The sequence below is a fragment of the Triturus cristatus genome, chromosome 3_1 (genome assembly GCF_964204655.1).
Source record: "Triturus cristatus chromosome 3_1, aTriCri1.1, whole genome shotgun sequence".
NCBI lineage: Eukaryota > Metazoa > Chordata > Amphibia > Caudata > Salamandridae > Triturus > Triturus cristatus.
The window spans coordinates 643,617,397-644,770,829 of record NC_140583.1 but is presented as its reverse complement, the minus strand read 5'-3'; the positions used below and the strand labels follow the sequence as shown (position 1 = coordinate 644,770,829).

The 1,153,433-nt window shown below is 45.8% G+C and overlaps 1 protein-coding gene across 2 annotated transcripts; it reads left to right on the top strand.

Annotated features, from left to right (window-relative positions):
- Positions 1-587,763: 587,763 nt before the first annotated feature.
- ITGA11 (integrin subunit alpha 11) lies at positions 587,764-1,095,871 on the top strand. Of its 2 annotated transcripts, XM_085644636.1 has the most exons (30): positions 587,764-587,903; positions 665,462-665,573; positions 757,996-758,105; positions 762,673-762,764; positions 769,064-769,178; positions 771,608-771,735; positions 827,629-827,777; positions 839,291-839,435; positions 870,070-870,238; positions 876,179-876,249; positions 886,287-886,431; positions 895,559-895,707; positions 898,161-898,301; positions 929,511-929,714; positions 943,416-943,546; positions 947,985-948,151; positions 950,396-950,538; positions 981,727-981,837; positions 986,094-986,179; positions 1,008,618-1,008,825; positions 1,014,611-1,014,709; positions 1,025,268-1,025,344; positions 1,026,589-1,026,678; positions 1,032,943-1,033,033; positions 1,036,789-1,036,902; positions 1,039,020-1,039,106; positions 1,048,677-1,048,787; positions 1,049,945-1,050,040; positions 1,083,994-1,084,107; positions 1,090,330-1,095,871. In XM_085644636.1, exons 1-30 carry the CDS (start codon positions 587,852-587,854, stop codon positions 1,090,399-1,090,401), a joined length of 3,579 nt encoding a protein of 1,192 aa, XP_085500762.1. In that variant the 5' UTR covers positions 587,764-587,851; the 3' UTR covers positions 1,090,402-1,095,871. The 2 variants fall into 2 exon arrangements, with proteins under 2 accessions (XP_085500762.1, XP_085500763.1); XM_085644637.1 differs by lacking the exons at positions 587,764-587,903; positions 665,462-665,573 and having other exon boundaries at positions 762,677-762,764.
- The last annotated feature ends 57,562 nt before the right edge of the window (positions 1,095,872-1,153,433 follow it).

Here is a 1,153,433-nt window from a genome sequence, read left to right as displayed (position 1 = left end):
CTCCCTTACTCCTTAGATGTTTCAAATGGGCTGTGGAATTGGCCCCGTCCGATAACCTGAGACCCAAATAGTTATAACTTCTGCATGTCCTGATTTGCAAGTCACCTGGGCGCCATTGTGCTGTCTTCTTTCGGTGGTACTTCCCAAAGATGATTATCCTGGTCTTCTCTTGGTTCACCAAGAGATTGTTCTTTTGGTTAAACCTATACAGAGCTTCTGAGGCTTTCTGTAGGCCTGTCCTGAGGTGATCATTATAACTATGTCGTCAGCGTATTGGAGAATTTGGAGACACTCATTCCCCAGCCTTGGTGTTAATAGATTTGCCCCCTCCAGGGCTTTGCCCAGGTCGGCTGTGTAGAGAATAAAAAGTAGAGGGGCGAGAACGCATCCTTGTTTAAGACCGTTATTAGTTGGAACCTTAGTTGTTGCAGACGATTGACTGGTTTTGATACAAACCCATGTCCCCTCATGAAGGGCGATTATTGCCCTTAACAGCTTTTGAGGAACGCCCCAGGAGTCCAGTTTTTCCCACAGCTTCCTGCGGTCAACTCGTTCGAAGGCTGCACTGTAGTCAACAAAACAGGGGTAATTGTGATGGCTGGGTCGCACGGAGTGACAGGTGTCCCAGTGCTAAGATGTTATCTAGGGTAGAACTTTGGGGTCTGAAATCGGATTGGAAGAAGGGGAGGATGTTATTATCCTTATTTTATTGAGCCAATGAATTACTTGAGAATTAGTGAGAAATTTGCTATTGTAGTGAATTTTAATTCTCATTGGTTGTAGGTTCAGTTTGTAAGGGTGTTAACAGAGAATTGTTTTTAAGGTAAAGGTGAAGATTGTAGGTGTAGCACATTTAGTGAGATAATGGTACTCAATTTACATGTGAGATTTGTATAGTTTATATTGCAACCTCAGTCCCTACTAGGTGTCTTGGGGAATTCAGTTCATGGGCAGAAGTAGGGTTGATAGCTCTGGAGTTATTATTATTGAATTTATAGAGTGCATGCCTGCACAGACAGGGCTTCCCAGCGCTAGCATGTCATCAATCAATCCATCAATCATTGAATTTGTAAAGAGCACTAATCGCTGGTAAGGTTATCCAGGCACTGTTTTGCTATGTCTGTCAGTCAAATAGCCATGTCTTAAGATCGCTTCTGAACTCCTGGATGCAGGGAGACGCCCTTAAATGAGAGGAGGCTGTTCCAGGCTTTTGCTGCATGGTATGTAAACGGACGACATTCGTAGGTGCTGCGTCAAACCCTTGGTTTAATAGCGAGGGTGAGCGGTGTGGAGGAAAGGAGTCAGGGTGAAAATTCATGCGATGGTTGAGGCAGGCAGAACCTAGGATGTGGAGGGATTTGTACGCGAGTGTCAGGAGCCTGAATTTAGAACGTTCGTGCATAGGAAGCCAGTGGAGGTTTCTTAGATGCGGGAGATGTGTGTTCTTTTCTGGAGGTATAGAATGAGTCTGGTGGCTGAGTTCTGAATGATTTATAGTTTTTTTGTTAGCGTGTTGGTGAGTCCGGCGCAGAGTGTGTTGCCATAGTCTAGCTGGCTGGTTGTGAGGATATGGGTGACGGTGCATATGGTTATATGTGGGAGCCATTTCAAAATCTTGCGAAGGGTGAGGAAGCAGGTAGAGGAGATCACGTTGACCTGGCACTTCATGATGAATTTTTTTACTATGATCATTCCTAGGTTCCTGCCATGGTTGGTGGGGGTGGGGAAGTGTCCCAGCTCTGCTGGCCACAAGGAGTTATCCCAGGGTGAGGTGGTGTTGCTGAACAGAAGTAGCACTGTCTCCGTCTTGTACAGACTAAGTGAGACAGACAAACTCTAAAATAGCCACGTCTTTAACTACTTCTGAAAGCTCTCCAGAGAAGTACATAATCTTAGCCTGAGAGGCTACGCATTCCACAATTTGGGCCCTAGGTATTTAATAGAATACCCTCCTTGTCTGATCAACCTTACCCGAGGTGTTGCAGCAAGACTCTGGCCACTAGAGGGCAAGGGGCATTTAGGAACATAAGGAGAAACAAGACTGTTGTGATATCGAGGAGAAGTGTGAGTTATGGCTTTATGCATGAAGCACAGCATTTTAAACTTAACATGCTTATCAATGGTCAGCCAGGGAAGCTTCCGCGAGTAGGTGGAGACCGAAACATACCACTGAACATTACACAGGAGTCTGGCAGCTGCATACGGAACTGTCTGTAGTCTCTTCAACAGTGACTTTAAGGCTCCTAAATAGAGAGCATCTCCATAGTCAAGACACAATATAATAAGGCCTTGAACAACAGCCCTATGTGGGAACTGGAAGAAGCCAAATAATGTTTCACAGACATTTCAGTAGCCGAAAACAACGTGCAGTCACCTTATTGATCTGAGAGTCATAAAGCCAGAATCCTAGCTCTCTAACCACCTGTTTAGGAGTGGGAACCAGACCTAATTCCTCCGGCCATCCTGAGGGTTCCCAGAGTTGAGGCTGATTGCCCACAACTAATACTTCCGTTTTGTTCCCGTTTAATTTCAAGCAGTCATTTTTCATCCAGTGAGCCACTGCAGCTAACGAAGGCCTTATCTTGATACTGGAGACTGCCATTGCCCTCCGAGTTAGATTAGAGAAAACAATTTGCAAGTCATCGGCATAGGAAAACAGTGTAATGCAGTAAGCCTCCCCTATGTCGGCTAACGGCCGGACTTACATGTTAAAAAGAGTGGGGCTCAGGGAAGATCCCTGAGGGACGCCAAGCAGATTTTTGTCAAACAGAAGATGAGGAAGAAATAGATGTAACCTGTAAGGTACAGTTTTGCAAAAAAGAACAGGACCATTGCAAGACAATGCCCTGAATGCTGCTTTCCGCAAGTCTTTTGAGTAGTATGGGATGAGAAACCAAATCAAAAACCACACTTAGGCCCAGAAAAATCAGGGATTGGACCCTCCATTATCAAGAATTGCTCCAATATGTTGAGTAACCCCCAAAAGGGCAGACTCAGTACTATGGCCGGGACAGAAGCCAGATTGAGAGCCATGAAGAACATTTTTGATTCTTGATGGGAAGATATTTGAGATTTGCTATGCTTTTCAAGCAATGTTTCCAAAGCGGGCACAAGCGAGATGGGGCGGTAGTTTTCAGACTTCAATATATTCAATGATAGCTTTTTAAGCAAAGGCAATCATAGTATGCTTCCATGTATCAAGAACAGTAGCTTGTGACATAGACATATTATGAAGTACAATCCAGACTCGAGAGAGAATTTTGCTGCCCTGTTTTAAAGTCCACAGAAGCGCAGGATCATACGGTGTTCAAGACTTAACAGGGGTCAAGAGATGCTGAAAGCTCTGATTGTCTAAAAGGCTGAGTGACATCACAGTGAACTCCAACCACTTGCTGTCACCAGGGGAGGACTTCTCTTCCCCTAAAATATCAAAGGAGGTGCAGATATCAGCTACCTTATTCAAAAAGAATTCAGCAAGTTCATTACACCTAGCTTGAGAGGGGGGCAAGCTGGGGGCCAATATGGGCTGGATCTGTCAAGGGTTTAATTATAAGGAACAATTCCTTAGAGAAGTGATTGGCATGCCTAAGTTTGGCCACACAGAAAGCTGCGCGAGCACCACAGCAAGACGTAAGATACAGTTTCACAGCTTCTTGGCACTTTACTTTCTCATTGACGTTATAATTTTCCCGCCATGAACGTTGAAAACGGTTACAGCTTTTATTTTGGATTAAAAGTTCCTGAGTAAGCTATGGGGTGGGTAGGAGGGCCTTGCCTTTACGAGCCACGTCCTTAGAAAGGAGAACATATAGCGTGGACTAGTTGGGCTAATACAAGCCCATTTAAATCACCCACTAAGTGGGAAGTCGCAATCAATTCAGATCGTCAAAATGAATATTAAGTTCGGATTGCCAAGAATATTAAAATTTGCAAACCTTAAAACATACCAAGATAGAACTTCTGTAAAAAGCGTTCTCCGCCTAGTAACTAAGCCAGGTGACCGATAAATAAGAGACCCTGAAAGAACAAAATTGTTCAAGACTCTAATCGAGAAAAGCATGGCTTCACAGTCAGGACTATCAGATTTTTCTGTGACATAACTAAACTGTGTTTCATAAATAATCGCTAGTTCACCTCCTGGTTTGTTTTAACAGTTGCATTTAACTATACTATAGCCATCTGGGAAGGCCATGGCAATATCAGACATAGAATAGTCATTGAGCCACGTCTCCGATTAAAAAGATGGCGTCTAGTTTATAATCAAGTATGAGGTGAAACTCCTCCAAATTATGTGTTGCCAAAGAGCGGCATTCTGGACTAAGCACAAATTCACAGTGTGAACAGTGACTCTCCAAACGAGGCAGACAAATGTATGCTGCCGTGGCTTACCTAGAGCTTTTGCAACCAGGTGCGCAATGCCCATTGTGCTCAAAGGGCGTCAGCCCCCCCCCCCCCTGCCGTCGTGTGTGGCAGCCCGGGCTGAGATAGCTTCCCGGGCACACACACAGCTGCTCCCGAGTACTTCACAGGTCTTTAAAAGACCATTTACTTGCTAACGAGGCTTTGTTGTGTTTCCACCCCTTCTTAGAGCCCCTGCATCTCAATTCTGCTTATTACTGGAAGAATCACCTCCCCCCCCCCCCGCCCCTAAATTTTTAGTAGCCCCCCTGAAATTTGGCTCTAGTTGCGCCTCTGTTTGCCACCCAGGGCGATCTCTGAGTTTGCTGCCCAGTGACGGCTGGGCAAGTAAGAGCGGGGGGAGGGGTGACAGATGAGTTGAAGAGTAGGGGGGAGGCGACAGACGATAATGAGGGAGAGAAAATGTACCTTGCACTCGCCGCCATTCCCAAAAGAGTGCCACCCAGGGTGGACGCCCCCCAGTAATGCCACTGGCCGCCACTCATTGAAAGCGATACCTTGCAGTCCCGCATCTCAGCCACGGTATAAAACAACTGAGTTTATGAACAAAAACATAAAAATATGGGCCAGGTCCCTGGCCTCTGGACCCATTCGGGTGCGGAGATGAGGTTGGAAGTAGTGTGAATTTCTGGCGGTCCCTGTCACTGTGCAGTAAAGATCTTTGAACTACATGATCATGCAACTCGCAACTCTCTGCACAGAGCGATGATCACATGCATCACTTGTATGTGTATTGTGAGTACGATTCTATTGGAAAGTGTGAAACGGAGGTGCACAGCTGTCGAAATATGACCAGAAACAAATGAGAAGAAAATTCTGCATTCTGTGTATGTGTGAGAGAAGGGATGGTAAAGTGGAGGAGGCATAAAGAGGCACATAGAGAAAGCAAAAACGTATCAAGAAAGATGAAATGAAAATGATATGAAATGAAAACAGATTTCTAAAGCGCATGGCTGCCCTTGAGCGTCCCAGCGCTGAGATGAAGATGAAGTGTGATATATACAGTTAGAGGGACATCAGAATTATATATGGAGAAAAAGGGTGTAAATAGTTATTGCAGAGAGAGAGGTTGCAGAGAAAGTGATAAGAATGGAAGAATGGGAGTTGTTACTCGTCTATCTGATATTGAATAATAGATCAGTGCTAACTCGGTCTGATGAAGTCAATCACTCTCACTTGTTTTAAGTGATTCTGTTCGTTGTTGTGTGACGTATTTGGATGAAAAACAGAAAACATAGAGGATAGGAAATAGAAAAATAAAAAATTGTACCTCAAGCCCGGTTCAAGCTTCTTCTCTGCTCCTGCTCTCCTGCCTCCGACAGGAAGCAGGCAGCCAGGCTCCCTCCCCTAAGCCAATCACAATGCAGCAATGCAGTGTTGTGATTGGCCTGAGCACTGTGACAGGGCGCTCAGCCAGGGCTGGAGGGGTGGGCATGTTCTCCATGTAGGCTGTAATGCAGCCTGCGTGGAGAACAGGGAAGTGTGCATGACTGATTTGGGCGGCCCGAGAGGGCCGACCAAACAGTCATGGCGCACCTAGGAGTGGGTAAACCACTACTCCCCTGCTCGGAGAGCCGAGCATCCCCGCCCACCTGCCCGCCGCAAAGCAGGAGGACACGAAACATAAAATGACAATAACTCTGTTATTGTCCTTTTATGTTTCTCACTGCTTAAAATCAGTGGGGCGAGGCTCCTCCATAGGAGCCGCCCCTGCACATGCGACCTTCAATCCTGCTTTTTACGGTCTAGATAGGTTAAAGTGTCCTGATAAATATCCGATCATTGGCCTAGAAATATATGAAAGTATTCTGCAACACAGCCCAGACTTCATCACCAAAACGTGGCTATGAGAGATTCGGCCCCAGAGCCCTTTGAGTCCAATGAGTGTTGCGGGCCTGGCTTTAAGTGGGCCGGATCCTGCCAGTGCTCAGCACCGGCAGTTCTAAAAAGCAGGTGATGAGACGGGTCTCTAGCTGGATTTCCATATTTGCCCTCGTAACTCTGCAGCAGGACCACCCTTCACTGCCTGTGATGTAACTTCAAAGAGACTCGTTATAGTTTTTGCACTGTCTCAACATTTCAGAACTGAAGCATTTTCAATATCATATACAACGAAGCCATAGTTGTTGCTTATTTATCTTATGCAACTAACAACCATTGACAAAGCCAATAGCCCTGGCTTGTTGTAGGTGTGTTACTTGTAGAATTATATATCTGGATACAATGACAGAAGAGGCAAAATACTAGTCGGGCGGCGCACTATGCTAGGTACAGATTTTTAGAGTACATATTTTTAAGCCACGCCCTTAATTACATCGACCACGCCCCTTTGAGAAACCCCCAGTTTTTTCATCCCACTTCATCCCCTGTCTGCCAGGAAAAGGCTGGTGCAATCTTCCATTACCGCTAAATTAAACTGATGTAGTTCTGTATTAGTTTGTCTTCCAAAATATCTACTGTACAGTACAAGTTGTTCAAAACGCAGATGCTCGTGCAGTTTTAGGACTAAACAGATGATCTTCCCTGTCCTCACACTTGCGCAGTTGAACTGGTTCCCTGAGGCCGAGAGGCCATTCAAGGCGCTATGCATCTGCCGCAGAGCGTTTTACACGACCGGGCCAAGAACTTAAGTGTCGTCCATATTTTCCTGCTGTATTCCTTCCCGTTATCTGCGCTCCAGTTCTCAGTGTTCGACAGCCATTCCCGAATTATATATAAAAAAGTAAGGATTGAAAGGCAAAAATTCTGGAACGCTTTATCAAAGTAATTCACGGCTTAACCGAAACTCAGTAAATTCAAGATCCAATTAAAAATTAATCTGTATGCTTGTACATTTTATAAAACTGCTTTGCCACCAAGTTGCAAGAATTGCCGTAGCAAGTCCATTCATTATGCACTATACATAATGCCCAGCAGGTGGCACTCTAAGCAAGCATTAGATTATTTATTTTATTTATTTTGCATCTTTTATATAGCGCGAACTCGACCCGAAGGTATTGGAGCGCTGTACATGAACACCGAATTTACATCACATATTCAGGCACGGGGAGATTAAGTGATTTGCCCAGAATCACAGGATGTGGACGCGACCTCGAGGCTCGAACCCTGGTTTCCTGCACCAAAGTCGGCAGTTTAAGCCGACGGACCACATCCTTTAAAAGTACAACACTCTTTATTACTTTAAAAGTACAACAATCATTAACACAGTGCACACACACACTGAACACACATTCATTTCAACTACAAACTCCCTGTTCCCTGTACTTGCTGTCCTCTGTCGACTCGACAGAATCTGTTGCTACTGCAACAACTGGGTGGCTGTAAAAATACAGAATGGGGCTCCCTGAGTGGCATCCATAGGATGTCCATCTCCAGGGTGCTTCGGGCGAATGGCACAGTCCAGGCCCATGAGGGATGATCATTGGCTAGTTTAGACCCAGGGGTGCGGGCTTGGTTGTCAGTTGGTAGTTTGGGGGTTGTTTGTCACACCTCAGCTTGCTGTGGTCCTGGTAGGTAAGGTAGGATTTGGTCTTTGTACAGTGGGCAAAATTATTTTAAATAATCAGATATATCCCTCCCAAATCCAGAAAAACAGTCACCCATGCACTCATCCGCAGCAGACTCGACTACGGCAACGCACTCTACGCCGGGTCACCCAGAAACTCCTCATGAATCTACAGAAAGTTCAAAATGCCGCAGCCAGACTGATCCTCGACATTACCCCCCGCAGCCATATCACCAAACACCTACGAGAACTCCACTGGCTCCTAGTCAACAAAAGAATCACTTTCAAGCTCTTCACTCACTCCTACAAAGCCCTCCATGACGTAGGACGAGTATACCTGAACCACTGCCTCTCATTCCACGTACCCACCAGATACCTCCGCTCCGTCCAGCTGGCCGTGGCCACCGTCCCTCGAATCCACAAAACTAGAACCGGACGAAGATCGTTCTGCTACCTCGCCACCAAGACCTGGAACACCCTGCCTCTCCACCTCAGACAATCCCCGTCGCTGACCCAATTCAGAAAGGATCTCAAGACCTGGCTGTTCGACTTAACCCTAGCGATCAGACGGTTCAGCACCCCCCTCCCCACCAGCACCTTGAGACCTTCACGGGTGAGTAGCTGCGCTTTACAAACTCTCATTGGTTGATTGATTGATTTTCAAGTTGATGCACACTTGTGAATGGCCTAAAAAGCTACAGCTGTGAGGGAAGCATTGAAGGTTTTATGAGATGCAGGTAGGGAGGATCTCATCAAACCAGGGGCTCTGTCACTGGCCTGGGTTGGCCTGATACACCTCTAAAGGTCAGCAGCGAGCGGCATTGCAGTGGTGGTTTTTGCATGTTCGCCGTGGCAAGCTAAAATTAAAAGTAGAGGCATTTTGCTTTTAAAAAGTGAGGGGGTGGCATGGAGCATGAGGGGAGGCAAGACATTATGGAAGACAGTTTACTGGCGGTGCCAGTCCATCAAGGGCTGGGAGAGGCCGCACTTGCTCTGGTGTAGTTAAGGGGAAGTGGCCAGCCAGTGAAGGAATGGCCCAAGGAGATGCAGCGTTTGAGCGGGTGAAAGCTCGTGCTTTATCTGCCCTGCCCGCGATTAGCGCAGTGACGGGGGAAAGCCGGCAGGGGACAGCAGAGTGCTTGTGTGCGTCTATCTGTGTGAGCACTCCGCAACATGGACAGGTGATGTGTGAGGGGCCCGAAAATAGTGAGAATATGGTGATCTGTAACAGAATGAAACACAGCGATACCAATTTAATGACGGTTGTAACAGCGTCAGGCTATGTAGGGGGTAAACAGGTACTCCAGACAGCCTGCATTAGCGCACATCATGCAATAACCAGTCCACGCTGTGTGTTAGCGTAAAAGGCCATTTTATTAGGACAAGGCTGATAACACAATATTAAACAAAAGCATCAATAACTGATAAACAATCCCTAAACCTTTTAACTTTCATCCACCATTCATTCCCACACTCCTGTTCCTCTCTCGTTTCACTCAGCAAACTCCTCCCTTATTCCATGAGTTCCTCACTTATCTGCCAACCTCCTCCAGCATCTCCATCCGTCGCACTCTTGCATCCCGCACCCCCATCATGCACCTGTATCTCCCTCCCCGGAGGGGTGAGTATGCCCGTCATAGACTCCCCACCCCTCCAAAATACTGCTAGCACCATAACTCAACTTGTCCTAAACGGGCACGCTATTACAGGGCAACGCCCGCTCCCTACTGTTTAAAATTGTAGGGTGGGAGGGTGGTTCAAGAAATGATCTAACCCTTCCCCACTAGCGCTGAGGGCAGGAAGAGGAAGAAACCTCCTACACTACCCCCATAAACCTGACCCTAAACCCCACCCCTAACGCCACCCCTTGACCCTAACTCCCCACCTTGTCCTTCCTGTGCGCGAAAACCCCGGGGGAAGACTGGTCTGCCGACCCTACTTCCCCTGGGGGCCGCATCGCTCAATAACCAGTCCACGCTGTGTGTTAGCGTAAAAGGCTGTTTTATTAGGACAAGGTTGATAACACAATATTAACCAAAAACATCAATAACTGATAAACAGTCCCCAAACCTTTTAACTTTCATCCACCATTCATTCCCACACTCCTGTTCCTCTCTCATTTCACTCAGCAAACTCCTCCCTTATTCCATTCGTTCCTCACTTATCTTCCAACCTCCTCCTGCATCTCCATCCGTCGCACTCTTGCATCCCGCACCCCCATCATGCACCTGTATCCCCCTCCCTGAAGGGGTGAGTATGCTAGTCATAGACTCCCCACCCCTCCAAAATACTGCTAGCACCATAACTCAACTTGTATACTGCCTACCAGGAAACCCCTGGAGGGCAGGTACCTGCCCCCCCCCCCCAACGCAATGTGCACCTTTCACCTTCAAACCCGCCGGCACCAAATGGACTCATTCCACAAATTACTAATGGCATCCCTCAATTCCATCATGTAGTAAGCGTTGCCTATCTGTGAAAGGTACACCCCATCCCATCCCGAAAAAGTAACGGCTCTTCCAGCTTCAATACCACATGCGCAACGACTTTGATCCCTTTCTCCCCGCAGAAAACTCTCATTGCTCTGTTCAATTTTCTCCTCACTTTCTCAACAGCAGTCGGTTTCAATGGCCCCCTCCAAATTCTCTGTGGCACAAATTCAGTCCAGACAATACATACGCCAGCAAGATTGCTCTTCATGCCTCCAAATCACGTTGCATAAGGTGCAACAGAGACACCACAGATTGCTTTATCAAGTCATTTTCTCCAAGATGTATAACCAACATATCCGGGCAACCTCTCTGGGCCACTTTCTTCGTTAGCCAGGGCAGTAAAGCACCCCAGCGCATCCCACTTTTTCTCCACCAATGCACCTCGTGGTGGCTGCTGCGCAGGCCCAGGCTCCGGCCGTAAACCTGCCTGTCTGCATATTTTGATGCCCAATGCACGAATGAGTGGCCGACTATCCAGGTCACCGTCTTGGCACCCTGACTCCCCACGCAACCTACGAAAAGAAACAGATGTTAGGACCGGAGCAAAACCAAACAACAACATCAACTGTCCTGTCAATTCCCCTGCTGACCACCCCGCACCCTCTACTCAACTCACTTGTGCACATAGCGTTCGCAACCGCGCGACCTCCACAGCCCAATCTGGCATATCCTGTCCCATGACCAACCCAAGCGCGCCGCTGCTGTCGCCACTTCTATGTGAAAGAATGTGTACCAAACCTTGCGCGATCCCTGCCCAAACTCTTCAACGCCATACTCAACACTGCCAACAATTGAAAAGCCATCAGCCGCTTCTTCGAAGCATGACAAAAAATCTCACTGGACGACTTCCGCACTTGAGCACAAAAGCTCTGCCATTCCTGCACTGGACATGCACCCATACATCCACTCTCACTCAGCCACACCCACTTGCCCCTGCCGGCCTGGTCCATCTTAGACTGTCCCAGCCAAATGCCCAACCGCGCTCCATCCAGACGCACCTCCTCAAACACTCTACCCGCTTTTCCCCTTGCCCCTAACAGCTCCGAAACCCGAAAAGCCCCAAAAAACATCCATATCATGCACAAGCGAAACACCGCAACCTCATATGTGTCATAACAACAATTAGGTAACTCAGCCAACAAGCCTTGTAACAGATCAAAAGTAATGGCGTCCCTAGTTGCCTCCCCCCATTTCACGCCCCCAACTTTTCAACATCCTGCTCAACAGCTCACTTTTTGTTGGATCAAAACCCATGTACAACATGCTATAAAAGGAAATCCCCGCCAGTTTCTCCGCAATCGTGGTAGGAGACAAGCCCTTGTCTTTGCAATACAGAACAAAACGAAGAACTCCCTGTTCGCTGTCGTGGCGGGACATGCGCCATGTCTCAGTCGTCCATCCCAGAAACGTGCCGAATTCCGACCACGCCAACCTGTAACTGCGCCTCGTAGAGTCAGCTATGGATCATTCGACCAGGCCCACTACTCTCACTCCTCCCAGGCCCAGATACTGTCCGGCACCTTGGTCTTGCAAGCCTCCGCTCCCGGCGCCAAACATCTGAAACGCTGCCACTGCAAATGAGACAATGCATCTGCAATGTCATTACTTGCACCTAGGACGTGTTGCGCGCGGAAGAGCACATTCAAACGCATGCACTGCAGCATAAAACTTTGCAACAAGCGCAGCACCCTCAAGTCTCTTGCCCTCTGCCTGTTCACCAAGTCCATTACCGTCATGTTGTCAATGTGAAAAAGAACTGACCTGTCTCTGAATTCCGGGCCCCATACCACCAGTGCCACCAACAACGGAAAAAACTCCAGGAACGCTATGCTTCTCCCTTGTGTCAGCCAGTGCTCCAGCCACTGCTCCGTGCACCACCTCCCATCCCAGAAGACCCCAAAACCTGAAGCCCCCACTGCATCAGAGAAGTTCTGCACCTGCCAAACCATCCAGTCATCCACAAAATCCAATGAGACGCCATTGAAATGCGACAGAAACATTTGCCACACTCGTAAGTCCGCCCTGACCCCCATGGAGATCCTGACTCTGTTATGCGGCAGCACCGCCCCTGATATGGCCATGCCGAGACGTCTGCAGAATGTCCTACCAGCTCGCACCACCCGACATGCAAAATTCAGGAAGCCCAGGAGTTGCTTCACCGTCCGCAAGTCAATCTTTCTCTCCCCTACCACTCGCTACAAAAAGGTCTGCATCTCATCCACTTTCCTCTCCGGTAGTCTAGCCAAATACTCCACAGAATCCAACTCAATGCCCAGGAAAGTGAGCCTGCAGCTGGGTCCAGCCGTTTTTTCAGGTGCCACTGGGACCCCAAACTCTTCTGCCATGACTTGAAACTGAGCCAGTGCCCTGCCACAACCTTCCGACCTAGCTGTCCCGACAAACAGAAAGTCGTCCAAATAGTGCGACACTTCACGATGTCCACTGCAGCTCGTAAAAGCCCACTGCAAGAAGGAGCTGAAAGTCTCAAACATCGCACAGGAAATCATGCAGTCCATCGGCAACACTTTGTCCACAAAAATGGCCCCTTCAATTTGCATCCCCAGAAGCGAGAAGTCTGCGGGGTGTATGGGGAGGAGGCGAAAAGCCGACTTTATGTCACACTTCGCCAATTCTGCCCCCCACCCACACGTTCGCACCAGACTGATCGCATCATCAACCGAAGCATATAACACTCTGTAGTCCTCCTCAGCAATGTAGTCATTAACAGAACTCCCTTCCGGCCAGGACAAATGGTGGATCAACCTGTATTCGCCTGCCTCCTTCTTCGGGACTACCCCCAGGGGCGAAATAATCAGATCCTCCACCGGCCAATGGTCAAAAGGGTCTACAACCCTGCCTTCCCCAACCTCTTTCCGCAACTTGGCTGCAACAACTCCTGGCAATTCCTTCGCAGATTTCGAATTCTCCACCCACCTCCGTAGCACACCCGGAAACCCTCCTTGAAACCCCAATGAATCCTCGGTGTGGCCTCCCTCTCAGGGTACGCAGAGAGCCACGGACCCATAGCCTCAATGTTAACTGGCGTAGGAGCCCTTGGGCCCAGCTTGCCCCTGCCCTTAGTGATTCTCCACTGTTCTGATTGTGTTTTTTCCAAGGTAAAGCAGTGCGTGAGAGGGTGGCGACCCCCACACTTGGAACACTCGTGTTTAAATTTGCAAGGGTGCCTGATGCAGAAACCCTTGTTGAAGTTACAGCAAGCCCCCGTGGTGTTCCCGGTGGGCTTGGGTGACTGGCCCGCTGTCCCTGTGTAAACACTCTGCCTGCCCACCCCACTCTGGACAGGACGCTGCTGAAAAGGCCGGTAAGTGACTGGCAGGCCACTGGCTGTGTGCGTTGATGCAGAGGACTGCGTGGAGGACATCCACTTCATCCACAGCTCTTCATCAACCTCACCCCACGGTTTATCCATATTGACACTAATCCTGGCCCTGAACTCCTCATCATAACTGATCCAAGTGAAACCACTGAAATGCATCTGAGCTTTACGGATGATGTCCATATACTTCAACAACGTTATCACCCAGTCCAAGTGTTTCTCACAATATATGCTCGCATATATCAAAAAGGGGGACGTCCAGATTTCCATATTAACTGGTACCCGCAGCCGCCTCGCCAACTCCCATTCCTCCTCTTTGGAACCCTCCTTGGCCTGTATTTCCTTAAGCAACAGCTTGAAAACTGCCACATACTCATGTTTTCAGATCCTAGTCCTGGTTTTCTCTGACAAATGCAACCCCAATGCCATAGCCAAACCCATATATGGCAGTTTCTTACGGTGTTTGTCATCTTTCCCCTCCTGCTCGTCAGTCTTGTCCATCTGGACTCCTGCGCCTACCAACCGCTTGCTCCCCCCAGCCTGATCCACTGCTGGCTTAGCAGCCGCTACCGTATCCCTCACAAACCCTTTTCTCACACCCACCGACTGGCAGGCCTTCTTCCGCCCCCTTTGGGGCCATCGTCCCAAGCCGCACACCAAGCACCTTCACCTAATAACTTCGTGGGCACCACCCGTTCCTTGCCTCTGGCGTTCACCATCTTCTGATGTGCCTCCTTGCCCCCGCCGGTGCTGGCCTGTGGAGCCTGTAACACCCCAAAGATTCTCGTTGCCCCTTTCGGCCTCCCCCAATCCGCAACGTCACGCACTTCACCCTCTTCCAGCTCATCGCTGTCATCATCATAATCCAGTTGCTCCTCATTCTCCACTTCAACAGGCGCCCCCAGCACCTCACGCACCGCTCTCTTCAAGCCCTTTCCTTTCACAGCAAACACAGCCTCACTCTCTGATGCCGCAGATGCCCGCTCCCTTGATGGAGGGAAGGCCGCCGTGGACCCCCCTACTTCTTCTGCCCGGCGTCTCGAGGCCGTCTTGCACCCCACTGACCCACCCACAACTGTACCAGACTCCACTGCTGGTTGGTGCCCCCCCCAGGTTGTTCGAACCTGAGGGGGCCGTAGAGCCTTCGGGTCTCGTAGCCATCATGGCCGTCCCTACACCTGACGTAGAGGGTCTCGCCTCTTCAACACAGATCCACTTGCCTCCGGGGCCTGTGGCCCCAAGGCCAGGCTCTGCCCTGACTTCCTCTGAGAAACCTTGGGTGCGGGGTCTCTCCGACCCGTGTGCACCACCTGCACCCCATTCCCTTGATGTGCACCCTGCCTGCCACCGCATCTCAGTCTCCTAAATTATGCAGCGCTGGTCCCTTATCTTCTCCTCCAGGGACATCCCTGACCACCTGGGCAACACTGCTGGATAGCCCTGCTTGCTAACCCCCAGCCCCCCAGGCTGTGAAGGCCCAGGCGCACCGCCCCCCACCCTCCCCTGTGGCACCTGATCGGAACTGGCTGCTTGAGGGATCGCCTCCCCACTTCCCCGTGGAGCAGACACCTTCCTGCCACTGCACGAGAGGTCGACAGGACCCACGTCCCATCGCCCCTCTTCCCCTTCAACTACTTTGCTGCCTGACAATACCAGGGCAAGACCCTCCCCCACAAGCTCCCCCTCCCCTTCTCCATCCTCCCCCTCCTCCTCACTATCTGACTGGAGCATTTCACCTGGGACCTCTGCAAAGTGGCCTCCCAGCTCCTGACTCTGCCGCAGCCCTGACACGCTCTCGCCCCGATCACCCACTGACACACGCTGCTTCAAGGCGGTCCCCCGCCCTTCCCACCTGCCTTCTTAGGTGCCGATGGTGCGGTCGCATCCACTTGCAGGCTCGGGGGCAGGCTCTTAAACCGGCCTGCGCTTCCCTGCCTCATTCAGGACTAGTCCCTGCCCCCACCCAGACGTGCCTTTATGTGACGGTGGTGGCTCTTTGAGGCACGCCACCACCGCAGCTGCGACCCTCGCGGAAGCGGACCTGGGGGTGCGGGTCATCCCGACCCAGGGCTGTTCCAGCATGCTGGGCCACAGGAATCCGCTCTCCCTCACCTAGCACCTACAAAGCGGCACGGACCGCCTCGGCGTCTGGCGTCTCCATTCCGGAATGGACGGTGAGTGGGGCCGCCTCCGACCGCTACGCTGACTCTGGGGGAATTAGGCAAATGGAGGGGGGGGGTGTGAAGAACGATCACGGGGGACTAAATGTTAATCAGCGCAAACCGGGTCACCAGCAGCACTGGACCAAAAACCAATCGACCGATTGGGCCTAACTAAACCTAACGCTAACTCCAAGAAATTATCTAACCCTTCCCCACTGGCGCTGGGGGCAGGAAGAGGAAGAAACCTCCTTCCCTGCCCCCTATAAACCTAACCCTTGACCCCACCCCTAACCCCATCCTTTGACCCTAAATCCCCACCTTGTCCTTCATGTGCACGCAAACCCAGGAGGGAAGATTGGTCTGCCGACCCTACTTCCCCTGGGGACCACAAAAGGAAACATAGAGCAAGTCAGAAGAAGCATACCACGCCCAAAACGCAGTTCGAGGGAAAGTAAAGAAAGAAATAGTTCAATGGTCAGTAAAAGAGAAGAAAGTTTGAGTGCAGCTAAGGGAAGCGGCAGAAAATGTCTGCAGGAGGTTTTGAAGGCCGATATGTATGGGTGACTGGGGACACAGGTGAGGGTCAGCACGAGTCTATGGAGGAGATGACAGTGCTCAGGACCATAGATGCATGTGGTTGGGCAACCTGTAGGGCATCATGGGGAAGACTCTGCAGGATGACACGAACTGCAGTGAACAGTTTCCGGCCAGGTTACCAGCGACCTGGGATGACAAGCCTGAAGAGAGGGAGAGGTTTTGGGCAACAGCGGGAGAAGAGAAACATCTTGGTACAGAACAAGTAAAAGGACAAGATTAATTGGAAGTCTTTTGATGCTGGAGTGAGTGATAATGAACGTCCAGGTGTGAGTAGGTATGCTGCAGAGATCAAGTCTGAACTGGATTATGAAGATGAGGACCGAAGAGTTTGAAGAAGGGGAAAGTCCACACTAGAAAGAAGTCAGGGCGCTGCCAGAGGTGACAAGGGAAGGTACTGGGGGGAAAACTACTGTATCTCGCAGCAGCACTGTGTTTCAGGTGGGAATAACAACATCCAAAACAGAGGATGAAGAAAGAAGTTGGATTTGTGCTAAAGAAAAAGGCGACCGGAGGAGAGCGTCTCCAGTGGCGACAAAAGAGCTCAGAGCAGGTGAGCAACAGTGGAGGAGTAGTTGGGAGTGGGGCAAAGGTAAGAAGACAGCTTTTGTGGACAAAAGGGTTGGGAGAAATACAGTAGAGATGGTTGTGGGTACCGACACAAATCCTCAACAGGAGAGTGGAACAGTTGTTATAGGCAAGGAAGACAGTAAGGAAGAAAGGAAGGGGAACAGTGGTAAAACGAGGGAGTCATCGGGGATAACGCAAGAAAAAGAAACAAAGTTGGGGGAGACTGAGAAAAAAAATAAGTCAGAGGGCTTGAAAAAATTGCCATACAAGGGGGTGTTGATGTCTCTGGTGGCACATTTATCTAATGTAACAAAAGAAAAAATGTGGAAAGGGGAATTTGTAGACGTTTATAAATTGTTGCACAGAGAGGTGCAATCCAAAGTAGGGTCAGAGGAAGAAGCGTGGGAAGGAGGCCTGGGGTTCCTACGACAATTAATACATGGGCGTCAGCAATTTTGATCAATCTTGTGAAAAATTTCCAGAGAGGTCAGTGTCGATATTTAAATATATGGACACTATTTGAAAAGCACACATGGATTTTGGTGGGTTTGCCTGGGTACATTACGATGAGGAGTTCAGGGCAAGGATAGTTCTGAAGCCAGAAAAACCATGGGGTGAGGTAGACAATAAGCTACGGCTACAGTGGATATATCAACAAATACCATCTCCAGCGTTACATACAGCAAGTGGTTTGGTGGTGCAATATTGGCCCTTTCTTGGACTACCCACCTCGGGAGGGGTGGGGGCCTGGAGATGGGGACAAGGATCAACTCCCTGAGCATGCTGGTGTATCTACAAGAGTTTTTGCCTGAGGAATCTACGCAAATGGAAGCACAAATGTGCAAAATGTGGAGAAAAACATGCTGCTTTGCATTGTTTTAGGGACCAAATGAATTTCAGTGGCAGTGGACAAGATAGGGGCGAGGGGTCCATACCAACCTGGGATCCAAGGCTTCTACTCCAGTTAAGATTGACATCTTGAGTCATTGGCTCTCATTTTACCCCAATAGAGAAGATGCATTGGTTTTCAAATGGGGGTTTGGAAAACATTTTTGTTTAGCGTATCTGAGGCCCAGGAGAAGGAGGTTTGCAGATAATTTGAAATCAGCCAGGGAACAGCCGGAAATATTGAAGTAAAATGTGAGCAAATAAGTGGCAGAAGGGAGAATGACAGGCCTGTTCACAATTTGGCCTGTGCCAGATTCGATGGTTTCCCCTCTGGGGGTGGTTCCTACGGAAAATGATTTACCATCTATCATGGCCTGAAGGGTCATCAGTGAAAGTCTTTATCACTAGAGAGGATGAAGCAGTTCAGTTTGCTTCAGAGGGTGTGGCTATGGCCTTGGTGCTGTATGTGGGTCCAGGTGCTGACTTTTTAACTACTCCCGGTTCATCCCAGCAATTTTTCCTTAGTGGGAATTCAGTTTGAGAATCAGTTGTATGTGGACAAAGTCCTGCTGATGGGCTGTGTGGTTTCTCATAAACCTTTTGAAACTTTCAGTACCTTTTTGCAGTGGTGTTTCACATTCAGGAGAGGTCATGAACTGGTCACTCATTATTTGGATGACTTCTTGTTTGTTGGTACAGGTGGTACAAATGCATGCCAAAACGCATATGGCAGAGGAGATGGGTGTTCCATTGGCACAGGAGAAGACAGAGGGCCCATGTACCTGCTTAGACTTTTTAGGTATAGAAATGGATACCATGACCATGGAAGCCAGGTTGCCTAGTCAGAAAGACCATGAAATAGTGGCTTTGCCAGCTGCAACAACTCCAGCAATTGCTGGGTCATCTCAATTTCGCATGCAGAGTTGTGAAGGCAGGTAGGGCGTTTTGTTGTTGACTTGTTTTTGCCACAGCAGGGGTGAAACTGTCACCTCACAGGATTAGGATTTCAGCAGCTTTGCAAGCAGATTTTGAAGTTTGGTTGATGTTCTGCAAAGGCTTTAATGGTGTGATGATGTGGTCAGTGGACGATGACTTCGTTTGGCTGGTACAAATCTACTCAGATGCAGCAAGATCAGATGATTTTGGTCTGTTTTGGGAGGGCAGATAGTGTGCAGAGAAGTGACCTCCAAAATGGGAGGAAGAAGGTGGGAGCATTGCCTTTTTTGAATTATTTTCCATTCCGGTGGCGCCTGCGGAGTGCGGACAGCAGTTAGCAAACAAAACAGTGACTTTTTATGTGAACAACAGAACAGCGGTGGATTTAGTAAATGGCTAAAAGACAAAAAATAGAAAGGCTGCTGAAACTACTGCAGAAGTTTATGCTAGGCTGTTTGATGTATAACGTATTTAGAGCCAAGCATGCTCCAGGCGTGGACAATAACATTGCAGACGCATTGTCTGATTCACAGCGGCAGAGATTCAGTGGTTTGGCACCCGGAGCAGATTTGCAGAAACCTCAGGTACCACAAGAGGTTTGGGATCTCATAGAATGAGAATTCTGGAGTTGGTGGAGTAAGCTATAGCAGTGACCATGAGAACATCGTACAGGCGAGCGTGGGTAGAATTCTTGGGCTGTGGTGCAGCATACAGAAGTCAGGATGCGAAGGGCTAGTAGCTCTACAGGAGGATGTTGTTAGGTTAAACATGTCTAACATTGACAGAAGCATTTCGGCTACCACGATTGCAGGAAACTTAATGGGAATATACTTTTATGGAAAACATTTCTGGGGTTACAAAGCCACAGCAGGTGAGATGGGAAAAATAATTTTGCAAGAGTGGGCTAAAGAATACAAGAGAGGGCAGTTTTGGAGCGAGACAGCGTCCATGGAGAAATTGGTGTTGTTGGTTAAAGGGATTTCAGGAGGTTGTTTTTCCATATTTGAAAGGCTATTGTTTAGGTTAAGCAAATCTTGGTTATTTTTTTGAGTTTTTGAGTATTTTGTATTTCTGAGTTGCTGTGTAGAGGCAAGGCAGGAGGCATAAGAGTAGATAACATTTGTATGTCTGGAAATCTACTGAAAGATTTTCTGGTAAGTTCCAAAACAGACCAAACAGATAAATGGGCACAGTGCTGTTCCACAAGATTTGCGGGTCAGTCTGCCCTGTGGAGGCTTGGCGGGACTTTAAAGAGGAAAGGGGGCACAGTCTGAGATAGTTTTCCTTCATGTGGCTGGGTCTAGGTTAATGGCATATCACGTCCTGGGTGTCATGAGGAAAGTACTAATAATTGGAGATGCCTCGGAGGTCACCAGGTTGGGGTTTTCCTTGTGGGAGGTGATGAAATTAGGCAGATATTCATCTGAGTGCTGCTTACGATACATCAGACAATTGAAAGAAATGTAAGGTTATGATATTGTTTTAATGCTTGTTCTTTTATTTTAAGGTTGTTTGGCGGGACCTTCCATGGCAATTTTTACTATTTGGACTGTGGGGCATTCATACAATTCTAATTGGGCAGCGGAGTAAGTGGACAGGAGGCCTTCTGGAAAGAATTTGGGTTTTCGATTCAATAAGATGAAAATTGAGTGGTGGGGCAGGGGCGCTATGAAATGGGGTCCATAGCTGCCTAGTTTGTCAAACCTTGTGTCAGTGAGAGCTTGTCCGGATGTCTAAGTGGTGCATTTAGGCAAGAATGACTTAGTGCAATTGTCAGGTTTAGGTAAATTGAAAGAGATGGGTTTAGGTAAATTGAAAGAGATGAAGAAATGATCGGTAGATTGTAGTTGGGCACTCATGTTTTGAACAACATTGGTACCAAGACGGGTCCGGCGTGGGGATGTGAGGTATACAGCGGTGGAAAAAGCAAGGAGGAAGGTGAACAAAGAAATGCAGCGTTTTTGTCAAGCAAGGGGGTTGGGTTGGTTGGAGCACAAAGATATCAAGAAAGAGGACTTCATGTTATATGGGCAAGATGGGGTGCCATCTGTCCTTCATGGGGAACTAATTGTACTTGTTGGAACTCAGGGAACGGTTAATGATGGTGTTGGCAATGAAGAGATGGTGTTATCAAGGCCGTTAGGGCGAAACCTAATTCTGCTTGCTTGTGCTAAGGGAGGGAGTGGGCTGTTGGGGTGACAGCCAATAATTTTTCTTCAAAACTGGTCAGACTGGAGAACAAAAGGAAGTGGCAGGAAAAACACCTTAACAGGGTTTTATCCTGGTGGCAGAAATGAAAAAGCTCGCAGCAGTCCAGAAGGTTTAGGGGCCTTCCAGGGTAGTCATGACAGAGGGAATATAGGGGAGCGATGATTGGGTCATGTGTGAAGGACAACGAATGAAAGGAATGGGGATGGTGAGGAATGAATGTTTGAATAATGGTTGGGGGCTGTTCTTGTAGGGGGAGGTTTAAAGGTGGGGGATCAGGGGAAAAGATTGTATTAGTGAGGAGGGGTTTTGATCAATTGCTGTCATTTTGTTTTTAAACAGATTGCATTGATTTTTGCATAGCAGCATTTAGTTGCCTCGTTGATAATGTCAACAATATTGGCATTACATTTATTCTGTATTAAACTGGTTGAGTACATTTCAACATTTGTAATATCCCCCATTATGCCCTCCCACCGCCCTCAGTCGCATCCATGTGTTTTTATTTTAAACAACTGTGTCCCATCGGAATCATCACTTTACCGCATTTAAAGCGTGGTTGACAGATGACAAACATATGCACAAATCACTCGGAGAGGGTGTTAACAGTGGAAAGCAGCTCCATAGGCGTCCCGTCCCGTTCAATCAGGGGTTTCGTCCTGGGGATTCCCAGGAGACGTCGCTAATGATGAGGGATCTTTCATACTGTCGACTAGCGTTTCCCAGGCCCTAGCCATATCCAAGAAACCAGTGCCACCTCTGCCCTCCCGGTGCAGCACTTCACCCTCGTACCCCACTCATCTTTCAAGCTCTCTGCTCCAGGCTTCCATCCGGGGCTCCCTAGCTGCCTTCCAAGTCCTGTTGATTTCCCTATGTCTTGAAACTTGCTTCTGGCCTTAGTCTTAGCAGTGTGCGGGAACCAGCCCAATAGACAGTGCTGCGGTGTGCAGGGTATCTCTTTCAAGATGATCTCAGCAGTTGTGCCCGTGACTCACACCCAGCAGTCCATGAGCAGTGGGCAGTTCCACAGCATGTGAAGAAGCTCCGTTCCCTTTCTCTATTCCACACGTTGGGCATGCCGCTCCTGTGGCGTGAAAGCGTCTCTTGATATTGCCGGGAGTAAGGAATGCCCTATGTAAGATAAAGAAGTTAATTAACTTGAAGATGGCGTCCCTTTGAGACTGTGGGGATCCCCTCTACTATAGTCACCCAGCCACCGTTCGGTATTTGATCAATTGTCGTAACGTTAATAAGTTCCCAGTCTGCATGCCTGTCCTAATAAAGCAATCCTTTGCTTGCACTTGGACTGGTTATTCTGCGCCGTTTCGCTCGATAGGAGCTCCTGAAAGTGGCCTTCATAGGATGCCCACCCCCTTGGTGTTTCGGGTGAATGGGGCCGTCCAGTTGCATGGGATCATTGGCTAGTTTAGGCCTGGGGCGGGGCTTGGTTGTCGGTAGGTGGTTTGGGGTTGTTTGGTCACACCCCAGCTCGCTGTGGTCCTGGTAGGTAGGTAGAATTTCATCTTTGCTGCTGCCCCCTCCCTCCCCCATGTTTCAGTTTTTGCGGGAGCATGGGGGTTCTTGGCCAGCTTTGTTTGGTATGTGCATGAAGGCTGGTTTGTAGTTAATTTTCGCTATTAGGGCAGGTGGAAGAAATGGAGGAGCTTGCGACAGCCCGGAAGGGTTGGGGGCTTTGCAGGGTAGTCATGACAGAGGGAATACAGGGGAGCGATGGTTGGGTCACGTGTGAAGGACAGTGAATTGAAGGAAAGGGGATGGCGACTGTCAGGTACAAAGCGTTCCCTTGTTTAACCCCTTGTGTGCCCCGCCCTTTCCCCGCCCTGTGCCGGGCGTTGAATTAGCGGGCGGGGTTCATGACGAGATAGTCTCGTCATGGGCACAGCGCAACCGCGGCCCATGACGAGACCATCTCGTCATGGGCACTCAAGGGGTTAATCTGAAAACAAAGGTCCAGGTTTGGCCCACCGGGTGAAAGTCCTCCCATCTGCCCGACTCTTCTTTTTAGCTCACTTCACTACACATCCCTTGAGTTTGACATGACGTGGAACACTGTGCGTCACAGGGAGCAGGGAGACGCACGCTGACAAACACCCAGACGGCGTGTCCAGTGCGCAAAAGAGGACGTCCAGATGGTGGGGGAGGCATATATACACCTCCCCCTGTCCTCGTGCACAGGTAGTGGCGCTCGCCTTGCGCGCCGCAACAAGGCTGGGTGGTGACTCCGCCCTGAGTCCCTGCCCAAAGGGGGGGTGTTGGGTGCCCCGATGGCACTAGAGAGCTGCCCTCTTAGTGGCCCCCTGTGGGGAGCGCGGGCAGCCGCCTACTCATTGGTTGGGCTTCTACCTATTGACAGAGGCCTTCAAGCAGGTCTTTAGCAGGATGCGGCGACCTCTGGCCCAATTTGTGTTGGGCAGGCCACCTCGATACCTCTGGCTTCTCATTACCTCCTCATCACTCTTCCTCATCCCAGTCCTCACATAATGAGCATATTGCGCACAGACATTCATCGAGTAAAAGACCCTTTCCCATCCTTCCAATATGTCTCCTCTTCCTGGCACTATTGTCTAGATTCATCATAAGGAGGAGGTTAATTATCCTCACTTTCTGTGTTTTGTTTCTTCACAGCACATTCACCAGGTAAGTGTGTTTATTTGTGTACGTATCATACAGTGCTTTAAATGGAAATACAGAAGTGCTCATACTTACTATTTAGCCTACCTGTTTGCTCCGGAGAAGTGCCGGTGCTCTACCATTAAATGTATGACAGAAGCGCTGAGTAGTTCAGGTACTCTCCCTTTCAAATTAAAGAAGTGCAGTTACTCCCTACTGAACAGTAACCGCCTATTTAAAGCACTGGTTATATATATATATTTTTCTGTGTTCCTGGTAATAATGAGAAGTTCTGCTTGAGCAACCTTAAAGCTTTAAAGGGTACAAGCTGGTCCGTGGGAGGTCCCACAGCAGCGGACTCTGCAGCGCACTCATTACATGTATAAAAACAGAGCATTCACAGTAGCAATGCTAGCAGCTTGAAGCTAACACATTTTTTTTTTACATTTTTTTTATTGAACAGGCTCACAAGATCTCGTACAATGCATTACATGTATACATAATTAACCATTTCAATACATTAGTGTATAAAGAATTTTTCAAAGCCAGTACCACATTTAAATCACATCCCAGTTTCTTCAGGATATCACCTCTTTAACCATAGTTAGGACAGACAGTCTGTACTCAGAATTGCTTTTATACAGAAGGATCACCTATTTCCCCTGGCTCATCCCAGGGTATGGTCCCCTCTGGGTTTCTAAACGTCACCCAGGGGGACCATATTTTATCAGATTTTTTCTTGCACCCCCTGCTATCATATATCACTTTTTGCGCTTGGTAGCACCAGTCAAGGTCTGCCTCCCATTCGGTTACAGTGGGGGATACGCAGGACCCCCATTTGCGTGCTATGTTGCGCTTGGCCACTTCCGCTGCAAGGGCAAGCCAAATTCTCGTGTGCCTAGGCCAGCCTTCCTCACCCTTGATCATCAGTAGGAGACCCCACCCTTGGCCTCCACCGGTACCTCTACTCCCATTACTCTTGACATTATTGCCGCCACTCCATGCCAATAGCGCGCGATCACTGGGCAGTCCCAAAGTATATGGAAGAATGACCCCTCCGCCTGGCACCTCCTTATGCAGTCCGTTGATTGTACCTTGCCCCATTTGTGCAATAGTGTACGAGGATAGTATGAGCGATGTAGGATTCTTAGTTGTATCAGCCTAAATCTAGTCCTGATCTCTATTTCTCTAGGCTCCTGTAACGCATCAGTCCACTCCTCATCCTCAAGAATACCCACATCGCACTCCCACGCTGTCCGCAGGAGTATCAGGAGGTCCGGCGTATTGTGAATTAATTTTTTATATATTGTCGAGGTCGCCTTGTCCGGTACGGGATCTTGGAACATAAGAGCACCGTAAGGTGCAAAAAACAGGCGACAAGACTAACAAGCCATTTTCTATAGGTAAACCATCGACCTGACGATTTCAGTTGGATTGTATTAGAGCAACCCTTCATTCCTGAACCTATCACTGACATTTCGAAATTCCTACTAGTTAAGGAGCAAAAATGGGTCTTTAAATTACAGAGTGACAGACTGGGCCTAAACGATGCCATACCATGGGTGCTGCTATGATCTCAACCCATGATGGAGATGCAGATTCTAAACTTTAATGTAACACTAGTGATTCTGAAAGACATAGAGAGAGTGAATGATAAACCATACTGTGCATTAAGATACACAGAGAGAGACAGACTCCCTATACATTTTGGAAATTAGTTATCCTGATAGTTGAGAGTCACTGGAATAACATTAGCGACCAACAAATCTTTATACATTAGCATGGTATGCAAATAAATATTCCGATAACAATTACTATATGGAATATTGATAGTTTGCTCTATAGATGGCCGAATGGACCTTACTGTGATCTGAACATTGCAGGAAGTGCAGACTAATTACGAGATATTTTGAACCCTCGGCATAAATGCGGGTTTCGCTGGTCACTACAGGCAATGTCCTTTCCCACGTCAAATTGACCGACTTGATACCAGTTGTAACTCCACTTTCTTTTCTCCTTTCTGATGAGAGGACAGTTGAGTCCTGGTGTACGGTCTGTATAATTTACACTGCACCGCTTGTTTGGATATAAGATAGTGGGATTAATATTTTTTGAATTACAATTCCCAGAATGCCTTTGGTGGCATGCATGAGGTGGAATATGTCAATTTATGTCGGCCAAGCGCGTCGACAATGACGTGAGTTTGACGCGGTCATCACGTGATCCTTTAAAAAACATGGCGCTTCCTCACGCCCGGCACCTCCCCAGACGGCTCGGTAGACCGCCAGAGGTACCGACGGAGAGGTAAGCGTTGGTGGGCTGCATAGCATAATACATATCATCTGTTGTTGATAGTTGTATCCGCTACGCTGTTGGGCTGTTTTACATCTTTGGTTTGCGGCTAAGTAAAATGCGCGCAGTGGGTCGCAGAAATGGGCAGTAACAACGTGAAATATGTAGAACCAAGTAATAACTCTCTGTGGCGATTTATGTCATCTTTGAAACTTTACTCGCATAACATCCTGCTAGGCACAATATTCCACGGTATTGTTTGAAAGTAGCGTGTCGCGTTAGGGTGCTCTTGTGTTACACATATACCCCATACGCATTAGATGCGAGTACACGCTCACTCTAAGGCAACGGAATTTGAATTAGACACAAAGGGTGCGATAGGATGAGGGCTCGCACTGCTTAAAAAGAGCTTTGCAAAACCCCGTTGTTTCTTGGCTTGCTGTATAATTTCTTGTTATATTTTTAACAATTCAAGATTTCATCAATACGCATAAGAGTGGAGGTCATCTTCTTTTTCTTTTTGCACATTTGCAGTAGCAATTCTTTAGTGGTCCTGAAGAAAGCATAGGACATTGTTTTCCTCTTTGCTGAAACATGTCGACCCTTTTTCACAACTAGACAGTTATTTGGTTAAAACTGTCCATTGCACTGTTTTCAGTTTGGGCTCTTAGAGATATTAATAAAGGTTTTGCGTCTCTCACAGCTCAATTTTAACCTACTTATTACTCATCATTTTGCACTGCACTTTTTATTCCCACACTACGCAACCGCTCATATCTGTAGGTCTAATATGAAAGCGCGCTATATCGAGCGCTACATTTTTAGCTCTTGATAAAAACATCCGCGAGCTGCTTTCCTTATGAAAGGGTTGTAGCCCCTATTGTCACTAGTGTGACACTGAGAGGAGACCCAGATGATGAAGCATGTCTCCACTGGTGAGTGATGGGAATCTGTCCTTTTAAATAGGACTCCTCTGTTGGTCATAATCCACAACCACCAGATAGATTGCTAGACACATGGCACCAGTACTCTCACTGTTAAAATTATTTGTCTTAGACCCGTAGGTATATTTGTTGTATATAAATATTTAAAAGCAATATAAACGTCTAAAGACACAAGAGCACTTAAAACTAATTACTGACACATATAGCCGCTGCGCATCCGCAGCATGGCTCCGTTTGAATGTAAAAATGGAGCAAGATTCCAGCCACTAGAGCGCAACTCAACTAAAATGGTGCTTCTGTGATGGTATTGGCAGAGAGTGCAACAAGCTAAAGATTCCCCCAGTTAAAAGTTATTTTTTTTAAATAGCCCTCCACACCCCTAATGCCACTTAGCAAGTCTAAAAATATGTATAAGCAAAACGTCTAAACAAACAAGACCACTTAAAACCAATTACCAGCGCATGTAGCCGCTAAGGAAGAATCCAAAGGCAGGTTCATCCAAAGGCCAGAATTTAAAAAGTTTTTGCTGCACCAATGAAAAAGCATAGCTTTTCCAGAATCTCCGATACAGAAAGAATGCAAATATTTCTTCTGCCTGTACCAGATGAAGGAGCCTGAAAATGTACCTTTAAATAGGCTATCAGGAAGGTACTGGGAGGCGAATGAAAGGAAGTGTGTAGGAAAGTAGGATCTGCTTTCATGGTCACCCCCACTTTTTGCTGGTGTCATTATGTTTTACTGACTAGTCTGACTGGGATCCTGCTAATCAGGACCCCAGTCTCTGTGCTTCTCCCCTAAATTTGATATGGTGAGTACTTAGGTTCACTCCAGATTGGCTACTGGTGTACCCTTGTAAGTCCCTAGTATATGGTACTAAGGCACCCAGGGCATAGGTACACCAGGGGACTCCCATGGGCTGAAGCATGTATTATGTCACCCATGGGGGACCGCTCAAATTGTGACCACAGGCCTGCCATTGCAAGCTGTGTAAGCTGATGCTAGCACCACTTACGACAGATATGAGTTTTCTTATATCTGAGGTCACTGTACTTAAAACCTATAAGTCACCACTAAGGCACGCCTTTCAATCCTGAAGGCAGGGTACTCGGTTCTAAGTGTGAGGGTGCCCCAGCATGAGCTGGACACCCCTACAACTCTTGGAGTCCATTCTCCTGGGTTGTAAGTGGACCAGCCACTGTGGTACATAGAGTGGCCTTGCATCATTATGCCATGACCATCTCTAAACAGGCTGTAACAAACCCTGTCGTGTTTGGTATCAAACATATTTGCACTGTAAAGCTTCTCCAGGAGGCCCTCAAGGCTCCCGGTACCAGTCTTCTAGACACAGACAGCAAACTATGGCTGCTGCAAACCAGAGACATGATTCTGCCCTCCTGCTGGTTAGCCAAGCTCGAGCTGGGGAAGGCAGGACAATAGGCATCCTGTCACAGGGAGGTTTGACCACCTCCCAGACAGGATTTAGTGTATTGGGACAGGGTGGGGGCGCTTGCCAGCACCACTAAGACTGCTTGAAGGGCCCATTTGGTGCCCTCCTTGCATACTCCAGTTCAGGGAGCCATTGGCTCCCACTCTGGCACGAAACTGGACAAAGGACAAAGGAGTATCCTCCTCACTGTCCAGCCCCTCCTCTGTGAGGGACCCCTGAACTGTTCCATCCCTTTCCTTAGAGTACTTAAGGGCTTACCCGTGGGTCGGTCCCTAGATTCGTCGTTGGACAAGATTCAGATCCAATACCACATCAACTTTGACCGTCTGGGCACTCTGGATATCGATGAACTTTGCTTTGCAAGACCTCAACTGGAAAGACTCCTGCTGCGCCTGGTCTAGTTTTTCTGCAAGTCCTCTGCAACTCTGTGCCTGTGCTCCATACAGGTTCTTCACAGGGCCTGTGGACATGCAAGCACTGCAACAAAGCTGACTGGTCTGCTGTTCCTGATCTCCTACAGATTCTGAAAGGTTCAGCCACACAGATGGTGATTCTGCAACTCACTCGAGGCCTGCCCTGTCTTTTTTTTTTTTTCTTGTATTCCTCATATGCCAAAATACAAAGGGCATTCTAGATGGGGAGTCCCTCCCCCTCTCCCCCTAGTTTGCATGTTCCAATTCCGATACCTAACGCCCAAGGGGAGAAAGAGAAGGGTCTAACCCCACTAGCATTATACTGTTTGCTCAGTCCACTCCAACTCAGTCTCACTGAAAGGCCCATTAGCGATATTGGAGATTGAGCCCCAACAGTACCCAGGTGAAATCATCGGAATACCTTCATCTGTTCCGCCAAGCCACCAGAGCTGCCCAGATCTTTACTCCACTCAGCGCATCACAGGCGTTATCGGACTCGCTTACAAAGATAACCTGTTTCAAACAATCTGAGAAAGTAGGTGCTTTCTCGTTCTTCCAAGCCCTGCATATTTCTCTCCTAGCCAATATCATCACATAAAAAATACATTTAGACGCCATGTCGCTAACCCGATATTCCTTAACTAGCCCAAACAAGATTGTCCTTGGAGTTATAGTAAATTGTATATTCAGTACTGTAGCGATAAACTCACCTATTCTATCCCAGTAGTTCACAAGCATTGGGCACCCTACAAACATGTGTAAATCATCAGCAGCGAGGAACCTACAACGGGGGCAGCGATGTTCTGAGTTGGTAATTCTTACTAATTTCTTGGGTGAAATATATACTCTATACAAGGTGAACAGATGATTCCTTTTGAGTGGAGCTGGCTTAACCACAGTGTGCAACATTGTAAAAGAATCCACCCACAGGTCCTGAAGATTGTTATGATCTAAATCAACCTCATCACCCCATATTTTTAAAAGTTCAACCTCTGCTACTCCTTCTACTTCCATCATGGCCCAATACCAAAAGGCTAACTCTCTTTTCCATGTGCCCTTCCGATTCACTAGGTCAAACTTTGGATTTGGTGGACAGGACAACAACGCCAGAGATGCCCACCAACCCAGTAATTGATAGTACTTAAACCTGGTAAGTGTTCCCCCTGTCAAACTAGAAAGAGAGTCCCAATCAATAAGCTGTGAATCCTTTAATAAATCTCCCCAGTGTGTTATACCCGCTAGCCTCAAGGGGCGAGCTAGTTGGTCCTTTAGACACTCAGGAGTCCCTGGGGAGTCCCAGATCGGGGCCTGGGGAGCATAGTAGGGAATTCCCAATTTTTTTCTGAAAAATACCCAATTTTTTTGAGCTGTTCTTAAGATCTTTAATCTCACTTTTTTATAAAACCTGGGGTCGCCGAATTTGAACTGAAAATATTCCTGACCTTGGGGTATACCATGTAACAATGCCTGAAACAGACAGCCTAAAACAGAAGTATCTGCCTTATCAGCCATTATTCTAAAGTTTTTTAATTGAAACGAATGACAATAGATGAGTATATCTGGCAGGGCAAGACCACCTAATTTTAATTTCCTCCTAAATTTCTTCCACGATATTCTCGATGACTTGGTATTCCATATAAATGAGCCTATTTTCCCCTGTATTTTAGCCATATCTTTAGGATTAAAAGTTAACGGAATAGAATTAAACAAATAAGTGATTTTAGGTAGAATGACCATTTTGACCAGGTTTACTCTCCCAAATATATTGAGCGAAAGACCAGACCAATGTTGTAAAAGGTGACAGACCTCCTTATAGACTCTATCCAGATTTATTTTAGATAACTGATTAATATCTTGGACTAAGTGGATTCCCAGGTACCTCATCTTTGGTTTGACACCCGAAAACTCCTTTACCTGATTCCACTGCATAAGCTCAGTCTTTTCTTTATTTATTTTGTAACCTGAGATCGCCCCAAAATCTTCTGCCCACTCAAAAAGTCTAGGGATAGCCTCTTCAGGATTTGAGGTGAACATTACAAGATCATCAGCATAAAGAGCGAATTTTAGTTCTAAGTATGCAAAATTAAAGGGTCTAAAAGAGGGATCCGCTCTCAACTGAATAACGAAAGGTTCAATGTATAAATGAAACAGAAGGGGGGAGAGGGGGCATCCCTGTCTAGTACCGCGAGATATTTGTATCCACTCTGTGAGATGGCCTTTAACAAGGATTTTAGCTTTAGGACAAACATATAAAGATCGAATCGATGCTATAAAGTTCATTGGCATACCAAATGCGGCTAATGCTTCCCACAAATAAAACCAATTCACTTGATCGAAAGCCTTTGCGGCATCTATAGCCACAATGGTCAAAGGGGATTTTTCATTAATAGCGACATCTATAGCAGCAATAGCCTGAAACGTAAGTTCATTCAGCTGCCTACCCGGCATAAAGCCCCTCTGATCACCGTGCACCACTGATTTAATAACTTTGGCCAATCTAGCTGCCAACACCCCCGCAAAGATCTTATAGTCAGTATTCAACAGCGAGATTGGCCGGTAAGACTCAACGATCTGAGGGTCTTTATTGGGTTTTAGTATTAAAGCTACTGTAGCTTCCGTCCAAGTTTGTGGAACAACCTCACCTAAAAGATGCATCTTGTTAAACAGGATTGTGAGGACCGGTACAATTAATTCTGGACTAATTTGATACAGATCTACTGGGAGCCCGTCCGGTCCCGCTGCCTTACCTTTCGCCATTCTTTTTAGTTGATTATAGACTTCTCCCTCTTTAATGGCCGAACTTAAGAAGACTCTGTCTGCTTCAGTAAGATGAGGTAGCTCTAATTGGTTTAGCCAAATTTCAGCTCTTTCAGGGGAGATATCACCACGCTCTGCATACATCTTTGACATGTATTTTTGGACTTCCTCCAATATCTGACCATTATCATATGTCAAAGCCCCTGTATCTTGTATAATTAAACTTACGATTTGATTTTTGGCTCTGTCAGTTCTGGCCTTCCAAGCTAGTAGACGCCCACATTTCTCCCCAGATGAGAAATTTTGTAGTCTACTCGCATCCCACCTATCTTTGATTGCTTTATCAAGATAGGCCTGGTATTCTGCCTTTAAAGAATTCAACTCGTATAGTATTATCTCAAGATTAAGGTGTTGCTTTAGAGATGCTAGTTGAAGTTGTTGTTCTTTCGTCTTTATCTTACCTGCCCTGTCTTCACAGCAAGATTAAAGTCAGTATCCCTCGTCGGAACCTCTGGAGCAGTACCCCTATGCACCGCGTTGACTTGTTGTTGCCAAGGCTTGTTGAAGACCAAGCCTCAAGCATCTCCTGCAAACAAGATCTTTGCCTGCACCACATCCTTTGCACCATGGGCTTTCATCCTTTGGTGAGCTACTCGAGGTCCTCTTGCGACTCCTGTGCCTCTGGCCTGTGGGTCCTCATGAGAGTCTTCTTTGGCTCCAGTGGGCTCCCCTGCATGCTTGGGGCCTGCTCTGACTTCCCTGCTCATAGTGAGTCACTTTGACCTTGCTGGTCCCGACACCGCACCTTTTTTGTCGACCACATTGTTTGCCGCTGCCAAAGCTTGTTGGTGCCCCTGCCGGACACTGACACCTTGACTCTCGACTTCCAAGGTAGGACAGCTCATGATCGGCTCCTGGTCTTCTATAGCATCACCTGGTCCACACAGCTGCAACTTCAAGGGCACCGTCAACTCTCCTGCATCTCCGACATCAGTGGGCATTCGTCTTCCGTGCCTCCTGGTCACTCCTGAGTGTCATAGACTCTGTTCCCTCTGCTTGCAGGTGCCTCTCATCTTGAATCCACCTTTGGGTTCCAGCGGACACTTTCACCTTCTTCGCCAGCGACATCTTTTCTAAAGTCCTCCGTTCTACGGCGGTTCCTGACGTCACTTCGCACCTATGCACCCGGCTTCCCTGGTGTAGGCATCCTGGTTCCTGGAGTATCCACGGGTGGGGTGACTCTTCAACCTTCTATCTTCCAAGGGATTTATTCAGGGTCCACTGGGAAGGGTCCTTCTTCATTAAAATTTCACCCGCGACTTACCCATAGACTTACATTGAGTACGCAGTCGTGTTCCCATTCTGAGCACGAAATCCATGGGGTTCCTAGATACTCACCTTGGGTGGTTCCTTTGGTCCCCCACTCTTCTACATCGTCTGGGTCGATTTTCGACTTAAGTCGTTGTTCGCATTCCACTATTTTGGTACATGGTTTGGTCTCCCCCTGAAGACCACTGTGTATTTGTGCTATTTATGCATTCTGTCAACAAAGTATTGTCTGTATTGTGTTTATATCTCTGGGTAGGAAATATTGCATCGTGTTAGTGGGTGTAAATAATAAATACATATTTTTTATAACAACACTGTGTGGTTCTTTTCACTTAACCTATACCATAAGATTAAGTACTGGTAAGACAAGCTGCTTTACACTCCTTCTGGACTAAGCCTGAAGGCTGCTCTCCAAAGCTACCACTTAGAGAGCTTTCGAAGGTTGTCTAAGACCACTAAAATCACCATAAGGGTTGTCTGGATTAGTTCATGGTGCTACACTTACATGAGTGAGCACCATATACTAAGCCTGCCTCCTACAACGTGGACAAACATTATTTTCCCCTCATTTTTAAAATAAGGTATCCTTGTTCAGGGTTTTGTGGAGAAGCTGGCAACTTCTGTCAATGCAGATTCCTTGATGGCAGGGTTAGCCTTTCAGGGGACTATAATTTCAGATGAGGTGGCTTCATCTGACTCCATTGGTAAAAGAGTAGAAATGGCAGTTAAATGGCATATGCAGCTTCTCATATTTCAATTGGGGCTTCGGCATAGGCAAACTATACAATCCTGTCATTATTAAAAGACTTCTAAACACTGGATGAGCAGTTAGAGCAAGGAGAAGAGATAGCAGCTATGCTGTTAATGATGGAGGAGCAAGTCTGCTTCCTACCAGACATTTCTATTGATGCCTCGGTGGTATCCTCTGCAGGGTCTACAATTGGGGCAAGAAGAAAAATATGGATGAGGTCATGGAAGGTGGACTTAACCCAAAACAATCTATTGATATTCATTCCCTCTTCAGGTCCTAAACTCTTTGTCAGTTTTAGACATTGTTAAATAAGTCTGTTGAGGACTGAAAACTGTTCTCCCTAGTTAAACGCCCATCAAAGGGGAAATTCTTTACAGTCCATAGGGCTTTTGGTCCAGCTTTCCTAGTATAGTCCACAGATAAGCCTTTTCAAGGGCAGGAACATGATCAGGGAGTCCCTCTGACAGACAGTACTGGGCGACAATCATCTGAACCAGCAGGTCAAAATAAACCCTTTGCAAAGCCATGGCTGTGCCTCAGAGAATTGTCATCACCCAGTAGGAAATAGTTTGATACATTTCCCAAGAAGGGAAGATATTCAATATCGGACTAATGGGGTTTGGACATTATAGAAAACTGTTACCACATAGAATTTCAAGAGATTCCACCTTTGTGTTTCTGCAGGAATCCATAAAAGAAGCAAATTTATTGAAGCAAGTTAGAGTATGCGGGACAATAATGACATACTTTGGTTGTCACAAACTAAAAAAGGGAAAGGTTTCTACTCCATGTCATTTCTAGTCCAAAAACTGTCAGGGGAATATAGAACAGTCCTGGATTTGAAGACAGTAAGGGGCATATGTATCAAACCCTTTTCCCGTTCGCAAACGGGCCGATTCTCAGAATCGGCCCGTTTGCGAACGGGAAAAGGCCTTTTGGGATGTACCATCCCAAAAGGACATCGCAAATTAGAGAATCGCTAAATTTGCGATTCTCTATTTTGCGATTGCATTTAAGGAATGTATGTGCGCCACATGTGCTTACATACATATTTCAGGGGTGCTACAGGGTGTCCTTTTGACACCCTAGCCCCCTTGAAATTGCATTCTCATTTTGCAATTCTCAAATTGCGAATCGCAAAATGAGAATGTCTTCCCATTCATACCTATGGGCCTCCTAGCCCATAGGAATGAATGGGAAGGTTTTCCTTAATTGCGATTAGCAATTTGCTAATCGCAATTAAGGAATGCCAAGGAATCGCAAAACATTTGCGAATTTTTTATTACATCCCGTTTTGCAATTCTCAAATAGCGATTCCCTAAAAATCGCTATTTGAGAATTGCAAAAACGGAACTTGATACATATGCCCCTAAATGGCTACATACCACGTGTAATATTCAAGATCATGTCACTATTGGCAATTCTGACATTTGTAAACCTAGCAGAATCTGTTGCATCTTTGCATCTTCTGTGACACTTATCTTCATATTCCAGTACATCATGCATCACAAAGGTTTCATGACCAGGGCAAACATTTCCAATTTCAAGTACTTCCTTTTAGACTGACAACATAGCCAAAACTGTTTATAAAAGTCTTCTCACCTCTCAAAGTTGTAATCCATTCTAGGAGAATTTAAGTTTTCACTTATCTGGATGTCATGGGTAATCTGCACTTCTTTTTTCAAAGACTTTCCAGGATGTGTGTAAATTGCGTCAAGGACATGGATTTTTGATTAACCAGTCGAAGTCCCACCTAATACCAATTCAAGACCTGCAATTTGTTGGAATACAATTGAGAATATACCTGAGCAGAATTTTTCTACACCAGTTCGGAAGCAGAAGATTCAGTATTACATTGTAATAAAGGTGAAGAGATCCAGATGAATAAACATTGTTTATCAAGTACAATCTGAATGACCTCAGCCATCGTTTTTCAGCTTCTCTTTCACCAATCACTAGCTTGGACTGAATCTAAACTTCCCATTTAGTTCCAACTCAATCAACATTCTGAGAATACCACACATCTTCCTCCTCTAAAAAAAATATTATGATTAGCATAAAAATGAATGTATGGTAAGTGGAAACATAAGGGAGATGTAATGAAAATATATTTACTATGGAATACCCGCATCCTGCAACAGAAACAATGTGACACATTATGATCACAAATGCCACACATAAAAGACTGGGATCCTAAAAGGTTATCTGGAGTTTCTTTGTACGCAATCTCTTAAATAGGCAAATCCTTTACAAATTCTTCCACTTCTCCTTACCATGCATCCGACACCATCTTGTGACAGATTCTTGTCAAGACCATCACCATTTTCACTCTCAGCATGACCACCAGCACCTCGTCCCTCAAACATAGGCGAGAGTTCTTAAACTCTGCTCAAGTTCCACACCATATGATCTTCTGTCTTAATGTTTGTCATAAATAATTTTATCAATTTTATGGGTTTAGTGAACTATGAAATGCTACCATATTACCTCGGGTTCTTGATCTGTCCCTACTGCTGTCTGTATTCCAGCAACTCTGAAAGCCCGATGCACATCATATAAAATTGGTCTTTTAGTTATTTTCCCCTTATCTATAGCCCAATTCTTTTTGTGCCCATCCTTCTCACTCTCACTTAACCTCTTTTCATGAACTCACACTGGCCATATTGTGGAGTTAGTCTATCTGTTTCTTATTAACTCAAATAGGATAATTCCAGTGGTAGAATGAGGTGTCAATCTATACCTCTTAATCTTTTGTATCTCCTCTTTCCAGCACATTCCACGTGCAACTGCAGCTGTATTGTTGCTTTTAAAAATGTGCAATGATTTAATTCACTTTGGGATGATAAAGAGCAGTTTTCTTATGTCTAACCCCTTTTCTTCAAAAACTCTTCCATCTACTTTGACTCCATTTTCCGTTAAAATAGTAAGAGGAAAACCCTCCCTCCAAATAATCTCATCTTGAAACCTCATTACATCCTGTGTTTCTGCAGAATTGATTACTGAAAACTTTGACCATTGCGAATACATGTCAATACAATTTATGTCATATTTATCCAAGCTGGATGTTCTTTTAAGTTCAAGAAAGTTTTATTGACAAATATAAAGGTGTCTATAAAAAATACATAGCAGTAACCTTATTCAGAAATATCCAGAAAAAGCATAGGTGCGAATATACAAATTGAACTTGTAAATGACAATAAATAAGATACAAATAGTCAATGTAAAATCTTATTATCAATAAATATAACAGAAATAAATTATAAAAGAAAATAGGAACCATTAGGGGATCAAGGGGGTTCAAAAACTTCCTGTTGTGATGGCAGTGGCTGAGAAAATCTTTTAGCACTTGCATCAAGAAATATTGTAACAGGTGACCATAAATCCAAACGTTTTGTTGCCAAGGTCATAGGGTAAATAAAAGCAGTATTTAACCTACGGTTGTAACAAACAGCGTACCACGAAGCTCTGTAAGACATTTTTGTAAAGTCTTTCCAGTTTATAGTAATTTGTTGAAAGGCGACAGCTAATAACAAATCAATAATTTTAACATTAAACATCATGTTTTCCCAAACAGGTGACAGACTTCCTAGGAAGATGTTGGCAAAGGAGAAGGGAAGTTTGGTGTCAAAAATGAAGTTAATTTGAGACCATACTTGTTTCCAGAAAAGACATACAGGTACACAGGAGAATAACATGTGGAGTAAATCAGCGTTTGGAGATGAGCAAGTTCAACAAGCATCCGACACAGTTAAAGAACGTTTGCTTAGAGCGTGCGGTGATAATAAAAGTCTATTATATACAAAAAACAATGTTTGCGTTGTGTTTGCTGCCCTAGAGGATTTACATATTTTAATCCATAGGTTCTTCCATAAAAGAAGTGGCCAAGAGGTCTCAAAACCATGTTCCCACGCCTCCTCTATTGTAGATTTCTGCCTTACAGTAACAGTATCTTGCAGAAAACTATATATGGTGGCAGCTTTGGGAGTGCTTTTTAACAGAGTGTGCAGTTGTGAGAGGGAATGAGGGCTATCAGAGATGATAGGTGTGTTAGATATTTGGGTATAAGTAGTCATCACAGCTTCCTTTAAGAGATTGTATTTAGTGGTGAATGAGGTAGGCAGGTTAAATAATTGGCCAAGGGAGGAAAAGGATATAAAAACTGTTTGAGAGAATAACTGGTGGACCCAAAGTAATCCTCTCTGTCTCCAAGTTTTCCATTAGAAAGGTTTATCATGAATAAGCAAACTTTTATTGTGCCAAATGGTTGAACTGAGAAATGAATCTGTAGTGTGTTGTGTGGGAGGAGATGGTGGCTGGAGAAGTTTGGAGGTCAATTTGATTATGGGTGTAGAGAGAGCCGGTGGTTTGCGTGAGCAGGAAAGGTACTCTTGAAAACAAAAGGGGGAAAGAAAGAGACATTCAATTGAGGTCCACAAAGGGCAATCATCTGTGGGCTCAAGTAACCAATAAGATGCCTGACGTTGAAGGAAAGCTTTCTGATACGAAAATCTGGGAAGTTGACTCCGCCTTCAGCCTTGGACTGAGTTAACCTCTTAAGAGACATTCTGGATTTCTTATTGTTCCATAGAAAAGAAGAGAGGAGTGAATTGACTTTATTAAATGACTTCACAGGGATTGGAACTGGTATATTAGATATAGTATATAAAACTATGGGCGACAGTATCATCCTAATGGTATCTAAGCGTCCCCACCAGCATAAATAGAGGGGATGCCATCTAGTGGTCAAGTCTGAGAGCTTTTGAATACATTTATTCATGCATAGTGCTACAGTATCTGGAATGTTATATGTAATAAATAGCCCAGGTACTTAATATGATTAGTGCTCCATGTAAAATTCGAAGCACAAAACTCCAATTTAAAAGTTTATTTGGTTAAGGGCAAGATTTCGCATTTGTCATTATTTAGCTTATATCCAGAAATAAGGGAATATGCTTTGACTTCAGCTAGAAAGACAGGAATTGATTCACTTGGATTGGAAATAAAAAGCAGGATATCGTCAGCATACGCTGCAAGTTTAATATGGCAATTAGTCATTTGGAAGCCTTGTATATTTGGGCTCTGTCGTAATTTGGAGAGGAAAGGTTCTAAAGCTAGGTTAAATAAAAAGGGAGATAATGGGCAACCTTGACGGACACCTCTTTCTAAATCAAAAAATTAAGAAACCAAACCATTGACACAGACCGCAGCATGAGGATTGGAGTAAAGAAAAGAAATCAAAGCTCTAAATTTAGGGCCAAAGCCAAACCATTGAAGAGTGCAAAACAAATATGTCGACTCAACCCTGTAAAACGCTTTCTCCGCGTCTAATGCAATTGCAGCAAGGGAGTGTGTTAAGCGAGATGACTTGGACAAAATGTTAAAAAGAAGTCGGGTATTATCTGTGATAAAACGCCCCTTAACAAAGCCGGATTGTTCTTTTCCCAACAAATTTGGTAGGTAGGAATCCAGCCTAATGGCTAATGCGTTTGAAAAGATTTTATAATCAATGTTAACCAGGGAGATAGGCCTGTAGTTCTTACAGAATTTAGAGTCTTTTCCTTCCTTTGGGATAAGACAGATAAGTGCCTCTGAGAAGGATCCAGAAGATTTGTTTAAAGAGCTAAAGAAGTTCATTAAGGAGTACAATTTTGGCAAAATTATCTTGGAAAAATGGAGATAAAATTCAACAGTAAAGCCATCCGGACCCAGTGCTTTGTCTTTTTTGAGGTGCTGAAGTGCGGATAGTAATTCTTGTTGAGTAATATCTGATTCCAAAGAAGATAAATCCAAAGAAGAGAGGTGAGGTTTTGGTATGGTGGAAAATAAATGTGATAAGGAATGTTGAGAGGGTAAAGTTTCAGACGAATATAAAGATTTGTAGAAGGAAGAGAACTCGCTTAGAATTTCAGCATCCTTAAATTTTATATTTAAATTAGTGTCATGTATCGCTTTTATGTTTAATTTGTTCTGCCTTATTTTTAAATAATTGGCCAATATTTTCCCCACTTTATTTTGACCTCCATAGAACTTTGCACTGGACTTCAATAAGTATAGTGAGGCATCTTCAGTCGATTTTCTGTTGAATTGCAATTTAGCGTTTATGAGAGCGGTCAAGCAACCTTGTGAGTGTGAAGTATAATAGGAATGTTCTAACTTCTTGATGTCTTGAAGAAGATTTAGTGTGCATACAAGCATTTCTACGTTGCTTGGCAACAAAGCCAATAATAAAATCACTTGCCGAAGCTTTATAAGCATCCCATATAGTTGAAAACAGCATGTGTTCAACTTGATTAAGTTCAAAATATTCATTGAAAAAATTAGTGAAAGAGGCGGTAAATTCTGGATTTAAAAGAAGAGCATTATTAAAACGCCATCTTTTAGGGATTGAGGATTTAGGTAAAATATCAATGCCAATCGAAACTGGAGCATGGTCTGAGAGTAAAATGGGGCCAATTTCTGCGTACATAAGCGTTTGTGAAATATTATGGGAGAGAAAAATATAGTCGATTCTAGATTGAGTGTGGTGAGTAGGGCAGTAAAAGGAGTATTCCCTGGTGGTTGGATTGCATAGGCGCCAAGCATCTATAAGTTTGTGTTGATTAATAGTGTGAACAAAGGATTTATGCGATTAATTGGGAACAAAGGGTTCCTGTCAACAAATGGGTCAAAAACTTGGTTACAATCGCCAGCTAATATAAAATTATCTTCTATACAGTGTGTGATATGCTTGGCCAGTTAGACCAAAATGCGGGTTCACCACATGTGGGGGCATAAACATTAAGCAAAGAAACTGAAACACCTTTTAACAGTAATTTAACACTCAGCCATCTGCCATCACCATCAGACTCTTGCGATACTAGTGAGATTGGAAGTGACTTGCGACAAAGTATCATTACTCCATTACGTTTCCCATCTCCTGGAGATGAGAATACATCCCCCACCCATCCTCGTTTCAATTTTAATGATTCAGTATCTGTTAAATGAGTTTCTTGTAAAAACACCAAATCAGCATTTAATTTAGCTAAATGAGTGAGGACTCTGTCGTTTGATAGGAGAGTTTAAACCCCTAACGTTCCATGAGATGATCTTCAGTGACATAGGTAATCAAAAACAGAATGATTCAAAACTTTAAAGCATAAAACCAATTCGTTATAACAATATTGTGTACTGATAGGAAAGAACTGGAATAAAGATAGAAACTTAGAAAAAAGAGAAATATGAAGTGTAAAAGATGTAAACCGTGGAAATGAGATAGAATTGACAAAAATACGAAAGACAAAGTTGAAAGTGAAATGAGAAAAAGAAAGGGAGCAGAAAAGAGTGAAAGTGAGAACTGTGAGTAACATCATGTAGAAGAGAGGATAAGATTGAATAGGAATGTAGAAGGCACCAAAAGCGAAAAAGGAGGGAGATTGCAAAACAAAATAAAAAATGATAAACAAAACAAAGGACATACCTACAATGAGGGAACAAGAAAAGGGGGAAGGTGGAGCCACATGGAGCAGACGAAACATCCAGTGAAGACCGGACCGGACCATGGAGGGAACACGCCATAACGGAAACAAGACTGTGAAAGCAAAGAGAGGTGAAATGATTAAATAAACTTTAACGTATAAACTGAGTGAAAACACAGAAGAAATATAATCTTGTAACATCAATTAACAAGAACAAGATTTAAGAGTAGAATTAATACAAACGGATAGCGACATAGATCCGTTAATCAACGAGGAAATGGCAACTCAGGTAAGAAACTCATGTAAATCAAGTTCCGTGTGAGGAAGATGGTCCTGAAGAATCCATGAGAACTGTCTTGTGTGCATTAATAAAGCTCTGCAGGCGTACTGGGTCATCGTATGTGGTGGTTTTGTTGTTAGAAGTAACTTTAAACATACATGGATGAAATAGGCCATATCTGGCACCCATAGAGCGAAGAGCTGGTCTCATGTCAAGGAAGGCTTTTCGTCTTGACACAGTAGCTTTAGAGTAATCTTGTGTAAAAAGCAAGGTAGCACCAGACCAGGAAATATTTTGAAGGGCTCTAGCTGCAGCCAGAACTTTTAACAAATCTGTGTGTTCCAGAAAGTATAGAATCACTCCTCTCTGTCTCTGTGGGGTTAAAGTATTGGTGGGAAGACGACCTAACCTGTGATCACGTTGTATGTTCAATGTAGTGTCCTCTGGTAGATGAAGGATCTTAGGAAGAAAGGACCTAAATAAAGCAATAGGATCTGTACCTTCCACTCCCTCTGCCAAATTAAAAATGTGCATGTTATTCCTCCCATTTCGATTTTCAAGGTGCTCAACCTGTTTTTTGTAATGTTGATACTTGAGAGTGTAAAGAGGTAATGCATTTGGTGGTATCTTGAAAGGAAGTAACATTCTGTTCCACAGATGTAAGCCTAGCATCAAGTTGCAGCCAATTGTCAGATAAGGTTTGCAGTTTGGTATTTGTTTCCTCCACAAACGGTCTGAGGGCCCTTATTTCTTGTAGTAATAATTCCATCGAAACTGGTGAAGTAGGTTTAGGTGGCGAGGGAGGATCTTTTTTAAGCGTTTTACATTTGTTTTCCCTGCTGGCAATTGCGTAGGCTCCATATCTGCGTTACGCTGGTCTGTTGGAAGGAGTCCCAAACTGTCCAATTTAGAAAATTCCGAAAAGACTCTAGAGTTTTTGGTGAAGACACGTTTGGGCTTTGAAATGGCAGAGAGGGAACCTTTTGTTCTTCCCATGAAACTGTTACAGCCAAAGTCTAGGAGGCAGTCGCAGACTACGAAGTGATGAGATTGACTGCAAGGCGAAAGATGCAGTTGGAAAAGTGCACACAATATCAGGATACTGCCTTAAAAATGATAGAAGCCTGTGTGTACTCAGAATCACCACAGCAAGATTAACAACTGAGATACTTGAGAGAGCACTGTGGAGCGTTCAGAGCAAATCGATATAACAAAGAGGTGTCTCACTGAGAGAAACAATATCCACAGAACCTCATAGGGTTATGGAATTAAACAGGTGCGCCTCTTGTTAATGCGAAAAAGCTATCAACACAAGATTTGAAAGGGAGGACAAAATGACAACTATAACCACATCACCTCAGCCCCCGTGTGGAGGAATAGCGAAACAGGGTTACTTAGCTGCCATGGGCCTCTGCAGAAAAATGATATATAGCTAAAGCAGAGAGGATCGATATACATTAAAAGGTGAGCTTCTCATATAGGCAAGTAGGCATTAATATTGCAAGTGAAGATGAAGGAGAAACAGGAACAGCAAAATGGCGGACGTCATACTGCTTCCTCACATAAGCGCTGTTGAAGTCGATAAAGATCAACTTGAGGGAGACCAAGGCACTTAATTGGGTGCGCAAAGAGCAAAAAAACAGTTGCGCCTCAAATAGAACTTCATGGTTGCAGCACGATAGAGGATAGATAATCCGCATGACGATGGCAATTCCTCAGTGCAGGACAAAATCAGAGAAACATTTTGATACTGCCACAGTAACATGGGAGGCTGTTATAAAGGCAGGCTTAAGGGCGTTTTATAATAGGGTCTTGAATTAAACGCCAAAATTTGCAGAGAAAGCCGGCACTCGCGGTAAAGTCTGGAAAAACGAAATGGCGGATATCTCTATGGAGCTCACACGGCTGCTTTTACCTCTAAATACTGTGAAAGACCGTTGCAGAAGATGGCGAAATGCCTCCCATTCGTGCGGGCTTCATGGAGCGTCACAGCCGAAAATATGCTTGCTGGAAGAATTAGAAGTGCGTTCCCGCCTCGCCGGATCGGGAGCCTCACGGAAGCGCTGCCATGCCTGTTGGCGCCAAGCCACGCCCCCCCCCCCCCCAAGATTGAAGTTCTAATAGGACCAATTATGTCTAGCGCTACATCTTCCCAGGGAGAATAGGATTGTTTCCATCTCACCATGAGTTAAACTCAACATTAAACAAAGTCCCTTACAGTTCTCTCAATCATTAAATCCATGCCTGGTCACCAATACCTTTCTCTGACTCTCTCCTTTGTTTTAGAAAACCTAAGTGACTTTCATGAGCACTATCAATTAGACACTTCCTTAAAGCAAATAATGGAACCAATCTTCATCCTCGCAATATCTGACCATCCTTCACTGAAAGTTGATCCAAAGGCACTGTGCTTCCTCACTGCACCATACTTTTACTATTCAAAACCCTCTGCTACCTTCATGCAGTACCTAATCAACTCCAAACTGCCTCCTCCACTCTTCATCCTGAATTGTTCTACCTGTATTCAAACACACTTTAATGGCTTATCACTTTCTCCTTCAAAGTTGCACTGGTTCCCCTCGTCACTTTCCAAGTCTATACTACATACCCTAGAAAAGCAAACAACCAGACAATGTTCATTCCCAGCACATATGTTACTGTAAAGTTGTTGGACTTGGCCCTCTCTGCAGTCGCACCTTAAACATTTTGCCTCTACCTCTCCTGTTTTCTTAGCCTGTTTTTGTTGGCTTTTAGGACTCCATGCACCTTACCACTGCTAACAAGTGCTAAAGTACTTGTGCTGTGCTACTAATACATGGTGCAATTGGCTTACACCTGATTGAAACATTTAATTTATTTGTAAGTCCCTCATTTATGGTAACACGGGTACCCAGGGCCTATAAATTAAATGCTACTACTGGCAGCAGCACTCATTGTGCCACCCACTAAAAGTAGCCTTTTAAAACTTCTCAGGCTTGCCATTGCAGCCTGTGTGCAGTTTAACACTGCCAATTTGGGGAGGAGGAGCCTAGCGCGCAACCAAGATGGCCGCGTAGGTGCGAGGCTCCCGAGGACCTCCGCAACCTCCCACGACTATCCTGAATTTATCCTGTCTCGGATGAGGGGAATGTGTTGGTGAGCCTGAGCTGAGGTGGCACCCGTTTCCCGTTGTCAAATCGGACCTCGGACACCGGAGTGAGCACCGATTGAAGTCTGCGGCCTTCTCCTCGCCAGACCCCGGATTTGCGCTGAGGGGTGACCCAGTGACAAAGTGAACAACAGCGGCGGGCCGGGCGAGTCGCGCACCCCGCGCTTTCGCTTTCGCACCCCCTTGCAATCACTGCAGGGTTGGGTCGCGGGGCTCTTTGTGTTGGTGTGGTCTCGCTGGGAGACTTGGCCTGCCCGCCGGCTGTGACCCACCCCGCCGATCGGGGGTGGCCCCCCCCGGAGCTTGTGGCCCTGATTGCCTGCCCTTCACGACGTGACTGGTGTGACCGGGAGACTAGTGGCCATGGCCACCAAACAAGATGGAGACCGGGCAAAGACCAAGCCGACCCGGCGTGGCACCACCCATCAGGCCAACAGTATGGACCGCTATACCCTCCAGAAGGGATCTCCCGGCGGACCGCACAAATCCCCTGAGGACCCTCCTGATGCCCTGGACCTGCCCACGGATCTGACTCTGCGGGATGTCATGGGCGCCATTGCCGAGATGAAGGCCTCGGTAGGCCAGCGGTTCGACACACTGGCACAGAAGATCGACTCGGTCCTCGTGGATGTTGGCCTGGTGAGGGCCGATCTTTCCAAGACCAACGACCGAGTTGATTCTTTGGCCCACACCGCATCGGGCCTTACTACTGATGTGGCGGCGCTACAAACAGAGGTGCGCCGGCTTAGTCAGGCGAGCGCGCTTATGGATCGGCGCCTGGAGGACTCCGAGAGTCGGGCCCGGAGAAACAACATCCGCATCATCGGAGTACCCGAGGGACGGGAGGAAGCGGCGGCCGACCTATTTGTGGAGGACCTGATCGCTACCCATCTCCAGCCACGGGGGCTGAGTAAATTCTTCGCGGTGGAGCGGGCCCACAGGCTCACGGGGGAAGGCCGAAGGTCGGAGCCCCTCCGCGGCCCCTCATTGCCCGGATTTTCAACTTTCGGGACAGAGACGCTATCCTGCAAGCCTCCAGACTGTTGGGGCCGGTTAAGCTTGACAACATGGAGGTGAACTTTTATCCGGATTTCACCCCAGCGGTCCAGAAGCAGAGACTGAGCTTCCAGGGCGTCAAGCGCCGTCTTCGGGACTTGAACCTTAAATACGCAATGCTCTTCCCAGCCAAGCTGCGAGTGGAGGTAGAGGGTCGCACGCACTTTTTTGATCGCCCCGAGGCGGCCGGAGACTGGCTGGACACTCTGTCTGGGGATCGTGATCTGGGGGGGGGGGGGCGGCGGGGGGAGACGGCACACTGGATCGGGACTGAGGGGGTGATGTTGGGCTTCACTCTGGACAAAAATGTTGCCACTCTCGATTAAGCATCTGTCTGTATAATTTCCCCTCCTCTGGAGGTTGTGTGGGGTCTCTTGGGGGTTCTCCCTCCTCCTCTAGGGGGCTTAGCTAGTTTTTATTATATATATGGGGCGACAGGCACACTGCACGTTGGGGGGGCTGTTCGGGCTCATGCAGGGGTGCTGGGAGGGGGGAGTTTTGTTGGGGTGGGTGGGTAGGGATGGGGGGATGTTGTTCGTTTTCACCACAAGGCAAAGGTATCATTGTGCTAGCTCTATAGTGCTCTCGGGGGGAAGAATGGTGGCTCTTGTCTATGATGGGGGGTAGGGAACTAACTCTTTTGTCCTGGAACGTGAATGGACTGGGGGACAGGATTAAACGTGGGGTGGTCCTGCAGTTCTTGAAGCGAATCTCGCCCGATGTCGTTTTTCTGCAGGAGACACACCTCATTGGCAACTCCTTCTGCGCCATGAATCGGCGTGGCTATCGCCTAGTGGCCCATTCGGGCTTTACGTCTTTCTCAAGGGGTGTGGGCATCATGGTTAAGAACTCGCTTCCGCTGGAGATTGATGAGGTGCTTCATGACGACAGGGGACGTTACGCGGTCTTGGTGGGAAGGATGGAGGGCAAAGTGGTGGTTTTTGTGTCAGTATACGTCCCACCGGGGCTGCAGTCGACTACCTTTGCGGACCTGGGGCGCCTCCTCCTTGGCCTTCCGGGGGGGGATTCTGGTGGTGGGGGGGGATTTCAATGCAGTGGTTTCCGGGACTGTGGATCGTCACCCCCCTAGGGACCTCCCCCGGCCCAAGCGTGGCTCTTTGGTCTATTGGACACTTTGGGATTGGTGGATTGCTGGCGTTTAAAACATCCCACGCAGTTACAGTATACCTTCCATTCGGGGGCCCATGGTAGTCTCTCACGACTAGATTATGTCCTGGTCCCGGCGGCCTATGTTGGGAGGGTGGGAGAGGTGCGCCATTTGGCACGGGGTATCTCGGACCATTCCCCGCTCCTGTTACACCTGGACCTTTTTCCGAGGGGTGAGGGTAGGGTGGTCCCGATCAATCCCTGGTACTTGCGCGACCCCACTATTCGCGCTGAATTGATTAAATCCCTCCAGCGCTACTTTGACGAGAATGTGGGGTCCGTGCCTTCGGCTGTCTCACTGTGGGAGGCATTCAAGACAGTACTACGAGAAGAGGCCCTGTCCCTCATTTCCCACACCCGGAGGCGCGAGGAGGTGACCCGGGTGGAAGCTGAGATAGCCGAGTTGGAGGGTAATCTAGAAAGCGGGGTGACGGATGCCGTATTGCATGTCCTCCAACTCAAGCAAGCGGCCTATAGGGCCCTCGTCACGGAGGCAGCCAGGGGCCTCAGTAGAGAGCAACAGGGGAGATTGTATGATGTGGGTGATAAGGCTGGTAAATTGATTGCGTGGCTGGACAAAAAGGAGAGAGCGAGTCGTGTAGTCCCGCTGATTGAGAAAACAGACGGTGTGTGTGTTACTGAGCCGGAAGAAATTGTCTCCAGCTTTGCGGACTATTTCCGTGGGGTGTATTCCCCGGTGTCTTCCTGCTCTGAAGAGGATTCCCGTACCCTGCTCAGGGATATCGCGCTGCCTTCCCTTTCGGAGGAGGACAGAGTGTCGTTGGACGCCGCTCCAACCTCCGACGAAATCACCCTCGCCATACGTTCGGTCGCTTCCGGCAAGGTCATGGGTCCGAATGGTCTCCCCATCGAGTTGTACAAATTGAGACCGGATACGCTGGCACCACATCTCCGATCGATGTTCCTGGAGGCCCATTCGGTGGGCTCCCTCCCGCTGGACCAGCGTCTGGCTACAATCGTGGTTATCCACAAGGAGGGGAGACCTCGGGACCGGGTTACATCCTATCGGCCCATTTCGCTACTGAACGCGGAGCCTAAAATTCTCGCCAAGGTCCTGGCCAATCGGCTGGTCGGCGTGGTGGGCGAACTGGTTCACCAGGATCAGTCCGGCTTTATTCCCCATCGTAACACAGCTCTTAACTTGCGGCGTTTGCATGGGGTGCTTGCACGTGTTCAGTACATACGGGAGCCGGCCATTTTGGCATCCCTGGACGCCACCATGGCGTTTGATACGCTTGAATGGCCATACATCTGGGCGATGCTTGCGAAGTTTGGCTTTGGCGCAGGGTTCATCAGTTGGGTCAAATTGCTGTATTCGGGCCCATTGGCGCAGGTGGTGGTGAACGGTAGAGTATCGGCTCCGTTCGAGCTGGGCCGGGGCACGCGGCAGGGCTGCCCCTTATCGCCGCTCCTTTTTGCGCTTGCCTTGGAGCCCCTGGCGGAGTGGCTGCGGTGGGAGCCTTCCATCCGTGGTCTCCGTTGGACCCCCGAGCATGAGGACCACGTATCCCTATACGCTGATGACATCCTCTTGTACCTAGCTTCCCCACGTAACTCACTTATAGTACTGGTTGATGTTTTGCATTCATTTGGTCGTAACTCCGGCCTTGTCATCAACTGGGCTAAATCGTGCGTGTATGTTCTCTCTGGGGAGGCGCCCATTCTCCCGCGGGGCTGTCCGATCCAGATCGCCCCGCAGGGATTCCGGTACCTGGGTGTCTTCATTACTCTGGACCCGGAGGCCCGGTATGATCGGAACTTGCTTCCCCCCCTCCAGCGCCTGAAGGAAGATGTCACGCGCTGGCGGCGCTTGCCGCTCTCGCCGCTCGGCCGGGCGGCATTGTTTAAGATGATGTCTCTGCCGCGCTTCCTCTACGCTTTGCAGAATACTATGGACCCCGTCCCAGCGCGCTACTTCCGTGAGGTGGAGAGTTTGCAGCGCCGCCTGTTCTGGGACGTGAGGCCGCGTATCGCCCTGGCGAAGCTGACGCTCCCATGGTATGACGGCGGGATTGCCCTCCCGGATATCAAACAATACTATTGGGCCTCCCAGCTGGCTGCGATTAATCACGGCCTGTATGGGCCCGCTTTAAACCCGGCATTCGAAATGGATAAGATGCAACTCCCGGGTGGGGACTATAATCGAGCGCTCTACTCCAGCACGCCCGACGCTCGGCTGACCGGCCCCACGCGTGTCATGGTGCGAGTGTGGCACGCGGCTAATGTGGCGATGGGGTGGAAGGATCGTCTGACCCGGGCGTCACCACTATACGCGTCCGAGCAGTTGGGCTCCCTGTGGACCTCAAAGGGCTTCGAGAAGTGGGATATGATAGGCATTAGCAAGGTGGGGGATCTCTGGACGAGGGGAGGATTTAAAACATTCGAGATGCTGCAGACGGAGTTCCACTTGCATGGCAGGGAGTACTTTCGGTATTTGCAGATCCGTCATGCACTGGGCTCCGTCTTCCCGGACGTTGCATCCATCCCGGAGTGTTCCCCCCTTGAGGATAGAGTGCTGGATGGACACGTTCCGGACAGCACGATCTCACTGATCTACAAAAAACTGATCAATGACCGCACGGGATTGCTGATTGCCCTTCGTGAGGCTTGGGTTGCCGATGGACTGGAGCTGGACGACGAGGACTGGACCCTTGCGGTGGCCTCCCCGAAAGAGGTGGCCATACCGGCCCGCCTTCGCTTCGTCCAGCTCAAGATACTCCACAGAGTCTACATGACGGGGCCGAGGCTTCTGCATATGGGCTATGCTGTGGACGGGTTGTGTAAGCGTGGGTGTGGCGCTTTGGGGACCTTTCTGCATATATTGTGGGAATGCCCGGAGGTGGAGCGATTCTGGCGTGGTGTGCATGAGGTCCTGCGTGTGGTTACGCATGTGGTGCTGCTACCCGAAGCGAGGAGATGCCTGTTGAATGTGTGGGAACCTACCGACTACTCGGCGCCACAGACGTGGTGGGTGACTCTGGGATATATGGTGGCCAAGCGTGATATTGCTCAACTGTGGGGATCTCAGAGGTCCCCGACTGTCTCGGCCTGGAAGGAACATATGGATTGGTGCATGTTTCGGGAAAAGGTGGTGTATGTTGCGAGAGGTAAGCCTGGGACATGGGTGAAAGTCTGGGGCCCCTGGAACGCCTACCGCGGGGGAATCTGTACTCCACCGTTATTGCCCGATCCGTCGCCTGCCCCATCCCCGTAGCCGACCCATCTTCCCTGTTCCGGGCATTGAGTTTTACCCAGCCCTAATCCTGATCTCTTCCCCTTCTTGATACTCCTATGGATTGGTAGGGTCCCCCTCTCAGGGGAGCACATGCTGCTATTTCTGATTGTAGATTGCCTTGTGGTTTTTGTTTTTTCTGGTTGTTATTTCAGTTTAAAATGAAACCGTACAGTGGGGTCCGGATGGTGTGGCTATCAACGCTACTAACTCCTGTGCATCTTCCTTAGCCGCAAGGCGTGCTCTACAATGTGTATCATATGCTCCTTTTGTTTACTAGCGGCCGGCCGGAAGGTTGTAGGCCCATCTTTGTATATTTTTTGAGTTTTGTAATAAACGGTTTCAAAAAAAATAAATAAATAAAAAAAAAAAAACACTGCCAATTTGCGCTGTGAAAAGGAACCTTTTGCCAGGCCTAAACCTCCCTTTTAAATACATAGAAGTCACCACTAGGGTAGGCGCTAAACAGCCCATTGGGCAGCGTGCATTTTAATTAAAAAGCTGGACATGTGATTTTAAGTTTTTCATGTCCTGGTAGTGAAAAACTCCTAAGCTCGTTTTTTACTACTGTAAGGCCTACCTCTGCCATAGTATAAACTTGGTTTGCCTTATTACATTCAATAACTAATCTTTGATTGGAACAGATGGAAATATCATGTTTGGAATTGAATTGTTATTTAAAATCCTCTGACGATAAAGTCTGATTTAAGATTACAATTTTGAAAAATGCTACTTTTAGAAAGTTGGCATTTTCCTGTCCTAAAGTTTCGGAGGCCTTCAATGAGTTTACAGCTGCCTGGGCCCTGCTAATTGCTCACTCATCATGAATGTGTATTGGACCCAGACAGTGAACTATAGGACCTGGTTGTATCTGGTGAAACCGGTCCCAGAATGATTGTCGAGACTGATTTGTATATGGCTGGGTCTGAACTGGAATGGCATGGAGAGCAAACAAAGAATGGATTTAGGCCCAGATCTCTGTACTGGGGTGAATGTTTAACATTGTGCAGCATTCTGTACATCAATTGTTCTTTTTGCATTTGTCACCCCGAGTTGGACGGGTATGCCCAGACGCGGGTCCCGTGCTCTCGATGCCACTGCAGTCAAGCAAGCCTGGCTGAAGAGGGGTGATACCCCGAAACCGGTCCCAGGATGCTTGTTTCCAGTCCAGGGAGGACCTGGCCTGGCAGTTCGGGCTGGACTGTTCCCATGGGGAACAGGGTCAAGACTGATTTGCATATGGCTGGGTCTCAACTGGAATTTCATGCGGGGCAAAAAAACGACAGATTTAGGCCCAGATCTCTGTCCTAGGGTGAATGTTTGACATTGTGCAGCATTCTGTCCATCAATTGTTCTTTATGCATGTATCTGAGAGAGGGCCATCTTGCCCGGATGGAAGTAGCAGAACTGTTTCCTGCCCTACTTACATTTCAAAGTGGCTGCCTCCAGCACACTCATAAAGAATGTGACACCAGCCTATTGTCAGACCCCTTGGAACCTGGGCAGGGGAAGGGGGTGATTTCCAGACCCAGATGTAGAAAGGCCAAGAAATTACCCCCACTTCAAAGGCTGGATCTGGATTTAAATATGGATCCTCACACCAACCCATCAGTACCCTCCTGGACCTCTGGAATTCTTCAGATGGACTGCCTTGTACAGCAGAGGGCTTCTATGCTGCTTGAGGCCTGTCTTGCTTGTCAGAGGACTATGCTGCTGCTCGCGTCTTGCTTTGTAGCTCAGTGGACTGTCCTGCTGCTAGCAGAGGACTGACCTGTTGCTTGAGGCCTGCCTTGTTCTTCAGAGGACTGCCCTGTTGCTTGAGGCCTGCCTTGTTCTTCAGAGGACTGCCCTGCTGCTTGAGGTCTACTTTCCTGCTTGAAGGAGAGACGACCATCTCCTTGAACTCAGGGCTACCGGAGTGACTCCAAGAGTCAGTTGGCTGACCTTCTGTTCTGATCTACAGGCACACAACGAGATTCAGAGGCCACCCTACAACTGCCCAGCTGACCAGCTGCAATTGACTCTGCTTGAACCTGCAAGTAGGCCTCCCTGGACCTGCAACTGGACCGGTCTGTGTCTTGCTGGCCTTTGCTGGAGTGAGTTCATGATCACCAAGACGTGTCTTCCCAGGACCTGGATACTTGGCTGGCATCAGTTGAACTCCACCTGTGAAATCCTTAAGTTTTGAACTCTGTGTGCCAGACTTTGAGAAGGTAACTTTTTCAGCTGGACTAACCTGGTCCCTGTATCCGGCCTGCTCACCATTGCGGTCGGCCCGGACTTGTGACTTTGTCCCAGTCTAGCAAGACCAGATACCCCCAGTTAGAGCTTTCTGCTTTTTGGCAATATTTTTACTTGAACCTTTTGCTAGACCTGGCATCCATTGGCTTGGTTTTCCCCTAACCTTTTGTCTTCAGACCTCTTGTTTCTCCTGACTCTGTTTTCGCTGGCCTTAGGACATAGTAACCTTGGCTTATACCTAATGGGCATATTACATTCACTTGTATGTCCCTAGTTAAGTGGCTCTCCATGTGCCCAGAGCCTGTAAATTAAATGCTACTAGTGGGTCTGCAGCACTGGTTGTGTCACCCACTTAAGTAACACTTAAACATATCTCAGGTCTGCCATTGCATAGCCTGTGTGTGCAGTCTAGACTGCCATTTCGACCTGGCCAAAATAAACATTTTGCTAGGCCCAAACCTTTCTTTTTAATGCATATGTCACTCCTAGGATAGACCGTAGACAACCCAGAGGGCAGCGTGCAATGTATTTAAAAAGCAGGGCATGCACTTTTAATTTTTGCATGTCCTGGTACCGCATCGACCATAAAAGGCACCCACTCAAGAGCCCCCACGGACCCCTGCCCCCGCTCATCTTCCACAGAGCCGTCGCCACCATCGCCCTGGAACTACGACACGCCATCAATGCCACCTTCGAAACTGGCATCTTCCTGGATGACCGGAAATGCGCAGAAGTCAGACCCCTACTAAAGAAGCCCTCAGCAGATCCCACGAACCTCAAGAACTACCGACCCATCTCCCTCCTCCCCTTCATGGCCAAGGTCACCGAGAAGACAGTCAACGTCCAACTAACAAAATTCATCTAAGAAACTCCATCCTCGACCCCTCCCCATCCGGATTCTGCAGCAACCACATCACCGAGACCACTCTACTCACTGCGACAGACGACATCCGCACCCTCCTCGACTAAGGACACACCGCGGCCCTGATCCTACTCGACCTCACTGCAGCCTTCGACATCATCTCCCAGCGCACACTCACCGCCAGACTCCATGACGCCTGCATACAGGGAACCACCCTCGACTGGCTCTGCTCCTTCCTCACCAGCAGAACCCATAGTATCTGACTGCCACCCTTTCTCTCGGAACCCATGGAAATCAATTGCGGACTACTACTCAAAGGATCATTGCTCAGCCCCATGCTCTTCAACATCTACATGGCCCCCGTGGCCGCCATCATCAGACTGTACGGACTCAGCATTGTATCCTACGCCGACAACACCCAGCTCATCCTCTCCCTCACCAAAGACCACATCACCATCCAGCTTCCAGGAAGGAATGAAGAACGTCGCATCTTGGATGAGCAGCAGCTGCCTGAAGCTCAACTCGGAGAAGACAGAGGTTCTTGTTCTCTGACCCTCCCCTCTGCATGGGACAACACCTAGTGGCCCACCACCCTTGGCAGCCCCCTTAACCCCCGGACCACGCACGAAACCTCGGCATCATACTCGACTCCTCCCTCTCCATGACCCGACAGGTCAACGCCGTTGCCTCGCCCTGCTTTAACACCCTCCGCATCCTCTGAAAGACCTTCAAATAGGCGCCCCCCCGAATCAAGGAAGACCGTCACCCACGCACTCATAACCAGCAGACTGGACTACAGAAACGCCCTCTACGCCGGGATCAACAAGCCTCTGCTCCGCAAACTTCATACCGTACAGAACACCATAGCCAGACTCGTCCTCGGCATCCCTTGACACAAACACATCACCCAACACCTGAGCAACCTCCACTGGCTTCCCTCTGAGAAGAGAGTAACTGTCAAGATACTCACCCATGCCTACAAATGCCTCCACAACACCGGACCCCAATATCTCAACAACAGAATCTCCTTCCACATACACAAGAGGAACCTCCGATTAGCCGACCTCGCCCTCACCGAACCCCCGATCATCCACAGAGCAAGAACGGGCAGCCGAACTTTCTCCTACATTGTGGCCAAGACCTGGAATGAGCTCCTGATCGACATCAGACGTGCCCCCACCCTGTACATCTTCAGGAAGACCCTCAAGACCTGACTCTTCGACTGACTGGAGCTGCCACCCTCCCCCAGCGCCTTGAGACCCTCACAGGTGAGTAGCGTGCTTAAAGAATCCCTGATTGATTGATTGATTGGTAGTGAAAAACATTTACATTTGTTTATCACTACTGCAAGGCCTACCTCTACCATAGGATAACATTGGAGCTGCGTTCTTAAATTTTACAAATCTAATTTCCTAATGCGAAGAGTTAATCAGTTCATGTATGGTGTCTCTGGAATACAATTTAAAATCCTAATTTATGGTGAAGTCGGATTTTAAATTGCAATTCTGGGAAAATAAATTTTTGGGAAATTTGCTATTTTCTTGCCTTATCCTTTTGGTGCCTGCAACCTGTCTCTGGGTCACGTGACTGGGTGTAGCTGACAGTTGGGCTTTGCGTATTCCTCCTAGACAGCCACACACAATGGGGAGCTTAGGTGTGACTGGATGGACTATCACTGGCAGGATGGGAGGTGGGAGCTGAGCATTGCCCTAGTTACACTTAAATAGATTGGGTCCTGCCTCCACACAAAAGGCTGCAGACCCCCTGTAGTTAGTCTGGAACTAGGGCAAGGGAGGCAGAGCACCTGTGCAGTTCAAAGCCATGCCTCTAGAAACTTCACCCCACTTCAAAGTGGACCTCATAAACCAACTCTTCAGTACACTTCTGGACCTGTGGGTACTCTGTAAGCAAGGACTGCTGTGCTGCTGAAAGGACTGCCACCCTGCCTGACTGAAACTCTGAAGGGAGCTACTGCCTTGCTGTGCTGACCTGCTGCCCTCTTGCCTGGGGAAGAAGGACCGGACCTGTAACTTGATCTTGAACCCAGGACCCCAGAGTGACTCCAATGACTTGTCTGCTGGCCTCCTGATCTGAACCTCACAGTCATAAAAGGCTCCCCAAACAGCACCTGTACCCAGCGGCATTGAGTTGCTGACCCCCACGTGGTGTCTCTCAGGACCTAGAACCTCTGTGTGGCTCATGGGCTCTTAAATCAAGCTTTTGGTCACTGTGTGACCTCATATGGGCCCGTTCACATTGAGACTGGGCCACTCGCACCGAAATCCAGGCAGAGCTGCCGCGACCATGTCTCTTCGCATAGCAGCGTTGACTGACCAAAGGGGACCGCCAACATGAAGCTTCATCTCGCCCATGCGCCACACTGACAGCCTCCTGCAACAACCTCATAGCTCCTCACAGCCCTCTCCAACATGAACAGCACTCTCGGCACAAAACCTGAGAAGGCAAATGTTCAGCAGGACTAATGTGGCACTGTATCAAGCCTGCGCTCCATAATGGTCGGCCAGAACCTTTGACTTTGAACCAGACCAGCGCGACTGGGTAGCTGCGGTTGGCACTTTATGTTTTTAGACGCTATTTTTCACTTTATTATTTAAAAATTCATAACTTCTGTTCTAGTAATTGGATTTTTGTTATTTTAATTTTAATTTTATTACATTTTGCTCTATTTTCCTAACTTGTTGTGGGATTCTTTATTTGTTGTGTGTTTTCTGTTTGAAGTGTTGCACAAATACTTTATACTTTACCTCTAACTTAAGCCTGACTACTATTGTGTCAAGCTACCAGAAGATTTAGCACATGTTAAGTTAGTGCCTTTGGTTGTTCATCCTGACAAAGATTGTGGTTGCTGCTTGAGTAATCAACCAATAGCCCAATTAGAATTAATACCTTTCTAAGTGAAAACCCCTTTTAGTGGTGTGTGGTCCGTTTTTGCCTCAAACTTACTTTCCTAAATCATTTCCCTTAACTTCCTCGCTGCCTCAGACAAAGCTAAAGCGTATTTCTCTATTAATGAGTAATTATGTAAATAAATAAAATTGCTTTCTCTTCATCACCAGATTTTTGCAACAGAATTATTATAGTTTCATCTCCTGGTTCAAAACTAAAATGATTGGGACCCTTCTCCTACTCCTCTTCACAATTTGGTTTCAAAACATTCTGAACTTTATTTTTTAATAACCTTCTCATATTTTTACTTTTCTTCACAAAGTTTGCAATGTAGTAGTCAGCCATTCCTAAAAATGTAATAAACTCATCCTTATTGTTGGCACTAGACATCTTGAGTATTGCATCAAGCAGTTCCTCCTTCGGTTGAATACCTGTTGACGTGATCTTGTGGTCAACTAAATTGAAACTGCACTTTTCAGCTTTTATAGTAAGCCCACTTATTTGCCTCCAATTTCTTAAATCCTTCACATAATCTCAAATCATGTTCTTTGGCACTTCTACTACATACTAGTGCACCATCCTAAACACCTTTCCTCTACTTACATGTCTTATTATCCTCTCCATGGATCTCTAAAAGACTGAAGCTGCGAAAATTAATTTGAAACGAAGCCTTACATACTCAACTGTTCCAAACGGTGTAATAAAAGATGTCAACTCTTGTGACTGGGGCTTTAGCCTAATCTGGTGGTATGCCAAAATCAAATCCAGCGAAGAGAACCACTTTGCATCACTCATCATGGACAGCGTCACTATGATGCTTAGCAGGGGATAAGGATCAACTACAGTACATTTAATTAGTTTCCTAAAAATCTATACGTAATCTCACCTCACCGTTGGATTGTGTACTGTCTCCATTGGTGCCAACCACTCCATGCCATCCGCCTCTTCAATTATGCCATTGTTGTTTAACTTCTCCAGTTCATCAGGCATTGCATCTCTTATTATGATAGGAACAGTTCTTACTTTTCCCACGTTATGTTGAGAATTATTCTCATCATCATCATAGAAGCTTTATTTTGATAAAAACAGATCATAAAAGAACAATACAAATTCCTTAAAAACAATTGTTGCACATTGTGATTTTATACATCCATACATCTTACAGTAATAAACCCGGGCCCGATTCACAGAACTAACTTAAGACAAAATCCTAAACTTACTACCATTTTGGTATTCCCTGAAGGCACTTACTCATTTTGGTATTCACACAAGGCACTTACTCGTTTTGGTATTCACAGAAGTTAGGAATCCTAACTTAAGGACTCCTAAATGCCTTCTGTGAATACTGAAAGTCTTAAAGTTAGGATTTTTCTCAGTTTAGGAGTAGTAAAGTTAGAACTCCTAACTTTACTACTCCTAAACTGAGAAAAATCCTAACTTTAAGACTTTCGGTATTCACAGAAGGCATTTGGGAGTCCTAAAGTTAGGACTCCTAACTTCTGTGAATACCGAAACGAGTAAGTGCCTTCTGTGAATACCAAGATGAGTAAGTGCCTTCTGTGAATACCAAAATAGTAGTAAGTTTAGGATTTTGTCTTAAGTTAGTTCTGTGAATCGGGCCCCCCCATTCCTCTCCAGTCGAACCAAGATACTGACCCATGGACTATGTACAACGATAAGGGTAATAACAGCATCTCTTATTCTCACAGTGTCATACATACTTTTTGAAGAGAAGAAGGAACAAATCATGATTCGTATAAAGTGTCAGTGCAAATAAATTTAAAACAGTGAACTTCATAAAAAGGTGGTGAGATTGCCAGCACAGAACGATGCATTAAAAAAGATAAAGAACAACTTTCAAAAAGTGGATATGAGTAAGTATCCTAACAAGCTGGGAGACATTCAAACATAGTTGTGTTACATCGGTACTTAAATAAGTCAGATAGCATTACCTCACATTTACACTCAATCTAGCGATCCATATCAACAGAGGCACGGACGCAACAGTGAAAATCACCAACCTTTTGGAATCAGCCCCTGGGGTCCTGAGGGCATCCAAGTGTCTCCTCATACCCCATGACCTGCATAAAGGCAATTACCATTTCCTTTGCTGAGGGCCGTACACAGGACAGAAAACAACACAAATGTGCTAGTTTCAGATGTACCCCATACACACTGGGCATTCTGTGCTGTTACATTTTTCATGATCCCATTTAGCACAGAATACCCTAGTTAGGAGAGTCTGGTATCTAAAATGTAAAAACTGTTTCCAGGCCAAGGGCTGTGTGATCTCATCAATTGCTTCCTCATATCTGGGGAACATTTTGAAATTCATAAAATCAAGGGTCAGAGTGACTCTGCTGTTGCACACGGTATTGACACCTACGTTCTGTCAATATTCGGCTTTAATAGGCATTTTTGTAGTGGAGGCAATACTCCCTGGGTCGACCCAAAACTCCTACAACCCCTCCCAAACACAACTTGTTAAGCATTTTTCTTACATGTGCGAACCACTGTAAATTTTGGGCTGTAGGCAAAGCTAGTCGATCTTTAAGGGGGTCTCTGTAGGCTTCAAGATGAAGGGATGACCATATCCTGTGCCAGTAGAGTAGGGGCTTAAGTGCAACTTTCCACTAAATTTTCTTGAGTGCCAAATCAAGCAACAACAGGATCTGAGGAGTACTTTTTGGATGGCCAAACAGTAACCTGATAAATCTGTTTTCCACAATTGATAAATTGTTGCAATTAACATGGACCCACAGCTCAGATCCATATAGGGTGGCTCCTAAAGCTTTTACATTATCTATTTTGAGCAGTTTTTGTTCAAAGTCATCAGCAGTCTTGGCGTATAGAAAGTCAATAAACATTCTGATTTATGGATCTGGATGGACCAGTCCAAAGAAGGATTTGCTCTAAATCCTAAATAATCAGAATTAGGAACCTACTTATTTGGGACTGTATCAGCAAACAGTTTGCATCGATACCTCTTGCTTCTTTCTGGGACAGTTTTAACCTCTGATCACTATAAAAAATAAATTAATCAGCCAACAACTGTTGGAGACCCTTTGAGTGAACTGGAGATTAAGAGAGTGTCGTCCACAAAAAGGAGAGCAGTCCCTCTTCTAAGCCCCACCCGGGGTGCATCACAACTATCCCTATCCAGGCGATTCACCACATCATTTATAAATAGGAAACAGCCCTGTTTAACCCCTTGTCGAATGCTTATTGGGGAAGTGAGCAAGATTGGATTGTTGAGAAAAGTATATTATCTGAGCTTCAGTCAGGTTTTGAAAGTCGAATGGGCACAGTCGATCAGGCCATCTGGTTCAATTGTCTCTACTGGAAGACTGCAGCAGTCAGCAGAGGTCGACTTTTTTTTGCCTTTATTGACTTGCATGCAGCCTCTGATCTTGTTCCTAAGACTTTGCTGTGGTCAACATTGGATAGGACGAGCATCCCCCCAACTTATTGGAGATTTTAGTATGTTTGCATGAAGTGAATCAGGCTAGGGTTCGGGTGGGGGAACAAGGTGGTCAGCAAGCCCATTCTCCCTCCCGTGTAGGAACACTGCCTCAAGTAAAAGGAGACTGCTCTCTTCCCAATAACCTGTTGGTCTAGAACCCATAAGGGCTGAACCCATGAAACCCCCGGTGATTGATGTAAGATTCAACAACCCGGTTGCCTGTTCTGATATGGACATCTTGATTCTTCAGTATTGGGGCAAAATGTAACAGAGCCAAATGCACCGCTTTGAGCGCCTTCCAATTGTAGGAAAAAACTTGCTTGCATTCTGACCATTTTCCCTGGACTGACTCCACCCCAAAGCAGCTCTCAAGCTCAACTTGCTGGCATCTGTGATTCCAATTCTTGTTGCAAGATGTCCATATCAGAACAGGCAACCGGGTTGTTGAATCTTACATCAATCACCGGGGGTTTCATGGGTTCAGCCCTTATGGGTTCTAGACCAACAGGTTATTGGGAAGAGAGCAGTCTCCTTTTACTTGAGGCAGTGTTCCTACACGGGAGGGAGAATGGGCTTGCTGACCACCTTAGCAGGTTCTTTCTCTTACACAGAATGTGCTCCAATAGATATTAGGGATGGTTGGGCTCCCTAAGGTGGATATGTTTGCAGGAGGGAGAATGTCCTCACTTTTGGCCACTCGTTCAGTACACAGAAGCTTAGAAAGTGAAGCCCTGTTCCTCCATCATGTCATTCCCCCAATTCTGATAATCCCAAGAGGCTATCAGAAGATCAAGGAGGAACTGACAGAGTTTCTGATGGTTCCTCTATACTGGAGCCGCTGCACATGGTTCCCCATTTAATGTTCAAGATTTGTTTTAGAGATGTATTCCTTTGGGACAGGTAGTCTACAGTTTAAGATCATAATGGACAGCCGTAGGAGGGTTTTGAAAGCCTGATCTTTAACCATTTGATTAATTGGAGATTAGATTGTCAAAAGAGTTACTTCCTTAAAAGAACAGTAATTCATTGTCCAGGGCCTTCTTGGGATTTACCAGTGTGTTTACAGGCTTTGCTAGAACTTTTATGTGTGTCCTTATATCAAATGGATGTGCAACTTCTCTCATATACTAGGGTGTCTTCCTTGCAGCTATTTCATTAAGGAGGAGGCTTTGGGAACTCAGTGCCCAAAGAAGTTCCTGGACAAGGTAACCCTTCCGAGCCCTCATTTTGTGCCTTAGGTATTTTTGGTTATGCATTATCAGAAGATTTGGTTCTGCCAGTGTATGTGCCTTTTCCTTCAAATCCAGATGAACAGCAATTATGGGCTCTAGATGTTCATAGAGTTCTTAGAACTCATTTAGAAGTCAATCATTCAGAAAAGTGGATTTTCTTTCTGTAACATTTGGCATTTCTTACCAGGTTTACGATTAGCAACAGCTGTATTAAGTAGATAGCTAATACAAGCCATTATTACTGCGTACAATAAGCAAAGCAGGACCCTGTGAGGACAGGAGGAATGGAGGTCAGTGAGGGGTTCAGTGGCCTCTTGGTTGGCAGTGAAGGGAGCTTCAATACAGTACATATGCAACACAGTCACCTGGTCTCCCTCTATACTTTCATGAGACCAGTAATCTTATGACTCTGAGTCCTGTTCTTCCTCGGCACAGTCCATGTTTCCCATCCTTACCGTTTCTATTTTATGGTAATCGGCTTTGTAAGCTATAGATGCTTAGTCATTCCAGAAGTGGGGATAGTGAGCTCTCTGTTCATGAGAAACCAATAGAAATGGTGGCAGAAAGATGAGACATATTGGAGGGATGGCCAACGATCTATTTAGTGTATGTGTGTGTGCAGGAGCATATACTCAATATGTGAGGACTCTGATGAGGAAGACCAGGATTCGCAGTAATGAAGATTACCAGGAAGTAATCTGGACATCCGTAAGCATTTAGTGGATCCAGCTTCCAGTTCTGGCTACAAAACAAAACCCCTAAAGTATTATGTATGTATGTATGTATGTGCGGTCTTATATAGCGCTCAAATTACCCTTGGGCATCTCGGCGCTTGCATTGGGAACCCGTCCTGGTTTTTCCCTGTGAGATAACCCGTACAGGGCATCCCCAAGGTGAAAGCCAGGCATCCCGCCGCGGGGGGCCGTTGTGGAGATTAAGCAAGCTAGTTGCCCAGAGCTGCATAGTGTGAACTCGTGCTTAGAGTAGGCACCGAAGCGAGAATTATCGAGTCCGTGGACAATTGGGCTCCAGACCCTGCCGCGTCGGGAATCGAACCCTGGTCCCGGGTCTGACCTCTGCTTCAGGGTATGCCTCCTCTAAACAGTGAGCTACACTTCTCAGTATTGTGACCTCTTTTCGCTTGTGGGAATTCACATTGTGGGAAGCTGCCAATCATCCCACCGGATTTTTCTTTGACAAAACCAGAACGTAGATATCAATAGTGCAGCAGGTGCAGTGACACTGGGACCCAGAGGAATGAGAAGCCCCCTGGACCCAATTATAGCTGTTATTATTATGTGACCAGGGAATGAAGGGGCAATGTTGCTTGCTTGCATTTTGTTCCATTGCATCTTTACTAAGCCACTGAACACAACTTTATTTTTATTGGTTCAATTACAAGTGAACTTAGACCACCAGTTCTAGGATGAATCTCCTGTTGCAGTTATGGTTCACATGTAACCTATGAATCTGGTCTGATGTAAACTGCTTGTTTACACGATTCCCAGGTGGAGCCCTTCGACACCCATTCAGTTTTTGCTCAATATAAAACAGCAAATAAATCAATAAAGCCCAGGACTTCAATAATAGTGCTGTTTTAAAGTGGAGTGTGCTTTCCAAACGATCGTTACTCCAAACGATAGTTATTCACTTCTGACACACCTGCAGACGCCTGGAGAAGAACTGGAGAAACACCAAGACAACCGAAAACCACACCACCTACAAGGACGCCATGACGGACTACTACAACCAGATCAGAACCACCAAGAGGAACTTCATCCACAACAAAATCCTGGCCAACTCCACCAGCTCCAAGGAACTTTCAATGTCATTCAAGAATTCACCAACCCACGCAGCGAAGCCACAGACATCACCCCATCCCACGACCTCTGCCACAAGCTTCAAACCTATTTCCACCTCAAGATCAAAAACCTCTACGACAACTTCATCGACCATCCACCAGGGGCCACAGATGGCACCCGCCCCCCACAAACACCAGCCAGCCCACCATCTCTAACTGGACACCAATCATGGCCAAAGACACCACCTCAACCTTGAAAAGCATCCACTCGGGGTCCCCCACCGACCCCTGCCCCCCTCACATCTACCACAGAGCTGGGGCCGCCATCGCACCCGAACTACAGTGCACAATCAACACCACCTTCAAAACAGGCACATTCCCAGACGACTGGAAGCGGGCAGAAGTCAGACCCATGCTCAAGAAGCTCACAGCTGACCCCACTGACCTCAAGAACTATCGGCCCATCTCGCTCCTCCCCTTCGGAGCCAAAGTTGCAGCGAAAACAGTCAACAGGAAACTGACACGATTCATTAAAGAGAACGCTGTCCTCGACCCGTCCCAATCCGGATTCCGAAGCAACGACAGCACAGAGACCGCCCTACTCACCGTCACAGACGACATCCGCACCCTCCTGGACCAAGGCCACTCCGCAGCCCTCATCCTACTCGACCTATCAGCGGTTTTCGACACCGTCTCCCACCGCACACTAGTCACCAGACTACATGACGCAGGCATACAAGGAACAGCCCTGGACTGGATCTGATCATTCCTTTCCGGAAGAAGCCAAAGGATCAAACTCCCACCCTTCCTTTCCGACCCCACGAAAATCACCTGGGGAGTCCCATGGGATTCATCCCTGAGCCCCACCCTCTTCAACATCTACATGGCCCCCCTCGCAGCCATTGTCCGACAACACGGCCTCAACATCGTATTCTACGCCAACGACACCCAGCTCATCCTCTCCCTCACCAAAGACCCCACCACTGCCAAACTCAACTTCCAGAAAGGAATGTAAAACGTCGCAGTCCTCATCCTCGGTACCACCCCTTCTGCATGGGACAGCACCTGGTGGCTGACTGCCCTCGGAAGCCCACCTACCCCCTCAGACCATGCCAAGAACCTCGGCATTGTACTCGACTCAACACTCACCGTGAACCGACAGGTCAACGCTGTCACCTCCAGCTGCTTCAACACCCTCCTCATTCTCCGCAAGACCTTCAAGTGGATTTCCCCTGAGTCAAGGAAGACAGTCACCCACGCACTCATAACCAGCAGACCAGCACTCTACGCCGGCATCAACAAGTCCCTACTCCGCAAACTCCAGACAATACAGAACACCGCCGCCAGACTCGTCCTCGGCATCCCCCGACATGAACACTTCAGCCAACACCTACGAAGTCTCCACTGGCTCCCCATGGAGAAAAGAGTCACTTTCAAAATCCTCACTCACGCCTACAAAACAACGGACCCGAATACCTCAACGACAGAATCAACTTCTAGGTACCCAAAAGAAACCTCCGATCTTCCAACCTCTCACTGGCCGAAACCCCGTGCATCCACAGAGCCACAGCAGGCAGAAGATCCTTCTCTCACATTACAGCCAAGACCTGGAACGAGCTACCGGCAGACATCAGACGTGCCCCCTCCCTGAACTCCTCCTGGAAGACGCTCAAGACCTGGCTCTTCGGCTAAACAGATCTGCGGCCCCCACCCCCTCCCCTTCAGTGCCTTGAGACCCTCATGGGTGAGTGGCGCGCTTACAATTCCCTGATTGATTGATTGATTGAAGATGTTTTGTTGAAGAGGCTTTGTTGGTTCCGCCTGATTCAAAATCAGGATTGTGTTAATCACTATAAGACCTGCTATTCTGCATCACAGAATGGCTGGGTTTGACTGTATGACAGGTTCTGGAGATTACGCACTACATTTTTCAAGTGTGGTTTTATGGATTCACAGTTGTGGTGCTGTCTGTGTGATGCTGTGTTGTATCTAGTTTGTCGCCAGGAGCGACTCGGGTTTATTGCAGTGGAAATTGGAAAATATTCCTCACCCTCCAAAATATTTCTGAACGGATTGCACGTGTTGGTGGTGTATGCATGCTGCACAGTAATACGAGACGGAAGCAAGCCTAAAAATACATTGAGTGGTTTAAAAAAAAATGTATTTACTTTTTGAAAGCTCTGCTTTCTCCAGTTGATACGTGCTGCCCGTGCCTCGTGGCTTCTTACGCATGGATAAAAGTGCACTTAGTCTTAGAGCAGTGTTTCCCAAACTGTGGTCCGCGACCCCCAGGGGTCTGTGACACATTTCCAGGGAGTCCGCAGGAGGCAGTTTCAAAAGCACTGCAAAGTTCCTGGTCTAATTAGCAGTTTTTGAGCAACAATAATAGTGTCAAAATCAGTGGCGGCTGGTGACATTTGAAAGTGGTGAGGCGTTGAGGATGAGTGGCCAGGCGTTGAGGATGAGTGGCCAGTGGCAAGCAAGCCTGACAGTCTTAAGAGGGGTTCTCTCCCACAAAAGGTTTGATATAAGAGTCGGCAAATGGGGCATTTTCAGGCACATTTGAGAAATCAAGAAGGTTAATAAAGTAATTTTGAAAGTGTAGTTATGACATCAATAAAGAGATTTCATATGATAATTTCGCAGCTGTTTATTCCGTATACCAAAATAACAGTGTTAGCAAACAAGGCCTCTTTTTCTATCATTTAAAAGTTTCAGCCAGGCGACTTTCAGCGCCTGTGAAAAGCGCAGATAATTGATTTCTAGATTCCTCCTGCTTGCCCCAGTGCTGTGTGTGTGCTAACTAACTTTAACGCAGCCATTACAGCCCCTTTTCATCGCTTAGTAACAATCCATGTAAGGCAATGCAGGTTTAACCTGGCGAATGTGAATTATCAAATTACCCAAACATGCACACAGGTCTGTTAATCCATAAAGATGAATTAGGTTGACAGAGTACTGTGTAATAAACAACAAATATGACTTGCCCATCGAACATTGGCTCCATAATGACTGGCGGAGGCCACGTACTAGCATCGGATAAAGACGACAAAAACATCACTTAGTGGCCCAGGTCATCTGCCTGTCACAATGCAAATAAGACGTGGCAATGCAAAAATGAATGCGCAAATACTAATGTAATGTCACATCACGTGGAATGTTTTTACAATAGCGCAACACCAGGCAAAAACCACAAAAGGAGATAGTTATGGTTTAGGGAGGCTTACACTAAGTATATACAGGCAAGCAAGGCATCTAGTGACAAAAATTGAAGATAACCTCGTACAGTGAATGAGAGATGCACCCCTAGTTTCTCACATTCAATCAATGTTTCTGCGCTCCTTTCTCTATCTTATATTCTCAGCTGGGTGCAAGGCTTCATCATCTCGGTTTTGGAAGCCCAAATCATAATGAACAAAAACTCATGATAGTCTATTTCCTTTTAGTGAGTAAATATCAGTCTTTTTCGGTGTTGAAAAATGCAGGCTCTTCCCTTATGGAAATACACCTCGTGGTGTAGGTTTGATTTTCTAGTCCTCTTTCAGGTATGTTTGATTTTCTAGACCTCTTTCAGACATTTACGATATCGGACCCATTGTCTACATCCAGAACTATTGTTGCAAGTATGCTTTCTCTCATCTAAGCTCTCGCACAGCACGAATAGATGAATGAATAGATGAAGCATTTCATTCTTTTCAGAGCAGGTAAGGGAAAATAAGAGGACTTGTCAGTGTCACGTGCACCAAATAGATACACTGCGTGTACTTTGTGGTGCAACAGTGATTGCTGGGTTGCTCGTCAGCTTAATTTAAACTGTTGCATTCTGGGAGCTGTGGTTGTTATTTACTTCAGTGAGCCATAGTACTGTTTATAGTTGTACAGATAGGGAAATAACTTTTAAACCAACTTGGGCATGTGCAATCTTGGTTATTATTTTGATGCCTGAAGTAGCGGGGATATTTACATTAACACGTGACATTAAACAACGAGATTAAGGGTAGAAGTCCGTAATGGGAATAAAAGCAACATGTCAAGAGCAGCACGGTACCGTGCAAATAAAGTACACAAAAACTGTGCTATCTGAACAAGCATGTAAGACAAAAGTAAATCAGTCACATACCATGACGTTTTCCCGCCGACTTGCTTCTCAGGGTAAAAGTGGCTGGCTGTTAGTGTCGATGTCAGGGGCGGCTATAAACAACAGTTAGAAAGCTAATGATGAGGTTTCTGACCTGATGCGTGCTACGGGCTGACACTTGAAGGCTGGTATCTCATCTGTCTGTCGCAGGCAGATTAAACCGATCAATGGGCCTTCCAGGTGATCAATGTGTGCCAATTTACATTTGTTATACTGTTCACAGTTGTGTTGTTTCCTGCTTTCAGGCCTCTGCTGTAGGAAACGAGATGAGGCCCCCTCCGAAGCGACAGGTTCGGGCTCAGTCATGCTGCTTTTCTCCTAACGTTTTCAAAAGCGAAACCACATGCAGTTTAACGCGTGATACAGCAAATTATTCAGGAGAGGCACCCCTCCTACACCCCGCCCCCTTTCGGGATGACCAATCCACTACCTCTTTGTCTCCTTCTGCCGCAGCCTGGCCCACCCCTACCCATTGAAATGAATGCCGCTGACCGCGGCCCCCGCAGGGGGCCAATCGGCGGTCGGCGCCTTAGTGGCCCCGGGGCCCCGGTCACCCCTCCCCACTCCCTACTTCGGGGGGGGGGGCGGGGGCAGGGATTCTGATCGTGCCCCCCTCCTTGTCAGGGGCCGGAAGTGACGCGAAAGGCGCGTCACTTCCGGGCCCAGGTGTGAGGGGAAGGCTATTTAGCCTTCCCCCACCCTCACTGGCGACCTCTTTGTCGCCCACCTCGCCTTTTGTGACGACGAATCGGACGCAGCGTCGTTTCGCGGGGGTCGTCGTCGTTGCCTTGCTGTGGAACTCCTAATATTTGCGGTGAGTTGCCGGATTGCCCCCTCGCCCCGGCCCTGTCCCTGGGCAGTACCAGGAGACGGGGCCCTGTGGTCGGAGTGCCACGGGCGGGGGGGGACCGTGCTCGGAGCAAGGCTCGTGTTTATTTACGTTGAACGGGGCGTGCGTTCGTTGGGGAAGCTGTGTTTTGTTTGTTTCCCGGCCACGATGGCTAGCGCGGATGGGCGCGAGGAGTCGATCGCGGGATGCTACTCGTGTTGATTTCCTTTAATGCGCGTGCAATCGTTGAGGAATACTGTATTTGGCGCGTTACCCGCTGCCACTGTTTGCTAGTGCAGGGGGGGACGCAACCGCGCCGGCTACCCGGCGTCCATCGGCATACTGGCCGCCATCTTGGGTGTGGGGCTGAGCGTTTCTCCTTCGGCGCGGGGGTCAGCGAGTGCCCCTGTCCGGCCCCTTTCCGTTCACTGAATAATCTCCCCTGGGCTTATATGTTTAATAATACAGTGTGATGCAATCTGATACCTTCGGGTCGAGCCTCGCTCTAGAAAAAGGTTTATGCGTAGGAGCAAAGTATATGGACCGGGGCACAGGTCCTCACCCCCAAAGGGTTTTGGTGTCTCCTGGGGGTTTCGTCAGCGAGTCTCGGGGCCGCGGTCGCTTTTGCGTCGCGGGGTATAGCACTTAATCACCCAGTGCCTATCGGTATGTAAAGGCGGTGCGCATTCGGGGTACATCACCTTGCGCATTATAAATGTGTAACACATGTAATCAGTACGAATTTAAAGCGCTCTAATAAGCTTCGCTAGACACATCCGCAGTTAATATGCGTAAGCCGTTATTGAACATAGCCTTGCAGGGTGTTACCGGGTCACAGGGGTTTGCGGTCCACCCCGGTTTTGGGCAGGGGTGCCGGGCTTGAGATCCGCCCATGGTTTCGGGGGTTTTGGTGCAGGCAGGTTTGCCGTCTAGGGACAGGAAATTATTACCTTTGACCCTCTGGGTCGTGTCTGCACCGGTAACTCTGGGCGAGCGTCTTATCTCCCGGGCCTTGAATGTGCGAGGGGTCGCGCCGGCCTCGGTGAATTGGGGCTAAACGTGGTTTCTTTAGCGGGGCTAGAACGTACAAGGTTTTGCGCCCGCTCGTGCCTGCACCGGCAACTCTGGGCAAGCGTCTTATCTCTTGGGCTTTGAAAGTGCGAGGGACGGCGCGGGACTCGGTGAATTGGGGCTAAACGAGGATTATTTAGCGGGGCTAGAACGTACAAGGTTTTGCGCCCGCTCCGGGGGTTTCGGGCTGAATTAATTATCTCACCGGGCCTGACTGTGCAGGGTATGGCATGTGCTCCCGGTTTTCCTGTCTAATCAGCGACTACCCTCCGTGCCTGACTGTGCTATGTAAATACGGTGCCCACACGTAAGCACCGAATATACACGGGGCGAATTCGCGCCACATGAAGGGGCAATGTATTCCTTTGTGGCCTGGCTCTGCCTTGTTTGGTGGTTTGTTGGGGTCGCGGTGGGGGGACGGCACCAGCAAGCATAGCGAAGGTCTGGTCCCACAGCAGGCCGGTTTCTGGTGTCCCAGTTGGGAGCGGGTAGCCGCCCTCCCTCCGCTTTGCCCGCGAGTGTGCGGGTAGTTAGTAGCAAGGGGCCGATCCTGGGGGCCAATGCATGGCGTCCGAGCAGCGCGGGTACTGTACAATTTAGAGTGAGGACAGTGTAGTGGCCCCGTGCCTGAATATGTAATGTAAAGTGCGTCAGTAATCTTGCGGGCACGCTACAATAAAGACAAATGAACGGGGATTTGGTTATGTTCGTTCACGCGAGTCTTTGATTTTGGGGCAAATGGCCCCAAGGAAGGTAGTGTGGGGGTGGGATGCTTGCCAGGTTCAAGGTGGGGATGAGGGCAGACGCGAGCAGGTTTTTACATGATTAACGTGATGTGTATGAGCACCTGTGTCCTCTCACCCCCCCACCCCCCCCTCTCTCCCCCCCCCCTTTTTTCGGGCGGTACAGCCACGCCTTTTTCGTGTATGCTTCTCTTGCGCTTATGCTGGTTTCTCTTGCAGTACATACGTCTGCTTTCACTGGCCGGAGGCTTGTCAATCGGTGACCGAGAGACGCGAGACACACACCATCCGCATTCGGGGCTCAGACGGGAGTAAGTACGGGCTGTTTGGGGGATGGGGGTACCTCTCGGAGTAGCATGTGCCACCCAGGAGCGAAGAACTAACCTCAAAAGGGGTGAATAGGCGGTTAACTTTCTCTCTTTCCCAATTGCAGATAAGAGAGAGCAACTGCTAAGTGATGGACAGCCAAGGATTATCCCCACCCCTGTTCACACCAGGGACACAGGTTGAGGAGTCCGTGCCGGACACTTCGGAGGAATCTCGGATTGCCGCTTTCTTGGAACTGACGAGGTCCAAGGGTTTAGCTTGGGCGACGGAACTATTGAAAGCCAGTACCCCCCCAGATTCTGGGATAGCGATGGACGGTCCGGCTACGGATAAGGATGTAGGGGAGGTTGCGGGCCCGTCACGGTCAAAAAGAATCCGCCGCCCCACGAGCAAAGACTTTCCGGTCGAACAACCACCGGCTCGGAATAGAGCGGCCCCTCCGCACAAAGCCCCAGCCCCCCCCCAGGCGACGGTTAGCTTGGGGACGGGGGCGCACAACGGACTGCCCGGCCCGCCCCAGGCGACATTTGCCTCGGCAGAGGATTTGGGTAAGCTTTCAGACACTCTAAAAGACTTCATGGCTGAGGTCAGATCCGGTCTGCTGCTTGCCAGGTCACCCCTAGGGTTTGGTCCGCCCGCCCCACCGCCGCCGACTGTCCTCCCGGCGCCGGGGGGCTTCACGCAGGTTTGGTGTCCGCCGCAGGCTGCGTTGGAACCTCCTCCGCGGCCCACACCCCCAGCTGCTGCGGTGGCCGAGAGCGCGGCAAGTGCGGTTGACTCTGCAGTAGTGGTTCCCCCAGTGGTACCGACGCCGGCACCAACGCCAGCAGTAGCACCTAAGCCTCTAGTTACCACGGCCCCGCTAGTATCGGGCCGCTGTTCTCTCGCTTGGATGGTCCCCCTAGTGGCCAAAGAAGGGATTTGGCGCAGGGAATTTATTGATATTTTCACCCTTCTGATGCATGGGGCGGAAGGGGTAGATACTAGGAGGATGGGCAACAAGGAAGAGGACAAGCGGGTGCGGTACCATGTGTATCCCACCAAAAATATTGTGACTTGGGGTCAGGCCTTTGCCATTTTTGCAGCAGTGATAGTGGAGAAATTCCCAGATGAAGGGCCGGGCCTCTTCCACTATGCAAGTGTGATTACTGAGGAGGCTGCTAAGGGTGGGGGCATGGGATGGTACCACTACGATTGTGACTTCCGCAGACAGAGAGCAATCTGCCCAGATCTTGAATGGGACCAGTTGGAGGTCCGCTTATGGGTAAAACACATGGGCAAGCATACTGAGGGGTCTACGACGAAGTCAGGTGCAGAGAGCGGTGTAAAGAGAAAGGAGAAAGAGGATAAAAAAGAGAAGAAATGGGAGAGCAGGAAGTCCTTTCGGGGTGGGCGTGGGGGGGGTCGCAGGCCTGGCTTTCGGGCACGGTCTCCTGGAACTTGCAGGCTCTTCAATGCAGGGTTCTGCTCCTGGGACAAATCATGCCGTTTTGCCCACAACTGCAGCGGGTGCGGGGCTCCCCACGCCGCTACCGCATGCTCCAAGCGCGACACCCCCGACAAGCCTTCATCGAGCAAGTAGCCCGGGGGTTTCCCCCCCCCTCCTGCGCTTTGGCCCCCTGCGTACTCAGCTGCCAGCGCGCATGACCTAGCCCCGCACGATCATGTGAAAGGCCCCTCTCCCATCTGCGTAAAGAACCTCCTCAGCGCACTCCGCGGTTACACTAGCAAGGAAGGGTCCCTCATTTCTGAGGGTTTCTTAGACGGTTTCCGCATTCCTTATCAAGGCCCCTTAGTGAGCAGGGATGCGGAGAATCAGAAATCAGCTAGGGAACACCCGGAGGTAGTGCTTGATAAAATAGCAAAGGAGGTGTCTTTGGGCAGGGTGGCGGGCCCATTTTCCTCACCCCCTATGCCCCATTTTGTGATTTCCCCACTGGGGGTGGTACCTAAAAAGGAGCCGGGGGCTTTCCGGCTTATCCACAACCTTTCACACCCAGAAGGGGACTCCGTGAATTCCTGGTTGGACGAAGGTAAATGCTCAGTGTCCTACTGCTCCCTAGACCTGGCAGTCGACATGATCAGGAGGGCAGGGAAGGGAGCCTGGTTGGCTAAGTCTGATATCGAATCTGCCTTCAGGCTCCTGCCAGTACACCCGGACAGCCAACACCTTCTGGGCTTCAGGTGGGGGGACCAGGTCTTTTATGATAGGTGTATGCCCATGGGATGCTCGGTGTCTTGTGCGTACTTTGAGGCGTTCAGCTCCTTCCTACAGTGGGCCTTAACAAACAGGTATGGCATTGAGGGAGTGACCCACTACCTGGATGATTTCCTGTTCATCGGGGGAGCTGACTCGCAAGATTGTGCACGGGCGCTGCAATGTTTCAAGGAATTGGCAGGACACTTGGGCGTACCTTTAGCTCCTGGTAAGACCGAGGGTCCGGCGCAGGTTTTGGTATTCTTGGGCATCGAGTTGGACACGGTAAACGGCGTGTCCCGACTCCCTGCGGATAAGGTACAGGCCCTGCGTCAGGAGATCTGCGATCTACTGGGTAGGGACAAGGCTACTCTAGGTGAAGTCCAATGCCTGCTAGGGACCCTGAATTTTGCGCTAAAGGTCATACCCATGGGGAGGGTCTTTGCACGCCGGCTGGCTAGGGCGACTGCTGGTGTAAAAAAGAAACATCACTGGGTCAAGCTGGGGACAGGGCTGAAGCAGGATCTGGTGGTATGGAGCGAATTCCTCGCCTGCTTTAACGGGACGGTTATTTGGAAGCAGCCCTGGATTGATAGTCAGGAACTTTGCCTTTTCACAGATGCCTCAGGCAGGGAAGGTTTTGGGGCTATCCTGGGCGAAGAATGGTGCGCGCAGGGATGGCCCAATGTTTGGCGCAGGCGTGGGATCACCAAAAACATTACTGTGTTGGAGCTTTACCCGATTGTTGTTGCATTACACCTCTGGCCGGCGGCATTGTCTGACAGAAAGGTGGTTTTCTGGTCCGACAACTTGGCGGTCGTTCAGGCAATTAACAACCAGTCCGCCAGGTGCCGGCTGGTGCTGTGCCTACTAAGGGAGTTGGTCCGGGCTTGCCTGCGCATCAATGTGGAGTTTAAAGCCAGGCACATTGAGGGGATTCAAAATGTGGCAGCTGACGCTCTTTCTCGTTTTCAGTGGCTCCGATTCAGGGAGGCCTGGCCGCGGGCGAGAGCGCAGATGACCCCATTCCCGGACCATCTATGGAGGATCCTGCAGTGGGACTAAGCCTGAAAGCGATGGGAGAAAGAGCTCTGGCCCCAGGTACCAGGAGGCGTTACAGCGCCCACATGGCAACATTCAGAGCGACTTCTGTAGCACTGGGTACTTCAGGGGCTGCGATGGTGTCCCAGGTCCGAGCATTTCTGGTGTGGGCGAGGGAACAAGGGAAGAGCCGTTCATGGGTGGGCAGTCACTTGGCAGCCGTAAGCCACGACACTAGGTTGTCTGGCGGGGCGGATCCCACTAACTCCTATCCCATCCGGGCCGCCTTGAAGGGTTGGGCTAGGGAGGAGCCCAGGGCCCCTGATAATCGAGCGCCCATTGATTTTGAAATCCTGAAAGGCATGCTAGGGGCCCTCGAGTCAGTCACCTACTCTCATTACGAAGCCACGCTGTTTTCAGCCACATTCTGCTTAGCGTTCTTCGGGGCTTTTCGAGTCAGTGAGTTAGTGGCTAGGTCCAAGGTCGACTGTTCAGGAGATGCGCTGGGAATTTCAGATGTGTCTATCTCCGGGTCACTGACCATTCTTTTACGCAAGTCCAAGACCGATCAGGCGGGGCGGGGGATCAGGGTGGTTCTCCAGCCTCTAGGTGACCCCAGGTTCTGCCCAGTACAATGGGTAAAGGCATTTTTGGAGCACAGACCGCCTGGCCCGGGTTATCTCCTGTTGCATTCAAATGGTACCCCTGTAACTAGATACCAGTTCGAGCAGGTAATCAGGGCTAGTTTGGCCAGGGCGGGGCTCGCACGGTCGGACAGAAGGTATTCCAGCCACTCCTTCCGCATTGGCGCTGCCACCGCCGCTCACCTGGCGGGATTAGAGGCCGCGCAGGTGAAGAAACTGGGGCGTTGGGAATCTGATTGCTATAAGTTATATGTTCGCCCGTGAGGCAGCCTTTGGTAAAATGTTTGTGATTTATGGTGTGTATCGTGGAAATCACCCTTTCTGATTAAATAACTTGTGTGCACACCATGTCTCTTCTTTTATTAGGACGAGTGGTGTGGGTGATCGGCCATTCATTTGTCGCCCGGGCGGCCCAATGGGCATTGCACCGACAGTGGATGCGACACTTCCCTCAGACCAAAGTGGAATGGATGGGGGTGCCGGGGATGAGATGGTTCGAACTCAGGAATAAGATCGAGCAGAGACTAAGAGCACACGGGTCCACCTTGCCCCACCTGTTGGTGATACACCTGGGCGGTAACGACCTTGTTACCCTGGGGAGACGATTGCTGTTATTAGCCATGAAAAGAGACTTAGGGGAAATATGCAAACGTCTGGGCGAGTGTGAGATCGTGTGGTCAGAGATCATCCCCCGCAGGTCTTGGCGGGGAGCTAAATCATTAGAGGCGGTAGAGCACTCCAGGAGGCGCATTAATGGAGCAATGCGTAAGTTCACAGCCCAAAGGGGTTTGGGCTTTATTCGCCATGAAATGATTCGGGGGAATGTGAAGGGGTACTTCGACATGGATGGAGTACACCTCTCCCAAATAGGCATGGACCTGTTGTTATTGGATTTAGGCGAAGCATTGGTGAATAGCGGGTGCAGGTAAAGATCTAGGTTGGTGGGGGGCCCTGGTTGCGACGGTTAGCCGCCTCCAGGGCTGTGGCGGAGTTACAGGGCGATCTGGAAGCAGGCCGGTACAAAGGGTACCTCTGCGCGGCACCACGTGGTGCCTGAGCCAAAACGAGGAGCCTCCAGAGAGGTCCCGGAAGCCGGTCGGCGCCCCGCTAGGCCTGCGGGCGGTTGTGGGCCTGAACAACCGGGGGCTTGCTATGCGACGCTCCGCCCCGAGAGGGGGGGCGTGAGTAGAATGACAACGGCACGTGATCGAAAAAAGAATCACTTGGGGGGCAGCGCTTGCGGGTCGTTCCCGTGCTGCCCGGCTCATCAGGCGGGGCAGGTGAAGTAGATGGCCGCCTGCCCTTGGATCGCCCGTAAGATAACCCACCTATTACATATCCTGGAATTATGTAATAAATCCTGCAGCATTTGTTACCCAACTACAACTGTTTCTTGTGTCTTCTTTGGGGTAACCTAATTTGGGGGAGGGGGGTAAGCGGGGTGCCCCTGGGGGTACTATGCCGCTGACCGCGGCCCCCGCAGGGGGCCAATCGGCGGTCGGCGCCTTAGTGGCCCCGGGGCCCCGGTCACCCCTCCCCACTCCCTACTTCGGGGGGGGGGGCGGGGGCAGGGATTCTGATCGTGCCCCCCTCCTTGTCAGGGGCCGGAAGTGACGCGAAAGGCGCGTCACTTCCGGGCCCAGGTGTGAGGGGAAGGCTATTTAGCCTTCCCCCACCCTCACTGGCGACCTCTTTGTCGCCCACCTCGCCTTTTCCCCCCCTTCCGCTTACCCGGCGTGGTGTGGTGGGGTGGGGTTTTTGGCTGAACGTTTTAATGTTTTCTTTTCGTTGCAGGCGGAGTTACAGGGCGATCTGGAAGCAGGCCGGTACAAAGGGTACCTCTGCGCGGCACCACGTGGTGCCTGAGCCAAAACGAGGAGCCTCCAGAGAGGTCCCGGAAGCCGGTCGGCGCCCCGCTAGGCCTGCGGGCGGTTGTGGGCCTGAACAACCGGGGGCTTGCTATGCGACGCTCCGCCCCGAGAGGGGGGGCGTGAGTAGAATGACAACGGCACGTGATCGAAAAAAGAATCACTTGGGGGGCAGCGCTTGCGGGTCGTTCCCGTGCTGCCCGGCTCATCAGGCGGGGCAGGTGAAGTAGATGGCCGCCTGCCCTTGGATCGCCCGTAAGATAACCCACCTATGACATATCCTGGAATTATGTAATAAATCCTGCAGCATTTGTTACCCAACTACAACTGTTTCTTGTGTCTTCTTTGGGGTAACCTAATTTGGGGGAGGGGGGTAAGCGGGGTGCCCCTGGGGGTACTATGGAGTTTTGTTAACTCATTCCCGGGCCACTGTAATGTGCGCCCGAAGGCCTCCTTGTAGATGGCATTCCAATTCACCACTCCGTCTAAAATGACGTCACTTGTGCAGCTTGTACCGGCAGGTCGAGCATTACCTCGCCCTTGGCACATGCGCAGCAGAACATGTCCACAATTATTGCCGATCAGCAAGTCATCATTTGTTTGAAGCTGGCACTGCTGGGCGTTTATGCTCATGGACATCTTGCTTCTCCCTCAGGGTGGTAGGGAGGGCAACACCCACTACGCCCATTAACACCAGCCGCCCCTGGTCAAAATAAAGCCAGTGATTAATGCACCTGCTGGAGTGATGAGAGTTTTGTCCAGTGGCACCTTTGAGTTATCTAATGTAGTACAGAGGGTTAATATGCCTACTGCAAAGAACGTGTACCATGCATTTTATAAAACATTATTTTATGTGCATAGGTGAGTGTGTTACTGCTTTTGTCACACAGGTTCTTTTGTTACTGTACAGTTCATAAGTGACAGCCGAAATCTAGCACAGTGACCTATAAACTGTCATCAAAGAGCTGCTTGCAAACTGCATTTTACAAGTTAGTAACTTAGGTTTTTTCCCTGTTTTTCCTTATCCTGATGCTACTAAAAAGGTTTATTTGGGCGGAAATACAATTTTATTGTTTAAGTTAATGCTAACCATTGGGTGATATTCTGAATCCCAAGCTTGTGCTTCTCCAGACCAAGCACTCTTTAAACATGCCTACCAGTATGAATGACATGTGAATCCTACACCTTGTAGTACCCTTTGCCTTATGTAAAATGTTATATACACTGATTTACACGTATGATTCATTGTCTCTATATGTGTGTGATGTAAAGTGCTCTGACATCCTACAATAGTATGAGAGAGGCTATAAAACAAATGAAATACATGTGATGGAGAGGCTATGGAGAGATGAGAGGCACTGTTGAAGGGCGATAATAAGGGAATCATTGAAGAACCCAAATAAAGATTGTCGTATCCTAGTGCATAATAAGGTCATCATTTACTATTCGTTAACAGCGAAAACAATTTATTATATAATGATAAATGTGTTTTAGAATGCACCACTGCCTCCTTGGCTTAACGATTGGCTCCACCACTTTAGAAACGCAGGGCTGCACCATATTTACAAGAATATGGTGCAGCCCTGCGTTTCCCCCAGTGCTGGTGCTACACTTAGCAGTGTAGCGCCAACGCAGGCACCCTTGCACAATGGCAAGGGTGTGTGCATGCAGGGGAAGATTCTTTATGTAGAGGAAGGTACCCCTTCCTGCACATAAACAATCTTGAAATGCTGTTTTGTCACTTCTATGTGTGCTGCTTATTGCAGTACACATGGAAGTTACAAAATGGCATTTTTTTTAAAGATTGTTTATGTGCAGGAAGGGTCACATTCCTGAACATAAACAATCCAAGGCGTTTTGCTTTTTTCATGTGTGCTTTACAAGGCAAGCCACATGGAAAAAGCAAAAATGAGGAGAAATAAAGGAATTCTCCTCGTTTTGCCAAGTTAAGAGCTGGTTTTCCCTTTTCTTAATTTTGGCACTGCCTCCTATTTATGCTGTCCTTGTAAATAGGGGGCAGTGTCAAAATCAATGGGTGTTGCGGTGGAACGCCCACTGCAACACCCACTGCCCACCCCTTTCACGCTAAACATTGCGTGACAAGGGGCCTTATTTAAAAGGCAGCATTAAGCCATGTTATGTGGCTTAACACTACCTTGTAAATAAGGTGAAGCCTCTATCGCCACGGTAACAAGTGTGCACATGTGTATTTATTTGTTAGGAATTACTGTTTTAATGTTTGAAATTTAAATCATACAAATTGCTTGGGGGTCCCCGGCTTCCAGTGGTGACTCAATGGGGGGCCTCAGGAGTCAAACGTTTTGGAGCCACTGGTCTAAATCAAGATAACCAGCATTGTGTGCTTAAGAAAATCATGAAGTCGCATCCAGCAAAGGATAATAAAATAGGCAAAAAGGTATATTTATTAAGTATAAGCCATAAAATACCAAACACTTTTAAAAACATGTAAAAATTATTTTGTTATGTGTTACTGTAAACGTTATTTATTAGGCGATCAGTGAACAGAAGCAGACAACTGGACGGACTAACACACAAAAGGGAATATAATGTAAATGAAACGACCCATGGATGGATAAACTGACTGATGGGTGAACGGTCGGTTGGTTAGAAATAGACATATGATTGAGAAAAAAGACGGGCAGGTATGTATCTAGAGAAATCAGACAGGTTTTTGAGGCATAGAGATGACGGGCCGACAGGGGCAGGGCTGCACTGGTAGTGGGCATGTTTGGGCAGTTAGTGCTGTATAAGGTAGCGTTTTTCTGTACTCGGTAACATGTGGTCTGTACACAGTGGATGCTCTTCAGCTGTTTACAATCATGTGGACAATTACTACAGCACAGAAACATTCATATATACGAGTAACAATTTTGTTGTACTTCTTTCTATACCCTGTATTGTGCCCCACCCTGCACACACCCAACAGCGGATCCTAATTAAACCCGAGCATTTGCTGGATGTGGCAGCATTGGGCTGTTTGTACTGAGCAGTGGCGTAATATAAAATATTGCCCCCCCCCGCAGAATGTGAAGAGGGGGCCCTTCGCCTAACAAGGGGACGGGAAGACCGCTTTCAGACGGCCCAGGCAGTGGGATAGCATGTGTTGTGGGCTCTAATGCAGGGAAGTAAATATGGTCCCCATATATCTGGTTTGATATTGAAAAACGGTCATAATTGGGGTGAAGTGAGGCCCATTAATCAGTACCCCTGGCCCCGGTGTTCCTGCAGTCACATCACGTTCAGTAGTTTCGCCCTTGGGCCCAGAGCTATTTTCAAATAAATAGTAACGCTAGAGCTTTACAGGAAGCTTCAATCAAAGTATACATGGCTCGTTGTTAAATATAAGCGACGTTCAATATAACCATCAATATAAAATGTACTAATATGCCATTACTAATATTGTAACCAATTACAAATGCACTGATATTATAGAACACAGGTACGGGTAATGCTGCAAGAAGGACGTAAAATACTTACATATACCACAATAAAATACAGCAGCAAATTATAGTGGCTCAGCGTCCTTTGAGTGCACACATACATTCTGCTGCATATACATTACTGCTGCGCACCTCACACCCTAACCCTGTAGAGGGCGCTTCTTTTTCACAATTGATATTTTCACCGAACGCAACACCACTGCCAACATCTACAGGGTCCTTTCATTTCCCTACCGTGCCCGGGCGTCGCTTGTAGTTGGTATTTAAAAGCAACCGCTCTTCTCATATCTGCTTATACCAGTTGTCTAGGGCCATTAAAATACTCACGTTGCAGGCTGGGAGGGCAAGTCTTGTGTGGCTTCAGAAGTATCCTGGCTGAGGCAGCTCAGATGCGGAGGCAGGGTCCCGACGGTGCTGGTAGGGTTGGGGAGGTGTCATGAAGGTAAGTTTCCTTTTCACTGCTGCTGGATTCTGTTGTAGACCCTAGTCCCTCGCTTGCTTTAAGGTAGAGCAGGGTCACACTGGTTGCTGGAGAAATCTTGCTGCTGGCCATAAAAGCAGGGCCGTGCCGGTTCTAACCAGCTGTTGTTTTGCTGATTGCTGGCACGATGACGTAGGTGGCGCTGTGTGTTCAAAGAGAAGGGAAATCCCGAGAGAAAGTGTCTCTCTTCAAAGGATTTCCCTTCCTGCTACAAGGACGTCACGCCTTAAGAAGTGCGCGCGCATGCTCACCCGAAACACCAAACAAAAACCGGGATGTCTGGTCAGCCTACCTTTGACCTTTGAGGCCCGAAAATAGAGCCCCCTAGAGACCCCTTTCGAGGCCTGCAAAAAAAAAACTGGGGGTGCTCGGACCCCCACAGACCCCCCCCCCCCCCACCACTTAAAGCCCTGCCCATTCCCTACCCCTTGAGTGGAATTTACTCCTGTGGGTAGCTCCTCACTATTGATGGAGAAAACCGCAGTAGTAAAAGCATTTTTGTTTGTGTACGAAAACAAATGCTTTGTGACTATACCACTTTGTGAGTAGATTTTTGTCGTTTTTGAGAATCGGGCACAATGGGAGGGGAGCATGTGGAAATTGAAACAAAATCACAGGGATTGAGGTGGTGAGGGCAATGAGAACACGCTCATTTATTTTTGACTAAATGTTAGAAAATTAAAGTGCACTGAGAAAACAAAGTGAAAGTCGCGCAACAAAGAAAACTAGAAACGAACTCTATTTTTATACATCTGAAAGCATTGTCAGGATCAAACAGAGCCAGCAAACCCAGGCATATAATTCGGTTTGGAAAAAGGGTGTTCCTAGCCTCTGAGCACATGAACATCTTAAGAGCTGATAGTTTGAGAGGGCGTTCGGCTTCACATGTATGATTACAAACTACCAAGAGATGTCGGCGGGAAACCTTTAAAGCTGATACAGAACAGAGAGAACATACAATTCACAACTGGTACCAGAACCACTTGATTAGTATCCCCTAAATTTTTCCATTCCAAGTCAATGTGATCAGGGCTACAAGTTCAATTGCATCAACGGAACAACAAAGTCCAAAACTCGAAATATAGGGCCAGCTTTACTAAAATAACATTTGCAAAAAACAGTCACAAAATGTGCATCGGCATTTTGCAAATCGAATAAGATTTTGCAAACCGATCTTTGAACTAATAGGTTGGATTACAAAATAAATGGAGTTCACAGGGGGTCACAGAACTGCATGCCTAATTGATTTTAAACCATCCCAGTGATTGGATGAAATTACAGGGATGATGGACTGCAAGGGATTGAAGACCACATCCCTGTGATTGAATTCCAAAAAGGAAACTATGTTTTAAAAGCAAATTGTGTTCCTTAAAGGACCAAAGACTGCTTTAAAAAAAAAAAAATTGGGAAAACTTCAAAAGAGGAGGCAGTGGTCACATGGAACACAACTTACTCCACCTGTTGCTGCCACCCCGATTCACAAAGAGGAAAGGTCCAAAGAGAACCTCCCCATCCCTTTGCAGATCAGTTATCACTCTTACTTGAGAGTCAGTATCTGATTAATGGTTTGCAATAAGAATTGCGATCGAAACTATTGATACATACCTTATCATAGTTTGGGAGGAATTTCTAAATAAATTGTGATTTAGTGTAGGTCACTAAACCCATTTTGCGATTCTGAAAAAGGTTTGCGAATCGAAAAATGGGGTAAGTACGTAGAGGATTTTGCAGTCACAGACCCTGGTTTTTTTTTAATCACCTGGCTTGCGACTGTAAAATCTCTTATTACGTCTGGCCTATGGTGTCCTGATGACATAGAGTGAAGGTGGCAATAATACATGCAATCAGCGTCAGTATCTCACTGACTGCCAGTTATCTTCGGGATTATCAAGTCGACGATTGTAGAATGGATATGCCCATTGCTGGTGGTGTCCTGTGATTTTAAATTTGGGTTTAGTCCTAATTGTAGAATGATGATGGACCATCATGGTAAACAACGAGCTGGGTTCAGAACAATGACCTGACTTTAAAACTCATTTGTAGGACAGAGAGGCCCGTCTTAAGATGGTGGATGAGTCCTCAGAATGGGTTTTAACCTAATTTCAGAATGGAGATAGCCCCTTTTTCTGTGGTGAACCATGCCCAGTGATTATTAATCAATTTTTAAGCCTTGTCATTGAATGAATGAGGCCCCTCTCCGAGGGAGAATAGTAGCCTGGAATTATTACATTTTTCTTGCTGCACAATGGAGATATCTCCTCTGCATATGGCGGATGATACAATACACTATGTCAAATGAAAAAGATCCCCTTGGGTTTCTGTATGAAGCATCCATTGAGTCACTCACATTCACATTCACTCAAATTGAACTAAATGCTCGCACCAAACAGAATCCGGAAATACAATATAGGGAAAATATATATTTTTTATTTATAAATGTCATAAAATCATTAAAAACATCTTATCCACCTAACAATAGGGAGAACCTTAAGATCCTTAAGGAAGTGAATATAAAACGATGTATTATATATCAAAGGCACTACACAGTACATGAACCTAGATGGTGATGTTCATAAGTAGCGGTAAAATTAGCGTTTGGTCTTCTTTTTCTGTTCAAGTCCAAAGTTGTACCAATGCCTTCATGAGCCCAAACTTCCTTTTTTTTTTTTTTTTTTTTTTTAAATTACATTTTTAGTAGAAAATTAACAAACATTACAAACAATAATAACAAAGCATAGACACAGTCCAAACGTAAGCAGCCTCCTACAGCAAATCATATACATACATTCAAAGCATATGTCAGAAAATAATTCAAGCAGTAATAGGTAAAGAGTATTTAGAATGGAAACAAAAGATTGGTCCCACCAACTAAACAAGCCGTAGCACTCTATCCTGCGTGTCGCCATTTAATGGAGAAAGAGAAAGTGGGCAAGGGCGAGCAATACATAACATAGGTTGTACCGACCTGTAGGATCCTCTGGGCAAGATATAGGGCCCAGAAGTTTTTAGGCCTGTTACGGGGCGACAACAACTCGCTGTAATTTTCGGTTTGGGTACAACAGTAGAGCATATCTCTAGTACACTGAGACAGCGTCGGTGTTGGACCTCGAAGCCAACAGACCGCTACACATCTCTTCGCAAAGAGGAACGCCATATCAACAAGGCGTCTATGTTTCTTGGGGAGTGGTTGTGAATAGCCCAGTAGGTCTAGGAGCGGGTCAGGGGACAGAGACATGTCCGTAATGCGATTAATTTCCAAGAATACATCACCCCAATAGTGTGCATTCCCGGGCAGGTCCAGGCCACATGCAGAAAATCAGCTGTAGACTCTCCGCATCTATCACACTTGGGGCTGCCACGTAGACCAAAGCGGTGTAAACGCTCCAGGGTGTGATAAACCAGGTTGAGGAATTTTAAGTGGACCAGTCTATGGCGCCCATTAAGTGAGATTCGTTTGGTGCTCAGGCAACAGTATCGCCACTTATCATCGGTCAGGTCTATCTGTAGAGCCCGTTGCCATGCCAACCGTGGTTTCGCATAGGCACCGTCTCTAGCAGGTAGCGTGGAGTGGTAAATTCTAGTAACCAATTTAGCCGATGACTGAGCTTTGATAATGGCGGTCAATATCGGGATCTCTGGAGGTTCCGCCATGTCCTCTCCCAATATTTCCCTAAGGGCGTGTCTGACTCTGTGAAATTGAAATAACGTCAGGGGAGTACAGACTGGGTCCCCCTCAGTGATATCCCTCAAGGAACGGGCAGTACCGTCCCCAAAGAGGTCCCCCATGGTATGTATATTGAGTGACTGCAGCGCAAGGAGAACCCCTCTGTCCCTGCATGGCGCCAGCCAGCTGCACCAGTCCAATCGGGCTAATGGGGCATACAGAATATTACCGGCATGAGCAGCCAATATATGGTGCCAAGCGCGTACGACCGAATTAAGAGAGTCCATTATGCCCGTACGCCTGTCTCGAGGTGAAAACAGCAAGGCGGGCAGAGGCCTGGGATCAGCGACGATAGTCTCAATCAACAAGTGGGGTATGTCCGAGGGTCCGTGTATCCAATAATGTGCATGTGAGGATTGGGCGGCTCTATAGTACAATTCCAAGTCTGGAGCACTAAGGCCTCCCATCGCATATGGTAGCGTCAATATCCTCCAGGCAACGCGTGGTTGCTTGCCCCTCCATGCCAGGCGCACCAATAGAGAGTGAAGACGATTAAAGAATGCTTTGGACAGAACCATGGGAATGTTCATGAATAGGAAAAGAAATCGCGGTAGAACTATCATTTTCAGGAGTGCCACACTGCCCATCAGAGAGAGCGGGAGGGCAATCCATCTGTCCACATCATCCTCCAGTTTGGAGATGGCAACTCCATAATTGTCCCGCAGCACAACCTCCGAGTCAGTGTGTAGCCGGATACCCAAACTTCCTTTATTATTGCAAATCGTTGTTTGAGTTTCTTCCTATAGGTCTAAAAAAGAGAAAGAGTGACGCGTTTCGGTGGTATCATATATTTCACCACCTTCTTCAGGCTAGCAAGATACTTATAATAAATCTCCCAAAAAGCTGAATCTGCTTTAGGGTAGATCGGAGGCTTTGATATCTCTCCTTTGACAGTCAAACTTCTAAACACAGAATATCTCTTGCTTGTATTTCTCTGTGTGGGGGGACACAGTCTCCTCCCTTTCAGAGGATCTTAGAAGGTGTCAATAATCTTTGAGTCACTCCATTAAAAATAATTAATGCAGGACCCAGCCTTGTCCGCTAAACTGGTATCCGGGTCCAACCTTATATGACCACAGAAGCTATGATCATTATAGAAGAACCTGAACAACCGCAATAATGTTTCATGAATTGTCTTGTTGGGGTTCTTCGAACGTTTTACCGGGACTAAAGAGTCTCACGGCCAGCTTCTATTCTCCGTCTAGAGCTCCGATGATACAATACGTCAGTCAATCTAGGTTTACACCTCTTATTAGACTGGAGACGGAGCCTCTTAAGATTTTGACTGTTGCCTTATGATTGTCACTCTGGATTTATACTTTGTTGCAGAAATGAGATGGCTCCTCTTCACGGGGCAGTCTATGCTTTTCGACTATCTATCTCGTTTAGACCTTTTTGGAAATTTGATTGATAATGGCTGCTGTCTAATGACTATCAATCTGCCCTGACAAAGAACATCAACCACAGCCCTCACTTCATAACCATTAATAACTATAGCACTACCATCTATCCCACAAGAAACACGCGCCAACCCGCCATAACTTACACTAACACCAATGCCACAACCAGGAAAAACCTGAGAGCAGACACCAACTAGATAATAGGTGCCAACTCTAACTTCACTAGTATCAATCACATAGAGTCAGAAATAAATCATCCTCATTCATGCTCAAATTAACCTGCTATTAAACCCGTTTTTTCCCTGTAACGTTGCCTTTTTCCTCTTGCATCCCACTTAGCTGTGTTCTTTCCAAAACCGCTTTGTGTTAATCCTCTTAACTGCCTTCTTTTTCCCAAAACTGCTTTGTGTTAATCCCCTTTTCTCCTCTTAACTGCCTTCTTTTCCCCAAAACCGCCTTGTGTTAATCCGGGCCAGACTGGGAACCAAAACCGGCCTTGGCAAAGAGCTCGGCTGGCCCCACTGGGAGTGGCCGAGCTCTTTGCCAGGGCCGGAAACGGCCCTGTAACAAAAACGGCCCCCAGGGGCACAAAATCGGCCCCCACCCTCGCGGACCACCGGGGAAACACCCGGTTCCCGCTACGGCCAGTACGGCCCTGGTGTTAATCCTCTTTCCTCCTCTTAACTGTCTCTTTTTCCCAATACCACCTTATGTTAATACTTTTTTCTCCTCTTAATGGCTTTCCTTTTCCCCAAACCGTTTCGTGTTAATCTCCTTTTCTTGTCTTAATTGCCTCTATGCCACAAAACTACCTTGTGTTAGTCCTTTGTTCTCCTCTTAACTGCCTTCTTTTTCCCAAAACCGCTTTGGGTTAATTCTCTTTTCTCCTCTTAGCTGCCTTCTTTTTCCTAAATCCGCTTTGTGTTAATCCTTTTTTGTCCACCTAACAGCCTTCTTCTGTCAGCCCTTTTTTCCACAATAATGTATCAACTTTCTCCTCGCTTAACCGCCTCTTTCTTTTCCTCAATGACATTTCTTGCCTCCTTCTTGCTCCCACTTAACCTATTCTGTGTTCAGGCTCCAAATTTTTTAAATGTTTTGATGTTTCACGCTCTCAGCCAAACCTCCTCCCACCTCGTGCCCTCTACCTCCTGCTTCCCGCTGACCCAGCCCAGTGCCCCTCCCACCACCCGGGAACCTACTTAATGGAAGCCATAGTGCAACCCCATTGACCCAGTGGCGTAACGAAACCTGAGTGGGCCCCCCTGCAAAGTACATGGAGGGGGGCCCGACCCTCGACTTACCACTTTGCCCCACTGCCAAAAAATCTGGTATATTTTTAAGTGAAACCTCCAACATTTAATGAAATGCCTTTATATTGCATAGTTCGAAGTTTGAATAAGAAAGTGAGAAAAACTCTTAACATATAAGCTACGCCATTTGTAACATTATTGTAAAGAGCAGATTAGTTTTCTGAGACAGCAATCAGAACAATGCCAGGGAGCTGGCCTATTGTCTCAGGAACTGCCTATAGCTGAAGAACAAAGAACTATTGCATAGGGTCTGGATTAGAATTGACATGGATGGAAAATAACTTGAAACTTTGAAAGACAATCCCAAACCTGCAATTTCACAGACTCAACTGACAATATACATGAGTAGTACACAAGATAAAACTCAGTGCCTGCCAGCTCCAAGAGAAATAAACTGGTGTGAATTATCTGCATGCCACACACTTGCGTCTGCCAGGGGGTGTGTATGATAATTACCACTCTATCGTATTTAAAATGAACTGAGGAAGCAATTTCAATTTCTGCCATGGCTTTATTAGTTAGCATGACAAAAGCAGGCAGGCAAACAAGGCTGAAGATGGAAACTGCTTGGATGCTTCAGAACATAGATGCAGATGTTTGTCTGTATTTAATATTTCTGCAGTGTAAACTAAGCTAATTACACGATTTGAGGTCCACATATTAGAGACAAGTGCAAACAACACCATAAATAACACCTCATGTAGGATAAAAACCAAATCGTATAAGCAAGTACCTAATGATAGAATCTATACTGTCTGTAACCGGTGAAGCAAAGGAAAAAGTGCAAATACTATCAAAGTGCATAATTAAACTATCAGCAATCCAGTAATATACTAGGCCCAAGTGTATTTTGTAAAACAATCCTTTCTTCTCGCATCAAGGTGAAAACACTTTCAAAGTGCATGATAAAAACAAGTCCAGCAATATACAGAAATGAAGCCAGGTTGGTCAAACAATTTCCCCTTTCGTTTGTGCATGAAGGCGCAAATATTTCAAAGTGACTGGTGAAACAATAACATGCACAGCAGCATACAAAAATGAGACCAGTTTAATCAAACTATGGCCCTTTGGCTTGTGCATGAAGGTGTAAATATGTCACTGTGACTTTTTAAACAATAACAAGTACAGCAAGCAGCTGCATACAAAGATCCATGTACTGTACCCTTCCCAGGCACATAGACATCTTGTGCAGAGTCACTACTCCTGCGCAACACTGCACATCTACCTGAAGTTGGCCAAGTGTGAGTCAAGCACACAGCAGCTGAGCTTTTAAAAAAGGGAGTGAGCCTGTAGGCCTCACTTCAGTGACACAGGGCAAAAAGTACCTGTGCTCTACTACTGATCACTACACAGTATGCTGCCACCACCTCCCTTGTGCTGCTTAGCTCCTGGTGAAGGCGGTAGCCTTCTACAACTATGAGGGTAACACTTTGGGTGCCCGTCCTGGTCCAACAAGATCGCATTCTGTTAGACAGGCTTATGTCATGGCCCACCCACATGATCTGTGCTCACCTATAACAAAAGAATCATCATTAGGGATCCAGATAACAGTACAGTAGAGCCCTCTGGGCAGGGGTACACATCTTTAAACATGCAGAGGACTTTTCCATATATATATATATATATATATATATATATATATACATACATACATACACACACACACACACACACGCACGCACGCGCACACACACACCCACACACACACTATTCATTTAAGGAGGAAAAATGCATTTGACTGCAATTATTAAGGCATTTCTTGCCATGATCAATATCATGATTGTAGGTTTTGAAAACCTCTCTCTGAAATCATAATAGTGTAGGCAAATTGCTTGTTACTCTCTTCTCTTCAAGCCTGAAGGTAAGCAGTTGAGGTAACACTTTGGTTTTCTATAACATCTCCTCTTACTTTATTGTCTATTTTGATTTTCTTCCTGCGAAGAAAGATCCACAGTAGGTGAGCACTAATAATTCTCTTCAAGATTAAAATATTTTGCAATCTCTTTTAAATGCTAAAGTGGTATTTCTCACTATGGTTATAAAAGCAGAACACGCAGCAGTCATGAGTCATTGAGGAAACACTCCGGGGAAGCCAATTCAAGGTGACACCAAAAATGGTGCAGAGAAAATGAACGGGCTTAAGTCAAAGGAAACAGGAGACCCCCAACATGCATCTAGTTCCAAGGTTACACTGGTATCATGTATGAAACCATGGACCTTCTATGTTCGTGCCAGAATAACCAGAGTCTGCCATGACAGGAGCATTTGTGGTGTTCACTCTGGTTTCCCTCTCCTTAAAAGAGACGTTTTAAGCCATGGGCACAGTGGGCTCTGGCCCAGGGCTTCAGTCTTTCAGGGGGCCCACGATACAGCTAGCTCTGTTCTGCAGAGAATCTCGCCCTGATGACCTTGAATAATTCAAAAACTGTTCTTTTAAATGCAGTTTTCCTTTAACATATTTTTTAGTAGGAAATGTATGAGAGTCTATTACTCACTTTTTGCATGGAATGTTTCATGCAAAATCCATAAAAAATAGTTTCTTTTAGATCACACTAGGTCCTCACAGTTACGAAATGGGAGGAGGTTACAGAGATTATTTACAGTAATATTAGTGAGCTGCTGGTGTGTATCAGTAGTGAAAACACACATCACAATCCCTGAATAACATTTAGAATTTGAACCGGTGTGCTTGTGCACTACCCGTGGCATGAAAGCCCTGATATTGAATCAAAAATTCAAAGCTGCTTCGAACAGGGGCCCCCCAAATCCTTCAGATGTGTCTGGTCCTTAATCATTGGTGCAGTGCTTGGCGTATATTTCTGCAAGCAAATGAGGGCAATGAATTAGCTGATGTCTAAGAGGAAGACCCTCTGAAGTAGCTAAATTTCACATGCACTACACTTTTGCATCAAGTACGAGTGCTTTATGCTGGATCGTACCTATTATTCTCACATACGTAGTTTAATTTAGCATTGCACCGCTCTAACTTTATTTCTTTGGTGCAGACAATTTAAAAGATAGGAGCACAGAGTTTATAAAAATAAATAAATACACCTGCATTGAGAAGTGGTTGAGAGGAAGACGGAAAATGCATAGCTTTAGAAACCAAGGTGATGCTGATTTTTCACAATGACCTGCAGACACACTGTCAAGGCTTGACTTCCAGCTGACCAGTTTTTGACTGTTGTTTTCAGTCCTGCAAGTACCACGTATCTGGCGTTAGACTAACGCATTTCACTGTGGTGCTCCGCATCACCACACTGAAATGCATTGTCACGCACATGCCTGAAGCGCTACCTAAATTTTTCATGGAGAGCGTGGCAGATGGCAGCGTGCAGCACGCGCTGTTCCGGGTGCAGGCTTGGTTCTTGCAGCTGAGTGAAGGCAGTGCTGGCAGGCTCACTGCGCAGTTCAACAATGTTTAATTGTGAATATTTTCCGTGGCGCAGCTCTCACAGCCTGACGTCACGGTACTACCCAGTGTGATTATACTTCCATTTGTTTGGCACCCCAGAGGGACGTCACATCCTGCTACCGAAGACGGGGAGTTTGTTTGGGGAGGAAGGGGCCCGGGCTGGCTACTGGTTTGGGGACACTGCCGCAATTATGGTTTGCAGCTACCAGGGCCACTATCGCCTGCTGTCAAAACTCTTGTGAGCCCACGGTGAATTCAATTATTCATTACTGAGCTCAGCTTACGTCATGGAGTCGGTGACTGGCGTTTACAGTGGCCACATAAGACAGTCTGTCACTGGACATCAGCAGACTCTGGCGACAGCCCTGACCTAAGGAGGCAGGCTGCAAACGACTCGTAAGTACCAGCCAACCGAGTTTTGATTGACACCATGTGGCTGCAGTGCTGAGAAATCTTTAAATCGTTTGCAGTTACAGTCGTTCCCCGTATCCGAGGTCTACAGAGTGGAGAGCAGTTAACAGTTTCTGTGTTTTGACACTTGTCTATGATATTCTTTGTTTTATCTGTTTTTGCACTTTTATACAGTGCGAACCTGAACCGAAGAAGCGATTTAACGTAGCACCAGTCACGTGGCACGGGTCACAATCAGTTTTTAGGCCTGGGCACGGCAGATTGGGCGATTTGGTCACAATAACAAAATGTTTGGCAGGTCCGTCCTCATGGCCATGCGTGCATTCCATAACATACTGGGTCATGCCAACGCCTGAAGATTTCCAAAGCTTAAGGTGCTTTGCTCTGGGCTGACTAGTAGAGTCGTTGTGCATCTACAGGTAAACAAAAAGAAAAGATGAAATTAGTCAAAAAGATGGTTGTGGAGGAGCATAAATGTAAGCTTCTACTAAGCAGAACTGAAGTGTTTTTAACAATGTCCTTGTTGTCGTGTTACACACAACGTCAAAAGCCGGTAATGTGCATGCTCTATGAGGCTTCAATCAGCCCGCGTTTCTGTTGTGCATGCCTTGCCACGCATTTGAGGTGACTAAAATATGCATAGAATGATGACAACAGGCCCTACTCAGGCCAGAAACCAAAAATGGCTTCATTGTAGCTGTCTCTTGCCTAAAATGCTTCAATATGGGAGTGCGGGCGCACAGGTATGTGTGTACGCATTTAGAGATAATCCTGTGCGTGTATTGTAGTACACGGGATGGCATGTGTGCAGGTGCACATTCACAAGGTAGAGAGAAAGGGCATGTGTTGTGGTAATCTAAAATGTGCGGCAACGACAGGAGTATGAGTGCACATTCGTGGACAATCTCAGGTGTGTAGAGGCCGATGCACAGATTTTTGTCTGTGAATACATATCAGAGTGTAAATTCAGTGCGTTGCAGGTGAATGAGCACAGATTATGAGTGCAGACAGTGAGTCCGCCGCTGCAAGTAGCATGCATGTCGACTTGACCGATAGTGACTCCTCCGCCAATACACTTTGGTTTGCACCATATCACACTTCGCCCCCTCGGCCAGCCAACAGTGAATGCCGCTTCGTGTGTGTCACCAGGTTGCTGCCTGTCCTCATGGTGACCGTTGGGAGAGCAGACACGCTCTTACAGCCATCTATGCTGAGGCAGGATCTCAAAAGATCTGGCTGCCTCCGGTGCCGTGCTAGCACACAGCACACTTTTCAGTGTTTGAAAATAGTCCCTCATGAATACTAAAGAAGGGGGGGAGTGGTGTAATTTCTGATATTTTAGTTTCCCCCATCTTCATTGCTTGATTTTGCTCGCTGAAAGGTGTCACTCATAGACAATGAATTGTCATTCATAAAAATACAGTGAAATTATTTCTTTACTGAAAGTGGTTCGTAAAGTGATAAACAGCTCCATCCCCACATTAAAAAACGTACCTAACTTTGGGGCATATTATCAAGGGGCGACGATAATATTATCGCACCTTTAGAGCCTGTTTTTGGGCGCAAAGCAGCGATAATATTATCGCATTATCATCAAGGGCACGCTAGCGTGTGATTCCTTGATGTATCGCCCCTTTTTCACACGCCTCGCCTCGCATCGATAATGAGATGCAAAAGAGGCGTGGCTGTGAAAAGCAACATGGGATAATATCGCGAAGGTAGCTTCGCGATATTATCAAGGAGGGTTAGTGATAAATAAAATCGCGTTAAGTATGCCTTAACTCAGGAATTTAACATCTGTTAAATTCCTGACTAAGTCATACCTAACATGGGTGGTGAGATTATGTGGCTAAGACCACAGGCCCTATTATCTAGGATATCGCCGTTTTCCACCATGGAAAACGGCGATATCCCACCTATCTCTGGAATTTTATCGCCTCGGCGATGCGCGTTGTTGATAACGCGCTAACCGGGCGATAAATTCCAGAGATAGCCGGCGATAAATATGCAAGCGCTAAGTGCGCTTTGCGATATTTATCGCCCGGCCCTTGTTAATATGCCCCTTAGTTGCTTGCAGGCTGCTTCTGTAGCGTCTATGGAGGCAGGTGCAGAATGCTGGTGCTATCTATCACACGTGCAGTTTTAGTTACACTGTACTCATGACCCACCCTACCCCACCCAGCGTGATGGCGCACCAAATGTTAATAACGTGCTGCCGTGCGGCTGCGTGATCCCAGCCTCTGTCTCTGAGGTCGAGGGCCTGTTTTACTAAGGGCCTGCCGTTCGTGCACAGAGCCAGCCTTTGTAGTGCACGGGTGGCAGGCCATTATCATTATTTAAATGCTCCTCCGCCTCAGAGACTGTGTCCAGTCCAGCCGATGCGTGCAGTGACACTGACTGGGCGCTGTTATTTCCAGCCAGTCTGCAATGTGCTGAGGGGGCCTCCTGGACCGCGGGGGCTGAGGGGGCCTTTGTTACGCCCCTGCATTGAGCAGGTTCCCCGGATCAGCTCTCCCAGCTGCTAGGTACATGACCCTCCTGCTCAATACCTTTGTCTCATGATACCCCTTGTATCGTCCACATTCTTGCTAAAATCAACCTGCTGTTAAAACCTATTTTTTCCCTATAACATTGCTTACCTCCTATTGCATCCCACCTAACTGCCTTCTTCTCCCAAAACCGCTTTGTGTTAATCCTCTTTTCTTGTCCTAACTGCCTTCTTTTTCCCAAAGCTGCTTTGTGTTAATCCTTTTTGTCTCCTCTTAACTGCCACCTTTTTCCCCAAACCGCTTTGCGTTAATCCTCTTTTCTCCCCTTAAGTGCCTCTTTTAACCCAAGAACACCTTGAGTTAATCCTTTTTTCTCCTCTTAACTGCCTTCTTTCTCCCAAATCCACTTTGTGTTAATCCTCTTTTCTCCTCTTAACTGCCTTCTTTTTCTCAAAACTGCTTTGTGTTTATCCTTTTTTCTCTGTCTAACCGCCTTCTTCTGTCAACCCTTTTTTCATAGCATCTCTTTTTCTCCTACTGCCTCTTTCTTTTCCCCTATAACATTTCTTGCCTCCTCCTTCTTCCCACTTAACCTATTCTGTTTTCAGGCTCCCAAGTTTTTTAATTTGTTCTATTTTTCCCACTCTCCACCAAACCTCCTCTTCCCTTGTGCCCTCTCACTCCCGCTGACTCCGCTCAGAGCCCTTTCCAGCACCTGGGAACCTACTGAATGGAGGCCTCAGGTGGCCGCACCGCTGGAGCGCTGAATGTGCGCTAAAGGCAGGCAAGTTTGCACCCGTCCATGCCTGGACCGCTCCCAGTGCCAGGACCCCTGGCCCCCCTAACACCTACAGCTACTCAAGAGTAGAACCTCAAGCCCTCAAAACCGGACCTCACCACAATCCACAGCAGGACCCGTCTGCCGCTACTGCCCCGTTCCACTGCACCATCGAATCACCCACACCCGGCCCGCTCCCACTTCCTCCAGCATAGGACAGCTTCACTTCCTGCTGATCAACTCCTGATCACTCCGCAAGCATGCAATCGAGATCTGGGACACCATCTTCTCCCTCACTCTGGATATCATCTTCCTCACAGAAACCTGGCTCAACCCAGCATCAGCATTCGACATTGTCACCGCCGCACCAGAAGGATCCAAGATAATCCACCAAGACTGAACCAACAAACAAGAAGGTGGATTAGCCTTCATCCACAATGAATCCTTCAACTGTACAGCCACCACAGACAGAACCACCCCCATCATAGAGCACCTAAACTTCCAAATCAACATCAATGGCAAAACCACAATCAGAGGCACTCTCGCCTACAGATCCCTTGGACCCCACCCTGTTTTCTGCAAGACCACCTCCATCTATATCACCCCCCCCCCCACCCCCCACTCATCAACTCGAAAGACTTCTTTCTAGGGGACCTCAGCTTTCACCTGGACGACCTTACCAGCACCAAAACATCCAACTTTCTTGAGTGCATGGGCATCATCTGCCTCTTGCAACTGGTCACTGACCCCACTCACATCACCGGGTACATGCTGGATCCCATATTCTCAGACAGAATCAGATACAGCCTGCCACCAAAATCACCTGGTCAGAACACTCGATCGTTTACTTCTACATCTCAAACACTGCCAACACCACCAACAACCCCTCCATCACCCCCTACGGGAGCTGGAGCAAGGTGCCAGATGACCTACGGACTCACACTCAACACCTCTCCACCAGGCCCCTCCTCCAGTTTCGAGGATGCCCTCAAAAACTTCAACACCTGGTTCACCAAATGCGCCCACAAAGTAACACCCCTCAAGCTCCCCAAACTGGGCAGATTCTCCAACTGCATCAGCTGGTTCACCCCTGAATTCAAATCTACAAAATGCAAATGCACACTGCTGGAAAGAATCTGGCGCACCAGCAGAGTACCCTCTGAAATAGAAAGTTTCAAACTATATCTCAACAATTACCACAAACAACTGAAAAACGGCAAGAAGAACGCCCTCACCACCCACTACGAAGCCAGCTCCACCCACAGCAAAGAACTCTTCTGCATCATAAAGAATTCTCCAACCCCAGAGCCACTGAGAAATTCCATCTCCCCTCCCAGGACTTCTGCGACTCGCCTGCAGAATTCTTCCACTGCAAAATCACCACCATCTATGAGCACTTCGACGCTCAACCATCCCTGGCTGACATTGATGGACTCTCCACCATCATCGATCGCATCCTAGACACGATCACTGCATGGGACCCTCTCTCCACACTGATCACTGCCACCATCATGAGCACTATAGGAAGCTGGGTTTTTGTTGCAGTAAGCCCCAACTTTTTTGTCATAGCAGCCTGCGTGTCTTGGTGCAGAGAAAACCAAAGAGTCTGACAGGACCCACATCCCTGTGTGCCATGCCTGCCAGCACTACATATGGTATAGGTAAGTCACCCCTACCGCAGGCCTCACAGACCTCAGGCAGGGTGCAATATAACCCATGTGAGTGCATATCTGCAAGAGTGGATATGTCCCAGTGATATCTAAGTTCATCCGTAGATATTAGCAGTGCACAGGCAAGCCAAGAAAAGTACATGGGCTAGCTACATGATGACTTCCCTGTACTCCAAGGTGTTTTAATAAGCTCACATTGATGCCATTGCCCCGTGAAGACCTACCAACTACTAGTGTGTTGAATGACTGGTCTCGACCAGCCAGCTACCATAGTTTCTGACCTGACGTGAGAGCCTTAGCTCTTGGAGGACAGGAACAAAGCCTGCTCTAGTCGGAGGTATTCACACCTTCTCCAAGCAGGATGGACATCCCAGGGTGGGAAGCTTCAAAGGCCCTGCCACTTTTGTTATGTGACCCCGGGCTTCTCCAGATAGTGGATGTGTCCACCCCCCTGTCCTGAGCCCACTTTTTGGTGGCAAGACAGGCAGGAAAACTATTATATTAGGAAGTGTGCCCACATTCAGCCAGCACCACCCCAGCTGATGTGGACCCTAATTTTCAGATCCCTCCATGTTGTTTTGGCAGGAATTAGCCTTCCAGGGTCAGGGTTATGCTTACTTCACACAGGAAGTGGTCATATAGAGGGTGTAATCCCCCTAATGTAGGTAGCCCGTTGGCTACCACCTGTCACTCCCTGTAAACGCCCCTAAATTGAATATTTAGGTGGCACCCCTGCACCCAAGGAATCAACAGAAGAAGGACGAAGAAGAGTCACTGTCTGGCAAGAACTGCAGAAGACCTTTGGCGCAAAACCCTGCCGTTCTCAGCCCTCACTCAAGAATCGTGACAGAGTGACTCATCCCGCAAGCTGGAGCACTACCAAAGCCTTTAGTAGCCTGCCAGCACTTCAACAAACACTGAAAGTCTCCCTTGGAGTAGAGGAGCTACTTCCCTGCTGTCCGCAGGCACCAACAAGTAGAGTCCAGTTGACCGTCATGCAGCTCCCCAGCCCGACCGACACCGCAGATGACTAGGAGAAGGTACTCGTGCTCTGAAAGGTCAGATTGGTCTCCCCAGCGAGTGTGAAGACACCTGGACCAACCGGAGCCATGCAGTACCAACCCCGGGGTACCAGATGCCCTGCACCAAACACCAACAGCGGGAGGCCAGTCTGGACTCTCACTGCACCAAAATCAAGCAGCCATCAAGGGATGTCAGCATCACTGAGACCCACTTCGAGAGTGGCCATGCTGCCTTAATTTCTCCTCTTCCAACGGTTTGTCCCTGATCGCGAGGTGCATCTTTGCTGCACCAGCCCAGCTGACCAAACAACTCTACACCTAAGCCCTCCGCCCTAGGTCCTGAATAACTGGCTGTGCCCCCATGCTCCAAGACCCCTTGCGGCCTGAGTTCCCATTTGGGAGCTCTAAGACTTGCCTGCAAGTCCCCCTCTGCAGCCTCTTTTCAGGTGGTCCCCCACTCCGTAGCACCAGCTACTAGCCTCAACAGCTCCCTGCTTCAGGTAGAACCTGGGCAGTTCCCTAAGAACTGCTGGTAGTAGTTTGAACCTTGGCCCACTACTATTCAGCTTACAGAAGGTGAACCCCTGAAACCGATTTTCACGACTTTTATGCATCTTTGACTTTTCCTCTCATATGATTGCTTTGTGTGTAAAAGCGCATAGTTTGACCGCGTTACTTAACTGTGCATATTTTTATCGAAAACTGTACTAAGTTTGATAGAAAGTTCTTGAGTTTGAAATATATATGAAAAGAAGTGTTGTTTTTCTAAACTGATCTCGGATTTATTCTTTGAGTGTGTGTCTCATTTGTTGCCTCTGTGAGTATAACAAATGCTTAGCACTACCCTCTGATAAGCCTAACTGCTAGCCCACACTTCCACAAAAGAGAGCGTTAGTATTATCTACTTTAGCCTTTGTAAACCAATTGGGGGACCCATTGGACTCTCTTCACAGATTCCTACAAGCACCATCCATGCAGGATCACCCAGAGATCCCTGCCCCCACCATATGTTCAAACTAGGGAACAACTCCATCAGCAAAGAACCCACCACCGTCCTCAACACTTCCATCACCTCTGCCATCTTCCTAGCAGTTTGGAAGCACGCAGGGGTCAAACCGCTCCTAAAGAAACCGTCCGCAGACCCAGCAGATCTCAAAATTAAATTACTGGCCAATCTCCCTGCTCCCCTTTCCAGTAAAAGTAGAGGAGAAAGCAATTAACATCCAACTCACTAATCACCTTGAAACCAACAAACTCCTAGACCCCACCAAATCAGGATTCCACTCAAATCACAGCACGGAAACTGCTTTGATCACAGCCACAGATGACATCATGGCTCTCCTAGACAAGGTAGAGAATACAGACCTGATCCTCCTCGACCTCTCTGCAGCCTTCGACACCATGTCCAACTACACCCTCCTACATGGTCTTCACTAGATGGGAATCGAAGGGAACGTCTTAAAGGGATTGAGTCCTTTCTCACTGGTAGAACCCAGAGCATCCACCTCCTATCTTTCTCCTCAGGCCCAAATTACATCATCTGTGGCGTCCCACAAGGGTCATCTCTGAGCCCCACCCTTTTCAAGACATAAATGGCCGAGCTGGTCACCCTTGTCAGAGCACATTAGATGAACATTGTATCTTACGCGGACGACACTCAGCACATCCTATCCCTGTTGTCGGACCCCACCACCACCAAATCAAACTGTCACCCTTGCATGACCAGTGTTGACAGCTGGATGCAGAACAACTGCCTCAAACTCAAAACTGAGGTACTCATCTTCAGGAGCAATACCTCCCCTTGGAATGACTCCTGGTAGCCAACCCAACTTGCCCCCACAACCACAAAATACGCAAGAAACCTAGACATCATACTCAATACCAAGCTCACGATGAGGAAGCAGATAAACACCGTCTCATCATCATTTTTCCTCAACCTACGTATGTTGAAGAAAATATTCAAATGGCTCCCCACCAACATCAGACGCACCATCCCCCAAGCACTCATTACCAGCTGCCTGGGCAAGGCAACGCCTCCTATGTGGGGATTGCCGCTCAACTTCTAAACAGACTTCAGACCATTCAGAATGCAACAACAAGGCTCATCCTCGACCTCCCAAGGCGAACCCACGTCACCCCCCACCTCAAAGCACTACACTGGCTCCCCATAAACAAATGGTGCCAGTTCAAACTACTCACCCACGCCTACAAGGTCCTCCACAACAAGGGTTTAGGCTAGCTTAACCAGAGAGTTAACTTTCACCAGCCCATCAGACAGCTGCGCTTCTCATCTCTCTCCGTGGCTCACACACCACACATCCACAGAAGCAGGAGAGGTGGCCACACTTTCTCCCACCTAGCCACAAAATCCTGGAACAACCTCCCACTCAAGCTCCAAACAGCTTTGACTCTGCAGGAGTTCAGGAAGGTCCTGAAGACGTGTTTGTTCGACGGATAGCCCTCAGCAACAGTTCTCCCCCTCCACAGCACCTGGATACCCACACAGGTGATAAACAGTGCTCTATAAATTCTGATCGATTGAGTATATACCCAGTAAAACAAGGCAAAACTGAAATATACTCACTAAGGTGGGACCTGGAGTAGAAATAAGGGATACTGCTATATCCTCCCTAACAATGTCAATGCGCAGGTAGATGGCAGATCTAGATTAAACTTAAAGGCCCTCCACACCTGTACTAATTATTCCTCAGTATGCAATATATGTCTAGTCGTTGGCCTCTAGTGGGTTTGTGACATTGCCAAACAGCATAGTTAAAAGAGATGTATTCAACACGCTCTTGGTCACATTCCTCAGGTACTCAAGATAAGCGAGGGATGAACATATCAATCAATCAGGTGTTTGTTAAGCGCGACAACTCACCCGTAAGGGTCTCAAGGTGCTGGGGGGTGGGGGGTTAGGGGGGTCGCAGGTTCCAGTCCATCAAGGAGTGGGTCTGTGGAAGAGCCAGGTTTTGAGGTTTCTTGCGAAGATGGGGAGCGATGTTGTCTGTCTGAGGTGGAGCGGAAGGTTGTTCCATCCTCTGGCCGAGTGGAAGGAGAAGGAGCGGCCTCCCGATCTGGTCTTTCTGGTGCGGGGGACCACAGCGTAGGAGACCTGGGCTGATCGTAGGGTCCTTTGGGGTGCGTGGAATTTGAGTCGGCTGTTCAGGTATGCCGGTCTGGTGTCGTGGAGGGCCTTGTGAGTGTGGGTTAGCATCTTGAAGGTGACTCTAGTTTCGATGGGGAGCCAGTGGAGTGTGTGAAGGTGCTGGCAGATGTGGCAGTGTCTTGGCAGGTTGAGGACCAGTCTTGCAGCGGCGTTTTGGATGTTCTGTAGCTTGCGGGTGAGGTTTTTGTTTATTCCGGCATAGAGTGCGTTGCCGTAGTCGAGCCTGCTGGTGACCAGGGCATGAGTGACAGTCTTTATGTGTTCGAGGGGGATCCATTTGAAGGTCTTACGTAGGAGGCGGAAGGGTGTGGAAGCAGGAAGACGAGACGGAGTTGAGCAGCAGTCCATTTTGAGCTCTGAGTCCAGGATGATTCCCAGGTTGCGTGTGTGGTCCGTGGGGGTGGGCAGGCTTCTGAGGGTGGGAGGCCACCAGGTGTCGTTCCAGGCATCGGGGTTTGGGCCCATGATGAGTACTTCCGTTTTGTTGGTGTTTAGTTGTAGGCAGCTATTTTTCATCCATTTGGCGACAGCTTCCATGCCTTCTCGAAAGTTGTGTCTGGCGGTGTTGGGTTCGTTGGATAAGGACAGGATGAGTTGGGTGTCGTCTGGGTATGACACAATGTTGAGTCCGTAGGTTCTGACAATGGGGGCGAGCGGAGCCATGCAGACGTTGAAGAGCGTAGGGCTGAGTCAGAACCCCTGGGGACTCCGCAGGCGGTAGGTGTAGGGATCCGAGAGGAAAGGGGGTAGTCTGACCCGCTGCATTCTGCCGGAGAGGAAGGAGCGGATCCAGTCGAGGGCCTTGTCTAGGATCCCTGCGTCATGGAGTCTGCGTATTAGGGTGCGGTGAGAGACTGTGTCAAACGCCGCTGAGAGGTCGAGGAGGATGAGGGCTGCTGTTTCTCCTTGGTCCAGTAAGGTACGGATGTCGTCTGTTGCGGCGAGGAGGTCGATTTCCATACTGTGTTTTTTTCTGGAGCCGGATTGGGAAGAGTCGAGGATGTTGTGCTCTTCGATGAATGTGGTGAGTTGGCTGTTGATGGCTTTCTCGATGACTTTCACTGCGAACGGCAGCAGGGAGATGGGTCTGTAGTTTTTGAGGTCGGTGGGGTCCGCCAAGGGTTTCTTCAGGAGGGGGTTGATCTCAGTGTGTTTCCAGTCATCAGGGAACGAGGCGGTTGCCAGGGAGCGGTTGATGGTGTGGCAGAGCATGGGTGCGATGGTGTCGGCGGCTCTGTTGAAAATATGGTGGTGGCAGGGGTCCGTGGGGGCCCCGGAGTGGATTGACTTCATCGTCTTCAGTATGTCTTCAGTGGTGAGGGCTGTCCAGTTGTCGATCGCTGGCTTCAGGGTGTCGGGGGTGGTTGATGAGGGTTCAGTGTGTTGATTGTCTTCGTCGAAGTTGTCATAGATGCTCTTGATTTTGTGGTGGAAAAATGTGCTGAGTTTGTCGCAGAGGTCTTGTGAGGGTGGGATGTCGGTGGACTCGCTGGTGGGTCGGGCGAACTCCTTGATGATGTTGAAGAGTTCTTTGCTGTTGTGTGCATGAGTGGAGATTCTGTCTTCAATCTTGTTTTTCCTAGTTTTTCTGATGAGTTGGTGGTGGTATATAGACAGGACTACCCTCAACAATGAAAGGCTTAGTAAATGTATTACCCATTATGTCATTGATTTTTATCATTGAGAGTAGTCCTTTTTGTCTACTTTTTATTAATTGTGCAATTCATCAGACAGGGACAAAGATTTTTTATTCACTTCATAGCAACATTTTTAGCACCTTCCCGTATGCTGGTATTGCTTCCTACCTACTAGCACTGTCCTATTTCTGTAGAAGGCTGTGCACCCAATACCAGTATATCAAATTTACAGTTTCAAAATGTTTAATGGTGAGTATTCAGAACACTTTTCACACCTCTTCTGACACACTTTAAACCACACATCTGGGGTGCTTATGGTCCCCTCACTAAGGAGAAGTATGTGACTGCATATCTCTACGCTTCAAACCGGTTCAGTGCAGTTACCAGGATCCTGTGTTACATTGCCAATGTCAGAGCATTGGTAACTTGTGTTACAATGTGGAGGGCTTTAAGTTGGCTTTAGGTTGGAGGACAGAATACTCCGGCACAAACTTGGCAGATGTCCCGCCCACCGTATTACAAGTGCATTGTAGCTTATGGGACGATGGTATCGGGTCCCCACAGATGTCTTTGGTGACGCTGGCAACCTTCAACCTCGAACGCACTAGAGACCCCTCGTCATGGCTGTATGTACGAATATCATATACAAGAATACTGTTTGATAGAACTCTCATGTCCTACATATCGTTTACAAAAATATTGTCCCCCTGGGTGTAGATTTTCTATCAACTCTAATAGTGTGATATTTCCTAGAAATATAAGATATTATATTTATATCAGAAGATTCTCTGACTGCGATATTCTTCATTTCAACCATGTCACAAGCATACATGGTAATAATCCCAAGAGCAGTGTATAAACATATGGTATGAACAATTTTTAGTCCGCCATCTATTTGTGCATTATTTGAAACCCCAACACAGCCAACAACATATCACGGTCACCAGCCCCTATTGTGACACAACCAGAATGACCTCTGCCACAGCCCAAACACTATCAGCAGCAACACACCACACTGACAATCACAGTTGACCCACCTTGACATTCCAGAATTATATGCTTATGCTCCTTTTCTTTCCTCTGAGTGAGTTATTAACTGTCTCTTTATTGCTTCACCCTCACTCGTCCCCTTCTAAGTGCCTTCAGAGTGTGCACCCTTTTCTTATGATGGCATTCTTCATTTTATGGTCATAATTTACCTTCGGCCTGACGGATTACTACCTCTCCAGTAAACCTTCGTATGATTAAGTGGGGACATTTGTAGAATTTAGGCACCAAGCAGATTAATGTATCAAGTTACACTGAAATTTCTACCATAAAGAAAAACGCTGAGGTATACAGTAGGAGCTGAGTTATTATGAGCAGCCGGAGCCTTCCAGATCTCCCAAATGAGAAACAGATGCCGCCGAGCCCTCCACAATCCAGGTCAGGCTGCCTGAGAGGCAGGGTTTAGAGGAGCAGGGGGTCCTTCTTGGAAGACCCGTGAGCCTGAAAGGCTGACAGGACTGGTGACGAGCCCAGTGTTGAGAGGCCGGTGGGGCTGGTACACCCAGTCACCTGCAGAGGAGCCTCTGCGAGGCCAGTTACAATGGAGTGTCAATCACTCCAGGGGGGCGCCGTCAGAGGGTAGCAGGGATGGTGCAGTAGCCTTATGTCAGGTAGAAGGCCTTTGAGGGTGATGCAGCCAACCAGATGTCAGAAATAACTTTGAAATGCCTTACGGGCCAATTCTGACAAACCACTGACTCTGCCCCACTTCAGGAACCTATCAGAGCCAACCAAGCATTCTGGGAAATATCGGATTTTCTCTGCCTATGTCTAAATAAGGGAAGGGGAATGGGCTTACCAGTAATAGGTCTTTGGTTTTTTTCTGATTGCTCGCACATCTTTCGTAAGACCTGAGGGTCTGACATAAGAATCCCATCATGCTGAAACGATATTTTTTTTAAATATCTGTAGTGTATGGAAGACGTGAGTAATTTTCCCTGGGGGCCTGGAGGTATTTCCTGATTGTAGTGACTGGAAGAATGCATTTTTTCCTCATGCTGGAGTGATGTCTTCATTTGCAGCAGCTGGGAGGTTGAAACAGAAGCTATTCAGAAAGTTCTGGAATCTCAGAGTCTCGCCAAAAAGAAGAAAATGAACACAAATCGAAATCACTACTTTTGTAAACCAGTAGTGCATATGAGTCTGTTATTGCACCTGTTGTGTAGGTCTACCACCAGTGCACTGGTTCTAATGCCTGTGTGTCTGCCTCAGCATTTCATCCCGAAATAGTAAATATGGTAGATCAGTCTATATTACTTATACTAGCACGAACTCCTGAACAACAGTGCTACGTAAGTACAATAGTATGACAGCAAAGCGTTATTAAAAACCTGTTGCAATCCTAACAAGCATTGGCATAGCCAATAGGTCTCGCTTTTGGGACCTTATAAGTATTTAGTTCTGCATCACAATATCCTTGGGGCAACAACATTAACTGGTGCATGGCTAAACACTTATAAGGCTCCAAAGGCGAGACCTATTGGCTATGCCAATGGTTTAAAAAAAAAAAAAAAGCAGTGCTATCAGGCTCCGGCTGCCACTTAGAGGTAGAGAGAAAGAGGTGTGTAGAAAGAGAGAGGTTTGTAGAGAGAGAGAGGTGTGTGTAGAGAGAGAGAGAGGTGTGTAGAGAGAGAGGGTATAGTGAGAGAGGGGGTAGTGAGAGAGGGTGTAGACAGGTAGAGAGAGAGCGGTAGAGAGAGAGACGTAGAGCGGTAGAGAGAGAGACGTAGAGCGGTAGAGAGAGGTAGAGGTAGAGCGGTAGAGAGAGAGAGGGGTAGAAAGAGAGCGGTAGAGAGAGAGAGAGAGAGAGGTAGAGAGAGAGCGGTAAAGAGAGAGGTAGAGAGCGGTGGAGAGAGGTAGAGAGCGGTGGAGAGAGGTAGAGCGGTAGAGAGAAGTAGAGCAGTAGAGAGAGAAAGGTAGAGAGAGAGCGGTAGAGAGAGGTAGAGTGGTAGAGAGAGAGGTAGAGACGTAGAGAGAGAGAGGTAGAGAGAGAGAGGGAGAGGTAGAGAGAGAGAGAGGTAGAGGTAGAGAGAGAGAGGTAGAGGGAGAGAGGTAGAGGTAGAGGGAGAAAGGTAGAGGGAGAGGGAGAGAGGTAGAGGGAGAGAGAGAGAGGTAGAGAGAGAGGTAGAGAGAGAGCGGTAGAGAGAGAGAGCTGTAGAGAGAGAGAACGGTAGAGAGAGGTAGGGAGGTAGAGCGGTAGAGAGAGAGAGGTAGAGAGACAGCGACTTGGCCTAGCTCCCATATATTTATGAAGCATTACAGGCTGCAGCTGGGAGAGAAATGATTTGCATGATTTGGATCGCTGGTGTTGGATGCAGGGACAGAATAAGGGGAAGTGAATAAACCTCAATTCTTGGTTTGACTACAAACCCAACGCACAGCTTTTTGGGATTAAACAAAAAAATCACTCCAAGTACTCTGAAAGTACGTCTATTGCGACGAGAGAAAAACATGCTCATTGTTTCGCTTAAATATTTTGCTAAATTCTAGACGGCTGCCCCTCAATGCTATTCAATAAAGAATGAGTGCATGGGCAACAGCGTTAGTTGTTCGAGCATCTAACGCGTCAGTCTTTTAATATAGAGGGTGAACGATACTGCCATCCTTTCTCAAAACTCAGTGTGAGGGACAGTACTAGGAGCACACCCTTAGATAATCCCCCGGTACAACGCTACCACCCGCAAGCAGAAGACAAATGAAACTAGGAGAATGCCAGATGGCAGACAGCTTCAACGAGTAGGACAAAACATGCTATGTTACCTCACCGTCAGCTGTTTCTTGCCCCACATGTTAATGTTAATTTCGCCTCGCGTAAGGCAAGAATCAAGACTGCTGTAGTTGTGTGAGCGAGTCAAAACAAGTCGACAAAAGTAAAAGTGAGGGGGGTGTGCAAGCCCGGGTGTTGTGCGCGTGCGCGTGCATGCTGAAAGTAAAAAACAAGGGAGAGTATAAAGGGAGTGGTGCATGCGCAGCCGTCGCTCGGCCGCTAAAGTGAAAGTGATTGCGATCAAGCGCGTTGCGAGCGATGTGCTTAGTGAGCATGAGGAATGCCATAAGGCGCCTCTGCTCATAAGCGTGCGCACACTGCAAGCTGTAGCCGGCGGTAGCATTTTTTGAAGCCCTTACTTAAAGTCACGCCAGGCCAGCGCAAGCGCTGGGTCAGGTGAGACCTAAACAAACCTGAAGAAAAATCATCAGCAAACATAATATTCCACAGCCCCTTGTTATTTCCAGTATAGTGTACCCTCAGTCTAGTTATTTATACTTTTTGGGACAGATTGAGACACATGGAACACATTCCCTCGTGTCGGTGTTGTGTTTCCTCTCGATCTGAGCCTTGAATATTCTTTAGCTGGTGCACATATAGCGCAGGCGCTAACACCAGAGGGTGTTCCCTCATTTATATGGGCGAGTGGCCTATGCAAATGAGGGAATCCCCTTATCTCTGTGCCAGCGCTGTATTGTAGAAGTGGGCGCAGAAGCAAAGAAGCTGCCAGGAGGCGCACTGATTCTTTTCACTTGAATACGCCGCCCCTTGGGCAATTGAATTTGAGGCTGACCTAGGGGCAGCACCTTCAAAGTAATAGGGTGCACTTTCCCTGTTTGCACCCAGCGCACCTGTTTTAAGGTTTGCCGTGGTGCAAACAGGGAAAGTGTGCCCTATGTGTAATAGTGCCCCAGAAGTTGAAAAAGCACTGTCCAGATTTGCCATTCTTACCGGGAATTACACTTATGGGTACAAGCTGTTGCATACTAGGAAGGGGTGGAAATAGCCCTCTGGCCCACTTGGGCTTAACATCAGACTCCGTCGGGTTAGCTTTACTAATTAAAAAAGCATTGCCAAAGCCAATATGCAACATCTATTGACTTTGTCATTGTTTGTTTACATGTTGCAAAGCAGCACAAGCTGCTGTGTAACATGTCATTAATTAAAAAGAAGTGCTATGACGCGGCCAACGTTGACCATGTCCTAGCGTTTTTTTGAAACTTAATGCCATGTTGCACAGCAGCCTGCACTGCAGTATGTCTCAAAACAGCGTAGGGAGTTGGGGAGCGGTCAAGCAACACGAGGAGGGAGGAAGGGGATTTGAGAAACGGTCAGTGGGATGGGGCGTGGGTGGCAAGAAACAGGCAGTGGCAGGAGGGGCCAGGAGTGGTGAGAACGAACGGCATGAGCAGGGGGCAAGGTACTGAGAATCAAACTGGGAGGAGGGGGAGGATTAAACAACAGACACAAGAGGAGGGTTGGTTGATTAAACAAGACACAGGAGGAGGGTGGAGAAACAACCACCTTGGCAGGAGGGTGGGAAGACAACAGACACCCACAGGAGTCTGTGGCGAGTGAAAGGACATTGGCTGCAGACAGGAAGCTGTACTAGGTCCATGCTTCATGGCACAGACACGGGAGGAAGCTGAGCTAAGGAGGAGGCTCTGACCAATGAGAAGCAAGGAAATAAAAGTGACATCGGACCCAACCAATCATGAGTAAGGGTAAGTAATGGTAAAGCCCCGGGAGGAAGCTGAGGTAAGGAGGAGGCTCTGACCAATGAGAAGCAAGGAAATAAAAGTGAAATCGGGCCCAACCAATCATGAGTAAGGGTAAGTAATGGGCTGTCTCTAAGCCGATTTTAATTATTTTTAAAGATATTTCGCAAGTGCAATGCAAGCGCTGTACAGGTGATACCTAAGAGTAAATTCCCCTGGTGGTCGAGCAGACCTGGCAGGTTCCCTGACAATAGCTATACTAATTAAAATATCCCCAGTGATGCTAAGCAGCACAGATGGGATGTGGAATGGAGAATACCTTGCCCTGTGCTCTCTGTACTTGCCTTCCAGATTTTACTTGAATGTTCTAGATGTGTTAGAGTCTTTGTTGAGGCGGTTACCAGAAGACCCTAAGTTGTGTAGTGCAGAGTTTAGAATGAGTACTTTTTTGTACCGGGGGCCAGTGGAGCTCCCGCAGGGCCAGACAGGCCGTAGCGGGCACCGGGCATTTCCTCGGTGGGTCACCATGTTGGGGGCTGGTTTTAGGCCACTGGGGGGGGGCGTTTTTGTTACCGGGGGCCAGCAATATCGCCCACTGAAACAAAATCGGCCGAAACCGCCCCAAGCACACAGCTCGGCCGCACCCCAGCTCCCCCCAGGGGGGCCGGCCGAGCAGTTTGCCAGGGCCGGTTTCAATTCCCGGTCTGGCCCTGAGCTCCCGAGTGGAATGATGTGAGTTCTGTGTGGGATGTTCAGGATAAGTCAGGCTGGTATATAGTCTCCTAGTGAGTTCCTTGGTGATCCCGGCATAGAGGGTGTTCCTGTAGTCCAATTTGTTGGTGACTAGGGCTTTAGTTACATTTTTTCCAGTGTTGCTTGGGAGACATTTGAAGATCTTCCTCAGCATCTTCAGGGTGTGGGAGCAGGATACAGTGACAACATTGACTTATGCAGTCAAGCTCAGTTTGCTGTCGATGATTATTCCAGGGTTCCTGGCATGGGTGTTGTGTGTGGGCCCGAGTATGGCAGGCCACTAGTTGGAGCTCCATTGTGAAGTGTTCATGTTGAAGATCACTACTTCTGTACTTTCGGTGTTGAGTTTGAGACAGTTGGCTTTCATTGGGGTTATCAAATTCAGGCATGCACACTGTGACCTTGTTTCTTGTGTTGAGGGTCTTGCCCGAGCGGGAGAGTATGAGTTGTGTGTGGTCACCATAGGGGAGGATATTTATGTCATGTGCGCAGGTGACATTGGCCAGAGGGATCATGTATGTGTTGAAGAGAGTAGAGCTGAGCAATGAATCTTGAAGCACTCCACAGCTACCAAGCTACCGAGGAGTAAGGTACCAGAATGACAGCTTGTGTGCTATTCATCAAAAAGGAGTAGATCCAGCAGAGAGGAGGTCCTTGTATGACAAACTCTTGAAGGCGCCTCATGAGAATGAGATGTGAGACTATCAAATGCTACAGAGAGGTCCAGGAAAAATGAGGTCTGCAGTGTCTCCTCTGTCAAGGATCATAGGTATGTCATCTGTGGTGGTAATGAAGGCTGTTTCTGTTCTGTGGTTGGGCTTGAATCCGGACTGTGTGGTGTCGAGGAGCTGGTGGTTGCTGGCGAGTGGTCAGTGAAGCTCGATTACTTTCTCTAAGACCATTGCTGGGTATGGTAGGTAGGAGATTGGTCTGTAGTTAGAAAGCGTGGCTGGGTCAGTGGATGGTTTGGTGAGTAAGGGTGCAATAGTAGCATTTTTCTAGGTGTCTGGGAATGTGGCAGAGTCAATGGAAGCATTGAGGATTGGTGTTACTGCTCTGCTGATCGGTAGCAATCATTTAATGAAGGAGGGGTGGGGGCAAGGGTCAGATGGGGCCTTGAGTGGAAGGTCTTCATGGTAGCAGTGATTCTGACAGTGGTTGGCAGGCGACCATGTCAGGGTTAATTTTTCGGCTGTGATAGGAAGATGAGTTGCGTCAGTGACGCAGGTTGATGGCCAAAGTTGCTGCATATGGTGTTGATTTTGTTACAAAACAATTCCGAGAGTTTGTTGCAAAGGTCTTGTTAGGGGGTGATGTTGCTGGAGGTGGGAGGAGGGATAGTGAAATCTCTCCCCACTGGCTGGAGGCTGAATAATTGAGTCCTACAGATGGTGATAGATATACTATGAATGGCCAATGAAAACTACTTCACAGAGACTAAAGATTTGGTTAAATCAGAATTCACTCTACGGGAGTCCTGTAGGGCCATGATCACAGGATGAACAATTTCCTGGTGACAAACAGGCAAACATGAAAAACAATACTTGCAAACAAACAACCCAGAAATAGATTGCTGCAGTGACCTAAAATGCCAAGAATACTACGCATTAACTAGAAATAATGCACATCATTGTTTTCTTGCTACCGACAGAAATGGTTAGGGGAAGAGGAATGAAAATAGTAGAAAGGTGGGAGACTGAGAGGTCTGGGTTGGTCCACAGCCCCTAGAAATGTAGATATTCCAAGGAATTTTGTCAATTACTTTTGATCCCTATAATCCTCCATGGTGTGGCTGAGTGACTCTGACATACAGGCTTTCCTGTCAGATTTGCCCCTGCCCAGACTCTCAGCAGAAAACAGAGAAAGTCCTAAGTTGGAAATTATTGGTAAGGCGCTCAGGGATGTCTAGCACAACTATAAACCAAAAGATCCATGGGGACCAATAGCCTGCCAGTAGAGCTCTACTAGAGATGGGCTAGCATATTGACAGTGCACCTCCTTGCAGTGTTTGCAGGAGCAAGGTTGAAGGTTTTCTTCCTTATCCTAATACTTCCATCAGGTCACAGTGATACTTATTCTCAAAAGAGGGAAACGATAAAACAAATGGTCATCGTATCAGCCCATATCCCTTCTAAACACAAAAATCAAGATACTAGCCATAATTTTGGCCAGCCATTGAGCGAGGTTGCAGACACACTTGATCAATTGGTCTTTATATCGTATAAAAACAAGAGATCAAACCTTACAGTGGCGGCTGGAATCTAAATGTAGGGTGGGAGGGTGCGCGCACAGAAAATATTATAAAGAAAATGAATAAAAATAAAGCTTACCTGACGCCACGTCCTCGCTCCGGACCTCTTCTTTTCTGATGCTCGAACTCCCTTGCCCAATCCGGGTGCTGCTCACATGCCGCATGTGAACAGCGCCAGGATTGGTGGGAGCTGCCTCACTCGGTGCTCCACAGTGCTCTGGAGGCCTGCACTTACTCTCAACCCAGCTGTCTTAAGAAAGCTGGGTTGAGAGGTTTAAAGTATGCATGTGTGGCTGGCTGTTGCGAGACGGCCAGCCACAAAGACATGCGCACTTTAAACAGTGCATCAGCCAGCCCACCCTCCTACCTGCTGCTGTCACTCAGCAGTGTCCCCGCCCCCCTCCTGATGCTCGACTTGGGGATGAAAAATAAAATATTAATACATTATCATTTTATTTTTCATCTCTGGGGCTTTGGGGGGGAATTTTATGTGGGGCTTTGCTCCTCCACTCCAAAAGTGGAGCCTCCCCTGAAGCCTTAGGCGTCCCTATGGTTTCATGAGGTACACTGAATGAGCCATGGATCCGGCATGGCCCTACCTTTAGGCGCAACCAAAGCTGTTGAATCAATTGAATGACCTTAACTGTTTAGATCCAAATATACGACATGGCTCAAACTACTACACAAAAAACATGCAGGGCCTAGGTGAATGTAATCATGTTCGCCCCTTTTCAGTTAGTGAGAGCCACAAAGCAAAGGAGTCCCTTATCCTAATGTTTTTCACTCTGGCACTGGAGCTTCGTGTGCTGAATCTGGGGTGATGCATTGGTGCAGGGACTGAGATGGGAGGACACAGGAGAAAAGCAAATCTTATTGTCTGCAGACAGTGTTCTCCTTTTGTTGTGAATCAGCATGCAACCTTAGTGAGAGAGCTGCAGAGTTTACGAGCACTTCACTGCCCAGTGGCTGGGGACCAGCTGGGCTTCAGGTACATATTCATTCACAATTACATGCGACCCAAAAAAGGTTTTCAGTCGAAATCTGTGTAGTGCACTTAGGGGCATATCAGCAACGAGGCGATATAAAATTATTGCCGCTTTTGCGTCCGTTTTCGGGCTAAAAGCAGCAATTTTATCGCCTAATTAGCAAGGTGATGCTTTCGCGTGAAACCTTGCATTAGCGCCCGGATTCTTAATGCCCAGCTTTGCATCTCTAATGAGATGCAAAGTGGGCGTTCCTGACCTGACATGACTGGAGAAATGTCGCTAAGCGCCATTTCTCCTATCATCAAGCCCCACGCAATGAAGCATAGTGGCAAGAAAAGTAGCGATAACCCCTGTTATCGCTACTTTCCTTACGCCTGCTTCCGGACTGACTTAGCCAGGATATCCTATGGAAGGTGGATATCATGGCTAAGTATGTGAGGCCCTATCATCAAGCTAACGCCAAACTTCGTGAGATTATCGCTGGGTTTCCAGCGATAATCTCACATTTGGTAGTTAGCGCTAGGATTTTTATCGCTTTTGAGATAAGCGTTGCTAATAGCACGCTATCTCAGCGATAAAAATGCACGTTAGCCGACGATAATTATCCTAGCGCTAAGTGCGCTTAGCGATAATTATCGCCGGTTGTTGCTGATGTGCCCCTTAATACCTTCGAAGAGGATGTAAGGAACTTGAAGAGGGTGTCCCTCTCGCCACTGGGACATGCAGAATGCACTGCTGACATTTTTGCGCATGCTCCAAAACACATCCTGCTGGGCTCTGGAAGACTTTCTCACTCGACTCGATTGCGGCCAAAAGTGTGCTTCCTGCTATCTAACAGGGAACTGAGGCAAATGTCATTGCAGAGGTTGAGTGTACAATGTTGAGTGTGGGTATAGAATGGGAACAAAGCCCTACCTGGCCTTCAAAAGTACTTCTCAGGCTCTGATTCCTCACCCATGAAGGGGGGAAGTCAGGCTGCAGGAATCTGGCTGCACTCAAGACTGCCCTCATCCCTAAGTGGCAGCATAGGTTGTCTGCAATAGCAGTTCACCTCCCATTCCCCACTTACCAGACTTTTTGTCTTAACCATGAAAGTTTTGTCCACTGTCTCACAGGGCCCTTCTTGTATTTTTAGGTCGAGCCTAGCGGCAGCGCGCATGCGCTGCTCGCTTTGTGAGGCATGCTGTAATAGAGTATGCTGTGGAAACCCCGCCCACTCTCCTTCCATATTTTTCATTGGCTGGTGTCATTCTCTTTGGTAAATGCTGGCTTCCGATTCATTATGAGGCTTGTTAGTCCCTCCTTGATACTGCCTTGTCGCCATTTGTTACCGCCTATAAGGACTGGATCTTTTACTTGGCACTTTACATGGACTGCTTTATCTATTGAAAGTTTTGATTTGTTCTGCATTCCGGCCATCAATTGTGTGTCTTTTGTTAACTAGTGAGTGAGCACTATTTTTGTTATTGACACTGATGGGGATAATGGCAGCTGCTTTATTTTGTTGTATTTGCATGTTGAGTGCGGCGCCCACTTCAGGGGCACCGCGCTCAGTTTATTTTATCATTTTTTTAAATTTAATACCGAGTGCGGTGGCCGCTCCAGGGACACTGCACTGGGTTTATTTTATTATTTTATTACATTTAATATTGAGCGTGGTGCCCGCTTCAGGGACACCATGCTCTTTCTTTTTTTTTTACTTTAATGAGTGCAGCGCCCACTTCACGGACACCGCGCTTTGCAATGCAATAGGTGTTGCTTTTGGTATTGTAAATGACAATGCCTTTTAATTTTTTATAAAAGGCATTGCCATTTACAATGTCAATAGCTCAAAAACTCGCAGTTGCGAGACCTATTGCATTGTAAATGCTTGTTTCAAAATGTTGCCTGATGTGCACTTTGCAAAGCTGGATAAAGTTTTTTTTTTAAAGTATGTGAAATTGGAAGCCTTTGACTTCGAAACTTCATATAGTCGTGAACTTCAATTCACCAAAATGCCAGCAGAAGTGACATCATCCAAATGTTCAGCCACTGAAGACATCCAGGAAGTGACATGACATGACCTTCTGACAGTGGCGGTGTTTTACATAATGGCCTACGGTGATGACCCTGCTGAACTAAAAAAACAAGCATTTGCAATGCAATAGGTCTCGCATTTGCTAGGGTTTAAGCTATTGGCATTTTAAATAACAATGCCTTTTATTTATCTGTTTTGATAATTAACACATAAATAAAAGGCATTGTCTTTTACAATACCAATAGCTTAAACTCTCGCAAATGCGAGAACTATGGAACAGGAGATATCAAGGGTTTTGGGCAAACCTCTGTGACATTTTATTTAAGTTCAGTGAAAACAATAATGCACTCAATTGGCGAATGTGCAGTCAGCATTTGTAGATTGATGCACAGTCGTTTTACTGTATTTTATTGTTTGGGAAGAGGATATATCCACAGTCACATGACAAATCACAAAGGTGTCTGATTATACTGAAAGTCCCACAGAGGTACTATTCGTGTGTTGTCAACTATGGAAACAGCCGACACGTGTTTCCGATGGTAACTCTTTCAAGGCTTAAATTTCCAGAGACGGGTAATATGATTTTAATTCCGGATTGTTCCAAGCGCACAAACATCCAGTAATTAGAATAGTAGACGTGTTGTACCATCAACTTGACGTTGATCACCAGCCAGTCGAATAACAGGTGCAAAGTAGAAAGTGGCAGGGTAGTTTCAGCAATTGTCCTTCCCAGAATGAGTATATGCCACCTGTCAATAGTATATGTGTCCTATTCCATATAGTTGGTATCGCATAATTCAATACTTAAATGATGGTCAGGTCTTCTCAGTCACGTATGTTCGCCAGGGCTGTAATATGCCCATTTAATCCTGGCGCAGATGTCGTATCCCGCGGTAGTGTCCCCAGTTCGACAACAGTTTTTTGTAAATATTTTTCTGTGGGACTATTTTTCCTGGAAGGAGCTATATTGGTGAACCATATCACTGACTACAGTTTGTAAAATTGTGTTTACAAAGAAGCATACAGAGTGCCGAGGTATACTGGTTTTGATACCGTAGGATAGGTAGATAGACAGGTATATGTGGACGGACGGAGGCGCCGACGGATGGAAAGGGTCCTTTTAACCACAGAGTGCGCATTTCAATAAAACAGCATTTTCCACATTGTGCAATCAGGGCCCGACTGGGAACCAAAACTGGCCCTGGCAAAGTGCTCGGCCAACCATTCCCCATCCCCCCCCCCCCCCCCCCGGGGCTTGGGGGTGCCGCCGTGCTCTTTCCCAGGGCCGGTTTTCGTCTGATTTTGTTACAGGGCCGGAAACGCCCCTGTAAGAAAAACGGCCCCCAGGGGCTCAAAACCGTCCCCCACCCGTGGGGCGCACCGGGGGATTGCCCGGTGCCCGCTACGGCCAGTCCGGCCCTGTGTGCAATCCATTTCTGTGCATGTACTATGCTAATCGCCACATGAAGTATTGGCATACAGTGCTGTGTTCTCACTGTAAGCAGAAAGGGCTTCTGGGCGCCCTGTGCTTCGCTGAGAGTTCTGGAGGGGAATGAAAGCGTGCAAGAGCAGCTGCAGATACAGGCAAAACTGTTGCTTTTTGCTGTTATCGCCCGGTAGATAACGACTCGACGGCATTGTCAGACACACAGTGCACACTGAAAGTTGGCAGCGTCGCCTCTGCTTCTAATGTGAAAATCTGAACACACGTGGTATTGACAGCTCAGTTTATAACTGTGACATATTCCCTATTTCAATATGCAAATAGTTTAAATAACCACTAAAAAGAGGCCATTGCCTACACAGCAGAACATAACAAAACGTCTGCCGTAAGCTACCGGTAACCTTTTTTATTTTTTTTTTATTTATTTACAGTTTTTATTTACAACAAACAGTCGGGCAATGAGCAGTGAAACAAACAAGCAAGCATGATATAAATGAATTTAGAAGAAGAAAAAAAAAAAAAAGGTACATAAAAGAAATGGAGTAGATCCCTCAGATCCATTTAGTGACTGGGTCCCAGATTTTCAGACCTTGTTTTTTTTTCCTTATCCCCTTAAGTTTATACATAGCCAATTCTAAATGATAAATAGAGATTAGCTTGCATTGCCAATGATGAAAGGTCGGAGGTTCCTTGTCAATCCATCGAGAAGTGATACAAAAACGGAAAACGGACATGCAGATGAACAAAAATGCATCTTCAGGGAAAGGTCTTTTCCCAAGTTGATCTACTTGAACACCAAAAATTACCAACTCAGGAGAAAGTTTTACGAGAATCCGTAGATTATTATTAATAAAAAATTCTATATCTGTGATATAACGAAGTAATTTTTCGCATTTGAAGAACATATGGATAGAGTCCGCATCCACCTCCTTACAGCGATTGCATCTAAAATCGCCGCTGACCTTCCACTTGGCGAGCTTAGCCGGGGAATAATAAAGATCGAAGACAGACATATAATGCTGGCTTTGAAGGGATCCATTGAAAAGTACCTTCATGGATATTTCGATGGATCTACCTATATCGACCTTTAGTATATCTAGCCTCCTTTGCCATTTACTCTCTACCGAGAGTAAATCATCTTCGGAGTGATTAATGATCTTTTGATAGATTGTGCCTATTTTTTTTGTTTTCTTAATAGTTTCTAAGATCTTATGACGATGCATAGATGAGTTAATGAGAAGTCCTTTTGAAAGCTACCGGTAACCTAACACTACATTGTATAACCTGTGTGGGCTATGGTATGCCACGCGTCACTCTCAGTGTCACAACCTCACACCCCGGGCTCAATGGAAGCAGACCAAAACTATGACTCCCAGAATGCACCCTTAGTACATATAAAGCCCAGGCTTGGGGACATAGTGCCGTGACGACATGTACGCCCAAACACATGCAGACTAAAATAGCATAGAATAACGTGGCATGGTATACCATGGCAAAACAGCACAGTACAACATAAACATAACACAGCAGCATAGCATAACATCGGTCAGAGTACTGCAAAACAGCCTAATGTAGCATAGGATAAACACCATAATACAGCAACGCATCACGTACCACAGCATGACCTAAAACATAGCGAAGTGTAACACAGAAAAACAGCATTACACAGCAAAGGAGAACCCAACAACACAGCATAATATAGGATAACATAGTACAAGGCAGCAGAACATATTGTAGGATAATTAACATAACTGCAAAACACAACACAGCACACTCTCTAAGATAACATCACAAAGCATAACAATTTAGCGTGGCGTAAGCGTAATACTACATACCAGTTTACCCACGTTCACCAGAGCATAGTTTAAAACGGCTCGCACAAAATCTCTCTGTATTGTCCATAAGGCACTACACAATAAAAGACCAAAACCCTTACAAAACAAACAAAAAAATATACTCCTGGCAGAAACCACCGATCAACCACAGGCAGCTATGTCCAAGAACTCAGATTTCAAAAAGTCAGACTAGGAGGACGTACCTTTACCGTCAATGCAGCTCGGATATGGAATAATTTACCAGCTCCCTCCCCTACGATCTCACTCTGACTTACTAAAATTCAGGAAATCACTGAAAACCTGGCTATTCCCTTACTAGCGACCCGCTCTTCAGTTTACCCATCAGCTGTTTTCTTACATAGTGGGTATAGCGCCAGAATATCATTTTTGGTCACAGTGCGCTTTATAAATTACCCTTACAATCAATTACAACAGAATACAACATAGTACAAAACGACAAGGGAGTAGCTGGTTTCTAGCAGTCCCAGCTGCTCCTGGTGAAAATGTGTTCACTTTCCTGCCTTTAACGGGTGCACTCGGAAGTGTAAAAGTGAAATGTGCGCCCAGAAGCCTTTACTTAAAAATATTTGTGTTTTGGGGACTTGTTGAGATAAACTGACTGGGACCCAATGGCAAACATTTGACCTTGTTATCAAGAAAGTACCGCTTCAGGTGACTTGGGGTACATCATGAAACGGGGTGCGCGTGTGCTTTCCCTTATACTCCAGTCCTAGTGCTTTGATCATTTCGTCACAGGTATAGCGCACACCCCTTAAAAAATGGGGTTTTGAAAAATACTGTACAGAGTGATACTTCTGGAAGGATGAAAGGCTGAGACGGACTAATCTGACTCACTCTTTCATCCGTCTCATTATTTCATGGTTTTCGTGCAGGGGCCACACATGTCGTCGCAGCGGTGGGAGCTCAGCCTACGAAGTGATCAATCGTGTTCCTCACAGAAAAACGAGTGGGCTATTTCGTAATTTCAATATTTTTGTTAAATGTTAATCTACTGCTGTCGCGCACCATATGGGATTCAAGCCGGTGGTCACAACTGCGCATGAGAGACCCTCCTGTCCTCCTGCAGTAAGAGAAACACATTCAAGAAAATAGTGCTCTCAGACTAAAGAAGATGCAGCGGCGTAGCTAGAGCTTGTGGTGCCCGGGGCTGTCCCTCAGATTGCCGCCCCCCCCCCCCCCAGAGGGGGGGAGAGGGCATGCACTTCAAAGAGGTCCGAGAGACACGTAGTATCACCGCTAGTAGTTACCTTGATCATGCAAGTTACATGCACATACATGACACAGTCCAAGGCTACACTGTTGAATACACCGGTGACAGGCAGTACAAAAGAGAACACACAGACTGCATGATCTATCTGGGAACTCAGAAAAACCGCATGTGACATCCATCAGAGAACTGCGTGAACAATTACCTGGTAATCCCCTCAACACAATGCAAACATGCACATACATGACACTGTTCATGTAACCTTCATCTACAGCTGACATTAAATGACCATACATTATGGTCCCCCCCATTAAAGCAGTGGGGACCTGCACAAACGTGATGTGCTCAGTGGACCCAAAACCAACTTAACAGTGTCGAAGCCTGTGATTCTTTATCTTTCAAAAACAGCAAATTAATTATTCACAGGGAATGACTCACTGTGTGCCCTTAAAACTAAACGCAGCACAAAGGGGTCAGTCAGCTCCACCTTGCCAACACAGACCGGATACAAAGCCCACTCTGGTGGCCCAAATGCAACAACCAGGGGTCGCTCCCTGTCATTACTTCCAAGCAGCAGCAACCAACTCCCTGGGAATGAAAAGACATGTGCTCTTGGTACCCAAAACCAGCTTGTAATAGTGCATCTCTCCTTCACAGCAGCCTCAGCACACACATGGTGCACAGCCTGCCTGGGGGCCCAAAGCTAAAATACAGGGAGGGGCGACACATTATGATCACAATCCTTAAACACAGTTGTGGGGGCCATGGGAACTTGTTCAACTCTATCCAAGACCCGGGACAAACTGTTCCGGCGCTGCGGCACTCCTTGAATATTCAGAAGAAACAAGAAAAACAGGACCAGTAAAACTCACTCTTTTCCAAATCTATTTCTAAATATTATCACTTTCCAGGTAATGTTCCTTTGATGGGAAGAGGAGGTTTCTGAGGTGGGAGTATCAGGCAAGTGATACTACTCAGGCTCCATCTGTTCGAGCCTTCATGGAGGATCCCTCCTCATTACTACATCCACCTGACCCTGGACTCTGCAACACACTCCCTTACAGGCTCCCTCTGTGCGAGCCTTCAGGGAGAATCCCTCTTCATTACTACCTCCACCTGACCCCGGACTCTGCAACGCACTCCCCTACAGGCTCCCTCTGTGCGAGCCTTCAGGGAGAATCCCTCTTCATTACTACCTCCACCTGACCCCGGACTCGGCAACGCACTCCCTTACAGGCTTGATTATCCACTACTCCTCTCGCCAATGCACCTTATCTCACAGCTGACCTTGGGCCCCAGCCCCATATCAGGCACCATCGGGCTCCACTTTGCTTTTTCCTGGTAAAAACATTAGTAAAATCACCTTCAAACTTAAAACATTGAATATAGCAGTAAATATAATTAGCATGCACTTTAAAGTATGTTCCACAGTAGCCCTTATGACCCGACTGCTAATTAAAAAAACAAAAACAGAAAGGCCATGACAGGGTTGGCTTTAGCGCTGATGCAAAAGTCTTTTTTGGCGCCACACTAATAACCTTTTTCTCCGTAAATACCTTTACTACCACCTTCCAACAGTGCCCCTCATCCCTCCATGGCCCCCCTAGTGACCTCCTCCTCAGATTCCCTCACTGTCTCACGCCACAACTGCCACTCATCTCCCCATAGCCCCTCCCCCTCATGACCTCCTCCTTGGACTCCCTCACTGCCACCATCCACCAGTGCCCCTTATCTCTGTGTAGCCTCTCCCCCTCATGACCTCTTCCTCCGACTCCCTCACTACCACCCTCCACCAGTGCTCCTCATCTCACCCTAGTTCCCCCTCCACACCATGACCTCTTCCTCGGATTCCCTCACTGTCACCCAGGGCACAAGTCCTAAAAAAAGAAGTGGGGGGACGCTGACGTCACAACAGCAAGTGATGTCACGAAAGGTGGCTTGCACCATCAGACTCATTGCCTCCCCTCGCTCATCCCTTAGATGCCATTGCATCAGAGAAGCCAGCGCATGAGCAGCGTTCTGAATGAGCTCCGATCTCGCCCCAGAGAGGCCAAAGAGTAAATGTGTGGCTCAATTTGCTCCAGTAATCGAGCTCCCATTAAAATAAGTGAGGGGACGCCGTCCACCTGCCTGGTACCCGACTCGAGCCCTGCAGTCACCCTCCACCAGTGCCCCTCATCGCTCCACAGCCCCTCCAACTACCTCCTCCTCAGATTCCCTCACTGCCACCCTCCACCAGTGCCCCTCATCGCTCCGTAGCCCCTCTCTCATATGCATTTGTTGTTTAGCGCTACTCATATCAGTGTAGTGTGTCAGCACTTTACACCACAAACACATTATACAGAGACAATGAATCATACAAGTATGTAAATCAGTCTACAGGGAATGTCACATAAGCCAATGAGGATTACAAGGTGTAGGAATCACATGTCATCCATACTGGTGGGCAGTATATTTTGAGAGGGTTTGGTCTGGGGAAACACAACCTTAGGATTTAAAGAGTATTCCATGGGGGTCAGCTTTACTGATAAAAATGTGTATCTGCCCAAACATACTCATTTTAGCAACATTAGAATTATGAAAGACTGAGGAAGTTCTAACTGTATCACAAAACAAAAAATCTATACCATTCATGTTTGTATGCAGCTCTTTGGTGACAGTTCATTGATCACTGTCCTATGTTAGGATTGTAACTTCTGAACTGCAAGTAACACAAGGATCTCTGTGGCAAAGGCAGCAACCCACTGAGCTTCCACACAAAATACAGTTCATCTGCATTTAAAAACTACTAACAGACAAATTATTGCTCTCCTGCGGATCATTAATCACCAGCGTTATTGGGACATTTGTTATTGTCTTCTTGTTGTTCTGCATCAGCCATGATAATGATAAAAACTGTTTAAATGAAGCGCACACGAAGTACGTGTCCTGCTGGGCCTGCGCATATTTTTAAAAAGAAAAGAAAATAGTCACACATTCTCTTACCTACTGCCCCATTACGTCAAACTTTGTGTCACAGCCTGATGTGATAAGCAGCTGCAGGGGTCAGGAAAGGTGCTTTTCTCCTGCGCTGCAGAGAAAACGAATTATCCACGCAGCAGACTGCCCCAGGCCACAAATTGGGTCCTCACGAGAGTGCGTAGTGGTAAAGCGCGTGACGCGTCACCGCTACGTTCTCATCGCGAGGGCCGGGCAAAAATGTAGCCCAGGGCCGTCATTGGTAGCGCTAGCGCGCGCTCTCCAAGATTGACGGCCCTGGAGCAGGCTGGGATGGGACCAGTCAACCTGCAAAGTATACGTGGGCGGCGGGCAGATTAAAGACGGTCATGGACCATGGTGGCAATTGCAGCAGGGCGCTGACGCACTGGCGCACTCAACCAAGTAGGTCAGTGCGCGCAGTGCGCAGCGCGCTGCTTGCACTTAAACTGGGCCGCCCGGCCGAGCGCGCCGTTGCGGCGGCGGCGGACTTTATAATTTATTTAGCGACACTCACTGTGTCCCTAAATAAATTATAAAGGCCGCCGCAGCCACAACGGCCCACCAGTGCCGAGCGGCCGCCCTAATATAGTGCCGCCTGGGGCAGTCCGCCCCCACCGCCCCCCCCCCCCTAGCTACGCGCCTGAGAAGATGTACCCTGTAACAACCGGAGTAAAAGGGCCAGTCCTCATGGGAGGTTACAAATGAAGACAAGGAGGGACTTACAAGCCTAATAAGGAATCAGAAGCCAGCATTTATGAAAGACAATGACACACGCCAATGATAAATATGGGCAGAGAGTGGCCGGGGCTTCAAAAACATACACCAATACAGCATGCCGCAGAACAGCGCTCGACCTATAAAACCAACACTATGTGAAAGAGTAAACATTACATGTAAGCTTAATAAAATAAAACAACAGGTTTCTCAAGCAGTTACAAATCTATTTTTGTACTCAACATATATGTTAATTGAGGTAGTTCCATGATATACTATGAGTGCAGACATTAAATGCCAGAAAGGCTCCATTAATACGTTTTCTTCTCACCTCTCTTGGAGGAAGAGGCCTTGGAAAGGCGAAGCTCAACTGCGGTTGAGAAAGTGAACAGAAGTCTGCTGCTGTGGTCACCCATAAACTGAAATGGTGCTTTTGTAATAAGCCAACAGGAAAGCAACACTTTAATTCATCGGAGTGTACATTGTACATACTTCAGAATGTTATCTATTTTCAAGTAATTAAGTAATTGCACGTAATTAAGGCAATGGAGGCAAAAATGGAGGTATTAACAGAGGGCCAAATGTACGGTCATTAAGTTTAACGAGTCGCAAATTGCGCAAAATTGCAACTTGCAATTTGCGACTCGCTAAACTTAATGTAATGTTTTACTTTACTTTAAAAAACTTTTTAAAGAGTTTATGATGTGCGGTGTAGTTTCCCGCCGCAACCACCTATTTCGGGAGAAGCTTGAGAGGACGCGCAGCGGGCGTGACACTGGCGAGCCGAAGGCGCGCCCAAGTCACGCCCATCTATGCCCGTCCGTGCCTAGGCCAGGCCCAGGGCCATAACCCCTGCCCGTTGCCCTCTAGAGGGTAGATCTGGCCTCAAATATTCCAGGGATGAATTGCTGGCATTTAACTTGGTAGACAATAAGTCTAACTTCCCCCTATTAGACTTACAGAGTGAGCCCAGGCAATGCAAACAGTGGAAACTACCCCTGAGCTTTGCTTGGATCAGAAACAGCTCGGCTACAATACCTCACAAACATTCCCATTCAGGAGGCACAAAGTTGTTCCAGGGCATGCTTATTCATGAGCGTTCATTTGCAAAACACAACATATAATTCGCAGAGATGGTGGGATCTCATGAGCTCGACCTAGCCTTTGTCACCAAAACTTGGGCTGACAAAACCTCTAACAGATTTGGGACCGGTCATCCCTGCAGGCTATGTGATTTTCTGAGCAGATCATGCTGACAAGAGGGGTGGAGGGCTAGCAATTATCTTTAGAGACCACCTGTTAGTCGCGGGGTCGACAGCAGGAAGCACCCTAGACTGTGAAGTTCTATCCTTCCGGATCACATTAAGTAAAACTTATACGTTCAAGGGACTTTTGTTATGCAGGCCCCCTGGGGCTAGAACCACCTTTGTAGACTCCTTTAGTCCCTTCATTGAATCTAGCTGCGACGCAGCCGACTTCTCAGTGATGGGGGATTTTAATTGCCATTTAGAAAAATGGGAGGATCACAACACAGCCCTATTGGTGGACACCATGGCTAGCATTTCTCTGAGACAGATTGTAGAGCATGCCACACACAACAAAGGACACACCTTAGATGGTATATTTACCTCAAACTCTTGTTTGAAGGTTTCAGAGGTGTTACCAGTCCCATGGTCAGACCAATAATGTACTCCGTAAGTAAGTAAGTTGGTGCTTGATCGACGACGTAGCTCCTCGGCTACCGGCGCATTGAGAGATCTACATTGGCTCCCGGTCAAGGAGAGGGTCTTTTTCAAGTCCCTATGTCTGACATTTAGAGCAGTGCATGGTCTGGGTCCTGCTCCCTTGCAGGATAAGCTCGCCCGATATCTTCCAACTAGGCAGCTCCGTTCTTCCACAGCTGGCCTACTGGTAGTCCCGAGATTTAAACGTTCCCGGGTAGGCGGTAGGACCTTCAGCATAGCAGCTCCCGGCATGTGGAACAAGCTTCCTTTGAATCTGAGACAATGCAAGTCCTTACTTGAATTCCGTAAGGGACTCAAAACCTGGCTCTACCCTAAAATCTAACCCAGATTCGCTTTCTTGTTCTCTATCTATTGTTCTGGTATGGTTTCCTCAGTCTAAAGCGCCAAGATACCCGTAGGGTGATAGCTGCGCTCTATAAGTATTCAATCAATCAATCAATCAATCAGAACTCCACAAAACCTTACAGCCCTCGGGTCACAGTCAAAGAGCGGGACTGAAGGAACATTGATTCCCCTCCTTACAAGCGTCCCTCTCTAGAACACAGCCTGACCTCACCACAGATGCCAATACTGCTGCGCACAGGTTCTCCTCCAGGATTAAAGCTGCAGTGGACCCCCAGAACCCAGTAAAGACCTTTTCCATCAGCTGGAAAAATCCCACAGAACTTTGTTTCTCCGACAAACTAAGAACCCAGAAACAAATTTGTAGAAGGAAGGAGACTGAATTGCGACCCAACAGAAAAAACACAATACGCGCAATCTTTGGCCGACTATAAGAAATTGATTTTGGGAGAGAAAAGCAAATACTTCACAGCTAAAATTTTGCAGGCAAATAACTTGAGTAAGGAGCTGTTTTCAATAGTTAAAAGCCTAACTAAACTACCAGAGCCCCTTAGGATGGAAAGTAGCGCAGAGTTTTGTAACTTATTGGCACAGTTTTTATGCGACAAAGTGGAGGCAGTGTACAAATCACTTAGGGATTATGGCAATACCATAATTGGGAAGCCTCCAGCAGGCACAGCACCCTCCCCACCAAATCTGCTGACTCCCCCCGACCCCGTTGAGCAGATCATCCAGGAGGTTAAGACCTCCAAATCTGCGGCTCCACTAGATCCTTGCCCTCAGAAAATACTGCACCTTATTCCTGAAATTGTCAGTGAACAACTGGGGGTTGTTTTCAAAGAGATCATTTGCTCAGGCATCTTCCCTGATGCTTGGAAAATAGCCTCATTTCTCCCAGCAGCTATAGACCTATCTCGAGAATACCCTTCCCGGCAAAGGTGCTGTGGAAAATACTAAATATGCAGCTTACTACATTTATCTCAACTTCTGGACCCATCACAATAGTTTCCGAGAGGAGCATAGCATGGAGACAGCGCTGGTCATGGCTGCCGAAGAACTGAGATAAAATTTGGACGCTGGGGGAAAGACCACCTTGATTTTATTAGATCTATCGGTGGCTTTTGACACGGTGAGCCGTGTAATCTTAGCCAACAGGCTCTCAGAATTTGGAATCAGAGGTACTGCCCTTAAGCTGCTGACCTCCTTCCTTTCTGATAGAGCTCAATCAGTGTGGGGTGCCGCGGGGCTCGGCCTTAAGCCCTACGGTGTTTAATCTATACGTTTCCCCTCTGGCTAAAATCATCAGGCAGTTTGGCTTCTCAGTGGTCTCTTACGCTGATGATACCCAGCTAGTAGTGTCAGTATCCAGCAACATTGAAGAGACAGCGGATCGTTTTAATCTCTGCATGACCCAGGTCAACCAGTGGGTGAGTTCTAACTGCCTGAAATTGAATGGTGGAAAAACGGAGGTTTGCCTGTTGGGTACAGATACCTCCTTTTGGTCACCTAGATGGTGGCCACCCAGCCTGGGAAACCTTACAGTCCCTGTGCACAAGGCAAACAATCTAGGTTTTTATCTTTGACGAAAAGTTGACCTTCAAAAACCAGATTAGTTTCCTCACTTCGTCCATATTCTTTATCGCAAAGATTATCAGGAATATTCGCCCCTTCATTCCACCGGACACCTTAAAAATCTTGGTGACAGCAAAGGCCTTGTCCAGATTGGACTACGGTAATGCGTTGTATGTAGGTATCCAAAGGCAGCACCTTCAAAAGCTGCAGCATCTTCAAAATGCGGCAGCCAGGCTGCTGCTGAGTATCCCGAACTTCCAGCCAGTATTTCACAAGTTGAGAACCTTGCACTGGTTCCCAGTGGACAAGAGGATCAAATTCAAATCCCAATGCCTAGCGTTGCACGGGTCTGGTCCTCACTACCTGAAGAACCAACTGAATTGGTACATACCGCCCAGAAAGCTAAGATCTGCTCACTGCAAACTTCTACAAACACCCAGGTTTAAGAAAGCACATTGGGGTGGAAGAATCTTCCTGGTAGGGACTGTTAAAACTTGGAACATGCTCCCAGCCGGCATAAAGAACAGCCTAACACTGGTAGCCTTCAGGAAAGCACTAAAAACCTGGCTTTTCATCAACTAACCTTTCATACTCAGTCTCATTGGCAACCTTGCTGAACTTCCTGGTATTAGCGCCTAGACGCCCATGGGCAGGTGTTCGTTTTATAAATGCTCAAATCAAATCAAATCAAACAGTGTTTCAGACAATGTTTGCGATTGCCAAGGGGGTCACAAATTGCATGCCTCATGAATATTAATGAGGCTGTCGCAATTTGCGACCCTATTGGGAATGGCTAGCACTCCCAGGGATTAACTAAATAAAACGAATTTCGTTGCGCGCCCTGCATCGCAAAATGCGATGCAGCGCGCGCTACGAAATTCGTTTTATTTATTTAATTGTTTACTTACCTCCAATTATCCATATTCCGGTCTTTAGTAACCCCCACCCTGCCCCTCCCCCGCCCCGCCTTTCCGCCCCACGGAACTCCCTCCACGGGCCGCGGCTGCAGATTACCCGCTGAGCCTGCCACAGTGAGATAAGCTAATAAGAGTACAGTGATGGTCCATCTAAAAACACTAGGAGTTAGTGTAAAAATCCTTAAAAAGAGGAGCAAGAAAAGGAAATTAAATATGGTGGTTTCTGATGTGTGCCCATCATCATTACAAAGGAAACATCTGTTCTTGTGAAAAGGGATTTACAAACATGGAGATACAAGCAATGAAGACTTACCTAGCAAGGCCTAAGGTGTTATACTTTCATGCTCTCCCAAAAGGAGCCCACACATTTTTATATAAATTTTCAAAAATGCCAGGCGCTGAGATGACTCTTCCCTTTTGTGAGGAATGGAGACATAACCCCTATTTTCTCTGAGTGTGGACCAGGTCCCATCAATGTCTACCTTACTGTGAGACTAATGTGGTGTCCTTAGAGTAAGGTGACAGGTAAGAGGGGCTGTTTTTGTTAAAGTGTTCATATGTTCATGCTGTTTGTCACTTTGTTACATGTATTCTTCTTAATCGCTCCTTTTATCTGAACATTTGGGTGACTAAATCTCACAGGAGTTATGCTCAATATGCCACAATCTCCTGGTGTTATGAACTGTGAGGCAACTATTATTGTTAATCAGACTGCAAAGAGGTTCAGCCATATTTAGCTTGGTGGGGTGGCTTACAATGTACTGTGTTGTGTTGAATAATGATAAAAAAAGATCCAAACATAAAGGGAATCTGTCTAGCTACCAATAACAGTCAAGTGATATACGGCATGGAATTATGCAAGCCGGCAGTGGTATGTTGAAAAGTTGCCTGGTAGCTGAAATCTGAATTCTTTGTAAATTTGTAGTGTTAAGAACTGCATTTTAAGGTATAACCGATTGGCATATTCAAGATGGGAGAGTATTATGACAATGGTAAATTGAATTGTTTGAGAAGCGAGTGTATGAGAACATTTGGTGAAAGCATTATTGGATCAGATGGTGAATTGCATTATGCCAAGGGCTGTGAGAATAGAGAGAAGTAGCTTCATATAGAAAAAGGCGAGTACACAGCAGTGCATACATGGAGAGAGGGACACACTTAAATGCAAACCAGGACTAGAGTCATGGCGGTACAGAAAATTGCTCAGAATCATATTTCCTTGTAGAGATTACTGGTCATGAAGTGGTGGCTGTTTGTTGTTCTTTGATCTGAGACTGTGCTATCGAGCAATGGTCTCTGTTACTGGGCATGCAATAGGTGCTGGGCTTCTGCCCCGTAAAACCAAGGAGTGGGGAGCGGTTACATGGCATTTTTGTTGAGGATCAGAGCAAGGGACAGGCCCTTGCAGGAAGAAGGGATGGGGCCCACCTAGATGGGACCCACCCAGGGACACATGAACTGGACAGGTCAGCACAATGCCGGTACTGAGCTGCTCACAGGTATAATCCCAGAGGCCCCCTCTGCAGTTGCAGGCATACTCAGCAGTGTTGGTACCCTATGGGTCAGTAAATGGCCAATGAGTGGCAGGTCACCATGTTAGGACTGCTAACCCAGTGGGTGAGGCAGGCAGCAGTGGGATTGGGCTCCATGTCCAGATGGTGGGCCAAGCCTCACATCTTGTATTCACCTATGATCTCTCGGTTAAAGATTTCAGCAATGCCCAATGGACCAGTGTACCCTAACGGGACAGAGTCAGTCAGACCTCACAACACCCTGTCACCTGCCCTATCATTAGCTGTCCTCACCTCTAGGGTGAGGTGATTGAGAACATCTAGAGAAGACTTCTGGGGAGGATAGAAGTTCCTAGTGGAAATTACCAGACACCTGGTGGTGCGGTATTTTAACTTTGTTTTCAGACAGTGCAAAAGGGGCCAGATGTCCTTGTGAACAAAAATGCTTTCAGCGAAGGAATAAGGCCTATCATTATGACCCAGTCATTCAGATAGGGACAGTGCCTTTAGGTTATCCTCCTGTAGTCAGTGAGGTTTCACTGAAGACCGTTGTCTGTCAAATTAGCACTTTATTAAGAAACATCTGAGTATAGCATGCAGACTATTATATTGTGTCTTTCTTTTAGGTCTCCCTTGACAGCACAGCAGGTGTCTATAGCAATTTTTATCAATTATTTAAAATATACTTTGAGTGGGCATTGGCTGCACCTTAAGGAGTATTACTCTCTTACTTCTTGCTATTGGATGTTGGTGTATCATTCCACCTCCCATTTTGGACCCTATTTTGATGTCGGTCGGATAGCCTCCAACCTGTGGTTGGAAGCTTTCCGACCGGCATCTTCAGTTTCACTTTCGACTGTTGTATTACAATGATGGCGGTTGGAAGTGAAACCGGCAAGTCGGAACTGGCATGTAATCCCTTGAGTAAGGTGTTTCCGCCATCGGGATTACAATGTTGGTTTCCCACAGATTTTTCATGTCAGGCTTTCTGACATGAAAAGCCTGTCTGGACGTGACTTTCGGTGCCCCTAGCAGGGCCCCCAAGTGGACTCCGGTTGGCGACTCGGGGGCACATATTATTATTATTATTATTAAAGTTTATATAGCTGCGTCCCTGCCAATCCCTGCACCGAGTGGCAGGCACTGTCTGGTGCCTGCCATGCGGTGCAGGGATTAGCAGAAACTCCCATTTCTATATGGGAGCTTGTGCTGCAGCCAGTTTACGGCTGCAGCCAAGCTCCTATATAGAAATGGGAGTATGCGACCGCACCATGTGCGGTCGAATTGTAATCAGCCGCGGCCCATGCAGGTAAGAGTGGAGGGGCCCGGTGGGGGGGGTTCGACAGACGTCGACGAAAGAAAATTAAATAAATAATTAATTATCTCTAGTTATCGTCTGTCGAAATCCCCCTCCACCGGGCCCCATTGCCCCATCGCTCTTACCTGCACGGGCTGCGGCTCATTGTAATATCGGTGTTGGGACCGCCGACCGGAAGTTGGTCATCATGAGATCAGTCGTCCGCCCGACATCGTAATGAGGCCTTTAGTGTTTGTATTGACAAACATGCAATACTATTTTACATCTAAAAATTATTTACATCTCACACGTACACTGAATCATCACACATTAAACTATTTGTCTCATATGTGCAATTTACACAGGAAGCAACAGTCTTTGATATTGTTTTTCATCGCTGCAGTCTTTTTAAAAAAAATTTTAGTCAGGGCTCAAAATGCATGCCGGGGCTTGTTCTGCAGGGTGTTTATTGTTACTGGACCAGGTAACGCCAGGCTGAGGACCATATGCATGCACCATGGGTATTATTGATGGATGCGAGAGTAAATGCATTTCGTAGTCTTAAACGAAAACAGGTTCTTGTATGTGGTACTTTAGTCCGTCACTTGAAATGTGTTAAAGTAGTTGTTGAAACATTGCACTTCGCCTTTATTTCTGGATTTTATAATTTGATATACAGTGCTTGGATATTTAGGCGTTATTGCTCCCACTTCATAATAAAATAAAATGTATTAATACCTTATAGTTTCTAGCATGAGAAAAGTCACACTGTGGTGTGTGACATACTAACAGGCAATGCTGATTTCACCGCGAACGCCACCTGCTTACTTTGTTGCTACTCTACTCAGGCTGGTTTGCACCTGTTGCTCGATCCCCAAAAATAGATACTAGCTTCCCTTTCTACTCCGATCAGGAGGAAGTCCAATAAATAGAGAAACCCTCCAGGTGGCTCTGCTGACAGTTTGCCAAAAGATCTATTTCTGGACCCTCTGTCTCATCATTTAAATGTGTCATACAGAAGCCAGGAAGTTACCAAACGCGCGTCTTAAAAAGCAATATTTCATTAAATAGAATTGTTTGACAAGAAAAGAATGTGTTTTCGTGGTTTTTCCATTTACTGACAGTGAAGTGCACACCAGAACTGTTCTTAATGAAAGTTGATTTTCTTCGGAGTTATTTATTGGAAGTTCATACGTGAGCGACATTACCTCATAGTCTGGAGTTTGCGCCACCTCTCTCTTCAGAGAGCTCAGCGCTGGAATGTTTAGATGTGTTGCTTCCAACTTGGCCACCGCAGTGTGGGGCCTATTCTCAACCTGCATTTTTGTACGTTTCCTTCAGTGTTACTTCTGACGTACTACAAAATGCTATTCACAAACCATGTGCGGAGGTCTACGCCTCCGCGTCTCCGATCTTTACTGCGGAGCTGTCACAGGGGTCAAGAGAGGACTAAGGAGAGGAGGTTAAGGGAGGGACAAACACCCACTAAAAAAAAGGGTAAGCCAGTTGCTGTTCCCAATCTGCACTTCTATCGTTACTGTAGACAAAAAGACCCAAAATAGTAGTATGTGCACTCCAGCTCAGAGCTCAGATGACCAACCACTGGTACTTCAACGCCCTCCCATAGACCATAATGGAGGTAGGGTCACCTCGTAGGAAATAATGTTAAAATAAATTAATTTAGTTCGACTTCCTTAAAATATACATAAATGTATTCAAATATTATATATATATGTGTGTGTATTACCTACTGGCGGTCGCCAGTAGGTAGTTATAGTTAGGACCGTGTTTCCATAGGAAATCTCAAAATTCTATTTTGAATAACTTTGGCGCCGGTTGACGAATCCTCGCGAAATTTTCAAAACTAATGGGGCGCTCCGCTCAGCTCCTACCCTGAAAGTCTCGGGGTGATTCGTCAAGCAGGGGCTGAGAAAAAAGGGGGGTCCCAAAACGTGTTTTCCCCATGTATTTTTCCATAGGGACTTTAGTCGCAGCTACAGCCCAAACGGCTGAACAGAATTATGTGAAATTTGGCAGAGAGGTAGCCATAAGGTCAATGAAGTGCCTTTTGCAGGTTTGGTGTAAATCTGTTCAGTATTTCCTGAGAAATTAGCATTTAAATCAATATATATATCTGTAAGCGCGCAGCGTGCGCGCACTGAGCAAGTACTGTGCGCGCACCTTGCCGTGTGCGTGCGCACTTCTGATTGGTTGTTAGATGTCAGTAAACATTCGAATCGGTGGAAATCAGGAAGCGGCGGCCGCCATTTTGTCTCTCGCATAAAGAGGGGGTGATAAACAAAGGGGGCAGAGTGGGGAGATATTGACCCACTAGGTATTGTAAGGGGGTCACAGTAGGACCTTGTAGGGCAAAAAAAAAGATTTATATTTTGAAAAAAAATATCGCCGAGTGCGCGCACCCAGCGCGCACTTAAGTGTTTAGATATAAGGTGGCTCTAAAAAGAGCCGTTGTGTTTGTTGTTTGTTTTTTGGTACCTACAAGTAAGTACCGATGCAGAGTCTAAAGTTCAAGAGGAAGACTCTGTTGCCTTCATCAGTGAAGTGTACACCGTCTCCTCTATAAATGTCTTGCATGTTGTAACGCAAGTTGTTGTGGTATATAGAACCCATACTATAGTCTCTGAGGAAAGCAGAAATAGATTTGTTGACGTGCTTCCTTGCTTTGTCAATCTGCGGACAAAATTGGTTGGACCAGTTCCACTTTTGCCTTTGGCATATGTTAAAATATACGAAGGCAGTTTGTGGAAAAAGTGACATCAATTGCACAAAGGTGTCCTTAATAAGCATTTCCAGACCTACCCCAGTTAAAGTGCCTAGGTCATTTCCACCACAGTGCACAATAATAAGGTTAGGCTGTGGGAGATGTAGAAAGGTTTTCACCAAAAGCATTAATTGGTGCCACTTTAACCCTCTCTGACCAATCCATTTGATGTCTACATTTGGCAAAGCAAGGTCTCTCACCATACCTCTTTTTTCTGCAAATTTTTCACTCCAGAAGACATAGCTCTGACCTACAATCCACACTGTGAACATCTTCAAAGGAGATCTGGATGCACTCAGGAGGTGTCTTTCAGTAGAAAGGCAAAAAGAAATGAAAGACAGTTGAAAAATGGGGGCACACATACTTTTTTTTATAAAAAGAACTCATTGGCTGTTTCAAACCATTCTACACTAAAAACTAGGCTGTATGTTTAAATTTTAAAAAGCATGTATTGTATTGGTTCAGAAAAATGTGTGAACAAAGAACATTAGTTTGGATTTGCTGTTAGGTTTGAAAAGTCAAGCACTCTTGCTCTTTGGAAATGAAACATTGTCTGCTGAACTTCTGACCTCTCTGCTCACACCTGTGTTCCATGACCTGTTGCTATGGTAGCAGGCAGAAGTCAAGTTGGGGGAAGGGTACATTTGGAAAGGGGTTGAAGTTTTCAACCAATAGAAATGTGTGATTTCATTTGAAAAAATGTGGGAAGCACTGAGATTTGAAATTAACATGTATATGTGTGAAAAAAGAGAGGGAAACTGTGCCATTAACTGGTTCTGCTGAGAGGAGAGAGGTGTTCAGCTCAGAGATTCTGGTCTGATAAACTGCTGTGTGACTGCCACATTTCTTTCACAACTAACTAATTTTAAAGGTGAGTTATGAGTTTGAAAGGGGGTGTTTGTGGTTAATTTTGATATAAAAAAAAGAATTATGATTATTTGTTTAAAGTTGTGATTTACATTTTCTGTTTTGCGAGATATTTAACTGTTTTGAATATGTAAAATATTATGGAGTATGTTTTCACCATAAGTTAATGTGTACTGGTAACAATGAGGAATACTGTTTTGTGCCTAGCATCAAACCATGAGTCTGTGTGCAGAGAAGAATTGTTGACAGAGATTTAATTTGTGTTGCTGTTGAAAAGTAAGACTTGCAGTTGAAAGAAAAGGACAGCTTCTTTTTAATTGTGATGGTTAGCATTTAGCAGAAATCACTTTGAAAGAAAAGAGAGGAAAATGGCAGCACATTTGAAAAAAGCATTAGTTCTGTAAGAATTGATAACTCAGGAAAGGGGCAGCCTGTGTTTTGTGCCTACCAACACAGCATGAGTCTGTGTGTATATAGGAATTGTTGTCTGAGATTTAATTTGTGAAGTTGTTGTTCAGTAAGAAATGCAGTCCTAGGAAAGGGGCAGCCTGTATTATGTGCTTAAAATGATGACATGAGTCTGTGTGCACACAGGAATTGTGGGCAGAGATTTAATTTGTGAAGATGTTGTTCAGTAAGAAATGCAGTTCCAGGAAAGGGGCAGCCTGTGTTATGTGCGTAAAAAGATGGCATGAGTCTGTGTGCACACAGGAATTGTGGGCAGAGATTTAATTTGTGAAGATGTTGTTCAGTAAGAAATGCAGTCCCAGGAAAGGGGCAGCCTGTTGTGTTTACACTAATTATCCCTTAGCACACATGCACTATTACATACATCCCTGCAGTCTTCATGCAGTTCTGGAAGTCTCTTTACTCATCTGTCTTGCACCAGACAATACACAGTGTTCAGAAACACACTCTTGGCACACACACAGCAGCTTCTCCAACACTCTCATGTGTAGTACTCAGCTCTGTGTGCTGTTTCAGATAGCACTGTGTAATGCAAACACATTCAACGTCAGCAAGGCCTCATTTAAATTGATCTAGTCTAATCACTCACCCTGTAACACATGGTCATTGTCTTAAGGAGCTGTTAGGACATGTGCTGTTTTCTGCTTCTGTAAATGATAAGGGAAATGTATCAGGCTGTAACAGTAATTTGGTACTATTCAGGGACACTGTTTTGTTCCAAAAAACATAGCATGAGTCTGTGTGCGCAGAGGAATTGTGGGCAGAGATTTAATTTGTGAAGATGTTGTTCAGTAAGAAATGCAGTCCCAGGAAAGGGGCAGCCTGTGTTATGTGTGTAAAAAGATGGCATGAGTCTGTGTGCACACAGGAATTGTGGGCAGAGATTTAATTTGTGAAGATGTTGTTCAGTAAGAAATGCAGTCCCTGGAAAGGGGCAGCCTGTTGTGTTTACACAAATTATCCCTTAGCACACATGCACTGTTACATACATCCCTGCAGTCTTCATGCAGTTCTGGAAGTCTCTTTGCTCATCTGTCTTGCACCAGACAATACACACTGTTCAGAAACACACTCTTGGGACACACGCAGCAGCTTCTCCAACACTCTCATGTGTAGTACTCAGCTCTGTGTGCTGTTTCAGATAGCACTGTGTAATGCAAACACATTCAACGTCAGCAAGGCCTCATTTAAATTGATCTAGTCTAATCACTCACCCTGTAACACATGGTCATTGTCTTAAGGAGCTGTTAGGACATGTGCTGTTTTCTGCTTCTGTAAATGATAAGGGAAATGTATCAGGCTGTAACAGTAATTTGGTACTATTCAGGGACACTGTTTTGTTCCAAAAAACATAGCATGAGTCTGTGTGCGCAGAGGAATTGTGGGCAGAGATTTAATTTGTGAAGATGTTGTTCAGTAAGAAATACAGTCCCAGGAAAGGGGCAGCCTGTGTTATGTGTGTAAAAAGATGGCATGAGTCTGTGTGCACACAGGAATTGTGGGCAGAGATTTAATTTGTGAAGATGTTGTTCAGTAAGAAATGCAGTCCCTGGAAAGGGGCAGCCTGTTGTGTTTACACAAATTATCCCTTAGCACACATGCACTGTTACATACATCCCTGCAGTCTTCATACAGTTCTGGAAGTCTCTTTGCTCATCTGTCTTGCACCAGACAATACACAGTGTTCAGAAACACACTCTTGGGACACACGCAGCAGCTTCTCCAACACTCTCATGTGTAGTACTCAGCTCTGTGTGCTGTTTCAGATAGCACTGTGTAATGCAAACACATTCAACGTCAGCAAGGCCTCATTTAAATTGATCTAGTCTAATCACTCACCCTGTAACACATGGTCATTGTCATAAGGAGCTGTTAGGACATGTGCTGTTTTCTGCTTCTGTAAATGATAAGGGAAATGTATCAGGCTGTAACAGTAATTTGGTACTATTCAGGGAAACTGTTTTGTTCCAAAAAACATAGCATGAGTCTGTGTGCGCACAGGAATTGTGGGCAGAGATTTAATTTGTGAAGATGTTGTTCAGTAAGAAATGCAGTCCCAGGAAAGGGGCAGCCTGTGTTATGTGCGTAAAAAGATGGCATGAGTCTGTGTGCACACAGGAATTGTGGGCAGAGATTTAATTTGTGAAGATGTTGTTTAGTAAGAAATGCAGTCCCTGGAAAGGGGCAGCCTGTTGTGTTTACAAAAATTATCCCTTAGCACACATGCACTGTTACATGCATCCCTGCAGTCTTCATGCAATTCTGGAAGTCTCTTTGCTCATCTGTCTTGCACCAGACAATACACAGTGTTCAGAAACACACTCTTGGCACACACGCAGCAGCTTCTCCAACACTCTCATGTGTAGTACTCAGCTCTGTGTGCTGTTTCAGATAGCACTGTGTAATGCAAACACATTCAACGTCAGCAAGGCCTCATTTAAATTGATCTAGTCTAATTACTCACCCTGTAACACATGGACATGGTCTTAAGGAGCTGTTAGGACATGTGCTGTTTTCTGCTTCTGTAAATGATAAGGGAAATGCATCAGGCTGTAACAGTAATTTGGTACTATTCAGGGACACTGTTGTGTTCCAAAAAACATAGCATGAGTCTGTGTGCGCACAGGAATTGTGGGCAGAGATTTAATTTGTGAAGATGTTGTTCAGTAAGAAATGCAGTCCCAGGAAAGGGGCAGCCTGTGTTATGTGCGTAAAAAGATGGCATGAGTCTGTGTGCACACAGGAATTGTGGGCAGAGATTTAATTTGTGTAGATGTTGTTCAGTAAGAAATGCAGTCCCTGGAAAGGGGCAGCCTGTTGTGTTTACACAAATTATCCCTTAGCACACATGCACTGTTACGTATATCCCTGTAGTCTTCATGCAGTTCTGGAAATCTCCTTGCTCATGTCTCTTGCAGCTGACAATACATAGTCTGCAGAAACACACTCTTGGGACACACGCAGCAGCTTCTCCAACACTCCCTTTTTTTTTTTTTTAGACCCAATCTTTATTGAGGAATTGTCTTAATACAACACAAAAACCCACCTGAAGACCCACCCCCCACCCCCAGCTCAGATTCTGTTGCATTGAAAAGAAAGAAAAAACAACATGAAAAACAACAGTTATGATCAATAAACAGCATACCATTTTACGGAACTAACAATAGTCTAAAGAAAAAAAAAACAAGTATGGCTTACGAATTACCCCGTTAACTCTGAGACCATTGCAACACGGGATCCCAAATTGCCAGCCCTAACTTACGCTTACGCAAGCCCTTTCTTCGGTAGATAGCTACTTCTAAACTACAGGTGGCCAACAGGCGTGATCTCCATTGTTGAAAACTTGGCGCATTTGTATCAAGCCAAGCTGACGCAATACATAATCTAAAAACAGCCATGGCCACAAAAACCAGACCTTGCATATATTTCGGTCTTGAGATATTAGCAACACCTAACATAATCTCTTCAACATAAATCTCTATTCTTGTATTAAAAACTTCCGAGAGAAATGTTGAAATATCGGCCACTAACGAAGTTAGTGCCGTACAGGTAGCAAAAATATGTATACTATCGGCTTCAGCTAGATCACATCTAGGACATGTAGTTCCCTTCCCGGTCCCCCATTTAGCGATCTTATAGGGAGTATTATATAAAAAGAAAAAAGTTTTGTAAAACTGAGCCTGCAGCTTGGTAGACATTAAAATAGACTGATATAGTAAGAGAGATTGATGAACAGTTTCCCCGGACACACCAAGCTTAAGCTGCCATTTACTTAAGTATTTATCAAGATCATCAGTTTGTCGCAGAAGCAGTTGTTCATAAATCTCTCCTATTTTGAGATTATTTCTCGAAGCCATATTCTCCATTAACTGCACCTTTTGAAACGACGTATCCCCTCCTCCTCTTTTTAATAAAAAATCCCGGATTTGCAAATATTTAAAAAAATCCCGTTGCTCTAAATTGTACTCCAGCTGTAAGTCGCCAAAAGATTTAATACCTAATGGAGTATAAAAACATCCAAGATGCGTAATCCCATTCAAAAACCATCTTTCCATGCATAAATCATTGAAGATCCCAGGGAGATGGCTATTTTTAAGGATTAGGGTGTAGAAAGATAGTTGTCCAATATTAGTAAGTTTTCTAACAGAATTCCAGGTCTTATAAATACCAAATATGGACTTAAATTTAACTTTTTTAAAATAGCTATCGTTAAGATGACGCCACAGGCAACCTCTGGATTCATTACCTAATAGCAGCTCTTGTGGAGTTGGAATATCCCTTTCGCTGCTAGATGCAAACGTGAATAAAAGCTTATTGCAGTATTTTAAGATAGTAGCCCAGTAATATAGCTTGAAGTTGGGCAATCCCATGCCCCCTCTATCTTTAGGGAAAGTAAAGGTTCGCAAGGCTCTACGGGATTTTTTGTACCCCCAGATAAAACTAGAAAACATACTATCCAAATCTTTAAATACTTGTGAAGGAAATTCTAGACAGATTGTTCTAAAAAAATAAAGAAATCTTGGAAGGAAAAGCATTTTAATCAAATTACACCGACCCACAATGGATAAGTGAAGATTGTTACTTCTAATCAAATCCTTTTTTGTACGTTGAATTAATGGATCAATATTATCGGAAACTAAATTCCCTATTTTGGCCGTAATACTCACTCCAAGATATATAGCTTTCTCGATGACCCGTGTATCCATCATCTCAATTTTACTGTTAAGGATAATCTGAGTTTTTGATTGGTTGAGTTTATAGCCCGATATTTGGCCAAAAATGTTAGCTTCCTCTTCAATCACCGCAGCCGAAATCGCTGGGTCACTGGTAACCAGCGCGATATCGTCCGCGTATGCCAATGTTTTGGTGGCCTGATCTCTTATCCAAATGGATGGTATCAATGCGTTGTTATCTAATCTTCGGATAAATGGGTCAATATATATAGCAAATAAGAGGGGTGAACAAGGACACCCCTGTCTTGTACCTCTAGTGATAGAGAATGGTGCTGTAACTGACCCATTCACCATAACACCGGCAGACGGGTTGCTGTACAACATTTTTACCGCTGTAATAAAGGGATCTCCAATGCCACATCTAGCCATCACAATCCAGAGATATTTCCAGGAGACCCTATCGAAGGCTTTTTCGGCATCTAAAAGTATAAGTGCCATAGGGTCTCCTGAAACTTCGCACCAATCAAACAATGAGATTACTCTCTGGATATGGTCTGTGGTATCTATACCCGGGATGAACCCGTGTTGTCGAGCCGATACGATTTTGTGTATATTGAGAGCTAATCGTGCAGCGAGTAACTTAGCGTATATTTTAGAATCACTGGTTATTAAAGTAATTGGGCGATACGACCCAAGTTCTGTAGGGTCTTTATGTTTTTTTTCTCCAACACTCCCATGCGTACTACTCAGGTCTGTGTGTAATGCAAACACATTCAACGTCACCAAGGCCTCTTTTTCTTTGCTCTACTCTAAACACTCAGCCAGGTTGCAGATACTTATGGTATGAAGTAGCTGTTAGGAAATGTGCTCTTTCTGCCTCTGTGATTTTCCAGGTAAAATGTGTAAGGCTGTAACAGCAATTATCACTTGATCTACCAGAGTAGTAAATGTGCTTTGAATTTGCAAATCAAATTCTGTTTTCTGCTTAGAAGCACAGTGTGTGCACAGAAATTGTGGCCACAGATATAATTTGTGTTGCAGTTGTTCTGTTAAAAAATGCACTTGCAGGAAAGGGGCAGCTTGTTTTTTTTCAACTGTGGTGGTTAGTACTGTGCACAAATTAGTAAATCACAAATGAGAGACAAATGGAAAAACATTTGAAATAAATGAAAAGTAAAAAAAAATATTTAAATGAATTATAATTACAAAAAGGATTTTTTTTTAGTTCCTTGCAGGTATTGCTGAGCAACAGTGAAAACAAATGCCTTTAAGGACAAGAAAAAGGAAAGAAAAGCAACAACAAGTATATCTGGACAAAACTGGGAAAAACAAAATAGCAGGAGAAGCTGGTGATGGCAAAAAGAAAAAGTCTACTGGTAAGCAGAGCAGAGATTTCTTAAAAAAGATTTTAAAAAAACAAAAAAATGGCAAAAATAACTGTAAAACAAAGAGAGTTTTATGTACAAAGCAACAACACAGTCAACAGCAAAAAAAAAGCTAATGTACAATCAGAAGTATGTCAAACAGATTTAACACGAAAATTAGATTTTAAACACATTCGTCGAAAAATGTTTCAGAGAAGAGTGATGTTAAATTTGCTAAAGGATGTGAAAAAATATAAGAAAAAATCAAAATTTATTAAGAATTTTTTTTTTATAGAAAATATTGTAAGTAAGGCTTTGGAAATAAAAAGAAAACTTTTTATTCTAATTTTGAATAGGATGCGTAGATTAGAAAAATTAGTGAATGCAATGAAGTCACAAAGCAAAAGGAAAAGAGAAGTGAAAAAAAGTAACTTTTGTAAAGTGTTCTTGGGAGAATGGAAACACAGTTCAAGTACTGAACCATTTTTTAATGAAGAGAGTTATCTTCAAAGTAATAGTTTGTTGCATGCAGTTGACACCAATGGTAGAGCATATGAAGTTAAGGATGGTTGTGTGATGCAAAAAGAGAAAATGGTCCCTAGAAATGAGGAAGAGGTAATGGCTGCTGAGGCTATGGGGAGACGTCCAAAAGCCCCAGTGTACACTTGGAACTGTAGTAGTATTTGTACTGTACGTCAGGGATCTATTGATAAATTACGTGACTTTCTAAGAGAATATAGTAAAAAGAGTGTAAAACAGAAGATGAAGGTGCTTCAAACACTAGATCCATGCAGAGTGAGAGAAAATACTGGTTTGCAGGGACATTCTCTGGCTTGTCTATCTAGAAAAGTGTGTAAAAGTGTTTTTCATCATTTTAGGATGCTGGCTGTTCATCATACTGAAATGAGAAAGTTTGTGAGAACATTGTATTTTGCTAAAAGTCCAGCAGTAAAGTTGAATGAGTTGAATAATGCTCTGTTCCGTGGATCTGTATTAGGCCTGGGCAAAAATTTCGTTCCGTTCGCGGAAATTGCGATAATTTGACATTTTTGCGTTCCGCGGAGAGCGCGAAAATGTAAAAAATTCCGGTTTCCGCAGCTTGGCGATAATTTGTTTCTTGCTCGCGCTGTAAAATGATACATTCTCGCGCGCGCGCGATCGCCTTACCTGAATCCCTGCGTTCGCCGACAAGTTTTCTTGATCCGGTCGCGTTCTCCATGAGATGTTGTATTGTTTTTAGCCATTTGCGCTGTCTCGCGACAGTTCGCGCCCGCAGTGACGTCATGCGTCGCGCGATCACGTCTTTCTTCTCGCGATCATGCACCGCGAGAACAACTCAAAACAAGATGGCCGCGCCCGCAAGCAACCACATGGGTAAGTTGGCGACCCGCAACCATGCAGAAAATCTCGCGAACATGCCGGAAAAAAACTTCCGCATCTTCGCGATATTTCTGCTTGTTTGCGATAATTTTAAACATTCTCGCGATAATTTGCGAAGGTTAATTCCGCAAATTCCGCCCACCCCTAATCTGTATCAGATGTAGTGAAGGTTACTGATGAGATTCAGTTTTGTTACTTTGGTCCAGAACAAGAAAGTGCAGAAAAGGACACAGTAAATGAGGAAAATGAGGAACAGAATGTAGAACTCATTATTACTAAAAATTTTGAGGATGAAATGACAAAATTTACTATCACCTCTAATGAAACACCAAATATTACTTGTATTTGTTGCCGCAGAAGTCATTATAAAATTCAAACAAGGAGTGTTGATCTGTATAAAAAAAGTGAAAATGAAGATAATTATAAGTGGAAGGATTTTGCAACATATATATTTCTTGAAAATTGTTTTGAATTGGGTGAAGATCAGCGTATTTGTAAATACTGTTATAATAAGTTAGAAGAAAATAGAATGCCGACCAGAGCTGTACATAATAATTTAGAATTGGATGCTATTCCTGCCGAACTTTCTGAATTAAATACATATGAGTCTATACTTATTCAATGTGTTCATCCGTTCCAGACCATAGTACGTATGGAGCCCAAAACTGGTAAATTACCTCCTTCTGATTTACTGAGAGGTTTAAAAGGAAGAGTGGTGTATTTGCCCTTGGATTTGAAAAAAAATATGGAAACTATTGATGCAGATACTTTGGAAACTGAACCATTAGTAATTCTGGTTAATGGTGTACCTACAAAGAATAAGAAGATTTGGCAAGAGCTGGTGGATGTACGAAAAGTACAAAGAGCAAATTTGTATTTGAAAAAAAATGATAAATGGTATGAATCAATTTATATAGAAGAGGAAGAAGAAGATTTACAAGAAGACACAGAAACACCAACTGGTCAAATTGAAAAAGTGGACAAGTCAAAGGAAGAAGAAATTTATGAACATTTTAGCATTCATCCTCTTCATTCAAAAGAAGTTATGGGAGACACTATTGATCTGTTTCAGATGAAGAAAGCAAAAGGAACTCCCGTGAGTGTATGGGAGGAGAGCTTGGAAGCTCGATGTTTTCCCCAGCTGTTTCCTACAGGAAAAGGAGGACGATACGATGAACGTCCAGAACAGATTCCAGCTTCTGAGTATCGGACTACAAGACTATATGCAGAAGATCCAAGATTTCGTCAAAGTATTCCTTATTTGTTCCATCTTTTATTTGAAAGCGACTTGTCTGCATTATCTTATGCAGTAAATCACATTTTAAAAAGTGGAGTACATTTACAAAATGTGTCTGCTAAGGATTTTATGGAGAAAGTGCAGCACCGAGATGATCATTTGGAAACACAACTGATCAATCTGATGGCTTGTCAGCGTGGGACAAATGAATATTGGTACCGACGCCATGGTGAATTAAAATGCATGTTACGGAATTTAGGAACTCCAACATGGTTCCTTACCCTAAGCTGTGCCGAGTACGCTTGGGATGATTTACTGGATTTTCTAAGAGAGGCAAATTCAAACATTAAAAACATTGAATACAAGACAGCTGGAGAATTGTGCTCTTTGGATCCAGTTAATGTTTGCAGATATTTCAATCATAGATTTGAGGCTATGATGTCCTTTATCTGCAATAAAAAAAATCCACCTCTTGGAGAAGTAGTGGATTTCTTTTGGAGAAAAGAGTACCAGGCAAGAGGTGCTCCTCATATTCATATGCTGTTGTGGATCAAGGATGCCCCAAAGTTTGGAACAGATACTGATGAAGCAGTGTTATCTTTCATTGAAGAATATGCAACATGTGCTATACCTAAAAGCACAGAAGAGAAAAAGTTAAAAGAGCAAGTTTTACGTTTCCAAAGTCATCGGTGTGGAAAATACTGTCGACGAAAGTACAAGACGAAAGATAAATTCTACACAAAGTGTCGATTTGGATTTCCTAGACCTGTTCTTTCAAAAGGAAGAGTCAACAGTTTTATGTCAGCTGTGCGACATACTATAACCAGAAAATCTCCCAAAAATACCTACAACCTAAAAAGAAATGAAGAGTAAAAATTTATAAATGACTTCAACCCAGTGATTTTATCCATGTGGAATGCTAACATGGATATTCAGTATGTGGCAGACAATTCTATTGCTGTTGCTCGGTATGTGACATCTTACATCACTAAATCTGAGAAAACAGAATTGAAGGAAATGTGGGAAGAGATTTCTCACGAGAAGACTGTCAGTAAAAGCTGTACAGTTTCAGTTTAAAGATGTTATCGCATCGAGAAATTGGATCCTACGAATGCTCAGATAGGTTATCATCTGCAAGTCTTTACTCGAAATCCAGAAGAATAATTTGGGTAAGCTTAGGCCTTGCAGGAATGAGAAATCGGGTACTGAAATCTGTTGGAGAAATTGAATATTTGGCCGAGAATGACCCAGAAAGTACAGATATTTTGAAATCAAACATGTTGGACACATATTACCCAAAGAGAAGTCATCATCTTGAGAACATGTGTCTCTATGAAGTGCTGCAGAACTACATTTATTCACGGAAAGCCACAGAAGACATCAACAATGGAAAATATAAAGTCATTGGTGAGGAAGGATGTTTGGTGAAGCAAACAAAAGGAAGTTTGATAAATCACAGGAAGCTCAGTTGCGAAACTACTGACAAAAAGGAATTTTACTACTTGGCTCTTTTACAGCTGTTTAAACCATGGCGTTCAGAGGACGAACTACTGGGAGAATTTCAAAACTATGAAGATTCTTTTAATGCTAGCAAAGACAGCATAGAATGCAGTATTTTCACAACTTATGTCCAAATGTTAAATGAAGAAAATGAACAGGAAGCAAAAATTGCAGCTGAAGTAGCTAGAGACAGTTCTCAAGACAGCCAAAGTTCAGTAACACTTAGTCAAGATCCCCTAGGACAACCGATCATAGAAAATGAAGCTGCAGTAGCCATGACTGAAGTAGAAACGGCTATGAATCAAGCACAGGAAGATTCAATCGACTTACTAAATCTGGAAGAACAACTGAATGAAGAACAAAAAGAAATTTATGAAGAAGTCATCAAAAAAATTGATCATGGATTACTACATGAAAAGAAAGAGTGCTCATGCACATCATTTGAACCAATCAGGATGCATGTGAGTGGACAAGCTGGAACTGGTAAAAGTTTCTTAATAAAAGTCATCAGAAGCTACCTACAGCAAAAACCAGCTTCAAATTTGTCTTGTGTGGTAACTGCTCCAACTGGGTTAGCAGCCTATAACATAAAAGGAATTACCTTACATCGCTTGCTAATGTTACCGGTAGAGCATGAGAACAAAATAGAATACCACAAGCTAACTGGAGAAGCATGCCTCGAAGTTTCAAGAGTGTTGAAGAAGATGCAAGTTCTCATTATTGATGAGGTGAGCATGGTTTCAAATTTAATGCTTGCCTTTGTGCATTTAAGAATGCAACAAATACTTAAGAGAGACTATGACGTGTTATTTGGAGGTAAACACGTCATAGTTTTTGGGGATCTTCTGCAGCTCACTCCAGTTAAAGGACAACCAGTGTTTAATACTGTGACACATGAAGACACGAAGAAGTCATTAGGAAGCATTGGTAATGCGAATATTTGGTCGTTCTTTGAGTACAAAGAACTCACTACCAATATGAGACAAGCAAACGACGAAGATTATGCAAGTATTCAGAATTGGACTACTCACAGAAGTTGGCAAAAAAGCATTACAGAGTCGGTTGCTACATAACTTATTTCCAAATGAAGAAATAGTTGCAGAGAAAATATACCAGAACATTGCAGAAAAAAATACTGTAATCTGCTTAATGCCAACACTACGTGAGTGCTCAATATTCAATGAGGAACTTTTGAAATTGGAAAACGAAGAGATTAAGAAAATGGAAGCAGAGGACAAAATTCAGCATGAAAGAATTACTTTTACATTAACAGGTAAACTGAAAAATAAATTGGATTCACTAGAGAAGAATATTTCCAAAACAGCTGGATTAGAAAAAAATCTATATGTTTGCATGAATTGTGGAGTGATTTTAAGGAGAAATTTGGATGTAGAAAAAGGTTTAGTGAATGGAGCTATGGGAAGAGTTGTGGGTTTTATTAATTACCAGAAAAAAGATGGAATTGAATGTTTAAAAATAAAATTTGATCAGATAGAAGAAGTTAAAGACATTTGTCGTTGTTCAGTTCGTTTCATGCTTGTGAAAGACTTATATGTACGTAGGAAGCAGTTTCCATTTTCTCTAGCATATGCTGTAACTATTCACAAGTCTCAAGGATTGACTGTAGATAGTGCTTTCGTAAACATTGGTTCTACTGTGTTCAAAGAAGGTATGGCATATGTTGCTTTGTCACGAGTGAAAACCTTATCTGGTTTATTTATGATAGACTTTGATGACTCAAAAGTTAGTGCTGATGCAAACTGTGTAAAGGAGTATAACAGATTAAGAAGAACCTATGCTCCTCATTTAGGTCAGTATCCTGTGATTGAAAAACATGTTGTTTGTCGGAAAAGGAGATTTGAGAATATCTGTAATGTGGATGAACAGAACAAAAAAAAAAAGGACAGTGATGTGATAGCAAGGAAAAAGAAAAAGGACAGTGTTGAAGAGGTTGTTGGTTGCCATTTTGAAAATAGCTCTGGTGTCAACTGCTATGCAAATGTAGTGCTGAATGTTGTATTTTATCTTGAAAAGTTGCTAGAACAGATAATAGTAAATCATGGAAAAAGATTGTGTTCTCTGCTGAGTCTCCTTTTTGTGAAGCTGAGTACTGATAAAACTGAAATAGAAAGTGCTACTGATTTTAGAAATCTTTTAGATGTATGTTGTGGTTCTACACAGTTTAAAGAAAATGTCCAGCAAGATGCTCAGGAATTCTTAATATATATTTTGAGTGTACTAGAAGATGAAGGAGTAGAAGTAGAAAACTTATTTGGTGTCTCTTACAAATGGGAACATTGCTGTGAAAACTGTATGAACACATGTAGTAGTAATGTTGATTCAGAAAGGTTCATATTTTTACCATTACCACAAAGTAAATCAGTGACTTTTAGTAAATTAGTTAAAGATGCCAATCACAACATGGAATGTTCTGAATGTAAATCTGACATGTTTTCCACGTTATTTTTACAGAAATATGGTCAGTATGTAATTTTAATGATGCAACGTTGTAGAGCTGATGGTTCAAAATTGGATACTTTAATAAAGAAGTTTACAGGACAGCAATTATCAATTTCTGGAAAAACTTTTGTTACAGTTGCAATAATTTTTCATGAAGGACCTACTGTAACTTCTGGACATTACACAGTTTATCTTAAATGTGAAAAAGGCTGGACACTGTGTAATGATTCCCAATTGATTTTCAAGCAACGTTTGCCTTATGATTTACCCAATTCTTACTTAATTTTTCTGAAACCTAAATTTTGAAAACTAAAAACTGCATCTGAAGGAAGCATTTTTTGTAATTTTAAAGGATTATAATTGAAGATATCACTTAAAAAGGATTTTGAAATTACTATTTGGCCTAAAGGAAAAGTAATAAAAACAATTGTGGACTCCTTTGACAGAAATTATTTTGGCATGTGTGCTTTTGCGACAAGGTTTAAAGACGGTTTGTCTAGAAAATTTTTATTCATCTAGAGAAGTAGTTGTAATATATATGTAATATTTCTAACAAGGTATATTTTAGTGAGGAAAGTTTAAGGGCTTTTTTTAAGCAATCTTTTAGATTGTTTTTTTTTGCCCGCTGTTAAATGATGAATACAATTGTTTTCACTATTTTAAGTGAAAAATAAAAAATTCTGAAAACAGCAAAAAAAGAGCAAAAAATTGCTTTGTAAAATATGTAAAAACATGTAATGCTTTTTGTAATGTATGATTGAATATTAATACTTATTTTCTTTTTTTGCAGAACTGGAAATAAAAAAAAATAAAAAAAATCTGTTCCCTTGCAAAATACTTTAAAAAATTTTTTTTTGAAACATTTTATTTTTTAAAAAAATAAGTGAAAAATATTAGTATTACTCAATCCTCCCTTTTCATGCTTCCATTTCTTCACCTCTTTTTGTACATTAAATTAAAAAAAAAAAAAAAAATTAAAAAAAATCCCTCCAAAAAATTTTTTGGGGTTAAGTTTATAAGTGGCTCTTAAAAGAGCCCTTGAGTTAATGGAGGGAAACAGGAAGAGAAAAACGAAGAAAAAGAAAAAAACATCTATGGCCTACTGCACTCAGGGGCATCAAATTTTCTCTGAATGAGATCAAGACTGGTCTCACACACAGAAATAAGTTTACCGCAATCAGTGCAGCGTGTGGACAACCTAGCAAAACAAGGTGGTCCAAAACGAGGTGTGGAAGAAGGCAAAGGCACCACTGCAGAAGAAGTGCTCGGCTGAGCTGCCGAAGATGTGCTCGGCTGAGCTGCTGCAGATGTCGTCGGTAGAGCAGGTGGAGGGTTTGCTCCAGAAGCTCGACGAAAAGTTACTGGATGCATTTTGTTAACATGTCTCAACATAGTGTGAATGCTAAAAGAATATTTCTTGTTAGGATTCCCACGTGATAAGACTTTATCACAAAGTACACATGTAACTTTAGGTGCATTTACGTTTTTTTGTCCCTCTGGAAAAGTGAAAAACTGCCATATAAAGCTGTCTTTCTGCTTCCTGTTCCTCTGCCTCTCAAGAGTGTCCTGGTCACTGTCTGAAGATGGTTGCTGTTCAGCCATTGTCTCTCAACAACAGAATAGCTCCTTCTCCAAAGGAATCAGAACTAATAATGAGGGGAGTAGGTGTGGTTTGGGAAGAATCTGGAACTGAAAGTACTTCAAACCAATCAAAAGTGATGATTCTTGATCACATGACTTGCCATGAGGGGATTGGGTGTGGTGTTGAAACAATTAGAAACTGAAAGTAATGATAACCAATAAGAAGTGCTGTTTTATTATGCATAAACCCGAGGTGCGCGCACAGCGCAAGCTCCGAGCGCGCACCTCGTGATTACGTATGCGCGAACGCGTAGGAGCACATGTGCATACGTCATATGCGCGTACCTAGCGCGCATACGTTGAACACGCGTATACGCGACCGTTATTGCGCGTAATTTTAGCGTATGCGGAACTAAACCGCTTGGAGCGCGTAGGACGCACGCACGCATGCGTACGTACGTATGCATACGTACTGGGTGCGCGCTCCCAGCGCGCACTATGACGTATATTTGCGTTCGTAAATAACGTACGACGGTATTCATAAGAAACGTACGAAATTGTACTAGGAGCGCGCTCAGAGCGCGCACCCCAAGAATTTATATATAAAAAAAAAAAGTGGAGAAAAATTAATTGCAAAAATTTAAAAAACTGTTCAACTTTATCCTAATTGAAATTTAAAAAAAAAAACAAAAACAAATAAAAAGATACAGATAATATATAAATGAATACATAGGAATTTTATTTTTAATAAAAAAATTTTTTTTTAATTAAATAATACAAAAATTAGCATTTAAAAAACCGTAAAAACTCACTGAAAAAACCAAAGGTTTCACACACGTTATAGTTAGGAATTAGCATTTAAACAACCTTGCAAATTCACTGAAAAAACCATAGGTTTCACACATGTTATAGTTAGCTGGACATTTCACTCGTGAAAAACCAATGAAATTCCCCCGTTATAGTTAGTTCAGCTAACTATAACTCGCGCCCCCGCAATGCACTGCTGATGACGTCACATATTACATCACTCATGACATGGTCAGTGACATCACTCATGACATCACTGATGACATCTCAAATGACATCACTGATCACATCACTGATGACATCATCCTTGTGATTGAGTGGCAGACCTCCTCTCACCCTAATATAACCTTTGATACACACATTCAAAAATAGAGACTAAAATTTTCAAAACAATGGACATACCAATACCAGTTACAACAACCTCTTCAGTAATTCTAAGATCCACATACACATCCACTCATTCACCAACAGTCCTATACAGTCACTCATACATGTACTCACTCATCATATGTACTCATACACCTATACATCCTGTTACACAATGCCACTCATCCATAAAGGTGCATGAATGAGTGACTCACTGTTTGTATGTGTTGAACACAGCATGTGTGCAAGACTGTATGGGTGGATGAGTGTGTGTATGGGTGTGTTAGTGAGTGAATGACTGTCTCAATAGTGTCTCTATGAGTAACTTCATATGTTTTAAACTAGTATATGTGACTATTGGTGTATATAAGTGAGTATATGTGAGAGTGAGAGATTGAAAGAGTTCATGTATGAATAAGTATGTGTTTCTATAAGTGATTGTTTAAAAGACTAAGTATGTGTAAGTTTCCGTAGAAGTAAGTGTGGTGGTGTGTGTATAACTGTATATGCAAGTAAATGTATGTTTGATTCTTTATTAGCATGAGTGACTATGTGTGTGAGTAACTCTATGGATGAGTGGCATTGTGTAACAGGATGTATAGGTGTATGAGTACATATGATGAGTGAGTACATGTATGAGTGACTGTATAGGACTGTTGGTGAATGAGTGGATGTGTATGTGGATCTTAGAATTACTGAAGAGGTTGTTGTAACTGGTATTGGTATGTCCATTGTTTTGAAAATTTTAGTCTCTATTTTTGAATGTGTGTATCAAAGGTTATATTAGGGTGAGAGGAGGTCTGCCACTCAATCACAAGGATGATGTCATCAGTGATGTGATCAGTGATGTCATTTGAGATGTCATCAGTGATGTCATGAGTGATGTCACTGACCATGTCATGAGTGATGTAATATGTGACGTCATCAGCAGTGCATTGCGGGGGCGCGAGTTATAGTTAGCTGAACTAACTATAACGGGGGAATTTCATTGGTTTTTCACGAGTGAAATGTCCAGCTAACAATAACGTGTGTGAAACCTTTGGTTTTTTCAGTGAATATATATATTCACTTAAAAAACCATAGGTTTCACATATGTTATAGTTAGCTGGACATTTCACTCGTAAAAAAACAATGAAATTCCCCCGTTATAGTTAGTGCAGGCAACTATAACTCACGCGACCGCAATCCTCTGCTGATGACATCAGATATTACATCACTGTATTTAGACACTTATTTACCCATGTCTTCTTCCATTAATCTTTAGCTATACATATATTACAAATATTTATTTTTCATAAAGACACATATGTCATCAGTGATGTAATATCTGACGTCATCAGCAGAGGATTGCGGTCGCGTGAGTTATAGTTGCCTGCACTAACTATAACGGGGGAATTTCATTGGTTTTTTACGAGTGAAATGTCCAGCTAACTATAACATGTGTGAAACCTATGGGTTTTTAAGTGAATTAGCAAGGTTTTTTAAATGCTAATTCGTAACTATAACGTGTGTGAAACCTATGGTTTTTTCAGTGAATTTGTACGGTCTTTTAAATGCTAAGTTATGTATTTATTAATTGTTTTTTCAGGGTTTTCACCGTGCGCGCACCGTGCGCGCACCGTGCGCACCGAGCACCCACGGTTCGCAGTGTGTGCCGTGCGCGTGCGGTGCGCGCACCTTGCGATTTAAAAAAAATATATATTGTTTTTTTCTCCCTTGGGGGTCCTTCTGTGACCCCCTGACCAAGGCTAGGGGGTCAGGAACTGTCCACTCTGCCCCCTTTTCACGTTCTCCACCTTTTTTTTTCACCCCCTCAGACTGCAAGAGACAAAATGGCGGCCGACACTTCCTGGTTTCGTCCGATTCGAATGTTTACCGACATCTAACAACCAATCAGAATTGCGCTCGCGCACGGCAGGGTGCGCGCACAGTGCGCGCACGGTGCGCTTGTATAGATATTGATATGCTTTTAAATGCTATTTTCTCAGGAAATACTGAACAGATTTACACCAGACCAGCAAAAGGCACTTCCTTGACCTTATGGCTACCTCTCTGCCAAATTTCACGTAATTCTGTTCAGCCGTTCGGGCTGTAGCTGAGACTAAAGGTCCTATGGGAAAATGCATGGGGAAAACGCGTTTTGGGACCCTCCCTTTATCTCGGCCCCCGCTTGACGAATCACCCCGAGACTTTCAGGGTAGGAGCTGAACGGAGCGCCCCATTAATTTTAAAAATTTCACGAGGATTCGTCAACCGGCGCCAAAGTTATTCAAAATAGAATTTTGAGATTTCCTATGGAAACTAGGTTGTAACTATAACTATCTACTGGCGACCGCCAGTAGATAATATATATATATATATATCCTTCCTCATACGGCCCGTTTTTTCAACACCTGGGCACTCTTGGTGGTGCCTCCACGGTACGACGGAGCCAGGTCGTTACAGTTTCCAAATACAACGTCTCCAGTTGGAGACAGGTCCGCTCGCACTCAGAAATAATCGAAGCAGATTCCAAGTTCCAATTAGCAAGGTTGTGATTTAATTCAGCATACCAGTAAAAAATCCTCTACGCGTTTCAATCTTTACAAAGATCTTTTTCACGAGGTTCAATCATTACACTTCTGCCATGTTTTTTTAATTCTTTAAACCCATTTCCTCATACGTCATTACATCACTTCCTGGTTATTGTTTGCAGTGCATTCTGCTTAATATAGTTCTTTCACTATCACTGCTCTTTATTTTATTTACATTATCACCCGTTAGTGGACTATTACTCATTCATTAATTATCTTACTATTGACTCCTTTCCGATCATGTTATTTTTTGTACCATTATCAAACCAATTTTTATTTCAAAGGAATTTAATTTATAGGCTATCCCCTGCCTATTCTTGGCTTTCTTAATATTGCAAATTAAATTTTATTGACTTCCCTTTTACGGATGTCAATATCAATTCATTTATATTAGGTCTCGTCGCTCTTTTTGTATATATAAACTAACTTTTGTATTGATTATACTCTTTCGTTAATTCCCTCCGGTGGGTAGCGACAACGACCTCATCCTTTTAGAAATTATCCACTTAGTTTTGCCCTCTATTTTTTAACTTTCCTTATTCTATATGTCGGATTAATTAGGAGTACTCATTTATTTTCCAGTGAATTTTTGCAATCGTGCTGCTGCAAACCCACCACCAATCTTAGTGTTTTTTACCTTATAAATCTAATTCTATTCAACTTTAAAATTAAAATTATTTGACAGTTTTTACAATTTGGAGGCAAGAAAGTTCAAACAGTTCATTGACTTCTTTTTGAATTTCACATATATATATATATTACCTACTGGCGGTCGCCAGTAGGTAGATATAGTTAGAACCTGTTTTCCATAGGAAATCCGCAACATTCTATTTGGAATAATGTTGGCGCCGATTGACGAATCTTCGTGAAATTTTCCAAACTTTTGGCCAGCTCCGGTCCGCTCCTATCCTGAAAATTTCACGGGGATTCGTCAAGCGGGAGCCGAGAAAAAAGGGGGGCCCCAAAACGCGTTTTCCCCATGCATTTTCCCATAGGACCTGTTGACGCAGCTACAGCCCGAACTGCTGAACGGAATTACACCAAATTTGGCAAAGAGGTAGTCCTCAATTCAGACTCATGCCTTTTTCTTAAATGGTGTAAATCCGTTCAGTAGTTCCTGAGAAAAAGTTATAAAGATAGATATATCTATGGCCTTGTGGATCCGCGCACCCTCCCCGCACAATGTCGTGCACGAGCTGTATTCTAATTGGCTGTCAACACTCCAGATCAGGAAGTGTTGGCAGCCATCTTGTGCCTCGGTAGAACCGAGGCACAAAAAAACTATAAAACAAACACGAAAAACGCGACAAGGGGGCAGGGTAGAAACACCCTCACCCCCTAGGCCTGCTCAGGGGGTCCCACAAGGACCCCCAGGGCCAAAGAAAGCATTTCGAAAAAAAAAAAAAAAAGAAGCACGGGTCTCCCGCGCTTCTTTGGTAATTGGCTCCCGGGGGGGGGGGGGGGGGGGCAAATCCTGGGGGCAGTAATAAAAAAAGTGTGCCACAGGGACCGCCACCCCCCGGAGCTCAGAGGTACTATATGAGGGGGAGCTCATGGCTCACAGCCCCCCCCAGCCCAGGGGACCGCCACCCCCCGGGGCTTAAAATTATTTGGGATGGGGGGGCTCTCAGGCCCCCCCCAGCCCCGGGGACCGCCACCCCCAGGGCAACTTGTCCGTGTGGGAGGGCGGCCGCGTGGCCCCCCTCCTGGAGCCTTGAATAGGCCCGGGGGACCGCCAACCCCCAGGGCAAGGCTACTGCAGTGTCCCGGGCTGCCCACCCCCGGGACACAGTAGTTTGCAATGACAGGGCGGGCCCCGGGGATGGGGTCCCCAGGGCCTTAAAGTGGCCAGAGGAGGGGGGCTACGCAGCCCCCCTCCATAAAAAAAAAAAATTATAAAAAGGGCCATGCCCCGGGGGATGGGGTCCCCAGGGCAAATTATGGCCTCGGGAGGGGGGCCACGCAGCTCCCTTCCCGATTTTTTTTTTTTATAATCAAAAATTGGGTACAGGCCCTGGGGGATGGGGTCCCCAGGTTAAAAAAATGGAAAAAGAAGGGGGGCTACACAGCCCCCCTTCTAAACAAAAAAGAAAAAAGAAAAGACCGGGATCGGGCCAGAGGCCACGCCCCCTCCTTACACCACTCTGCAAAAGCGCCCCCTTGAATACTGGCCTGAAACCTATGGTTTTTTCAGTGAATATATATATACATATATATATAGCATTTTAAAATATTTTAATATTTTTGTATTGTACATAAAAAATGATTACAATGCATTAAATTAGTTCTATACATAACATTTAGTCATTTTTAATACACCATAAATAAATATAAATATTTTACTTTAGGCTTTTCAAAATAAATGTTTAAAAAATGCAATTTCATTTAGCATATTTAAATTAATAACATATTTTATTCAAAATTAAGTGCTGTAGAACTGTTATTTTTTTGTAATCTAAAATAAATGTATACAATTAATTTACATTAATATTTAGCATAAAATATTTGTCATACTTTATAGTAAGGTTTTGTAAACCTTTCAACTTTTCCCTATGCTTTACCATAGGGCGATCTCCACTCCAGTAGCGGAGAACTGCGCCTAGTAGTAACCTTATACTCGTAAATTAGGTTCCACACCCTGAATTCAAGAGTTGGAGACTTGTAAGTAAACACTCTGTAGTAAATGTACTCTCATAAATGGTAAATAGCCAAAAGTGGTATATTTACCAATTCTGCTGCATGCTCTGGTTTCTATAGCAATGGGTATGTGCCCCTGTTTTAAAGAGAGCAATCCCTGCTTGCTTTGTGTTTCCTTGCTGCGCAGAGAGAAAAATGTACCTATTGTGCTGAGAGGAAATGACCTGGTGCTATCCTGACCTATACATCGCCAATATTTATTTCTTTATTTATTTTATTTATTCATTTGTAGAGCGCCTGGTTACACCAACGGTAGGTCCTCGTGCTGAGACATATCCAAATGAGTATACTGCTGTACCTAAATGGGTCTTGAGCTGTACTTTATTCAGTTTTTGTGAACAGCCATATCTTCAGCTGTCTGCGGAAGATACTTTCGCTGGGTTACGTTCTGATGGTGATTGGCAAGGTGTTCCAAATTTTAGCTGCTAGGTACCTGAAAGAGCCGGCCCTCATTCGGGCTCTAAATCTCTAAATATTCTAGGGATAGTCACCAATGCCATACCCATGGATCTCAGATTTCGTCCTGGAGTATATTTGGTCAGTAGTGGTTGAAGTTATCTAGGACCTTTGTGTGAAAGGATGCAATGACAGTAGCACATCGTCTTAAACACGACTCTCTTCTCCACTGGCAGCCAGTGTAAGGTAGTCAGGGTTTTCTTTGTATTGGTTCTCCTTGGAATGCTGAGACCCAAGCGCGCTGCTGCGTTTTGAACCCTTTTGCAATTTAGATAGGGCTTTTTTGGAAGCACCTAAATATAGTACATTTCCATAATCTAATTGTGAGGTGATTACTGCATGAACTATGGTTCTCCTGGCTTTAGATGGTAACAGATCTATAATTTACCTCAGGGTTTTCATGTCCCCATAGCACTTCCCCACTACCTTCCGGATCTGATTGTCAAATGACAGTTTGGAGTCGAACAAGATTCCGAGATTTTTCATCTGTGAGTTTGGGGGGGGTGGGGGGACTTGGTCCAGTACTTCTGGCCACCATGCAGATGACCATATGGTGGGTGTCTTGCCTACCACTAACACCTCCTCTCCGTCTTATGCCCGTTTAGCTTGAGGCAGTGGTTGGACATCCAGTCCGCCACCTCCTCTAGACATTTGGCGAAGCGGATCACTACCTGATCTTTGTTTTGGGATAACATTATGTTATATCCTGACTTTGTTGTTAAGCATGCAATCTCTTGCTCTGCCAGTGGAATGTTCATCCTATTATGTATTACAGAATGTTGGGAGCCAGAGATGTCATTTGAGAAGGCTGAGCACCATCCTGGCTGCTCCTGGTGGGGTCCTTGTATTGATCTTATACTGGATTGAACTGGATGACTTGTAACAATCTACAAATAAACATTTAAAGATCCTCTATACGTCTGGACCAAGTCACTACAATTTTTGGCGACGAGGATGGGATATCCTCGTCGCCATAAAATTGTAGTAATCAAGTCCAGGCTGATTGTGATGTTTCAAGAGGATTTATTCAGGTTGGTTACAAGATGAGTAATACTGTAGTATTCAGCCCCACCAGGAGCAGCAAGCAAGGCGCTCAGCCCTTCTCCAACTGTGTAATTCATACACCAACATTCTATCTTACATCATTTCTGGAGTGTTCCACTGGAGGAGCAGTGGATGACATGTAAAGCATAATAACCAAGATACTACACATTACAATTAGTTGCGTGGTGTCCGTATATGACACCATCGACACCTCATGTTTCTCTACACATTCTGCTAGTGGTCCCACATACATATCGAAGAGGGTGGGACGCAGAATTGATCCCTGTGGGACCCCTTGGGGCAGAGGGTAGCTATCAGACAAATGTGACAGTTGGGCAACTTGAAAGCTCCGTTCGGATAGAAATAATGTGCGCCTCATTCAGCTGCACTGCCCCTTACACCTAATGAAGATGTAACCCAATGAAGTAGGATTGACTAGGTTGCAACCATGTGTTCTTCTTACAAGTAAGCAAATTCCAAGTCTAATTATTAAAACGCTTGCAGTACAATTATTATGACTGAAAGGTATTACATATCAAACGAGGGGAGAAATACGTGAAACGGAACCACTGAAAGTCTAGATAACAGCCTGAAGATGTTTAAAGGCGCTTCAGCTTGGAAGGGGTTGCAGACCTCGATCTGTATTGGTCCGTTTATTTATCAATGGCCACTAGTGGCTTAACCTTTGGCCTCCAGATGAAGCGACTATAAAATGGCGCTCTCCTTAAAATCATTGGTACTTCCAGATGGAGGCAGGCGCTGCCAATCGCCTGCTCCTTCAGTGCGGTCAACACCCTGGCGGCCTCTGTACTAACTCTGTGGTATCACTGGATGAAAGCCATAACTCCAGTTTATACCACGTGCACTGCACACCAGGCGCGCAACACCCATTGGACTCAAAGGGCTTCAGCCCCCCCGTCGGGTGTGGCAGCCCGGGATGAGACCCCTTCCCGGCGCGCACACAGCCGCACCCGAGCACTTCACAGGTCTTTAAAAGACCATTTGCATGTTAATGAGGCCTCGCTGTTGTTTCACCCCTTCTAAGAGCCCCTGCAGTTCCACTTTGCCTATGGCTTAAAAGATTCAGCCCCCCCCCCCCCGAAATTTTTTCCAGAGACTCCCAATTCCCCTAAGCATGGCAAACTATGAATATAGGCTAAAAGCTTCTGTTGGTAGCTGAAAGGACATACTCATGGTATTTTAAACATCATGGGGCCTATGCATCAACAATGCCATTTGCGATTCCTTATTAGCGAAAAATAAGGAATCGCTAATAAGGAATAGCAAAAGGCTATGCATGTAGGAATCGCTATTCAAATAGCGATTCCTTAATATTCCTTATTACCGAATCGGTAATACCGAATCGGTAATAAGGAATACCTACCCATTCATTCCTATGGGCTTGGAGGCCCATAGGAATGAATGTAAAGCCAGTCTGTATTAGCGATTCGGTATTACCGAATCGCTAATAGCGGGAGCACTTTCAAGGGTGCCAGGGTGTCAAAAGGACACCCTGTTGCACCCCTGAAAATGATATGTGCACATATGTTGCACACACACATGCTCTAAGGGCATGTGTGTGCGCAACATGAAACTTTGAAAAATGCACAAAAGTGCATTTTTCAAAGTTTTTGCAAATTACCATGCAGTTCATCTTCATGGTAATTTGCTCCCCCTATTAGCGAAATCGCTAATTTTTTAACTTTGATGCATTGCATTTAAGGAATCTCACTTTGGGATTCCTTAAATGCAATCGCTATTTAAGGAATCGGTATTTAAGGAATCCCTATTTAAAGAATCGCTATTTAAGGATTCCTTAAATAGCGATTTCTGCTTTTGGGTTGATGCATTGGGATTGGGTATTTTTTACTTAATACCGGGAGCTATTACCGAATCGGTATTTTACCGACTGGATTTTGGGTTGATGCATGAGGCTGCATGTTGTCAAAGACTTGGATGGAGATTCCTTCTATTGTATATGGCACCACCTTTTTGGCCCTCCTCTATCCAACCGGTGCCTTACTAATCCTGAAACCCACTTAAACTTCATTCTTGTTTCCTGGCATTGGCCATAAATCTCAATAGTCTCAAACTGACCACAGCCCAATTAATTCAATCAGGTAGCCAAAACCCCTTACAACAAGGGTGCCATTTTCACAACTGATTCTGGTGCTATTCTGCTAAAAGATTTTGGGCCAGAGGTACTAACACATTGTTCACAAAAAGCGTTCACAAATTGCTAACTGACTTTTTGAGAACCGAATTTTATTTTGCAAACCACCTATGTAGGTCAGGTCTCGAAATAAGGAATCGCAAGGAGAACGATCTGCACAGTTAATATTCATTAGGCAGGTCACAATTTGTTATACACTGAAATTGGATACAATGTAGATTTTCCACAGCCTGGCCGGCAGAACATTTGGATGATAATAAAGACACAGAGGCTAATATTATGCAATGCCTCCTTTATATCACCACTCACAACAGCTCCTTTAAAGGCAATAGAACTCATCAACATTCCAGAGTTCAATGAAAAGACTGAGCACAAAGTCATCTTCCTTCTTATACCAGCTGCAAAGAAACAGAATAATGAACAGCAAAAGGGTTGCTTTTCCAAGACAACTCCTCTTGATTTCCCAGGGTGTTATTCTTGTTCTTAGACTCTCTGCAGATCCAACCAACGTAGGCTTGAACTGCAAGAAAAACAACCAGATAAATGTTTATAGGGCTCGGGACAAAAGGGCAGGATAATATTAGCCTCCTTGCCTTAAATAAAATCCAGGTTTTCTGCCCACCAGGCTGTGGAGAATCTACATTTTATGGCAAGACCCAGAGGCTGATATTACGCAAGTTCTAAACTTTGCAACCAAATAATCTCCAGCACTCTCCACAGGCTTAAAATAAAAATGCCTAAACCTGGAATCACTTGACCAATTTCCAGATCTTAGCATATCTTGAAATCCACTTCTCATTATAAAAAGGATTGGCAATGCAATTTCCAGCACTGAATGTGCTACAAACAAGCTGAAATCCACACTCTCTCTCATCATGACATCTTTAACTCATCTGGCTAAAGTAGGAAGTGAAACAGCTTTATAGATTTATTTAAAAGAAATTAGTGACTGTGTCACACTTAGGGGTCTATGAAACACACAAAAGGTGATAGGAGAAATTCTTTCAATTTGTCTAACCACTGGCAATTGCTCAGAGTAGCAGTCTAACCTATTGTTCTCTTTCTCATCATGCCACTGCAGTTTGGGCTCAGTCATATGCAAATCAGTCTTGACCTTGCTCCTCAGGGGACTAGTCCAGCCCGAACTGCCCGGCCATGTCCTCCCTGGACTGGAATTAAGCTTCCTGGGGTGAGTTTCGGAGTACTACCCCTCATCAGCCAAGCTAGCATGAATCCAGTGGCACAGATAGCAAGGGACCCACGTCTGGGCATTCCCTTGGCCACTTAGGGCGAACATAGCAAACACAACAAGATGATGGACAGAGTGCTGAAACTTTTCAGCCACTCACCCTCAGTCAAGAGCTCTGGGTTTAATTCATCGTTCTTTTGCTCACTATGCCCCCCCCCCCAGTTTTGACCTAGCCATATGCAAATCAGTCATGACCCTGTTCCTCATGGGAATAGTACAGTTGAACCACCAGGCCAGGTCCTCCATGTACCAGAACACAAGCAAGTCAGGACTGGTTTCGCCTTAGTTATAAGCTCATCAGCCGGGTACATCTTGGTTCCAGTGACACAGTGAGCATGGGACTCACGTCTGGGCATACCCATGCCAATTGGGGCGGTACATGAAACACACAAATGGTTATGGGAGGAATGCTTGCAGTTCATCTAACCACTGGCAATTGCTCAGGGTAGAATCCCATCACGGCGTTCTTTTGCTCACCATGCCACCTCACTTTAGCCCACACCACGTGCACATCAGCCTTGACCCTGCTCCTCATTGGAACAGTCCAGCTGGACTGCCAGGCCAGGTCCTCCCTGAACTGGAACACAAGCAACTCAGGACCGGTTTTGCCTTAGTTATGGGCTCATCAGTCGGGTACAGCTTGGTTCCAGTTACACAGTGAGCATGGGGCCCAAGTGTGGGCATACCCATGCCGCTTAGAGCGGTGCATGAAACACACAAAAGATGATGTGAGGAATGCTTGCAATTTGTCTAATCACACTGGCAATTGGTCAGAGTAGCATCCCAACCCATCATTCATTTGCTCACCATGCCACCTCAATATGGACCCAGCCATATACAAATCAGTTTTGACCCTGCTCCTCATGGTAACAATCCAACACGAACCTCAAGGGCAGGTTCTCCCTGTACTAGAGGAGCACAAGCAACCCAGGACTGGTTTTGCCCTAGATTTTGTTTTTTTTATGTATTTCTTTTTTAAAATAAGCTTTATTGGCATTTAAGTTTCATAAAGACAATGTTACAGTCAAATGTTGAAACAGCGTGGTCCCCTATTTCCCATTATTCCTCATCGCTCCAGGTTAATCCCAGCAATTTCGCTTTGCTCTACCTTTTCTATACAAGTCGTAAATGGTTTTGCCCTAGTTATTGGCTCATCAGATGTGTACAGCTTGGTTCCAGTGATAAAGTGAGCATGGGACCCTCGTCTGGGCATCCAGTGGTCTAACAGACTCAGTTTGGTCCTCATACATTCCAACACATTACACCACACACATAACTTCATATTTCCATTAAAATAGGGATAGAAAATAGTTGTAGAGTGTGTTTTTGTTCTCTTAGACAAGTCACATCCTGTTCCCTCTGGAGTAAATATTACATCTTACTTCCAACACCCTCTTTAAAGGACACCAAACATAACAAGATAGGCAATTTTAACATCAAATCCTTTAAAGATCGATTCTCCTTCAAACTCCAACTTTCCAAAAGATTCAGCACCTTATTAACATCACAAATTGAATTATACTTCAAAACAGGAGGGTCTGATACCCGAATACCTCTCTCCAAAATCCTTACTAATTCTCATAAATTTTTCTATTTTATTTATTTTTATTTAGCAAGTTTTATAAAGCGCGAACATGAGCCAACGGTATCCCAGTGCTGTACAGAGATAAGGCCATTTCAGTTACATACATAAGTGAAAAGGAAATAACATTATTATTTGGGTAGTACAGCAAAAATGCACTCCCCACTGACTGCAATGTATTATGATTATGATACAGAACTTTATCCTATCGTACGGTATAGGACGTCCATTGTATCAACTTTTCTCAACTCTTTCCCTGCAAACTCTGTACAGGGGTTGTCTGTGATGTCACTACTGTTTGTTGTGTCAGGAGAAAGTGCCATTTGTTGTTGTGTTGGAATGGTGCTGACCCAGGGTCTGGTCATTTAGGGAGGAATCTGTTAAATATAATTAGTTTGACCTCTAATTTGAAAGTAGTAGTTGATGGGTTCATCCAAACCCCTGGTGGGAGAGAATTAAAAACTGTGGGAGCTGAGCCGGAGAAATTACACGCCTGGGTCAGTGATTTCCTGAATCTCCCTTGCTCTAGCTTGCACATCTAAGAGAGCGACTAACACCTGATAGAGAAAGATTGGGGACTAGGTATTCAGGTGTACAGTAGTGCAGGTCTTTATGAGTCAAGCATGTTATCTTAAGGGGTATCCTTGCTTCGATCAGGATCCATTTTAGGGACTTGAATGAAGGTGTGATGCGGTGAAAACGCCTCAATCCTATAATCAGTCTAGCTGTGGCGTTGATGGTTGCGTTTAGTGTTGCCAATCGTGTTTTGGGAAGTCCTGTTAGAGATACATTTATGTAATCAAGACTGGAAATGACTAGTGATTGTACTGCTATTTAGAGGTCAGTTGTCAAAATGAATGGCTTTACATTCTTTATGAGTCTAAATTGGAGGAGTCCTCTGTATGTCGCTTTGCCAATGTGGTCTTGCATGTTGAGTTTTCTGTTCAGAGTTATGGCAAGTGATTTTGTTGATTTGGCAATTGTGGGTTTGAAGTCAAGAGCATACAGGTTGGTGGTAATTTGCAATTCCTTAAGGCCAAACATCAAATTTCTGGTGCTTCCAGAATTGTATTTAAGGAATCACAATTTGCAATTCCTTAATTGGATTCGCAAAATAGAGAATCGCAAATTTTGCAATTCTCTGTTTTGCGATGGCCTTTTTGGACGATACATCCCAAAAGGCTTTTTCCAATTCGCAAACGGGCCGATTCTGAGACGGGAAAAGGCTTGATACATATGGCCCTTAGTGAACTCCCAGTCAGACCGTAGACCAGTTGAAGAGCGAGTTTCCCAGTTTGATAAGTTGTGATTGGTTTTGTAGATAGGAAGTGGACCATTTTAGAACTTTTTTCTGACAGCCCATTCTACATTCAAGTACATCTGGGAGGCTGATGTGGTTGGCCACATCAAACGCTGAGGAAAGGTCTAGGAGGATGAGCAGGCATGAATTGTTTTGGTCCAGGAGTTTGAGGGCGCCATCCATGAAGTGTGTGATGGCTGTCTCTTTACTGCCTACTGGACTAGAACCAGATTGGAACTTGTCAAGCAAGTTAAAGTTATTAATGTGCTGGCATAGTTGATTGAGGACATATTTCTCCAGTAGTGTTGTTAGAAACAGGATATGTGAAACTGGACAAATGTTATTCAGATCAGTCTGGTCTGCATCTGTTTTTTCTGTTGGGGTGTTCCCTGTCCGATCTTAAGGCAGTCTGGGATAGTGCCTTCGATTAGTGATGAGTTTACGATTGTTGTCCCAAGAGGGTTGCACAGATGACTGAGATCATTTGTAATTGTTGACATTATGGGATAGTTGAAATGTGAAGTTTATTTCAATGTTGCTTTAACCTATAGGAACTTGTATTTGCTAAAGGTTATGAATTCACACCACTTGGCCTCATTTTTTGGTCATTTTTGGGTGGGTGTTCATTTGAGAACTGTCGAGAAGTGCAAGTTTTCATTGTAGGAGGTGCAAGTCTGATTCTTTTTCCTGACTTGTTGTTTAGTCGATAGTGATTGACGTTTTGATTTTTCTTATTTTCTCTCAAAAGAAAGGTTGTGTATACTTTGCAGTCCTCTACCGAGGACTAGCTGCTGGTTGTGCTATTATCACAGCCGGTCTGTTGCTTCATGATTTTAAAGTGTTTATCTTTTTTGTATCATCAGGTTGCAGTCTGAATTATGATGCTTTAGTGTTCTTATTATCTTCTTGTAATTGTTTATTCTCTGCTGTTGCTGTCTTAGATGTGTTATGGAAGGGTCTCATCTCTGTTAGTATAAGGTTTCTCCTTTCATCATTTAGGTTCCGATTGAACCAAGGGTGGGATAATTTGTTTCTGTATAAAATATCCTGACCAACAGAAACTCCATTTACCAAGTTGTGACCCACAGCTATCACAGACCTCGGCACATTAATTGTCCTATTTGACAAACCCCTTTCAAACAACTCAGACAATAATTTACCACTGACACTATTTCAGTTGAAAAAGGGTCCAAATCACTTTCCACCCACCAAGTAAAAAAACATTTTTGCCATGCCAATCTATATGCTTTAGAAGTACCTGGTACCCAGAGATCTTCAATGAGCTTTGAAGCTCCTTTCAAAAGGCCTGGTGTCTCCCGCACTCTCCTGAAACCTTTCAGGCTACAATTAACAGATGACTTTACCAGCACATGAATCTTCCCCAATGATCCTCTGAAAATCTCCTGAAAGGAAGGAAGTAGTATTGGAAAATCCTCTGACATTGCCAACATGACTGAATACCATGCCCATGATCTGCAGAAAAGAATCACCAACACCACTGACTCTTTCTATTTACATACCATCAACACCACTCTGGCTATCATAGCAAATGGAAGAAATGCTACAGATAAGTCCCCTCCAATCCTGTAGGAATATGTCTATGACCCGATCTGGATGCTACCTGAAAAATCTCATCACCTGCGCATTCAATGTGCTTGTAAAAGGTCCAATCCGAATGAACCTCATATCCTTTCCAGCCCTAGAAAGACTGACCTGTCCAGGTTTCAATCGGTTGTGGTGTTGAAATTCCTTGAAAACCAATTGCTACACTGTTGTTCAACACTACAATGTGTTCTGCTTGAACTGAAACATTCCACTTCAGACAATACTCCCAAACACCTTTGGGATATATGCCAATCCCTTTTACCATACACCAGCCCCATCCTGTTAATATATCGTGCTGTTGAGATGTTGTCCTTCCTTAGCAACAAAGAACATTTCACTATGTACTCTGTGAAACATTTTATCGCGAAAGTAATTTATGTGCATCTGTCTCTCCTACAAGGACCAATGTCCGTATATGTCCATATAGGCCAATAGACCTGATTCAGGTGGGAGATTCACGATTTTGTAAAACACAAATGGCTTTATTTTGCCTGTCTCCTACCTAAAATTACCTCTCATTCAACAGAAGTCAATGGGGGAAACACATTCTACTGATTATTTTTTTTAAAAATCTCCCACTTTAGTCTTTTAAAATGTTGGCATGTATTAATGTACCCCAGTTGAAAATGAACTACATCTCGCTCCCCAAACTAATAAGCTCACATCCAATTCAATAATGATATCCGGGTTCTCCCTAATGCAATCGACCGTTCCAAGCCTACATGTTTCTGAACCACCACTCCAAGTCATCCTGTGCTTCCAAAGTCAGATAAAACTTCTGAGAATATTTAAACCTCTCCACAAGAAAGTAGCTATTTACCAGCCCGAGGGCCAAATAGTACATAATCTCTGCTATTTACCCAGCGGCCGGCAAAATAGTATATCATCTCTGCTGCTTAGCCGGCCACAGGCTAAATAGTAGGGATGATGTACAATTTGAAAGGTGGCTAAATAAATAGTGTGAAGGAGGTCTTTATTTAGCCTGCCATGAAGAATAAAGGGACTCCAAGCAATGGTGGCCATCTTGTAATGGAGATGCAACAAGTATGAAGCATTTGAAAGTGAGCGCATAGACATATAAACCATATAAGTTTATTCTAAGGTAAGTGCATGGATTAAGCTAAACTGTTTATAGGTGAGAAAAAAGTCAAATCAATTTTGAATAAAAACATATATCTTATTTTTTGTGTTAAAAATGGCTTTATATGAGAACCAAACATTACATTGGGAAAAAAGTACATCTTATAATATTTCATCAATAACAGGGACGAAAAAGCAAATTAGTAAGTCATACATTGCAAGATAAATTAGCAAATGAATGAAGTGGAACTACCACAAAGCCATTTTTAAAACAGGAGTTAAATCTGGGAGTATGGGAAAGAAGCAGGAAAGAGGGAAAGATGGAGGAACTAACAAAGAATAATTATGAAAATATTCATAAGCTTAATAACACCCGAAAACATTAATACAGTACTAGATTGAGGACTATAAAGAAAGGATATTAAATATAAACAAATCATATATCAATATAGAATCTAATCAGAAAGGTATCTAATTTACCATCAGAGAGCTCAAGGTGGTAATACCAGGAAGACCAGGGCCAGTTGGACAAGGGTCAAAAAGTCTATGAGAGTCATACTCACAGGGATCCCAAACAAGGATGACAAGGACTACATGAATCAGAGTGACACACATCATGGGAACTAGGAGGACCAGTGCCACAGGGATGAGGAAGATTAGACCCAGGAGGACCATTCATAGGAGAACCATAATAGAAGGAACCATGGACAGATGGATAAGAACAAGGTAGAAAATCTAAACTATAGAGGGTGGACCTATCTCTCCTAAATCCCGTCTTTTCACAAGGCTAGATGCGTGGCCCTTATTATATCTCATATGAGTGTGCGATCTACACTTATAGCAGTCCTGACCCATTTTTATGTTTTACATTAAATCTATCCTGGTATATATTAAGACAGTTTTAATTTGCCTTCAATCATGCATACACAATCACTCCACCCCACACATTTAGGACACCCTCACACATACACCTCTCAGCATAACGCAAGATAGGAACAGTATCTCCCCTGCTGGTTGGACCAAGGGAATCAAGACCAGAAGGATTAGAAACAGACAAACCAGGGGAGCTGGAGCAGAAGGAGTGCTGGACGATAATTAGGGTGAAGAGGATGAAAATGCCTAGAACCAGGATCCTATGAAACAGGAAACCCAGAATCCAAAGGACTAGGGGGAGGAGTACATCGAAATGAAAATCAGACAGACCAGGACCAGGAAGTACAAAGCTAACAAATGCTTAGACTAGCTTGACACAGAAGTCAAAGAACATCAGAACTAGGAAAGGCTACATCTGTGACAGGATAAGTTATTGCAGAACCGTGCAGGCTAGGAGAAGCAGGACAAGGGCCAGGAAAATCAGGACCAGTTTGAAGAGGACTACGAAGATCAAGACCTGGAGGGCAATGGCCAGTATGTCCAGGGTACTAGGATAAGCAGGCCAGGGACTAGGATGTCCGGGGTGACAATACCAAGGGTACACAGAAGACCAGAGCAAAATGACAAACTGAAAGGATCATGACCAGGAGAACCGGAATCAGGGCTAAGAGAGTCATGAAGATCAGGACGTAGGGGATCAGGGCTTGGATTACCAAGTGGAAAACAACAGGGCTAGGTGAAAAAGGGCCCAGCATACCAGCAGGATCAGGCTGAGGGTCAGTAGTACTAGGATCAGGAAGCCCAAGAAGGGCTAATACAAGGATGACCCATGAGCAGAGACAGGTAGACCAGGGTCAGGAAGGACCACAACCAGGAGCACCAGATTCAGGAAACCACCAATAGGGTGACCAGAATCAGTTGGACCAGGGCGAGGATGAGGATTAGGATACACAAGAAGTCGGCAACAACCTCTCGGATTTCTTCAACAGAATTACCCTCAAGATCTACAGCAACTTCAGCCACCAGCCACCAGTGGCGTAGCAGAGGGGTCCGCCCCAGGCAGTACAAGTTTTGGGACTGGTGGCCTCCCCCCCACTCATACCTGTGCCCGTGTGGGGTGGTCATCGCATGAATCGCTAAAACCCCCCTCTAACATGCTGAAAACATTGACTAAAGACCGCCACCAACTGAGTGTATAAAAGATATGTAGTCTTGAAGTATAAAGATTGAAGCTAAAGTGACAGAAAAATGTATATTTTTACATGCCATGAGTGCTGAGTCCCTGTTACCGACATAAATCATTCCTCGGCACTGCGCGATGCCACACGGCGGCCTGCTGCCTTTCCGATCCACTCTCTAAACAGTAGTCTCTGACGCTTAAATCTCTTCAGAGCCCAGATTTCTAAGCAATGCCTTGAAACCCTGGATACATTCATTCACAGGATTCCTTTTAATTCAGCTTGCTCACCTATGTATGTCCTGAAGATGAACTCAAATAACTGAGTTCGAAACACCGTCGACCCCCTACAACATGAACTCCTTTTACTCTGTTAAAATTTCCTAAAGGAGCTTCTGTCATTGTTGTCAATGAGATGTCTTTATTTTAATTTCACCCTCATGTTTTTCTGATATGGGCAAAGCCACCAGCCAAACAGTGCAGAGGCTCTACCATTTATCCAGTGGCTGGATGAATATTGAAGTTTTTCTGCTATTTGAAAAGCTGCCGGCCTAAAAGTGCAGAATCTCTACTATTTAGCTAGCAGCTCGGAAAAATAGTGGCGTTTTTCTGCTTATTTCAATGTTGCTGCCAAATAGGAAACAATTTCTACTATTTAGCCTGTGGTCAAGTAAATACCAGAGAAAATTCACAATTTACCCTGCTGCCGAGTGAATAGTGACTACCTCTTCACAAATGTCTGAACTGTAACCTTTGTAAAGCAAGATAATTCAATGGTGCAGGAAAAATAGCTTCCGTCATTGAAGAAAGTTGACCCACTAGTCTTGCCATCCTCCTCAAAGAAACCTGATCTAAACACAATGTAGTTCGGATTTCCTTCCGAATCCTTTTCAGCTTGTTTCTTGGGAGCTTCAAACCCCTCCCTACTATATCCACCATAACACCCAAAAACTGAGGGGCATATTTACGAGCCCCTTTGCATCGCTCTTGCACCAAGCAATGTGGAGCAAGAGCGATGCAAAGTAAAAATGAGATTTAAGAAGCAACGCAAGGCCACCTTGCTTGGCCCTGAGTGTCTTCATTAATCTTGAGTAATGCGACACAGCGCAAATCACTGCATAGCATTACTCCACACTAAGGAGGCGTTTCCATCGGTGTTGCATGGGTGTTCCCATGCAACATCCATGGATTTTGACGCATTCCCAGATTTACCATCACCAAAAACATACGCTTCCCCAGGATAGGCGTGACAAGGAGAAATATGTTTATTTCTCCTCGTTGTTTCCACTTTCTATGTGTGCTGTATTATGCTGCACACATAGAAAAATGAAAAAGCTTCATAGGATTGTTTTTGTGCAGGAAGGTGCCCCTTCCTGCACAAAAACAATCCTCCTTAGAACACAGACACCCTGGCACCGTGGTGCAAGTGTGCCTGGGTTGGCCCTAGGCAGCCAAATGGGCGTCAGCATAAGGAAAAGGCAGGAATGCGCCATATTGACTTAAATATGGCTCATTCCTGCCCTTTCCTTGTCACTCAGTGCAGCACAGAAAGGTAACTTACTGCACTGCATGACTTGGCCATAAATATGGCCCTCAAGTCTCTTGACCTGGAATAAAACTCAATTTCTGCCTGCTTAGAATCCAGCAAACTCACTGCCATTTTTGTATAAAGTAACACAACTGACCTCTGGGAATCCATATCACTATGCCATCTAGATATATTATCAATCTTACTAATCTTTCTCTGAGCCAAGCCCCTGCCAAACACAAGACCTTTGGGAAGCACAATGACGGCAAAGAGAGGCCAAATGGCAGACTTCCAGCTTCCACACCATTCCACCCCATTGAAACTGCAAAAACCTCTAATGAGGTTTAAAAATCGGAATTGTCACAGATGCATCCTTCAAATCCACCAAACAGTCTTTAGTATGTGAAGAAAATAAGGGCACAGACTTTTCTGCGCATTTTATAATCTTGATTACTAATCATAAAGAAAGATTTACAATAAAATTGGAGTGAAGGCCTTAGTAGCAATACCCTCCAAAGCCTTAAGTGGTGAAGTTAGTTAGCCATGCTGATGTTGAGATCCTACACTGGGAAGTAATTGTCTGATTTGTCAGTAGCGAACCCCAAATTGGCCCTGCTATTAACGTAGGGAAAAATGTGAGAAATTAATTTTACGTCCCAAAGATCCCTCCATGAGTCACTTAGGCCACCTCACAGTGCATCACACCCTGACAGAACCTGCAACAATGCTTTCAGCTGCATCAGTGCACACTCTGGTTCAATGCTACCCCCTGATTTTGCCTCTTCACAAAGTAAATCCTAATTAAGGCCACTAGAAACTCATCATAAACCTGTAGCTCCTGTCTCACGCCCTTGAACAAGTGAGTAAGATGGGTATCTGCTTCATTCTCAATATGGCCTTAACTGAAAGCGTTTTGGTGTTGCTAGTTAGCTGCCATGGTGGGACAGGAGGGTGACTATAGTTGCATTAAAGTTGTTATGATATCCTCTGGCAACCACAGCACTTGCTTCGCGGTATCACTCTCTATTGCACAGAATCATAGCTGCATCCTGGGCTCTATGGACTTCTCTTCCACCCGTGGCCCCTCTGCCAAGATTCAAGTCTTCTTTCTCTTGTCTACCTCCTAAAAGAAAGTCATTCAGATAGTATGCCACCCCCACCATGTCACGTCTATCCTTATCCAGCCACTCTAGAAATGTACTGAAATGATCAGACTCTGAACGGTACACTGCTCTACACATTGGTACGCAGGAGGCTTCTCCCCGCCAATCAGCAGAGCAGAGCTGATTGGCAGGGAGGGGCCAGGGGTCACGAGAGGCATAAAACAGCATGCTGGAGCGGACGTGCAGTTAAAGAAAACACGGTAGCCCAGGCAGTGCATGTATTGATTTTAAAACTTTGTTTTAGCATAACATACCTGTTTTACCTTTTAACCATTTTTGAGTGTAATAACTACTTTGTTAATCGCCGCGCTACTCACCAGGCACACCGGAGCTTCTACTTGGCAGGTCTGGCCCTCCATTTTCCGCACGCTCTAACGCAGTCTAGCGACCTTGGGGGTGTCAGCTGCTGCACAGCAGGGCTGATTGGCGGGGAGGGGCCAGGGGTCACAAGAGGCTTAAAACAGCACGCTGGCGTGCCTAAGGCACACCTAAGGCAAGCTCGCCTGCACCCGTCTGCGCCCGTACGGGTACAGGGGCCAGGATCGCTGGCCAATTACGGGCATACTCTGGTGATGAACTAAGATCCCTTGATCTCAGACCCAGCCCCCTTAAACCAGAGACAATAAGTATACTCCAGAGAGAAGGACTCCTTATCTCACAGGGGAGGGAGACACCTATCTCTATTCCTACACACACCCCTGGCAATTACAGCCCTGGCGGTAGTAATTGTATGAAACTCTCTGTCCTTACTACGCGCTTACAGAATCATGCCCTTGAGATCCTCACCTTCCTACAAGAAGATACCCCTAACATCCTTGCCCTGACTGAAACATGGCTTGATGAGGTCCTACCATAACGGCATTACTTCCTGACGGTTATGACTCCATCTGGCATAACAGGTCAGCGGGAAAAAGAGGAGGTGGGGTGGCGCTTCTGTACAAAAATCATCTGACAATTGAGAAGTTGTCAGTAGAAAACCTGGAAGGGGCAGATATTTTAATAATTTAGGTCTGTCACAGCTCCTCTAGAATAGCAATCATGGTAGTATACCGCCCGCCTAAATGCCCCCCGCTCTTTGTGGATCTCCTCACCGAATGTGTCACCAATCTAAGCTCACGTTTCCAACAACTTCTGGTGGTAGGAGACTTCAACTACCACTGGGACCAACAACCTAGAGGGGCACAGGCCCAACAGCTAGAGGAGACGCTCACCACTCTTGGACTTGAACAGCTAGTAACGACCCCTACCCATGAGAAAGGACATACCCTAGATCTGGTTTGGACAACTCTCCCATCTGTGAACCTAGTGGATACCACTACCTGTGCGTGGTCAGACCACTATTTTATCAATCTTCTACTCCCCCTAGCTAGGCACGATTTACGCCCGTCTCCCAACTGGAAACTAGTTCGAAGTTGGACAAAAATCGAGGGTTCCAACCTACTGAGCACCCTTAGAGAAAACCCCGTCAGGAGGCCGGAGACAGCTGACATTGAAGAGTGGACTGAATCCATCTCCAGCCAGCTATCATCTGCCATTAATAAATTAGTCCCAGTCAAGAAAATAAAAATTAGAAGCAAGGGCGCACCTTGGTTCACGGAGGCACTCAGGGCTCTGAAACGTACGATTCGCCACCATGAAAGACAGTGGCGTAAAGCTTATGAGCCACAGGCTCTCGTAGAATACAGGGCAAAAGTCGCCACTCATGAAAAAGCGCTTCTTAGCAGGAAAGCTGAATACTATGAAAATAGGATCTTGGTGGCAACTAACAAACAAAAAGAAACATTTAAAATCCTCAAAGAACTGAGTTAAAAACAGTCACTAAATGCGCCGTCCAGCCAGGAACAATGCAATACATTCTTATCCTACTTCTCCGATAAAGTACTAGATATCCTGGCTGACATAGACAAATCCCCCTTTAAGGAATTCCTCAATGAAGAGGCGGTGACACAGGGAAATAGGGTAGAGCTGATCTCTTCCTTTCAAACTCTTGACCTAGAGACCCTGCGACGCATTGCAACCAAAATCAAATCAGGCTCACCCGCAGATACCTGCCCACCTAGGATCTTTAAACTTGCTCTTCCAGCGATTGAGGGAGAAATCCTCGCTATGCTGAACCTCTCGCTGGAAACCGGGAAGGTCCCCAGGTATTTTAAAGAAGCAAGAGTAATCCCTCTGCTCAGGAAGACAGAAGCTGACACTTCCAATATGAAAAATTACAGACCCATATCCCAACTCCTTTTCCTGGCCAAAATCCTGGAACAATTTGTCCTGCAAACTCTATCCAGGTTCATGGAGGACCACCACCTCCTTGGAGATAGGCAAGCTGGCTTCAGAGCTCATCATAGCACTGAATTGGTAAGGTTATCAGTACTTTATGATATCAGGATCGCAGCAGATAACAAGAAGCCTTGTGTCCTAGTCCTCCTAGACCTGTTGGCAGCGTTCGACACGGTCAACCAATCCCAACTCCTGAAAAGACTACAAGACGTTGGCATTGGTGGGCCAATCCTCCAATGGATTACTTCATTCCTGACCGACCGCACCCAAAAAATTTAGATGGGTGACTGGGTGTCAGAGAGGGGGTCCATTCCCTGCGGAGTCCCACAAGGGTCGGCACTCTCCCCCCTCCTGTTTAACATATACCTCAGACCTCTGATAAAGGACCTAGCCTTGATGGACTGCCAGGTATTTACCTATGCGGACGACACGCAAATCATTCTACAAATAGAAAACACCCCTCAGGCCCACACCCGGGTGAAAGACGTGCTGCGATTTGTGGTAAACTGGATGATGGCCAAATCACTCAAGATAAATCCGGACAAAATGGAGGTCCTGGCCGTCACCAATGATAGCTACCCTTGGAATTCCCACTACTGACTGCACGAGCCGGGTGATACTCCAGCCCCAGCTCCGGGGGTAAAAAGTCTGAGAATCAAAATAGATGCCAAACTTTCATTAACCAATCAAGTCTCCACGTGTTCAGAACTTGTGTGAGCCTACTCAGGCAGTTGAGGAGACTCTCCCCCATCCTCTCCTTCTCAACCATGAGGACAGTGGTGGCTGCCCTGATCTTGGCCCATCTTGACTATGGGAACTCGCTCTACATCGGACTACCAGACTCACTGTTGGGCAAACTCCAGGTGGTGTTGAATGATGCCACCAGGCTAATCTTCAAGCTACCTAGGCGCACTCGGGCATCACCCCTACTGCAACAACTACACTGGCTGTCCATCAAGCAGAGGGCCAAATTTAAAGGCCTCCGCATTACACATAAGGCCCTCTTTGGTCAGGCCCCCAATTACATCAAGGAACACCTGGAGATTTACTCCCCCTGCCAATGACTAAGGTCCTCCACAGAGGGCCTTCTGAAATGCCCACGATTTAATCACACCAATAAAGGCGGCCGAGCCTTCTCGGTCCTCATGCAGCAACTTTGGAACAGGCTGTCTGGTCAGCTTCGCTCTGAAAGCTGCCTTCTTCCATTCAGGAAAAAAACTTAAGACCCTTCTATTTACAGAAGCCTGGGCATAACACTCGCCTCTGTGATACAACTCTCCTTGGAACTTCTGCTGTTCTTCTTGAGTCGCTTAGAGACCTGCAGGTATTAAGCTCTCTGCAAGTCAAAATTAACATAACATAACATAACAAATGTAAAACTCAGGAGATGATAGCGGTCTCAGTGTACTAGCGTCAACTTGAGTGCAGACTTGATATCTGCCTTTGCATCCCTCTTCATCCTCACTGATTCATGAAACGATGTATGACACTGAGCAGTCCACCCTGTCCACTTTATTGTTCAGGATGAAACAAATGATGTACCATCCTACATTCAGATGGGACCGTTTCAGCTCTAAACACAATTGCTACTCTCTATAGTGCTAGAATGGGCTCCACTCTTGCTAAAATGTTGATACTGACGGAGCAGGTAAAGAAAAGAATTTGTATACCTTCTCTATTTGCATGACAAAATACTAATTACGTAACTATTCTAAATATTAACCTTTATTAACTGTTTGGAGTGTTAATACTAACCAACCTTTACACCTTCATAAACACAAATTACACGTGGGACTAAATTGCTAATAGCCTGGCTAATAATTCTGATGATTAACTGTGGTACGCATATTAACCGTAGGACGTATTTTGATAGAAAATTGCATGATTTATGTTGCTTTTGTAATGGTTTGCGTTCCTGGTATTGCGGAATGGTGAGTATTATTGCTTTAAATGTTGCTATAAGCTAGGAAACTACTAATATATATTGGGATTAGTGTGGGTTTAAACATTAGAATCTTCATTTCCGTATATTAATTACTTTTTATGTTTGTTTTGCTTAAGTTGACATTCGGGCATACTAGGCCACGATATTCAAAATGGAGTTCGGAAGTGGCCACCGTCGTGTGAGCGTGAGGTCTATTGTGCAGACTCGGATGGCTCTGAAGATCTCCAGGCGACCTCCAATTTGGGCACCGTGTTCCTCGTCAAGGATAGGAACGTGGAGGATTGCCAGAACTCAGCTAGTGTGAATGACAGAAAAGACAATAAGTGACCTGTACTCAGAGGTCTATATGTTGTTACTTCAGGACTTTTCGCATGAGAACTGTACAAACTAAAGGATGACATATTTGATTCCCTGGGAGCAAAGAGAACCTGGGAACTGCGTTCAATATTTCAAATTTTAAGAGTTTAGCCAATCAGGACGTTTCGATTCTTAGAGAATGTTGCCAATTATTTTAGAATTGACTATATAAGGGGAACTGTAGAAGAGGGTATAGACTAGTGCCTTCCAGAAGTGCGTTTCCGAGATTCCGTTGGTGACTGCTGATCGATTTGCCTGCACGATTGCTTGGTCCTTTGGATACCTTTGGGACTGTGGCGTACCGAGCGAAAGAACTTTTCCCGAACATACTTGGGTTTTAGCCTGAATTTGATTTCACCAGAGGGAGTTGATTTATGCAGGGCTGACAGGTTTTGGGAAATGGTCACCGATATCAGAATTTAGGTAAATATAATTGTCATACTAATTTGTGCCAAATACTCATTGAAAATACGCAGATTTGATTAAAATGCTGACTATGCCATCGAAAAGTGAATTAATTAGATAAACTAAACATTGATTAACAGAAAATGAGTTTGTGATTCTTTTAATAAGGTATTGATTAAAGGTTCCGAAGCTTTAAATGTGTTTTAGCTGGTTCTAAATCACCATCAACCAGTCCAACTAATTGGTCTGTCGACCAAGTGGTGGACTGCCTTGATGTTAAAGTTGATTCTATAGGTACTGATGTATATAATATATATAATGTAAAGATTTTTCTCCTATAGGTAATATGGTACCCCCACATGTCCAGCGCATCTGTCCTCCTGTGTGCAGATTCGGAGTGAGACGTATGAGTGTTGGTGCTATGGGCCCCACCAATGAATGAGTGTAAGAATGAATAAGCGTGATGACGGGTCTGTGACGCAGGGAGGATATGTAAATTTGCCCTTTCCGCTGGAGCAGTTTTTCTGGTAGCACAGTTATGGTGTTATTGCATTGGTTTGGTGATTATTGATTTTGATTATTGCTGATTGAAAATTGATTTATGTACTAACATTCTATGTTGAGTCGCGTCGCGTTTTATGTTGTTTTTGATGACTTCCTGGATGTAGGAAGTTGGATGCCCTGTAGGTACACGGGGAACACGTGTGGCAAGTGAAGTCGCACGGTGTATTGTCTGGTTGCCCTGTAGGTACACGGGGAAATGTGTGACGAGTGAAGTCGCACAACCCATTGTCTGGTTTCGAGTTGGTAACATCGTCGTGTGTTATCGTTAAACTCTGGCCTTAATTCTCAGGAGCAGTGTAGTCCCCACATGTGTTTTATCCCCAGAGAAATGGTTAGCCTTTTTGCTTGCTAGAAGGGTAAGGTAGAGGGAAGTGCTACTTTATCGGTGAAACTGAATAATTCTGTGGTAAGGTAAAGGTAAGCGCTGCCTTCGGGAAATACAGAATTCTTGTGTAAATGGACAAAACTATCTCTTTGGTTTAGCGAAAAAGGCAATTGTGGTGTTTTTATGTTGTTACTAACAGATTTTCAATTGAAGAAAACGTAAGAAAGGTTTGCCGATAAATATTTGTAAAGGAGGGGTCAGCAGAAGCAGGAGTAGCGAGACAAGCTGACGTCAGAAAAACCGCGCTGGGATTGGCCAGCCTTAGAGAAACAAAGCTTTCACGGATTGGTGCGCTGGTGCACGCCGCGCTGGGATTGGAGAATTACCAGTGTGAAGTAGACGCTCAGGATTGATGCGTTAGTGTGAGTCGCGCTGGGATTGGAGTATTACAGAGTGACGCAGACGCTCCGATTGGTGCGTTAGTGTGAGTCGCGCTGGGTTTGGACAGCAAACAGAATAGTCGTAGAGAAGTGATTCAAGAAATATAGCGATACAGGATAAGAAAAATTATGTATTACGATCCACCAGAGAAAGAGAAAAAGTCATGGTTTGGGAAAATCATGAACCTATTTAAAAAGGATAAGCAAATTGTGACTAGGGAAAGACAGCTACTTCCTCCACCGAAATCACCCGCATCTTTTCTGGTAGCAAAATATGGGTACCATGCATGTATTTGGCTAGATAATTGGGCAAAGTATACCAAAGAAGATGGAGTTCTAGCATTTCCAGAAAGTGGTTCGTTCAGTTTAGCTGTATTACGGAATTTAAGAGAAAGGATGATGAGGTTAGAACCGAGACCTAGACCTACTCAATTTGAAGCTTTAACGGAATGGGAAGACGAGATATATGAAAGAGAACGTCAGCGGAGTGGCAGAAGGTATAATTACATGTTTGGTAGACCATGTGGACAGGAAAGTCATGATGACAGAATGAGGAGATGGCGGAGTGCAAACATGACTGATGGGATGTTTCCATTAGGAAACGCTGAAGAGACTAGTGGTAGGAAGTGTACAGAGAAGAGAAACAATACAGGGGTAGAAGGTTACAAGTATGGTGTGAATGAGTCGGAGGATGATGTGCTAGAAGACATGTTTTATAAAAATCCTCCCCCTTATCAACCAAACTCCACGTTGCTGACGCCGAGTGTGCCAGTAAAAGACACACCAAGAAATAAAATATTTGAGCAAACGCCACCTGATTTAGGGAAGAATAATCCATTTAGAGACTTTGAAACTGCACAACCTGTTAGGATGGTAAATGAAAATTCAGCTGAACTGGCTAGAACTACCCTGGAATTAACTGAGAAGATTAGGGAATTAACCAAAAATATGGAAGCCGTAACTGTACCTGTAACTATAAGACCAGTGATGCCTGTCTTTGATAAACAGAAAGATAGTGAGCATTGTTTAACAGTTCCTTACAATAGTAATAAACAAATTGAGAGACGACAACAGAATCGGCACCAGAGGCCCCCAGAAAGAAGTATAGAGCGAATAAGAAATGAAAAAATTCCTGTAGGTCCCACTTCTGATGAATTAAGCGATTGGTTAAGAAGTTTACAGCGAAAAGATACAGAACCTCAACCTTTAGATGTCGCAAAATTAAAAATAACGTTGGAGAAATTAATAGTAGGAACTATTCTAACTGAAAAATTAAAAGCATATCAGGATGAAGAGCTAATGTTTCTTTGTTAAAGTATAACTTGGAGAGCGAGGAGTTTGCATGAGAAACTGGAAGAGACAGCAAGCGAAATGGGCATTGACTTTGAGGAAATAAGATCGCTACAGAAGCCATATAGAGTAGATTTTTCTGAGAAGGATATCGAAAATTTGAATACTACAGGAAAGTTGACTCAAATTAAAGAACTAATTGCGTTGCTAAGGAAATGGGGTGATGTGGATAGATGGAAAAGTAGGTGGTTTCAAAAGCGGGATGATGCAACAGATAAGACCTTTTCGGCATTCCTGGTAAGAGAAAAGGAGACGGTGGTAACAGAATGTCCCATGAGGGAGATCCCAGGAGGGGGTTAGGTGCATGTTCCCTGGACTAGACAGAACGTTTTGTCATTTACAAATGACTTCCCCAGGCTCTGGGAGAAGCCTGTGGAATGGTATCGACAAGTAGAAAGGTTTGTTAAATTATCAAAAGTATTGTGGATAGATTTGAATGGTCTGTTCGATATAATTGTGCTGGCAGATCTATGGGCAGAATGTAAAATTACAGTAGGTTGGCCCACTCAAGAGTATCCTAGGGATCCTAAAACGGGTGCCCCTGATCCAGAAGTAATGAGAAAGTATGAACAGGTAATTATCTTTTTGAAAAATAAAGTCCCTCCTAAAGAAACTGTAGTGAAGTAAATGAAGATCAGGTTCACGTAGGTTCTTGTAGAATAGGTATTTATTTATGTAGATGGTACAAGGTATCAAGATGAAGAAAGATGGAAATAAAAACCCCACCAGGAGCTGTCTCCTCATAGCTCAGCCCCAAGCTCCCAACTGAATTCACAGAGCTAGGAACCCAACATTCTAATGTGTCATCATGAATACCAACATTCCACATGGTGACAGCAGAGGATGAGCTATACAGGATGAGTAGCAATCACTACACATCTTCCCCTTTATACCTTTTTATAAAAACAACTAAAATGTACAACGTACACATAGCATCAGAAAGAGGATATACAGAGTACGATAGGGACATCACGAAAAAAGAGAAATTACAAGGCAGGAAGGAAGATGGAAAAGGGAAAACAAATATAATTAAAGAAGAGAAGATACTCTAATATAATAGAAGAATAGAGGATAAGCGAAGAAGAAAGAACATGAAGAAGGAGATAAGAGATGGAACATATAGTAGTTAGAAGGTAATAGAACACATACGAGATGGAACATATAGGAGATAGAAAGAGATAGAACACATCTTCTCCCTAAAAATGACACAAAAAGAAGAGGAAATCACACAGTAAAAAGGATAAAAGATAGCAAAAATAAGAAAACGACGCAAAGTTGAGAGTTACATCCACAACACAACTGTTGGCCATACAGGAGTGGAGATGAAAACCAACGAACGTCAGAAACAAGAGCAGAAATAACAACTATAATAATGGAAGAAAAAGTACTCCTAACAGAAGAATAAATGAAGCTCAGGAATAACACTGGAGTACGAACTTAATTAGAATAAAACCTCAATTGCCAGGAAAATTCATGAAGTAAAACCTTTGCGCAAAGTAGAAAACTGGCATACGAATAGAATAAAATCATAGAGCTCCTAAAAATCAGAAAAAGGTATTGTGCACAAAAACTGAGAACTGACGTCAGCAATTACCCTTAAAAACATGTACGTACTTTCATTAGAAATACAGAAATATGAAAAAAAAATCATTATAACTTGAACAGCAGAACTGCGAAATGAATCATAAAATTGAATTAGAATCAAACCTTAAAGCTTGTGATTACATTCTTAAAGAATATGAACATGTACAACAATCATTCACGAAATAGGGATCAAAGAAACTGAAGGTTCGCTCAAACATTTTGAATGCATAAAACATTGAACACTTGAAACCATTAAACATTATGGTGTGGAAAATAATTTATCAACATAAACGTTGAATACAACGAAAATGCAAGTGGAAATACATTTAAAATGAGTAGCCCAGTATGACAAAAAATGAAGTATGGGAAAAGCTTCTAACATGTAAAAATCTTTTGAGTAAAATCACAACTAAATCCCACAAGAAATAATATCACCGGTACTCGACCTAGTACCCGAGTATGCACTAGAATGAAAAAAACTTGTTAAGAAATGAAAATAAGCAATTCCAAATCAAAACACAAAAAAGTACACACTGTACTCAGATAAAAAATAATGTTCACTATGCCAAGAAAAACATCCTTGTAAACAAAACAACAAGGCAGAATATTTAGGAACCTGACCAAATTTCCAATTAAATAAAGGTCGTGAAATCAATGCAGCAATGATAAGCACAGAGATGTAATCACTTGCAGTTGTTACGAAGAACATGCCATGGAAAATGACACAATCGCTGAGTCACACATCCTTTTTGGACATCCTGGGTGAGATGATTGTTCTGACGAACTCACAGCGTGACAGAACTTGAATAATGTACCTTCGGTCTTATTGACGATGAAACTGCCTGACATCCGTTGAAAATAAAACTCGGTTGGCAATTGAAAGAAATATCTTCTAGATTTGAAATAAGAAGCGTAAAGTAATAAGTATGGTAGAAGGTGTCAACCACAAGATGGCGGCACGTAAAGCACGCCGTGCAGGATGGCTTCAGGCAGTCAAATGCACCAAACGTTGCTCCACTGACACGGAGGCAGCATCCAAAGCGGAGAAAAAGGTACGTCATTGAAGGCAGCATTGTTGCGGCTGAGTCTTGAACTACGAAGGTAAGAGCGCGCGCTAAGCTTGGCGCATGCTGTTTTTCAAAAATAAAGAGGGCGGTTGAACTGCTTACAGAAAATGATTAATCCAAGGCCCATTTTTAATATTATTAAAGATATCGAAAATGTTTCAAAAACTGCCGCACAATCAGATAAAGAGTCTAAGCGTGTACCCAAGGTCATGAAACAGGATCCCAACAAAAATAGTTCTTTTGAATGGCGCTTGTTGGAAGGATAGAAGGAAAATTTAATCACCATCACAGCCCCCACCTGCAAGCCTCTAATAAACTCAGACTGCGCTCGCTGAATGAAGAGCCAAACCTGCTACCAAAGTCCAGAAAAAACACAGCAGGGTGATCAGGCCAGCTGCATCTCTTTGAAAATTATATTTGGAGGTGTTGAATTTGGAATGGTAGAAAGTTGCTCAAAGCACACAGGTAAAATAGGGACGTCAGTGACGAAGAGATGGAAGGGAACTGGAAGTCAGGAACTTAGACTTGAACTAGCGTCTAAAATTAGCAGGAAGTTACAGCAGGACTGTTCAGCAGGGACTGGCTTGTTGGGATGAGGGCGACTGATTGAATGGTCACTGGTGGGGTTCAGTAGTTGGGTTGCCAGTATGCTAGGAAGTCACTTGAAGAAATTAAAACTTAAATGTTTACCTTGTTGAAGAAAGTCCAATTGTAGCTGCTTGAAATTTGAAGTAAGAATAAAGTTGAAATGCCCAGAACGTCGCCAAAATTGTAGTGAAGTAAATGAAGATCAGGTTCACGTAGGTTCTTGTAGAATAGGTATTTATTTATGTAGATGGTACAAGGTATCAAGATGAAGAAAGATGGAAATAAAAACCCCACCAGGAGCTGTCTCCTCATAGCTCAGCCCCAAGCTCCCAACTGAATTCACAGAGCTAGGAACCCAACATTCTAATGTGTCATCATGAATACCAACATTCCACATGGTGACAGCAGAGGATGAGCTATACAGGATGAGTAGCAATCACTACAGAAACGGATTGGGTAAAAAGTGATAGAACTCACCAGGAAGTTAAAGAATCTGTCCATGCCTATTATGAAAGATTGCTGTTAGCCTTTAAGCAATACAGTGGTGATGAGAAATTGAGTGAAAAGGATTTAAGTCATTTTGTATATCGATTTGTATATGGGTTGAGACCTGAAGTAAGCGAAATGATTAAACAGCATACGGTAGATTGGCAAAATAAAAAGATAGATGAAGTACTGAGACATGCAAAATATTTCTTTGATGAAATTGAAGCAAAACAACGCAAGCTAAAAGAGAAGGCCATGTGGGCACAGGTTAAGGTAGCGGAAAGGCAAGAAGCTCAGCTGATTGAACAAGCAAATGGCATGGGCCAAGTGAGATCAAAACCTAATATTGGAAAAGGAAAGGGACAGATTAGTTTAGACGAAGCGAAAAAGAAGTGGCCATGTCATAATTGCGGAAAATTAGGGCACTGGAAATCCGAGAGTAAATTGTCCCCGAGTGCTAATGGCGATAATGCATCATTGAATCCACAGGCACAGAATGAGGTGAGTTTTCAACCGCCGAGACAGCAGCAGGTTGTTGCCCAACAGTGTCAGGTGCCAAAGCGTAAACCCTCAGAGATACAGTAAGGAGACAGGATTCTACACCGAGCAACAGGTAACAAAGCTACCACGCGCTAGTGCTGTTTCGCAGTATTGGCCGCAGCGCGATGAGAGTGAGTAAGAAGAGAATTATTGACGGTGCCGAGGAGAGGAAGAAGGGTGCGTACTTGGCACAACTCTAGAGGTAGACCAGACAGGCCCTTTTGTGGATGGAAAGGTAAATGATGAAAATATTACTTTCCTAGTAGATACTGGTGCTACTCGTTCAACTGTTAGATCAGCTGACATCAAAAATCTTCCTCTCTCAGATGACACAATCCAAGTAGTTGGAGTCTCCAATCGACAGATAAAAACGTATCTTACTGAGCCTGTTAAAGTTAAAATAGGGAAATTCACCAATATGCATCGCTTTGTTGTTTGCAATACCAGCCCTGTAAATTTGTTAGGGAGGGACTTGTTGTGTAAAATGAACTGCACAATTTTCTGCACTCCTGATGGCATAGCTTTTGAAACTCCTGATGAGGATGTACTGTATAAAATGACCATGGCCAATATGGAACTCAAAGTTACTGAGGCATTTGTTGTATTTGACCCAGAGGAATTGCCGCAGGAATTGAAGAAAACAGTGAAACCCGAGGTATGGGATTTCAAGGGAGAAGACATGGGATTAATGAAAAGAGTAGACCCTATGAAAATAACTGTAAAAGAAGGAATAAGTTACCCGAATATTCCCCAATATAAATTGACCCCAGAAATAATTGCAGGAGTAACTGAAGGCTTATAAACAATTGAGAGACAGCTTGTGTGAAGCACCGGCTCTTGGAATGCCTGACTATGAAAAATAGTTTGAGCTCTATTGCAGTGAGAGAGATGGGTGTGCACCTTCTGTGTTGGTACAGAAGCATGGAAAAATTAAGACGACCAATTGCATATTTTTCAGCTGTACTAGATCCCGTAGCTGTAGCGTTGCCTGGTTGTTTGAAAGCAGTGGCTGCTACCTGTAAGAGTTTGGAACAGAGTGAAGGAATTGTGATGGGATACCCTGTGAGAGTGTTTGTACCCATGATGTTACGATCCTTTTAACAAGGAGCCGCACTTAGTTTATGACGCATAGTCGTCTAACTAAATATGAGAAAGTCATTTTGGGTGCTACAAACGTGTGCCTTGTGAGGTGTCTTAATGTAAACCCCTCAACATTGCTGCCTGATGCTGTAAATGTGGAAGTGAAGGATGACGTGGATCATGATTGTCTGGAAGTGCTTGACTTTTGCACCAAACCGCGTCCGAACATAAAAGATGTACAGCTGAAAGAAAGTGACTATGTGATGTTTGTGGATGGGTCATGTCTGAGAACTGAAGAAGGGATTTTGAGTGCAGCGTACGCAGCATGTACTGTAGCAGCTGTATTAGAAGCGTCTTCTCTGAAAGGAGTGAGATCAGCTCAAGTTGCTGAATTGTTTGCATTGACAAGAGCATGTAAATTGGGAAAGAATCTGAGAGTCACTGTATTTACTGATAGTCAGTATGGATTTGGAGTTGTGCATGATTTTGGGCAGATTTGGTCCCAAAGAGGGTTCTTGACATCGAGTGGAACTCCTATAAGAAATGCTGAAGTGGTTGGCAAGTTGCTTGAGGCGATACAGCTGCCTAAGTAATTGGTGGTGGTAAAATGCGCAGCCCATTCAAAAGGTGCTGACTACGTATCAGCGGGAAATGAATTCGCAAATGACATAGCGCAATATTGTGCGCGCAACCAGAATTCCGTGAATCGGAGTCGGGAAAAGGAAATGAACAAATTTCCCTTACTTCTTACTAACACTGTGAGTACTTGGGAGGAGGTGAGGCAGCTACAGGAAGAGGCAGGAGAAGAAGAAAAGAAACAGTGGATAAAATCAGGATGTGCACCACGAGAGGCAGACAGAGTTTGGGTTTATTGGGATGGAAGACCAATAATGCCTGATAGCATGATCTCTACCATGGCACGGATGTACCATGGACAGGCACATGTGGGCAGAGATGCTATGATCAGACTTTTCAAACAGACATGGTATAATACCAAGTTCTGGCTTGTAGTGGAGAGCCTTTGTCAAAGATGTCTCATGTGTCAGCAATACAATCCAGGAAGAAAGACAGTGGTGAGCTTGGGAACAATAGGACGAGAGGGAGGTCCTTTCACTAGAATGCAGATTGATTTCATTGAAATGCCCCCATGTAATTGACTAAGGTATGTTCTAGTAGTTGTTTGTCTGTTTTCACGATGTGTGGAAGCGTACCCAACCAGAAGGAGTGATGGGGTTACAGTAGCTAAACTCCTATTGAGAGAGTTCATTCCTAGGTTTGGTTTCCCAGTGACGATTGAATCAGATAGAGGAAAGCATTTTGAGAATGAAATCATAAAATTGATTTGAGAAGCATTGAATGTACAACAGAAACTACACTGTGCCTACCGTCCGGAGGCTTCTGGGGTAGTGGAACAGATGAATGGTACCATTAAGAACAGAGTGGGGAAAAATGTGTTTGGCCACAGGTTTAAAATGGCATGATGTCTTGCCTCTAGTACTCATGACTATTAGATCCATTCCTCATAGGAATACTGGATTGAGTCCCCATGAAATTGTTATGGGTAGAGCGATGAGACATGTTTTCATTCCTGTCAACAAACTACTGCCTATATCTGATGACTTTGTGTTGGATTATTGCAAGGGGTTGGCTGATTCCATTCATTCTGTGTTTCATCAGGTTGGATCGGATGCAACCACCCTTGAAAAGAAGCCAGCTCATGATTTGAGTTCAGGAGACTGGGTGAGGATCAAAGTGCATAGACGGAGAAATTGTCTGATCCCACGTTGGGGAAAACCACGTCAAGCGATTTTGACCAAGACGACGGCTGTGAAATGTGCCAGAGTAAAGAATTGGATTCATGCGAGTCATACTCTGTGTTCTGAGTCAGAATCAGAAGAAACCAGAACAAGACCAACTCCGAGAAGGGGAGAATTGGAATCAAGTCAAGTTCCAGAACAAGAGAATTTGCCATTAAGGAGACAACTGGAAATGTTGGATACTAGCTCCGAATCGGATAGTGAACAGGTGAGAGTACAGGAAAAGGTAAAGGAGAATATTGAGGAAACTGACAAGGAAATCCTTGATAAAGAAGCCACACATGCAAGTACGAGAGAAATTCCACCTTAGGTCATAGAACTAGAAGGTGAGGAATTAGATACAGAAAGTGAGGGTAAGATTGTTGCTGAAGACCCCCGAGGAGGTGTAGGGACTACACACATCCAGGTAGAAAAAGGGACAGTAAGTCAGCAGGAAGATTGCGTGGAAGAAACACGAGGAGGGACAAATGTAGATAGGGAACAGGAGGTCGTGAAAGAAAAATCCAAAGAAGGTAAAGGTCAAATCGAATCTGAAGAAAGTGAAGGAGAAGCACAAGAAGGAAGAGTCTTGAGGAAGAGAGCTTGGAAAACTGAGCGAGGTGAGAATGAGAACTAGGTTGAAAAGGCCAGCAAATGAGGAAATTTTGCCAACCAAAATAAAAAGACTGAGGTATCGATTGACTAGAGTGAAATCATCCAAAGCAGAACAAGTGAATGAAGTGTCTAGCCAAGAGAAATCGGACGACACTGATCAGACACACTTGAAGAAAGAGAAGCGAATTAAGAAACCCAACCAGAAGTATAAGTCACCAGAATGGACGTATGTGGCACTTCCTGAAGTACAAGAGGAAGCAGACAGCCAAGAAAGTCTAGGTGTGACTGTACCGGAAGTGGTTGAAGAGGAATAAGATTCGGAAATCCTGAGAGTTATCTTGTCTGATATCGGAGAAGAAACGGATGTTCAGGAAAATCTGAATCAAGATTGTGGAAACGAGGACAAAGACGATCAAATGCCAGACTGAAGTGGCAAAAGAAGATGCAGAGAGATTGAATTACGGGATAAGACATATAACCGAAAGAACCAAGTAGGCGCTTAGAACCTTGGGTTTAGACAAAAGTTAGTTGTGAATAAAAGAGGCTAAGTCAAAAGACACTGATCATTTCCGAAATGGCAAACACAGAAGGGAGAAAACCTACATGTGGGTTCCTTCGAAGATGGTGCAAAGTGTGTTGTTGTTGTACAGGATTACTAATGCTTCTGTGGAGTAAATTAGCTATAATAATTTTGTTTAAAGTAACATTTGAGAAATTAGAGAATCACACTGAAAACAAGACTAATATAGAAAAGGTTTATGATGCTCATGCAACTAGATTGGTAGATAGGACTGACTTACAGAAGGATAGGTCTATAACTGATTTTTCTAATAAAGTTTTTTTCAAAGCTATTGTATGAATATGTAAAAACTATGGACGTTACGGATTGTTATGTGTGCATGCAGTTACCTGCATCAGTGTCAGAAGGTGTTACTTGCCATCACCTTCCTGTGACATGTGGAATAACATGTAGCGTATTAGAGAGTTTGTTTTATAAAACAGGAAAATTAGTGTACTATTTTTCTGATGTAGATAATGTTTTCTCACAAGTAGCGATAGTTCCTGAACTGAATAAGATAAAACCTGATAAAACTTTAGGTGAATATTTTTTTGAAACTAGAGAATTAACTTTAGAAGAAGTGTTTAAGAATAATCTTACTTGTAGTCTGAGGAAGAAAGAAAAGATCTTTTTGAACATGGTAGAAGAGAGGAGAATTAAGATGCAAAGAAAGGTACCTGAGGATAAGAGAGAGACAACAGTTTGGGACGTAGAAAGAGAAAACCTTTTTAAGGGACAAATGAGTCCCGCAATGGCTTTGGATTGGCCTCAGAGAGGGAAATTGTGTATCAGAAGAAATGAAACTGTTTATGATAATTATTTTATAGGTGCGAGTGAATGCCATGATACATATAGAATCATGGGAGGATGGGGATTTAAAGGAGGAAATGTTCCGGTATTCCCTGGATTATATTTTATCTGCGGGAACAAAGCTTATTATCGGTTGCCGGACCATTGGTATGGCACATGTTACCTAGGCCTGGTCTTCTCGAAAATATTTCATGTGGGAAGGGTAAAAGATGGTGTGCACGAGATAGGTAGGCAACTAACACGTAGAAGGAGGGAAAGTAAGTCAGAAATTGTAGGGGATATTTTTGGAGCACTGATACCAGCCATTGGACTATCTCTGAATGCACACAAAATTCGAAAATTGTCTACAGTAGTGGATTGCTTATCGACAAGCACTGCTGGAGGGTTCTTACTGGTAAATACCGAAATGGTTACCATGAGGTCCATGGTGATGCAAAATCGACTTGCCCTTGATATTATTTTGGCAAAGGAGGGAGGATTCTGCGGAATGCTGAAGGTGCAACATTGTTGTACATACATTCTTAACGAAAGTACAAATTTAAAGAAATATATTAAGAATGTAACAGATTTGCATGAGGAAATTGTACCATTGGAGGTTGAAAGTGTTTGGGAAAGGATTGGTAAAGGGTTTTCTGCTATAAAAAGATTCTTAATCAAAATAGGTAGTTCATTTGTAGGTAAGATTCTAATGCCAATAACTTGTGTGGTAATACTAATATTGATTTTGAGATTAGGATGTGTGTGTGTAAAAAGAAGAAAGTTGCAAAATAAAATAAAAAGAGAAGTTGCAAAGAAAAGAGAGAAAGAAACAAGGGAAAGAGAAATGGGAGATATAGAGCTGGAGCAGTGGAAAGAAAATATGTATAAGAAAACAAGAGAAGATGAGATGGGGGAAACTATGATGTGACGTAACCAAAAGTAAGAGAACTGAGAAATTGTTTCCATAAACTTAAATTTTAACTGAAATTTAGTGGGATTTGTGGTGATATTAAAAATCACCAAAGGGGGGATTGGTGGAGAAGGTAAAGCAAATATTTTGTATACCTTCTCTATTTGCATGACAAAATACTAATTACGTAACTATTCTAAATATTAACCTTTATTAACTGTTTGGAGTGTTAATACTAACCAACCTTTACACCTTCCTAAACACGAATTATACGTGGGACTAAATTGCTAATTGCATGGCTAATAATTCTAATGATTAACTGTGGTACGCATATTAACCGTAGGACGTGTTTTGATAGAAAATTGCATGATTTATGTTGCTTTTGTAATGGTTTGCGTTCCTGGTATTGCGGAATGGTGAGTATTATTGCTTTAAATGTTGCTATAAGCTTGGAAACTACTAATATATATTGGGATTAGTGTGGGTTTAAACATTAGAATCTTCATTTCCGTATATTAATTACTTTTTATGTTTGTTTTGCTTAAGTTGGCATTCGGGCCTACTAGGCCGCGATATTCAAAATGGAGTTCGGAAGTGGCCACCGTCGTGTGAGCGCGAGGTTTACTGCGTAGACTCGGATGGCTCTGAAGATTTCCAGGCGACCTTCAATTTGGGCACCGTGTTCCTCATCAAGGATAGGAACGTGGAGGATTGCCAGAACTCAGCTAGTGTGAATGACAGAAAAGACAATAAGTGACCTGTACTCAGAGGTCTACATGTTGTTACTTCAGGACTTTTCGCATGATAACTGTACAAACTAAACAATGACATATTTGATTCCCTGGGAACAAAGAGAACCTGGGAACTGTGTTCAATATTTCACATTTTAAAAGTTTAGCCAATCAGGACGTTTCGATTCTTAGAGAATGTTGCCGATTATTTTAGAATTTACTATATAAGGGGAACTGTAGAAGAGGGTATAGACTAGTGCGTTCCAGAAGTGCGTTTCTGAGATTCCGTTGGTGACTGCTGATCGATTTGCTTGCTCGATTGCTTGGTCCTTTGGATACCTTTGGGACTGTGGTGTGCCGAGCAAAATAACTTTTCCTGGACATACTTGGGTTTTAGCCTGCATTTGATTGAAGGATTTCACCAGAGGGAATTTACTTATGCAGGGCTGACAGGTTTCGGGAAATGGTCACCGATATCAGAATTTAGGTAAATATAATTTTCATGTTAATTTGTGCCAAATACTCATTGAAAATATGCAGATTTGATTAAAATGCTGACTATGCCAACGAAAAGTGAATTAATTAGATTTTTTTTTTGTTGAAACATTTTTTATTAGTTTTCAAATCAACAACAACTGTACATTACATCACTAGCTCCCATGTGCCATAAAAGTAGCCCCCCTCCCACTCCCAACTCGTCCCCCCCCTCCTCCCCCTGTGTCAGTGCGCCCCTGTCCCCCATTTCACCCTTGTTGTGCCCCCCCGACCCTGGAGTTCAATTGCAGTCGCTCACCTCAGTGAATTAATTAGATAAGCTAAACATTGATTAACAGAAAATGAGTTTGTGATTATTTTAATAAGGTACTGATTAAAGGTTCTGAAGCTTTAAATGTGTTTTAGTTGGTTCTAAATCACCATCAACCAGTCCAACTAATTGGTCTGTCGACCAAGTGGTGGAGTGCCTTGATGTTAAAGTTAGGATTCTATAGGTACTGATGTATATAACATATATAATGTAAAGATTTTTCTCCTATAGGTAATAAGGTACCCCCACATGTCCAGCGCTTCTGTCCTCCTGTGTGCAGATTCGGAGTGAAATGTATGAGTGTTGGTGTTATGGGCCCCACCAATGAATGAGTGTATGAATGAATAAGCGTGATGACGGGTCTGTGACGCAGGGAGGATATGTAAATTTGCCCTTTGCACTGGAGCAATACCTTTGTGCAAATTTCTATTTTTGTGTAGTCTTGTGGACCCATTCAATCATGGGATACCTCTCCATTATGTCTCTTAACAGATAATGTTATTTCTCCTTGTCCTCAAATTCTTCCAATGTTTTCTTCAACTTCTTTGTCTGGATAGTAGTTGACAGGCCTCTGTCAGCACTACCTTAGCTTTGCTATTCTCTGTAATTTATTGGCTTCATGGCCTTTAAGTGCATATATTGTTTGGGACTTTTCCTTTTTGGAGAAACCAAACTAAAATACCAATAAATTGTGACTGTTGGCCACATCTTGTCACAGCTGCTACACTGGTGGAGAGACCTATATACTCCTCCGAGTCTGCATTGGTCAGTGATGACCTGCCAACCAAGTCCTTTCATCCCGTGGATTTGCCTTTCCTTCCCCGCCCTATCCTTCCCTTGGAAGGCCTTCTCTTTCCTGCTCTCCATATTTCTTGCAATTGCTTTCCTCTGCCCTGCCTTCTCCACCCTTCCCCACCCTTTTCCTCCATTCCATTCCATTCCCCTCACATCACCTCTCCTTTCCTCTCCTCTTTTAGGCTCCTTTCCTTTTCCTTTCTTTGGGCTTACTTTCACACAAAACTGCTTACCTTCTGGGGATCACTGTATTTGGATCCAATAGTCTAATGTGGCCTGCTGATTCAAGAAGCAGGTAGTGAGTGCTGCCAGCAGGTCATGCCTTCTAATGTACATATTCTGACCCGTACAACAGGTGTTTACTCATCATTCATGAGTTTTCTCCTTCATATTCCTGCAAGTTTAGATCTAGCACATCCAGACTGGCTTTTAGTGAATTAGTACTTGCAAGGGGTGAAGAACTCTGGCATCTTCAGACACAGGGCACCTGCACCAGCTAGAGTGGGCTCTGGATGATGATCCTCGACACTTGTAGAGACGCAATCATAGCACCCATGAAAATGTCTGTGTTCAATAACTAACATTCAGTGCATTCTAGAGGTGCTGGAACAATTTCCAGAGTGAGGGTGCTGCCATCAGTGTTACATCACTGACATCTTGGGGACTGTGAAAATTAGCATGATGTGCAGTTTTACTGATAAAACTGTTTAGCACACAAATGATAATGCCTGGAATTCTTTTTTCTGCAAATATTTATTAGTTGCACATCACTAAGCAAATGTCTTGATTTATTGTGATGCTATTAAAATCTTTTTTGCCATCACACTTCGGAATTACAAAAACTGTGCTTCATTTGTGCTTTGCTAACTGCTCATAGCCTATGAAATATTTGTATTAGTTATTTTACAGGTATTTAATTGTTGTTGTGTGTGAAAAAGCTGACCTCCTACAGCATTTCCTTTTACACTCCCTATACCCCAGCAAGTTTGTCAGATAGTTGATGTAACAAAATCCGCTAACTTTGCAGTCCAAGAAAGAAAAGTGAACACCAAGCTCCATGTTAAAAGAACAAAAAGCAATTTGTAAGAAAACCAGTGGCCTAACAAAACTTGAGCTGTCGCCTCGGTAAGGAACATGGAGGGGTTTGAAAACATGGAGGGTGCACCAGGAAGAAAGTCACACTCTGTTGAGTAAGTCCTTTTACATTTATTTTATTCTTCTTTGTAGAAAAAAGTGATAGGGCATCAGCCAACGCGTTTCGTTCCTATCAAAGGAACTTCATCGGGGCTAAATGTTTTAGGTGAAACAGTCCAATGTATCCAGTGAACATCCAAAATATTAAAAGAAGAAGCCCCAGCGGTTCAACATAATCAACTCCAGCTACAATGATCTAGAGATTCTCCTTCTTCTTTGAGATGGCAGGTGTGCCTGGCAATGGTGTACAAGGAACATGGAGGGCTCTGCTCCGAATTTAATCAGGAGCTCTCAGGCCCAAATACTGAGCTGAGGGGGCCCCCTGCAGCTCGGAGCCCCCTGCACCGCGGGAACTGCTGGGGCCTGTGTTACGACACTGCAGAAAACATAGCCTATTTGACCACCATCTTTGTACGCACATCAAATGTTACAAGATAAGAACAAAATTTAATGGCATCTTTATTGAACAATCACCTTCTGAACTCCAGCATGGTTATTTTGGGGGTGCAGCAGCACCCCTACTTCCAGCGCCTATGGGATTGTGAGTATATTTTAGAGCCTGGCAGTAGGAAACTGATACCATTTTGTTACAAATGAGGATTCTGATCACCCCATGACTCCCCCTAGCAACATTGTCGGGTTGAGGGAGATTTATTTCATTTGCAGGCGTGGGTCTATTCCCTCAGCACTGTCCTTATTCAGGATTTGTATTTCTGGTGCAGGGAGTCTCCAGTCTCAAGACTTAAAGTGGGCTAGTTCAAGAGTGCAGAGTTGGGTGTACAATAAATAACAATGGGTCCAGTTTATATTGGTCCCTCTTTCCTTCATTGTGCACATCCAATGCGTATGCACTGGACCCGTTCTCACAAAGCCTCAAGGACCCGGAGGAGACATGAGCCGATGCAAATGCAGTATGTGCTCAATACAGGGCATGTTTACCCAGCCCCCTTCCTGAAACAATCTTTCCCAGGTTTTGGAAACCGAGCCAGGTGAGCACACCCACGACTGTGCATTCACAGGCCCGTCTCTCCTGTGATGAGAGGAAGCCTCAGAGACTCACGGAAGTGAGGTACCGGGGAAAGTGATCATGGGCAACATGTATGTGTATCTGCTCAGCCAATGCTCCTCCTGAAGTCCTGGAAGGTAAGTACTTGCTGATACCCAGGTTTTGGAGACAGAGTCAGGCATTGGCAAAACCTTTTGTATTTGTAAATGCTTGTTCTGTTTATGCTTCTGTTTATGTCTCACTATCATCAAGAATCGCTAGCAATCAGTGAGAATGTCAGCCTCGGATTTGTGCTTATCAGGATTACAGACCTTCTCTCTGTAGTTTGTTTAGTAAATGTCAGTATTTTTGGCAATCTTGTCTTTTATGAAGGTACAAAAATATCAATATTACCAGTGCTGGAAATATTGAAATTATGGGGAGAGAGCATGTTCTGGGAGTGATGCTAGAGGCGAAAGTGATTGAATGAAAAATGTGAGTGAGGTAAGGCTAAATAAAGTGCTGTTCCCATAAGATGATTCCGGAAAGTTGGATGCGTTCTTTAGGTCCTTGTGATCTGCTCTGATTTATAAAGCATAAGCACTGGCAAAGCCGATAGGGTTGACACTAGCATACCTGCTATGCTTTTTAGCAAACATATGCAATGCGCATGAAAAGTTTATAAGTAAAAGAAGGAAAATTGCCGACATATAAAGAAGGAGTACATATATTTTCTAAAATCAAAATGTAAAAATTGACCCATCAAAAATACTAAATTTTAAAAGAACATAAAGCGAAAGAAGAAATTAAAGTAGACATTAGTCCATCAGCCCTAGCACTGACGCTGACAACTTTTTAGTAGGCATAGGCGGAATTTTAAATCTGCGGGGAAAATTGAAAAAGACGTTTTCGACCCTGCATTATTCTTGTAATGCAGAGTCCTGGCAAAATCCGACAATCACCGTGTGGTGGAATTTTTTCCCGTTCAAGCAAAGAGGTGACTATGGGAACAATGCAAAACTTCAGAATGCGAGCCTGTGACCGCGTGTGAGATTTGGTGTCCCTTAATGTGATTTCCAATGGTTTGGAGAGGACTTCTGTCGAGATTTTTGAGAACCCTGGCAGTCGCCGTCACCGTCAGAAGGCTGTATCCCTAGTAGATTTTCTAGTCGAGTGGCTGCAAAATCAACTTGAAAATTGTTTTTCGAGTAGTCAGGAGCAGGCTGAATAAAACAAAATGGCAGCGCACTTGTGTGGTGCTGAATGCACTAATTTTTTCGGCATGAAACGTGCTACTGGTGCTAAAATCGGAGCATGAGTGGCTTGATATGCATTTTTCACTCGTCGGCAGAACTCAGTGGAATCTTACAGAGTATTTATGCAACGTCGCATGATTACGCTGCATGATATTCCGGGAGTTCCGTACGCACATGCCTACTTTTTAGGTGGGTGTGTACAACTGCCTGAACAAAATACCAACAGTCACAGTGAAGAGAGCCGGAAGTGGACTGACCAAGTGGCTGAAGTGGGCTGACCATGGATGACCAATGGATGAAGATGGCTGACTGAAAGTCCCTGTTATGTGTATGTACATATACATATACATACACATATATATATATATATATATATATATATATATATATATATATATATATATATATATATATATGTGTATATATATATATATATATATATATATATATATTCACTTAAAAAACCATAGGTTTCACACATGTTATAGTTAGCTGGACATTTCACTCGTGAAAAACCATTGAAATTCCCCCGTTATAGTTAGTGCAGGCAACTATAACTCACGCGACCGCAATCCTCTGCTGATGACGTCAGATATTACATCACTGTATTTAGACACTTTTTTACCCAGGTCTTCTTCCATTAATTTTCAGCTATACATATATTACAAATATTTTTTTTTCAGACAGACACATATGTAATCAGTGATGTAATATCTGACGTCATTAGCAGAGGATTGCGGTCGCGTGAGTTATAGTTGCCTGCACTAACTATAACGGGGGAATTTCAATGGTTTTTCACGAGTGAAATGTCCAGCTAACTATAACATGTGTGAAACCTATGGTTTTGTAAGTGAATTTGCAAGGTTTTTTAAATGCTAATTCCTAACTATAACGTGTGTGAAACCTATGGTTTTTTCAGTGAATTTGTAAGTTTTTTTAAATGCTAAGTTATGTATTTTAAAAAAAAAGATTTGTAAGGTTTTTCACCGTGCGCGTACCGTACGCTCACCGCGCGCCCACGTTACGCAGTTTGCGGAATTTTTCCGTTTCTACCGTACGTGCATGCTACGCGTACTCGCCGATTTTTCGCAAAAAAATTAAAGGAAATTTTGGCCCTTGGGGGTCCTTCTGGGACCCCCTGACAAAGGCTAGGGGGTCAGGAACTGTCCACCCTGCCCCCTTTTCACGTTCTCCACCTTTGTTTTTCACCCCCTCAGACTGCGAGAGACAAAATGGCGGCCGACACTTCCTGGTTTCGACTGATTCGAATGTTTACTAAGATCTAACAACCAATCAGAATCGCGCTCGCGCACGGCGGCGTGCGCGTACGGTAAGTTTTACCGTACGCGCACGGAGCGCGCCTATAGATATATATATGCTTTTAAATGCTATTTTCTCAGGAAATACTGAACAGATTTACACCAGACCTGCAAAAGGCATATCCCTGACCTGAGGACTACCTCTCTACCAAATTTCAAGTAATTCTGTTCAGCCGTTCGGGCTGTAGCTTGGACAAAAGGTCCTATGGAAAAATGCATGGGGAAACGCGTTTTGGGACCCCCCCTTTTTCTCAGCCCCCGCTTGACGAATCCCCCCGAGACTTTCAGGGAAGGAGCGGAGCGGAGCGCCCCACCTATTTTGAAAATTTCGCCAGGATTCGTGAATCGGCGCCAAAGTTATTCCAAATAGAATGTTGCGGATTTCCTATGGAAACACGATCCTAACTATAACTATCTACTGGCGACCGCCAGTAGATAATATATATATATATATATATATATATATTCATTCACAAAGTGCCCAACCATATCCGGAGGCACACGCTGCTGTTGTAAACCAAGGTTTATTAAATTTAGCAACCAGCAAAAACAGTCCAGGATTACAGTTTCAGGCCGACGCGTTTCGAGGATTTGTCCTCTTCTTCCTGGGCCACTGCTTTAACGAAGTCAATTAGAGAGGACCAGCATGCTTTATAGTAAAGTTCCCGCCCACAGTGGGTTTGCTTAGTGCTTTTCAGGGGCATGCTGGAACATATTGTTAAACCGCTGAGTGCGGCTCCAATGGCTTCTTTGACAGAAGTATTCTTACCCTGGGTAGGGTTCTGGGCAGTTCGCTGGTCATTTTCGCTGACAACAGAAGCGCCGAATAGGTAAGGAAAAGGTTTCCACCACGGCCTCTCCATGTATACGAGACGGTGCTCTCCAGCGCGGCAGGCCTGCCGCGGTTTAATGTTCATTCACAAAGTGCCCAAGCATATCCGGAGGCACACGCTGCTGTTGTAAACCAAGGTTTATTAAATTTAGCAACCAGCAAAAACAGTCCAGGATTACAGTTTCAGGCCGACGCGTTTCGAGGATTTGTCCTCTTCTTCCTGGGCCACTGCTTTAACGAAGTCAATTAGAGAGGACCAGCATGCTTTATAGTAAAGTTCCCGCCCACAGTGGGTTTGCTTAGTGCTTTTCAGGGGCATGCTGGAACATATTGTTAAACCGCTGAGTGCGGCTCCAATGGCTTCTTTGACAGAAGTATTCTTACCCTGGGTAGGGTTCTGGGCAGTTCGCTGGTCATTTTCGCTGACAACAGAAGCGCCGAATAGGTAAGGAAAAGGTTTCCACCACGGCCTCTCCATGTATACGAGACGGTGCTCTCCAGCGCGGCAGGGCTGCCGCGGTTTAATGTTCATTCACAAAGTGCCCAAGCATATCCGGAGGCACACGCTGCTGTTGTAAACCAAGGTTTATTAAATTTAGCAACCAGCAAAAACAGTCCAGGATTACAGTTTCAGGCCGACGCGTTTCGAGGATTTGTCCTCTTCTTCCTGGGCCACTGCTTTAACGAAGTCAATTAGAGAGGACCAGCATGCTTTATAGTAAAGTTCCCGCCCACAGTGGGTTTGCTTAGTGCTTTTCAGGGGCATGCTGGAACATATTGTTAAACCGCTGAGTGCGGCTCCAATGGCTTCTTTGACAGAAGTATTCTTACCCTGGGTAGGGTTCTGGGCAGTTCGCTGGTCATTTTCGCTGACAACAGAAGCGCCGAATAGGTAAGGAAAAGGTTTCCACCACGGCCTCTCCATGTATACGAGACGGTGCTCTCCAGCGCGGCAGGGCTGCCGCGGTTTAATGTTCATTCAGAAAGTGCCCAAGCATATCCGGAGGCACACGCTGCTGTTGTAAACCAAGGTTTATTAAATTTAGCAACCAGCAAAAACAGTCCAGGATTACAGTTTCAGGCCGACGCGTTTCGAGGATTTGTCCTCTTCTTCCTGGGCCACTGCTTTAACGAAGTCAATTAGAGAGGACCAGCATGCTTTATAGTAAAGTTCCCGCCCACAGTGGGTTTGCTTAGTGCTTTTCAGGGGCATGCTGGAACATATTGTTAAACCGCTGAGTGCGGCTCCAATGGCTTCTTTGACAGAAGTATTCTTACCCTGGGTAGGGTTCTGGGCAGTTCGCTGGTCATTTTCGCTGACAACAGAAGCGCCGAATAGGTAAGGAAAAGGTTTCCACCACGGCCTCTCCATGTATACGAGACGGTGCTCTCCAGCGCGGCAGGGCTGCCGCGGTTTAATGTTCATTCACAAAGTGCCCAAGCATATCCGGAGGCACACGCTGCTGTTGTAAACCAAGGTTTATTAAATTTAGCAACCAGCAAAAACAGTCCAGGATTACAGTTTCAGGCCGACGCGTTTCGAGGATTTGTCCTCTTCTTCCTGGGCCACTGCTTTAACGAAGTCAATTAGAGAGGACCAGCATGCTTTATAGTAAAGTTCCCGCCCACAGTGGGTTTGCTTAGTGCTTTTCAGGGGCATGCTGGAACATATTGTTAAACCGCTGAGTGCGGCTCCAATGGCTTCTTTGACAGAAGTATTCTTACCCTGGGTAGGGTTCTGGGCAGTTCGCTGGTCATTTTCGCTGACAACAGAAGCGCTGAATAGGTAAGGAAAAGGTTTCCACCACGGCCTCTCCATGTATACGAGACGGTGCTCTCCAGCGCGGCAGGGCTGCCGCGGTTTAATGTTCATTCACAAAGTGCCCAAGCATATCCGGAGGCACACGCTGCTGTTGTAAACCAAGGTTTATTAAATTTAGCAACCAGCAAAAACAGTCCAGGATTACAGTTTCAGGCCGACGCGTTTCGAGGATTTGTCCTCTTCTTCCTGGGCCACTGCTTTAACGAAGTCAATTAGAGAGGACCAGCATGCTTTATAGTAAAGTTTGACTTCGTTAAAGCAGTGGCCCAGGAAGAAGAGGACAAATCCTCGAAATGCGTCGGCCTGAAACTGTAATCCTGGACTGTTTTTGCTGGTTGCTAAATTTAATAAACCTTGGTTTACAACAGCAGCGTGTGCCTCCGGATATGCTTGGGCACTTTGTGAATGAATATATATATATATATATATATTCACTGAAAAAACCATAGGTTTCACACATGTTATAGTTAGCGGAAATTTTACTGATAAAAAACCAATGAAATTCCCCCGTTATAGTTAGTGCAGGCAACTATAACTCACGCGACCGCAATCCTCTGCTGATGCTAATACTGTATTTAGACACTTATTTGCCCATGTCTTCTTCCATACATTTTTAGCTATACATATATTACAAATATTTTTTTTTCATAAAGACACATATGTCATCAGCAGAAGATTGCGGTCGCGTGAGTTATAGTTGCCTGCACTAACTATAACGGGGGAATTTCATTGGTTTTTTATCAGTAAAATTTCCGCTAACTATAACATGTGTGAAACCTATGGTTTTTTCAGTGAATTTGCAAGGTTTTTTAAATTTTAATTCCTAACTATAACGTGTGTGAAACCTATGGTTTTTTCAGTGAATTTGTACGGTTTTTTAAATGCTAAGTTACTTTACGCCATTCGTGGCGTGCGCGCCCACTTAACGCAGTTCGTTCCGTGCGCGCACGGTGCGCTTCGCGCACCGTGCGCGCACAGTGAGCACGCAGTGCGCTTTGCGCACCGCGCGCCCACTTTACGCAGTTAGTGCCGTGCACGCACGGTGGGCACGCGGTGCGCTACGCGCACCGCGTGCCCACGTTACACTAGATGGGCCATGTACGCACGATGCGCTTCGCGCACCGTGCGCACATGGAGGACATATGATGCACTTCGTTTTGAAAGGTAATATTTTAATTTTTCGTATATGTTATAAGCCATGCACAAATGGTGCCCTTCGGCCACCATTTGCACACGGGGTGGAGAGAGTGTGGATAATTTTTTTTTTTATTATTTTTTTTTAAAATATTTTAGTTTATCTCATCTCTAATAAGCCATGCACAATTGATGGCCTTCGGGCAACAATTGCACACGGGGTGGGGAGAGTGTGGATAATTTTATTTTTTTTAATAATTTTTTACCGTACGCGTACGGTAAGCGTAATCGGCGAAATTAGCGAAAAAATTAATATTCCGTTTTTGCCTTGGGGGATCTTTGGGGACTGCCTCAACATGGCTATGTGTGTGGGAGCTGTCTAAACAGCCCCTTTGCATGTTTTTGTGCTTTATATTTTAAACATCACTCTCAGTGCGAGAGAGAAAATGGCGGCCGTCGCTTCCTGGTTTCGGCCGATTCGAATGTTTACTAAGATCTAAGAGCCAATCAGAAACGCGCTCGCGCACGCCACCGTACGCGTACGGTAAGCGTACCGTAAGCGCACCGGAAGCTGGCTCAGATATATATATTGATTTAAAGGCTATTTTCTCAGAATCTACTGAACAGATTTACACCAAACCTACAAAAGGCACTTCCTTGACCTGAGGACTACCTCTCTGCCAAATTTCTAGTAATTCTGTTCAGCCGTTCGGGCTGTAGCCCTGTCAAAAGGTCCTATGGAAAAATGCATGGGAAAAACGCGTTTTGGGACCCCCCTTTTATCTCAGCCCCCGCTTAACGAATCCCCCCGAGACTTTCAGGGTAGGAGCGGAGCATAGCGCCCCACCTATTTTGAAAAATTCGCGGGGATTCGTCGACCGGCGCCAAAGTTATTCAAAATAGAATGTTGCGGATTTCCTATGGAAACGTGGTCCTAACTATAACTACCTACTGGCGACCGCCAGTAGGTAATATATATATATATATATATACATATATTTATATATATATATATAAATCATATATATAAGATATATATAAACCATATATATATATATATATACATCATCCTTTGGCTCCTTTCGCTGGCTGTGGCGATCTTAAGCTGTGCGTAACCCCGCGACCGAGCCGGGCTGCTGTAAATTTTCCAAACACTTCCCTTCCGTGGAAGAAAAGAAAGGGTTGCACTCTGGCTTCGGTTTCCAAAACCTTGGTGTTTTATTTTTACAGGTTACAATTTCTCTTGGGACACACAAACCAACGCGTTTCGGTCTCCACTGAAACCTTGCTCATGGTAACGCCTCATTGTTGGATCACATGTTTTTAGAGTCTAGATGACTTACATCATTTCCTTTAACAATGTTGCAGAGCATTATGGGATTTGGAGTTTTTGTTATATGTTTACCAAAACCATTTACTTTTAACATTTGAAATCAAATACAATAAAATAAAATAAAACCCACCCTCACACTAAATACATTCTTTGTGTTTGTAGGTACAGAATATGCCTTGATTTGCAATTAATAGTAAAATTAATTCTTCTTTACATACAATGTTTAATCTTTTTTATATATATAGTTTTTTTTTTTTTCGTTTTCTTTTATTTTATTTATCAGTGTATTCCTCTAGTGGAAAATAATCCCTCTATGTTTTAATTTTTTTTTATAATAGATTATAAAAACTATATGTCATGTGTGCATACAGGAAACCTTTTTGTATCTGCATTTCCTTAGAGGTCCATTGTATCATTCAGAGTCCGATATTATATGAAAAATTCTGCTATACATTTTATACTCCTCAAGTGGAGAGTGTTGATTTTTGAACCCATATTGGTAACATTCATTGCATAAATTATTGTATGATGATACATATACTCGTTTATGGGTGAGACTAACATAAATATGACAACAACAAAAAAGGAAAAAATAAGGAAAAATGTTTAAGAATTTTCTAAAATTATAGTTTATATCACTATAAATCGAGAGGCTCTAAGCATGAATATATTTGTGTCGCATTTCTTTTATAAGTGTACATAGAGTTCTTTGCTCTGGTTCAAGCCGTGTGGTGTAAAAGACCATATGTTCAGAATGTGACAGGATTCTTTTTGTCTCAATTTTTTCTCCCTGTCACCGCCTCTTTCCTGTTGTTTTACCGTTTCAATGCCACAGAAGTTCAACAATTTCCAATTGCTATTGTGATGGGTTTCAGTGGCGTCACTAGGGTTGGTGTAACCCGGTGCGGGTAACTCATGGTGTCACCCCCTCACGACTTACCGCATGGACCTCCTCCATTCCGAGTCCGCCAGTGGACACAGTTGGCAAATAACGGGACCATACAGAATCCTTATTAACGTTTGTAAATGTAGGTCCTATATTTACAAAATGTGCCTGTTAACAACAGTGTGATAATGAGTCATTAATCAGGTTGTACAGTGGGCTACCTGCTAGTCAACAGTTTATTGGAATTTATAATATCATAGGTATGGTACTTTTTACTGGTGTGGTGTTCCCACTATCCAGCAACACGATATAGCAGTGGTCGAAGTGAGGGAAAAAAAGTAGGGGAACTGTGGGCGGAGAATCAGAGGGCGGGAATAACCCAAGGATTGGATCAGTGGGCAGAGCCAGAGGCGTGGCCAGAATGTGGAAACATCCCAATTTTTTGTATTTGTTTGGTTTCACTGCCCAGTTTTATCAACCAATGGATACACATGATTATTTAAGGTTATAATGAGTTATTGACAGTAAAATGTATTCACAAAGTGGGATATGCTTCTAATCACAGAATGTCCCCAAATACGATAAAATGTGGAAGCACAAGCCATATGTCTCCGAGCCATGGAGTTTCTGTCATCAGCACTTCTCCCTTTTCCAAAACAGCGGTTCAATCATGAATGGCTAAAAATCCTAGTTTGCAAATGTTTTCTAAATAATAATGGCTCTGCCATATTTGACTCATTAAGCAAGATCTGCAGCATGATCTGACCATTTAAACTAATAAATTGTTTGTAGCTCAAACGTATCAAAACTTAATAAAAAATGTGACTTGTGTTGCTGTGGAGTAGATGACAGTTAATAGCTCACTGGTCTATGTTAGGATTTTAACTTATAAACTGCAAGTAACAAAAGGATCTCTCTGACAAAAGCAGTAGCCCACTGGCCTATTTACATTATGTGCACTTTGTGATCTGCATGGTACATGTTCTTTGCAGCAGGTACATTAACCCTCTGAGCTAACTTTCCATGAGGCAAATCTTCCATTAGACAAAATTTCGATTTCTCTCTAGGAAGAACATTAATCATCAGAGTCATCATGCCATTTTTATTGTTACCGAAAATTACTGGAGGCCAGGAAGGAGGCAGCAAGTGCTTTTAAAACCATAATATACTTGCAAAAATGATGCCTCCACCTAAAGTCAGCACCTGGTGCGGTCACACCGGTTGCACCGCCCTAGAGCTGGCCCTTCTCAAGGGCCCTGTGATCTCAGTGACAGGGTCACTGTTGTTCTAGGGTGTACTGTTTCATAGGCCTGCCCGCAAGACTGGAGGTGAACTTCAGTATGAATAGTGGTGGACAAGCCTTGAAGGTTAACCTACACTTGTCATGCTAGGGTCCACCTGCTGGTGCTACGACACCGGGGCTTCTAATGTCTTGCGAAGCCTTCTAAGGTCTAGCATGAGATAGTGCTCTCTCAGGAGAGTGGTCTGGCGGACTGGTTATTAAGGCTGAACCTGGTTCCCCAGTTCCAAATTCAGCAGCTCTGGCCATAGTGCCACATCCTCTCCCCCACTGAACACCATACTGCCCCACTGAGAAAAACTCAGACTGCCTTCAACTACAACCCAATTGTTGCTGGCTATAAACACCTGGATGCGGCTCAATTTAAATTACGCACTGGGCAAGAGCAATATGTGGCCTACAAAAAAAAGTGACAGCATCCTGGAAAAAGCAAACAATCATAGGGAATGCAAAATGTTGCAAACCATGTGAAATGTAAGCAGGAACAACATGGTTACCTTAATGCTTTTACACTCACTGTTCAGAAATCAGTGAGTGCTTTTGCCTGAAAAGTTAAGGACATGACAACAGGGCCCTGAATGGACCCATTTCAATGGCCATTGCTTATATCCTTACAAAACGTAAGCAGTATGGTAAAAAAAGACAACATCCCTAGATGCAGAGCAGCAGTACAAATTTTGTTTTTCAATCCTCACATTGCAGTACCTCCAGGATTGGTGCACTAGTTCCAAGCCCTGGGAAAACAAGGCCAAGACAACAAAAATAGCGCTTCACTGGCAAACTCTGTAAAAGTGGCGCTAATGTGTTTGGGTGTGAATAAAATCAATCTGGCCAGTTTGCTACCACTCTGTCTTACTTTATTTAGTTATTTATTTTTCATATTTTTAAACTTGTATTCCAGATGTTGCACTTTGGAATTAAATGTCAGAAAAATACGATATTGATTTCCGGCAAAAGTGATTTTCTTTTTTGGATCCATTTCACAGGGAAGCAAATAAAAGAAAGGAGAGGAGACAGTGCGCGCTGCGCACAGGCACCTCCTCCTCCTGGAAGGTTAGGTAGCTAGGCGCACACCGGCCCTGTTGGTGTCACCCTGTGTGAGGGTGTCACCCGGTGCGGTCCGCACCCCCCGCATCCCCATAGTGACGCCGCTGATGGGTTTCCATACGTTTAGCCACCGCGTTACTCTGATCTTTATGTATGGTCGCACTCACATGTTCGAGTATTCGCTTTTTTAGTTCACATATGGTGCTTCCTACATATCTTAGTAGGCACGGACATTCAATTACGTAAATAACGTATTGGCTTTTACACGTGATTAGTTCTTGTATGTTCCAAGTTTTTCCATCTGCCATTTGTATATGTTGAGTGCTTTTGGCAATTTGGCAAACTTTGCAGTTGTAGCAGTTCCTAAAACCTTTACTTTGAAGCCATGATTTATTTTTCTGTTTACGAAAATGGCTATGAGTTAGGCGATCCTTCAAGTTTGTAGCTCTTCCGTATGTTATGTTTGGAGCATTTCCCATAATTTTTCAAACTGTAGTATCTAATTGTAAGATCTTCCAATTTCTCTTTAAAATATCCTTCATTTGTTTTGATTCTTTAGAGAAAGTCGTGATAAATCTTATGGGTTCTGAATTTGATGTTTCCCTTTCGATTATTGGTTTTATTTGCAATAGTTCCTTTCTGTTTGCTTTGTTTGCCTTCTGCCAACCTTTTTTGATTTGTGTTCTTGGGTATCCTCTTTTTTGGAACCTTTTTGATATTGAGGCGCTGTGTTTTTGCCACTCTGTATTTCCGAGCAAATTCTTTGCAGCCTTAAAAATTCTCCATAAGGAATAATTTGGAACAGACATTTTTGGTGAAAACTGCTTGCATGTAAAGTAGCATTTGTTGCTGTTATTTTTCTGTGCAGCGTTGTTTGTATTTGATTTTCTGCAATGTAAATTTCAGTGTCCAGAAACGTAACTCTTGTTTTACTTATCTCATATGTGAACTTGAAATTTGCGGGTGTTTCAATGAGGATCGCAAAATATTCATTAAACTCTTGATCTGATCCATCCCAGATGATTAAAAGGTGATCAATAAAACGTAACTACATGATTATCTTATTTAGGAATTTGTCATTATCTGATTGCCATGCCCATTTGTGCTCCCACCAGCCCATTGTTAGGCAGGCGTAGCTTGGGCTGAAGGAAACGCCCATCGCTGTGCCTTTGGTTTGTCTAAAGATCTCCTCTCCAAAATAAAAGGCATTTTGTGTAAGGCACATCCTGATCATTTCCACTAGTATGGTGTTGTGTTGGGTGTAGTGGATATTCCTTTCTGTCAAAAAGAATTCACAAGCTGAAATTCCAATTTCATAGTCGATGTTTGTGTACAAAAACACAACGTCCATCATTATCAATTTATAGGATTCTTGCCATGGAGTGCCATTCAGGTTTCTCAACATGTCACTTGTATCCTTAATGTACGAGCTTAAGTTAGAAACAAAAGGTAAAAGAAAATGATCAATGTAATTAGCCATTGGTTCAAGTAATGATCCATGTGCAGATATTATAGTTCGCCCTGGTGGTCTACTGCGATTTATGTGAATCTTTGGGAGGAAGTACATGGTGGCTGTGACTGAGTGTTGAATAGTTAGATGTTTACATTCATCCTGATCTATAAGTCCCATGTTCAACCATTATTTTAGTTTTTTATCCAGTCTCCTTCATCTTTTGTGTAGGATTAGTTTGCACTTTTTCATAATAAACTGTGTCATTCAGTTGTTCATATGCCACATTCACATAATCTTATTTATCCTAAATGATAATATTTGCGCCTTTGTCGGTGATTTTTATCTCAATTTTCTCATCTTGGGTTATATTCATTAAGGCTTTCCATTCTTATCGATATCCGTTACCATTCTCCGCCAAAGCTGCTGCTCAAAGCGCCATGGGTGACGCGGCTTGCAAGGACAGTCTCGCGAACATGTCCCCAACGTACTCTCGAGCTGTATCCAAAAGATATTTTATTGCTTGCAACCAAAAACTGACAAACATATTTCAGCCTCCTGGCCTTCGTCAATGTCAGTGAACACCATTACAATCCCACATTTTATCATCATTGGGCAGCTGTATATTTTAGAACATAAATATTGGACAAAAGTGCATCTCTATACAAATAGCTAACTAATAAGGTGGCCATTTTGTAACATGTAAATGTCCACATCATGATTGCAATAGATAAGAGGGTGTGGCCAAGCAGCCAAGATGGCGGACACACTTTAGAGATGCTCCATGATCTACCCCTGTCATCCTGCCTATTACTTGGTCACAAGAAGCCATCCACGCACAAACAGATGGCGAAACAAAACCTAAGATACCAGTACATCAGGCGGTGAAGAGGAAACACACTGGAAGGAAGAGTCGTGAAGCGGCATACCCTGAGGGAAAATCGCTGACCCGCGCCATGCGGGAGACAGCCCAGAGGAGCCGACGGGGTGTTGGTTAACTGCTGCATCCAATAGGATCAAAGCCCACTTAACTGCAAGTGGTTGCGGACCAGTAGGAGCGGTGAGGACGATCCAACCCACAGCGTACTTCGCAGGTTACAGTGTGCCATCGGGCCTGGAGCCTGGCCACCGAAGACTTGGAAGAGGCGGGCCCGGCCTGCGATACTGTTCGCCGCCTGCACAGATTTGCTGCTCCCTGAGGGCCCGAAGGTTGTATTGGACCTGGGCTTCAGGGGCCCCCTGAGTTGGACGGCGACAGCGGACTACTGCCCACCCGCAATGAAGCTGCAGCCCGACATGAGGCAGCGGACACTGCAGCACCCTACACTGATGAGCGCATTATCCAGCTGTAACCGAGACAGTTTGGGCACCCGCGAGTGCCAGAGGTGAGGAGTGGGGGAACTCCGCGGGAGTCAGAGATGCCTGGGAGAGGCCCGGGGGCTGGCTCGGGCCCAGGCCTGAGGGAAGAGGCAAGGAGAGCGGACACACTTCCCCGGCCTTAGTAAGACCCTCGCACTAAAGCCACGTAGCAAGTCCAGAAAGAGGGAAGGAAAAGTCCCAACCAACTCTAACGCGGCAGTTCCGAATTGTATGATGGCGCATAAACAAAACAGAAAGCCGCCATGTTCTGCCTAACTACCGCGCTATAGCAACATCAAGCCAATTGCTGCTAGCAGCGGAGATCGGGCTCCCTTGGACCCATTGAGCAGTACCTCAGCGGCAGATAAGGGGAGCCCACAAGAAACTCAGGACTTGGGTAAGGCAACCGCATTAAGCGGCAAACCCAATACTGCTCTCCTCGTGTGAGCAAGAACACCACAGACACTATAAAACTCACCAGGAAGCAGAGAGGGAGCACTGTGATAAATCACAGAAAAGGAATCAGCCGCCTCGAACCAGAGACCCTAACCAGCACTAAAACCCCCCAGAGCAGCAGACACTAGGGCTAAGGGTAGAGACAGAACGCACTGAAGGTGCAAAGAAATCCCCAAACGCTGAGCAGAGGTACGACAGCAAGGTCAATTCAATCGCTGTGATTGGAGGACGGTCTATTGTAAGCATCAAATACACAATGCTGCAACATAAGCGAACCCAGGCAGCGTCTAATATACTCTGGAGGCCTGAGATTCACCATCCGTATGCCTACAGCCCACCAACTGGCTGTGGGTCGCCTACAATCGACCACGCCACAGCATGGCAACCCGACCCAGCTTGGACGGACCACTTCAAACTGAAATTGCCGTGGGCACTAACTCCCTGCACCAAACATTTACTGCAAAAATGGACACAGTACTAAGGGCCGGATGTACAACCCTTTTTGTGGCCGCAAACAGGAGATCCTCCTGTTTGCGCCCGCAAAAAAGGGTAATGGCATGTACAAATGCTTTTTTGCGAGTCACTTACTCGCAAAATAGCATTTGTGACTCCCACTCTTAGGAAGGGGCGTCCCATGCCATGTACAATTGTTTTGCGGCCGCAAAAGCACTCGCAGTTTACCACCTACTTCAAGTAGATGGTAAACAACTCGCAAATGGGAAGGAGTCCCCGGGGGGGGGGGAGAAAATATTTTTAAGAGCAGGCAGTGGTCCCAGGGACCACAGCCTGCCCTTAAAAAATGAAACTGAAAAGTTTCATTTTTCTTTTTTAAATGCATCCCGTTTTCCTTTAAGGAAAACTGGCTTCATTTAAAAATCAAAAAGACTGCTTTATTTAAAAGCAGTCCCAGAAATGGTGGTCTGCTGACCCCAGGGGGCCACCATCCCTGGGAGTGCTAGCCATTCCTAATGGAATCGCAAACAGAGTCTGAGACACTGTTATATATCTCAATTTGCGAGTCGCAAATGCGACGCAATTTGTGAGTCACAAATTGGTGGGTCATATATCTGGCCCTAACTGCAGTTGAAAAGCTCAGAGTCACACTTGACCACACGCACACGTCCTTGTAGGTCAAAATTGACAAAGTCACTACAGACTTCACGCTTTTGCACGCGGATCATCGCAAACTAGCAGAAAAGGTGTGAACCAATGAAACCACACTTATGGAACTACGGCCAATCACACACCCAAACACTGTCACACTACAAAGCCTGCTAGACAGAGTAAGCACCCTGGAAGAAAGGCTGGAGGATGCAGAAGGCCGATCACATCATAACAATGTATGCTTGGTGGGCCTACCAGTGGGCACGGAAGGACAAGGCGCAGTATCCTATGCAGAGAACTGGCTAAAGGACCAACTCCCCAAAAATGAGATGTTTCCTGTTCATAGTAGAACAAGGACACCGGGTGCCGCCTCGCAGACCGTCGCCCCCCGGGCACGAACGTTCCTGATTCGACTACTGAATTATAGAGACAGAGATGCCCTCCTAAGGGAAACCTGCAACCTGTCAGATATAACGGTACAAAATGCACATGTCATGCTGTTTCCTGACTATACAGCACAAGTGCAGAGATGCAGGGGCTCCTTCCAGTCAGTGAAAAGGCGCTTGCATGAGCTAGACATGCAATACTCCCTGTTGTTTCTGGCCCAACTCTGAGTGGTAGTGAAAGGCGCCACCCAATTCTTCAATTCCCCAGCGGATGCATGAGACTGGCTGGACGATCTGGGATTGGCAATTGGACGCACGTTGCCAGACATCCAGGTGAAAACATTTCAGGACAGATGTAGCCGCAGACGAGTCAAGAACAAAGGAGCGGTCCAGACAACCACACCGAAAACTGTCCCCGACCTGGAGTAAATAATATTAGAGCGACGAGAAGCTCTACAGGTAGCAGCTGCAAATAGGGACCGGATGCGTAGTTCAGAGCAAGAAAGAGAGTCAACCAACACAACGAATGAAGAGGACTTTGCTCGCTCATGGTCTGAGGGACCCGACTCATCGACTCTCCCAGTGGTGACACCACAAATCTCCGGCGACATAATATAGGCGTCAGCTGACCAAATGGAAATCAATAGACAAGGCTCCGTCCCAGTTAAGCTAGACACTCATGCCATGCCAGCAGAAATCAGTGCAAGCAACTGTCCTGCATACAGAGGTGACACCAAAATGGTGTTGTTGCACCGCACGAGATTTAGGAAATCCATCCATTATGCATGTGCAACCCGACACGCGACCCCCAACACATGCTGACACGTTCAGTAATCTCCATGCTACCACATCACAGTTTGGGAGGGTCCTCGGTTTGGGTCTGCTCTAATAAAGTTGCACATGTCACAGTGCTACACCCCATTTTTCTTTATGCATGCATCAAAGAAGCGATCATTACTCCAACCCCGGATACACAGCAGACCTCATCGGGCGCAGAAAGCCCAGGCTGGTTGCCACTCATGAACAACCCATATACTCATAAATCTCTCAAATGGCACACACTAATGTCATTACCTGGAACGTATGGGACATCCTCAAACCAGCAAGGAACTACTCAATATATTTATACCTACAACGTAGGGACACCAATAAGGAGTTACTACAGGAAAAGCACTTAACACAACTGGAAGCAACCCGACTTCGCTGACACTGGCGAGGGCAGGTGTTCAGCACTAATTTCTCTACGCAGGCAAGGGGGCGCTGATATGGGTCAAAGAGGGGACACACTTTGAGACAGAGGAGGTGCAGGCAGATCCGGACGGCAGATACATATTCCTAAAAGGCCGGTTATATGGCCAAACCATCCTAATAGGGTCCATATATGCTCCCAACGCCGAGAAAACAGCATTTCTCCATTAACTCACACATACACTTGCCTCCTGGAATGGGATTACCTGGCTTCTGGGAGGGGACTTTAATTCTGTGTTTGACATCACTCTAGACCGCTCATTTACCCCCCAGACATGCACCGCTGCCTCCTCAAATTCCCACGTGTTGAACACCTGGCTCACACACTGGTCTTTGATGCATGTATGGATGTATGGCACGCCTGCAAGCCAGGTACATGCATATGCTCTTTCTATTTCCATACCCACGACCTACATGTCAGGTTGGACCGTATAGTGAGTTCGCCTTCACTATTTCCCCTTATCAGACAAATAGGCTACTTGGGACGCACGCACTCCAACCATAACCCCCAACACATGCAACTTAGCTGGGACATAGGACCACCAGCTGTCCCCACCTAGCGCCTCCATCCGGCGGCAATGGAAGATCCAGCATTTCAGGCCTCCCTGGGGACAACCACTGCGGAATACCTTGACTTTAACATGGGCACCATCAATAACACACCATTAGAATGGGAGGCATTTAAAGTGGTCACCAGGGGACACAGCATGGGACTCATGTGGAACATATGTAAACAACTGATTATAAATATAGGAAAGGTGGAACGTGGGTTGTTGCAACACGAAACCAGGATGGCGTCAGGTGCAGGCGACCCGCAACGATTGAGTTCGATGCGCAATGAGCATATGGAACAACTGGAGCGGTTAAGGCGCCTAAATTACGCAGTGCACTCAGCACGCAAACATGCAGTATAGATAGACCTGGACGCTAGTAGCGGCCCGTGCAGGGAGTGCCGTGGGGCGGTGAGGTGGGGCGGGGGAGGGATACGGTGGGGGGGTAGCAATGAAATTTGTTTTATTTATTTATTTATTTACATGACTCCGGTCGGCCGTGAGCCAGAGTTTACTACCCCCACCCTGCCCCTCCCCCGCCCCGCCTCACCACCCCATGGCACTCACTGCACGAGCCGCTACTGCTGGACGCATAATGCCCAACAACAGGGCATACAGTAATCACGCAACATGAGATACATGCTGAGATGATGAAACACTACACACCTCTCTAGGTGATCACCACCCCATACGACCAGGAACGTGTGAATGCCTTTCTGGACTCCATACGATTACCCGGTATAACGCAAGAACAATGCAAAGTGCTGGACGCCCGATCGAACCAGACGAGATTCGAGAATCCATAACAGCATTGGCGACAGGTAAAACCTCTGGCCCCGATGACCTCCCCACAGAATATTATAAAAGATACGCAGCAACACTGACCCAACGCCTCCACGCTCTATATACCGCTGCCTTGGAGGAAGCTGCCCTTCCTGCGTCTTTGAATGAGGCTCATTTGGTATCACTCCCTAAACCTGACAGGGACCCAGCGGAACTAGGCTCATATCATCCCCTGGCCTTATTAAATACAGATTACAAAATATTAGCGAAGCTACTGATGGACTGGTTGGCACCTCTGGTCCCGTCCCATTTCACGCTGACCAAAATGGGTTTGTGTCAGCCCGCAGTACCTCATTGAACTTACGGCACTTCTTTAGGGTGGCCAGATACGCAGTGGACCGGTGACCCTGTTCGGGCTGTCTAATATTAGACTTGAAAAAAGCCTTTGACACCCTGGAGTGGAGCTATCTGTTCACTGTGTTACCACTTTACGGGCTAGAGGGCACTTGTCTTAACATGGTCAAGCTCTTATGTAAAGAACCAGCGATGAGAGTGCAGACAGGCCCATACATTTTGGCCCCAATCAAAGTGAAACGAGGGACCAGGCAATGATGCCCGTTATACTTGCTACTGTTCTTGCTAGCTATTGAGCCACTGGCGGCAGGCATTTAGATGCGGAGGGTGGAATGGGGAATCTCATTGGGTGATGGAATGCACACAGTCTCACTGTATGCAGAAGACCTCCTTTTATACATTAAAGATGTTCAGTCAATCCCGCTGTCACTAGCACACACTCTGGGAAAATTCCCCGCTCTATCAGGGTAGAAGGTAAATGCGTCAAAATCGTTTCTATACCTATTTGACAAAACATGCCTCAACCCAAGATACACACTCAGCAATGTTCACATAGAGTGGCAAACAGACACATTTCGGTACCTCAGGATCATAATCTTTCATCAACAAGAAGATCTATTTGACGGCAACCTGGGCAGAGCACTGACATCATTCCGCTCCCAGATGTTGTTCTGGGGCACACTCCCTCGGACAGTCACAAGCTGTGTGGTCCTAGATACAATGGTGGTTTTACCGCCACTTCTGTACTACTTTACCAATCTGCTCTTATATATACCACCAGCATTTTCCCGAACTCTTGAAGGAATGGTAAGGGGCTTCATCTGGGGAACCTCCCATAATAGAGTTGCCCTTCGAAAATCTACCTGCCGCCGAATCAAGGAGGACTCGCGTTGCCCAACCTAGAGCAATATTATCTTGCTGCGCAATTACAGTGGGTGGCCTGGTGGTTCTCTGAGCGTCAACTATCCGACACAGCAGCCACTTACCAACCCTAGTACCTCCACGCCCTTCTCATTTTGTTCCACCCATGTAGCAAGAAGAAAGCGCCAACTCCACTACTGCTTAACATAGCATATAAGTGTTACCATAGGTGCTTATACATGACACGAGGCACAAAACCATACGCCCCTGCCCTGCCACTGCTGTGTACCCCCAGAGGCTCCACAACCATCGTGACACATGAGCTACGAAGCTGGGGAGAAGAAGGGATCCAATACGTCAGAGACTTATATCACGAGCATACCCTGATACCGTTTGCATCAATGATAGAAGGAAATAGGCTTCAACCAGGGCAGTTTCTATTGCACAGCACAATCACAACAACACCGAACAAACACTGGTAAGACATGACTGAAGAACCCAGAACACATTTAATGGTTCAATACCTACATATTATGGGACAAGGGCGTCACCTCACAAAATGGTTCGCTGCCTCCCTCAGGCATGACACAGCAACAACACTGATCCCCCTGCGACTGAGCTGGGAGAGGGACCTTCAGCGTCCCTTTATGGACTCTGAGTGGACTACTGTATTAGAGGGCCCGAACAGCGTGCCGCACAACATGCGTTTCCGCCTCACACAATATTACATAACACAGAAAGCATATCTCACCCCAGCAAGGATCAATAAATACTTCCACCGTGCGGACGCTGGATGCCCGCCATGCCATAGACGCGGATTGGCTGCATGTGTTGTGGAGCTGTCCGCGTCTTGGGGAATATTGGAAAACAGTGGTCCAAGCCCTGAACCACTGCAGGAAGCGTACAATACCCCTGCAGTGGGAAGCATGTATCCTACACACCTATCATAGAGACAAGGAACAAAAAGTGACCTCTCGCTTTATTGCTCTGGGTTTAGTAGTAGCGAAACGATTGATTACTAAAAGATAGCAATCCTCTGGACCCCCTGTGACACTGGTTTGGAAACGCTCCTTACAGATATGGGCCAAAGGTGAAAGTGTCGCACTGCACAGGGAAGATGCGTTAGGCTTGCATAAAACACCAATCGCAAAAAACACACAATTGATAGACGGAATGCAGAACAAATCAAAACATTCTCCCCCAGTCAAGAGAGTCCAGGTTAAATCCATCATTCTTTTGCTCACCATGCCACCCCAGTTTAGACCTGGCCATATGCAAGTCAGTCTTGACCCTGTGCCTCATGGGCACAGTCCATCCCGATCTGCCAAGCCAGGTCCTCCCTGGACCGGAAACAAGCATCCTAGGACCGGTTTCGGGGTTTCACCCCTCTTCAGCCAGGATGGCTTGAATCCAGTGGCACAGTGAGCCCGGGACCTATGTCTAGGCATACCCGGCGCACTTAGGGCGAGAATGCAAAAGACACACAATTGAAGGACGGAATGCAGAACAAATCAAAACATTCTCCCCCAGTCAAGAGATCTGGGTTAAATCCATCATTCTTTTGCTCATCATGCCACCCCAGTTTAGACCTGGCCATATGCAAATCAGTCTTGACCCTGTGCCTCATGGGAACAGTCCAGCCCGAACTGCCAAGCCAGGTCCTCCCTGGACCGGAAACAAGCATCCTAGGACCGGTTTCGGGGTTTTACCCCTCTTCAGCCAGGATGGCTTGAATCCAGTGGCACTGTGAGCCCGGGACCTATGTCTAGGCATACCCGGTGCACTTAGGGCGAGAATGCAAAAGACACACAATTGAAGGACGGAATGCAGAACAAATCAAAACATTCTCCCCCAGTCAAGAGATCTGGGTTAAATCCATCATTCTTTTGTTCATCATGCCACCCCAGTTTAGACCTGGCCATATGCAAATCAGTCCTGACCCTGTGCCTCATGGGAACAGTCCAGCCCGAACTGCCAAGCCAGGTCCTCCCTGGACAGGGAACAAGCATCCTATGACCGGTTTCAGGGTTTCACCCCTCTTCAGCCAGGATAGCTTGAATCCAGTGGTACAGTGAGCCCGGGACCTACGTCTAGGCATACCCGGTGCACTTAGGACGAGAATGCAAAAGACACACAATTAATGGACGGAATGCAGAACAAATCAAAACATTCTCCCCCATTCAAGAGATCTGGGTTAAATCCACGCCCTTCTCATTTTGTTCCACCCTTGAAGCAAGAAGAAAGCGTCAACTCCACTGCTGCTTAACGTAGCATATCGGTGTTACCGTAGGTGCTTATACATGACACGAGGCACAAAACCATACGCCCCTGCCCTGCCACTGCTGGGGACCCCCAGAGGTTCCACAACCATTGTGACACATGAGCTACGAAGCTGGGGAGAAGAAGGGATCCAATACGTCGGAGACTTATATCACGAGCGTACCCTGATACCGTTTGCATCAATGATAAAAAGAAATAGGCTTCAGCCAGGGCAGTTTCTATTGCATCGCACAATCATAACAACACCGAACAAACACTGGAAAGACATGACTGAAGAACCCAGAACACATTTAATGGGCGTCACCTCACAAATATGGTTTGCTGACTCCATCAGGCATGACACAGCAACAACACTGATCCCCATGCGACTGAGCTGGGAGAGGGACCTTCAGCGTCCCTTTATGGACTCTGAGTGGACTACGTTATTAGAGGGCCCTAACAGCGTGCTGCACAACATGCGTTTCCGCCTCATATAATATTACATAACACAGAGAGCATATCTCACCCCAGCAAGGATCAATAAATACTTCAACCGTGCGGACGCTGGATGCCCGCCATGCCATAGACACGGATCTGCTTCACGTGTTGTGGAGCTGTCCGCGTCTTGGGGAATATTGGAAAACAGTGGTCCAAGCCCTGAACCAATGCAGGAAGCGTACAATACCCCTGCAGTGGGAAACATGTATCCTACACATCTATCATAGAAACAAGGAACAAAAAGTTACCTCTCGCTTTATTGCTCTGGGTTTAGTAGTAGCGAAACAATTGATTACTAAAAGATAGCGATCCCCTGTACCCCCTGTGACACTGGTTTGGAAACGCTCCTTACAGATATGGGCCAAAGCTGAAAGTGTTGCACTGCACAGGGAAGATGCGTTAGGCCTGCGTAAAACACCAATCGCAAAAGACACACAATTGATGGACGGAATACAGAACAAATCAAAACATTCTCCCCCAGTCAAGAGATCTGGGTTAAATCCATCATTCTTTTGCTCACCATGCCACCCCAGGTTAGACCTGGCCATATACAAGTCAGTCTTGACCCTGTGCCTCATGGGAACAGTCCAGCCTGAACTGCCAAGCCAGGTCCTCCCTGGACCGGAAACAAGCATCCTAGGACCCCGAGGTTTCAACCCTCTTCAGCCAGGATAGCTTGAATCCAGTGGCATAGTGAGCTCGGGACCTCCGTCTAGGCATACCCGGCACACTTAGGGCAAGAATGCAAAAGACACACAATTGATGGACGGAATGCAGAACAAATCAAAACATTCTCCCCCAGTCAGGAGATCGTTGTGAAATTCATCATTCTTTTGCTCACCATGCCACCCCAGTTTAGACCTGGCCATATGCAAATCAGTTTTGACCCTGTGCCTCATGGGAACAGTCCAGCCCGAACTGCCAAGCCAGGTCCTCCCTGGACCGGAAACAAGCATCCTAGGACCGGTTTCGGGGTTTCACCCCTCTTCAGCCAGGATAGCTTGATTCCAGTTGCACAGTGAGCCCGGGACCTACGTCTAGGCATACCCGGCGCACTTAGGGCGAGAATGTAAAAGACACCCAATTGATGGACGGAATGCAGAACAAATCAAAACATTCTCCCCCAGTCAAGAGATCTGGGTTAAATCCATCATTCTTTTGCTCACCATGCATCCCCAGTTTAGACCTGGCCATATGCAAATCAGTCTTGACCCTGTGCCTCATGGGAACAGTCCAGCCCGAACTGCCAAGCCAGGTCCTCCCAGGACCGGAAACAAGCATCCTAGGTCCGGTTTTGGGGTTTCACCCCTCTTCAGCCAGGATAGCTTGATTCCAGTGGCATGGAGAGCACGGGACCCACGTCTAAGCATACCCGGCGCACTAAGGGCGAGAATGCAAAAGACACACAATTGATGGACGGAATGCAGAAGAAATCAAAACATTCTCCCCCAGTCAAGAGATCCGGGTTAAATCCACGCCCTTCTCATTTTGTTCCACCCATGTAGCAAGAAGAAAGCGCCAACTCCACTGCTGCTTACTGTAGCATATCGCTGTTACCGTAGGTGCTTATACATGACACGAGGCACAAAACCATACCCCCCTGCCCTGCCACTGCTGGGTACCCCCAGAGGTTCCACAACCATTGTGACACATGAGCTACGAAGCTGGGGATAAGAAGAAAAAGGCGGGGCCGGTATCGGCCCTGCCGCAAGTATGGCAGGACGCCGACCACCTCCCCCCTCGCCTACTGTCCCTGGCGCAGCGCGCTCCTCCGCGTCATTATGGCGCGGCGCGGCGGGGATTGGCTAGTAGGGGCTCCACCTTGACCCAGAAGCGATTAAGGTGCTTCCGGGGCAAGGGGGATTAGGGGGCAGACTGGTTAGAACCGGCTTGCCCAGTAGTGCCTGATAAAAGACCGGGGAGCGCGGGAGTCTGTCTCTCTGCCCCGCGCTCCCAGGCCTGCCGCACCCAGCCTCTAGGAGGCTGTTAACCCCTTTTTGTTTTTCTCCTCTGCAGGTTTCGAGGATGCGTGGCCGGCGGTTGCTGTTCCTGTCGAAGCGTATCGACGTCGTTGGAGTCCGGAAGCGGGATCGCTGGTTTTTGAAGCTGTTCCTGTCGAAGCGTATCGACGTCGTTGGAGTCCGGAAGCAGGATCGCCGGGTTTTTTTGAAGCGGAAAGGAGAGCGGAAGCGGGAGCCGGCGGGATCGGGCGAGGACGGAGCTGGCATTTTGAAGGGAAGTCATGCGGCGCCCTGAGATTTAAAGTAAGGTGCGCGCACGTGCCACCAAGGTAGGGGGAAAGCGGGAGTTAGGGTCAGCATTGGAGACGAGAGCAGCCGCCCGTAAAGCCGGGGAGGGAGGTTCGAGCCGGGTGAGGTTAAGATCTGAGACACTTACTCTCAAGGTACAGGTTCAGTTCCCATTGATTCGGTTCAGTAGATTTGAGGCTTAAACATCGGGGGAATCTCTGATTATCCTCTGATTACAATAAAAGGGTTGTCCTGAACGCTCTGAGACTCTTACTCTGAAGATTAGGTGTGCAATACCTGGGCTTTCAATGTCACTGGGTGCTTAATCAAGAGTGCAGACAGTGGTATTTCCTTCAGTAAGTTTGGTAAATATTTACAAGTGGGGGTATTTTGGAGGCAGAGCTTTAAGTTTGCTATGCAGCAGGTCCAGAGTTTGATCCTCTAGTAGGGCTAAGAAATAATTCAGAGGCATTGTCGGCAGCCTTGTGGTGTTGCAGGTGCCTCAAAGGGCAAGGGTTCAATCCCCAGCGGGGGAGGCAAGTTTATCTATGACGGGCAAAGATTTATACTAATTGTTTTAAAAGGAGCTTGCAACATTAACAGAAACAGGGGGGCGAGGCCAATTCAATGTGGGTAAGGTATTTCCATGCGACATAGGCAATCTGTGGCGAGTCAGGGAAATTATCTGAGCGAAGGGTGTTGCTAGAGGCATAATATAACAAGAGTCTGTAGTGCATTGGATTAAAGATTATAGTTTACCTTTTTGCATATGCTAAACTGTTTCTCATCGTAGGAGTACATAGGGGGTTGCTCTTCGTACTAGAACGGAAGGAGGCGAGACAGAGGGCATCGCGGTAAGGGGACATAGATGGGCCTGCACTTCACTGTTTCTGTGGGTCACCGGGCTAGAGCTCACTCGCATACCGCCCAGACTAGCTGGTGTGGCGCGGTCCCAGTTGCATGGTGCTTTCGGCCTGCCTGTGTACCCCCAACATACAGGTAAGGACCTGGATAGGTCCCATTTAGGTGGCAAATAGCATTGTGTTTGCAGGTGTAATTGCTGATCAGTGTGTGGGTTACCTGGCAATGGCTAGTAAATGGGGTGCAAAGCGTTCCAGCATGGAACATATGTTGGAATCTATGATGCGCAGGATGGCGACAATGGATAGGAGATGGGGAAAGGTAGAGCAAATGGGGCATAGCCTGGCGGAGCTTAGGCAGAAAGTAGATGACCAGAGTGGCCCATCAAGCAGGCCCAAGCGAACAATAGTGCCCCCAAAACCCAGAGGGGAATTAGAATCACTCCCCAAGCGGGTTAGAAGCAGGAAGGGGAAGAATCAAGACCCCACACCAGGGCAACCTCTTGGGGAGATTCCTTCTGGGGAGGATCCTGCAGGGGTGCCAGTCACACCAGTGAACGCTATAGCGATACCAGACTTAGCGCCAAGTGTCCCATTGAATCCTGTGCCTTCCCTGCCTTCACCTGCACCAATTTCGGTGCCTCCAGCAGATACCCCGGTGGCACCAATGACAATTCCAGTGGTGCCCACACCATACCCAAGGGTTCCGGTCTTGATTCCAGTGCCCCTCACCCCGGTTTTAGCACCAGCAAAAGTAGGTCAGGTCCCGCCAGAGTTAGCAGCGCAGATAGCGGCAGTCCTCCCTTGGATAGGAATGGGGGGAATGTTACCACCTTCTGTGGGCGCAAAAGAAGTGGGGGATGACCCATTAGCAGAGGCGCAGAGGATGGTGGCAAGGATTATGGCTGCCCCGAGCGGGGGGCCGAGCCCAGGGCTGAGTACTGCCAGTCAACCCCAACCAGCACAACAAGAGAGCGACATTGGAAAAGACAAGATGGCGGAGCCAGCTGGAGTTGGGGCAATAGGTAAGGAGGTCGCATTGCCATTGCTGGGCGCGGGTGTGCTACCCTCAAGGAAGGAACATTTACCAAGGCATGTAACACGGGAAGTGAAGGAATTGATATGGTCTGGGGCTTATGTCAATATGTTTTCATTACTTGTGGATAACAGGGAAATGGAGTATGCAAAGAAGCAAAAGGATTGGATGCTTTCCAGTCAATGGCGGGTTGAAATGTCGAGATTCAGAGTGGAAGAGACCCTGACCAATTGGATAAGGGCTTTCTCAGTGTTTATGGCCATAATAGCTGAGCGGTCGCCCAATCTGCAAGCAGAAAGGGCGTGTTACCAGAGCAGGGTTACTATGACTCATGATAAATATGGGGGGGTAGGTTGGAAAGAATATGACATGAATTTCAGGAAGGCTAAGGAATTTGACCCATCACTTACATGGGACCGGGTTGACTCAATTTCATGGTTTGATCAGTTTGACCCAGGGCAGCCGGGCAATACAGGGCAAAATTGGAACAGGAGTCACACTTCTCAAGCACCTCAGCCCTTTCGGCCACCACAAACCGGGGGCACGGCCCCGGGGCAGGGAACAGGGGGGGTCGAAAAGGAGTATGCTGGGATTTTTATAGGAAGACATGCACCAGAGCCCAAGGCACTTATAAATTTAGACACGCATGCTCCATATGTAATCACCCCTCTCACCCAGAATCAAAATGCCTCAAGAAAGGGAATGCATTCTCAGGAAATAGAGGGAGAAAGAAACAAGAATAGGGAAAAGGAAAAAATGATAACGCATTCACCCATTGACGTAATGGCTATGACTCCTTGGTTAAACAGGTACCCAGATCATGCCAAGGCTAGGATGTTACAGGAAGGTTTTTTGTATGGCTTTAGGATTCCAGTTTTTGACTATACAGGGACACCAGAGTGTAAAAATCAGCTGTCGGTGAGGTCCAACCCAGGGGTAGCAGCAATAGAAATTGCAAAGGAACTGCCCCTGGGTAGAATAGCGGGTCCATTTGACCACATCCCCATGCCCAACTTTGTCTGCTCGCCCCTGGGGGTGGACCCAAAGAAAGATGAGGGGAGTTCAGGTTAATTCATAATCTATCAGCCCCGAGAGGCAATTCATTAAATGACGCCATCAATTAAGAAATCCGTAGCGTTAGATATGCTTCTTTTGACCAGGCTGTGGATATGCTAAGGGTTCTGGGACCAGGGACCTTGCTAGCCAAATCAGATGTTGAATCCACCTTCAGGCTGTTGCCTGTTCATCCTTTGGATCACCACCTGTTAGGCTTTTCATTTCAGGGGAAATTCTACATGGATATGTGCATGCCCATGGGTTGTTCTGTTTCCTGCGCTTACTATGAAAAATTCTGTTCATTTTTGTAATGGGTTTTCAGGCAGGCAATGGGGCACCAATTTGTCATGCATTATCTGGATGACTTTCTCTTTCTGGGGTCGGTGGCCTCCTGGGAATGCCAGGAATTTTGCGTGCTCATGTGTGCTTTTGGGGTCCCCCTGGCACCAGGGAAGACAGTGGGTCCAGCAACCACAATCAAATTTTTAGGTATTGAATTTGACTCTGTACAGGGATGTTTTAGGTTACCTAAAGAAAAAATAGTGAAATTTAGAGCTGTACTCCAAAAATGTTTGTCAAAAGATAAAGTGACACTACACCAGCTACAACAGGCAGCGGGCCAGTTGAACTTTGCGCTACGGGTAATACCTATGGCACGACCATTCTCCCGTTCCATCTCACAGGCCATGACAGGCCTGCAAGAAAAACATCATCACACAAGACTGTCGTCTGAGGTTCGCCAGGACATGCGGATTTGGATTGCATTTCTGGAGGGTTTCAACGGCAGGGTAGTGTGGCCCGGTCCCCCCACTACTTCCGCGGAGTTAGGTTTATGGACTGACGCTGCGGGCAGTGTGGGATTTGGTGCCATACTCGGGAACGAGTGGGTGGCGCAACATTGGCCGGTTTGGTGGGTTTTGAGTGGTCTGACAGCCAACATAGGTTTCCTTGAGCTTATTCCCATTTGGTTGGCATTGACTGTTTGGCCTCATCATCTGTGAAATCAATCGGTGATTTTTTGGTCAGACAACATGACAGTGGTGGAATGCATCAACCAACAGGCTGCACGGTGCAAAATGATTCTCCGCCTGTTGAAAGAGATAGTGCTGTTGTGTATGAAACTAAACATACAGTTTAAGGCTAAACATGTCCCGGGGGTGCTGAATAATGCTGCTGACACACTCTCTCGCTTCAAGATGCAGGTTTTCAGGGAACACCTGTCATCTGCAGAGGCAACGCCAACACACTTCCCGGAAATACTCTGGCAGATTGGTGCCCCCAGCTACAGAACCTCATGGCAGCTAGCCTAGCACCCAGGACCAGGAAAGCTTACGAAGGGGCGTTTTGGTCCTACTGCGCGTTTTTGGGGCAGGACTGGGCGGGTAGCTGGCATAAGACTGGGGCATTCCACATGTACTTAGACAAGTTGAATAAAGAGGGGCGCTGCCCGGCAACAGCCAGGCGACATGTAGCAGCGGTTTCTTTCTTTGCACAGATCAGGGACACAAAAGACCCCACGAATAGTTTCATTGTAAGAAAGGCATTGAAGGGGTGGCGGCGCCTCTAGGGGGCGGCTCCTGACACCAGGCAGCCGATTGGTTTGGAGCGGCTGACTGCACTGCTAACAGCCTTGGGTGCCATTTGCAGCTCCATAGGGGAGGCTTTACTATTCAGAGCTGCCTTTGCCTTAGCTTTCTATGGGGCATTTAGGGTGGGGGAACTGATAGCACGCAACAAGCAGGATGTACAAGGTGGCCTCCTACTGGAGCATGTGAGGATACAAGGAGACGCTTTGCTAATAACCATTAGAAAATCTACAACCGATCAGGAAGCTCGGGGCGAAGGGATGGTACTTCACCGGGCACAAAGCAATCCATGTTGCCCAGTGAGGCACCTAGAAGCCTACCTCCGACAGAGGAATAGTGCGGTAGGTGGGACATTGTTGATACATGCGGACAGTACCGCGCTTACCTTGTTCCAATTTAAAAGAGTATTGGCGATGGCGATCGACAGGACAGGTTTAAATCCAAAGGAATTTGGTACTCATTCATTCAGAAGGAGACTAAGTGGTCTGGCTGGAACTGAAAGATGCGTATTTGTCCATTCCCATCTTTCCCCCTCATTGCCGGTTTCTACAGTTATTGTCGAAAGGGGTTTGCTACGAGTACAAAGTTCTCCCGTTTGGCCTGTCGTCGGCACCATGGTGCTTTACGAAGCTTCTGAGACCGGTGGTAGAGTCGCTCAGGGCCCTGGGAGTCCGTCTCATAATATATCTAGACGACATTATCATTTTGACGACATACCCCCAACTTGTTCAAATACACCTCAATTGGGTGATCAGTCTGTTGCAAAATTTGGGGTTCATTGTGAATCCACAAAAATCAGTGCTGTCCCCGACTCAATCAATCGATTTTCTGGGTTTCCTAGTCAACTCCTTGACTTGCCAGCTCCTGCTCCGATGCCAAAGATCAGGGCTATCAAAAAACGGGAACTGAGGTCTACACTTCACAAGCAGACGATCCCCCTGAGCTCATTAGCCCGAATAGTGGGTTTATTGGCCTCTTCCATTCAGGCGATCTTCCCGGGACCCCTTCACTACCGGGCCCTTCAGCGGCTCAAGATCCGCCATCTCCAAAAAGGCCTCAATTACTCAGAACAGATTCCTCTCTCAGAGGAGACGAGGCTGGAGATAAACTGGTGGTTAAACCACATGGAGGCCTGGGAAGGCCGAGCGCTATTCGGATCAGCCCCGGATGTGAAAATCGAATCCGATGCCAATCGGTGGGGTTGGGGAGCCCGTTGCGGCCAATTGTCCACGGGTGGTCGTTGGTCACCGGAAGAACTACATTTACATATCAACTGCCTGGAACTGTTAGCTGGTTCCTTTGCGATCCGATGTCTATCTCCCCAGAAGACAGATTGTTGTATCCTTCTTCGGATGGACAACATATCGGCAGTTCGGTATGTCAACAAACTGGGCGGTACCAAGTCCCGGATGTTAGCAAAGATTGCCAAAGACTTTTGGCACTACTGTCTTCAGAACAAAATCTCGGTAGTAGCGGAATACCTTCCGGGCTACAACAACGAGGTGGCAGATTGGCACTCCCGCCACCTGCAGGACTTCAGCGACTATTTCAGAACCTGATCCATCTATGGGGTTCCTGTCAGATAGACTTGTTTGCATCCCGCCTCAACAGACAGGTTGCCCAGTTTTTCAGTTGGAGGCCGGACCCAGAAGCTATGGCCATGGATGCATTCCTGCAGGAATGGCCAACGTCCCTTTGTTATGCATTTCCCCTGTTTATGATGATCCTCAGGGTTCTAGCGTAAACCAGGGCTTATCGAGTGGAACTCATCTTAATCACTTCGTTATGGAGGGCACAGGCATGGTTTCCAGTCATCTTGGGAATGTGTTGTGCAGTCCCAGTTCTTCTCCCTTGGATAGAGAACCTACTGCTGGACCCTCTTCAGAATCCTCATCCATTGGTGATATCGGGCCCACTTCCTCTAGTGGCCTGGTGGGTTTCAGGGACAGATGGAAAGTCCCGGGCCTTTCACGCGAGGCTGACAGATTTATCAACAAGACCTGGTCGGCCAAAACCCATAAAAGATATGCTTCCTCTTGGAAGAGATGGCGTGATTGGTGCTCTCAACGCGACATGGATCCCTCTACAGCACATGTCTCTTTAGTTGTCAATTTTCTGGCCTCTATTGCATCCTCAGGTTTGGCATACAGAACAGTCAACAACTTTCGGTACGCCATATCGGCAGGTCATTTACCTTTAGATGGCAAACCCATAGGTGAACACCTGTTAGTGTGTAAACTGCTAAGAGGCGTACGGATGGTTAAACCTCCATGTCCTAAATATTCTCAGTTGTGGGATGTTTCCATTGTCCTTAAATTTCTGGAAGCTTGGCCTTCCAATAAGTATCTATCCCGTAAACAACTCTCTGCTAAATTAACAATGCTACTATGTCTAGTTTCTTGCAAACGAGTCTCCGACGTACGTGCATTGGACTTAGCGGGGCGTAGGTTTTCCCCAGAAGGAGTGACCTTTATCTTGTCTGGAAGAACTAAGTGTAACACTGCCTCTGTCACCTACCCAGCTTTTCCAAATAATCCCAAGCTGTGTGTGGTACAATGCGTTAAAGATTACGAGGTGAGTACTGCAGAATTTCGTACTGATATGCAAGGTCAACTGTTGATTGCTCTGCAGAAACCCTTTCGCCCGGTGGCTCCGGCTACCTTGTCTCGATGGATGCGTTGGCTCATGGGCGAAGCAGGAATTGATATTTCCAAGTTTGGGGCTCATTCAGCCCGTGGAAAGATGGCTTCGAAAGCATATTCATCAGGTGTCAGCCTGTCAGAAATCATGAACTCAGCTGACTGGTCTACTGAACATACCTTTAAAGCGTTTGTTGGAGAAGTCCTAGTCTGCCGGTGATCCTTCAGGAGCAGGTCGTGAATGGACTTAACTGTTATGTTTCCAAAGAAAGAGGACTCTATGTTGATGCAGGGACTTTATATACCCTGGGACTCTATGGTTCATCTCATGGTTTTCTATCTGTGTTTTCATTGGCTGCTGTGAGCTTCTAGTAAAGAAATGATAAGCATAATCCTCGCCTCCGTTGTCCTTAATAGAATTGAAAATTCTTGTCACGAATGTTCGCAAATTTTTAATTCATTGCATAAAATTCTCCTCCTCATGATTAAAGTAAATATAAAAATACATTTGAATAATACAGATACAAACACACAATCAAATTGGACCTTGTACAGTTGCACCTTCATTTTACTTGTTAACATATAGCCACATTCTTCTGTTGCCTATTTTCGATGTAATCCAATAAAAACAACAACATTGATTTCATTAAATACTTTGGTTGCGACGATTAAGGTGTCCCTGGATCACCTATTATCATAGTTGTGCCCTGAGTGTGCTTATTTACTATGTAAGGCACTTAAAAGAAAGCGACCTATGTTCATAATATTTGATAGTTACATTTGACGTATTCTGATCTAAAATAATTGTCCGGTCCCTAAGCATGCAGTGATTGAACATTCAATAAAAGGTTTCTCTAATATACAATAACCCATTAGACCCTATGTAATCCTATAACTAAGAGCCCCTCGATGTAGAACTAGTTAACTCTATTTAATACATCAATTTATGTCTATCAGTTTTACAGTGTTGAGTAGAAAGACCTGTAAAGAGAGAATGAGAAATGACCAGCTCTTGTAATTTTTCATCCAATGTGTGTCCACAGCTCCTCTTCACTATTAAGACCCCTATGGCGGGTGAGTCCTCAGCTCTACAATGTATCTAGATTCCAGTTGTCTAAGGGACCTGATCCTGTCTCCCCCCTCTCCTTTTGGGGCTCTTGATCAATGCAAAAGAAACATAGCATGTCACTCTTGCTGCTATGTGCCTTGGCGAAATGTCTTGCAACCGGGTATTTGTCATCTTTACTTGATATTGCCCGGGCATACTCCAGCACATGTTTTTTCACAGGGTTGTCAGTGCTGCCAATATATTTCTTGCCACAGGGACATAAAAAACAATATATAACAAAAATTGAATGGCTGTTTAGGAATTTTGTTATTTTCCACCATTCCTTTTTGCCCGGAATCTTAAAGTCCCTGACCTTAGCACTATTCCTACATACCTTACACCAGGCACATGGATAGAATCCCATTAACTCTGACCTTATCATAGGTTTCTCTGTGTAATGGCTATGCGTTAAGAGGTCTCTTAAAGATATCAAGTGCTCAAACAATTGCCTTAAACGAACGAGTATTGGGGTTGTTACTGAAAAGACCAATCGGATTGGCCCTCATCAGTCCTGTTTCTATGTCCGTTGATAGCTCTAATATAGCTGCTGCACGCTCGGCTCGCTGCCGGCTGCATGCAACAGACGGACTCCTTCTGACTGAAAGATTAATTCGGAAGACATCAGGTAGGAAGCAGACAAATTTGCTTTGCTGGAAGCATACAAATTCGCTCTGCTGGACACTTTTGTCGCTAGTAGAATAATCTCCTTGACAAGTGACGTCGGATCATTTAGTTTGGTTTTAGTCTTTGGACGTTAGCCTACTCGGTGCCTACCCGTTGCCTGATTGTTTACCTGCTTGTTACGATCTGGGGAGTACACTTAATTATTGTACACATTGACTCTTTAATAATCGTGACCACCCGGTACCTACCCGGTGCCTGATTGTTTAGTCGCTCGTTACGACCTGGGGAGTACAGTTATTTATCGTACACATCGACTCTTCAATAGTCTTGGCCACTTGGAGAGTGATTATCCATTGTGAGAAACATTGAAAATACTATATCTAAAATTGTTTTTTGCAAGTATTTACGGCATGTTTACATTTTTGGAACACTTGACCTAGATTTAACGTCTGAATAGACCAAGCAACTCCCGTGGTACTAAATTTGGGTTACTTCATGCTTTTTACAGTTGAACTTGTGTCCTGATGTCCACAGCACTATAAGCCAAATTTCCACCTTGAAGTCAGGTGAGCAATTACGGGGTTCACTAATTTATAAAGGCACCTGATCTTAGTCATATGAATAGAATTCGGATTATCCCCTTTTGGGTTTATATCTTCAACAGGTCCTGATAATCAGAGTATAAAGAGACCGGAAAAAGTTACAAATTAGACCAAGACTAATCAAGACTCTCCACGACTCTGGTAATTAACTTTTTATGTTCCCAATGCCGTAAATTAAATACCTTTCGCATTTAGTATATACGTATTAATGTGTACTCATGTCACCAGGTAGTCCCTTCAGAGTGAAATCGAGTGGCAATAACTGCAATTTGGGAAACATCTGTTTCGTCACCTGAACCTTTGGTGAGATGATGGAAAACTTTTTGTTTTCCTTGTCACAAAATCCTTAACACAGCTTAGATACTGATCTATCTATGTTTATCTTGTATAGGCTGTTATACAATTCCTGTGTCCTGAAGAAGACCCGATATGACTATGTACATCGACTGGTTACTATAGGGTCGAAACGTTGACGGTTCTACAGTCCCGTATCAATTGGAATTCCTTGTATATACCATAAAATAATTAGGACGTGTGCCTTACAAGGTTTATTCTTTATCCATAATTTAGCTGAGGACGTTTTTTGTGATTCTTTGCAAAAATTGTTTGTGTATTTTATTGACAACCACGTATATATATTGTAAATACCTGCATCTTCACTACTACACAGAGTCACCTTATTCACTTTGTCACTGCGTCGTTTTTTTGTAAATATTATTGTATATACAGCCTTCTTCATTTTTCGTCCATATTCCAAAGAATTGATAAATGAGTTGATATTCAAATGAATCTCAAAAAATAAACTATTGTGTTTTTTGCAAATATTATTCATCGTTTAATATTGATTAATCCTTTGATCTACTAATGCTGTGTTTTGTGAATTTTGATTTTTTTCAAATGTAAATAATTGCTTCCCTTTTGGAACCATTGTTCATATTTTGTTGTCAGAAATCATGAACTCAGCTGACTGGTCTACTGAACATACCTTTAAAGCGTTTTATTACAAACCTATTGTGGATGTAGCTTCTGTTGTGGTGGCTAAGCTTTGAACAACCATAATCGGAGCCTCCGGTCCTGACATAGAATAAAAAATTTGCAAACATTCGTGACAAGAATTTTCAATTCTATTAAGGACAACTGAGGCGAGGATTATCACACCCAGAGGACATTATGTATTTTATCACATATTATCTGCTTGATCATGCTAATTTATTGCAGAAGTTTTTAATGTTTTCCCATCCTTCTCTTGTACTGGTTATGTGCTGCTGACATTTACCAAACGGTTTTGAATGGCTTTTAAGGGGTGTTCTTCTTTTATTTCAGGTGCTGATAGCAAATGAAGATTGAATATGGTTCAGCTGTGGCCAGCTGGTATGCAGTTCTTTGTTCGACACAAGAGTGAGTTATCTGGAACGGGATCCAATTCGAGCATGCAGCCCCGTTGGGCCTTCAGTTCTTGGTTGGAGAAGTCCTAGTCTGCCGGTGATCCTTCAGGAGCAGGTCGTGAATGGACTTAACTGTTATGTTTCCAAAGAAAGAGGACTCTATGTTGATGCAGGGACTTTATATACCCTGGGACTCTATGGTTCATCTCATGGTTTTCTATCTGTGTTTTCATTGGCTGCTGTGAGCTTCTAGTAAAGAAATGATAAGCATAATCCTCGCCTCCGTTGTCCTTAATAGAATTGAAAATTCTTGTCACGAATGTTCGCAAATTTTTAATTCATTGCATAAAATTCTCCTCCTCATGATTAAAGTAAATATAAAAATACATTTGAATAATACAGATACAAACACACAATCAAATTGGACCTTGTACAGTTGCACCTTCATTTTACTTGTTAACATATAGCCACATTCTTCTGTTGCCTATTTTCGATGTAATCCAATAAAAACAACAACATTGATTTCATTAAATACTTTGGTTGCGACGATTAAGGTGTCCCTGGATCACCTATTATCATAGTTGTGCCCTGAGTGTGCTTATTTACTATGTAAGGCACTTAAAAGAAAGCGACCTATGTTCATAATATTTGATAGTTACATTTGACGTATTCTGATCTAAAATAATTGTCCGGTCCCTAAGCATGCAGTGATTGAACATTCAATAAAAGGTTTCTCTAATATACAATAACCCATTAGACCCTATGTAATCCTATAACTAAGAGCCCCTCGATGTAGAACTAGTTAACTCTATTTAATACATCAATTTATGTCTATCAGTTTTACAGTGTTGAGTAGAAAGACCTGTAAAGAGAGAATGAGAAATGACCAGCTCTTGTAATTTTTCATCCAATGTGTGTCCACAGCTCCTCTTCACTATTAAGACCCCTATGGCGGGTGAGTCCTCAGCTCTACAATGTATCTAGATTCCAGTTGTCTAAGGGACCTGATCCTGTCTCCCCCCTCTCCTTTTGGGGCTCTTGATCAATGCAAAAGAAACATAGCATGTCACTCTTGCTGCTATGTGCCTTGGCGAAATGTCTTGCAACCGGGTATTTGTCATCTTTACTTGATATTGCCCGGGCATACTCCAGCACATGTTTTTTCACAGGGTTGTCAGTGCTGCCAATATATTTCTTGCCACAGGGACATAAAAAACAATATATAACAAAAATTGAATGGCTGTTTAGGAATTTTGTTATTTTCCACCATTCCTTTTTGCCCGGAATCTTAAAGTCCCTGACCTTAGCACTATTCCTACATACCTTACACCAGGCACATGGATAGAATCCCATTAACTCTGACCTTATCATAGGTTTCTCTGTGTAATGGCTATGCGTTAAGAGGTCTCTTAAAGATATACTCTTTCCTTGAGTGATAACTGGTCTGACTGACAACACTGGTGCATCCTGAGCTTGCAGGATGCACCAATGTTTCTGAATGAGCCTGGGAATTTGACTGGACTTAGCAGAAAAATTCAATATCAATCTCATGGTAGTCTCCTCCCCTGTTGGTTTATGCTGGATCCTCTCTAGTCTTCATCTGGACCTTGCTAGCTGCTTCCTTCAAGATAGTCTTAGAGTATCCCCTGTCTCTAAACCATCTACATGCTTCCCTTTCCGCCTCTATGTAATCATTGGGCAGAGAGCAATTTTATTTTGACCACAGTAGCTCTCCATAGGGGATACTGTTGACTAAACTGAGCGGATGTTGACTCTACACATGCAAGATTGCATTCCCAGCAGTGGTTTTTCTATACAGTATGGTGCACAATTTGTTTTCTTTCACAAGCACCAATAAATCAAGGAATGGCACTTCTGATTTGCTGATATGGCTGGTGAATTTCAAATTTAGTTCATTGTCAATGAGGATCACAATGTAAGTTTAAGCTTCCTCCTGAGTGACCCACCAGACAATAAAAATATTGTCAATGTATCTAACCCATAGGGTCACCTTTTCCACCCACCACTCATTGGGCTCTGCCCAGGCCATTTGCTTCCCTCACCAGCCCCCGAAAAGAATGAATAATAATTTGCGGGGAAGCATGTGCCCATGCCTTTCCCATGTGTCTGCAGAAATAGCTGTCCAGAAAACAAAAAAATTTTGGTAGTGAGACAAAAAGAAATTGTGATGACATAACATTGTGTTCCTGGTACTGCAATGATCTGCTTTTCCAAAAGAACTCTAGTGCTGACAAGCTTTGTTGATGTACTATGCAGGTGTATAAACTGATAATGTCCAATGTAATTAGCATGAAATCATCCTCTCATTGTACATTCTGCACAGTTCTAATAAAATCTGCATTAAGCAGCACACATAAAAGTTACAAAATGGCATTTAAAGATTGTTTATGTGCATGAAGGCAGACATTCCTGCACATAAACAATTTTCCCCTCAACGCAAACACCATTGCACTATGGTGGAAGGATGCCTGCATTGGCGCTAGGCTGCTAAGTTTAGCGCCAGCGCAGGGGGAAACGCAGGTCTGCACCATATTGTTGTAAATATGGTGCAGCCCTGTATTTCTGAAGTGGCGGAGCGCTGCGTTAAGCCAAGAGGGCTAGCGCCACGCTTCGCCACTTTGTTGTAAATATGCCCCTAAATGAGGAAGTCAGATTTTCAGGTTATCACAAAGAATACTTTATCAGCGTTGTGACAGTGTATCCTTTCCGCCAACATGTAAATCAACCTCTGAATTCCAGAGAATACAGAAAACTTTTATCAATACATTGTCTCACCCAAAGGGCTCTAATTGTAGTTTCCAAAATTCACAGAGAGCTTCACTAATGATAAAAACTAGATTTGTTCACACAAAGTTAAATTTTTGACGGCCAATATATTCAATCATAGCTCTGCTATCGATTATAGACAAATTGAGACCTCTTTATCAGTTGATATATTATTTTCCAATTCATCACAGTGCAGCAGATGAAAATACTTAAAAACGTCCATTAAAACATTTTGCTACCAGTCGTAACCCAGGACGCTAAATTTCATAATGTTTGTGTAAGAAAAGAAGTGTTGCTAGTCCATCATAGATTGTGTTGATAAACCACCATACATAGTGCACAAGGAAAAATAATATTCCCCATGAATATTGCAAACTTTGCAAAAGAACAACCCATAGCAGAACTAACGAATGGCATACTTCAGACAGCTGTGCCATGACACAATGACTCTCACAATATCGGGCTCAAAATACCATAAATATATTGTGCTTTCGAATAGAGTCCTAGAATATTGTTAAATCAAATATATTAATCATCATAATTATTCACTATAAGAGACTTTTATCTGAGTATCTGCAGCATAAATCCCACAAAACCATATTTGTTTTTTATTTATAAGCACCCATTATAGTGGTCAAAATAGTTATCAACTCGTATATATCATAAAATCAACTATGAAATATCGACTTAGTAGAGTTAATAATAGTAAATTAACACTAATCTACCATCCCACAGGGTCAGCTGGCAGGCGGAGCTCTTTGGTGGTGGAGGCTGTATCTCCCTTTATTCTTACAAGTGCCAATTTTGATATGCTGGTCAATTTTAACATTTATTTTGATAATCCTAATTGCAGTGTTGCCTCCTCTCTTATTGGAGATTTTAAAGCTTTGGCGCTATATCTCCTAGTTAATGGATTAACTTATAGAGGAAGACATATTTTAGATACTGCTTTTGTAACCTATCAAGAGCCCTGTAGAGCCTCAGATACCTCTTATTTGGTCAGATCATTTTACCTTCCTTGTATTAATTCAGGGTTTTGATGCCAGAGAGCAGTCTCTGCCTTCTGTAGCCCTTTTTAGACGTTCGGTCAAATTCAACCCCACCATTTTCTGTACTTACCTACAAGGATCTATGCCTAACCTAGAAGGGACAGCGGATGCTCTTGCTAGTACCATGAACAATTGGATCTGATCCACTTTAAACTTGGTACTCCCCTTGAAACCAGGAATTAAAGTTAATTTGCATCTTCCGGCCCCCTCATTCAATGATTCTGTTTTGGACTTAAAGAAAACCTGCAAACTCTTGGTACAGGCTAGGCATTAGCGCTATTCTGTTGAAGACAAAGTAAAGCTGAAGGCAGCCACAGGGGACTATCACAGGGCCAGCCAGGCAGCATGTGCTGCTTATAGTTTTGATAAAATTGACACACCCCAAAACTCTCCTATGGAAATCTTTCAAATCGTTAAGTCTTTACTGGATCCTGCTACAGTCTTGCCCGACGCTCTCTCTCTCTCTCAAGCAGACTGACACGAACTTGCAGACTTTTCTGTAAAAAGGTGGCTAATATTCATGTCTCCCTTAATCCTACTTTGACTTCAGATAATTTGGTATCCTTCCAGGCCATGGATTTCCTGGCTCTTTCAGATGCCATTAAGTCAAGTTCTCTGTTAGACCTGCAGCCACTGAGAATTTTGAGAACAGTGAGTGCCACACTCATCTCAGTCTTTATAGATCTGCTTGATAGCTCTCTGTCAAATGGCTTGGTTGAGGTTCCTGAGGCTTGAAAACACTACTGCCCTTTCCGAACAAAACGAATTTGGAGCTCTCCGACTGGGCTAGTTATCGACCAATCTCACTTCTCTCTCTATGTGAAAAGATCCCTGCAAATTAATCGTTAACTTGGAGATTAACAATTACTCCATCCCTCGCAATCAGGATTTTGGCCCAAACATAGCACATATTATCTACGCTGCTAGGTGTTACTGAGCAGCTCAAGCTAGAGCTGGACAGAGGAGGAACCGCTGTTCTCATTCTTTTGGACTTGAGCACTACATTTAATGCTGTGTTCCATCATGTGCTCCTCTAGAGGTTATCTGAATGTGGCATTCGAGGGCTTGCCCTCTCTCGGTTCCAATCTTGTTTTGGAAGATGGCTCTTTCCAAGTGATCGCAAACCTTACGAATCTTCGGTGCATATGCTACCTTATGGAGTTCCCCAGGGCTCCTCCTTGAGTCCATTAATGGTCAACATTTATGTCCACTCATTGGCAGATCTAGTGGAAGCATATGGCCTGTCACTTTTCTTTTATGCGGATAAGATGCAAATAGTTGTATCATTCTCTGCTAAGAACGATTTCACTTCATCTCATTCTACTCCTTGCTTAGCGCAGGTTGCAAGTTGGATGAGGAACAACTGCTTGAAATTAAATTGAGGCAAAACTGAAGTTCTATTGGTGGGCAATCAACCTCAGTTCCGGCGCCCCCACTGCTGGCCGGATTAATTGGTCTTGTGTCCGACTACCAGTCAGACGATTAAAGATGTCTCCTTTTGGTTTGATGACAGACTGATTATAGACCAGCAAATTATCAAGGTGGTAGCCTGTTGTTTTTGGTATCATTAGATCTATCTGAGAAAGATTTTATGGGTTTTACCTTCTTCCACCCATAGAATGATTGTGCAGGCTTTGGTTATATCTTGGTCGAACTACGGCAATGTTCTTTATCTTGGTGATGCTAATTCTCTAACAAAGTGGCTTCAGATTGTTCCGAATGCAGCAGCCCATCTGTTATGTCATATTCCAAAATCTGCATCAGTTTCCCTTCATCTCTGAAAATTACAAACATATTCAATACAAGACGTTTGGCTTCATGCAAAAAGCTATGAATCATACAAGACCTTTATATCTACGGTTGCAGGTTCATCCTTACTCTCCCAGACGGGAGCTCTGGTCCAGCAAGCTCAATATCACAACTATTTTTAAAGTTAGATTGGCAATGCAGGAAGGGTGCTATTTTGTCTTCCTTGGACCCAAATTATGGAACTCCCTCCATTTAAAACTTTGCCTATTCAATTTCCCCATGATGTTTAGAAAGCTGTTGAAGACCGGCCTTTTTAAGCCATTCTATACTGGTGCTCCTTCTGTTTACGTCAACGTTGGGAAGCCTCATTGGGGTTGCCATACGCTCTATAATTATGAATAGATTAGAATAGAAAGGATATGGTATTCGTGTAGGTTGACTCTTCTGGGATTGATAACGTGACAAACAGCTGTAACCATGCAGCCCATGCAGAGTAAAGTGGCAAATGGTGTTCAATAAAGAATATTTGCACTTTTGTCATTTAAAAGAATGTCTTAGGCATGCCCATGATGCAGACACTGGCATAACATTGCCAGAGCCTCAAGAGGATTGACACAAAGATAGCATACGCCCCTAAATTCCACCGTGCTAGCTAATAGACAGGGCCGGCTTTAGGCCAGTGTGATTGGTGAGGCTGCACTGGGCTCTGATTTGGTGGGGGAGGGGCCCTGACCATCTCATGGGGGCGCTGTGTTTAGCAATAACTTACGATTTAAAAGCAGCTGATGCAGAGTTTCTTGTGCGTCCAGATTTCAGGCTGCAATTAAATTGTCAAGATAACAATTGTGATTAATGTTCCTGCTAGAGAGAGATGGGAGTTTTGTCTAGTGCCAGTTTTGAGTCTACACAAAGTAGCGCAGAGGGTTATTATGCCTGCTGAAAAAAACAGATCGTATTTAAAGTGGATAGCTGAGTGGATTAGTAAAGCCAGCCTTTACCAGCGCTTTAAAACAATTGAAATAAATGTGAGAGAGGGGCTATTGAGAGATGAGGGGCCTTTTTGCCTGGTGGTATTGAGGGAATCTGAGGAGGTGGTCATCGGGGGAAGGGCCCTAAAAACAATTGTCACACCAGGTGCCACCTTTGCTAAAGCCGGCTCTGCTAATGGACGAAGGTTCAGCCATGCACTTATACTTGAGAACTCTGGTTACAGGTAGGTTTAACGGTTGGAAACCTGTACATGGATGGTGTACTTAAATCCTCTTCAGACATTTTTGTAGAATGGGGGCTCCAGCTGGATATTTTTCTGCATTATGTGTCACTTATCAGATTGACCTGAGTTATGTGGAGGTACTTCGAAGTGGAACCCATAGTGCATGGAACACTGTGCACATTGCCAAGAATTAGCACTTGAAATGTCATGCTAACCCAGATCTACTCCCACAACCGGATGTATGACGGAACCACACATTCCATTGTAACACATGTCGTTACAAAGTGTATGTCATTACCCAGCATAACTTTTACCACACATGCTTTTAGAGCGCATATTCCTTTACTAGGCATGCCTTTACAATGAATTTCATTGTAAAAGCATGAATGATAACTGCATATGCATGGTAAAGGGTTCACAGTAAAAATAAGTAATTTACTGGTAAGTATAATCCCATATATAAATATAAACATAGGGTTTATATTTTCCTGGAAAATACTTACATTGTCGTGGTAAACACATGCATGGTAAAGGCATATGCTTGAGCACAGGTAAGTACAAAGACCTTTTTGTGAGTGTGCGTGTATATATATGTATTTTTTGTAATATATTTATACATGCATAAATACATAAGAATGTGTGTGTGTACATATATACATATATATTCACTGAAAAAACCATAGGTTTCACACACGTTATAGTTAGGAATTAGCATTTAAAAAACCTTGCAAATTCACTTAAAAAACCATAGGTTTCACACAAGTTATAGTTAGCTGTACATTTCACTCGTAAAAAACCAATGAAATTCCACGTTATAGTTAGATCAGGTAACTATAACTTGCGCGCCCACAATAAACTGCTGATGACGTCACATATTACATCACTCATGACATGGTCAGTGACATCACTCATGACATCAATGATGACATCTGAAATGACACATTGTGGATTGCGGTCGCGCAAGTTATAGTTACCTGATCTAACTATAACGTGGAATTTCATTGGTTTTTTACGAGTGAAATGTACAGCTAACTATAACTTGTGTGAAACCTATGGTTTTTTAAGTGAATTTGCAAGGTTTTTTAAATGCTAATTCCTAACTATAACGTGTGTGAAACCTATGGTTTTTTCAGTGAATTTGTACGGTTTTTTAAATGCTAAGTTATGTATTTATTTTTAATTTTTTTTTCTAGTTTTTCACCGCGCACACACCCTGCGTGCACCGTGCGCGCGCTGTGGGCACTCGGTGCGCTCCGCGCACCGAGCGCCCACGTTGCGCATTTCGTGCCGTGCACGCCTCGCCATTTTTTACAAAATATTAATTGTTTTTTTCTCCCTTGGGGGTCCTTACATTTATATATTAAATGTGATTCTTAATTCTTTTTATTTTTTTTTACCGTACGCGTACGGTAAGCTTACCGTACGCGCACTCCGCGATTTTTTTTAAAAATTATTACATTTATTTTTCGTACTTTTTGGTCCTTCGTGGACCCCCTGACAAACGCTAGGGGGTCTGCAACTCTCTTCGTTGCCCCCTTTTCACGTTATCCACCTTTGTTTTTCAGAGCGAGAGACAGAAAATGGCGGCCGACACTTTCTGATTTCGACCGATTCGAATGTTTACAGTCATGTAACCACCAATCAGAATTGAGCTCGCGCACGGCACCGTACGCGTACGGTAAGCTTACCGTAAGCGCACGGAGCGCGCTTACAGATATATATATTGATTTAAATGCTATTTTCTCAGGACCTACTGAACAGATTTACACCAGACCTGCAAAAGGCACATCCCTGACCTGAGGACTACCTCTCTGCCCAATTTCAAGTAATTCTGTTCAGCCGTTCGGGCTGTAGCTCGGACTAAAGGTCCTATGGGAAAATGCATGGGGAAAACGCGTTTTGGTACCCCCGTTTTTTCTCAGCCCCCGCTTGACGAATCCCCCCGAGACTTTCAGGGTAGGAGCGGAGCGTAGCGCCCCACCTATTTTGAAAAATTCGCGAGGATTCGTCAACCGGCGCCAAAGTTATTCCAAATAGAATGTTGCGGATTTCCTATGGAAACACGGTCCTAACTATAACTATCTACTGGCGACCGCCAGTAGATAATATATATATATATACATATATATATACATAAAACCCCACAACCCCTCAACCCATACCCACTCTAATTCCTAACATTACCTTTGCCACCTAAACGCCAATACCCACCCTAAACCCTAAAATTACCCTTGCCACTCAAAAGCCCACACCCACCCTAAACCCTAAATATTCCCTTACCACCCAAAAACACATACCCACCCTAAACCTTAAAATTCCCTTTGCCATCCAAAAACCCACACCCACCCTAAACCCTACATATTCCCTTACCACCCAAAAACCCATACCCACCCTAAACCTTAAAGTTACTCTCACCACCCAAAAACCCAAACCCACCCTAAACCACTAAAATTACCCTTATCACCCAAAAACCCATACCCACTATAAACCCTAAAATTACCCTTGTCATCCAAAACCCATACCCACCCTAAACCCTAAAATTACCCTTGTCACCCAAAAACCCATAACCACCCTAAACCCTTAAATTACCCTTGTCACCCAAAAACCCTTACTCACCCTAAACCCTAAAATTACAATTGTCACTAAAAACCCATACCCAACCTAAACCCTAAAATTGCCCTTGCCACCCAAAATCCCATACCCACCCTAAACACTAAATTTGCCCTTGCCACCCAAAAACCCATACATACCCTAAACCCTAAAGTTACCCTTGCCACACAAAACCCATACCCACCCTAAAGCCTAAAATTACCCTTGCCATCCAAGAACCCACACCCGCCCTAAACCCTAACATTACTCTTGGCCACCCAAACACCCATACCCACCCTAAAGCCTAAAATGTATCTTGCCAGCCAAAAACCCATACCCACCCATAACCCTAAATCTACCCTTGCCACACAAAACCCATACCCACCCTAAAGCCTAAAATTAACCTTGCCATTCAAAAACCCACGCCCGCCCTAAACCCTAAAATTACTCTTGCCACCCAAAAACCCATACCCACCCTAAAGCCTAAAATGTATCTTGCCAGCCAAAAACCCATACCCAACCTAAACCCTAAATCTACCCTTGCCACCCAAAAACCCATACCCACCCTGAACCCTAAAATTACCCTTGCTACCCAAAAACACATACACACCCTGAGCCCTAACATTACCATTTCCACCCAAAAACCCATACGCACCCTACACCTTAAAATTGCCCTTGCCACCAAAAAACCCATACCCACCTTAACCCCAAAAGTTACCCTTACCACCCAAAAACCCATAACCACCCTAAACCTTAAAATTACTCTCACCACCCAAAAACCCATACCCACCCTAAACCACTAAAATTACCCTTCTCACCCAAAAACCCATACCCACCATAAACCCTAAAATTACCCTTGTCATCCAAAACTCATACCCACCCTAAACCCTAAAATTACCCTTGTCACCCAAAAATCCATACCCACCCTAAACCCTAAAATTACCATTGCCACCCAAAATCCCATACCCACCCTAAACACTAAATTTGCCCTTGCCACCCAAAAACCCATACATACCCTAAACCCTAAAGTTACCCTTGCCACACAAAACCCATACCCACCCTAAAGCCTAAAATTACCCTTGCCATCCAAAAACCCACACCCACCCTAAACCCTAAAATTACTCTTGCCACCCAAATACCCATACCCACCCTAAAGCCTAAAATGTATCTTGCCAGCCAAAAACCCATACCCACCCTAAACCCTAAATCTACCCTTGCCACCCAAAAACCCATATGCACCCTGAACCCTAAAATTACCCTTGCTACCCAAAAACACATACCCACCCTGAACCCTAAAGTTACCCTTACCACTCAAAAGCCCATACCCACCCTAAATCCTAAAAATTTCCACCCTAAAATCTTTAAAAAATGCCCCATATATATTCAATAATTTAAACGATTAAATGTAAATTGTAAATTTGATACTTGTATAGCGCACTACTCACCCGCAAGGGTCTCAAGGCACTTGTACAAATACCGCTGTGGAACCCATCCTGGCTTTCCCTGTGAGGCGTCCACTCCTGGGCATCCCAAAGGTGGAGGCCAGGCATCCTTAGCGTTGTGGGGGCTGTTGTGGAGATTAAGCAAGCTATTGCCCAGAGTTGCAGAGTGGGACTCCATGATTGGAATAGGCACCAAGGCGAGAATTATCAGGTCCGTGGAATTTTTGAGCCCAAGACCCGCCGAGGCGGGGAATTGAACCCTGGTTCCGGGCTAGACCTCGGCATCAGGGTCTGCCGCTCTAATCATTGAGCCACACTTCTCCATTAATACTTACCTAATACCTACATGTAAAACGCATTCCATACCCACCCTAACCCCTAAACATGTCCACCCTAAACCCTTTATAAAAAAACATATTTCCCTAATACTTACATTTAAAACACATATGCCTTTACCATTCATATCTTTCCAACAAAATTGATTGTGAATGCATGCATGGTAAATTAGAAACATATGACGTACCTGACGACCAGAAAACTGGAAAGGATGCATTAGATAGCTCTGTTTTCCTGTCCAAAATCTGGCCTTTTTATCACATGGTGTGGGCATGTCCAGGGTGGACTGAATATTGAAAGTTGATTGCCAACATTCTGCTTTAAATCACTGGAAAAACAGGACTACTGCACCATAAGGCTTGTCTCTTTGGGCTAATTATTACTGGAATTAAAATCAGGCTTTATGTTTTTAAATGTGGCATGGCTACTGTGGGCGTGGAGTCCCCCACAATTCTGTGCATCAAACTTTTGCCTCGGCGATATTCCACAGATTGATGAATTTGAGATGGTGGTAAACCTCAATTTTATTAGGCAATGTGTCCCCAATGTATGGCACCTCCCAACACATCAAAAATACAAACAGATAAGTACGTTCCCAATCAATAGTTGAGGTCTAGGTCAGTGGAATAAATGTAAAAAATGTATTACAAAATTGTCTGCAAATAGAGCAATTCAGAGTATTGCAAAATAAGAAATGAATACAAGTCTCAAGTGGGCAGCAAAATCAGTACAGAAAAAAACAGCATCCCTAGTAGAACTGGAAAGGTTTCTGGGAAGTTCGTGCTAACCCACGAAATCGAGGGAACAGAATAGAAAGTGCAGATTCATCATGGTGTGAGCAAATCAGAACACAGTTTTATTAAAAGTCATATTGCCGTTGCACCTAAGTACTATCCCACTTCAAGAATATTGATTCTGCCCACTTTATGCTAATGTCATCTGGAGATGGCAGAACAAACTAGATACATGAACAACAGCCAACTGTTGTGAGTGAATATGGCACAGCGAGCTAGTGGTAGATCCTTGAAATGTTGCAATATTATGGTCTTGCTGGAAAGATTAATCGAGAGCGACCGGATCAACTTCTATGGAAATAAACAAACGTGGCACTGCTTAACCTCGTGCTGCAGAACTATTGAACAGTAAAACGTACAGGGTGAGGGCATTGATTTTAAAAGATATGGCTACCAGGCTCAAATTGAGGCCTAGTTAACATGGGTCAGTAAAAACACACTTCGATATGGCTGTGGTATTTAAAAAAATAAAAAAATAGCGCAATGTCAAAGTGAATATGTATAATCGAGAGTAAAACTACATTCTGCGCGTTATTGATGCACAAAAATATATAGGCACAACAATCTTTAACATTGCTGGTTAAACAACTAATTGCCACCCTCTGAAAATCGACTGTGCAACCTCCTCCCCACACACATGCGCTGGCTAACTGACAAAATGGACTGAAGCCGGCAATGGTTTATGAAAAATATTACAACTAAGCAACAACACTCAAACAAAGATTTTCTGATGATTGGCTGTAAGCAGTAGCAGCCACTACTAAACATGGGTGGTGGGGTGGGGGGCAGGGTCTGGGGGGGAGGGTCTGGGGGGGAAGCAGAGGGGTGAATGAAAATAATAAAAATAAACAAAAATGAACTCACTAACCTGAGTACCGCTGGGTGCTGCAGCCTCTGCTCCGTCTGCTCGCCACAACGGGAAGCTTCCAGCCTCACAGAAGCCCCTGTCCAGTCACAACGCTGCCTTGAGCAGCATTGTGATTAATCCACCGTGCTCAGACAAGATAAGATAAGATAATTGTTTATTTGTGCATGATTAATTAAAATCTTTACAAATATTGTAAAACATCAAAAGAGAGAAAAAATGTTTAAAAAGTCATTAATACATTACTTTAAAAGATTATCTAAGATCAGTTAGAAAGGTTTTTTAGTTGTCATCAAGTCTCTTGAGTCTTTTTCCCATTAGATCAAAGAACTTTATAACCTGGCAATTCAGTTTAATGTGCTTTGGGTTAAAACACAGTTTTACAGCTTGTCTGCAAGTCCGCACGCCATGCTGGTTGAAGAATGGACGTAGTAGATGACGCCTTAAATCATTTAGTTTGGTGCAGATGCAGATTCCGTGGACAATGTCCTCCTTGCCAGTTTTGCACAGTCGACACTGCTCTAAGGAGTTCTTCCTCTCCCAGGGTGGCAAGTGTGGGAGTATAGGAATTACTCCAAGACGTAGTTTCAGAAACCTTTCTTTAGCTTTTATTTTCATGCCAGTACTGAGGTATGCTTGTGGTTGTACTGGCCCATAATCACCCAGCGTTGTACAGCCATGGGCTCTTTTCGCTAGATCATTCTTGTCTTCAATTGCTGAAATGATTCGTGCCGATTTCTTTGCGATTTTTTTTAAAAGAAAGGTGATCAGTTGGAGTTTCCCATAAGTCAATCAAGCCCAAGACTTGAAGTGATTTGAGTAGATAGTCTCTGGCCAAAGATTTTTGATGTCTAAATAGCTCCCCCCATACATTGGAGCTTAAGGTGCCAGTCTCAGCAGTGCGAATCTTGTGCCAAGTCCCCACATACGCACTCCGCCTTCCTATTGTCTGTTTGATTATACCAAATTCCAACCGGATCTGAGCAGGAGAAACGTATTTGGGGAGATTGAAAATTGCCCTGTATGCTTTGGCCGTAACTATGTCCAATAGAGTGGCGTCCTTCCCATGTAGGGATTCGCTTCCGTAAGTGAGGGTCGGCTGTAATTTTGCGCGTAGTATTTGAAGGAGAGGTTGAAGGGTTAGGTGCGGAAGTTTGGCCTTTAATGATTTGATGGCCAGATGGATCATAGTCGCCTTCCCTCGTAGGGATTCAAGTTGTGGCTTAGACGTGTTTTTTGCGTCCAGGATTACTCCCAGATATTTGTAAGTATTTACCAGGTCTATTTTCTCTCCATTCAGGTACCAACGAACTTACCTTTTTTTTCTGTAATTCACAGCCATAGCCTTGGTCTTTTTAAAGTTTATTTGAAGGGCGTTTCTTTCAGAAAAAATATATGCGACGTCCAGGAGATGTTGAAGTCCCATTGGGGTTCGACTTATTAACACTAAATCGTCTGCATATAGTAAGTTGGAAAGGGTAATTGACCCCAGTTTGGGCGCATGGTTGGAAGATTTGTCTAGTTACCCCGGTAGGTCAGCTAGAAAGAGATTAAATAGGAAGGGGGCCAGTACACACCCTTGTTTTAATCCTTTCGTTGTCTTGATAAGCTTCGAAAGGTGTGTTCCTGTGCCAAGTTTAATTTTGATCCATGTATTGGAATGAAGTAATATTAGAACGTCTAAAAGATGTTTCGGTATTCCCCAATGGCTTAATTTCTGCCAAAGTTTGTTGCGATCTATATGGTCAAAAGCAGCTGTGTAGTCGATGAACGTGAGATATAAGGGTGACTTGGTCTCTTTGGGTTGTCCCATCAACAGGGACAATGCCATGATGTTAGTTGTGGTACCTTGGCCTCTGCAGAATCCTGTTTCAGTAATCGGGATAATAGATTTTTCAGCTGCCCATGTTGTTAACTCTTCCAAGATTATGCCTGAAAAGTATTTAGCCTCTACGTCTAGTAATGCAATTAGCCGGTAATTGTTTGGGTGCTTCTTGCTACCATGCTTATAAATTGGGCTAATTACTGACCGTGCTCAGACAAGGGCTTGGAGGGTTTGCAGGTTCCTCACCAGGCTGTGTAATGCAGCCTGGAGGAGAAGATGCAAAGTGCGCATGACTGTTTAACCGGCCCTCTTGGGCCAGTCAAACCGCCATGCGCATTTTAGAGAGTGCTTTGCACTCGTCCCCTGCCCTTTGCACTGGCCAGCCTGGCCCACCCACCCTGCCCCTCACCCGAGCAGGAAGGAAAAAAGAATGATAATAATGTTAGTTATTATCGCTTTCGTTTTCCTCTTTACAATTTACGTTGCTCGCAGAGCAGTGGGGCGATGCTCCTCTGACTTAGCGGAGGAGCCGCCACTGGCTGTAAGTCATGTCTAGAACGCGAGAGGATAGAAACCACCATTGACTGCAGATGACTAACTGAGTTGTGGAAAGCAGTCTAATACATTTGTAAAAAATACAATTCCATTCTAAAAGTATACTAAAACCTGTGCGATCAAACTCTGTCCTTTTGCTTCCCTTCTTAGCTTCTTCCATCTTCTACTATTTGCAATAAAAGGCATATCCCACAGTTGTATATGTGCATGAATAATCTGCAGAACTTTGACTAGAGTTGCAGCTGTTAAGTTGAGTTAAGATAGTTACTGTAAATTTCATTATTGACTGCTGTCCAATAATTGAAGTGCGATGATTTTGTGACGCTTTCACTGTAGTATTGATGTCTTAAGTGTTTTACCTGCAATATGTCTTATAATGTGTTTGCATGACAGTAAAAAGTGAAAGCATAATGGCTTCAGTTTGTACACACCTCTAGTATTTTAGAGTTTTAATCCTGATAATGTTTACAGATCCTGAGTATTTAGTTATCACCTGGGTAAAATGCTCATATACAGAAATGTGTACATACATTTTCAGACACGGAATAGGCACAGTTAAATGCATTATCACATTTACATTTTGTCTCAAGAATAGCATTTTTGACGATAAAGAAACCTTTTACTGCAACTCTTCTCTACTCTTACTCTAAACCAATAGTTTTGGAGGGTCTAAACAACCTTCTAATTGCCATCATGTGAATTGATTTTCTCCTACCCATGACTGGAGACAACAAAGGCTGTTTTCATCATGTGAAACATCCTGTAATATGTTTCTAAATACAACAGACTTGTAAGTTTCAGGGTGTTCATTACTCACCACGAAACACCTTCAAACCTTATGCTGAGCAGATTTGATCACACTGGAAATACTGGCTGAAGTTTCTATGCGACAAACTTCATTAACTTGATTAAGGTCCTCCATATCCCAGTCATTACAATATGAGGTTGCCCTGCCTCATCTATCTGCTAGTCTTTCTTCTATGTTTACAAAAATAATAAAAACTCCTCCCTCCCTTCTCAATACATGCTAGTAACAAAACCAGACAGGAATGAAAATCAGAAGGGGGGAGGGAGGGCCCATGACTGGGACGTGGAGGACCTTAATCGTGGTAATGAAGTTTACCTTAAGTAATGGATTAATTACCCCCTAATAGGACCTCCTCGTCCCAGTAATTACAGTATGAGGATCTCAGAAGCAAAAAAGGACTCAATTGACACCATCATCTGCAAAAAATGAACTTTATTAAACCATACTTACATCATTTAAAAAAACAAAATTTGTATAAGATATTTTATTCATTTTCCTCAAGTTACAGAGAGTTACATTTGTACAGCAGGACAATGCATAAGTACAGGCAAGTGGTATAAATTGGCATTTGTGTAACATTTTGTCCCTCATTAGTAGTTATAATCTTGAATTATCCAGCACAAGGCCTGTTCCATCACTTATCGTGTGGGCAATAGGTATCTTTCTTGCTGGTTACAATAAAATGATTACATTTTTTGATGAGAATGACATAGAAACATAACATTATAAACTACCCACCCTCCCCCCTAGCTGACGGGCACTGAGGGTAAAAAATAAGGGGAAAAAAGGGAAGGACTGGGTTATGAAGGCTGGTTTCAGCTTATCAGGTCCATTTTGGAAACACATGATATGTGAACTGCTATGAAGCTATTTAGAATTTGTCTGCTCTTCTTCAATATCTAGAGTATGGGGAAATAGTGAGTTCGGGGAGCTAGTCTATGACCAGCGAGATGTGTTCCCGGGGATAATAAGTGTTGTTTCCTGCATGGGAATATCTAGGTTTTGCATGTGAGAAGAGCTCGCAGTTGAGTGTTAGGCTAACCTCCTGGTTTGAAAATATCAGCGGATTTAAAGGATTCCAATATGGTGTCCCAGCTCATAGCAATAGGCCTCTTTCATAATCCTCTACGTTCTTCTCTGCGAATAGCTACACTTTCTGCCAATCCCCATTTTCCAACTTCTTCTTTCCAGCTGTGTATCTTAGGGGCTGCTGATGATTTCCATCTCCTTGAGCACCACGTTTTGCTAGTATAAGAGCCAGGTCTGCAAACCATACTTACATTATTACTGCTTTCACAACACAAAGAGCAAAATTACCTAAAGAAGAATGCAACACATCAAGACAACAGTGTTTAACAAAGGTGTGATGAGACTGCTGTGTAGCCGCCCTGCAAATCTCCTTAAACGACTACCCTACTGCCTCAGCCCTGTAGGCAGAAACTGATTGAGTAAAGTATCTCTGGACCTGCACTGGAGGGACTACACATGGGGATTTGTAAGCTTGACAGATTACCTGTCAAAACCATCTGCTGAGCATGGAGGTGGCCACTTTTTTACCCTGATTGACTCTACCAAAAGAAATTGCCAGTCAATTGACAAGGCGAAAGTCTTTCGTATCCTGAAGATAGTCAGAGTTTTCTTAACATCAAGGGGCGAAGACAACTGAAGATTGCCTTTATCCTGAAAGACTGGAAGAATTACCTCTTGATGTGATTGGAACCTATAAGAAACCTTAGGGACAAAGGTTGGATTCAACCGCAAGACCACCGTGTCAGGAAGGACCTGCAAATAGGGATATGACATCACCAGAGCACCCTATTCACCTAATCTTCAGAAAAGCATTTTAGGCGACACACACATCATGGCTGCCTCATGAAGAGGTTCAAATGGGAACATTTGCAATCCCTGAAGAACTGTAGGTAAGTCTTAGGAAGGAACTATAGGTGATATAACTGGTCTTCATAGCTGAAAACTCTTAGGTAAGCGTACAACAAAGGGATCAATCATCCAATACCCCCTTAGCCCCACACCACAACATGCTTTAACTACTGCTCACTTGGTGGCCAAAGTAAATGGAGCGAGATTCTTCAAAAAAAACCATCTCTCAGAAATTCAAGAATCTGAAAATATTGGAAGACAGACATTGTGGGGAGAAGCAAAAAGGTCTATCCGTGGTTTCCCAAAGAGATGGCAGATCTTGTGAAAGAAAGAACGAGAGAGATGACAGAGAACTGAGAAGGGCAAATTGTGGCTCAAGCTGTTAACATGGAAATTAAGCTGTCCCTGAATGTAAACTGCCCTCCTTGCAATGAGAGTGGTCTGTGCCCAAGAACAAGTGTGTTTGGCCAGGTGATTGAGAAGGGGACTTCATGTTCCCCCTTGGCAATTCAGGTAACACCGTGCCACCGGATTGTCAATACGGACCACCAGATTTGCCCCTTGTAACTGTGGTTGGAAAAACTGAACCACTTCCCAAACTGCTGCCAACTCCCTCCAATTGGACAAATAACCCTATCAGTGACCCTTGACCCTTTGCTTCAAAAGGCCGCACATTTCCCCCAACTGCACAGACTGGCATCTGTTGTCAACAAAATTGGAGCAGGGAGCTGAAATGAGACACCATTCTTTTGATTGGTGTTGTGCAACCACCAAGTCAACTCCTGAACAAGTGTTGAAGACAGTGAGACCTGGGAATCACAATTGGTGAGGGACGGATTCCAATGGGCCAATAAATGATTGATGAGAGGTTTGAGCTGTATTTGAGCCCAAGGGACCACTGTAGTTGTTGCTGCCATAAGTCCCTGAACTTTCAAACAACACCCTGCTGGAGCTGAAACCAGGAACATCAGTGTTCTCACGTTTCTTGTAGTGTCTTTATCCTGGAGGTTGGTCCCTTCAGCGTATTCAAAATCACTCCAATGAACTGCAGCCGTTGAACTAGGGTAAGGGAAGATTTCGAAAAATTTGAGTCTGAACCCCATTTGTTGAAGTAAAGCAATGGTAGCTTCTATTGCTGCTTGTGCCTTAGGTAGAGAGGAAGCACATATTACACAATCATCAAGGTATGGGAATATTAGAAGCCCTTGAAGTTGCAAAACCTCCACCACTGGTGCCGATACCTTGATCAAGGTAAGAAAAGCCATTGACAGACCGAATGGCAACACCTGGAACTGATAATGTGCAAATCTCAGGAATATTTGGCTGTCGGCGTGAACCTGAATGTGAAAATAGCCGTCTTCCAAATCAAAAGTTACCAAAAAATCACCTGTCTGGATGAGGACTATGATAGATTGCAGAGTTTAATTTCACAAACTTGTTCAGTGCCTTCAGATCTATTATTGGCTAAAGAGAACCATCTGGTTTGTGGACTAAGGCGAGAATAGTATAAAACCCTTCTTTCCACTCAGTTGCCTATACAGGCACAACTGCCCTCTTGAGGATTAGTTTCTCCACACCTGTCAACATCGTATTCATCTTCTGCATGTCTCTTGATTTTCGAGTAACTTGAAACACCCTTCTGAAGGGAAGTTGACAAAAGGAATCTGATATCCATGGTGAATGATGGAGAGGACGCCATGGTATAGTTGCAACAGCTGACCTACTCAGCGCCTATTCTACTTAATGTCAAGCACGAGTTTGGAGAGCTCGCTGGTCTCTGTGTTAACCTGGATAAATCTCAACTATATTCATTGGGGAACCTGGTGGAGACCCCTGTTGAAGGGCTTCCTAGGGTGGAGTTCCCCTGGGTGACTGCTGATGTTTGGTATTTGGGGGTCCGCTTGACCCACATGGCCCCTTCGTATCTGGCTTTCAATGTGGGGAGGGAGGGGGAGGGTTTTTGCGCCTTAATCTGATTCTGGAAAGATCCACCTTTGTCCCTGATGGGCAGGATAGCCTTTGTGAAAATGTACCCTCATCCACAACGTATTGTGGCATGCTTCATCATGGGGTTTCTGCGACACCTCAGCGCAGACCAACACTTGAGGCGGAGCAATAGGGTGGGGGAGACAATACAAACAAATAGAAAAGGAAAAAGAAGGGCCTCATAGGGCTATGTTGGAATGCCACAATACATTGTGGGTGAGAGCAGTTTTTACAAAGTAAATGGGCTCTTGTTACATCTTATTGTAGACTGACACTTGATAAAAAATTGCGACTTCAAGAAATCACACTTTTTTCTGTGTGTTGATTGTTATTTTGAGGAGGTTAAAGTAAGGTGCTATCCTTCTCCCCCTTCTTCTTTGTGTAAAAAGTATATCTAAAGACACAGATCCACCGTGGATCCACTGTGGAAGATCCGCGGATCCACATGCCAACATGCCAACAGCAATGTCATGATTGGCTAGACGCAAACTGAGAGGAAATTTTGTCAATCGGGAAAAGGAAAAAGGGCTGCAATTAAAAAAGAAAAATGCTTTATTAAAAAAGCAGTCACAGACATGAAGAGCGAATATGGGGTTCTTCCAGTTGCAGTTCTCCAGAGTTTGGGTGTGAGGTGCTATTGAAGACAATAATCAAGTCCTTATATATTAACAACATTGTATGCTACATATGAGTACCGGAGAACTCGTGTTTTTGGACTCTGATGCTTAGAAAATGTTTGCATACATGCACCAGCAAATCTTATGGCCTGAGATACCAGGAAGGGAGAGTTATGCACATGCGATTTGTGTCTTCAAAATGCTTGGACTATTTATTGTCATACTTGTTTACACCTCTGTAGTCACCTAGAGAAATGAAAAAGCATGTATTATGTTTCCCTGTTAAAACTATACTTTAGCATGTGTATATTTGAGACATTCAGCTTTATAAAACATAAATTGCTTGCGCATGTTTATTTCTGGTGCTGTGAACAAAGTAGATTTTCTTCAAGTCTATTTAGTTCTTTACAGATGGAGTGTTAGGTAAGCCATACATCTTATACACAGATTAGAATCAACAGAATAGGCCATCAGGTATCACATCTCTACAAGCTACTACGCTCCAGCTCCACCAAAATTAATTAAAAGCAGTCACATACTGGGAAAAGCAACTCAACAACACACTCAGCGAGAGAGAACTCTATCTCCTCTGGCCCCCCTCCCTCACAAAACAAAATCTCCCCAGTATTAGCATAGACAAAATTCTGGCTACTACACAAGACTTACTGGACTCCGGCTCGCCTTGCGGCACTGGGCCTCAGGGAAAATGACCTGTGCTGGAACTGCGAGAAAGAAAAGGGGGACCTAGCACACCTTACCTATTATTGTCCTAAAGTTAAAAGATTCTGGGAGAACATATTCACCTTCATAAATAAAGCGTTGGGGTGCACACTAAAGCCAGATTTCTCTACCCTTACCACCGCGTTCAAGACAGGAGAGCTAGACTCACAACACGACAGAGACCTATTAGATCTCTTACTGACAGCGGCAGTAAAAATAATAGTACTCACCAAATGGAAGGCTACAGCCAAGGCGACTTTCAAGGGTTGGCTCAACTGGGTGATGTATCTCAGAGACGCCGACAGCACTGCCCTGCGGAACTCACCATGGAGACAACCCTCCAGGGAAATGTGGGCTTCCTTGGACGAGTTCCTGGACCCCTATGAGCCCCCGAGGGCAGACCTAGAAAAAGGGCCCAATTGGCCTTAAAACACACCCCCACAAGATCAGAACGCAAACACAATGGAAGTAAACTTCTTGTATACTATGTCTTCTTTTCTCTCCCTTATTCTCTATCCTTTCCCTTTTCACTCATTCTTATTCTCTTAGTGGGACAGTGGATAGGGGGACAGCCAAACATTTATACTGTGCAACTGTATCCTCAACAAACACAGCCAGTTTGGGCTGCCACCCTGTAACTTCAAGCGTTGATGACTATATGTGTGACAATCAATAAAATATGTTGAAATAAAAAAAGAAAAAAAAAGGAATCATGTGATTTACCATGTTTGACGTACCAACTAGTGATTTACATTTCACTAAAAGTTATACCATTCACACACTTTTAGGTCTATTATCTTGCAAGGGGGAATCGTGTGCTTTCTGAGGAGAAAGATCAAAGGCATCGGTATGTTGGCAGCCTTGTTATTGCTTTGATTTTGTATTTGAATGTTTATATAGAGCTTTTTTCAATTTAAAAGGGAAAGGATGTGGGATAATGACCAAAGCGGTTGCTTTCGAAGCTAGGGAATCAGGTTCGAGCCTCGGCCGGCACGCTCAACATCCTGTGATTTTGGGCATGTCACTTAATCTCCCCATGCGAGACCAATTGCAATGCAAATATTTTTGTTTCCAAGCACCCCATGCCGCGATTGCACGTTAATAAAGGCCAGAGCCCTTTCTTTAGATGAGCTGAGTCTAAAGGAAGGGGCGTGGCTGCCATTAAAGTAACAGTGCGGTATGGGGTGCTTCTGCTAAAAAAGCATTTGTTTGAAAAACAAATGCTTTTATTTTAAAAGCGCCCCAAACAGCACTTTCTTTTTAATGGCGGACACACCCCTTTCTTTAGATGCTGCTTGTCTAAAGAAAGTTGCGTGGCCTCTATGAACATGTAAGAACGTCATGGGGCGTTCGAAAACAACCGGAAAAAAAAGTGAATAAATATTTTTTTTAAAACATGCTGCTGAGTTCGGCGCTGCAAATAAACCTAAGGTGTGGCCGCCACAGTGCTGTGCCTTGTCATAAAAAAACGTAAAGCGTTAGGAGAGAGCGTGCCCTCCTGCTGGGTAAAAACAATTTAAACGAAATAGTGCTCGGAGGATGTAATTAAAGCCTACCGACTAACAACATATATAAGCGAACCAGTCCTTATGGGAGGTTACAAGATGAGACAAGGCGGTACTAAGGAGGGACTACTAAGCCTATTGACCAATGAAGAGCCAGAGTTTACAAAGGACAATGACACAAGCCAACGAAAAATATGGGCAGAGAGTGGGCAGAGCTTCAAGTCCATACCTGAATACAACATGCCTTGCAGAGCAGCACATGCGCTGCCCATGCTCGACCTAATGAATGTGTCCATCTGTAACGCAACTGGTGCTCATGTAAAGCGCTCTGATACCTTCGAGTCAAGTAGGACTATGAAACATTGACTCAAATAATTTAAAACAAACCTCCTTTATGAAGTAGTAAACAACTTTGTTTAAGGCAGCTAGAGTCAAAGGTGAAGTATCTAGAATAAGATACAGAGAGGTAGAAAAAGGAAGAGGCATGTAGAGAGATAGCTAAAGTGTTTAGAGTGAGGAAGAGAGGGTGAAGGCTAGAGATGGGAGAAGGAAGTATAGAGGAAATGAGAGGGGTGGAGCACACGGAGAAGGGTGAGGTAGAGAGAACGGTATTGTACAAAGAGAAGTGAGTTAAGAGAGAAGAGAGCAGTAAAGGCAGACAGGTAGAGATGTGAGGTACTGTGAGACGTAGGGAGAGGTACAAGGAAAATAAATGTCAGATGGGGGAAAAACTGAAATGTGAGGTATAGCAAGGAAGATCTGTTAATGAGAGAGGTGAGGCAGAAAGAAAGCTAGAATGAGGACTAAGGCAGAGAGATGAGGTGTAGCGTGAACAGCGATGTAGCAGAGAGGCAAGGAAAGAAAGAGAAGTGAGGTTGTTACACGCAGAGACGTAGCTTGGTCAGTAAGATTGGGGTGTGTGAGCTTCAGATTTTCCAACAATCAGGCTGGCACATAATGTTAAGATACATACAACCAGCAGGGCGTATAAGAGGGTCTTAAGGAGCAGTGGAAAGTAGGGAAAGGTATTCAGATTGGTATGGCTACTAAATGAGAGAAAACACATTATTTTGGGAAATAACCAACATTTTTGAGGCATTTCCAAACAGTTTGGGGGGGGGGGGGGGGAGTGTGTGATCCAAATTTGTCTATGTGTGTAAAAATTCCTGGTGAAATCCAACAGGCACCTCACCATCCCCGACTGAAAGCGCCTGTACCCAACTATTAATCACAAAATAAATTTATTAGGGTGTGTAACACAGAGAGAACTGAGATTCAGAGAGAGGCGAAGCAGATGGAGGAGAGATATAGAAAGGTGGGATGGAAACGGCAGTGAAGTGCAGAGCGAGGGGTAAAGAGAAATTTCAGTTAGAGAGGGGGGTTAGAGTGGAAGCGATGCAGAGGTAGACACAGCGAGTGGCGGAGAGACCTCTGGGCAATTACCCACTTTGCCCCTTCTTTAAAATGTCTCTGGTTTCACGTCTGTTTTTTCCAGAACAACTAATGTGAGATTGATCATGGATCATTATTCTCATTGGTGTTTTATGTCAGTACCACTGTTATTCTGAAAATGTGGGATAAATACCAGATTTTTTTTACATTACGGGATCAACCCCAAAATCGACCACCTTTTGACTAACCATTTTTTTAACCTACTTTAGAAGTCACACTTGTCTGTGTTCCCACTTGCAACCTTTGCTTACACTAGAGCTTAACTTAAAATATATCTCTTACAGAGACGTCTTAAGAATTTTGGTGGCCCCTGGACAATACATATTTTAGTGGCCCCTATTCGTAACTACTTTGTATTTTAGTGCCCAACTTCTGCTACTTCAATTGAATAATACATTGAAGTTAGAGATGGAGAATAGAGGAACTAGACTCTACCCCAAGTCCGAAACAGGTGGTAAAACACCTAGTAGTCCGAATAGACCACAAACTAACATTGGCGGAGCACATCACCTCTACCGCTGGAGCATGTTTCCACAACCTTAGTCTTCTCAGAAGAGTCTTCCCTTTCTTGCCACTTTCCACACGGAAAACCCTGATTCAGGCTTTAATATTAAGTCGTCTGGACAACTGCAACGCTTTGCTTCTTTCAGCTAATGAAAGCTCCTTAAACAAACTGCAGGTAGTCCAGAACACTGCAGTCTGCCTGGTGGCCAATGCCCCCCCCCCCACCCCCTCACCCCCAGAAAAGCATCTCTTCCCCTTCTTCAAAAACTGCACGGGTTACCGGTGCGGAAGAGGATCAAGTTTAAGATCTGCTGCATTGCTGACAAATCCATAAACAACTTGGGTCCCAGTTACCTACAAGACAAATTCGTCAGCTACTCGCCTTCCAGAAACCTCCGTTCTGGGTCTAAAGCACTTCCCCATATCCAAATAACCTGTTTTGGTGGCAAAGCCTTTTACCACCTAGCTCCACTCTACTGGAATAGACTCCCCATCCATCTACGTCAATGTACGGACTACCTGGTGTTTAGAAAGCTGTTGAAAACGATACTATTCTGATTTGTTTTTCCTTTGTAGATTATGGCAGACTTAGCGCTGAGATACCCTGATGGGGTGATTCGGGCACTTTATAAATTAAATTAAATAAAAAAGAAATAAAAGAAATAGACAGATGCATTCTAGAAAAAAGTTAACTTTGTCAGGGGCCCCTTGAAAGGTGGGGTCCCTGGGCCATTGCGCACGTTGCTCATGACCTAAAACATCTCTGATCTCTTACACTCGATGCGATTTGTATACTAAGTTTTTTGTTTACATTTTTTCACAGAGATTGTATTGATCCCAGCTGACTGTTCCCATACCAAGCTCATGTCCAACTTTGCTCTGCTCTCCCTCTACTGGCTGCTGGGTCTTTCTCTTGGGTTCATGTCCCTGCCTCTTCACAGGCTCTCTTGTGCTCTCCCTTACTGTTTTCTCCTTCAGGTTTTGGTTAGATGCTTGGAATCAATCATTCAGGTGTCTTGTAAAGCTCAACTACTCACCCGTAAGGGTCTCAAGGCGCTGGGGGAGGGGGGCAGGGTGAAGAGTGCTGGTCCGTCAAAGGTTCTGTGGTTCAGTTGAAGAGCCAGGTCTTGAGGTAAATCTTGAACTGAGGCAGTGACAGTGATTGCCTGAGGTGGAGAGGGTGGTGTTCCAGGTCTTTGCTGCAAGGTAGAAGAAGGATCTTTCTCCGGCAGTGGTCTTGCAGATGAGTGGTATTGTGGCCAGGGCCAGTTGGGTGGAGCGGAGGTCTCTGGTGGGTGCGTGGAATCCTCGGCGGTGGTTGAGGTGTGCAGGTCCCGTGTCATGTAGGGCTTTGTAGGCATGTGTGAGGAGCTTGAAAGTGATTCTTTTGTTGACTGGGAACCAGTGGAGGTCTCAGGTGGCCGGTGATGTTGCTGCGTTGGGGGATGTTGAGGATGAGTCAGGCTGAGGCATTCTGAATGTTCTGCAGTTTCCTGAGGAGTTTCTGGGTGATGTTGGCATAGAGTGCGTTGTTGTGTCTGCGGCTGATGAGTGCGTGGGTGGCCATCTTTGTGGACTCAGTGGGGATCCACTTGAAGATCTTTCAGAGCAGGCATAGCGTGTGGAAGCAGGATGAAGGGATTCGTTGATCTGGCGGTTCAGGGTGAGCAAGGAGTCCAGGATGATGCAGAGGTTTTGTGCGTAGTCCGTGGGTGTGGGGGGTTCCAAGCTGTGGGTCACCAAGTGTCATCCCAGGCAGAGGGAGTGGAACCCGGGATGAGTAATTCGGTCTTCTCTGAGTTGAACTTGAAGCAGCTGTTGTATGAATTTCTCCTTTTCAATGAAGAGCCTGGAATGGACACTTCCGTGCACAATTTTCTGTGACTTTCAGTTTCAAAACCCGTAGGGCGGCAGTGGGGGGAGACGAAGTGGAGGGGCTGGGAAATAAAAATAATAATAATTAAAATGACTTATTTGCTGCTCTGCTTCGCTCCTCTTTCTGGCCGCGTCGTTGCTCCTGCTCCTCCTCTGGAAGTGGATGGGCCTGGAGGCACAGGCTCCCCACCCAATCCAGACGCTTCTCTCATAGCATGAGAGCAGCATCTGGATTGGTCTGAACGGCCTCGTTTGCCACTCAGACTGTACCTGGTAGCCTGTGAGGTTTCTCCAACCTAGCTGTGGAACACAGCCTGGTTGGAGAAACATAAGTGCACATGTCTGTTTGGACGGCCTGAGACGTCCTGCCATACTGACATGCACACTTATAAGAGCACAATACTCCTCCCTGCTATGGCCAGGCCCACCCCTCTTGTCAGACGTAAGCAGCTCAGAAAGTGATAAATAAAATGATAATACCAATGGGTTATTATCATTTTATTTATCATCTGCTAGCAGTGAGGTGCCGCTTCCCCACCATTACGGAGGAGCCGCCCATGGTGACTTTGCAATTTCAACTGCTGCAGGTAAGCCTACACCCTTTCTCTTGCACAAAAAACATCACTGCTTTTTGTGTTCATTTCCACAGTTAACTTGTTGTGATTTGTCTCGACCTAGTGGTGGCTGGTATGTACCGAGGGTGGTGTGATGGGTGACACTGAAAAAAAAATATATATATATATTATACACTTACTTTCCTGTGCAATGCAACATCCTCCTCGATCGCTCATCTCTCTCTTCAACGCAGGCTCCAACGCAGGACCCAGCCAACTCCCCTAACCAATCCTTGCACTGCTCTCACCAGCATGAGATCAGCACCAGGATTGGAGGGAGCAGGCTCTCTCAGTGCTCTTAAGAGCACGTGACTCATGGAGTGGCTTTAAAGTGACTGCTCCATATTTCACTTGAATGCGCTGCCCAAAGGGCAGCGTGAATTTGCGTCTGCGTTGTGTGTGGTGCATTCTTTCTAATACAGCACACTGCCCCTGTTAGCACTCTGTGCACCTTTTGAAAGGTGCGCCATGGCGCAAACAGGGAAGGTGTGCCGTGCACATAATATGGCCCCAGCTCTTTGTTACCCAACTTAATAGACCTCAAACACAGATTTCTGCAATTAAACACAAATTAAAATTATTTCTTGGAAATTTCCATATCATTTAAAAAACACAAGCCTTTAATAAAGCTAAAGCTTTTAAAATAAATATACATTACTTTTTAGCACAACCTCCCCTCTCCTACTGTAAAGTTGAATATTTGCTGATGGCAATGCTGTTTTATGCCAGATCTTTGATGTGTACCATTTTCTGAAAGACCGTAATAATTTTTGAGGGGTGGAAAACCAGACAGTACAGACCCACTGGACAGGCCAACTGGGATACAATCTGACTGAATTGAATTTAGCAACCTCCTCTGATGGTCTGGCTTTAAGGAATTGTTTTTTTTCCAGATGTCGACCGTGCAGCTGTGAAATTCGTGAGGTGTGAATCTCAAATTTCCAAACTAAAAAACGAATGGGCTACAGGGTGGAGTGGTAAGATGATCAAGGTTCAGGATGGACTGTTTACATGAGGAGCAGTGTCAGTACTGATTTACATTAGGTGGGCCTCTTTTTCAAGAGACACAGTGGGTGAAAAGCAATTAGTTTAAATGCTACCACCTAGCGATTGCAACTGGTCAGCGTATTTGTATTTAGAAGCCACCATCCCATCACCTTTTGGGTGTTTAATTACCAGTAGTATGCCTGGGAACCTGAGACTAGCACAGCTTTCCAAGTCAGCTAATGCCAATGTTTGCGAATTCCAAAGAGTAGCGTATTTGCACCCATTCAATGAGTACTTATATGGGTAAGATTTAATACTTTTTTGGGTAAACCAGTCTCTTTATATATTTAAGTTTCTGCTCCAAAACATAAATAAGTTAAATTCTCTTAGTGAAGTGAGATCGACAAGAAAAAATTTCACAGTTATAGCAGACCTGACTCAGGACTGATAGACCCACCTACTAAGCCAAGAACGCATTTAGGGGTGTCACACCCCAAACATGCCCCCATGAAGCTACAGCCCTGATAATCCCAACTGGGCCTAGTAGTTCTCCCTGGAAACTCATGACTATGGTCACGTACAACGCAAGGGCTTGTCTCCCTGCCCTGGGATCACTCATTTTAAATGCATTTTCACTGCGTACACTCTTCTTCATCTCTGCTACAAGAAGCCTTGATGGTAGGGTTGTCATATTGGTGCAAGTAGGCAGTGTTCCATGTTTCCAGGCCTCGCCTTTTACAAATCATTTTTATCAAGTGACTGGCAGCCCTATGTACTAAGCCCAGGGTCTAGCTTGACTTTAAAAGTCTTTGCACGAGAAAAGCAATGAAAACGTTTGGCATGCATATCATGCAACAGACATAATATAAAAATATGATGGAGGCTGTTCAAAGTTCAAAAAAGTGTATTTCTTTAACATGCAGAAGCGTTTGACCTTTCTACATATACCACTGCATAGACAGAAATGTATTACGTGATAGTTTTTAAACATGAACATAGAAATACTAATGGCTTGCCCCCCTGTGACAATGCCACTAAAGAACTAGGAGGCAAGTCAGTAATCATGTAAACTTTAAACAGTGCCTGGAATCTTATTATAGATGGAGCAACATTATAGTGTAATAAATCAAACGTAAGAGGTGATTTTAGAGCGCACATGTTAAACTCAAGCATTTAAAAGTGCTCTCATATGATAATTAAGAAACAGGAGGTCCTGTGAAATAAAGTCTTTGCCTAGGATCACACAACTTGGACACGCAGCCAGGCTGGTGTCCGAGTCCAGGTGATCTGGTTTCACGTTTTGAAATTATTCCACCCGATGTATATCTTTGTTGATCTCTTCTTCTCTACTGTATTACATCAAAGGTCACTGTTTTGTATTTTATTCTTGGCGCACAACGAGAAAAACTAGACAATGACACATCAGATCTGACTCACGACCCTCAGACCCAACTACCAAGCCAAGAATCCATTTATTTGGGGGGTGTCACGCCGCAAACACACCCTCCCTGAAGCTACACCCCTGTTTACATTTCAAAATATAACATTTAAACAAAACAGAAGTGCAGAGGTGTAAGAAGCGCTCTGTGGCCTCAAGTACAAGTGCGTTGTTATTTGCACCTTAATGACTAGTGGGTCAGACTTTCCCGATGCCTCGGGTAAATATCAGTGGATCAAACCTGCTGTTGTTTACTGGAAGAGGGGGAGCAGAGGAAAGCCTGGACATGCAGAGTTTGGAAGAGCAGGCGCAAAAATCTTGTTATGCTCGATTTCAATGGGCAAACTGGGAATTGAAGTTATTATCGCATCTGGAAAAAATTGATACCCGCAGACTCGTCGTTTTTCGGATACACCCAAAGGCGCTCATACTCGATGCCTCTATGAACAGAAGAGACGCTGAGCATCTCAATGGAAGTAAAAAACGACACCATCAAAACCCCTTTTATAGCATGCCGTCCAGTTTTTATTCGTAGTGTGTTGAGTTGTCTTTTCTTCTATGGTCCATTATAGAGGTGAGATACAGGGAAAGGTCAGGGGTGGCTAACCAGACTCTAGATTATACAGGGGAGATACAGCGAAAGGTCAGGGGTGGCTAGCCAGACTCTAGATTATAGAGGTGAGATACAGGAAAAAGGTCAAAGGTGGCTAGCCCGACTCTGCATTATAGAGGTGAGATACAGGGAAAAGTCAAAGGTGGCTAGCCAGACTCATTATATTTGTTTTTTTTTTTTTTTTTTTTTTGAAACCGTTTATTGCAATCTCAAATAGTTACAGGTATGGGCCTACAACCATCTGGCCGGCCGCTAGAGTGGCAGAAGCATATGACATATATACAGAAAAATCTCTTGGTGGTGCAAAAAGGGTAAATCAGGAGATGTCAGCAGTGCAGGCCACATAACTCCAAACCCACAATACGGTTTCCTTTTATTGAAACACAACAACACAAAAAACCACACCCGCAAGGCAACCCGCAATCCCAAGTGACAGCACGCGCTCCTTAAGTGGGGGACCCCAACCAATCGCCAAACTCTGAAGAGGGGAATGAGAACAGATCAGGGACTGGGGAACCACGTGCCCATGGCTGGGGGAGGGGGTCGGCTAGGGGGACGGAGCTGGTGAGGCAGCCGGCAGCAGTGGCGGCTCGCAGATGTCCCCGCGATAGGCGTTCCAGGGGCCCCAGATTTTCACCCACGCCCCAGGCTTTCCCCTCGCAACATACACCACCTTTTCACGAAACATACACCAATCCATGTGTTCTTTCCAGGCCGACACCGCCGGGGGCCTCTGGGATCCCCACAATTGAGCAATGTCACGCTTAGCTATCATGTATCCCAGAGTCACCCACCGCGTCTGCGGAACCGAGTAGTCAGTTGGCTCCCACACATTCAGCAAGCATCTCCTCGCTTCAGGCAACAGCGCGACACGCGTAACCACTCGCAGGACCTCGTGCACACCTCGCCAGAATCGCTCCACCTTTGGGCATTCCCACAGAATATGCAGGAAAGTTGCCAAAGCACCACAGCCACGCTTACACAGTCCATCCTCAGCAAAGCCCATACGTAAAAGCCTTGGCCCCGTCACGTAAACCCGGTGGAGGATCTTAAGCTGGACGAAGCGAAGGCGAGCCGGGATGGCCACCTCCTTCGGAGAGGCCACCGCGGAAATCCAGTCCTCGTCATCCAATTCCAGCCCATCGGCAACCCAGGCCTCGCGGAGGCCAGTCAGCAGGCCCGATCGGTCGTTGATCAGTTTTTTATATATAAGGGAGATCGTGCTGTCTGGGACATGGCCATCCAGCACTCTGTCCTCTAGGGGGGAAGACTCCGGAATGGATGCGACATCCGGGAAGACGGAGCCCAGCGCGTGGCGGACTTGTAAGTACCGAAAGTACTCACTGCCTTGCAACTGAAACTCCGTCTGCAGCGTCTCGAAAGTTTTGAATCCCCCCCTCGTCCAGAGATCTCCCACGGTGCTGATACCGATCGTGTCCCACTTCTCGAAGCCCTTCGAGGTCCACAGGGAGCCCAACCTCGCAGACGCATAGAGCGGTGACGCCCGGGTCAAACGGTCCTTCCACCCCATAGCTGCGTTAGCCGCGTGCCATACACGCACCATGACACGCGTCGGTCCCGTCAGGCGAGGGTCCGGCGCGCCAGAATAGAGCGCTCGATTGTAGTCGCCACCGGGCAGGAGCATCTTGTCCATTTCAAATGCCGGGTTCAGGGCGGGCCCGTAAAGGCCATGATTAATCGCAGCTAGCTGGGAGGCCCAGTAATACCGTTTAATATCCGGGAGGGCGACCCCCCCATCGTACCACGGAAGCGTCAATTTAGCCAAGGCAATACGTGGCCTCCCATCCCAGAACAGGCGACGCTGCAAACTCTCCACCTCTCGGAAGTAACGCGCCGGGACCAAGTCCATAGTGTTCTGGAGAGCGTACAGAAAGCGCGGCAACGACATCATCTTAAACAAGGCCGCTCGGCCGAGCGGCGAAAGCGGTAGACGCCGCCAACGCACCACGTCCTCCCTCAAGCGCTGGAGGGGGGGTAGCAAATTCCGCTCGTAGCGGGCCTCCGGGTCCAGAGTAATATATATACCCAGGTACCGAAACCCCTGGGAAGCAATCTGGATCGGACAGTCCCGTGGTAGGACCGGAGCCTCCCCGGCAAGCACATATACACAGGATTTCCCCCAGTTGATGACGAGGCCTGAGTTGCGACCGAATGAGCGCAAAACATCGACTAGGACGATCAGTGATTTACGCGGGGAGGCGAGATATAGAAGGATATCATCAGCGTAGAGAGACACACGGTCCTCATGCTCGGGGGTCCAACGGAGACCACGGATGGAGGGATGCCACCGCAGCCACTCCGCCAGGGGCTCCAGGGCCAGTGCAAACAGGAGCGGCGACAGGGGGCAACCCTGTCGCGTGCCCCGTCCCAGTGCGAATGGAGCCGAGACTGGTCCATTCACCACCACCTGCGCCAGTGGGCCGGAATACAACAACTTGACCCAGCCGATGAAGCCCGGTCCGAAGCCAAACTTCGCCAGCATCGCCCAGATGTATGGCCACTCGAGCGTATCAAACGCCATGGTGGCGTCCAAGGACGCCAAGATGGCCGGCTCCCGCACGAACGGGACACGCGCGAGCACCCCGTGCAAGCGTCGCAGATTAAGGGCCGTGTTACGATGGGGTATGAAGCCGGACTGATCTTGGTGGACCAAATCGCCCACCACGCCGACCAGCCGGTTGGCCAGCACCTTGGCGAGGATTTTGGGCTCCGCGTTCAAGAGCGAGATGGGCCTATAGGATGTGACCCGCTCACGGGGTCTCCCCTCCTTGTGGATCACCACGATCGTGGCCAGACGCTGGTCCGGCGGAAGGGAACCCAGCGAGCGGGCCGCCAGGAATATCGCGCGCAGGTGGGGCGCCAGTACATCCGGTCGCAGCTTATACAGCTCGATAGGGATGCCATTGGGGCCCATGGCCTTGCCAGATGCGACCGAGCAGGGCATGGGAATCCTCCTCCGAGCAGGGAGAAACCGGGGAATACACCTCGCGGAAATAATCCGCGAAGCAGGAGACAATGGCGTCCGGCTCGGTGACACACACACCATCCATCCTCTCGATCAACGGAACCACACGACTCGCTCTCTCCTTTTTGTCCAACCACGCAATCAATTTACCAGCCTTATCACCCACATCATACAGTCGCCCCTGTTGCTCCCTACTGAGGCCCCTGGCCGCCTCCGTGACGAGGGCCCTATAGGCCGCCTGCTTGAGATGTAGAACATGCAATGTGGCATCCGTCACCCCGCTCCCCAGGTCACCCTCTAGTTCAGTAATTTCGGCCTCCACCCGGGTTACCTCCTCCCGCTCGCGCCTCCGGGCATGGGAGATAAGGGAGAGGGCCTCCCCCCTGAGAACTATCTTAAAAGCCTCCCAAAGGGAGATAGCCGAAGGGACAGACCCCACATTCTCCTCAAAGTACCGCTGCAAGGATTTGATCAATTCTGCTCGAATAGTGGGGTCGCGCAGGTACCAGGCATTGATTGGGGCTACCCTGCCCTCCCCCCTCGGGAAGACATCAAAGTGCAACAGTAATGGGGAGTGATCTGAAATACCCCGCGCCAAATGGCGCACCTCTCCCACTCTCCCAGCATAGGCCGCAGGGACAAGGACATAATCAAGCCGCGAGAGGCTACCATGGGCACCCGAGTGGAAGGTGTATTGCAGCTGCGCGGGATGCTTTAGTCGCCAGCAATCCACCAATCCTAGTGTATCTAAAAGGCCGGACAGCCACACCTGTGCCCGGGGGAGGTCCCTGGGGGGATGACGATCCATAGACCCAGAAGCCACCGCATTGAAGTCTCCCCCAACTACCAGAAGCCCACCCGGGAGGTCAAGGAGGAGGCGCCCCAGGTCCGCAAACGTGGTAGATTGCAACCCCGGCGGAACGTACACTGATACAAAAACGACCACTTTGCCCTCCATTCTACCCACCAAGACAGTGTAACGTCCCCTCTCATCATGGCGCACCTCATCAATCTCCAATGGGAGCGAGTTCTTAATCATGATGCCCACCCCCCGCGAGCCCGAGGTGAAGCCCGAATGGGCCGCCAAGCGATAGCCTCGCCGATTCATGGCATGAAAGGAATTACCTATAAGGTGTGTCTCCTGCAGGAAGACCACATCTGGTGAAATCCGTTTCAGATACTGCAGGACCACACCACGCTTAATCCTATCCCCCAGTCCGTTAACGTTCCATGATAACACAGTCAAATCCCTACCCCCCATCATACATGGAAGCCATCAGTCGTCCCCCAAAGAGCATCTCAAAAACAACAATACAGTAAAGGGTTCGCCTTGCGGTGCAAACAAACAACACTCCACCCCCACCCACCCATCCCAACAGAACTCCCCCCTCCCTGCACCCCTGCATGAGCCCAGACAGCCCCCCCAAAGTGCAGTGTGCCTGTCGCCCCATAGATGAAAAACTAACTAGTCCCCCAGAGGAGGAGAGAAAGCCCCCAATGGACCCCGCACGACCTCCATGGGAGGGGAACATACACGGTCAGTGAATGGTAACAGGAATGTTGTCCAGAGCAAGGCCTACTATTCACCCCTCAGTTCTGATCCGGCGAGCCCTCCCCGCCAACCGCACCCCCCCCACCCCCCCGGCCCCGATCCCCAGGTAGAGTATCCAACCAGTCCCCAGCCGCCTCGGGACGGTCAAAAAAGTGCGTGCGACCATCCACCTCCACCCTCAGCTTAGCTGGAAAAAGCATTGCGTACTTAAGGTTCAGGTCCCGTAGGCGACGTTTAACTCCGAGAAAACTCAGTCTCTGCTTTTGGACTGTCGGAGTAAAGTCAGGGTAGAAATTCACGTCCATATTATCGAGCTTGACCGGTCCCTGTAGCCTGGAAGTCTGCAGGATAGCGTCTCTGTCCCGAAAGTTAAAAATCCGGGCAATAAGAGGCCGCGGCGGGGCTCCGGCCTTAGGTCTTCCTCCGGGGACCCTGTGAGCACGTTCCACCGCAAAAAGTTTACTCAGCCCCCGGGGCTGGAGACGGGTGAGGATCAGGTCTTCCACAAACAAATCTGCCGCCTCCTCCTCCCGTCCCTCCGGAACCCCGACAATGCGAACGTTGTTCCTCCGGGCCCGACCCTCGGCGTCCTCCAATCGACGGTCCATCAGGGCGCTCGCCTGGCCAAGCCGGTGCACCTCCTTTTGAAGGGCCGCCACGTCCGTAGTGAGACTCGAGGTGGTGTGGGCCAGGGAATCGACCCGGTCATTTGTTTTAGACAAGTCGGCCCTCACCAGGCCCACCTCCACCAGGGCCGAGTCTATCTTCTGCGCCAGAGTATCAAAGCGCTGGTCCACCGAGGCCTTCATCTCGGCAATGGCGCCCATGACGTCCCGGAGGGTCAGATCCGCGGGCTGAGCAGACGCCTCAGCCGGGCCCGCGGGGGATGTACGCTGTGCCTCTGGGGATCCCTTCTGGAGGGTGTAGCGGTCCATACTGTTTGACTGAAGTGCCGGGCCACGGCGGGTCGATTTCACCTTTGCCCGGTCGCCATCTTGCTTTGTGGACATGTCGCACTCCCAAAGTCGTGCCAATCTCCTCAAAAGGGCCGATAAACCAGTTCACGGGTTCCGGGGGGGGGTGACCACTGGACCGCAGGACCACTCACAGCCGGCGGGTCAGCCGGGCACCGGGACAAGGCCACACCACCGCACCCCGCTCCGCAACCCTACCTCGCTTAAGGGCAAGGAGGGCGCAAAAGCGAAAGTGAAAGCGCGGGGTACGCGAGTCGCCCAGCCCTGCCCGCCGCTGTTGTTCGCTTTGTCCCGGGATCGCCCCACAACTCCAATCCGGGGGGCCGGCGCGGAGAAGGCCGCAATCTTCGAGCGGTGCTCCCACCAGTGTCCGGGGTCCGATTCGAAAACGGAAAACGGGTGCCGCCTCAGCTCGGGTACACAGACACAGTCCCCTCGTCAAAGAAAGGATATAATCAGGATTAATTCAGGAGGTCGCGGAGGTCCTCGGGAGCTTCGCACCTACGCGGCCATCTTGGTTGCGCGCTAGCCAGACTCATTATAGAGGTGAGATAGGGGCGTGGCCTGGAGGCCTAAGATGGCAGACGCGTGAGCTCGGAGCTGAAATCAATGGCAGCCGGGACGTGGGCGCGCACCGAAACTAGACCAGGAGACCGATGTGGAAAGGGGGTTGGTCTCGGTAGGTCCATAGACCCGGAAAACTGAAGCAGAGCTGACATCCGAGCGGCAACCCAGACTGGGAGCTCCCAAGATGGTGGGGAGCGACAACAAAGACAAGAGTTGAAGCACTCTCGTCCCTGGGGGTGAGAGAGATCGACGGCAGCCCCTTGAGGAGAGTTGTGCAGAAGGCCTACACGACTACCACAGCAATCACCACAAGGGAAGTCTAGAGGCGGAACAGGCCCAAAGGACGAAGTGGTGGGTGCGGCAGCCGGCTGATACGGTCACGGACTGGGTGCTTGGACCGAACACGCGAGTAGGGAAAGGCCATCCCATTCGTGACGCATGAGCCGCTCACTGGACCCTGGGGGGTCACAGCTGGAACCGAACATCCCTAGATTGGGAGACAAACCTGGGGCGATATGCAGCACTGAAAAGCGACACCACAGTAGCGGAAACTCCCCTGCGTGCTTCATCAGACCTGTAGATTCTCCGGCATAATGGGTAAACCCAGAGGACGACAAGTGGGGGCCATACATTATCAGGACGATAGTACGCAAGAACAACTGCAGATGGCCCATGAGGACCAGGTGCAACAGCAGCTGAGTAAAATACTGGAAGCCATTGCTGACTCGAAGGCCACCCTGATTCAATACATCAGCAACGTAGCAGTGGGTCTAGGCCTACTACGGGAGGAAAACAAGAAGCTGTCTGAAAGGGTGAAAGAAACAGAGACCAATATCGCAGAAATAGTACCAGCACAGAGATCACTGGAATCACAGATGGGGACCCTCGCAGACAGAGCTGAAGATGCAGAGGGGCGCAATAGGCGAAATACCATCAAAGTCCTGGGCCTGCCGGAAGGAGCGGAGGGCAACAACATGGTGACCTTCTTGGAACAATGACTCAGAACTGTGGTGGCGCACAAAGGCCTGTCAACTTTCTTTACCCTCGGGAGAGCCTACCAGACCGCTGGCCTCTGGAAGGCCTCCACGGCAGGTGGTGGCCCGGCTTCTTCACTGCAGGGACAGAGACGTCTTTTTGCAAAAAGCATGTGCCGACAGCCCTTATACCATGTTAAACAGCAAAATCTCCATCTTCCCTGATTATACGGTGGAAGTACAGAGGAAACTGGCCTCGTTTTTGGAAGTCAAGAGAGCATTGAGAGATGAGGGCCTCCAGTTCTCTCTGATGTTTCCCGCCCATTTGCGTATTATGCTTGATGGGAAAACACATTACTGCGAAACCCCAAAAGAAGCATGGGAGCGGATGGAAGCCTACTAGGCTGGGGTCTCCCAGCCAACACGATTTAAGACCGAAACAAGGAAAAACTTGGAGCTTATTTATTTATTTATTATTTATTTATTATTAAGTTTATAAAGCGCAACAGCTACCCAAAAAGCGTTTCCCGGCGCTAAAGATATGGACCACTTGAGGGAACTAGAAACTTAGAGGAGAGGTTGGAGCAGATTACTGGCAAAAGAGCCAGGTTTTGATGGCTTTGCGAAAGCGCGTATAGTTGGTTTCCAAACGTAAGTGCTGAGGAAGGGAATTCCAAAGCTTAGGACCCAATAGGGAAAAAGATCTGCCCCCCATCCTTGCTAGGCGAACTTTAGGTACACAGAAAAGACCTTGTTTTGATGATCTCAGACAGCGAGCCGGAATGTAGGTTCGCACAAGGGTTTGCAGATAACTAGGGGCATTGCCCCATTTGATTCTGTGCATATAGCTGAGTGTTTTAAATTTGACCCTTTTTCCGATCGGTAGCCAGTGGAGTGCCTTAAGATGTCCGGACATATGTTCCCTTCTGTTGCATTTGCAGAGCAACCTTGCTGCAGCATTCTGCGCCAATTGTAGGCGGCGCATGGTTGCCTGTGAAGACCCCAGGTAGAGAACGTTTCCGTAGTCTAAACGGGAGGTGATTAGTGCATTGACCACAGACTTTTGGGTGTCGTCCGGTAGCATCCAGATGATTTTCCTGAGCCACCTCAGGATAGTAAAACAGGTGGATGTTAGGTTAATAACCTGGGGCTCCATGGTTAGGCCATTGTCAATGATAATGCCTAGATTACGAACTTTTTGTGAAGGAGTGGGTAGGGAACCCATTTCGGATGGCCAGTGTCTTGGGTTCCAAAGGTTTGATTTGGGCCCACGATTACAACCTCCGTTTTGCTACCGTTGAGTTTGAGCATATTTTTGCTCATCCAGGTGGAGATGTTCCTAAGACCAGACTTCAGAAGGGAGGGGGAGTCATGGTCACCATTGGAGAGTGAGAAAATAATCTGTGAATCATCGGCATAAGTAAACATGTTTAGACCTGCTGCTTCAGCGATCTGAGCAAGCGGAGTGACATATAGGTTGAAGAGCAGAGGGCTTAATACCGAACCTTGGGGGACACCATGAGGGGATAGGTGGACATTCGAGGTCGCATTACTGGAGGTGATTTGAAAAGTCCTAAGAGTTAGGAAGGATGATATCCAGTCCAATGCTGTGCCCCTGATACCTATAGTGGAAAGTGAGTTTAACAAAGTGTCATGGGAGATAGTGTCGAACGCTGCACTGAGGTCGAGTAGAATCAGTGCGGCGGTCTCACCTCTGTCGACTAGGAGGCGAAGATTTTCCGTCACACCCAGCAGTGTGGTCTCTGTTGAAAAACCAGGGCGAAAGCCCGATTGGGAGGGATGGAGTATGTTGTTTGCCTCTGCGAAACTAGCGAGGTGTCCATGAACATGTTTCTCCATAACTTTGGAGAAAGCAGGTAAGAGAGATATTGGGCGGAAGTTTGCCAGGATTTTTGGATCTGCCGATGGTTTCTTAAGAAGAGGTGAGACCATGGCATGTTTCCACATGGCTGGAACCTTAGCTGTGGTGAGAGATAAATTTAAGGCTTGGCAGATGATGGAAAGTTGTGGGGTGTCGAGAAGTCTAAGTACAGAGATTGGGAGGGGGTCGCTGGGAGAGCCAGATTTAACTCTCCCTAAAATGTCTTGGAGACCCTGAAGATTTATCTCGGGCCATACTGTAAGTGGCTCGTAGGACAGATATGATGCTGGGGAGAGGGTGATCATCTTCGGGACGAAGTCCCGATCTGTCGCTGTTTGTGTCTGGTGTTGCTTTACTATGTCCTGGTGAATTATGTCGATCTTATCTGTGAAGAAGCGCGCCAGTTCTTCGCATTGAACATAATTCAGTGGAAGAGGTTTGGCTGCAGTGTTTGAGCCTGCTAAATCTTTTACAAGATTAAACAAAATTTTGGATTTATTTGAGGCATCTGAAATTGATTTCGCCACATAATTGGCTCTGGCCATGGAACATGCTTTGTGATAGAGCTTAAGTTCTTTTTGGTAAGTTAGGCAGGCTGCAGGGGAGTAGTCCGTCCTCCAAAGACGTTCCAAGCGTTTACACTTGGATTTGGCTGCCTTCAATTCCTCGTTGTACCAGGGCGCAGGAGCATTGTGGGATGCAAATTTATTACGTGCCAACGGCAGACAGATGTTTAGAGCTCCTAATAGCCAATTGTTTATATTAGAGGCAACAATCTCAATATCTTCAGTATTAAAGAATTCATCTAGAGGGGCAGAGTTTAATACAGAAATGAAGTAAGTTATGTCCAGTCTCTTCCAGTTTCTTTTGCCGGCCTGCCCTGTCAATCTGGAGGATCTAAAAGTCAGATGGTTAGACACACTAAAGTAGATGAGAAAGTGGTCTGACCACTGTAAGGGCGTGGCTGGATGGCTAAGTGACAGGGGAAAACTGGAAAAAATTGCATCCAGTAGATGGCCGCCTTTGTGCGTGGCTTCCGAATTCCACAAAGTAAGATTCATGGCAGCCAGATCATGAATTAGATTTGTGGCAAATTTGTTCTTATGGTCATCTAAGTGTATGTTCAAGTCACCAATAATAGATAGGTTGCTGTAATTTAACCTGACCGAGGCAATCCAGTCCACCAGTTGCGTGACCCAAGAATGCAACGGGCCAGGTGGTCGGTAAATCAAGAGACCCATAAAGGAGATATTCGGATGGAGTAGAAGTTTAAAGAGGGCTATCTCACAGGCATTTAAGGAGACATGTTCCAAGGTACAATGCAGTGATTTTTTGAAAATGACTGCTATGCCGCCCCCTACTCCGGTGGTACGATCTTGTCTGACAATCGCATAATTTGGCAGAAGAGCTTCAGCTATATCTGGGCCTGAGCTGGCGTGAAGCCACGTCTCAGTAAGGAATAAGGCATCCAGTAGATTGTCGGATAGGAGATCGTATATATTTCTTTTATGTTTACCAAGGGATCTACAGTTTAGGCTTCCAAGGCGCCAAGTATGTGTCGGCTTGTGACCTTGGGAGGTGGGCCTACAAAGCTGAGGGACATCGAGTTGGAAATTGCAGTTAGAACATGAGATGGTATCGTACCTGTCATTAGGTAGAGTCTTGCAGTGTTGCTTAACAGGGGGTCGCATGGACATTAGTAGATGAGACGAGTACACCCTTGGTCCACAAACGTGGGCTCCTGGGGAGGAGGGCCCTAGGCCCGACCTGGCGCGGACGGGCGCAGACGGGCTTCCCTTTGGCACGCCTTCGGCGCGCATACGGCGCGCCCGCTGCGCACGTCCGCTGCGCGTCCGGGGAAGGCACATTGATGTAGGGGGAGGGGAGGCGTGGTCTCAGGAAAGTGGGCGTGGCCCCGAGGTTTGGCGCGCGATGGCGTGGATGTTGTTCCCTTCCCGTCACAGCGCTAGGATCCGCTGTGTAGGGGCGATTCAGCAGCTTTCAAGAGGTGAAGTGCTCACAGGTAGGAGTACAGTGCAAATTAAAAGCAGTAACAATTTCAAGGCTAAAAACAAAACGAAATGTGCAACAAACTCTCCCGGCTTCCGCCTCAGGAGTGGTAATACTATCTTTAACGCGCTCGCGGTTCTGCGCGATTAAGAAGGCTTTGAAATTGAAGTGGGCGTGGCCTCAGGAAAGTGGGCGTGGCCCCGAGGTTTGGCGCGCGATGGCGTGGATGTTGTTCCCTTCCCGTCACAGCGCTAGGATCCGCTGTGCAGGGGCGATTCATCAGCTTTCAAGAGGTGAAGTGCTCACAGGTAGGAGTACAGTGCAAATTAAAAGCAGTAACAATTTCAAGGCTAAAAACAAGACGAAATGTGCAACAAACTCTCCCGGCTTCCGCCTCAGGAGTGGTAATACTATCTTTAACGCGCTCGCGGTTCTGCGGAAACAATCTAAAAGGCGATCCCGACGGGGAACCACAAAGAAGCAAACCTCATCGCAAACTGAAAAGGAGAGAGCGGAGGCACTACAGGCTGTGGTGGCACTCATGCTAGGCAGGAGATCCCCCTCAGAGGTTGAGGCCCGCTTCTTGAGAGGGAAACTGAGGAGAATGACTCGGACTCCTCCCGCAGTGACAGTTTAAAATTGCCAGTGGTGACCCTGAAGACGTCCCATGAGATCATCTGAAACGGAAGGAGATCTGTGGTGATTGTGGATCCCAGGAGTGGTGAGAAACTGCTTGCGGATGACCCAGGTCCTGGGCTGGGCTGAGTAGTATGGGGCTGGCGCCAAGTATGGTTTATGCGCCCTGAACTATGCCATTAACTTGCCATACCCTGCTGAGACCCTTGCTAGGTTTGGGCCTCACCTATTACGTAATGTTCCACATAGTGTTTGGGCAGCCGACCGTTGTCGGCCTGCCCTGGGGTTGGGCAGTTGACCAACATGGGGGTCCAATTCTTGGATTATGTTTTAAAGTTTGCAGAAGAGGGTGGTGGTGCATGAATGAGGGAGCAGGGAGGAATAGGGGTACTCCGAGGTGGCCAATCGGTGATGCCCTACAGCAATGGCACACACACACAACACCCTACGGTTCCTAACGTGGAACATACGAGGGATGGGGTCCATGGCTAAGCTTCACAATGTTTACTCATACCTGAGGCGTAGGGACATACACATAACGTTTCTCTAAGAGACCCACTTGAACAAGGAGGAGGTGGGGAAACTGCGACTACGTTGGAGGGGGCAGGTCTTTGCAACCACCTCCTTGGCCTTTGCTAAGGGGGTGTTGATTTGGATTAAGCCTGGGGTCCCTTTTGCTCCTACACACATATTACTTGAGACAGAGGGACGGTATGCCCTAATCATAGGGAGAGTGGCGGGACAGGAAGTGACACTGGGAAATATCTACGCTCCTAACCAAGATCAGGTTGGTTTCTTTGAGTCCCTTTCAGCCACAGTGGCTACCTACTTAAATGGTCATATAATCCTGGGAGGAGACTTTAACTGTGTCGCGGATATCACGACAGACCACTCACACCCCTGGTGCCGGGAGCGCAACCGCACCGCACGGCAGCGGGGTTTCCAACTGGATATCCCACTGGGGCCTTGAGGACACCTGGAGGTTGCAACATAATGGAGACAGGGAGTATTCCTTTTTCTCGCCAGTCCACCAGGTACACACTAGAATCAACATCTTCACCTGCACACCTGCCTTTAACAGCTCTATCATACACACTGAATACCTGGGGCGTACACTGTCGGACAATAGCCTGCTGCTAATGACTTATCAACTCCCAGGGAGGCGACCCACAATTCCCTCATGGAAGTTAATCCCGTCGGCACTGGAGGATGCCCTTTTTAGAGCTTTGCTGCACACGCTTACAGAAATATACTTCCCCATTAATGCCCACACAGCATCCTCTGCTCAAGTGGAGTGGGAGGGGTTCAAGGTGGTAGTAAGGGGCCACTGCATGGGGCAAGCAACTGGGGCGCACAGGGAACTCCGCGAGGGAATTCTCAACCTAGAGGGAAAAATACTTAGGTTAGATAACGCTAATGGAACTGATCACACCTCCCGCTTAACTTTGCAGGACACTCACGCGAGTTACGACGAAGCACTAGGCCGACTGAGATGCTATAGCTATAAGGAATACCTGGACAGGGTACAGAGAGAGGAAGGGAAAGCTGGTCGACTACTAGGAAGGTTAATTAAGCCAGAGTCGTGGGGAGTACCAATCACACAACTCAGGTCAGATGCTGGAGATAATATATGACCCTGATGCAATTAATGACTCCTTTCACACATACTATGAAAATCTGTATGCAGCTCCAGTAGTGGCCCACCCGTCTGGCATTAGAGATTTTTTAGAACCCATACCACTCCGCTCTGTAGACCCTTCAGAACAGGAAGAGTTAGGAGACCTGATAAGCCTGCAGGAAATCAAAGCGGCCATTTCGGCTTTGGTGCCAGGCAAAACTCCGGGGACAGAAGGGCTCCTGGCAGAACGTTATCAATGTTTTGCCGATATGCTAGCGTCGCAATTAGTCAGGTTGTATGTTGAGTCGTTTGAGAGCGGAGAATTACCCAATTCCACACAAACTGTGCTAGTGATCCCTCTCCCAAAGACCATTGAGACAGGCGCTAGGGTCGTGGATTTTAGACCTCTCTCTATGCTTAATTTAGACTTTAAAATCTTAAGCAAGGTGTTAGCAGGTAGCTTACTCCCTAACATAAGTTCCCTAGTCCATCCCGACCAGAATGGATTCATTCCCTCTCGCAGCACCTCCTATAACGTCCGCCGACTTTACTCCATCCTCTATCATGCGGAAGCTCCAACCAAACGACAGTCAGCGTTCTTGTCAATTGGCTTAGAAAAAGCTTTTGACACGGTAAGTTGGAAGTACTTGTTTGAAGTAATGCTACATATGGGCCTTGGGGACGACTGGGTGCGGTGGGTATGACTCCTCTACGCTTCTCCCACAGCAAGGGTTAAAACGGGTAAAACGATCTCTAAGCAATATAAGATTTCCCGAGGGACCCGGCAGGGGTGCCCCCTCTCACCCTTCCAATTCACCCTAGCGATAGAGCCACTTGCTGAGAGGATCCGCTTGGGAGGTGATGGGATAGGACTAAGCATAGGGGGGTGGCAACATAATATCTTCCAGTACGCGGACGACCTATTGATCTACCTGGAGGAGTCGGTCATGGACACTTCCACAGCTGTGCAGATACTAGACAGCCTCGCGCAATTCTCAGGCCTTCGGGTCAACAAAGCTAAGACATATCTATTTTCTCTGGCAGGTCCATTGTCCAGGCCTGAGGCCTTGATGACTGAACTACTCTGGGCCCAGAGTTCATTCAAATACTTGGGCATACATGTCTTCCACTCCCTGGAGGACTTGAAAGTAGGGAACCTGAACAGGGCACTGCGCTCCCTCCGATCCTGTGTGCACTTTTGGCGTACACTACAATTGCCCATCATGGCCAGGATCTCACAATCCAAAATGGTCATGCTGCCCCGACTGTTGTACTTCTTTGTCAACCTCCCGGTCTTGATGCCGAGTAGCTAGTTTTGTCAGTTGAACTCACTCCTACGAGACCGGGTGTGGGGTGACGGGTGCCCGAGGGTGTCCCTGAGGACCCTGCAGTGCCCCATGTTGGAAGAAGGGCTGGGAGTACTGAACTTTGAATACTATATGTTGGCTGCCCAATTGCAATGGCTGTAGATGGAGTGAACGAGGAAGGCACATGCCTGGTAGACCTGGAGTTTCGCCCTAGCCTAGTAATGGCAAAACTGATCATTCCAACAACACCTACCCCATACTGCTCGTTACTCAATCAATCATTCAGGTTTTTTTAGCGTGCTATTCACCCGTGAGAGTCTCAAGGCACGGGTGGGGCGGGGGCTGCAGCTCCAGATCAGCCGAAGAGCCACGTCTTGAGGCTCTACCTGGAGCTGTGCAGCATAGGGGAGCGTCTGATGTTGACTGGGAGCTCGTTCCAGGCCTTTGCAGCGATGTGGGAGAAGGCTGTTCCCCCTGCTTTGCTTCTGCGGATGCGTGGTGTTTCTGCTAGGGCGAGGTTGGCAGAGCGGAGGTTTCTTTTGGATGCGTGAAAAGATACTCTTTCGTTGAGGTATTTGTGGATGGATTTGGAGGCGTGGGTGAGTAGCTTGAAGGTTACTCTCTTCTCGACAGGGAGCCAGAGGAGGTCTTGAAGGTGTTGGGTCATGTGCTCGTGTCGTGGGGTTCCGAGGATGAGTCGGGCCACGGTGTTGTGGATGGTCTGTCATTTGTGAAGGAGGGATTTGTTGATTCCGCCATAGAGGGCTTTACCGTAGTCCAGTCTGCTGGTTATGAGTGCGTCGGTGACAATCTTTCTGGCATCGGGGGGTATCCACTTGAATGTCTTGCAGAGGATGCGGAAAGAGTTGGAGCACGTGGGTCATGGTGAGGGAGGAGTCTAGGATGATGCCGAGGTTCCAGACACGGTCCGTCTGGGAGGGTGGTTGGATTTCAGACGGTATCTAGCAGGCTGGTCTGAGGTGGGGCTGGACAATGTTGGGGAATGCTACATGGATAAAAAATTGATCCTATTCGAGGAGTTGGAGGACAGCTGGCAAGATACAGGGAAAGGCCAGGGATGGTTAGCCAGACTCTGTATTATAGCGGTGAGATACAGGGAAGGTCAGTGATGGCTAGCCAGACTCTATATATTAGAGGTGAGATACAGGGAAAGGTCAGGGATGGCTTGCCAGATTCTGGAGAATATGTATAAGGAAATGGTGCAGCGTGGCACATTTTGCAGTGCTGCATCATTTCCAAAACACAGGGTTGTGCCATATTTACAAGAATACAGAGCAACCTTGTGTTTTTCCTAGTGCTGGCACTAAAAATAGCTGCCTATCACCACCACTGACAGCTTTGCGCCGTAGTGCAAGGGTGCCTGTGTTGCAGGGATGATTGTTTATGTGCAGGAAGGTATCCCTTCCTGCACATAGACAATCATGGATGGTGAATTGCTCGTTCTATGTGTGCTGCATAGAAAAAGCAAAAATGATGAGAGATAAAAATATTTCTCCTTCTTGTGCCAAACTAACTCCTACTTTTACATGGCTTTTCCTCAGATTTACACAGGCTTGTAAATCTGGGGCAGCGTCAAAAAGCAATGGGTGTTGCAGTATAACGGCCACGGCAACACCCATTGCACGTACCATATTTACAAAGCGGTGTTCAGCCATGAAAAGTGGCTCAACGTCACTTTGCAAATATGGAGCGGGGCATAGCGCCACCGGAACATCGAAAAAAGTGACGTTCCGGTGGCGCATTCTCCTTGCACAGATGGTCCTCTATTTTTGCTTTGGAGTCCCATTGACCCAGGGGCCGAACCTGAATCAGACCTATTGGCCGTGCAGGAGCCTAGCCTTCATTTGTACACCGAGCTATACCAACCAAAAGATTTTTTTTTTTTTATTATAAGATTTTACGATGCAAAATGGGAGCTGGATTTTCACATGCAGGTTTCTCAGAGGTTACCAAAGCAGTTTTGAATGTGGAGCCTTTGATATTAATGGGCTGGTCCTACTGTTCAAGCCGTACCCTCTACAGAGAGCAGTCAGAGCTTCTTAGCTCCATACTGGTACCAGCACTGCTGCAGTGAGGGACAGGTTGGAGCGGCCTATTGTGCCCTCTGGCAGTGCCCGATGGGCCGGCAAAGGTCAGTGTGTGTGCCATTTATTGGCTGGTTAGGGGCCTATTTAATGGTCCACTGGACGGTTTCTGCTGTTGATTTTTCTGATATTCCCAAAAACATTGCCTGCAACAAGCACAATGCATGCATTCTCCCAAACCTTGAAAAACACTATAGAACAGCTTGTCTTTTCAAGTTCAAAACTTCCCCGATTTGCAAATGTGGCCCACTTGATTTGTTATCTGATTCTCTAATTGGGGGCACTTATGTTTTCGTGCCTGGGCCTATTTTCTGTCCCAGTCCGACCCTGGTGAGGGAGCTTTGGAATCAGTCACTACTTGGCTGCAGCCCAGGAAGAAGTTGTGATTGACCTTCGAAGCTCTGTTGGTACACAAATGATTCCCGGATGGAAACACAACGTTTTGCAGTTTTTTTCTGGGGGAGAAAGATTGCTTGCTCCCTGGGAGGGAGAAACAATGCATCATGCCGTCAGGTTATTTGGGGTCTGAGAGTAAAGTCCTCAGCGCCTGCCTATCTGCTCCAGCCTCACTTAGCAGCCTCAGGTCATCTGAACGCTTCGGCGCGGCTTCTTTAAACCCACTGTGACGAGGCCAACCTTGGAGGTACTCTGCCAAAGACGTGTTACCACTGTGAAGGCATTTTTGCTTTAGTGAACCTGACAGACCTAGTCCAATGCTAAACTGTGGACCACACAGTCTGGGATAGCTTTGAACACTATTTTCCGGACGCAACCAATCGTGTGCGCTGGCAGGTGCGCAACGCCCATAGGGCTAAAAGGGCTTCAGCCCCCACCCCTCGTGTGTCTCAGCCCGGGCTGCTGCAGCTTGAGTTGCTGTGGGCTCAGCTGGGCAGTGTCTGGAATCTTATCTCCAGCACGAGTTTTTCACAGGTCTTTAAAGACCAATTTCGATATTTATATACCTTTGTAAACTGGTTTCCGATGCTTTTTTTCCCTTCTGGTTCCAGTACACAGCACCCAAATTCATATGGTCACCTCCCTCACCCTGCAGTCACTCCTCCTACCCTACTCTCACACCGTTGCATTACTCACCATGCACTCAGGGCCGGCTTTAGCGCTGGTGGTGCCCTGTGCAACAATGTTTGTTGGCGCCCCCCATGAACTCCCTCACTACCACCCTTTAACAGTGCCCCCTTAAGTCTCCATAACCACTCTCTCTCAGATGTATTTGATTCGTTATATAGCGCCACCTATACCAGCTTAGGGTGTCAGAGCACTTTACATCACACACACACACTACACAGAGACAATCAATCATATGTGTGTTAATCAGTGTATAGGAAAAGTTACAAAAACCAGAGGACTACAAGGTGAGTCACACGTCATCCATACTGGTAGACAGTATAGTTTAGGAGTTCTTGGTCTGGAGAAGCACACACTCAGAATTTAAAACATAATCCTATGGTTGGGGGTTACACTTAAGTATAAGGATCTTTTTTTTTACCAAAATGAACCCTTTTTGAAACATTAGGATAATGAAAGACGGAAGAAATACATCATAATGCTCTGATCTATACCTTGCAGTTTGCGTGTAGCTCTTTGATGACAGTTATTAGCTCACTGTTCCATGTTAGAATTTTAACATCTACACTGCTAGTAACAAAAGGATCTCTCCGACAAAAGCACTGACCTATTTAAACTATATTCACTTTGTGATCTGCATGGTACACATTCTGTGCAGCAGGCACATTAACCCTCTGCACTACCATAAAAGAGTTAAAACTTCCACTAGACAAAACTCATTCTCTCTCCAGGAAGAACATTCATCACCAGAGTTATCTTAACATTGTTATTGTTGTATGAGAATTGCTGGAGGCCAGGAACTCGGCAGCAGGTGCTTTTAAAACCATAAAATACTTCCAAACACGGCGGCCCCTGGAAAAGTCAGCACCTGGTGCCGTGGCCTGGTGGCACTGCCCTAGAGCCGGCCCGGCGTGCGCTCACATGTGCACTCCTGCCACCCACACAGCGCAGAGGGTTAATGTGCCACCTACAAAGAATGTGTACAATGCAAATCACAGAACTGAGTGTGAGTAAACTATGAGTAGCATTATAAAAAAGTGAAATGTTGGTCATAAAGGTGCTATAGAGAGATGAGGTGCATTGTTGGTGAGTGGTAGTGGGGGAATTCATGGAGAAGGAGAAAATGGGGGAGGGGCATCAAAAAAGACTGTTGCACCGTGTGCAAGCAGTGCTAGGGCCAGCCCTGGCTGGGAGTGTTAGGGCCCCCCACCTCGAAGTTCGGGTCTAGTTGTGCTCCTGCTTGCTGGCACCATGCCAAACACACAAACTGAGACACAGAGGGGCAGATTTACGTTTCCTGGCGCATCCCTGCAAATCAGCAGGGATGCGCCAAGAAACGTGCGACACGCAATGCCATTGGTGCGCCACCACAGAAGCGCTGCATTTATAATGCGGCGCGCCATGGCGTAAGGATGGGCAGATGCGTGTTGCATCTGCTGGCGTAAGGTTGGCACAGTGCTGGAGTTGTGTCGCGGGCGCGACGCAACTCCAGCACTGTGCCAACCCGGCCTATCTTCCACATGGTGCGTCACACTTTGCGCCTGCTTCAAGCAGACGCAAGGTTTTGACGCAGCGGGGTCGGAAAAGTGACTGAGTGAAATCTTGTAGATTTCACTCAGGCACTTTTCCGAGGCGTTCCTGCGCCGGAACGCCCACCCTGCGCCGTAACGCCCACATGAAACCTAACGCAGGTTTCATGTGACGCAGGGCTTTACAATGTGACGCATCTCCCTAGATGCATCACGTTGTAAATCCCCCGCAGCATGGCACTAGCTTTACGCCGTCACTGCATCACAAAAAGGACGCAACGGGGCGCAAAAGTGGCGCACCGGGCTTGTAAATCTGCACCGCACATTTTACCACAAAAACAGGGCGTAGCTAAAAGGGCACGAGGAGGAAAATACAAAATGATAGTGGAAAAATCCTGGATGTTATTATTGAGCAAATAGATTTCTCACATCTTTCCGTAGTTTTTATTCTGTTTAATGTTATTGCGTAAATTGCATTCTCCAACGTTCTGCAGTACTCCACTGCACTCTGGGCTAGGTGAGAGCTTTCTAAACACTAACTTAGTAAATACATAAATCAACAGAAATACATAAAAAAACAGAGGTGACCTCCATAGGCTAAACAAAGACAGATGCCTTTTTTTGTTTTATGACCTTTCTTTTGGCTTAATATGCGTAATGTTCCTTTCTCCCCCATCTAATAAAAATTACAGGGACCCTTCGTTAATACAGGAATTTTGGCTTATTCGTTCCATTCACGGATGTGGTTAGCAGGGACTTGCTGAGGCATGAACTGTTGGAAAACACAACGGTAAATAATGCCTTGCTCCCGCCTGCAAACCCTAGGAGGGGAGGGAGGAGAGAGTTGGTAGATCATCAAGCCAGTGTGCCAGCCAGAAACTGGGCCAGTGAGATGGCCAGTGATTAGGCCAGCACACTGGCCAGTGATTGGGCCAGGAAGATGTACAGTATCCAGGCGCTTACCTGTTTATTGACTGGGCTGTGAGCTGGACTGTCGCTGGGCCAGTAAGAAGGCAGGCGACGTAGCCCGCAAGTTGGCCTCTATCCATGCTGGTGAGATTGCCAATGTCTGGGCTAATGAGATGGCTACTGAGATGGCTAGTGAGAGGGTCAGCCACTGGGATGGTGAGCTAGCCAGTGATGAGGCCAGCAAGATGGCCAGTCACTTCACTGATGAGGTGACTTGTGTCCAGGCTAGTGAGCTGGCCAGTAACGGTCAGTGAGTTGGGCAGTGTAAAGGCTGGTGGGGTGGCCAGCAACTAGGATACTGAGATGGCTGGAGAAATAGCCAGTGAGGGGCCATTAAACTGAATAGTGATTGGGCCAGTGAGCTGGCCAGTGACTGGGCCGGTGAGATGGCCAGTGCCCAGGCCATTGAGTTAATAAGGTGGCAGGTAGTAGGTGAACCCAGCATGGAGAATTCACCATGGAACGTCCTTGAAGTCCAGGCACTCAGTTCTTGGGTCATATTTGCCTTATTTGGACATATTTGCCTTCCTCCTCTCGTTACTTATGTGATTTTCTGCATAGCCCAATGGCTTTTTTAAAGCACTAACAGAACAGCCTTCACTGAGAGACAGTTTGTTTCACATAGCAATACACACAGATATCCTTAAGCCGTGGCAGTGTAAATAAATGTTTCCCAATAAAACTTGGTTGAAATATGTTTTCTAATGTACGTGCATTCTCCCATTTTTAGGCCTTGCCTGCTGACAGCACATACCCTGTCACTGCGAGGAGTATTTTTACTATAAGGGGCTTGTATCCCGCCAATTGGTTACCATGTGTTGGTTTCATTGTCACTCTTCTTTGCTGCCTTCTAATTGGCAAGTGCTTGCCGATGTCACTTCCTGTTCAGCAGTATGGAGCAGCGACCAAGTATTGATTGATTTACTTTTATTAATGTCCACCCGACATAAGAAAAAAAAGTGCAGTAACTTAGCCAGCACCAGATGCATCATGGTGCTTTTTTTACTGTTTCATTGCCCTTTTCCCCCCTCTCTCCACTTCTCTGTGTATCCCGCCCCATCTCCTTTATTTCATCCCTCTTCCTCCACTTGTTGTGTCAGAAACCCATCCAAAGGGCCACAGGGCAAGCAGGGGTTACTGGGCCCAAAAGTGGTGGTTGAGCAGGCCAGGCTGGCACCGGTAAGATCGGTGGAGACCAGGGGCGGTGGTGCAGTGCGGTGGGCCTGGAAGTCGGCAGATGAGGAGATAGATCAACTTAAATTATTATTATTATTTTTTTAAACAATTACCTTGCGCTCAGTTTATCGCCGTGTCCAGCACAACCTCCTCGGTCCAGATGGTCACAAGTCTTTGTGTTCCGTGAAGTGGTAACTTTACCAGTGGTCCCCTCTGGCATACGGGGTCACTGCAGCACGACGGGACAGGCATAGCAGGAGGTCTTTTGGGAATCTGGCCCACAGTCTACATTCACAGCAAACTTTGGGTCTAGCACAGTTACCTCTATGCTTGTACCCTTACATGTACACATGTATTCGGTAAACACACTCGATCTGCATGCACTGTTCAGCACTGAAGCTTTTCTTTCTTTAACTGGGGAGTGTTATTTACAAACAGACACAATGCCAGCACAAACACTCACTATGTGCACGCTGCGCAACATTTCACTCTTCATGCATTGTACTTCTCACAAGCATTCATACACTCAGCACATGCTTTCCCTGGGCACGCACTGCACAGCACATCTCTCATGTAATGTATTCGTCTCAGGCATACATACACCCAGTAAATGTATTTAACCACACAGCACTTCTACATCCTTGTACTGTACAATTCCCAGGCACACATACAGCCAACGCAGAGTCATACACCTGCGCTGCTGCACAGCACTCCACATCTACCTGATGTGGGCCAAGGGCGAGTTAAGCACACAGCAGTGAGTGAGCCCGTGGGCCTCACCTCAGTGACACAGGGTAAACAGGTCCTCTTCACTATGACTGATTAATACACGTTATGCCACCACTACGCTCTTGCTGCTTAGCTCCTTGTGAAGGCGGTAGCCTTGCTCCACTATGAGTGTAGCGCTTTGGGTGCCCCTCCAAATCCAACAAGACCGCAATCTGTGAAACAGCCCTATTCATGGGCACACGCAGGATCTGTGTTCGCCTAGGACAAAAAAATCAGCATTTGGGATCCAGACAACAGTACAGTTGGGCACTCAGGCAGGGGACACGTCTTTACCATGTAGAGGACTTTACTGTCCCAACACCTTCTTTCTATTCTCTCCTATCTCTCCATTTTTTGTGTCCTTCCTCTTTCCTTCATTCTCTCTCCCCCTTCGACTTCCCCCTGTGCAACCGCCTCCATTACTTTTTACCTTCTCTATGGGTTCTTCCTTCCTCTTACGTCTGTCTCTCATCCTCCCTCTCGCCATTCTTCCCCTTCTCTGCTGTCTCTCTTTCTTTTCCCCTTCCTGAAGTCTTTTCTCCCCCTCTATTATTTCTCTACTGTCTCTCTCTTTCCATTCCTTGTATGCTAATGTTCAAATCCCTGCTCATGCATTCCCACCTCAGTCATTCTGTGGGGCTCCGCGTATGCAGTTTGAGGCTGAGTAGATGTCAGAGCGTCTCGAACTGGCTGTGCAACGTGCACAGAGTAAATATCTGGAAATGATTCTAACACCCCAGAGATTGCAGCACCTGTGAGGAGACTCATTAACCCTTCCCTAAATGCGCTCTCCTCCCCAGTCTAACATCTGGTAAGCTAATAATGCCTGCCCCTTAGTGCCATGGGTCACGCTGTCCAGTCTACTGTCTGTGCATGTGGTTTCTCCCCTTCCACCTCCTGTTGTCTGTCTCCTATCACAAGAAAAAACATTTTTATGGACAACCCTGGACATTTCATACAGCTTTTTTACTGTCTTGTTGCCCCTTTTCACCCTCCATCTGGTTATTCATGTTGCCCACCCCCGCTGCCATGAGAAAGAAAAGTGCTATGACACGGCCAGCTTTTTCTATAACATGACTTTTAGGCATGCTGCACAGCCACACTGCTGTACAACATGGCTAAAATATTGACAAAGCCAATAGATTTCGCACAAGCAAGCCCTATTGGCTATGCCGATGCTTGTTTACTATAGTGCAACGTTCCGATTCCATCCTGTTACCCTAGTAGAACCTAAGAAAAGAGAGAAAATGTGTTACTCACCACCACTGTTGAGATGTGGGAGTGACATCAGAATCCACATGAGACTTTGCCTCTCGTTCCCTGGAAAATGGTAATGAATAACATATTACGCTCTGCGCATCTGCACATGCAATATATCAGTCAGTGATAGTGACTGAAGCTACAGTTAAGTAGTACTTTCCACTGGAAACAGCTTTTTTGATTTGATAATAACTTGGGCAACGTTTTATGAATCTGCTGGAAACTGGGTTAGCATCTTGACCTGGCGTTTCACGTTCCCTGCAGATCAGCCAATAGTCAATCATTTTATTTGGGGCATGTTAGAAAATGTCTCTTTTTGTGTGGTCACCCCCAGTTTTTTCCTTACAAATATTGCTGTTTATTTAAACTCTACTCACTTGGACACTACTGTCTAGACTCAGGTACAGGTGCTTAGACCCCTCAAAGATGTTAAGATTGGCTGTTCCTCAATTGACACATTTAACTTTATGTAAGGCCCTAATATATGGTGCAGGGTGTACACTAAGCGCATGGAAGGTAAATACCACCCGTGGACTTCAGCTCATACTGTGCTCCGCATTAGGATGGCAAGGTAACTGAGGCTTAAACCTTTTTGTGGAGTCTGACTGCTGCAGCTTTAAAACTGCAGGCAGGCCTGTCAAAACAACCCCTTTTTGATAAGTAGGAAATCTACTTTTAAATATTAAGCACGCACCCCCACAATCATCCTTGTAGCACACAACTTAGGGTGTTTAGTTTTTGAAAATGGGGCATGGAAAAAGTTAAGGATGGCATATTTCTGAGATGACTGGCCCTCCAAAAGCTAATTCCACTGAATAGATCTGCGGCTTTTCTATAAAACAAATTAAAGGCAAGTTAGAGCCAATTGCTGTAGTTTAATTTTAGAATGGGCTACAAAGGCCTTTCAACTATTCTTTTTAATATGTATTAAAAATACAATTTAATGGTGAAGTTTGATTTGTAATAAATATACAGGAAAAGTGTCTTTTAGAAAGCCATCCTTTCCGTGATTGAAGCAACAGTAGCCTAATTAACATTAGCCTTCCTGCAGCGGGCATGTCAATGCTGCATTTGATTTTTTTAAACCCATTTTTATAGATTTTTAGGTCACAATATGCACTTCGTGCATTTTAACCTGGGAAGGACGGTGGTACAGGAGGCCTGATGCAGTGGGTATCAGTCTGTGACAAGAGTACATGGTTCAATATGAAATGATACTGGTATCAAACAACCTAAACCAGGTAGCAGATAACATTAACAGTATTCATATTGATAATGTATGAATACATTAGATCTTGCAGTCCATCCATGAGGTGCATCCCGCAGTATCAAGAATAGAAACATAATCAGAATGCAATGTACACCATTTTATAACTCCAGAACCCCACTCTCCCATTACAGCAAATAGGAAGAGCAGTCAGCCAACCCATCCGGCATAGCAGAATAATGCCTCCCTGGATTCACCAGACTCTGCTAAGGTCACCAGGTGAAAGGAAAGAATTAAAAACATGGCTATTTACATGAACAGTTACCTCTGATTTTCTCTAGGTAGGTAGCGCACAGCGCCAGGACACCTCAGGGTAACAGAGCGCTTTAGAAGTCTCAGTAACATAACAAGTTCAGGACGCCCCAAACTCTAATAACCATTACCTGTCTGAGGAAACATCTTGTATTTCCTGCCGCACTTGTAACATATTCTCCCAATACTCAGCAATCGGAACCCTGCAAAGACCCCTAGTCACTTCCCTCTGCAGCGCAACCACCACAACCCTACCCCATTTGAGTGTCGCTGTGCGCCAATGCTGTATTTTCGGAAGTGTGGTTGCTTTCCAGTGCATCGCTATGGCACGAAGAGCGATAAGCATTGCCAAATCTATGAATCGACTGGTCACTTTTTGGGTCTTTATCAATGCTGCCTTTGATGAGGTGTTAAATACTGCTCCCAGGTCAAAGACAACAGCTTGAGCCTGGCAGGATACCTTGTGTGAGGTGTGTGACACAGCTTAACCCACGAAGGGCAGTTAAAGAGGGTGCAGGAACTACACTAACATGAAAGAGACCAAGAGCAGATCTGTACTTTTATAGTTAGATGTAAGGGAAGCCTGGAAAAGAGTGTTCTTTTGATTCCGTGATACGCTTTAGCCCTTCCCCTTTGGGTCTCAATGGAGACTGGTCCTAGAACCAAAGTGGAGTGTTGAGTGGGAGCTGACTGCTCATTACCCTGGACACATCCTTGGGAGTGCGTGAGCATCCTCTCGGGTAGAGGGGTTCTTCCATGTTGGATTGCCCAGAGGATAGTGCATTGTGGGACAGTATGCAGTGAGGCAAACAGAGTGACCTGGAAAAGAGGGAGTTTTTATCTTTGGAACTTTTTACTTAACCTTGGTTAGGGAGTGTCCAGGAGTAATCTCCACCCACTAGCTAGTAAATTGCACAAAAGTAGCACCTCTGCCCCAGCTCCTCAGAACACACCAGGACCTGTAGAAGAACAGAAGAGGATTGGAATTGCTGCCTGTGACTTGTTTAGAGACCTGAAGGGCTAAATTTCCTCCTACATGTACGTAGGACTGAGCAATGTACTCCATCTGTCAGTTGGCTAATCTTCTGTGTGGCTACAAGGACACCTAAAATGCTGCAAGGGTCATTTTCCTGGAGTATCCAGTTGACCAGTGGCAACTGGACCATGACTGCATTGTCCTGGTTGCCTCTGCGGGAGTGAGTACTGGTCTCTGAGTTTTGTCCCTGAGGTCCTGCAAGCCCTGAAGTGATCAAGAGGAGCTACTCCAAACGTTGGAAAAGTTGGGACTTAGAAAATGTTCAACCTCCAGAGGAGTGGGAACAACCACCCAAGGCATGGCCTCAGCAAGAGGGAAAATCAGATTGGCCCTCTTTGAAGCTTTTTCCTGCCGAAAGAAGACTTCAGCAGACTATTGCAACTAAAGTATCTGCTTTGGTGTGCCTTTCCAGCCATAGCTTTCCGGGTTATACCACTGAAGGTGTTTGATCTCCCAAAAAATACGTATGTCCTGATTTAGAGTTTGTCTGACAAATTACTCTGCCACAAGCACATTGGATATACCTCCCACCTTATTACAAATGCATTATATCCACGGTACATAAGGCAGATGGGATACCTGTCCCATTTGTGATGGAGTAACCCATCACCAAACTCAAAATCAAGCCCAATGTGTGAACGTAGGAATCTTGACCAGCAACTAAATTTGAAATTTCCCACTGAGCGCTTTTCCCACCAATGCGCTTCTAATAATGCAGACAGAATATCTATCACATTTGTTACGTAGGACCCATCTGCCAAAATCTAAATCAGGCCTCAAGTTAGAAGGTAAATACGGGAAAACCTGCAGACTTTGAGCATCCGACTTCTGCTTCACTGCAGTTAGCCGAAATTGTATTTAGATACTAGTGAACCGGGTACAGTTACATCTGATTGGAGCTTTACTTTTTGTTGGTGCTGTTTGATTTAATGTTTTTAAAGAAATTATATCTCTGGTGCCCCTTATTGGATTTTAGTCTTTCTGGTGACATTTGTTTTTTGTATAATTGTTCTTGATGAGAAATTGGTTGTGGGATTTTATTATACTGTATTTTGATATTTAAATTAATGTTTTTGGCACTGCCGAATGATGTACACATTTTCCTCTGTCTTCTCTGCGCCACATCTTATAAAGGTTGAAATGAGTTTAAATTATTGAAACTGTTTGTTTATTCTGACAAGTTTGGGACTTATTACATGAGGTCGACTCACAGCCACCTCAACTAATTACTCATTTTCTTGCAAGGTGATTTAAAATTTGCATTTTCTATTTCAGGTCTCATAGTGATGTTTACCCTTAAGTAAAGCAGAAAACACTCAGCAGAATAACACCAAGGTGGCATGCATACATGCTTTTATTTGTCCATTTATTTTGAAGCAAACAATTTTGATCAGAAATGTTTTACAGTAGAACAATGACGGAACAAAGCGCCTTAGGCAGGTGGGTGAATAACAGCAGATTACGGAAGAAAGTATGTGGTTTGAGTTACTAGCAGTGAGACAGATAGACACAGGCGTAATTATGAAAATTACCTAAGATTTTGTGTGCATACACAAGATAAAGAAACAGACAGTTGCACACAGAAATCAACATATTTGCAAAGACCGCTGGCCCAGGTGGGTCAGAACTGCCCGTTACCTTCCGTGGACAGGATATGATATTTTTAGGGCTGTATTAAAGCCTGAATTAGCATTAGTAGTTATGAAAGATTCCAACTGAATGACAGAGCACTGTGTTTTCTAGCAGAGGGGGCAAATGTCAGGATGGGAGTCTGGGTGTTGATGGAAAGTGGTAGAGAGACAGGTGCAGGGGAGGAAGGAATGCAGCACTTGAGTCTTGGACCAATCTAGCAGGAAGAATTCAAGAGCCAATCAGTCAAGTGTTAGCTGTGAAACAATCTCTTGTGCTTGAGTGAAGGAAAGGTGACAAATCTGTAGAAGAGAAAGAAAAAAACCTGAGTGTCTTTGGCATAGATATGGCAAGATGGACCAACAGAGGAAGTGGAATCATCAAGGTAAATGGTGTATAGAGAAAACACGAGACTAGGCTAGGCCTTGAGGGGGCCACAGCCAAGGCAGTGTGCGAGAACGACATGGAGTGCCAGGTAAGTGAAAAAGAGACAGGAGTGAACCAGTCAAAGGCAGCTGAGCCGGTGAAGCCTATTGTGTTTAGGGAGGACAATAGACTAGGGCGATCAACTGAATCAAATGCGGTACAAAGATCAAGGTGCTTGAGGATGGATGAGAGATAATTGTGATTTGCTGCTGTGATGAAGGTTGGTGACATGAGTGCTCCTTTGTAGAGTGGGAAGCGTGGAAGCGATATTTAGGGGTGTGAGGAGATTCAGCAATCAAAAGAAAAAGGGATTTACAAAGAGGTCTAGGATGCAATACTGCACTTATTTATATCTTGGGAATATTATTGGCTTTTGGTGCGAAGATCAAAGGAAACAAGACCCCTTAGTTTCTTAAATTAGTGAAAAAGACTTTCACAACAAACAGCTATAACAAGAGTTTGATCCGCACACAATAAGAAGTAAGTAAACAGTTCCACCAAAATATCATAATTTACAAATTCCTTTATTGTGATTTCTTTCTTCACAGTAGCCAACGCGTTTCGTCCTGTTTAAGGACTTATTCAGGGCTCATTAACTGTCCTCTGAGTAGCATACGTTTTCCTAACTCAGTTGTCTGAGTTAGGAGAAAACATATACTACTCAGAGGACAGTTAATGAGCCCTGAAGAAGTCCTTAAACAGGACGAAATGCTTTGGCTACGGTGAAGAAAGAAATCACAATAAAGGAATTTGTAAATTATATTTTGGTGGAACTGTTTTCTTACTTCTTATCAAGAGAAAAAGGGATCAGAGACACCGGGCGGATGTAAGAATGAAACGAAGGGTGAGCTAAGGTTTATTTAACAGCTGTATTACCAGTGGATATTAGGTGCTGGTAATGAGTGAGTAATTGAAGAGAAAGGTAAGGGATAGGATAGCTTTAGAAGAAATACCAACAAGTTTGATGGTTTGTATAGTTTAAGGATTGATGGCTTGTAAACGTAAATAATCAGGTGAAGGGCAAGGCTTGTCAGCTGATTTGATGGTATGAATGAGATTAGCTGGAGGACTGAGGGCGATGCAAGGGCCTGAGCAGATGTGAGCCTAAGAAGGAGTGTGAGTGTAAGAGGGTGGAGAAGGGGCGGTGAATTGCGTCACAGGGGTTTCACAAATAGTGGTGATTTAAGATGAGGAGTAAGGTTACATGCAAAGTTGGTAGATCAGTGTGCCAACTGTGAGATAGATGGATGTGTTGATAGTGCAGGCAAATCGCTGAGGGAGCGAAGAGAATTTATGTGTTTTTGACAGGAAGACGGTTTTGCATCGTCCAGGGACAGTGCCTAGTGTCTGTCAATTGTAAGATTATGTGTGGACTCATTTTTGCACCATTTATGTCAAACGTTATTTAGATTAAGTCTTTTTTGTTGCATGGTCTAAATCTGTTCAGTAGTTTTAGAGATACTGCCCTGACAAAAATGTCAAATTGCCTTTGAGTGGATAATTTTATGTTTCTTTTGACAGTTAATTCTTGGACCATCCACAGTTATTTTTTTTAATTGAAGGGACTGAGGATCCAACGAACCTGATTGGATGTCTCCCAGTCGCATTTTGGAAGAAGGACATGTGGATTATACATGAAGAGCCATGCAGGGAGTAGCTGAGCACATTACACCCCGGGACTGACCAGGGCACGCCCCACATGGGTGTAAAAAGACAAACAATGTTTTAAAGAAGAGCAGTAGTGTCACATGGTTCAAGGTTTTCAAAGTAAGCTCTCTTGAGTTGGCCAACAAGTGAGTGGAAGAAATAAAAGGTCCTGAGGCATTAAAATCATGAAACCTAAAGCTAAGTGGCATGACTCCCACATCCACATATGCCAGCCTGCTTCCTGCCAACCCTCTATTTAATTGTAACTGGGGATTGGTATGAATAAACAAGGGTTTCATAAGTCCATCAATTCCACCCAAATGGCCTGCCCAGCAGTGGTGGCTCCTCCATTGGGGCGTTTGGGCGCCGCCTCACTGCTTTCTCGCAGTGCGAGAAGGCAGAAACATAAATGGTAATAACTACCATTTATGTTTCTGCTTCTCGCACTACGAGAAAGCAGAAGTGCCTGGTTGGGGGTGGGCGGTCCTGCTCAAAGGCAGGGGGGGAGTGGCCTGCCCACTGTTGTGCATACTGACTGTTTGGTCGGCCCTATGGCTGACCAAACAGTCAGTATGCGCAACAGTGGGCAAGCCACTCCCCCCTGCCCTCGATCAGGACCGCCCACTCTCCCATTTTCTCTATGTAGGCTGCTGCAGCCTACATAGAGAAAATGGCCCGGGTGGGGCGCTCTCAGAGTCGCCTCACCAGTTGTGATTAGAGGAGGGAAGGGAGGGAGGTTGCCTTACCTGATGACGCGAGGAGAGCTGCAACCGGCGGGCCCGGAATTCGAAAACCCAGGAGTCAGGACCAGACGTCGAGACCCATCCAGAAGATGGCGCAGGACGGTAAGTTTTATTTTATATTTTTTTTCCCATTAAACCCCTTCCGCCTCCCCTCCCCCCCGTGCGGCGCAATGACCCAAATTACACCCCCCACCCCACCCCCACCCGCCCGTAATGCTGGCCGTGACTGAGTAACGGACAGCTTGTTTTTTAAATAAGAAAAATATTGTGGTGGTGCAGTGGACTAAGTACTTCCAGCGAAGGAATCTGCGTTTGATTACGTTGTCACTAGTTCAAATTCTGACGGACACCCTCATTTTTTCTGAGGTAAATGAAATGCGTACCGTTGTGTAGCGTTTCTCCCGAATTCTGTGCGGCGTTAGTTTGAAAGCACACAGTGATAGGCCATGTTTCCAAGACTGACTCATTGGCAGCACCTTAGCAGCAGAACCTTCACATTGGAGCAGCTGTTTACATTTGCTTCAAAACTAAAAGCGACAAAGTGACAGTAAAAGATGAATTGCGAGATACAATTTTGCCTGACATTTTGATCTAGTGGTGACCATTATAAATCGATTTTAAATAACGTTAGCATGGGCACTATTCAGCGTCAGTGGCACTGAAGAGGTATGCTAACGACACTGGGGAAAAGTTCATTTTTTTGGTTGTTAACTTTGTGTTATTTAGGTTGACAAGGATTTATGCAGCAGTGACTTTAGCATGTTGAGCTAAGAAATTTGTTGAAGTATTGTGATTATAAAAATTATGCTAGGTAATGGAAATACCGTCCACATTTATAGTATCCTAAATTATGTTACTGACCATTGGTGACCGCAGGGATTAACTTTCATAGAATTAAAAAGGCAATGTATGGATTTAAAGCGCACCAGTGCAATGATTAGTCGGGGAATTTGGAAAACATAGGTATTGTGCTCATATGCTAATTGGCGCATTGTACATACTCTAATATGATACCAAAGTGTACTATATGGTAGTGTTTTGTTCCACTGATTCTCATTCTCTGGTTTGGGTGTATTATAGTGCTGTGATCACATAGCTCTCTTTGACTGTGGTTACATGCTGAGTTTCCACATTTACTGCTGTTTCCTGTGCTTTCCAAACTCTGCTTTGCCCGTTTTACCCATATTGTCCTCAGGCTATTATTCTCAGGATTGCACACATTATCGTGTTGTGTCAGGTGTTCTATTGGACATGTGGCAGTGTTTGTTCGTGGCTGTGGCCCTCTAGTTAATTACTGGAGTCTGTCAGCCCGCTTCAATGACTGATAACATGGAGAGGTTTGATCTTGTACACTTATTACATTTTGGTGTGACAGTTTACGCCCCACTACTTTAAAAGTACACCAACCGCCACTGCTGCCCAGTACCAAGAGTGGGTTGAAGCACTTTCAGACTTGCCACAGGGTGGACATTTGTAAAGTTTGACTGAAAAATATCAAAGATTCAGGAGTTGAACCAGTTACCAGCAGACATGAACGGGAAGAGGTGTTGAAAAAACAGAAGAGCTCCATCAGTCTATCACCTCCAGCCCAATGGCCTGCCCAGGACTAGGTGTGGTTCTAAACACTTTCAGACGTGCCTCAGGGTTCAGAGCTGCAAAGAGAAACATGCTACGTATTAAAATTGGTAAGGCATCATAATCTTAAGACTTAATCCATCCGCAGCTTTTTAAAAAAAAGAAGTTAAATCGCTTCTTCTGGCCAAATTCACCTGACTCATTTATATTCCCCTGTAAATATGTGCTACTCTTGTATGTTTACCATTACTGTATTCATCTAGTTCACGGTACTTATACGTTTTTACGTTGATATATCTGCACTGTAAGCGCTCTGATACCTGCAAGGGTCTTGTTCGCGCTATATAAAACTGTCAAAATAAAAATAAATAAAATAAAAAATCATGACCCACTCACGGATAAGACTTTCGTGACCCAAAGCCCCCACACTCAATAACAGTAATGAATAGCATCTTACAGACTGAACATCAGCATGTATGCCATTGTAACTCCCTCACTTGTAATTGAAACAAGTATAGTGAAAAAAAAGACATCTCCACATTTATTACTACAATACAAAGGGCAAAATGAACATCATTGCCCTGGTAGAGGCTAGCTAAATGGAGAAATCATTGCTTGCCCTGATTCCATTTTACAATCACTGTACATAGGAAACAACACGGATAACACTTACAAGGCCAATGACATAATATATATTTATCACGGCATGAATTAGAATCTATCCATCTATCCATCTATCCATCCATCCATCCATCCATCCATCCATCCATCCATCCATCCATCCATCCATCCATCCATCTATCTATCTATCTATTCACACAAACACAGGTCTGTGTATATCTGTATATGTTTACTGAGAGCATAATTAAAGGTAACCCCTATAGAGGGCTATAGAGAAAGGCTCTTGAGTATCTGGCTTTTCCTAGGACCTGGCTCTGTGTGTTCAGTGTGCTGGGCGGGGCCATACATTGAACCCAGTGGATGGTGAGGGGCACTCAATATGCTTCAGTGATGTCATTGATGATGACGCAATGAAGGAAATACGCTATGTCGCCTGTGCCGTCATTTATGTCTTAGCTGTGCAAGCTGGCTATATTGGATCATCTAACCTCGATGGATTTGGCATTTCTAGTCTTTTAAATCGTCATCATAGGGTTTCTTTTACTCAAGTTTCGTAAGTGGATTTTTACAACTCCTTATTTTACGTCATACGGATGTGAGTCTATGATGTGAGTAAAATACTGTGAGTAAAATACCATAACTTCCCTTTAACGAAGATTTGTAGTGGTTCTATGTTTTGTGTGCATACGTGTGCGTGTATGCCACCCGATAATGTTCTGTGCATATATATATCCCAGTTACCGAAATTAGACGCTATTAGCAAACCAGGGACACGCGGCCTCGTGGCAAAGAGACTCTCACAACATCTGTTCATTGTAGAACATTGTCTGCCCTGAGCGGCCCAGACAGCCAAATAAGTTTCATGTGGTCCTCGGTAGCGAGCTGCGCGCCCCCCTTTCTGGCAGACGTCAGAGGCTCTGTGCTGGATGCTAAGGACAATTACTTGTACTTAGCGCCAGGCCTTAATTTGTAAAAGTTTGGCTCAGACGTTTAGTCAGAAACACACGGCCGGTGCTATTGAAGGTCGCAGTGGTGAACACCAAAGTCCCCATTCAACCTCACGCCTCTTTCATCCTCCACGGGACGCTCCCTGCTCCTTTATCTCTCTCTCTCTCTTTTTCATGTTCTTTTTCATCCTGCTTTCCTTTATGCCACTGTTTTTCCATCTTTCTCTTCCTCTTTTCTTCTCCCTTTTGTGTTTTTCTCCCTTTTGCTCTGGGTCAAATTCTGATGAGTAACAATAAGTACTGGTCCCTAAAATGAGTGCTGGTGGGCCCCACCTGCAACCACCGGCTCAAATTAAGCACGCTTACCTTCTACTCCTGTCTACTGGTGCTGGTGGATCGGGGTGTGCCATTTTCCTCCTGTGTCCATCAGGGTCCTGGGCCGTTGGGAGAAAATGCAGATGCTGGCGCTGCTTTCCAGCTATGGTATGTGGTCAGTTTCAGTGAACTGCAGGCAGGGTCGGCTTTACAGCTGGTAGCGCCCAGTGCGACAATTTCTGTTGGCACCCCCACGTCCCTTCACCGCCTCCTCGGATTCTCTCACTACCACCTGCAAAAGTGCCCCTCATCTCTCCTATCAGAAGATATTGCTAAGCACTGCGCCCCCCCAGAGGTCACAGCGCCCCCCTCCACAGTTCAGCGCCCCGTGCGGCCGCACCAGTCGCACTGCCCTAAAGCCGACCCTGACTGCAGGGGATCGTTTAAGTTTAATGATGGACATAAAGAGGTGCAGAGAAGAGAGGGGAGGCATTGAGGTGACAGAGATGAGATACGGAGATGTGTCAACACCTGGCTAGTATTAGTTCAACGTATCTTTATGGAAAGAATAGTAAAAAATAAAAACATCTGTAAAATATGGAGTTTAACCCTATGAAAAAAACTTTATAGACGAAAATACAAGCAGAAAATAATCTAACATTTCAAGATGGTTGTCTACGCTTCTTCTTAGTATACACTAAGCGGGGAGGAAAATGTCCAATGAAGATTCTACAACAATCCTTACTCAGATGCCAGAACCTGACCATTGCAGAATCTCAAAATGTATAGAGATGACCGTTGTTCTCTCGGCGATAACCTATATGGAGAAGAGGATGGAAGTAATCACAGTTACTTTCTCTGTCCTGATGCTCGTAAGACACTTGTGAATAAGAGGAAAGAGGGCAAAAGCATAAAGAAGACCCCGAAGTCACCTGCATGAAAGAACGTCCACCCCCCATGCCTGCATTACCCTTGTCCGAAAACAAAACCTGAGAACCAGAGCATTTGAATTAGTCAGAACTAGGTCTCTCACTGCGGGACCCAACTTCTGGACTATCTGAGAAACTAACCATGGATGAAGGCAAAACTCTGTTGAAGATGGAACACGTCTGCTTAATGAGTCTGCCACCACATTCAGAGACCCCTGAATATGAATGCCGAAAGGGGTCTAATCCCCTTCTCTGCCCAGAAAAAGATCTTGTCAGAGATTCTTGCCAAGAAAGCCGACAATGCGCCTCCCAGCCTGCTCAAATAGGCCTTTGCCATCACATTGTCTGTTTGAATCAATACCACCCTTCCAATAATGAAATGCAAGAAGGCAGTCAAAGCAAGGTGGACAGCATCCAGCTCTCTACAGTTGGAGCACCTCCTGAGGTGAACCAGAGGCCATCCTCCCCAAACCTGATGACGATTGAGCCAGGTTCCCCATTCTGAGAGGCTGGCGTCTGTAGTGATTACCGAACGGTGCGGAGGAGCAAAGACAACCCTCACCAGCAGGTTTGAAGTGTGGAGCCAACAAAGAAGATGATGATGCACTTCTTGAGATAACACAACTCTGTGTGAGAGATTCTGAGACAGAGGACCCCATACTGAGAGAATGAACCATATCAGTTGCTGGAGAAGGAATCTCGTCCATGGAACCAAAAACACAGTTGATGCCAGATCACCCCGCACCTGAAAAAAGCAAGAAAAAAAACAGGAGATTCTCCAAGATGACTGGAGTAGAAGGGACCTGTTGTGTGACTGAATTTTCACAATCCGAGCTGGAGCAAGAGTAACCATCTCCAGATCTGTGAGGAAGCGAGTTTCCAGACAAATTCTGTCCTGTTAGGGAACCAGCTCTGATTTTTGCCAATTTATTAGAAAGCCATGTCCTTGCCACAGAAAGAGAACTCTTAGTGTGTGAATTCAAACTAACTCTTCTGAAGGTGCATGAATGAGTCAGTCGTCCAAATACACATGCACAAAAATGCCCTCTTGGTGACACAAGGGGACCAGAGGATCTAGCACCTTTATAGACACCTGAAAGGAAGGACAGAAAACTGGTAATGGAGTCCACCTACGGTAAACTGCAAATAACTTTGAAGCCCCTGAGCAATAGGGATATGCAGATATGCATCCTCTAGATCTAATGTGGCTATGCAATCCTCATTCCTTAAAATCGGAATGATGGACTGGAGCATCACCATCTTGAAATGCACAGTCTGTACCCACACGTTCACCTTTTTGAGATCTAGAACTGGTCTGAAAGACACTGACTCCTTTAGAACGAGAAATAGAATGGAATATGCCTTTTTCCCGTTTTGCAAGAAGAACTCAGACAATCGGCCTCTTTTGTAGAAGACCCATAATACCTGAAAAGAGAGCTTACTGTTTGAGATGATTACGTGGAACTGGAGTTGAGATCAGACCTGTATTGGGAGGAGGATTCAGGAAACCTACGTGGTGACCATCTCAAACTACAATAAGGAAACACATTGATTGCTGCCATCCTGGAGCCAGATGTGAAAGAACTTCTGGATCCTGCCCCACATGGACAAAGGAAGGTCTAGAGAGTAATAATTGTCGGGGTCTTCTTTTGGATGACCCCTGTTGGTCTGCAGAATCGGATTTTTAGTTCTGTATTCGAAGCTGAAACCTCTTCTTGTGTAGTCTTTCTTGGGAGATGACCGTGCAGAATCTCCCCAAAACCCTGGAGGGTAAGCAGAACATACATCTTTACCCTTGTATGCAGAGCATGCTTTCCCTCCGTAAAAGGCTCATTGATCACGTCTGTCAACTTCTCCTCAAACAACTGCTTACCCTCAAATGGGAGCTTCAATAAAGCAGCCTTTTCTGAAGCCTTTCACCTTCCATTCTTGCATTCATAGATGATGTCGAGCAGCCACCATAACCCAAGAAGCCACTGAAGCTGCCCTAAGGAAGTCTGAAGAAATATCTGCCAGATATTTAGCCCGTTGCTCCACAGTTGCCAAAATCTCTGAACAATCAGTCGCCTCATGAATTGCTGTAGACAAACCATTAAAATTTGTCACCAAGGATTGTGCTGAATAAGCTTAATAGATTGATGCTCTCAATGACAAATTGTGTACAGCAAATGCCCTCTTGCAAGTACTGCCCACTTTCTTGTCATTGGCATTAGAGGGAGCGCAATCTTCAGGGTTGAGACAAGTATACACAATCAGGGTTGAAAATGTATAATTCACCTTCACATTCTGTGAAAGAATGTCCAGAGAATCCTCAAGACAATATCATTTGTAAAGAAAACAGGGAATGGCTCCCGCTATGGATCTTTACACTCACCAAGAATTAAATCCTTAACTTTGGAGTGAAGAGGCGTGGAGATAACTGGAGGTTTAGCGTATTGGGAAACAAACATCCTCATTGTCCCGCCCTGGAGAAGGCTGGAACCCCAAATTATGTCAAAAGTGACCTAGGATCTCCGGATTCTCCTCTCCCCTGACATACTTTCCCGAAGAGGTAGATAGAGCCTCCTCCTCAGAAAATGAAGTAGAAATAGGAAGGTGAGATTTAGCATGGCCATTTTTCTCTGTGGACTTGCTCCCCTTGGCTTTAAGGGCTTTGGCCACAGAGGAATCAATCATCTTCTGCACCTCTGCTGCTGTCAGAAGGGCCGGCCGGTCTGGCTGTGAAAGATTAGGAGAAGAAGACCTTCCACTCCAAGCTGGAATGGGCCCTTCATCATTGGAGGAGGAAGAAGCATTGCCACTTCTCTTCCTACTGTGTTTTCCCTCCACATTGGACAACATACCAGCGGAAAGTGCCTCTGAAAATAAAGCAAATCTAACTGAAAGATCAGCAAATCCCCAAGTCCTGGTAGCCTCACATAGCCAATCATTCCTACTCCCCAACACCATCAATCAGAAAGGGGAGAGGAAAGCCATTGCATTAAAAATTGGGCCCAACAGGGCAACTCACTGTTCCTTAGATGGGGAGCACTGCCCCGCTATGCTGGCAGCTCCCCGACTCATGCCGGAGATCTCAGAGCAGCCTCCAACATGCAGAAGCGTAGCCCCAGCCTCTAAGGGCCAACCAGCCAACACCACAGTCGATAGAATGGCATCAATGGTACCCTGTAGCCCTACTGAGCTGCGCTTCTGCTGTGAGAGAAGATACAGTCATGCTGCTGCGCAATGCCCTTGCTCCAAAAAACCATCACTGCTCTGCCCATTATGCAAGAGAAACCAACGTTTCTTCCATGCCCGGAGGGGCATTTTATTTATGCGGCTGGCACACTAGGGATTGGTGTCTGGTGAGGCAGGACTGCCTAAAAGTGTATGTATGGAAGGGAAGGAGGGACGCGGAGGTAATATGTATTAATAATTATTTGTTGTTAGATATTCAATTTTGATATAAAAAGTGATTATGTGTTGGAAGCATGTATGTAACCTGACTTACGTGCAACACTTTCCATACTGTTGCTTAGATTGGAGCGCAAATAATAAATATAATCCCTCTGAAGTTCAACTCCTTCCCTCCTGTTGCTTAGACTGGATTGGGAATACTACATTTAATACCTTCGAAGTCCAACACCTTACTAAATGTTGTTTATATTGAACTGAGAAGAGTGAATGTAACCCATTTGACATCCAACACCTTCCCTGCTGTTGCTTAGATTTGAGCAGGAATAGTAAATCTAACCTCTCCAAAATCCCACAATGTTCCTACTGTTGCATAGATTAGAGTGGGCATAGTAAATCTAACCCCTCCAAGTCCAACACTTTCCATACTGTTGCTTAGACTGGATGGGGAATAGTAAATCTAACCCCTCCGAATACCGACACATTCCTTAGGGTTGTTTAGATTGGACTGGGAAATGTAAACCCTGTGAAATCTAACAGTTTACCTACTGTTGCTTAAATTGGAGTAGGAATAGAAAATGTTACCCCTGCAAAACCCAACTCTTTACTCAGTGTTGCTTAGATTGTTGCTGGAATATAAAATATAATTTGGAAAATGTGTAAAAAATGACCCTTCTTAATATTATTTTATGTAAGTAATTGTTCTAAATGTTTTTGGTAATATGTGGTTTTTAATTTAAATTGTTGATGTTATTGTAATTTCCCTTTTTAAGTCTTTACAATAAAATGTATATACATATAGTTATTTATACATATGATGGCGACTGGTGAGGAGCAATAAATCATCATTTCTGCACCGATTTTGGGTCCGTGTCCGTCTTTTTGAAGAGGATTTTACAAATGCACGCAAGAGTGCGATATATATATGTGTATATATATATATATATATATATATATATATATATATATTCATCCAAAAAGTTGTCCATTAATGAAGACGCAACCAAAATCAGGCGCACCCCGCAAATGCCAGCAGGGTCCTTTATTACATTTCACAACCAGCAAGCATTCCTGGACAATCAGATAAGCCCTACGCGTTTCGGAGCTCCTGCTCCTTGGTCACGGGCTGTCCAAGTGTAACGGCAGTTCGCAAGCAAAATACAAGCCACATGATTAATTGCTTAAAAGCCCTCAGATGGGAAATCACGTTAGCCTCCTGGGACTTGTAGTGCTTGCATACCAGATTTTCCGTGGCATAGGTTCTGCCATAACACAGTCATTCAAATATTTAAAAGCCTTCCAATAGGCCTCCAAAACGTGCTGCCGGTTTAAATAAAAATGTTCAAACCTGTTTTTCTGTGATAATTGATTGTGGTAAATCCGCAATCCACAGTCCACACTTCATTTTGGTGGCGGTGCGGTCTCCCCGGCTTGGACTGCCGGTATAAATTCATCCAAAAAGTTGTCCATTAATGAAGACGCAACCAAAATCAGGCGCACCCCGCAAATGCCAGCAGGGTCCTTTATTACATTTCACAACCAGCAAGCATTCCTGGACAATCAGATAAGCCCTACGCGTTTCGGAGCTCCTGCTCCTTGGTCACGGGCTGTCCAAGTGTAACGGCAGTTCGCAAGCAAAATACAAGCCACATGATTAATTGCTTAAAAGCCCTCAGATGGGAAATCACGTTAGCCTCCTGGGACTTGTAGTGCTTGCATACCAGATTTTCCGTGGCATAGGTTCTGCCATAACACAGTCATTCAAATATTTAAAAGCCTTCCAATAGGCCTCCAAAACGTGCTGCCGGTTTAAATAAAAATGTTCAAACCTGTTTTTCTGTGATAATTGATTGTGGTAAATCCGCAATCCACAGTCCACACTTCATTTTGGTGGCGGTGCTGTCTCCCCGGCTTGGACTGCCGGTATAAATTAATCCAAAAAGTTGTCCATTAATGAAGACGCAACCAAAATCAGGCGCACCCCGCAAATGCCAGCAGGGTCCTTTATTACATTTCACAACCAGCAAGCATTCCTGGACAATCAGATAAGCCCTACGCGTTTCGGAGCTCCTGCTCCTTGGTCACGGGCTGTCCAAGTGTAACGGCAGTTCGCAAGCAAAATACAAGCCACATGATTAATTGCTTAAAAGCCCTCAGATGGGAAATCACGTTAGCCTCCTGGGACTTGTAGTGCTTGCATACCAGATTTTCCGTGGCATAGGTTCTGCCATAACACAGTCATTCAAATATTTAAAAGCCTTCCAATAGGCCTCCAAAACGTGCTGCCGGTTTAAATAAAAATGTTCAAACCTGTTTTTCTGTGATAATTGATTGTGGTAAATCCGCAATCCACAGTCCACACTTCATTTTGGTGGCGGTGCTGTCTCCCCGGCTTGGACTGCCGGTATAAATTCATCCAAAAAGTTGTCCATTAATGAAGACGCAACCAAAATCAGGCGCACCCCGCAAATGCCAGCAGGGTCCTTTATTACATTTCACAACCAGCAAGCATTCCTGGACAATCAGATAAGCCCTACGCGTTTCGGAGCTCCTGCTCCTTGGTCACGGGCTGTCCAAGTGTAACGGCAGTTCGCAAGCAAAATACAAGCCACATGATTAATTGCTTAAAAGCCCTCAGATGGGAAATCACGTTAGCCTCCTGGGACTTGTAGTGCTTGCATACCAGATTTTCCGTGGCATAGGTTCTGCCATAACACAGTCATTCAAATATTTAAAAGCCTTCCAATAGGCCTCCAAAACGTGCTGCCGGTTTAAATAAAAATGTTCAAACCTGTTTTTCTGTGATAATTGATTGTGGTAAATCCGCAATCCACAGTCCACACTTCATTTTGGTGGCGGTGCTGTCTCCCCGGCTTGGACTGCCGGTATAAATTCATCCAAAAAGTTGTCCATTAATGAAGACGCAACCAAAATCAGGCGCACCCCGCAAATGCCAGCAGGGTCCTTTATTACATTTCACAACCAGCAAGCATTCCTGGACAATCAGATAAGCCCTACGCGTTTCGGAGCTCCTGCTCCTTGGTCACGGGCTGTCCAAGTGTAACGGCAGTTCGCAAGCAAAATACAAGCCACATGATTAATTGCTTAAAAGCCCTCAGATGGGAAATCACGTTAGCCTCCTGGGACTTGTAGGGCTTATCTGATTGTCCAGGAATGCTTGCTGGTTGTGAAATGTAATAAAGGACCCTGCTGGCATTTGCGGGGTGCGCCTGATTTTGGTTGCGTCTTCATTAATGGACAACTTTTTGGATGAATTTATACCGGCAGTCCAAGCCGGGGAGACAGCACCGCCACCAAAATGAAGTGTGGACTGTGGATTGCGGATTTACCACAATCAATTATCACAGAAAAACAGGTTTGAACATTTTTATTTAAACCGGCAGCACGTTTTGGAGGCCTATTGGAAGGCTTTTAAATATTTGAATGACTGTGTTATGGCAGAACCTATGCTACGGAAAATCTGGTATGCAAGCACTACAAGTCCCAGGAGGCTAACGTGATTTCCCATCTGAGGGCTTTTAAGCAATTAATCATGTGGCTTGTATTTTGCTTGCGAACTGCCGTTACACTTGGACAGCCCGTGACCAAGGAGCAGGAGCTCCGAAACGCGTAGGGCTTATCTGATTGTCCAGGAATGCTTGCTGGTTGTGAAATGTAATAAAGGACCCTGCTGGCATTTGCGGGGTGCGCCTGATTTTGGTTGCGTCTTCATTAATGGACAACTTTTTGGATGAATATATATATATATAAAAATAATACAGGTTACCGTACAATTTTTTATGTCAATATTTTAAATGTTAATTTTAACATTTTCATGATGATATATTTCTTTTGTTCTATAACTGTTTATGAATGATAACTTTTACGTTTTTGTACACATTTTAAATTTACCGCTTGTTAAAAAAAATATTTAACTTGATTTTTTTTAAAGTATGCTTACATATATATTTTATATTACTTATTTTGAGCTATAATATATTTAAAATAAATTACTTATAAATCGATATTTATTAAAAATAAATTTTTGGGTGATGTTCTCTTTCACAATATGTTTGACACAATATTTTTGTCATTTACATTATAAGTAGAGGAACAGAATATTTTGGTCAGCAATATTTTTGACATGATATTCATGTCAGTTGATATTGTTGTTGATGATATTTTGCAATAAAACCCATAGGAAAAAATCTTGTTAACCTATCCATTAGAGACTCAGGTTGTATGGGAAAGGCAATACCTCTTCAGGGACAGTGTTTCCAGTGAAATAACAAGCACTGGATAGAATAAATATCTTCCTGATTGCCATACTTTAGTGGGCTCTTGTACCATGTCCGACCAATTGGGTGCGTACCGCACTTTTTATATATTTATCGATTTAAACTGTAACAGACAAGTATGAGAGATAAACACCATACCACAGAATAACAAATCCTAACCATGTTGCCTACATACCAGCCGCGGCCCGTGAAGGTAAGAGTGGTGGGGCGTTTATTTCATTTTCCCTTGTCATTGTTTGTCAAAATCCACCCCCCGGCCCCCCCACCGTGCCCCACCGCCCCGCCGTGCTTACCTGCATGGGCCGTGGCTGCTACATACCTTAGAGAAAATAAGGAAGGATGGGTGAGGCTGCAAAAACTTGACAGAATATAGTTACAACAACATAGTTAAACTACGCCTTCTGATATGCTGCGTAAACTGCAGGGATTTTACATAAGGGGGAAAACTATCTTGTCCAGTTTCTGCCTGAGCTACTAGAGTGGTGTGAGCATAGCTTTATTCTATAGATACATTTGATGTCCGAAGTTTCTCTACTAATACATTCCATATTATGGCTGTCTTATCAGTCTTAGATGAACCATGCATCCAAAGGCCAGCTAGAACACTGTGGTAAAACATTTATAACAACATGTTTGTAATGATAAATAGCTCAATACCTCAGTATTGTTCCTGAAAGTAACAGCTGTAACTAGCACTCAATTTGTGGTTCTCACATTTTCCACCTCAGTAAGGTGGGAGCTCAGCTTGCGCTGCAGGGATTCAAATTAATGCTCTATTACTTACCGGTAATCTTCATTACTCCGGGTCCCGTTGTCCTTGTCACATTCAAGGTAAGTGGAGATAATCGTTTCCCGACAGAAAAAAAAGAACAGAGGAATGCTGGGACCCTAACCCTAGCCCCTCCCACTGGGAGTACATAAGCAGTTCTGAACCCAGCATTCTGCGTGAATTACCGAGCCCCCAACTGGAAGGCCGGCTGACCTGGCCGGCATGGAGGTCGGGGTGTAATGAATGGGACGAGGACAACAAGACACGGAGTAATGAAGATTACCAGTAAGTAATAAAGCATTACACCCAGATCCCTCCTGTCCTCCTACCGTTCATGACAAGTAGAGAATACCAAAGCAGAAACCCGGCCTTCCAAAACCCTCAAGCACACCCAGGAAACCACACCAAAGGCAGCAACCCAAGGGAAGCAAAAGAGAGAACCGCAGGAAACAACAGGCATAGCACCCAGACAGGAGAGCACCCCACCAAAGCAGGGTTGCACCCACCAATACAAACGTGAGACGACCAAGACGAAGAAGAGGATAACCCACATAGGGCATCCAGAGCCGAAAAGGAGGCACCCCAAAGAGACCCCAAAGGCATAGCCCCAGAAGCGAAACAGGCGCCAAAGCAACCAACACCCCGGACCGCAGAGAAGACGAAGCCCCAACAGGACACGTCCAAGGGTGCCCACTGGACAAAAAGCCGAAAAGCCCAGCCCCACCAGGCAGTCACACCGGACCCGGCAACAGCACAGACACATAGCTAGCCCCAGCAAGAACAGAAGGCAAGCCTCGACAGCCATACGGACACACAAGCAACCCCAAAAAGATTAGGATAGGATAGGATAGCCACTTGTAAAGCGCGAACGAATGCCGAAGCGTCTAGGCGCTGGAAAGTAGAGAGGAACACCCATCTTATCACCTGGTCACATCAAACAACCGCGTTTTTAACAGTTTTCTGAAAACTTGATGATTGTGTGTTAGTCTCAGAGGACCAGGAAGCTTATTCCAGAGAGTGACAGCATGAAAAGAAAAGGATCTAACGCCCCATCTAGCCTTCCTAACACGGTGTAACTTAAGGAGGCCTTGAGAGGAAGATCTGAGGACCCGACCCGACCCCTAGGGGAAGAAAAGAAGGCCCCACAGTCCCGACGCAACCAGCCACACCGGAGACCAACGCAAAAAGGAAAGAGAACAGGGCAAGTCAACAGGGCAACAAACAATCCAAGGGCAAGACCACCCAGACCAAACCAGGAAGGGGGAAGCACCGCCAGGCAGAAGACCCCCCCAACCAGAATGACCCAGCCCTCAGAGAGCCCAGAGGACAGCCCCCAAAACCCCACAGAAGAGCACCAGGTCCCAGGAAAGATAGACCAGCACCAACCACCAGAGCCGACAGACAACAACCACCAAGCACTCAGCCCGGGAGGCGGAGCCAGAGCTCAGGGACTGGCCAAGAGGCCAAAGGCCAAGGCACCCACAAACAAAACCGGGGAAACACGAACACAACCCCCGGAACGCTGCCCCACAAGGCCCCTAGAGCCAGAAGGGAGCAGGCCTGGCAGAGATCAGAACCCCAGGAGGCCAAACACCTCCCACGGAACAAGGCCCCAAACAGAAACAAGGTCCAATACAAAACGCCTGAGCAGCAGGGGCCGGCGGGGCCAGCCCCCAAGGACAACGAGACCAGGGGAAACCAAAAAACAAAGGGGAACAAGAGGAAGACTCCACCACAAACAACAGAACACCCCAACCGCAAACCTGGGGATGACCGGAGCAGGAGAGGGCGCATACGGATCACCGGAGAAGAGGCACAACGGTCCCCCAACTGAACGACCAGCTGACCAAGCGGCCCAGAGAACCCAGGACCACGGTGAGGGAAACCCCAAGCGAGCCCCAACACCAGCAGCAGACCAGCCAAGACCAGAGATGGCCAAAAGAACAAGCCAGCCAAAGACGCTCCCAAAGAGACCAGGCAGACAGCCGACCAAACAACAGACAGGCCAGCAAGACCGGGGGCCAACAACACGGAACCTACAGAGGCCCGGAAGGGGCAAGACAGGGCCAACAGCCATAACCCGGAAACCCCAAACTCTGAGGGGAGGGAAAAAGAACCCCCAAACCCAGCTAGGCCAGGGAGTCAACAGAAGCCAGGGCAGAAGCCAAGCAGACCGCCCAGGCACACAAACTCCATGGCCCAGCATGTACCAAGGGAGGGCAGGAGCAGGGGAGAAAACCCCAACGGCAGAACCAAGGGAACAGAGCGCCAAGCAGACAGGAAGCCAGGGCCGAAGCCAAACAACCCTCCCGAACAGAAGGACCCGGCGGCCCAACCCACACCTGGGGAAGGCCCGAATCGGGGAAGGCCCCAGCAGGGCACAGGCAAAAGAAAAGGCCGGTTAAGCCAAAGGCACAAGACCCCCCCCCCCAAACCACAGAAGCAAGCCCCGGGAAACCAGTAGCCAGGCAGTCAGGCACCCAAAGGAGCAAAACAAACCCCGTGACCGCACCCCCGACAGAGGGAGGGGAGGCACGGAACGACAGACACTGCCACGAGAGCGGGCCGAAAAGGAGGGGGGGGCATGCTGGGTAGACAGGAGTGGCTGCCCCAGGCAAGACTGGCGCAGCCAGAAAGGTGGGCTGAGGCCACAAAGGGCAAGACCACCCTACTACCGCGAAGACAGGGACTCGACCGCCTAAGGATCAGCCACCCACAGGCGGAGACCACGCAAGCCAGAGATCACAGGACCGGGCCAGGAGCACAAACCTCAAAGAGCAGAGGAGAGCAGGGAGACAAGGCAGCATGGCCACAGGTGCAGCCGAACCACCCACCCCTCCAGCACGAGGCAGGCCCCCGGCAGACTCCCACCCAGGCAACAACCAGGTCCGACCCTGCCGAACGCCAAAGGGCAGAGGAGAACAGCTGTCAGCAGAAGCCCAGAGCCCCCGGAACACCCAGGCCGGCTCAAATCAGGCCACCAACTAGCCCCGACCCACCAAAAAGTGCAGAGACCAGACAAGACCAGGGCCCAACAGGGCGACCCAGCCGGAGGCAGGGAGGGCCCAATGAAGAAAAAACACACCCAAAAGTGCCACAGCAGGGGGAAAAAACACCACAGCCCGAGGCAACCCAAGGTGGACACGCAACCAAGGAAGGACCAGGCCCAACCCAGCACAACACCCAGAAACCAGGCAAGAACCAGGGCATACAAGGCAGCAAGGATGTTGCCGAAAAGCAGGCAAAGGAGGAGCCAGAGACCCAAGAACACACCAACAGCCCAGTGGTCTGGAGTAAAGCCCCCATAGAGGAACGAAACCGTGGAGCACCCATGAAAAAACAGAACCACACCACTGGCCACCCGCGCAGGACCCACCAGAGAGCAACAACCCCAGGCAGCCAACGCGAACAAGGAAAGTGATAGGCAAGAGCAGGGCGCAACAGGGCCCAGGGTCATAAACCCACAGACCCAGCCAGGGACTAACCGTGCCAGAATAAGTGGAGGGCAGATGCACCCAAGGGGAAACGTGGCATAAGAGCGGCAAGGGAAGCGACCAGGCGAGTAGCTGGATACACAGAAGGACGAGCCAGGAACTCAAAGCGCCAGCCCCAGAGACAAGACATAAGACGGCAACCTCTACAGCACCTGTTATTCCCAGGCAGACTACCAACCGGGGACAAACCAGGGGACACAGTGCACAACAGCGCAACCCGAGTACAGACATAGCCAGGAGAAGGAACCCCCGGCAGCAAAGCACAGGAGGCCATCCCCACTCTGCACTATAGAAAAAAAGGCTAAAACTGCCACACGTTGCACACCCAGAGGGGGGCAGGCCAGCAGTCTCCAAACTAGGCCCCCCACCTGCAGCCAGCCCAGGGCGAACCATCAGCAACCTCGCAAAGGCAGTCGGCAGAAAAACAGCCCGGCCGACAGACACACTAGGGGCAGCCCGAAGGATCCAACCAGCGACCGCGGCCAGAACATTGCAGAAAATGCTGAACTCTGTAAGGCAAGGCAAAATCCCCAAGAGTGGTTATATGCCCCACAGACAATGCAGCCGGTGACAAGAGCCACCAAGAACACAGCATGGAACCGCACAGCCTGACCACAGTTGAGGAGTCCTAGGGCACCCTGTCCCACGAAGAGACGAACCCTGCAAGAGGGGTGTGAGAACGGTAAAAACATAGCAAAATGTGAAACAAAGAGGTTGTATAATGAGCCCCAGAACGCACTACTGCCCTCACTATCGTCTTGAATGAAAGAGAGGCGTATCAGGTCAGCGTAGCAGTATCAAACAGCACACTGAGAAACCCACCAAAGGTGGAAAACAGACACCGCTAGGCGGTACTCATCGGGGGGCCAGGAGCAAGGCCCCCCTCCAGGATGCCCAAGGCGCACTACCACCATCTGCCCCAGGGTAGGAGGAAGCAGCTGCACAGCCACAGTAAGATGCGCCCAGCAACCCGGAAGCAACCTGGAGACGGAGCACCAGCCGCAGAGGGCCGGCCGGCATGCAAGAGCCAGCCGGGAACATCCAAGCTTCACAGCAAGCCTGGCAGGCCGGGATGCAGACCAGCAGGCAGTCCGAATTGAACAGCCAGGTAGCCGGCCGGGGAGTCGAAGAAGAAACGCTACTCCAGCCCAGCAGGAGCAGCACATCGTCCCATTTCTGTCGACAGACAGAAAAAAAGAACAGGTGGAATGCTGGGTAAGTACTGCTCATGTACTCCCAGTGGGAGGGGCTGGAGTTAGGGTCCCAGCATTCCTCTTTCCTTTTTTTCTGTTGGGAGATGATTATCTCCTCTTGTCATGAATGGGACGAGGACAGGAGGGACCTGCGGGTAATAGCACCTGAATTACTCCACATTGAATGTTCAGCACAACAATCTGTTACACCAATCTGAATATTCAAGTCAGTGATGGGGCAGAGGTACGCTCTAAACTGTTACAACTACATGGTCTACAGCAATTGTTCTCCTTCTCTACTCAGGAGTGTGTAACATCAGCATTTCACATGTAACCCAAGTGCTTGTACTTTGACACTCCTGCTCCAACAACTCGTGGAGAGGACTGACCCCTTCATGAGCCGTGCATAACATATGACATACTGAGTGAGCAAAGATTGTGGGTGCATTGGACATAAATGAATGGCTTCCTCTTCTCAGTCGTTTTGCTCTTTATAGCAGTCCCTGGAGCTACCAGATCAACATGTCTTACTTCCGTGGTGGTCGGTGAAACACAGGCTGAGCGAGCCTGCTGGTCTTCACACCCCAACCCACCAACTGTATCCAGAAGACAGAGTCGATAAACCCCCTGACACTTCTTTGTCCAGGAAGGTTACTGCTAATGAGTTATTGCCAGAGATGCTCATAAGATGCCAACAATAAATTTGGGCATATATAGAAACTTCTTGAATTCAACCCTCTTGAAGCTAAACTTCTTATGCGTTCCATCAGGAAGGATGGGATATCTCAAATTTACCCCACGTTGGTTCTTAACACCCCAGAGCCACTGGGACACTTTAAACAGAAATGGGAAAGCTGACTGTGGACCCTGGATGATGCTCACTGGCGTGTTTGGAACCTCAGGAGTTGGCCATATCCTCCTGCCTCCGGTGATCCAGATTTCACAACCTACATGCCGCCTATTTTACGCTTGCCTCCTGTGGCATGCGGGCCACGTTGCAAGCCTGACTTCTACACAATGTGATTGGCTTGATTCCGATTTCTTCCATATGGTTTGGCAATGCCCTATGATAGCACACTTCTGGAGATGACTCAGCGGTACCCTTTCCAGAGGTTTTGGCCCACGGTAGACCTGACACCTAAATCCGCTATACCGATAATCCTTGAATTCGTGGGGGGACTCTCCGGCGGGATGAGGAGAAAAGGATAGTGGGTATGCCTACCTTGGTGGGCAAAAGAGACATTGCTGGTGATGTACTATTACATGTCTGGAACTTGCTGCTGGTGCAACTAGTTGTGTTATGTCTATATTACATGCAAAATTTCAATTAAATCGGTTATCAAAAAATGTGAGCATATATGTTCCTAGACCTTTTAGAGTACATGTGGTAAGGGGTAGTTTTCATTACCTTCACTGATGTATCTCTTTTCATTACAGTGTGTTCCACGAGGCCATTCAGGGTGAGTGCAGACGTAGGCTGTGAAATTATGCAAATAACATAGGCTCACAATAAAATATATATAGTGCTTGCTAGCAGCGCTGGAACTCATCGGACCCACAAGCGAAATAAGTGAAGCGAGTACTGAACCTGCTGCTCATCGAACAGCTGCTCTCTCCCTTTATCCATATACTCTGTGGTTCTCATTGAATCGCCTTCCTTCTGCTAGGTGCTCAAATTTGTTTTTCAAAACAGATTTTTTTTGCAGGCACTTAATTGATGGCATTCACCCACTTGCCAAAATACACAACAATGAGGTCATAAGTGTACTTAAATGCAACTTTTACATGCATATCATCCATGCTAATTACCTTGTTCTTTGCCAAGGGCTGCAGCTGATTCTTGCCTCTTCCATGTTAAGGAAATCCTGTCTAAGCATCAGGAAATGTGCTAACTTTATTGCATTTGTGGGGACAGATGTCTGAGAAATGACAGTCTCTGTTCTCCTATTCCCAGCTGCATCTTTTTTGCGCTAGTTAGTGAGAGTTATTGGTGGTCCAGGGTTGAATTTCACTTTTTGGTTAACTCCCCAAGTAACTATGCATTGCTACCAATCCCTGCTGTATTTATAAATATGTGTATAATTCAAACCTGGCCTGACAAATGTTGAAGCAAATAAAGTGCAAAGTTTCTTTGATCATGAGTTGTGTGCATGCCATCATTCTTTGTTTGCGTGTCTTTGTCGTCAAGGACAAAACACGCGCTGGTGAATAAAATGGAACAGATGCTTGTGGACCAAGTTTATTGTGACTGCCTTTAAGAGCCAGGAAGCTGGTGCAGCGTTGCTTTTTGAAGCCATGTTTCCTCTGCATCAGACTCTGTCTGCTGCTCAAGCCTCATTTTTCAAAGCATGACCTATGATGACCTACTGATGAGCAAATGCTGTGTAGTGTTGAAAAACCACAGCCTTTGTCCTATATATATATAGGTAGGCTACTCCCTTTTACAGATCAGATCACATCCCTTGCTATGGCCTATCTATGTGTTTTTTCTGCTCGTGTGCACTGCTAATGCAAGGTACGACTGATCCTACATCACAGTGCCAATATCAGCAACACTCCCCATCCCACATACAGCAATATTATTAGGAAATAAACCACACAACACCTTGCTTGTGGAGAAAATTGCTGCAGGTTTATTTGCATACCAAATATGCCAACATGGTGGGTTATCTTATTGGCGATCCAAGGGCAGGCAGCCCCTCCGCCGCCTGCCTGCCTGATGAGCCAAATTACACCATGGCCGTCGCCAATCGGTGCTTACCAATTTTGGGGCAGGGGATAACCCCTCCCACTGCAGGACCGCCAGCCCACCCCCTAACTCACGCCCCCAAAGGGGCAGAGCGTTCCAGGCAACCCCGGTTACTCAGGCTTACAACTGTCCATAGGACTAACGGGGTGCCGTCGCTCCTCCAGGGCCCAGCGCGTAGACTTGCTGGGGAATTTGGCCTTTGCACCCTTTGTGCTCCTGAAGAAGGTACCCCTCTGTACCTTACAGCCTCTGGATCACCCTGTAACTCCGCCTGCAACACAAAATAACAAGTTAGAACACCTCTCCCATCCCACCATTGCACTTACGCAGGGTAAGCGGTAGGGAGGGAAACGGCGTCAAGGGCAGCGACAAAGAGGCCGCCAGGTGGGCGGGAAGAAGCACTTATACCTCATCCCCCGCCCACCCACTACCGGAAGTGACGCTCCGCGCGGACCCCTCGGGGATCCCACAACGCTGTACTGTCTCGTGTGACCTCATGTGGCACTAAGGCGGCCGCCCTCTTATGAGGGTCCCCTTCATGGACCACGGGCTGCCAACAGTGTGCTTCCTCCGTAGTTGGTCTGGTGTTAGTACTTCCCAGGGCAACAATCCATGCAGGGCAAATGTTTAACTGAGGGGTGCCTTGTATAAGAATTATTGTGGTTCATACCATCTGCTGTGAAGAGGAGGAAAAAACACAGTTTTTTGTGTTCTGGAAGCAACAGTGGAAGGCTCCTCTTTGGAGGAAGCCCCTGAACTGCTGGAGATTGAGGAAGGGATGAGCCCTCTTAGGGCTCTCGTCTCATTGGTTGCTTCTGTGTAACAGAGAGAGATGCATCATGTCCCTAAAGTATCACAGTGAAGTTTTGGATTGTGGTGAACAGTCCCGGCACCCTTCATCCACTTTCTCACAGGATCCTTCAAGTGTGGGGGTTGCACTGAGCCTTTTGAACCTTTGTGAAAGCTGAGGTTTGGCATGTGTTGGAAAATGCTTACTGTTCGTAAGGGAGCCTAATAGTAGCCAGATTATGGGTTCACAGAAAAATGCACAACTGGGATGGATTGAAGACTAACCTCCTACTATGGATTAGTTGGGATGGGTTGTGATCTCTCCCAAAACTAAAGATTTTGAGGAGGGAGCTAACTTCTCCAACATGACAGCCCCTGGAAGGACACGATGGAACCATAAGACTTTACAGGTGTAGCCAGACCCACGAAGGTGTGCAGGAGAACGGTGACAGAGAAGATGCTATTGCGGGGTAACCACCTTAAGAACGGCAGGGTGTTGAGCAAAATGAAGCAAGCGTCGTGCTCCACACAGAAGCAAAAGAGGAATGTCAACACCAGACAGCTGGCAAACAAGGAAGTAGGAAGATGAAAGAGCAGTCCTTGAAGAAAACGAGAAAAATGAAGAGAGGTGGTGGTGTTCAGCAGCAGCCCATGATAACAACAGCCAGTTAGACAGTGGCGGTTCCTCCGCAATGGCGGAGGAGCATCGCCCCCACTGCCTGGCTCAGAGCCAGCAAATGTTAAATAAAACGATGCTCTTGCATCATTTTATTTTACATTTGTCAGCTCTTAGGCCGACCAAAGCACACATGCGCACTTAGGTTTTCTCCAGCCCAGCTGCATTGAGCCCTGGTGCTCTGCTCAGACTCCCTGGTCTGAGCAGGGCATCTTTCCTGCCTGCTCAGAACAATCCCTGCTCTGTTCTGCTGCACTGGGATTGGATGGGAGTCTGGGTCCCAGGGGATGCACAACAGCAGTATATAAGTTAGGAAAACAATGGCTAGGGGAAATTAATAAGAGCTTGTGAATAATGGTGTCAGAAGCCCTTTCAGAGGGCCACAAGGCACGCAGGGGTCACTGGGTCCAGCCATGGTGGTTGAGACCTTTTACTCCTGATTTCCCGGGGCCCGGCTTACTATGGATCCTAAGCAACTGGGAAAAGTACCCCTTCTGCACTTTACTCTCAGTGATAGCTGTGGACGAGCAGTTAACCCCTTCCATGTGCGGGGAATTCCCGTGCTGTGCGGGCGTTTCTGTTAGTGGGCGGGGATTCGGACGGCCGGGAGCCGTCGTGCGCACACGCCCACCGTGACACGTGACGGCTCCCGGCCGTCCTGCGCATGGAAGAGGCTAAAGGCTCCCTCGGGGGGAAGTGTGTTTACAGATTAGTGAACACAACTCATAATTCATAGAGCACACAGCAGCGTCAATAAATCAATGTCTGGACTAATACTTATTTTTATAATTTAAAAAAGACCAATTTTTGTTAACTTTACGCATTAGAAGAAATGTTATGACTCGGATAAACAATAACACATTTCACTATCACGCTTCGATCATCAAAAGCGAAATTGACCGCAAAAAAAGCCCTTTGGGGCGACCAAAGCTTCACCTTCTGTGCCGTAAAGGCCTGGAATGAGCTCCCATTTCATTTGAGAAATGCCAATAATCTGTTAAGTTTTAGAAAGGACTTGAAGACCTGGCTTTTTGATAAATAATTCTGCCTGCCCTGGCCTTGCCTAAAGAGAAGTAACTAGCGCCAGGACACCTTCGGGTAATCGTGCGCTTTAGAAATCGCCTTAACATAACATAACATAACTTTGAGGTGGAGGATCTAGTGTTTTACTGGCAAATCACGGTCATACCCGCACTTTGTAATGTGGTCGGAATTATTCCTCATTCACTGGTGGCCGCATCCAGGGAATGCTCACTAGTAATACTTAACTAAATAATCCACTCCGACTCTTAGAAAATAGTCAAAAGTGTCTTGGCACCGTAGCGCTCTTAACAGCGAGTCCCCGGGGCCGATAGGCCCGTGACCAGTCTTACCCGCTCCAGCAGTGAGGAAGCGTGCTGAGTCTCAGCTGGTCCCCAGTTAGCATTCACAAGACTGTGGTCCTGTTTGGAGAGTCGGTTGCACGCTGGAGGTGAAGCAGCACCTGGCAACCATAGGCTTTAAACTTCCATGGTCGGCTCCAGCAGGGATCGGAGGGCTTCAGTGCACTTTGTGCATGGTAAGTTCTGCTCTCCCCAATAGAGGAGAGGGGTTGGATTCCAAAACTCCCGATTGAGGTTCCAGTGATGGGGTGATGCACTCACGGCATCCTACTTATTTCACAGGGGCAAATCATGTGCAATCCTAAATTCTTCCTTGTGACCGATGAGTCACATGACTTCACAGTTCCCAGGTGGCACCCTGATCCTCACAGCACACTTGATACCAGCAGCCCCGCCTTGATTACGGGGTTGCCATAACACTACGAACCAAGGCGGCAGGCCTCACCACACGGAAATCTGTACCACAACAGCACCTCCTGGCATACAGGATTGCTGCAAAGGTTTTGAACAAGTTTCGGCCCTTGTTATCTGCTGCACCCCTCCTAGCACACTGCGTTGACGCGACGATGCCGCACATGCTTTTACTCTCCCCACACGGCATTCTACTCACGGTGGCCCTCTCCTGGCATATGGAGGGCGCCCACTTGAATCTGCACATGAGCAACAACCTGATCAGTGCAGCAGCCGTCTGCTCACACCTGGTGAGGATTCCACCTGATAGGGCTCCCCACTGGACATTGCTCCCTCCAGTGCTCTCCTCTTCCTCATAGGCACACTGGTCTTGGCAAGCAGACAAGCCCTGGCTCCAGAGCAGGTGGTCTTGGTTTCGCTGGGTGATGTCCCCTCACCCAGCAGGGAGACTAGCAGGCCATGGCCCCAGTCCTCGTCACAGGCAGAAATCTTGCTTCCCCTCTTCACACAGTCCAACTGGCTCCTTGGCAGATGACACATTTTGGGGGTCTCAAACTCCCCTTCTTATAGTCCATTTCCAGATACCAAATGGGATTCAGGGTCTAGGTCTTTCAAGTTTTATTTGGGGTTTTGCTTCTTTTGAAGTGCACATTTCCCCTCTTCCTCTTGAAAAGCCATCTGTCAGAGCAGGAGAGACTCGGAAGCTGATGGTCCCACAATACTGGCCATTGGGGTGGCTAGAGTTCACACCTGAATTTCAGCACCAGTGATATGTGCACCAAAAGATTAAGAATAAATACTTTAGAGGGTCCCTGTACTCAAAAGGTATAATGGGGCGGAGTCCCAGGGAAAGTACAATTCAAACAAACGCACAAAACCCCTGTAAGAGAAGTAGTCAATCTATCCCACAGAATACAAAAAATCTACTATAACATTCTTTTTTTTGTATTTTATTATAAAAATATATAGAATTATGTATCAATTTTGTCTTTTTAGATAGATCATTTCATTTTTCTATTCAGAATCATAACAGGCCAACTAGCTCATCAAACTAAGAGAGACGAAGCAATACAATTATTGAAAGACACAACATAACAGCAAGACTGGAACAATACAAAAAAACATAAGAAGAACACAAATGTGTTTCTGTAATTGTATTCCCTGTTTTGTATGATCTCACTGAACTGTTCACTTTTGTGTACATAACACTAATTGTTTGAGTCTTGCTGTTATGTTGTGTCTTTCAATAATTGTATTGCTTCGTCTCTCTTAGTTTGATGAGCTAGTTGGCCTGTTATGATTCTGAATAGAAAAATGAAATGATCTATCTAAAAAGTCAAAATTGATACATAATTCTTTATATTTTTATAATAAAATACAAAAAAAAGAATGTTATAGTAGATTTTTTGTATTCTGTGGGATAGATTGACTACTTCTCTTACAGGGGTTTTGTGCGTTTGTTTGAATTGCACCAAAAGATTAAGCCCGGGCTCCCAGCCCTACTCTTCATGATTCTCTTATCAGCTTCATCTCCTTCCTGAGATGTGTCCAGGCCCCTTCCTTGTGATCTCTTACTGAATCAAACAGCACCCTTTGAAGTGTATGGGGGGTATCTCTCTCCTTTCTCATGTGTGTCCCACCTAGCTCACAGGAATGCAGCAATAAACAAATATGTCTGGGGGATTCCTCTACTCGTCTTGTCTTTATCATGCATGTCTGGGCTTCCCAAAATGGAACCCAGGGTCCGCCATGCAATGTAACATTACAGGCACACTTGCACTCAGTGTATGCACACAGCACACACACTATCCAGTACTGCTTCTCCATGTATTGTCCCTCTACAGGCACACATACATGCAGCACACAAATCCACTATCCGTGCACTGCTCAGTACTGTAGCCTTTCTGTATCATGCCATGGTCTGCCACTTGCAGGCACACACCCTACCATAATACACATTTGCCATGAACGTGCTGCACAACAAAACACCCTTCTTGTATTGTATGTCTCACAGGTACACAAACACCTACTAAATGCATTCACCATGCACGCACAGCACAGCGCTACATCTCTCATGTAATGTACTCCTTGCAGGTATGCATACACCCAGTGCATGCACTGCACTACTCTATCCATGTACTGTACCCATCCCAGGCACACATATATCCACCACTACTGCACTGCACATCACTTCAAATCCAACTGATGTAGACCAAAGAGTGAGTTAAGCACACAGCAGCAGCTCTTTAAAAAGGTGAGTGAGCTGGTAGACCTAACATCAGTGACTAAGGTTAAAAAGGATGTGTACCCTCTTACTGATCACTACACGTATGCTGCCACGACCACCCATGTGCTGCTTAGCTGCTGGTGAAGGAGGTAGCCTTCCACCACTATGAGTGTAGCGCTTTGGGTGTCATTCCCAGTCCAACAAGACTGCAACCTGTGAGACAGGCCTATGTCACGGCACACACGCATGATTCGTGTTTGTCTATGATAACAAAAATCTGCATTAGGAATCCAGACAACAGTACAGCTGGGCACTCGGGCAAAGGTACATGTCCATTACCATGCAGAGGACTTTGTCATTCCAACAAATGGATCAGTAGAAAAGAAAATCAGGTGCGGGTTCTGGTTCTAATTTCACTTTTTAGATTTTGACTTGCAGTATTTCCCTTCTTTTCCTGTGGGAGGAGCTTCAGTCCTTGCTGTGGGAACACAATTGGAGGCATTTCCTGGAGGGACTAGAAGTCACAGTAACACTTGCACTGCCCTGAGGAGGAGGGCTGCCAGCATTGGTGTCCTCACTGCTGTGACGCGCTATAAATCATTAATCACACTCCAGTGGCACTGGATGTGCATGGGCCACGCCCCGGCGAAATTCGTGTCAAATACGGGCCCATCCACACCCGTCGAAGTCCAGAGGAGGCTGGGCTTGGCCCCCCTCTAACATCTAGCCCGCTGAAGGTACTGTTATCAACTGCGGTTTATCCCTTCACGATCTACACACGTGGTGTACTAGGATGTGCTTAGTAATATAGGAGAGTGTTTGTTGCTGGGCCTACTCTTCCCTAATAGAGCCTGTTCTGTCCAACTATCAATGGGTAAAGGCAGCGTACGTTGCTTCTGGCTCTCCAATAGCAAAGAAAGGCCTCAAATCAGCAGGGGGAACTGTGTTATGAACAGAATCGATGACCTGTTGGAGGAAGTAGAGGGGATAATAAATCCTTCCATTATACCCGAACCATCTGTCTCCTCCCTGCCCCGTTCTAAAGAAAAGATCAAAGAAGGCCCTGAACAGGTTCACAAAGAGAAAGTTTTCCGTCTCCTCCTCCCCCCCGCCCCCCAAGAGATTGTCAAACCCCTTGCATTGCTGGACAGGGTATTGAGGAAAACACTGAGGCCTTGGTCAACTTGGAAGCTCTGTGCGGAAATCAGTTCTCCATACTCAGCACCCAAGGGGATGGTGAGTGCGGGGAGAGGAGAGGGTAGCTTGTGGCCATGTAAAGCTGCCCAGTATACCCCTAAATGTTGATAAACTGTTAGAGGTGATTGTGGGGCTGCGGGATGAGGTACAGGACTTGAAATTGTTCAGTAAAGCTTTGGAAGGGAAAAATTGACTATGCAGACCAAGAGGGGACACAGGGTGGTCATGTTACCAAGACCCCACATTTCCCTTCCACTACATATGGTTATGCCTCCAAGACTCCTCTTTCCTTCCCTAGTTCAGGGGCCGGCAACCCGGCCCTCACCTCCTCCCTCCAACATGGGGAGATATGGGGAGCAACTACATATGCAACTTCATATGCAAATGTTCCAACAGGGAGGGAGGGAGAAGTTTTGGGTGGACCTAAATAGATCCGATTCAAGATGTGATATCTCAAGGGGCCCAGATCCATCTGACAAGATACGAAACAGCAGACACAATCCCCCTGGTAAATCCTTTCCCCCATACCAGGATCTATAGGGAGGGCTAGGGCCCAATGGAAGCCAGTCCGCAAGGGCACGATTTGGAAATTAGATCCTCCTAACTCAGGTCTCTAAAGGTGAAGAGGGGTATAGAGAAGGTCAGGATTCCTTAACCAATAAATTCATCTATTGGTTTTGGAATGTAAAGAAGTGCTTTTCGATCATCAAGACGGACATTATGAGAGTTCAAAGGGTTATGATCCGGTGTAAGCCTTGTGATCTTGTGAGAGTAACATTGAAGGATCAAACTCTGGTAGATGACCTCATGTCTATGGACACCCGTAGAATCTGCACTGCCAATACCCAAATACAGATCAAATATAGGGATGGTTCAGAAGTACCATATGCCCCCTGGTTAGAATCCCAGAGCTTATATCAGCATAATAGGTTAGGAAAATCCGATTAACTGGACACTATTGTCAATGGGGAAAAGCCCATAGACAATCTACTCGCTAAGACTTGGGCCTTAGAAATCAAGTCCTTGGAAATCACGAGACAGGACACAGCTGGAGTGTGCCATAATGCCACAGTTTAAGTGTGGGTAGATCCCTGATGGGTAGTGCCGGGCTAGGTAATAGGGAAGCCAGGCCTCAGCTGACTCCGGAGGGGTTGAATACAACTTTCACGCTGGAGTAGGCTTGTGCTTAAGGTAATCAGCAATTACTTCCAGAGCACACTAATAATCTGATTAAAATTCTGTCCTGGAATGTGGCCAGGATTGGGGCTAAGCAGGGGGATATTGATTGGTGACAGTTTGTAAACGGACATGGCATTTGTCTCTTCCAGGAGACTAGGAGTAGAAGTCCCATTGTTTGAAATGGGTATACCTTATTCTATACCCATGTAACCCAACCACCTAAGGGTAGACCTTCGAGTGGTTTAGTGACATGGGTAAGGACCAAACTGCAATTCTCAATAAGGGTTTTACCGGCCAAATACCTGGATGTCCTGGCAGTTAGGGTGGGTTTTCACATGGAAACTCATTGCTGCTGTTTAATGTGTACAATCGGGTGAATGGGAGGAATGAAGAGACTAAAACCATAAGCATACTAGAGGACTTCGTCTCTAGGTACAAGGGCAAAGCGGAGGTCATAGTAGCTGGCGACCTAAATTTCACCTTTGAGCCACTCCTGTCCACTGATCTGAATTTATCAGCTGATCAGGGTGTTAAATGGAGAATCCCAACTCCAGATCTCCCCGCAGTGGAATGGTCCCCGAGGGTGGCGCAGCTGCTTGCAGTAATTTTAAAATTCGATCTTAGAGCAGCAAATGGGAGAACTGTGTCCAATATCAAGGGTAGACACACATACATGCAATCAGGTCATTCCAGTTGGATTTACTATTTTTTTATTAGCTCAACTCATTGGGTATTCATGCTTTATATAGTAGTTATTGAAAGGGTCGACAGTGACCACAATGAACCTAGTTTGTCGCCGCCGGGTAAGCTAGAACATACCCCATGAATCCAAGGTTGTGTTAAGTTGACGATGTTGAGATTTCCAACAATTGAAAAGTCATTAGATGGGGTTGGGACAAAAAACACCCAGAGGTTTTGGCAATGGAGGTGAACAAAGTTAAAGACTAGCTAGCGGTATTTGATAGCCTAACTCTAGAGGAGAGAGGTTCGGCCTTAAAAAAGGCCCACAAAGTGCTTTTCTTTAATACCAGAGACCTTCTGATACATGATAAGAAACATGCTTTCAAGCCCCAGTAGGGAGCTTCTTGGTATGATAAAGTTTGTAGAGTGGCCATGACTGAGCTTCTATCAGCAGCCAAAGCCAATAATAAGTTCCAACATATGCTTTGCAGGGCAAACTACAAAATAGAAGTGGGAAAAGTGAAGAGGGATTGGGAAATTGCGCTCTGGGAAGAGATGTCCCCTGCCATGTGCACCAAAGATAACAGAAGGTTCTGGAATACTCTGGCATTGAGAAGCAATGGCAGCAGAAAGGATGTGGAATACTTTGTTGAACCCCAGCACTGGGTATGTCACTTTAGTAATTTGTATTCTTGTAGCAAGGCTCCAGTAGAGGGGGAGATTGACCCTTCACTGGTAGCCAAGATAAAGAATTATGACATCTTGGAATTTGGTATTGGGGAATCGATGTAGGCAATCAGGTCCTGTCTACCGGGAAAGCACTAGGTCCCGATAGGATACCAAGCACACTTTTCAATTCGCACTTGGAAACCTGGGGCCCATATATAAACTACCTCTCAAACTCTATTTTAAGGGGCATCAAGATTCCCAAAACTTGGATCACTGCTGAGATTATCCCGATCTACAAGAAGGGCAAGCATAGTGTTCCAAGCAATTATCTGCCGATCAGCCTAATAGATGCTTCGTAGAAGATTTTCTGCAACCAAGTGCTAATGCACCTTCTTGAATGAATTAAGCAAACAAATGTAATATCTGAGTTCTAGGTGGAGTTCAGAAGTGGCATTAGCATGGTTGCTCAGATTTTTTATTTGAATTGCATTTTTTGGGCGGCAGTAGCAATCAACAGGGGGTAATTTTTTGTCACCTTTATTGAATTGATGCTATCTTCGATCTAGTTCCAAGAGTAAAGTTGTGGACAATTCTTGACAAGAAGGGCTTTCCTCCCAAGACTATTGGCAATTCTTATTAGGTTTGTGAAGAAAACGATGCAAGCGTTAGGTGGGGGGAGCTGGGGCAACTCACTGGCCCGATATAAGAATATTGCGGGAGTGAGGCAGGGACGTGTCTTTGTTCCTACTATATATAATGATGTAGTGGATTCGTTGGACAGGGGCACCTAAAGTGGAAGGAAGGAGAGTACCTGCTTTACTTTTTGCAGACAATGCTCTGTTGTTTTCAAAATCACCTAATGGTTTACAACAGCTACTGAATGACTTCCAATTTCTCTCACAAGCGTGGGTTAGAGCTAAATTTGCCACTGGATTCAAGCTAGCCTGACTGATGAGGGGTGTTACCACAAAACCGGTCCCAGGATGCTTGTTTCCGGTCCAGGGATGGCCAGGCTTGGTAGTTTGGGCAGGACTGATTTGCATATAGCTTGGTCTGAACTAGGGTGGCGAAGTGAGCTAAGGAACGATGATGTATTCAACCCAGGTCTGCGACTGGGGTTTACTTTCTGAAAAGTTTCAGCACTCCGTCCATCATCTCCTTGTGTTTGCTTAGAGCTAAATAGCTCAAAAATAATATTTGTGGTATTTAACGCTGTAAAAAGCAAAAAGCTAAACAAATGTAAGCTATATGCTAATAAAGATGCCAAAGAACAGGTTTATAACTTTGGATAGGAGGGGGGTGGGCGCACACTGCCTCACACTCCAGCACTCAGTTTGCCCCGATGCATCATAATAAATGCAGTGCAGGATAACACTTTCTTCGGTGTCAGGCTTTAGTTTTTCACCCATTTTGGTGCAGTCAGAGCTGTGTATCTCTAGACACATATTTCAGGATAATTGTCCTTCTTCAGTGGAGAGCAACACTTAGGCAGCATCTCCAGCACTCCCAAAAAAAGTGTTGCTCTCTACTGAAGAAGGACAATTATCCTGAAACACCTGTTTAGAGATACACAGCACTGGCTGCACCAACAAGGGTGAAAAACTAAAACATAGTAGGAAGCTCTTGAGATCTCTATTCTGTAACATTTAGGGGAACATCAGCAAGAGTCTAGCCAAGATGAAGGAAAATACATTTTGTCAGATCTTGAAACTCATACGAATTCAGGCACTGACCGGCCCGTGCAGCTAAGAGCAGTGGGTGGAGGGGGCAAGTGGGGGGAATCGAGAGTCGAAGATGAGGGAAACCTAAATAAAATAATTTTAACTTTTATTCGCCAAATCGCCGACTCGGCGATGTGGCGAGTGCAAGGTAAGTGGTTGTCTCCTTTTTTTAATGACGTTTTCCTCCACGTTGGCTGTCGACTCCGCCCCCGGCCCTCACCCCACTGCTCTTACTTGCACGGGCTGCGCCTTTATGTATTAGCTCAATAATGGACACAATTCACAAATTGAAAGAGATTTCCAAAGAAACATACTTTTTTTCTCGTGTGTGCCTTGCATGCCTTTAGATACAGCAGCCCTTAGAGCATTCTCTTCCTCATAAGCCTGTCTGCCTCTCCTTCTGCAAGAAAGGAGAGTGGATAAGTATGCAGTGCAAAACAACCGCCCAGTGCCTGACTCTCAAAATATTCAAGATCACACTCGAAAAATTGCATAACATGGAGAAAAACTGCCAACAGTTCCCATAAGCCAAACCACTGTGCGAAGGCATGTTGCTTCAGATAAAAATCTGGATATCTTAGACACGCTTCTGAGTAGTGTGGGTTCAATTAGGAGGTGGGGCGATATCTTTAAACCCACAAGGAAATGGCCCGTGGACTATTGTCATGACTGAAGTTTTCACAGCTGAAAAGCGCTACGTCTTTATGAACAAATGGCGTTTCCTATAAATTAATATTGTGCTACGAGTGATGGAGTAAGATTAATTGGTTTGGGTTAGCACATCTGTACTACTGACGATCCTTAAAATGATGGACTGGACCGAAACTAGACATTCAGCCATCAATTGGACGGTTATATATGAACCAACTTTGACATATTCATGGTTCTGAGATGTGCTTTCAGGTCCAACAATGTTTGAACATTCTGGGCTTCTTTATTGTATATATTGTGTTGTTTTGCATTTATATAGCGCTTACTACCCCTGAAGAGGCGTCAAAGCGCTTTTTCGGTGAGTAGACCGATACTCCGGAACCCATAAAGGATTAGCGATGAATTAGTATAGTGAAATATGAAAAGTTATTTGAGTCATGGATATGTTGGACAGTTATTTGGATTGAGAAGAATAGTGAAGGGATAGAAGAGGGAAACAGGTTTGAACTTATATAGCACTTGCTACCTCCTGATGGGGTGTTGAAGTGCTTTTTTGGCGAGTAGCACGCTACTTCGGAACCCATATTAGATTAGTGGTGAATTAGTATAGTGAAATATGAAAGTAATTTGAGTGGTGGTTATGTTATTCAGTTATTTGGATTGAGAAGGATAGCAAAGGGGTAAAAGAGATAATAATAGGTTTGCATTTATATAGCGCTTGCTACCCCTTATAGGGGGTTGAAGCGCTTTTTTGGTGAGTAGCACGCTACTTTGGAACCCATAAAGGATTAGTGGTGAATTAGTATAGTGAAATATGAAATTAATTTGAGTGGTGGACATTTTAGTCTGTTATTTGGATTGAAAAGGATAGTGGAGGGATAGAAGAGGGAAGGATTTAGAAAAAGGTGTTTTGTTTTGGAGCTCATAGCAGTAGGAGGAGATTTGGGATAAGTAAAAGGGAGGTGGAGGGGATGAGAAAAAGGAAGGTGTAGGTAGAAGAGTCGCAGATTTTAGGGGATCGGAATAGTAAAAGAGGTATGAGATGATGCAAGGAGTGGTGGAGTAGGAAAGAGTCTCCAAAGGGTTATTTTGGGGATCATAGTAGTGGTATGGGGTCTGGGATGAATGAGAGGGATAGGGTAGAGGATATATTGATAGAGATATATGGTGAGATATAGGGTACTGCATTGGAAAGAGTAGTAGAAAGAGGTTTGAGATGAGTCAGAGAGTTGAGACCAAGGAAATATTAACAGTGGTATAGGGTGAAAAATAGGGTAGTGCATTGGATATGCTGAATTAGAATAAAAGTAATAAATAAGTAAAAGTGATAAATATATAGATCCATGAGTCTATGGAAGGTATATAGATGTATAAAGGAAGGTAGTATATGTAGATGAAAGATGCATTAAATAAACTCTGGCTTTCAAGTGCTTTACTTTAAATTAATTGTATATAATATATAAACTTGCCTTCAGGGGTTGAAACGTATGCGGGGACCTAAGGAGGTTTTGGGACTTCTATGAAAATCGGGCACACAGTGCCTTGCCCTGCATGACACCTGCCCACATGGACTTACCATCTTGTTTCTCCACGCACCACCTGCCCAGTAATGATGTATCCTAGGTGATGTACTGCCTACAGCGCTGCATCAGGTGGGCGTTCACATGATTGGAGATGGTGTTTGTTCCCTCCTATGAGAGGACTGCAGGAGAATTTTAAGGCAGAGATGTGACTGTGTTCTTGATTAGCAGTGGCGTCTGAGGAAGGCCTCACGGCCGAAATGCATTATGCCTACATGCGGTTCAAATTAAAGCCTCCAACCGGATCCCCCGTGTGGCCTCTTCCTTTCTGCTTGCTGAAGAGATTTTGTGCATATATTTACATATATCTATATCTATATCTATATCTATATCTATCTATCTATCTATCTATCTATCTATCTATCTATCTATCTATATATATATATATATTCACTGAAAAAACCATAGGTTTCACACATGTTATAGTTAGCTGGACATTTTACTGATAAAAAACCAATGAAATTCGCCCGTTATAGTTACTGCAGGCAACTATAACTCACGCGACCGCAATCCTCTGCTGATGCTAATACTGTATTTAGACACTTATTTGCCCATGTCTTCTTCCATTAAATTTTAGCTTTACATATATTACAAATATTTTTTTTTCATAAAGACACATATGTCATCAGCAGAAGATTGCGGTCGCGTGAGTTATAGTTGCCTGCAGTAACTATAACGGGGGAATTTCATTGGTTTTTTATCAGTAAAATGTCCAGCTAACTATAACATGTGTGAAACCTATGGTTTTTTCAGTGAATTTGCAAGGTTTTTTAAATGCTAAGTTACTTTACGCCATTTGTGGCGTGCGCGCCCAGTTAACGCAGTTCGTTCCGTGCGCGCACGGTGCGCTTCGCGCACCGTGCGCGCACAGTGAGCACGCGGTGCGCTTCGCGCACCCCGCGCCCACTTTACGCAGTTAGTGCCGTGCACGCACAGTGGTCACGCGGTGCGCTGCGCGCACCGCGTGCCCACGTTAAGCGGGATGGGCCATGTACGCACGATGCGCTTCGCGCACCGTGCGCACATGGGGGACATATTTTGCGCATCTTTGTGAAATGTATTCTTCGGGCACCATTTGCACACGGGGTGGGGAGAATGTGGATAGTTTTTTTTTTTTTTATAATTTTTTACCGGCGATTTTCCGAAAAAAAATTCTTTTTTTTTTTTTGGGCTTGGGGGTGGTTTGGGGACCCCTGTATCAATGCTGGGTGGTTAGGATCTCATGAAACTGCCTCTTTACATATATTTGGGGTAAGTTTTTGCTGCCCAACTCAGGAAGCGAGAGAGAAAATGGCGGCCGCCGCTTCCTGGTTTCGACCGACTCGAATGTTTACTAAGATCTAAGAGCCAATCAGAATCGCGCTCGCGCACGCCACCGTACGCGTACGGTAAGCTTACGGTAAGCGCACGGTAAGCGCACCGTAAGCTGCCACAGATATATATATTGATTTAAAGGCTATTTTCTCAGAATCTACTGAACAGATTTACACCAAACCTACAAAAGGCACTTCCTTGACCTGGGGACTACCTCTCTGCCAAATTTCATTAAATTCTGTTCAGCCGTTCGGGCTGTAGCCCTGTCTATATATATATATTACCTACTGGCGGTCGCCAGTAGGTAGTTATAGTTAGGACCACGTTTCCATAGGAAATCCGCAACATTCTATTTTGAATAACTTTGGCGCCGGTCGACGAATCCTCGCGAATTTTTCAAAATAGGTGGGGCGCTACGCTCCGCTCCTACCCTGAAAGTCTCGGGGGGATTCGTCAAGCGGGGGCTGAGATAAAAGGGGGGTCCCAAAACGCGTTTTTCCCATGCATTTTTCCATAGGACCTTTAGACACAGCTACAGCCCGAACGGCTGAACAGAATTACTTGAAATTTGGCAGAGAGGTAGTCCTCAGGTCAAGGAAGTGCCTTTTGTAGGTTTAGTGTAAATCTGTTCAGTAGATTCAGAGAAAATAGCCTTTAAATCAATCTATATATCTGAGCCAGCTTACGGTGCGCTTACGGTGCGCTTACCGTACGCATACGGTGGCGTGCGCGAGCGCGATTCTGATTGGCTGTTAGATCTTAGTAAACATTCGAATCGGTCGAAACCAGGAAGCGGCGGCCGCCATTTCGTGTGTTTCACTCAGAAAAAAAAGGGTGATATCTTGAAAAGGGGGCAAGGGAGAGAGTTACAGACCCCCTAACATTTGTAAAGGGGTCAAAGAAGGACAGAAAAGTACAAAGAAAACATTTATTGATTTTAAAAAAAATCACGGGGTACGCGTACGGTAAGCTCAACGTACGCGTACGGTAGAAAAAAAAAGAAAAAAAAGAAATGAAATTCAGATTTAAGAGTTTAGATATTAGGGGGCTCTAAAAAGAGCCGTTGTGTTTATGAAGTGATTTGATTTTTTAGTGGTACCTACAAGTAAGTACCGATGCAGAGTCTAAGGTTCAAGAGGAAGACTCTGTTCCCTTCATCATTGAAGTGCACACCATCTCCTCTATAAATGTCTTGCATGTCGTAACGCAAGTTGTTGTGGTAAATGGAACCCATACCATAGTCTCTGAGGAAAGCAGAAACAGATTTGTTGACGTGCTTTCTTGCTTTGTCAATCTGCGGACAAAAATGATTGGACCAGTTCCATTTTTGCCTTTGGCATATGTTAGAAAAGACAAAGGCAGTTTTAGGGAAAAGTGAAAACAGTTGTGCAAAGGTGTCCTTCATAAGCATTTCCAGACCTACCCCAGTCAAAATGCCTAGGTCATTGCCACCACAGTGCACTATTATGAGGTCAGGGTGTTGGATTTGCATGAAGGATTTCACCAATGGCATCAATTGGTGCCACTTTAACCCTCTCTGACCAATCCATTTAATGTCTACATTTGGCAAAGCAAGGTCTCTCACCATATCTGTTTTCTCTGCATACTTTTCACTCCAGAAGACATAGCTGTGCCCTACAATCCACACTGTGAACATCTTCAAAGGAGAAATGGATGCACTCAGGAGGTGAAATTCAGTAGAATGGTAAAAAGAAATGAAAGACAGTTTGGAAATGGAGGCATACATATTTTTCTTATAAAAAAAAGAACTGATTGGCTGTTTCATACCATTCTAGAATAAAAACTAGGCTGCATGTGTAAATTAATAGAAGCATGTTTTGTATTGGTACAGAAAAATGTGTTACCAAAGAACAGTACTATGGATTTGCTGTTAGGTTTGAAAAGTCAAGCACTCTTGCTCTGTGGAATTGAAACATTGTTTGGTGAACTTCTGACCTAACTCCACACAGCAGTGTTCCATGAGCTGTTGCTATGGTAGCAGGCAGAAGTCAAGTTGGGGGAAGGGTACTAGGCAGAAGTCAAGTTGGGGGAAGGGTACGTTTGGAAAAGGGTTGGGTTTTCAACCAATAGAAATGTGTGATTACATTTGAAAAAACAGGGGGAAGCACTGAGATTTGAAATTAACATGTATATGTGTGGAAAAAGAGAGGGAAAGTTTGCCATTATCTGGTTCTGCTGAGAGGAGAGAGGTGCAAAGAACAGAGATCCTGGCTCTGATAATCTGCTGTTTGAGTGCCACATTTCTTTCATAACTAACTAATTTTAAAGGTGAGTTTAGAGTTTGAGAGGGGATGTATATGGTAAATTAAGAAATGAATAATAGAAATGGAATTCCTTTTGTTGAAGTTGTGTTTATCATTTTCTGTTTTGGGAGAAATTTAAATGTGAGGAACATGTAAAATAATATGGACTATGTTTTCACGATAAATTAAGGTGTACTGGTAAAAATAAGGAATACTTTAAGGGTTTGAGGTTGCACTCAGTAATGCAAATACATACAGCATCAGTAAGGCTGGTTGCCCTTGCTGGAGTGTAGGCAGTCACCCAGGTTACACATGGTGCTGGTCTGAAAAAGCAGTTTGGACATGTGCTTTTTTATGAATCTGAAAAGTGGATTCAAGATGTGTCAGTCTGTAAAAGTGTTTATCACTTGCCAAAAAAAAGAAAAGTAAGTGTGCTTTCAAATTGGCAAAGAAATTTCGTTTTGTGACTAATGTGAAAACATGACTCTGTGTGCAAAGAGGAATTACAGGCAGAGATTTATTGCGTATTGCTCTGGTGATTTCACAGTTGCATTAGATGGAAAGGGTGAGCCATTTTTTTTGTGTAGAAGCAGACTCTTAGCACACACCCAGCTGCTTATCCTCTGGAATCATGCACAGTATTCACAACCGAGTGGGGTTTGAGGTTTCAGTCAGTAATGCAAATACATACAGCATCAGTAAGGCTGGTTGCCCTTGCTGGAGTGTAGTCAGTCACCCAGGTTACACATGGTGCTGGTCTGAAAAAGCAGTTTGGACATGTGCTTTTTTATGAATCTGAAAAGTGGATTCAAAATGTCTCAGTCTGTAAAAGTGTTTATCACTTGCCAAAAAAAAGAGTAGTAAGTGTGCTTTCAAATTGGCAAAGAAATTTCGTTTTGTGACTAATATGAAAACATGACTCTGTGTGCAAAGAGGAATTACAGGCAGAGATTTATTGCGTATTGCTCTGGTGATTTCACAGTTGCATTAGATGGAAAGGGTGAGCCATTTTTTTTGTGTAGAAGCAGACTCTTAGCACACACCCAGCTGCTTATCCTCTGGTATCATGCACAGTATTCACAACCGAGTGGGGTTTGAGGTTTCAGTCAGTAATGCAAATACATTTAGCATCACTAAGGCTGGTTGCCCTTGCTGGAGTGTAGTCAGTCACCCAGGTTACACATGGTGCTGGTCTGAAAAAGCAGTTTGGACATGTGCTTTTTTATGAATCTGAAAAGTGGATTCAAAATGTGTCAGTCTGTAAAAGTGTTTATCACTTGCCAAAAAAAAGAAAAGTAAGTGTGCTTTCAAATTGGCAAAGAAATTTCGTTTTGTGACTAATATGAAAACATGACTCTGTGTGCAAAGAGGAATTACAGGCAGAGATTTATTGCGTATTGCTCTGGTGATTTCACAGTTGCATTAGATGGAAACGGTGAGCCATTTTTTTGTGTAGAAGCAGACTCTTAGCACACACCCAGCTGCTTATCCTCTGGTATCATGCACAGTATTCACAACCGAGTGGGGTTTGAGGTTTCAGTCAGTAATGCAAATACATTTAGCATCACTAAGGCTGGTTGCCCTTGCTGGAGTGTAGTCAGTCACCCAGGTTACACATGGTGCTGGTCTGAAAAAGCAGTTTGGACATGTGCTTTTTTAAGAATCTGAAAAGTGGATTCAAAATGTGTCAGTCTGTAAAAGTGTTTATCACTTGCCAAAAAAAAGACTAGTAAGTGTGCTTTCAAATTGGCAAAGAAATTTCGTTTTGTGACTAATGTGAAAACATGACTCTGTGTGCAAAGAGGAATTACAGGCAGAGATTTATTGCGTATTGCTCTGGTGATTTCACAGTTGCATTAGATGGAAAGGGGGAGCCATTTTTTTGTGCAGAAGCAGACTCTTAGCACACACCCAGCTGCTTATCCTGTGGAATCATGCACAGTATTCACAACCGAGTGGGGTTTGAGGTTTCAGTCAGTAATGCAAATACATTCAGCATCACTAAGGCTGGTTGCCCTTGCTGGAGTGTAGTCAGTCACCCAGGTTACACATGGTGCTGGTCTGAAAAAGCAGTTTGGACATGTGCTTTTTTAAGAATCTGAAAAGTGGATTCAAAATGTGTCAGTCTGTAAAAGTGTTTATCACTTGCCAAAAAAAAGAAAAGTAAGTGTGCTTTCAAATTGGCAAAGAAATTTCGTTTTGTGACTATTGTGAAAACATGACTCTGTGTGCAAAGAGGAATTACAGGCAGAGATTTATTGCGTATTGCTCTGGAGATTTCACATTTGCATTAGATGGAAAGGGTGAGCCATTTTTTTTGTGTAGAAGCAGACTCTTAGCACACACCCAGCTGCTTATCCTCTGGAATCATGCATAGTATTCACAACCGAGTGGGGTTTGAGGTTTCAGTCAGTAATGCAAATACATTCAGCATCACTAAGGCTGGTTGCCCTTGCTGGAGTGTAGTCAGTCACCCAGGTTACACATGGTGCTGGTCTGAAAAAGCAGTTTGGACATGTGCTTTTTTAAGAATCTAAAAAGTGGATTCAAAATGTGTCAGTCTGTAAAAGTGTTTATCACTTGCCAAAAAAAAGAGTAGTAAGTGTGCTTTCAAATTGGCAAAGAAATTTCGTTTTGTGACTAATATGAAAACATGACTCTGTGTGCAAAGAGGAATTACAGGCAGAGATTTGTTGCGTATTGCTCTGGTGATTTCACAGTTGCATTAGATGGAAAGGGGGAGCCATTTTTTTGTGCAGAAGCAGACTCTTACCACACACCCAGCTGCTTATCCTGTGGAATCATGCACAGTATTCACAACCGAGTGGGGTTTGAGGTTTCAGTCAGTAATGCAAATACATTCAGCATCACTAAGGCTGGTTGCCCTTGCTGGAGTGTAGTCAGTCACCCAGGTTACACATGGTGCTGGTCTGAAAAAGCAGTTTGGACATGTGCTTTTTTAAGAATCTGCAAAGTGGATTCAAAATGTGTCAGTCTGTAAAAAAAACTTATCACTTGCCAAAAAAAAGACTAGTAAGTGTGCTTTCAAATTGGCAAAGAAATTTCGTTTTGTGACTAATGTGAAAACATGACTCTGTGTGCAAAGAGGAATTACAGGCAGAGATTTATTGCGTATTGCTCTGGTGATTTCACAGTTGCATTAGATGGAAAGGGGGAGCCATTTTTTTTGTGTAGAAGCAGATTCTTAGCACACACCCAGCTGCTTATCCTCTGGAATCATGCACAGTATTCACAACCGAGTGGGGTTTGAGGTTTCAGTCAGTAATGCAAATACATACAGCATCAGTAAGGCTGGTTGCCCTTGCTGGAGTGTAGGCAGTCACCCAGGTTACACATGGTGCTGGTCTGAAAAAGCAGTTTGGACATGTGCTGTTTTCAGTATCTGAAAAGTGGATTCAAGATGTGTCAGTCTGTAAAAGTGTTTATCACTTGCCAAAAAAAAGAAAAGTAAGTGTGTCAGTCACCCAGGTTACACATGGTGCTGGTCTGAAAAAGCAGTTTGGACATGTGCTTGTTTAAGAATCTGAAAAGTGGATTCAAAATGTGTCAGTCTGTAAAAGTACTTATCACTTGCCAAAAAAAAGAGTAGAAAGTATGCTTTGCAATTGGCAAAGAAATTTCGTTTTCTGTCTAATTTCAAAGCATGACTTTGTGTGCACACAGGAATTATTTTTAGATATTTAATTTGTGAAGGTGTTATTGTGATTTTCATTTATAGGAAAGGGGTTTATAGTATTTTAAGATTTCTAAAGAACATAAAAAATGTAGTAATATATTTAAATAAAATAAAGGAATTTTGTTTTAGTTTTTTTCAGGTATTGCTGAAGAGCAGTGAACAAAATTTAAGATGCCTACAAAATCCAGACTAAAGAAAGACCACAAAAAAACCTATATTTGAAGACAACTGGAGGACCTAAGTTAGTTGGAGATGCTCATGTTGGGAAAAAGAAAAAATCTTCTGGTAAGCAGACAAAAGATTTTTTAAAGAACATATTCAAAAAAAGGAAATATGTACAAAATGTCTGTACTGGAAAGAATGTTTTCAATAGAAAAGGACAGGAAAAAATTGAGAATTTAGTTAATGCAAATATACCTTCTGTAAATATAAAGATTAACTTAAACAGAAAAACAGCGTTTAAAGAGATACGTAGAAAAATGTTTCAGAGAAGAGTTATGTCCAATTTGATAAAGGATGTGAAGAAATATAAGCAAAAGGCAAAATTTTACAAGAGAAAAAAAGAAATTGAAGCCATTGCAGCAAAGGCATTAGAATTAAAAAGGAAACTATTCATTTTAATTTTGAATAGGATGCGTACATTAGATAAAATGGTTAATGTACTGAAATCACAAAGCAAAAGGAAAAGAGTAGTGAACAGAACAAACTTTTGTAAAGTGTTTTTAGGAAAATGGATGCATAGTTCAAGTAGTGAACCTTTTTTTAATGAAGAGAGCTATTTTCAAAGTAATAGTTTGCTGCATGCAGTTGACACCAGAGGTCGTGCTTACGAAGTGAAAAATGGTTGCATAATGGAGAAGGAGATAATGGTTCCAAGAGATGAGGTACAAGTGATGGCGGATGAGGCTATGGGGAGACGTCCTAAAGCCCCAGTGTACACTTGGAATTGTAGTAGTATTTGCACTGTGCGTCAGGAATCTATTGATAAATTTCGTGAGTTTCTAAGAGAATATAGTAAAAAAAGTGTAAAACAGAAGATTAAGGTGCTTCAAAGTCTAGATCCATGCAGAGTGAGAGAGAATACTGGTTTGCAGGGTCATTCTCTGGCTTGTCTATCTAGAAAAGTGTGTAATAGTGTTTTCCATCATTTTAGGATGCTGGCTGTTCATCATACTGAAATGAGAAAGTTTGTGAGACGGTTGTATTTTGCTAAAAGTCCAGCACTAAAGTTAGATGAATTGAATAGGGCTCTGTTCCGTGGGTCAGTATCAGATGTAGAGAAGGTTGTTGATGAAATTCAGTTTTGTTACTTTGGTCCTGAACAAAACAGTGCAGAAAAGGACACAGTAAATGAGGAAGAAGTGGAAGAGAATGTAGAACCATTTGTAAGTAAGACATTTAATGATCACATAACACAATTTGAAAAAATCTCTAATGAAAGACCAAATATTACTTGTATTTGTTGCCGCAGAACTCATTATAGAAAACAAACCAGGTATGTTGATCTCTATAGAAAAAGTGAAAATGAAGATAATTATAAGTGGAAGGATTTTGCCACATATATATTTCTTGAAAATTGTTTTGAATTGGGTGAAGTTCAGCGTATTTGTAAATACTGTTACAACAAATTAGAAGAAAATAGAATGCCGACCAGAGCTGTACATAATAATTTAGAATTGGATGTTATTCCTGCCGAACTTTCTGAATTAAATACTTATGAGTCTATACTTATTCAATGTGTTCATCCATTCCAGACCATAGTACGTATGGAGCCCAAAACTGGTAAATTACCTCCTTCAGATTTACTGAGAGGTTTAAAAGGTAGAGTGGTGTATTTGCCCTTGGATTTGAAAAAAAATATGGAAACTATTGATGCAGATACTTTGGAAACTGAACCATTAGTTATTCTGGTTAATGGTGTACCTACAAAGAATAAGAAGATTTGGCAGGAGCTGGTAGATGTACGGAAAGTACAAAGAGCAAATTTGTATTTGAAAAGGAATAACAAATGGTATGAATCAATTTATATAGAAGAAGAAGAAGAAGAAGATTTACAAGAAGACACAGAAACACCAACTGGACAAATTGAAAAAGTGGACAAGTCAAAGGAAGAAGAAATTTATGAACATTTTAGCATACATCCTCTTCATTCAAAAGAAGTTATGGGAGACAATATTGATCTGTTTCAGATGAAGAAAGCAAAAGGAACTCCCGTGAGTGTATGGGAGGAGAGCTTGGAAGCTCGATGTTTTCCCCAGCTGTTTCCTAAAGGAAAAGGAGGACGATACGATGAACGTCCAGAACAGATTCCAGCTTCTGAGTATCGGACTACAAGACTATATGCTGAAGATCCCAGATTTCGACAAAGTATTCCTTATTTGTTCCATCTTTTATTTGAAAGCGACTTGTCTGCACTGTCTTATGCAGTAAATCACATTTTAAAAAGTGGAGTACATTTACAAAATGTGTCTGCTAAGGATTTTATGGAGAAAGTGCAGCACCGAGATGATCATTTGGAAACACAACTGATCAATCTGATGGCTTGTCAGCGTGGGACAAATGAATATTGGAACCGACGCCATGGTGAATTAAAATGCATGTTACGGAATTTAGGAACACCAACATGGTTCCTTACCCTAAGCTGTGCTGAGTACGCTTGGGATGATTTACTGGATTTTCTACGAGAGGCAAATTCAAACATTCAAAACATCGAATACAAGACAGGAGGAGAACTGTGCTCATTGGATCCGGTTAATGTTTGCAGATATTTCAATCATAGATTTGAGGCTATGATGTCCTTCATCTGCAATAAAAAAAATCCACCTCTAGGAGAAGTAGTGGATTTCTTTTGGAGAAAAGAGTACCAGGCAAGAGGTGCTCCTCATATTCATATGCTGTTGTGGATCAAGGATGCCCCAAAGTTTGGAACAGATGCTGATGAAGCAGTGTTATCTTACATTGAAGAATATGCAACATGTGCTATACCAAAAAGCACAGAAGAGAAAAAGTTAAAGGAGCAAGTTTTACGTTTCCAAAGTCATCGGTGTGGAAAATACTGTCGACGGAAATACAAGAGCAAAGATAAATACTACACTAAATGTCGATTTGGATTTCCTAGACCTGTTCTTTCAAATGGAAGAGTAAACAGTTTTATGTCATCTGTGAGACATACTATCACAAGAAAATCACCTAAGAATACCTACAACCTTAAAAGAAAAGAAGAATCAAAAAATATAAATGACTACAACCCAGTCATTTTATCCATGTGGAATGCTAACATGGATATACAGTATGTAGCTGACAATTCCATTGCTGTTGCTCGATATGTAACGTCTTACATTACTAAATCAGAAAAAACTGAATTGAAAGAAATGTGGGAAGAGATTTCTCACGAGAAGACTGTCAGTAAGAAGCTGTACAGTTTCAGTTTAAAGATGTTATCGCATCGAGAAATTGGATCCTATGAATGTTCAGATAGGTTATCTTCTGCAAGTCTCTACTCGAAATCAAGAAGAATAATTTGGGCAAGTTTAGGCCTTGCAGCAATGAGAAATCGGGTACTGAAATCTGTTGGAGAAATTGAATATTTGGCCGAGAATGACCCAGAAAGTACAGATATTTTGAAATCAAACATGTTGGACACATATTATCCCAAGAGAAGTCATCATCTGGAGAACATGTGTCTCTATGAAGTGCTGCAGAACTACATTTATTCACGGAAAGCCGCAGAAGACATCAACAATGGAAAATATAAAGTCATTGGTGAGGAAGGATGTTTGGTGAAGCAAACAAAAGGAAGTTTGATAAATCACCGGAAGCTGAGTTGCGACACTACTGACAAAAAGGAAATTTACTACTTGGCTCTTTTACAGCTGTTTAAACCATGGCGTTCAGAGGATGAACTACTGGGAGAATTTCAAAGCTATGAAGATTCATTTAATGCTTGCAAAGACAGCATACAATGCAGTACATTCACAACTTATCTGCAAATGTTAAATGAAGAAATTGAACAGGAAACTACAATTGCAGCTGAAGTAGCTAGAGACAGTTCTCAAGACAGCCAAAGTTCAGGAACACTCAGTCAAGATCCCCTAGGACAACCAATCGTTGAAAATGAAGCATCAATAGCCATGAATGAAGTGGAAACGGCTATGAATCAAGCTCAAGAAGAATTTATAGACGTACAAAATTTGGAAAGACAACTGAATGAAGAGCAGCAACAAATTTATGAAGAGATCAGAAGCAAAATTGATCACTGATTTCAACATGAAAAAAAAGAGTGCTCATGCACATCATTTCATCCAATCAGGATGTATGTAAGTGGACAAGCTGGAACTGGAAAAAGTTTCTTAATAAAAGTCATCAGAAGCTACCTACAGCAAAAAACGGATTCTACTTTGTCTTGTGTGGTTACTGCTCCAACTGGGTTAGCAGCCTATAACATAAAAGGAATCACCTTACATCGTTTGCTAATGTTACCAGTGGAGCATGAGAACAAAATACAATACAACAAGCTAACTGGAGAAGCATGCTTGGAAGTTTCAAGAGTATTGAAGAAGATGCAAGTTCTCATTATTGATGAGGTGAGCATGGTATCAAACTTAATGCTTGCCTTTGTGCATTTAAGAATGCAGCAAATTCTAAGGACAGACTATGACGTGTTATTTGGTGGAAAACATGTCATAGTTTTTGGGGATCTTCTACAGCTTACTCCAGTTAAAGGACAACCAGTGTTTAATACTGTGACACATGAAGACACAAAGAAGTCATTGGGAAGCATTGGTAATGCAAATATTTGGTCCTTCTTTGAGTACAAGGAACTTACTACTAATATGAGGCAAGCAAACGATGAAGAATATGGAAGTATTCTGAAAGATATCAGGATTGGACTACTCACTGAAGCAGGCACAAAAGCATTACAGAGTCGGTTGCTACATAATTTATTTCCAAAGGAAGAAATAGTTGCAGAGAAGATATACAAGAACATTGCAGAAAAGAAAAGTGGCATCTGCTTAATGCCAACTCTACGTGAATGCTCAATATTCAATGAGGAGCTTTTGAAATTGGAAAAGGAAGATATCAGGAAATTGGAAGCAGTGGACAAAATTGAGGATGGAAGAATTACTCTCACATTAACAGGCACACTGAAAAATAAATTGGATTCACTAGAGAAGAACATTTCCAAAACAGCTGGATTAGAAAAAAATCTATATGTTTGCATGAACTGTAGAGTATTTTTAAGGAGAAATTTGGATGTTGAAAAAGGTTTAGTTAATGGAGCTATGGGAAGAGTTGTGGGTTTTATTAATTATCAGAAAAAAGATGGAATTGAATGTTTAAAAATAAAATTTGATCAGATAGAAGAAGTTAAAGACATTTGTCGTTGTTCAGTTCGTTTCATGCTTGTGAAAGACTTATATGTACGTAGGAAGCAGTTTCCGTTTTCTCTAGCATATGCTGTAACTATTCACAAGTCTCAAGGATTGACTGTAGATTGTGCTTTTGTGAACATTGGTTCAACTGTGTTCAAAGAAGGTATGGCATATGTTGCTTTGTCACGAGTGAAAACATTATCAGGTTTATTCATGATAGACTTTGATGACTCAAAAGTTAGTGCTGATACAAATTGTGTAAAGGAGTATAATAGATTAAGAAGAAGCTATGCTCCTCATTTAGGTCAGTATCCTGTGTTGGAGAAACGTGTAGTTTCTCGTAAAAGGAGAAATGAGAATATCTGTAATGAAGATGTAGAGAGGAGGAAAAAAAAGAGGAGTGATGTAATTGCAAGCAAAAAGAAAAAGGAAAATGAAGAACAGGTTGTAGGATGTCATTTTGAAAATAGCTCTGGTGTCAACTGCTACGCTAATGTAGTGCTGAATGTTGCATTTTATCTGGAAAGTGTGCAAGAGCAGATAATAGTAAATCAGGGAAAAAGATTCTGTTCTGAGTTGAGTCTCCTTTTTCAAAAGCTGAGTAATGATAAAACTCAAATAGAAAGTGCTACTGAAATTAGAAAACTTTTAGATGTATGTTCAGGACGAACACAGTTTTCTCAAAATGTACAGCAAGACGCACAGGAATTCTTGATGTTTTTTCTTCAGGTACTGGAAGAAGAAGGGGTTCCCATTGAAAATTTATTTGGTCTCTCTTATAAATGGGAACATAGTTGTGAAAACTGTTACAATATATGTGGCTCTAATGTTGATTCTGAAAGGTTTATTTATTTAACATTGCCAGAAAGTAAAACAGTCACTTTTGCTAAATTAGTTAAAGATGCTAATCATAGCATGGAATGCAGTGAGTGTCAATCTGATATGTTTTCAACGTTAATTTTAAAGGAATACGGACAATATGTAATTTTAATGATGAAACGCTGTAAAGCTGATGGTTCAAAATTAGATACTTTAATAAAGAAGTTTACAGGACAGCAATTATCAATTTCAGGAAAAACTTTTGTAACAGTTGCAATAATTTTCCATGAAGGACCTACTGTAACTTCTGGACATTACACAGTTTATCTTAAATGTGAAAAAGGCTGGACACTGTGTAATGATTCCCAATTGATTTTTAAGCAATGTTTGCCTTTTGATTTAGCAAATTCCTATCTAGTCTTCCTGAAACCTAAATTTTAGAGAGATTTGGCAACATCTGTACAAAACAATTTTACCATTTTATTGGATTACCATTGGAATTTTCAAAAAAAATTATTTTACAAATTATCATTTGGCCTAATGGAAAGGTAACTAATTGTAATGTGGACTTTTTCAATTTTTAATGAAACTTTGGAAAACCAAAAATTTAGACAAAATCGGTAACATCTGCACAATTTAAATTTTGGAATGTTATTGGATTGCCATTGGAAATTTATTCAAAAAAGATTATTAAAATTACTATTTGGCCATGCGGAAAGGTAAACAATTCTATTGTGGACTTATTTAATTATTAATTAATCTTTCGGAAACCAAAATGTTACAGACAATCGGTGAGATCTGTACAATTTAAACTTTAGATTTTTATTGGATTACCATTGGAAATTTAATCAAAAAAGAATTTTAAAATTACTATTTGGCCTAAAGGAAATGGAACCAGATGTATTGTGGAGTTATTTAAGATATATTTTTGTGATTATACTTCTGAAACAAAAATGTCAGACGGTATTTTAAAGAAATAAGTATTGATATTAGATGATATTTTTTAAGAATATTATGCATTTCTATAAAGTTATGTTTATGCAAAAAGAGATTGTGGGCTTTTTTAAAACAATCTTTGAGATTGTTAATTTTTTTTTTGCCCGCTGTTAAATGATGAATGCAATTGCTTTCACAATTTATAGTGAAATGCAATATATTCTGAAAACAGCAAAAAAAAAAAGGCAAAACATTTTTTTGAAAAAAATGTAAATATGTGTACTGTATTATAAAATGTTTTATTAAATATTAATACTTTTTTCTTTTTTTTCAGATTGAGATAGAAAATTTTCGAAAACTAGAACCATTTTTAAAGCAATTAAAATTAAATTTAAATTAATAAATATTTTTTTGAGTGGGTATGGTAAGTCAAAAATGTCATGGTCCCTTTTTTCCACTTCTCCACAATCACATTTTCAGTTTTTCATTGTAGTCTCTCAAGGACCTTGTAATGTGAGAATTGATTTTTAGTGTTTTTTAAAAAAAAAAAAAAAAAATTACGCGTACCGTACGCGTACGGTAAAAAAAAAATCAAAAAAAAAGTTTTAAAAACATATATAAAAAATAGTTGAAAGGTAAGGTTGGCTCTTACAAGAGCCGTTGTGTTCATGCAGGGACAGAGGAAAGAAAGAATGGGAATATTAGTCGGTACCACAAATGTGCTGATCTATTTTATTGTTCACTAGGGAAACACTGGTCTCCCTATGACAAATTAGATCATGACAAGTGGCGCACCGTATTTCAACCCTCAGAAATCGATGGTTTCTTTCCAGAGGAGAAGAAAAAGGAGATGCTCCCACCACAGATGAAGGGCTCACCTGACCTGCCGAAGATGGACTCGGCCCTGCAGATGATGGACCAGGCTGAGCTGCTGTGGATGTGCTTGGTTGACTTACTGAAGGGTTACCTTCAGTATGTCGAGCATGTGTCCTTCTGTGTACATCTTTAAGGTGTCTCAACATGGTGTGATTCCCGAAGGAATACTTCTTGTTGGGATTCCCTCTTGAAAGTACACGGCCACACAGCTTACAAGTCACTAAGGGTGCATTTACCTTTTTCTTGTCCTCTGGAAAAGTAAAATACTCCCATATGAAAGAGGTCTTTTCTTTCCTCCTTCTCTGCCTCAAGGTAGTGCTGCTAGCCTCACTCTCAGAAGAGCTCTGCTGTTCTGCCATCGTATCACAAAGACAACCCAGCTCCTTCTCCTAAGGGATCACAAGCAGAAATGAGGGGAATGGGTGTGGTGTAGGAGAGTTCTAGAACTGAAAGTAGTTTCAACCAATCAAAAGTTGTGTTTCTTGATCACATGACCCACCGTGCGCGTACGTTGCGCTTACGGTGCGCTTACGGCAAAAGTACGCATGCGCGTAAAAAAGACACGCGCTCGCGCGCATGCGCATAACAGTCACTCCCCAACACTTCCGCGTAACGTGCGCGTGTAGCGTACACGCCTACGCGCCCCACGCGCAGTACGCGCGGCTACGCAAATTGCGTAACTATACGCAAACAGAGTAGATAAATTACGGACATTGCGTAAACCGTACGCTTACCGTACGCTTACCGTACGCGCACTAAAAAAAAAAAAAAAAAAAATATATATATATTTTCAAAGTTATACTAATATATCTTACCTGTTTGGTAAAAAAAAAAAAGAGAAAACTTGAAATATTGCAGATTTTTTAGAAAAAAACCATAGTGTTTTAAGAGAATAAAAAGTTTTTAAAAAACTTGTTTTTTTTAAAAAAAAAACACATTTAATATAAGAATTTATAATAAAAAAATCATAAAAAATCAATAAAAAAAAATATGGGAATCACATATGTTATAGCTAAGAATTAGCATTTAAAAAACCATACAAATTCACTGAAAAAACCATGGGGTTCACACACGTTATAGTTAGAAATTAGCATTTAAAAAACATTGCAAATTCACTGAAAAAACCATAGGTTTCACACATGTTATAGTTAGGAATTAGCATTTAAAAAACCTTGCAAATTCAGTGAAAAAACCATAGGTTTCACACACGTTATAGTTAGGAATTAGCATTTAAAAAACCTTGCAAATTCAGTGAAAAAACTATAGGTTTCACACACGTTATAGTTAGCTGGACATTTCACTCGTAAAAAACCAATGAAATTTCCCCGTTATAGTTAGTTAAGCTAACTATAACTCGCGCGCCCGCAATGCACTGCTGATGACGTCACATATTACATCACTCATGACATGGTCAGTGACATCACTCATGACATCACTGATGACATCTCAAATGACATCACTGATGACATCACTGATGACATCATCCATGTGATAGAGTGGCAGACCTCCTCTCACCCTAATATAACCTTTGATACACACATTCAAAAATAGAGACTGAAATTTTCAAAAAAATGGACATACCAATACCAATTACAACAACCTCTTCAATAATTCTAAGATCCACATAAACATCCACTTATTCACCAACAGTCCTGTACAGTCACTCATTCGTGTACTCACACATCATATGTACTCATACACCTATACATCCTGTAACACAATGCCACTCATCCATAGAGTTACTCACACACATAGTTACTCATGCTAATAAAGAATCAAACATACATTTATTTGCATATACAGTTATACACACACCACCACACTTACTTCTACGGAAACTTACACATACTTAGTCTTTTAAACAATCACTTATAGAAACACATACTTATTCATACAGGAACTCTTTCAATCTCTCACTCTCACATACACTCACTTATATACACCAATAGTCACATATACTAGTTTAAAACATATGTAGTTACTCATAGAGACACTATTGAGACAGCCATTCACTCACTAACACACCCATACACACACTCTTCCACCCATACAGTCCTGCACATATGCTGTCTTCAACACATACAAACAGTGAGTCACTCATTCATGCACTTATGCACTACGTAATACCCCCCACTGAACCATACAGACACTCAGACACTCATACTGATACTCAAAAAACCAACTAATAACCTATATAGACACTCATGTTGCTGCTCACCAACCCATGCAGCCACTTATACACAAAGTGAGAGACTGATACAGGTATTTACACATTTAAACATTACTCACTTAGCCATGTATTCAATAAGATACACTTAATCATCAGTAATACAATCAATTTTTCAAAAACAAATCATCCATTTAGACACTTATATACTCATTTATTCTTCCATCGACCTTGAGATATATAAAACATATTTAATTTTCAGAAAAACACACATTCACTGGATGATGTCATCAGTGATGTCATCAGTGATGTCATTTGAGATGTCATCAGTGATGTCATGAGTGATGTCACTGACCCTGTCATGAGTGATGTAATATGTGACGTCATCAGCAGTGCATTACGGGCGCGCGAGTTATAGTTAGCTTAACTAACTATAACGGGGAAATATATATATATATATATATATATATATATATATATATATATATATATATATATATATATCCTTCAAAGTGTGTCCCGTGCTCGGGGATGCACTCCATCACAGGCGAACTCACAAAGTCCTTTTCATTAGGGGAACCGGCAGTTGCATTGCTGAGCTTATTTTCGGCCTAACATGTTTCAGAGCCCCCAGCTCCTTTCTCAAAGGCAGTCCTCAGCCTCGCGCAAACAAACAACGTGCACTCGTTTTTTTCTTCATTTAAATAACTTTAATAGGTTGCAGGTGAGCCATTTAGCTAAGGATTCTGGTATCCCATTTTGCTAAGGATTCTGGTATCCGTAGTGCACATTGCATTAATTTTAACCCTCCAGTGGGTGTTGCACGACTGGGGAAATTATTCAAAGTTTTTCAACCCTCCAGTGGGCCCCAGCTGCTCAAATGCACGGTTTAATTTAAAGCACAGTGATGTCGCAAACAGGTAACAGTCTAGTCTTTACCTTGCGCCCCATTTTCCTTCTTGGGTGGTGCTGTCCCCCACGGCCTGGACCGCCGTGTAAAACATCCTTCAAAGTGTGTCCCGTGCTCGGGGATGCACTCCATCACAGGCGAACTCACAAAGTCCTTTTCATTAGGGGAACCGGCAGTTGCATTGCTGAGCTTATTTTCGGCCTAACATGTTTCAGAGCCCCCAGCTCCTTTCTCAAAGGCAGTCCTCAGCCTCGCGCAAACAAACAACGTGCACTCGTTTTTTTCTTCATTTAAATACCTTTAATAGGTTGCAGGTGAGCCATTTAGCTAAGGATTCTGGTATCCCATTTTGCTAAGGATTCTGGTATCCGTAGTGCACATTGCATTAATTTTAACCCTCCAGTGGGTGTTGCACGACTGGGGAAATTATTCAAAGTTTTTCAACCCTCCAGTGGGCCCCAGCTGCTCAAATGCACGGTTTAATTTAAAGCACAGTGATGTCGCAAACAGGTAACAGTCTAGTCTTTACCTTGCGCCCCATTTTCCTTCTTGGGTGGTGCTGTCCCCCACGGCCTGGACCGCCGTGTAAAACATCCTTCAAAGTGTGTCCCGTGCTCGGGGATGCACTCCATCACAGGCGAACTCACAAAGTCCTTTTCATTAGGGGAACCGGCAGTTGCATTGCTGAGCTTATTTTCGGCCTAACATGTTTCAGAGCCCCCAGCTCCTTTCTCAAAGGCAGTCCTCAGCCTCGCGCAAACAAACAACGTGCACTCGCAATGTGCACTACGGATACCAGAATCCTTAGCAAAATGGGATACCAGAATCCTTAGCTAAATGGCTCACCTGCAACCTATTAAAGGTATTTAAATGAAGAAAAAAACGAGTGCACGTTGTTTGTTTGCGCGAGGCTGAGGACTGCCTTTGAGAAAGGAGCTGGGGGCTCTGAAACATGTTAGGCCGAAAATAAGCTCAGCAATGCAACTGCCGGTTCCCCTAATGAAAAGGACTTTGTGAGTTCGCCTGTGATGGAGTGCATCCCCGAGCACGGGACACACTTTGAAGGATGTTTTACACGGCGGTCCAGGCCGTGGGGGACAGCACCACCCAAGAAGGAAAATGGGGCGCAAGGTAAAGACTAGACTGTTACCTGTTTGCGACATCACTGTGCTTTAAATTAAACCGTGCATTTGAGCAGCTGGGGCCCACTGGAGGGTTGAAAAACTTTGAATAATTTCCCCAGTCGTGCAACACCCACTGGAGGGTTAAAATTAATGCAATGTGCACTACGGATACCAGAATCCTTAGCAAAATGGGATACCAGAATCCTTAGCTAAATGGCTCACCTGCAACCTATTAAAGGTATTTAAATGAAGAAAAAAACGAGTGCACGTTGTTTGTTTGCGCGAGGCTGAGGACTGCCTTTGAGAAAGGAGCTGGGGGCTCTGAAACATGTTAGGCCAAAAATAAGCTCAGCAATGCAACTGCCGGTTCCCCTAATGAAAAGGACTTTGTGAGTTCGCCTGTGATGGAGTGCATCCCCGAGCACGGGACACACTTTGAAGGATGTTTTACACGGCGGTCCAGGCCGTGGGGGACAGCACCACCCAAGAAGGAAAATGGGGCGCAAGGTAAAGACTAGACTGTTACCTGTTTGCGACATCACTGTGCTTTAAATTAAACCGTGCATTTGAGCAGCTGGGGCCCACTGGAGGGTTGAAAAACTTTGAATAATTTCCCCAGTCGTGCAACACCCACTGGAGGGTTAAAATTAATGCAATGTGCACTACGGATACCAGAATCCTTAGCAAAATGGGATACCAGAATCCTTAGCTAAATGGCTCACCTGCAACCTATTAAAGGTATTTAAATGAAGAAAAAAACGAGTGCACGTTGTTTGTTTGCGCGAGGCTGAGGACTGCCTTTGAGAAAGGAGCTGGGGGCTCTGAAACATGTTAGGCCGAAAATAAGCTCAGCAATGCAACTGCCGGTTCCCCTAATGAAAAGGACTTTGTGAGTTCGCCTGTGATGGAGTGCATCCCCGAGCACGGGACACACTTTGAAGGATGTTTTACACGGCGGTCCAGGCCGTGGGGGACAGCACCACCCAAGAAGGAAAATGGGGCGCAAGGTAAAGACTAGACTGTTACCTGTTTGCGACATCACTGTGCTTTAAATTAAACCGTGCATTTGAGCAGCTGGGGCCCACTGGAGGGTTGAAAAACTTTGAATAATTTCCCCAGTCGTGCAACACCCACTGGAGGGTTAAAATTAATGCAATGTGCAAAACGGATACCAGAATCCTTAGCAAAATGGGATACCAGAATCCTTAGCTAAATGGCTCACCTGCAACCTATTAAAGGTATTTAAATGAAGAAAAAAACGAGTGCACGTTGTTTGTTTGCGCGAGGCTGAGGACTGCCTTTGAGAAAGGAGCTGGGGGCTCTGAAACATGTTAGGCCGAAAATAAGCTCAGCAATGCAACTGCCGGTTCCCCTAATGAAAAGGACTTTGTGAGTTCGCCTGTGATGGAGTGCATCCCCGAGCACGGGACACACTTTGAAGGATATATATATATATATATATATATATATATATTTCGAAAGTTCCTCGCAACACAAGGATGACGACGCCGTGTTCTGGTCAAAAAACTTTTATTGCAATCGGCTGGTAGGACGCGTTTCGCCTGACTAGCAGGCTTGTTCACCTGCTAGTCAGGCGAAACGCGTCCTACCAGCCGATTGCAATAAAAGTTTTTTGACCAGAACACGGCGTCGTCATCCTTGTGTTGCGAGGAACTTTTGAAATTTACTACGGACCGAGCCTGGGTGGTCCGCCTCGACGACGCACCCTCTGTTCAGGAGTGCAGTGGCAGTTACCTAAGCCTGGAGGAATCATATATATATATTGGAGATCAATAGTGAAGCAATTGTAGATAAATGGTTATGATACAAAGATTTACTTACTATCAGTAATATGTACATTCGTTATGCAGAACCAATGAGTATCTATATATAATTATTTTTCTAAACATGCTTATTCTACACTTTAATACAAAGCAATACACATATATATGTACACATCTATAGTACAATGTTGTGGTTTTGCTTCTTTCTTTCCTTTCCCTGCTTTCCATCCTTGTGCCCTGTCTTTCTTACCTCTGTTGCTGGGCTGCGTCCCTGCATTCCATGTATCATTGCTTGACAACAGAATGCTCTGTTATCTGTGGCTGCATCCTTGGCAGTTGGAAGTTGACTGCTGCCTGGGCAGGTGGTCCTTTACTTGTACTTACCAATAAATCTACTATAAGCTTCCAGTGTGCCCCCCTTGGACTTCTTTACACTGGCGATGAGTTAGACCTGCGTGGGGACAGGTCTTGATGATCACCAGTTTCCCCAATGAACCCATTTTTCGACTGCAGCATTTTTAAGTTAAAATTTCTCTGGACTACGAGATTCAGGTACTGTCTGAAGTGAGACTGACTCATGCTCTTTGTCCTTTTGTGCTTTTTGTACAGTATTCCTTGGACTATAGTGTGCCTACACTGGTTGTGCAACCTGGCTTGGTGTTCACAGGTTTTATTGTGCCAAAGCTGTTGCGTGGACTTTGCATCACTGCGATCAAGATTATTTCCTTGGCAGTACGCGCTTTGGCTGTGCTTGTGTCCTTAGATTGAATTTGCTACAGCTACTGTGGTTTGTGTAGTGCAGCAGATTTATCGAGGCGGATTTATCGAAGTATGTGCAAGTTTCAAGCCACTGCCATTGGCATTTTTTAAACTTCACTTACACGCGCTGAAGGCTCCTTACCTCATTGTCTTGAAGAGGTAAAATTCGATCCTTCGTGGGACCTTCATGTTGTGACGCCCATCTTCATTTTTACCTGCCTTGGACGCCGCACTGCAATTACGTGCCGGCAGCCTCCCGGTGTGACACGGACGAGTTGCCACCATCTTTTGACTGTGTATTTCAGTCTGTTTTGGCCTATTGCATTGTGCGAGCAATGGTACCTTTGTGATCGTTTAAGAAGCATGCGCGGTGATGCGCACATTTTTCTCAACCCGGAACATGCGCATTTGAATAAAATATTTTCTCAACGGGCAAGCGCAGTGATGCGTACACTTTCCTATGGATATTGAAATTGCGCATTGCGCACATTGTGGATCAGGCATATTTTATTTGTACAGCGTTTCAGTGATACGCACACTTTACTTGAGACCAAAGGTTGATGTTTGCATACAACGTCTTGGAAAGAATCCCAATTAGAAGGATATCATCCTACAGTGCGTCGGTGATGCGCTCACTTTATTTGGTAATGTGTACATTAGTGTGATGCGCACACTATCTTAATCCCACAGTTTTTCTTTACAATTTAACTCTTGCCTTACTGTTGATTGAACGATTTTTGTTTGGTCTTTAAATTTGACATTGTGTACATTATGCATATACTTTATTTTATCCATTTCTCTATAATTGTTGTTGTGCTATGGGAGATAAGCATTTGAGTGTGTGACTGTGGGAATTGTCATTGTTTCAATTTGCATTACCACAGTCTTTAGCTAGCAAACTGTTGCGTTCTCTCATAATGGCTTCCTCAAGCATGTCTCAACCACTGCAATTTCTCTCAGATGTTGGTGATCTCATCTTACCTTGGAAGAGATGGAAACCTTTATTTGACTCTTATTTGTTAGCCATTGGGGGAGAAATGTTTTCTGCTTTGAGGAAACAAGAAACGCTATTGCATAACTTGGGAGTTGAAGGCAGACTTGTTTACGACAGTTTGGATGAGATTGTTTTGGGGCGTGGTGACGGTGAACCTGACAATGTTTATGACATGTCTGTTATGATGCTTGAAAAATATTTTTGGGTCTAAAATTTACAAAGTTTTGGAGCGTCATAAATTCTTTTCCAGGGTCAAAGGTAAACAAGAGAAGATTGGTAGTTAAGTAGCTACTTTGAAGACGTTAGCTCGTACTTGTGAGTTTGAGCAACTCACTGATTCTCTTGTTAGGGATCAGATTGTCAGGTGCACCAATGATGTAAAAGTGCAACAAAAGCTACTTGCTAAAAACCCAGACCTCAAAGAAACTTTAGCTATTGTGGAAAGCATGGAGAATACCAATATGTGGGTGCAAGAGATGAGGCCTGAAAAAGGCAGTGATATTTCTGTTGATGATAAGACAATTCATGGAATTAAGAAAGAGGATTCCAAGAAGGATGATCCCAATGGGATGTTGAAGGGTACCCTTAGAGAGAAGGATAAGAAGCTTCCTGATTCGAACAGTCTTGTTCCAGGTACAGGTTTACTGATTCGGAACGTACTGGGTCAAGAAACAATAGACCTGGTTTTAAATGCTTTAGGTGTGGGAGTGAGAGTCACTTATCTAACAGCCCCAATTGTTTTGCTATATCTACTGGTTGCAATAAATATGGGAAAAGGGGTCATTATGCACGGGTGTGTCGTAGTAGTAGGAACCAAATGGTACGCTGTATTGAAGAGGAGAAAAAGTTTGTGTTTAGTGTCAAAGAGAATGGTGTTGTGGATGGTGATAAGTTGGACATGCCTGAGTGTGAGGTGTTGATTGGTGGTGAACATTTTCCGGTTTTGGCTGATTCAGGTTCGCCTTACACCATGGTTGGTGATACTAATTGGGACAATGTGTTTGGCCTTGACAAAGTCGAGTTGTCTCCCTCAGACATCAATCCTGTTGGATATGGTGGAGTCAAGATTGATGTTTTAGGATATGTAGTCACAAGAATTCAGTTCAAAGACAGAGAGACAGTTGGGAAGGTGTAAGTGGTGAAGAGAGGTGATAATCTTCTTGGGTGGAGACACCAGAGAGACATGGGTATCACTTTAAGTCCCAATTCATCTGAGAAAGTGTTGCTCCTGTCCACTGGGTCGTTATCAGATGATGTGAGTTCACAATTCTCCAAGGTTTTCAGTGATGGGTTTGCTTACAAAGTTTGAGCATAGGATTATTCTCAAACAGAATGCTCAACCATTTGTTAATAAAGTGAGGAAGGTTCCCTACATGATGATGGATCCCTTAAATCAGGAACTCAAGAGATTGTTGGCTGCAGGTGTCATTGAATAAATTGAATGTTCTGAGTGGTTGGCCCCCATTGTTTTGGCATCCAAAGATGGGGGCAAGGGAGTTCACATGTGTGTGGACTTACGCAGGTTAAATAAACATATTTGGGTTGAGAGGCAACCTTTGCCAAATATCTCTGAGACTCTTGCTCTGATTAAAGATGCTAAGTGTTTTAGCGTTATAGACCTGTCATCTGCATACCACCAGGTTCTACTTCATCCAGATTCCAGGCATTTGACATAATTTGTGCCGCCTCTGGGGGCCTTTAGATTAATTTGTATACCCTTTGGCCTGGCATCCGCTGCGGCCTGCTGTTGTGTTTATCCTATTTCTTACACCTGCTTCCAGAGGCTCATGAATAAAGTATTGGAAGGATTGTCCAAAGTCCTCATCTTCCAAAACGACATTCTTGTTTACGGTAAGGATGAACATGAACATGACAAACAATTGTGGAAGGTTTTACAGCGACTTCAAGATGCAGGTTTAGTTATCAAAAAAGAAAAGTGCAAATTCCGTGTGTCCTCTGTAAATTATTTACGACATACCTTTTCTGCTGAAGGAATTAGTTCTAAATTGGACCTTGCCGAAAGCATTGTAAAAGCCCCAGTACCTGTTAACAAAGACCAAGTGCGATCATTTCTAGGATTGGCTGAATTTTGCTCCAAGTTTGTTCCGAATTTTTTGTGTGTGTTTCTTCTCCCCTCAGGTTGCTGCTCAAAAAGGGGGCTCAATTTTTATGGTCTGATGATTGTTCTTCTGCTTTCAACTGCATCAAGAGTGTAATTGGTCCCATACCTACTTTAGGGCATTTTGATGCTTGCAAGAAAACAATTTGGTCTTCAGATGCCAGCATGCTTGGTTTGGGGGCGGTTTTATTACAAGTTGTGGATGGTGAGTCCAGGATAGTTGCTTTCGCCTCTCGCTCACTTAGGGGTGCTGAGGAGAGTTACTCTGTGATTGAGCGTGAGGCGTTGGCAGTCTTCTGGGCTATCCGTCATTTCAAGTTTTATCTTCGGGGCATTCCTTTTGTATGACGTCCCTTTCTCCTTTTTCAATTCTGAGAGGCAGGAAACCTCATGACAAGTTGAGTCCTGCTTGGTTAAGGTTGGATGTGAATGATGTGGAGATGGATGAGCAGCTTGCTTCTAGACGGAGACTTCACCAAGAAAAATACAAACAAAGGTTTGACCTAAAGAATTCATCTCTCCTCAAGCTCTGGAATGTTGGGGATGAGGTGTTGATCAGGAATCCTGGTTTCTTAAAGAAAGGTTGTTCTAGGTTTATGGGGCCCTTTATCATCAAAGAAGTCAGGAAGAATGTTGTTGTGCTGAATTCTGGTGAGGTGTGGAGCATGTCCAGATTAGTTAAATGGCAACCTGGTTCCAATGCTCATGGACGTGACCGGGGTTTTGTTTCCTCAAGAGGGCCTGAACCTTCTGGGTTATGTGTCAATTCTGGGACTGATGTGCCCAACCGGAGGTGGAGATTTAGACCGTTCTGACATAAGGACTATGAAATGTTTTAAACATGTACAGTTATAATAACTTTCTTTCCTTTCTGTACCTTGCAATATAATTCTTGTTTATTATGGTAAACACCCAAAATATCGAATTTGAAAAATTGACTGGCCAGAATATCGAATTAAAAATATAGAGAGGCCAGAATATCGAATTAAAAATATAGAGAGGCCAGAATATCAAATTACCAAAATATAGTTGGATAGAATATCGAGAGTTGAGGTTTAAAATTATTATTGTTTACCATACTATCGAGAAAAACAATTAGTGTTATGTATGCTAGTATATGTGTTAAAGTTATATATAATTTTTGTAATGTATGTTTAATTTTTTTAAAGAAATCAATGTTATGTTATTTAATGCTATGTTATGTTATGTTAAAAGGTTTTATAGAGCGCGACAGCTGCCTCAGCTATGAGGCGTCCCGGCGCTAAGCAACAGAAGAGCAATACGCACAGAACGCAAAGGCCTACGAGGAAGGGAACAAGAATGTCTTGATCGCTTTCCTAAAGTGGAAATAATTAGTAAGCCCTCGAATATGGGCCGGCAGAGAGTTCCACAAAATGGCAGCTCTATTCCGGAAAGAGCGCCCACCTGCACGGACTTTTCTAACCCGGGGGATCACTACCAAACATTGTCCCATAGATCGAAGTGATCGTGTAGGAGTGTAAGATAGAAGAAGATCAGACAGAATTTGGGGGTATGCCAGTTTCAGGATTTTAAAGGCAATACACAATGCCTTAAACTCAATTCGCCTGGCTACAGGTAACCAGTGAAGGTGACGGATGGTACTAGTCACTGGACAAGTTCTACGCAGGCCCAGGAGAGATCTTGCGGCCGCATTCTGGACTCTCTGTAGCCTCTGAGTTTCGGATTTATTTACTCCTAAATACAGCGAGCAAGCATAATCAAGCCTTGACAAAATCAGGGGCTGAATAATGATCTGCCTGGTCGTAGCATCAAAGAAGACCAGGATAGATTTGAGCCTGCGCAACAGGCCAAAACAAGTTCCTGCCACCTTTTTCGTCTGGATCTGAAAATTAAGTGAGGTGTCCATCCAAACCCCCAGGTTCTTCACTACAGGCTTTGGGGTGGGTGCCGTGCCTAGACTCCCAGGCCACCACAGTTCGCTCCAGCAGCTATGGTTCCCTCCCACCAACAACACCTCTGACTTTTTGGTATTCAGTTGAAGACAGTTGGCGGTCATCCACTCGGCGACTTGTTTTTGGAACAATTCCTGTATCCACAGTTCAGTTTTCTTTTTTCTGTCCTCCATAGTTTAAGTATGCATATTTTGTTGACTGCGATCACAGTCACAGCCGTCTCTTTTCAGGAATGTCATCTCAGGTGTCTTGTGATAGTACCTCCAGTCATGTCATGAGGCTTGTCAATTCTAATGTTCTTTTCAATATCCCCCATAAGCGTTGTTTTCATCACTTTTCTCACTCAGTAATGCAATTTACATCAGACCCCTCACCCCCCTTTCAGACACAGTGTAAACACTGCAGGAACACTTTGAGGTGCACTTTGTTGAATAGCAACATAGTAATTTTTCCTCTTTTTTTTACGGTCATTCTTCTTTCATATGTGACTTTTGTGGGCCATCCGTAGAAACAGTAAGTTTTCTCAGGCGCATCAAATCAGGTACAATAATTAATTTTGAGCACTTTGTTTAATTGTTTGAGAGCCCAGTAAAGCTCCGCTCTTGGGATGGTGGCCAGTGGATCACCGGACTGACATGGCCGAAACTTTGTCAACGCCGCTCATGGTATCATGATAAGTGACAATCCACCTGAACATGAGAATAACTTTTCGTGGCCATGACAAAGTCTTTAAAACCACTGTATCATATATGTCCAGATTTTAAATAATGCATTTGTTTGCATTCCCCTCTCTGCACTAAGCACTGTGTTGGATCACGGATGTATTTAATTTTTACTGGAAATCGATTGTGATTATGACTTACCAGTTACTAAATAAATATAAAATTTGGTGTTTTCTTTGTCCATTTCATTTCCTTCTAATATTGCAAATGTGTAATGACTGAAAGTGCATCGGGAGTACATTTCATGAATTGAAGTTCTATTGCATTTAAAAGAAATACTTCAATTGAGCAGTTGTTAATGTGTAACTTCATATGTGCCCAGGTTCCAAATTGGATTATAAAGGCTGTTTTTGCTCAGAAACACACTTAGCTTGGGAGTAGTATGGGCGGTGCTGGGAGAGAAACACAAGGGCGACAGCTGGATACGACATGCACTCTCATGATCTGCTTCAGGAAAAAGAATTCTGGGAAAGTAAACACACCAGGAAGGAATGAAGAAGCCACTCAGAAAGGTGGCAAAGAGGCTATGGTCCACAGGAGGGAGAAATACATGGGGGTGGGCGACCAAAAAGAAAGCCAACAAAAAGAAAGAAAGCAACTGTGACGACAAAACAAAAAGCTAATGACAAGCTGTGGGGGTATTGCATTCTTAGGTCAGCTTTCTGAATGTCTGCAATATGACTTTGCAGTCAGAAAGGTGAGCTGCCTGGTAGGATTATACCTAAAATGTTGTACTAACAGTGATATTTTAAAGCACACAATTTTATTTTGAGCTGAAAGTGGATCAGTGCTTAATTTGAGATGGTAGTTTCTTGTGCTCGGCACCGGCACTTAATTGTCAACATCTGCACTTATGACAGCCTGCCACATGGTGGCTGTGAGAAGTTGGCCTGGTATATGATGCTCACTAGTTAAAGTGATCACCTTGTACCATGCCAAGCAACCCTTATGGTGTGGTTGTAAGTCAACCTTTTCGGACTAGCTGCCCTAGTGGTAGCGTAGGCTAAGCAGTCTTTGAGGCTAAACTCGTGAAGCGTGTTAAGCCAGCTGTTTTACCAAATGCAACCCCCTTTTATACCAATGAAAGGACACCACACAGATATATATTCAAAATATATATGTATTTATTTCTCAAAGTAACCCCTAGTCTCTTTATGAGCACAGGAGCACAAATCGTCAAACAAGATTATCACAGAATACACAGAAGTTGCACTTTATATGGATAGGCCCTGGTGGCCACTCGAACCATATACTAAAATAGTGGTATAAGTACCACGAACAGAAAAGGGAAAAGGCCTAGGGCCTCTAGAATCGCTGGGCCTACAAGGAGCTAACGCCAGTTAGTGACCAGGAGGTCCACGGGTGGCGTGTGCAGAGCAAATAGTCACACGCGTGCTCCCATAGGTTTCAATGGGTGCGTAAAAAGTACAAAGTTACTGCAAAGAGGATCTTCCGGATGGACTAGGAACTCAAGATTTGGAACACAGGCACTAGAGATGTAATACTACACTTGGGCACAGGTGTGCCAGCTTTACCTCACCCACAGGAAGCGGGTGCATAGGCCTCGAAGTGCGTCGGGTTTCTTCTATCTGTTCCGTGGAGCCTGAAGACAAAGATGCTGCAGGCGGTCGGTCCGGGAGAGATGCAGTGGATCCAAGGGTGGATCGGAGATGTTGAAGACCTGTAAGCAGAGGGGACAGTGTTCACAGTCACTAGCCAGTGACCAGCGTGGCACCAGGTGGGTGCCAGGCAATGTCGGGTGCAAACAGGAAGAAAGGTGTAGCTTGTCTCTGCAGCCACGTGGTCCCTGGAGGTCGACGACGTCCAGGAGTCGGGTCACGAGCTGTCCCATGCAGGCTCTCGCTGTCGGCGGTGTCGGCGTCTTGATCGAAGCAAACAAGCCTTGGCAAAAAGCAATTGTTGTAGGAGATGAAATAAGCTGATGGTTCTGACCAGCAAGGTCAGAAGGACTGCTCCTTTGGAGGGGAGCAAGGGCCAGTCTGGAGCAACCAGACCAGCGGTGTATTTCGTAGAGTTCGTCGCCAAGATGGCTACTAGCCAGCGGGCCAGCAACCGGTTAGGCGCGTCGAGTGGCAAAATGCAGAAGGGCCCCACGCAGATCGTGGAGATGCTGGAGGGCTCACCTTTGGTGCAGATGCTGCTCGGGTGTTGGGCTTCTCAGATCCCAAAGCACAACTTGGAGGGAGCCTCGGTTGTTGCACTTGTCAGCTTGTCGTAGTCGTTCCAAGATGGCTGGCTCCACGTGTCTCGGTGCCTCCACGGGTCTCCTCTTTTCAGGGACTGTGGATCGGGCGGTGAGAGGTCTGGAGGTCCAGGTCTTGTCAGTCTCTGGGCTCGGGCTCCGGCGGGAGGCGGCGGCAAAGCAGACGTTGATTCGCTGGATGGTGCTTGCGTTAGCAAGGTGGTCACTCCCTGACCACAGGGGAGATTTGCTTCAGTCCTCTGTGCAGCAGAGCGTCGAAGTTCCCGTCTTCTTCTTAGTGTTAAGTTGATTCCAGGATGTCTGAAGTCTTAGGACACAGCTCCTACCTTTAAGCGGATGCTAGGGGCCGGACTACCTGCTAGGTCCCTCCCTATGGGTGGGACCAGGAAGGGGGGTGGTTACACCCCCAATCCTTTGTCCAGCTCGCCCCAGGCCCGGGACTGGTGTGCCCCAGGACCGGTTTGAACTGGCATATGCACCGAGGCTCCTTGTGAGCCACAGGCATGTCTGGTTTCTTTCAAGCCCTACCTGACCAATACACAAAATCCTGTCTGGGGTGGTGCACGCACCTCCCCTGGCAGGAAACCCTTTGTCCACACCTCCCAAGCTGGAAGGACTCCCAGCAGCAGGAGGGCAGACTTGTGTCTGTGGTGGCAGCATCCATTTTGTGGAGCTGAGGCTATGTCTGATTTTACCCGGGTTTCAGGTACTGTACATGTCGTGTCCCTCTAGAAGGGTGGAATGCTAACCCCGTCGCCAGAATTGGCGAGGGGTTAGTATTCCAATTCGTATGACACCTTACTCGACATGTTTTGATAAAGCCAAACCAAAGATAGCATTTAACCGCGAGGTTCATAATGCACTTAAGAGTATATGGTATGACGATATCTGGAAACAGTAGAAGGAAGTTGTTCCGACCACTGCAGACAGGCTCAGCTCATGCCAGAGCACCATGTCACATGGAACCAAGCACTCTGCCTTCAGGATTGTTAAGGCCTGCCATAGGAGTGACTTATAGGTTACCAGGTGTCCCATTTAAGGTTAGGTATAGGTATACTACACCTAAGTAAGAGGCGATTACACCAACTTACCCCAGCTGAGTGATCAGCCAGTTGTGTCAAATTGTTAGGCCAAGCCTGGGGTGGCATAATACATGCTGCAGCCCCTGGCAGGCCTTGGGTACACCAATGCCCTGGGTACCTAGTGTACACTGGTACAGGGGCTGACAGGGTGATCCAACCAATTGGGTATGTACCTAGGGTACATGGAGTCCATTTTAAAGAGAGAACAGCCAGGCTGAGATCCTGAATAGCAGGATCTCAGGCCAACTAAGTCGAAAAACCAGCTAGACACTAGGCAAAAATTTGGGGGTAACCATAGTCAGATATCCACCTTCCTACACAACCCCCCCCCCCCAAACGAAGGGAGATAAGGCTGACCTTGACCAGGTAAGCCTATATTGCCCAAGTGGCCATATAAGGAGGAACCAGCACTGGCATGGTTACCCCCTGTCTCATGGTCCACTAAGCAATCCCTCACCCTAAGGGTATCAGAGGGTCTCCACCATAGGGAATCTCTACCTTTGGTGTGTCTTGGCAAAGTAAAAGGCTGGTGTTGAGATGGAGTACTGAAGTGAGTGTCCTCAAAGTGAGGCCTCACCTTCCTCCAATCCCCCTCCACCATGGATGCCTTTCTTTCCTTAACTGAGTTGCACTGTGCTCTCAGGGTCAGCCTCTGGCTACCTAAAGCTGGAGGCTGGGTCCCTTTTGTGGGCTTACTGGAGGGACAGGTCAGGTCTGGGGCCCTAAGGTCCCATGTTTGCCTGTACCCAACAGAATCCCTCTGGGGGAGGTCCCTAACTACCTGTAAAGGAGATCCCTCAGGAATGTTTTTACCCATCACCTGACTAGGGCTACTAGCCAGGCAATCCTCATTCTTTTGATGGGGGGGTTCTTGTGGACAGGGGCCCTCTTGGGGTCCACTGGCCTCCCTGACCTCTGCAGCCCTGGGCTGACTGAGGCAGGGTAGAGAGAGGCAGGCTACCTGCACCAGACTGGGTCCCACCTTGGAAGGGGCCACTGACATCAGAGGCTCTGCCAGGCCAGGCCTGGCTACCTCTGGGGCAGTTCCTTCACAAGGGGTGAGGTCAGCTCCCTGAGGAGGCTGACTTTTTCCTAATGTCTGGGGAGAGGGAGACTTTTCTTCCTCCCCACTACTCTATGTTTGTGTGGAGTGATCCATAGTTTCAGGCTTCACTACACCTATGTCAGTCTGAGCATAGGCTGAGACCATTACAGCCTTGCCAACCTTTTCAGGGGGGCACTCAGTTTGTGTTTGAGCTGTGACTGTCACAGCTCTGCCAGTCTCTACAGGGAAGTCTGTCTGTGCCTGGGCTGTGGCTACCACTGCCCTTCCAACCTTTCCAGGGAGGAAATCTATTTGGACAGGGGTTGTGAATGGCACAACCCCACTACCCTTTTGTGAAAGGCCTACCATTTTAGAATGGGTGTCTTGTTCAACTCCAGCCCAAGCTGAGAGTTCTAAGTCATTCCCCAGTAAGCAGTCTACAGGCAAGGTTGGGGACCCTGCCACCCTTTTAGGGCCAGTGACACCTCCCCAGCTGAGACATACCTCTGCCATGGGATGACTGTTCTGTTTGCCATCAATGTTGGTCACCTGGTAGGAGAAACCAGGCAAAAGCTGCTCAGAGGGAACTAGCCAATGGGCCACCATTGTGATGCTAGCTCCAGTGTCTCTGTAGGCCTCAGCTTTTGTACCATTGATGTAGGGCTCCTGTCTGTACCTACCCAAAGTGTTGGGACAGGCAGTGAAGTTGGCAAACCCCATGCCACCATCACAGACAAGAGTATCTGCTGCAGGGGAATTGGCTAAGCCAGGGTCCCCCTGTGTTCCCCAAGTAAACCCACCCAAATTTTTGGGGGCACTCCCACCACCTGGGGGATTACTGCTGACAGTAATAGGTGGTGTGACAGGAGTAATTGGAGGAACAGTTTTGTTTGTAGCCCTTGGGCAACTGCTGTCAGTTTTCCAATGCCCAGGAGTTTTACACTCATGGCAGTAAGGCTTTTTACCTGTGGTAGAGGTGGGAGCTTGGGACCCACCACCCTGTGTGGAGTTTTGGGGCCCTGAGGAAGATTTCTCTTTTGCTTTATCCCCACCCTTCTCTTGAGGTTTGGTGGTATCTTTCTTTTGGTCACCACCCTGATTCTTAGGCCTGATCCTGGTCCTGACCCATTTATCTGCCCTCTTTCCCAATTCTTGGGGAGAGGTCAAATCTGAGTCTACCAGGTGTTGATGGAGGAGCTGGTTTTGACAGTTACTTAAAATCTGTTCTCTCATCATCAAATTGTACAATCCTGTATAATCAGATACCTTACTTCCCAGCAACCAACCCTCCAAAGCCTTAGTGGCACATTCAACATATTCAGACCAGTCCTGAGTCTGTGTCTTCTGGGTGTCTCTGAACATTAACCTGTACTGTTCAGTGGTTAAGCCTAACCCATCAACTAGGACACTCTTCAGGACTCTGTAATTTCTGACATCCTCCTCCCTAACAGTGAGGAGTCTGTCTCTGCCTCTTCCTTCAAAGGAGAGCCAGAGGATTGCTGCCCACTGGTCTTCAGGAACCTGCTGTACTTTGCAGGCTCTCTCAAGAGCAGTTATCCATTTGTGGATGTCATCCCCACTTTTGTAGGGGGGCACAACCTTAGACAGGTTCCTATTGTCAAAGACCCTATCTTTGTCCTTAGGGACAATGCTGCCACCAGTGCGTATAGACCCACTCTCTCTAGGTTGCCTAGCCTTCCTCAGTTTTTCTTCCATCAGGGCTACTTCTAGCTCCTGCTTCCTGATCCTCAGCTGGGCTTCCTGCATTCTGGCCTCGTGTTCCCTCCTCTGAGGGGTGGTCATCCTTTTCCTGGAGTGACCTTGAGAGCCTCTAGAGCCATGAGAAGCATTGGAGTCACCTGAGCGATTCCTTTGCCTCCCAAGCCCTGTGTTAAGTCCCCTGGGGAGATCCAATGGGGTAAACCCATTGTCAGTCCCCAATAGCCTTAGTTTAGCTGGGCCAAGTATAATACTTGGCACTGGGCTAGTTCTCCCTTCATCATCACTACTTTCTGTATCCTCACCACTTTCCTCCCCTGTAGTATGATTCTCATCTAAGGGATGGCTATTGGAACTGGGTACCTCTGTAGCATCTTCAGAAGGGGGGCCTCCTGTTCCTGACCCTAAGGGGGCTAACTGGGAAGCTTTCCTGAGTTCTCTCTGATTCTCATCATTCTGTAAGAGTTCTCTGAGCTCAGCAGAGGTAGGGTTCTTGGGCTGTTTAAGGCCTCTAAGAGTTGCCAAATGCCTGAGCTCATTCTGATTAAGGGTAGCAAAGCTGGATGGTGCCCTCTGGGGGTCACTCTCAACAGAGATGGGTACAGTGGACCCCTCTGCCCCGGCCATTGCTCTTAAGTGTGGGTGGATGTGTTGCAATCTACCTACACTTGGGTTTACCTACTAAACCTATCTAGTAGTTGTAGTCAGGGTGTGCTACTCCCTTTGCTCTACAACAACTAAGTTCAGTAGAACTTAAGTATATCTAATCTTGTTTTATATGTACCTACAGGTACCTATGTGATCTTTCAATTGGTAACCAAGAGATTACAATGGTAAAACACAGCAAGCTCAAATCCAACCGCTGCTCACCAATGTGGGAAGTTGGCCTGGTATATGATGCTCACTAGTTAAAGTGATCACCTTGTACCATGCCAAGCAACCCTTATGGTGTGGTTGTAAGTCAACCTTTTCTGACTAGCTGCCCTAGTGGTAGCGTAGGCTAAGCAGTCTTTGAGGCTAAACTCGTGAAGCGTGTTAAGCCAGCTGTTTTACCAAATGCAACCCCCTTTTATACCACTGAAAGGACACCACACAGATATATATTCAAAATATATATGTATTTATTTCTCAAAGTAACCCCTAGTCTCTTTATGAGCACAGGAGCACAAATCGTCAAACAAGATTATCACAGAATACACAGAAGTTGCACTTTATATGGATAGGCCCTGGTGGCCACTCGAACCATATACTAAAATAGTGGTATAAGTACCACGAACAGAAAAGGGAAAAGGCCTAGGGCCTCTAGAATCGCTGGGCCTACAAGGAGCTAACGTCAGTTAGTGACCAGGAGGTCCACGGGTGGCGTGTGCAGAGCAAATAGTCACACGCGTGCTCCCATAGGTTTCAATGGGTGCGTAAAAAGTACAAAGTTACTGCAAAGAGGATCTTCCGGATGGACTAGGAACTCAAGATTTGGAACACAGGCACTAGAGATGTAATACTACACTTGGGCACAGGTGTGCCAGCTTTACCTCACCCACAGGAAGCGGGTGCATAGGCCTCGAAGTGCGTCGGGTTTCTTCTATCTGTTCCGTGGAGCCTGAAGACAAAGATGCTGCAGGCGGTCGGTCCGGGAGAGATGCAGTGGATCCAAGGGTGGATCGGAGATGTTGAAGACCTGTAAGCAGAGGGGACAGTGTTCACAGTCACTAGCCAGTGACCAGCGTGGCACCAGGTGGGTGCCAGGCAATGTCGGGTGCAAACAGGAAGAAAGGTGTAGCTTGTCTCTGCAGCCACGTGGTCCCTGGAGGTCGACGACGTCCAGGAGTCGGGTCACGAGCTGTCCCATGCAGGCTCTCGCTGTCGGCGGTGTCGGCGTCTTGATCGAAGCAAACAAGCCTTGGCAAAAAGCAATTGTTGTAGGAGATGAAATAAGCTGATGGTTCTGACCAGCAAGGTCAGAAGGACTGCTCCTTTGGAGGGGAGCAAGGGCCAGTCTGGAGCAACCAGACCAGCGGTGTATTTCGTAGAGTTCGTCGCCAAGATGGCTACTAGCCAGCGGGCCAGCAACCGGTTAGGCGCGTCGAGTGGCAAAATGCAGAAGGGCCCCACGCAGATCGTGGAGATGCTGGAGGGCTCACCTTTGGTGCAGATGCTGCTCGGGTGTTGGGCTTCTCAGATCCCAAAGCACAACTTGGAGGGAGCCTCGGTTGTTGCACTTGTCAGCTTGTCGTAGTCGTTCCAAGATGGCTGGCTCCACGTGTCTCGGTGCCTCCACGGGTCTCCTCTTTTCAGGGACTGTGGATCGGGCGGTGAGAGGTCTGGAGGTCCAGGTCTTGTCAGTCTCTGGGCTCGGGCTCCGGCGGGAGGCGGCGGCAAAGCAGACGTTGATTCGCTGGATGGTGCTTGCGTTAGCAAGGTGGTCACTCCCTGACCACAGGGGAGATTTGCTTCAGTCCTCTGTGCAGCAGAGCGTCGAAGTTCCCGTCTTCTTCTTAGTGTTAAGTTGATTCCAGGATGTCTGAAGTCTTAGGACACAGCTCCTACCTTTAAGCGGATTCTAGGGGCCGGACTACCTGCTAGGTCCCTCCCTATGGGTGGGACCAGGAAGGGGGGTGGTTACACCCCCAATCCTTTGTCCAGCTCGCCCCAGGCCCGGGACTGGTGTGCCCCAGGACCGGTTTGAACTGGCATATGCACCGAGGCTCCTTGTGAGCCACAGGCATGTCTGGTTTCTTTCAAGCCCTACCTGACCAATACACAAAATCCTGTCTGGGGTGGTGCACGCACCTCCCCTGGCAGGAAACCCTTTGTCCACACCTCCCAAGCTGGAAGGACTCCCAGCAGCAGGAGGGCAGACTTGTGTCTGTGGTGGCAGCATCCATTTTGTGGAGCTGAGGCTATGTCTGATTTTACCCGGGTTTCAGGTACTGTACATGTCGTGTCCCTCTAGAAGGGTGGAATGCTAACCCCGTCGCCAGAATTGGCGAGGGGTTAGTATTCCAATTCGTATGACACCTTACTCGACATGTTTTGATAAAGCCAAACCAAAGATAGCATTTAACCGCGAGGTTCATAATGCACTTAAGAGTATATGGTATGACGATATCTGGAAACAGTAGAAGGAAGTTGTTCCGACCACTGCAGACAGGCTCAGCTCATGCCAGAGCACCATCTCACATGGAACCAAGCACTCTGCCTTCAGGATTGTTAAGGCCTGCCATAGGAGTGACTTATAGGTTACCAGGTGTCCCATTTAAGGTTAGGTATAGGTATACTACACCTAAGTAAGAGGCGATTACACCAACTTACCCCAGCTGAGTGATCAGCCAGTTGTGTCAAATTGTTAGGCCAAGCCTGGGGTGGCATAATACATGCTGCAGCCCCTGGCAGGCCTTGGGTACACCAATGCCCTGGGTACCTAGTGTACACTGGTACAGGGGCTGACAGGGTGATCCAACCAATTGGGTATGTACCTAGGGTACATGGAGTCCATTTTAAAGAGAGAACAGCCAGGCTGAGATCCTGAATAGCAGGATCTCAGGCCAACTAAGTCGAAAAACCAGCTAGACACTAGGCAAAAATTTGGGGGTAACCATAGTCAGATATCCACCTTCCTACAGTGGCGCTGTTTGATTAATTTAGTGATGAGCAGAACAACAGTTGTTTCTTAATTTAATATCCACTAAAATGGTTAATATCTGCCTCCAAAGCCATTCTTATAGCTTTTGAGGGCTGGAATAGTCTGGTTGTGGGAGTGTGATGGTTAGTAGTTGAGTTGGTGCATGCATTTCGCAGCCCTGTCAGAAGCAATATTTTATTTTATTTATTTTTATTTTAAGAGTTTTCTATAGCGCTAGCCAGACCCGAAGGTATCGGAGCGCTTTACAACATTGTCACTCGTAGGGTAACATTAACACTTTATTATGTACAGAGATTTAAGAAGCATCAAACAATATCATTGTATAAAACAAAATGTCACTTGTAAGATATGGTATCACATTAGTATGTACATTGACTCATGTTGCTTCATGTACTGTCGTTGTAGAGAGCACAATGACTCGTGACGGGATGAGACCAGGGAGGGGAAAGGGGAGGTGTTCATGAGGCGAGTGAGGTAGATGTCTTGATATCACAGGTGTCTGCGTGATAATGTGGGCAGGCTTCGGTGGTTTGGCTAAGGCTTTCCATTTGCAAGAGATCGGTTGATGAGGAGGTCTTTGAGCTGACTTTTGAATTCTAGGTAAGAGGGGTTGGTTCTGATATGGACTGGTATGGAGTTCGCTATTTTGGGTGCATTTCCTGTGAAGGAACGAGATGCGTTATTTGGTTTGCGGGTTTTCGAGGGGATGAGGATTAAAGTGTTGGTACTCCTTAGGCTTCTTGTCTGACCGGCTTTCTGGAGTTTGGAGGCCAGGTAGGCGGGTTTCCCTGTGAGTAGAGCTTTGTGGGTGAGGCAGGCAGTTCTGAAGTTGGCACGCATTTCGATTGGGAGCCATTTTAGCTCTCTGAATGCAGGCGAAATGTGTTCATATTTCTTTATTCCAGTGACCATTCTGGCTTCTGCATTTAGAGTTGATCTGAGGGGAGCTAAGTGTGATTTTGCTGTTTCAGTGAGGGTTGCATTTCCGTAGTCCAGTCTAGACAACACCAGGGATTGAGTGGCTTGTTTGAGGTCGTTCTGAGGGATGAAGGGTTTTATTTTGTTAAGTAGTTAAAGGTTGATGAAGGCGCTCTTTGCAGTGTTCTTGATGTGTTTGCTCATGTCTAATTTAGGATCCAGGGTGATTCCCAGTGATTATACAGAGTCTGCTAGTGTGGGGTTGTAGTTGAGAGTGTCAATAGCTTTTAGCCATTCTGTGATTTGGGGGTTCTTCTCCTTGTTGGAGATGAGAAGGATTTCCGTTTTGCCTTGGTTTAGTTTCAAGTGGTTGCACAATAGGCATTGTTGGACTTCTCTTAGGGTATCGTTCAGTCTCTGAATGTGTTCAATGGAGGAGGTTTCCAGATAGATCTGGGTATCGTCTGCATAGAGGTGGAAGGGAATGTTGGTTCTTTTGAGTATGGCGGCAAGGGGTTCCATATAGATGTTGAAGAGTTGTGGGCTGAGTACTGATCCTTGGGGGACACCCCTGTTAACGTGTGTTAGGTCTGATAGGAAGTTTTTGATTTTTATTCTTTGAGTGCGGTTCTGTAGGAAAGAGGTGAACCATTGTAGGACCACCTCTTCCACTCCAGCCCTTTCTTGCAGTGCCATTGTGAGTAGTTTATGCTCAACCGTGTGGAAGGCTGCCGATAGGTCTAGAAGTATGAGTAAGCAGCATTGACCTGTATCTATAGATTTGTGCATATCGTCTATTACATTTAGGATCGTTGTCTATGTGCTGCAACCTTTTCTGAAGCCCGATTGGTGGGGGTTTAGAAGGTTGATGCTATCTAGGTGTTGGGTGAGCTGGAGGAGAACACATTTTTCCAGTATTTTCGCTGGGAGAGAGAGGCTGGAAACGGGTCTGAAGTTATTCAGGGTGTTTGTATCGGAGCCCGTTTTTTTCAGTAGAGGTGTGACGTGGCCGATTTTGAGGCAATCCGGAATGATTCCAGTGCGCAGGGAGCTGTTTATAAGTTTGGTCCAATGTGGGGTTAGGGAAAGTTTGAGCTCGTTTGCCAGTTGGGCAGGTATGGGATCCAGGACGTGTGCTGAGGGTTTGGAGCTGGCAATCATTTTAATGACCTCTGTTTCGGTGATGGGATTGAAATATTTCCATACATATGAGGGGTGCTTGGGTATGATATATTCTGTCCCTGTGAGTGACTTCCTGTCGGGGGGACTGCGGTGTATGTCCAAGGAGACTTCTATCTTGGTTATTTTGTCATTGAAGAAGTTGGTAAAGTTATCGCATAGGACTTTGGAGGCTGTCACTGGTGTCGAAGAGGGCTTGGAGGTTTGTTGCCTGATGAGATAGAAGAGTTCTTTGGGCCTGTTTACCAATAGATGGTACAAGCTGCAGCGGCCTCCTGACGAGGGCCCTGGCACTTCCTTTTTGCAAATTAAGTACTAAAGTGGATGACAAATGGTTTCTTTTAAAGCATGCTAGTCAAAAACGAACTTAGTTAAAAGGCAGCCAAACAGGAGGGAACTCAGCGGGTCAGCTACATTGCATGTGTGGATTTGGAAGGTTGAAGCGGTTGGCTGGTGCAGCCGGATGTCTGGGATGCTTAAAGCCGGGCCAGTCACATTCCAAACTGCTTCTAGGAAGCCAGTAGCTGTTGCAGAGGAGACTACATGACAGGAATGATTCTGAATGTTTTATTTTTAATTTCAAACAAACAGTGGTCCTCAAAAATGGTTTAAGGAATAAAGGGAATAAATATAGTACAGAATCGAAACTATATTAGGAATGTCCAGCCGGACATCCAATTTAATTCTTCAGTGAAAATACAACCAATAATCAACAGCAAAGCATATGTGGGACACAGTCCTGTATCCGTTAGGAGAAAAAGACATATACAAAACAAACAGACATTACAGGCAAGGCAAAGGAGCTTAATTACAAAATCCAATGTTTAAGCTTTTTCCATACAGACAATGCACTTTTTTACGTAATAGGTTAATGTGCATGCTGTATAGATTGGGGTCGACGACGTTTCGATCCTATTACAGAGATACAAGGATCATCATCAGGACGGAAGAATGTACATGCCTGGTATTGAAAGAAATTGCCTGTAGAAGAATGAGAGTGTAAGGGGGGGGGAAAAGGAGAGAAAGAAAAATTAGAACTAAGATGAGGCAGCGCGAAATTTCAACGGTGATTGTGCTCAGTGCACATGCCACTAGTTACAACATGCATTTTTGCAGTCTTTAGGAAGCTAACGGGTGAGCTAGTGAGGTAACAGAAGAGGCAAGCATTAATTTAGCGCCGGAAGTGGAGTTCTACAATTGGTATGTGAAGCCGATGGGTGGCGGGGCGCAAGGTGTGTGACCACAAGGAATTAAGCAAGGAGTAGTAACTACCGGTCTGGATAACGCGGTGTGGAGCATTTTTCTGAAATGGGGCACTCCGAGGATGACATTAAGTGGACAATTATCAAGACCATCAAACTACCCCCAAGGGGTGGGGACATCGCCAAAATCCTAAATAAAGAAGAACTGAGAATGATCATTCATATGAACAGCATCAAAGATGGTCTGAATCGGAATGAGGATTGGGCCAATCTTGTATAATCTTCACTTTATTGACTCCACTCTGTGCCAATTTGTTTCACAGCTCCTCTGAAATATCCACTCCGTGCTGTGATTGTAATGTCTAACTTAGATTGACTCTCCCCATAATAACTCTCTCCTTGTGATGACATATTATGTCCCTATATGGCATACGCTCTCCCTTTGGTCTTATTGTGCCTCTCAGCGAGAAACCCTTATTCCCCTCTCTACTCTTGAATAATGTAAATGTGGTTGCCTCACAGATGTATTTTTCTTATTATTCGTCGCAATTCTTGGTGTTTTCACTTTTGTTGATTCTCTAATTATGCCTCTTCCATCTCCTTGCCTCCCCCAGCGTGTAGTCGTGTCAATACGACGCATTGATGTGAAGTTTTTGATGGTTCTACAATTATTTGTATTTTCATTCCCACATGTAAAAATGTTCCGTCGACTGACGTACTGTTTTTAATTTTCCAAGACTCCCCTCCGGGTAAATCTTTCTTCTATCTTAACTGTCCTCTACCATCATGACGCATTGATGTGAAGTTTTAGATCGTTATGTATTTTCATTCCCACATGTAAAAATGTTCCGTCTATTGACGTACTGTTTTTAATTTTCCAATACTCCCCTCTGGGTAAATCTTTCTTCTATCTTAACTGTCCTCTACCATCATGGCGCCGCATTTTCACGTTCTAGTGCGCCACACGCTCAGGCTGCATGTATACCGGCACGCTTCCCTGGCCCGCCTCATCACTCGTTCATCGTTAACTGAGGACGCCACTTGATCTCGGTAAGCGCCTTGTTTGTTTGCCCCTTATGGGCCCATCCACCATTAATCCTTTTACTTATCTGCACTTTGCCCCTTCCAGTGCATACTCACGGATCACTCATCCTTGCAATTTTATCGTAAATTGCCTGCTAACTCTGGATGCTCGGACCTTACTCCCAGTTCCTGGATCGGAGCAAGATACTCGCATTGCCCGGTTTTGAACTTTAACAGGTATCCCTCCCTGCTCGCCCCCACCACCTCGGCGCCACCCGTACACTTGCTCCTTGCCTCATATGCCTTCCTTCCCTCCCCAGCTACCGTTGCGGTCACACCCGCACCTACGTGCAGACCACCAGACCTTTATTGGACAACAAGACGCGAGTTTTTATCTGCCAATTTACCACGTCTTTTTCACCGATCTATTCTCTACGGTAAGCGTACCTATTGGTTGCTCCACACCGCGTTATCCAGACCGGTAGTTACTACTCCTTGCTTAATTCCTTGTGGTCACACACCTTGCGCCCCGCCACCCATCGGCTTCACATACCAATTGTAGAACTCCACTTCCGGCGCTAAATTAATGCTTGCCTCTTCTGTTACCTCACTAGCTCACCCGTTAGCTTCCTAAAGACTGCAAAAATGCATGTTGTAACTAGTGGCATGTGCACTGAGCACAATCACCGTTGAAATTTCGTGCTGCCTCATCTTAGTTCTAATTTTTCTTTCTCTCCTTTCCCCCCCCCCCTTACACTCTCATTCTCCTACAGGCAATTTCTTTCAATACCAGGCATGTACATTCTTCCGTCCTGATGATGATCCTTGTATCTCTGTAATAGGATCGAAACGTCGTCGACCCCAATCTATACAGCATGCACATTAACCTATTACGTAAAAAAGTGCATTGTCTGTATGGAAAAAGCTTAAACATTGGATTTTGTGATTAAGCTCCTTTGCCTTGCCTGTAATGTCTGTTTGTTTTGCATATGTCTTTTTCTCCTAACGGATACAGGACTGTGTCCCACATATGCTTTGCTGTTGATTATTGGTTGTATTTTCACTGAAGAATTAAATTGGATGTCCGGCTGGACATTCCTAATATAGTTTCGATTCTGTACTATATTTATTCCCTTTATTCCTTAAACCATTTTTGAGGACCACTGTTTGTTTGAAATTAACAATTACCCAAGGTCCTCAACTACCTATTGGGTCCCCTTGTTTTGTTAAAGTCTGAATGTTTTATGGCTATAGTGCAGTCTGCCTGGATCCTAAATAAGAGGGCATGGGTTTGTGCAGCGGCCGAAGTGAGCAGGATCAGAGGGGTACGGATGTGCCCATACTTTTTTGATTTATGAAAAAACTTTCCTGTACTTTTAGCAAAAAGACAACTGTCATGGGACGGTTAATTCTGATAGTTTAAATACTTCAGCTGAAGTGCACTCAGTGAGTCTCCTATGCTGCGTAACCGAAGCCGGGCAGCCAGCTAAACAAGCCTTTTGCCAGGGTGCCTGCTTGCCTAAAAGAAATGCAAATGTGCACAACGAGTTAGCCTGCAATTGTAAAGGGTAATCTGCAAATGTAAAAGACGCTTGGAGACAGGTACTGCCTTTAATTGATGGAATCATTCAAGGCTTTGTGATGACAAAGATTTATTCTTTTTGAGTGGTACTGAAAGAGTTAACAACTGGGCTGTGAAGTGGGTGCTTTTAATGGTAATTGTATGCAGATAGTGCTTACCACCCATGGAGGTTTTGGAGGGACAGTTATGTAAATATGTAAAAGAAAATTACAGTACGTTCAGTCTGGGAATGACTAAAATCTATATTTTGGAAGCATAATTTTATCTTAAAACCTTTTCATAATTTGTAGCTGTCTATCTTATACTGAGTGTAACGCAAGTTTAAAATATTGACTTACATATTCACAGTGCTTTCTGTCACAGGCCCTGACCTCGTAGCACTAAAAATACACAAGTCACTATTCTCCACTAATAGAGGTTTCATAATGTACTGTAGTGTATTTACCACTAACATGGTTTATTTTACGTACTTTTCATTTCAGCTGCACGTTATTTGATATGTAGCCATCGGACAGTAAAAGACCCAAAAAATCTACTGAATATTTTTGTTTTTTTAGCCACTTCTTTGGCCCTTCCCCACAGCAAGCAGCATCCTAGTTCCCATGCTTTTTTATGCACTTCGACTGCTGGGTTTGTGACACGTTCGGTATCTGCCACGAGACTGGGGTGCCCCAGTCCTCTCATTCTTTAGGAACACTGAAAGAACAGAGGCCTGTCCAGAGGCGCAACTAGAGCCAAATTTCGGGGGGGGTCTGAGCAAAAATTTCGGGGGGGGCTGAGCAAAAATTTCGGGGGGGGCTGAACTTTAAGCAATAGGCAGAGTGGAGCTGCAGGGGCTCTTAGAAGGGCTGAAACGACAGCAGGGCCTCATTAACATGCAAATGGTCTTTTAAAGACCTGTGAAGTGCTCGGGTGCGGCTTCTTTTTTGCCCGGGAAGGTGTCTCATCCCGGGCTGCCACACACGACGGGGGGGGCTGAAGCCCCGTGAGTCCAATGGGTGTTGCGCGCCTGGGCCTGTCCACTACCTCACAATGCTTTCAGTGGCCCTTGTCAAGGTTTTTGGGCATCTTCTGAATACATCGGGATTCGTGGCCCCCGTGCAGTAAGCCTGGCCCTCCATCGCTTGCCAGGATCTGTGACCAGAACCGGACTGGCCTAAAGGGCACTCTGGCTGCGCCAGAAGAGCTGGTCGGTGTGTGGAGTGGTGTTTTGGCATTCGTGCAATGTTTTATGGTCTGGCAGTGCCGGTTTCTACTGTTCATTTCCCTGATGTTCCCACAAACATGGCCTGCACCAAGCACAAATGCATGCAATCTCCCTTGCATTCCAAACGCATCAGGTTCTTTACACCTTTCCAAGAACAAAACTTCGCCGATTTACAAAAACGGGCCAATTTTTAACAACGTCGCCTACGAGTTTTGTTCACCAAACCTATTTTCTGGCCCAGCCCAACCCTCGGTGCGGTCCGTGCAAGTTAGTAACCATGCTTGGGGCTGAACAGTGGAGCACGATTTTAGAGCAATGAAAGAGTTGTAACTTCTCTCGTTTCCAAGTCTGTTTTCTAGATCAAGTGGTTGACGCTGCATTCCAGCGCCCCTCGGCATCCGGCGGGGTGTGGGCGGATGAGAGCCCCGAGATGGAAGTGAAGTAAGGAGCCAGGGGCCTTGTAACAAGGCACTGAGAATCCCTGAGAGAGGAGGGGTCGGAGCTGTGGTGTCTTGCTTGCACCAGGGCCCATGGCATCCTGGCTGGCTTCTGCAGCAAACAGGACACGCTTGGAGGACACACACGATGCAAACGCTGCATTGCAGACACTTTAGAGACATGGTGGAGTCAACAAGCAGGCACTGGTTTGTGCTAATCAGAAACAGTGGCTGCTCCATTCAGACACCCACTGGTTCTCAATAAATTCAGAATATAAAGAACAACATTTTGCATCATGCTTGGCTCACTCTGAAGCAATGGTTCTGGATGCAGACAGCAGCTGGCACCCCATTATGTACCAGCCCTAAGCCTGTGATTGGCCCTGCCTCAGATGATCCAAAGGTGCCCCTTCAGGAGATTAACAAGCATTGGCACAGCCAATAGGTCTGGCATTGTCCACCAGTCTTTTGGCAACTCCTGTTTTGTGGTGGTTTTTGAAAAACGTAACTGTCCTGGAAGCTGCTGGGTCTTTGTCCTTCTAACAAGAAACATTGACTAATGACAAAAACGTTTTTGGTATTAAAAAAAGCACACATTGCCATGGTAATCCCTGGCACTTAAGGGAACTGCCTAGTGTAGATGTGTGCTCATTGTGAAAGGACAGCATGCTGTAACTCATAGTGAAGTCTGCCAGTGTCTGATGTGGGCTGATGTATTGCCCCTTGATGCAGGCGTGGGTGGTTGAAGAAAATGTCAATGAGAAAACCACAGACGAATAGATGAAGTGTGACTGAAAACCCCTGTAAGTAACTATGCCATACACATAATTTTAGTAAAATCAAAAGAAAATATCTAGCACAGAACTAAAAATCATTTTGCGATTACCTGCCAGCCTGTTGTCTTTGAGAAAAGGTAGAAAAAGATAGAAAAAGAGAAGGTTAGAAAGTAGGTACAAAAGAAGGAAGGAAAGATCAAGAAAGAAATCAAGAAAGAAGGAAGGAAAGAAAGAAAGAAAGAAAGAAAGAAAGAAAGAAAGAAAGAAAGAAAGAAAGAAAGAAAGAAAAAGAAAGGTAGAAAAGAAAAAAGCAAAAAAGCAAAAAAGAAAGAAAAAGAACAAAAGAAAGAAGGAGAAAAAGAATGTAAGAAAGAAAAAAGGAAGGAAAGAATGACAGAAAGAAAAAACGAAGATTGAAGAGAAAAATGAAAGGAAAGAAAGATAGAAAGAGACTGAACAATAGAAAGAGAAATAAAGAAAGAAAATGAAGAAAGGAAAGCAGCAAAGAAAGAGAGAGAAAAAAGAGTGAAAGAAAAAAGTTAAGAAATAAAAAGAAAATTAAAGAAAGAAAGAAAAAGAATGAAAGAAGGGAAAACATTTTTTTCAAATAAAATGTTACAAGTGCTGCAAATTAAACATGATAAAGGCTTATTTTCTTCTTGGCGAAAGTTTATGAAAGAACCATTATTGAAATTGAGTCAGAATAAACGTGTTCTGAGGAATTGTTCGCTTACAAATTCACACATATAATGATGGAGCTTTTGACTTGTGTACAGCATGCATGGTTAAAAGAGGATAATTTAATATAGAACAATTTCAAATGGACGCAATCTGTTATGCAATGAAATATTAGCAGTCAGACAAACAAAGGGTATTCAAAAGAAATTTACAACAGCACTGTGAAAGAGCAAAATGTAGTCATTTGAAGGAAAGCTAACCAGTGGCTAAAGTAGGGTAGGCTGACCAATTATCCATGATGCACGCTGTATTGGGATGTGTCAAGGGCTAGGAGATCAGGGCCGAAATTGTGAGCCACTCCCAGCCCTCAGTTCCTGCTAAAGGCAGCTAACATCAGGACACTCCTGAAAATAGAAGTGTTCCAGCTATGCAGAATCTATGCATGTGTTATAAAGATACTGAGTAGACACTGCAAATACTGTGGTGAAATTAAGAAACCATGTAGCCGCTACTCTGCAAATTAGAAAAAAATAGCAGAAAGGTGAACACCGCCTCTAAAGTCATTGTTAGATAATGATATAAATGCTCTTGTGACTGGTTCTTTCTTCCAAGATCCTACTTCAAATGGAAATATGGACTGGTGGGCACATCAGTAAGGTAAAAGACTGCATTTTATGTCAGCTGTTAAACAACATTGTCTTATTGCTACCCAAGCACTACTTCATGTTTAACATAGATGTGAGCAAGCCAGACAGTTCTTGGAAGACTCAGAGCCGAGCCAGAGCCCGCCAGGGGCCTGGCTTGGCTCTAAGAGCTCAAGTACGAGCCAAGCCATGCCCGCCAAACAAAATCGTCAGCAGCAGCCAGAAAATGACATAAAATGGAGAGCAACTAAGAGACAGGTGGAGGAGGACAGGGTCCATTTAAATTGCTGGTGTGTGATGCTGCAGTGCTCCCCTTCCTCTGGACAAGGATTCAAGGACAGTGCTGCAGAGTTTGTGGAACGTATATCCCAGTCCTTGCTTTCCCCTCACCCCTTTATCTCCTCCTTTCCATTTCCCGGTGCGCCATTGGGGGAGGGGGGTGATGAAAAATGCATAATTCCAACAGACACAAATGTGCTAATGTTGGGAGGAGGAACCAAGTGAGGGGCTGTCATGTTACACCCTCCTTAAGTTTCCTGCTCAGCCAAGTGCTCTGCAAAAGCCGGCACATCTTTTGTCTGCAAGTTCCTTTAGGGAAAATATAATTGCTCTGTTAAGGCCTCTTACTGACACCTTTCACACTATCCAGTCCTGAGAGGGTGGGAATTGAGGGGGCTTCCAAGAGTTGCCACCTTTCCAAAAGAAATATACTGGCTATTTGTTCATGTTTTTAGAGTCTGGGTGTTAAATTTAAAGAACATTTCATATAAAGTTTTCTGTATTCATTTTTTAACGTGAACATGACCTTTCTACTTTTATTAACCTTACTTATCAGTCAGGGATCATTAAGGCAGCTCTACAGCCTGTTTTAAAGTGTTTTCTTCTTATATATTCTGTTTAAAGTATGTACTGATAAGCTACAAAAATCCCGGCTTTCGGTGATTTTATAAATTTTCCGACCAACATCAACATTAAAAAATGGCTGTAGAAAACGAACCATGTGTCAACACTACTTCCAGCCAGCAAGTTCATTTAGCGACTAAGCACTCTTTGCTTCTCACCCTTTCCCTTAATGTTCTTCTGTGTTTTTTTTGCAGTTTTGTATAATGCAAACTCGACCTGAAGGTACTAGAGCTCTTTCGATAAGCATCAGTTTTATATCACACAACGTCACATTCATTTTTAGGTCGAGCCTGGGCAGCGCATGCGCTGCTCTGCGAGGCATGCTATTATTCGAGTACAGACTTGAAGCCCCGCCCGCTATCTGCCCATGTTTTTTATTGGTTTGTATCATTGTTCTTCTTAAACGCTGGCTTCTGATTGGTTAACAGGCTTTTTAGTCCCCCCTTAGTACCACCTTGTCTTCATTTGTAACCGCCCACGAGGAATGAACCTTTTACTTCTGTTGTTACACGGTAGATCTTCTTTAGTATGTAAGCACTATTTTTTTAATGAGTTTCTCCTACTGCAGGCACAACATGCTTCCCTGCAACAACAGCTGCTCTCTCGCTTCTTGGCTACAGCTGTTATTGAACAAGCACAATGTTCTGTTGTATAGGATACTTATGTGCTAGAGCCTTTGTCCCCAATACCAATCTTTAATGTCCCCACAGGTAGGCGTCCACAAGAAGCTGTCCAGTACCATAGAGAACCTTTGGCTGGCAAATGACTCAGATAAGGATAATTTCTTTAAGCGTGCGTGGAGCGCATAACCCCTTGTTAATTTAAAATTGCTTTCTTTTCTCCTTCTTTTAAAGGTACCCGGCAAAGGAAATCTCCAATATCACGAGAAGGGCAGCCACACTGCAGAATCCACTGCAGAATCCAAGGACACAACTGCTACAACCGCCGGTAGACTCCTGAAGTGGCGGGGATGCCGCAAAGGACCATGAGACCTGCGAAAGTGCTGGGAGAGCAGGTACAGGAACGGGACATAAGGTATGTATAGAGCAGGAAGCTGCAGGAGGATGAACAGTAGAATGGCAAGTAACTTCCTGAGGTGTAGCACGTAGCTTTATAGGCTACTCGATCTACCCTTCGTTGACATACAACCAGCCAAGCTGAGCACCAGCAAAGCCCGACAGGGATATAGTAAGAGTTTCAAGACATTTTTGATACAGTTAAAGTGATCCCACTCTCCCGTAGGGTTTATGATTGTGGGATTCATTTTCAGTTTGGCAAACACAGTTCCTTGCAGTCACATTTCAGCTCTCGCAGAGACAGAAAATGAACATTTAAGAAAATATTTAGACAAACATTTGGAAATATGTTTTATCCATCTCTTCTTCACCTCTCTTTTTTGCCTAGGAAGAATGAAGAGCTAAGAACATGTACTGAGTTTAGAACCCTGAATGAAATCCCCATAAAACATCTCTATCCATTACCATTAATTTTAAAACTAATCAATCAAGAACGAAATGCCATAATTTATATCAAGTTGGATCTGCCTGGGGCTTAGCATCTGATTTGGGTAAGAGGCTTGGGGGAAAGATGGAGCTCAGAACGAAGTCTGGGTTGTTTTAGTATTTGGAGATGCCGTTTAGGATATGTAATACCCTGGAAGCCTTTTAATTTTTATGAATTAAATGTTGCAAGAATACAGAGATCTGTGCAATGGTTTACACTGATGACATGTTGATTTATTCTAATTCGGAAGAGGAATATATTTAGCATGTGAAATCAATCCTGCAATGTTTGTGAGACAATCGTTTGTATGCAAAATTAGGAAAAATAGTTTTTCATGTATAAAAAGTAGAGTTGTTGGGCTATGTGTTTTCACCAAACTGTTATGGACTCTGAGAAGGTCTATAACACATTGGAAGTCCCCTAGTTCTAACAAGGAGGATCAGACCTTTTTAGGGTTTGCAAACCTTTACAGGTGATGTATTGATCATGTTTCTCCAATAACCAAGTTGCTAAAGAAAGGGTCATGGTTTATTTTGACAGATATGGCTGGAAAAGCTTCCCAAATGTAAAAAGACAGATTTACTCGTTTACTTCTTTTACATCACCCAGATACAAGTAATTATTGTCCAGTGTAGGCTGACGTATCTCAGGTGTCACTAGGAGGAACCCTGTCCCAAAGGGATTCAGGGACACGAACACTACACCTAGTACTTTTTTTTCCTCAAGAAAGTTGTCTCATGCTGAAAGTAACTATTCAATGGCTGACAGAGAATAATTGGCCATATGGTGGCTTTTGAAGAATGGAAACATTACTCATTGGGGTTTTTGCATAGTATGACCATTACAATGGTTAATCGTAATCTAAAATACTTAAAATCTGCATGACCTCTTTCTACCTGACAGTAACAGTGGTCTTACTCCTTTCTACAATTCTGACTAGGGTGCTACAACAGGAAGTCTGACACCATCTCCTATTATGGTTATGTTGTTAAAGATTGTCCTCCTGTTCCACCTTTGATCTTTCCACCATATATAGTTGTTGGAAGCATTTCACATAGTTTTAATAAGGAATTACAGGAAGTGTTAGACCTGTCAGCCCTTTGGGTGGTCCCTCCTCATCATTATTTATTTTGTCCCACTTTTGCCTCAAACCCTGTTAGTATTTTTCCTTTTTGGGAACCACCAGACTTTTTAGTATTGATGCAGATTCAGGGAGCCATTTTATCTACCCCTGGAACTTCTGTCTGAGGGCCTGGAGCACAAAATGGTGGCCACCCATTGTCACCTGTGACATCACTGGAACCTACTAGAACCTTCTGCAACATTCTGGAACCCTGTGACAGTTGGAGGCGGTTTAGAATGTTGGGAAGCCAGCTGAGAGTTGACAGTTGGAGCTGGCAGTTGGCACCTGACTGGTGAAGAGAGAGCAGCAGAAACCTGAAGGAGGAAGGAGTGAGGCAGCAGGGGTGGAAACTTGTGCCTGGAGTGGGGTCCATAAACCCACCCTTGATACTAGTCCCTACTGACTGAGCCCAGCCTGGAGCCCTGTGTGGGAGAAAGCAAGAAAAACCATCTTAAGGACCTGGACAGCAGGAACAGGCCTTAAAAGTAAAGAACAGCAAGTTCCTGACCTGGTTACTGGTAACTTCCTGAAGTCCAACGTCGAGAGGCCTGGAGACCTGGAGCCCGAGGTGGAGAAGCGGCGCTGACTGGAAAGCAGACGTCGTACCCGGAGCCACCAGAGGTTGAGAGAGGGCGCCGATGGAGGTCGCGGAGAGTACCAGAGGTCGTGGAAGAAGACACCTGAGGTCGAGTGTGCGGCGTTGACGGGGGAGTGAAGTCCGCCCTCCGGAGTCGCCGGAGACCGAGGTGAAGCGTGCCGGAGGTCGGGAGTGGAGATCGCACTCCGGAGTCGCCGGAACCTGAAGAGAATCGTGCCGGAGGTCGGGAGTGGAGGTCGCACTCCGGAGTCGCCGGAACCTGAGGAAAGGAGCACCGGAGGTCGGGAGTGGAGATCGCACTCCGGAGCCGTCGGAAGTCGACATCGAGCCAAGACTGCCCGACGTCATCGAACCGGAGGTCGACATCGAGCCGAGGCCGCCGACGTCGAACCGGAGCCGCCCAAAGTCGACATCGAGCCAAGACTGCCCGACGTCATCGAACCGGAGGTCGACATCGAGCCGAGGCCGCCGACATCGAACCGGAACCGCCTACCGACGTCGTCAAGAACTGACATTGCGCCGAGGCCGCCGACATCGAACCGGAACCGCCTCACGGCGTCGACACGACTCCAGCGGCGTCGGAGCTTCATAAAAAGGGCAGTAAGTGGAATAGAGGGCGCCTAAGGCCTTGTGGAGCCCTAAGAGACCATCCTAGGGGCTAGAGAGGTGCTGGAACCAGCTTGATTGTGCCAGGGGTGAGCTGAGACTAATACAGAGGGGTTGTGTAGTGTGGGAGAGCCAGATCTCTAGATTCCCCCTTGATCTACCTCAGTTTAGGCCTCAGCCTTGTCCAAGCCAGGGAGTATACCCCTCAGGCCATCCAAATCTCTACAAGCTGGGATTGGGTCAAATCACCCCATAGTACCTCAGGAATGTGAACTGATTTTCAAGTGTCACTGTTGGCTTTTATTATTTATTGAGAGCACTGTATTTATTGTATTCATCCTATTTATTGCCTCACAGTATTTATTGTTTCACAGTATTTATTGTCGCACAATATTTATTGTCTCGCAGTATTTATTACCTCATAATATTTAATTGCCTGTTATGTAATGTATTTATATTTATGCCTTGATTATTTATGATCTACCTTATTTATTGAATCGTTAAGACAGTATTATTTATTTGACGTACCCTTCCACAGGAAAAGCCTTGTGTACTGTGATTGTATTATTATTTATTTAATCAGCAACTAAGAGAAAAGAAGATAAAGAGATATATTTTCAGTATAATTTTTAAGGTGTAGTGTCGTTTTTGGAACGGATGCACGCATGGTTATTGTGTGGGTATAACGTATGCTTAACACGGTGCCTTCCTTCCCGCTCGAGCCAAGCTACCACAGTGTGTCTGGGAGAACACCACCACCACCCTTCCGGTGTGGGAGTGGGTTTTTCTAACAGGAAGCATATCAAGTTTTGGATAGAGATGGGTTGTTATTTCAGGGCGGACAATTTATGAATGATATGCACTTAGTCCAGGGGAGAGTTTACATAGCAACTGAGGAATTACACAGAAAAACCTGATTTTGGTGTCATTCCTCACCATTAGGTTTACATCCTGGTATTAATAAAAACATTCAACATCTGCAAAGATACTTTTGGTGACATCTTTGAACAAAGATGTCAAGGTTTTGTAACTAAATGTGAAATGTGTGCCCGGGGTAACTGTTCTCATCAGTTTTCTATGGTACTTTTACAACCGTTGCTTCTCAGCTTAGAATGTGACTCGATTTTGTTGTGGGATTGTCCATATCTCAAATGTGGTTATAATGCAATTCTGGTGGTACTGCAACATTTTTATAAGATGGCTTACTATATTCTGTTAAAGGTAATTCCTTCAACGTCTGATCTAGCTCCCTATTCTTTACAGGATATTTCTCATCTTCATAGATTGCTTTCAATATTTATCTCTGATAGAAGTACATAGTTTATGTCCTGATTTTGTAGAGCGCTCTGTAACCTATTAGGGATTGACATATGGTCAAACTGAGAGACTGAGCCAGTGTTTGGAACAATATTTACATTGTGAAGTAATAGGTGAGAATAGCCTTTGGTAAACTCTCTCTTGCTGGTTGAGTTTGCATATAACAATTCTCTACGCTCATCTTTGGGGTTTTCCCTCTATTTCTGCTCAATGAAAATTCATCATATGATGAATGAAGAGTTAGAATTACTTCTCAAAATATCCCTACTGTCCAAGAACACGTGGAAAATATTTCAAGAAATGAATAAAGAAGCACAAAGAATTTAGATAAGGCTGACAAACAATATAAATGAAGAACGGAAAGACAATGGAGACCTGCCTCTGATTAGAAAGTAGCAGATGAAGTTTAATTATCAACAAGAAATATCAAATTGAAGGGAGGTACAAAATTCCAACTCTGATATATTGAGCCATGTTCAATTAGCAATAGCAAAATTATGACTAGAGTTGCAATGAAACTTGATTTTCCATCTGCTCTGTATATTCATCCTACATGTCATGTATGATTGTTAAAACCAGTTACTGAAGAGCACCAATTGCTAGTGTGTGCTTGCCATCAGAAGTCTGTGCTCTGAGTTCAAGTGCACTGGGTGCCAAGCCAACTTCTTCAAAAGATTTCTTTTGCCTCCTGCTTGCTGTGTACTTGGATATGGATTTCCTCCTTGTTGTAAGTTTGGGTCCTTTGTCTTTTGGAATAAGATTTGAATCTTTGTGCTGGAATTCACCTCGACCTACAGAAAATCACAAGTTACTGAAACCTGAAAATTGTTCTTACTGATTGGAGAACTGGTATTTTGCTTGAAATTACTATAGGATTTGTTTAGGGAGATCTTGTGAGGATATTAATGCATTATGGGATGAGCGCCTTTAAAAACACCTCAAGATCACCATACTAGTGTGGGACAAGATGGTGTATTTTAGGAGGCAACCAACATTCGGCAAAACAAACCACAACCATAATAACTGTTTAAAACGTTATTAATTTTGTGTACTACTATCTTCTAGTCATGTTAATATAGTTTGAGCTACATTTACACTGCCTAATTGGTCAGCATAGAATTGTTGGTGAGATTACTCAATATTGTATTTGTGTTTTTAGTAATGTTTGCTTTTTGTGACCAGAAATTAAGCAGTTTGGTTACAGGAACGTATATAATGCCCAGGTAAAAGCCTAGAAATAAAAGTACTGGAATTATGCAATATATTGTAGTATATAATGGTAACTAACCCACAGTCCTTTAGACAGGCTGAACAATGTGGCAGGAGTGAAACTAGTAACTACAGGCATAGAAGATTCAAGAGTCCAGTGTGTCTCTCTCTCTCTCCATCCAACCTCTTTTTCCACCATTGGTGAGGTTGAGCGTCATATTTAAGTTTTGATAAGCGCGTGGCTCAACAGTGTTGGTGACGGAAGAAACAAGTTTCATTTGTGGAATCCATACCGACTCCTCAGGATCTGTTCCGTGGTAGCGATAGGAACCTTGAATAAGCTTGACAGTAGGATTCAATTAAGTTCTTCATGACTTTGAGCATTGTGGTCAGTCTGAATCATGGCCGGGCTTGTTCAATCTTCCATAGTCATGGATCCTACGTCTGGAAGCAGGGCTTCACAACTGGAAACTTGAGAATTGAAGGTTTGAGAGATCCTTGTAGTTTTCTGATCCAAGCTTATAGGACGTGAATTCAAAGAGACATCACACTGGGTCATTCAAAGCACAACATGAATGGATTCTGATAAGCAAGGAATGCCCAAGGGGGATTGCTATTCAGCGTGGTTCTTACTGACCTTGCTGCTTATCACAACTTACTCATTTTGACTTACTGTTTGTGTAGCAACAGAATTGTGCCAGCCCTCACTAGTAGATCTTGGTGAAATGAAAAGCCTGCCTGAGGAGCTTATTCATGAGCTGTATCTCCACCTCCAAAATGATCGCGCTAGCTGCCTACACTCTGAGATGGTGGCATTCACTGCCTGAAGATGGTGTCTTTGAGGCTGGACTTTTCTCCTAAAAGTTAGTGCTTTCTGGGAAGTGCTTCCCATCTGTAATAGGGCCATGTTGTACAAGATCCTAATTCACAAATAATGTCAAACTGGAATTGATTCAGAGGATGGGAGGGTATTCAAGGCAGGGCTTCTGTACAAACCATGACTGAGGTTTGACCCAACTAGTGCAGAGAAAAACATATTTAAAATAATGTGAGGTCCTGCAGAGCATAGCCCCAGAAGGGTTAGGATTAGGGTGCATTCATTAAGCAAAATGGGCCGGGGATTAAACTAGAAAAAGTACAGCAACCTGTTACTTTAAACATGCGGATGAGTCAACTGTGTGTTCTCCTCCATCCTCTTTCAGTCACTCACTAACTACCATTATCACTGCCATATTTCTTCTCACAACTTCATGTATTCTTCATATTCATATCTCATCTCAAACTTATATTTCTTCTCTAAATCACTTCCAGGCCACGTGTTGCACATTTATACCACCTTTCATTATTTTTCACCACGCCTCCTTTATCACATCCATAGCTTCTCCTTCACCATGACATCTTCAGCGTTACTTCCAGAGGTCTTCACTCGCACTCATACCTTTTCTCACTCACCACCATATTTTCACTCTTGCCTCTGTAGTCCTTCACTCACATTCACATCCTTTCTCTTACCATCATAACTTCACTCTTACCTTCAGCGAACTTTATTCAACTCCATATCTTCTCCCTCACCACCAGATCTTTACTCAAGCCTCTGTAGCTATTCACTTATGTCTTTATCTTGTCTCTCATTGTCATATTTCCACTCTTACCTCTGTTACTCTTCATTTACAGCTGTCTCTTCCCTCTCACCACCACATCTTCCCTTTTACTTACACAGCTCTTCGCTCACATCCAAATTGTCGCACTCTCACTGCCATACTTCTCTTACATCTATTTCTTCTCTCTCTCCTATATAATTCCTCTCTCTGTGCCAAACTACTTCTCCAACCTTTCCCTGTCACATTCATATGTTCTTTTCCTTATGTAATATCCCTCGTTTCCCATCAGTTTGTCTCTTTCAGCTGACAACATATTCTGTATCATAGTCATGGCTCTTCTCTCATCTCTCGAAGAGGAGCAGTCAGACTGCGGCTGTAAGTAATAACCTGAACTGGAATCAAAATTGTACCTCCTTTCTAAGTAACAGTAACACATCTGTGCTAAAAACATTGCCCTCCATCTACAATACCTGGCAAGAAGGTTATTCATTACTTGTAAGAAGTTCCCTCCCAACTAAGGATCAGATGTAGGTAAAACCAAAATACCGAGTCCTTAATAGCGAATTTTACCGATTCGTAATTAAGAACTCAGTATTTCAGATGTAGATAAAAAATCGGTAAAATTTAGCGATTCGGTAAAAATCGCAAACAAAATTACGGATTCCCCATTACCGAATCGGTATCACCGAGTCCATAATACCGATTCGGTAATTAGCGTATCCGGTATTTTGAAAAATCGCAAATTGGAGAATCAGCCAATCTTTTGCTTCCTGATGAACTCACAACCAGGAAGTGGCCACACCCATGCAGCTGCACTGATCCTGAAGCTGTTGGAGAGCCAGGGAGCACAGCAAACAACACAGGAGCAGCTTTGCAAAGTTCTTGCTGACACCCCAGACCAGTAATGGACAACCAGGAGAAGGAAAATGAGGCAGGAGAGCGCAAAAGAAAACACAAATTCAGCGAGAGGGAGCTGGAGGTGTTGATAGAGGAGGTGACAAAGGACCATGATAAGCTGTTTGGAAAACATTCCCTGCACGTCCCTGAATCACAAAAGAGGTAGATATGGCTGATTATCCAGGAGAGGATAAATGCCATTGGCGTAACCCAGCGCTCAAATGAAGAACTAAAAAAACGCTGGTATGACCTCAGAAAACGTGCAAAAGAGAGGTTGGCTGATAGGCTCAAGCAAGCCAAGCAGACAAGTGGGGGGAGATCTACAGCGCCTGTACCAACTGCCCTGGATCTTTTGGTGGAGTCCACCCTCCAGCCGGAGAGCGTGAGTGGGATTGGAGATGCAGACAGCTCAGCCAGAGCTGGCAACAGGCAAGGTAAAAGGCATGCACAGCATGCTGTGCCCCCCACTCCCTAACCCCAATCCATTATCCTCAATGACGCAGTATGATTCCAGTGGCGTAGCTAGAGCTTGTGGCGCCCGGGGCTATCCCTCAGATTGCCGCCCCCCCCCCCCGGGGGGGGGGGAGGCCATGCACTTCAAAGAGGTCCAAGAGACACGTAGTATCGCCGCTAATAGTTACCTTGATCATGCAAGTTACATGCACATACATGACACGGTCCAAGGCTACACAGTTGAATACACCGGTGACTGGCAGTACAAAAGAGAACACACATACTGCATGATCTATCTGGGGACTCAGAAAAACCACATGTGACATCCATCAGAGAGCTGCGTGAACAATTACCTGGTAATCCCCTCAACACAATGCAAACATGCACATACATGACACTGTTCATGTAACCTTCATCTACAGCGGACATTAAATGACCATACATCATGGTCCCCCCATGATGGAAGTGAGAAAATTAGACTCATAAAGATGCATTTGAGATATAGGCAAGAAGAGATTAAGAGTTTGACTTAATGTTGAATGGAGTAGAGCACTGTGAAGCATGAAGGTGACGGTAGAAGATAGGTAGGCGAGCATCTGAGCTGTAACGGAGTGAAATTCTCTGAGAGAATGAAAGAGTGAGGTATAGGACACACCGGAATGGGAAACTGGTGCAAAGGGGAAGATTTTAAGGTGAAAGGAAACTCAAAAAGATAGATGTGAGGGAAAGAGTGGTGAATGTAAGATAAAAACAGAGGCTTGGGATTATGTGAAAAGGAAAATGGAATAGTAGGTAAGAGGTGCAGGTCAAAGAAAGACAATGAATTGTTGAGAGGAGAAACTGTATAGAAGTGAAAGAGGGTTGGGTTAGGGTACGATAGATGGAAGTTCAGCAAGAGACTGTAAAGAAATGAAAATAAGGACCTTCAAATGGCTAAAAGGCTCCTTAACCTTAGCTCATCGGGGAATGTTTTGCGCTGCCAGAAAACTCAGTTGGTTGATTTGATCACTTCAGATGTCTAAGTCTGTAGCCGGAGGGTCACTGATTTGAATCCTTGTTGGCGCACAGAATAGTGACTTGTATTTATGCTGCTATGAGGGTATGGCTTGTGACAGAAAGCAGAGTATGTATGCAATTAATTTAAATATTGTATTACACACAGTATAAAATAGACTGCACGCAGCATAAGATAAGATAGTCGCCTGGAGGAGGCCAGTTAGATGATTGTTTGCAACACTCATGTGAGACGCATTAACACACTTGCACAAAACACTGTTGCTGCATAATGTGTATGTAATGTAAAATCATCTGGTGGAAATACAGAGATTCGGCGCAATGTTAAGTGTTAACCGTCACAAATGTAATTCGAAAATTAATTACAATAAAAGAAAGCAAACAATGCAATGGAATGTTGAAAGATGCTACCTGAGAATCAAGCCCTGGGCATTATTGGTTCGTAGGCGGTGAAGCATGTTCTACCACAGTGATGTCGGCCAAGAATGGTCACTGTTTCGAACTAAAGAAATGTGCAGGGCAAATAAATAGATACAAGACAAAGACGACATCAAGCATGTTAAGGGTGATTGTCAGCTGCTAAAATTTAAGTGAAATACATCTAGATTAAAGGAAGTAGATGTACATAGGTGAGTCTTGAGCATACCAGGTAGGCTGCATTATGCTAAACTTACATGAGATGCTGTTAGGTGTGTCTATTTAAATATATTGCCAAACTAATACCACACATTATGGCTAAATTAAAGAAGACAATAACAATCAAACTGAAAATTAAGGGATGTAAAGCCAGGGAATCGAACCCTGGATGTACATGAGATAATCATGGAGATTATGGGATGGGCTGTATTGTGCTATACTACTGTGACCCCCTGTTAGTTGTGCCCATTAAAATCTATTACCAACATAAGTTAAAATAATTTGAGTAAGCTACATCTGAATTATACATTAGAGAAGAAAATTGTGCAATCTACATGACTTATATGGGGGTACTGCCAAAGAGATTCAACCCTTGATGTGCATGGACAAGTCACAGATGATACACAGTAAGAAGAGTTCTACTGTACATTGTTGTTTTGAGTAGTTCCAACGTCAGTTGGTAAAGAGCAGCCTCAAAGTGCATAGCTGCCAAGCTTTCAGATTGCTAGGTGTGATATTTTCATAATTTTATTGCAATTATGAGTCCGCCGCCGCAGACATTTTGCACCAGTTTTAGTCTTCTCAGAGTTTCTCATTGCTCAAATGGGTGTAATTACTGATATATTCTGTCTTCTATGTTCATTGTGATGATGTCATGATCAACCTTTGCACTTGCACTTTAAAAGCTCAGGCTTCCCGAGACAGCGTCATGTGATCAAGGCCTCTGGAAGGCCGAAACGCGTCATGGCGGCTATTGGGTTTTGGATTGAATAAAAACCACTAGCACTTACTTCTGGGTCCGTGTTCGTCTCTTGCGCATACATGTTGTGCTATTGTTGAGGCGATTCCTTGTGGCATATATATATATATATATATATTACCTACTGGCGGTCGCCAGTAGGTAGTTATAGTTAGGACCCCTTTTCCATAGGAAAACCTCAACATTCTATTTTGAATAACTTTGGCGCCGGTCGATGAATCCTCAAAATATTTCTCAAAATAGGTGGGGCGCTACGCTCCGCTCCTACCCTGAAAGTCTCGGGGGGATCCGTCAAGCGGGGGCTGAGATAAAAGGGGGGTCCCAAAACGCGTTTTTCCCATGCATTTTTCCATAGGACCTTTAGAACGAGCTACAGCCCGAACGGCTGAACAGAATTACTCGAAATTTGGCAGAGAGGTAGTCCCTAGGTCAAGGAAGTGCCTTTTGTAGGTTTGGTGTAAATCTGTTCAGTAGATTCTGAGAAAATAGCCTTTAAATCAATATATATATCTGAGCCCGCTTACGGTACGCTTACCGTACGCTTACCGTAAGCGTACGGTGGCGTGCGCGATTCTGATTGGCTCTTAGATCTTAGTAAACATTCAAATCGGCCGAAACCAGGAAGCGGCGGCCGCCATTTTGTGTATTTCACTCTGAAAAAAAAGAGTGAAAACAAGAAAAGGGGGCAATGAGGAGAGTTACAGACCCCCTAACATTTGTAAGGGGGTCAAAGAAGGACAGAAAAGTACAAAAAAAACATTTATTGATTTTTAAAAAAATCACGGGGTACGCGTACGGTAAGCTTACGGTAAGCGTACGGTAAAAAAAATAAAAAAAAATAAATGAAAAGCAGATTTAAGAGTTTAGATATTAGGGAGCTCTAAAAAGAGCTGTTGTGTTTATGAAGTCATTTTTTTAGTGGTACCTACAAGTAAGTACCGATGCAGAGTCTAAGGTTCAAAAGGAAGACTCTGTTCCCTTCATCATTGAAGTGCACACCATCTCCTCTATAAATGTCTTGCATGTCATAACGCAAGTTGTTGTGGTAAATGGCACCCATACCATAGTCACGGAGGAAAGCAGAAACAGATTTGTTGACGTGCTTTCTTGCTTTGTCAATCTGTGGACAGAAATGATTGGACCAGTTCCATTTTTGCCTTTGGCATATGTTGGAAAACACAAAGGCAGTTTTAGGGAAAAGTGAAAACAGTTGTGCAAAGGTGTCCTTCATAAGCATTTCCAGACCTACCCCAGTCAAAGTGCCTAGGTCATTGCCACCACAGTGCACTATTATGAGGTCAGGGTGTTGGATTTGCATGAAGGATTTCACCAATGGCATCAATTGGTGCCACTTTAACCCTCTCTGACCAATCCATTTAATGTCTACATTTGGCAAAGCAAGGTCTCTCACCATATCTGTTTTCTCTGCAAACTTTTCACTCCAGAAGACATAGCTGTGCCCTACAATCCACACTGTGAACATCTTCAAAGGAGATCTGGATGCACTCAGGAGGTGTCTTTCAGTAGAATGGCAATATGAAAAGAAAGACAGTTTGGAAATGGAGGCATACATATTTTTTACAAAACAAAAAGAACTGATTGGCTGTTTCATACCATTCTAGAATAAAAACTAGGCTGTATGTGTAAATTAATAGAAGCATGTTTTGTATTGGTACAAAAAAATGTGTAACCAAAGAACAGTACTATGGATTTGCTGTTAGGTTTGAAAAGTCAAGCACTCTTGCTCTGTGGAATTGAAACATTGTTTGGCGAACTTCTGACCTAACTCAACACAGCAGTGTTCCATGAGCTGTTGCTATGGTAGCAGGCAGAAGTCAAGTTGGGGGAAGGGTACTAGGCAGAAGTCAAGTTGGGGGAAGGGTACTTTTGGAAAAGGGTTGGTTTTCAACCAATAGAAATGTGTGATTACATTTGAAAAAAAGGGGGAAGCACTGAGATTTGAAACTTACATGTATATGTGTGGAAAAATAGAGGGAAAGTTTGCCATTATCTGGTTCTGCTGAGAGGAGAGAGGTGAACACAACAGAGATCCTGGCTCTGATAATCTGCTGTTTGAGTGTCACATTTCTTTCACAACTAACTAATTTTAAAGGTGAGTTTACAGTTTGAGAGGGGATGTATGTGGTAACTTAAGAAATGAATAATAGAAATGGAAATTGTTTTTGTTGCGTATTGCTCTGGTGATTTCACAGTTGCATTAGATGGAAAGGGGGAGCGAATTTTTGGGGGAAGAAGCAGACTCTTAGCACACACCCATCTGCTTGCCATGTATAATCATGCACAGTATTTACAAGCGAGTGGGGTTTTCAGGTTTCAGTCTGTAATGCAAATACATTCAGCATCACTAAGGCTGGTTGCCCTTGCTGGAGTGTAGGCAGTCACCGAGAATACACATGGTGGTGGTCTGAAAAAACAGTTTGGACATGTGCATTTAAATAAAACAAAAAAAAGTGGTTTCATAATGTGTCAGTCTGTAAAAGTGATTTTCACTTGCCCCGAAAAAAAAAGAGCAGTAAGTGTGCTTTCACAAACATTTTTAAAACTATTTTTTTAAAAAACAAATGAATAAATATTTTTTCAGTGAGTATGGTAAGTCAATAATAATAATTGTAGTCTCTCAAGGACCTTGTAATGTGTTTATTGATTTTTAGTGTTTTTAAAAAAAAAAAAAAAAAAAAGTACGCGCACCGTACGCGTACGGTAAAAAAAAAAAAAAAGTTTTTAAAAACATATGTAAAAAAAAGATGAAAGATAAGGTTGGCTCTTAAAAGAACCGTTGTGTTCATGCAGGGACAGAGGAAAGGAAGCATGGGAAAATTATTCAAAGCGACAAATGTGCTGATCTATTTTGTTGTTCACTAGGGAAACACTGGTCTCCCTATAGCAAATTAGATCTTGACAAAATGTGCATCGAATATCAACCTTCCGAAATCGAGGGTTGATTTCCAGAGGGCCAGCAAAAGGAGATTCTCCCCCCACAGATGAAGGGCTCACCTGACCTGCAGAAGAAGGAGTCAGCCCTGCAGATGATGGTCCAGGCTGAGCTGCTGTGGATGTACTGGCTTGTCTTTCTGAAGAGTTACCTCCAAAAAGATGACCATGTGTCCTTCTGTGTACATCCTGGAGGTGTCTCTTCATGGTGTGATTCCCAAAGGAATACTTCCTGTTAGGATTACCTCTAGAAAGTACACGCTTACACAGCTTACAAGTCACTAAGGGTGCATTTACCTTTTGCTGGCCTTCAGGAAAAGTAAAATAATCCCATACATAGGAGGGCTTTTGTTTCCTCGATCTCTGCCTCAAGACAGTGCTGCTAGTGCTAGCCTCACTCTCAGAAGAGCTCTGCTGTTCTGCCATCGTATCCCAAAGACAAACCAGCTCCTTCTCCCAAGGGATCACAAGCAGAAATGAGGGGAATGGGTGTGGTGTAGGAGAGTTCTAGAACTGAAAGTAGTTTCAACCAATCAAAAGTTGTGTTTCATGATCACATGACCTGCCGTACGCTTACGGTACGCTTACGGCAAAAGTGCGCATGCGCGTAAAAAAGACACGCGCTTGCGCGCATGCGCATAACAGTCACTCCCGGCACTTCCGCGTAACGTGCGCGTGTAGCGTACACGCGTACGCGTCCCACGCGGAGTACGCGCGGCTACGCAAATTGCGTAACTATACGCAAGCAGCGTAGGAAAATTACGGACGTTGCGTAAACCGTACGCTTACCGTGAGCTTACGGTACGCGTACTAAAAAAATAAAAAACAAAATAGAAAAAAAGTACTGCAAATAAATTTTACATGTTTATTTTAAAAAATATATAAAAAAAAACATATTAAAGAATTTAAAAAATTTAATCATAGTCTTTATAAAAGGTAAGAAAATTAAAATAAAAATATGTTAGAAAAAATAGAAGAAAAAAAAAAAATTAGCATTTAAAAAACCTTGCAAATTCACTGAAAAAACCATGGGTTTCACACACGTTATAGTTAGGAATTAGCATTTAAAAACCCTTGCAAATTCACTGAAAAAACCATGGGTTTCACACACGTTATAGTTAGGAATTAGCATTTAAAAAACCTTAGAAATTCAGTGAAAAAACCATAGGTTTCACACACGTCAGCAGTGCATTGCGGGCGCGCGAGTTATAGTTAGCTGAACTAACTATAACGGGGGAATTTCATTGGTTTTTTACGAGTAAAATGTCCAGCTAACTATAACATGTGTGAAACCTATGGTTTTTTCACTGAATATATATATATATATATATATTCACTGAAAAAACCATAGGTTTCAGGGGTGTTATAGTTAGCTGGACTTTTCACTTGTACAAAACCATTGAAATTCCCCCGTTATAGTTAGTTCAGCTAACTATAACTCGCGCGCCCGCAATGCACTGCTGATGACGTCACATATTACATCACTCATGACATGGTCAGTGACATCACTCATGACATCACTGATGACATCTCAAATGACATCACTGATGACATCACTGATGACATCATCCAGTGAATGTGTGTTTTTCTGAAAATTAAATATGTTTTATATATGTATATCTCAAGGTCGATGGAAGAATAAATGGGTATATAAGTGTCTAAATGGATGATTTGTTTTTGAAAAATTGATTGTGTAACTGACTGATTAAGTGTATCATAGTGAATACATGGCTTAGTGAGTAATGTTTAAATATGTAAATATCTGTATCAGTCTCTCACTTTGTGTATAAGTGGCTGCATGGGTTGGTGAGTAGCTACATGGGTGTCTATATAGGTTATTAGTTGGTTTTTTGAGTATCAGTCTGAGTGTCTGCATGGTTCGGTGGGGGGTATTACGTAGTGCATAGGTGCATGAATGAGTGACTCACTGTTTGTATGTGTTGAACACAGCATGTGTGCAGGACTGTATGGGTGGATGAGTGTGTGTATGGGTGTGTTAGTGAGTGAATGACTGTCTCAATAGTGTCTTTATGAGTAACTACATATGTTTTAAACTAGTATATGTGACTATTGGTGTATATATGTGAGTATATGTGAGAGTGAGAGATTGAAAGAGTTCCTGTATGAATAAGTATGTGTTTCTATAAGTGATTGTTTAAAAGACTAAGTATGTGTAAGTTTCCGTAGAAGTAAGTATGGTGGTGTGTGTATAACTGTATATGCAAGTAAATGTATGTTTGATTCTTTATTAGCATGAGTGACTATGTGTGTGAGTAACTCTATGGATGAGTGGCATTGTGTAACAGGATGTATAGGTGTATGAGTACATATGATGAGTGAGTACATGTATGAGTGACTGTATAGGACTGTTGGTGAATGAGTGGATGTGTATGTGGATCTTAGAATTACTGAAGAGGTTGTTGTAACTGGTATTGGTATGTCCATTGTTTTGAAAATTTTAGTCTCTATTTTTGAATGTGTGTATCAAAGGTTATATTAGGGTGAGAGGAGGTCTGCCACTCTATCACAAGGATGATGTCATCAGTGATGTCATCAGTGATGTCATTTGAGATGTCATCAGTGATGTCATGAGTGATGTCACTGACCATGTCATGAGTGATGTAATATGTGACGTCATCCGCAGTGCATTGCGGGCGCGCGAGTTATAGTTAGCTGAACTAACTATAACGGGGGAATTTCAATGGTTTTGTACAAGTGAAAAGTCCAGCTAACTATAACACCCCTGAAACCTATGGTTTTTTCAGTGAATTTCTGAGGTTTTTTAAATGCTAATTCCTAACTATAACGTGCCTGAAACCTATGGTTTTTTCTGTGAATTTCAAAGGTTTTTTAAATGCTAATTTCTAACTATGCCTACAGAGATAGGACATGTGAAGAAAGAAGAAAAAATGCACAGAAAGAAACAAAAGAAGTGCAGAAAGAAGCAACAGAAGTCCTCAAATACGAAGATAAGTGCAGGAAGAAGGATAACGTGCAGAAAGAACAAAAAGAAGAGCAGAAAGAAGCCTTGTTGCAAAATCATCCTGTACCCTCAACTTTTTCAGACGGACACTGGTGGTAACTGAGTCTGACTAACCAGTCCTAGAGCCAGTGCTATGTTAAAAGACACTTAGAATACAGTGAAAACACCTACATACACTAGGGAACATTATGCGTTGGGGTCCCCCTGTGATTAGCATGACCTCCTCTGTAAGCCCCTAGTGTATAATAGGGCATGGGGATTAAAACTACCTCTTAAAACAGGCCACAGGGCGTTTTTGCACACGTTAACTCAGGCCCCGTCCCCTCCCTTCACCACTGTGTAAACACTCCCTGTGTCCATTTTTAGTTGGGAGATTAAGTTCATTTGAATCCTGAGGGTCCCTAGGGTCCAACTAGCCCACTAGGTACCTTCAGTAAGTGCCACAGAGCTGCGTTGCAGAGAGGTGTAAAAAGTGGCACGGCCTGGACCACCTCTCTGCAATGCAGCTCAGTGGCGCTTACTGGAAGCACTTGGTGGGCTAGTTAGCCCCCAGGGGCCCTCAGTATTGAAGGGAAATTATATCCCCAATTTAAAACGTGCCATAGTGCGTGTTTGCACACGTCACCTCAGGCCCCGTCCCCTCCCTTCACCACTGTGTAAACGCGCCCTGTGGCTGTTCTAAGTTGAGAGATTAAATCCCCTTGAATCCTAAGGGTCCCTAGGGTCAAACTAGACCACTAGGTACCTCCAGTAAGCGCCACAGAGCTGCGTTGCAGAGAGGTGTAAAAAGGGGCTTGGCCTCAGAACACCTGGCTGCAGCGCAGCTCCCTGGCGCATACTGGAGATGCCTGCTGGGGGCGCGTTTGCAGAGTGCTGCACGGAGGGGGCATGGCCTCCGGCACGATGCCAGTCTTTTATTTATTTTAGTTTTTTAAGAAGGGGGGCTGTTTGGTTCCCGTTCTTATTCTAATTTATTGGCCCTGATGACCCCATCCCCCAGGGCCAGTCTCCTAATTATATTTTTTTGACCCCAATCCCCAGGGCCGGCCACTGTTTTTTATTATTTTTAAAAAATATATATTTATAGACACACCTAGGACATGCTGGACAAACAGTACGTACCTATCACCATGACGATTTGCGTGATATTCATTAAAAGGCGACTATGCATGCAATGAATCCACGTGGAATGTATTTACACCACTAGTGAAGCTCTGACATGTCTGATGCCCTACCGTGCCTAATCCTGGTAGACACCCTTGTCGTTTATTTATACAAACACGGGTAGCTATTGACGGGCACATTTAATACACATGCACACCAAGCCATTCAAAGGGGATTCGACAAAAATTCGACCAAAACTATGCAAGAAACCCCCCTCACAGTTAATAAAACACACATCCACTGCCGGATGTGTAATACTTTTTATTTTACTCTCTGGAAAGGGGACGAACATCACTTGAGAGTCACAGCGTGCTCCTGACAGAGCCCAATGCTGTGTTACACCCACCATTGCCTGCCGAGTGCCACACACCTCTGTGTTGTATTCCACTAGCTAGTGCATATGCTATGACACTCTCTAGCCCATGTGCACTGTAACACCACCCCGTGAATATGTCATGCCACACTTGTCTTCGCACGGGTTATATTGCCCCATCTAACGTGCCTTTCTCGATGCCTATGTTATAACGCACAGTGCTATGCCATACATATTACAATCTGGGATCCATATCTTTGTCACAGTGCATATGCAACGTTACACTCCCCAGCACATATTTTATATTACAACTTTAGAGACTAGTTAGGTTACACAACACTGCCCTATGCATATTACACTCCAAGGCGCATATCGGATAGCACGCGCTAGTGCCTGTGCTATCTCGCGCTCTCCAATGAATCTGTCATTGCGCACAATGTATTGCATATTATATTTCACGCCTGGTTCATCTTATATCACACTTTTTGGTGCATAGTTTATACCATACACTATATCTAGTTTTCATTTTCAATCGTGCTCTCAGGACTATGTTCTATATAACACTGTGTTCACCTACCCTTTTCACGGGCATTACATTTTGCGATAGGGGGTGGAGGGTCAGGGGGTGTTTCTGCCAAGTGAGCCCGGAGTCACAGTCACAAACGTCCTCTTCTTCCTGAATAAAAGTGAGATTATGCTGCATACTTGTTCATATTTTAAGTAGTTCGCACAGACACAATGTTTTAAAAACAATAAAGTTCCTAATACCCGCCTTCTCTGAACAGTTAGCTTGCTGCCCCATCCCCTTCCTCCCTATCCTCTGTTGTGTGAATCCATGGACTAGCCTCCTCCCTCCTGCCATGCATGGTCTGATGTGCTGCCACTGCCCTCAATTTAGTATGATGTACCAGTCCACTCCTCCTGCCCTCCATTGCCCAATTCTATGCCCCATCATTGACCTCCTGCTTAAACTCTGTGCTTAGCTTGCTGCCCCTATTTTCCTTCCCCCTGCCCTCCGATGTCTTTGTGCATGCCCCTGCTCCATCCTTTTTGCCCACCATGTCCCATGGACCTGCCACTCCTATCTACTCTGAGTGTTCTGTTGAGCTGCCACTCCCCTCCCACCTGCCTAGCATTGTCAGATGACTGTAACCTGTCCCTGCCACCTCCACCCTGCCTGTCCACATGCCATGCCCCTATCCTCTTCCTCCTGTCCTACATGGTCCATTGTACTGCCACACCCTTCTGCCCTCCCTGGTCTGTTGTGCTGCAACTGCTCCTCCTGCCTGCCCCGTGTGGTCTGTTGTGAGGTCCCTTCCCCTGAACTTTCTTGTCTGTGCACAGGTCCTGACCCTCCCTTCTATCCTCCATCGTCCTTTGTGCATGCCCCTCCACCCTCCTTCTTGCCCATCATAGCCATTGTGCTGCCACTAACCCTCCCACTTGCCATGCATGGTCTTCTGTGCTGCCATGGCCCCTCCCACCTTCCCTGTGTGGTCAGTTAGCTGCCCCTGACCCCCTCCCACCTTCCCTCCATGGTCTGTGTGTATGCCATCACAGTCTCACTGTTGCTCCTCATGGTGTGTCTTGCTTCTAGTGCCCATCCTGCCTGACCTCCATGGCTATCTTGCTGCTCCTGCCCTGCCCCCTTGCCCCCAGCCCTACTCCCTCCCTCCTGGCTTGTCTGTTCCATTGTAATGCCCCTGATCCGTCCCTCCTGCCCTTTATGGTCTGTTATGCTGCAGCTTTCTCTCCTGTCTGTCCATTATGGTCAGCTAGCTACCATTGCCTCTTGCCCCTCTGTTCTCTGTTGTCCATGTGCATGGTCCTGTCCCCTCCCTCTTGCTTTCTATGGATTGTTGTGCTGCACTCCCGTCCTGCATGCCCTGTGTGGTGTATTGTGCTGCTGCAAACCCTGATGCCTGCCCTGCAGGGTCAGTTTGGTGCACCTCTCCATGTCCCTCCTGTCCTCTGTTATCCAAGTCCATGTCCCTATCCCATTTCCTTCCATGATCCAATGTACCATACTTGCGAACATTTTGAACTTGGTAAGAGGGAGATTTTGAAAAAAAACTGGGGTATTGATTTTCCCCTTTGAGTTACATTGAAAAAGAGGATATTGTAGACAGGAGACAGATCAAATAAAGCCCATTTGAGCTTAAAAACATTGGACGTTTCCTGGCTGAATCGGGTCTGTTGGCATGTATGGTTGTACTACCATTGCCTCTTCCTTCTGCCCACAATGGTCTATTACATTGCCACAGCCTTGAAGGAGGGTAGATTTTGTATCACAGGGGGCCCCTGGCCCGTTCTGTCCACACCTGAAGTATGAGACCCTTGTCCTTGCCCTGCCAGCTGCATTTGTAGGCCGTATTAAATTGACCAGCGGGTCCTGTGTTGCTATATAATTATCCTGAGACATCCTTACCACTCAGCCAGCATAAAACCCCTGTGTAGGCCCTTCTGTTCAATATGTAGGCCTCTTTGTTAAATTGACCATAGCTCTGCAATTTTAGTGTATAGCAGTCTGAAGGCAGGTCTGCGAGGCCTTCTGATCCAAACTAGTAGCCCCCACCCTACCCGAGTGCTCCGTGCTCGGTATCAAAGTTCAACATCCCCCTGAAGCTGTCGACATACAGTAGGCTGCATCCTGGACTGGTACTTGCTTCCTGGGCAGGTTTCCCGCTTTTAAGGAAGTGGCAACCGCAGAGCGTCAAGTTAGGAGAACTGAGGAGATTTTATACATGAATATATTGAATTCCCGTACAATACCCATTATTTTCTGCTTGCTCTATGGAACTTACGATAAGCGATTGGCCTGAGAGACTGACCTTTTCACCCAGTCCATTGTCAGCATTAAGTGGGTAAATGACGAAATGTCTGGTAAAATCTGCAGACGAAGCTTTTGGGTAGCATACGTAGGTAGATGTAGCATGCAAAGGAGCCCACAAAATGATATAAAAAGGGAGCACCCACAGATATCGACGGACTACCTCGCCGTCTGTATGTAGGTTAACAGGCAGTGCAGGTTTTCCCCAAGAGCTGGGAGCTCTTGTCTTCCTTTGCTTAAAATGTCTTGCTCTGCTTTGTTTGAAGTATCTTATTCTATTTTACCTATATGAAATGTCATGTTATGTTTAACCATTGTTCTCTTTACTTTTGCATTTAAAAGATTTTGTATTGTAATTGCAGGAATTCTTGCTCTAAGAGTAAACGTGAGTGTTCCTAGGTAACATTTTCCTTGGTGTAACTTGTTTCTCATGATGCATTTATAGATGTGTTTTCTCTCTCTCTCTGTCAGTACATTAATTGAGATACAGAGAATATTATGACAGCTGTATGATTATCTGGATTCTGTATTTTGTACTTTATGTCTCTATTCTGCGGTTTCTTTGAAGTTGCATCTTCTCATTAAACTGCCATTGTATTCTGCCTCCAATTCCATGTCTCATATGTCTGTTTTCTTCATTTTTGGAGCAAGCGTTCCTAGGCACCCCGGCTCAAATTAAGGTGCCCATTTTGTCCCTGACTCACTCTCCTGCTCAGTTCTGTGGTGGCTCCCGGGGATCTGGGGACCGCCCCTAGCTTCCTTGACCCGTAATAGATCTTCCCTCCAACAGCCTCTCTTGCAAGTCCTGTATTGTTGGTGTGTTGCCCCTGCCCCCCTTTCCACTGCCCTCCATAGTCTGTTGTGCTTCCACGGCCCTTCCTGCCTGCTCAGTGTGGTTAAATTGTTGCCTTTGCACCCTCCTACCTGCCTTCAATTTTCAGAGTCCGTGCCCCTGCCCTCTGCCTCTCAACAGTATCCTAATGAACAACTAGATTGCTAACATTCTATATTTATTACAAAAGTGTGGAACGCCTGACATCATCTTGATGTAATCAAAACTGTAATACCTAGAGCATTTCCTTTAGAAATTACATATATGAGAGGGTCTTATTGGCATCAAAAGTATGGTTAGTGCTCTAAAAGACTAAAATAAGGACATATTTTATGAGTTTTCAAATAGCGACAAAGCACTTTTAAATTATTTGTTATCTTTATGTTTTTTTATCCAGTTGACCACTTGATTAAATGTTGCACTTAGGGGAGAGGATGTGGTGTTACTTCCAGAACTGCAGACTTTGCAACTGGGGAACCAGGTTGAAGTTTCTGCTTCAGCTCGACATTCTGTGATTCTGGTCAAATCACTTAGTCTCCCCATGTCTACAACCAAAATGAATTTGTTCTTGTGTGATGTAACCAATGCTCATGTAAAGCACTCCAATACCTGACAAGTCTGCACTATATAACACTGCAAAAACACAAAATAATAAGTGTTTTGCACACTTCTGTCATTGGGCTATATTTGGGCTACATCTGGGTGATTTTGGGCTACATTTGGGCTCTTTTGTCTCCGGTGGCCATCTTGGGAGATTTATTTGTTATGAAGTTTCCTAATTTCCTCATGTACTGCAGTCTCCTCAGTAGGAAATGCTTTCAGTTTTTTACTTTGATTCCATCATGAAGGTATTCAGATATGTCACACATTTGCCATAAATTCTGAATGTTAGCACTCTAGTTGCTCATTAGATCACTGTAGTAAAACTACTGCACCATGGAAGTCTGCTCCTGGTATTAAAAGTGCATGTTTCAGTCTGCATGTCAGAATTTTTTAATGAAATAGAAGAGGATTTGAGAAGTCACTCAAAATGTGCCCTCATTTTCTTTCTTCAGCATTAATCATGATTTCTATGGCAAAATGAACCTCCTCATTGTGTTCCTTTTTAAATTAAATGTTTTAAGTGTTACCAGTTTATTCCAATCAAGATGGCTTCAGGTGTGCCATACTTTTGTCATGATGAAGACAGTAAGCGCTCTAGTTGTTTTTAAGAACATTCTGGGACATTCTGTCATTGGGCTATACTTGGGCTACATCTGGGTGATATTTGGGCTACATTTGGGCTCTTTTGTCTCTGGTGGCCATCTTGGGAGACTTATTTGTTATGAAGTTTCCTAATTTCCTCATTTACTGCAGTCTCCTCAGTAGGAAATACTTTCAGTTTTTTACTTTGATTCCATCAAGAAGGCATTCAGATGTGTCACACATTTGCCATAAATTCAGAATGTTAGCACTCTTTTTGCTCATTAGATCACTGTAGTAAAGCTACTGCTCACCAGGGAAAACTGCTGCTGGTATTGAAAGTGCATGTTTCAGTCTGCATGCCAGAATTTTTTAATGAAATAGAAGAGGATTTGAGAAGTCACTCAAAATGTGCCCTAATTTTTCTTTCTGCAGCACTAATCATACTTTTTATGGAAAAATGAACCCCCTCATTTTGTTCCTTTTTAAATTAAATGTTTTAAGAGTTACCACTTTAATCCAAGCAAGATGGCTTCAGGTGTGCCATACGTTTATCATAAGTAGGACTGTTAGCGCTCTAGTAGTTCTTTGGAACACTCTGGGAAGCTGCAGTAGAACACAAAGGAATCAACTGACAGTCTCTGCCCTTGTTGGATGTACATGTTTTACTGAGAATGTCAGACTTCATTCTCACATGACTGAGAAAGATAATGTGAATTTACAGAAAATAAGCTCTCAGTTTAGCCTATAGATCACCTTCCAAACCTCTGTGGTAAAAGCATGAGAAAATATTTTTCTCTCAATCATGATATCCCAGCAGAAGGCTTTTTCACATGGTGAAATCACCTTAGAACATACCACAATTCCTAAAATGAGTATGGTACCATCAACAAATGATTTATAATGTAACTAAAGTCTTAAAACCTTCTATTAACTGCAATGCTTTTTAATGAGGTGCTATCATGTATATTGGTCCCAAGATGGCTGCCAACACTTCTTGGATGAAGTGCTGACAGCCAATCAGATCTCAGGATGAGATGTGTGGTTAGGCTCCGCCCACATATATATATGCTTTTAAATGCTATTTTCTCAGGAAATACTGAACAGATTTACACCAGACCTGCAAAAGGCACTTCCTTGACCTTATGGCTACCTCTCTGCCAAATTTCAAGTAATTCTGTTCAGCCGTTCGGGCTGTAGCTGTGTCTAAAGGTCCTATGGAAAAATGCATGGGGAAAACGCGTTTTGGGACCCCCCTTTTTTCTCGGCCCCTGCTTGACGAATCCCCCCGAGACTTTCAGGGTAGGAGCGGAGCGTAGCGCCCCACCTATTTTGAAAATTTCGCGAGGATTCGTCGACCGGCGCCAAAGTTATTCCAAATAGAATGTTGCGGATTTCCTATGGAAACAGGGTCCTAACTATAACTACCTACTGGCGACCGCCAGTAGGTAATATAGACTTATATAAATATATAAGAAAAATAAAATTGGCAAAACTCTTTAAGGAAAAAGAGATAGAGATGACTCGCAAACAACAAAACATTGGGAAAGAGACACCAATTTCTATGTTATCGGCACAAGACTCAGAAAGTCTATTAACCTTAATAAATCTTGATGCAAGAACAGAATCTGAACATGTAGAACTTGAGACAGCATGCAAGCAATTGGGAGCTGGCTTAAGCCAAAAGAAACCGAAATCATATTTTTACCCACAAATGCCACCTGGCAATAAAATTGATACCTTCCACGAAGAGATCATACAAGACATTTACAACTTAAAAAACCAAAAGTACATGGATAATTTGAAAACAGATGAACGAGCGGCTTTGATAGCCCTCAGCCAGGATGACAAGATCGAAATCAAAATGGCCGATAAAGGCGCCAATATCATCATTTGGGACAAACAAGGCTATGAAAAAATGGCATATGAACAATTAAATGACATAGTTTATTATGAAAAATTGAAATCCAACCCCACGGCAAAGATGAAATCAGAATTAGACAATGAATTAAAAAACTGGCTAGACAAAGGATTAATAGATCATGACGAATGGAAATATCTGACAGTGGAATATCCTGTAACTGCAACTATGTACTTTCTGCCCAAAGTACACAAGAATCGAACTAGACCACCAGGGCGTCCAATTGTCTCCGCAAAAGGATCCCTATTTGAACCGATGGCGAATTATATTGATCATTTTTTGTTACCTTTTGTTTCAAATTTAAGTTCTTACATTAAAGACACTACAGATATGCTTAGACATCTCAATGGTACCCCTTGGCATCCCACTTATAAATTGATAACGATGGATGTCGTATCGTTATACACCAATATCGACCATGAAATTGGAATCACTGCATGCAAATTTTTCTTAAATGAGAGAAACATTCACTACACACAGCATAACAACATGCTGGAAGAGATGATGAGAATGTGTTTAACACAAAATGTGTTCCTCTTTGGAGAAAATATCTTTAAACAAACCAAAGGTACAGCAATGGGTTTTTCCTTCAGCCCAAGTTATGCCTGCCTCACGATGGGATGGTGGGAACAAAAATGGGCATGGCGATCAGACAATGATATTTTTTTGAACAAAACAATTTTATGGTTGCGTTTTATTGATGACCTTTTGATTATTTGGGATGGGTCGGAGAGTGAGTTTAAACAATATTTTGAAATCCTAAACAAAACTCCTGCCAATTTTAAATTCACCTATGAACTGAGTGAAACAAGAGTGACGTTTCTTGACACAGAAATTTACATTGAAGCTAACGAAATTCACACAACATTGCACAGAAAATTAACAGCTACAAATGCAACCTTGCATGCGAGTAGTTTCCATCAGCAATGTTTATTTCAGAATATCCCTTATGGGGAATTTTTGCGGATCCGGAGGATATGCTCAACACAAATGGAATGGTCCAAACAGAGTGCAACAACTTTCAGGAGATTTGAAAAAAGGGGTTACCCAAAATCACAAATAAAGAATGGTTGGAAAAGAGCAAATGAAAAAGACAGAAAGGAATTGCTAAAAAGAACTCCAGGAAAAGAAATCCAAGAAAATGCAATTGAACCAATAAGATTTATAACCACCTATTCGAAAGAATCAAATCAGATCAGACAAATTTTAAAAAGAAATTGGAAAATCCTGAAACTGGACACGACAGTGGGATCTATTATGGGCAATGCACCCAACATTACATATCGACGGGCAGCAAATCTAAAAGATCGGATCACACAAAGTCATTTCCATAAAGAAAAAAGGAAATCATGGTTACAAAGTAAAGGCTTCAAAAAATTTCATAACTGCAAAGTATGTCAAATTGCGAGAAACCCTCAGGAAATCAAATTGGCAGATGGGAAAATGTGCATGATACAAGATTTAATTACATGTAAAAGCCAATACGTCGTGTACGTAATAGAGTGCCCATGTCAACTAAAATACGTAGGTAGCACGAAATGTGAACTTAAAAAACGCATTTTAGAACACGTAAGGGCAACTATCCACAAAGATAGGATGAATGCAGTTGCAAAACACATGGTATTGAATCATAACAGCAACTGGAAAAATCTAACATTCTATGGCATTGACATGGTTAAAAAACACGAACGAGGCGGTGATAGAGAGAAAAAACTGAGACAAAAGGAATCAAGATATATATTGAATTTACGCTCTTTAACACCGCATGGATTGAACCAAAGTGAAGAACTTTACACACATCTGTAGTGTACAAAAAGAAAATGGAGTAGTGAATCAGCAATACAAAGACAAGACTAAAAACTTTTGATTTGAAATGATGACTTTTCCTTTTGAGCCTGTCTTGTATATAAAGTAAACTGAATCATTTTTATAATTTGCCATAGGGCAATTATTTGAGATTATAATTTTTTGATGGGGTAATTCTGTATGGGAGATCAATAGCCACCAGAGGCATCAAATTTTTGAATGAGGGGAGACAAAATAAGATCACCCTGAATATCTCCAATACATACTCATTTGGTATTATAAATGAGTAATAGTAACATTTAACCTTTGATTTTAACTCGTTAATTAATAATTAAAATGAAACATTGTGAAAAAAATATAAACTACATGTTCCACAATGCACCTCTTGATTTGAAACAGGAAATGAGGTAAACACTTGTGTTTAAATATGTGACACGTTCATGAGGGGCGGGACCGTGATCAAGATCTGAGGGAAGATCGAAACGCGTTGGTTTTTGGTTTCCTACAATGGCTGAAATGACGAAATATATATTGATTCAAGCTTTGAAATTGACTTGCCGGAGTGCGACCTACTTTCTTTCTTTGGAGAGAGCTGGAGGAATATACCGCTCGGAGAGACATGCAAATTCGAAGACCTATGCTGAATGTGAGCACTTGCATATAATCAGAAAAAACACATGGCTGCGAGACTTTATTTCCACTAAAATGATGCAGGTACCAAAGAAAAAAATGCTGAAATAACGCTGTTTGAGGATCAATCATGATTCCATGTGCAATGAACTTACGAACTGTACAATGCATTATGGGGCTAGTATTTCGAATGCCTGGTCATGTGACATTTTGTTTAAAAAAAGCAAGCACAACGCACTTTGCATTTGTTAACTTCTTACCTGTGAGCAAGGCGACAGCCGAAACGCGTAAGGTGATGGAAGATTAGTGCTGCTGTCTTCGAAATAAATGCTTTTATCTCCGTGATGGGCCTCGCATCTTTGTTTGGTCACGGCGTGTGTTGGTGAGCTGCTCCATGCTCACTGTTCCGCGAGGCCACCCTGAAGGGTCGGGGGCTCCTTGGGCTTGGAGACTTTGTTTTGCATATATATATATATATATATATATATATATATATATATATATATATAGCAATCCAAAGATGCGGCACTCGGAAAGGAGGTATTTTCAAACAACGTGTTTATTAGTCACACAGCTCAACAGGTTGAGCTGTGTGACTAATAAACAAGTTGTTTGAAAATACCTCCTTTCCGAGTGCCGCATCTTTGGATTGATATTGTGGTTTTCGTGGCCAGGATCCGGCCCGTATGCTGAGCACCCGCTGGTAGTGTGCCCCGGAATGTGGATCCCTTTGCCTGGATATATATATAACGCCCAACGCGTTTCGGTGCAGCCGCACCGTGACCAAGGTGCGGCTGCACCGAAACGCGTCGGGCGTTTGTTTGCCATTTCATAAATAAAGAATCACGCATAAGGATTTGGGCTCAAGATTGCTTTTTTACCAGAAAAAGCTGTGGCTGAAAATATATATATATATATATATATATATATATATATATATATATATATATATATATATATATATATGTTTCCCTCGTCTTCATTGCTTGAGTTTTGCTCGCAAAAAAGTGTCACTCATAGTCATTGAAATGTCACTCATAATTACAATTTAATTATGAAAATGTCACTCATAGCAATTTGAAACCTTGGCAGCTATGCTCATAATCGTTGAAATGTCAATCATAATTACACTGAAGTTATGAGAAAATGTCACACATCTGAAACCTTGGCAGCTATGCTGCCACTTTGCCACTCACTAAATATCCACTCTGAAAACGTTTAGCTCTTACCTCACTCAGCCTTCAGCAGCACTCCACAGTGGTGGCAGCCAGAGCCAGGGTCTCTATGGCAGGGGTTGGTTCACGTCTGGGGACGGAGGGCACGAAAGAACCTGGGAGGGCAATGCACAGCAAGACACACACCGGACAGGGAGGGGACCTCATGGAAGAGGACGCGATGCAGGAAGAAAAAAGAACGTGCAATAACATGGTCAGGCTTGTGTCAGAGAGCAGCGGTAGGTAATGAAGGAGTAGAGGCAGGCAAATTGGTAGAGGGACTGTAGATGAACATACTTAGGGGGGCGACCAACAGGCGAGACAGGAAGAGAATGAGGAGGGCCAGTGTGAGGGAGAGAGGCCAGGGAGTGATGAAGAGAATTGGGAGTGTGTGAGGGAGAGAGGCCAGGGAGTGATAAAGAGAATGAGGAGGGTTTCCAGAAAACGGCATTAGCCGCTCGGGCAACCGGAGAGAGGGCTTCATTTTCCTAATGGGCTGGAAGTGCAGCCAATGGTGGGAAGCTGAGAGCCGCCTGTCCTGTGGGCTGAGCCTATAACCTACCCCCAAGTCTACCCAGGGCACGGGAAGGGAGCCACTGCCGAGAGAGACACGGGCTGGGAGGCAGTGCCAGGGCAGGGCTGCTCTGTGGAGTGCCATGCTGTCAGCTTCAGACATCCATTGTTTGAATGTAAATGGTCGAGGATCAACTAAGCCCCTGGGTCCAAGCTGTTACATTCTTCCTCAATGTGGAGTGGGATTTTAATGTGTGTAATGGGTCTTTAGTTTGGAAGTACTGCTCAGATGCTGGAACTACAAGATTTGTCTGTTAACATTATTATACACCCAGTCATTGATCGCTTATGGAGTGCTTTTTGAAGCCCCATGCCTCTTCTCTGTGGAGAGCCATGCTTTCAGCTTCAAACCGTTTAGAGCTGTGCTCACCCATTCTTTGAACGTAAAGGGTTGAGGATCTTTAACACTGTGTGACCATTCAACCCTTACATATCACTATCCCCATCGCACATAAATGTTCATTGTAAAATACTAGCATGCATCGTAGCCAGCAGGATAAACCCACTGAGGCCCAGTATGATGCCTCCAGATGAGGCAGCTTAAAAACAGTCACCACCACAGAGCAATGCCACACAACAAACATGCACAAATATTCTTGCCACACATCAGGCCCGGATCCAGGAATTTTTATTTGGGTGAGCCAAGGGTGCATTTGGGTGGGCCACTGCGGGCTCGATTTGTCGCATATATATGTCTGGGCAGGCCTGATTCAGGGCCCTCCTTTATCTCTTCTTAGTCTTATAAGGACCAGTAAAACTCACTCTTTTCCAAATCTCTTTCTAAATATTATCACTTTCCATGTAATGTTCCTTTGATGGGAAGAGGAGGTTTCTGAGGTGGGAGTATCAGGCAAGTGATACTACTCAGGCTCCATCTGTTCGAGCCTTCATGGAGGATCCCTCTTCATTACTACCTCCACCTGACCCCGGACTCTGCAACGCACACCCTTACAGGCTCCCTCTGTGCGAGCCTTCAGGGAGAATCCCTCTTCATTACTACCTCCACCTGACCCCGGACTCGGCAACGCTCTCCCTTACAGGCTTGATTATCCACTACTCCTCTCTCCAGTGCACCTTATCTCACAGCTGACCTTGGGCCCAAGCCCCATATCAGGCACCATCGGGCTCCGCTTTGCTTTTTCCCGGTAAAAACATTAGTAAAATCACCTTCAAACTTAAAACATTGAATATAGCAGTAAATATAATTAGCATGCACTTTAAAGTATGTTCCACAGTAGCCCTTATGACCCGACTGCTAATTAAATAAACAAAAACAGAAAGGCCATGACAGGGCCGGCTTTAGCGCTGATGCAAAAGTCTTTTTTGGCGCCACACTAATAACCTCTTTCTCCGTAAATACCTTTACAACCACCTTCCAACAGTGCCCCTCATCGCTCCATGGCCCCCCTAGTGACCTCCTCCTCAGATTCCCTCACTGCCTCACGCCACAAGTGCCCCTCATCTCCCCATAGCCCCTGCCCCTCATGACCTCCTCCTTGGACTCCCTCACTGCCACCATCCACCAGTGCCCCTTATCTCTCTGTAGCCTCTCCCCCTCATGACCTCCTCCTCAGACTCCCTCACTACCATCCTCCACCAGTGCTCCTCATCTCACCCTAGCTCCCCCTCCACACCATGACCTCTTCCTCAGATTCCCTCACTGTCACCCAGGGCACAAGTCCTAAAAAAAGAGGTGGGGGGACGCTGACGTCACAACAGCAAGTGATGTCACGAAAGGTGGCTTGCACCATCAAACTCATTGCCTCCCCTCGCTCACCCCTTAGATGCCATTGCATCAGAGAAGCCAGCGCGTGAGCAGCGTTCTGAATGAGCTCCGATCTCGCCCCAGAGAGGCCAAAGAGTAAATGTGTGGCTCCATTTGCTCCAGTAATCGAGCTCCCGTTAAAATAAGTGAGGGGACGCCGTCCACCCGCCTGGTACCCCGACTCGAGCCCTGCAGTCACCCTCCACCAGTGCCCCTCATCGCTCCATGGCCCCTCCAACTACCTCCTCCTCAGATTCCCTCACTGCCACCCTCCACCAGTGCCCCTCATCGCTCCGTAGCCCCTCTCTCATATGCATTTGTTGTTTAGCGCTATTCATATCAGTGTAGTGTGTCAGCACTTTACACCACGAACACATTATACAGAGACAATGAATCATACAAGTATGTAAATCAGTCTGCAGGGAATGTCACATAAGCCAATGAGGATTACAAGGTATAGGAATCACATGTCATCCATACTGGTGGGCAGTATATTTTGAGAGGGTTTAGTCTCGGGAAACACATCCGTAGGATTTAAAAGAGTATTCCATGGGGGTCAGCTTTACTGATAAAAATGTATCTCTGCCCAAACATACTCATTTTAGCAACATTAGAATGATGAAAGACTGAGGAAGTTCTAACTATATCACAAAACAAAAAAACTATACCATTCATATTTGTATGCAGCTCTTTGGTGACAGTTCAATGGTCACTGTCCTATGTTTAGGATTGTAACTTCTGAACTGCAAGTAACAGGGGGATCTCTGGGACAAAGGCAGTAACCCACACAGCTTCCACACAAAATACAGTTCATCTGCATTTAAAAACTACTAACAGACAAATTATTGCTCTCCAGCGGATCATTAATCACCAGCGTTATTGGGACATTTGTTATTGTCTTATTGTTGTTCTGCATCAGCCATGATAATGATAAAAACTGTTTAAATGAAGCGCACACGAAGTACGTGTCCTGCTGGGCCTGCGCATATTTTTAAAAGAAAAATAAATAGTCACACATTGTCTTACCTACTACTCCATTAGTCAAACTTTGTGTCACAGCCTGATGTGATAAGCAGCTGCAGGGGTTAGGAAAGGTGATTAGGAAACAAACTTCTTTTCTCCTGCGCTGCATAGAAAACAAATTATATCCACGCAGCAGACTGCCCCAGGCCACAATTGGGTCCTCGCGAGAGTGTGTAGTGGTGAAGCACGTGACGCGTCACCGCTACGCTCTCATCGCGAGGGCCGGGCAAAAATGTAGCCCAGGGCCGTCATTGGTAGCGCTGGCGTGCGCTCTCTAAGATTGACGGCCCTGGAGCAGGCTGGGATGATCAACGTCATGGTGGCAATGAGTGCAGCAGCAGGCGCTGACGCACTGGCGCACTCAGCACTACAATCAGGTAGGTCAGGTGCGCGCAGTGCGCAGCGCGCTGCTTGCACAGTGCACTCTTTTAAACTGGGGCGCCCGGCCGCGCACGCCGTTGCGGCCGCGGCGGACTTTATAATTTATTTAGTGACACTGTGTCCCTAAATAAATTATAAAGGCCGCCGCAGCCGCAACGGGCCACCAGTGCCGAGCGGCCGCCCTAAATATAGTGGCGCCTGGGGTGGTCCGCCCCCACCGCCCCCCCCTAGCTACGCGCCTGTATGATTCCCACTCCAGTACATGTTTTCCTAAAAACCAGCAATGCATTATGGGAGATGTAGTCAGAAGTAACACATATCATAACAGTCAGTCCACTGAACCCAAAGGCAAGTGACACACATCAGCAATCATCAAGCAGAGGACAGTCAGTTTGATTGGCAGTCATGAAATGTATTATGATGCCAATGCTGCCAGACAAGTGAGCAAATGTACATTCTGTCTCAACAGGTGAGCCATTGCGCAAGGCTGCTGAAGGGGACACAGGAAAGGCACCCAGGAGAGACAACACACAGGAGGAGGAGGTCTTGTCGCCTGCAGAGCACGCACCTCCACCACCACCACCACCACCAGCACCATCACCACCACCACCACCACCACCACCATCACCACCATCACCACCGCCACCACCCCCATCACCGCCACCACTACCGAGAGCCAGGAGGCATACAGTGGCTAGCCTCCAGCAGATGGAGGTGTCCAATGAGGACAGCATGGGAGACCAACATTCCACGCTGGTAGAGGATGACAACAGTGCAGGCACACAGTCCACCGAGCGTGCTCACACAGATGTCAGACGCCGCAGAGCAAGGGCAGCCAGTCCTGTTGCACAGGGCAAGGATTCAAGTGTATTCGCCGGTCTTGAGGGGAATATGCTCAAGGTACAGCGCCTGCAAGGCAAAGCAATTAGATCAGTGCAACGGCAGATGGTCCACAGGAACCGACACATGCTGGAAATTAAGGAGGGCATGAACAGCATGAACAATACTGTGGCTGAGGGCATGAGGGACATGACAGAGGCAGTGAGGCTGCTGTGCGGATCATTTGGCGAGGTGCAGGGACCGGCACAAATTGGACAGCTACACTAAGGCGGTGAACCGCCTCTCCACTGCCACCTCTGTGCTCTGCCGGCGCTCGGTCGCCATGCAGGAGGAGATGGCCTACTGCAGCCGTGATGTGGCAAGGAGGCTGGTCACAGTTACCAGTGCACTGGAAGTGCTCCAAACCAACCAAATAGCCACTACAGGTGCAGGGGATGGGGTGGATATTGAGGAGGCAACTAGCCGCAGCAGCATCACACCCCCGATAACCGAGTCCATGAGACGCAGCGAAAGGCACATTGCTGCCACAGGACAGACCGCCAGTGAGGACAGTGTGCCCAGGGAACGCGGCAGTGCTGCGCTTGGGCGCAGGAAATAATGACAGCCATCACCTGGCATTGGTAGATGGGTGATGTAACCCATTTCACCTTTGGAATGTCCATAGAATATTGGCATGGCATGTTGAGGCCTTCATGTTGTGGTGGTGTGCTATGCTATTGCCTGAGTTAAGGTTAATAAAACACCATCACGTAATTACAGTTACTGACTGTGTTTCATTACTTACTCAGAAATAGTTGCATGTGATCTCAGCCCGTCTGTGTCTCCCATCTGGTGCTGCTGCCACATCTGCTGCGCTGTGCTCTGGCTGTGGACAATCCTCACCCTCATCCTCGGAGTCAGTCAGTTCCACTGCTGTTCCTTTCTTTGTGGCAAGGTTATGCAGCATGCACATGTTGCTATTATTTTACAGCAGATGATGGAGCGGTACTGACGTGCACCTCCACTCTTGTGGAGGCAGCGGAACCTGCTTTTTAAGAGTCCAAATGTGCGCTCCACAACATTGCGCGTAGATCTATGTGCCATATTGTATCTTCTCTCACTTGGGGTAGATGGGTTGAGATATGGAGTCAGGATAAATGCCCGCACGGCATATGCGCTATCACCTGAGTGAGAAGCGAAGTGTCATTAATAACAGTCACCAACACATTCATCCAAGGTATACATTAGGGTGTGTCACATTGATTTACCTAGCAGGTATCCTTCTCCAAATTCGCCCCCAGCCAGACGTGTGTAGATCCCACTGTTCCTGAATATGTAGGAGTCATGGGCAATGTTCCCTCTAATTTTTTTCCTCTGTGTGCGGCAGTGTAGGGTCTCTGTGCGCTGCAGCCATGGCTGTGTGCGCCAGAAACCAGACCGCGCTTGTGCGCAGCGCCAAATATCACTCCAAACTTTTGCTTTAAAAAACTGAAAAGACGGTGCATTTCCACACATACAGCCCACGTTAAGGGGCTTAAGGCAGATTTGCAATGACATGACATGAATTGGTTACACAGGCAAGTACACTTTAGGTTTAGAAAAGCACAAGACTCCAATGGCTGAGGGTCCATAGACTGCCTGAAGTACATGCAGTTCTCCAGCTGAAAATGCCATTATAACGGAATGGTCAGAATGAAATTAGGGGAGAAGAAATTAGATGGGCGATGGGGAGAGCCTGCAAGCTGACAGGGATAACTGACATACTTTAGTTAGAACCTTCCAGGACTTAGTGCAATCTCATAATATCCCACATACTCTACAGTGGAGACATGCTCTACTGGTGCTCCCAATATGTGGAAAACTGGGCCCATGACCTATCTACATACCACAGTCCCCAATTCTTCAATATCTACTCACCTGGAAGGAATATGGTGGGACGGGTTCTGGCTTATATGCAACTCTAATTGCTAAGCTCTTCTTGCAAGCCACGTTCAAATGCACTTCATAATTGGAGGGAAGTGCAATTACAGACACAATTCTTTGAGGGGGATTCAGAGGAGCCATTGAAGAACATGATTGAGGGTTAAGGGAGGCCCGCCTGAAAGATAGTTATTTTAAGATACTACATCAATGGCAGTGGACCCCTAAAAGACTCTATGCCTCCTTCTAACCCAACCCTTTTTTATCTCCTTTTCTCTTTCATGTGTCTTTGTTGTACCTTAATTCCCTTAAGTGCATTCCCCTCTTAGCTGCTCAGCCAGAATGAATGTGATGGATGCATGGAATGTTGGAGTGCCTGATGGGAGAGAGAGTGGAATGTTGGTGTGCCTGCTTGCGTGGAGAGAATGACAGTTGGAGAGAGTGGGCTGAGCAGCAACCATGCTGCTCCTGGTGGGGCCTTTGTCATCATCTTGACTAATCTTGTCATCTACTGAACTACCTTGTACCATCTGGTAACCAACTAATAAACCTACATGAAATATACCTCAAGGCTACGTCTGGAATTTACTACTACCATTTATCTTTTTCTACATTGGCGACGATCTGGAAGAAACCCTGCGTGACAAGACTACTGAAGGTGAAGAAATTTACTTTTATCCAGGATTTTATTGGTACATGAAACTACGTAAAGCAAAGCAACTTTAAAAAGAAAGCAAGGAAAAGAACGCCCTCGCAGGTCCCACCAGTGTCCTTCACCATCTGGACAGCCTACCCAGGGTGCTTCACATTCCTTATACTTCATACTTCTTACTTCAAAGGTAAATAAATACAGCGTTAATCTACATGAGCTTAAGACCGGCTTACTTTCAAAATCCTGCCTACCGAAACGTGAATTTGAAAAGAAAAAGAAAAAGTTTCACTATCTTTAAACTACTGTCTTCAGCGGAATTTAGCAGTGTGTTCAAACATTTGGAGATGCCCTTATCTGCAATCTTTTGAAATGGTTACGGCGTATTGTATTATCTATGGGTGTGTAGAGACCACCATCCACTCGTAAACTTTTTGTAATTCACCTGATATCGGAAGACACCGTTCATCTTTGTTCTAGCGGAGCTGTGGCTATCACCTTGGACATTAGTGTGACATTGGATAACTTGTCTATGGCGTTTGGAGACGCGCGCTCCCTGACTGACAATGGGCTTTGTCTACTATGGCTGCTTGAATATTTCAACTGACATGTCAGCATTTGCTTTCCACCAGATTGGCAGCTACTGGACAAGTGTTGCGTGTCTTGAGTCATGGGCAAGTATGGCACTATACCCAAGTCTTGGGTGAGTTTTTGTCCGTGTTGTTTTTTTAAACTTTGAGCCTTGTGAGGGTGTGAGCCATTAGCAATGCGCGTTGCTGTTTGCTATTTGAAAATGTTGCGCGTGGATTCCTCAGCGCGCTCGAGCTCACCTGCATTCCCTCGTGAAGCGTCTCTGCTTCCATGCCTGTCGGAGCTGCTCCTTTTCGCCTGTGTGCATGGACGTACTGTGAGCCATCCGGCACTGCGTCATGAAGCGTGCCGCCATATTGCGTTTCCACCAGAGCCAGGAGCATTAGCCGCGCTGTCTTCTGCTGTTCATTCAGCGGTGTTCCTTCTGCCAACCACGCTTGTTTTTTTTGGAGGACAATAAAGTTTTTTTTTTACGGAAAAACATCAGGACATCGTATCCTGTTAATTCCTCAAATGCTTGTCAGCTCAGATGTTCGGCGGAAATCGAATAGTGCGGAGTATTGAACAGTCACATTGGTGAACAGTCGCGTTGGTGAACTGATTTAATCAATTTTCAATAAGAAAGCAGAGAGCCAACCATTGAAGTGCACACAAAGCAATACAAATGCCAAATGTTTCCAGTCTGAATGATTTGGTACAATTGCAGAGAAGTACTCTTAAAAGTGGGACTACGGTGACAACTTTATTTGTTTTAGTTTATTGTGTTACAAAGGACACTGTTTTTAGACAAGTGTTTTGCACAGTAGTTACTTTCTATGTGTTCATGCTTTCGTTGTATTTAGTGCATGCTTTATTAGTTATATTACAGGGTTAGTGATATTTCACTGTAGTGAGGTTTTTGTTGACACTTCATTGAGAGTTACGCTTCGCCTTATTTCCTGATTTAGATACTTTCAGGGTATCTGGCATTTTTTTTTTGTAGGGTATTTGTTGTTTAGGAGCTGGTCTCCTTACACTAATTTCATTCTTCAGTGGGGGTAGTGCGCACACCCTTCACACTGATTTCACCCTACATAGTCTTTGGTGCCTAGCAGCAGTGTTACGCTTGCATTACCCTTTAGATTGTTATCCGTCAGTGGTTACTTGCGCAGTGGGCTGTGTACCCATCTTTAGTTACAATGCGCAGTGGGCAGTGTACCCACATTTTATTTAGTAATATGTAACGGGCAGTGCACTCATCTGCAGTTTAGTTAAAACACGCAATGGGCAGTGTACCCATCTTCAATTTAGTTAAAATGCGCAATGGGCAGTGTACCCATCTTTATTTAAAATGTGCAATGGGCGGTGTACCCATCTTTACTTGTAATACGCAATGGGCATGTACCCACTCTTTAGTTTGTTATGCTCAGAGGTGCTTTAGTATATTAGTATATGAGGCGTGCAAAAGAGGATGAGTGCATAGGTATTTACGTCTCTCGGGGTTCTTATTTAAAGTATTAGTATATTAGATGCACAAAACATCTCCCGGGGTTCTTCACTCTCTTAGTCTTGCACTATTTCCACCATTGTGCTGTGTGTAGAAATGTAGTTGGGGTGTCAGACCTTTTGGTTTCCTTTTTCCCCAACTATCAGTTACGCTACCGCCTTGCACCTTTTTACCTACTTTCTTTGTTCTGCCTTCTCTAACCTCGGCTGTTATCTCCTTATATTCTGTTTTTTCTCTCTTTACTTTTATCACACTTGAATGTTTTACATGCAAGGTTCTAACTTTTTCTATTGTATTTCCCAAGGGAAGGGGAAGTGCTATTTGTATCTTTTGAACTTGAATTCTTGCTAACTACCACTCTTCTTTCATTCTTGTTGCTTTTTGCTATTTACTCATTCCTTACTTCTATCTCATTGCATTTTCATATTTATTCTTCTTATTTATTGTGTGCGATGTTACATGCATACTTATTCTTATTTTTGCTGCAATGTCGCAATTATTGTTGTTTATTGTTCCCAAGGGAAGGGGATATGTTGTACCTTAATTCCCTTAAGTGCATTCCCCTCTTAGCTGCTCAGCCAGAATGAATGTGATGGATGCATGGAATGTTGGAGTGCCTGATGGGAGAGAGAGTGGAATGTTGGTGTGCCTGCTTGCGTGGAGAGAATGACAGTTGGAGAGAGTGGGCTGAGCAGCAACCATGCTGCTCCTGGTGGGGCCTTTGTCATCATCTTGACTAATCTTGTCATCTACTGAACTACCTTGTACCATCTGGTAACCAACTAATAAACCTACATGAAATATACCTCAAGGCTACGTCTGGAATTTACTACTACCATTTATCTTTTTCTACAGTCTTGCTTCTCCTTTTCTCTCTGTCTCCTCCGATTGCTCCCCTTGTCCTCTTCTTTTTGCTTTTCTCTTCTTCTGTCCTCACCTCTCGCCTGCTGACTTGTTTTTTCTCTTTTCCTACTTTTCCTTCCTTTTCTCTAGTTTTCCCTGATCCTTCAATCACACAGGTGATCTTTGTTTCTATCATCGCCTTGTCTCATCCCTCTCCCCTTATTCCATTTATCTCTCCCTCCATTTTTCCCTTCTAACTCTCCTGTCCATTAGCCTTTACCTCCCTTTCACCTCTCCTAGAGGCCCTGTCCTTCCCTATCACTCCTTTCCTTTTATTTCCCTACCTCTCTCTCTTTACTCACCGTTTCAGTTCTCGCTCCTGGGAAGCATAGACTGTCAACTCGTGGAAATGAGAGTTAGTGAGAGAGACTGTGCCTAATTAAAAAAAGTAACAAGCAAAGAGGCCCAAAGATTTTCACAGGGGCCTGCTGCAGGAGCAGCCGAATGCTGGAGTGGCTAGACTTGTGGATAACTAATGTCTGTTTTTCCAGCCCACCCCCCAACACTGCTTGTCTCTTTATCTCCCTCTCAAAGGTGCATTTTCGTTTATGCTTTCTCCTTTTTTTACAGTTTTCCTATCCCTTCTTCTTTTTCCGCCTTTATCTCGTACTCCGTCTGAATAATGAAAGATGTGTCCCATTCCTCTAACCAGCATTAAAAATGCAATAGGTCTCGCCTTTTATTAAGTTAAAGCCATTTGCTTTGCTATACAATACCATTAGCAAAGCAAATGGCTTTAACTTAATCAAAACCGAGACCTATTGCATTTTCAATGCTTGTTTTTTCTGGACCGGCACTTGTTTTTGCTCATCCAACTTCGACCTTGAGCAAGAGCAAAGAAAACACAAAAGGGGTAAAGAAGGAGGAAGAGAAATTTGGAAAATCAATGACTAAGTCAGAAAACAGGGAGGAAAAAGACCGTATAAGACCAAAATAAAGGAACAGGGAGTTTCGGATGGTGGATGGAAGAACCATGAGGCAAAATCAAGACGAGCGATCTTTGCATTGTGTAGTGTAAACATTTGGGCACCGGCACGTAGTCTTTTACAAGTTAACCACTGCTTTAAGGACCCCGTAATGACCTTTCACAGCAGAGATGCTTCGGTAAATTCATGCAGCTGCACAGGGGATTTGGAAGTGCTAAAACAGCACCAAGTTTGTTTTCAAACTGGACTCTTTCAGGCGCTCTAATGGTGGTTTGGGAGATGGATCATGGTATGATTGTATTATTTAGCCAATGTAGGCACACACTAGCAATTAGAGATGGTGGTGTAATAAACATCTGTTATACTGTGCCAAGAAACCCTCGGGCGCGCATTAGAACGAGAGTTTAAGCTATTGGCATTGTAAATGACAATGCCTTTCATTTATGTTTTAAAAACCAACACGTAAATAAAAGGCATTGCCATTTAAAATGCCAATAGCTCAAACTCTCCCAACTGCGAGACCTATTGCATTGCAAATGCTTGTTCACTTTGCAAGTGGACGTGGCCTCATTTGAAATTTCCGGACGTGCTCACTGGACTCGTCTGCTATAATCGCCATAAAAAAAAACATATAGGAGTCCAATACAAAGACATGCTGGTTGCACACACAGGATGGAGACCGGGACACACCGAATGCACATGCTAATACAAACACACCAGATGCACATCCTGAAACATCCAAATTATACAAAATCCACACACTTTGTCGAAAATTATCAAAATTACTGTTGTTGGCATATATGAGGACAACTGTCTGCAAATGCAAGTTAAATGTAAATGAATTCAGTCAGAGATGTTACGCAAAAAACAACGTACACTTGTGAAAAGATTCTACCATTTTCATGTGATATTGTGGATATTTCAAACTTGTGCCCAAAAAACTGACAAGCCTAGATTTTTATATAAAACACCCCGCTATTGTCACAAAACCCAATTTAGCCATCCTTTTAAACAACTGACCCGGTGTGAGCACAGTAAATGATACGATTTGTAATTTTTTTTTTTTTAAATCAAACAGATGTTGCCTATTATAATTAGAAAGTACCTTCCATTAAGTTATTGCAGAAGCAGTAATTGCGTCTCCCAGATGGAGGTGAAGGGGAGCTCAGAGTAAGTCACGGACATCATAAAAAGATATTCAAGGAAAGAGCAGAGATCCCGGCCCTTCACAACATAAACGCCATGTGAACACTGGACACTTGGCCTTGGAGGGGTGGTGAGGTGGGAGGGGATGCACAAGGAAAGCATGGGGCCTGCGAGCAGTGTTGTGGGAGGGTAAGGGGAGCCACAGGAAGATAAAGCGAGGGATGTTGTTTCAGCTAATACGTAACAGTAAAAACACCAGCATTTGCAATGCAATATTTCTCGCAATTGCGAAATTTTGAGCTATTGGCATCGTAAATGACAATGCCTTTTCTTTTTGTTTTTGTTTTTAAAAACATAAATAAAACGCATTGTCATTTAAAATGCCAATAGCATTAGCGAGAGTTTAAGCTATTGGCACTGCTGTCTCTCACACACACCATGCTCTCCCTAGGACACACACACACACTGCTGTCTCTCACACTGCGGTCTCTCTTACACTGCTGTCTCTCTCTAGGACACACACACTGCTGTCTCTCTTACACTGCTGTCTCTCACATACACTGATGTCTCTCTCACATACACCGATGTCTCTCTCACATACACTGATGTCTTTCTCTCTTTCCCTCGAACACACACACTACCTCAGGCATACACAGCTGCCTCTCTCCCTCACCCATACACAAACGAAGGCTGCTGATGTGGAAATATGTGTTTAATACGGCGATGGCTAAATTATGAGAAACACTTCCATGTGGCATGGCAGAGGAGCAGTGTTCTTGCAGAAAATAATTCCATACGGACAGACTCTAAGGGCTAGATAAGAGAATTCCACAGTTCTGGGGCTGATGGCACATCCTGTGCAGCATTCAGGTGCCCGTATTCCTAATTTTTCAATCACTTTTAGGAGTAACTGAAGAAATGTACTGTCAATAACGTATTTGCAGTAAGTCAAATATCTAGTAAATAAAGTACATTGCTTTTATGGCTTTCAGAAAAACCCTGACATAACATGTTTTGGGAGCACAACATTGATCACTTTCGGATATTAAAATATGAAAAGGCGCTTGAAACCATATTGTTGGAAGTCTGCTCTTTGGAACTTCGGCACAACAGCAACAATACAGCCAAGCGCGTTAAAAAACATAAAAACAGGAGGTACTTACTCGTCAGTTCTACGCAGAATGTGTGATGTTTGTGTCATGGAACAAACAGCATACACTAATAAAAGTGCTGAATATACAGTGATACAGGCGACGGCATGACTGCACTCTTAAGTCGTTTGGCAAGTGATTGGCCTCTTATACACAGCAAGCGGGGTTTGGTTAAATTACTTCCGGTACATTAACAAAAGAGTAGAGCAAGTTTAAAAACACAGCGTGTTTTTAAACTTGCTCTACTCTTTCGTTAGTAAAGTGCGGTGCGGGGAAGACTGTGGGCTTTTGTTGTAGTATTCATGTTAATCACAACTCGTGAATGGGCTGTGATTAACATGAATACTTCAACAAAAGCCCACAGTCTTCCCCGCACAGCGCCGCGCCCATAACATTCAGCAAGTGCCCCAAGCCAGCCTTACCTGCACTCCTGCTGGCAAAACAATGAATGTCAAAGAAGTGCTTTTCGCGCCGCTCTCTTTTTAAAGCGGCGGCACAAATTCTCTCTGGATCTCGGGGTGTGACCCTGTGTGTGCGCCCTCCACACACGCGAGTGCGCGCTCACAGGAAGAGAGGTGTGCGCGTGCGCGTGCACGCACCTTATTGGGAACAGTGGTCATGGGTGCTCCCTGGGAATTTGGCTATGATGTCGGTAATGATGTGGTCCGCATCGCAAATTACCTGCATGTTGATAGAATGTGTAGATTTGCGGTTCCGATATATGTACTTTGTAGCTGCAGGTGGGCAGATAGGTATGTGTGTCCCATCAATGCACCCTATTACATGTGGGAACTATGCCTTTTGATAAAAATCCATCTTGGTTTTCTGTATTTCTGCCTGTGTCCTGGGGAAGCGTATGTAGTGATGCATTCTTTTCATCATGGCATCCAGGAAAGTGTTGAAAAAATGGGACAGGCAGCTCTGTGACACACCACCTGCCACAGCTATCACCCCCTGGTAACTACCTGATGCAAGTAGGTGTGAGCTACAGAGCACCTGAACATGTGTTGGTAACGCGTGCACCCTTGGTGTCTGATGCTCCAGGAGTGGGTGCAGGTCCCGTATCAGGTCTAGGATGGTTTGGGGGCGTAGCCTGTACCTCTCATGGATTTCAGCTTCAGTCAGTTGGAACAATGTAACGCGCAGTCTGTACACGCATTCCTCCTGTCTCCAGATCCTCAGTCCTGCTGCTTGCATTTGAAGCCGCCTTGCTATAACATAGAGGGCCGCCATTGTATTCACACTGTTGCATTTTGGGGCTGTTTAAATGCATTGCACCTGATTACCACCTGCTTTGAGTCAGTGGTAATTTGCAACTCCTAAATACCGAAAAATTCAAAAATCGGTATTAGTGATTTTTGGTACATCGATTTGAGAGTTTTTAAGGATTTCTTATTTTGCGATTTGATATTTAGGGTTTCGGTGTCTGCTAATCGCAAATTAAGGAATCGCTAACTGGTTTCCCTTATTTTTAGCGATTGCTTATTTTGCGATGGAGCTTGGTGTTACCTACATTGTACATGGCTATTTACCGGTCGGTAACGCAGAAAGTCTGCGAATTTCTGCGTTACCGCTCGGTATTTGGCCACCTACATCTAGCCCTAAAACTTTTTTCTAAGAAAAAAGTCTGAGGAAGCCAGAGATTACCTCCTCAGGCAGCATCTCTTCCCTCCACACGTCCACATTTTATGGCTCATGCTGGAGTGCTGCCACAGATTCTCACTTTGACACTGACATGCCATCTGGTCTCAACATTTTGGAATGTGCGGTGGTCAACATGGAGCTTACCTTTCCTTACAGGAAAACGAGAAGCATTTAAAAAAGAAAAATGAAAAGTTTCCTTTTTATTTTGGAAAGAGTACTGCCTGCTCCTAAAAATGGTTGTGCCCACCAGGAAGAAAGTAGAAGTAGAAACCTTATTACATACTGTAAAATCAGGCTCCCCACTCGATATTATACCAGCCAAAATCTCAGCTTGTCTCGCTAAACAACTGTCTGCTCCTATTTGCTCCCTCCTGAACGCGTCGTTAAAGGAAGGTCACTGACCACCAGAATGGAAGGTAGCACAGGTCATCCCATTCAGCAAAAACACCAAGGCCTCTATGAAAGATCTCTCAAATTTACGACCAGTATCCCTCTTACCGCTCCTGAGCAAAATCTTGGAAAAGCACATTAATAAACATCTGTCAGCTCATGTCGAAGCGTCAGGTAGCCTGGATGTGTCCTAACCAGGCTTTAGGCCTAAACATAGTACGGAGACAGCCTTGGTGGCCGTCACGGACAACATCAGGCTATCACTAGATAGAGGGCAATCCACTCTACTGGTGTTGTTAGATCTCTTGGCGGCATTCGACACGGTCAATCACCAGATTTTGCTCAGGAGACTAGAGGAATCTGAGATAAAGGGAGAGGACCTACGATGGTTGACTAGCTTCATTTCTGATCATTCCCAGACAATTAACCTGGGACCTTTGAGGTCTAAGACCAAGAAGTTGACCAAGGGAGTACCTCAGGACTCTTGCTTAAGCCCAACCCTATTTAATATCTATATTGCTCTCTTGGCCAATCTCCTGAGGACATATGGGTTCATGCCAATATCATATGCAGATGATACCCAGCTTACCTTCTCTTTTGACAAATCCTCCGCGATGGCCAAGACCACCTTCTCTTCCGGCATGCTGGCAATATCTCAGTGGATGTGTAACAACTTTCTACAATTAAATGCTGGGAGGACTAAGATTATGCTCTTCAGAGGGGTCGCATTGCTGTGGACACCAGAGTGGTGGCCAGAGGAGCTGGGTGTCTCTCCCGCCCCAAAGACATCAGTAAATAATCTAGGAGTTCGTATTGACCAGAGCCTGAACATGAAGGAGCAGGTAGCCCACTTGGTGAGCTCCTGTTTTCATGTGCTGAGTCTGTTGAGACGAGTATTTCCTTCCCTTCCAGACAATACACAGAAGACTCTCATTCAGAAGCTAGTTTTGAGTCGACTCGACTACTGTAATGCTCTACTGGTCTCGGATAACGAAGCCTCATTAGATCGCTTACAGGTAGTCCAAAATACAGCGGCACGGCTGGTATTGAATGCCCCTTAAAGATCATCTTCGATTCCTCTGCTGCAACAGCCTCATTAGCTTCCGGTGCGCAAGCAAATAAAACTCAAGGTTTGCTGCATCGTTCATAAGGCGCTGTTTGGCAATGGTCCGGCATACCTCGCGGAGAAATTTAACCAATATACTCCCCTTAGAGACCTTCGATCTAGCGCCAAATCCCTCCTTAAAGTTCCCCGGATTAATAAGTCAAGGACAGGGGGGAAAGCTTTCTCGTATCTCGCTCCCCGGAACTGGAATTTGCTCCCTATCACACTGAGGCAGTGTCCGGACCATCTTTAGTTCAGAAAGTCCCTGAAAACATTTTTTTGTTTTAGACGCTTTTCATAGTGCCAGCACTCCCACGTCTGTCCACGAGCGCAGAGATACCCCTCCGGGGTGATTCAGGCGCTATATAGACTTTAATCATAATAATTCACAAAGGGTAAGGTTCCCGTTTGCGAACTTGAAGTTGGTGGCAACTGCGAATGTTTTGCAACCGCATTTCCAGTTGCAAAACATTCCTACATACCAGTGCGACTTGCTATGAGGAAGGGACACACAACTTCCTATTGCCGATTCACAAACCCTATTTTGCGAGTCGGTAATAGGTTACTGATTTGCAAAATAGGGTTGGTAGATGCCAATAAGCATTTTACCTCATGAAACCAGTAAAATGCTTCTTACATCTGGCCCATAGTGCCGGGTGTGAACTTCGTGCATATGCTTCCCTTGCTGAGCACGTCAGGAATGTAGTACATGGTGTCAGGACATAAAGCATTGAGAAGATGAGCTTCTCCCACTTAAAGCCAGGCAGATAGTATGGTCTGTCCTACCATGAATGGCTGACAGGTTGTCCTTGCCTCGCTTGACGTACCAGGGAGGTAGCATAGTCTGTCAGGGTGAGAACCGTGATAGGATGCACTTCTCTTCCTTGAAATACCAGTCAGGGAGTAGTATGACAAGGTGAGCCACTTACAGGATGCGCTTTCCTCACTTGAAATGTCAGGCAGCTAGCTCAGTCTGTCAGGGAGCAGACCACCCTGCTACTGGTAACTGGAGCCTGGTACCTACTGGTGCTTAATCAAGGACTGTGTGGTGTATGTTGCTCAGGTCTTCAAGTCTATGCAAAAGAATGTGACAGAAAATGATTTCTTCTGAGTGACATCAATACACGTTAAAACCGGGTATTTAATGTCGATGTCCTCTGCGGCCAACATCAAATTCCCGGATACCACTAATTTCACTTTGATCGCTTCTGGGAATTCATCCTTAAAGCCCTCTAATAAGTACAGGCTGTTCTGGTATTTGGAAAGTGTTGCCTCAACATCCTGCCAGTCTTTCACAATGAGCTCCTTCCGGCCTTGATGCAACAAAAGAGCTGGAGCCTTGGCTGGCGTATATGCTGGTTTCAGAATAAACGATTACTTACATTCTGTAACAATCTATTTGGAACATAAAATTTTACCCGCAGATTCCTCACCTAATGAATATTCTGCGGGTACTAAACCAAAACCTTTACTCTGGTAATAGCTCTCAAGCCTTGCCAGCTAGCACCTAGCATCTTCAGTTGCAATCTCACCCACCCAAAATGTGGCAGCATGGGAATATATATATAAGGTGCTCTGTGGCGCGCTGGCGTCAGTTCCTGTAGATTTTTTATGCCCCATCGAGGTATATAGACAGAAACAATAACTGATAATAAATCTACCTACCTTGGATCTCACTAACGGTAGCATTAACTCATGGGGTGGTGAGAGAGATGGTGGTGTGGAATCTGTTGGAAGATATAGTATCAACTAGAAAGATTGCTACCAAAGGTAATTAACTTTTTCTTCTAATGGATTTTCCTCCCACAGACTCCTCACTTTATGAATGAGCCCCAAATCAATATATCCTGGAGGTGGGATTGAGCAATGCACATGATCCAAGGAAGTCATGCATCACAACCTTAACAAAGTATTCAATGCCTGGATGGTGGCACAATGAAATGTATGCAAGAATAGCCAAGCGGCCACTGGCATGAAAAGTGGAAGCAGCCACAGCCCTCATGGAAGGATCACAAGTGCTACCCTGAGGGTCTTTCTTGGCCAAGGCATAGCAGATGTTTATGCAGTGTTACGCAAAATGAAATTGCCCACTTGGTTACCTCTTGCCATCCTTTGCTCTAGCAAAGCCCACAAAGAAACTGATCATCCACTCTGTCCTGATGTGTGTGATCAATGTAATAAATCAACAAATGCATTGGATCTAATCTATTTTGTTACTCCTCCTCAGTGTGATGCAGAGGAGGTAAGAAGGATGGAGGAGTGCTGGCCTGGCCCATATTCAAGACGGATACTTATTTTAGTAGGAGCAGAGGACAGTTGCAAAGAGCCAGTTTATCTGAGTAGGATACAGTGAAGGTAAGCTGGACCGAGATGGCTTGAAGTTTTCGGTGACAGAAGTTGAACTGGGAAACTGCATTTGCTTAAATGGGGATGCAACTAACAGCAAATTCAAATCACATTGTGGAGGAAAATAGTAGACCTTTCAGAAAATGCACCACTAGTGGTGACTTAAACAAAGAAGACTGACCAGGAAGACTAATGAAGACAGACACAACAGCCAAATAACCTTTCACAGTTTCGATTGCAAAGGCTTACTGGCATGATGTAGTGCAAAGCATAGAACACTGGAAAGGCAGGACTAACAGGGGTTCAGACATTTCAACTTGTACCACTGAACAAACTTATTCCAGCGGCCAACCTAAATAGATTTTGTAGTGGGGTAAATGGAAGACCAGATGGCATCTTCAAACACTGGCAGCAAGCAGAAGGCCTCTAGTTGGCACTCCCAATCTCCATGTGTGCAGGTACTGCATCAGCGGATTGGGTGAAGGACCCAACCATCCTGCAGTGAAAGTGTAGTAGGTAAAAGAAGTCCAGAATGTAGCCAGGTAGTTGGTTCCAAGAATGTAGTTTATTAATCCAGTTCCAAGCAGAGTAGAGTGTAGATGAGCTGGTAAGTAAGATGGTAAATAGCCCCACCAGGAGTAGCCTCCCTGCTGCTCAGCCTGCATCTACCAACTGGCACTCCACACGTAACCAAGCAACCAAGCATTCCGTGACGTCATCACACATTCCAATACTCATCCTGGCTGAGCAGTGGGGAAGGAGGGAATAAGGAACAAGAAAGAGGACAACCAAGTCACAACAGAAAGCAGGTTCATCCTGTGCAGAAAAGGAAAATGGGACAGAGTGCTGAGTTCCAATAGAGTGGAGAACCAAGTATTCCTTGCCCAGTTTAAAACTATTGTTTTAGGAAAACCATGGTTCTGGTGTGGCCTAAAGATCCATTCAAAAAGTGACCCTTTGGGGGGAACTACATTTGAGAGTAGGAAGTTAATTCTTTAAGGGAGCGGTAAGTAATATACAGAGGGACATGTAGGTTAGTTTATGACAGGTATTTATTTCCAAAACGATAGTATTCAGGTGCTCACACAATAAGTGACAATAAGCGTGACATGAAAAGTAAGGGTGATATTAAAATAAAGACATCTCATTGACAACAATAGTAGGAACTCCTCAGAAAATCTTTACAGAGTGAAAGGAGTTCATGTTGTAGGAGGTCGATGACGTTTCGAACTCAATTATTCGAGATCATCTTCAGGACATACAGTAGGTGAGCAAGCTGAATTTATGTACGGTACTTTAAGTTGAGACAAATCAAAGGAGCAGTCCTCATGCTGAGGGTGGCTGCAAGGTGGACCCACACTGGAAAGATATCCGATTGCTGGGTCCACCGCCATAGCTTTATCACCACCCAACACGGTGTCTAAGAGCCCACACCATAATGCCTGTTGATATAATGTATGGTGGTTGTGTTGCCTGACAGATCTTAAATGGTGCTCGTTGAGTTGTAAGGGAGGAACACTTGTGGGTAAGACAAACCACTCACAACTCTAAGATTTTATGTGTAGCTGCTGCTCTGATGTTTGCAAATGTGGAAGACAGAAGGGACAACCCACCATCAAATTGGAGGGGGACATCAACCTGTGCAGATCTGAAAAAAGAGAGAATCAAAGCTTTTCACTTGAGCCAAGAGACTCATCGGATGCTGGAGCCACTGTTGGCTCTGGCACAGCCCATGGGCCCTCCTTCACCATCTGACTTGCAGAGTTAACAGGAAGCATGACAATATTAGGCTAAACAGATGCAGAACTGGTTTCTGTGTCTGAGTCGGAAGCATTGTAATCATGTCCCAAGTATTTGGAGTCCTCTAAGGAGGCAGAAAAGCCTTCAAACAAGTTGTGTCTAGCACAACACCTGTGAAAGCCAACCTCTCTATGGTGGTCAGATAACTTTTCTGGGAGTTGATTGTGAAACACAAATTGTGCTGTAGGGTCGTGGTTTGATGAAGATTTTGTATGAATAGTACAGGGAATTGCACCTTCACAAGACAGTTGTCAATCTACGGAAACACATTGACTCCTGACTTTAGTATTAAAGTTGCTAACACAGCTGTCACCTTGGTAAAAATATTTGGTGCAGTCATTGCAGTGTGGTCTAAGTAAACTGATAGTGATGAAGTCCCACAGTCAACCCCAGGCTACACCTGTGAGTGTGAAGGCTTGGCAGGTAAATGTAGGCATCCTGGAGGTGCAGAGACATCAATCAATACCCTGCACTGAGGGTCAACAATGCTATGCTGAAGGAGAGCTGTTTGAGCTTGTCCTGACAAATGAATACATTCAAGAGGAAATGGCCCAGGATGGGCTTCAACCTTCTGCCTTTCTTGGGGACCAAGAAGTGAAGGGAGTAGAACCTATGGCTCTTTTTGCCACAGGCACCACGTCTATGGTCCCTTTGTTTATAAGAGCAAGGACTTCCACCTCCAATATTCAGGCATGGGCGGAGAGCATGTCCTAGCAGAGTTAGGGGAGTCCAAGGGATGGGGGATACAAGAACAGAAGGGTGTAGCTATTTGGATGAGCTGGGTCATCCAGTGATCCGTTGTGGTCCTCTCTCAGTTGGTGAAGAAATGGGAAAGCTTCCCCCGCACTACAAGATAGTGGTGAGGAGGGATTCAAAGTGGCTTTGAGGCAACCAGGCCAGTATAAGATGACCCGAATGATACATTTGTTACGAGGTTTAGAGTAGCTGCAAAGGTTGTCACTGATAGGGCTATTGTGTCCTTGAGAAGAGGGAAGGCCACACCATTGCTCGTCTATTTTTTAAATGCTCTAGATAGAGTTAGCCTTCTCTCCAAATAGTCGCTTGCCTTGCCGTTAAAGGGCATGTCCATGAAAGGCCAAGTATGCCCAGATGTGGGTCCTTTGCTTGCGTGCCACAGTTTCAAGCTGTATTTTATTGACAAGGCATAATAAGGCCAACCTGGTCTGGGATTGCTTGTGTTCCCTTATGGAGGAGGTTGCACCTGTAAGATTGGCATGGAATATTCACACGAGGAGCAGAGTCAGTCATTAGCTGCATGAGACAGGTTTCTTTCTAATGTTGCATGGTGTGTGGAAATGATTGGTTTAAGTACTACCCAGAGTGATTGGCAGTGGTTTAAATCATTTAGAAGCATTCCTTCCATTACATTATGTGTGTTTGATGTAACACCCTAAGTGGACGTGCGTCCCTTGCTTGTAGTGCCATAGGATCCAAGCTATGCATCACTGATAGGAGCTAACAAAGCCAAAAACAGAGTGGGGTTGCCTGTGTTTCCTTCTGGAGGGCGCTGTGTCTAGCTATTTGGGATGGGCAGTTCCTATGAGGAACAGGGTCATTTCTGATGTGTATAAGGCAGGCATCTCTCTAGAGTGCCACTGTGGGTGAAAAACAATGGGTTCAAATGCTACTACAGTGATAGACATTGGATTAGACTTTTTGCAATCTTTCCTTTCATCACCTCGTGTGTGCTTCATGAGTGTCGCTTGGACATCTCCTGAGAAGCCAAGGGATCACATCAAAGTATGGCGACATATAGTCGCAATGTCCAACAAGTCCAGACTGCACTTCAAGATATAATTTGAGGCATCCAGAACATTGTTGGCTAGATCTTACAAGGGCTTTCTCATGCGATCAGGGAGACTGACAGCTGTCATTTTTGCCAACTCCCATAGAGACTTGATATAATGGTTAAGAAGGCATGTGATGTTTGTAGTGCGGAGTGTAGACTGCCAAAGGTAAAAAACATTTGGGCCCATAGAGTTAAGCATCTTGGACTCTCGTCTGGAGGGGGCAATTTGGGAATACCAGACTCTCCAGGGAAGGATGAGAAGACAAAAAACTTTGGATCACAAGTCAGTGCTCTGTGCCGCCAAATAATTTGCCTGTTGGCTGTGGGACCTGAAAAGTGTTCTTCCTATGGAGTCAACAGTGGCTCCAACAATACCTCGTTAAACAGCAACAGACATTTTGAGGCTGCAGTGCAGGGTAAAACGATTTTGGTTAATATGTTTGATTCTGCACCACTATTTGTCAAGGGCAATTCTAGTGTCTCATCTGCTTTTTGTACCACTGGAGTGAACAAAGATACTTCATCCTAAGGAGGCCAAGGGGGTTAAATGATGCTCCCTTCTGTAGATGTGCCAAGTCCATTTGAGTTTTATAAGTGCAGAAAGAGGCCAGCACCCATACTTAAAGAGGGAAGAAGATGTCAGTCTCCACGTCTTCATCTTCTGCATGGCTATGGTCTTTGTCAGGCCTTGTGAGAGGATCTGAATCTAATCTGAAAAGTGCCTCCAGTTGGGTGCTTTTGCATGCATATGCTATGGATTGAAAAAATACACATTGCAGGCAGACTGTATTACACATTCCTCGCAGTAAGAAATGCAAGGAACGAAGAAAACTTGTGTAGCTCAGCCCTGTCCATGGCCAAGCAAAACCATTACTTTAATGGTAACTGCATTAAGTTAATTACACTGCCAGGCCCCTGACAGTGCTTGAAAGCAACCACCCTAGCAGGACAGCCTGAATGTGCCACCTGCCTGCTAGAGTGCCAGAGAACCATGCAGGCAGGCACCACACCCAGGCTGCCATGCTGGGGCAGGTTGCTAACAAGAGCATTGTCATTGGTTCCAGAAATATGATTCTGTTAATGTAATTATCATTCACGTACTTATATGGCCTGGGCCTTGACAGTGTTCTCAAAAGCAAGGAAGAGTCAGTGGGAAGGGTTTAGAAAGGTTTGTTTGGGAGTTCTGAATATTAAAAGTGATTTGATGCAAGGGAGGGGTAGAGGAAGGCAGAGTCTAGAAAGGGTTATTTTGGAGATCATAGTAGTCAGAGAGTGGAGGTTGATGATATATTGAGAGAGGTATAGGATGAGAAATAGGGTAGTGCATTGGAGAGAGTAGTGGACTGAGGTTTGGGATGAGTCAGAGAGTTGAGGTAGAGGACAGATTGAGAGATGAGTGGGGTGAGATATAGGGTAGTGCATTGGAATGCTGAATTAGGAGTAAAGTAATAAATATAAAGATACATAAGTACATGGAAGGTATGTATGTATAAGTAAGGTCATATATCTAGATTTAAGTTGTATTAAATAAACTCAGACTTGCGAGTGTTGCTCTACTTTGAGATGTGTGTTTGGCTTGGGTCACACACACATCCTATCTTATTCTTTTTTTAATATGCATACGTCCTAGCTCATTTTAAAAGAGGTATATACAAAGCAGTTTGCTTGCTTGAACGCAAAGTGTTCTTTGGAGGCTACTATTCAGAAGAAAATCTACTGGTGTGGGCAGGTCTCCCTGGCTACCATAGAAAACAGACTCTTGAAAGCGTACGCCGGGGGATTTACTGTTTATTTTTTACTAGAACTGTGAAACCCTTAATCCCAGCTCAGCACAGTCTCTACTGAATGTCGTCACTTTGCTAAATTGTTAGGAAAAAATAGACTTCGAACTGGAAAAAAACGACAAGAAAAAAATAAGATGTGGCAAGGAATGCACGTTCTTCGCAAGTTTTCTCACCACGTCGCGTTCCAGAGCCTGAGGTCAGCCTAGATTCCGCATCGGTGGAAAGGGAAATGCACAGACCCCTGGATGAGTCAGGATTTAATAGCAGGTTTGGGTGGCTGTCAAGGGAGCCCGGCCTTCCAGACTACCGCTTTTAACCGTTTCTGTGACAGGGATTTGGCAGCGTGCTCCGGTGCGGAGGCCTGAGACGGGGAGCACGCGCCTGCCATGGTCAGCCCTAGTCTGCAAATGCCAAAGCCTGTAGTTAAAAGCCCTGGCTGGTGACAGGTAATACGGCGTTCAGCGGCATGCACTGGGCAGACATGTGGGCATAATGGACATCAGTGTCCTTCAGTGGGCACCTGAGGGATGGCACAGGCTGCCATGGGCTGGCGATATGGCAACCATGGCCTAAAATGAGCGGTCGTGGCCCGGGATAGTTGGTTGGAAAGTGCGATTGGCAGCCAAGGCTTTGAGTGCACAGCCTTGCCATAGTTTGTGTAACCAGTGTCTGAAAGTCGGGATTGGCCAGCTGGGGCCAGGAGTGTGTGGCGGAGGAGTGTAAAGCCACTGAATGAGCGGCCTGAGAGTACAGGTAGGAAACATGTCCAGGAATGGGAAGTAGTGTCATGGGTTGGGATGATACGGATGCTCAACTACGGAAAGAAATGTGCAGCTGTGGTGAGGAATGAGCAGTCGTGGTCAGGCATGAGGCCCTGAGGATAGGAATGACCAGCACTGGTCAGGGATGGCTATCAATGGCCTTCAAAGGTCAGTCATGCACTGTAATGACCAGCTGAATCCTGAAGCAGGCAGCCACAGCCTGGGATGGATGGTCCTAGCCTGGAAATGGTTGTATTGTCAAGGAATGTTTAGCAGCCATCACTAACGCCATATTTAGTGCATCTGTTTTTGCACAGCACCTCACAGATGATGAGGGCTTAGCCCACAGTGTGATGTGAGTGCTCTTCAAGAAGGAGGTTTTGTTCTGTACTTCACATTTACTGCGTCCGTATACCCTCCTCTCCACACTGACGCGTCTCCACAGTGGTGGTGGTAGAAAGTAAAGTGAACAAATGTTCTTAAGGGGAAATCCAGTGAATGCTGTCAGAATAGGTCTCAAACCCCAAGCTGGCATTATGAATGTCAGGGGATATTTTGTTGGCGGTGCAGGACTGGGTAAAGAGAACTGGAAATCCAGCCGCCCAGAAAGAGCTATTCTAGTGTATACTTAAACTAAAAAGTTACACCATTCCTCCTTTACAAACAGTTCTAGTACTTCAACATGGTGAAATGGGTGTTGTGTGACCATGTTTCCGATATAGGGCTCGTAGTCAAAATCTACAAGTAATCTGCCAGAATCCGGCTTCTTCCACCATCTCTAAAGCTCTCCCAGGGTGGTGACAGAAGAGAGGGCTTGGAAAGTATGTTCAGTATGGCGCATGTGCTGCAAAAGATCCAGAGGTCAGGAATCGAAAAAATGACACAACCAGGTGGTGGTCTAATCAGGGGCATTCAAAATGTGTTTAATAATATCATATTAGCAGGAGGCTAAGGAATGCATGTTAAAATGTTCTTAACAAATGATCAAAATCTACCTCCCGGTAAGTTCTTTAAAACTCTCTCCGAAATGGTGTGGTAATCAGATGTGTGCAAAATTTGTTCAATATGGACTGCATAGTTCAATAATTCAGAAGTAAATCTTTCAAAAATGTTCTGCAAAAACAACCGCCAATGGATCAAAATTCTCAAGAGCTACCACCGCTTTCCTTTTTTTTGCTTTTTGCAGAGTTTTATATAGCGCGAGCTTGACCCGAATGGGGTATGAGATCGCTTTACATAGCACCAGTTATGTTACATGAGGACACACATTCATTTTGGTCAGGCACGGGAGATTAAGTGATTTGCCCAGAATCACAGGATGTTCACCGTCCATGCCGATACTTGAACCCAGTTCCCCAGAGTCGAGGGCGACCGCCTTAGCCATTAGGCCAACTCCTCTCCCTAGTCCTTGAGGTGTTTCAGAAAGTGGGGACTTTCATAGCCTCGCTCGTCAGCCTGCAAGAACTTTGACAGGCTTGCGGAGCCATGAAAATAGGGAACATTAGGTTAAGTTGGTATGTAACTGAAGAACCTTGCCCCACCACTCTGGACACTGGTTCTGCTGTCGGAATCTTTGGGCTCTGCCTACGGTGAGGGATAAGTCCATCTTTATGAGATCTCCGATTGGGAGATCTGGGAAATGATTCATTTTCTCACCCACCTCCACCAAAGTAGGGTTTAAGGTATTTTACGTGAATGAGTATCTTCTTACAAAAGGATAGACTAGGTAAATAAATGAATGAATAGCAATATTTATAAAGTGTGCAGCTACTTTGGGCAGTGTCCGGGCGCTAGAGGAAAAGTAAGAGAAGAGATGCAGGTTTGCAGTAGGAGAGAGAAAAGCCAGGTCTTCAACAGTTTTTAAAAAGAATGTTCATTACCTACTTAATGTAACTTGGCCGAGCTATTCCAAGCTTGCGGGCCTAGGAGGGAAAAGGATCTACCTTCCGTTTTGGCTCGCATTACCTTAGGAACTTTCTCAAAGTTTCCAGAAGATGACCACAGATTTCTAAGGGGAAAATAAAATTGATCCCTCGAGGACAGGTACTCTGGGCCAGACTGCTGGAGAGCCCTGTGCATGAGTGTCAAGGTTTTGAACATAATCCTTTTTTTGACAGGTAACCAATGCAAGTTGTAACTGAGAAGAAATGCAGCAGGATGGCTCAGTGAATTGCATGCTCACCGATGAAATATGCAGTTTGCAGCGGTTCATCATTTTAACCCTGGAAAGACTGACTCAACCTTCCATCCTTTTGAGATTAGTCAATTGAGTATTATTATAGCAGGTGATAGTAACTCCTGTACGTACAGTGTTTCGAAAAGAAAGAAGTGTGGCATGAACCGATTTATAGGAAATAAGTTATTAATATGTGTACACAATTTAAAATAATATAAAAGACCATATCGATAACTGAATGTTTAGATTTTTTTTTTAATTGGGTCTCATTGCATGGTGGATGATCCTGCGGTCAGTAGAAGTATATCCTCCGCCCTTAATAGGGCGAACAGTCTGACATACATTGACTGATGGTTCTGCCATTGGGCACAGGTTTGTGCTGGAGGGGTTTCTGCCAGTGGAAACATGATGCTTTCCCTGACTGAAGAGTGGGGGATCTACAAGTTAACCACTGCTACTTGGGGGTTCACTTTCCATTCTTGCAAGATTGTTTCTATTGCAGTTGATTAGATCAGCTACTTTATCTGTTTTTTGTTCTTTCAAAAAATATTGCTACATCTAGTGTGGCTTTTCAGTTATTTGGTCTCACAGGAGGCAGTTTATTTCTCAGAAGTGTCTAATCTGTTGTCTTTTCATCACATTCGTTTCTGTGTGCATTTCGAACAAGGACAAAGGGCAAGGATATTCCCAAGATTTTCTGTGAGCAGCAGTGGCTCCTCCATATCGGCAGAGGGGCGTCGCCCCACTGCAGTAAAAAAATAAAATGATAATAAAACTATTTTATTATCGTTTTATTTTTCACTCACAGCAGCACTGTAAGTGCGCAAGTAGGTTTGGCAAGCCTTCTTAGGACCCCCAAACCGACATGCGCACTTAGATTTCTCCAACCCAGCTAGCTGTATTGTATAGCCGGGTGGAGAAATGCACAGGCTCTCAGTCCCTTAGTGAGCGCCTAACCAGGCCGCTCAGGCCAATCCTGGCACTGCTCTCACAGCATGAGAGCAGCGTCCGGATGGTGTGAGGAGTCTGGGAGCCTGTGCATGCCCTTGGACATCTTCCAGGAAGAGAGGAGCACCGAGGTGACAGAAGGCGGGAGTGTCAGGTAAGCGCTGATTTTTTATTAATATTATTTGCCCCCCGCCTCATCACTTTATTTTGAAAGTAGCCGCCCCTGTCGGTGAATCTAACTTTGCCTTTTTTGTTCCTATTTTTCCCATTGTTTTGTGCCAGAGTGTGCAGGAGGTTTGCTCCAACATAGGCATAAACTCCTCTTTGTTCACAACTCTCGAGCAATGATGAATGAGACTTGAATAGGGCTGCAGCTTTCAGAATTCTAGCAATAGGATCACACCACCTCGTCTATTTCATCCATTTATTATCAGACTTAGAACCTTCTTCAGGTTTCGTTTTTAACCTCTGTCAGGGATCTAAAGCTCCTGAAGTAAAGTCTGTGCCCAGTTTTGTAGCATATTTGTGAACTTTCATGAATTGAGAAGCATTGATCACCTGATATGAGTGACTAGCCAGGCCTTGCTTTTGCCAGGCATGCTGGTTTGTAGTCCATTCTGGGTACTCATTTTTTAGCACCAACTTTACAAAATGAAGAACAACAGCCTGACAAACCCAGGCTAGCAAATCTCAATTTCGGAAAATTACACCCTTGGTGGCAAAAAAGCCAAAGCCAATAGATCTTGTCTATGCAAGAGTTATTGGCTTTGCCAATATGTAATAGCAATGTTGTACAGAAGAATTGCTGCTCTTCAGCATGGCTAAAAGTTAGTGGGGTAAAAGAGTGGCATGGAGTGGGGTGTTGTAAAGTAGAGTGGAGTGTTAAGGAGTGGCGTACAGTAGAATTGAGTGGTCTGGAGAAGAGTTAAGTGGAGTGTCATGAAGTAGTGTACAGTGTTGTGGAGTGTGGTGGAGTGAGTAGAGTGTCATAGATTGGAAGAGCATAAAGTTAAGTGGCGTAGAGTGGAATACAGTGGCAGAGTTGATTGTTGGGAGGGAGAAAAGTGTCATAGAGTGGAGTGGCATAGAGTGTCGTGGAGTGGTGTAGAGCAGAGTAGAGTAGCGTAGAGGGTGTTGCTTAGAGTGAAATAGGGTGCTGTAGAGCGGCTTAGAGTGGAATAGGTTGTCATAAAGCGGAGTGAGTAGGATTGGAGTAGTGTGTCATAGAATTGGGTGGAGTAAAGTGGCATGGATGGCATTAAGGGAGTTGTGCGGAGCATTGTAGAATGAAGTAGTGTTGTAAAATGGCAGAATAGAGTAGAGTGCTGTAGAGTGGAGTGGCATACAGTGGAGTAGAGAGTCAGTGGAGTAGAGTTTAATAGAGTAAAGCATTATAGAGTGAAATATCATAGAGTGGAGGGCCATAGATGGAGTATAGTACAGTGGCCTAGAATGAAGTGGTGTAAATAGCAGTAGTGCAGAATAGACTGCCATAGAGTTCAGTAGTGTAGAGTGCACTGGATTTGAGTAAAGTGGTGTAGAGTGCATTGGTGTAGAGTGAAGTGGCATAGAGTAGAGTGGAGCAGGGTAGAGTGAAGTAGTGCAGAGTAGAGCGCAGAGGTGTAGAGTGAAGTGGCATAGAGTGCAGGGGTGTGAAGTGCAGTAGAGTGGCGTCGAGTTGAGTGGTGCAGAGTAGAGTGCAGTTGCATAAAGTGCAGCCATGCAGTGTAAAATGTCAGAGTGCAGGGTTGTATGTGCAGGGTCATAGAGTGGAGCAGAGTAGAGTGAGGCAGAGTAGAGTGGTGATGCAGAGTGCAGTGACATAGAGTCCACGGGTGTAGAGTGCAGTGGCATAGAGTTGAATGTTGCAGATTATAGTGGCATAAAGTGTAGAGGTGTGAAGTAGTTGGTGTAGGTGCAGTGGCATATGGTGCATTGTTTTTGAGTAAATTGGAGTAGAGTGCAGTGGCATTGCATAGACTGCAAAGACATAGAGTGGCGCAGAATAAAGTGCAGTGGGGTTGAGTGGCATAGAGTAGATTAATTCAGGGTAGAGTAGAGTGGTGCTGGGTAGAGTACAGTGGTGCAAGGTAGAGCGCAGTAGCATAGAGTAGAGTGGTGTAGCACAGAATAGTGCAGCATTGATTGTAGTGGCATGAAGTGGAGTGGTGCAGAGTGGATTAGATTGCCATAGAGTGTAGTGTCATAGAGTGCAGTGGCAAAGAGTAGATTGTTTCAGAGTATAGTGAAGTGGCGTAGAGTGGTGTGATGCAAAGTAGAGTGGTGGAGAGAGAAGTGTTGTAGAGTAGAGTGAAATGGCATAGAGTGGAGTTGTGCAGATTAGAGTGGAGTGGTGCAGGGTAGAGTGCAGTGGCATAGAGTGGAGTGATGCAGAGTAGAGTGATGTAGAAATCATTGGCATAGAGTAGAGTGGTGCAGTAGCATAGACTGCAGTGGTGTAGAGTATAGTGGCAAAGAGTGCAGCAGGGGGCAGTTGCATAGTGTGCAAAAGAATGACGTAGAGTACCCTGGCGTGGAGTGCAGTGAAGTGTCATAGAGTGCAGTGTAATAGAGTACAGTGTCATAGAGTGCAGTAATGCACAGTAGAGTGTCTGAGTGCAGTGGCATAGAGTGGTGCAGAATAGAGTGGTGCAGAGAGCAGTAACGTAGAGTACAGTGGTGCAGAGCAGAATAGGATGGCATAGAGTGCAGTGACGTTGAGTGAAATGGTGTAGAATGACATAGCGTGGTGCAATGTCATAGAGTGCAGTGGCATAGTCTACAATGTTGTAGAGTACAGTGGCATAAAATGCAGTGGTGCGAAGTAGTTGATGTAGGTACAGTGGTGTAGGGTGCATTGTTTTTGAGTAGAGTTGTGTAGAGTGAATTGGAGTAGAGTGCAGTGGTTTAGAATATAGTGGAGTAGAGTAGAGGGCAGTGGTGTAGAGTAGAATGGCATGGAGTAGAGTGCAGTGGTGTAGAGTTTAGTGGCATAGAGTGCAGTGGCGTAGAGTTAATTGTTTCAGAGTAGAGTGTAGTGGAGTGGTGCAAGGCACAGTATAATGGTGACGGGTAGAGTGCAGTGGCATACGTCAGTGTGTGGAACACAGTGTAGAGTTGCAAGGCATTGATTGTAAGGGGCGGGGAGCGGAGTGGAGGAGAGTGGACTAGAGAGGCATAAAGTGCAGTGGCATTGAGTGCAGTGTGTAGAGTAGATTGTTTCAGAGTTGAGTGAAGTGGCGTACACTGGAGTGGAGTGGTGCAGCGTGGAGTGGTATGGAGTAGTGGCATAGAGTACACTGGTGTAGAGTGCAGTGTTCCAGAGTGGAGTGGCCTAGACTGGAGTGGGGTAGAGTGCAGTGGCGAAGAATGCAGTGGTGCATAGTAGAGTGGCATAGAGTGCAGCGATGCACGAAGATTAGAGTGGCATAGAGTGCATTGGCGTATAATGCAGTAGAGTGGTGTAAAGAGGTGCGGAGTAGAGTTCAGTGGCATAGAATAAAGTAGCACAGAGTAGAATGGCACTGAGTAGGGTGGCACAGAATAAAGTGGTGCAGATTACAGTGGTTTAGAGTTTAGTGGCTTAACGGTCATACTGCAGAGTAGAGTGTTGTAGAGTGTAGTGCTGTAGAGTAGAGTGGGGTAAAGTGCATTGGTGTAGAGTGCAGTGGTGTACAGTGTTGCAGAGTAAAGTGACATAGAGTGCATTGGTGTAGAGTAGAGTGGCATAGAGTATGGTATAGTGGCATACAGTGCAGTGGTGCAGAGTAGATTCACATAGAGTGTATTGGTTTTGAGTAAATGATGTAGAGTGCATTGATGCAGAGTGCAGTGGCGTAGATTGCAGTGTTGTGTTATGGAGTGACGTGGTGCAGAGGGGAATAGATTGACGTAGACTGCAGTGGCATGCAGTCAACTGTTACAGAGTAGATTGAAGCAGCATAGAGTGCAGTGGTATAGAAAATAGTGTTGTAGACTTTAGTGGTGCCGAGTAGATTGGCGTAGAGTGCATTGGTTATGAGTAAAGTGATGTAACATAACATGTATTCGTAATGCACAGGTTCACCCATGGGCATCTTGACGCTGCATAACAGATGTTTTTTGTTACCCAACTCAATGGAAATCATTTTATCGACCTCAGAAGGATGAAAGGCTGAGTGAACCCGCCGAGATTTAAACCTGTGACCATGAGATCAAAAACAGGCCCCTACAGTGGACGCATTAGTCCACTAAGCCACAAGGCCAAGCTAGGGTGCATTGTCATAGAGTGCACTGGTGTAGAGTGGTGGAGAGTAGAATGGAGTGGAGTGGCGCTGAGTGCAGTAACGCCAATTTCAGTGGTGTAGAGCAAATTGTTTCAGAGTAGAGTACAGTGGCACAGAGTATAATGGCGTTGAGTGCAGTGGCACAGAGTACAGTGGTGTAGAGTACAGTGGTGCGGAGTACAGCTGTGTGGAGTACAGTGGTGCAGAGTAGAATAGAGTAGCGTAGTGTGTAATCATGCAGATTAGAATAGACTGGCACAGAGTGCAGTGACAGAGTACAATGGCATAGAGTGCAGAGGCGTAGAGTATAGTATTGTAGGGTAGAGTGGTGGAGAGTAGAATGGAGTGGAGTGGCGCTGAGTGCAGTAATGCCAATTTCAGTGGTGTAGAGCAAATTGTTTCAGAGTAGAGTACAGTGGCACAGAGTATAATGGCATTGAGTGCAGTGGCACAGAGTGCAGTGGTGTAGAGTACAGTGGCGCGGAGTACAGTTGTGTGGAGTACAGTGGTGCAGAGTAGAATAGAGTAGTGTAGTGTGTAATCATGCAGAGTAGAATAGACTGGCACAGAGTGCAGTGACAGAGTACAATGGCATAGAGTGCAGTGGTGTAGAGTATATTATTGTAGAGTGCAGTGGTGCTGGGTAGATTGGTGTAGAGTGCAGAGTGCAGAATGGTTTAGAATGGGACAGAGTAGAGTGGAGTGGCGTTGAGTCCAGTGGTGCTGAGTCCAGTGGTGTAGAGTAGATAGCTTAAGAGTATAGTGCAGAGGTGCAGAGGAGATTAGAGTGTTCTAGAGGGGATTGAAATGGAGTGCACTGACGTATAGTGGAGTGGTACAGAGTAGAGTGCACTGGCATTGAGTGCACTTGTGAAGTGGTCTAAAGTGCAGTGTTCCAGAGTAGGGTGGCATAGAGTGGAGTGGCGCGGAGTCTTGTAGAGTGTAGTGGTGCATATTAGAGTAGTGTGGGGTAGAGTGCATTGGCATAGAGTAGGTCGGTGGGGTGTAGAGTAGAGAGGCGTAGAGAAGAATGCAGTGATGCAGTGTGGAGTGGAGTGGCATAGTGTGGAGTGGCGCAGAGTGGAATGGGGCAACATGGTGTATGCATGGTATGGTGTGTACTGCCATTACATCCAACACATCTTCAATTGAAATGACCATTACATTTGTACTCACATACAGTTTGAATGATTTACGTATACCGCACACAAATGATGTGTGTAAATGACATCACCAATTATATTGATTTGATCGTCAGCACAGTTCATTTACAGACATTTAAAATGTATTGTGACTAGAAAAAAATAATAATATTGTACAGCCTTCCTTAAGCAGACCCCCAGAAGTCTGCATGATTTTCACATAAATTCTCTCACTTTGAAGTCAGAGAAAGAAAAATAAGCACCAAGCTTCCTGAAAGACACAGCCTGTCATTTGACCTTTCTCCTTGAATGAAAAGCAAATATGATAATATAAGAACAATATTTAAAGGCATGTTTACAGAAAGCGAGTTTGTGGAAGAATACAGTAAACAAGGTTTGGGCAACGGGAGGGACAAACTCAAGCTGAGCAGCATAAAGCAAAAAAGCCAGCAAATAGAAAGCCAGAAAATGTGAGTTACAAACCACAAAGCCAAAGGAAAGCAACATGCGGAATGCATTCCTAGGTCATCTTTCTCAATGGCCCCAAGATGCCTTTCGCAAACCAGTCGGCTGCGCTGTCTGGTAGGCTGCAACCTGAAAAACAGGCAAATGGAGGAAATGGTGAAGAATAGGAACAGGGAGTTAAAAGTGGGGCTCCACCCTTAAAAATAGGAGTAGGAGATAAGTAAAGGAAAATAAAAAGAAATCAAACTCAAGGAGGAACCCCTCAGAGTAAGAGAAGAATTTTAGGAAAAATCAACTAAGGCCAAATGATTTATTGTCAAGAATGACATTGACCAGGTGGGTTTCATCAGCCTGGTGAATGCCATTCTTAGTGAAAAATGTATTAAAAGAAGTTTGACAAACGCATGTCGTCAGAACCAGTTTAGTCAGATTGGAGTTTCTTCAAATTCACATACAACCTATTTTCCTAGTTTTCCTCTAACAACAAAGGTGACAAGTTCGTGGAAACTGGCATTTTAGGGTTGCAATGTATTCAGAAGAAACAATACGTTTTGGGTTATAGTAGCTAATGTGAAGCTAAAGCTAACATGATTCACATGAGATTGATATCATGGATCGGGATTCGTATGCCATTGTACGGTCAGAAGCTCAGAGACCTATGCAAAGAGAGGGGCATTATCAAAGGCTCTTCAATTAAAAAGTAACGTGATTGCTAGCACTGGAAGCCGCAAAAAAGCACACAGAGCCATCAGTTCACACGTGAATCCTTCTAATGAGGAAGTGCAGATCAGCAAGAGAGATGATAAGGGAGAAGTAACATAGGTGAAACCCTTAAACTCTATCTCCAGTAGCCCTCCATGTCAGCATAGACAGCCTCTTGTGAGTCACAGATTGGCGCCATCACAGCACAGCCCATCATTAGGAAACTAGACATGAGAAGGTGTAAATGCACATCGAGGAATATAGGGGCATATTATCAAGCACGGCGTTAACATTATCGCCGCTTTAGCGGCAGAAAACTGCAGCTAAAGCGGCGATAATGGGCTTGATAATATGCACTAGAGAATTCCAATAGAAGCCCATGTTGACACCAGAACATGGGCTTCTATGGGAATTCTCAAGGGCATATTATCAAGCCCATTATCGCCGCTGAAGCGGCAGTTTTCTGCCGCTAAAGCAGCGATAATTTTAACGCCCTTTCTTGATATTATGACCCATAATGACCTGGTCTAAGAAGAGAGGCTGGACTTTCATAAAATCTATGGGCGAAGGATAAAAAACATGGAATTCAAGGCCCTGTACCACAGGCAGGTTTAGTGAGGATTCGGCGAGTGTGCACCGCACACAGGTGTATTCCTGCCCTAATCTCTAGAGAGCCATCTTTGTTTGATGGCCCTGAAGAGGTGATATATTAATCTGAGCTGCGGGCTTTCCTTCATGGTGTGAGGGAAATGTGGTTGCAAATAGAGCACAGGGATGATGTTCAATCATATGTGATACAGGCCCTGATGTGATGCTGCTTCGTGTCCGTGATCATTCCCCAAAGTTCACAGGCACAGCGCAATGAACTCTGGGAATCCGATGTTTCTATTGTTCTTGTTTTGTGGCCCAAAGGGGGGGCTGTGCAGCAGCTCTGTTGCTATTTTTGGTAGTGGGGGCTGATTAACTTATCAGCAATTAAACAGATCTTATGTAACTGACCGTGAATCACACCCACATGTGGTACAGAGCTGACATAGACCACTTATATAAACATGTATGTGCTTGGTTCATGGAGAAATGTCAACCCTTGATGGTAGCCAGTAGACCCAAGGAAGGAAAGAGAAAACCCCCTGGGTACATTGGATCACTCTTTTCTAGGATAAATAAGCCTAAAGATGTTGTTGGGATTCATCATAGGCCGCACAAATTTTGGGAGACCCTAAATGTCCCAAGAAAAGATATAGTTAGCTATTCTTAAACTTCATATAGCAAGGGCACAAACAGAAAAGATGGGGTAAAGTATTCTTTAGATTCCTTGGGTTTGGAGGCTAAGTAAGAGCACACGCCCGAACGCCCCAGCTATGAAATCAGTGTTTACCTGAACAGGACACAGTTAAGTGCACTTAGGATCCCGAGGACTAAGTGCAGGTTACTAGAGCCCAGGCAAGTAAGGCCAGAACGGCATCTGAAGTGTGATACCTCTATAGTGAGGAACTCAAGAGGATTAGACATAACATTTTTTATTTGATTTTGAAAAGCATAACATACCATCGCTAAAACCTATTGGCTCGTGAGAAGTCTGGTAGCCGGTTTCAAACAGGGCATATAATCCCATTCCATCCTTCCCCGTGATCCTGGCCATTCAGTCTCCATAGAGAAACAGCTGAAAGAGGAATGGTCCCACCTGCTGGAGGCGCTAACCTAGAGTTCAATGATATAGGGCGGCACAGGGTAACAGCTTCAGGGAAATATATTAACAGCTTTCATCCACTACATCTGGGAGACCTCGGAGAGATTGACTAGCAATACTTTTGGGTATCTCAGACACAATGGTTCTTTAAGTTCAGTTGAAAGGTATCGTAGAAAACGAAGCTAGCCTGTATCAAAATCCTTAGGTTTGCGTTCCCACGAGAGTGGTATATTTTCCATAGGAAAGAAGTCCCACATTCTAAAGAGCCAATCATTCCACATTGGCAAGATTGTTTAAAGGGCCACTCCTCGAGATATGGCTAACTCAGGTGGCTCCTTCCGGGGGGAGGTTGAGGGGGTGGGGAACTAAAATAGAGCCCTATACTCAAAACCTGACCGATATCCACTGACGGAACCTACCAAACACTCAGTCAGCATCTGGCATGTCGCCACAAAACTCCTCGGATGGGGACATAAACTGACTTTAGCAACTCCACTATGGGACTCCGAGAAGCTGGGTAGCTTATGGAGGTCGAAGGGATTCGATAGGTGGGACCTCATTGGGATCTCACGTATCAAAGACATATAGGAGAAGGGCGAGGTGAAGTCTTTATCACTCTACAACAGCAACATGAGTTAGCCGATACTGAACGCTTTAAAGACACACAAGACCGCCACGCACTGCGATCCCATCTCCCGAGTGGTTCCTCCCGTCCTGAGTCTTCTCCGTTGAAAGATAGAGTGCTGGATGGTCATTTGCCCGAGAAAACTATATCCTTAATATATAGGAAATTGATAAATAACATAGCAGATCCCCTTCAACCACTGCGGGAGAGATGGGTAATGGATGGTATCGAATTAGAGGATGAAGAATGGCAGGAGGCAGTGTCTTCCCCGAGAGTGGTTGCAATCCCAGCACGACGTAGGCTTGTACAGCTCAAAATCCTCCACAGAGTATATGTCACAGGGCCCCGATTGGTACAGATGGGGAGGGCCGAGGGAGGAGAGTGCAGGAGACGGTGCGGCCAATTAGGCACGTTCATGCACATCATATGGGAGTGCGAACACATACAATCCTATTGGCGGAAAATACATGACACAATAAATTAAGTACTCAGAGTCCTCCTTTGCTCAGAGGCACGTAGCTGCCTCCTGAATATATGGGAACCTACAGATCTGAATACCCATCAAACACAATGGGCTACACTGGGATTAATGCTGGCAAAGAGAAACATTGCACAACTATGGGGAGCGGCGCAATCACCCCCAGTAGAGGCCTGGAAAAAAGATATTGATTGGTGCATGCACAGGGAAAAGACGGTCTACATGGCCCGGGGTTACCCAAAAAAATGGTCCCACATATGGAGCCCTTGGAACTTATATCATGGGGATATATGCCGTCTGCTGCGCAGCATTGAACAGGATGATGTCCTTACCCCGTAACCCACCCCTAAGATGTAATGTTGTAAATAGCGGTCACTTATCGTCTTCACCATGTACGGTTATGCTGAATCCTCTGTACTGAATATCTTATGCTGATGTATGTTAATAAAAAGAATTTATAAAAGAGATATGGCTAACTGCTTCCCTCTTTGAGATCTTAGGGATTTATTTCTGAAGTTTGGGAGGCTTGATAATAGGGTCCTGTGGAAGGGGGATTGAGGACATGGTGTCAACATCTGATAGGACTATATCCTATAAGTTTGTGACTTAAATACTGTGCCACAAGTGCCATTCAGCCTCTCATACACCTGTTGGGTTTGATTGTCTCCCGTCCATGCAGCTTCAACGACGTTTGATAACTGCACATAGCTGATTTACACGGCTGTTCCGTTCTCCTCATGCTGCGATAGTTTTGTGTGATCTGAGGTAGATTACATTTGAATACTCTACTGGATGCACCCACCCCAGATCCCTCTCATAACACCTCTGACCTGGTGTCTTGCCAAGGGAATGTCGTGAAAGAACCAAATTGTAATACTTTGAGATGAGGTGTTTGCTATTAACACATTTCAGCATTCTTTCTTAGAAGCTCATAAGGTCCCTCTAGGAGCCTAGGCTAATGGAGCGGTGCCTTACGCTGTGCCATACCTGGAGGGATTGAAAGGTCCTTCGCTTGGTGGAAAATGTCTAGAAAATGCAGAAAATGTCATTCTTCTTTTGCTAAATCTGGAAAAGACATTTTACCATTTTAGTAGGTCTCATGTGAGGGCACCTCATGAGGTTTTTCAGTCTTGGCCTGTGGTTCATTAAATGGTTCTTTGCAACTTACCATCACCCCATGATGAACTTTTGTATCAATGGAGTGAGATCCAGAACAAGGCATATGACAGGGATGTTCCATCTCATCCCTCTTGTTCCGTTTTACCCTGGAGGCAATTACGAATCGTGTCCAAAGTAACAAATACAAGCAAGGGACCAGAATTGGGAGAGGTGAATTCAAGTTGACTATGTGTTTGTTAATGATATCATGGTCTCAATTGTAGAGAAATTACTCTCTTTCCCTCCCCTCCTAGAACAAATAAAGCAATTTGGGGTGGTCTTATGATTTAGAAGACATATTACCAAATCAGAAGCTTGTTGTTGCATGTTGCCCTTACCCCCATCAGGAACAAATAAGAATGGGCGGCCTGACTCTCCCTAACCCGACCTAGTATCATCAGGCAGCCCAACTGTACTTCATGGTGGAATGATGGAAACCAGAGCCAAATAAGCACCGATGCATTGTGGAGCAGTTGATAGTGGACGCCTCTCTGTGGAGTGCCAAGTAACTACAGAAAAAGCACAAAGGTTGGGGCCTTTACTCTTCCCCTATTATTATGGTGATGCTTAATACCTTTGACCAACTTAGTTTGGTTAAGGGCATTACCACTTTCTTTCACCCTTTACATCAATTTGCACCAAATCAGATTTCATCCCAAGACACACGGGAGGAGGGTTCAAGCGTGAACAAACAAATGCCTGATGATGGATTCATTGTTTCATGAGTGGGGAACTGATCCTTTACAGGCTATTGTTAGTATATCTCTGAGTTTCATGGATTCCAGAGACTTAACAGCAGTCTCCACATAACGGAGGTGCCTTGAACGAAACAAAGTCACTACAGAGAGGAGGGTGGAGCTGTGTTCAGTGTACAAGTGGGTTGCATACTCTTCGGGGTGGCACTAGTAGGGAGGGACTCGATCACAGCTGACTGGTTAGGGAGCCGGCACAGAGAGATAGATCTCTGTGACTTATTTCACTGCAGACCAGTCCGCCTGAAGCAGGAAGCTGGCTGGGTCTACAGTGGAGAGAGAGTGCAGAGATGCCTGTTAGAATATCTCTGCTTCACTTCCCCTCCACCGCCTCCTTCCTGGTGTATATTGTAAGCAAAGCAGTTTACAGTGATGTCCAGAAATGTTGCAGCAAGCCCACAAGAATGCTGCGAATGAGCGGCTCGCTGGGCGCAGCGCCGCTTCCCAAGGGAGACCTCTGAACGCTGGACTTCCGGGGTTTTCCCAGTCCTCAGCTATGCAGCTCTGACGTAACAAAGATGACAAACGGTCACCAGAGAGAAAGGCACAAACTGCACGAGCCTCTGCAGACCCCAACTGCTAACGTTCTCACGCCTCCTGCTGACCTCATATGCAGATCTGTGCGACGATTAACAAATTGTAGACTAGTTTGTGATTGGCAGTGGCCCTGGAGCCAGGACTGACGCCAAGTGACTCGAAGGAAGCACAATGTCATCTTGGGCTACCAAATGGACAGGGAGCCTGGCCAAATGGGTGAGATGCAAATCCGCTGCTGTTGTAGATCGAGGGTCGTCATTTCCCCGAAAAAGTCACAGCCTATCCTTGGACCTCAACTTTTAACATAGACTGTACGGGAAAAGGTCTGCTGTTTCGATACTCTCTATAGGGCTTCATTTACTATATTTTGACGCAGGGCAGGGCAACAAGCCTTCCTGCTGTGCGGCAAAATAAGAGGGCAGGAATGCGCCGTATCTACAAGATACGGCGCATTCCTGTCCTCCCCTGCGCCGGCGCACAAACAGCAGCCGTGCACCAGCACAGAAACCATTAGCCATTTTTGTCAGGTGCCTGCGCTGAGGAGATTATTGGTATTGTGACACCTTCCTGCACAAAAAACAATCATTAAAGGCATTTTCCTCTTTTATTTTCCTGGCAGCACAATGAGCTTCCCTGTATTTACAAGTCCATGTAAAGCCGCACTGCTCACTTCTCACAAGTGGAGAAGTTACGGCATGACGTCATCAGGTGACCTTTGTAGTGGCAGGGACATCCTTTAAAGAGAGTCATTTTCTCTCTGGATTTCTCTTCTCTTTTTGAAACTCAGGAGCAGCAACATTGTCATGGTGTCACCAGGGATTTCATGGGAAGCTTTGTCAATATTATATACAAGCCATAGTTGCTGCTTATTTAGTTTATGCAACTAACCATTGAAAAAGCCAATAGTCCTGACTTGTTGTAGGTATGATGTTACTTGTATCATATATCTGGATGCAATGACAGAAACAGCAAAATACAAGTCGGGCGGCACACTATGCTACGCACAGATTTTTAGCGTATGTGATTTTAAGCCACACCCTTAATTACATCGGCCACGCCCCTTCGAGAGACCCCCCAGTTTTTTCATCCCAATTAAAGCCCTGGGTGTTGCTGTGGGTATCCCACGCAACATCCATGGAACTTGACACATTCCCAGATTTACAACATTTTGTAAACCTGGGAATGCATCCAAATCCTACGCCTCCCCAGGGGAGATGTAAGGAGACGCAACGAGGAGTAATACTTTTATTTCTCCTTGTTTTTTCCTCTTTATATGCGTGCTGCAGAATAGAAAGAGGAAAATGCCTTTAATGATTGTTTTTGCGCAGAAAGGTGTCCCTTCCTGCACAAAAACAATCATCCACCAGTCCAGGCACCCTTGCAAAATGACGCAAGGGTGTCTGTGCTGGTGCACAGCTGCTGTTTGTGCGCTGGCGCAGGGGAGAAGGACAGGAATGCACAGTGTCTTGTAGATACGGTATATTCCTGCCCTTTTATTTTGACGCACAGCAGCGCAGCAGGAAGGCTTGCTGCACTGCCATGCGTCAAAATATTGTATATGAAGCCCTATGATTTTAGTAACATATTAAAGGTATTTTCAACAAATAACAATTTCACTTGTATAAGACGGAGATTCATACACAACCAGCCCTCTGTCTAATAGCCAGACTCAACAAATCAGTGAAACACTCTAAAGCTTGTTGGTTGTAGTCCTCGACCTAGAGCTTTAATTGGCACTCTGCCCATTGGAACCTCAACCTGCCTAACATTAAGCTGAGTTATTTCAGTTTCACATCTGTGATGCAACAATGGCAGGGCATGACTAACCTATTAGGGTCATAGGGAGCGCCCTTATTGGATGGTGTAGATGGTAAGAAAGTTAACTGGTTTGAAGTAGTTGCTGCAGCGCTCTGCGCACAGAAAGGTCTTACAATTTGTATGTCGGTGGATGCAGCTCAGCTTCGGCATATTTCTTGGGTTGAGGAAACAAGTATATTCAACATATCCATGACCTTGTACGCAGACGATACACAATTGGTGATATCACTAGACCCAAAAAACAGCAGAGACGGGGGATGAAGAAGAAGATATCTTCCTGCTTGATAAAAGTCAAAGAGTGGATGACGAGAAGCTGCCTAAAGCTGACTGGGGAAAAAACAAGATATTATATCTTGGAAATCAACTGATACCCAGCCCTATTTTAGACTGGCCATTCTGTTTATGTAAGGCACCGATACCTACAGACATAATTAAAAGCCTAGGCTTTTGGTTAGAATCCGACCTATCTATGGGAACACAAGCCAAGAAGGTAGCCGCAACTTGTTTTGGACTACTGAGACGCCTACGGAAAATCCTAGACAGGGTGCCAATTATGGTTTTGCCAATGCTAGTTTGAAAGAATCTTTACTATGTCATGTATTACATATGAAATGTTCTATATTCTGGATGGTTTGGTTCGGGTAGAACCTGGTTTGGCAGTTGATGCTGGATCGAGGTTCGTGAGGGTTGTCTGTTGGTACTAACGAATAAAACCCTGAAGAAACATCATGATTGGATGTGCTACATTATTTTAACATTGGCGACGATTTTATTGGGGACAACCCTACACGAAGAAAAATTCGGAAACGAACCTACGCGAGGAAAGAAAAAACGGAGCTGCATATTTACATATAAATCCATTATCAGGATGATGACGCTGCCTCGGTGAGCAATAAGGTCTAAATGTCAAACTTCACACTGCCCAGGATTGTCTGCATTTCATCGAGACGTTTGGAATTCGGAAACGCATGACAATGTACTGTGTTGTGTAACGAAACAAGGGTGTGGAGATCCGACATGGATTAAGACACTTTATCCATCCGAGGATCTATGCGTGTTTACTATGTATGAGTCAGCGGTCTAACTCGAATACTGATAAATGCATGGAACTGACCTGCGATCCGGCCGATGTTCACACTGTCGAGTTGTTGACAGGAATGATGACGAATCTGTGAATCAACTGTCTTCCCAGTGCATCTTGGGATATAACATCTAGTCTGCTTACTCTTCATTTGTGTGAGTCCAACATGATGACGCACTGACGGCGGCGGCCATTTTAGTTTTCCATTATCTCGTTTTTCAGTTTTCACAGCGTTTCTGTTTAAATGGATGCTGGATGCGAAGAAGTATCGGTTGGAGTGAGGTAATTGGAAAATTATCGAATTTTGACTTTTGTGCACACAGTGATGCACACATTATAAAAAAAAAAGAAAAGAAAAGGAACTTGAGAACAAGGAAGATAAAAAGACAATTTGGCACATATTTAGACAGACATTGATGTTGATTTTTTTTTATCTTGTTCTAGTTTCACTAGCCATGACATTTAAATATTGTTGACTGACTTTATCATTTTAAATTTTTTTTTTTTCTAAACTACCTAAATTCATTATGGCCACTTCATGAGAACCATCTCATTTTTTGTCTGAGAAGGGTGACCCTGTGTTACCTTGGAAAAGATGGAAACTGATTTTTGATTCTTACTTGGTAGCCATTGGTGGCTAAAAATGTTCTGCTTATCGTAAACAAGCCATTCTTCCACACAACTTAGGCATTGAAGGGAGGTGTATTTATGAAAGTCTTGATTTGATTGAAATTGGTAACGAAGCTGGTGAACCTAACAATGTGTATGATATGTCTGTATGAATGCTGGAGAAACACTTTGGGTCCCATATTAATGTGGTCTTAGAGAGACACATGTGAGTTTGAACATCTTACAGATTCGTTAATCAGAGATCAAATTGTGAGCTGTACTAACAACGTAAAAGTTCAAGAAAAACTCTTAAGTAAAAACCCGAACTTGAAGGATGCAGTCTCTATTATAGAGGGTATGGAAAATACCAGTATGTGGGTACGTGAGATGCGTGAGGAAAAAAGTAAAGACAGTGTTGATAAGGAGAATGCAACTACAGAGTCTTCTATAAATGAAATTAATAGAGTTGATAAACAAGTTGAGAGGAGTACTGTAGTAGGGGGTATTCGGTATCGCGCGCCGGGTAGAGTGTTAGGCGCGCGATGCCGCTAGGTGATGTGTAAAGTATTGGTGTTCTTTTGAATACCGCTCGGGGCATGGCGTTCGACTCACGGGCGTTCCGATGGTATTAGGTCAGTTGCCGTCTGGACGTCTAAGTGAGCGGGCGCTCATGCTACGGGTGGAGTGTTTCTGTGAACTTAATAAACCTCAATAAGCTTACCGCGTAACTGTGCAGCTTATTTCATCTGGCGACGATCGGGATTTGCTCCACCCGCTGGACCACGCGGATTTTGGGCCGTCCTTCAGGAAACTCGACTTCGGAAGTTTGAGGACTGTTGAGATCGCTGCCGTCAATCCTGCCTTCGACGTTGGCTGTGTCTTCGACGATTGCTGTGACTTCAAAGGTTGCTGTGGGGAAGTACAGGCATACGGAGGTAAAGTGTTCGAGCGCTCCGCGCGCATGACTGAGTGGGAGTATTTGAGTCCCCACGCATGCGCATAACTGTTCGCCGGACTTATCATCCTCAAGGTGACGTCAGCGCGTGATTAACGCGACGCCATCTTTGTTCGGGATCGAAAGGCTTGCAACTCTACCGGTACAAAGGGTAAACCGGTCATTTACTGCCTGCGTGTCGGATTCGACGACACGCACGTGATTAAATATTGATCTTGAAGATTCCTACTTACTTCGACGATACACACGTCATTTAATCCTCCCATTCTGTGTGTTTCAGAGCCGGTCTGCGACGATACACACGTCATAGCTGATAACATTGGTTTAAAATCACCGCATATTCAGGGAGACTGTACTGTTTTCGTTTTATAACGATTTCAAGAATACTGGATAGGCATAAATTTATTTATTTATTTATTTAAAAAAAAAAAGAGAGAAAGGGGAAAAATGTCTGCAAGCAACCAACAAAGTAATCTCAGCTTTACTCAACCCCCACCCTTCCTAAGCAAACCTGGTAGCCCACCCATCATCTGGTTGGAATGGTTTAGACTTTTCGAAAACCATTTGGTAGCCATAGATGCCGACAGTTATTCCCCTGCACGCAAATTCGCTATACTTTTTGGTTGCCTGGGTCAAGCGGCACAAAGAATTTTTCATAGCATTGTCCCTATTCCTCCACCAGCCGCTCAATCTGGGGATAACCGTTGGAATGTATATGTGGAGGCTGTCGCTAGACTTAAAAAACAGTTTGATGACGAGCCTAATATTATGCTGGAGCGACATAACTTTTATGCACGTAAACAAAAGGAAGAAGAAAAGGTGGAGGAGTACGTCTCCGCTCTCAGGGTGTTGGCTACCACCTGTGGTTTCGGACCGCTGTCCGATTATATAAGAGATCAATTTGTTTTTAATTGTGTATCTCATAAAATTAGACAAAGGATTTTGAGTTGTAAAAATCCTCCTTTGTCTGAGGTTATTGAGCTAGCCCTTAGCATTGAACGGTCAACAATCACAAGTAAGGTTATGCAGGCTGACGCCAAACTAGGTATCAACGCTATGGACTCGATCGAACCTGATCAAGAAAATTCTTTAGCGTTAGTCAATGTTAAGCCTAATGGAACAAAATTTGTACAGAAAAAACAAAACATATTTTGTTACAGGTGCGGATCGAGAAACCACATCGGTAATTTTCCAGGATGCCCAGCAGTCTCAAGACGTTGTGTGATTTGCAAGAAAGTAGGCCATTTTCAAGGGGTTTGCAGGAATGTTAAGAAGCCAATTAACATTCGATATTTACAGGCTGAAGTTGATGAGTGTACAAGTTCTTTGAACAATGTTATTGTAACTTTAGAATGTGGAACGTGTTGTATCAAAGGTCCTTTATGTTCAGCGGAAATTGATAATGTTTCCTTACAGGTTATGGCGGATTCAGGGTCGCCGATAACAACTTTGAGAGACACAACTTTTTATGAATGTTGGAAGAACAAAGATCTGCTTACGTCTGATGTACATCCTAAAGCCTTCGGGGAAAAGGATATAGATATGTTGGGGTACTTCACGGGCTCAGTACAATGTCTAGGTAGAGAAACCACAACAAAAATTTACGTGGCAATAAAGGGCAAGAATCTAATCGGGTGGAAGGATCTAGCCCGAATGGGGTTGTATTTGGTTCCGGGCGATGAGAACCCGATTAAACTTGGAAGGATGCCCATTTGTGATATCAAAACGATAGAGACAGGTAATGACAATGAGGTACAAGAATTACTCAAGGAATTTAAATTTGTTTTTAGAGAAACGGTAGGGAAAGTTAAGGGAGTGGAACACCACATCAAGCTTGTTCCAGGCTCGCAACCCGTTACCCATAAGGTTCGCTCGGTACCTATGAGCGTTCGTGAGGACCTTAAACTTATGTTGAAAAATTTATGTGAGCAGAATATTATAACTCCGACGGATTCTTCTCAGTGGGTGGCCCCCATCGTGGTCGCTCGAAAAAAATCGGGCGAAATTAGGCTTTGCGCTGACTTGCGCACCCTTAATAAAAATATTGTGGTGGACTGCCACCCGCTGCCCAGAATTCACGAGTTACTGGCAAATCTAGGGGGTGCAAAGTGGTTTTCATTGATCGATCTTAGATCTGCGTACCACCAAGTGCCTTTGTCAAAGGAATCTCAAGAGCTTACCACCTTTGTGACACCATTTGGGGCGTATAAATTCCTTCGTCTCCCGTTTGGGTTGGCATCTGCAGGGAGCGTTTTCCAAAAGTTAATGGATACCCTGTTCGAGGGGATTGTGGGGGTCCAGGCATACTTGGACGACATCTTAATTTATGCCAAGTCTCGTGTTGAGCACGATAAAATTTTGAGGGAGGTCCTGACCGTTCTTGAGTCCAGAGAAATGACCGTAAGGGCGGACAAATGCAAGTTTGCGGTACAAGAATTGGAATATTTAGGACACTTGGTATCTGAGGATGGAATTAAACCCAAGTTCTCTGTGATTAGGGCAATTGAGGAAGCAAGAGTTCCAAGCGACAAGGACGCTTTGCGTTCGTTTCTGGGGCTGGCAGAATACTACGCTAGGTTTGTGCCTAATTATGCGCAGTCGGTAGAGCCGATGCGTGAGTTGCTTAAAAAGGGGCACAGTTTTAAATGGGATGATGACTTGGAATCAGCGTTTAAGAACGTTAAAAAGCTGATTGTGTCCGCTCAGGCTTTGTTTGCTTTTAGGGACGATTGTGTGTCCCTTATAACCGTAGATGCCAGTATGTCTGGGTTAGGAGCAGTGCTGAGTCAGAGGGTAAATGGACGTGAACAGACTGTGGCATTTGCTTCCCGGTCTTTGAAACAATGTGAAAGATTGTACAGCACAATAGAGAGGGAAGCGCTAGCGTGTGCGTGGGCCATACATAAGTTCAGAATGTATATTTGGGGACGGAAGTTCGAATTGATAACGGACCATAAGCCTTTAGTGTATATTTTTAACAATATCAATTCGTCCAGCATGTCAGCTAGGTTGATGCGTTTGGTTTCCAAAGTCCAAGAATTTGATTTCTCGGTTAAACATATTCCTGGTGGGAAGAATTTTAGAGCGGACTGTTTGTCTAGGCTGACAATGGAGAGGGATGATGAAGATGATGTGATGTTGGATGATGTGGAATGTGTGGCGGTGGTGGATGCGATTCAGGTGTGTGATTCGGTTTTGTCAGAGAGTGCGTGGAAAGACGCATGTGAATCGGACGCAACACTTAGGAAGGTGATTGAGTATTCATCAAGTACATGGCCTGACTCTAGGAGTTTATTCGGAGATCTTAGGATTTTCGCCCAGGTGGCGAGTGAATTGTCAGTTGAAAATGGGGTTGTTCTGCGGGGTGACAAGTTTGTTCCTCCATGCGATTTACGTCCTACGATTATAAGTAACGCTCATTCTGGTCATTTAGGGTCCACTAAAACTACTATGAAGATTAAGCAGCATTATTGTTGGCCCGCAATAGACGCACAGGTGAAATCTACTATTGACAACTGCCCTGAGTGCTTATTGTCAGATAAGCATTGGCGTACGTTAAAAACCCCGCTCCATCCTACTGCGTTCCCGGGTGCTCCTTGGGAAAAAATTGGTTTGGATTTTTCTGGACCATACTCTGTTCTTAATCAAGATAAAAAATTCATTTTATTGGCAGTGGATTATTTTTCAAAATGGATGTATTATAGTTTCATTGAATCTCCAGATACGGAGTCAACTCTGACGTTTTTAAGGAACATTTTTTCGATCGAGGGTGCTCCAAAGGTTATTGTCACCGACAATGGCACACATTTTGTGTCGGAAAAGATGTGTAAATTTTTGAATCAGCTTGATGTAAAGCATTTTAGGGTGGCACTGTATTCCCCGACTTCCAACGGATTGGTTGAAAGGGGGAATAAAATTGTAAAAGAGGGCATTCAGACTGCCCTGGCGGCAGGTTTGGATGTGAATGCATTTCTAGTGGAAAAATTGTGGAGCTATAATACCTCCCCTCACTGTACGACCGGAGTATCACCTTTTTCGTTGTTAAGAGGTAGAGAAGCTCACACATCTCTATTTCCGTCTTGGTTAAAAGAGAGATCTGTTGAAAAAAGGATAGATATTAAGGATGTTGCCAAGAGGGTTTACTCTAAGCAGTTACTGATGAAGGAAAATTTTGAAAAAAGGGGACACCCAACAATAGAAGATGTAGTTGTGGGGGATTGGGTCCTAATCAGGAAACCAACTAGAGTGAAGAAAGGGGAATCAAAGTTTTTAAGACCAGAAAGAGTGTGCAATGTAAGTAAGGGGGCTGCTTTTGTAGGAAATAAAGGGTGGTGGAACAAAAGGCAGCTCGTTAAGATTTCTGACATACAAGCCAATATCTTGTTGAAAAGACAGGATAACGAGGGCGATGAACTTCACTGGGGGCATTGGTTAGAGCGGAATGAGCCCCAGTCTGGTACGTGCGCTCTGTCTGATGAAGTTCAAAGTTCTCATGTCATGGATACGGGATCCAGTGGGCAGGATTTGCGTTCTAGTGAGTATAAGAGTTCAACACAATCTTATGGGGGTATGAGCAGTGTCCACACTTCTAGGGGACGCGTTTCTAGGATTCCCAGGAGACTTATGGATTTTGTCAAGTAATGTGGAAAGTTTGTTATTTTAGATATGAGTTGTCAAGTATTGTTTTAAGAGAGAAAAATGTGATATTTGAAATGTTATTCGTACTGTAGAGATATTGTTTTTTGTATGTTTTATTTTTCTTCGCTTTGTAAAAGGGGGAAGGTGATGTAGTAGGGGGTATTCGGTATCGCGCGCCGGGTAGAGTGTTAGGCGCGCGATGCCGCTAGGTGATGTGTAAAGTATTGGTGTTCTTTTGAATACCGCTCGGGGCATTGCGTTCGACTCACGGGCGTTCCGATGGTATTAGGTCAGTTGCCGTCTGGACGTCTAAGTGAGCGGGCGCTCATGCTACGGGTGGAGTGTTTCTGTGAACTTAATAAACCTCAATAAGCTTACCGCGTAACTGTGCAGCTTATTTCAAGTACTGAAAAAAATGGCACACCAGTTAATAAGGATGTTGAAAAAAAATGTGAAAAGAAAAAAATATACAATCATCCTGATAGCAAACCTAATGTACCTAAATGTTTTAGATGTGGAAGTGAAGGGCATTGGACAAATAGTCCAGGTTGTTTTGCTAGGTTTGCAATTCGTAAGGTATGTGGGAAGAAAGGTCATTATGCTCGTGTATGTCGGACATTTAAACAACAAAATGTGAATTATACGGGTGAGGAGATCAGAATAATTTCCAGTTTACGTGAGGATGGCAGTGTAGATGTAGATCCAATTGAGATGCCTGAATGTGAGATAACTGTTGGAGGAAAAGAAATAATAGTTTTGGCAGATTCTGGATCACCTTACACAATGATTAGTGACAAGAACTGGTCAGACACATTTGGTTTGGAAAATGTAGAACTACTACCGTCAGACATCAATCCTGTAGGTTATGGTGGTGTCAAAATTGATGTCCTGGGCTATTGTGTTAAGAGAATTCAATTTGAAGACCGTGAGACCGTGCGTAAAGTCTATGTTGCTAAGAGAGGTGATAATCTCCTAGGGTGGAGACATCAGCGAGACATGGGAATCACACTTAACCCTAATAGTAAGCAAAAAGTTATTTTGCTTCCTAGGGAGAAATTGCCTGTTGATATTTGTGAAAAATGTCCTGCTGTTTTTAGCAATAGTCTTGGACTTTTAAAGAATTTCAAACATAAAATAATTTTAAAGAATGGTGCTATACCTTTTGTAGCTAAGGTAAGAAAGGTTCCTAATATGATGATGGAACCATTGGAGGGTGAGTTAAGGAAACTCAAAGAGAGAGGAGTCATTGAAGAAATTGAAAGTTCGGAGTGGTTGGCTCCGGTAGTTCTGGCACCTAAAGATGGTGGTAAAGAGATTCGGTTATGTGCAGATTTGAGAGGTTTAAATGAATTCATTTGGGTGGACAGGCAACCGTTACCAAATATCACAGAAACTTTGACTTTGATAAAAGGTGCAAAAATCTTCAGTTTAATGGACTTGTCCTCTGCTTACCACCAGGTCAAGCTACATCCTGACTCGAGGCATCTGACTTCATTTGTGACACCGTTTGGTGCTTTTCGATTTGTGAGAATGCCTTTTGGGCTTGCATCTGCTGCAGCATGTTTTCAGAGAGTAATGAAGCAAGTTTTTCAAGGTTTAGACAAAGTTCTCATTTTTCAAGATGATATTTTGGTGTATGGTAAGGATTTGGAGGAGCATGATGCCATTCTTTGTAAAGTTCTTGAAAAACTACAGTGTGCAGGTTTGGTGATTAAGAAAGAGAAGTGTAAATTTAGGGTTACATGAGTAACTTATCTGGGACATACAATATCTGGTGAAGGAATTAGTCCTAAGTTTGAACTAGCTAAAAGCATAATTGAAGCTCCTGAACCTGTTAACAAAGATCAAATGCGTTCTTTTTTAGGATGAGCTGAGTTCTGTTCAAAGTTCATTCAGAACTTTGCTTCCATTTCTTTACCTCTGAGGTCCTTATTAAAAAAAGGCGCTCAGTTTGTATGGTCGAATGAGTGTGAACAGGCTTTCAAATGTGTGAAGCAATGCATTTCGAAATTACCTACTTTGGGACACTTTGATGTGAATAGGAAAACTATTTTATCTACCGATGCAAGTATTTCTGGGTTTGGTGCTGTCCTTTCTCAGATGGTTGATGGTGATTTGAAAGTTGTTGCTTTTGCTTCACGTGCACTGAGGGATGCTGAGGAGAGATATTCTGTTATTGAACGAGAGGCGCTTGCTGTGTTCTGGGCTGTTCTTCATTTCAATTTTTTTTTATGGGGAATACCTTTCACGGTAAGATCGGATCATAAACCTCTGTCAAGGATTTTTTTCTCTAGAGATGTGGACAATTTTTCTCCCAGAATTGCACAGTGGGTGGGTGGTTTGTCAAATTACAACTTTGTGGTTGAGTTTGTTCCTGGTTCTAAGAACTGTATGGCTGACTGCATGTCAAGGTTACCTATTCAAATGGATCAAGAGGATTCATGTTCGACGAGTATTAATTTGTGAAGGCGCTCTTGAAGATAAAGAATGGAGGGAAGCTAATGCAAAGAATCAGGTTATTACTGATTTTAAAAAATTCATTGTGAGTGGTTGGCCTGATAGAAAAATGTTGTCTGCTTCCTTGGAGAATTATTTTAATGTGAAAGATGATTTAAGCATTGTTGATGATAAAATTTTAAGAGGAAAACGTGTTGTAGCACCTGATGGTTTGAAGAGTAAATTGATCAATTTGGCTCATGAAGGGCATTTAGGCCGTAACAAAAGCAAGAATAGGTTACGTCAATGGTATTGGTGGCCAAGAATGGATCATGAAGTTGAGAATTTAGTTAAGGATTGTTGCCAATGCTCAAATAGTGATAAATCTAAGAAGACTTTCTCTGCACCAATTTCACCTGTGGTGTTACCTGTTGAGCCTTGGACTAAGTTAGGATTAGACATTGCTGGTCCATTTGAGATATTATCTCATGATGAGCGGTATGTAATATTACTGGTGGACTACACTTCCAAGTGGGTTGTAACAAAATGTGTTCCGTTTGTGAATAGTAGAGTGGTAATTGAGTTTCTTAAGGAGGAGTTTTCCAGAGAAGGAATTCCAAAGACACTTAATGGGGCACAATTTGTGTCTTCTGAAATGGAACAATTTCTTTCCAGTTTAGCAATTATTCATTTCAAAACTGCTCTCTATTCACCTCAAGCTAATGGTTTAGCTGAGAGCATGAACAAAATCGTCAAGAGTTGTGCTCAAAGGGCATTAGTGAACAAGGAATCTGTAAAAGTATCTTTGAGAGAAACATGGTGGGCACATAGAGTGACACCGAATACTGTAACTGGTGCATCACCTTTTGCGGTACTTAGGGGTAGAAAACCACACTGTAAGTTAAATCCTGTATGGATGAAATTGGATACTTCTACTCGTGATCAACCTTCTGATGTTGAAATCAGTTTATGTAGAAGAAATTATCAAGACAAGTATAAAACTAATTTTGACAAGAAGCATTGTACCAAGCAAATTTCATGGAAAGTTGGAGACACTGTTCTTGTCAGAAGGCCTGGATTTGTAAGGAAGGGTCATTCTAGATTTATGGGTCCATTTGTGATTTCTGTTGTCAAGAAAAATGTGGTTGTTTTGGATTCTGGGGATGTTTGGAGTATGTCAAGACTAGTGAGTATTTCAAATCAACATTCTAGACTTTCCGAACGTGTGTGTGTGGATCATCATAGACATACCACTGGCAGGAATATTGATAGATTTAGGTCTAAACCCATATGGCATAAAGATTATGTCATGTATACTCCTAAATAATTGTAATATTGAAGCTGGAATATTGACAGATTTAGGACTAAACCTTGTGGCATAAAGATTATGTCATATGTACTCCAAAATAACTGTTGTAATGTTGAAATGTTTATTAATTTTGATGTTTTTTTTAAAAACAAAATTGTAAAATGTATGATAAGGAAACATATGTTGGTATATTTAGTTTTTTATGTTTGGGGGGGAAGATGTGTTATGGTTTTGCCAATGCTAGTTTGAAAGAATCTTTACTATGTCATGTATTACATATGAAATGTTCTATATTCTGGATGGTTTGGTTCGGGTAGAACCTGGTTGGCAGTTGATGCTGGATCGAGGTTTGTGAGGGTTGTATGTTGGTACTAACGAATAAAACCCTGAAGAAACATCATGATTGGATGTGCTACATTATTTTAACACAGTGGTCTACTCTCTGGTCACCTCCCGACTAGACTATGGAAACTCTCTATTCCTGGGAGCACCTAAATACGTCACACGCAAACTGCAGATTGTTCAGAATGCAGCTGCGAGGCTGCTCTGTGATGTCCCCATACGGGAAACGGTAAAAAAACATTTAGCGTACCTTCATTGGTTACTGATAGAAGCAAGAATAAAATTCAAAGTCCTGATCATTACACACAGAGCACGCCATAATAAAGGGCCAGAAAAAGTCAGGAAACTTATATCACACTACATTCCAAACAGGGGGTTACGATCTAGACTGCCTAACACAAACAAAGGCCAGGAGAGAAAGATGGGGCTGAAGAGCTTTTTCACATCTGGCTCCCAAACTCTGGAATTCTATTCCATTAGAGTGTAGAAAAATAGACAATGAACTGCAATTTCGAAAGCAAATCAAGACCTGGCTATTTAAGCAACACCTCTAAGTCGCCAGCATCTTATCAGTAACTAATCGCACAGCTCTGGGAAGCCTTAAGGCAGCCATGCGCTCTACAAATCCCTATAATAATAATACTGTAAAGAGAGAGAAATACAGAAAGGAAGGCTGGAAAGGTGGAGAAGACAGCGATAGACGAGGACATCATGTTAATATACTGTTGCATTGAAATGCTTGAAGCATGAGTGAGACAAGCAGGGTGTGGGTGTGTCTCGCTCTGGCTAAAAGTGACGCTCTGGTGGTGCTATCCCCTTGTAAATATACCCCTTAGTGCGGTAGAATACTGGGCAGCTCACCTGCATTTGGCTACTGTCACCATCTTTTTACTCCTCTGCACCCACTTAAGAAACAAAATGCCTGCATAGACATTAATGGTGGTCATCCGCTTTGGGACCCTCCTAAACAGTTTGCATTCTCCATTTGCCTTCATGGCACCACCCCTTTAAACGTCCAACTTCACCTGCACTTTTGAGTCAAGAGGTTGAAAGGTATGTTGGAGTAACAATTTGCGCGTCCGGACCACAACACTGTAGAGTCCTCTACAAATGCTGCAATGCAACAGAATGCAGAACTATACGTGCAAACACACTTCTTTAGGGGGAGAAAGTCTGACAGAGAGGAGGAACAGGTTTGACTTGAGTGCAAATCCAAATCAACGGAAATATATAGAGATCAAATGTCTGCAGAGGAAGCCAGAAAAGCAAGAAATCTCACGGCACGAGCCAGAGGAGAAGTGATGCACCGCCTGTGAGGAAATGATGCAGCCTGAGGGGGAACACTTCTTTCTCATGCTGTCGAGAGCAACGGGTTGAGTGGTTACTACACTAAACAACCAAATGAAGAACAGAAGGCATCACAGAAAAGGATATGACAAGCCCGCCACAGTGAAAGAGAGAAATATACACACACTCAGAACTCATCAAATACATGTGGCCAGTCACCCACTCACCGAACAGGACACAGAGCAACCTCACAGCAGAGGAAGTGGTATGCAGGTAAAACAGGAAGGAGAAAGCAGTACAGAAGGGAAGTGAGGGGTGATTGCGAGAGCAGGAGAGAACAAAGTCACAGTATCACCAATGTCACCCAGGTGATCTCCACCTGTGGAGGAGCACCTGAAACAACATACTACAAGGTGAACAGGCATTATTCCCCCATCTTTTTAGTATACATTCCCGACAGACATAAGAACAGGACACCATTTCCCAGAAGGAAACCTCTGTTCTCGGTATCCAAGACGCGCCTGGTCCTCAGAGTCGTGGACTCATGGGTCTCTTTAGTGGCCGCTCTGTACATTTGAACTGCTTGACATCATCTCGCCTACATTGTTTTATAATTATCCTTTAATCTCTACCCGGCTATGTTTTTCCCACCGATCTGGCGACGAGGAGCAGGATGGTTTGTGGGAGAAAATGGACTCGATGCATTAATATAAATAAAAGAATCCATATAGCGTGTACCGCTGCCCCAAAGGCCCACGAGAACAGCGGATCAGCAGATGCTTCAAATGGTAATTCCTTGCAGATGGCAGCTTCTCTTTTAAGTGCCCTGGGCTTTTGGCTGCCCACAACTTTCCAGGGTGAGAAAGAGGATGCAATATGATCTCTAACGAAAATATGCACATTCGCTGTAAAAATGCTTCCTTTGTAAAATTATTTTCAACCCTAGTAGTCTTTTTTCCCTACTTGGTGATGTTACTCACAGGCTATGAATTCGACCACTTAACCATGTCGTGGGTCTGTGGGGTGGTCACAGCTCACCCACTCTGCTCTCGTGTGCCTCTTGCCCGGGGCCTGATAATGCCAGTGGCGGTGCAATGGCCCAGTGAGGTTGTGGAGTGATCACAATAGAGTTCTGGATACGACAACTTAAAGATTTGGGTGGTTCATGGTTCCAGATAAGTTTTTTTTGCCTCAAACCGTGTCTAAGAGAAAGAACCTCAATGCTTGCTGCACCTTGGCTTTAATCTGCCTGTGAGAATCATTCTCAGTGTCGGAATGACATATGGGGCATTCAGGCAGTGCCTGATGGGCTGGTCTGTCAGATCAGTGTGTGGGCTGTTTTTTAGCAGTTTGTCTACCTGTTTTATGGCCAAGTGGACCGGTTTTTACTGTTGATTTCACTGACATTATCATAAACATTGTCTACAGCAAACACACATTTCTGCATTCTTTCATACCTTGCAAAACAGCTATTCAGTGTGTCTTTACAAGTTTAAAACTGGCCTGATTTGCAAATGAAGGCCACTTTTTTAGCTATCTGGTTTGCTTTTGGGAGCCACTTTTATTTTGGTGCCCGGGCCTATTTTTTGTCCTAGCCCTTCTCTGCCCATTCTCCTGGGCTTACTGAATGATTCAGAGAAGGCCTGGATGATTGACAGGGGAGACTCCATGGTAGCACTGGTGCTATTGGTGTGCAGTCTGTATTCATGCTTCAGTTGCATGAAAGATAAGTGAAAAGACAGTATTTAGCTTAACCCATAGGTGCCCCCAGAAAGGGTCCAATGGTGCCTTTGCACTGACATCCTGTCAGCTCAGTGTGAGGATAGGTTCGTGTGCCTGTGTGAACTGCTCTGCTTCCAACCTACCACCATGCTAGCATGCTAAGAATAGTGAGGAACAATGGGTCTATAGAGAGTGGAATGTGCATAAGTCATTCATTGATTAGGCCTTGCAGTGATAGTCTTCATTCAATGATTGTCTTGAAATAAGAGGCGACGTTTAGAGAGGGATGTTTGTGAGTTTGGAGCTTGAGAGGAGACTTGTAACCAGGGACTGCTGCAAACAGCTGGATGAAGCATGAGGCATGGCGAAGCCTCAAGCAGTAGAAGGTACTGCACCAGAAGCCATGATATTTTCAGCTCAGTCAACCAGTCTACTTTGCCTACCGACACAAGTACAAAACAGACCAAGTAGAAAACACAGCCATGTGACATCATCCACACCTAGGAACAGCCACAAACATGAGGAAAGAAATCACATCTCAGAACACACGCTTCCCTTCTGCTGAAACTTTTATGAGGTTAATTTGTTACGGGCAGATCCAGGCCCTGTAGGAGACAGACAGGGAGGGAGATAGCGCTGTATAGTTCTACTCACTAAGCCCTACATTTCAAAGATCTTCCTTCACATCAGCTGCCTTACCACAGGGCTGGCGGGGTTACAGAAGGTGCTATTTTCAAACAAGTGTCGGGAATCCACAAGCTTCTATCGTATCACCCACATGTTCCCAGGCTCCTCTTGACAATATCTGTAGAAGAGGGTAATGAGCGGAGGTAACCAGAACTATTTTGTCTCCCCAAGTATGATTTAATGCTGGTTCAGGCAAGGTTGACCGGACCTTTAATTTGAACCATGATCGGCAATGATTAAGACACTAAGGCCCTGATTTATATTTTGGGGGGCTGCCGGCCTTCCACCAGGGCAACAGAATAATTTACTCTGTCGCCCTGGGAGAGGTACTGATGGCCAAATGTATAAATGTCCACCAGTCCATCGGACATTTTTAGCATTAACAGGAACCGCCGTCACACCGGTTCCTGTCAACGCATTGCAACTTGTCCACACAGCTCCGTTAACATGACTGAGAATTATGACAAACTTACGAAGACTTTTTAAAACAGCATTTTCTTTTTGAAAATTAAAAAAACAATTCCTCCTCCTTGCCATAGGAGTTTCCTCTCATGGCAATGGGGTCATTGAGCACTTTTCTGTACCCACCAGAGACGGGCATTGAAAAACGGCTATATATTGGTCCTTCTAAATTAGGTGGGTCACATATTGTCAAACCTCTGACATCCGTTACTCTGTTGGGCCATCTGAGATGTTTGACCACAGTGGAGATGGAGTAGTCTCCACCGTGTCAAACTATAGTCCGCCCACATTTAAATCGGGTGGACCATAGTCTTGGCAGGGAGGAAATACAGTAGTCACTGATATGGAGTTCTTTATCTGCTAAGAATTAAACTGGGCCTAAGGTTGTTCATTGCCTTATTACATCACATCAGGGCCTACAATCAATTAGAGGAAAGTAGCATGGTTCTTTTTCTGTGCAGCACTGGTAGAGGAGCTGCACTGTATAGCCCAGTGTTTTACTTACAGATAACGTTTGCTCTTAATAGACCTGGTCCTGGCAACATAATTAATTAGGGCCTGGTTTAGAGCTCGGCGGATGCGGGTGGGCTGTCAAAACCCGCTTTTTACCCGTCCTCCACCATGGAGGCCCATCCATCAGATTTAGGGTTTGGTGGTTTGGCAGGCGAAAGTCTGTCAATCATCCATCATCTCTACTGCATTTCCCATCCTCCATTGACAGCAGTATACCCTAAGCACAATGGAGGGAGCGACGGAAGCCACTACTCCATCCACTGTCTTTAGAGTATAATTTCTATCGAAGAAAACATGGCAGTTCATCCGTCACACCGTGCTGGAGGAAAAAAAAATAGGCAAACCCTGCCTACTACAACCAGAACATCTACTCAATCAAAATATACCTGCTGCTCCAAGACCTGGAACTCTATGTGCAAGTACTGGAGCAACAACAACACAATGCATAACAGAACAGAAGGTAAGTACAACTTTTTAAATGCACTATGTTAACTATCAGTGGCACTAAACATACCTTTATGTTCACCAAACCATATCTAACATCAATTTACCGTGTCTGGCCACATGTCTCACACTATAGACCCATAATAAATAGTCAACTAGTAAAATTGTACTAACCCCCACACACCTCAAGTCACTAAGTGAGAGCACATTTTTAGCACATCTATTTGGGTACAGACACATATGATCCTAACACTCTATAACATTTTTTAATGCTTTACATAATATATGTATACTAATATTATTTCCAGACTGGAGCGTTTAACATGAATGTCACAACTATTCTGAGACCAACTGTTAGAAATGGGGTCTCTAGTTGGCAGTGGTTTGCACCCTGTCCAAGTTGGGACGCTCACTCTAGTCATGGTAAGGGAGTCACACAGCTAAGATAAACCCTGCTCACCCCCTTGGTAGTTTGGCACGAGCAGTCAGACTTATCTCAGAGGAAAAGTGTAAAGCATTTGTACATACACACACAGTAACACAATAAAAACACTCCTAAATGAGTCCACGCCAGTTTAGAATAATAGCCATTTATCTGAATAAAACAAGACCAAAATGACAACAATCCAACATACACAAGTAAATATCACTTTTCAAAGGTTAAGCAAATGTAGTCTATAGAAATCTATGGATGTGTCACTTTTAGCAAAACTACCTGGGATGTGTCAAAATTCAAAGATGAAAACAGGGGCAGGGGAGGTGAGGTGCCAGAAAAACAAAGCGATGCGTCAGTTCCTTACTCCCAGGGGAGGTGATGTGTTGGTTCCTTAGTGCCAGGGGAGGTGATACTTCGGCTCCTTACTGCTTGCTACACAGGGGAGGTGATGTATCAGTTCCTTACTGGAAGGGGAGGTGATGCTTTGATCTCCGGACACGTGTCCTCGGTTCCTTACTGCTGGGCAATGTCGATGAAGAGACAGTGTCAAAGTACAATCCGTTGAAAATTTAGACACGCTGTGTCAATGCATCGCCATCGGAGCAGGCGACATGTCAAAATCACAGCCACGAAAAAGGTGATGTGTTGATTCTTCTGCTACAAAGCAGGGGCTGCATTGGAGTCGGAGCTGGTGCCACGAACATTGGTGATACGATGCTTGGGACTAGGACTGCAGGGTTTTTTAGCCACACAGCAGGCGCTGCGTTAGTTCTTCGGCCGCACAGCGGTGATGCATCATTTTTTCAGCCACACAGCGGTGCTGTGTCAAGAAAACAGGTGCTGCTGAGAGTTGATGTGTAGATGTTCTCACCAGTTTGCATTTCCAAGAGCCCTGAACTGGATTTCGCACCACATGGAATGTCAAGGCTGTCAGCAGAAGAGTCCAGGCACTGGTAGATGAAGTCTTTGGTGCCCTGAGACTTCTTAACAGGATCAAGCACACACAGGCCCTTGGAGAACATTGAAAACAGTACTCAGAAAGCAAAGTCCAGTCCTTTCACTCCCAGGACAGAAGCAGTAAGCAGCAGGCCAGCACAGCAAAGCAACAGGCAGAGTGCCAGTCCCTCGTACAGCATCCAGCTCTTCTTCCTGGCAGAATGTCCTTTGTCTAGAAGTGTTCTGATTTTGGGGTGTCATATCCCTTTCTGCCTTTGAAGTAGGCAAACTTCAAAGGAAAGTCTTTTCAGTGCACAAGACCCTGCCTTTCCCTGACCTGGCTCCAGACACACTACATGGGAGTGGAGACAGCTTTGTGCAAGGACAGGCACAGCCCTATTCAGGTGTCAGTGACAACTCATCCCACCACTCTTGCTCAGGAAGGTTCATCAGCCTGGTGATGGCCCATCAGGATAAGCAAGGCACACCTCAGCTCCCTTTGTGTGACTGTCTAGAGTGAATGCACAAGAGCCCAGCTGTCATCTTAACTCAGACGTGGATTCTACAGACAGGTAGAGGCACAGAATGGTTAAGCAAGAAAATGCCCACTGTCTAAAAGTGTTACAACAAACAAATGATGGACGGAATGCTGACAATGCAGACATTCTCCCCCAGTCAAGAGATCTGGGTTAAATCCATCGTTCTTTTGCCCACTACACCACCCCAGTTTAGACATGGCCATATGCAAATCAGTCTTGAACCTGTGCCTCATGGGAACAGTCCAGCCCGAACTGCCAAGCCATGACTTCCCTGGACCGGAATCAAGCATCCTAGGACCGGTTTCTGGCTATCAGCCGTCATCAGCCAGGATAGCTTGACTCCAGTGGCGTAGTGAGCACAGGTCCCACGTCTGGGAATACCCATCCCACTTAGGGCGAAAAGCGTTACAACAAACAAATGATGGACGGAATGCTGACAATGCAGACATTCTCCCCCAGTCAAGAGATCTGGGTTAAATCCATCGTTCTTTTGCCCACTACACCACCCCAGTTTAGACATGGCCATATGCAAATCAGTCTTGAACCTGTGCCTCATGGGAACAGTCCAGCCCGAACTGCCAAGCCATGACTTCCCTGGACCGGAATCAAGCATCCTAGGACCGGTTTCTGGCTATCAGCCGTCATCAGCCAGGATAGCTTGACTCCAGTGGCGTAGTGAGCACAGGTCCCACGTCTGGGAATACCCATCCCACTTAGGGCGAAAAGCGTTACAACAAACAAATGATGGACGGAATGCTGACAATGCAGACATTCTCCCCCAGTCAAGAGATCTGGGTTAAATCCATCGTTCTTTTGCCCACTACACCACCCCAGTTTAGACATGGCCATATGCAAATCAGTCTTGAACCTGTGCCTCATGGGAACAGTCCAGCCCGAACTGCCAAGCCATGACTTCCCTGGACCGGAATCAAGCATCCTAGGACCGGTTTGTGGCTATCAGCCGTCATCAGCCAGGATAGCTTGACTCCAGTGGCGTAGTGAGCACAGGTCCCACGTCTGGGAATACCCATCCCACTTAGGGCGAAAAGCGTTACAACAAACAAATGATGGACGGAATGCTGACAATGCAGACATTCTCCCCCAGTCAAGAGATCTGGGTTAAATCCATCGTTCTTTTGCCCACTACACCACCCCAGTTTAGACATGGCCATATACAAATCAGTCTTGAACCTGTGCCTCATGGGAACAGTCCAGCCCGAACTGCCAAGCCATGACTTCCCTGGACCGGAATCAAGCATCCTAGGACCGGTTTGTGGCTATCAGCCGTCATCAGCCAGGATAGCTTGACTCCAGTGGCGTAGTGAGCACAGGTCCCACGTCTGGGAATACCCATCCCACTTAGGGCGAAAAGCGTTACAACAAACAAATGATGGACGGAATGCTGACAATGCAGACATTCTCCCCCAGTCAAGAGATCTGGGTTAAATCCATCGTTCTTTTGCCCACTACACCACCCCAGTTTAGACATGGCCATATGCAAATCAGTCTTGAACCTGTGCCTCATGGGAACAGTCCAGCCCGAACTGCCAAGCCATGACTTCCCTGGACCGGAATCAAGCATCCTAGGACCGGTTTCTGGCTATCAGCCGTCATCAGCCAGGATAGCTTGACTCCAGTGGCGTAGTGAGCACAGGTCCCACGTCTGGGAATACCCATCCCACTTAGGGCGAAAAGCGTTACAACAAACAAATGATGGACGGAATGCTGACAATGCAGACATTCTCCCCCAGTCAAGAGATCTGGGTTAAATCCATCGTTCTTTTGCCCACTACACCACCCCAGTTTAGACATGGCCATATGCAAATCAGTCTTGAACCTGTGCCTCATGGGAACAGTCCAGCCCGAACTGCCAAGCCATGACTTCCCTGGACCGGAATCAAGCATCCTAGGACCGGTTTCTGGCTATCAGCCGTCATCAGCCAGGATAGCTTGACTCCAGTGGCGTAGTGAGCACAGGTCCCACGTCTGGGAATACCCATCCCACTTAGGGCGAAAAGCGTTACAACAAACAAATGATGGACGGAATGCTGACAATGCAGACATTCTCCCCCAGTCAAGAGATCTGGGTTAAATCCATCGTTCTTTTGCCCACTACACCACCCCAGTTTAGACATGGCCATATGCAAATCAGTCTTGAACCTGTGCCTCATGGGAACAGTCCAGCCCGAACTGCCAAGCCATGACTTCCCTGGACCGGAATCAAGCATCCTAGGACCGGTTTCTGGCTATCAGCCGTCATCAGCCAGGATAGCTTGACTCCAGTGGCGTAGTGAGCACAGGTCCCACGTCTGGGAATACCCATCCCACTTAGGGCGAAAAGCGTTACAACAAACAAATGATGGACGGAATGCTGACAATGCAGACATTCTCCCCCAGTCAAGAGATCTGGGTTAAATCCATCGTTCTTTTGCCCACTACACCACCCCAGTTTAGACATGGCCATATGCAAATCAGTCTTGAACCTGTGCCTCATGGGAACAGTCCAGCCCGAACTGCCAAGCCATGACTTCCCTGGACCAGAATCAAGCATCCTAGGACCGGTTTCTGGCTATCAGCCGTCACCAGCCAGGATAGCTTGACTCCAGTGGCGTAGTGAGCACAGGTCCCACGTCTGGGAATACCCATCCCACTTAGGGCGAAAAGCGTTACAACAAACAAATGATGGACGGAATGCTGACAATGCAGACATTCTCCCCCAGTCAAGAGATCTGGGTTAAATCCATCGTTCTTTTGCCCACTACACCACCCCAGTTTAGACATGGCCATATGCAAATCAGTCTTGAACCTGTGCCTCATGGGAACAGTCCAGCCCGAACTGCCAAGCCATGACTTCCCTGGACCGGAATCAAGCATCCTAGGACCGGTTTCTGGCTATCAGCCGTCATCAGCCAGGATAGCTTGACTCCAGTGGCGTAGTGAGCACAGGTCCCACGTCTGGGAATACCCATCCCACTTAGGGCGAAAAGCGTTACAACAAACAAATGATGGACGGAATGCTGACAATGCAGACATTCTCCCCCAGTCAAGAGATCTGGGTTAAATCCATCGTTCTTTTGCCCACTACACCACCCCAGTTTAGACATGGCCATATGCAAATCAGTCTTGAACCTGTGCCTCATGGGAACAGTCCAGCCCGAACTGCCAAGCCATGACTTCCCTGGACCGGAATCAAGCATCCTAGGACCGGTTTCTGGCTATCAGCCGTCATCAGCCAGGATAGCTTGACTCCAGTGGCGTAGTGAGCACAGGTCCCACGTCTGGGAATACCCATCCCACTTAGGGCGAAAAGCGTTACAACAAACAAATGATGGACGGAATGCTGACAATGCAGACATTCTCCCCCAGTCAAGAGATCTGGGTTAAATCCATCGTTCTTTTGCCCACTACACCACCCCAGTTTAGACATGGCCATATGCAAATCAGTCTTGAACCTGTGCCTCATGGGAACAGTCCAGCCCGAACTGCCAAGCCATGACTTCCCTGGACCGGAATCAAGCATCCTAGGACCGGTTTCTGGCTATCAGCCGTCATCAGCCAGGATAGCTTGACTCCAGTGGCGTAGTGAGCACAGGTCCCACGTCTGGGAATACCCATCCCACTTAGGGCGAAAAGCGTTACAACAAACAAATGATGGACGGAATGCTGACAATGCAGACATTCTCCCCCAGTCAAGAGATCTGGGTTAAATCCATCGTTCTTTTGCCCACTACACCACCCCAGTTTAGACATGGCCATATGCAAATCAGTCTTGAACCTGTGCCTCATGGGAACAGTCCAGCCCGAACTGCCAAGCCATGACTTCCCTGGACCGGAATCAAGCATCCTAGGACCGGTTTCTGGCTATCAGCCGTCATCAGCCAGGATAGCTTGACTCCAGTGGCGTAGTGAGCACAGGTCCCACGTCTGGGAATACCCATCCCACTTAGGGCGAAAAGCGTTACAACAAACAAATGATGGACGGAATGCTGACAATGCAGACATTCTCCCCCAGTCAAGAGATCTGGGTTAAATCCATCGTTCTTTTGCCCACTACACCACCCCAGTTTAGACATGGCCATATACAAATCAGTCTTGAACCTGTGCCTCATGGGAACAGTCCAGCCCGAACTGCCAAGCCATGACTTCCCTGGACCGGAATCAAGCATCCTAGGACCGGTTTGTGGCTATCAGCCGTCATCAGCCAGGATAGCTTGACTCCAGTGGCGTAGTGAGCACAGGTCCCACGTCTGGGAATACCCATCCCACTTAGGGCGAAAAGCGTTACAACAAACAAATGATGGACGGAATGCTGACAATGCAGACATTCTCCCCCAGTCAAGAGATCTGGGTTAAATCCATCGTTCTTTTGCCCACTACACCACCCCAGTTTAGACATGGCCATATGCAAATCAGTCTTGAACCTGTGCCTCATGGGAACAGTCCAGCCCGAACTGCCAAGCCATGACTTCCCTGGACCGGAATCAAGCATCCTAGGACCGGTTTCTGGCTATCAGCCGTCATCAGCCAGGATAGCTTGACTCCAGTGGCGTAGTGAGCACAGGTCCCACGTCTGGGAATACCCATCCCACTTAGGGCGAAAAGCGTTACAACAAACAAATGATGGACGGAATGCTGACAATGCAGACATTCTCCCCCAGTCAAGAGATCTGGGTTAAATCCATCGTTCTTTTGCCCACTACACCACCCCAGTTTAGACATGGCCATATGCAAATCAGTCTTGAACCTGTGCCTCATGGGAACAGTCCAGCCCGAACTGCCAAGCCATGACTTCCCTGGACCGGAATCAAGCATCCTAGGACCGGTTTCTGGCTATCAGCCGTCATCAGCCAGGATAGCTTGACTCCAGTGGCGTAGTGAGCACAGGTCCCACGTCTGGGAATACCCATCCCACTTAGGGCGAAAAGCGTTACAACAAACAAATGATGGACGGAATGCTGACAATGCAGACATTCTCCCCCAGTCAAGAGATCTGGGTTAAATCCATCGTTCTTTTGCCCACTACACCACCCCAGTTTAGACATGGCCATATGCAAATCAGTCTTGAACCTGTGCCTCATGGGAACAGTCCAGCCCGAACTGCCAAGCCATGACTTCCCTGGACCGGAATCAAGCATCCTAGGACCGGTTTCTGGCTATCAGCCGTCATCAGCCAGGATAGCTTGACTCCAGTGGCGTAGTGAGCACAGGTCCCACGTCTGGGAATACCCATCCCACTTAGGGCGAAAAGCGTTACAACAAACAAATGATGGACGGAATGCTGACAATGCATCCTAGGTCCTAGGATGCTTGATTCCGGTCCAGGGAAGACATGGCTTGGCAGTTCGGGCTGGACTGTTCCCATGAGGCACAGGGTCAAGACTGATTTGCATATAGCCATGTCTGAACTGGGGTGGCGTAGTGGGCAAAAGAACGATGGATTTAACCCAGATCTCTTGACTGGGGGAGAATGTCTGCATTGTCAGCATTCCGTCCATCATTTGTTTGTTGTAACGCTTTTCGCCCTAAGTGGGATGGGTATGCCCAGACGTGGGTCCCTTGCTCACTACGCCACTGGAGTCAAGCTATCCTGGCTGATGACGGCTGATAGCCAGAAACCGGTCCTAGGATGCTTGATTCCGGTCCAGGGAAGACATGGCTTGGCAGTTCGGGCTGGACTGTTCCCATGAGGCACAGGGTCAAGACTGATTTGCATATAGCCATGTCTGAACTGGGGTGGCGTAGTGGGCAAAAGAACGATGGATTTAACCCAGATCTCTTGACTGGGGGAGAATGTCTGCATTGTCAGCATTCCGTCCATCATTTGTTTGTTGTAACGCTTTTCGCCCTAAGTGGGATGGGTATGCCCAGACGTGGGTCCCTTGCTCACTACGCCACTGGAGTCAAGCTATCCTGGCTGATGACGGCTGATAGCCAGAAACCGGTCCTAGGATGCTTGATTCCGGTCCAGGGAAGACATGGCTTGGCAGTTCAGGCTGGACTGTTCCCATGAGGCACAGGGTCAAGACTGATTTGCATATAGCCATGTCTGAACTGGGGTGGCGTAGTGGGCAAAAGAACGATGGATTTAACCCAGATCTCTTGACTGGGGGAGAATGTCTGCATTGTCAGCATTCCGTCCATCATTTGTCTGTTGTAACGCTTTTCGCCCTAAGTGGGATGGGTATGCCCAGACGTGGGTCCCTTGCTCACTACGCCACTGGAGTCAAGCTATCCTGGCTGATGACGGCTGATAGCCAGAAACCGGTCCTAGGATGCTTGATTCCGGTCCAGGGAAGACATGGCTTGGCAGTTCGGACTGGACTGTTCCCATGAGGCACAGGGTCAAGACTGATTTGCATATAGCCATGTCTGAACTGGGGTGGCGTAGTGGGCAAAAGAACGATGGATTTAACCCAGATCTCTTGACTGGGGGAGAATGTCTGCATTGTCAGCATTCCGTCCATCATTTGTTTGTTGTAACGCTTTTCGCCCTAAGTGGGATAGGTAAGCCCAGACGTGGGTCCCTTGCTCACTACGCCACTGGAGTCAAGCTATCCTGGCTGATGACGGCTGATAGCCAGAAACCGGTCCTAGGATGCTTGATTCCGGTCCAGGGAAGACATGGCTTGGCAGTTCGGGCTGGACTGTTCCCATGAGGCACAGGGTCAAGACTGATTTGCATATAGCCATGTCTGAACTGGGGTGGCGTAGTGGGCAAAAGAACGATGGATTTAACCCAGATCTCTTGACTGGGGGAGAATGTCTGCATTGTCAGCATTCCGTCCATCATTTGTTTGTTGTAACGCTTTTCGCCCTAAGTGGGATGGGTATGCCCAGACGTGGGTCCCTTGCTCACTACGCCACTGGAGTCAAGCTATCCTGGCTGATGACGGCTGATAGCCAGAAACCGGTCCTAGGATGCTTGATTCCGGTCCAGGGAAGACATGGCTTGGCAGTTCGGGCTGGACTGTTCCCATGAGGCACAGGGTCAAGACTGATTTGCATATAGCCATGTCTGAACTGGGGTGGCGTAGTGGGCAAAAGAACGATGGATTTAACCCAGATCTCTTGACTGGGGGAGAATGTCTGCATTGTCAGCATTCCGTCCATCATTTGTTTGTTGTAACGCTTTTCGCCCTAAGTGGGATGGGTATGCCCAGACGTGGGTCCCTTGCTCACTACGCCACTGGAGTCAAGCTATCCTGGCTGATGACGGCTGATAGCCAGAAACCGGTCCTAGGATGCTTGATTCCGGTCCAGGGAAGACATGGCTTGGCAGTTCGGGCTGGACTGTTCCCATGAGGCACAGGGTCAAGACTGATTTGCATATAGCCATGTCTGAACTGGGGTGGCGTAGTGGGCAAAAGAACGATGGATTTAACCCAGATCTCTTGACTGGGGGAGAATGTCTGCATTGTCAGCATTCCGTCCATCATTTGTTTGTTGTAACGCTTTTCGCCCTAAGTGGGATGGGTATGCCCAGACGTGGGTCCCTTGCTCACTACGCCACTGGAGTCAAGCTATCCTGGCTGATGACGGCTGATAGCCAGAAACCGGTCCTAGGATGCTTGATTCCGGTCCAGGGAAGACATGGCTTGGCAGTTCGGGCTGGACGGTTCCCATGAGGCACAGGGTCAAGACTGATTTGCATATAGCCATGTCTGAACTGGGGTGGCGAAGTGGGCAAAAGAACGATGGATTTAACCCAGATCTCTTGACTGGGGGAGAATGTCTGCATTGTCAGCATTCCGTCCATCATTTGTTTGTTGTAACGCTTTTCGCCCTAAGTGGGATGGGTGTGCCCAGACGTGGGTCCCTTGCTCACTACGCCACTGGAGTCAAGCTATCCTGGCTGATGACGGCTGATAGCCAGAAACCGGTCCTAGGATGCTTGATTCCGGTCCAGGGAAGACATGGCTTGGCAGTTCGGGCTGGACTGTTCCCATGAGGCACAGGGTCAAGACTGATTTGCATATAGCCATGTCTGAACTGGGGTGGCGTAGTGGGCAAAAGAACGATGGATTTAACCCAGATCTCTTGACTGGGGGAGAATGTCTGCATTGTCAGCATTCCGTCCATCATTTGTTTGTTGTAACGCTTTTCGCCCTAAGTGGGATGGGTATGCCCAGACGTGGGTCCCTTGCTCACTACGCCACTGGAGTCAAGCTATCCTGGCTGATGACGGCTGATAGCCAGAAACCGGTCCTAGGATGCTTGATTCCGGTCCAGGGAAGACATGGCTTGGCAGTTCAGGCTGGACTGTTCCCATGAGGCACAGGGTCAAGACTGATTTGCATATAGCCATGTCTGAACTGGGGTGGCGTAGTGGGCAAAAGAACGATGGATTTAACCCAGATCTCTTGACTGGGGGAGAATGTCTGCATTGTCAGCATTCCGTCCATCATTTGTCTGTTGTAACGCTTTTCGCCCTAAGTGGGATGGGTATGCCCAGACGTGGGTCCCTTGCTCACTACGCCACTGGAGTCAAGCTATCCTGGCTGATGACGGCTGATAGCCAGAAACCGGTCCTAGGATGCTTGATTCCGGTCCAGGGAAGACATGGCTTGGCAGTTCGGACTGGACTGTTCCCATGAGGCACAGGGTCAAGACTGATTTGCATATAGCCATGTCTGAACTGGGGTGGCGTAGTGGGCAAAAGAACGATGGATTTAACCCAGATCTCTTGACTGGGGGAGAATGTCTGCATTGTCAGCATTCCGTCCATCATTTGTTTGTTGTAACGCTTTTCGCCCTAAGTGGGATGGGTAAGCCCAGACGTGGGTCCCTTGCTCACTACGCCACTGGAGTCAAGCTATCCTGGCTGATGACGGCTGATAGCCAGAAACCGGTCCTAGGATGCTTGATTCCGGTCCAGGGAAGACATGGCTTGGCAGTTCGGGCTGGACTGTTCCCATGAGGCACAGGGTCAAGACTGATTTGCATATAGCCATGTCTGAACTGGGGTGGCGTAGTGGGCAAAAGAACGATGGATTTAACCCAGATCTCTTGACTGGGGGAGAATGTCTGCATTGTCAGCATTCCGTCCATCATTTGTTTGTTGTAACGCTTTTCGCCCTAAGTGGGATGGGTATGCCCAGACGTGGGTCCCTTGCTCACTACGCCACTGGAGTCAAGCTATCCTGGCTGATGACGGCTGATAGCCAGAAACCGGTCCTAGGATGCTTGATTCCGGTCCAGGGAAGACATGGCTTGGCAGTTCGGGCTGGACTGTTCCCATGAGGCACAGGGTCAAGACTGATTTGCATATAGCCATGTCTGAACTGGGGTGGCGTAGTGGGCAAAAGAACGATGGATTTAACCCAGATCTCTTGACTGGGGGAGAATGTCTGCATTGTCAGCATTCCGTCCATCATTTGTTTGTTGTAACGCTTTTCGCCCTAAGTGGGATGGGTATGCCCAGACGTGGGTCCCTTGCTCACTACGCCACTGGAGTCAAGCTATCCTGGCTGATGACGGCTGATAGCCAGAAACCGGTCCTAGGATGCTTGATTCCGGTCCAGGGAAGACATGGCTTGGCAGTTCGGGCTGGACTGTTCCCATGAGGCACAGGGTCAAGACTGATTTGCATATAGCCATGTCTGAACTGGGGTGGCGTAGTGGGCAAAAGAACGATGGATTTAACCCAGATCTCTTGACTGGGGGAGAATGTCTGCATTGTCAGCATTCCGTCCATCATTTGTTTGTTGTAACGCTTTTCGCCCTAAGTGGGATGGGTATTCCCAGACGTGGGACCTGTGCTCACTACGCCACTGGAGTCAAGCTATCCTGGCTGATGACGGCTGATAGCCAGAAACCGGTCCTAGGATGCTTGATTCCGGTCCAGGGAAGTCATGGCTTGGCAGTTCGGGCTGGACTGTTCCCATGAGGCACAGGTTCAAGACTGATTTGCATATGGCCATGTCTAAACTGGGGTGGTGTAGTGGGCAAAAGAACGATGGATTTAACCCAGATCTCTTGACTGGGGGAGAATGTCTGCATTGTCAGCATTCCGTCCATCATTTGTTTGTTGTAACGCTTTTCGCCCTAAGTGGGATGGGTATGCCCAGACGTGGGTCCCTTGCTCACTACGCCACTGGAGTCAAGCTATCCTGGCTGATGACGGCTGATAGCCAGAAACCGGTCCTAGGATGCTTGATTCCGGTCCAGGGAAGACATGGCTTGGCAGTTCGGGCTGGACGGTTCCCATGAGGCACAGGGTCAAGACTGATTTGGATATAGCCATGTCTGAACTGGGGTGGCGAAGTGGGCAAAAGAACGATGGATTTAACCCAGATCTCTTGACTGGGGGAGAATGTCTGCATTGTCAGCATTCCGTCCATCATTTGTTTGTTGTAACGCTTTTCGCCCTAAGTGGGATGGGTATGCCCAGACGTGGGTCCCTTGCTCACTACGCCACTGGAGTCAAGCTATCCTGGCTGATGACGGCTGATAGCCAGAAACCGGTCCTAGGATGCTTGATTCCGGTCCAGGGAAGACATGGCTTGGCAGTTCGGGCTGGACTGTTCCCATGAGGCACAGGGTCAAGACTGATTTGCATATAGCCATGTCTGAACTGGGGTGGCGTAGTGGGCAAAAGAACGATGGATTTAACCCAGATCTCTTGACTGGGGGAGAATGTCTGCATTGTCAGCATTCCGTCCATCATTTGTTTGTTGAAACGCTTTTCGCCCTAAGTGGGATGGGTATGCCCAGACGTGGGTCCCTTGCTCACTACGCCACTGGAGTCAAGCTATCCTGGCTGATGACGGCTGATAGCCAGAAACCGGTCCTAGGATGCTTGATTCCGGTCCAGGGAAGACATGGCTTGGCAGTTCGGGCTGGACTGTTCCCATGAGGCACAGGGTCAAGACTGATTTGCATATAGCCATGTCTGAACTGGGGTGGCGTAGTGGGCAAAAGAACGATGGATTTAACCCAGATCTCTTGACTGGGGGAGAATGTCTGCATTGTCAGCATTCCGTCCATCATTTGTTTGTTGTAACGCTTTTCGCCCTAAGTGGGATGGGTATGCCCAGACGTGGGTCCCTTGCTCACTACGCCACTGGAGTCAAGCTATCCTGGCTGATGACGGCTGATAGCCAGAAACCGGTCCTAGGATGCTTGATTCCGGTCCAGGGAAGACATGGCTTGGCAGTTCGGGCTGGACTGTTCCCATGAGGCACAGGGTCAAGACTGATTTGCATATAGCCATGTCTGAACTGGGGTGGCGTAGTGGGCAAAAGAACGATGGATTTAACCCAGATCTCTTGACTGGGGGAGAATGTCTGCATTGTCAGCATTCCGTCCATCATTTGTTTGTTGTAACGCTTTTCGCCCTAAGTGGGATGGGTATGCTCAGACGTGGGTCCCTTGCTCACTACGCCACTGGAGTCAAGCTATCCTGGCTGATGACGGCTGATAGCCAGAAACCGGTCCTAGGATGCATGATTCGGGTCCAGGGAAGACATGGCTTGGCAGTTCGGGCTGGACTGTTCCCATGAGGCACAGGGTCAAGACTGATTTGCATATAGCCATGTCTGAACTGGGGTGGCGTAGTGGGCAAAAGAACGATGGATTTAACCCAGATCTCTTGACTGGGGGAGAATGTCTGCATTGTCAGCATTCCGTCCATCATTTGTTTGTTGTAACGCTTTTCGCCCTAAGTGGGATGGGTATGCCCAGACGTGGGTCCCTTGCTCACTACGCCACTGGAGTCAAGCTATCCTGGCTGATGACGGCTGATAGCCAGAAACCGGTCCTAGGATGCTTGATTCCGGTCCAGGGAAGACATGGCTTGGCAGTTCGGGCTGGACTGTTCCCATGAGGCACAGGGTCAAGACTGATTTGCATATAGCCATGTCTGAACTGGGGTGGCGTAGTGGGCAAAAGAACGATGGATTTAACCCAGATCTCTTGACTGGGGGAGAATGTCTGCATTGTCAGCATTCCGTCCATCATTTGTTTGTTGTAACGCTTTTCGCCCTAAGTGGGATGGGTATGCCCAGACGTGGGTCCCTTGCTCACTACGCCACTGGAGTCAAGCTATCCTGGCTGATGACGGCTGATAGCCAGAAACCGGTCCTAGGATGCTTGATTCCGGTCCAGGGAAGACATGGCTTGGCAGTTCGGGCTGGACTGTTCCCATGAGGCACAGGGTCAAGACTGATTTGCATATAGCCATGTCTGAACTGGGGTGGCGTAGTGGGCAAAAGAACGATGGATTTAACCCAGATCTCTTGACTGGGGGAGAATGTCTGCATTGTCAGCATTCCGTCCATCATTTGTTTGTTGTAACGCTTTTCGCCCTAAGTGGGATGGGTATGCCCAGACGTGGGTACCTTGCTCACTACGCCACTGGAGTCAAGCTATCCTGGCTGATGACGGCTGATAGCCAGAAACCGGTCCTAGGATGCTTGATTCCGGTCCAGGGAAGACATGGCTTGGCAGTTCGGGCTGGACTGTTCCCATGAGGCACAGGGTCAAGACTGATTTGCATATAGCCATGTCTGAACTGGGGTGGCGTAGTGGGCAAAAGAACGATGGATTTAACCCAGATCTCTTGACTGGGGGAGAATGTCTGCATTGTCAGCATTCCGTCCATCATTTGTTTGTTGTAACACTGTCTAAAAGTGGCATTTTGAAACACGCAATAAAAAAAAAACAACTTCACCAAAAGATGTACTTTTAAATTGTGAGTTCAGAGACCCCAAACTCCAAATCTCTATCTGGTCCCAATGGAAAATAATACTTAAAAGATATTTCAAGGCAATCCCCATGTTACCCTAAGGGAGAGATAGTCCTTGCAATAGTGAACAAGCATTTGTAATAAAATTGGTCTCGCCTTTTGGGCCTTTTAAGTATTTAGCTATGCAGCACTTTATTGCAGATACAGCAAAATGTACTGTTGTACTGTGCACGAAGCAGCGAAAGGGTGTGGTACCACAGGCTGTCACTAGGTGTCCCTTGGGACCTCTTCTGTCAACATATGGTACTGCACCCAGCAAGATGGATAGGGAAAGGATATGGTGCAGCGGTGAGAGCTGCGGACTGTGGAGCCTGGCATCCATGTTCAAGTCTGGTTTTGGCTCAAAATAAATGAAAGCTACTCATTTAACAAGCATTGGCATAGCCAATAGGTCTCGCCTTTGGGACCTTATAAGTGTTTAGTTATCCAGCACAATATCCTCGGTGCAACAACATCAAGTATTGCATGGCTAAACACTTATAAGGTCCCAAAGGCGAGACCTATTGGCTATGCCAATGCTTGTCACTTTTGGAATGGAACCTCACCCTCCCGGCTCATATGTTGAGGTGCGGATGGAGAATATAGAATGCTGTAGGGAGGGATAGATAGCCCTGTCCAAGCGGGTTAACATTTTAATGATCTATAAATCCCCCACCCTCTCTTTTCAAGAATTTAAATGGAATCTCTGAAAGCTACAAATGTCTCCTGGTTTCCCTTAAATCTAGACAATCCGGATGACACCATCTTTGGGAAACATACAGAACTAAAATGAGTGGGCATATGCAACATTTGACTGCCATTACGTCTTGGCCCAATATTGTTCTAAAAACAATGAGTAAAGCGGTTTAATTCTTCTTGGATTGCAGTTTACAACACCACGCCCATTGATAATGTAGAATTTCGCACTATTGGACTTAATAGAATATGTTCAGAGATGCTTTTCTTTTTGCTATTTTTCTTCTCTTTCCCAAAATTTGTGGTTTTGGCACAATATAATGCATGCTATTTCTTCTGGAAGAGTATCTGTAGAAGTGTGTAGTAGTCTTACAGAAATGTTGCAGCTGTGTGAGACGAATATCAATCCAAACTTTATTTAGAGGATATATAACTACCTGCCCTGAAGTGAGACGGATATCAAGGAGCCCCGCCCCACACCACCCTTTTCAAATTAACTTTTTTTTTATATTTGGGGAGAGGATGTGGCCTTACGGCTAGAGCGGCCGACCTGGACGCTCGGGAACCGGGTTCGAGTCTCGGCAGGGACGCTTATCATCCTGTGATTTTGGACAAATCACTTAATCTCACCGTGCCTAACAAAACAAGCATTGGCATAGCCAATAGGTCTCGCCTCTGGGACCTTATAAGTGTTTAGCCATGCAACAGTTGCATTACTAAATACTTATAAGGTCCCAAAAGCAAGAACTATTGGCTATGCCACACGGCCGTGCGGCTGCGAAAGTGAAAGTAATCGTGGTCAAGCGCGGCGCGCGTGCCCACGCACATGCACTGTAGCTCTAGGCTGGCCTGGTAGCACTTTTTGGAGCCCTCTCAATAAGTCTCGCCAGACCAGCGCATGCGCTGGGTCAGGCGAGACCTAAAAATGAATGTGGCCTTGTGTAACGCAACTGGTGCTCATGTACAGCGCTCTGATACCTGAAACCTTCGGGTCAAGTTCGCACTATATAAAACAACGGGAAAAAAATACTAGCTACGAACCAATAGAAAGTCGTTAAAGAGTGCGGGACATGCTAAAAACTGAACTTAAGATGTGTGCATGAGAAATAACCTTCTATCCCTACATACGATTAAAGACCAGAGCAATCTAAACGTGTGATATTTTAAAAAAAATTGACTATGCTTTACAAGTGTCGGCGCTATCTGCTTAGTGCTGACCTTCAAGTCTAAATTGGCATTTTCCTGTAATGCATATGGAGCGGCATCTACTAGGATAAGATTAGCTCTTTAAGTATCCAGTACCATGTGCGTGCTAAAATAGGGAAGATGCATCAGACGGTCTGTAAATCCGTTAATCGGCGACGAAGGAAGCACGCATTTCCTGGTACGATAAAGGCAGTGAGAGGTGAAAATAAATGGGAATTCAGCCGCCGTAAAGTGTGCAGGGTAGCAGCAACTGAGGACTGGGATAGGGCGAAGAGGGAGCATGGAACCAGGGTAGACAGACCGGCACTAAAGGAAAAGAGCTGGCGGAAGCGCCTGCACCAGGGAATACAATTAAATCCTCGTGGCGAGTGGCAGGCGCCCCGTTTACAGAGGGCAGGGATCGGTGCCCATGCCTGCTTTGGGAGATACGTAATGAAACTACTGGATATTAAACCCTCAACAAACGTACCCTCACTGTTAATGTAGTTCAGGCTGCGAAGAGTTGATATTCAGACAGGCTGGAGAAATAAAAGACGTCTTTTGATGCAGTCAAAGACGCGTTGATGAGACCTTAGTTATGCATGGTTGAAGACAAGTACTGGCCTAGAAAGTTTGTGCACTTCTTTTGGTAGAAGCACACTGGAGTGGTGAGACCAGAAGCTGACATGGCGCAATGCTTGCCAACGCGGATAATTCCCAGTAGATCTCAATGCCCCTGCTTATTAAGCGTAGGGTCAGCCCTACATCTTGTAGCGGTACTCCTTCATAACAGCAACAATTAGAATATAGTGAGGCTTCATTTACATGCTGTGCCAATTGCATGGAAGTTAAGGTGTGGATTGCGGGTTGTAAGTATATTTGGTGGGTTAAGGAACAGAGGCTTATGCTTCTCATGTGAGTGTGTGCAGCGATGACGGGGTAAGTTAAAGGGAGCATGGCTAAATGGGACTTGTTGGCCAATCATGCAACCGGAGTATGTAGACATTTCTTTTACCCATGGCAAACCATATTCACTCATCCCTTCATGCAGCTATGTAGCGACGTGCTCACCCAATCAACTACTGACTCATTCTAACACACAAACACACACTCGCACACACACACATTCACTGACCCTCCCGAAATAAATAAGTACCATAAACTGGCATGCGAGTGGTGCGCGCGCGCACACCACAGCAAGCGTTTGGTTTTCAATTATCGCGCCCGTGTCCGGGCAAGATAATTCAAAACAGATGTTGCCCGTGCGGGTAAACGCAAGCAATAGGTCGTGGGCGGAGCAAAGGCGGGACATGCACCTGCCTTTGCCCAATTCCCTGCTGTCTTTCTTAGAAAGACGCATGCAAAGCCCAATAGCCTGTGCGAAAAACAAAACCACACGCACAAGCGTGTGGTGAGCTTGGTGAGCTTTCTGAAGCCCCTTACTAAAAGTCTCGCAAGCAGAGCATGCGTGCTGCTCTAGGCTCGACCTAATAAAAGAATAAGAAATCAATGCAGTGATCTCCGAGGTGGGGGTGGGCAAGCAGGATTGTGTGAGGGGTTGGGGAATGAGATTAAATGAGGGCACTGCACTGCAAATCATGCGAAAATTAGCCAAACGTGCTGGGGATAGGAGATTAGCAAAACGAGCAGGGGCCTCGGTGGGATGGTGGGGTCCTGCGAGCAGTGTTTTTAGAGGGGGTAGGGGAGGCATGGGGAGATTAAGGGGAGGGCAAGCAAATAAATGAATGGCTTCAAAAGGATGGAAGACAGACTTGGCCTAGCCCGGAATCAAACTGGGGAGTTACAGACCACTGCTTTGCTCAGCAGTGAGCGTTTAACTCACTGAGTCATGTTGGAGGCTTTGTGGCATTATGCTAATGTCATATTTCATATGTACTGACAGGAACAAAGGCTGGCTGTCAGTAACATTAAATACTTTCAATTTGCAGTACTGGATGCAACCTTACTGCAGAGACATGCCACCTCGCTCTGAGGCGCAGAAACCCCAACCCTGCGAACCATTAACCAGTACTGGTTTAAGGAATTCTAATAAACATGCAAATAGCTGCCAGTTCTAAGTCCTAGGATGCAAAACTGCAGAACCATTTTGCATGAATGACAGCCAAAACCTCTGAATCCCCCGCAAGGTCTTGTGATCCAGCTCCGTCAAAGAGTGACAGGTGCGCGTCTGGAGGCCAGTGCTTCACAGCACTACGAGAAGAGCTCAGCATGGGGCACTGCACGGTTTTCATTATTTCATGACCAAATATCTATGTCCGTCCCCCCTTCATTAAACAAGGAGATTTGTGTCTTTTTCGGGAATATGCACCGAGATACACACAACATGCTTTCATTCATTGACACAGAGCACACACCTGCATGAACAACTAGAGCACCACGGATACAGGCATCTATGCACAGACAGTGCAACACACACACGTGCATGCACCCACACAGTAAGCAGATGTACAGACATCGCCACACAAACAGAAGCACACTTACAGATAGCCATGCACGCACAACCTAGCAGCCTTACAGCCTTACAGCCTTACAGACACCTGCCCATACAAACCACCAGAGAAAGAAGTATCCAGACCCACAACTCTACAGGCCACCATGCATTCACACAAGGTTTACATGGAGTGTCCTGGGCACATCGACGAACAGACCTGCTGGTACCAATGCACAGAGAGCAAGGCGCTGAGACTCAACAAGAGGGCGCACATACAGAGACACCCATGCAGTCAAACAGCACAGAACAAAGGGATGGACGGAGAGATGGACACAATTTTCATGTCCACCTAACTCACCTTCTGCATAGAATACAGTATTTTGAGGTAAAACAACATACAGTGTCAACTCCCAGTAAATCCCTCGCCACTTCTTGAGTGATGGAATACTGAGGATTGGAAACCCATTGAGAGATGGAAGTGTAAAAAGAAAGCAGGTGAAGTCAACAAAACAAGCCTTGAGTGACTTAGAAGAGGCAGCACTACCTCCTAGCCAGGGCCACTGGAATTATGTGGCAGGGGAGGGCCAGATTGTGCAGCAGGGTTGACTACATTATGTATCAAGAAAAGACAAAGTATGCTGCATAATGCGGCACATTTGGAATTGTATTTCTTCCTTATTTTGTAATTTCTACACAGAGTGACATTTTCTGACAAGCGTTTCACGTCATTAGAGCCAATATAACCCCTAAATACAGCAATAAGCAACAGAAAGGGGACGGTTGCCAAGAGCCTTCCACTGTGAGGTAACACGTGCCGCTGCGTTTTTTATTAGTAACTTTTAATTTGGTTGCGTTCAAATAATTTTTTATTTAAAATCTACAAATTACGCTGCAAGATTGTGAGGCTGCAGCACGTCGATATTTGCATCATTCCAATGGCCCTACTCATGGTTGACATTTCACATATCAGGTCTTACTCACTAGACACTTTAGCATCTGTAGGGCTAACACGTGATGGGTGGAAAGTCCAAGCACGCCCTGGGGACTAAGATTGAGGACAATCTTGCCGAGCCACGAGGAACAGTAAGAGGTGAGTGGCAGACCTGGGAAAGTCACTGAACAAGTGAGCATGTACTGATCATCATTACTGAGTAACTGGCACAGCGGTGAGTTGGGTAACAATAAACATCTACTATTTCAGCACCAAGGTAGCTTTTAGGATGAACGGTCGCTTTGCACATTTATGTAATATTATATTATGTTATGTATGCTGCATATTTACTAGTAGTGTACTAGAACCAGACAACACAATAGGAACAGAAGCCTCGGGTCTTCCTGTGAAACCTGTTTGCACTGGGTGGGAAGTGAATGGGTGTTGCTTTCAAGAGGCAGAAGTGGTAGAAGAAGAAAAAACATTTTTAAAAGTGCCTGAATAAACATATGTGGGAAAATAGGAGTGAGACAACAAAGGCAAATCAGAAGAACGCGTATAGCCAATGACTCAAGAGCAGGCAGTAAATAATGGAGCTAGTAGGGTTTACCTACTGTCACATTCCATACTTCAGGCCCTTGGCATAGTTGTCATTTAATCTTGAAGAAATAAGTATTTGACTTGACGGTAGGTGTGAGAAGTTGGCCTGATATGTAGTGCTCACTATTCTAGTGATCACTGTGTATCATTCCAAACGACCCTTATTGATGATTGGTTGTAAGTCAACCTTATAGACCAGCTATCCTAGTAGCGTGGATACGAGCAGTCTTAGGCTAAACTCTAGAGGGCGTGTTAAGCCAGCTGTTTCACCACCACATTTACCCCTTGAACACCACGTGAAAGGACACCACACAAGTTGTTATGAAAATAAAGGATATTTATTTATAACAAGACTACCCTGGCTCTTTATGAGTCAGGGAGCTAAGCACACTACAAAACTCTTACGAAAATACTTCAAGTTGCACAATTTACACAAATGCCCGAGGGGCACGAGGAACCATCTACACTATCAGTGAAATGCGAATGGTTAGAGTCTGGAGTTACTGATTCCGGAGTGATCCGATCAGTGGGACTAAACGAAAAAGGAACTGGACACTTGTAGAGCGAACCTGCGATGGAGCACCGAAATGCTCGAGTTACCTAGCCCAGAGGCTGCGGCTGCGGGAGGTTCAGCAAGATGTCGGGAGTCCTCGTTGTAGTCTCAGGAGCCTGAAAGAAGAAGTTGCTGGCAGGCGACCAGTGACGATGTTCAGCGAGATCCAAGCCTGGATCGGGGATGAAGGAAACCTGAAAGCAGAGGGGACTCAGTTCTCAACCGCTAGCCAGCGATCGTGTGGGCACCAGGAGGGTACCGGCTGAAGTCACCTCGACCAGGTGAGTGGATGACGTCGGACTCGGCTGTTCATCGGACCAGGAGGCGCGGCGGCGACCAGGATGGAGGGCGAGCTGTCCCACGAAGGTGTCTGCTGTCGATGATGCTGGGCCCAGGAGTGGGGCAGCAGGTCTTGGCAGTGGCGAGCCTACGCGGTGGAGTCAAGATGGCGTCTGGAGTGGACCAGGAGGGTCCGTGGTACTCCTCTGTTGAAGGGGAGCAAGAGCCAGTCTGGAGCAACCAGACTAGTGATGAAACAATCGTGGTGCGTCGTGAAGAGGGCCACAAGCCGGTCGGCAAGTGGTCGGACAACGCGGTGAACAGCAAGGAGCGGAAGGGCCCCCACGCAGATCTCGTGGATGCTGGGGAGGCAGACTTCGGTGCTGGAGCTGCTCAGGGTTAGGGCTTCTCAAACCCTAGGTGCACTCACTCGAGGGTCCCTCGGTGGGCGTGCTAGATAAGCGTCGTGCAGGTTCTGAAGATGGCCGGTCCCGCAGGTCTCGTCACACCTACGACTCTCAGCTGGGCTGATGATGTAGGTAAAAGGTCAGAGATGGCAGGGAACCCGGGTCTCGTCGAGCTGGGCAGTCTTGATCCATAGGAGAGACTTACAGCAAACCGCAAGCGCTTAGGTGGTGCCTGCTGGTGCAGGGTGGCTACTCCTTAGCCACAAGGGAGAGTCTTCAGAAAATAGTCAAGAGTTCCTTTCGTGGAAAGTAGTTCAAGATTCAGAATTATCCAATTTGGGAAGGGGACTCGCTCCTACCTTTATTCTAAGAAAAGGGGCTGGCCCGTGACTAGGTCCTACCTATGGGTGGGGCCAGGAGGGGGGTGGTGACACCCCTATCCTTTGTCCGGCTTCGCCCCGGCTCAGGGGCAGGGTTGCCCCCGAAACTGGTTTGAGCCGGGCTATGCACAGTGAGCACCGGGGTGCCACTTGCAATCACCTTCCTTTCAGCCCTGCCTACCTGGGATACACAAACCCTGTCTGGGATGGTGCTAACACCGCCCTCGACAGGAAACCCTTTGTCCAAGGTCCCCTCGCTGGAAGGTCTCCCAGCAGCAGGAGGTCAGACTTGTGTCTGGTGGCAGCATCCATCTTGTGATGCTGAGGCTTGAGTCAACTTTAACCGGGGTTCAAGGTTACTTCCATGTCGTGCCCCTCTAAAAGGGGGGAATGCTAACCCCGTCGCCAGGACTGGCGAGGGGTTCGTATTCCAATTCGTTTGACACCTTACTCGACATGTGTAGGTGATGCGATGCCAAAGTTAGCAAATAACCGCAAGGATTATAATGCATGTCAAAGTAGTTGGCCCGCGTCACCATGGAACGGCTATTAGGACTTGGTTCCGCAAGCCGTCGACGGGCTCAGCTCGCGCCAGAGCACCGTCCCACATGATTCCCTGCACTCTGCCTTCAGGATTGATAAGGCCTGCCATAGGAGTGACTGATAGGAATCCATGTGTCCATTTTAGGGTTAGGTGTAGGAATACTACACCTACAGCAACGGGTGATTACACCACTTTGCCCCAGCTGTCGTGCAGCCAGTTGTGTCAGATTTGGGCGGCCATCCAGGGGTGGCATAATACATGCTGCAGCCCCTGGTAGGCCCTGGGTACACCGATGCCCTGGATACCTGTGGTATGCTGAGACAGGGACTTACAAGGCGGCCCAGTTCCAATTAGTGGATGCACCTAATGTACATGTGTGTTAATTTCGAGAGAGAACAGCTAGGCTGTGGGTCTGATTGGCAGGCCCACAGCCAGGGAAAGTCGTAAACCAATGAAGCAAAAGCAAAAAATCTGGGTGATCATAGGATTGCAGACCCTACTCTCCTACAGTAGGCAGCTGGACTTTGGACAGAAGAGGGTACCCTTAGCTATTTCTGGTGGGATTTAGGCTTCGTGTCCACTTAATATATAACCCATCTACGAAGGAGATCACGTTCCAGGTGGAGAAAATGGCGGAGTATCAATGCCCATTCAGACCTTGGCATCTCCTTGGAGAAAACAGTTACACTGGTTGGTGGAAGGCTTTGATCACCATATCATCTTTTCCCATAGTAACACTGAGGTGCACTTCGAATGCCCATTCCATCCTTGGCTTCTTTGAATATAGTGTACTTTACATGTCTGTTAGAACTGGGGTCACCAATTCCGACATGGTAGCTTGGCGCGAGGTAGGAAGGCACCCGAAGGCAATGTGTAAAGCAGTTGTGCAGCACTCACTCACACGGATTCAGCCATGCGCACACAATGAAGGACACAAAACCAGGTGGTTTGATAAAAACAAGATCTTTTATCTATCTCATGTCATTGCCAACCAGTGCATTTCAGAAATGATCCGGAAACTTTGCAAGGCAGCAGTAAATTCATCCGGGTAGCTACATCAGATAATCATAGAGCAACCAACAATTCATTCAGATACGCGAATCAGGGAATAGCAGGGCAACAATAAATTTATTTAGATCAAACAGGCATAAATTCATACACGTGAACAGCACCATTAACCTTTTGGGCCACAAGCAATTCATTCTAGCCCCAACTCGGGTGCACTTCATTTAGGGGAATACTGCGGGAAATCTCAGGGCAACTTAGAATGCACTTTGGGCTCAAAACAGGTGTAAATTCTTCCCATGTAATAAATAGAGTATCTCAGTATACCAGACAACTCATTCTGGTCAGTAAACAGCGCATTTCAGGGTAACATTCACTTCACTACCCCCAATGGGCTATCCAGGCTCCGATCAGCAATTAATTCCCCTAGGTGATTAATTTCCGAGCAAACAGATTCTCTCTAGGGGGGTGTTGCGGGCGCAATGTTGGTACATCAGAGCCAGTTCACAGGGCTACATTCCCACACTGGGTACAAGTACCGACTCAGCCCAGCCATTCGATTCGGTGGGTTCAGAGGGGGCCGGCTGGGCCCAGTTGCAATCCCTGGAGGGGAGGGGCGAACGCGGGGCTGCCTCCCCAGACGATGGAGACTCCTGGGCAGCCCCCGCGATTCTCCCAGTCACTCCGCCCTCCTCCCAAGTGGGGAGGTTACCTTGTAGTGGGGCCCCAGACCAGGCAGGGGCCCACGCAGTCAGAGCGGGCTCCCCAGCGACTTCAGCACACAGCGGGGGCGAGGTCAGAAGCCTCCGGGCTGGCCTCCACCTCGCGCCGTCTTCTTAGTCCTGTGCGCGGATCTCACAGGCCACAACCACAGCGGCCTATCTTTGCGCGGCCCGCTGGGGGGGTGTGGCAGCTCAGCCCAATAGCGGTGCGGCCCTGGTGGGGCGTGGCGGGTGACGCGGCCACGCCCCGGTCACGTGGTCCAGACCACGCTGGCTTCAATGGCCTACCACTCTCCCTCACTATCGCGGCGGCCCTCGGTAGGCGCTGGGTGCAGCGACAGGGATGGCTCAGCGGGTGTCCGCGATGGCGGTGGTTCCCCGGGCCGCGGCGGTGACTGCAGCAAGGAGCGCTCGCATCCACGCGGTGCTAAGGGACGTGTACCGGGGCAGCAGCGGTGATTGGGGCTCACAGCGCTTAGATGGCACCGCGCTAGGAAGGGACAGCACTTAACAGGGGCAGCGCTGGACGGGTACAGTCCCTGGCAGAGACAGCACTTACCAGGCACAGCGCTAGACAGATACAGGGCTTGGCAGTTACAGCTTCTTCAGCAGGGGCCCAGTTCCGGCAGCACAGCGCTCGGGGGACACAGCGCTTTACCTGCAGTTCTTGAAGGGCCCACAGCGTCAGCCCTTGTCTTAGGGAGAAAGTAGATGGCAGGTCCCCCTGGTAGGCTTATTAGAGGGATAAGGGGGTGGAGATGGCAAGCATCAGAGGCAGGGCGGGTCGCTGCAGCACACTGGAGATGGTCCCCTGGGTTGCCCCCTCACCAGGCAAGATCAGCAGGCAGGCAGAGTCCCTCATCTAACTTGGGTACCGCAGGGCCTAGACTCAGTCAGTCCCAGTAGTATAGGCTTCTCCCCTAGGCCCAACCGCCTACGCTCCGGCAGAGGTTCCCCCAGGTCCAGTGGTGCCCCAACTGACTAGTCAGGTTTCCCTCCTTTCCTCTTATACCCCCAGGTCAGGTGACCCTCCTGCAAAGGCGCCAAAGCATAATCCCTCCCAGGGCTGGAAGGTTCCAGGAGCTTCCACATAATAGTCTATGGGACAAAAAGGCGGGATGGAAAAAGATACTGTATCAAAATGTCCCAGCCTGCTCCTAACCACTAGTATGTGTATTCAATGGCCACTACGCAGTAGCAGGGGCCTGTGGCAGCCATGTTGTTAGGAGAGAGCACCTGCACCTCAGCACTGTTTAGCAGTGGTGAGGCGCCCAGAGACCTAGGGCCAACAAAAAGATGGCGGCAAAAAGGAGGCGACAAGGGCAAAAAAACAGGGCTGACAGGTCTAACAAGGTCTATTTGAATTCAGCACCTGCATGTCTTTGCAACTAGAGTATGCTACAGTCAGGGCTACCAGAAGGCTCCATGGGCAACTAGCAGCACTACCCAGCAGTGAGATTTCCTATCATAATCACTTTTATGAACTGTTTTAGTTGAATTGGGTCAAACAAAGCAAACAATAACTGCAACTGCCCGGGTGCGTGGAATTGTGAAATGAAAACCCTGTACTAGAAATGTTGGTGTTTAGCACATGTGTTTTGATATCAATTGCACACTTTAATCGGCATGAATTAAATGGACCAGTTTTTGTTTTCTATCCCAAATGTAAAGTAGATGTACACAAGGGCCTCCATTACAAGTTCACTGTTGCCACCTGTTTAGAGCAGTAAATGGTTGGGCAGCTAGTTCTTTTGCTTCTGAAGGTTTGTATTGGCAGTTCTCCTTTTAGTTCAGCTGGAGAAATCTTCTTCTGCTCCACCCCATATGGACCTAATAATTCTAAGTCCGGACACCTGGGACACCTATAGTTGTCTGGAGCAGTGTTCTCTAGTGAATACCACTTCTGGTACATCGTGATGGAGCCCTCTGTGGTAAACTTCACTCCCGAGGACTTGTATCGAAGCTCTTGTGTGTGATTTGCTAGACTATAACGTTGCACCATATATAATAGGTATCTAGGCCACAATTAGCTTATAGGTGGCAACTGACTTGCTTCTTCACTAATGGCTTCGCCAACAGGGTGGGGTCCAGGGTGGGTGGCTGGAATACTAAGTTCATTTTGAAAAACTATAACTTTTAGTAAAGATCTCTCATTGCAGTGATTTAATGTAATGTACTAAGGTGAAACGTTTCCTCGTGTTAAATACACATAAATAAATAAAACAAATATCATTGCGCGCTCTGAAACGCCAAATGCGTTTTAGCGCGCGCAATGAAATTCATTTGATTTATTTCTTTGGTTACATTACTCCAGTCGGCCGGAGTTTTGGGATGGGGCAGGGTTTTAGGATTTTATTTAGGTGTGGAAGGGCCAGGCCGTTCTGGGGAGGGATAGTGATAAGAATGGTGAGGGTTTTGGGTATGGGAGTGTTTGGGCATAAAGGAATGTTTAGGAAAATGGGGTATTATGGGTACTGGTGGAATGGTAGTGATAGAGCGCCACGTTATTCAGAAAATTGTAGGGGTGCATCATATTCACCGTTAGTGCACACCCACATATTAATCGAAATTGTATTAAGGTGTGACTTAGAAATGTATTACTCAAATCTGCTTATATTAGTATGAAAAGATATGTAACCATGCTTTTCATGAAGAGAAATGTCATAGTTCACAGCAAATGTATTTTAGCCAATGCATAATGATTGGTTTTCATGTAATGCGGTGCATTAGGTTTAAACGTGCACCATATTAAAGTCTGCACATGTAGTTTTCTTTTTCATATATAAAGTGTAACAAAGTTAACGCTTATAATGTGATTTTAGAAGAGTAGGTTAAAAAATGTAATTACTTTTAAAGAGAAAGGCCTGTTCATTTCTTATGTTAGCTAAATGCTGTAGGCCGAAAATGTTTTCCCTTGGTAAGGCTTTGAGTTTCAGGATGTTAGAAAATCTTAGAGAAGTGGAAAGTTTCTTGTTCTCATGATTCTGTTGCAAGTGCAAGGACACTTAACTCGTTAAGAGAGACTAGGCCTTTGTTTTAGGAGTTAGGATGGTACGAGAAGCCAATATGGGAGTACACCAGAATTTAAGGATTATACTTTTGGCAGCGCAGGTGCCTGGGACCCGAGGTCAAGATAACCGTCGCTGGATGGGGTACAAGTTTCACTGGAAAAGTACCTGAAGACCTGGCTGAAGAGGTGTGCCGGAGGGCGTGTTCTATGTTTTGGGGATTTTGTATTAGGGACAGTGCCCCGTGGGTTGAGCAGTTGAGGCTTAGATGGGAAGCTAGAAGGAGCATCTTAGAGCGAGCTCTGACTAAGTGAGTGCACTTCTAAGGAAGTCTTCACTTCTGACACCTTTTTACTCTCTTGCCTGGAAGGGAAAATGCTAAGTAGGGATGTTACCTTAGAGATAGAGTAGGGTTAGACTAACTGATTTTTCTTTCAAGCTAATGACTTCCAATGTAGAGACTGGAGTAATTTTTGCATTTTTGATGTTACTGGAATTGATTATTCTTCTTTTCCTGAGTCGGATGAGGCTTCTGCGTAGGATTTCTTTTGTATTAGTGCCCATTTATTTCCTTCACCTTGTACTGAGGTGCTTGTATGTGCAATTATTCTTGGTTGGAATAAATTCCCAAAATTGAGATTCGAAGTCAGTGGTCCTTTCAGAGAATAAAGTAAATTATTGCTTATGTGTTAAAATTTGATTTCCTCCCCTCTACACTATTTAGCAGATAAAAAGATCCTGGTGACCTGAGAGGATTCTTGGTGATGGTAAGAATCCGGCGTCATCAGTAGAGAACATTGGGGGATTAGGTCAGAAGTCAAAATTGGAGTGAGCAGTAAAAAAGGGTCAGGGCTTTGAATGAGGACCAGCTGTGGAATGGAGTCAGAGAGTTGTAATGGAAGAAAAGGGGGGAGTAGGGGCAGGTGCCTGGAAGCACTGGTGTCAGCAGAGGAACTAGGATACAGAGAACCTCCCTGTAAGGCAGATAGGGCACAGCACATGTCATCCAGGATTTCAATCACTTTTATGAGTTGAACACATTTTGGCAGCTAGAAAGCTCAGTCACTGCACCATGCAGTGTAATCAAAGTTGTAGGATTACATCGATGTTGCCCACCTCAAATGACCAGCTACCAGATGATCATAAATTGAACATTTGACATCACAAGAAATGTTGTTGTGGACGGCATGAAACAATGTTGTCTGCCTCACAGAGAGGTTCTTTAGAACTTCCACTGCTTCTTCTGACACCAATTCGTATGAGAGGGGAGCAGAGAAGAGATGTCCAGGGCAAAGGAGACCCCACCCCCCTTTGGGGACTGGGTGCTGGCTTTGTATTGGGAACAAGAGTGAGGATGGTTGGTGCTGATGGTAGTGGTGGTAGTAGCCACAGGAACAGATGTTATGGTCTGTGTTAGTTCAGTCAAGGGGCTCTCTCGAGTCAGAGGCCAAGTTCTAAGTTACGCCCTTTGTCACAAAGCTGACATACATTTTGGGCAAAATGTTACTAGATAGATATGCTCAAGGCATTTGGAAAATGGTGTATGTCTGATCAAGCACATTTTTAAGAACTATCCAATCTGTCAAAATCAAACTCTGGCACATATATGTTTTAGTTTGAAAGGTTGTTGACAGTAATGTTCGGCACACAGTGTATACCAGAAGGCCCATGCCCAGCATTCACATTTGCACACATCTGCCATTACACTTGTACTACTATATAGACCGGGGCTCAGAATAAACCTATGTGTCTGTCAATGCCTAGGCAATCTTTTGAGCGCTGTGTTCATGAACTTGCCCACAATGTAGATGTCCTACACAAAATGCAGTCTGAAGTACAGGCCAAGAGATAATATCCATGACACATTGCTATTATTGAAAGCACAGTTGTGTTAAAATATCATGTTTAATATAGATATGAGCATGTTAACACTGTTTACGTGCGTCACAGTAGTTTGAGTCACATGAACCATTTGACAAAAGGGTAGGTTGGATTTATTCTTGAGGGCATAATCCATCAGTAACAGATATTCAACCACCAAATTTACAAATTCAGTATTGACAATCTGGCTAATTTATAGTTTGATGGCTAATGCTAATGCACCACAAATGTGACAGATATCCCTCCTGCCTGCATTTCATCTAATAGCACTTGTAATAAGGTGGACAGGATATCTGTCACATTTGGGAGGCAGCAGCTGTCCAGCAAACTCTCAATCTCGGCCACAATTTGCTATGATACTTGCAATAGGAATTTCATTATTGTCAATTGTGGTGATATAGCAATGTGAAAACTAGAAAGAATGGCTAAGAATATCATACTTTTTAAAATTTATTTAAAGAAACGTACTTCACTGTCGCTGCTCCATCGCCTTCAACTCCCCATCCAAGTTTGTATCGGTCACTGCCAGAATGTGCTGCATTATGGGAGTCAGAGACCTGTTTTTTTTGCTGCGTGGATCTTTCCAGTTTGTTAAGGGTGATGAGCCGGCCCCACCGCTGAAGGTCAGCACACTATTTCCTGCACTGTTGCAGGCTATGAGGCTCCATATGGCATGCAATGCACCCTATAAGGCTGGGCCATGATTGGGATTGAGGTTGGAAGCTCTTATGTCCGTAGCTAATGGGAGGATTTTATAATCACTATTATTTGGAGAGGGTAAAACGGGCTAGTTTCAACACCAAGTGTTCTGCCTCTGCCGCCCTGCTGAGAGCTGAAACCCGGTCTCTGAAGTGTATCCAAGAGCAAAATGAGTAGAGGCCATTACACCCCCTTTATGGACCTTTTGCAGGATTAATCATCGTGACTAGTTTTGCTACCACCACTTCAACTGGTATGTATTATTTCTGCTCTTATAGCGCGGTAATGTATTTTAATGTAAGAGTGTGGGGGTGGGGTATGTGTTTTCTTTTTTTGAAGTGAATACGGGATCAAGTGGGTAAAAAGAAGCAGCAGGCGGGAGCAGGGAGACAAGCTGGAGGAAGGAGCCCAGAGATTAGGGGCAAATATCTTGAGCTACAACTGCCCTCTGCGCCCTTGAGTCCTTTCTACAGAAAAGGATAATGCCAATTGGCTTATATCAATCTAGCGGCCAAATGTAAAGAGTGAAATAAGGCAATAGGGTACTATCTCTTTATCAAAGCAGCACCCGTGCTCCTGCTGTGCTTAATCCAACTCTGCCCCACTATGACCATATTTAGAACAGCCTGAAGGGGAAAATGGAAAAGGCAGAGCCGCGTATACAACATCAGGAAGCCTCATCCAGATCGATTCTTCAGTGCAGTGCGAGTCAAGAGAGGCTCTTCTTGATTGAAATGGTTCATGTGGACCAGTCACAATAGGTCAAAGAAATATATTCTTTACCTGCCTATGAGAGCTCCCACTCTCATCCCTACTACCAGTGTTAGTACTATTGGAGCACAGACAGTAGCACCTCTATCAGTGCCTCTAGGCAAGGACTGGGAATGCTCCTTGGAGGATCAACAGGGCCCCAGGATCCCAGATTCCCATATCTATCAGATCCCTGATATCCCTGTAAATGAAGACTTGCAAGTGCAGCACACATACGGATCCAGGGGCTGGATTGTTCCAAAGATGCTGAGCTTCTAATTCCCACAGTCTCTCCAGTCCACATCTCAGCCATCCCATGCAGAAGCTAAGCCTGTACTTTGGGCTGGAGTATAAGAAGAAAAATGTTGCTGCAGTTCGAGAGGCCCAAAGCAAAAAGAGGACTCTGAAAAGGCAGTTGGAGCGTGGCGAATGTTCTCTTATCGCCTAAAGTGACCAGACCTTGGCCAAATCCTAGTTTGTCTCAGAGAGTTGTTCAAGGGACTATAAAGTATTAAACACCATGATTCAGTCTCCCGAGCATTTCTCATGGCTGTAGACCCCGGCCCAAAAATAGAAAAGGAAAATTCTTAACCAACAGCCTCCCCAGCCAAGATGAACTCCTTCACCGACATTATAAGCAATTCAATCACAGATGTTCAGGCTGACGTGCCCAAGGGCAAAGGAGATTGCCAGGTATTTCCCTTTTCCTGTGAAACATTGGAATCAAACGACCAACCTACGTCTCTTTAGGAAGCCAATCTCAAAGAAGAACTGCCTGAGCTGTTTAGGACATGGTGATCCAGAAGGGGATCCGCTGCAGTAAACAGCCCCACTCTGTATCCGCTCAATCTCAGGTCCCAAAACTATGTGGGCCCTGTTCTGTGAGTTGAATGCCTCAAACAACCTTGATTTAAAGCAAAATGGAATTTGGAGGAGACTTGTATACCTTCTCATAGACGGAGTGTTCTGCTACCACTTCTACCAAACGACAAGTGGACAATTTATACGTGGATCATGATAAAGGAAACAATGCTGGTAACTGTTTTTTGTATCAGCTAGAAGTTGTAATGACCAGCAGACTCAGGGAGAAAAGCTGACTATGCGGATCAACCGTCCGATTGAATGAGACACGTTACAACACAAACTTTCACAACGCATTGCCTTTACAATGCGGTTTTTACATCACAACATCCATTACAACGCATGAATTTACAACACATGCTGTTACAGTCACTGACTGCAAATAACCACATATAAGATATACATGCAAAGGCAGGGTCTGTGGAGCTGTTAACTTTGGTGTTGTTATAAATATAACTCACAGACAATACTCAGGGTGGACAAGAAACACCCGTTAGGTTGTCAGCGGTGCCCACGGATCCTGGTGCTCAAACAGGAACATGCAAGGATGTAACAGCAAGGATGTAGAACTAAATACACTGCCACAAATGGAAAAGGAGTGAGCAAGGAGGAGTGCTTACCAGGAAAGAAAGGAAATCAAAGGGCACACTTGGCATAAAACAAGTACAAAACACACAAGGGAAATTGAAGCTAAGACGGCAGGAACAGAAGGTAGCAAACCCAACACTGGAAGAAAGGGAAAGAAAGCAGGCACAGGGAAAACAGGTATATTGAGAAAGAAAGAATTCAAGGGAGCACTAAAATGGGTAGCTCAGAATTAAAGGGAGCACTGCAAGCATTGCTTGCTCAGGAACAAGGATAGCCACAGGTCAGGAATTAAGGTAGCCCTGCAGGTGATGCTATTTCAGGAACAAAGGAATAGCTATAGCTTAGGAACAAGAAACAAGTAATAACTATAGCTCAGGAACCCTGGAAACAAGGGTAGCAAAAGCTCAGGAAACTAGGGGTCAGCCAAACAGGACCACTGCTAAAATGACCATGCTGGACTGAAGGGAGCTGAGGTTTAAAAGAGCTCACTGTGATCTCATGCCTCATGTCTGAGCAGGGTAGTAGCTGCCAGGCACAGATGTCCTGAATTCCTCCACCCATCCTTGGCCTGCAGGGCTCAAGACGAAGCACTGAGCATGGAATTAGAGGTAATAGAGTTTTTAGCAAGAGCAGACTGACTTCTACAAAACTTGCCATGGATCGGGATTTGATAGGAATTTCTGAATGGTGTCCAAGAGCCAGGAAATCAGTTTATACGAACAGTGGAAGGTCTGGAAGCTCACTAGAACACTGGAAAGTCCCACAGATTGGCCCCTGGTGGTGGGCACAAGCACGCAGGGAGCGAATAGTTACACCACAATTGCGCCAGCAAACTGATATTATTGGGTTTCCATGTCACCATCTGGCTTGGGTGCAGTTCCCATAATGAATAATTTTAAGCATGGCTTCCCGTCCCACAGCACTAAAAGAGCTCTGAAGAGAACGTTGGACCATTCTTTGATAGTAAAGGAATGTTCCATCTCTGGCTCCCATCGTTTCCGGGCTACAGATTTGCTAGATTCCATGGGCTTGTTTGAGAAGTCATATATATTAGAGAGGAGGCCCTTATCACCTTTTCTGGTGAGGAACCACTTTTCAAATCCCGTTAGTTGTCTGCTGAAGTGGGGGCGGAACGTTGGGTGAGAAACCCAGTGGGTTAGAGCTATGGAATGCCAGTATTCAGTGGCTGAGACTCCATAATCAGATGGAATTTGCGCAAAGTCAAGCAGTCAGAGAGGTCACCTGCCCTCTTGCAGTCAGCCTCTTCCTAGGTGTGGAAGTCGGTGTCTGACCCAGCTGGAGGGAACTTGGGGTTATTAATAATGGGTGACAGAGGGAAAGTAGGTGTGGATAGGCCCTTCGCCACCATGACCTTGCCTCAGGCCTCCACTAACGCGTATATATGATTGCGGGGATATAGACCCCTGGGGGGCAATGCTTTTTACAGAGCCTTTGGAATTTCCAGATATGGGTCCCTGCTATTGAATAGTCAGTGAAACACTAGTGTTTCTCTGTGAGAGACCTGTTTAACTCCACCCTGTATTGGAGCTGGGCTGCGCTATAATAGTGGGAGAGGTGTGGAATGCCCAGTCCTCCATCTGCTATTGATTGGTAGGCTCGGTGTCGTGCCATACGTGGAACTTTGCCATCCCAGATCTATGACTTTATCATATGTTGTAACTTGCTAATCATAGTAGGGGGTGGTTGCAGCAGGAGCGTTTGCATCATATACAGTATTTTAGGGAGCAGGGTAGTCTTTACCTCAGCTATTTACCCACCCACAAGAGGCTTTCCGCTCTTCAGTTTTGTAAGTCTGGGAGGGCTATACTAATCAGTTGGGCATAATTATCTTCTGCTGTGACTTGCAGGGTGGGCTAGAGTTTTAGTCCTAGGTACGTCCCCCCTGTGTTGGCCATGGGAAAGAAAAGGAGACTTTCAGGTGGGTTCTGTCATTCTAGGGGGTGGTGAGGTTAAGGGAAAAGCTTTTTTGGATGTGGACTTTAAAGCTGGAGACTATGCCATAGACTTCTAGCTCCGTCATGAGAGTTGACAGTGAGGGATTTGGTTGCGTCAAGGCAACCTTGACATCGTCCGCATAGAGAGCTATCTTGTGTTGTTGTTTGCCCAGAAGAATGCATTTTATACGTGCATCGGTTCGGATCTGTTCTACCAAGGGCTCCTTGTATAAATCAAAAAGGAATGGGGATGAGGAGGCACCCTTTGCAGGTGCCTCTGGTGATTCCAAAGGGACGCAAGGATCAATCAATCAATCAATCATGGAATTTATAACGCGCACTACTCACCCGGAAGGGTCTCAAGGCGCTTGGGGGAGGGGGTCTGCTACTGCTCGAACAGCCAGGTCTTGAGCTGTTTCCTGAAGGCGAAGTGGTCCTGGGTCAGCCGCAGGTGGACGGGCAGGGAGTTCCATGTCTTGGCCGCTAGGTAGGAGAAGGATCTTCCTCCGGCGGTGGCTCTCTGGATGCGAGGGACGACGGCGAGGGCGAGGTTAGCGGATCGTAGCTGTCGGGTGGGCGTGTAGAAAGTCAGGCGGTCGTTGAGGTACCTTGGGCCCAGGTCGTGGAGGGATTTGTGTGCGTGGGTGAGGAGTCTGAACGTGATCCTCTTGTTGACAGGGAGCCAGTGCAGGTCTCTCAGGTGGCTCGAGATGTGGCTGCGTCGGGGGGCGTCCAGGATGAGACGGGCGGAGGCGTTCTGGATACGCTGAAGTCTTTTCAGAAGCTTGGTTGTTGTGCCGGCGTAGAGGGTGTTTCCGTAGTCTAGTCTGCTGGTGACGAGGGCCTGGGTGACAGTCTTCCTGGTCTCGGTCGGGATCCATCTGAAGATCTTGCGGAGCATGCGGAGGTTGTGGAAGCAAGATGAGGAGACAGCGTTGACTTGTCTGGTCATCGATAGGGAGGAGTCCAGGATGACGCCCAGGTTGCGTGCGTGGTCCATTGGCTTGGGTGCGGTGCCCAGGGCCGGGGGCCACCAGGAGTCGTCCCATGCGGAGGGCGACGGTCCCAGGATGAGGACTTCTGTCTTGTCCGTGTTCAACTTCAGGCGGCTGATGTTCATCCATTCGGCGACATCTTTCATCCCTTCGTGTAGGTCGGCTTTGGCGGTGTCGGGGTCTCTGGTGAGGGAGAGAATCAGCTGGGTGTCATCGGCGTAGGAAATGATGTTGAGGTTGTGTTGGCGTGCGATGGCAGCGAGGGGTTTCATGTAGATGTTGAAGAGAGTGGGGCTGAGCGACGATCCTTGCGGGACGCCGCAGATGACTTCGGTGGCCTCAGAGCGGAACGGAGGGAGGCGTACTCTCTGTGTTCTGCCGGAGAGGAATGAGATGATCCATTCCAGAGCAGTCCCCTGGATGCCGGTGTCATTGAGGCGTTGGACTAGGGTGCGGTGGCAGACAGTGTCAAATGCTGCGGAGAGGTCAAGGAGGATGAGTGCCGCTGTTTCACCTTTGTCGAGCAGGGCTCGGATGTCGTCGGTGGCTGCGATGAGGGCGGTCTCGGTACTGTGGTTGGCTCTGAATCCGGATTGCGATGGGTCGAGGGATCCGTTCGTCTCGAGGAAGGCGGCCAGCTGCTTGTTGACGACCTTCTCGATGACTTTGGCAGGGAATGGAAGGAGCGAGATTGGGCGGAAGTTCTTGAGGTCGGTCGGGTCCGCTGTTGGTTTTTTCAGTAGTGCGCTGAGCTCGGCGTGCTTCCAGCTCTCCGGGAAGGTGGCTGTGTCGAAGGAGGCGTTGAGGATGTCTCGGAGGTGAGGTGCGATGGTAGAGGCGGCCTTGTTGAAGACATGGTGGGGGCATGACACGTTGACTCTCGCTCGGGCCGTAGGGTTGGCGTATCTGCTCCATATCCATTTCAGGAGTCTGCTCCTGAATCTCATGCTGGTTAGGACGCGTTGGAGAAATGACCAGTGCGCACGTTCAAAGCTTTTTCCGCGTCGATGGACAGGAAGAGTGCCTGGACTCAGGATTGGGTAGATTTATAGATGAGGTGGAGGGGGCACATAGTGTTATCGCTACAGCATCTTTCATGGAACAAAATGGCATGGTCTGGGTCTACAAGGCCCTGCATGTAGAGGTTCAGACCGCCCACCAACCTGCGCCTAAAAAGTTTGTGATCTAGTTGGAGTAGGGATATTGGTCAGTATGAAGAGTATAACAATGGGTCTTTTCCAGGTATCAGGATTATCGTTTTGACTGCCTCCAGCATTGTAACTGTGAGGGCACCTGTCTCTCCTAACGAGTTATATTGGCATGCAGTAGGGGCAAGCTAGGGGCCAAACACTTTATAGAAGCTCGGCGTGAACCCTTCCACCCCGGAGGCCTTGCCGGGTTGAAGAGGGGATGTGACGGTGAGGACCTCATCAGGTCGTGAATTTGCCTCCAGTAAGAGTGATTCTCTCTCCGGCAGGCTAATGAGTGGCGCTGAGGTAAGATATGCATCGATCCCCCCTGAGTCCACTCTCTCCATTGAGTATAGGTCAGCGTAGAAGCTTTCAAAGGCCTGGGCGATGACTGCATTGCAGTGGGTTGTATGGCCCTCTACTGTTCTGGACTGTTCTGTTCTGTTCTGGAGATCTGTCTCCAATATCTGGCCTTAATGGGCCTGCACTCGTCATTTGTGGGAGACCAGGCAACAGGCCTTATTGCCCCCTGCCTAGTAGTTTCATCTGGTGCGGAGAAGGACGTATTCTGTTCTATCACAATCTAGTGCCATAAACTGTTTTCTCACTCTGTGGGCGCCATATTGTTTGTACACTTCCTCTAGGAGACTCACACGTTGTGCAATATGGTATAATCATGTTATTCTTTAGAATGTGGTTTGTGCTTATATTTATGTTACCCTATGCATATGTCCAAATATTGAAGGACGTGTTTTAGTGTTATGTATGGGATTCAGAGAAAGATTTTCGTCATTGTAATTTTTTTTTTTTTTTTACGAATACGTTTTTTTGGGGTCTGGTAATGCCCACAACTATTTACTTACAAAGTCCTACAAAGCAAGCACTTTTATTTCACACATTTTTCTACTGTTCAACAGTATAAAATACCTTTTGTTTATGCAGCTACGTACTGATAAGGAAATTGTAATGCTAGGTCTGACTGTCTTTGAGACAAATCTTTCACCCTAAACATCCCTTCCAGCAATGAACAATATTTAAGGGGCAGTATTCCATAGCCCTCTGGTTCCATTCAAAATTTTCAAGTAGGAGCGGGCCACGGGTACGGGGTGGTGGGATTTCCGGGTGGTGTTCGACAGGTTCTGATGACAATCTGCCCCACTCCCTAGAATATAGAAATGCCCAAATGAAAGAGAAAGTTCCAGGCAGAACTAAATATCGCAGGGAAAGTGTAACGGGATGCAGAGAGAGAGGAATAAAAACACACCAAGGTCTTCAACAGCAGCATTGTCTTGCATCTCACAACAGGTATCACAGTGATGTGAGAAATCAATACTCTTTGGGCCAGATGTACGGCCATTTTGCGAGTGCAAAATCACTCGCAAACCGATTTGCACATGAAAAATCAGTCGTATGCAATGTACGACAGGCACTCACAAAACAACAATTTGTGGTGTGACTGAATACCGATTCGCAATAAAAGCGACCGGTAATTGCATTCCCAAATTAGCGAGTCGCTAATTGCAAGTCACTCTTCACAATGTACAGACCAGTCGCAAACAGCGACCATGCGCAAAATGGTCCGTTGGTGCATGCAATTTACCATGAATCAAAAACAGAAACCAGGGTCAACATATAAAAACAGCCCCAAAATGCATCACAAATCTCTCCAGAATGGCTGCCCTGCACGTGATAGCGAGGAGGATGCAGATACTGGTGCTCAGCAGAGGAGGCGGAGACAGGAGAGGATATTCAGAGTCAGGCTAACCTTGTTTGATAAGACAGAGGAAGAGATGTATGAGCAGTACAGGATGAGTTGCACTGTCATCCTAGATCTAATAGTCACCTTGAATGCCCAACTGGAAAGCAGAACCCACTGCAGCAATGCAATCTCCACACATGTGCATGTGTTGTGCTCCCTCCACCTATTGGCCACTGGTAGTTACCAAGATGTCATTGCAGTAGCTGGAGGGGTGTCGCAGAGTGCGCTTTTGCGTTTCTTTCACAATTTCTTAGATGCCATTCTCCACCACACACATCAACACATCCACCTGCCCAGGGAGGATGTGGAAGTAGAAAATACAAAACTGCAATTCTACAGAATAGCAAGGTTTCCACAGGCCATTGGGTGCATAGATGGCACCCATGTGCCCACATGTCCACCATCTTGCATCAAGTACATATTCCGGAATAGAAAAAGCACACATTCCCTCAACATTCAAGTTCTCTGAAATGCAAACAACATCATCATGGACATTGTGACCAAATATCTGGGGAGGACCCATGACTCATACATCTTCAGACACAGTGGCATATACCGTAAATTAGTAAGTGGGGTTTTTGATGAAGGATACCCACTAGGTACTCATATTTCATGTCCACATTGAAATGTATTGGCACTTTCATGTCTGTCTGCATGTTTTCTCACCATCATATTTTCCTTACCAGGTGACAGTGCATATGCCCTGCGGCGATGGATACTCACACTGTACCTGTCACCCAACAACCCAAATAAAAGGTGGTACAACATGGGACATAAGTGCACCAGCTTCATGATTGAGCGCACATTTGGCATTCTAAAATCGCACTTCCGGTGCCTTCACAAGAGTGGCAGAGCCTTGCAGTATGCACCTCAGACTGGCTGCAAAATAGTGGCTACATGTACCATGCTCCACAACATGGCCTGCAGGAGTGGCTTGCCCATGGATGTGTCTGATTTAGAATCTGGGGATGGTGACCCAGGACCACCTGCCCTACAGCAAAGGGAGGGAAGCTCTGCAGCAGAGGGGAGAAGGAGCAGGGACCAGATAGTCAAGAATTGTTTTGCAAGGTATGTCCGATCCAATGACACACTACCCTCTACAAATGACAATACAAAATGTGATTTCAACAATGAATCTTTAACTTTATCGTGCAAGGTTGCACAAACAATTTTTGGACAACCTGTTCATCTCTAAACGCAGAACCACAAAATTAGCAAAGAAGTTGGGCCACTGAATGTCATGTAAGTGATAACAAGTCACTTCCTGCCTCTACGGCCAGCATGGGTGAAGATGTCAGTTGAAATTCCAGCCTGCCGGCTGCTGCTTCTCCGTAGCATTGGCGTGTCCACAGCAGACATACTACTGAAGCTGGACACCTCGCTATCTGAGGCCTCTGTTGCTCCTCCACTTGCAAACATGTTAGTGTGCATTGTTTCACATGCTTCTGTGATTTGTTGCAGACCTCGTACCACATCACCAATGTAGTAGCCCATCTTTACCTGAAGACCCAGAGTGCCCTTGGTGTGTTGGCTGGTTGCCTGCACTAGCCTACCAATTGTCCTGGTCATAGTGTCCATGGAAGAGGTGTGGCGCCTCGGCCAGGACAACTGACTCCGGAATCTGTGGATCATGGATCGATCCCCCGCACCTGCGGCAGATTAGCCCAGCACCATGTGACTCTGGGCAACAGCTTGCTTAATCTTCCCGACAGCCCCCAGCGCCTAGAGACCCTTACGGGTGATTGTTCGCACTTTACAAATGTGGATTAATATTATTATTATCCTGTGTCTCCGGCTGCACTTCGTTCGTCTTTGCTGTGGTCTCTCCTCAGACAATTCTTTGCACAGCTCCCCAAAAGCCCCTGTATGGGCATCACTTTTTTGCTCAATGCGACCCTGGTTCTCAACCATCTGTTGGGTTATATTAGTGAATCCCTTGCTTAGCTTGATGTTCATCAGCCTAATTTGGTTCTATTGCAGGTGCTGAATCCTAAGCATCGCCTGTTGCAGGCCGCCAAACACCACCTGATTAGTTGCTCCAGGATGGGTGGGAGTGTGCAGACTTGCTTGCATCTGACTTCCTGACTGCTGTGTTGGACGCACCAGCCAGACCCTGGTGATGGGAGTGCATCGTGATGGTGCTGTCTGCTGTGATGCTGGTATTTCACTAGCGGGAGCCTGTGTAGAGCTGGATGCAGCAGTAGCCAGGACTTCAGAACAATTTGCCCCACTTGATGGCCCCCATCCTGCCCTTCCTCCATCTGGACCTGGTCCAGGATTTTTTCTGTGTCATCTGAACTTTGCTCTCCTCCCAGAGGTGTATCTATGTGGCAAATACGTAAATAACACAAGATAGATAGATAGATACTGAACTTTATTCGATATGTAAAAACAATATCAAAAAAGTACATACATATGAAAATTCTTTAAAAACGGGTAAAATTACATACAATTAATAACATGATTAAAATCACAGAAATTAAGAAGATAAGTACAAACAGGCAACAAAGTATGAGGCCATTTAGGGTTGCATTGATGACCTCAGCCTCATCGTCATTTTCAGGTAGGATGACATAGCTGCCAAGACTAAAGGGGTTTCCAGGGTTTTTAATTTGAAGTATGCCAATTTACATGTGCGTATGCCCCAGGATTTCAGCAATGGTTTTAAAAAAGTAGTCCTTGGCAGTTGATAAAATCTGCAGAAGAGGATGCAGTGGATATTAGATTGGGACGAGAGGCCGTCACAAGGGCATTTTTGTAGGTCGGTGGCCCAGCAATTTGGGTTAGGAAAAGTTAGGAGCCTAAAAAACGTGTTGGTACGGAAACGGGTCAGGAGCATGCGGGTAAATGGGGATGGTTCTAGTAGTAAGTATTGCTGAATACCAGTCACAGTGATCAGATTTCGATAGTCAACAATAGTGGTCTTCTGTAGTTCTAGGAGCCAGCGTTTACGGCATAGATGATTTAAGACAAGTCGCTTTAGCTCGGCTTTGGATATGTGAGTTAAAGTTGATGGGTCAGCAAAGAATTCCGGATGCCTGATGTCAGTGGACAACCCTTTTACATAATTCAACCACTTAATGTTCCTGACCTCTGTCAATTTTAGACAATCTGTGATAATTTCCCTGTTAAATGGGGTTTCTTCGTTGATCCAGACTTTGTGCCATAGGATGAGGGGGGAGGAATTAATCGTGTCTGCAATGTGTGTGAGGCCCAATTCTGTGTGCACCATATGGGTAGAAGTGCCTGGGGGAACAGCCAAGAGGTAGCGTAGAAAAGCATTCTCAAGGCGCTGGATTTGTTCGGCAGGTTCGATCCCCCAGATCCCTGATCCATAAGTACCAGTTGAAGTGCACTTCGCCCGAAAGATCTGGAGTAAAGGGCGTATTGGGCGGCCCCCTAGATTCTTTGAAAAATTTGTCAGTGCACCTATTGCTTTAGACATTGCTAAACCTCTAGCTTGGGCCGCAGCTCTCCAAGTACCCCTCTTATTGAAAGTGATGCCCAAGTAAGGGAAACTATCAATGTTGGTTAATTTATTACCATTCAAGAAGATGGTACATGGCTTTTTCCCAATCCCTAGGCCACAAGACATGGTGTGAGTTTTGGAGGTGTTGACATTTAAGCCTCTCTTTGACATAAAGTCAGTGAATTCGGTAACTGCCCTCTGGAGGCCTATGGGGGTCTGGGACATAATAGCCGCATCGTCTGCGTAGAGCAAAATGGGGATCGATTTACCGTTGATTGTTGGGTAGTCGTGGAAAGTTCTAGACAGGTGGTGACTGACAGAGTTGATATAAAGGGTGAAAAGTAAAGGAGCTAATATACAACCCTGTCTTACACCTCGTCTAATAGAAAATCTGTCAGAACATTCTCCGTTGTTGCCATATCTCACGCGGGCCGATGCATCCCTATACAACTCTTTGATGAATAATATAATAGTAGGGTCTAAGCCAATCTCTGTGAGGGAATCCCATAACTGCCCATGGTCAACACAATCAAATGCTGAGCTAAGGTCAACAAAAGTTATAAAGAGGTTTCCTTTTTTCGCCTGGGTATATTTGGCTATTATAAGGGACAAATTTAGGCCCTGTTCGATGGTTCCTTTGCCTTGTCTAAAACCATATTGCATGTCAGAAATAATGTCTTGGGTACTTAACCAGTCGTGTAGTCTGTTTAAAATGATTCGCCCAGCTACCTTCATAAGGGAGTCTAAAAGTGAAATAGGGCGATAATTGGCGGGGTTATCCCTCGCACCTTTTTTAAAAATCGGGACGACAATTGCCTCTGGCCAGGTGGGAATGAAGCCAATGGTGTTCAGAGAGTTCAGTGCATTAGTGAGCAGTGGGGCCCATAAATCAGGCTGTGACTTAAAAACGTCTATAGGGACGCAGTCTGGGCCTGGGGCTTTCCCGGAGGGGCTATCTTTCAGAGCCATTAGTACTTCAACGAGATCAAAATTAATATTTAAGGGGAAAGAAGTAGAGGTAGTTGGGTCGGGAGAGGAATTGGGTACAGAATCAATCTCAGTTGGGAGATTATCCAAGTTAATAGGATTATATAAGGTACTAAAATGAGTAACCCAGGTATCAAGGGTAATGGCAGAGTCCAGGGTCGAAAGCTGAGAGGATCGGAAGAAGGGGGCGTTGACTGCCCTCCAGAAAGCAGTATTGTCTCTCTTTTCGGAAGCTTCCACCAGAGCTGCCCAAGCCAGCAGCTTCAGTTGTTTTTTCCTCGCCTGACGCTTGGTGCGGTAATTGTGTCTGGCATACTGGATCTCTTGACGGTTTCTAGGATTGGATTTCAGAGCTGCTTTCAGCAAACGCAAGGCTTTAGAGCAGTCCCTGTCAAACCAACCATGGGGGGAAGGAGCAGATTTCTTTGGCACACACGCAAGGAGAGATTTAATTTCTGTCAAAATTACGGAGAAAGAACTAGATATTATCTGTGGGTTTTCCGTAGATGACAGGCAAATTTGGAAGTGATCGTAAGTATTAGTGACTAACCTTTTAAGAAAAGTAGAGGGGACTACTTTGTCCCATTTAAGAAAAAGGCCCATAGTGGTGGCCAGCTGCAGGGGAGGGGAATAAAAGGTGTTCTGCCTGACCGTGCCATTGGTGCTCGGGGTTAGCTTTAAAGTGACCTCGATGGGGTAATGATCACTGATGGGAATATCAAGGGTCTCCCAATTAGTTATCAAACCTGAATACCTTGAGGATATAAGTGCCATGCTCCACAACATGGCCTGCAGGAGTGGCTTGCCCATGGATGTGTCTGATTTAGAATCTGGGGATGGTGACCCAGGACCACCTGCCCTACAGCAAAGGGAGGGAAGCTCTGCAGCAGAGGGGAGAAGGAGCAGGGACCAGATAGTCAAGAATTGTTTTGCAAGGTATGTCCGATCCAATGACACACTACCCTCTACAAATGACAATACAAAATGTGATTTCAACAATGAATCTTTAACTTTATCGTGCAAGGTTGCACAAACAATTTTTGGACGACCTGTTCATCTCTAAACGCAGAACCACAAAATTAGCAAAGAAGTTGGGCCACTGAATGTCATGTAAGTGCTAACAAGTCACTTCCTGCCTCTACGGCCAGCATGGGTGAAGATGTCAGTTGAAATTCCAGCCTGCCGGCTGCTGCTTCTCCGTAGCATTGGCGTGTCCACAGCAGACATACTACTGAAGCTGGACACCTCGCTATCTGAGCCCTCTGTTGCTCCTCCACTTGCAAACATGTTAGTTTGCATTGTTTCACATGCTTCTGTGATTTGTTGCAGACCTCGTACCACATCACCAATGTAGTAGCCCATCTTTACCTGAAGACCCAGAGTGCCCTTGGTGTGTTGGCTGGTTGCCTGCACTAGCCTACCAATTGTCCTGGTCATAGTGTCCATGGAAGAGGTGTGGCGCCGCGGCCAGGACAACTGACTCCGGAATCTGTGGATCATGGATCGATCCCCCGCACCTGCGGCAGATTAGCCCAGCACCATGTGACTCTGGGCAACAGCTTGCTTAATCTTCCCGACAGCCCCCAGCGCCTAGAGACCCTTACGGGTGATTGTTCGCGCTTTACAAATGTGGATTAATATTATTATTATCCTGTGTCTCCGGCTGCACTTCGTTCGTCTTTGCTGTGGTCTCTCCTCAGACAATTCTTTGCACAGCTCCCCAAAAGCCCCTGTATGGGCATCACTTTTTTGCTCAATGCGACCCTGGTTCTCAACCATCTGTTGGGTTATATTAGTGAATCCCTTGCTTAGCTTGATGTTCATCAGCCTAATTTGGTTCTATTGCAGGTGCTGAATCCTAAGCATCGCCTGTTGCAGGCCGCCAAACACCACCTGATTAGTTGCTCCAGGATGGGTGGGAGTGTGCAGACCTGCTTGCATCTGACTTCCTGACTGCTGTGTTGGACGCACCAGCCAGACCCTGGTGATGGGAGTGCATCGTGATGGTGCTGTCTGCTGTGATGCTGGTATTTCACTAGCGGGAGCCTGTGTAGAGCTGGATGCAGCAGTAGCCAGGACTTCAGAACAATTTGCCCCACTTGATGGCCCCCATCCTGCCCTTCCTCCATCTGGACCTGGTCCAGGATTTTTTCTGTGTCATCTGAACTTTGCTCTCCTCCCAGAGGTGTATCTATGTGGCAAATACGTAAATAACACAAAACATATGTGAGTCACGATCTCAGTGGTGTTGCAATGTTTTTCAGCTCGTCAGTCCGTAACTACACGGTTTATGTCACTGACTAAGTTTCCCATAATGCATCGCCTGTGATTTTTGTTTCATGTAGATGGACTATTTGGGTGTGGATGTGTTGCATGCATGCGGAGAGCAGGCTTTGGGGTGAACTGCTAATACCTTACACATTTCACACTTACAAGGGTTTGGTGAAGGCTGAGATGTATCGAGGGTCCCAAATCCAATCGCTGCCTCTCTCTCCAGGGTACTCTCCACAATGGCCTCTGCTGTAGATGGTACCAATACATTGGAAGGCCCTCCTCCTGTCCCTTTGACTTCACCCAGGCGTGCTGCCACACTCTCATTGGCCTTGGAGCGCAGGTAGCACCATTTTAGGGACCTGTGTGCCACTCCCAGAGCATTAATCTGCTGCTGCATCTCTCGCCATATTTTTCTTTTATCTGCTTCCGGGACAGTGTGGAATGCCCTCCCAAACAGCTGCTCATGATTGTTGCAGCATTCCTCAATTCTGATGGCAATTTCCTTCTCAGAAAATGTTAGCTTCCGCAAACGCTTCTTTCCTGCCTTCTCACTGGCCTTGCTGGACATGTTGCATTTTTCAGGGAGCCTGCCTGCAGTGTTGATCTGTGCTGCTGCACCTTACCATGTGCTTACAATTTACATCAGGAATCTCTAGGGACACCACTTCCTGTTTTGGGGTCCTTCTGCTCTCCCAGAAAGTGTTTCAGCCTTTTTTTTTAACCGCAGTCGCTATTTGCATGCGCTAAATGGGCTTTTCAGACGATTTAGCTATTTGGGTACGCTAAACATCCTTTTTACCAGCGCTTACCGACTCGCAAATAGCCGCAACACTAAATTGCGATGCAAGTCATTAGCGACTCGCAATCTTTGTACTAGTTTTGTATGTAGATTTCATTTTGAGAGTCGCAGTTTGCGAGTTGCTTTTTGATGCAAATTGCGAGTTGCTATTACTTGCGGTCGTATGTCTGGCCCATTTATAAATGACTGTCTTTATAAGCAAGGTACAAGCATATAAGACTTTAGTGACAGTTGTTAACATATAAAACTCGCTAAGATGTTAGAATGCCACAATCACGTATTGCTAAAAGATGCGGGCCATGGTGTACCTAAGCTAAACTGTTGGGAGCTGGTAAGACAGCGAGATAGCAATCCAGAAAAACTTTGCTACGGGAAGGAAATGTGGCAGATGGAACACAGGAATGCAGACAAATCGAAGGTCAGGAGTCAAAGTCAGGTAAACAGGCAAAAGGTCAAGAGTGAGGAGGGCACTGAACAAGAGGATAATAACAAAGGTGAGGTGAAGGAACTGTATGGTAGGCAAAGAGCCAGTGCAACACGGGAAGCTACCACACAGTGGCCATTTGTCCAGCTGGTGTTTAAATAGTGCTGCTGCCTGTCTCAGCTGGCAGTCCCGCCTCTTCACCTTAGTGTCTCAGTATGTCCCAGCAATGCAGCTTCCACAGGCTGGTCTGTCATAGTCTTAAAGGGGAATGCTGCCATGATCTTCTGACTACAGGTCACAAAGTCCTTATTCCCCGCTGATTCCTGACATGAGAGCACCCACTACAGCAACCAATGGGGCCAAGACAAATCTGGAGGCTAGGCTGACACTAGTGAACAAAGTAACAACATTTGTGGAACTACTGTAGCTAGAAAGAAAATTGATAATTCTGGAATCAGGTCGACCTATATCAAGTATAGAGATGGGCCAGAAGGCCAGGTGGAAAAGCTGAGATTCTCTCAGGACCAATGGTCTACTAGTGTGGCGAATAGCAGCACAGGCAAGGTCAGGGACAAAGTAGAGTCTCTCTCAATGGTGATTGAAGGAGATGAGCTTTCCCTAGTCCCACATGTCATGGTGCTGTAAGTCGTCCTTCCTGGGCTTCCGGCCGGGACAACCTTGTGTCTTTTGGCTGGATCCTCCACGCATGATTTTATCCATGTTAAACCTGACTTTAAGTGAAGGGGACATTCCAAGGGTGGTATGTGAGCATGCCAATGCAACCACCCACGGTATGCAAATCCCAATCTACAAACACTTTCAGACAGGGCTTTGCCTCAAAAATGTACACCTCCTCAAGGCAGGTGCAAAGTTGGAGAAGCGTTTTATTTCTCAATTTTCTTTTTCTGTGTGCTGTACTCAACAGCACACATACGAAGTTGAACAGGTTTGTCTAAGCATAGTTGTTAGTAATGGATGGTTACCCAGCTAGTACAAAATCCATGCTAGGCACCACACAGGCACCATTGTACTATCATGCAAGGGTGTGTTGTTGGCGCAGGGCAGCGTAAAGCGGGGCGAGAGAGCAACAGCGCCATATCCTAGTATGCACAGTGCTGCTTTCTCCCTTTCATGTAATGCAGGGAAGCAACTACGGTTGTTGTGCTGCATTGCGTGACTTCTAAGTAAATTCTGTTAGAAACTTGCAGTATGCAAGGAACTTTTCAGGGCGGTTGGTTTCCCGGAAAATCCTTATAAAAAAAGGAAAATGGAGAACAGAAAAGTGTATGATAGATAAAATCAGAAATACCTTCTGGAAAGCGCAGCTGAAAACAAGACCTCAGAGCTCTGGCACAATGACAAGAGTGTGGGTTCGAAGACCCTCTGCAAAACTGCTTATACTGAGCAACATGAGCCCCCAGCTAACCACAATGGAAACAAGCACTTACAAAGCCAGTGAGTCGGCTTTTGTTTTCATATATTTTTGTACAGTTACACACAGATTATAAGCACTGTACTGTAAGGATTGTGTATGTAGGACTGATAGAAATATGGACTGCGAACGCCGTCATTTCTATCGTGAGCTAACTGAGCCAAACACAGCAAAAATTGGCAAAACCCAGGGGTCTTCCCTATGTGAAAGCTATTGGCTTTGACAATGTGTTATAGCCATGTTGTGTAGTTGCTGTTCAAACGTTAGTGGCATGGAGTGGGATAGGTGGGGTAGACTGGATTGGGGTAGAGTAGAATATGGTAGAGTGGAGTGGGGTAGATTGGTGCAGAGTGGATTGGGAGTGGAGCGGTGTCGATTGCATTGGGGGAGGTTAGCATGGAGTGGGTAGAGTGGGGTGGATTGTAGTGGAGTAGGTTGGGGTAGATTAGAGTAGGGTAGATTGGAGTAGGGTAGATCGGGTGGATTGGGGTAGAGTGGAGTAAGATATATTGTGGTAGATTAGAGTGGAGTGTGGTAGATTGGGGAAGAGTGAAATGAGGTGGATTGGGTCAGGTTGGAGAGGAGTGGGGTAGAGTGGAGTGGAGTTGGGTAGGTTGGAGTGGGGTAGATTGGGTGGATTATAGTGAGGTAGAATCAAATGGAGTGAGGTAGATTATCATGGAGAGGAGTGGGGTGGGGTAGATTTGAGTGGAGTGGGGTAGTGTGAAGTGGAGTGGAGTATATTGGGATAGATTGGAGGGGGTAGATTGGGGCAGATTGCGGTAGATTGATGCAGAGTGGGGTAGATTGGAGTGGAGTGGGATAGATTGAAGTGGAGTGGGGCCAAGTAGAGTGGAGCAGACTGGTGTGGGGTAGATTGGAGTGGGATATATTAGGGTCGGTTGGAGTGGGGTAGATTGGAGAAGATTGGAGTGCAGTAGGTTGGAGTGGAGTCGGGTAGATTAGAGTGGAGTAGATTGGAGTGGAGAGAAGTAGATTGGAGTTGTTGTGTTTCAATTTAGATGCCCATATATAGGTTTCCCTGAATCATGTCCTTATATAGGCGCAATTCGCATTGCCCTTATTTAGACATAGAATCCCAGTCCCCCTCTCCTCCCTGCGGTCCAGATTATCTAGAAATTGTCTGCCTACATAGGATATATCTCACTCGCTCAACATGGCCGCCGTGTTTACCTTTCTCCCTGTCCCATCTTTACGTCTATTACACTTCCGTGCGTTTATCATTCCTGGCCGTCCATTGGCCAGTCAATTCTCGGCATGGACATATGAGAAGATGATCTCCCCTGACACTCCCATTCAGGGAAGCCGCTTATCCGCTGTGCTCCCGAGAGATCTTTGCCCCGAGCTTGTTTGTCGTCCCTGCCGTCTAATACAGGTAAGTGGTCCCCTACCTATCTGGACTCCCCTAGTTCTACTCTTAGCCCCCCATACGCCGATAGGGGGTTTAATGTCGTTATCCTCTATCACTGCAGGCGTCGACACCTCTATCACTCGCCTCTAAAAATCCTCGATCTGGCTCTGCTGACGGGGAGACTGCCTGTGTTCCGATTTTCCCTCCGACGAAAGAAAAACCTCCTCTTGCCTCAATCCTTCGGCGACAAGTCTTTCTTCGCCCCCGCTTTAATATGGCATGATCCTGAGACGACCCTCGGGTAGGTGACCGATAGCGTCCATCACCTCTTAGTGCCCACCGCAACTTCATTATAGACCTTTACCGGGTTTAACTCGTATTGGTTGCCTTTGTAAACTTTCAGATACATTACTGCTCCAGGCCTCCATCCGTTGCTAGAAACCTGCACTCCATTTGAAGAACTACCTTATTTGTCGTTTGGCGCAAAATCCTTTGACCGTTAGGTATTGGCTGGCTTCTTTATCCTGAGAGCACTTAGTAATCTTTCACTCACTGGTTATACTAACTTTTCCCTGCCTGACGGGACACAAGGCTGCACTACTAATGGCTAACTTCTGTGGGTGTTGTCCAGGCCCCGATCAGTCCCCTATTTGGGTTCATCTTATTATTTGCACTTTGTGTTTTTGTAATTGCCTTGATCTAGGGAGAAGCTTCTCCAATCTCTATTCATTGATTGCACGCTGACTTATATTATATGCACACTGTTCTTTATAAAAAACACCTAGCTATGTGTTCTGTCCTCTTCCTGCACCTTATTCCAATTTTTAGATTCAATTCTCCTATCTCATATTTAACCCCATTGACCTATGGCAAACCTCCTGTGACAACTGATTTATCAAACTTAGACTTCATTGATCTTGTTTTGCATGCCCCCCTGATAGACTTTGAATCAGAGCCCTATACTGTATCATTTATTCATTGTTTGATCCTCAATAATATTTGAACTTGTACATACATATATCTGTACATGTATTTTGTTTCCCATTTTTGTTCATCTTTTCTTACGTCTACAGGTGTGCCCGTCCCACCATTCCTGCCCTCCTTCGCCCTGATGAAGGTGCAGCCCCTGCTGGGGCTTGTACACCGAAACGCGCGTTGGCATTCTTAAGCCCAACTTTGGCTGCTTAAATCGTGCTCATTGGCGCTTTTTAGCCCTCCGGGCTGTTTAAACTCTATTCATTGAATATGAATTGTGGAACTACCATTCAATTATGTATATGTTTTTATTCTTGTGTATTAATGTGATGTGGTGCATGATGTCGCTGTCGAATGAGTGCTAGTATGATCGTGTTGTTTTGAAGGAGTCTTGTGGGACTGTTAGCAATCTTATGTATAGGAATTGTGTTGTTTTGATACTCACCTTGGTTGTTGATGTTAACATACAGGAAACTAGAGTCAGCACAAGTCGTAGCGGACCATGCGTATTAACGCAGCCTTGTATCTTCGTACGGAGTTCGTACTTTGAAACATTCAGGTATTAGTCCTGTTGAAGTCCATCTGAATCTACCTTGGAACTTCTAATTGATGTACTTCACATTATTCACCTGTGGTCCTGAAGAAAGCTCCCTGACCTTAGGGCTTTGAATGAGCTGAAACATGTCGACCAATCACCACGTTTAAAGTTGCAGAGGGTCCATAACTCATCCTACCTGCAACTTTATCTCTTTTTAACGTCCCCCCAGCACCTATCAGAATAAAGTTTTTTATAGGTAGCATGAGGAACAACTCCTTTTTATCACTCACTTGAGCACTCCTCACTTTCTTATTTTATCATTTTTTTCCCTGATCACTGCTGGAAAACTCAGTGGTTCCCTCCGGGCGGAGGATGCATGGAATCAACCCAATGATGATGCTATCACGTATTTAACGGCGGAGAATCAAGATATACCGCCCCAACATACTCTTGACGTGATTGAGGGTTTTTTACCTATACCAGAGACAACCACCTGAACCCTGGTGCCAGTAACTAGTGATCCCTCCTCCTTTGATTATCTATGTTGATGTTAACCTACACATTTAGATTTTAAAAAATTACGGTATCTATATAAACAAAAATGATGAAATAAAAAAGATAATTAAAAGATCTATAAATCTATTTATATCCTCCCTTGTGTTTTTCCTTGTCCTGGTTTGCCTATCAGTTGTGGTTATTAATCATTTGGACCCTGTTTAGGGCCTTGTTTTTTATCAATTTGTAGCAGGTATTCTCCTTTCCTTTTGGTATTCCTTATTTAGGCATTAGCCATGCTATCCAAATACAGGTATGGTCACCTACATCCGTCCATCCCAACGTCACAACGAGTTCTTAGAAACCAGACCCTTAAGCCATCGGGACTTTACCTAGCTAGGAATATTGATTCCTCCAAGAACTCATCTATTATGCATGAACTACTATTCCTTAGGGGTTCATTCATGACGTCTTCCTCTGCCCGACTTTACGTCAATGCTAGCATTCCCAAGTACCTTCCAGGTATAAATATACCTTCCCTTACCATGGCACACCACGACTCGGCACGGCTCAGCTCGATACGGCTCGCCACGGCAAGTTCAGAAGGAATTTGAGTCCCAGCCTGACGGACTGACCAGACACTGTCATCCCTGCTCGCAGAGAATCCAGCTTCCAGTGTTCTGACTCCCTTCGCAGGGTGTTGGAGTTTGAGATTCGGAAACAGATTCCCACCTCTCTCATTCTAAGGTATGGAGCTGACTAGAACCTAGAGGGACTCTTGGCATATAAACTTAGTATATACCATACTATAGAAAACAGCACCTACTTCTTACCTTGTACTACACTTAGGTTAGGTACACTGGGATAGAACTATTTAGAAGCATCAGACGAGTATTCACTTTTTAGCCTGTGTTATTTATGTATGTATATATGAATATATGTCATAGCTAAAAGACAATACTATTGCAGTATTATTTCTTCTTACTGCTTACGGTGTGCGTATTATATCTTGCTTACTGTCTAATGATTGTAACAGCTTATATCTCTTACACGAGAAACAAGACTGTTCAATAAATCCTTTTATTGAAACGCCGTCTATCTATTTCTGTGTAACTCTGAAGAAACTAAGCATGCACGATTGACTGAGTGAAACTGTTATCTATTGTTTCCACGATTCTGAGACCTGTTCCGATTCTAAGGGAAACAAAGTTGTCATGTTTATGCGGTTGTCAGAAACTACTCCCTTTTTGTTTATTCAAGAACTTTCTAGTGACCTTTGAGTTAGCTGGCACACAAGTAATTAAGTTTAATGTACTCGATGGAGGCATACTGACCTTAGTCCTACGCAAAAACTATAGTGTATATTATTCCAATGCGCAGAGCCTATAAGGGAAATAGGAACTACACTACATGGCGCCCGACGTTAATATAACGCTAGATACTGAAGTAACTCAGTTGTGCTTTTCTCAGAGACCCCTACTCATAATTCTCCATAAGACGTCTGGAGTGGGTAGGGTTAATATCCGCCAAGGACCAAAGTGATGCTGAATTATACTGTTGAGATCGGTAACAGAAAGACAAGATGAAGGCATATGTGAATCGAAGGTGAAGAGCCAAGGAATCAAATCTCTATGAAGTAGATTGGGTGCTATTCAAGTGAGAGCAATCGAGAAAATGAGACACCAAATACCTCAAGTCAATTATTTCAAGTAAACAGTTGACAAGGAATCATGATCACCACAGGAGATGGACAGATGCAAGTATACAGAAACATCTCTTATTTCAGAAGAATTCACAAGTATATCCACCAGCCAAAACACCAACAGAGCACAACTAATTTACATTCTCTGATGAGGGTGGCTCAGGAACCACCAAAGAATAAAGAAGGAAACAGACAGATGGTGGGAAGAAGAAAGAAATGTTGTTCAAAGCTGGACAGGGAAGAGAAGCATAGTCAAAGTAGATTGACAAAAAGGGTTTTGATAGGAGAACAATGAGGAACAGAAGTATCAGAGGAGTTGCAAGAAAGGAAGCTGCAAGAAAGAGGAAGGCAGAAATGGGGTCTGTGAGGTTCTCCTTCATGTCGAATGCAAGGTGTCATTGCGATCTCTCCTATGATTGAAGGGCACATGAAGTCTCGGCTGAGCTTATGGGCACTGGAAAGGTGGTCATCATGGCTTGAGATATTGAAAGGAATCTGATATCTGTTAGAGATCATGCTTCCTTTAATTTTTGGTAGCTCACCTTTCACAGTGCCATGAAATTAAGAGCATTACAAGGCCGGAAACTATAGCAGCTGAGCTGGATGCAGCAGTATCAATGGGGTGCATAGCCATTTAGAGGAACCAAGATGACCTTGGACTATGACTCCAGAAACCCTAAGAAAGTGGCTTCCGTATGCCATCTCATGGCGTTGGGCAGCACAAAAACTCATGGTGGTGGGAACACACAATTTTGGAAACATTTCAGACTCAAGTTGATGACTGCAATGAAACAGATGGTCTCAATGGCCAAAAAGGTACCGAATCCTTTCAAAGTAGCACCCAAGCTTGGGAATATTTTCTCTTGATAGTTCAAACAAAGACAGCCTCCACAACATTTCCCTATGTTTTTGGAACTATTGCTAACACAAGAGATGCCAAGAATGAGACATGTTGTCTCAACTATATTGCTAAGTACTCCTACGCTTGTTTTGATGGCTTATTTCATCAATGACTTCAGATAGGCACTAAGGGGAACCCACTCAATTCTATGTTCTTAATTGCTACATAGAAGTTGGAAGCTGGGACTCCATTTGAGGAAGGTTTCATCTTGTAAGCATAGAATGTTCATTGTGGGTTCTAAGAGATAGTTACCCATTTTGTTTTCTTCTTCATAGCTACCAGGTTGTGGTGTATCGTGATTTTCCTTATTTCCCAAGAAGCATTTCCTCTCACATTCTTACACTTCTGCTCCAAATAAAATTCCCTTTATGTTACTATGCACCAAACAACCTACTTGCACAAAAGAGTGAATAGCTACTTAATGAGAACATAATGAGAACCAAGTTATTTTAACTTTTATTTCATCACAAGGGTCTTCCTGGAGTTAGAGGAAACTAAGTAGAGAGCCTCAGAGCCTGGTGAAAGCTAGATCCTTGCTACAGCATGGTGAATGCAGGCCTCTGCCTCGTGCCAGCTCCCCCGTGACAATTCTCCTGTCCAGCTTGCCAGCAGTCCCCTACCATCTGCTGCCTGCCTACCCACTGCCCTCTGTTTGTGCCTCTTTTGCTTGTTTCTTGCTGTGTTTTGCCTTATTTGCTAGTATTTCTGCCTTTTTTTCCTTTTCTGCTTATTTTTTCTGTCCTCTCTATTGCCTTTTCTGCTAATTTTTCTATCCCTCTGTTTTGCCCTTTCTGCGCGTTTTTCTGCCCTCTGTTTTGCCCTCCTCTGCTTTGGTTTGCCTTTTCTGCTTGTTTTTCTGGCCTCTGTTTTGCATTTTCCAGCTCGTTTTTTAGGTCTCGCCTAGGCAGCATGCATGCGCTGCTCTTGGAGGGCCTTTAGCCATCGGTCTTCACTTTTCAAGCACTGTACTCGTGCTTGTGGCGGCATCCACCTTGCGGGAGTGAGCAGCGGCACGCCACAAGCAAGAGTGCAGTGCTTGAAAAGTGAAGACTGCGCGTGCACGCATGCACCACTCCCGGGCTTGTTTCTTTTTCTTGCACCACTCCATTGGAGTGCTTGTGTTTTCTCACACACTGCCTTTTGTGCTGCTGCCTCACTCAAATGCCAACCCTCCTTGCACTCCCTGCCCCACTTAAATGCCAACCCGCTTTGCGCTCCCTATGTTTCTTCTGTCACCACCCAGCTTGACCGTTGCTTCCCCTGCCCTCAACTTCTGGCTTTTTTTTAATGCTCAAGTCCCTCCACTTTCCATTGTTCCGGTCACTTGGCCACATTAGCATGAACCCTCAAACCCTCAACCCACTCCTCTGTTGCTTCCATGCCCTTCCTCATCAGTTTATTTTTTATTTTGGAGCACTGGCAGCTGCCAATTGCTTTAAGGCTGGCCTTTCTTTTTGCTGCACTTGCATGCATATGTATTTTTATTTACTGCTCCAAGAATAGCATCTGTCATCTAAGAATGGTAAAGAAGTCAAACAAAACAACAACAAAAAAATTATTATCATGTTATGAAATATGCATGTGCATGCGTGGTGACCCACAACTTGATATACGCCATTTTTCTTGCTTTATTCCCGATGCTGTTCTATATTGGCAAAAAGCATTTTTAAAGTTTTTCCAATGCCAAACAGATTCGGGGGGAAGCATTGACCATGATAAATGTTTGGGTAATTGCATTGACAAACAATACCTTTGTGAAGGTTTGTCCTTCGGTCGTCACTCAGCAGACACTTATTCTGGTCACACAACATCTCTTTGAAACCATCATTTACTCAGAACAATGGGCGCCACTACCACACCCAGTGAGAGTACCCACCAGTGGCAGGACTATCCTTGCACTGTTCGAATTGTAGGTTTTATATAGTATTTCTTAACTCTGACGAGGTTAACAAGTGTCAGTGGCGCGTGTCTTTTCTCTGAATTCTCAAATTATGTGGCAAAGTTTATGGCTCGGTATTTGCCAAGCCCGGTAAAGAGGTGAAGTGCATTGTGCAAAGAATGGCCCAGGCACTGTGCTCCACACCTGACTGCCCCCAAAAAAAGTTACACCCGGCCTTTGGCTGTATGCTGCGTGCTCTGCGTGCACGGAATAGCACACTGCACGGTTAAAGAGAGGGGTCAAATAGTTTGAGCACATCATGCCCAAATGTGGTATCTCAAGCTTTGTGTCAATGTGTCAAACTGCCTCAAAAGTATTAGCAAATAAAAGCTTTTTTGGCCCCTCTTCCTCTTTACCTCTGTCTTCCTTGACTGATGTATACAAAACTTGAGATGCCAGCCCACGGCGTAAGGTACTGCCTACCATATTTCATTCAGGTTCTTCAAACAGTGTCGTGGGTACTAGCAAATTACCTGTTTTTGTCACCCCCTCCGTTTTTGCCCCACACCCGCGGGAAGTTCTCCAACGAGAAGCTGTGCACTAACTAGTATCGCATGGGGGTGATAGCAACTGCTGTTGGGCAGTAGTAACATTTCAATGTTTGTATTGCCTGAAGATAATTTTTTGCTGTATGCTATCAAAATAGTTATTCTTATCCATAGACCTGTTGAAGGTTAGCCCACCGCCCCTGAGTCAGAGTGCATCCAGTTACCCAGGATGTAGAAGTGAACTACCTTAATCCGTATTTTGATCTCACAACTCTCCCCTCGTAATACCTTTCATCCAACCGCCGTTCACAGCAAATGACTCCATGTGCTGCCCTCTGGTGGACACGCTTGCTACATACTCCTGAAGAGGTAATGCATGGCCAGCGACCCTGAGGATCACTGCGTACGTCCAGACCCTCATTCAGGTGTTTTACTAATGAGAGGGGTCGCGCTGCTTCTTCCGCTTGATGAGCAGGTGTCGATTTGTTCTGAAATGCTTCTGGATTGGCCCAGGCGAGCTAACCAATGACGGCTGATTTGCTCCTCCGGAAGTGTACACGTTTATAGCCCATGTTTTCGACTCGTCATTTCCTTCATATTGTAAGATGTAGATTCTTTGCTGTTGCTCCTAGTGACTCAGACTGTTCCCTGCTGCTCTGCTTTTTGTGCCCTAGGGTTTCATACCACAATCCACAGATTTGGTCACGGTGCATGTTGACACACACTGCTGTTTTGGCCACTTTGCCTATGGACTCATACACACTACTGCTTTGGTCACAGTGGCTATGGACTCAAAGTGCATCCCAGTGCTTTGGACACTGTGCCTACGGACAGATGCCACTGCCCACTTCTGTGGTCAATGTGCCTGTGGACTCATACACCATATTTACTTTGGTCACTGTAGATTTGGACTCATACAACTATTCTCTGCTTCGATCACTGTGCCTATGGACACAAACTGCACCCTATTGCTTTGGTCGCTGTGCCTATGGACTCATACTACAGCCCACTGCTTTAGTCACTGAGCCTATGGACTCAAACTCAATGTTTTGGCCATTGGACCTGTGGAAAGACACTACACCCCAGTGCATTGGTCAGTATACTTATAGACTCATACTGCACCCCACGGCTTTGGCCACTTTGCCTATGGTCTCCTACATAACCCTACTGTTTTGAACACTATGCACATGGACTCATGCAGCACTTCACTTCTTTGGTCACTGCGCCAAGGAACTCAAACTGCACCCCTCTGCTTTGATCACTGTGCCAGTGAACGTATACTACATCCCACTGCCTTGGTCACTAGGCCTAGGGACTCACTGCAGAGTCCCATTCACAGGGGTGTCTGTGGAGAGGTTTCGCTCTTTGTGGGCATTATGTTTACTTCTCCCATGGGTACTTAGTTCCTCTGTATCACTGCACATATGAAAAGCCACGGTGGACTACTGCAGGAAACGGCCCATCGGTTTACAACCGCACACTCAGTCATTTCTCGTTTGTTGTTGAAGCATTGCAGAGTTCACATACTTTGGAGTACAGAAAACAACAGTATGGATGCCAACCCCCTGACACGCTCTATCAGACTGCACAGTTCATCATAAGGGATTTACATTTAATAAGCAATAAGGCTGACTAATGCTAAGAAGAAATAATCGTTTTTTTCAAAAGATGACCATGGACCTTCTTTCTCACATCCAATTAAACCACTGGTATAGGCTGACCACTATCTTCAGGTTATTGTGGAGTGTTTCTAATCCTAAACGTTTGTGAGATAAACCAGTGCACTCTGGGTCTTGTAGTCTTGCTTTACTTTCATTGAACCAATTAGTGAGAGTCACCTTGAAAACGTGTTTTCTTCGTGAAAAGTTCAGGACTGGAGACTGTGTTCCTAATGACCTTGATTTTGCTTGGCCAGACTAGCCACAGTGGACCTTACCCCGTTCACTGCCCTGTGTACACACTGCGCACCTCTGTAAGCTGCCTCTTTAATGCCATCCTGCTGAGCAAGTTAGGGCGACAGCTCTGCTTCCTGCATGTACCTGCAGGGTCACTTATTTTATGCAATTACACCTGGAAAGATCATTCTGAACATGATTAAAACAGAAAAACCGCAGCAGGGCGGCTGCTGTCATTAGGGACGAACTTTGGAATGTACTCACGTACCTTATTGGCATTTTTGCAAAGCACAATGCAGCTCTGTGGGTTCTGAGACACTCAGCACATAGGTAAAAAGTTGCAGAATTGTATTCGGTAGCATACTCACAGAATGTATGGAATGCTGAAATGGCACAGCCATTTGAAATGCCCACAAAGCTGGCTCTAACTCCTGTTTCTTCCCTGCCGTCTGGGTTCTGTGACAGGGGCATGAATCAACAAGCATTTGCATAGCCAATAGGTCTCGCCTTTGGGACCTTATAAGTGTTTATCCATGCAACAGTTGATGTTGTTGCACCAAGGATATTGTGCTGCATAACTACATACTTATAAGTTCCCAAAGGCGAGACCTATTGGCTATGCCAATGCTTGTCTGCCCTCTGTTTTGCATTTCCTGTTTGTTTTTCTGCCCACTGACTTGCCTTTTCTCCTCGCTCGTTTTTTTGCCCTCTGTTTTGCCTTTTACTGTTTGTTTCTTCCCTCTTCCCGCCCTCTCCTCAAGACCTGGCTTCTTTTCCAGGGAGACCTAGCACCCAAGCGCCAAGATACCCCCAGGGGTGACAGGGCCACTCTCTGCAAATACTGATTGATTAGCCGTAGACTACTACACCCCAGCCAATCTGCCTTCCCTGTAATGTTCCTTGGTAGGGGAAAGGCTTGCCGGGTGGAGGACAGAACGCTGATTGGCTCTGTAGACTCTCAACGCCGCCTTCACCCCCCACGGAACAGGACCAGGCGGCTGCAGGACCCGGGGACCTGTCAGTGGGGTGGAGGAAGGGGGAAACAGCTCCAGTCTGCGTCATGCCTTCCTCTTGGGTGCTAGAAAGCAATTTCTTACGGGACGGTCTGTACTAGTGACTGAGGCTAATACTGCCACAAGCAATCAGGACGCGATAGACGGAGTCAACAGTTATGGCCAACAGAGCAAATGGCAGAACAAGGCACAGCGGGGAGGGCCTCCTGGACTCTCTAAGCAGGATGCTGGGCCCACGCGCACAGTACACCGACCTCTACATATTGTTGTATTATTAAAACAACTACTGGTATATTATAGGGAAGCGCTGTGTGTTTAAATGATGAATGGAGGAGCGCGACCCGAGGCTCTCACCCACATGGACTGAAGGGACTGAGTTCTATTTGCACCCCCTTCCCTCCTTGACTGTGGACTTCTAAAACGCCGTCTGAAAGAATGATGCTCGCACGTCCGGGCCAGGGCCGTCCATCTTTTGAGTGACGTCTTCCGGTAATGCAGGTCTTACTGGTTGAGAAATAATGATGTGGGGGAGTGGGCTGGGGATGGAATGCCCAAGCAGCCTATTTGTGGAAGGCAGTGATTACTGCTGCTGCTCTTTGTCCGGTGACGGACAGTCAATCCTGCTCTCGCAGAGGTACATGCGGTAATTCGTTTTCCAGTTGCTTTGACTTTTTTTTACTCTTGCAATTCCAAGTTTAGTTTTCTGTCTCTCTTCTATGATCACATTCCTGAGAGAGGATCTCATAAGGCAGCTGTATATCCGCCTTTGGCACATGCTGCTATGAGAGTTATGAAGCACAGCAGTTTGTTTGCCAGAGTGAAAGAAGGGACACAACATACCCCGCCCGTCTCAGGCTCACTCACACGCAGAGCGTCACCCCCTCACCCAGCATTCCTCGTCCCATTCCTTACTACTGCTCCCTATGACCACCCTTCCAAAGGTGTCCTTCTTTTATTTTAACTACTCCTTAGTTCCACCCCTTCACCATTTAAAGGGAAATGAACCATTACCGACTGGTAAATGTTCATTGCCCCAATTAAGGCCCTCCTTGTCCCAGTTATTACCTTATGAGGCGGTCCGCCTCCTGACAGGCACTTTAACACACTAATCTTTTTTTAGTTGAACTGAATAAAGGCCCCACCCACCACCCTCCTTGCCTGCTAGTAAACAGAACAACAAAACAACCGAAGGGGGAGGTAGGGTGTATGACTGGGATGCGGAGAACCATGTCCCAGTCATTACCATATGAGGACTTCAAAAGCCCAATTAACCAAGCTTGAGACCAAAAAGCAGACAGAGCGATACTATTCAAGCTTATATCATTGTTGCCGTCTCAACCCCATCAGTAAAAGTATCCACTGAAGCATGCAACACATCGAGACAATAGTGCTTCATAAGAGTGTGATGAGACTGCCAAGTGGCAGCTTGAGAGAACGAATTACGTTATGCTAGCCGAGTAGTAGCTACTAACAAAGCAGTGATCGCTTAGAGCAGTACGGTTTTAGCCACGTGTGAGAGTCCGGATCCTTCACCGTTAACGGCATCCCACGGCTATGCCCACGGGATATTGACGTCAATATCCCGTGGGCATAGGGATGCCGTTAACGCGAGTGGACCCCACGAGTGACGAGGAACAGCAATACCCGGGTACCATGCACTATTGTTGAGTGCAACCCCTTCACGACATTCTACGAACTTGTGCTTTGGACCATTTGTGGCCCAAGCCTCCAGCAGGTTTTGCAGTGAAAATCAGAGGCCTACCCCGTCCCGAGTGACCGTGGGCTCCTGTGAAGCAGTTCCTCAAGAGGCGTCTTTGCGATCCCTTGCCCGTTGGCTTGTGGGTCCCCCAAAGACTTTCTTATCAACTCAAAGGACTCCCCTGGTTGCTCCAGGCCTGCCCTCACTCATCTTTGCTGGGTGAGTCCCTCAGACCTTGCTGGTCTGCACCATCGACTTTCTTCACTCTACATGAGACTTGTTGTTGCCAAGGCTTGTTGGCTCCAATCCAGTTGCTGACACCTCAGTAAGCCGCAGACGTCGTGGGACACTCCGAATCCAGATGCTGGTCATCATCGATCCTTCCTGGACCTCGTGAGCGAAGAGTCAAAACACCCTTGATCACCTGAAATCACCCGACTTCCGTGGGCAACCAGCTTCCTGGCCCCCGGTCACTGGCAAGTGACTGTGAACACTGTCCCTTCAATTTTCAGGTCATCTGCATCTTGAATCCAGCCTTGGATTCCACCTGACACTTCTTCAGTCTTCGCAAGCAGCAAATCTTCTTTGGTCTCCATAGAAAACAGCGACGCGACCCGACACCAAAAGACACCTATGCACCCGGCTTCCCTGGGTGAGGTAACTAGTGTGTGTTGGCCCTCGAATTACTTCACTTGTAAGTGGCTTGCTTGTAGACTTCCTCGAAGTACCATAAAACTTTAAAAATCAAACTGCGACTTGCTCCATTGTATCAATATGGAACCCGCGGCTGTATTCACACACTGCATGCGTCTCCCGTGGGTCTGTTACTTACCTGCTTTCACTGCAGTAGTGAAGCCCCAGCGTTTCTACAGGCCCTAAGCCTTGTCATTCTGAAAGTCGACTTTCCTAAACCTCTTTTTTAGTATATGGTCTGGTACGCCCCTAGGGCCCCAGCCATATTTGTGCTTAACTTATTGTGAAACGTTGATATTTGAATGTGTTCCTGGCTTCTAGTCTCATAAAGAGATTAGTAGAGTGTGTCTAGAAATAAATACATATATATTTGATATATATACCTGTGTGGTGTCCTTTCATTTGGTAATTCAAGAGATTATAAGGTAAAACAAGCTGCTTTACATTCCTCTGAGACTTAGCCTGAAGGCTGCTCTCCACAGCTACCACTAGGATAGCTTTCTTTAAAAGGTTATCTTAAACCTATCTACCATAAGAGTCGAATTGGACTAGTGCAAGGTGGCCACTATAAATTAACTAGTGACCAGGATATGCCAGGCCAACTTCTCACATTGGTGGGCAGCGTGTGGGATTCCAGCTTGCCATTGTTTTACCAGAAAATCTCTATTTGAATTACTAACTGAAAAACCACTAATGGTACTCAAGGTACATATAAAAGTCAAGCTTAGTATCAATAAGTTCTACTGAACTTAGAGTTGTTTGTGAAGGGATAGCACACCCTTGCTACAGCTCAAGCTAGGATCAGTAGGTCACAAACTAGTGTAGGTAGTGCAACACTGCATAACACTAGAATGTCCTCAAGGGATGGAGCCAGTGGGTCCACCCAACCCCAGTATAAGGACATGACCTTCTTTGACTTGAAGGCCATGTGCGTTGCAAGACACCTGGGATTAGGACAGAGTCCCTCCACACAACACCTGATAAATCTACTAGTAGCAGATGATCTTAGACTAGCCATAGGGGCTAGTGGATCTGGATCAGGGGGTGGGTTAGCCATAGTCTCTGGGTCTGATGATGAAAATCAAGATGATCTGGATTCTGTGATTGAAGGGCCAGAACCAGAAAGGTCTGAACAGGACAGAGGAATTCTCCCTAAGAGAGTTGACAGAGTGGGAGAGAGGCATAGGTCCCCTTCAAGGGAATCTAACCACTCATATCACTCTGACAAGGATTCTGTCCATCAGAGGAACTCATACTTACATAGAGAGACCTCCTCTGAAAGAAGGTACACGATGCTCCAGTGTGAGGAAGCTAGGCTTGCCCTCAGAACCAAGCATTTGGCCTTAGATAGAGAAGTCTTTGAGCTCCAGAGAGCTTCTAGACAAGAGGGGGGTAGATACCCCTGGTGGCAGCAACAGTGTCCCTAGAGGCAGAGATTACATTCCAGACCATAGGAACCTGTCCAAGGTTGTTTCTCCCTACCAGAGTGGGGATGATATCCACAAATGGATAACTGCTATGGAGAGGGCCTGTAAAGTTCAACAGGTCCCCCAGAAACAGTGGGCAGCAATCTTGTGGCTCTCCTTTTCTGATAAAGGTAGAGACAAGCTCCTCACTGTTAGAGAAGAGGATGCTAATGACTATGAAGCCCTGAAGAGTGCATTAATAGATGGGTTTGGCTTAACCACTGAACAGTACAGGTTGAAGTCCCCGCCCCTTTTTCTATTCTGTACCCTCCCCGCTCCCGCCTCCCAGCTGCTCCGCCCACCCGCGCACTTGGCCTTAAATGGCGACCGTGCGACGCAGGTGAGTGTGACCCACTTGTGGGACACCCCCGCGCCGCACGGCCACCAGCTGCTGCGTGTGCCCCTTGCCTGCCCTCTGCCTCGCTGCCTGCCTCGTTGCCGGCTGCCGGCTGCCTCCGCTGTTGTTGTTCTTGCCTTGTTTTTACTGTAATTTGTGCCTGTTTTTATTTATTTCGTTGTGCCTGTGTTTTGGTTTTCCTTCCTTGTTGTCCGCCTACCTCGCCGCCCTCCGCTCTCCCTTCCCGCCACCGCCGCTTTTCCCCGCCCCTTTTTCTATTCTGTACTCTTCCCGCTCCCGCCTCCCAGCTGCTCCGCCCACCCGCGCACTTCGCCTTAAATGGCGACCGTGCGAACGCGCAGCGGCCACGCGCAGCGGGCGCGCCGATTGTGCGCCGAAGGCGCGCCAAAGGTAAGCCCGTCTGCGCCCGTCCGCGCCTGGACCGCGCCCAGTGCCAGGACCCCTGGCCCACGAGGACCCCGACCGACCCGCCTGACGTACTCCGCCGCCACCCTCACCGCACTCAACACCGGCCGACTCCCAGAATGCCATCAAGCCACTCCACGACGTACCCACGGACCTTTCAGCTGCCACGCCTGCAAGTTCTCCTGCATCCGGACCAGCCTCGCACCAGCACCCGCCAAGTCGAACACCAGCAGCACCCACCTCAAGTGCATCCTGCTCAACACCCGCTCCGTCCACAGACACGCCATCGAACTCTGGAACCTTCTAGACGCCACAGACCCTGACGTTGCCTTCCTCACGGAGACCTGGATGAACGCCTCTTCAGCTCCCGACATCGCCATCGCTATCCCAGAGGGCTACAAGATCGTCCGGAGGGACCGAAACGCCAACCAGATGGGAGGAGGCATCGCCATCATCCACAGGAACACCATCCGTCTCACGACCAGCACCGACAACACCCTGACCAGCGCCGAACACCTGCATTTCCAGATCCACACCAACCCGAACACCACCCTCAGAGGCACCCTGATCTACCGACCCCCTGGACCACGCACACAATTCAGCGAGGACATCGCCGACTTCGTCAGCCCGCATGCCCTCCCCTCCGCTGACTACATCATCCTGGGAGACCTCAACTTCCATCTGGAGAACAACGACCGCAACACCAGCACCCTGCTCGACAACCTCGCCAACCTTGGACTCAAGCAACTGGTGTCCACCCCCACCCACCTCGCCGGACACACACTCGACGCAGTCTTCTCTTCCAGCACAGACATCGACTTCAGCCACGCCACAGAGCTTCAATGGATGGACCACAGCTGCGTCCACTTCACCTTCAAGAGAACGACGACCCACCAACACCAGCAACAGGCCGCCCGCAGAAGCTGGAACAAGATCACAGCAGACCAGCTCGCCACCTCCCTGAGCCAGCACCCTCCTGCCAGCTCAGCGAACCCCAGCCAGGCCGCCGACAACCTCACGAAGTGGATCAGCAACTGCGCGGACGAACTCGCCCCACTGAGGACCCCGCCTAGCAGACCCGGCAGCAAGAAGGCCCCATGGTTCACCGACGAACTCAAGAGCTCCAAGAAGAACTGCCGAGCCCTCGAGAAAGTCTGGAGAAGGGAACCGACACCGGACAACAGGACCTCCTTCAAACTTGCCACCCGGAAACACCACCAGCTGATCCGCGCCGCCAAGAAAACAGCACTCAAGGACCGGTTGGACAACAACGCACACAACTGCAAGGAACTCTTCAACATCGTGAAAGAGCTTTCCAACCCCAGCGCAGGAAACAACGACATCACCCCATCGCAAGACCTCTGCAACTCCCTCGCTTCATACTTCCACAACAAGATCGCGGACATACACAACAGCTTCAACAACCAACCAACGCACACCATGACCGAACAACCACCCCCCACCACCACCCTCCACGCCTGGACCCCGATCAGCACCGAAGACACCATCCGCACGATGAACTTCATCCACTCCGGATCACCGACCGACCCCTGCCCTCACCACGTCTTCAACAAGGCCGACGCTGTCATCGCACCCCACTTGCGAGACATCATCAACACATCCTTCGACACCACCATCTTCCCTGAGAGCTGGAAACACGCCGAACTCAGCGCTCTACTCAAGAAACCAACAGCGGACCCCACCGACCTCAAGAACTACCGCCCCATCTCGCTCCTCCCGTTTCCAGCCAAAGTCATCGAGAAGACCGTCAACAAGCAGATGGCCGCCTTCCTCGAGACGAACGGATCCCTCGACCCCTCACAGTCCGGCTTCCGAGCCAATCACAGCACCGAGACCGCCCTCATCGCCGCCACCGATGACATCCGAGCCCTGATGGACAATGGAGAAACAGCGGCCCTCATCCTCCTAGACCTCTCCGCGGCATTCGACACGGTCTGCCACCGCACCCTAGTACGGCGCCTCAGCAACATCGGAATCCAGGACAAGGCGCTGGAATGGATCATCTCCTTCCTCGACGGAAGAACACAGAGAGTCCGCCTACCACCGTACAAGTCAGAGGCCTCCGAAGTCATCTGCGGCGTCCCTCAAGGATCATCTCTGAGCCCCACCCTCTTCAACGTCTACATGAGCCCCCTCGCGGCCATCGTACGCAAACACAACCTCAGCATAATCTCCTACGCCGACGACACCCAGCTGATCCTCTCCCTGACCAACGACCCCGCCGCCGCCAGAGCCAACCTGCACGAAGGGATGAAAGTGGTAGCCGAGTGGATGACGACCAGCCGCTTGAAACTGAACTCGGACAAGACGGAGGTCCTCATCCTGGGCTCCTCACCCTCCGCCTGGGACGACTCCTGGTGGCCTCCCGCCCTGGGCACCGCACCCAAACCGACAGACCATGCACGCAACCTGGGCTTCATCCTGGACTCCTCCCTCTCCATGACCAGGCAAGTCAACAACGTCTCCTCGGCGTGCTTCAACATCCTACGCATGCTACGGAAGATCTTCTGGTGGATCCCCACCGAGACCAGGAAGACCGTCACCCAGGCCCTCGTCACCAGCCGACTGGACTACGGCAACGCCCTCTACGCCGGTACCACCGCCAAGCTCCAGAAGAGACTCCAGCGGATCCAGAACGCCTCAGCCAGACTCATCCTCGACATCCCACGAACCAGCCACATCTCCGGACATCTGAGAGACCTTCACTGGCTCCCCGTCAACAAAAGAATCACCTTCCGCCGCCTCACCCACGCACACAAAGCCCTACACGACCAAGGCCCGAGCTACCTCAACAGCCGAGTCAACTTCTACGCTCCCAAACGCCACCTCCGATCAGCCAACCACGCCCTCGCCGCCGTCCCCCGCATCCGAAGAGCGACTACAGGAGGAAGGTCCTTCTCCTACCTGGCCGCCAAGACCTGGAACTCCCTCCCGACCGACCTGCGCCTGACCCAAGACCACCTCTCCTTCAGGAAGAAGCTGAGGACCTGGCTGTTCGAGCAGTAGCGGCACCCCCCCCCCCCCCAGCGCCTTGAGACCCTACGGGTAGGTAGCGCGCTTTATAAGTGTCACTGATTGATTGATTGATTGAGAGATACCCAGAAAGCACAGACTCAGGATTGGACTGACTTTGTTGATTGTGCAACCAAGGCTCTAGAAGGTTGGCTGGTTGGTAGTAGAGTTACTGATTTTAAGGGATTGTATAATCTTATCATGAGAGAACAGATCCTTAATAATTGCCAAAAACAGTTGTTGCATCAGTACCTGGTGGACTCTGATCTGACCTCTCCCCAAGAATTGGGAAAGAAGGCAGACAAATGGGTCAGAACCAGGGTGAGGCAGAAAACCCAGAACCAAGGGGGTGACACCAAGAAGCAAGATCCTAAAGGCTCAGATAAAGGTGGGGATAAGGCAAAAGACCAAGGGCCATATGTAGGAAGCCAAATACCGGTCGGTAACGGCCGATTTTCGGTAAATATCCCGTTACGACCGGTATTTAGGCTTTTGCTATGTAGGGGGCATATTTCAGGATTCGGTAATTTACCGAATCGGTAAAATTACCGAATCGGTAATTTCACCGATTCGGTAAATACCGAATCCTGAAATGATATGTAGGGGGAGTGTCTCGTCGGTGTGTGGATTCGTTATTTACCACAAACTAAAAGTTGATGGTAAATGACGAATACCTGTAAAAAAGCATTATTGTGCTATTTGAAATGTGCAATGTGGCAGACATACATGCCCTTAGGGCATGTATGTGCGCCACATGTGCACACATGCACGAATCAGGGGTGCAACAGGGTGTCAATGTGACACCCTGCCACCCATGATGATGCCTCCCCTGTTACCGATTCGGTATTTACCGAATCGGTAATGGCAACTGGCTTCCCATTCATTCCTATGGGCCTTCAGGCCCATAGGAATGAATGGGAAGCCAGTTGCCATTACCGATTCGGTAAATACCGATTCTTAAATACCGACATTTACCAAATCGGTAATAATTTACCTACATTACATTTACCGATTCATAAATACCGAATCGATAAAATTCGGTATTTAAGAATCGGTAAATGTAATTTACCTACATATGGCCCCAGAACTCTTCACAAGGGCCCCAAAATCTGCGTCTGGTGGGGATTCACAGTCTACAAAGGGAAAAGGCCAAAAGAAGCCCTGGTGCAAATTCTGTAAACAGAAAGGGCACTGGACTTCTGATTGTACCAAGTCCAAAGACCAAACCGCCACCACTCCAGCCCCTAAAACACCTGTTCCCCCTAGTGCAGTCATTGGTGGAGGTGGTAATCAGAATAAGGGTGTAGTAGGGTTGACCCTGGGTTCTGATGTGGAGTCTGGCCTAGTTAGAGTACCAACACAGGCATTGCTAGTTTGTGAGGGAGACCTTGATATGTCCTTCCTAGTGAGCCCCTGTAATCTGGGCAAGTACAAACAGCAGCCTATCATAAATGGCAAACAGGCTTTGGCATTCAGGGACACAGGTGCTAGTGTCACCATGGTGGCAGGGGATCTAGTGGACCCTGCACAGATCATCCTGGGTGAAATGTACCAGGTTACCAATGCAAGCAATGTCAGGACCAACCATAGTCTGGCAGTTGTGAATTTCTCCTGGGGAGGGGTAACTGGCCTCAAAAAGGTAGTAGTCAGTGCAGACCTCCCTGTCGAATGTTTGTTGGGCAATGATCTGGAGACTTCAGCCTGGTCTGAAGTGGAATTCTGGACTCATGCTGAGATGCTGGGCATACCTGCAGAGGTATTTGCTGTGACCAGGTCACAGGCCAAAATGCATAAAGCTGAACCAGCTCTGGATCGTGAAACTATGGACCAGATGCTACCCAAGAGGAGGAGCAGTAGGGTTAAGGCTGTGCCTTCCCCTCTGTCTCAGATCTCAGATTCCCCTCCTGAGGGAGGAGAAGCAGAGCCTAAAGAAGGAACTGCCCCAGAGGAACTTGAGCCTGGCCAGGTTGAGTTCTTGGGGGCAGGGGGACCTGCCAGGGAAGATCTGAGTAAGGAGCAACAGTGCTGCCTCTCTCTTGAACCACTCAGACAGCAAGCTGCTGCTAAGGCTGCTGGGAGTGCTAGTGGGTCCCATAAAGTTTATTGGGATGAGGGACTCCTATATTCTGAGGCTAGAGATCCTACCCCTGGAGCCACTAGGAGGTTGGTAATACCTCAGAAGTTTAGGGGGTTCCTCTTGACCCTAGCACATGATATCTCATTGGCAGGACACTTGGGCAAGAACAAGACCTGGGAGAGGCTTGTTCCCCATTTTCATTGGCCACACATGTCAGAGGATACCAAGAAGTTTTGTCGCTCCTGTGTCACTTGCCAAGCCAGTGGCAAGTCAGTTGGCACAACAAAGGCCCCCCTGATACCACTTCCTGTGGTGGGGGTTCCCTTTGAAAGGGTAGGGATTGACATTGTTGGTCCCCTTGACCCTCCAACAGCATCTGGGCACAGGTGTATCCTGGTGGTAGTGGATCATGCCACCAGGTACCCAGAAGCAATTCCCCTCAGGACCACTACAGCCCCTGTAGTGGCAAGAGCCCTCATTGGAGTCTTCTCCAGAGTGGGTTTCCCTAAGGAGGCTATATCTGACAGAGATACAAACTTCATGTCAGGGTATCTAAAAGCAATGTGGAAGGAGTGTGGTGTCAACTACAAATTCACTACTCCCTATCACCCACAATGCAATGGGTTAGTTGAAAGGTTCAACAAAACCCTAAAGGGAATGATTAAAGGCCTCCCAGAAAAGCTTAGGCGAAAATGGGACCTTTTACTTCCCTGCCTTCTGTTTGCATACAGGGAGGTCCCACAGAAGGGGGTTGGTTACAGCCCTTTTGAACTTCTGTTTGGGCACCCTGTCAGAGGCCCATTATGTTTGGTGAAGGAGGGCTGGGAGTTACCTCTCAAACCTCCCAAACAGGATGTGATGGACTATGTACTTGGTCTCCGCTCCCGGATGGCAGAGTACATGAAGAAGTCAACTAAAAACCTTGAGGCTAGCCAAGAATTACAAAAAGCTTGGCATGACCAAAAGGTTGTCCTGACTGTTTATCAGCCAGGCCAGAAAGTGTGGGTGTTGGAGCCTGTGGCCCCAGCAGCTCTCCAGGACAAATGGAGTGGCCCCCACACAATTGTTGAGAAAAAGGGAGAAGTTACCTACTTGGTGGATCTTGGAACTCCCAGGAGCCCCCTGAGGGTGCTCCATGTCAACAGATTAAAGCCATATGTGGACAGGGCTGACATGGGCTTGCTCATGGCAACTGATGAGGACCAGGAGGAGGAAAGTGACCCTCTCCCTGACCTGCTCTCACAGAACCCTGATGATGGGTCAGTTGATGGTGTTGCTTTGGCAAGCAGCCTCACTGATCATCAGCAAACTGAATGCAGACAAGTTCTGCAACAGTTCAGACATATGTTTAGCCTGACCCCAAGTCAGACTTCCTGGTGCACCCATGAGGTGGACACTGGAGACAGTCTACCTGTAAAGAGTAAAATCTACAGGCAACCTGACCATATCAGGGACTGTATCAGGACTGAAGTCCAGAAAATGTTGGAACTAGGTGTTATTGAGCCTTCGGATAGCCCTTGGGCTAGTCCAGTAGTCCTTGTGCCTAAACCTCATACCCAGGGTGGTAAGAAATAAATGAGGTTTTGTGTTGACTACAGAGGCCTCAATGCAGTCACCAGGACTGATGCCTATCCAATACCCAGGGCAGATGAACTTATAGATACTTTGGCCTCAGCCAAATATCTTAGTACATTTGACCTAACTGCTGGCTAGTGGCAAATCAAGTTAGCTGATGATGCCAAGGCCAAAACAGCATTTTCAACCCCTGGTGGGCACTATCACTTTGTGGTAATGCCCTTTGGTTTGAAAAATGCACCTGCCACTTTTCAGAGGTTGGTGAATAAAGTTCTGACTGGTATGGAAACTTATTGCTCAGCTTATCTAGATGATATTGCTGTCTTTAGTTCCACCTGGCAGGATCCCCTGGTCCACCTCAGAAATGTTTTGGAGGCCCTGCAAAAAGCAGGCCTCACCTTCAAGGCCAGTAAGTGCCAGATAGGGCTGAGTCAGGTTGTGTACCTGGGCCACCCTGTAGGTGGAGGCCAGGTTCAACCATTGCAGAGCAAAATCCAGACCATAATGGAATGGGTAACTCCAACAACCCAGACACAGGTTAGAGCCTTTTTAGACCTGACTGGGTACTACAGGAGGTTTGTTAAGGGACATGGATCTATAGTGACCCCCTTAAATGATATGACCTCTAAGAAAATGCCAAGAAAGGTTCAGTGGACAGCTAGCTGTCAAAAGGGATTTGATGACCTAAAGCAGGCAATGTGCACTGCCCCCATCTTGCAGAGTCCAGACTACAAAAACAATTTCATTGTTCAAACAGATGCTTCAGAGCTGGGTGTGGGAGCTGTACTGTCTAAACTTAATTATGAAGGTCAAGACCAGCCAGTAGCTTTCATAAGCAGAAGGCTAACCCCCAGAGAGAAACGTTGGTCAGCTATAGAGAGGGAGGCCTTTGCTGTGGTGTGGGCCCTGAAGAAGCTGAGGCCATACTTGTTTGGCACTCACTTCATAATTCAGACTGACCACAAGCCCCTCCTATGGCTCAAACAGATGAAAGGTGAAAATCCTAAACTGCTCAGGTTGTCCATTTCCCTACAGGGGATGGACTATACAGTGGAACATAGACCTGGAACCCAACATGCCAATGCAGATGGACTCTCAAGGTATTTCCACTTAGAACATGAAGCCTCAACTGGTCAAGGTTAGTTTAATGTCCCTGCGTTTGGGGGGGGGGGGGTGTAGGAGAGTAGGATCTGCACTTATGTTGCCCCCACTTTTCTTCTGATGTATACACTGGTTTCTGGCTATAGTGTGGCTGGGTCCCTGCTAATCAGGGCTCCAGTCTCTCTGTTCTCTCTAAACGACTTGGTGTGCATATTAGATGCACTAGTGATTGGATACTGTGGTACCTTATGAGCCCCTAGTATATGGCACCTTAGGTACCTAGGGCATAGGCACTTCACAGGCCTACCAGGGGCTGCAGCATGTATTATGCCACCCCTGGCAAGCAGACTCAATCTGACACCACAGGCCTGCTACTGCATCCTGGGTGAGGTAGTGTTAGCACTCCTCACTGAGGTATAGGTTTCTATATCTCACCATACACACACATATAAACCTATCAGCCACCCCTATGGCATGCCCTATCAATCCTGAGGGCAGGGTGCTTGGTTTACAATGTGAGGGGGTGCCTCTGCATGAGCAGGGCCCCTCTGCAGCTGGCAGAGTCTATTCTCTGTGGCTGTTTGTGGATGTGGTTAAACCATATACTCTTAAGTGCATTATAATGATAACTTTGGAATGACTGCATCAAAACATGTTGTGTTTGGTGTCAAACAACTTGGAATCATACCCCCACATCAGTCCATGATCCCACCCTTCTAGAGGGAACGACATGTGCCTACTGTGGTAACACGGTAGAAATCTGAAAGAGCCCTGGCATCACAAAATGGATGCCACCAGCACAGACACTGGGCTGCCCTCCTGCTGCTGACTGAAACTCGCAGTGGAGGAGGCCCAACAATAGGCATCCTGTCACAGGTAGGTGTCACCACCTTCCAGACAGGATTTAGTGTATTGGAGCTGGGTGGGTTAACTTCTATAGTGCTTTGAAGTCCTGCACTGTGGGAGCAGTAGGCTCCTCTGTGCACATGCCAGCTCAAACTGGTTCAGGGGCTACCTGTCCCTGCTCTGGTGCGAAACTGGACAAAGGGAAGTGGGTGTAACCACCCCTACCCTGACCCTCCCAGAGGAGTGGTCATACAGCTAGTCCCTCCCCTATCTTCAGTATAAGACAGCAAACTTTGCCATTGCAAAACAGATAACCCTGGATGACGCTCTACAAAGAAGGATCCTGACCCTTCGACGTTCCACTACCTTTGGAAGACAGAAGAATCTCCCTTGGAGTCAAGGAGTGACTCCCGTGCTTGGCAGGCACCAGAAACTGTAATCAACGGTCGCAAACTTTCCCGCTCCCGCCGGAGTTTGAAGTCACTGCAGCCCCATAAAGGGATTTCCTAACTTCTCAACGGCCATTGTGAGTCCCCAGCAAAGCTGAGGTGAGTGGACCCCACGAGTGACGAGGAACAGCAATACTTGGGTACCGTGCACTATTGTCAAGTGCAACCCCTTCACGACGTTCTACAAACTTGTGCTTTAGACCATTTGTGGCCCAAGCCTCCAGCAGGTTTTGCAGTGAAAATCAGAGGCCTACCCCATCCCAAGTGACCGTGGGCTCCTGTGAAGCATTTCCTCAAGAGGCATCTTTGCGATCCATTGCCCATTGGCTTTTGGGTCCCCCGAAGACTTTCTTATCATCTCAAAGAGCTCCCCTAGTTGCTCCTGGGCTGCCCTCACTCACCTTCACTGGGTGAGTCCCTCAGACCTTGCTGGTCTGCACCATCTGCTTTCTTCACTCTACATGAGACTTGCTGTTGCCAAGGCTTGTTGGCTCCAATTCGGTTGCCGATACATCAGTAAGCTGCAGACGTTGTGGAACACTCCGAATCCAGCTGCTGGTCATCGTCGATCCTTTCTGGACCTCGTGAGCGAAGAGTCAAAACACCCTTGATCACCTAAAATCACCCGACTTCTGTGGGCAACCAGCTTCCTGGCCCCCGGTCACTGGCAAGTGACTGTGAACACTGTCCCTTCAATTTGCAGGTCATCTGCATCTTGAATCCAGCCTTGGATTCCACCGGACACTTCTTCAGTCTTCGCAAGCAGCAAATCTTCTTTGGTCTCCATAGAAAACAGCGACGCGACCCGACACCAAAAGACACCTATTCACCCGGCTTCCCTGGGTGAGGTAACTCGTGCACTCCGGTGCCTTAGTGTGTGTTGGCCCTCGAATTACTTACCTTGTAAGTGGCTTGCTTGTAGACTTCCTCGAAGTACCCTAAAAGTTTAAAAATCAAACCGCGACTTGCTCCATTGTAATCAATAGGGAACCCGCGGCTGTGTTCACACACTGCATGCGTCTCCCATGGGTCTGTTACTTTCCTGCTTTCACTGCAGTAGTGAAGCCCCAGCGATTCTACAGGCCCTTGGCTTGTCATTCTGCAAGTCGACTTTCCTAAACCTCTTTTTTAGTATATGGTCTGGTACGCCCCTAGGGCCCCAGCCATATTTGTGCTTAACTTATTGTGAAACGTTGATAATAGAATGTGTTCCTGGCTTCTAATCTCATAAAGAGATTAGTAGAGTGTGTCTAAAAATAAACACATATATATTTGATATATGTACCTGTGTGGTGTCCTTTAATTTGGTAATTCAAGAGATTATAAGGTAAAACAAGCTGCTTTACATTCCTCTGAGACTTAGCCTGAAGGCTGCTCTCCACAGCAACCACTAGGATAGCTTTCTTTAAAAGGTTGTCTTAAACCTATCTACCATAAGAGTCGAATTGGACTGGTGCAAGGTCGCCACTATAACTAGTCACCAGCATATGCCAGGCCAGCTTCTCACACATGGCTTTTGCAAAACTTTGTTTGGAAAGCTGCTAAGAGTTTGTAAGTCAGAAAAAAACATTATCTAAAGATACTGTAACTCATAGTGAAGCAATCCAAAGGCTCTAAGTGGGGTGACACGATGCCCTTTGATGCATGCTCGAGTCGGTTGGAGAAAAATGTGAATGACACAACTACAGACAAATGGATGAAGTGTGGCTGAAAACTCATATAAGTAAATATCTTACATGCATTATTTTAGTAAAATCAAAATGTCTTGGCTAACACAGACCTAAAAAAGCCAATCATTGTGCCATTGGATATGAGCCTCTTGCCTTTGAGAAAGATAGAAGGAGGGCAAGAAGGTAAGAAATCAGGAAAGAAACAAGGCAAGAAACAAGGAAGGCTATAAACAGAGAAAGAAGCAAGGCAAGAATAAAGGAAAGAAGGCAAAAATAAAGGAAAGAAAAAACAAAAGAAGGAAAGAAAGACAGAATGCACAAAAGCAAGAAAGAATGATAGAAAGACAGACAGAAAGAAGAATTAAAGGACAGAAAATGAGAAAGAATGAATACAGGTGCGAACTAAAGAAAGAAAGTGACAAAGGAAAAATAGAAAGAAAGAAAAAGGAAAAGAGAGAAAGAAATCAAGAAAGCAAGAAAAAAGAAAGACAAAAGAAAAAATGGAAGATGGAAAGCAAGAAAGAAAGGAGGAATGAAAGCAGGAAAGGAGAAATGAAAGCAAGAAAGAAGGAATGAAGGAAAGAAAATAGAAAGGATTAAACAGAAAGAAAGCAAGAAAGAAGGAAAAATTAAGGAAAGAAAAGAAAGAAACCAAGAGAGAAAGAAAGCAGGAGAGCAGGAAAGAAAAACAAAAGCAAGAAATAAGGAAAGAAGAAATGTAAGAATGAAAGAAAAAAGAAAAAAGAAACAAATGACAAAGAATGAAAGAAAAAAGAAAAGAAGCAATGTAAGAAAGAAGGTATGAAAGAATAAAAGAAAAAAGGAAAGGAAGAAAGAAAGAAGAAACGAAGGACTGAAATAATGAAAGGAAAAAGGAAAGTAATGAAAGAAGAAAGGAAAGCAAAATGAAGGAAAGAAAGAAAAAGCAAGAAAAAAGGAAAGAATGAATGTCAGTAGGAAAGCAAGACAGAAGTAATGAAGGAATGAAAGAAAAAATGAAACAGAGAATGAAGGAATTAAAGAAAAAATTAAACAGAGAGTGAAGGAATGAAAGAAACAAATGAAAGAAGAAATGATGGAATGGAAGGAAAAAAGAAAGAAAAAAAAAGGAAAGAGAAGAAGGAAAGTAAGAAAGAAAGCAAACAATAAAAAAGTGTTAGAAGTGCTGCAAATTAAACGTGATAAAGGCTTGTTTTCTTCCTGGGCAAAATGTATAAGTAAAAACACATTTGTGAAGTTGAGTCCAGAATAAACGTGTTTCTGAAGAATTATCCACGTATGAATTCACATGAATAATATTGAAGCCTTGATAACTTAATACAAAACAATTTCAAATGGACTAATCTGTTATGCTGTGAAATACCAGCAGTCAAACAGTAAACATTGAACAGTCCAAAAGGAATTTACAACTTTACTGGCAGGAGACAGGAACTGATAAGCAGTGGAGTGTTTTTACATCTGGTATAGCATCCTGCTGTCACATCGGACTCTAAGTATAAAGGCAACATCAAAGTAATACATTTAAAAAAACTTTGGCACAGAAGGCAACTTGTGTGTGGATGTGCTCCTTGTGAAAGAGCAAAACACAGTCACTCAAAGTGAAATTATCTAGTAGCTGAAGTGTACTGACCACCTTCCCCATGCTGTATACTGTAGTGGGCATAAGCAAAACATGAATGACTAGCAGACCAATGAATGAAGAAAACTGGCTGAAAGCCCCTTTAAAAAAGTATATTGCACATATATTTGTTTCTTTAATGAAAAAGGCCTTGGCTAACACCAGATCTAAAAATAGAATAAAATGTAATAAATAAAATAACACCAAAACAAGAAAAATCCAACGTTAGCACTGGAGATATTAATTTTTATAATGTGAAATGAAAATAGTGCCAAAAGGCACAAAGCTCCAACTGCGGTTTTTTTGGTTGCGCTACACCAGGTCAAAATCAAAAGTTAAGGTTGACCATGATGGAGGGGGCGCCGGTCGGATACAGGGAACAGGTTTGTCCTTATGGAAAGTTTACCTTCAGACTGAGAAACTCATATGGAAAAAAAGTGATAGTTGACGAGATATTAGTAGGGCAAGCTGGATCGGAAACAGGGATCAACGATGGCTATAGAGCGGGTGCACAGTGCGGTCATCAATGGAGGTTCAAAAGTTTCAAACGTGCGAAGTCTGTTCCCAGGAAGGCCTCGAAGTCAATAGGATGCTGCTTGGCTTTGGTTCCAATGAAGCCCTCTACGTTCAGACTTAAAAACGTTTCTGGAAGTCAAATCTCCTTCAGGAGGGCAAACTAGCAAGCTGAGGCAAATCAGTGATCCCACGTCTTTCAGTTTGGGGACAGGAGGAGTACCCTCTAACACCAGCCAAGAGTATAGGACCTGATGTCACTACTTAGAGGTTAGGACTCACTCCAACACTAGCAGGGTCCAGGATATGTCCAGTTGGAACTGGTCAGCTGGGCGGCTGAAGGAAAAAGGTCTCTAGAAGCTTATTGTGTCCTCGTAGCTTAACCAGGAGGTCAGCCAACTGAGACTTAGCGTCACTACTGGGGTCCTGGGTTCAAGACAAGCAGTCCAGTCTTCCGTCAGGTTCTCCAGACAGCAGTGCAGTCCATCTCAGATTCTTCATGGGTCCCGGAGTCTTCTGAGTAGAGGTTTGTGGGGTCCCAGTGCCAACCTGAGGGTGGAGGGCAAGCCTTGCCCACCCCTAAACCAGTTCTGGTCAGTTCCTCTGAGTTTTGTGCCATCCTGACTAGAAAGACAAAGGCAGGTCTAGGTGTAGCATTCAACTGCCTGTGAGAAGGTAGGCATCATTTGAAGTTCATGAAGAGGTTGGACACAGCCCGCCAAGGCCATCCGGTCAAAGGAGGCACCCCTTCCCCATTCAAAGGGCCCTTTGTTCACTGTATAGAAGCAATACACATCTTACCACAGGGGAGCCATCGTGCCTTGTGTGACAGCTGGACACTGGGAGGAAAGCCTTTTAGTTTTAGGCAGGGAAATTACAACTTTCTAAGAGTGTTATTTCAAATATAGTAATATAAAATCTGACTTAACTATTTAAGTTGGCTTATAAATTACAATTAAAATGAAATCGTGAACCATTTTTCTAGCACCTTCAAAACTGAATTTAGAAGTTATTAAAGGTAATAGTATAGCAAATCAAATCAAATCAGGGACATTTGTTCAGAGCACATATCACTCGGAAGTCCCATGGCGTCTGCAGACAGCTCTGACACATTGCTTGATTAGTTGTCAAACATCCATGACTTTAACTTCTTGCGAAAGCAATTGTGATCCAGAGTAATCCTATGTGAGAGTCAGCCTTGCTATAGTGAAAAACTACTTTATAGGTTTTTCATTGCCAGGACATGAAAAATATAAATTATACATATTCTACTTCTTAAGTCCTCACCCTGTACCCTGCACTATGGGCATTTAGGGCCGACTTTAGGGGTGATGTATGAGTATTAAAAAGGAAGGTTTAGACCTGGCAAAAGGTTAGTTTCACCAGGTCAAAATTTCTGTTTAAAACTGCACACCCGGGATGCATTGGCAGGCCTGGAGACATACATGCCTACAGGGCTACTTTAGTGGGTGGCACAAGGAGTGCTGCTGCTCACTAGTAGCAGTTAAGTTACAGGTCCTGGAGACATGTAGTGCCATATACCAGGGATTTATAAGTAACTTAAATGTGACAATTAGGTATATTTCAGTTTTACAATGTTTAAAAAGGAGAGCATAGGCACTTTACTACTGGTTAACAGGGGTAAAGTGTGCAGAGTATTATGGCCAACAAAACCTGGTTCAGCAAAAGAAGGCAAAAGTCTGAGGAAATGCCACACAAAAAGTGGTAATTTCTAAAAACTATTAAAGTAAGGTACAGGCACACCAACATTGGCATGGAAGTGCACTCCTATTATGGTGGATACGCTCATGCGATCAGGCAAAATGTTTGTAGTGCAATAGAGCAAATTGCTTAATTCAGCTGACCAATTGCCCTATATTGTATGCTGTGGTGAAAAGAAGCAAAATGTGAATGACAACTAAACACACCAATGGATGAAGCCCCTCTATGTACAGCAAAGCTTGGAACCAGTTCGGACTCTCAGTCCTGTCATTAAGCACGTTGTTTGGGCCAAGTGCTTCCGGGCAATGAGCTTTGACTATTGATTGATACCATGACAAAGTAGTTTATTTTCAGATTCCATCAAAATAATTATGGACTATTGGAGGCGTCAAAACATGATGTTAGCTATCCTGGGTGTAAGATGCATAAGGGGGGGCGTGGCCAAGCACCTAAGATGACGGACATATTCTAAAGGCCCTCTGTTTTGTATCTCCCGGTTATCCTGGCAATCCTGCGGTACAGCAACAGGAAATTTGCCCTGCCGCCCAGGAGGTTACAGGAGAGCATATACTGATCCAGGCGAGGGGTCTGCCGACGCCGAGGCGGCAGAGCCCTGAGTAGCGGCGCACAAGGTAAACACGCAGGCCCGGGTGGTGGTACCCCTCGTCAGGCAAGAGAGGGCGCGGCGCCAGCAGAGAGACAGCGACCCGAACTGCAGCAGCGCGGCTGTCCAGCCCGCCGTGTGCACTGGAGGGACGGGTGCAGCGGAGCCATACCTGTGGGAGAGATGGGTGCGGCAGAGCCAGTGGAGCCGTCCAAGGCCTTCGCAAGCCCACAGGGAGTGGGCCCCCCGCCTGCTGGACTGTGAGGTGAGACGTGGTTCCCTGAGGCTGTCAGCCTGAAGGTCGCCAGGTGGATCCTGGGGGACACGGTGAGTCCCAGCCCTGGCGGGACGCCCCTCGGATAGGTGGCATCACCCGATTTGAGGCCTCCCATGCACCCGGTGGCACCCGAGGTGGGCCGGAGCGGATTCGGTGCCCTGCTGTGACAGCGGAGGTGGCGGGCCCGCCCTGGGGGCCCGCCCGAGATTGGAACTTAGGGTGACCAACCGTCCGTAAATTTCACGGACAGTCCGTAATTTCGGCCGTCTGTCCTTTGTCCGTGAAGGATTCTTTAACGGACGCCATTTGTCCGTAATTTTAACCAGGCACTAGTCGCACCACCCTAAAGCCGGCACAGCTTCCACCCACCTCCTTCTTGACTTCAATGCTGTTGAGATCGGGTGTAACAGACTCCGATGCAGTACCAAAGCTCAGATACCCAGCAGTATTGGAGAGGCGCAGTGGTATGGCAACCCTCACACCTTCAGCCCTTGATGAGCTGTTAAGAGGTGCTTGAAGGTGACTGAGAGGGAGGGGATGCAGCTTCAGGAGCAGGGGCATCTATTCAGATGCAAACAGCCCTGAATGCGTCATGTCTCTGCAATTTAGAGGGGCCTCACACATTTCCTTCCTGCCCAGGACCCCAAAAATCGTAGAACCGGCCCTAATTACACCGGCCCTAATTACACCGAGGCAACACGTGGTTCTCTTCACAGAGCTTAATTACTGTTACTAAATTGTAAGCAAACCTCGGTTCTTCAAACATGCAGTTATAATGTAATAAAATAAAGAAATGGCACAATCGCACCCACACTGATTAACAAAGTATGGAGGACAATCAGTTAAATCAGTTCTCTTGGATTATCTCCTTTAAGTACTGTACATCACAGTGGGGGATGGCAAAACTAACATTTTGGAAAGAGAGCCTGTCTTCTCGTTGTTGTTTCCAGGCCCTACCCCACCCTGGAAGAGACCAAGATGATACTAGAATACTGCATGCCCACCCCTGTGCCCACCCTGGTGGATCCTGTTCCCCCTCCTGTGATGGCTCCTGCTCCCCCCCAGTGATGGCTCCTGCCCCCCCCAGTGATGGCTCCTGCCCCCCCATGCGGTGGCTCCTGCCCCCCCCTGCCTGTGATGGCTCCTGTCCCCCCTGTGGTGGATATTGTCTTCGCCCTGGGTGGCTTCTGCCGCAGTCCTGGAATGGCTCCTGCAGCGAGGGTGAAGTTCTTGATGGGCCTCTTCTCAAAAAGGCTCAGCTCAAAATTAATATGAAAAGGTGGGCGAGTGAGTAAGTGAAGGGATGGGTGGATGGCTGGATGAATTAGCGAAAGGGTGAATGGATGAATGAAAGATTGACTAGATGGATAATGAGAGAGGATGGATGGATTGATTAGTGAGTGGTAGGATGGATGAGAGAAAAGGTAAATAGCTGGATGTATGGGTGGGAGGGTAGCTGGATGGGTAAAAGGGTGGATGGATGAGTGAAAGGATGGATGGATTGATGAATTGATAAGTGCAAGGGTGAATGGATGGACGGATGAGTGAAAGGGTGGATGTAAGGATGGATGAGTGAGTGAAAGGGAGAGTAGATGGACAAAAAGATGACCAGATGAGTGAAGAAGTGAAAGGATAAATGGATGAGAGAAAGGATGGATGAGTGATTGGGTCAATGGATGGATTCATGAGTGGATGAGTAGATGGATGGGTGGGTGGATGGAAGGAAGGATGGCTAAGTGAAAGGGTCGATGGAGAGAGAAAGGGAGGATGGATGGATGACTGAAAGGGTGGATGGGTGGAAGGAGGAGTGACTGGGTGGATGGATCGATGAGTAAGTGAAAGGATGGCTGGATGGGTGAAAGGGTAAATGGCTGGATGGATGTGTGAATGGATGGATGGGTAGAAGAGTGGATGGATGAGTGTACAGATGGATAGGGTGAAAGGGTGGATGGATGGATAATGGATAGATGAGTGAAAGGATGGATGAGTGAAATGATAGATGGAAGGATACATAATGGATAGGTTTGCAAATGGTTGAATATGTTTGGATATGGCTGGGCTTACTTATATACTATTGCGCGACCTCCTCTGATGTGTCTGTAAAACTTACCTATTGTCCTGAAGTTTTGTCCTTAATTTTGACCTCCTGTCCTGAATTTGTGTCCTGAATTTTGACCCTTTGTCCTGAATTTTTACACTCACTGTCCTGAATTTGCACCAATGCCAGTTGGTCACCCTAATTGGAACTGGCCTGGTTGGTGCAGGGGGGTCCCCCCATAGAGCGAGACTTGTGCACGGCGGAGTGCAGCCAGGCCCAGTGTTGAGGCCACTGCACCTGCGAAAAACCTACGGCCAGAACAGTTCGGATCCGGCTTCTTCCGTTTGAAGGAGGCCCCGTTGAGCCCGGGGGACCTTCTCTGCCTCCCACGTTGGTGCAAGACTAGAGGAGCTGTGGGGCTGAGACCACGCTGGATGCGGCTGGGCCAAATGCCGTGTGACATCCCCTGAGGCTACGAACCTGCATCCTTTGTCACAGGCAACTGGAGGCCATCGCCTGTGACAAAGGACGCCATCTTAGACAGCCCACATCTACTTTGGCGGAGACACGTCAGGTGAGCCTGCGGCGGCGCTGTCCGGCTGAGGTGGGGAGTGGAAGAGCCTGGTGGTCGGTCGGGCCAATGCGCACCCCCCCACTGGTGCAAAGAGATGCCGCATTGGTTGACTACCTGGGTGACTCAGTGCAAGGAACAGTGCGGAGGCCGGTTTGGGCCTATGCTGGTCCAGATCTTATCTGAGCACACAAAGATCATTACCTGTGATAGGGGCGGCCGGCTGAAATAGAGTGGGTCTAGGAGCCGTTTGGGCCTAGTCCCCCCTTACCTGACGATTCCTGTTCTGGCCTAGCAGGGCTGCGGCAGTGCTTGCGCCCGACCGGGGGGACCCTGACCCAAGAGCTATCCCCTTCAAAAGACCTGTGCCTTCACCCATCTGGTTGGCCTCTGGGGTGGTGCATCACCCTAAGATGTTGGGAGGGTAGTGGAGGATATTCGTATCTCACCCCCTATGCAGAGCGCTCAGCATATAGTCATGGGCCGCCTACGCTCCAACACCCACCAAGATGTCCCTAACCGAGGCCAGATTGAAGGAACGCCCAAGGCTTCTGGACCATCTATGGGGGCAAACCAGCCAGACATCCCAGCCAAATTGGACTCGGTACTGGCGGCGGTGGAGAGGATCGGCACCATGATGGAACAGATGCGCACCTCCCTGGAGGGCAGGATGGACATCATTACCTCAGACTTCACGCTTCTACGTGTCGATCAGCACAAACTGTCCAACAGGGTCCGCGATACTGAGGCAATGTTGGCGGACCTCCAGCCCTGGAGGAGAAGTAGATGATGCCGAAGGGAGGTCGCGCCGTAAATAATGTGAGGGTGATTGGCCTGCCGGAGGGGACAGAGGGTCAGGATCCAGAGGGCTACACAGAATCCTGAATGTGAGAACTGCTTTCCACAGGATCACTCTCACGGCACTTCGTAGTAGAACGGGCCCACAGAGTTCCAGCCCACAAATCCCCTCCAGGTGCTCGCCCTTATCCCTTCTTATTTTACATAATGAACTTCAGGGACAGAGATGTCATACTACGGGAGATAGGCAAACATCCCGGCCGCAAGGTGCAAAACGTCACCGCCTCCTTCTTCCCAGACTACACTGCACAAGTTCAAAGAAGGCGAGCCACCTTCGGCGCAGTCAAGAAACAACTCAGAGAGCTGGAACTCCGATACTCCCTACTTTTTCCTGCCCACCTTTGATTTATCAGAGATGGCAACACCCAATACTTTGATTCTCCCTTGAAGGCCTGGGATTGGCTCGAAGAAAATAGGCTGACAACGACTCCTAGGCCTTCTGAAGACCCCGACTGCAGGGGGGACCCTGTTGTGGCCGCCGCAGGAGGTATGGCAGAGATGTGTGGCCGCCCGTCGTGGCCCCGGATCTGGAACAGATTAGATCAGAGCGTCAAGAAGCACTGCAGGTTGCAGCGGCTCTTCAGCCTGCTAGATCACCTTCACCAATAAGTTCCACCGGGTCCCCGTCAAATTCCAGAGGAGGTGCCGGCTCCACACCAGAATGGTCAACTGATGAGGACTCTCCTCCCAGATAGCACTCCCCAGATGACATTATTTGAGAACACGTTGCCCATAGTCCCAATCGCCTCACACTTATAAGTAAGAGAGACTATGGGCTCTAGCTTGTACACATGTCCCCACTGATCCATGATGTACTCCTGGGACTTTTCATGCATGATCTCATACCTGTTGCTCTACCTCCTACTATAGAGGGGCCGATGAGGGGGATGGAATATGCAAGCATTCTTTCTTCTTCCTCTTCTTCTTTAAATCGGTGCTCCCCAAAGTCCTACAATGGCGTAGGACTAGTTGCCACGAATAGGTGCAAATGATTGGGTCGATCTCCCTGTTGGGGGTTCGCACTTGTGGTGTTTCATTCTATTTGGAAGCTAAATTTTATTCTTTTTTTCCCCCAGAGGAGTGGCCTCGTTAAGAGACCTGTTGCTGCCGCGCATACCCTCCCCGAGGAGGTCCACTTCACACAGGGAAACAGACAGATTGAAATCATTTCCATGACAAACCTAAATATAATCTAATGAAATGTTAGAGGCCTACACACACCTATCAGGCGGTACTCCATCTATGCCTACAGCGCATAGCGATCAGCATTGCTCTCTTACAAGAAACGCACCTAACGCAACCAGAAGCTGCCTGACTACGCCGTCGTTGTCGAGGCCAGGTTCTATGGCACTAACTACTCATCCATGGCCAGAGGGGCACTCATTTGGGTAAAAGCCGTCGTCCCGTGGGAGGAAGAAGAGGTGGTGGTAGACCCCCGGACGGTATGTGCTGCTTAGGGGTAGGTTAAATGGACAGCCTATTCTGTTGGGTTCAATCTACGTCCCTAACACCGATCAGAGATCATTCCTCTGTAGTCTAACAGCCTTGCTCCCCAGATGGAGGGAGGTTCCATGGTTGCTGGGAGGCGATTTTAACTCTGTACTGGATGTTTCTCTGGATCATTCCTTTCCCCCTCTGAATAGATCCACAGCCTCATCGAACGCCCGGTTCCTATGCACTTGGATGGGACATTGGTCGTTGACCGATGTCTGTCGTGTACGCCACTCTCACACTAGGGTTAACACCTTTTTTTTGCCAGTCCATAAATTGCATGTACGGCTGGACAGTATTTTAGCATTGGCTGCCCTAGTTCCCTTAATTCAGTCCACAGAACAGTAACTGTACAGAACATGTGCTAGAATGTTGTGATGGTAGGCATGGACCGAATCAGCTGTTATATAAAGTGCATTGTTTTGGATGCTTACACAAAAGAAGGATTATAATGTCTGCCTTGTCAATATTCGCATATCTGTAATGTGCAAAATACTTAAGATGCTGGGATGCACTGATGATTTGTAGAAACTACGAAAACGTAATAAAAATTTGTTTAAAAAAAAAAAAATCAGTCCACAGAATACTTAGGTCGGACACACTCAGACCACAATCCACAAATAATGCACTTGGTGTGGGAGACCGAGGTACCCCCCCCATTCCAGCCTGGCATCTACAGACGGCGGCCTTGGAGGATCCTGCGTTCCGGAGCTCCCTTGAGTCTGCCGTGATTGGATATTTTGATCTCAACTCAGGGTCCGCGGATTTGCTACTGACGGAGTGGGAGGCATTCAAAGTTGTGACGAGAGGGCATTGCCTTGGGCACAAGTGGAGCAACCGTAAACAGCTTGACCCGTCCCTATCTGCCATTGAGCGACAACTGCTCTGGTTAGAAACGCAGACCGGCTCGTTCCCATGCTACAGCAGATAAGGCGAATAAATTACTGGCTTACTTAATTAGGCAAGAATACCCCCAACGCCCTATACAACTCTTAGTGGATGAACTAGGCCACAGGAGCTGTACGCAGAGAGACATTCATGCAGTAATGACAGCACACTACACCAGGTTATATTCGTCCCGGCTGTCAGGTAATGACCCTCACATGGATTCATTCCTCTCCACAGTGGAGCTGCCCACACTGATGCTTGACCAACTCCTCATTCTGGACTCCCCCCTGACAAAAGAGGAAATTTGTGAAGCATTACGGTCGCTGGCGTCCGGAAACACGCCGGGACGTGATGGACTCCCCACCGAATTTTTTAAAACATATGCGGAGACTCTGGTGTCCCAACTGCGCAGCGGACGCGCGCCGCACCGCTGGCGCGCCGAAGGCAAGCCCGTCTGCACCCGTCCGGGCCTGGACCGTGCCCAGCGCCAGAACCCCTGGTCCCCACGCCCGCCACAACGACCGCCGCCGCTACGATGCCAGCACACTCCACGCTCTCAACTCCGGACGGACCCACACCTGCTTCAAAGCCGCACCGAAATGCACACAGGGTCCCTTCACCTGCCGGAACTGCAGCTACACCAGCCTCGGAGCCGCCAAACCACCCGCCAAGAAAGGCCACAATCACCTCCGATGCATCCTACTGAACACCAGCTCCGCACGCTAACATGCAGTCCAGATCTGGGACCTGCTCGACACTTCATCCCTGGACGTCGCCTTCCTGACAAAGACCTGGATGAACAACTCCTCCGCACCCGACATCGCCATTGCCATCCCAGATGGCTACAAGATCACCCGCAGAGACCACCCCAATGGAGTCGGAGGAGGAATCGCCATCGTCCACAAGAACAGCATCAGGGTCTCGACCAGCACCGACGACACTCTCAGCACCACTGAACACATGCATTTCCAGATCCACACCAACCCCAACTCCACTCTCAGAGGCACCCTCGTCTACAGACCCCCCAGACCCTGACCCCAGTTCAGCGACACCATCGCCGACTTCATCAGCACGCACGCCCTGCCTGTCCTCTACCGACTACATCCTCCTCGGAGACCTGAACTTTCACCTTGAGAACAACAACAACAGCAACTCCACCACCCTGATCGATAACCTCGCCAACCTCGGACTGAATCAACTTGTCACAACACCTACCCACTCTGCCGGCCACACGCTCGACCCCGTCTTCTCCTCAAGTTCCCACGTCTCCTTCAGCCACACCACTGATTTCCCCTGGACCGACCACCGCTGCATCCACTTCACCTTCCAGAAACCCACCACACACCACCGCACCCAACAGATCCCCCACTGCTGCTGGAACAAAATCACCGAAGACCAACTACACGCAAACCTCGCTCTCAGCCCACCCACCGAACCCTCCAACACCGACGATGCAGCCCACAGCCTCAGACGCTGGATCGACGACTGCGACAACACCCTCACCCCGCTGAAGAAACCCTCCTACAGAGACACCAGCAAGAGGGCCAGCTGGTTCACCCCAGAACTCCTAGCCTCCAAGCGAGCCTGCCAGAAACTAAAGAAGAAATGGCACAGTGAGCAGACTCCGGTCAGCCACGCAGCCCACAAGGATGCCATCCGCAACCACCATCACCTCATCAGGACTGCCAAGAGGACCTCCTTCAAAGACCGCCTCGACAACAACGCACACAATAGCAAGGAGCTCTTCAACATCGTGAAGGAACCTTCCAACCCCAGCTCCAACAACAACGACATCCTGCCGTCGCAAGCCCTGTGCGACTCCATTGCCATTTTTTTTCACCGCAAGATAGCAGACATCAACAACAGCTTCAACACCCAGACAGCCCCAACAGACACCAACACAACAGACTCTCCGCACACCATCGACCATGATCCCCTGCTAGCCTGGGCCAACGTGAGCCTCGATGACACCATCAAGACCATGAGCACAATCCACTCCGGCTCCCCGTCAGACCCATTCCCGCACCACATCTTCAACAAAGCCAGCAGCTCCATCGCACCCCATCTACGCAACGTTATCAATCTCTCCCTCGAGACCGCGACCTTCCCAGAGAGCTGGAAACACGCCGAGATCAACGCCCTACTCAAAAAACCTAAGGCGGACCCAAGAGACCTCAAGAAATTCTGGCCCATCTCTCTGCTTCTGTTCCCGGCCAAGGTCATCAAGAAGATCGTAAACAGACAGCTAACCCGATACCTTGAAGAAAACAGAATCCTGGACCCTTCCCAGTCAGGGTTCCGCAGCAACCACAGCACCAAGACTGCCCTCATCGCCGCGACAGACAACATCAGGACCCTGCTGGACAACGGTGAGACCGCGGCCCTCATCCTCCTGGACCTCTCCGCCGCCTTCGACACGTCTGCCACCGCACACTACGCACAAGCCTCCACGCCGTAGGGATCCGAGACAAGGCTCTGGAATGGACTACCTCCTTCATCTCCGGCAGAACCCAGAGCGTCCGCCTCCCCCATTGCGATCTGAAGCCTCCGAGATCATCTGCTGCGTACCCCAGGGATCTTCCCTCAGCCCGACACTGTTCAACATCTACATGGCCCCGCTCGTACATGTTGCCCGACAGCACGACCTCAACATAATCTCCTATGCCGACGACACTCAACTGATCCTCTCCCTCACCAAGGACCCCATCACCGCCAAATCCAACCTCCACGAAGGAATGAAGGCCGTCGCCGACTGGATGAAGATCAGCCGACTGAAGTTGAACACGGACAAGACGGAGGTCCTCATCCTCGGCTCCAACCCTTCAGCCCTGTGACGACGCCTGGTGGCCGACGGCACTGGGGACAGCCCCGACACCCACCGACCACGCACGCAACCTGGGAATCATCCTCGACTCAATGCTCTCCACGACCAAGCAAATCAACGCCGTCTCCTCCTCCTGCTTCAACACCCTCCGCATGCTCCGTAAGATCTACAGGTGGATCCTGACAGACACAAGAAGAACTGTCACCCAGGCCCTCGTCAGCAGCAGACTCAACTACAGAAATGCCCTCTACGCGGGAGCCCTGACCAAGCTCATCAAACGACTGCAACGCCTCCAAAACGCCTCTGCACGACTGATCCTCAACGTACCTAGCCACAGCTACATCACCCCCCACCTGAGAAACCTGCACTGGCTCCCCGTCAACAAGAGAATATCCTTCAAACTCCTCATCCACGCACACAAGGCACTCCACAAGACCGGCCCAGCCTACCTCAACAGACGACTTTCCTTCTACATCCCCACCGCCAGCTCCGCTCCGCCAACCTCGCACTCGCCACCAGCCCTCGCACCCGAAGAACAACCACCGGCGGGAGATCCTTCTCCCACCTCGCCGCCAAGACCTGGAACACCCTCCCACTGAACCTACAACAGACCCAAGACCTGCTGAGCTTCAGGAGACTACTCGACCTGGCTGTTTGACCAGTAGCGCCCCCCCAGCACCTTGAGACCCTCACGGGTATGTAGTGCGCTCTACAAATGATTGATTGATTGATTGATTGATTGATTGATTGATTGATTGACTGCACTCTCTATACACCTCGGCGATTACCGACATGACTCTACCACCCTCGATGTGTGCGGCTAACATGGTTTCTCTATTGAAACAAGGAAAGGACTCAACCTCCCCTGGATCATATAGACCGATAGTGATATTAAAAGTCGACTATAAAATCTTAGCCAAAGTTTTAGCCAATCGCCTGGGGCTCTTTGTACCCGCCTTGGTGCACCCAGACCAGAACGGGTTTGTCCCTCAACGGAACACAGCTCTAAACATCCGCCGGTACTTCTGGGTGGCTGAGGATGCCCCTCTCCAATGGCTTAGGTCGGGCTGCATGGTGCTGGACCTGGAGAGGGCATTCGATTCCCTCGAATGGAACTTCTTTTTTGCCTCCCTTGCCCTGTACTGTATGGGGCTTTATTTCCTTAGCATGGTTCGGTTGCTGTATAGGAGCCCGTCCGTCCGTGTTCGGACGGGCCCTTATTTATCGGACCCTATACAGGTGAGGCACGAGACTCGACAGGGATGCCCGTTGTCCCCCCTCCTCTTCGCGTTGGCGGTGGAGCCACTGGCTGCACACATCCGCGTGCATGTGGACATGGGAGTCACTCTGGGAGATGGTTTGCACGTTATCTCGCTATACGCTGATGATTTGCTAATGTAAAGGACCTTTACGACATCCCGCCATCTTTGGACCAGGCCTTAACTCACTTTGCCAGGGCTTTGGGCCTGAGGGTTAATGCCGTGAAATCCATTCTCTCTCCGTTTCTGCAGACAGCCTGTGACCCGGGATATTCCATGGGGGGTGTTCGTATGACATGGTGCACTGAGCTCTTTAGATACCTAGGAGTGCGCATCTACCGTACTAAGGAGAATCTATTTGAAGGAAACATAGTCAGAGCCACTACAGCTATCCAGTCACAAATGTGCTTCTGGCAGACACTTCCACTGGCAATCTCAGGCAGGGTTGCCCTCGTAAAAATGGTAGTTCTCCCTCTTCTCCTCTACTACTTCACTACCTTACCTATTATTATTTCCCCTCCCTTCTTTCGCAAATGGGAAGGGGTAGTGAGGGATTTTGTATGGGGAATGTCCAGACACAGAGAAACTCTATTTATCGGCAGACCGGGGGGGGTTGGCAGTGCCTAACTTCGAACATTACTATTTGACCTCCCAGCTCCAGTGGGTCTCCCGATGGCTCGCATCACACATTACTACACATCGTCCACCCATGCACAAAGCCTAGACCCCTTGATTCACTTCTACTCAATATGGCCTTTAAGTGTTTCCGTAGGAGCCTTTTCCTCACTAGGACCCTGACACAATACGCCAACGCCATCCCATTACTGGGTACACCACGGGGTGAAATATGCACCACAGCAACTGAATTGCGTCACTGGACACAGAACGTATACAAGATATAGGAGACCTTTACCAGGATGGCTCCCTCATTCCATACTAGGAACTCATGTCGGAGGAGAACAAGTACCCGGGACAGTTTTTATTACATCGGGCGATTATAGCCTCGCTGGCAGCTAAGTGGGGTAATTTTGCTCAGGAACCACCCACGCACTTCACGTTACAGTACCTACATGTGATGGGAAGTGGAAGGCACTTGACTCGTTGGTTCGCGTCCTCACTCCGCCAGCACACAGAAATTGACCTGACCCCCCTGAAGCAACACTGGGAGGAAGCCTTAGGGAGAGTATTCACGGACAGGGAGTGGTTGGCCGTCCGGGGAGGTCCGACACGTATCCCACGTAACCAACGCTTTAAACAAATTCAATTTTTTATATTGCACCGGGCATACCTCACCCCAGCCCAAATCATTAATAATTACTTTGCTAGATCAGATGCAGCCTGCCCTAGGTGCCGCCTATTGAACACAGATATGCTTCACATGTTATGGCACTGCCCCAGCCTGCGTGAATATTGGGCTACTGGGACTTCTACACTAGCTACCTGTACCTCTCAAGATATCCCCCGTCACTGGGAGGCACACATACTTCACTTGTTCAGTAGGAGTAAGAATCACACAGCAACCACCCGATTCCTTGACCTGGGGTTCATAACGGCCAAACGCTTAATCACTAAGAGGTGGACATCCCCAATCGCCCCTGGCGCCATTCCCAGCTTAACTGGGCTAAGGCGGAGGGGGTTGCACTACGCCATGAGGACTTGCTTGGGGTCCGCCGGTTTCCTCTGTCGCGTCACTGGGATGCTATGGTGTTGAGTTTACAGGGCATGGCTACAGTCATTGAGGAAGGGCCCCAGGATGGGGAGCAAGATCGAGAACTCTGCGCTTAGCTATTGGTAATATACACTCGCAGAACTGGCCGCGCTCACTAACATATGGTTCCACATTGCGAAGATGCTGTCACTCAGCCCTAGTAGTGTCGTCTTTCCTCCCCCCCTTTTTAACCCGCGCGGCGGCGGGTCTCAGGCGACTACCCTATCTCTCCTTTGGTTACTTTGTCCTCATTTTGTTGTACCCCATGCCCACAGTTTGATTCAGTACCACACCATGGCTAATATAGCTAAGATGTAATATGTCACAATGTCTGACATGATATTGCCGCAGTCATTGCAAGGGCAATCCTCCAAGTACTATCACCAGTAACTCATCCGTTAACTCACCTGTTAATAAGCTGGATTGAATGCTGGTCTGCATAACTTTGCTGTTGCCATACTGAATGCTAATGCACTCTTCATGTTGTTTGGAAATATGAAAAATGCATATAAAAAGATTTAAACAAAAAAAGGGTGTAAGATGCATAAGCCCAAAATACCTTGATATAAGGATCCAGTTCATTTACAAATGTCTGTCAATGAAGCACTTGAGCTGATGCTATCAGAAATGTTCCCGTTAGGAAGTCAAATGCAAATCTCTAAATATTTATACAATTTTTAGCAAACGAAAACTGCTGGTAAGTGACAACCACAAGTCCTATCCCAGGAAAAGGAACAAGTAACTCAATCAAAGAGAAACTCAGCAGTACTGTGCCAGGAAAAGTGTACAAAAGTGAAAAACAGCAGTACTTCATCAGGTAAAGTGACCAGGGGACTTAAAGCTAGGTGAAATACTGCAGTCCTATGACACAAAAAAGGACCATGGCCTGCAACAACGTGGAATCAAATGGTACACGGGACCAAGAAACTGAGGAAAAGTGAAATACAGCAATACTTTGCAAGGAAAAGTGAGAAGGTGTTACATTCCATATAGGTACACTATATAGGCGCAGGTAGCATTGCAACCTTTCACCTATATTGTTCCCTACATTACATACATACCGATTCTTAGGGACTGACCTTTTACTTAGATACGACACTGCATTCAGAACGCTGGTCTTTCTCTAGTTCGAATCTCATACATTATGCATGAGGTTTCTTGAAAGCACAGCAAGCCTACCATTTCCTATATAATATCTCTGTATAAAGTTCAGGCTCGACGTCATCCTTTAGGCCGACACAGTACCACAGCAAGGTACGACCCCTGGGGAGACCTGTTTTTATATATACATCACATCTTGCTTAGAAAGGCAGAGGAGACCGTGACTTCCCGGCTGACACACTGACCAGAGACGCTGAGGTTCCTGCATGCAGACTCTCCAGCTCGCAGTGGTCTAACATCCCTCACGGGGTGTCCAACTCAAGACCAGGATGGGGTCCTAAATTCTCTCCTTCTCAGGTAAAGGGGTTGACTAGATCCTAGAGGGATTCTTGGCATAACACCTACACAGATGCTAGGTACATTTAGGTTCATCTAGTTAGAGAGGCACATAGGAGTACACACTTTTTTATCATGTATTCTATGTACTTGTATATATTCATGATTACTGCAAAATGGTAGAACTGTGCCATCCCTTTACTTTCGTAGTACTGCTAATCATATATCTATGCTACTGTCTAATGGTTGTTACAGCTCATCTATTCTATGCTAGAATAGCAACTGTTCAATAAATTCTTATTGACAATTGCCCAGTATGTTTATTCTGTGTATTTCTGAGACCAACTAAGTGAGCACAAGTGACTGAGCGACAGGTAGTATATTGTTTCCACGATTCTGAGGGATCAGGGTTGTCATGATCTGAGGTTGCCAGAATCTATTCTCTCCTTGGTAAGAGGAGGTTATAGAGGCACTGTAAGCTAGCTGGTACAGACAGGCTAACATATCCGGTGGGGGTGCACGGAACCAGTCTGCCTCCAATCCCACAGTTTATGTCATCCAAACGCGCAGATCCTGTATAGGATATATAGGAACTACACGACAAAGTGAAATCCATCAGTACTTTGTAGAAAAGGGGTCAAGGAACTGCAGACAATTTAATTAATCAGCACCCTGCAGGAAAAGGGCCTAGAGAACTGCAGTGAAGTAAAACCTGCCAGTGAAAGGTACAGATGAGCTACAGCAAAGTGAAATCAGTACGCTGCCAGGAAAAGGGGCTGGGGAACTGCAGCAAAGTGATTTCCAGCAGCCATATGACAGGAAGAGAAGCCACAGAACTATAGAACAGTGAACTCCAGTTGTACTCTGCCAGGAAAAGGAACCAGAGTGCTACACCTCAGTGAAATCTAGCAGTGTTGTACCAGCAAAAGAGGCTATGAACAGCATGGGCAAATCCATCCGTACTTTACCAGGAAACAAGGGTGGGGAATTGCAGCCAAGTGTATTCCAGCTGCAATCTGCCAGGACAAGGGGCTAGGGAACTGCAGAATGGTAAAAGCCAGCAGTAAGGGGACCAAGGAGTTTCAGCAAAGTGAAATTCAACCGTAACGGTGCCAGGGATGGTGGCCGAGGTACTGCATCTAAATGAAATCCAGCAGTAATCTGACAGGAGAGAGAGCAGATAACTGCAGCAAACTAGAAACTGAAACCCAGTGGTCCTAAAGCAAGGAACTGGTGCAAAGTGGTATCCAGCAGTACCCTACCAGAATAATGGGACCAAGGAAAGGCACCAAAATAAAATTCATCAGCCTTCCCCAGAAAAGAGGGATGCAAATTACATCATCAAAAGTATCAGAAAACACTAACATTGTAGTCCAGATCCAACCGGAGCAATGAATGTTTGTGCAGCTCTCCGAATCCACATCTAGCCATACAGAAGAGGAATATGTTGGTTCGTAGCAGACCCTGGGGGAGATGAATGGGATAAAAGAGAGAACAGATGCACTGTGTATCACCACTCTGACTCATCACTCTGCTGGGCACTGGGCTCTACTGGCTCATACTGGGTGTCTAAAGACAAGAGTAAGATCTTACTCTTTTGTATTGTAATTGCTTACAATCCCTGACGAGGTATTGAAGTGATTTATGGCTGCTAGCACACTACTCTGGAAACCAGGGCTAGTTGTTAATGCAGCGGTTATTTGTTATTGGTGGTTATTGGTTATTGTTGGTGATTGGGGCTAGTGTTGTGCTCTTCAGGAAACCATTCCATGCATGTACTCCAGTTTCTTTGTGGTAGGGTAGATCAATAAGAGTTAAGTGTGATCATTCGAATGTGTTCATGCAAATGGCTTGTTGAATAGATGATTTGATAGGCTAAAGGAGATTAGTCATCATTAGGGTGCCGGGATACGATTTTGAGTAGGGTCAGATTGTGATTTATGAAGTGAGGTCAGGACACTTTGCAGAAATACAGTATTAGAGAGTAATGCAGACAGACATGTAACCTAGAGCAGTTTATACTCAGAGACAGCAAGGCATGCAGAGGATGAAGGGTAACGGGGGAGGGGTCATTCAACAGACAGGAAGGAAAGAGAGTAATCCATAGATTTAAACCAAGGTCAATTTTTGTGAGAGGTTTTAGGAATGTAGTGGGAGGATGCCTTTTGAGATAACATGCTATCTGAGGATGTTATATTGTAGAAAGAAACTGCATTATTTGCAGGACATATAGCATATTATGCTGTGGCATTTGTTTAGCCCTTACTAGCCCCAGATAGGGTAACAATGGTTGTCCACACAGATATCATTCTACACTCAGTTATGTAAACGTTTGTAGACAAATGACCTTCACTCATAGAAAACTTAAACGTAAACGTACTCAAAGCATTTACATATGTATACAAGAATGTAAACACAATGCATTATTGAATTAGTAAAAATGTGGTGCCAGCTTTTGTCTTATAAATTACATTTAAGAAAAGTTACACATAGAGGGTATACGGCATTAATTTAAACACTGAGGGGTTTATTTATGGGCCCTTATGTCACTTTTGCACCGCTGTTGTGTCACTTTTTGTGACGCACAAGCTGTGTAAAAAATGCGCCATGCTGCGCATCTAGGTAGATGTGTCGCTTTGTAAAGCCCTGCGCCACATTATACCTGCACCTGTATAATGTATGCAGGGGGTGCATTCCGACGCATGAAAGGGTCGTAGAAGTGACACCGTGAAATCTATGAGATTTCACTGCACCACTTCTGGGATGCAAATGTGTTAATATCTTACGCCTGCCTCATGGAAGGCGTAAGACTGATGCAGGCACATTTAACATCGGACTTGCCCATGTGTAATGACCCATTGCTGGAGTTGAGTCACTTTTGTGACACACTCCAGCAATGCGTCATATTTGCGCCTACAGATACGTCAGAAATACTGACATAACTATAACTTCTTGCGATATGATGCGTCATACAGTAAATATGACGCATCATTGGTGTCGCAAGGAGGACGCAATGAAAAGTGACCCATTGCTGTTTTCTCGCAGCGATACGTCACTTTGCATAAATGAAGGCGTGACAACTTCAAATAGGATGGAATAAGTTATAATAGATTTCACAAACAAATGACTATATGGTTTATCCATATGTGCCCTATGCCAAGTGCCACTCAACCACTGGAAAAATCAGAGAATACCAAGTAATACAGGAAATGGAAACTTTGTCCATCATCAACCGCATACTTCTAAAAATGTTTCGGATGATTATATGTTCAGTACATAAAAAGTATTGTCTAGATATATGACCTGCCACAAACAAATTATGTCTCCCGTCTGGCAACACAGCTCACAAAACAATGGTATTTGTTGCATATGTGCATAGTCATCTAGGAAAGTTTGTGACATTTAAATATATTTGTAATTGAACTGGGTAGGTCATTCTGTTGCATGTTTGCTAATGTGACACTTTCTTTGTTAATTACACACTGTCGTTAACAGAAGAGCGGGGTTGGACGTCCACCGACGACGGTCCGAAAGCTCATATTTCTTAGGGTACTGCTCCCCAAATTAAGAGTACAGAGGCCCAGATGGAAAGCAAGGGATAGGAGGTGGAGAAAATCCGCAGTGGGAGGACCAGTGCATAAGGGTTACCCGCTCTGAGAGGAGAGCACCCCAAGACAGACCCTACTGAGGGCACTTCTGAACCGGAGGTGACTGAGTTGTCACAGAGACAGAAAGTAGGAGACCTGCACCAGAAAGACTACTGCAAGACACAGGGAGTCACCCTTGTAGGGGGTGGTGGTTCCTCCCTGGAAGTCCTGACTTGCCTTGCACATGTTCAGCCACAGAGTACAGACCCTAGGCTGGGAGACCAGCCTCAGGATACCAGCTCTGAGATAGCGGGAGAGACGGGAAGTCGGGTGCCTATCACCCGGGGCTGTTGCCCCCCCACCCCCATTTCCTACTCCGTATATATTTCAAATACAGGTTCTCAAGTATGTAGTGTGTGCTTTTGCTGTTGACATTTTCCTTTAGCTTCTCAGTGCAGTATTGTTTCTCCATAATTTCTAGACTGTGTCAGTTTATGAACACCTTCGTTCTTCTGAAGACCCCCCTCTATTACTATGGCAAGGCTTCGCTCGTCTTATAGCAAACTGGCTCCTTGACAAAATGTCCTTTTATACCATCCGAAACAACAGCCTTTCTCATCGTACGGCTGTTTTTAGTGTTCAGATCATCTTTAATCTGTTGTCTTATGCTCTTCAGGACTAGTGAATCTTTAAGCAGCCTGTCGCTTAGTCTTCAAGTGGCCCCGGTCCGCTTATTCGGTTGCCTTTCCCAATGCAGTGTGCAAATAAATTGCCTTTGATTTGATAGAGTAATTTGGCCCTGATTGACCTACAAATTAATGCAATTTTGAGGAACATGGCTAGATCACTCATTAGACATTGATTAATTTAACATACCCTGAAAAACAGTTGCGGCCTGTCCCCTGCCAAAGTGGCGGGCGGACCGGAAGAGGGAGGTGCAGGAGAGATGTCGGGTGTGGGTTCGGGGGACAAAGTAAAAAAAATAAATGTACCTAATTGCCGCCGACTCCGCCGTCCGCTCCATCGCGCTCTTCCTGCTTCTGGGACAGGCTCCCAGACTGCAATGCGACCAATCATGACGCTGCAGGAAAGCAGCATCAGGATTTGTTTGAGCGCTATGACTTTACGCTCCCAGGCAAACTGGGAGCCTATGTCTGCTCTCCGAAGACTAGTAACGCAGCTGGGGCTTGAGAAAGCTTCACTGCGCAAGAGATGTTTGGCCGGGCTGAAACACCTGGCCAAACATCTCATCGCAATGAAGGGACAAGGGAGTGCACTACAACACCCCCACCACTGTGTCATCTCCCTGGACTCACCCCCAAGACTTGTCAGAGTCCTGGGGGCGGGACCAAGGAGATTAAAATAAAACGATAATAAAATGGGTTAGCAACCCGTTTCAATATCATTTTATTTGCGGCTGGTGGCAGGGGAGGCAGTGCTCCTCCGCCCTAATGGAGGGGCCACCACTGCCTGAAAAACAGGCTATATTGGCAGAGTAATTGAAGAGGAGCAATAAGACCAGACGCTGTAGTCGGCATAGCAGGAAAAGAGTTAGAGAGGCTAAGTGACTAAATCGTGACATCGATTGGCCTGGCTCTTCTGTCAGAGTAAATGGGAGGTCACGTTAACTCCTGATACGGTGCAATGAAACAGAAATACACAACAAACAAGCTATATATACTTTAAAAATACTTTAAAATAATCTCTATTGATCACAAATATGAAGTACTGTTGCCAGTTCTAATTTGCTGCCTTCATTAGTTACCCTCAGCTACTCTTGGCCGCGTTAAGCATTTGTGCACAAACTCCTTGTGCATTTAAGTGAAGCAGGTTTTCTCTAGGGACACTACTATGCTTCCCAAACTGCATAACTATTTGCCTTATGAGACTCTCTAACTGTAAATGTTACATTGCCATACATTATCAGTTTAAAGCGAGACCTATTGGCATATTTTGTTTTGAACTGAAAGGAGCGGGTTAAAGGCCAGGATGAGGAAGACCACTATGCAGCCAGGATAACTTTGAAGGGTGCAGGTCACCATTATGGATAGGTGTGGTCAAAGCAGCAGGGAGGATGCAGTGCACCCTGTGAAAACCCTGTATAGACCCTTTGTGCGGAGCATGGTGCTGCTCTGCACCTCTGCCTTGCCCTCTAGTGCTGGGTATGGTACTGCTCTGCACCTCTGCCTGGCCCTCTTGTGCTGGGGTATGGTGCTGCTCTGCACCTCTGCCTGGCCCTCTGGTGCTGGGATATGGTGCTGCTCTGCACTTCTGCCTGGCCCTCTTTTAAGCGCATGGTGCTGCTCTGCAGCTCTACCTGGCCCTCTGGTGCTGGATATGGTGCTGCTCTGCAGCTCTGCCTGGCCCTCTTGTGTGACGCATGGTGCAGCTCTACAGCTCTGCCTGGCCTTCTTGTGCTGGGGTATGGTGCTTCTCTGCGCCTCTGCCTGGGCCTATTGTGTGGAGCATGGTGCCACTCTGCACCTCTTCCTGGCCCTCTTGTGCTGGGGTATAGTGCTGCTCTGCACCTCTGCTTGGCCCTCTTGTGCCAGGGGATGGGGCTGCTCTGTACCTCGGCTTGGTCTCTTGTACTGGGGTATGGTGCTGCTCTGCACCTCTGACTGGCCCTCTGGTGCTGGGGTAGGGTGCTGCTCTGCACCTCTACCTGGGCCTCTAGTGCTGGGATATGGTGCTGCTCTGCACCTCTGCATGGCCATATGGTGCTGGGGAATGATGCTGCTCTGCACCTCTGCCTGGCCCTATTGTGCTGGGGTATGTTGCTGCTCTGCAGCTTTGCCTGGCCTTCTTGTGTGGAGCATGGTGCTGCTCTGCCTGGCCCTCTTGTGTGGAGCATGGTGCCACTCTGCACCTTTGCCTGACCCTCTTCTACTGGGGTATGGTGCTGCTCTGCACCTCTGCCTGGCCCTTTGGTGCTGGAGTATGATGCTACTCTGCACCTGTGCCTGGCCTCTACTGCTGGTGTATGGTGTTGCTCTGCACCTCTGCATGGCCATATGGTGCTGGGTATGGTGCTGCTCTGCACCTCTGCCTGGCCCTCTAGTGCTGGGGTATGGTGCTCCTCTGCACTTCTGCCTGGCCCTCTTTTGTGGCGCATGGTGCTGCTCTGCAGCTCTGCCTGGCCCTCTGGTGCTCGGTATGGTGCTGCTCTGCGGCACTGCCTGGCCCTCTGGTGCTGGGGTATGGTGCTGCTCTGCAGCTCTGCCTGGCCTTCTTGTGTGGAGCATGGTGCTGCTCTGCACCGCTGCCTGGCCTTCTTGTGAGGACCATGGTGCTGCTCTGCCTGGCCCTCTTGTGTGACGCATGGTGCAGCTCTACAGCTCTGCCTGGCCTTCTTGTGCTGGGGTATGGTGCTTCTCTGCGCCTCTGCCTGGGCCTATTGTGTGGAGCATGGTGCCACTCTGCACCTCTTCCTGGCCCTCTTGTGCTGGGGTATAGCGCTGCTCTGCACCTCTGACTGGACCTCTGGTGCTGGGGTATGGTGCTGCTCTGCAACGCTGCTTGGCCCTCTTGTGCCAGGGGACGGTGCTGCTCTGTACCTCGGCTTGGTCTCTTGTAATGGGGTATGGTGCTGCTCTCTACCTCTGACTGGCCCTCTGGTGCTGGAGTATGGTGCTGCTCTGCACCTCTACATGGCCATATGGTGCTGGGGAATGATGCTGCTCTGCACCTCTGCCTGGCCCTATTGTGCTGGGGTATGTTGCTGCTCTGCAGCTTTGCCTGGCCTTCTTGTGTGGAGCATGGTGCTGCTCTGCACCTCTTCCTGGCCCTCTTGTGCTGGGGTATAGTGCTGCTCTGCATCTCTGCCTGACCCTCTTCTGCTGGGGTATGGTGCTGCTCTGCACCTCTGCCTGGCCGTTTGGTGCTGGAGTATGATGCTGCTCTGCGCCTCTGCCTGCCACAAACAAATTATGTCTCCCGTCTGGCAACACAGCTCACAAAACAATGGTATTTGTTGCATGTGTGCATAGTCATCGAGGAAAGTTTCTGACATTTAAATATATTTGTAATTGAACTGGGTAGGTCATTCTGTTGCATGTTTGCTAATGTGACACTTTCTTTGTTAATTACACACTGTCGTTAACAGAAGAGCGGGGTTGGACGTCCACCGATGACGGTCCGAAAGCTCATATTTCTTAGGGTACTGCTCCCCAAATTAAGAGTACAGAGGCCCAGATGGAAAGCAAGGAATAGGAGGTGGAGAAAATCCGCAGTGGGAGGACCAGTGCATAAGGGTTACCCGCTCTGAGAGGAGAGCACCCCAAGACAGACCCTACTGAGGGCACTTCTGAACTGGAGGTGACTGAGTTGTCACAGAGACAGAAAGTAGGAGACCTGCACCAGAAAGACTCCTGCAAGACACAGGGAGTCACCCTTGTAGGGGGTGGTGGTTCCTCCCTGGAAGTCCTGACTTGCCTTGCACATGTTCAGCCACAGAGTACAGACCCTAGGCTGGGAGACCAGCCTCAGGATACCAGCTCTGAGATAGCGGGAGAGACGGGAAGTCGGGTGCCTATCACCCGGGGCTGTTGCCCCCCCACCCCCATTTCCTACTCCGTATATATTTCAAATACAGGTTCTCAAGTATGTAGTGTGTGCTTTTGCTGTTGACATTTTCCTTTAGCTTCTCAGTGCAGTATTGTTTCTCCATAATTTCTAGACTGTGTCAGTTTATGGACACCTTCGTTCTTCTGAAGACCCCCCTCTATTACTATGGCAAGGCTTCGCTCGTCTTATAGCAAACTGGCTCCTTGACAAAATGTCCTTTTATACCATCCGAAACAACAGCCTTTCTCATCGTACGGCTGTTTTTAGTGTTCAGATCATCTTTAATCTGTTGTCTTATGCTCTTCAGGACGAGTGAATCTTTAAGCAGCCTGTCGCTTAGTCTTCAAGTGGCCCCGGTCCGCTTATTCGGTTGCATTTCCCAATGCAGTGTGCAAATAAATTGCCTTTGATTTAATTTGGCCCTGATTGACCTACACATTAATGGAATTTTGAGGAACATGGATAGATCACTCATTAGACATTGTTTAATTTAACATACCCTGAAAAACAGTTGCGGCCTGTCCCCTGCCAAAGTGGCGGGGCAGACCGGAGGAGGGAGGTGCGGGAGAGATGTCGGGTGTGGGTTCGGGGGACAAAGTAAAAAAAATAAACATACCTAATTGCCGCCGACTCCTCCGTCCGCTCCATCACGCTCTTCTTGCTTCTGGGACAGGCTCCCAGACTGCAATGTGACCAATCATGACTCTGCAGGAAAGCACCATCAGGGTTTGTTTGAGCGCTATGACTTTACGCTCCCAGGCAAACTGGGAGCCTATGTCTGCTCTCCGAAGACTAGTAACGCAGCTGGGGCTAGAGAAAGCTTCACTGCGCATGAGATGTTTGGCCGGGCTGAAACACCTGGCCAAACATCTCATGCGCGTGCACTACAACGCCCCCACCACAGTGTTATCTCCCTGCACACACCACCAAAGACTCGTCAGAGTCCTGGGGGCGGGTCCAAAGGAATTAAAATAAAACGATAATAAAATGGGTTAGCAACCAGTTTCAATATCATTTTATTTACGGCTGGTGGCAGGGGAGGCGGTGCTCCTCCGCCCTAATGGAGGGGCCGCCGCTCCCTGAAAAACAGGCGATATTGGCAGAGTAATTGAAAAGGAGCAATAAGACCACACTCTGTAGTCGGCATAGCAGGAAAAGAGTTAGAGAGGCTAAGTGACTTAATCGTGACATTGATTGGCCTGGCTTTTCTGTCAGAGTAAATGGGAGGTCACGTTAACTCCTGATACGGTGCAATGAAACAGATATACACAACAAACAAGCTGTATATACTCTAAAATACTTTAAAATAATCTCTATTGATCACAAATACGAAGTTCTGTTGCCAGTTCTAATTTGCTGCCTTCATTGTAGTTCCCCTCAGCTACTCTTGGCCGCGTTAAGCATTTGTGCACAAACTCCTTGTGCATTTAAGTGAAGCAGGTTTTCTCTAGGGACACTACTATGCTTCCCAAACTGCATAACAATTTGCCTTATGAGGCTATCTAACTGTAAATGTTACATTGCCATACATTATCAGTTTAAAGCGAGACCTATTGGCAGTGCCAATGCTTGTCTCTTTTAGATATGTTTTCTAGGACTGATAGATTTTCAAAGGCATATTTTTGTTTTGAATAGAAAGGAATGGGTTAAAGGCCAGGATGAGGAAGACCACTATACAGCCAGGATAACTTGCAGGTCACCATTATGGACAGGTGTGGTCAAAGCAGCGGGAAGGATGCAGTGCACCCTGTGAAAACCCTGTGTTGTGCGGAGCATGGTGCTGCTCTGCACCTCTGCCTCGCCTTCTGGTGTAGGGGTATGGTGCTTCTCTGCACCTCTGCCTTGCCCTATAGTGCTGGGTATGGTGCTGCTCTGCACCTCTGCCTGGCCCTCTGGTGCTGGGGTATGGTGCCGCCCTGCATGTCTGCAGGGCCATATGGTGCTGGGGAATGGTGCTGCTCTGCAGCTCTGCCTGGCCCTCTTGTGTGGAGCATGGTGCTGCTCTGCCTGGCCCACTTGAGTGGAGCATGGTGCTGCTCTGCCTGGCCCTCTTGTGTGGAGCATGGTGCCACTCTGCACCTCTGCCTGGCACTCTTGTGCTGGGGTATGATTCCGCTCTGCACCTCTGCCTGGCCCTATGGTATGGTGCTGCTCTGCACCTCTGCCTGGCCCTCTGGTGCTGGGATATGGTGCTGCCCTGCACCTCTGCCTGGCCCTCTGGTGCTGGAGTATGATGCTGCTCTGCACCTCTGCCTGGCCCTCTAGTGCTGGGGTATGGTGCTGCTCTGCACCTCTGCATGGCCATATGGTGCTGGGGTATGGTGCTGCTCTGCATCTCTGCCTGGCCCTCTGGTGCTGGGGTATGGTACTGCTCTGCACTTCTGCCTGGCCCTCTTTTGTGACGCATGGTGCTGCTCTGTAGCTCTGCCTGGCCCTCTGGTGCTGGGTATGGTGCTACTCTGAAGCACTGCCTGGCCCTCTGGTGCTGGGGTATGGTGCTGCTCTGCAGCTCTGCCTGGCCTTCTAGTGTGGAGATTGGTGCTGCTCTGCCTGGCCCTCTTGTGTGGAGCATGATGCTGCTCTGCCTTGCCCTCTTGTGTGGAGCATGGTGCCACTCTGCACCTCTGCCTGGCCCTCTTGTGCTGGGGTACGATGCCGCTCTGCACCTCTGCCTGGCCCTCTGGTGCTGGGATATGGTGCTGCCCTGCACCTCTGCCTGGCCCTCTGGTGCTGGGGTATGATGCTGCTCTGCACCTCTGCCTGGCCCTCTAGTGCTGGGGTATGGTGCTGCTCTGCACCTCTGCATGGCCATATGGTGCTGGGGTATGGTGCTGCTCTGCACTTCTGCCTGACCCTCTTTTGTGGCACATGGTGCTGCTCTGCAGCTCTGCCTGGCCCTCTGGTGCTGGGTATGGTGCTGCTCTGCAGCTCTGCCTGGCCCTCTGGTGCTGGGGTATGGTGCTGCTCTGCAGCTCTGCCTGGCCCTCTAGTGCTGGGGTATGGTGCTGCTCTGCACCTCTGCATGGCCATATGGTGCTGGGGTATGGTGCTGCTCTGCATCTCTGCCTGGCCCTCTGGTGCTGGGGTATGGTACTGCTCTGCACTTCTGCCTGGCCCTCTTTTGTGACGCATGGTGCTGCTCTGTAGCTCTGCCTGGCCCTCTGGTGCTGGGTATGGTGCTACTCTGAAGCACTGCCTGGCCCTCTGGTGCTGGGGTATGGTGCTGCTCTGCAGCTCTGCCTGGCCTTCTAGTGTGGAGATTGGTGCTGCTCTGCCTGGCCCTCTTGTGTGGAGCATGATGCTGCTCTGCCTTGCCCTCTTGTGTGGAGCATGGTGCCACTCTGCACCTCTGCCTGGCCCTCTTGTGCTGGGGTACGATGCCGCTCTGCACCTCTGCCTGGCCCTCTGGTGCTGGGATATGGTGCTGCCCTGCACCTCTGCCTGGCCCTCTGGTGCTGGGGTATGATGCTGCTCTGCACCTCTGCCTGGCCCTCTAGTGCTGGGGTATGGTGCTGCTCTGCACCTCTGCATGGCCATATGGTGCTGGGGTATGGTGCTGCTCTGCACTTCTGCCTGACCCTCTTTTGTGGCACATGGTGCTGCTCTGCAGCTCTGCCTGGCCCTCTGGTGCTGGGTATGGTGCTGCTCTGCAGCTCTGCCTGGCCCTCTGGTGCTGGGGTATGGTGCTGCTCTGCAGCTCTGCCTGGCCTTCTTGTGTCGAGCATGGTGCTGCTCTGCCCGGCCCTCTTGTGTGGAGCATGGTCCTGCTCTGCCTGGGCCTCTTGTGTGGAGCATGGTGCCACTCTGCACCTCCGCCTAGCTCTCTTGTGTTGGGGTATGATGCCGCTCTGCACCTCTGTCTGGCCCTCTGGTGCTGGGGTATGGTGCTGCTCTGCACCTCTGCCTGGCCCTCTGGTGCTGGGGTATGATGCTGCTCTGCACCTCTGCCTGGCCCTCTAGTGCTGGGGTATGGTGCTGCTCTGCACCTCTGCATGGCCATATGGTGCTGGGGTATGGTGCTGCTCTGCACCTCTGCCTGGCCATATGGTTCTGGGGTATGGTGCTGCTCTACACTTCTGCGTGGCCCTCTTTTGTGGCGCATGGTGCTGCTCTGCAGCTCTACCTGGCCCTCTGGTGCTGGGTATGGTGCTGCTCTTCAGCTCTGCCTGGCCCTCTGGTGCTGGGGTATGGTGCTGCTCTGCAGCTCTGCTTGGCCTTCTTGTGTGGAGCATGGTGCTGCTCTGCACCGCTGCCTGGTCCTCTTGTGTGGAGCATGGTGCTGCTCTGCCTGGCCCTCTTGTGTGGAGCATGGTGCTGCTCTGGACCGCTGCCTGGCCTTCTTGTGTGACGCATGGTGCTGCTCTGCACTGCTGCCTGGCCTTCTTGTGTGGCGCAAGGTGCTGCTCTGCAGCTCTGCCTGGCCCTCTGGTGCTGGGGTATGGTGCTGCTCTGCATCTCTGCCTGGCCCTTTGGTGCTGGGGTATGGTGCTGCTCTGCACCTCTGCATGGCCCTCTTGTGCCAGGGAATGGTGCGGCTCTGTACCTCAGCTTGGTCCTCTTGTGCTGGGGTATGGTGCTGCTCTGCAGCTTTGCTTGGCCTTCTTCTGTGGTGCATGGTGCTGCTCTGCAGCTCTGTCTGGCCCTCTTGTGTGATGCATGGTGCTGCTCTGCACTTCTGCCTGGCCCTCTTGTGTGGAGCATGGTGCCACTCTGCACCTCTGCCTGGCACTCTTGTGCTGGGGTATGATTCCGCTCTGCACCTCTGCCTGGCCCTATGGTATGGTGCTGCTCTGCACCTCTGCCTGGCCCTCTGGTGCTGGGATATGGTGCTGCCCTGCACCTCTGCCTGGCCCTCTGGTGCTGGAGTATGATGCTGCTCTGCACCTCTGCCTGGCCCTCTAGTGCTGGGGTATGGTGCTGCTCTGCACCTCTGCATGGCCATATGGTGCTGGGGTATGGTGCTGCTCTGCATCTCTGCCTGGCCCTCTGGTGCTGGGGTATGGTACTGCTCTGCACTTCTGCCTGGCCCTCTTTTGTGACGCATGGTGCTGCTCTGTAGCTCTGCCTGGCCCTCTGGTGCTGGGTATGGTGCTACTCTGAAGCACTGCCTGGCCCTCTGGTGCTGGGGTATGGTGCTGCTCTGCAGCTCTGCCTGGCCTTCTAGTGTGGAGATTGGTGCTGCTCTGCCTGGCCCTCTTGTGTGGAGCATGATGCTGCTCTGCCTTGCCCTCTTGTGTGGAGCATGGTGCCACTCTGCACCTCTGCCTGGCCCTCTTGTGCTGGGGTACGATGCCGCTCTGCACCTCTGCCTGGCCCTCTGGTGCTGGGATATGGTGCTGCCCTGCACCTCTGCCTGGCCCTCTGGTGCTGGGGTATGATGCTGCTCTGCATCTCTGCCTGGCCCTCTAGTGCTGGGGTATGGTGCTGCTCTGCACCTCTGCATGGCCATATGGTGCTGGGGTATGGTGCTGCTCTGCACTTCTGCCTGACCCTCTTTTGTGGCACATGGTGCTGCTCTGCAGCTCTGCCTGGCCCTCTGGTGCTGGGTATGGTGCTGCTCTGCAGCTCTGCCTGGCCCTCTGGTGCTGGGGTATGGTGCTGCTCTGCAGCTCTGCCTGGCCTTCTTGTGTGGAGCATGGTGCTGCTCTGCCCGGCCCTCTTGTGTGGAGCATGGTCCTGCTCTGCCTGGGCCTCTTGTGTGGAGCATGGTGCCACTCTGCACCTCCACCTAGCTCTCTTGTGTTGGGGTATGATGCCGCTCTGCACCTCTGTCTGGCCCTCTGGTGCTGGGGTATGGTGCTGCTCTGCACCTCTGCCTGGCCCTCTGGTGCTGGGGTATGATGCTGCTCTGCACCTCTGCCTGGCCCTCTAGTGCTGGGGTATGGTGCTGCTCTGCACCTCTGCATGGCCATATGGTGCTGGGGTATGGTGCTTCTCTGCACCTCTGCCTGGCCATATGGTTCTGGGGTATGGTGCTGCTCTACACTTCTGCGTGGCCCTCTTTTGTGGCGCATGGTGCTGCTCTGCAGCTCTACCTGGCCCTCTGGTGCTGGGTATGGTGCTGCTCTTCAGCTCTGCCTGGCCCTCTGGTGCTGGGGTATGGTGCTGCTCTGCAGCTCTGCTTGGCCTTCTTGTGTGGAGCATGGTGCTGCTCTGCACCGCTGCCTGGTCCTCTTGTGTGGAGCATGGTGCTGCTCTGCCTGGCCCTCTTGTGTGGAGCATGGTGCTGCTCTGGACCGCTGCCTGGCCTTCTTGTGTGACGCATGGTGCTGCTCTGCACTGCTGCCTGGCCTTCTTGTGTGGCGCAAGGTGCTGCTCTGCAGCTCTGCCTGGCCCTCTGGTGCTGGGGTATGGTGCTGCTCTGCATCTCTGCCTGGCCCTCTGGTGCTGGGGTATGGTGCTGCTCTGCACCTCTGCCTGGCCCTCTTGTGCCAGGGGATGGTGCGGCTCTGTACCTCAGCTTGGTCCTCTTGTGCTGGGGTATGGTGCTGCTCTGCAGCTTTGCTTGGCCTTCTTCTGTGGTGCATGGTGCTGCTCTGCAGCTCTGTCTGGCCCTCTTGTGTGATGCATGGTGCTGCTCTGCACTTCTGCCTGGCCCTCTTGTGTGGAGCACCGTGCAGCTTTACAGCTCTGTCTGGCCCTCTTGTGCTGGGGTATGGTGCTTCTCTGCACCTCTGCCTGGCCCTCTGGTGCTTCTCTGCGCCTATGCCTGGGCCTCTTGTGTGGAGCATGGTGCCACTCTGCACCTCTGCCTGTCCCTCTTGTGCTGGGGTATGGTGCTGCTCTGCACCTCTGCCTGCCCTCTGGTGCTGGGGTATGGTGCTGCTCTGCACCTCTGCCTGGCCCTCTTTTGCCAGGGGATGGTGCTGCTCTGCACCTCGGCTTGGTCCTCTTGTGCTGGGGTATGGTGCTGCTCTGTAGCTCTGCCTGGCCCTCTTGTGCAGAGCATGGTGCTGCTCTGCACTGCTGCCTGGCCTTCTTGTGTGAAGCATGGTGCTGCTCTATAGCTCTGCCTGGCCTTCTTGTGTGATGCATGGTGCTTCTCTGCACTTCTGCCTGGCCCTCTGGTGTGGAGCACAGTGCAGCGTTATAGCTCTGTCTGGTCCACTTGTGCTGGGGTATGGTGCTTCTCTGCACCTCTGCCTGGCCCTCTGGTGCTTCTCTGTGCCTCTGCCTGGGCCTCTTGTGTGGAGCATGGTGCCACTCTGCACCTCTGCCTGGCCCTCTTGTGCTGGGGTATGATACCGCTCTGCACCTCTTCCTGGCCCTCTGGTGCTGGAGTATGGTGCTGCTCTGCACCTCTGCCAGGCCCTCTGGTGCTGGGGTGTGATGCTGCTCTGCACCTCTGCCTTGCCCTCTAGTGCTGGGTAAGGTGCTGCTCTGCACCTCTGCATGGCCATCTGGTGCTGGGGTATGCTGCTGCTCTGCACCTCTGCCTGGCCCTCTGGTGCTGGGGTATGGCGCTGCTCTGCAGCTCTGCCTGGCCCGACTTGTGCGGAGCATGGTGCTGTTCTGCACCGCTGCCTGGCCTTCTTGTGTGGAGCATGGTGCTGCTCTGCCTGGCCCTCTTGTGTGGAGCATGGTGCTGCTCTGCACCGCTGCCTGGCCTTCTTGTGTGACGCATGGTGCTGCTCTGCAGCTCTGTCTAGCCCTCTGGTGCTGGGGTATGGTGCTGCTCTGCACCTCTGCCTGGCCCTCTGGTGCTGGGGTATGGTGCTGCTCTGCACCTCTGCCTGGCCCTCTTGTGCCAGGGAATGGTGCTGCTCTGCACCTCTGCCTGGCCCTCTGGTGCTGGGGAAGGGTGCTGCTCTGCACCTCTGCCTGGCCCCCTGGTGCTGTTCTGCAGCTCTGCCTGGCTCTCTTGGGTGTAGCATGGTGCTGTTCTGCAGCTCTGCCTGGCCCTCTTGTGCTGGGGTAAGGTGCTGCTCTGCACCTCTGCATGGACCTCTGGTGCTGGGGTATGGTGCTGCTCTGCACCTCTGCCTGGCCCTATTGTGCTGGGGTATGGCGCTGCTCTGAAGGTCTGCCTGGCCCTCTTGTTTGGAGCATGGTTCTGCTCTGCACTGCTGCCTGGCCCTCTTGTGTGATGCATGGTGCTGCTCTGCACAGCTGCCCAGCCTTCTTGTGCGGAGTATGGTGCTGCTCTGCAGCTCTGCCTGACCCTCTGGTGCTGGGGTATGGTGCTGTTCTGCACGTCTGCCTGGCCCTCCAGTGCTGGGGTATGGTGCTGCTCTGCAGCGCCCTCTGGTGGTGGGCTATTGTGCTGCTCTGCACCTCTGCCTGGCCCTCTGGTGCTGCGGTTTGGTGCTGCTCTGCACCTCTGCCTGGCCCTCTGGTGCTGGGGTATGGTGCTGCTCTGCAGCTCGGCCTGGCGCTCTTGTGTGGAGCACAGTACAGCTCTACAGCTCTGCCTAGCCCTCTTGTGTGGAGCACCGTGTAGCTTTACAGCTCTGTCTGGCCCTCTTGTGCTGGGGTACGGTGCTTCTCTGCCCTTTCTGTCTGGCCCTCTGGTGCGTCTCTGCGCCTCTGCCTGGGCCTCTTGGGTGGAGCATAGTGCCATTCTGCACCTCTGCCTGGCCCTCTGGTGCTGGGGTATGGTGCCATTCTGCACCTCTGCCTGGCCCTCTGGTGCTGGGGTATGGTGCTGCTCTGCACCTTTGCCTGACTCTCTTGTCCTGGGGTTCGGTACCCGTGACCTACTTAAGAAATATCTAAAGGTTCTATCATCAATACAGCCTTGAGCCACCCAGCACACAAGCAACTCATGGTAATAAATCTGATTCCCCATCCCTAATCTAAGCAGTGGCTTGACTCCTCTGGCCCAGGGTGGTATGCTATGTTGATTGTTTATCTCACATTTTGTCCACTACAGAGTCATCCTGCAATGCTATGTTGGACAGGAAAGAAGAGAGAAAGCACCATCAAGGAAATAATGCATCTTTATGAAAGAAAAGTTACAACCGCATTGAGTTTTTTTTAATAAATGATATCGTTGAAGAAAGTTCGTTAGCAAACCAATTACAGAGTGGTACATCTATGAGAGGGACTCCCCTGCTCTGAGCCCACCTCTGTACAACACGCACCATGTGTTGTACAGCTGTTGTCTACATGGCACTTTCCTCAGTATGGGATGGGGTAATCCCATGTGCATATATTCATCACAATGTCCGAGGCAGATGAAGTGACATCACACACTCTGTGACCTCAATGACATCATAGGATGTTATATCATTTGTACTTTGGCCTTAAATCCCAGGAAGTGATGCCATCTAGTTGATGACATCACATCATTTATATCACGTAAACCTAGCATATAAGTGAAAGAAAAATGGTATTGCTTAATGATATGGAGATTCACAAAAAAAGATTTTAAAAAACATTGGTCATGTCCTCAGGTATTAATCCATATTGACCATATAATGAATATGAACAATGCCACTGGCTTGATTAACCCCTTATCATTGTTAACAAGTTTTGATTTATCATTACTGGTAAGGAACTTTTACACTTTTGAAGCAAAGAGGCAACTGTTTTGTTTAAACACATCATTAGGTGACAGCTTCAACTCTTTCGCCCCCTGCATGTAATGAAAAAAACCTAAGCTAAAAAGAATACAGATCTATATATATAGAGAGAGGCTCTGGGCAGGCGTCCTTCGTACATTGGTCTGTTCAACAGCCATTCGCATTTTACTTCCACCCAAAAACACAAGAAATTGGGAAAAAGGAGGAAGAGAAAGACGGGAACCCCTGTCACCAAGGGAGAGAGAAGGACCCTCCAAGAGTGACGCGGGGGACAGGCAGTGTCTGGCAGTGGATGGAAGAGGCTCGAGGGGATTTGGTGACTACGCAGCCGTGGTATTTGGCGCACCAACGGGCTTCTGAGCAGCGCTTTCAGCACCGGCACTCATTGTTTTACAAATCAAGCACTAGTAACTTCTCAGTGAGATCTGCTGAAAGCAAACATAAAAAGTGCTCATCAGCGCTCTATTTGCCTTACGTTCTTGAAACTGCTTTATTCACCTCTGTGGCCAGCAGTCTCAAAGGCAGGGTTAGGGGTCGCAAGGGTCAAACCAGGGGGGGGGGGGGTGGTCAAGGACACAGATCGGACCCTTGGTGACTCCTAAAGGGCGTCCATTGGCCCTCTGAATTTTAGACCCCATGTGATTCCCAATTTGGCCACCAACAACATTGTCAATGGCCGGAATAATTAATAATTCCCAGTGTTTCCTACCCAGGCATTTCACCAGCTAAAAGTTAATTACATTTCTATGTGGGGGTGACTCTAAAATGGGGAATTAACATAATATTTGTGTATTTTAACTCTGACTCCTATAGTAGTCCCCCATTTAAAAGATCACCCTTGGACTCAAAGTTGGAAAACAGTAGTCCCTCTTCCCAAAATTACTATTCGCCACAGTACCAATAATTTTGGGGGCAGGAGTAGGACATCGGCATCACCTTTGTAGACCCGTCCTGCAATGTGGGTTTAAGAGATTTGCTCCAGCCCAGTGACTGGAGCAGCCGTCCTTCATCCAGGTGTTTGACTTGGGCACGCCCTGGCCTATCTGCTCACCACAGTGATGATGCTGAGATCTGTGAGATGTTGAGATCTGTAATGATGCTGGGATCTGTGAGATGCTAAACTGTGGCCTCCAGCCACCTGGGATGACCCAGAGGGCGGCGCATGGCTTGTCCCCTGGCGCTAGACTTCACCGCGCTCTCAGAAGGCGCTGGGGCCGGGGCTGATGGGAAATGATCCTTCTGAACCCCAGCCAGGGTCAGATTCTTTAAACTTCGGTCACTGCCGACAAGCACAAGATTCCAGTCACTACTGAATGACTGACTCATGGTTCTATGGTCCCTAGGGTACCGGTGGGAGAGGGGAGCGGGGGGCTGCTGCTGTAAAAACCCTAAAAGGACCTTCAGTGTTCCAATGTTCAGAAATGAATAGAAAGGACAGGAGAAGGGCCGGTGATGCAAATGACACGGTACAAAGACAACTGTAGGTGCATTTGGCAACCTTCTGGTGATAGAATTATTCCTAGCTTCTACCATGTTGTGAATGTAATCACATGTCAACGATGCATACTTCAGGGTTCAATTACAAACATGTTTAATCATCACAGCTGTACACTCAAATCAGACATTTGTCCCTGCCATTGTCTGCAGGTGAAAGGCTGACCGCCCACTACCCAGTATTTGTCTCTTTTCAGACTCGCCTCCTTCGCTCAAAGCCAGTCCTCACTAATTCCCATATGTGAACCCCCTCTTTGCGTTAAAGATCAGAATTCCATGTTTATTAATTAAGCTTCAGCCACTTATAATATGGCAGGTCAGACTTTGGAGGCAGTGAGAGGAGGATGGAGTCCAGTCTCTATGATTTAACAGGCAAGTAACCGGACATCCCAGGCTTAGGCGGCAGCGCAGCTGGAGAGACACATTGAGGCCGCCCTGTGCCACTGGGGCAGGACCTGAAAACAACTCAAGGTCCCAGCTCCCGCAGTGTGAAGGGTCTGAGCAGTGTAATGAGTGTGATGGCGGGGGCCATGTGCCCGCTGCGGCTGCAAATAATTGACACTGCACCATTGTTTAGCTCGGTAGCGCGGTCCCAACTACCGCCGCTGGGCCACGCCTCTGTATTTTATATCGCGGCGCATTGCGTCATGCGCCAGAGCCGAGGTGTACGCTACGAGCGTGGGTGAACTGCACCGTCACCCCGCACCATGAACATTACATTCCTCCTTACCTTAATTAAACACAACAGTATGAAAACAAACAGTCTGTTACCAGTTCAGGATAATTAGTCCACTTCTGGCTCGATGATGCAGGTACAGGTCGCAGCCCCCACACGACCTTGCTTCCTCACACCATGAACGCTGCAAGATAGGAGGAGGGGGCAGGATTGCTCCGCAGATGGTACCGGGAACGCTCTCCTCTGGATGGGGTCAGGGACGTGGCACCCTCCTCCGGGACGCAGCCATCCAGGGACCCCAGTGGGGAGCTGAATTGCTCTCCTTCAGGGTCTCTCTGTGGAGATGGGGGCTCCCAGGTCGGCAACTTTCGAGGCAGCCGTGGGGATCATCCTCTGGCGGAGTTCACCCTCCTCAGTCATTCTCTGACCTTGGCCGGCATCACCACCTTCTCGGATTGGGAGGTTGGTAGTCCCGGCATGAACTTTTTTGAAGAAAGATATATTCCATGTAACTTCTTCCATTCCCCTCCGGGCAGTGATCATTGTGCCTCTTTAGCGAGTTACTGTCCACTGGAACTGCTCAAATGGGAGGCGAAATTTGCTCCCTGGATGTCTGTCTTTGACGTTGACCATGTCCCCTTCACAGATGGCCAACGGTCTCGCTTTTCGGTTGACACTGGACTGGTCATTGGTGCTGGTCCTTTTGGCTAGGACCCAGGTCTGTCAATCGGGGAAGGAACCCAGTCCGGGTGATGGGGAATTGTGTCTCGTACTACTCGGCCCATGCTCGCAGGCCCCGGTGCACTCTCATTCGTAAGATGGGGCGTCAACCGGTATTCCCTCAGAAAACTGTATATGGCTCGTTCTAGAGGCGCTTGTTCGGCATGAGCAATACAAATGACTTTGTTGAGGGTGCGCATGAACCGTTCATCTTCCCCATTTCCTTGAGGCCAGCGCGGCGTTACTTTCCAATGGCGGATGCCCCAGGATCTGAGGTAGTCAGCAAACTCTTGTCCCTGAAATGGAGGGCCATTGTCCGTCTTCACCACCTCAAAGATTCTGTGGGGAGCAATGATCTTCTCCACCTCGGTGATCACTTCCATGGCGGTATGGCCTCCTACGATTTCTACTTCGGGGTATTTTGTGTAGTCATCTATGACCACGAGGACATAGCGCCCATCTGGCTGGTGCCCAAAGTCGATGCTGACACACTCCCACGGTCGTTGTGGGTTGTCTTCGGTGATGGCGGGTGAAGGTCTCTCCGGCTGGCCTGAGACCTGGCACCATTGGCATGTTCTGACGGCCTGCTCTACCATCAAGTCCATCCCCGGGAACCACACTTTTGCTCTCAGCCAACTTTTCGTTTTCACGACGTCTTGGTGCCCTCGATGTGCTAGTTCTACCGCTTGTTGAGCGTGGCTTGATGGGATGACTAGTCGCAGACCTCTCAAGAGGCACCCACTGCTGTCAGTGGATAATTCTTCTTTGACTCTCATGAGCCACTCCAGCGTGGCCTTCGCTTGTATTGTCCATCAGGTCATACTGGTCTGGATAGATTGCCAGTCATTAGCCCGAACCACAGCGATAGCCAGCTGCAGACACTCGTCATTTCTGGTAGCTTCCACCAGTGTTTCGATCCTCATTGGCATCGGCCGGGACTGTTCGGCCACGAAACGGACATATTCTTTGGTGTCTTCGGCCTCCTCTTCTTCTCCTTTGGTAGCCGCCCTCTGGTGCCTCGAGAGATAGTCTGCCGGGTTGGATGAACCTAGTTTGTACTCTACCTGGTAATCATATCCTTGCAGCTGGAGGATCCATTTTTCTATCCTCGGGGGGGCTTCGAGGCGGACCCTTGAAAGAGAGCTATGAGAGGCTTATGGTCTGTGAAAACTAAATGGGTGGATGTGTTCGTAGATGTGAAAATGCCGACAGGCTCAATGAATGGCAATAGCCTCCCTTTCAATCTGAGAGTAGCACTGCTCGGTTTCCATCAGGGAGTGGCTAGCATAGGCGACTGGAGCCCATTCTTCATTGCGTTGCTCTTGCGTGACCACTGCTCCAAGCCAGTAGGGGTTGGCATCAACGGCAATGGTGGTCGGCCGGGCTGGGTCAAAGTACGACAGCGTGGTGTTTGCTGTGAGAGCTGCTTTGGTGTCCTTGAAGGCTCGTTCCTGGTCGGGGCCCCATTGCTACGCGGTGGCGGTCTTCGTCAGTTCCCTGAGGTGTTTCGTGATGTTGGTCAGGTCTGAGATGAAGCGTCCACAGAAATTAACCATCCCCAAGAAGCTCCGCATCTCCTAGACATTGGATGGTGGTGGGGCATCCTGAATGTCTCGTACCTTGTCGGGATCTGGGGACACTCCTTTGTCTGAGAACATGTATCCGAAGAAGCTGATTTTCTTCTGCAAGAATTGGCATTTTTCTTTGCGCATCGTGAGGCCGGCTTCTCGGATCTGTTGGAGGACACTGTGGAGCCGTCTGTGATGATCTTCCAGGAACGTGGCGTATACCAGCAGGTCATCGCTGATGTTGAGGACTCTGGGGAGCCCACTTAGGACTTCCCTAATGGTGTTCTGAAACACCTCAGCAGCGCTCGATATCCCTAAGCTGAGGCGCTTGTATCTTCTCAGGCCTACATGGGTGGAGAAGGTAGTGATATATCGGGAATCAGGATGTAGGGGCAGTTGGTGATACCCCGAGCGTAAGTCCATTTTTGAGAACCATACTGCACCATTCAGCTCACCTAGAATATCATCGATGGTAGAAGTTATGTGACGTTTCCTTTTGATGGCCACGTTTGGGAGGCGCATGTCAATGCAGATGCGGACCTGCCCTGGCTGCTTTGGCTTTCTGGCCACCACAATCGGGGTCACCCATGGGGTTGGCCCACTGACCTTCTCTATGATCCCTTGCCGTTCCAACGCCTCCAGTTCATCTTCGACTTTCTGTCGGAGGTGGACAGCTATGTGTCTGTGTCTCAGCACCACTGGTTGAACTGATTGGTCGATGTGAGGAGAGACCTCTTTCCCTTTGAGGCATCCTATCCCTTGGAATATATCGCCAAATTCCTCCATGATGGCCGCTAATTCTTCTTCCTGGATAACGAGGGCAAAGGAGATCAGCCGCAGCTCTCCAGCCACATTGCCACTAACCAGCATTCCTCTCCCTTCTTCTGTCACGTATACTGTGGTGGGGATACTCATGTCTTGATGTCGAAGTTCAGTTTTGAAGCACCCCAGGAGCGGGATAGGTGTCTTCTGCCCATACACAAACACGCAAATCTTGGCCTCGCATAATGGTGGGCATGGACTCAGGGTTCTGTACACGTTGGCAGCCATCAGTTCGATTGAGGCCCCGTTGTCTATGGTGGCCAGCACGTATTGGTGGTGAACCTGGATTCGGCACTTTGGGAGTCTGCGCCTTTTCTGCGACGGTTGGTCCACGGTAAACACGTAATGGATGGGATAGTCCCCAGTGTCGTCATCCATGTCTTCGCTGTCTTGTGTTTCTCCTAGGGCCTGGGCCGTTTCTTTCTGGAGTCTCGACGACCTACACACAGCTGCAAAATGGTTTATCCTGCCACAGGCCGTGCACCTCCTTCCTTGAGCCGGGCAGTCCTGCATGCGGTGGGGTGTACCCCCGCAGTATTCACATTCCTTCCCCTTGACCTGCGGACGCTTGCCTGGGTATTGGCGCGGTTTGGCCTTCACGACGCTTGCCTGCTCAGCCTTGATGGGGCGGTGGAGTGCGGCCTCCATGTGGAATGCTCTGGCCTTCGCTAACTCCTTAGACCGTCCCATGGTGAGAATGTCAGAAAAGGGTTTGCCAGACTCCTGGAGAATGTTCTCTCTTAGCTTCGAGGAGTAGCAGCCCTGTATGATCTGGGCTCTGATTTCTTCCTGTTCATCCTGGAAACCACACGTGCTTGCCAGCTCTTTCAGGTGACCATGGACCGTATCTAACGACTCCTCCACTTCCTGCTTAGCCTGGCGGAAGATGAATCTCTCATAGTCCTTGTTCGCCATAGGCTCGAAGTGCGCATTTAGAGCGTTCAGCAATGTCATGTATGACTTGGGCGGGGCCTCCACCAGCGTCTTGTATATGCGATGTATGTCCTTGCCTCCTAAGTGTAGGAGCAGTGCCCGGTGACTTTTGCGGGCGATGCCCGCCTCCTCAAAGTAGAACTGAAGGCGCTCTGTCCAGTCCTTCCACTTAAGGGCAAGTGAGGAGGGAGCGCCATCCACTACAAACGGCTCAATTGCCGGGATCGTCGCCATCAGGACGCACCTGGGAGCGCACCTCGCGGCACGTGCACTGCCTCACTTCAGCAGGATGGGCAGCCATCTGACCGAGGGCAGACGTGGCCAGGCTCCACAAAGGCCTCTCCTCGCTATCGCCTGCTTTTCAGCACCAGCAGTGGATGCCCTCCAGGGGGTGCACGGAGCTGAGCAGACGCTTGAGAGATGGCGCGTATTGGGGGTAGCAGGACCCCACCCAGTGACATCAGCCTCCTCACCTTCGTGGTGCGCCATGCGGCGTAGTAGCATGCGTTTGCTACCGCCTTATTGCCAGTGTAATGAGTGTGATGGTGGGGGACCATGTGCGTGCTGCGGCAGCAAATAATTGACGCTACACTATTGTTTAGCTCGGTAGCGCGGTCCCAACTACCGCCACTGGGCCACGCCTCTTTTATTTTATATCGCGGCGCATTGCGTCATGCGCCAGAGCCGAGGCGTACGCTACATGCGTAGGTGAACTGCACCGTCACCCCGCACCATGAACATTACAAGCAGGGGCCCTTGATGCACAAAGAAAGGGAGCACTTCAATAAAAACACAGAAGATACGCTGAGCAATGTTCTCTTAATATCATGGCGGCGGCAGCGCTGGGTGTGCCCTACACTGCAACCAAGGTGTGAGGCCCCTTTAAGGGTAAATAGACATTATATCGAATTAAAAATATTGAAAGGACAGAATATCGAGTTTTTAATATAGAATGGACAGAATATCGAGTTTTTAATATAGAATGGACAGAATATCGAATTGCCAAAATATAGTGGTGAAGAATATCGAAGATCAAGTAAGAAATATCGATTTAAATAATATCGAAGTAGGTAATATCGACAGTAATAATATAGTTGTTAAAAATATCGAATTTTTTTATAGTGTTTTAAGTATTAGTATATGTGTTAAAAGTATGTATCAATTTTGGAATGTATGTTTGAATATTTTTAAAGTAATGAATTTTATGTTATTTAATGTTTTGTCTAATTTAATTCCGTAGCGGGTTGTGTGTTTATAGGGGATTAGGGTGGGAAGTAATTTAATTATAGTACATAAAATAATAATTTTTAGGAATTATTAATTATTTTTAATGTAATTTGGCGTTTTACTTCTGTAGCGGGTTGTGGGTTTAAAGGGGAATAGGGTGGGAAGTAATGTAATTATTATGAGGTAATTATTAATTGGTATTGAAAATTAATTGGTTGTTGATTAATTATTAATTGTTAAATAATTTGTATTAATTGGTAATTAATTTGTATTAATTGTTTAATTGATAATTATGTTAATTGTATTAATTTATTATTCTCGCCTCAAATGCAGATTCTGTAACCGGACAAGGCCACCGGTGCAGCTTCCCATACAACATTACAACGTGCAGAGCACGTGAGGGCAATGGGGCTGCGTTAGCGATCACCGAGAAGTTTGGGGATTCCCTGTTCGTTAGCGTCCCTCCACCCACAAGAAATAGGCGGGCGCGTTCAAGGGAGAGAACGAAACAAGACACTCCATTAAAAAAAAATTACGATTTGCAACACATGCTGTACCAGTAGTACGAAATTATATTGAGTAGTTCCTGCGATACAATCTAACGTTACTGACATGCTGTGTTTATTAGAATGAAAACCTTTAGATTAAACTTTAATTGGAATACCGGTTTACGTTCCTTGAACACCACCATCTTTCTCCAAGGTCAAGCAGAAATGCCTCGGAGAAATGCAGCGTCATTTTCGGATTCAGGGCGTGTTTTTTCTTTCTCTCCTCTTCCCATTGGCTGGAATGTTTACATTCCAGAGGAGAGAAAGAAACTAAAAAACATGCCCCGAATCCGAAAAAGACGGGGCTTAAATGGACAGACGCCCCTCTCCTCCAATGGCTGGCCTCCATTTAGGAAGCCAGCCAATGGAGAAGAGGGCGGGTTCAAGCCCCACTACTGAAAAACGTTAAATCTCGCCAAGCAAGACTGCGCCAGCGCAGCATTTGCTAGCCGAGACCTAAAAAGAATGTTCCTTTTCTCACAGTACGCGAAGGGTAATTGATAGTCTGCACCAGAGGTCAGGATTTGCATAAGACTTAAGAGCAGTAAATTAATTTAATATTCCACGCACATGTCCTATTATCTCCCAAGACCTTTGTCTTGCACGGATGGCGGGTGAGGGAATCCAGCTGCTCTTCTGCCAAACAACATCTGTGCAGTTAATAATTTGATAAACAGCTAATACAAATAGTTCCTGGACAAGTCGCCACGGCCCTCGCAGGCTAGCAGCCAGCCTCTGGCTAGGCCTCAGAAACGGAACCATTTTTGGCTTTCGTGGCTTTAATATCGATTAGGTTTCATCTGTGCAAGCAGGCACTTCAGTGTTTCTTGTAAGTGCAAATACCTCCACCAAAAAAGTCAACAAGAGCAAAACGTAAGAGATGACAACCAGCTACTTATATTTTCCCATTGCACGTCGTATATTTTTACTTTAAAAAAAATCTAATTCGAGTTGTATTGTTTCTGAAATAGCCTCTTGAGCAGATGAAGTTCAACTCGCCGGTACGTAATATTTTGTGCTGTGAAAACAGTGCATTTCAACTCGTGTCTACTTTTATTTTTGCTACTTATCTACTATCTTATAGTGGCAATTGTAATCTAATTGTATTGTTTACGCCTAACAGCGTACTTTGGTTGTTGGGGTTCATGGAGTAAACAGGGGCATCGCTATAAAGTGTGCAGCGGTGAACTAGCACTGGGACTTAAAGGGCTGAGGGGCACACTGCACCCTAATTAGTGCTGCATTTTACCATCTCAACAGTAGTCAAAGAGGGCATTTCCCTGCTTGCACTTGGGTCCATGGCACCATTGTTTCGCCACTGAGGGAACAACGATGTTTGCCTAAGATCACACAGTGTTGATCAAGTGCGAAAGCCAGGATCAGAACAGGATCTCTAATACATAAACTCTGCAGTTGAGCCCGTCACATTACATCTCTGTCCTAAGTAGCCAGACAACACTCCAACATAAGCACCGTTCAGCGTAGAGCGTTATGTGTGAACCTCTCTGGCTACGTAGGACAGTGGGCGGGGCTTATTGACCTGAAAATGCGCGGAAAGAACGTCATGATATGGAATTAACACAAAATAATGAAGAGAGTTAGAAGGATTTGATCAGCAGATGACATGAAAACAACGTCGCCTGCGTCTTTAGGAGCACAATATGGATTTCGGAGCAGAAATCCTCAGTATACAATTTACAAGTGCGCACATAGTACGAGCTCTGACGTCTGTTCTGGCAGTGTCCGTGCTATGTACACACAGGCGGAAACGCCTCTGTGAATGCAGGGCTTGCCCTGATGCTCAATCGTGCCCCCTCTCTGTCTGCCACAGCAAGCACAACCCCAGAAGTGTGGAAGACCGGGGCTTGCACGCCACCACAAACACTGACATTTTAGGTGTATCACCTGGGATAAAGTCCGACTCCAGAAACGTATCACTTTCACATACAATAAGAGCGGAAATGTTAAGAAACAGAGGGTTTTGAGTAGTTCCTGTGATACAATCTAACGTTACTGACATGCTGTGTTTATTAGAATGAAAACCTTTAAATTAAACTTTAATTGGAATTACCGGTTTACGTTCCATGAACACCACCATCTTTCTCCGAAGTCAAGTAGAAATGCCTCGGAGAAACGCAGCGTCATTTTCGGATTCGGCGGCGTGTTTTTCTTTCTCTCTTCTTCCCATTGGCTGGAATGTTTACATTCCAGAGGAGAGAAAGAAACTAAAAAACATGCCCCCGAATCCGAAAAAGACGGGGCTTAAATGGACAGACACCCTTCTCCTCCAATGGCTGGCCTCTGTTTAGGAAGCCAGCCAATGGAGAAGAGGGCGGGTTCAAGCCCCACTAATAAAAAACATTAAATCTCGCCAAGCGAGACTGCGCTAGCGCAGCCTTCGCTAGCCGAGACCTGTAATTAGTGTACAATATTGAGATCAGGCCCAACAGATAATGTTTATTTTTAATTGTTATTTATTTAGAGTTTTATATAGTGCAAACATGACCCACGAGGGTATCAGAGAGCTTTACACATGAACATGGCGGAAAAAGTAAGAAAAGCAGGTAACGATAAGGAATAATAATAGTCGAAAATAACAGTACATGAATGAAGTAGTGGTACGAGGGCAGGGTGAGGAACTACCTTCAGACCCACATAAAGAAACATAAAGATACATAAAAAAACTAACCCTGGGCGTAGCTCGCGAAGTAGCACTTCGCGAAGCTACGCAAAGTGCACTTCGCACTACGCGAGCTACGCGTAGCACTTCGCGAACTGCGTAGTACCTTGTTCGCACTGTGCCAGATGTCGTTTTCAATGATTGCACAGTGCGGACAAGCAACCGGCACTGTGCAATCATTGAAAATGGCATTTTGCACAGTGCGAGCTGTAGTTTTCTGCTGCTCAAGTAGATTTATACTCGAGCGGCAGCTTTCTCAATGCGAACTGGTAGTTTCTCATCGCGAGCGGTCGCGAGCATACGCGACCACTCGCAATGAGAAACCTGACCTCCTCGCGTTGGGAATCTCGTCGGGATGTCATTTTGCTTGCTCGCGGTCGCCAACTTGATGTTACTGATCGCGAACAAGCAAAAAATGACCGCAACACTACGCTACGCGTGGTCGCACTGTGCTACGTGCAATTCGCGTAGTGCGAAGTAGCGCGAACTTCGCAAACTACGCGAGCGTAGCGTAGTGCTTTGCCCAGGTTTAAAAAAAACTATGGTGCCGAGCGACATATAGCAAGTATAGCCTGTGTGAATTGTCAAAGTCGATGAGTCGAGGTCCTGTGAGCTAGAGCAAGTATTTGTTCATCAATACCAATTTCACTTGTGTTTAGAAAGACGCTAGCGATGGATTAACTCAGATTTTGGAAGGTAGAGCATTCCAAATTCTTGGGGCAGCACCAGAGAAGGCCTGATTATAGGTTTTATTATTATAATTTTCTGTAGTTTCGGTAGTAAATATGAAGTGATTCTTTTGGATCTAGCTCCGCCAGATAACTCCAGTTTTTGTGCACCTCGAGTTGTTGGAGTGTAAGGCTTTGTGTGTCATGCAAGCAATTCTTTGTTGCATTGGATAGGTCCGTGTGAAAGTAGGCTTTGTGCCTACCTAAAATCTAAGACTTTTATTAACCCCTTGTGTGCGCACGACGTCTCCCGGCCATCGTGCATTACGGTGGGCGTTTGCGCACGACGGCTGGGAGACGTCGTGTTCGCGAACGCCGTTTATTTCTCCCGCACAGCGGGAGAAATAAACCCGCACGCAAGGGGTTAAAGCAAAAATATAGAAATAAGCACTTGATGAGGCTCAGCCTTGCCTCTCCAAGCAAATCAGCATATAATGCTAACCCTCCACCAATTTAAACATTTTAAAAATGTTTGTTCATCCCATGGAAGCAGGGCCAGACTTGGAACTTAAAACAACCCTGGCAAAAATCATAATTCAGACCCCATATGCAGACGTGCTAATGCGTGCTAGAACCAGAGCAACTTCAAGTTGTCAATGGGATCGTGTTACATGCACCAACACTCCTGGAGGCTGAAACCAGCCTCCTGGTGTCAAAACCAGCCTCCTGGGGTATTGCCTGCTTGCCCAGCTGGCCATGCATGGAAGCAAAGGAAAAGACACAGTGATAGAAACTAAAATCAGGAACTGGGAGTCCCAGCAGGTGCCAGGCAATGGTTGAAAGGACCCTGAAGAGATATAGATAATATACATTTCTTAGATGCTGAGCTGGTAATTTGTGAATTCACGGCCCAAGAAGAAAAGGATGCTAAAGATGTAATAAGTGCAAGTACAGTGGAGATCTATGCATAACACGGGCATTCAAAATAATGTGATTAAACAACATGGTGTTCCGTTAAAGGCACTTGGAATTATTAAAAAACATTGAAAAAGCCAAAATGAGTTCACAGTCTCACCCTTTTGTATCTTCTAAGTACAAAACTTGAGGATCTTAATAGTCATCTTTCTGTTTATTTCAATGGCACATCCACCTTCATGATGCTTTCAGGATCATGAGCACAAGAACTTGCATCATTTGGACTTCCAATATCCCAGAGGACAACAGTTGAAGCAAGACCCTCCAGGAGGGTTTGACTTGACCCAACCCCTTGCATTTAGTCAAATAGTTTTGTTTTTATAGGCTGATGTGTATAAATCGTTGATGTGTTGGTTTCTATACGGTAAACATCCATGAGACCATCCTTAGTACAATATTTATTGGAAAGGACCCTTACAGAGAAGAATTGACCAGAATTTCAATCAAGATTTATAAAGCAGTATGAACAGAAACATAATGCCCAAACTGTGTGTATCACTGCAAACACACCATGCAGCCTGCTCCACAAAAGGTGGGTCTTTGAAGTGCATGTTGCCACAAAAGGTCCTGCACATGTGAATAGTCTTAAACTGAAACGGAAGTAACAAGTGAAAAGATACCATGTAAAGGGTGGCAAGCCAGTGCCTTGTCAACTATGGATGTAACTACACATGAGTAATTATTGACATGCACAGGGTTCTTATAGCAATTAGGTAGCTATCAAATTTATAAGCTTCTTGAAGATCAAAAAGCCGTCAATGCGCTCAGAGACAAATTAATTACAGAATAATTTGAAATACATGATTTGGAGCACTTACATCTAGAGATTAGGGGACTCCACCTAAAGAATTGCTGGAGATGTATCCCACATCTGAAAAAGATGAGGTTTAAGAATATGTATATATATGCAGCAATATCTCAAAAGACTTTGGACAATACACATAATGGTATATGGCTTACCCAAGGGTATGTGGAGTAGCATTCCAATAGGACTATTGCCTAAATGCACAATTTTTAATGCGTAAAGATACTACAAGTTTTATTAAAAAATGGGCATATGCTTCACAATAGATTTATGGTAACACCAAACATACAAGGAAGTGTACAACAATGAAAGAATGAAGGAAGCGGGAGTCCTGGAGAGCAAAGCCTCACCCGACAGCAGCGGCATCACAGTCAATCATCTACAAAAGTGGAGGTTCACAGACAAAAGACATGTAGCAGTCCGAAGATGACAACAGCGTCGACCCTGAAACAGGTCACGGGTATAGATGTGAGTCCAATCTGAACGTTGCCGCCATCTCGAAATGATACTGAATGTATGTTAAGGGCTTATAAAACCTGACTTTAAAGCCTGCAACATTTTTGTGTAAAAAATATAGACATACATAATTTTTTTTTTAGGATTTATAAAGCGCACTATCACCTATCAGGCATCCTGGCGCTAACATATAAGTGCACAGAGAGACTACTGTTCCGGAGAGATGTCAGAATAACCATATTATGCACTAGGGAAGAGCCAGGTTTTTAGTCTCTTCCTAAATGGTGACCCAAATCGGGAAAACAAATTGTAAAATATAGCGCTGCCATCTTGGTGTGGTGTTATGCCAAAGGCTAGTGAAAAATGTACTAAGAGAAAGGGAAGGTTCTTTGGAAAGAGACACCCAGTCAAAAGCCAACAAAAATGAACAACAAGTAACAAGTAGGGAAAAATCCAGATGAATTAGAAAGGCTCTAACATAGCTAAATTATTCAAAACTGTATCTATACAAATAACAAGGTGTTTCAAATGTTAATGATGCAAATTCAAGACAAAAAATCCAGTTCTTAGACGTGTTCACAAATTATTAGCAAATGAAAACCACCGTATTGAAGGGTTCCGTGAATTGGTGTACATGTTTGCTTGACAAATCCATTTGTTCTTACTTAGTGTCAATAAATGGTCCACGCCATGTTGACATATGGAGCATTTGATAACTTCGGACACGCGCCACTTCATTGCATTGCTTGTCAGGTCTATTCTCTCTCTCACACACACACATGTTTTCTATCAGTGACCCCTGCGCCCCTTTTACCTGCTGCAGTCATTGTAACAGTGGACAGGTCATGGTCAAAAGTCAGTGTAGTGGCTAAGAGGTTAGGTTCTTCAGTCACGGTAGAAGTGGAGAGTCCAGGCTCTGCAGTATGTATGGGAGTAGACGAGGTCAGGCTCTTCAGTATGTATGGGAGTAGACGAGGTTAGGCTCTGCAGAGAGGTCAGGCTCTGCAGTATGTATGGGAGTAGACGAGGTCAGGCTCTGCAGAGAGGTCAGGCTCTGCAGTTTGTATGGAAGTAGACGAGGTCAGGCTCTGCAGAGAGGTCAGGCTCTGCAGTATATATGGGAGTAGATGAGGTCAGGCTCTGTAGTATGTATGGGAGTAGACGAGGCCAGGCTCTGCAGAGAGGTCAGGCTCTGCAGTATGTATGAGAGTAGATGAGGTCAGGCTCTGCAGAGAGGTCAGGCTCTGCAGTATGTATGGGAGTAGATGAGGTCAGGCTCTGCAGAGAGGTCAGGCTCTGCAGTATGTATGGGAGTAGACGAGGTCAGGCTCTGCAGAGAGGTCAGGCTCTGCAGTTTGTATGGAAGTAGACGAGGTCAGGCTCTGCAGAGAGGTCAGGCTCTGCAGTATATATGGGAGTAGATGAGGTCAGGCTCTGTAGTATGTATGGGAGTAGACGAGGTCAGGCTCTGCAGAGAGGTCAGGCTCTGCAGTATATATGGGAGTAGATGAGGTCAGGCTCTGCAGTATGTATGGGAGTAGACGAGTTCAGGCTCTGCAGAGAGGTCAGGCTCTGCAGTTTGTATGGAAGTAGACGAGGTCAGGCTTTGCAGAGAGGTCAGGCTCTGCAGTATATATGGGAGTAGATGAGGTCAGGCTCTGTAGTATGTATGGGAGTAGACGAGGTCAGGCTCTGCAGAGAGGTCAGGCTCTGCAGTATGTATGAGAGTAGATGAGGTCAGGCTCTGCAGAGAGGTCAGGCTCTGCAGTATGTATGGGAGTAGATGAGTTCAGGCTCTGCAGAGAGGTCAGGCTCTGCAGTATGTATGGGAGTAGACGAGGTCATGCTCTGCAGAGAGGTCAGGCTCTGCAGTATATATGGGAGTAGACGAGGTCAGGCTCTGCAGTATGTATGGGAGTAGACAAGGTCAGGCTCTGCAGAGAGGTCAGGCTCTGCAGTATGTATGGGAGTAGACGAGGTCAGGCTCTGCAGTATGTCTGGGAGTAGACGAGGTCAGGCTCTGCAGAGAGGTCAGGCTCTGCAGTCACTGTTGCAGTGGAGCTGTGGAAAGGTAAGGAGCTAACTTCAGTGGACAGTACACTGCAATCCGTGTAGAAGTGGAGAGGTAAGGTCTTGCAGTCAGTGTAGCAGTGGAGAGGTCAGACTCAGGGGAGAGGTCAAGCTCTGCAATCCTTTTAGCAGTGGGGAGGTCAGGTTCTCTTATCAGTGTAGTGCCAGAGAGGTCAAGCTATGCTTTTGTGCAGTTCCAGGGAGGTCAGGCACTGCTTTCACTGCAATGGCAGAGAGGTCAGGCTGCACTTGAAGAGTTGAAGGCCTGCCTTCAGTGTAGAAGCAGGGAAATGATGTTGCCAAAGTGAACTATGTGAATACTGGTTTGAAAAAAAGGCTGTGGGATTGTAATTTTCCTCAACACAAAACAAAATGTAAATACTTATATATGACCTGTACAAATATTTTAAAATAAACAGTAAAGCACACATGAAGTGAATTTTTCTAATTCTAAAGAGTGATGGAAACAAAGATATTAACAGAGTCAAAACAAATCAAGACACTACTTGGAGATGCGCAAATGACAAGCATTTGCTGAAACTCAGTTTCCACACATTGTTTGTGAGCTATATCGTTTTTTTCACTTAAATTGTATTTCTGTGCAAATGTAGTGGTTATTTCAATGGAATATGTGCTGTCTGCAAATGACTGTGACTATCGTGCCAAGCTTTAGTTTCAATGCACTCCTAAATACAACACCAGCTACATGCTACACCCTTATCACCCTCCTGCTGAATGGGCGTGACTCATTGGTGACACTTATTCTTTGTGGGATGCTTGAATTTTTCAGAATCCCTCTGAGTTCAGTGACGTGACCTTGATGGCAGCACCACCAGTCTGAAGTTTGTTCCAGCACCACTGCCTACAGGGGCCTCAGGACCTCTTACAGCACTAAATGCTTGCTGATACTTCCATCCAATTCTCTCAGCTGCAGGAATCAGACTCCGAGCAGCAGCATCTCCTGAAAGACCTGCTGGGGCATTGCGAAGGCCTCATTTCACGCACACGGAATGACCGAGGAGTGCGCATGCTAACCTTTGTAAATGTAGTGTTCGCTATTTGTTCCTGGCAGCCTGACACCATTAGAGGTCAAAGTAGACGTTATGCCCCTAGGTTGCTTCTGAAGACAAGACAGTCACTGTAATCACTGTGTTCAACCTAATGGGTGAGGTCAAGCAATGGCAGTTAGTAAAGGAACATTGCTTACTTACAACACACTGCTGGAACTGGGAAAATTAATGATTTGAGGGTTGTCTGTTTCATTTTATGCTACAAACTGCACAGGTAACTTTAAACAACTTCTTGAGGTTGCTAATGCACAATTCTTTCTTATTAACCGAGAAGTAGAAATAGTTATCCTTCTGAGACTTGTGGAAACTTGCTTGAATTTGGAAAACAAGATGTTCTTCCTCAGAGTGAGATATTGAGAGAGGTGGAACTCAAGTAACTGTTATATTCGGTACTGCAGTAGGGGTAAGCTAGCCAACACATTAATAGGGAGAGTCGAGTTAAGTGTCTGTCTTGACTCTAAAAGACCATCTTGGCTCTAAGAGGCCAGGCACGAGCTGAGCCATGGGAACATTTGGTACGGAAATCGAGCAACTAATATTATGTAGATATAGGATAGAGTGCATTTCAAAATTCAAAAACTTTTATTTCTTTGATAAGCGTTTCACCTTAGTACATTAGTACTGCATTGAGAGGCATTTATTAAAAGTGATAGTTTTTAAACATGAACTTAGAAACATTCATGCTCCCACTCCCACTTCGACGACAATACCATTAGTGAACTAAGAGGAAAATCACTTGTCATGTTCACACTAAATGTGGACTATATTCTTACTTTGCACAGAGAAACATTATAGTTCATTAAGTCAAACACAGAAGTGATTTTTGTACAGCACACAGCCTCATGTTTTTCAAGGTTTTCTCAAATGCAGAAATGAAAAAAATGGAGGCGCGGTAAAATAAAATATTTGCCTAGGATCACAAATTTGGTCAAGTGGCCAATTCGGAATTGATCCCAGGTTTTCTGGTCTCACATTGTGCAATTCAGCCACTAGATTGTTTTCTGATTCTCGCTCCTGTTTGTCATCAGAGTTTAATGCTTTGTCTTTCATTCTTGGTGTACGAGGTTTGAGCGTGGGTAGCAGGCAGAAGCCACCGGAAAACTCTGCTCATTTTGGCCACGAGGTCTAAAGCTGAATCAAAGCTGTCCATCTGGCCTCAGTCTTCAATGGCTCACCCACTTCTATACTTTACCATAGGTATTCTGTGCCTGATGCAGCTAGATCAACCAAGGTTACAACCCAACCCAGTTTTCAACAGTTGCCACTAACTTACAGGCAATCCCTGATTCCTCTACTTCAATAGTGTCCGACCCCGTCCAGGTCCTGAGGAGAACCCTTAAAATGTATTGGGTTCAGAAATGCGGCGACCCCCCTCACGACTAGTAACAGCCACTACCAGCTTATGGAATGTACCATATACAAACAGGACTTTCTGTCTGTTGTAACCTTGGTTGATCTAGCTGCATGTGGCATGCTGCTTGTCTAACATGTATCAATTATTTGCACTGCCACACAAATAAAGACTGGTCTGATGTTTGTCACATTGTTTTTTGTATACACTTGTTTGTTCATTGATGTGGTTCTTTAAAGTATTTCTGTTTGTAATGTGCTTTACGTCAATGTTTGACTGTGATTTTGAGTATTGTACAGTGTCTTCCTCTATGACATGAATCAAATATCGTAATAGTTTGTATTTGGAATGAAACAAGAAAAGGTGAAACAAAAGCACCATAACCACTTAATGATTAAAGGTGGTGATTTCTGAAAGTATCATGAGAACAGTGCACGTCCAAAACACCCCCTCTATTTCCCTTAACTTTCTGAAAGTGGCATTTTCAGAATTGTGTCTAAAAGCCATCTTTACTACTAAAGAGCGTTTTAATTTGCAATTCTTTAGAAGCCAAACTGGGCATTCGTACCTTTTCCCATTTGGAAGTTATCACTTATTACATGTAATAAGGTACCCCAATAGAATTCTACGGGGGTGGTAGGTCTCACAGTAGTGAAAAACGAATTTAGGGGGTTTTCACTACCAGTACATGTAAAACTTAAAAGTATATACCCAACTTTTCAAATACAATGCACCTGCCACACGGGATGATTAGGGCCTACCATAGGGGAGACTTATATGTGTTAAAAAGAAAGGTTTAGGCCTGGTAAAAGGTTTATTTTGCCAGGTCAAAATGACAGTTTAAAACTGCACTCACAGGTTGCAATGGCAGGCCTGAGATGTTTTAAATGGCTACTTAAGTGGGTGGCACAATATGTGCTGCAGGCCCACAAGTAGCATATAATTTACAGGCCCTGGGTACATGTAGCACCACTTTACTAGGGACTTATAAGTACATTAAATATGCCAATTGGGTGTAAGCCAATTTTACCATGTTTAAGGGAGAAAGCACAAGCACTATAGCACTTGTTAGCAGAGGTAAAGTGTGCATAGTCCTAAGGCCAACAAAAAAAACCAGGAGGATTGAAGGCAGAAAGTTGGGGGAAAACCACACTAAGGATGTCAGGTCCAACACTCACATAGTGTGCAGTGCTAGTTCAAGTGTAGCTTATGGGAGATTAGATAACTTCCGCAGACATTCAGGCTTCAGTGTAGCTTATTTCAAGAGCTTTTGATGCTCCAGATACTCAACTTGTCTCCCATGCCACCACCTGTCCAGAATCTACTCCTTCCTAGCGAGCGGTGTACCTGTGTGTGAGAAGTGTGCTTGAAGGAGTGCAATATAGCTGCCATGTTTTGTGAGTGTATTGTGAGGTATGTGCCTGTGTGAATGTAAGATTAACATTGTCTTTTGTGGGTGCTGGGTAGGTGGTCTGCAGGTTCAAAGTTATGTCTGTGTGAGTGCAGAATGCTGTATATGCTGTCACCAGGTTAAAAGCTGGGCCTGTGTGAGTGCAGAGTGAGGCATATGCCTGTGTGAGTGCAGTATGAGGGATGTCCCAATGAGAGGGCAGCAGTGTGACTGTGAGTCCCTGCATGTTATGTCTTAGTGTGCATGCGCAGTGCAGGAAGTGGAAATACAATAGTGTGTGTATGAGAACGTTAGTGAGTTTTAATATGGCAGATGCAGACTTTTTTGAAGGACGTTGAGGAGTGTTGGGAGCAGCTGACAGACTGAAATGTCACCCTAGTGAGTGGGCCTGTTTCTTTGCTTGCAGCAGGGCCCATTGCAACCTACCTACGCCACTGGTGGCACTGGAAACGTCAGCAGCCGGGGATCAGGCTCTGTGCTGGAGAGGTCAGGCTCTCTGCTGGAGAGGTCAGACTCAGTGCTGGAGAGCAAAGCAAAACCAAAGGGGATGATGGACAGAGTGTTGAACATGGCAAGCACTCACCCCCCAGTCAACTGGTCTGGGTTTAATCCATCATCATTCTTTAGCTCACTCCGCCACCCCAGTTCAGACATGGCCATATGCAAATCAGTCTGACCCTGTGCCTCACTCCGTCCATCATCCCCTTTGGTTTTGCTTTTTTCACCCTAAGGTGGCAGGGTATGCCCAGATGGGGGTCCCTTGCTCACTTTGCCGCTGGATTCAAGCTAGCCTGGCTGATGACGGCTGATTAGCCCAAAACCAGTCCCAGGATGCTTGTTTCCGGTCCAGGGAAGACATGGCTTCGCAGTTCGGGTTGGACTGTTCCCATGAGGCACAGGGTCAGACTGATTTGCATATGGCCATGTCTTAACTTGGGTGGCGGAGTGAGCTAAAGAATGATGATGAATTAAACCCAGATCAGTTGACTGGGGATGAGTGCTTGTAATGTTCAACACTCTGTCCATCATCCCCTTTGGTTTTGCTTTGTTCCCCCTAGGTTGGCAGGGTATGCCCATACGTGGGTCCCTTGCTCACTTTGCCACTGGTTTCAAGCTAGCCTGGCTGATGACGGCTGATTAGCCCGAAACCGGTCCCAGGATGCTTGTTTCCAGTCCAGGAAAGACATTGCTTGGCAGTTCGGGCTGGACTGTTCCCATAAGGCACAGGGTCAGACTGATTTGCATATGGCCATGTCTGAACTGGGGTGGCGGAGTGAGCTAAAGAATGATGATGGATTAAACCCAGGTCAGTTGACTGGGGGTGAGTGCTTGCAATGTTCAACACTCCATCCATCATCCTCTTTGGTTTTGCTTTGTTCGCCCTAAGTTGGCAGGGTATGCCCAGAAGTGGGTCCCTTGCTCACTTTGCCACTGGATTCAAGCTAGCCTGGCTCTGAACGGCTGATTAGCTTGAAACCGGTCCCAGGATGCTTGTTTCCAGTCCAGGAAAGACATTGCTTGGCAGTTCGGGCTGGACTGTTCCCATAAGGCACAGGGTCAGACTGATTTGCATATGGCCATGTCGGAACTGGGGTGGCGGAGTGAGCTAAAGAATGATGATGGATTAAACCCAGATCAGTTGACCGGGGGTGAGTGCTTGTAATGTTCAACACTCCGTCCATCATCCCCTTTGGTTTTGCTTTGTTCGCCCTAAGTTGGCAGGGTATGCCCAGACGTGGGTCCCTTGCTCACTTTGCCACTGGATTCAAGCAAGCCTGGCTGAAGACGGCTGAAATGCCAGAAACCGGTCCTAGGAAGCTTGTTTCCGGTCCAGGGAAGACATGTCTTGGCAGTTCGGGCTGGACTGTTCCCATGAGGCACAGGGTCAGACTGATTTGCATATGGCCATGTCTGAACTGGGGTGGTGGAGTGGGCTAAAGAACGGTGGTGAATTAAACCCAGATCAGTTGACTGGGGGTGAGTGCTTGCAATGTTCAACACTCTGTCAATCATCCCGTTTGGTTTTGCTCTGTGCGAGAGGTCAGGCTCTGTGCTGGAGAGGTCAGGCTCTGTGCTGGAGAGGTCAGGCTCTGTGCTGGAGAGGTCAGGCTCTCTGCTGGAGAGGTCAGGCTCTGCATACAGTCTTGCAGTAGAAAGGTTGCGACCTGCAGTCCGTGCAGCAGTGGATAGTGTAGTGAATGTTTGGGACACCTTTTGACGGATGTGATCGGGAAAGAATCAGTAAATGAATTTGCACAGGCCTAGGGCTGACAAGGGAGAGCAACAGACCAGAGAGAGTAGAGGCTAAGCAGGAAATTGGCATGATGGCCCAGTGCCCTTCTTTAATACTGTTTCTCTACGTGTTTTATCTTTGGGGCGACGTCACTACAGGACTGGTCTCAGGGCCGGCTTTAGCACTGGTGGCACCCGGTGCGACAATCAGTTTTGGGGCCCCACAACCCATGACCGCCTCTTCAGATTCGCTCACTACCACCAGGCAAAAGTGCCCCATATCTCTCCAATCATAAGTTATTGCTAAAAACAGCACTCCACCCCTGAGGTCAGCGCCCCCTCCACAGATCAGCGCCCTGTGCAACCGCACCAGTCGCACTTTCCTAAAGCCGGTCCTATCTGGTCTCTTCCAGTGGAGGGAGACTCTTGAGAGAGGCTGCACAGTCTGTATTCTACAAACTTTGATGGGTGTCATTTGGGTAGCTACAGCCTCTGGACAAGAAGTAGCCCAAAGTGTGACATGGTTTTATGCAAGATCTCTGATATCCAAGGGCTTTTAATAGCAAATGCTACAATTAAATAGATTCTGTGCAAGTTTTATTAACTTACTTTAAATAAAAAATATGGAATGGCGCTGCTGGGATTCGATCCTTTGTTCTTCAGATTATATACAGAGCTTTGTAGCAAGTGCATTAATCCTCCAGCTTGCATCTCCTTGCGGTCCCCAAAGTACGAACTGTCAGAAATGGAGATAGATCCTTCTCCAAAATTGCCCCCGAAAGCTGGAACGCTCTCCCACTATACATCAGACTGGAACCCAGCCATCAGAAATTTCGCAAACTCCTGAAAACATGGCTTTTCTAATTCTGCGTGACTCATGCCTATCATCTGAGTATCTGCTGGCGCTATGAGACCTTCGGGTGATATATGCGTCCTTACAAATGTCAATACATAGACATAGACATTAACCCACTGAGCGATCCTATGGTCTCTAAGAAGGACGAAAACGTTGACGTAATAAGAGTCCAACTCAATCACAAGCACTGCGAATTAACATGTAGTTTTATCGAAACGCTCCCCAAGCGCTGTGATAACAGTTGTTTCTCTGACCCTTCTCAGGGGTACGTTTATTTCATCTGCAGGTCGCACATTTATATCTGCAGCGCTGCAGTGATCCGATGGACTGTCTTATCCGCTTTCAAGTCTGCAAAAGAATGGCACGTCATCATCTGAATGATATTTTATACAGCAACAGTGGCCCTGGTCCTCGTTTTCAGTTGTCTCGTTAATGAAGTCTGACTGGCTCGACTCCTCCGGGCAGATTACACCTACATCTCCACAGATGCGACATTAACTCACTGAGCTACCTCGCAGCCGCTTCCCAGTCCCATACGAATTTGGCTGTATATGAGACTGACTTCATTCAGCACTTTTTCCAGTCGTCTGCCGAGCCATCACTCCACCTCCCCCAAAAGTTGTCTGTCCCTCCCACTTCCTGTGATGAGGAGTTTGGTGTGTAGGAGCCGGGGGACCGCAGAGGACAGAGCTGGAAAGCCTCTGCCGGAGAAAGGACGGACCCCCAGCAGCCTCTGCGGACCCACAAGACCCCCCATGGACTGCTACACGGGGCTTCTCATGACGTGGGCGCTCACCCTGCTGACAGGTAAGACAGGCTGCTTAGAATCAGGCACTGGTCGCTGGAGCCGGATGCGGGCGACATCATAACGGAACAGGCTGCTAGAATAGCGCCCAGGCATCTTTTAAGCGCTTGAAGTGCATTTCGGAACTTAACATACTGGAGCGTGGCAGTTTGCTATGCTGTGTTTTAGCTGTACACGCTGGCATATCACTGCAGGTTATGTCACAAACGGTTGCTTCGAGGCGCTGTATGGCTCAGAAACAGTAGAACGCGCAGGTTGACATGAGGTGGGGGTGTTATAGACAATGTATATTGGGTTTTGTATACCACTTTTACCAAGCAAACGGTGTCACCACGCTCTGTAGTATGAAAGAAAATAAAGACAACCAAAACTCAGTGAAGTATTCATACACAATTCACGCTGCTGTGCGCCGTTTTGTGGGGGTGAAATATAACGAATAACTGTAGTGTCAGTGTGGTGTGGTGTCCACAGCTAATTGGGCGCCTTCGCGGTGGACCGCAAAGCGCTGTAAATCCGAGAGGGCTGCGTGGCAGAGGTCTGTGCGCCAGAGGGGTCTGTATCTCAGGGAGCGTCCTATGCACGCCATGCATGTCGCATGGCTGTGTGTCAAAAGGGTCGGTGTCTCGGTGGGCTGCGTGGCTGCAGCGCCTCTGTGAGGGCTATCCTCTGATTTAGAGAGCTCTATCTCCAAGGAGGCGAGTGCCATAGAGGGCTGTAGCTTGAGAAAGACTGTACACGATGGGTCAGTGTCTCCGAGGGATGTGTCCAAAGAGGGGTGTTCGCCAGAGGGGACTGGATCTCGAGAGGGCTGTGTGTCAGAGAGCTCTGCATGTCATACAGGGCGGTGCGCTGGCCTGCTGGCTCTCTGTGTCGTATAAGGATGGTACACAGAGGTTTTGGTGCCACAGAAGGCTGTGTATCAGAAAAGGCTGTGCGCCAGAGACGAAAAGGGACTGCTTGCCAGAGAGTGTTGTGTGACAGACCTACCTTTATCTCGGAGAGAGGACTGTGTGTCACACAATGCTGTATCCCAGAGGTGTGTGATGTATATGGTAGCTGTGTCCCAGAGAGGACTCTGTGTGAGAGAGGACAGTGTCACACATAGCTGTATCCCAGGGGTGTGTGTATGTATGTGATGGCTATGTCTCAGAGAGGACTATGTGTGAGAGAGGACAGTGTCACACTTAGCTGTATCCCAGAGGTGTGTTTATGTATGTGGTGGTTGTGAATCTGAGGTGGGCGTGTGAGAGAGGTCTGTGTGTCACACATAGCTGTATCTCAGGGGTGTGTGTAAGTATGTGATGTCTGTGTCCCAGAGACGACTGTGTGTGTGAAAGAAGACTGTGTGTTACACATAGCTGTATCCCAAAGGTATATGTATGTATGTGGTGGTTGTGAATCTGAGGTTGGTGTGAGAGAGGTCTGTGTGTCACACATAGATATATCCCAGAGGTGTGTGGTGTCGGTGTCTCAATGAGGACTATGTGTGAGAGAGGACAGTGTCACACATACCTGTATCCCAGAGATGAGTGTATGTATGTGGTGCCGCCTATGTCCCAGAGAGGACTGTGTGTGTGTGTGTGTGTGTGTGTGAGGACTGTGTCACAAATAGCCGCATCCCAGAAGGGTGTATGTGTGTGTGTGTGGTGACTGTCTCAAGGAGGACTATGCGAAAGAGAGGACTGTGTGTCACACATAGCTGTATCCCAGAGATGTGTGTGTGTGTGTGTGGTGCCTATGTCCCAGAGAGGACTGTGTGTGTTTATGTGAGGACTGTGTCACACATAGCCGTATCCCAGAGGGGTGTGTGTGTGTTGGCTTTGTCTCAAGGAGGACTATGTGTGAGAGACGACTGTGTCTCACACATAGCTGTATCCCAGAGGTGTGTGTGTGTGGTGGCTGTGCCCCAGAGAGGAGTGTGTGTGTGAGAGACGACTGTGTGTCACACATAGCTGTATCTCAGAGGTGTGTGTATGTATGTGATGGTTGTGAATCTGAGGTCAGTGTGTAAGAGGTCTGTGTGTCACACATAGCTGTATCCCAGAGGTGTGTGTGTGTGTGTGTGTGTGTGGTGGCTATGTCTCAGAGAGGACTGTGTGCGAGAGAGGTCTGTGTGTCACACATAGCGGTATCCCAGAAGTGTGTGTGTGGCAGCTGTGTCTCAGAGAGGACTCTGTGTGAGAGAGGTCTGTGTGTCTAAGAGGGATCACACCTCACACAGGGCTGTATCCCAAAGGTGTGTGTGTGGTGGCTGCATCTCAGAGAGGACTATGTGTGAGAGACGACACACAGGACAGTGCCACACATGGCTGTATCCCAGAGGTGTGTGTGTGTGTGGCAGCTGTGTCTCAGAGAGGACTCTGTGTGAGAGAGGTCTGTGTGTCTAAGAGGGATCGCACCTCACACAGGGCTGTATCCCAAAGGTGTGTGTGTGGTGGCTGCATCTCAGAGAGGACTATGTGTGAGAGACGACACACAGGACAGTGCCACACATGGCTGTATCCCAGAGGTGTGTATGTGTGTGTGTTGGCTGTGTCTCAGAGAGGACTCTGTGTGAGAGAGGTCTGTGTGTCTAAGAGGGATCGCACCTCACACAGGGCTGTATCCCAAAGGTGTGTGTGTGGTGGCTGCATCTCAGAGAGGACTATGTGTGAGAGACGACACACAGGACAGTGCCACACATGGCTGTCTCCCAGAGGTGTGTGTGTGTGTTGGCTGTGTCTCAGAGAGGACTATGTGTGAGAGAGGTCTGTGTGTCTAGGAGGGATCGCACCTCACATAGGCTCTCTCTCAGTGGCTTTACATCATCTCGGAGAGTGCTGTCTGCCGCTGCTGGCTGTAGTGAAAGGGTTGTTGGGCGGGGGGCGTCTATTTAATTTCTCTTTCCTTGAAGGACGTCGGCGGTGCTCCTGGAGAGGTTTAGAACAAAGCTTGAAGCGGCGCAGAAGGCGTCCTTGGCGGCCCGGGCAGAGCCCCTCACACACACGCGGGGAGGGCAGAGGGTGTGCAGATGGGAAACTCAAAAGACCCCTGGCAGTCGCCCCAGCCAAGTGTTCCGCTGATGAAGCGAAAAGATGGCATTTTTCAATGACCACAACATTTTTCACTTGAAATTTTGTAAAATTGAATTTATTAGAACCTGAAACCGAAGTGCCGAGGGGGCGGGGGATGAAATGAGAAGTGGTGTGCAGGCGTTTAGGTCCGGGTGGAATAACTATTTCAATTTTAGTGAAGTGCACTTGGATTTGGCAGCGACACACACTGACTACAAACCTTCCATTTTAACCTACGGTCGCAGGGTAGCGTCCACGCTCCTGGAACCCTCGCCCACCCCTGCTCGTGGAACGGAAAGGGGTGGGGTCGGTTAGCACCTCACCTAGGCTACTCTGCCACTGCTAATGCACGAGGCCCTGATAGCGCCCTATCCTCGCCCCCTTGGCACTTTTATTGCTAGGCCCTCTGAGAGTGGTGCCTGCAGGAGAGAGCAGAGCGGGAGTAGTTGCAAGGAACCCCACCCTTGTCACCCGGCCTCTGGCCAGCAGTGCGCAGAAAGTTTAAAGGGGAAGCGCCGTTTAAAGGTCAGAGTACAAAAAGAATGTGCCGAATCCCGAATGTCATCTGAAAAATAAAACATCTGGGGAGAGTCTGGGCAGATGAAGCCAGCGAGCACCGCGAGGAGGCGGGACTCTGCACAGCTGGCCCGAGGCTTGCAGCCTCACTGAGGACCAAAGGGTTTCATACTCCGTTTAAGAGGGTTGTTCGGAACACTTTACCGATGGTGGACCCCGGGGTAAGGGCACTGAGACGTTTTGTGACCCCCCACCCTCACACCTATATTTGGAAAGTACCCAGTGCAAAAAAAAATACCCCACACCCCAGTGTCCTTTAGCAAGCACCTTCCACCACTACTGATTCTCCCAAGAGCCTGGAGACATTTCAATGCCTAGCACTATATACGAAAGCTCACCCACAGGATTATGAAAATAAGGCTTGTCCATGTTGTTTGCAACGGAAACAATGATTCCCTCTTCTTATTGTTGACAATAAACACTTCATAATTTTCACTGCAATATTCTCCTCTGTCTCTACTGTAGGCTCAGAGAAGCCGAAAGACAGCATGCCTACTCACCTACTGTGCAACACCTGCCCCTTGACCCTTATTATTGTCCGTTTTCACACAGGAAGTCAGGGGGTAGGTTTTCTGTTTCTATGTTGGGACAATACTGTGTGTGGCGAATAGTCCCTCAGTTATGGATGAGTGAGTTTCAGCTTTTCCGTCTCAATGTTCAGAAACTCCCAGCACTCTGACAATATTTATCCTGGTCTAATTCTCGTTCTCCTCGGTCTCTGTTACTATAAGGGTGCGCTCAGCTGCCTGCACGAGGGCCTCAAGCCTGCCTCCTGTCCTTTCCAAACACAATAGTCACATGCTTTGTAGCATCAGCCACTCAGAGGCTTCAGTATGGCGTCCAAGTTTTCCAGCGTCCTCCTCGGTCTCAGCTTCTGTTCCTATGTGCTTCTAGTGTGCTGTTTCGCCCAAGCCATATGCAAGCACTGCCCCCGTCTTCCTGCTGCCGGAGCCTGGGCCCTCATTTCGGTGACACTTGTGCAAATGGCACGGCTGTGTGATCTCCCTGAGAGATCGGTTCCAAATCTCACCCAATGAAGGAAGTTCTTTCTTTGAAACCAGGCACACTCCATTTCCTCCTGAGCTGTTATTTTATGGACTTTGTTGAATGATAATATCCCATTTCTTAAATATCATTCCAACAGCATTCCATGACATTCTGACAGAACTCCAAAAGATATGTGCAGCATTACATGACACGGAAACCGCACTTCATGTCCTATTAATGTAATACCATGACATGATACTAAGTATTGAACACTCCACCCTCCAAGGATAGCAAAGTTGGACAGCTAAACCTCATTCCAGGAGACAGTGTTCCATACTCGGATTCTGTATAATTCAAGTTATTACCTTTCATAAACTTACTTTCCAACCAGAGCTGTCGCTTTTAAAATCAGCATTTCTTTATTTTACATGCGGGAAAGTATAGCAGTTAAAATAGGAATACCTCAAAAAACACTAAGGGGCACATGCATCAATATAGGCAATTGCGATTCCTTAATTGCGATTATTAAGGAATCGCAAATATGGAATCGCAATTGCATATGCATGTAGGAATCGCAAAACAATTGGCGATTCCTACACATTCCTTAATTGCGACTCGCATATTGCGACTCGCAATTAAGGAATGGCTTCCCATTCATTTCTATGGGCCTAGAGGCACTATAGGAATCAATGGGAATTGCATGCGCAATTTGCGAGTACCCAATAGGTACTCACAAATTGTGCATGCAATTTCAAGGGTGCAAGGGTGCTAAAAGGACACCCTGATGCACCCCTGAAATTGCATTGTTATCACATGTTGCACACACACCTACCTCAAGGGCATGTATGTGTGCAACATGGAAATTATCATCAACTTGGAATTGATGGTAATTTGCGTTTCTTAATTGCGAAATCACAATTTATTTTTTGTTAATGCATTGCATTTAGGGAATCACAATTTGCGATTCCCTAAATGCAATTGCAATTTAAGTAATCGTAAATTTAGTGATTACTTAAATTGCAATTTTTGCATTTGGGATGATGCATCCCTTATGCGAGAATTACGGTCGCAAAGGGGCAGATTCGCAGAATCTGCCCCTTTGCGACCGCAATTTGCATGATGCACGTGCTCCTAAATGCCCCCAGCTTCTCGGACTGAGCCGTGTGGCCAACAATAACTATTTTTCATTAGTGTTGAGGTGCTTGAAACAAATAAGATGGGGTTCTGTAACCAATGCAATGTGCCTGGGAAATGTTTGGGTGTCCTCGGTTAACATCGGAAAAGGCAGGTGTGCCAAATAGAATCTTACAATGTATTATGTTCGATATGACATATCTGCCCTTTCTACCACTTTTTTAGAAGTCTTGGTGCAAAGAGATATCCCCATGGGTTTGAGCACAAGAGGCTGAGAATCCATAAAAATAATACAGACAACAGAGTCACTTAAAAACTCCCACCCAAAAACAAAGCTCCCACTCGTAGTATTTATGCTTTGGCAATACTATGCCTCATGGTCTGCCTGGGTAGAGGGGCTTGTAGTCATACCTTCGTCAAAGCACACCTCCGTCTAATAACACCTACTGGCACCCAGGTGGCCCGCATCTTTGACGAAGGTATGACTACAAGCCCCTCTACCCAGGCAGACCATGAGGCATAGTATTGCCAAACCATAAATACTATGAGTCAAAGACTAAACCGTGTGTATTTTGAATCGGGTGCTCACACATTAGGTGTGCATCCTCACTTTATTATAGGTTTTCACAAGGAGTGGCACGCAGGGGGCTTGTCCCCGTGTGGTCCTGAAGAAGAGGTTTAGGGGATACCTCGAAACATGTCGACAGAATATTAGTGACTGTATACACATAATAGTTATATCTTGTCCCTACTATTTAACCCCCTTTTTTATCCATACCAACTGGGAGCGAGAATAAAACATTAGCTCACTAGCTAGGTATTATTAAAATCCCTTTCACCACTCCACGAACACTGCACTACACATTTCATCACAAAAAAGTGCTCCTATGTAGTTCCGCAAGTCGCAGCACGCCACAAGCAGCAGCTGTTTGAGATGGCCCCAATGATGAAGCATGTAACCTAGGGGCAACCCTGGATGAGTGAGGGGACTCAAGAAAATAATTTTATTTTCTTTGGACGTGGGTTGTCTGCAGCCAGGCTCCTTTCAAGAAAGGCGTCACTGAAGAGTGTGGTCTTTAGGCTTTTTCCAAGTCTCTGATAGTCAGTCTGGTACTGAGTGAGTGGTTGTGTCTGTTCTTGAGATGTGTTCCAGTTGCTTTCAATTTCTTTCCACCATGTTTCTCTCACATCATGGTTTGTTGGAAGATCAAGGCAGACTGGATGCACTTTACGGAGATATTGGTGGAGACCAGTTTCTGAACATACTTGGTGCCATTGCCCCAGAAGGCCTTGTGCACAGGGCCGGACTGGATGTAGCGGGCACCGGGCAATCCCCCGGTGCGCTGCACGGGTGGGGGACGGTTTTGGGCCCCTGGGGGGCGTTTTTGTTACAGGGCCGGTTTTGCAGCGGGTAGGGGGGCCGGCCGAGCACTTTACCAGTTGTGGTTCCCCAGTCCGGCCCTGCTTGCGCATGGATCACTGGATCTTTAACTCAGGGTTTTGCTCAACTGAGAGCCACTGCAGGGCTTTTAAAACAAGTGTTGCAAGGTCAAACTTCCAATGTATATTCACATCTTTGCTGCTTTGATGTGTTTCCCCCTAGAATTTTGCAATCTGTGTATATTAAAAAGCTGCATAATAGTGCTGCAATTATCCTAACGCTGGTGCATAAGGCCTCTTGTTAGCTCTGCGTTATGATCCACCACAAATAGCAGTGAGATCTTCCTTGCATGGTTTGCAGGTACTTCTTCCTTCTTGCTATAACACTCATTTAGAGGATTAAGGAGAATCAAGCATGCAGAAGAGCAATGCCACCTTCCTCACTGTTTCATCTGATGTAAGGGGGCAGGGCAAGGCGAGAGGGCCTGGCGAATGGAAGTGAGACCTCTGACTTGTTGTTACAAAGAGAATATCTGTCTTGCAAACATCTAGGGAAAGGGGGTTCTAAACAACAGGATGTGCCAGAAAAATTTGTGCCCGACAGGCTGTGAGGTTTGTCTGATTTTCGAACTCATTCCAGGTTGTAGATGTAGCTGTGACTTACCCACACACATTTGGTAGTTCAGTTGCTACTGGTGCATCCCCTGAACCAGGAGTTGCATGTATTCATTAAACAGTAATAGAGAAAGAGAGAGAGATATTCTTGTGGTACTCTGTTATTCGTTTTTGGATTTTGCTGTGCTCATGTGACCTGTGGTCTGCATTGAGTTAGGAAGTCTTTCGTCCAAATATAAAACTTTCCTGGATATTCCCATCTGCCTGTGCAGTATCACTGTAGCACTTGGTGCTCTACTGCGTGGTATCATATGCTGCTGTTACGTCCAACAAGATTAGTATTATTGACTGATTCCCATCTAGGGCAGTTAATAGGTCTGATACAGATGTTTAAACTAATCCTGTTCAATGGCAGCTCTGAAGTCTGATTGGCAATCATGGGGAAGGCCATTTATTTGATTGAACTCCTGGAGATGACAAGTGACCACTTAGGGGTCCTTATTCATTGCTTTTGGACTCTCCTGCTCTGTTTTCCCTCCCTCACTCCTTCTTAGCTTTAGGACTCCTCCTTCATTTGTAAGGACTTTTCTCCTTTTTTTCATTTCTTTCCGGTTTCTGAATGTCCTGCCATCGAACCAGACCCCGCTCACATCGCTGCTTTCCTTTAGCTGAGGTTCCTTGAATCTCTTCGTCCTCTCCTTTCCACCTCAAGCTTCTGCACCCTTCAACCCCCATCAGGCCCGCTGTTCAGCACTTTGCAGTGGATTTAGTACTTTATAAAAAAATTATTAACCAGCATTTCAGAACGTCCCAGTAAGAAGTTGGGTTACTGGTTGAGGGGGGTGAAATCCTACTCAAGCGGAATCCTAATCCTTGTCTGGGTGAAGTCACAGGCAAACCCCAAATTAACCTGTGCTCAACACTCTAGTAGCTTTGCACACAGCAGTCTGGCTTAATTTAGAGAGAATGTATCAAGTATTTATGTAGCACTCAAAACAGTGCTGAAGTGAAAACACAACACGAAAACAAATCCCACTGCAATTTGACAGATTTAAGTGAAAATAGTGCCAAAAAGAACAAAGTGCCAACTGTGGTTATCTCGTCGTGCCGGATCACGGCAAAGTCACAAGTTCAGTCCAACCACGATGGAGCACGGCCTAGCTACAAGGACCCACTGAGATCCACTGAACACAGTGCCTTAATCCTGGTTGCGAAGAGATGCAGAGTCCTGCGTTAAGAAGGCATTGTGCATCAGAGGCATGAGAGGTCTTGGCAAGGAGATGCATCAACCAGCATTGGTCCCGGGGACCTGCGAAGTGCGATTTAATGCCCTAGCATGAAAATACTTGGTTCCGGTACCAATGAGCTACATTAGGCGAGGCAATGCCCTTGTGTGGAAATGTGTAGCGCAGCGGTTGTTCGGAGGGCTGTGTTGGGCAAGGGGAAGTCCTTTTGTGGAGATGTGTCATGTAGTGGCGGTTCCAATGGGCTGAGATGGGCGATGTGAAGCACTTGTGTTAAGGATGTCTGTGCAGCAGAGGTAATGCATTGGTTCAGAGGATTATGCGTCGAGCAGCAAAGACGAGGCACCGGTTCTGCAGGAGATGTGCCGCGCCACAATGTATATGCAACGGTTTTGCTGAATTCACAGATGGGTCCATAGAGCACCTTCAGACCCACTTCCAAGGGTCCAGGACTGGGTTGGCACTTCTTGGGAGGGCAGGACTCAATGATAGTAGAGTCCAGGTGCTGGGTTCAAGGTTGTTGGAAGCTCGTTCTTTGACTGAGGCTTCTGATCAGGAGGCCAGCCAATTAGCCCTTGGTATCACTCTGGGGTCCTGGGTTTAGAGTTGCAGGTCCACTCCTTCTCACCCAGGCAAGAGGACAGCAGGGCAGCAGAGCAGCACAGCAGGGCAGCAGTTCAGAAGAGGGACAGTCCTTTCAGCAGCAAAAGTTGTCCTTCTTCCTGGCAGACTCCACAGATCCAGAAGTATACTGAAGAGTTGGGTCTAAGGGTCCAATATTTATACATGTTGCCTACTTTGAAGTAAAGGAAGTTTTTAGAGGTTTCCACCCCCCTGAGGTGTTAAGCACCCCCTTCTTCTCTGTCGTGGCCCCAGCTTCTCTGGGTTAAACCCTTTATGAGAGTTCTTAATTAGAGTCTTTGTGATGTGCTAGTGTGGTAGGTGACAGCTCCTCCCCGTTAACTCAAAGTGGCCCATTCTGCTGCAACATCTAGCTATCCTTTGTCTCACTGTCTGGGAGCAATACACAAAGACCAACTGCCAGCTACACCTAGTCATGTGGCCCAGGATTAGGTTGCAGGCACCAAATGGTTAGGACAAGAAAATGCCAACTTTCTAAAAGTGCAAATTTCATAATTGTGATTTAAATTCCAACTTTACCATTAAAGAGAGCTTAGAATTACTAATCGTCAGACATCAAACTCGACCTGTCTACCTACTCCCACTCAAAAGTTATCACTTAGTAAATGTACTCAGCTTGCGACTTAACAGTGGTTTCCAGTTTCTGCTTGTTCCAACCTGATCCAGTTGTCGCCCTTTGACCAAGTAACATCTCCTCTGCCTGGGTTTTCCTGCTCACCATTTTTCCCACCAACAGAAGCCCCGCCCTCCCCAGGACCTACTTAATGCAGGCCTCAGCACTACTGCATTAGTAGACACCTGAGCATCCAGCTTGCCACTTAACAGTGGCCTCCAATTCCTGCTTGTTCCAGCCTGATCCAGTTGCCGCATTTTGACCAAATGACACCGCCCCTGTCCTGGTTTTCCCGCTCACCGTTCTTCCCACCAAGAGAAGCCCTGCCCACCACAAGATCTACTTAATGCAGCCCACTGTACGACCACTCAGCGAGCGTGTGCAGCAGGTGCGCCTCTAGCATTCCAAAGGCAAGCCCCTCTCTGCCCGTCTGAGCCTGGACGGCACGCAGTGCTTGAAACTCTGGCCTAACGACCATCCAGCGTAACACCATAACCACAGCTGCAGCTGCCACAGGAGCCAACGAACGCTGCCACTACTCCTCTGCCATCCTCCATGACCTCAACAATACACACTGACAAACATGTTGCAGCTCATCCCCCAGCACCACAGTAGGACCTTTCTCCTGCAACCATTGCGTTTTCACCTGCCACACCTCAGAAAACCACCACCATCTCCAAACAACCGACGCATGCCACCACCACCACCTAACACCAACTGTCTGCCATGCTCCTCAACGTCCAATCCCTCGGGAAACACTCCTTTGAAATCAGGGACCTTATCAGCAGCAACACACCGGACCTTCTCTTCCTGACCGAAACATGGCTCATCCCAGCCTCCAACCCGACATCACCTCAGCCACGCCGCCTGCCTACAAAATCATACACCAGGATCAAACCTACAAACCAGGCAGAGGACTAGCGATCATCAACAAAAACACGAATGACTGCACCACCTCCATGGACTCGGACACTAACCTCATGGCACACCTGCACTTCAAAATACGAAGACTACAACGTCACCCTTAAGGGAACCCTCACCTACCATCCCCTGGACCCAAGCAGAATTCTGCAACCACATCAGAGACTTCATCGCCCCCCTCTCCATCAGATTATCCAACTACATCCTCCTCATGGACCTCAATTTCCACATGGAAGACACCACACACCCTAATTCCATGGCCATCCTCGATAGGCTCAGCAACCTCGGATTCACCCAGCTCGTCCAAGGACCCTCTCAAACAGCAGCCCACACCCTTGATCCTATTTTCTCCTCCAACCCACACGAACTCGCTCATATGGTCCGACCACAACATCATACATTTCACGATAACCGCCTACCAAGCCACACAACCAGATAATCTCAAACATCATGAAGACACTGGGAGAAAATATCCAAAGAAAACTGGACCAAGACCTTACAGGCATGCCCACCCAACCACACCGGGGGTCTTCATGTCGTCACCAAGCTCTACAGTAAATTACTCACCTACTGTGCCAACTGCACCGCTCTCACCAGAAACAAAACCTACAAAAACAGCAAACATCCCAGCTAGTGCATGAATGACCTCATGGAGTCCAAGTATGACTGCGAACAACGTGAGAGAAAATTGAGACTCGACAAAAACACCATCAAAAGATCCACATACAAAGCCGCCTCAACCTTTACCACTATGAGACGCAAAGAAAAAGGCCCTAACTCTCAGACTCGAAGCCAGCTCCAACAACAGCAAAAAACTCTTCAGCATCGTCAAGGAGTTCTTCAATCCTGCAGCATCTAATGACATCATACCATCTCAAGCTCTCTGCAACAACCTCTCAAACTTCTTCGAAAAGAAGATTGCCAAGATCTACAACAAATTTGAACCACAGCATACTGATATGAACACCCCGACCAGCCGGACACTCACTTCATCACCACAAAGCATTCTTGAATGAAAGAACCGCCGCCATGATGAATACCATCCACTCAGGAGCCCCCTCAAATCCATGTCCCCACTTCATATACAACCTTGGAAGAACCATCATCTCCCCTGCACTTACTGCTATCATCAACACCTTTATAACCACCACCTTCCCGTCTTGCTGGAAAAATTCATAAGTCAGCGCAGTATTGAAGAAACCAGCAGCGGACCCCAACACCCACATCAGCTACAGACCCATCTCGCTCATGCCTTTTCCAGCTAAAATCATGGAGAAAGTCATCAATACCCAACTGTCAGACCACCTAGAACTCCATCAACTCCTAGACAGCTCTCAATCAGGGTTTTGCACCAACCACATCACAGCCCTCACTGCAGCCACCAATGACATCAGAAGCATCCTTGACCGAGGAGTAATGACCGCACTCATCCTCCTCGACCTCTCAGCAGCTTTTGATACTGTCTCCCACAAGTCACTCATCAGAAAGCTTCAGCACTTAGGTATTTGAGGACCGGCCCTCAAGTGGCTATCCTCCTTCCTCACGGAGAGAGCTCCACAAGTGAGACTTCCCCCTTACACCTCAGAACCCAAGAAATTCTTCTGCGGAGTCCCTTAAGGAGTGTCGCTCAGCCCAACACTCTTCAACATCGACATGATGCCCCTTGCAGATATTGTCAGAGCCCACTGCATCAACATAGGATTCTACACCAATGACACATAGCTCATCCTCTCCCTTACCGACTCAACAAGCACTGCCAAAGCAAACTTCGCCAACTGCATGAGCAACATCCCTGCTTGGATGAAAAACAACTGCCTCCAGCTCAGCACATACAAAACTGAAGTCCTGATCTTTGGCAACAACCACTTTCTCTGGACGCATCTTGGTGGCCCTCTGAACTTGGCCATCCACCCCTGCGGACCATGCCAAGAAACTCGGTATCATCCTGAACACTAATCTTTCCATAACCAGACAGATCAATGCCATCTACTCATCAGGCTTCCACATCCTGCGAATGCTATGGAAGATTTTCAAGTGAATCCCATTGAACATCAGACGAACGGTCACCCAGACACTTATAACAAGTAAAGTTGATTATGGAAACGCCCTCTACATGGAAATCTCAGCTCATGTCCTACACCGACTTCAAACTATCCATCCAGAACACCACCGCCAGACTCATACTGAACATTCTGCGAAATAACCACATCTCTTCAAGCTACTCACCCACACCTACAAAGCACTCCACAACACAGGTCCAACTTACCTCAACTATAAACACTAGAAATATGGCAGCTGTAGATAGAGATACTGAAACATAAACAATCAGTTTATCAAACTTGGATGGTTCCAGATAGCATGTGCGAGTGCTGAAAAGAGAGAGAGGAAAGGACGGGAAGCATCATCCTTATGGAAGAGGAAGCCTCACACACAATATTGTGTCATGTTTCATCATCAGCGACCTCTCCCCACCTTAGAATGGTAGTACCTCCGCGGGCAGACTCAACCTCCTATTGGACTCAACACAGGAGGGAGTTCTTTGATAAAAGCTACTGGACAGTGAAGAGATCCAGGTCAGTGAATTAAAACTAACTTTACGTATCCCAGCTATTTGCCTTTATTAGTGGGTACGTTAGGTAAGGTTACAAAGTTGAGAGGCTGTCATGTGAGAGCAATGACTCACTCCGCCATAAAAATTAGGCTAACATGTTTCTGCCCTTCTACAAAGCCTAAACGTGTCTGGGGCATTCCTCAAGGCTAGGGATCCCTAATTCATACTAGGGAGCCTATTTGCCTACATACAATGTGAGTCAAAAACAATGAGTAATGATACAACATTTTTTTTATGTGCTCAGGAGTGTCCTACCTGAGCAAACTATGTCAGAATAATCCTAAATTATAGGGGATACTGGCTTTTTAGATAGAGATGGGGGCAGTGTCCTTTGTATTCACACATTCTTCAAAAGGCTCACTGTGCCATACAGTCTACATGATGCTTGCTCTCTACTGCTGTCTCTCTGTCTAAGGAGCCGGTGTCCACTATAATCTAGGGTTATTCTGACGTACCTTGTTCAGGTAGTACTCACCTGAGCCCATTTAAAAAATGTTTTTGGGTATGATTACTCATTGTTTTTGACTCACATTATATAGAGGCAAATAGGCCCCCTAGACTGAATTAGGGATCCCTGGCTCTGAGGAATGCCCCAGACCGGTTTGGGGTTACAGAAGGGCATAACCATGTTGGCCTATTTTTTATAGCTTAGTGAGTCATTGCTCTCACATGACCACCTCTCAACTATTTAACCTTACCTAACGTACCCACTAATAAAGGCAAATAGCCGGGATACGTTAAGGTAGTTTTAATTCACTAACCTGGATACTTTCACTGTCCAGTAGCTTTTATCTAGGAACTCCCTCCTGTGTTGAGTCCAATAGTAGGTCGAACCCGCCCTGGAGGTACTACCCTTCCAGGGTGGAGAGAGGTTGCTGATGATGAAGCAGGACACAATATTGTGTGTGAGGCTTCCTCTTTGATAAGAATGACCCTTCCCGTCCTTTCCTTTCTCCCCTTTAAGCACTCGCACATGCTATCTGGGACCATCAAAGTATGATAAACTGATTGTTTATGTATAAGCACTAATTGTGTTCTCTACCTACAGCTGCCGTATTTCTTGTGTTTATAGTTTATCTCTAGGGGGACGTACGGCTGCTCACCTCCTCTTCTCTCTGGTGTGTTTGACAGCTTACCTCAACTACTGCCTTAACTTCTACCAATTCACCAGACACCTTCAATCTGCTTCTCAGGCAAGAACATACCTCCATTGCAGAGACGTTTTAAGGCATGGGCAAAGTGGGCTATGGCCCAGGGCCCCAGCCTTCCAGGGGCCCCCTGAGAGAGCCTTGCCCTGATGATCTTGAATAATTCTTAAACAGATTATTGTAAATAGCATTTTCCTTTAATTTATTTTTAATGAGGGGAAAGTGTGAGAGTCTATTGCAGACATTTTTCAGACAAATGTTGTGTTTGTTTCATGCAACATCTATAAAAAAAGTTTCTTTTATATCAAAACAGGTCCTCAAATGGAAGGGGGGGGCACAGAGATTATTTGCAGTAATATCAGCGAGCTGGCGCTGTGCTACAATATTGAAAACCACATTAGTATCCATTACTATTAGATGTAAACACATTTTGATTTTGGATCAGTGACTTGGCCAAAGAGGGTATGAAAGAGGTGTAACTGGATCATAAATTCAAATCTGTTCCTGACAGGAGCCCCCGAAATACATTTTGCCCAGGGCCCCCACAATCCTTAAGACATCCCTGCTCCCTTGCATCAAGAAGACCAGGACGCTTCTTGTCATACCTCGCAGCCAAGACCTGGACCGACATCTCAAAACACCTCAGAACCTCCCTCTCCATCATGGACGTCCGAAGGAACCTCAAGACATGGCTCTTCCAGACGAAACAGGCATGATCTCCTCCTCCCTCCTCAAACCTGCGTGCCGGGATACCCTCACAGATGATTAGCCGTACTCTAAAAATTCACATAACATAACATAACAAAACATAACATAACATAACATAAAGCAACATAATCCGATAGGAGAGGTAGGCTTTGTAGCCGTGAAAAACAAATTTAGGAGGTTTTCACTACCAGGATATGTCAAACTTAAAACACATGCCCAGCATTTTAAATACACTGCATCCTGCCATCAGGGCTATGTCGGGTCAACTATAGTGGAGACTTATATGCATTAAAAATGTAGGTTTGGGCCTGGAAAAAGGTTGATTTTGTCAGGTCGAAATGACAGTTTTAATCTGCACACACAGGCAGCAATGGCAGGTTGAGGCATGTTTAAAAGGCTACATAAGTGGGTGGCGCAGTGGGTGCTGCAGGCCTACTAGTAGCATTTAATTTACAGCTCCTCTGTACATGTAATGCCACTTTATTAGGGACTTACAAATAAATTAAAGAGGCCAGTTGGGTGAAAGCCATGTTTAAAGGAGAGAGCACAAGCACTTTAGCACTGGTTAGCAGTGGTAAAGTGTGCAGAGTCCCTAAAGCCAACAAAAACGGGTTCAGAAAACAGGAAGGTGAAGGCATAAAGTCAGGAAATGACCCTTCAGGCAGAGCCAAGTCCAAAATTCCCAGAGCCAAAAGCAATGAAATCAATTATATTAAGATTAATGACTGATTTATATGTTTAATAGAAGAATTGGTAGTGCAGACCGTAAGAGGCGAAACCTTGAATATTGTGCCTTTATTACTTAAAAATAGTAATCTCCGACGCTATATTGTCGCATGAACATATGAAATCCTTTCTAGACCTACAGGCCGAATTCTCACTGCATGCCTCCGAGTTTTATCGATGCCTTCAGTCGAGACATGCCCTGGAGGTTCATGGCGACAAATTAGGGGCAATCCAGGAATACACTTAAGTAAAAGACAAGCTAGTATTGACCAGGCGGAAGAAAGAAAGAAAGCGATCTCACATATTTGCCGGTCTCTGTTGCACAATGAACTTTTTGCAGCACTTCGTCATGAATGAGAATTGGATGATGGGAATTGGAGGGAGGAAATGATGGCCCTGTGGTGTTCGGTGGGGTCCTGTAGGCAGGACCTCTTCCAATTCAATTATTTACATAGATACTAATATGCACCAGAACGTCTCTGGCACATTGACAGGATACATACCCCTATTTGTACTGTATATGAAGCAGCAGAAGGGGATTTATTCAGATGATCCGGTCATGCTCGACAATAATGCGATACTGTGAATCCATATGTTATGTACAGGGGAGGTGATCAGTTGCACGGTCCTGGTGGATCCCCTGATAGCAATATTGGACTCGCTAGGAAAAATGAGAGGTCCTTGCTGTACTCGACTATTTGTAGCCACACGTTCCTTGTGGCCAAGACAGAATTGGCATGCTACTATAGGAATGCAGAGGTCCCCACAGTGATGGAATGGACGAGAGGCATGGATTTCTGTAAAAAAGCAAATTAATTGGTTTACAAGACTCAGGCAGTGAGAAGATATGAGGAAACTAGTGGGACTATTCGCAATCCTAATGTATCACTCCCCCACCCAATGCAATGTATGGTACGATACTGAACTCAATAGTCCGGATAGGTCTTTACTGTATTTAATGTCGGGCATCGTAATAATTGTAAAGAATTGTCTGTCAGAGAATTGTTTGATATTTAACGCTGAAAACTCCAAAAAGAATTTATAAAAAAAAAACATATATCTGTTTGGTACCTTGAAGTCAAACAATGACAAGGTGCTAGGCAATGCATAATGTCTCAAATAGTACTTGAAGTAAAAATGGGCAGCAAGCATAAGGACCGCCCTAGAGCTGAAAGTATTACATCTCTCCTACCAGACAGATTATAGTTGTCTGGTAGGCGAATGCCTATTTTGGATTGTACAAAAAACTTAAAGTGGGCTTTGGCCCAAGCCAATGCGTACCATTGGTTGCCTTTGTTTCCACCCTTATTTGCTTGCTTTTTGTTCAATGGCTTTCCTTATCCATCTTGTGTATGTCCTTATCCTTCTTCTATATGTCACTCCATTAAAGTATTGCATCTTTACCATTCTTTTGATTGGATGACATCTATCCTTCCACTGCCCGCATTTAGGGAACTACTTTTTTCAACACTACATGAGAGTGCATGCGTTTTCTAGCTTTCTTCATCGTGTGCTGCTTCCCACCTCCAAATTTCCCCCGACCTGCCACATGGTATTACCTGCACTTACTTGGCTTTTTTTTTTAACACAAATTGCCATTCTCCAGCCCAGACTCCAGCACCTCCATTGCTCCCTTACCGCCTGCCCACTCATTGTTGATTCCCCACACTTGCTCTACCACCCAAACCTCTGTTGTGCACTCTGATCCCTTCAAAGTCCTTTTTTTATTTTTGTTTTGTGCTCGTCAAATTGACTTTTTGATTTTATTTACTAAACAAACCATCTAGGATCACTAACAAGGCAACAAAATCGTTTTGTAGGTGTTTGTTCATGTGTGGTGATGCACGTGTACACATACACCATCAGGAACGGTTACGAAATATTTCAGCCGTCATCATTCTTTTTTAATTTTGGCACAGTATTGGCAAACAGCAATGGCAAAGCCAATAGGTCCAAAAGACAAGGCCTACTGGCTTTGCAAATGCTTGTTCTCTCTAATAATGTCTCTGTAGCTACAGGTAATCACGCACTCGGAGTAGACAGTCCGTATGGTACTGAAGAGGGTTCCGTTTGTGCCGGATATGAACATTTGGGAACTGCACCCATTCAAAAATATCGAAAGATTCATGTCTAGGGGTGGGCGGAATTTGCGAAGTCGTGCTACGCAAAGCTCCACGAAACGGATAAAAAATCTCCGCGAGCACGCAAAAGTTCCGCGAACAAGCTGAACTGCTTGTTCCGCTCATTCGCGATGCTTTTTTCCTGCTCATGAACGCTGTTTGCGTACTCGGGGAGAAATAGCTTGCGAACACGCATTTTAAAAGGGCGAATAGGCAAAAAATTCAGCGAAACCACAGAATATTTGGTTATTCCACGTTCTCCGCGGAACGCGAAATTGCCCAAATTCCACAAATTCTGCGAGCGGAATGGAATTTACCGCCCAGGCCTATCTATGTCCCTACATAAATGGCGTGAGGGCGGCTGTGAGTCTCTCGGGGACCTATGCCCCAACAACACATTTATAATCCTGGCAGATGCCTCAGAGACGCTTCAGCTCGGGACCCAGCAATTTTTACAATTTGCCAAAATAGCGGCAACAGCATGAGAGGTCTGGCCGACGTAACCCACGGCGCCTCCTATTTCCCGGACACTGGAAGTTCTACTGGTAATGTCAAGCGGCAGGAGGCTGATTTCACACATTTACACGGGCCTAACGGAGGATGCCCCCACTACCACTCTGACAGTGCAGGGTAAATGGGAGGTACATCTTGAGACGCCTCCTACGAGAGTGCTTGGGAAACAATCCACAAGGGGGTTAAAACTACCTCCACCAGCACGCGGTTCAAGCTACTTCAATACAACGTGATCCATCAGGTGTATTTGGCTCCCAGTAGGCTGCAGAGCATGAACCTGGAACGGTCAGCGGACTGAAGTAAATTGCGGGGAACAGTCTGCTAATTTCCTGCACATGTTATGGTACTGTCTCGGCATTGGCGGATTCTGGCAATACGCCCTACTGAGGCTCAACTCGGTCACAGGGTGGGAGATCCCCAGGAAGATAGCCCAGTGCCTGTTGGGACACATTCGGTTCTGCAAAAAAAAAAGCTGAGTAGGAAGTTCCGTATCTTGGGGTTGCTTCTGGCCAAACATAGGATTGTGATAAGGGGGTTGTCCCCAAAGCACCCGATGGTTGAGGATTGGTTGAGAGATATGGCTGAATGGATAAATGAGATGGGGTGGCACATGAAAAAGATAGGCAGGGATGAAAAGCTGGAAGTTGATATGAGGGCCTGGGCAGCAATGCTCACAGAATTATTGACTCCGCCGAATGAGTTACCTCCATAGATCAAGAGGGTGGCAAAAACTTGACGCAGATGATTCGGAGCTTAATTGGTGCTGGGAGTCTGACTCTGAAAATCCCATTCAGACCCTGTGTGATTATGGTCTACCGGGCACTCTATTTTTGACCCTAACGCAATGCTGTACGGAATTACTCTTCTCTCATATATGGAGACCTGAGGGAGGTGGAGGGGTGGGAAGGGGTGGAGTTATATTATGTAAATGCACCAATAAGTCGAGATTCAACACACTCGCTCCCCGGAGTTAATGTATGTTTCTTTGTCTTTGAAGTACTAATAAAAACTACACACAAAAAGAGAAAAAAGGTGTCACCAAAGTGCAGGATGAGGTGGGCTGCATCCGCGGCTTGTTCCTGACACCTAGCATCTCATGCCAAGGACAACGACTTTAGTCGTGGATGGGTCTGTGATAATGAGATCATCACTGACCCTGTGCTAGGTCTGCCCTGGGATCTAAACACAGGACCCCAGCAATGCCTCATACTCAGGGGGTCCCCAAAGGTCCAGACACTGCCTCTGTAGCACAATGCATTGTGGATTTGTGCGGATCAATTGTTTAGTGTGATCAGCATTCAATGCCCTCACAGCGGTGCAGTCTGATGCGAACCCTAAATGCCAGTCTCACCCCCAGGCTGGTGATCCATGCAACCCCTGTGTGTCTTCAGTACTCTGAGTACTCTTACCTTACCTGGAAATCTTCACCCCGACCAGCCAGTTTCAGGTGTTAGCCCCTTTCCTGCATCAGTAGTCCCCGAAGCAACACTGACTCTGAGACCAGTTAGGTCAGCAACTGGATACCAAGTGAAGGATCCCCTGTAGATCCATTGACTCTATGGGGATTGTGGTTGGGGGAGCTAGCCTTGGCACGTTCTTACACTACCACTGAAATCCTAAAAACGTCATCCTGGACAGTGCATAGAGACCCGATGGGTAACGTTTTCTATACAAATGTCAAAAGTAGTTGCAGGAGAAGTACAGTGGGAGCGTTGTTGTTTACGTGATTTAAATATTTTTTAAATATCAACACGTATGAAAAATAGATAACTCTGGCATCACGGCTCAGCCCCAGAGGATGCTGGGAGAGCTAGCATGCGTCTGGTATTCTTCTTTTAACTGCTCTCGTTTCCCTTATGTAAAATAAAGAAACATTGAATTCAAGAGCTGCAGCTCCTGTCACGTGAATGCCCACAGGCGCCAGAGCCGGCTTCAGCACTGGTGGCACCCGGTGCGACAATGATTTTTGGCACCCCCACACCTCATGACCGCCTCCTCAGATTCTCTCACTACCACCGGGCAAAAGTGCCCCTCATCCCTCCAATCATAAGCTATTGCTAAACACAGCGCCCCTCCCCCCCAATGTCAGCGATCCCTCCACAGGTCCGCGCCCAGTGCGGCCGCACCGGTCGCACTGCTCCAAAGCCGGACCTGGCAGGCGCAGTCATAGGACAAGCGCACTGCCTCAAACCTTGAGTCTTCCTGAGGTTGAGGACACATGATCTCCTCTGTGCGCTAGGCCTGGGTGGTCCTCAGTGGTGCAGACACAGGGCAAGGGCACTCATAACCAGTCTGTGTCCAGAAGTTTAGTCCAGGGCCAGGCCCGCCGCAGTGCCTCTCGGCCACATCTGTCCCCAGGGGTTCAGTGACACTACTAACACTTGCTTTCCTCCCACATGCTTTCTAGCTCCTAGGGTACAGGCACAGGGCATGTACAGGGTCGGACTGGCCTATATGGCAATCAGGCAGTGCCGGGTTGGCTGTTCTGACAGATAAGTGTGTGGGCTGAATTTTTTTAGCAGTTTGTGGACCTGTTTTACGGCATCTGCGCTGGTTTTTACTGTTGATTTCCCTGATATCACCACAAACATTGCCTGCAGGAAACACAAAAGCATGAATTCTCCCATACCTTGCAATATACCCATACAGCATGTCTTTACAAGCTTACAACTGGCCTGATGTGCAAAAGCGGGCCACCTTTTTATTATATATATGGTTCGCTGAATAGGGCACCATTTATTTTGGTGTCCAGGACTATTTTTTGTCCCAGTCGGAACCTGTGCAAGTGTATTCCAATCACTGTGCGTGCAAAGAGGTTTAGACACATGACCTCTGGAGCCCCCGACTGTCATCCCTAGGAGCTCAGAAACACTTCCCCCCCCCCCCCCACAGCGATGCTGGGCCTGGCCTGGCCCTGCTGTTCAAGCAGCGACTTCCTACGTGCCCATTGACCGATTCTGGCCTTCTGACTTCAGTCTTAGGACATCAGAATAGTACTGGGCCCTGTCTGTACCAATGTGCACTGGCACAGCACATTATCGGAGCCACCAGCATCCTCAGGTTCAGCACAGAGACTAGGCAGTTCCTCTTGGCCCAATCTTTGCCTAGGGGTTCAGTACCAGCAATCCTCAGCTGTTCTCTGGGGGTCCTTCCCGTGTCCACCGGTTCATTTACAGCAATCCTCAGATGTGCTCTGGGGGGCATTTCTATCCCATGGGTCCATACACAGGATCTCCGCAGTGCGCTTGAACATCTTGACCGCAATGCTTTGGACGCGGAGCCTTTCCAAGCACTAGTTTCAGCATGCAGGCTCAATGCACCACGTCTGTAAGAAGCTAGCCTTGCCTTCCGTTGACCACCCCTGGCCCCGTTACATCTCCATGATATATACAGAAACAATTTGCACATATGGACCTGATCAGCCCATCTTGGGCTGAGCATGTACTCTGCGTCTTGTATTTTTTTTTATATATTATTTCAACATCTGGCTACTTTTTTGGCACTTGCATTATTTTTTCCTAATTCCATTGAGGTTGTGTAACCTTTCAGATCTGGCATCCTCTCTTTCTTTGTTACGTTTCTTTGGGTATTTTTCTTCTTTTGTTTAAACCGTTTTTTTCGTTTTCATTACTTCTTCATGATTTCTTGTTTTACTCTTTCCTCTATTATTCGTGTACTTTCTTCTTTATCTCTAATTTTCTCTTCATTACATTGTTTTACTTTCAATCTATCTGTTTTCTTCTCTCTACATTTCGCTCTCTTACTTTGTTTTTATCTTTAAGTCTATCCTTTTTATTAGCTTTTAATATTTTTTCTCTGTTCCTTCTGGTCTTTCATTTCTTTTCTTTATCCTTCATCATTTTCAACCCTTTATTTGTAGCTCTTCCTCACCCTTTATTCGAGTCTTTCTTCTCTAAATTGTTCTTTTACCCCACCCTTCTTTTGCCAATTTTTCCTCATCTTTATATTTTCCCTTCATCCCTCCTTCTCTTCCTTCCTCTTCTCCGTCTCTCTCCTTACTTTTGTTCCTGCCTTCTTCATTTCTTCTTCCCTTTTTTCGTTCCTTCCTCTCTCTCTCCTGTCCTTCTTTCTTAGTTTCTATTTCTTCCTTCTTCTACAGTACATATTTCACCTATCATATCACACTCTGGCTCATCTTTGCAGAGCAGATGGAATAATGTCGGGCCACTTTCTAGTTCTTTCTCCACCGGTGGGTCCTAAACATTCCTGTCTGTGAAGACACTCACAGAGGTACTTCGCCTTACTTTGGGTATTTCAGAAGCATGGATTTATATGCATGTATTTCTTCAGTGCAGTGTACCATACAGACACGCCAGTAGGTTTGAAGTTGGGTAAGTTAAAACTTTCCGTATTATAGAAGTGCCTGGGTAGGACAAAGGTCATTTGCGCCAGCAAAGCGTGCCCCCGGGACACTTTGCTATTACAGAAGGGGCTGTAGATGCTTGTGCGTCCCCTTCTGTAATACCTATAGCGCTGGCACTGTAAAGCGTCAGCACTATCATCAGAGGGCATTCGTTTGCAGGGGGGGCGTGGCCCCATGCAAATGAGGCAATTGTGTTGCCTCTGTGCCCGCACCGTATTACAGATGTGGGCACAGAGGCAAAGAAGATGTCCCTTGATGGCAGCCCTCTGGATGGAGGAAAGGGGGGCCCATGGACCTCTCAGACATCCCCTTGCAGGTGGGTGCAGTCACTCGCTGCACCCACCTGCAATGGGATCTCTAATCCCCCTTAAAAGTGTATGCGGGGAAACAGAGCGGCTTCAAAGCTGCTGCTCCGTTATTCATATGAATGCACTCCGAGTGTGCGGCTGCCCTGGGGGCAGCGCATTTATCCTAATACAGCACATTTTTCTTGTTTGCACGTGGCGCAACTTTTAAAAGGTGACCCCGGCACAAACAAGGAAAATGTGCTGTATGTATGATACGACCCTTGTTGTTCCTAAGTAGCCTTTGGGAAGATACTAACGGATGATCAGAATATACGAATAGGAATCAGGCACTTAAAGGCGAGAAGCAAAGTGCAATATTTTAGATTCTGTTCCTCTTTTCCCACGGGAGTCTATTGATGGCGAAGGTTCATGCATTACTTCCAGATGTTGCAGGTGGTCCTGGACCCGGGATGAGACAGAAAGTGTCCTGTGGTGCACAATAGCGCAGCTCACTTAGGGGCATATTATCAAGACAGGCGATGAAATTATCGCCGTTTTAGCGGCAGAAAACTGCAGCTAAAACTGCGATAGTGGGCTTGATAATATGCTTTATGGAATTCCAATTGAAGACCATGTTAGATGTGAAGGACATCTAACCTGAGCTTCAATTGGAATTCCATAGAGCATATTATCAAGGCCATTATCGCCGTTTTAGCGGCAGTTTTCTGCCGCTAAAGCGGAGATAATTGTATCGCCTGGCTTGATAATATGCCCCTGAGTGAGCTCTTCCGACCTCAGTTCTTTAGAAAGACTCACATTTTACACAGGAAGGATTTAAGTTGGTTGAAGGAAAACACAAAGCCTGCCCTTTCTGCACTCTTGTGGATAGCTGGGTCTCCTGCAATGGCCTGGATCAGCTGGAAGAATGCCTGGACATCATTGTTTATCGGGCTCACTTCTCCATAGAGGCAATGGTTAAATCGTCTTCATTAGACTCTCTATTGGAACTGGTTGCTCTTCCTTCTTTCCGCTGTGGGATTCATCATAAGCGCCTCCGTAAGGTAACTGGGGGACGGCAGGCCAAACTCAGGGGTGGAGAAGAGCTTTTATAGTCAGCTTCCCAATCGTCTGCTCAAGCCATTTGAAGGAAATGGTGAGACACCACCGGCTCCTGGTTCAGCAACAGGAGGTACTACTTAGGGTTCTAGTCTCACACAGAGAAAAAGGGACGAGGGATGCCTTGGAAGTGACTTAACGTGATGTCGCAACCTCTTGCTGCATACTCAACCATAAAAAATTCAACTTCTTCTACTCACGGAGACAGACACAAACTATTCCACTGAAGCTGGAGCAATAAACACAAATTATGGTTCTTGAGCTTGGAGCCAAAGACAGAGAAAAGATACTCCCAGGAGAAATAGAAGAAGTGAAAGAGAAAATTGCTACTGCAGGGTTAGGGATGATGGAGCACCGGATGGACTCACCTCAAATTCACTCTTTCTGACCAGACCCAGAAAGCACTGGTCTCTGGAAGCCTGGCTACACTAGCGTAAATCCCCATTCACTAGGGAGGGTGCTGCTTGCTCCAGATTACAGAAGCCTCGGCCGCCTGTTGTACCCCTCACTCCATGTATATTCCTCTCTCCCCACAGATTACTGACAGTTGGAGGCGGAAATCTGCTCAATTCCAGCAGCCGCCTCTGGCGGGAGACCAATTCTTGGAGAAAAGTGTTGTAAAATGATCCCAGCTCATTAATCCCAAAATGAACGTTCATGAGACATGAGCCTTTTTAATAAGACAAATACATTTTAGACTTTGTTTACTCCAGAGTGGTACATTCCAAGACAGAATGGATCACGTTGTTTTATTTTCTTTAGACCGAGTGACGCGAAGCACCATGGCACTGCGCCATTTTTTCTTTTTTTTTCTATTAAAAGAGCCAGTATCGAAAATTTGAGGCAGGACGAAGTGACTATATGTGAAAATCCCCTCCCCTTAAAGAAATGCAGCTTCTCCTGTTAAGACATAACGATTTGATGAATTTCAATTCAAACTTGGCAGTGCACCCCATTAAACCAGGTAACAGCAAGATGGTTGGTAATATCTTTAAGAGGTAAAAAGAGAAAAGTAACATTCTTGGCACAACAAATACCGTGCAGAACACTACCGAATGAAAGGAAGGTGGGGATTTAATGGCACAGCACCATTTACAACATTAAGAAGATGAAAGTGAGACACTAAGGACAGAAAATGGACATAGTAGAGCTGAATGCATTTTTAAATGGAATCAAGACGAAGACAAATCAATATATAAACATTGCAAAACCTAAATCTTGAATGTGGAGCTTTCTATCCTATGGAGCGGGTAAGAAACTGAATTTGATGCACCGAATTCGATTTTTGAAGGACCCCTTTGAGAATATTTGATCTTCCATTAACGTGCATCTGAGGAATTCTATTTTTATCATGGAGAACCCAAGGAAGCATGCTGTTGAAATATAGAAAGCAAAACTGTAGGGGACAATTCACACTAAAATAGGGAAAGGTATCAATTATAGGGTGAGATGAAAGATGAGAAGAAGGAGTTGTATGTACACAGTGAAAGCTGCATGATGAAAACAAAAGCTGAGCAAAGAAGAAAAAATGAAAAAATGGTGCAGTTTGAAGCTATGTATGTATGCATATATTTCATGTATATGATAAGTGCTGCGGGAGCTACAAGGTGGTTTAGGTGGCTGCACCCTGCTCAAGTGATTCCACACGAGACACCAGGAAGTGCAGTTGTCAATAAGTTTTCAAATGGATTTAGCTGTACAATATTGTTTCTGTGCTTCAGTGGATATACTTTTAAGATATTTCTGATCTAGATCAAGGAAATATTCAGTCCAATCATCTAATTGATCGATGTTCTAACCCTTTGTGCTCTCAGTACTGGGGTCTTCATTGTGACAAAGCTCAAATGAGATCCTGGGATATATGCAAAGTAAGATGCACGTGAGTAGCATGAGAACATATTTCCAACAAAAAAACGAGGAGGAAAGGTCTCCCTTTTTTTTACCTTTAAACACACTAAGCACCTAGAACAGGTGTGCTAAAAAACAAGAATTCTAAAATAATTGTGACCACAACTGGTTAGCACAGCAAGTTACACCTCATCAAGTGCTCCTGTCCTAACCCATGAGGCAGAGATAACTTATTCACAGGTGGGTTGAATGACCCTAAAAAAGAAAAAACGAGAAGGAAGAGAGATTCCCCCGCAAAGGAGAAAATACGTCAAATGACAAAAAAGTATACATATGTGTCTTCCCTCTCAAAGGACATGTACGGGATTGACATCAGAGAAGCAAATCATGTTTCTTATTTTCACAAAAAAAGAAAATAGTGGTAAAAGGCTGCTAGAATCCCTGGATATATTGTAATTAAGGCGTACAACTAATATGTTAGAAATAATCAACTGTTCGTAGTGGTATAGCAGACCAGTCAAACATCGCTGCTGTGATAACATAGGTGTACAACTCTTGGGGCTAGATAACCCAGATGTATGGGGGAACATGGCCGCATCCATAAAACACCTGCCACAAGGCTTGATAGGAAGGATTCAAATTTATAAAATAATGCAGTTTGGGAAAGAATCAACAACACGCAAGGATAGTGGTATTAGTTAGTAGGGACGGCGCTCCTGGAAATATTCACTACGTTATTAATTAGTACTGATATTTGTATGGTGCTAAAAGGGAGAAGAGAACCACCCAACTCTCCTAATTATTCTGCGGCCAAAGCTACAGTACACAAGTTAATACAAATCCCTTAGCACACAGCAATTCATAGCATCACAGTATTAACAGTGTAATTCTACAAAACTCAATTTTCACACTACTTCTTAGGTACCAAATGAGTTATTAACAGGTAGGATTCCAACAGTAGGGAACACTAAGAAGGACTTAGTCAGGAGTGCAACTTTGGGGTTCATCCTCTCATATGGATATCCTACGTGAGGCAACAATTGATGAATAGTTGTGCAATGATAGCATTAACTAACAATGGATTTGAGGAGTAAAAATGTACAATAGAATGTGAATTTAAGCTTTATTAGGCCTTGTCATACCTTATCGTGGGATGATAAACTGCATACGGGTCCTATTTTGAACATACACACTTCTGCATACATTTACTTACCGGAAGGTAGAATTAAAGGAGATATTTACATGCCCCAATATATATATGAAGTTAACTTTATACCTAACTATGCAATTTGATATGTTGAGTTGTATTGGTAAAGAATGCAGGAAATAAATGACATTAATATGAGGTGTGAATATGCTTAAGAAAGAGCTATCTATCAATTTAAGTAATGTTCGGTTTACTAGGTGTTAACCATGTTTGTTATTTCTAATATATAAGAGATAATGAATATGCTGAATGTTACATAATAATGAGTGACAAGTTTGTTAAGGCTTGACTTATAGGTAAAGAGCGTGTGTGTATTTATGCGATGTTACATGACTCCTTAGAACTATTATCACACATGCCTGAGATGAGTTTAGAATACACTAAAAATACAACGTTTGTAATATCCAGTGCTAAATTACTTGCACATAAAATTTTCACCTTTTCCAATATGCAGTGGGAATATTGGCCCAATTACTTAGACTAGATGGCTATGAATGAATCTCTTTATATTGGTTGACAAGAATGTATTTAGGCAATGGAGGATGGCGGATGTCTGACACTAGTGATATTGATTGCGCATTAAGCTTATTCGATTTGCATTCAGTTTGTTGCTGACGTTGGGTTTAATTATGATTTTTCATAAACGCTCTTAGAATTAATTGGGACGCGCCAAGTTGCTGCGCCGAATTTACATTGTGGTTTAGAGTTATTACTTTAGTATGCGGTAAATATAATCAGTAAGAAACACTTTCAAGATGGCGCTGATATTGGCTTACTAGAGACACTTGATGTGAACAGTCACAAGATATATGCTATAGGTGAAAAGAGCTCTGCAATGGAGGACGCGTCCTCGTACTCAAGATACCAGCATGAGGAGGACACCACGATATATGTGTACAATGTTCACGCTGCCACTGTTATGAGTTCTTCGTTTGAATTGTAGGTAACTCCTCTGTTTCTAAAGCCTAAGTTGAGTGGGCGACATAAGCTTGCATGTACAGCTAAGTGGCTGATACACGGTGGCTACTGTTCATCCTTAAGAGACTGCACGTGAACCGATAAGGGAAAAGGCAGCCAGCTCCTGAGCGGGTGGTGGTCGGCACGTAATTCGAATGCATGTTGTATTACATTGACTACAGGCCAAGTACGGATTAACAATTCGTATATACCCATGTACTCCAGTATGTAATGTATGCTGCCACAATGTGTACTCTTTAAAAATAATAAAAACAGATTTATAAAAAAAAAATGAGGAAGACACCACGATAACCGCAATACTTACACGGTAAGCGGACGACACGCACGCGAGAAGTCCGGTACGCAAACGCGGGGGATGGATAAGTGGTTAGGCAATATGTAGCGGCATGGCACTCAAATTTTAATGAACATTAGAGATGTACTCTTATTGACATTATGTGGTGGCGAGCGGGCAGTAGTTACATGCAGTTATAGGCAAAATGTTATTTATATGTGCATTCTGATTATCACTTCAGGATTTTCCCTTGGTCATGGATAATGTTTAGGGATATTTCAGGGCCGCTTCGTAATAAATTATTTTAGCGCGTCACGTAAATACCACAACACTATAGTGATTACAATACACTTGCAAGTTGCATGGGGCAATAATCCATTAGATGACGTGCATGTAGCTTTACAGGAGCCTAGAGACACGCCAGAGAATTAGCCTCATAAATTATTGGCTATACCCAGATGGAATCATGGGAAGAAATTATACTAGTGATGATTTCACTATTTATGGAAGTTTGAGGGTGCTATTATCACACATGAGCCTGACTACTGCTCATTTTTTACAGTTGTCTACATTAGTGTCTGATATATCTACAACAGCAAACCTCCTCTAGAGAAAGTTTACCCACGCCGGAGGACCGTGTGGGTCGGAATTAACACCGCACTATAAGTATGTAAATTTTGATTGGGAACTGAGAATTCCCTGTAGCTTGAAATGCACTTGGACCAATTTGCAGAGGTAGAGACTTATGTACATTGTTGTTTTGTTTTAATTTACAGTATTTACTGATAGAAGCCGTTTCAAGTTTGTCTATTTTGTGTCACTCTACACGCGTGGGTGGCAGGGCACTCACTCTTGCTTATTATCTTCGGTGCTTAATATGTCTACTCATACTTGGAACAGTGGTGATTAGTCTCAATAGATACATTATTCACACATAGATTCTTATTATATAAGCTTGGAATATACGCTTGTACTAAAATGAGACTGTTTCATTTGCGTAGCTTAAATAATTTCCGTATTCCTTTTGTCTTCACTAAATTCACTTTTAGTTTTGTCACGATGGAGGTACTTTGGTGTGATGTCCACAAAGTGCGTTATGGTCGATTTGTTAATTTAGTGACTGTGATTTGTTCTTTATCTAGCCTTGAAAAAGTCACATGTAAAATACATGAAGGTAACGAAACACGTGTTGACATTTGACATTGGCTTTTTGACTGAATCACAGTTCATGATAATAAATGAAGGACCAAAGAAAAACTAAGGACTAAAGCTTTGCATCATTATCTGTGTGAAAATTGTGTTTTGTAGAATTACACTGTTAATACTGTGATGCTATGAATTGCTGCGTGCTAAGGGATTTGTATTAGTTCGGGAAAGAATGCTGCTCCAAAAACGAACGACACTGGATGTGGGTGGGCATTGTCATCTTATTGACAGGATGGCCTGGGGCTGTGCCCAGATCCTAAGTGCACTTCAAAGAGCCTTCCCTGTCACAGGCAGATGCTGCTCACACATGGTCCTGACAACGATTGTGATTATTATTTGAGGTGGGTGCTTAAGCCCCCCACCCTCAGCTCATACCCTAATTTCGAACAGAAAGCGTACATCTCATCACCTTTGGTTTGGCGTGTTGGTTGTAACGCCTCAAGTAGCCAAGAGTATGACAAGATGTGGGTCCTGATTTCATTAAGGCACTGTAACCAAGTTGGGGCTCAGTGAGCATGGGAACTACACTGAGGATCCCCAATCAGGGCAAAATCGGTCTTGGGTTGCTTGTGTTCGGGTTAAAAACGTACCTGGCTTAGCAGCTCGGGCTCTATTTATTCCTATTGGAATAGGTTCAAGACAGATTTGCATATGGCTGTGTCCAAACTGAGGTGGCATAGTGGGTAAAAAAACGATGGGTTAGCATACTACCCGAGCGATTGCCAGTGGTTAGACTTATTGAAAGCATGGCTAACATTACCTTTTGTGTGTTTGACAATACACTGCAATGCCATTGCTACTTAGTTTAAAATATATAGCATGAGGTGCTAATACAGTCTTTCACTAACAACCTTATAGTGCAATGAAATTAAAATATATTTTGATGGCACACCAGATGAATCCATGAAAACTGAAGTCAGCCAATCTATAGTTAAGCAGTAATACTCTTGAAGAGGACTATTTGTGACACCCTCACTATCCCTCCCAAAGTCTTACCCTCCGTCTCAACTGCAATGTCCCTTCTTTCTGATGGTACTTAACCCATCTTCTTCCTGCGGTGAGCCCCACTGCAACCCTTCTTAATGGAGTGACCTTTCCTAGACTTCTCATAATCCAAAAGTCCACCATTTTATTATCCATCCCTCAGTTCCAAACAGAGCAACAATTTTACACCTTTTTGTGATTTTGTGCCCAAAAATGATGCAACATGTTCCCACAGTTCTGCCACACTTGTACTTTACCTCTCTCACAGACCAGCTATCTAAAACCTGTTGTTAATACCAGCACAACAACCTCCTCATCCAGCCCTCATTATGACCTTTCAGTGATCTCCCTCGTGGCATTCTGTCTTTTCCTCCCTTTCGTGTTGTAAACTTCTCTGCCAGTCCTGCATCTTCCTCTTTGTTGTGACCCTCTTGCAGGCTCCTGCTCTTTTAGTTTGTGATCCTCTCCCCAATACTTCTTCCTTGATTCTGTTGTGACTCCCTTACAAGGTTGTCCTTTATCAGTCTCTGGTATTCGTCCCTGTCACTTTTTTGTGACTCTTTTACATAGTTTTTTTCCCCTGGTTGTGACATTATTATTATTATTATTATTAGGAGCTTATAAAGCGCACTTATACCCAAGGGTGTCCTGGCGCTGCACACTGAACTCCCTGGAGAACGAGGGGCTCAATCCCTAAATAACCAAGTCTTCAGCCCCTTTCTAAAAGAGAGGAGCTTCTAAGCCTTCCTGATGTGCACCGGCAGGCTGTTCCAAGCTTTCGCTGCACCATAGGAAAAAGTATTTCCTCCCCAGCTGGCCTTTTTTATTCACACCCACAGCTTCCTTCTCAATTCCAATGTTACTCTCTCCCCTATTCCTGCCTCCTCCCTTCAATTGTGACCCTCTCACTAGGTCCTTCTCCATTCTAGTGGAACTCTCCCCTCAGTCAGGCCTCCTCTTTTCTTTTCTGACCCTCTGACATGGTTCTGCTACGTCTTGGTTTGATACTTTTAGTCTGTCCTATCTCTTGTAGCAGCCTTCCCAGGTAACCCTTCTTTTGTGAAGTTCTTCTGCAGCCATTTCTGAACAACTTTCCATTTGCCTGGGGGGCGCTAGAGGGCGCACAGCGGAATGGCTGCCTACTGAGACAGCTCCGCCGGACGGGGACAGAAAAACGACACGGCGGGCGTGAGCTGTGCAGCGATGCCGTCGCAAATTGGTGCCTGAATGATCGGAAAGCGGGGGCCATCTGGGGCTGGTGCGAGGACCGCTCGGGAGGCTCCACGAGCAGAGATATGGGCTGTTGAGTGCCCCGACGCGGATACGGCCGGCGGCTGACAAGATGGCGCCGCCCGGGTACATCGAGCCGCGCTGAAAGAGGAACCCGCGGGGGACACCGCGATGTGTGGCGTCAGTGAGCTGGGGCTCGGCGCTGCCTGCTGCCTCTGAAACTCAGTCACGCTCTGACGATCCGAGCGTTTTGGTGCAGGCATCACTCCTGTGTGGCGGAGCGGCGCGAGATGGCGGTGTAGGGAGGCACTGGCGCTGGCTCGAGAAGAGCGTGTCCCGCACGGACGGCACTGTTCCGGCCCGAGAGTGACGCGGACGCAGCCCTGGAACCCGCGCGATGAGGGTGAGAGCTGCCCCCTTGGTGGACGTGCCTGCGATTGCCCGGATGATCATGGCTGCTTGAGGAGTAATCAGAGCGAATGCTGAGAGGGGGCCTCTGGGGGCTCCTGGGCGGGTCCGGCATCGTTAACTGCGAGGAGGTGACCTACATGGAGGCGCTGGAGATCCTGGCCGATCCTGGGCGCAACTAACTGGCTGGTTTCTACCCCTCCTCCCCTTCGGGCCGTGTGATCTGGCTGTTGGTTGCCTGGCTTGCTGGACACGGTCCCCTGCGCTGCATGCTGGCTTCTTAACCCCCTGGCTCGCTGGCTGGCCCGGAGGTGCACTGCTGGACATCGCTGATACCAACACCCTGGTGGTTGTACGGGAGAGTGGACTCCGCGAGGTGCGGTACTACGAGCGCGGCCAACTGGGGCACTGTGCTGAGCCTGGTGAGCGGCGGGACTGGGGCACGCCGCGTCAGCGGGTGCGGGCCGGAGTCGTCGCCGCTTGGACAGCCGATTCCCCTGGCATCTAACGGTGGAGAAGTGCGACATGGGGAAAAACGCAATCTAAGCTCTCCTTCGAATCCAAGCGCCAGACCAAGGGTGCTGCGGCGCTGTCGGACACCGCCTCGGACGCTGGAGAGCCAGGGCCTGCAGGTATGGAGGGGGGGCTGAGGGCCATCCAGCAGAGTCTACAGGATATCCACGGTAAACTGGATACCATAACGCTCCTCGTCGACAACATGGCGGCCAAGCTGGATGGGCACGGGGAGCGGCTGGTGGAGGCGGAAAATCGCATTGGAGCGGTTGAGGAAATCTCGCAGGCCACGGCCAAAAAGTGTGCGGAAGCTGAGCGACTGCTGGATGTGCTCAAAAATAAGGCAGAGGATTTGGAGGCGCGATCGCGGCGCAATAACGTGCGCATAGCGGGGGTTCCGGAATCAACCAATGTTGGTCGGATGGAGACGTATGTGGAGGAGCTGATTCGTAACGTCTTTGGCACGGAGCACCTCTCCCCGATGTTCCTGATTGAAAGAGCACACCGATCGCTGGCCCAGAGGCCGAAGCCTGGGGCGCCCCCACGTCCAATAATCGCCAGGGTCCTCAACTACAGAGACCGTGATGTCATCCTCAGGCTGGCACGAGAAAAGAGGCAAATTACACACCAAGGTAATGCGCTGGAATTTTATCCGGATTTTACGATCGCCGTCCAGTTAGCGCGAAAAGAATTCAACCCGGTGAAGAAGAAATTGCGCGACTTTGGTATTGACTATGCTATGCTATATCCAGCCCGGCTTCGGGTGACGTATGACGGCCGAGCGACAATATGCCACACACCTAAGGCGGCACAGGACCTCGTCAAAAAAATCGGAACCAGGCGCAAAGAACGGCAGAGAAGCGACCAGACTGCGGACGCAGATGAGTGACCTGTCGACGAGAAAACCTCGGGAGATGGTGGCTTGGATCAGGTCGGGCTGGGGGGACGCCCATGTCGCCCAAACTGGGTAGCGTGGGGCGGACTCGCGGCCCTACTATGGATGCGCCATGGCGTTGCTCTGGCAGTGGAGGTTTGCTGGATCATCAGAGACTGTAAGTACGAGTGCTGCGCACTGTTCCGCCCTCTCACACGCCCTGCTGATCTATGGCACCTCTGAAAGCTTTCTAACCCCGATGAGACTGAGACTGGGATCAGCTAAAAACTGCCGAAGGGGGTAACACTCACATACTTTTGGGCCGACATGTTGGCTAACACTGATCCTCTCCGCTATGGCTTTGTGAAGCCTGGGGGTCGGGACGATGGACAGTCGGCTGGGGCTGTGGGAGGATTGCATCTAATGTCCAGCGCTGGGCCTCTGACGCATGTGTCGCCCCTGGGGCGGCTGTGCGCCTGGGGGACTGGGACCCGGGCCGCAATCCGCATACCTGCAGGAATACAGTGTGGTAGAGCGAAAGGCGCAGGCTACTGAAATGGTTGCGGCAGGCCCTACCGCAAGTTTGTGGTGATGATTGCGCAGTCACGCTACCGCTTAGGACTTGACATGTACTATATCCCCGTTCACGTCCATTAAATTGGATGGAGTTTGTGGGCTCTAGTTGGTCCCCCCGACACGGGTGAGCCCCGAATTAAGTTAAATAATGTTCGTTCTGATTTGTGGGGTTTGTCTTTGGCATGTTTGGGGTGCTGAAGTGGGTGGGTTGAGGCGGGCAGGGGTGGGGAAACTGTTTAGTTGGTCACTGTGCATGAGACGCATCGCTGAAATCCGAGCACTTCTGTTGAGGCACAATGAGGTCGATCCATGCTTAGATACACCTTGGAGCGTACTACCCGAACGGTTGTATAAATGTTGCTCTAATACCACTGTTGGAAAATGGCTGAGGCACATGTAGGGGTTGGGCGCCTCCAATTATTAACATGGAATGTAAGGGGGCTAGGTAATCCCAAGAAAATCAGACAGACGCTGGCATACCTAGACAGGCTACACATCGATATTGCACTCATACAAGAGACGCACTGTGCACCAAATCACCAACCCAGCATAGGGCGCAGGTGGGCTGAATCGGCACATCACTCTTCGTATTCATCCTATGCAAGAGGAGTGCTAATACTGGTAAGAAAAGGGCTACAATATGCGATAGATAATGTCGTGGTGGACGACCTGGGGCGATTTGTCATCGTTTCGGGCCTACTACGGGGGCAGAGACTGGCTATTGTGAACGTTTACGGGCCGAATGTGGACGACCCACAGTTCTTTCACTCATTGTGGGGTAAACTGAGAGACTTCCACGCCTCACACCTGATATGGGGAGGAGACTTTAATATCGCGTTATGTGACGAACTGGATAGATCTGGACTGACGGTAGAGCCGCATAGACGCGCGCTGCAGGTCTTAAAAGACATAATGTTGGACAGGGGGCTTACTGATATATGGAGAGATAGGAACTCAGAGGGGAATGAGGCCACGCATACATCGGCGGCACACGGTAGCTGGTCCCGCATTGATTATTGGTTGGTGACTGGGGATATTGCTCTGTGGACAAGGGAAGTTCGGCACCTGCCCAGAACGTTGTCTGACCACAGCCCGGTGCTCCTCTCCCTAGAGCTCCCGAACTATACACCACCTCCCTTCAGCTGGAGATTTAATGCTAAAGCGCTACTAGATGCCTTATATGTAGACACCATTGGGCAGGCAATACAGGAGTACTTTGACCACAACGCGCCTACTATGAAAGACGCGGGCGTGCTCTGGGAGGCTTTTAAAGCTACGATTCGCGGTGTCTGTATTAGTACGACTGCGGGAATCCTAAAAGACATACGGCGTCAGCTCACGATGAGGGAAGATAAGTTGCGTGAACTGGAAAGGGAGTACGAGCGAACACAAGATGCGCAAGTATTGGGTACTATCCGAACTGTACTTTCGGAGTATCAAAACTATGCGGAGGAGGAACTCAAATATACAGCGAAGAGACAGATAGCGAGGGCCTATGGGGAGGGCGGCCGGTCGGGACGGCATCTGGCGGCTAGCATATGTGACGGTCGTGCACAGCAGCACATCCAAATGGTTCGCGACTCACAGGGGGAGCGGCAGTATGGCGCACAGGACATTCTAAAGGAGTTCGTGGCTACATATGGAGCGATGTATGCCTCCAGACCCACAGCCAATTCGGCGGAAATCACGGAATATCTAGATGATGTGGCGATAGCCTGGCTGTCGGATACACACCGGGAGTATCTGTCTCTACCCATCACGGTGGAGGAGGTCACAGACGTGATCAAATCGCTGCCAAATGGCAAGGCCCCGGGACCGGATGGGTTTACCGGCGAGTTTTATAAGGCGTTTGTGGATCAGCTGGCCCCTCGTCTGGTAGAGATGTATGGCAATGCCCATGAACAGCAGAGTTTGCCACCGACCTTGCGGGAAGCGCTGCTACTGGCGCTGCTTAAGCCGCAAAAAGACCCGGAGATCTGTGATTCGTACAGACCCTTGTCCCTCATAAATGTGGACAATAAGATATTGGCAAAGCTGCTCGCAGTCCGGCTGAACCCTCTGATGCCTAAGCTGATCTTGCCTGATCAATCTGGGTTCATTCCCTCGCGATCTACAGCACATAATACGCGAACCCTGTTCGCCCTGTCGCACTATCTAACTCCCACGACTAAGGCTGCGGCGGTCTTTTTAGACGCGGCCAAAGCCTTTGATTCGCTGGAGTGGCCGTATCTAAATATAGTACTGCGGAGGATGGGCTTCCCACCTATGTTCCTCCAGTGAATACACCTTTTGTATGACGCGCCGGTGGCACGAGTTCGGGTGAATAAATATATTTCGGAGCCCATTGCCATACAAAGGGGGACTCGGCAGGGATGTCCACTGTCTCCTCTCTTATTCGCAATAGCGCTAGAGCCACTGGCATGCAAGATTCGGCAGGGACATCACTACTCAGCGCTGCAATTCCCGCAAAGGCCACTGCACATATCATTGTATGCTGACGATATGTTGTTATATGTGAGGGACCCAGGGGACAATCTGAACCCGCTCTTGCGGGAATATATCAAGTTTGCGCACCACTCGGGCATCACTATAAACTGGGCCAAGTCTCTGATCATACCTTTAACGGACGGAACGCTGCCGCACCCCATGGACTACCCGCTGGAGTGGATCACCGAACCGGTAAAATATCTAGGTGTGTGGTACCACCGCGATCCTGAAATTGTGATCAGGTCTAACTATGGGAGGGCGATAGATGCTTTGGAGGGGAAAGTACGAAGATGGATTCAACTACCGCTATCTTTAGCGGACCGCATTGCCATAGTCAAAATGGTAGTGCTTCCCAAACTACTATACCTATTCAATAACATTCCAATTCACCCCCCAGCAGAGGTGTTCCGACGTATTAACTTGATGGTACTACAGCTCATATGGGCAGGGAAAACGGCCAGGGTTGAGATGCAGACGCTTACCCTACCTTATAGCCAGGGGGGGTTCGGAGTCCCGGACTTCTTGCTCTACTACCTATGTGCGCAAGCACAATATGCACACTTCTGGTATCACAAAGTCCCATTTCTCACCCACACAGCAATTGAGGAAGGCGACGCCTCACCGATCCCACTGGAGGCGGTCATCACCCATCGTAGGCCTCCCTTGCACAAGCACGACATTAACCCGGTAGATGCCACGAACAAAGCCTGGCGTACCATGGGCAGGAAGGCTAACAAGTTGCCGCTCTATGCCCCGGCGCTCCGGCTCCAGTGGCATCCGGAGATCTCGGTTACCCAGGAGGAGGTGGGGATGGGACTGCTGCTTCAAGTCGGTTTCGACACAATGGGGGACCTTTATGAGGATGGAACTTTCAAGACGCTTGACAGTCTGACTTTCATTAGTAACAAGACAGCGTTGTTCCAATTCAACTATCAACGGCTACAAAAGGCCGTGAGCCGACTATATCCAACGTTTCCGGCGGAACCACTGGTATTGTCTACCCTACAATGGCTGATGACCACGCCCTCGGCCAAACATTTAGTATCAACGCTCTACACAAAATTACAAGCCGATATAGCGGCAAATACAAGTAAATCCATGGAGAAGTGGAATGGGTGTCTAGAGGATCCCTTGAATGAGGAAGAATGGGGTGTGGCATGTACATTAACAGGCATGTTGACGCCAAATGGCAACTTACGCATCCTCCATTTCAAATACTTACACCAAGCATATTACACACCTACTAGGCTGCACAGGTACGGTTTACGAGCCGATTCTAGGTGTGACCGATGCAATGTGGAGGGGGCGGACTTTGTCCATCTCGCATGGTCTTGTGGGGCGGTTATGGAATACTGGACGCAGGTGGTGCAGCTGTTGGGGGCGATGGTGGGCTGTGAAGTGAGTTGCAGTATTAGAACCTGTTTGCTGGGTCTCCTGCCCGGGGTGAAGGCCTTAAAGCGCAAGTTTTGCGTGATTGCGCTGCTCATGGCCAAACGGAGAGTCTCGCTATGCTGGAGTGGCAGGAAAATCCCGAAACTTAAAGACTGGATCACGGACCTAACATACTGTAGGGACACCCTAAAGACCTATGAAGAAGAACTTCCCACTGGGTCGAAGCCACGAGACTACTGGACATACCTAACCCAATACCTACAATTGCATCAGATAAATTGACTGTATATCCTAAATGCTCTGGGGTGTGGGGGGCCTGGCGGACCTTGGAATAAGAACTGTAACAATACAAGTGGATGACGGATGCTGTTGTACTGTGACCACACTGTTTCTGTCTGTGTTTGAGTTGTATATTATTGAAATGCCAATAAAAAACAAAAAAAGAAAAAAAAAAAAAACTTTCCATTTGCCTGCACCTTGTTCAATAACTGGTTAACGCATCAGCTGCAGGATTTGTGTATGTACACAGTTACAACTTCAAATAAATGGCATCTTAGATGTTGAACCTTTACTGCTCATTAATTTTAGCCCCATTTGGGATTAAAGCTGGGCAGTTATTGTGCACTGAATAAACATTAGTTGCATTAATCTTTCCTACCAAGTAAAAAAATACCAAACTTCAGAAAAAGTTTAGCTGTTCCAACATTTCTGAGTTAAGGATATCAACATGTAAGAAATTGGAATATTACTTAGGGTGGGTGACTACCCTCATCAAGGATTAATCACAACCCTTGTGAAGATTAATCATCTCAGTCACTAAATAAGTTTGAGCTCAATCCCTTGGCAGCTATAGTACCGAGCAGACATGCTTAACTTAGGGCAATGAATAAAGTTATGTTATGTTATGATAAAATACTTGTATAGTGCATGGCTGCCCCAGCATCGGGGCAGCCATGCGCTATACAAGTTTATAAAAGTATTTATGTAGTGCCAAAACAGTAGTAAAATCAAAATGTAAAACAATAAAAATCCCAACCCGAATTAGAAAAATTGAGTAAAATTGAATAAACAAAATAACAAAACTCTAATAAGGGAAACCAGAGATATTAATTTTTAAGTTTAAAGTAAGAATAGCACCAAGAAGCACTTGCATGGTGTCAGCAGAGTTCAGCCCAGGTCCAATTGCCACTGGATAACCAGGCAATTGCAGGAAAGGCCTTCCGTAGCTTGGTATTCCACTGTAGCTTGAACTGGAGGCCAGCTTTATGATCTTGGAGTATATTTCTTTGTCCTGGGTACAAGAGGGAGCAGGTCCGGTCCTTCTTCAGGTCACAGACAACAGACAACAGATTAGGAAGTCTTCTATTCTTCCGCAGATGTGTTCTGAAGTAGGTACCTGGAGGTGCCACATTTATGATTCGCCCTACTAGTGGGTGAGAATGACTCCTGAACACATCCTAGCCAATGGGGTAAAAGTTCCCAGGGCAAACCCTCCCCACTTTGGACATTTTCAAGATGGTGAAAGATTTTTGCCAAACTAAACTTGGGCTCTGAGGACTGGGAATGTGTGAGAGGAGTATACTATTGTATACTATTGTAATCCTAGGGCTCTCACATCTAACACTAAAATCCAGTTTAAGGGAAACACTGCACCCACAACAAACCCAGAGACAGACGTCTGGTAGGACAAAAGCTGGATTCTTCAGCAACCAGACAGTGGATATACAAGATTTGTATTGGCATTCTGTTCCCTTTCTTTCAAGTGCACTCCAGTTGTTATATGTAACACCCAGAGACAGAAGTCTTGTTGTACAAAAGCAGGTTTCTTCAGCAACTAGATAGTGGATACACAAGAATTGCCTTGGCATCATGTTCTATTCCATTCAAGTGTTCCATGTTGCTCAGTAGACTTGTCAAGCGAGGTTTGATACTCAAGCAGGATTTGACACTGAAATGTCAAAAAGGATGCTCACAACCCCCACCGTTCTGCTGAGCTCAAAAGATTCATCCCTGCCCATTTAAGTCGGCCTATTGTTTGCTCCTGGGATACATTTCACACCTTTTTAAACCTATTCAAATGCTAATCAGTGGCTAGAGGAAGATGGAGAGCAAATGCAAATTAGCCTCCAAGAACTTCAGACAAGGTACCGGTAACCTTCTAAATGTTACTTTTCCTTAATATTTATTAAAAACTTCACCATTGAATTGGTTCTTTTAATAACTTAACAATAGTTGTTTAATTATTTTGTTAGCTAGTCCCATTCCTGTGATACAGGATTAGGATTTTATTCTGTAGTTTGGTTTTCTACATAGAACATATTTGCTTGCTGCTGTGAAAACAGCTGTTGGGTTCTAGTCATTGTAAGGACATGGTAACATTGAATTTCTGCATGTCCTTCTTTTAAATATCATTCACCCTGTGTTGTGGGATACAAGGCCAACATAGGAATTACTTCTTAATATTTAAAAGGGAGATTTTGACCTGTTAAAAGGATTTATTTCTGACAGGGTGAATTGCAGCTTTTACACTGCTACAGCCAGGTACTGATAGGCCTGAGGCCATGTTTTCACTGCCACTGCAGTTGATGACATGTAGGGTATTGACCTCTTTTGGGAGGGGTTTTTTACACAATGGGAGCTGTCTTAGGCTAGTTTATCCCATGAGACCCCTAAATGGCCCTCTTACAGATACAGGTAGACATATATAGCAGTTGGTATTATATGGCCCTGCTGTGGATTGCACTCCTGGTTGGCCAAAAGGGATATTGCTCGACTTTGGGAAGGTGAGACACCCCCTTGTTGGAGGGATGTAGAAAGGGTATAGACCATTGCATGAGTATGCAAGGCCAAGTATATGCAGCCAGGGGTTCCAACACAAACATTTGAAATTATGGTGAGAGTGGGCCCAATACAGGTATTCTTTTGGAACTAGGCAGGAGTCGGCAGTGGAATATAGATTAGGACATCTAATCCTTTTTGATTGCCAGCTAATGGAGGTTCTGTAGCTTACCACATGCGGGGGTGGGATGGGATGCAGGGAAGTGAGTGGCACAGATGGGATTCTGTATTGGTTGGAATGGGAACTGTGTTGTCCTTGATAACGTTGTTAGAGGAAAATTCAATAAAATGTTTTTCAAAAAAACTATTGAGGACCAAAATATTGTGAAGGTAAGTGCAAGTAAAGTGCAGATTTGCTATTCTTAACTCCACATCTATGTACCTTGAAGAGATATATATCGTCATATGTGAAGTTACGTATAGTAAAACTTTGCTAACCCATAGAAACTTACTTTCACAATATTTTTATTCTTGATATTCTGGACACAATATTTTGTCCACACAATAATTTGTCAATAATATTTTGTCCAAACATCATAATGCCATCACCAGAGTTGCTCCCCACCACCCCTTTTCCAGCCTCTTCTGCTAACCCTGCTTCGACCTTCAGCAAGCAGCAATGACCTCCTTTGCTGCTTGCCAGTAACTTCCACTACATGGATTGAATGGAAAGAAATGCTACAAAAGGAGCCAAAGAAACACTCACATTGAAAAAGTCAGTGCAGCAATGCAAAGAAAAAGAAGTGTGTTAATTAGAAAGATCGGAAGTGGTAGATCGTCTTTTACTCTTTGCACATTGGCAGCCCCTGAAGATAGAGTAAGTCTAGATGAAATTTGTAATGTATTGCTGTAGTAAATTTTTAAAGTGGTCCTTTCCTCCATGGGGTGATAGCGGAGGAAAATGAGGAGCGTGAAGATATGGTCTCCATCCCTAAGAAGAGATGTGCAACTAAGTGCGAGAGACCTCCTGGTCAGGGACCTGGTCTCTCCCCCTGCAGCCCCGCTGTTAAGTGCCGCTGCCCTAGCTGTGCCTCGCTCTGCTCTGACAGGGGTTCGAGGCCCGTTATTGTGCCCGTTTTCTGCTCAGGTTTTTGTCTTTTTTACTATTGCTGTATCCTACTGTACTGTGCTGTTTTAGACTTTGCCTTTTTCTTCGGTTCTCCCACCCCCTGTTTTTATCCTGTTTTTCATTTCCCAGCTTGTTCCTCTACCACCGCTGCTGCCCCCGCTGCCTCCGCTGCACCTTCCCCCGCTCCCGTCTCCCAGGTGTGTGTCCCTCCCTCTTCCCTACTTGATGGCGGCTGCTGCAGGAGAGTACGAGCAAGACCTCTGACCTCCTGGTCAGGGACCTGCTCTCTGCCCCTGCAGCCCCGGGGTTAAGTGCCACTGCCCTTGCTGTGCCACGCTCTGCTCTGACAGGGGTTCGAGGCCCGTTATTGTGCTCAGGTTTTTGTCTTTTTTACTATTTCTGTATCCTACTGTACTGTTCAGTTTAAAACTTTGCCTGTTTCTTCAAGTTTTTTTCCCCCTGTTTTTTTCCTGTTTTTTCTTTCGCAGCCCGTTCCCCTCCCACTGCTGCTGCTCCCCGCAGCCCCTCCCCCACCGATTCCCCACTCCCGCCTCCCAGCTGCGAGTCTCTCCCCTTCCCTACTTAATGGCGGCCGATACATGGCCGCACGCAGCGGGCGCGCCACTGGAACGCCAAAGGCAAGCCCGTCTGCACCCTTCCGAGACCCAACCCCGACGAGCACCATGAACCCTGGATCTCCAACCATCCACCGATGAGACTCAGCTGCCCTCCTCGCACTCAACCCCGGAAGGAGCAACAACTGCCAGCTGTCCATGCCAAGCTCCACCCATGGACAGTTCTCCTGCCATCAAGAAACCCTGAAGTGCATCATCCTCAATGTGCGTTCCCTGCACAGACACGCCACAGAGATCTGGGACCTCCTCAACACCCTCTCACCAGATGCCACTTTCTTTACATAAACCTGGACCAACGCCTCCTCCACCCCCGACATCGCCACCGCCATCCCCAACGTATACATGATCCAGAGGAAAGACCGCCCCAACCGCCCAGGAGGAGGACGCACACAAGAGCTCCCTCCGACTCTCCACCTCCACCATGAATGACCCCCTCTCCACCACCGAACACCTTCACTTCCAGATCCATACCAGCCCTAGAACCACCCTTTGCGGCACCCTCGCTTACGGACCCCGCGCATCATTCGCCACGACCATCACCGATCTCATTGCACCCCATGCCATTGCCTCCATGGACTAAATACTCATCGAAGACTGCAACTTCCACCTCGACAACTCCACCACCCTCCTGGACAACCTCGCCGAGATCGGCCTGAAACAGCTCATCACCACGCCCACCCACAAGGCAGGACACACCCTGGACCCCATCTTCGCAGGAGGGAATAACATCCATTTCAGCCACACCACACAACCCCACTGGACGGACCACCACTGCATTCACTTCAACGCCGACAAACCCACCACCCCAAACCTGCACCGCACCCCCAAGAAGGAACTGGAGCAAGATCCCAGAGGTGCAGCTCAACTCTGCCCTCAACGTGACACCCCCACCACCTCAACTGACACCAACCTCGCGGCCAGAGAACTCCACAGATGGATCCCCAACTGCGCAGGCGAGCTCGCGCCCCTACGCAACTCCGACAGACAGTGCCCCAGGAAAACCACCTGGTTCACCACCGACCTCCAAGAATCCAGGCGCATCTGCAGACGTCTCGAGAAGAACTGGAGAAACAGCAATCCGCCAGAAGTTCGCACCACCTACAATAACGCCACAACAGAATACCACCAACGCATCAGATCCACCAAAAGGACCTTCATCAAACACAAGATCCTCGCCAACTCCATCAACTCCAAGGAACTCTTCAGCTTCATCCAGGAATTCACCAAACCCCCAGCGAAACCACAGACATCACCCACTCCCAGGACCTCTACGACAAGCTCGGATCCTACTTCCATCTGAAAATCAAGGGCCTCTACGACCATTTCAAACACCAGACACCCGCCTCCGCAACCCCATAACCTCCCCAGCAAAGCCAGCCAGCCCACCGTCTCCTCCTGGTCCCAGTCACCACAGAAGACACCACCTCGACCATGAAAGGCATCCACTCAGGGGCCCCCACGGACTCCTGCCCATCGCACATCTACCACAGAGGCACCACAGCCATTGCTCCAGAACTACGACGCTCCATCAACACCTCCTTCGAGACCTGAACCTTTCCCAATGACTGGAAACGTGTAGAAGTCAGACCTCTGCTCAAGAAGCCATCAGCAGACCCCACGGACCTCAAGAATTACCGACCCATCTCCCTCCTCCTCTTCACGGCCAAAGTCACCGAGAAGATCGTCAATGCCCAGCTAACAAAACTCATCGAAGAAAACTCCATCCTTGACCCCTCCCAATCCGGATTCCACAGCAACCACAGCACGGAGACCGCTCTACTCGCTGCCACAGACGACATCCGTACCCTCCTCGACCAAGGACACACCGCGGCCCTGATCCTACCCGACCTCTCTGCAGCGTTCAACACCGTCTCTCACCGCACACTCACCGCCATACAGGGAACTGCCCTCGATTGGATCCGCTCCTTCCTCACCGGCAGAACCCAAAGGATCAGACTGCCACCCTTCCTCTCTGAGCCCACAGAATTCAACTGCGGAGCTCCCTAAGGATTATCGCTCAGCACCAGGCTCTTCAACATCTACACGGCCCCCCCTCGCCACCATCGTCAGACAGCATGGACTCAGCATAGTATCCTAAGCCGACGACACCCAGCTCATCCGCTCCCTCACCAAGAACCCTGTCACCACCAGACTCAACTTCCAGGAAGGAATGAAAGACGTTGCATCCTGGATGAGCAGCAGCTACCTGAAGCTCAACTCGGAGAAGACCGAGGTCCACGTCCTTGGACCCTCCCCCTCGGCATGGGACAACACCTCGGCAGCCCTCCTACCCCCACGGACCACACCCGAAACCTCGGCATCATACTAGACTCCTCACTCTCCATGACCCAACAGATCAACACCGTTGCCTCCAGCTGCTTCAACACCCTCCGCATCCTCCGAAAGACCTTCAAATGGATCACCCCGAATCAAGGAAGACCGTTACCCATGCACTCATCACCAGCAGACTGGACTATGGAAACGCCCTCTATGCCGGGATCAACAAGTTATTGCTCCACAAACTCCAGACCATACAGAACACCGCAGCCAGACTCGTCCTAGGCATCCCTCGGCACACACACATCACCCAACACCTGCATAACCTCCACTGGCTCCCAGTCAAGAAGAGAGTCACTTCAACATACCTCCAGAACAGGTGAAAGAGCCTTCTCCCACATCGTGGACAAGTCCTGGAACGAGATCCCGATCGACATCAGACACGCCCCCTCCCTAAACATCTTCAGGAAGACACTCAAGACCTGGCTATTTGACTGAGCGGAGCTGCATATCCCCCCCCCCCCCACCCCCCCCCAGCGCCTTGAAACCCTCATGGGTGAGTAGCGCGCTTACAATTCCCCTGATTGATTGATTGATACCTTTACCAGTGCAGACTGGCTTTAGAATTGGGAGCTAGGGGCGCATTATTACCATCAATATGAAGGAGATGCCTAGTAATGTGCTACTGATGGAAGACATGGGTGTGGTTTGTTCATACAAAGAAGAGTATGTGATAGTGAGCAGATTTGGTCAGGTTGCAGTGTTCGATTGGAGTGTAAGGCAAACGCAGAGACTGAAGTGACTATGGTGGGAGTGATCCCCATTTGATAGAGTTTGATATGCTATGATCAATTAGGGCAAACATTCATGAAAATTATAACAGATATATCGTCACAGTCCTCCTGTCTTGTCAGCTTCTGATACTTGGAGGCCACATGAGTAAATTTAGCCAACTTCACTTTATCATAGAAAATATAGGGCCTGATTAAGAGTTTGGCGGAGAGGGTACTCTGTTGCAGCAGCCAAACTCTCAGTCTACCCACTCGATGTAGCGTTGGGCAGACCAACAATGTGTCGAGGATGAAGCCTAAAACTACGGTGCCTATATACTCCTCCAGTGGCCCAAACGAGTATGGCCTGTTGGAGGGTAGCCATCTAACATTCCACCCAATTTAGAGTGGGTAGTGGGGTGGATTTTTATTGTTGTTCGTCACCGTCTGGGAAGACCTGGCGGTGATGCACAATAAACATAAAACAAATTACCCCCACATCATGTGAATTGGCCAGGTAAAACAAAGAAGACTTCTATCTGCCACTTTACTCGATTTAACCTTATCATTGTTCCAAGGTGATGGTGAACAATGTGGGAAAAGTGATAGATGAGGACTAAAATGGAACCTTTTAGATAAATTCAAGTTGGCAGCAGGAAAAGGGCATTATTTCCAGAACCTGCCAAGAGGAAGTAGTTAGTTGGCTGTCCCCTTTGAAGAAAGAAAACACAGAAATAAGGGCAATGGAACTAGACAGAGACTCATATGATGTTCCAGAGTGTATATTTGAAGGATATCTTAATATGTTCAGTGGCCCCAGAGGCAAAAAGGCACTTCGCTGCCCATATTCCCCAGTGAGGAATTGCAGACGTGAACAGGGAAAATATAGAATGGCCTCGACGTGCAGGAAGAAAAGTCCCTCTGTGTCAGGCCATTTGTTGTTTTTTTGTTTAGAGACAACAAAATCCCACTTATCAAGATGTTAAACAAAAAGCAGAGCAGACAGCTTCAACATGGTGCGCACTTGGCAAGCCTGCACGGCTTCGAGGGGAGGTTCTCTGGCAGTGGCTCCCTTTACAGCAGAGAGATCCGCACCAGTCAGACGGGGATCACTAAGTAGGGTGGATGCCTTTCCACCAGGGTTGCAGGTGCCATGATCTTAACTCCATCCCACTACACACCCGGCGGACCTGTGGAGTGTTCGCCAGGATCTAAAATGACCCCCTTTGACTTTCCTTCAATGGCCTTTACCCAGGGCTCGAGTCGGGGTACCACGCGGGTGGACGGCGTCCCCCCACTTATTTTACCAGGTTTTTCCGGGTGGACGCCGTCCCCCCTGCCCAAAAGCTGGACAGCATTGTGTGAGCAGAGAGCCCGGGTGGGAGGGAAGTTTCCCGTAAATTACCAAAGATATGCTAATATTTGTAATTGGAGACTTTAAGAGGCACCGGTGGTGTGTGCAGGCTGGAGTGATTGGGAGGCGGAGCGAGCAGGCGTTGGCGGTTAACGCTTGGAATGTGTGTCCTTCTGTATCTTGTGCACTTTTGAGCACTTCGTTGTGCAACTGGGGCACCCCCTCGGGGGAATGTGGGGGGGAGGGGGGATGCAAAGGACATCGAGGAACAGACCAGGGGTAGCAGTGCTGTGAAATGCCCCGTCATCTAAAGGCATATGAATACTCATGAGATTCCTGTTGTGACGTCACTTCCGGTGACAGCGTCCCCCCACTTCTTTTCATGAGATTCCTGTTGTGACGTCACTTCCGGTGACAGCGTCCCCCCACTTCTTTTTTTAGGACTTGTGCCCTGCCTTTACCAGCTGTCAAAATGGTATTCAGAGTGGTTTAGATTTTAAAGAAAGGAAAAAGAATATTTGGGGTAACAGATAAAAAAGAATCACTTAGACATTTAGAGCCCCAAAGTGTCTGCGCACATCTGACGCCATTCTGCAGCACCCGTGGTTGATTACTATATATTTGGTTAAAACCAATGTTTCTAGTATTGCTCTCGGGTCTATTTTGTCCTGAAAAAGATCTAGTATCACATGTGTTACATCTTGTGGCTAAACAATAAAGTTAAAGGACAAGTGCTCAAAGGATTTATGCTATATTTGAAAATAACTCCTAGCTATTAATTATGTGTTTTCCGCGAGGAGGCTTGGTGTGGTGAAAGGCTTTTAACCAATTAAAAATTCGATGGATCAGAAGATAGAGGGGATTTTGAGGACAGACTGATATCAACCATCGACTTACCTGGTAGTCAGGTTTTCTGGTTTCACAATGGTGAAATGTGTGTCATATTTTCAAAGATGTCACACCCAGTTATTCACAGATTTAGCAGCAAAATATTTCCAGTTATTCTGATTGAAGGGAAACGGATAAAAGGATGGACGATTGTTTAGGATATCCAGCTGTGGGGGCATAATAAGAAGCTGCAACAGTAGCAGATACACTGTTATCTAGCTGGTCAGTTAGGAGGCATTTTGGCTTAAGGAAAGCAATAGAAATGGTACAGGTCAATGCTTGGCAGGTGTATTTCCAGATGCCTGCAGATTGGGCCGAAGGCTGTGCTCTCCTGCCCTTTCTTTCAATGTTGTCGCAGGCTCTGTGTTTTCCCTCGTGAACTTGACACATGTGAGATGGCTGTAGTTAGTTCATGTGCTTTTGTGCTGTTCATAAGGAGGGTACAGGTGTCTACTAAACAAGCAACTTCGCACTAATAAAACAGAATCTTTCCTGCACCCTTTTTTCTGGGAGATTGACGCTTGCCAACATCTACGATTCTTTTAAAAGGACAGACCATATACTTATATGACTAAGTGAAGAGTCTACTGAAAATATCCATAGTTTCCCCGCTAATTCAGGTCTGCTTGCACCCTGAGTGCATGCTGGGTGTTTAGGCATGCATGTGGAATGTAAAGAAATGCGGTGTGAACGGTCTGTCCTTTGCAAGAATATATCACTTGAGCACAGCAGAGTGGCCCCTTGTAAAGTGTAAAGGTGTTTTGCCTTCTCTGTCCTTGAAACAACCCCAGGGACGGTCCCTTAGAAACAAGGTCACAGTTTCAAACTTCTCTGCCTTCTTCATACATTGAGCTCAGAAATGACAGATAAGACCGGCCTAGAATAGATTCACCCCTCGAGGTGATATCCCTGACTTGTGTGAGAGCCAGGTCCCATCCTTCGGCCATCCTTGGAGCTACAGCTGGTCCTTCTTTGAACTGTGCACCTTGCCTCTCTCCCCGTCGCCAGACACTGGAGTGCCTGGTCCCATTTAGGGACACTGGAACTTTGACTTTGTCCAGTTCTTTTGGGCACGCTAAACATATTATGTTATTTTGTTTTAGGTCAGAATTCCAATTAAATTTAGAGTGGTATATTTTGGTATGTTTAATATTTGAGCCTGATTCTTAAAAAAACATTATAAACCTTCACCTACAGTTTTGCTACCACGCGTGGGTACAGACCTGCACAATTTAGCAGCACACAAAGGTTTCAATAAGTACTCCTGAAAACCTGGCTAGCAGTCAAAGGGGACCAAATGCAACTTCACAGAGCACACTGGGATCAGGTAGGGGAGCTCCATATAGCCCAGGCGAGATACAAGACTAGAACACCACCACACTGAAACAGGAAGAAGGTGAGAACCAGCAAAGAGAAGTGCTGTCCATCCAGTGGGATGGATAGATTTAGGATCTTTGTGACATTTTTTTTTCTTGTATATTTATATAGCGCAAACTCGACCCGAAGGTATTGGAGCGCTTTACATGAGCACCGTATTTACATTACACATTCAGGCACGGGGAGATTAAGTGATTTGCCCAGAATCACAGGATGTGGACACGACCCCAAGGCTTGAACCCTGGTTTCCAGCACCAAAAGTTGGCAGTCTAGCCAACGCACCACATCCCCTTCCCAAACATACATGGAGATCACCGGCCTCTTTGATCTACAAGGTCCAGAGCCTTTGAGGGCCACAGAAAGTGGGGGAATTTCAGATGCCAATGGAAAGTCCTTTTTGTTCAGTATTGGCGCCGTGAGCTTCCATCATTCATGTTGACCAAGGAACGACAGAAGGCCAGTGCAGTATTAGTTTTGTTAAGGTGCATAAAATATCCAAATACAAGGGGTACATTAAAATGCCACCGGGAATCTACAGAACATGTCTAGTTGAATCTTTTCTGTCAGAGCAATGGTTACAAGATGAGTTCTGGATTTGAGAAAATCACAGTTAAGGAACTCTAAACTAAGGTGGCCCAGTCCACATTAGGATTAGAGGTTGGTGGCAGTGTTAGGTGCTAATTAATAATAGGGATGGTGCTTAGAAAAACTACTGCGATTTATGTTTTTATGAATGTATTTAGTTGTGGTTTTTGATAGCACAGGCTACACCCAAATAGGATAACCGATAGCTTTACAAAGTGATGGGTAGGGTATGTTAAAAGGTTAGAGATAGGGATCATACAAGCTGCAAAACAGGTAAGAATTATGCTTAGGGTGGGGTACGTTCAGGTTGAGTTTGAGTTGGGGAAAGAGTAAGGGATAGAAAATACCATTTTCATTGTATTGGGCGTCAACTGTGGCACCATCATTCAGGTATTCGTAAAAAATGGTGGAAAATGTTTTGCAAGGGATTCTCTGACATGGCAATTTGTTGTCATGACATTCTTTGCCATCACCTAGATCCAGATGTTCAAATACCAAGATAATTAGTTTTGAAAGTTTGGAAATTTAAATGATGGTGAAGAACACCCACAGATAGCTTGCGTCTGCTTTGTTTTGCTCTATGTATTTGAGGGTTTGCAGACACAGTGACCAAAAAACGTTTGCTCATTGCATCCAGACTTGTAAAGCCCATGGAAGACACTGCTATGACAACTGTTGTTGCGTTGGACTGAGCGCCACACAGTACTCTAAGTTCAATGATAACTTTCTGACGTCATCCTACCTCCATCTTAAAGCCACCCTGTGCCATCAGTGGCTTGACTTTTTAGGGGTCCTTGTTCTACCATAAAGACTTTTGAGGGAATTTTATGTTGCCTGCTTTTTGTGTATGCCACATTGTTTACTTTTTTGCATCTAATAAACTCAGTCCTTCTTGTCATTCAAGCATACTTATTCTTGCCAGTCTTTCTCTTAACATGGGAGGTCACACTCTTCTCCTCGATAGTCTTTCCACCTTTTGGTATTTGGTGCTTCACTCTTTCCTGGCTGACACCTTAGCTACTCAACCACTCCTATTTAGCATTGAGTGTTCCCCACTTGTCTACCACTTCTCGCTCTGCTCAGCTGCTGAGGGCTCAGAGCTTAGTCCCTTTCTTTTCTCAGTCTTCATCACATACATTTCTTTTTTTTTGTTTAAGAAGTTTTTATTGAATTTTCAGAGAAAAAGAAAAAGAAAAAACAAATGATACAATAAAACAATTATTACAATATAGCGCCATAAGAGATATTATATAAACGAAGTTAGTTTATAATGACTAGGTCAACAAAAGGAAAAAAGGATCAATAATAGGGTAAATTAAGGAAAATGGCACTGGAGAAGGGGATAGGAGGAAAAGAAGGGAGGAAGAGAGGAAAGACCAAAGAGGTGAGGGGGGGAGAGAAGAGAGAAAGCCAGAGAGAGAAGAGAATAAAAAGAAGAAGAATTACCGCAAGGGAGGGTGCGAGGAAAGATAAACAGTAAAAGGAAGCCAAAGAAGATCAGTTTTGATTTTTTGGGGGACAGAAGAGGAGGAAACTGAAGCAATCCTGTGTTCGTCACAAATAAAATTCCACCAAGTAATTGACGACAGTTTAGAATTATCTTTCCATGCAGACAGTATCACTTTAAAAGCTAATGCAATAAAAAGGTCAAATAACCTAGAACAAGGTAAAACAGTTTCCATATCAGGAGCTAAAGAGCCTAAAAAGATATTTACAAAAGATAAGGTTGCATTAAAGTTGAAAACTGACATGCATACATTCCAAATTGAATTCCAAAAAGATAGAACAGATGCACATTCATATAACTGATGGACTAATGTGCCAGTTTCGGTAGAGCAGGACCAGCAAAGGGGAGAGGATGTGGGGGAAAACTTACAAATAGTAACAGGAGTAATAATGGCTCTATGATACAGAAAAAACAGAGATTGGGTTATCCTGGCTGCAGCCGAAACTTTAAATAATTTCGACCATAGTTTGTCCCAACTTTCAATAGGAAGAGAAAAGGATAGGTCCATTTCCCATGCACTTTCAATGGTGGTTTTAGAACGAACATTGGCATTAGATAACAATAACTTATAGACAGTGGCAGCTTTGAGTTTATGCGCCGGGAATAGAGGATACAATGGTGAAGAGGGTGTTAAAGAAGGTGGGACTGATGGGAGAGAGTAGGTAGCCAATTGAATTTGTATAGCATTAGAGATAATAAGGTATTCCTTGTGGAAGGAGTCAGGTAGCTGATATCGTGTTTGTAATTCCTGGAATGAGATGATAGAGAACCCATTCAAAAACTGATGGACAAAAATGATCTCCTTTTCCTTCCAGTATTTGTAATAGAAAGATCTACCTTTGTATTTAAGAAATTTGTTATACCACAGGGTAGAGGCTAAAAAACATTGGATAGGGGATAGGTCCTTGAGAAATGTATTGCACAGCAATTCACGGGAGTATTTTAATACAGGGTGTTTAGACAAAAAGGTGCAGTTGGACATAAATGTAACATGCTGAAACTGGAATTCTTTTAGAAGCGATCGCTCAAAGATAATCCAACGAGGTATAGGCGTATCCCCAAAATTGAAGGCCAATGAGAAAGATTGTTTAATCAAAAAAGCAGAGTGGTATATTTTAAAATTAGGGAAACGCACACCCCCCTCTTCCTTGGGGCGAATAAGTTTGTTTAAGGCTATGCGGGAGCGTTTATTGTTCCATAAAAATTTAATACATAAAGAGTTTAATTGGGAGAAAAACGTGTTAGGGATTTTGACAGGGAGCATAGAAACCGTATAAAGAATATGAGGAGTGACCATCATCTTAATAGTATCTAGTCGACCCCACCATGACAAAAATAAGGGGGACCACACGAGGAGAAGGGATTTCAACTTATTCATTAGTGCGTTAAAGGTGAATTTAATAGTGTCCGCAATATTGGGGGCAAACCAAATGCCAAGGTATTTAATTTTGGAGGGACACCATGCAAAGGCTGTATCCGCAAACATGAATTGATAACAAATCGAATTTAAAGGAAGAACCTCCGTTTTGGTTAGATTGAGTTTGTACCCAGAAATGGAAGAGTAAAGATGGACTTCTTCTAAAAAGGGGGGAAGGGATTCACTGGGATTGGACATGTATACCAATATATCGTCCGCGTAGGCAGATATTTTAGTTTCAACAGAAGCAGAGGCAAAACCTTTAATATTGGGATTGGTTCGAATACGCTCAAGGAAGGGTTCCAAACACAGGATAAAAAGTAATGGGGAAAGAGGACAGCCTTGCCTGGTGCCTCTGGATAGGGGAAAAAATTGAGAGAATTGGTTATTAACAAAAATACTTGCCCTCGGACATGAGTATAACAATTTGATAAAGGAAATAAAATTAGGGCCAAAACCAAACCATTGTAAGGTGTGAAACATATACTGCCAATTTATACGATCAAATGCTTTTTCAGCGTCCAGAGACAAAGCAGCCAGAGGATTTTTATAATTTTTACCATGGGATAAGATATTCATGAACATTCTAGCATTATCGGAAGCCAGTCTACCTTTGACAAAACCCACCTGGTCCGTCTTGATCAGAAGGGGTATGATAGAATCAAGTCGGGATGCAATAATCTTAGCAAAGATCTTGCAGTCGTAATTGATAAGGGAGATTGGGCGAAAATTTTTACATAAAGAATGGTCCTTGTCAGGCTTAGGGATAATGACGATCAGGGCATCCATAAAGGAGCCTGATGCTTTCGCATCAGCAATGAAGGAATTAAACAGCTGCAATAATTTAGGGGCAAACAAAGATTTGAAAGTACAATAAAACTCCACCGGTAATCCGTCCGGGCCGGGGGCTTTTGATTTCTTTAAAGCTAGAAGGGCGGTAATAATCTCTTGAAGGGTAATATCCGCCTCTAAGGCAGAAAACTCAGCATTCAGAGATGGGGGAGCAGGAAGTCCAGAAAAAAACTTATCAAGATTATGAGAGGAGGGGAATGTATCATCTGAGTAAAGAGATCGGTAGTAGTCATGAAACACCGCTGCAATTTCTTCATCAGAGGACACCAGATTATTGGTGGATTCATCCAAGATAGGACCAATGGTCTTACGTTCAGAGCGAATTTTTAAATAATTCGCTAGCATTTTACCTGCTTTATTTTGCCCTCCGTGAAATTTAGACTTAATTCTAAGTAAAACATTGCAGGCGTCAACAGTGGCAATTTTGTTAAGGTTGGTTTTGGCTGTAATTAAATTCCTAAGTGAATCAGCATTTTTGGAGGAAAAATAGTCATGCTCTAATTTTTTCAACTGTTGTAATTGGTCTTTATACTTTTTCGCATTGGCCTTTTTCTTCCGGGACACAAAAGAAATAGTAAAAGCACGGAGCGCCGCTTTAAAAGCATCCCAGTTGTTAGAGGTGGAAGTGTCTGATGGGTTGTTAAAGGTGAAAAATTCATTAATAAAGGAGGTGACTTCTTTAATATAAGTTGTATCAGAAAGTAGGTGAGTGTTAAACTTCCAGCGATTATATTTGGTGGAGGTGAGTGAAAGGTCGAACATAGCATAGACAGGGGCATGATCTGAGATAAAAATAGAGCCAATTTCAGATTTTTGGATACAAGGAAGAAGGGATTTGCTAACCAAGATATAATCAATTCTGGATCGGGTTTGGTGTACATTAGAAAAGAACGTATATTCCAACAAATCAGGATTACAGGTTCTCCAGACATCATACATTGGACGAGAGGCAATGGCCGATTGAAAGGATTTATGGGTCTTATCCGGTTGAAATTTGTACTTAGATAAGCGATCCGAGAAAGGATCCAACCATTGATTAAAAGCTGTGGAGAGGAGAATTTTGATATCATTCCAAAATTTGGGATCAGGTTTCACAGGGCCATAAATGTTTAGCAAGATTAACGTTTTATTGTGTACAACAACCTTGGCCATTACCCATCGACCTGCGTCATCATTTTGAGAGGAAACAATTTGCACAGATAAAGTTTTGTGAAACAATATGGCAACCCCCCCCTTCTTGTCAACAGCAGGGGAAAAAACAACTTGGCCTACCCATTGCCTTTTTAATTTCAGTGACTCGACGTCATTGCAGTGAGTTTCTTGAAGAAAGGAAATTTGGGAATTAAGCTTAGATAAATGAGAAATTACCTTTTGTCTTTTAACCGGGTTTCCAAGACCACGAACGTTCCACGTAACAAAATTACACATACGCGAGGGTCAGGGGAATGTGATACACATGGTGTGGAAATACTTCGGAGACACAACGACACTGGAAGACAAAATGCGCATAAGGGTTACACAGGGGAACAACAAAACATAAAACCACCTTAATAAGAAGAATCAACAAGCCTTTGACAATGTAATAAATAAGAAGAAGTCCAAAAGGACCATAATCATGAAGAAATGAAGGGAAAAGAGCAAAGAGGAAACATGGAAAAACTCGAAAGAAGAAGAGAGAGACGCACCGACCAGAGGAAGACTGAAATAAGAAAGAGCGCGAAGGAGCAGGGAAGGGAAAGAAGGTGAGCAGAGGAAAAAAGCATAGGAAAGCAAAGACGGAAAACAGGTCAAGGAAAAGAGTCCAGACCTGAAAGACATCGATAGAAAAGTAAAGTTGGAGCGTGATGAGACCGGAGAGAAGACAGCGGTATAATTCACATGGGTACAATTGGAAGCAGGACATAACGTAGGAAATCATATAGCGGGAGCGAGATATGAGAAGGGGAAGAAAGAATTTGAACAGGAATAAGCAGCAACAAAGAGGGAGAAACGTGATTAACAAACGTACAATAAGCAATAAGCACTAAAACATAAGGAAAGCTATGTATGAGAGGAATCTAAGGTAACCAGAAAAAAGCTGTTAATAGCTGTTAAGAGCACTACACTGAAGTAGCAAAAAAGAAGCGTTCAATGATTTGTGTCCATATTCCGAGAGGAGATGTTATTGAGAAACAGTTTCAGTTTTCCCGGGTCATCAAAGGATCTCGTCTGGCCGTCGTGGGTGATCTTGCAGATGGAGGGATGAAGTATACCATACTGGACGTTCAAGAGCCTCATTTGTGGACGCAATGCAAGAAATTCTTTGCGACGAGCATTGGTCGCATTGGAGACATCTTGTGAGATAAAAATATTGTGTCCAGACCACGATAGGTTACGTTTGAGTTTAGCTGCTTTAAGAACAGTCATGAGTTCTGTGAACTCCAAAAACAGCATAATAATACCACGAGGTTTGGTGGAATTCGGTTGAAGGCGACCTAAGCGGTGAGCTCTTTGTATATTCAAAGGTGTAGATGACTGAAGGCCCAAGAGGTCATGAAGGAATTTTCGAAGGAAAAGCAACATATCAGGACCCTCAATATTCTCTGGCAAGCCAAAAAGACGGAGGTTGTTCCTTCGATTACGATTCTCCAAGTCCTCAGTATGTAGCTTCAATTTATGAATCTCTTGTTCCAATAACGGAATTTTTGTGGTAACATCTTGAACGTCACTGACGCGTTGTTCTAACTCAGTCACCCTACCTTCCATGACAATCCATCGGTCCTCAATTTGTTGCAATTTTTCGTTTGTGGCGGCCATAAAGGGTTGAAGACCACGCACTTCCTCTAGTATGTTATCCAAAACTGGGCTTTGCGATGAAAGAATAGGCGAGGGCGGATCATTCTTCAGCCTTTTAGGCTTGGCGCCAGAAGAAGACGGTTTATTTGGAGGATGGGAGTCATTAGACATCTTGGCAATTTGACGAGATGCTTTTTTGGCGGGAAAAAGTACACGGAATTCTCTCATACGCTGTACGGTTTGACAAAGATATTCATAAAGCCACTACAGCATCACCTTAGAACAAAAAGAGAAAGATACACAAAGCTGCAATGCATCCAGCCTGTGGCTCTGAAGATACCGGAACATAGGGGTTAATCACGGCTCCTCTGAAGAAAAGACAGAATTATGAGACCTTCTCCGGGGAGAGAAACGATATAGAACAAGCATGGCCAGGGGCTACTGGCGACTGTTGAAGATGGAGCAGACTCCCTCTCGAAGAGAAAGGAAGCAGTAAAGCATCAAAGCATGACTGGATCCAGGAAATACGTGCGCGGTGTTTCAGGAATAGAATGCCGGCGCCTCGATACAAAATGGCCGCCGTCGGGCATTACCTCAGGAACTCAAACCGCCACGTCTCCGAGGGATAAGAGTGGTAAAAACAGCCAACGAGGAGCAATTCAGAATCACGCCATGTTCCGCTGGTAAGTTCTTCTGGAGACAGTGCCCGTAGCTCGCTGGGAAGTCTTCCACACAGCTACATAGCACCGCGTCCGAGCGGAGCTAACGGAGATCCGCCATCTTCCCATCACATACATTTCTGATTTCATTTAATCTCGAAAGCTTTCTTTTAACTTTTATTTTAACGATTCTCAATTCTTCATGTCTTTGTCTTCATTGATCTCTGTTCTTCACTCCTCTTGTGTGTCACTTAATTACTCCTGGTGATTTCACGTTGCTGTCTTTTTCATTTCACGGAAATTCTAAAATAAAATATTTTCTTTTTAGTATGTACTTTGCCACCATGAGTAGCCATTTCTACTTTTCATCTTCTCTTTACCTTCTCAAAGTCGCAGTTTCTCTTCTGTGCAGATTTCATGAGCCATCTTTCATCCACACTCTCCTTCCCCTCCTCCCATCTCAACTGCAGACCGTAGTCCAATCACATTTGAAAATCAGGTTCTCGTGCTGCTCTGAAGGCAACAAGAGACTTCCTTCGAATTGTCTCCAGTCCCAGCTACTGTTCCTCTGTGCTCTGGGATCTTCCAGTCTACTTTCTGGGCCCGCTCCAGTCTGTCTACGACACCTAGGCCCACCTCCTCTTTCTGTCTCTCTATACGAGCGCTCTTCCTCTCTGGGCCATGACTGTTCTGTCCTGCGCATCGTATTCAGTTAAGACGCAGAACCACCAGAGTAGCCTTCCACTCAACGGTGGAAAGTATACACAGATGCAACTCCACATCACTCACATCTGCTTTAGTTAATGTTTAAACGCGCACTGAGCTCAGAGGAACACTTATGGTGCACCCCTCCAACCCCGATGCACAACACATACACTAGCCTTCCACTGCTTCACCTATAAGTGCTTTGAAGCCTCTGCATGGTTATGTGGTGCTACACAGATTCTACACTACGATAAAGTACAATGTTCCCTCTCTGTGTGTGTTAATAATACGCTCCAATTCACTTTATCTGTCCCTGTTCATCCTGCACCACTGTTCTTTGTAAATCCTTATCTCTAATTGACTCCAGGTTTTTAATGCCCTGGCCTCCATATGCCTACTTTTTGTATTCCCCGCGTTCCTGCTTTGATTGGCACCCTCGACGCAGCAGCACCAAATTACTAATGCTTAACCCTCTCGTTACATACTTGGAAATTGTTAACTATCCCCAGGAGTGAAGTTAGAATAGTAAATAGGCCTCGTGGACTAAATGGGGGAGAGTTGCACTTTCCCCAAATAATCTGTGACAGAAGGTGGATCAGTACGTTTGACCTCCTGGTGTCTGCTGCACCCAATGCTGCCCCGAGGGCGCAACTCAGCTTGTCACCCTGCTTGTTCTGATATGTTCTTGTTCTCTGTAAAGCGCTTAGGCAACAGCAAAGCATTAATGATAAAATAAAGTCTGCTTCCATCAATTTTAATGATCCATCGACCCCTAATGAAATGGTTAAAGTCATTTAACATCAATTTCTCTCTTGTTATTTGTTTTTCAGGTTTTTATAAATTAAATACTTGCTTTTGATGTCTCCTATTGACCCTGCCTCTCTATATTAAATCTTTTCACATGGTATTAGTGAAAGTGTTTATTCAATCCTGCCTCCCCAGCAGAGGTAAACCGTAGAGGAGCGAAAGGATATTTGGGAAAACTCTCTGGCGTGCCTCTGCTGTACATCCAGGGGAGAGTGCGTTGCAAGACTGCGCGAATGCAGGCCACTCCCCACTCTTGGCCAGCTGCCTACAGTAACATAACGTTAAAGATGGATTAGACCCTTCACACCCTGCCTGGCTCAGACAGGTGCATGCCAGTCTTATGTGTAATCCTTATGTACTTGGAAATGTATTATGTATTCTGAGGGTCCTCCAGCACTGCTCAGTAGGGGTGACCATTGCATCTAAGACCGAGCATTGAAGTGGCCGCCTTTCCCCAGATCAAAAATAGGCCATAACGTGTCAGTCGGGGAACACTTTATCTGTCAAGTAAGTTGGGGGTCTCAAGAACGAGTGGAGTTTGGCTCCCGGTATCAGCATCTGGACGCAAGTGCTCTGAGATCCTAGCATGCAAAATGGCTGTCATTGCAGGCCAACGAGAGAAACATGTCTATGCCGTTGGTTTCAGTCGCTGTTGGGCTCATGCATGCCTCGGTAAAACGGAGCGATTAAGTTACATGGTCACTTGCATTACAGTTGAGACTGAAAAAGAGCAACAGTGAAAACCAATGTAGCGAAAGTAATCTCTTGTAATTGTATTCTCTGGGTTGGTGGGGGAGTCATGGGAGGTCGGAGTTCTAGACACAGGTAGGAACATGTTTTGTGGTGTTGGGAGCCTGGTGGAACTGGGGCTTAAGGCAGATAAGACTTGGGGAAATTGGAGGTGCGGCAGTGGAATAATTATGGATTGTGGCTGGGGAATGGGTCAATGGTCTTTGAAGTTGGAATGTGTGAAGGGAGGGAGCTGGAATACTGAGAATCTGGGTTGGCGAGCAGCAGAGACTTTGCTTAAAGTGCAGAGAACAGATGCCACTGCTCCTCAGAGATGTATCAAAGAGATCTGATACAAAAGGCATCGTGTCATTTGGGGCCCCTCTCAGTAATGGCGCTATTTGATGCTTCTAAGGGAAATGTGGCACCTCTTGCTGGTGGTAGACTGTTGAGATGCCAAACATGGTCTTTCCGTGGCCTCTTCTGCTTTGGCTTGCTCATGCTACTGAGGACAGCTCTAGAACAAAGCACTCTCTACCACAATTAAGGTGTAAGGAAGTGACATTACGACACCACCGCTTCAGTAATAAGTTGCTGACGGGAGATGCCACTCTAGTAAATCTTTCCTGCAAGACTTTCTAATGCACCAACATTACTAGTATAGCACAAAACCATCTAATTCAGTTGCTTGAGCTAGAGGGTATGCACAGTGTCATCATCAGTTATCCCGGGGTGTTCCATGTAGCCAACACACACAGTAAGGCTTTCAGTAGCTCTATATAATGTCAAAAAATATTAATAAGCAATAAATAATTTTCCCTCAGGCCCTAAATACAACCAAATCCAGAGTTTCCTAAGAGCCAAGCCTTTTCACCAAAAACATAGATCAGTGCTCAGAATCCGTTTTCTAGATCTAGATCCCTTAATTTCTTCACTCTAAATTCCATCAGCAGCTGGACATTAATAGTACTGCCCTGCTACTCTTTTCTAGTAATTTAGGTCTCACTTCCAAAACACAGTTGCATGACACAATATCACCTGTTTTGTTCTCTAAATCTCTTTTACCAAATATTGTCCCATTAGATGTAGATTTTCTGTTATTAATTCCCATGGAAAAATATTTGCGCAGAAGATATTTACTACATTATATTTATGTCAGGCGATATTCTGATAATGATATTCTGGCATCAAACAGTCTGGGTTAGGAGAACAGGACAAGAGAAACATTACCTAGACATGCACATAAGTGACAATGTATTCTGGGCTTCCATCTCTACAGAGAGGATGTCCATGCCTGGATCCCCTGCCTAATATTGATGTTCCGTGAAGAGATGACCTGCAGTGGCCTCTTCTCGACTCTGCATCACTCAATAAGGTACTGAGGAGTTAGAAGTACTTCAGTCTTCAGATCTGCCCATGCACTCATTGCCCCTCCCCAAAACCAGCTCACTGACACCATGCCACTATACACCCCCCCAAAAATGCCTCCTTCACTAGCAAACAACACACCACAGCCTTAGCACGTCCAAAAACATTATATCAGTTCGAGATTCAGGTCTCCCTCCAAACTCAACTGCCTGGGCTACCTGATGGGTTAAGTTTTGGTCATTAGTAGTGCATCGTGGATGGTTTAAGAACATCGGATCGCTGCCCATATTTCACAAATGTAAGTTTAAACTGAAACGAAACATCACTTTAATAGTGCATTTTTCAAATAATCACATGTTTTGTTAAAATGGAAAAAGTAGCTACATTGTATGTAACACTTCCTCGCTTACCACTACAATCTCCGTTACTTTCTAAGCTATAGGTACTAGGCAAGACCCAAAAGCCTATATTCACTTTTTTTCTACGCATCTCAATGTCTGACAAACTATGGAGCATATCATCAAGGGCTGGCGATGTAATCATCACCGCTTTAGCGTCCGTTTTTGGGCGAAAAACGACGATAATTATATCGCATTATTTACAAGGACACGCTATCGCGTGTTTCCTTGATTCTGCTCCCGTTTTGTTTTTGCCTCGCTTTGCATCTCTAATGAGATGCAAATTAGGCGTTCCCTGCGAAAACTAATGGTAAATGATCGCTAACTGTCCTTCTCCGTATTTACAATACAGCCCAGGTCAACCAAAGCGATATTAAAAACAGCGCTAACCACTGTTACCGCCGGTATAGTACGCCTGCTTTTTTTATGACTACCCTATCTTTGACATTGGAGGTGGATTCAGTGGCTGAATCCACGACTCCCTGTTATCAAGATTTCCCCTATCGCTGCGGGAATATCGCTGGATTTCCAGCGATATTCCCGCATGACGCCGCCTTGCTGGATTATTTATCGCCCTGGAGAAACGCGTTGTTGATAATGCGTTATCCGTCCGATAAATTCCAGCGATAGGCAGCGATAAATATAAAAGCACTAAGCGCGCTTAGCGATATTTATCACCGTCTGTTGCTGATATGCCCCTATCTTTCTATCTTTATTTGTCTACTTATGCTTGTGTAAGATGCTGAATTACCAAAGATTCTCACTCTTTTGGTTTCACAAGACTATCTCAACCTGAGTCCTTGGTACAAGTGGGAATACACACAATAGAATATGACAAGCAGACATATAATATATGAACTTCATGCTTTCTAACTCAGAAATACTGTATCAGATAACTAGGAGATAACTAGGCCAGATAACAAGGAGCTAAACAGGTAAAAGATTGAGATGTTACCTGTTACCAGGGTAACAGGAAAAACACAATTACAAGGAAAAAGCTTTTGAGCCTAAATATGAACTGGACACAGAATCCATGATCAGTTGTACAGTCTGCAGACTTTAACCATAAGAATGGTTTATAGCTCCAATGGATCAAAACATTTCACAATTTGGAACCCTTACCTGTTGATTGTTGTAATTGAACATTTAAAGAGGTGACCACAAAACATCAAGATGACATTTCGATGTAGCAAAATTACAGGACCCCACGACCAGGAAGGCATTCCTCTTACAAATCAAAAGCAGGTTCCAACTCCTGGCAGACACGGAAGAGCAGTATAAGCCAGCTGCAGATGCAGTCAACAAGAAATGGGAACAGGTCTCTTCAATATATGTGAAGAGCAGTGAAAAAATCCTGGAGGCCAAGCCAAGGAAGAGGAAAGAATGAATAAGGCAAGACACATGGTAAGCTATTAAAGACAGGAGGGCAGAAAAAAATAAACAAATGGAGGCCAAATCTGAGAGCCTGCAGGCGAAGTACATGCAACAGTACACAGAAGCACACGAGCAATCAAAAGAATGACCAGAGCAGACAAGCGGGCGTAGAAGGATAACCTTGCAAGCCAAGTAGAGGAAGCAGCCACTGGAAGAGAATGGGGAAAGGTCTTCAAGAACACAAAGCTATTCAGTTGTAAATTTCGTGCAACATGCAACACCCCTATCACGGACCAGAATGGCAGACTACCTACGACCAAGAAGGAGCAAGAAGCACACTGGGCAGAGCACTTAAAAAATGTCGTGAACAGGCCAGTACCAACAAGAGAAGTAGACATTCAAGTAGCAGAGATAGACTTTGATGGGAATATCGCCCCACCACAAAAAGAAGAAACTGTTACTGCCATCCGATCTCTCAAGAATGGAAAAGCTCCAGGCTAAGACCACTTTAATGCACAAATGTTCTAAGGGGACCCTGAAACATCAACCGATATACTGCAAAATCTGCTTACAACGATTTGGGATGGAAATAAAGTACCAGATGACTGGAACCAAGACTTCATCAGGGGTGGGTGAAGCTCGCAGAATTACATTAAAACTCAGTGGAATTCCACGGAGTTCCGCTCTGCCTTGGGACCTGCTGCCTGTCCACATTTCTTTCAGATTGGACACTGTTGATTGTCAGACCCCAGTTTACCTTCTTTTATCTAACCTCTGTCTTTCCATGATTAAATGTTTTCTTCCTATAACTTCCCAGTTAGATTAACTCTTCACTCATGGCTAGGTTGTCTTCAACCACTTTGATTGGTGAAGGGTTTGGGATGTTCAATGGCATGACTTCTGATTTCTTTACGTTGATCTTCAGGCCCCCTTGCTGTGCATAGATGTTAAGGCGAGACATCTTTACCTGCATATGCTGACCTGTTGAAGAGAGCAAGGCTTTGTCATTTGTATAGTGAATGCCCTCCAGTGTAGAGATGCCTCTAGCTTGGTCTTCTGTTGTGCGTCGCATCACCCAGTCGATGATTAGGTTAAAGAGCAACACTGACATCATGCACCTGTCTTGACTTCAAAGCTATACTCACTGTCACACACACTCTGAGGATTCCACATATGCTATGATTCCTGCTGCCTGTGATTTAGCTACTTCCTGGCTGTACTAACATATCTCTCACTGGAACTGGCACATTCCTCACTTGATGTATGCAAGCTTTGGCACCCTCCTTTAAAACTATGCGATGCATAATCCTTCCAAGCTTGCCATCTTTCCTGGAAAACACTTTGGATTGGGAGCAAAAATTGCTCCCATTATCAGTTTATTGCGCATTGCTTTACAGAGCAACTACTTCATATCAGGTGGCACCTATTATCAACAGTGCTCCGGTACCAGTATGGGAGCAATTTTTGCTCCCAATCTGGCGAATATCTATATGGACCATGTTGAGCACAAATTTGCCCTAAATGACAACAATGTGTACTGCTCCAACATTAAATGTTGGGAGCGGTACATTGACGATATCTTTCTGATCTGGGCAGGCAGTGAAACTGATTTTAATAACTTCGTCACATACCTCAACACTATCCAAACTCATCTTTCATTCACGTCCACAGTACATGAATCCAGTATAGCATTTCTAGACTTAAATATCAACCATGACAGTGGCACACTTTACACCTCCCTCCACAGAAAGACTATTGAAAGAAACACCCTTCTGTCTTATCGCAGCCAACACCCCCGTGCCTTAAGAGATGGCTTACCATTTGGCCAGTTTTTGAGGGTGCGGCGTAACTGCACATATAAAGCTGACTATATGCGAGAAGCTGAAATATTAAGAATGAAACTAGTCAAGAGAGGCTATCGAAATAGAATTGTGAAGAAGTCACTTAAACGGGCTTGGCATGGCCCTAGAGAGGAACTGCTAACAACAAAAACCAAACCAAATCTTGAAAAGATTGCATGCGTTACGACCTTTGGCACTCACACCAATCAAGTGCGCAACCTGATCACAAAAAATTGGAACATAATCCAAAGTGTAGACCCCACAATAGAGACGCCACTATTTGCATACAAGAGAGGGAAAAATATCAAAGATCATCTTGTCAGATCTGCCACAGATATCAAGATTAACAATACCAATACACTTATCAGCGCTTGGGGCCTTCCCAAAATCAAAGGGCATCACAAATGCTGCAATTGTGTCTCCTGTGATCTCACGATTAACACTGACACATTTGAACATGGCAATGTGAAGCATGATCTATTAACCTTTTCCAACTGTAGCACACGAAATGTAGTGTACTGTATTTGGTGTCCCTGCGGACTCCCATACATTGGACAAACGCAACAACCGGTCAAAGCACGTATTAGTCAACACCGTAGTCGCATACGTAGATCGTTTCCCAATGCCCCTCTTGTGTCGCACTACAATGAGAAAAATCACACTGCAGACGAACTAAGATGGCAAGTAATTGATGTCGCCACTCTACCAGAGAGGGGAGGTGACATTACACACATACTACAACGCAATGAGTGTCGTTGGATTGTCAGGGTCAACTCAATAGATGATGGTCTTAACTCTGCTGAGGAATGGAGGAGGTATGTCAGCACCCTCCAATAAGAACTTAATATTGATTATTCGTGTACCAATCCGAGACCAAAGGAGAAATGCCATTTTGGTATGAAATATGAAGTATTTTAATGTTCACTGTTTAATTTTATCCCTCACACTATTCCTAACAAATGGTTTTACTTATACCAAATCATATGTAATGTAATATGAAGTTCTCTCAAAAATATGATTTTTGTAAATGATGACTAATAATTATGATACTGTCCTTGATCATGACCAAATTCCTGTATCTGTTCCCTTTGCATAAGAATTTAGTTAATGCCTCACAATAATACATGCCTCACAATATCACTTGCATTTAACAGCAGCGCAGCATTTACACTTGTGCCACAAGAACACAGAGGTCTTTCTTTACTTTCTATCCTTCACGGATACCGAGCACCAGATTGAACGGTGTTTTCCACTATCCCTAGCAAGGCCTGCTGGTTCTCAATGCAAAAAGGCGGGAAACACTGCATAAATCAGCAGTCTTCCAAAGCGATAACTGTCATTGTACCGTCCTTGAAGCTGACTCACGCAGCTTGGGAATACAGATGCTGTGATTCTTCGCTCACAGAATATCATCCAGACCTACACAGTGCATTGTCACTGTTTCCAGAACTTACCAGGATTAACCATACCGCTATGGCTATAGCGAGTTGATGTAGAGAGCCGGTTGGCCAAACCGTACCCCTGACTGCCAGCCTTTCCTCACACTGAGTACCCGGACGGGTCCTCTTGTGAGTAATACCATTTCACTTCTCACTTGTTGCACATCACTAGTTCACAAGGCTGCGCATTAAGCAATCCAGATGTCCCTGCATCACTAGGCCTGAGGAGACCCAGTACTGATAGAGGGTCGAAACGCCGTCGACAAGCTGAAAGAGCGAACCATTGCCCAGTGCGTATTATTATATACAGTTTCTGTTTACAAAGAAATTATACAAGAATGGTCACCTTTTAAGATTTATGGAAACCTTGTATATAAATATAAACCCTGTCACTTACGATTAGGTTCCATTTTTCACTTTGGGACACAGTGCACAAATATCTGTTCTATTGTAAATTTAAACAATGTATATAATAAGTCTGTTGTGTTTATAAAACAAGTCATAATTGTACAAATGTGTTGGTGGTTCCTTGCCCTCTGACATTATTCTACCCTCTTTTTATTGCGATTGAGCAAATTATATTGCTTGAAGCATCTAAAACCAAGCATCTCATTTGCTTCTCCACTGAATAACCGGGGAAAGAAACTCTCTGATCTTATGTCTGCAGGTCCTAAGATGTCTCCCAATTACTCACAATTTGTCTTCCCACACTTCTTTATTTAGTCAGGTGTAGGGGAATCCCCAGAGTCCAACACAGAATTCATGTATAGCCTCTAAACACCACTGCACACAATAGTTTCTTCTTTACCAGTCCCTCCATTTCCAGAGCCATCCCTTCGACACTCAAGACAGTAACATCGTCCTCGCCCTCTCCCTAATCATGTGTAGTGAACTGAAGCTTTTCAGTAACAAACTTCACCTTGGCAGAATCTTTTTATTTCCTACAAACATACACAGAATAACCAAGACAATCTGCTTCTTTCATGATGGAGGCACGTAAGGTCACGTAGGGTCATGCTACAAGTAACTGCATAATGACTCAACCTTCCGCTCATGATCCATCCTGAATCTCCTGCACTTGTGTATGTAAGGACATCAGAGGCGTGCGCATTGTGGATTGTTGCTCCCTCAGCTAGCTGGCAAGCCCTGGTCCCAGTCCCGTGAGTCCCAGTGCATGAAAGAGAGCTCTACGCCGCAATGGCAAGCCTGCATTAGGTCGTACTCATAAGTCATCATGGTGATGTATGTGAGCTAGCGCTACATAAGCAATGTTGAGACACAGTACCATGAGTAACTAGATGGAAATCTTCATAAATCGTTTCCACGTCTATCATGTCAAACATCTTTGAACCAAGCATGGTGGAACCAAGCATGGTGGGATACTGCTGTAAAATGTGCGAGCCATACACTTTCCCTCAGCATACTATTAATCAAAAACTATATTAGCCTCATGCCAATTCCTCAAATATCTAATCCTTCCTTTATTCAGTCCCATAGGCCGGTTCACCCATCAGGGTTGCTGAATTATCCTTTCTATTAATGCAATTTAAAATGGGGTAATGATGGTTCACCTGTGATCAGATAGTTTCTGGGTCTACGTCTCACTATACAACGCCACGTTAATGTCAGGGTTTAATTCTACTAATTTCAAGATAAAATTTGCGACCCTTGGCCCCCCTTGTGATCTTAGATGAGAGAGGCTCCAGGTAGGTTTCTAAAATGAAATCTCTACCTTGGACCACCTCTAATGAAGGATCAGGACATCTGGTGTGCAGGCCTATCCAGTCTTTGGTGCAATCATAATCTCTTACCAGCTGCATCACAGGCAGCTTTCAGTCGGCCCCAGCCTCCCCATTCCGAAATGATGCCCCAGACACTTCCGCTCTGACTGTTCCTAGTACATTCCGTTGAGTGAAAGCACACACAGCATTCAACAGAATGACCCAAGTCAAAAGTAAACACCAAACCATACAATCAGTAATCTAATATGAAAACTTTCCCAGTCTAAAATAATACGATGGCACAAAACAGCTGCAGCCCAATTCTGTCACACAGCTCCTGCACTTTCTAGGAGCTACAAGTAATTTTAGCATCAATGTTGTTATAGCTTCTGGAATCTGGTATACACTCACATACCTGCAAACGTGTCATACAAAAATGGAAAGTGCTAAGCATACAATAAGCTACAGTAATTGTAGTTCACATTGCTGGTATCCCCACCCTGCTGCTCACTCCACTGTGCTAAACCTAGAAAGATGTGGTTGCAGGCAGCCTCCCAGCCGCGCAAAAGATGCTGGAAATGTTTCCTCCTTTACTGTCTTGGAAACCGTAGGCTCCCCCTGTGGGAAAAATGTTGTGAATATGGATGGCCCTCAGCTACAAACTCTGGAGTTGATTTGTGGAGTTTTCTGAGGCGGATGGGAGGTGGGTGTTTCTATGGCACAGGAAGATTCTGTATATACAGTTATCCTTAAGTGACCACAAAAGAGCCTTCATGAAAAGAATGTGTGTGTTTCTACTGGGGGCTGTTCTTGATGAGAAGCTTTCGCACATACACTTTCTCAAGAAGACACACTCATACAATCTGTTACATACTTTCTCACACATTTATTCTTTCCCACATTCTTGCACTAGCTCATACATTGTAGACACTTTTATGCGGTGACGCAGCCCCTAATGCACACAGCTCCTTGCTTACCAAGACTCACTCTGTGCCAGTATCACGATATTCACTTTTTCACCATGTTTCCTAAGAATACCCTTTCTCACTCACTCTCACTTTATCTCAGTTACATACTCCCCCTTTCTTATTCACTCACTCGCCCCACTCACTTATGTTCAGTCATCACTCACTCTCTCTCACATGCATGCCCATACTTTCTGTTTCACACGCTCGCTTTCTTTACCATTCCCTCTACACTCACTTTATTTTCCATTCACTCTCTCACACAGTCTCCCACTGTTCCCTTCTTGATCACACGGTTTCCCACATGCTCACTCTCTGTCTCACTGTTGCCAACACTGGTACTTTCTCTTTCGCCGTTACTTTAGACACTTACTTTCTCTTTCACACAGCTTCTCACTCTCCTTTCCTAATATCAGCCTCCCAGACACCCTTCCTTTTCCTCACACTAATAATAGTAATACCACTCGTGCTCACATTCGCCTTTACTCTGACACTCATATTCCTCGTTTCTTCAGTAGTATCTATCCAATGCCTCCTCCTTTTTTAACGCCTTTCCTTTATTCTCCTCAAAATGATCCTCTCTCCTCATTGTTGCTCACACTCATTGCAGTGCCCGCCCTCTCCTTCGCTCTTTTACCCTTTCGTATGTACCATTTACCTTCCTTTTCCTCCCCCCCTTCCCTGCCATAGCTCCCCCATTTCCAAATGCTGCAATTTTCCAAAAGAAATCCCAATCCACAATTAGGGCACATGGTGTCTAGCAGACACGCGTGTCATGTAAAATCTCAATGATCCACACTTTCAACTTGCTACATGCTTAATTTGAGCACGTGTTTGCCAGTGCTCACTAGAATTCGTTTTTGAGGTGAATGCATTCGCGACTGCATTGAATGTGCAATGGCTAGAGAGTTGCACGTTTTATATTAAAGAACAACTGCTGTTCCCACAGTATTCTATTGCTAACACAAAAAAGGCAGTGGCACCAGTGCCAAAGAAGACCTGTCCCGGGTCTTCCCACACCCTAGCAGCGCCGAACACGTCCTGGCCTCCTTTTGGCTGGACAGAGAGAGGACAGGCCAGGCCTGCACTCTCCTTCTACATGCCTCCTGCTGCACCAGTCATGGCTCAGTGGCTGGCTGTTCTGGCATTGGTGAGGCTACATTAGATTTAAAACCCGGCAAAAATAGACCACAGCGTGGCCCACTGCAGACAGATAACCTATCAAGTCACTTATTTTTCATTGAACTCTGATAATTGTAGTTCAGTTTCCATGATACATTTTGTACCACAAATACCACAAGGTAAGGGGAAAACAACTGACAAGCTCCTAACATCACCCATGAAATAATAGGAAATCAATCCATTTCTGGATCAAATGTTGAATCCTCCTTATTTGCAACAACTGGCAAACTGCAATGAATGCATTGTGCACCCCCAGATGGGGTTCACCCGGGGGATGTGCCCTGCAGTAAGGCTGGCATAGTAACCATGAGGCAAAGGGGCGGCGCCACCTGTGACCAAAGCTGGCAATTAGGACTTTGCCAAACACAACCCACTTCAGAAATCTTTGGCCGCAGCACTTATTTGTTTATTTGAGCACAAACCACGCCCCTTCTCTGTTCACACTTACTGCTGAAGAGCTTCGATGTATGCTTCCATCATTCCTGCAGGGAGGCGTTGCTCTGGGGCCTTTATAAATAATCCAGTGTTCTGCGGTCCTTGAAGAGGAATCGGCACTGCATGTGCCCTTTGACCTACTCAGTGTGAGGGGAGATCAGGCCACAGCATGATTTATCCGTGGACTACAGCGCCGACATCCAGAGCCGCTCAGCGCCCTCTCTGAGATACATTTATTCTCACAAGTGGCAGGATAGGTTGTCATCACTGATTGTTGATGTATATAGGCGCACCACCTTCCCTTTGCACATCACCTGCACTTATCCCTATTACGCACTTGTCACTTCACATTGTGTGCACCTGTTTTCTACAAATGCATAAATGTGATATTCACTATACTCTATATTTTTGATTTAATGTCAATCTATGTGATATTACTAAATCATAAACATTTTTTGTATGATCGATTTGGTGTTGTCATACTTTGTCTACTTAGATCATTCTCTGTTTCCCAATGTATTGTGAATATTTTCCACTGTGACTTTATCTTATGTACCATCAGTATTTTGAAGGCAACCATTAAATATTTCCCAGTTCCCTGTGAAATATCAGTATTTATGCCACTTAATTTTGTACAAGAAAAAAACATAACATATGTTTGTGCGTGTCTGTGTGCATGTATAACGAGAGAGTGAGTGAGTGAGTCAAGCTAAGTATACATGAAGTTCGTAAACCTACACTTAACCTATAGATACCTACCTTCGAGATATCTTGGTACTCGATAATTAGGCAATTATGTATTTGCATACCAATATTTTGCTCATGAAATTCTGTTAGTGCATCAACCAGTGCCTCCTGCTCTGTAGTGTGATCTATGAGATCAACAGCCAATCACACTCCATGTATTCACACACTACGCCATGCATCACTTTTTTAAATATTGATGCCATTTGGTGGTTCAATCTCCATAAAGTAGGCGAATGTGGCCTGTAAAAAAAATTGCAGATTCTATCCAAAGCTGATGAGTAAGCTGATGAGTAAGTAAATAAATAATGCTTGCACTGTAACATTTGTGATTTCTTGTAAAAGGCTGTCTCCGGTGGTCAATATCAGCCATTAATTAGTGAAACACGTTTTTCGCAGACACATGCATGATTTTTTGTTGGTGAGAAATGATGCTTCTGGTTGCCTCCTGTAGTTTCTAGGAGCCCCTGTGGTTCTCCATATAATTTAAAATGTAAATTAAATACGCGAGAAGGCGGAATCTCCTTATGGCCTGGCGGTTGGATAATATGAGGCTTCTCCTGTGATTAAACAGCAAGGCCTACCATGAAGGTAGAGGTCAACAAATGTAGGATCTTGTTGGGGAGGCCAGATAATCCTTAAAGATGGTTGATGATATAAAAGGCCATCGAGAGATCCAGCAAACACAGAAGCGCAGGCGAGGTCCACCCTGCGGCCGGTGGAACCGATACCCCCTTGGCAGGACCGCCTTTGCATTGCAATCCAGGGTGTCCATTGGTGTGAACGTCTCTTTGTGAGGGAGGGGATGCCTGGCAGTGAAGCATTGAAGGTTATGAATTGGGGGTGAAGATGCTGACTATCCTATGTGGGAACAGGTCCACAATCTTCAGATAGCCGAGTCCAGCGCCCCTAGAATATGGGGATCCCAGTATTGAGACAATGTTTTCCATGCTGCCATCCTTCGTGCTACTGAATATGAATATTGAAAGAACGCAGTACATGCGGCTGCATCCGGGCAGTGTTTTATTTGTGAGACAATAAGTGCCAGGGCCCAATCCTTTTCTCAGAACCCGGGCGAAAGCTTCTGACTGTTGGCGTGCACCACCGCGTGGTACTCACTCCCTGGCTGCACCTATCTCATTCTTGCGGTTGGAGCGGGTTTCCGTCTTTCTCTTTTATTCCCTTTGGGTGTTTTTCTCTCTCTTGCTTTGTGTTAAGGTATTATCACCCATTCGATGCTTCGTCTCGCATGACTCATGGCCCCTCCCCACATCAGTATTGGTAATAAATAGCATATTACACTTTGCACATCTGCATATCTACAGCATATTGTGCAGTCTTACTGCATGTGGAGTGTATTAGTGGACCACCACTAAAGGGTACTAGGTGAATGACTAATAGTTTTGTCCATTCCATGTTAACCAGATGTTTCAGTGAGACAGTCGGCCCATATGTCCAACTCGAAACCCGTGTATCGAAGCCTACTATTGCTAGAAGTAATAAGTAGTGTATTCAGCTTTCGCAACATATAAAATAACACATGCAGCCCATTTAGTTCTATCCTTCGCCCCCTTTCGCTCTGCCTCAGGGTGTACAAAGCACTTTGCAAGCAACTAAGGGCCTGATTCACAAAAGTAATCTGAGACAAAATCCTAACTTTACGACTTTCAGTATTCACAAAGGGCATTTAGGAGTAGCAATGTTAGGAATCCTAACTTTACCATTCCTAAAAAGTTAGGATTCCTAAGTTTACTACTCCTAAATGCCCTTTGTGAATACAGAAAGTCGTAAACTTAAGATTTTGTCTCAGATTACTGTTGTGAATCGGGCCTCAAGCCACCATCATTTGTTGTCACATGACATCACTCCACAGCCACACTGACATCACATCTACATCACCATCCATATAGAACTTGATCAGCTGAGCCAAATTAGCAGCAAATAGCCCTGAGACGCTATCCTGGCTCTCATTTTGGCTTGGGCACAGGGAGCAGCAATTCTTTTAAGATTATAGCAGCACGGTTAGTTAATGAGCCCCCTTAGATTCAGTAATGAAACGACAAGGAATACCCAGACACTTAAACAACCATTGGCAAAGCCAATAGGTCTCGCCTATACAAGAGCTTTTGGGTTTGGCAATCTGCTTTTGCCATGTTCTACACCAGTATGGCTGCTGTTCAGCATGGCTAGAAGTTAGTGGCGTAGAGTGTCCTAGAGTGGAGTGGGAGGGTGGAGTAAAGTGCCATAGACTGGATTTGTTGGAGTAGAATGTCATACAGTGGAGAAGAGGGAAGTAGAGTTCAGTAGTTCAGTGGCAGAGAGAGTCATAGAGTACAGTGTTGTAGAGTGGAGTGGTGTAGAGTGGAGTGGGATAGGGTGGATTGGGTTGAAATGCAGAGAGATAGTGGGGTGGACTGTGTTGAAGTAGATTGGGGTGGATTGATCTGGGTAGAATAGGTTGGATGGGGTGGATTGGATTGGATTGGAGGGGATTAAAATGGGGTGAGGTGGATTGGATTGGGGTGGATTGGAGTGGAGTGGATTAGATTGTTTTGGGGTTGGGTTGATTGGATTAGAGTAGAGTGGTTTGGAGTGGGGTTAAGTTGAGTAGAGTGGAGGAGAGATGGATTGGACTGGACCTGGGGGTGGTTTGGAGTGGGGTGAATTGGACTAAAGTGGGGTGTATTGGACTAATGTGGGGCGTATTGGACTGGAGTGGGGTGGACTGAACTGGGGTGGGTTGGATTGAAGTAGAGTGGGGTGGATTAGACTACAATGGAGTGGGGAGTAGTGGAGTGGGATGGACTGGATGGGGTGGATTTGATTTGAGTGGGGTGGATTGAAATGGGGGTGGGTGAACTGAATTGGGTGGGGTTGATTAAAGTGGGTGGATTGTATTGGATTGGATTGGAGTGGGTGGAATGGAGTGAGGTAGAATGGAATGGGGCGAAATGGAATGGAGTGGGGTGAATGGGAATGGGGGAATTGGATTGACATGGGGTGGATTGGAGTGGAGTAAATTAGATTGCAGTGGGGTGGATTGGACTGGAGTGAGGTTGTTTGGATTGAGTTGTCGGGATTGAATTGGGGTGGATGGTGGATTTGATTGAGGTGGATTGTATTGAGTGAGATGAACTGGAGTGGGTGGGGTTGATTGGATTGAATTGGGTTGGGGTGGATTGAAGTGGGGTGGGTTGGGAGGATCGGAGTGGGGTAGATTGTATTTGGCTGGATTGGGGATGGGTGGGGTGGATTGGATAGGAGTGGGGTGGATTGGATTGGGTGGGGTGGATTGGAGTGGGGCCAATTGGTTTTGGATTGGAGTGGGCAGATTGTTTTGGATTGGAGTGGGGCAAATTGTTTTGGATTGAAGTGGGGCTGATTGGAGTGAAGCACATTGTTTTGGATTAAAGTGGGGCTGATTGGAGTGAAGCACATTGTTTTGGATTGAAGTGGGGCTGATTGGAGTGAAGCACATTGTTTTGGATTGGAGTGGGGCACATTGTTTTAGATTGGAGTAGGACAGATTGCTTTAGATTGGAGTGGAGCAGATAGATTTGTATTAGAGTCAGATTGTTTTGGATTGAGTGGGGCAGATTGGAGTACGGCAGACTGTTTTGGTTTGGGGTGGGGTGGATTGGATTGGAGTCGGATGTATTGGGGAGGGAATGGGTGGATTGGAGTGGGGTAGATTGCAGTGGTCTGGGGTGGATTAGTTTGAATGGGGCTATTGATGTGCGGTGAGGTGGTGTGGATAGGACTGGCATGAACTGGAATGGGCCAGATTGAAGTGTGGCAGATTGGAGTGGGGCAGATTGGGGTGTACTGTGTGTTAAGGTGTCCTTTCTGAAATTACACTTAAAAAAGAAACAATGTCGCTTTGCAATTCGATAATCCTCATTTTTTTAGAACAGCGCCCATGAGCAAAAAACAAAAGAAAACATGAGAGCATGAGGCCGGTGGACGGTCGACCTCGCTGCAGGGGAACCATGTTCGAGTCTCGGCAGGGACGCTCAACAATCTGTGATTCTGGGCAAATCACTTAATCTTCCCGCGCCTACCAAATAATGAACTTGTCCTTCTGTAACGTAACTAGTGCTCATGTAAAGCACTCTGATGCCTTCATGTTAGTGCACGCAATATAAAAATCCACACAAAAAAAGAAGAAAAAAAATGAGAACAAAGTGAGAAAAGAAGACTTGGCAAAATAAAAGAAAGTTAAATATAGAAACTAAACCTTTGCAATTGTGTTTGTAATGCTGGGCACGTTTTTGCCTGTCACACATCTTCTGACAGCGGACGGGCACTGATTAAGTTGAATTAATCAGTGCTTGGTCCCTGCTCCATAGAGAGGAAGGGAAATAATATTTGACCTCCCTTGACGAATTACGAGGTTGTAAAGAAGAGTGCCACACAAGCCAACAAATTGTATACAATGCGTCCTTTTTAGATCTGATAGCGTCTCGCAAGAGAGACGCTTGAGCTACCGCATGCTCTCCAGGCTCGAACCAAACAAGCCCTTTTTGGATACAAGAGTGTCTCGTAGGCGAAACGCATACGCTAGTACATGCTCTTGCAGGCTCGACGCTAAAAAAGAATATTTATATAAGGGAAAATCCTGAAATGAGAATAGAAATTCGAATAGGACCATTGAATTCCTAAGAAAAAACTTGTCTGACTTAAAATTAAAGTGGGCTTCAGGGAGAGCTTTCAGTGGTTCTGTGCTGTATTTTCTGACTCGAGTTATGCACAAGTTGTCAGCCCATAACTGAGTTACGGGTGGATATATTGGGTAGGAAGCAACACATTTTTCAATGCAGATGAGGGAGTGCTGGGAATGGCCAGGGTCGGGTTGACAAGGCCGCCCAGGATGGAGTGATGGAGCGGGCGACTTTGATGAAGAATCCTGCCTTCATGGGTAGATGCAGAAACACTCAGGGATGGAAATGCTTACCAGATTCAGCCAGGATGTCGAGTGACAAAACTGGGCAGACTCCGAGGACGTCAGGAACATTGTCTCATGGCAGAAATGTGCCCCGAGTTTAAGTGCCTGTGCTTAAATCTTGCAGTTCTTATCTCTACAGAAAATACTTTGACAATGAGAAAGTGTCTAACCTCCAGTTGAAGTTGATTTCCAGTAGAAGATGCATTAGTATTTTTTCTCTACACTAACTGGGCAGGGGCTGCGTCAAAATGAAACCTGAGTCTCAGAGACAAAGTGGAGGGACAGCAGCCTATTCCAGCAGTTCAGTGCAGCGCCCTCTCACGGCGGGTTTAATACTGCAGCTGAATAGACATGGGTCACCTCAAGATTCAAGCAGGAAGAAGCTTCCCTTTTCCCACACACGCTAAGCACCCGCTCTAATTCAAGCAGGGATCCGCCCAGCAGAGGTACCTCTTTGTCCTAAAGAGGAGGTTGCCACTGGTGAGAGAATCCATATTCTAGATGTCTCGGACAAGTTGCTGGTAATCTCGAATAAACTGCGTTGGCCTGTATGAAGAGAGGCTTCCGTGTTCTTCGCCTCTCAGCATAGATGCTGTGCCTCTAGATATCCTAGTAGGTGAAGACCAGGCAAACTTAAACAGCAGCATAGTAAAGGCAACAGGGAAGTGGGGTAATGGGGGTGTTCTCCAATCTTAAAATGCCACCATTACCTTTTTCTCTGAGACAAATAATTTACTCTGATTCAACCATTCTGTGCCCTATCCTTGGGGCACGTCCCTTGGGATAAACATCAGAGGGCCTGCCGCAAGAGTTTCACACTTACCACTGAATGTAGGGACTGGTCTGAGGAAGATGGAATCAAATTGATGACATTATAGGTAAGTAATCAACACATTTATATGCCATCGGGAACTATCAAAGGACATCTTCCTAAACTGCGGCTAGGGCTGCGTCAATGTTGCTGTCACCCTGAGCTTAGAGGGCTTGATCCCCACTATTGGACTGCTGTGGCACAGTGTGTAGTTGGGTGGCTGTAGTGTAGCGAGTAGTTGTGAATGTTCATTTTTGCTGACTCTTCTCTGCCCGAGGAGGGCGCTTCTGTTTGTGCTATTTTATCTTGTTTCTGACCCACGGTTCTCTATTTCCCAGGGGTTTGCGAGGCCTTCAACATCGACACCAAGAGGCCGAAAATCATCCGGGGTTCAAAAGATGCCTTCTTTGGCTACACAGTGCAGCAGCATGAGGTTGGTGGAAAGAAGTGGTAAGTGTGTGAGCCACTTGCTTTAAAGTGTAATCCCACATTGTGTTAAAAAAATATACAATTCACATGCCTCGAAGCAGGCTTCTTCTGTTCTGGATTTCTGGGCACCGAGCTTCCGAAGGCGAGAGCAGTATCTTCGGGTACCAGCTTCATGTGATGTCTGATAAAGTTGTGTAATGTAATGTGCAGAATGGCCACAAATTCTGAGTATTTGCAAGACTCTGTAGTACAGAAAACCGTAATTCCTTAATGTTATGGGGTAAAGTATGCCGAGTTGCTGTGTGAACATTCCCAGTTTCCTTATCAAAAAGTCCTGCGTTGTCAAAATGAAAATCTTGTGAAAAAGATTCAAAGAGTTATCTCTCAGCCAATCGCAGTGCATCAGTGTAAGAGGGAATTTCGCATTATTGTACTGTAGTGGAAGTATAATATGCTGAGTGTTGATGTGAGTGAGGCTGGTATGTGCTAAGCTTCTTTGAGGCTACGAAGTTCTTCGTCTGTGGGAGTCAGTGGGAGTCAGTGGGAGCTTCCAGTGTTCAGATCCTAGAGTTCCTGTGAATCTTGGGTTGTTTTCTGGAAGGTAATAGGTTACGTTGAGGGGCTCTTAGGAGAGTTGGTTGAATGTGTCAGAAGGATCGGCTCCGGTGGCACATTTTGAGAAGCAAAGTATTTGAAGGAGTTCAGGATTTTTGAAGAGTATGACTTGTAGTGGCAGAGGCTGTTCAGACATTGATTACTGTGGGGCTTCTCCATAGAGGGTGTTTTGTGGTCTAGAGAGTACTTTGTAGGTGACTGATTCTTGAACAGGGAGGCAGCATATATCCTCCAGTCTTGGGTGATAATCTAAGCCATCCTCTATCCTGTATCAGTTATTTTCCAATTGATGAGCGGTTTCTTGGTAGTTTCCAGCAGTAACATGCTGCAGGAGAGTTTTGCTCTATAAATTACAGATGATTCTGGAGCAGATTGTTTTCAGACAGGAAAGAATTTTATTCGATATCCTGGTGTTGCAGTGGCTGCATTTTTTAACGTCAGTTGCCTAAAATGTGTGCGTTTTCAAGAGCGCTATTACCATGGCTGAAATCACCACACCAGTAAAACCCAGCTCAAAGGACTGTGGGGTGGACCAGCACTCTTATTTTGTTTAATGAGTTTATAGTTGAATTTAAAGGGGCTGTGCATTGTTGCTGCCCTTAGCCCTTCAAAGTCTTCCACTCAGCCTGTCAATTGTCTTTTCATATTCAGTGATCTCCTCCTATACGTTACTGACTGAAGTGACCCTCAGGTGGTTTGAATGTAAACACCCACCCAAATGTTGAAGTTGCCACTTCCCCTTAAGATATGCAAAAATAATTTGCCATTTGTTTATACATTAGAACATTAAAGACCAGGACGCCATAACACACACACACACACACACACACACACCCCACCCCATCCCATCCCACCCTTCCTCCCTGGGGATTTTTACTACTTGCGCCATGAGCTTTGTGGCTGCACCTGAAAATTTGATATCCTGGCCCAATGTCACAGTGGCTGCTCTATATATCTAGACTTTTTCCATATAATTTTTCGAGGAGTTGTAAATTTCTTCAGTGTATTTCAAAAAGGTTTAAAAGAGCTATTCTGACCCTCTGCTAAGGTTCAAAAGATAATGTATTCGCTTGTAATAAACACAGCGCGCCATGAATGCTCCATAATTCTCAAATGATTCTCATAAGAAACTGAAAATGAAATAAAAAAATATGCTTTTGCAAAGTTACTCTCGCTAAATCTTTGAAATATATTTTCCTGTCCTCATGATGTACTTTAAATCATAAGGTAACATTTGAAACATCTAGTGCATATCGGAGCCAGTGGAAAATAACGCCAGAAGGGTCCAGGGTACCAATAGCTGAAGAGAAGAATAGTTTCTTTCAAGATTTTTAATTGACTTGTCTTAACTATAGGATCTGCAAGTCTATGGACTTGTAGAGAAGTTACTTATATGCCTTCTACGTTGCCTCTGTGACATCTTGAACGTTAAGGTAAACTCTGTATTTAGTTATCGGTGAAACACGTAAAAGCGATGGCTGAGATATTCATTTAGCTTCTTTGGTTTCCTTTTCTTAGGGTTATCAATTATTGAAAACTGATATTTGCCTAAAATCAACTGATGACAAATCATAACATAATGGCATATTCCTGATGAAGTAGAAAGTAAGCCCTGAAAGGCATTGGATGTCACAAATTATGCCTTATGATAATAAAAAGAAATGTATAGAGTGCACTGTTACTCTCAAGAGAGCGTTCTGGTGCAGAGGGATTCAGGGAAGACATAAATTGGAGACTAGAAGAAAAAATAAAGCAGGAAAAAGCCAGGTTTCTTAAGGCTTTACAAAGATAAGATAAGATAAGAGATAGACATTTAACATAGCGCACAAATCACTCCCTGAGGAGTATCTCGGTGCAGCACTGCTAAGAAAGGAGAAACTTCCTAAAACAGCCAAGTCTTTAAACCCTTCTTGAAGGAGTTAATGTCTGAGCAGAAGCATGCGAGGGATAGTCAAAAGAGCCTTATCTGAAGACCTAAGGCATCTCGCGGGTCGATATGGTTTTAAACACATGGACAAGTAAGCGGGCGGGATTTGTGAAGTGCCACATGTGTCAGACAGCAGAGTTTAAAAATGACGCGTTTTCTGATAGGCGGCCAATGGAGCTTCCAAAGAATAGGGGAAGATTTGGCGAGATATGAAAAGATGAAGCAAATATCAATAGAAGGGGAATTCCAGTGTTTAACTACAAGATGGTAGAACGGGCGATCACCAAACCGGGCCATAAATATATTCTAGTGGCATGCATACAGATTTCAAAGGAGGAGCACAGGAAACAAAGAGAAAGTTGAGACGGCGAGAGTGGAGATTACCGGGTTCCGGGTGATGGAAGGCACAACTACAGATACAAAGGACCTTAAAAATAACTGCTTCGGGCATCAGAAGCTAGAAAAGATTGTTTATCAATGGTGTAGAGGCAGGAAGAGTAGGGAGGCCGAAAATGGGCATTGCTGCTGTGTCTTGAATAAGAGGAAGGTTGTAATAGATACACAAGGAGACCAAGTTCTAAAGAACTGCAGTAGTCCACACTAGAGAGTATAGTAGACTGGAATACTGCTTTCCGATGAGTAGGAGGAAGCAGAGACACAATACTTCAGAGAAGTCTCAGTAAAGGAAATAGTAATGACATGGTGATGTCGGAAATAATCCCAGGATTGCAAGCAGCTAAGGCAAGAACCAGGGGAACGCTAAAGTCTGCAGGCCACCAGGAAGGGGTCCAAATAGAAGGGAGGACCCCAAAGGCAAAAGACCAGGACCTCTGTTTTGTTGCTGTTGAGTTTTAAGGAATGTATACTCAAACAACTGTCAACAGCCACTAGAGGGGCTTGAAAGGTGCTTTGGTCCTCTTCCATGTCCTGTTTTGTTTGATTGAACAAGTATTTGAGTGTCATCAGTGTAGGACATGAGAGAGAAATGAAAGGACCTAGTCAAGCTAAGGAGAGCCCACACAGATTAAAAAGGGTCTGGCCAGGAGATAAGGCCTGCGGGGACCCGTGGTGGAAGCGTGTGAAAGTAGATTAAAAAGGGGGCAAATAAACCGCTCGTGTTCTGTCAGAAAGGAAAGATTCAATCCTGGACATAAAGGTGGTCCCTCGAATGTTGATCTTTTAGAGACAAACAGAGAATAACTTCGGAAATAGTTTTTAGAAGGTGGTTTTTAAGACAAGTTAAATAGTGACAGCTTTCCCTCCCTAGTCCAGTGTGTGTCTCGGGTCATCGGAAACTGGTATTAGTGCAGTTTGAATGCTGTGGAGGAGGAGTGTGGATTAAGTGTGGCTTAAGCCACACTGAGCATGTTGTTTTCAGAGATGAACAAAGAGAGCGGTCTCTTAATCTCTTTTCCTAGAATCTTGGCAGGAAATGGATTAGGGATATGGGTCAAAAAATGATGAGAATGGCAAGATCAGCATTGAGTGTTCTTTTAGGACGATGATGGCCGCTTTCCAATTGGATGGAAAGATGGTGGATGCCAGAGAGTTGTTAGAGAGTTGCGCAACAGCAGGTGCAAAGATTACAGGGACTAAAGAAATGGTAACTATTGGGCAGGGTTCCACGAGGGAGGCCCATTTAATCGTTTTCATGGCAACAAAGTGTAATCAACGGTCAAAGGAGAGGAACTCGGGAGTTTATTCTGCGGTTGGATGGATCCAAAGGGGGAAATGGATGAGCCGAGTTTGCTCGCTTTGTTTAAAATTAGTCTGGGGGAAATGTACATAGAGTCTGGGAAGAGTAATGGAGCTGGCTGTTACTGCGGGGTGGGACCATAGAGTAACGCTTTGAAAGAACCCGTGAGTGGGTTATTTGAGTAGTCTATTCCAGCAGCATAGAACCGGCGTTGGCCTCTTTAACGAGGGCTTTATAGAGAGGCAGAGCAGGGCACAGGGCAGCTTATCCCTAGGTTCATAAATAGCTCCTCCAGACGTTTCTAATTGTTTGCAGGCATGTTCGGCTGTTGGCAGAGCAGGAAGGCTACCAGTCAGCTGAGGGCATCTTGCAGTGAGATTGCCAAGTTTTCAGAGGGCAGTGGCGTCTAAGGAGTCATGACCCGGTTATGAAAGTTAGAGATCGCCAAACTGGAGCCATCACTGAAGAAGAATGGCGGCATCGAGCGTAGGACGGGTTCAAAGGTGAATAAGAAGAGACTGTGGACGGCCCCTGATCATAGGGTGTGCAGGGCAGGCATCAGTGATGGAAGAAAAGGCAGCGAGAAAGGGACCCCAGAGTGGTCCATCCAAGTTAAGGAAGTGGAAGACACACAAAATAGTAAGTCTTTGGGTGATAAAATGGAGTCCATCCAGAGTCCCGCTTGCTTTGTGAATCAGAATGCTGATACAAAGATTAAGCCGAGAATAGCTAATGAGACATAAAGGTTGTCAGCAGTACTTCATTTGTAAAACATTAAGTGCCGGGGCTCAAAGTTTTCTCAGAAACCTGCAGCCGGCGCTGATGACTCTCGGGATTGCCAAATACTAAGTATGCGTAGCCTTGATCCCACCTCAAGCCTCTCTCATCCACCGCCAAACAGGGTGGATGGGAGAGGCATGAGGTGGAATCAAGAGTGTGCGCTCTTGCGGGTTCTATTTAATCCCTGCTTTCTCCCTTTGCCACTATTTTCCAGTCTCTTTCTTCCTTGCTTTTTCCTCATTTGTCTTTCCCCCTCTCTCGCTGTGGGTTAATGCTTGTTGGGGAAAAATAAGGGCCGTCCCCAAAAATTAGTGCCGGTGGGCCCCACCTGCAACCACCGGCTCAATTTAAGCACTACCTGTCAGAATTGGACGTGCATTCTGGCTAGAGATTGAGATCACCAAGGACTATTCATTTCCCCTGTTTCTGAACATAGGACAGTAAATTCGCAAGAAGCTTTCAGAATAGTTACCCAAACATTATTTCCTAATCCTCAGTTCCTTGTGGGTTACATTTGAGCACTTTGGAGTTTCCAGGGCGTGTGGCCGTTGTATTCATAGGGGTGGCGTGCTACAACTGAGGCTTCTCAGTGGGGACCCCAAAAGAGGAGCAAGATTCCACATTGTGAGAAGAGGAAACAATCCTTGGTAACTTTAGTAACATTCCTTGTATCACAGTGTACACCCATCGGCTGCATTCTCTACACCCCCTCAGAGCCCAGGGATCTCAAGGAACCCCTCCTGGAGCTACAGAACCCCCCCCCCCCCCCCTCATCCCAACAGGAACTCTTAATCCCATGGTCCTGTACACCACCTCGTCCCTAAGGGCCTGCTGCCTCTCTGCAGCTGCAGGAAATGGCATTATTAAGCATAAAGTTACGAGGCTATAAGAATCCTAAATATTAACCTAAAACAGCCTGGTATTAAAAGGCACAAAATATTTAAAGGATTTATTATTAAATGTGAAACCACAAAGAAGCACTCAAAGATGAAGGATGTACAAGGCAGGCAATAAATGAGCCCTATAAAGAAATAAAAGTTTTTTTAGCTGAAGCAGCTCACGTGCAGCTTCTCAAATGTACGTCATGAGGCACACTAAATCATCAATCCAGAGATATGAATCAGAGTGCAGTGAGCGCTGCCTGCTAGCCAGACTCCAGCCAGCTGTGCCCTGTGCCCGTGAGTTTCACGGAATACCTCTTGTGCCCGGAGGCTTCAGAGCCGGCTGCGTGCCGAGTAGTTTGGAAGCCAGCTGTGCTGTGTGCCCGGACATCAGAGCCAGATGTGCTATATGCAGAAGAGCTGCTGCCAGCTGCGTGCCCAGAAGTCTGACAGGCAGCGGTGCTGTATACTTGGGCCCTCACAGTCGTCTGTGTGCCCACGACGAGTCTCACGGCTAGCTGTGGTGTATGTCCGGGGCCTCACAGCCTGCTCCGCGTCCAGGAGTCTGACTGCCAGCTGTGCTGTCAGCCGGATCCATGCCCAGGAGTAAGACAGCCAGTTGTGCTGTATATCTGGGGCCTCACTGCCGGCTGTGTACCCACGAGTCTCACAGCTCGCGGTGGAGTCTGCTCGGGGCCTCCTATCCGGCTGAGTGCCCAGACATCCAAGGTGTCTGGGCTGTATGCCAGAGGCCTCACAGCCTGCTCCGTGTCCAGGAGTCTGACAGCCAGCTGAGCCCTGCTGTATGCCCGGAGCCTCGCAGCCAGCTGCAAGACTGGGAGGAGTAGGACAGCCAGCCTGTCCTACTCCTCCTGAAGACATACAGCCGCCTCTCTGTCCAGGAGTCTGACAGGCATCTGTGCTGTATGCCTGGGGACTCACAGTAGGCGCTACATGCCCAGAACCTGACAACCGGGTGCGTATCCAGGAGTCTGGCATCCAGCGGCGCTATATGCCGGTACCTCACAGCCGGCTGAGTATCCGAGAGTCTGACAGCCAGCTGTGCTGTATGTGCGGGCCTCAAAGCCGGCTGAGTATCCGAGAGTCTGACAGCCAGCTGTGCAGTATGTGCGGGCCTCACAGCCGGCTGAGTATCCGAGAGTCTGACATCCAGCGGTGCTGTATGCCCGGGCCTCACACCCGGCTGAGTATCCGAGAGTCTGACAGCCAGCTGTGCTGTATGCCCGGGCCTCGCAGCCGGCTGAGTATCCGAGAGTCTGACATCCAGCTGTGCTGTATGCGCGGGCCTCAAAGCCGGCTGAGTATCCCAGAGTCTGACAGCCAGCTGTGCAGTATGTGCGGGCCTCACAGCCGGCTGAGTATCCGAGAGTCTGACATCCAGCGGTGCTGTATGCCCGGGCCTCACACCCGGCTGAGTATCCGAGAGTCTGACAGCCAGCTGTGCTGTATGCCCGGGCCTCGCAGCCGGCTGAGTATCCGAGAGTCTGACATCCAGCTGTGCTGTATGCGCGGGCCTCAAAGCCGGCTGAGTATCCCAGAGTCTGACATCCAGCAGTGCTGTATGCCCAGGCCTCAAAGCCGGCTGAGTATCCCAGAGTCTGACATCCAGCAGTGCTATATGCACGGGGCCTCAGCCAGATACGTGCATGTCGAGGAGTCTGACAGCTGTGCTGTATGTGTGACTTTCAAGCAAACTGTTTAACTGATTTATGCTCTGAAGTCTCACATCTAGAACTGCCAAGGAGTCTCTTACCTACGTATGGTGTACACCAGGGCTTTAAGTGGGATGAAAAACCTTAGGGGGGTGTCTCTCGGAGGTGCGTGGCCGATGTAATTAAGTGCGTGGCTTAAAGCATGTATGCAAAAAAAACTGTGCTTAGCATAGTGTGCCGCCCGACTGGTACATTTGCTGCTTCTGCCATTGCATCCAGATACACAATACAAGTCACATTCCACCTATAACAAGCCAGGACTGTTGGCTTTGTCAATGGTTGTTAGTTGCAAAAGCTAAATAAGCAACAACGTTGGCTTCGTTGTGTATAAATATATAACATTAAACATGCTTCAGTTCTGAAATTATGAGACAGTGAAAGAACTATAGGGAGTGTCTTTGATGTTACATCAGAGGCAGTGCCAAGGTAGAGCTGCTGCTGAGTTAATGGTTTTTTTCACTTTGAGGATGAGGGCAAACATGCAGAGCTCGCTAGGGGCCCGAACTACCGGTGCCCAGCACCGGACCTGGCGTGCTGTACACCAAGCAGTCTAACAGGTAACTGTGGGGCAGATTTACGAGCCCCCTGCGCCCCGAGTATGTCACTTTTCATGACGTTCTGGTGGCGCAGGGGGCTCCTCCATATTTACAAGGACAGGAAAAGCCACCCTGCGTGACTTTTCCTCTCCTTGTAAATACGGCCCCTTCACACGCAGCACTTTGCGTTGAAGGGGCGTTCCATGGGTGTTGCTGTGGGTGTTCTCACGCAACACCCATGGAACAAGACACATCTCCAGATTTATGAGAAATCGTAAATCTAGAGATGCGTCTGAATGCTACACCACCCTAGAGGTGGCGTAACGAGGCGCAACGAGGAGAAATGTTTTAATTTCTCCTCGTTTTTGGCTCTTTCAATGCGTGCTGCATTCTAAGGCACGCATTGAAAGAGGAAAATGCCTGTAGTGATTGTTTTTGTGCAGGAAGGTGCCCCTTCCTGCACAAAAACAATCTCCCCACGAGCAGGCATCCTTGCACCATGGTGTACCATGTGCACCATGGTGCAAGGGTGCGTGCGCTGGCGCATGGCTGCAGTTTGTGCCCCAGCGCAGGGGGAAGCACAGAGATGCGACATATTCTTGTAAATATGTTGCATCCCTGTGCTTCGGAAGTGCCGCAGCGTGGTGCAGTTAGAGGGCTTGCGGTGCCACGCTGCGGCACTTCCTTGTAGATCTGCCCCTGTGTGTTCTGGCGTTACGTCCAGCTGTGTTCTGCGTAACGGGCTGGAATACACTCCAGAGTTTCACTCAGTTACCTCACTGCCAGCTGTGGTGAGTGTCGCCGGTGGGTGAGGGTGCTGATAATGGTCTCTTTGGTTCCATTCAGACACCCCCGCCCCCCCCCCCTGTCTCCCAGACTGAGCAAGAGACCCAACAAGTGCGTAGCTCGAGACAATCACAAACCCACGTTCTTCCTCCTCCTCCGCGCTGCGCTGGCGTCCCCTGCACAGGAGCTGACGACGTGTCTGCCGAGACCGAGCAACTGCCAAAGAGTTCATGCGCTGACTGTACTTTTTCCAAACGACTCCTTCTCTCGGCCCGGCTTTCCCCCTTCTGCCTCTCTTATCTCTGCCTCTCTCGCTCTCCTCAGCCAGAGCTTTATTCATTCAACGTTTCTTTATTGCTCTCTTTCTGCCTTGCTTTTTTTCTTTCTTCTTTGCTCTTTCTTTTTTTCATTTGTTCATTCTATTCCCTCTATTTCTCGTTTCGTCCCTTTCCCCTCCTCCTTCTACTCTGCACATGTCGTTGTTCGGGATACATTTCGAAAAGTGCCATGCTGGCCTCTTGGGAAGAGGTCGGAGATAACATTCAGCGCCTGTCTGTGTAGGCAGCACAGGGATGTGATTGAAGGTTTTGTCTTAAAACTACTAATGAATCATGAGATATTGGTGTGAGACCTTTTAAGCAAATATCTAATGGGAAATGTGATCAAAAACACATGCGTTCCAGTGACTCAGACTGGTTTGTGTCAGAGGGGGAGAGGGCTGTCAGGGGGGCTTTCACTGTCAACTATGGGGACGGCCAGATGTGGAGATATTTCACGGAGGTCATGAAATATAAGAGTAGGGAAGGATATATAGATGTTTACTCTGGTAGGCGCCAGAGTGCTAGAGAACCCTATAGCTAGGATGTTCACTTTGCAAACGTAAAAGAAGCTGAGCAGTCCCAGTAACTTATGTTGTGTGGGATTTGAATATGTTTATACATGACTTAAGAGAGAACAGCAAGAATCTGTGAATAATATAACAGATTTCCTCTCCTCTCCTCTGAATGGTTGATGTATCGAAGGCAGACATCTGCCAGTGTAGTCTTCTGCTCTGCCACCATAGAGCCGATATCCCATAGCTACACTTGTAGTCCCAGCACAACCCCATACAAAGGAACACAAGTGCACAAACTGAGATAGCACCTTGTTGTTGGGGAAACATTGCTGCAATTTTTTTAAACTTAGGCACAAGTAATGTGCTATCTTGCCAGCGATCCAAAGGTAGCTAGCGATGGTTGGAACTAAGCTGCCTGCCCGCCTGATTATCCACTAAACTCCAGACGTATCCTTCAAGGGTGCTTAAACCTTCTGAGTCAGTTCACCTCAACTCTGGACCAATTTGAAATCCTGCACACGGGTGGAGCATTGCCAGGCAAGCCCCAGCTGCCCAGGGTTACAACTGCCCTTAAGACTAGCAGGCCGCCATCGCTTCCATCCCGGCGTCCTGCCCAGGGCCGGACTGGGAACCAAAACGGCCCTGTAACAAAAACAGCCCCCAGGGGCCCAAAACCGGCCCCCACCCGTGCGGCGCACCGGGGGATTGCCCGGTGCCCGCTACGGCCTGGTCCTGCCATAAAGATCCCCAGGGCATTGGCATGAAGCAGCCCCTTGGGACTTCAAGTGATTGCTTCTCTGCACCAAAATCTTTGTATTGCCCCATAACTCTGTCTTAGTCGTATGTCCTATTTCCTGTTTCTGTTGCTTGTACTTTGTGTTAAATGAGCCAGAATTTGTCCGCAGCGTCAATTTTCTCCTTCCATTGATCCAACGCTTCCTGTCCAGCTATTTTATCTCGGTATGAGAAGTTTTGTGAAAGCTAGGTATCCATGTACGCATGCTGATTAGTGTCTTTGCATCATCTTTGGTGTCACGTGGGACTGTCCAATTCGTCAGTTCTCACTCGTTGGCCCCATTATAAATTGACCAAAGTGATATCTCTGAGGGGGACACCTTCACACCTGACAAAAACCACTAATGGAGAGGGAAAGGGGCTGTGGGCAGAGACACAGCCCAGCCCTGTTTGCACTCTCCAGCACCTCAAGGTGAGCAGACAATGGTCTACCACAGAGAGGCCACAACCTTATCACTGCCCAAATACCCTCTCAGCCCCCTGCATCCCCAAACCCACACCATCCTTCCGGCAGATATTTACCACTTTCTCAAAACCAGAGAATACCTGCATTAAAGGACCCAGCAATGATAGCTCAGGATGGTTGTTCTCCTATTTGGGGAATTTAACTTGTAATGCCCATTAACTCATGGGGCGATACCAGCCAGAATTGTTACGCCTGGCCCGGTATCTCCCAGCGTGGAACTTGCCTATCTGTGTTAAATAATTTCTTAAAGTCCTCCGCCTTGACTATCTATACATATTGTTGAAAGTGTCTTGTACTATGGATTTTAGGGAATGTGTCCTCGTATTATGGGCAAAGTACTCCTTGGCTTTCTAATAAGTTCCATAATACTTGTAGTGAGTACACAGACAAATAAAAGCATGTGATCATATGTAAAAATAAATCTCAATACCAAGCGTGGTTGGGATAGCAAAGCATTTACACCTAACACTAAAAGACTTCCAAACTTAAAAATGCTTCATAACTGAAAGCCAACCATTTTCTCTGTATGTTATATCAACCATGATACTCCTCCAAGGGGGTTTAACCAGGTAAGACCAGAAAATCCATAAATAAATACAACCACTCAAGTGTTTTCCTTCCGTTAATAATGCTGAAGCATGGTAAATAGACCCCTTCTAGGAAATAAAATGATCTGCAAGCCCACAGCATCCATCTTGCCTTTGCCTGATCTTGAAGAACCAACAAACAATTGACCTGGCTGTTCGGGCTGAGCTGTTACTATTGGAGCAGGATCAAGACTGATTTGCATATGGCTAGTGACTGAGGAGACAAGCTGGGCAACAGAACAATGGACTGGAATGTGGCCTAAAATAATTACCTGTGGATAAGGTAAATTGAAGGTTTCCACCCATCCAGTGCTTAATTTGTGAAAGAAAGCGTGCTGGTGCCAGAAGTTCTGCTGCAAAAGCCAGTGGTCGGTGCAACTGAACATTGCCACGCTAAATACTATGGGGCCAGTTGTCATTAATCCGCTACCAGACACTCCCTGCCCCTCTTTCTTGCTCTTGCATGTTTCTGCTTTCAATTTGGGATGGGTTTACCTTCTTTTCCTTCCTCCCTCTTTGCGATCTGTATGCTTTTCTTTCTTTTACACTCGGTAAAATCTCTGGTAAGGAAATATAAATGCTAGTCCCCAAAAATAAGTGTGTAAGAAGGGACACTTTCCTGAACATAAATAATCATTAAAGGCGATTTGCTCTTTCTATGTGTGCTGCAGATTGCAGCACACATAGAGCAAAAAATGAGGAGAAATAAAAGTATTTTTCCTTGTTGCCCACTCCTACGCCTCCTATGCGGGGTAGGATTCTGTCGCATTCCCAGGTTTACAACATGTGGGAACACCCACAGCAACACCCATGGAATGCCCCTTTCACATAGAGTAATGCGTGAAAGGGGCCCATATTTACAAGGATATGAAAAGCCACGCAGGGTGTTTATGTGGCCTTGTAAACATCCCGGGTCCAGCGGTGCGGGGTAGGTCTACCACTCAGTTTTTACTTGAACCAGACACATATCTCCAATGTGTCCAGAGCCCGCTGGAATTGATGAGGAACTTACTAACTAGCGATTAGGTTGCCCATTGAACTCGCGGGCACATTTCCCGCTGATCCACTAAGTGGTAGGTAGGTTCTCACCGTACCACTGGGTGTAGATAAGTTTCACATTACGGTCCTGAAGAATCACCACTGATCCCCCAGACAAATAGGCGAGAAACATGTTGACCCACCAGGAGTAGAGCGCCCTTATCGTGTCCCATTATAGTCAGATAGTTGCCTCTCCCCCCCTTTTTTAATCAGGCAGGTACCCTGCTAGAATAAAGTTGGCTCCATAGGACACCTGACCTGTTTAAATCATCCTACTCACTACTACCACTACTACATCCAAACACACTAGGGCCCTCACACCCACGGCACCAAACGGCAAGGAACAAAATATCTCAGATAAAGAGCCCCTTTATGGGTGCCCGTCGGGTATTGCAGTGCCGATCCGACGAGGAGCAGGCCCATATGATGAAATATGACACCTAGCTTGCTGGGTGTGTGAGGGCACTAGTTCCGAAAGGAGGAATTCCTCTCCTCCCACTACTCAACTGACAGGTCAACCTGCCTCAAGTGACTATAACTAGGTCTCTGACCAAGATTTTTAAGGCACCAAGGAACTTCGTACCCTTCCTCCTTTTGACAGCCTTGTAAATATGGGCAGGCACACTGCACCACCGGTGCGTCTAAAAAGTGACGCACCGGTAGCACAATGGGCTTGTAAATGATGCTCTGAATGTGTAAGAACCTTTATTTGTTTAGGAAAGCGGGTACGCAGGGAGGTGGGTGGAATGGGCAGACTAGAACCTGATGCAGGACAGCTGTATGTAGTCCCTGAACCTGCCAAATTTGTCAGCTTCCTACTACTGGAGTTGTTCCATCCATGCATCCATCACACTAATATCATCAACGTCCAATCAGCTACTTCCCTCACACACATGGTGCACGCTCCTATCACAGGCAACATCAGCCGCTTTCAATCAGCTATAGCTATACTCGCCCCCACAGTCACCCTATAAACTCTAGATCACCCCCCGCTGTGCTGATGCACTGCAGGGAAATGAAGCACCTTAAATAAAGGGGGCACACATTAAAGTATCCCTCAATATTCCTGCATATTATGGGTTTTTGTTTTAGAAATTTCTATCGCTTTTCAAGAAAGTAATCCTGTATCATAAACAGAGTATGATTCAGTAGTTTCTATAATAAACCTGGCCATGCTCAAGTCTGCGTTTTTAAAAGTCTCAATAAAGACAATAAATTTGTCCAGCGCTCTGCCAGTTGTGGATCCCGAATATCCCTCTAAAAGCGCCGCATTAATCTGCGTCAGAGAAAGAATGAGCGGCGCCTAGTAAAATGAGACTGATCTCTTAAGCAGACGCAGCAGGCCGCTGCTCAGAGCTGGCGCCCTGCCTGACTCCCAGGCTTAGCTTGTGTGTCTCTCTCCAGAAATGAAATGAGGCAGCGCCCTGATTGAATACTTTACTTTCATACAAGGGAGGAAGAGGGCTGTGCTGTGCCAGTTAAAGCAAGGTCATCATCCTCGAAACTTGCAGGTTTCACGTCTGCAACATTTCCACGGATGGAGGAAAAGGCCCGTGCTCAGAATGCAGAGATTGAGGACCGTATGCATGAACACATTTAGTTCGCGCACAACGTAACACTCACTCCTCCCCCAGTTCTGACTCCTTTCCGCCCAGCTGGGCCCAGGAACTTACAGAATCAGGTTATGTTGTCCAAGGCGTAGACTTTTTATTCACATCAACACAGATGATTCACCACAACCATTGAGAGTAAAATTTATTCTACATGGATAAATATCATTATACACAGCATCAAACTTTAGCGACATCCGCATGTCAAAAGGCAGCAAGGAAATAAGGCACAACATTACATTTGAACTTCAGCTTGGCCTTACACTTGAATTTGCATTTTGCCGACTCGGCCGATCCACTCAGCTGCGCACATTGTGCCAGCAGGCCCCAACGCGCTACAGTAAACAGTTGCATATTTCAAGAGTAAACGGATTCTACTTGGATATATCACTATTCACAGCATCAGACTTTAGCGACAACCACATGTGAAAGGCAGTAATGAAATTAGGCACGGCCTTACACTTGCACTTCCGCTTAACCTTACACTTGTATTTGAATGTGGCCGACTCAGCCGACCCACTCAGCTGTGCACATTGTGCCGGCAGGTCCCAATGCGCTACAGCAAACAGTTGCAATCCAGGGCACCGTATAACACACCGGCCCACCGGGGTACCTGAACACAGGCAGCCTCCCCAACATTATATTCAGTCCATGCATAGCGGGTTAGGGCAGTAGAGTCCAGGACCACCGGCAGGTCAGTCCCCTCCCCGCCTACCCTCTGCGCACATCCATCTACCCCCTCCTGGGGTCCATCCAGTCATTGAACCTCCATTGCTGTGCATGCTTCTTTTCTGTTATCTGTCAGCGCTCCGCCACAGGGTGAGAAGGCCCCTGGCGTACTCACCCTTTCCCCCTGGTGCTGACTGTGCTCCCCAATAGCCCACTATGGTGTAGATAAATATCTTCTGCCTTTTGCCGACTAGATGCACCACATCTAAAAGGAACAACTCCCTTTTTCTAGCTGTAGCCAGTTGTGCCATATTGTGCCGATTGAGGGAACCGGTAATGTTTTTTTTTTTTTTTGTAAGTTTGTACAGGGCCTTCACTAGAGCCCAGAACTCACACCACCTGCGGTATGACTCCTGATCTCTATATAGACGTTGCCGGTAAGTATTGACTAATTTAGACATGGCTGCGAACAAGGCCTCTTTTACACCTTGCCTGCCCAGCGGTAAATATATCTTTCCCGCCAGCGAGAATGACTAGATCACCAGGTGGGGCACTGCTTGGATTCTATTGCTTATTCAAGCTGACCAAACAGATCCTGCATTGTTGGACCCCCCACCGTAATCCAATGGTGTGCAAACCTAGCATCCCACTGTGCTTCCAGCATACTGGACCCTTGGAAATGCTGCTACACTATGCAAATAGAGAAACCGCATAATTAAAAAAAAGGGCACCGCATAGCGGAGTGGCCCACAGATACCGGAGCTTGGAGGAGAGTCCTGGGACCACCAGCAGGTGAGCTCACCCCTTCCGCCTACTAGCTGCTTACACTAATCCACCCTATTAAGGGGGCAGCATGGTTAAAAATTAAAGTTTTTGAGAAACCTGCTTGCGATAGACCACTGAAGGCTGACAGTATTTTTGGATCCTGTGATAGGCCTATTAAGTTATTCACTAGAATTCCCACGGGGAGAACTGCCTGGTCCCCCAGGTGCAGCCTTATAACCCCCCCAAAATATCAATGTTTCGGTGGCTTGATTGAGTATTCTGCCAAAGAAGATGGGTATTATCCTTTTAGTAAATGCCTGCCTTTGCACGGAAGCACAGCGCGTCAAATGATCTCAGGATGAAAACTAGAACCTTTCAAATCAACCCCAATGTTACTTTCAATAAACTTCTGTGATCTTCAGTGTAGGAATCGGGCAACAGAAAAAAGGACACTAGTACAAAGTATCGTTGCCACTGAAATGAACCTAACTTGCCTGAGAGAACGCTGAACTCAAAAGCGATAACAAACCTGTCTGCTGAATGTCACATTGTGCTCTGCCACAGAATATGTGCCCGAGAGCCTAGAGTATGTCTCGCTCGTCACTGGTTACCAGGTTGGGCGAACTGCAGACCGGACACGAAAGGAAGTTCAGCCCAAACAAGCCGCCTGCCAGCCCGATGACTGATGTCACCACATCAATGAGCACAGCCCGCCCAAATGTGCCCGGTAAGAGGCAACCATCTATGACATGCTCTTCCCGCCTGGGCCCACACTGACACTGTGTGAAAATACAAGCCGACACTCCACCCGCGAAGCCATACCCCCTACCACATACAGCATCGCACTCAAATCGGAATCTCCGAAAACCGCTCCGCTTCCCTTGAATTACCATAGTGAAATTAACCATCAATACAGAAACGCAACCACGATCCACTTAACTGTGCCAACATCTCGACGTTTAACACCACTACACTAGGCCTCCTCGAACCCACGCGCCCCTACGAGCATCGTTTCCGACGCTCCTCCGGCTTCCCCGGGGTCCGAGAAGACAAAGAGGACGAGACCCTGGGAAGCCGCCTTAAATAAGTACGTTAGCTTTCGGTTTCAAATGCGTATTGGAAACGTCACCTCACCCAGCCCCCGGAGGAGGCTCGGTTTCGCAGAGTGACTAGGGGCGCCCCTCCCCTAGGCGCAGGGGGCACCTATTCATTCCCATAGACACAGAATGGGCAAAACCCTTTGATGCATCTGGTCCTTAGAGCCTTTGAACTTTTAGAGGCGTCTCTGCACAGTCGGACTGGGGCAGAAAATAGGCCCGGGCACCAAAACAAAAGTGACCTTCATTAGTGAATTAGAAAGCTAAAAATGTGGCCCATGTTAGCAAATTGGGTAAGTTTTGAACTTGTAAAGACACGCTGTATAAGTGTTTTGTAAAGTTTGGAAGACTGCATGGATTTGTGCTTGCTGCAAGCAATGTTTGTTTTAATATCAGGGAAATCAATAGTAAAAACCAGCCCAGCAGAACATAAAACAGACCCACACACTGACCTGTCAGTCCAGCCTTCGGGCACTGCCTGATTGTCCTATAGCCCAGTCGAGAACAGTGGAGGGACTCTTAAAGGCCCAATGTTTAGTACTGGGGACCAGCCAGTTTCTAAGTTCTCATAGGTGTAGTGGAGAAGGGGTCACCCCCTTTGGTGTATCCAGGATACTTCCAATAGAATTAAGATCTTATATTATGTACAGCACCGCCTGGAACTGTCACAAAGCATCTGCACCATGCACAAACAGGCCCTTCTTTCTGAATATGGAAAGCATTAAAGCCAAATAGGTCAGGCTTTTTTATTGGGGAAATGTTTGGTAATACTTGGGAGATTTGTGTGTGTTGCCCCCAGCAGCCCTTCAAATTAAAAAGCCATAATGAAGCAACATCCTGGGCTACAATATAGAAGCTGAGAGTTGGGCAGACCAGCTAAAGCAATTGAAGAGCCAGAAGATAGATTTGTGTTTTAAGTGTTGAAGGTTAAATAAAAAGAAGACACATGTTGCATATTAGATACTATTAGCAAAGGGACAGCATTTTCATTGCATCTCTACAGAAGCCCACGTGTCTGCAAGTCTTCTCTTTGTGAACAAAAATAGCCGCAAAGGAAACGTTCTCATGACTGAAAAGTAAAACAAATGAACACAAAGTGATTAGTAAATAGCACAGAGTCTCCTACACACACACACACAGACACTGGCTTGCAATTACAATGCACTCCATGTGAAAAGATGACTGCTACAATTCAAACAAAATTAAAAAGCTGTCTGTTCTAATTTCTGTTCTTTACTCCTTATCATTAATTCTGTGTGTAAATTTGCACAGTCATTGACACCTAGGTACTCAAAAAAGTAGCAAATTGCAGCAAAGCTACAAGGCAACGAGCAAGTGGCAGCACAGATCGCACTGGAGGGCGAGAAATAGAGCATATTGGCCGGGCTGAGAAGTGGGTATCCAGGTGGTCGAGAGAGCCACAATCATGCGAGCAGTTGTGGGATGCATGGCCAGTAGATGCATTAAGTACTTACTGGTAATCTTCAGTACCATGAATTCTAGTCTTCCTCATAGCAGTCTGAGAGATCCACCCTCCATGCCTGGTTGGTTTTGACCCCTGTTCGCTCAGGCGCCTGGTATTTCAGGACGTGTGGCGGGAGGAGTCCCGCTTTATGACTCCCAGAGAGGAGGTGGAGCTCAAGTTAAGGACTGGGTGCATACATTTGTTTTTAAGTTTATTTTAGGGCTGTGGAAGGTAAATACTGTCAGTACAAAGGACTGGGACGAGGAAGATGGACGAGGAGGTAATAGCAAGAGCACTGTAGCCAGTCTGAGAGGTCCCATGCTGGAGTTGGAATGAGATTGCCAACTGAACTTGAAGAGCGAACATGAAGTTCAGCACAATAGTAACCTGTTCTGCCAGGAGCTCATTCAGTTGGGAAAAGGCACTTGCCATATCTGTCCATTCAGGCAAGGCCGAACAAAGGCCCCTGCACCCCCACAGCGTCGCCGCACCTATGAATATCTGTGAGATGTAGGAGACTCAGGGGCCCCTCACCACTTTCTGCAGGGGGGGTGATTCCATCGTTTTTCATTACACCACTGACTTCAGGTGCTAAATATTTAAGAATGGCCTGGTATTCCACTAGGTGTCATAGATATTTTCAAGCAAAGCATAACATAAGCCAGATATGCATTTCTGGCTTGCCGTTCAATATCTGTGTTGGCCTCAAAGCAAAGGATCATATGAAACCTTTGAAACGTATCGCGATGACGTATTATGGTATGGTAGTGATGTAATTTTCCTTTTAAAGTTGAGTAATTAATTCAGAGGTAGACTGCAATATGTACAAGTACATTATGCACAGGTTTTTCTATAGGTATTGCATTGCCCTGTATATATTATTTATTTAATGGAACCAGAAATTCAGACAGTGTAGTGTCCAATGTGTTGTATAAGACCATTTAGGCCCATATTAGCAGTCCACGATACTCACCAGACACTTGCGGGGAATATTTATCTGTACTCTGTGAGCCTGTACACACAGCAGGATTTTTGCTAAGGTGAGTGCCAGATTTGACACAATATACTACATTACTGACTTGTGTAAACGAGCGTCTGTCTATACTTGTTCTGTACACCTAATCAGTGACTTGGTAATGAGAAGATGTATATAAGAAGTTTGAGCTGACTCCAAGCCTACTGGGTGCAAAATAATACATTTAACCATGCCAGGTTGCAGCACAGTTCTCAGGGGAATACCTCCCACATCCACCTTTGTCCAGACTATGGTGGGCTATTGGTTGGTAGCCAGGCTTAGGTTCCAGGCTCTCATTGTCGACCACTAGACCATCAACCTCTGCTTTGCGATTAAGTGCCAAATTAACAGCCAACAACTTCTGAACAATGCTCCCTGTGTTCTGTTTGGGATGTTTAGCACTAAGACAGTGGGAAGAGCTTCACAATTCCCAACTCCAAAACATCTTCTAATGTAACTTTTTTTTTTTAATTTAAGGTCGGTCCTTCTGTATTTTTCTGAATATTTGCTTTAGTTGGATGGTACTGGGTACTCAACATTTAGGCACAGTTTGTCAATCACAGTGCAAATGCTTCAAGTAAAATAAACAAAAATTACATGTTGTCTTTTTCAAGAGGTATTATATTTTATTCCTGTGGAAGTGATTCAATAGCTTCTTTGTTGCCTTTGGAAACCTGCAAGTTTTAAATCTGGTCTTCACAAGTGATCAAGTTGTGTGATCCTTACCAAATCTTTTATCGCCTTGTGAATCAGTTCACTTCTCATACAAGAGTCTGAAGCAAGTCAGGGAGGAGGCAAGTTCCTATTTCATATCAGGCCCTTCAGTTACAACAGAAGTTAGGTCCTGTTAGTTCACCATCCTCCCTTCAACTATAGGTATCTCCTAGCTTCCTCTCCACACCATGCACCAACGCTCTATTACATCATTCAGTCACAGCATTCCGGACACCAGCTCAGACATACAGAAAATGGGGATACACAGAATATTACATACAACTCGCTACTTCCTTTCTTAGCAATAAGAAAACCAAGAAAAGCCACTCCTTTGCATATAAAATACATAGATAGTCATTCACAATCACTCCAACATGTCTTGCTTAAACACTCACCCAACAACAACCTGTTAAATTCTCTGATCCCCACACAGGCACACACAGACAACAAACACGGTCACATTAACTCTGAGTTGGCTCAAGACATGAACCTCTGTGTGCCTTATGTTAAAGAAAGTAATAAGACGACAACTAGGTTGTGACTACCATTGCACAACGGTCCAAAACATGCAAGTCTTGGGACCTCCTTGCACATGAGACACTGCCTCCACATGTCTGCACACTCACAATGACACCATCTAACATCTATGGGCGCAGGACATGTAGTCATGAATGCCCAGTTACACGACTTCCAGGGCACAGAACCCCTGACTAAACAAAAACAGAAAGTTTAACCATACTTCACCCTACCGCAAAACTCCCTTGACCAGACTCCCACACAATACCTGTCCTCACAACAACACTCATAAACAGTCAACAAATATCCACATCACCCTACTTACTAAACTATGCAGCTGACACAGACACAGACACAACAAACTATTCTCCACTTTCCACAGATAACACACTCATCCTTGTAAGGAGAACATACTCCCCCACACACATTCACACACAAACGTGCAGCCCAGCACCCCAACACGCCCAAAACCCAGTCACACAAGCTAGCCAGCCAAAGCACTAGGTCAAAGAAGACACTTGATGTGCACGCAGTACACACCCGCTGGAAACTGCACCAGAAAAAGTCAGAATATCTTCCTAACATAATGATGATAGCCTACAGCAGATGCATACTGAAAAATTGGCACAACATAACAAACACTCAAGTAGCCCAGGAATACAATCATTGACTTCAGACTACTTCAGCAGGTAAAGTAGTACTCGCCTACAAAACACCAGACCTACATCAAACACTTCCATTCAAAACAACACCATTGCATGCAAACTGAATAAAATGCTTCTCAGATAAAACACAAACGTACCCAGCCTCCTGTGCATCACATCTGTCACATCTTTTCATGTGCACATAATGATGACTCAGGTGAAACTTGTGTCGGTCACCCACAAAACCACAAGTTACTACATTTTCCCGCATTTTCACTCCACAGGGTACTTTCACTTACAATCTCTCACAACATGGTACTTCTCTTCTCCTGTATTGCACCCATGGGTACTCTCTTATGACTGGGTACTACTCTTCCCTGACTTTACATAAAATGGGATATTCCCACCATACAAACTCTAGCGACAGGGTGCTACTCATCGCCAGTTTGCACCAGCAGGCACACTAGTGTACCATACTTTAATCTCTTGTGAGGGGCTACTACTCTTCCTCACATCTGCGAACCTTCCACATGCACAACAGGACGTATATACATGAAAACATGCAGTTGGGTACTATACCCTTTTACTCAAATTACTAACAAGACTCCATATGGCATCGAAAGTAAATGCTCACACAGTACTCCCAAAATAACCAATAGATCGATAATCTAAACTTTCCAACCTATCTTGCAGGTCTAAGCTTTCTGTTTACCACAACCATTAACGTATAAACTGCAATTCTCAAACAACAGAAGTCAGCTTACACAGAAACTTACTAACACAACACATGCATTACCAATAAGATTTATATGACATATGTCAATACGTAAGAAACACCAACAAAACAGTTTTTTTTAACTAATAAGACTCCCTGTTTGTGGGAAATGTTTACATCACACAATTGGACAAATGCCAGGATGGTAACCTTTTGACTTCCCATGACTTCAGGACACAGTATGCCTTCAAACAACACAGTCTCATTTCTATCTCGATTATTATTAGACATAGGGCTACTTCTCTTTCTAAATTACCCAAGAGGTCCTGAGTAGTCTTTCTTCTATGTCTTCAGATCGCTCTCAAACAAACATCAGCTTACTATTTTTATTCATGATGCCAAAGTTTACATAGCCAGCGCCACCACCCCAACATCCAGGTCTGAAATCGAAGACATTGGTGATGTTCACTAGCAAATAAGCTGCACTGCTATGACCACAAACCCCTTCCAACGTAGACTGACTCATGCAAGAGAGAAAATCCCAATTTACCTGGTGCTGCTCATTGTCTTAAAACCACTGTCCATCGCCTTGACCACAATGCTAGTATGAGGCGCACCATCTCCTGTGGTCACTTTGGGTGCCATAAATTATGCAGAATGCCTTTAACCAGTGCTCTTAAATACCACGCACTGTCCTTCTCAAACTCGGTTAAGCCTCATGCATTCACCAGCGAATTTGCTTGTCATACCATGCAAAGCCCTCTAGTGATGTCGGCAGATCATGTGCCTCTCGACTAAGCAGTGACTGGCTTGTGAGTGAAGTCGAGAGCATTGCACGTGTATTCAAAATGACGATGTGCAGCTATTGCAGTAGACTAAAGCCAGTTCAGCATGCAGGACCCTCCAACGGCATGGACAGCCTGTGTCACTGTCCTCTTCATTGAGAAACCATACTGTGCACTCACAAGCACTTCTCCTTATGTCACTGTCAGAAGCTCCATGGGTGTTTTCAAAGTTATTCTTAGTGTAAAGGAGACTTCTTGCCTCTTCTCATCGTTTCCACAGCAATGTCCCCAGCGTACTAGCTCTGCAGTGCTGTCCTTAGAGCACTGTCTCCAGAGCATTGACCTTACACATAGGACTTTACAATGATACACACCCCCAGTTTATAACTCCCCTGAGCTGGCTCCTTGTCCTCGCCGGATGTTGTCTACCTTCCTCGCTGTGCTCCTCCTGCGCAGCAGCTTGAGCTCACAGCACTAGACGGTCTCACAACAGTCCTCCCTCACTGTCAGAAATGGGTCACAGCTGCCTGTATCACACGGGTTGTTAACAACGTGTTGCCAAAATGTTGGAATACAAGGGTCGGGGCTTCATACAAGAGTCTGAAGCCATTCAGGTAGGAGGTTAGGGGCATATCAGCAACAACCGGCGATAATTATCGCTAAGCGCACTTAGCGCTAGGATAATTATCGCCGGCTAGCGTGGATTTTTATCGCTGAGATAGCATGCTATTAGCAACACTTATCTCAAAAGCGATAAAAATCCTAGCGCTAACTGCCTAACGTGATATTATCGCTGGAAACCCAGCGATAATCTCACGTAGTGTGGCGTTAGCTTGCTGATAGGGACTCACAGACTTAGCCATGATATCCACCTTCCATAGGATATCATGGCTAAGTCAGTCATGAAGCAGGCGTAAGGAAAGTAGCGATAACAGGGGTTATCGCTACTTTTCCTGACGCTATGCTTCATAGCGTGGGGCTTGATGATAGGAGAAATGTCGCTAAGCGACATTTCTCCTGTCATGTCAGGAACGCCCACTTTGCATCTCATTAGAGATGCAAAGCTGGGCGTTAGGAATCCTGAGGCTAAAGCAGGTTTCACGCGTTAGCGTGGCCTTGCTAATTAGGCGAATAAATCATCGCCGCTTTTCGACTGAAAACAGCCGCAAAAGCGGCGATAATTTTTTATGCCCCTTGATGATATGCCCCTAAGTTCTTTATTTCGTGTTAGGCCCTTAGGACACAGCAACAACAAGAAGGTTCTCTCAGGGTTCCATCCTCCTTACAATTATCATTATCTCCTAGCTTTCACTCCAGACCACGCATCATCATTCGATTACATAATTCACTCTCAACATTCCAGACACCAGCTCAGACATACAAAGAATGTTACAGCTTCAATGCAAAAACATGTGTGTCAAGGAACCGGATTACCAATGTTAAAAATTTGGAAACACTTTCATCAAAAAAGCCTATCTATTCTACTGTTCAAGAAGGGGGTTTGAGCGGCTCGTGTTCCAGTTGCCTCGGCATACAAACTAGTAAATTCTGATATATTTTTAGATGGACCATCACTGATACTTGTCCATGTTGTGTCCAAGTGTTGACCACACGTTCACCCCATTGTCGTCTCAGCATATTACAAGCATCAGGGCTGAGCTGCAATACTGGTCTCCACAGTGCAGCCAGTGGCTGTCCCACGCGGACGTACCTCATTCACATCATGCTGCAAGGGGATCCATTCACAGGCACATTTAAGTCAATTCTCTATATTGCACAAGCACAAGCACATAATCAGCCTCTTGGAAACCACCACTCTATTACTGAGAGCATACCATGCAGCTCCGAAATGGACAAAATATGCTTAGGCAAACCCTCGTCTGACTACAGCGGGAAGGGAGCAAAGATGGCGGGCCCCAATCAAGTGACTTCCGTCACAAAATGCACATCAGTGAATTGCCTAATGCTGGAGGATCTGTCTTACTGCCCCATTTGAATTCAGCAAACAAGCTTTGCTTATGCTTCGAACCATAACTATATACCACTGTGGGCATAATCGGCCTCTTGACTATGCATTGAAAGTGCTCAGTGCCATGACAGTTGTCCATTTAAGGAGCCTCTTCCATGAACCCAGAGGTTGTCCATTGTCCACTGGCACTTAGATGCAGTACCATCTAATTTCCTATAGTCGGGGTTAGAAAGGACAACTCTAGAAATCCAAATCCTTTCTGTGCATGAGATTTTCTGCTACATTGGTACTGTGGAGAACCCAAACTCCTGGCTCAAGTACTTCTACCACAACCCAGACTGTGTCCACCGACACACTCACCTTTCCCAGTACAACTCAATTTGAACTGTATTATAGCACATCTATGGCACCACCCTACATGTTGTTGAGGCCCCTAAGTGCTTTCTGGTTGGTTGAGTAAAACGTTACTATGTTTATTGTGCCTGGTTGCTGAAAGGTGTCGATAGCCGAGTCACCATCGAGTAGTACCGACTGCCTCAGTTCATAGACTTAGACCTCACTTCAGATTTTTCAGTATACAGCCACTGTCTACAGTGTGTCTGCAGTATTCAGTGCAAAAACAAGGGTTTTTATGGACCTGTTTTAGCATCCCACTAATTTCTTGTTGTAGGCTGGTTTAGTCCTCATGTAATGATAAATCATACGAAAGCAACAGGTTTTAGCTCAACGCCCAATTTCATTTATAAATATCCATAAACCGTGTACAATTGAGGTGATCGAAAGAAACTGAATATTGCACCCAGGTTCTGAAGAATACAGGGTTACTCCATCACCAGCTATTGTACTCTGTGTCTGCAGCCATCCCTCACCTCTCCTTGTATACAACCACATCCCATTCTGAGTCTGTAGCTCACTAATGGACCACACTTCAACTCTCCCATGGTAATCCCAGATCACAGTCTGTGGCATTAGCCACACTACGGCTTCCCAGTATAAAGCTACTGCCCAGCCTGTGTTGGCAGCCCTTGAAGTTTAGGCTCATGAAGTGAACCAATCTGTGTTCACAGCTGCCTACAAGTCTCCTAGTATACACCAGACCTTGATCTATACTACCACGCCTCAGCTTTCCCAGTATACCCACATGCCTCAATGTATGGCTGCACCCTCACCATGGCGGTCCCAGCATATCACCATGGCCATCCTGTGTCTGCAGCTGCTCTTCAGTTCCTAGTGCAGAAGTTCCTCATTGCTATTTATCTGGCTGGTGATGCTGTCTAGAAAACAATCTGCATAGCCAAGCAATGGACAGCTGATGGCCCAACTCAGCGAAAAATAGCAAGATGCTTCGACATACCCATCTAGACACACTACAAAGAGACCTGTAGCAGGATAATACTCATTTTACTTTCACCTTAGCCAACAATATCCATTGCTAAAGTAGACACACAACCAAACAATGATATGCAACCAATGAAGCTGTAAGTATAGCCATGCTCTCTAGTATAGATTTGGTACACAAAGGGTACTATTCCAGTGCAAAATAGTATGTCTAGACAAAGTTTAAAACTTTTCTAACATTGGATGTGTGCCTTACAGCGCAACACAGATTCACTGTTTGAAAAGGTAGGAAATATTAAATGATTTCCCCAACTTAACACCGGCCTCTCAGAGGCATTCATTTTTGGTGCAAAGCCCCGTCTACGAATGCTAATAAATAGGGCTTTGTGCCATAAACTATTGGTTGGAAAACCCATGTATCATCTATGGGATGTCCTTTGATGCAAAATTTCACAAAACACAATTTACATTACTTTACAGGCAACTTTCCAGTGCAAATAAAGTTCTGCACTAGAAACAAAATACTTTATTAACAGTCTGGACAGGTTCACATTGCTTTTACTGATTTCGTATCAGGACTTAATGATGATCTTGGTTTTGACAAGAGCCAGACAGTCTTTACAACCAGTAGGATGAACTCCCTTGGTCTGTTTTGTGCACTTAAGTTAGCTCATATATGTGGAGAGAAACAGGAATTTAAGAACCAGCTGAATATTTTTAGATGTAAGGCATGGAAACGAAGCACATTTTTTCTGATAGAGACTTGTAGGTGCAGATTCCTCACGTTTTGAATATTCCCCAGGTGTCAGGCTAGATCTGAAACTTTTTTCATAGTACCGCTATGAGCCGGATGTGGCACCGTGCAGCTCTGCACTGATGCTGTTCCACTCTGGAAGTGACGTGTGGGGCCTATAAATGCGCCACTCTCGCTCGCTGATGTCAGTTCCTTTCTTTCCACGACGCAGATCCCAAGCTTCTCTCATCTCACAGAGACTAGAGACTACTTTTTCCGCTTTTCCTCAAAAAGTCTTGACAGTGTGCAAGGGATGTTACCCCTGTAGGAACTGTCGGTTTCAAATGTCTTTGATAGATCCCCACGAGGTTTGTTTGGGGTGTCGGCAGTGAAGCCACAACTTAAAGACCTGCATAGACTGCACATTGATGAACCTGAAAGCCATCAAGGAATATGAAGCAAAGCTTCACATCACCAAGCAGAAGAAGACACAGTGCTGGGACCGCTCCATGTCTAAAACTCTTTCCCGGTCCCACTCCTGTTACTTTGTTAAGTTGACGGAGCCACTGTCAAGGCCGGTCTTCATTGCACTCTAAAAATTCGGGTAAGCACAAGAAACATAAGAAGGTGAAGCAGAGTTCTGCTCCTTCATGCCATTCCCACTCCCATGATCAAGCGCATGGGGGACGTCAATGGTCCCAGGCCCCTTCCCATTCCCACCCCAGACATTGTCCGACTTCGGAGCCGATTCCGCAGCTGGTTTCAGCACAACCTGAGTTTCTGGGGCCTTAAGCTCCACCTCCCCACAATGGAGGTGAAAACAAACGTCCCAATGGAAGTCTTGCAGTCTGGCAAGGCTGCTTCTGAGCCTCTGATACCTTTTAATGAGGCCTTAACAGGAACCCTACTAGGGGTTTGGGTTCAGCCTTGTACCGCTCCTGCTAACCGGCAAAATGCCGGAAGCCATTGCCTGCTCCATGTCCGCTCCGTGTCGCAGCACCCTTTTCCTGAGAGCATCATTGTACAGGCCTCCACCAACCAGACCAACCCCCAACAATTTTCCTACCTCGCCCCCTGAGAGGGAATCGAAGTGAGTGGAGACACATTCGGTAAACTCCTTTGCTCATCAGCCAGTTTAGCCCTTTGGTCCGTTAACGCCTGGGACTTGGTGGCGCAAGCCCCCCAGGTGTTCCTGAAGACCTTCGTCCTGTCTGTCACAGTATATTCAGGATGTTTGTAATGCGATCAAGTTCGCAATTCGTTCCAGCTTGAACATCTATCGGATGAGCTATTGGCACCAGTGTTGCCATTTATTGCCATGTGTGGGTACGTTCAACTGGGTTCTCGGGCAATGTCCAGTCCTCCCTGATGGACATGCCATTCAATGGAACTCACTTGTTCAGGGACAAAGTGGATTCTGCCTTTGAACATTTCAAGGAGAGTAGGGCTATTACTCGCTCTCTGGACCTTTCTACCCAGCCTCTCCAGCAGCACTTTCAACGTTTTATTCCTGACTGACAGCATGTACCTCCATATTAGGGAACCAGCATTTTCGTGGGCGAGGCCGTAGTGGCCCCCGGGGCCAAGGTCTATGTGCCGTTAAGTCCAAAACTACCCTCCTCCCGCCAGACCTCTGTAGTGTACCCTCACAGGGTCACAGCCACCTGTGGAAGGCGGAATTCAGTTATTGTATCCAAATTTACAAGAGATCACATCGACAGGTGGGTTCTGAAAATTGTCTGCCAAGATCATGCCATACCCTTCCTTTCTTCATGCCACACTTATGGAGGACCATTACTCCATTTTGCGGCAGGAAGTGCAAGCCCTTTTGGTCAAAGGGGATGTCGAGAGGGTGCCAGTGCCAGAAGCAGGGCTTGTTTGTTATTCCTACTACTTACTGGTAGTCTTTGGCCTGTTCTGGACGTGCGCCTTCTTAATGCCTTATTCAAGAAGGAGATCTTCAAAATGCTTACCCTAGCCCATGTCTTGTCTGTCCTTGACCTGGGAGACTGGATGGAGGCATTGGATCTGCAGGGCACCTATTTACATATTCATGCCCTGCCGGCCCATCAGCGCTACCTGCACGTTATGGTGGGAGAGGAGAATTTTCAGTTTGCTATGCTCCCCTTTGGTCTCACCAGTGCCTCTTGGGGGTTCACAAAAAGTAATATCAGTATACCTTTGGAGGTCAGGGGGGCAGTTTTTTTCTACCTCAACGACTGGCTGCTAAAGGCAGACTTGCCCCAGACAGTCGTCAACCACATCCAAACTACGGCAAACCTCATGTCATCATTGGTGTTCATTATCGACTTGCTAAATTCACACCTGACTCCTTCTTGCACGCTCCCCTTCATCAAGGCCATTCTGGAGATGGTTTGGTTTTGTGCCTTTCTCCCGGGAAAGAGAGTCCAGGACATTCAGGGGCAGATTTATGACAACTGGCGCATCCCTGCATATCAGCAGGGATGCGCCAGTTATTATGCGCCACAGCTGCGCCACCATGGATGCGCCGCATTTATAATGCGGCGCACCATGGGGCAAAAACGGCACAGATGCGTGACGCATCTGTGCCGTAAAAGTGGCGCATTGCTGAAGTTGCATCGCAAGCGCGACGCAGCTCCAGCAATGCTCTGGGGGGCCCTATCTGTACAATGCTGCGTCAATCCTTACGCCTGCTTCAAGCAGGCGCAGGGTTTTGACGCAGCATGGGCCTAAAAGTGACTGAGTGAAATCTTGTAGATTTCACTCAGCCACTTTTAGGAGGCGTTCCTGCGCCGGAACGCCCCCACCTGCCCTGGAACGCCTACATGTGGCGCAGGGCTTTACAACGTGACGCATCTCCCAGATGCGTCACGTTGTAAATACCCCGCACCATGGCGCAGGATTTGCGCCGCTGCTGCGTCACAAAAGTGACGCAATGGCGGCGCAAAAGTGGCGCAAGTGCAACATAAATCTGCCCCTCAGAGTATAATCCCAATCTTTCAGCCTCGGTCCTGGATTTCAGTGAGGTCAACTCTGAGGCTGTTGGAACTGATGGCCTCCTGCATCTTGCTGGTCGAGCACACCAGGTGGCATCCACAGGCTATGCAATGGAATCTAAAGTCTTAGTGGACCCAACATGAAGGGGAACTCTCTAACATGTTCAGGTTTCAGAGGAGACTGCTAAAGATCTGAAGTGGTGGTTGATGTACCACGATTGGGTCAGCGGCAGACCCCATTTCCTTCCTTACACAGCACTGGCAGTAGTGACCAATGTGTTGCATCTGGACGGGGGTCATGTGGGGGAGTTGGAGATCAGAGACCTCTTGTCTCCAGCAGAGTTCTAGCTCCATATCAATCTTTTGGTGCTGAGGGTCATACTCTTGGTGCTGAAAACCCTTCCTGCCGTCCATCAAGGGAAGGCTTGTACAGGTGCTCAAGGACAACACCACCGTCATGTGGTACTACAACAAAACAGAACAGGGAAGGGTCATGGACCCTGTGTCAGGAAGCCTCACACCTCTGGAAATGTCTTGACCACCACAGTATTTTCCTGGTGGGCGATTAGGGGTGGACAAACAATTCCCCTCCACCAGCAGTTCGTGGAGTTTTGCTCACTCCGCGCTCTGCTTGGAGCGTGGTGTTCTGGCAAAACTCCACCAACCGCAGCGTGGCAGAGTTTTTCTTCTCCCATTTTTCTTCGCAGCTCGAGTGAGAATTTGCATCCCATAGCATGATTTTCGAGAGCTAGAATGCCTCCTGACGAGATTTCCCAACGCGGGTGGTCACGGCATGTAGCTACCACTTGTGTTGAGAAAGAGGCTATTCGAGTACAAAATCTACTTGAGTGGCAGAAAGAAGTAGCACCCTCTGGTGTGCTGTGTGGTGGTGCAAGGTCCAAGCGCTAAAAATCAGCACGAGCAGCGCGGCGTGCCAAAATTACGCCACTCGCGGAACTCTGGCCAGCCCTATTGGTGATTCCCCTGGCAGGCTCTCTGACTTCCAGGGCGGAGAAACTCAGCCGTCAGTGTCTAGCAGATCATGAGTAACAGTTACACTTGCAAATGGTGTAATTCTGCGAATCAGGAGAACCTTGGCTAGACCTATTCACCACAGCCAAGAACGCTCAATGCCAGCACTTCTGGGCATTGGAGCTTCCAAAGCGCCTCTTGCTCGGAGACAACTTTTGTCTTAAGTGGAATTCTGGACTCCTGTATGCTTTTCCGCTGATATCACTCCTGCCCGAGTTTTCAAGAAGATCAGGACTGACAAGGCCCAAGACATCCTTGTGGCTCTAGATTGGGCACAGAGAGCTTTGTATCTAGAACTACTGGGCTTGAGTATACATCCTCTGACCAGGTTGCCCATTGGGGAGGACCTCCATACACCACCTTCTTCCCGGATAAGCTGGTTCTGCAAACTAGAGACTCCTTTCTACTGACAATTGTGATGCCGTTCCACGTCAGGCAAACTATCAACCTGCCAGCGTTCTATGCTCCGCCTCACCACTTTAAGGAGATGAAGAGACTTCATCCCTTGGATCATAAAAGAGCGCTTGGTTTCTACATCGATTGTACCAAAGACCACCTGGTGGACGATTAGCTCTTGGTAGGGTTTGCTGGAGATACAAAAGGCAAGGCTGTGCAGAAGCATACCATCTTTAGCTGGATTGTGCTCTGCATTAACATCTGCTGTGCACTGGCAAAGAGGTAACCTCCGGAAGACTTGCACGCCCACTCCACTAGGGCCAAAGTCGGTACCACTGCATTAGCATGCAGAGTCATTGTCCTAGACATCTGACAGGCAGCTACATGGGCATCCCTCCAAATGCTCATGAAGCACTATTGTCTGGATAATAAGGTTAGCCTAGGTCGGAAATTTGCCTGCTCGGTCCTGCAGGACTTTCTGGTTTTGAGTCCATTCACTGACCCACTTCCAAATATGTACTGCTTTGGTATCTATTCAAAAGGTGAGGAATATGTGGCTAGAAGTCTCTATCAGAAGAACAACTTACTTACCTTTGGAAACGCTCTTTCTGGTAGAGACTCTATCTAGCCACAGTTTCCTCACCAACCCTCTCATCCTTCCCGTTATGTGATTGGACTCTACCTATTTATAAGATCCCAAGTCTAGGAATCTGCACATTGTTATACCAATTTGCTTTTGGGGCTCCACGTCTGTAGGCACATACAGTTTCAAAAGCAACGGACGTCAGTGTGCGGGAGTGGCGCTTTTATATCACTTCTGGAGAGCAACGGTGTCAGTTTGCTGCTGCACAACTCCACCTTATGGCACGCAGAGGTACCATGACAAAACCCTCCAAAACCACTCTGACGCCTGGGAAAAATTCAAAAGGTGAGGATTCTGCGGCTAGATAAAATCTCTGCCAGGAAGAGCGTCACCAAGGATAAGTTAATTGTTTGATGGGCATGCTAGTATGGCATGGGTTGGGATGGGAATGTCCCCTCCAGGGCAAATGGGTGTGTACTCCTATCCGAATTCATGTGAAACTGGTGTTCTGATTTTTGTTTGATCCTGGCATAAGCTAATCTGGTGTGTGTACAGAGGGCCAGGCCTGTTCCTCGTAATGCGCGGTCTAGAACATGTAAGCGACTATAAAGGAGCGAAACTAGGAATGACGCATATGTGGAAGAATTTCCTTGGTCTCCCAGTACAGTACTAGGCGTGAACTGCATCAAGGTTTATGCAGGTATCAAGCATCATGTGCAATTGACCGTCTGCTATGATTCAGATGATGTGGATGGTTCTGCACAAGTTGGAGTCAGACTCAGAACACTTTGTCGTCGAGGTGGGAAAGAAACTGCTGGAGACATCCACAGTGTCAATATCGTCCTGGAGGCCACACCCAGCACATAGCTGCCAAGTTGTCTGGTTGGTTATGTGTGACATTTCTTTGTATGCTTATGTGTGACATTTCAATGCCATATGTGCCACACTTTGAGTGACACTTTATATAAAGCTAAAAATGTCAGTATTGGCCATTCAATAAAATACGTTTCAGAAAGTGTACCTTTTTGTCGAGTTTCATGGCCTGGAGTCAGCTATATCACTGCTGAATATTTTATGCAAGATCTCTAACCTACTCTCACTGTAAGTGTCCGCCTTAGAATGACAAAAATAGAGTATGCATCCTTGGCTAAATTCAGAAACTAAATATCACAATTGCACGCTACCCTTGCACTAGTAGATGGCAGATAGTTCCCAAAAGACCCATTTTCTTGGGGTGAACATAATATGAAAGCAGCTCACCACACCGACTTTAAATAACTCAATCCCCATTAGTAGAAATGCGCCCTTGGCTGCAGACATGTCAAAATGGCCAAACTTGCCCTTGAAAAGGAATCAAGGAGTACCCTTCATGTCTAATATGTTCTTCAAAACTGTCTTTTTATTCAACAGTTTGAAATGCATTCTGGGATTTATAGTTTCGCTTTCTATGTGGGCTGTTGGCTACAAAGATGCAGCTCATTGAAGGTTTATCAAGTCTCAGGCTATTTGATTTAAGACCACGCTAAGCAAGAAAGGGGGTGGGGAGTCCGTGAGACAGCAGAATTGCAAGGGGTGCTGCTCCTGCTGCCAGTATTTCAAGGGTATTAGCTGCTTTGCTCATATCACCCACAATTATCTGAAATGCAGTTGCTGGCTTTGGTTGCAAAATGCCAAGAAAATCAAGCAGAATAAATTCTGTGATGCTCGGTTATTGTCAGGACTAGTTAGAGACTCGATTAGCTGCCTAGCCCAGTCCTCACTCGGACTGCCGGCTAGCCACATCATGCAGCCTTCTACAGACAGTGCTTTATTGTCTCAGTGCAACCAGTGGTCCAACTCACCAGTGAATTTCTCGAAGCGGAAAACAAAATTGGCGGGCACCCCACAATTATTGAATGGAACAATGACCAGGTTAACTTGATAATCAAAAAAGTTTATGTTGTGAATTAATCAATTGATTACAAGTTCACAGTTTTAATGGTTTCTCCAAAGTGACAAGGTGAATAAAGTGCTCAAGGTAGTGCTTGTGGAGGGACAGGGATGTGGTAATGAATAAACAATATTTACAATATGTTACAAAGATGAAAGTGACCTGTCTAAGAAAGTATCAAAGGCTGACTAGACAGCATAAGTAGTGCGATGCCATGAATGCATAATGAATACTCCGCTTCTGGGCTGAATGAATAAGTACATGTCCAATTGTAAGTAAAGTTGACGTTTCGGCCCCAAACACTGGAAGAAGGTAATTATTTCCTTATGACAGGGTCTTCATCAGGACCATGAATGGAGCAACCTCAGTAGAGCACTGTCCGATCGACAGTGGAATATATGTGATGGGGCTAGGTTGCTCCCGGTACACGCAAATGTAGGACACTGCAAGTACACAGTGGGAATGTAGTCAAGCTTTACAGGAAGTGAAGAAGAGACGCGAAACGCCCATGCTAACTCACTGTTCCAGTAAAGAATAACGCAGATTCATTCTGCACCACAATATAATTTGGAGTACGTATTCACACATATTGGATTAAAGCCTATATGCCTGAGTAATTTCAAGGCTCTTCTTCATCACTTGCTGTAAAGCTTGACTATCTTCCTAATGTGTACTCGAAGTGTCTTACATTTTCGTGTACCAGGAGCAACATAGTCCTATCACATATATTCCACTGTCGATATGACAGTGCTCTACTGAGGTTGCTCCTCTCATGGTCCTGATCAAGACCCCAATCACATTTATTTTCAACACAACATGCTTTGTTTATTCCTGAGTTTTCTAGTGTTGTACTTGTGTTTTATGCGGTTCCTTCGCCGCTCAAAGCGAGGAGCGCAGCAGTGTCCAATGGAAAAAAAACACAAAGGAGGGGGAAATATAGTTGAGCTATACATAAAGCATGCTGCTCGCGCTTCACTGCCTCATCATGGGTAGTAAGCGCTTCATAAAAATAGAATTACAAACAAAGTACTGCATGCATTGTAGGTAGTCTTGCACGTTTACAATGCCAATAGCTTTAACTCAGAGAAATGCGAGACCTATTGTATTTTCAATGCTTGTTATTTTCACCCTCCCTGTTTCTTTCCTCCACGTTTTCTCTCCTCGTCCATCTGTCATGCTTCCCTCATTAATTCACCAGGGAGCCCTGTTTATTGCGCTCACGACCCTGCACTGGTACAGTCAGAGTCGAGGTGCCTGTAGGTTGACACTACGCAGACAGGTACTCACCCACAGCTTTCAGCCTGTGCATGATTCTCGCTGATGTTCATAGCGGTGGCAACGGTTGGATGTGAGGAGCAGGGGGGTGTTGAATGGTGCAAGTCTCAAGCAGGACTGACATAACTTCGACCTTTGACCTCGATTGTGCTCAGACACAGAAGCACGAGCAGTCCGTGCAAGAGATGGGAAAAGACCAGACTCCACATTTCTTTATGATAGTAATTCCAACTGCCTCCCTCTCTGTAAAGTTGTCTTTAGACTGCATCTGATCCTGCCCGTTGCGTGTTAAAATGCACGATTACAAAAAAATAACTTCTTGAAAGAGAATAGCGTTGGATTAAACCCAATAATTTTCACGATAATCACAAAAAATGGCCCTGAGGACTTTCTTTAATCTTGCACCACCCTTTGTAGCGGTCTTTAAGACCAAATCAATGTCAACTCAACCAGGCCAATATTACTGAGCCAGTGTTTGATAGATTAATAAACCACATCATCATCATCAAGTTCTTTATTCGGCCAATCTAGCCCATTAAAGCACTTATGAACCATATATCGAACACCAGGTACATTTCCTTACACATTCTTTACATATGTATGTGCAGGTGTTTCAATATAAAAAATATAAATCACAAATTTTAAAATAGGCTTGAAAGAGTAATCTCATTATACAACACAAGGGATTATTCAATATATGATTAGGACGAATACCTCAAGTGTGGATCAACTATGTCAAATGGGTTGTATGTAACAGTACCTAGAAACATCAATCAATTCCATTCAATATCTATTTCATCAGCTCATCTATGCCATCAAAAATATACACACTCATTTAAAAAAGACAAAAAGCATAAAACATTTGCAAGGCACTTTAGAAACAATACAAATCAGTTAATTTTTATATACAAATAAGTGCAAAGAGGCTTGTATTAATCAAGGTCCCTAATCCTTAATCCAAAAATCTACGCATGATGGCCAGTGAGTTTTGGGGCTTTCGTTATAATACGCCATATTGTTGACAGATAGCTCACAATTGCAAAAAAAATACAGTTTCTGTAATTCGTTTTACATCCTCTTTTTGATTTATCTCTAAAACTAAAGAGATGGTAAAAGGGGATTATCCAGTACAGGCGTTGTTTTGCATAAGCAGGGCAAAAAACATAAGTCATGTTTATAATTTTCAGGTAAACACAAGGAGATGATGGACGGAGCGCTGAAACTTTTCAGACACTCACCCCCAGTCACAGATCTGGGTTGAATCCATCATCGTTATTTAGCTCACTTCGCCACCCCAGTTCAGACACAGCTATATGCAAATAAGTCTTAAACCTGTGCCTCATGGGAACAGTCCAGCCCGAACTGCCTAGACATGCCTTCTCTGGACTGGAAACGAGCATCCCAGGACCGGTTTCGAGCTAACTGCCCTCATCGGCCAGGCTAGCCTGAATCCAGTGGCAAAGTGAGCAAGGGACCCACGTCTGGGCATACCCTGCCAACTTAGGGCAAACAAAGCAAACACAAGGAGATGATGTACGGAGCGCTGAAACTTTCCAGACACTCACCCCCAGTCTCAGATCTGGGTTGAACCCATCCTCGTTCTTTAGCTCACTTTGCCACCCCAATTCAGACTCAGCTATATGCAAATCATTTCTTGACCCTGTGGCAACGGTTGGATGTGAGGAGCAGGGGGGTGTTGACATTTCTACATCAAAATGGATGCTAATGACATTTCAGCTACATGCTTCACTAGAATGGAATTGACCAGTGTTACGCATTGTAGATGTGTGTTTTTGTCGTATTCTAAGTTATCATCGCAGAACTGACTCCGGCTGTCTCTCTTCTATGCCCAATTCAGAATCCTAATTGGAATGGAGTCCACCAGATATTTGTTTTACATATGTAACTGCTGTTGTTTATCTGCACCTTTCTCAGAAATTATAGGCAGAACTGGAAGGGGGTGAATACATAGTAGCTTTTGCCTTCGTTAGCCAAGACCTTTGATTTTTTTTAAAAAGTATATGTACAATATACTTACTTAAAGGGGCTTTCAGACAACTTTCTTCATCCATTGGTCTGTTTGTGTGTCATTCCCACTTTGGTTCCACCCACTACAGTATAAAGCATGGGGCAGGGGTTCAGCCCACTTCAACCACTGGATAACTTCACTTTGAGAAACTGAATTTGCTGTTTCACAAGGAACATATCCACTTAAAGCTAGTTAGTTCCCATCTGTGCCAATGTTTTTGTTACTTTGATGTTCGTTTAATGTTTGGAGTCTGATGTGACAGCAGGATGCTTTATACCAGTGAGCCAGGGGATGGCTCAGGCCACATTCAACTCTTAATAAGTTCCTGTCTCTGGCCAATCCTGTTGTAAATTCCTTTTGCAGTGTCCTTCATCTGACGACTGGTACTTCACAGCATAACAGATTGCATCCATTTGAAACTGTTCTTTATTAAATTGTCAAAATCTTAAATATCATACATGTGAATTAATAAGCACACAATTCTTAAGAATACGTTTATTCTGGGCTCAATTTCACCAATGGTTCTTTAATAAACTTTACCCAGGAAGAAAACTATCACTTATTGTGTTTAATTTGAAGCACTCAAAACACTTATTTTTTCTTTCTCCTTCCTTCATCTTTCTTGTTCTTTATTCTTTCCTTCTTTTCTTTCCCCAATTCCGTTTTTCTTTCTTCCCTTCTTTCCTGTCATTCCTTTCCTTTTTTCTGCCATCCCTTCTTTCCTTCTTTCTTTCATTGCTTCAATCCTTCTTTCCTTTTTGTTTTATTCCCTCTTTCTTGCTTTCATTCTCTCTTGCGTTCTTTCTTTCACTCTTTCCTTCCTTCTAGCTGTAAATCAGTTTTTCCTTCTTTCTTGCTTTCTTTTCTTCTTTGTTTCATTGATTTAATCTTTCCTTCCTTCTCTTATATTCTTTTTTTCATTGGTTCCTTATTTCCTTCCTTGTCTTACCTTATTTTTCCTTCTCTATTTCTTTTTTTCTTATTTCTTTCTTTTTCTCTCTTTGTTTCCTGCTTTCATTCCTTTTCTTTCTTGCATCAGTCTTTTTTTTATTTCTTGCTTGCTGTCTTTCTATCCTTTCTTTCTTTCATTACTTCTTTCTGTATGTCTTTTTATCCTTCGTTCTTTCTTGCCATCATTCGTTCTTTCTATTCTTCCTTCTTTTCTTCTTTCTTTCTTCCCATCTTTCTGTCCTTCTTTCTTACCTTCCCTTCTTTCTTTTTCAAAGGCAAGACGCTAGAGGCCAGTGGCACAACAATTGGCTTTCTTAGGTCTGTGTTAGCCAAAACCTTTGAATTTTACTAACATTATGTGTATGACTTAGTTACATATAGAGATTTTCAGCCGCACTCGATCCATTTGAATGTGGTTGTGTTGTGTCATTCACATTTTTCTCCACCTCATTCAAGAATGCATAAATGGGCAAAGTGTCACCCCCCACGTCAGCCAGTGGCTGCCATCACTATGAATGATGTCATGCTGCCCTTTCACAAGGAGCAAATCCTCACACAAAGTAGTTCCCTTCAGTGCCAGGGAGTACTATGGTAACGTGCTTTTTTGAGACCCACAAAATTATTGAGTGACAAACACCCAACTTGACAATAAAGTTTTGCAAAAGCCATGACAACACAAAACAAAACAAGAATTGCCAAAGGCTAGAAGACAATGCCAAATCTATTGGCTTTGCCTATGCTTGTTTGTTAGTGGAGTGGTTAGGAAAGTGTAAATATTACACTTCGCATAGTTGGGCAGAGACAGAAACATTCACCATTGGCAAATATGAGCAATGTTTTCTGATGTTCCCATCACCACGCTCTATTCCTTGGACCGTGAGTACGGCAGGACATGGATGTTTTTTCACTGCTGCCACACAGAGACTATTAGTCACATACTTCTCAAACATATTACCACGGTTTCTACCCTGTGACTTCCGACAGCAGGAAATGTGAAATTGCACCCATGAACATGTTTGTACTATTTAATAAAGGAATGACAAATAAATATATACTATATATGTGCTGATCACATTGTGCGAGCCCATATATCCAGCCCTGGAGAAGCAGCCATAACTATTAATGTTCATTTACCGCAGTTTCAAACATAACGCGCAACATTAAAAGATATTATTGAAGCAATCTATGTGCACAATGGATCGGACAGAAACCTGCAATGGGTATTGTGAAGAGCCAAAACGTGTCAGCCTGTTCAGGGATATTATTACTTAGGAGAAATTACAGGATATAATAAACAAGGGACAACTGGGTGGTGCGGGAGGGACAGAAATGAAGCAGGAGGGGTTGGGAAGGGCAGGGTCAGTGAGAAGTGCTTGGGTGCAAGGGACGGCGCAGAAGGGGTGCGTTGGAGGAGGGAAGACCATCGGAAACACGTGCACTCTTAAATCATAATTTAGTCTTAAAAATGTTTCTGGTGTTTTCTGCCTCTGCCTCTTCTACAACCTATCCTTCGACGTATGGTGTTCCCCAGGGGTCGATACTCAGCCCCTTACTATTCAACATTTACGTAAGACCTTTAGCTACCATTGGGGAGGAAGCTGGCCTCACATTATTTTCCTACGCCGATGACTCTCAGATCCTTTTTTCTCTTTCCAACAAAGAGTGTAATAACACCTCTGCTCTGAAAGAAGGTCTGATCCGTGTCTCTAAATGGATGAAGAGAAACTTTTTGAAGCTCAACGGTGATAAAACCGAGGTAGTAATACTAAGTAAGAACAAGGATCTCTGGGGCCCCCACCATTGGCCAGATGATATGGGACCAATTCCGCAACCTGTAACTGCAGTTCGCAATCTTGGGTTCATCATTGATGAGAAACTTACAATGAGACAGCAGGCTGTAAAGGTAGCCTCTATCTGTTTTGCCACCTTGAGATGGCTTCAGAAGATTTTGTGGATGTTGCCCCCTCCCACACAAAGAACGGTAGTCCAGGCGTTGGTCGTTTCCCACCTGGACTATGGCAACGTCCTATACCTCGGAGCCGACCTAACAACTACAAAAAAACTTCAGGTTGTGCAAAACGCTGCTGCCCGCCTGCTTTGTAATGTTCCTAGGAGAACTTCCGCTTCCACTGCACTCCGAGACCTTCACTGGCTTAAGATCTCTAACAGAATTAAATTTAAAGCCCTGTGTTACATCTTTAAAATTAAACATGCCTCAGCCCCAAAATATCTTCATGACCTTATTCATGCTTATACACCCAATCGTACTTTGAGATCATCATTGCATGGGGACTTTTCTGTTCCCAGATTTAGACTAGTAAAGATGGGGGGCCGCTCCTTTGCCTACTTAGGTCCTAGATTATGGAATGTTCTTCCTGTGACCCTAAAAACAGAAACCAATCTTCTTCGTTTCCGCAAGGGACTTAAAACTTGGCTCTTCCAGCAGTAATTTGTGGTTCAGTAAAATCAGCTTGACACTTTTTTGTTTTTTTTCTTCTCCTGTTTGTCCCTCAGTGCCGGGAAACCCATTGCGGGTAGCTGTGCGCTCTAGAAGTTTAAATAAATAAATAAATTCAACACTCTCCTCTCCTACTTTTACTGAGGTTGGACCCTGCGCTCCTGCCGCTGCTCCACACCTCCCCACAGAAAAAAGCACTGTGTGTTCAACTTGCCCGTTGTTATTCCCATATCCCGGAGCTGATTGTTTCCCTACGGACAGCACCAGGCGTGATATTTATTGTCCGTGCCCCCATCATGACACGGCTGTGGCACAACCGCCTCACTAATGATTCTTTAGAAAGCCATGTGCTGGGTTTCTGGACAACATAGAGCCCTTTTTTAAATAGACATTTTAGTAAACATTTCCTGAGATGCCTGTTCGCGTTTGGCGTGTATGAAAGAGTGCTTTGTTTTCCCTCTAATCAGCCTCTTGGTTGTAAACGGCGATGAATCCACCGGATGCCAAGCTGACAAACAGTGTTTGCTGGTGGCGCACTGGAGCCGATCAGATATTCTTCTCAGCCAGAGCTGACTAGTAAACTGTCACTGAGAGAGTACAGTATTAAGGTTGGCCAGCCATCACTGCTGCTGCCCCCTGATGCCGCCTCCTTCGATCCCTGAAGCAACCGCCGCACGAGAGGTTTGTGTTCAAACAGTGGGCTGCAAGAGCACAATCTGCTTACTTTGCCGAACCCGCAGCTGTTTACAGCCACTTTCCATAGCCGAGCCTCTACTAAATGCTCAAAATGGCCGCAGCACTGCTACCTATGCACCATGGGAAGTGCCCGGCCTCATGCACACTTCACCGAGCGAGAAGCCCAGCCTGGAGACCGGCAGCTAAAACATAAAAGCTGTGCGTGCGGCGGTCCATGAAGTGGGTCCATGATGAATAAACGTACAAATGAAAATAAAAGGCGCATCCTACTAAAAAGTCCTGTGGCCAGCACATGAATTAATAACGAGCGGACAACAAGGCGAATGGTAAACAAGGAAGTAGTCCCTAAATAAAAAGATACCAGCCCAGCAGCGGAACTAAACTGTAGTTAGTTGGTGCTGCTTTCTGCAAAAACAGAAGCAAAACGGAAGTGACGTATCGGATCGCAAGCCAACGATAAGCCAGCTAACAAGAGCAATGCCACAGTTAACCAATGGCAAGCGGCAGGAGAGATTACCCTCGATATTCTATTTACTACAGGTCTTGCGACAGCGCATGCGCTGTCTAAGCTTGACCTAAAAAGGAGATGCTGTTGATGACCTGGTGGGTTTTCCCACCACTTAATGGACACCAGCTGCTTAGAACCTCAGAAGATGCTGTAAATGCAGGGGTTTCCATCTTACCTTCTTTGCCACCATGTGATATCAGCTCTTCACCAGGTGTGCAGGCGAAGAAAGCAGATATCATGTGACACATGGGGGCACTGTGGCTTACCTTCTCTGCCACTATGTGATATTGGCTCTTCATCAACTGACCATGTGAGAAAGCAGATATTGACGGGCAAACAGTGGCACCGTGTCATCATGTCTGCTGTACTGGGAACATTCCTGATATTGTGTAGTTTTTTCTGCTGTTGTATAATCTGCCAGATTACACTATCCAAAGCTGACAGAGTTTAAAAACAATATGCGAAACTCCAGAGTTTGGCACACCGCTCTTTGTTCCTTATTTCAAAGAAGCATTTACAAATGCAGTGACTGTAGTGCTACTGGTGTCTGCAAGTTCTTTCATGAATGCGGAGGAACATAGCTTGAGGTTGAGGAAGAGAAAATGTTCGGATGAAAAAGTCCCCTGTGATGGGCATGCACCCCTGCCCTGAGTACTGCATGGGTGGTACTGGTTTTTGGTCATGGACGAACACGAATCATGCATGTGCGCCATATGAGGCCTGTGCCTTTGCCAGGAGTTAAGTTACACACGCACGGAGTGGCAGCATTTATTTCTGTGTTTAGTAAGACTCAGTAGTTTGAACAGGCCTTTTTACCTGTGTCTGAAATCACCCTTAGCTTACATGGTAACTGTGTGTAGTGCTGTGCAGTGTGTGATACTTGCATGTGTGTGCTGAGATGGACCTGTGCAAGGGACATAAAATGAAGGCCTGTGGGTTCCATTTTGGAAGCCCAGTGTTTGGAAAGGCTAATGGAGATGAGGACTGCAATGCCTAGCCAAAGATGTGAACTGCTGATGTTCCTGAGAGATGGCGGGGGTGGGGCGGGGTCACACACAATGGAGGAAGGGCAACATCCTCCGTTCACCTCAAAGGCTTCTTTGATTCCAGGAATTGTTACTGGTCAGTGGAGCCCAGGCTAATTGTAAAGCGACATGGTGATAAGATTGTCACTGTAGGACCAGAGAATCATGGTAGATGGTAAGGCTTAGGTCTTTAAACATTTGTGAGCATATTTTAAGTGGAGGCTGATAGCCAGGTGTGTTTCCCGGTTATTCCGTTGGCCTGTGTTGTGGATCAATCAGAATTGGAGTCACTCTTTCTGTGGCAGACTGTCCATTTGACAAAAGACAGGAAAGGACAGAGGGCACTTCAAAGAAGTCGACACCCACAGCAGGAATGTCAAAGAACCAGACAATAAATTACATCTGAAAATGTAATTGGAAACAGTATTGATATAGCACTTACTACCCCTGACTAGGCTTTGAAACGCTTTGCAGCGAGTAGCACACTATGCCGGAACCCAAGATTAAAGGTTAATAGTTCGTAGATTTGTAAAAAAAAAAAATATTTTTGTGCATTAGTTGTGTTAGGTTTGTGCTCTTGATTTCTTGAGTGTTTATTAGAGATTAGAGTAGAGATAGGATGATGGGAATGAAATTGAAAGGGGAGGTAGTAAGTTGTTTTGATGTAAGTAGTGGTTGTGGAACAGAGTCCTTGTGACCATTCACACAAACAACAAACACATCACCTTTCGAAAGATACTAAAAACGTAGCCTTTGCCAAATATTCAAGTTGCACATTTCTTCTAGTCAAGGAGCAATTTAAGGCAATTAAGTTCACAGAACTGTGAAGTGTACTAATCTGGGCATTGCAACTTTGGACTCCCATCATTAATTCGGCATTAGATACAGAATTCAAAGATACTACCAGAATATCTCATCTGCTCTCAAGACTGGACTCCTGAAAAGAAATCTGGACCACAACAACCCTGTGCACTGCTATCAATCATTCACCGATCTTCAGTGGAAATGTTGTCAAGAAGATTATTGCCATCCAACTCCAAGACAAGACCCGGTACAACACTTTGGTACACATTAACATCTGTTCAAGCATAGGACAATCTCTTCATATCACAGACAATGGCAACCTCAGCCTCCTCTCCTTGCTTGACTTCTCAACATGCCTTACCTTCTGTCAACCATGAAGCACCGGTTGACACTGGCATTTGAGACGGCTTTCAATAGCAGCATCTTACTATGATACAGGCACGTCTTTTCTTAGGATAGATTATTGCTATTTACTCAGAAGGTTTCAACATCAGGCACACATTGGAGTCTCAGTAGATGTCTAGGGGAGGGTTCTGTTGTTTCTTTATGCAGTCACTCACTAGTGGGATGGAAGTTGCTATTCTTTCATCAGGATGCAGCATCATGACAGAGCTGTAGTCAATCAGCAGCGGGTTGAAGATTGACACTCATTAGGCTGCCGAATTAGGGCAGCTTGTGTTCTGGTTCACGGAGGACCTGGCTTGGCAGTTCGGGCTGGACTGTTCCCATGAGGAGGAGGGTCAAGACTGATTTGCATATGGCTCGGTCCAAACTGAAATGGCATGGTGAGCAAAACAACAATAGGTTTAGCCCCAGATCTCTGACTGGGGGTGAGTGTTAGACATTGTTCAACATTCTGTCCATCAATTGTTCTTTTTGCATTTGTATCCCCAAGTGGGACTGGTATGCCTAGCCGAGGCACCCATGCTCGCCATGCCACTAGATTATAGCTATCCCGGCTGTTGAGGGGTGATACCCTGAAACTGGTCCTACAATGCTTCTTTTTGGTCCAGAGACGACCTGGTCTGGCAGTTCAGGCTGAACTGTTCCCGTGGGGAGCAGGTTTAAGACTGACTTGCATATGGCTGGTTCCAAACTGGATTGGCATGGTGAGCAAAAAACAAGCATTTGCAATGCAATCTGTCTCGCCTATGGGACCTTGTATGTATTTAGCTATGCAGCACATTATCCTGGGTGCTGAAACATCTACTGTTCTTTAACATGGAGGGAAAGTAAGCACCAAACTGCGTGACACGCCAGGTATGGGAACACATGGAGAGAAATATTGCCTTTCAGCGGGAAATGGTATAGTCCAAAGCTCTGTTTTTAATATAAATTCAGGGCCTTCGGTGGTCATTTCACTGAAAATACAATTTTTGAAACAAATATTATTGTCAATGGGTGTTCGTGGAAGACAATTTCTATGGACTGGAATCTAGAGAATGCTGAAGTGATTGTGGTATTTTACTGACCTCTGCTGGTCGTTTTCTATCAAGAAAGTTAAATAGAGGCAGTTGCCAGAAAAATTAAAAAAAGAAAGTCCCTCAGCAGAAAGCAATTCTGGTGTTTTACGGACCTCTATTGGTCGTTTTCTATCAAGACTGTTAAATAGAGGTAGTTGAACAGAAAAAAAAGTCCCTAAGCGGAAGCAGACAAGTCCTAGGGCTGATCTCCAGAGCCCACAAAGTACATAGACATAGAAGTATATACTAAAGTATATACAAGAGGTCTCAAATGCTCGACCTAAAAATGAGCGGGATATTAGACTACTTGGTAGAGGGTAGCAAAAACGTGAGAGTGAGGCCTCAGCTGATACTCTTTGCAATATTAAACTTGGAAATATGATTATGAATGCGGGGTGTGATGTGTGAAACATACTGAAAGAAATCGATTTTGCCACTTGTTGACTTAACAGGCATAGTGCATAACTAACAGGTTGAGGAGACTTTACTGTTTCCTGTTTGCCAATTCACTTACAACCTGTATGTGAAAAGCCTAGCTCAAGCTCCAACTGGGAAATGAGATTTTGTATACTGCAACAAATATTGAAGATGTCTGCATACACAACACGGATCATTGGCAATCCTATACACAAGGTCTAATCCAGAAGCCCTATATTGTTTATATGCCCAATATTTACTCTTTTAAATTTGTATTATTATTCCATCTATAATGTTCTGGTACATGCATTGGAAAAATTTATAATAAACTTTAAACATAGAATTATAGATGGGTAACAGTGAATTATGGGTATGTTTTTTACCGAGGGGTTCTCAGTGACTTCAAATAGACCACATGAGTAAAGCTTGAGTTGTCTATGATGTCACTCAGAACCCAGAGGTTGCAAACATTCCAGTAATTCATTGCTATCCATTCATAATTTTATGTTATGTATGGCCCCCAAAATCATATGCCCCTACTTTCACCTGCTACGCAGTGGGGTAATCGGGGAGCCTCACATAACATGGACTCTGTTATGTATCTCTGTCCCAAAAGTTTTTTTTAAATACCTTACCTCCCCATCCTAGACCAAGCCCCACCAACTTCCCTACCTTCCTTTCCCCTCCTGCAGCTGTGCTTTCTGCTTCCATTGAAAGCAGAGCTGCGCTGACAAGCTCTCAGACCCTTTAGGACGTAGCAACAGTGGGTTATGAGTTTTGTTATCAACTGTTGGCATGCCACAACAATGGGTTATGAGAATCAGAAACTGAAATAAACAATCAAGGCTCTCCATGAGAAACATACATAACAATGTTTTTAGTTCTTTGAGATGATGATTCCATCTACAGGGGGGTATGTTGACAAAATGTACAGTATTTCTCATCAGGGCAGTGTGATGATTTATTCCAAGCTTATTACACCCATTATAAATACTTGGGAGTGCCCAAATACCATGTAGAACTAGGGCATTCCTCAACAATTATAAATAGAGTTCCCTCAGGATGACTATCTATACATTTTCGCAAGAAATATTGCTTTTATCATTCTTGGTACCATAACATTCTTTTAGAATGAATTGCATCAGCCATTTTTCGCTTTACCAGAATTCTGACCACAAAACATGTGGATGTATTATAAAAGCGATTTATTATAATTTCATCAGACATAATAAGAAACCAAACATTGATCTACCGACGAGGCCTATCTTGGAAATTAGGCATGAGTAAAATAGGAGGGCAAAAAGAGGAAACACAGATGCATACTGAATAATAGCAAATTTAGTTACATAGGAAGGTATATGCGCATGCATACTTTTGGCTGTGCTAACCAGGGTTGACACACGCATGTATATACTTTGTGCAGAATCATGCTCCATTCATTTTCATTTTCAGTGTTACCGCTGAAGGTCTTGGTATTGATATGTGGCTCTAGCCCACTGGAAGAAAGGACCAACATCACCTTCACCTGAGAACTAGTGTGACGTCGAGGAACAAGTATTGGCAAAGTCCACAGATACGGCATGCATGTATATGACAAATTATTAGCACACCACCTCTGGGCCTTTTGTTTTCCTATGGCTGTTTCCTTATTTTTATTAATCACATGTGATGGTCACATCTCCAGCACTACTACAAAGGACGAAGTGTCAATCAGTTACATCCCTAGTATACTGATACAAATACAGCGGATCTGTAACCAAAACAATGTTATGTCCACCAGTCTTAGTTTTAATGATAAAATTCAGCCAGTCCTTAATCTCCTTGTATGGATTGTCGTGATTTTGCCCACAGAACTAATCATGGGGGCTAGTTATCCAGGACACATATCTCTTCAGATAGCTCATGAAATTATAACTGTTTGACACTGTGTCAGGAATTTTATCTAGCTCCTACTAACATTTTGGTGACATTAAGTGGTGTTGGTCAACCTTTGTAGTGTTAATGTGCCAGCCTGGGGGTCCCCTGTCTCGCTAGGCTCTTTATCATATATTGGCCTGAAAAAAATGAAAACAAGTGAAAAATGTCATACACTGAAGGACAATCAAATTTTATTAGCTTGTCTGTAATTACAAGAATAAAAACATGAGATTGAAGTCCTCGTTTACACTTTATCGGTGGTGCTACCTCAATGGTTGAAATATAATCGCTCACTTTCTGCGCTCTGTTGGCTAGCTGGGTTGCGTCATTTGTCAGGACAGGATCATTTGAATTATACTATGAGGCGTAGTAAAACCCGGCCATAAGAAAAGAAACAGGGTACAATGTCCCTGGTACCGAGACCCAAACTTCTTCTGTAGAGTTTTATGGTATATCCTATGAACATATTGAGGCAAAACTGCGTATGTAGAGGAACGTAAGAAAATTAGACCCCAGCGAGCATATACAAAAAGACTCTGCATAAAATGTGTGGGTCTCGATACCAGGGAGATAGCATTTTTTTTTTACAGTGTCTGTACTTTTGAGAGCAGAGTGAGATACCTGAGAGTCATAAGGGAATCATTTAGAGTTGCACTGGGTGATGGACGTGCAACGCAGACACACAGATGTAAACGTTTAATGGTGTATAGTCTCATGGAGTGATATTAGAGGGTTATACTGCCAGCTATTTTTATGGTGGATGTTGTGAACACCAAAAGTGCAATATCAAGGAAGGGCACTAGGACTCATATTCTGGGATGTTTTGGGGTTGCATAAGATATTTTAGATATAGATAGGGAAATATTTATGGTCCTAGGAATATTTAATAATCAATACGAGTCGTCTATATATGTCACTCTTGGAGGCACTCTAGTGTTGAACAATGCTATGATGGGGTCACTCAAGGGATATTTTCTGGTCACAATAGGTGATATTTAAGGGGCCACCGGCAGCTTAAGGTCCCGGAGGATGCAGTGCTGTCACTGCTGGGATATATTTTATGATCACACTTAACATATTAGCGCCAAGTGTGAGGGAATATTTTAGAGTCTCAGGCAATATGTTTGGCTAAGCAGAGTATTTTGGGACACATATGAAAATATATTATGGTAGCATAAACAATTGTATTCCTGGATTCCCCCTAAAAAAGATAATCAAAGAGCTCCCTCGACTTTTTGGTCGAGCCTGTCCAGATACAGTAGGTATATTGACAAGGACTCTATGACGAAGCATGGCACTAATAACGAGTGGGTGGGAGTCCTATAAAAACACGTAGGGCTGCCCTTGCAAATTAGTGGTAGAGAGAGAGATGAAGTGATGGGAATGGGTCCCCTCTCCATTGATTAATATCCTTATGTTTCAACATCGCTTACTTAAATTACAGACCCATGAAGAGGTCGTCATCAGTCAAATGTCTCCCTATGTTTTCGTCACCAACATTTCTGTACAAATGGTTTATACTTGTAGATATGGTGACCAATAGTTTTGTAAATACTTTTTCCATGCAGGTATGATTATATATTTTCTCCTCCTATGTACATTATATGACAATGTTTGACCTATTTCTTTTCTCTGTACGGTTTCACCTATGTAACTTTTGTGTTTTGCATCCACTGATCTGCTAAAACAGCTGCCGTATAACGTACCCATTTAGTCTTATTTGTGCTATACAAAACTGTAAATAAATAAATATGAGTGAATAGCTTAATTGCATACAATAATATTATAGAGCCACGCTATATTTTACAGTTATAGCCGAGAAGATCTTTTGACCCAGTTATCATATTTTATGTTGCCACTGTGTGATCTTATACGGTTATCCTGGATTTGTTTGGGGGATTAAAATAGATATTTTAGGGTCCCCACACATACATACATATATATTAAAGGTGGGCGAGACACTTAAAGCTTGAGGCAGAGGCCTGGCTCAGATAAAGGTCCTTTTGGAACCTCGAGCCCAAACCGAGATGAGCTTTATGTGGCTCCAGCCTGCCACCCTCGCTCTGCCTGCCACAAAGTTAAATAAAAACGAAGCATAAATCTTTGAGGCAAAAAGGAGACACACATACCTACCCATTTAGTGGTTGATCTGTACAGAGAGAAACAAGAAACCTAGATAAATCCCGACTCCCCTGTTTAACCAAACTGTGTGATCTTATGCATATATTTTGTTTCACCTGCCCCTTTTTCTTCAGCACTTCTCAATAAATCTATAATGTGACTTATTATTATTTTCAAAGTAGCCGAATGTTAAAGAAATGCCCTTAATTTTTATTTTGAAGAGACATCACATAGTTTTACATGTTGCATTATTTACATGGCAAACATTCACAGGGCTCGGCTCGTGAAAGGGCTCTTAGAGGCGAGCCAGACCCTTGGCTCGGCTCTGCCCGTTAATTTGATGGCTCGCTCACCTATAAAAGATAAAATGCTATTTCGTAATTGCAAAAGGGCACGCTCAAGTTGCTCAAACCCAGGTGCGAGTATCCCTTTCATACCCATTTCCTTCTGTGCACTGGAGATGCGTTATTCTTACACTTGCAATAAACACGCGTTTTTGGCTGCTAAAGCGGAATGCTTTATGGCTTTTGGCAATGCTGTTTAACATCGTCAAAAATAAACTGCTAAGGCCAGATTAAAACCCGCCCAACAGATCCCTAATAGAAACACAATAGCTGTTGTTATGGCAAAGACAGAATGCGTTGCCCACCAACCTGCAGCAAAACAAGCAAGTGTAATGACTGAAGCATGCGAGTTCCTGAATGCTTCGGGACGGAACTCCTCCTGTGAGCAGTGCTGGAGACAGGGGTGTGATAACGGACCACTGTCATGCATTTAATCACCTCCGTGGAGACCGCATAAGCCAATATGCTGAGAAGCAATGCATGCCTCCCTCGCACAGTGCAGACCCCGGGTACGTGCGCTGCCTGCGGGTCTGGAAATCAATGGCGCCCCAGGGCCCCGTTGAAAACCTAGCCTAGGGCGGAGGACGCACAGCTGTCCTAGAGCTAGGGTTATTGTCAGGTTGGGAAGGGTAATCGCGTGAAGCCCCGAAAAATGAACACAATAAGCTCGAGAAGCACTTCAAAGCAGTAAGATGCTCTTCTGCGGGAGGAGTATCTTACTTGTTAGTACCCTGTCCCTGAGGCTCGGCTCGGGACGACCAAACCTCGTGCGCATGCTTTTGATATTAAGCATGCGCACAAACGAGGGGGGAAGCACATACCGATGGGGAGCTGCAAAGGGGCGTGGTTTAGAGGCAGCTAATCTCACGGCCATGTTTGAATGGTATGTGAGTTAGAACGCGGAATGTCTGGGATGCTTTAACAAATTAAAAGTGAAGGAGTGCGTCGCGCCTAATAATTAAAAGTGAAGGCGGCTGTGACGCTTAAAAATAAAAGTGAATGTGGGATAAGTGAAGGCGGCCGTCGCGCTTAGATGTTGAAGTGAAGACGGGCTCAGACTTAGTATTTTAAAGTAAAGGCTGCCCTTATACTCAATATTTAAAAGTGAAAGCGGGCGCCGTGGGGAGTAATTAAAAGTTACAAATCACCAGGTGCCCAGTGCGTGTGCCTTTTAAGCATGCTGCCTGTACACAGAGCGCGCTGTAGCAGCAGCAGCAGCTTTCACAAGAGGAACAAGCCCAATCGTCCTTCAAACATAGCCCAAAATGAACTACCATCCTACCAAAAAGAAGCCCAAATGACGATCAGCTGCGAAGTAGTGCTCAGGAAACACGCAGTAAAGGGGCCAATAGCCGTGGAAGGAGACATGGCCGTCATAAGGCGGGACAAGCAGCTTCTAAACCTATCAGAAGGCAGCATTTAGAAAGGGAAAAGCCACAAGCCAATGAAAAAGTGGGCGGGGGAGTGGGCGGGGCCTCCCTCACCTATAGTGTATACTGCATGCCTCGCAAAGCGAGCAGCGCATGCGCTGCACCGCTATGCGAGACCTAATGATAGATTTAGGCCCAGATCTCTGACTCAGGGTGAGTGTTTGCCATTGTTCAGCATTCCGTCCATAAATTGTTCTTTTTGCATTTGTGTGTGAGATGCCTCACACTACAATTTTTCTGCAGAATACTAGGGAACATGGTAGCTAAATAATTTAATTTATTAGTATGTGAAATAAAGTTATTGATCAAGTGTTAAGCCTGTGTTTCTAACTTCAAACTCTGTACCTTGTGCTGGGCTTTATAGATTATTTGGACATTGAAACTGATCAGAAGAAATAGATATCCTTTGGCCAACATATGTTTTTGCATCATTGAGGGTTGCTCTGTTATACTTCAGCCCAAACTTGTAAATCTTATAGTTAGTGGTGAATGTCACAGCTCCTCCTCCTCCTCTGTTCTTAAAATCCAGAAGGTGCGCCAAAACGATTCCACCCCAGTACTGTAGCATACACACATTACATTTGATGGGCAGAACTGTAGATCCCTCTTGGACACCAGCTCCTCAACAGGTGTAGGTCACCTCCCTCCCTCCAACCTCAATGTTTCTTGTCTGAACCGAACTATTACCTCCCTGGCATTGGTGCAAGTGTGTCTTATGAAACACTGACACTCAATAGCGTATAATGCACTGTACAAAAAATGTAAATAAACAAAACATTCTTGACATTATCTGGCTCTGTTGGTTTTTCTAATTACGTATTTCATGATATTGTTGCTAGACTCACTGGCAAAGATAACACCACTTGAAAGTTATGTGTTCCATTTGTAGTGCATTCCCTAGATAATTACCGGGCACCTTTCCAGAAATTCCATTCCCAGTACCTTGAAGACGTTTGCATTAATATTGGTGAATACAAATACATTTATTTGTACACCATGAGGCCTCCTCATAAAAATAAATTCCCACGTGGGTAAATCTAAATATGTAAATTTACTCTTACCCTTTGGAATAAATGTATACTTATGAGTGTTCCCTAGTTTCGAGTGTAAATTTAATCCAGATGTCCAAAATGTACACGTCTAAAGTTATTACTTGTTATTTTTCGCACAGAGACCTGCTGCACTTTAGTGAACATCTCTGCCACTATTGTGGAGATCTCCCTTTGGGAAAGAATTAAGAAAATGATTAAAGTTTATTAATTTAAAATATATATATATTAATTGTTTTATTGTAAAACCTAAATGTAGAATAAATGAAAATAATTATTTTTATCTTAGAACTGATAAATTAAAATGTTAAAGCACATTAGCTCATCAAAATAAATGTTTACTAAATAATTAAATAAAGTATATTAACTTATTTTATAAATATGAATTTTTAAGCAAAACGCTCTACCTAGCAATTTTAGTTTCAATTAATATTTACTACATTGAATGAAAAGTTGTGTTTAGTGTAAATTGCTTTTTAATTTTTAATATACGTTTAAAAATGTTTACCTATTTATTTGTAAACTAGGATATTTAATTATTAATTGTACGTGTTTTCAAAACTTTATACCGCTGCATTACAATGCCGGCGGTCAAAAGTGAAACCAGCCAGGTATTCCGTCTGGATTCCGACGGGCTCAAGGAGTCCAAGGCCCCACCGTAATCCCTGAGGACGGAGTTTCTGCCGCTGTGATTATGATGTCGGTTTCCAACAGGATTTCCATATCGGGCTTTCCGACAAGGAAAGCCTGTCGGGCAGCGACTTTGGAGGCTCCCAGCAGGGCCCCCATTCTACATGGCCTCCAGTTGGGGGCTAAGGGAGCCCCTATGGTACATACGGTTTACGGCCGCAGCACAAGCTCCCATGGAGAAATAGGAGTCTGTGATCGCACCATGTGTGGTTGCATTTTAATACTGTGGTCTAGAGCACCGACCAGAGGTCGGTCGGGAATCCACGATGATGTCGGTCAGAAGCATCTCCGACAAACATCATAATCAGGCCCTCAGTAGTAAACCTACATGTGCCGAGATCTCCCCATATAAAATATGGAGGTGTGGAAGCGTAGATACACCAGTTGGTTTGTGAATTGCATTTTGTAATAAATTAGTAGTACTACTGTGGTATTTTTCTTATCTACTACAGAGTGCAGGGGTTGCAGTATGTTTATGGGGCCAACTATAGTGACTAGTGCTACTTCAAAATGCTTTGCTGCGCTCATGGTTGCCCAACGGATTTTCAAGTTTGCTTTGGTGAGGTACCGGTGTGCAGGATGGAGCATGCATATAAAGTGACGTGAAGCAGGAGGGGAAATAGATAACTAGTGGAGAAGAATGTACCCTCCCCACGATGCTGTTGTTGTTGAGGCAACAATGTCATCAGCATGCGTTCAGCACCAGGGCAGAGGTTGGGAAAGCCAGGATGGTAGTTATCAAGGGGACAGCGTGGAGAGTTGGTAGCCTGTAAATATTGACCGTTGTGTGAAGAAGCCGCCTGCATTTGTCTGTCACTGCTACTCCTGGTAATGAATGGGCTCAGAGTGTTCCAGATGTGTCTCTGTGGTATAAGGTAACTGCGCATGTGTTTTTATACTTGAATTTCTGTTGGTGAATTGCTTGAATGTTGATAAATCGCAGGCGAGTGACTGCACCGGCCTGCAGGGAGAGTTCATGGGCTTCCTTTCCCGTGTTCAGTGGGCACCCTCAGAGGGTGCACTAACTGTGCACCCCCCACAGCACAGTTGCTTATGGGGCTGTGTCCATAATACGGCGCAGGCGCAGTGGCAAATGAGTGTACATCCCCGTAAGATTGCAGAGGTGTTACATGTGCGCTGGCGCGATCTGTATTAGAGAAGATTCCGCGCAAACATTTAAAGCTCCTTGTGTAAAATCAAACTGCCCCAAGGTAACAAAAAAGTGGGCGCACATGCATGTTGCACACCTGCTGCAATATTGATAATACAGCCCCATATCTGCCATCTAATAGAACGAGAGATTTGTGAAGACACCACATTCAAGAACTTAAGAACGATGTACTTAAAAAGGCTCAACCTAAGAAACAGTTGCCTTTTCATACCTATAGATTGTGGTTCTTATTAGTGTAAACTTTAAATCTAACAAAGTAATGAGGCTAACATAAACAATGCCATTGCCATTGTGCAACCAGATATGTTGGTTAATTTCCAGTGCCACCCCACCCGTTTCTAGAGATTCACGCCTTCAGGACTCTTGGACAGGTATCACGAATCTATTTTTTTTTTAAATTGAGTTGTATCGCTTTTTGCAACAACCCCGGAATCAAAGCACAGCGTACAAATAAATAATCGTTCACCCGAGGCGCTAGGTGGCGCACAGCGGAATGGCTGCCTTCGGGTGAAGCTCCCGCAGCCCAGCGAAGAAATCCTTAATAATCCTTCCTGAAAGTCGCATTTGATAGCCCACGCGGGCCTGTGTGGGTGGACCAACATCCCCACCGCAGTTGGAGCGCTGTCTCATCCCTGGCGACCCGGAGATATCGGACTGCGAAGCCGCCACAAGTTGTGCCGGCTGTGGAGGACGTCTTGCTGGAGCTGTGTCCGGGAGGCTGCTGCGACGCGAATCCGGTGCGTCTCACGTGGGTGACAGGCCCCACCTCCGGATCCACGGCTGCGGGCGGCGGCCCTGCGACGTGTCAGCTGGGGGCTCGCTGGGACCCGCGTTAGATCCCCCCGGCCGGGGGCAAGAGGACGGACTGGACTACGGCGTGATGCACAACAGGCGCGGGCGTTGGTGAGTGGCGCGCCCGGCTGAATCCCCGGCTGGGGTCGCCGCCTTCCCTGCCCGCGCCGGATCCTTACTGCGGCGCGGTGCCGTCCCGCTCGTACCGGCCTGCGCGGACCCCCCCCCGGCTGCTGCCCTACTGCTAGCCCACTGGGGGCGATTACACGTCCGCCGGAGGGACAGATCGGAAGAGGTGCGAGGCCCGGAGAGACTGTTACCTGCTGCGCTGACCGCTGACCCTCCTGCGCTGGGGCCTTCGAGGTGGTGCCTACGCTGGGGAGAGACGACACAAAGGAGGTAGCCATCGAACAGAGGGGGCTAGACGGCGGAGTGTGCCTCACGATCGCGAGGCCGGCGTGTGGGGCCCCGACTTGGATCCTCTTTGCCCCCATATACCGGACTCTCTTCTGCTGACGCTCCGCGCGGAGCTCATCCCGTTCACTCACGGAGAGTCGCTACTGGCCGTGGAGGTGAGCGGTGTGCTTGTGGGGTCGCGGTTGGCCCCGGGGGGGGCGGCTGGTCCCCAGCGAGATCCTGCGTGGCAGGTGGAGGGGGTTGCACGAGGTGCTGGTGGTTGAGCCAGTGACCTGCTACACGATCTGGCCGATCTCCCTCTTCCCTAGGCTGCCACTCCCCCCCTCCTTGGCTGCTTGCCCCCGGGGCCCACCCGGGCGTCCCCCCTGATCCCGCCGCGGGTGGCCTGGTGGCGCCGCCATGGGGAAGCCGGACAGCCGACAGCCTCGCCTTACTTTTGAGTCCAAAAAGCAGACCAGGCCGCAGACGGAGGCTACTGCGGCGGGGTCGGAGCCGGTGGAGGCCCCGCCGGGGGATGATGTCAAGTCCATCTTGCTGGACATGCGGCAAAGTCTTGCGACCATAGTCGACAAAATGGATTCCATGCAATCCCGCATGGACTCGATCGTACATAAGGTTGACAGCCATGGCGAACGCATCACGGAAACGGAGAGACGTATCTCAGACACCGAGGATCGCACAACGGAACTGTCCGCCGCTATGGCGCGCATGGACAAAATCCTCCATGTAATAGCAGCCAAAAACGAAGACTTGGAAGCGCGTAGTCGGAGGAACAATATCCGTATAATTGGCATACCAGAATCGACCCACACGGGCAAGATGGAGGACTATGTGGAGGGTCTCCTGCGCGAGGTGGTGGGCACGGACTCCCTATCCCCCCAGTTCATAGTGGAAAGGGCGCACAGATCTCTGGCCCTGAGGCCACCGCCGGGGGCTCCCCCTCGCCCTATTATAGCACGCCTGTTGAACTTCCGTGACCGAGATGTCGCGCTTCGGACGGCGAGGGAGAAGAAGAGCCTATCCTATGGCGGCAACGCCTTCACCATTTTTCCGGACTTCACCCCGGTGGTTCAGGAGGAGCGAAAGAAATTTGTCCAGGTCAAGCATAAACTACGCGCTGCACAAGTTGACTATGCGCTTCTTTACCCTGCCCGCCTGCGCATCACGCATCAAGGGAAACAAATCTTTTGCACTAAACCCCAACAGGCGGAGGAGTTTTTGAAACGACTCAAGAAACGTGACCAGGACTGCTCCTCACCGCTGGCATCAGACTGATGGGCCTGGAGTGTTGACCTGTCGATTTTGAGACTGCGGCCTGTCGGCTGGTAAGGCGGTGCGAATATCTGCTATCAAGGGACTTGATATAGTGACCCATGGGCCCGGCTTTATTCACTGTGAGGGGCTGATAGCGGGGTGTAGAAACTCTTTTTCTTGCACTAGACTCTCAGGAAATTATCGCCTCGCTGGGCACCCTCTTTGATCATGGGGTGAGCCCGGCCCAAGGGCGGGAAACTCTCTCCTGGATCGAGGGGTTTATTGTGTATTCACCTAGACTGTCCTCCCAAGGGTATTACCCAATTGACTTTAAGTTTTCATGTTGCTCCACTGTGGCCTTTGCTATGGACGGAGTTCGTTAGGGGGGGGGGGGGAGGGGGGCCGTCCAGATAGCATGTTTGGGATGCTGCTGTGGGAGGGGGGAGGGGGGGGGGTGTTGGGGATTTGTACTGTTTTTTAAGTTTGTATGGGATGTGGCGCTGTTGGCATGGTCTTCTACATACGGGTCGGGGGTGGCGTTTGTACTATATTGCTGGGTGTGAGTCTTTTGGTCTTCCATGAGTGATCCGCAAACGCATAGGGTCTCTACTGGGCAGCTTAACTTTTTATCCTGGAATGTGAGGGGCTTGGGGGACCACAGGAAACGCAGGCACGTCCTAGCATACCTGGACAGGCATCACGTGGGTGTGGCCTTTCTTCAGGAGACGCACTTAGATCCCTCCAGGCCGGTGCTATTTGCCTCGCGCTGGGCGGTGCACCGTACCTTCTCCTCCTACTCCACCTACTCACGTGGGGTGGCCATCCTCATTAGGAAACATACCCCGTTTGTGCACATGGGCGAGCGTATAGACCGGGAGGGCAGGTATTGTATTGTTTGGGGGCGCATGGGCACGGATACGCTCACTTTAGCGTGCTATTATGGTCCTAACACTGATGATCCGTCTTGTCTTCAGGCGCTGTGGGGAGAGATTCTGCGTATCGGTTCCACCCACCTAGTGTGGGGGGGTGATTTTAACATAGCTGTTGACCCCGGGAGTGATAGGTCGAAACCGAACCCACACCACTACTCCCGCTCGCAAGCATATGTGCATGACCTTCTTACTGAGCGTCATCTATTAGACACGTGGCGCTCTAGGCACCCGGTGACAAGGGAGGGCACGCACTGGACTGCCGCGCACTCCACATGGGCGAGACTGGACTATATCCTGGTTTCACCGGGGCTTGCCCCCGCGATAGGCTGGGTAAAACACCTCGCTCGCACGTACTCCGATCACGCCCCGGTCCTGCTGAACTTTGTCATGACTGACCTCGCCGGGTCTCCAATGGCGTGGAGATTGCAGCCCACTGCCCTGCTGGATGACGTCTTCAGATCAGAAATAGCGCAGGAAATTGAGAGCTTCTTCCAACGCAACGGTGGCACGGTGGATAGTGTTGCCGTGGTGTGGGAGGCCTTTAAAGTCACGATTAGAGGACTATGCATCTCTAAGGGGGTGGGGGTCCTCAAGGTTTTACGTAGCACCCTTTGTAAACTTGAAACTGACTTGAAAGACTTGGAGAGTGCCCCCACGTTTCATACTGATGCTGGGGCTCAAGCCCGCTTTCGGGAACTGCTGACAGAATATAAAGACACAGCGGACAGAGAGGTCCGATTCAGGGGGAAACACTTTCAAGCTCGTAGATACGGGGAGGGGGAGCGCCCGGGTAAATACCTCGCTTGGGCAATCCGACCGCCCCGCTTTAACAACCAAATCCTCGAGATTCAGGATGGGTCGGGGGAGCTCCACAGAGACACCCGGTCTATTATGCAAACATTCGTCACTCATTATACTGACCTGTACTCCTCCGCTCACACGGCACCGCCGGAGCTGGCTCCCTATTTAGGGGAGACCACATTGGGATGGCTATCTGATAAGCAGAGGAAGTTCCTCATGGCACCGCTCGGGATTGACGAAATTCGTGAGGCCATCATGCAAATGGCCTCGGGGAAAGCCCCTGGCCTCGACGGGCTCCCGATCGAGTTTTATAAGTCATACATAGATATCCTTGCCCCGATCTTGAAAGAGGTGTTTGAGGAGGCCCACACGCTGGGAAAGCTCCCCCCTACCATGAGAGAGGCATTGATTACTTCCCTTTTGAAGCCGGGTAAACCGGCGGCCTCCCCTGACTCCTACCGGCCTCTGTCCCTCCTTAACTGTGACGTAAAGATCCTCTCTAAAACTCTGGCTAACCGGCTGTCGCTCCTTATGCAGGGGCTAGTACTCCCGGATCAGTCGGGTTTCATACCGGGCAGGGCGACGTCGCACAACCTGCGCACGCTATTCGCCACTCTGCAGAACGTTGACCCCAGCCTCCAGATGGTGGCCGTCTTTTTGGACGCGACGAAAGCGTTCGACTCCCTGGAGTGGGATTACCTTGTGGCGGTGCTGACTAGTATGGGTTTCCCCCTAGTTTTCCTGGGCTGGATAGCTATCCTTTACGGTGGCCCCCGTGCCAGGGTATTGATCAACGGTAGGACGTCGGAGCCCTTTGGAATCGCCCGGGGGACCAGGCAGGGGTGCCCCTTATCCCCTCTCTTGTTCGCACTGGCGGTGGAGCCCCTTGCTTCGCGGTTGCGACAGCGTCATCAACATAGGGCGCTGATCTGCGAGCAGAGGCAGCTTCTGCTGTCGCTCTATGCAGATGACATAACTTTGTATGTGCGAGACCCCCAAAACAACCTGAACCCGCTACTCAGGGAATTCATCACGTATGGGTAAATGTCAGGCGTGCGAATCAATTGGGCCAAGTCTCAGATCCTCCATTTGACGGATGGATGTCGGAGGTTCTCACTTGACTATCCCATAGAATGGTGTGAGTCTGACGTAAAATATCTAGGCGTCAGGATATCTCGCGACAGGGACGAACTGATGCGCTCTAACTATGGTACGGCACTGACACAGGTCTCCTCCTGCGTAGACCGCTGGATAGCGCTCCCCCTCTCGATGGCAGGACGTGCTGCCTTGATTAAGATGGTGGTGCTCCCCCGACTTTTGTATCTGTTCATGAACATTCCCTTCCCACCGGGTCGGCACTTTTTCAATCGACTGCGCTCGGAACTGATTCGGCTAGTTTGGGGCGGGAAGAGACCTCGGCTGAAGTGGGAGGTGATGACCTCCCCCTACTCCCGGGGGGGTTTGGACATACCGGACCTGGAGTTGTACTACTATTGCGCTCAAGCACACTATGCATATTACTGGTTCCACCCCATTGCATTTATGCCCCAACTCGCTGCGGAGGACTGGCTGGCGGCTCCCCTGCCTCTGCACGGTCTGCAGCATAGTACTCTCCCTTATAATACCTCGGACTATAATGCGTTGCAGGGAACGGTACGGGCATGGCTGGAGATATCTAAGCGAGTTGCGAGCTCGTTCTTGTACTCGCCCCTTCTCCCCATTGCCTACCACCCGCAGCTGCCTCTTCTACAGGAAAGACTGTTTCAAGACTTGATCCACAAACTGGGGATTCAAAGGTGGGGTGATCTATTCTCGGCTGGGCGCTTTCGAGATCGGGAACACTTCTTTGATGGGTACGCGCCTACCCCCTTGGAGCTATTCACCTACATGAGACTGAGGCACGGCATGCGGTCCATATTACAGACATTCCCGGAGGAACCCGAAATCACTGACCCATTGCACAGAGTCTTACAGGCGTCCTCGCCCTCCCACCTGGTCTCCATACTATACCACACAATCCGATCTGACACTGCACTTGACGCCTCGCGGGCTCGTGGGGAGTGGGAGCGGGAGTTGGGGCTAGAGCTGGGAGATGACAGGTGGTCATACTGTTGCATACAGACAGAGCAAATCTCTGCAAGCAGCAGACATCGTATCATACACTTTAAGTTCCTAAATCGTCTGTACTGCACACCGGTCACCAAACACAAATTCAAACTGCAAAACTCGGATAATTGCGAGAGATGTCATGCCCCACATGCGGACTTCCTGCACTTGTCCTGGGGCTGCCCCGCAATTCAGACCTACTGGACCCAAGTGTTCTCCGCTGTCTCACAGATGGTGGACTTACTCCTTGAGCCCGACCCGGTGCAGGCCCTATTGGGGTATACCAAACACATTCCGCGGGCAAGCCGCAGGTTTGTCACGGCGGCGCTGTTGTTGGCGAAGCGGAGGATAGCGTGCCGTTGGGGGCGGGGGAGGGCTCCGAAATTTAAGGAATGGCTTAAAGACCTTGTCTACTGCCAAGAACAGATCCTGGCATACTCCGACCTGCTCCCGGCTCGATCCCGCCCCGCCGATATATGGGGCCCACTACAATGTTACCTACTGCAATACCCAGAGGCCCTGACCGGGGATGCCCCTCCCCCGGCCCTTGATGGCGTTGCTTCTGCTGCTCATGATTCACAAACTACGCAAGGGATCGGTTGAGCTGTTGCGGTGCTGTGGGGGCGGGAGTTCTTCCACGATTGCCAGGCTGGGATGATCGGGTTGCATATCTGTTACACGTGTCTTAAGGATTGCGGTCATGCCCTGGGAGAGGTATACTGTATGGGGAAGGTCCGCTGAAGAACCCCTCAGGACTGCACTGTTCGCTTTTCTTGTGTGTGGCTCTGTTGCCGGTTTTTCCTGCCCAGGGTCCCTGTGCTAAGACTCATGATAATGTCTATTTTGCTGTTCCCGCCCCCCCCGGACATGCATTGGATATACTGATGTAATGATTCAGACCTTGAAATGCCACCGAAGTTTGATTATGATAACTGTGTGATTGTATTGTTTTGATGCAAAATCCAATAAATAAAGTTTAAAAAAAAAAAAAAAAAAAAAAATAATCGTTCACCCCCTAGGTCCCACCCTCCGACCTGAACCACAATCCCCTGGTATGCACTGACACAGCACAGCTGAGAGATCTATACTGAGGGTGCATCACCGGACCGGACCTATTGCAGCATCTAGGAATCACGAATCTTGAAATTATTGTCATCCCCTCTCCCTTGAGAAATGCCTTCAGACATCATAGTAGGTATGCAACATGCGATGACTCAATGATTCAGCCCTTAAACACGATAGGGGCAATGCAGTCGGATGCAGATGTGTTACTGTATAGATTTCACAAACAGCTCCAGCAATACTCCTTGGAAGCTGCGCCACGTATAGGTCAACAGTCATACTACTGGGAATGCTATGTGACATATCTCCCAAGATTCAATTTCTCCAATATGTAAGTCTACATAGCATAGACTTGATTACTGGAGAATTGGTGACTGACTTTCTTCCTCCTAATAAACATTTTTACATCTAGAAACATCTTCACCCTACGTCTCCAAGCGTGGCAGTGATCCATTCGACTTCCGGCCATGAAAGGGAAGTTGTTTCAGCCCTTTGCTGATATACATCTCTGACCATTTCCAAGGTGGCAGAGGCCAGATTGGAGTTTGTGAACGGGCACAAATGCACAAGTGTGCGGGTTTAAAAAAAATTACAAGGCTACCCGCGCCTTACTCCACCCACTTCCCAAGATTAGGCAGAGGTATTTGGTAGAGAAATACCTTGTAGTAAACCCCTCTACGCTTGCCAGGATTCCCTTTGTGAATTTCAGGCAGGTGTAAATGAAGGTATTTTCGGGCATAAACATGTTTACAGACAGAAATGCTTGCCCCGACTTTGCACTGTTTATAGGCCATGAACATTTTGCCCAAGGGGATTACATTCCCCCACTGGCTATTAGGTCTGGCACCGGTACACTTTGTCTCCTCAAATTCAGCATGCACCCTCATTACCGAGAAAAAACCCAACCTGAGGACATGGTGTAAATCTGAGTCCCAGTTAAATAAACTCTAAGGAATTAGGGAGAGGGGGGCTGAGGGGCGGTGGCGACAATTATGTCAGACGACCTGTCAATACAAATACAAGGTTATTGCTACTAAAGCATATTATAAAGTGTTACTGTGTTCATTAGATTTAGATAGGTATAGATAGGATCATTTCATTTGGATTCTGTGAAGGCCTGTTATTGACAGCAATAATTCACAAAGTACATCTTTTAACTTAGAAATGTTATTGACAATTCATTAATTTTATTTGACTTTTTTACCTAGCATATCTGCACCTTGCAGCATTAGTGAACTTTACTATTTTAAAAGCCCATACAGGGAATACATGAACATTTAATAGTAGCGATATCCTGGTGCTGAGGTTGGGAGTCGGCTGAAATAGGTATGTAATGTAGAAGATAATATGTATGGGGGAATGGAGAACTTGTTAGGAGGAGTGTGTGGACAGCAGGGAAGGGTGTAGTCAGTTGTGGGTGTATTGTGACATTATTTGTCTCTTTGTAGCACAAATTCCTTGGATGCAAAAGTGGTACTTCAGTTTCTTGAAAGAAAGAGCTTAATACTACAGCATAAACATGATAATCTAACGGTGCCATCTGAGTTCAAACTTTAGCCATCTTTAAACATTTAGATTCCAATCCTAGGAGTTAACTAAATGTATCCTTTTCCTGTAAGTCGATCAATATTTGTAATAAACTTTTGGGTTGATCTCCACTTAATTCTAGAGCATAAAGAATCTTTTTGAATTGTTTCTTTCAAGTACACAGAAACAGCTGAGACCCTTCACTGTATCCGCCAAGTAGCTGAGGTTTTGAGATACTTTCTGGAGCTGAGTCAGATTCACAGAGCCAGCGCCAAGTTACAGCTGCTGGAGATTAGTTAACAATCTGTGGGGTAACATTGTACATTTAGGTCTAACATCAAAATTGGCTGTCTCACCACATGTGCCTTGGAATCAGAGGAACTGTAGTTTTAAATCCTAATTTTTAATCTAATCATTTGTTCCATAGTTCTAGTTTCGTATTAAGTTTGATTAATGTTTTCCGTTTGATGTCCTCTTTTAGGGTTACTTTTTCAAGTCTACGGTCATAGACAGTGGCAAAGATCTAGACACCAAACATGAAGTTAGACATATATTGGTATTTGCTGTAACAAAACAAGCTTGTATGTTGCAAGTGTTTTCAGGTTTGTTTAATAATTCTAATTAATTGAATATTATATTATGGGGAAAATGACTATCATGACAATCGGTTTTTTAAAATTATGTTTTTGTTAATTTTGTATAGCACTACTGTACATTGTGCTACTAGCGCAATTTACAATTTCAACAAGCCATACAAGGAATATATCAATTTGGGGGTGTTAATGTTTAGGGGAAGGTATTAAAAAGGGAGATTTCGGAGGAGCCTAGCGCGCAACCAAGATGGACGCGTAGGCACAGGGCTCCCGGGACCCTCGCGGCCTCCCACGTCTATCCTGGCTATAATCCGGTTATTCTGAAGGAATAATACTGGTGAACCGAAGCGGAGGTGATTCCCGTTTTCGGGACTTAAATCGGACTTGGGGAACTCGACTTATCCTGTACTCCAGAAAGAGGCCTGCTCCGTGGCGCCACCCCGGACTTGGGTTGGCACTGTCCCCGAGCTCCAATCAAACAACAACGGCACCAGGGTCTTGGGCGGGCGTCCCCCCCCTGGTTTCACTTTCGTTTTTGACTTTCCTCTACGAGTCTGGTGGCGGGCGCTCGCAGTCGCTCGGAGTTGGGACCGAGCTGTAGCGGTCGAGTGGCGTTGGCAAGGGGGCTGTCCATCAGTCAGGTGGACTCCCCAGGGTGATTACTGCGCCTAACAGGTATTCTGGATCTGCTCTCCCTGCTGAGTGATGACGACCCGGCTGGACGGCGACAAGCACAAGTCTAGAGCTCCCCGGAGGGGTAGCTACGTGCAAGCGAACAACATGGACCGCTATGCCCAGCAGAAGGGATCTCCCGGATCGAGTGGACTTTCAGATGCAGCCAAGGAGGGCCCGTCACCCTCGACGGAATTGACACTACAAGACGTCATGGGTGCCATCGACGCCATGAAGGCCTCGGTCGGCCAGCAATTCGACTCGCTGGCCCACAAGCTGGACACCGTGTTGATCGATATCAACTTACTTAAGGCTGATCTGTCGAAAACTAGTGAGAAGGTCAAATCACTCGATCTCACGTCATCTGGTCTCAAGACGGATGTCTCGGAACTGCAGACGGAGATCCGTAGTTTGAGGGCCCTCAGCGACCTCTCTGCCAAGAGACTGGAGGATTTTGAAAGCAGGGCCCGGCGGAATAACGTACGCATTATCGGTGTGCCGGAGCGGTCGGAGGACGGGCCGGTCGATCTCTTTGTGGAAGATCTGATCCTGACCAAACTAGCGCCGAAAGGCCTCAGCAAATTCTTTACGGTGGAGCGGGCACACAGAGTTCCGGGGGGCCGGCCAAGGCCTGGAGCCCCACCGCGACCTATCATTGCCAGGATATTCAACTTCAGGGACCGTGACGCAATCCTGCAGGCCTCCCGTGTGCATGGTCCGACGAAATATGACAATGCGGATATCAGTTTCTATCCTGACTTTACACAGTCGGTGCAAAAACAGCGAATGGGCTTTATGACTGTCAAGCGGCGGCTGAGGGACATGGGCTTGAAGTACTCTATGCTTTTCCCGGCCAAGTTACGCATTGAATTGGAAGAACGGACTCATTTTTTCAACCGGCCCGAGGCGGTTGAGGACTGGCTTGACACCTTGCACCGTCGGCACGTTGGGGAGGAACGAGCTGCGGATGTGGGTGGTGGATCAGCGGACCAAGGGTGAACGAATGACTTGTGGTTCCTTGACAATTTTGTGTTCACCCCCGACTTGGGTTTGATGTACTGGTTTTTCTTTCCTAGGACTGCATTACCCTTCCTTCATCATTGGGGGGCCGCGGGGTATCTGGTGAGACTCTTCCTCCTCGGGTTTTTTTTTCTTTCTTTCCGTAGAGTAGGTTTATGGTGGGGCGACAGGCACACTGCGAGTTGGGGTGGCTTAATGGTCTTGTGCAGGGGTGCAGGGTGGGGGGGTTTGTAGCGGGAGTTGGGGGGGTGGCAGTAGGGGTGTTGTTTTTGTGTGGTGTTCGTTTTGTACCAGGCAATCAGTGTGCTGTCTTTAGCTCTCAACGTGGGTGGGGTGTCCGTTGCTGTGGAAATGGGGGGTAGGGGATTGCGCATTTTAACATGGAATGTCAATGGTTTGGGGGACCGATTGAAGCGAGGGGTGGTGCTACAATATTTGAAACGTCTCTCTCCTGATGTGGTTCTGTTGCAGGAGACGCATTTGGTGGGACACTCATGCCATGCTATGAATAGAAAGGGCTACCGTTTGGTGGCCCACTCTGGTTTTACAACCAGCTCCAGAGGGGTGGGCATTTTGGTTCGATCCTCTCTCCCGCTGGAAATTGATGAGGTGATACATGATGACCTGGGGCGCTACGTGGTGTTGGTGGGCCGGTGGGAAGGACGGACTTTGTGTTTGGTTTCAGTTTATGTCGCCCCGAGGTTGCAAACCACTACCTTTGCGGACTTGGGAGGGTTGCTGCTTGGGCTCCTGGAGGGCCTCTTGCTGGTGGGTGGTGACTTCAATTCTGTGGTGTCGGGTAGAGAGGATCGGCACCCTCCCAGAGACCTCCCCGGGGCGCACTCTTGGCTGGGTGGCTTTATCGACACTATGGGGCTTGTGGACTGTTGGAGATCAATGCATCCGGGGCTCGCCCAATTTACATTTCACTCTGGCGCCCACGGCTCCTTATCTAGACTGGACTATGTGCTGATGCCGGCCGCCCAAGCCCAAATGATAGGGGAGGTCAGACACCTGGCCCGTGGCATCTCTGACCATTCCCCGGTCCTGCTCCACTTAGATGTGGCCATGGGGGCGGAGGGGAGGGTGGCCCCGATTAATCCCTGGTATTTGCATGACCCCACAACTCGTGCCCTTCTGGTTAAGTCTCTGGACCGTTATTTTGAGGGAAATCTGGGTTCAGTCTCATCGGCCGTAACGTTGTGGGAGGCTTTCAAGGTAGTCATCCGTGGGCAGGCCCTATCTTTGATCTCCCATGCTAAAAGGCGTAAAACTGAGGACGTGGTATGCCTGGAGTCGGACATAACCGACCTGGAAGAAGAACTCGGGCGGGGGGTCACACGGGACAAACTCCATGCCCTTTGCCTGAAAAAAGCGGATTACAGGGCGTTGGTTACGGATGCTGCCAAACTCGCTAGTAGGGAGCAACAGGGGCGCTTGTATGATGTTGGTGACAAGGCTGGAAGGTTGATTGCATGGCTGGAGAGGAGAGAGCGAGCGAGTCGTGTGGTCCCGGTGATTGTGCGTGCTGATGGTGTGAGTGTTACGGATCCGAGGGAGATTGTGAGCTGCTTTGCGGACCATTTGCGGGACGTCTACTCTCCGGTCTCGGAGAGGCCAGGAGACGACTCTTGTCAATTGCTGCGAGATATTGCATTGCCGTGCCTTTCGGTCGATGATAAAGAACTGATGGACGCGGCGCTTACAAACGATGAGATAGCATCGGCGATTCGCTCGGTCCGTTCAGGAAAGGCTCTCGGCCCTAACGGCCTTCCGATCGAGCTTTACAAGCTTCGTCCAGATAGGTTGGCACCCCATCTCCGCGAGATGTTTCTTGCATCCAGAGAGGCCGGCGCCCTGCCGCGTGATCAACGTCTAGCGACCATTGTGGTGCTCCATAAAGAGGGCAAGCCGCGTGATTGCTGTGCGTCTTATAGGCCCATCTCACTCCTAAACGCTGAACCTAAGATTCTCGCTAAAGTGCTCGCTAATCGTCTGATTAAAGTCATCGGTGACCTGGTACATCCGGACCAGTCTGGTTTTATTCCGCATCGTAACACCGCGCTGAACCTGCGGCGCCTCCATGGAGTCCTCGCGAGAGTTGACTCTATTCGGGAGCCTGCCATTTTGGCGTCACTGGACGCCACGATGGCGTTTGACACGCTGGAATGGCCATATCTCTGGGTGGCGCTGACTAAGTTTGGTTTTGGACCTTGGTTCATTGGATGGGTGAAGTTGTTATACGTGGAACCACTGGCGCAGGTGGTGGTGAATGGTAGAGTCTCTGCCCCCTTTTTGCTTGGCAGGGGTACGCGGCAGGGTTGCCCCTTGTCCCCGCTTCTTTTTGCTCTTGCGTTGGAGCCCCTGGCGGCGTGGCTCCGGTGGGAACCCTCCATGACGGGTATTCGGTGGACACCGACGTTTGAGGATCGCGTATCACTCTACGCAGATGATATTTTGCTCTATCTCACCTCCCCGCGGAAATCGTTGATAGTGCTGTTTGATGTACTGAACTCCTTTGGTCGCAATTCAGGGCTTGTCATTAATTGGGTGAAATGCTGTGTTTATGTGCTGGTTGGCGACCCCCCTCTTCTCCCGTGCGGCTGTCCAATTCAGATTTCACAATCTGGATTTAAATATCTAGGTATCCACGTGTCCCTCGATCCGGCGGTCCGTTATGCTCTGAATCTGTTGCCCCCGCTCCAGCGGCTGCGGGCCGATGTAGCTCGTTGGCGTAGGCTCCCGCTATCGCCGCTTGGCCGGGCAGCCTTATTCAAAATGATGTCTCTTCCATGCTTTCTGTATGCATTGCAGAATACGCTGGACGTGGTGCCCGCCCGATACTTTAGTGAGGTAGAGAGCTTACAGAGGCAGCTAGTTTGGGATGGGAAGCCACGCATTGCTCTCGCTAAACTGACCCTACCGTGGTATGACGGTGGCATAGCTCTCCCTGATATTAGACGATATTATTGGGCGTCCCAGCTGGTGGCGGTGAATCATGGGACATACGGCCCGGCGGTGAACCCCGCGTACGAGATGGATAAGCTACTGTTGCCGGGCAGAGATTTCAATAGGGCGCTTTATTCTACGAAGGGAAGTATTAAATTGACCGGTCCTACGAAAAATGCGGTGCGTGCCTGGCACTGCGCCACCGCTGCTACGGGATGGATGGGCCGTCTGTCTCGTGCGACTCCATTGTATGCGTCGGATGCGTTGGGAGGTTTATGGCGTTCGAAAGGCTTTGAGAAGTGGGATTTGATCGGAATTAGTCGTGTGGGGGATCTTTGGACGAAGGGCGCTTTTAAATCGTTTGAAGCTCTTCAGACGGAATATAAGCTGAGCGATAGGGAGTTCTTTCGTTATGCGCAGATGCGCCATGCGCTACTTTCCGCTTTCCCGAATCCTGCAGCTATCCCCGAAGCCTCCCCGTTGGAAGATCGTTTGCTTGATGGTTACCTGCCAGATAGTACTATCTCCCTGATCTACAAAAAACTGATTAATACTCGTGCGGACCTCCTCACACATTTGCGAGAGGTCTGGGTCGCTGATGGCCTAGAGTTGGATGATGAGGACTGGGTCGCGGCCGTAGCCTCACCGAGGGAGGTTGCTATACCGGCTCGCCTTCGATTTGTGCAGTTGAAGATACTACATAGGGTCTATGTCACCGGTCCCCGCTTGCTTCGCATGGGTTACACAGATGATGGTTTATGTCGGCGTGGTTGTGGCTTGCTTGGTACTTTTCTTCATATTCTGTGGGAGTGCCCGAAGGTGATACGTTTCTGGACTGGTGTACATGCAGTGATGGAGGAGGTTACGGGTGTGGCGCTGCTCCCTGAGGCTCGGCGATGTGTGTTGAATGTATGGGAACCGACTGACTGCGATGTGGCACAAGAACGCTGGGTGACTTTGGGCAACATGATCGCTAAAAGGGACATTGCGCAGCTCTGGGGGTCCGGTCGGCCCCCCACAGTTACGAAATGGAAAGAAAACATGGATTGGTGCATGTTCCGAGAGAAGACGGTTTACGTGGCCAGGGGCAAACCTAGGGCATGGAGTAAGATGTGGGGTCCCTGGAATTCCTATCGGGGGAATATCTGCGCCCCCCCCTTGGTGGGCGCATCAGACGTAACGATGTCCCCTTGACGTTGATGTTCCTGGTCGCTTTGCGGGATTGATGACCGATCCTTTCCCGGCCCCCCCTGCCCCTTTTTCACACGAATAACTGTGTAATTGGCTGCGTTGTCGCTGTTGTCCCCCGCCCGTGAGAGAGCAAGCCCCTGTTAATGGAGTTCTTTTGCCTGGTGTAAATTTCTTTTTGTTGTTTTTCCTTATAAAATAGTTAATAAGAAACCTTTCTGTAGTGCTCTGTTCAGTTGTGGGCGGCTGCAGCCGCTATGCGTGCGGCTCGCTCCGGCTCTTATGACTGCTGTATTATTGTCTTCCTCCCTTTTCTCTACATTAGCGGCCGGCCCATGCGGTTGTAGGCCCATGACTGTGGATATTCGATGTGTAAATAAAGGTTTTAAAAAAAAAAGGGAGATTTCAGGGATTACCCACCAAAACCAACCAAACAAAGAGAGGGTTTGGAGGTTATCCCCCAATGCAAAGCATAAAAAAGGGGGGTAACCCCCCAAACTTAACAAAAAACATATATATATATTTATTACCCAGTGGAAGTCGCCACTGGGTACTTATAGTTAGGTCTGCCTGTTCATATGAAAAGTATTTTTTGGTTTGCTAATAACTTTGATGCTGTTTGATGAATCTTCACAAAGCTTTCCAAAATAGTGCACTTGTTTGCATAGCTTTTTCGTGCAATGTTTCGGTGTGATCTGTTAATCGGGGGCCGAGAAACGAGTCCCCCAACATTGCTTCTTGTGGGTGCCCTGAGTGGACACCATGTTGATTTTTTTAATTAAAACTTTATTAAACATTTTTATAATATACACTGTTATTAAACATTGCATTGTTTGAATTATCTGAAATATATTTAATTAAAAGTATTGCTGATTTTTTAACTAAGATGATGGTTCTGCTTTATATATATTGATATGCACACCCCTTGATAATGCCAGAAGGCCCACTTTTTATATTTTGGCATTGTGACTCTTTGACAAAGTCAGTAAGTCTGCCTGAATGCAGCCAGGACCTGCTAGACCAACCTCACGCTGTGCAAGGCAGAAATCTGTGTGCTGTGCGAGGTATGGCACTTGTAGGGGGTTGGGTGCACGGCCTGATCACAGGCCAGTCTTCATCCCCAACCCTATGCTGTGCATGGCAGAAGGCCGCACGCACGCAGCAGGGGTAGGCCACTCACAGCCAGTTGGACGCAGGGCCTGGCTGAAGGCTGTGCCCGGCTTGGGGTTGGCTTTACTTATGATAATAAAATATGAATTTATGTTAAAAAAAGTTTGAAATTCACTGAAACAAACAAAGGTTAAAGTAATGCTACAGTTAGATGAAAAGTTCAGTAACAATGTAACATTTTAAATTGAAAAAAAACCACTGCAATTTACCAGTTCTAGTTCTTTCAGGTAAATGTAACTTGAATTCTAAAGTAACTATAACCCACACCCTCACCATGCACTGCTTATAACCCCACATATTGCAACAAGCATGACTTGTTCAGTGACATCAATGATAGCATTACTGATGACAACTGAACTGACATCAGTGAGGACAACACTGTGTAAGGTGTGGAAATAACCAAACAACCAATAATCCGGTGGAAAGAAATTAAGTCATGAAAGCATGCATTAGTTTAGTTCACCCTGAATCATTATAGGGCCCTCTGTGGCATATCCTTGGGAGTTAGGCAAAGAAATGAAGCTGCCTTACAATACTGTTTGACACAGCACTCAACTCCTGGAACAGTCAAATTACATACTGGACATTACTGTGCTTGGAAATCATGGTCTGGGCTGAGGGTTTGGCAGGCACACAGGTCACTGCGATGTGCAAGTTTACAGTTTAAATATGTTTTTGTGGGTTGCATTCAGCCTATGGGTGTGTGGGTTGATTTGAGAAGACACGCTCAGTTCAGTTTCTTCTATTTAAATAGAACATTATGGGGCTACATAAATTCACTCATACACTTTGCAGTAAATTTACTACTTTTGGCTAGTCACCATTTAGGAGCGTAAATTTACTGCAAACTATCGACTTATATGTCTTCAACATCTGAATTCAGGCGGTGGAGACAAATACATGAGTGTAAAGTTACTACTAGTAACTTTTCACTCTTGAGCAGAGATCTCTGCAGTCGGGGTGGAGCTCTCCCTATGGTAAAGTATAGGGAAATTAAAGTTTATTAAAACTTTTTTTAAATTAGCAAAAATAATTTAATGTTGAATATTAATGTAAATTATTTTATATATTTATTTTAAATGTAGAATAAAATAAAAAATGCTGAAGCGTTAAGTTAATGTTGAAATTAATTTGTAGTTTAAATAGTAATTGTATTATTTTACCGATTTATCAAAAATAATACTACCTAAATTGAAATGTTTCTATTATGTATTAAACATTGCTAAAAGGTATGCATAGAATTAATTTACATTTATTTTGAAATTAGAACAGGTTAATAAAATATTTTCAAATAAAATATTTGTTTTTATTATGTATATATATTTTAACATTTAATTAACATTTAATTTATATATTTTTTATAAAAAGCATTTAGCATAATTTCATATGGGGTTCTATTTTAAGTCCCTAGCTCCCTTATTTTCTCTGGGAGGATGTTGCAGTATCAGTCGGTGGCCATGTGTGGTGCTGGGCTTACTCCAGGTCTTGGCTTTAGTACGTTTACAACTGTTAAAAAAAAGATAGGCAAGGTGGAAGCGGAGACCTTTGCACGTAGGTTTGTAAATAGCATTCTGTAGTATGTGAGTACTATTATTGTAGTACTACTAAACACACTAAAAAATGCAGTTTGAGAATAGGTCCCTATTTATTTTGATATCATTGAGTTTGTAAAGATACATGGATAAGCAGCTTTCAATTATGGATTTCTTCAACATTAAGAGGTCAACTTGTTCCCTATTAGTGCTGATGCAAAAAAACCTTCAACAGGTTTTGTTTTTACTCAGAGTGGCGCTAGCGATGTTGATAGGTGTTGTTTGAGGAGTTATCAATGTGCCAATTAACAATGCTCCTGGCAGACTGCATACTTGGTGTATGCTTCAATTTCAGCCGGTGTAGAAGGACCAAGAGACCCAGTCGGTAGTGGATTCTTTACAAATTCTGTAAGAACTATCAAGTGACACACTCAGTTCAAGTAATGTTTCAGAATCCCCTGTGTGAATGGGGGCGGCAATAGACTCAGGTTTGTAGCTACAAGTGGTGCAGACAAAGGACTTGAGGGGACTGAGGGGCCTACTAGAGGCTGATTATGGCTATCTTTTGCTATCAAACCCACTCTATTTTCTTGCTTACATTAGGGCCCCTGGAATTATTACTACACCAGCCATAAGACTGTCAAGTTGAACAATGAATAGTGTACGCTCTAAAATCACGTTGAGGGGAGCGGGAGTGATATGTGTGGTACAAGCCGGCTGCATAGAGTACAAGCCATGCTAATAAATATGTTATCGATGTTAGAGCTATGTTAGAGATAACGCTATCATGCATGGGCCTGTCACTTCCTGCAAAGGAATGCTCAGAACATTGCAGACAGTGCCTTAACTTGTTCTATTAATAAATAGCATATGCCTATTCAATGAGAAATCTGGTATGTGTAACATTCATGTTCAACCTAATTTATTCTGTGAACTCAACCATAACGTGTTTTTTTATTTAGGTCTGGCATTAGACAAGACCTTTTGATTTTACTAAAATATGTATACTATACTTACATATAGGGGCTTTCAGCCGCCCCTCTTCATACATTGGCCTGTTGTTCGTCATTCACATTTTGCTTCCGCTCACTACAGCATATATATAGCTTGGGACAATAGATCAGCCTTCTTAAGCCACTTTGAGTGACTGTATTTTGCTCTCTCACAAGGAGCACATCCACAAACAAGCTAGTTCCCTTCAGTGCCAGTGTTTTTCTTTTTACTTTATAATTACTTAAGTGTTGCCTTTGTGTGTAAGCCTGATGTGATAGCAGGAGGCTTCTGAACACATGGCACATTCCGTCTTTATCAGATCCCATCTCCTTCCAGTGCTGTTGTAAATTCCTTTTGAAGCGTTTTGCTGTTCTGAATGCTGCTATTTCACAGCATACCAGATTGTGTCCCTTTTAAAACTCTTCTATATTGCTATCCTCTTTTAACTTTTTTCTATTTTTTCTTGTTTCTTTCCTAATTTATTTTCTTCTCTTTTTATTCTTTCATTTTCTCTTTCTTTCATTCCTTCCTTTCTTTCTTCCCTTCTTTCCTTTTTTCTTTTTTCCTTCTTGCATTCTTTTATTCTTTCTTTTTTCTTTCCTCCTTGCCTTCTTTCTTTCCAGCCTTTTGTCTTGCCTACTTTCTTTCCTTCCTTCTTTCTTTTTCTTTCTTTCTTTCCTTCCTTCTTTCTTTCTTTATTTCCTTCCGTCTTTCTTTCGCTTTTACCATCTTTCTGTCTTTCTTGATTTCTTGATTTCTTTCTTTCTTTCTTTCTCTTTCCTGCCTTTATTCTTCCTTTATTACTTGCCTTCTCCTTCCTATTTTTATGCTTTCTTTCATTCTTTCTTTCTTTCTTTCTTTCTTTCTTTCTTTCTTTCTTTCTTTCTTTCTTTCTTTCTTTCTTTCTTTCTTTCCTTCCTTCTTCTTTCTTTTTTTAATGCAAGAGGCTTGCAGCCAATGTTAGACTGATTGGCTTTTTAAGGCCTGTTTTAGCCAAGACCTTTTGATTTTACTTCTAGGGGTTTCAGTCAGACTTCATCCATTAGTCTGTGGTTGGTGTCATTCACATTTTTCTTCCACCCACGCCAGCCCACTTCAGCAAATGACTGACTTTACTACGAGCTGCGGCATGTCGACATTTTCACAGGGAACACATCCACACACAAAGTATTTCCCTTCAGAGTACTATGGTAATGTGTGTTTAGTTTTTTTTAGACCAAAAAAAACTTTTTTGCCAGTAGCAAATGATTTGTTTTAGGTTAATGAAGGTCCAACATATTCCCAAGCAATAAAGTTTTGCAAAAAGCTTGAAAACCAAAACAAGAAGTGCCAGAAGTCCGACAGCTAACGCCAGCCGTATTGGCTTTTGGCTTTGCCAGTGCTTGTTTTACTTGAGGATTGTAAAGTTGCACTACAAGAATGCTTTAAATCAGAAATTTCTGTGTTGGTGAGCCAAGATTATTCCTTAATTTCAATTCAACCAACTCAGTTGGCTTCAAGATTTATTGTGCTTGAGATAAGAGTCTCTCTCAGGAATGCATCCCTGGCACAGCTTTCCTTGAGTTTTTTCTGCTTTCTCTCAAGTTGCGAGATTTTCCTGTGTGTGAAAGAATTGATATCCAAGGCTGATACTTATTTTCCTTATCACTGTTTAAGTACCATCTGGCGAGAATATAAATGTGGCTGATAAAGCTTATGCATTACAATATTATAGCCTTGTAAGTCAAATTAATTAGAAGTATTAAAAGTTGGTATTTTGAACTTACATTTTAGGCATTCAGATAGTGGCAATCTGGATAAAAATACATCATATATAAATGTATGTTTTCAACTAAGTACAGCAGTATATCCAGGCTACCTCAAAACACTTGTGTGGTGTGATGAGCGGAGGGTTACAGAATTCTCAGGTGATATAGCATCATGGTTAGAGAACACCTGCCTAAACAAAGGTTGTTGCTGAAGAAGATGGTCATATATGATGTATACCAAAGTCCAAATGAAACAGATGCCCTTCAGAGCGTTCCTGGGTCTGCTTCTAAGCGGCAGTGAGAACAAATGAGTTCCAGAGGAAAGAGCATTGTACATGAACGCCATATTCACAAAGGTAACTTACACTTTTAATTAACTTTACACGTTTGAGTAACTTTGCTACTTTTGGTATTAACAGACTGCACTTTTGTAGTAATTTAAAATGTGCAGTAATTTACACTTTTGTAGTATGTCCAGCACTACACATGGCCTCCAACTGGTAGTGCAACACTTTTCCATAGAAAATAATGGAGGTAGGTACTTACTACAAAAGGGTAAGTTAATACAAAAGTTTAAGTTACTACAAAAGTGCTGTTTATGAATACAGAGTAGTAAACTTACTCAGAAGCGGAAGTTACTACAAAAGTGCAGTTTGTGAACAGCACTTTGCAGTAAGTTTTTTAATATTACAAAACTTTCTATAAAGTTTAGTTAGTGAATCAGGCACATAGTGTTCAAACTGAATTATGCTGGACAGACAGTTTTCGGTGGCTTAACATCAGCACCTGGCCACAGGTGCATCACCAGGTTGAAAATATAGGAGGACACTCAATCATAGAGGGCCTTATGCATGGGGCAAAGGCCTGGAACTGGAAATGATCTTTAGTCATGTGCCAGTGAAGAGATCCCAGTGCAGTTAAATACAGTTAATACACTCATGTTTGAGAAGGTTGCAGACAGCATGGATTTGCAGTCTTTTGAGCATGACCATTATCTTTGCAGGAAACCCATGTGAGTTTCATTTGTAGTAATTGATCATAAGGATAACAAGCTCTGGAACTAGTGTGATGGTTAGTGGATTCCTCAGATTAGACACGTGTAGAAGAATTTTTCGGTGATCCTGTTCACATATGTCAGTGACAGGTGTGCATCCAAGGCAAGTCCCAAATTCCAAATATTTTGTGAATGAGCTATTAGATGGTCTGCAGTGGTGGCCGGCACAGATAAAGAGTGGTGAGCAGGTGGAGAGGGTGAAGGGGGTGGGTGGAGCGCACGGGGGGGGCTCACCGTGGGGGGTTTAATAACATTAAAAAAAATTCAATACTTACCTGGTGCTTCCAGCTGCCTTGAGCTCCTCTGGTTCCGTTTCTTGGACCCAGCAGTCCCTGGAACAGCATCACAGACACCCAATCCAATTCCAGTGCTGATCTCAAGCATGAGAGCGTGGGGATTGGCCTGAGTGGGCTGGCATAATGCTCGCTCAGGCACAGGGAGTCTGTGCTGTTTCTCCAATCCGGCTCTGCAAAGCAGCTGGATTGGAGGACCTGAGCGTGCATGTCAGTTTGGCCAGCCTAAGACGTTCGGACAAACTGGCATGCGCACTTAAAAGTGCACCTACCACTCCTCCTCCCCCTCGCCTCCCCTGCCCCTCCCTGCACCCGCTTGCTCAGCTAGAAGCTGAAAGATAAAGCGATAATAAAATATTGTTTTATTTTTCAGCTGCTGGCTCTGAGCCAGTGGGGTGACTCTCTCCGTCATTACAGAGGAGCCACCGCTAACAGTCTGAGGTAGTTGGCAAGTCAAATGGTAGTTAAGTGGGGGGTCACTTGATCCTAGTGCTATGGCTCTGATCTTGAAGGCATTTAGGAATAGCCAGAAATGGCTCATCCAGCTTTGAATGTACGCTAGGCACCGACAAACCTGTAAATGAGCCCTAGGACTGGTGAGTATCCAAATGCACATTTTGGTGACTTTAGTGTAACCTATGCTGAAGCTGTTAAAAATCTTCAACAAGGGCATTGAAGGGAATCAGGGACAGCTTTGATTCTTGTAAGACTATGCTCATGTTAGTTGCAGTGTAGATGAACCAGTGTAATCCTGTTTCTCCAATATTCAGGGTAATGTAAAGCTGGGCTTTGGTCCACCTTGTTCAACACCACATCCCCATGAGAGGAATGCTGACTGAAAGTCAATTAGAAGGTAATTATTCTGCAAATAGGCAGGGAAGTGATATTAATAACTGCTTCTACAACCGTGGCTAAAAAAGAGAGACCATAGGATGGTCATAGGTAGCCAAGGACTAGGAATCTGCAGTCTTTGTCAGCAGTGACGTTATCGGTACCTGCTTGGGCTTCGTGGGGCAACTGCGCTGTTCAAACGTGGCATTGTTGAGCTTTGAGATGAGGGACGTGAGGGTAGATTGACACAGCTTAATGACCATGGCATTGCAGGTTCATTTTGGGAGGACATTGGTCTTTGGTGTGCTGATGATCTTGACCCCTCAGCCTTCTGAAGAGAGCTCAATTCACAGAATCAAGAAAGGAAGAGTCCAGAATTTCTAATGGTGTTGGTGTCAGCAGTGTTGTCCTGAAGGGCGTCCATTGCTGCTCGGCAGTGTTGCATATTGGCTGGGAGTGTGTGTGTGTGTGCGAATGGATCTCCACAATGGGATGACTGCTAGATCATGGAATACCCTGAAGACATCTTTGGCTGAGTTGTTGGCTTTAGGTATCCAGGTTAGTAAACAGGCAGGTTTTGCTTTGAAAGGAACTTCTTTGAACCCCAGATAATTCATGAGGTTTACTATACCGTCAGATGGAGCAGTCGACTTCCAGCACCGCCTTTCTAAGTCCTGGCCCTAGCACCACAGAAAGTGTTCTTTGGAGAAATAGTTATGTTTCAGGAGCAGTTTTGCCCTTGCATTTGGTGAAGATGCCACTTGTTCAAGGGAGATGGTGATATTCTTGTCACCGAGGCTGACATTTCAGATGGGGATCACGCTTGCGGGAGTTCACCATCTATGGGGGCTTGAAAAAAGGGGGCGCTATTTTAGAATCTACCACTTTTTTGCACCAAGATACCACATATTTGCTGGAAACTGTGCCCCTGTTTGGGATAGAGAAAGTGATGAGAGTGAGGTCAGACTAGGCAGGGACGAGGTAGCAGCCATCGCTAGGATTTAAACCTGCACAACAATAAGATTTAGTTCACCTTCCCTTCAGAGCATTCATGTAGGGGACTCAAAATTCCAGAATATTTTTTAAATAAGATTTCAGATGAACCAGTGTCCTTAGCCAGTTAAATAGGAATAATACAGGAGTAAATTAAAACCTATAGTAGGATGTAGGTTTTTGAGGCATTTAGGCATAACCAGTTCTGGTAAATCCACAATTTACAGATTGTGATTACTAGCATTGGATAATCCGGTGAATGCGTTTGGCATAGCCCAATATAGAAAATGTTAATCAGGGAGATATTATAGGCATTAAAGAGAATCTTGGACAGCTTCGAACCTTGTCGGCCATGCTTGTGTTGTAGGAGGCTGGTTTTACTCAATAAGATAAGTCAGGGGCGAATAGGATGACCAGCTAACTCTAGGTCATGAGGACGGGCGCTTCCTCCACTCCTGGACCTTCCTGGACCTTACACCTACAAAGCATTGATTTCGGTTGTCTTAGTATAATTAGCTCAGTGAAAGCAAAATAGGACTACAACCCCCAGAATGCATTCTGCTATCACACAAATGTCTTGCACTGGACAAAAGTGTATGTGATGACTTGGAGGGAGGTGATAGACTTAGGGGTGAAGAACGTGAACCATTGAAGAACAGTTCCTTCCATATTCCGAGCAGTAGAGAGCAGTCAATGATGACACCCAAACCTTTCCCTTTCCCATGCACTTCTATTGTAGTTCACAAACCTTCGGATGATCACTTTAATTTGGGTAGACGAATACTTGTATCATATGTTTATAACTTTACCAGTCCCTGACGGTATACAGTTCTACAATGCTTACTGATTGATGGGGAACAATATCTGAGTGGGCACACTGGCAACTTGGCTTTTCTTGTCTTCTAATCTGTTGCCTCTTTTAAAATATAGGCGATAGTTTTAAGTGAAGAAATCTCAGCCTTCCTGATTGTTCTGCTACTTTGCTATCATAGTCTGTATCATGCGGCATTCATTCTCTGTACCACTTAAAAATACAGTTCACAAACCATACCAGGCTACTATTTCCGAAATGTTTGAGATTTCTCCTAAAAACGTGCCACTGAAAGCTTGCCTCTGAGTTCCTTCCTATGATTAATGGGCTAAGGTACACCAGCTACACGCATAACATTATTAACAAGCATTGGCAAAGCCAATAGGTCTGGCTTTAATGTACCAACAAATGTAAACCCTCTCTTTCACAAATGCCGTTTACATGGATTCTATGTATACATGTTGTTTATTTCATCAACAAGAAAGTGGCAGAGTGCACACCTGTTTCATCCATATTTCATCCTTCTTAATTCTTTTAGTTTGTAAGCGTGCGAACCCCGAATCGTAAACTGCCCGATCACGTGTGTAAATATACTTAAGGTAATGTGGCATCGTTGCGCCCCAATCCGGCCGCAACGCTGTGCGGCCGGATTGGGGCGCAACGACGCCACATTATCTTAAGTACATGTTGTTTATCACATTACAGCCTGTCCTACTAGTTTTGCCAAGGCTGGGGAAAAATTGCAAAACATATTGCTTTCTGTGCATAATGAGCAAAGGAGGAAAAGAACTGAATGTGACAAAGCATAGTGGAGTTCATTTTTCAGATTTAGAATAATCCATTGTGCGTTCAAATGGAAGCACTCCCCTGAAGGAGGAATGATACATTCCCAACCAGCTGACAGCATGAGATGAGCGAGTAATATTCCTCGGGTACAGCCAAGCCAAAGACCACTCTGTGCATATTTTAAACAATAGTTAAAAACGTGTCATCCAGCTGTCAAGATAGACCTAAAAAGGTAAGATTACATTACCTAGATAGGCCATTATTATGAAAAATGTAGAAAAGCCATTCATTATTATTGGGTGTTTTTTTGTCATTCACAGACATTCTATATTGGGAGTCATTTAGAATATGTGGGAAGCTGCAAAACATCCAATGTAATATGCAACAGGGATTTTCTGTGCATTTAATACTATTTTTGCATTAAGAAAAAAATACGGCATTGTGTGCCTATCAGTACAATAGCACAATCGACAAGCTTGTGATAATTTTACACTAATAATTCGGAAAAAGAGACAGAAACAATGCTTGCACATTTGTCTCTAGATTTGAGGTTTTGTTATGATAACTGGTTATGGTAATGGTATTACTGATTTGTGGTAGAACAGATAAATATCCAACATAGTAGGTGGCATTAGAAATAACAGGGACCACAAGTGATTTCCTCAAGGTCACCTTAGAAATGAGCAATTACTGGGGGAATCTATAAATGGAATCTCAATTCTTCCTAGTATTTCAGCCTTAAGCTCCCGCTTCTTTCAGCAGGCAGAGTCCCTGAGTGAACGTTAGTAAAGGCTGGCCTAGGAGTAGTGCAGGAAAACATTAAGGGGTACTAATGGGGCTTTTAGGGTTCAGGGTAAGATAGTGTTAAGGGTTAGTACGAAGTTTTCAGGGTTTAGGGAACTGTAGGGCTAAAGGGTACTAAGGGCTTTTTAGCGTTCAGGAAAGGGTAGCGTAATGGGATAGTAAGAGTTTTTGGGGTTCAGGAATATGTTCTGTTAAGAGGTGGTAATGGGTTTTAAGAGTTCAATGAAGAGTAGCGTTAAGAGGTAGTTATAACTTTTAAGGATGCTCCCCCAACCAGATTTAACAGTGGTGACAGATGCATCGCTCCTGGGATGGGGCGGCCTTCTGGGAGAGGTGGAGATCAGAGGCGTCTGGTCTCCGGCCGCATCCGGACTCCACATAAACCTTCTGAAGCTCCAGGAAATCCAGCTGGCATTAAAAGCCTTTCTACCCTCCATCATGGGAAGGCTAGTACATGTGTTCATGGACAACACCACCGCCAAGTGGTACTGCAATAAACAGGGCGGGGTGGGGTCGTGGACATTTTGTAAAGAGGCCCTATGTCTCTGGTCATGCCTGGGACATCAGGGCATATCCCTGATGGTTCAATACCTGCTGGACTCCCAAGCACCAGGCCAGACAAATTCAGCCAAAGATGGCTGGCGGATTACGAATGGTGTCTCCCTTCGTAGGTGGTGTAAGGACTCTTCCAGCAATATTTACAGCCTTGTTAGATCTGTTCGCCAATGCCGAGAACAAGCAGTGTCAGCAGTTCTGTGTGCTGGAGTTTCCAAGGTGGCTCTTGCTCAGAGATGCTTTTTGTCTCAAGTGGAGCTCTGGCCTCCTGTACCCTTTTCCGCCAATATCTCTCCTACACAGAGTTCTCAGGAAGATCAGGAGCGACTGGGCCCAAGTCATCCTTATGGTTCCGGAATGGGCTCTGCAAGTTTGGTATCCCTAGCTGTCAAGCATGGGCATCGGTGCTCCGGTCAGTCTGCTACTTCAGGAGGATCGTCTGTCGCAGCAACAAAGGAGTGTTCTCCACCCAAACCTGTCAATGCTTGGCTTTCATGCGTGGAGATTGAGCGGTGGCAGTTGACATTTTCGGCCTTCCGCCCGAAGTCTGCAATGTTATCTTGGCAGCCAGGCATCCCTCCACCAAGACTGCACATGCCTGCCGTTGGGGCAAATTTGTGGCATGGTGTGCAGAGACATAGGTTGACACTCTTTCTGCTCCCCTCTCTCAGGTCCTTCTCTGTATCTTTTTTCTTACCCAACAGGACTCTGCTTTGGGCACCTTCAAGGGCTATCTTTCTTCCATCTCAACCTTTCTGCAGTTGCCAGATCAGCCATCCCTCTTCAAATCCCCTGTTGTAAGTAGGTTCTAGAAAGGTTTGCAAAACGTTTCCACCTTCGCCCTTCCTCATACCTCAGTGGGACCCTAATCATGTCCTAACTTTTCTGATGTGCACTCCCTTTGAGCCATTGCACAACTGTCCTCTCAGGCTCCTTATCATCAAGATGGACTTCCTGGTGGCAATTATTTCTGCTCAGAGGGTAAGTGAGTTTCAGACTTTGTCATCCAAGCCTCCATATATGAGCATCTACATGGACAAGCTGGTTCTATGCACTAGAGCTTCCTTTCTGCTGAAAGTCATCACTCCTTTTCATGTAGGCCAGTCTATCACCCTGCCTACTTTTTACATTCTGCCACATCCCTCCAAGGAAGAGAAGCAACTTCACCTTCTGGACCCAAAAAGAGTGTTGTCATTCTACCTTGTCTGCATGAAAGAGTTCCGAGTGGAAGACCAGCTCCTTGTGGCGTATGTCAGAGCGAAGAAAGGATGGGCAGTGCAGAAGAGGACTATCTCCTGATTGATCGCGCTTGGCATTAAGATCTGCTACGCATGGAAAAGAAGCAACACTCTGAGGGTTTGTGTGCGCATTCCACCAAAGCTAAGGCTGCAACCACTGCGTCAGCAAGCGGAGTTCTAGTCCTAGATATCTGCTAGGCAGCAATGTGAACTTCTCTACACATGTTCACATAGCATTATTGCCTGGACAGTCAGGTCCGTCGAGACGGGTACTTTGCTTGTTCAGTCCTGCAGGACTCTCTAGTGTGAAACAGTATCGCAGACCCACCTCTGGGAAGGTATTGCTTGTGTATCTACTTTAAAATAAGGAATATGCTGTTAGAAGTCTCTATGAGATTAATAAGTTATTTACCTTCAGTAACTACTTATCTGGCCACATATTCCTTACCAACCCACCCATCCTCTCCACCCTGCAAACAGATTTCTAGGAACAGGGCTGTTTCCCTTTCAGTGCCCTAGTTTTCCACACCAGTGATTAGTGTTCTGCGTGGCTCCCCGCTAATTGCGTGGAAAGTCGTGAAAAGAAACTGACGTCAGTGCACTGGGGAAGCGCCTATTTAGGCACTGCGCACGTCACTTCTGGCATGTACATCTTGGACAATGCCACCTACAGGGGGCAGGGGTACTGCTCACAAAAAATTCCAGATCCAATCTGACACCTAGGTATAATTCTACGGCAAGGAATCTGTGGCTAGGTAACGTGTTTTTTAGGAGTAATGGAAGGGCAGCTGTAAGAAGTAGTAGGGATTTTTAGCATTCAGAGATGGGTAGCATTAAGGGGTAGTAATGCGATATTAGGGTTGAGGGAACAGTAGTGTTAAATGACAGTAAGAGAGTTAGTTTAGGGTTCACAGAAAGGTAGCGGTAGATTGTAGTAAGAAGATTTTAGTGATCCGGGAAGTGTAGTGGTAAGCACTAGTATCATTTTTAGGGTTCCGGGAAGTGCAGTGCTAATGGGTAGTCAGGGGTTTTTAAGATTCAAAGAAAGGGAGCATTGAGGGGTACTAGGGTTTTTTTAGGGTTCAGGGAAGGGTAGCATTATGGATCTGGAGTTTGTAGGGCTCCGGGAATGGTAGTGTTAAGGGGCAGCATGCAGTTTGTAGGATTCAAGGAAATGTAATTTAAAATGACAGTAAATTAAAGATGTCAATTATTTGATTATATAAAAATATTGCATTGATTAAATATAATGTTAGCAATGTAATGTTTACAAATTAAATAATAAATTAAAAGAAATAATTTTAAAAAGTTGCTCTATTCCATAAGTTTTAAAATAAGAAATTTGATAGAAAAAAGCACCCTTTTCTCAACTAATGCCCTGTTAAGGTCTTTTTAAATCTGATGATGGAAAGGGAAGGAGGAGGTGGCAGGAACTTAAATGCAGCAACGCATTACCCCTGGATGCTCTCCTCCCATCTGTGCTGCTTCCAGGGAGAAAGAATTACTATAATTATATTTGATGGATAAAGATGTAGGATACAGCAGAATAAGGATTCTCTAATTTCATGCTTCGGGATTGTTTGGCCCTGGATAATGCTGATAGTATTCCCTGGCTTTATATGTACACTGCAGTTTTAGGCAGCTGGGCCTCAGTGGGCTTTTTGAAGAACCAAATCAAATACCACATGCAGCGAAAGCCTTAGTTAAGACTGCCTAGTATGAATAGGTGCAGGACAAGTGCATACGCAAACATTCTGCAAATTTGGAACACATGATTTTTAATTGGGAGGAGAAATGCTATCTTAGTTTCATAGAAAATACTCAATACAGATTTTATTTGACAAGGACATGTTTGGGTACTGTACACTTTTTAGTGGCATTTCCAGTCCAAGGCGGGTGGCAAGTTAACCTTCCGCAATGCCCATGTGATGGTACCTTGAGTCAAAGCACTTTTTACTTTTTTGTGCACTTTATAAATCTGTGAGGAGAACGTTTATTCCTTGTTTGGAACTCTTACTCTTTTAACTCATATCTTGAAGGCTATAGATTTTTAACCAACTTGGAAACCCCAGAAGTTTGCCTACCTGCTATAAATTTTACTAGAGAAGCACTTTACATTAGGAAGCAACATGGTCAATAGCTCTCTTTGCGATGCTTTCAACTGTGTTCCCAGTCATTATATGATGTCAGTTGATGCTGCTGTAATTGACCCTCTGAATGTTTTTTTAATGATGCTTGTTTTATTACTGTACGCCCATTTATTGTATGCTGTAATTGTATGCTGTCGTAATTGATCCATTGAATGTTTTTATTGATATCTATATTATTATTGTATTTTTTATGGCTGTTTTCAATCATATCTGTATTACTATTGTAATCTTTCATGGTTGTTCAAGCCGAATAAAGATTTATCGAACAAACGACCTAAAGGTAAAGCTCTGATGTAGTTCAATAGCTAGACTTGTTAAAGAGCTCTTGCTCACACAACTTGATGAACAAATTATAATAGCTCTTGGATTGTAAGCAGTTTTTCGGTGGAAGCACTCAGAAAATCAAAACACGTTCTCCTATCCACCAATATGTGGGCAGAGCCAAAGCCCCTTTCCTGAAAACTCTGTTTTTAGATTGATCATATAAGATCTGCTGGCAACAGCACTGTCAAGCCAGGTCTATAATGGAGGCAGTACCTCATTCCCCCCGCCAGGGTTCTGTGGGCTTGTTTGAGGACATAATCATTAAAAGGAACACAGAGTATGACTGTTGTTTTATGTGTGATATTTAACACCATCTTTGTTGAGCAAGTGGGGATTTTATTTTCAGAAGCTGAACCTTAATGAAGTTTGCTTGACAAGAGGATGCATTTAATCCAAAAAAACAAGTGAGAGTTCCAATACCAATGGCAACAACTACATGCATGCACCAGAAAACAAATACCTTTACTCCAATTGCTTTTCTTGGTTTGATTACTATCGTCCCGGAAATGGGTGCGATCATTTTCGCAACTGATATGTACATCTGCACGGAGGCAAATTTATTGGGTACGATAAATAGCACCCAATTAAGATTAGTATATTCAGAATTGGGCATAACCTACAGATGTTGCTGTTTGCCACATGGAAATATTCATGTCCTTTTATTTATCTGGCATTTTTCTCTCAGTAAATTTCAACAGGTTTCACCTGCCGAAATTTCCGGATGCTTACTGCATGTGGGAAATTGGGTTACTGGTTGAGGGGGTCAAACCCTACTCAAGCAGCAACCACTGTACTTGTTAGGGTGAAACACAGGCAAACCCCAAATTAACAAGGGCTTAACCTTCTGGTAGCTGCGATGTGAGGTCATGCATTGGGGGTGCATTGGGAAGCAGAATTTTCGATACAGAGCTGCGAGGAGATGCATCACACTGCATCGGTTCTGCCCAAGCGACAACAGCTGGACTGGCAGAGCACCTCCCGGGTCCAGGACTCTGGTGGGACCACTTGGGGGACAAGACTCACAGCAGGGAGAGTCTATCTACTAGGTGCAAGGTGGTTGAAGCCTTTTCTGGCCCTGAGGCTCTGATCAGGATGCCAGCCAACTAGCTCTTGGAGTCATTCTGGTGGTCCTGGGTTCAAGATGCAAGTCTAGTCCTTCTCACCCAGGCAGCAGGGCTGCAAATTAGCAGTCCTCCTTGCAGCAGAGCAGCACCGCAGTCCTTCTGAGGTTTCCATAGATCCAGAGGTGTACTGAAGAGTTGAGTCTGAGAGTCAATATTTATACTTGGAGCCAGCTTCGAAGTAGAAGATTCTGAGGTTTCCATGCCAGAGGTGTTTGTAATTCCTGCCTCCCTGCCCTGGCCCTGGCTTGTCCTGGGGCACAATAGTCTAGTGTGATATTCTTTGTGAGTGTGCTCAGGGAGAGTCTTTGTGATGTGTAAGTGTGGTAGGTGACAGCTCAACCCCCTATCAAGTCAGAAGTGGCCCATCCAGCCAACACCTATTCCCACTTTGTCTCAGTGTGTGGGAGTAATACTCAAACACCTAGTCATGTGACCCAGAATACAGGCTGCAGGCACTAAATGGTTAGGACAAGTAAATGCCAACTTTCAAATTTTTTTTGTAGAAAGGGGTTGGGCCTTTAAAGACTGCAGGGATGGGCCACTATTAAAGTAAAAACACTTGCAATATTCCCAAGCTGAAATCATTCAATCAACACTTTTTCATAAGATCAAGTAATTTAATTGTCTCAATTTTTTATTATTTTTCTTAACTTCATATTATTTAAACACATTTCTAAAACACCTTTTCATATTAATCGGACCACATATATGTATGAGGCACATTTCTGCAGCATTCTGTTGCTACACAATACGTTTCCAAAGCAACTTTTTTTTAACATAATAATTTCAAACCAAAATATGCATGAAAAACATTCCACATCTTAAAATATTTATCCAACATGAACAAATATTCACATATCCATGTTATATCTACACCAGTCAAATTATTTTATTGGTGATGAGGTCTCTATTCCTATTCTCCTTCAAGACCTCTTTTTTTCAAATCCAACTATAGGGGTTATCTTGCGCACTTTATCAAAGTAGGCAACTAATTTCTTATTTTCAGGATGGCCTACATACAGTTGTCTCAATGTTTACTAATAACTCCCCATAAATGGTTCGTCAACCTCGAACTTGACATTTCTTTTAGGTTTCTGATCAGGACCTGACTGGTTGGTTCTTAAGTGGTTGGTTCTCTAAAGTAATGAATAAAATGTAATGAATAAAATGAATGTTGGATTCTTATCACTCTACCGATAAATGGACTTTAGTCTCTGTTCGCATGAATTAAAAAGTACTTTTTACCTTAAGCTTGCTGGGAGACCTTTTATGTGCCGTATTTAACAAGTATTTAAAAATGTGACATTTTCAGAATTGTTACTTAAGGTCTGACTCTACTATTAAAGATGGCTTTAAATTCTAGTTCTTTAGACACCAAACTCAACATTCCCATTTGCTCCCAATTGAAAGTTTTCACTTATTAAATGTGATAAGGATAGCCAGTGTTATCCTATGGGAGAGGTAGAGTTTGCAGTAGTGAAAAACTTTTTTCATTACCAGAATATGTCAAACTTAATTGTACATTTCCAACTTTTTGAATACATTCACCCTGCCCTATCGGCTGTTTTGGCCTAGTGTACGGGTGACATATATGTATTAAAAGGGTAGGTTTAGGCCTGGCGAAAGGTTTATTTTGCCTGGTCGAAATGGCTGTTTAAAACTGTACACACAAGCTGCAATGGCAGGCCTGAGACATGTTGTAAAATGCTACTTAAGTGTGTGGCACAGTTAGTGCTGCAGGCCCACTAGTAGCATTTAATTTACAGGCCCTAAGTATCTGTAGTAGCACTTCACTTGGGACTTATAAGTAAATTAAATGTTCCAATTGAGTGTAAGTCACTTTCACCATCTTTTAGGGAGTTAGCAAATGCCCTATAGCACTTGTTAGCAGTGGTAAAGTGCACAGAGTCCTAAGGCCAACAAAAACGAGATCAGTAAAAATGGAGGAGTAAGGCAATACATTTCAGAGAAAACCCCCCTAAGGCTGACAGGTCTAACACAACATTATTCTTAATTGAGATATATATATATATATATCACTGCAGACTTTGCTTGTGGTACTTCTGTTTACTTCCAGGAAACAAACAAATGCGAACCCGTTCTTTGGTGCAACGTAAAGGATTTATTGAGGCCTTACGCCACCGCCATGACGCGTTTCGGCCTAAGGAGGCCTTGATCACATGACGCGCATGCAGAGTACCTTCACATTTTTAAAGTGCTAATGCTTAAATATGTGTCAAAACAAAATCATAGACATAGAAAACCTGTTGTAGTACCGTGAATACAATAAATATAGTTAAATACATTGCATTGTTTATCACAATTCAGATTGGTAAAAAAGAACCTTCTAAATCGATAAATGTTCATAAATAGTATAAATATTATAAAAGGCATTACACATAAATAAATAAATAAGTGGCATAAAGAGAGCTAAAAATTCACAATAAGTCCTGACATGTAAAAAACATTATGCACGTATTGAAAACAAGCCATTGTGCAACATTTGAAATCAAGCCCAAGTGGGCCTAGCCATTCAAGGTCTGTATATGAACAAAGTGCTAGTGCAAAAAAGTGGCACCATAATGAACCATATTGGTTCAACAGTGCAAATGTGCAATATTAAAGTTTCAAAACTAAAGAGGGGTTCAGCAGCAGTTAATACTAAAAAACGCTGAGTCAACTATTTAATGGAGAATGTTAAAGGCAGGTATAAAAATCCTCACTGGAGTTGTGGCCCTGTGGGGTCTTAGTGTCCAGTTCGATTATGCATCTTGTTTCCAACTTACGTAGCAGTGCTTCCCGGTTTCCTCCACATCTAAGCACTGGAATTGCATCCACAGCAAAGTATTTCAGATTTTCCAACTTATTGTTATGGACGTCTTTAAAGTGTCTCGCAACCGGGTAAGCTGCATCAGAATTTGTAATTGCCCTGATGTGTTGGAGTATTCTTTTGTGGACTTGCAGCTTGGTACTGCCCACGTATTATAGTCCACAAAAACACTCCAACACATACACAGCATGTTCTGTTTTACAGATAAGTAGTTCTGTAATAGGCACTGGTTCTGCCTTAAAAGGGGTTGTGTAGGTCGCTTTATTGACCCCAAATCTGCATGCACGACATGTGGTGCATTTTACAAACCCCTTTCTGGAATTTAACCAATTGATGACTGATCTAATCTCTGGACTACTGCTCACTAGGGCATCACTCATAGATCTTGCTTTCCTAAAGGTGATATTGGGGCTTTTGGACAGTTTACCTCCAAGGACAGGATCACTAAGTACTAGATGCCAATTTTTGTTGATAATCCTGCGTAAGGTGTGAGGTTGTCTATTGTACGTCAGGATCAGTCTGATTGGTGGCTCTGATGATTCAACATTACCAGTTTTTGAGATAGCTGTATTGGTCAGTAAATCACTTCTGTTAGACAATTTAGTCTTTCTGATTGCACTGTCAATAATTTTTTCAGCATAACCCCTGGCCAAAAACCTATGTTTGCTCTCCAGCTGTGCCTTCTCACAATCACTGTCTTTGCTACAAATACGCCTGATTCTAAGCATTTCACCGAAAGGAATGCTATGAATGAGGTGCCTAGTATGATGATTAGTGGCATGCAATAAGGTATTTCCTGCAGTTGGCTTTCTGTGCAATTTGATTTCAACTTTGCCATCAGCCACATAGATCTCCACATCCTAGAAACATACCGACTGTTTGCTAGTAGTCACATTTAATTTGTTCAATGAAATGGAGAGCGCTCGCTTCTGTACCGCATGATTTTTCAAAATGTTGTCAAATTTTACTTTTAACACCTGTTCCTCCCATAGTCCCCTGTAGAGGCAGGCATAACTAGGAGAAAAACATGCCCCCATTGCTACATCCCGTGTCGGAGGGAAAATCTGATTTTGAAATAGAAAGTAATTATTTTCTAAACAAATTGAAATCATGTTGCCAAGCATTTTGTTGTGCTGGTACAAGTGCAATGGTCTAGTGCCCAAATAGTGTTCTACCGCTTTTATGCCATCCTGGTGATAAATGCTTGTGTAGAGTGACATAACATCAAGTGACATCAACACATAATCTGGGTTCTATTTAAAATCATTGATGTTCCTTAAAAGGTCAATAGTGTCTTGTACAAAGGACGGTAACAATCGTACATGTTTCTGAAGAAAAAAGTCTATGTAGCACAATGTATTTTCTAACAGGCTGTTAGGTGCAGAAATGATCGGCCTGCCAGGCGTCTTGCTGTGGCGTTATGTATTTTCGGAATAAAATATATCATCGGTATTGTGGCGTGGTCGTTCTTTAAAAATTTGAATTCATCACTGGTCAGGAGGCCAGCACTTTTCCAAGCGAGTAGGTTGGCGATTAATTTATTCCATGAATTTTTTACTGTTTGGAGATTGCTTCTCCTGTAGCATTCCCTGTCATTTAATTGTTTTAGGGCTTCTTCCATGTAAAGATCTCTTGGCCAAATCACTATGTTTCTCCTTTGTCAGAATTGCGTATTATGATCTGATCATTTGATTGTAATTTGATCGTCAATTGAAAATATGTGTTATTGTGATGCGTATACCTTTTACCAGCTTGTGATATCAGATAGTTCAACTTTTTAAGTTCTAACGTTATCTTATCATTAAAGATATCAAGACTGTCGTGTAGCACAGTGGGGTGGAATGTAGTTTTAGGTTTGAATTTTGTTGCTACAGTCCCACCTGTTTCAGGCAAAGTTTCCAAAGACTCAACTCCAGCCTCTGTGTTCTCATTTTGTAATTGCTGGAGGTCCTTTAGTATGTCAACGTCAGCTGCTGTAAGAATACCTGGACAGTTAGGTGTAGTCGATCCACTCGCAGGCTGGTTCTTTTTGTTAGTCTCTTGCAAGAGATGGTATTTCCGTAACTTTAATTTACGCATTAATTTGTATATATCAATGCGGGTTTGTGAGTAACAGAAGTTACTATCTGGGCAATAAGATAACCCCAAAGGTAAAAGTTGTCTCCCCGCCTCATTCAGGGTTACATTTGATAGATTGATGACTATATTAGAGTCGTTTGTTTTTTACTGTATTTACTTGCGTTTCCACCTGTCGTTCATTGTTCTTCTGTTTGTCGGCTTGTCGTTTCCGACATTGCTGGCGTCTTGCCCGACGTTTTTGGTTGTGTCTTTGTTTGGATTAACACTTGGAACTCATGGTCGCAACGTTTGTCGTCGGTCCTGCTTTAGGAAGTCCACTTCCTGAACCAGGGAGAGTTTTAAAAACCCCGGCTGTGGACCCCCTCTGCCTTGTGCGTTCTCCAACTCACTTTCAATGGCAGAACTGACATCAAATGCAGAGGTGGACAGTTGTAGGTTTGAACTGGTGCTGGCTTGACTGCCCTATCTAGGGACTTATTTACTCGTCGTGGCTTTCAAAGAGTCATACGTTTTAGAAAACGTAAAGATTTGTCCATTTTCATAATCTAGCTTGTCTCCCTGGAATTTGAAGGCCTTTCGTTTTTTGATGACCTCCTCCTCTCTCTGCAAATGCGTCAGCATATCCTCTCGATATTTATTGATTGTACTGGTGACTTTCAATTTACTTATTTCTTCATTCAAGTCATCAATTTTCTTCTGCAATTCCATGCGGTCACTTTTGGCATATTGTACTAAAATTTGCACCAGTTTGCGAGAGGATTCCAAGTTGCACTCCGCCCATTCACGTAGCATCCTGGGATCGGGATTCTCGTAGCTGGGTGCAATCATGATTCTCAGCCCCCTTGGGATCCTGCCGACCTCTAGGTATCTTGAGAGGGATTTGTGCTTCCACCACTTAGATTGTTGCCTCTTCATGAGCTTTTCTAATCATTTAAACAAATATATATATCAGGAATTACCGTACACATTACAATTAATCAGCCTGACAATAATCGGGGCCCAGGTGTTAGGGCAATAAATACTGTTGCACCCTCCCAGGAGCAATAGAATAAACACACACAACACTGCAGTTTGCTCAGGAACAATTGAAATGTATTTCCCTGAATACATGCATTCCTGCTGGCCAGCAAGGAAGGAGTTAGTGGAGGCATTGCACACAATGGTGCTCTCAGTCTGCTCCTTCCCTGCGTGGCTGGTTTCTGGGCCATGTATACAAACAGTATGGCAACTTCAGTAGAACTAGAAAAAAACACCATGCCAAATATGGCTAACAGGGAAATGCAAGATCGGCACCCTGCTAATTGTATACTTCAGATATATGGGCTCACTCCTTGAAGAAGTTCCAGATGTGGGGAGAGATGTCTTGTTTACTGTTTTTTATCTGAATTAGTTAGACTTTTGGCCATTTGATGGCCTAAAAAGATGTTGGAACTTTGTGTGCAGCTGTTACTTGTCTTATATCGATAGATACCTGCAACTTTTGAGATCAGTCAATCAATGGAGACTCAAAGGGTATCATACACTGATGATTAGTTGGCTGCTGGAGAAAAGTGTATATCCTTTGTTATTTTGTTTGTTGATCTGTTACTGATGGAAGAACGCATATGGCATTCGTTGATACTGATGGAAGCTCATGTCAGCCACATGTTGATTAGTTACCGGTCAATGGTGGGAGCTCAAGACTGCCATTCATTTAGTGTTGATAGGCTATTTGTGGAGACACATATCTTGGAATTTACGGTTTATGAATTCTGGGTTAAAGTTCACAAAAAGTCACTCATTCCTTGTTGCCTGGTTATTGATAGAAGCTCACATGTGAACTGCTTTATTGTTGGTAGGTTGGTGGTGGGAGCGCCCTTTGAGATGAATGGACAGCAAAGAACAGGAGATATCTTCAAATGTTCAGTCGGCAATGAAACAACAAGTGATTGCGTCAAACTTAACATTGGTAAGTATACAGTATGCTTTTTTGCAGCACCTTTTTCCAGTGTGTTTAGCCCGATTGCTACCTCCTCTGTAAGTAACTGTACATGTCCCCTTATTTCCTCCTATCAGATCTTCTCTTGCCCCTTACTTATGGTGCACCATACCCTCATTTAATATACATGTTTGAGAGTTATCTTAAGATTGTGTCCTATTTCTACTCATAGTTGTCATGCGTGCAATTTCTTGATCATTTCTAGAACCTTAGCACACAGCCCCATATTTATTAAAGCGCAGTGACGCAAAGCCATGTAAATTAATATTGTCTGGGCAAAGTTTCACCTAATTAGTACCAGTTTCACACCGGAATCTAGCAATCAGCAACTGAAAGGTGGCCAGTTAACTTTTGAAATTGGTGTGCCACTGTGCAGAAACATCCGTGGCATTTGATGCATACGAGCTTGAAACTTTTTATTTTATTTAATCTGTGCAGAAAAAGCTGCAGAAAAGCATTTTACGAGTACATCTTCAAACAGGTGATATGCCAGGCCGTCCTGTACCAGGCACATTGCCTGTCTGCTGTGTTTCCCCGCCCTCCTCGGTGCACATCCTTCCACCCTCAATCACCCCTCCAGTGCATGCAAGGCCACAGTTACCAAAGCAAGCGGAAGCCAAGGGCCAAAGCCTGCCAAACAGCTGGTACCCTGAGTGAGACAGGCCAAACATTGGCTCACCTCCCAGAACACTGTAGTGCCTGTCAGCGAACCCTTTGAAAGCTTTTCAGATGAATCCGGTCATTGCAGGAGGGTTGTTATTGGATGAGGGGGAGTGATGTGTTAAATAGTCATTTGAAAGGCTTCTTGTATAAAGTTGGCAGTTCTTAAAATATATTGTTCGGAACAACTCGTCATTGACCCATAAAAAAGGAGAAATAAAGGCATTTTGCCCATAGGCACGCTACGATGATGCAACAAAAATTAAAACCGCCTGTGATGGAGAAGGCCTTGTGCCTGGTGGTGTGCTTGCCTTCTGTGTCCTCTTCGAAGTGGAAGCGCCTGCTCTGGCGAGGCGTCCAGTCTGTCTTGCCAGCAGTGGGCTGCTCGCCCTGGGAGCAGACGGAGATTCTTGGGTCTCTCAGAGCTTGTGCTTTATTGGCACCTCTGTGGATTCTCTGACTCCATCCCTTCCCCGCTGGAACCAATGACAAAGTCCAGCTCGGACCTCCATCTGCCCAGCAGCTCTTCCAGGCCTTGTTCAAAGCCCTGTGCAGATCCCAGTTAGGCAGAAACCCACCAGTCTCTCAGAAGCCGTAAAAGGAGGCCATGGTGGCCATGTAAAAGTTAAAATATTATTTATTGATTTTTTGTCCTCATTTACCATGCTCACTTCCGACTGGCCACCTAGATTTCCATCCACTACACTGGTCTACCCTCGAGGAGAAGTGCGTTTTTCAGTTGGGTAAGAAGGTTCCAACTTCCACGGGCTAAATTTTGTCCGACACCGCTTCTGGGAAACCAGTTGGCTTAATCATCGGACCGAGAAGCGAGCCGAAACATCTCAAGGCCGATCAAACTTGCCCTTGGGTTCCTCTCCCCACCTTCTCTTCCAAGACAAGTGATCAAGAGGACCCATATTTTAGTTATTTTTGCCTCGGGCCAACTTGTGTCAGTCTTACGTATGTAAAAGACTGAGTTCAACCATTTAGCCTTAAAAGGACCAGAAGTAGATATCCACTGCTTAGAAAATTGTCTTCACCCCAGTATAATTAAAAAAAACAGTTTGCTGCTATAACTCTGGGGTGCCCCCAGTCCTGGCGAACAACCCATAACAATCAGTTCAGGGCTCACCTCCATGCAATCTCTGGAAAATACCACTCAACCTTTCCGACCTCTTTCAGAATTCCTGTATACTGGGACAAGCCACGAGCACATGAAAATCATTGGCGTAGCGCAGCCCGCACTTCTTGCAAAGGGCCCTCTCCGATCCTAGCTATTCTCCTAGGGGATCAGAACACTCAGTGGACGGAGAACAAATGGTTTCTTCTCACAAAGGCGGGTTTTACCGCGCTATACAAAGTACACATAGATACTTGCCATAACTGATTTATCTGTAGCTTCGGCAAGTGCTCTTCCCATAACATCACAGGCAGGTAGAAGTCTCCATCCATGATTTCCAGAATTAACCAATACTACACGGACACCTCTTTCTGTCGCCGAGGCCCATTGTTCAAATCTTCTTCCAGCTCATTTGTACCACTGTTTTCTCCCAGAGCCCAGACCCAGCTATTCAACTGATATAACTTACATTTAGAGGTGGATCCCTTAGTCATTGCTTGAAACTCCTCCCAAGAACAGAGTTTGCTGGCCTGGAGCAGCTGGCCCTAATTCAAAATTCTGACTTCTATAAGCCTAATTGCCATCCTATCTTTCAAACTCTCAAGGGTGCCATGGAAATCCAAGACTGGGGCAACCTGCGTACACCAGACTTGTTGCTCGCCTTGATCTGTGCCCACAGAAGAACAGCCGCCTGTAGAACATTTAACCTCACCTTTTTGAAGTATATAATGTCTCCAAACTTGTCATGAACTTAGACTCTCCCCCTTCACCTCATTCAACATAGCTTTAATCAAGTGGTTACCCCCAGAGCCACTCATATCAGTCAGGGAGGAGCTGAAGTTTGTAGCTGAAAGGCCTAGGCATAGAGTTGAAAGTCTGGCAACGCAATGCCTCCCTTGTCGCATTTCCTACGCAGTTTTTTCCTTGAGATTCTTAACCCTTGGGGGCTCATATAAAGGAATTTATTTTCTCAAGTAGTTTTTGTAACTAGGCTCTCTTAAAATGTAGGGAGCGGCATTAAAAAGGGAGGTACATTTTGGCAAGATAGACATCTTTATTAAGTTGGCTCTCCCATTTAGTGTTACTGGTAGGAAAGCCCTTCAAAAGTGATCGTTGGGAAAAGAAAATCTCCTTTGCCGATGAAGTGATGATATACACGGCAGACCTAGAATTAAATCGCCTGATTTCTGACTTTGGGAAAGTGTCCAGAAATGAGGCAAATTTGTTAAAGACAGAAATTTTGGTGTGGAATATGGAAGTGGGAAATTGCCAAATAAAAAGAGAACTAAAATATCTGGGCATTAAAATCAGTCGATCTTTGTACAAAATAAATAGGTTATTATTGAGTTGGTAAAATATTATTTATGAGGCAAATTTATCACCGCCTTGTGCCGGATTTACAAAACTGACCCAGCGCAAAATGATCTTTTGGGGTTTACTTCCCACCTCGTTTGGTCTTTGCATGCATGCTTGATGACATATTGACGTGCACACATCATCACGCATGTGCTCGTACGTAACAATGCTTGCACGTTTTGTTTTGTTATTTACCAATCTGAAATGGCTCAATAAATAAAAAATAAATAAGTATTGTAAAAGAGCTTTTTTTTAGGTAGTATAATATTTATTTTTTAATAATTTAAATAATACTGCAGTTTTTGGGTGATCAGAGGAGCAGGTGGGGGCGGGAAGCAATGGGGAGTGGGCGGGGGAGAAGCACATGAGGGAAACAACCAGAACACACACACACTATTGTAAGACTCAATAAAAAGTAGATCTCAAAAAGTGAGTAATGGAAGGGCACAATTAAAGAGGATGTGCTCCAGGGAATAACAAGCGAGCAAATAAGAGTGACACAAAAGCCAACAGATGGTAAGCAATGTGTGGGCTGTGGGCCCTTGAAAGTTGTTGGTAAGCTGACAAACAGACAGCGGTGCTATCTGGCGAGATCGACTAAAAAGGTCTTTAGCTGCCTTGGAGGGGGGGAGGGGATAAAGGTTTGAGGTTAGACTCTCCACTTCCCTTAGTCTCCCCTGCAAGTTGGCTATTACGCCTTTGGGTACTTCAGTCCTGAGGCTTAGGACATGTACTATGATAGATCAGTCCTTTCACCGAGCTGTGGGGGAGTGAGTCCCTGGTAAAGCAGTCTTTGCTGTACCTCTGGGATGAAAGTTGTGCAGACGCATATGTAGTGAGTAGCAGGGGCGGCTCCTCCACTTGGGTGGAGGAGCGTTGCCCCACTGCTTTCTCGCAGTGCGGGAAGCAGAAATATAAAATGGTAATAACTGTCCGTTATTACAATTTTTTGTTTGGTTGCCACATGAGCAGGCGGGCTGGGCTGCTCTGCAGCAGGGCACTCTGCCCTTCTCCATGCAAGATGCAATGCAGCCTGTATGGAGAACATGGCCTCATCATAAGCCGCTGGCTGGGTGGCTCCCCACCAATCACAACGCTGCAAGCATTGTGATTGGTTTAGGAGAGGGAGCCTGGCTGCCTGCTTCTGCTTCCTGTTCCTGCCAGAGGCAGGAGAGCAGGAGCAGAGAAGACGAGGGACCCAGCAGGCAGAAAGGTAAGTTTCATTTTTCATTTTTTTACTATGAAATTAAACCCCCCGGCGTGACTTCTCACACCCCATCTGCGAGTCACGCCGGCCGCGACTGGTGAGTAGCCCATTGCTGTGGCCTCGGTCCACTCTGCTCCCTTCCTGCTTCTTTCTGTCATGATGCAGTCTTTCTAACTGAGATTTTGTTCCCCAAGGAAGAGTCACCCTTTCCAACGTGTCAGAGCGGAAGGACAACATGCGCCTGGGCTTGAGCCTGACCACCAACCCCAAGGACAACAGCTTTGTGGTAAGAATAAACATATCTGCATTCTGATGATACACCGGACAGACTGACTGACTCCTGCTCTCTGTGTGCGGCCTCTGTCTCTTGTTACATCCATTCAGTTGTCAAACTACTCTTTATGTATAGATCTGACCTAATATTAAACTACACCCTGTCAACAGCTCTATCAAAACATCAAGCTACACTATGTGTGTACACACATGTCCTTATATCAAACAGCACTCTGTGAAGAGGTCTGTCCGAATGTCAAACCTCTGTATGTGTACAGATCTGTCCGAATGTCAAACCTCTGTATGTGTACAGATCTGTCCTAATGTCAAACTGCACTCTGTCTACACATCTGTCTTAATGACAAATTACTCTCTGTGAGCAGATTTGTCCTAATGTCAAACTCTTGTATGTGTACTGATCTGTCCCAATGTCAAACTATGCACCATGCACATTTCTCTCCTAATATAAAACTACTATCAGTGTAAAAATCTGTTCTAATATCAAATGAATCTCTTTGTAACGATCTGCCCTAATGTCATCCCGCTTTCCGTGCATCCGTCTGTCCTAATGTTAAACGACTCTATATCTGCAGATCTCTTCTAATATCAAACCGCTCTCTATGTAGAGATCGGTCCTAATACCAAATTACGCTTTATGCACAGGTCTGTCCTAGGGTTGCATGTCGTAACCACGAATCCCCTAACCAAGCATGCCTTAACAACACGGTCTTAATAACGACTGCATCTTAACCACACATGTCTTTACCACGCATGCCTTTACAACGAATTTATTTGTAATAGCATAATTGGTAAAATCATATGCATGGTTAAGATTGTGCCCTAGCACCCACCCTGAGTCCTAAAACCTAGTCACCTGCCAAGAGTTCTACCCCGACCCCAGCCCTAAAAAAAGCCCAACACCTGCCCTAACTCCTAAAAGCGTACCCCATCACTAAAAACAAATCCCACCCCAGCCGCCCCCAGCCCTGAGCCCTAATTCCTTGACCCCAGACCTAAAAAACACCTCAGCCCCCCACCCTGAGTCCTAAAACTGTCCCCCAGCCGTGAAAAATGACTCAGACCCCCCTGCCCTAAACCCTAAAACCTTGACCCCATATTAAAAATACATCCCAGCCCCCCACACTGAGCCCTTAACTAGCCCGACCCACACACCAGCCCAGAAAACTACCCCCGACCCACCCCAGCCCACAAAAGTATCCCAACCCTCCCAGCCAAGAAAATATTACCCGTCCTAACTATCCAGCCCCCCATCCTAAAAACAGTCTCCCAGTCAAAAAAAAGCATACTGACCAGCTTACTTCCGACCCTCCGCCCAGATCTCCTACTCACCAGCTCACTACCGACCCTCTGCCCAGATCACTAGAGTGTTAACTACCAAGCATGTCTAAACCACGCATATGCGTGGTAAAGGCATATGCGTGGTTTAGACATCCGTGGTTATGCCTGCGTGGTTCTGACTGTGTGGTTTAGGCTGTTACCCCTGTCCTAGTGTCAAATTACTATCTACAGATCTGTCCTAGTATCAACCTACTCTGTGTACAGATCTACACTTAATATCAAACTGCTGTCTGTGTATAATTCTGTCCTGATATCCAACTTCTATATGTATACATATCTGTCGTAGTGGCAAACTACACTATGTGTAAACCCCTGTTCTAATGTCCAATGTATTTCTGTTGCAAATCTGTCTTAATGTCAAACTGCTTTCTGTGTCCACATGTGTTGTAATATCAAGCTACGCTCTGCGTATAGTTCTGTCTTGATATCAACCACTCTGTGAGTACAAATCCGTCCTAATATCATACTGTGTGCTATCTCTGCATAGATGAGTCCTAATACCGAACTACTTTCTGTGAGCAGATCTGTCCTAATGTCAAACTTCTGTATGTGTACAGATCTGTCGTAATGTCAAACTACAGATCTGCTGATTGGGACAGATCTGCAGATCTGCCCCAATATTAAACTTCTCTCTGATTCTCTGTGTACACATCTGTCCTAACGCCAAACTTCTGTAGTTGTACAGATCTGTCCTAATGTTAAAACTGCTCTTGATCTACTGCTGAGCTGTCCCAATATCAAGCTGCTGTCTGTGTAAAGATCTGTTCTAATATCAAGCTGCTCTCTGTGTACAGGCCTGGCCTAATATTAAAGTGCTATCAGTGTAAAGATCTGTCCTAATATCAAAGTGCTATCAGTGTAAAGATCTGTCCTAATATCAAGCTACTATCAGTGTAAAGATCTGTCCTAATATCAATCTACTATCAGTGTAAAGATCTGTCCTAATATTAAAGTGCTATCACTGTAAAGATCTGTCCTAAAATCATGCTACTATCAGTGTAAAGATCTCTCCTAATATTAAAGTGCTATCAGTGTAACGATCTGTCCTAATATCAAGCTACTATCACTGTAAAGATCTGCCCTAATGTCAAACTGCTCTCTGTGTAAAGATCTGTCCTAATATCAAGCTACTATCAGTGTAAAGATCTGTCCTAATATTAAAGTGCTATCAGTGTAAAGATCTGTCCTAATATCAAGCTACTATCAGTGTAAAGATCTGTCCTAATATCAAGCTACTATCAGTGTAAAGATCTGTTCTAATATTAAAGTGCTATCAGTGTAAAGATCTGTCCTAATATCAAGCTACTATCAGTGCAAAGATCTGTCCTAATATCAATCTACTATCAGTGTAAAGATCTGTCCTAATATTAAAGTGCTATCACTGTAAAGATCTGTCCTAAAATCAAGCTACTATCAGTGTAAAGATCTCTCCTAATATTAAAGTGCTATCAGTGTAAAGATCTGTCCTAATATCAAGCTACTATCAGTGCAAAGATCTGTCCTAATATCAATCTACTATCAGTGTAAAGATCTGTCCTAATATTAAAGTGCTATCACTGTAAAGATCTGTCCTAAAATCAAGCTACTATCAGTGTAAAGATCTCTCCTAATATTAAAGTGCTATCAGTGTAAAGATATGTCCTAATATCAAGCTACTATCAGTGTAAAGATCTGTCCTAATATTAAAGTGCTATCAGTGTAAAGATATGTCCTAATATCAAGCTACTATCAGTGTAAAGATCTGTCCTAATATCAAGCTACTATCAGTGTAAAGATCTGTCCTAATATTAAAGTGCTATCAGTGTAAAGATCTGTCCTAATATCAAGCTACTATTAGTGCAAAGATCTGTCCTAATATCAATCTACTATCAGTGTAAAGATCTGTCCTAATATTAAAGTGCTATCAGTGTAAAGATCTGTCCTAATATCAAAGTGCTATCAGTGTAAAGATCTGTCCTAATATCAAGCTACTATCAGTGTAAAGATCTGTCCTGATATCAATCTACTATCAGTGTAAAGATCTGTCCTAATATTAAAGTGCTATCAGTGTAAAGATCTGTCCTAATATCAAGCTACTATCAGTGTAAAGATCTGTCCTAATATCAAGCTACTATCAGTGTAAAGATCTATCCTAATATTAAAGTGCTATCAGTGTAAAGATCTGTCCTAATATCAAAGTGCTATCAGTGTAACGATCAGTCCTAATATCAAGCTACTATCAGTGTAAAGATCTGTCCTAATATCAAGCTACTATCAGTGTAAAGATCTGTCCTAATATCAATCTACTATCAGTGTAAAGATCTGTCCTAATATTAAAGTGCTATCAGTGTAAAGATCTGTCCTAATATCAAAGTGTTATCAGTGTAAAGGTGGGGGCAAAGGAGGTCCACATGGCTGGCCCCTGTTTCTACAGATACAATTTGTTATCAAAAGGAATACATTGTGTTTTAAACAATATTCCAGCATCCAAATTATCATTTGAGTATGCTACAAATATTCTAATAGTCTGTCTCTCAGAAAGTATTGAAATACCATGTCATGATTGAGCGTAGAAAAAAATAACACCATTTCTCGTGTCACCATGATGTAGCTTGATTTCCATGGAACCTGATCAATCTTTTAGTAAAAATCAGTAGTATCGTTTATGTAGGAGGATAGACTTGTTACATTTGTCTCTAGTTGTTCTCTAACAGAGTTCCTATAGAACTAACAATAGGTCTCCCTGGTGGTCTGTGGAGATCTTTGTGTATTTTAGGAAGGAAATAAATAGTTGTCACTTTTGCATTGGTCACCTGCAAATAGTGATATTCTTCCAGAAGCCACCATTCAACCATTTATTTAGCAATGTATGATATTCAGTTTCCATGATTTTTAGGGGGTTATCTTTTAATATTAGATGGTGTTCCACATTTCTTAACTGTCGATGAACTTCCAATAAGTTCTTTCTCTTATCCATATGTTATGTTATATTGTGTTATATTGATTTGGATAGTGCACTAATTACCTGAGAGGGTATCCAGGCGCTTGAGCAGCTGCGTCGTTTTTTGATCCTCAAGGTGCTCATATGAAGAGCCAGGTCTTCAGCTTCTTGCAGAGTTCAAGAAGTGAGGAGGAGGCTCCAATGTGCCGAGGGAGGCCATTCCATGTCTTGGGTGTGATGTAGGAGAATGAGCAACCTCCAATTTTGCTTTTGCGGATGCAGGGAATGTGTGCGAATGAGGCAGAGTGTAGGTGTCTGGTGGGTTGGTGAAAGTGTATGCGGCTGTTCAGGTATTCTGAGCCTGTGTTGTGTAGGGCTTTGTATGTGTGTGTGAGAAGTTTACATTGGCTGCGCTTGTTAATGAGGAGCCAGTGAAGGTTCCTGAGATGTGATGTGATGTGGGTGCAGCATGAGAGTTCGAGTATGAGTATTGCATCGGTGTTCTGGATGGTCTGGAGTCTGTGTAGGAGTTGTTTGGAGATCCCGTCGTAGAGATTGTTGCGGTAGTCCATCCTGCATGTGATTAGTGCATGCGTGACTGCCCGTCTGGTGTTCTGAGGCAACCATTTGAAGATTTTTCCATAATTTTCCATTGTTCCATTATGACTATGTTGCCTCCTTTATCCAATGCTTTAATTATTAGGGATTCATTGTTCTTTAAAGCATTGATATCTTTCAAATCATTCCAAATAAAGTTGCCTCCTTGTCTCAATTTCCCTTTCCTTCTCAGTCCTCCACCCCCTTCTCATGGAAGAGATCAACTTTATTACCAGCTGGTAATCTAGGGCAGAATTTGTTTTTGGTTTGCATTGGCTGGACATCATAGCATTGGTGGTAAATCCCATTCGGCCAAGGATCTCTGTCTCTAGCACAACAGATGGTTCCTCTTCATTGTGTGAGTTCAATTGTGTAGTCATACATTGATCTTCCAAATGGCTAATCTCTATTAAATCCAGTATATCCTTGGTGGTAAAATTTGACATTTTATCATTTCCATAGGATTGTTCCCTTTCTTATTTTATATATTAGCAACATCAAAAGCTTTTCACTGACACCACACTTAGAATCGGTGGCAGTCACCACTGCGTCAGGACAGCCTTCAGGAGTGCCGATTGTGTTTCCTTCACCGAGACTTGGAGGATACGAGGGGTGCTTTGTACTTAAGCTTGTTGAAACCAGTGCTTAATTTGAGCCGGTGGTTGCTAGTGCGGACCACCAGCACTTATTTTTGGAGAACAGCACTTATTTTCCTGCATCAGACGTTTTCCGAGTGAAGAGAGGAAAGGACAGCACAGTTCGGAAAGATAGAGAAAGACTACAAAACCGTCACAAACAGGGAAAGTAGGAATCTGCAGGAGTGAGATAAGAGTCTTGTAGTGGGCTAAAGAGTCATGAGGTGGATTTCAGACTGCCAGCCTTGGTATTCGGTGCTCTGACATTTAATTGCACTGGCGACAGGCTTCCGAGCAGAGAATCAGGCATCGGCACAAATTAGGTGCTGGTTAGAACCATATTTCAAAGCAAAGCACCTTTGTGTAGGTGGGCAGCATGAAGCCTAAAATGTATTTGTGATTGTCAAAAGCTCCCCTTAATGTTAGAAGTGTATGCAGAATTATGCAGCGGTTTAGAATACATCTGGAAACAATGCTTGTCCACTGACAGTGCCAACAAGTGACTGACGTGTGGCACACTTACACTGTAACCACTGTAACACTTCCACCACGACAGACCACATCATCCTCCCGTGGAGCAGGATCGGCGAAGGCTGTCTGTGGCAGCAGGGTGGACTGGCTCCTATTAGCTTGGGATGCTCTTGGTGACTGGGGGCTGGTAAGGTGGGCTCATCCAGAGCTGGTGTCTGTTTATTTCTGTTAATCTGTTGGAGAAGTGAATGGATTCTGTGCACTTTGCATTCAGATGGCAGAATATTGAATAATCCCTTTTCCAACCGCCACCCTCTGTTCTCATTGCAGGCCTGCAGCCCTCTCTGGTCCCACGAGTGCGGCAGCACCTACTACACCACCGGGATGTGCTCCAGGGTCAACTCCAACTTCAGATTCTCCAAGACCGTGGCTCCAGCTCTGCAGAGTAAGATGAGCACATGACTCTATAACCACTGCTCTCTCATTATTCAGCCACCCTGGTACTGCACTGAGATTAAACCACGCGCATCCCAGCACTGCACAAGCACCATTCCACACTCATCCCAGCACTGCACAAGCATCATTCCACACTCATCCAAGCACTTCACGGGCACCATTCCACACTCATCCCAGCACTGCACAAGCACCATTCCACACTCATCCCAGCACTGCACGGGCACCATTCCACACTCATCCCAGCACTGCACACGCACCATTCCACACTTATCCCAGCACTGCACACGCACCATTCCACACTCATCCCAGCACTGCGCAAGCATCCTTCCGCACTCATCCCAGCACTGCACGGGCACCATTCCACACTCATCTCAGCACTGCACAAGCACAATTCCACATGTATCCCAGCACTGCACTGGCACCATTCCACACTCACCCCAGCACTGCACAGGCACAATTCCACACTCATCCCAGCACTGCTCAAGCACCGTTCCACACTCATCCCAGCACTGCACAAGCACCATTCCACACTCATCCCAGCACTTCACAAACACCATTCCACACTCATCCCACCACTGCACGGGCACCATTCCACACTCATCCCAGCATTGCACGGGCACCATTCCCCACTCATCCCTGCATTGCACGGGCACCATTCCACACTCATCCCAGCACTGCATGAGCACCATTATCCGGCACTGTACTGAGATCACTCCACCCACATGCATGGACACCATGCCACACTCATCTTAGTAATACCCAGTCATCCTTCCACACTCATCTTAGTACTAAGTGCTGCACAGGCACCATTTCACACCCATCCTAGCCCTGCATAGGGACCAGTTCATACCCATTCCTGCACGGTAATGTGATCACACCACCCACATCCCAGCATTGCACTGTACCATTCTCCAATAACCCCAGCACTGCATTAAGATCACACCACGTGCATCATTGTCAGCACCAGCTCTAGTGACATTCCACCACATGGTGGCGCTGTATATTTCATTTTGAGATTAGCCCAAAAACTGTGTTTAATAAGTCAAATCTCATACCAGCCTCTCATGCCATTATTATAGCTTTGTGTGGCCTGAAATAGTCTGAATTTGTCACACTTGTAGAAGTGTGATGGTTAGGTGTTCTGTTGGCACTGTCATTGGCAGTACAGGCAGGGGCAATGCATCGTGCAGGCTACAGTGGCCTTTCAAGAAGGGCCTTGGCACTTACATTTTTACAAATTAAGCACTGGATCACACTTTCCACACTTCTCAGCATGACTATGGGCCGATTTCACACTCATCACAGCGCTGCATTGGGAACACTGCACTCACATTCCTGCACCCCATGGGAAACATACCTTGCACCTTTCAACGTGACACCATCCCTCACTCGCCACCAGCACTGCCCTATTATTACATCACCCCAGGCATATGTCAGCACAGCACTGGTATTGCATCAGTATGTACATTGCAGGACGGCAGTGGGAACATTCCCTACTCACCCCTTTATAATGCCTCCGGAGTCCTGGCTGCATACTGGTACCACCTCACAAGATGAAAACAACATGACTCACTCAACCTGGTTTACTACTGGGACTAATCTCAGACAGCCTAGCTCTGTATCATGAGCTTAGGACACATTGAAATGAAACAGAGACCACAGGGAATGACCACCTGAGTGGGTATGTAGAGGACTGAGGGGACGGAACAGTGGAAACGTATGGCATGGTGTACAAGGGGGATGTTGCTTCTCAAAATGGGACATTGCTCAATAGTACCAAGGAGATATGGATGCTCTACTGGCTTCTGTCTGGGTTAGATAGTGTCGTTAATTAGGGCACCAAGTGCCTCACAAGATTGATAGTATAGTGCCTATTACAGTGCAGACCTCTCCTGGTGGTCAGTGAGGGTTATGCCTACATTCTACTGGCATTTAACAGAATGTCTCCCATGAAAAATATGAAATTCTTAAAATTATGCTGGGTATCCTGCAGAGAGGAAGTGCATGTTGTGACGTAGGCTCACTTTGCAGAGGCGTTGATCAAGCTGTATCCCCTCTGCAGAACGGTCCATCAATACCGGATACCATAGGTGGATTTGCAGAGCTCCAAGAGTCTGCAGGAGATCCACAGAGTATGTGGTAGATTGAAGGGCCAAGAGTTTTAAAGGGCCCTCAAGTTTTTGAAGGAATGTCATAGAATGGATGCAGGTACCACTATAATTCAAACAGAGTGCATCCACCAGCCTGCTTGCAGCATGATCCCTGCAGGAACTGGCTCTGTATAGGTAGCCCATGTGGTTGGGAGCCATGGTAAAAAAAAGGATGCACCATTAATATATTTCTTGTTGAGAGGGCAGGTCGAGGCCATGTGATCCCTCTCAATCTGGGTTTGTGACAACAACCTTCTGTGCCCCACAGGATGCCAGACCTACATGGACATCATCATCGTGCTCGATGGCTCCAACAGCATCTACCCCTGGGTGGAGGTCCAGGATTTCTTGATCAGCATCCTGCAGAAGTTCTACATCGGCTCTGGCCAGATCCAGGTGAGACCTTGTCTCAGTGCAGTAAGTGCCCATGAAGCTATGAATGACATGACCTAAGTGGAGAACTTGTCACTTAAAAACCCACTCAGGAACACATACTAAGTGCACCAGCTTAGTGTTGGAATGGTTGTGGTGTTGAGGCTAGTGAGACCCCTTTGAGAAAAATGTAAAAACATTGTCTTCATTTTAGTTCCCCAAAAACCAGTGTGGTACTATCTGATTTCACTATGATGTAACTGATGAGGGCTGTGATTTCTCAGAAGCTGCAGTACTGCATGATGCCATGATCAACCACCCGTACAATGTAAATAGGGCAGGTCCCAGGAATCACCCAGTAGATAGTGGTTTCTCCAATTCATAACATCATTTGAGTCCAGTGTGGTATAAACAAAATATTGGCCTGGGGACTAGTATTATCCTTATTGGCCCAGTGTTCACTGAAGCACTTTGCCCTTTTATGATTTTTACTGAGGAGTCGCATTGCTTGACCCTGCTTTGCACATGGCCATTTGGCAATCAGCAGCTATGCTTGGTGTGAATAATTACGGGAAAGTATAACAAAGTCAAAGTATGAAGGTGAAAATTGCCTACTGGAACACAAGTGACTGATCATTTAGTCACAAAAAGGTTTTAAATTAAAGTGGTTGAAAATCAGAGCTTCTGCCTTGCAACATATTGTAAACATCTACATTAAAATTTACAGTCATGTCACCTGTGTCTTCTTAACTCTTCAGTACAGAAACATGGTTTACCCCCCACATTCTCGCACATCTTAAATGTACTTCTTTACGTAGGCTACAGCATCCATCATGTGGACCTTCCCCATAAGAAAGATGGAGACCTCAATGTCAGCCATAAGTCCTCCTGGCCCTGTGACCTAAGCAAAAAAGTGACAGTGCCGTGGAGCTCCTGACATGTCACTTCCCACTCTAAGCATCTCAGATCACCACCTTCCGTCTCATCTGCTGGCCACACGGGCAGAACAAGGACTTTATTTTTATATTCTCAAATTTTCTCACCACCTCATCCATCTGACACCCATACCATCCTGTGGGATGTCTTCAACCTCCCAGACAACACAATCTAAAAAATATTCAGGCACCCATCTCAATCTTACTGATACCCTCAACGTGGTACAGCACATCACCCAACGAACACACTCCAAGTGTCATATCCTCGACCTTCTCTTGTCAACATCACCAACATTTCAATGAAAACAATAAATAAGGTATGGGTCACGGAAGGGACAAACTCAAGCTTGACAGCCTCAAACAAATAAAACCAGCAAATAGAAAGCAAACAAATGTGAGTTACAAACCAGAAACCCAATGGTCAGCAATGGGTGGAATACATTCCCAGGGAAGCTTTCCGAATGTCCCCAAGATGTCGTTAACAAACCAGACAACTACTCTGGTAGACTTCGACCTAAAACGGAAAGGCAGCAGTTGTATATTATGTTCAACTTAGATAATCGAGTTTATACAACCTCAAATTGCGTGAAACTGTATGTGACTCAAGCATGAGTGGATTCATGTTGCCAAGTATTAGTATTGATGATCTAGACAGAAATGTTACATTAAATATCTAGAAAAATACTTGGAGAAATGTCATTATTTTAAATCATGCGTTTTGGCAAATGAATGGCATTTAGAGAGTGGAGAGAGTGGTTTCTAATTGTTTTCCTTCTTCAGAGGGAGATCCTAGCCAGCCCAGTAGCCATGGAAATGCTCATTGATTATGAGTTTCATTCTGCCCCTAACTAAGCCATTCGATTTTTGCTAATTTGTATTGTCAATAATATACCCCGATTATTATGCAAATGCTCTGGATGTTCTTTTATCAAAATCAATAAAAATTATTTATTTTAAAAAAAAAGGAGGGGGATCCTAGGGCCTCTCACATGTACCAAGGGAGTGAAAGGACACATACATGGTAGTAGCTGTAATAACTACTGTCTCCGTTGGCGTCTCGAGAGTGGTCAAAGCAATCTATAGTTGGCTATAGTAACTGCTATCCCCCGGCCATTTACTACTGCAGGCAAATAACATAACAAGGCTGTAGAGTAGTCCTGGCTGCCAAGCTTACTTGCTATACCTACTGCACACTGCAAAGCTAAAGTGACATAAGGCTTGTTTCAGTTTGCTACCATGGTATTTGCCACACACAAAGCTAACATGCCAAGAAACAGCCTGCAGCATACAAAACGTCTCTGTTTCTAATTTCCTTATAAATTATTTATATTATTTTAGACTTAACAAACACTTTGTTTCTTTGCCAGTGAAATAATGATAAATCTAGAATTTTTTCCATTACAAATTTTATTTGTGCTGCTTGAGGCATCGTGTCGAACACAGCATTCGCGACATACAATTTACAATTGTAGAAAGTGGTGTTGTCCACTAGGTCAACGTAGGTGGGCATGGATACAAAGTATAGATACACATAACATTAATTTATTTTCAAAAGCAGGATTCTATTGCATTGTATAAAGTCACCTTATAACCAGCTTATTGAATGTTAAATGTTATTCTGAAAGTTTCTCAAGGAAGATAAATTTGTCAGTTTATTTATTCATTTATTTTTTATTTTGGAGTTATATATAGTGTCATAATGTCACTTTAAGGCAACTACAGAGCATTGAAGAGGAAGTAGAGGTCTGCCACAGAGCTAAATACAGGGGAAATCAAGTTGAACTTAGATTGAGGGAAAGCAGCCATCCAGTAGTCTTTGTTCACTACCCTATAGGTCGCATGATTCAGGAGAATGCTGTGTTAAAGAGATTTGATTTCAAGAGTTTTCTGAAATGGGACTGGTGCCTAGACCCAGCCCCATACTTACCTGAACCGTTCCTCCGACCAGTCAAAGCCTTTAGGATCCATCTCCTCGCCTGAGGCTCCCCGCCTCTCTGCTCTCCTCTTGTATCTCCTTTCTCTCCTGGAACTCTGCCCTTCTCTTAATATCTTCCTTCTCCCTTTTGTGCCTTATCTCCTCTGTTTTTATCCACTTCGTACCACTTTCATACTCCTCCGGTTCACTATTTGTGCTTTTTCTCCCCCGTTTTTAGGCTCTTTGTGCCACTTTCATACTCCTTTGTCTCACTCTTTGTGCCTTTTCCTCCTCTGTTCTTAGCTTCTTTGTGCTGCTTTCCTTTTTCCTCGCCCTCGCTCTTTTCAGCCTTTTTTGCCACTCCTTTTTTGTGCCCTTTTTCTCCTTGTGCCTCCCTCGCACTCCCTGCATCCCCCGCTCCGTACCTGCTCTCCTGTAGCGTCCCCTTCCTGCCTCTTCTTCCTGTGCCAACTTACCCTACCATCCGCCCCACGCTCCTCCCTGCTCCCAAGACATACTTAATGAGGGCCAGCGCCACAAACCCTGGTCCAATTAGCCCACACTGCTACAACACAGCGGTCCTCCGCTCGCTCGACCCAGGCCACCATTCCAACCACTGCTGCCACCCGCACCACACACCACGGTAGGACTCTTGACATGCACCCACTTCCACTTCACCTGCAGCAGCAGACCTACACATATCCCCCACGCACCAATAACTTCCACTCGGGCTGATGGCACAAAACACACCAAACCAGCACCACAACTACCACTCGCATGCATGCTTCTTAACACCCACATTCTCAGTAAACAGCACCAAGATCTGGGATCTCCTCAGTGCCAGACCTCCTCTTCTTTATGGAAACCTGGCTCAAGCCCACGTCGTTCAACAGACATCGCTGTGGCTATCCCAATGGGCTACTAGATCGTACACAGGACCACCTTCACAAGCTAGGAGGAGGACTCACACTCATCCACATGGACACCATCAAATGTTCCTCATCTATGGGCATCATCATCCCCTACATGCACACGTGCACTTCAAGCTACAATTGGACGACAGCTTCAACCTAAAAGCCACCCTTGCAAATTGATCCCCAAAACCACAAACTAACTTCAGCATCCTCATCAAAGGCTTCAGCACTTCACCATTAACTCCAAGGTCTTTGTGCTACTCACCGACCTCAACTTCCACCTCGGGGACCCCAGGCCCCCTGCTCCACATCCTCCTCTAACAAAATCGGACTCATCCAGCTTGTCACTGACCCTACACGCATCACAGGACATACTCTGGATCCAAACTTCACCACTAACAGCAGGATCATGTAGAACTCCGCCTCACCACTGACATGGACCGACCACTCCATCATACACTTCCAAAGCACCACACTAGAAATTAACGCACCCACTAACACCAACCTACCCAGCCGAAACTGGAGCAAAGTAATAGAGGCAGACTGGCTAAATGCCCTCAAAATAGACCAACCCAACACCAGCAATAACCCTCGACAAGGTTATCAACAACTTCAACAAATGGATCAAGAACCGTGCAGACTCCCTTGCACTTATCAAAAGCAACAGACAAAGAACCAACAAACAAGCCCGCTGTTATACAGATGACCTCAGGGTATCTAAAAGCTACTGCAAAGATCTAGAAAGAAAATGGACACCGAGCCACAATGCCCACATCAGAACCACCTACAAGCTGCACTCAGATTCTACAACTACTTAAGGGCCCCAAACAAAGGGTACATACCGGAAGCCTAGAGGCGAGTCCCTACAGCTGCAAGGAGATCTCAATTGTGAAAGAATTCCCTACCCTGAGGCTGCAGCCAACATCATCACCCCATCACAGGAACTCGGTAAAAACTTCTCAAACTTGCCTGTTGCGGGCACTGACTCCGCAGAGGCTCATGGCACTGGTGTGAGTTATGATAAAGATGAGAATGAATGACTAGGACTGGTCCATAAGAAAGATAATGTATATGTTCGCAGTAATGAATAGACGAGAAAGCACTCTAGAGTGTCCCTTCCTGGGAGGAGATTTGGCACAATGATTCCGATGGTGAATGTTCTGCCCTGTGTATGCTACCTGACCATTGCTACCTTACCAATATGTATGCAGCCAACTGTTTTATTTTTTGAAAATGAAAGAATAAAAATAAAAAGAAATAAAACTTATTCTACAGCAAAATAGCAAGAATCTGCAGCAACTTCGAATAACAAAACAACAAGTCCCCAAAGATCTCATCTTCGACCTGACCACCACGAACCGAGATGGACAGGTGACTGAATGGAAAACACTCACCGAAGAGGAAATTGCAGCAATTATGCAAACGGTACTCTCCAGGGCACAATTGAAACCGATTCAGCACAACATCTACAACATGTGAGGACCACGAATCAACAACGCCCTCACCCACATTATCAACACATCCATCAAATCTACCACATTCCTAGAAGCCAGGAAGGGCTCAGCAGTTAATGCCCTCCTCAAAAAACCATAATTATGAACAACATGGACAGCCCTGAAAACCTTAACCAGGGGCAAGTACTAGAATCCTCCTTGACTGTGTTTAACACATTTAATGCGTTAAATGCGTTACACAGTCATTAATACATGGTCGGCAATTTTAAGGCGATAACCAGTTGCAGGATTTGCTTCTTGCCAATTATATTGGCTTTGTTTAATCTCCCGATTCATCTGTTGGTCCTTCCAATGTTCTGCTTGGGTTAATTGAACCCATGTCCATTTAAATAACATGTCCATTTAAATAACAATAATACCTTCCGTACTCTGTTTCTGAATTAATTTATTCTTTAGCCAAATTCTTGGTGGATCTAACATTATTATGGAAGTTCTGGTTGGACCTTCTCCTTCTTTTGAATAGATGTTTCATTCGATTATTTTCGATGCTCAGATAATTATAGTTCTGTCCTGATGATGACCGTGAATGTCTACAATGGTCAAAACGTCGTCGATGCATATATGTGGCCGCAATTAAAGAAGGGCGCATTGTTATGCATTGTGTTGTTTCAGTTCTGTCCTGAACTCCCTATCTATGTATAATTCCTTCACTCAGCCACTTGTTCGATTACACAGTGTATTGTTGATTATTTTTGTGGTTTGTGTACTGTGTTAAGCTCCTCAAAAAACCATCATCCGACCCAAGCGAGCTGAGCAACTTCCGACCCATTTCTCTGCTCCCCTACCCAGCCATGGTGATGGAGAAGGCCATCAACAAACTACTCATCAGCCTCCTCAAATTCCACAAACTTCTGGACCACACCCAATCAGGATTACGGAGTAACCACAGCACACAAACAGCACTTATCACAGACGACAACGCCTTCATCCTGCTAGACCACTCTGGAGCCTTCGCTACAGTCTCCCACTACACCCTCATCAGAATATTGCATGACATAGGCATCCATGAACCACCCCTCAACTGAACAGGCTCCTTCCTCACAGGAAGAACACAGCTAGTCAGACTACCACTCTACACATCAGAATCCAAGAAACTGCTCTGCGGAGTCTCTCAAGACTCATCCCTCAGTCCTACCCTGTTCAACATCTACATGACTCCACTAGCAGACATCATCAGATTCCAAAGCATCACCATCATATTCTACGCCGATGACACGCAACTCATCCTTTTTCCCGAAGACAAGCCCACCACCACCGAAACCAACTTCTTCAATTGCATGATCAACGTAGCAGATTGGATGAGATCAAATTGCTTGAAACTCAACTCCGACAAGACAGAAGTGCTGATCTTTGGTAACAAGAACTCTCCATAGGACCCCACCTTGTGGCTATCAGGGCTTGGATCTACACCCACACCAACCGACCAGGCCAGAAACCTAGGAATAAACTCATACAAGCTCAATATGACAGTGCAAGTCAACTCGGTCAGCTCTTACTGCTTCCACATTCTTTGCATACTTGTCAAGATATTCAAATGGCGGACTCTGAACATCAGACACAGCATCACGCAAGCCGTCATCACAAGCAGACTAGACTACAGCAATGCACTCTATGTTGGAATCCCCAACGATCTCCTATACCAGCTCCAGACCATCCAGAATGCTGAAGTGAGATTCGTTCTCAGCCTCCCGCTGCACACCCACATCTCACCACCCCTCAGAGAGCTCCACTGGCTCCCCGTCCAGAAACACAGCCAATTCAAGCTCCTCACACACGCTTACAAGGCACTACACAACATGTAAATGTAAATGTAAATGTGCAGATATTTATATAGCGCAAATCACCAACCGGTCTCTAAGCGCTTGCTTAGGGAACCCGTCCTGGTATTCCCCTGTGAGATACCCCAGCAGGGCATCCACACGGTGAAAGCCAGGCATCCCGCCACGAGGGGCCATTGTGGAGATTAAGCAAGCTATTGCCCAGAGTCACAGAGTGTGAACCCATGAATCGAGTATGCACTGGAGCGAGAATTATCGAGTCCATGGACAATTTATGGACTCAAGACCCAGCCGAGTCGGGAATTGAACCCTGGTCCCGGGCTGACCTCTGCTTCCAGGTCTGCCTACTCTAACCAGTGAGCCACACTTCTCAACATGGGACCAACTTATCTGAACAACCGCTGACACTTTCACCAACCCTCCACAAGCACCACGTATCCACAAAAGCAGAAAGGGAGGTTGAGCATTCTCCTACATACCACCCAAGACCTGGAACGACCTCCCTACACACACAATGGCCTACTCCTCAGTTCTTGAATTCCGCAAGAAGCTGAAGACCTGGTTCTTTGGGTAATTCTGCCGGGTTACATCCTTTGTCTTACACTTACACGCCAGCTCCAGCGCCTGTATACCCTCATGAGTAATTAGTTGCACTATACACATCTACATAACAACATAACAGATGGAGGTGTTTTGATTCCAGCAGGGATTTAAGGTGTTCCAGAGTCTGAATCCTGGACACCTAGTGATTTTCCTCGAGGATACAGGTTCTTTGAAAGTCCATTGTTGCTTAAGGTGCAAGATGGGCGATTGTACGTTACTGGTGGAGATATAATGGGCAGTCAGAGCTTGCAAGTAGCTGGACCCTTAATACCCTATGAATAGAGCTCCCGGTTTTATGGTATTTGTTTTCTTTATTATATTTTTTTTTTATTGGCATTTCAAAACCAACATTACATACAATTACAAAAAAAACAGTCTATTGCTTATAACGACAGGGTAACCTTTCTGTAACAAAGTCATGTGTACTCTGGACACATTGATATACATACTCGCTCTGATGCGAGTATGTATAGTTAGCATAAGAGACGCAGCAGCGCCTGCAACACAAGAAGTCAAATCAGGGTACGATACATCCAAAATTATAAAATACAAAATGCATATAATATGGGTAGGTTCATTTACATTGTCGCCATATCTCTAGACTGCAGTTCACATTTTCCCTCAGACCCCCTTCAAAACTATTCTTGCGATCCCATGGCATCCACGGTCCCTTGATGTTCACGGGCCCACACCACAAAAGGCTCCCAGATACCCTTGGGTCTAGATGTGGAGGGCATGAGTTCCCAAAAAGTGGTCAATTGCGAGTGCCCAAATGTTATGTCTGTGATCCAATCAGTTTTGGATGGAACCCTTTTACTTCCCCAATGCATAGCAACTCGTCGCTTGGCAAAAAGTAGCAGTAAAGCGTGTAGTTTCCTGAGTGTGGCAGGAGTGTTCTTGACATATCCCAACAATCCCTGCAAAGGAGTGGGGTCCCCAGCCAACCCAGTTATTTGATGAATGATATGAAACACATCGGCCCAATATTTCCTCAATCTAGGGCAGTCCCATGCAACATGTAGAAACCCGGCAGGGGCACTCCCACATTTCCAGCAACTGTCGTCCTCTTTAAGACCTATATGATGTAAACTAGTAGGTGTCCTATAAAATCTATGCAGGAATTTGAAGTGGACTAAACGAAGCTTATAGTTTGGGGAAAGTGCTGTGAGTTGACTGCAACAATAGAGCCACTGGTCGTCTGTGAGTTGGGATTGTAGGTCTGCATTCCAAGCCTCTATTGCTTGTGGTGTTGTCAAGGGGTTTGAATTCTGCATGTGATTGTATATTCTGGTAATTAGTCAGCGGGGGAGGCTGACTTGAGAATGTTTTCCAAGGCACTAAGGGTAGGTGGGGCTTCTGGGAAAGTATCATGTAGAGATCAGCATGTAGCCTTAAGTTTATGATAGGCAAATAATTCAGAAAACAGCACTTGCCTTTCATCCGTGGTTGACGGAGGCGGTCGGAAAGACCCTTCTGGGTAAAGGTCAGCAAAAGTATGCAATTTCATAGTATGTGCTAAATCTCGTCCGAGACCTTCCCCCATGGGGAACAGCATCGGGTTGTTGGCTATAGGTATCGTAGGGGCATATAGGATGGAGTAGCCTGCTCTCTTCCTCAACTCGTTCCAGGCCCATCTCATGGTCTCAACTGTGTCAATGTCTTACCTGGGGCGTTTGTAGGCCTTATATAGGGCAGCCTGTAGGGGAAGGGGCGCCGCAACAGCAGTCTCTACTGCCACATGCGGTTGAAAAGGAGTGGGGTGTGCCCAGTAATGCACAAACTGCGCCTTTGCACTCCAAGAATATAATTGCATGTCTGGAGCACCAAGACCACCCTGTCGTAAAGGAAGAGTCAAAAGTTTCCATGAAACTCTAGCTTGTTTACCTGCCCAAATCAAGGAAAGCAGCAAGGATCGCAGGGTCCTAAAAAAGGCTTGTGTGAGCGTCAGTGGAACATTAACAAATATATAAAGAAATTTGGGAAGTACCACCATCTTGACCAGTGCTATCCTCCCGGCCAGTGAGAGTGGGAGCCCAGCCCAAGCAGCGACCTTGTCCTCCAGCCAGTGTATGGCCCGGCAATAATTCATGTTCCATAAGACCTGCATTTCTCTGCTAACCCATATGCCTAAATATTTCACGGGTTCCGTTGTCCATGTAAGGGGGAATTCAGAGGGGGCCTGAACAGTAGTGTCAGTTAAAGGGAAAATCACCGACTTGGTCCAGTTGATTGAAATACCGGATAGGCCACCGAATTTAATAAACTCCCTCAATAATGGATCTAAATTTACTTCTGGATCGGACACATATAAGGTGACATCATCCGCATATAGCGAAATTAACAGTCCACAGGCACTAAATCCAATTCCCTTGGCAGTATGGTGCTGCCGAATCCGCGCCGCTAACGGCTCCATTGCAATCGCGAAGAGTAAAGGGGAGAGCGGGCATCCCTGTCTGGTGCCTCGCGAGATGCTGAATGGTGCCGAAATTAGCCTGTTCACTTTTACACATGCCAACGGTTGCGTGTACAACAGGCGTAATAGATCGATAAATAATGGACTGAACCCCATACGGCCAAGAATTGTAAATAGGTAATGTCACTCCAAAGTATCGAATGCTTTTGTGGCATCTAAAAATCCGCTGCTGCCTGTAGGTCTGGATGTAAATAATGTAACACCGAGAATAAAGTCCTGAGATTTTGGGATGTCGATCTTCCTGGGATGAACCCCGACTGGTCTGGGAGAGCCACCAAAGGGAGCAAAGGCTGCAGCCTATTAGCAATGAGTTTTGCCAATATTTTTACGTCAACATTTATTAGCGAGAGTGGCCTAGAGGAGTCCAATTCGTCGGCCGGTTTTCCTGGTTTTAAGAGGGTAATTATAATGGCTTCTCGCATTGACGGAGGCAGGACACCCGTCTCACGGGCTTCCTCAAATAGCTCGAAGAGGTGTGGCGCTAATTCTTCAACATATGCTTTATAAAAAGCAGTGGTTAGGCCATCTGAGCCGGGGGTTTTGTTTAACGGTAAGCTATTTATACCCTTTGCCACATCTTCTACTGTAAAGGGAAAATCCAAATACTCCCTGTACCTATCGCTTAGCCAAAGCAAACCAATCGAGTCCAGGTAGGACAATAGGCCTTCCGGACTCGTGCTCTGTGAGGTGGAATAAAGCTCGGCGTAGAATCCGGAGAAATCGTCCAGTATAGCCCTCTGACCCCTAACTATATGGTGGCCTCCAGTTTTTAACTCAGTGACGAATGCAGAGGAGCGTGGGGGTCATAGCATTGCCGCTACCGTCCTCCCTGGTCTATCTCCCTCCCCATAGCGCCTAGCCTGATCATGTTTACCAAGGAACTTTACATCTCTATGTGCCTCTTTCTCAAATGCAAGTAGTTTTTCTTTCAGCAGAGCCAGGATAGTGGACTCGCCGGATTCATAAAATTGTTGCTCCAAGTCTCTGATCTGTTTCTCAAGTGAGTCTAATGTTCCCCGAATGGCCTTCAATACCCCAGCCTGTCTTGCTATACAGTTCCCCCTTATTACAGTTTTAAAGGCTTCCCATAGCGTAGCGACTGTGTCTACAGAGCCAGTGTTTATGGAAAAATAATAATTTATGTCTCCTCTAATTTCTTCTTTAAAAGCATCATCTAGTAGGGCGTCTCGGGGCAATCTCCAAGTATACATCCGTGGTATGGAATGGGGTAGTTCTTGGCATAACAGACTAGGTGCATGATCTGATAAGAACCTTGAAACTGTAGGGCCTCCCTAGTCCAAGTAGCCACATCTCTGGAAACTAACCAATAATGTAGCCTGGACCATGCCTTATGGTATTCGGAAATACAAGTCCCCTCCCTAACCCCCGGATGGAGCCTTCTCCAGATGTCAACCAAGTCTCCATCTGATAGGATTGCATTCAGAGTGGTGCTAGCCAATGGATGCAGTGTGCGTGATACACCTTTTCTTTCTAGTGCATCATCAAGAATAGCATTAAAATCCCCTCCCCATATAATAGTGTCGCAATTGGTTGCTTTCACTTTAGCCCATACAGTTTGGAAAAATTCCGGTGTATCAGTGTTGGGGCCAAAAATCGCAACAATCACCATTGGAGCACCAGCTAGTGTGCCTTGTATCAGTACATATCTGCCTTCTGGGTCGAGTTTGTGTTCACCATCCATACAGTCTAGACCATGTCAAATCAATACAGTGACTCCCCTATCATAATTGGAATAGGTAGAGGAGTATATCGGCCCCCAGCTGTTGTGACTCAAATTTCGGTGAAGCGGAACTACTCAAATGCGTCTCCTGCAGCAGATAAATATTAATCTTATGTCTAAGTAAATAAGAGTGTACCAATCTAGCTTTCCTACCGTCATTGAGCCCACAAAAGTTCCAGATAAGAAAATTTAAAGAGGTCATAGGGCTACTTTGTGACATATTGCAATGAACCATGAGGAGCAGAGCACAATACCTTGTATTTTTCCACATGACCGATAGTAATAACAGTAAAAAGCATAGATCTGGCAAACCATAAAACATTTCCTGCCCCCAACCCACCACCCACTCCAACCCCCCAATCAGGTTGCAGAATACCCATCCCAAACATTACTAACAGTACACCTGCTAGTGGGAGCTCTCCAGCAGAGGCGTGGTATCGCCGGCATACTCGCCCGATTTCTCAGGGTGTTCGAGAATATGTCGGTAAGACATTCCTAACTTTTACAATAGTAAAAATCCTATTTTTCAACTCATCTAGAACAAATGCAGTAGGCGTATATTTACCCCATCAAATCCTAATCTATATCAAATAAACAATTCACCAGTAACCCCAGCAATCGGCACTAGCATAAGTATATCCCGCAGAACCAACAAGTAGTTACGACATCATTGTGTATCAAAAATCAATAATTAAAATATATAGTGAAATACAGCTATTCTCCCACATCAATCAAAAAGCAAATCATGTCTTCATACGCCTCCTTCATGTCTACCAAAGGCTCCCATGCGCACCATCCGCATCAGTCATTGTCGCTTAAACTGTTCTCCTCGGTGGCCGACCACTTGGAACGGTGTTTAGAAGCCTTCCCTCTGATATGCTTCGCAAATTTGAGGGAGGAATTAGCATCCGTAAAAAAATGAGCAGTCCCATCATAAGTTACTTTTAGTTTTGCAGGATAAAGGAGTGCATACGGGATCTGGGCCTGCAACAATAGACGCTTAGCTGGGAGGAATTCCCGCCTCGCCGCCTGCACTGCGGGGGTGAAGTCCGGATAGAAGGAAATCGTGTTGCCTCCATATGTGATCTTCCCTTTACCCCTAGCTAGGAGCAGGACTGCGTCCCGATCTTGGTAATTCAGCATCTTGGCTAAGATGGGTCTGGGGGTGGCTCCTACTGGTGGTAGAGGACCCAGAGCACGATGCGCCCTTCCACGGCGAACACCGGGGAGAGATGTGGGTCAAATAGCTCGTGAAGGAGGTCTGCAGCGTATGTCTCCATCTTCGCAATAGCTGTAGTCTCTGGAACGCCAGTAATATGGAGAATACTTCGGTGAGACCGAGCCTCCAAATCTTCGTTTTTAGCACGTATTATGCCAATCACCTTGTCCATCTGGAGGAGTTGCTCTTTCGTCTATGTTTGAAACTCATGATAGTCTGAGGCTCTGTTTTCAAGCACGTCCAACCTAGTCTCACGCGTGTCCACCTGCATTTTGACAGCATTCAATTGGGAGGTCAGCGCATCCAGTTTGGAATCTATATTGAGAAGGCTGGTCCTCATCTCAAGCATCAAGGTACGTAAATCCTCTCCCTGGTCTTCCGTCTGTTGGTCCAGCTGCTTTTCCATTCTTGCCTCCGATTCTTGCTCCGCTAGTCTCGTGTTCCTCCTCTGCTCAAAGTTCAGTTTCGGCTGTTTTGCATCTGGCTTGCCCATGTTTCAGTTATTAGCTGAATTAGGCTCACTATATACGTGGCACTACGCTATTCCCGGTCCAATAGGTGACAGAATCTGTCTGAGTCACCGCCCAATCTACTGTCTAAATCCGTTATGCCGGATCGTCGCACTGCTGCCCTCACGTCGTCCCTGGGGCAACGGTGCCAGGAGGGAGATGCGCAGTGTCAAGTACAGGCAGAGCGAGGAGTGTCCCCTCCCTAGGCTGTCAAGCCACCTCAGCTAGGAGTGCCCGGTACTATAGACGAGGAGTTGTCGCCTTTCTCCCTGCAAGGGCTCCAGTGGAAGGCTCAGCAGCCCGGCGCTCACATCCGCGTCCCAACGCCATGTGCAGCCACCATTCCTCAATCTGCGCAGGGCTAAGGACTCACCCAGAGTCTGCTACGCTGAGCACCAGCCACCCAAGTCCTCCAGTGTCTCAATGTGCCTGGTATTCCCCCAGCGTATTATCTAACATGGCCCATATCCGGCGTCAGGACGAAGGTGCTCTCGGCAATATGCAGCCCTACCTTCCATGAGAGCTGCGAGGGCCCATCTGCTCGTGTCTGCTCTACGCTGTCCGGGGGGGTAATTACAGTGCAGATAATGTCCAGAGTGTTTGCCACTCTACCTCCGGTAATCCGAACAGGTCCCTCTCTCTCCCCAGAGGCAGCCGATCCTCCGCCGCCGGGTATGAAGATCACAGCCTACAGGAAGCACAAAGCCGCGGTCTTGATTTCCGCGCTGCCTGCATCACGCGCGTGTCACCGAATCCCACCAGTCCGCTCGTGCAAGTCGGAGTTCGGCAGTCCGCTGCAGAGGCACATCCAGCAGCCACCGCCGTTTCCGCGAAAGCTGCAGTCGTCGGGCTTTAGACCAGAGGTAATAATGCACAATTTGCGCACACCAAATACCAGGATAATTCAAGGATGATGTCCCGGCCGGTGGAGCTCGCCTAGTTAGCGGCCATTTCGCAGCTCGGCAAGCCACGCCCCCATAGCATTTATTTTTTTAACATTTCCGTCTGTATTTATCCATATTTATTTTTTGGCCATCCTATTGGTATTCATCCATATTTATTTTGTGTTTCAAGAATAAATGTAGCTGCAAAAGTGTATAGTTCTGCGTTTATATAACTCTTCGACGTGCACTCAAACATGGATGCCTGTCACGTTTTAGCAAACTTAGCAGCCACGTATAACAAAAGACTACACTCACAGGTACATATTAGCATCATACTACAAATATATGTTAGCATATGCATGTATTTAAGGAAATCTCATCCTGTATTTTGACCCTCCATGATGTCTGCCTGCTCAGCTGTTGGCTAGATTTCATGAAAGGCAGCATGGAGAGTTTCTCACAAGAAGCACCATTTTCAGTATTTTTCCGCTTTTAAAAATAAATACAGACAGGAAACACATTGTTTTCTGTCTACATTTATCTGTAAAAATCAGTAAAAACAGAAAAACGGGAGCCTTACTTATGAATGGTAGAGAAGATCCTTAATGTTTTCATTTGATAAAGATTACAGCAAATTTCCTTCCAAATGGCCCACAAGCCTTGGCATCCAAGGTTACATCAGGAACAGTAGGAAACTCAGGGATCATTACTTACACCAGAGATACATACAGTAATTGAAGCAACAAATCTAGAACTATTTGTCCTTAAGAAACATTCTCCCGCTACTGTAAAGCAACCACTGCGTTATATTCAGCTAGTGCAGAATGCGGCACCATACATGGTTTCTAACTCTCCCAGACATGCCCTTATTTCCCCAGTGCTTAAATCGCTTTATTGGCTGCTGGTAAGATCCAGGATTCTTTTTAAACCTATGAATATCATTCATAGGAAAGTCTATTCCAAAACTCTATTCATTCTGTCAATAACGTGTATGATTCACACCTTCCTGAATGGAATCTTAGATCAGCAAACAATACACTGCTTGACGTCCCCAAAGGGTGGGCCGCTGCTTTTATGATTGGTGGCAGACATGTTTCAGCTCAGGCGTCCTCTGGGAACATGGCTTTTGAACCTCGAATTCTCATGTTTTCCTTGCACCTTTCGATTTCATAACTTTTACTTTGTCCTGTGTTATTAGGCCCACGAAGCTTCGTTGTGTACTTTCTAACACATCATTATGTTATCCGGCATTTGTATAGTGTGTAACAATCAACAGTGTGGCATGGCGGCACTGTCATTATCCGGAGTGATTGAAGGTGGTTGAGTACAAGGGGTGCGGGAAGAGGCGGGAAGCGTCTTGGCGGAGCTGACACGTGGTGTTGCGGTGAACCCCTCGCTGCTCATTCTGCGCTCGTGTTTAAAGTGTGCTTGAGAGATAGACTGCGCTGGGGTGGCATTGCGGCTGTCCAGCTGTCTAAAGCAACTGGAGGAAGACCTGCATGGTTAGTTACAGAAGGCAGGCGTCTGTGGCTGTAGAGTCGGGAGAGATGGGTTCGGTGCCTGAGGTTCTGGCACATGGTCTGGTCATTTCACAGAGAATATGCAATGCTTGTATGCATGTTCATGTTATGTGAGAGGTAGAACGCACTTCATGCAGCTTTGCTTTACTTGATATTGTTGAGGTTCTGTCTGTAGTTGTATTACCCAGGTTTGCAACGTGACTTACTTGTCTCGCAGTTGAATGTTCGTTTTGCTGCTTGCTTAGATCTCCTCGGGACTGAGCATTCGAAGAACGGTGGAGTTCCATAGAGCCATAGGAATTGGACTGTGGACTACTGCGATGTCTAAAAAAACACCTGGCAGACAGGCACGGGGGGCTTGTGGAGTTATTTTATTGTGGTTTCACACGGTTACGTTTCTGCAGAGGAAGGCATTATCTGGCCACCTCGTTCTAACGTGCTGGTGACGTGCAAGCTAAAGCGTATAGAAGTCATGCTGAGATCTAAGCTCTGACATGCTGGAGTCCTGCTGACATGCAGCAGGAGGCACGCTCGGCCCTCGCATGCAGGAGTTCTGCATGGCTCTAAGATCTGACGGGCAGGAGTCCTGAGGGGGCTCTAAGGTCTGACATGCAGGAGGCATGCTGAACCCTGACATGCAGGAGTCCTGCGGGGCTCTAAGGTCTGACATGCAGGAGGCATGCTGAACCCTGACATGCAGGAGTCCTGCGGGGCTCTAAGGTTTGACATGCAGGAGGCATGCTGAACCCTGACATGCAGGAGTCCTGCGGGGCTCTAAGGTTTGACATGCAGGAGGCATGCTGAACCCTGACATGCAGGAGTCCTGCAGAGCTGTAAGCCCTGACATGCAGGAGCCCCGCAGGGCTCTAAGGTCTGACGGGCAGGAGTCCTGCAAGGCTCTAAGGTTGACATGCAGGAGTCCTGCAGGGCTCTAAGGTTGACATGCAGGTGTCCTGCGGGGCTCTAAGGTTGACATGCAGGAGTCCTGCGGGGTTCTAAGGTCTGACGGGTAGGAGTCCTGCAGGGCTCTAAGGTCTGACGGGCAGGAGTCCTGCAGGGCTCGAAGGTCAGACATGCAGGAGTCCTGCAGGGCTCTAAGGTCTGACGGGCAGGAGTCCTGCAGGGCTCTAAGGTCTGACATGCAGGTGTCCTGCGGGGCTCTAAGGTCTGACATGCAGGTGTCCTGCGGGGCTCTAAGGTTGACATGCAGGAGTCCTGCGGGGTTCTAAGGTCTGACGGGTAGGAGTCCTGCGGGGCTCTAAGGTCTGACGGGCAGGAGTCCTGCAGGGCTCGAAGGTCAGACATGCAGGAGTCCTGCAGGGCTCTAAGGTCTGACGGGCAGGAGTCCTGCAGGGCTCTAAGGTCTGACGGGCAGGAGTCTTAAAGGGCTCTAAGGTCTGACGGGCAGGAGTCCTGCAGGGCTCTATGGTCTGACATGCAGAAGCCACGCAGAACTGTAAGCCCTGACATGCAGGAGTCCTGCGGGGCTCTAAGGTCTGACATGCAGGAGTCCTGCAGAGCTGTAAGCCCTGACATGCAGGAAGCATGAACTCGAAGCTGTGATGAGAGTTCAGTGCTCCGATTCTCCAAGGCAGCACGTACACGGTACACAGAAGACATGATTGATTACAATAATATATAATGTTGCAGACTTTCGGATGTTACCGATCGGAAAACTTTGCAGCAAAACTTTGGCATAATTTAAATGAAATGCGTGAAATTAGGACATATTTGGAAGGTCCTGCTATTCAGTTTTGGCAGGCGATGACAGCCTGCCTGCATCCCAGGGGTACAGCATGCGCGCCCCTCGCTTGATCAGAAATGCGAGAGCCACTTAGGACAGCCCAGAAGGCTCAGCACGTGCTGCGGGGCCACGTGTATCTCGTAGATCGCAGATTTTATTGATATTTTGGAAAGTGTCCGCGGGACTTCCCGCGTGGTCTTGAGGGCTGAGGCAGGGGGTGGGGCAGAGGTGCTTGTGCCTGTCCGTGGAGAGGTTTCCTCCCCCCACAATGCTGCAGTGGTTGGGCTGCACGCAGCCCCTGTCCTGCAGGACTGGTGTCACCGGGCCTGAAACTATGGGAATCCCATAATTGCGGGCCCGGGCACACTTGGAAATACAACTTGTGGTTTCCCTCCTTAGTTACTTATCGCTCTAGTATCTTAACACCTAATGAGAAACTTAGAGGCATATTATCAAGACAGGCGATAAAATTATCGCCGCTTTAGCGGCAGTTAAAACGGCGATAATGGGCTTGATAATATGCTCTATGGAATTCCAATTGAAGCCCATGTTAGATGTGAAGGACATCTAACATGGCCTTCAATTGGAATTCCATAGAGCATATTATCAAGCCCATTATCGCAGTTTTAGCATCAGTTTTCTGCCGCTAAAGCAGCGATAATTTTATCGCCTGTCTTGATAATATGCCCCCAAATGGGGTAATAAAACGTTTGTTGAATCACAAACAGTAGTAAATTCATGCTATTGTGCGCAATATCACACTGCCATCCTGTGAATGATGTCACAATAGAGCTCTAAACCGTCACAGACATCAAACAAATGAAACATTCTGCCGTTCCTATTGTTGCCGTGTGTTAGAGGTGCTGAAGGGGGTAAACAGCAGTGTTTCTTCTTCTGCTCAGGATGCCCCCTTTAATATTAGACATACACGAAGGACTCTTTTGGGTGAGAAAGAACTGTCAATCGCATTCATAAGGCTGTTAAAAAATCTCTCTCGACCACCTACCCGAATGTTGTAAAATACACGTTTTAAGAAGGGTCGAATGTTCCTGGGTGCTCACTGAACTATGAATATGGCTCCTAGTTTTATGGTATTTTTTTTTTAACATTTCGGTCTGTATTTATCCATATTGTTTTCTGGCCATCTTATTGATAGTTATCCATTTTTATTTAGTGTTTTGAGGATTAACGGAGTCGTAAAATGGTATATTTCCATTTTTATTGAACTAATAAACACGCTCTTCAAACTTTGATGCATGTTGAATTTGAGCAAATTAGGCAGTCAAATATTACAAAACCAAACACCCACAGGTGAATATTAACATGCTACTAGAGATATATGTTAACGTGCCTGTATCTAAGGAAATATCATCATGGTTTTTAACTCCTTAAGCTTTCCATCTGCTCAGCGCTTCACCTGGAATTAATAAATGTAAACATGGGGAGTCCCTCACAAAAGGCCCATTTTCTGTATTTTTCCACTTTAAAAAATACATACAGGCAGTAAGCACATTGTTTTCTGTCTGTATTTATCTGTAAAAATCTGTAAAAACGGAAAACTGGAAACCATGATTATGAAGTACATTGTTCTTTGGCTGGTCCAGCAAACGGATGAATAATTGACTAACATAATCCACTCTGTGTTAAGTGACAGCGCCTGCGCCATATCCGGTCAAGGAGAATGTAACGCAGTAGTCATTCGGTGATGCAAGCGGATCTACCCAGCTGCAGTGGTTCGCACCGACGGAACCACGCATGTGCAGCTGGGGCGTAACACAGGTCCCCGCAGCCCCTGTAGTGCGGGGGCCCCAACCTCCAGGCCTCCCCCCCTGAACCGCACTCTGGCCAGAGAGCTCCAGATTCAGTTCGGTGGGGGCCCCTCAACGTATTCTGCAGGGGAGACCCCTCAAGTTTTGTTACATCACTGATGTGCAGGGCACCATGCTGCCGATGATCAGGCTTGCACGAGCTGTCGCGTGCCAGGAGTGAATCAGCATTTCCAGGCAGAACGAACAGAATTGGATGGATGTGGTGGCGGGATACTGAAAAGTGTGCCCTGCAGGGGCAGAGAAGCAAAGTGCGCCTTACACAGGAAATTATCTCTGGTGACCTGCATGTGCTCAGAGAGTGCTGCACTGAATAATTATGCCAGGGCATTCAGAGCTGGCATTATTTTAGAGGGCTATACCAGAATGTGATCAGACAGTTTGACCACCCAGCCCTTCGAGTTTCAGCGACATTGGCCTGTGAGTGTGAGAGGGCAGTGGGCAGATTGTGAATATCAAGTGGCACAGAAGCTCACTTTTTGTGGTCGTGACTATTCCCGGTGTAGAGTGACCCTTGACTCAGTCATACTAATGCTTAGTTGGCTATGCCCAGAGCCAATGGAAGTATACGATTGTTTGGCTGCGGCGATTTTCGCATAATTATAGATTTGCCACATAATCCATAATCTGTCTCTTAATATGCAGATTTTAGCAACAACATTTTTTTTTGTTTCTAGCTTAAATGGTTGAAAAGGTACTAAAAATGCAGTGGCACGTGTTGCTGCTTCATGGAAGGCCCTTTGCAAAGCTGGACTGGTCACATTTCTGTCGTTTATTTCTATATTAGGGTGTTAAACTGATAGTAATGAGGCGCAACCAATGCCCAAACAGTGTCAAAGAGTTTAAAAATCATTAAATAATGAATAATACTATTACAAGATGTGCCACATTATGCTGCAAAATGTACTCAATCCTACCGCTTAATTTAGCCCTCTCGTGCTGCCGAATTCCAGTGGCCCTCGCTATGCCACACTAAAGGCTGTCAGGCTTTCCTGGTTCTGGGCTGCTCACTGACCCCTTCAGGTCCGACTCGCTTCATTGTGGGTGTTTGCATTCTTCCTTATTGGCATCTCTGTGTAAAAACATGTTTATAAAGTTGTGTTTTGCAGGACTTCTTCTGTGCTGCAGCTCCTCCATTCCATGGACAATGTTAACAAATGCTCAATGATTTCTTCATCGAGAAGATTGCCATTATAAAACAGAATATCCCCACAGCCCCTGCCTCTTTTACCTGTCCCCCGCTGCCCTTGCCATCTTTCTTCATTGACCAATTTCCGCTGATTTCTGATGAGGCTTTCAGCATGCTCCTAGGAAAAGTCACCTCAGGCTCTCATGCCGACCTTTGCCCGGCACACATCTTAAGAGATATTCTTTCTCGCTGCCCAACCCCTTTCATTTCCCTTTTAAACATTTCCATCACTTGCGGCGTGGTACCTGATTTATTCAAAGCCACCACCATAATCCCCATTCAAAAAAAGCCGGCGCTGACCCCACTATTCCTTCCAATTTCAGACCTATCTCCCTATTACCGCTCCTAAGCAAAATCCTTGAAAGCCATATCACCTCTTCGCTCTCTAACCACGTTGAGACTCACCACCTTTTAGCCACCCACCAGGCCGGCTTCCGGCTGGCTCACTCTACTGAATCTGTTGTTCTTTCTGTAGTAGATGAGCTTAGGCGTAGCGCCGATATCAACTCCCCCCAGGCCCTTGTTCTTCTTGACCTCTCCGCGGCCTTCGACACGGACGACCATTCCATCCTCCTCGACCGTGTTGAAGCCGCTGGTCTTCGAGGTCCAGCCCTTGCCTGGACTACTTCTTTCCTTACCGGTCGTACCAGGCCGTCCGTCTGGACGGCTTTCTCGCTTCCACCCATTCTGTCTCTTGGGGGTTCCTCAGGGTTCCTCACTTTCTCCCCTCCTGTTCAACCTTTACATCCATCCCCTTATCGCCGCTCTTCAGGACATGGACATCACTGCGTTTAATTACGCTGATGACCTGCAGCTTATCTTCAACCTCTCCCCTCTTTCTGACTCTATCGCCAAGGTCCATTCAACCCTTACATTCATCTTCAACTGGATGAATCTCAACCAGTTGAAACTGAACCCTGATAAGACCGAGTTGGTCCTCCTCGGCGGTCCTTCCAATCCTTGGTCCCCCGTATTCTGGCCCTCCATCTTTGGTTCCCCCCCTATCCCCTCAACCTCTGTGAAAACGCTGGGTATTAAAGTCAGTCAAGACCTCTCCATGCGTCCCCAGATCAGCTCCATGTTATCCTCATGCTTTTTGGCCCTCAGAACCATCCGAAAAATATCACGTTACTTCTCTATGGAGGCCCTCAAACTTATCATCCTTGCACTCATTTCCTCCCGCCTGGACTACGGCAATGCCCTATATGCGGGCATTCCTGCTGATGAAGGCCGCCGTCTACAACTTGTCCAGAATCAAGCGGCCCGTCTTATTCATAGACTCCCTAAAACCAGTCGCATCACCCCCTTGTTGAAAACCCTTCACTGGCTTCCCATCAAGGAACGCTCACTTTTTAAAATAGGATGTTTGACCTTCATGTCCCTAGCTGGCACCGCCCCCGCTTTCATCAGTGCCAACATCAACTCCTATGTTCCCACCAGAGATCTCCGTTCTTCCACTCAGTTCTTTCTTAAAATTCCCCGCTTCCGTAAGAAAAAAACTGGTGGCTTCAGATTCACCATCCTTGCCCCTACTTTCTGGAACTCACTTCCCCTTGCTATCCGTTCTATCCCCTTCTATTCTGACTTTCGGGCTAAACTTAAAACCCACCTGTTTTCCCTAGCTTACCCCTCGTAACTCTCTTACTTTCCCCCCTCTGGTTTGATTCTGACCTATAGCGCCAAGAAACCGCATGGTGATAGAGCACTCAAGAAATTCTTTTCAACTTCAACTTCAACTTCAACTGACCCCCCTCAGGGGCACCACTGCATGCTGCTTATGCAGGGCTGCAAGAGGGACATATCCCTGGGCTGATCGAAGAACCCGCTGTGCCGTTGAGGCTCTGCAGACTGTTTCACAAGTTTATTCAAGGCCTGGGGTCAAAACTTAATGTGGGGCCGCCTTCTGTTTTTCCAGGTGACAGAAGTACTTCTTTCAAAGGGCCATATTATCAATGAACGGCGATAACATTATCGCCGCTTTAGCGGCAGGAAACTGCAGCTAAAGCGGCGATAATGGGCTTGATAATATGCCCCTTAGAATTCCAATAGAAGCCCATGTTCACACCAGAACCTGGGCTGCTATGGGAATTCACAAGGGCATGTTATCAAGCCCATTATTGCTGCTTTAGCGGCAGTTTCCTGTCGCTAAAGCGGCGATAATGTTGTCGCCGTTAATGTTATCGCCGTTCCTTGATAATATGGCCGAAAGTATTTAAAAATGTACCCCAGGGAAAGAGAAAACATGGGGGCATATCAGCAAGGCGAGGCAATAGAATTATCACCGCTTTAGCGTCCGTTTTTGGACAAAAAGCGGCGATAATTTTATCGCCCTATCAGCATGGACACGCTAACGCGTGAATCCATGCCTTAGCGCCTGTTTCCGGAACGCCCAGCTTCGCATCTCTAATGAGATGCAAAGGGGACGTTCCTCCCCAAAATAACTGGAGGTGTCGCTAACTGACATTTCTCCAATTATCAAGCTTCACGCTAACAAGCAGAGCGATAAGAAAAGTAGCGCTAACCGTGGTTATCGCTACTTTCCTTACGCCTGCTTTTCTTCTGACTTTCCAGCGATAATCGCACTGTTTCCTATCTAACGCATGGATCTCTATCGCTTTGGAGATAAGCGTTGCTGATAACACGCTATCTCCGCGATAGAATCCAGCGATAGCCGGCGATAATTATCCTAGCGCTAAGTGCGCTTTACGATAATTATCGCCTCGCCTTGCTGATATGCCCCAGAGTGTGCTGCACCATCTAGCAGTCTTGCCACGGAAGCTGCAGGCTTACTTGCAATTACAAATGAATGAAAACATGTTGCTTAAGTAGAGCCTGGCCCTGAGAAGCACAGGGCCCAGGCCAAAATGTCCCCTGTGCCCCCAATTGTGACAGATCCAGGGAAGGTGGCTCTGTGTGTGTGTGTATATTGAGATGCATGAACGGGTCACAGTTGAGAGTGCCCCCATTTATTCGTTTAACAGCCCACCTGCTGTTCCACAGTGTGCACCAGCACTTGTACAAATATATATCAACAGAATTCCACTAACAGTATTTTTTAATAGTTGCATAAACCAGGATAGGGAGTGCCCGTCTTACTTCCATGGGTTGAAGAAGCAAATGTGGAGAGGGGATCGCTTGGCTCTGGTCTGAAATTCGGAGAACTCTTGCTTCTTAGGTGGGGAAAGTTTGCTAAAGTTGCTCTAAAATTATTATGTTAAGGATGTGACGGGCTCATTTCTCATGGCTCTCCACGGGGACGCCGAGGTAAGAACTATCCTTTGAGTAATTAAACTCTGTTGTACGCTGTTGAGGGAACCCTAGAAACAGCATCTCCTGGTCCCTATGGGTACAATGATGTCCCATATCTCTTTATGAGTTTTTCAAATCTGGATAAAGTTTCGGATTAATGTGAAGGGGCAGTGTTTACAGCCTGCCTCCTCCTGCTCCAGCATCCTACCAGGAGGCTCCCTCAGTGGCATTTGGAGAAGGCCCCTTACCCGCAGTCACCTCGATGCTTAATCCGTGCCAGTGATGATTGCAGGGGGCGGGGGCAGCAACACTCATTTTTGGGGACCAAAACTTTTCAGCATCAGGCTTCAAACCAGAGCATAAGCGAGAAATGCGGAAAAGAGAGAAAGAATGGATGTCACAGTTCCCAGTCACTGCCCTTGACATTCACCACCAAGGTAACAAAGGGCAAACGCAGGAAGATGGCACAGAGCCAGCCCAGGAGTTCATCAGGGTTTGTAGTTTTTAGTCTATTTTTTCATTTTGCATTTTTCACCAGCAAAGTGCACGTGCATTTATAAAAGAACTATATATATATATATATATATATATATATATACGGCAGTAAGGTATAAGACAGCCTGACAGCTCTTGCCACCCCTCTAGCAAGGGACCGCAACATTGCACAGCCTCCACTTCACGCATGCGTGCATTGCTGCATGCTGCAGCTTTACCTGCAAACGCACAGTACCATTATGAACTGCTCGATGGTTAAGCAAAGCACAAGGGCAGACTAGATTTCACCCAATCGGGCACGTGACTGTTAGGCCAGCTGCATCCAAGCTTCCAAACGTGCTCCTTGCTGACGTAGGGCTCCTCCTCCGCATCACTCCCCCATCCAAGCCCAGGACTCCTTCGGCACTGACAATAAAACACGCTTTATTAGCATGACTAACGACTCGAGCATTGCCAGAGCAGAGCAATGCTGGCCTCCTAATGCGCTGCAGCACCTCATGTAAACAACCACCTCTTAAAACCCCAGACACCGCTCACGTGCGCAGGGTCATGTGCTTTTGATCAGGGCCGGGGAGGCACGCGCGGGCAGTCTAAATAGGGTGACCAACTGGCATTGGTGCAAATTCAGGACGGTGAGTGTAAAAATTCAGGACAAAGGGTCAAAATTCAGGACACAAATTCAGGACAGGAGGTGAAAATTCAGGACAAAACTTCAGGACAATAGGTACGTTTTACAGACACATCAAAGGAGGTCGCGCAATAGTATATAAGTAAGCCCAGCCATATCCAAACATATTAAACCATTTGCAAACCTATCCATCATGTATCCTTCCATCTATCATTTCACACATCCATCCCTTCATCCATCCTTTCACTCATCCATCCATCCACCCTTTCACCCTATCCATCTGTACACTTATCCATCCACTATTCTACCCATCCAGCCATTCACTCATCCATCCAGCCATTTACCCTTTCACCCATCCAGCCATCCTTTCACTTACTCATCCATCCACCCAGTCACCCTTTCAGTCATCCATCCATCCTCCCTTTCTCTCTCCATCGACCCTTTCACTTAGCCATCCTTCCTTCCATCCATCTACTCATGAATTCATCCATTGACCCTATCACTCATCCATCCTTTCTCTCATCCATCTATCCTTTCACTCCTTCACTCATCTATTCATCCTTTTGTCCATATACCCTCCCTTTCACTCACTCATCCATCCTTACATCTACCCTTTCACTCATCCGTCCATCCACTCACCCTTGCACTTATCAATTCATCAGTCCAGCCATCATTTCACTCATCATCCATCCTTTCAGTCATCCATCCTTTCATTCATCCATCCTTTCACTCATTCATCCACCCTATCACTCATTCATCCACCCTTTCACTCATTCATCCACCCTTTTACCCATCCAGCTACCCTTCCACCCAGCTATTTATCTTTTCTCTCACCCATCCTTCCACTCACTCATCAATCCACTCATCCTCTCTCATTATCCATCTATTCAATCTGTCATTCATCCATTCACCCTTTCACTAATTCATCCAGCCATCCACCCTTCCCTTCACTTACTCATTAGCCCCCCTTTTCATATTAATTTTGAGCTGAGCCTTTTTGAAAAGAGGCCCATCAAGAACTTCACCCTCGCTGCAGGAGCCATTCCAGGACTGGGACAGAAGCCACCCAGGGCGGAGACAGGATGCACCACAGGGGGGAGAGGAGCCATCGCTGGGGGGGGGGGGGGGGCAGGAGCCATCACAGGAGGGGGAACAGGATCCAACAGGGTGGGCATAGGGGTGAGCATGCAGTATTCTAGTATCATCTTGGTCTCTTCCAGGGTGGGGTAGGGCTCCTCACCCCCTCCTGGACAAGACAACGAGACGACAGGCTCTCTTTCTAAAATGTTAGTTTTGCCATCCCCCACTGTGATGTACAGTACTTAAAGGAGATACTCCAAGAGAACTGATTTAACTGATTGTCCTCCATGCTTTTTTAATCAGTGTGGGTGCGATTGTGCCATTTCATTACATTATAGACTGCATGTTTGAAGAACCGGGGTTTGCTTACAATTTAGTGACAGTAATTAAGCTCTTTGCAGAGAACCACTTGCTGCCTCGGTGTAATCAGGGCCAGGGCCGGTTCAATGATGTTTGGGGCCTTGAGCAGAAAGGGAAAGTGTGAGACCCCTCTAAATTGCAGAGCCATGCCGCATTCAGGGCTGTTTGCATCTGAATAGATGCCCCTGCGCCTGAAGCTGCAGCCTCTCCCTCTCAGTCACCTTGAAGCACCTCTTAACAGCTCATCAAGGGCGGAAGGTGTGAGGGTTACCATCCCGCGGTGCCTCTCCAATGCTGCTGGGTATCTGAGCTTTGGTACTGCATTGGAGTCTGTTACACCCCACCTAATCAGCATCGGAGTGAAGCAGGGAGGTGGGTGGAAGCTGTGCCGGGCCGGGTTTAGGGTGGTGCGACCGGTGCCCTGTTAAAATTACGGACAAATGGCGTCCGTTAAAGAATCCTTCACGGACAACGGACAGACAGCCGAAATTACGGACTGTCCGTGAAATTTACGGACGGTTGGTCACCCTAAGTCTAAATGCTGTCTCTTCAGTGCACAGAGCTGACGGTCTGCAAGATTGACAGAACCGCGTAGGGGTTGACATAAGGCCAGGCTGGCTCGAGGAATAAATAACATTGCACAGAGATGGCAGACACTGTTAAAGCCCAGCAAAAGAAACGGCTGGCAGTGCGCGTGGAACCCTTCTGTGATGCCGTGACCTGGGTCAGAGGACACTAGGACCCTGCATCCTAGCAAAGGGCAGGGACAGCAACCGAACACCACTTCCAGTCAGGGAGTGGGGAAGGAGATTACGAATACGGCGAGGGAAGGGAACAGACGTGCCTGCGAGCACTGGCGAGGAAATAGAATAAATACCAAGAGATCACCTACCTGTCTCTGCGTCATTTATGCGTAGGGATACGACAACTGGCGACGAAGGTGGGATCAGAAATCGCCACCAGAAGCGCGTGCCCGTGGTTTTTACAACATCTGTATGGAGCCAGGAGCCCACCCTGGTCTGCGACCGCCTGAAGAAAAACGCAACGTCGGGAGTCCACCCCAGTCGCAAGAAAACGGAACCAGGAGCCCTCCCTGGTCCGCCGGTCCCAGAAGAGGAAACGCGAAACTGGGAGCCGACCCCTATCACAAGAAGAGAGGAGCCAGGAGCACACCCAGGTCCGCGTGCAGGAAACTACAGCGACGTCGGGTGCCCACCTTGGCCGCTTCGAGTGAAAAAAGGTGAGGAAAGAGGAGCGGTGCACCCGACCTTGACTGCAGCCGCCCGCCGACTGAAGAGATAGCCCCGAACCTCCCGCATGTAGATTTCAAGCTGAAATCTCATGAGAACTCGGCAGCCATCTTAAGGTCAGGCGGGAGAGCCAATAGGATGCTGAAGAAGACCCAGCGGTCAAGAGGAACTTTCAGAAACGGAAAGAGGAATCATACTAAGAGGAACAAGAATAGTTATGCCAAAAGCATTGCAGAGACAGACTGTAAACCTGGCACATGAGTCCCACAGAGGCATAGTAGCAACAACAAAAAATGCTACCGGAAAGAGTATGGTTCCCAGGCTAGATCGAGTGGTGGAAGACACCATCCTATAGTGTCATGAATGCCAAATAACGGGTCGGCCCGCAAAGCCAGATGTCGGAGCTTCCAGGGGTAGTGTGGACAACAATATCAGCTGATTTCTATGACCCTCCACCCTAGCATAGGGAAGAGACAGCAACCGGACACCACTTCTGGTCAGGGAGTGGGGAAGGATATTACAAATACGGCGAGGGAAGGGAGCAGACGTGCCTGCGAGCACTGGCGAGGAAATAGAATAAATACCAAGAGATCACCTACCTGTCTCTGTGTCGTTTATGCGTTGGGACACAACACCTTCCTAGCTCACAGTGTGCGGACGAATTAGGAAGCATTGGGGGAGGGGGAAAGTAGGGAGTTAGGAAGACTCATTGCTCCCAAACATAATACAACTCAATATTCCTTCCCCCTTTAGCAGCTAATTCGGAATGACTGCCTAACCTGACCTTTGACGATGCTCCTCACTGCGAAGGAGGTAGGCAGATGGTTTGTAATCTGACGTTCACCTGTAGAGAAACGCTGAAAATAGCCAATTTGTTCCTCTGCTCCTCGCTGTGAACACTGGCTATAAAGAGGCCCGGACATGCCTTCCGACCCCTTATATGACCCCCTTACTGCCTCACTTCAGACACCACACGACAATAAACAGAGGGGTGCAGCCTCTCAACATACGGTGGCACTCACTACACAAAGGTGTCATCCTGTTTAGCAGGGAGCAACACAAGGATGCTGGCCCTGTTTTGCCCTGCGGGATACATGGTCAGCTGCAGCGCACATGGCATGGACCCCTTCCTAGTTGCCAGTTAGCCACAGTCGAACTGGCCTATAGGGCTCTCTGGCAGTGACCGATGGGCTGGTCAGACAGGTGAATGGGTCGTCTTTAGGTCGAGCCTAGCAGCGCGCTTGCGCTGCTCTGCAAGGATTCTTGTCTATACTCTGTGTGGGTCTGACTTCTCCCACGCATTGGATTGGCTTTTGCGTGTTTCTTTCTATAATAAAAGCACACAAATGGCTAAAGTTGGGTGCAAGTGCCACCTCTTCTGAAAGGTTCACTCCCACGGCGTTTTGCAGCGGGAGCGAGCAGCAGCGCACAGGGCGGAAGCTGCAGTGCCTCCTTGTCTCCCCTGCACCACTCTTCCTTGTCTCCCTGTGCCCGCCCCCACCACTCCTCTTGAGCTGCTTGTTATTACAATGCACGGGCCTCTCGCAAGCACATGCTGAGCCTGTGCTGTCAAGTGTCACACATCGGATGACACATTAACGCAAACGTAATTTATTTCAGCATTCCCACAGACAAATGTTTTAGTTTGTATACTTTTCATGGTTTTGTAGCTGGCTCTGTCTTGGAGTAAATACCTATAATCCTTTCATTGGGAGCAAAATATCAAATCATAATAATCAACAATAACCACTGGAATTACTGCTAACCTGATGCACCTGGTGTTCCAGAGTACCGTCAACGCCTCAACGGGGATACTAAGCACTATATAAATACAATTGTAATGCAATACTCTTCCAAGATGGCAGCGCAAAGAGCCCATGTGGTCCGTCTTCTGTGATCATGCTGTATGTCTTCTCTGTCTATGCTGCGCAAGGTCGGAGGTGATGCTTGTGACGTCTATTTCCTGCCAGCAGCCTAAGATCAGAGAGTGGCCATCCTACCTTCTCTGTATACCATGCCTGTTGCCGGGGACTGGCTCAGTGCACCCCTGAGCTTGGTGCAAGGGCTCTTTGGTGAGTGTGGGAGGTTAGCAGGATTCTTTAGGAGGGACTTACAGAACCCTGGCCACAGAATATCGCTGGTCTGAAAAGGTACACTTTGCACGAGGAACAGTTAGATAGGAACTTCAGCTGACCAAGAGAGCGCAGAAAGGGTGTGTTGGTTGTATGAATGCGATGGGAAACTTTGAGAGAGTTCAGCGCGCATTTGCTTGTGGAAGGAGTGGGCTGGTGTCTGCTCCATAATTTTTTATTTATATATAGTATTCATATATTAATTATATATCCGTGCTGCATGGCAAAATACTTATAAGGTCTCAAAGGCGAGACCTATTGGCTATGCCAATGCTTGTTTGGCTGTTTGTGGGCATGTTTTATGGCCTGATGATTACCACAAACATTGCCTGCAGCAAGCACACATGCATAAAGTCTCCCCTACCATGTAAAATAGCTATACAGATTGTCTTTACAAGTTCAAAACTACCATGATTTTCAAATGTGGGTCACTTTTTTAGCTATCTAGTGGCCACTTTTATTTTGGTGCCCAGGACTATATTTTGCCTCCGCTCAACCCTTCAGTTGGCTGATGAACAGGCAATGTGCAGGGCTGACAGGGTTGGCACAGTGTGCAGTGCTGACAGTGAACAGGTGTCGCAAATCACAAGATTGATTTAGGGTTGGATGTGCGCAGCTCTGACAACGCAAAGGCTAGCAGGCAGAAGACTGCTTCTTATCGCCAGATGAATGGGGAGCATAGATGGCAGCCAGTGTGCAGGACTGGGATTGTACAGCACTGCCTTCAAGGCTGGCACTGTGTAAACTGGCATTGTGCATGTCCGTGGAGCATAGGCCTGTCTCTAGTGTTATGAGTATGCAAGGATGGCAGTGTGAAGGGCTTACAGAGTGCAAGCTGGTAGTGCCTAAGTCTGGCACAGCACAAGGTTGCCTTGAGTAATTAACAGTGGTTGAGATTAATTCAAGCATTCCTTTCATCATTTTTTTCTATATTTCAGTGTGACACCCTAAGTGCAACGGGTATGCCGGCACATGGATCCCATGCTCACTGAGCCATGGGAACCAAGCTGCACTTGACTGACAAGCCCCAATCAGGGCGACAGTCTTGGGTTGAATGTGTTCCGGTTCAGGAGGTCCTGGCCTTGCAGTTCAGGCTGGGCTGTTCCTATTGGAGCTGGGTCAAGACGGGACTCCATGAAACAACAGGTCAACACTGTCGCCTCATCCTGCTTCCACACGCTTTGCATGCTCCACAGAATCTTCAAGTGGCTACCCAGCAGCACCGGCTGGACTGTTCCCATTGGAGCTGGGTCAAGACTGACTCCATGAAAGGACAGGTCAGCACCGTCACCTCAGCCTGCTTCCACATGCTTTGCATGCTCTGTAGAATTTTCAAGTGGCTATTCACCAGCACCAGGAAAACAGTGACGCAGGCCCTCATCACCAGCTGTCTGGACTATGGCAATGCACTATATGCAGGCACCACCGGAGAACTCATGAGAAGACTCCAGACGATCCAGAACACAGCAGGCAGACTGATCCTCAACCTGCCCAAAAGGTCCCACATCTCCCAGCACCTGAGAGACCCCCACTGGCTCCCCATCAAGAAGAGATGCCACTTCAAGCTCTTGACCCATGCCTACAAAGCCCTCCACGACCAAGGACCGGCATACATGAACCACCGCCTGAACTTCCACCAACCATCAAGAAACCTCTGCTCCATTCACAGACACCCCACATCTGAAACTTCTGAACCAGAGGTTGATACTTCTCTCACCTCACCGCCAAATCCTGGAACGCCCTCCCCCTCCACCTTTCGAACAGCACCATCATTAGCAGACTTCAGGAAGGGACTCAAAACCAGGCTCTTCGACTGAGACCCTCAGCCCAGGGCCTGGATACCCTCATGGGTGGCAACCTGCGCTTTATAAGGACAGTTTGATTGATTGATTGATATCGCCGGATCCAAACTTAGGTGGCATGGTGTGCAAAATAACAATGGACTGGAATGCAGGCCGAGTAAATACCAGTGGCTGAGATTAATTCAAGCACTTCATACATCATTTTTTTGATACTTCAGAGCAAAAGGCTGCCTTTAATGCTAAGAATGTGCAGAGCCAGCTGGGCTGGCAGTGTGGAAGTGGGGACTATGCGGGTCTTACAGAGCACAAATCTGTTGTCAGAACAAAAAGTGTGCAGGGCAGTTAGTAACAACGGCTGGCAGTGTACACATTTGGTAGAGCACAAGACGACCTTCATTGCATAGAGTGTGTTGGACTGGCAGTGCCAAGGGCAGGCAATGTGCATGACTGGCAGAACACACAAACACATCCATTGTATAGAGTGTGCTGCACTGGCAGTGCCAAGGGCTGGCGATGTGCATGCCTGGCAGAGCACAAGACTGCATTCATTGTATAGAGTGTGCAGGGCTGGCTGTGCGCAGAGATGAAAGACCCTGAGTTTGGCTTGCAGAGTTCAGGGCTATTATTGCTCTTGCTTGGCAGAACGCATGGCTGTCTTCTTTGCTGGCAGTTCCCTTGGCTGGGAGACACTCTGCAGGGTTGATAGTACATAGCGCTGCAAAAGCACATGGCAGTGTTTGGGGCAGACAGTGCATATTATTGGCAAGGAGTGTACAGGGCTGGCAGGCAGTGTACATATTTCAAGGTGCCCAAATGTCTGCCTGTCCGCAGGACTTTCTATGTGCAGGCTGCTTATGTACAGGGGCCTACAGTGCACAGGACTCTCATTGCTATAGGTTTCTTATGTCTCTGCACAGTCTGTGTGCAAGGCCATTGGAGACAATACAAACTTCAAACAATGCATGACCAGCATGGCCAGTTGGATGAAAGAAAATTGCCTCAAGCTTAACACAGACAAAACTGAAGTGCTGATCTTCGGGAATAAGCGCTTACCTTGGGACTACACCAGGTGGCAAGCCGATCTTGGACTCACACCACCCTAACTGACCATGCTAGGCACCTAGACCTCATTCTGGACACCAACCTCACCATGAAGTCTCAGATCAATGCCGTCACCTTCTTATGCTTCCACATCCTCTGCATGCTACGTAAACTCTTCAAGAGGTTTCCAATAGATGTACCATTATGCAGGCTCTAATCACAAGTAGATTGGATTATGGCAACGAACTCAACACCGGCATCCCAACCCATCTCCTTCACAAACTTCAAACCATTCAAACCCCATTTCCAGACTCGTCCTCGACTTCATGCATGAACCCACACCACACCACTTCTCAGAGAGCTCCACTGGGTCCCCATCCAGAAGCTCTGCCAGTTCAACTGCTCACAAACGCATTCTAGTAGCTACACAACTCAGGACCCCATACCTTAATCACCGTCTTCACTTCCACCAACCCACCAGAAAACTTCTCTCAGCATCACTCTCACTCGCACACACACCCCGCATCCACAGAAACAGAACGGGAGGTCAATCATTCTCCTAACAAACCGGAAAATCCTAGAACAGCCTCCTCTAGCACATCGGGCCTCCTCCTCATTTTTTGAACTCCGCAAGAAGCTGAAGATCTGCCTATTCAACTAGTCTTCTTGCTGGACATCAAGACAGCCTGTATTCAGGTACAGCCTCATCACACGCCTACACTCTCCTACTCAGCGCCTGGATACCCTCATGGGTGACAAGCAGCGCTCTACAACTCCCTCTTACACTACATTACATTACATCGGTGCACAGAGTTGCATGAAAGCTTGTTTGTGCATGGATGTGTAAAGAACAGAGAGATTATGTTGATCTAGAAGATATACACGGGTAAACATGCATGGAAAAGGGGCCTAAGTGTCCCTGAAAGATGGAGCACTTCAAACCCTCCCTCCCCCCTTTTTGCCTATGTTACATGTGGAAGTCTCCGCTTTCATAGTCCTTTTTGTTTTCTCTTTTATTTGAACTACGGGAAACAAAAGCAGCACTGAAGAGAAGCGTCCAATCCAACCTCTTCCTACCGCCCATTCACCCACCCCCACCTCTTTGAGGGTTTTTGTTTGTGATTCCAGGAGCATCACCAAGCAGGGGTGTAAAGAAGGCTCCAGCAGCCCCCGTGGTGCAGGGGTGCCTTTAACACATCCAGGGGCCCCTCAAGCCTTCAAGGGGGGCCACTCAGTCCAAAGTCTCACGCTTGTAACGTTGAAAGACTATGATCTAAAAGCTGTGTCACTTCCTGTAAACCAAGACGCTGGCCATCACAGGTTCAATACTTCCTCCTATGGCTCGTGTGTGTGTAAATACTTAACAATCTTTAAGAGTAGTACAGCTGTTTGGGTAGCTGACACTGACAAGCTTTGGCAAAGCCAATAGATCTCACCTATGCGAGCTATTGGCTTTGCCAATGTGGTTTAGCTATGTTATTCACCAGCGTGGATACTAATCAGCATGAATAGTGACATAAAGGAGAGTGGTGTGGAGTGAGGTAGAGTGGAGTGGATTGGCATGGAGTGTCATGGAGTGGGGTGGTGTGGAGTGTTGTGGTGTGTAATGGGCAGGAGTAGAGTGTCAGAGTGGAAGGGCGTGGAGTAGAGTGTCAGAGTGGAGTGGTGCAGAGTGAACTAGATTATCGGAAAGTGGGACGGCACAGAGTGGCGTAGAGTTAAGTGTCATAGAGCATCGCAGAGTTGAGCGGCGTAGAGTGGAGCAGAATAGAACAGAGTAGTGGAGCGGCGTAGAGTGGAGTAGTGGAGGGGTATAGAGTGGAGTGGAGTAGAGTTTAATGGAGTGGAGTGTCAGGGTGGAGTATCGTGGAGTGTCGTAAAGTGGCTATGAGTGAAGTGGCGCACAGTGTTGCAGAGTACAGCATTCTGGCGTAGGGTGAGCGGTGCAGAGTAGACTGGCATAGAGTGCACTGGCATAGAGTGCATTTGTTTTGAGTAAAGGGGTGTAGAGCACATTGGAATAGAGTGCAGTGGCAGTGTGCAGGGATGTAGAGTAGAGTGGCATGAAGTGCAGTGGCGTAGAGTAGAGTGATGCAGAGTAGAGTGGAGTAGAGCAGCATAGAGTGCAGTGGTGTAGTGTGGACAGGAGTGGCGTAGAGTGCAGTGACATAGAGTAAATTATTTCAGAGTAGAGTGGAGTGGTGCAGAGTAGAGTGCAGTAATGCAGGGTCGAGTGGCACAGTGTGCTGTTGTGCAGAGTAGATATTAGTGGCATAGATTGGATTGGCGTATAGTGCCGTGGTGTAGAATGTAGTCACGAAGAGTGTTTTGGTGTAGAGTGCAGTAGAAGGGAGTATAGAATAGAGGTGCAGAGTAGAACGCAGTGGCAGAGAGTGCAGTGTTGCAGACTAGAGTATTGCAGAGTGCAGTGGTTTAGAGTAATATGCATTAGTGTAGATTGCAGTGGCATAAAGTAGAGTGACGTTGAGAGCAGTAGCATAAAGTACAGTGTTGCAGAGTAGAATAGAGTGACGTAAAGTGCAAGGGTGTAGATTAGACTGGCATACACTGCAGTAACATAGAGTGCAGTGGTGCAGAGTAGATTGGCGTAGAGTGAAGCGGTGCAGAGTAGAGCTGCATGGAGTGGCACAGTAAAGATTGCAGTGGCACAGAGTGCATGGCACAGAGTGGAGTGGTGCAGAGTTAAGTTGTTTAGTGTAGAGTGCCATAGAGTCTATTGGTGTAGCGTAGAGTGCCGTAGAGCACATTAGCATAGATAGCAGTAGCATAAATTAGAGTAGCCTTGAAAGCAGTAGTGTAGAGTACACTGGTGTAGAGTAGATTAGAGTGCCGTAGAGTGCAATGGTGTAGAGTAGAGTGGAATACAGTGCAGTGGCATAGAGTACAGTGGAGGAGAGTAGATTGGCGTAGGCTGCAGTGGAGCTGAGTGCAGTGGTGGAGAGTAAACCTGCATGGAGTGGTGCAGCATAAATTGCAGTGGTAGAGTGCAGTGGCATAGACTGGAGTGCTACAGAGTGCATTAGTGTAGAGTAGAGTGGCGTAGAGTAGAGTGGAGCAGAGTAGAGTGGCGTAGAGTGGAGTGGTGCAGCGTAGATTGCAGTAGCATAGATTGCAGTGGCGTAGAGTGCAGTGGCACAGAGAATATTGTTTCAGAGTAGAGGGAAGTGGCATAGAGTGGAGTAGTGCAGAGTGCTGTAGCTTAGAGTGTAGTGTCATAGGATGCAGTGGTGCAGAGTAGATTAAAGTGGTTTAGACTGGATTGCCCTAGAGTGCCGTGGTGTAGAGTGTAGTGATGCACAGTAGAGTGGCACAGAGGGTAGTGGCGTAGAGTGCGTTGGTGTAGAGTGTGGTAGAGTGACATAGAGAAAAGTGGTGCAGAGGTACATTGGTGCAGAGTTGGGTGACATGGAGTTCAGTGGTGAAGAGTGCAGTGTTGCAGAGCAGACTCTCCTAGAGTGGTGTAGAGTAGGGTGGCGTAGACTGTGTTGGCATAAAGTGCAGTTGCGTAGAGTGAGTGGTGTACAGTAGAGTGGCGTAGAGAGCAGTAGTGTAGAGTAGAATGGCATAGAGTGTCGTGGCGTAGAAAACAGTTTTGCAAAGTGCCACATAGTGGCGTAGAGTGCAGTAATGCAGAGAAGATTGGCATAGTGTGCAGTGGCGTGGAGTGCATTGATTTTGAGTAAAATGGTGTAGAGTGCAGTGGTTGGACTACAGTTGCACATGCAGTGGTGCAGAAGTTTGAAAAGGTGCACCGTAGAGTGCAGTTGCATGCATTAGAGTGGTGTAGATTGTAGCGACGCATAGTGGAGTAGCATACAGGGGCATGGAGTGCAGTTGCATAAAGTAGATTGTTTCAGAGTAGAGTGAAGTGGCGTAGAGTGGAGTGGTGTAGGGGAGAATGGATTGGTGCAGGATAGAGTGCTCTGGTGTATAGTGTCATAGAGTTCAGTGGAGTAGAGTGCAGTGGTGCAGAGTAGATTAGAGTGGTATAGACGGCATTGGAGTAGAAAAGAGTGGTAGAGTAGAGTCCATAGGCAGTGGCATAGAGCGCAGTGTTACAGAGTAGAGTGGCATATAGTGGAGTGGCGTAGAGTGTAGCGACGTAGAGCATCATAGTTGAAGGGTACAGAGTAGAGTGCTGTAGAGTGGAGTAGTGGAGAGGAACTGAGTAGATTGTCATAGAGTTGAGTAGACTGTCGTAGAGTGGAGCGACGTAGAGCATCATAGTAGAAGGGTACAGAGTGGAGTGCCTTAGAGTGGAGTAGTGGAGAGGCACAGAGTGGAGTGGAATAGAATGTTATAGAGTGCAGTAGAGTTAATGGAGTAGAGTGTCAGAGTGAAGTATAGTAGAGTGGGTGCCTTAGAGTGGTGTAGAGTGCAGTGGTGTAGAGTAGACTGGCATAGAGTGCAGTGATGTACAGTGCATTGGCTTTGAGTAAAGTGGTGTACAGTGCCTTGATGTGGAGTGCAGTGATGTAGAGTAGAATGCAGTGGTATAGAGTAGAGTGGAGCGGAGTAGCGTAGATTGCAGTAGAAATAAAGTGCAGTGACATAGTATGGAGTGGAGTGGCGTAGAGTGGGGTGGTGTAGAGTGGTGTGGAATAGAGTGGTGTAGAATGCATTGGGTAGAGTAGATTGTTTCAGAGTAGAGTGGAATGGTGCAGGGTAGAGTGCAGTGGTTCAGGGTAGAGTGCAGGACATAAAGTGCAGTGGTGCTGAGTAGATTATAGTGGTATAGCCTGGATTGGTGTATAGTGCAGTGGTGTAGAGTGTAGTGGCGAAGAGTACATTGGTGTAGAGTGTTGTAGAGTAGTGCAGAGTAGAGTGCAGTGGCGTACAGTGCAATGCTGCAGAATAGACTGTTGTAGAGTGCATTGGTGTAGAGTATAGTGGCATAGAGAGCAGTAGCGTAGAGTACAGTGGTGTCGATTGGAACAGACTGGCATAGAGTTCAGTGCAATGGTGTAGAGTGGCTTAGAGTATTGCAGAGTAGGTTATAGTGATGTGGAGTGTAGTAGTGCAGAGTAGATTGGTGTAGAGTGCAGTAGTGTAGAGTAGAGCTGAGATGTAGTGGCACACTGTAGATTGCAGTGGCATAGAGTGGTGTGGCACTTAGTGTAGTAGTTTAGAGCAGAGTGGCATAAAGTGCAGTGGTGTAGACTAGAGTGGTGCAAAGTACAGTGATGTAGAGAGGAGTGGTTCATTGCATATTGCAGTGGCATAGAGTGGAGTGGTGTAGAGTGGAGTAGAGTGGCATAGAGTGCAGTGGCATAGAGTAGATTGTTTCAGAGTAGAGTGAAGTGCTGCAGGGTAGAGTAGATTGGTTCAGAGTAGAGTGAAGTGGCATCGAGTGGAGTGGTGGAGGGGAGAGTGAAGTGATGCAGGGTAGACTGCAGTGATGTACTACAGTGGTTCAGAGTGCAGTGGCATAGAAGGCAGTGGTGCAAAGTAGATTATAGTGGCATAGAGTGAATAGGCATAGAGTGCATTGGAGTAGAGTGGAGTGGTACAGAGTAGAGTTCATGGGCGTAGAGTGCGGTGGAATAAAGTGCAGTGTTGCAGAGTGGAGTGGTGTAAAGTAGAGTGGCACAGAGTGGAGTGGTAGAGTGCAGTGGTGCAGAGTAGAGTGGCTTAGACTTGATTGGCATATAGTGGTATAAAGTACAGAGGCATAGAGTGGAGTGGTGCAGAAGAGAGTGCAGTGACACAGAGTGGAGTGGGGTATGAGTGGAGTGGTGCAAAGTAGAGTGCAGTGGGGTGGAGTAGTGCAGAGAAGAGTGAAGTGGCATAAAATGGAGTATGCATGGTGTGGTAGTTCACTGCCTTTCCAGACCACACATTTTCAATTGAAATGACCATCACATTTACACAGACATACAGTTTTACTGGTAAAACCATACATTGCACAACCGATAATGTGTGAAAATGTCATCACCTAGTGTGGCCGAAATGATTGAAGGACACATTGTTTTGTTTGTGGCAATTTCAGTGTTGTTCTGAAACCCCCTGTTTTTTATGTATTTCCTTCCGTCTGCCACTTGACTGGTTTTTGTATTTCATATAATTTCTTTATATGCACCAGTATATATTTCTGAGCCTCATCTTATAACTGTTTTTATCGAATACATTTTGTATTGTTTCCAGATATCTCTTATATGGGCCCTTATTGTTCTTCCTATTTTTCACTTCTGTTGTTTTTTCGTAAAAACTGTTTTTTGCTAGAGTTTTGTTTGCGTAAATAGTATTTCTTTGCATACCGTGAACCATTGTTTGTTTACAGAAAGGAGCACTGGTGGAAGAGTACAAGGGGCCTTTGTAAAAGAGGTTTTGCTCCACAGAAGGGACAAACTCAAGCTGGGCAGCCTAAAACAAATAAAGACAGCAAATGTGAGTTACGAATCACAAAGCCAATGGTCCGCAATGGGTGGAATGCATTTCCAGGAAAGCTTCCGAATTCCCCCAAAATGTCTTTAGCAAACCAGACAGCTGCGCTGTCTAGTAAGCTTTGACCAAAAAACTCTCCCCGATACAGCCAGGCTAAATGAGGAAACCAACCATCCTAACAGAGGAAACATTATTTAAGCCTATCTGCACCGCCACCGTTTCTGACAGCGAAGGCAGGCCGGCCTCAGAGAGCCTAGGAGACAAGCCTCTGAAAGGCTTGTGCTGGTGTAGGACTGCCCTATGTGTGACTGACTCTTACCAGACCTACCTGTCCTTAAGAGGCACCAGTTTGATAATCGACTGATTTCTTGGGAACCCAGCGAGCCTTTGAGGGGCAAGGCCGACATCTGAAGGGCCGTGACCCGTCTCTAGCGTCCTCGTGAGTGTCTTGCCCCAGTCTGCATAGTTTTACAGAGGCTGTGGGAAACTCTTTATATGAGGAATCATCCGGACCCAAAAGTAGCGCGAGACAGAAACAGAGGTCACGACTGTCAGATAAAAGCCTCTGCTGAGAAGCCATTAAGCAGTCCCCGCGAGATGAGAACCTTTGCGCATGGTTTCATTCCTTATTAAATCTCTGAGGTCCAATAACTCCCTAGTTCTACAGGATACTGCAGGATCTTTCTAATCCTCTGTCCCCACAACCACATGTGTCTGGAATTTCTCGTTAAGTAACTCTGCAGATAAGCAGTATCTTTCCCCACCATCCTAACTGCTAAGCCCTCCTCCCATACTTGCTTGGCCGCTCTTCGTCTGTTCGGGCGCCCCATCTGTCAACGTGCCTCCGTCTCTGCTGCGCATGCGAGCGCATTTCACTTCACGCAGGCGCACTGACAGGCCGTCGTTTCACTATAACTGCTTGGTGAGACTTATTATATAATATCGACACATAATCTTGCATCATGTCCCAACTACCACATTAATATGTTGCGCTCCATTGTTCTCCAGCAAGCCTTGTGTTAAATATTGACATGTGGCGTAAAGGTCAGAGCGGCCGACTTTGAAGCTGGGGAACCAGGTTTGAGTTTGGCGGGAGGCTCAAACATCCTGTGAGTCTGGGCAAATAACGTAATCTCCCCGTGCCTAGAAATGAATGTGTCCGTTTGTAATTCAACTGGTGCTCATGTAAAGCGGTTTTAATACTGCCCTCACACACCCGAAAGTGTCATGCTTCATCATAGGGCCGCATCATACACCCAGGTGCAGACCAACACCTTGGGTGGAGCGCAAATTTTTTAGAGAGGAAAAAAAGGTGGTATATGATGAAGTCGAGTGGTGAGGGTACAGTATAAATGACAAATAGACAGAATAAACACAGAAGTGAAATTCTGACAGTAATGAAACGAGTAGTCTCCTAAAGAAAGGGACCAAAGAAAAGTGCAGAGAAAAGAAAGTATAAAACTGTCTCGAGGTTCACCCTCAATTTTATTCCTGTTAACCTCGGGCAGGGTTAAAATAGATGACATGGGGTATCAAGGGCAGGTAACGACCCCGTAATCCCCACTGCTAAAACCAACATGTTTCTGCCAGTATTCTCTGTGCCCAACAGGGTCACTCTGGCATTCGTCAGGGTGTTGGTCCCTTGTTGTCTGGTCTATCCCACTATTTGGGTATATATTACCTTAGTACTCAGGGTATTGCCCCAGCGTTCCTCTCTAATGGGATTTCCAAGAGGATTTATACATAAGAGTTTACAGTTTAAATTCTGAACCCGGAACGGCGGGGGAAGGTGCTCTTGTCGTCACACTTACTCCAAAGAGACACTCTCTCTTGTTGCCCCACAGCCGTCCAGAGGGCGGGGGAAGGTGCTCTTGTCGTCACACTTACTCCAAAGAGACACTCTCTCTTGTTGCCCCACAGCCGTCCGGAGGGCGGGGGAAGGTGCTCTTGTCGTCACACTTACTCCAAAGAGACACTCTCTCTTGTTGCCCCACAGCCGTCCGGAGGGCGGCTGTGGGGCAACAAGAGAGAGTGTCTCTTTGGAGTAAGTGTGACGACAAGAGCACCTTCCCCCGCCGTTCCGGGTTCAGAATTTAAACTGTAAACTCTTATGTATAAATCCTCTTGGAAATCCCATTAGAGAGGAACGCTGGGGCAATACCCTGAGTACTAAGGTAATATATACCCAAATAGTGGGATAGACCAGACAACAAGGGACCAACACCCTGACGAATGCCAGAGTGACCCTGTTGGGCACAGAGAATACTGGCAGAAACATGTTGGTTTTAGCAGTGGGGATTACGGGGTCGTTACCTGCCCTTGATACCCCATGTCATCTATTTTAACCCTGCCCGAGGTTAACAGGAATAAAATTGAGGGTGAACCTCGAGACAGTTTTATACTTTCTTTTCTCTGCACTTTTCTTTGGTCCCTTTCTTTAGGAGACTACTCGTTTCATTACTGTCAGAATTTCACTTCTGTGTTTATTCTGTCTATTTGTCATTTATACTGTACCCTCACCACTCGACTTCATCATATACCACCTTTTTTTCCTCTCTAAAAAATTTGCGCTCCACCCAAGGTGTTGGTCTGCACCTGGGTGTATGATGCGGTCCTATGATGAAGCATGACACTTTCGGGTGTGTGAGGGCAGTATTAAAATCTCTATAGATTTTCCCACCTACTATGGCTAGTACTTCGCTTTATTTTCTATGATTGCTTCTCTGTCATGTGTGATTAAAAGTTTTCTGAGGGAGTCAGAGATAGCCCCGCCCCCTTTCTTTCCCTCGTCTCTCCTACGTTGTGTTTTGAGCTCATGTAAAGCGCTCTGATATCTTCAGATCAAGTTCGCGCTATATAAAACAGCAACAACAAAAAATTATATATATATGCATATATAGAGAGAGAAAGATGAAAGGAGGAATCTGTGTGGGCACACACGTAAGGGAGCAGGAAGTACGTGAGTGTCTCTAGGGTGACCAACTGGCATAGGTGCAAATTCAGGACGGTGAGTGTAATAATTCAGGACAAAAAATCAGGACAAAAGGTCAAAATTCAGGACAAAATGTAAGTTTTACAGATACGTCAGAGGAGGTTGCGCAATAGTATATACGTAAGTAAATATACAACCACCTAAGTACAAGTCCAAATAAGTTTATATGAATTAGGTTGAGACAATTGTGCACTTCACGGTTTTTCAGTATGCCCGCAGCTTGCTACCTTAGACGATTCAAAATTCGCATCTCGCTCCAGCAGGTACATTAGTCACCAGACAATGGTGAACCACACCTGAATATAAGTGAGGCCGCTTTTATTGTTGATTGAAAACTACTGGATATACAAGGAACCTTGCAGTGCCAGCCCCCCGTAACAACCACCCTCCAGTGGTGCCCCCCATCTTTGCATAGACCGTCTCTCATGTGTATTTAATTTCTTTTATAGTGTTACTCATCCCAAGTATGTAGGGCAGGGTGTCGGAGTGCGTTACATCACACACACAGTCTATAGACACAATGACTCATATTAACGTGAAAGTCAATGTATGGGAAATGTTAGTTAAGATAATGGGTGCTACAAGGTGTAATCATTCTTTTATCTATCATTTAGTCTTTCACCATTCATTCTGTCCTTCCATCTATGTGCCCATCTATATCCAAACATAATCAAGCATTTGAAAACCTATCCACCATGTATCCTTCCATCAATCATTTCACTCATCCATCCCTCCATCCACCCTTTCCCTTATTTATCCATTACTCATCTACCCACCCATTCACTCCATCCATCCGTACAGTCATCCATCCACTCTTTCACCCATCCATCTATTTACTCATCCATCCAGCCATTTACCCTTTCACCCATCCAGTCATCCTTTCACTTACTCATACATCCACCCAATCACTTATCCTTCCACCCATTCTCCCTTTCAGTCATTTATCCTCCCTTTCTCTCTCCATCCCCCTTTCACTTATCCATCCATCCACCCACCCACTCATCCATTCATGAATCCATCCATTGATCCTATTACTCATCCATCCTTTCACTCATCCATCCATCCGTTCTCTCATCCATCCACCCTTTCACTTCTTCACTCATCTATCCATCCTTTTGTCCATCTATCCCCTTTACTCACTCATCAATCCTTACATCCACCCTTTCATTCATCCATCCATCCATTCACATTCACCCATTAATTCATTAATCCATCCATCCACTCATCCATCCACCAATTCACTCGCCCATCATCTACCCTTTCACTCATCCATCCATCCATCCTTTCACACACCCATCCACCCTTTTGCCCATCCATCTACCCTTCCACCCATACATCCATCTATTTACCTTTTCTCTCATCCATACTTCCACTCATTCACTCATCCATCCATCCTTTCTTTCATTATCTATCCATTAACCCTTTCATTCATCCATTCATCCATTCAGCAATCCATTCTGCCATTCACACATTCCTTCACTTATTTGCTCACCCACCTTTTCACATTATGAGCTAAGCCTTTGTCTGCAGAGTTGCAGACAGAAGAGGCCCATCAAGAACTTCACCTTGCTGTAGTTCCTAAAGCAAGGGGTGGGGTGGGGTGGGGTGGGGGAGAGTTCACTATGCCCCTGCACATAGGCCGTCTGAAAACGTAGAAGTCATGAGTCATGCATGATGCACAGTGCCAGGATGTGAGGTGACTGTGACATGGTGTTGTTTGCAGGGCTTTAAGTGGTGTAAAAACTGGGGGGGGGGGGGGGGGTCTTTTCAAAGGGGGTGTTCAATGTAATTAAGGGCGTGGTTTAAAACACATAGGCTAAAAGTCTGTGCTTAGCATAGTGTTCCGCCCGACTGGTATTATGTTGTTTCTGTCATTGCATCCAGATATATAATACAGCAAGTATCATTACACCAACAAGCCAGTGCTATTGGCTTTGTCAATGGTTGTTAGTTGCTTAAAAAAAATGCAGCAACCATGGCTTTGTTGAATATAATATTGAAAATACTTCAGTTATAAAATGATGACAGTGAAAGAACGATATCCCGTTCTTTTTAACTTGTTTCACAGGCTTCTTTATATAAACTGTTTCTAACGTTGCAGTATGGGCGTTTTACGGTTTATCTAACAGAATGCCCTGCTGTACACTGAGGCCGGAGGAGGCCGCCACATGCTTTAACAGCCCAGACTGCCCCATTGATATTCAGCATGTGGCAATTACCCGGCATGCAGAATGACAATGGGCAGGTAGGGCTGCTCTTGTGCGCCATGAGGAGTGCGAGGTGGCCCCATTAGGGGTGGGGTTAAGGCCTCTCACAGGGGAGCAGCGCTGATCCCTGTGACGGCCATAATTACGGACAAAAGGCGTCCGTAAAAGGGATCCTCACGGACAACGGACGTGAGGTCCAAATTACGGACGGTCCGTGAAATTTACGGACGGTTGGTCACCCTAATCCGTATCTCGCACCCTTGTTTTGAATTTTAGGAGGCTTTCATTTAGTGTCGGAAATTTGTTGGATGAAGTGCAGCTGAAGAGCATCACTTTTAAGATTATCAACTGGTGAGATATTCACTTTAAGTCTAAGTGTACGTCAGCTGTCCCTTTAAGGAAGAGCTGGGTACACTTTATAGACCCCAGGAGGTCAGTAACGTTTATGTGGAATGTGCGGCCCAGGAACAACCCGCAGACTGTAAGACTAACATGTCTCAATAAATGTGCTGCACCCTTTACGAAGGCCGAAGCGAAGCTCGCTGAAGCAAAGATGGCTGAATGAAAGGGCCCTACCCGGACTCGCAGCCTCCACTGCGGAGGTAAAGCAACTCCTCAGACCTAGTGCGAACCTGGGCTGTCAAACAGGAAAACAGGAAGACTACATCTGTCTTCAGTCAGGGGAGTAACACTAGCCCCTACAGCCGCTGAGGTGCCCGGAGTGCCCTTTCAGGTCAAGGTCAATAAATACCGGTGAGATCATTATGGGAGACTCGGGGTCCGCATTACTTCTGCAGGGGTCCGATCATTTTGCGTAACACCACTGTCTTCAGTGCACTGTGACCGGGATATATGCATCTCCTGTCTCAGCTCAGCTCCAGAGGTGCACTCACTTGATTGAGACTTATGGCCCTATTTAGAGTTTAACACAGTGGGAGTCGCTATTTAACGGGGGTAACGTGGTGGGGATGATGGACAGTAAATAAAAAAAAAACACTTACCTGCAGGCCAGGCGCCGCCTCTCGCTGTTCTTCGCAGCCGCGACCGCTGCAGGTAAGAGCGGAGGGGAGGTGGAGCCAGCTGGCGGGGGGAGTATTTCGAGAGACAACCATGAGGGAAAATGAATTATTTATTACATTTTCCCTTGTAGTCGTCTCTCGAACCCCCACTCACACCGGCCCTCCGCCTCACCGCTGCTGCTGCTTCTTTGGTTCCTCGACAGCAAGAACCAGGAAGCATCCAGTAATGCAGCCTGGGTAGAGAACATGCCAAGGGCGCATGGCGGTTTGGCTGGCCTGAGACGACCAACTAAACATTACTGCCACTTGGAGTGGGCAAACCACTCCGCCCTCTGGCCCCTGCTCTGTCAGACCCCCCCCACCCCATCCCAGGAAATGGAAATCTAAAATGATAATGTTGGTTATCATTTTAGTTTTTCTTTAACTACTGCTCGCAGTGCTGTGGATGACGCTCCTCTAGGAGCCACCGCTCAGCACCACGGCAATCGGCAGTCTCCCGTGCTGCCACATTCGCAGTTTCCCCTCTATCTAGAGTTGTTTAAGCAGCAATTTGTCAGAGGTGAAGCCTCCACTGACTCTGCTGGTGTAAACCTTTGACCCAGTGGCCTGTCCACCAAGGGTCGCAGTGATGGGTGTCCCATCCTATGAGGCAGTGGATGGCTTGTGTCATTGTTTCCTACTTACCTTGGCCCTTTGATTCCTCATAGGGAACACGAACCGAGGTGGCATTCACACTGTGTGGCAGATTATTAAATTGTTTAATGAGCCACATTTACATTTTGGAACGTCAAGCAATTTAATTCTTTAGTTTTATTCCCATGGTACCCGGACAGACTTGGCGACTCCTGGATTTCTCTGGTCCAGTGGCTCTGCATTTCCACGTTCACTGCTCCCTGTCGTAGTGCAACCCACGGAGTGGGGACACCACTTTCAGGGACTTCTTCCCCTGTGCTGTTCAAAGGTCTCTAAAACCAATTACTTTGGAGGGAGAGGTTTATTTCAAAGATCTAAGCCTTCATGCTCACCTGATATGAGGTGAGAACATCCTTATCAAGGTGGGGTGAAGGGAGAGTTAATTGTGTCTTCTTCCAAGTGCCACACCAAATCTTCCATTGTGTTGCAGCAACAGCTCACCTTTTTGCTTTTCTCAGACATTTTGCTAGACCCCAACTTCAATTATGTTGTCACATAATAACTTAACAACTCTGCGTCCAAGGAGGTAGGTGCCCCTGGTGTGGCCCTCGTTGTTTCTCTCTCCCTACCCTTCCAGAGGAAGCAGTTCCCTGTAGGATTAAAGAGACATAATAATACCTTGGGGTGTCTTTTAACTGAGTTGCAGCTCGCTATCTACTGGGAAACCTTTTACCCAAGTATTTTTTCTCAGACTAGAGGTGACCTCTGGCCTTCCCTCTATTGGTGCGTTCATGCACACTCGCTCTTCATACATGTGTCATTCATTCTTCTTACATGCTTCCAGTCCGATCAGTAATAGGGAACCCTTAAAAAGTTGTGATTATTCGGATCTTGGCAGCTCATCCAATGACTTTACTTCTGGATCTTCCTCTCACAAGTATAAATTCACCACTCCAAGGGAGGTTCAAAGAGTGAGGAATGCCTCCCATATGCGGTGACCCCCCCCCCTTGATTGTCACGATAAGGGTCACACATATTGCTCTCATTCAGCCCAACCCTGAACTTTGTTCTGAAAAAAGTACCTCATTCTGGGACCTCTAAGGGTTTAGTTGTCTTGCCACCGTCCTTCCTCCAACTCCATCCTTGACCTCCTCTGTCCCTCCTGCCTTAAAACTAGCTTCATTCAAGCGACGGATTGTACTGAGATGTCATAGTTCCTCTGACTGGTGTAGCTGGTTCCTATAATCAGCTCACTGCGGCCCTGTAGCTCCAGTGAATGCATTCCAAAGGCACACATTATGAAAGGATGACGAGTGATATGCACATTCCACCTGAAGCTCAAACCAACTTACCTCCACCAAAGTGTAACCATCAGGCTACAGTCATATGACTCGTTCTTGTAGATCCTGTGATGTTTGAACTGCTCAATGTCATGTTTTGCTGAAGGAGTCAAGGACAACTATTTATAGCGCCTCCCTCCATCTGCCAAGGTTCCAAATGCTAGAATAGTGAATATTATTATAATACATGGGAGCCTGTTACCCCGCATTAAAGTTTGTCCTTCTTCCCTTGTTATGTATGGCTCTCACTGAGAGCCATTAGTGGGAGTGCCACTGAAGTAACAACGCAGAAGAAGAAGGTGGAACTTGATTGTAACTCTGCAGCCAGCCTCATCCTCAACCTCCGTCACAGAACTCACGTCACACCACACCGCAGGGAAGTACACTGGCTCCCAATACACAGACATATCAATTCAAGCTCCTCAGACACACATTTAAGGCACTACACAACTCAGGCCCCACCTACCTGAACAGTCACATCTCCTTCCACCAACCACCCAGACACCTCCGATCTGCAGGACTACCATTTGCACACACCCCAAGCATACAAGGAACCAGATCCGGAGGACAAGCATTCTCTGACATCGGTCCTAAAGCGTAGAATGACCTCCCACTCTCAACCAGGGCCTCCGTCGCTCTCCTGAATTCCTCAAGAAGCTGAAGACCTGGTTTTTCAATTAACCAACTTACCATAGCAAGAGCTAGGCACACACACCTGCTCACCGCCAGGACACCCTCGCGGGTGTTAGTGCACTTTACAAATAAACATATCACAAGCGTAATACACATCCCCCTTCGTCCCCAAGAACAAGAAAAATACAGTGGACTACAACATCGAATGAGCCCACACAAGACACAAGGATCCAGATGACCTTGGGGTAGGTAACATCCACAATGTGCTGCTAACAACCAACATCTAACTACAAAAAATCACTGCACCCACATGAGACAAACACCACAAGACAACAGAAAGCACAAAAACATCCTGAAGAGCCCAAACAGAACCCTTCAAATATGAAATAAGTAATACGTTTGAAAGGAAATAAGCCTAACTACATACAAAATCTTCCAATCACGCCAGTGGTCTGCGGGGCCTTCCCACTCGTTCAACAGAAGGACCGCGCACACAATAAGAAGGACAAGAATCACCAACTGCAACCTTCATACGTTTGAAAAGAAATAAGCCTAACTACAGACAAAATCTTCCAATCACGCCAGTGGTCTGTGGGACCACTCGTTCAACAGTAGAACCGCGCACACGATGAGAGGCACAAGAGTCACCAACTGCAACCTTCTCATGTGCACCCCCACTACATCCACCTTCTATCAATCCTCCTTGAACTTCACTGTGCTTCATTAATACCCATTCACTACAATCATCGTCCTTCAAAGCCTGAACATTACCTTTTCCATCTTTCTGAAATAACGCCTCTCTTCTCAGGATCCATGTTGTCCATTTTCCAATTTCACCCAATTAATCCCTTAACTTCTCTCCTTGTATGGGCCCCAAGCCTGGACAACCAATGCCCCACACAACCTAGTTTAACCTTCACCCAATCTTCCACATTGATAAAACGCTTCACTTGGACACCAACTCTCCACTTGCTTCTCAAATGCCCACTCAAATCAGGCATCCACAAAGGAACCACTTTTATTGGTGCCTGCATGCCCCTCATCATCTCAAAAGGTGCTATCCCTGTGCTAACATTCACTGTAGTGCAAAGAGCCCACAACATGTCCTTAATAGAGTCCTGGACAGCCAATCCAGCCTTACAAGGCAAGTCCAAGGTTTCCTTCACTAACCTGTTAACTCTTTCTACATGACCATTACTTTGTGGGTTGTAATTTGTATTCTTTATGTCTTAAGTAACATTATCTCTTTCTAATGAAAGAGCAAGATACCAAGAAATTCAGCAGATTGTGGGACTGGGGTAGGGAATGGTGATGGTGTGACCATGTATTATAAGGTATAAACTACCCTCTGCTGTGCATTAGCGGGATAATGCAAGTCAATTCATAGTTCCATGACCTTATAAAAGAACTCCTCATTGACATGTAATATTCTTATATTCTACAGCAGGGGATACTTTATTCTGTATACTATTGCAGCAGTTTCCTCTTCATCCTCCCCAGTAGGTATTCATTGTTTCTAAATCAGTCTCTAGTTTGCTACATGTACCCTAACCACGCTTCCCAGATCCACCCCAATGCCTATTCAAAATATCCGTCAAACTGGTAAAAGTGCTATAGAGTACATGTACTTCACACACAAGTATAAATGACCTGGCGTCCCAAACATTGATCAGGCCATCTCCTGCTCTGCTCATGGTCGTTTTCTGTAGCCTCACATCCCATCACTGCCAGCTACTGCCAAACCCTCTTTGTGGTAAAGAAAATGCCTCAATGCGGTCCACTGGTGAAGCTAGAAACTTCGGAAAGTGATGATAGTGAGTGCTCAGAAACCATCAGAGTCAAACATTGAAGAACTGCCAACATAATAATCATGAAACATGTCCGAAAATAATGTTTTTGGCCAAAGCTCACAAATCACTTTTGAATCTGAAGAAGCGAGTTCCGGTTGACTTGCATTTCCAATGAAGCCTGGCTCATATTGGATAGATTGTCACTGAAGCCTTGAACCAATTAAATCACAGAGGGATGACTGGTACATGCTGTGCTGATGTGGTAGCCTGGATTACAAGTCGTCTTCTGTAGCCCATCCCGGATTGGCTGTAACTCAAGAAGTTGCTTCTGTGCTGGATATCCCTGGTCTGCACCAGCTGAAGACCTGAGCCAATTAGATCAGAGAGGTGACTGCGACCTTCATATACTTTGTTGGTGCTGTCACCTTGGTTACAAGTCATGCTCTGGGGCCCATCCCTGATTGGGTGGAGCACGTTGGTACAAGTGGACGCTGGCCAGCACCAGCTGAAGAGCTGAACCGAATAGATTATAAAGGGGTGACTGCAGCATGCTGTGCATGTGTTGTCGTGCATAGCGTGGGTTACAAGTCACACTCTGGAGCACATCCGCAATTGGCTGGGTCTCAAGAAGTCACTCCTGTATAGGCTGTCACTGGCCAGCACTGCAAAGAAGGACTTACACAGTGTTTTCTCGGGCCATGTCAAACAGCTGTCTTTCGTCAGCACTGCAAAAACTTTCTCAAGTGTTTTCTCTGACCAGCTAATAAACAGCACGCTCAGGTTTAATTTTCATGTGTGAGCAATATAATGGTACTGTACTTGGGCTTTTTCTTGGACCTCTGATACCGCAAGCTACACGCTGAATGCGTCTCAGCACAAACTATTGCATCTCTGAGCTAAATGCAAGCACAAGTGTTGGATGCAAGAGACTGACTCCCTCAGTTCTTGTCTCATGGTCACCGCCTCTTCCGTCTGCAGCTGTGGTTGAGCACCGTCTGGAAGGAGCTGGGCCCACTAACCAGGCACCAGACGGCTCGTCTGCCCTTTGGAACTCTTCCACAGAAAAAAACTGATCTTCCTCCTTTCTCGATGATGCTGCACATCTGTCATGAATGAGAGCTCATAATACTTGGAGAAACCCAACCAAGGGCTGTGTATTGTTGGGCATTTGGCAATCCAAGCTGTGCCAACCCCAGACCAAGTTATTTATTGAGATTTAAGACTAGAATCTCACCCCGCCCAGAGGTGGGAAAGCCATCTATGGAATGGGAAGTGTTGATCCTTTTTGTCCAGTTTCCATCACTATGGAAGTTCATGGTCACATCTTCACCCTTTCCTCAAATGTCGTAAGTCCTTGGTGACTTGCTCTTTCATATTTTAGACATGAACAATAAAAGCGGAATCTGTATTATGAAATTAAGCACACTAAAAAGTAGTTAGTAACATGCTGGAAAAATATATTAAAATCAATTTAATGTAAATCAGATTAAATAATGTTGTAGTTCATAATGTGTAGGGGCATGCAGCCTGGGCCTCTTCTAGACTATGTATGTATGTCTGGTTTAGACTTTCTCGGATGAAATTCCTTCAGTCAGGTTGGCGTAGGATACTACCTCCTCCGCCCAGGTGAACTACCATCCTCCAAAAACACTGGCCGAATGGTCATCTCTGTATGTGGAAAGGAACGGCCATCACAGCAGTTCTTGTGAAGGTACAACAAGCATTGGCAAATCCAATAGGTTTGGTGTTATCCGCCAGTTTTTTGGCAATTCTTGTTTTGTTTTGTCATGGTTTTTGCAAAACCTTATTGTTCACAAACCTGGCAGATGTAAAAAAAAAAAAAAAATGACTAAAGGCAAAAATGTTTTTAGTTCTCAAAAAAGCATACATTGCCACATTACTCCCTGGCCATGAAGTTAACTACTTTGGGTGTGGATGTGCTCATTGTGAATGGGCAGCATGCCTGTAATATAGTTGATGTACCTCCCGCATGCATCTCGTGCACTGTTTAGCTCATGAAGTGTTTCCAGGCAGTTTGTTGTGAGTGTTATGATTTAATGTACATTCATGCATGGAGGAGACACTAGTGAAGATTCAAATGGAAATGGTCAGTTCTTGTGCGACCCCTGAGCCAGATGGACGCAGCATGCTGAGGGTGATGGAAGAAAAGGAAAAAAGCAAGCTTTCGTCAGCCTCACTTTGGTTGGTCTTACTCACCACAATGCCGTAACTCATAGTGAAGTTAGCCAATGGCTGAAGTGGGCTGCCACATTTCCCCTTGGTGCGTGTTTCAGTGGGTGGGAGAAAAATGTGATTGACACAACCACAGACAAATGAGTGACTTGTGGCTGTAAACCCCTACAAATATCTATTTCATACACATAATTTGAGTAAAATCATAAGTTTTGTCTAACACAGACCTAAAAAAGTCAATTGTTCTACAACTGGCTGCTAACCTTTTGCCTTTGAGAAAGAGCGGAAGAAAGAAAGAAAGAGAGAATTGAAGAAAAGAAAGAAAGAAGGAAAGAAAGAAGAAAAAAAGAAAAATGCAAGAAAGAGGGCAAGAAAAAAGATGGATGAAAATGGAAATAAAGAATGATAGAAAGATAGAAAGAAAGGAAAAAAGGGAAAAGAAGCAAAGAAAGAGAGCAAGGAAGAAGGAATGAAAGCAAGAAGGAAAGAAATAAGAAAAGAGAAAAAAGGAAGGAAAGAAACAAAGAAGAAAGGAGGAAAAGTAAGGAAGAAAGAATGAATAAAAGAAGGAAAAAGGAAAGAATGAAAGATGGAAAGAAAGCATGAAAGAAAGAAAACAGAATGAAATAAGAAAGATGAAAAGGAAGGAAAGAAAGAAGGCAAGAGAGAAAGAAAGAAGGAAAGAAAGAAACAAGGAAAGAATGTAGAAGGACAGAAAGAAGGAGAGAAGGAAAAAAAATTAAACAATGTTACAAGTGCTGCAAATTAAAGACGATACAGGTTAACTTTCTCCCTGAGCAAAATTTACTAACAAGCCAGTGGTAAAATTGTGTCCAGAACAAGCGAGTTCTGAAGAATTGTCCACTTATAATTTCACATGTATAATATTTAAGCTTTAGGTTTGTGTAGTGCATGCATGGTAAAAAGAGAATAACTGAATACAGAACAGTTTCAAATAGACGCAATGTGGCATTGTGTGAAATAGCAGCAGCTGTGAAATAGCAGCAGCCAGATAAACAAAGGACATTTCAAAAGGAATTTACAACAGCATTAGGAGGCGCAGACACTGACAGTGATGAAGCGTGGAATGTGGCCTGCGCTCACATCTGGTAGAAAGTTCCTGCTTTCACTTCAGGCTCTAAACACAAATGCAACACAAAGTAATTATACAGCAAAAACAAAAGGACTAGCACTGAAGGGGACTACCTTGTGTGCAGATGTGCTCATTATAAAAGAGCAAAATGCATTCACTAAGAGTGAAGTTAAATAGTGGCCCATTGTCCCATGCTGTATGCTGTAGTGAGTAGAAACAAAATGTGAATGACACAATCACAGGGCATTTGATGAAGAGAGGCAGCTGAAAGTCCCTTTAAGTAAACGTATTATACATATAATCTTAGTAAAATCGAAAGGTTTTGGCTAACACCAGACCTAAAACCTTTTGTGGATGTCCGCTCTCAGTTTTGAGGGCTGCCCACAAACCTTTAACATTTTTTGTTTTTTAAAAGCAAATTCCTAAAGTATTTTCTCCAACGGTGTGAGGGTAATTTTTTTCTGTCAATCACTGCCAGGTTTTTCTTTGCGTTGAGGGACAGAAAAAAGAACATCAGAACGTCCATCCTTAACAGTAATGTAATCCCCTCCCTTATGTTTTGCCCATTTCTAAATGATGCAGACGGACCAATAGTTTGGCATACAAGAAACTTCGTTGCATTTCTGATAGAGCACATATGCTGACAAACTCTAAATCAGGCTCTAAATCTTTCCTGTAATGACCCACAGCATGCAGAAAATAAGCATAAGTATTGACTTGCTCTTAATTGTGGCTCTTTAAAAACAAAAACAGATCAGAAGAAGGAAAAGCCAGTTCTTGTTTATGTGAAGCTGGAGCTGTACTTATTCTCACTGACCTGCCTTTCCCTTAGATGCTAGCTCTGGCAGCAGGCATTAGAACATCATTCCTCAACTGTATTACAGCTAAACAGATACATCATTTCTTTATCGCAGGTGATTAGAGAGGTTACAACCCAACTGTAATAAGATAATCAGAGACAGGCTTTAATACAGGGATTGCAGGGTCCCCTGTAATAATAATAGTAAACAGTAGGTTAGGGTTTTGGCCAAGTGAATGTTGAAGTGTGGAAAGAGGGGCTAATAGGAAGAGGGGACAGTCAAGGGATGAAAGTGGGCAGAGGCGTTTTGCTGTCAGAGTTGCTGAAAGTTATAAGGAAGAGTTTAATAAGGAGATCAGATCTGAATTAAATGGTGACAGTCTTGGACTTAGAGCCGCATGGCTATTTAATACGGTGCAGCAGTCGGTCTTCAGGCTTGGAATGAGTCTGAGGAGAAACCGAACAAGTGCCGGGAGATTGTGGATTTGCAGTAAAGGAGGAGGGCATGGACAGAGCGGAGATACATGGATGACAGTGAAAGTGTAAGAGGTATTGGTGTCTTGTGGGCAAGCTTAGTGTAGTAGAGAGGAGTGGAGAGGGAAAGAGAAATATGTTCTAGGAGGAACTAGTGTCAACTATGAGGGAAGCGGTGCGATTATGAGGAGGACGGAGGATTGTGCTATGGAAACAGACTTTGGGTAGAGGAAACTGAAGGAACCAGGAGAATTTGCAGCTGCAAGTGTAGAGGAAAAAGATAGCATTTGGAAGAATTAGTATTTGACTAAATGAAAGCTGTATGTAAGGTTTGGCAGAACTGTATTGTGCCCTAACTGTTCAGGAGTCGATGGTTCTACTGCTTGCGCGGTAGACACATGTAAGTGGAGTTACTGAAGCCAGGCCCTCAGAGACATTGAAGGTCTGGGTTTTGTTGAGTCCGCCGGCCTCAGCAAGGAGTCCTCTCCAAAGGGTGAGAGGGGCTTGGATGGATCTGATGTGGTTGAGGAAGGCTGGGGATCGGCCAGAATTCCCATGCCAAGTCATGTATCGGAGAGTGGATAGAGGGTTGGGATAGCCTCTTGTCGCTGACAGGGTGCGGTTGGATTTACCAAAGGTGGGACTGCAGGCAGATGGAAAGGAAATGAGTGAAAGTGAGTGGGGAAAGTTCTAATAGGGTTATTCAGAGTTCCGCAGTCTGCTTTCCATTTTGGGGGCACAAGGAAAAGCCTTCTCGAAAATGAAAAATAAAAATGAGCCTCACATTCTGGGAAAAATTCTGAGAGTGTCAGAGCCATATTTTTGTTTTTTGAGTTTGTTTTTGTGGAATACAGGAGCTTGCTGAGTGGCTGCCTGATATATGGAGGGCACTCTGCAAGCTTACAGTGCCTTCAGAGCCTCCGCCGTGGCCGCCGCTCCTCTGGAGGCACGCAGGTCTCCCCAGGGAGGCTGGGAGCTATAAATAACAGATTTGTAGTTTGTCCGGGCAGCGAGTCCATGCCTCCGCGTGCCTGGAGGAATGGAGCACAGTCTGTAAACTCTAAGTAACCCCATAGGTCCAGGTGAAGTGAAGATGGCGATCAAAGCATCAAGTTCAAGGTTCAGGAAGAAGTCACCAGAATGATAGAAGTGTCAGAGGGTGGGAATGTCTGGAACAAGATCACGCTCCTCAGAGAACTCCCAAACCGAGCTTATACAATAGGACAATGCTGAGGAAAGAGGAGGACTGAGGCCACAAATTGGATACTTTGTTTCTCTCCTTCAGTTCCGGATTCTTGATATATTTGAATTTTGAATTCACCACGTTGAACACTTTGATGTTTAATTTGTGCTCACTGTGTAAACTCATGTTTGACTTCAGACTATTAATGTTAATAATACAAAGAAATGTATTTAAGTGTGTGTTGCTGCAGAATTGAGAACATTATGTTATAGAATCTGGTAAGGGGAACACTTCTTCATCGGTGGGCCTGGGCACTGCCCCGCAATCCTTTTACCACCCTCCCCTTTATTTCCAGGTGGGTGTACTCCAGTACGGCGAGGAGGTGGTGCACGAATTCCACCTGAACGATTTCCGCTCCGTGAAAGAAGTGGTGGAAGCCGCCAAGAACATTGAGCAGCGAGGAGGCACCGAAACCCGCACCGCGCTGGGCATAGAGAGGGCACGGTAAGGCCTTGGGGGCCAGGACGGCCTGGCCACAGGTGTTGGGGTCTGCACCGGGGCCAAGACAAGGGTAGGGCAGAACCAGCCCATCGCCTTCACATGGGCACACGTGAAAAAGTAAACAGCCATCACTCTTCCTTGTAATCTTTAGGGACAAACACCAGTCGACTAGACTAAAGTGATTTCTGCTGTGTTCTCCCTTGAAATGCATAGAATGTCATTGATTCACACATTATTTTATCATCATACTAAAAAAATCTGAATATGCTGCCAAGGTGCCCATCAGACATCTAATTCATGTTTCCTGGTATTGTCCTGTCTAAGGTGCATCGACAACATATATAAGACCAGAACACCCATTTAATAAAGTGCACGCAAACATTTGTATTTTGGTGACCACAAAGCCGAGATATTCCCTTACAAGGTGCTCCATCCCTTTCAATGTGTATTTGGTTTCTACCACAGCAATAGATCCCTATGCAACAGTCCATGAACACTGCAAACTCCACAGGGCCCATAGCGCACATAGCATTTTATTGTGGCCTTGCAATTTATTTATTATTTTCAAACAGTCAACATTCCAGACGTTTCATCATCCCTGTGCCATAGAAAATGTCCATCATATATACTGCAAAAACCAAAGGAAATGATGGACGGAGTGTTGAACATTGCAAGCACTCACCCCCAGTCAACAGATCTGGGTTTGATCCATCACCGTTCTTTAGCCCACTCTGCCACCCCAGTTCAGACATGGCCATATGCAAATCAGTCTGACCCTGTGCCTCATGGGAGCAGTCCAGCCCGAACTGCCAAGCCATGCCTTCTCTGGACCGGAAACAAGCTTCATAGGACCGGTTTCTGGCATTTCAGCCGTCTTCAGCCAGGCTTGCTTGAATCCAGTGGCAAAGTGAGCAAGGGACTCACGTCTGAGCATACCCTGCCAACTTATGGCGAACAAAGCGGTACAAAAGGGGGTGGTGATGGACGGAGCATCAGAACCAATCAAACACAACCCAGTCAACAGATCTGGGTTTGATCCATCACCGTTCTTTTGCCCACTCTGCCACCCCAGTTCAGACATGGCCATATGCAAATCAGTCTGACCCTGTGCCTCATGGGAACAGTCCAGCCCAAACTGCCAAGCCATGTCTTCCCTGGACCGGAAATAACGGTGATGGATTAAACCCAGATCAGTTGACTGGGGGTGAGTGCTTGCAATGTTCAACACTCCGTCCATCATTTCCTTTGGTTTTTGCATCATATATACTGGGCAAGCACGCAGTTTCTGTTCCTGAGAATAAACACATCACAGCAATGAGCAAGTGTTAACTTGCTGGGGAAGATAGCCACCTGAGAACCTGTGCCAGGTAATATAATATGACAGTTCATGTACTGGAGAAAATCCTATTAATTAATTAATTTTTGCCCCAAAAAACATGATGGTCATTAGTGTTTATGCCTCAGAGAATAAGAGTGATACGATTAAAGGTATTTCAGGTCTCACAGTTACTGCCCACACCTTATTTATGATTGAGAATATTGGTTTAGAGAACAAAAACATGACACAGACACCATGCTCCTCACTGGAATTAGCAGCTCAGTGAACAACACATCTGTCAAAGGTATTGTGAGAAATTGGGTTGCTGGTTTAGGTGGTGTGAGCCATTCTCGAGCATCAGTCGCAATCCTTGGCAGGATCTACCACAATAATCACTAAATCAACCTGTGCTTAACCCTCTGGTAGCTTGGCATAAAAGCAGTCAGGCTTAACCCCTTCCCCGCTCATGACGGAACCACTCCGTCATGAGCCACGGTTGCGCTGTGCTCATGACGGAGTGGTTCCGTCATGCTGCGGCCGCTGGCCGCCGCTCCGCCCACGCGGCGCTAATTCCCCGCCTGTGCGGGCGATTAGCGCAGTGGGCGGAGACGTGACGGAACCACTCCGTCATGAGCACAGCTCAACCGTGGCTCGTGACGGAGCGGTTCCGTCACGAGCACAGCGCCACCGCGCTGCCCCCAAACCCCCCCCAGCGCCGCGGCGGAATTCTTGCCGCGGCAAAGGGGTTAACTTAGAGGCAATGTGTAAACACTAATAAAGTGAAAACACAATGCAAGAAAAATCGCGCACCAATTTAGAAAAATAGAGTAAAATGTAATAAATTATTTGACCCCAAAAAGACAACAATCCAATCATTAGAACCTAATATATACAATATCAAAGATTTAAATAGATATAGCGCCTAAAACATTAAGCACCAATCGTCGAGACCAGGATAAAGTCACAAGTTCAGGCCGATGGCGATTGAGCACGGGCCAGATACAGTGACAAGCTTAGTCTTGCTGTAAAAGTCACCATCTCAAAGTCAGGCGCTAAGAGTCCAGTTCACAGTGGAGGAGGCTGCGAGTAGCAGGAAGAGCGAAAATGACAACTTTCAAAAAGTGGCATTTTCAGAACTGTGGCTTAAACTCTGACTTTAACATAAAAAAATATATATTAGTAATAAATAAATATGATATATATGTATCTACATATATTACCTACGGGTGGTCGCCAGTAGGTAGTTATAGTTAGGACCTAGTTTCCATAGGAAGAGTCTTTTTTGTTTTGCCAATATCTTTGACACGTTTGACAAATCTTCACAAACGTTTCAAAGCGAATACAACGCTCACTTCAGCTACTGTCTTGAAAGTTTCGGGGTGATTCATCAAGCGGGGGTGGGCTAAGAAAAAGGGGAGGAGCCTAAACACGTTTTCCCCACGTTAAATACCATGGGGATTTTTAACACAACTACAGCCTAAACCACTGGATGGTCCAGAAAGCAACCTGTTTCTGGTTTGGTGTAAATCCGTTCAGTAGTTTTAGAGATATTAAACGAAAACCAAATTTGTATATCTGGGATCGTAGATCCTCTGTGGATCCGACAATCCTTGTGCTGAAATCTGATTGGCTGCCAACACTTCAACCAGGAAGTGTTGACAGCCAATTTGGGACTTACCATCAGTCGAGACCCACCATAAACGATGAAAATAAAGAAACGGGGAAGGGTAGGAATACCATGACCCCCTAGGTGTGGTGGTGGGATCCCACAGGGACCCCACTGGGGGTTAAAACATTTTCTTTTGCAATTTTGCAGCAAAATCACGGGTGGATCCACAAATTCATGACAAAATTGAAATTTAAAGACAATCGCAGTGTCCTGTGCTTGTTTTTGTTTCAGGCCCCTGGTGGGCTGGGTCCCGGGGGTATGTGGGCATGGAAAAAAAATTAAAACAAGGCATGCGCATGGGGTCCCCAAAGGCTCTTTTTAGCCACAGGGACAACCACCACTCCAAGGCTTTATTATAAAATGGGAGGGAGATTCCGTGGACCACCCTCCATGGGATCTTTTTGGCACTGGGGACCAACACCTCCATGGGGCTTCATTTAAAATATTGAGGGGGGTCCATATTAGAGGGGGGCCGCACAGACAGCCCTTTATGGGCTCTATAGAGCCCTGGGAACCACCACCTTTCCGGTGCTTAAAACCAATAATTAGCGGGTGCCACGTGAACCTCATGTGCCCCGGGGACCACCATCTCCCTGGGGCCAGCAATTGAAATAGATGAGGAAGGCCATATACGGCCCCGGGCATCACCACCTCCCCAGGGCTGGCCCGTGAAAACAGAATGGCCCTGGGGACCGCAAGCCCCCAGGGCTGGCTCCCTATGTCCTGGGGTGCCCACCCCTGGGGCATAGCTGTTTGCTCTGATTTGGCGGGAGCTTTGACAGCGCCCACCAAGTCAGAACATACACTAACTCCGCTCCCAGCACTACTGATCTCCCACAAAAGGAGCTGCATGTTTAGCAGCTCCCTGTGCGGGAGAGCAATGCTGGCTCCTGCTGGAAGCGGGGAACCGGCAGGGACCGCGGGGGAATTCAGGCTTCCTGCAGTCCCCAATGGTGCTGACTGGGTGGGCTTCACGGCACCCAGCATGTCAAGTTTGGGCCAGGGGCTGAAATTTGCCCAGGGAGGGGGGCCAAGTGACCCCTCTTCCGCATTGAATCTTGGCTGGGCCCCAAGGGGTGGGGTACTGGAACCGAAATCAGCCCAGGGAGGAGGCGGTGTGGCCTCCCTCCCCCATTAAGTCTTGTCTGGGTCCCAGTGGATGGGGTCCCCAGGGCTGTTTTGGCCCTAATGCTCATTTCATAGAAATTAAACCTCAACAGGAGGCATTAACAAATATAAACATAGCAGGTGCCCCTGCTGCAGCTCCACTTCTATAAAGGACAAATGATCTTAAACACAACTCGAATTGGAGCCAGACGCGGATGGGGGCAGTCGCTTACAACAGATACACTCTCCACTACTCGGAGATGGGAACTTTTCCATAAATATTGAGCACAGCTACCGAAGAAATTCGTCTACCTTACAAGGATTGGGCCCCCCCCCCCCGTCGATTGTCTGTATGACCTGGAATTATCGTCATACATAAATGATTGATAACTAGACAGTGTTCAGCCGTGAACAAGTCGCATGTACAATAATACTAGAGGCGACGAAACACGTGTTGGCTTGGAAACCACTGTGAAGACTGCAAAATTACTATGAGAACAAGAATATTAAATTGAAGAAAGAAACGGAGATTCACTTATTGTGTTACATGTTTTACTTGACGCATTAATTTATGTAAACTTTATTTCTGCGTGTGCTTGGGTACCTTTGTTCTTGACCTTTGTGGCTCTGACCACAATCCTTTTTGGAGGCTAGTGGTTCTCCCCTACCCTTGAGCACCGCCACTGATTTAGAACGTCACTAATACCAGGTGTACTCACTACAAGCGCCTAGTCTCTATTAAAAATACCACTGCCTAGTTCAAGACAAATGATCTTAACACCTGGCCTTGGGGAAGGCAAAGCAAGTGTGCTTTCTTGGCAGTTCCGTTTTGCAAAACGATCTGAAATGCTTCGTGGAGGTGAATGCATCATTGATCTATTGGAGCACAATCTGTATGTGATTGTGACAAGTGGGTTCTTTGTTGTTCTGTTCTGGTGAGAGTAGAGTCCATGGTTCTCCCTTTAAATGAATACGAGTATGGAAATGTGCAAATCACTTGGAGCTTCGCCCGTTTGGCCCCGCCCACCCTAATAGTATGCAAAGGTCTTACAACCTTTTTCCAGGATGATGGACAACTGAACAAGCGGCCCCCCAGTGCACTTCCCGCTGATATTGCTGAGGTGTTTTTGATGCAGAGGAATTTGAGGACATTTCCAACAAACAAAGAAGCTCTTGCATCATATAGTTAAGTTGAAAGACCCTTGTTTGGTGGAGATTTACCTCGTTGCAGCCTTGTTGTCTTCTCTATAAGGGATTCGTGTTATCACATATATCTGGATGAAGAAGCACCAGAAACAATCACATTGCAAAAATGCACACAAGGTCACTGGTGAAATTTCCTCATGCTCCATTGCACAGCTGTAAAGCAGAATATGTACTGGATATTTATCCAAGGACTAGCACTTAGTAATTAGCCAGTAGAAAGTATTCCACTTGGGTAGATATTTTGGGCAACACTGTGGACTCTTGTTGGATAAAAGGGCAGGTGTGGTTCCTTTGTGGCCGAGTCTCTCACACAGCTACTGACACACCCACACAGACACTTAGACATCCACTCACACACTCAGGCACTCACCCACCAACTGACAGACCCACTCATACACTGATACACCTACTCACAGACCCATAGAACCACTCACAGACCCCTTCAGACACTCTTGCCCTCACTCACCGACCCACTCAGACATGTACACCCACTCACAGACCCACTCAGACTTACACACCCACTCACAGATCCACTCACAGACTCATGCACTCACTCACAGACTGACTCACACACTCATGGAGGCACTCGCAAACATACTCAGACACTTACACCCACTCGCAGACCCACTCAGACACTTACTAATCAGACACTCATGCACCTACTTAGATACCCACTCAAGCACTCACACACCCACTCACAGACCCACTCAGACACTCACGAACCAACTCACCCACCCATTGAGACACTCACTCACACATCCACTGAGACACTCATGCACTAACTCACACACTCACTTTAAAAGGTTGCAGGCTACAGTTAAGAAATAAAATCTAAAAATCCTTAGAAATTCACTTAAAAAACAAAGGTTACAGGCACATTAAAGTTATGAAGCAGCATTAAAAAACTTAGAAATTCACTGAAAATAACAAATGTTACAGGGACAATATAGTTAGGAAGCAACATTAAAAAACCTTAGAAATTCACTGAAAAAAACCCAAAGGTTACATGGACATTAAAGTTAGGCTAAAATTTCGCTCATACAAAACCAGTAAAATTCAGCAGTTATAGTTAGCTGATCTAACTAGAACGTATGCCCCTGCAATGCACTGCTTATGACCTCACATGTTATATCACTCATTACATGGTCAGTGACATCACTGTTGACAGCTCAAATGGCACCACTGATGACATCATCCATAGAACCACTCATACACCCAGTCACACACAACCTGCCATACACCCACTGACCTGCCCATAAAACCACTCACACAGCCACCACAGAGCTACTTACACCCACACAGCCATTCGCTCACCTATACAGCTACACCCACTCCCAGTATTAACCCTTGCAGCCACTTACACACCCAGCCTCTTAACAGAGCCACTCATTCAACCACCTTCATACTCACTCACCTATAAATTCACTCTCCAATACAGACTCCCATGCACACTCAGTAAGCAAACATCCACTCAAACACCCTGTCACTCACCCAAACAGTCGCTCACACAGCCACTCAGAAACCCATACAGACACTCAAACACACACACTCACTCACCCACCCTCAATGTCCCTGTAACCCTAGTTGTTTTCAGTGAATATATAAATTTAACTAAGGTTACAGGGACATTGTGGGTGGGTGTATGGGTGGGTGAGTGGGTGTGTGTGTGTGTATATATATATATATATATATTCACCAAAAACAACTAAGGTTACAGGGACATTGTGGGTGGGTGAGAAGGGGTGTGTGTGAGTGGCTGTATGGGTTTCTGAGTGGGTGTTCAGTAAAAAACAAATATATATCTATATATATATATAAATATATGTGTATATTTTTTTTTTCACTGAAAAAAACAAAGTTTACAGGGATGTTATAGTTAGGCTCAAATTTCACTGATACAAAACCAGTGAAATTCAGCAGTTATAGTTAGCCGATCTAACTATAACTTATGCCCCTGCAATGCACTGCTTATGACCTCACATATTACATCACTAATGACATGGTCAGTGACGTCACTCATGACATCTCAAATGACTTAAACACCCACTCACAGATCCACTCACAGACTCATGCAATCACTCACAGACTGACTCACACACTCATGGAGGCACTCGCAAACATACCCAGACACTCTCACATCCTCTCACAGACCCACTCAGACACTTACTCAGACACTCATGCACCCACTGAGACACCCACTGAAACACTCACACACCCACTCACAAACTCACTCAGACACTCACACACCCATTCACCCACCCATTGAGACACTCACGCACTTACTCACAAAGCAGGAAGCAGCATTAAAAATCTAAGAAATTCACTGAAAATAACAAAGGCTACATGGACATTATAGTTAGGAAGCAACATTAAAAAACCTTAGAAATTCTCTGAAAAAAACTAAGATTATAGGGACGTTCCAGTTAGGAAACAACAATACAAAACCTTAGAAATTCACTGAAAAAAACCAAAGGATACATGGACATTATAGTTAGGCTCAAATTTCACTCATACAAAACCAGTGAAATTCAGCAGTTATAGTTACCTGAGCTAACTATAACTTATGACCCCTGCAATGATCTGCTTACGACCTCACATATTACATCACTCATGACATAACTAATTAAATCATCCATAGATCCACTAACTCATCCGCTTATACCCCCAAACAACCTCACATACACCCACACACACCTACACAATCAGGCACAACCCCGTTCACAGACCCATAGAACCGCTCACACACCCACTCACTCACCTTTATTTTTCCTCTTTCTGCTGTCATAGCTCCCGCCAAGCAAAAGCAAACAGCTATATCCTGAAGATGGGCACCTCGGGAGATAACAGGAAACAGCCCTGTGGAGTTGCAGTCCCCAGGGCCATTATTGGGTCCAGGAGGAGGATTGTGTGGCTCCCCTCCTTCAATTGGCACGGGCCGGCCCCGGGGAGATGGTGGTCCCTGGGGCTGAATATGGCCTAGGAGGGAGGCCGCTTGACCTCCCTCCCTCTTTTATACATTTGATAGACCTCAGGGAGGTGGGGGACCCAGGGGACTGGGGGGTCCGCACAACCCCTCTTTAAATACTGTATTTTAGCCCAGGGACAGTGGTGGTCCCAGGGAGTTTAAACAGCCCCAGGAAGGTGGTCTACACGCCCCCTCCATCTTAAAAATAATGCCCTGGGGAAGTGGTGGCCCCGGGGCTCCCTTGAGCTTGTGGAAGGGAATCCTCACAACCTCCTCAATTACAATCAAAAAGACCTGAGGAGGTGGTTTCCCCTAGGGCTCAATAGAGCCATAGGAGGGGTACTTGTGTGCCCCCTCCATTTTACCACATGTTCCCGGGGGCTATATTATGAACAATCACAGTAGATCTCACTGTGCCGAATTCGCAATTTTCAGCAAAATGTTTTACAAAAATGCTTTTACCAAGTTTTAGGGCGTGAGCACAATCACTTTAGCAGTAGTTAGCATGGTAAAGTGCACAGAGTCCTAAGGCCGACAAAAACAAATTCAGCAAAACAGGAGGAGAGAAGGCAAAACGTCAGGTTCAAGACTACTCTAAGGATGATAGGTTTAACAGGTATTATTAACCCAGAAATATATTGATAAGAGTTACTGGCTGAAAGAACAGGGCCACCAGACATGCCCATCACAGTTAGTGGTACCTATACATTGGCGATCAGGGTTACTGATCAATAGAGATCATGCCCAGCAGTGTTACTGAACAAGAGAACAGGATCCCCTAAATTACAGTTCCCCAAAGCACATTACTAAGTGATATGCCATGCCTATGAGAGCGTGCCCCAGGGAACAAACAAATAAAAGTCACGGACCCAGAAAATCACTATCAGAGTTCCTGGCCCAGAGAACATGAGAATCAAAGTTCCAGGCCTAGAGAGCATGATAATCAAAGTTCCAGGCCTAGAGAACATGCCCACCTCAGTTAACTGACCCAAAGAAATTGCTGATTAGAGTTACTAAGTCAGAGAACTTTCTTATGAGAGGTACTGGCCCAGAGCACATGGCATGAGAGTTATAGCTGAAAGAACAAGCCTTCAGAGCCATGACCTCTACAATATGTTTGTTGTTTAACTGAGTTCTAGTGCCAAATAGATTACCGCTCTGTGATGGAATCCAATAAGACCTTTTCTAGTCCCCCAAAGCGTGAACACAGAATGAGATTGTCACATAGGCAGGCGCGGGAAAGCCTCCTCTTTGTTCAAGCTCTGTGTTGAGATGATGGCTGCAAGGGTTCTACTGAGGTGCTTGCAAGCTTCTCAGACTATCACTTAAAAGCTTATTACAGCTCGTGTATCCTTCTTGGTCCTGGAAATCCTTGATAGTTGATATCCTTTGCTCTTCAAAGATTTAGATCCTCTCAGGAAATTTGTTTTCAGCCTTGTACATGAACTACTTGATAGGTCAAAAATAGCGTTATAAATGAGGAAGTCAGTCCAGATCTCACAAATCACGCATCTTAGCACCTGCCATAAATTCAGCAGCATTCCACACCAACTTCAGGCATGCTAGAGCAGATTTTCAGAATCCAGCCGCAGTAACATTTGACAATGTCAGGCTATAGTGGACCAGAGGCTGAAATACAGTTGTGATACCTGTCAGAGGTAGAAAGGTGATTATTTCCTCTGCTGCAATGTAGTTGGTTGTAAGCTGGCGTCAGAACCACTTTGGCATGTTTAGAAGGAGTCAGGCCATGATCCTCTACAAAGACCAAAGACTTTCCTGATAGAAAATGAGAGGCTTTTACCACATTGGTAGAACATTCCTGTGTCTTTACATTGATGCAACTTTTAGGGGGTTTGCACTAAATATCAAGAACTCAGTCTTTGAGAGGTTCAGGATCAAGTGAGACAGGGGGACCAGGTTCATAGCAAAGCATCAGTTAATGACCCACCACCCACTCGCTGAGTGTGACTACAGTGGGTTAGGCACTAATTATTTCCTGACTACTAACTACGTGCATTCTTACAAATTCGGCCTGAACTTCACTTCTGTGAGATAAACTTTCAAAAGAGAAACATTAAGGCTGAAAGATGGAGAGAAACACCTTCAACAGAACAAATGTATTTGCAACATAATGTAAGAAAATGCATACACATTTCGGTACCCAAGATTATGTTCTAAAGAAGAACAATTTATAGGTTGGAAATGAGGTGTGTAAAGCATTATTTTTCTTGCAGCCATATCAGGGTTTTATGAGGTAGTCCTCAGGCTCCTATCTATAAATGGCTCTTCCTGCAGGCCTTGCAGGGCTCCTTTGCTTGTACAGAGAGGATGTACATGACTATCCCACTGGATGCGGAATGTGCACAGGTGGATGAAACAAGGCAAAGGTACTACACTGCTAACATTGGAGGGTCCTCCGTTATGGCGGAGGAGCGTTGTCGCCCCCTCCCACCTCCGCTGGAAGACTGCAGAGGCAAGGACATCAATGAAATGATAATAAAACGTTTTCATTATGATTTTATTTTACGTCCTGAAGGCTGCCTGCTAGCCGAGGAAGGGGCGGGGACAGCCACAGTGACGCTGCAGCACAAGGGAGGAGGGGGAGTGGTGGGTACTGCTAAATGCGCATGATGGTTTGGCCAGCCCCAGAGGGCTGACCAAACAGTAATACGCACTTAGCCTTTCTCCACCTATCTGTATTGAGCAGCTGAGTGGAGAAACCAACACAGGCTCCCAGTCTATGTCTGAGCACCAAACCGAGGCACTCAGACCAATCCCAGTGTTGCTGACAGCCTGGGAATATCATTCCCAGCATGTGAGCAGCGCTGGGATTGGGAGCTGGGTGCCTGCGCGAGGATCGGGAAGAAGGCGGCGGCTGCTAGAGCAGGTAAGTGCAATTTTATTTGTTTTTTCATTGTTTTTTAATTTGCATTCCCCCTCCCCCCTCCCCACCACTTCACAGTACGAGCGGCCACTCCTTTCTGCTAAGTCTGCTATGCAGAGTAGGAGCTTTTGTGGAAACTTTAGGTCGAAGGGTGGTCTAGTGGTGATAAAAGCAGCCTTGACGCCTTCAAGTTAACATGCACCATCTTTAAGAGCATGAATGTGGGCTCATTTGTAGTGTATGCGAGTGGGAATAATTGTGAGTTGGCTCTAGATGTCCCTGTACATGAACTCACCTGGTCTGCTCTCTGTCCCTCAGAAAATAGTACCAAGATCCTGTAGGGTCAGTGTCTGTCTTGTCTTTTCAGCTCAGAGGCTTTCCAGAAAGGAGGAAGGAAGGGAGCCAAGAAGGTGATGATAGTGATAACAGATGGAGAGTCGCACGACAGCCCGGACCTAGATAAAGTGATTGAGAACTGTGAGAAGGAAAACATCACCCGCTACGCCGTTGCAGTAAGTTATTCTCTTGCATCTTAGCACTTGAAGGGGGGCAACGAACAGCGCTTAATTGGTGGCAGAAGACTGAGGTTGGTAGGAGATAGTATACTGAGTAAAGCATGTGGATACATGGGAGATACATCGAAGAATGCAGCTGACAACAAGGCCTAAAGTCCACAGGTCAATAGACTATCTCTAGAGAGCAGACGGGCTTGCACTATCACCACACCAGGCAGCCGCTGGATAGGAACACAGGAGCCTCCTATCCTCACTACAGACAACAAGAGGACAACAACTTAGGAAAGTCCTAACATCACTCTATAGGCAGTCAGGGGACAGGTAGAGACAATCCTACCTTTGGCTTAGCAAGGGTGCTTTCGGCTCTCATGCAAGCAATGAAAATGGGCCCTTGCACACAAACATTGGTAGTAAAAGACAATCATAATTGGGGTGCAGAGGGCCTCTAACACCCTTGGACCACTGTGCTAACGCACTTACTTCACTATTGGTATCCTAGCTCCATCATCACACACAGTCACTGGGCAGGGACAGAAGAGCATGATAACCTCAGCAAAGTTCAAACACTTAGTACATCTCTAGAAGCAGCCAAAAGACAGACATTGATGACCCCACAAGCATTATTATAGACAGCCATGGGGTGAGGACAGTGGTTCATATTAACTTCACTAAAGGCAGTGGTCAGGAATACTGGATCATAGTAGCACCATTATGGGCAGCGAATGGGCAGGAACAGTGGATCATAGAATCATTACTACAAGCAGACAGGGACATTGTGTGATAATCCTACTGACATAACTACAAGAGGTCACAGGGCAGGAAACAAAGGTCCTGCTAGTATTGACGTGAGACAGAAGGCAGTAAGTGAGAATCCTCCTAACTTCTCTAAAGTCAGTCAGGGAACATGTAGAGACAATGTCCCTAACTCCATTACAGGCAGTCAGGGCAGCAGCAAACGAGCCTTCTACCATCATTACAGGCAGACATGGGACAGGAGCAGAGATTCTACTAGCATTCTTACAGGCGAGTAGGGGTGGAGTAGAATGTAAAAAACGAACTTCATTACAGGCCCTAGGGGGCGTAGTGACAATCATACTGACATCACTACAGGCAGGCATGGGTAGGAAGCAATGGTTGTAAGCATATTCGTATAGGCCGAAAGAGGACAAGAGGTGAGGATCCTACTAACACCAGTACAGACACCACAACAGGAAGCAAGTATTTTACTAATAATTCCACCGCATAGAAGTAACAGCACTACAAACAGCTGGGTACGGGACAGAAGGAATGCATATCACTTCAAGAAGACTGTAACTGGAAATAAGGACAATGAAAAATGTCCTAGCTGAGGTAACGGAAAGCTTCAATTCTATTAAGGACATGGAGGTGAGGATTATGCTTGCTTCTTTTTATCAACAAGTGCAATAAAACTAACATTCCCATAAGCACTTGGAAATAGAGCAAAACTTCACAACCAATCATGAACTAACAGTCCAAACAAAGTCCCTTGTCAATGTTGAGACTCCCTCTTTCTTCACACAATTTATTCCACTTCACAATCTTTAGGCATGTTGTTCAGCTCCTTCAATCTCTAGCATAAGAAAGAGAGCCATCACCAACCAGGACTGTAAACACCCAATAAAGCATAGACGTAACAGTCAGTGTTGAACATGTACAGCCAGTTCGCCAGTTCGCACAACTCTGGTTTTGCAAAGAAGCATATAGCCGTAAAAATATATCATAATACATACTTATTAGTCACTGGGAAGGATTGTGGTCGAGATTCCTCGCCGGGTGGGATAATCCTCACCACGAGTCCTTAATAGAATTGGAAATTTCCATTAATTTCAGTTGGGAAATTTTTCATTCTACGGGACCACATGTACGAACGTTTACATGTGAATCGCAATTAGGAAATCGCAATTTCAAATGTATGAAACTCTTTAGAGTTTCACTTGTGATTCCAAGTGTGTCACAAATAGACCTATCTCATTAACATCATGCAGTAGGTCTCAAGTTTGCAACCCTTTGGAAATCGCTGAAAGCACAGAGATGGTGGCCTGCTGGGGACAGCAGACCACCATGTCTGTATTTGCTTTTAAATAAAGCAACATATTGTGTTTTTTAAATACAGCCCGTTTTCCTTGAAGGAAAACGGACTGCATTTCAAAAAGAAAAATGAAAGCTAACTTTTCATTTTTTAAGAATAGGCAGTGGTCCGTGGGACCATTACCTGCTCTTAACAAATGTTTGCACCCACATTCACAAAGGGGAAAGGGTCACGTTTTCAAATGGGTTACCACCTCCTTCACGGAGTCGATAAAATATGAATGTTTTGCCACGCATTCCGGTCGCAAAATATTCATACATGCCCATGCGACTCGCTATTAGGAAGAGACGTCCCTTCCTAATACCAATGCGCAAACCCTATTTTGTGAGTCGGTAGCAGGTTGCTGACTCGCACAATAGGGTTAGTACATGCTGAAAGCCATTTTAGCGGTCGCAAATGACCCAATTCTTCATTTGAGACTGCTAAAAATGGTCGTACATCTGGCCCTATGTCAGGACCGGAGGCGAGGATTATCCTAGTTCAAAGTTTGCTCACCACCAAATGAGCCACAGCCAGCACCGACTTAAAGTAGAAACTTTCAGAGGTGGAATCTGAGGACCAATCTGCCGCATTCATGATGTTCTCCAAATGGGCGCTAGAGTGGGTGCCTACGAAGCCATCATTCCTCGTATCGAGTGTGCCCCAAACACATTGGAGTCAATTCCAGCCTCCTGCATGATCCACCTAACACAGCTGGCAATAGTCGGAGAAGAAACTGCCTGATTCGGTTTTCGCAGAGCGATGAGGAGTTGAGGCACTGTACCACTCACACTCTGGATCTCACCCAGGAGCAGGGATACACAAACACACAGCTATTAACAGGCTTATCGGCTTAAAATTGTGCCGATTGCACCGTGGGACTTGGCTTCCGCTCTCAAAAACTGGAGCAATCTTCACGGTCTCCACACTCCGCTGCACAGAACCGGGCACCGGGCCTATACCTTTTTGCTTTTAATCCTGGTCTGGCCGCCCCATGTTGCATGCATCCCATTTCACGGTCCACCCCGACTGGATGGACAGACTCACCTGCGGGCGGCACGCGGCAGAAGACAGGGCAAGGCAACCCAGGGCCCAGGGGCTAGAAATAATTAAATTATGGCTGCACGGTGCCTCTGGGATACCTCCTCGCCTCACCACCAGTCGCGCGCACTTTTAATTGTGCGAGCCGCGATGCTCATGACAATTGGTCACCAGCCCCACCCTAAGGGTGAAGAGTGAGACCGCGTAGACGCGGAGAAATCTGCGCGCTGCGCATGGAGCACCATTACCTTCACATGATTAACCATTTAATTTATGATGAAGTCTTAATCTAGAGCGAGCTAAGGGCTTATGCGTATTCTAACATAATGTAACCTTACTACCTAATAATGAATTACCTATGAAAAAATCCCAGACTGTCACGGAGGCTAGTGCTTGCTGGCTCTGTGCTGAGGTGGCCCCTGTAGCTGAACACAGCGCCACCTGGCGGGCGGAGGACTGCACCAAGCGCGCAAGGAGCGCAAAGCATTCCTGCAGCCCACAAAATGAAGTAAAATCTGCACAATATCAGGATTATCCAAGGTATTACACATTCACATACATGAGGGAGCCTAAGTGAAACAGGACTTAACTGTGGCTGCGAGCAGCGAAGAAAGAGGAGTCTCAACACTGACAAGGGACTTTGTTTGGACTGTTGATACATGATTGGTTGAGAAGTTTTGCTGAATTCCCATAGTACTTACTGTGGTGTCTTCGGTTGATGAAGAAGACGCAGGAACACACAAAGGTAAAAGACACGTTGGGTTTGTTCACCTCAACCATCAACTGCTAGGGCTCAACTGACAGAGATAGAATTAACTACAGCATTCCTAAGACTGACATTCTACATGGAATGTTAAAACATGGAGATTCTGTACAATGCAAGATACATAATACAATCTCACACCCCTCCCTCCTTTACAGCAATAAAAGCATAGAAACAAAAAAATAAAAATGAAAAAAAACATATCATACATAATCTTTCATGTTCACAGGGGAGTCTGCACACCCTCTGACTCCTTTCCCAAACATTAGTCAACACACCTGAAGACCCAGTAGAAGAAGGAATTATGTTTGTTGAAGAGCAAAAAGAGTTATTATCAACACCATGACTCTCAAACTCGGTTTTTATTCCAAATTCTACCATCCTCAGTTTTAACTGCATTCTTGAATAACTTGACTACATAGCTACTCTTGGAGAACTTAGACCAGGTTGACAACCAACAGGAGTTTTAATCTTCACAAGATCTCCAACTTTCACTTAATTAAATTGAGCGCATTTCCTATTATCAAGATATACTTCTCTATTGATCTATTTATTCTTTTCGCTGCTCCTCCAATCACCTATTTGGTTGTCAACTAGGCCTTTGTTTAAATTCATCCACCCTGGGCATAACTTCGAGTTGGGAGCTCTACCTTTGAAAAGTTAAAAGGGAGACCTTCCCGTAGTCAAGTGTGGTGACATACGATAAGCTGTAATCCTGTCTTGAAGGACATCTTTCCAATTCAAACCATTTGCCCTTGCTAGTTGTATACTCTCTTTGAGAGTTTTATTGACTCTTTCCACAGCTCCATTAGTTTCTGGGTGGTAAATTGCACTTCTCTTTTTTAACAATGCCACAGTTTCTTAAGAAGCTTAAAAACTCATTAGAACAAAATTGTGGCCCATGTCAGAGAGAATACTATTGGGAACGCTTTCTCTCTTAAAGATTTCTTCTAAAAACTTAATGACACATCCTGTAGAAATATCTCTAACTGCACCCACCTCAACCCACCTGGAATACAAATCCAATACAACAATAAGAAAGGGGGTGCCACTCACTCCATGCAACGGACCAACTATGTCAATAACAATCTCGTCCCAAGGGTAGTTCGGTAATTTTCTACATACCATTTGTTGAGTTTTCAAAATCTTATCACTCGCACTACATTCTACACACTCACAAACCAACCTTTCTACTTCTAAATCCATGCCCGGCCACCAAAATTGTAATCTCAGAAACTCCTTAGTCTTCACAATCCTGAGATGACCAGAGTGAGCAAGACTCAGAAGTTTGCTCCTTTTTCCTGCTGGAGGAATAAGTTTGGTGCCTCGAGCAAGAACACCATCAACAACTGATAACTCCTCCCCAATCAAAGCCGACGGTTTCTCTAGACGTTTGTTATTTCTTAACATTTCCATGACATTCTTAATTTCTTGATCTTTCTCAATTTCATCTTTCCATTCAGATTCACTAACCGCACCAGAGGTGATCTCAAAGACGTTCACCACATCATCATCATTAAAAATATCTTCATCTAAGTCATGTACTTTTGGATTAACCAATCGAGAAAGACAATCAGCAGATTTATTGATGACGCCAGGAATGTAATCAACGTCAAAATCAAATTCTTGGAGAGAAATGATCCACTTTCTAATTCTCGAAGAAATTGAATCTAGACTTTTTTTAGAAAATACTTCCTTAAGTGGTTTATGGTCAGACAACACTTTTAATTTAGTTCCCCAAATTAAATTCCTAAACTTCCTTAAAGTCCAGTAGATAGCCAAAGACTATTTCTCAATTACTGAATAGTTATTTTCTGAACCTCTCAGACACCTGGAAGCACAAGCAATTAATCTTTCTACACCCTAGTTCTTTTGAATTAACACCACTCCTAGTCCCTTAGCGCTAGCATCTATCAAAATGTAAGTGGTGTCACCCGGCACAAACGCTTGTAAAGATTGAGCTTTCTTCAATAGAACATAACTCATTAACACACTTGTCTGACCATTGAAAAACAACACTCTTAGCGGTAAATTTCCTTAAATTTTGAGTCTTGTCAGCATACCCTGGAATGGGCTTACTATAGAATTCCACCATTCCAAGGAAAGATAAAAGTTCCTCTTTATTGACTGGTTCATTTATATTCACAATAGAATCAACAAGTTCTTTTTTTGGGAAAACACCATGTCCAGTAATACAATGTCCAAGATAATTCACTTGTTCAGCACCAAACTTACACTTCTCTTTCTTTAGCAATAATCCAGACTCCCTAAGACCTTCTAACACAGCACACACTCTGGAATAATGTTCCGACTTGGAACTACCAAAAATTAATAAATCATCTTGGTACACCTCACTCCTGAAAGTCCTCTCAAAATTTTTGACATGATACGTTGGAAAACCGCAGCCACGGAGACAAGTCCAAACGGCATTCTACGAAACTTGTAGGCGCCCATGGGTGTCACAAACACAGTCAACTCCTGCGAAGACTCATCCAGTTCAACCTGGTGACAGGCTGACGCCAAATCAAGTGTGGTGAAACATTTTGCACCCACCAAGGTGCCAACCATCTCGTCAATAATAGGCAAAGGAAATCTGTCTGCAATAACTTCTTTGTTAAAAGAGCGCAAGTCAATGCAAAGTCGTAGTTCTCCACTGACCTTCTTAGCAACGACTATGGGAGCCAACCATTCTGTTGCTTCAACCGGCTCAATAACACCCATTTCTCTTAATCGTTCAATCTCCTTTTGAACACCAACTTGTTCATTCACAGGAATTCTTCTAACTTTAGCAACCACAGGAACTGCACCTTTTCTCAACTTAATGTGATGCTTGTAACCCTTGAGACACCCAAGTTTGTCTCCAAACACATCCGCAAATTGTTCTGCAAACATAGAGCCTAAATCATTTACTTCTTGTATTTGTACTTGTGGAACAGCATTAGGATTAAGACTAACACCAAGAAGACGTTGGTGGGGCCACCCTAAAAAGCATCTCCACGCTTGGCTACATATACCTTTCCAGCATTCATGCTTCCACACAACTCAATTGTTGCTAAGAAATACCCCAACATTCTAATAGGTATACCACCATAACCTAGTGGAAAAACATCACTTTTAACCAGCTTGACACTGTCACTGAAATATTGTCGAAAAATGTCTTCATTTATCATGGTTAAATGAGAACATGAATCAAATTTGAACTCAAGTTGAACACCTTCAATTTCAACTAAATGAGACGGATGAGTAGCTTCCTAAGCATTTACCTGAAAAGTAATAACTTTGACTTGTGGTTGATCTTTTGTCCCAGGTTGATCTCCTTTCTTTACTTTGCTTTTACAACATCTGGCAAAATGACCCCTTCTACCGCAGGTACTACAAACAACTCTTAAAGCTGGACAGAAAGGAGCATTTGCCAGATGTCCTAGTCTACTACACCTAAAACATGTCAGCTTACCAACACCAGTAGAAGAATTTTCAGTGACAGATGAAAATATACTCTTGTCTTTAGATTCAATACTTTTGTTTTTGATTTGGCAAACAACCTCATCAACATTAGTGCTGGTTGCAACTGGTTTACTTTTTTCAACACTCAATTCATCAACACATTTCATCATGTGTTCCACTTGTTTTGCGACCGTTAATACCTCATCTAAAGGTGGCTCATCTTTTAACCACAATTCCTTTCTAATATTATCATGAGCACATTTTAATACAAATTGGTCCCTTATTCTCTCCTCTGTAGCACCACCAAACTTGCAAGATGAGGCTAATTTCCTTAATGCTGAAACAAATTCTTCCACCGATTCATCTTTTTTTTGTTCGTGAAGGCCAAGATGGTATCTTTCCATAATAGTGCTTAACCGTGGAAGATAATGACGATCCAACTGCAGTATGCATATCTCGTATTAATTTATATTTCTCTAATCAGCAGCGCTGAGTTCAGGTAAGTGTTAAAGCACTTCTTACCCCTCTCCCCTTAGACAATGTAGTAGCAAAGAATGTTTCCGTTCAGCACTTAAGTTTGTAATAGTATGATCAATATGATCCCCTTCACAATAATAATCACAGCAATGAGAATAATACTACTTTAAATGCAACTTAAACCTGAAAGAGTAAAATTGTTCAGCTAAAAGAAAAAAACATATTAAAATACTCTAAATTAATAATTGACATTATAAGTTGTATTGAATTGAAAGAATATATACTCTATGCAAATAGTATTAAAACTCGTTACAGTGGCTATTAAAAATTTAAAAACATGTCTGTAACTAAAATTGCCAAGATAAAAGGGTCAAGTCACTTTCTGAAAATTGCGTAACTTTTATAGGAAAAAAGTTTCTCTCCTATCATATAATGTAAAGGTGTGCCAGTCACCGATAAAACTGACTTAATAATAAACACGAACCTGGTGACCTTTGAATTACCTCAAAGAAAATGCTGAATCCTAAATTAATTTTCTTTCCTTGCTCAAGATTCTGAGAACACCGCTGTTATCACCGCTGTAAACTTGTCAGATCGGTGTCCTCGCAAATTGCTCATGACTGTGTGAAAAATAAAACATCTCAAACGAGAGAGATGGCAATAAAAATACCATTAAGCCAAAAACTTTCACAACAACACACAATGGCTGCTGAATGTGACTTATCACGTAACTCTTGTAGACTGAAACTCCACTTCTTAAGATGGCGCTTGTACGTAATTGTACTTGCGTGAACGTCTGATGAGTTTGGACCGCAGACGTGATTCTCAGTGGAATGCAGAAGAGCTTTGACGCTGTAGACATCCACCGTGCATGAAACGCATCGATGATGTCAATGAACCGCAGATCAGCGTTGGCACTTGCCCCTCCCTCTAACCTCCTCACCGTGTAAACAGGATACACTTCCTCAAATTCACTTCCTATGAGAAGGAAGAACCACGGCTGGAGAAGAATAACCTTCTTTTCTTTACAAATTGGACTGCCGCTGGAGGAGATTCCTTTCTTTACGAACAAGAGAAGAGAAGGGCACTGCCCGCCGGATGCTGAGGTAAAGACATGAAGAGGTGTCCACGATCGTCGCCAATAAAATGTGGTGTCTTCGGTTGATGAAGAAGACGCAGGAACACACGAAGGTAAAAGACACGTTGGGTTTATTCACCTCAACCATCAACTGCTAGGGCTCAACTGACAGAGATAGAATTAACTACAGCATTCCTAAGACTAACATTCTACATGGAATGATAAAACATGGAGATTCTGTACAACGCAAGATACATAATACAATCTCACACTTACGGGAACGTTCGTTTTATTGTACTTGTTGATAAAAATGGCTTCTGATTGAAACAAAGCAAAGGAAGTAAGCATTATCCTCGCCTCTGGTTCTGACATAGAATTTAAACTCAAGCAACAATACAGACAGAAAGAGATGGATCGAGCTCTGTGTGTCACTAAGATATTAATTCTTTGTTACTATGTATGGGTCCATTTATCAGATCAGATGTGTATCAATTTAGGTTTGTGTTCTAGAAACATCTGCACCTTCCTGGTGAGTTGGTTCTGAATTTCTAAGCCACTTGGCCTTTGCCTTATATTCTATTCTGTCCCATTCACAGGAGTTTTCTTTTTGTTAATGCTGGAATCGAGCTTCCTGCTCTATGCGTGAAAAAAATCAGTCTTACTCATTTTTGTCTGTCTGGGGTTTGATTCATTAGATTGTGCATTCTTTATTTTTTGTTGGTGAAAATATGTTTAGCCTGGTGTATACTTCTGCAATATGTTCATAAACATGGTGATCCACCCACAGATAGGTATGATATGTCAGAAACTCCCACAGAGGACATGTATCCCACAGTGGTGGGGAATACACATTAGTTGTTAAAATACCACTCTCACACCAAAAGGGCCCTTGGTGTCATGCTTCATCATAGGGGTTTCCCGCCCCTCTACGGGACGGGGCGTGCTACGACCTACGTTTGCGTGGGAGCACTGATATTAATGAGACAACTATGTGTGATGCGAGGGTGTGAGAGGAAGGGTCAGGAGTGAATGGAAAAGTGAATTAAAAAATACCTGGCTCTGTGGTTTAGAGAAATTTATTATACCGTTAGAGCTGGTATTAGTAAAAGGGTGAAGGGGAGGAGGAATGGATGCCTCAATGAGCTGTGCCTCCTAAGTGTGTCGACATGTTTCGAAGCTTCCCCGTGCTTCTTCTTCAGGTCCTTAAGTATCCCTTCCTAAGACTCACTGTGATTTGTAAAAAAGAAGAAAAAAATGAACAAGGAAGTAAGTAACCTCCTAAGGTGAGTAATGCCTAAATAGGTCTTGTATGGTCCATTAACCTAGAAAAAACAAACACAAAAGGGGAGGTAAAAGCCATATTCACGTCGCTAGATGATCAATCCATCGTGAGAATTTAGTGATCTGAAAAAGAAGTGATATAATGATCTCCTCTTAACGCTAATCATAACATTATCACGTGGTCTGTGGTGAAAATAATGGGTGAAAGTAGACACAAACATTGGACAAAACGCACAAATAACAGAAAGCACACACTCTATTCAGAAAGGAACAACGTTCCTATGATCATAATATCCCAAATCAATAGTTGTCCAGATCGGTGGGAAGGTGTCAAATATCAACATACTTGTTGTAAAGAAAATAAATAACCTCATGAGCTCGTGGACCGAGTGGTGGAAGTGCCAAGTTGGCTATCTACATGGAGGAAAAAGGAAAAAGTATATACCCGATGAGACACAGGACTTACGAGGAAGTAGTCCGAGCAGGGCAACACCTAGACTACACGGCTATGCCGTACTTACAAACTCCCAGGAACAATGTCCAGCTACAATATCCACCCAGGTCGGCTCCGTAGGTAAGACTGAGCGGGTGGGCGGGTGTTTAAATGTTGGTTCCAATTAAGGTAAGCTCGCAAAAACCTGTGATTACACCGTTGCGCGTTAACTCTGCAGTCGGAGACCCGGAACCGGAAGTGGTCCGGCCGGGTCAAAGGTGTTATTGAAAAGGGCGATATTGATGTTTAAATAAAGTATTAGTGAGCCCAACACTGAAATGACACTGGATAAAAGGGAAACCGCGAAGGATACTCCTGTCGGTGGTATTTAAAACAAATTGATAATTCCGTATCGGTGAAAAAAACATCGCCGATAAACATGGAGATAGAATTACATAAACCAATATTACATTCAACCAGGTCTGGGCATAGTCATTCGCCAGAAACCAAGAGAGCGTACATCGGAGGGTGTATTGGAGGAAAAACAACACCCGCTGTAGCCAATGGCAGCGCGTATCAACCTAGGTTGCAGTAAACCAGGTATGGGCACAATCATACATGAAACATGTCAGAAAGATGATTGAGAAGGGGGGTGAGGGTTAATAGTAAAAAACCCAAGGTATAGTTATGTCGTAGCAATCAACTTGGGAGACGGTCACCAGAGAGGCAGTCTTTCAAAAAGGGGGAGGGAAGGCTGCAAAAAACAGAAAGTCCTCACTATAACATGAATTATCAATTGTTGAAAATCACAAATGGAATTGATTCCATGGTATTTCGTCATTGAGCCCACAGATATGGGTGCCAAGACGGAAAACCCAACGTTGTTCTTTTTCAAGAAGGCCATGTTCTCCGTCCAGTTGTTCGATCACTGTCCACTGTAAATCATCAATGCCATGTCTGCTGGATATGTAGTGACTGGACATCTTGGTGGTACTCCTACCACATCTGACATTACTTCGATGTTCTCCGACACATATCTTGACTGGTCTGGTTGTCATCCCCACGTATTCGAGACCACATGGGCAGGTGATTAGATAGACCACATTTTTGCTATTACAGTTAGTAAAACTTTTCTGGTCCCACTCATCACCATTCCTGAATTGGATGTGCCTGCTTCTTTTTGTGAGGTAGCATGTGCTACAGTTACCACATGGGTGATGTCCCTGTATTGGTGGTAGCATGCCTTCAATTATAGGTCTGGGTGTGTTCCTAGGTCTGGTATGGACAAGCATGTCTCTGAGATTTCGACCTCTTTTATGTGCAAACATAGGTTTAGTGATGTTGAGACCGCAACTATTCAGAAGTCACCAATGTTTGTTCACTATCTTGGTGATTTTGTTGGATTGTGTGTTATAGGTAGTTACACATATGGATCTCTCTTCGGCCTGAGTGACCACTTTATCTTCCAATAGGGCTTCTCTGCTGTTGTTCCTCGCCCTCTTAAGGGCTTTATCAATGACTCTAACGGGGTAGTTCCGTCTAATCAGTTTTTGGCGTAGTTCAGATGCTTGTTTTTTGAACTCGTGTGTTTCAGTACAAAGAAATTCGTTTTGTTGATTGAGCCACAGTATGAAGGTAAACTCCATCTTGGAACCACTATTTAGGTTCGCGGATGCTTTTCTTCGCCCCTTGGTTCAAGCCACCAGCACATATTTACGAGATACTAAGAATGTCCTACAAGTGCTGCAGGACATTGATTTTGACCCTAACAAGAATCTCCTCATGGGACTCGATGTAGAGAGTCTTTATACGAGCCTCCCGCATGACGAAACGTTGCTCATTATAGAGGAAGTATTGTTCTCCGCACCTTGGGATTATCAGACACCTCGTAATGTAGTGACAAAACACAGCACCAAATGCACCACTCAATTCATATAATATAAATCAGTCCAAATCTCCAAAGTAGTACGTATTCCAAAGGATTCTTCTTTATTGTTCAATTTAAAATATGAATTTTTTGACAACAGCACACGCAGCCGACGCGTTTCGTCCAACAATGGACTTCTTCAGGGCTGCAACAAATTTATGTACACAAAAACACATATGATAAGTGACATACATAAAGACAAAAACACAAGTAGCACATACAGTACATCTATAGATCTTAAAAACATGTTGAACTGAAGCATATTAATATCAACAAGTGACAGGCTCATGTGAGCACATCTTAAAACGGCTAAAAAGGCTACAACGGTAGATTACAATATTTCAGTGAATAACGGTGTACATTGAGTATCAAATCAATATTGCAGTAAGACATATTTGGTATGACCCTAAAGTGTCATAAGGGGAACTGAGGACTGAAGAAGAAATAACAGTGAAAAGACGAAAATGAAAGAGAGACGTAACCCCAGTGAGCAAAGGAGAAAAATGTCAAGTAAATGGAAACCAGCTGGTGATAATAAAACCAAGAAATAATAGCAAGACGAAGACAGCGTCTTTAGCAAGAAAAAAGCTAAATCTGTACCCACCTAAAATCGTAGGTTGAAAAATCAGCACATATAGCTCTGGTTGGCTCAAATAACAGGTCCAACACAAACAAGTCCAATACGGTATATTCTTAGTGTGAGAACACAGTCCCTAAAGGGGAAAAGAAGGTCACATCAGAGGCCCCATGGGGAAAGGGGTAAATTCTCTAAAGCAATTGTCGTCAGAATGTGAACCTACTTACTGTATGGAAGAGGAAATGGATAATACTAATTGAAATATGAATGTTCAGAAAAGGTATTTCCAAAGTCATCAATGACAAGCCATAGTCAAATGGTGGGTGTAAACGTTAGTTCCTCCAATGATAAGAACGAATATGTCTTATTGTGGAATACCTATGAAGGAAGGGGACATGTTTGAGGCATATTTGAGGCCTGTTTTTCACAAAGGATATACGTTTTACAATTAAAAAATATCGAGAGGCAGAAAGAGTCTAACCAAATTCCTAAAAAGTAAAAAGCGTGGACAAGGGTAAAAAAGCAAGAGTGTAACAATAACATCAATATCCGAAAAGGCCATGAATTAAACCTATCCTCCGTAAGGCAAGATAAGCAGTACCAAGAATTCTATGAATCCTACTTATAACAAATAGGTAAAAGGCCATGAGTTAAGCCTAACCTGCGTGAGGCAAGAAATCTGAAAATCCCACATATAACAAACGGCGAGTGTCCAAGAGGTAACGGTTAACTAAGAAAATGAAGAGCAACCTCAAAAACCATGAATTGCAAGCTATTACTGTCATGCACCAAGACCCTACATGTATGCTTCTTACCCGAATCAGTATCCAAAAACGAAGTGAAAGGCAAGCGTCCGCCCCGTCCAGTGACAGCGACAAACACTCATCAGAAAAGCTTGTTTAAATAGTGTAAAATAACCGACTCGGATAGAAAACACCTGTGAACCATTCCCATGTGTCGGGTATAACGTCAGCCGAAGGGGAAAAGTAACGAGCAACCGGTCGCCATATTGGAGCGATAAACGGAGTCTAAAGAGCCATTGCCCGTATAGTAACGTTAACGGGAAAGTAATCATAAATGTGTCGGAACACTCTCCATAACACTTAATGTGAATAACCAGAATAGTGTAGGGTCACATGTAAGTAGTGCCAGAATTAGCAAGACTTAAATTCAATAAACATATATATTTTAAAAAAGCGAACTGGCTCTCTAAACACGACCAAAATAAGCCGTACAAATCTAAATATAACCCTGATGATTATCCGAAGCATCTAATCGTCTGAGAAAATGTATAAAGCGTGCGTGTTTGTGCAAAAATAAAACACGGTCTCAAACAACGTATATCCTAAGTCCGCCGACATCTTTGAATGGCCAAAATACAGAAAGTATGTGTATAATTGCAAAAACGAACTACTTAACAGGATATGACCATAATACGCCGTACATATCCAAATGTGAATCAGGTTAACTTCTGAAACCACTAATCATTCTAGAATATGTATAAAATGTGCGTGGTTGTATGGAAAAAAGGCGGTCTCCACAACGTATGTCCTGGGTCAGCCGCCATCTTGAAGTGGTCAGGATACAGATCGCTTCCAAAAGGTTGGAAAGTTGTACATCACGGCTAGACGTTCATAATCACAGAAGTAAAACACAGGCAATAACGATATTAAAGGAACCCAGCCTAGTAAAATGTAAATCCATGAGTATCACCAAACGAATAATTGATGCCTAGAATGAGTCAAATACGCTACCCTGAAGGGGTAACCTCCATGATTAACAAAAACTCAATTACTCATGCCTCAAATGAGTCGTAAGCGCTAAAATGAATCAAATACGCTACCCTGAAGGGGTAACCTCCATGATTAACAAAAACTCAATTACTCATGCCTCAAATGAGTCGTAAGCGCTACCCTAAGGGGCTAGTGGACGCCCATATGTTCGCCAACATCAGGGAAGAGAATATGCTGTATATAACTTAGTAAACAGGCCCGACAATAAAGGCAGCCAAATTCAGGGAACACGGTCAGTCCCAGGAAGACAGATGTAAAATATTGGGGAGGCGAATAAAACCAGAGAGCCCCCCGGGGAAGTAGTAAGAGGAAAATCAAGAAATATCCCTAAAACCGGTCATGTACAGTACAGTGCAACAGTCATGTGTCATATGGCAAGGGGTGCCCAGAGGAACAATATAGGACAGGATAGGAATGCAATTAAGGGAAAGGAGCATGGTCGAAGAGTGGAATGTCAGCACATAAGTATGCTAAGTATTGTGTCCAACATGGACATCAATAATATCATAAAGAAGCATATCTAGTTCGAGTACAGCTTAGAAAAACAGAGGTAATCCGGAGAGGGAGAAGGTTAGATGGTCTTGTAGATTTCAGAGAAAGTAATGCATTTCGGATTCATTGTTGTGACCCATCTCTACGCATCGAAGTCTACAAATCCAACTTGCTTCATTTCTCCTCAGGTCCTGTTCCCTATTCCCACCCCTAGGGGAGATCCGTGTGTGATCAATACCAAAAAACCACAGCTCATCCAGATTATGTTGCTGTTCCTGGCAGTGCAATGTTAGAGGGTATCTCAGATCCCCATTCTTGACTGCCCTCAGATGTTCCTGTATCCTGACTTTCAATTCTCTCTTCGTACTACCCACATATATCTTATTGCATGGGCATCCCAGTATATAGATCACGAATTTAGTTCTGCACGTAATGATGTGTTTAATCCTATGCACTCTACCGGTGTTAAATTCGAAGGTGCGGGTTCTGTTTTTGCCTATTTTGCAGACGGAGCACTGGGTGCATGTGAAAAACCCACCCTGGCCATCCCTCATCCAATTAGGGGTTTTGGGTGAAAGAACCAAGCTGGGGCAGAGCATATTTCTTAAATTTTTTCCCCGTTTGTAAGTAACCTTTGGGTATTTGGTGATCTCATTCCTGAGGCCTGGGACCTCCTCAAGTAGTCTCCAGTGTTTGCGTAGGATATTATAAATCCTACTACTGTCCCTGTTGTAACCCGTTACTAGGGCAGTGGTCGAACTTCTCCCTGTCATACTCGGTGTTTTCACTGCAAGTGTGCTTTCCCGCTTAATATTTAATGCCCTTTTTTCAGTTTTATCCATCAGGCTCACAGGGTAGCCTCTTTCCAAGAACCTTTTTTTTGTTTCTGTTAGATTTTGCACAAATGACTCATGGGTACTACAGGCCCTTCTCATTCTCACCATTTCACCGAATGGGATGTTGTTAACCACATGTCGGGGGTGAGCACTGTCATAGTGTAAAACACTGTTGCAGGCTGTGGATTTGCGATGGATGGTGCTTTGTATTGTGTTGTTTTTAGCAAAAAATTGAATGTCAAGGAAATCAATCCTCTCTCTGTTCCAGTTTATGGTCAGTCGGATATTGTACGGATTGTCATTTAGATAGTTATAGTATTCCATGAGTTCTGGGACAGGTCCATTCCAGATGATGATGATATCGTCGATGTACCTGCCCCAGAATAATACACAATCCGTCCATGCAGAAGAGTGTCTGCCCCAGGCATGCACCCGCTCATACCAGCCCATGAAAAGGCCGGCATAAGCGGGCGCAAACCTAGAGCCCATTGCAGTGCCCTGTATCTGTTGGTACCACCCATTATCATGCATGAAATAATTTTTTGAGAGAATTATATCCGTCATCTCCATCAACATTTCATTATGGCCCAGGTGGTCGGCCGTTCTTTGTCCCAGAAAGAACTCCATAGCCCTAACACCAAACTCCTTTTTGATGCTGGTGTAGAGGCTGGTGACATCCAGGGTCACAAAAATCATCGAATCCAACCACTCCAGGCCCTCAAATTTCGAAAGGATATCCTTACTATCCTTTATATATGCAGGCAGTTGTTGTACCAGTGGTTGGAGAAAGCCATCCACGTACTCTGATAATCTTTCCGTGGGAGAATTGATACCCGAGATAATTGGGCGCCCCTTATGGACCTTTGGTAAGATGTATATACATGGAAAGGTGGGTTCCATGACCGTCAGATATCTATATTCTTTCTCGTCAATGAGTCCAATTTCGCGCCACTCAAAGAGTTTGTTGTTAATGTGATCGCATAGTTGTCTAGTGGGATTAAATGTAAGTCTCCTGTAGCATGTGGCATCAGCCAACTGTCTCTCAATTTCCCCCATATAGGCCTCCTTGTCCATCACGACAACATTGCCCCCTTTATCCGCCTCCCGGATAACTAGAGTGGAGTCCGATTTCAAATTTTTTATAGCTTGATTCTCAGTCAGAGAGAGATTGAATTTAGTATTGACCGTTCTGGGATGAGTGATTTTGAGTTTATAGAGGTCATGTGTGACCCTTTCATAGAATGTGTCGATGTTAGGGTGTGTCCCCGATGGAATAAATTTGGATTTCAGTTGGAGTCCACTATTAACACTTAAGTCCTCCGTTATGTTAAGTTCCATGCGGAGTGACTCTGTATCTATCTCCGTTTCAGACTGAATTGATAACATGGATCTCAAAGTATTGAATTCCGAGACCGTTTGTACAGTATCAGTACGATTTGGACAATTATCGATACATGGAGGCAAAGTATTTGCAAAATGGTCTTTTAATTTAAGTTGTCGTACAAATTTGTAAACATCAACAAAAATATCTACATCATTGCCTGTTTGAGTTGGGCAAAAACCCAAACCCCTACTCGTAATGTAGTAATGGAATGTGTATCTTTGGCACTCACCCGAAACTTCTTTATGTATGCCAAACAAATATATGAACAAAGACACGGTACCAGCATGGGGAGTACCTTCGCTCCGAGCCTGGCAGGCCTCTATGTACACCACCTAGAGGCCAACAAAATCTTGCACACCACCAACCCCTTCCTCTCACACATCAAGGTCTGGAAAAGATACATTGATGATGTTCTGGTCATATGGGAGGGTGATGTTAATTCAACTGAAGCCTTCATACTGTGGCTCAATCAACAAAACTAATTTCTTAAATTCACACATACTATATCATGTGATAATTTGGTCTTTTTGGATCTCAATATCTATCCAGACAAGGGCATACTAAAAACCACCACACATTTCAAAGCTACTGCTAAGAACTGCTTACTTCTGTTCGATAGCTTCCACCCCCGCCACTTGAGAGAGAACCTACCGTATGGGCAATTCCTTCGCCTACGGAGAAATTGTACTGAAACACACGAGTTCAAAAAACAAGCATCTGAACTACGCCAAAAACTGATTAGACGGAACTACCCCGTTAGAGTCATTGATAAAGCCCTTAAGAGGGCGAGGAACAACAACAGAGAAGCCCTATTGGAAGATAAAGTGGTCACTCAGGCCGAAGAGAGATCCATATGTGTAACTACCTATAACACACATTCCAACGAAATCACCAAGATAGTGAACAAACATTGGCGACTTCTGAATAGTTGCGGTCTCAACATCACTAAACCTATATTTGCACATAAAAGAGGTCGAAATCTCAGAGACATGCTTGTCCATACCAGACCTAGGAACACACCCAGACCTATAATTGAAGGCATGCTACCACCAATACAGGGACATCACCCATGTGGTAACTGTAGCACATGCTACCTCACGAAAAGAAGCAGGCACATCCAATTCAGGAATGGTGATGAGTGGGACCAGAAAAGTTTTACTAACTGTAATAGCAAAAATGTGGTCTATCTAATCACCTGCCCATGTGGTCTCGAATACGTGGGGATGACAACCAGACCAGTCAAGATACGTGTCGGAGAACATCGAAGTAATGTCAGATGTGGTAGGAGTACCACCAAGATGTCCAGTCACTACATATCCAGCAGACATGGCATTAATGATTTACAGTGGACAGTGATCGAACAACTGGACGGAGAACATGGCCTTCTTGAAAAAGAACAACGTTGGGTTTTCCGTCTTGGCACCCATATCTGTGGGCTCAATGACGAAATACCATGGAATCAATTCCATTTGTGATTTTCAACAATTGATAATTCATGTTATAGTGAGGACTTTCTGTTTTTTGCAGCCTTCCCTCCCCCTTTTTGAAAGACTGCCTCTCTGGTGACCGTCTCCCAAGTTGATTGCTACGACATAACTATACCTTGGGTTTTTTACTATTAACCCTCACCCCCCTTCTCAATCATCTTTCTGACATGTTTCATGTATGATTGTGCCCATACCTGGTTTACTGCAACCTAGGTTGATACGCGCTGCCATTGGCTACAGCGGGTGTTGTTTTTCCTCCAATACACCCTCCGATGTACGCTCTCTTAGTTTCTGGCGAATGACTATGCCCAGACCTGGTTGAATGTAATATTGGTTTATGTAATTCTATCTCCATGTTTATCGGCGATGTTTTTTTCACCGATACGGAATTATTCAATTTTTTTAAATACCACCGACAGGAGTATCCTCCGCGGTTTCCCTTTTATCCAGTGTCATTTCAGTGTTGGGCTCACTAATACTTTATTTAAACATCAATATCGCCCTTTTCAATAACACCTTTGACCCGGCCGGACCACTTCCGGTTCCAGACTGCAGAGTTAACGCGCAACGGTGTAATCACAGGTTTTCGCGCGCTTACCTTAATTTGAACCAACATTTAAACACCCGCCCACCCGCTCAGTCTTACCTAGGGAGCCGACCTGGGTCGATATCGTAGCTGGACATTGTTCCTGGGAGTTTGTAAGTACGGCATAGCCGTGTAGTCTAGGTGTTGACCTGCTCGGACTACTTCCTCGTAAGTCCTGTGTCTCATCGGGTATATACTTTTTCCTTTTTCCTCCATGTAGATAGCCAACTTGGCACTTTCCACCACTCGGTCCACGAGCTCATGAGGTTATTTATTTTCTTTACAACAAGTAGGTTGATATTTGACACCTTCCCACCGATCTGGACAACTATTGATTTGGGATATTATGATCATAGGAACGTTGTTCCTTTCTGAATAGAGTGTGTGCTTTCTGTTATTTGTGCGTTTTGTCCAATGTTTGTGTCTACTTTCACAAATTATTTTCACCACAGACCACGTGATAACGTTATGATTAGCGTTAAGAGGAGATCATTATATCACTTCTTTTTCAGATCACTAAATGCTCACGATGGATTGATCATCTAGCGACGTGAATATGGCTTTTACCTCCCCTTTTGTGTTTGTTTTTTCTAGGTTAATGGACCATACAAGACCTATTTAGGCATTACTTACCTTAGGAGGTTACTTACTTCCTTGTTCATTTTTTTCTTCTTTTTTACACATCACAGTGAGTCTTAGGAAGGGATCCTTAAGGTCCTGAAGAAGAAGCACGGGGAAGCTTCGAAACATGTCGACACACTTAGGAGGCACAGCTCATTGAGGCATCCATTCCTCCTCCCCTTCACCCTTTTACTAATACCAGCTCTAACGGTATAATAAATTTCTCTAGACCACAGAGCCAGGTATTTTTTAATTCACTTTTCCATTCACTCCTGACCCTTCCTCTCACACCGTCGCATCACACATAGTTGTCTCATTAATATCAGTGCTCCCACGCAAACGTAGGTCGTAGCACGCCCCGTCCCGTAGAGGGGTGGGAAGACCCCTATGATGAAGCATGACACCAAGGGCCCTTTTGGTGTGTGAGGGGTATTTTTAACAACTAATGTGTATTCCCCACCACTGTGGGATACATGTCCTCTGTGGGAGTTTCTGACATATCATACCTATCTGTGGGTGGATCACCATGTTTATTAACTTATGACTGGGAGGAAGTATCCACCTCCACCACTCCTGTGAGTGGTACCTCTCTACTCCCCACTTTGTTCCTTTCCATACTTCTGCAATATACCAGGGGCTTCCAGTTAATAATGGAGCAGTAATAGTATCGAAAGGCCTGCTGGAATGGAATATGTTTTGTTTCTACCTGAAGAAAGTTTTGTTCCCATGAACCTTTCAGCGCCCATCTTACTTGACTGAATTGGTCTCTTCGCGCTCTGGGAGGGTGAGGCTTGTTCCTGCAGGTATGTGTTCATGGTCCCAGTAAAATCTGTCCTGAGACGGGTCCTTTTGATTCTGACTTTTGAAGTCACGACTAGAAGAAATGTTGCCTTTTATGCGCCTCGGCTGAGTCTCTCTGTTTTCTTTGTCCTGCTGCAGGCCCTATCATACATGGCTGCCCTGTTTTCAAAGCAGCCTCTCTTTCTGTCTTCACAGTGATGATGGTCCATTTGAAAAGGCCAGTGGTCCTGTTATTAGCCATTTAAGTTGGCAGCGCACCATCTAACGTAATCAATCAAAATGTTTATTTCGGTTGCACAGATCTATAAAACACAACAATCAAAAAATAAAACAATGAGTTAAAACAATGAATACAGACAGCACATAATCAAAAGAATGTCATGGTCACTAAAAATGTACAATAAACAGGAAAACCCCGACAGAAATACAACAGCTGGTAGGATTGACAGGAAAAAGTAGACCATTAAAAGTCAGCTCTTACATGGTTGCACATTGCGCATACGGATAAACCAAAGGACATGGAAATATGTCATCACCACAACAATTTCTTCGTTCGTATGCGAGCGTAAGGTGCGTAGTGCATACTCATAATGACGAAAACCAAAAAAGTTTACACACTGGCCTAATCCAAGATCTAGTGGTCTTATATAGGCCGGACAAGAAAGACAACAGGGTGTGAGGTTTCCACCGCTTGATTACAAGAAGGATAATGTTATTGTGCGCCACTGACCCCAGGGGAGTGTGTGGCTACTGTTGAAACTCTTTGTGTTCCTTTATTCTTGTTGTAGCTAGTCATTCTTCATTCATTAATCATGAATCTGTGCCGTTCATCACATTCAAGTCTTTCTTGTCCATGGTAGTCATGCTGAAGGCCGTTGGTATGTGGCCGTAAGTCTTCTAGCTAAGCACCGCTACAGTTATTGTATCTAGGGTACCATCACCACTACAGTTATTGTATCCAGGGTACCATCACCACTACAGTTATTGTATCTAGGGTACCACCACCACTACAGTTATTGTATCCAGGGTACCATCACCACTACAGTTATTGTGTCTAGGGTACCGCTGTAGGCTGTAGTTTCCTAATTGAATCAGAATTGATGGCCTTTGTCAGAAACCTCAATAGAAACCACAATAGCCAATGTCCTTGTCAATGATATCCTTCAGACCAATGAGACTTTGTTGTTGATTTTGGTCTCACTTCCGCTCCTTAATTCTTTTCAAAGGTGCTGATGCCTCATTATTCCCTTTGGAGTCCTTAGGGATCAGTTGTTCCTTGCAGCATTACTCATGTTCCTTTGTTCATTTAGTAGTAACCTGTGCACCGCTCTTCCTTTCTGTTACATTGTTCTTTTGGACCTATTATCCTCCATCGATCCTTTTAGCATCAGTACCGCACAGTTCCAGGAGAAGCTTGCGCCCATTTGTTTTCCTTTTGAAGTCAATGGCATTTGAGTGTTCATTTTTGAGTCCTGTGTTCTCGATTGCAATTTCTGCTCTTTTGTTCCTTTCAGAGTCCATGGTTCTCCTTTTCCGTTTATGAATTAACTTGAGCTTCTTTTTAAGGTCTGTCTACAGACAGCTTTAGTTGTCTAGTTGACTCACTTTATCAATTCTTCAAAAAACGACAGTAAGGAGTTGAAAGAGAGAGAGAATGTGCATTGGGTCAGCCCCATTCAGTCATGAATTTTCTTGACCATGGCATTTTGAGGATGGTTTTATTGTCCCATTTGTGTTCCTTTTAGGTGTTGGTAATGGGGCCATCAATTAGTCCTGTTGTTAAACTGTAGATGTGACGTGTAGCTTAAGATGCAGTCTACGTTTTTAGGTCTCGGCTAGCGAAGGCTGCGCTTGCGCAGTCTCGCTCGCGAGATTTAATGACTTTGAGTGACTTTTAGAAGAGGGGCTTGCTCCCGCCCCTCTTCTCTCCTGTTCTCCATTGGCTGGCCTAGTAAATGCTGGCCAGCCATTGGAGAAGAGGTCCCGTCACTCCGATCCTGCCCCGTCCTTTTCGGATCGGGGGGCGTGTTTTTTGCGAGAAGTCTCAGGGAGGAGACAACAGCAAAACACGCCCCCCAATCCGAAAACGAGGCTGCGTTTCTCCGAGGCATATCTTCTCTGCCTCGGAGAAAGGCGGTGGTGTCCCGGCGTTGCTCCCTCACCTGATCGCCTTGTGTAGGACTTGTTCATTTTCTTTTCTGTCAGTCAAACGCTTCCTTATTCTCCCTAAATTCGGACTCGGGTCTCAGTCTTACTCACTCGCTCTCTGTCCTGACTCTGAGGCCCTAAACCCCCCCTCCCTCTCCCCGTTTCCGGGAGTTCGGCGCGTGCTTCCTGTTTTCCGTGCTGTGTCAGTCTGACCCCACTCCCCTCCCCTCACCCCCATGTGAACACTCGGCTCTGGAGCAATCTCAAACTCAAAGGCAGCTATCAGCAACTTTTGTTCAAGCGTCACGTGACAGCCGGGGAAGGTATAAAATCATAGCAGCGGACTGAGCGAGCAGAGACTGAGGCTGCAGCTGGGAGCTTTGAGCGAGACAAGAGCATCGCATCCTACAGTGAGAGCAGTGACCCGCTGTCTGCAGTGACCTGGAAACACTAGTGTGAACACTGGCCAAGGAAGTCTGTAGTTAGCAGCCTGCAGTGACCAGAACCGTCTGCGGCGAGAGAAGGGAACCGACCAGAGAGCACGTGAATAGGTGATCGCGACCGCCCGGAGAGTTTGCCACTGGAGAGAAAGAGACGGCTGTCGACATGACCACCACACAGAGCCCCCGCACTCACAGGTGAGTGACAATGAGCGAAAGCCAAGACGGCACTCACTCTTCACTCTAAATCGGCCCTCCTGACCCCTTCCTTCCACGCCTAACGCTTTCCTTTGTCTTTTTTTTAATCATCACGCTTCTTTGTTAGTAGAGACGCCCTTCCCTGGTAAGTGTCCTGACCTCGTAGCAGGGCATCCATTGCGTTTGCCCTAGCTCTGGTCTATACAATGCATGATGAGGGGCAGTTGTTACTAGGCTGTCTGTGGTATATTGTCAATCCGTGATTGAAGGAGATGTGATGGGCGATGTAGAACCCGAGCTACTTGGTAGAATGACGTCAGCAAAGGGGTCCATCCTTCCTGGTCGGTCGCAGACTGCCCTGTCTGCGTGTGGGCGGTAGTGTCGCATCTCATGCAGCGTTAGGATGTAGACTCATTAGAGGTACATGAACCATCGCCTTTGAAGTGCACGCGGGGGGTGGGGCTTAGTATCACAAGCAGCCTCGCAGAGCACGTGCACTAGGGACAGTGCTACATGCACGCTCCAGAGGACAGTATAATTTCAGACGGGGCCTCACACTTCACGCACCAAAGCACAGTGTAGTAACACAAGCAGCCTCGCAGAGCACGTGCACTAGGGACAGTGTAACACTACATGCTCCCTCACAGTGTACACGCTCCAGAGGACAGTATAATTTCAGACGGGGCCTCACACTTAACGCACAGTGTAGTATCACAACCAGCCTCGCAGAGCACGTGCACTAGGGACAGTGTAACACTACATGCTCCCTCGCAGTGTACACGCTCCATAGGACAGTATCATTTCAGACGTGGCCTCACACTTCACGCACCAACGCACAGTGTAGTATCACAAGCAGCCTCGCAGAGCACGTGCACTAGGGACAATGTAACACTACATGCTCCCTCACAGTGTACACGCTCCAGAGGACAGTATCATTTCAGACGTGGCCTCACACTTCACGCACCAACGCACAGTGTAGTATCACAAGCAGCCTCGCAGAGCACGTGCACTAGGGACAGTGTAACACTACATGCTCCCTCACAGTGTCTACGCCCCAGAGGACAGTATCATTTCAGACGGGGCGTCGCACTTCACGCACCAAAGCATAGTGTAGTATCTCAAGCTGCCTCCCAGGTAACAGCACTAAAGGACAGTGAAATATCACGTGCACGTTCCAAAAATGTATGTAAATGTGTCAAAGGACAGTGTAGTGTCACGTGCTGTCTCACAGGCTACGTGCACCAGAGGCAGTGAAATATCACCACCACGCAGCCTCACAGTGTCCATGCACCCTCAGTGTGTATGCACCTGAGGCCAGTCTAACACCACAAACATGCTGGCAGTACAGTTTCACCAGGGGGCAGTGTCATATCCCGCGCAGACTTGCAGTGTGTGTACATGCACCCGGAAGCAGTGTAGCATCACATGCTACCCCAGTGAATACATGCACTAGGGACTTTGTAATAGAACACACAGCCTCACGTGGCTTGTGCATTAAGGGACACTAACACCACATTCAGGTGTACAATGCATATGCATAAGGGAGCGGTGTATTATAACGCACCTGGTGCTCATGTAAAGCCAGTGCTTAATTTGTGCCGGTGCTTAGCACCGGCACTAATTTCTTAGGGCCGGGTCTACAAAGTACATTTCATGCAATCATGACGTATGCTCTGTAGTGTGAGTTAACGGTCTCTCTCTGCATACAGACCACCAGAAACGGCTGTTGAGGTGATGTGACGTCCCTGCCTCCGCTCAGCATAATTAACTAACATTCTAACACAGGCAGCAATTAAATTATCCCGGGTGCACTACGGCCGCAACCAATTAACTGCTGTAGTCTTGCTTAATTAATTATTAGCGTGGCCCCGGGCGTCGTCCCTCCTTGACGTTGAATCGTCAAGTTTTAGGGTTTTTTCCCGGGTCGGCCTGACCAATGCAGATCAAGATTCCGACTTTTTGCCCGCCCCAGCGTACTGCGCAGCTGCAGCGCCAGTCATTCGAAGAAGCAACTGCGTGTCAAGCATCAGCAGGCATATAACTAAACAAGCATTTACCATGCAATGGTCTCGGCATTGGTAAAGTTAGAGCTATTGGCATTGCTCATGACATTATTTTTGTTTATGTTTTTGTTTTTAAAACATTTAAAGAAACGGCATTGTCATGAGCAATGCCAATAGCTCTAACTTTAACAATGCCGAGACCGTTGCATTGTAAATGCTTGTTATATATTCAATGTATTTACTTTGCTGAAAACCAGACTCTTCATTTCTGAATTATGGGTTTTTGTTTGGTAAGAACTTGCTGATTTTGCTTTGTATGCACCTTAAGTTCCCCACTAACAGCACAAATGTCATCTATCTTCTGGCCCCTTTTCTTAATACTCTTCTTTGAGGATACAGCTTAAGTCTGCTAACGCAGTCGTTTCATCAAAGGGACCCTACTCCCAGCGTCCTTATTGCTGTTGTCCTGATGCTGCTATTTTAAGGGAACTCTCCTTCTCTGTCAGCTGTGGCAACCCAAACAGAGCCGCCCAGCAACTACCAAACACTTCTCCTAACAAAAAAGCAGATCTATTGATTTTGCCAATGCTTTCTTTATGTGATTGCACTTTGTACTGTGCTGTTTCCTTTGTATTTATTTGTGCCCAGTTGTTGTTTGTGGGGTCAGTGACGTTTGATTGCTCATATTGGAGTTCATTTTCCTCTCGTTTTCAGACAGCTGGGCCTCTGTGGTCAGCTGCGTGAAAGAAGACACGAGTCAGTCCTTTTAAGATCTGGCTTAACAGCGCAGTTTTTGTGTGACCTTATGTGACCAACCTAAAAAAGGGCATTCAGGAGTACCGCAGAGAGGGGCATTGGCTCACCTGTTGGTGGACAGGAGTACATGTTTAGATTGGACTGAAATTGTGTGCACTAATCACTGTGATGTTATTAAAGTGTCTTAAATAAGTAGATCATTTACAATATTTGGTTTTCCCTGGCATCAGCACAGATTCCCTTCCCTTTCCATCATTAACTTCAGAATCCAGTTGAGTGCTTGAAAGCTGTATAAGATGCCCAGAGCTACAGTAATCCACATGCATTTTTAGCTCTGCCTGGCAAGTGGTGCTGTCAATGGACCTTATGTGATCAACAAAAAGCAGCTTTCAGTACTACTGAGAGATGGGCTTAGGCTCCACCCACATGTTGAAGATTTGATTGTGCTGAAGTTGGGTGTGTGTGCTTCCACTAAAAAGTGTGGTTGTATTGCACTTATTGCTAGTGGTAATACTTATACTCAGTACTGCAGGACTGAGTTGGTTAGGGTGGCAAGCTAATGATCATGGCTATAGGCTTGATCTCTTTATTAAGAAATGTAACAAAAAATACCTGATTAGTGCACAGGGGAAAGATATACAAGAAGATGCCATAGGTCTGGTCTGTTTATTATGAAAAGTTATGACAAAATCAGTAAGCCTGGAGTATTTATCAAAATAAAACTGTTAAAGCCAATAGGCCTCAAAGAGTAGATTGTTAGCACACTATGTTTCATGCTGTAAACAAGTATTTGGTTACATGTAATCTCACAAAATACACTAGTAGGCAAGTGTGTTGGTATTGATCGCCCACTCTGACAAACTCTGGGAGTAGATGATTTTCACTGTGATGATTCTTGCTATTCCTTTATGAGAGGGGATGAATGTTGTTTTGCCAACTGTAATACTGAATATTTTTGTAATATTATAACTGTATGCTTGATGGTTTCTATTATAGACACAATTAGGTAGCCCTGGGTTCCTTAGGAGTGATCTGTTTGTAATGAAACGTTATGACAAAGCAAGTAGGCCTGGCTTACTTATTGTGAAAAACATGTGATATAGGCAATGACTTTTAAGAGTGGATTGTTAATACGCTGTGCTAAAGCCTGTAGGCATGTATTTTGTAGAGATGTGTGAAATTTGCACAATTTGCATCCATGTAATTTCTCAAAATTTCAGTAAAATGACTTGAAATGCGAATCCAACAATTAACACAATAATTTAGCACAAAATGCATCCTCTGTCAAATTTTGACATGAGTACTACTCATTTTGCACTATAAAATAGCACAACTAACACAAGTGCAGCGAACAATAGCCATTCGCTTTCTGGTTGTTTGCATTGTACCTGCGCTCCTGTGCTATGATTATGTCATAAACGACAGTGTAATTATGCAGCGTGGCATAATTTTGGGAAATTAGCTTAATGCAAAATTCCAAATTTACGCAAATTACCTCTGTGTAATTTAAATGAAATCCACTCCTCGTATTTAATCTGGGAATGCTGAGGAACATCTCCACTTTACCGTGAAATCCAATAGTCAATAAATAGAAAGCTTTCCTCAGTTTGAATTTCCTTAGTTAAATTTGGGCTCATTAAGTGCTTTGGTCCAATTTGCACTCATCAACCCTTTCGATAAAAAAAAGGAAATCTTCAGAAGGGAGAAGATCAAAAAGCCACAGTGGCATTTTTACCTTAGGATAAAAGATCTCCATAAAGAGCTCCGTAAGGATGCCCATCAGGTATTACACCCCATACCCGACAAGGAACAGGACCCAGTGATGAAGCATGCCACTGTGGCTGAGCGTCCCTGTATCCTAACAAGGGGTGCCCCAAAGTTAGGCTCTATTCCTAACATAGCCAAAAACTGATCAGTAAATCATGAGCAAATATAGTTCTGTAACGCCATACTTTTGGTATATGCTTCAAGCTTTTAGAGGATGTATGACGGCCTGATCAGCCTCTCTTCCCCCCAATGATATTTATTGTATCTGCTAGTACTTTGTTACACAGAATCTCGCAGATTACCTCAGTAGGCAAGGGTTTTGGTGACCCACCTCGATGATCCATGGGAATAGAAGATTTGCACAATAGTAATATAGTGAAACTTATTAGGCTCTATTAGTAGGGAATTAATACTGCTTTGACATCTGTAATTTTGTAGATATTTATAAATTTATTACAGTATACGTGATGGATGTCATGTGTGAAAGCTCATGACTAATACAGTAGGTCTGAGTTGCTTATGGTGACAAGCCAAGAATAAAGGTTATAGGCCTTATTGTTTATAATTAAAAGTTATAATAAAGGCAATAGGCTGGCATATTGACATATTGATTGTGAAAACCATACCTTTAAAGTCAGTAGGCATTTAATGTGGATTGCTGTTACTTTGTATCAAAGCCTACAGATAGGTATTTTGTTATACGAAATCGCACAGATTACCTTCCTAGGGAAGGATTTTTGCGTTGGTAACCTCCTCCAACAAACCCCATGGGTCAAATGTTTCCACTGTAATAATTCCTGCTAGAATCTCTTTAAAAGGCTTGACAGGCCTAGCTGTCTATCAGGACCTTGTAATAAAAGAATTATTAAATAATACACACACACATACATATAAATGCAGATCCATATAGCTACTTAGAGGGCTTTTGCATCAGTCTTCTTCTGCCACTGGTCTGTGTGAGTGTCATTTACACCTTGCTTCCGTCCATGACACTGTACTGAGTGGGGCAATGGTTCAGTCCACATCAGTCATTGGGTTTCTTGCCCTGTGAATGATGACAGTTTCTAATCACATGGGCATATCCACCGCAAATGGGGCCACTTCAGTGTCAAGGCTGGTTGGCCAGTCCTTTCGTTTTCTATTTTCTTCTTTTATAGTTCACCTTTCATTTGTTTGCTTCTCCTCTTTTTCTTTTTATTCCTCTTGAGAGGATAAGCCAGTTCTTTAGGCAGTGCTAACAGGTTGCTTGCTTGCTGCTTATTTCATCTGCAGTGTGTTGCATCCCACTTGGCCAGTTCCTCCAAACCAGGCGACTATTAAGGTATGCTGCTGTAGCATTTTTTACCATACCAAGATGGCCAACACAATGGTGCTAAAGGTGACAGCCATGCTGGAACTTTTAAAACAACAGTTGACTATGTATAGTGCCCCTGCAAGACAGGCAACTGCCACTATATTTAGTTTTGTAACTGCATGCATATGCCCACCATGTTTAGATGGTAGCATGTTTTTTGTTTCTATGTGTATTCATTTAATTTATATTGTATTTGTTGATTAGTGTGTGTGTTTTCTTGTGGTTGTGTGAGAAGGTGAGTGAAAAAATGAGTCAGTGGATGAATGAATGGCTGCATAATCCAGCCCTATTGGCATTGCTAATGCTTGTTTGACAAGAAGCACCATATTCAAGACCCTTCCTCTCCCTTGTTCCTTAGAATTTCTATCGAAGTCAGTTGTACTCAATTATTTCTTATGGAGTTGGTATTAACTGTGCATCCAGTTGTAATGGGGGTCTAATGTTTATAATGTAGTTGATGTCAGTTTGTCTTGTGGGGATCTGTCTTATGCTTGTAGTTTTCTTACTAGCCTGCTTCTTGTTATCAGGATCCTTAAAATCAATGCAGTTTGTATCCATGCATATATACTGCATGTATAGGATGAACCTAGCAATAAAGCCATGCAGCTCCATGAAGCATTGGGCTTACAGGTGATGCAAGAGAGGGCGGGATAGAAGGGCAAGCAGCTCCACTGAAACCCCCTACTTGGAATATTATATGTGGTGGAGCTTTTTTGCATTGTGCAAATTTCAGATGGAACTGCCTCTAGGCTACTGGGGTTTGGAAAGCTTGGAAAGTGTGGGGTCACTTTTTGACACCTGCTTCATTATTTACTGTACAAAAACATGATCGGTCCATCTACAATGTTTATGTAGGTTCTAGGGTACTACAACAGGAGAGGAATCAACCCAGAAGCCTTCCTAAACGAGATCAAACTCATCGCCAGCGACCCCGATGACAAGTACTTCTTTAACGTGACAGACGAGGCAGCATTGAAGGACATTGTGGATGCACTGGGAGAGCACATATTCAGCCTGGAGGGGGGTAAGTTGTTTCCATCCATCACCATTTCCTCAACATTTCATCAATTGAGACTAGAATCTAGGAGAGGGGTGCTGGTATCATTCTCTAGCAATATGTGACATATAAATGTCTACTTTTAATACAAGGCAAAATACTGCGATTTTAAGTACTGTAGAGATGAGGTGGTCTAGTGGTTGGTGTGGGCGGAGCAGAGTGGGTGGAGGAAGGAAGGTATGACCAGGGACAGGAAGGGGCGGAGAAAGGGAATGGCCAGGCAGTCGAGTGCAGGGCTAAGCTGGTGTAAGGACGAGAGAATAAAGTGTCCTGAATAGAACCCTTCGTGTCTGTCCTTATTGGTGCCCTTAGGACACGACAGCTGGCGACGAGGGTGGGATGGAGCTAGCTGCTCTCCCTGGAACACCAGCACACTAGCGAGTCCGGTGAAGGGCTGGTCGAGAAAACCAGCGGAAGCGCCGCCACTCGCGACACGCCCGAAGCGTGTGAAAGCCCCGTAACAAGAAAAGAACAAGAGCGCAAGGCGCGCCCTGCCTGAGGAGAAGCCAGCACCAGGAACGGCAGGAAGGGAAGCGACGACGCTGACGCGCGCGTCCCCCCGAGGCAGATTGGAGCAGTGAGCGCGAAGAGAGACCCCGCCCGCCTACCTGCTGCCGAACAGTGAGTGAAGCGGATGATGAGAGGGGCCGCCTGAGCAGCGCGCAGTCCTGAAATGAATGGAGTGAGAGCCCGGCACCACGTGTGATACCTACGCGCGTTATTCAACCGGCGGCCATCTTGAAGTCAGGCGGATCTCCAGACGCCCCATGCAAATAGACCCGGGCGGCCATTTTGAAGTCAGGCAAAGCTGAAATTTAAACAAGCACAGGCTAATACAAAAAAAAAAAAAAAAAAAAGGAAGAAGAAGAAACGAGGAACATACCTGAAACTAGTTTACAAGATTCCACGTAGGAGTCCCTGGGCCTGCATTGCGCCGACGCTGCGCACATCGCACGTGCACCACGATGTCGAACCACGGATCCCCTGCTCAGTCTCCAGCGCGCCAGGATGCGAAACCGATCATCATGGGGCTGTCGCACCTGCGCCCCCCAGAACCATTAGCGCTCGTGGTGGGGAGCAGCATGGGCCCTCGCTGGGAAGAGTGGATTGAGGACTTTGAGGACTACATCAAGGGCTCGAAGGTGATAGGGGATGAAGATCAAATGATCGCACTTCGGAACCTCGTGGGCAAGGACATCAGCAAGATGATTAAGGAACTTCCTGCCGCAGACGCGGGAACGTATGCAAACGTGCGTGCAGCACTGGATCGGAAGTTTGTGCACAAGAAGAACGTAGATTACGAACGTTACGTGTTCCAAAGAGCGCGACAAGAAAAGGATGAGGTCATGGGCTCGTACATCACAAGGCTGCGGCGATTGGCGCGTCACTGTGAATTCGACGAGTTCTCGACGGACGACGCCATACGCCTGCGGGTGATCGACGGTTGCCAGTCAGAGACGCTACGCAGGAAGCTACTAAAAAAGAGCCACACATTGGATGAAATAGAAGAGATCACAAGGCTCCATGATCAGACGGAAGAACAAGCCAAGACCATGGAGGCAGGACGCGTGGATCGCAAGGAGGTGGTGTGTCAAGTGCGCACCGACCGCCCTCGCCGGGGGTCGAAAGAATGGGAACGGCAAACTCGGCCGCCATCGAGACACCCCCGTCGCTCTGGCCATCGGCGGCCTGACTCGGGGAAGAGAAGCCGGCGTCAAGACTATGGGAAGAAGGCGCCGTTGAGAAGATGCTACCGTTGTGGATACGACTTCCCACACATCGGGGCGTGCCCGGCCCTGGGACAGAAGTGCCACAAGTGTGGTCGCAACAACCATTTTGAGACAATGTGCGGGGACTACCGCCGGGAGAAAGAAAAGGCCTCCACGAGGTCACCAAGAGGCGAGACGCGCCGCCATCACGCGCGCGCGGTACGAGACCGCCGGAAGTCCTCCTCCAAGTCCTCCCAGTCCAGTAGGGAGTCGCGGTCCTCACGGTGGTCTAGAAGGTCACCATCCAGAGACTCCGGATCACTTTCAAGTGAACATGAGTACTCCGTTGAATATGCCAACATGATCGCCGATCCAGACCAACTAAAAAAATACCCTCGGCTGGACATCAGCGTTGGCACGCATCCCACGAAATTCGTGATGGACAGTGGAGCATCCCTCAACTACATCCCAGTCACGGAATACAAAAAGATGAACCCTCGGCCTCGGCTCAATCCCGCACATGTGCGTGTCTACACCTGGATGTCCAGGAAACCACTCCCTTGCCTTGGGAAGTTTTCCACGACACTGAGGCATCAAACAACATCTATTCCGGCTGTGATTCACGTCATCGAGGGACCGGAAGCTGACTGTCTCCTCAGTCTCCCGACTGCTGAACGGCTGAAGTTGGTGGAAATCCGGTGACAATGACACCATTCACAAGTTCCCGAGGCTATTCTCCGGACTCGGGAAAATGAACAGGGGCCAGATCCGCCTCCACATAAATGACCAGGTCCGCCCGGTTGCCCAACACCCGCGGAAGGTACCGTTCCACCTCCAGCAAGCGGTGGAGGAAGAGCTGCAGGATCTGCTGGACGCCGACATCATCGAACGAACAGAGGGCGCCACACCGTGGGTTTCTCCAGTCGTGATAGTACCGAAGAAAGGAACACCAGGGAAAGTGCGACTCTGTGTGGACATGAGAATGCCCAATACCGCCATTGAGAGAGAGCGTCATCCGGGACCGCACTTAAGCGACATGATCGCCGCCCTCAATGGGGCGAGGGTGTTTTCCAAGCTGGACTTAAACAAAGGCTACCATCAGCTGGAACTACACGAGAGTTCCCGCTATATCACGACGTTTGCAACACATCTGGGGTTGTTCAGATACAAGAGACTGAACTTTGGCATTTCATCAGCCGCAGAAATTTTCCAAGAAGCCATCCGGCAAACGATACATCACATCCCAAATACGCTGAACTACAGCGATGACATTCTCGTCTATGGAGCAACACTCCAAATCCACGACACGGCCTTAGACAGGGTCTGTCATGCTCTACTGGACGCTAACCTCACACTCAACAGGGAGAAATGCGAGTTCCATCAGTCGCAGCTGAAATTCTTTGGCCACATCTTTTCAGGAGCCGGAATGCAACCAGACCCTGACAAAGTGAGTACTCTGAACAGCACCAAGAGTCCACTGGACGTCAGTGACGTGCGGTCGTTCCTCGGCATGGCGAGCTACTGCTCAAGATATATTAAGGACTATGCCACCATCAGTCACCCACTTCGCACTCTCACCAAACAGGGGCAGGCATTTGAGTGGACCCCTGAATGCGAGCAAGCCTTCCAGGACATAAAGAAAGCTGTGGGCACAGTGGAAAGCCTGGCTTATTTCAGCCCGGATCGCAAGACCGAAATAACAGTGGACGCGAGCCCCGTCGGGCTGGGAGCCATCCTGGCTCAATATGACAAGGACTCGGACCACCGCCACATTGTGGCACACGCCAGCCGGAGCCTCTCTGACACGGAGAAGGCCTACTCCCAACCGGAAAAGGAGAGCCTTGCGGTCGTGTGGGCGTGTGAGCATTTCCACGTGTTCATCTACGGGAAGCATTTCACCATGGTAACAGACCACCAGGCGCTCGTCACAATTTATGGCAACCCCCGGTCCAAAATGCCACCACGCATCGAGAGGTGGGGACTCCGTCTGCAGGAATACACGTTCACAATCGTACACAAGCCAGGGAAGGCTGCCAACCCAGCCGACTACATGTCGCGCCACCCGGAAGACTCGCAGAGACCCACACCGTCCATGGCAGACGAATATATCCACTTTGTGGTGGACCACGCACGACCACCAGCAGTCCCCCTAGAGGCCATCCTGGACGCCACCCAGCAGGACACCATGCTACAACAGGTGATCCGAAGGGTCCGAACAAACAGGTGGCGGCATGAAGAACCGGAGGACGAGAGGGGTGACAGCACAAAGCGTCAGGAGTGGCAAGCGTTCCGGAATGTGTGCGAAGAACTATCTGTCACGCCCGATGGCCTACTGTTACGGGACAACCGAATTGTAATACCCCAGCAACTGAGACAGGGAGTCGTCAACCTGGCACACGAAAGCCATCGAGGAGTAGTCACGACGAAAAGAGCACTCGTGAACGTGTCTGGTTCCCCTTCCTTGACAAGATGGTAGAGAACACCCTGAAAGACTGTCTGCAGTGTCAAGTGGTAAGGCAAGGAGACCCGCCAGCACCACTCCAGATGACGCCCCTGCCACCAGGAGTATGGCAAGAACTGGCCATGGATTTCTACGGCCCCATGCCGTCGGGCAAGTACGTGTTAGTCATTATAGATGAATATTCGCGGTTTCCCATCGCCCGGTTTGTCCCATCCACCAACGCGGCTGCCACGCTTACCATCCTGGATGAAGTCTTTGCAGCATGGGGCATACCCGCTGAGGTGAAAACAGACAATGGGCCCCCTTTCAATGGCCGGGAGTTCAGTGACTTCCTGACGCTCATGAATGTGCGACACCGACGGATAACACCACTATGGCCGCAGGCCAACGGCACCGCGGAAAGATTCATGGCCACTCTCAAAAAGACATTTCAACAGGCTGCTCTAGATAAGAGAGACCCGCAAGCAGCCCTCAATGATGTGCTCCGAGCCTATCGGACGACACCGCATGCTACTACCGGCAAATGCCCGGCCACACTCATGCTGGGACGCCCAGTCCGGACACGGATACCCACCTGGGAGGGGGCACTACGTCCCATTTCCCCCAGCCGCATCCATCGGGAAGTGAAAGCCACCGACAAAGCTCGCAAAGAAAGCATGAAGGCATACGCGGATGGCAGGAGACGTGCTCGGTCCCTCTCATTCCACGAGGGAGATTGCGTGGTCGTCAAGCAGGAGCAGTGCAAGAAGACAGACAGTAGGTTCAGAGCGGAACCTCTAACGGTCACCCGACAAAGAGGTACCATGCTGACAGCGGAGTCAGACAACAGGCGTGTAACAAGAAATGTGTCCCACTTTCAGAAGTGCAGCCCGGGCCTACAAGAGACACTTGAGTCGCGAGTGACATTGTCAGGAACTCGACAGTTCGAAACACAGAGCGACGGTGATAGCCACCTGGGACAGATATCCGGCGCCGGCACCATCGCAGTACCTGAAGGTCGCACACTCAGACCACGGCAAGCAATCCGCCAGCCCAAGCGGCTGATTGAAGAACTGTAACTCTTGGTGACTCATTTTGCTAACAAAGGGGGAGATGTAGAGATGAGGTGGTCTAGTGGTTGGTGTGGGCGGAGCAGAGTGGGTGGAGGAAGGAAGGTATGACCAGGGACAGGAAGGGGCGGAGAAAGGGAATGGCCAGGCAGTCGAGTGCAGGGCTAAGCTGGTGTAAGGACGAGAGAATAAAGTGTCCTGAATAGAACCCTTCGTGTCTGTCCTTATTGGTGCCCTTAGGACACGACAAGTACTTCCAATTGTGGCAGATAAAGGGAACTATACACAGGAAGATACTGTGTTTTTTCCAGGTCCACATAATGTGGTCAAGTAGGAAGTCCTGTAGAGAACTAAAGACTACTGGTTCTGCAGTGGACGAGAAACCCACCACATCTTGTCTCCTTATTTCCAGTTTGGCTAGTCTGGGCACTTGGCAGTGTCCTTAAAAGTTGCTGGCATTTTTAGAGAAATGTAGATCCATGTTGATTTTGGATGAGATAGCGCCATTTTCATATGCTGTTGCCGGTAAATATCCTAAGAAATGTCACTGAAAAATGATTACTCTTTAATCAAAAACATTCTTCAGGCCTGTTTACCTTTGTAATGCATTATACAAGTTTCCATTTCGAATCTGGGACTGGAAGAGAACTCCATGTCATTTACTGTTCCTTCCCATGTTATATTTCAGGAACCAACAAGAATGAAACCTCCTTTGGCCTGGAGATGTCTCAGGCTGGATTTTCATCACATGTTGTAGAGGTAAGGGAAAGGCTGTGCGGCGCCAGAAATCTTTGCCGCTTCCATATAGAACGAACAAAGAATAAAACTTCTATGTTTTATAGGCAATGTAGCTATTTGTGCTGGGTTTTTAGAAGTCAGCATGACCAGCAATTCACCCTACTTTACATTTGTGTTGCTTAACATGACTTTAATTTGATATAATCACGCATGAGCACTTTTTCACCCACTTGACCAATGTATAACCCCTGGCAAGGCCTGGTTGACCCCAGATTATATTTTATTCAAGTGACACGACTACTATGTTATCTCACATAACCTCTTTTGCCTCACATGCCCCTCGTAAACCATGTGTCACATCCCATTTCCTCTCTCGCCTCCAACAACAGGGTCACCTTGTGTCATCTCTGTATCATCCTACAATTTGTTGCCTCGCATGCCCTCTGGATCACATTGTGACCTGTTACCTCACACATCTGACACCTCACCTGACTGTGTTTTGCGAAAGGACTCTTAAGTAACTCACAGTCTGTCACTTCACAAGCCTTCTGATACCTCATTTGACTTTTGCCGACCCACAAAACTACTGAACCAGTTCACTTTACCACTACGTTCCCCAAAATGACTTCTGTGTCACATCTTGGAACCCATGTATAACTTCACGTGTCCTGTGTTGCTTTATGCAAACTGTCACATAACATTATCCCTCTGAGCACTTACGTGATATCTCCTGAGCTATGTCAGTTTCTGGAATGATCCATTCTAGCGCCTTAAATGACCTCTGAACTTGGGATGGTTATGGATGAGGAAGTGGTAGAGCTCAGAAGGAGATGGTGCGAAGCATAAAACACTGGTGTGAGACTGACTGCAACGGAGACTAGCTAAGGATCATAGTGAAGAGGCAAAGTCTCTCCATGTCTCGGTCTGGAAAGTGACAGATGTTATTGGGCAGGTCAGGGACGACAAAGGCTATCACACTCACAGTTTTAGAATTCTTCTCTGCAGGTTCTCAACCACCTGGTCACATAGATACTTTTGAGTCAAACTAGGCCAGCAGGGCTGGAAGGTCAGACTAGCTCCTGGGTAAAATGTCGACCTATTGATGTTAGGGATCATCATACCTACTAAACATCCCACTGTTTTTATCTTCACCGAAGGACCTTGATAGTAAAAAGGATTCAGGATCCTGAAGGCGATTTTAAGTTGCACTTGTAATCCCTTGGCAAAAGAGCTCTGCTTACAAACTGCGTCCACCCACTCATATTAGGTGTACTGGGTGAGGATCTGATGATTGAGCATGCCACTGGTGGTACCTGTGGGTGAGGATCCTACTAATATACACAGAGATTCACCTGGGTGCGGATCCACCACCATTTTGAGGTATATTGGGACCAGACAATTGATTTCTTAGACTCTAAGAGATCACAATTTGAAAAGTTAACCCTCTCTTGTATAATTATTTGACAACACAATATAATCATTTTTATTCAGCAAATCATTTTCTTCTGCTAATCCACATAACCAATGGCACAGAGTCTTAATATTGCTTCTCATTACCCCTCGAAATCAAAAGATCGGTCTCATCATTTATGAAAGATAATCAATCTAGTTGTTGCATAAAGCACAAAATATTATTTTTTCCTAAATAATGTAATTGTAGTTCGTTAATACTATAATGTCTACTACATGGTGTCCTCTACTCCAGTTATTTCTGAAATACTATCAAATACTTCAGTAAGTCACTGTCTAGTTTACTGCAATTAGATGAACGAAATTCGACTCCTTCTTGCACCAGAAGCCCTAATTAGATGATTCACGAAAAATGTGTAATTCTATAATAATGTTAAGTAATCCTGGTTCATAAGGCAGCCAACATATTGTGCAATATTGAATATAAAGTTACCCAATAGGAGGTTTTATACTTGTTAACCCAACTGTTCACTCGAAATTTAAATGAATTTGTATTGGTTTTAAATAGAGAATCCATTTGCAAGGTACAGAACGAGGCGCAGCGCCTAGAGTGCTGAACCACTGGTATTATTTCTAGCAGAGATTCTAGAGTTAATAGAAAATACGTTTTTAAGCCAATACTTAAAATATCTAAATATTTGTTTATACATTAGGAAATGTATCACAAAAGGGAATCATAATTGAGCCATTTGAGCTCAAATGTGGATACCTCCTCATCTTATAGCAAATTCTTCACTGTCTGAGCTACTGGGGCCTACCGGTTACGGTTTCCCATAGAGAATATCATGTAATCCAAAATGACAGTTTGTTCGATTGTTTAAAAAAAATATCATTCAATAGCTAATGGTTTTACAAAAGTTTTAAAAAGCTGACAACCAATAATAAAAGCTTCCATGCAGGAGAGTCTTCAGGGAACGAACAATTTTACACCTTTTTAGGAGATTCATGCTGTTCTGTAACTCCAGGTTGATTTTGTAATTCAACATTTGTATTTTGCAGATAATGCTTGAAATTAAAAAAAAAATGATAACAACAAAGTTCCAACAAAATTGATCCATTCACTCAGGACCAGATATAGGTTATCCCAATTAATTCTCATACTAACAGTGAGTAAAATGTAGACAAGTTAATGTGTCAAAGTTTATAGAACTATCGAGAAGCTAATAGACCTCGATCCTGCGTAAATTGATGCGATTGTCCCTTGACTTTTCAATATAAAGTTTATTTGGACATCATATAGTTTAGGCTGTTCTGTCAGAAATCCTTGATAAGTTGATACATCATAATTAAACGTTGTCATTCCGTTGATTTAGAAAGAAACCTATGTTGCTGCTCTTCAACGTGACTTGTCTAAAGGCTTCCTATCTAAAGAAAACAGCACTCGGGAAAAAGCATACTTGCCTTTTACAACAGCTCATTTGAATGAACAAAGTTACTCTCTGATTATTTACTATGTTTGTTTATAGGGATCAAGATTACTTGAAATGCAAATTCATGAAATGAGGACTCTGGAAAAGAGTTACTTAGTTGCAGGCAGATCTGGCTGTACAAAAACATACATTGTACCTTTAAAGTTTACATTATATCCATTTCATGAGGTTGTAAACCTGTGGTAACTTTGCAAAACTTTGCACTGGAAGGTTTTCCCTCATGCATATATTTGATGCTGTTTTCCTCACCATTTAACTTTTGCAAAGGCTGTGAGGCTTGCAAAGATTTTCACAAAACTTCAGAGAATTTGTGGAGAAAAAACTTTACAACTTCATACACTCCTTTTTCTGTGTCAATAGGCAACCATCAGTAACCAAGCTTGCATTGCTGAGGTCCTTCCTACCTTCCCTTTCTCTGGAAGGCCAACTTAATTAAGCAATGAAGCAAAAAGTGAGAAAGATAAACAAGTGACGTGGTAGAGAGAACAGTAGAAAGGTTTGCTAGTATTAATGTCCATAGGTCCCCGGACTGAATTTACATAATTCCCTATTCGATTAAAATAACACCTCGACAGAGCTGCCCAGGCTTGAAGGTTAGGCAGACCCACAGACATGTGCTGTCCTCCGTAGACTGAGGCCGGCATCTTGTGAGTTTCCTGTTCTCTCTGTGTTCCTTCGCACTCCAGCCTTGGCACGGTTGACTTCAGTGCTGCTCCTCTCTGTGTCTTCTGGGCATTCGTCCATCCTTCATGCCTTGCCAGTTTTGCACAAGCCATAACTTCAGCTATTTTCCTTGGAGCGTTTAAGCTCCCGGTCTGGCATGTTCCTGCTCCCTTTGCTGCACGCTGACTTTTAAATGCTAATCGTGAAATCTTTTTTAAAGGAACTTCAGGATTGGTCGAGCGGTTAAGCTCATTTTAAGTTAATGACGGAAATACCTCGCAAGATGTGAAGCCATGTTGCAATGCCTTGGACGCACCAGATCTTTCTAGGTCAGGAATCAATTAATCAAAAATTCATAGCAGCTGAGCAACTGGAAGTCTTCTGTGTAATGTTAGTAAACAATGTCTGAGTTCTTTTAATACTTATTAAGAAAGGTAATAGTTAAGCATTATAAAAGGTACAGGAGATGGACTGTGTTGAAGTGAATAACCATTCTGCAACTGCATTCATCTTATTGCTTGTCGTTCTGTCACTTCTGTCTGCCTGTATGATGGAAGATGCACTCGTTCTAAGATAACACTGATAGACCAGTGGCCTGTTCTGAAGCTTCACTAACAGACCATGGACCTGTTTTGAAGCAGTGGTGGAAAAATTGTGGGCGTTTCATAGATAACTCTGATGTGCAATTACCCTGTTTGGTATTAGTACAGATGCTCCACCGGCCTGTTCTCTTGTAGGACTGATGGGGCATTGAGTGCTCTTGTGCCATCCCTGACAAACCCATGGGTCTCTGGTAGCACTGGTGGGATATGGAATACTTTTATGGTATTACTAACAAACCCATAGGAAATTTCTCAGCTACCACTGATAGTCTGTGGGTTTGTTCAATTTAACACTGATACAGCACCACTGTGCCACTGATACAGCACCACTGGTAGTGGTGATGAACTGTGGTGCTGTTCTCTGGTAGCACAGAAGGACACAGGATCAGTACTGAGGAGGCACAGGTGATGCAAAAAGAGTTCAAATTAATCAATTGAACATTCCAGACTTCTTCAGTCACTCTCACCCACTGTTTCTTCACCCGGGAACTCATTGGACTCTTTGATCTCTCACATCAACAAAATCTAAAAATTCGCAAACCTTTACCTCTGCACCTTGAACAAAATCGAACCACTCTTGTTACCTTCAATTTTAAAACCAGTAGCTCAAGCCCTGATTCTGTTATTACTGGACATGGGCAATACTGTACTTACGGGCTTCCACGACCGTACTTATATCATCAGCCAATAAAGTTGATCATATTACTCCAATCTTCATAGAGTTGCAAAGGCTGCCTGTTGAAGCTATAGTATTATTCAAACTGGTTTGCTTGACCTACAAAGCTATCCACAGCAACTATCTACCCTAGTTCATCAATATTCTCAAGCTGTCAGTTGGCATAAGCGGCCAGTCGTAGAAGCAAAAACAACCTCCTTCTGGATTCTCCTATCTTCACATCAGTGTTTCCCAAGAACCTCATCCTCTTTATGGAACACAGTCACTGTATCGGAGGACCAAACTGACTCTGCTGTCTTGGCACCAAAACCTAAAGATGCACCTTTGCAAACTGTACCTAACTCAATAAGTCTAATGTTTGGGGGGTTTATATGACTGCATTGCTTCGATCTTCATTTATTACGGGTGTTAGACCTGCTTACTTGGCGTGGATTCCCCAAACCTTTTGCCCTCAGACCTCCTGTTTTTGCTGGTCTTAAGATTCTAGGCACTTTACCAGTGCTGACCCATACTAAAGTGTTTGTGCTCTTTCCCTAAATCTTGGTAACATTATCTTCTCCACAATTGGCATATTTAATTTACTTAAACATCCCTAGTAAAGTGCACTACATGTGCCCAGGGCCTGTAAATTAAATGCTACTAGTAGGCCCACAGCATTGATTGTGCCACCAATAACCCTTAAACATGTCCTCAGGCATGCCATTGCAGAGCCGGTGTGTGCTGTTTTAAACTGTCATATCGACCTAGCAAGTTAACCATCTTGCCAGGCCCAAACCTTCCTTTTTAATCAATATACATCACCTCTAGGGTAGGCCCTTGACAGCCAAGGGGGCAGGGTGCAGTGTATTTAAAACGCAGGACATGCACTTTTACGTTTTACAAGTCCTGGTAGTGAAAAACTCTTACATTAGTTTTTTTCACTACTGCAAGGCCTAATATTCCCATAAACTAACATTGGTATTACCTAATTGCATGTCATAAGCGTAATGTCCAAATGGGAAGATATGACTGGGTCAAGTTTGGTGTCTCTAGACTCCTAATTTAAAATCCTAACTTATGGTGAAGTCGGATTTTAAATTACAATTCTGAAAATGCCTCTTTTAAAAAGTGTTAGTAATGCAAGGGGTGGGCAATGCACCACACAGCTAGATTGGGCCTGTAAATATATTTTAAAAAATCAACTAGCTGACCAGTTGTGGGCTGCTTACTTTTAGGAAGACTAAGACCAAATGCACTAGCCAATTGGTCTATTTCATTTAATTATTCATTTTCAAATCATTTCATTTTGTGAATTTCCGAGACAGATGTCAGATACACATAAAGTTTACATAACATCAAACAACACATAATTGGAACATAGTGACAAATAATGAATAACAATAACTAAATATTTTCCAGTCCTAAAACAGAAAAAACAGGTAACCCACAAATCCAATTTTCAAAAAACACTGGGGTTACCACTCAACGGGGGTCAAAAGAATTTGAGATAACAAAGGGTTAAAGAATTTAATACATATATTTCCCTAAGTTGCTGCGCATATTCATATTCAAATTCTTCCCCTGATGGAAAAAGAGTGCCAACGCGTTTCAAGTCCCAACTCTATTTACGGGGACTCTCTTTAGGGCTTTGACTGGATTCTTGATTAGATCTTGGGCATCTCTCCAAAAATAAGGGGGGTTGTTGTTGAGTTATATTTTCATATCGATAGATTTCTTGAGAAACAACACGCTCTCCTTCATTTATCATTTAGTAATGTGACTGTTAGTGCCGATTTGGTTAAAAGCTTGCTGTTTGAATTAGCACTGTCAGTAAATGCTCGCCGTGGCAGTTCTGTTCAATCGGTCCTGTTAATGACCTCACTTGCTGTTGTTTTTATGAACAGATCTTCATCGTGCTTTTCACATTGCACCAGCTCTCTGGGACGCTGTTCAAACGTTTGGATTCGTTTTAAACAGCGTCCCAGAGAGCTGGTGCAATGTGAAAAGCAGGATGAAGATCTGTTCATAAAAACAACAGCAATTGAGGTCATTAACAGGACCGATTGAACAGAACGGCCACGGCGAGCATTTACTGACGGTGCTAATTCAAACAGCAAGCTTTTAACCAAATCGGCCCTAACAGTCACGTTACTACACAATAAATGAAGGCGAGCGTGTTGTATCTCAAGAAATGTTTCACTATGAGAATATAACTCAACAACAACCCCCCTTATTCTTGGAGAGATGCCCAAGATCTAATCAAGAATCCAGTCAAAGCCCTGAAGAGAGTCCCCGTAAATAGAGTTGGGACTTGAAACGCGTTGACACTCTTTTTCCATCAGGGGAAGAATTTGAATATGAATATGCGCAGCAACTTAGGAAAATATATGTATTAAATGCTTCAACCCTTTGTTATCTCAAGTTCTTTTGACCCCCGTTGAGTGGTAACCCCAGTGGGTTTTTTTAAATTTGGATTTGTGGGTTACCTGTTTTTTCGGTTTTAGGATTGGAAATTATTTAAAGTTATTGTTATTCGTTATTGGTCACTATGTTCCAATTATGTGTTGTTTGATGTTATGTGAACGTTATGTGTATCTGACATCTGTCTAGAGAATTCACAAAATGAAATGATTTGAAAATGAATAATTAAATGAAATAGACCAATTGACTAGTGTATTTGGTCTGAGTCTGCCTAAAAGTTAGCAGCCCTCCAATGGTCAGCTAGATGTTTTGATTTTTTTATACTTTTAAAAAGTGGGCATTTTCTTGTGTTAACCATTTGATGCCTGCAGCCTGCCTCAGTTCACATGTCTGGGTTGGATGACAGCTGGGCTTTGCGTATTCCACCTAAACAGCCACACCCAATGGGAGGTTAGGTGTGACCTGATGGGCCATCCTGACTGGATGGGAGGGAGGAGCAGGGCACAGCCTCTCTTACCCCTGACCAGGATGTGTCCTGTCCACACACAATGGGTTGCAAGCATCCCTGTAGTGAGTCTGGAGCCAGAGCAGGAAGGGAGGACATCTGTGCACGTCATAGGCGTTTGTTTGAAGTCTCCTCCACTTCAAAGGCACCACTGAGTATAAGTACTGGACCTCAGACGACACTACCACTTCAGTACCCTGCCGGAACTGTGGATACTGTACCAGGAAGAAGGACTGCTGTGCTAATGAAAGGACTGCCACTCTGCTGGAATTCTACTCTGCTGGATTCCTACTTTGTCGTACTGAACTGCTGCCCTCTTGCCTGGGTGAGAAGGACTGGACCTACATCTCTTGAACCCAGAACCCTGAGTGACTCCAAGGACAAGTTGGCTGATCTCCTGATCTGAAGCCTCAGGGACATAACAGGCTTCCAACAACCTTCTAACTTAAAGTGGACACTGCCATCGGTGATTCTACCTTGCCAAGTGGTGCCACGCCAGTCCTGGACCCTTGGAAGTGGGCGTAAGGCGCTTACCAGAAGAACCGATGCATTTTCCCTGCTGAGCGGCACATCCTGTAGCCAAACTGATGCATCTCCTCGGGTGAGATGCGCATCCTTGAGCAGAACCAACGCATTGCTGCTGTTGTGTGGATTGGGCCCGGCGCAGAAGGTCTGCATTACCCTTGCATCTTTGGAACCAACACATCGCTGAAGTTGCGGCGCATCTCCAACCTAGGTTCTTGCCTTACAACTCTTTGGAACCGACTGAGCTTAATGTACTTTGTTCAGCGGGCATAACCTGGTCCCTGTAGCTGGCCTGTGCTCCATTGGGGTCAGCCTGAACTTGTGACTCTGTCCCGGTCCGGTGCAACCAGATATCCCTTGTTGGCGCTTTGTCGTTTTTGGTGCTATTTTAACCTAAAACTTTGAAATTCAATATCTCTGGTTTCCCTGATTTCATGTTTGACATTTTGGTCTTGTTTTATTTATTAAAATATACTCTATTTTTCTAAACCTGGTGTCGGGTCTTTTTGTGTGGTGTTTTCACTGTTTGTATTGTATGAAGTGTTGCACAAATACTTTAGACATTGCCTTCAAGTTAAGCCTGACTGCTCTGTGCCAAGCTACCTGTGGGTCAACACAGGTTAATTTGAGGATTACTGGTTCTTTACCCTGAGTAGGATGTGGTTACTGCTTGACCAGGGTTGACTCCCCAGTCAACCAGGAACCCAGTTTCTAACAACCGGTCTATACAACATTGTGCTGCTGCCATTTTGCTACTTGGGTTCTGGTGTCTTACCTCCCTTAGGTTTCACAACCAGGCCCTCACTGGCTCCTCCCTATCCTGCCCACCCCATGTTACCTTTCTTCTGTGCCATCCCCTCTTCTTTCTTCTCCTTCCCCAGAGTTCCTGCCCCATTTCCCGCCCATTAATTTTCTCCCTCATTGACTCCCTTATTCAACTTCCCCCCTTGCCTCTTCCTCTGTATCCTGCCCCACACTCTTTGCCCCCTTCTTCCTAACTGCCTGCCCACTTACACACATCCACTCGCCCTTCCTCAGCTGGTTATTCTTTTCCCCTCACTACTCTCCCTCCTCTGGAGCCTGCTCCACCCGATCCTTGCACCCCTTCCCTTCTTCTCCTTTCTTTCGGACTCTCTAGCCACTTACCTACATCCACTCACCCTTCTTCATCTGCCTATTATTTACCTCATCTATGGCTTTCTGCTCCTTTCTCGCCCTCTGTTGATTCCAATAATTCTTTAGGTCTTATGTTGAAATTAAATGAAATTAAATGAAATGAACAAAAGGAAAATACATTTTTAAAGTGCTCAAATACCAATTGGCATCAAGGCGCCTTGAGTCATCCAAACCATCTAAACAATCTCGTGGCCGGGGAATAAAGCAGCTGCATTCGATTTTTGGCCCTCGGATCCTTATTTGTGTTTTGACCTTCATGTCACTGTTCCCATACCTCATGGCGATGAATGCTATATAAAACTAGTAAATACATAAATAACGGGTCTGGAGGCGTTATGTACAATGTGTGTAGGAGGTCTTTTGTATGTATAATAGATGGACAGAGAGTTTATTCTTCCCCAGCACTAACAGACCATGCATTTGTTCTGGGGTATCACGGATACGTAAGTGGTTTCTTTAACAGTAGCTCTGAGTTGTCGCTCTTTGCCAATTAACGATGGAAGACATTGTCCTCGACTTGTGGTAATACCTTGATTTACGTCACCCGTCTCTTTACCATCGCACATGGTTGAACAGTCTTACGTGCATTCTTTTTGCTGTTCCTCACACAGGATGGCATTTTACTGGGAGCTGTTGGTGCCTATGACTGGACTGGAGCTGTCCTCAAAGAGACCAGCAGTGGGAAAATTGTTCCAAAGAGGGAATCCTACCTGAGGGAGTTCCCAGAAGAACTGAAGAATCATGGAGCCTACCTTGGTAAGTAGATCATAACGGTAGCCGCTAAGACTGGACTTCCAAAACCAAGATTATGGCACATCATAGTCTTCCATTGGCTGCGAAGGGTTCTGCACAGCCGTCTAAGGGAGCAAGCACACTTTAATTCCATGCAGAGGTGGAATGTGACGGTATTAAGTTTAATAATATCAACTTGCACATATCATACTCCACAACATGAACTACTGCTATATTGTCCAGGTAAGCATACACGTAAAACTACAAATTGTATTTTCTAACTCTGCATCTACTCACATGGATGATAAAGTACATGTCAGTATTACAAACGTCCATATTGTGACTCCACACCCACACGGAGTGCCCACTCCCAAGCGCATGGTGTGACTGCTCTCTCTACATCAGTGGAGCTTGCACTGCTGATGGCTTTACTGGGTGTACTGTGTGTGTGGGAGAATTCTCACCACTGTTGCCTGTGCATAGGAGAGAAGCTTGCACTGCTTCCAAAGGTATCGCCTCTTCTTTATGCGATAGGGAAGCTTGCGCTGCTGCCACCTATGTTGTAACTGTTATCGTTGTGGACATACTAGTCCCTGTGCAGGCAGGCACAAGGTGAGGAAATAACCTGTACGTCTGTATGCAGAAAACAGCCTGGAGTCCTTTCAAAGAGATGATAGGTGGAAGAAACAGGAAAATGTCAAGTGGGCCTCACAGGATACTGGTAGGCTAAGGGAAGGGAAGCTCTGGTCCATGTGGGGGGTGGCTCACTGGAGAACTGGTGGATACAGGCTAAGAAATGATTGGTAGGACAGTAGGAAGAAGGCATCAGCCGGTTGGTCACATGACCTGCAAATTCTAAAAAATAGGAAAAGATCCAGGAAGTTTGCTATAAAACAGGGGAAGTGCTTACAAGATACATAATTGTGTAAAAGGGCAGCGGAGGAGGCATTCGCCGCAAACGGGGGGAACAGGGAGGCTTGGGAGGTACATTATATCAACCTGATCCTCATAGTTATTTTTTATTTGCGTGGCGTAGGGCCAAGGATGAGTCAAAGTGACCTTTAAACTTCCTCGAGGCTAAAGTCACCAGTTTCTAACGCTACGGGATGTCTTCGCTGATTCTGAAAAGGCACACATAAAGCTGAGAGCAAGTGACCAGTTAGTCTGTATTTATTTGAACCCACCTGGGTGCAGCTAAGGGATTATATCCCAATCAGAGAGGTGGTTTATTCCAGAGAAGGGTAACCTGCCCACTGAAGCCTCTGTTGTCCACGAGTATTGTTTTAAATACAGTGAGCTTCAGCAGACACAAGTCAAGGGCCCAGGGCCCATGTGACGTGGCACCTGCCGACTCTCGTTCACATTGGTATCTGCCATCGCTGGGTCAAGCAACGAATGTAAACTAGACCCAACTGGCATCCACTGTACCCTGTACACTGGCGTGGCGTCTGGGCCCCCTCACTGTGCAAGTAGAGAGAGTTGGCTCACCCTGCGGAAAAACTGTTAGAAACATCAAATCGAAAAACCTGTTTGAGGGAGCCTGCGCTGCTTCTGGCCGGCTGTACCTCTCCGGCTTGAGAGAGGGGAGCTTTGGTGGCCGCGGCTCATGCTGTACAGGGGTTGTGTCTGCAAGGCTGCTGCTTCCCTTCCTGCTGCTGCATGAACCTGCTGTTCATGCAACACAAGCGGGCGGAATCTAAGTGCGAATGTGAGGGAATGTTGTGCTTCCATGGTCTGTTGTACAAGGTTTATGAGTGGGAAAAGCGTCCCCCGCTGCTGCCTGTATTGTACAAACAGCTGCTGCCTGTCTTGCAGTTTTTGGAGATACTTTTTTCTTTGTGTTCCAGCACTCCATATGTGTTCAGTCCCTCCCATATCTCCATCTATGTAGCTTCTATTCCCTTCCACCCGCCCCCTTTCATGTTGCTTCTATTCTCTCCCACCCGCTTCCATATTGCTTCCTTTTCCTCCCTACTACCCTGCACTCTTCACTGCACTAATCTACTCTACGCCACACTACTCTATGCCACACTACTTTTTGCCACTGCACTCTACGCCACTGTATTCTGCGACTCATAACTCTGCACCAGTGCACTCTATGACACTGCACTCTGCGTCACTCTAATATACTTTGCACCACTCTCCTCTGTGCAACTCCACTCTATGCCACTGCGTTCCACGCCACTGCACTCTTTGCCACTGCACTCTATGTCATTTCACTCTATACCACTGCAGTCTATGCCACTCTAATCTACTCTGCGCCACTCTACTCAACAGCACTCTTTGCCACTGCGCTCTATGCCACTGTGCTCTATGCCACTGTGCTCTAGGCCACCACATTCTACTCTGCACCACTCCTCTGCACTTTATGCCACTGCACTATATGACACTTTACTCTACGCCATTGCACTTTACGCCACTGTTCTTTATGCCACACCACTCTACTCTATGGCATTGCACTCTATGCCAGTTTGATCTACTCTGCATCACTCCACTCTATGCCACTGCACTCTACTGCACTGCACTCTGCAACTGCTTTTTATGCCACTGCACTACTCTACACCACTGCACTCTACTCTGCACCACTCTATGCCACTCTGCGTTGTGCACTGCACTCTACGCCAATGTACTCTATACCACTGTACTCTATGCCACTGTACTCTATTCTGCTCCACTTTACTATATGTCACTGCACTCTACTATGGACCACTGCACTCTACGCCACTCTACTCTACGTCAGTGCACTCTGTGCTACAGCACTAAACGCCACTCTACTCAACTCTATACAACTCGATGCTGCTGCTCTCTATGCCACTCTACTCTGCACCACTCTTCGCCAATGTACTCTATGTCAATTCACTGTACGCCATTGCACTCTACACCACTGCACTGTACACCACTCAACTCTACTTTGCACCACTCTATGCCACTGCACTCTATGCCACTCTCCTTTACTCTGCACCACTCCACTGCACTATACCTCAGTACACTATACGCCACTTGTCTATTCTGAACTACTCTATGCCACTGTACTCTAGTGTGCACCACTCTACTCTATGCCAGTTAACACCACTCCACACAGTGCCACTCTGCACTAGTCTACCTCACTCCATAGAATGCCACTATGCTCTACCCCACTTCACACCCCTCTACTCTATGCCACTCCAAGCCAATGTACTCCACTCTATGCCAGTCTATGCCATTCCACACCACTCTATGCCATGCCACTCTAGCCTACCCCTCTGCACTCTACTCAACTCTACTCTGCCAATCCACTCAACGCCACTGCACTCTACATCGGTCTATTCTACTCTATGCCACTCTACTCTAAGCCAGTACACTCTACACCACTGCTCTCCACGCTACTCCACTGTCAGCCACTCCACTCTACAAAACTCTACTCCATGCCACTCCACAGTACTCAACTCCACTCTACACCTCTCCACTCTACCCCACTCCACTCTATGCCATGCCAAGTCACTCTACGCCTCTGCACTCTACGCCACTCCGCATCACTCTAAGCCATGTCACTCCACTCTACTCTACTCCCCTCCACGCTGCTGTGCAACATGGCTAAAAGACGTTGGCAAAACCAATAGCTTTTGCTTAGGTGAAACCTTTTGACTTTGCCAATGATTGTTTAAAATGCCAGTGGCGTGCCTAGGGCAGGAGGGGTTGAATTCCTCTCTGACTGCTGGTGACTACTAGGTCACTTCTGCCTGCCCCTTGTACTCTGTTATGTTTGTTTGAGACTCAAGGTCTAACGGTGTATGTGATTAATAATACATTGTTTCTTTATGTGTGTAGTTCAGTTGTTTGTAGGTTCTAAGCACTGTAAATAATGTGTGTTACTATTAACCAATGTAATGGTGCTGCATCTAACTGCCCTGGAAGAATGAAAGACTGAGTTAGCATTGCAAAGAATTAAACTCGTGGACTGCAGATAAAACCAGATCTCGACAGCAGGTGCTAAACTCACTGAGCTATCCTGCCAGGTGACGCTGCAATGGCTACAGCCATGAACTAAACCCGTGCGCACCGAAACCATCTTCAGAAGTCAGTGGTTAAGTGTGCCCAATCTGTTTATTAAAAACAATTATTGTACACAATTTGTATCCACACTTTGATAATTGTGTTAAGGAACATGGATGTCTTGTTGATATCAATTCTCCAATCTGAACTGGTGTCAGTGAGCTAAACTAAAAATCAACTTCCTCAACTCCTCTAACCCCACTCCATGAACCTCTGGACACAGTGAAACTTAAATACTATGAGTGCATCTCAGCTGAAAAACTATCAGAACCCTAGAACAAACTTTGTTCTCGCAGAATAATTTGAGTAAACGACCCCACCCTTCCTCAGGAAATCTAAGGCGAGTGTCAATGAAGGTTCCATACCGAGACCCCAGGAACTTGCATCAAACTAACGCAATGTCTGAATTTTAGGCCGCAGCTCTATCAACAATAAAGTTATTCAATGTGTATAGCACAGTACAATACACAGTTGCCAGAGCCATGTAGGCTGCGGCAGCCGCTTTCACATTTAAAATGTTATTTAAATACAACTATTTACTTTTTCTTAAAGTTACAGCATGTTTTACAGGTATGTTTCCGTATTTACAAAAAGCAAGTTTTGTTACATTTTATCAAAATTACATTTTATTCACCATTCCAAAGACTATGTTGGTTTTCTAAAATCTAGACATATAGCAATGCAAGAAGTGTAGCTCATGAAAGGTGACATGGGGCGTCTAATATCATCATCATATATTACTCAAATGATCAAAAACCTACTTTACCTCACGTGTGCCATCGATATTCTCTCTAAAAGCAGCTTAACGAAGTTAAGATAAGCAACTGTGTGTGACAACCAAAATAAATGTAAATATTGGCCACGCCACTCAGACAACCACTGTTGGTGCACTCATCTAAGCTGCAGAAAACCTGCCACCCTGAGAAACCACCATGTGCAATCCCACAACCTCAGCACTATCACCCCCTGCTGCCCCACACTCCTTTCCTGCAGAGTTTTTAATCTAATTCACATACATTTCACCAGGTTACAGGGTTCCATGACTCTCCTCAGGCTACCAATTCCCTCTGCTTGAAGAATTTTTGCTCTGCACTAACGACTAAGTAAAGTATCTTATTGACTAACATATTTCTAGTAATATCTGTGACTTATCTCGACTTGTGTGTGCGTATCCCTGAATTTCCAGAAGCAACCTTGGTGAATCGGACCCTAGGAGGGAAGGTCACTTTTCTGAGTAGAGCTCACATCCTGCCTGAGAGCAAACAATCTCACTCGCGCCTCGAACAGGCGTGTGGTCCTGCTGTCTCTCAAATATGGAGAACTTCATATGTTTTTGAACACTTTTCCTTTTCCCATGACTTAAATGATTAGATCCAATCAATTGAGAAAATCTGTTTATCTAACTTCTGTGAAACTAGAACTAAATATGTGTGAGTGAGCACAGTGCAGGCGATTGACCACATAGCCGAAACATCTGGCTGCTGTGTTACCAGCAACCAGGAGTGCACATCAAACTAGATCACGATCTTTCACATCAGGTGGAATTAAGTGAAAAAAGATTGGGATTCCGTTACTATATATCCTTAACGTTCAAGTGAGAGTAAACAGTTTATTAAAAATGTAATCAATTCAATTTATATTTATCAAATACCTGAGCCATGTGCCATGTTTCAAAATCGAACCCTTAAGTAATCACATCAATATGGACAGCCTGATAACTTCATGTTGTTTGGGCAGCATTGACTTTTTTATTTTGACTCCCTGTTCTTTAAGTCACAGAGGGATACTAAGTCACTCCTCTTTCAATGCTCTAGGAGTGGGAGATCTTGGTGAAAGAACAGTTTCTCCTTTAGTCCTCAACTATAGCTTGTGTGTTTCCAGTCAATTACAAGCGAGGAAGTACAAAAACTTCTGCTTTCTATAAAATCCGGCTCCCCACAGAATCCTGTCCCCCTACTGTTATGCATCAGTCTGCCCAGAAGATCTGTGATAATCTCACCCCCTCATAAAACAAGTCCTGGAATCAGGTTGTTATCCAGAAATCTGGAAAAAAGCATCCGTTACACCTCTCTTAAAAAAAACCAATCTGGATCCTACTGAACCAAAAAACTATCGCCCCATTTCCGGCCTACCAATGGTGGCTAAGATCTTGGAAAAATCACTAAACACAGTGCTAATAATCTATTGGACACCTCCCAGCTTGGTTTCCGTTCACGCCATTCCACCAAATTTGCCCTGATCCTTGCTACCGAAGAGATCCTTAGGGTGATGGATGAGGGAGGAAGGGCGATCCTTGTGCTTCTGGATCTATCGGCCGCGTTTGACACCGTGAACCATACGGTTCTGGTGCAGCGGCTGAGGCATGTAGGGGTGGAGGGGACCGCCCTGGCCCTCCTGTCTTCCTTCTTGGAGGCAAGAGAGCTGAGGCTGTTCTGGGATGGCCCGAAATTGGACAGCTTCCATCTCCCATGCGGTGTCCCACAGGGGTCCACCCTTTCTCCGACAATGTTCAACATCTATGTCACCCCGTTGGCTAACCTTATCAGGAGGCATGGTTTTGCCCTGATCTCTTACGCTGATGGTTCGCAACTTGTCATCTCTGTTACCAATCAGCCTGAGAATACAGCCGCCGGTTTCCATGTCTGTCTCACTGAGATTATGACCTGGATGACACAGCTTCCTGAAAATAAACACAGACAAGACAGAGGTGATGGAATTCGGCCCGGGCGAGCCCCTGTGGAACAAGTGCTGGTGGCCTACTGATGCTGGAGAATGCCCACGACTGGTAAATAGTGTCAAGAAATTAGGGATCATCTTCGACGAGAAACTGAACTTTGGTGCCCAGGTAAACAGTCTTACTTCATCCTGTTTCTTTCTGTTAAAAACTTTGAGAAAAAATCTTTCCATACATCTCTCAAGAGCTGCAAAAAACGGTGATGATAGCACTTTTTCTATCCAAGCTAGACTACTGCAATGCCCTATTCTTGGGCATCGATAAATTCTAACTGAGAAAATTGCAATCCCTACAGAATGCCGCGGCGAGATTACTCCTGGGTATACCCAGAGGACAGTCAACCTCTGCAGGAATCAAGTCACTCCATTGGCTTCCCATCAAACAGTGTGTGGAATTTGAGTCTTTAAGCCTTGTGCACAAGGCAATATATGGCGATGGTGCCGAGGACATTCAAAAACTGTTCCCACCATACATCCCATCACGTGCTCTTAGATCTGCCAGCCAGGGCCTTATTAAGACCGCAAAGACCAGACGGGCAAGATGGGGGTGTAGGGCGATATCACAATGTGCGGCTAAGCTCTGGAACAAATTGCCTTTGTCCATGAAGCTTCAACCCGACTTGCAGTCTTCCAGGAAGAGCCTGAAAACATGGCTGTTTACTTCCGTATAGGCTCCTTGTCAACACAGCGCACTGTTCCTGTCCACACACCTCAGCGACAAGACGCCACGGCAATCGAGCGCTATATAAGTATATAAACATAAACATAAACATTCATGAGGTATCTAGTGGAGCTGCTTTCCTCCTCAGAATCCCTGTCGTTGATGTCACCATTGGTGTACATGAACTCTCTACAAGGTGAACCATTTGAGGAAGGGTTTTACTCCCTCAAGATAGCTTCCATAAGGCAAGGGCTTTTTATCCCTACCTGGAAGGTCTGTAGTCATTCACGTGGTATAATTGCAAACGTTGTGATCGGGTTGCGTGATTGGGTTGGGTCTTAGGAACAAGAGATATGGTCAAGCAAAGTTGAACTTCGGAGTGGTCTCAGAAGTGCGCATTGACTGGAAGGGTGCATAGTCACTTTTTACTTTTGAGTTTGATGAAAAGAAGTTATTTCGCGCTTACAGAATCCAACGCATGAAAAGTTCATTTGGCAGACAACCATCATTAAGAGTGCATCTGTTCAATACTTTAATTCAAGTTGCAGGTACTTGTTGAAACATATCCAAAATGGTAGGATGGTTTTTATTTTTTGGTGAATTATCATTGGTCTGTCTAGTGATTTTAACAAACAGAGACATGCAGATACGTGTCTGAGACACTTCTTAGTGTAGAGGTGGGGGAATCTCCAGTTTTCCTCCTATAGTAGAGCCTCAGTAAGCTCCATCTTTTGAAATTCTTGACCCGATGGCCCATCCGCCCAGGGTATGCGAGGTCACAGTGGTCGATGTCAGGGCGAGGCATATGCCAGTGGTTTGTTTTTTCCTATGACCACAGTGTGACTCATGGTGGACCTGGGCAAGAAAGCAGGAACGTTTTGCTGATGTGCAGGGGAAAAACGTGCACATTAGCAACATTCGTTTTTTCTGTAGCATGGTCAAGACTTCTGGCGGGATGACAGGCTGCTCACCAGCTTCTAAATAGGCCTGGGCGGTAAATTCTGTTCGCTCGCGGAATTTGCGGAATTTGGGTAATTTCGCGTTCTGCGTAGAACATGGAATTGCCCGAAATTCTACGTTCCGCGGCTTCGCTGAATTTTTTGCGTGTTCGCGATATAGTTCCCCCTGAGCACGCAAACAGCATTCGCGTACAGGAAAAAAGCATCACAAACAAGCAATTCCGCGTGCTCGCGGAATTTCTACATGCTCGCGGAGATTTTTTACCGTTTCGCAGAGCTTTGCGTAGCGTGACTACGCAAATTCCGCCCACCCCTAATTATGAGCCCTGGGAACCTTGGTCGAGTGAGTTACGCCTTCCTTTGAACTTCCTGTACATTTAAAGTAACAGTATTGCATTGACCTTCTCTTCTGAGAAGATCCAGGGCCATGGGGAAGAGAAGATTGCCCTATGGGTGCTCAACTGAAGGCTCATAGGGTTGAGTTGAGACCACCGAGGTGGAACCGGCTCTTGTGAATGTGTCGGAGGCTGCTGAACGTGTTCAACGTAGTTCGATTCAAATGGGGTTACCACACACAGATGTACTGAAGAGAGTTTATTTGTAAAATAGGAAGATTTTTGCTCTTCCTTTTTCTTGGTGTAAATGTATTTATTTATTTTTTTAATTTGAAACATCCTGAGGGAGAATGGCGGGGAGCGTAGAGTGGCGATAGCTTTTCATGTGCATGTCTGCCTAGGCTGATCAGCGCTTGTCTCTCTATCTGCAGGTTACACAGTCAATTCAGCAGTGACCAGGAAACATGCCCGGGTGTACGTGGCGGGAGCACCCAGGTTCAACCACACTGGCAAAGTCATCATTTTTACAATGCACAACAACGAGAATCTCACCATTCATCAGTCCCTGAAAGCAGAGCAGGTAATATGGGTACAGAGACACACCTATAACATGAGGAAGGTGACGTCTTTGTAACAATGGCACAGGGCAAATGCCTGTCTAATATACGTGAGGTTCAGGCTTGGAACCATTCGTGTTCCATATGGCAAGGGGCTCTGTGCATCCATGTAATTCACAGATAAGGGGTCAGTGGCATCCTTCCAACACACACACAAATTGGCATGATATAATCTTTGTGGCAAAAAGACAAGTGGCATGGTGCTAGCCCTAAAACTAAAGGGCTAGAGTCACAAAGATGCTTTTGTCATACATAAAAAAGCATGAAGACCAGTTACACTGGTGATGAATAGAATGCAGTTCCTAGTACTTAGGCATCCTTATAACGAAAGGGAACGAGAGGCCAATGTGTAATACACTAAAGTGGCCTCGAGAGAGCCTTTTAAAACCTGACAGTGGGCACGATAACATAGTAAAGGAGAGCCTCATATATCACAGTTACATAAAGAAGGCAACACATAGCAACTCCTGTAACACACAGGGTAAGTGCAAGGATATGCCATTTTGAAACGAGGCCATGTCTTCCCTATGGTGCTCAGAGGGTGCACGAGGGGTCATCACTAAATCTCGCTGTATGGGAAAGAGCGGCATCAAGTGACAGACAAGTAAGTGGAATGGTGCCATCCTTGTCTCACATGCTAAAAGAAACTGTGACATCCCCGTAAAACATTTTAAAAGGGGGACATTATAACTCGGCACTTTGATATTCCTGTAAGATACAGGCAAAGGGTACAGCACCAACCCTGTTGCACAGAGAAGGGAGCAGTATACCATCCCTTTAGAAGTGGGAAATGGGCATGACACCACCTTACAACACATGCAAGAGGGCACGCTGCCATCACTATAACATACACAGGGCTGCTAGGCACCATCTGCAAGGAGCACATATCTAGAGGGTTGTATGACACGACCACTCTTTCCTTTTCCACGCGTTCCTTAACAACATGAGCGGAACAACGAATGCGTCTGAAGCACACATTCCATTTACAATGCAAGACGTTACAACGACTTGCCTTATGGGGGGGGCGCTTGACTTTGCAATAGTATAATTTACTATTACAACTCCAGTCCTCGCAACAGTAGGGAAAGCGTTGGATTTACGTAACGACATAACTACTTGCATTGTAAATGGAATGCGTGAGTCAGAAGCATTCGTTATTCCTTCCGCATTGCAAAGGCAACGCATTGTTCGGTGGTCGTGGTATTTGCTGTTTACCCTCTACAACACACAAACAAAAAAGATCGGGCCATCTCTGTAACAGATAAAGGGCACAAAGAGACATCCATGTAGTTTTTAGTCAAAGGGGCTTAGTCATTTCTCTAGTCCACTGAGGGGGCACACTGACATCTGATCCATGCATTTAATTATATTACTTCTGTAGAACTGTTTGATACATTCATCACTTTCTCTGGGAGACTGTTCACTAGATCAAATACCTATTTCTTTATGGATTATTAGAACATTGGAATGTGGAGCACTCCATTGAATACAATGGAGTGCTCCCTGCTTCTACTGGCCGGTGAAAGCCCGCAGAGCAACATTCCAATGTTTCTTTTGTTCACAGCTGTTCCTGTGAACAAAGGACTCTCGGAGCCGAGGGGAATTAACCCCCCCTCGGCCTCCAAGAGGCCTTTGTTTATTTGTGAGAACATTCTGCCCTCTAGTGGCAGAATGTTCTAATAGCCTTATAGCCCTTCGTAGCTGGGCTATACCGGCCATTAAAGTCCTGCTCCCTTGTTAAAGGTCTGAGCCGAACGCTGGAGCGAGCCTTTAATTGCCTGTATAGCCCGCTATGAAGGGCTAAAAGGCTATATTATTACATTCATCGCTTCCCCTAGAAAGCTGTTTCACACATCCATCCCCTTTCCTGGGGCGTCTCCATGTTTTTGCCTCTTGCTATTGAAGGCTGTTCCATACGTGAATCTCCTCCCCTAGAAGACTACACTGGGCATACATAATTCCTGTGGGAGATTTTACACACATTAATTTCCTCTTATAGTACTCAGTTTTTTGGATCCACAATTTCTACTGGAGTCTCTCCACACATCCACAATCTACTCTGGGTGTGGTTGAATTCAGCCGTCACCTCGACTGATCCTTTTCAATGACTCCATCACTTCGTCTGAGCGCTGTTCCACACATCTACCCAATTTCTTAAGCTCTGCCTTCCATCCACCAGTCGTTAAAGGAACAAAAGCTTCCTGGAATGCTTTTTAATCTGTAAAGATATTTTCAGTGCAGTCAATGTAGTGTAGCTAGTGCAGGGCACTTAGGTGTGCTACGCTTGCTCCAGTGGCATTGGTCTGCAGTGCACATGCAGGAAGCACCTCACAGGGGCCAAAGACTGCTGAGTCGCTTCACGGTAGCTCCAGTGTCTTCATGCCCCGCTGACTGGTCTTTTTTCTGTTTTTCCTAGATCGGATCCTATTACGGAAGTGAAATTAACTCTGTTGACGTTAACGGCGATGGGATAACAGACGTCCTTTTGGTGGGAGCTCCCATGTACTTCAGCGAGGGCAGAGAAAGAGGCAAGGTGTATGTGTACATCTTAAGAGAGGTAATCCAAATGCCTCTCGCCTATTTGTCGCGGGGCTTTCGACATTATTCGGAGGGTTGTCAAGATGTTTGTGTGCATCAATGGGAGTGCATGTTCAAGCTTATCGGAGATTTTGGATGCTCCAAGGGATGAGGGTTGTATGTACATCGGTTCTGTAGATTGTGTGATTTTAGCTATTTTTCTATATTGAGCCGAAACCTCACTGAGACACAAGGAGCCCACTGTCACATGTTAGCACAAGATCGTTGAAACTTAAAGTTGTTTTGTAGGTGGATACCTAAAATAATTTTCAGGAAGCTTATTTCATATACAGGTGCAATGTGCCAACATATAAACCCCTTTTGTTGATGATTTGAAGGGCCGGGACCAGGTGAGTTGTAGGAATGTCTGAAAGTTGGAGCTCTGTTTGATGATGGAGCCTGGGCAGGATCTTCTGATAGTGCTGTATTGTTGTATTGTTCCATAGGTAGTTCCTTGTACAGTGGTTGACAGCATGGAGGGACTTTCAAGCCAATGCAGTCTGATCAGTTTTTGTTTGGTGTTTTGTATTTTATTGTTTTAATTTGGTGTCATACATATTATCATCTTGATTTGGTGTTATGTAGATTATCTTCTTAGATGGGTGTGATATGGTGTATTGTATTTTAATTACACATAGGTCATCATCTTGGTGTTGTGCCATATGTATAGGTAGCTTGTTCGGAGCTTGGTGTATTCTTGTTGTAGTAGATGGTCATAGAGGTTATCTTTTTAAATTGGTGTGATGCAAGGTTTCATTTTGTTTTTGTGTTATGAACGTTATTTCTTCAATTTCAATTTCAATCTTAATTCGATCAAGTTAAAATGAACATAAAAGTACAAATAAATACATAATAGTAAAATTTTCTTAAAAACAGCAAATAATTCATCATAGATTCTAGAATAAAGACCCTAATACAATAAAATCATTTCATGTGTTAAAACTATACAATTGAGTTATCGCGTAACAAGCTCACAGATGTTAGCACCCCCCCTCCCCATCTCTTTCTCATGCAGGCCCATAGGAATGTCGCCACCGCATAGCAAACCAGGGGGTCGGGTAACAGTTTTAAAAAATATAATGCCACCCGACACTCGACACTGATTAAAATTCCTTTCTTTTAAAATTAGATTAAGGTAGTCATTCCTGCAAAAAAAAAATAGATGCAATTCGTTTTGTGGTGAAAGGTTATCGCATAGACACATACTTAGATCCGAGTGGCTATATGTTTTTTCTGGATACCCTAACATCAGAGGGATCATGTTCATGCAGAATCTCAATAATATAAATCAGTGTTGCAGCCAGGTGACATTTACTAAATAGGAGTACCCCCCTCTGTTAATGGAGGATTTTGGCGGTATATGCAAACCGTGTGTTTCTCTTTGTGGTATTCCTTTCGCTTGTACGCAGACATCAGTAAGAACATGCTGGTGACCTTTTGTTTAGAAACCTTTCTACGAGCCAGTGGGTCCTTAAACAATTCAGGGAGACCAATCTCCTTTAGTACTGACTCCACATAGCTGAGCCACCTAGACATCTTCCACTTGTCCATGCTTAAGCAACTCTTTATTATTGTTTGTGTAAGTTTCACTGTATCTCTCCGCCAAATTGAATGCTAAAGGAGAATTGGGGCTAGCTGTATTGAATCTAAAATGTAAGGTAAGCCCAATTCCAAGCGTAAAATATAATTTGAAGAGGAGAAGGGAGACCCACTATAGATTTAAAAAAAAAGCTGTTCTCAGTGGTTTGCAGAGGTGTTGGCGCTACAACACCCCACACACCAGCCCCATAAGTTTCTGCTGCCTTTACCTTAGCCTGGTAGATATGTTTTTAGGTAGAAGAGGTTTAGCACCCAATTTCCGAGCAAAGGATTTAACAGCAGTAATACCTCTCTCCATTACATGCTTCCTTCCACCAACTTTGACCACAATAGGTCTTTATCAAAGAGGACCCCCAAATAGGGGAAGGAGTCCATCACCTCTATTCTTTCAGCATCCGCGTACAGATACGGTGTTTTGTCTCTTATTTTCGCCCCAATATAATTACAAAGGACTTAGTTTGGTTTACCTTCAATTGTAATGAATCCATAAAGGAAACATACGTGGTTATCAGACGTTGTAAACCAATCCCTGTTCTGGCGATTAACACCACGTCGTACGCGTAAGCCAATATTGGTAGCGGTTGTGAGTCAAAGATAGGGACATCCCAGGAAGCCACGGTAAGTGCTTTTTCGACTCCATTTGTGTATATGGAGAAGGGGAAAGGGGCAAGGAGGCAGCCCTGCCGTACTGCCCAGGCAATTTTAAAAGGGCGTGTGCAGTCTCCATCCTTGGTATAGCGGACTGATGCCATGGCATTTAGATACAATTGTCTGATGAAATTTAATATGGGTTGATCAACCCCCATCGCCTCCATTATATTACATAGTTTAACATGGACCACGCAGTCGAATGCGGCTGTCAGTTCCATGAATGCCATGTATATCTTTTCGTCCTTCGTTCTGGTGTATTTTTCTATGGTCAGTGCTAAATTCAAGCACTGATCCACGGTACCCCTACGCTGCTGAAATCCATATTGGGCCTGGATTAAGATGTTATTTTCCTTAGCCCACCCCTCTAACCTAGAGAGGAGGAGGCGGCCCATCAGCTTTGATGTTGTATCCAGCAAGGAAATCAGTCTATAATTCTGTGGGTTAGCCCTGTCTCCTTTTTTATAAATTGGGACAATGACGCCCTTTGACCATGATGGAGGGGTACCTACCAGAGCTATACTATTCAGCGGTACCCATAAATCTGGATTTTCTTGAAAGAAATCGATTGGGACGCCGTCCTGTCCTGGGGCTTTTCCCATACTACATGAGTCTAGTCCTACTTTGACTTCAGTAAATGAAAATGAAAGGGGAGCATGGGAATTTTGCTCTTCAGTAATGGGGGGGATTGGGGTGTGAGGATTTAGGGGGAAAATATTCTTAAAGTAGGAGACCAATGCCGCCTCATCTACATTTGTATCTGTTGTAGGGTCGCTAGAATTTTTAAAATATGGTGCATTTACTAGCTTCCAAAAATAACGGCTATTTCCCATACTGGCTGCCTTATCAAGATCCCCCCATAAGTCCTCCTTGATGACTTTTTCTCTATTTTTCCATGCTAATTTATATGAAGGCCACAGTGTTTTTATTTGTTCCGGGAGTACTGGCCTATTTTTCAAGGCGTGGATCAGAGCCTTCCTCGCTTTAGTGCATGATGAGTCAAACCAGCCCCTACCTTTTACTTTATTTGGCACTTTTGTTCATGTAAGTGCCGATTTTACCTTCTCTAAAATATCACAAAAAGCTAACTTTCCCTGCATCAACTTCTGGATCTAAACTCAATTGTATGTTATCTCGTGTGTTTAGTATAATATCAGGGATCATCTTTATTTTATCAATGTGGGCCCATTTCAATTGGACTCTGTTTTTCCTTGCCACAGTTGGAGTTTCAACTTGTTTGTGGCTATGTGTGTCCCATATAAATACCTTCAGCTCTGTGGATAAAATGGCATGGTCACTAAAAATCGAGAAAGAGTTTTCTACCTTGGAAGCCCTTGAGCTAAGGGGAGTTCTTAAAAGTATGTAATCAATCATTGACTCCACCCCGTTTCGGTGGAAAGTACCCACTGGATATTCTGTAACGGGGTCTGGATCGCAAATTACTTCCATGTTTAGGGAGGCTAACGACCTATATAGGCAATAGCCATACTCATTGTGTGTGAAATTATATATTGGGTTTCCCCCCCATGTCCTCTAGTCCACAAACTGGCAATGCGTTATAGTTACAAGGATGTATGTTGAAGTCGCCCATCCAAATAGCATTGACGTTTGCGTTCTTAATGTTGAGTGCAATGTTATCTATTGCCTTGCAAACCTCACTCACAATTAAGTGCATGTTTGGGCCAAATCTATTGTTATAAAAGTTTATTAATAGACATATCCCTTCCTGTTGTATCTCCATCATAAGAATGTGGAAATTAAAATTTTTGCAATCACACTTTTTTACTTTTACCGGTAAATCATTTACGGATTAGGGTCAGGATGCCCCCCCTTGGCCCTCCCCAAAATAGACGGTATTGCTTCGGTCTGGAAGGAGCAGTATCCATTTATGAACACTGGCCCCACAGCCCATGTTTCCTGAAAGCATACGATTTCATGATCTTGCCATACGTTTAGCCAGTTATTGTCACTCAATTTGGGATCAATACCAGCCACGTTCCATGAGGCTATTTTTAGTGCCGCTTTTTGTGTTCCCTGTTGTATTATGGGTGGCTCTGGTCTCTCACCAATAACAGGGGCCGAGATGGACTGACTCTCACAGGTCTCTGGGGAGTTTGTTTTCAGTGACTGTAGTCAGTCGCAGGCTTCAAGGACAGATAGAGGTGCAAATCTATTCTCAAGCCTCAAATCTGTTAGCCTAGAGATCCCCGTGATGGCCCCCGTGTCTGACACTCCCTGTGCTCAAAATAGCCCCCTGTTGTCTGTGGGAAAGGAGGTCTGTAGAAAAAACCCAGTGGTAACATGGTAATATGCGAATTTCCCCAAAAATGATCACCTACATTTTCTAGGAAATATCTCACAAAAATTCATTTTTGAAATTTAGGACCACACAGTCTCCCTGCAATTCTTTCCTTGCCGGGCCTACCCAGGGTATTCTTCTAGCCATAATCATTTGACTTCGTAGGTTCCTGCCTATGCCCCCCCCCCCCCTCATTCAAGTTCTGGGCTATCAAGTGCAGGGCCTTAGACATTAATTGAGCTGTTGATTCTGCCTGACCCTCCTGCAGCGGAGGTACATTACCCAATACCATAACCAGGCGAGCAGCCGCTGGGGGGAGATGTAAAGTCTGAATTCCAGTCATCGATGTCCCCGAAACCGATCTTTTAACCTTCTGGTGGTCCCCTTGGCTGCCCTTCCCTGGCAGGATTCTGCCTAGACCAATAGTTGCTCTATTAAGATTATCCGTTTGTTGGTTTGTTTTGTCCCCCACTTCGTTAAAGTCATTGGCGCTGGGTTGACTTGAATGGCTTTGGGCAACTTCACTAGATATGCCAGGTGTTATACTACGAGTCGTGCCGATACAAATATCAGAATTAGTGCATGTGGGGTGTGCCAGATTATAGGGAGGAGACGTCGTCTTTGTGGGCTTTACGGTCAAGGCTATTCTGCATTACTCTTGGTGAATTTGGGGCGCTCTGCCAGACGTTGAACCAGGCTTTACTAGTAATGCCTCTAAAGCACGAAAATTATTCTTAGCCTGGGATTCAAGGCCATTTAGTTTCTCTTCAATCTGGCTCAGTCTCAGTGAAATGGGGTTCAGCATGGTAGAAACCAAGGTTTCTAATCTCTGCCACATGGCCTCATTCATCAGAGGGCATGGAGCAGAGGTTTGTGCTTCCGTGCGGCTTGGGCTTAGGCCACATTGGTCTGGTTCTATTGTGTCATCCCCCCATTTATGTTCGATCTTAGGGCTTTCGCTAGTTTGGGTCTCAGTGGGCCCCTCTTCCTCTTTACAGCAGGGTCAGGAGTGGATCCCGAAATATTTTTCAAGGCTGCAGCCCTGGTGGATGCTCTTTGTGTGGGGCAAGTCAGTACTGGTTCATGGGGTATAGATCCCGTGAATGTTTCTGTTTCTATTTCTATACTTTATCTGATAGCAGGAGTTGTTCCAGAGTGATGTGTGATACCGTGCCCCCCAAAGACGATCTTTTTTGGAGAAAAAGGCTCCAAAGATAGGCGGCACATCGTCCTTTCAATCTCATGTGCGAGAACTGACGTCGCCCTGGTTGGAAATTGGTCAAGTGTCCCCACAATACTTCCGCCCGATTGGGCACTCTGTCCCTTTCGCTTGCTCATCTTAGTAGAGGTACCCAGTGTTGAGCTGTTGTGCGAGGTATTAATGCCAAAGACTCAGAGTTGTTAATAACAAAAGTCGGTAAAAATTACACACTGTACCTTAGATTGTCACAGATTTCGGGGGGGCGGGGCCCAGCCCAACATCCTCTGGGCTCTGACGGACGTGTAAGGGTCTGCCCTTGGCCCGGGCGCGTCCTGCGTCGCGGGCCAGCGTCTGATTTAAAAAGCTCGTCCGCGCGCTATGGCTGCTGGATGTTGTGGTCCCCCTTGCAGGAATCTGTGTGGGCAAATTGCGGGACACCAGGAAGCGCAGAAACAGTTTGGGCGGCTACAAGGGGCCGCGGGCCGGCATCTGATTTAAATAGCGCGTCCGCGCGCTAGGACTGCTGGATGTTGTGGTCCCCCTTGCAGGAATCCGTGTGGGCAAACTGCGGGACACCAGGAAGCACCAGAAACTGTTTGGGCGGCTTATTACTTTATTTGGTTTCATACAGTATATATTATGACCTTGACTTGGTGTGATGTAGATTGTCATTTTGGTTGATGTCATTTGTTCTGTTACCTTCATTTAAAGTTATGATGTTTTTGATGTGGTGTAATGGAGGTTATTGTCTTCTTTTTGAGCAATGTGTTTCGTCTGTGTTTATTGGACATTGTATATCAGTTGAAGTGCTTGCCTGCAACTTTGAAGCAGGCTGTGTCTGCACTACATGAGCAGATGCCTGTCTTCCAGTTCCCTTGGTGATAAAAGCTGTTTTAGGATTCTCTATGGAGAAGGTATTCTTTAACTGGTGTGGTTTTTGGAAAGGGGAATCTTGAGGGTAGGTGGGTCTTTTGTGTTTATGCAGGTGTTAGGGTCCAGAAGGGTATTTTTTAACTCTGCAGTTGGAGTTCGGTTCATTCTAAATGTATGGTTGTGTTGATACAGGAGCTCCACATATCAGTGACCCACATGAAGTGCAGTGCACTATTTATAGTGATTACTGACAAGAATCTGTTTAGGGTAGGGTGGATTTCTATTGATAAGTTCTTAGACTGGTTTGTTTTATGTTGAGTACATATTTGTTTACGAATGTGGTCTCTTGCTTTTCTGTAGCACCTGCACTCCTTTGAGAATATAAGTATACATTTGAGATTTGTTTGCTGGTGTTGATCCAGGCTTGTGATTTGATGCTGACTTAAGAGATGCTTCTTTCAGCTTTTGGTCTAAATGGTATAGTCTTGGTGAACCGCAGGAATATGGTGGGGCCTGACTTTTAATCGATTAATGAGAGCAGATGGGTTCCTTGTAGTGCTATGGTACGTATCAAGGATGTTAATTGGGGTCTGTTGTTGATCAGAACATATTTGCATAGTGGGTTAGTTGTGCATATGGTGGTTTGAGGATTGGACTGAAGATTGTGTGATGCGCTGGTGTGGTGATGTCTTATCTGGAGGCTTTTGGCGCTGTGGTCCTCATTATGAGGAGTAGTATTCCACCCCGAGTTCTAGCCTGGGAGGGATACCGCCCGGGCCATTACAATTCACACAATGTCTCCGGAACCTCTAGTTCCAGAGACACCAGGCCTGGTTTCAAACTGTGCAAATGCACACCTGGGGCCCTGTTATTTACAGGGCACACTTTCCCTGTTTGTGCCCAGCGCACCTTATAACCGGTGCGCCGGGCGCAAACAGGGAAAGTGCACCGTATTACATGGAAAGCGCTGCCCCCAGGGGAGCCGAGAACTCACTCTGCCTCCAGGCAGCACATTCAGGTGAAAAACGGAGCAGCCGCTTTGAAGCCACTCTGTGTTTCACTTTGCAGGTGGCAAACCGCCTGCGCTTTTAAAGGAGATTAGAGATCCCCTTGCAGGCGGGTGCAGTGAGTGTCTGCACCCCCCTGCAAGGTGATGTCTGGTGGGTCCATGGGACCTCCTTTTCCCCCTCCAGAGGGCTGCATTCAGGGGGCGCACTGACAGTGTGCCACCTTTAGTGCGCCACCTTTTCAGTGCGGCGCGGGCACAGAGGCAAAGGGATTCTCTCATTTGCATGGGGTCACGCCTCCATGCAAATTAGGGGACGCCCTCTGGAGATAGTGCTGGCGCTTTATGTGCGTCAGCACCATGGGTATTACAGAAAGGGCTACAGAAGCATCTGTGGCCCCTTCTGTAATACCAAAATGCCCCAGGGGCACGCAAAGCACGCGCAGACACCCATCACTGCCCCAGGGCTCTTCCATAACACAGCATCAGGTGAAACTGCTGCAGGGACAGGGCCGGAGCTGCAGGAAGGAGCACAGACTGGCCCCCACCGACCCCTGCAGTACCACCAAGGAGCAAACAATGCAGCTCCTTCCTAATCCTACCCTGATCTTGCCTGCTCTTAACCTCCCAAACCAACTTTCCTTGTCGACTTTCACCGACCCTCCTACCGACACCTTCAGCCTGCTCTGAGTAGGTGGAAAATGTCAACACATTTGCTTCCATAATCAGGGAAAACACATGGAATTGAAGCTGGTATTCCCATTTCGGTGTGGCCAGTCCCCATTCTGAGGGCAAAACTCCTATTTGCTGTATTTTTGGGCCGGATTACCAGGTGAAATGAGGCATAACGGTGCTGGTATTACCACGCCAAAATCCATCAAACTCGTAATTAGGACTAGATTTATTATTTTACTGTGGTTGAGGGATTTGGTTCTTCACAGTGTGTTCGTTCCTGCGGGATCCTGGATTTTGCAGGCTGGCCAATATATACTCTGGCATATGAGTATGTTATTTACTATGACTGCTAGCAGCAAGTTAGGTATTGGCAATGATTGAGGTGGCCAGAGGGCTGGCATGGAGATACTGTGGCACTGTATATTCCTTGAAGGGTTTGATTGGTGTGCTGATTTGAAAGAATACCATGAAATACCCTTGGGTGAGATGCAATCTCAAGTTGCGTTGTCAGTAGTGTGGGCCAAGGGCAACCGCGGCCCGTGCAGGTACGAGCGGTGGGGCTGGGTGGGGGAGTTTCAACATATGACCACGAGGGAAAATTAATTATTTATTTAATTTTCCCTCGTGGTCGTCTGTCGATTTCCCTCCTCAACCCGGCCCCACCACTCTTACCTGCACGGGACACGGCTGGCCAAGGGGTTGTGGAGGATAGGAAAGGGGAAGGCAGCATAGAGTGGAGATCTGGGCGGATTGCTGCTATAGACAGGAGGTTTCATGTGACTAGTGATGTGATAATGGTGGGGATTCTAGTGTTAGACAAGTATATTAGGTTTTATCACTTTGTACTAATGAAAGTATCATTAATAAGGGGTGGCATGCCGAGCTTCCTTTGAAATATGGAGAGGTGTATTGTGAGGGGCATGTTTCAGAATAAGGTAGGAGTGAGGTTAGTGGGGTGAAAGTGGGTTAAGGACTTGGGAGATGTACATGGCAGCGGGCTCACATGGGACATTCGTTGTGGTTGTGGTGGTCTCAGGTAGTTTGTCAATAGCCATGAGTATCCGGGTAGTAAAAAGCTGATTCACTACTTTGTGTGTTTTTAATGTTTCCTTTTCGGTCTTGACCCCATCATGTGATGGAATGTTGAAACCTAAAAACTTAGTTTCTTGATGATTTTTAGTATTTGAGTTGAAAAGCCCGGTAACTCTATGCCAGCTCGCTGCTCCCTCTATTCCAGATATGACAGGCTCAACGTCGTTTTCACAGTCTCAATCACCCCAAAACCGCTACGTGCTGTGTATCCATGTGGTGCTTTCCTTAGAGCAGGCTTGGCGTCCTGTGCTGGTCTCCAGATCTCATTCAATCTTGCAGGAACCAGGATGTGCATCGCTGTACCTGATGGCAGAGCCCCGGTGGCAGCCGTGGCCACTGCAGGTAAGAATGGTGGGGCAGGATGGGGGGGGTATTTCAAGAGACGACCACGAGGGAATATTAATTATTTATTTAATTTTGCCTCGTGGCCGTCTCTCAAAATACCACCTCCCCCCCCCCCCCCCCTCAGCTGGCCCTACCGCCCCACCACTCTTACCTTCAGCAGCCGCGGCTGCCAGGTGGTTTGATCCATTTATCTGAGCCCTTACAGCTATTGAGGTGACAGACTGTGTCCTTGCCCTAGTTTCCTGAGCGAACCAGCACTAGCTGTGACTGGTATTGTATCAACCCCATGAGCATATCCACTTCCAAAATGTCTTGGTCTGCGTCCTTTGCCAGCCCACTAAGCCCAGCTAGTTCTCTAGGCGGCAGCATCTGTGTCCCTGCCTCTGTGTCCTTTTCAGATCCTCCGGCCCCATCCAGTCCTAAAGTGCATGGCTCTGTCTCCTTTGCTGATCTTCCTTTCTCATCCAGGCCTAGAGTGCAAGGTTCTGTAGCCTGCACTGGTCCTCAGTCGCACCCATTCCTGGCCCTGACAGAGTGCATCTCAGTGCCAATTCTCTGGCCCTAGCTCGGTCTAGTTATGACAGGCTGGGCATCCCTATGCCGCTCCCCAGGCCACGTCTGGCTCTAGCAGTGACCGTCACTACATTCCAGTGCTAAATCCCTAAGTGTATGTGGCTCTCGAGGTGGCATGCTCTGTATGCCTGTGCCAACCCCCTCAGTGCTTTATTGACGTCATTTCTACCTCAGTGCTCATGATTTCAGCGCCACCCAACGAGCATCTGAACTCCCCGGCAGGCGGAAGGCCAAGCACAGTAGCTGCGACCCCCAAGATATTTCTGTTTTCTATAAAACAACGTTAACCCATATAGAATCCCAGGTAATGCACAGATGGAGAAGGCTTGATGGCTTATTGCTTGCAGGTTTCTGTACTTTATGCCTTTAAAAGCAATGGTGTAATTTCCTCTACATCTCAAAAACCTTTTGAAGTGAAAGGGTGTAAGTGGGCTCCCTTTGATGTGAGCCCTATTGTTTCCGACGCATTCCCCATCACTAGGAACCTGCAGTGTTTTCTCTGGTCTTTCTTCAGCATGTTGGCACCAGGCGAGGATCTGTGTGGTGTGTTATTATTGGCAAGGATTGGGCGCCTCTGGAGTACAGATGCCATTTACAGACAGGAGCCTGTGTTTCCCAATCTGTTTCTAAAGCCATTGCTTGCAAGAGTCTGCGCCCCTCCGTAGCAGACTATGCAGAGTCTGGAATTAATCTTCATTAGACAGAGAATGATCTCAAACTTATTTCTGATTTTTATGAGCACTGGCCTAGTCCAGAAGTCTTCGTTACTCTTTTGCTAAGACTAGATGAAGGCCATTAACACACTGAATCTGATGGGCAGGGGTAACAAGAAAACACATCTGAAAACAGATTGAGGACTTTTATCTGATGCTCATAGAAGGCCATATCCTAGCGTACCATGGATGAAAGTGGAACTGTGATCAGGTGCGAGGTGCTGGAAAGCAGGACACTGATGCAGAGTCTAGGGAAGAAAAATACAAATCCAATACATGGAAGTTCTGATCCAAATCACGAGAGAGAGTGAGAGAGAGTTCCAACCAAGGATGATACAAAATAATACCTGGTACCAATAAGCCAAAGTGTAGTTGCCAGTAATCCAGTTCATAGCAAGTGTGCAAAGAGATTGCCACCTTTCGCAGTGAAGCATTGCTGCTGTCTGAGCGTTGGCCTATATAGATATTAATTCAAAAGATGTCTTCTATGTATGTGTACCTGAGACTGGGCTTGCTGAAGGTTATAGCACATCAGAGCTAAACCTCTATTGGCATTTATTGGTATCTGACACACCCCTGCCATCCTGCCTCAGATTCTTGGGGTTGTTGGTGAGGTTGCTTTTGTCCATATAAACAAGCCGACCTGCTTCCAGACCAAGAGACAACCTGCATCGCTGCTGCCTTGCCCAGTAACCACTGTTTAAAGTTGGAAAGATGGGTCTGGTCTTGCTCCTTGGCCCTACTACTGGAGGAGGCAAGCTTGGTTGAGGTGTTGGGCATCTGTACAGGAACCAGAGGTACAAGAACATCAGGGGCTGTGGTTGCTGAGAAGGAATGATCAACACAATACAGTGTGCCATTTATTAGAATGGATACGTGGCTTTATTCAAAGTTACTCGTTATGGAAACAAATATTTACAATTTAATTTACTTAGCATGGACAACTGCATTTACACTTATGACCCATTTAGTGGAAGACAAGGGAGGTGGGTGAAGGTGGGGTGTGTGGTAAAATGATAAAACAATTTATTATATACATCATTAAACAAATCAATTTTTTATAAAAATTCATCAGTCATATAAATAGCACCATATTTACAGTTCTTACATGGGTGCTTGAGGCCAAATAATGGTTATGGGATTTAAAGAGCCAACAGCTACTCGTAGAGTGTCCCAGCCCTATAGTAGGCATAGATCCTTGAAGTAGTGCAGTTAAAACGCAGAGCTAAAAACTGAAGCCTGAACCACATGAACACTGCGAAGAAATTAATCAGGGTGAACTTTGAGTGAAGCATCCAGCCAGTCTTGGTACAAACAGTGTTTTCTTGTAGTTATATGTACCTTGTATACATAATTATGATTTGCCGAACTGATCATTACAACACACTTGGCTTCTGTTTACCACAGGTAATGGCCTTTGTCAGACAGAAATCTCAGGTCCATGTTTTTCAGGAGGTTTAGAGGTGAGAAGTTGTAAAGTCAGAAGAACCAAAAGATAATTTCTTTGAGAAGCTGTGCAACCCACTAGGTATTTAGGGGATTATTCAGAGCTTGACAGGCTGTACTCTCTTCCGATAGTGGAGAGAAAGCATGTATCCTGATACCCTGGTGGATTACAGCCCGACATATTTAGAGTTCGCCACTTGCCCGGCTGATATCTTCAGGTCTTCGGAGGATCCACTGTCAGGAGCTCCGGTAAGGACTGGTGGCAGGGTAGATAAAGGAAAGAGAATATTGGTAACAGGGCTGCCCTAGGTCACACAGGAAGTCAGGGGAGAAAAGGAATCCAGTTGGGAAGCACTGCATAAGATAACAAGAATATCAAAGCTCATAAAGAACAGGCACTCAAAGGGAATTCAGCCTTTTTGAAAAAATAACACCCAGGATGTACAATACATACACATAGAAACATAAACATTAGAGGGAATGTGATGTAACACACTCAGGAGCTCCTTACTGACAGACTGAAGCTCAGTAAGTTCTTCACCCACAATTGCTGTTACAGATACTGACTGCAAATTCCTACATATATGATATATATGCAAAGGCATATTCTATGGGGCAAATCAGACATAAGCTAAGATGCACCACAAATTCATAAACAGTGTCAATTTGTTTATATTCAAATCAATTTCAGAGGACAAGGTAATCCTTGATTTCAGTTTCTTTATTCCAAATTCATTGGACAATGCAAAACGATACAGCCGACGCGTTTCGTCCTAACACAGGACTTCTTCAGGGCTGTTTAGAAAAAATACATAGATACAATACAATTACAAACAAATCATATATTTAAAAAATATCCTACAATGGATATTAGTCTAACAAACTTGAGCTTACATACTGACAGACATATTTACATAAATTCTTTTAAGTAGAAAATGGTCATTTAAAATTCAATTCAAACATAACGAAAATTGTCATGTTATATCTCATGTCCATGTTTTCTCAATATCCCCCACATTGAGAGCACAGCTAGACACATTTGCAATATGTGTATAAGGGACTTCTGTTTGAAGTTATCTTATATATGCGTTTAGAAACACTAGATAAGGAAGAAGAGGAAAGGAAGAGGTGAGAGTCGGTGGACACAGAAAGAAGGGAATCTGGAAAATCATACTGCCATTCACTAGGTTTATTCGAGTTAGATCATAATTGTTTGCATATAAAAGGGAAAATTCCTAAGTATGAGGTTTATGTATATAGATCACAATGGTCAGAACTGGGCATGCTCTATAATGAGTATTTAATGTACCTACCAAGAATAAGCAGATAAGTTGCTCCAAACTTAATCAGTTTGAGACTGTACAATATAGGCTGAGAATCTTCTGTCCAAAATTTTTTATATGATCCAAAAGTTTAATCTGCAATATGAGATAAATAGCCTTTTCATTAAAACAAGAATGTTTATAGAGTGAATATAAATCTAATAAAAATCGTAATTGGGCACAACCTCCATAGTAAAAAGTTGTTCATATATGACCCAATGGAATCTATTTGATAGAGCATTTAGTTTTCGAAATATAAGCTATAAACCCATGTAAGGTCCATGAGATACGTACCTACATGTGGATAAAGGAGGTTCAGAAACATATTCTTTGTAATGTCTCTTTCGGGAATTGTTTTTCCTTGTCTTTATCTACTGGGTTAGACTGAAGAAACGTGGTCCACTCACAAATACGGAGGGAGCACATGAGCCGATCTAAAGGAAGGGAGGTAAACAAAGTAAGGTGTGAGCATATGGAGTGTTTTGGGTCCTGACCCTATTATAAAAGCTACAAAAACGAAAGAAAATTTTATATCTAAAAGACAGGGACAGGATCCAATCCATCAAACATTCCCCCAATGTTCGGTCTATGTATTCTTATTGCACATCTTCTTATTATTAAAAGACCTAGAAATAAAATACAGTGAGGGGCATTCAGAATCCCTATTACGATCCGTTGCGTGCTGGACTTGGTTGGGCATATGCGCCCTTTTCACGTCATGCGTCCCTCTAAAAGTCATGTTCAGATCCAATCTATCATCATAATGTAAACAAAGATCCTAAAGTCAAAGCCAAGAAAAAAAAAAAATCTATTTCTGGGTCATTTTTACGTCATGCACCCCTCTTCGAGCCCTGTTCTAACCTAGTCTATCATCATACTTTAGGTAGAGTTCCTAAAGGCTAGAAACCAAGAAAAAATGCCGCCTCTAGATTAACGATCTCACTGTTTCTTAGACGAAGCCTACTCAAATATTCTATTACTTCCGGAGTGGTTAGGCTAACAAGCGCTTACCATAATCTGTTAGTCATGAAAGGCGGGCCACAGGAAAATCCACTGCAACAGGAAGCGGTCCCTCGATCAGGAATCCCATTATGTCGAAGAAATACTCGCTTTATATGTTTTAAATGGTCCGGCAAATTCAAAACACCTGTGTGAGGTTATGGAGCAACACCCCTTATAGATCACATGAGTTCTGGCGTGATAAAAGTGGCCATCTTTGAATGGTGAATCCCGAACACCCTTATAGAGTGATAAAGCGACCAAATAAATTTTATAGGCGATATATGTCTGGCAGTATCAACTTCATTCAATCTAAAATTTATATTCATTAAGAGGTACTAACAGAGTATATGATATAAAGGATGAGAATATGATTTCCCAACTCCACGCTATTATTTGGACGGAATTTCACCTTTGAAAGTCCCTGCAGGTCATGTGATTGTCGGCACGAATTACGCGCCCATCTTTGAAATTACATAGTCCCTATCAGGCAATTGGGATCCACCACGTTGTGTGTTATAAAGAAGCCGAGCCTCCCCATTCTGGCGTGACAAAAGTGACCATACTTGAATAATATGTCCTGATCACCCATTTAGAGTAATGGATGACCAATTGGAGTTTAAAGGCGATATATGTTAGATAGTAACAACCTTATTTGATCTAGGATTTATATTTATTAGGTAGTGCCAGAAGCGTTAGCAATCAAACGGTGGGAGAATGATTTCCTATCTCCAAGGTGTAGTCTAGAAGAAGTATCAACTTCGAAAGCCCCTGCGGGTCATGTGATAACCGGCACGGATTACGCGGCCATCTTGGAATGTACAAAGTCCCTAACCAGGAGTTGGAACCCACCAGGTTGTATCTGATGAGAGAGCCGAGCCTCTACGTGACAACTGCAAAAAATTGCAAGCGCAGTGCACGGACTGCAACTAGGCGATTCAATATTATATTGTGAATGAATATGGAAACGAGAAATAAAAGCTAAAAGTATTAGATCTGAAACCTGATTTAGCACAGGATATGACGGTCTCTCTATATGGGGCTTATACCTTTGGTGATACCTAAGCACTCCACAGAGAAATGGGATTTGATCTGAGATGTAATGCCTGATGCAGTTTTTATTATGGAGACCTGACTCAACAAGAACGCCTTACTCGACATAGCAGTCTCTCTGCTCCTAAACTATAAGATTTTAAAATGCAATAGAGCAGGACATCAGGGTGGCAGCAAAGCCATTATCTTTAAAGATATGTAGACCTGCTCTACAGAAGGTAGCTCCTCGTCAGATGATATGGAATGGCTTGTTTCCCACCTGGCATTAAAGGATAAGAGGCTATTGGATGGCACCATTGTTTATTGGCCGCCAGGCTATAATGCTTATTGGGCAGACACATGGCTTGCTCCACTTTGTGTAAACAGTTAAACAAAGATATGCTCACCCTACAACTGACTCAAGTGAATAAGGGCCCCACACTCCCGTGATCTGCTCTTCTAAAATTTTAACATAAATGATATTGAAATTTCTCCCCTATTATGGTCAGATCATTTCTGTATTAGCTTTTCTATGTTTCTCCCTCTAACCCAAAAAATCAACCTCCAAATCTCCTATTTTCCCCAAAAGGTCTTGGAGAAAAATCAGTGTTGACATTTTTTGCAATCATTTCACGATGCAGGTCTTGGATACTTCCTTCTCTCTTGAAACTCATTTGCTAAAGCTTAATACAGCCTTCACGGCTGCCGTAGACCCCTGCGCTCCTTCGAAATCAAATACTTCTCGCAGCTCGACACCATCGCAAAAATGGCATTCCTCGGAGTTGAGAATTGAGAAAAGGAAACATAAGGCGGTCGAAAGAATAGCGAGGCACTCCAAACATTTAGCAGACCGACTGACGTATAAACACCAATGAAACTAATGCTATAAACAGGTTAGAAAAGGAAAGAAAAATTACTTAATTAAAAGGCTAAATGATAATAGGGGCTCCTCAAGAGAGCTGTTTAAAATCGGGAAACAATTATCCCAACCAGTCTGCTTGTCTCAAATCATTACTCCTTCACCACATCACTGTGAGGCCATAGCCAACTATTTTTCTGATAAAATAGAGAAAATATATGCTACTTTTTGACCGCAACCCACCTTTGATTACCTTCCAGGTGCCTAGACGGGCTCCTACCCCAGAGCCAAAGCGCACTAAGGCAGCTTACCTGAATCACTAAAGAGCAGGGGTAGAAAACCATGATCAAAATTAAATCGGGTTCCCCGCTGGATCCCTGTCCCCATTTTATTTTTTATCACCTATCCTGAGTGTCCATCTGACCCACATCTTTAACTTGGCTCGGAAAACAGCTGCATACCCGGACCAGTGGAAGCAAGCCTTATTCCTTCTGTTGGATAAAACAGCTGGACTCGATGTAATCACGTTCTCAAATTACCCATCCTATTGCTGCCACTTATGGCTAAAGCCTTTGAGAATCTGGTCAATCTCCAATTGACAACTTTCTTGGAAGATGATAATCTTCTAGACCCTTCCCAGACAGGCTTTAGAGCTAGCAATAGTATGGAGAGTACCTTGCTTGCCCTCTTGGATAATGTCAGGCTGGAGGATGATCAGGGCAACTGAAAACAAGGCTCTTCCCTGACTGAGGCATTTGTTTGTTTCGCACTCCAGCTGCTACCCTGTCGACCATAACATTTGGCAGTATCAGTACCGTGATATCCCTCCGGGATGATTGTTAGCGCTCTACAAATACTATAAAATAAATAAATGTTATAACAGTAAACTAAAGACAATACAGTGGCTGGAAAATATGCCAAGGTTTTCAACTATGCCCATGTATCTTGTAATCCACAAATCGGAACACGCAAAAGTGTAACAGCAAGGACGGAGGGTCATTGTTAAAAAATGACATCAGAACGTCTGCCCTAAATAGGACGGATAGTCTAAGGGGTCCAGCTGCAGAGCCAGCAGAGGCACGTCCGGCAGAAACACGACAGTCCATCTAACTCTAAATAGAGCTGGCGGACTGTCAGTTTGGGGAAAGGGTACTCCAGCACATCTGTAGTGGTTACCCAGCTCGCCAAATTCAAAATAACCCCCATAGTCTCAAAGCTGTGGCACAAACAAGAATATCAGGAATTCAAGCATGAAACCATGTCCTAAACATCTTGTCCCCCCTGTTGTTACCCACTGACTTCACAAGTTAGATACAGACCCATTGAAATTACAGGATCTTTATGGGATCACAGAACTTCATTTCAAACACTAATTTTAACATCTGGAATCAAAGTGATTCCAGTGATGGAGAAAAACGTCCAAGGTGGCCGGGCAAAGGAATTGGTAAATTCTATTGGTCACTTCCCTGCAGAAACCCTTCCTCGTAAGACCAAGCCTTTCAACTTCCAGACTCCCAGCCAAGGATGCTGAAGAGCTTTCTTTGACATATGAGGCGGCTGAAGCATTAGGGAGAGGACACTGGAAACTACGAGGAAGCACCCTGCTTCCTGAGGCGGTGTTAAATCCAAAGAAATCCAAATGTAGATGTAAGAAGAGCGTTTATTAAAGACGGTACAATACACTTCAGCAGCCAGGTTCCCAACCACTTTGAGTAAGCATTCTAAGCAGAACGGTACAAGAGTGTGGAACTGGCATGAGACAAAATCAAATATCCACAGGTCATTTAAAGGGGAAAAATATACAGAATATATAACAAATATCCATTCACAAAATATAACACATCTCCCTTCCTAACAGTAATAAAATAAAGAATAACTGAAAGTAAGGAAAAAAAACAAATCAAACATAATCCATGAACTTACGAGGACCCCGTCTAATACAAGCTTCATTCTTAACTGAGTTTGTGTTCCTGCCTTCCCCTCACTCCTGGCCACCCTCCTGACATTCCACACCTTCCCATCCTGCGTGACAACACTGTTAAGGTTTACTTTGACTACTCGCACAGGTTTCCCACACCTGGATGCCCCTTTGACCAGTACTCCTGGTTTGCGAATCCTGACCCACTTACCCACATGAAAATTAGGCTGTTTGACTCTCATTTTAGCATCATAGGCATGCTTAACTTTCCTCTGCATCTCTTTCACTCTTAATGTCAGCTCTCCCTAATTTCCTCACAGTCATTCCCACTTCGCCTTCTTTTAAACCACCATGGGCACTGTTTAGAAACAGGTTCCCTCCCTTTGAGTAACTTGAAGGGGCTAATCTCAGTGATGGTATGCAGGGTAATGCGGTAGAGCCATAACCTCTCTCTCAATATGTCTTTCTTATTATTCTGCACCAAAACCACATGCCCACACAACACCCTGTTTCAACATTCGGTTGAATCTTTCAATTTGACCTTTCCCTTGAGGTTCATAAAGGGCAGTGGTGACATGACGAATATTGGAGAATTGAAGGAAAGCCTCCATCTCAAGAGACCGCAATTGTACCCCATTATCAGTGATGAGGACTTCAGTAAACCCCTCTCTGGCAAAAAAATATTTGAAGTATTTGATCACACTTGCAGTGGTAATTTGTAGCACAAACTTCACCTCAGGCCACTTTGATTGATAATCGACAAGCACCATAGCAAACCTGCAATCTTGTGGCAGAAAATCTGAAAGGACCCGATATGTCAAACCCAACTTTCTGCCAAGGATATGCTGGCCAATCAACAGGAATCAAAGGAGCAGGGCTCACCTTTAACATCTTTTCGCTATTAGCACACACGTCACATTCCCTAACCACCCTTTCCACCATCCTATCCAAACCTGGCCACCAGAAAACGGCCCTTATGAGCCTTTTCATAGACGACATACCCAAATGCCCCTCATGTGCCACAAACAAAAGTTGGAACACAACAGACAACGCTCTAGAAGCTGTTAAAAATCGTCAAACGATTCTGCACCACACTGTACTCTGGTGTCAAATTTTAATCTATTTAAGGCTATACTTGTAGTAGGTTTCAAACCGACGTTCCATCCGTAGCACAGCTTCCTCAAAACTGTTCAATTCCCCCCTTCCCGAATTTGACCTAAAGTTCGAATTATCGCCTGCCCCTCTAACCCAAAACAATGGAGTAATATACTTTTTTTTCTTTCAACTTGACCATTCCCTTGAGGTTCATAAAGGGCAGTAGTGAAGTGTCGAATATTGGAGTATTTAAGGAAAGCCTCCATCTCAAGAGACCTCAATTGCACCCCATTACCAGTAATGAGGACCTCAGGAAACCCCTCCCTGTCAAATAGTTCCTTGAAGAATTCAGCGCAAGGATTCTTGTTTAAATAATTCAGATGTAATGTGGTGTGTACCAGCATGGAAAATATACCTACTGTATTTCTTCCTGTGTTCAAAATATATTCCTGGAATTGTGCTGTATGCATCAGTGTGTAATAAGTACAGGCACAGATGCAGCCAGATATGAGGCAAAGAATGGGAACTGTGCTACTGCTCGAGCCCCGTCACTATCGCCGTCCCACAAAATCCCATCAGGCATAGCGGCTAGTGACGTGGGAAGAAAGGCTAGAATGCGACACCACACATCTTCCCCTTTAGCAACAACAAATAAGAATTAACCGAACAATATATCGCACATTGCATAGTGGATAGAATGACTGAACAATGCATCTGCTCATTTACTGAGCGAGGAAGCGCCTCAACAGTGGAGCTGCGGGAGAACAAGGTAGAACTGCTGGATATCACTGAGCAGAAAGGAGAGGGAGAGAGAGAGCTTGTGCTGTGACTTCCAGGGATACAGAGGGTGTGAGTCACATATCAAACTCGCTGTATTTCTTGGGTAGCCTCACAGTCCTGCCCGTGCGGGTGCGTGTGGGAAGAACTTGACACTTGTGTGCCTCCTCTGTGTGGGAACTGGTCTCCCTTGTCCTCTCCTCCTGGCCCCTGTCGTGTGAGGTGGAAATCCTTTCCGTGATGTCTAGGTTGTCTGTGTCGTGGGTTTCTTGAGGTGGAGTGTGCTGTGTGAGATTAGAGTCATTGGTCTCTGCTGTGGTACCGGCATCGCCCCATGCTTTCCTCATCTTGCCATTCCTCCGTGTGCCTGCGACGGAACCTTCTTCCTCGCTGTCGGTCACCCACCCACCGGGTCCAGTGCTTGTGGTATCACAGTCTTTGTTCCATCGGATGGATTTGTTGCACTTGGCCATGCGAGTTTGCGACCGCACCTTGCCGTGGCTCAGCAAGGCGGAGCGTGAGTAAACTTCTCGAACTTGTAGGGGCTTGTTGAATTTGCTGTCACCTTTCTTGCCTAGGGTACCAAGTTTTAGCCTGACCCAGTCCCCCACCATGAGGAAGACGTCTCATACTCCATGCTTCCGATTATAGTTGTCCTTGTAAATCTTCTGTGCCTTCTCTATGTTGCTCCTGACTACTGATGGTGACCATTTGCTCTGTAGGGTCAGGGTCATCCAAACGGTGTTCTCTTGTGAACGGTTCCCTACCTCGTAGGATCTTGAATGTGCTGTATCCTCTGAGGGTGGGGGTTATGCGATATGCCCACACCGTATTTCTCATTTCAGTTTGTCAGTTCTTGCTCGCGCTGATGGCTGCTTGAACGGAGCCCATGATCACTCGCTTGAACCGTTCAGCTAGGCCATTCCCTGCTGGATGATACACTGGGGTGTGTTTGGCCATTACACCGTTCCTCCTGATGAAGGTGGTCCACTTCTCCGAGGTAAACTGGGGACCGTTGTCACATGTAATAATTTTTGGAATACCTTCCCTCAAGAATGCATTGGTGAGGAATGAGATGACAGCGTCTGTGTCCACTTTGTCGCACACTTCTACCTCCAGCCACTTGGAGTACCTGTCAGTCCATTTGCGGACAGTGTCCGTAACACTGTTCTCAGTTTATCGTCGTGTTCTACTTTGTTCTTACCCATGAAGAGGATATCGTCTTGGAAATAGAAGACGCCGGCCGCTGATGTCTTTGATCAACTTGTGCATTAGTTTCTGAAATATAGCAGCAGCTGACGCTAGGCCAAATGTGAGTCGCCGAAATCTGTAGCAGCCAAATGGAGTGATGAAGGAGGTCAACTTTCTGCTTGAGGGGTGAAGCGATACTTGGGGGTACGCCACTGTGAGGTCAATCGCGGAGAACCACTTGACTCCTTTGGTCTGGGCCAACAATTTGTTGATCCTTGGCAACGGAAATTTGTCCACGATGATGTTCTTGTTGAATTCTCTAAGGTCTATGCATAGACGCACCTTTCCATTCTGTTTGCGTGCCACCACCAAGGGCGCCAGCCATTCAGCACTTTCGATGGGTTCTATGATGCCGTTGTCTTCCAAGCGCTTCATTTCAAGCTGCACTGCTTCCCTACAGTTGAACTGAATATTCCTGACTTTATAGCTGACTGGTACGGCACCTTCTTTCAATAATATCTTGTGCATGAACTTGGAAAGCTTCCCAATGGTCCCGCCAAATACTTCAGAAAACTCATCTTTCAATTGTTTGTTATCAGGCATGGGAGGGTCATCTGTCATGAGTACTTTTGTGTCATCGTTAGGGTTGAGTTGGATACCTAATGCCTCTTAGTCAGCCCACCCTAGGACAGAAGGCCCCTTTTCTGAGACATATAATTTGCCTGTGGTCTCTCTTCCTTTGAAAACAAATTTAAGTTGCCGGAACCAAACCATGGGGATCTTTTCACCTGTGAAGGTGACAGGGTGTACATTGGTGGGGTGTAGTTGACTTCCTTACGTGTTGGCAAACTCCCTGTCCCAAATATTCCACTGTATGATCGTGTATGGGGAACCTGAGTCCGCTACCATGGATATCTGCACACCCCCAATGGTCAACAGGCATGAAGGCTTTTTCTTGCTATGACAATCAATACCCATGACATGTTCATCATGTTCATCACAGCACAAAATACAATCATCGTCAGCATTACCCTCCCCATCATTATCATATGAATCAGGCATGACGCATTTTACTGTGTCATTGTTGGGTTTCCTTCTGCAGACTTTACCAAAGTGTCCCGCAACCCCACAAAATGAACACTCCTGTCATTTGCCATGTGAGTTTGGCTGCCACACCTGTAGCAGGAACCTTTTCTGTCATTAGTGCTTCTGTTGGCCTCCTGCTGTGTCTTGGTCCTGCATGGAAGGCCGGTTTGTCACCGGCAACCCTTTTGTCGGTCACTTTGCACACCGTGGATTTAGTGTCACTTTCTTTCTTAACGGCTTCTGCACATCATTTAGATAGTTCCGCCTTCTTGACGATAGATATGATTTCATGAAGGGGTGCTTCCCCAGAAACCCAACGTTCCTCCTGCACATTAGTGTTCACTTTGGTGTGAGACAGACTCCTCCTCCAATTCACAATGCATAAAGAGATCCTGAACAGCCGACACGTGTTTCGCCCTTCAGTGTCAATCAGACCAGGGCTTTTTCAATGATTAAGCATTCATGATTTCATAATGTTCAGGTCACATTAGTGGATATTCATAGAATTCTGCATTGGTAATTTTTCTGCGGCCTGTGTGTTATCAATAATGGCATATCCATCTGATTGACACTGAAGGGCGAAACACGTGTCGGCTGTTCAGGATCTTTCTATGCATTTGTTGACATTAAAAGGAATGGACTGATCAACTTATCTCTTTTTCATGCATAAATAAAAGATCATATTGAAAACTACCAACTGGTACCTTGAATTATATCTATCTAAAGGAGCATTGTGAATTGGAGGAGTCTGTCTCACACCAAAGTAACGCTTAAATAATGAGGTACGAAAGGCTCAACACCTCGAGAAAAGCCTCCCCATTAACTGAATCAAGACATTAATACTCAGGTAAGACCTTGTGAACCTTCTACTGAACACTATATTAGTGTTCACTGTGTGCATTATGATTTGGTCACGTACCAAATCGTTGTGAAGGTGACCAAATTTGCAATTTACAGTCAATTTCTTTAGCGCCGCCACATAGTCTTCCACTGTTTCTGTATCATGTTGTTTCCTCTGAAAAAAATGGTATCTGTCTATGGCGATGCGAATAACTGGCTGGTAATGACTGTCTAAGTCTTCTAAGGCATGCTGGAAGACATCGGTTTCAGCTGCGCCTCTTGGCTTCTTCACCATGTTCTCGTACACTCTCAACCCTTCTAGCCCCAAGTTGTGCAAAATAATTTTTTTCTTGGCTTGCTGGAGAAAGCCTCCTCCCCTTCATCTTCCAGGGCAGACAAGTAATTGAGGAAGTAACCCTTCCAATCGGCCCACTTCATAGCCGGTTTACCTGGCTTTGGAAGGAAAGGAACTTGATTCGTGAGTGAAAAGGTTTGTGCACACATCGTGGCTCTCGGGCTGGCTGTCGTCCGTCAAAGCCACAGCAGTAGAAAGGCGCAGAAACAGCTGTCTGCACCTGTGAACAGTGGTGGTGCTGTCGAGTGGGGTGTTGCCCAGAATCCCTATGCTCGCCCAATGGGAGCTACGCAGAAGCAAGGAGGCTAGCACGACTCCTGATGCTTGTCAGGGATGAAATAAGTGTGAGTGTCACTGTGGAATTAGGCACGCTGGACACCCTGCAGGATGATCAGCTTGAAGGGCAGTGATTCACAAAGCAGAGGAGTCGCGGAAGCTTGCAGGTGTAGCGCGGGGTTGCTTTACTGCAGGCAAACAGCTGATGGTCGGGCAATGGGACTGCTGCCGTCCGTTCAATCACGCATGTAAGATGGCCGCTGTCGGACGGCTCTAATATAGCCACCGACGTGCTGTGCTCCCTTGAGAGAATGGGTGAATGTGCGCACAGGACGCTCAACAGGGGGCCTGCTCCTGTGGCCGGATTACTGTGTAACCAGTGGTGGGCTGTACTGGGGAATCCGTAAAAGTAAAGCCAGGCGTCTGCTGCTACTCCAACGCTCTTCCTCTCCGACTAACCTGGACCTTCTCACGTGAAGTCCTGCTCGCGCACAGCTCGTCTGACGTATGGAGTTCACCGTGCTTGCATCGCGGTTCTGCCGCCTCGTCGCCAGTCTGTAAGGTCGAGCCTCCCTATGAAAGAAACGCAGGCAATGGGAGTGTGTAAGCTCTTCTTTATTTGGAGAGGTAGAGCGGGAACTGTGCTACTGCTCGAGCTCCGTCACTATCGCCGTCTCACAATATCCCATCAGGCATAGCGGCTAGTGACGTGCGAAGAAAGGCTAGAATGCGACACTACACCATTCGCAGCTTTCATTTTTGAAGAAAGAAGGCATGTAACGGTATGACATAAACACATGCGTTGTAGAAAAGAATACCTTGATCCAAGGTATACAATATAAACACGCACCCCGGTAGAGATGCAGACAGCACATCTAATTATCGTGTTTTCCTGCTACGCATTTGGTCTTCGTGTCTTCCCGCTCTTGCGTACTAGAGGAGAGTGCACGCGCCTACTGCCAGGTTCTACCAGAGCTTTGTTCTCATGTCTTCCAGCACTCGCGTACAGGAGGAGAGTGCACGTGCCTACTGCCAGGTTCTACCAGAGATTGGTTCTTGTGTCTTTCTGCTTCGTGTTTAGTCCTCGTGGAGAGTGCACGCATCTACTGCGAGGTTCGTGGTAAGGAGAACGTTCCAACAGGACTTTTTTTTTTTTTAAATACCAAAGTCAAAGATGACTCTGCAATCCAAAAAGCTGGTAGAAAGATAAATAAAGAGTAGAAAGTACCTCCAAGTGATAGAAAACCTCCGCGATGCAAGAAATAATTCCAAAACAAACAATTCCAGATGAATTAGAAACAGCACGTTCCAGGAAACTGTCCAAATCCTTTAAATCCTGGACTAAAATCCCCAAATCGGTAGAGCTCCTGTGCAGTGTATATTCAAGAGGCCAGTACCGTGAACAACTCGTCTCCAGTGTTAAATCAAAAGAATTTCAAACGTAGATGTAATCAGAGCGTTTATTAAAGACGGCCCAGTATCCTTCAGCAGCCAGGTTCCAACCACTCTGAGCAAGCATTCCAAGCAGGACGGTACAAGAGTGTGGAGCTGTCATGAGACAGAATCAATTTACACATTGGATGTATGTTTAAAGGGGAAAACATACAGAATATATAACAAATATGCATCCACAAAATATAACAGTGTGCCAAAGGGAATCAATCTCTAGTGTGTCCTTATTGTACCATTCCATTAAGATGTAAGTCTACGGAATTCTCCCGAAAGTACTGGTACTGCCATTGACATGGCTTCTGGGGGGTGTTTGGGGTGTGATGCCCTGCAAATAAATGCATTCTTGGCTTGGTAGTTGGTTCTGGGGGCCCTAAGTCAGATCTGCTATCGCGCTCTCAGTGTTTCTTGTTACGAGCCACGAATGAAAGACAAAACAGTGAACTGTGATGTAAACTGCGGGGAGTGGGGGTTGGTGGGGAGGGGAGAGAGAGAGAGACAGAGAGAGAGACAGAGAGAGAGAGAGAGAAAAAAATCAAAATTCTGGATCAGATAACCATTATCGAATTCCATGCTTGCCCAAATTGTGTGATCCTGGGCACGTAGTTTTTTCAGTGAGACTCCTATTTTTTTTTATTGTCTCTTTTAAATACTTGAGTTCAGTATGAGTAATGTACAGGCACTACTCATATTTGTTCTAATAGACTGTAATGCTGCTCCATCTTTAATAAACTACATTAGGGAATCTAGGGCATTCTTATGGCTTGCATGACTACTGACTTGCCTCTTAGTTCACTGACGACATTGTCATTAGGGTGAACCACAAATCTTTCTAAAAGCTAGCACTTTTTATAAATACCTGTCTGTGAAGTGATATAAACTGACATACTAAGGTGAAACACTTCTGCATGTTAAAGAAATACACATTTTAGAATTTTGAAGAGATTGTATCATATTTTTACATTATGCTTATTGCACGATATACATGCTAAACGTTTTCAAGGCACGGACTCTTAGTGTCAAGCCAGACCCACAGCCCAGCTTTGGATTTGCTCGCCCCTTTTAATTTACCTGCAAGCCGTCCGCTATTATGCAACTCGGGCTAAGTAAACGGGTCGTCAGTCAGTTGATAAAATGACTTGTAAAAGACAATGTCTAGAAAAATGGAGTCCTGCCAGATGCACCGATTTGACAACTCTATCATCAAGGGTAGCAGAGAAAAAGAATAGGATGAGTAGTGAAGAAACATTTAAAAAAGGGATTCCAGCTCAGGACTCTAAACTTTTGTTTTGTATGCGACCATAGTCATGTGTTCTCAGAAAGAGAAACTGCGTTTACAACACTATCATTACATCGCATTACTATTACAACGTAGTCGTTACAATGACCGCGTTAGTACGCGATGCATTTACATCGCAAGTCATAGGGGAGAGGAGTTGGCCTAACGGCTAGGGCGGTCGACCCCGAATATGGGGAACCGTGTTCGAGTCTCAGCTATGACGCTGAACACCCTGTGATTCTGGGCAAACCACTTAATCTCCCCGTGCCTAACAAAAAAAACATGAATGTGTCCTCATGTAAAGCGCTCTGATACCCGATACCTTCGAGTCAAGTTCGCGCTATATAAAACTCCGTAAAATAAAAATAAAATTACGACTGTCGGTAGGGAGCATTGAGGTATTGGAAATAAATTCCAACACCTTCCCTTCTGTTGCGCAAACTGGAGTAGGAATAGTAAAAAATACTATTCCTAAGTCCAGCGCGCCCCCTACTGCAAGTCGTTGTAATGACTTGCAATGTAAATGCATTGCGTTGGGATGTGTTATATTCTCTCAGAACTACCAAGCCCAGTTGGAACAAGTAGGGGCTTAACTTCACTGGGGGTATTTGGCGTCCTGACACTCCTCACATCAGTTCTTAGTTTGATAGTTAGGCCTGGGGGCCCTGAGTCAGGTCTGCTATGTCTGTCAGTTATTTTGCATCGTTCTCATTTCACGAAGAGGTTTTAACATGCAATTTTTTTTTCAAATCTGGATCTTAAATATATGTAGTAACCAGTTTACAAAAAAAGTTGTAAATCTGCAGCCACAGAAATACTCCTTGATTCGGCGCATATTTACGACTTTTTGATATTTACAAACATTGGTAGTAGGCTTAGGCAGCTGCACCAGTTTCAAGTTTTCATGCTTGCTTACCACTGGCAATCCAACACCCAAAAGGTGATGGGATGAATGCAAGCAGAAAGTCTAACCAAAGGCAATCACTTGAGGAAGCATATCAACGCATCAATTTTCACCCAGTGTGCCGCTCTAGACAGAGGCCCAAATAATGCAAATTCAGTACTGATCCTATTCCTCATGAAGCAGTCCATCACAACACCTTGGTCATCGCAGCCCTCCCTGCTACAGCCCACTGCTTTTTTTTAGTTGAGAAATTTGAGGTTCACACCCACCAAATCTCATTGACTAAGCTACTCTCCTGGCTACTGTGAATATTTAGAAATACTTTGGAAGTACTGACAACCAGTGTGCATCGAGTCTGCTTAGGAAGCATGTTCTTGATGGGAGGCAAATTGGGAGGGCAATTCAAAGATTCTCACCCACGCACACAAGGCCCTCCACGACACCGGACCAGCATACCTGAACAGCCAACTCAGATTCCACGCACCCCAAAGGACCCTACGAGCAGCCCAGCTCTCTTATGCCGTGGTCCCCCGCTCCAGAAAGACCAGATCGAGTGGCCGCTCCTTCTCCTTCCTCGCAGCCAGAGCCTGGAACTCCCGTCCGCTCCACCTCAGACAGACAACATCGCTCCCCATCTTCGCGAGAAACCTCAAAACCTGGCACTTAGACAGACCCCCTCCTTGATGGAATGGAACCTCCACCCCCCCTCCCTACAGCACCTTGAGACCCTTATGGGTGAGTATTTGCACTTCACAAACACTGATTGATTGATTGAAGAGCAAGGCGGCTTCCTGGTAGCTCTAGAGGAAAAGTGTAAGTGTCAATCCAGTGACCTCAGGGAGGCATGCTAGGTTCCTGCTGATGACTGCACCATCCACTATAATGCAGCCCACACATCCATCTGCCCTGTAGTGCAAGTGACTGCCGCAGAGGGAAGACCGTATGTCTCTCAACCACCCTGTTGCTTTTTAGAATCCATAAGGAGAATCAGGTCTGTATTGTTGCTTGCAGGGTGTTGTGGCACCTGAGACACCCTTACTGCACTGCTCAGCCACCCCCCAAGGACTTAAATGAAGATTCATACTCAGTCATCGTACTAAACATAACAAATTTCATTTCCAAAAAGGAAGACCGATGCGTATATGTGCATAGCTCCATCAGATGCCCGGCGCCCAGCAGCCACACATGGATTATCAAGAGGTCGCTGTGGTCCCTATTCCTCGAGGATGAGCTTTGTTCGGCTCATCTTAATGCCATTAGAGTCCATCCCCACTCTGCATCAGCTGCCAAACCTCCCTCTTTACATGACCAGAAACCTCTACGAGAAGGGGATGCTGAGAAGTGATTTCCTCCAAACAAGCATTTGCAATGCAATAGGTCTTGCATTTATGAGAGTCTGAGCTTTTGGCATTGTAAATAACAATGCCTTTTATTTATGTGTTGCTTTTAAAACATAAATAAAAGGCATTGCTATTTACAATGCCAATAGCTTAAACTCTCGCAAATGCGAGACACATTGCATTGCAAATGCGTGCTATAAAAATGGAAAAAAGCATTAGGAGAGAGTGTGTCCTGCCTGCAACAGCAGGCAGTGCAAAGCTATTTGAGCAAATTGTGCTCGGAGGCTGTAAATAAAGCCTACCGAGCAACAACACACGTAACAGGGGGTGTCGCCATGGGAGGTTACAAAATGAGACAAGGCGGTACTAAGGAGGGACTACTAAGCTTTTTGACCAATGAACAGCCACAGTAAACAGTGGAAAATGACACAAGCCAATTAAAAATGTGGACGGAGAGCGGGCGGTGCTTCAAGTCCCTAGCTCAATACAGCATGCCTCACAGAGCAGTGCATGCACTGCCCAGGCTCGACCTAAAAAGGGTTTGTCTGTATCGCTGCAGAGCCACTTCAACAGTTTCTCACCTCTCCCATTTCCCTAGGCAGGTTTTGTGTACAGGTTAGGATGTGAAAAGGGAAGGGTATTGGGAACCCAGGAGCAACAAGCATTGGCATAGCCAATATGTCTCGCCTTTGGGACCTTATAAGTGTTTAGCCATGCAACTGTTGCATAACTAAATACTTGTAAGGTCCCAAAAGCGAGACCTATTGGCTTGCAAAGCGGCCGCGAAAGTGAAAGTGATCGCAATCATGATCAAACATCAAAGCGGCCGTGCGGCCGCAAAAGTGAAAGTACTCGCGGTAAAGCGCAGCGCGCTCGCCCGCGCACATGCACTGTAGCTCTAGGCTGGCCTGGTAGCACTTTTTGGAGCCCTCTCAATAAGTCTCGCCAGACCAGCGCATGCGCTGGGTCAGGCGAGACCTAAAAAGGATAGAAACATCAACAGAGCCAGGTGACCTGGGAACCAGGCATTGGTATCAGTGTACTGTGTTATTAAACAAAGGACAATGAATGGTGTTAAGAGGTGTTTGTCGGCCAGCACTGTATGTAGCAGTAATAAAGATAAGAAAAGTGTGTCTGGCTGGCATGAGATTCAGGTTTCTATAGAGAGCACGTGCTTTGTTGATGCTTTGATTTACCAAGAGTGGCGCATGGCACTGATTGGTAGTTGTACCATATCAGTAGAGGTCACGTGGGTGGCACAACTCATGTGGACGGTGCAAGATTTCAAAGCGTGCATGGCCAAGCACACAAGTGGCAACCGTTTATTAACAGCATTGCATTCCTGGTGGGTGATTTGCAGGACTATTTTGTGGGCACATAGTTGTGTGATCATGTAAGGAAGTCAGACACAGCTCCCAAACGGGTTATATGTACAAATAGTGCTAGAATTATTGTCTGACATAAATACTGTGTCCTGAAGACCGAGTACAATAATACCTTCCCGTTCGGTGTCGTTTTTCACCTCTGACGGGCCGATATTTTTGTGACCTCTATTTTGTACTTGATATTCTGACAATAATATTCCTGTAACCTCTCCCCAAAGGCATGTGTGCTTGGAGGACAGGCAGGTGCAATGACGGTGTGTGGAAACATGCTCATAATATCAGCCATTCAGGTAGAATGCACAAGTGATGTTTGTGGTGTGATAACTGATAGCATTGATGATGTCAGTAGGTTTCATGGCTTACAATGTTGTCATCAGTGCTGCCATTGTTGATAGCACGTGTTGCACTCAGTATAAATTGTGTAAATTCTAGTGTTGCCCGTGACGTCACAGGCAGTGGTTGGGACAAAAATAAAGTTCTGTGCAAGTCTTAACTTAATCATTTCCTAATTTTCAGCTTTCATTAGAACCTTGTGGTAAACTAATATTATTGTAACTCAGCAGTAATATATCACACTTCCTTTCTAATTCTTGTTCTGTTGCGTCCATATAGATTCGCTTTGCTTACGAGGGGTATCTGAGGGACTTGCCTAGTTCCCAGAATTCCCGTTTTGGCTCTTCCATTGCATCAGTGTCGGATCTCAACCAGGACTCATTCAATGATGTCGTCGTTGGGGCACCCTTGGAGGACGACCACCAAGGAGCGATTTACATCTACCACGGCTTCAGGACTACCATCCTCAAACGATACAAACAGGTAACTGTGGGCACCAGGGCTGACTACTAACATCTACCATTTTGGGACAGCAGGCCACAGCGGACTGCTGTGCTGCCTCTTAGGGGTTAAAAGACAAAAACAGTGTGTGCAGGACTAAGCAGAACTGGGATCACTGCCTGCAGAACTACTACATTCTTTAAGGTAGATGGGGTTGGTAGTAGCTAAACTGTCTAACAGTTGCAAAGTACTTTTTGCAAGACTGACAACAGGACCTGCAAGTTCTGTCTCTGTCTATCTCATGACGTGAATAGCTACAAACGATAGGAGTCTGAAGCAAGGAGCACACAGTTGTCTCCATGCTAACACAATACAGGTTTGTCTCTTTGATCTATTTCCTTTGTGAACAGGTCCGACTCAAAAGACTCTGCTTGCTGGTCGAGTGTTAGCATAAGGTCTCAGGCACCATAAGACAACACCTTCCTACCTTTCCATTGAGGAGAACAAGTTCACGGATTGCAAGCCCTCCTGTAGGAGAGGAGGTGCAACCTGCTCTTCCAAAGAACACACTACCAGAACCGTTCAGTACAGTGTGAGATGTAGGTCTCCGAAGGCCCCACTGTCTATAAGGCCCCATTCCATAATGCTCTGTTCACTGTAGCACCCCACTCCAGTAAAGCCTCACTTCCCACGAGGCACCAGTTCATTCAGTGACACATAGGCCCTCATTACAAGGCCCCACTAAAATCCCTGAAGTTTCTGTGCCCCGGAATGACTGATACCAGGTGTCCTTTTAATTCAGAGGGTGGGAAAATAATGGGGATTTAAGGATTTGGGGAACAACATGTGGGAATTGGTGTTTCCACACCAGTTACATATGTTGTCCCCCATTGCTTCACATTGAGATTTCAGCGCTTTTCAACACGAAAACCCAGAAATCCTGTGGGCCTGGTAGATGCTTTTACCAGCCACATTGGAATTTACGGGCCAACTTAAGATCTCCAATGTTGTTCCCCAGTGCAAAATTGGAGCCTTTGTCATATTTATATCTTTGTAATTTTCCTGAAGATGTGCTTCTACACTACTGTAGATGGCACCTGACAATACCATGCCTCCAAGGAGTTATTGGGTACCAGATGCCGCCCGCTAGTGATAAACACACTCAAACCTGTTGAATGAAGATATTTTCTACACAGCGCAATGTTCAGAAAACAGATTTTCTGTCTGCCAGATCCCCTGGCGAAACATCACCCAACATTCCCTCACAGCCGTTCTGATATCGGATCAAGGTGTCCTGAACGCTGCGTTAATAAGGGGATCAAATCAAGAAATTCTCAGTCTGGAAACTATAGTGAAAGATAGATTTTTTTTAACTAAGGAAGAATTTCAGTTGCTCATCCAGGGTTTATGCTAAATAGGAGTGTCTTCATTATAATTCCGGTAACACATTTTTGGAAAGGTGACGAATTTTTACAAAGTTGTGGACAACACTTAGTCTAAAAGCGAAAATCACCATAAAAGTTTTGTGGAACATTTTACCAGCATAATCTTATTTTTCAATCAAAGCCTCCTGCTAAAATTGTTGTTTTGCTTTTTTTGTCTTCTGCTTTATTATAGGCTTTCACCAGTTTTTATTTGAACTTCGTAAAAATGGTTAAGTATTAAAAAAAGTCACATAAATAGTAAAACGCAGAAAATTCCACAAACCCTTACTATTGACTGCAAGTCGCTGTACACAGTTTTGGTAACCCATTCTCAATAATTGTATGCCTCCGTGCACTAAACATATTTGTATCTTTGTATAAAGGAATACTGCCTTAAATAACTAAATCTTCAGGTCTCTTCTGAGCGGCAGAAGACCAAAGCCTCCCTTGAGCTGGGCGGTAAGGTGCACCACAGACAGCTCTTATTATATGGACCCGCCAGGGATTCACAGCTGAAGCAAAGGATATGTGACATGTCTTCCAGATAACCCTCAATATCATGCAGATCTATAATAGCAGAGAATATCTTTAAAGTTAGAAGTGCAGTCTTGTGAACAAGCCTCACTATGCCAAGTCTTCTATACACGATTCTGTTCTTATTATTATTCTTCATGCTCCAGCGTTGTGGCCTCATGCCACACATTTCTTCTCCTCTTCCATCTTTTCTTCCCTTCTTCTGTTCCTCCTCCAGACCTGGCCTCTCCATGTGACGTGCCCGTCACTTGGACCTTCCTGGTCACGTCCTACCCCCTAGGACTGCCTCTCTTCTCTTCTTTCTTCCCTCACCAGGCTTCTCTCTGTGATCTTCTTTTCACAGGGACCTCCCTGGTCGCGTCCTGTCCTTTCTGTAGGACTGGACACTTTCCTTGGACCTCTCACAGGTCTCCTATTCATGAACCTCTCACATGTCTCCTCTTCATGGACCTCTCACAGGTCTCCTCTTCATGGACCTCTCACATGTCTCCTCTTCATGGACCTCTCACAGATCTGCTCTTCATGGACCTCTCACAGGTCTTCTCTTCCTGGACCTCTCACAGGTCTCCTCTTCGTGGACCTCTCACAGGTCTCCTCTTCATGGACCTCTCACAGGTCTCCTCTTCAGGGACCTCTCACAGGTCTCCTCTTCATGGACCTCTCACAGATCTGCTCTTCATGGACCTCTCACAGGTCTTCTCTTCCTGGACCTCTCACAGGTCTCCTCTTCATGGACCTCTCACATGTCTCCTCTTCGTGGACCTCTCACAGGTCTCCTCTTCGTGGACCTCTCACAGGTCTCCTCTTCATGGACCTCTTACAGGTCTCCTAACTTGAGGGCACACTCCTTGCACCTCAAGGCTATGCCGTCCTAGCACTCGCTCCTGCCTCCACTCATCCAGGCTTCACAAGGTCTGTCACACCCTGTGACAACATTGGCCCTCATCCTCGCAGGGCTCTCACTCCTGGGCTCCTCCCGTACTGAAGGCTCTCCAGATGTGGCTCTTTCTTCCTCTCCTGGGCTGCATTCCACTCACGCCTTGCGCTCCCATGCTTCCGCCTTGCGTTAGAGCTTGTTCACCACGAGGGCATGTCTCCTTTCACCGGGGATTTTCCTTTCTGATGTGTGAACTCTGCACTCTGACCAAATGCATACTGCGCAGTCTCTGGGAACAAACACCGATATCTCGCTGCACTAACAGGTGTTCTCTGCATGGGGACATATAACCTCTCACTCCCCCTTCACAGTTCATGTCTCTGGGGTGCTTCCCCCACTTCAGCGTGGGTACTTCGCAGCCTCCTCAGCGTTGCAGAACTTTCCTCATTAAAGTGTTCCTTTGGATCCATTGCAGTAACCACCTATGGCCAATAGGCAGCCCTGCAACACCATTTAGAGTACCCAACAGCCGTGCCTTGTACATTGTCCCTGCAGGTCATGGTGCCTCGTGCGACCTCTAGGTGGCACTGCGACTGCCTCTCCTCTTAGGCCGCAGCATTATTTCCTCTCACTGCAGGCCTCGTGGAGTTGGAGACTCCAGATGCTGCCTCACTTGCACAGTGATGCCGGCGCCTTTCTCTATGGGAGGGGCTCTCGTGCTGCACCATGTTCTACAACAGCCTCATCCGCTTACTCCAGGCAAGCCATCAGCCTGAAACCAGGTAAGGCTGCAGTGCTCCACCTCTCTGCATTCTCTCTCTGACGTAGCTTACTCTTAAAGTGAACTAGGCCCGCTGCTGCCAGAACATGCTGCAGCCCATGGACATCTCAGCATGAGCACCAACCAGGCCCCTCCCTTGCAGGCCGCCGCTCCATTAATGGGTGAATGCCGGGCCAATTCATAGCAGCCTCCTCGATCCTACAGGCCACGCCAAGCACTTTTCAACCACGGGAGGGGCACATCTCTCAAGGTCGCCACTTGGTGACGTGTGGCCGGAGACCTCCTGCAGGGCAGCGTCACCTCCTCACACTCTTTGTGCTTTTCAAAATGACGGCTGCTGAAATCCTCCTCAAACTTTTAGAGCCGGAAGCGGCCTCATTTTGTCCAGCTCTCACACGGCTGGGATGCTCAGGGAACTCTCTTACTCTCTCCGCGGCAGCCACACCCTCTACTTGCAAGTGCATGTATGGGGCCAATGCATTCCCTGGCCTTTCTATACTTTGAGGGGAGTACAGGGCACATATTCCAGAGGAGCTGCCCGGCTCTTATTCCCAGGCACTGCCATGACAGCTCTCATGCTTCCCCTCTGGTGTGTGATCACCGGACAGTTTCTATATGCTACTGTGACAGTACGGTGCACAGCTCCATACGGTGCACTGCTCCAGGCTCTGCCGTCTTCCACTACCTCCTGCCTTTATCCTCACCATGACTGGTCCCGTCTGCCATACTGCGGGTGCAGGGGCATCACAAATGTGGACTCCAATTTCCTCATAATTTGGGCAGGCGCAAGCTGAGGGGGGATGCATCAGGCAGAGGCCACTCTTTCAACCCCCATGCAGCATTTCAGGGCCACAGCCTTCCTACACGCGGGGTAGTTCCTGCTCGTCGCCAATGTAAGGGTCGGGCCCTAGGCTCCTATGCAGTTAGAATGACCACGCAGACACAGTTGTATACTATCTGGAACTGACCCAGGGCACGTGCGACTGGCCCCTTTTATTGACAGGGTTACCTGACCGGTGATACCTGTGGTGGATGGGTGTGGGGTGAGTGTTGAAGCCAGCCCTCAAAGGAGTGGATGATGGAAACACATATTTTACAAACACTAGAACGTGACCGGCCGGTCACTACAACCCTGGTCCCAATACATACCTATCCAAATGGCTCCTTCTGTGGTAGGAAAGCCCAGTTATTAATTGTGCTCAGCTGTGCTGCCCAATAGTATTTCTGAATATCAGGCAAAGCAATGGCATCTTCGTACCAAACTATAGTTAGCTTGGGTAGCGCTATTCGCTCTGGGCTTCCATCCCATAGCAGTGATCGGACCTCCCCCTCAATTGCTTTGAAATAAGATTTGGGGACCTCATATGGGGTATTCTGCAGTGCATATAAAAAGTGTGGTAAAGACATCATTTTAACTAGCGTCGCTCTACCTAATAGCGTGAGCAGCAAAGCCCGCCAGTGTCGTACATCCTTCCATAGTATATCTAGTAACGGGCCAGATTACTCTCGAAAAAGAGTTCAGTGTCTGGTGTTACGTATATTCCCAGGTAACGGAAGCCCGGCGGCAGCTTCGGGATCTGACCCCTAAGCGGATACACCAAGGATTTATGCCAGTTGATAGTGTAGCCTGAATAATCTGTATTAATCTAGCTAGTGTTAACTCTGATGCCAGTCACATACAGCAGCATGTCACCTGTGTACAGTGATATTTTGTCTTCCCATTGCCCCCCCACATTGTAATCCTCTGACCAGTGGATCCTGACAGATCTATGCTGCCAAGGGTTCCAGGACCAGCGCAAAAATCAGCAGGGACAGGGGGCAGCCCTGACTGGTACCTCTCTGGAGTCTAAATCCCAGGGGAGTGCCCACTGTTAACTTTAGCCATTGCTATCGGGCCAGTGTATAAGAGGTGGACCCATTGCGTGAAGTGGGGGCCAAATCCCAATTTGACCAGCACCTCTAAGATATAGTCCCATTCCACTGTGTTGAATGCCATTTTGTCACCCAGTGACAGCACCAGGTCCTGCTAACGTAAGTTGCTCCTCATCCCCAGTACCCCATGGAGGCCTTGGAGATTAAGTGTGGGGCTCCGGTGTGGCATAAATCCTGACTGATTCAGCTGAATCAGGGATTGGATCACTGTATTTAGGCGTGTGGCTAACACTTTGGCCAATATTTTAACTTCAGCTTTTAAGAGCGAGATCGGTCTATAGGAGGTGCAGTCCTCCATCGCTTCCCTTATTTGTGTATGATCAGGGCCGTTTCTAGGTGTTTTGCAGGCCTAGGCGAGAATTGAAAAATGCCACCCCCTTCCTTTACTACCATCACTCTCTCCCCCTTTCATCCAGGCTAGAAGAATTAATGCATCAGATATTCCCAAACTTTTTTTTTTGCCGCCCTCCCCCTTTTGCCGCCCTAGGCGGCCGCCTAGTCTTGCCTAATGGTAGAAACGGCCCTGTGTATGATCACTATGGTGAGAGCCCTGCCATTACTTTCCTTATACATCTTTAATAGGTGGGGGCTGGCTTAGTTTCCAGTATTTTGTATAGTTCAATTGGGATCCTGTTTGGGCCGATGGCGTTTCCGGAGAGAGCTCCCTCACTGCAGTCAACAGATTTTCTTCTGTAATATATGCCTCCAAGAATTCCCGATCAACACCACCAGACTCGGCAGGCGTATGTCTTGAAGAAAAGCACGGGACGCAATGGCCGTCGTATGTACAGCTGGGGAGTATAGTTGGGCACAGTAGTCTGCGAATGTCTCTGCTATACGACTTTTCCCACTGGCAAGATCCCCTGCCTTGACCTCCAGAAGCCTGCTTTGGGACTGTTCCCTCTTATCAAGCCACGCCAGAAGCTTGCCCATTTTATTCTGTATTTCATAGAGGGGATGGTTTGTGGCGCAGTGTATCGCTCAAGCAACTTCCGTGGCCAGGTCATCATAATCCCTTTGTTTTAGGGCTGAAGGTTGCCACACTTCCGGTCTCTCACTGTCGTGAAGAGTTGCTCCTGTGACAGTATGACCCCCTCGATTTAACCAAGTTTGTCCTTTCTGTCCCTCTTGAAACCTGCTGTAAGGGATATTGCCTGACCCCTAACCACAGATCTATATGTCTCCCAGAGAGTTTGCGCCAAGTCAATCAAGGCCAGGTTCTCTTTAAAGTATTGGTCTGTGCTTTCAGTGAGATCCTCCTGTACAGTGCAGGGGTTTATTGGTTGGGTTACCTCAGTATCACCATATCTCGAAGGGAACACAGCCCATACCGGGGAGTGGTCAGAGATCACCCCTCGCTAAATGTCGAACATCTGAGTAATGATGTACCTGTCAGTATTGTGTGAGAAGGTAATCGATGCAGGAGAGGCTACCATGTGCACCCAAGTGAAAAGTGTATTGCTGTCCCTCCAAGTTCTATGTGCACAGGCCTCGAAAAATCCTTAAAATGTTACTACACCTGCAGGTCTAGTGACTTAAATAGTCTACTCGACCTATTTGTAATGCCCTTGACCCATAAACTGGTTTCAAATGATGTGATCGTGGGCAAGTAATTTAATTAATTAAGCCGCCATTTTCTTCATTATTACATATGAGAGCACCTTCAAATGTGCAAGTTCAGCATGTCTGCTGTACAAAAAACTATTTTGTTTGATTTAATAGACTAAACTTCCTTTCCATATATAATACAAATCTAGCCACATATAGGATACACATTACCCCCGAGTTGCCTCTTAGTTCATTGTTATGTTTCATATAGGTACCCCAAAATAGGCTCAGGCAGTCACCTAACCTTTCACCTATATACTCCCCTACCATTACACTACATGACGGTTCTTGGGTCTGACCTTTTGCCTAGTTACGATACTGCTTAGTGAAAACCGGCCTCATCCATTATGCATGAGGATTCTTGGAAACTCAGCAGGACTACCTGCATAATAACTATGTATAAGGGTAATTCCTTCCATCATCCTAAGTCCGACATGACACAGCAAGGTAGAACCCCTGAGGTACCACTTTGGGTATATAAACACCACGTCATGCTGAGGTAGTCAGAGGAGAAAAGGACTTCCATGCTGACACACTGACGCGAGACGCGGAGGATCCTGCATGCAGACACTCCCGCTCGCAGTGGTCTGACATCCTTTGTGGGGTGTCCATCTCGAGACCAAGACAGGGTCCCACAGTTTCTCACTTCAGGTAATGGTGTTGACTTTATCCTAGAGGGATTCTTGGCTTTACACCCACATACATGCTAGGTACACTTAGGTACATCTAGTTGCATGCATCATAGGAGTACACATTTGTTAATGTCAAGTATTTTATATGCTTGCCTGTATTCATTGTTTTCGCACACCTATTTTACAGTAGAATGACGCTGGTTCAATAAATGCTTATTGAAAAACGTCCTCTCCGTTTATTCTGTGTATCTCTCTGAGACAAAGTGAGCATGAGTGACTGAGCGAAAACTATTGCACTGTTTCCACAGTCCTGAGGGATCAGGGTTCTCATGTTCGATATTTGACAATAACTATTCTCTCCTTGGTAAGAGGGGTTTCTAGTGGCACTGTGAGCTAGCTGGTACAACAGGCTAACATACCCGGTGGGGGTGTCTGGATTCAGTCCGGACACCAATCATACAGTGTATGCTGTCTAAATGTGCAGATCCTTTATAGGTTTATAGGAACTACATGACATCATTAACAGCATTTTCATCGGGGCGGGGGCAGGAATGTTTCTCAAATCACATTTAAAAACTATCACTTTAAAAAAATAAATAGCTAAAGTTTAAAATGGTAGCACACTGTCATTTATAATCAGCAGATTTTACATTGAAATGGTCACAAACTTTCCCACTGACATACAGCTTTACTGATAAAATTATAATGTACAAACAATAATGTTTGGAAATAAAGTTTCTGCAAATATGTGTCACTTGCACATCACCAAGTAAAGTGTTCTGGTTTGTTTTGCTACTATTTAACTCAATTTGCATCACACTTATAAATTACAAAAAATGTGCTTTTGTAATTCCTGATATATTTTGAAATATTTGTAATATTAATTTACAGCCTATTTATTTAAATGTTATGTGATAGAGAAAAATAACTGACATCTTCAGACAGCTCACATGACAAAAACCTCTAACTCTAATAAGAGAGAGAAAAATAAACCTCATTTTCCAAGCAGCAATTAGTTAAAAGACAAACTGACAATTGACCTCTTTTCTTGAACAGACAGCAAATGTGTCAAGATAAAAAGAAGATTTAATGGCATCTTTATTGGTCATTCACTTTCTGAAAGAACAGAACACCTGTTCTTTTCCAGCCTGAGTTTACTATCCAGATGGGACTAGTAGCTGCTAAAAATAGTTCGATCTGATAAAAATGTTCTTGCAGTTGAAAGTGGGTGAGTAGTTTCTCAAGGCCTGGTGCACGTATATCAACCATCCCCAGGCTGGTTAGAAATTCTGAAAGCAGATTTTAGGCCATCCCCATGGGTCTTGCAGAGCCATCAGTCTTGCTCTTAGCTGTCTGCTAAATTGAAGTCGCCCCCCCAGAGCATTCTTTCTGGTAGTTGCATTAGTGGGGTGCCCAGGTCAGGGAGCATGGAGGCATGCAGATGTGGTGGCACATATATTGGACATGTGTTGATTGCCAGCCCCTCCCATTGCTCCGATAGCGCCACATACCTCCCATGTGAGTCCGGCCATGTGTGTTGGATCGTAAAAGGGATTGTCCACTTCATTAAAACCTGCACCTCTATCGAACCCGATGTATAGCCTGCATGTGCTATCATCTTGTAACCCATCTGTCAAGAGCTCGGGATGTGTTACCCATCATGTGTAAATGGGATGATGTCAGGAGCATGGCACTTGAGATATTGCAGGGCCACTCCCCTCTTAATTTTGTCCCTGTGCCCATTGACATTCCATGACTCTATCTTCAAGGAGATCCCCCCAGCCATTCTGGATGTATGATACCTGGGACCAGGAGCTCTGAGTGTCTACATACCCCTGTCCCATATCTCAGGGCTTTTAGGTCAGCTTAGAAGGCATCTTTTCCCAGTGTGAATCGACAGTGTGTCAAAACAAATGGAAAACAACCAACTCAGCAAGAAAGATTTCCCATTCAATACCCCCTCCCTGCATCCCTGCACAGCGGACTTAGAACTACCCACCCCTGCAACATTGCAGAGTGCCTCACTCCCCAGCAGTAGTATATAACAGCAGGGTTCAATGGTCCCAACAGACAGGAAAGCCTCCTGCTGCCAAATCCCCCCTATGTCTTACTGTAAACTGTTGTCCTTCAGTCAACCCAGTGGCCGGCAAGTCTTCCATGAGTCATGTATTTTATCTCTCAAGCTCTCATGCTGTCTTACACCTATGCATGTCCCGGGCCCATGTGGGCAGTCAAGAGCCTAAGCCTGGGGAGTCAGACCAGGTCCCCGGGTCTTCACAGGTAAGGCATTCTGCGAGTCTCTCATCAGTGATGATTGTTGATTCAGTTCCCCACCATCATTAGTGTCCCTGTGGTCTGTCCCCCTCGCTTCATTACATTGTTGCAGAGCGATTCTGACCCCCTTTTCCCCAGTAGACCTCCAGCCTTCAAGCCAGTTCCAGGCTTCCTCTGGTGCCAAGTTTTACCCTACGCCACCCCACTTAGATTGGCTGGAGACATTATTCAATATTTGAGTTCTCGCTGTTGCAGTGTCCTTTTCACTTCATCGAAACTTCGGCAGAGCCTCTGGACCCCAAGGGTGAAGTCAGGAAAGTAGTTGCTGGCTGTATTGTCATATTTAAGAGGTGGCCCGCGACGCGTGGCCTGGAGGGAAGCATTACGATCTCTGTGATGAAAGATGCAGGCGATGATGGTGTGTGGCGCTGCGCCCGGCCTTGGCGGGGGACCAGAGACCCTATATGTGCATTCAGTTCAAAAGAATTTAGAAAGACCCTGTGGATGTTGCTTGTTTAGGATTAGGTCATCAAGGAAGAGGTGTGCACTCGGGCCTTCTGCCCTCTCCTGGACACCAACCACTCTCATGTTATTTCTCCTGGAGCATCCTTCAGGGTCCTCCAGCCTGGCTTCCATTGCCTCTGTGCTCACCTGAAGGCCGTCCACCTGCTCTCTCAGGGTCCAAGTCTTGGCCTTTTGGACTGCAATCGAGTCTTCCTCCTCCTTCACCTCCTTCCCCATTTTTCAGAAGTCAGCCCTGACAGGTGTGACCTCTATAGTGACTCAACTGTTCTTTGTCTCTAAGGAGCCCCAGATCCCTTGCATCGCCTCCATAATCTCTTTGAGGGAGAGGGCCTTGCTGTACTGGGAGGAGCCTTCCCTCTGCTCCTGCGGCCCACCCTGCCTCTGCCCCCCCCCAGGCATCTCCTTGGGGAGGACGTATTTGTCTAGTTTTGCTTGTTGTGAGGCCCTTGCCTCTTTTTCACCTACCGTAGTGATCTCCGTACCTCTGGTAGGGCACGCTCGGAGGTATGACGGTAGTCGCAGAAATCTGCCAAGTTTGCTCTTGCAAGTGGAGCCCTTCTCGTGTCCTCTCGGTTATACCACCACCTGTCGAGAGGCTCCCTTCAGCCCCCGTCAGCCGAGACTGGGGTCATCAACTGCAGAGGGGCCAAGTCCTGTGTCTCTGTCCAAGATCTGGGATTTTATAAGCCAGTAGTAGTTAGACAGGGGTCTAATCACCAACCTGGTCCGCAATACCAATCAGCCCGGCGCTGTGGCTCAATGTCTTTTAGCACTTTTCAAATCGAGTGACCACTACTCCTTTAAGTCTTCCAGCAGGCACCTCCTCTGGTGATACACTGGGGTCTCTCCTCTCTCAGCCACTCTGGTGCTCCATCTGTGTGTGGGCCTGCACCAGACCCAGGCCCCTCTCACTGCAACAGACCCCCTCTGTCTCCTGCACCGCCGCAGACCAGGTCCTGCACTCCATCTCACCTGGACCGACTCCGCTGGCTTAAAGGAACTCCTTGTCTTTGTATCCCTATACGGAAGACGGTATTGTTTGGATTCATGCCACAACTGTGGCGGCACTGCAGAGCAAGGGCTGTCCACCCAGCTAGGGCAGTCCCACATCTCTCGAGGCCTTGTGGGTTTCAGAGGGGACGCACTATAAGAAACACTCTTGGGGTCTAACACAAGGGTGGAACTCTCTGATCATACTCCGCCCGGCGTGCCGCACTCAACTACTGGAGGCCGCAGCCGACCTCACCGCCTCAGGCCCTGGCCACAACCCTGCAAATGATCCTTGCTCTGCACTTCCAATCTCTCCAATGGTCTCCCCCTCATTTCCCGCAGCACAAGCAGGTGCCGAGCAGGTGGGGGGGAGCAGATTTTTGCACAAATGTATGGGAATTCATCAATACAGGTAGTAATCTGTATTTGGTTAGAATTCCGAGGGTTTGCAGGTATTCTCCAGTTCTAAATTATCGTTGATGTGATCTGTAGCATTCTAATTTGTTGAATTGCCCAATCTATATTAATCAGTTTACTTCACATTTATCATGTCCTAACTCCCAGCAGTCCTTATATTGCCTGCTACTGTCTAGTAGTAGATGTCTGCTTTTACCAGCTGTGTCCTCTATTGTGCTAACTGTGTCTCCCAGTAAGCAGTCTTTCTCTAGTAGCATCTTTCAGTAGGTCCTGTGTGCATCTACATCTCCTTGCAAACCTGCTGCTTCTATAGTTGTATCAGTAGGCCTGTATTGTCGTTGCTGTGTCTCCAGTAGGATTTGCATTGCTGTAGTGATGTCGTATGCAAAGGAGTGCTATAGACATGTCTCCCAGTTGGCAAGGCAAGGCCATAGCAGTTTCTCTCAGTTGGCCCTGCCTAGGATTGTCTACCATTAAGTACTCTATTGCCCCAGCTGTGTCTTCCAGTAACATGGTCATTCTCTAGTTATATTTTTCAGTCGGTCTTGTGTTGTTGTAGCTTTCTGTCGGTCCTTTATTGTCCCTACTGTGCCTCCCGGTAAACTGATTCTTTTCTACTTGTATTTTTCAATAGGCCCTGTGTTACTCTAGTTGTCTCTCCCAACAAACCCGCTATTTCTCTAATTGTATTTTTCATTCGGCCTTGTGCTGTCTTACCTGTGCCTTCCAGTAACCCGTTCTTTCTCTAGTTGTATTTATCAGTCGGTCTTGTGTTGTCTCAACTGTGCCTCCACGTAACCCGGTCTTTCTCTAGTTGTATTTTTAAGTCTGTTCTGTTGTGTCCCTCTCTGTGTCTCTCATTAACCTGGTTTTATGCTGAAGAACACTCAGGAGCTGTAGTATAAATCCAACATGTTTATTGAGTTCTTCTGCAGCACTACCAGCTCCTTGTTAAGCTGCACTCGCAAAGATAACTACCAGTCTGGAATCTCCTGCACACAAGGGGCTCTCAACATTTATTGCATATAGCATTATAGTCTAAAGATATTATGCAAGAAGGACTACCCCAAAAATGTATTAACCCTACAGTGTATTAACCCACAACACCTGGTCATTCTCTAGTTGTATCATTCAGCCGGTCCTGTATTGTCCCCACTGTGTCTCCCAGTAAACCAGCACTTTTCTAGTTGTATCTTTCAGCTGGTCCTGTATTAGCCCAATTGTGTCTCCCAGCAAGCCTCCTATTTTTCTAGTTGTATCTTTCAGTAAGTCCTTATTTCCCCATCTGTGCCAGTAGGCCTTGCATTGCTCCAGTGGTGTTGCCCACTGTGCAATGGATCACTCTGTCTTTTTATCCCAGCTGAAACTGCATGTCTTTAGCAGTTACTTACAGTTGGCCTTGCATTACTCTGTCAATGTCTACCACTAGGCACCCATCTTCCAACCCACTCAAACATACTATTCTCTCTTTTCGTGGTCAGGAAGCACAGTTGTTTTCTAAGCAGGAGTCTCTGTTCACAAATTGAATCCTATCTCAGATCTATTTCCAGAGCTAAAAGAAAGGCAGTTAACATGCAGTTAGTTTCACAGTGAAGAATATTGATTACCTGTATTCACTGCTGGTTGTAAGTTTATAGAGGACTGAGGACACTTTGGTGGCATCTAGAAGCCACATGAATTGCTGAGTCCATCAACTATTGATTTGTACTACTATTGGCTATTTTAACTATGTAACCTTGTCTTTTGCAGAGGATACCTGCCTCAAACCTGGCTCCAGGCCTCAAGTATTTTGGCTGGAGTATCCATGGAGAACTGGACCTCAATAGCGATGGTCTTGTGGACCTGGCCGTGGGGTCACTTGGCAATGCTGTACTCCTTTGGTATGTAGTGTCATCACCTTCTGAACTTATTTCTGTGAACTAGTGACAAAATCATTACAGCATTTAACTCCTTCAGGAGTTTGACTGTGGGCACACCGTGACCCGCTAATAAGACATGGGAAGCATCAGGTTGTGCGTAGGTTACAATATTTGTTTGAAACCATGTTCAGCAGAAATATGAATCTATAATGGTCACTGTGACTCGAGAGTGTGGAGAGACTAGTCTAGATATCTGACATTGATGATAGTATCTCTGCAAAGACCAATTACTGAGTTTTTGTGGGGAGTCGCTTCTAGAATGTGCTTTAGGTCCTACTTTTCTGGAAGGGTATGGATGCAGATCCAGACACCGAATCGTTGAAGATTCAGATGATAATGGTAGGAGTATGGCCAGTGTTCCTCAAAGCCGCCACCATTCTCACCAGAGGCATCTGTGATGGCTTGTTAGTACTGTTACTCATCACATAAGACTTCCATAGTGATCATCAAAGCTGTGTCGTGTATTATGCGGTTTCACAAGGAGGGTTTATGTTCCACCACATACGTACTTCCTACATCATCAGTGTATAACACAGCTCAGATGGCTAAAAACCTGAACCTCTTAAAAAGCAGCACTGACCAAGTAGAGAGTTATGAAAGGGAGATTAGAAAATTAATCCATACACTTTGCTCTACGTTATATGGGCAGAACATATAAGTAAGTAAGTAAGTATAGGCTGTAAAGCACGCAAAGGCCTGTCGCGCCTTTGCACTAGCTTCCAGACAGGGCCCTTCCAAAAGAAACAGAGTCTTAGTCAGCTAAAGAAGAAAAAAGACAGGCTTTCAACTGCTTACTGAATTTTACCAAATTTGGCTGAACTCTAAGATGGCCAGGCAGTGAATTCCCCTATTTACACGTAGAGTGAGAACAGCTTCTATCCGCCCATCAAGCCTTTTTAATTCCGGGAATTACTTCCATTTGCGCTGAGCTGGAATGAAGATGACTTGTAGGTAGGTGCCATTGAAACCGTTTTTAAAAATAGTCAGGGCCAGCCGTGGGAAGAGCTTTATGGACCAGCATAGGGCCCTAAACTTAATCTGCTCGCTCACTGGCTGCCAATGCAGACTGATAACGGTTTTTGAGACAAAGCTACATTTTGGGAGTTTCGTCCGTACGCGAGATGCCGCGTTTTGAAGGATTTGAAGTTTTTTCAGTAGGCATTGCTAGATGCCCTATTGTAGAGCGTTACAATAGTCTAGGCTTGGGATGAGTAGGACTAAAATAACAGTTTTCTAAAGCTCCGTAGGGATACAAGGAAAGATTTTTCTCAAAATTCTGAATGTGAAATAACAGGAAGATGTAACCTGATTAATGTAGACAGCGAAGCACAGCTTTCCATTGAAAAGGATCCCTACATTTTAGACATTTTGGATTGGTAGAGGAAGAGTCCCAAGAATGGAAGTCCACCAGGCAGTATTGCAAAAGTAAGTGTCGCTGCCGAATAGAGTACCTTTTCAGAATTAAGTTTCAGACAATTTTACTGCATCCAACTGACAGGTAATAACTCATGCAGTTGTTAAACTGTCTGGCCACCTTTTTGATGTTAGATTCAGAACATCACTAGTACCTGAGTGTCGTCAGCATAAGGTATGACATAGAAACCACAGGAATGGATCAATACGATCAGAGGGGTGACATAAACATTCAAAAGAGTAGGGCTTAACGAAGATCCTTGAGCGACCCCACAAGGAAGCGAGAAGGGTTCTAAGGTAAGGTCTTTCAGAGCGACTACTTGCTATCTATTCAGCAGGAAGGAACTTAGCAGCGAGAGTGGCAAACCTTTGATGCCGATGCTTTCGAGCCGGTTGATGAGTAGAGAGTGGTTGACTGTATTGAACGTGAATGAAAGATCAAGTAAAATCAAAGCTGCATTGCCACCATTGTCAACAATGGATCTGAATTCTTCTGTGGCCGCCACAAGGCCTGACCCAGGACATTGGTTGGGCCTGAACCCCTGTTGAGAGGATCCAGAAGAAGACTGTCTTCAAGGAAGGCCATAATATCCTGAAGTATACATATAATATAGTATAAACTTCAGGATATTGTTGATGTGAATTAAAGGAGCAGAATGGATCACCAATGCAAGAAAAAATAAACAAGAGATATGGGACGGTGATAGTTTCCCGTCAGGGCTTGTAGGGGAATCAACCCTATGCTTGCAAAGAAGGAAAACAACACCATCATATTGTCAGTGCAGCCTTTAAAGATGCCTAAACAAACCAGCCCAGTGCGTCTCAGGTTCTTGTGGTATTGATTTGAGTTGCTTTTTTGACTCAAATCAATAAAATAGGAATAACCAGAGCACAAACTAAACTGAGGAAACTCTCCCTTCGCAACATTAATAGCCAAAGCACAATCAGAACTGAGCAAGCTCTTATCCAGCAAAAAAGTAATAATCATGATATGCAAAGAACTGAGAAACCTCTCCTCATGCAACACTTATGACCAAAAACTGATATTGGCAAACTGTGTTTTTACAGCACCGCTTGGCTGAGCATGTTAGCCTCATAAATCAATGAAGTTTTCTTGTACAGGCATGTCATGCACTAGGAATATGTACTAATGGAAATGGTTAGACAGTAATAAAAATGTAAACATTTTCAAAACCCTGAGTCTCAGACTGGCTCGTGTGTTTCTGCCTAAGTGACAAATATCCAACTTTCGGCGTCTGCCTGGTTTTTACTAAAGGTGGATACTTTCCATGTCAGGGCTTCATTTGAGGACCATGGCTTCCATGAAACTAATAAAATGATCACTCATCCCACAGTCATGTTTAAAGATGAAGATAAAGCTTTCAGTTGGGTAGGCAGGGCGTAGGTACTTCTAGTGTTCAAGTGTGCAGCGCTCATGATGTGTAGATCTGAAGGTTTGCTGTACTGAGCAAAAATATTAAAGATGTTCTGCTGTAGGGCAACTGTGTATGATTTAAGATCTGGACAACTGCAGTAGCCAGGGTAGATTCTTTCACGTCTGCTGGCCATCCTAGTCTGGATACTTTGTATAAATAAAACATGGTATCTCATTCACCCTCACCTGCTCCTTAATTTGCTGATGAACAAAAAGCACACCCATTGTATGAAGATTGCATTTATTGAACCCTGACTCGCATCCCCAGAGTATGTCACTGGCAGGACTGGTTAGAACACAGAGATGTTGTCCTCTGCCCTTTTATTTTCTGCTTCGCCTTCGATAACAAATGTTCTACATATGGACTGCAGTCTTGCCAGGGAATAAGGAGAACATATAATCTGGGAGACAGTCATGTCCCCCAACGTCACAGGAAAATATGTGCTTCCTATGACATCAGAAACAAAAATGAAAGGGAAGGGCATATGGTAGAGTAGTAGAGGAAATTGTAGTTCGTGAAGGGGAAGGGCTTAGATCTTTTTAGGTTTGTTGTCAAAGACCTATGGTTGACTATACCAATACTTACTGTAGACTTTGGTCAGCCCATTGCTTGCCATTGGTTGGCCTTCTTGTCAGTCTCATTTGCTTGCTTCTTATTCAATGGATTTCCTTCCTCTTCTTGTGTTAATCCCTTCCCTTGAGGAGGTATTCTTCCAATGTTTACATTTAAGGAACTACTTTTTCTTTCAGCACTCCACAGAAATCCCCTCGGCACCCTCCCTCTCCGTGTTGCTTTTACTTCACCACCAACCCATCCACACCATCCAGTTTTCTCTCTGTTATATTTTAGTTTTACATTTCCCCCACCCAGCTACTCTGTCGCTCTTCGTGCTCCCGCTACTCATCTAATCTTACTCCAGTCCCACCCCCTTCATCATTGCTCTCCCCTTCCCATCTGCTTCTTTTTAAAATGGTGCCGGCCATCTTAGTGTGGTCAAAATAAAATAAAAACTAACATGGCCTCTGCATCATGATTAACGTGCATACATGCATGATGTGTGACAACACTGTGGCTGTTGTAGAATCATGATGACTCATACATGCATGATAAAGCATGTGTGAGTATGCATCATTTCACTTTTTTCCAATGCAGTTCAGCATTGACAATAACCTTTTTTTTCTATTTGCCATTGCTGAACAGGTCTGTGTTGCTAAATGCCTTTATTCGTTTGCTGCCTCACCTTCTTGGCACGTGCTCTTTTTTTGCCTGCTCACCTTTCCACTCTTATCCGAAACATTGCATTGCACCTGCACACAGCAGGCCACATTGTCCACATCTACATCTTCTACCACCCTCCTCAGTTAGTAGCTATAGGAGATACACCAGCCCTGCTTCTCATATGTAGCTCACAATACTCTTTTTCCATACAGAAAAGTTGCTGCACAGATTGCAAGCCCTGTGCCAGTGTTTAATCCAATGTCAACTGCTGGAGATGAGATCCACCAGGCTTTGCTGCCCAGCTGTAACTCAGATTCCTTTTCCGTTCGCAGGAGCCGCAGTGTTGTCCAAATCAATGCCAGCATCACATTTGAACCCGCCAAAATCAATATCTTCAACAAGGACTGCCGACGGAATGGGAAGGAAGTTACCTGCATGGCTGCCCTGATCTGCTTCATGCCCATATTCAGATCACCCCACTTTCGAAGCCACAGCTTGGGTGAGTGAGCCCCTGCTTCCTGTTGCCTAGGTGACAGATCCAGCCGTTGTCTCTACATTTAAGGCTCCCTCTGTACCACAGAAGTCCCATAGAGGCAATATGATGTAACTGTGAAGTTGAAGATATGTCTTCTTGTTGGAATTGACCTAATCTAGTGACTAAACTGTAGGAGTTGTACTCTAACTGTTCATTTGGATGAAGGGGATCCGCTGGCTACCTTAGGGGAGAAACTGGTTAGTGAATACATTGGGTCTAATTTTTATCTTCTTGGAGATGTGATGTGATGACTAAGGTGAAGGAGGTGCGATGTCGTGGCTGCATTCGAGGAACTGGGGTTTTTCAGTTATGTTGATAGAGATGTGGTCTAAATGTTTCGTTTCAGGAGATGCGATTCATGACTAGGAAGATGGATACATATCTAGTGGTTACACTAAAAGGGCAATGGTGTAGTTGTTAGTTAGACAACCTATTTTCTAGTGGTTAGGCCGTAGAGGGAGTGGTCTATGGTTACATTTCAGGAGCTGTAAACCAGTGGACAAATGGGAAGCTATGTGATCTAGTGGTTGAGTTAAGAAAGATGGTCTAGTGGTTAAGTTGGAGGAGATGTGGGTTCGGTGATTAGGCAGGAGAAGATTTGGTGTACAGTTAGGCTGTAGGAGATCTGTTCCTTTTCACAAGTTGAAGGAAATGCAGTGTAATGGCTAAGCTCCTAGTTGTAGAACTAGTAGGCCGGAGTTACAATTTCAGATGCAACACTTCATCAAAGAGCTGGAAAATATATATTGATTGCTTGAAACAGTCTAGGCAAAATACTGTGCAAAGGAAATAGATATTGCAGATGGAGAATGTATGATTTCAAGTGCAACCAGTTTGATTAGGGCTGACTCTCCACATGTCATGGCATCAAAGCACCAGGTGACCAGGCTTGGGGTCTTACACAACAGCCCTAGAGTATTCTGTGAGTTGAAGTTTTGATTTGCGTGCATTTGACTAATTCAACTTAATGCGCCTAGTAATGATTTTGACGTCATCATCCTGGACCTTCTTTTGATGATCATGATCCATCTACGCAGAAAGACAGATTTATTTTAATTAAACAGTCTTATAGATTGAAACACATCAGTTATGTTTTCCTCACAAAATAAATGACACCATGCCGCCCCAAATCACTACACAGATGTAAATGTGCGGTGATTTACTTCTCTCAATTGGAGAAACCTGAAGGAACGAACTAGGGTATCACGGCATTTCTAAACAGCTGGTGTGTCTAAAACGTTAGTTGGGCTAGAGGATATTATTCAGGCAGTGTGAGAACATGGCACTGCTTGGCAGAGTGAGAAGCTGGCACCGGTGGTTAGTGTTAGAAGCTGGCAAATGTATGCAATGTCAGATGCTGGCTGCAGTAAGTGATGTGATGAACGGGCACCGGTCGGTGGTGGGAGGAGCAGCCAGTGGTGATCGGCTGTGGAAATGGTCTGGTGGCCATTGCAAGAAAAGTAAGCTGCTGCAGAGCTCTGCATAAGCAGCACTATACATTCTGCCTGTCATTTAGAGGATCTTTCAGTCACACTCTGCAAAAAACTCAATCATGCCATAAGCATGTAGAAATGGATCTAATATTCAACCCGCTGGTGTTTCTGGCATTCCTCTCTGCTCTTCAGCTTTCTCTGCCTCAGGCATGCTCATGTTGACATTCAAGCAGATCCAAAAGGCTCTGGTGCCAACTTTCCGGAAGCATTTGGCTTGTAATTTTAATTACATTCCTTGGATTGGAGTTAGAAAAGCAATCTATCCAGACCCAGACTACTATATCAAAAGGGCTGTCTGAGGCATTATATGCCTGTCTCTATGTATTATGAGCATTCGCTCATTTTAAATCTGTTTATCCTCCCTTCTACTTGTGAGACAATACACACAACCATAGATTGGTGGGGTGCCAGTGTACAAACTTCAGCCATTGATGGGCAGCATCTGATTTGTTTTTAAATTACACTAAAGAACGCTGAGGTGCCACTGATGATGCTGGAACTGCATAGTGACTGTACCATTTGATGTTACTGTTATTGTTTTTTGTTTCTATTGTATTGCTCTTTGGTGGAGAAGCATTTATATATGCATGTCATTAATGTGATACTTTGTATTGCCCTTATACAGACAAACTGCTGGCCAATGACAAATAAAAAGAGTTTTAAAAAACAATTCAATGCCGAGGTGCAAAATATTGTTGGCTGTGTCTCCCTGCAGGGCTTCAGTACAACGCTACTATAGACGAGCGTCGATATACGCCCCGGGCAGTGTTGGACGAGAACAGCGACAAGCACACACAGAAGGTGGTGTCAGCTACTGCAGGTCGTGGCCACTGCGACCGGCTCCACTTCCATGTGCTGGTATGTGGAATGGGGGTCTGAAGTGACAAGCAAAGGGGAGGTTAGGTCTGTGTTCATAAAGTGGAGGACGCTAGTAGACTGATATGTCCCATATCTTCATGTGATGTATTGGAGATGTACTTTATATAGACATGTATTAAGCTGTTTAAAGCGGAAGAAACTGTTAGAAATACCAGAACTGACCTGTCCAGAGAATTGAAGGCCGAAGTCAAAAAGTAAACCTATATTTTTAAGTATGGGCTCAGGGTTATGACAGAAGTCCTTTTTGAGCGGTGTGATGTCAATACTCCAGTTTCTTCTGTTCATCTACTCTCAACACTTCAGTTTTTCGAACATTAAACTGGAGCTAATGGGAACTCATTCATCCTCTGACCACTCTCGCGCATTACGGGAATAAGACGTCTAGATACCACCAGCTGTGTAGGTGCTGTGCAATCAGCTGCCAGTAGCCCGCATGAAGAAAGGGGGGCCATGGGAATGGGACAGGCTCTTCAGAGGATCTTCTCGCGCATTAAAGAGGTGAGGTGAGACTGCGGAACCCCGTGGACCACAACTGACCACTGCCCGAGGGTCAGAATAGATGGAGGTAAAACATGTGGTGGGACCTGTTAGATAAAGAGGAAGAGAACCGGCTGTGGACAAGTCTCCCCATCCAATTCTCATGCAATCATTGTTTCTGCCAAGGAAGTGAATATAAATTGGGCTCAATTAAACATATTTTGAGCAGCTGGACTAATATATGCACTTTCACACTTTTACTTCTACAGTTCATCTATCATGTTCAGTGCTTTTACCACAGTACAGCACACTTGACATGAGAAAATCATACTTTACTGCCCTACAAATTGCAAGATACAGTGGCATTACACAAGAAAACCACTGTCCTGGGACCTCTTCAATGTAACTTTTACCTTACTGCACAAATAGAACCGCTTTCAGCCTCGGTTATGATAAATGCCCGAACAAAAACAATACTTAGGAAAAATGGCATCACATTAACCCTATAGAAGGATGTGCAGAGTGTAATATGGTATTTACTACCACTGTTGAGGAGGGTCGGATATTATGACCAACTTGAGGCTTCATCGCGCATGTGTCATGGCAGCTCCTAACACTCAACAGTTGTAGTTGTAATTGTAGTTGTATGTATATAGCACTTACTACCCCTGATGAAGCATCGAATCGCTTTTCGACGATTAGCACGCTGCTTCGAAAACCAAGGAGGATTAGTGGTGGGTTAGTATAGGGACATATGGGTTAATTTGAGCAGTGGACATGTGAGTCTGTTAGTTGAATTGAATACGATAATGGAGGGATAGAAGAGGGAAGAGTCTAGAAAGTGTTATTTGGGAGATCATAGAAAATGAGGCTTGGGGTGAGTAAAAAGGAGAGATGGAGGAGAGAAGAGTCTCTAGAAAGGTATTAGGGAAATCATAGTGGTAATAAAGAGCATATTACTCTCTGCGTATTACATATATGCTATACATGGATGGTATGGGTCGACAGTTGAAAATGCTGCTGACAAATCTTCAAGGATCAGTCACAGCAAATCATACCGCACTGAGGGAGCAATGGATGAATGAGGCTCTAGGCACCTACCATTAGCCCTACAGAGCTGGCTAATGGTAGGTGTGGAGTGGAGAGTGGCCGAAGCCAATGTGCTCCTCAAAGGCACGCTTCAGGTGAAGCCATGCTCCTGCCTGCTTGTAGCTAGGGGCACAGCAGGAAGTCGCAGTGACGTGGAACCTCTGGTTTTGCTGCGAACGAGTGCTTCCGATGGCGCCTGTCCCCTGGCAGTGCTAGGCATGGAAAGCAGAGCACATTTTAAGGGCTGTCAAATCTCCCGTGCAGACGAGATGCGCCCTTGTTTCCAACTGATGCTAGGTGAAGGGTCTCGGACAGTGGAGGTCCTGGTGATATTGGGGTGGAAGGTCTCGGGTGAGCCTGGTCGTTATTAGATAGCAGGCATGAGGGGGGCAGAGTGGCAGTGGTGTGAAAGCTTTCCTGCCGCTCGGGTGGAGTGCCTCAGGCCGGGTTTTGTCAAAGTAGGTGGCAGGAGTGGGGCGCGAGCTCTGAATGCCTGGAGACCTGCCCTGTGGTGCTGCTGGAGGGAGTGCACTATGAGAGAGAGCAGGGCCGGACTGGCCATAGCGGGCACCGGGCAATCCCCCAGTGCACCGCACGGGTGTGGGACGGTTTTGGGCCCCTCTGGGCCGTTTTTGTTACAGGGCCGTTTTTGCAGCATAGCTGCAAAATCGGCCCTGTAACAAAATCGGCCGAAAACCGGCCCTGGCAAAGAGCTCGGCAGCACCCCCAACCCCGGGAGGGGGGTGGGGGGGCTGCCGAGCACTTTGTCAGGGCCGGTTTTGGTTCCCAGTCCGTCCCTGGGAGAGCGTGCAGTATCCTCTGCAGCTGATGTTAGGCCCCAGGCTGTGAGGTCCGGCGCTGCTGAGATGGACCGTGTGTCTTGTTTTCACCTGTTAGATTCCATCTATCAGTGGTGAGTTTTTGGATACCGAGGCGATAGCCTCATTACTCCACATTCATTTTGAGTTTTTTAATCGCTGTTTAGGTTGTCTTATTGATGTGTGACGCTTTGTCACAGTAGATGGAGTGCCTCGGGTGAAGCTTTATCCCAGGGGGTGGCTCTATGCTGTGCAGAGAAGCAGGTCTCTGAGCTTTGACAACTCCTGAGCTGCACCGGCGCAATAAACCTCTCTGAATGGCTGCACGTTTAATTCGTCATTTTTTTGTTCCTCTCCTTTTTCTTTATCCCTTCCTTTTTAATTTGCTTCTCTTCCTTTGTTAAACGCATTTTTTTGCTTGTTTTCTCCGCCTTATTTCATTCTTTTTCCTTCTTTCTTTCTCAAGTTCCCTGTCCATTTTCTTTGTTCTTTCCTTGTCTTCTCTTTCCCTCTCTTCCCCAGCAATGATTTCGTCTACGAGCTGGATCTGCACCAAGCCGTACTTCCTTCCTGTTCAGCTCTGCCAAGCCTGCACTGCGCCCCTGCACATGCTGAGTCCGCTGCGCCTTCTGCACGCTGGCCCTGCCGGCGGTGTAGGGTTTCTCGTGTTATTCCTGGAGCAGGATATGAAATGCCAGTCTATTTCAGTGTAATTTAAGGAGTCAGAAGCCAATGTGAAAACAGTATGGCCTTCTGAACGTCTGTGGTTACCCCTGCCAGTGCTTGTACGTGGCCTGTTGAGGGATCGGCCTCGGCGTCTTGAGCCTTTGTGTAAGTTGGACTGCTTGTTTTGTGAATCGGTGTTCATTTTAGCTTGCTTATTTGCATAGTGCTGACACTGCCTATTGGCTGCATCAAAGCACTAGCATAGAGGGAGAGTGAGAGTGAGAGAGAAGGAGAGGGAGAGAGAGAGACAAGGAGTGCAGGCAGAAGTGAGGACAGAACACGAAGGCTAAACAGTTAAGGTTAAAATGTGGGTACTGGAGCAGGGTCTCAGTGCAAAAGGGAAATATTTGATACTTTCTCATATGTTTGACAAAGAGTCAAATGAAGAAGTTTAAAAGGAGGCAAATTAAATTACCTCCTTGAACACAGGTTCGCACAGCCAACCTTGTGCGTCTGGTCAGTCAGGAGAAAGTAGCAGTGAATGAAGGTTTCACTGTGTGGGGGAACCGTTGAGTATTGACATCAGTAGATGTATCTATCATTGGGTGATTGAATTGCAAGGTGATGCATTAATGGATGTAGGATTCACTGTGCGGGGGAATCGTTGACTATTGACGTCATTGGGTGTGTGAATTGCAAGGTGATGCACTAATGGATGCAGGTTTCACTGTGCAGGGGAATCGTTGACTATTGACATCACTGGGTGTGTGAATTGCAAGGTGATGCATTCATGGATGTAGGATTCCCTGTGCGGGGGAATCGTTGACTATTGACATCTTTGGGTGTGTGAATTGCAAGGTGATGCATTAATGGATGTAGGATTCCCTGTGCGGGGGAATCGTCGACTGTTGACATCATTGGGTGTGTGAATTGCAAGGTGATGCATTAATGGATGTAGGTTTCACTGTGCGGGGGAATCGTTGACTATTGACATCATTGGGTGTGTGAATTGCAAGGTGATGCACTAATGGATGCAGGATTCCCTGTGCGGGGGAATCGTTGACTATTGACATCATTGGGTGTGTTAATTGCAAGGTGATGCATTAATGGATGTAGGTTTCACTGTGCGGGGGAATCGTTGACTATTGACGTCATTGGGTGTGTGAATTGCAAGGTGATGCACTAATGGATGCAGGTTTCACTGTGCTGGGGAATCGTTGACTGTTGACGTCATTGGGTGTGTGAATTGCAAGGTGATGCACTAATGGATGCAGGTTTCACTGTGCAGGGGAATCGTTGACTATTGAGGACATTGGGTGTGTGAATTGCAAGGTGATGCACTAATGGATGCAGGTTTCACTGTGTGGGGGAATCGTCGACTGTTGACATCATTGGGTGTGTGAATTGCAAGGTGATGCATTAATGGATGTAGGTTTCACTGTGCAGGGAAATCGTTGACTATTGACGTCATTGGGTGTGTGAATTGCAAGGTGATGCATTAATGGATGCAGGTTTCACTGTGCAGGGGAATCGTTGACTATTGACGTCATTGGGTGTGTGAATTGCAAGGTGATGCACTAATGGATGCAGGTTTCACTGTGCAGGGGAATCGTTGACTGTTGACATCATTGAGTGTGTGAATTGCAAGGTGATGCATTAATGGATGCAGGTTTCACTGTGTGTGGAATCGTTGACTATTGACGACATTGGGTGTGTGAATTGCAAGGTGATGCATCAATGGATGCAGGTTTCACTGTGCTGGGGAATCGTTGACTATTGACATCATTGGGTGTGTGAATTGCAAGGTGATGCAATAATGGATGCAGGTTTCACTGTGCGGGGGAATCGTTGACTATTGACGTCATTGGGTGTGTGACTTGCAAGGTGATGCATTAATGGATGCAGGTTCCACTGTGTGGGGATATCATTGAAGGATGGAATTCATGTTTTTTTTTTTAAAGACCTTTATTGCAGTATTCCACGATACACAGCTTCCAGCCTACAACCCCTCGGGCCGGCTGCTCAGTATGTAACACATGCATTGCTTCGTATAGTACACAGCCCGGTGCCGTCAACCCGGGGGTACGGCGGCGTTATAAGGTGCAAGTGTCTCACAATTTTAAAGGAGGATAGTGAAGGACTCATTTTTCTCTTTTTTACAGCCATAAAACAAGAACATGTTTCAAGAATAGCGCAAGAGCGCCTCACATTCGAACAGCCCCCCCCCAAACTAACTAAACAAGGTCACCACGTTGAGCACAGTAAGTCCACCTATGTAACGGTGATGCGACTATAGCGCCCCACTCTAGAGCACCTAGAACCACAAGGGCGTTAGGATTCTTACATATCTCCTGAGCCGTCCTGCGTGGCGGACGGAGGCTCGCAGATGCCCCCCCTGAACTCGTTCCAATTGGACCATACTTCCACCCACATCCGGGGGCACCCTCTCGCTACATACACAGTCTTTTCCTGTAGCATACACCAGTCCATATCGCTGTACCAGTCCGTCAGTTTTGGTGGATTAGGGCTTCCCCAGAGTCTGGCAATGTTCCTTTTCGCCACCATTTGTCCGAGCGTCACCCAGAGCCTCCCTTTCGGTGGCAGGTCCGTCGGCTCCCATATATTGAGGAGACACCTCTTGGCGGATCTCCACCTCCCATACCTCCTGCATACACTGCACCACCCTTCTCCAATACCGTTGAATCTTCGGGCAGTCCCATAATACATGGAAGAAGGTACCCGTGCCGCCACATCCCCTCCTGCAGAGTACCGTGTCCGCCCTCCCCATCAAGTGTAGCCTAGTACAAGAGATATATATTCTATGTAGTATCTTTAGTTGGATTAGTCGCATTCGGGCTGATATCGCGACCTCATGTGGTGAAGCCAAAGCATATAGCCATTCTTCGTCGTCTATCTCCAGCCCATCGGCGACCCATTTCTCTCTAAGGGGTAGGAGCATATCGGGGGGGTTATTAATTAGTTTTTTATATATAAGTGATATGGCGTGTTCTGTAAGGGCCCATCCAGTAATCTATCTTCAAGCGGGGAGGTTTGTGGTAGTTTGGTCTCAGGTGGGATATTGGCCTGCGGGGAGTGTCGCACCTGTAAGTATCTAAAGTATTCGGTGTGCGCCAGCTCATATGTGTCCCGTAAGTGGGCGAACGTGTGGATCCCTGTAGGGCCCCAGATATCCTTGATTTGGGAGATTCCGATCAAGTCCCAGTTGCGGAAGCCCTTGGTACGTCCCAGATTACCTAGTTTTCCGGAGGCCCAAAGTGGCGTGGCCATTGTAAGGACTCCTGACCATCCGAGCTTCCTCTGAGCAATGTGCCATACCTGCACCGAGAGTAGTGTAGGTCCAGTGAGTTGACGTGTACCCCGTTTAGAGTAGAGTGCTATCTCATAGTTCCCTCCGGGAAGCAGCCATCTGTCCATACCGTAGGCGGGATCATTCCCTTCGCCGTACGTCCCTTGTTTGATCGCTGAGAGGTGGGCTGCCCAGTAATATTTGCGAATGTCTGGGAGGGCTATACCGCCGTCGTACCACCCCAGCGTGAGTTTGGTCAATGAGATTCGGGGCGACCCGGCCCAGAGGAGGTCGCGCAGTGCCGCCTCAATCTCTGCAAAGTAGGCGTCAGGGACTAAGTCTGGATAATTTTGCAGCGCATAGAGAAACCGTGGTTGCGCTAGCATCTTAAATAGGGCTGCCCGGCCCAATAGAGACAGTGGTAGGTGCTGCCAGGATTTGGCCTCCCTTTGGAGCCGACTTAACGGTGGTTTGAGGTTTCGATCATATAATAGGGCCTTGTTAGTGGTGATGTATACTCCCAGGTACTTGAACCCGTCCTCTGCCACCGTGATAGGGCACGTGTCTGGGAGCCTCGGAGGGTCACCACGCAGGACGTAGAGATATGATTTGTTCCAGTTGACCCGGAAGCCAGAGTTACGACCGAAACTTGCAAGTATGTCGAGTGCCGCAATTATCGACCTGCGCGGCCTGCAAAGGTACAGGAGGATGTCGTCGGCGTAAAGGGATATTCTGTCCTCCCACCCTTCTGCCCAGGCTATACCCTTCAGGTAGACGTCCTGCCTTATCCAGGCTGCGAGCGGCTCAAGGGAAAGGGCGAAGAGAAGGGGATGGAATTCATGGTTGTAGGGTCTACGAATGTGGGTATAATTGAGCGGTGACCGCTACAGATGTAGGTTTCACTGGATTTGGCTATTGTTGAGTGATGGTATTTATGGAGGGGCGTTTCACTGGGTACGGGTATAGCCAGGTGATCTCATCAATTAATGAAAGTTTCACTGTGTGTGGGTATCATTGGGAGATGTCATCTATGGGATGTAGGTTTCACTGTGCATGGGTATAGTTGAAAGAGGGCATTAATGGATGACGGTTACACTGGATGTGGGTATCGTTGCGTCATGGTATCAATTGATGTAAGTTCCAGGGGGTGCGGGTATCACTGAGGGATACCATTACAAAGCATACTCCAGGCTGTATGTCTCAAAAACCTTTGTAAAGTGTGGATCGTATCTGTTCTATGGACCAAAGCCCTCACCCAGACATGCTTTGCCATAAGGCTCTCCTCGCCCGAGACTGTGCTAGGGTAGCAGTATCGGCTGTGACCCACGTGGGAGGGAGATCGTGAGGTGTGAAGATAGCAGAGGATCCACTGTGAGGAGTGGTGTCAGCATGTAGCTGGCCAGGTGCCTGCAGAAGGAGAAAGCAATCTGCTAAAACTACCTCTTAGTGAACTACTAGCTTTATTTTTTCCTGAATGGGTAGATTCTGAAAAAAAAGATTGGGGGTTAAAACGACGAGGCAGGAGAGGTCAACATGTTTCTGCCTTAATTCATACCCTCACATGAGAGGAGTCTTTGCATTCTTTAGGACCAATCTCCCTCTCCGCTAACAATATTCAGTGAGTGAGTCGAAAGATTAATTAATTAAATGATTCTAAACTAGTGGAAGTCTGTCTGCGATTAGTGTCCATGGGTTGGAGAAACTCTACTTGTCAAGGAATAAAAACACAGTAAATTAACATTGAAGAATAGAAGACATTCTAGCAATGTATTGATTTAGGTGTAGAGTGAGGCCTGCCTTCAGATCAGGAGCGCTACACTTGTGACACAGCAAAGTTCAACATGTTCGGCACGGTGCCAGGTGAACCCAGCACACATGGTCCCACTCATGAAAACAGAGCGGAGGTCTTACTCATACTTAGGTTAGGCCTAAACACCGCCTCCATCCGTGGCATGAGCAATCTCGCTTTCCGAAAGATAAACATACCGGCCCCCTGTGCTCTCTGTGTTGCTCGCTGCCACACCCCAAGATCGTTGTTTATCTCGTCCCTCCCTGGACAGCTTTTATTTATCTTTTTGTATTTTTTTAGCGCCTTCCCCAGCATCTCCCAGCGCAGTGTTGAAATGTGTACCTCATCTAATAGAAGTGTTGTACACAACATCAATGAGTACATAAGAACATTTGTGGTTAAGTGCTGAACAGGGAGTGGGAGTCTTGATTAAAAACACTGTCTTATATTTAGCAGCTGGAATTTTCCAGCCCAGGCGTGAATTTGTTTAAGGATTGTAGGCCCATGATGGAGTTTAACAGTACACATAAGTTTCAGGATCTGGGAGCATGTGCCAGGTGCCTATGAGAAGTAGGTGGGAGAAGAGCAAGAGGTAGAAGCTGTAGAGACAAGGATGTAAAGGATTTCCATTTAGAGGAGTTCTGCATTAGTGAGAGAAGAGACATCCTTTATGGCTCTAAGAATGGTCTGCAATATTGGGTTGGAGGCTAATAACATTGCATCTTGTAAATATTGCACTCAGAGAAATTGGTACTTACCGAGAGCAGTATTACCAGGTAAAATAGTGGATAGTGTACAATAAGACACTTAGGGGCTTATTTACAAGCCCCTTGTGCCGCTGGTGCGTCACTTTTAATATGAGAAAAGGTGGCGCACCGGCGGCGCAAGGGGCTTGTAAATAAGCCCCTTTGTGTACAAGGGGTTTTGAAAAAAAGGAGTGAATATAATGGGCAAGAGTTGAAGAGAAAGAGGGGTCAATGATCACGACAATTCACTTTTTTCTTACAGTACTGCACTTTTTTAAGTGAAACCTTAGGACCATTGTCAGCAAGATGGTTAAGGAGAGCAGTTGTATCGAGCTTGCAATCCTCTTTTGTCTTAGCTGTTGCTAGTAGATTGTTGCTACATTGCACCAGCACTAAATTACAGGGCAGCTGCAAACCCTCCAACTCCTTCTTTAGAATCTGACTAAAGATTTTCCTAAGTTCTTGTGTTTTTTAATGTGCATTACTAACTGGTTCTGCACTTTTATTTGATCAATTCCATTTTGTTTTCTGAAAAATCCCATTCCTCTTATTTCACTGTGTGTCTTAAATCAAGAGGCAGATCATCTTTTGTTGGAACTGGGAACAGTTGAACTCTTGACTCCGGTGATTTCATTTTAAACTCTGAATCTTCTTCATGAGTTTCAATCCAACACCATCTGGTGCACAAGAAACCACGTAATTCAACTTGCAAAGCAACCCCCTGCCAAGTATATAGAAAGGACTTGAATCACACAATGTGAATAGCTGATTGTTCTGTTTGGTTCCTATTTTAACTGGAGCATTTGCTGAAACCTGGTTAATTATAGGTTAATTGCTTATTTCTACAACTTTGGATTCTCTTCCTGAGAGGAGTAGGTTTGGAACCTCCATGGAATGAACTGTGGAGCGGGTAGCACCAGTACTGATACCGAATGGCCATTCACCTCACCGTCTACATATAGGCTACTCTGCTCTACCTTTAGGACTGCGTCAAGCAAGTAATCCTCCTCCCTTCTCAGGCAACGTCATTGCAAAGTTGTCACATCAGGTGAAAACTGGGGGAAATCATGACTCAGAATCAATGGATTCTGTTGCTACCCTGAATTGTATTGCATTTTATTTCTCATGATTTGCAGCACCACTGGAGCTATGGGCATATTTGAATGGAACTGCCCCTGATTCTGCACATTCTTTATAGGAGTCTGTTGGGCTGGGGAAGCAAACAGTGTCTGCATCTGATGTGCATGCTGCTGCATTTGAAAGCGAAAATCATTCTAGATTCAATCTCGGTTCTGCCTATGCTCGCAATTCAAGTGGGCAAATTTCCCGCATATGCAACAAGCAATTAAATTCGATAAAATTCACGGCATTTCTAGAGCGCAGACCTACATCTGGGGAGACGTCCTGGCGACAGCAGAAAGTTCAATGAGGTGTAAGTTTAAAAACAGACAGGGGCCGATTACCCTATCAGACTGGAGTCAAAAATCCAAGTCTTGAGACTCTGTCTGAAACAGAGTTCAGAGGGGAAGGAACGCAAACCAAGAGGTGGTGCATTCCAAAGTTTGGGAGCCAGATAAGAGAAGGAACTCCCCCCTCTTCTTGCTTTATAAATGTGCGTAACTTGGATCAATTTCACCTTATTCGATCGTAAGGATTTAATTTGCAAGTAGGGCTTCAATCTGGATCTAAGATAGAGTGGACCTTTGTGAGTAAAGGCTCTGAAAGCAAAAAGTAGTACCTTAAATTAAATCCTTTTGATGACTGGGAGTCAATGAAGTTACCGGAGGTGATGAGACACTGACGAACAAGCAGATTTCTTCTTCATCTAAGTGACATTTGCTCCATAATTATTCACAAACCTTCTGCCCCTACCTTGAGCTTGCTCTTGCATCATAACACCTCTTGTTCCAACTCCTTGCATCACTAGCGCCCCAAAATCCGAGTTTAAATTCACACCAGAACCTACAGCCGGCATGAAATCCATATCTGAATTCATCTTCTGATTCATATTGTTTCTCTAAATCTGCTATCTCTGCACAATCATCAACTTCTCTTTGACCTTTTTCTGCTTCTGCTTCATGTCAAACCATTGTCATAATTTACTATTTCATCAATACACTCTGCTGAATATGCAAGCTAAGCTAAGGACGCAACCCTAAAATAAAAGCCAGTAGCAATTTGATTGACCACACTGCATGTGCTATAGATCTGCATGAGTCTCTCATAATAAGCTTGCACCCAGTCCTTTGGCTGTTGTGTTGCTCTCAATATATTTGCCCTGCTTACCTGTTACTCTGGCACCTATGTTTTATAATGCTTTGTCAGTATTCTATGTTTTTCCATGACCAGATCAGCTGGAACATTATTAGGTGGCACTCTATCTGGTTTTGTGTCAATTGTTCCCGGTACCATTTCACCAGATACAATCTTCAAGTTAGTAATTTTAATTTCTTTGTTTTTAGATGATGTATTAATTGCTGCTTCACCAACAGTACCATTATTTCTTGTATACTCATTCCTGGTTCACTCGCATCTCTATCAGGTGCTCTTGGTCATTGTACTTATGCACCGTCTTAAGGAGAAGGTCTAGAATTTAGCAAGTCATCTGGAAAACTATCCTCATATAAATCGAATTCCTCTTTTCTTTTCTGTCATCAATTTTCTTTTCATCTGATTCCTTAATTATTGCAGGAAAGACATTCACGCTTTGCATAATATCCTCTCTCCAGTCCTTTTCCTCAGTGGCGGCTCCTCCGCTAAGGCAGAGTAGCGTCACCCAACTGCTATTTCAGCAGTGCAAAAAATAAAAATAAAATGATAATAACAAGAGGTTATTATCATTTTCTTCTCTATGCGGAAGTTGGGCGGTGCTGGGCCGTGACGCCAGAACAGAGGAGGAGGGGTTTGCACTCCTCTAAGTGCACAAGAAGGATTGGCCGGCCATAGAGGGCCGGCCAATCCGTCATCAGCACTTGGCATGTTCTCGTTGGGCTGTGTTGCATAACCCCGTGGAGAACATGCCCAGGCTCCCAGGCACTGCCTGAGCGTCCAAAAAGGACGCTCAGACTAATCACAACGCTGTTCCTGCAGCATCGTGATTGGCTGGGAGAATACAGACGCCTGGGTGCTTTCAGTGCTTCCAGCAGACCTTCCTTCCAGGATGGAGGAGAGACGTGCGGCGACGGGAAACGCGCCGTGGCGGAGAAGGTACGTTTTATTTTTTAAATGTCATCGATCCCTGCCCCACCACCCTCGTTATGAGGCAGCTGCCACTGATTTTTCTGAATACCCCACTTTGTTTCTAACCAATGGCTCATTGAATTCTTGAACTGTCTTACAGTCTTCTTTCTCTATGGTTACCCTATCCCATTAATTTATTGTCTCATATTGTGTAGGTCTCGGCTGTGGCTTTCACTCACACATTACATGTCTCAGGGAATCAGGCTTACTGAATTCATTTTTTTTAAACAGACTTTTATTGAACTTCACAGAGTAACACAATCGAACCTTCTGCCCGCTACCGGGCTACCCAGATGAACCAGGATGTAGGAAAGCGACCAGCCCGCCATTCCAAGCACAACAGCATATCTCTCTTCACATAAGGCGTCTGTTCAATAATGCAGTCCGTCCACAAGAGTGGTCCATTATCATAATGCAGTTCAAACAAAAGGCCCCCCACCCCTCCCCCTGGCAAATCTCCCCCAACAACACCCCCCACCCCAGCCACCCCCCCCCAAGCATGTCGCCAGTATCTAATGTAGCCAAGTGAACCCTGAAGCCTCCCGCGCCGCCTGACGGATTCCCCTCCCACAGGGCACAGCGAGTATAACAAGAGGCCAGGGGGAAGCTGCTTATCCCGGGTCCAGAGTCCTCCCCTCGCCCTGCATTCCCATGATCATGGAGAGAGTCTCAAGGGTCTCCTACCCTATCCCCCTCCCCAGACTCCCCCTCGCCGCCCTCATCCGGCTGTTTGAATAGTTCCAGGAGTGCCATCCATGCCCGGGCCATTACTTGTGATTTCTCACTTCCATTCCTCCGCGCCATGCCCAGTCTATAGTTCCCCTCGCTCCCCGCCCACTTCACCATCTCCCTATTCCAGCGCAAGAGATTAGGCCCTTGCCTCGCCTTCCAATGAGAAGTAAGCTCCTGTTTGGCCAGGACCAGCCCCAGGTCAATGAACCGGCTGGTTACCTTAGTCTTAGCAGTGCGCGGGAACCAATGCAGCAAGCAGACCCCTGGTATCGTCTCCAGTTCCCTCTCAGTCACAGCCCGCAGTGCAGTCGTCACCTCCCGCCAAAAGTCTCCCACCCGCGGGCAGTCCCAGAACATGTGGAGGAAATTCGCCCCGTCCTGGTCACAATGGGGGCAAGCAGCCGACCCCCCAAAATATTCAGCTATTTTACTAGGCGTGAGGTATGCCCTATGAAAGACATAGAACTGGATAAGTTGTAACCGTGCATTTCGGGAACATTTCCATGGACGCTCCATGATTTCGTCCCAGGCTTTTTCCGCAATGGGTTCCCCCAGATCCGCCTCCCACTTGAGTCGCAGTGCAGTCAGGGGTTGACGCACATCACAGGTAATCCGCCGATAAAGGCAGGTCACCACCTTAAAAGTCCCCGCCGCCATCACTACGTACTGAATTCATGCACAGTATTACAATTCATGACTAAAATGTAAACTTGCACTCTCAACTACAAATCCCACAATGCAAAATTAACACCAAATCTCAAAAATCATTGGTTCTACTGATATTTACAGTCCTTTTTCTCAGTAACAGCGCTGGAGCACAAAGACTACACAAATAATCCAGTTTTGGAATCGGGTATAATTGCCCGTCGCCACTGGCCCACTCCTGGGGACCCAGATTTCCTCACACAGCCCCAAACACTCAAGTGCATGGTGGTGCAGGCCTCGACCACCAAACTTCGTACCAGCGCGTTCTGCACTGCTCCTCTAGATAGGGAATCCAAGAGGATGGACACCTTCAGAGAGAGAGTCTTCTCTTCCACCAACTTAGTAGTGCAGCCAGTGAACTCCACATGCCTCTTGGGCCGAAACTCCCATACCTTGTGAAACTCGATCAAACAAGTGCTGCCCATGGTCTGGGAATAGGCCCGAGCCTTACTGAACCAGGCTATTATTGAATGGCAAGGACGCAGCAAAGTTCTCCATCTGGTCTGGGTAGGACACCACTGATTCACTCGGTAGTGCTATCGCCTCCAAGGTGGCACTACTCTGCCACGCCTGGCTCCAATCACCTGACTTCTCAATTCAGGCTACCACCAGATCTTTGGGTTCTTCCCTGGAATTGCACCAGCTGCACTTTTCCTTTCACCCCTTTTGTAGCCATGGTAAAGAATCCCTGTTGCGCCTGCAGTACCAGCCATATGCCCAAGGTCACCAGGCCTTCCAGCCTTTTTGTGGCCATGTACGCAGCTCCCACGGGGGACATGGGAACGAAAGCCAGCATGTTATCCAATCCCCCACCGCTTCTGCTGCTGCAGCCTCTAAGCCCATTTAGCATGGCCTCCACACAACACAGCAGAACCAAGCACCATCTGCTCCAATGGTGATCGATAAGATCAGGCAAGTGAGTGCTTCAAATCGCCCATAGGGGTTAAACTCTCTCCTTCGTGGAAAACCCTCCACTTTTGCCACCACCTTCACAACAGCTAATGGAGGACCATACCTTCTTGCTCTATCAGGAAGTGAAAGCTCATTTGATCAAACGAGCCATCGAGAAGGTACCAGTGCCCGAAGTAGGACATGACTGCTACTTCCGCTTCTTTCTGGGGCCAAAAAATGACACAGGCCTCTGCCCCATTCTAGATACGCGCCCATTAACCCTTTTCTGAAGAAAGTGAAATATAAAATAAGATGCTCACTTTGGCTCAGGTTATGTCTGCCCTGGATGCTGGAGACTGGATGGTAGGTTTGGACTTGCAGGACGCTTATCTTTACACCCCCAACCTAAAAGCTCACAGGCATCATTTGTGCTTCATGGTAGGCCACAAGCAAATTTCTTCGTCCTCACCAATACCCCCTGGATGTTCACAAAAGTGATGATGATGGTTGCAGCTCACTTTGGGAGGTCAGGTGTTCCAGTCTTCCCCAACGTCGATGAGTGGCTGTTGCAAGTGGGCTTGCACCAGGCAGTTATCACCCACCTCCAAGCTATGGTGAACCGCCTGCATTCGCTGGGGTTAACTAACAACATGCCAAAGTCACATGTTACTCCTTCTCAGATGCTCCTTTTCATCTGAGCTATTTTGGACACAGTGTAGTGCCGCAACTAACCTCCGGAGTTGAGAATCCATGTAATTTGGGCTATGATCCCGATGTTTCAACCTCTGGCCTGGATTTCAATGAGATTCTGAGGTTGCTGGGGCTGATGGTCTCCGGCCTCCTGCATATTGCTGGTGAGGCACGCCCGATAGCGCATGCGGGCTCTGCATTGGGACCTGAAGTCCAAATAGGTGCAGCATCAGCGGAATCTCTCCGACCTGGTCCAGAACTCGAAGGAGACAACAAAATATCTGGAGTGTTGTATAATGAACTACGATTAGACAAGTGGCAAAGCCCTCTCCCTTCGCCACCTGGAGATGTCAGTGGTGACTGACGCATCACTTCTGGGATTCGGCGGCCACCTGGGAGAAATGGAGATCAGAGAACTCTGGCCTCCGGCGGAGTACCAGCTCCACATCAGTCTTCTGGAGCTGAGGGCGATTTGCTTGGCATTGAAAACCTTCCTCCCATACATCGAAGGAAGGCTGGTTCAGGTGTTCGAAGACAACAGCAATGTGGTATTACAACAAACTTGGTAGAGTGCTGTTGTGGACTATGTGCCAGGAGTGCCTACGTCCCTGGCTGGAGCGACAGTACAGCTTCAAGGTCGGAGCACAATGGGATGGGATCTCTAAACTCCAGGGCAGATGGACTCAGCCACAGATGCCTTGCGGATCATACGGACATCCGTAGGTGGCACAAGGTCTCTTCTGAGAACAGTGAGACAATTGGCTGAATCTATTTGCCACCTTCGAGAACAGGCAATTTCAGATCTTCTGCGCATTGGAGTTTCCAAAGCAGCTCCCACTCAGCTATGCATTCTGTTTAGAGTGGAACCGACCGATACCACACTTGCCCCGAGTTCAGGATCGACTGTGCCCAAGTCATCCTAGTGGATGCAGACTGGGCAAGCAGAGTCTGGCAACCCAAACTCCTGAGCATGAGCAGCTGTCCTCCGACCAGGCTGCCTCTTTGGGAGGACCTGTTGCAGCAGCAGGGCAGGGTTCTACACCCAAACCTACGCACGCTCCACCTTCATGCATGGAGATTGAGCGGTGACAGTTGAATGCATTTGATCTGCCTCCCGAGATCTGTGATGCCATCTTGGCAGGAAGATGCCCTTCAACAAAGATCATATAAGCTTGCCATTGGGATATATTTGAGGCCTAGTGCTCCTCCCTTCATGTTAAAGGTTACCTTTCAGCCATCCCGGCATTTTTTGTGGTTGCTGGATCAGCCCTCACTGTTTAAGTCACATTTTCTTAAGGGCATGCAACATTTGTTCCCTCCTACCTTTTTTATCATGCTCCAATGGGACCTTAATTTGGTCCTAACACTCCTCATGGCTTTACCCATTTGAGCCCTTGCATAGGTTTCCACTTAGTCTCCTAATTGTCAAGACGGCCCTCTTAGTGACCATTACATCGGCCAGAAGGGTCAGCTAGTTTCAAGCCCTTTCCGTTAATCCCCTGAACACCAGATTTTACCTAGACAAACTGGTTCTACAGACATGTACCTCTTTTCTGCCAAAGGTGGTCATCACTTTTTATGTTGGCCAGACAATCACGCTGCCCCCATTTTCCACCCCACCACATCCTTCTAAGGAAGAGGAGATATTCCACTGCTTGGACCCAAAGAGAGCTCTTTCTCTACATCAATCGAACAAAAGAACATTGGGTGGACCATCCACTCTTAATTGGGTTCACTGAAGCGAAAAAGGGCAAAGCGGTGCAGGAACAGACCATCTCTCAATGGATTCTACTCTGCATCAAGATCTGCTATGCATTGGCTAAAAAGTAGACTCCTGGGGTCTTGTGGGCCCATTCCACCAAGGCCGCTACTATTGCCTTAGCATGCAGGGTACCTGTCCTAGACTTCTGTCAAGCTGCTACGTGGGCGTCCCTGCACATGCTCACAAAGCACTACTGCATAGACAGTCAGGTCCATCAGGACGGGCAGTTTGCTTGTTCGGTCCTTCAGGACTTTCAGGCACATGCATCAACCTTTTTTGCGAGCGCAAACGGTGTGATTTGCAAAAATCGTCCGTTTGCGCCCGCAAAAAGGGCTTTTGCGATGCATCAAGGTTTAAGGCACTCGCAATTTATGAATTCGCAATTTATTGCGATTTCTTAAATTGCGATCGCATTTAAGGAATTGCAATTTGCGATTCCTTAAATGCAATCCAAGACCCACTTTAAAATAGCGGTTTCGCTATTTGGGGCCGCAAATTACCGAGCAATTAAACTGGTCGGTAATTTGCAAAAACTTTGAAAAATTAACTAAAGTGCATTTTTCGAACTTTCATGTTGCGCACACACCTGCCCTTGGGGCACGTGTGTGCGCAACATGGGTGCACATCACAATTTCAGAGGTGCAACAGGGTGTCCTTTTGACACCCTTGCACCCTTAAAATTGCATGCGCAATTTGCGAGTACCTATTGGTACTCGCAAATTGCGCATGCAATCACCCATTCATTCCTGAATTGCGACTCGCAAATTGCGAGTCGCAATTAAGGATTGCTTAGGAATCGCTATTTTTATAGTGATTCCTACATGCATAGGCTTTTGCGAGTCCTTAATTGCAATTCCTTAATATTAGCAATTAAGGACTTGCAAAATCCTACCTTGATGCATGTGCCCCTTTCTTCTTTGAACTGTGTGCAGACCCAACTCCAGGGAGGTATTGCTCGGTTATCTATTCTAAGGCAAAGAATCTGTGGTTAGAAGTCCATATCAGTATAACATAGTTACTTAACTTTGGTAAAGCTTTTTCTGGTAGAGACTCTATCTAAATTTAGATTCCACATCGATCCTCCCATCCTCCCCGTTCTGCGAAATGGGCTCTTCACCCTAACATACTGTTAGATACTGCTCACTGGTCAAAGACTCAGTGTAATGTTGCCCTGCATTTTTGGTGCGGTAATAGTCACAAACGTAAGTGATGTCGGCACTCTGGGGTGCCGCCTATTTAGGTACTGTGCACGTCACTACCGAAGTGGACGACACCAATATGGAGCCGATTGACACCACCTACCGGTGCGCAGAGGTACTGCTCAAGAGTTTCCAGATCCAGTCTGATGCCCAGCGAATATTCTAAGGTGAGGAATCTGCGGTTAGATAGAGCCTCTATGAAAAAAGGAGTTACGGAAGGTAAGTAACTTGTTCATCAGTAAACATGTGTAAATTCAAATGTAGAGCAACTGATATTAATGCACATTTCACTTTAAATGCGCAAAGGTCTCCTTAGTCTCCTACCACCATTTTTTGTCACTTTCTCTTCCTCCCTTTCCTTTGCTCACTTTTTTCACCTTATCTCCTTCTCATACAAATGCCTCCCCATGGTGCTATATATACTGATGCATTCTCTACGCTTGTTTGGTATTTTCGTGATCTTCCAAACTTTGATCTCTGCATTCGAAGCGTCATCATTAACAACTTGTAGCTCTGTATAAGTACAGAATATAAGGTGTCCTTGGTGCTGTCTGGAGATTATTGTGTTTGGGCTCCACTGGTTTTGTGCACTTTTCACAGTCAGAACTGATGCAGTGCATTACTATGAGTGAATAGTTCTACTTGTCATTAGGTGTTGATGATGTCGGTTTTGTGTGCATTTGGGAGTCACAGAAGCTGTAATTTGTTGGGAGCCTTGTTTTTCTTGATTTCTCCCCTCTCCCAGCTTCATTTTTTATTAATCATGTATTTTAACTTCTTTTTGCAAAAGCATGGCATTTCCACACTGCTGCCTGGCCGCCCTGTTCCTTGTGCTATTTCTCCATTTTGTTCATTCTTTTTGTGAGGACATTGCAACTGCACACTGCAACTTGGTCACTTGTTTCTTTTAGTTTGTGTAACATCTTCACAGACACTAGAATTTTTTATTTGCCGTTTCAAAATTGCCACCAGCTATTTTGGAACGGTAAATTAAAGTAAAGCAAATATTCTTAATGGACGCCAGGGCATCAGTATTCATACACACGCATGTCCACACATAGACAGTCACTTTGTAATACTTTTTCTTTAAGATAAAAACCATTCGAAAAATGGCTGCCTATGCATCCTTATGCCCTCGTGGCCGCCTTGGAATGGTTTTTATCATAAACTAAAACAAGCATTGGCATAGCGAATAGGTCTCGCCTTTGGGACCTTATAAGTATTTAGTTATACAGCACAATATCCTTGGTGCAACAACATCAACTGTTGCGTGGCTAAACACTTATAAGGTCCCAAAGGCGAGACCTATTGGCTATGCCAATGCTTGTTAATAGTTGTAAGTTAAATATTTCCATTCACCGAATGAATACCTCAGCAAGCGGCTTTTCTTTAGTGTTAGACACAAGGTGTAGAATTCGTTCCGTTTTGCTCTATAAAACTTTTTTTCTCAAGTGCTTTACTGGGCGCTAGGCATGAAGGAAGAAGCACACGCAGGGAGGGAGCCATGCAAAGCTAGAGTGAGAGAAAGCATGGCAGACAGGGGATGGAGGAACAGACCGGGAGGTGGATCATGACAGTCGCAGAAAGGCCAGGAGGAGAGGTGTGAGATACGCCCTCAAGCGGGTGTGGGGATGGGAGTCAGAATGAGGGCTGAGGGGGTGAGTCAGCAGAGAAGAGAAAGGGAAGGGCATGCTCGTGGGAGGCAGAGGGTGAACACTGTCAGGCACAGAAGCGATAGTTTATTAGGTCTTGGCTAGCATAGGCTGCGCAGACATGCGCAGTCTCGCTGACGAGATTTTATGTTTTTGGGTAGCTTTCACTAGCAGGGTTTAAGCCCCGCCCCTCTTTTCCATTGGCTGGAGTCACCTTTTATGCTAAACGGTAGCTAGCCATTGGAAAAGAGCTTCCAGTGACGTACACTTTTCTCTTTTAGAGCCGTCCCAGTTGGACTGGCTGCCTGACTTCCTGCTGGCGTAAAAGGTTTCTAATCTTCTTTATGGTGCCAATTACATGGCCCCATAAAGACAAGAAACCTTTTAGCAGGCGAGGCCCTCCAAGTGGGACGGCAGAAAAAGGCGACGAAAACGTTATGGCGAGCGCTTGTTTTCCCCATTAAGGAGAAAGCTTTTCCGCAATGGTGACAGCTTGTTTCGCTGGTATTTGAAGTTGTGGAGGGCAGACAAGAAGAGGTGATCCTGGGGCGGGCGGGGAGAGCTATGGTGGCGTTGTAAACCATATTGGCAAATAGAATATCTCAACTCTCATTTTACAAGCTCCATGTGTGTTTATCTGCTTTAATCAATGATCATAGTTGCAACTTAGTCAACTAGTGACACTGTGCTGCCGTTTTGATAGCAGACCCTGTGTGTTTGAGTAGCTGGTGAGATTGGTACCCTTTCCCGTATGCAACTGTTAACGGAGAGCTTCTTCCGCTGTGGAGGTGTAAATAGTCGCTTCAGTCACTTCTGTTCAGGTGTAAGTAAAACTTGTCCAGCCCCCTGCGTTCAGCACTTAGTGGTGGCACTGTATGCGCAGCCGTTAACAGTGACCCCATCAAGTGCGTGAGGTTGTTAAGTGGCTCGTCTCCTGTGTTTAGCTGCTCTGCTTTCACCCCTCCCTCTACCGCTCTCCCATGCTGGATGTGTCCAGGCTCCCGGAAGCAGCAGCTCCTCGTCCTCCCTGCGGCCGATGAATGTGGGGGACTACTATGACCCGGAGCACCCTATTGAGTAAGTATTTGCACCGGTGTGGCTGTTTCTTTCTTTCCCCTGCTTGTTTTCTTAGCCCTCCACAGGCTAACAAAATAGAACACAACGTGTTCCCGGCACTTCTCCCTCAAAAAATAACGTGCATGTGTGTGTTTTTGTGGGCCGGGGCAATCATGCGGATGGTACATCCGCCTTGCATAAAATCTGTCACCATATTAAACAACCTCGCAGTGCTGTTCCGTGTGAAGTTGGTTAGCAAGACTCGTTTTTATGCTTAAATCTCACAAAAGGAGCGTTTTTACAAATATTTTTGAATTTAACTATTTTGCTTTGGTGATTGGTGGCAGTACTGAATTTAGTAGTACTAAACACCCCAGTCTCACAAATTTACCCAAATCAAGAAAACCCACAACGGTTGTGGTGATTTTAAAGGAACCGTCGTACGTAGGATTTAATTTTCTTCTCCTTAGACGTGTGGCAGTTGGGCATTAACATTTTTGTTACTCGATATTTACAGTTGTAGATAACATACAATTGTCGGTAGACCAGCGGGCTCATTCCCCCCCACCCGTAAATGGAAATTATTTTTGACAGCCCCGTTACCTCCACACGGTCACTATTTTGTCAACGCTGCACTGACGTCACCTGAGAAACGCGGCCTACGCGAGGCCTGCCCAAAGCTCCGGATCCTCGGACTCGCGTGAGCTGGTTGCCCTCAGCGTTAGTACGAGTTTACCGCCATTGTTAACCGAAATGCCTCTCTGCTTTCGAACTCTGGCATAATTTGTGACGGCAATTATTCTTGAAAATATATTATTTTTTAAATTAGCCTTTTTCTGTTCAAACAATATGCATTTTAAATGGGACCCGTGCCTTAGTCCCATAGTTTAGCCACCCGTGTTTACTACATAGTGTGACCACTAGAATACACCCTCGCCCGATCTCGCTCAATATGAAGTCTTCTTGGTTTAGTGCACGTCTTAGTGTCAGTCACATTTTAGTGGTTTGAAGTCTTTTAGGAGCGATACTTTGTGTCCTTGGGCAACGTGTTAATAGTTTATCGACAAAATTAGGGTTATAGAGCTTCGGGCTCTTTTACAGCCAGCTTTACGTTTTAAAATGGCCAATAATAAAGTTCCAATGTGAGCCTTTGACTTAATGAGTAATTGTTGTTGAAGACATGAGGCTTACACAAAGTGCTTAAAATGGTACTCCACGCGTGAGGTACATGCAGCAAGCCTCTGCGCTTAGATTTTAGACGGTCTTTGAATTTTATGAGTTCTGAGGTGATTCAGATTAGGCTTCAAAGTTTTAGATTCTCAATCAGCGGGATCTGCGCTACGGTGCAGAACTTGGATGTATGCATTTGACTCACTGTCGTCCTGTGGCACTGTACACTAGGTGTTGTACCTGAAGCCACATTGTCTCTCTCTTTTTCTTTATGCTTCGTGCTATACCCTACAAAAATCTCAATCCCACTAATCTAAACACTTGGTCTGCGCCGTGTAAGTAGAGTGTAAGCTCTCATTTAACACCTGTCATAATGTGGAGCACCTCAGGTGGACCTACATATCCTCTATTTCAGTGGTTAAAAAACGTAAGGCTGACCAGAAAAAAATGAATGGGGCAGGATAATACAGGTTCTCTAGGTCACCTGTCCCCACGCTGCCTCACATGCATGCATTCAGGAACATGCAAAACTTTAAGTGGGCTGGGTCTCAGACCCAGTACTAATTGAAAACGGACATTGAAACGGGTCCCTATCGGGCCTTATATTAATGTCCTCAACTTTACTGCTTTACATCGGCATGATTTTACTTTTGACGTATCTAGGCCTTTTGGCTTTACCAGTCCTTGTAATTGTTTAATCTCTCCCTGTGTTAGTTCATTGTGTTTCCCTTTGTACGTTCTGTGCGCTGATAAATGTAATCGAATGGGGGCAGTTAACCGCCATGTTTTAATGTAAAGCGCCTGCTTGGCGTCGGCGCTACATTTGCTTTGTATAAAAAAAGGTGTTTAGAAATCTTCTGCAAACAAGCTTTTCTCTCACAAAACACGGGCACAGTGCGCGCCAGTGTGGCGTGTGCACCACAGGAACAAGAACATAACAAGCATTGAAAATGCAATAGGTCTCGCCTTTGATTAAGTTAAAGCCATTTGCTGTGCTAATGGTATTGTATAGAAAAGCAAATGGCTTTAAGTTGATCAAAGGCGAGACCTATTGCATTTTCAATGCTTGTTTTTTCTAGTGGTCAAATAGGAAGCCTCTTTACGTTATCAATAAAACAAACCATGATCACAATACATTGCCAATTCTAATGTTTCCCTCATATATTTTTAGATCTCGCCTGGCGTAGGCTGCACGCATGCGAAGTCTCGCCCGGCGAGATTTAATGTTTTGAGGGACTTTCTGTAAGGGACATTAAGCCCCGCCCCTCTTTTCCTTTGGCCGGCGTCACCGTTTATGCTAAATGGTGGCCAGCCATTGGAAAAGAGGTGTCGGTGACGTCTTTGCTCGGCCTTCTGAGCCGTCCCATTTGGACGGGCTCGTCTGCCTTCCTTCTGCCGTGAAAGCTTTCTTATCTTTATGGGGCCAAACACATGACCCCATAAAGATAAGAAACCTTTTTCTTCCTGGCAAGTGCTTGTCTTCTAAAGTTTGTGTGTATCTATTTGTCTCTATGAGTGTCTCCTGTGTGTCTCTTTTCCTGTGTCTGAGTGTGTGTTCATTACTATGTCTGTGCTCCCTCAGTATCCATCAGTCACGCAAAACCATTTCTAGGAATCGGTGAAATCTTCGGAAAAACAAACAGTCCGTTCCCTTCCTCACTGGAATGTGTTGAAACGTCACGTTGACATTTTTAGTCTTCTCGGTTCCAGTGAATTCTTGGCTCCACAACCCCACTGTGTCCCTTGTATATGTCTGTTCCTTCGGTACTCTAATAAGTGGTTGGTTGTGGGGAGGTCACAGGGAACCACCTTCACCCAAAGAGGTTGACTGCACAGTGCACGTGCGATGCAGTCTCCATGGAAAGCTGTAAGTACTCATAACATAGGCGAGAAGAGGCGAAGGGTGGCGTGTAATTGAAACAGGCGCTTCTTTTCAAATAGCTGCTTTTTTGTAAATCAGCAAAGTGAATCACTTTTGCACCAAAAAAGTGCGCTCGATTTTTTATAACCTCTGCTGAGAGTGTCTGCGGTTCTGCTGATGCCTGTCTCTCGTTATCACCTCTGGTAGGACTGTAACCAAAGACCTCCTACAGTTAATTTTGTTAAGGATGTCTGGCATAGCAGAAGGGCGGTGACCCCTGATTGCTGCAGGGAGCAGTGACCACTGACAGCTGCAGGGAGTGTGAACACTGACAGCAGCAGGGAGTGGTGACCTCTGATTGCTGCAGGGAGTAGTGAACACAGACAGCTGCAGGGAGTAATGAACACTGACAGCAGCAGGGAGCGGTGACCCCTGATTGCTGCAGAGCCTGAGGTTTGATAAAGCTGAACCGCCTCAATGAGATGTGTGAGCTACAGAGACAAATTATAATGATTAGTTATGATGAGAAGTGTCAGCTGAGAGGCCAGAAATCTCTGAATGGGAACTGCATGGATACGATGCCTTTGTCTATAGTGACAGATGGCGCCCGTGCAGTCTCTTTCTTCCTCCTCTTCCAGCTCATTCTACCGCCCCCTCCTCCCCGTGTCCCCTCTTCCCTCTGTCTCCTCGCTGTTGTGGTTTCAGGGCGCTCTGTGAGGGGTTAAGTAGTATCTGTCCCTACTCCCTGCGTCCTCCTCGTCCACTCCCGGCTTTCCCCTTCACCCCTGCTCCTGTCCATCTCTCCTTCCCCTGCCTCTGCCCCTCCCCCTACTCCCCCCCCCCCTCTTCGGGCTGTCAAGTAATGTGTGTTTCTGCTGCACAAAACCTTTTTGGAAGCAACCACCTCCCAAGGAATGAGTGCCGGGTGCCAGAGCCATCAGTGCAGCCTCCTGGTCGGGCTGTTTGCGGCCTCGGGGAGCCGGCGCTTGATGCATGACTGATCCTCGACATGTGCTAGGTGGGGACTCGCTCTTCTGCGAGCGTAGGGCCAGTGACACGTCACCGGGACGGGCTGTCCAAGGCAGCGAGCAGAGGCGGTGCCGGGGGACCTGGTGGTCGGCAGGAGGATCCCAACCCCACACCCCAATGCCTGAGTATTATAAATCAGTCACACTGATGCTGCGGGCCGATCACACCCCGGTGTCACTGCACCTGCTGCGCTAGTGATAACTACGCCTCTGGCAGAGAGGCGCCAGCATACATGTGGTGGGTTGGGTGGCAAGTGCGGGTTGGGGAGGGTCCAAGATCTTTCAGGTCCCACTCCAACCGCCCCACCCACACGGGACAGAAGAAGGGACCGGGGTGGCTTTGCACAATTGCATCAAACCTCTGGGGATTTGGAAGGCGTTTTTGTTTTTTTTTCTTCGGAAGTGAGGTCAGCCCCAGGAGCCAGGATGTTATTCACTGCCTGGAAAAGGGCCGACCCACGCCCCAAGAACGACCTTAGCTGTGCTGCCAAATTAGAGAAAACAAAGGGGATTCAAACTAGCATTGGCAAAGGCAATAGGTCTCACCTTTGGGACCGATTGGGTTTGCCACTGTTTTTTAGCCATTCTGTACAGCATGCCGGGCCAGACAAACCTTTTATTCCACCGGGCATTCCTGGGGAGGGGGTTGGGGGGGGCCTGGAGCCCTAGGGGGCAGTTTTGAACGCTGGGGCTTTTCCTGGTACTGCCATCACTTTCCCCAGCTCCCTGAAGTTAATTGTAGTAGGCAAGTGGAGGCAGAGAGGGAAGGAGTGGGAAGGTAGAGAGACGGCAATCACAGACGGATGAGAGAGAAGGAGAGAGTGGATGGGTGGATGGAACTAAAGAGACGGTCCAAGGGGACGCAGGGAGTGAGGTTGGTTGAATGTTTGCCGGGGCTGCTTCTGGTTCCCCATTCTGTCCGAGCAGCATGGCTAAAGAAATTAAACAAAACAAGCATTTGCAATGCAATTGGTCTCGCATTTGCGAGATTTTAAGCTTTTGGCATTGTAAATGACAATGCCTTTTATTTATGTTTTAAAAATCAGCACATAAATAAAAGGAATTGTCATTTACAATGCCAATAGCTCAAACTCTCGTAAATGCGAGACCTATTGCATTGCAAATGCTTAGGACTTGGTCCCTGTTTGTGGAGTCCTGGAGCACTGGTTGTCTGGCACAACACAAAATGAATAAATACATTGTTTATTTATGGATCTTGATTTAGGGCGAGTTCTTTCATCGCAAAGGCTTTTCCATGCGCCATCATGTTTACGTGTAAAGACATTGGGCGGGGCACGCTTATCATTTCATCTTCTCATGTAACTGCTCATATGAACTGGGGCCCCACCACAAATTTGGATATTGTGGCTCCTGTGGAGCACAGCAAACACCCTGAACAAAGATCAACTACATTCACTGAATGCAGGTGGTCTTGCTGAAATAATCTATTCACAGGAGACAGGCTGTGACCCACAATGTGTTATGCAAAAACAACAATTGATGGACAGAATGCAGAACAATGTCATACATTCACCCCAGTACAGAGATCTGGGCCTAAATCCATCGTTTTTTTGCTAACCATGCCATTCCAGTTTGAACCCAGCCATATGCAAATCAGTCTTGACCCTGTGCCCCATGGGAGCAGTCCAGCCCGAACTGCCAAGCCAGGTCCTCCCTGGACTGGAAACAAGCATCCTAGGACCGGTTTCGGGCTTTCAGCCCTCGTCAGCTAGGATAGCTTGATTCCAGTGGCATGGAGAGCACGGGACTCACGTCTGAGCATACCCTTCCCACTCGGGGTGACAAATGCAAAAACAACAATTGATGGACAGAATGCAGAACAATGTCATACATTCACCCCAGTACAGAGATCTGGGCCTAAATCCATAGTTTTTTTGCTCACCATGCCATTCCAGTTTGAACCCAGCCATATGCAAATCAGTCTTGACCCTGTGCCCCATGGGAGCAGTCCAGCCCGAACTGCCAAGCCAGGTCCTCCCTGGACTGGAAACAAGCATCCTAGGACCGGTTTCGGGCTTTCAGCCCTCGTCAGCCTGGATAGCTTGATTCCAGTGGCATGGAGAGCACGGGACTCACGTCTGAGCATACCCTTCCCACTCGGGGTGACAAATGCAAAAACAACAATTGATGGACAGAATGCAGAACAATGTCATACATTCACCCCAGTACAGAGATCTGGGCCTTAATCCATCGTTTTTTTGCTCACCATGCCATTCCAGTTTGAACCCAGCCATATGCAAATCAGTCTTGACCCTGTGCCCCATGGGAACAGTCCAGCCCGAACTGCCAAGCCAGGTCCTTCCTGGACTGGAAACAAGCATCCTAGGACCGGTTTCGGGCTTTCAGCCCTCGTCAGCCAGGATAGCTTGATTCCAGTGGCATGGAGAGCACGGGACTCACGTCTGAGCATACCCTTCCCACTCGGGGTGACAAATGCAAAAACAACAATTGATGGACAGAATGCAGAACAATGTCATACATTCACCCCAGTACAGAGATCTGGGCCTAAATCCATCGTTTTTTTGCTCACCATGCCATTCCAGTTTGAACCCAGCCATATGCAAATCAGTCTTGACCCTGTGCCCCATGGGAACAGTCCAGCCCGAACTGCCAAGCCAGGTCCTCCCTGGACTGGAAACAAGCATCCTAGGACCGGTTTCGGGCTTTCAGCCCTCGTCAGCCAGGATAGCTTGATTCCAGTGGCATGGAGAGCACGGGACTCACGTCTGAGCATACCCTTCCCACTCGGGGTGACAAATGCAAAAACAACAATTGATGGACAGAATGCAGAACAATGTCATACATTCACCTGCATTGTCAGCATTCCGTCCATCATTTGTTTGTTGTACCACAATGTGTTATGGCAGCTAGGTGTACCCAAAGGGTGAGATCCCAGGTGCTCGTGGAGAACAACAACTTTCCCCAAGTACAAAGCAGTTCTAAAGGAGTAATGTTTCCCGGGAGTAAGACTGTGGTACTGCTGCGTGCAGTGAGTTTGTGTGGGCCTCAAAGGGAAATACCTCCTCTGATGTTAGGTTTGGACTGAAAACCACATGGTCCCCGAAATCCCCGAAGGGCAACCTATTCCAAAGGACATAGGCTGAATTCAAATACCTTTTTTACATAGGAGATCCTCAAAGAATAATAAAAACACGAGATCCAAAACATTTTCATAAAGGTGGACCCTAAATAGTAACCTATTTCTCTGCTACAGGGCGACAATCACAAATGTACCAGTGAAAGGGAGTCCAGGCAGATGTCGACGAGACTGCAGGAGCGCAAAGCGAGAGAGAGTGCAGGAGCGCAGAGTGCAGGAGAGCAGAGTGTGAGAGAGAGAGAGAGAGAAGGAGCGCAGAGAGAGAGAGAGAGAGGGATAAGGAGCGCAGAGAGAGAGAGTGAAGGAGCGCAGAGAGAGAGAGTGAAGGTGCACAGAGAGAGAGTGAAGGAGCACAGAACAAGAGACTGCCGGAACACAGAGCGAGAGACTGCAGGAACACAGCGCGAGAGACTGCAGGAGCACAGAGCGAAAGAGAGTACAGCAACACAGACAGAGAAAGAGAGAGACTGCAGGAGCACAGAGCAAGAGACTGCAGGAGCACAGAGTGAGAGTGTGCAGGAGCACAGAGCGAGATTACAAAGATAATATTGTGATCACAGAAAAGGGTGTGTACGGAGAAGACAAGTGCTTACAAAAAATCGCAGTCAGTGCATTACCTGCGAAGGGAGGCCAAACATAGGAAACATGATGACAGCAAAGTCTACTAGGAATAGAGTTTTTTTAAACACAAGGTGCATAACTGCTAAGAGAGCAAAGACAAGGAAAAGTCTGGGACCATAAAAACTGCTCTCAAAGATGTCAGACAGGAAAAACAGATGCTGAGCACTTACTGCTAACACAGAAACACAGGGAGAATGAGTAAGGCGACCTGAGAGCTGTCCAGGGAAGCACAATGAGCGTTGTAACTGCTATAAGAGTGGAAGACAGTGACTAGGCAGTAAGTATTAGCGGTGCGATCAAAGAGGACAAACAGTAAAACCACAGGGAGTGGTGCGTGCATGCGCGAGCCCGGGAGTGGAACGTGCGCGCACAGTCTGCTCTTTTTTGAAGCACTGCACTTGTGCTTGTGACGCACCCCAGCGCGTTCCCACAAGCTGGATGCCGCCACAAGCACGAGTGTGTGCTTCCAAAAAGAGCAGGTCCTCCTTTGCAGCGTATGCGCTTTGCGTAGGCGAGACCTAAAAAAGCATTTCAAAATGGCCTTATATGCTTACACACCAGCAACCATCTTGGAATGTTATTATTTTTCCTAATTTACTTTACCTAAGGCAAACAAACATTGACCAAGTCAATAGGTCAGTGTTTGAGAGGCAGAACCTGTTGGCTTTAGCGATGCTTGTTTTCTAGAGGACAGCTTTGCACAAGTAAATGTTTCAGGCAATTCACTGACTTTCTGACGAGCTATCGCAGTTTGATTTGGTGTATTTTGATGCCATTTGCACTATTTAGTTTCAGGCATCTTTAATTTCATTCTTTTTGCTTGTGAGTAGATTTATGTGTTTGATTGTCACTAGCTATGTACACCCTTGACTCTCAGTGATCGAGTGCGTCATTCATTTTGTATGCTATTTATTGTTATTTTTTGTCTTTACGTGTCATTCGTTGGATAATCATCCCTGTTATCAATGTTGTCATTAATTTTGTGTGCCATTGGTTATGCAGGTCCTTGGGTTTAACTGTATTTGTTTAATGCTGGATGTCATTGATTCTGATTCCAATTGTGCTATTCATTCTGGATGAAATTTAGTTTGTAGTTGGATTTGTGTGTGATTGGTTCTGTATGACATTGAGATGCAATTGAATGTGTCAATGTATCTGTGTTTCACCTGGGTGTCCTTGGTATTGAGCTAGGATAGCTGTAATTGTGAGAAAGTGGAATATTATTTGGCATGAGTGAGAACCAACCTCACCAAAAAATCACAACCCTTGTCAGGGTGAACCCTCAAAGTCAGTATATTAACCTGAGCTCAACCCCTTGGAAGCTGTAGCACAAAGCAGACAGACTTAACTTAAGGCAATGTGTAAGGTATTTATGCAGTAGCAAAACAGCACTGCAGTCAGATTACAAAACAATAAAAATCCCAAACTGAATTAGAATCACAGATTAACATTTAATAACCAGAATTACATAAAAAAGACAAAACCCCAATAAGTGGGACCAGAATTATCATTTTTTTAAAAAGAAGCATACATTGCCAATGGTAGTCAAGGGTCGCAGAAGACCTCAACATGGGCGCAGTTTTACTCTGACTACGATGGAACACAAGTTTGAAACACCTACCAGGTTGGTCCTGGTGAAAGCATTTACCTTCTGCCTTTAGTCCTTTAAATTCCAACCCATCACAGGAGTACACTTCTTAAGCCCCCCCAAGACCTAAGGGGAGGCACTAAGAGACTCAAAGGTTGTCAGACAGAGGCCAGTAGAGGGTCTAGTCCAGATCCAGTTGCCACTTGTCAGCTGGATAATTGTAGAAAAATGCCTCTATTGACTTGTTGGGTTTGTGTCCCTGTATTTATAACAGGCCCAATATCCCTTAGAGTCCACTTCTTTGTCCTGGGCATGAGAGAAAGCAAGTCCAGTACTGTGGGATTCTATTTAGGGGCCAAACAGCAGGCTGAGTCCTCCTCTGATCTTCTTAAGGGCCAGGTGTCTTCTGAAGTGGGCACCTGGAGATGCCAAAAGGGTTTATTTTGACAGGTCAAATTGCAATTTTTAGACTGCCACAGTCGGCTTACAGTGGTGGGCCTGAACCTTGTTTTACACTGTCTTTGTTGTGGATGGCGCAGTATGTGCTGCAGTCCACTAGAAACATTTAACTTACAGGCTCTAGATACTTTTTGTAGGATATACTAGGGACTTACAGGTAAGTTAAATGTACCAATTCTGAATATGCCAATTCGGCCATGTTTAAAAGGAGAGCACAGGCACTTTACTGCTGGTTAGCAGGGGTAAAGTATACAGAGTTCTAAACCCATCAAAAGACAAGGTTCAGCAAAACGGGATTCAGCGAAAGACAAAAAGCCTGGGGTTGACTACACAGAAAAAGACAGATATCCTAGAGTAATTATACATAGTTCTTCTCATCTACAAACATGAGAATATATGGCTGTCTTATGTTTGTGAATCAACTTGGCTTACAGTGGGGGAACACAGCTTTGCCTTCTGCTGAGAATGTGACCCATCTTCTCACAGCTACTTTTCTCTTTTAGGACACAGCTGATTATGTGAAGCCCATCACCTTTAACCTGGAGTATGAACTGGTTGACCCAAATGAAGGGCCCATTCTGGAAGATGGTTGGCCGACTTCCCTTCGAGTCTCTGTATGTGGTTTCTTTTTATCTTGTTTGTGTGATTGCTTTGTACACAGTCCTGTAGAGGGCACACGCCACAGCTTGTGAGAGTCAGTGTTAGAAGACAATCTGTGGAAATGACACATCAGACTGCAGGAGATTTGTCTCATAAAACTATGGGGCATATTAGCAAGGGCTGGCGATATAATTATCGCCGCTTTAGCGTCTGTTTTTGGGCGAAAAGCGGCGATAATTATATCGCAATATCATCAAGGACATGCTAGCGCGTGTTTCCTTGATGTAGAGCCCGTTTTTTCACAGCCTTGCATCGCTAATGAGATGCAAAGAAGGCGTGGCTGTGAAAACAACACATGTTAATATCGCGAAGGCAGCTTTGCGATATTAACAAGGAGGTGCAGCGATAAAAAAAATCGCGATACCTCAGCCTTAACTCAGGAATTTAACGTCTGTTAAATTCCTGACTAAGGCATACTTTTAATGGGAGATGGATTATGCTGATAGGACCACAGGGTCCTATCAGCAATGTTATCGCTGTTTTCAATGTAACATCGCTGGAAAACCAGCGATGTTCCATTGGAAACACCGCTATCGCTGAAATATTATCGCCATAGCGCTATGCGTTGTAAATATAGCGCTATCATGGCGATAATATTCAGCGATAGCCGGCGATAATATTTCCATCGCTATGTACGGCTGGCCGTTGATAATATGCCCCTATGTCTCTACCGCATTCACTAATCTAAAGTACATTTAAATAGAGCATAACTTTTATGTTTCAGTTCCATTGAAATCATTCCTTTGGCGTGCTCCCTTGTGTCAGCGCTTCCTGAAGCAGGATTGTTGCTGTTCCTCGTCTATCAATATTACAACTTCTAGGGTGCAACCATTCACCCTACAGGTCCTCTCGGGGCTGAGAGCTACTGATAAAGGCTCTTATTAGCAGAGACTGCAACAGAATGAATTGGTGAACAAGGTTTATATTTTTTCCTAATTTTAAGGTGCATAGACAAAGCGGCAAAGAGTCCCAAAGATGGGACCTTGGACCATCAACGATCTGCCTCTTGCCATCTCTGAATTCAGGAAAGTCAGGCAAAAAACTCAATGCAGAGCCGAGACTGACACATGCCCTACATTTTGTATACTTTTTCCTAATGAAATCACGGGGGCAGCGTCATGAAGGAGCTGATGCACAAAACGTGCCGTCTTAAACGTGTCTTTTTGTGATGCTAGCCATTATAGTTAGCGAAACATAGCAACAATTGTGTGAAATTTGTTTGTCCAAGAAAACTCCCGACTGCCACATTCTGTATGAACTTCAGTCTATAGATTTGTTTGGAAGGCCAGGGGATGTAGTATGATGCGAGACTGAACAAACACATTTATTAGCACAATTATTTGAGAGAAGGTAAGAAAAGTGAATGGCAAATTCGAGCCTATCAGTTTTACAAGATTTCTGACTAAGTGAGCAGGTCCCAGGCAAGGGCACATAGAATTAAGACAAATAATTTTATCAAAAAGGATAGAAGTACTTCTTATAAGCATTATTTGTGACTAAAATGGATTAATTGTAAATCATGTTTGCTCATCCACCATCATACATATGTGAGGACCTGATGGAAACAGGTATTTTTTTATGTTTAAGACTATGGACGTCAAATTGAATATGCATGTCATTTACATATAAATGAAAGATGAGATTAAATTCACGCAGCATGGGAGCTAGATGGCAGAGATAGGACTGATAAGAAGGGGAGACAAAGAAGAACCCCCAAAAGACCAGGTTCAACCATTAGCTTAAACAACCTGCTTGAATTCTTTCATATTCAATTTAGCAAAGTGCCTGTTCTTGCACAGAGCAGTCAGCTAGGTGCTGCAGAAGAAGCCGATAGCCGGCACTTTCGAACTCACTTGACACTTCAAATAAAATCAGCATGCTGACACCACAACTACAAAGACTGTCACAATGATCTCCGTGTCCACACTAGAGTGAAAACCTGCATAGTATTATTGAGAATACTATTATTTTCCACACAAGTCTGTGGTTGAGCAGTTGCTGCTCTTTCCAGAAATCTGTTGGGTGTGGTATGAATGAAACTGGCTTAAAATGGCTTTATCATTAGTGTCCAAGAATTTGAGTGAAGAGTCCATAGCTTAGTCCATCCAACCCAGGATCCCAATCACTTTAGCCTTTGAAAATAACCAGAACATCTAATGCTTTGTTGAACTATTCCAATACAGGGATCATATCCGAATTGTCCATTTTTGGAATGTAATGATGGGTATACGCTATGGAAATGTAGTCCCTATGGTGACTATACTTGGATCACCACCAGTAGTATGAATACTCTCTGAAACCTGGGAGAGTGTTGATAATATTCCTTTGTCTCCTATAAATAAACTTTATGACTAAATATCAAACCTCTGACCAGATGTACAAAATTTTCATTTGCACAAAGTGTTTGCAAATTGCGCTCTGACTTTTTGCAAATGTGATAGTATTTTACGACCAACCTATGTACAAATAGGTCAGTTCTCACAAAACACTGGATCGTAGTGGGTCACTGTCAATTGATGAGGTAGGTCATGAAATGCAACTCGATACAATTGGTGGCCATCACAGGGACGCTGGGGTGAGCAGAACACTATGTCTGTGATCTCATTTTAATAAAGAATTAGTAACTTCTCAATATTTTTCAATGGATTACAGTCCCCAAAAATTGATACTCCCAAAACATATCCCTTTCAAGTACCAATTTCGTATGGGTTTCTAATCCCATTTTATGATTTGGGTTTAGTACATAATGGGTATAGTAAATAACAATTAGCTATTTTGCTGTCGCAATCCCAGTGATTTTGAAAATCAAAGGCTTTGCTAAAAAGCTTGTCCTTACTCTTATCCTATTGAAAAGAAATACCATAATTCAGGCTGCAGTGTGGGGTCCCAGTTGGACTATTCCAGCCCAGTATACCTGGGACTTCCTCTACTCATAAATCGCAAACCGTCCAGAATAAGGCAGCATGGTTGACTATGGGTGAGCATGGGTACCAAACTTCGTGGATGCCTCAGCCTAACTACCCAACAGCCACTCACTCTGAGGCCATGTACATTATGCATATAGGATACTGGACACAGGGATCAAAGTACCTTTAGACACTTTCAGCCAACTATATTTTGGAGGTGTGGCACTCTCTTTAGACTACAGTCATTTTCAGCTAACAATGTTTGTGTAGGAAGATGCTAACAATCTTTGGCTGGAATCAGTCTTTGGAACAGCCTGCTGTTGACCATTCGCCAAATACAATATCGTTTACATTACCGAAAGAAAGAAACAGTTCATTAACGTTTTACAAAGGCCTTTATTACATCTCTTAAAACAATGAGTAACTTAATCTGAGTATACAATCTGTGGTAGCAGGCACATAAAGAAGCTCTTGGCACGTGTGCCTTGCTTTTGAATTTTATTTTTATGTTACACTACTTTAAATCTAATTACGTTAAGTACAGGATGTATCGCTTGGCTGATGCAGATTTAGATTTCAGTGGCCCAAGTATAATGAGAAACATTAAAGCTTCAGTATGAGCGAAGTTTCAATTTATACCATGCCGTTCACAATATGTCATCCTCCTATTTTTTACGTTTTTTTTTTTATATTAAAACATTTTACTTGTTACTATTTTGCAGATTTGTAAATATGATATTTCCCATAGGCTAATGAGCCCCTATAGATGTGCATATACCCACATAGCCTTTCTTAGTCCCAAAAGAGGATCTAGTTTCAAACACCCGCATTTAGCACCTGGCGTATTTAGCTTTAGTATGAAAATAACTTGTACCTTCTTTCCAAACCCATCCAGTGGATGTATGGATGTTTAAAGCATGAGAAACTATAATTTTTTCCAGCTGCAAAATTACTATATCAAGTAACTTCTTTCATACTCACCTAATGGGATTACATAAACCCAACAAATGTACATATCCCGCATAGATCTAGTTTACCCACAGGAGAAGACGTTATCCACATCCACAAAGAAGACGTCACCCACATACATACATGTGAATATTTTCTTTGGACTTGCATAATCCTCACAGACCTACATAGTTGCTTATACTAATATATTCCACAAACATTTAAGACAGACAGAATTGCATATCTCTCACAGCCTTAAATATACCACGTGGATGCATGGCGAGAGCCCTTTGCCTAACCTAAGTTCTGAACATACTCAGTTCAATAACATCGCTTCTGTTTCTTATGCCATGCAGGTGCCCTTCTGGAACGGCTGCAATGAGGAGGAGCACTGCGTCCCAGATCTGGTGATGGATGCCAAGAACGACATCCCCACTGCAATGTGAGTACTTGCTACCAGGAGCGTCAAAGTCCACTCTTTTGGGATCAGCAGTGTGAGTAACCACCACCTAAAAATCAGCACTGTGAGTTTTACCCTTTGGGGTCACATTGACCCTCTTCCCATTTTCAGTCTAGTGGACACTTAACCTAGCATGTTCAGAAACGTGAACACCTCTGCTTTTTTAATCTCATCAAACTTTTGTAATCCGTTATGTGAGTACTCATCATGCCAGGTTCTCCAAATTCATGGGCTCTGAAGTGTGAGAACCCTCCTTTCTATTTTGAGCATTGTGAGAATGGACCCCACTCCCATCCCCGGTTCAGCAGTATGAGTGCCCACCATCTCCTGGGCCCAGCCGTGTGAGCACTCACCCTCACTGACCCAGCGGTGTGATTTTTCTCCTGTAGGGTATTCTTCCTAAAGTTCTGTACATCACAGTCTTTTTCATCTATATGCTATGAAAGTGTCATTCCTAGCTTCTAAAGCTTGATTCAAATAGCACATGCAGATTGGCGAATTATGGAAAATCTCTAGTATATGGCTATGAACTGTTAAAGACACAATTAGATGCTAGAACAATAAATATTTCTTTAGTTCAAGTTTTATTTCCCCCAAGAAGTCTGTGTCCTCAAAACTTCATAGCCATATACTCCATAATTCCTCAATCTGCAAGTGCCATTTGAGTTAACTTCTGCAAGCTGAAAATGACAATTTAAGAGCACATTTATGAAGATGGCTGTGCTGTGTAGAGCTTAAGGAAGAATACCCTACAGGAGAGAAAGAGTTACAACACTGGGGGCGACCATGACAGCAGGCCCTGTGTACCATGTAGGCATGGCCAAACTGCAGTCACATGATGGAGTCCTTCAGGCTGCCGCACATTGGACAGCCTATCAGACACCATTTACTCTGGTGTGGGACCTGCCAGGTAAGGTGCCCTTTCGTGATGGGGCGTTGCCACTGGGAACGCTGCCTCCCAGTGGTCCAGAGAGGAGGTTGGCCAGGGCGTCCCCATTTTTGACAGATATCCCATCTTCCTCTTCTAAATGATGACCTAAATGTAAATTAATTATTATAAATCACATAGAGGAAATAATATCAGTAACTAATAACATATGTATCGATTATATGTCTAAATACCTCATGATTAAACATCACCTTAAGCCATTTGTTAAGGGATCAGTCACACCTTTATATAGCAAATCCATTCCCATCAAGTCTGACTTGAACATATTTAAATTAGAAGAGATATCTTTAATAGCTGAGGAGATAAAGACTTTCTAAGGACTGTAATTCTTACAAAAAGTGTAAAAAGTACATACAACTAATTTATAAGAGGATCCCATTTTACCAACGGTATGGGCAACATGAACCAGACGTAGCTACTAATAGAAAGTAAATATATTCCGTGCTTAGTGGAAAGGAAAAGGTTCACATCCAGTAACTTCTGCATCTGGTGCCAGCCAACTAAAATGCTGCCAAGTGAGAGTTATGTTAATTAATTTTGTAAAGCGCAGGTTCACCAATGGTTTCTTGGCGATTCAGGGGATGCATCAAAAGAATGCGCATGACACAATTAATTGCATAAGTAGGCTTGTTTGAAAAGCCAACTCTTCAGATTTTTCCTGAAAGAAGCAAAATTATTTGTGAGTGAAGAAATGATGGTGAAGGGTTGCAGAGGGATGGATGGAGCTTAAACTGAAAAGATGTGTCCGCCCATTATTTCCTTTGCCAATGTCAGAATGATTAGAAAGTGAGGCAATTCAGACTATTTCTTTAATAATTGCGTGAGAGGCTAGTATTAATCGATTGACTTAATAAACACGGTTGTTGTGCTCATCTCAAAATTTAAAAAAACAGCGCCACCATGCGGTCAGTGGCGGCTCCTCGCGGGATTGCTGCGGGCGGTGGGGCGGGGCGGGGGAGGGACAGGGTGGGAGGTAGTAAACTCCGGCATACTGCCGGCCAGAGTTAAGTAAAAATAAATAAATAAAACGAATTACATTGCGCGCGCTGCATCGCCATGTGGGCGTCACACTGTGGTTCTTGTCCTGTGTTGCCTTTTGCCACAAGAAGACTATCAAAAGGCTTTCGGAAAGAGTTACAGCACAATTCTAACGGAGGAATGTAGCATTCAGAAAGCTCTATATAACATCATGATAGTAATTATGATAGGATTTGATATGATAAAAATAACTTTATTGGACGTTTGCAAAGCAGCTATTGAAGATGATGAAAAACAGTAGGAAATAATATCCAGCCTGGGCTAACATTTGGATCCAAAAAGATACGAGTGGCATAGAATGTTGGCATAATTATCGTTCTTGTGTACAATTCAGTGGTTTAAACACCCATATTCTACAAGGATGACGTCATACCAGTGCAATATGTTTCAAATATTAGAGAATAACAACATTTCTCGTGAAGTCGAGCTTCAGGAAGTGGGAGGCATGGCCTGAATTCCTTGCTGGAAAGTAATTAGCCTCTAACAATAGCAGTGCATTTACGTAATGACAGCCCAAGAGCATTCTACAGAATCTTATAATGATCCATTCTTTAGTCAACATCATATTGATAAAAGTAAAGAAAACTTGAAGGGTCTTATTCCAGTCAGTGCACCTTGGCAGCTGCATCACGCAGAGAACGACAAGGGCAAGTTCTTCCTTCGCGAGCAGGGGTTCCCAAACAGTGGATGGCCAGCCCGCTTCTGGTGGGCCATGAAAGAGCAGAGCCTTTACGTTTTGTACTTATCTTGTCACCCTTGCTGTGCCTCAGAGACAGGTCAAATGTCAGGCTACGTCTCCTACAAATACTGCTTATTTTAATATAGGGACCGGTCTTTACTTTTCTTTCTCTGAGTGCAAAGGCAGAGGCGTCTTTAAAGCGAACTGTGGGCCTCATTACGATGGCGGAGGGCCTGCCGCCCCCAGCCGGTCGGTGGCAGGCCCTCCGCCATGGAACTGCTGTTTTTCTCCTGCCATATTATGATGGCGGGCGGAATCGTTAGTGAAGCGTGGCGGTCGTAAAGACTGCCCGCCATGATTCTGACAGGTGGTCCATTTCCGCCCGCCTGTCGGAACAAACACATTGCACCACCGTAGGGATTATGATAACCCTTTCCACCATTCGTTTTGCAGCGGAAACTGATTTGGGGGCCCATAGTGGGAACCCCTCAATCCTAGGTGCAGGGACATGTACCCATAGGTGCCCCCTACATATCCCTGCCCCATGTGGCAGGCACCGCAGGGTGCCTGCCACATAATGCAGGGCTGTGTCTGCACCCTCTATTTTGCATTGTGGTGGGGGCTGCTGACTGCATCCCGCCCCAATGCAAAATATAGGTGATGCGACCACCGTGGTGGAGGTCGCATCGTGATTGGGAGTGTGGGAAGGCCGCCTCATGGGCGGCCGGCCCCAAATCCGTGAAGTCCATCCGCCATCGTAATGAAGCCCTATGTGACAATCCTGCCAGGGGTGAAAGGAAAGGCTGTAAGATGTTGTTTTGTGTAAAACACAACAACATTTAAATACCTGTAAATGAAACGTACCCTTTTTTCAGAATATACTAATAATAAGGAAAGCAAAAATGAAGCACATTTTTCTAATTCTAAAGTCTGGTGGAAACAAAACAAATCAAGACACTTTTACTTGTTGATGCGCAAACGGTAAACATTCACTGAAACCCACTTTCCACATTATCATTTGTGTGCTATAGAGGTTTATTAGTACAACTGTATGTCTGTGCAAATGTAGTGGCCGTTTCAATGAAAAAGACGATGTCTGTAAACAACAGTGCACTACTGCACGATGCTTTCGTAATATGTTGGTGACAGTGTGCTCCAAAATGCACCACTTCATCAGTTCAACTTTTAGTATACACGAAGGGCATTTACGAATAGTAAACGCTGTTTGTGAATACCAAAAGTTGTAAAGTTAGTCATGCGTCACAGTCTACTTTTGGGAATCGGGCCTATAGACTCTTTAAATTTTTTTGATTACTAATAAATCCACACATATTTAACTATGCTAACATTGCTTTGTAACTGTGTGGCATGGCTCCCCCAATGTGTATTAGATATGTGAATATGTGCTCACATACTTAACAATGGCTGACTCCTTAACATGACATTGTAATACTGCGATACAGTATGAGTCTATTACACACAACGTTTTTAAATCAATGTTTAGACCTGGTTACAAAAAAGTTACATCAAAAATTCCTCACCCCTACTTCCACGCCTTCTCTTTACCTATGTAACCCTGGTTAGTCCTCCGAAGTATACTAACGGCTGCGCACGCCGCTTTATAAAACTCCTAAATGTTTTTAAAAATAAATAAGTGATCCCATAACCAACAAGAGCCAGTCCCAGTGAGTTTGCTACCCATGTGTTAGAAAGTGTTTTATACATTTTTGTTTATTATTTATGGAGTATTCTAAAGCACTCAATGTCACTTTTTGGTTCCTTTGGACTGCTTGACAATGAAAAGTACAGTTTGCTGTTGGGAGGAAAGATCAAAGTACAGTCAGATGAAGGAAGTTTATCATCGCCTAAATCATTTACATAGGAGATTTTTCACTCTGAAAAGTTTGAGCAGTGAAAAAATATCAGTATATGTGTGGGCTCTATGCATTTTTCCCTTTGCTGTCTTCTTTTTTACTGGCTTTTTTTTTATTGATTATGAATCAGTATGCAAGTGCAAGGCCATGACTGGGAAACAGGAGTACATTAGTGCTGTCATGGAAAGAGGTGCTGTCAGATAGAGGGCTGTCAGTGGCATTTCACCCAATAAGATGCCAGTCTTCCAAGAGGCCTGTACTAGATCTGTGTGTGATACAGTGTGCACTGTTGTCGCCCATGCTCCACCTGGCCTCTGTGTGGGAATGAGGTGCTACACCTGCTACCTGAGCAATGGATGCTTCCACTGTGGTTGCTTATGTTTTTATATGCCACAATCTACTACCACTAATATAGCACAGTGGCACTGTGACTCTGCGGAGCAATTACAGGTGGACCTGCATGTTTGGTTGTAGGATTGTGTGGTTGTCGCATGACCTATGTGGGAACAGTTGGGTGAAGTGCGTGACGTGTGGCCTGTTTTTGTTGCTGCAAACTTCGTGCGACGTAGTATGTGTGCTCATTTAAAGGGTTTATGAGAGTTAGAGCACGATTCCATCAGCTTTAATTTATCTGAAAAGTAATTGCGCTCTTCTTCGTAAGACGTTTTGTCCTAGTTTGCACTGTGATTCACTTAGTTTCGTGGCCGCTGCGTGTTTTCTTGGGGTTGCTTAGGTATTACTTAAGGGATAAAAAGTTGTGTGTTCCTTTCTTTAGAAAAGCAATGTGTATTTTTAGCTTAATATCTGGGTGGGCAGGGAATTTTACATCCTGCTGGCTTGCACTGAGAAAGACCACCCTTGCTGTGTCATTGAGGTTTTCCTGTTTGATGGTAAAGTGTGTGTCAGCCGTGTAGCGGTGACCTGACAGGCGAAGAATTGAATCAGGACAGACAAAGGGCTCTGATAGGTGTTGAAAAGAAGGGGAGATATGGTAGAGCTCTGGGGGCGCTGATTCTCAAGTGGTAGGGTTTGGAGGTGAACAGTGTTAGGCATGAGATTCTGCAGCTCTGATTGGATAGGACTCAAGAGGTCCACTCAGCAGCTTTTCTCTGGATGCCCACATTCTCCAGGGTGGTCACTAGAGTTGGTTGTTGCACTGTGTCGAAAGCAGCAGAGAGGTCCAGCAGGACACTAGAAAAACATAATAACTAATTAAGAATAAATTAGACTGCCCTGATGATTTTTCACAGTAAATATAAAAGAATGTTGAGGAGATTTCTTGTTTTGCAGTCACTGTTGTCCTAATCGAAAACGTGTTTTCCCCAAACTATACGCTCACTTCCTTACAATCCACTCACCTTTAATTACAGTCACCATCCTCTCCACATAAGTCAATGATCTCTGGGTTTCGGTTTTAAAGAGAGAAGGGATAGAGTGTGAGATCAGTGTCAATGTTAAGGTTCACAATGTATCAAACTCACACGTGTCAACATATATGTTGGCCCTGCTGAGTGCAAAATCGTGATTTACAGGTCTTGTGACATGCTGCTGTTCCATGATGAGCCTAGCCTGATAACAGCTCAGTCACCTACAGGTGATCTTCATTACTCTGAGTTTTACTCTTCCTTGACAATTTCCCAAACACAGAAGGTGAGACTTCACCTAAAACTGAGACAGCCCCCCATTCCACAAAAAACCCAACCTCCCCCACCCACAAAATGGACACCGCCCAGCCTCTCCCTCTTCTCAACCACAACCACCTCTTTCTGTGTGCGAAAGAAGCTTCCAATCCTGATGCCCATGTGGCACGTGTTCTGTCTTCATGGTGGACCTTGCACTCCTGATGCCCATGTAATACCTATCCTCCGTATCTTGCTGAAGCTTTGATAAATGTATCCAGTATACAAAAGTCAAAAAGACTGCTATTGTCAGTGCTTGTTTTACGTATGTGGCTGCCAAAGGTTTGAAGGAACATCTCTTCCAGAAGGCGTCCGTGATTATTTAGCCAAAGTCATGGCAGCATCTGTTCCAAAAACACATCTATGCCTAGGAGATATGTGGAGCAGCCACGTGAGCCGCTCTCTGTGCCTGCTGTAAGAATTACTCACAGGAAAACAGCTCCAAAGCAGATGTTCACTTTGGCATCATCTGTCCCCTTGAAGCCTGACTTGAGTGAGCTCTCAGCCCAGTCCTTGTCTATTCTTCTTCGCAGTTGAATCCTGTAAAGCAGCAGTAGGAGAGATCCCGAATAGTGCAGTCTTAAGCGACCACGCGCCCAATTACAAGCTGTGAGGAGCAGAAAGCACAAGTGGAATTACACTCTGCACAATCATGACGTGGCCGGATGGACCTGATTACACCGGCCAGAAAAATCGATCGATAAAGTCACTTTCTCAAAGAACTGCATTGCAGGCCAGACCCAGCTCCCGGCCACCATCCAACCCTCAGCCAAGGCTAAAGAGAAGCATATCACGCTGCCTCGTGCAAGGAGACATCTTTGCCTTCCTTCCCTCTCTCCCACCAAGCACAGGAGCCCTCGCACACATTTAAAACTCGCTCAGCGCAGTTGGTGAATGAGTGTGTTAAACCACCTGGCTTCCCCGCCCAGTAAATCCTTGTACTCACTGTTCTTGCCCATTCCGTGAACTTTTACTCAATGACTTTTTAAAATCTTTGTATTTGTTAAGCGCAACATTCATCCTGAGGGATATCACAGCGCTGGGGAAGCTGTGACCTGAAATGGGGGTGGAGTGGTACCAGGGCATCTGCGAAGAGGGAAACCTGGTCGAGAGGCTTCAAAATGTCAGCGACTACATCCTAGTAACCAGAAGTGGTTCCAGCTTCTTCCTAAATGACCTGTAGTCGTCAGTGAGGCGAAGGTCTGAAGGCAGTTCATTCCAATGAGGCCGCCAAATGAGAGAAAGAGCGGCCCCTGCTCTAACTCTCTTACTGCGTCTGGATTTAGCCAAAGCGTGATAGCAGCACCTCAGTTTTCGTGTAGGGGCATAGAATTCGATATTGCCCTGCAGGATTCGGGGGCACGCTTGTGTAGCGCTTTGTGTGCATAGCACAGGAGCTTGAACCTGGCTCTGTGGCGCACAAGCAGCCAATGGAGCTCTCGCGAACATTCTGATGCCGGGCTGTATTTTTAGGTCTCGCCTGACCCAGCGCATGCGCTGGTCTGGCGAGACTTATTGAGAGGGCTCCAAAAAGTGCTACCAGGCCAGCCTAGAGCTACAGTGCATGTGCGCGGGCGCGCGCGCTGCGTTTTACCGCAATTACTTTCACTTTCGCGGCCGCAAGGCCGCTTTGATGTTGATCACGATCGCAATCGCGATCACTTTCACTTTAGCGGCCGCACGGCCGCTTGGCATAGCCAATAGGTCTCGCTTTTGGGACCTTATAAGTATTTAGTTATGCAACTGTTGCATGGCTAAACACTTATAAGGTCCCAAAGGCGAAACCTATTGGCTATGCCAATGCTTGGTTTTTATTGCAGACAAGCTTGGCGGCTGCATTCTGGATCACCTGCAGACGGGACAAAAGCAGTCTGGCATGGCCACATGGAGCGCATTCCCATAATCCAATTTACTAGAAAGTAAGGCCTGGGTAAGGGTTTTCCTGCAGTTCAGGGGGATCCATGAGAGGAGTCTTCTTAGCAGCTTTAGCATGGCAAAGCTTTTTCCGCACAGCGCTCGGACTTATGTGTGGAGATACCAGTCAGAAATGGCAATTCCATCCACCCGAAATACCTGGACGTATTTACTCCTAACTCGTAATCAGGCCCTGTGTATTTTTAGGTGAAAGTCTTCACCAAAAGCCTGATTCACACTGCTAATGGCTGTCCATGCTTTCTGATTGAACTAGAGAGTTTTAAGGAAAGCTTCAACTGAATTTCCAATGGCCCAGCAATTCCAGATAGTAGGGTTAAGAGTGGATCTAGAGAACTCGGGGTAGTGAGGCTTCTTTCTCTCACTTTCAAAAACAAGCAGAATTCTGTATTCTGCCCTCTCTCCAAGTATATTTTTGTAACCCATAAAGTGTTAATGTGTGAAGTCTTAGAAATAAATTTGTCTCGGTGGCAAATGGATGTATTTCCTTCAAAAAGGAGAGGAGGAGAGACTTACGAACAGAGAACATAAAGGCTAGGGATAGACACAGGTGAAAGTTCACAACTGAAAATACTGAGCTGGAGACTTATTACAAGTGGCCTCTTCATTCAGCGGCGGCTGGTTACCTGCCCCATCAAAATTATAAGCTTTTTCTCCCATAAGAAGAAAACACTGCCAAAATATCTGTGTTAAGCAGTGCTTAATTTTAGCTGGTGGTTACTGGTGCTCGGCACTGGTACTTAATTGTCAACACCGGCACTTGTGACAGTCCGTCACAAAGTGGCACTGTCTGGCTATTTTAGCGAGGACCAGAACAACAGTTAATTATTAATTCAATATTCATTAAAAATTACTATTAACAGAGGACTGCTACTAGCGGGAAGGGACCAGGGTTCCGCCTCGATGGGCCAGTACTTGATAGCTGTCTAACTGAATACTGTTTGTATGACTTTGATGCAATGCAAAATAGAGTTAATTAAAAAAAAAATTACTATTAACTGCCGCCCAAGCCATTTTTATTGCTTCGGGGGCCTGAAATAATCTGAATTGTCACACTTATGTGATGGTTAGTAGTTGTGTTGTTACTATTATTGGCAGCATAGCAGGGGCAATGTGTGGTGCAAACTGCAGTGGCCTCCTCACAAGGACCCTGGCACTCATCTTTTTTTACAAATTAAGCGCTGGTGTTAACCAAGAAAAAAATTAAATTAGACAAGCAATTACTGATTCAACTGGTAAATCCTCATTTTTAGGGGACCCTCAGGCAGTGTCGGATTGGCAGGGCGGGCAATCGGCTACTGTCTGAGGGGCCTGAGACAAAGGCCAGCTGGTGCGCCGCTTTTTTAGCTGGAGATGAAATCACTTTTGCCAGGGCCAGGTTGGCCGTTGGCGCTTGACCCTAAAGGCTGCTGCACCCTTAGAGCAAAGTTTGGAGGTCATTATAACCAAGATTAGAGAATGGCTGTCTCATTGTCATGTGCAGAAGGACAATGGGCCAAACTGAGTAGGCACAGTATGTGGTGGGTCTCCTCCTGTTCCGAGTCTCTCAGTGCGACAGTGAGCCTATTGGGAGTGGCTGGGCTCTTTTTGTGCATCACAGCCAGCATTAATGTTACCTGGGGGTGAGGTGAAAGGGGGGGCTATACAGGGAGACACATTACGAGTGGTGGCCATCTAAGAGGCTTTACTTTTGTCTCCAGCAGCACACAGATGAGCCCCCCGATCATCTTAAAAACTGGGAGGGTACTACTGTTCACCATTGAACAAAAATTGAAAATAACACAAACAGCCAAAAAGAGAAAACAAGAAAAAAAAATTGATTACAAAAAACAATTGTTTTTTTGAAAACTTTACTGTGAAAAATGTTAATTTCATGAAAAAATGACAAAGGGAAGGGAGAATAGACATGGCAGGAGAGTAACACAATGGATTGAGCGAGAACTGCAACATGAAGAGAGATAAAAAGAGGAGTGAGACAGCAGAATGGAGAAGAATGACAATGTGGGAAGGGGAAAGGAAAGGTAGAGGGGAGAGGATAAGAATGCAAGAGATGCAGACAAATGGAGGGAAGGAGAAGAGATAAGGGAGAAGAAGTGGTGAAAGACAGTGGAGAGAAGGGCAGAAATGTGTAAAGATATAGAGAAACCTGAAAAGTGAAAGCAGAGTTGATGATGATGTGAGATTTGTAAAGCGGACAACTACTCAAATAAGTGTCTCAGCGCTGCCTTCATGGCAATCTGCACCCACAAACAATCACAATTATTCCTGTTGAAACATCTAGGTTTTTTTTTTTTTTTAAGATTGCTGTTAAGCGTAACTACAGAGGAAGATTGGTCCAGGCAACTGACCCAAGATAGGAGAAAGACCTGCCTCCACTTCTCACTCGGTGAATCTTAGGGACCTTCATCAGAAAAGAGAGAGAGAGGAAAGTGGTAGAGGGTGTGGCATATCAGCCAGAGCTGCTGATTTTGGAATTTGAGAACCAGGTTAAAGTCACAGCGGCTCAACATTCTGTGATTCTGGGCAAATCACTTCATCTCCCTGTGCCTCCCAAAAAATGAATGTGTTCATGTGTAATGTAGTTGCTGCTCATATAAAGCGCTCCAATACCTTTGGGTAGTTTGCACTACATAAAACCGCAACAACAACAAAAGTGGATGACGAAGGAAATGATGGTCTCTGAGAAAAAGGGAACGATAATACCTCAAATTCACAATCCAAATTCTCTCCCTCAGTCTAAGGCTTAGTTTAGAGGTTGTTGGCATTCCAGGAGGTTGTACTAAATGTAGATTACAATCCACCAGTGGAGTTTCCTTCATTAAAGGCGATGGAATTGTAAAGGAAATTCCACCTAGGGAATCTCCTTTGGTGTAAACGCTGCCTCCAGGAGCATGAGGCAAAGGAGGATTTTACATTACTGTCTGCCGCAAAGCAATAAAGAGGACACATAAGAATATAACATTAGGTATAGTACAAAGAATTCAAGGGGGAGGGGGAAAAGGGAAGGTTTACAAGACGAGAAAACAAAATAAAATCTCCCAGGGGTAGAAATGTTTAGGCCTGAAGTAGAGACCTGTGGGTGAGTTGCGTTGGAATAATGGTGTTCTAGTCTTGGCCAATGCTACTGACCATTCGAGTTTAGAAAGCTTAATTAATCAGATATGTCTCCGAAAATTACTTCCGATACTGAGCAATGTTTCATGAAAGGTCATTGTCCACAAATGTGGACTACTTTTTAGGCCTCGGCTAGCGTTGCAGCGCATGCGTTGCTCGCTTTGCGAGGCATGCAGTATACACTGTAGTGGGGGAACTTCGTGGAAGTTCCGCCCACATTTCACCCACATTTCTTATTGGCTTGTTTCCTCAATGCAGCCTTCCGATTTATGCTTGTTAGTCCCGCCTCATGACGACCATGTCATCATTTGTATCCTGCCACAGCTACTGGCCCCTTTACTATATAGTTCCTCTCCCTCCCCCGCAGTCCGTCCTTCTCGATCCCTTCCACCCGCACTCCCGTTCATGCACTTTCTTCGCATGCGCATCATGTGAAGCGACGTCGAATGCAGTTGTTATCATCCATGTGTGCCTCTTAATGCCGTTTGGTGAGGGCACGTGAACGAGCTCCCCTGGCTCCAGCACTCGCCTTACCCGGTGTGGGCCAGGCCGTTTGACAGCAGAAGCATGAAAGCCTCAGTGGCAGTCTCGTATGTGTACACAAGAACACATGTATGAGAGCAGCACCGCCACAGTAGTATCTTGAATATCAGGTTCCTCTTCTCCTACCGGTGCGCCGTGTGTCCTGTTTCTGTTTGAATAGGGCCGCCTCTCCTGAAATGCTCTGCGGAGGCGGCCGGCAGAGGCCGTCTGGCTCGGTGTGAGTGCACCACGGCAGTGGCAGGAGTCAGCACCGGCGTACGTACCATACTACCCGCGTTTCTGGCAGGAGAGAGCTGAGTGTCCGTGCACCCCTGGCTGCATCAAAGTGCCAAAACCTCTTTCGTGTCGTGCACTGTGTGACTTTCCTTCAACATTAATCTACCTAGATAACAGTAACTTCGCAAGCCCAGGCATCCACCCCACTACTAACGGGGCAGCTATGACGGAAGAGGAGCAGCAGGCACCTAGAAAAGTCGGTTTCTCACCCGCCGCGGCCGGCCATACCCACGGGCAGACAAAGGGCAGCGGCAGTTCCCTGACAGCAGTGAAAGCTGCAGTCTCAGGGGGCTCCAGGAAACTAATCATCAAGAATTTTAAAGATCGATCCAAGCTGTGCGGGTGTATTTGAGTCAGTATGTCTGTGTGTGTGTGTGTGTTTTTTTGTATGTGTATGCCTCTAAGTCTGTGTGTTTGTGTGTGTACCAATGCACGTGTGTTTCTGTGTCCATATATGCTTGTGGCTGGGTCTGTGTGTGTGCCTGTTTGTGTCTCTGTGTCAGCATGTTTGTGTGTGTGCTCATAGGACTGCATACCTGCATATTCTAACTACATACATACCACAGGCAGAAATATCCGCGCGACACGTGCTTTAAAAAGCTTTCACGATGTGTGATTTTTAAAGGCTCGGTCACTTCTTTGGGTTTTCGGGTCTCCGTGTCACTCCAGTCTGTTCCTTGTCTGGTGTTAAAACAATTTATACGTTATCTTTCTCTCACCCTCCCTCTCTGTCCCCTTTCTCTCACGCATATTGCACAGTGTGTGTATATGGGTGTATATAGCGTGTGTGCCTATATATGGTTATAACACACATGTACATATTGAAAATGGTCATGCACACACACATTTAAGTTCCATTACCATACATTTACGATGCATGTTTTACAAAAATACACTCCGCCCATTGTGGCAGTATTGTATGTCTTTTATACATTCATATACATATAAACGTGAGTGCCCATATGTATATTGTGTATGTGTGTGTGTGTGTGTAACATATGTGGTTATATAACAATGAAAACAAATGTGTGTACGTGTGTAGATGGATAGATGGATAGATAGATTGAGTATGGTATGTCTGGATAAACTAATCTGCATGTGTGCCAGTACGTATATGTGTTACAACAAACAAATGATAGACGGAATGCTGACAATGCAGACATTCTCCCCCAGTCAAGAGATCTGGGTTAAATCCATCGTTCTTTTGCCCGCTACGCCACCCCAGTTTAGACATGGCCATATGCAAATCAGTCTTGACCCTGTGCCTCATGGGAACAGTCCAGCCCGAACTGCCAAGCCATGTCTTCCCTGGACCGGAATCAAGCATCCTAGGACCGGTTTCTGGCTATCAGCCGTCATCAGCCAGGATAGCTTGACTCCAGTGGCGTAGTGAGCACGGGTCCCACGTCTGGGAATACCCATCCCACTTAGGGCGAAAAGCGTTACAACAAACAAATGATAGACGGAATGCTGACAATGCAGACATTGTCCCCCAGTCAAGAGATCTGGGTTAAATCCATCGTTCTTTTGCCCGCTACGCCACCCCAGTTTAGACATGGCCATATGCAAATCAGTCTTGACCCTGTGCCTGATAGGAACAGGGTCGTGGGACCCGTGCTCACTACGCCACTGGAGTCAAGCTATCCTGGCTGATGACGGCTGATAGCCAGAAACCGGTCCTAGGATGCTTGATTCCGGTCCAGGGAAGACATGGCTTGGCAGTTCGGGCTGGACTGTTCCCATGAGGCACAGGGTCAAGACTGATTTGCATATGGCCATGTCTAAACTGGGGTGGTGTAGTGGGCAAAAGAACGATGGATTTAACCCAGATCTCTTGACTGGGGGAGAATGTATGCATTGTCAGCATTCCGTCCATCATTTGTTTGTTGTAACGCTTTTCGCCCTAAGTGGGATGGGTATTCCCAGACGTGGGACCCGTGCTCACTACGCCACTGGAGTCAAGCTATCCTGGCTGATGACGGCTGATAGCCAGAAACCGGTCCTAGGATGCTTGATTCCGGTCCAGGGAAGACATGGCTTGGCAGTTCGGGCTGGACTGTTCCCATGAGGCACAGGGTCAAGACTGATTTGCATATGGCCATGTCTAAACTGGGGTGGTGTAGTGGGCAAAAGAACTATGGATTTAACCCAGATCTCTTGACTGGGGGAGAATGTATGCATTGTCAGCATTCCGTCCATCATTTGTTTGTTGTAACGCTTTTCGCCCTAAGTGGGATGGGTATTCCCAGACGTGGGACCCGTGCTCACTACGCCACTGGAGTCAAGCTATCCTGGCTGATGACGGCTGATAGCCAGAAACCGGTCCTAGGATGCTTGATTCCGGTCCAGGGAAGACATGGCTTGGCAGTTCGGGCTGGACTGTTCCCATGAGGCACAGGGTCAAGACTGATTTGCATATGGCCATGTCTAAACTGGGGTGGTGTAGTGGGCAAAAGAACGATGGATTTAACCCAGATCTCTTGACTGGGGGAGAATGTATGCTTTGTCAGCATTCCGTCCATCATTTGTTTGTAGTACATATATGTGGACATATGAATATTGTATACATGCACACTAATACACTAAATGCGTGTTGATGCACGTGCGCGTGCCAAACAATTGAACTAGTGCAAAAAGAAAGATAGTTCGATGATAAGGATATATATGTCAACTACAATATGTTTGGCACACGCTACTATGTGGAGACATTCAAACCTATAGCTCTTGTGAGACACATACTGGTTAGCTTTCTGTCTTTATTCTTTTTATTTTTGCAGGGACCCTGCGGAACGGAAATAACCCTTTGGGTAGCCGGATGTGGTTTGAAATCTGACATTCACCTTCGGGCCCCTCCCGGAGCATTTGAAGTATGTTGTGGCTAGCATTGCTTTTGAATCTCTGGTGCGAACTAGCCACATGTGTGTAACACAGCAGACATCTTCCGGCGGGCACAGGGAGGGAGGCCGCGGTATTTACATGAGTTTATGATGCCCAGTCTGGTGAAAATACTCTGCTGGTATTAGCCAATAAAGCGACGCACTCTATGGCCGTACTTTGGCCGGCTGCGGCCTCATGATGGCCGGTCGAGGGGATGCCCACCTCTGGACATCAAAGCAGGCCACACTTAATACCACGTTCCTAAAACCAAAGCCACGTCCTTGCAAGAGGCAAACTCTAAACCGGAAAGAGTCTCTAAAAACAGGGGTTGATTTTCACTGCCACCGGATAAATAATTCTGTCATTTCTGTGGATGATTATTTGCGTATTTAGTTTGCACAGCAAGAATGCGAACACGGAGCTGGCTTGTGTGTTCCCCGCCGCCAGGAACATAACCATTGCAGGAGAGGAGGGTGGGCTCTTAAAATAACCTCTCCACTGAGGTTTACCGACTGCCCTGTTTCCCACGAAGGGACACCTCGGTGGGAAGGGAGGTGGGGCAGGCAGCATGCACCCTGCACGGAACACATGTGCAGAACAGATCTGTGCAGGCAGTCGGCTGTGGCTGCATGGCGTGCCGTCCGCTTCCAGGTGAACGCCAAGGGTAAGCAGACCTCCGAGGGCCTGGCAGGAGCACTTGACAAAGCCAATAGCCTGGCTTGGTGGCGAAAACACATGCTTTTACAAACGCTGATTTTTACAAGTGGTACAAAAGGGGGCTTGACTGATCACGTCACTTTATCACCGTGCATGCTAACAGTTACATTACGTTGTAGTAACTTTATTTCGGTCGAACGACCATTAAAAGTACAGATACATACAAAAAGAGAATAAAAAAAACATTTAAAACAATTAATTTAAAAAATTCTGCCTTATACGCCACATATACAACAAATAACGGGAAACAGCAAACACAATGGGAGGATGGGTGTCATAGGTCAAAATCCTACAAGCATGTGTGTAATGCAAAAAAACCAAAATCCTACAAATAGGAATCAACCAGCGTTTTCTAGGTACAGAATAAGCGGGACAAAAAAACAAAACGTGGGAAATATTCTCAGTATGGTAAGTACATACAGGGCAAGCTAAAATATTTGATTTAGTCCACTTAGAAGTGAAAGATCTTATAGGAAGAGTGCCATAACGCAGCTGAACATACAGCTTACGGGCAGCTTGGGGTTCAATTAAGTCCATAAAAACCTCGGCCCTAGGCTCTGTTTTTATTAGAAGGAACTCAGATGATAACCTCCCCACGGAGGGTGAACTCATCAGCGTCTGAAGATTTGACGTGTAAATGTAGGAGAGGAGTGTCTTCTTAGATATCCCAGGGCAGTTAGTCTCCGGCGTGTCCCATAGTCCAGGGAAGCCAAGCCGGGTACAAAGTGCTCTGATATGCCTAAGCCAAGGGATCATTTTGGATCTAAGAGTAGGCCAAATCTCAATGAATTCAGCTCTATAGTCAGCCAATTCAGGGACAGACCATAGCCTCTTCCAGTACATAATTGGCCTGGCGCCTATTATCTCCTCTATAGGGATTAATTCAAGATCAAATCTAAGAGGGATCAGTGGTGTACTAGGCGGTAGACCAATTAAGTTTCTAACAAAAGACTGTTCCACCCTTTTAAGATCAAGAGACTGGGACTGCATATGCCCCCAATGTTCAGCCCCATAGACTGCTGACATTTTTGCTTGGCGATTATAAATTGTAAGTGCAGGGGAGACCGGCCTAAATGTAGATTCCTTGAAAACTTTAGTTAGTCCCCCTGCTAACTGGGTAAGCCTAAGCGTTGATCTATCAATGTGTTTATGCCAATCAAATTTCTCAGTAAGGGTAACGCCTAAATATATGAACGTTTTAACCCTTTCCAGAGGGCTACCACAAAGCACAGGATTGGGGCGGGTACGTTTTGGGGGGTTGAAAATCATAAACTTTGTTTTTCCTATGTTGATTTCCAGCCCCCGAAGATGGCAAAACTCTACAAAGGCATCAAGGATATTTTGAATGCCCGATGATGTTCTGGACAACAAAAGTGTGTCGTCCGCGAACATCAAAGCGGGCACTCTGCCTGTAACCAATCTAGGTGCATCGATATTGGGTGCACCATTCAGATGTTCAATAAGGCCGTTTATATATAGGCTAAAAAGGGTAGGGGCCAAGACGCACCCTTGGCGAACTCCTTTCAAGACTGGAAATTGTTCTGTGAGTTCTCCATTCCTTCCAGACCTAACCTGAGCAAAGTTGTTTTGGTGTAATTTTATAAGGATGGCTAACAGATACGGCGGGAGACCCATTTCCGCAAGGACATTCCAAAGTTTCCCACGCGGGACCAGGTCAAAAGCTGCCCGCAGGTCCACAAATACAAGGTAGAGGCTGCCACCCTCCACCTTAGCTGTTTTCCAATACAGGACCTGCAGGCGAAATATCTGGTCTAAAGTAGAAGTGCCAGGCCTAAATCCTGCCTGGAGAGTGGATAAAATCCCCTTTTCCTCAATCCACCCGAGGATCCTGTCCAAAATAACCCTCCCCATGATGCCCAGTCTGGTGAAAATACTCTGCTGGTATTAGCCAATAAAGCGACGCACTATATGGCCGTACTTTGGCCGGCTGCGGCCTCATGATGGCCGGCCGAGGGGAAGCCCACCTCTGGACATCAAAGCAGGCCACACTTAATACCACGTTCCTAAAACCAAAGCCACGTCCTTGCAAGAGGCAAACTCTAAACCGGAAAGAGTCTCTAAAAACAGGGGTTGATTTTCACTGCCACCGGATAAATAATTCTGTCATTTCTGTGGGTGATTATTTGCGTATTTAGTTTGCACAGCAAGAATGCGAACACGGAGCTGGCTTGTGTGTTCCCCGCCGCCAGGAACATAACCATTGCAGGAGAGGAGGGTGGGCTCTTAAAATAACCTCTCCACTGAGGTTTACCGACTGCCCTGTTTCCCACGAAGGGACACCTCGGTGGGAAGGGAGGTGGGGCAGGCAGCATGCACCCTGCACGGAACACATGTGCAGAACAGATCTGTGCAGGCAGTCGGCTGTGGCTGCATGGCGTGCCGTCCGCTTCCAGGTGAACGCCAAGGGTAAGCAGGCCTCCGAGGGCCTGGCGGGAGCACTTGACAAAGCCAATAGCCTGGCTTGGTGGCGAAAACACATGCTTTTACAAACGCTGATTTTACAAGTGGTACAAAAGGGGGCTTGACTGATCACGTCACTTTATCACCGTGCATGCTAACAGTTACATTACACAATAAATGTTGGCATGTATACAGGGCTTTAAGTGGGCCGGGTCTTGCCGGTGATGAAGTTTTCACAAGCATTTGCAATGCAATAGGTCTCCCATTTACGTGAGTTTAAGCTATTGGCATTGTAATTGACAATGCCTTTTATTTATGTTTTAAAAAACAAAAATAATACCTGGTGTGTCACGCAGTTTGGTGCTTACTTTCCCTCCATGTTAAACAACAGTAGATGTTTCAGCACCCAAGCTAATGTGCTGCGTAGCTAAATACATATAAGGTCCCAAAGACGCGGCCGATTTGCATTGCAAATGCTTGTTTCTTCAGAGTCCGGGACTAATTTTGTTCTCAATCAGACCCTGTCCCCAGACCCAACTCAAATTGAATAGGATTTTCCAGATTACGAGTGGCACATGAATTCTGATGGGCCCGGTAACAGCCAAAGGGTCCATCAGATTTGCAAATTGTGTTTCACATGGAAATTTAGAAAGCACTTTAAAGGCAAGGTGGGAAAGGAGCTTAAGTATTGTGGTTTTCCATTTCCGCTCTGTGTGACATCACCAAAAATGAAGATTCCAGAATGAGCGATGATATCAGGAAAAGGATGAACCAATAATCATGCATTTTACTGGGAATATCCTTCCATTAAAAACATATATGTCTCCGATGGCAAAAGCGAGCATATTTTGGCCATGTTTACATAGAGGCTTTGAGAGGGTTAAATCATATGCGTGAGGCGCACACATCTGCCAGTCAGATATTTAAACTCTATAAATCCCTTTATAACATAACACCACAGTTGTCAGAAGATTACTGAATGTTTTCCAATTGAATTTTTCCGATTCTGTGATTTTTCCATTATTTGTCTCCATTCTTGCCCTCGCTCCCGACATATGTAAGCAATTCACACCATGCTCTGTCTGTGCTTCCCAAAAGCAAGGGAACCACTTCCACAAACGTGAGAGCGTCTGCGGCGCAAGGCCAAAGCCAGGGGGCTGGAAGGGGCCAGAACACTCTACATTTTTCTCTGGTCCCTCTAAATAAGAACCAGGAGTTTTCAAAGGTTTGTTTGCCATTTCTTTTACACGCTCACCTCATGCGTGGGTGAATGCAAGCTGAGGATTCTCATTGGCAACAACGAGAGCCCGGCCTGGTTCAATCATGAATAACAAGTCCAGTATTTCACTCAGGCAGACAGATACATGTGGAGAGGCCGAGGCAAGAAGCACAGGCCGAACACATGGGCCGCAGCTGCAAGATCCATCCATCCATAGACCCCATGCCGAGGATGGCCACAAGGCCTGACACTATTTTTTATGCGGTCGAAGCCTATCAGACAGCAGACCTGTCTGGTTTGCTAAAGACATCTTGTGGACATTCGGAAAGCTGACCTAGGAATGCATTCTTCCCATGGATTAGCATTGGCTTTGTGGTTTGTAGCTCACATTTGCTTGTTTTCTGTTTGCTGGCTTCATTTATTTTAGGCTGTACACCATGTCTTCATCCCTTCCATTGTGCATAGCCTATATTCTGTATTAGAGAACACATGACATGAAAGATATAATGCTGTGCAGTGTGTGCACCATGAAGCATGTCCTGGGTGGGTGTATGTGAGCTTGCATGAAGTACAGTACATGATGGGTGAAGTGCTCACATGATGAGCGTGTTTTCTGGCAGCGTGTGTGTTCGGAAATAGCACACCCTGGTACAATACAGAAAAGCTACAATACTGAGCAGGGTGTGCTGAGTGAATAAATATGCTGAATGTATTTGTGCCTCTAATGGCACTATACATAGAGGGAACAGTGCTGGGCAGTGTGTGTGCTATATACATACACTGAGAGCAAGTATGCCTGCAATGGTACATTATATAGAGGACCATGGGTTCCATTTTGGCAAGCCCAGCCTGGTGAGAACACGAGGAGTAGAGGACTCCTCCCAGACAGATTTGTGTATTGCTGCATTCATGTGAGCTGGCTGGGACCCACACTGGAAGAAGGGACTCTCCCTTTGCACTTCAAAAGGTTGCTCTTTGTTTCAGTGACAGATCACAAGGAAGGGGCCTGAGCATATCTCAGGAAGGAGATGGGGCAAATAAGGAAATCATACAAAGTAGTGCCGGCAGCCTGGGATTAACCTTTTGATCCACACATCACTGTGGCTGACTTCCAGGTTTGAACTCTGGTCACCCCCATTAATTGTGTTGTGGGCCAATCATTGCCTGCTGTGACAGACATCCTTTCAAGGAGAAAGAAGTGTACACATTAAAAAAAAAGCTGAACCCCAAAATAACACTTCAAAGAATCAGACCCAAAATCACATTTTGGTGTCTGGAAAAAGGACTGCAAAAAGGGCGGTTGAGACGCCAAACCTTTTCATCTAGCAAGCAGCCAGATGAGCGTGTGAGGAGGGGAAGCTCTGCAAGACTTCTGCCTGTGACTAGAATGAGGGCCAAGGCCTGCAAGTCTCCCTGTTTGGTGATGGGATATAACCCAGGGAAACAAGGACCACCTGCCCTGGAGCACCAGTGCCTGCCTGCTTACCAAGATCAGTGTGCCCTGTGAGGAAGAGGAGAGCGTTGGAGAGAGAGAGCTCCATTGAGGAGCCTTATTGTGATGATTCCCTGTGTGAGGTGTGAGGATTTAGCTGTGCACTGATTAGGTCGAGACTGTTTGGAGGATTGTGTTCAGTAATGCTGTTGTGTGCCATGAGAGGACCACCATAGACTGAACCGAGTATCGAGCACTGTGCAGAGGATGCCAAGCCCACACTGCCTTGTAGTGATGACTCCGTATGCCAGAGGGGGCCACTGTTGAAGTAATTGTGTCACCAGCGTTCCCGGCCTTTTGAACACCTCAACAGCAAGTCCTAGTGGATGCCGATGTGTGGGCAATTGCATAAGAGGAGTCTAAGTTGCATTGCAGCAACCCCATGTGCCAAGAGAGGCTGCATGGACCAAATCACTAAAGACTTCAGGCCGTCACCCAGGACTGGAGTCAGGCTGTGACCAGCAGTTCTAGCCACACCGCGAGATCAGCCCTGACTGACCCCTGAGGACCAGGAAGACACAGAGGACGGCGTCACATCGTCGCTATTGGGAGCCGAAGAAATGAATCCCCAAACTCCCTTCTCCCTCCCCCCACTCCCTTCCTGTGGGCAAAGTGATTTACAGCGTCTTCATGAGCTGGAAGCTACTCCGATTGGTGTGGAGAGCCAGCCGTACTGCTTAGGAGAGGAAGCCTACACCTTAAGAGTGCTGCCACGTTTACCGCAAGCAGCTCGACTTCTCCGACCATGATCAGAACTCATGAGTGCGCGTGCTCAGGGCACCCGCTGCAATGCCAAACGCTTTTTTGCTGTAGGAGCCGGTAAGACTTGAACTGACCCTCGTACAGTCAATGCTAAGAAACTCTACGAGATCTGACTGCATGTGTAAGTGCTTACCTCATTTACCTTGTTTCTATCAGATTACATGCAAAAGATGGCTTCTTGGACCTTTAATTAGAATAAGCCTATCATTTGTAGAGTTCTCCAGTACTCTGCCGTATCATCCTACCTCTTTAAGCTTCATTTCTGGCGACTGCCTCCATCATTTGGATCCATGGTTTTCAATTTACACTTATGTCAATGACACCAAACTCCAAAAAGTGCCCACCCTGATTATGCAATGCAGTTTGTTTTGACATCAAGAACGTCTTTCTTCTCGATGCCAAGAGGTCAATATCTTCAAAAACATTGACTTTCATTTTAATGAATTAATGCTATGCTATGTGCCTTTTGCTTTTCTGCAATTCCAATTTCTTTTTTTCGACCATAGTATTTAAGTTTGGGTCGCATTGTGGGATGATTCGCCTTACCCACCACCGTTGCCTTTTGGATACTGCTTACTATTCTGATTCAAGCATGTGAAATATAACAGATACAATACTGGAGAAAAAACAAGTTACTTACCTGTACACTGTGGTTCTCCAGTATTGATATCTGTTACAGATTCACATGTGACCCTCCCCGCTTTGTGTATATACTAAGCATGGTCTCTGTACTCCGGACTCACATCCTTTGACCTGCATCTTAAACTCTTCCCATCATACCGAGACCCCGAGCCGAGCTACCCAGGTTCTTTATCTTGTCATAGACAAATTCCTTTCTTTTCTTGCAGGGAGTACTGCCGAACAGTCATGCGGAGGTCCACGTCAGACTGTGCCACTTACACAGCATCCTTCGACACTTCTGTCTTCATCATTGAAAGCACAAGGAGGCGCATTGCCATTGAGGCCACACTGGAGAACAAAGGAGAGAATGCCTACAACACTGTGCTCAACATCACCTACTCTAGGAACCTGCAATTTGCCAGCCTCATCCAGAAGGTAAGACTCAGAAAGTAGGTGACCTTCCTGCATACCAAGGCTAGCCTCTGAACCAGAAAGTAAGATCTATAGAAGATGAGACCGCCATAAAATGAAAACCACCTTTATCTAGAAGAACCTCTGACATCAAGGAATGCCCTCTATGCTCCTATCACACCCATAAAGTGAGGTCTCCACAGAACATGAGATGTTTGTCCAATCCGGAGTTAGCATCCACCCACAATCATGCAATCACTCCTCTATACTAATTACTCTGCCCAAGATAAAACTGGAGGAGTGTGTCTGAACCACCATGTGCTCACTAGGTCATATGTAAAGTGTATACGTTTGGCCCTGAACATATGTTTTAGCCTTTCTATCAGCAATCAGTGTGTAGGAGACCGTAACAATTTTTTTGCATTGGTTCCGTGCAGAGTAACTGTTCCTCAGAGAGCTTACATTAGGTTTTTTTTCATTTCTAAAATGTACTTGATGCTAATTTTTTCATACTGAGAAGTAGGCTTGGTTTCACTCTACAACATGCTCTCTAAGACCTTTCGAGGGCATAAGCCAATGGCCAGCACTGACAAAAACGCCTTTCCTATTTATCTCATTAGTAGGATGTAAACACCTATTGGGAGGTGCAGTTACCTTGCCAGTTTCCAGGGTCTTTAGAAATCCCCCAACTCTACCATTATTGTATAGGTGTGTGTGTGTTTGTGTCTGTGTGTGTGTGTGTGTGTGTGTGTGTATGTGTGTGTATATATGTCTATACGGCCACACAGCATCACCAAGCCCTCACTACTATAATGCCGCAACAGGTGAGAAGGGTGGAGCGGGGGAGGGGGTGGGCATAAAACTGGACTACATCTCCCTTGGCACAGGACGCGCCCAGGCTGGCGCTTGGGCGAAGAGCTGGCCTGTCCATGGCCAGGCGAGGCTGGGCTAGGCCCCATCTCTTCACCCCTTTTGCTGGACTATAATCAGGACACACCAAGGTATTAGCCTTTTCCAGTTTCTTTTTTGTAAATTGTTTACCGTGTGTAATATAATGGGGGAAACAAAAAGGCAACTCGCATGTAGATTGCGCAAGGAATCTAAATACAACAACAAAGTCTACTATAAACTATTTGTCCTCAGTGATGGGAGTCATTGACTCTGAGATAGGAAGCGTTGAGGCCAGGCTGGATGCCAGTTTGAGAGAACTCACTTTGACTCTGTCGAAGCACCAAAAAGCAATTCTAGCCAGACCTTAGCTTGCAGTGATCAACCCAGGAACTCTTGTGGTCATTCATAGCTACAGCCCCCAGTCTGTGTAGCCACTGTAAACTTATATATTGATGCAGGTTCATGAGAAGGCAATGACACACCAGGAGCTCAGATGAACCACATATGACAAAGTGGATTAGGCCGACCAGAAGTTCAGAGAGAGGTTTTACAACCTGAGCGCTATGTACAGCCTCTCCATAGCAATCTGAATGACGATGTTGGCATCCGCCCTCAAATCCTGCCAAAATGTACCCTTTATGTTATTGTGTTGGAAAATAGCCCCAAAATTGAACCCCCTCATACAGAACATCATGCATCTTTACTAAACAAAGTTGTCCATTGGCTCAGGAAACAATGTGTCTGGACATGTCATCTGTTTGCCTAGATATTATCTGCAAGAAGAGTTACCTGGATTGGTAAGCGGGCAAAGGCCTCTCCAGAGAGTGCATTATCATCAACTTTAAAATCCCTCTTTTACCCTGGCGATGCTACATTGTCTATACCCAGGCGATGCTACATTGTCTATACCCGGGCTATGCTACATTGTCTATACCCAGGCTATGCTACATTGTATATGTTCACTAATTAACCTAAATGAAAATATTAAAGCACACTGTTTATACTTTTTTATATGGCCCATCCGGCAGATCTACAAGGCTCCTGAGATCTCAGGATTCTGACACAGAACCACGTGGCACTAATGTGAATTCGTCATGCATTTTGCCAGTCACCAGCAGATTTGAAGCCCTTTCATCTTTGGATCAGATGGATTGACCACCTCTAACGCTTCTAGCGTGCTAGGGGGTTGTACCTTGTGTATGGCTAATCTCCCTGTTAGTTTTGTGGTCCCTGCTGCACTGTCGGACTTTAAAGCCTTCTCTTGGAATGTGGCGGGCCGTGGGCCAAAATTGTATAACCCTGACTGGTGTATTTAGTTCATCATTATGACATTGATTGCTGGCAGGAGACTTGGGATTGCGAACCACAGTATATAAACGGGTGCACCACATTTTGTAGCCCTGCAGTCCTGTCGTCTTCAGGCAGGGCCAAGGGTGGTTTGGCTATATTTGTCTCAGTCAAACCTACTCGACTGGTGCAGGAGTTGCATTGTACTCCTTACTATCAAATACTGCTCCTCGAGCTTCAAAAATCTTACGATCTCCTCTTGATAAACTTTTATCACAAATATTTGTGGCTCATCAATGCCTAAGGATGTTGCAGATCTGGAGGAATATCTGCTGCAATCGGAGGCCATACAGAAAAGGTAGACTTTGATTCTGTGGATGGGGGATTCTAACATTTGTATCTGTAAGCCTAAAACTGCAACAAACTGTGGGTTACAGGATGACACAGACTTATCGATTACACACTATAGACATACCCTATATGGGGACGCTTTGAACAGGGTAATTCTGTCTAAAGATTTGGTCTTTGCAGGACTACAAGTCCCCTACTATTAATTAACCCCGACTTTCAATGGTGCTGGTACTTGCAACGATATTGATTACATAATGCTTTCATCTGATTTGTTCCCTATTTTGATGAATTATGAGGGGGTCATTAGTTGCATCAGTGACCACAACCCACTCACATTGAACCTGCACACTGATCTTACTGATAAGGACACCCAGGTTTCAAACAGGGTCATTAAATACACTAAGAATAGGGTGGGTTAAAATTAAGTGGGATCTGGTGAACAAGGACCAGTTTATGGAGGATTTTGTGAACAAAAACCAACAGTCAATCACGCTGAGCTCCCAGCAGGAAAGAGACCCAATAGATATTATTCAGGCATAAACCTCTCCAAGTGCTTATATGTCATTAACACTAACAACACGTAAATGCCCCAGATCAAGTAAACCTGGTTGATTCAACCATGTATGTTCCCTAGCTCACAAAAGCCTTAGGTTAGCAATAGAGGAACACCCACAGGACAAGATCAAATTCATCGCAGCCAGAAATGCTCACAAGGCCGTCATTGCAGCTAAAAAGAGAGAAATAAGGATCAAAGCCTGGGAAGATCTGGAGTTTGCAGGCAAGACGAAGAATTGCAGTGCCTTTTGGAAAGTATTAAATCGCTCCTTTTTTCTAGTTATGACAAACTACAGATAGACACAGTCATCCCAGTCAATGTTTGGGTAGAGGAATTTTCAAAAATCTTCGACCCAAACAATCAGAAACAGACACAATTAACCATGGAGGAAATTGCTTATGATCACAAGCCTGCTATCTGCTTGTGTCAATCTATCTAAATCAATGATGTCATCTTGGCAATAGAAAGCAGTTTCTCTGGGAAAGTGCTCTGCCCGGATGGAACCCCTATGTACTTATTTAATGTGTATCTTCCATTCTGAGCCCCCATAATCACAAACATCCTACGAGCTGCCATCACAGGCCCACTAGTCCCAAAATGGCAAGAGGCAGTATTCGTTCCCATTCTTGAGAAAGGGGGACAACGGTCTGCCTAATTGCTACCACCCTATTTCACTGCAGGACAGTACTGTTAAAATCTTGAGTAGGGTAGTACTATATAAACTTGGAAGAATGGGCATTTGAGAACTAAACACTGTCTGATATGCAGCTAAGGTTTCGCCCATGCTTGTGACTTAATGTATATCTTATTACCCAAAATTATGTCATGGTAAAGAAAGAAACCATGCATTTGGAGTTCATGGATCTAACATGTGCCTTTGACACTGTGCAATGATCCAAGCTCTGGGATACTATGGAGGGCATGGGGTTAGACAAGGCTCTTATAGACTTGCTCCGTCAGCTACACTGGCAAACCTCCGTATAGATACGATACAGTACCATGGGTGATTTATTACCCAAAATAAATTCTACTGGTTTGCCAGGGCTGTATAAAAGCCCCTTTTCTGTTTTTTACTTTACATAAATGGTTTGGAAGAATTACTGTGCTCAAAGGGTAGAGACCTGCCCTAGATATGCTCCCACCTTGCACCTGTATTATTATACACGGACGCCGCGGTTTTACTAGGCAGAACTGCCAATGGGGACTGCAGCTTCTCCTGGATGCTTATTGCATTTTCATGAATGACCTTGTGTTGAAAAACAACCTCTCCAAGTCATTTATAATGAAGTGTTGACCTAGGTTTTTTAACTCTAGGAAATTTACTTTGTCTGACGAGGAGGTGGCTAGTGTCTAAAATTTTGCTTATTTGGGAATCTCGTTGGACGTAGCATTTAACTGGACATTTCTGTTAAAAACAAGAGCCCTCCAAATTCAAAAGTCAGTTGATTCAAGTTTTTTGTTTTGCCAAAAGGTTGGGGCATGAACCAGTGAAGGAGATAGCCGATATTTTTAAAAGTAAATCCCTGTTTGTTGGTACATTTGGAGGTGGAGTGTGGGGGTATGTAGTTATCAGCCTTAAACAAAACATTGAAAACACATTTTTACATAGTCTTTTGGCTGTACCACAATCTTCATTCACCATTTTTTGTCATGCTGAGGTTGGTCTTGGCCTTGTGGAGGATTATATAAAACTGCAACCTCTGCCACTGTGGTTAAGAGTGTGGGCAAATCTGTAAATTCATTTTACTAGAGCCGTACTATTGGATTGTCTAACCCTTGTAAGTGCTTTGAACATTCCCTGGCTGGGACATACGTTAAGAAAATCTTTTGAGATTTGGAGGCCCTAGAGCTGTACCTTATTCCTGGAAATTCTCTGCACTTAGCGCTTGATTTGGTAAAAGGCCACTATTTTAAATTGCACAACACACACAAGGTGGAATTATATGCCAGGCAGTCAGGTATGCCCATTTGGACCACAATTATAAGTCCTTCTCCAGAGCCATACCTACAGTTTAGCTCAAACAAATGGAATAGATTCCTCCTCACAAGGCTGCACTTTAATCTTGTCCACTTCTTGTTGTCCTTCCCTACCCAAGGGTCATGGTTTACATCCCTTCCCATATGCTCCTGTGATGACAGGTCCAGGCAGAGCCCTATGCACTTTATTTTTTTCTGCATGCTTTACCCTACCCACCGAACATGCTTCCTGCTCCAAATATTACACATAACCAACACCAGATCGCATAAGGAAGCATTTTTCTTTGTTTCTTTTTACAGCAACTAGGGAGCCCTAAAGTGTGTTATACGGTGAATAATTTAAATAAATGTTCACTACTTACAAGAAATAGATATTGATAAGGACCAATTAATTTTTGATGCTTTCATGATTATCATAGTAGTTTATTTTTATTAAGACATAGCAGTGTTTGTGCATGTTATTTGAATTATGTTTTTAATCTCAATGATTGTGTTATTTTAATGTATTATGTCTAGTATGTACTTTTAAGGCTGTTATTTCAGCCAAATAAAGTTTGACTTGATTTGATATGTATTTTTGGAGCAGAAATCAGTGGGTCATATGGAGCTCAAGTAAAAGCAGAGCATTACTCAGTTTGCTCGATTTCCGAATGATCTAGTTCACTTCTATCAACATGAACACTTTCCAAATGGACTGAGTAGAAGCCTTGGTTGTATCATGCATTGTCCCCTTCTCTTCTTCCACAGGAGGACACAGATATAAAGATAGACTGCATGAATGGGGACAAGCTTCCCAACGCCAAGATCTGCAATATCAGCTTTCCATTCTTCCGGTCGAAGGCTAGGGTAAGGAAACCAAGGGACTATTACTTGACTACACAAGATGTGTGCTTTCATCAACTCATAGAGTTGCAAGGGTAGAGTGGATGTATTACACCTTTGCCTCCAAATACTGTAAGGATAGGATGTCATCTCCCAGAATGCAAAGGATTGGATCATCATCTTTGAGTTCGCAAGCGGAGTTAAATCATCACTACTAAGTGCTGTGAGGCTTGTATATTTTAATTTCAGAGTAATTCATCGCTTTAGAGTACAGCAAGAAACAGGTTACTTGTATTAATAGTTTTTCAGGTTTCATCGTTTATATATTTACATGATGTGTATAATTCCTCTATGTAGTACAAGGGTTCAGAATAGCATTGTGTTTTGAGTGTTTAAGGCATTGACTCACAACACAAAACTTTGCGGCGTAGGTGCAATCTTGAGGTGTAGAGAAAGGTGTGTGGTGATATGTCAGCATACCCTTGTTTCTGCTTCTCCAAATCACTGGGTAGAAAGAAAATGTAATGTGATGTAAAATTAACTTATAAACCCTCTGTTGCCTATAAAAGTGACCTGGTGCTAATGACTGACAGTTCGAAGAGAATATGAGTAGGATCTATTAATCGTAGCTTCCATTGTAGGTATAACGTCATGCTCTCAGGGACTTCCAGAAGAGGAGAAGTTGCAGTATGAAACTCACTGTAGGCAATAACTGGTTCCAAGCCTTTGCAGCCTTGACAGAAAAAGCCCAGCCTCCCATCCTAGACCTTTTATCTCAGAAGAAGCGTGGCACTTCTAGATTGAAGTGATCGCGCGGGTTTAAAGTGAGAAAACGCATGTTGTAAATAGGTAGGTCCTAGTTTATGAAATGCTTTAAAGACTATGCACAAAGATTTAAAAACAATGCTTTTGGGGCCTGATAACCAATGCAAAGAGCTTAGTGCAGCAGAAGCAGAAAAGTGTTATGGGAAGCTGAAGGGCCAATCTTGCTGCCATATTCTGGAGAGTTTGGAGCCTTTTATCAGTCCTGTAGAACAGCCCAGTAAAAGGGACTTTCCTATAGTTCAACCAGCTAAGCCTTGTGGCTTGTACTGTTAAAAGGACAATTGTTAATTGGAGGATACAGAAGAATTTTTCTCAGCAGCCTCAAGAAGCGACAACATGGCAAGGTCAGAAAATGTACCTGAACATTTAAAGCCAACTTATAACAGAGTAGAAACCCAGGTTACAGAGAGGTGGAATTGTCCCCAAGGCATTGTTCCAAAAACCATTGGGGAGGATAGAAAGACTGTTCTGCTTTGAGGCAATCATCACTTGTGTCTTGTCTGAGTTAGATGTTAAGGAATTATCTGTTAAGCATGCTGAAGGTGCTAACACACACTTACAAAATCTCTGATCTAAATCTATGTATCGTCAGCTTAATCCAACATTTTAGTCCAAAAGAGTGCACCAGTTGAGCAGGTGGTCGGATGTATAGGTTGATTAATGGAGGACTCAACAATAAACCTCGTGGGACCCCTTGCACCAAAGATTTGAACTCAGATTAATAATATGGATCAAGATACACTGCCTTCTCTCTACCTGTCAGGTAGGAAATGAGCCAATTTAAAGCAAGATCCCTGATGACCACTTGCTTTGGTTATCTACCAGCCTTTCATGGGTCACTGTATTGAACGCAGTTGATAAATCTAGCAAGACAAGGGCCTAGGTTTGTTCCTGTGCCGCTAGCCTTCGAAGGTCCTCAAGACCAAAGTAGTTTCTCTGCCGTAAACTGACCAGAAGCCTCCTGAGCAGCATTCAGAATATTGTGCATGTTCAAATAATCTATAAGCTGCTTATTAATTCCCTTTTCCAATATTTTTTACGGGAAAACAAAGCTGCGAGATAGGTCAAAATTTACTGCACCACCCAGGATCAGCAGTGGATTTTTCTAATAAAGGAAAAACCAGTGCTTATTTCCAAGCTTTAGGCACCGTTGTCTAACAAATAGATTTATTAAATCACTCTAACAGACTGTTGCAAGATAGAAAAATCAATACATCTTACTCAGTATAATAACATGGAAAAATATTACCTCTAGGTGGCATCTACGATATAAGGTATTGTGTGTGTTTTGGTAGAACTGGGTCAAACAGAGAGCCAGAGGAGATGGTTGGCATCATTTTGATTAGCTCCTTCTGAGACACAAGTATCAAATGATCTAAAACTGGATGAGTAACAGAATAATCTTTCCTGGACTCAGAGATTTCACCTGTCCTGGATGGCACTTCAGTCAGAGATTCAAAGATCGTTTTAATTTCATCTGAGAAATATTCAGGTAGTTTGTCACAAAACTGTTGAGAATGATTAATAGTCTGGCCAAGTAAAGAAGGTGAGGTTAGGGAATTAATAATAGAAAATACCTTTGAGGCATTACGTATACTTAAAATCCTATTAGCTGTGCAATTAGCTTTTGACTTTGAAATCAGATTTTTATAGACTTGAGGGCATATTTTAATGTGGTTTTTCCTCTGTCCCATAGACTACACGCCACTTACACTTCATTCTTTTACAATTTAGTTTAGCTTCACGTAATGAGAATTATGGGGCAGACAGAAGTCGATGCTTAGAAGTATGGGTGGTTTTGGGAAGAGCTTTATCAATCCTTCTAGAGTAAGCCAAATAACCAAGTTCTCACACTAAGAGTCGATAGTATAATCAGACACTGGGGATTCCAGATTCCTGAAAGCGGTATATAGAGTCTACGCAGAAAGCTTAGAACAGGCTCTTCTGGTAGATCATTTCTGATCAGAAAGAGCGGAAGTCTTAACAGGATAAGCAGTAGTAAGCCTAAAATGGGTCACAAAGTGATCTGATCAGGTAACCTGTGTGTGTAGGATTTCCACTTTTAATAGCACCCCTTTGGAGAAATAGTATGGTCAGGACCGACTTGATTCGTAGGCCTTATGACACTAATGAATGTAACACATTTAAAGCATGCATATTTTTATATTCTGTCCATGCATTACAAAACTCCCCTAAAACAATAAAACTGTATGACTTTTAACCAATGATGACAGATAATCAGCAAACAAATTGCCAAAATGTGGGCAAGTTTCCGGTGGGCGTTAACAAAGGATATCCCGATTGTGGAGGTTGGAGAAAGAATATAGGAAAGCCCATAAGCTCTGTATGAGAGAAAGCTCTTAGGGTAATGAAGTTTATAATAAGATGTTCTCTAGTTATAGCCAATCCCCTGCCTCTTTTTATAGAGTGTAGAAACTGTCAGGCGTTATTGCCCTGTGGGCATGCGTCTCCTATATCAGGGTGAGAGGCATCTGTAGGCAATGCTTGCCTCAATAATACATATTTTATGGGGTTCTTGCTTCACTAGAAGGCATGGATTGCGGTCTTATGTTTGACATAACAACTGGCATTAATACAAAAAAAATGAAGACTGTTCATTTCCATCTTAGCTGCACTGCATGGCTGGAAAAAACTGGTACAATCACTTTCACGTAGGATACTCCCCAGTATAGGTCTCGTCCTAATGCAGTTCTCTTCTACCACTCCAACTTCTATAGTCTCAGACAGTTAAGAAGCAGGTGCCTCTGATTTCCAGGAGCAAGTTCTGTAAATAAACCATCCTTAAAAGGCTACTTACTTACTTCGAAGTCTGAATTTCCCCTTCCAAAAGGACAACATGGCTGCCGCTGTGTATGTCAGGTGCAGGGACTGGTGCAGATGGGCCTGTCTTTGGAGCACCATTGGCACACTGCCAGTGTTCCTCCCACATAGATGCATAACAAGCTGTTTTAATTACCCGTCCCTCTCAATACGCATTCATATTTTGAAAAAGGTTGGCGTGCCAGACCAAAATTGCAGCTTTTCGCAGCTCCACTCCAAGAGGAAGAAATAGCATCACTGGTCTGAAGAGTACACCACGTCAGTCCAATAGGACAACCCATCTTTTAATACAAATGTTATGGTTATGTTATCTTATGTTATGTAGAGTGCGCTTATCACCCAAGGGGTATCCAGGCACTGGAGTAGGTGAGTAGACCAATCAGGCTTCTAGTTGAATAGCCGGGTCTTCAGTTCGGAATTTGAGAAGGGACGGGGAGGTCCTGATGTGGTGTGGAAGGCCGTTCCAGGATTTGGTGGCGATGGAGGAAAAGGAGCAACATCTAGACTTGCTCTTGCGGATGCTGGATAGTTGCGTGAGTTGGAGTGAGGCTTAGAGCAGTTACCTAGTGGGTTGGTGGTAGTTGAGGCGGTGCTTGAGGTAGGCAGGTCCCCATTTTGCACACAACACAAAGGTAAGAAACAGAGATGGATGGCCAGACCTTTTGGAAGATCGTTAACTCCCCTTTTTTTAAGTCCTAGACACCAAAAGTAGATGTGTTATTTCTGTACACAAGTGGCTGGGTCATTTTAGCAAGGTCTAATCTGTACCCTTTGACGATAAACGTCAAGGGGGATCTGGGTGGCACTTCAGACCAAACAAAGGCTTGCATCTTCAATCCTCGTATCCAGGTCACGATGTTGGTCTAGCGATAAAACAAAGCCCAGTTGGAAAAGCTCCTGGCCCAAACAGTGGCCCAATGGATGTATATGAACATAATACTCCATTGTGGACCCTAATACTAAAAACTTTGTCAGGACTGCCATGGTAAATGGAATTCCTCCCTCCTGGTCTGAAGCCATGAGTGTCCCAATTTTTAAAAAGGGAGACAGAAACGACCCAGCTGTTATGTGCCAGTCTTCCTGCTCGACTCAACAATCAAGGTCGTGTGGAGAGTATTACTAGCAAGACTGGAAACCTGAGCCAAAGAGAATTCAGTTCTCTCTGAGGTCCAGTACGGTTTCCACCAAGGGATGAGGACTATTGAGCAATGTCTCAAATGAAACCTGCTGATTCGCTAATACACAAGAGCCAAGAGGGTGTGGCACACCTGGTATTAATGGACCTGAGCTGTGCTTTTATACGTCAACAGATCAAAGCTCTGGTCCATTATGGCAGAAACAGTTGTGGAGGAGTCCTTAATTACCCTATTGAGCCATGCATACTGATATCACAGTCTGGGTACATTGTTGTCTAAATGGTGAATGTACGCGCCTTATCAAGTCCGAGGGGTGCACAAATGCTATGTCTTGGTATATTTTGTATTTAATCTGAACCCACTGGAGCACTAGGAATGATTTACCCCAACTGGGCAAGGGCCTAATTCCCGTCCTACTGTATGCGGACAATGCAGCCCTGCTGGCCACGGCTGCATATGGCCACTAGCGCCTTCTGTAATTAACTAAAAATGTATCTAAGTCTTTCACAATGACATGAGGGCCAAAGTATACAAGAAAGGGTGCCCACGATGTCGATACCACTACAGTGGGGTGGGTGAACATCTTTACATACATACTTGGGCGTACCGTTCCACTCCACACGAGGTTGGGGCCACACAACATAACATAAGGCATCAACAACCATTCTCTCGATCTATTGAGGCTCATTTTAGATTTGTTTCTAAAGTAGGGAGCACACCTATACAAGAGTTGTTAACCATTTACAATAGTCTGTGGTCTTCTATAGAGCAGGGTTTTGGGGGCACTCAGGTTCCCCTTCCGCAGCGTGCCGAGAACACATTTTTGAGAAGGTTACTTCCAGTGCCCCGTGGGTGTTCCACCAGTGGGTTGGAGCTCCCTTACATCTGAGGTCAAATTAAATTATGCCGCTTTTATTGCGGAAGCTTAAAATGGACTTCTCACGGGCTATATTAAGGGAGTGTTTGTCCCAGGATAAGGCACATTCTATCCCTTTTTTGGGCTATCCAAAAGACACCTTCGACATGTTGGGAGCTCTTGAGCTGATCTCGGGCCCAGTATCTATGGGGCCTTAAACAAAGGAGAAGGTTAAAGCACTGTACTTTAACCACTGCGAGAATAAATGTCGGATTGTCGGCCGAATCGTGCACAGCCTCTGTGCTCTCTCACATTCATTTGCTGCCATCTAAGGGCCCAGAGCCACGTCTCCTTCTTGTACAGAGCCCTCAGCACAGGTCTCACTTGACTGAATATAATACATAATCTTGTCTTGCTCCCTGACAGCCGCTCCCTTTCATGAACCATCTTTCGTGCCCATGTGAAGCAGTTCAGAACAAAGCACATCGCACTTTGTCTTGATTGTGTATATTCTATTCTGCTGCTAGGAAACGCTATTTCTATCTGATCTTAGGATTTTGAACATCAAACAGCGCCAGCCAGCAATGACAGCCCTGCAGCCGCTTCCAACCGAAATATGCTGTTTAGCTGTAATTCATTGTATTCTAAGTGCTCTGGATACAAGAAAGTGTTATGGTTCTATAGACCAATGGTAGCTGGATGAATAGTACAGAGATGTTATGTCCTTGGTTATAGTTACAAGTTATTCAAGTGACAAACTCCTTTCTGGAGGGTTTTTAAAGTAAATGATTTGTACTTTCATGACTTTTGTAAGTTGAATAAAGACATTGATTGATTGATTGATTGATTGATTGATTGATTGATTGATGCTCACCCGCACCATCCATAACTGTCTCTCTACTGAGACATCCACAGAGCTCTCATAGTATCCTTCCATTCTGACGCCCACCATGCACCGAGACATTTACACAGTTCTCGTGATGCACAGATATTCTAAAGTGAAACATGGGCTGCTACATCGAGTTCACACAGCGCAACTCACCATGCACTATTTCACTACTAAGGGCCCAAATACGAGGCCTGAGGAAACGGCTCTGACCCTCGGTCGGAGCCGTTCCTACAGCATCGTAATTGCCTGTTCGGGTTCCTTTACGACTGACCCATTTTGATGGGGTCGGTCGGAAATTAATCTGAACCAGATTTCCGAATGGCCTCCGGCGAGCTCAGAGAGCCCGTCTACTATCCGGAAAGCCTCCAGTAATCCCTCGGGTGGCTCATTCCACCCAAGGGATTACGAAGGCAGATTCCAACAACCTTTCTGTGCCGGCCTTGCCTACACAGAAAGGCTGTTGGAATCCGAGCTTGGGGGCCCCAGCAGGGTTCCTATGGGTGCAAGGCCTCCGGATGGTGGCCTAGGGGGCGCCTATGGTGCCCCCCTGTTGATCCCTGCACCCAGTGGGAGGCACCTTAAGGTGCCTGCCACCGGGTTCAGGAATGAACTGCACCTCAGCTCTTTAAAATGAGAGCATGTATTCAAGTTGAAATACATGTTCCCATTGTAAAGAATAGGAATGCGACCGAACAGTGTTCGGTCGCATCCTAATTGCTGGGTTGGGACCGTCAACAGGAGGTCGTTCTGTCCCAGATCCCAAACGTGTCGGACGGACTTAGGTCCATCCGACATCGTAATTGGACCCTAAGTCAGTCACAGCATGTAACCTGCACTTACATACCACAACAAACATGTTTACCAATGCTTGCAACTTGCACCTCAGCATTGAGTTACACCACGCACCAATGCAGCCGCTCTTGGAAAAAGATGGAGGCCAAGAAGCTGCGCCGAACTGCGTCATTTTAAAAGCACAGGGATGCATCGTATTAACAACAATACGAAGCATCTTCGTGCTTTCCCTTTCAGAAGCGCACAATTGGCTGCCATGCTCCAGCACCCTTCCATCTTGTTGCAAGTGTGCCTGCATTGCAGGGATGATTGTTTTGTGCAGGAAGGGCCTTCCAGCACAAAAACAACCCTTGATGGCATTTTCCTCTTTCTATGTGTGCTGCAGAATGTAGAATACATAGAAAGAGGAAAATAGAGTAGAAATAAAAGTATTTCTCCTCGTTGTGATACTCCTATGCCTCCCCTGGGAACGTGTAGGTTTCTGACGCAAGACTGTTAATCTGGGAATGTGTCAGGTTTTATGGATGTTGCGTGGGAACACCCACAGCCACAACCATGGAACTTCTCTTTCACGCAGAGTAATGCGTGAAAGGGGCCTATGTTTTCAAGGTCATGAAAAGCCATGCAGGGTGACTCTATGTGGCCTTGTAAATATGTATAGTCACACTGCGCCACCGGTGCGTCAAACAAAGTATCGCGCCGCTGGCGCAATGGCCTTGTAAATGAGGCCCCTAGTTTATATTTCTTATCGTCAGCTTCTACAGTGTGAGTCAGTGCTGCAGGCTTAGATCCCTATATATGCGGACAATCCAACATCATGCTGTACCTGCACCCTCCTTGCTGGACTCCTGCCGCTCCAGCTGATGTGCAGCTCCTTCACCGCAGCCAGTGCACACACAGTTCGCATTGCCCCACCACCGGGTGGTCTCCCACATGAAGGTGGAAGATTTGCTTGCCATCTAAGTGAACAGCGTCTTTCTTCGCAGAAAGCCCCCCTGCAGGAAGCACTGCTTTGTTAGTGGCACTCCCCTAGTTTCTGCATTGGTGTGTGCTCAGGGCCGGACTAGCCGGACCAGGAATGGGACGTTTCCCTGGGAGGCTGGAAGGGTGGGGGGCTGGTTTTGCAGTGGAGGGGGCCGGTTTTGCTGCAGTGCTGCAATATCGTCCCCAGTAACAAAAGCACCAAGCGAGCGTTTCCAGCCTCCCGGGACCTGGCAGTGCTTCACCAGGGGCTGGTCCAAGAAAACTGCCAGGACTGCTTTGGGTTTCCAGTCCGGCTCTGTGTGTGCAGGCCAGCCCAAGCCCAACCCTTAATGATTGTGATGAGCCTAGTACACCCCTGCAGTTGGACTCTTCCAGCTCGAGCAGGAAACGGCTCTTACTCCCCAAGCCAGAGTGCAACAGCCAGTGGTGGACTCAATCCAAGACGGTGATTGGCTCCTGCTCCCCCAGGTGAACTGAGAGAGAGGGTTCCATCACAAAGATAGATGGAATGACCTGGCAGCATCCTAAGTGAGTGCAAAACAGTTCTCCCTGTACGGAGTGCCTTGACTGGATCCTCAGTTTGTAAGCGGTGCCCCTAGTTTCTACCAGTGTGTAACCGCAGTGACGCTTACACTAACTGAATTAAAGCTGTCAGTACCACGCCCACACCCACTCACTTGGGCATTAGTGAATAAAAACAGGAGGAGTGAAAGAGAGTTACATTGGGTATTTGGGATGTCAGTGGCAGCAGAACTCACTCTTACTCATTCAATGAACGCTAGGGACAAAGGATTTAGGGGCATATTTAAAAAGGGCTTTTAAAGCCAAAAAAGCGGAGATAAATCTATCGTCCTATTAACAAGAGGGTGCTAACATGCATTAGCGCATGTTAGCACCCTTTTACCCAACGCCTCCCTTTGCATCTCTAATAAGATGCAAAGTGGGCGTCACTGGGCAGGACAACCTTGTAAATTTCGCTGATGTTCACATCGCGATATTTACAAGGCTGCCCCAGCTAAAATGCAGACTTACCTATCCCTAACATTGGGGTGGATTATGCTGATACGACCCTAAGGGTCGTATCAGCAAGGTTATCGCCGTTTTGCAGGGAACATCGCTGGAAAAACAGCGATGTTCCCTTTCAAAACGGCGATAACCTCGCTATCTCTGGAATTTTTATCGCCCTGGAGAAACGCGTTGTTAATAACGCGCTACCAGGGCGATAAATTCCAGAGATAGCTTGCGATAACAAAATTATCGCTAAGCACGGCCAGCGGTAATTATCGCTGGCCGTTGATAATATGCCCCTAAGCACCTTCCTTAAATTAACCAGCACGCCAATTTTGTCTGAGCAGTTTCTGGTTTAGGAGGGAAAGAAGTTTGCATTGTAGCTGCTTATCTTTGTAACTACTCTTTACTCTGCCCAAGTGGCAACCATTCTGTAAGGGAGGGAAGCTTGCTGCAGTGCCCGAGGAATGCCTGTCAGAGTTAAAGGGAAGCCTGCATGCACTACATCAGCTGTAGTGGGCCAGCTCCTGGAGGATGGGATGGTTGCACTGATACTGACCTGATCTGTTTCCTGATGGTATGGGGGAGAAGCTTGCACTATTGCTTCCAGAGATGTGCCTGTTCTGAATGGAGGACAGCTTTTTCTTTGCTGCTGACACCAGTCCTGTACCTATCCTCTGTGTTAGGGAAGCTTGCGTTGCTGTTTTAGCATACATACTGTCAGAGATCAAGCGAAAAAATTCACACACCTGCTAAAGTCTGTACAAGTTCATTCAGCAAAGCAAGCAAAATGCAACCTGGCTATGCAAAGCGACAGCATGTCCCCGTAAAGCAATGCTCATCTAATGACAGACCCTCGCCAATGTGCGTGACTTTGATCGGTTTTCTTCATACACTGCTTCAAAGAGTACACGTTGTAGAAGCTGAAACTCCGACTGCACACGTTTCTCATGAGAAGGACCGTGAAAAAGAAGATGAAGTGTACCCTGCAGACACCGAGTTAGTCCTTTGTGAATCCTCGTTAGCAGTGCCAAGCACGAGGGTGAGGCTGGCAGCCTCCGAAGTGAGCGGTCAGAGCAGGTTATGCATCACACGAACACTGCACGAAAAGCAGCATGGCGGGACATGAATCGATGGGGGGTTAGCCTTTCCCCTGATTTCAGTCTGTGTGCCATTCCACGCTACAGCACTCCTATTCTTACTTAACTTTACGATACATCTTGCCGCTCATCTGTTTTCTTTTCATTGCAGGCTGCCTTTCGGTTGGATTTTGAGTTCAGCAAAACTCTTTTCAAGCCTACTGCGGAGCTGTATCTCGCTGCCAACAGGTTAATCCTGCCCTTTGTTCTTTTCATTTTTTTTAAATGCATTTTTCTTTTATAAATGCCCTCAGTGTGACGTTAAAGATTGAAGCCTGGGAGAGTAGTGGTGCTGATGTATAGTGCTCCAATGCATGTGTCCTTGTGTAATGTAAGTGGTGCTGATGTAAAGTGCTCCAATGCATGTGTCCTTGTGTAATGTAAGTGGTGCTGATGTAAAGTGCTCCAATGCATGTGTCCTTGTGTAATGTAAGTGGTGCTGATGTAAAGTGCTCCAATGCATGTGTCCTTGTGTAATGTAAGTGGTGCTGATGTAAAGTGCTCCAATGCATGTGTCCTTGTGTAATGTAACTGGTGCTGATGTAAAGTGCTCCAATGCATGTGTCCTTGTGTAATGTAAGTGGTGCTGATGTAAAGTGCTCCAATGCATGTGTCCTTGTGTAATGTAAGTGTTGCTGATGTAAAGTGCTCCAATGCATGTGTCCTTGTGTAATGTAAGTGGTGCTGATGTAAAGTGCTCCAATGCATGTGTCCTTGTGTAATGTAAGTGGTGCTGATGTAAAGTGCTCCAATGCATGTGTCCTTGTGTAATGTAACTGGTGCTGATGTAAAGTGCTCCAATGCATGTGTCCTTATGTAATGTAAGTGGTGCTGATGTAAAGTGCTCCAATGCATGTGTCCTTGTGTAATGTAACTGGTGTTGATGTAAAGTGCTCCAATGCATGTGTCCTTGTGTAATGTAAGTGGTGCTGATGTAAAGTGCTCCAATGCATGTGCCCTTGTGTAATGTAACTGGTGCTGATGTAAAGTGCTCCAATGCATGTGTCCTGGTGTAATGTAAGTGGTGCTGATGTATAGTGCTCCAATGCATGTGTCCTTGTGTAATGTAAGTGGTGCTGATGTAAAGTGCTCCAATGCATGTGTCCTGGTGTAATGTAAGTGGTGTTGATGTAAAGTGCTCCAATGCATGTGTCCTTGTGTAATGTAAGTGGTGCTGATGTATAGTGCTCCAATGCATGTGTCCTTGTGTAATGTAAGTGGTGCTGATGTAAAGTGCTCCAATGCATGTGTCCTTGTGTAATGTAAGTGGTGCTGATGTATAGTGCTCCAATGCATGTGTCCTTGTGTAATGTAACTGGTGCTGATGTAAAGCGCTCCAATGCCTTCGGGTCAAGTTCACGCTATATAGAACTGCAAAAAAAAAGGCTTAAAGAAAGCAATTATATCTTTTTATTATCTGAATTGCATTTTAGTGACAGTCTAGAGAAGGAGAGCACCCGACACGACAACACCATCCTCATGGAGCTGCCTCTGAAGTACCAGGCGGATCTCCTGTTCACCAGGTATTGTATCACTCACTCTTCGACACAACGGGGTCCGACCGGTCACTATAGAGTCTGCAGCCTGGCTGAATGTGGTGCCACTAGGACCACAGGGGCAAACCAGCCAACACACTGTCAATCAGGCTGCAACGCCCATAGGGCTCAAAGGGCTTCAGCCCCCCCCCCTGCCCCCCCCCTCGTGTGTGTCAGCCCAGATGAGACAGCTTCCCGGGCACACACACAAGCAGTTTTTGAGCTGCTGTGGGCTGGCTGGTCCGGCGTACATCTTATTGCAGCCGCATCCGAGTACTTCACAGGTCTTTAAAAGACCTTTTACTTGTTAATGAGGCTTTGTTGTTTTTCACCCCTTCTTAGAGCCCCTGCATCTCTAATCTGCCTATTGCTGGAAGAATTAGCCCCCACCCCCTAAATATTCTGTAGCCCTACCCCTCTCCTATCCCCCCCCCCCCCCGAAATTTGGCCCTAGATGCACCTCTGGACAAAGGTCGACTATGCTTGAGTATGTGATGATGAAGTCAGTAACTCACTGCATGTCTTTTAAAGATTGAACATGTACATGAGCCTAAACATATATTTCCCTGCAACAAGGACACTTGTGGCTAATGGACAAGTCATGAGCTACTTCTTGACCTTTTTCCGGCCTCTACAATTCCCTTCACTGCCACCTGCAGCCCACATCTGCCTTTCAAACATGATCTCTTCTGCAACAAGAAACTCATCCTAGGGAAAAGTAACAACATGGGTTTTGAGGTGCATGTGTGATGCGATGCGCGGAAAGGGAATGAAGGCGCCCCATGATCTCATGCCACTGAGTTTGGCATCAGAGGAGACTGGGACTGGACATAGCAGCACTTCTGTCCCCTCCACACAACCAATAGAAAGGCGGAGGCTGATGCTTTCTGGGGCAGCCTCACAGCCTGGCCTCATGACTCCCAGATATTGAGATCCCGCTCTGCTCTTCTGCTTCCTCAGCCTCTGCCAAAGGGGCTGGCACATGTCTAACAGCTGACGCACTGAGCTGTTCATGTGAAGACAGCGGGGAACTGAGCTCTCTTGGCAGAGACCAGAGGCAGGCAGTGCCTGATAGACTCATAGACAACTGACAGCACAGGGAGGGTTCAGATGTCATTCCCTGACTAGGGCTCACTTCTCAGGGCACAGACTGGTGGGGACACAAAATGCACCTTCGTGCATCATCATAATACAGACAGTGCACTGCATGCCTTCCACTCATCATGAACCCCCATCATGATGCAAACACTGCGTACACAAGTCCAACACTCACCCTAGTGCAGGCACAGTGACCAGCAGACGTCCCTCACCAAGGTATGACATCTTGCACACAACATGTCCATTACTTACCCTTTTGCAGGCAGAGTGTACACAGCAGGCCTCATATGCTCTGCGCAGGCTCACATTGCCTCATCCCAGTAGACTCCCAGTGTACTGTAGAGCAGTCCCTCACCGTGACGCACACAGTGTACACAGCATGTCAGTCATTTACCCTTTTACAGGCAGAGTTTTCACATCAGGCCTTGCTGGGTTAGGCATTGTCAGGCATTAAGAGCGAGTCTGTGTAATATCAGGAACCGTAAATATTCTGGGCAGGCATTATTAAGAGTCTCGGGCGAGCCTGGGTATTTTCAAGGGACCTATATCTGCATGTCACAGAGCCTTATGTGCACAAGGACATTATCAAAGACTGAAAAGGTTTGGAATTACCAAGTGCACACAAGCCTAGACTATAACAAGAGGTAACTGACACTGGTGATTTACCAGAACCTTCTAAGTCCGCCTTGGCACTGCCAGTTGGCTGAATTAGTTTGGGCATTATAGAAAACTGAGTCGGGCTGAATCTTATCAAGGGCTGAGAAAGTTTAGGGCTCATGCAGACATCTGTACCTGTAGCTGGGAGAGGCAGTGGCCTGCTGTGAACACTGTGCTGTTAAGCATTATGTAGAACTAAGGGGCATATTTACAACAACCCTGCACCACCGGTGCGTCACTTTTTTTGACACTCCAGTGGTGCACAATGCTGAGCCATATTTACAAGGCCATACAGTCACCCTGCATGGCTCTTCATAGCCTTGTAAAAATGGCCCCCTTTTACACATTACTCAGTGTGAAAGGGGTGTTTCATGGGTGCCCCCATACAACATCCATGGATTCTGACGCATTTCTAGATTTACAAGGTGTCGTAAAAATGGAAATGCATCAGATTCTAATGCCTCCCCATGGAAGGCAGTAAAGTAGTGAAACGAGGAGAAATAGCTTTATTTCTCCTCGATTTTAGCTATTTCTAGGTGTGCTGCAGAAGCAGCAAACATAGAAGAAGGAAAACGCCATCAGTGATTGTTTTTATGCAGGAAGGTGGCCCTTCCTGCACACAAAACAATCATTCCTGCAATAGTTTCTTCTCGTTTTTAGGTTGAGCCTAGCGCAGCGCGCATACGCTGCTCTAGGAGAGGGCCACTTGGAATCACTCCAGACTTTGATCAAACTTGTGTGTGTGGCTTTAGATTTCCCACACATTGTATTGGCCTTTGCGTGTGGCTTTCAAAAATGAAAGCATGCAATTGGCCAAAGGCGGGTGCATGCCCCACCTTTTTCAGTAAATGTTTACTCCCACGGCCTCCAGTTTGCGGGAGTGAGCAGGGGCGCACAGGGTGCCATGTGTTCTGGATCATGTTTTCAATTAGCGCGATCGCTTCCACTTTCGCGGCCGCTTGGCCGCGCTTGTTTTAAAAGACTTTTTCTGCCTGCCGTTACTTTTCCTGCCTGTGCTCCTCTGACGACTTGTTTGTACGATTAAACCGACTTAAAAATGGGAACATGTGTGTACTTTAAAGGATTGTGAACGAATTACTAAAAGACACACACAAGCAGGTGGGTTGGTAACCTAGACAGTATATGTGCGGGTAAGACATAGCCTGATATTTGAATTTTGTCTTTGAATGTGCAGCAAATGAGACAAGATAAGCACACTTTTTAAAGGCATCTTTATTGCTTATAACCTTCTGAACTGTAGCATCATTATCTCCGGGGGAGCTGCAGCACCCCTACTTCCAGCGCTTATGCCGTGCCTACTCCGAGGGATTGAAGCATCAGCTGCTTACATGGACTGCATTGGTTAGATTGTGCCGGGACATGCTCGCAAGCAGAGTGCACTGAAAATATGGGTACTGTAGTATTTGTCCCAGCGTCGGCAAACTGTCCGTGACATAGTCAGTAGTAGCTCAGATGATCTCCCTCTATTACTGAGGCTGAATCAGTCCCACCATAATCTAAATTTGTGATTTGTATCCTGTTGAAATAAAACTAGACGTTCTTTACATGCTTAACAGTTCCAGATGGACGGAGCTTAGTGTAGTCCCTCTTTTATGTTCATGCTTTGTACCATGGAGGGTGTGATCAGCGTCTGCGTTGACAGGCGATACATCACCCTCCATCAAAATTGCTCATAGATGTGACTTTGCCTGTCCTTACAGACGCTACTCGCAGACTGGTCACATTGCATAATTAAAATTAGTATTTTTATTATTATTTATTTGAAGAGTTTTATATAGCGCTGGCTAGACCCGTAGGTATCAGAGCGATTTACATGAGGATCAATTGAGTTACAAGTTACAAGTTACATCCGTTACCGGAGCATAGTAAAACACAGGCCAAAAAGCAATGTTACGGTAATTCGTCGGAAGGAGGGGGAGGAAGGAGACACAGCGGGGAGACTGGGAGAACTGTACCCAATGTCCGGCTGGGTAGGTGATGGTCGAGGGGGTGAACCAGGGCCGATTTCCTCTATAGCTGTCTAGCAGCTCCACCGGGCATCATCCATGTTGCTCAGGTCTCAGCAGTCAGGAATAACAAGAATAACAGTTTTTCATGGTTACAATAGTTACAGTTGCATAGTCAAACACAGAAGAACAAGTCCCCAATAGAGGAATGGGGGAGGGGAGTGGAAACAGGGGGCTGTGAAGCAGATCAATTGTGGCAGACTGGCAGTGAGAGAAAAGTACCTCATGGGGGCCCAAAAAGTTAGAGTGAGCGGGCCCACAACCAGATGGGGTCACATAGTCACTAAGTCCAGTGCCAAATTCAATCACCGCGTTAGGTCATATCGGCAATGTGTGGGGAGCACAAGGAGAGGGTGAAAATAAGGGAGCCTCATTAGTGGCCATTAATGTCTGGAGGGGGAGAGCGCGTCCAGCGGGGGCCATCCCGGGGTAATGGACAGGTAGGTGACCAGATTGGTAACACAAGACGTAGACCGGCAGCCCATAACAATCGTAGAGACCGGTCGTTGCTGACAAGATGGTGGATCCAGGTCTCGGACTCTCCAGCACAAAATGGAGGGACAGCAGATCAATAAAAATCGCAAACCAAAATCAATGATGACACACATCTCAGGGAGCCGAACTGGATGTAGGAGGCAGCCACGGGATCGGTGGGACAGAGAATCAGAAAATCTCGATTTCGCAAAAGGTCATTGCGACAAAAATGCTCGGGAACACAAAAAGTCAGCAGCGTCTCAGTTGTAACTTGCTGCTTTATCAGGAACGTCGACTCGGGCGCCCAGGAGGCGGCTCTGGATGGGGGAGATAGACACGGGAATGGACGAGCCAAAGTAACGCTCCTCCCGCTCTGGGACAAGATTCTACCTGTTTACGGGCGAGCCTCTGTGCTGTTTCTAAGCAGGATGGTGGGGGTCCATGCTGCCCTCAGCAAATCTCCCATATCTACAGTGAATGTGCAGATCGCTCCCTCTGCCGAATGCCTGTTTAATGCCTCCTTGCGGAGGTCAGTGAGTGGCCTCTCACTGCTTCAGGCGGTCACACCTCGGGCATCTCTCACTGACAAGGCAGGGCTCTTTTCTGATCTTCTGTCCAGTATAGGGTGGACAGCAGCGGGAAACTGGACCTGAGTAGCTCCTCTGCCCTGGGGGTGGGGGGTAGTTACACAGGAGTGGAGCCCATAGGGCTGGTGTAGTCTCTGCTTTCAGAGACCCCATAGAGGCGCAAGTACTTATTGGGTTTGGGGCTGCCTTTATATGGGTATGGGGGCTCAGCACAGGTCTACCCTTCACCTTCTCCCGCCCAGTCACCATAAGTGCATCCGATTCTGGAGAATGTGGCAGGCATTGAAATTGTTTGTGTAAAAATAAGTTTAAAATAGTGGTCTATGAATCATTGTAAAATAATGGTCTTGAGTTTCCTTAACCCAATGATAGGGGACATGAACGCAGAGAACCTACTCCAGATGCAAACAATAGTGACTTGTGACATTACACAAATATTCTAACCTAAAGCATACAAACGCCAAAATCTATCCACATTCCCAGTCCCCGTTACATGTTGTATTCACTCAGTACAAATCACTAAAACTATTAAAACAACATGTCTAACACCGGCATGGGTTCTTAAAGGCCAAAAATATACCAATCAAAAACGCTGGTCTATCTGTACATTTTATTACATTTCAGTTCATGATGTCGTACCTCAATTTTTCTTTCAGTTGAACACTTTCCAGTGTATGATAATATACCTTGCTTTTTCTATGAATATCACAGGGACGAACAATGCATGTCAGTGCATATCTCTGTGTCTATTAGTGTCAAAGCTTCTTTGTTAAAGAAAAGCACTTGTTTGCATTTTGAAAAGACTTTACCATATTTTCATTAAATAGAACGGAAACACATCCTTGGGTGTGTGTGGCCATATAATGTGCTGCATGGCTAAATACTTAGAAGGTCCCAAAGGCGAGACCTATTGGCTATGCCAATGCTTGTTTCCTCTTTCCTTTCCATTTTGCAGCACACATAAAACAAGGAAAACGCCTCCTTTCATTGTTTTTGTGCTGGTATGTGTCCCTTCCTGCACAAAAACAATCATGTCAACAACACAGACACCCTTGCACCATGGTGCAAGGGTGCCTGCGTTGGTGCTCGGCTGCAGTTTGTGCACCGGCAGAAAGGACAGGAATCCGCCATATCTTGTATGTACGGCGCATTCCTGCCCTTCTCTTTTGACGTAGGGCAGCGCAGCTAGAAGGCTTGCTGCGCTGCCCTACGCCAACATATTGTAAATATGCCCCTGAATGTGCCTGCCATTTTATTTCATGTGATCATTGTCAAAAGATTACCACTTCTCCTCATGTCATCATGCTAGGGACTGATTTTGATACAATAAAATTCTGTGTGTTTTTGTGATGGAATATTGGCACGCAAAGGATTCTTGATAATAGGATTTTTTTCCTGGCTTCTAACAGGCACTCGAGTTTGGACCGCTGTGAGATAAAGTCCAAAAGTTGCATGGATCAGACAGACAGCATCACAAAGCCTTTTAACTGCACTTTCAAGGTACTGGAAATCCCTATGATGGACCTAGAGGGGGGAGAAGTCTGAAAAATGTGTTTGAAACAGAATCCTCTTTGTAGACATAACCATAGCACCAAATCTAACACCCCAATCCTATGTGAGAGAACCACATATTAAAGTGAAACCTGTAGATGTTGTATAGAACATCAGTTGGCGATGGACAATATATAGGCTAGATCAGGATACTGCTGTATTTACTGCATGTCCAGGGGAAACTGCTTCGTGGTGGCAGAGCCGTGGCTTTGTCCTTTGGCGTGCAGTCAAGTAAAAACAGAATATCCCTTGGTTGTTCCACACTCAGTTGAAAAGAACTCTACTCACAATAGAATTCCGAGTTCAAATGAAAACAATGCTACAGCCCATGTAATAGACACAAAAGACGTATCGTCAAGACCAGCAATTATCACAAAACGTTCCTTTTATTATTAAAAATATATTTTTACAAGCATTTCATTAAAATAATCACAGGTAGTATATGTCTCAAATTCATATACAATTTAAAAAAACGCTCAAAAACCTAATACATTTAATACACGTAAACAACAGAGAAAAGATAGACAATATGCTTTGTCATTCAAAAAACATATCCGTTGGAACCGTTTTATAACTAGGCCTGGATACGATGTTTATTTTAAGTATCTTCAGATCCAATTACTTCCACGAATTATGTAAGCGATGCATCGACGAGTTTCGACGGTTTTACTGATAATATCCCATCTTTTTCAAGACAAATAATAAAAATCTCTCTGTATTGCACTGTATAGCTGCCCTCGACCTGAATTCTTATTAAAAACTGTGGCGCATATAGTAACAACCACTTCATCAGCTTGACGCCCCTTTGGCCAAAACCTCTGATCATACATATATTATTTCATGTAATCTGGTAAATTGATAAATGAAGCTATGTTCCTTAAACGTTCTTCAACTGTGTGTGGAACAACCAAGGGATATTCTGTTTTTACTTGTCAGTAGTACCTTATTCCCTTGGTGAGGTATAAGGGGTCCCTCTCTTTATTTTCATAGCTTTGGCGTGCAATCACCAGTGAATGTTCATGAAGAACTGTGGGATTGTGTCTTTCTGCTTCGGCTTACAGTGTAACCACTGAATGCTCCGAGTACCCTTCAGCAAACAGTGTAGGTGAGTGGCGTTTAATGGCACAGTGTGTGGTGCAGTATGATGTACAATGTATGCATTCTCTAGAGCTCTCGAATAGACACACACATATATGTGTGTATTCGAGAGCTCTAGAAAACACCAACATTTCCTCTCTCTTTCTCTTTAAATATATATATATAGGAATCGCACCACCCTTCGGATTTGAAAAGGGTCCGATTTTCCTGAACTGTTTGGGGAAACTTGATCGGCGCAGTTGGTTTCTAATTATAGAACAGGACTTTTCTTTCTGAAGCCCACTGGAGGGTTTTAATGATCCTTGAATTGTTTTTGAACTGCACGAAAAGCACTGGAGTTTATTAATTAATTTTGAGCTGAACCACAAGTTCCGGCGTGCAATAGTATTAAGCACTGAAGCAGGCACACCGGAGGCCAATAAAAGTTGAAAACGCAGGGAACTGTGGGAGCCAAAATACCACTTGCAGTCAAAAAGCCTCTGAAGAAAAAGCATGAAGCTTTGAAACGCGTCAGGCTGGGGGATGAAAGAATTTGGAATGAAAATGCCTGTTCTGAAATAAAAAGGTTTGTGATGAATCACCGGCTGGAGGAGTGCGTCTCTATTGCAAGGGCACCTTTGGGATGACCATATATATATGTATATATATATATATATATATATATCTACTGGCGGTCATTAGTTAGTTATAGTTAGGACATAATATATATATATATATATATATATATATATATATATATATATATATATATATATATATATATATAGAGAGAGAGAGAGAGAGAGAGAGAGAGAGAGAGAGAAAAGACTGCATTGGAAATCATGGTATGAATTATTGCAGGGTCTCTTAGGTCAATGTTGTCAAACTTAGAATTTAAGGGTTTCACAGAACCACAGATGCTCACACAGATGCCTCAGATGGACGTGTAGCAGACTCACTGTGACATTTAACAATGCTCAGCGTGCATAGTCAGGAGGTATTAGAGGGAGCGAAGCTCGCATGGTAGCAGAAAAGTCTGAGTCGCACTTAAGAAGATGCAGAGGTTAAGCAAGAGCTTAAATTGGACTATTTTCCCCACTTATAGCCTCTGAAGAGCTCGCACTCTGCGATGGCTTGCTGTCTTTAAGGAGACAGGCAGCAGCATTTGGAATGCGCTGCGAGTTTGCAGCTCAAGTAGTTTTTGCCAACCCTGAATATCCCGTTGCAGTACACAGACGCGGTGCAATGCCTGCTAAAACAATCGAGACCCTGTGAAGGAATGGAAAAAACCCAAGAATTCTCCTAAGAGCTCTTGGGTTACAGCGACCGCTGACCACAGCACGGAGCAGATCAGGGGTTTCAGAAGAGTTCTAACCCGATAAGGATTCCACACTTCTGTCCGTTTGCACCGGGCATGGCGACCGCCAGGGGTGGAGATCAGTCTGAAGAGGTGTTCATTTACGACTTGCTGCCACAAAGAACTCATTCAGTTTCATGTGGTCGAGCTGGAGTCAGTTTTCGCTCAAGGGCTCCATGGCACAAAGGCACTTCGGAAAAGCCTAGATTCTAATAACAAATTCTGAACGTTTTGCAAGTAATAGAAGGATTAAATTATCATTAATGTATAAGGATGTATGAAAACGAACCCAAATGACTGGGTGAATCGACATTCGATACCCTCAGGGACATAGAATCATCCACACTTACCCCTCGGGTACTGCCCTCGTTCAAGATCTGAAGGGACGATGGCGAAGTCCTGAGCCCCTGGAAGGAAGGATGGACGGTAGGAGACGGCTGTGGTCGAGGCCCTGAAGCTGGTGAGATCTGCTAAATAGCGTGCGTGCTTGTCTCGGAATGATCAGGGGAGCCTCAGCAAGAGCCGTCGGATTGGGGCACCGTCCTTTGACGTGCGCTGTCAGCAATAATATTCAAGAAAGGCTCCGGGTACCGATGGACATCAACGTCCCTCTCCACTAGCGCGCACCGTGGAGTCCTGGGAATGCTGCAGTGAGAGTTGAGCACTGAGGGTTGGGTCATTAGCATGGACTGTATTCAATGAATAATCATGGGAGCCTGCAATCAGAGCTGCGAGATTGTCCATGATGCGTCTATTATCACAGATTACACTCACAATACATACTAAGGCAGGCTGTGTGATAGTGGTTGTCTCTATAAGCCTGGATTGTAAGCGATGAATGTTGAGGGAAGGCGGCAGAGAGAGCGGCGGGATTGTGGATGTGTCTGTGAGCAGGGCCCACATTGAATAACACTCCAGGAAGATTGCATAGAGAGCGGTGGGAGTGTGAATGTGTCCATTAACTAGATTGCAATCGACTGTAGTCAGACCTGTGGAGTTGTGGTGTTTGCTTTTCTTCATTAGCATGGCCTGTAGGTACTGCATGGTCAGAGAAGGTTCCCTGTAAGGGCTGCGGGGCTGCATCTTTGTCCTTTGGTGTGCACTACATACAATGGCTTACATGACAGATTTACTTACTGTTTTAGGGCGAGTTAACAGCGCTCAGTCATGCTAAAATCTACTGTCTCGTCCTGCGCTCAATTTCCACCATATAGGAAAATTATTTTCTACTCCAACATTTTTTAACAAACTTCTGAATCCAATATTACAGATCCAAAACTTGGGATTCTTCCCTGTGGAGGAGCTGGCAATAAAAATCACGATTCCTGTTGCCACGAGGGGAGGGAACCGGCTTCTGATGCTCACCGACTTCCTTGTGGATCAGGTAAGATGTGAAAGTCAGTAACTTTGAGCTCATCTGATGGGTAGGTTGGGACTGGATATTCCTCTAGGGAGCTGATCACTACTAGTAAGGTTCTCCCAAAGCTGATTTAGTGGATCTAGAAGAACCGGACCGTATTTGTTCGGCTGGCGGAACCGTCCAGAAAAATCGCATTAGACTTTGGCTGCACCAGCCTAGTCTCGTTTCCCTTTTTTTTCTCCCAAAAGGGGAGTGCATACAATAAAAAAGCTTTCCCTTCACTCATCTACTTTTCCCACCCCATGCATTGCCCCACCATACATTTACTACCTGCTTAGAGTAGGTAAAACCACATAGGATAGTCAATTCCATGTGGTTTTACAGCCAGAAGAGTTGGTCCCACATAGTTAATTCCATGGGGTCTTATTCGTAATTGCACGGTACTGGGTTAATTTTACCGGGTGGTAGTGGTAAAATAGCATGTGATTTTACTGTGGTCCCAGTACTGTGCAACCCTGAATCAGGGTCAAGGTGGCATTTGCCCTGACATTCTCTTAGGCCACTGATACTAGCCATCCAGTCATTCTCCTTGTTGAATGAACTGCAAGAAGAAACATAAGGAAGAACATGCTCCTCATTTGTGATTCTAGGTGCAAATGTTACAATAGTAACCATAGTGAGTTTGCACAAAAGGCTGCTATTTGTTAGATAACATCATTTATCCACTCGACATACAACATAAAATCTACGAGGGAATGTTAGTGTGGGTCGGTTTGAACTACCTTAGTGCACTCCTATAGGGGAGCTCTGGAGACAGGCTCTTGAGAGGCTCAGAATAGGGATATCACTGAGGTATACATCTCATGGGGTATCAGGCCTAGAAATGCACTCCTAAGGGGGAGCACTGGAGACAGGCTCTTGAGAGGCTCAGAATAGGGCTATCACTGAGGTATACACCTCATGGGGTATCAGGCCTAGAAATGCACTCCTAAGGGGGAGCACTGGAGACAGGCTCTTGAGAGGCTCAGAATAGGGCTATCACTGAGGTATACACCTCATGAGGTATCAGGCCTAGAAGTGCACTCCTATGGGGGAGCTCTGGAGGCAGGCTCTTGAGAGTCCAACAACAGAGATAACGCTGAGGTATACACCTCATGTATCAGGCCTAGAAGTGCACTCCTAAGGGGGAGCACTGGAGACAGGCTCTTGAGAGCCCCACATTAGGGCTATCGCTGAGGTATACACCTCACCATGTACCTGGCCTAGAAGTGCACTCCTATGGGGGAGCTCTGGAAACAGGCTCTTGAGAGCCCAGCAATAGAGATAACACTGAGGTATACACCTCATGTATCAGGCCTAGAAGTGCACTCCTATGGGGGAGCTCTGGAGACAGTCTCTTGAGAGCCCCACATTAGGGCTATCGCTGAGGTATACACCTCACCATGTACCTGGCCTAGAAGTGCACTCGTGTGGGTGAGCTCTGGAGACAGGCTCTTGAGAGGCTCAGAATAGGGCTATCGCTGAGGTATACACCTCACCATCTACCTGGCCTAGAAGTGCACTCGTGTGGGTGAGCTCTGGAGACAGGCTCTTGAGAGCCCAACAATAGAGATAACACTGAGGTATACACCTCATGTATCAGGCCTAGAAGTGCACTCCTATGGGGGAGCTCTGGAGACAGTGTCTTGAGAGCCCCACATTAGGGCTATCGCTGAGGTATACACCTCACCATGTACCTGGCCTAGAAGTGCACTCGTGTGGGTGAGCTCTGAAGACAGGCTCTTGAGAGGCTCAGAATAGGGCTATCGCTGAGGTATACACCTCACCATGTACCTGGCCTAGAAGTGCACTCCTATGGGGGAGCTCTGGAGACAGTCTCTTGAGAGCCCCAAATTAGGGCTATCGCTGAGGTATACACCTCATGTGTCAGGCCTAGAAGTGCACTCCTATGGGGGAGCTCTGGAGACAGTCTCTTGAGAGCCCCACATTAGGGCTATCGCTGAGGTATACACCTCACCATGCACTTGGCCTAGAAGTGCACTTGTGTGGGTGAGCTCTGGAGACAGGCTCTTGAGAGGCTCAGAATAGGTAGAGTGCTAGAGGTATATGCTTCATCGGCGCTTATGTGTTTCTATTCACAGGAGAACATCACCTGCAATATCTGGGGGAACAACACAGAATATCAGCGCTATCCCACTGATGAAGACCTGACCTCTCATCAACAACTGGTGAAGTACCTTCTATTCAGTCTTTGCTTTTGGTTAATGATTACTGTGTGCTCAGCAAGATCCCAATTTCGAAACATGTAATACACTTAGGATATGGCATGCTGGAGCTTATACTAAGAGGCACTGATACAGGTAGTACTACCTACACACAGTGCCCCCAACCTGCGTTACTCCAGAATGATGTGAGCATCAACTTGCATGCAGCACTGCATATATACATGGGCACCGACCTGGTGTACTTCATACTCAGATGGGCACATAGCTGCAGCACATTATTCTCAAAGAAGCAGAGACTTGCAAAATACCATGCGCTGTGGGTGCACAGACCTGCAGTACTACATACTTAAGAAATGCAGTACTTCATGCTCAGACTGCCATAGACCTGAAATACTTAATACTCAGATGCACTCAGATTTGCAGACCTGTATATTCAAAGGCGCACAGACCTGCAGTACTTTCTGCTCAAATGGGCTCAGACTAGCACTTCTTTACACTTGGATGGACACAGACCTGCTGTACCTATCAAGCAGATAGGCACAGACCCACGGACCTCCGGTGTTTCATACTCAAATAGGAACACCCTTCACTACTTTAAAAGTACAGGAAAACAGGCCTGCAGTGCTTCAGTGTCAGATAGGCACAAACCTGCAGTGCCTCTCAAGCGATAGACACAAACCCACAGTACTTTTGGGCAGATTTATAATAACTGGCGCATCCCTGCATATCAGCAGGGATGCACCAGTTATTGTGCGCCACGGCTCCGCCACCATGGATGCGCCGCATTTACAATGCGGCGCACCATGGGGCAAAAACGGCACAGATGCGTGACGCATCTGTGCCGTAAAAGTGGCGCATTGCTGGAGTTGCGTCGCAAGCGCGACGCAGCTCCAGCAATGCTTTGGGGGACCTATCTTCACAATGCTGTGTCAATCCTTAGGCCTGCTTCAAGCAGGCGCAGGGTTTTGACGCAGCATGGGCTCAAAAGTGACTGAGTGAAATCTTGTAGATTTCACTCAGCCACATTTAGGAGGCGTTCCTGCGACGGAACGCCCCCCCTGCACAGGTACGCCTACTGCTGGTGCAGGGCTTTACAACGTGACGCATCTCCCAGATGCGTCACGTTGTAAATACCCCGCAGCATGGCGCAGGATTTGCGCCGCCGCTGCGTCACAAAAGTGACGCAACAGTGGCGTAAATGAGGCGCAAGGGCCTCATAAATCTGCCCCTTTATATTTAGATCGGTCCCGTACGTCATACTCAAATAGGTACGTACACACCTACCCTACCTTATAATTGATTGAGAAGAAGTAGATGGGCCCAATCTAAAATACTTCACACTCATATAGGCAGAGACCTGCAGTGCTTCATACAATGATAGGCCGAGATCTATAATACTTCAAGGTCACGTAGGCACAGACTTTCGGTACTTTATACTTGATGGCAAAGATCTGCAATATTTTAAACTATGATAGGCACAGACTTGCAGTACCTCAGACAGGCACTGACCTGTAGCACATCACACTCAGATGGGTTCATAATGCAATCATTTATTTCGAGATGTGAACAGGCCAGCGGTACATCATACTCTGACAGGCACAGACTTCCAGTACTTTGTTGATTACTAATGCTAAACACGCTTCAGTACATTTCACAAGATTCTTTTTTTAAAACAATCAATCTTATATTAAATACAATGGGGCAGATTTATAATAACTGGCGCATCCCTGCATATCAGCAGGGATGCGCCAGTTATTGTGCGCCACAGCTCCGCCACCATGGATGCGCCGCATTTACAATGCGGCGCACCATGGGGGAAAAACGGCACAGATGCGTGACGCATCTGTGCCGTAAAAGTGGCGCATTGCTGGAGTTGCGTCGCAAGCGCGACGCAGCTCCAGCAATGCTCTGGGGGGACCTATCTTCACAATGCTGCGTCAATCCTTACGCCTGCTTCAAGCAGGCGCAGGGTTTTGACGCAGCATGGGCTCAAAAGTGACTGAGTGAAATCTTGTAGATTTCACTCAGCCACTTTTAGGAGGCGTTCCTGCGACGGAACGCCCCCCCCTGCACAGGTACGCCTACTGCTGGCGCAGGGCTTTACAACGTGACGCATCTCCCAGATGCGTCACTTTGTAAATACCCCGCAGCGTGGCGCAGGATTTGCGTCGCCGCTGCGTCACAAAAGTGACGCAACGGCGGCGTAAATGAGGCGCAAGGGCCTCATAAATCTGCCCCAATGTGTCATTCGTGCTTTCCAAAAGATCACTCATTTATTAAATACCAACTGAGACTGGGCAGCCAACATGTGTTTCACTTTTTCTGGTGCGCTTCCAGGTTTGAAAGAAAAGATTGTGGGTTGGGAGTAGAATACCTCCTTGTACTAGTATCACTGTGGAGCAGGAGGCCCCTACTATTCCCTAATGCACATCTCTCACCACTCAATAAACAAACAATAATTCCAATATGGCAGACCCTAGGTACTCACTTTGTAGGGCTCCACACAGCAGACTTTATTACTTGGTGTCCTGATGTGCACAGGCCTGCAGCACCTGTGGCTCAGCGGGTAACGCCCTGCTGTAATTTAAACCCAGATGTGCACAGGCCTGCAGCACCTATGGCTCAGAGGGTAACAGACCTGATGTAATTTAAACCCAGATGTGCACAGGCTGCAGCACCTATGGCTCAGAGGGTATCAGACCTGCTGTAATTTAAACCCAGATGTGCACAGGCCTGCAGCACCTATGGCTCAGAGGGTATCAGACCTGCTGTAATTTAAACCCAGATGTGCACAGGCTGCTAGTACTTCACGCTCAGCTGGGCTCACACCCAGGAACCTCGCACTCAGATGGACCCAAGCCACAAGGACTATATATTCGTTGACTTCGCGGTTTTGGCACCATCTCCAGATCTCTGGCAGGCAGTAATTCCTTCTCCTCCTTTCTTTAAATGACATTCCTCAGGTGCTGGCTCCTAAAACATTCCATTAACATTTCGGGATTCCTGGTCCTCAGCGCCAGGCATTCAATTTAATCTAGTTCATCTGTCTTAAATATTTCCGAGGCTTCCAGCCCAGCACTGTCTCCTGAAATCATGTTCTTAATCAATAAGCCCAGAGACAGACCAGAAAAGACACCGTGGCTCCTTCTCCAGAGGAGAGGAAACACGAAGGCGAGAGCTGCATGAAAAGACGGGGATGAGGTGGAGGCGCTCACCGGTCATTGCCCAAGCCTTCGAGCCACTTCTACCTTATCTACATTACCACGATGAAGTTAACTCGTGCCTCGTAGACATTCTTTGGAGGTGTAAGGCTGCAGTTTATTACATATCCCCAACCACAGGTGGTATATCCTCATTTCTGATCTATTCCCACCCTAGCCAGGCTATCACCAAGCTCCGCTCTGTTGACTAAATCAAAGGCACTGAAGAGGCCCATAAATGTCAGGTGAATGGAACCTTTCTTGGCCTTTACATGTCTACCAATGATCAACTGAAGGTTTAGGCATTGTTCTACAGTGCCAACCCCTGGTTGAAACCCACACTGAACTCTTGACAAGGGCCTTTATTCCTGCATCCATGCCTTCCCAATATCTTATGGGAGCTGTCCAGAAGGGAAGCAGAACGGCAACAGGTCGGGGAGTTTCTGCTCTTGTTTTTTAAAGATGGAAGCAACTATGGCTTCTCTCCATGTTGGAATATGTTTCCCCTTTATAGACGCCTTAAAACACTAGTTAAATTGGAGCCCAGAGTGGAATATTATCTTAACAAAATATCCAAAGGAACTCCATCCAGGCCGTATGCCTTTCCAGCAGGGTTCTGATTTTGCAGCAAAGACGTCCTTTATCTCAATGGTTTCACTAAGGGCATCATATAGCCCCGAATTAAAGGCTTCTGTTTATCTGTAATAATTACCAATAGCGTTGTTTCCGGGATTAAAAATACTAGTAAAATGATCTATCCAAACTTCAACAGGTATAACTGTGTCCAATGTTGAATCTCATACCCAGTGAAGAACGGTTGATTTACAACATTCCAAAAGGCTGCACTGTCCCTCAATCTAGCAGCCTTTTCCAACTCCTGACAGCCCGCCTTTCTTATCTCACCTCTCCTAGCCTCAAGGGTAGCTTTATAGGGCCTCCTTGCAGCCTAGATTTCTTCTCTGGCATGCGGGGTATTAGAAAGTGCCAATTTCAGACTCTTGTGGGCCAAAGTGCACGCATGACTAAACCAGTCTACGGGAGAGATTGATATCGATGTTCTATTTAGCCTCAAACCTTTATCCACGGAGGCACGCAAGACTCTAAAAGTATCTATAATAAACCTGGGAGATCCATCCACCGATGTCGATGTTAAAATGACTTGAAAGTTCTTCTTTACAAGGTTATGCACGAAGGTCCCCTTATTTAATTTCTTCCGTTTTATCCTGATGCCTTTATTGCGCATATTGGTAATGGTAAATTCTTCAATCTCCATGCAGTACCCAACAGATTTAAGTCAAGGACCATTGTAAGATATTGTGATTTCTTATACAGGCAGCAATTGAATTACATCATACTCCAATATAATTTTCGTCAAATCGAGGGATGGGATAAAAAAAAGTCACTCTCACTTCCATTAGTGGCTCCATTATAAGTAGGAAGTCGAGGTGTCCCATTTACCCTGTATTCTTTGGCAAAAGGCAATTGCCTGAAGACCGTGATCCCTTTGCACAGTATTTCAGCATCCTTAGGTTGATTAACCCATGTTTGATGTTGTTTCATCCCATGCACATGCAATATTTGCCCATAGCTACGTTAAGCTTCCTATGCAATGTTTTCACTGCACTGTGGTATGTTGCTCCCCTCCATTCAAAATCAAGTTCAGTTCAGACCATATATTTGTTGTCACATCCAGCAGCCTAGCTGCCCCCACGAGACCTCTGCTTGGGTCAACGAGTAGTTGATATGTGCAATTGTCTATCAAATTCTTGCTTCCAAAGTATATAGCCAAGATACCTATCTGGTCGCCAGTGTTTCTTCAGCCGTTCGTTGACCTTTGGGTAGAGTTTGGCCCATCTCATGCCCTGCGTGCCAGACCACTTCACATTTGTGTCACTGAGCCTTGGCCCTTTGAATTTTGATCTTCTTTCTGGGCCCGTCCCATCGCTGGGACTGTTTTTCAAATTGAATTGCATGTTACATTTTGGAGAACTCCAGCTTTCTTCTCCTTGTCTGTGACATCAATAGGAATGCAACCACTATTGATAACCACCCCTCTAGAGTTCTGTTTCCACCTTCCATTTTTTATATTGATGTTTCACAAAGGGCCCTCCACCACGTGCTCGTGGGGTCATTTTCAAAGTGTAACATCACTCTGAAATGTTGGTTTTAGTACAGAGAAAGAGAGAGAGACGAGAAACATTGAGGCCAACAGCAATGTTGAGCATATCCAGTTGGCAACTTATTGTACAGTTAACTACTCAAGGTGCCAGTACAACTTATCTGGTGCCACAGCGTACATTTGAAGATAGTGTGAAAGAATTTACAGGCACTTTAATGGAAATCACATAGGGTTTATGGAGATATTATGGAACATTGATAGATGGCGGACTATCAGGAACTCCTGAGCACATTGTCTCCCGTAAGAGTGGACCTACTGATCCTCCCACCACGTATCAGCTTTGGTCTCTCTTATCAAGGACTGTTTAGAATGAGCTGGCAGAATGGAAACAGATAACTATTCAGGCTGAAATAAGAATTTGATGGTTCCTTAAAGCAAAGTTTGTAAAACCTTTAAGATTTGTCTAAGTAAGAGTCTTCGGATTGCTGTGATTCACTGGCTGAGGTTCGATTTGTTAGTTATAACTCGTGAACAATTTGTAGCTAAATGTAGCTAGCAAGGTCTCAAGTCTGTCGTCTTTGAGTTAAGATAAAATAGAGCCACGCCCATGGGTCGAGACTTCCTGGTATCGGGGAGTTTTTTGTCATGTACGTTTTTCGAGCAAACGTAGATCAGTCTCTGTCCACATACCTGCCAACGTTTCAAAACAGGAATGTTGGAGATTTTGGAGAAAACAAATCTGGGGAATGCATTTTCCCCATTAACGTCTGTTGAAACAGAGGCAATTTTAGGCAGGATAGGGCTAAAATAAAGCAATTTTTGGCTGGGAGTCTTCTGCCGGAATTGGGTCTGTTGGCACGTACGCACTGAGCACCGATGTGTTTTCAGTCAGTGCGGCCCACTCTCCATGCTTCTACACAGTTTAGAAGGTCAGCCTGACAGACATTCTTCTTGTTCAGGCCAGGCAGCCAGGAGCTGAACATGCTCTAAATGCACAGGCTCCTGGCTGCCTGAGCGGAACATTGCCAGCTGAGGATTTAGGTTTTAGGCCCCGAAAGTGCCCAGGACCGAGTGTTAATCAGTGACACCTCATCACAGAGTTGGGTGGTGTCAGCAGTCTGACTGCCTACATCCCTTTCTGCGACGAGTCAGAGACCGTCACCTTACCTCATTGGCTGACCTAAGGCTAGCCAATGAGGGAAGGCAGTAATCACAACCTTCCTGGAACCTCCGAGGCTTCCTTCCCAGAGAGCTGCAGTGAAGGAAAGTTTTATGTTTTTGATGTTTGATGTGTGTATGTATGAATGTATGCATGTATGTGTATTTGTGTGTGAACAGGGGCGGCTCCTCTGCTAAGGCGTAGGAGCGTCGCCCCACTGCCTTTCAGCACGGCAAAAAAGGAAAAATAAAATGATAATAAAGCAATGTTATTATCATTTTATTTCACTGTGCTGGGGCAGTTGTGTGTGGCGGGCTAGTGCTGCGCAAGGGGGAGGAGTGGTGATACCCTCATAAGTGCAGATAAATGTTTGGCTGGCCCTCCGGGGCCGGCCTAACATTCATACGCACTTAGCATGTTTGAGAACATACCCAGGCTTCCATTCCCCATCTGAGCGCCGAACCACAGCGCTCAGACCAATGTAATTGGCTTAGGGAAGCCTGAGTGCTTAACAATCACAGACTGCATTGCAGTGTTGTGATTGGCTCAGGGTAACCCATCCTGCTTCCTGTTCCAGCAGAAGCCAGGAAGAGAGCAGAAAAGAGGCGGCGCCCGGATAGCCAGCTGGCCGACAGGTAAGTGATTTTTTTCCTTCTCCACCCCTTACCCCCCTCTCTCACCCCTCCTCCACTGCCCCCGCCCCACTACTGATTCGCAGGACCCCGGCCCTGGCAAAGTGCTCGGCCGGCCCCCCGGGGGTTGGGGTTGCCGCCGAGCTCTTTGCCAGGGCTGGTTTTCGGCCGATTTTGTTACAGGGCCGATTTTGCAGCTATGCTGCAAAAACGGCCCTGTAACAAAAACGGGCCCCAGGGGCCCAAAACCGGCCACCACCAGTGCAGCGCACCAGGGGATTGCCCGGTGCCCGCTACGGCCAGTCCGGCCCTGGCCACAAGTGTGTGAGTGTTGTGAATGGGTGTGTGTGAATGCATAGGTGTCAGTGAGTGTCTATGTGGGCTTGTGTGGCCTCCCACCCCCCTCCCTGGTAAAATTACTGGCCGCCACTATTCTAATATCTGTCAGTGTCTGCAGACAGGGGAACGAGTCCCACAGAGACAAAATGATTTGCCTGAAGTCAGAGCCGGACTTTAGCATGTGCAAGCTGGGCCCACGCCCAGGAGCAGATATTTTGCCGGGAGCAGGAGCTACTTGCTGCACTCTTCTTCTGACGTGGCTGCACAGAAAAGTGCATTTAAACACCGTCTCTGGAGGCTGGTGGTGCCATTGTCTGCATTTTAACTGCCTTTCTTCTCATGGCTTTCCTCTTTCTTGCTTCCCTTACCTCCCCTCCCATTTTTTTTTAACACACAGACAGTTAAATAGAACGAATGGGAGGGGGGGCTAAATTTGTTTTCGCCTAGTGCGCTTTCTGAGCAAAGGCTGAGGTCTGCCAGAAGCAATGATGTGAAGGAAAGGCTCCTGGCTCTACAGTCGGTAATCTGTTTTTTTCATCGCAGAGGGTGTGCCTGCATAACAGCTTCTCTGTAACTGAGCGCGTCTCTAGTGCAATGAGCTGGTCTTCTAGTTACTGTCTCCTCTCATACATGTGGTTCAGGTTATGCCTTGTGATTGCTTACAGAGGCGTAGCATCAGGAAGGGGGGTGCTTGGGGTTTTACATCCCCCTAGTAAATGTATTCTGTAGTACAGGTGCTTTACATCAGGTATGGTGAGGTGTTTGTCGGATTTTACTTGGCATTTTTACATATACATGCAGACAGAAACACACACACACACACACTCTCTCTCTCTCTCTCTCCTTCTCTCGTTAAGGGTCTAAAAAAAATATTTTACAAAATATTGAGTAATAATTACCCTTCACTATCTGCACTACTCTCTCTTCCTCCTGCTCCTTAAGGCCCCCTCCTGCCCTGCTTCTTGTATAATGGATTTTAACCAGCGTGATTGTTGGGAAATCTAAGGCCCACACACCCTCAATCTTACTGACCAAGCTACGCCCCTGATTGTTTACTTCTGGCTTTGAAATCTCCTCATTCCATGGTGTGATGCACTAAATATGTGTTCTGTGTCCTTGCAGAGCAGTTGACCACACTTGGCCAACTGCACACTTCATCTTGTCATGTTTCACAATTTTGCTTCTGCACGTTTTTTCCAGTACGCCTGTGATTATAGGGTGGTGCACACGCTGGCTGTTGGCCTATAATGTATGAGAGGCGTCCTGGATTGCAGCAAAATGGGCCAATTTGCAGACCTACAGCTGCCTTGAAATAGTTTGTAGAGAAAGAGGAATCAGTGTGTTCTTTATGTGTAGCCGAGTTCAACATCAAACACACTGAAGGTGATGGGAGGAAAGCTTGAAATACTCTAACCAGTGGCAATTGCTCTGGGCAGCATTCCAGCCCAGCTTTTTGTGCCCACCATGACAGCACCTCAGATTAGTGCCAGCCATATGCAAATCAGCCTTGGTCCTGCTTCAATAGAAACGGAGCAGATTGACCGGCCATGACAGGTCCTCTCTGAACTATAACACAAGCAACCCAAGACTGAATTGGGCCTATTTGGACCTCTTCGGACAAGTTCAGCTTGGTTACAGTGGGACAGTGAGCACAGTACCCATGTCTGGGCAGACCCTTGGCAACTTACGGGGGTACATCAAACACAGCTGTGATGAGAGGAGTGCTTGCAAATAGTCTAACCACTGACAGTCTCTCTGGGTAACATTCCAAACCATTGCTGTCTTGCGCATCATGCCACCCCAGATTAGACCCAGCATTGGTCCAGTAACAACATATCCAGCCCAAACTACCAAGCCACGTCCTGTTTGAACCGGAACACAAGCAACACAAGACCAGTTTCGGCCCAGTTCAACATCAGCCTCTACCTGCTCTAACTGGCTTTACAGCAGCCACAAGTCAAGAAATCTTTTCTGTTCTCGTGCACAGCAGATTGACTCTGCACCTTGTACAAGTTGAGTTGCATCTGTGCATGCTATCCAATATATTTTTCACTTTCACTCAGATATGCGGGACCCAGCCAAGCATTGTATTCTGACATCCATCTCCTATGCTTTATTTTACAGAATTACAGTAATGCCGATGTGGTTTCCATCGACTGCAATGTGAAACTGGCTTCAAATGAAGAAGTGACGTTCCTCATTCATGGAAGACTGTGGTTGAAGTCCCTTAAAGCAGTAAGTAGACTTGTCACACCCTAAAGTCATAGCCAGAGAGCACAAGACAACCTTAGGTCAGAAGGAGGGGCATGAAATGGCAAGACTCTCAACCTATATGTTCCCTTACTCGATCGGGTCAATCAAGTTAAGAAGGTCATTTAATAGAATTTCCTACTTTTGAATGAAGACAGCTAGCGGGGCCAGACCCACAGACACCTCAGCAGATAACTCGTAGGGCTTGATGCTAAACAGCGTCAGACCCAGGAGATTCAACTATAGGACCTTGGGTGAGTTGAGGGGTTGAAGTGGGAGGTGGTGCAGCAAGGAGTAGAGCATTATGCAATATTAAGGTTTAATGAACATTTATTAGTGCAAACACAAGGAGATGATGGACGGAGCACTGACATTTTTGAGACACTCAACCCCAGTCACAGATCAGGGTTAAATTCATCATCGTTCGTTAGCTCACTTCACCACCCCAGTTCAGACCCAGCAATATGAAAATCAGATTTGACCCAATGCCTTATGGGAACAGTCCAGCCCAAACTGCCAAGCAAGATCTTCCCTGGACCAGAAACAAGCATCCTGGAACTGGTTTCGGGGTAACATCCCTCATCAGCCAGGCCAGCTTGAATCCAGTGGCAATGTGAGCAAAGGACCCATGTCTGCCAACTTAGGGCGAACAAAGCAAATACAAGGAAATGATGTAATGTAATGTAATATAAATTATAAAGCGCAGTCTCATGCCCTGAGGTGTCTTGATGAAGGACAGAGCACTGAAACTCTTCAGACACTCACTCCCAGTCACAGATCTGGGTTGAATCCATCATCATTCCTTAGCTCACTTCGCCACCATGGCTTGGCAGTTCGGGCTGGACTGTTCCCATGAGGCACAGGGTCAAGACTGATTTGCATATGGATTGGTCTGAACTGGGGTGGCAAAGTGAGCTAAAGAACGATGATGTATTCAACCCAAATGTGTGACTGGGGGTGAGTGTCTGAAAAGTTTCAGCGCTCCATCCACTGTCTCCTTTTGTTTGCATTTATTAGAGCCCCACTTCATTGTAGATTGCACAATTTGTCATTATTTCAAACTTTGCTGGTCGGTAACTTTTCAATGTATTTCTCATTGTTGGTCAGCTCTATGGGCTTTACCTGTTTTTTTGTCCTTGCAGCTGAAGTTCCGATCATTGAAACTGGTCGTAAACGCCGCCCTGCAGCGTAAATTTCACAGCCCCTTCATATTTCAAGAGGATGAACCAAGTCGACAGGTAGAGGTTTTTTTTTATCTCTCCCTGCTCTTCCTTGTAGCGATAACCATCAGTTTTCTTAGCGTCTCCTCCAAAGGTGAAATCCCCTTGTACCACGTTTTTCTAGACTATGTGGTCAAGGGACAATCTGATGTCAGATCAATTCCTAAACCACTCTCTGACTTTTCCTGCTTTTATCAGCATACCGCCGTCCTCATCCTTATTAAATTATTGGTAATGACCGTCAGACAGTGCGCAAACACAAAGTGTTTAGGAGGTGCGATTGAATATCCAACTTTTATCAAAAGATAATAGTACAGAAACTGTTTGATTAGCTGGTCATGCACAGTGTAAGTTCTAACAACAGTAGGAAATCATGACATTTTTATTGTTCAGATATTGGAACTCTGCTAGACTCTACATGATACACCTTGGCCACTTGAGGATAATATGGGACTGATTTTGAATGACTCCTGCATAAGGATGTTTTATTATAAATTATGTGGAGTTGGCCGTACCTAGAAGTTGCCTGGTGCAATAAATCTAGCACCCCTGCAATTTTCTCAAGGTACATTTCATCAGGTGAAACCTGAACATGGGGAAAATGCCTGGAAAATAGCAGGACATGAAGATTCTGGTGCTAAAAAGCACCAAAAATCTAAAATTATAGCCCATTTTTCAGGGCAAAATTAGTAATATGTTTTATTTATCACATCAGATTTTACCATGTGCATGCAATAATCTTACAACCCCTCGGGACACCTATACTCAGGACCTAAGAACGTGCACATGGTTTTAGCCAGAAACTGCACTTCTATGAGTTTTAAACAAAGTAATATTCTACAAATTACCTGTCACCCAATTTATTTACTGTGTCCCTTATAGACCAAGTTGCTGCAGTAGAATTATGTCAGACAAGCTGTCCTGTTCTCTTACATCCATGATACCATTACTAACTATTAGCTACATTCACTTGACTTCATAGACCATTGACCGACCTTATTTAGTTTGATGCCTACCATTCAGCACAGCTATCTGGTTGCTAAAGACTTCTTGGGGATATTCTGAAAGCTGACATAAGAATGCATTCCACCCATTGGTTTCTCTTGGCTTTGTAACTCACATTTACTTGCTTTATGTTTGCTGGTTTTATTTGTTTTAGGCTGTCTAGCATGTTTTTGTCCCTCCAGTGGAGTAAACCCTGTTTACTGTGTTCTTCAACAAGTGCTTGCTTCTTTAATCAAGCCTCTAAATTTTGTTCTTATCTTGTCACATTTGTTGTACATTCAAAGACAGACGTTATATGTCAGGCTCTGTTTTTCGAGGGAGCTTGGTGTTTACTTTTCATTCTCTGACTTCAAAGTGAGAGGTTTTCTTTGATAATCTGGGGGCGTGAAAGGAAAGGCTTTTTTCTAGCGCACAAAAAGTTTAAATTTCTGTAAATAAACTGCGCAAATATTTCAGAATATACCAGAATTAGGAAAGCACAATTAGATTAAAACAATTCTAACTCTGCAGTGTGCTGGAAACAAATATATTAAAACTATTGAAACAAATCAATACACTAGGAGGTGTCATATCCACACATTATCGTTTGTGCATTGTATAGTTTTACCAGTAAAACTGTATGTCTGTGCAGATGTATTGGTCGTGTCAAGAGCACATGTGTTGTATGTAATTGCAGGGCACTAACACACTTAACATACTCCACTCTACGGCACTCCAGATCTCTCTATGGCACTCTGCTCTACTCCACCCTAGTCTACTCCACTCCACTCTACTACGACACACTACTCTACTCCATTCTGCAACACTCCACTCCATTCCACTCTATTACACTCTATGCCACTCCACTATATGACACTCTCCACCACTCTCTGCCACTAAATTATATTCCACTCTACTCCACTCAACTCTATGCCACTCCACTCTACGACACTCCACTATACCCACTTTACTCCACTATATGACACTTTACTCCTCTCTATGCTATGCCACTCCAATCTAAGACACTTTACAATTCTCGACGCCCCACTCTACTATACGCCACTCTATGCCCCTCCACTCTATGACACACCACTCTACCCCCTCCACTCTACGACACTTTACTCCACTCCCCGCCCAACCCTCCTCTCTATGACACTCTACCACAATCCATGCCACTCTACTTCACTCTGCAACTCTCCACACCTCTCTATAACCTCCCACTCCACAACACTTCACAACGCTCCAGTTTATCCCACTCCTCTACACCATGCCACTCTACAACACTTTACTCCACTCTACTCCCCTCCACTCCACTCTTCAACCCTCCAATTTAGGCCACTCTACTCCCCTCTGCGACACTTTACTCTGCTCTACGACACTCTACACCACTCCACTCTGCAACACTCTACTCTACAACTCTCTACTCCACCCCCTCCACTCTACTTCACTCCACTCTATGGCACTTCTCTCACTACATGCCACTCTTTGCCCCTCCACACTATGATTCCCGCCCCCATTGCTTAACAGCCCCTCCGCCTTCCTGCAGCCCCTCACCCCACTTTACTCCACTCTACTTCATGCACCTTTACTCCACTCTATAACACTCTATGTCACTCCACTCTACACCACTCTACTTAATGCCACTCCGCTCTATGCTCCTCCATTCTATGACACTGTACTTTACCCACTCTACTCTGCGCCGCTCTATACCACTCAACTCTTTTCCACTCTACTCCACCCTGCGTCACTGCACTCTACGCCACTGCACTCTACACCACTCCATGCCACTTTATTTTAACTTTATGCTACTCTACTCTATGGCACTCCCCTCTATGACCCTCCATTCTCTGACACTCTACTCCACCCCACTCTACTCTATGATACTCTATGCCATTTTTTACCACTTAACACTTTTACACTAGACTCTCTACGCTACTCCACTCTATGCCACTCCGTGCCACTAACTCTGTCATTCCACTATACAAAATTTCATTCCGCTCTAAGCTGCTCCTCTCTTCACCACTTTACTGCACTCTACACCCCTTTACTCTGTGCTCCCCCACGACCCTACCCTTTACAACACTCTCGCCACTCTACAACACTCCGCACCACTCTACAACACGCCACTCTACAAAACTCCATTCTATCCGACTTCACTCTACACCCCACCACTCCACACCCTTCCAATCTACTTCACTCTACTATACGACACTGTACTCCGCTTAACCCTACACCACAACACTCTAGGACACTCTTCCACCCTCTACCCTATGCCACTCCATGACACTCTATGCCACTCCACTCTATGACACTTTATTGCTCTCTGTGGTCCTCCATGACACTCTACTATAGGCCCCTCTACCACACTCTAAGCCACTTTACTCCACGAAACGTTACTCCACTCTATGCTAAGCCACTCAACTCTACAACACTTTACTCCACTCTATGCCCCCAATCTACATCCCTCCACTCTATGCGATTCCACTATACAACAATTTACTCCACTCTATGTCACCCTACTCTACTCCCCTACACCTCTACAACTCTCTGCTCCACTCTATGCAACTTCACTCTATGACAATCTATTACAATTCCCTCCACACTTCTCCACTCTATACCATTACACTCCCCTTTACTCCTTGACACTCCACTCCACTCTACTCCCTGACACTCCACTCCCCTCTACTCCCTGACACTCCACTCTCCTCTACTCCATGACACTCTACTCGAGCATACTCCACGCTACCCTACTACACTCCACTCTGCTCCAAGTCACTCCACTCTGTGACACTCCTTTGCACGCTATGCCACTCCACAACCTTCCACACTACTCCATGCCATTCCATGCTACTCTACTCCGCTCTGTGACACTCTCCTCTACGCCACTAACATTTAGCTATACTGAAGAGCAGCCACACTGGTGTACAACATGGCTAAAACACATTGGCAAAGCCAATAGCTCTTGGATAGGGGAGGCCTATTGGTTTTGCCAATGCTGGTCTATAGAAGCCCTCGCTGATTCTCCCAGGAACTGTGGGCCCATTGCAATCATTTCATTCTTCCCTGGGATCTACAATCACAATGTAATGACCCAGTTATTTCACCGCTGTGAGGCCGCCCACACCCTTGGTTACCTTAAAAAATGCTTCACACAATAAAAATAGATTTAAACATATAAAATGCTTCAGTCCCGCCCATGGAAGGAAGACGGCTGTGAGCCCACTTACCCATTACCTATTGTCTATTATTGCTCCCTCTGGCGGCCTTCAGCGACTACCCTCATTACATCGCTAGGATTTCTGAGCCCACCCTCAAATAATTCAATTCTTCCTCTCAGACGGACACTTCTAGATTTACTTGAGCAGCGTTTCTGCTCCCAAACCTGCAGGGCAGTGTGGCACCCCTCAGCCGATGCCCTTTGCCACTTACTCTCTCTCTTCCTCCCGCTGGGGTCTGCCCTTCTCCTGGAGTATGTCAGGAATGTGCCATGAATATCTGTGTTGCTGATTATATACAGACAAGAGTATGAGTAAATGGCAGTGCACGGACATGAGTATGCGCATAGCAGTGTATGTGCTTGTACATGGCTGTGAGTGGAGGGGCATGAATGTGCATATGGCAACGAGTGGGTGCATATCTATGTACGTAGTTGGCAGTGATTGTGTGCATGGCAGTCAGTATGTGTGTGTAGACTGTAGTACTCTTGTACATGACAGTGAGTTTATACATGGCAGTGAATAAGTGTACATATGTGAGATTCATTCTCCTGCCTGAAGCCTTTTCGTACACATTTGTGTATCAATCAATCAGCATTTCTATAACGCAGCACTGCCACCCCTAAGGTGTATCTGGGCACTGAGGGAACCTTGTGCTGTCAAAAGGTCAGGTCTTACATTTCTTCCTGAATCCCCCAGGGAGGCTGCTGTTCAGAGGTGGAAGGGCAGCCCGACCAGGTCTTAGCAGCGATAGAGGAGAAGGACCAGCCCCCGCTGCGGCTGTGACAGATGTGGGGATGTGCATGAGGGTGAATGAGGCAGAGCGCAGGTATCTTGCGGGCAGGTGGAAGTTCAGTCGATGGTTGATGTAGGATGGTCCTTGATTGTGTAGGGCTTTGTGGGCGTGCGTGAGGATCTAGAACTGGCATCTCTTCTGGATGGGGAGCCAGTGGAGGTTTCTGGGGTGAGGGGTGATGCGGGTCCATTTTGCAAGGTCAAGGATGAGTCTGGCTGCGGTGTTCTGTATGGTCTGGAGTCTTTTGAGGCGCTCGGTGGAAATTCCAACGTACAGAGCGTTGCCATTGTCGAGGCGGTAGGTGATGAGGGCATGCATGACCGTCTTTCTGGTGTTGATTGGGATCCATCTGAAGATTCTGCTGAGCATGCGAAGTGTGTGGAGGCAGGAGGGGGTGATTGCGTTGACTTATCATTTTATGATCAGTTGGCTGTCAAGGATGATGCCGAGGTTGCGTGCATGGTCTGTCGATGTGGGTCTTGGTCCGAGTTCTGCTGGCCACTGGCTGTGGTCCCATGCGGAGGGGTTCTTCCCAAAGAATAGCCATCACTTAATGATGCATGGCCACTCTATTTGTCTTAATGGCTGATGCACTTACAACCCGGGAGAATGGACTCTGAAGGTTGTAGGGATGTCCTGCTCATTCAGGCGCACCCTCACACTCATAGCGGAGCACCCCGCCTTCAGGATTGAAAGGCCTGCTTTAGGAGTGACATAGAGGTTTTAAGTGCTGTGACCTTAGATATAAGGGAACTTACATCTTTCATGGGTGGCATAATACATGCTTCAGTCCATGGGGGACCCTGGTGTACCTATGCCCTGGGTACCTTATTACCATATACTAGGAACTTACAAGGGTACACCAGTAGCCAATCTGGAGCGTACCTAAGTACTCACCATGTCCAATTTAGGGAAGAAGCACAGAGACTGGGGTCCTGATTAGCAGGATCCCAGTCAGAGTAATCAGTAAAACATAATGACACCTGCAAAAAGCGGGTGTGACCATGAAAGCAGATCCTACTTTCCTATACAACCCCTATACAATATCTGGAGAGTCCATCTGCGTTGGCATGGTTACTCCCAGGCCCATGTTACACTGAAAAGTCCATCCTGTGTAGGGAAATAGACCACCTCAAAAGTTTGAGATTTTCAGCCTTCATTTGTTTAAGCCATAAGAGGGGCTTATGGTCTGTCTGAACAAGGAAGTGAATAACAAACAGATATGGTCTGAACGTCTTCAAGGCCCAGACCACAGCAAAGGATGATGCCGAGGTTGCGTGCTTGGTTTGTCTTTGTGGGTGTTGGTCCGAGTTCTGCTGGCCACCAGCTACGGTCCTATGCGGAAGTGTTCTTCCCGAAGATCAGTAATTCTGTTTTTTCAGAGTTGAGTTTAAGGCAATGTCTCTCATCCATTTGTCTACTTTAGTCATGGCGTTGCAGAAGTTGGTTTTGGCATTGGAGGGTTCCTGGGTGAGCGAGAGGATTAGGTGAGTGTTGTCAGTTTAGGAGATTATGTTGAGTCGATGGGATCAGACGGTGTTTGCGAGGGGGGTATGTAGATGTTGAACAGGGTGGGGCTGAGAGATGATCCTTTGGGTACGCCACGTATAATGTCATTAGGTGTGGAGGTGAAGGTAGGCAGTTGGATGCTCTGTATGTGTTTTGAAAGGAAAGAGGCGATCCACTTTAGGGCGTTTTGCTGCTTGCCGATGTTGGGGAGTCTGTCAATGAGGGTGTGGTGGGAGATGGTGTCGAACGCAGCAGAGAGGTCGAAGAGGAACAGGGCCACAGTTTCTCCTCGGTCGAGAAGAATTCAGATTTCGTCTGTGGCGGCAATCAGCACGGTCTCAATGCAGTGATTGTAACAGATTCCTGATTGTGAGGTGTCGAATGGGTGGTTTAGTTCCAGGTATTCGGTGAGCTGTTGGTTGATGGCTTTCTCGAGTACTTTGGCTGGGTAGGGGAGCAGGGAGATTGTTCGGTAATTTTTGAGGTCTCTGGAGTCAGCATATGGCTTTTTTAGGAGGGGGTCTGACCTCTGTGTGTTTTCATCTGTCTTGGAAGGTTGCTGTGGAGATGTAGGTGGTGAGGATGCTGGTGAGTTCCGTGCAGATTTGGTTGGTTCTGAGATTAAAAAGATGGTGGGGGAAGGGATTGGTGGGCGCCCCAGAGCTGATGGATGTCATGTTGGTTGTGGTGGTCTGAGTGGTGAGTGGAACCTGGTGGTTATTGTTTGGCTGGTGTTCAAATGATTGATTGAGGTTGTTGATGGTGGATTGGGGGTTGAAGTTGTTGTAGATGGTGGCAATCTTGCTGTGGAAGTAGTCAGAGAGGGTGTCGCCGAGTTCTTTGGGAGGGGTGGATGTTTTTTTCTGTGGCTTTCAGGTTGGAGAATTCCTTAACAATTTTGAAGAGTTCCTTCATGTGGTTGGCTGCGGTGTTGATGCTGTCAGTGATGGCTGCTCTCTTGGCTTCCTTAATGTGCAGGTCATAGTTGCTAAAGTCTGCTTTGTGAGCTGCTCTGTCAGAGGGGTCCTTGGTGATGCGCCATCGCTTCTCACATTCGTAGGTATAGCGCTTGGTGGTTCTGAGCTTGGTGGGGTGTACCAGCTGGCTTGTTTTGAGGTTTTGTTGTTTTATGCTGGATTCAACGGAGCGCCTCTGTCGCCACATTTGTTGAGCCAGGCGGTGAAGTCCTGGACGGTTTGGTCACGATCTGCTGAAGTTTCGGTTTGAGTGGTGTTGAGGGCCAGTGTCCATTGAGTCTCGGTAACCTTGCCCCGCTGCTGTGGGTGGCGCTGTGGTGCTCGGTGGTGGTATGCTGGACATCAGAGATGGTAATGTGATCGAAGGCGTGGTCGGTCCAGGTGAGTTCTGTGATGTGGGATAATTTGATTCTGTCATTGTAGGTAAATATGGCATAGAGTGTGTGTCCAGCTTTGTGCGTGGGTTCATTAACTAGTTGGGTAAGGCCAGAGTTGGCGAGGTTCTCCAGGAGGGAGGTAGTGTTGGTGTTGCGGTCGTCAATGTGGAAATGGAGGTCACCAAGCAGTAGGTTTGGTGGGAATCGATGGCAAGGGGGGCAATGAGGTTGGAGATGGCATCACAAAAGGCTGGTCAGGGTCCCAGGGGTCTGTAAGTGAGGGTGCCTCTTATTGTGGTGTTAGCATCGGTTTGTAGTCGGAAGCTGAGGTGCTCCTTGAGAGGAATTGGGTTGTCGCCGGTGCATCGAATGGTTTCCTTGAAGATGATGGCGATGCCCCCGCCATGTTTGTTGGTGCTGTTTCAGTGTATCATCTTGTTGCCAACAGGAGTGGCGGTGGCAATGTTGGGGTTAGAGGAGGGGTTGAGCCACATTTCAGTGATAAAGGCCACGCCAGGGGAGAGGGTGGTGATGGTATCCCAGATTTCAGTGGTGTGTTTGCAGAGGAAGCAGGCATTGAGCAAGATGCATTGGAGCAGTTCCAGATTGTTAGTGCTTGTCTGAGCGGAAGTAGCTCTGGGTCCCGTGCGGTCAGGTGGTGCTGTGTAGCAGGAGAAGCAGTAGTGGTGGCATGGTGGCAGGTAAAGGATCATTTGGTAGACAGCAGAGAGGACGTTAAGCAGCTGTTGTTGCGGCGTCCGGGGTCTAGGGCCAGGAGCTCCTTGGTGGTGTAAGGGCAGATGGTGAGAGGACCAGGAGTTCTGGCACTTGCCTTTGGCACGACCACTGCCTGTGCACACCCTCCATAAGTAGCCCTGGGTGGTGAGAGGGGCTGTCAGGGAGGCGGGAGGGACTGTCTGGGCGGCGGGAGGGTCGGGAGCAGGAACCGAAACGGGGCGGGAGAAAGCAATGGGACTGGGCAGGGGAGCAAGCGAGAACAAAACACCCAAAACTCAGGAGAGGGGACCAATGGTAAATTACCACACAAATTACAACACTTTACCAAATTACAGTTAGCCAAAAAAATCATACCCACTGAGCAGGGAACATTAAATAAATACTAGAACTAAATGGAATTGGATGCCCACAAGTAAGGTGGATCTGCAGCCCAACCTGGCGGTCCTCTAGGCAGCGGGACCATACTTGCAGCTTTGGTGACTTGAGCGTAGTCCCGGACAGCAAGGAGCTAGACATGAGCAGGGAAGCGGTGCAATGACCAGGGGTCAAGGACTACTCCTTTGTCGATTGATTGCATCTGACTGCATCTCAGTATCTCTTTCTTAGGGCAGACGTGCCTTCTGTAGCCATGTATACATCGAGTAAGGGGATGTATATACAGGAAATCAAGTCTTTCCGTAAACACATAGATATCTGATACTTTCTCTAAAACGACTAGCACGTCTTTGTGGTTTACTTTATGGGCTTGTTCCATTATACAAACACATTCTTGCTAAATTTCTACGTAAAACTTCAGGACTGGAATGACAAAAACAGCAGCTGTGCTGTTGTCCGTGCATTAAAGGTTGGGTTGCCAGAGTTGTAAATTACATTTTTGTAAATATTGATTTTTATTTTTTGTATGGTGATCAATTTTGTAAGTCTCATTTTTGGGAGATGAGCTATCTGTCATTTACAATGGTACATACAATTTCCAACAGATGCTTTTCTGCAGTGCTGTTGTGGCTTGCCAGCTTGCATTTGTGACACTGCTTTGCAGAAAAGTTATCCTCTGCATATTTGTGTCCTGACACCACGCTCAGTTTTAACACGACCTCCCGGGGCCTAGAACACGAAAAAAAAGCCACCCAGTGTCCACAAAAAAAGAGACCTTCGAGAACATTGTGGAAGCAGTCCACACATTTCAAAGACCTGTTTGATAGAAATAGGGTCGACTCAGTTGATTAATGGCATAAGTAATGTCATCCAACTTCTGTTACGTGGGTTTTTTAAATCTTGCTTTGTGAAATCAGGTAACTCAGGATAATCCAACTTCCTAAGAGACTGCCCAGAGAGATGTTTGGAAGGAATGAGGCTCCATATCCAAATAAGTCAAAATATATTTCAGAATTGAAACCTCCAACTGCTCCCTGAAACGATAAAACCTGAGAATGTGAGAAGAACCGCTGACGATTTACTGGAAGTCATCTTAAAAGGAAACATAAGGACATGTCACAATTAGGGAATGAGGTCACAATGGGGCAAATCGCTTTGTCATCAATACTGGGAACGTGGCCAACCTGAGGAGAAGTGGGTAATGCATCTCTTTCTCTGGGGTTTGATGGAGTCAGAAGGAAGGGGGAATCAGATGTATTTTTCTAACTCGCAGGTTTCAGCAGCCGAGTTTCTTGCCACTTGTGAACTTGCAGGAAGCGATCCAACCTCAGACTCAGATATTTAGACAAAAGAATCCCCATATGGAAGTAAACTCAGTATTGTCTGTGTCCACTGTCAATTGGAAGCAAAATTCTCTTGGAAATTAAATCGTAGCCACAGACCTGCTTTCCCAGGTTTATTGTCCAGGGAGAGACGGCTGGACAAAGGCTGGCTTGAGTGATGGTCATCTCCTTAGCAAGAGCCTCTTTGTCTACAGCTAATTAAACTTGTCTTCCAGAAGACACCAAACATCAATGCCAAGTGAACGGTGGAGAGCAGCATGCCCTCCCTGAGAAAGTGATCATGCAGTGAAGATGCGCTCAGGACTGGAGTGCCCTCAGGAATCCTAAATAAGCAGCACCCCTGATTTTGGCAGCCTAGTCATGAAAGGACTGGTCTATTCCGCTATTTTTCTTGCATCTACAACAGCCAAACCATGGTGTGGCCAGGGAAACCAAGATCCAAGATTGAATTCCTGGCTGATTGCCTCTATCCTACTCAGACAAGACCAGGAATTGAAGCTGCACGTACTTGAAAGAAGACTGGCCAACCTGCGTGTGGAGGGTTCCTGCCTGCTTGAGCTGGGCATCAGCTTTACCAAGGTGGAACCCTGCACCAGCGAAGCACAGAGCCATCGGTCTACAAAGACCAGTGGGAATCAGTCATGGTAATATGTCTGCCCCAGAGCACAATGACAGCTGCAACAAATGTTTAGGACAAGAAACATCACTGCACATCAACACTGCTGAGGGTGAGACTGCTTTGTCCCTCAACGTCCAGGCTGTGAGCAGCTTCTTTGCAAAATCACCAGAAATCATGACCATGACAGCAAATGCCCTCTTGGGTGAGCCCAGTGGCACCTGGAGTAGTAGGACTCCAGAAAGAGCAGTCCCCTTGCCACAAAAAGAGGGTGATTATCTGAGTGGTAGAGCAGTGGCCAGTTTGGGGACATTTTATAAGGTTTGTGCGTAATTTGCTTTAGCGTAAATCCACAAAATTACTACAAAATGACACAATATGCAAATCTGTAATTTCATGCTATTTTTTTAACGAGAAATGCTTCTCACATCAGTTGTTGCCGCAAGAACGCATTTTAACCAAGCACCACAAACAACAGTTGCTCCTGTTCTGCTATTCTCATGCATTTGCAGTAACATTTTTACCATGAATAGCGCCATTTGCTGTAAATATTTACCACAAATGGGGCATAGTTACAGGAAATGGCATAATGGCATAATCTCTGAAATTTCATGTAAGAAGCATAATGCAAAATTCCTGGAATTATGCAAATTACATTGGCATGAATTAAACTCCACCCACACCTAATTTACATTTCATAGGATCTGCTACATTCACATTCCTGAAGTATGTCTTTGACAGCTGGCTAATTAAAACGAAATGCCCCCAATTTAGTCATTGTTACCACTGCTTTAGCTTTGAAGTGTGGCATTGTGTATTACTGTTGAGAGGCTGTATGTACAAAATGTTTGTGCTTAAGTGTTAAAATAATGCTTATGGTCAGAACGTAGCTTTTCACCGGAACCGTGAGTCCAGGATATTCAAGCTATGATTATGATGTTTCATCCTCTATCCTGGATTTCGGTGAGACGGCCTCTGAGGCTGCTGAGCCTCATGACCTCCTGCATCCTTCTGGTAACACATGCCCGCTAGCATATGCGGACTCTGCAGTGGCCTGAAGTTCCAGTGGATGAAGCATCAGGGGAATCTCTCTGATTTCGGATGGAACTGCAAAAGATCTGCAGTGGTGGCTGATGAACCATGATTGGGTCACCTGCAGACCCCTCTCCCTTCCCTTCCCGACCCAGAGCTCATGGTGGTGACAAATGCATCACTCCTGGTTTTGGAAGGCCATCTGGGAGAAGTGGAGATCAGAGAACTCTCATCTCTGGCGGAGTCTTAGCGCCACATAAACCTGTTGGAGTTGAGAGCAATTAGCTTGGCACTGAAAGCCTTTCTTCCTTCCATCAAGGGAAGGCTGGTGGCAGTAGTGGACCCTTTGTCATGAGTCCCTGCGACTCTGGACATGGTTGGTACTTCAGGATATATTCCTGGTCTTACATCACCTGGCAGACTCCCCAAAAGCCAGAGTGGACAAACTCAGCCATCAATACCTCGCAGTTCAGAAATGACGTCTCCATCCAGAGGTGGTGGGTCTCTTCTGCGACTGGGGAGAACCTTGGTTAGATCCATTTGCCACAACCGAGAAAGTGCAATGTCAACATTTTTGCGCATTTCTTCTCGATTGGAATTCAGGCATCCTATACACCCTCCTGTCAATACCACTCCTGCCCAGAGTTCTCAAGAAGATCAGGAGCGACTGGGTCAAAGTCATTCTTGTGGCTCTGGATCGTGCATAGAGAGTGTGGTATCCCGAACTTCGGAGCATGAGGAGCAGTCCTCTGATCAGGCTTACCCTTTTGTGAAGGATCTCCTTTCACAGCAACAGGGAAGCGTCCTGCACCCAACTCTGCGCATGCTCTGCCTTAATGCAAGGAGATTGAGTGACAGGAGTTGATATTCTTTGACTTTCCCTACAGAAGTCTGCAAAGTCATTTGGACAGCTAGGCATCTCTGAACTAAGAACATATACACCTGCCTTTGGGACAGGTTTGTGGCTTGGTGCACTGCCAAACATGTTCATACTCTCTCTGCATCTTTGTGTGAGGTATTGTTGTTTGTTTTATCAATAGCCCAGCAAAGCTTTTCCTTGGGCACAATTAAAGGGTATCTTTCGACCATACCGGCTTACTAATGGTTGCCAGATCAGCGCTATCTGTTCAAATCACCATTTGTGACTTATTTCCTGAAAGAATTTCAGCACTTTCTTCCAAAAGCCTGCATTATGCCCCATTCGACATGAATTTGGTTTTAACATTTTGGAAATGCTCGCCATTTGAATCAGTGCATAGTTGCCTTCTGCGCCTCTTGACTATCAAAACAGTCTTCTTAGTAGCCATTACAGAAGCCAAAAGGGTTAGCGAGCTTCAGGTGCTCTCTGTGCACCCACCATATACCAACTTTTAGGCAGAAAAACACTGGTTCTCTGCACCCGTGCCACTTTCCTACCAAAGGTGGGACACCTTTCCACGCTGGCCAGACTATCACACTACCAACATTCTTTGCTCTGCCTCACCCTTCTAAAGAGGAGGGACTCCATTGCAAGGGCTAAAAAACCTTTGCTCTACATTGATCGCACCAAAGAACACCAAGTGGATGATCAACTCTGTGTTTGGTTCGCTGTTGCAAAGAAAGGCAAAGCTGTGCAGCAGACCCAGAGCATCTCCATATTGATTGTGCTCTACATTAAGATCTGCTGCTCACTGCCCAAGAAGCAACCCCATAAAGGTTGCAGACTCATTTTATTAAGATCAAGGCTGTGACCACCGCATTAGCTCATAGAGTCCCCACCCTGAACACCTGTGAGGTTGCTACACGGTCATCCCTGCACACATTTACGAAAAACTATTGCCTGGGCAGTCAGATCCGTCGCGAGAGGCACTTTGCCGGTTCCGCCCTCCAGGACATCTTGGTGTCTGTTTGCAGACCCACCTACAGGGAGGCATTGCTTCGGTATTTATTCTTAGGTAAGGAATCTGTGGCTAGAAGTCTGAGTTACTTACCTTCAGTAATGCCTTATCTGGTAGAAGCTATGTAGCAGTAAATTCCTTGCTGACCCTTCCATGCTCTCCAGTTCTGCAAATGGGTTCTTTCTATCTAGAAGGCCCCTTAAGGTCCTTAGTGTCTGCACACTAATACATTGGCTTTCTAGCTTGGAATGTCACGAAAAAACTGATCTCAGCACGTTTGGGTGCCGTCTGTATAGGCAGTGTATACTTCACTTCTGGCGCCGACACAGAGCTGATCGACACCACTACCAGCACGTAGAGGTACTGCTCAAGATTTTCTGGATCCAGTCTGACAACTGGGGACTATTCTAAAGTAAGGAATACCACAGAAGGTGTTACTGAAGGTAAGTAACTTGTTCAACTAGCCTGAACGATGGCTGACTCACTAAAATGTGTTTCCTGAATGTAAAGGGCTTTAGATCATCAGCAAAGTACCGAAAGAGCTGACAACCGTAAACTATAAAATGTGTCATTAGTTTCCGGAAAGCCATGCAACTGACAGAGAACAAATACCTATGTCTAAACCTTGCCTTTCCCAATCAAAAAGAGTTCAGTTCTCTCCAGCGCATAAGTCTCTTTTGAGAATTGATTATCTTCTGTATCTAGGAGTTGGGTTGAACTTGTTTCAATTTCAAAATATCTTTATTGAAAATTTTGTGCAAGAACAGAACAGGAGCTGGTATCAGGGTCCAAAGCCACAAAGTACATGTAACGGTGCTTCAACTGATCAGCAGACAAATGCCAGCAATAGACGAACCCCTTGACAGTGAAATCGCCCCTTAGTCCCCAACTCCCGAAGAAAGAAAGGAAGAATGAATAAAGGCAGAAAGTGAAAGGAGAAACTGAAAGGAGAAGAGAAAAGAGAAGAGAGAGTTATCTAGCGCCTCAAGCCTCTTAATAATATAGCATAGTACAACAACAAATATCCGGTCATGTCAGTGACCGTAAATGTGAAGACCACATGGGAATCTTCTTCCAGAAAGTGAAATCATGGCGGCTTATGAGAAGCAAAATAATCGTCCAGGGTAGACCATATGTTCCTCGTGGAGGTTTTCCAAGGTGAATGTTGCAAAACAATATTGTCTGCCCCCCTGAGGTGTATGACCCAGTTCATCCAACACTTGTAAGAGGTCTTGCTAGTATCCTTCCAATTGGTGAGTATCATTTTAACTGCAGAAATCAACAGTAGATCAAGGAGAGCTCGGTCCCCTTCCGACTGCAAATCCACCTGTAAAAAAGCAGTTACCACGGACGGTAGGGACCTGGGGAGAATACAGTTAAACAAATTAGACAAAAACAAGTAGACCCTATCCCAGAAGGGTTTCACAACAGGACAGTGTAGAATAAGGTGAGCCAAATCACCTCTGTCTTGCTTACAATTCCAACACACATCATCTTCCCAGATCCCCATGGAGAACAGCCTAGCCGGTGTCCAAAAGGCTTTGTGTAATAGCAAAAATTTCGTTTGGGAGAGAACTGGGGAAATCTTATTACGTGTAACTGATCTCCATAGCGGGGACCATGAATCTTCGGTTAGCTGATTAGCCGAAAGCACCTTCCAGTAATCTACTACCTTAGAATTAAGCTTGGAGGATTTTGGGCGCAGAAGTTGATAAATCTGGGAGACCTGATGGCCAAGCCTATTAAGTTTTGCTACAAACTTGGGTAGCGATGGGGAGCTAGGAGACATTCTGGATTTCGTAACGGCAGCCCTCACTTTCAGAAAATTATAAAATTCGATATCAGCCAAATGGAAACGAGATTGAAGTTCACTGAACGTCAATGGGTATGCATCATTAACCAATTGATGGGGAAAAAAGATACCTCTTTTGCACCAGGAGTCAAGGAGTAACGGCTTACCATTATAAAGGAACTTGGAGTTTAGCCAGAGCGATTCCATATTGGAGCCCTTCATACTGACATCCATGGACTTATCTATTTTTAAGAGAGCTAATTTAGTATTCTTAAAGATGGATCTGGAGTGGATGGCGACAAGGCGGTTAGCCGTGAGAACTGACAGGGGACGTATGTTATTGAGGAGAGCCCCTTCCACTTCCAGCCACACTGGTATATAGTGATCAGGAGGAGAAACCCAAAGCAGGCCCTGCCTCGCCAGAAAGGCATATTGGTAGAGACGAAAGTCAGCCAGGTTAACGCCTCCCATTGTCTTATCAAGCCTCAATTTTCGAATGCTGATTCTGGCTTTTTTACCACGCCACAGAAAGGATGTTAAAAGAGTATCTAATTTATGGTGAAAGGAGTCAGTCAGTAGCAATGGCAGCATACTTATGAGATAATTAACTAAAGGAGTAACCATCATCTTGATAGTCTCAATTCTCCCCCACCACGTGATGAATTTTGGGGACCAGGCATCCAAGAGTGTCTTAATTTTCTGTAGGAGTACCTTTTCATTTTGATACAGGATGTCCATAATATTATTACCAAATTCAATCCCCAAATATTTAATAAAACTCGACTGCCATGTTAACCCAGAGTCCCCCAACATTTCGCTAGTACAAAACACGTTTAGTGGTTTAACTTCCGATTTATCTCTATTGAGTTTATACCCGGAGTGCAGAGAATATACTGCAATCGTTTCCATTAGGGCTGTAATGGAGGAATCCGGACGTTCTGTAACTATCAAAATGTCATCCGCATACGCGGCCAATTTGACACGTACCCCATTGATGTCCACACCCGCAATATCCGCGTTGAGCTTGATAGCCTGAAGAAGAGGTTCCAGCCCCAAGAGGAAAAGTGATGGAGATAGAGGGCATCCCTGTCTGGTACCCTGATATAGGGGGAAGGACTCCGAAAGTGACCCATTGACAGCTATACGTCCAGTCGGTTTCAGGTAAAGTGACATAACCATTTTAATAAAGTCCTTACCCAAGTTAAAGAAAAGCAGGCAACGTTCCAAGAACGACCAGGAGACTCTGTCGAAGGCCTTCTCGGCGTCTAACGTAATGGCAATCGAGGGTACAGATTTGGTTGCAGCATTTTCTAATACATGGCATAACAGACGTGTGTTGTCGTTGGATAACCGGTTCCGGAGGAACCCCACCTGGGAATTGCTTATTAATTTATGAAGAACCAAATTGAGCCTGACCGCAAGTATTTTGGCGTATATTTTGCAATCAACATTTATAAGCGAGATGGGCCTATAATTTTTTGGGTGAACAGGGTCTTTCCCCTCCTTGGGGATAACAACAATGTTGGCTTCAGTCATGGAATCAGGTGTGTGCCCAGTGTCAGCAATATGGTTAAAAACCTGTTTCATAACAGAACCTAATTGGGTTAAAAAAGATTTATAGAAGGATGCCGTGAAGCCATCCGGCCCTGGCGCTTTGTTTTCTTTCAAGGACCTGACCGTCTTATCTATTTCCGAGCTGTTGATTTCCATACCTAACATGGCAGTGTCGTCTTCTGAGAGTTGTGGCAAATCAAGATCACGGAGGAAAGCAGTGCACTTCTCAGTGTCAAAAGTCTGATTATTTGAGTATAGGTCCTGATAAAATTGTTTAAAAGTATTGAGAATTCCCTTGTGTGTTGTGTGGGTTAGGTTATTAGCGTCCTTGATTGAAGAGATAACATGTTGATTTTGTCTATGTTTAAGATATGAAGCTAAAAGTTTCCCTGCCTTGTTGGCCTCACAAAGATTCAGCGCTTTAAATTTATTAATCCACACCCCCGCTCGTTCACTCAATATCTGATTGTACTCATACTTCTTCTGTGTCAAAGTCAATAGTAGAGTAGAATCGTTTAAGGAGGCAATATGGGCAGTCTCTAAGTCTCTAATTTCCCGTTCTAGTTGGAGTAGTCCCTGATTCAGGCGTTTATTTATTTTTGTTTTTATAGCAATGATTAGCCCCCTTATAGTGGCCTTCAATGCATCCCAGTGTGTATTTATATTAGTATCAGACACCTTGTTGTGACCAAGGTATTCTGAAATGGCCTCCGCAATCTTCTTTTTATCTTCAGGGTCTGATAAGACATCGTTGTTAAACCGCCACCGTTTGGGAGTTTGTTCCTTGTGACTTCCGGTTAAGTTAAGAGAGATGCAAGAGTGATCAGAAATCAATCTTGGGGCAATATCAGAGGACTCAATGAGGCTGGTGTATGCCCCAGAGACAAGGATATAATCAATCCTAGTGTATGAATTGTGAGGGGCCGAATAAAAAGTATAATCCCTTGTGTCTAGGTGTTGGAGTCTCCAGGGATCTTTGAGGTTAAATTTAGAGCAAATAGTGGTGAGCTCAGCGTGTGAGCTCGTAGTTTGGTAGTGGCAGTTGGACTGTCTGTAAATTATCGGGTCCAGGGGAAGGTTGAAATCCCCTGCCATTACTCTTAAATCCTCCTGAGGAATACTATCTAACCTGTCAGAGACGCTAGCCCAAAAGGTGGGGTCATCCGTGTTAGGCCCATAAATATTGATCACATGTATTAAATCTTCGCCTCTCCTCAAGTGAGTGAGCAAAAAACGACCTTCATTGTCATGAGTGGAGGATTCTAGCGTGATATTAGCAGATCTTGAAATCAAGGTTATGACCCCTTGTTTCTTCTTAGCTGCCGGAGAGCATGCCAATTGCGAAATCCAGTTACCTTTAATAAGGTTATTGTCCCCTTCGGAAAGTTTAGTCTCCTGTAGCAGCACTATGTCACTTTTGGTCTTGGCTAAATACTCTAAGACCTTACGTCTTTTCACAGGGTGGTTAAGGCCTTTAACATTTAGGGAAACTATCTTCAAATCGCTCGAAAGGACACCTTGTTTGTTAGTGGCCATTAAGAATGATTTCAAATGGTGAACTCAACAAATATGGATCGTGGTATAGGGACAAATGCAAATATTTTAAAGACCACGGAGCAGGCCCAATGTGGAAGTCAGTAAAAACATACATCAGCAACTGTATTCTACCCCTGGAAGCCGGACAATCCCATCCCGAAAATTGCATACGGTACATAGGACACCTGACATGTCTAGCGAGTAGGAGACGCCAGATAAAGAGAAGAATCAAGCAGAAGGAGAAAAGGAAAGAAAAGAGAAGGCAGAAAAGTAGAAGGAGAGCAAATGAGGAAGCAACTGTGAAAACCATGAAAATGGTTATGAAAACGTGGGCGCTCTCAACCCAATCCCCCCCCACACCCTCCCACCCCACCCCTACCTCAATACTTAGCATGTGGGAGGTGCGACGACAGAAGCGTCCACCCGCACTCCAGGGGAAACAACATGGTCAGAACATATACACAGACATACCTTCCCAGTACCCAACTATCAAAGATCCTTCGGTTAAAAATGCAAGTCGAAAGACAAATAACTATCGTCATATCCAAGTGTCAGCTTAAACAAGTAAAGATCCGTACAATCCAACAAATCACAAATTACATATGAGCCAATACGATGTACCGGAACCTTTGAGTAAGACAATGTCAAGAGGAGCAAAGGAAGCAGTACATGCACTACACCGGGCCTGGTGAGGACTTTCTCTTACTGGCCAAGAGCTGTGATGAATGAATGAACTTGTTTCTACCTCTGCTGTCAAACCTTTGGGATCCAACTGCACACTTATTCATTTGTCACTAACAGGAGCACATTTAAAGTCTGCCAGCAGCAGATGGAGGATAACACAGGCATAGTACTTTCCTATGAAAATGGATCCAAACTTCTCTTCTTCTTTTTTTATTGTGTGACGCCCAAGTTCCATTTCATTAATTAAAACACTTACAAGGCCTTGATGAGAGGTATTGATATCTCTGTTATGACTCATCATAACATAGGCCCATATTTAGTGTGCATGTTTGTGTGGCACGGTGCAAATCAATGCAAACAGCAGTGTCAATCAACTTTCTGTTGCTAGGTGTTTTAGTGCCATATTTGACTGTCACTCAGCGCTAAAACCCGCTTTGTAATTTGAAAGGCTGATCCCATGTTAACGTATGCAAAAAGCATCTCAGGGACAGAACACCACAAAACACCTAGCGTTTGATGCAAAGCTTGATCAACTAAAATAACCTCACCTGGCTTTGTGCGAAATCTTACATTAAAGGAAATCAGATGCTAGCAAGGGGTCAAGCGGCATATTGTATAACATATCTATGTACAATACAAGTGTGTTACCTGAAAGCACACATCTTACCAATGTGATCACAGTATGGCTGTCTTGGTGATGAAATTTGGAGTGAAGATTGTACCTTGAGTAAAAATCCTTCACTAAACATCGCTGTCTCGCCTTTGTAACAAAGTGCAAGGCAGAGGGCTGTGCACAACAATCTTTGTAAGTATGAGCACCACCGATTACATCATCAGCAGGCAATTATGGGGAAATATGGCACAGAGCAGTTTTCTATTGTGCACACAATGCAGAAGTCTATTGCAGAGTCTTCCCTTGCTTTAAAGACTGTTAATCTGGGCCCTGGTGTATAACGCAGATATCTGGAGAGTGACAACAAGAGAATGGACTGACTATACGCTCCATCATGCTCACCATTGTTTCAGAGTTGAGTATACCCACAAATTCAGAGATATTCAAATAACCACTGCTCCTAAACTTGTGCCAATTCAGAAATACATAGGCTTTCTTGATATCCCATTTTTCACTCTACATATTTCACCATATGAATTGATCTATACCTGGTAGGTTGCAGCTCTGTTGTTAGCTCTGGGTACCTTAGGTTCTTGGAGAACCAACAAACCCTATATATACCTGCAACCAGAAGGGTCTAGTGGACATAATGGTATATTGCTTTTGTAAATCAGCCATTTTAATAATAAGTTACAGATGAAAACGCTGCCACAAATGGCAGTTTTTTTCCTACTCTTTTTCAGGATTTATTTCAAGTTAGTTTTTGGGGAAAACTTTGGGGGATCTACACATATGATCCCTTGCTGAATTTGAAATGTAATCTACTTTTCAGAAATCCTTAGCTTTTCTGGTACGCCCATGGGTTTCACACTGGTTTCCACCACAAACTGAAAGTGGGATGAGAGCAAAAAAGATAGGAAAAGTGCAAAAACTGTGGTAAAAAATCGTTTTTTTTGCTCAGCTGTGCATATTCATGAAAGATGAGACAGCAAACCGTTTGTTGATGTCATTTTTGAGGAAAGAAAATGACAGTTTTATCTATTGCACTTTTTTCCTATTTTTCCCTAAAAACTCAAACTTTTCCTATATTTTGCTAATTTTCCCTGTCCCCTCCAGGAGATTCCTGAAACCCTGGGTACTTTTAGACTCCCCAGGGTGTTGGCAAAAAAAGAACACAAATTTAGCGTGGATACCTTATAGTGATAAAAAAAAAGGTACGGAGCCCTGAGCACAAACTACCCCAAATGGCAAAAAAAGGGCTCAACACTGGGGGAGGGGGCGGGGGGGGGGGGTGACCCTGCCAGTTAAGGGGTTAATTGTGTGTGTCAAGAAGCTCTATCACCAGCACACACCTTATACATTTTTGGAGTTTTAAACAGAAGTTCATATTCTGATCTTTACAAGCCCATTGGTAAGCTTTTTTCAATTTTTGGGGGAAAAAGACTAGGGGGTATATGTATCAAATTCTCTATTTGCGATTCTCAAATAGCGATTTTTTGAGAATCGCTATTTGGGATTCGCAAATGAGATGTAAGTAAATATTCGCAAATTGTTAGCGATTCTTTGTCATTTCTTAATTGCGATTTGCAAATTGCGAATCGCAATTAAGGAATACCTTCCCATTCATTCCTATGGGCCAGAAGGCCCATAAGAATGAATGGGAAGACATTCTCAATTAGCGATTCGCAATTGGAGAATCGCAAATTGAGAATAATTTCAAGGGTGCAAGGGTGTCATAAGGACACCCTGATGCACCCCTGAAATGAGCATGTGTGCGCATGTGGCGCACATACATGCCCTAAGGGCATGTATGTGCGCCGCATGGCACTTTGAAAAATGCCAAAAAGTGCATCTTTCAAAGAAATCGCAAATTACCACCAACTTGAAGTCGGTGGTAATTTGCGATTTCTTAAGGAGAAATCGCACAACTTGAGTGCTTGTTACATCGCATTTAAGGAATCGCAATTTGCAATTCCTTAAATGCAATTGCAAAATAGAGAATCGCAAATTTGCGATTCTCTAATTTGCGATGCCCCTTTGGGATAATACATTCCAAAAGGCCTTTTCCCGTTCGCAAACGGTTCGATTCTGAGAATCGACCCGTTTGCGAATGGGAAAAGGGCTTAATACATATGCCCCCTAGGTCTTTTTTTCACAATAGGGTTTGTGAAACACACATAGGCACTTAAGATGGACTGGTGTTGTTACTGAGAGCCGATACAATCTTACTAAATGGTGAGAAATAGATTCTTCTCTACTGAATATTTAGATCATCCTCACCACCATACAGGAAGCATAGTCTAAGCACGAGGTTGCTGTTGCTTTACAACAGTTTTATGGGTGCTAAAAGGTAGTTGATGCACTTTCCTCTGGATTTTTTTAAATTGTGAAGCATAAGACTGAAACCTTAATAATTTGGAATGTAAGGGATAATTTAAAATCGAGCAAGAATCTGAAGTGTTTCACAGTATCTACTGGAGCAAGGACATGTCCCATGTTTTATGGGGACACCACTGGTCCGACCAGGAGTCTGCTTTTTTTCTTGATCACTATCACTTCAAATTTTGGCCAATTGTGAGGCAATGGGGTGTATTATATGGTGTGGATGTGTGATCTGACAGTGTAATACACTAACAACTACATCAGCACCAGTCAGGTATCATTTGTTGAACCTTAGCTCAGCACTCGGTAGCTGTAGCTCTGAGCAGTCAGGCATACAAAAAGGAACAACTGTAAAGTATTTCAACAGCACCAAAACAATCAAAAAAGAAAGAAACTCAAAAAATCTAACACCGGGGGCGCGGTTAGCAGTCAAGATGACTGCTGCATAGTTCAGAGCTCTGCCGCCGACCCCTGTCAAATACAACAACATCTGTAACAGTGCCTTACCGGGTGGAGTGGAGACGCCAGTCCTGGTCCCTGTCTCCTCCTGAGAAGTGTCAGCCCGAGATGGTAGCTTCCTGGGGTGAACGATTAGAAGGTGGCGTTCGGCCCAAATGGGCCACGAGGAGGAGGGTGCACTATATGCTGCAGTGTGTGGCCGCAGTAAGCTGCAGTCGGCGGTAGGTCTTGGAGATTGATCAGGCCTGCAGCCACTGCAGTAGAGCTGAGCTGGTGCCCGGAGATGCCAGTCCCAGCGAGTCTACTTGAGTGCTGATACTGCCCTCCACTATGTTGTGAGTACCAAGCGGGCCCATGTCAAGTGGTCGCAGCCCTAAGCAGACCCGGGTTGGGTCACAGGACCCTGGAGGGGGCAGGGGCACAGTAGCGAGCGCTTGGCAGATGGCCCTGAACAGCTTGACTTCCTGGAGACAGTCCTGATGCCATCTCCGGAAGTGAGTGACTCCAGTCACAGTGACGTAGAGCTCCTGGGGGAGCCCCTCCAACAGGGCAAACTGGGATTCACTGTGGGGCCTCGGAGGAGGAGTAGACAGCATGCTGGCTTACTGCTGAGGGGCCAGTGACTGTTGCCTGTGCAGCCTGAGCTGTGATTGGTGGACTTGAGGAGCCCTGGTCCCTGGAGAGAGTGGATGAATTGTGGCTGAGAGTTATGAGACAGCCACTAGACAGTGGAGTCGACTGGCCCAGAGGAGCCGTGGGCCCGGTTGGTGGTGTGAGGGGACTGTGGTTTCTGGCCCCTCTGTGCTCAGTGAACTTGAGGGCAAACTTTGCAGCCTTGCGGTCCCACCAGTTGCTTATGGCTAGCCCAGGAGTGTGGGTGTGAAAAGATAAGGCAGCGGCCCCTGTCCAGGAGAAAATTGACAAGTTCACTAATTACCCCGCGAACAGGAGGGAGAGCAGCGGGGATGGGTCTCCATTCGGAAAACCCCAGCTGGACTCTACTGCCTCCATCTTGCTCTTCATTGGAGGGTAAGATAGGGGAACTTAGTATCAGCCTGTTCTTCCTTCAATAGGATCTTTGTAGTACAGTGGAGAGGGTCTCAGAGGCAAAGGGAAGGATAACTGAGGTGAAGGACTCCACTAAGACTTTTCAGGTCACGCTGATGGCCCTCCAGCATTGGGTGAGTATGCTGGAGACCAGAGGTGAGGATGCCAAGGCCAGGTCCAGCAGGAACAACATCCTCATAGTGGTGGTCCCGGAGGGGTCCAAGTGGCCCCAGTCCACTGTCTTCATTGCAGAATGGATCCAATTGTGGATTCCACAGGAGTCACTGTCTGCTTGTTTTGTGTGGAGTATGTGCAACACCAGAGGCGCACCTTTTAGGCAGTCAAGGAGAATCTCAGAGCAATGCAGATCACATACATGCTGCAATTTCCGACTCGCCTCAAAGTTATCTACAACAACCGTCTGCTGTTCTTTGATACCACGGAGAGTGCCTGGGCCTGGGTGGAGGAGCACCTGGTCCTCTGTCCTGGAGACTGTGAGTCACCCTCCATCCTCCCTAAAAGCCTGACTGCCAATACCTGGAGACGACTGCCTTGACACACCAGGAGGGAGAAATGGTGACATAGATCAGGTGACACAACACCGTACTACCCAAGACATTTGAGGCTGGCCTCTGCGAAGGGATCCCTAGGCCATGGAGGAGAGAGAGAGAGCAGTAGGGCCATCTGGAAATTGATGGGAACTTTGGGCAATCAATTGGCAGACACAAGGCATTTCACTACTGTCATAGATCAATTCGTAGGAGGCCTACCTCCTGTTGCAAGTTATTGCTTGTTTGGAGATTTTTTTTTCTGTGTTCTCTAGGGCAAGTGATGCATCACGGGGTGAAGTGTAGGGAGGCGGTGGGATGGGTGTGTGGCTATCATTGGATGCGGGCCTCAAGAGTTAGTTTGCATGAGTGTTGCAATGTTTAGTATGCTTGGGGCCCTTGGCCTCCTTCTGTTATCCTTCACATGCTTCAGAGAACTTTCTCCATCACAATGGTTCAGCAGACAGTGGCAGGCCAGTTAGGGGAATATAAGATAGTCACCTGGAATGTGAGTGACCTTAATGACAAGATTAAGCGGAACGGGTATGACATATGCGAAGAGACATGGTGCAGTGGTTTTCATGCTTCAAGAAACACACTTACTGGGCACCAACTGCCCCTTTTTGGTATTCCAGAGTTAATCACTATGGCTACACAAGGGGTTTGGCTATTTTTCTCAAATGGACGTTCCTGTTGCTGACAGAGGAGAACAATATTGATCCGCTTGGGCGGTTTGTGATAATACATGGAACTCTTGACAGTATGCTTGGATGTTGGAAAGTGTATGGGTCCCCCCTCAAATGTTGGGTGTGACTTTGGAGGTGGTGGAGTAGCACTTGACGGTGGCTGTGCCTGGGTTTACGCTGTCGGCGGGGGATTGCAATGCAGACTTGGACCTGGAGATCGACAAGACTTCCACGCCGGGGCTTCACATCCATGGTTGGCTGTATGAGATGAGAGATAAGGCGGGTACGTTGACTACTGCCAAGGAGGGCATGACATTGAGGGGGGTCTGACTTTGTGGCATGAGGATTTGCCTCTCATTTTCAGGTTTTGTATACCGATTGGGAACCTCCCTCCCCATAGAGGGACAGGCCCATCATTCTTGACCTGCCCATACGGCAGCTTACGGCCCAGGAGAGTGAGGATCTTAACACATCACTCATGGCTGAGGATATACAGCTGGGGATCTCGTCAATGCCCTTGGGGAATGCCCCAGGCCCTAATGGGTTTCAGTAAGAACTGTATAAATGCTTTTCATCCCTCATTTGCTGGCATTATATGACGATGCATACACCAGTGGGAGTCTCCTTCTGGACCTTAGAGGAGTGACCATCACAGTTACTCTGAAGCCTGATAACCCCCCTCGAAGAGTGTGGGTCATATCGCCCTATCTCACTAATCAACCTGGAGGTGAAAAATCTGGCCAAAGAATTGTCATCTCACCTGTCCACGGTAAAAACACTTGGTGGTGCTTGTTGACCAAAATGGCTTTATGCCAGGCAGCGGCACAATATACCGCCTCCAACGGTTGCATTTGGTGCTCGCTTAGTGGCCATTCTCCTTCGGCAGAACCTCTCCTTCAAATAGGATAGCACATACAGATACCAGGAGGGCCGACAGGTGGGAATACATTGCAAGCTAGACTCCGCTCAGATAACATAATCCTCCGTATATGGCCCTAACGGGGACAGGGAGGAATTCTATTCTGATTTTTTCCCCGAGGTTCTTCCTCTTTGCAAAAGCCAACTTTGTGACCTCAATGTCCCGTTGGATCTGAGGCTTGATCGCTCTCACCCCAGACAGGGCAAGCGCCGTGCACCATCTGCCCTGATCCAGGGGTGGAGGATTTGTCCTTAGTGGATGCCTGGCAGCTACAACACCCTCAAGAGAATGACATGTTTTATTCAAATGTTCACAAGACGTATTCACGTCTCGACTGTTTTGTAGTCTCTCGGTCTCTACTCCCCAGGCTTGTGTATACTAAGATAGATGTCCGGGTTGTGTCAGATCACGCCCAAGTGTGGCTGACGTTGGGACCTGTTGTCCCACAACAACCATTCCCAAAGCCATTAGTCATCAACAAAGCGGCGCTTCGTGACCCAACGCTCAGAGGCCACATAAAGGTTGTAACCGAACACTACTTTGCTGAAAATTACAACGGCAAGGTGTCACCAGCGACCCTATGCGATTCGACAAAAGAAGTCTTCAGGAGAAGATCCGCTCTAATACCGCAGCGTTTGAACTACTGGGCAAACAAGAATTAGAATTGAAGATACAACAGGCAGAGGCAAGACATTGAGATGGGGATCACACAGGACCCTGCTGGACTTGCGACACCTCAAGGGTGAACTCAGACACATATTGATGAAGGAAGCAGACAAGAAGCTGCTCTACGTCAACCAGACTTACTACAAATAGGGAGAAAATGCTGACAGGCTCCTAGCCCATAAAATATGCATAGATTTCACATGTTACTTTATCAGGGAAAACAAGGGTAGCGAGGGCCATTTTCAACAAGAGACAGAAGACATAATTGTTGTCTTTCACCACTACTACTCAGCTCTCTACCAAGCCCAACATTCCAATGAGCAATATCAGGATGACTACCTCCTCTATTATGCTCCCCGGACAGAGCAGAAGAGTTAGGCCTCCTCGAAGAGGATGTTATCTTGTATGAAGTCTGAGCAGCAGTTAGCAATCTCCCTTCCGATAAAGCCCCAGACCCGGACTGGTACTTAGCCATGTTCTATAAAACCTATGCCTCCATGTTGATAGAACCCCTGGTGAAGGTGTTAAATCCTTTCTTGAGATTGGGAGTGGTCACCGATACAATGCTAGAGTACCATCTTACTCTGCTTTTGAAACCTAGCAAACCCCCCACATATTTTTCCTCGTACAAGCCTATTGCACTATTAAACTGTGACGTAAAGCTGTACGTGTTGATACTCGTAGCTTGACTTCATCACATATGGCCTACCCTTATAAACCCTAACAGTCGGGTTTTACGCACAATAGGCAGGCAAACGACAACATGAGTCTGGCAGTCGCACTCACGGAGGTGGCGGTACGGTGAAAACAACCCTCCTTCCTCTCAACTCCAAGAAGGCATTTGTTCGAGCAGACTGGGCATACATGTCGAAGGTGCTGGACAGAGGTTATCTAGAGCCCAAGATGAAAACCTTTATTCAGTCCAATTTGAAGAAACAAGCCGCCAAACTCAAAATCAACGCCTCTTTTTCCCCGACCATCACATTTACCAGGGACAGGGGTACCCTCTATCCCATCTTGTTTTCGCCTTAACTATGGAACCCTTAGTGCTAGGATCCAAAATAATCCCGCAATTTATGACATGACAGTAGATGGGAGGTAGTACAAATTGGCCCTCTTAGCCAGTGACATTCTCAGCTTTTTCACGGATCCAGATACTACCATTTCAGCTTTAATGAGGGAATTGGACAATTTCTCACTTTACTTCTAGCTTCAAAATTAATTTCTCTGAATCACAGGGTATGGGGTGGCAGATCCAGAGAATAGCCTCTGAAACCCCTTCTAGAGGGGTTGTTTCCAATGGGAGATGTCAAGGATAACATGCTTGGGGGTCTAGCTGCCGACATGCATGAGCACCATTTACAGTGGCAAGATCCCTCCTCTTCACACTTCACTTCTCAATGACTTTATGCAGTTGGGGCAAAGTTGGAGATCTATCAACAATAAATGGCCTGACAGGAACACACTTATACTACACCTTTGACACTGGAGGGGTTTCCCATACTTTTCAACCCTCTCACATGTGTACTCCCAATTGATAGTCAAAGTGTCGTGGTGTGTCAATTTATAACCAAAAACTTCAAAATACCATCATTCTCCCACCCAAAGATAAAAAAGTGTGAGAAAGGAGAGAAAGCACCTCACGGTCGTAACACCAAGGGGGTTGCTGGCTGGCACTCACCAGCACACCCACTTATCATCATAGGTTACTTTCTCCCCATCTAGAAAAAAAGAAGTGTGTATTCTATCGTGAAAATCTCAAACCCAATGAAATAAAGGGAAAGAAGGACAGTAAAACTTAAATGTAAATAGACTGTCAGTGCATAGTGTCAATATAAGTGCCCATAATTCTCACTTTTAAAAACCGGGTAAGACTTACTGGCTTGACGTAACTTTATTGAGTGCTGTAAGCCATCCCAATTAAAAATGGTTTCAGTATAACCATGATCAATTTCTAAGCCAACATGTTTCGTTGCAATAAAATCGCACAACTTCTTCAGGGCTCTTGGGGTTCCAATATAAATTTCTTGTGAGATTTCACATCAAACCAGTGATGGTATGACATTAAAACAGAGAAAGAACATGCCACCTGTAAAAACCACTAAACCACCTAGAGCAAACAATGCCATACATTTACTCAAAGGTTGTACAGATGCTCCATTACCAAATGGTTGCGTGGATCCCTCATACCGGCAACCATCTCTTAATGGCACACGCGTCAGCTGATCGCGTGCCCACCGTGTGACTGCCACTGGTCCTGTCCCCTATAATTATGTATAAAGATAATAATAACATTGCTTTGATGGCTCACTCTTCTCATTTTTGCCAGTCATTACGTCACCAGAGCGTTATCCTTTGCGGGCATCATATTGTCAATTCTTACTCGATACTTCCCCCGCATCACAACTCATCTTGTTCGGCGAAACTCAATCTAAGGCCATTTATTGTTTATAGTGCATTGAGTGGGAGGTGGCCTGGCTTTCTCTCCCCCTTTAGCTCCTTTTGTGTTGGCAAGGTGGAGATCTCCTGGCATGGCAGGCTTAATTGCTTCAAAATGAACTTTCTTCCCTGTTTGTGTGGGAAACTCACAAAAGTGGTGAGATCATCCCTAATTCCCTGACATCGTTACGTACATCTTAGCGATGCAGCTTTGTCCCTCACTTGACTGGAACCACAACTCCGAAAGCAAACCCTGGGTATAGATGGAACAAGCCTTCTCTCCGGTTCTCTTGTCTGGGCTCCTGTGGCTCCTTGCAGCGGCCTGGGCAAGTGCCCCTCCCACCACTGACATCTACACATATAGCTTATTGGCAGGAGTTTTGGACTTTCCCGACATACCCCTTTCCAGTCACCCCTCCGACACATAACCTAGACTTTTCTCCAGGCGTAACTAATCCTAATTCCTTTAATTGGAACCAAGGCAACTCTCCCATTTAAAGAGACTGCTATACTGATGGGGATAGTGGGACATGGGGAAACATGGTCTAGAAACAAGGCCTGACCAGACGGGATATCTATAGGCTTAGTCAGTCACTACACTGGGCAGGTAGATCTATAGAACCCATAGAAGCCCTCTATCTAAATAACATTCATCGCAGAGGTATATCCTGGCTATATTGACATATCCTGAACCTTAACCCACTGCAAAAAACATGCCTATGTAATAGTCTGGGAGAGTAAATTGCCTACTGCGATCTCTGATGACACATGGGGTTCTATCTGGAAAAGAGCCTCCAAATATTCTAATTGTCTTCGATACAAAGAGAATGCATAAAAATGACTAACACTCTGGTACCTCATGCCTATTCGCCTTGCCAAGATGTTTGGAGGGTCGGACCTGTGCCGGAAGTGGTGTGGGGAATGGAGCACTTTCCTGCACACCTGGTGGTCATGTCCAGTGGTCTGAGCATTCTGGGGTGGATTCCTCCACATAGTACACGCCATCACTAGTGTTTTGCTGCCACACGATCCCCTTGCAGTACTTCTAGTAGACCCGAGGCGGACAGACTCTTCCCCACTACAACGCCTCTGGGGCAACTATACTACCATCTCTTCACAGCAGTGAGATTGAGTGTGGCCCAGATGTGGAAGCAGCCACAACCACCTTCACTGAACATGTGGTGGAGGAAGGTATGGTCAATTTATGCTCTGGTAAAGCTAACATCGTTTATCAGAGATAGGGTGACCAAGCTCGATGCCACAGGGTGTTTATTCACCACTTACATATGATGGCAGTGGAGCACAGAAGGGCTGCATCCGATACTGTCCAGGACACTTAGGGCATCGACGATATGTATTAGAACCTCTTCAGATACCGAGGGAGGCTCAATGCAGGCCATACATTTGCACTGAATGACACTGCTACCTGTGTTTTTTGGCGGGGCCTCGGGGGCTCCTCATATGCTTGTGGGGTGAGGTGATATGCTAGCTTATCCTGCCCTGGGTGGGTGTATACATGCTCAATCACCCACATTTTACTTTTCATGATGCTTCTGCCGGAAATGCACTGTGTCGTGTTCATTCGTTCAAAAATGCAAAATAAAATTGTTTTTAAAAAAAATTGTCAGAGTGAAATACTCTTACTTAAAGTTACATTGGGCATCCGAATGGCAGGGAGCCAGTCAAGGCGACCAGCGAGATCCAACAGAATTTGACTCCTTCGAACAAGCAGTCTCCAGGCCAGTTCCAGCTTCAGTGGCTCCTTGTTAGTGACGTCTATGGAGTGGTCCTGATGCAAGGGATACAGGATGCTGAAGATGTCAAGGATGCTGAAGATGCTGTTCAGTCGTGGGTGTTCCTGGGGCTATTCTGCGGTCCATGGTCCTGGTGAGGTGATTCTGGCCACAAGTGTCAACATCACACCAAGTCTTCTCTGGGTGAGCAGAAGTCCAGTCAACACTGGGCTACCAGTCGCTCAGCACAGCATTTTCCTTCTTTTGGCGGTAACTCTCCTTCTTAACAGCCAAGCTGCACTTAGAAGACTCCCAGATCCAGCATACATGGGTGCAACTTTTGAGCATCGAGTCCTGGTTTCTTGGGCTGCACTGCAGTAAAGAGTGATTATCCGGCTTTCTGGGCTACCAACTCGCTCCAGCAGGCTTCATCAGCTTTTGTAGCCCTGTGCTGCGAACAGGAAGTCAGCCAACTGACTCTTGGAGTCTCTGCTTCAAGTTGGGCTGGGAGGATGACTTCTCCATGAGCAGGACACAGCAGGCACTGTCCTTTCCTCTTTTAGCCCAAGGAGCAGCAGGTGCAGTCCACCTTTGACGCAGGCTCTTTTTTTGCTGGTTCCTAGGTCAGAAGGGCAGTCCTTTTTCAGTCCTCTTCTTCCAGTCAAGTGAGATCTGCATTCTGGGTGCCAGGGTGCCCGTTTTATACTTAGAAAGTACCCTCAGGGGAGATCCCAGTCACTAGCCAATGAGCTACTAGGTTCCTTCGTGCATGATGACAACTTCCTGTGCAGTGTGGCATCTAGCTATCCCAAAAGGCTCTATTCTGGCCACTCTCAAGATGGTATAACCTGTCTCTCAGTCTAGAGAGCTTGGCAGCCCATCCTAGTGGTGTGGACACCTGTGGGCTACACGCCCACTGGAAAACTGGAATGTCCAGGGTTTCCCTTCTCTGTCCTTGACGACAGCCTTTATACCTGAACAAAAAAGCAGCCCCTCTTGAGTGTAGTTACCATTTGCCCTTCAAAAGTGGCTTCCCCTTTGAAGATCGATTTTTGGGGTAATAACATGTGTGGCTTTCTACCAGGAGGAGATATCACCTCCTCCAGTGGTAGGCTCCTATTGTTACCTCTCCTCGTAGTTGTTCACACATCTCCCCAGGAAGGCAGAAGGCTGTCTTGTCGTCAGCCTAAGCAAATTGTCACTAGAAAACTGGGCAACAGAGTGGCAACTTTCTAAAAGTTGCATGTGACAACAAGTACATTATTTGCGACTTGGGTACCGAGTTGGGCTTAAAGTAACAAATTGTTTGATACCTTGAAGCCCTAACTTTGGTAGTCTCATTCAGAAGTTGCCAGTCTGTAATTCTGTGCATGCCAATGGGGCTACCCATCTCTCCCCCAGTAAAATCAATTGCATATTTGTAAAGTAGAAAACATGTTCTACTTTACTAATACGTTGCCCCTGCCTTAGTACTCTATAGGTTTACTGCAGGGGTAACTTACACACATTAGAAAGGGAGTTTGGGCATTATCATTGCTTAAAATAGCAGAGTCGATTTAGCTGCTTAAAACTGCTCTTCCAGTTACAGTGGCAGACTGGGAGCCATGTTTTTATCTTATTGCACTCAGAGTGGCACAACATGTGCTACAGGCCCCGATGGACACTTTAACGTTCAGGACCCAAGTACTCCTAGTACCATATACTAGGGACTTACAAGTAAATTAGGCTATGCCAATTGGGTGTAAGCCAATCAACTGTGTACCTTTTTGAGGGTTAGAGCACATGCACTGAGTCCTGATTAGTGGTGCTCACGCCATTTCAGAGCAATTACACCAGTGCCTACTAGTCAATTTCGGGGCACATTTGTGGGAGTCAAACCTGCAAAAAAGCTTGTTTTCTCACACCAGTGTTAAGCTGTCACTCATTTTCCTTCATCCATCTTGCAACAGCTTTCATACAATTCTAGGTGTTTTCTTTTTACTCCTCTCTGCTGCAAAATGGAGCTCGTCCTCCTTGGCAGCTGTTATTACAGCTGTTATTACTGCGACAGTGCTGTGAGGTAATTTGATGCCAGATGTTGTACTGTTGAAGAAAACATTCTTCCACAGGTAGCTTAAAATGTGAACATTGACTAAGGTCTCCAGAGTCTTTGATGCAAAAGGCAGTAAAGGAAAGGGCTTTAAAAGAATGACCCTCCATAATGTAGAAATTAATGCCCCTAAATATAAGGAATCTCACCCCCTAAAGAACACAGGGAGGTGGTGAAGTTAGATCCTGCTCCAGGAGGTCTGCAGATAACTCCACACATGACTGAATGAGTGTTTGTGATGCCAGTGTTAACCAACATACGCTCACTGTCCAGGAGATGTTTACCACTGATGGATACCATTGCCAGGTTTTTAGAGATAATGACAATTCCACATCCTATCTGATGTTTGCGGTTGATGTGCACTATTTTAAAGTTACATGGGACCACAGAATCCAGGTCAAGGCCTGAACATTTTCAATGCCATACCTGGCTGAAAACGGAAAATGCACCTTTCATCAGCACGTCTTGCTGAGTAACACTTTAAAGGTTTAATGAAGCAGTTTGAACTTGAAAAAAACAACTATCTGAATATTAGGTTCTTATAATTGCGGGTTCTTCCTTTAGACTTCACAGTCCATCTACAATGTGTCAGAGACTGATTAATAAAGTATGCCTTCCTCAAAAGACCCCAATAAAGTAAAAAAAAATGTAGATTTAGATGACATTGTTCTATATAGCTTGTTTGAAGGCCCATACATGTAGGTAGATGTTGTTTTGGTGTCCCTAGGAAAGTCAGGAATGATCACTATATCATGTGTATTTACCAGTGGGCCAACAGATTCCAAATATCAGACAAACTTGGTAAACACTGATCCCTGTCTTTGTCTTTCGCAGTCATGCATCTGTAGGTAAATGTCTAAGTTTCCTTTAGGTTGGTCAAAAACACGATTCTGAAGCTGAGACACCAAAATGCATGTTCAAAAGTGCCGATTCTACTATATTGATTTCTAACAAACTGACTGTTTTGTGCTGGTTTATGTTTCAGGTAATATTTGAACTCTCCAAGCATGAGGACTTTGAGATCCCCATCTGGATTATCATTGGCAGCACATTAGGAGGGCTCCTGCTCCTGGCACTCCTGGTCCTGGCATTATGGAAGGTAAAGGACACTTATGATTGCCTTGTTTGAGGGGTGGCTTGGATTCACAGTGGCCTGAGCAATCATTGGCTAGATAAGTACATGTGAGTAGAATCCCAACATTTGAACTATGGAAATTGTGCTGATCATAAACAGATGCCCTGCTATAAGAAATAGTCTTACCTTACACACAAAGCACACACACACAGACACTCTTTTTCTCTCCTGAAAGCTCATCTATGTCAGATCCAAGTATCTACTATATTCCAACGTACCTATTTCTACAACCTGCTGCGTGCCAACACACGTATCACAGCCCAATACGACTATCCCAGTCTTTTAAACCTGTGGTAGACTCGCGAACCTGCCTCAGCAAGAAAAAAGACTTACCTTTGGTAATGATATTTCTGGACAATTCCTCATCCATGAATACCCTCCATAATCTAGACTGGTTCTGGAAAATGTTCCACACCAATACTTCTCTGCCAGGTGGAACTATGCAGCCCCGCCGTGACCCCACCTGCCCAGGATGTGATGACATTGGAGTGTATGAGGAACCAACCAGTGTAATAAAGTAATATGCTGGTACTTTTCTGTGCATCATCAATGCCTCGAAGAGGAACTGAGTGAGGATCAATGACAGCAACATATATAGTATATGATATGTTTGCATACCTTGGAATCTTTCTAATCACTGCACTAACTCATTATCGAGGGATGTCAGTGAGGCGTCTAGGGGAAGATACAGTACCCACCAGAAATATCAATACTAAAGGTGAGTAACTATTTCTTCTGGTGGATACTTCCTCCTACAGATTCCTCACCTTATTACTCTCTGAAAGTTGTGAATGAGTAATGCTGATCATCCTTGGAAGTCATTTAGCACAGCTCACCAAAGTATATCACTGTGTGCCTGAAACGTGTGGCAATACATTTTAGCAGAAGTATGTAAGGATGACCATGTGGCTGCGCATCAGATGCCAGACGTAAGAACGCCTCTGGAGAGAGGCTTGGAAGCAGCAATGGCACTCATGGAATGAATGCCTGCTGGCGGGTCTTTCTTGGCCAAAGCAAAGCTCTTCGTAATGCACAGGGTAACCTAATGTGAGATTGTGTGTTTGGTTGGCACATTGCCCTTCATGGCTCTGACAAAGCCCATAAAGAGCTGACCATCCACTCTGCCCTGTTGTGCATGGTTGATGTGGCAAGACACAGCACATGTGGGGTTCAGTCAATGTAATTGCTCCTCCTTTTTGGTGTGATTAAGCGTAGGGAAGAAAGATGTGACATTATTGGACTGGCCAATGCAAAAGCCAAATACCACTTTCGCAAGGAAGATTGATTGGGCAGGTGCAAAGAACCATTGTATCTGGGTAGAATTACGTTATTTGTTTGAAGGCATGTAGACTATCATTCACAAGGTCCGGGGCTTTTTCTTGTGGTCAAAGAGATAACGGTCAGTTTCATTAAAACCAAAAACACAGCATGAACATACCAACCCAGAAGACATGTGGCATTCGCTATGCAGAGGATGATGCTGCCAGAGGCAGACTTTTTGGCCCACAGACCCTAACCTCATAGACTCTTGGTCTGAAGGTGCCATTGGAAAGGTACTCGGGTTCCACTTACAAGCAGAAGGTTAGCGCACTAGACTCTCTGGAAAAGAATGTTAAGTTAAAGATTTTGGGCCACATAGTGGAGGTCTGTATCACTAAGCTGTTGACTTCTGGGTATCCGAATGGTTTCTCTCAGGCAGCCAATACAGGCTCCAAGAGTACCTTGTTAAAAGGTGGCAAAGGCTCTAAAACTGAAGAGGAAGGCTGTGATGTGGCCTTGGTAGTGGGCAAAGATAATTCCAACGCTTCTGCCACTGAAGTAAATGAAGAGACTTTGCATGACAAAGGCCAGGAAGGGTTCAGAATGTCTCCTTCTGGAAATGTATCAAGACCACTTGCATTGTATAGGTCAGCATTTGTGTTGCAAAATGGAAGGAAGTTGTCAGCCTCAGAGTCATCGTCCTCTGTACTTCCATAGTCTTTGTCAGGCATGACAAGAGCTTCGGAGTCAGATCTGAAAGGTACCTCCATATGGGTAAATCTCTTGGGCTAGAGAGGAGTTGTGCCAAAGTTTCATCGTCATCACAGTCCTGAACCTTTACACTTGCACCCGGGTGATGATATCTGACTTCGAAGGCCTTGAAGGCAGTGTTGAAATTGATTCAGCATAGTAGGTGTCATTAAACACATCAGTTCGGCACCTTTAAAGGCATTGGCTTTCGTCAGAAGCAGTGCAAAGGCCAGAGCCTATGGAGGGCGGAATTGAATAGTCAGAGCTGCTGAAATTTGCAAACCCACAGGAGCAGACCCATGCTTGTGGAGTGGCACACAGATTAACAGGGATGTCTTGGAGAGATCTAGCATGGCTTGCCAAAAGGCCTCAACCTGTATTTGGTCAGCCGATGGAGTCATGAGTTCCAGGACCGTCTTTTTCTGTGTCTGAATTGGCCCAGACAACAAGGAAGAGCCTGGCATTGGATAGCAGCACTGGGACTCCCAAATGGTCCTGGAAGTGGACTTATCCTTTCTCTGATGTTTTTGTGGTTCTTGTGGGAAGATCTTTGGAAGAGCGTTCTGACTCTGGACACTTATCTGAAGGAGAGAGTTTCATGTGGCACATCCTTGAAGGTCTTGGTATGAAGTAGCCTGGTCCCTCGCTCTCTGATGGCCTTAAAGTTCACAAAAACAGGAGACCAAGGCAGGGGGCTGTGATCCTAAACACTACATGTAGAGATGTTATGTTTATCTGACACAGACATCCTCTTACAACATCTGAGACAGAATATAAACCCTGAAACTTGGTAAGATACATATGAACTAGTCTCGTCCAAAGCTGAGAAATTTCATTGGTGGCGCACCAAGAATAGCTTCAAACCTACATTGATGTGGTGCAGAAAAATAGTAACTAATACCAGCATCATGGTTGGCGCCTTATATACTCATCACATCCTGAGTGGATGGAATCATGGCTGAGGCTTTGTGGCACCACCTGACGGCGCTGTAGAGTTATTGCTGAGGAAAAGATTCCAGATCCAGACTGTCACCTGAAGGATTTTCATGCGGTGAGGAATCTGTAGGAAGATAAAGTAACCATAAGAGCAATTGTTACCTCTGACAGATGTCTTTCCAATGTAAAAAGATGATCTCCTTGAATGAATGTGGCGTCAAGATGGGTGGTTGTCTTTTCCAGACAATGAAGCATCCGTCGAAACCTTAAAGGGCTACTTTCTCCAGGCTCCTACAGCAGCTTCCTACAGGAGAATGCTGGAGTGAATGTATTCTATGTGGTCTTTAGAATAGTTCTGTACCAAGCACTTTTTGCGCTACCATTAGAATTTGGATTGGATGTGCATTTGTAGAGCGCGAATTGCTGCCCGGAGGCGTCCAAGCGCTGGGAATACCATGGATCCGCACAGTGGCCCAGGAGGGGAGAGAATGGAGGTTAATTAGACTGGATGAAATAAAAAGGTTTTCAGCTGTTTGCGGAAGGCCGTGAGATTGGGGTTGGCTCTGAGATGCAACGGGTGGACGTTCCAGGCCTTGGCAGCATTATAAGAAAATGTCCCACCTCCGGATCTGGATCTTTTAATTCTGGGAGCCATTGCAAGGAAAGTCTGACTAGAGCGTAGGCTTCTGTTGGGCATGTAGTGGGTAATTAGGTCCCGCGTAATCCTGGGGCCAGTGTTCCAGAAGGCCTGGTGTGCTATGCACATAGCTTTAAACATAACTCTCTGGCGCACCGGTAGCCAGTGGAGGGTTACCAGTCCGGCCCTCACTGACTGTCTGCGGGGGAGGTCGAGTAAAATGCGTGCTGCGCAGTTCTGGACTGTCTGAAGCCTTCAAAGAGTGGATTCAGGAGCACCAAGATAGAGTGCGTTCTTAAAATCAAGGCGTGACTGAATTAGACCTTGTACGGTTGCTTGTTTGGCTTCCAGGGGGAGGAGAGGGAGAATTTTCTTTAGCATCCTCATGATGCCAAAGCATGTGGCTGAGAGTTTTGTGGCTTGTACATTAAAGGACAGAGATCTGTCCAGCCAAACTCTGAGACTCTTGATACTGTTTTTGGGAGTTGGGGGAACCCAAACTAGGCGGCCACAGGGAAGCGGGGAGGCTGAGATCCGGGGGGCCTAGGAGCATAAGCTCAGTTTTGTCCCCATTCAATATTAAGGATGATAGGGACATCCAGGTCTTCACTTCCTCCAGGCACTCTCTAAGCCCGCCCCGAGCAGGTGGATTGGCTTCCTGCGTCAGGGAGACCACCAGCTGCGTGTCGTCCGCATAGGAGATGATCTTAATCCCAAATGGGCGGACGACATCAGCCAGTGGCCTCATGTACAGGTTAAAAAGTGCAGGGCTTAGAGAAGAGCCCTGGGGGACTCCGCAATTCAGAGGTCTGCTGGTGGACACAGACTCGCCTTCGAACACACGGAAGGATCTGTCCTCTAAGAAGGACTGGAACCAAGACCAGGCTTTATCCTTAATCCCGGCCTGGGACATGCGGTACAGCAGATTGTCATGGCTGACCGTGTCAAAGGCCGCGCTGAGTTCAAGGAGGATCACTGCCACTGATCCTCCTTGATCCAGGATTTTTCTGGCTTCCTCGGTGACCATGAGGAGGGCGGTCTCGGTCCCATGTTTTGGTCTAAAGCCCGTCTGGGTGGGGTCCAGTAGGTGGTGATCTTCCAGGAAGTTTATTAGTTGTTGATTTATATATTTCTCCAGGATCTTGCTTGCCCATGGGAGCAGGGATATGGGGCGGTAGTTGCTCAGGTTGGTAGAGTCCAAATTAGGCTTTTTCAATAAGGCTCTGACCATAGCCTGCTTCCATACAGTCGGGACCGTGCCAGAAGAGATGGAGGCATTTAGAACCTCCCTAATAATAGGCAGGGTGATCTGCGAGGCTGCCATTATTATGTCTGGTGGGGCAGGGTCATCAGGGGATCCGGCTTTTATTTTCCGTGCTAAGGGTTCAAGAGTAGCGAGATCCAAAGGGAGGAAGTGGGTCAGCGTGGGTAGATGTTGACTGGAGGGGGGGGCCACGGGATGGAGAGGGAGGGCTGAGGGAGTAGGGTTTTTCGGGGGAAAGGCAGAGTAGATAGAGCTTATTTTCTGATGAAAAAATTCGGCGACATTATTGCAGTGGGTGGTGGACTTGTCTGCCTGCAGGCTGGGGGGCTGTTTAGTTAGTTTTTTAATAATTTGGAAAATTTCCTTGGGTTTGGATTTAGCAAGCAAACTTTTCTCGGAGAAGTATGAGGCCTGAGCCGCTTTTATCAGCGTTTTATATTCACTGATGGCTTCTCGATAAAGGGTTTTATTGTCTATAGAGTAATCAGATCGCCAACGTCTTTCCGATTTCCTGCAGAGTCGTTTCTTGTCTCTAAGAGTCTCCGTATACCACGGGGCAGTTTTGTGGGAACGTTTGAGCGTGATTTGCGAGAATTTGCTGTTCTTCCCCTTGAATCTGAATCAGCATCTGCCTGTAGCATCCCTTCCTCCAGGACAACTGCTTACGCATAGACTGGGCTTGCAAATAGTTTCATAATGGCTCTTGACATTTGCATATCACAGCCACTGAGTATGTATAGGCTAGGGAAATGACAGCAGCCAAAAACACCCAGAGCAAGTTGTTGACCCACCTTACCATGTCGACAACCCTATATCTGGTGCTTCTCCTGCAGGTGCTTCTAAATAATAAAATGGTGAAGTGTTTTGTAGGATCATTAAGACTCACTCTTCCTGAATGACTGTCCTTGAAAAATGTCACTGTTACTATCATAATCAACTGAAATGATGTGTTAAGTTTTCAGGACGAGATTTGACTTCTGGAAGTTGGGTTTAGGTGAATAGAATAAGTTTAATATAAAAACGTGGGTATTTTCTTTTTAGATTGTAAATCATGCCTGTGGAAAAAAAAATCAGATCAGATAGCCACAGCAGTAGAGCATGTCGTCGTGGCTGGTCCTGCTACCGCGGGTTTAAATATATCTGCAGATAATAATTTGTGGAAACAGGGAAAACATCTGCGTCACTCATGATTCCATTTTTGAGTGATAGTTAACCTAATCTAAGGGATTAAAGGCCATTACTACTCCAATTGTTTCAGGCACTCGTCCTGGTGCCCTACAGCTGCAAGGCAGGTGGATAAAATTGTATACATTTGACAATGGCGTTTTTGTTTTTGCAGCTGGGATTTTTCAAAAGCACACGTCGCAAGCAGGATGAGGAGCAGGAGGAAAATGCCAAGGTCCAAGAGTGAGTCTTGCTGGCCCACAAACGCCCAGATCCTCAAAAGCACATCTGCGTGGACCGCCAGGAGAAACTACAGCAAAAACATTCTAGTTGCTCTATTCCATAGAGAGCTAATGATGTGGGGCGACCAAAAATGCCTTGCGGTCTTTGCAAACGGGGGAAATGGACGGTGCATGAAACTGTTGTGAAACGGCTCGCTTTCCCCAAAAATGGTACCTCAAGGAGAGAAATATCAACTGAGGAGCTGGAGATAATGGAACCTGACCCCTAACCAGAGCCTCCAACTCTTTTTGCTGTGTTCATTTTTGGTTTCAGATTGAACATTGATGGTGAAACGCTGCAGTGGGGGGCTGAGGTTATATGACTATAACCGTGCTAGCATGAAAATGTTAACATCCAGAAGAACCTTCTTAACCTCATTCATAAGATATATGCACTGCCCTTGTATTTCAATACATTTTGCCCTTACCCTATGTTTATCTTTCCAGAACCTCATGCTTTTAGAACCACAATGCAACAGGGTTGTAGGAAGAAAAAGAGTATGACCATAGGGTCTGCCATTTGCTAAGAAATGAGAATGTAGCTGTACTGGGGTGGCTACAAGTCACTGTTACTTGAGGAGAATTCTGGGATGCTGTGAAAATCCCGATCCCCAGTTGGCCACTGAAAGAAAAAGTACATTAGTAGAGCTGCCGAAGGTAGAAATAGAACAAGAGAGGCCTGCCCCCTCCGGTTGCTGTAGCGAGAACCCTGATTGGATACATAGCATAACTTCCCTTAATCTTTGAGATGTTGTAATACATGTATCAGTTGTAAGTAACCAGCCCAGTCCTACTTTGACCCTTTCTGTTCAGTGGTGATGGAATAAATTAAACTACTAGAGTATTACTTTTAATTGGCTCGAGAACAACAGTCTGCAAGACATGCCCACTGAACTTTTATCAACCTCAGATAGATCAAAGTAATGGAAAGACTATTTGGTTTCATAAAGAAGGCGTGCGACTATGTTAAACTTAGTATGGAAACTGGGGTAGAGACTAGCTGAATGTAAGGGGTTACAAGGTGACAAGCTGGATGCCATATAGATTACTTCTTGGCCGAGTGTTATACCATGTTCTACCATGCATTAATAAGCAGTGTTGCAGAAAAGCTGGTAGACATGGTATACATATGGGTAGGTGGAAATGAAGATCTGTTGTAGGGTTTGCTCTCAAAAGGTACAGAAAAATGAGATGTAATTTGATGGAAGACTAGTCTCTGTGTTTGCAGCTCACCAAGTGTAAGGTCATACACCTCATGTGCAGAAATTATAAGGAGAAACAAAGGTGAGAGGTAAACATTCTACAACAAAAGAAGGGTCTTAGGGATATCATGGAGGGTCTAGTGGATATGGTTTTGGAATGCAGCATAAGATTATATAACGAGCGGGCAAGGCAGGCTGTGTTAGAGCTGATCTTATCACTGGTGAAGACGATGTCCATAATATTTTGTGTCATTTGTGAGGCCGATAGGCCACATCTGTAGATAGAGGAAGACAAAGTCAAATCAGACCAGGACGAATGATCAATGTCAAACGAGGAGAGTAGTTCAAGAATTTAAATATATTCAGAGCTGAAGATTTAGGGATAGTAGCTATGATGGAGAGTGCATAAGGGCCTGCATTTTTCAGAAGAAGAACAGGTGAGAGATCACAAATAAGAGTCTGGATATGACGCACAGGAGAAAACCCACAATCCATAATGATCTTCCTCAGTTTGTTCATGTGAGTCTCTCCCTTTCCTATTGAATTCAGTTCCTTGACTACACTACCACCACCTCTGAAAGGCTGCTTAATCAATCCAAGATCCCTTTAGTGAACAGCTGCCCTTTAGTTTCTCCTGCACTTTTCTCCATCCCATAATATCATTTAAAAAGAATTTCAAACGCACAAAGAAACTGTATGTTTTGCTCATTGTCTAAAATATAGTTTTACTCACTGAAGAGACAGTAGGGTCGCTAAGCAGATAGTAAAATATCAGTTCATGATATTGTATGGGGCTGCGCTGATAGCACGTAAATCAAGTCACGAGACACTATATGTGCTGAGTTGACAATGAGACTTTACGGGACTGAGCTGATAGTCTTATACATGAGCCAAATAAGGCCAAGCTTAGGGTATGATACTGTGCTCATGAGAGGGAATGGGAGCTATTATAATTTAAATATAAACTGGAAGGAGCTAATAACTTGAACAGCGATTCAAGAGATAGTGCAGGTACAGAGCTGGTATCTCGATTATTAGATAAAATAGTATGGGGGTGAGTTCATAAAGGCATGCTCAGTTCATGAGATGGCACAGGGGTTCAGGTGATAGAGAAACTTCATGAGATATCAGGACTTCTGGACTGATAAGTAGATGATTGATAAGATGGTTTTGGGGTTTGATGGATAATGGGCCACTTAATTTATGAAGGAGTGTGGGGTCTGAGTTTAGAAAGGATCTATCCAATCATGCGACAACATTGTGAGGTGGGTGTGATTGAGCTGCTCAATTCATAAGACACCACAAGGGTGGGATGGTATTGAGACAATTCCTGAGCAAGTAAAGCCGATAATCAACCACTCAGTTCATGAAATGTCATAAGGGCTAAATTGATACCGACCTATTAGATGCATGATCTAGTAGAGGTTGAGCTGATAATGAATCAGTCTCGGCTTAGCTGATAATAAGCACCATATTTCATGAGGCAGTACTGGAGGCTCTGCTAATAAAGAGCTGCCTGATTCAAGAACTAGGTTCAAACCCTAATAACATTTGCTAATGTGTTGCCCTAAGTATACCGTGATAATTTCCAAAATCCCAAGCAGTGAGGAAATTGACATTTGTGATGGTATAACTCCAATCTCGGAACACTGTTGATGTGAGTGTGTTCAACATAATACCATTACTCTGCAGGGATCCAAACTTGGAGAAGGGATGTGTATTCACAAGTTTTCTCAATGTCAGCTTGAAATGCCTTCCAATTTCTGTGCTTGCTGAACACCCAGCCGTTGTCACCATGTGTAGTAATTGTAAATATGTTGTGAAATATATAATGATTGTCTTCTTTTGCACAATATTACACTAACTTATGATGTGATGACTTATTCTTATTTAAACCAAAACAGACTAGGGACCCCTGATTCATTACAAAAACAATATGTCAGTAGAATTGTTGGAAACAGAACATGCAATAAATAATGCTGGTGCCTAATCTTTATGTGCTTCTGCTTTTAGTATTGAATATGCTGCAAATCACTTTATGCAAAGCTCAGGAGGACTTAAAGCTTCACGATTTTTGAAAACCGAGTCGCGGCAACATGCAATTAGAGTCCCAAAGTTGATGTAGGCAATATCGGTATTTCAGCACGGTCACATTTATAACAAAAATACAAATGATGTCATCAGAGTGTGACTCTTTCGTTCTTAAGGTGAGGTTCCAACGATGGCTGTATTTTCTTTTGCAAACTTTTAGCCACCAACATCCGCATTCCCTTTGCAAAAGGATGGGTCTTGGAAAATGTAATTTGGCAATTTATGAGAATGTTTTATGACAGTCTTTCATAAACAATAGTTAGGAAGACCAGGAGTTGAATATTTTGTGGGACATGCCTGAAACTGCACTGAATTGTTTTGCAAAAATGGGAGAGCAGATCTAATTATGTTTACTCAAATAAATAAGTACCTGAATACTACTAAATGTGGAGGTAATTTAAATGGACAACTATATTGTAACATTCCGACAAAAGTACGGCCTCTCAGTAAAAAAACAGGACAGGATGTAGCTCTAGTTTTCATGGTTTTCCCCAAATGAAGTTGAGGTTATATATTTTGCAGCTAGTCATACAGTTAAGTTACATGAAGCCAAAAATGTAGTTTGTGCTTTAGGTTCTTTGACTAAGATGCACTGTCGGTGGATCGTGCTGTTATAATATAATAATACTTTCTTTCTATGGAATCATAAATAATCGTCCCTGAACAAGTTTAGGAGATCACTGAAAATGTGGCTTTCTGATAAATAGGTTTGTGCATGGTCATCTAGTTTCTTGCATTAATCAAATCCATATATTGCCGGGAGACTCTTTTAGAGTGTACGCTGCTCTCTAGAAAAGCCCACAAATAAATGGCTTTGTATCTCAAAGGCAACTTCATGACCTTGCTATCAAACAGTATGATTATTCTCTTTCCACAACATCACAATTATGTTATTCTGATGAAGCAGATTGATTGATTGATTGAAGCAGTCATTATTGTAGTGTTCTTGTTTGTTGCCTATGGTTCTGTTACTGTCTTATGGGAAAACTTACATTTCCAAATATCAGAAGATTATAGAGTATGGCTAGTTGAAAAATCAAAAAACTTGTACCTCCCCCTTTGTGACCACTCAACAGAAGATCTAAAGATCCTGTTCTTCCGCTCAGTCGATACATCTTAGCTTTAAGGGGGTACCAGAAGTTTCGGAAATGCTCACTTCCATGAGCCAGAGGTCTGCAGGCAATTGGTTGTGATAGATTTAACAAAGGAAATCTAATCTTTACCCTTCTCATACATGCAATTACCAGCTAATAATATCAACATCTACATTGGTCAACATGTAGAACATCATAGCATCTGCCTGATGCCTAAAACTTCAGGTATTGTTCCCAGACATCTTCAACAATTTGTTGGTAGGTGAACTGATTTCACAATTATCAACAATCATTCAACCTTCCAGGTACCAAGATGCATGACACGGATGTCTTTCAGTTTCCTTTTTTTTGTACTTTGAATTTTTGGTATCAGTGGTAAAAGTCTGTTTGTAATTAACCGACCATCTTGTCCCAGATGGATTCAACATTAAATGTGTTTTCTGCAACTGTGTAAATTCTAATGGAAGCAGTCTAATGTGAACAGTGTTGGGGTACATTTCCATATTAACTATAAAAACTTTCCACACTCTGTTAAGTTGTGCCGTCAAATGATGATGATGTATACCAAAGCGTCAGACGGGCCCAATGGCACAGCAGAACATTTCCTGGAAGAGCAATACTTCTAAACGGGCTGGAGGTCTGAAACAAAACCAGTCACATACTAAGCACTCCCCACTGAGAATTAATAACCTGTTGGGAAACCTCCCAATATACCCATAGGGTTGTCCATCTCTGACCACTCAGAATCATCTCCTATAGAGAAATGTATTTATGCCTTTAATTCATACTGAGTCTGATTTCTGGGTCTGCCCATATCTGCATTCGAAGATGCAACCAACTTACAAGAACAAAGTATTGCATGGTATGTCACAAACCTGCTTGTTTTCAAAAGGTGAAATAGCTCCAATGAACACGCTTTGTAAATGCTTTCTACTGTAATATGAAGGGACCCTGTGCTTGTTCAGAAAGTATGTATATATGCTTATTCATTTAGACCTTTTATTTTTTTGTCACTCAAACGGTTTGATTAAATATTGTTTTGAGGCCTATGAACGGTATTTCTTGTCATTTGTAGCACCAACCTTGTCATGTAGAAAAGGAGCACAGTATGGAATAGATTCACAAAAGCATTTATGAGTACAGGAAGTAATACCACAGAACTACATACTTTTTTTTATATGCATTTGTGAATCAGCCTCGAAATGTCCAGCTCTCTATTAGTTAAAGTACAAAGAGGACACAGTCCTTTCTAATGGTATTAATTGTACATGAATATTCCCATGTCAGATGTTTTGGGGGGAATTTTCGAAGTCGTGTAAGCGTACAGGTGTACTACTTAATGTATTCCAAAATACCTTTGCGAATAGACCACTTTATGTCCTGTTTTCCCTGCTTTTTCTCCAAAAGACAATTCTACAGAAAGATACAAAAAGAACAGTTGTTAATAAGAAAAGTATTTTTTTTAACAACCAGAGCAACATGACTAGCAAACTAGCAAATAGTAAAGCAAATATTTTCCAACTGTTAGGCGGAACTCCATAGGGCCTGTGGATGGGCCGTCCAGTGCAGCTTAGAGCCCGGGTAAGAATTAGAACTTACATTTTCTCAATAACATCAAAAGTTACAAAGATAGCATTGTGCAAATGAATTTAGCAAAATGTGCATCATTACAATTCCTGAAATGGCAAATATGTTAATAATAGAAAATGTAAAAGCACTTATTGTCCAAATTTCTTGGGCCTTACATTTTTTGGCTCCTCAATAATTTTAATTTCATAAACTGGATTTATTTTAAGAAAAACAGAATAGGTTTTGGGGTTCTATTTCGAAATGCCCCTTTGTTCTATCTTGAAATGCCTGACTCTTAGTGTTATACACAGAATATATTTATTTTGTTAAACTGAAAGGCTCTATAAAGGTAAGGCACTCCATCCTCCTACTGCAACCAAGGCACCAGGACTGCACCTTTTAAAATAAGCAAATAAGTTGTTTAATGATAGTTTAAAAGCAACAAATTATTACTATCAAATGTAGTACTCTACATATTAATGTAAAAAAAATGAATTACCACATAAATAAATACAATCTATTGCATCATTTTAATAACGAAAGACATTTTGATTGAATTTAATAATCTGATAGACACTTTTTGCCGCAGATTCCTTACTTTAGAATATTCCCCAGGCATCAGACTGGAACTGAACATTTTCAAGCAGTGTCTCATAGTCTGTAAATATAGGGTTATGGTTCCCCGTACTCCTTCTGGAGACTAACTTCAGTGTTATAACACTGTTTCTGAGACAACAGGTCGAAAGATCTGTATTAAAGAAAAAAGCCCTGCTAGAGCTGCCTTATTAGATTTTTAGAAACTTGAGACTTTTTGTATGACAAGATTGATGACTTTACACTGTTAGTTTAAATAGTTAAGACATATTACTGTAGCGTCCTCCCCATCCCGGAAGCATGCAAATGACCATGACACACATGGAGCTCTGTAATGCACCTCTTTATTCTTTTGAGTGCAACCATTAACTGAACACGCTGAGTCACACGTTTTATTAACCACACCCATCAGAGTACTTAATACTTGTAAGGAGTCTGCTGCGGGCCAATAGAGACTTCATGCAAATAAAGACAGGACATGGCATCACCCCCTTTGTTAAAGAAAAAGTATGAACAGATATATACACAGATACACATTACAACTCCTCGATGAGTCGTCGACATGCTCACACCAGCCTTCCCGATTTAGCTGTATGAGATAGAGGAGGAGCACCTTCATCTGGCATCTGTGGAGAAGAGTTGGATGTTTGAAATGGGCACTCAGGTGGACTTGCCTCACTCGCAAGGTCTGGAGCTGACGAACATCAAGGCAAAGGCTTAAAGTGTGGCGAGTCGCTGATTATGGATTTTACAGGTCGTTGGGCACTTACCATATGTCATTTGCGTGCCACAACTCTCAGCGGTTCGGCATCAAATGGAGTTTCCATCTTGTGTGTTCGCTTTTGCTTAACAAGAATTCGGTCTCCTTTCTCGAAGACCATGTCTCGAGAATGTTGATACTTGTCGGCATAGGCATTCTTTTTTTGCATTTGTGAGAGGTGTCAATTACAAAAATAGCATCAGGGTCTACTGAATGGCTGGTGGTCCATTTAGGAATCTTCGTTCCAAGAGCTCTACCAAACAGAAGCGTGGAAGGCCATTCTCCTTTCGTGGAATGAGGAGTGGAACGGTAGGCACGAAGGGCTGGGCGCAGAGCAGACTTGAAGTCGATGCTTACCAGTACAACACGTTTGACCACCTTTTTCAAAGAACTCCTAAATAGTTCAACAATGCCATTTGCCTGTGGCCAGAAAGGTGTACTTTTCAGATTTTTGGTGCTCAAACGATTAATAATGTCTTTAAACTCTCTGCTATTGAAGGGTGGACCATTGTCAGATTTGAAAATGGATAAACACCCCATGCTGTGAAAATGTCATCTAGCCTTTTGATGAAACTTTTGTGTGTCATTTATGATAGGTCTTCCACTAGAGGAAAACATGAGTTCACAGACAACTAACGAGATGATGGCCATTGTTGAGAGGTCTAACGAAATCAATAGCAATCCTCTCCCAAGTTGCTCAAGTAGAGCGGAAATGTTCAATGGGTGCTGAGTCATTTTGGAAGACAGGCAATTAAACAGGTGACACGTTTTAAGCTCCCTTTCAACTCATTCATCAAGGCGCAGGAAACACACTTGATCCCCGAGGGCTCTGTTAGTTGCAGCAATACCATGATGTCATTCACATGCCAGTTCATTCACCTGCTGTCTCAGGCTTTTAGGGATAACTATTCTTGCAGTATGGCCCCATCATGTGTAACAGAAAGTTCTTCACATACATTTTTGAATTTATGGTATTCAACATCATCTGTAAGAGGTTGAGTATGCTTCCTCCATGATTGTGTTGTGATGATTTCCTTGAGCTTAAGCATGTCTTTGTTAGTATTGGTAGCTGTCAGAATTGTTCAATAGAAAGAGCTTCAGGCACACTTGACTGTACTATGAAATTGATTTAGGCCTTGGTGGCTTTAGATTTGCGCTATGGCACTGTATCGGCACTTGTGGAAAGTAGTCTGCAGGGTTTTGATAATTCCCTTCTTTGTACACAATAGTGTAATCATATTCCTGCAGACGCAACCCCAACCTCTCGATGCGAGGGGGTATCTTGGCTTTCAAATTTCCTAAAATGGTAAGCAACACTTGATGATCTTTAACAAGGCTGAACTACTTTCCGTGCAAAAACACATGGAAGTGTTCACATGCCCATACAACAGTTAAGATTTCTTGCTCCAGTTGAGAATTAGCACGTTCAGTCTGAGATAGACTCCTGCTAGCATAGGCCACAAGGTGTCTCTGAGCATTGCGTTGTCCATTATGTTGGGCAAGGATAGAACCCAACCCTATATGGCTTGCATCCACTACAATTTCTGTATGCAATTTCAGAACAAAGTAAGCCACTTCAGTTGCATTTTCAATTGCATGTTTTATTTTCTTGAAACTTCAGTCACATTTTGATGACCATTCAAACGGAAAATCTCACTTTGTTAGTTCTCTCATAGAGACACTCACAGTGGCAAAGTCACTGATATACCTGGAGCATTAGCTGGCCGTACCCGGGAAGGATCGGAACATGGTCACATCTTCTGTAGGGAAAGTAGAGGACATTGCTTGTACCTTTTCGGGGTCAGGAGTTAGCCCCTTTCCTTAGAAAATATGCCCAAAGCATTTGTCTTTATGAAATTCACACCTCTCAGATTTTAGTGGGAGACCTGCATCAGCAAACAGACAGCATACTTGTGTGAGTGCTTTTCCTTTTGTGTAGCTCAAAACACCAGTATATCATCACTGTAGTTAAAAGCATGTGTGAAAGGCTGAATCACTCGAATGACATCTTGAAACTTTTTTTGCAGCTCATGACACACCAAAACGGAGTCTTTTATATCTGAACAAACCAATATGCGTTAAAAAAGTAGTAATGTACCTACCGTTTTCTTCAGTTCAAGTAGATGGCAACCTTTGTTCAGATCAAGACGGAAGAAGACTTTGGTGCTATTCAGCTGCATGATCATGTCCACAATTTATGGACCTGAATGTCTAACTCTTTCGATTGCTTTGTTGGCCTGTCCCATATCAACACAAATGTGCACTGAACCACCACTGCCCTTTTTTGTCACCCCGACATTGGGTGAAACCAAGGGTGTCAGACCACTGGCGATGGTTTCATGCTTTAACAGTGTTTCTAGTTCTTTCTCAACAGCTTCCTGTAAGTGAAAAGCAATTCACCGGTGTCGCTGTGCAACAGGGCGAATAGCTTAATTATTGTGAAGCTGTACCTTCATTGTCTTAAGTTTCCCAAGTTTATCAAACAATGCCGGGAACTGACTCACTATTTCAGAATGACTACTCAAGTTGTATTTAATACAAATCAGTCCCATGTCAGCAGCAGTGCCGAAATTCTATAAGCATGCACTCAACAAAGTGCCTTGGAGTACATGAATTGGAGCTTACACTGTTGTTTTCTTGTGCTGCATCATCACCACAAAAGATCCCTTACTCCACAAGGGAGTAGAATCTTGTATCGGAGACAGTTCTTTGTACTTTTCTGCCGGCATGATGTTTATAGACGCACCACTGTCTAAAATGAAAGGTGTAGGGTACCCATTCACATTGAGTGTGATTTTAGGACAATGTCCAAAAGAACTTTTGTTGATTCGTGTGGTAATTCTTTTCAGACTTGTGTTTTTTCATGCAAGCGACCAATCCTACATGCACACATCTATCTGTGACTGACATCACCATTGCACATCCATGGTGTCAATGAACTGATGGACAATGGATTTGATAACGATCAACTTAATTTCGTTTCCACTTGCCTTAGTCAATGTTGTTGCTTGGCCTTGTGGAACTGGCTAGAATGCTTCTGTTGCTATGGCTGTTTCCCGTACCCAGCCACAGCATTGTGTGTCTGCTCTGTGACTGTCTATAGACTTATGCAGCAATGCATTTTATACTCTGGACTGGGGGTACTTGAGAGCGCTCATGCGCTACACAAACCTGGGACTGGGATAGAATAAATGGGTAGCTCTGCTATACCCTGGTGCCCGAGCACATGCCGGTGCATGTCGAAAGCATTCGGTGTACAAAGGGTGACGTGACAGGGCTGTCCTCAATCCCTGCTATTTTCACTGGCAGTACGACCCTTTGGCTCTGTAGTGTAGATGCAGGAAAGGGAATCCCATTATGGAACGCAGAACACATTGACTCACTCTATGCGAACAAAATGCTCCTGTGCCTCCAAGACACAAATACAGGAGTTTCCTAGAGCATAGGGATCCTGAATACTCTGGGGAGGGTCTCTGGACTACATACTAACTGGAATAAATCCTGCGAGTTTTCAGTGTCCCCCAAGTTCTAGGGCTCATTGCAATTTGAACCCCAACACAGCATTGAATGGACCCCTCCTGCCCCGAGTTCTCGGGTACCTGGGGGCTAAGGTATATCACTCAACAGTGGATACAAGGGAAGGGAACCTGGGAGAGGTACTGCACCGACCCTTCCCATTGTATGCATTCCCATGCTTGGGGGAGGAGTCTTCATGGAACGCAGGATGCATGAGTGGATTGCAGGAGGACTAGAAACAGTGGTAGACTGCTATGCTGAAGGCAAGGCTTGTAACCTAGATGAGCTAGCTAGGGAAGATGGCCAGTCAACTACAGAATTCCTGAGGTATGCTGTATTAATGAGGCTGGCGAGCTGTCTTTGGGTGACGGGCTCGCCACAGCCACCCATGCATGATCGGTGTGGACTTGGCTGACTTTTGGTGGAAGATGCAGACTCACCTCATAGATCTATCGAACTACCTTGTCCATGGTAACAGACAACCTAGCAGCATTACAGACACAATGGGGAAAGTGATCTGGGAAGACAATTCAGAGGAAAGCAATTGAAGCAGGCCATGCAGAGGGTACACAGAGTATCATGCAACACACACTAAAAATAAACGCAGTTCAACTTCTTACACAGTACTTATCTCACTTCAAATAGGTCAAACATTATGATGCAATTGGACAACATGCGCTGCCCTGGCTGTGTCATGACAGACAAAAACTTTATCCACATGGTGTGGAGCTGTCCTATAGTGAAGAGATTCTAGACTAAGGTTGGGGGACATGGAGGGCACTTTGAACAGATGTGACCTACAGATGCTAGAGATTTGCATTCTGGGCATTTACACATGACGGACGAGTAACAAAGTGGGCAACAGATTCATAGAATTGGCCCTAGTTATTGCTGTAGGGACGTAGAGCAACACTGGTGATCTCCAGAAGGGCCACTTTACAGTAGATGGAAACATAGGGCCTCATTTACGAGGTTTTGATGTAGGGCAGTGCAGCAAGTTGCTGCGCTGCCCTACATTGAAACAAAAGGGCAGAAATGCATTGTATCTATTTGAAACAGCGCATTCCTGTCCTTTTCGGCGGCGCACAATGGGCTGTCGTATTCCAATGCAGGCACCCTTGCACCATGGTGCAAGGGTCCTACATTGTGGGGCTGATTGATTTTGTGCAGCAAGGAACACCTTCTGCACAAATTCGATCAATTTAGACAAATTCCTTTTTCTATGTGTGCTGCAAAATTCTGCACACATAAAAAAAAGAAAGCACAAGGAGAAATTAAGGGCCTCATTTATGAGGCCCTACCTGCACTTTTGTGCCTCCGGAACGTCACTTTATTGGCATTTCGGTGGAGCACTGTGCCACTGGCATATTTATAAGGCCACGTAAAACCATGTTACATGGCTTTTCATGTCCTTATAAATTTGTGCTCCTTTCACCCAGAAAACTGTGTGAAAGGGACGTTCCATGGGTGTTGATGGGCGTTACCAGCAACATCCATGGCTTTTTGACACTACCCCAGATTTACAAGAAATCGTAAGTCTTAGGCAGAGCCAAAAATGTATGCCTCCCCAGGGGAGGCGTAAGGGAGGCACAACGAGGAGAAATATCTTTATTTCGCCTCATTTTTCCTCTTTCTACATGTGCTGCATTCTAGGTTTCCCTTCCTGCACAAAAATAATCATCCCCCCCAACACAGGCCCCCTTGCACCACAACAGCCCATTGTGCACCGGCACAGGGGAAAAGGACAGGAATGCGCTGTATCTAATAGTTACAGCACATTCCAGCCCTTTTCTTTTGCCATAGGGCAGCGCAGCATCAAGGCCTGCTTCGCTGTCCTACGGCAAAAAACCCATGTTATATTGTAGAGTGCACAGCTGCCCCAGCGAAGGGGCGTCCCAGCGCTGACTATTGCAGATATTGAGAGGAAACTGAGAAGGAAAAAGAGAACAAGGCCTAAATCACAGGGAAGAGATGAGTTTTAATGGCTTTAAGAAATGCAGTATGGTTATTGATGCTACAGATGTTGACCGGGAGAGAATTCCAGAATTTTGCAGCGAGGACGCGAAAAGAGCGACCTCCAGCTCACACTTTCCTCACCAAGGGGACAACTGCCAGATGCTGACTCATGGATCGTAGTTGACGGGTGGGGGTGTAGGGTGAGAGCAGATTCGCCAGGATATCTGGAGAGTGGAGATTCATGATTTTGTACGCGATGCAGAGAGACTTAAACTTGATGCGTTTCTCCACCGGCAGCCAATGTAGTCTGCAGATGGCGTTGGTCATGGGACAGTTTCTAGGGAGGCCAAGTAGGGTACCAGCAGCCACATTTTGAGCCCTTTGCAGACGCAAGATTTCAACCTTATTTGCCCTTAGGTAAAGTGAACTAGCGTAGTCCAGTCTCAATAGAATGGAGGCCTGGATGATGACTTGGCGGACTGTGAGGTCAAAGAAACCCAGCAGCGGTTTGAGCCCGCGCAGGAGTCTGAAGCAGGTCCCAGCTACTTTTTTAGTTTGGACCTGAAAGTTAAGGGCAGAGTCAATCCATACTCCCAGGTTTTTAATCACCTGTTGAGGGGCGGGTGCACAGCTCAGAGTCAAAGGCCACCAGCGCTCACTCCACAGCTCAGTGTCTCGCCCCACTAGCAACATCTCTGATTTACTTGCATTTAACTGGAGGCAGTTGGTAATCATCCACTCCTCAATGGCTGTTAGATCGCTCCTAAACTTGAGTGCATCCTGCGTGGAGTCGTCCGATAGTGCCACCACCAGCTGGCTATGATCTGCGTATGATGCCACAGTTAGTCCCATGCTCCTGACTACCACCGCCAGAGGTTGAACATATAGATTGAATAAAGTTGGGCTCAGCGCTGAGCCCTGTAGAACCCCTTGTTGGCCCTAAAACATTTCTCCTCGTTGCACCTCCCTAATGCCACCCCTGGGGTGGCGTTAGGGCCTGACGCATTCCCAGGTTTACAATTTCTCGTAAATTTGGGAATGTGTCCAGTTCCATGGGTGTTGCGTGGGAACACCCACAGCAACACCCATGGAACGCCCCTTTCATGCAGTTTTTTGCGTTAAAGGGGAACATATTTATAAGGCCATGAAAAGCCACCTAAAGCCTTATAAATATGCAGTGGCACTTTGCGCCACCAGAACGTCAAACAAGTGACATTCTGGCCGCGCAAAAGTACCAGAGGCCTCATTAATGAGGCCCATGAGGTGGAGAACGGGGCTACGGTTGAGGGGGCCTCCATAGGAACTGAGGGAGGTCAGCAGGAAACCCGCCGCAGATCTATGGACGGAAATCCTCACTGCCTTCACAGAGGTAGACGGCTAAAGTACCCCTATGACGCTTTGCACTGCAAGCCCCATCAGGACGCATGCTCCTAAAACCCCCGGGGACAGTCTCTCGCTTCTTGATTCTTGGCAGGCTGCTGCTCAGTCCCTGAGTCACGTATTTCCTGAACCTAACACGACACTGCTAGAGGGTGGGCATTTTGTCAATAACAATACTGGAATATGTGGGCAGACAAAGTGTTCTGATGCAGTTGTATGTAGTTGGAGTAAGACTCTCCTCAGCCATATGATAAGTGCTGCTGTTGTTACTCTGATGCGCTATACAGGAGTATGCACTGCTCAGTATTTTGTACTCCACTGCGAAATTGTTTGTTTTATAAGCAGAAAAAGTATAAAGAATGCATTTCTCCACCAAGTACCATGAAGAATACCGGGGACCACAGACTTAGGGCTTCATTTATGTTTTTTTGCTGTAGGGCAGGGCAGCAGGCCATGCTGCTGTGCAGCCCTACAGCAAAAGAAAAGGGCAGGAATGCGCCCTATCGATAAGATACGGCGCATTCCTGTCCTTTTCCCCTGCACCGGTGCACAATGGGCTGCCATGAGCCAGCCCAGACGCCTTTGCACCATGCTGCAAGGTGCCTGCGTTGCGGGGATGATTATTTTTGTGCAGGAAGGAAAACCTTCCTGCACAAAAACTATCACAAAAGGCTTTTTCCTCTTTCTATGTGTGCTGCAGAATGCAGCACACATAGAAAGAGGAAATCGATGAGAAATAAAGATATTTCTCCTTGTTGTGCCTCCCTTACACCTCCCCTGGGAAGACATATGTTTTTGGCACTGCTTCAGGCTTACGATTTCTCGTAAATGTGGGGCAGTGTCAAAAAGCCATGAATGTTGCTGGGAAGGCCACCAGCAACACCCATGGAACGCCCCTTGGGAAGCCCCCCCACCCCCATGGGAGAGGCTTGTAAATAAGCCCCTACATGGGGTCTCATTTACAAGCCCCTTGCGCCGCCGGTCCGTCAGTTTTTCCTATATTAAAAGTGAAGCACCGGCGGATCAAGGGGCTTGTAAATAAGCCCCCATGACTTGATCTCAATTTGGGCCTAATACAGTCCTCTCATTATTAGTACTGGTGTCCTATCACTTGCATGTCCTCCTGTTTACACTGTTAGACCAAAGCAGCTTTTACACATGCAGCATGCAGTCATTTACAGAGTGAGCTCCCTTCCACTCCTTGCCTCTCCCCCCGCCTTGCACTTACGTTAATACAACACTATTTCTCAAAAGCGGCCCATGTATATCTAATGAATCATGGTCAGATAAACCTATCCAGCATGAGGCACCCCATAAGTGCAAAGTTGCTGCACTGCGTTGCATGAAAGGGAGACGCAGAAATGTGCCGTATCCAATGAGTTATGGCGCAATTTTGCTTGCTCCTACCACTGGCGTACCGCAATGCCTCCGTGATGCATATATGATTTGCGTGACTTCGTAAACCTCAAGTAACATTTTGCATATTGCCTGCACCAAAAAAAGTGGTGCAATCACAACGCAAAATGCTATTAAATCTAAACCTTAATGTACGTCACTTTGTTTTGCTACCTTGTGTATAAAAAAATATAAAAATGGCTATTAAGTTTGTTTTAAAAAAAAGGAGGATGCCAGTGCTCATATCAGTTCTGTTCACGTGGAGGAGGGAGACACTCCAAGCATGTGTGTATTTTTGGAATCCCTACATTCAATGGACCTAGGAAATAAATACATGGATCTACTGTTCCGACCAACGTGGGATTGGCAGGGCAGGAAATCGGCCATTGCCTAAAAGGCCTAAGACAAAGGCCATCTGGTGGACCGGTTTTTCAGTTGTAGATAAAAGCACATTTTCCTGGGCATGCTTGGCCGCTGGTGCTTAACCTTAAAGGCTGCTGTAGCCTTAGAGCAAAGATTGGAGCTCATTATAACCAAGTACAGAGAATGGCTGGCTCATTGTCTTGAGCAGTAGGATAATGGGTCAATCTGCCCCCAACTCCTGCCACCATCTCCACACTACTGACTTTGGCCACCATTTCCTCCAGCTCGTCCAGCTCTTCTTGTGTCACAGGACTCCCACCTCCAGTCGCCGTTGCTGCATTCTTGTTGGCGGCGAGTTTCTCCTTCATTTGGCTGTGCACTCCATGCCAGCGCCTCCTGACCTCCTCCATTGACCTCGTCAACCTTCCGATTGCATTAACTTTTGTGACGATGGAGTGCCATATTTCCGTTTGTGTTGCCAGTGCCGCAGGGGAGGTGCCGAGCTGAACAGTTGTTGATAGTTTTCTATCACCCCTGTGATGATGATCCGGGGTTCCTGCGGACTGAACCCTGTCTTCCTCTTCCTCTTCTCCTTGCCCTTCCCCGACCCCGGGGTTCTGTGCTGGTCCTCCGTGGGGCTTGGTGAGTTTGGCATGTCATCTGCACTCGGTCCGGGTGCATCCATGGTGCTACGCAGTTTGAATTGGTTTTGGTGGTTTTTTTTTGTTTCTTTTAGGGTGCATTTTCCTGCCAGTCGCATGGGATCTGCAGGCCTTTGGCTGGTTTTCGCTAATTTTTCTAACTGGATTGGCTTCATCGCATTTATTTTGCGTTCGCTTTTCGGATGTTGGCGGCGTGGCGTTGGATTTTGCCCGGCCATTTAACTCGTTATCTGGTGACTATCGCATGCTAGTGTCGCGTTGTGAATACTTGGTTGGCACGGGGTAATTTTCCCACGTTATGCTGCGATGTTGGAAGTTGTGTTAGGCTACTCTTGCGGTAGCTATCTTCTTGTGAATATACCCCACTGTTTCCATGGCAAGGGGTACTGTGGCCTTGGTTCTCCTTTGAGTGACTGGCCAGCTGTTAAGCTGCATATGTAGCAGACAGTCAATTACAAAGAAGCTCACTCAAGTGCGCGCCCTGTTTTCTGGTTCCTCGTGAGCCTGTACAGTTGCGGTGTGAGCTGCTTGGTAATTGACCGGCTGTGAAGTGGCATATTATAATAGTTGGAGTCCTAGGACCTCATGTAGTGCAAATAACAACACAGACACATAGTGGTACTATCTGGAACTGGCCAAGGGCACCTGCGCCAGGCCCCTGTTATCAGCAGGGTCACCTGACCGGTGACACCTGTGATGGATGGGTGTGGGGTGACTGTGGAAGCCAGCCCTCAAGGAGTTACTGGTAGGATTACTAAATGCACAAACCCTAGACCGTGTCCTGCAGGATACTACCATCTATGAGGCAGCCAGTCAATTACGAAGTAGCTCATTCAAGTACGCACTGTAATTTAGCATGCCAACCATTCAGTGGTAAATAGGTAATTTAATATAGGGATAAAAAATGATTCTCAATTACTAAATACAAATAAATAAAATTCATAAAATCCATAGATACCTGGATGTCTGCCAGCTCTCAGCTACATAACTTAAACACAGTTAGCCACAGCTGTACCAATATTTCCTGCAACATCCCTCAAATTAACAAAACACTGAGGGCCTTATTATTGAGGCCTTGCGACACTTTTGCATGACTGTTGCGTCACTTTTTGTAACCCACAGCAGCGTAAAAAATGCGCCATGTTGCGCACTATTTACAACATGACGCATCTAAGCAGATGTGTCACTTTGTAAAGCCCTGTGCTACATTATACCTATGTCAGGTATACTGTATGCAGGGTGGGCGTTCCCCCCACAACAAACCTTGTAGAAGTGGCGCAGTGAAATCTATCAGATTTCACGGCCCCACTTCTAGGACACCACTGCATCAAAATCTTACGCCTGCTTCACAGCAGGCGTAAGACTGATGCAGGCACATTTAACATGGGATTTGCCCATATGTAATGACCCATTGCTGGAGTTGTGGTTGTGTCACGTTTGTGACACACTTCTGCAATGCGTCATTTCTGCGCCTACAGATAGGTCAAAAATACTGACGTATCTGTAACTCCTTGCGACATGGAGCACCGTACATAAAATATGGCGCATCCATCGTGGCGCAAGGAGGGCGCAGTGAAAACTGTTGCATCACTGTTTTCACGCAGCGATGCAACAGTTTTCATAAATGAGCCCCCTTCCGCTGTTGGCACGTCACTTTTTGTGATGTTCTGTGGCGCGGGAGCCTGAACAATATTTATCAGGCAGCACTAAGCCACTTTTTGGGCTTAATGCTGCCTGATAAATATAGTTCTCTTTAATGCAGTTTTCCGTGTGAAATGGGGGTGCAATGGGTGTTGCTAGGGGCGTTCCTAGCAACAGCCAAGGCTTTTTGACACTGCCCCAGATTTATGAGAATACGTAAATCTGAGGCAGCGCCAAATACGTATACCTCCCCAGGGGAGACGTAAAGGAGGCACAATGACGAGAAATATCTTTATTTCTCCTAGTTCTTTCTTTTTAGGTCTCGCGTCTAGCGTTGCAGTGCGTAGCACTGCTCGCGCAGCGAGAGACATCTTGTAGGGGGTTTGAAAACGGCCCTAGGAATCGCACAAGCTCGTGCGTGTGCTTTTCCTTTTGGGCCACGGTATTCGCCTTTGAGTGCGTCTTTTTATCCAAGACAGCACACAATTGGCCAAAGGCGGGCGTATTGCTCCGCCCATGGCCCATTGGTGTCTGTTACGCGCACCGCTGCCATGTGGTTTCAATTATCGTGCCCAGACACGGGCGCGATAATTGAAACCAGATCGCTCGCTGTGGCGCACGCACCACTCGTGGGCATGTTTTGTTTACCCTGGTTTTCGGAAGAACTCTGCTTTTGGGAAATGTTTGGTGTATGAAGGGGCTGCCTGTCACTTGGATGCACGTGGTTTAACTTCATTATAATAAACGATTCCATTGCGCATATTATTCTTTGTTTTTTATACCGCCCGCGGCTTCGTTCTTTTATTTTATTTGAAACTGTGTTTGTTACAATGTTTCAGTTTTTCTTTCTTCTTTATGTAAAAGTACCTCCACGCTCATGCAAACAATGTTCCATCCGTACTTTGTGACATGTACACAGACCAACATTAAAAACTGCATATTCGCATCAACCTGAACAGAACAAGATTGTCTCTTAAGATCTACACGCTAACATCTTATCCGGCAAAAGATATATAGCAAAAGCGTAGGACGTGTGGGGGCTAATGCAGACTCCAATTCTCAGCAAAAGAGCCCAGTGGGTTAATGTACTCACTGCTGAAATGTGTGCCTAACCTGCAAATCGCATTTCTCCATACACGGCACCCCACCAGGCTCAGACTCCCATCCCGCGCAGACCACACCATTAGTACAATTGAGGTGGGTACCAGCAGCACCTATTATTGCAGCGCTTGGATAGCCCAAGTGTTGAGCGCTTTCTAAGACACGATATTATTATAAGATTGGCAGACAAAATCCACCTACCTTCAGAGAGCTGTGCTCGCAGTCAAAGCCCAGCAGCAAATGCAGCAATGACAGCATGCAGATATGCACAACAGCCCAGAGGCTACGCATTGTGTTCGGTGATATCCTCACTAGATTAGTCCGACACACTGATGCATATCAAAATAAAAATAGCAGCAAAAAAATAAAATAATAATAACAACGCAAGAAACCCCCACTAGGAAACACGCTGGAAATGGAATCCGGGGAGCAAGCACTGTTCAGTCCGATCACTTGCATGCAGCGGTCTGACTTAGTATTCAAATAGTTTTGCAACACTTGTTTGCGTCTCCCTTCGTTTGTTTACATATTCCGTCTGGGGGAGCCAGGTGCAGACTGGAGCTCGGAGGTATCTTTCAGGTGAAACCAGCGAGCCGCCGTAATTACGAAACTCTTGCCAAAAATCTTTAAGGGTAAAAACCGCTTTGAATGAAGTTCCAAGGTTGCAGCTTGTTTGAAGGATGCTCGGTGGCAGCCCCCAATGTCCTGGGCTCGTGAGGTCTGAGACCCAATTCTGAGCCCGTCCGTACTCGGCAGCCTCCATGGGAGCTAGGAGAAGCACGTGAATTAAATCTGACACAGACTTTGGTAGAACACAGTCCCATGTTGGCTCTCATCCCATTCTGACAGGCTGCACTCCCAGCCACCAATAGTGCGGTCGCTTTAAACGACTTCTCCCGCCAACCGCTGCCCCAAAACAGATTACCTGAAACGCGAAACCCTGGCCACCAAACTCCACACGCACCTCGAAAGCGACTCACTTCTCTAACGATTTTTTACTTCATAAAATGTAGCGGAGGACAGCTGATGCGCTCTGCAGTCAAGCACTTTATTACACATGGTTGGTATAACAGAATTCAGAGTGATAGAAAATACAAGTATATATACACCAATAATTGATTTTAAGATTGGGGCATCACAGTTGCTAAAACGATACACGACATTCCTAAAAGCGTGCATCCATAAGCACGATTTATGCACAGTTGTCACCGGACCTCGTGTCCCGAAGGTGACTCCCAGCCAGTCCTGTATTTTCCACCAAATCCCTAGGCATACTGGTTCTTGCAGGCCAAGCCATATAATGAGAAAATTAAAACTACGAGTCCCTACACGCCTCGTGCAGTGGGCTGGAGCATTCTGACTAACTCATCCTTGTGACATGGGATCAGCTGGAAGCTATGCATGTAAATTGCAAAACGTTGGGAGAGAGGGGGGGGGGGGTAAGCCGACACAAGACCAATTTTCTGTGTGTGTAAAAGGCCGCTTTATTGAAACAGGTGCATATCACAATTTCATCACCTTGGCAACTGCCTTCCAAAACTAAAACCTCACTGTACATGAATTACCTGACCCCTTGTTCCCCCCACCCCTACGATCCCCACATCAGATCCCCCACCCCACAAAATACAACATAACATTCCATAACAATAATATTACACAATCCTACACAATCTAGCATTTACAAATCCTAACCTCCCCTGACCCTAATCCCTATCTGCCTTTGTGCTGCTGTAACTAACCAATCTCCAATCTAAACTTATCCTACCTGGTTACCCTTTCCCTGCTCCTGCTCACAAACTACCAACATATTACAAAAAACTACAGCCAATCCCGGCCAACTGTCAACCACCCCGCCACCCAGAAATGGCGGGAGTGTAGGCGGAGATGCCGCCTTCCCCCTTTTTCTGCCCCCCCAACAACCCCCACTCCCTTTTCAACATCTATGAATGCCCAGCAACCTGGCCAACACCTCCATCAATTCCAATAAGTACAAATCCATTCCCAGCCGGGATAAATGGACCCCGTCATCTCTGAAAAAATCCGGCGTGTCATACCTAATATCCTTATGCGCAATCCTACAAATTCCCGACTGCTGGCAAAATCTCACCATTTCCATATTCAGCTTACGCCGGGCTTTACCCACCGCACCCAGGTTAACCGCCCCTCTCCAAACCCTGCGAGGAACAAATTCTGTCCAGACAATTGTGCAACCCGCCCACTGAGCTTTAATCAAAGCCAAGTCCCACTTCATACATCTCATGAGTGCCAGGCCCGTTTCCCTTACCATGTCGTTCTCCCCTAAATGTAGTACCAAAACATCAGGGCACCTACCAGCCACCAAAATCCCATTGAGAACCTGTAACAGCTCCTTCCACCGCATACCACCCCTTCCCCGCCAGAACACAGAAAACAGTTCTTTATTAAATCCCAAACTTTCCCCAAAATAGCTGGAGCGGGCATGGAATTGTGCCCGCCTCACAAAAGAATGGCTGACAATCCAAATGGACATCTCCCTGGCGAGGGGACCCATCACCGAACCTGAAACGAGAAACATAAATGAATAACAGGAAAAAGGAACAACTGCGCTATAACCCCCCAGGTACGCTGCGCACATACCGCTGATAGCAGTCAGAAGACCACCTACCTAACCTCATAATGCCCCCTCGCCCCCAGCCTCTAGAGTGAGCTTCTGAAGCCGCACCAATCCGAAACGAATGCGTCCCAAAATCTTTCCATTCAATCCCCAACCTACCAAGCGCTTTCCGCAGTACGGCTAAAAGCTGTGAGGCTTTAACACACCGTCTGTGCCCATGCCCAAAGACCAAACCCCCCAAATCCCCTGCAAAAGACCTCCACCTCAAACCCCACTGGTAAGGGCAAACATGCGAAGCAACCCCCTTTTGCAAAGAAACCCATTTTCCCCTTCCCCTCTGATCCGTCTTTGCCTTCCTCAGCCATATGTAGACCCTATCGGAACTAAAAGACACCTCCCTCCAAGACAGCCCCTGCTCAGCTTTGTTTCCCAACAACTCTGAGACCCGAAAGGCCCCGAAAAACACCCAGGACATCAGTGTGGAGAAAAGTACCAATTCCCCAACGTCAAAACAAATCCCAGGCAACACCCCAATCACCCCTCCAACAACTCCCATGATAAAGGAATACGCACCCGGGGTGCGCGGTTGCATTCACGCGCCCATCCTTCCAACATGCGTGACTCAAGTTCCCCCGCGGAGGGGGCATAGCCCCACAATAATTTCTCGACGAAAGCAATCCCCGCCAGCTTACCCGCTATCGTGACCCTTGTAAGACCCTTCTCAACCAAGTCCAAGATAAACTGAATCACATCTTCTTGTCTAGCCACCAAAGAGTCCGCCGCCGTGCGCCGGAGCGCAAAGATTCCTCCCATACTGACCGATACGATGCTTTCGTAGAATGAGCCAGGGAACCTAAAACCAGTTGCAACATCCTGTGTTGCCTACGTACCACAAATGCTGCGGCATTCTGGTCGGGGTCCTGTCCACGTCCTTGGCGAGCCCACGTAATCTCCCCCACTGCGAACGAGACAAAGCATCCGCAATGTCATTGTCCACACCTGGCACATGCACCGCGCGAAAAGCAATATCATGCTTCAAGCACCCCAACACAAAAACCCTCAACAACTTCAGGACCTGTTCATCTCGGGCAGACTGGCGATTCACGATGTGCACCACCGCCATATTATCAATTCTGAGGGTGATTTTCTTGTGCGCCAAGAGGTCCCCCAATAATGTGATTGCCACCACCAGAGGGAAAAACTCTAAGAAAGCTATGCTCCTGCCCCCCTCCAACCACTTTTTGGGCCAGTGCTCGGCACACCACCTCCCTTGCCAGTACAAACCAAAACCAGTACTCCCCGCCGCGTCTGAAAAAATCTGGACATCCCACAACATGTCTCATCAAAGGTATGCCATTGAAATGTTGCAAGAAAAACTGCCACATTCTCAAGTCCTTCCGCACCCCCGCTGACAGACGTACATGATGATGCGGAGGCCTCTGTCCCGCAAGTGCCCTGCACAGTCGCCTACAAAAAGTCCTCCCTACTCTGACCACCCGAAAGGTGAAATTGAGGTGACCCAGCAGTACTTGAATGTCTTTAACCGTGACCTTATGTTTTGCCAACATGATTGCCAGCAGCCCCAACATTTGCTGCTTTTTGTCTGCCGGAAGGGGTGCCTCCATCAACCGCGAGTCCAGTTCAATCCCTAAAAAGGACAGGGCCGTGCTGGGTCCCATAGTCTTCTCCAGTGCCAAAGGCACGCCCAGTTCCCTCATGATCTCATTGAAACTGTCCAGAGCCCTCTGGCAGTTCGTGTAGCCTGAGGTGCCAACAAAAAAGAAGTCATCCAGGTAGTGCGTAACTCCTTGGTGACCCGTCCGCTCCGTAAACAACCATTGTAGGAACGTGCTGAAACACTCAAAAAGCGCGCATGACATAGAGCAGCCCATCGGCAACGCTTTGTCCACGTACCAGTGACCGCCAAATTGGATGCCCAAAAGATCGCAGTCATCCGGGTGAACTGGAAGCAGCAGGAAAGCCGACTTTATGTCGCACTTTGCCATCATTGCTGTTGCGCCCGCGGTCACTACCAGTGACATGGCTACGTCAACCGATGAATAGGATACTGTGGCCTCCCGCTCGTCGATGAAATCGTTCACCGAACCTCCTTCAGGCCACGACAAATGTTGAATGAGACGAAACGGACCCTGTTCTTTTTTAGGCACCACTCCAATGGGTGACACAAATAAATTAGGTAAAGGCCACTCCTGAAAGGGACACGCCATGCGGCCCTCACACACTTCCTTATCCAGCTTGTCTTGCACTACCTGAGAGTGCTCTTTTGCCGAATTCAAATTGTCCGTCCACTGTCTCGTCCTCGGTCCATCGTACCCCAGTCTGAAACCCTCCCAAAAAAACAATCGCAAACGCTCAGCAGCCTCCCCATCAGGATACTCCTGAAAGGCGCCACCAAATTGTCTACGTTAACTGGAGTACGAGCCCTTTGGCCCAGGCCCCTTAGCTCCTCGCCCCCCTCCCAACTGCTGCTGCTGTTGCTGCTGACCCCCTGACTTGAACCCCCCTGCCTGCCACTGCTGGGACCCTTGCTGACCCTGGCCGCCCCAACAATTGGCCAGCGCGTGCCGTCCTCCGCACCCCGAGCAATCGTGCCGGAAACGGTAGTACTCCCGGGTGCACAACCCCTTGGTATAGTCCCAGCAACCACCTTTCGCCCCTGGCTGACCTCTGCCTGCTCCCCCCACCCCCTCTCAGGTGGGGCCACCTCGAAAGGGCCTGTTGGACCCGGCCTCATAACCTGGCTCTACTGGTCCCCACACCACCTAACCGGGTGCCGGCAGCCCCAATCCCCCGGCCTCACCAAGCCTCTCCACCAGAACACACGCACTCGACCCGGACATCCTCGTCCATGGCCTCTCTCCTTTCGGCCACCCCGGGCCCGCGTGCCCACTTCATGCACCAAGATGGCCGCCCGGACCCAGCGCGACCCGGGCCTAGAGGCGCCACTCCGGCAGGAGGACATCATGCTTCCAGGGGTGAGAGAGGGAGGAGCAGTTTCTATCGCACCTCTGAACTCCCCTGGGACGATGGGTTTCGATCGGCCCTCCGGCCTCCCTGAAGGCTGGCTCCACGCCTGCTGGGTGTCTGGGACTCCTCCCGACCCGGCCATGAAAAGATCACAAGACAATGGCAGGAAAACCCCGACAAGCGACCCCCAGGTGACAAGACCCCTGCCTGGACAGACTCCGGACATCAAAGAGGGGTCGACCTATAACAAGGGGTGCTCTGGGACTGTCCGGCAGATTCGACGCTGGAACAACGAGAGCCTGCTGACGCGGTCGCGGCTCCTGGAACTTAGAACTACCTGAGCCCTGCTGAGTGACTCGCGGCTCCCCGAAGATCGTAAAACCTCCGAACTTGTACCTGAGCCCTGCTGAGTGACTCGCGGCTCCCCGAAGATCGTAAGACCTCTGACCTTGTACCTGAGCCCCGCTGAGTGACTCGCGGCTCCCCGAAGCTCGTAAGACCTCCGAACTTGTACCTGAGCCCTGCTGAGTGACTCACGGCTCCCTGCAGATCGTAAGACCTCCGAACTTGTACCTGAGCCCTGCTGAGTGACTCGCGGCTCCCTGCAGATCGTAAGACCTCCAAACTTGTACCTGAGCCCGCTGAGTGACTCGCGGCTTCCACAGATTCCACTGGTCCCGCCGGACCCCACGACAACCAGCCTACCCCCCAGCTCGAGGATTGTGAGCTGTGCGCCGGGTACATCCTTACCTTGAACTTTTGTGCCAAAGACTGTCCCGCTACCCCCAATCCCTTCCGAGACTCATTGAGCCCGCGCTCTCCTTGTACATATTTGCAGTGCTAACCTATTTGATAAAGATTGGTTCCTGAGAACGCACGGTGTGTTGTTTCTGTGTCGTGTGGTGCCCGAAGTACGATCCTCGATACGAGACTTCTCCTCCTGAGGAGTCCCCCGCCAGTGCCCGGCTACGATACTTGGGGGTGGGTCTCAGGGTAGTCAGGACTCCCTTCCCGGGCTCCTCTGAGGTCGCCGTCTAACAGGGCCGATAAATAATCGGGAGCCCGCTGGCCATAAAAATGGTTTTCCCAGACCCCGCTAAACCCATAGTGTGTTGTCACAAATCCGTATCAAGCTCCCCCCATTAAGCCTCCGGGTCCCACGCCATGCGTGCCCGAAACTCCTCATCGTATTGCGCCCAGGCATACCCGCCCCCCGTTATTTGAGCCTTCCTGATCACATCCATGTACTTAATCATGGCCACAGACCTTTCAGGGTATTTTTCACAATAAACACTGGCATAAATGAGAAACGCCGCAGTCCAGTTCTCGATAGTCAATGGCACCTTCGGCCGTTTTGCCAATCCAAATTCTTCCTCTTTTAAGCCCTCTTTTGCCCGCACCTCCCTGTGAAGTAATTTAAGCATTTCGACATATTCACCCTTCCGTTTCCGCTCCTTGGTGGCCAACATTAAATGAGCGCCCAAGGGGTTTGTAACGCCCATGTATGGCATCCGTTTAATTTTCACCTCCTTGCTCTCCAATTTAGTCTCCACCTCCCCCGTCTGAATCTCAACCGTCGTCTTCTTATCTGTCACACCTCCAATGTCTATGGACGTCTTGCCTGTGCGCTCCCCCGATCCCTTACCTGATTCCTCCGTTCCTACCCCAACATCTACCACATAAGCACCCTTGTTCAACCTACCTCCTGTCCCCTCCCCCTTGTCAGGTCCACCCACACCCACCGATACCATCACAGGACGCACCACATAATCCAACTCCTCCTGCCCAGCACCCCCAGCACGCCCCTGCACCCTTCGTTAAAAACCCAATTCGTCTTCCTCGGCGCTCCGTCGTCTGCGTTGACCCCCGGGGCGTTGTGAGCCCGTGGGTGTTGGGGTCAGCGAGCCCGTCCCAGGCCTACTTATGCCAGCCGTGCCGGGATCCCCCTCCGGTACTAGGTACGCCGCCCGAGGCTCCACCCTCCCTTCTCCTTGGTGCCAATGGGCCGCACCCAGCCCTACCAAGTCTGGCACCCCGCGATGCTCTGTACGTTTCTCCACCGCCTGAAACAAAAAAGGATGGTCTGGTGTGCTGGGCCTACCTCTCCTCGCTCCCATCCCAACCCCTCTTACTTGCGGCCCCCAAAGTGCTAGCTTCCCATGCCCGCCCTACCGTGCTCACATCTACCACCTCCTCTGCTTCCCCCACATCCTCTTCCTCATCACTCTACTCCAACCCCCCTGCCCCAGGCCCCCCCCGAAATCTTGGCCCAGCCCCCTCCTCCTCTAGGTCACCTCCCGACCCCCTCTGCACCCCCCCACTGGCCAACCACGCCAAAAAGTCTTCAACCCCCCCCTAAAACCTCCGGCCCTACCCCCAAGCGAAACCCGTACTGCTCCCCATTCTCCGGCGCCCCGGAAACCCCCTCCGCCCATGATGAAAAAATGTCCAAACCAGCCCAGTCACGCTCGCTCCCGTCCGGATCTATCAGCAGAGGAGAATCCCCCCTGTCCGCCTCACCCCCCTCTTGCCCTAACCCACCAGAGACCCCCAGACCCCCACCCATGCCTACCTGCCCTCCTGACCCCACAACTCCTACAGATTGGGCCTGCGCCCCTATCCCAGACCCTCTACCCTCTCTCCCAGCATCCAAAGAGGCCTGATTGCCCCCACCACCTGCTGCAAACTGAATCTCCTCCACCACCTGTCCCCCTGCACGCTCCATTACCTCTATGTAACAAGTCTGGCCTGTTGCCCTGCCCGGGGCCGCTCTCCTAACATACGAGCGGCCCTTCTCAGCCTGTGATCATGGAGGGGAGCCACGCAACTCGCTCTCCCTCCGAGCCTTGTTTTGGATCTCTCTCCCTGTCGCCGTACCTTTGCCCCAACCACCCCGCCTCCCCACCGCACCCCGGGCAGCGCGCTCAGTCTGCACGCTGCCCCGCTGCTTTCCCGACTTATTTTGGACCGGGGCCGCTCCACTGTTGTACGAGCGGCCCCCAACAGAAAACTCCTCATTCTTCCTCCCATCTGGGGCCGCTCCTCTGGTATACGAGCGGCCCCCAGCGACATGCAGGCCCAGCGGGGAGACGCGAGATGCGCTCCCCCGCCGATCCACACAGCCCCCAGCCCTCCCTCCTGCGAACCCACCCGACACTACCCCAAACTCCGGCACCGCGCTCCTGACATCCGCGCGGCCCCCATATCTCACCTTAGCTTTTTTGGCTTTCCAGGGGGGCGAGCAGGCCACGACGACGGCCGCCACCCCAGCCGACGCGCGCCTCGCCGGGAGCGGAAACCGTAGGGATCAAAAGATCCATCCGCCCCGCCTCGCTGAGCAGCTTCATCGCCTCCAAGACTCTATAATCGCCGCCAGCCATCACAACTGCACCTACGTCAAAATCTCTAAAACCACCAAAATTACCCTCACTACGCCTGACAAAAACCTGACTACCACAGTGCTCCCAGCCACCAGGTCACCAAACATAAAATGGTGGCTGGGAAAGCGCGAAAACTAACTAAATACCCTTGGGCTATTCTAACAAAATTGGCCTACAATTGGGCTAGTTCCAATGTAACCCAAAGCTTACAAAATGGCCGCTCGCCGGCCAGCTCCCCCTGCTCCCAATCTGCCCGGGGGCAGACCTCGCCGTGCTTGGCTGCCCCCCAAACCCCCATTGTGCGAATTCATAACACCACAAACGTAGTAACGGCATCTTGACTTTAGTTATTAGGTGTGCAGTGTGCACACTTGATTATGATTCTACACGTTTTTAATATATAGTGCAGTATGCAAGTAAAATAATGCCCACTCTGTAGACAAAATCCGCGCGCTTCCTTCAATGACGCAAGAGGCCACAAACCCCTCACACCACTCGCAGGCTTGTTTTGTTTACCCTGGTTTTCGGAAGAACTCTGCTTTTGGGAAATGTTTGGTGTATGAAGGGGCTGCCTGTCACTTGGATGCATGCGGTTTAACTTCATTATAATAAACGATTCGATTGCACATATTAGTCTTTGTTTTTTATATGGCCCGCGGCTTCGTTCTTTTATTTTATTTGAACTGTGTTTGTTACAATGTTTCAGTTTTTCTTTCTTCTTTATGTAAAAGTCCCTCCACACTCATGCAAACAATGTTCCATCCGTACTTTGTGACATGTACACAGACCAACACAAGCATTTGCAATGCAATAGGTCTCGCGTTTACACGAGTTTAAGCTATTGGCATTGTAAATGACAATGCCTTTTATTTATGTTTTAAAAACTAAAACAAAAATAAAAGGCATTGTTATTTGCAACGTCAATAGCTCAGACTCACATAAATGCGAGACCTATTGCATTGCATAATGCTTGTTCTATGTGTGCTGGAATCTGATAGCTATGGCACATTCCTGCCCTTTTCTTCTGCCGCAGGGTAGCGCAGCCTATCCCGGTCGTTCAGCTGTTAGCACTTTGCAGTAGGATCAAGTCAGGATCTCACGCCGACCCGCTTAAACCAGACCAATTCAGGAAAGTACTCCCTACTATCTTACCCTACTATCTTACCCTTCATGAATCAGTTGATAAACGGGTCCCTTGCCACGGCCACTGTGCCCAGGGCATGGAAACAGGCCAAGGTAATTCCCCTGCTTAAAAAACCTGCGCTCGATTCGGCCAAATCAGAAAACTACCGCCCTTTTTCTCTGCTCCCTTGGGTGGCAAAAATCACGGAGGCATATGTGAATTCTCTCCTGTCGGATTTCCTGACCTCAAATAATATACTTGACCCCTCCCAGAACAGCTTTCAAACCGGTCACAGCACGGAGTCTGCCCTCCTTATGTCAGTCTTTCTTGGTATTAGTTTTATAACAAAGAGAGCCAAGGGAGAGGGGTACCAAGCAGGACCGTAGTCAAAAAGAAAGACCTCCCTTGGATCTGTATGTATCAACAGTCACTCAAACACACTGGTCTCACGTAAGCAGGATGAGAATCGGCATCAACGAAGCAATCAAATTGCTTGATAGCAAATTTATTCAACTTAATCACATATGTCACAAAAAATGTAAGATGTTGTACACATACATTAAAAAGACAAACAATTCTCCAAATTTTTTAAAACATAAAAAGGTAAAAGTCAATTAAAACTTCTTTAAATGATTCATAAACAAATAATGTAACGAATCACCATCAATATTCATACACAACATAAAATTGGGAAAAAAAGAGAACAGGACAAATAATCCTACTCAAAATAGGAAATCGCCGAATCAAAGATTCATCGGTTGTGACCACAATGAGACTCAATCACAATATACATGTCACAAAACCATTGTCATCGCAGATTTTGTACGATTTCCTTTTACTAGAGCATCGACGCGTTTCGGTAGGCCACACCTTCCTCAGGATTAATTGCAGATCCCAATTTCTATATATTTAAAATCTGAAAAAAAATGTACAACAAAATAGTGTAAGTGACTCCCCAAGTGATTTATCTAAGACAGTATTTGATATACTTCGATGACCCTGACTCATCCCATACTTTAACGGATATGAAACAGACACACACTCTGTGAATGCTAATGCTATTCATCAGTAAGTGAGATTTAAAGAAATTCTCACAGTTCCGCAGGGATACATTAATAAAGCTACTCATTCATGATGTTGTGAGCTAAGAAAACTCTAGGAGGAAGGTGTTGGCTATATACTGTGGCCTACCGAAACGCGTCGATGCTCTAGTAAAAGGAAATCGTACAAAATTTGGAGAATTGTTTGTCTTTTTAATGTATGTGTACAACATCTTACATTTTTTGTGACATATGTGATTAATTTGAATACATTTGCTATCAAGCAATTTGATTGCTTCGTTGATGCCGAATCTCATCCTGCTAACGTGAGACCTGTGTGTTTGAGTGACTGTTGATACATACAGATCCAAGGGAGGTCTTTCTTTTTGACTACGGTCCTTTCTTGGTATTAGCGCTGGGACGCCCCTTTGCTGGGGCAGCTGTAGCACTCTATAAGTCGCAGTAACATAACATAACATAACATAACATAACATCGGTCCCTTGTTTGCTATGCCACTGGATTCAAACTAACCTGGCTGATGAAGGATGATACCCAAAAACTGGTCCCAAATGCTTGTTTATGGACCTGGCCTGGCAGTTCAGGCTGGACTGTTCTCATGAGGAGCAGGATTAAGACTTATTTGCATATGGCTGGGTTCAAACTGGGGTAGTATAGTGAGCAGAAATATAATGGATTCAAACAAGATCTCTTGACTGGCGGTGAGTGGTTGAAAAGATTCAGCCCTCCGTCCATCATCTTGTTGTTTTTGCATTGCAAGGGAGCTACCAGCTAAGCTGTGAAGTGTGTGCTTTTAAAAGATAGTTATAAAAAATTATTGAAGCCCTCAATAAGAGTGCATGTGTGTGCACTGTCTGTCGTTTTTCTTACCTATCACTTTCCTCCTGCCTTCTGTTGTGTTGCTGGGCCTCTTCCACTCTGCTCCCCCTGTCCGTTCTGTTGCTTACCCCTTCCCTGTTTGTTGTGTTGCTTGCCTCTCCAACCCTCCTCCAACTGCCCTTAGTGTTGCTTGCCCCCTCCCACTATCCATTGTGTTGCTTGCTCCCTCCTGCCCTCCTCCCGTTGTCCATTGTGCTGCTTTCCACCTCCTCCCACTGTCTGTCCTGTTGCCCCCTCCCAACCTTCACCCGCTGTCTGTGTTGGCCCCACCACTATAACAACAAAAAAAGAACTCTGACGAGGCCAGCACTGTCTACGTCATAGAACTGGTAAAGCCAATACTTCTTGCCTATGCAAGTCTATTGGCTTTGTCAATTTATTTAAGTCACTTTGTACAGCATGGCTGAAAGTAAAAAAACAATACTAAGACAAGCCAGCGCTGACCCCATCACAGCCTTTTTTTAAAAAGTTTCAGCCATGCTGCATGGCAGCCGCGCTGCTGTACAACATGGCTAAAAAACATTGACAAATGCAATTGCTCTTGTGTAGGCAAGGCCTTTTGGCTCTGCCAGTGCTTGTTTCACCAGAGGTCTGGAGTTGAGAATTGTTTCTTCTAACATTCCCAAACAGGCATGGGTGGAGGATTGGACCTCATGGTTAATCCTCTACTATTCTGTTGCGTATCCTAATAACCAGTTTATATCTGTTTACTTGTGAGTTTTGTTTCTTTGGAAGACAGGGAAACCAAAGGGATAGGAAGATATGGCTGCTGAGGACATAGTTACATATGGAATCTGATAACTAAAGACGCTGGCCAGGAAATATCAGATACAACAGCTAGGGATGGACAACAGTTCACATAGTGCCACATCTCACTGAACCACTCTCATATGGGAAAACGTATTCAAAATTGCGTAATGTAAAATTTGGAGTAATTTTGTAAAATTCAAGAAATTCATTAATTTTGCTCAAGTAACTGTATTTTCACCCAGACCTACTGTCTATTGTACACCAGCAGGCAGGAAATAGCGCATTTTTATTTTCCTAAATATTTTTTTTTAGGTCTGATCCATTGACTATCATCTACTCAGACTTACTTCCTAAACAGATCTTCAATATAATATGCAATGTATGAGAATAGAAGCAAAATGGTGTGGGTCTGGGTTCTAGAGAAGGATGTTGAGGAGGCTGCAACATTTTCTGCCACTTTGTCAGCCGCTCACATTCCATACATCATGCTCATAGGGCGATAAGAAAACTTGAAGTTTGTATGACTGTCTAGGGATTTAGCAGAATTGGTTCGGTGTCCTTTTTCGAGAAGTGTACCTGCCGCGTTTTAAGTGTATTTTCTATGTGTAAGGTGAGGAAAAGAAGTGTGGGGGTTTTATGGAAGTGGCAAGGCGACAATGCCAGTGTGTTTACCCTTGTGTTACTCCTCCTTCTTAAGTCAGTATTCACATACCATTGCTTCATAGCAGCATGACAAAGAGAATAGAAGTTATTTCCCTCATGTGTGGGAAACAATGCTAGTAGTCACAGCAGATTAAATTGTACAGTGTCTGTGTTATTCTATGTAGTTCTGTGTTGTTCACTATGGGAACTTTTTCAGGAGTCCAAAGGCAATCAGGGGTTATTGAGTCAGATTGTCTCAATAAGAGCCTTTTACCGTTGCTGTCATGGTGTTAACGTACTGTTGAGCACTTAGTACCTGAGGGTAGCAAATTCAAGCAGTCCAAGGCTCACTCAGCAAGGGCACCTCCAATTGCTTCCTAAGCAGTTTGTCTGCTCTCTTCCTCAAAGGAGGGTATAGGCAGCCCCTCCTGGCAGTCTTGTCAAGTTTTTTAGGTTCTGGTCCTGAAATTGGCAAAGGGGTTGGATGTACCAAACTGGATCACAAAAATAGTCTCTCAGTCGCTGAGTTGTTAAGAACATGGATTCTAATGAAGAAATCTTGTGACCCTATCTTGTTGCATTTGCCCCATTGCTGTAATGGTCCTCAACCAAGTTTTGGTTAAACCAAATACTTTTATGAAAGGTGAAAACTGGAACAGCTCTCGACGTGGTGCTTCCCTACACCAAGCAGCAAACAACTGCCAGTCCGAGAACACCGCACTGAGGACCGTCATAAAGACCCTGGAATACTCGGGGGACACGCGAGGCAGAAGCCTCACGAGCCCCAACATAGATTACAACACATCCCCTTCATTTACACATTAAGCAAAAGCATAGAGTTACATTGCAAAACTCTATTACACTAATAATGTTCTATAGACCAACAAGATGTAAAACATTAATTCTCAGGAAACATGCCTAAGACATTTAACTTAAAAAAAACACAAACAATATGTACTACAAAAACATTTTTTTTAAAACCTTTCTACCCATATCATGCACATAACATGCTAAATCATTGGACATAATCTAATAAGTAAGCTAGTTGTCTTCTTGGTCTGGGAATCCTACTTGTACTACGCCTATGTATGCTAGATGCTCCGCTTTCACGAACATGCATGCTACCGTCACCATCTTCACCCACTCCAGAGGATATTTCACATTCTCTCCCCGTTGCATGGCTTCATACGAGATAAAAATAAACCCACTGCAACCGTCATTGTCTCCACCATCTTCACCACACCTTTGTCCAGCATACTTGGCCAACCTTCTCAAATTCCAGCGTTCTCCATTAGACAACACAACATGCCACCTGTGTGCATCTTTGACTTTAAAAGGCCTTAAAAAGTATTAAAATCTTTTTTTTCTCTTTCTGACTTTATCTTTTCCCAATCACCCAGAGCAATCCTCACGTCAACGGTATCTTCCTGCCTGGTGTGACTAACCTTAAATGTATTAGATTCCACATCTGATCTCTAAAAAAGTTCTAGCAACCCAAACATCTGTTGCCTGGATTGTTCTCCCCTTCAATCACGTCACACAACCAAGGTGGGCAAAGATTCAAACCCGGCTTCCTCCTGAGCATTACAAAAAAAGGAGTTTTACCAGTGGCAGAATTCTCTGGTGTGCGGTAAGCCCACACCAAATCAAGGATCATGCTCTCCGCAGCCAACGATTAGATACCGCCATTTGCAAAGCTTCCTTTAACATGCAGTTGTTATGTTATGTTATGTTATAACAATTTATTAAGCGCACAGCGACTCCAGCAAAGGAGCATCCCGGCGCAGAGATAAGGAGCAGTCATAACACAACATGGAGATGATACAACAGAAAAGTACTAAAACAAGGGAGCTAAAATAGGAAGGTTTTTATGGCTCTACGAAACGGCAGCAAGTCCTCTATCAGCCGAATTTCAACTGGGAGGGTGTTCCAAATTGACGCGGCTCTCACCCTGAAGGACCGGCCCCCCATCCTGCTGAGCCTAAATCTGGGGACAACAGCGAGAGCCTGACCTTGAGATCGAAGATTGCGGGTGGGAACATAAAAAGAGATGGAGTTGGCCAGGATCTCAGGGCCTATGCCTCTAAGGATTTTGAAGGTCAGACACAAGACCTTGAAGATAATACGCTTCTTCACCGGAAGCCAGTGCAAGGAGCGGATGACATGAGACACCGGGCAGAACTTAGGAAGTCCAACAATGGCTCTCGCAGCGGCGTTCTGCACCCGCTGCAGACGGGTTAACTCAGCCTGGTTAGCCCCCACCAGCAAAGAGCTGGCGTAGTCCAGACGGGAGATGATGGTTGCCTGGACCACAAGCTGTCTGGTAGGGGCATCAAAGAACTTAAGCACCGGCCGTAAGCCTCTTAGTAGACCGAAGCAACAGGCTGCGATTTTTTTGGTGTGCCCTATAAATGTAAGACCAGCGTCTAACCAGACCCCAAGGTTCTTCACCTCCGACACTAAGGTCGGAGTGGGGCCCAGCTCCGAAGGCCACCACTGATCGCCCCAGAGCTCCACTCCCTTCCCGACAACCATAACCTCTGTTTTTGTGGCATTAAGCTGGAGACAGTTACCTGTCAACCAGCTGGCCACCGCCTTCAGTCCGGACTGAAACCTGGGGGCATCCTGTTCCGCATCCCCGCTGAGAGTAACCGCCAGCTGTGTGTCGTCGGCATATGAGACCATGGTTAGGCCCCACTGCCTTGCGACATCAGCCAGCGGTCTCACGTAGAGATTGAACAGCGTGGGACTCAGCGAGGATCCCTGCGGAACCCCCATGGCCAGAGGCTGGAACCTGGACTTGAAGGGTGGGATGGAAACACAGAAGGAGCGGTTGTCTAGGAAGGAGCGGAACCATTGCAGCGCCATGCCGCCGATACCAATCTCCTCGAGCCGCCCAAGGAGGATGCTGTGGGATACAGTATCGAATGCGGCGCTGAGATCTAACAAAATCAGCACCGCCGTCTGACCAGCATCCAACCTTGCACGGAGATGTTCCACCATCACCAGAAGGGCAGTCTCCGTGATGTGGCCAGCACGGAAGCCATTCTGTGTGGGATCGAGGGCATTGGACCGGGCTAAGTATTCAGACAGGGCCAGATTGACATGGGCCTCTGTCAACTTAGCTGGCCAAGGCAGCAGCGAGATGGGACGGTAGCTTTCCGGCTTAGACGGGTCAAGAGATGATTTTTTAATAATCGGAGACACCACCGCCCGCTTCCAACTGATGGGAACGACCCCGGTCTCTAAGGAGAGATTGACAAGAGAGCGTATAGCCACGCGCCCCACAAAGGTCTGGTCTCGAAAGAGGGCAGGCCTCACTGGATCAGATGGAGACCCAGATTTAACTTGCATAGCAAGTTTGTCAAACCCTTCCAAGGTAAGGGGGGGAAGTGAGAGCAGGGCGGGTTGGTGAGGTGTCTCCTTAGGGCTACCCATCGCTATACCAGTGCTCGGGAAAGTCCGATATATAGACTGGACTTTTCCCAAGAAGTAGGAAGCGAGGGATTCACAGTGTGTGACAGAACTCTCAGCCATAGAAATAGCCCGCTTAGACATAAGATCTTTCACCGCCTTGAAGATGGCCTTCGACGGGTTAGTGCTATTCCGGAATTCCTCGGCATAAAATGCCGCTCGGGCACGACAAATGGCCCGGTGGTAGAGCTTGACGGACGCGACATATGTAGCTTTTAACTCAGCCTCATATGTCTTCCGCCAGGCCCTCTCCGCCCGTCTACAGGCTCCCTTCAGAGCGCGCAAAGCATCGTCATACCAGGGGCTTGACACTCGAGGGTTGATCTTCGTTGTTACAACAGGTATCAAAACATCCAGAGCCCTAGTGAGCCAAGCGCAGAAGAGATCGTACCCCTCCTCTACGTTGTTAGATAGGGCCAGAGGTTCCACTGACAGAAGATGGTAAAAGTCATCCAGCCTGAGTTTACTCCAGGGTCTCCTGGGTACCCGCTTGGCTGAAGAGGTGGAAATGTTGGAAGTCATAGGGCAGTAGATGGATACCAAAGAATGGTCAGACCACTCTACAGGAGCCACCGACGTGACTTTAGCCTCGGTCAAGTTGGTAAAAAAAGGGTCAAGGATATGTCCCCCGGAATGAGTAGGCTGGGAGACCAGCTGAAAAAGTTGAAAGGCCTCTAAGTCCATAAGAATACTACGTGCTGTCAGACAGGATGGAGCATCAAAATGCAAGTTTAAATCGCCCAAGATGGAAAAATTAGCACAGTCAGTGACCAAGGTGGCGACAGTGTCCGGGAAAGCATTCCTGAACGCCACATCACTGCCCGGCGGACGATACACCACCATCCCAGAGAGTGTAAATTCTGGGCTGACAGAGACTTTAAAAGAGGCACTTTCACAACCAGCGATCTTGAGAATGGTCCACACACAGGAAAAACTAGATCTCACTATCAGAGCTATGCCTCCGCCTCTAGATAGCCTATTCGCAATATACATTGAGTAGCCGGGAGGACAAGCGAGATTGGGAATAGCAGTGTCGGCTTCCTGAAGCCATGTTTCGGTTAAGGCCAAAATATCCGGGACTTCATTTTCAATCAGGTCGTACACATTCTGTTGATGTGTAAGGATCGACCTGACGTTAAGATTCAGAATCCGCAGTGAGGGCGGTAGCCCCCTGTTGTGCCGACCGGCAGAGGGACAAAGCCGGGAAAGAAGCTGCGGAGGGTCAAGCGCCAAACCATTACAGGGACAGCGGTAGGGGCCACATAATGGATGAACGGGCTGTAGAATGCAATGACCGCTCACCCAGCCAATGGAATACAGGCGCTCCCTGGAGTATATACGCATGGCAACAGTGCTAGGTAGACGAGAGCAGGCCAGAGCTCGCCACGACCCGCGCATCCTTAGCGCGGACGGGCGCAGACGGGCAGGACTCTGGCACGACTCCGGCCGCGCGAGGACACGCCCGCTGCGCGATCCCGCTGCGCTAGGGGAGGAGCATTAAATGCCCGCTCAACCACTGGCGCCTGCGCAGTAAGCGCTGTCTACCCGGTCCGCTCCCCAACCCAAGATGTCTGCCACCCCGGAAAGCAGCCCGCCAAACGGCGGTGAGGGCACGAATTATAGTGCAGGTGAGGGGGAAGTGAGGCGCAGATCCGCAGACCTAAAAAGAAATAATAGGTAAGAATGTTTAAAATTCGCGCGGCAGCGCCGTAACGCTCCTGCTGCAAACGCTCCTTGTCAGGGGAAAAGGAAGGCGGGGACTCGCCTTAAATGCCCGCTCAACCACTGGCGCCTGCGCAGTAAGCGCTGTCTACCCGGTCCGCTCCCCAACCCAAGATGTCTGCCACCCCGGAAAGCAGCCCGCCAAACGGCGGTGAGGGCACGAATTATAGTGCAGGTGAGGGGGAAGTGAGGCGCAGATCCGCAGACCTAAAAAGAAATAATAGGTAAGAATGTTTAAAATTCGCGCGGCAGCGCCGTAACGCTCCGGCTGCAAACGCTCCTTGTCAGGGGAAAAGGAAGGCGGGGACTCGCCTTAAATGCCCGCTCAACCACTGGCGCCTGCGCAGTAAGCGCTGTCTACCCGGTACGCTCCCCAACCCAAGATGTCTGCCACCCCGGAAAGCAGCCCGCCAAACGGCGGTGAGGGCACGAATTATAGTGCAGGTGAGGGGGAAGTGAGGCGCAGATCCGCAGACCTAAAAAGAAATAATAGGTAAGAATGTTTAAAATTCGCGCGGCAGCGCCGTAACGCTCCTGCTGCAAACGCTCCTTGTCAGGCCCGTTGGCCCTTTCGACCATCCCGTTGGCAAGAGGATTATAAAGAGATGTACAAGAATGTCTCACACCACATGACAAGAAATCCCCCATCTCCCTTGAGGTGAGCTGTGTCCCATTGTCTGTGATGAGTTGAGCTGGGAACCCTTCTTCTCTAAAGACTTCCCGGAGAACCTTAATGGTTGCTCGGGTGGTAATTTCCCTAATTTATTTTACCACAACCCTCCTTGAATGCACGTCAACTATAACCATAGCAAATCTTTTACCATGCCCCAGGATACCCATGGAACTGATGAAGTCTAAGCACATGCTGTTCCATGCACACCCAGGATCTGTGATGCTACCCCCTCCAGAACTCGCTCCCAACTTCATCCTTTTTTCACTCTCCTTGCACTCTACACACCTTTCTACCCAATCAACAACGTCTCCATCCATGGCTTGCCACCAAAACTCTTTCCTTACCCGTTTCTTGGTTATGGTCTGTCCCAAATGCCCCTAATGGGCTAAATCAAACAACCTTTTGCGAACTCCCAAAGGGGAACCGACTTGTCACCTCTCATAACCATGGTAATCACTCATTCACAGAAAGCTCATCCAAAACCTTGCTAAAAGGTCGTAAACAAAAAGAAAGTGTACTTTCCCTTTTATTTCCATTCTTAATCAAGTGTATCACATCCATCAGTACCTCATCTATTTTCATGGCTTCTATCCACTCCAATTCACTTACTACTCCACCACAACAATTGATAACGTCCTCAATATTCACCACAGCTCCTTCACTTTCTTTACACACAGCTGCTTCCTCATCCACAGTTTTCCAATCAAGCAACAACCATGAGAGACAGTCAGCTTGGACATTCTTCAACCCAGGAATATACTCATACTTGCATAGTCGTACTCTTGTAAACGTGAGGTCAGCCTCGCCAACCTAGCTGACCCTTTGCCTGTACCATCAGGAAGTAAAACCTTCAAAAGTGGCTTGTGGTCTGTTCACAAAATAACATGACTGCCGCACACATAGGTACAGAAGAATTCTAAGCCCCATGCTGCAGCTAGAACCTCCCTCTCCATAACTGCATAATGACGCTCAGTATCACAGTATCACTTAAGGTGTGTGATGCAAATGCAACCGTTATCTCAACCATACCATGCATTTGAGTTAGGACAGCTCCTATTCCTGTCGCACTGGCATCAACTGTGACTATAGTCTTGATCCTCGTATCAAATGGAACCAAAATTTGGGCATTGCAAACTTCATCTTTGATTCTTTGAAAACAACATTGTTGTGAGGCACCCCACTCACATTTCACCCCTTTCTCATCAAAACATTTAAACATTCAGTTTTGCTTGCAAAATCTTTGACACACTTTGCGTAGTGCTCTATCAACCCTAGGAATGAGAGTAATTGTTCTTTATCCCTAGGCGATGGCACACCATCGGCGGATAGGGTATGCCCAAGATATTCAATATCTTCCTCTAAAAATGAATTCACATTTTTCCCGCTTTAATGTCATCGCAGTCTCTGCAAGATGATCCAAGGCTAACTTCAGTGTAACATTATGACTATTGACAGTATCACCAAACACTAGTATATCGTCTTGGAAGAAGATGACATTGTCCAACCCCTTAAAAATTACATTCATCCTCCTCTGGAAGACACTTGTCGCAGAAGATAGCCTGAACGGCATCCTAGTAAATTGGAAAGTGCCTTTTGTGGTGATGAACGCCGTCAAGGATTTGGACTTTTGCTCAAGATGTATCCAGTGATATGCATGTTTAAGGTCCAGCTTGGAATTTCCCCCCCCCCTTTAACCAAGAGTATTAACTCATTGATGTTAGGAAGCTAGAAGTTGTCTGTGATATTGTTCTGATTCAAACCTCGCAATCAACGCAAAACCTTAGTTTACCATCTTTTTTTTTAGTGATGAAGACTGGAGATACCCAACTTGAAGCTTCAACAGACTCGATCACCCCACTCTCCAGCATTTCCTTCAACAATTCTTTGACTTCCTCTCTTACCCTAATGGGCACTTTTCTGACCTTTGTGTTGCACCGGAAGCATTAGGCTTTAATTTGGTCTCATGCACATAGCCGTGCAATTCCCCCATGTCTTTCCTAAACACTTTGTTTGCACCATGCAATATATCTTGCAAAGTTGTATCTTCCACCACCATAATTTGATTAGGTGTGCATGGATCTATGATTATATGCAAATCATGATGGTGATATCAGCCGAGTATGGGTGGTCCTGATACCGCCACATACACTTTCCCCTTAGCACACCTATTTTTGAACAAAATTTCAGTTTCCATATAACCAATAAAGTCGATCTGTTCACCTTGGTAGCCACCAGGATTGAAATCTTTCAGTAACAAACGCACGCTTGGCCATTCTTTGAGGAACATACTCTTGGGAATTATCGTGTAGAATGAGCCAGAATTCACTATCAATTCTACTACTCTATTTTTGATGGTAAACTCCGTTTTAGACCTATTGCATCTGGCTGAACCAACATCCATGCCCTAATCCTCATTAACACACAGTACTCTATCTCACAACACAGAGTCACAGAAATCGTCTGTATCCTCTCTCACAATTGCTACTTCCCCTTTAAAATTGTCTTTACTCCGACACATTCTAGCGATATACTCCTACCGTCTGCACTTTCTACACTCCTTCCCTATTGCATGGCAATTTCTAGCTTCAGAAGAATGGTGAATGCTACCACATTTGCTACCGTTCTTGCTGACCCCTTTAATTCCACTCATCTTTCTGCCACTCTACTTTGCTGACAGCTTGGACGTTGCTGCCACGTCACTCTCCACAATCAACACTGCTCCCGCCTCCCTGACTTCTCTCTGTTCTTTTTCCTTCATACAATATTCAGACTCCTCAACTACCTTTGCTATTTCAATAGCCTCCTTCAATGTTATGTTATGTGATGTTAATTTAATTATATCACGCACAGATACTCGAAAGTGTCCTGGCGTGGAACATAGAGGGCAACCATCAGAAAATTATGCACAGAAATATGTTTTCAGATTCTTTTTGGAAAGCAACGGATCCTGAATGGTCCGTAGGGTGTAAGGGAGAGCGTTCCAGGCAACAGCAGCTTTCGAGCTAAAGAGCTGTCTGCAAACCTCTGACATTTAAAGCGGGGAACCTGAGCAAGGCGCTGGGACAGGGAACGCAGACAACACGCTGGACTGTAAAAGGCAAAGCGTTTTTGCAGATAGATGGGACCACGCCATGACCAAGGATTTAAATTTGACCCGGTCGGCTACAGGATGCCAGTGCAGAGAACGCAGATGGGGTCTCATGCTAGCCCTAGCCAGAATTTCAAGAAGGAGTCTGGCTGACGCATTTTGGACCACCTGCAGTTTTTTTAACAGATAGCCCAGGATGCCCACATAAAGGGCATTGGCGTAATCCAGCCGAGACAAAATAAGGGCGCAAATTACAGTCTCTTTCGCCGTCCTAGGCAAGAGTGGGAGAAACTTCCTCAAAGAGGCCAAAACAGGTCCTAGCAAGTTTCTTAATTTGTGTAGCGAAGGAGAGGTTCTCCTCAAAACCACACCCCCAAGTTCTTAGCGGGCTTCCCTATAGAGGCGGGGATAGGAAACTCGGGGGGCCAAAGAGTTTCTCTAAAATTCTAGGGAAACTTTTCATATAGGAGAATCTCCGATTTATCTTCATTGCACTTGAGTTGTGCGTCAGCCAGCCAGTGAAAAATGGAGGACAAACAGTGTTGAGCAGAAGAAACAGAGTCCACATTCTTATCCCAAGTGAAAAGAAGCTGGGTGTCATCTGCTTAGGCCATAACCTTAGCCCCAAGTTCCTCTGCCAGATACACCAAAGGAATAAGATAAATGTTAAAGAGGAGGGGGCTAAGGGAAGACCCCTGCGGTACTCCTTTAGTCACTGCCTGGTAAGAAGAAGAGGACGGTGGAAGCCATATCTGCTGAGCCCGTCCTTCCAGGAAGGATCTGAGCCAACCCCAAACAGCACCCGACACATTGATCTGGGTTAGACGCAAGAGGAGGAGGGAGTGGGGGACAGTGTTGAATGACGCCGACAGGTCAAGCAGAATTAATGCTGCCTTCCCGCCGGCATCCAAACACTCCCTAAGAGCCTCTGAGGCCTCCACTAGGGCAGACTCGGTACTGTGGGAGGCTCTAAACCCTGACTAGGCTGGGTGCAGCAGGCCCCCTCTTTCAACAAACTCTGTGAGTTGTCTGTTCATCACCTTCTCACACACCTTGGCCAGGCTGGGTAGAAGGGAAATGGGGCGATAGTTCACTGTGCTAAGTGGGTCAAGCGACGACTTATTAAAAGTGGCAAAATCTTGGCCTTCTTCCAGAACTCCGGAATGCAAGCAGCCTGAAGAGACAGATTGATGATACCATTCACCTCATTATTAATGGTCTCAGCAACTGCTGCCAACATTCTAGCCAGACAGGGGTCCGCGGAAGAGCCAGACTTCAGGCCCATAAGAATTTTAAGGGAAAGATTCACAGGCTTAAAGACGTGCATAAAGTGGTCAGAAGCAGCAGGTGATGGCACCACTACCATCTCAATGCCCTTGTCACAGGAGGTGAAGGCCGCCTGAATAGAAAGGATTTTGTCCCTGAAAAAATTAGAAAGACTCTCACACCAAGTGACTCTCTCGAAAGAGCAACAGGGACGTAAAGCTCTATACAATTGTTTTTGGACGATTCTATGCGAATTGCATGGAATTGCCTTTTTGGCCTGAGTTATCGCCCTATAAAAAACCTTTTGTTTCAGATGAAGCTTCAGCTTGGCCGCAGGGCAACATTCGTTATGACGCCAAGCATGCTCAAGAATCTTGCATTCATGTTTGATTGCTTTGAGATTGGGAGTAAACCAGGGTTTAGATGGAGAGTACCTGGACAGCCTTGCGCATGGTGGCGAAGCAAGCGAATCCTCTGCACTGCAGACCCAGTTAGTAAAATCAACAAGCCGGCCCTTAAGATCCCCGAAAAGTTGGGTCTGGAAGCTTCCAAGGCCTGGCTAAGCGCAAGAGGGTTAATTTTGTTGAAAGCTGGTTTTCTATGTGAACGCACTGATTGCACGCCAATAATAGTATCCCAAGAAAAATACGTTAAAAAGTGATCGGACCATACAACCGGACGTGGATCTTCCACCTGGATGGGAAAGTTGGTGCAAATGGGGTCTAATATATGGCCTGCCAGGTGGGTAGGAAGGTTAACCCACTGAGACAGTTGAGCCAAGTGCAGGATATCTAGACAATCAAGCGCATCCTTATTGTCTGCCTGATCAAAATGTAAATTGAGGACTCCTACCACCATGTAGCGGGAGAATTTCAAGGCTCGGGAGATAACAGCATCACCCCACACTTTTAAAAAATGGGCCCACCGGACCAGGGGGCTCTGTAAATCAAAGAGCCTCCCAAAGTGAGGTGAGCAGAGAAACTAATACTAAAGTCAAGGGCCTCACAGTCGCCCCAGGAAGTAACATCGCCCCTGCGAAGGTCCGACTTATTTTTGTAAATAATGGCCACTCCGCCCCCTCTCCTCTCTGGGCGATCGGCTCTAGAGAACTTGTAGCCCTCAAGCGTAGCCAGACTAACAATGGGATCAGACGTAGAGTCAAGCCAGGTCTCCGTGATGAACAAAAGGTCGACAGGACGGTCGGTAAGGATCTCAAAGACATCTACATGGTGTTTCCTGAGTGAGTGAATGTTGAGTAGTGCAGCAGAGATAGGTGGGGCACTGCGCGACAAAGTATTGGGTCGGGCAGGGGGAACTAAGTCCACACCCAGCTAAAAGCCACAAGTCGGGCATATGCTATTGCTACCTTTGACCACATCCCAGTTACCTTGGTGGGGGCAGGACCTGCGACAGAGAGCCCACAACTGATCCCTGGTATAACATAAATCTCCCTTTGAGCCTGGAGTTCGACGGGCAGCATGAATGGCGCTGGCCGCTTCCGGGACGCTGACGGGTGCAGATGGGCTTGCCTTATGTACGCCTTCGGCGTGCTAGCGGCTCGCCCGCTGCGTGCGTCTGCTGAGCGTCGGCACCATCCCCTGTATAAATGCGGGAGGGGAGGAGAGCCGAGCAAAACCACTAGAGCGACAACGTTAGTAATGGCCGCCGTGAAATGGCCAGGCAGAAGTGCACTGCTGCAAAACCGGTACTCCCTCCACAACAAACAGCCAACAAGAGCTGCGGTGGAACGGGGAGGAGCGCAGCTAAAGGAGCAAAAAGAAAAGTAAAGGTAAGCCCAGCCGGCATGGAACAGCTTAAAAACAAGTAGAAATAAATTAAAAGTATCAAAACAAGTGGCGAGTCCGCTTCTACAAACCAATAAAAATGTCAAGAACTGTGCAAGTATGCGGAGAGTGCAAATAAACAATGTGGGTTCCCCCACCTCAGAGAGTGCGCCCAAAATAGCTGGTGCCCTCCTCTGAAGGATCTTTAGCTGCCCACAACCTCTCTTGCACCTTCCTGCTTCTACACTGCACAACGAGCTGGTCTCTGATTATCTCATCAGCCACTGCTCCGAATTTATGCTTGAGTGATAACCCCCTTAAACATGTAACAAACTCAACTACTGATTCAATCAATCAAAAATTCTTTATTTCGGCCAATTTGGCCATAAAAGAGTACAAAGTAAAAGAGAAAAGGGAAGATGGGGGAAGAGAAGGCAAATGACATTTAAAATTCATTTATATACACATGGCAATATTTTCATACAGGCTAAAATACCCTCTCTCTGTAAAATATTTATATTTAAAAATGCATCAGATTCCAAACACTCATTTCTAAAACATTTGGGCTAGCAGTCAATATCGATTAATTTACGCCTCTTGCACCACATAGCTAGCAAAAATTTAGAAAGTGCAAAAACAATAGGGCTCGATGTACTGGTTTTAAAAATTCTAAAAGCATTCGAGCAATGTTTAAAACCCAAATTTCTGCACAGTGGCAACAACCAATATTTTCTTGATTTGGTATATGCTGGGCAAAAGAAGAGAACATGAAGCTCATCTTCTAAATCGCCACAGCAGCCCGGGCAGGATTTATTAGAGGAGGCCGTCCACTTGCTTGTGACGGCCTTGAGGGGTAAAGTGCCATGTCGCCATTGAATAAAAAGTTTACGCGCTAAAATCGGGAAGACAACATCCATGAAGTCCTCAAAATTAGGGGCCGTAATTAAAAGTTCCAGCTTTTGCCCTTTGTAGGTTTTAGTAAACATCTTTTGTGATATCCGGCCACATGCCCTATCTGGATCTTCCCACATAGACTGTAGTCCTAGACTTAGAAGTTCACGCTTAATGAACGCAAGCCAGGGGATTTTGCTTACACAATTAAAACCAAGGATCTGTTTAAGTTCGTCCCTATAGTTTGAAAGATCTGGAGTGGTCCATAGTCTATGCCAGAACCTTAGGGGTTTTACTGCTAGCTCATTTGCAATAGGTGTCAGACCCAGATCTAACCTCAGCAGTGTTAATGGAGTACCCTGAGGAAGCGAAAGTAATCGCCTTACAAATTTAGACTCAACTTTGGTGATTTCAGGGGCAGCACAGTGACCCCAAAGCTCACCCCCATAGAGAGCAGCTGCCCTTGCTTGCGTCTTACAGACCTCCAGGGCAGGACTCACAGGTCTAAAGCTTGATGAGTTAGAAACCCTTAAGATAGCACCCGACAGCTGTGAAAGTCTCATGTGGGATTTGGCTTTTTGCGGACCCCATGACAAATTTTCATGAACTGTAACACCCAGGTACTGGAAGGTCATAACCCTTTCCAGACATGCATCGCCCAGTGATGGATTTGCGCGAGTATACACTGGCGGGTTAAAGATCATGAATTTTGTCTTGTCAGCGTTGATCTCAAGGCCTCTGCTCCGACAGAAGTCCCTAAAGCCGTTCAATATCCTCTGAATCCCCATGGGAGATTTGGAGAGTAGGAGGGTGTCGTCCGCAAACATGATCGCCGGCACCCTCCTACCAGCCAGTCTTGGTGTGTCATTATCAGGGACACTGTCCAGATGAGCGATTACCCCGTTGACATAAAGGCAGAACAGGGTCGGTGCTAAGACACAACCCTGTCTCACCCCCCTGCCAACGGAAACCTTGGTGACAGCGTCCCATTCTTGCCACAGCGAACCTGGGCAAATTTCCCCTCATGCAATCTTATAAGTAGGACTAAAATCTGGTGCGGGAGACCCAGATCCTGAAGGACAGCCCACGGTTTACTCCTAGGAACTAGGTCAAACGCGGACCGGAGGTCGACGAAGACCATATAGAGGCTTCCACCCTCTACCTTTACCGTGTTCCAGTACAAAAGGGTCAGTCGGAAGATTTGGTCCATAGTGGACGTATTCCTTCTGAATCCCGCCTGGAAGGGGCTCAGTACGTCGTGATCCTCCATCCACGTCAACAAATGGTCCAGGACCAATCTTGCAAATATTTTTTGTTGAACATCAATTAAGCTGATTGGCCTGTAGTTGACTGGGAGCAGAGGTGACCCCTTTTTATATATCGGAACTATCTCTGCCCCCAGCCAAGTACTGGGAATTTCCATGCCCCCCGAGATAGCGTTAAATACGACAAGGAGATAGGGGCCCCAGATCTCAGGTTGATGTCTAAAAAGATCCCCCGGTAATTTATCCAGTCCCGGGGCCTTTCCCACTGGAAGTCTGCCTATTACACTTATTTCCTCCCCCAAGGTAAACTCCAGGGGCTCCTGCTTATCTACTGGGACTTGTGAGTCTGGCAAACTACACAACGCGGCTTCCCTCCCATATAAACCTTTAAAATGGGCCTCCCATGCTGATGCCGCAATATTCGGTTCTATGGCAGACTTTAGGTCACCCGAGCCATGGTTAACAAGTGACCAAAATCTACGCACATCTTTTGTGTCCAGGGCTAGCTTTAGGTTCATCCACCTTTCCATGTCCCATTCTTTTCTTGCATGCCCCGTGACCTCCTTATACTGCAATCTGCAATCTCGAATCGCCATTTTGCTATGCCCTGCCTTAATTGCTATAAGAAGATTGCTCTTTGCTTTCCTACATGCTGAATTATACCAGGAAGAGACAGGTTGTCTGGGCCTTCTCGTGGGTACCTGGGGGTAGAAGACTTCAGCCAGGCTATTGGCCAAGTCTGAATGGATTACGCTAAGTTCTTCATTGAAGTCACTAGGAACATCTTGGGAGCTTAGAGTTTCGACCTCCAGGAGTCTTGATAGAACTATGTTGTAGACTTTGGCTAAGTTCTCTTCCGAACCTATTATTCTCCCCCACTTTACCCTCCTCCTGTTGCTTGATAAGATCAGACCCAAACCCTCATCGTCCCCTCCTACATTAAGTGAGTCTATTTCTTGTTGCCCTGGATTCACCAACTCCAGGCGTAACGCGTTATGGTCACTATCGGTCCTCTCAACTACCCTAAAATCAATTAGCATCGACCACATCCGGGTTTCCACCATGATGTAATCGATTCGAGACTCTTGCCCCTTCTTGTTGTAAGTGCATACTGACGGGCTATCGGATGCTGAACGGCCGTTACAAGCCCTAAGGGAATTATTTAATACAAGGGCTGTGATCTGAGTAGCCAATGGGGACCACACCTTAGGGCGTGGGGACTGACATTGGGGGATCGCCCAGCAGTCATCCTCTCCCATAAGCGCGCCTTCGCTACTTCCAAAAAAAGGTTCATATTGGCAATTCACATCCCCTGCCACCAAAAGCCTAGAATCCCCTGGCAATAGACTCAAGAATTGGGATAGATCATTGATTGTGGGTGACTCAAGCCCTATCCGAACTGGCCGCGAATAAACATTCACAACCGCCAGTCCATACCCATTGGGCCATTTTAACACTAAACACTGCACATCCTCTGAATGAGTAGGCATATTTTCCACCACACAACCCAAATGAAGAGCAACCCATATAGCCAATCCCCCAGAAGGTCTTCCTTTCCCTCCCCACCTTGCGGGTACATGATAAGTGGCAAATCCCACTCTTGAGTGTTCCTCCCTGGCCCAAGTCTCCTGGAACAAACATAGATCCATCTGGTCTACCAGGGCACCCCACTCTGGGCAATGTAGCTTGTTTGTTATACCCGCCACGTTCCAAGACAGTATTTTAATTGAGGTCTGTGCCGTGGCTGCTTTAATAACTGCAGCACTTCCTAGAGTCTCACCTACACTCTGGACCCCACAATCAGGTTGAGCTTGGTGCTGTAGTACCACACTTTCTTGAGTCAGAAGGCCCTCTACCATTTTAGGAACCCGGGTCTGGATTATTGGAAACGCATCTTCTGAACCACCCTCAAATTCCTCTGCACTTTCAGTAATCTTTTTAGGGACCATGGACTGGGAATTACCCACCCTCAGCTCCCTATTCACATGAAGTCAGTCCACCATTTCAAGGGAACTAAACCTATTATGGGTCACAGGGTAGTTTTGGGTGATTAGGTCTCTGTGATCGCCCCTGATTACCCCTAGACCCCGCTTTTGCATCGCCAGTGACCAATCCGATGCGCAACCTGGCGTTGCAGGTCGAGGGTAAAAAAAGGACAAGGGATAGGGTTTGATCCTTGAGCCTACACTATTGTGAGTCCAATTGCAAATATGCTCTACTGTGCGTGGGTCCCTAAAATTAACCAGAACACAATCACCTGGTATGGTTTTTCTACTACGTCCCACCCAAGCTATCCTGCGTACCATCAGTACTTCACTTTTAACATTATGCGGTAGGGGCCGATTGTGATTGAACCACTGGGTCACTTTATTTTTTAAGGACATAAATGATTCCTGGCCTGGGTTGCTAATTTCAGGGGTGCCTGCCAAAACCACCAAATACGGACTGGTTTCAGGCGGTAAATCAATTCTTGTCACAACCTGAGGTGTAAAATTAGGTAGAGACTCTCCCTCCCCTGGTGCTATCGCTATCGCGTCTGAAGTGTGCGTGCTCGGATTGGCTGCCAATACCGCCCCTGCACCAGCTCCTGCAGCCGCAGCTGACTTATTTGCAGTTGTGATAGAAGGCGCAGCAGTGGGAGAATAAGCAAGACTTGCAACCCCAGTAGGCACAGGACTGTTTTGGGCTGAATCCGCCATCTGCATTTTTTCCTTTCTTTTTACCCCATTCCCGGCCATAATCTGTTGTAACTGGGAGAGCTGGGTTTCCATGCGAGCTAATCTCTGATCTAACGGATCAAGCGCTATCCTTAATAAGGACCCCAGACTCTCTATGAGGATATCGTACTCGCCCTTGGCCCCACCCATGAACTGAACCTCCGGGGTCATGGGTCCTTTTGCAGCTGGAGGCGACAGGGATAAGTCAGTATCCGCGCCAATCAAATTATTCAGGGTAGGACCTCCCTTATGTTTTAAGGATGTAACACTACTAGTCCGGCCCTTCGTTGTCCTGGTCTTCCTGTGACAATTCACTGTAGTGACAGCCCGCTTCCTTTTGCATTTTGCTGCTCCTTGATTCCCCCTCGATGAATTTACCGATGATCTCACGGGCGAGGTAAGGAAGGATGAAACCTCTGGTACCACAGTTGTCACACTTGCCTCTGGAGTTGGAGGACCTATAGCTGAAGAGATGTGACCATCGTCTTGGAGAGTATGTACCAGGTTTGGGACGCAGGTAATATTAATAAGATTGTCATGCACAGGTGTCCGAGCATTGGCAAGGTGGCCCAAGGAAGATCGTTTAGCCATTGCAAGGTCCTGAGAAACTCTGCGCTCTATAAGGATAATACCCTGGTCAATCACTGAGTTTGCTCTAACGATAAAATTGTCTAGAGTACCAGTAACCAACCCTCTGCTGGCCATTGTATTGCTCCTTGTCCCTCGGGCAGTCATATTAATGATATCCCCAGCAGTACTTACTGTACAGTCTAAGGGCCACAGGCAAAAGAGGCAAGAGAGGCAAAAGAGGAATGGCCCAGCCCTGCCACAGACAGATCCCGCCCCGGGCGTTCCTCCTTGTCAGTGCACTTCTGTGTCCTTGTCAGAGCAGAGCTTCCTTTCACGCCCCTTAGACCCACCAAGGGCACACACTCACTGAGTCCGCCAGCTAATGGTGGTCGTGCTTGCTGGCTTGCGTGGTTGCTGGTTACCGCAATGCTGTACTGCGGTAGTGCCTTTTCTGCGAGGCTCACCTGTTCACGATGTCCGCAATTCACCACACAATGTGCCACGCTTCTCCCTGGCAGTCGGGGTTGGGGCGGCAGAAAGCGTACTCTGGCTAGCACTTGGCGCCCTGGAGACCTGCAGACCCGGGGCATGATGGGCTGCCACGGCTCGGTTTTTAGCCAAATTTCAGCTTGTTTTCGGCCGGTTTTGGCTTATACTCAAATTCTCCGCGTCTCCTGTAGCTCCCGCGGCCCCTCCTCCTTGCGTCCTCCTTGCGTCAGTGCAAGTTCCTTCCTCTTTGTGTAAATATATGATTTCTTCTGTCTCATCTAACAGAAACCATACATTTTTTTTAAATTGAAACCCATCGAACCATATAGACAAATCACATTCTCCTTTGCTCCTTCAGAGTGTGGTAGTCAGCTCGAGGGCGTCAGGTAGAATGACCACAGGTCCCACAATGCATTGCTCTGTGAAATCAGGCGTTGTAACTGAGCAGGGGAAGTGAGTGCAGAGAAGCGTTGGGACAGTCCTTTGGAAATCCGGGACGGCCAATCCCCTCAGCTTTGCTTTCGACTCCAGCCGACCGCTAAATATGCTGGCAGCGTGATGGCTTGTGAAGAAACCGCCAGTCGGTTGGTGATTGCAAGGGTAGGTCCTTGTGGGGAATATGGAGCCCGTAAGGGAGCGGTCCACACAGGTTCACACAGCAAGCGGTAGTCGGGCTGAAGTATTATATCAGTATCTTCAATGAAGTGGGTGCAACGCAGACCTCAGGGATACGGATGCCAGGGGCGGCAATCTAAGGGATAGCCCAGGGTGCCACAAGCTCTAGCTACACCACTGGTTGCAAGCCGGGAGATCGAGGCCGAATACACCTCGTTGGCTATGAGATACCAACACGTTAGGGGTTGAGTGTAGAATTTGTGCCTTCTCATCACCACATTTGCACTCTTTGCAAACCTAGTTTCGAACCTCTTACGTGCTTCAACATACACATCTTCAATGGGGCTTCCTGCCTGTTTAACTACTTTGGGTAAATACTTAAACAGATGCTGACCTTCCTTTCCCAACGCATTCAACAGTATTGCTATTTTCTGCCAGCACCAAATTCTAGGCCATCTAATGCTTTGAGATAATTATCAAAAATATCTATCTATTCCTCCCATTCAAGTGATGGAACCCCAGGTTGAGAAAGGAAAACTGGAGGTGGATTAATGGCTTTAACTTTTATAACTACTACAGAGTGATCAATCACAATACAGAGTGCCTTGCGCTGCACCTCCTTGTTTCGAGTGTGCCTATCACTGAATGCAAACACTATCAGAAGGAATTATTATACTAAAATCTATAGCATCACTGATGAAAGTATGCAATTCTTTAAATGTGGTGTGCCTGTCACCAAAAGCAAAACAAGCATTTGCAATGCAATCACATTTACGCAAGTTTGAGCTATTGACATTGCAAATAACAATGCCTTTTATATATTTTTTCGTTTTAAAAACATGAATAAAAGGCATTGTCATTTACAATGCCAATAGCTTTAACTTGTGTAACTGCGAGACCTATTGCATTGCAGAGTCACGGAAGTGATTTGGTTAGGGTTACATAAGGGGTAGTGTCAGGGTTCCAGAATAAGGTTTGGGTTAGGGTGGAATACGTTTTCCTCTAACGTTAAAGTTTGGAGTAAGTTTCGGAGATACAGGTGGTTAGGATTCAAGGTAGTTTTAAAAAATATTTACGAAATCATATTACTGTCAAAAATGTAATATTCTTTCAAATTCAATACAGATTTTCATTGAAAAGTATTTAATTCAAATAGGTTTGAATGAAATGTCCATTTCATGTTGGCATTACAAAATATACAGTAGTCAGTGTCATGGCACAATGTCACTCTTGACTCGCTGGCGAGTGCCAAAAAGCAGGAAATGTGCATACGAGGCAGGTTTCCTACTGTTTCCTGAGCATTGTTGTAATAAAAAAGCATTGGAAATTACTAGCGGGTGCCTTTCATAAGATTTGGTGTGCACCGAGCCCCCGTCAGTGTCACAGAATTGGGTCAGGGCACAAGTCCTAAAAAAAGAAGTGGGGGGACGCTGACGTCACGACAGGAAGTGACGTCACGAAAGGTGGCTTGCACCATCAGACTCATTGCCTCCCCTCGCTCACCTCTTAGATGCGATTGCCTCAAAGAAGCCAGCCCTTGAGCAGCGTTCTGAATGAGCTCCAATCTCGCCCTAGAGAGGCCAGAGAGTGAATGTGTGGCTCCATTTGCTCCAGTTATCGAACTCCAGATAAAATAAGTGGGGGGACGCCATCCACCCGCGTGGTACCCCGACTCAAGCCCTGGGCAGAGTACACCGAACACTACAAGTACCAGAATGCAGTGGGAGGTGCGGAGGTGTGCAACAGAAGGAACAGGTGCTATCGTGCTTAGACACCTGACCTTGCTACGCTCCTGCTCCTCTTCTATAGTGCTCCCGTGGTGTGCCCTCTACTTCTAGGAGTACATATAGGCTTCCATTAGAAGTGAGACGGAAATGCCAATGCAGTATTCCTGCACCTCAAATGACTGATACCCTGGGTATTAGCCCTCGGGATGTGGACATTTCTTGGTATTACAATTTCCCCCCCGCTGGTTTCCCTGAGAAAGGGTGAACACTTGCGAAATAGAGAATGCCGCAACGAGTTCCGGTACTAAACTCCCCCCCCCCCTTCCCTCCCGGTGTTTAGAAATGCGGTATGCGTGACATGGCATGAGGCCACTTATAGCGTGACATGTGAGTGACTCTGCCCCAGCTCCACCTGCCTGTGGCAAAAATGTCCGCTGACCTCCACTATGCCTGGCAGGCTCCTCCTGCGTGAACAGCTTGCTGTCTGGTTTCATTTCCCAATTCAAACAACAAGATTGAAGGTCAAACAGGTTAAAACTCTGAGGAGGTTTACAACTATTAGCGCTTCAGTCCACCTTTTCCTCTTCGTTTCCTTGGCAGCGGGATGCTAACAAGGCTGAGGTGATGGCTAGAGGGCGAACCGGGTGTGGCGTGGCCAAAGCACCCTGTGTCACTCAAACCCGTCACTGTTGCACGCTGATTTTCTAGCCAATTACAGTTAAGATTAGTTCTTTGAGACATAATCACACCGGGTGTCCGCTGACGCCGGGATCTGAGACTCAAACTGCAGTTTTCCTAGACATTCACAGCCGTCTTTACAGAACCACAGGGAGACACGGGGCGCAGGATCACACGTGGTGTCTGCTGCACAATAATTTAGGAGTCACGCTGAATATATTTCAGCTATTTACAGTTGCCTTTTCTGATGCTTAAGTAGAGACAGGAATGTGCCCACGACGACAAGGAGCGGCCACGGGCGCCAGGCAGAACCGGGAGTCAAACTGAGGCTTTTCAAGCGCTTCACATTTAAATTTAAGGAAGCAGAAGGAAATACTGGAATATGCGTCCACGATCACACAACGTGTCTGCAGCGATCCCTGACTCTCACTGAAGCACCGCGCCACATCAATCGCATTCCGCTTGTTTCACACGGTAGGAAGGTTTTCCCTAACAAGTTAAAAACAAGCCCGCGAGTGGTGCGTGCGCGCCACAGCGAAACATGTGGTTTCAATTATTGCGCCCGTGTCTGGGCACGATAATTGGAAACATATGCTGCTGCTGCGCGTAACAGACACCAATAGGCCATGGGCGGAGCAATGTGCCCGCCTTTGGCGTATTGCGTGCTGTCTTTGTGAAAAACACACACGCAAACGCCAATAGCATGGCACTAAAGGAGAAGCACACGCTCGTGCGTGTACTTTTCCTAGGTCAGTTTCCAAACCCTCTACAAGAGGTTTCTCGCTGCGCGAGCAGTGCTACGCACTGCAACGCTAGGCGCAAAACCTAAACAGGTATCTTGTCAATTTAACACTGCCAGTGGCTTTTAAATCCAGAAGATGCACAAATCCATGAATGCAGTGTGCCTAACACAATAAATCAGTTTTAGGACTTTATATATCCATTGGTTGCTGCATGGAATATAACTATAAGGCTGTTGTACAGTGTTTTAAAGGAAAAAAATATTACTAATAATAAAGTGACATACCATATAATGTGACAGTGCAACATATATATACATATACAACACGTAACTATTATAGAAATCAAAAAGAACAAAATGATTCTTGTTGCTTGTCGGAGGACAACGCTGATTTATTGTGTTAGTTTTTGGTGTGTACTCGAATGATCAATGATATTAACTATTCCTAAACTTTGGAAATCGTGACCCATGATCAGTTCTTGTTTAACACTAAGCAATTGCTATACTCGACAGAATTAACGGTAGCATTTACATACCCAAAAAGGTGCATACAAAAAACCTCCAGGTCCACGTGGATCTGTTGGTAGGGGACTGGCAGACCAACTTACCAGAAGGTGGAAGAGGCAGGTAGTTGACTCTTTTGCGCACGGGCAGGTTAAAAAGGTCTGCCTTGAACAGCATCATTGTCACCACTCCCAGCCCACTATGGCCTGGCGAGCAGTGCTTTGTAAAAGGAGCATGTTCACTGTATGCACCTCCAGACCATAGAGCTCCACTCGGTGTCTCAATCCCAGTCACAATAATGCCTGCAATATAGATGCCTGATAAAAGCCTGTACTGAGTCGGGTCGAAAAGCTTCACCTTTCTATGGCAAGCTGGAGGGAGATGTGCACACTCTCCACAGGCCTGGAAGGGACCTTTCTCCTTCCCAACAATCAAATTGGTGGAGTAGGTCTCACAGGGTTTTTAGTAATCTTTATAATATCAATTGTGTGACAGAATTGTCTGAGTTCTGTGGTGAGGAATGTTCTGCAGTCAACTTGCACTGAGCCCCTGCGATGTCACCGGTGGATCGTTGGTGCAGAGGAAAATAGAGAAGTCAGCGGAAAGTAAGGAAGGAGCGAGATAAGCACTCAAGGAGATATACAGTTGAAGCCAAAGGGGAAGAAGGTGAGGAACCTATGCCAGGGTGAAAAACAGGGAACATGGGTAGGATCCAACCTGCGGTTTAGCCCCTGCGGTGACTCACACTAGGTCTGTCAAAGCCCCCATATTTTATGGAACCCGAAAAATGTTTTCATGAAACAGATTTCCTTCGTCATTAAAGAAAGTTGCGGCGAGAGGAGGACTGCAAGTTAGCTCCTAATTTGAGCAAACCACTAGGATTCACCATAGTGTTGATTACGCCAAATTGTATTCCCTGCTTTCTCTACTAAAGTTAAGACTGATGGTCTTTTATTTGCTTGCTAAAAGTGGTGGTGGGGAGTAAAACAATTCAAGGTTATACTTTCAATTTAGTCATACTCTAAAGGACCACAGACTCTGAGTTTCAATTTTGTGAGTTTATTAAGAGTCCAAAAATAATTGAATATAAACACACCTCAGTATCAGAGTATATAGATACATGAAAATCAATACAGAGCCGAGTCTACGAATATAATTCATTTGGCATAAAAGGCATAAAGTGATGAACTCCAAAATCAGAATACAACATAGAATAGAAGCTGAGTCCAATTCTCTTTTCATCTGGGAGGAAAACAAAAAATAAAAATCTCTTTCCCTACCCAGCTCTAAATGAGGGTCCTACCAATCTCTCTTTTGTCATATCCCAAAAGGTGTCAGCACGTGTTGACTTCCTCACATCAAATGGGTCTGATAGCTTAAAGCTATGGTGCTCGCTCTAAGATGCTCATTCTCCTCCAAAAATAATCAGAAGACTTCAGAATCTGTCCCTGCGCCATCATACAAAAGACAATGTTCAACCCACAATAAGTCACATGATGAACTTTTTCAATTGCAGCGTTTTCAGTAGCTTTCCACAGGAGCTTTAATTAATTTTTCTTCGTCTTCCAGTGGCCTTGGATTTCAGATAGGCCAGGCACGAAAGGAGTCCTCCCTCCTCGCCTTCCAGACTTCTTCAAAGACATTCCGGGTATCTCCTTAAATCTAACAATAACAAGGCCGACTTCCTGCACCTGCAATAGGATGAGAACACACTGTCTTCGACCATAAAAGGATTCATTTAATTATTTCTTGAGCAACCAAGGAGAAACAAAACTCAAAACAACTTACAGTTTGGGCCTACAATTCAGGCAACTTAAACTAAACACAATATACACTGAACAAGTATAATTTCATCCTGCACATTACACATACAGGAATTATAAGTGTCTCTAACACATGTAAAATCCTACTTGAATGTGCACACTACAATTTAGTGCTACTATAACGTGAATAAATGCATCTTAATAATTATGAAGCACTGCAAACGACATGTGAGTGCGTTTCAACCATGAGTATATTGCACCCATACAATTTAGAGTGCTGTAAGTGCTCCATCAATGTGCAGATCTGAAAAACGGGAGTCGTTGATGAAATGCAAGGTGTAACTGAAATAGTGTGTAGAGTGCAAGACAGAACTGGGTCAGGGTGCACTGAAACAGACTTCAAATTTTCAATTGAAACTTGAATGTGACACCACGCTCCTGCAGGGAAGGTTTTTTTGGGACTAACCCATGCACCAAGAAACTGGCATAGGCCTTTCAAAGTTTTTTTAAATAGACTTTCTTGGTTTTATGTATTAATACATTTGAAAATATGGCATCTTTGCAGATGTATTTTTTTCTTTCATGGAGGTGTTACTTTTGCTTAGTGCAAAAAGAACAACTGTTGGACAGAATGTTAAACAATGTCAAACATTCACCTAACAGAGATCTGGGCCTAAATCCATTGTTTATTTGCTCCCCATGCCATACCAGTGTAAACCCAGCCATATGCAAATTAGTCTTCACCCTGCTCTCCATGGGAATAGTCCAGCCCTCAACTGCCAGGTCAGGACCTCCCTGGACCGGAAACAAGCATCCTCGGACGGGCATTCCCAGACGTAGGTCACTTGCTCGCTGTGCCACTGAATTCAAGCAAGCCTGGCCGATGAGAGGTGTTACCCTGAAACCGGTCCTAGGATGCTTGTTTTCAGTCCAGGGAGATCCCGGCTTTGCAGTTCGGGCTGGACTGTTCCCATGGGGAGCAGGGTCAAGACTGATTTGCATATGGCCAGGTCTAAACTGGGGTGGCATGGGGAGCAAAAGAAAGATGGATTTAACCCAGATCTCGTGACTGGGGACGAATGTTTGATTCATTCAGCGTTCCGTTCATCATTTGTTGCCACATTACTTTTGCTAAGAACATATTGATGTACAATTAGCATTCAAATTAGACGAAAACAAATCAAACAACTTGTCCATGGCATAATATCAGTGGTTACAAGGTTCGATGTGTATACATCCAGTTTTGGTTCCTCAGGTACCCTACAGCAGACCTTCCCATTTCGGGAGTCCCAGCGGTTGCTGTTTTGCTTTTTGGAGAACCTGAAACAAAGACAGGAATATGTGGATTTGCTGCGCTCTCATCAATAGTGTTTTTATTTTGCATGTCGTCAGGGATACTTTACAAGGTGCAGAGAGGGAATAAAGCTCACCTGTCCTATGACTGCAGAAAATGTTCAACAATAACTCTCAGTGTAACCCTGGGTATTTGTACCAGATTCTCGCAGTGGTATGTTGTATGTTTTATTCACGTAGGCTAGAGGGATCATGCCTTTTGTGTTGCAAGTCACACGACTCCTTTGTCATCGTTGTAGTTCGGTGCGGGTGTTGTTTTTTCTGCCCATCTTGGCAAATCCGTCAACCATAAAGAGACGGGAGGTGTAGCAGGGGGCTTCCGGGCCATGACATTTCTACTTTTTGGCACGGATGCAAGCTACGTGGGCAACGTTACACGTGGAGCAATGTTTTTTAGATCTAGGTAGGAATTTCAAAACATTTGTATAGATAGGATTATTCTCTCTTCTTACTCTCAAAGCAAGACATGATGATTGTTTGACATATCTACAGATCTTAAAACCCTTAGAAGGCCATGTAGGGAGAGATGTTCTAAGTTGTACATAGCTGCCTTTCAGCACGCAGAATGCTGTGGATGGTACATATTAAGTTGCCTAAGGAGAGGAGGACTATGACCTAGGAACAGGGGGCAAAGTAGTTACACAGCACTGAAGAATCAAGGAGCATGCCGAAAACTGGCTCCAGGAATTACCTGTGATCCACATCAATCCAGGGGACGTGATCCAAGGATAACGAGTGGCCTGAGCAACTCGGGCCACATGTATCACTATTGTAAATAGTAATTACCTAATTGCGATTTTCTGCAAATCGCAATTAGGTCATCGCTATTCATAATGTATGGAACTCCATGAGTTTCAATTAGCAATTCTTAGTGGGTCGCAAATCGACCTACCTCATGAATATTAATGAGGAAGGTCACAATTTCCGACCCATTGGGAATCACTAAGGTCAGAGGGATGGTGGCCTGCTGGGGTCAGCAGATTACCATGTTCATGATTGCTGTTAAATAACGCAATCATTTAAAATAAAAATGCAGCCCATTTTCCTTAAAGGAAAACGGGTTGCATTTAAAAAACAAAAATGAAAAGTTTTCGTTTTATTTTTTTTAAGAGCTGGCATTTTTTAAGAGCCTATGGACCACTGCATACTCTGGAAAAATGTTTGTGCTACCATTCACGAAGGTGAAGGCGTCCCTTAGGGACCCCTTCTCATTTGCGAAGGGTTACCACCAACTTGAGGTTGGTGGTAAAATGCTAATGTTTTATGACCGATTTTTGGTCGCAAAACATTCTTACATACCTCTGAGATTCAGTATTAGGAAGGGACGCCCTAAACACGCCCCTTCCTAATAATGAATCGCAAACCCTATTTGTGATTCGGTAATAAGTTACAGAAAACTGCATGAATGGGGCGTTCCATGGGTGTTGCTGTGGGTGCTCCCAAGCAACACCCCTGGAACTGGACACATTCCCAGATTTATGAGAAATCGTCAACTTGGGAATGCGTCAGAACCGTACACCACCGCTGGGGTAGCATTAGGGAGGTGCAACGAGGAGAAATGTTTTAATTTCTCCTCGTTCTTTCCTTTTGCATTCTGTAGCACAAATAGAAAATGGAAATTGCCTGAATTGATTGATTTTATCCAGGAACCGTGGTGCAAGGGTGCCTGCATTGGCACATGGCAGCCCATTGCGTGCCGGTGCTGGGGAAAAATACAGTAATGCGCCACAGGAATGCGCCATATCACACAGATACGGCTCATTCCTGCCCTTTTGTTTTGGCGTAGGGCAGAACAAGCAGGATGCCTTGCGGCACTGCCCTACGTCGAAACATCATAAATGAGGTCCTGAGTGTTTGTGGCATATTTAGCAGATATTCCTGCCACTTTCTTCTGTGTGGCTTTTTTCATGCGAGTTTTTCTTCCTTTTTTATGATGACATCAGAGGAGTGTTTTGAGTCCTGTTCCAGTTTTGCGTACTCTTACTGTCTGTGTTCGCCTCATCCAACTCTCTGTGACTGTCTGTCTGAAGAGTCCTGAAAGAAGCGAGAGGGACGTGTAGCAGAATACCTATCAGGCTGTTTAATTGTATCAGGGTTACATCCACCCCGTGTTTTCTGTTTATCTTTTTTGCTATTTTTATCCCAACGTTTTTGTAGAAGACTCAGCAGCCATCCAGGAACGCATCAAAGCCAACGTGCACAACAGCAAAGAACTCTTCATGGTGGTTAAAGAATTTTCTAAACCCAGAACAGAGACAGCAGACATTCCTCCGTCTCAAGACCTCTGCAACAACCTTGCCACCTTCTTCAACCGCAAGATCCAGGAGATCTACGACAGCTTCGCAGCTCAAGACCTACCCGTAACCACCACACCCAATGGCTCCAAACCCCAGCAGACCTTGATCAGCCGGACTACCCTCACCTGTGACGACACCCTCAGGCTCATGAAGAGCATCCACTATAGAGCCTCCTCGGATCCCTGCCCTCACCACATCTTCAACAGCAACTCCATTGCACCTGAACTCTATTGCACCATCAACAGCTCCATCGAGTCCGCAACCTTCCCGGAAGATTGGAAGCACACAGAGATCAAACCCCTGCTGAAGAAACCGTCTGCCGACCCGCAGGCCGCTCTGCGCATCTTTTATCTTAATACCCGCTCTTTGGTTAAACACCAGCTAGACATCTTCTTGCTGCTTAGCTTTGAGAAACCAGATGTCCTTCTGATCACAGAAACCTGGCTTACCCAGGATTCTGCGCCAGATATTCTAGCGGCACTCCCCTCGGAATATTACATACTAGTTGCTAATCGGCCCCAGGGCAAAAACGGTGGCGGAGTTGCTGCTATCATTCACAAACACCATGATTTTACCACTCTTACTCCTCTTGTCCTCCCAGAGGTGGAGAACTTAGTTATCAAGTTAGATGCCACGACTGGCTCTATCATCTTCGTGTTAATCTACCGACCCCCTCAAGCTATGCCTGTCTTTCCGCTCTCTTTCAGCGAACACATGGGTAACCTTGTCATGAATTACGCAATCATCATGCTTATAGGCGACTTGAACTATTGGTTCAACGACGCCCTGGGTGGGCCACATGCTGCAGAGCTATCGGAATTACTCTCCAACCTGAACCTCGCTCAACACGTATCCTCCCCCACCCATGTAAAAGGACACACCCTGGACCAGATTTGGTCCTCAAACCTCACATTATCAGCGCCTACTATCTCACCTTGCATATCGTGCGACCTTCATCTAATCAACTTTACAGTTACCACCAATTCTAATACGAAGACTCCCTTAACTGGTGGAGGCATGACTAGAAAATAGAGGTCCATTGATAAACTGGGATTCACCGACACCTTAGCCAGGTCTATACCCACCTTCAACCCAGACGTTAATACCATAGACGATAAGATCTCGGAATGGCTATTAAAGGCTTGCGACACCCATGCCCCACTCACCAAATTCACACGCACTCGACACATAGACGCTCATAAGTGGTTCTCCACCGAGTTAAAAAAACAAAAGCTCGAGCTCCGTCAAAAAGAAAGAAAATGGAGGCTAAAATACACCATGGAGGACAAACTACAGTTCTCCCTAGCTCGCAATGACTATAAAAGAGCTATACGGGAAGCTAAAGCAACCTACTTCTCAGCCAGAATACTAAACGCCCATAATAAACCGAAAGAAATATTCACCATAGTCAACGACCTTTGCAATACCGAAAGAACCCATCCCAATCAGACACCGACTCAAGACTTCTGTAACTCTTTGAATACCTACTTTCTGGATAAAATATCCACTATCAAAGCCAGCATTCCCACCACCCTCTGTATGGAAAACCTGGTCTCCTTACCAACAAATCTAATTACTATGGATAATTTCCCCGCCATATGCCCCCAGACTCTCTCAGATCTGCTGGCGCGTGTCAAATCTGGCTCCCCTAATGATTGCTGCCCCCCACACATTCTAAGGGATGTCCTGTCCACCCTTCCTCATTGCGTGCTCCCCTTCCTTAACAAATCTCTTCTCCAAGGTAATTTTCCCACTGCCTTCAAGAACGCGATAGTGGTCCCGCTACTAAAAAAAACCTGGGGCTGACCCACTGAATCCCTCCAATTACCGCCACATTTCCCTTCTTCACTTTCTAGCCAAGATTCTAGAGGCCCACGTCGCTAGGTCCCTCTCTAATTTCATCGAACAGTCTGATCACCTAAAGCCTAATCAAGCTGAGTTTCGTCCCGCCCACTCAACTGAATCGGTCATCCTCGCTGTACTGGATACCTTGCGAGCAAACGCAGATAAGGGCGTCCCTCAGGCACTCGTACTTCTGGATTTGTCGGCCGCGTTTGACACGGTCGACCAAAACATCCTTTTGGCCTGTGTCGAACAGGCCGGCATACAGGGTTCTGCATACAGTTGGATTAAGTCCTTCCTCGACGGCAGAACACAAGCAGTCCGACTCGGCCCTTTTACTGCTCCTAAGATTGCCACCTCCTGAGGTGTCCCCTAGGGTTCGTCCCTCTCCCCCCACCTATTTAACCTCTAACTTAAGCCCCTGATCAACTCCTTAAAAAACAGGAAGATAACCACCTTCAATTATGCAGACGATCTACAACTCGTCTTTACACTGGATTTCCCGGACTCTGCCCTGGAATTCCAAGCCGCTATGCTTCACATCCAGCGATGGATGAACCTTAACCACCTTAAGCTCAACCCCGGCAAGACAGAAGTAGTCCTGCGGGGAAAGAACGAGAACATGTGGGGCCCACACTTCTGGCCTACTGATCTTGGACCACCCCCCACTCCCTCTTCTTCAGTGAAAAGCCTGGGAGTCACTCTAAATTCCGAACTCTCGCTCAGGGGACAAGTGGGGACAGTAGTCTCCTCATGTGTTTTCCAACTGAGGAAAATAAGAAAAATCGCCCATTTGCTGA

Excerpts from the sequence above, each read along its gene's own strand:
- ITGA11 (XM_085644636.1), top strand. The coding sequence starts at position 587,852 with ATGGACTGCTACACGGGGCTTCTCATGACGTGGGCGCTCACCCTGCTG. Across the intron at positions 587,904-665,461 it reads GGCGCTCACCCTGCTGACAG|GGGTTTGCGAGGCCTTCAAC; the intron begins GTAAGACAGGCT and ends TCTATTTCCCAG. Across the intron at positions 762,765-769,063 it reads CCAAGGACAACAGCTTTGTG|GCCTGCAGCCCTCTCTGGTC; the intron begins GTAAGAATAAAC and ends TTCTCATTGCAG.